We start from the raw sequence: 1,153,433 nt of genomic DNA, 5'->3' as shown, positions 1-1,153,433 counted from the left end.
TACCCTCCTCCCCTTTCGGAAAAGCCTGAAAACTTTTTCATTCAAACAAACCTGTCAGTAACATGTTACTACAACCTTCAGGTAAGCGCCATCAGACCAGTGGTATTTGTGCGCTATAGAAGTGCTATTAACATAACATAACACTTTGAAATGCCCCTTTGTCCTATGAGCTTCCTCCACCGGTCCTGCAGGAGAGGTTCTCAGGGCAGCTAGGTCCATTTCTGTGGAGGGCTTGATTGGCCATAAGTTGCCACCAACTCCCTCCAGGACACCATGGGATAGATTTATTTACACCTAGTGCTACCACAAATCACGCAAAGTGTCACAAAGCGTCACAAAGTATTGGAAGGGTATTTACTTTCCAGCGCAAAATGTCTTTGTTGTAGAAAACTGTCCCTTTTCAAGGGCAAATAGCGCTTTGTTCTACTTTTTGTTATCTTTGGGGCATTGCTAGGCTTGTACTTTTGCTATCCTGAGCAAGCACTTGTGTTTTCTGATGCAAAGCCCTTTCAGACAGTGCTTTGTGTCCTAACATAACACCTCATTTAGGCAAGCTCAAAGTTGGGAAAAAAGTGTTTATTTCTCCAAACAGTTAATACGTTGTGTGAATGCTGCGCTATACAGCACACATCCAATGTGTGAAATGTTTTGAATAAGTGTCTGTGCATATGAGTTTGTACTGAGAAGGTATACGTTCAGTACAGAGACTATGTAAGTCATCATGCACATACCTTTACACATTTATGCAAGGTGTGTGCGTGACGCGAGGCAGCCTGTTTGTGCAGCAACGCAGGGGAAGAGAACAGCAGACCATATTTTGTAAATATGGCTGTGCTCTGGTCTCTCCCCTGGGCTCAATTGAGCATCTTTGGTTGCTGTGCTGTGTTACAGGATATCTTACTGCATCTGCTCCATGTTTCCAATCCCAGGCGTCCATCAAACAGTCAAGTGCCTTCTAGGAGCTGGGTTCTTGGATTGAACCAATTTAATTACAGTTAATGGGACTCTATCATAATGGTGCACAGGGGAGCACAGCAGAATCTATCTGGGTGTATTGTTCTGCGGCTATTCATACTTACAGAACAGGCCTCAGACATGTGAGTGAATTCTATGGGAGGGGACATAGAGTTTCAGACTGCATACAGGGATCTCAAGTTTCCCTAGTCCATGTGTTTATAGCTCATCCAGTCCAGGTTTTATTTGTACTCTGTATTTGACTTGTAGTCCTGATTTTATAATGAGATAAACAGGACTCCAAGTCCCAGCATGCTCAGCAAAAACTAGCACTGGGTGGTCGAATCAGTCACAGACCTGGGTAACTTGAAAGCTCTGTCCATTTTGGGAAAGAGTCTGTGGTCTGTGTCTAAATTAGTTCTTAATTTGAGCCGGGGTTTCTGGTGCTCGGCACCAGAAATTAATTGCTTTCGGGTGCTCACCACTGGCACTTAATTGTCCTCACCACACTCATGACACTCTACACTGCTCATCTAATTTAGAGATGAGCAGAACAATGGTTGTTTATGAATACAATATGCATTAACAATGACTAATACCTGCCTCCCCGGCCCTTCCTATAGCTCTTGGGACCTGGAATAATCTGAACTGTCGCACTTGCAGGCGAGAGAGGTGGTTAGTAGTTGCTTTGGTACCCTCATTGGCAGTGATGACAGGGCAATGGGTGATGCAAGCTGCAGTGGCCCCCTGCTCAGGGCCTTGGCACTTATTATTTTACAAATTAAGCTCTGTCAAGGGAGGCTTGTATGTGCATGGAGTGAAACATACATGTCAGTTTGAAAGCAACATTTCATGCATCTTTGCTGGACTCTCTGCAGTGCATGAAGTAATTTGGAAAATCAGGGTATATGCTGCAGAGAATGCATTATTTTTATAATGAGGACAATCACAGTTTGTGCTGGGGTGTGCACTAGAGCAAACCAGGACTAGAATCATGAGTGTAGGCAGAGTGAGGTGTACAGATTTACTGAATATGTACAATCGGGGCATTGAAACATCTGTGCTGGCAGTCTTGAATACGCGTGTACAGATGTGCAAATGGCTGACTTGCTGATTCGAGTTTCTGTAAAGTTGGAATCCCTGAGGACTTTCACTACAACCCAATTTTTGACTTTTCAGCTTCAGCATTGAAAGACGAGGTCCTTACATCTGCCCACTCTCCACATGCATAGTGCCATGAATATGCAGGCACAAGTCTCTCTCCTGGCTCTTGTGTATTCACTCTGGGGCTGACTGCTCACAGAATGGCACTGAAATTGACTGCCCAAAAATATGCAAGTGTGTTTTGTAAAACCACAAACATGGGGATTTTGAGAACTTTATTTAAAAATGCAGATGTTAGTGAAGGAAGGTCCTGAATTTATTAAAGACATGGAGGCCAATATTACACTGTTTTATCTTTCTACTTTTATTATAGCAGCCACAAATCACAGGGAACTACACTTCCCAGAAAACCCTGGGTCACAATCTACAGGTTATTGGGAACAGCCTCTTTTCTTGAGGTGCAGACAAGTTAAACTTCATGAATAAAACAGAAGAACATCAGAGGAAGCCCACTAGAAAATGCTGAAAAACCTTTGAATTCTCAGATGCCGTATCAGGTATATCCTGGACTCTTCATGTTTAACTTTCATATGGGTCCTGTTGAGATGAATCGGTGGGAAGATCCCGGATTTAAAGTGATTGAAGCTGAAAGAAAGAATCAAGAGCATTTGTATAGAACATATAGTGATGGGGGGGCAAAACATATGACGAGACACACACAGTAGAAGGATAAGATTTCCCTCTATGTCTTCAATAAAATCATACCTTTCTTCACTATTCTAGCTATGAAAACCCACATTTATTACTAAACTGCAGTCTTGTGTGGATGTTTGTTTAAAGCACATTCACTACTACCAAACAAGTGCAAGGCAATGCTTTGCAAGAAAAAGTCAAGAATGTTTGTACTCTGAACCAATCAGCAGATCTAAGAATGTCCTCTAAATGTGTTTAAGTCAAAAGGATCTGGAAGCCAAGACTCTTCTAGAGGAATGAGCCACAAATGATTTTGTATAATTTCAGCTAAAGCCAAAGTTGAAGAAAATCCAGGAATATTGTTATTTAAAATAAGACTGCAATTCTCATCTGTCCACCAACCCCCTCTAAGCTTGCTAAGTTTTCTTGTAAGCCTTGATGGATCATGGCCCCAGAATGATTTTGAGGTTAGCGGCTGAAAGTAAAAGGCTCATCAGTGACCATGAATACCTGGAACATCTCAAAGCCATCCGCTATAGACTGATAGGATAGGATCAGGTATTGATGGGAAACGTCCATTAGAACGCGGGCATTGCATCGCAATGCCTTTACATCGCGGTCATTACAAAGCAAGTCGTTACAACGACTTGCGCTGGATGGTGCTCTAACCTAAGGAATAGTATGATTTACTATTCCAACACCTTCCCTACTGTACGTAGACTGGAGTTGGAATAATAAATCATGCTATTCCTAAAACCAGCGCCCATCAGTGCAAGTCGTTGTAACGACTTGCGTTGTAACGAACGCAATGTAAAATACCGCCTTGTGAATGTATGCGTAGTAATGTCATACATTCGGTATTGACTCTTGCTGTGGGCATCTTAGAGGAGGGGAGGGTGCAGTGACAGCAATGCCCATGCCATACTGAGAAGGGATTCAAACCAATCCTAAGCCATTCGGAGAGGAGCGATTAGAACCACCAGTGCCTTCTGTCTAAGAATCTGAGGCAGGCACCTGGAGATCTTGACAAAAGGATGAAAAGGGTAAATATGTCCAGTTAGCCAGTCTTGCAAAAACATGTCAATGGCTAGAGGAAGAGGATACTGTAAAGTTTGGCCAGTTGTGAGTTCAAATATGACACAAGATCCATTGGCAACAGACCCTAATGATAATTCAGTGTTTGTAAAACTACTGGATGAAAGCTCCTCTTAGGTACGCGCTAGGAGAACCTACCACCATGTGAATGCCAGGAAGAACTTTTGCCCGGACTAACATTTTTAGTTGAGGTTAGAGCTCCCAGAATTCCCTTGCTAGCCCTACCAAGGCCTTAGACTTGGTGCCTCTCCGAGAGTGTATGTATCAGACTGTGGAGATTTTATCCATCTAAAAAAGTACTGTGAAACTTGCCATGTCCTTGGAAAAACTGAATTGGCAAATTACTCTGCAAAAGATCTGAACAATTTACATGCAATGAAAATTCCTTTACAGATCATGTCTCACATAGACCCACCAAAGAACTCAAATCCACAGATCTGAACATCTGTCGAAGATGGTACGACCATTCCAAGCAAATAAATGTTCTTGCCACCATGTCATCTCTTTTTGCTTATCTTTTTGTAAGGGAACTTTATCTCTATATGAGAGAAGCTTCTGTAAATGTTTGATCTTGAGGTTTTAACATGCATGGTAATAGATAGATCCTGGAAATATGGATAGACTATATTACTAAATTGTCCTACCATTCTGGCCCATTTGTTTGAGACGTTTGTGCAAGTGTAATATCATTCTTAATTATTTTTAATAGGAGTAATATTGAACTTCAAAGTTTTAAATCCGGCATGGGAGACATTTAAATTGCGCAAGCGTAACCCGCGTAGTTTTGGGAATTTATTTTACGCTTCTTTTTCCCCCATTGTGTCAGTTCACATTACATATCAGCAGTTGAGTGACTTTTGTTTGCAGTGCTTTTATTAAATGCATCCACATACCAAACATTGACACAAGAATGCATTTCACACTAAACTACAGCACAAAATGATGCATTTGCATTTCACATAATTATACATAATTATGTGTTATTTTGCCATGATTTCCCATAGGTACATGAAAGCAAATTACATGACTTTTGCACACCCCTAATTGAATTTGGTTAAATCCCTCTGTGTCAGCGAAATTAAAGGACACTTTTATGTTCCAAACAAGTTGGAAAAGAGAAGCAAGAGTCTTTGAGATCTAGCTTCACCACCAGCTCACCTAGAACAAAAATCATCCATGAGATGAACATTCACATCCATTTCGAAGATACAGTTCCTTTTTTCATTTTGTATCTGTTCTTTTTTTTTTTTTACAAGATATGTGCTGGTCTCAATTCCCCGAGGATGGAGGAAACAGGCTTCTCTTTTTCTCTTGGAAGGAAGCTTGCCTATAGTCTGTGAAAGCTCAGATTCTTCGACACATAAATGAATGGACCTTAGAGAAAAACCTCAAAACAAAGGAGAGAAAAACTAATGCCCACATGCATCAAAGTAAATTGCATTCGCAAACGGTGCGAATCAGAATTTTTGGCCGTTTGCGAATGCAATTGACAAAATTGGGATGCATCATGTTTTTCGCAATTTTAGAAATCGCAATCACATTGCGATTTCTAAAATTGCGATTGCATTTAAGAAATCGCAATTTGAGATTTCTTAAATGCAATGCATGAACATTTTCAATTTGCGAATTCGCAAATAGGGAGAGGTAAATTACCATGAAGTTGACCTTCATGGTAATTTGTGAAAAGTTTCAAAAATGCACAAAAGTGCATTTTTGAAAGTTTCATTTTACACACACACATGCCCTTGGGGCATGTGTGTGTGAAAAATGCACTTAAAGTTATATTTCAGGGGTGCAGGGGGGGATGTCCTTTGAACCCCCCCCCCCCTACACCCTTGAAATTGAATTTTCAATTTGCGATTCGCAAATTGGTAATCGCAAATTGAAAATGACTTCCCATTCATTCCTATGGGCCTCTAGGGTCATAGGAATCAATGGGAAGGGATTCCTTAATTGCGATTCGCAAATTGTAGATCGCAATTAAGGAAATGTAAGAAATCGCAAAAAAAATTGCAATTTCTTGGTGCATAGCCGTTTGCGATTTCTTAATTGCGATTCCTTAATTTTTGCAATTAAGAAATCGCAAACGGCAACAATGATGCATATGGCCGTAAGTGAAAGCCCCTGCAGGGTTTGAAGGACTGGGGCATTCTCTGAAATTGCATGCTAAATTTAAAGAAACAACTATTTTGCAACCAATTAAAAGAGGGAAAAATTGGATATTTCCTTGAGTAAAACCTCTCCCTTGTCCTCTGTTGTAGGGACATTTCTACCCATTCACCTTTGAGCAAAGAGGGAGGGCTGTTGGTGTTGCTGAATTGTTTAGTGCGACAGTTCTTAGACTTACACTGGCTCCTCTCAATACCATTCTTTAGTGAGTAGGGTCACTCTTCCAGACACTGATGCAGGGGCAGATGTGAAATGGTAGTGCTCAATAGGAGATGGCGGCAATGGACAGCGTTTATCTTTTTGACATGCAGTGAGGGGCTGTACGGAGTGCAGCAGCCACCCAGCAACATGAAATAAAAAACACAGTAGGTCTCCTGGGTCATTAAATCTATGGCCCCAGGAGATCTTACCATTTTTGTAATTATATTTTTTAAGCACTCTCAGCTTGAATTGTATCCTCTTCAGCTGGAGTGTCGGGACCCTGTGTTTGGTGCTAAAAATGCCATTAAAATGTTAAAAAAGACTCAGACATGTTAAATGTTTTTATTTTAAAATGCTTTATTAAAACATGTTGTGATGCCTTTTATTAAACATTGCAATGTGTACATTTATCAAATATACATTTGATCATCATTATATGTGACTTTTTGTGAAAGCCTATAGGTCTGCTGTATATATGTTGGAGTGCTGACCACTTTATAAAGCAAATAGGCCCCTGCTTTTTATGTTTTGGTATTTTGACCCGTTGACCAAGCCAGTAGGTCCGCCTTACTTGAAACGACACTGGCAGCCAAGCCCTGTACCCAACCACATGCCACACACGGCCTTGTGTAATATAAGTGGAACTCATGTAAAGGGCTCAAATACTTGTTGTGTTTGCACTAGATAAAGCTGCAAAAAAATAAAAATAATTAACAGTCAAGGGGCAACAGCATTTTCGGCTCCTCCATAGGGAGCGCCAGGGCCTCTCTCTGCAGATAATTGCTTCAGGTGTTGCATACAGCGTTTGCGTGAAGGCAAATGAGCTCAGATCGTTTGTTTGCCTATAAAAGCTGTAATGTCCACTTGGCAGCAGAAGAGGGCTCCACTAGTTGTATTGTGCATGTGTCAGTTGGGGGCTGTTACAGCCCGGCCTTACACAAGTTTCAAATTTATTTTTTATTTGATTTAGTTCTCGGCTGAGAACAACAAGTATTTAATATATCAAATTTTCCTTTAAAATTTGGCAATATGATGATAAAAACAGTCGTTCTAATACAAAGTTGAAAAAAGATTTTTAAAATGTGAATAAATTGTAACATACCAATTCATTTAGTGGTACCTTACAAAGCGAGATCAGGTTCTGAACAGAATTAATTTTACATTTTGTGTGAATTGGTTGTATAAACCTTTTTCTTGCTTCTACTTCTGACACATTAGGGAAAGCAAATAACTTGTGTTCCAGATCTTGTTCCCAGGCCTTACACAATTACAATACATATCTGACATGCTGTACTAGCGTCACGCAGGGCAGCACGTCAGATAATGGAGCTTCATGCGCCCTTTTATCCTATCAGAATGCGGAATAGAGAAAATGAGTTTACCTCTAACCCTATCCCAGCTTCTGATTGGGTAGAAGCTCTTCGACCTAGCTCTGATGAGCCACTTGCCAGAGTTAAGCCATTCGGAAAGCGTGGGCCCTGATGGAAAAGAATACCAGCTCGTGGTGAAGAGGCCGGCCTCAGGTATGTTATCTATTTTGCAGTTTTAATTTGTATGAGTTTGGGTGTCCCTGTTTGTTTGTCTGTATGCCAGTGACTGTGTTAGTATGTCAGTATGATTGTCATTGAATGCGTGCCTGGGAGTGTATGGGGCTGATTCACAGAACTAACTTAAGACAAGATCCTAAACTTACAACTTTTGGTATTCACAGAATGCACTTACGATTTTTGGTATTCACAGAATGAACTTAAGACAGACTTAAGACAACCTTAAGACAAACTTAAGACAGACTTAAGACAGACTTAAGACAGACTTAAGACAGACTTAAGACAGACTTAAGACGAACTTAAGACAAACTTAACTTAAGACAGACTTAAGACAAACTTAAGACAAAATCCTAACTTAAGTCTGTCTTAAGTCTGTCTTAAATCTGTCTTAAGTCTGTCTTAATTTTTCTTAAGTTCATTCTGTGAATACCAAAAATCGTAAGTTCAGGATTTTGTCGTAAGTTTGTTCTGTGAATCGGGCCCTATATGTTTATATGCATAAGCGCGTGCCATATTAAAGCCTGTGGAGTTGGAGGTCTTGCACCCAGTGGATAGCGAAGACAGGAGTCTGCAATTAAACCTATCCGTAAAATTAGTGAAAGAATCCAGGCTGTATAATAAAAGGCCTGTGAAGAAACAGTCTGCTAAATTGGTGAAAGAATCTGACTGCAGAATTCGTAGAGCTTTCTGGTTTCTACAAATCCATGCGACTGGCTTTTTTTTGGTTTTGATGATAATCCTGCTTATTCCAACCACTATCGTTCCACACAAACCAGAATGCAAAAAAAATCTGTCAAACATAGGAGATGCTAGCACTTGAGATTAAATGAGTGTAGCTACCAATAGTGCAACAGGTGCAGTTGCACCGGGACCCTATAGTGTGATGGGTCCTCTTTACCCCTGTTTTCGCAGCCAATCTAGGGAAAGGAGGCCACATTTTTTTGCTTGCATTTGGGCCCAAGGTGGCTTTACTATGCCAGTGTGTTTCTATATTTTGTAAATTATGGAAACGCTATGGAGTTGCCTGCAGAGGGCAGGTTCTGGAAGGAGTTTATAGTATTCTCCGTCTCTTCTCTTTGTGCATTGTCAAAGATGAGTGAGTCACTACTGGCGAATCACAGGCATTTTCCTCTCCTAGCAATTGAATTACCGCTGTTAGAATTATTTTCTGGTGGACAAAGGCAGTAAAGTACTTAGTTTCTGCTGCTGCAGTCTTGCCCTTTAGTATATTTCAACAGTTCCTACTCATATCAACTTGCTGAACCATTTGGTTTTTAAATAATTTAAGAGAATGCAGTGGTTGGCATCCATGTTTTTTTCTAACATTCCTTGGAGAAGGGGAGAACCCCAAACTGACCCCAGGGACTTTGGGCTACCTCATTATGGTCACTCTGGACCATACAGTGTAGCCATTTACGGCTCACCTATTTGAAAGTTCACCAGCCGCCACTGGTCACAAATGCTTGCGCTCTGCCTGACACCATGCCTTCAGTCTGTCTTTGGAGGCCTTAGACTCACAACTTTCAGATTAGCTTTTATCTGAGTCTCTAGTCCCATGTGGAGCACAGATATTGCACTTTTATGCAGAACAGATGTGAGCTGATGTGTCAAATATATGCCAGCTGTTTGCCTGGTGTTTCTATTGGGCAGAATATTTTCTGATGAGCACCCAATGATATTGTCTGCTACAGAGAAATAATTATTTTGAATTCAAGTACAATGATGGCTTCTGCTGTGATCTTCCCATCTGAAGTGTCCTTCATACGTACAGCCTTTGGTCTATGTATGTAGAGGCATACTTTGACCTTTCATAACCCTCCTCCATTCTGCGTTAACCATTTCGCCCACACCTCGAAGATCTTGGTTTCATCTCTGATCCTGCTTCCCAGGTTGCTCTCCTGGAGATCCCAGGTAAAGATTGGGTACCAGCCAAGGTGAGATGGGTGCCCAAATGCCCCACCCTGAGGAAATTAATGTCCTACCACCAGGCTGACTTACGTCACTCGCCGACAGATTACCTAGTGCAACCCGCGTTCTTCAGCTGGCTCAAGAGCTTGAAGAACCGACTGGATATAGTGCAGATCATAGGAATCCAAGACTACCTGGGGTCCTGGTGGCACAGTAAGTAGGCGATGGGTACGTGGCCATCTTTAGTCATCTATTAGGCTGAGTGAGTGCGTAAAATCTAGCTGAGGTTCGACTCTGTTATTCAAGGCTGGTTCTAGTCTGAACTAGAGCATAATTAGGTCATATTCTTGTTCACTCTGTTGCCTGGGATGCTGCATTGAGACCCCGATTATGAAGGCTTAACCATCAAGTTTGCATCCAGGCCCACCTTCTTCGAGTACAAGCAAATGTCCACAGAGGCCGCATCATGCAGAGAAGCATTTGTAGTTTGTGATGTAGTTTAGGTCTAAAGCAAACCTCACCCTCACAAAGATACACAGCCCCCTCAGGGATAAAGAGTAGATTTCCCAATAGTTGTTAGGGGGGCTAAAACATTTGTGCTAGAAGCCTGTGCTCCGGAATCCGTACCACATGATGAAAGGGGGATCACGATGCACGGTTTCGCACCAGCACTGTAGGGTTGGAGCAACAACTATGGACAGCAGTTTGGGGTGTCATTTTGGCCTTAACGCTCTTCCTGAGAACAGTTCATCTCTTGGCTGCGACTTCTGCGACCGCTGCATTCACTTCACCTTCAAAAAAAACAACCACGCACCATTGCACCCAACAGCTGTCCCGCCGCTGCTGGAGCAAAGTCACCGAAGATCAGCTGATCACCACCCTCTACCAGAACCCAAACACCGACTCCACCAACCCAGATGCCGCAGCCCGCAACCTCAGACAGTGGATCAACGACTGTGCCAACACCCTTGCCCCACTGAAGAAACCCTACAACAACCACGCCAGCAAGAGAGCCACCTGGTTTACCGACGAGCTCCTGGCCTCCAAGCGCGCACGCCGGAAACTGAAGAAGAAATGGCTCCACGAACGCACACCGGACAACCACGCAGCCCTCAAGGATGCCACCCGCAGACACCACCACCTCATCAGATCAGCCAAGAGATCATCCTTCAAAGACCACCTGGATAACAACGCACACAACAGCAAAGAGCTCTTCCGCATCGTAAAAGAACTCTCCAACCCCAGCGCCAACACCAACGACATCCCGCCCTCACAGGAACTGTGCGACTCACTGGCCATCTTATTCCACCGCAAGATGGCCGACATCCACGAAAGCTTCAACACCACGACTGACCCGACCACGCCAGACTCCACCCCTCTCCCGAACACCAACAGCGCCAACCGCTTGACCTCCTGGTCCAATGTCAGCGACGTCGAGACACGCAAGGTCATGAACTCCATCCACTCAGGAACACCGACAGACCCGTGCCCACACCACATATTCAACAAGGCAGACGCAGCCATCGCACCCCAACTACGGAAGTTGATCAACATCTCCTTCGAAACAGCGACATTCCCGGAAAGCTGGAAGCACGCCGAAATCAACACCCTCCTCAAAAAGCCCAAGGCGGACCCCAAGGACCTTAAGAACTTCCGGCCCATCTCCCTGCTCCCGTTCCCGGCGAAGGTCATTGAGAAAATTGTCAACATGCAACTGACCCGCCACCTCGAAGACAACAACATCCTGGACCCGTCTCAATCCGGTTTCAGACGAAACCACAGCACCGAGACAGCCTTTATTGCCGCCACAGACAACATCAGGCGCCAATTAGACAACGGCGAAACATCTGCCCTCATCCTCCTGGACCTCTCGGCTGCCTTCGACACGGTCTGCCATCGCACTCTATAAACACACCTCCAAGAAGCCGGTATCCAAGAGAAGGCCCTCGACTGGACCACATCCTTCCTCTCCGACAGATCCCAGAGCGTCCGCCTCCCACCTTTCCAATCCGAAGCCACCAACATCATCTGCGGCGTCCCCCAGGGCTCCTCCCTCAGCCCGACGTTGTTCCAACATCTACATGGCTCCCTCGCACAAGTGGCCCGCCACCACAACCTCAACATCATCTCCTACGCCGACGACACTCAGCTCATCCTCTCCCTCACCAAGGACCCACGCACCGCCAAAACCAACATCCACAACAAAATGAAGGCTATCGCCGACTAGATGAGGAGCAGCCGTCTGAAACTGAACTCGGACAAGACGGAGGTCCTCATCCTCGGACCCAACCCCACAGCCTGGGACAATTCCTGCTGGCCAACCACTCTGGGGACAGCACCGACACCAACCGACCGCGCACGCAATCTTGGATTCATCCTCAACTCCTCCCTCTCCATGTCCAAACAGGTCAAAGCCGTCTCCTCCTCCTGCTACAACACCCTCCGCATGCTCCACAGGATCTACAAGTGGATCCCGACCGAAACAAGAAGAACGGTGACACAGGCCCTCGTCAGCAGCAGGCTGGACTACGGCAACGCACTCTACGCCGGAATCCTAGCCAAACACCTATGACGACTACAGCGGATCCAAAATGCCTCCGCCCGACTGATCATCAACGTCCCCCGCCGCAGCCACATCACCCCCCACCTGAGAAACCTACACTGGCTCCCCGTCGACAAGAGGATCACCTTCAAACTCCTCACCCACGCACACAAAGCACTCCACAACACCGGACCAGCCTACCTGAACAGCAGACTCAGCTTCCACACCCGACCCGCCAGCTCCGCTCCACCAGCCGCGCCCTCGCCGCTGTCCCCCGCATCCAACGAACAACCTCAGGCGGCAGATTCTTCTCCTACCTCGCCGCCAAGGCCTGGAACACCCTTCCTACCCACCTACGGCAGACCGAAGACCTACTCGCCTTCAGAAGACTCCTCAAGACCTGGCTCTTCGGACAGTAGCGAAGCTTCCTCCCCTCAGCGCCTTGAGACCCTCACGGGTATATAGCGCGCTCTACAAATTGATTGATTGATTGATTGATTGATTGCAGAATGTGTGGTCCCATTTCTTTGTGATGCTACATGCATTGAACAGTAGACAGAGAGACTTTCTTCTGTCATGCTAGGGTCCACTCTTAGATTGTCCCTCTGCTGCTCCATGCTGCCACCTACTCTGATCAGTTCAGGCAGAGGGGCTGAGAAACATCTTGAGGCCCATTGAGGGTAACCAGGGACATGAACAACAGTGACTGCATGCTCACCACAGTTTACTCAGCACCTGCTAAGTTTTTGGAGCAACGTGGAAAGTTCTTAATTGGGCCAGTGCCCCCTTCTGAGCAGCTCCTCTGCACGTGTGCTTCTTCTGCTGGGAAGTCTCCTCTAGCAGGAAAACTTCCAGCACCCCTTTATCAGTAGGCCAAGAAGACTCCTTGACCAAGGCAGCCTACATCTTTTCCATTAGATAATTGCAGATGTCTCAAGGAGATGTCTCCCCTCCTGTGGGAGGCTGGCTGTCAAGGACTCCATGCCTGGACCTCAGACATTTTCCCAACACCTTGTGAGGTGTGGTCAACACTGGTCATGAAGAAGTCCTGAAACACTGACTGGCAGTTTCCGTTCTTCTTTTATTCTCCTTTCTCAGACATTTTTTGTTTTTTTCACATGTGCTGTTTTGGAATCAGTTTAATGTAGTTCCTTCCCTTTGTGCCTTCATCTTCTTCCAAAGCAGACACGCTTCATCTCCAAGAGATGGCGAGAAGAAAGAGGTGATGAATGGAGAAACCCAGAATATGAGCACAAAGACCAGATAAGCCTTCACACCTGACACCCATCAACGTTCTGGGTGAAGCACATCTAGGACAAAGGGGACAAAAGTGCACAGGCCCTGTCAAAAGGCCAAACCTGCACTTAAAAAGAGACTGCTGTCTCCAGACTACTCAAATCCTCCCTCTAATGTAATGAGAGTGCACATGGAAGGAAAAAAAGACAGGACTCTGTGAAAGGTCACTCCAACAAATCTAAAGGGAGTCCCCTCTCTCTCCTCCCAGACTTCAGAGTGTGTGGCCAAGCAAAAACCTTAGAGATGCTAGAAGTAGGAAATCCTACTCTGGCAAGCTACAGCCAACCTTTATCTTGTACAATATACTTGCAGTGACATTGTGGGTGGATTAATGTGTCCTAGAGTGCACTCAAGTTTGGAGATGGCTAAGGCAAAGAGTGAAGATGGAGAAAAGCACGAGTTGTGCTAAAAAAAAGTGGGCAACCCTGTTGCTAAATCTGGCCCTCCACTAATAAATGTATTTTTTAAATCTCTGCCACAAAGAAATTGGCAACAAGGAGAAGCATGGCAGTAGTAAGATAACTCTGGAGGTTAACACTTTTGCTGGAGGGAGCTGTGTTTTCTCTGGTCCCAGATTTGAATCAAAGTAGCATAGAAGATTATTGTGTCTCCTGCCAAGCACATCATGTAACATGCAGATGACACATTTCTATTTTAGGTAAATATGTAAGTGTGTTTTAACACAGATATGTTTTTTTAATTGCAGTTCATAAATTGTAATCCTTCTAATATAGCACAGTGAACTACAAAGGACATGTGACTCCTACACCTTAAAACCCTCGCTTTTGTATGTAACACCCTGTGTACATTGATTTACACACATGATTTGTTGTCAATGTATAAAGTGTATATTACGTAAAGCTCGGTGACACCCTGCATTGGGATGAGTAGTGCTATTAAAAAAAAACAAAATGCAGTATTTACATTGTTACTTGAATAAATACTGGGAGATACCAACATATCTGACATTCTCACAGTGCATGCATCTCTTATATGCAGGGACTGAACAAAGTCAACCGCCGGCCTCTCTTAAGTGCCTGTGAAGTGATAACAAGCTGTGTGCCTTTATTTCCCCTCCCTTGCATTTGCTTCTAAGTTTGGGGTGCCAGACCACATCCAGCCAGGATCATACTGGAAAAAAAGGAGGTCTGATGGCCACTTAACTTCGGCCTTTATCTTTCACAACTTAGCTGGAGGTGAAAATAAAAAGTCCCCTCCCTGACTGCTTATTGATGGTAGGCAGGGCCTGCTTTAGGGCAGTGTGACCGGTGCAGCCGCACTGGGCGCTGACCTGGGGAGAGGACGCTGACCTCAAGGAAGGGTACTGTGTTTAGCAATAACTTGTGATTTAAAAACACCTGCGGCAGAGTTCCTTGTGTGTTCAGCTTTCAGGCAGCAATAAAAATGTCAAAATAACTCTTGTAGTTACTTTTCCTGCTGGAGAGAGAGTTTTGGCTCACCATAATGTAGCGCAGAGGGTTAGTATGCCTGCTGCAAAGAATGTGTGCAGGCCAGATCACAGATCTGTATTTTATGTGGATAGCTGGGTGGAATATTGCTTTTGTCACAGAGATTCTTTTGTTACCGCAGTTCATAAGATACATTCCCGATATAGAACAGTGACTGTTACAAACTGTCATCAAAAAGCTGCATGCAAACTGCTTAAAATAGGTTAAGACCTTATGTCTCTCCCCCCTTCGTTATTTTTTCCAAGTATTGTTAAAAAAAAGGTTTGTTTGGGTAGATGTACATTCTTTTTAGTATAGTCAGCCTTTACCAGTGCTTTAAAACAAATGAAATGTATGTGAGGAGAGAGGGGCTATGGAGAGATGAGGGGCACTTTTTTGCAGTGGTAGTGACTGTCTGTCGCACTAGGCCGGGCGCCACCAGCACTAAAGTCGACCCCGCTGCTAGGAATGGAATGCAGACCGCGTGCAGCCGCTGTTGAATGCGTTCTAGTGTCTGAAAATGACATTGCGACCAGTTCAGTATATTTCAGAGGGGGCCCGACTTCTTGACAGGGTGGACGGCGTCTACCCACGTGGTACCCCTGACTTATGCCCTGTATTTGCACCAGGGTGCTCCCAACTTCACCACCGTCTGCATACTACACACGTACCACTCTTCTGCGGAATGAGGGTGGCCAGTGCTTGAAATGGAAAAATAGAAGTGCAGGTGCTCTGAACCATAGTACCTGCCTGTTTCTGAGAAGTGCCGGTACTGTCCAATTAAATGTATTATGTCACTCTTGAAAAGTGCCGGTACTCTGAACCGGAGTACCTGCCTGTTTCTGAGAAGTGCCGGTACTCTCCAATTAAATGTATTACGTCACTCTTGAAAAGTGCTGGTACTCTCCAATTAAATGTATTACGTCACTCTTGAAAAGTGCTGGTACTCTCCCTCTCAAAATAAAAAAGTGCCGGTACTCCGTACCTGGCAGTACCAGCGCTTGTAAAGCACTTGGGGTGAATCATTTGCTATACGGGTTCTTTGTGGGAGGCTTGGCTTTTTCACAACCCCGATGACTTCAGTTAGGTAACTTTGAGGGCAGCACCCCCCACTCTGAAATTGGTTTCAGAAGCACTGCCTCAAAGCAGACTTTGGATGCACCCCCGGGGGCCCTTGGCAGCCCCAGCACTGGTTTAGAAGTGTTAAAAGCAAGGCATGAGGCGTCAGGCTGCAATCGATGCAAGCGTTTGTAAAACAGACCCCGGACTATTTTCCGGTCCCCGGCGGAGGGGGATATTGAAGCGATTGAACGGCGCAATTACACGGGATTAGCTCGCCCTCCCCAGCCGCTCGTGTCACTCCGCCTCGCTGCCTGGCTGACTCCGCCGCCGAGAATTTCTGAAACAAGATTTCTTTTCTCCTCTTTATAATTACAGAAAGCCACGTCCCTTTAATATTTGCCCATTGAATCGCTCTATTTTATTTCGCGTGGCTATGAAGAAAGGCGGCTTTTAAGAGTCTGTGGGAGATTTTTAATTAACTTTTTCTTCTCTAAGTGAGGAGAGGGGCCCCGCTGGTCAGCGGGCTCCGAAGCAAGCGGTGCGTAAAGTGGCAGCGATTTCTCTTTGTTTCATTTCTTTTTTCGTGTGATGAGCCGCCCCGAGGTCCAAGCCATTAGCACTCGGAATATAATGCCGAGGGCGGGGCGCTGAGACAGGCGGAAGGGCTCAGTGTCCTGAGGAACCAGCCCCCACCGCGCGCCAGCGCCTAGAATAGCATTCCAGCGCACGAGCTGGCTTCAAGGCACTGACCGCTCCATCAGCCTTGCGGATTTGTGGGGAGTCCACCCTGAGGGAAGCTGACACTCAGTCGGTGCCATTTAGGGGCAGATATGGGATTCAGTCAGTCCTATGTTTCTGCTTCACACTAGGATAGTGTTAAGTTATTTTGTAAAAAAACTTTCAGAATTCCTTGCTGCTGTGTGCCAGAATGTCGACTATAAAAAGAATGTGAAAATTCTGAAAATGTTGTGAATAAACATATATCAAAGTTCACTCCTAGCTATGACCTCATTAAATCGAATGGATGCCTGGTTGATGGGAAGCTGTCAGACGCCTCTTCTGCCTTCAGAACACCATGGGGGTCATTAGGATGGCGGGCGGACTTTGTCCGCCCGCCATCCTCCCGTGGAATGAGCCCGCCCGCCATAGGTGCGGGGGTCCCGTTGCAGAGATTAGGATGCACCCGCCACACTGGCGGGCACATCCTGCATTCCTGACATTGCGGCAGGCGGTGCACTCAGCACCGCCCACCACAATGCCAGGAAGGCATGCCGTGCACTTCCATGCACAACATGGCAGGCACCGCGCGGTGCCTGCCATGTTGTGCATGGAAGTACCATAGGTACCCCCCATGTGCACCCCCCAACCCCCGGAGTCCCTGGGGGCCCACAACTGGCCACCATAGGCAGACTCCGCATGCCTTTCTGCCGCTATGGAAAGGCACGTCCCAGCACACATTCTAATACGGCTGGCGGTGTCAAACAGACACGGCCACCATATTGAAGCCTTTTCCGCCCGGTCGCAAGTCGACCTGGGTGGAAAAGCAGTGGACGGTCTTCCCGTCCACCGCGGACGCCCCAGCCATTGTAATATGGCAAGGGGTCTTTGATGCAAGGATGGTGGGTGGATCACCCCCGCCGGGCCGGCGGTGACTACCGCCGGCCCTTCGGGGGCGATCCGCCCGCCATCCTAATGACTCCCCAAGACTCCAACAGGACAAGCTGCAGTTTACAATTGATTCTTTTATTTTCATTGGTGTACATATGTAGAGTTAGCTGTAGTAAATAAAATATTTGCACACATCTATTTCTGGCATCCGCAGATTGGTTTTCTGTCCTTATGACATATCCAAGGTGACAACCAGGGACTGTCACACAGTAGTACACTGGGTGAATACAGGTTAGGACAGGCAGATACGCTTTTTGAATATATGACGTTACAACGCAAACCATTACAACGCATACCTTTACAACGCGGTTTTTACATTGTAACTACCATTACGTCGCATGATTTTACAATGCATGCCACTACAACGTATTTTTAGAAACTACCATTACAACGCATTCCATTACAAAGCATACCATTACAACGCATAACACTTTTAGGGTAACAGTAGGGTAAGTGTTGGATATTGTAGGGGTAAAATCTACTAGTCCAACTCCAGTGAGTGCAACAGTAGGGTGAGTGTTGGATAGTGTAGGGGTAAAATTTACTATTCCCGTGTACCCCAAAACCCATACTCACCCTAAAACAAAAAAAATCCCCATTACTTACCTTATAATGCGTTGTAATGGCATGCGTTGTAATGGCATGCGTTGTAATGGTATGTGTTATAATGGCTGCGTTGTAATGGCATGCGTTATAGTGACATGCGTTATAATGGCTGCGTTGTAATGGCATGCGATGTGAATGCAGTCGTGTTGTAACAGCTGCATTGTAAAGGTAGTGCTTTGTAATGACTGCATTGTAATGGATGTTTCCCACTCTTTTTAGACCTGGTATTAACCAGGATCTTTTGATTTCACAAAAATCAGCCAGCTCTCTTCATCCATTGGTCTGTTGGGGTGCCATTCACATTTCTTCTCTGCCCGCTAATGCGTTGTGCACGGGGCAGTGTGTCAGCCCAATTCAGCCATTGGCTAACTTCCCTGTGAGTGAAGGCATTGTGCCCCTTCACAATGATCACATTACCACAGAAATAGTTCCTTTCAGTGCCACGGAGTGCTATGGCTGTGTATGTTTTTTGAGTTAAAAATGGTTTTTGCTTTCAGACAATTTTTTTTTTAATGACATTAATGAGTGCCCGGCAGCTTCTCCAAAAATAAGGTTGTGCAAAAACTATGACAAAATAAAACTAGTTGACTAAAGTCAAATGGTTGATGGCCAGTGCCATACCCATTGATTTTGCCAGTGCTTTTTGCTTAATATTGCAAAGGGCTTGGAAGTACCCCCAACAATTAAGTTTTGCAAAAGTCATGACAAAACAAGCATTGGTAAAACCAAAAGCTGGCAGCCAATGCAGACTTATTTGTTTTTGCCTATTCTTTTTTTAAATCCGAATAATATTGTGTAATTGAGACAGAACAGACTCAACACGGCACAAAACGTACTTGCCATTCACCTTACAAATAATCCTATACCTTCCTAACCCGGGTCCCTGTGAAGGGAAAGGGCTTGGTGGGTGCAAAGAAAGGGAACTTTGCAGTGAATGTAGCGTAATGAAAAAGCAGGGGACAAGGTAAGCGCAGTGGCAGGGTATATGCTAAGGTCGGACCACGGATGGCTACCAAGAGATACCAGCCTCTGCTTCTTACGATAGCTACCTGCAAAGGAAACAGTTTCCCACTGCCACAGAGGGCCACTGAAGAGGCACCACATTAAGTTTTGATAAACAAGTTTAGGTTGGGAGACCCTCAACTTTTGCACACTTCTGATAGAAACCTTCATTTTATGTCTCAAGAGGCTCTTTTAAATCCTCCATACATTTTTAAAATCAAACAGCCTTTGCAAACCTCAACTCTGTCACCTCTAGGAGTATCTGGGCGCTGTGTCTCCGGCGAAGAACCAAGTCTTGAGTGTCTTTCTGACGTCTGACAGTGGGGGGTACGGAGCAGAAGGGGGAAGATCATTCCAGGTCTTGGCAGCGATGTAGGAGAAGGAGTGGCCACGACTATGACCAATGCAGGGTGTGTGCGAGGGTGGCGATGCGCAGGTGCCTGGAGGTTTGGTGGAAGTTGAGTTGAAGGTTGACCTATGACGGCTTAAGCCATGGAGGGCTTTGGTGGTCTGAATGACGATATTGAACCGACATCTCTGGCCATCCCACTCCCTGGACCAGAACTGTGGTATCTTTTCTCTTTCTCTTTTTCTGTGGAAAAACTTTCTGCTTACTTATCATTGTAACATTAGACTGAAGTGGTCCTCTACTTTTTAAAAGGAAGAAACATGTTTTGGGGCCTGCTTGCATTGCCCTAACTAAACCACCCAATATCCAGGTATGAAAGGCTGGATCATGACCCACTGCACAGGAAGGAACATCTTGCCATGAGACAATAAACTTGTAGTTTCATCTGATGCTGTCAGGATGGCTCAGTGAGTTGAAGACTCACTTTTGATACATTGGATGATCTGCAGCTCAGATCCTGACAAGACCGGCTTTGCCTACCTTCCTCCAAAATGAGTATATGGAACAGTGTTAAGTTTTTTTAGCAGTAATACATTATAACAGCACTTATAAATGGCAGACGTGCTGTATAAAAACAAGCTATTAATGTGAAGGCACTGTTCACGTGTCACAGTTGAGAGCCTATATGTGCTGCACTTGGAAACACACCAAAGGTTTGCCCTTTTACAGGAAAGGGTGGAGTAAAGTGCTTAATTTGAGCCTGTGCTTTCTGGTTGCTCAGCACCAACACTTAATTGGTTTCCAGCCCTCAGCACCGGCACTTAATTGTCAACACCACACTTATGACTGTCTGGCACATGCTGGCACTGCTCCTCTAATTTAGAGATGAGAAAAACAACGGTTGTTTATGAATACAATAAAAATTACTAATCCCCCCCCCCCCCTCCCCAGCCATTACTTTAGCTTTGGGGACCTTAAATAATCTGAACTGTTGCACTTTAAGGCGAGAGAGATCGTTAGTAGTTGTTTTGGCAGCGATGACAGGGGCAGGTGGGTGGTACAAGCTGCATTGGCCTCCCGGTCAAGGCCCTTGCACCTATTATTTTACAAATTAAGTGCTGATGGGGTTTAAGTGAGATGAGGCCAGAGTACAACAAAAGAAAGACCGAAGCGAATGGGGAGGCAGTGAGTAAAGAATATGAAATAAAAACCTACACAAAAAGAAATAGTAGGAAGATACAGCCCGATTCATCATTGTGAAGTTTTGCGAGTCTGAAATAGCGATTAATAAGGAATCGCTATTCCAGACTCGCAAAACGGGATTCATGTAGGAATCGCAATATTTTTTGCGATTCCTACAGATTCCTTATTTGCGATTAGCTAATTGCTAATCGCAAATAAGGAATAACTCCCCATTCATTCCTATGGGCCTAAAGGCCCATAGGAATGAATGGGGAGTCATTCCTTATTTGCGATTAGCAATTAGCTAATCGCAAATGAGATAGCGATTTCAAGGGTTCAGGGGTGTCCAAAAGACACCCTGTAACACCCCTAAATGTCAATTCACACAGATGTTACACACACAAATGTCCAAAGGACATGTGTGTGTGTAACATGCAACTTAGAAAAATGCATTTTAATGTATTTTTCTAACTTTTTGTTATTTACCACGAGGTTTGACTTCGTGGTAAATAGCGGTTCTAAATTGCGAATTCACAATTTTTAAATGTTTCAAGAATAGCATTTAAGGAATCTCTAATAGAGATTCCTTAAATGCTATTCCTCCCAAATTTGCGAGTTCTTAAATAGCGAATTTTGCATTTGGAATGATGAATCCCAAATGCAATAATTGCACTCGCAAAGGGCCAGATTCTCAGAATCTGGCCCTTTGCGAGCGCAATTTCGCTTGATGAATTGGGCTGTAAGTCCGAGGAAAAGTAAAGCCTGAGAGAAGGAAGTAGAAGAGCTATCTAGAGAGGTGGAGCTGGTCTCAGTGTCAACTTTAGGATTTTTGAGGCCTTGAACAAAAGATATTTAGGACCCACTGTTCAAAACACATTGAATCCTTTACCATTTAAGAAGTAATAGCAAATGAATCCCCCTTCACAGATGAAAATCTTGCTGCTCCAGTGAAAAGGCACTGCCCCAAGGATTTTGACCATTCCGCTGTGTGACATTTGGCAAGCTATTTTTAACCCTTTGTTCTTTCCCCTGCCTTGCATTTCTCTCTTCTTACTACTGTTGCTAGACACTTCCCATGTCTTTTATAATTCATTTTTGTATATGACAAAGGAGTATCGTTACATATCTCAAGTACAGAATCGGTGGCGGTTCCTTAACAAGGGCTTCAGGGCCCAGCCCTATTTCCTATGAAAGGGTACAGCTGCTAATGATTTAACAGAAAAGGTTTCATGAAAGCAAACTTTCACGTTTCCATGCACACTGTCAGAGCACTGCCCAGAACTCTTGGCCTTGTCTCCAGGCTCCTGATGACAGGAGGGGGTGGGGTGTGCAGGCATAAACCAGCTACAAAGTGCTGTTAAAACACAACCCCCTGTGGGTGGATTTCTGCATTTTGTATGTCTAAGGGGCTTAGTTCAACTATGATCCCCTCACAAAGGCACACTCCATTTTATTAGCAGAAATGCTGGTCATGCTTCAGGCATCACAGTAGATTTGCTCAAATGTGGCTTTGAGGGCACACATCAGTGCATCCCTGAGCCAATTAAAAGCAAGATGGTCAGTATTCCCAGCACTGGCCAGGATCTTCATAGGGCTGCGCTTCGAGTCCTATCAAGAAGTTGGGAGATGGATTTAAGTGGTTGCCCCCTCTTTTCAAAAATGGGCTTGAGGCTCTGGCTGGAAACCTGTTGACAATCATGACTTGCTGGTTCCAGTGCCCAGCGCCAGATTCCTGCTGTGCACCTGCTATTTCAACAATATTTTATTAAAAAAGAAAATTTTGTCATACAATACAGAGAAAGAGAAGGCAATGTACGACATTGTTATTGTGCTGTTGCAGTTACATTTGGCTTACACAACATATGTTAAGGCATAAAAAAAACGAAAATAACTATTCGTGGCCCATGGCTGTACTAGAGTGGAGACATATTGCATTACCTTCGAGCAAGAAAAAAAAAAAGGTAGAGAAGGAAAGGATGAGAGATAGGAAAGTGGTATTTAGTTAATACCAAGGTCTCCTAGTTTTGTGTTGGGAGGTGGATAGATACAATATTTGGAGATGTGCTTAGTGCCTAAGGCGGCTTGTGAGATCCAAGGAAGCTGTCTAGTGTGTGCCACATCTCTCCTTTTGAGTGCATCTCGGGGGAGTATTTTAAAGTTATGTTGTCCGCCCCCCTTAACCCCTTGGAACGCTCATATGCGAGGATAATTCCCCTGCTGTGCTGAGCGTTCCACAGGAACGGGTGTGGCCGTGACGAGCTGAGCTCGTCATGAGCACAGGAGCGCCGTGCCTCAAGACGAGCTCAGCTCGTCATGAGCATGTGAGCGCTGTGCGCGCCCCCCTCCCCCCCAGCACAGCGGGGGAATATCCCCCGCAGCGAAGGGGTTAAAGAAAAGAAAGGAAAAAAGATGTTGATTTTCTTTTCATGTATGTGTTTGTAAATGATTGAGAGTGAATACGATTAAGTAAGAGTGTGCATCTGAGAGTGAAAGTGAGTGAGAATCCGTATTTGAGAGAGTGTATAATTAAGCAAAAGTGCATGTGAAGGAGTGAGTGTGAATGTTTAAGGTGTGAGTGAATGGACATTGTGAGGGGGAGGGAAAGTGGGTCAGAGGTGTAGCTATCACTGGTGCTGCAGGGGCAGTTTTTGCAGGCCCAGTGTGGGTGAGTGAGAAAAGGTGAGTGTGTGTGATTATGAGAGTGAGAACTTATGAGTGAGAGTACACTTCTATGCAAGTGACAGTGAGTGGAAGTGAGAGTGAGGAAGTGAGAGAGTGTGAGTTAGAGTGAGTGTGGGGTAAGAGAGTGAATGTGAGAGGTAGTGTGCATGAGTAAGGCTGAGAGAGTGAGTAAGAATTGTTTGTTTGCCTATGTTATTGCTTTTGTGATTGTCTGATATAACAATCAAATAAAGCCTTATTTTGATTTGATTTGAGTCTGCCGCTGGCTATGGCATACTCAATATAATTCTGGACTAATGGCAGCTCCCAAGGTAACATGCTGCCGCTGGCGTACTGCAGATAATTCTTGGCATAAGTAAGGGCACCCATGGCAAAATGCAGGCCCTGACATACTAGAATTAATTCTAGGCACAGGGCCACTTTGTAAAAATGGTGTGTCTTGGATACTGGAGGAAATTCTTTGTATGGGGGTATCCTTGTCACTATGCAGGCTATGCAGATAATTCTTGGCACAAGGCCATGAACCCAAGGTAAAATTCTGGTACTGGCAATAGAGGGCACCTGTGGCATATTGGGGCAGAGGGTTGAGTTGAATGAAGCAATCAAACCATGATAAAATGCTGGGTCTGAAATACTGGAGATACAATTTGAAATACGGGCACCCATGGTATATTGAAAGTATCAATATCAAAATTCTGGTAATAATGCGTATGATTCATGGCATAAGGGGCTACCCATAACACATTTCTGGCATTGGCACAATAAGGTATTTTTTTAACATACGGTGAAGGGAATTCTCAAGGCAAAGTTTGAAAAAATGGTGCAAACTCCTACAAAAGAATTGCGACTCACAACTTTCAGAGCACACCACCTGCCACTGTACAGAATACAACATTGATGGCTATGCAAAGGCTTTCCAGTGAAAATAAATACACATGTAATAAATAAAGTGTGGGGTTCTCATTGATATATCAATTGGATCCCAGTAATTATCATGCTGACATATTGTCCTATTTATTTTCGGAGTCTCATTGATGAAGGCATTTCTTTTTGGTTTGGATCTTATGTTTTTGTATTTTGAAACAATATTTTTCATGGAATTCAGTGTTTAACCCCTCCCCTGCTGGTGATGGAACTACTCCATCATCAGCCGAGGTCGCTCTGTGCTGATGACGGAGCGGTTCCGTCACGGCCCGCTCGGAACGCCTGCGCGTGCGGATTCCGCGCCTGCGCTGAGCGTTCCATTGAGCGGGCGGGGCCATGACGGAACCGCTCCGTCATGAGCACAGCGCAACCGCGGCTGGTGACAGAGCGGTTCCGTCACCAGCATTCGCCCACTGCGCGGCCGCCCCGCCCCCTTAGCACTGCGGTGGAATAGCCACCGCAGTGAACGGGTTAAGCAGGATGTTAATCACACTGGAAGGGTGAAATGATAAATGTCATGTGGACTAGTGCATATTTTTTTAATGGACATATGCGCTCAGTACATGAGGTTTTAATTTAACTTACCAGATGTTTGTGACCACAAATACATCTCCAGTCACAGCTGGCATCCTTGCTGCTATAGGCGAAGTCAAAGCATTGCTTCAAGGACGTTCACTTACATACCGGATGAAGCTTGATGATTTTCCTACCTTAGTTCTCTTCTCCTGCCTTGTTCTTCCTCTCTTCTTACTAAATGGGGAAACAGCCTTTACAATGAGGTTTGTACCACGTTGTACCTTTACCACGCATGTTTTTAGAACGCATATGCTTTTACAACGTATGCCTTTACCACGCATTTAAGGTAAGCCTGGGGGTATGTGGATCTCCCCCACATATATTATATATATATATATATATATATATATATATATATATATATATATATATATATATATATATATATATATATATATATATATATATTATATATTATATATAAACCATGCTTGGTAAAGGCATACGTTGTAAAAGAATATGCGATCTAAAGAAATGCAAGGTAAAAAATGCATGGTAAAGGCATGGAGAGTATTTCCCTACATTGTTCCATCATACAACCCGTCCCTTGCTAGACAGTGACCACTGACTGTGGAGAAAGAGAAATTGGAATGGATAGGAGACAGGAGAACGGCAGAGGTAAAGAGGATGGTATAATGCAAGAGGCGAAGGGAAGTGATAAGTAAAATAGGGGTGAGGTAGAAAACTAGGTGAAGTAGAGAGATACATAAGGTAAGGGTGAGGAAGCCAGAAAGATACAAAGTGGTGGAAAGAAGAAGAGGAGAGTAGACGATGAGATAAAGAGACTGTTAGAGAGAGCTAGAGTTAAGAAAGAAAAGTCGAAAGGAAGGGGAAAGTACATTGAAGGGTAGGGTAGAGAAAGAGAGGTAAGGTACAAAGAGAGGTGAATATAGAGAGATAAAGCTAGATAGGTAGAACGGTGTGGCACATAGTGTGGTGACGTAGAGACGTGGCAAATTGAGAAGTTGTGCAGAAAGAAATTCCCAATAAGCAAAGTGATGAGGCAGAGTGAAGGGTAAAAAAAGAGGGGGAAGAGTAGAAGATGAATTAACATGCAGAGTGAAAAGCCATCAAATACAGACAGATGAGGTAGACAAAGAAGGGGAAGTGATGTAAAGGTGGAGAGAGCTGGTGAGGTAGAGTGTTGTGAGATAGACAAAGAGGTGAGGAAGGGGATGCAAAGAGAAATGTAGAGTGAAAGATGAGGGATGGAGAGTGAGTTAAAATATTAAAGGAGGTGCTGAGAGGAAGGAGAGCAATAGAGAAAATATAATGATGGAGGAAATTAGGTAAAGATAGAGATATAGAGGCAGAGAGGAAGGAGCAAAATAGTGAGGGAGGTGGGGTAGAGGCAACAGAGGTAGAGAGAGAGAGTAGAGGTGTCAAGTTAACGTATTTGACAAATAGTGATGCCAGTTGAGTGGTTAGATAGAGTGAGGAAGTCAGAGAGGTGGTTAGAGAGAAAGATGAGTTAGTGAGACAGTTGTGAGGTAGAAATAGAAATAGGATGGAGAAAGAAGTGAGCTAGAGAATACTTTTACAGAGAGAGAGGCGAAAGAGAGAGCGAGAGAGAGAAAGTCTCAAAGAAGTGAGATAGCAAGAGAGGTTAATATGAATATAAATTTGAGAAAGGTAGAGTGAATTTTACTTGGTGCTATTTGGTGCACGACTGGCATGATGTACGTGCCTCCGTTACCCGAAAAACACGCTTCTTTAAATATTGGCTGACCATTGTTGGCGCTTCTGCACCGCAGCCATGGCGCTCTTGATCTTGGGACCAATCGGTGGCTCTGCTTTTGGAAAGGGCAGCTTCTCTTGCCTCACAATAAGAGAATGCCGAAGAGGGCAGCCATGACTTCTGATGTTTTTTAGTGTCAGTTACACCGACCCTCCTTAGTGTTTTCATAAATATTGTACTGAAATGTGCTACGTATATGTTGTTACTGGGGATGGTAGCGGCTATCAGAGCACCCTTGTGGGTTCGAGGACTAGGCTTCCCTTTGCATCAGGGACAACCTTCTTCAAATGATACATAGACAGATTATTGAAAACTGGCAGATCTGGAAAATGAAGAAAGCCAAAACAACTCCCGCTACGCGCGTCCTTTGTCTCCCGCCCACGGCCATCTTGGGATCAGGCACGCTTCATTAGCCATTTTCAGGCAGCAGGTCCCTCTGCGTGGGCCTAAGGCAAATTAGGGGCTGCCAAGCCGCTTACAGCGGCTTAACAGATGTGACCAATCTCTGGTGGAAAGTCTGGGGCCTGGCGAGGATTGCGTATGGGGTACTGATATGATACCGGTGCTTAAAGTAAAGTGATCCAGGCCGCCGGCGGAAGACGTTTTCACGTTCTTTAATTCAATGCATTTTACAGCGTGACTTGCCTAGAAGCACGCTATACAGTCATAATAGCAAGGATGAGCTGCAACACAAATGCAGTTACAAAACAAACAGTACAAGATGGCTGGATTCACAAACGTTGTCCATGACAGAATAGGAATTTAAGATACAAGCACGTAGAGCTTTGATGTCTGGGAATAGAATTCTGTCCAGTGGCGGCTCCTCCGCTAAGGCGAAGGAGCGTCGCACCACTGCTTTTTTGCAGTGGGACAAAACGAAAAGAAAATGATAATAACTCACGATATTATCATTTTAATTTTCTTCTACTTGCTCAGCTTTGGATGATGAGGAGGTGGGGGCAGGGGTAGCACCCTCCTAAGTGCGCATGACTGCTTGGCCGGCCCTCTCGGGCTGCCCCAAGCAGTCTTGGGCACTTTGCATGTTTTCCATGGAGGCTAAATCGCAGCCTACATGGAGAGCTTACCCAGGCCTCCACGGCGCTCAGACCAATCACAACACTGCTAAGCCAGCGTCTTAGCAGCGTTGTGATTGGCTGGGTGGGAGCCTGGGTGTGCTTCCTGTGGCCAATCGAGAGAGGACTATGGAGGAGAGACGCGGCGAGGAAGCAGCAAAAATATAAGTTTTTATTTTATTTTTCTATACCGACCTCCCCCCCTCCCACCCCCACTACCTCTGATCAATGCCGGCCTCCTCTGTGTAGCACAGAGCCAGGGGTTTACAGAGCCAGCTCTTTTCAAAGTTTAAGCTTTGTAGGGCCAATTCACAAACATCTTTTAAAAACTTAGACTTCTTGTCATGGTATGTGTTGGGAACCTTTCTGCCCTCCCAAAAATCCCCAGAATGGCAACTGATACATTTCCAATGTTGTTCCTGTCCCCTATTATTATTATTAGGGGCATTTGTAGAGCGCCTGGTGTATGCCTGCAGGCGTGTCCAAGCGCTATAAAAGTGGTGTAAGCAGTAAGACAGCTAGCGCAGCCGACTACCGTCTGAAAAGGTAGGTCTTAAGTTTAGTTCTAAACAGAGGTTCTGATGCCTCCAGGCGTATCTCAGACGGAAGGTCATTCCAATGCTTCGGTGCCAAAAATCTGAACGACCTTCCCCCCATACGCGCTTTTCTGATTTTAGGAATTTTCAAGAGGCCTGTACAGGAGGAGCGCAGAGTCCTAGTGGGCTCATACCTGGTCACCAGGCTCTGGAGCGGGGCAGGGGCTTTGCCACCCAGAATCCGGTGACACGTAGCAAGGGCTTTGAATTCCACCCTGCTCCTCACAGGCAGCCAGTGCAGAGCCTGAAGTGCTGCCCTAGAGGAAGATCTTCTAGGAAGCCTTAAAATAAGGCGAGCGGCAGCATTTTGCAGCACCTGTAGGCGGTTGAGAGCCTTTCCCGTGGCCTCCAGATACAGCAAATTGCCGTAATCTAGGCGTGAGGTGACTAAGGCATGCACCAACGTCCGACGAGCGGAAGTGGGCAGGAAATCCAAGACCTTTCTCAGAGTTCTTAGGACTCCAAAGCATGTCCCCACCACACGACCAATCTGGGATTCGAAGGCAAGATTAGTGTCCAACCACATCCCAAGATTCCTGGCTTCCTGGCAAGGAACCGGTGTCTCTCCAAGGCAAGATGGCCACCACGCCGACGTCCACACAGATGGACATCCCCCCACCACGAGCACCTCGGTTTTGCTGCCATTAAGTTTCAGGCAGTTGGCGGACATCCAGGCTGCCAGTTCTTGCATGCAAGCTCTGAAATTGTCCGCCATCAAACTGGGCGCGCGCGAAAGGGAGATGACCAGCTGCGTGTCGTCGGCGTAGGACACTAGGTGAAGTCCATAGCTTTCCACTACGGCCGCCAGCGGGGAGACATACAGATTGAACAGGGTCGGGCTCAGGGACGAGCCTTGCGGCACACCCTGTCCCAACCCAACCTCTCTAGAGTAACACTCTCCCTGGCGGACCTGGAAGCATCTGCCTGTTAGGAAAGACTGGATCCACCCAAGCGCAGCCCCTGATACTCCTCCATCATTCAGACACTGTAGCAAGATGGAATGAGCTACAGTGTTGAATGCTGCGCTTAGGTCCAAGAGGATCAGAGCCATAGTCTGGCCCTCATCCACTCCTTGCCGTAGAGATTCAACTGCCATCAGCAGTGCTGACTCGGTTGAATGCCGCAGACGGAATCCAAACTGCGAGTCATGAAGCAGGGAGGCTTCCTATGCTTCCTACTTCAATTTATCACAATGGGGTAAGAGTGGAAGATCTGTGCATTAGCATACTTAAGCTTTGCACTCCTAAGTTTGATGTTTTGGTATTAAAGTTAAGTGAGACTTGGTTTTGGAAATGTTAGTAAATTCTTTGAACACCTGTGCAGTTTGTTGACGCTCACCTGTTTTTCCACCGTGCTCCCTTCTGCTCCTGTCTGGGATCAGCATGATTCAACCCCTATCACAAAATTTACTACACAGAAAAACACACACACACTCCGACCCCCCACTCCCACCCCCCTGTTGACTCATCAGAGGCAAAGCTTTTCTAAAATAAACACACACCGCAGTATCCAAACTAGATGCACGTAAGGTGGGACATTATTTTTATACACATAAAGGAAAGATCAATCGAAATCCCAGCCCTAAAAAAATCAAAACAGTACTTTGTACCTAAACGTTACCACACTCAGGTTTTTACATGTGGCTCACGGAGAGGTAGGGGAAACCACGTAGGCATGGAAATAACAGAGGCCAATATAATGCTCCATTGGCAGTTATATAACTCAGCTCATGTCCCAAAAGAACCATTCATGTGTCCCCATCACACACTCTCCTTTCAAGAAAGCAAGTATGGATCAGGTAGGACCCTTGGTGCACTCATCTGCAGACATCATTATTGCATTGTTTTAGTGGATTATGCTACCAGATTTCCTGAAGTCACTCTGTTTAAGAACAATAAAGGCACTGCGCAAGCCAAGATTGAGTTTTTTTTTCACAGGTGGCATTTCCGGAGGGGATTATTACTGACGGGGACACCCCTTTTATGTCACGATTTATCTCTCAAACACGTGACCAATTAGGTTACAACAGCTCTGCGCTTCAGTTTATCATACCCAGACTGCTGGCTTTGTGGAAAGATACAATCAGACCACAAAAACCTATATTAGCAAATAATTCAGACAGACAAGAAAGACTAAGACTGAAAGTTGCCGTTCATATGAAATGGCTTTAGGTGTCATGCGTAAGCGTCAACTGGATACTCCCCTTTTGAGTTCTTGTTTGAATGTAAGACACATATGCTCCAGGGCACGACCTGAGTATATTGGGAAGTGCAACAAACTAAGGGAAAACTAGTACTGGAAAACACCCTCCTTTTATGAGTTGGAGGAACACCCTTTGTGCTGCTGTAAATTAAAATTTGTGAAAAGCCCAGTCAAATCAGTGTAAGTGATATGATGAGCTTGCAAAACTTGTGAGTTCATACCTGGAGACAAAGTACTAGTACTCCTTCCATCCTACAAAAATAAAATGCTGGCAGTTTGAAGTGGACTGTATAATTTTAGAAATGAGTCCAGTCAATACAAAATTGATTTGTCGCATAGCATAAAGGCTAAACAAATGAAACAATTAAAATAAAACCTATAAACAATGGAACGAAAGCCTATCTAATCTGACCTTATTAATTAGCACCACATAACTCCTAGAAGCACATACATTAGAATCAGATGTCATTTCCCTTTAAAATATTTCTGGTCCATATCTTTAATGTAATGAAAAATGATATTCTTGAAGTATTGCAAGATTATCTACATCTGTTTTGAGACTTTCCAGGGTGGCCCTCTTTAGTTCAGCATTATATTTTAACCCATCTTAATATTATTGTATGACAGGTACTCTACAGAATTTCTAAAGCAAAAAGACAGGCCTTTAAAGACAATACTGATAACATGCAGAATATTGTTATTATTATTGAGCTTTCCAGAAGCTCATGGAGTTCTCCTGTAGTTCTGGTTACAACACCAGATGCATGGATATGTTTCTGTATTGATTTCTGTGAAGTAAATGAAATTGAACAATTTTATTCATACCTTATGAAATTATTGAATACCAAGGCTAACCCGATTTATCATCACCCTGGACCTTACCAAGGTATACTGGCAAATTCCCTTGGCACCGTCTGATAAAGAAAATACCGTTTTTTCTCCACTCTATATTGGATTTATAATTTCATGGACTTTATAGAGGTCATGTCACTTTTCAGTGCCCAATGCACACCATACTATGGTCTCACAAGAGATGCGCCACAGCATACCTTGACTACATAGTAAGATATAGAGTTGATTGGAAAGCACATTTAAAACATCTTAGAAAGGTATTTATCTCTTTTGACTACGGAGGCCTACATATAAACTCAAAAAGTAAACTCATTGGCAGCTAGAGAAGGTAAATATTTAGGATATACCTTGGGAAAAATGCATTGACATGTGGATAAAGTGTGTGCCATACAAGCCATTCTGCTACTTAGAGGTAAAGAAATAATAAGTGAGAGTTGATTCAAGGTTAGTGGCATAGTATCAACAATCAAGTCCCATATTCCAGATCATACTTGCCCTCTTACTGTTTATTACTAAATCATATAAGTAATAGGTTACCAGTGCCTAACAATCAAGTAACCAAAGCCTTCAAAGAACTAAAACAATGTTTGTGGAAAAACCCAGTATTAGTATACCCAAACTTTTAAAACCCCTTTACCCTACAAAAGGGTGCCTCAGAAGCAGGCTTAGGAGTTGTGCTATTGCAAACATGACAGGATGGAATTGGCCATCCATTGCAAAACATCATTTGAAAATGGTTCCCCCTGAGAATGTCATTACTCAACATTTGAAAAGGAATGCTAGCGATAAAGTGGGCATTGAGTCTTTATAATATTTCTAATTAGGAGGTTCCTTTCTACTTTATGTAGATCATGTTCTATTAACTTGGCTTTCCTGAGCTTAGGACACTAATCCTTGTGTCTGAAGATAGTTCTTGGCATCAAAGCCTTTTTTCTTTCAGACTCTACATAATGCCAGATCTCATGAAACCAACAATGGGGCAGATTCACAGAACTAATGAGATAAAATCCTAAACTTACTACTTTTGGTATTCACAGAAGGCATTTAGTTTTAGTAAAGTTAGGACTCCTAACTTTCCTACTACTAAACTGAGACAAAATCCTAACTTTCTGACTTTCGATATTCACAAAAGGCATTTAGTAGTAGTAAAGTTAGGAGTCCTAACTTTACTACTACTAAATGCCTTCTGTGAATACCAATAATAGTACGTTTAGGATTTTATCAAAGATTAGTTCTGTGAATCAGCCTTATTGACTTCCTGTCTAGAGTTCATTCTCGGTTGTCACCAATCGGTACAAGAGTGTGAGGAGAAATGTTACAGGTCATCTGTTATGAGCATGGTTTGACAATATTAACAGGGGGTCAGACACTGTCTTTGTTACTGGCCACCCACATCCTTCCACATTTCAATGGGGGGCTGATCTTCCTGAAATCTGTGAGAAACACATTAACCCAAAACACGGAGAGAATGTCTGCACAGACCGGATATCCAGAAGTGAAACTGTCTTTACGGATGCAACTTCCTGTATCAGGGTGTGGTGGAGAAGTGAGGAGAGAGAGTAGAGCAGAAGATCAGAGTGACAGCCCAGGGGCATGGCAGCCGAGAGAGGAGCCAGAGGAGAGGAGGAGTAGCAGTGCAGCAAAGCAGAGCGAAGACTCCGAGACATGGCTGCAGAAAATCCCCTTGGAGCAGAAAGAGAATCCATAGCAGTGGCGGCTCCTCCGCTATGGCGGAGGAGCATCACCCCACTGCTTTTGAGCAGTGAAAAGTAAAGGAAATATACAATGATAATTACTTTGAGTTCTCATTTTAAGTTTCCTTGCGGGTGGGAGGGTGGGCGGGGCTGCTCTGAGCAGGGCAGGGGAGGAGTGGTAGGCCCATTCCTAAGTCTGCATTGTCTGAAATGTTAAGCTGCTAGAGGTCAGATGAAGTTCAAAATCAGCAGTCACAGAAGATGAATGTTGGATGAGAGAGGCAGACAAATCAGTCCTCTCTATAGAGAGAGAGAGAGAACAAAAATTAAAAACCAATCAATCAATCAAAGCATTTATATAGCGCACTACTCACCCAGAGGGTCTCAAGGCGCTAGGGGAGGGGGGTCCGCTACTGCTCGAACAGCCAGGTCTTGAGTTGCTTCCTGAAGGCGAGGTGGTCCTTGGTCAGGCGGAGGTGGGTCTGGAGGGAGTTCCATGTCTTGGCGGCGAGTTAGGAGAAGGACCGTCCCCCTGTGGTGGCTCTTCGGATGCGGGGCATGTCCGGTCGATCGAAGCTGGCGTTTGGGAGCGTAGAAGTTGAGGTGGCTGTTGAGGTATCCTGGGCCTTGGTTGTGTAGGGCTTTGTGTGCGTGGGTGAGGAGACGGAAGGTGATTCTCTTGTTGACCGGGAGCCAGTGCAGGTCTCTCAGGTGTCCGGAGATGTGGCTGCGACGGGGGATGTCCAGTATGAGTCGTGCTGAGGCATTCTGGATCCGCTGGAGTCTCTTCTGGAGTTTGGCGGTGGTTCCGGCGTAGAGGGAGTTGCCGTAGTCCAGACGGCTGGTGACGAGGGCCTGGGTGACCGTCTTCCCGGTGTCGGTGGGGATCCACCGGAAGATCTTGCGTAGCATGCGCAGGATGTTGAAGCACGACGAGGAGACGGCGTTGACTTGTCTGGTCATGGAGAGGGAGGAGTCCAGGATGAAGCCTAGGTTGCGTGCGTGGTCTGTTGGTTTGGGTGCGCAGCCTAGGGCGGGGGGCCACCAGGAGTCGTCCCAGGCGGAGGGTGAAGATCCCAGGATGAGGACTTCCGTCTTGTCCGAGTTCAGTTTCAGGTGGCTGTTCTTCATCCATTCGGCTACCTCTTTCATCCCTTCGTGAAGGTTGGCTCTGGCGGTGGCGGGGTCGTTGGTGAGGGGGACGATCAGGTCTCGTAGGATATCCTAGTCACTCCTGAGGCCTCCTCTGGCAAGATCTACAGCAGCAAGTGTCCCTAAGAATAGCCTAGAACTAAGACAGAAGTCTCCTACTATGCCCTTTATAGGGCATCTGAGAGGTTATCTGACAAGCCAATCCATGAGAATATAAAAAATATCTAGCCAATGGATGCTGTGCTCTAGACAAGGACTTCTGCTCCCTGAACTCTCAAGCTGATGTTACACGCACCACCACCCCGGGATCCAGTGGTAGCCATAGTGCCCATCCCTTTCTTTATTACAGTCCATACCTATATGATCAGGTCTACATGAGGCCTAGGCTCTGCTCAAATCATGCATATGCCTGGGTCTAAAGGTAGTCCATCTTGAAGCCTACCATAGAAGGCTGTTAGATTTGTCCTCCCCTGATGCAACCAAAGCATGTAACCTGTGCCTCCCCTGATGCAACCAAAGTATGTAACCTATGCTGGGAAGGCACCAGTAAATGGGGAGGAGAAGCTGAACCTTCTTGGGTTCCCAAGACGAGGGGCAGCACATCATTGGGCTCCATGACCTAAGGCCATGGAGCAGAACGACTCCTGGTTCCAAGAGCCCGATGCACTTCATCGCCACCTATACATATAGGTAAGATCTAACTCCCCAGACAGATCCGGTCTTCTGGGGGTGTTGGCAGGGCTGTTCTGGTGGGCCTCAGCCTGCCCTGTTTACTCCAAATCTTAATGGGTTTCATGCTAGACCCCCTTCATGCTGTGGGACTGAGTTGCAGCCCATTGCAGTTGGTGGTAAGCACCTCATGGCTATGATAACCTTGGCCTACCCAAAACACATACGCAAGTGGACCTAATGAGCTTAGAGCATGACCGTCATGTTCTTCTTCTCGGTGTACATGTCCCATCATGTATGTGTCATTTGGGCCTCTATTGATCGGGGATACTGGTCCACCCAACTCGAAATCAGCACCTAGAATTGGGATTTTCACACGCAAAACCTACTTTTGCAGGCTTTTTACTGCATAATTAGGCTTTCCTGTTTTCAGTTTCTATTTTGGGTAAATTCTGGTGGTGTTTTGTCAGTGTTTTCCAGTGATTTCAATCACTGAAAAAAACAGTGTTTTTCAGTGATTACTAATTTTCGCCCCATAAAAAACAACTGAAACAGTGTTTTTCCGGTGTTTATGGAACGCTTTGCTTTTATTTTTCCTGGCTTTCTTCATTGATGCATGGCATATAGACAGTGTACGTACGTGTATATGAAGTCCAAATACATTTTTACAAGTCAAATTTATTGTAGTACACCATACAATATTTTTTCAGTGATTCTTTAGTCATTCGCGCTCTCTCTTTTCTTCCCATGTACACTTTTATTTGTGAAAACGCCCTCTCAACATTGGCACTTGAGACTGGCAACGCCAAAACAGCCAGTACACAATTTGCCAACTCTGGCCACTGACGTAGCTTTCCATGCCATTACTGGTGCACCTCAAGGTTGACATTCTCTGGGACAGGTTCTGCAACATATGCGTTGAATTGGGTGCACATGCCCTCAGAGGTATTAAAGCGGTCAAAAATGAAGCTGTACTTTGCAAAGTCTGGAAAAAATGTTCCTTTACGGCAGGGATCTTATACTTGTGCAGAGTACCACAGTGAACGCCATGGTTGGTGAAGGGACATTTCTATGCATAATTGCTAGCCATTTCTCATGCATTGTAAAATAACATTTCCTGAATTGGTCCTCAGCACTTGCCAATGGTATTCTTAAATGAATTATTCACAGTGGACATCCACATCAGTGCACTCGTCCTCATGCCCAGAGTCTACATCCGAGAGATTTTAAGTGAGTAAGATCTAATTTCATAAAACATATGCGGTCGATTAATCTTATCTAATTAAAACAAAAAAAGGATGTTGCTGTTGGATATATTTTGAAGGGAAAACATTCTTGGGGGTCTTTTTCTTTAAAAAAATGTTTTAGCAAATATTCTTGGCATGGTATGAATGTGTACTGCTGCCCCGTGCAGGAATGTTCTTGAGTGACAAATACCAATAACAGGCCAGTGTACCCCTCCCAGGGCTCCGTGTCCTCAGAGGCTCTTCAAGGGTCGGGTGCAAAGGTTGGAAGGTTAGTGTCTCCACTTACATGATATCTGTGGACTGTGCCAAGAGCCGAGCTCTTTCTTCAAATTCTAGAGCGCAGGCAAAATCTCGCATTTCAGTATTCATTTTATTTTTTAGCCTTCTTTTCACCCTTTTCTTACTTTCCTTTTCCTTAATTTTGTTACTTTTTACTATTTGTCCTTTCTTTTTACTCTTACTTCCATTTTTGCTCTTGCCTTTTGAATATGTTTGCAAACTGCAGAAGCTTCTTTACAGGCAGTGAGGGATCATGCTATAAAATCACATCTGTGAATCCCTTGCAGCAAGAAAATGTATTATTCAAACTACTGATAACACTCTAAAAAAAGAAAGCGAGAAGAATTATTGCTTTCTAGGTTGCAGGGTTATATTAACAAAATGGATTTTAACAAAACATAATTAATCTTCACTGTGGTAACATTCTAAACACATTACTGTTCAGAATAAAAAAGCAACTTCTAATGGGGACTATACCATATATATAAATATATGTGTGTGCATATTTATATAAGAAAGAGGTGCTAATATTACAACATACATAGTTGAAAAGGGGCAAAGAACACACACTATTTAAAGCAATTACTAAATGTCTTTGCTAGATCAGTCCATTTAAATCAAGAATTCAGTGATACTTTTATGATGTTCACTTTTTTTGGGAGACTCCAGCAATAATCTCAAATAATCACGATTTTGAATGAAAGAAATAGCTTGATAGTGTTGTTTTTGCGTTTTAAATTACTAAAATTCATTGAATTCAGTTAAAGCACGGCATTCAGTGACACCTCAATGTAAAATGACCCCAGAAGAAAGAAAAACACAGGCGCGGAATCAATTAACAGCCCTAAACCAAGAAGTCAACCTGGCGATGAGGGTACAGGCCATTATTTCAATGGGAGCAAAATAATAATTTAAAGATGTGCCTGTTCCGAGGTGCACTTTCTTGGTGCAAATCCATTTACCTCTTGATTCAGAAAAGCAATTACTGTGGGATTACGTGTTTTAAAAGCACAACCAACAGTAAATCTAAACAGTAAATCTCAGAGAAGCACATTCTCCTCTGGGAGGTTTTGTCTAATATTAGAGCAAACAGTGAGGTGTTTAGAGAGGGGGCGGGAGAGCCCAGCCTGTGTTTAGCCAGGTACTTTGCATTGCAATGTCACCTGTGGGTGGTTTGGGGATTAGCCTGAGTGTGAATGATAAGGGGACCCCCGGGACTCATCCCTCTGCCTTCAGGGGCGTCTGGTGACATTTGAAACTGGTGGGTGGGGAAGGGGCCGCCGGAGCGTGGGTATGGGGATGTCTGGATGCAGATCGGGCTGCTGTTGCTGGTGAGAGAAAGCAATCATAGACCCCCCCCCTACCCCCAACGCAAACACAAACCATCTTATTACACTCTGCAGAGTGCACCAGTGTCAGTGTAGGTTGATGGTTGAAGCGCCCTACAGACTCGCGACAGTCACCCTTCACACCTTCGGATAATCATTAAGAAAAACAGAAGACTTCAGGGATAGCAAGAGAAAAACTGGCGAGGGAGCGATACGGGCGGGTAAAAAATAAAGGAGAAACCATGGTGAGAGCAGGGATAGAACAGAGAAAACTGCAGAAAGAGAGCAGAGAATGGAGCGCGGGAGAAGGGATGGAGTTAGAAAGCAAGAACCATGAAAGCAAGAGAGAAAGAGAGGTTGGTTGGGGGGAGGCGGCTGAAGAACAAAATGATACAACGGGAATGAGAAAGGAGACAATTTATTGTGATAAGTGGTAGAGAATACCGGTGAAGGGCTTGGTCGGGAAAAGGAAGGGTTTAAAGTCCCACATTGGACTCTGAACGTTAATTGATACTAACTAATTGAAGCGAAGTACGTACTTCAATAATTGCAGCATGCATTTACTTTTCTTGTCATGCAGTGCTGTGATTGTTCAAAGAGATGCACTTTTGGAGATGACCCCCACCCTCCCCGTTTCCCTCAATGTCTGCAGTGAACCCCTTCCCAGTCCCCCTCCCACCACCACACACACACTTTCCCACTTTCTCCTAAAGAGAGCTCCAAACACAATGGGGGTTTGAATCGGGGAACATCCTCTCCTCTGCTTACACGGGGAACCCGATCCCCGGCGCAGAAACGGGTCACCACAACTCATCTTCGAGGTCAGCCCGCAGATTCCCCTCACTGCTGGAGCATGGGGAGAGCCCCCCCTCCCCCCACCCCCGCTGCCTTGCCTCATGCTGGGAGCAGGAATGGGTAACTGCGTGTTTTAATAGACATGCTAATGAAGGGATTCTGAGCAGCAACCAGGTCGCAGCGGTAACCCTTTCACAAACAATGTACCTCTGCGGCATCCGTCCCTGTAGGCTGTTTGGCTGCTTCACTATTAGACAGAGCCTAAAACGCCCTGCCTCCTCCTCTCAGCAGGCACCCCACCACCCCAGGGTGCACACTGACCCGTCCCGGTGTGAAGATACTACAGCCTGCTGACAGGCTCGCCACTCTCCTCCCAGAATACACTGCAGGCCCTATTTACTAACAATAACGCCAGCTGGGGCAAAAGAAACCTCTATAAAATTAAGTCATGCAAAGTGCCTCACTCCATCGTGTCCATTTCATGATGGGATCTAAGGGTATTTGTGGATTCTCTGCAGTTTCAGCCCGGACAAAACAGATGACATTTGTCCAGTTTCCAAAAGAAAGTTGGTTTCCCAGGGGCAGGAAATGTGTTGCGCAAATGCTATTTAAACGTGCAGTCAGGGAATTCAACTGCTTCTTTCACTGACACAAAGCAATGCCAAAGTAAGAATCTTTTTTTTTTTTAATTATTGCCCCGGAGGGCGGAGCGGGGCTGCAGCACACCAGGCTCTGGTTCTGGGGGACAGAAGCGGTCTGTGAGGGGCCCATGCTTAAGGACTCAGGCCGCCCGTCACCACTGAGTCCGTATGTGGTCCCGCACAGGCAGCGCAGCGGGTTGTGTGCTGGCTGCATGGTGTTCGCCTCAACCTTGCTCCGAGGGGAGATGGGGGTCTCGGCGTGCAGCTTGTGCGTGCCCCACTCCATTGTTCCTCTGGGTGCAGCAGTTATTCTGCCACTTGCTGTTCCAAATACTGCCACTTGTCCTGTTAACAATGGCCCGACGCCTGCCCTGCTCTGCTCGAGGTCACGGGTCTCCCCCTTTCCACCTGTCCCAGCTCCGAAGGGCCTGTCCGTTCACACGCTGTGAAGCTCACATTCACATTATAGGGATATGGCTCCATCAAGTGGCCAAATGGTGCAACTACAGTGCAACAGCTAACAACAACTATGAAAATCAGCGACACTCGGTTTAAACCGGGTCCGCTGATTTTCATCCAGTAGGGTAGTCTCGGGCAGACTCGGTTTAAACCGAAAACCGGACAGCCTATGCATAATTTACAGACCTTGACGTGCCAATGTATATTGTAGATTTAGGAACTTTCTCATTTTTACACTGAGCGGTTTAATTTGTAGGGATGTCACTGCAGTGTCATCTTGGATGGTAAACACACAGCAAGGGTGGTGGACTTTCCTCCAGAGTTGGTTGCAGGGTGCTCTGCATCTCCTCAGTGACGTTTACACTGCACGGATAGATCTAAATTGTAAAGCATATTTGTGTAAAGGATCCGTTTGGAAAGGCTGATGTTTCCATATTCGACCCTTTACAAATGGATTAAATGTGTGAATGTAAAGGGCATTTCATCCTTTGAGATGGACTTTGCTTCTAGTCTGATAATGGGTTTTCCATTTAATATTTAATTGTGTTCTAAGGTTAGTGTTGCCCTTGGTAGCATGGACCTAAGGACGAGGGGTCACTACATAGGAGTCTTATAGTGGTGGCAATATGGGGGCATTAAACCAACTCCTCATCTGATGTGCCTCAACATTCCTGGGATGCTGAGGTGCCTGAAGCTGGAAGGGGCGGAGTCTAGAGATAGAAACACTCTAGTATAGGGGTGGAGAAAGACAAGTGTGACAAGGGGTGAGCGGACTGAGATGCTGACACAACAAGCATTTGCAATGCAATAGGTCTCACAATGACGAGAGTTGGTGCTATTGGCATTGTAAATGGCAATGCCTTTTATTTATGTGTTTTTTAAAATTATGATAAATAAAAGGCATTGTCATTTACAATGCCAATAGCTTAAACTCTTGCAAATGCGAGACCTATTGCATTGTAAATGCGTTCGGCGCCGCGTTATAATCTTTTTTTTAAAGCGTTAGGAGAGAGCGTGTCCTAAGCTATTTGAAAAAATAGGGCTGTAATTAAAGCCTACCGAGAAACAACACATGTAACAGGGGGTGTCGCCATGGAAGGTTACAAAATGAGACAAGGCGGTACTAAGGAGGGACTACTAAGCCTATTGACCAATGGACAGCCATAGTTTACAGTGGACAATGACACGAGCCAATGAAAAATATGGGTTGAAATTGGGTGGAGCTTCATGTCCCTGCCTGGATACAGCATGCCTGACAGAGGAGCGCATTCGCTGCCCAGGCTCGACCTATAAAGTGAGTTTAACCCAACAGAGTTGGCAGTTTGACAGGTGATGGAGAGCTCCCCATTGTAGTAACACAAACTTTACTCTAAGTGTCACAACATTCTACTCTGTGACTGTAAAGTTTGGAACCAAGGTTTGCGTACACTGGATTATGTGCTAGCGTCTTGTCTTCAGGTTGGATTAGTCATCAATTTGAGGTGCCACGTGCACTATAAGATTTTGTGTTCTCTGGGGTGAGCCAGAGAACATCTGGTAATCGTGAGTGTTCCACAAGGGATAGGGGAAATGCCCAATTTAACAAATTATTGATACTCACTTTTAGGGTTCATTGTAGAGATTTGAGGGGCTCATTCCAACTCTAAAATTTGGACAGCATAGAAGAAAAGGCGGGAACCCAGAGTTGCACAGGATATAGAAGTTTTTCAGCGAAGACGAGGGCCAGTATTACGCTTGCTTCATGGGAGGGAACAGTCAATAAGAGTCTGAAGTCCCCTTCTAGGGCATTATCAATATTCTCTCCCTTAGTATTGACATCTTGGAAACAAATTGCTGGAGAAGGCGGTGGAGCTCACATTGTAAACATCAATGCAATCAGGTAGGGCTCGCGGCTTGGACCTTTAGGCCTGGATATTAAGTGCTCGCGCAGGGTGGCGATTGTTCTTTGTGCTCATTTGCATGAATGTGATTCAAATGAGCTCAGCCAGGCCAGAGGGTTGGTGTGCTTTGGGAGAGCACTGCCTCTTCTGGTTGTATTCTGGATGTTTTCTTTCGTTACACTCGGCCAGATGGTGGTACTTAGCGTAACAGTGGGTAGAAGCATTTTAATATTTCCTTCCTTCCTTCCTTCCTTCCTTCCTTCCTTCCTTCCTTCCTTCCTTCCTTCCTTCCTTCCTTCCTTCCTTCCTTCCTTCCTTCCTTCCTCCCTTCCTCCCTTCCTCCCTTCCTCCCTTCCTCCCTTCCTCCCTTCCTCCCTTCCCTTTCTCAGACCTGGCTTCAGAGTTACAATTTAAATGGGTTCGATAAAGAAAACTAGAGCATAGGAAATTTAAAATATGACAGTGTGAATTCCACTAAACATTTATAGAGCACCTGCTCTATCAAACTCATCCTTTCTCTGCCCCACTGAGGAGTGGGGAACTGCAGAATGACTGCCTTAGGGGCCTGCTTGATCAATGGTGGTGGCCCATCTGCTACAGGGCTGTCACCTTTGCATGGACAGGAGCCCTCCCTGGTCAGGGTGGGCCTCTTGTGAATCTTCTCTGCCCTGTTAAGCACACAGGGGAAATTCAACAATGGACCTCATTTGTGGGACTGGGCAGAGTTCACGGTGTTCCGCTACATGGAATTCCGCGAAGTGCAAAAAAACCTCTGCCGTGCTACATGGAGCTCCACAAGCGGCAGAGTGCATTAGATAAATGCTGTTTTCAGTGATTTTCAGTGCCAGATGCTTGTCCGCACTGGGCAATCATCGCGAACTGCACCATGCACAGCGCAGGCAGGCGCTGCTTCCTTTCTGCCGCTTGAGTAGATTTCTACTCGAGCTGTAGCTTTCGCAACGCAAACGAACAGTTTCTCAACACGAGCGGTCGCTAGCACACATGACCACTCGCAATGAGAAATCTGACCGCCCGCGTTGAGAAATCGGAGCGGAGTTCACCGCCCAGACTTACTCACTTGAAGGGAGAAAACTAGCTCAACCTGAGGGCCATTGTTTTTTGATTTTCAGAAATAAATATCTACTTTGGGGATTTCTAAGGGACAAAAAATGGTGAGTTGATGGATTCCGCCGGTTGGCGTTCTCATTCAGCAAACCAATCGCCATGAAAGTAGGGGGAGGTGTAGGTATGAAGGGCCACCTTCTGCTAGGACTGCAAAGACTGTGGACCTCACAGACCCGGCAGAGAAACAGCAGCCCCCTGCCAGCCTTCAATGGATCCCTTTAGCACTGAAGCGGTGAACCAGTGGAATTTTATAGAAGGGGAAAGTAGATCCAGTGGTGTAACACAGGTCTCTGCAGCCCCCACAGTGCGGGGAGGCCCTCATGTTCCAGGAGGCCCCCTCAGCACAGTACTCTGAATGAGTGCAGATGGGGGCCCTCCACGTACCGTACTGTGGGGAAGTTTGGCTCAATGATTAAAGCGGCAGACCCTGATGCAGAGGTCTAGCCCGGGACCAGGGTTCAATTCCCCCCCTCGGCGGGTCTTGGGCTCAGTTTCCTCGGACCTGATAATTCTCGCCTCGGTGCCTATTCCAATCATGGAGTCTCTCTCTGCAACTCTGGGCAATAGCTTGCTTAATCTCCACAACGGCCCCCACAACGCTAAGGATGCCTGGCCTTAACCCTGGGGGTGCCCAGGAGTGGACGCCTCACAGGGAAAGCCAGGATGGGTTCCACAGCGGTATTCGTACAAGCGCCTTGAGACACTTGCGTGTGAGTAGCGCGCTATACAAGTATCAATTTACATTTACATTTGTGCAGGGGGGGGCCCTCATGTTTTCGTTACGCCAATGAGTATATCATGATTGAGCCTTATGTTTTCTGGTACCCTATTCCAGAGCCATGGAGCTAGACATCAGAATGGTTGGTTGGTAAGAACTTGTTTTTTACATAGCCCTAAATATCACATTTTTTTCATTTCTAAGAACTGTAATAGAACCGTTTTAAAAGCTGTTAGTATTACTCTAGTTAGGGTACTTGACTTACATATCTACCACTCAAAATACTTTCATATTTCGCTATACTAATTCACCACTAATCCTTTATGGGTTCTGGATTAGCGTGCTACTCGCCGTAAAAGCGATTTGATGCCCCGTCAGGGGTAGTAAGCGCTATATAAAGGCAATTACAATTACTCACTTCCCAGAGATGGAAGCCTGAGCCTGCCTGGCCAGGGTTCATAGTCCTGACATTCAAGACACCTTATTTTGTCAGTGACAGGTGTTCAGCTCACTGAGCCACCCTCCAAATTTTTGCTTTTCTGGGTCTGGGTAGCCCAAGGAGGAGACTGAATTTAGCTCTCATTTTTTTTAACCCTGAACTAATTTGCAGTTTCTCCTTCGGTTAGGCTGTGGGTCAAATGGGCAATGTTTTGTGGATGAGACATGACATATTGAAGGTGCTTCTTGTGTCGGTGGGGACCATTAGCGCAGGCTTTGGCTGTTAAGGTTGCTCATCCGGTACCCCTAGTAACTAGGATGAGAAGACTAGGATGAGAAGACAATGTTCTGACCTGGAACTTGGCTTGGGCTGTGCATGTTTGCTGTTCATGAGTCAACAGAAGTCCCCTGGGCCCTTGTTCTTCATTGTATGTATAGTTGTGACTGTTTGAAGTAATTTGCTTTTAGTTTTAGTTTTTATAGCAATTACTAGGATTTATTGTAAACATGTAGTCAAGTATTCCTTTGTGGGCGGGAGACTTGTAGTTAGCCTAAATATATATGGGTTCTACCAATGGAGAGAATGAGATGGGGGTACTTATAAACTGAGAGTGTTATTCTAAACTTAGAGTAAAGTTAGAACCTCATTTGCTATCAAATAGCAGCAGTTGTTTGGCCTGGCCATATGATCCATCAGTGATGCTCTTTTCAACACACGGAGATGCCTTTTTCTACTAAGAGAGTTGGAAGTGGGTTTTTCTAAAGCCATAATTTTAAATTGTGTCAAAAATCTTGGCATGCGGGCGTGGCCCCCTGCCTAGGGAAATGGCCACACAGTAGCGAAGCTCTGTTGCGCAGCTCCCGAAATATCCGTTCAAAACAACATTGTCCCGAGCAAGACCTCCTAAAACTCTCTCTGCTTACCTCTAGCCCAGTGGCTCTCCACTCCGCCGACGGTGAGTTCGAACAGTCGAGTGGAGCCGGTGATTTGAGTCCGGGCCTGGGACGGGCTGGTTGGAGCCTTTGGCGGGGCCTGTGGCTGCAGACTGCCGGCATACGAACCTCCGGCGGCTCGGTGTGTGGCTCCCGCCTGCTGTTTCCCGGTGGGGCCGCCCGGCAGGGCCCATCACACACCAAAGGCCCTGTCGCAGCCGAATTCACTGCAGAAGCGACTGGCAGCAGTGAACACAGCGGGCGCCACCAGGACACTGCCTAGCGCGGTTGTGCCTTTGTCGTGGGCGCATTGTAGGTAGAACCTGTTGCGACATCCACAAGGCCGCATCAGCACTGAGACATTGGGGCACTTACTGAGGCAGCATCGCTATAGCCGTACCAGCCTTGCCGGAGGCACCGTGGTGGGGGGGGGGGGGGGGGGGCGCGGTGAGTGCCTGATGCCGCCGTAAGTAAAGAAACCCATACTGAGTTGGACTATCTTCGGAGGCAGCGTTGGAGTAAGCGGTACTGCGGACTCCTATCGAGGCAACAAGTAAGCAGCCTTCACTACATCTGGCGTATTATTACATGAGACCTCAGCGCTATAATTTACAGACTGCCCAGCACTGTGACAAATACAGCACATGCAGTTCACCCTCAAGGTTGCCCCTGCATCAAGAGAACATTACCCACTGAGGACTTCCTCTCACAGCCTTGTGCTCCCTCTTTGCGCACCTCCATCTCAACAGATGCACAGAACGCAACAGCAGAGTGGTGGACACTGCGGCGCGGTGAGGCCTCCTCTGGGCCATAGCGGTTGCCTGCCAGGGACGTTGACCAGCGGTGAGAAGTACATTGTGGTGACGGTTTGCTCCCGGGGCCCAGAGATCTCTACCTGCTGTGACCACTGGTGTGCTCAACAGTTGGGCACGAGGGGGAGCAACATCACGCCAGTCGCCTTCAATTGATTCAAGGTCACCATCAGGGTCCCACCCTCATTACATACAAGCACTGCACGTATTGAGTGGATGGCTGGGTCACTGCCGACCCCTCCTTCTGCTGGCTGGACCGTGTGTGACCTCGAGCACGCCACCCTCAGCCCCCTCCGGCTGGTGAAACCTGACAGGCTGGACTGGGTGTATCCCATGAGCAGGCGGCAGTGACTAACCAGCTGGAACCGCATTCTTTCTTGCTGCGGCCTACGCATCATTCACTATGGCGAGTGGCCACGGTGGCCGGCAGGCACTCCAGGCAAAACTGAAAAAATTTGCCTGGCAGAAGGGGCAGGATGAGGCACAGTCTACCCCAAAGCAGAAAGTTGACCCACCAGAACCGACATTGCAAGGCATACTGGCAGCCATTACAACTGTGCAAAATTCCCTGAAGAGCCGCATCGATAGTCGCATCGGAGGTCTCCCCGATCAGGGCAGAGATGCGGAAAATGTCTGAGCGTCTCGCTACAGTGGAATCCACCACCCAAAATTTTACGACTGACTCTGATTTCCTCAAGCGCCAGGTGGCTGAACTTCAAGGTAAAGAAGACCTACTAGAGCGCTAACTTGATGACTATGAGGGCTGCATGAGACGCAACAATATCCGTATCATGGGGGTACCTGAACGGGCGGAAGGGCAGGCGGCAGACTTATTCGTAGAACAATTGGTTTTGCGACGCCTCCGGCCTAAGGCCCTATCCAATTATTTCTCTATCGAGAGGGCTCACAGGGTGCAAGCGGAAGACCAAAACCAGGAGCACCACCGGATCCCTATTGGCGTAGGTCTTCAACTATCGGGACTGAGATGTAATATTGCACTTAGCAAGAGTGGCCCACCGGTTACTGTTGATAAAAGCCAAGTCACCTTTTTCCCGGACTTCACGATACGGGTCCAGAGACAGCGTCGTAGTCTCCTAGAGGTGAAATGTGCCCTGCGTGACCAAGAAATTAAATACGCCATGCCCTTCCATGCAAAACTGCGGGTAGTTTCCGAAGGGGAAGCCTGGTTCTTTTCGAGCCCTGAAGACACGTGGGATTGGCTTGAGGGTTGGCGCACAGTTGGGTAGCGGCACAACAAAGGTCGTCGTGGGACCGGGACCCAGGACGGACCGGACCATCATCATGGGTCCCCGAGGGGTGGCGGCACCGCCACGGCAGCCTCGCAAGAACAGCACCATTCCGATAAGGGACATGGCCACGAGACACAGGCTTACATGGTGGACTCCTTGGTGCCTCATTGCCTGAAACGAACACTGTGCCTTCGAACTGTCCTATGGTGATAATCCATGAGCGCATGTTGCTGACATCAGTGGACCCAGAGACGTAACTATATAATTAATTTTGGGTGTTGGGGGTACTTTGAGCAAGTGCTGAGAGACACTTTAGCTTCCTCTCCGGTTATTCATGCTCGAGGATAACGTAAAACGCAAATCATTGAATAAGGGAGTGGGGTTGAATCGTGTCCCCAAACTTGGTTAGGCTGGGGGATAGGCACTCTGCAAAATGGGGGCGGCGGGAGGTTTTTTGCCCGTCATGCAGGGAGGCAGGGAGGGGGGAGGGTGAGACTCTTATTGGGGAGGTGAGTGCATGCTTGTTTTCTTTTTGGGGGGTAGGGGGGCTCGTTGTTGGGGAATGTTCATAACAAGCAAAAGTGTTTCCTATTCGCAACGCTACGGGTCACAGCTTACGTTCACACCACACTGATGTGGTGGCTACAAGGGACACTTGAGTGTGTCTGCACTGGGCCGCCCGCTACAGAGGGGATCACGGTGACTCCTACACAGACACTTTGTGCAGTCATCTATTCGGAACTTCACCAGGGTGAGACAATTGACGTGCTCCACACGGGAATGCACATAGACCTTAAGTTCCTCACGTGGAACGTTAACAGCCTTGGGGAAAAATTAAAAGAGGGATAGTCCTCCAATATCTGAAGATAAAGGCTCCAGATATTATCCTTCTCCAAGAAACACATTTAATTGGCAGCTCCTGGGGAGCCTTGAATAGTTGGGGATGTCGACTGGTTGCAAAAAAAAAAAAAGAAAATCTTGGTATCGAATCGGACTCAACTCTTACTTTGATGTAGATAGAATCTGTTCTGAGATCCTGCACTTTTTAAGCTTTTTTAATTCATTTACTTTTAGATTTTTTTAATTTTTAATTTATTTTCTTTCTCTCACAAATTATCAAATCTTTTCTTGCATTCCAGATCAATTATTGTGATGCACTTTACCTGATTATTGTGATGCACTTTACCTGATTATTGTAATGCACATTACTTGATTATTGTAATGCACTTTACTCTTACCTGGATTAATTACGTATGCCCTTGAAAAACTGCAACCGGTACAGAATTGGTCTGCTAGACCAGCGCTAAGATAAGAGAGGGCACATCAGGTTACAATTGATCTGGTCTCCTTGTGTTGGCTTCCAGTCCAGAGGAGAGGGTTATTTAAATCACTCCACTCAGTTCACAAACCCTTGTATGATACTGGATACACCCCGCTATCACATTGTGATTTTGTGGTACAAACACACTTGACTGTTGTGGGTCCCAAAGTAAGTGGAGAACAAAAATATTGTGAAGGCAAGGTCCTACAGATAAGTATAAATGTACTATTCTTAACTCTACATCTACATTATATTATTCTATATATATATATATATAGATATAATATATATATTGCAGTTATTCATCTGTAAACTTCTATCTCATATCGAAAAGATGAATGCGGACCCAAGGGTCTTCGTGCCAGGTATTTTCTTTATTTAATCACCCTGCATCGCCGCCTCGACGCGTTTCAGCCCCACCTGGGCCTTAATCACATGACGCTTTGCGTATGTTTAACCCATTATTTAACCCTTTAAGTGCTGATGACGGAACCGCTCCGTCATCAGCTGCGGGTGCGCTGTGCTGATGACGGAGCGGTTCCGTCATGGCCCGCTCGCTGCTCATGCGCGACGCGAATTCCACGCCTGCGCTGAGCGTTCTATTGAGCGGGGGGGCCATGACGGAACCGCTCCGTCATAAGCACAGCGCCACCGACGCTGGGGACGGAGCGGTTCCTCACCAGCATGCGGCCGCCGCGCGGCCGCCCCGCCCCCTTAGCACTGCGGCGGAATAGCCGTCGCAGTGAAGGGGTTAAAGTGCTAGTACCAATTCCAAATTACAAGCTGTTGTGTCCACAATGGATAGCGAGGAAATACTCTAAAAAAAAACATGAACATGTTTATACAACAAGTTGATATCGGTACAACTGTGTCTATATTGGTAACACAATCTGAAATCCCAACAATTACTTTACTGCTTAAATGCAAGTAACGGACATACGTATACAAAGTACTATACATAACGGACCAATAAATATAACATTAATGGCATTTAAAATCTATAAAAACATTAAAAAATGTAAAAAAGCTAAAAATGCCAAAATAAATACTATGATAGTGTAAATATTTTACTTGATCCAAAAAATGACAAAAAGTTGGTATGGATTAAAGCAGTGCTGTCAATATTGATCAATATGCGTTTTGAATCTATCAAGATGAAAAAAATCATCAATTGCATAAATGTATACTAAACCCATGGAAAAATATAGCCCAATTGGGCATATCATAACCGCCTGCCTATGGTACACCACTGACCTGTTTAAAAGGAACAAACCATGTTTGTTTGAAGTGCTACCGTGCAAACAAATGTGCCCACTAGTGTAAAAACATCGTAAAAAATAATACATTTGTATTCACATGGAAAATATGACATATTGCATAATCTCATTATTGCACAACAACCCTAAGGCTGAATTCCTATGATCAGTATATTGTATTGAGAAATTACAGTATAAAGGTATCAATAACATAAGAAGTCACAGCATGTAAATTCCTAGAGGCAAGTGTATAAATCCTCACTGGCGTTAACTCCTCCCGGGGACTTTGTATTGAGCTCCAGTATGTACCTTGTTTCCAAAAGTCGGAGAGTGGCTTCACGGTCTCCTCCCCTTCTGAGTGGAGGAACACAATCTATTACGAAGTAATTAAGGTGTACTGGATTACTTCCATGAACCATCTCAAAATGCCTTGCCACTGGGTAGACTTCGTCTTTATTTGTGATGGCTCGTATGTGATGGAGTATCCTTTTATGCACAGGAAGTTTGGTGCTTCCAATATACCTTAACGCACAAGGACACTCCAGCACATACACGGCATAGTCCGTTTTACAATTGAGTTTTTATATATATATTCATATACACATATACTTTAGGAAGGAGAGAGTGTAGAGGAGAGCACCAGGGGATGGATGGGAAGAATGAGGTAGAAACAGCGGGCAGTAGAGAGCCCGGCTGATTTCAACATTTTTCTCAGGGATGCTTATGGGCCTTGTCTGCCCCCCCCCCCCACGCCCTCCCCCCTCACCATGGTAGAGCTAGACGTTGTGTTTTCGCCGGCTGACCATATTTAAATAGCATTCACTACTTGACTGGGTCGCTCAAATATCGTTTTTGCACAAAGAATGCTTTAACACGAAGCCTCAAAACACATTTACAGCCAATTTTCCGGTTGACCAAGGACTGCGCATGTGTGCATATTAGTCAGGCGCTTCGTTAGCGCCATGTCGGTGATTGCTCCTATTAAGTAATAAGGCCATGGCTGGTGGAGCGCTTCTCGCTTTCTTGGTTATATTAATCCCAAAGGCTTTAGTTAGTAAGTGGATGTGTCACGGCCGCCATCCTTAATGCCACACTCTGGCTTCACTAAATGCATCACATTCGCAGGAATCAGCGAGCATGCGCTAAGTGGTAAATTGCTGCCTATTTATGAATGTAGAGCACACCTCCTTGAAGGGGTCTATGAATTCAGCTGAAAAATATGCGAAGTTCAGGTGATACTCCAACTGGTATTGTTTTCGGCAACCATAATTTCAGAATTTAAGGTAAATTTGCTTATGAAGCAACTAATATAGGGCCAGATGCACTAAGGTTTTTTGCATTCGCAAACGGTCAGATTCACAAAATCAGGTCATTTGCGATCCCAAGAAGGCCTTTTGGTATGTAACAAACAAAAATTGTGAATCAGTAACAAGTTACCAAATCGCAACTTAAGCTTGCGGCTACATACTGAATAGATATTTGGAAAAGTAGTGTTTAGGGCATTCTTTCCAAATACTGATTAGGAATGGGATGTATTAATGGTTGCAAAACAATAATATACACAAAAGTAGTGGTAACCCATTCGTAAAAGGGAGGGTTTCCTAAAGCGACCCCTTCCTCTTTGTGAATGTTGACAAAATAATTTTTCCCATGGATCACTGCCTATTCTTAGACATTTTTCTTATACTTTAAAAACAGTTTCAATACATTCTATTTTCCTTTATGGAAAACTGCTTACGTAAAATATTTATAACTTTACTCAAAAGTACTCACAGTTGTGGTGGTTTGCTAACTTAGACAGGCGGCCTTCCCTGTGCAAAGTGTAGTGGCTCATTAATATTTAAGAGGTAGGCCGAATTTCAGTACACAAAGATACGTCAGTTTGAGAACCCACCTATTAGAACATAGCTTGGTTTGCAAAATATTGCACAGGTCGCAAACATAGTAAATACTGCTCGGAAACTGGCTACTATTTTGTGACCAGTTCTTAAAACATCTGTCACATAGTGAGAAAGAAGTGCTATAAAACGTACTGATCACCATGAACGTAATACCACAGATTTCTACCGTAATATCATAATTTAAACATCGTCCAGCTAAAGTGTTATGGCAAAAATATCAAGCACTGCAATGTGATGCATGCAGACACGGATTTACAATTCTTAACTCACATCTATCAGTCTATCTGTCTATCTGTCTATCTATCTATCTATCTATCTATCTATCTATCTATCTATCTATCTATCTATCTATCTATCTATCTATCTATCTATCTATCTATCTATCTATCTATCTATCTATCTATCCATCTATGTATCTATCTTTCGAACCAGTCACCATTGTGTAGTTATAGTTTGCTTAGACTTTCCATAGGAAGAGCATTTTTTGTTTTGCTAATAGCTTTGGTGCCGTTGGTAGAATCGTCAAAAAACTTTCCCCAAACAATTCATCCACTTCAGCTCCTTCTTCAAATATTTTGGGGTGATCCATCAAGAGGGAGCTCAGAAAAATAGATGCGTATCCCAAAACATTATTTCCCCATGCAGTTTCCTTAGGGAATTTTAGACAGTACTAGAGCCAAATCATCTGAATTGAATTACGTCACATTTTGGATAAAGCTAGCCCTTAACAAAAATGTGTACTTTTTGAGATATTGTATAAATCCATTGAGTAGTTTAAGAGAAATTAAGGTTTAAAATGTACATATATTTTGACAGTTGGGCATGAATAAAAAAAATGCAAGCCCCCTGATTTGCTGAGGGTGCTGTTTTGGAGCAAGCATAATGATCGGCTGGCTGCAACATGAACAAAAATGATCCAGCAGCCATTTCTGGACTCTGGAATTGGTCCCCTGTCCTGAAAATGTATTTTTTAAATACCTGATAAGGGGGCATGTAGAGGTACCCTTACCCCTGGCCCTTATGTGTGCGGTGGGGGGGAGGGGGTGTGGCGATCTCATGGGACTCCCAAGGAAGCCCTAAGTGACCAGAAAAATTAAAAACAAAAAAAATCAGAAATGGGTATCTGTGGAGAGTTGGCTGCAAGCAGAGGGGGGGGGGGGGGGTACGGGCGCTGCACCCAACTCCATGTGGTGTATGACTTGGGGTTGGCTGTACTCTAGGGGTTAGATATAGTAATATAATATTACTTTTTGTTAAAATAACCCAAGAAATTCACAGAAAAAAACAAAGGTTAAAGTGACATCATAGTGAGGTGAAAATGCCAGTCGAATCGTAATATTTTAAACTCAAAAAAGTCACTGAAATTCACAAGTTATAGTTTACTGAGCTAACAAAAGATTTTGCCCGCACCATGCTCTGCTTATGACCTCACGGATTGCATCACTCATGATATGTTTAATTACATATTTCGTAACATCACTAATAAAATGTCAAATAACATCATTGACGATATCACAGTCACAGTTCATAGGTTTGTGTAAATTGGAAAAAGTTCAGTCTGGAAAGATCTTTTAGTGTCTTATGTGTATAGACTGGTGTACCAATGGCATTACCGAAGCGGACGACTCGTTACTTCCTTCTGTTACATGCCACGAGCAATCAGCACGTATCAAAGTAGCCCATGCGGCTCTGACGACTTTTCCATTTTACATCTCCTCACCTAGGATTGTGACATAAAGCCCTGAAGAAGTTCATTCTCATGAAACGAAACGTGTTGGCTTGCATTTTGTATATGGACACCTATGAAAAAAAAGGATTGGTTAAAAGACAACTTTAACAGAAACCTTATGATTTCTTGACTCATTTGGCTACCATTCTTTGCAATATCAAGAGGTGCACCACTCCAAAAAATTCAGGTTCTTTATTTATCTGGTGTACCAATGGACCATTCCTTTTTTTGGGATTGGATTGGATTGGATTGGACGATTGGTTGAACATTGTTCTGCCACAGTAAAGTTATTTCTGCATTAGCATCACACCACAGCTAGGTTCAGTAATGTTCACATGTAAGAGTGTGCTTTATTTATGCTTGTTTTAACTGAATGGTTATGTGGTAGATTTGGTTTTGTGCATGGCAGAGCTGTTTGTTGGACACAGTTTGACAACTTTGGTCCTGATTGAGATCTTGTCGGAGGGATTTTTCCGTCACAATGGTAACGGATATCCTATCAACCGAAATATAAATCCCATAGGCTATAATGAGATTTATATTTCGGCTAACGGGATCTCTATCACTATTGTGACAAAGTAACCCATCCGTAAAGATCTAAATCGGACCCTATATTGCTTTGGTACCTAGTTGTACGTATGAGGGTCTAAAGCTTATTTCTAACCGGTTGTCTCTGGCTGAGCATTTGTGGTTGTGTTTGGAATGATGGTGTGTAAGGATATTGTGTCGAAAACTATGGTATGTAAGGATATTGCTGAGTGGAGAGTTCTGGTGAAGACCACATTACGGAACATCAGGCTAGCGTCAGGTGTGTATAGTTCGAACTGTCCTTAAGGTATTGATTGAAAATATATGTGGTGTATCTTTGGTAAAGGGAATTAATGATTTGAAAAATTAACTATACTCTAAACCGAAGTGCGGTAGATGCATGTAGGATGTTCACGTAGAAATTGTGAAGGGGTTATTCAACATCCCTGTGAGGTAGGTGCAAACGGGGCTTTGTCCACAGGGGTGTTTAGACAAAATATTTTGTGGAGAAAAATATTGTGCCAAGAATATCGAGGACAAAACTTTTGTGAGGGTAAGTTTCTATGGGAATGCAACGTTTTACTATACTTAGCTCCACATTTACATACCTTGACGACATATATATCTACAAGGTACGTAGATGTGGAGTTAAGAATTGTAAATCCATACTTACCTATTTGCACTTACCTTCTCGATATTTTGGTCCTCGGCATTTGTGACACAATATTCTGTCCACACAATATTTTTGCCTTCAATAATCTATCAGACATATTGCAGGGGGTGCAATAATTTTTGAGCACCAGTGAAGCCTGTGCCCCGATGCATCCAGGGTTGTATCCCCTTTGACCACTTTCAGGTTAATCGCTAGCGCTGTACAGCCACTGAATACCCCGCAAGAGCGAACGCAGATATCTCAGTTCTGTGTTTGAGCAGCTTACACAGTCCAGCCTTTTCATATTATTCTTGTACTCGCAGCCCCAACGTTTTAACCAGTTTGTTGCGTGCGTCGCCCATTGGCCGTCGCGAGCACTACCCCCTTTAGTGCTGCACACGTCCGTTGTCCGACGCGGCCGTCCCCGCGCACGGAAACGTCCGCACCAGATTCAATGCTGCGCTTAAGGCTTTAATGTGATTGCCAGGACTACCATAATGGAACCATGTACCATTATCAAATCTTGAAAGCCTGGATGTTATGAATTTCTCATGAATGGAGTGGGGAAACTTGAGAGTTCTAATGTTAATGCCCTCTTACTGCTGTTAATGCCTTGACTCACTAATATGTACATCAGCTGGAGAAAGGGCTGAATAATGGTAAGAAAAGGCAAGCAATAATTCCTAAATTCTAGCCTGGTTGGAAACAATGCTGGTAGAATCCATCCCCATGGTATCCCTCAAAACTGGCAGGGACACAGATGTCCTCTCTGTCACTTGTTTTAATAGCACTGCCTGTCCCTCTCACTGAACTTAGAATGAAGGCCACCAAGGCTGGTGATGTAGGGTCACTGACATGATCTGATAGTTCATAGCACTGCATGCGAGGAGCAAGTGATTCTTAGCAAAGGTACTCAATTATTGACTACAGACGCAAACTTTATTAACATCCACCTCACTTCGTAAGAAGCGCAGCATTCTGCCTCTCTCCTGTCAATCCCTTGCGTTAAGTGAGTCTGGAGGGCTGGCAAAGCTTCTTCCCTTCGTGCTGCTAAAGCATGGAATGAGCTCCACGCGAATTGCGTTTAATCTGTACGAGCAAATATTTCACAGAAAATGTAAAACTTGGCTCTTCACAGTAGGGCAGTGAGGTCTTGTATGCTGGGTACATATCATTGAATGCTTGTGTTAGCGCTGCGACCCTCCTCGGAGTAGCCACACACTCTGCAAATACCCCCATTCATTCATTCTCTCACCCACTCCCATTATTGAAACCAGCAACTCACTAAGGGCCCGATGTAGGTAAATCTCATTTACCGACTCTAGAATACCGAATTTTACCGATTCGGTATTCTAGATTCGGTAAATGAGATGTAGGAAATAATTTGGTAATTTTTACCGAATCGGTATGATTCGGTAATTAGTGAATCGGTATTTACCGGTTCGGTAATTGCCATTGATTCCTATGGGCCTTAAGGCCCATAGGAATCAATGTCAATTACCAAATTGGTAAATACCGATTCGGTAAAATTACCGAATTGTCAAGGGGGACAGGGTGTCACTTTGACACCCTGTTGCACCCCTGATTCTGGCTTGTGTGCCACATGGCACAGGTGTACATGCACAGATGTGCATGTACACAGGAATTCGTTATTTACCACCAAATATTATTTCCTGCTAAATAACGAATTCTTAAGGGCCTGTGGCACTGTTTTCAGTGCCACCTACATCTAGATTTACCGTTTCGATAACTTTACCGATTCGGTATTTTACCGAATTGGTAAATTTACCGAATCGGTAAATGTACCGATTCTGTAAATTTTAGGCCCACTACATATCAAAAACCAAATACCGGTCAGTAACGGCCGAAATCGGCCGATACCGACCGGTATTTGGTGTCCTACATCTGTCCCTAGCTTCCATATGGTCTCAGTAGAGGCCATTCAGTTGCATAGCTAACGGGGGTAGGGAGGCAGTCCGCCCCGGGCGGCAGAGTTTTTGGGTGCTGGGAGATGACCAAGTTGTGTCTGCCGACTACTACCATCCCCCCACGACCGAGAACAAGTTGTCTGTCGGCCACCAGAAACCTTTTCCCAGAACAAGTCGGCCGTAGGTCTAGCTACGCCGGTGAGGCCGTTCCACCTACCGAGCTGTCTTTACTTATAAGCACCTTTAGTTTCATTGTCTTCTGAACTGGGTGAGGGAGGGCCACCGTGAACAGGAGAGCATGTTGGGAACCGTGCTATTGTGGGTGCTGTTTTTGGTATTAAGCATATTGTGACTATTAATTGCATCAGTTGACATGACTAGGCCTTATTAGGCTTCAGCATTTAATAGAATGTTTATTTGTTTGCATCAGATCTGCACCTTCTTGTTTTAATTCTGTTTCAATAAATCATTTAAATTCAGCTTTAAATGCATGTACCAGATAATGTTTCATTGCCTCCCCAGGAAAGGATACTCTGATCTTGCAACTTTGTAAGGCTACTCTGCTGTGCCGCCGTTAACATGTCAATGTTATTTATGTGTTAATGCAGTTCATTGTCTTTCTTTTGTGCATTACATTAATATTCATTCTGCTACAAATTATGTGCACTATAAGCCAATGCAAGTAGGTGCGGTTTCAAAATAATAATGTGATTGGTGTTGTGCAAGTAACATTTCTGTGCTGCAGCTTTATGTAATATTGTGCTATAAAAATTGTGTGCTTTCTTTGTCTAAAGCTTTGTTAAATATGTGCTTTTTGGGGACCAGAGCAGTAAGGGCTGGCAAGAATAATTTTACACAGTAGCAGATAGTAATATTAACGTATCGTGGGGTGCAATGGCACCAAACTCACCATACATGCGTCTCCCCCGGTGCGGCTCAGTACTATGGAGACTGTAATATTGTGAAAATCAACAGCTCCTTAGAAATTCAAATCTCAATTTGTGTTTTAAACCTCGCCTGCTTCTCTGAATTCCATGCCTCATTTGCTAACACTCTCAACAACTGTACGTACATTAGGACATAGATAAATAGGTCTTGTTGCCAGCAAAGTGGCAGCGTAACCTTCTCACTTCATTTGTTTTAGGATATGATACACCAGTAGCAAATATGTCCGCTGATAAGTTGAGAGAGGAAGGGTTATGCTACAGTTAGAGGGAATAATAAAAACTATGAATAGCATATTTACTATCTTCATTTAGCCATATACTACCGGTTCAAAAATAGTGAAGTCGAGACTCATATGCTACAAACATTCATTCATACAAATTTAGAAATCTCAAGAAATGCCCTGATTTCTTTTATCTTACCATCTTAGTTTTCAGTTGGGCATCCTGTCTACCCTGCTAGTCATTTCAATACTCAGATAAATGTATCTGATTGCTTGCTGGGCAATTGATTAGTCCTCATGTCAGACAATATCCTGCTTTAGCTTTACGATGTCAGAGCACCGCTGGACCAATTGCCCTGGGTGAAGGTGACACACAGGAGGATGAGATATCAGCAATTGTACACTTGGTTACTATCTGTATTCATGACTGCAAGGCAAGTAGGAGGTGGAATGGTAAAGGGCTCTGAGCCAGTCAAAGCGTTTTCCCCCTGAGCCAATCACGATGCTGCAATGCAGCAGTGTGATTGGTCTGAGCGGCTTGGTCCGGCACTTAACCAGGGACTGTGAACCTGGGCATGTTCCCAACCCAGGCTGAAATACAGCCTTCGTGGAGAACATGCAAAGTGCACATGACTGTTTGGGTGGCCCAAGACAGACGGCTAAACTGATACAGTACATATCACTCCCGTGGGTGCCTGTTATCCCCCTGGACCCCTCCCCCCAAGACTCTGGGTCACATAATAAAATTATAATAAATCGCAGTTTATTATCGTTTTTTTTTTTTTAATTTGGGTTGCTGGAAGGGGTGGGTGATGCTCCTCAGCCCTAACGGAGGAGCCGCCGCTGGTGCACACATAGAAGAATGAGAGGAGGGAGAAAGCAGAGGAAGAGACCGAATAGGAAATTATCAGGTTTCATTGGATGAAAACAGCCCTGTTGTTATGAGGATGCAAGCTTTATTTCTGATCACAAATACCTGGCAATCAAAGATACAACCTCAAATGCTACATATGTATGTCTTTTGTAATATTATGCGCCAGTCCACTAACCATCCATCATGTCACCCTTGCCACCTGTCACCTCCAATGGTATTGTCTAAATATTGTTCAATATGGTTGGCTTCATGGGAGCTACAAGCGGTTAAAATGTGAACTAAACTTAAAGTCATTGTGAACCGGGGACCCCCGAAATATATCTTTCCTGGGCCCCAAAAACCCATAAGATGGCACTGATTTAATTGATGCTCAGCTGTGGGGTCAGGATCCTTCATACCACAGCATTGATTAGAAGTATTGTATAGCAAAGAGGCAATATCAGCGAGTCCCTGCAAGTCATGAGCTTGCTCTGGTGTGATGTTTCCTGGTATGAAGCGGAAGGAATTGGTGGTTCACTCTTTTATAGGGAAAGGTTTATATCACCAAGGTTCAAAGTGCACTTGCATGTAGAGGATGGCTTTGGGGAACAAATTATTTTTTTTTACAACACTTAGCGGCCGCTTCTGTCTCTCTTCACTTGTTGCAGAAGAGTCCGGAAGCACACAGGCTCCCCATAGCCAATCAAAACGCTGCAATACAGCATTGTGACTGGTCTGAACGCCGTGGTGTGGCACTCAGATGGGGACTGGGGGCCTGGGCATGTTCCCCATCAGACCGTGTTATGTAGCCTGGTGGGGAACATGCAAAGTGCGCATGACGGTTCAGCCGGCCTGAGAGCGCCGGTCAAGTAGTCATGCGCACTTAGGGCCAGATGTAGGTAATTCCTATTTACCGACTCTTAAATACCGAATTTTACCGATTCGGTATTTAAGAGTCGGTAAATAGGAAGGGGGGAGATGTAGGTAATTCGAATTTAAGAATTACCGAATTGGTAGGATTTGGTATTTACCGATTCGGTAAATACCGAATCGGTATTGTCCATTGATTTCTATGGGCCATGAAGCCCAAAGGAATCAATGGGCAATACCGATTCGATATTTACCAAATCGGTAAATATACCGATTCTGTATTTTACCGATTCTGTAAATTTACTGATTCGGTACATTTACAGAATCGGTAAAATATAGGCCCCTACATCTGAAAACCCTAATACCGGTCGGTAACGGCCGAATTCGGCCGTTACCGACCGGTATTAGGGCTCCAACATCTGGCCCCTAGTGTGCACTGGTTAGTCCACTCCTTACCCTGAGCCACCAGCCCCACCCCGCCCTAACCCAACCCTGCAGCAACAAAAAATGATAATAACCTTGATAATATCATTTTATCTTTCCCTTTCCCTCTGCTCTGAGAGCAGTGGGGCGGCGTTCCTCCACCTGAGCTGAGGAGCCGCCACTGCAATTGTCTATGCAAAGGGCCTGATTTTTTCCTTTGGTCAATTGGAGCATGAAATGCTAAAATCTGTACATTTTGTTGCTACATTTATACACTTTTTCTAATACAAGTTAATGGAAGCAGGTCACGTGACGACAGAGAAAGCTAAGCTCGTCCAGTGGGGATAATACAAGAATGTCTTCGCCAGCAGGAGCTTTCTCCACTTTGTAAAATCATCACTTTGCTGCCAGCTTCAGAGCCAGGCTGCACTCACCAGAACGCTTCATCTAAAATGTGCAGTATGCAATACAGGATAACACAATGGAAACTCATTTAAAATGCATTTAATTGTGCAATAGTGCTAAGGCTTGAGTGGGTTTCAAGCAGGTACAAAACCGATATTGTGACTGATTAATAAAATCTTGCAGCACAATTTATGGCACATTTGGATTTGCATTAGCGATCTTTAAGGCCTACATGTAAGTGAATTCACAGTCTGACTTCTGGTTCAGTGGCAATCTCTCTGCCTGCAAGGGCTCTCAGAGAGCACACCTGAGGGGGCGGTGTGGGGGCAGCAGTGAATGGGACTGGAAGTGAATAACCGAATTTGACAAACCTACACTTCTGTGACAACCTTCTGATTTGCATGACTGATTGAAAGGGGCTAATTAATGGCACCAGCTTCCCCCAGGGAGGTGCAAGATATGGCTGGGCTGTCACTGGGCGCATGGGGGACTGGAGGAGGCAGGCCAGCTCGCTGCAAATGCTCTCTAGAGGCATAGAAGCACAAACTCTCTCTCTCGCTCACTCTCTTTCTATCTGCCTTTCTCTCTCTCTCTCTTTTTCTCTCCGTCTCTACCTCTTCTCTCTCTCTCTCGTTTGCACTCGTTCTTTGTCTCTCTCCCTCTCTATCTTTTTCTCTCTGTCTCTGTCTGTCTTTCTCTCTCTCTCTCTCTCTCTCTCTCTCTCTCTCTCTCTCTCTCTCTCTCTCTCTCTCTCTCTATCTCTGCCTCTTTCTCTCTGACTTTGTATCTCTCCTTCTCTCTCTCTCTCTTTCCCCATCTCCCCTCTCTCTCTTTCCCCATCTCCCCTCTCTCTCTCTCTCTCTCTCTCTCTCTCTCTCTCTCTCGCTCTCTCTCACTTTCTCTCTCTTTTTTCTCCATTTCTTTCTTTCACCCTATCTCTCTCTCTTGCTCTCTTTCTCTCTGACTCTGTATCTCTCCTTCTATTTCTCTCCATCTCTCTCTCTCTCTCTCATGGTCTCTGTATCTCTGTCTCTCTCTCGCTCTCTCTCTTTTTCTCTCTGTGTATCTCACTCTTTCTCTCTCTCTCTTTCTCTATGTATCTCTCACTCTCTCTCTTTCTCTCTTTCTCTCTCTGTATCTCTTTATGTCTCTATATTTCTCTTGCTGTCTTTCACTTCCTCTTTCTCTTTTTCTGTATCTCTCTCTCTCCCCCTTGCTCTCTCTTTTTTCTGTTTCTCTCTCTACCCTTCTCTCTGCCTTTCCCTCTCTCTTTCTCGCTCCCTGTATATCTCTTTCTCTTCCTCTATCTCTTTGTTCTGTATCTCTCTCTCCCTTCCCCTCTCTCTCTTTTTTCTGTATAAATAAAAAAAATCATAAATACGGTATTTGTAAAGAGCAAACTACTCACCCTTACGGGTCTCAGGGCGCTGGGGGCCATCGTGGAAATTAAGTGAGCTAATGCCCAGAGTCACATGGTGCTGATCTGAGCTGCCGCCGGAGATCGAACCGTGAGCCCTGTACTCCAAAGTCAGCTGCCCCGGCCCCTGCACCACACCTCTCCACTATCTCTCTCTCTCTTTCTCTCTCGCTCTCTCTTTCTCGCTCTCGCTTTCTCGCTCTCTGTATATCTTTCGCTTCCTGTATCTCTTTGCTCTGTATCTCTCTCTCCCTTCCTCTCTCTCTCTTTTTTCTGTATCTCTCTCTCTTTGTCCTCCCCTCTCCCTTCCTCTCTTTTTCCTGTATATCTCTCTCTCCCTTTCTCTGTCTCTTTCACTCTTTCTGTCTGTATATCTCTCTCTGTCTCTCCCTCTCTTTTTTCTGCCTCTCTCTCTCTCTTTCCTGCCTCTCCCTCTCTTTTTTCTGCCTCTCTCTCTCTCTTTTCTGCCTCTCTCTCTCTCTGTCTCCCCTCCCCCTTCAGTGGAGTGCTTTTAAACTGCTGTAGTGAAAGCTAACAGTTCAAACTGCACTGAACTGCCGACCCAATGCAGTATCCACAACCCCCCATTTTAAATGGCTGAAAAATCATAGTTTTTCAGGCATTTTTGAGTGAGCCCTCAGGAACGTTTTCAATTTTTTTCATTGGTTTCACACATTCAACTCCTTAACAATGCCCAATTTCACACATTTAGTAAAGAGTTCCAGGCTTGACTAAACTATGTGAACCTGGGCAACTTTTCATAGTGCCCCACACACCTTCCTGGCCAGCATTGGTATAATCAGATGTAGTCTTAAGGTTAGAGCTGTAGAGCTCGAAGCTGGGGAAACGGGTTCGAGTCTCGGCAACGACGCTCAACATCCTGTGATTCTGGGCAAATCACTTAATCTTCCCGTGCCTAACAAAAATGAATGTGTCCGTATGTAACGAAACTGTTGCTCATGTAAATCGCTCTAATACCCGATGTCTCGGGTCTGGTTTGCGCTATATAAAACTCTTAAAAAAAAAAAAACAATAACCTTATGGTCAGCCGAAGTGTAAAACATTTCTGGAAGGAAATGCTTAAATCGACTTAAAGCTCAGTGTTCCAGAGAAGGTCCTGGTCTCCTTCCCTTTCAAAGTGAAAAACTAGTAACCCCATATATGTCTTCAGTAGGCCTGGGCGGAGGTCGCGGAGTTCCAAGTTCCGCTCTACGGAACTCCGTGAAGTGCCTCAGAAAATCTGACGAGCTACTAGGAGTTCCACAAGTGGTGGAGCGCGTTCCGTTGCGCCATTCATGCTCATTTGTAGCGCTTGGAACCATGCACATAGCAAGATGTTCTACTTGAGCGGCAGATTCCTCAACGCGAGTGGTGGCGGCCCTCAGTGAATGCCCGCATTAAGATATCTCGCTGGGATGTGGTTTGGAGTAAGATTTTCATCTCTCGCTCTTTCCAACTCATCATTGGTGAAGGAAAGTTAATGAGAATACTCCACTGCGCCAAGCGGAGCAGATTTTTTCAGAACTCTGAACACTACACGGAGTGGGAAAAGCTCTGCAAACTCAGCGAGCGGAATTCAATACCCAGGCCAAGTCTTCAGGCTTCGTGTAGACAACGACCCACAGCATCTGAGCTTGGGCAAGGATTAGAACAAGAAGTCTAAGGGTTTCCACGGCCATTTTCATTTTTACCACAACTATTCCTGGTTCAGGAGACTTCTCAAATTAAGAAATGTATGTCAGCAATGAAGTGTGTAGAAGCATCATTTCAGCTATTTTATCCATACCAGCACCCAGGAGTGCCAAGTGTGTCGACCTAGCACCTAGAAGCAGCAAAAGCGATGTATGGCACTTTGAAAAACTCTGTCATAATTACATTCATAAATAAATTCCTGTATACTAAATGTTGTACGGCCATTTTATGGTCTGGCTTGACAATGCAGCTGTTGCCAGACAATTATGTGAATATCACTAGAAAGGGGCATTGGCTCCGCCCACATGATGGGGATCAGGAGTACATGTTTTGATTAGGCAGAAGTTGTGTGCTTCCACAAAAAAGTGCTTGCCCTTCAGCAGCTGTGATCATTTTGTGTATTTATCCAGCTGGCTGAGCTTGAACTTTCAGGGGCACACACATGGCATTATAATGTTGTAAAAATGTCATAGATGAGTAGATACTCTCTGGTCTTTTTTCTGGCAGTGGCACAGATGGGAGAGGGCAGTCATTAATCTACAGGGATTTTTAAGTCTGGCTTGACAGTGCAACTATCCCCTACCCGTTAACCTAAATCAATATTATTTTTTTTGTTCTTTACTTACACACAAATACATATGTTACTTACTTGTAATGCTACACATTATCTTACAGCATCCCTTTAAAGCCAGACCTAAGAACTGTAGCCCTTCGTTCTCTCCGTCACATCCGACTGCCTGTCGATAGCCCCGCCCCCCATGGGAGGGACACCGTCAAGGGTCCAACAGAGTTAATTATTTTCCAGCCAAGTGTCTTGACCCACGTTTTCGAAGCAGGACGCAGTCCCCGAGGGACAAGCCATCATGGTGGGACATTAACCCGATCAATGGTCCCTCAGGAGCCCCCAGTGCTCGCTGAGAATAATGGGAAGAAAGACCCCCTCCTCTCTCAAAGACCCCCAACCCTAGATTTATGTCTGACGTCTTAGTATAGGATTTGTTTTTCTTGATTGAGTTTCACAGCTGACAATTAATCAAATTGCACCTCGGAATCGCCATCTCTCCCCCCCCCACACACACACATCAACATGCCTGGGAGAGAGAGGTGTGAATGGCTCTTTGTAGGACGTCATTTCAGAAAGTGGTCTGCAACTCAAGTCTGCCCTACTGCAGTGCAGCTGGCACCGGTGTACACTACACTGGCCAGACCACTGCAGAACATGTACCCTACTTGGTCCCTATCTTTGTAGAGCTTGTACCTCGGTACCCTTCTCTGCACATACCATGCACAGCTTGTACACTACACTGCCCAGACCACTGCAGAACATGTACCTGTGTACCCTACTTTGACCCTGTCATTGTCGTGCTTGTACCTGGGTACACTACACTACCCAGACCGCTTCAGAACATGTACCCGTGTACCCTACTCTGACCCTGTCATTGTCGTGCTTGTACCTGGGTACATTACACTGCCCAGACCGCTTCAGAACATGTACCCGTGTACCCTACTCTGACCCTGTCATTGTCGTGCTTGTACCTGGGTACACTACACGGCCCAGACCGCTTCAGAACATATACCCGTGTACCCTACTCTGACCCTGTCATTGTCGTGCTTGTTCATGGGTCCCCTTCTCTGCCCTACCGCTGCAGAGCTAGCACCGGTGTACAATACATGGCCCAGACCACTGCAGAACATGTACCCTACTCTGACCCTATCATTGTAGAGCTTGTACCTAGGCACCCTTCTTTGCCCATGCCACTGCAGAGTGAATAAAGGTGTACACTACACTGCCCAGACCACTGCCTAACGTGGACCCTACTCTTACCCTATCATTGTAGAGCTTGTACCTGGGTGCCCTACTGTGCCACTATCTCTGCAGAACTATCACCGGTTTACACTACACTGCCCAGACTACTGCATAACATGTTCACTTGTACCCTACTCTGCCCCGATCATTGTAGTGCTTGTACCTAGGCACCCTTCTCTGCCCATACCACTGCGGAGTTAGTATAGGTGTACACTACACTGCCCAGACTACTGCAGAACATGTACCTGTGTACCCTACTCTGACCCTGTCATTGTCGTGCTTGTACCTGGGTACACTACACGGCCCAGACCGCTTCAGATCATATACTTGTGTACCCTACTCTGACCCTGTCATTGTAGTGCTTGTTCATGGGTCCCCTTCTCTGCCCTACCGCTGCAGAGCTAGCACGGGTGTACACTACACGGCCCTGACCCCTGCAGAACGTGTACCCTACTCTGACCCTATCATTGTAGAGCTTGTACCTAGGCACCCTTCTTTACCCATGCCACTGCAGAGTGAATAAAGGTGTACACTACACTGCCCAGACCACTGCCTAACGTGGACCCTACTCTTCCCCTATCATTGTAGAGCTTGTACCTGGGTGCCCTACTGTGCCACTACCTCTGCAGAACTATAACCGGTTTACACTACACTGCCCAGACCACTGCATAACATGTACACTTGTACCCTATCTGCCCCGATCATTGTAGTGCCTGTGCCTAGGCACCCTTCTCTGCCCATACCACTGCAGAGTTAGTATAGGTGTACACTACACTGCCCAGACTACTGCCGAACATGTACCCTACTCTGACCCTATCATTTTAGAGCTTGCACCTGGGTACCCTAATGGGCCCATACCTTTGCAGAGCTTGCATCCGAGTGCCCTACTCTGCTACTGCCATTGAAGAGCTTGTACCCGAGTACCCTACTCTCCCACTACCATTGCAGAGCTTGTACCTGAGTACCCTACTCTACCACTACCATTGCAGAGCTTGTACCGGAGGACCCTACTCTCCCACTACCATTGCAGAGCTTGTACCTGAGTACCCTACTCTACCATTACCATTGCAGAGCTTGTACCCGAGTACCCTACTCTACCACTACCATTGCAGAGCTTGTACCCAAGCACCCTACTCTCCCACTACCATTGCAGAGCTTGTACCCGAGTACCCTACTCTACCACTACCATTGCAGAGCTTGTACTGGAGGACCATACTCTCCCACTACCATTGCAGAGCTTGTACCCGAGTACCCTACTCTACCACTACCATTGTAGAGCTTGTACCAGAGTACCCTACTCTACCACTACCATTGCAGAGCTTGTACCCGAGTACCCTACTCTACCACTACCATTGCAGAGCTTGTACCCGAGTACCCTACTCTACCACTACCATTGCAGTGCTTGTACCGGAGGACCCTACTCTCCCACTACCATTGCAGAGCTTGTACCTGAGTACCCTACTCTACCACTACCATTGCAGAGCTTGTACCCGAGTACCCTACTCTACCACTACCATTGCAGTGCTTGTACCCGAGTACCCTACTCTACCACTACCATTGCAGAGCTTGTACCCGAGTACCCTACTCTACCACTACCATTGCAGAGCTTGTACCTGAGTACCCTACTCTCCCACTACCATTGCAGAGCTTGTACCTGAGTACCCTACTCTACCACTACCATTGCAGAGCTTGTACCCGAGTACCCTACTCTACCACTACCATTGCAGAGCTTGTACCCGAGTACCCTACTCTACCACTACCATTGCAGAGCTTGTACCTGAGTTCCCTACTCTACCACTACCATTGTAGAGCTTGTACCCGAGTACCCTACTCTACCACTACCATTGCAGAGCTTGTACCTGAGTACCCTACTCTACCACTACCATTGCAGAGCCTGTACTTTGTGCCCTACTCAGCTGTACAATAGCATAGCTTGTACCTGCAGTCCTCCCAATGCATCATTCTATTGCAGGTACCTGTGTACCCTACTCTGCCTACACATTGGTAGGACTTTTGCCCATGTAGCCTACTCATGCTGTTTCCTTCCAGAGCTTGTATATTTATACACTGCTCAGCCATTAGCATTGTAGAAACTTGTACCCTATCTTTGGCATCTAAAGAATTCTAATTCAAGCCCCTCTTTAATGATAAAGTCGGATTTTAAGTAGGGGTGCGCGGAGCACGCAGAGTTTCACTCAGCGGGAATCTGCGAAATTCCGCAGAGATACATAAAAACGCTGCGAGATTCCATTGAGTTCTGCCAAAGTACAGAAAATGTGCAGCTTATGCTGTCCGCGCTGAAATGTATCGCTGGTAGAGCGAACAGTGCTGAAAGATCAGCGAGAACGGTACCATGCGTTGAGGAAGAGCACACGCCCATTCAAGTTCATGTTGCTGCCATTCAAGTAAAAAATCTACTTGCGCAGGAGCAAATCTGCTCAAAATGCAGCCCTGTGACCACAGTGGTCTGCATTAGAAAATTGTGCTAGAAGATGCCAAATCTCAATCGTCCCACCAGCTCACATTTTTACGCAAGGGCCTGTGGCCATCCCAGTTGATTTTGCTGCCGCACGAGTAGAAAATCAAATGAAGCAGATCTACTAGAGCAGCAGCCCTTTGACTGTGACCGGTTGTAACCACCAGTGTTAGAAAATCATGCTGGGGATGCCAAATCTCACTTGTGCTTGCCAGCTTGCACTTTCTGAAGCCTCGCAGTAGAAATTCTGCCACACTGCATTTGGAGGAATTTGGCTAGAGCTCTGCGTTAAAGAGTAAAGTGGAGTGATCACAATTCCGCCAATTCCACAGGTGGAATGAAACATTCCATCCACCCCTAATTTTAAGTCACAGTTCTGAAAATGCCACCTTTAGACAGGGAGGACCTGGCTTGGCAGTTCGGCTGGACTGTTCCCATGGGGAACATGGTCAAGACTGATTTGCATATGGCTTAGTCTAACTCCAAACCAGGGTGGCATGGCAAGCAAAAGAACGATGTATTTAAACCAGATCTTTTGACTAGGGATAAATGCATGATTTACTCCTCATTCCGTCCATCACTTGTTCATGTAGCACTTTTTGCCCTAGGTGGGATGGGTATGCCCAGATGTGGGTATCTTGTCCACTGTTCCACTGGATTCAAGCAAGCCTGGCTGATGAGTGGTAATACTCTGAAACTGGTCCTAGGATGCGTGTTTCCAGTCCAGGGAGGACCTGGCTTGGCAGTTCAGGCTAGGCTGTTCCATGGGGAAGAGGGTAAGACTGATTTGCATATGGCTGGGTCCAAACTGGGGTGGTGTGGTGACAAAAGAACAATGGATTTAACCCAAATCCTTTGACTTGGGGGTGAATGTGTGATTTACTCAGCATTCCGTACATCATTTGTTTGCGTAGAACATTTATTTTTTTTAATGTATTTTATTAAATAAAAACAGTTGCATCGTCAGCAATAATCACATTCACAAATGAGTTCGAGCATTATACCATAAGCAAGTACTTGTTGCATCTGACAGTAGGTTACATGACCATTCTCAAGACAGGCCACATATCATACATTTTCTATCGAAATAGACAATTCTTTCTACACGTTGCATCATTACGCCTCTAAGAAAAACAGTTGCATTGCGTAGAACATTTAGAAAGTTTGCATTTTCTTGATCTAACCATTTGGTGCCTGCAGCCTACGTCATGAGTCATATGACTAGATGTAGCTTGCATTTGGTCTTTTTATATTTCTACCACCAGTCTGTGAGAGAAAGGTGAATTAGGTGTTGGCAGAATGGGCCATCTCTGAATTGATTATGTGGAGGAACTATCACTTACCACACTTGGACATCACAAAGGCACTCACAAAGGGTTTTACACCACTATTGTCCCACCATGACCAACTGGAGCCGAGGCAGGGGGGAAAGAAATTTCAAATGCTTTTGGGGTGGAAACCTCTGAAAACGTCTCGTAGTTCAAAGTTTTATATATATCAGACCTTCAGACCCAACTCGTCAGTACACTCTTGGAACTGTGGATACTACAGATGAAGGACACCCTGCTGCCCTTCTGCTTGAGGCCTGTCCTGCTTGCTGAAAAGGAAGACTGGACCTGCACCCTTCATCCCAGACTGAAGTGACTCCAAGAGTCAGCTGACTGGCCTTCTGTTCTGAGCTACAGGAACATAACAAGCTCCAGAGGCCTCCCTGCATCTGCTCAGCTGACCGTCTGGTCCTGGTCCTTCAACTGAAACTGCCCGAGACCTGCAGGCCTCTGCTCGAGAAAACTGGGTTGGCTAAGTGAGCTAAAGAACGATGATAGATTCAACCCAGATCTGTGACTGGGGGTGAGTGTCTGAAAAGTTTCAACCCCGTCCATCATCTCCTTGTGTTTGCTTTGTTCACCCTAAGTTGGCAGGGTATGCCCAGACGTGGATCCCTTGCTCACTGCGCCACTAGATTCAAGCCAGCCTGGCTGATGAGGGTTGTACCCCGAACCCGGTCCCATGATGCTTGTTTTTGGTCCAGGGAATACCTGGCTTGGCAGTTCGGGCTGGACTGTTCCCATGAGAAACAGAGTCAAGACTTATTTGCATATGGCTGGGTCTGAACTAAGGGTGGGCGTAGATTGCGTAGCCGCACTCCGCGGAGCTACGCGAAGTTGCACTTGCACTTCGCGAACTACGCGTAGCTCCGCGAACTTGCGTAGTAGCTTGCTCGACCCGTTCGCGAGCTGATTTTCGTCTTCCGGAGCGCTGTGCGTGTGTTTGGGGCGCTGCCTGCATGCTCGGGATGTGTAGCGTGCGAAGTTACCCATGAGGGTTGTCCCCCCCCGCTCGCGTCCCCTTATTTCCGGTTCCGGGTCACTACTAACGTGTTTGCGAGTTATTCTGTGCCAGATTGCAGTTTCTGCGTGTTCGGCAACTCGATCTTACCGACAAGCATCCTCGCGCGTCCTAATGACGTTATCGCGCATACAAATTACGTTATCGCGTTCGCACAGTCGCGCGGGATCGTGCGGTAGGGTTTACAAACATCGTGGCACACTCGACCGGGACAAAGCGAACGCAGGGTAAGGTAAGACATTGCAGCGCACGCGAAAATGCTATTGAGCGCGCGAGAACTATTGCCGCGCACGCGAAAATGCTATTGAGCGCGCGAGAACTACGCTACGCAGCAGATTGCGGAGTATTCGACAACTACGCATTCTCCGCGGAGCGCGGAGTTGCCGAAACTCCGCAAACTCCGCGAACGGAGCGTAGTTCTTCGCCCAGGGTTAGTCTGAACTGGGGTGGCGAAGTGAGCAAAAGAACTATAATGGATTCAGCCCAGATCTGTGACTGGGGTGAGTGTCTGAAAGGTTTCAGCACTCCGTCCATTATCTCCTTGTATTTGCAAGAGTTTTTGACCCCCCAAGTGGTGCCCCTCAGATCCTGGACCCTTTGTGCAGTATCACTGAAATAGGTGGCCGGGGGGGGAAGGGTGCACATCTTAAGTATCAACACAGTTCCATATTTCTTAATCAACATATATCATCAAGTAACGGGTACTCAAGAAGGGAGAAGAGTTACCACTTCCTCTGCTGGATCAGGCCCAGTCATAAGCTAAAGAACTCCAAGCACTCCTAAAATAACTAAACGTTGAGTTTCATTCATCAAAGGAATGAACTACCATATATTTGTGGATTCTGACCACACAACCTCGTAGAACCACCAGACTAGCCCTGGTGAAGCCTGCTGCTAAATCTACAGCAAAGACGAAACATGTGTTGGCAGAAAATTGGAAAATCCTTTGAGAGGAATAAAGACTGTTATTGATAACACACAACAGAACTCATTGTTGATAGGCTTTCGGAGTGCTTGGAGCTCTTATCTTATGCCTTTGTGTGGTGTCAGTTGAGCTCATCCTTTGAAGAAAGGACAAATCCTGAAATTTTGGGCACTTCACGACCGTTAATGGGCCTGTTTGCACCAATATCATTCTACCCACGGCAACGCCAACAAGAAGTTCCGGTAAACCAGACTCTTCGCACTACAGCGGCCATCAGCAACACGAGAGCTGCACTTCACGCCACAGCATCAACAGCCACAGTGACCACCAATGCTAAGGTCCAACAGTGACCAGCCGTGATGGCCGACAGCGCCTTCACAGTACAGCAACAACCGTCTGCAATGCCTGGCCTGCTCTTCGCGCTAAGCAACTATCTGCGGACATCCTGTTCCTTGTGGCCTCCTCCTCCGAGAACTGGACTCTTTGCACTAGGCTTTTGAAGGTAACTCTACCAGTGGGACTAACCTGGTTCCTGTATCCGACCTGCACTCCATCGCCGTCGGCCTGAACTTGTGACTTTCACCCGGTCTTGCACAACCAGCATCTGGATACCCTCACAGTTGACAAGAAGTGCTCTACAAATCTAATGATTGCTTGACTGACTAGATAACCGCGAGTGGCGCTTTCTGCTCTTAGATGCTATACTTACCCTAAATCTTAAAAATTGCATACCTCTAATTCCACTGATTGGATATTTGTCATTCTGGTGCCAAATAATGTATTAAACTTGACTCTGATTTACTAAATTGGTGTAGGATTTTGTTGATGTTGTGTTTTCACTTCATTAGTGCTGCAAATATACTTTACACATCACCTCCAAGTTACACCTGGCTACTTCTGTGCCTAATCTACCAGAGGGTTGAGCACAGGTTATTTTGGGGTTGGCTTGTGATTCACCTGGACCAGAATTGTCGTTGCTGCTCGAATAGGGTTTCACCCCCCTCAACCAGTAACCCAATTGCAGGCCATTTACCTCTGTACACCACTCCTCCATGTCATTGGATAGTATGGTCCTTAGCATCCCATGCCATTGCGGAGGAAGGACATGGTCACACCACCATATCAGTTATTTGCTGGGCCTCGCCCACATCGTTAGACATCAGGTACCAGGGACTCTGCCTCTTTTGTTGCTGGGCAGGCCACTGGGACATGGGAGAGTGTGATTCTGGGGCTCTTCAAATGATTTTCTTTCCTGTTCTTCAGGACTCTGCCCCTGGTCTTGTGGCTCGGTGGACTAACGCCTCCACTGTAGGGGCCTGTGTTTGACCTCATGGTCACAGGTTTAAACTCTGCCGTATCCACTCAGCCTTTCATCTTTCTGAGGTCAATAAAATGAGTACTGTTGAGTTGGGTAACAATAAACATCCGTTATTCAGTACCAGGATACCCTTCTGGGCGAACGTGCGCTTTACAAATACACATATTATTTTATGTTATAACTGCAGGGTAAGGAGGCGTAGTTCGCTATTACTATGGCAGGCATTGGACCCTTCCCTTGACATTACAGAGTGCCACCTCCGGGCTCCGCCCTTACACTGGACTTACAAAGTGGGTATCTCACAGTGAAAATAATCCTCATTCCCACAGCCTCGTCAAGTGCCTTCAATCTAGAACAATAGCCTTTAATAAAAAAGCTCCACATCTCGGTGCATAGATCCTTCTCAGCTGAAAGTTTTACTACATTCAATTGAATGTTTATAAACCTGTCTAATTTAACATGTACACGTAGTTTTTACTACATTCTGAGGGAGGATCCACTCCTTGCTTTGCAGAAACTGAAGTTTCTTCTAGCCTTGCTCGGCGGAACAACTTCAAGTTGATAGTAATCGGGGGGGATAAAAACCCTACTGTGAGAGCAAATTTAGCAAGCAAAATTACCAATGATAACATGATTACGTCCACTCACATGATTAAGATTAATTTTGAGGAAAGTATCCCACTGTGCGAGCATATTTAGTGAGATTAAGTTGGGGGATGAAAATCCTACCCCAAGCGCACATTTAGAGAGCACGAGCAGCTCCTCACTCTGCTGTTTGTGTTCTGTTGCATTTAACGCTATTTCTTATTCCAAAATGCATTCTCTTGCGTCCATTTTGGACGTGAAGGGGCATTTTTTCATTACGAAAATAGAGCTAAATGCAGAATTACTCCTCTCACTAATTGTGCGTAATCTCGCAGAATTTTGGGGTAATTACATTGGATTGCGCTATACGCCCACCTCGAAAGAGTACTTTGTGATAATGATTAGGCCAGAGATATTATGTACCCACTTGCTGTTACAAACATCTTACACATGGCCTACTTATCAGCAATAAGCAGTCAACAAACTTTTCTCCAGCGCTAATCCTCGACTCCATGCTGTAGTGTTGATTCTGCAGATTTCCAATACATTCTGTGGTCTTGCCCCTCCTTGGCAGCCCATTGGCTTGAGGTATTGAGTCAACTTGTACGCATCACTCTAATAATTGGGAAACATGTGCCTTGGGCATATACAAAAAAGACCCCAAAAGAGTAAGGTAGCAGCCCACTTCATTGGTCTTGTCCTGCTCCTAGCCAAATGGCGGTCAGTATGATATTGAAAGCAATGATTCCTTCCAGGTACAGGGCATGGTGCCAAGTGGCCATATAATTGGCTAAGGCTGGGAGCAAGGTCTTGCACTAACTAGAAAGCTGCTGTAAAGTTCTTCATGCTAACTTTATTCCAGGACTGACATTTGGCTGATTTGTTATCAGTGTCCACTTTCTAAAATTGCTAATAAAGATGGTTTTAAAAAAATACTGATTTCAAGAGGACAGAGGTATCAGGGACCAGTTTTCAGACACCAAGGCAAAGAATAATTTGTGAACTAATATGAATACTTAGAGGTTATTGCTGCTGCAGGTGCCACATCCTACACATCTGGAAGTCCGCAACATCACCGTAGAGAAACAACATTATGCACCCAGTTAGCTGACTTCCATCCAGCCCTACCGGATGCTCTTTCTACTATTAGGCTTAGGCTCATGAGCGAATAGTCTTGCTGTATTCCTGTCCAAAAGTTCACTCTTTTCATACAAGAGAATTTTTTTTTTGCTGCTTTTGAACGCACTTTGTATGCAATGGGGATTTTGTTTTATAACACAATATCTTTAAATCAGTGGGGGGTTGGATCACTTGTCCTGCCAACCTGGATTACTCAGGTATTCGGTACGTTCCTCTGTAAAAAACCCTCATACACTCGAGATGGAATCGTGGGTAGCGGTATATCTTGTTTCTCCGCTGAATTTATCGAGTGTCTGCATAATCACAGGGTTCTTTGGTATGCAGCCTCCGCCCGGAGGTAGTCATCCAAGGTTGTGTGCAGTAGTGTCCAGTGATTAGTGAAAGTGGTGAATCTAAAATAACTCGAAGAGCCAGAGCGTGAATTTTATTATTCTGGGTTCGAGCCAGTGAGGTTGAAAATAGCGTTGGTATGCGTTTCTGAGAATTATTAGGGTTCTCTACGCTACCTATTTTCGTGACACAATATCACATCACTACTTCTATTTTGACTCTATTTTTTTAATATTTTTTTTTACTGACACTTCATGTGGACTTTTAACTTAGATTGTTGTTTAGATGTTTGTTTACAGATAGCGCCTTACACATTTCTCAAGAATTGCTATTCATGCTCAGACCCAGCTACCAAATGTGAGCCAAGGAGCCTCTAGAAATATCTGCTCCCCTCTGTGGATTTGTATGTTTGAACGTTGTGGGAGCTCAACCATAGTTTACATAAAGGTTGCAACATCTTTTCCCAGAGCCTCCTTGGCCAATGTCAAACACCTTAACTCAGGTGCACCAGATACAATTCCAAATGTACACTGTAGCATTCCCCCCAGCCGGGGGAAATGTAAATGATCACGCCACACACGAAGCTTGGTATTACACACCTTATTCTTCAGAGTGTAACCGTTAACTGAATGTAATACATCATAAAGTTCCTTAACCACACACAATCATTTACGTCACTATTCTACAGAGTTTGTCAGGGACCAGGGAGTCCTTTTATCTAACACAAAACACGACATACACTGATGTACTAACACTTACATCCGACTGAAGAAGAAATGGGGACAGAAGACAGGCAAACATCACCAAATGTCCTGCACACTTCCACCAAAGAATGACAGTAGGCTTTCTGTGCTAGAATGGAGCTGAAATAGAAATGCTACTGCTGAAACAGGGAGTGGGTAAGAATCCTACAAAACTCTATATCAACAGGGCCTACAAATCTGGGGTCCACCCCACCCACACAGCAGAAAGAAAAAAAAGGATTTATAGTAAAGGAAGACAACTAATTTGGAAACCATTATAAGGTTGTGTTCAATCAATTAATGAACTGTCCATGTTTGTGAAAATCCATGCAGTACCTAAATCCAGCTGTTGGATGTGCCAGGCTAGTTCTCCAAGGCCTCTATCACTCAAGGAGAGGCGGGCACTCCTTGCGACAAATATTGCTGCTAATCTGGGAAACACAGGAACCAGATACTATTTTGAGCTCACTGAATCAAAAATTTGCTAGCATTCGCAACAAGAATTTTCAATTCTATTAAGGACACGGAGGTGAGGATTATGCTTCTCAATCTTTACTGCATATAACACAGCAGCCAATGAAAATGCATATTTTCACAAAAAAACGTAAATATACTTCATTTCCCATGAACACACATGAACATAGGCACGCCCCCATAGTCCATAAGAACCCCTTGCGTGCTCCCATCATCCTCTTTCTTTGAGGCGAAACAAGTCCAACTAAACTTGAACAGGCACAACTCCTCCAACGTGGAAGAAACATCTGCAGGTTAACATCCTGACATCCGACGTCGTTCAATCCGACTTCTTATCAGATCCTGAAAGAAAGGATAACACCACCGTAATCACTGGATAATAGGGTGGGTAAGCTTAATACATACTGTATATTAAGCCGGTGGGATAATCCTCGCCTCCGTGTCCTTAATAGAATTGAAAATTCTTGTCGCGAATGCTAGCAAATTTTTGATTCTATTACAGGACCGAATGCTTCGGATTATGCTACTTTAACGCTGATTAAATACTACTGAAGTAATATCTCCCACCGGCTTATAGTAAAATGTTTTAAACGTTGATTCAGAAGACCAATCGGCACAACGCATTATATCTTGGATAGTAGAACCCAAACCATATGATTTTGACGCCATAGCGCCTCTCACTGAATGAGCACCAAAGATCTGTGTATCAACACCGGCTTCTTTCATAATGAAGCGGAGCCATCTGGCAATAGTGGCCGCAGCCACCGGTTTAAAGGGCTTTTGGATCGCAATCAACAACTGAGTACAGCCCTGAGGCCACAAGGCCTTGGTACATTCCTCGTAAACCTTTAAACATTGGACCACACATAGTTTTTCATTATCAGGGAAAGAATTGTAAGAAATATGTCGAGACAATGTTTTAGTACGACCTGTAATATGGAAAGAAACCCCTTCCGGGGTAAACACTCTACCTGTTACGTCGAGTGCTCTCACATCTGAAGACCTTCTGCAAGACGATAAGCAAAGCAACATGGCCAATTTCGCCGACAATTGTTTTCTAGACAGAAGAGCATTGATCGGCCAACTGTTAAATAACGAGATCACTAAAGAAACGTCCCATAACCTGGTATACTTGGGTTTAGGAGGGTTAGCCACCCTGATTCCCTTCAATAACTTGCAAACCACGGGATGCATGCCTACCGGTTTCCCGTTTACCTGGGCATGCCCCGCCGAGATAGCAGAACGAAAATTATTGACCGAACGGTACGCTAAGCCATCGGCAGCTTTCTCCAACAGAAAGTTTAAAACTTGGAGCAACTCTGCCCCCACGGGATCCACGTGTCGTCCCACGCACCAATCCACCCAATTCTTCCAGGCTGCGGAGTAACGTTTCCTGGTGGAAGGTGCCCATGCCTGCCTGATGAACTTGGCAGTTTTGCTCGAAACTCCCGGCAACTGCCACTGTTCCCGGAAAGCCTCCATGCCATCAGCGACAGCCTGGCCTCCAACAGCAACAGATGCTGCTCCTGAAGAGGGCCCTGCAGCAACCACTTCGAGTCCGGTAGTAACCGCGGACGATCGCGACTCCACTGTAACAACGTGGGAAACCACGCTTGTGACGTCCACCACGGAGTCACCATGACTATTTCCGCCCGTTGTCTGATCACTTGAGTCATCACTCTGGGAATCAACAAGAACGGGGGAAAGGCATATTGAATTCCTTGAGACCAATCCTGCAGAAAGGCATCGGTCGCTGCTGCCATTGGGTCCGGTCTCCAACTGAAGAACCGGGGAATTTGATAAGTCAATCTGGAGGCAAATAGGTCTGTCTGAAAAGGACCCCAAACCGCTTGTAGCCAGTGAAAAACTTGGGGAAGCAGCTTCCAGTCACTGTAATCCCTCAAATGTCTGGAATTCCAGTCTGCCACCTGATTGGCCTGACCTGGGATGTATTCTGCTATTACTGAGATCTGATTATGGAGGCAATAATGCCAGAAGTCCTTGGCTATTTGAACAAGGAGAGACGACCTCGTATCGCCCAACTTGTTGATATACCTCACTGCGGACACATTGTCCAGGCGGAGGAGAATGCAACAAGATGTCTTTTTCGGGGACAACGTGTGAATCGCAAACGACCCTGCTAGTAGTTCCAAACAATTTATGTGAAGTTCTAGCTCTTGCGTTGACCATCTGCTGCCTGTGGAAACTTCTCCACAGCGCGCGCCCCAGCCCCACCTGCTGGCGTCTGACTCTATTACTACCTCTGGTTGTGATCCGAAGATCGCCCTGCCGTTCCATGCGTCCACGTGGCCTAGCCACCAGTGAAGCTCGGTTCGGACTTCCTCCGAAAGAGGGACTGAGTCCGTATATGAGAGTCCCCTCTGAAGGTGCCTGATCTTCAGACGTTGAAGGGCCCTGTAATGCAGAGGCCCCGGGAATATCGCTTGAATAGACGATGCCAATATCCCCACTACTCTGGCCAGCGCTCTTAGCGTGACCATTCGTTTGTCCAGTAGTCTCACAATCTCCTTCTTCAAATCCCTCAATTTCGCTTGGGGCAGGCATAGTTGCGCTGTCTGAGAATTGATCGTGAATCCCAGGAATTCTATAACCCCTGTCGGTACCATCACCGACTTCGTCAGATTTACCACGAATCCTAAGGCCTGTAGCAGCGTAGTAGTCATGATCAACTGCTGCTGAAGGACGGACTGATCCTGCGCCATGATCAGAATATCGTCCAGATAAATGATCAGTCGCACTCCCCTTTCTCTGAGATAGGCTACCACCGGCTTCATCACCTTGGTGAAGCACCATGGAGCCGAAGAGAGACCGAAAGGAAGGGCCAAATATTCGTAGCAACGGCCGTTCCAGAGAAACTGCAGGAACCTGCGATGTGGAGGAAAAATCGGTACAGAAAGATACGCATCTTTGAGGTCCAGACGGACCAACCAATCGTTTTCTTGTAATAAATCTGCTAACAAATGAATACCTTCCATTTTGAAATGATTGTACGTCAAGTATTGATTGAACTCTTTGAGGTTGAGCACTAGCCTGTTGCCACCCCCTTTCTTCTGAACAAGAAAGACATTGCTGAAGAAACCGCGATGGCCCGTCTGACACTGAGCAATCGCGCCTTTCTTCAGCAGGTCCGCCACCTCTTCGTCTATGAAATTGTGATCTAGTTGGGAAAAATGGAGAGGTGGAGGGGGAAACTCTTGCGTTGGGCGAGAGTAGAACTCCAGCTGAAACCCTTGAATGGTCTGCAGCACCCAAGCGCCTTGAGTCAAAGCTTGCCACTGCGGCAGACAATGCAGCGTGTGCCCCCTAATGGAAGTAGAGAAACATCTGTTACACTCACCGGTACTTTGGCTTGACTTGAAGCTCGCTCTATTGTTTCCCGACTGGAAACGACCTATGTTGAACATTCGTCTGGATGGGTAAAAGGTGCCACCACGGGTGGAGTCCCACTCTCCACGACCGCGGCCAAAGTTTCCTCTTTGGGAGCCCTGCTGAAAACCTCGGCCTGACGAGCGACTCCGCCTCGCCCGGCCCTGTTGAAAACCCTTTGGTTTAGGGCTCGCTTTATCCCGCTTTGTGCCTTATCTAAGGCGGTGAAGGTCCCCACGTATTTAGTGACGTCCTTGACGAAGCGGTCTCCGAATAGAAAACCCCCTGCCAGAGGACCTGGCTCAGCTTCGGCAAGTTCAGTCAGATTGCTATCCATCCGTAAGAGTAAGGATTTGCGCCTCTCGGAAGAGATCGCGCAGTTCGCATTGCCTATCAAACAAATAGCGCACTGGGCCCAGCCTGCCATTATATCCGGATCCACCGAAGATGCCCCTTCTTTGGCCACCAGGGCCATCTCCAAGATTTTTGCCAAAGGCCCTACAACATTGAGCAGCTTATCTTGGCATCCCCGCCAAGCCCGATCCAACCCCTTTTTGGGGTCCTTCGAGAACCTCTTTAAGAAGGTTAGCATACTGGTGTCTATCTCTGGAGTGCCAGCCACCCCATCCGGGATATCTGGGCGAGGACACTCCGATCGCAACCTGTTACGGACTTCCCTATCGAAGCTCTTCCTGAGGTTCTCATGGAGATAATCAGAAACTTCTTGCGGCCGGACCCAGTCAGAGGACCGCGGGTGTACGATATCCGAAGGATCAAAGCTGAAGGTTTTGGCGACCTTGTCCTCCGTCGTTTTGGGGACAACCTTGGCCTTTTTGGGAGGGGGAGGCTGTTCCACCGAAGTGTCGGTGTCCGTATCAGTATCGGTATTGGTGGTGGTGGTATCGGTGTCCATTGGTGCCGATCTTTTGGATCTCGCTTTACCACACGCCTGGGGGTGGTCCGATGTCCCCTTTGCCGGCAGGGAAGCCAACGACTGAGAATGTGGCCATTGCTGGTCGGCCGAACCTGCGGCGTATCCGTGGCGTTTCGCGAAGCCCTCTAGTTGTTTCCGTAGAGGGCGCAGGGCCACTGTGAGTGCCTGTTGCACTGTCTGAGGGACCTTCGTCTCCATAGCTCGATTCACTGAAGCTTGGACCGAGGCATCCAACGCTTCCACAATATTGTACTCTAAGACAGCGTCTTGTTGTCTTTCAACCATCTCCTCCCCACCGGCATTTTCTTAGTCCGGATACTGTACCCAATCTTCCATGGTGCGGAAAAAAAAACACCTTGCCGTACGCGGGAGAACACTCTGGAATGTCTCACACCGGGAGGGTAATGGGGGGGGTCAGCCCAAGCACACTAATACGAAACAATCCGGTAACGTTGCCCAAACCCCCTCAGCAAAGCTGTAGTCCAGTGGGTCAGTGACCTCGGCCCTTAAATCTCCTGAGTGTGTGCACACCCTGGGCCTCTAGTATTTTACAACCAAGTCTCTGGCGATCGAACAAGGAGCACGTCGGTGTGTGGAACGTGTGAGCATGTGCGTTCCTGTAAGCCGGGGTATCGCATTGAGGCGCACAGCCCAAAAGCGACCAAAATCTACCAAAAATAGCCCAATTTGGTCAGCTATTCGGACGCGCGCGTCGAGCAAGAGCCACCCGGTCTAAACGTCAGGGCGTATCAGGGGAGCCCATGCGCGCCCTAGGGCAGTCGGTACCGGGCTCCACTGAAAAGCGCGACGGCCCCTTGCCGGTCAAAGACCGTTGGAATAAGCGCCTGAAGCGAACGCTCTAGAGCGGAAAATAACAGCCGAAGCTGAAGGCCCAAAGCGAGATCATAATGAGCTAAAGTCAGAGAGTGCAATAATCAAGAACAAAAATACATTAACAGCAATAATAAATGGCAACACAATTAGCCCCAAGTATAGGCGGAAGGTCCCGCAATAACATCAAATCATAGCAATATAAACCCCAAACAGTATCCTAAACCACAAGCAGGTTGAGGGGACCCGAGGGGAGGTGCACTTAACTCTGACTTGGAGCAGCAAAGAAAGAGGATGATGGGAGCACGCAAGGGGTTCTTATGGACTATCGGGGAGTGCCTATGCTCATGTGTGTTCATGGGAAATGAAGTTTATTTACTGTTTTTTGTGAAATTATACATTTTCATTGGCTGCTGTGTTATATGCAGTAAAGATTGAGAAGCATAATCTGAAGCCTCCGGTCCTGTAATAGAATTGTCAAGGACCTTTCTTGGAGCTTTGATTATCAGGTGGTTGCAAAGTAGAAGTTTACTGTAGAGGGTGATGTGGGGTTGAACTTCCAATTCAGGCAGCACTCCTATATCTTAAGATCAATATAACCTATAAGATGTGTTGTTCTTTTATTCAGTGACCACGGGTGGGCCTGTAGGGTCCTGTCGCAGGCATGGTAGCACTGTCTGGGAGACTGTCTCAGTCCACAGGGGCTGAAGCAATGCAGCATTGAGAGCTGCCAACCCTCATTGTCTTAGCCCAGGTGGGGTTGCAGAAATGCAATCTCCTCTGGGGGTACACGGGAAAAGTGAGTTACCATGACATCCAAAAAGCCAGAATCTATCACTTCGGGCGGTGGTACCTGCAAGTTCTTGATGAAAAAACCAAGCTTAGCTTTGGTGATCAAAAAAGTATCGACTAAAAGTCAAATAAAAGTTCTTTTGGACAAAATAGACTTTTCCCCAAGAAAATGACACCATTTTGTATAAGGGAATTTAGCTTTTTTACGCCAAAGAAAAGTATTCGTATTCACTATCAAAACATATATATTTTTAGACCAGTTGATTTTGAGGAACAATCATCACTTTATTTCTTACCTTGGTTCTTTGGTAACAGAGGGCATTGGCTGCTAGGCCTATTGCTGCATTATTTTGGTATCTTTGTTGGTAACATTGTTTCATTCGCATTGCTGCTATTTGATGCACTAGTATGTAATACTGGTGCAGTCTGTCTGTTACCTGACCCTAAAAGCTATATGGAGTTTCACGCATGCATTAATCAGCTGCCACAATAGGCAATTTCCAGGAACTCGTGTTCATAGATGCTTTGTTTTGCTATCATTTCAACATTACCAAGGACAATGTAAAAATTACATGTAATAAAATAAATGAGTTGGAATATTTCAGTGGCACCTTTCAAGAACCTGTGTGTTTTTTTAAACAATTCTTTGGAAATTGGGGCCATATGTATCAAGCCGAATTGACTTCACAAACGCCGAAATTCACAGAATTTCGGCGTTTGCGAATGCAATTTGGACAAATGGTATGTATCAAGGAAATCTGCTTTAAAAATAAGCAATCCCAAAATTTGCGATTCCTTATTTTGCGATTGCATTTAAGGAATCGCAAATTTTGCGATTCCTTAAATGCAATGTTAGAAGCCAAAAAATTTCGCAAATTGGCCTTAAGGAATCGCAAATTACCACCAACTTCTAGTTGGTGGTAAGTTGCAAATTCCTTTAAAAATGCAAAATTTTGCATTTTTCAAAGTGCCATGTGACGCACATACATGCTCTTAGGGCATGTATGTGCACCACATGTGCACCCATGCATATTTCAGGGGTGCAACAGGGTGTCCTTTGGACACCCCTGCACCGTTGAAATTATTCTCAATTTGGATTAGCAAATCGCGAATCGCAAATTGAGAATTATTTCCCATTCATTCCTATGGGCCTCCTGGCCCATAGAAATGAATGGGAAAGTATTCCTTAATTGCGATTCGCAATTTGCTAATCGCAATTAAGGAATTCTAAGGAATCGCAAAAAAAATACGATTTTGTACATACATACCCATTTGCGATTCTCAAATAGCGATTCCATAAAAATCGCTATTTGAGAATCGCAAATGGGTATCTTGATACATATGGCCCTTGGTCTGTAAAAAAGCACCAGATGGCCCCTTTTCTTTTTCCAAAATTTACCACAGCGAAAATTATCCAGTTCCCTTAGAGGAAGTCAGGTTTTTTAATCGAGTTCAAGACAGGGATTAACATTCCACCACTGTCACCAATTCTGTTTCTAAGATCTACTGGAACATGCACTGAGCACCCCAAAAATATGTTAGTAAAAAGATAAACCATTGCACTCCTTGTTGGTGAAGCCCAACCACGCAAAACAACATAGGGCCTGCTTCACAGCTTGGCGGACAGGGTACTTTTATTTATTTATTTTATTTTAAAGGTTTTATATAGCGCTGGCTAGACCCGGAGGTATCAGAGCGCTTTACATGAGCATCAGATCATAGTTACAGGTTACATCGTTACAAAGGTTACACAGTTGTTAGAGCATGGCAACATAGTTACTTGTATCGTCGAGATAAACAATAAGCACGAATACGTAAGGGGAGAAGCAGGCAGGGGGAAAGATTCAGGGGAGGGGGGGTAGGAGCAGGGGAAGAAAACAGATAATGAAGGCGGGAAAGAGGAGGGGAGGGTGACAGACACAGCATGGAAAGAGGAGGGGAAGGGCGACGGGGACACAAACCAGTAGACGAGACAAAGCAACGTCCAAAGTCCAGTAAGCTGTGATCTCAGTTGCGGGAGGCTCAAATGTAACAAAATACCTGTTGGTCACGCCTTTGATCCACATGCTCTATTTTGAGTTTGACCGACTGTCAGTTTTCCCACAGTAGTGCCCCCGCTGGTTCTGCCTTCAAAAACGTACTCTGACGGCCTGGCGGAGTAGGACCCGAGTAGGGGCATCTGGCCGCCGACACTGTTTAGAGCTGACAATGTGATGTCCCTTTTTTCTGTTTGTCACCAAAACCTGGCTGTTACAAATTACATAAATAATGACCCGCCACACCCTGGGAGATACATTCCCACAGTAGGAGCGCCATTTGTTTTTTCGTTTTTCAGAATCAAACTCCTGCTTTGCGTGTATGTTTGTGATAAGCAAAAAAGTATGTTGGCGGCTCCTGTGAAAGTAGAGGTAGCCCCACAGGGTTGGAGGTGATCTCTTTATTAGGTGGGTGGTGGTCTGGCTGGGGTGGTGTAGGGAACCTGACAAGAGGCAGTCACTCATCAGGTTCTAAAAAACCAAGCCCTAATTATGTCCCCAGACGAGGCCAACTACCTTAAGAACACTTAACTATGGAATACACCTCTGCTGTATGCAATCCTCAATGAGAGCAGACAGGCAGCCCTACTTCTGGAAACATCTTGAGTCACACTGTTTCTAAGGACCTTCTGTCCCCGCCCAGACATATGCAAATGTGTTAATTCATTTATAGCCCTTTGTTTTGGTTTGAAAGAGGGAAGAGACACTCAAGTGTTGTTAGAACATTGGAATGTTGAGAGTTCCATTGAAGACAATGAAGTAGCCCCAGGCTTATAATGGCTGGTAGAAGCCCGGAGCATCAACATTCCAATGCTTGTCTTCATGTTTTTCTCTTTTTTATTTTAGAACATTCTACTCCTAATGGGTGTAATGTTCTAATAGCCTTATAGCACTTCTGCTGAGGGATACCAGTTGTTAAAGGCCCTCTCCCTCGCTATAGGTCCTCGCCTGCAGCTCGGTGCTATAATTCGGGTTCAGGGCCTTTAACAACCAGTATAGCTCTCGAAAGAGGGCTACAAGGTTATATTATTTTATTTTTTGCAGACTGAAATGGAGAAAGGGTCCAGTTGAAAGTAAGTAGTAGGAGATTATTTTGTATCTTCTGAACCACTGTGAAAAGGGGTGGGGGAGGGGTGAGTCTCCAGGAGGAACAATGCAATTATTTCCCTGCCGCGGTGGAGGGCTCATAACTCCCCCATGACAGAGTGATTTGTGAGCCGAGCAGGACTCACCTATGCATATTTAATAATCAAGCAGACTCTATTTAAATATTTGAACAGGCCGTTGCGGCTGTCATCGGGGGCCATTCCTCATGGAGAGCGGGAGGGCTCTGCCAGAGGGCGGAGCCGCACCCTGGCCCCTCCTCAGAGGCCTGTCCTCAGCTACCCTTCGTTCTGGAGCCGGGAACCGCTCAGACCTCAGCAGGGAGGGCGGACGCGCACTATCCACAGGTGGCGTGTGTTATAGGGCTCGGGCTACACTACAGAAACCTTTGCTCCAAAATTTTTATATTTTCACTGACCTTTACTTCACTTTGGTACACTAGTGGTGCTTACCTGGAGTGTAACAGGAACAGTATATTCTTTTTTTTTAATGCTACAAAAACATCACACTAATGGATAAAAAGAGGTAACATAATTGCACTATGTTGCTGCTTGTATTATTCGAATATGTAATAGTTCAATTTACTGAAAGTTTTATACACCATGAGTAAAGACGAGAAACATAGTCTGTGTAGTTGTTTGCTAAACATATACAAGGCACTTTGTACCTATGAATTATTTTCTGTGTGTGATATAAAATTTACCAAAGAATTCCTGGGACATTAAGAACCCTTTAAACAAGGGCAACGTGATTTTGCACAGTTTTTGCTTCTTACTTAATAAAAAATGAACGAACTGATTTTGTGTTGAACACAGCCCCATATTTCACATTTGAAAGGTGGAGAAATGAATGCCCTCGACTTCTTGCTATGTAATCACAGCAAAAAAGAAAGTAAATATCATGTGAAATCAGTTGTGACAGGTGTGTTCTGGCGCAAATACAGTTTGTTTCATTTTTTATTACACAAACAATTGCACAGAGGGACCAGTTTAAGTTCCACAAGTACAACGATTTTCTAATATGGGCTTGTACCCCTAGCAACTGAGCCACTTCGGCAAAGCAGGTTTTAATTCACAAACTGCATCGGACCACACAGCCCCTTCAAGATACCACCACAAATGGCGCAATCCCTTTCCTGAGCTCGTACCAATGCCCACCCTCCACTCCCAGACACTTGCCACAGTCAGATGATGTCATCTTTTCCTAACTCTCTCCATCTATTGTCCACCAATCCTAAGAGATCTAGCTCATTTGTAATTGCACACCTGAGCAAGGTATGCAAAAACAAACAATATGCTACCAACTTGCTGGCACTATCTGACACAAGCAATAGAAAACTGCAGAAGTGTAAGATAAGCTGGGTATTTTCTACAGTATAGGCAGGCCAACATTTTAGAAGCCCACGAGGTTAGATTCGCATAATAAAAGCTTTGCACAGCCATAATATGACCATACCTCTAGGGGCTTCCAAATTCCAACAAATTACACGTTTGTAAATATAAGCCTCATATGGTACCATGTTCCTGATGAAGGCCAGTAATGCACCGAAACATGTTGACCCCCATGATAGGGTGAATAATGCATTCTACTTCAAAATATTGTTTTTAGAGTCAAACGAGGATAACAATGAGCGTGGAATAGTATAAGTACATTGTTTGGCTCCTGTTCCGCCTTACACCTTCTATTAATTGATTATTACTTATTGACCAAAATCCCATCCTTACAGTAACCTCAGCCATGTATGGCTGTGTGTTGTGCAGTTACTGTGCTGAGTAACTTTCAATGGCCCATCAAGGGAAGAGATAAGAATTTTCCTATTCCCTCAGTCCCTCATCACTAACCATCACTAACCATATGTGCTCCAGAACATCCCTTTGTTTGATGATATCTGCTTGTGTTTTTTGACATACTGTGGCTTCATCCACCCAATGACCCCTTGAAGAGTCTCCTCTTTTTGGCTGGGTTCCTGTCTACTAAAAAATTCTACTTCTCAAGGCATGCACTAACATTCTTATTCGTTTACGTTAAATTGATATTATTAATGGTGTTATCCTCTCCGTCCTCAGGATCAGCTTGTGGTATAAGTAGGCCACCTCCAGATCTATCCAAGCCCCGAATGCTGTTATAGCCGTGGGCTAGAGAAGGATCAGGTGAGGGCAAAAATAATAAAAGGAAGGAAAGGAAGGGGACTGCAGGGAGGGAGAGCTGTGAAGACAGAAACAAACAAATAATTGATTGGTATCTATTCTTCTGAATGTCTTCTTCTTAATATGGCTATCAATCAGGATATACGGCTCTATACCTGTAACGGGAATGCGAACAGCACTAACTCAGGAGATGCTTCTCTTCCACTGAGAATATGTAAATTCAGCCTGTGTCTGTCTTCCCCTGTAAACACAAACCTCACTATTGAATCAGCCCATAAGACCCCGGTAATAGCCAACCTATACTGGTAATTAAGGATACTACATACCCTGATATCTTTCCCTCAGAGTCCTGAAGAAACGTGGTCAGAGTTCCAAAAGTAATGACAGTACACAGTATCTCCCCGCAAGCTAGTCAAGGGTTACGCCACCCTAATGAAATGAAAACAAAGGTTACCTGAATCGAAGTGGGTTCAGGTGAAATCAAACAAAACTCTTCGTCCCAGCCTGGGACCTATAAATGGGAATCCTCCGCAATAGCCGATGCAATAAGGCTTTCCAACGGAGGATTTAAAGCGATAGAAAGCGCTTATCAACAAACAAATGTTTCCTCCGCAATAGCCGATGAAAAAAGGCTCGCCAACGGAGGAAACGGAATCGGATTCAACTCTGCTTAATAGGAGTAGAGCAAGCGTGTCCTCCGCAAGAGCCGATGCAAGGAGGCTCGCCAACGGAGACACGCGAACTGTAAACACTGTTACGGAAAGACCGTCCTCCGCAATAGCCGGTGAAAAAGGCTCCCCAACGGAGGACAAAATAGGGAAACAAAGCGGTTCCACTCACGAATAACACTCTCCAAACTTCACAAACGACAGGAACTATGGCGGTCACGAACCAGAATATCCGACACCGGCTGCAGGAAGTGATGTCTCCTTTATACCCCGCCTCCTGACCGCTGAGCATTCTGGGACTTGTAGTTTTTTACCCGTTCCGTGCCTGTTTATTACCTCGAGGCGCGACAGATTCTGACAGTACATCCCCCCTCCCCTAGAGCGCCGAAGGGGTCCGGGGCGCTCAGGGAATCGGCGATGATAAGCGGCCACCAGGCGTGGAGCATGAACACCAGATGCAGGCTCCCACGAGTTCTCTTCGGGACCGTAACCTTTCCAGGCCACCAGATACCTAAGGCCACGTCCGCGCCACCTTGAGTCCAGAATACCCTCCACCTCGTATTCCAGGCCATCAGGGACCAGCAGAGGGGGAGGGAGTCACCTTACTACCGCAGCTGCAGGCTTGAGCAGTGACACATGGAAAACTGGATGTATACGCAGATGTCTCGGTAACAGCAACTTCACCGCCACCTGGTTGATGCGTTGCACCACAGGAACGGACCAATGAAGCGAGGGTTAAACACACTGTAGTGCCTGAACCTGAAGTTCCGGGTGGACAACCACACCCAATCCCCCACCTGATACAAAGGACCTGGACGACGTCTTTTGTCAGCCGTATTCTTATATGCCACCTTGGATGATTTTAGGGAGTCCTGTACCCGCTCCAATACCATCTTGAGTCGGGAAACTCTCCTGGCGGCTTCAGGCACCGTCTCCTCAGTGTACGGCTGTACAAATGGAAGAAACCGGGGATGATGACCATAAGTACTAAAGAAAGGCGATACTCTCGTGGCAGAATGTGTTGCATTGTTGTATGCCACCTCCGCAAGCCAAAGGTGCTCCACCCAATTCTTCTGTCATAGCATCGCAAGAATTGTTTTAACGTCTGGTTGAGACGTTCCGTCTGTCCATCAGTCTGTGGATGAAAGCTCGTGGACAGAGCTGTTTCTATATGGAGAGAGGAGCACCATGCCTTCCAAAACCTTGCGGTAAATTGAGAGCCCCTATCTGACACTATGACAGTTGGTAGGCCATGCAGACGCACAACATGGATCATGAGAAGCTGTGCCAATTGACCTGCCGTAGGCACCTGAGGACAAGCAATGAAATGCCCCATCTTAGTCAAATAGTCAATGACTACCAACACTGCTGTACAACCCTGATCTCTGGGTAGACCTACCACAAAGTCCAATGAAATACGCTCCCACGGGGTAGAAGGGGTAGGCATGGGCTGCAGAAGCCCTGCAGGACGACGGTGATCTGACTTGGCGCGAGCACAAACATCACACTCATTCACCCACCTTTTTACATCGTCTTTTATCGTTGGCCACCAACATTTACGCTGAATTAGGTCCATAGTCTTCTCTCCTCCAGCATGTCCAGCACTGGGAGAATTGTGACACCACGAGAACATTTGTTTCCGCAAGGATTCAGTGGGAACCAACAATCGCCCTTGATTAATCGGAAAGCCATGTTGTAAGTGCCATTCAGGATGTGTCTGCAACCATCTCTTCCAAGGTTCCGTCTTAATCCCATACCGTATGCCCTGCAAAAAGGCATCAGGTTGGATACCACAGACCACCTTAACAGGGTCCACTATAGGGGTCTCTACCATGGCATCCGCTGACTTCGTGGATGATTGACGGGACAAGGCATCCGCCTTTCTATTGTCCGCTCCGGGTCTGAAAGTAATAATGAAATGAAACTCTGAAAAGAAAAGCATCCACCTTAGTTGTCTAGGGGTGAGATGTCTAGCCGCTGACATAAACTGCAGATTGCGGTGATCGGTATAGACCGTCACCACGTGCTTGGCCCCCATGAGACAATGTCTCCATTCTGTGAATGCATTCTTGATGGCCAAGAGTTCTTTTTCTGCTATGCAGTAGTTGAGTTCTGCCCCCGTAAGTTTACGTGACATGAAAGCCACTGGATGTAATTGTCCTGTAGTCTTATTTCTTTGTGAAAGAATGGCTCCTATCGCAACTTCTGAAGCGTCTGCCTCAACAATAAACGGGATATCGGAATTGGGATGTGTCAATATAGGAGCAGTAACAAATGCTTCCTTTAGAGTTACAAACGCCTCCTGAGCTTTCTCATCCCACCCAAACCTTTGGTCTTTTTTCAGCAGTCTGGTTATGGGAGCCACCACTCTCGAAAACTGGTTGATAAAGCGCCTGTAGAAATTGGCGAATCCTAGGAAACATTGAACATCCATGATGTTTCGAGGAATCGGCCAATCTCGCACTGCTTGAATCTTTCTCTCCGCCATCTCCTGCCCCTGAGGGGTAAGCATAACCCCCAAAAATTCTACGGTGGTAACGTGAAAGTCACACTTGGACAGTTTGCAATATAGATGGTGTTGTTGTAGGATACTCAAGACAGATTTGACATGCTGCACGTGCATGTCCTCCGACTCAGAATAGATGAGTATATCATCTATATATACTATGACGTGTCTATCCAGTATTTCTCTCAATACGTCGTTTAAGAAAAACTGGAACGCTGCAGGGGCATTACATAGCCCGAAAGGCATGACCAGGTATTCGAACAACCCATACCTGGTCTGGAAGGCCGTTTTCCATTCATCCCCTGCTCTCATTCTCACGAGATGATATGCTCCTTTCAAGTCTAACTTGGTGAATACCTTGGCCTTTTTCACCTGTTCCAATAGTACGTTAATTAAAGGTAAAGGGTATCTGTTCTTTACCGTTACCGCGTTGAGGGCTCGAAAGTCTACACAGGCTCTTAAATCCCCATTGGCCTTGGGGATGAAAAACAAAGGGGATGCTGCTGGTGATCGTGAAGGGCGTATGAACCCCAGTTCGAATAGTTTGTCTAGATATGTTCTTAAGTAAGCATTTTCTGGCTCCGTCAACGCATACAGCCTGCCCTTGGGAATCACAACCCCAGGAACTAACTCAATCTGGCAATCGTATGGCCTATGTGGAGGAAACTCTACAGCCAGTACTTCATCAAATACCCCTTCAAAGTCCTGATATACCTCTGGAAGAGTTACTGCCTTTTCTGCTGCCGAGGCTATCCGATCCCCACATGCCAAAGCAAACGAAGGACTCTGTGCGTATCTAAAACAATGCTCCTCGCAATGTTTGGAATTCATCATTATTGTGTCTGTTTCCCAATTGATGTCAGGGTTGTGTCTTTTCAGCCAAGGAATGCCCAGGATCACCCCATACTGTGGTGCCTCGATTATGCTGAATGAAACTCTTTCTCTGTGATACCCAAACCTCATCTCTGTCAGAGCCGTTTGATAACTTATGGGCCCTGTATTTAGTTTCCTGCCATCCACTGCAAACACATCGGTACCATCTTCTTTAGGGATCAGAGGAATGCCTAATCTTTCCGATGCCTTCATGTCCATAAAAAAGCCCGTGGCCCCGGAATCCACCATGGCTTGTGTATGTACCTCCATCATGCCTATCATCAATATTATCTTGATGAACAAATGTTGCGCTCCCACTACCGTACTCAACATAGAAGGGATAATAACATGACTCCAGGGAACCCCTTCATCAACCCCAGAGCCCTTCAGTTTTCCGCCAGTTTCTCTGTGGCCGTTGACACCCCCCTATTCAAGCGGAATTTGGAAAACTTGGGTTTGACAGGGCACTCTCTAACAAAATGGCCCTTTTTGCCACAGTAAAGACAAAGACCAAACTTGCGCCTCTGTTCCTTTTCGGTAGCGGTTAAGGCCGCACGGACAGCTCCTATTTCCATAGGCTCAGGGGTGTGAGATACCGAACTGTCAAGGGTCTTTACCGGTACAGAAGAGGGAATTGTCCGGTTTTTGGCTCCGCTACCGCCCTTACGATTCTTCATCCTATGATCTAATCGCAATACCAAATTGATCAAATCCTCACATGACACTGGTTGGGGGTCTATTTGAGCTATGATGTCTTGCATTTCCTCAGTTAAACCCTGATGAAAGATTGATGCTTGTTTGGCTTCTGGCCACTTAGTTTCAGCAACTAGACGTCTGAAATGATTCAAATAAGTCACCATATCTTGATTCCCCTGACGTAAGCCTAATAGCTCTTTATCCGCCGTATACGTATCTGCTCTTCTATCGAACACTTTCGTGAACTCGGCTTGGAACGCGTCCCAATCATGTAACATTGGGTCATTTCTCTGGACTATCGGAACAGCCCATTAAGCCGCGTCCCCTACTAAATACGAAATGACGAACGCAACCTTTGACTGGTTGGTGGGGAATGATCGGGGTTTGCATGAGAAATGCATCATTGCTTGCGTCAAAAACACTTGCACTGACCCAGCATCTCCGTTAAATCGTTCTGGCTGTGCTAACGGAATGCTAGGGGGGATCTCCACCACTACTGAACCGGCTGTACCAGACCCTGAAGCCCCAGCACTAAAAGGGTTTTTCTGGATGTTATCTAACCGGTTCCTTAATTCAGTGCTTTCTTGTCTGGATGCTATCAACTCAGATTGCACCACGACTAAAGCAGCCATCACCTCGTCCAGAGTAGCCATAACCTTCAACTGATCGGGAGGAATACAATTCTTGGGTCGGATATTCTGTTATCCTCTCCGTCCTCAGGATCAGCTTGTGGTATAAGTAGGCCACCTCCAGATCTATCCAAGCCCCGAATGCTGTTATAGCCGTGGGCTAGAGAAGGATCAGGTGAGGGCAAAAATAATAAAAGGAAGGAAAGGAAGGGGACTGCAGGGAGGGAAGACAGAAAGCAAACAAATAATTGATTGGTATCTATTCTTCTGAATGTCTTCTTCTTAATATGGCTATCAATCAGGATATACGGCTCTATACCTGTAACGGGAATGTGAACAGCACTAACTCAGGAGATGCTTCTCTTCCACTGAGAATATGTAAATTCAGCCTGTGTCTGTCTTCCCCTGTAAACACAAACCTCACTATTGAATCAGCCCATAAGACCCCGGTAATAGCCAACCTATACTGGTAATTAAGGATACTACATACCCTGATATCTTTCCCTCAGAGTCCTGAAGAAACGTGGTCAGAGTTCCAAAAGTAATGACAGTACACAGTATCTCCCCGCAAGCTAGTCAAGGGTTACGTCACCCTAATGAAATGAAAACAAAGGTTACCTGAATCGAAGTGGGTTCAGGTGAAATCAAACAAAACTCTTCGTCCCAGCCTGGGACCTATAAATGGGAATCCTCCGCAATAGCCGATGCAATAAGGCTTTCCAACAGAGGATTTAAAGTGATAGAAAGCGCTTATCAACAAACAAATATTTCCTCCTCAATAGCCGATGAAAAAAGGCTCGCCAACGGAGGAAACGGAATCGGATTCAACTCTCCTTAATAGGAGTAGAGCAGTGGCGGCTGGTGACATTTGAAAGTAGTGGGGCGTAAAAGTTTGATCTGAGTGCTCGGTGGCGAGTGAGCCTAGCAAGTGAGTCTGACTGCTATAAGGTGGGTTTGTGGGGTCCTTCTCGCCATTTTTGTAATCACACTGACTATCCTCAGAGCTCAACTAACCCAACCAATACATACCTTCACACTACAGGCATACCAACACAGGCCCAAGTGATGGAGGAAGGCCATAATTCCCAGCGCCCAACTGGGCGTTGACCAAGCAAAACACAAGAAAATGAAGCACATTACAGCATCCACTGACCACACTTACTGAGGGATCCACCTGCTGGCGGATCTCTGCAGTAGGAAGACCCATAAAGAACCCCTAATGACTGGCACATGACCAACTGAACACATTTACATGGGTTTTGGATGAGGTCGCATGACACGCTACCCTATGAAGCTTCAATCTTATAGATTCCAACAACAACCTGCAGATAACGTTGTACATAATGCACTCTGTACCCATTGATTACAGCTGCCGTGGGAGATGCTGTGCTGTGTAATGTTTAAAGTTACATGGAATGCACGTGTATGCACACGTCCACTTTCTGCGTGGTTTGCATGAGACAACTGCACTTCAAAGTCTTTCCTCATTATAATTGTTTATAACTGTGAAAGTCTTTTTTTTCATTAGGATGACCACGTCATGCAGAGGGGTACAAAAAACGCTTTTATTGCTCCTAACTAGCATCCCTGGCAGAGTGCCTTTAGTAAAAGTAGGTGGCGAACTACAAGCACCTTGCTCTGGAACAAATGACGCACTATTTACACAGACATGTCTTTTCAAGAAACTGAAGAGTTTATTTTCCTGCTTTTCCGAGGTTGGGTCCAAAGACTGCCTGAAACTGACGTCTGAATGAAATAGAAATCAGGCGGCAGGGCTCCCGATCTTCCATGCTACCAATTTTGCTTCAATAACCGCCTCCCTATCTCTCTGTCCATCTTAACTCAATTAATGACGGTGATTGGCGCGCTAAAATGTTTAGTTTAGTGCGTGCTGATATAAACCAATTTCAGTTTTCTGGTGTGAGGAGCGCGGTGAAAGGCAACCAAACAATATTTTCTTGACCCAAGACATGCGCTACTAAAACAGTGCCTTAATTTCCCTCCTATTTGTTGACGTTCCAATAATGCGAGATAGGCAGTGGAATAAAAGCACACAAAAACTGACCAGTTCTTCATACACTCAGCCCTAGTTCAAAGCAGGTTAAATAATCGCAAACCCCTGTTCATAAACGGTAAAACGGATCCGATTTTACAAATATAAATAAGTTAAGTACACTTACCTTGTTACCGTCCAGCAGAGACTTCGTCCCGATTCCCGCCGTCCTCACTTTCAATTCCTGCAGGCAGCACCAGCACGTCATCAGGAAGGCGGCGCAGCAGGCAGCCTCCCTCTCCACTGCCGCTTTTTTCATTGGTGCGGCCGGCTGCCCCAGGTACGTCATTTTCTCTCTGTATGCTGCTGCTGCAGCATACAGAGAGAACAGGGAGAGTTACTCGAGGGCAGGGGGGAGTGGCTTGGGGGAGTGGCTTTCCCACTGTTGGTAATACTGTATGTTTGGGCGGCCTCAGGCTGCTCATACAGTCAGTATTAACAACAATGGGCAAGCCACTCCCCCAAGCCACTCCCCCCTTCCCTCGAGTAATTCTAACCAGGAAGTTCTGCTTTCTCGGGTGCGAGAAGGCAGAAACAATGGTAGTTATATAATATGATAACTACCATTGTTCTGCCTTCTGGCACGGCGAGAAAGCAGGGGGGGCGGCGCCCAAACGCCCCCATGCAAGAACCGCCGCTGGAGTAGAGCAAGCGTGTCCTCCGCAAGAGCCGATGCAAGGAGGCTCGCCAACGGAGACACGCGAACGGTAAACACTGTTACGGAAAGACCGTCCTCCGCAATAGCCGGTGAAAAAGGCTCTCCAACGGAGGACAAAATAGGGAAACAAAGCGGTTCCACTCACGAATAACACTCTCCAAACTTCACGAACGACAGGAACTATGGCGGTCATGAACCAGAATATCCGACACCGGCTGCAGGAAGTGATGTCTCCTTTATACCCCGCCTCCTGACCGCTGAGCATTCTGGGACATGTCGTTTTTTACCCGTTCCGTGCCTGTTTATTACCTCGAGGCGCGACAGATTCTGACAAATGGTTTTGTACCAAAAACTTTTTAAATTAAAAATATCCCTCAGATTGGTTGTTCCATCAGTATCCATAGTGGTATGACTAAATGCTTGCTGTGATGACCACGGCGACCCTAAAACCCTGCTATATGTATGGTTGGGCACTGGGCAGGCATTGCATCATCTTTTAAGGTGTTACATTGGAGGGCAGAGGACAACCTTACCATCTCATCAGACATTTTCTGCCATAGATTCTCAGGTCGTCTTTTAAAAACTGCAGATCTCAGCTCCTGATACTTCATTAGCGTTGGAAACCCTGTCGGATGATTATACAAATCAATTTAACATAACGTAACATAACACAATGGACCTTTTCTGCACCGCTGTTGATCCTGCTATGATTTGAAAATTGAATATGGGAGACTGAGTATCTTTGAGTATATCCGTGTATTTAGCAATGATGGCCACCCTTTGGAACACCGTCTGCCACCCTATGAGACCATCCGTGAACCTCTTTTTTAAGAGCTCTTACAAAATATACATTTTTCAGAATTACTCCCCACCATGTTGCGCTGTTTGTTGTGGATGGTTTAGGGATTTCTTTAGCACGAGGTATCCATAATTACTGTGGCAATGTGCTTTCTAAAATATTTAATTCAATTCTTTATCTGTTATAGTTAATAAAACCCATAACTAAATAGCCTTAGATTCAATAACATTTCTTTTTTAAACCATTAATGATGATCACTGGCCCTGTTAAAATTGACAAGAGATCAAATTCTTTAGCATTCACAGTGATCACTGCTGAATAAAATCCATGTCCTTTTAGAACAATCGTGCACGACTCGTTCCTCACTATAAAGAGGACCTAGCTTTAAAATTCTGAACTAAAATTCAATATTAATCTCTGTGTTCTTACTGAATACTGATGACAATGAAGTAAAATTCAGACCTTCCCTAAAGGTCTGATTGCCCTAAGCTTCCACCCTGCTTGTATGCTGGAATTTTCTGTATCGAAATATTGTCGGACATGTTCTAAATATTATTTACAATAATCGTGTCACATTGGGTCAAAATTCGCTCCAGTTTGGCAACATTTTTAGAAACTATATTTTTGACTACATATTTAAGTCAGATGATATTCTGACTACGATATTGAGGTACCAAACAATCCCACAATGATCTGCGATACCCCCAATTTTCTGCGATACTGCCTATTTGTTCGTTAATACACTGTAAGAAAGTGGGCTATTAGTTGTGAAGGATGTGAGTCATCATGAGTGATAAATCCACAATCACACTGTGGCACTTGACTGTCTCAGGGTAGCGATGCAGAGCAGTCTAAGCCCTACCGGGGGGTTTAGATGGAAATACCTTTAGTGATATACTCAGACCAGTTGACACCGCCCCCCCCCCCCCCCGTAGGCTCTATAATCTCAATCCCCCATCCCCAACTGTTCGAGACACAATATAAGCTGATGCTCTATAAAAAAAAGGCAAATTAACTCAGTTTGTCTGGGTGTCATCCCATTGATACAAAAGCAAAACCATGCTATGTTCAACCCATGCAACCCCATTGAACTCAAAAGGGGTGATTTCCGCTTTCGTTAACTTTCATTGACAACTGTATTTCACTGACAATATCAACCTTGTTAATTAAGGCTTTTTAATTCTATAAAGGTTTTGCAAGCATCATTATTTTACTCTCAGCATGCTGCTATGCAGCTTTGGAAGCAGCCAACAGAGGGTCGCTGCACCCCGGAGTCCATGTGCATAAGCACAACCTATAGGAGGACTTTGATCAACGCATTACTTCTACCAGTGGCTTCAGTGTAACCTCTTGGGGGGATAAAGAGCAAATTTCTAGGCGCACATTCTTGTGAAAGGTGGCCCAGCAAGCCCCAGACACCCCACAAACATTTTTGCAGGCCGTGGGGGGTGCCTCTGCCTTACCAGGGTGGCAAAAAAACAGCTGCGGCCCATGCAGGTAAGAGCAGTGTGGTGGTGGGGCATGCAACAGGTGACCATGAGCAAAAATTGAATAAATACTTAATTTTTCCGCGTCATCGTCTGTCGAAATCCCCCCTACCACTCTTACCTGTACGGGTCGTGGCTGACAGAAAACCTTAACAGAGGAAGGTGCCCTGAGCATTCTGGGATGCTTCATCTTCAAGCTGTGCATTTTATTTTTCTGGCTGTAATAGTTTCTCTTTCAGGTGCACCTTTGGGGGGTGGGGGGGGGGGGGGCACAGGGGCAGCACACAGCCCCTGCCATCTCCCCCCATGGCTTGTACTGCTCGCGGGTGCAGGAGCCATTATCTGTTTCTGGTCTGCTGATCACCTATAACAGGAGCTGGCAAGAGCATAACTGACTCCTCCCTCTCAGCCATGTTGGGTTCTTCTAGGGTTTCACCTCCCTGATCACCATAGACACATGCATGAAGAGTGGGATGCGCTATGCAAGTTTGATATTTGGGGAGATGGGATCCCCAAAAAACGTCTCCAACATCAGAGCGCAGAGGCTCTCAGGTACTTTTCCTACCACATTAGTCCTCGGAGATCGGGTCTCAAGGGGACAAAGATTGCTGTGGGGAGGGGGTCTCACACATTCCTCCTCCCCATTTAGAACATGAATTAAGCTTGCGCGACCACCCCTAGCGGGAATTAAAAGTAAATCATAGCGGGATGCTTCATGCTCTATTCTATACATAGTCTACCTGGAGACACCTTGACCATTCTTTTCAGGCCTCTACATTTTACTTTCTTCATGGGTCTGTATTTGTTCACAGCTCCTGAAGTTAGATCCGTCCTCTGTCTGGGCGCCTGGTGCCTACCTTCGCCCTCGGGCTTCTCCAGCAGCTTCTCTGTAGCCTGCCAGCAGAGCCCCTCTTCTTGCCACACTCCACATGGCTTTGGCCATCTTGCAGGGCACTGTGGGTAAGCAGCGGAGTCAATGGCCCCATCCTGATGAGGGTCATCCAACTGCAGGACTAGACCACAACAGATCCAGGGGAACCCTATGAAGTCCTCCCATGCTGGGCCATCTATCTACTGTGTCTCAGAGGGTAAAAGATATCAGGGCTCCAGCACCACTGGCCTTAGATAGACACTGCCTGTTCTACGGAGCCAGTTGGATTCTAAGACCTTCAATCCATCTTTGCAGTGGATCAGGTGGCTTCTCCATCCAGCTGGGCATTCTTCCAGTGCCGTGTTCCAGACCAGTGGGTTCTCAACTGTCCCTCTCTTGATCAGGTGTTTTTAAGTAGGGGTGGAAAGTTCTGGATGTTCGGCACCTCTGCCCAATCCTGGGATGCCACATCATCACTCCACCCCGGCCTGAACCCTCTTGCACATCCTTCTTGGACATTTAAACATGGCAGCCGGCAGTGGTATAAGCAAGGACCTTGCCTGAGAGCTTTGCTTTTCCCCCAACCGACACAACTGCCTTACCCCTTCCCAACAAAACTTCAGAACGGATCCCGTCCTGTGGATGGCTCCAGAGGTCTGGCCTTCCTGCTGCGTCTGTGTGGACTTGGACTTTCCCATACATGTAAATATCTACCTAGGCACTCGCAATTGCTTGTCTTAAGAATTGATATAAAGGCTAAGGGCCATTCTCAAAAGATGTCAAATTACAGTTTTATTAACACAGCAAAAATAATTTCATAAAACCAAATAAAAACAATCATTTAATCATATCGAAGATAGACAGAATTCCCGTAGGAACATGCAATACATATACAAAAAGGCAATTTATAAACAAATAAGAAAAAAACACCATATAAACAATATGTGGCACAGAAAAATGTTCTCGACCCGCGTATCTGCGACCAGCACCTTCTTCAGGACAAGCCACCGGATGACCTAAATCATAAATAACAATATATTCTACATTAAAAAACATACCACAATTACAATAACAAATCAATTAATTGTGTCATGATAAAAACAATAAAATACATATTTACAATGTAAAATGATACATCTTAGTTAAAGAGAATTAGTCAAAAAAGCCTTGGACTTTCCCATGCCAGGTACTGTTTGAAGAGCTAATGAGCTCAAATACATTTCCTCCCCACCCTTCATTTCCCAGAAATGGAGCCAATGATTGCCAAAGGGTTCTATTGTGAGGGGAGGCCTTTTATTCTCCTGCTGGTCAGCTGAGTAATTATCTTGGCCCTATGAGGGGCGAAACAGGACTGGAAGCTGTTTTGGAGCTGAGCGAGAGCGGTGCAGTCATAATGAAAGTGATAATTGATCTGTACTTGTGGTACATGTTTACCCTAGGATTAATACCCGACCGATATCTATAGGCCTACTCAGAACAAAACTGTGCTGTGGTGCAACACATTTTTAAAGCACACAGATGTTTCAGTAATCCTTACAGATGTACATTTTGAATGCCCACATTATAAGGCCTAGACAAGGTCAGCACCATTCCCCGAAGGGATTCTTCTGCAACAGGTACCTGTGCACAGATACCAGGTTGAACTATATGGTAGCCTAACATGCTCAGCCCATACATGTGTGCCCACTCGTATACTCACGTGTGCACATGTAACCAGCCTAGAGCCTCTTAGCCTAGGTGCTCATCAGCGACCTTATCTTAAAATGCAGACCTGGCAGTTAGAGCTCAGGTCCTTTCCACAGAATTTACTTCGAGTGACAGTCAGACTCGAGACTCACTCACAGTAAAAGTAAATAAAACAGAAAAGTCAAAAGTCTAAAACTCCAGGGGGATTAATTGGGTGGAAGCCATTTGCTACATATACCACAGGTTATCATCTGTAAATTTAGCAACTCTTTCTCACATCTGGTTATCTGACCCCTTAAAACACCAGGCAAGGACATCCTTTGTCCTGTGAAAATGATACGATCTATAGAAATGTATGTCAGATGGAGCACACTTTTTTTATTCCACCTGATGTGACAGTGCCTGCAGTTTGTGATTCTTTCTAATTAAAACTAATTGCGTTAATATAGATGTGTGTATATGTGTGGCTCTGTGTGTGTATTCACTGAAAAAAACAATGGGGCATATTATCAAGGGGGTTTATCTCCGTTTTTTTGGCTTTAAAAGCCAAGAAAGCGGAGATAAAATTATCTCCCTATTACCTAGCTGTCACTAACACCAGTTAGCGACAGCTAGTAGGAGATAGCGGCCATCTTGGGCCCCGCTTTGCATGTCAGTAATATTTATCACTAATGACATGCAAAGTGGGCGTGCCAAGATGTTAGCGACTGGAAACAGTCGCTAACATCGCTATCTCCTATTACCAACTTTTGGAGATATTTGCGCTAAGCGCGAATATCTCCAAAAGCTAACACCTGCCCTGAGCAGTTCTTAGCCATGTTATCCAATGGTAGGTGGATAACATGGCTAAGAGCATTAGCTCGGTAATGCATGAATATCGCTGACTTTTCAGCGATATTCATGCATTTCGGCCGATTTTTATTGCTTAGGAGATAAACCTTGATAATAGCAAGGTTCCTAAGCGATAAAAATCGCCGCAGCTCGGCGATAAAAATATCGCCGCTAAACCAACATAGCGATAATTATCGCTAGTTGTTGGTAATATGCTCCCTAGCTAAAAGTTAAATTAGGGTTCTAACGCAAGCGTAAAGTAAATACATATTTTGCCAGTTATTGTTGTCTACACACACGACACCCATAGCTTGCACTGCACTCACCCTACTGTTATTGTCATAGCTGTTTTTGTTTGTCAGTCTTACTTGGAAATTGGTGGTATGAGCAGGGCGCCCTACTTCAGCATCAGTGGTCGGGCACACCTCATCGGCAACGTCACCTGCTCCGGTTGGCTATCTTTTGCTGTACATGGTTCTGTCTCTCCACCTAAAAAGCTGTCTGGTTTTTTTTCCACCCATTCACGCCTGACTCAAGATTTTTTTCACAAAATGGCGGTCAAGTTCAGTAACTAAAATAAGCTCTGCTGAGCACAGGATTTCCTGTTCACTCACTCATCGCGCAGTATTTTTAGCATTTATTTCCGCGGTGGTCACCTTTGAGCAATGCCCCAGGGTCAGTTACCTTTGGTGGTGTTTTCTTTTTAACTCTACAAAATGTTTTTAGACATTGCAAAATTTGTGAGTCGGTGATGACTTGTGACTTTCAAGATGGTTGGAAAAAAAAAAATCTGAGTATTAATCCAGCCAATCACATTTCTCATAAAATGCAAAATGTGATTGACAGGATTTGTGGTTGAACTTGGCACAGGAAACACTCCACAACCCTTGTGGCTCTCCACACACAAAATCTCCATATGCAAATAGCACTGGAACGAGAATCAGACATGGTGGACGACATAAGTTATGGCGAGTGTTGTGTGGACTGAAGAGTTTCAGTGGCTTGTCGCGTTTGAGCCAGAATCATAACTCATTTTTAACTTTGTTTTTTTTTCAATGATACCACATTTATATGTTGCTCCCAAACCCTTATTTGAATATAATTTCTGCCACGAAGAATCGAGATAAGAGAGAACTTCAGTGTTGTTGATCAAGGCCTATAACCTACTGGAAATGTTCCTTTCAGATTGTTTATTTTGACTTTCCTTTATAAAATTGTGTTTGAATTTTTTTTTCTGATATAATTTTTATGCTACTGCAATTCACAAATTGATATCTGGTAAAAGTTTTTAATCTTTTTTTGCAGTCCATTTTCTATTCATGTCCTAAATAAGCGAATTCTTAGACACTACTCCCTCCTTTTACTCATTTGAGCTATCTAAATTGTGCTGCCGCATAAGATAATCCGAAGAAGTCTTGTGATCAACTTCCAGGAAGTGACTCACTTTTCCCGGCTTCATCTCAGATTGTCTTTTTTATCCTCATAAGCCTAGAGAAATGTATCTGCAGAAATCCACCAGCTACACTTGCTAGCCATGTAATACCCTTCTGGACTTCCAGCCCTTTAAAATGGCGGCATTTCCTTCCTTTGTGTTTTTCCCATTGGCCAAGAACCAAACGCCCAATCTCTTGGAAGTAAACACTGTCTAATCTTGTTCTGCTGATCAACTGGCTGACCAATGATAGCACAGAATAGGTGGATTCAAGGTTTTTCAGCCAATTAAAGCTCTTGAATTGAAGGCTTGCAGAAGTAGTACACTGTCCACTAGATCGGGGTTGGTATACTGAAGCGGCATGGTGGGCGCTAGAAAAGACCGTGCCTCATATGTCCATTATGAGAATTATGGGCTGGTTTAGAGCTTGGCGGATGGGTACTTCATCACAAAACATGTCAGATATTCCATCTGCTTTATTACAAACCCATTAACTCCTCTGTCTGTCTTTGTTAAAAGGATCAAATTGAGACTTCCATGAGCAGAACACAAATTATTTACTAAATCAATCTGAAAATTCTGAGCAGACTTTGGACAGGAGTATGTGAAAATCACATCATTTGCATAATTATGTGAAATACAAAATATACATTTGGCCACTTTGGACAAAAGGATGCATTTCAGGCTAGAATAATTGTGCCAAGAAAAGGGACCACACACAATAGCCGCTCGCGCTCCTAAACGTTATCATTGTTTCAGTGCATTTACTGTAAATTTTTACAGTGAACGGGGCATTCAAGGCAACTTTTTACCGCAAAATTATATGATGTGGCATGATAGCAGAACTTCCGAAATTTTGTAGAGTAAGGACACTTGATGAGATTATGCCAACTATGCCAGTGTTACAAAAGGGGGTGGTGATGGACGGAGCATCTGAATCAATCAAACACTCACACCCAGTCAAAAGATCTGGGTTTAATCCATCACCGTTCTTTAGCCCACTCTGCCACCCCAGTTCAGACATGGCTATATGCAAATCAGTCTGACCCTGTGCCTCATGGGAACAGTCCAGCCCGAACCGCCAAGCCATGCCTTCCCTGGGCCGGAAACAAGCTTCCGAGGACCGGTTTCTGGCATTCCAGCCGTCTTCAGCCCGGCTTGCTTGAATCCAGTGGCAAAGTGAGCAAGGGACTCACGTCTGAGCATACCCTGCCACACTTATGTCAGCCAAAAGCGGTTCAAAAGGGGGTGGTGATGGACGGAGCATCTGAATCAATCAAACACTCACACCCAGTCAAAAGATCTGGGTTTAATCCATCACCGTTCTTTAGCCCACTCTGCCACCCCAGTTCAGACATGGCTATATGCAAATCAGTCTGACCCTGTGCCTCATGGGAACAGTCCAGCCCGAACCGCCAAGCCATGCCTTCCCTGGGCCGGAAACAAGCTTCCGAGGACCGGTTTCTGGCATTCCAGCCGTCTTCAGCCTGGCTTGCTTGAATCCAGTGGCAAAGTGAACAAGGGACTCACGTCTGAGCATACCCTGCCACACTTATGTCAGCCAAAAACGGTTCAAAAGGGGGTGGTGATGGACGGAGCATCTGAATCAATCAAACACTCACACCCAGTCAAAAGATCTGGGTTTAATCCATCACCGTTCTTTAGCCCACTCTGCCACCCCAGTTCAGACATGGCTATATGGAAATCAGTCTGACCCTGTGCCTCATGGGAACAGTCCAGCCCGAACCGCCAAGCCATGCCTTCCCTGGACCGGAAACAAGCTTCTGAGGACCGGTTTCTGGCATTCCAGCCGTCTTCAGCCCGGCTTACTTGAACCCAGTGGCAAAGTGAGCAAGGGACTCACGTCTGAGCATACCCTGCCACACTTATGGCGGCCAAAAGCGGTTCAAAAGGGGGTGGTGATGGACGGAGCATCTGAATCAATCAAACACTCACACCCAGTCAAAAGATCTGGGTTTAATCCATCACCGTTCTTTATCCCACTCTGCCACCCCAGTTCAGACATGGCTATATGCAAATCAGTCTGACCCTGTGCCTCATGGGAACAGTCCAGCCCGAACCGCCAAGCCATGCCTTCCCTGGGCCGGAAACAAGCTTCCGAGGACCGGTTTCTGGCATTCCAGCCATCTTCAGCCCGGCTTGCTTGAATCCAGTGGCAAAGTGAGCAAGGGACTCACGTCTGAGCATACCCTGCCACACTTATGTCAGCCAAAAGCGGTTCAAAAGGGGGTGGTGATGGACGGAGCATCTGAATCAATCAAACACTCACACCCAGTCAAAAGATCTGGGTTTAATCCATCACCGTTCTTTAGCCCACTCTGCCACCCCAGTTCAGACATGGCTATATGGAAATCAGTCTGACCCTGTGCCTCATGGGAACAGTCCAGCCCGAACCGCCAAGCCATGCCTTCCCTGGACCGGAAACAAGCTTCCGAGGACCGGTTTCTGGCATTCCAGCCGTCTTCAGCCCGGCTTGCTTGAATCCAGTGGCAAAGTGAGCAAGGGACTCACGTCTGAGCATACCCTGCCACACTTATGGCGGCCAAAAGCGGTTCAAAAGGGGGTGGTGATATGCCAGTGTAGGACAAATGTATTTCTGGCCTAGTATTTACCACTGTTGGACAACGTTGGTTTTGTAAGTAGTGCACTATCACATTCCATGGATTAAAGATTTGCGCAGGTAAATTGCTTGACAATTTTCTAAAAATGTCCATGTATCAGTAAGTCAAGCATTCGTGTTAGCTCTGCCACCCTCCGGTCAGGCAACGAAGGGCTTGTTTCTCTTCTGGGATCTGGCTCTACAAATCCCACAACCCCGTGGCTACTGTCTACTTTTCCTCATATGAACATGAAATGAAGTTGCAATCTAGCTCGACTGTGAATTCAGCCACCTGTTTTCAATTCACAGTGTCCGATTTGCTGAAGTCTGTTTGATCAGTACCACAGGGTTGTCTTAATATTGAAGTGAATATATACTTTTGCATCATATTAACACACGATGGGGCATATTTACGAGTCCCTTGCGCTGCCGGAGCGTCACTATATGTGATGCTCTGATGGCGCAAATCACAGAATCATATCTATGAGGTCATGCAAAGCCCTACTTGTGGCTTTGATTGACCTCCTTGATATGGAGTGAGGAAAGGCAGTGCAAATCGCTGCGTTGCCTTACTGTGCACTCGGGAGGCCTTCCATGGGCGTTGCGGTGTGTTTTCCCATGCAACACCCATGGATGTTGACAATTCACAGATTTACAAGAGCAAGTAACCCTGGGGAAGAGTCAAAACCTTATTCCACCCAAGGTGGGGCATAACGAGGAGAAATAGCTTCATTTCTCCTCTATAATTCCTCTTTCCACGTGCGCTGCATTCTGTGGCACACGTAGCAAGAGGATAGCGCCTCTTAGGATTGTTTCTGTACAGGAAGGTGCCTTTTCTGCATAAAAACAATCATACCAGCATCACAGGCACCCATGCACCATGGTGCAAGGGTCAATCATTCAAGTGAACCTGCGTCCGCACTTTGCTGCCAAAACTGCGCCAGAGCAGGGCATAAATTCACCATATTGCATAAATACAGTGCGTTCCTGCCCGTTCACATTTGCGTTGGGTAGTGCAGGAAGCTGACTTCCTGCGCTGCCCGACGCCACATCCCCTTAAATGAGGGGCAATGTGTTTTCGCTTATCAGCATCAAAGGGAAAGGGTAGCCTTGTTCCTACATCTGGGCCCGTGCAACTGATTCACTCTTCAAAGGGGAGTTTGAAGCCTCTTTTATCACTGATACCCCTCTATGTAACCAGGTCCTCTGATTTTAAGGCCTTGTGCCCACAGTAACTTGTGCACTTAAAAATGTTCCCCACTGGTTTTACATTTCATGAAGAATATTGTCATCTTTACGCCCTTCTGAAGCTGGAATTATGTAGGTCAGTAAAGGGAGAATGTCAGCGATTATTCTATATGTCCCAGTGTGATACTGTGGAGCCCTTACTATCCGATCATGCTTGTATTTGATCTCATTTTGCATTACTACCCAAAGTTTCAGAAAAGGTCACTTTCTTCAACGATTCCCTTTGTTAAAAATATCTCTATTTGTTTTTTAGCTCCTTCCTATACATACTACTATTATAAAGGAAGAACTTTGAACCTTTGAGGCGGGTAAACTCGGGAACCACAGCGCTAATCCACACACCCGATACATCGTTGTAATCGTCAGGGTGTGCAGATGGACATAGGCTATATAAAGGTAATAAATATACGTTATTTGAAAAATTTACCGAAAAAAAAGTAGTCCCTTGGAAGAAGCGCCGGCCGCAACGTGAGTGCTGACGTGTGGAGCGCGGGGAGGAGCGGCGTCCAGGTGCGCGAGGGTGACCGGCGGACATGGCGCGGGGAGGAGCGCTGTGCCGGCGGTGAGGAGCAGCGGACAGGCGGTGAGGAGCGGCGGACAGGCGGTGAGGAGCGGCGGACAGGCAGGGAGGAGCGGTGAGCGGCGAATGAGGTAGGTTATTTATTTATTTAGTTAGGAGCGGTGAGCGGCGGAAAAATGAAGCAAAAATTACAATCGTGAGCAAGAGGAAGCAAACGGAGCATTACAAAAGTGAGCCAAACGGTGCATTACAGGAGGAAAAAGTTACGTGTGCAAGTTACAAAAGCGTACATCGGGAGCAAGAGGAAGCAAACGGAGCATTACAAAAGTGAGCCAAACGGTGCATTACAGGAGGAAAAAGTTATGTGTCCAAGTTACAAAACCGTAGAAAGTAAACATAGAGGTATAGGAGGAAAAAGTGACGTGTGCAGGTTACAAAAGCGTACAAAGTAAACATAGAGGCATAATACTGCAATATATGGAGGAAGGCTCTGGGGGACCCCCGGACAACATCGGGGCGGGCGGGGGCCCTGAAGCCTAATTGCTCCCGGACAACGTCGGGACGGGCTGCTAGTTTATATATATATCTATATGTATATGCAGTGAAAAAAAACAAAGGTTGCGGGGACGTTATAATTAGGCTCAGATTTCACTCGTACAAAACCTGTGAAATTCAGCAGTTATCGTTACATGAGCTAACTATAACGTGCGCCCCCACAATGCACTGTTTATGACCTAATATATTACATCACCCATGACATGGTCAGTGACATCACTGATGACATCTAAGTGTTTTCTAAGAGTTTATGTGTGTTAAACATATATATTAAGCTACTACAAAAGTTAAATTAGTATGCTAGATAAACTACTAATGAGTGGTACTACTTCTAACATATATTATGTGAGTGGCTAAGTGAGTGTGTGTATCCATGTGTGAGTGGGTGTCTGAGTGGCTGTATAGGTGTGTGAGTGGGTGTGGCTGTATGGGTGAATAAGTGGGCATGTGAGTAGATGTGTGGGTGAGTGAGAACCTGTGTGAATGGCTGTATTGGTGAGTGAGTGTGTGTGTTAGTGGCTCTGTCTGTGCGTGAGTGGCTGTATGGATCTGTCAATGGGTATGTGAGTGGCCATATAGGTCCATCAGTGGGTATGTGAGTGGCTGTATGGGTTTGTGAATGGGGTTAGGAGTGGTTTTCTGGGTGTGTGAGTGGTTGTATAGGTGTGTGAGTGGTTGTTTGGCTGTGTCAGTGTTTGCAGGGGTGTGTGGGTGGGTGTCTGAGTGGTTGTGCAGGTGTGTGAGTGGTTGTGTGAGAGGGTGTTTGGTTCAGGAGTTGGTGTGTGAGTGGCTGTTTTGCTGAGTGGGTGTCTGTGTTTGTGGCAGTATAGGTGAGTGAGCGGGTGTGTGTGCTTGTAGGCATGTGTGAATGGGTATGTAAGTGGTTGTGTGGGTGAGTGAGTGTGTGAGCGCTTGTCTGGCTGTGTTGAGAGGCTGTGTGGGTAAGTGAGTGGGCGTGTGACTGGCTGTAGAGGTGAATAAATGTGTGTGTAAGTAGCTGTATGGGTGAGCGTGTGGCTCTGTGAGTGGCTGTAGGGGTGAGTGACTGGCTGTATGAGTAGCTGTATGGGCAAGTGAGTGGTTGTGTGAGTGAGTGGGTGTGTGAGTGGCTCTATGAAAAAGGATGGCAAGTTGAACAGGGCTGGACTGGAATCGCAAACCAGCCCTGGCAATTGCATCTGACCGGCCCTGGGGGGAGGGGGGAAGGGGGTGGGGGTGGACACAATTGTCAGGGCTGGGACACTGCTGCTGCACTGCTGCTGCTCTTTTGACACTAGGGGCCGATTTTGCATCACTGCTGCAAAACCAGCCCCTAGCAACAAAACCAGCCCCCACTGGTACAAAACCAGCCCCCACCCTTCCGGCCCATTGGTAAAATGCCCGGTGCTCGCTACAGGCAGTCCAGCCCTGAAGTTGAGATGGGCAGAGAGAGCTGGTGCTCCAGCAAGGCAATGCCAAGCAGTTTAATAAACAACAAAAGAGTGTAATTCATTGGGTGTAGGTAAGCACGCAAAAGAAGAAAGGTGAAAATGAGCAACAATCAGTGGGTTTGCTCAGGAAGCCCTCACTCACCACCCTGGGTGGTGACATGCTTCATCATCGGGCCCACCAGAAGAAGCCAAATGCCTCCCTGGTGTGCTACTACGCCAGAATACTGCGGAGCTGGTTTTTTGTGAGAGTTATGTGAAAAAGAAGTGTTTAAAAATGTCGCAGTTGTAAACCACAGCAAAACTTTATTCAGTGGTCAGCCGGACATGTATAAAAACAATGTGATGGGAAATTACCAAAATAATTGGCTGGTTATTTCCACTTAAAGTGGGGTCAACATGTTTCTGCTCTCTATGTGTTAATTACTGGGCATTCTTCAGGACCATGGGGAGTGTACCTCGGCGGTATGGGCACCCTAAGGCCCACCCTAACCAGAGGACATGAAAGTTAAAAGCAGTGTAAAAACTATAAGTGCAGGACAAACAACAAGAGAACAAACCAACAAGTAAAGGGGGGTTTCCCTCAAATTCAGAGGAACCTCTATAGTTTGTCTCAAAAATGATCCCTGCCCCATAGGTCTCGAGAGGGGGTGGAGGCGAAAATGGCACACCGCCCGCAAAGCCAGGCACCCGCTTGGTACCTACGATTCTCCTCGTACCGGACCTCGTGCCAAGCAGTGTCATAAGTACTACCAGCCAAGAGGGGCAGATTTCCAACAGAGTCGTCAATTATGGCTGTGTCTATGAAGACTCGGCAAGGGGTGCTAAAATGTAGCTTTACCTAAGGTATAAAAAACCCAAGCAGAGTGGACTGTCTCAGTGCAGACGACGGAGCTGTCATTTCCCTCCCCGGATGAGGGAGTAATGTGAGATTGGAATGCAGACACCAGGCAGGAGCACTGCCAACTCACTTTATTGCTGCACACTGCATCAATCAATAACCCACACAGCCACAGACATTATTTTGTTTCCAACTCGCTTGGCTGACCCTGACAACCGATCCGCAGGGGTTTCACCTGGAGCTGAAAAATGTTTGCAGGGTTTGGGGGGGGGGGTAAAGAAAGAGCTGGCAAACAGGGAGGGCACACAGTACCGGAAGCTGACTGTTTGTATACCAATTTTACTCTGTTACTTATAATAAATAACTTCAACAATTCCAATGGTATTCATGGCCGTTTAACTTCGGTTACATCACTGACCCTAGCAGGAATGGATGCATCATGGTTTAAGGAGGCGTCTCTCCGAGGTGCCACAAAAGCACCCCTTCCATGTGACACCACTGTCTTTCATGACCATAGGTGATAGTGCGGGCCCACACTATTCTACGCGTGGGGAGCTCCAGAGGAAACATGCTCCCACACTCAGAGGATCGGGGGCTGCAGCATGACCTGCGACTTGGAGCGGGTCTTTAAGCTGAGGCATGGAGGGACCCAGCGGCAGAGATCGGCACAGACATCGGCCGCCACCGGGCGCTGGAATTGCCACAGTGCATTGGGTGCACATATGCCCGTATAACATTTGAAAGGGGACGCTGACCCCTAGCCCTTGATGCGGTCGAGACTGGCGGAGGACCGGGGCCCTTTCGGAGGCTTGACCGCTCAGCTAGGTGGGGAGAGGTGTGGTGTTGTGGCCAGGGCAACTGAGGCTAGAATCTGTGATTCACGGTTCGATCCCCGGAGCCGGCGCAGATTAGCCCAGCACCATGTGACTCTGGGCAATAGCTTGCTTAATCTTCCCGATGGCCCCCGCGCCTGAAAACCATTAAGGGTGATTGTTCGCGCTTTACAAATGTGGATTATTATTATTACTATTCTCTTGAGGCAAGATGTCTACAACCTGGCTTGATTCCCCCCGTGAAGCATGAGATTTACCTGCAGACTACCGCAAACCGCCTTCCCCCACCACCACCACCTGGCCTTCTACCCCTATGGCCAGCACCCGCTCTGGGATACCTCCAGGCCCAAGAGCACCGCCCGTGAGTGCACCTCAGCTGCTGATGTGGTTGAACGAGCAACGCAAGAACCCCAGCATTGGCGAGAATTTCATGCTCTGTAAATATGTAACTTTACTACTAGTAAAATCACTAAAAGTAAAGTTACTAGTAGTAACTTACCTTCGTGATTACTGGAACGTAGAAAAGTTAGACATTTTGGGGCAGATTTACAAGCCCCTTGCGCTACTTTTGCGTCACTTTTCCCATGTTAAAAGTGACACAAAAGTGGCGCAAGGGGCTTGTAAATCTGCCCCTCGGTCTATCTTTAGCTCTGTGAATTGGGCCCTGAGCGAGCAAAATGAGCAAACTCGGCCCTTTTCTGCAGAGCATTTATGTACTGTCGCCAGTCCTAATTTAAAAGGGCCACCTAGTGCATTTCACTGTACAATTCATCTCTACGTTAGGAGATACTGGGCTCAACTTAAAAACAAATGTCCAAATTGAGGCTAGGAAAAAACGTATTCTATTTCTATTTGGAGTGAAACCTGTATCACAGGTTTTGAGATACTCTCACGGAATGGACATGACGAAGGTCTTTCAAATTTCCTTTACGATTGTCCGAGGAAATGATAACTCAAATCAGTAGCCAAGGTGCTACTCTACACTTTGTAATACACATCAGGGGTGGCCTTAGGCATGTGCAAGCTGTGCACCTGCACAGGGCCACCAAACCCCAGGGGCCACCACACTACTGCTGTGGCATATGCAAAAAAAATAAAAAGCAGATGGGTGGGGGACAACACGAAGGAGGAGATGGGGAGGGAACAGCAACGACGGATGGAAGGGAGATAGAAATCAAAATGAGGGAGGTGCGGGAAGGAGGGAAGGAGCATCAGACTGGGGCATGGGGAGCTGGTGGGGGAAAGAAGAAATAGTACCTCAATCACAGCGCGAGCAGCAGATGAGAACTAATTAAGTTGAATCAATCTGGTCCATGCTTCACTGAAAAGAAGGGAAGTGAAGCTTGGCCTGTCCTGGCCAATTAGGAAGCAGCAAATAGACTGACACTGAAGCCAACAAATGTTAAGCAATGTGCAGGCTCCACGCCCTTTATTGTAAACAATAACGACTTGCACTCCTGCGCGCATACAGATCATGCACTGTCCTGGGCTCAACTTAAAAACAAATGTCCAAATTGAGGCTAGGAAAAAACGTATTCTATTTCTATTTGGAGTGAAACCTGTATTACAGGTTTGAGATACTCTCACGGAATGGGATTGACGAATGGTAATGGTAAAGGTAGTTGCATTCCGGTGTCGTACGCTGACGACACCCAACTTCTGTTTCCCTTCACAACTCTCACACCGGAAATTCTTTCATCATTTGCCAGTGGGATGAGAACGATAGCACACTGGATGGCAATAAATTTTCTTCAATGCAACGTGACCAAAACAGAGGTCATGCTGTTTGGAGGGGCGACTCTCCTCTGGTCACCAGATTGGTGGCCTCTGGAACTAGGCCCGGTCCCCAACCCCAAGCCCATAGCAAAAAACCTTGGTATTAAGTTGGACCAAGCACTCCTGCTTAAGGAACACACCACTCAGGTTGCAGGTGCCTGCATTCACGTGGTGGGGCTCCTAAGACGTGTCTTTCCTTTCCTGCCAGACAACCACAGAAAGACCCTCATCCAAACTTTAATCCTAGGCAGAATGGATTATTGTAATGGGCTTTACCTATCGGCGAATGAAGAACAAATAGACAAACTTCAGGTTGTCCAAAACACGGCAGCAAGGCTGGCCCCCAACGCCCCCCCCAGAACGCCCTCCCGCCCCCTACTGCACCAACTCCATTGGCTTCCTGTGAAGCAGCGCATCAATTTTAAAATCTGTAACATCATACACAGATGCCTGTACGGTACCAGCCCCAAATACTTACGAGAGAAATTCATACCTTACTGCCCTAGACGCGCACTTCGCTCTAGTAACCATCTGCTGCTACAAGTTCCAAAAATAAGAAGAGCTAGACAGGGAGGTCGAGCCCTGTCCTACAAAGGACCCTTACTTTGGAACTCCCTGCCCACTGAATTGAAACAGATTAGCAATTTAGTGTTGTTCAGAAAAAAATTGAAAACGTACCTTTTTACCAGGCCATAATACCTATCCCCCCCCCCAGCGTTTCACCACTGCAGTAAGCTGCCCTAAAACTGCTAGCAACAGCGCAGAGATATCCCTTCGAGAATTGACTCAGGCGCTTTACAAGCAAATAAATAAATAAATAAATAAAATAAAATTTGTAAAGCGCATTATCACCCAAGGGTCTCTAAGCGCTGTACGAATACCGCTGAGGAACCCTTCCTGGCTTGTTCCTGTGAGGTGCCCACTCCTGGGCACCCCCAGGTGATGCCAGGCATCCTAGCGTTGTTGGGGCCAGGGTGGAGATTAAGCAAGCTATTGTCCAGAGTTGAAGCATGGGACCCATGATTAGAGTAGGCGCCGAGGCGAGAATTATCGGGTCCAAAGACATTGAGCCCAAGACCCTGCCGCATCAGGACTTGAACCCTGGTCCCGGGCCTGATCTCTGCATCAGGGTCTGCCGCTCTAACCAGTGAGCCACACTCACGATTGTCCGAGGAAATGATAACTCAAACCAGTAGCCACGGTGCTACTCTACACTTTAAAATACACAACACATGCACGGTGTCAAGTGCATCCTGAACAGTGTTACGGTTAGGAAGAAAATGCCACAAAGGGTAGACATATCTTCCTTAGCAATCTTTTAGATGATGGTATAAGATGATGATAAATTCCAAATCAGATAAGCAAGGTACCATCCTCTCCCTAACAAAAGGAGAAGAGGGAAGAGCTGTGTAAGACCATTCATAGGAAAGCCAAACGGAATTTGGCTGCTTGAAGAAAAACCAGGGACACAAATAGAACAAAGATGTGATGCCCATGATGAGAAATGAAGGTCTGACTGCATTTCAATGCATCAGTCACTTGTCAGTGCATCCTTACATATGTTTCACACAAGAACTGCCATAACGGGAAAAGCATTAAATCAATCTTGCTGAATTCAAAATTGCTTCGTATCCCTCTCAAAGAGAGAGAGAAAAAATACCTGCTTGGATTAGTTTGTACCGAACTGGTGAATTCCTTTTGAGAGGAGCAGCAATCATTTCCCTGATCTTAAGACTTTAAAGCTGCTCAGAAAGCTACTGAGTTATTGGTAGCAAGGGACCCTGGGTGTCGCCTGGGACCTTGGAAGAGCTAAGGTGTAAAGAACAGTGGTCTCAAGACCAAAGATATCACAATCAATGTATAAATACATCTAATGCTGAATTTATTCAATGATCTATAAAAAACATTAAAAACAATGTGATGGCGCAGTTGGTGTGTAGCGAGAAACATGCTCGGTGATCTCAAACAAGTGATACAGGCCATTCTCACCTTGAAATCATGATCTCCTCTTGGATCCCTGTCCTCCAGTGGTGGTCGAATTAGCGTCGGACACTATTGCTTCCCACCTGGCCTAGATTTTCAACATCATGTTCAGCTCAGGTCACTTCGCCAAACTCTGGAAAAGAGCTTCAATCCTCCCAAACAGCTATCGGTCCATTTCCCGTCTCCCAATTTCTATCAAAATCGTGGGAAAAGCCATGAACTTGCAACTGACTTCTTTTATCGAATGCAACCACTTATTCGATGAAACGCAATTTGGGTTTTAGAAGTGGCCGCATCACCGAGACGGCGCTGATGGCGGCCACCGAGAAACTCTGGTCGACGTTAGACAACAGCAGCAGAGCCACGGATGTGACGAAACGCGTTGGCAGAAAGCAATTCTGTTATTTTAATTGAGACATTGAATAAAGAAAGTTTGAAAATCTTCAATCAACTTCTTTTGAGATTCTTATTTGTGGTAAGTTTTCTTCTGAACATAGACAACACTTGTGAAATATAGAATTCTGATAATTCAGTACTTGTATATAAACCTTGGTGCGGGTCAATTTTTTGTGATAGCAGCAGAGCAGCCCTTTTCCTACTTGACCTGTCCACGGCATTCGACGCACTCAATCACGGCTTGCTGATTGACCATCTCCAGAAGCTTGGGATCGAGGGTGTTGCCCTGAGTCTGCTCCGCTCTTTCCTCTCTGACCGGGTGCAAAGGGTCTCTCTTCAGTAATTCACATCTGACCCTTTTCGTCTGCCCTGCGGGGTTCCACAGGGCTCCTCATTGAGCCCAATCCTGCTTAATCTTTATATCACACCGCTTGCTATTCCAGTCAAAACGTTGGGTTTTCGTTGGTATCCTATGCCACCCAGATTGTAGTTTTACTTTCCAATAGCAGTCAGGATCCTGGTGAGGCATTCCAGAACTGCATGCTCTGCAGTCAGTAAGTGGATGAATGACAACTACCTCAGACTTGATTTTTCTAAGACTGAGGTCCTCTAACTAGCCAGCAATGTTTCCTTCTGGGCCCCGTCTTGGTGGCCCCAAGAGCTGGGAACTCTCCCTACACCTGCAAGGAAGGTTACAAACTTGGGCGTGATAAGGGATGATAAACTTACCTTTAAAAATCAGGTTAATTTGATTATCTCCTTCTATACCCTCAAAATGACAAAAAAAGATGGTGAAATTCCTTCCTCCAGATCTGTTGAGGACAGTTGTCACTGCTTTAATTCAGTCCGGACTAGATTATTGCAATGGCTTCTATCAAAATCTCCCAAAAATGTCTGTGAATAAGCTCTAAATCCTGCAAATGTCAGCAGCTCGGACGCTTCTCAATGCGCCTAAATCCCACTCTGCATCCCATGCTATAAGCAAGCTTCATTGGCTTCCTGTGAAGCAACGTGTTACGTTTAAGGCTTTATACATTGACTTTAAAGCTCTTCATGGATCTGGCCCTGTATATTTGCAGGAACTTTTTAAGAGTTCCATCCTCAGCAGAACCTTACGTTCTAGCTTCCCCATCAACCTAGGTGTTCCGCCTTTTAAACGCTCATGCTAGGGAGGCAGAAGCTTTGTTATTGTGCACGGCTTAACAATGGAAGAGTCTCCCTGCAGAATTGAAATCTGTCCCCTCTCTGTTAGCCCTTATAATACTGTTAAAAACCTGGCTTTTTAGCACTTAGCCTCACTTCTGATAATGTGAGCTAGGTTCAGCTTCTCAAATGTGGTTCCCAATCTTGATTACTCTCAGTGCCAAGACAACTCTGGGCATTTGAGTGCTCTATAAGTTTTATCATCGCCATCTTCATTATAATTCCTCAACAATAAAGTAACTCTATATCAAATTTAAAAGTGTGTCCATTAATTTCCACTGAATCCCACCCACAGTAGGAAAGGAGGAGGCAGTAGGACATGAAAAGGAATGAAAGAGAATGCCTAAATGGAGCATCAGACAGAGTCAGAGAGATCAGAGGATAACAGCAGGTGCCCTCTTTGAGTGAAGTCTGCACTCTTCATTAATGACGCCCACAAAAGAGACGGTCTACGTCCACTCTGATGAGGTAGGTACCAGCCAGGGCAGACAGTGTAGGCAGTGCCACCGTCACGTTCAGCCGTTACGCAATCCATTATTAATACCTATTAATAAAATGTTAATTCTAAAACTGAGTTGCAAGAGAATATTTTTTAATTGATGACTGTTCCTTTTTAGGTCGAAGCCTACCAGACAGCTCAACAATCTGATTTGCTAACAACATCTTAGGGACATTCTTAAAGCTTCCCTGGGAATGCACAGCACCCATTGCTTACCATTGGCTTTGTGGTTTGTAATTCACATGTGTTCACTTTCTTTTTGCTGGCTCTAGTTGTTTTAAGCTGTCCTGCCTGAGTTTGTCCCTTCCATTGCACAAACTTTATTTGCTGTATTCTTCAACCAGTACTGGGTTTCTGTAGACAGGCCTTTAAATCTTGTTCTCATCTTGTCACAATTGCTGTGCTTACAAAGACAACGGTCAATTGTCAGGGTCTGTCTTCCAGGGAGCTTGGTGTTCACTTTATTTTCTCTGACTTCAAAGTAAGAGGATTTAGGTGGCAATTGTGCTGGCTATTGGAGGTGTGCTTGAGGTAGGCTGAATGATGTCATTTTGTTTCTAGCTCACAAGAAAATGTAAATGTCTGTAATGAGCTGTGCAGATATTTCAGAATATATCAGAGTTAGTAGAGCATAACTAAAGCACACTTTTTGGTAATTCCAAAGTGTGGGGGAAAGATATATTTTATTATGATCATAACCAATCAATGCGCTAGGTGGTGACATTTCCATATGTTCACGTTTGTGCGCTGTATTCTTGCATCCATAAAACTGTATGTCTGTGAAAATGTAATGATCATTTCAAATGAAGATGTGTTGTATGTAATGGTAGTACGTTACCACACCATGCATACTAGACTTTACGCCATTCCACTCTGCACCACTCCACACTACGCCCCTCCACTCCATGCCACTCCACACTGTGTCTCGGTGCTCTAATCTGCACCGCACCACCCTAGGCCACTTCGCTCTATGCCTCTCTACTCCACACTACTCTGTGCCAATGCACTCTACCCCCAAACTCCTCTAGTATGCACTACTGTACTCTTCGCCACTGCCCTCAGCAACCACTCCACTATGCGCTACTCAACTCTATGCCACTCTGCAACACTGCACTCAATGGCACGCCACTCTACACCAATGCACTCTACTCTGTACCACTCCAATCTATGCTAGTGCACTTTATGCCAATCCACTCTACAGCAATCTAATCTACTCATCGCTCTAAGCCACTCTACTCTACGCCACCCTACTCTATTGTGCGCCACTCCACTGTACTCTGAAGCAATCTACTCTATGCTACTGCTCTCAGCGCAAATGCACTAGGCGTCACTGCCTCTACACTGCACCACTGCATTCTACTCTGTATCACTGTCCTCTACTTTGCATCACTACACTTCATGCCAATGCACTCTACACCACCTTATTCAAAATCAGGCACTCTATGCCAATCTACACTGCACTCTACACCACTATGACCTACTCTGCAACACTTGACAGAACTTTACTCTGCATTGTTGTACTCTGCACCACTGCTCTCTGCGCCACTTGACTCTGCACCACTCTACACACTGCACTCCATGAAAATGCACTCTACTCTGAAACAATCTACTCTACACCACTGCACTCGACATCACTCTATTACCCTCTGCGCCAGTCAACTTTATGCCACTTTTTCTGCGCCATTACAGTTCCCCCTGCGCCACTCCATGCAACTCTTTTTTACGCCATTGCACTCTATGCCACTACACTCAACACCAATGCACTCTACCCCACTTCTCCCAATACACTCTATGCCACTACACTCTATGCCAATTTGCTCTTAACCACTGCACTGTACTCTACTCTGCAACACTCTACTTAATGCCATTGCACTCTGTCACTTTCCTCTGCGTCTCTCTACACCACTGCACTCTACATCTCTACAGTGAGCCACACCACTTGTGGAGTGGTGTGGCTCACTGGTTAGAGGCGGCAGACCCGGAAGCAGAGGTTGGCCCGGGACCAGGGTTCGATTCCCGACGCGGCAGGGTCTTGGGCCATGGTCAGCGGACTCGATAATTCTCGCCTCGGTGCCTACTCTAACCATGGGTCCCACTCTGCAACTCTGGGCAATAGCTTGCTTAATCTCTACTAACGGCCCCCTCAGCACTGGGGATGCTTGTCTTCACCTTGGAGATGCCCAGGAGGGACCATCTCACAGGGAAAGCCAGGATGGGTTCCCCAGCGGTACACAGCGCCGGGACGCCCCTTTGCTGGGGCAGCTGTGCGCTTTACAAGTATACGACATTTAACATCAGTGCACTCTGTGCCACTCTCCGATACACCGCTCCACTGCACTGTACAAAAAGTCTACTCTGCAGCACTGCACGTTCCAATGCTGAACTTTACACCACTCCACTCTATACCACTCCACTCAACAACAACCTATCCCACAACACTCTACTCCACTCAACATACTCTACTCCACTCCACTCTGCACCACTTGACACCACTCTATGCCACTCCACTTTACAACACTCTTCTCCAGTCTGAATCTGTACTCCACTCTACACCACTGAGCTCTACCCAACTCCACTCCAAGCCACTCAGCTCTAGGACACTCTATTCCCTCCATGAGACTCCAGAACACTCTACACCACTCCATGCCACTCCTTGGCACTTCACTTCATGCCACTCAACTCTACTCTGCACCACTCTACACTGCTCCACGCCTCTCTGACACTCCTTGCCACTCAACTCTACACCACTCTAGGCCACTCCCCAAGCTTCACTCTTCTCCACTTTGACACTTCGCCTCAGCCATGCATTTAGACTTTAATGTTTAATGGAAGCTGGGGTCGCGTTCCATTAATCTCATGTTAGTGCATTTAGGGCAAACATGATGCAGGCTGGTGGTAGCCACACAGGCTCATAGCGGCGGGAGGGGAGGGTGAGGCTTGGTTGGTAGACCTGCTGGTCCCGGAACTGTGGAGCCAGGTTAGAATCACAGCCTTGGCTGTGGGCAAATCCCTTAATCTCCCCGACCCTAAAAAGTGTAACATCTGGTTATCTTTTGATGTGCTCTATGCCCTTAGCAACGTTTGTGCTATATAAAAACTGCAAAAAGTAGTTGATCAGTTTCAACTCCTAGCCAGGGTTTTTCTTCCAGTCATGTGTCTGTAAGTTGCACTGTTGGTCAAACCTGACACTCGTCGGCCTTACCACACCAGTACTATAACTACCATTCCTGTTATCGGTCAGGCTAGCACAGAGGAATGACAGTTTTGTTCAGGATAGAACCTTACAATGAGAGCAGCATCATGAGTCGAGGCAGTGTCTCAAAGCGCTGTCAAAGTGTCACAGAGGATGACATTCGGGAATACTTTTGCAAGCCACCTTCATGATCTTCCTAAGCTTACATAGCACTTGTTGATGAACGCATACTCCTTCCTAGCACTGTGATAATCAGCGCTAGTATTCTCCAATTCAATGGTTGTACGTTTAAAGACCTGAGAAGGATCACTGGCTGAGTTGGCCTGCCAAGATCTCAATCTATATTGTTGGAAAGGAGTTCCTCCAATGGGCATCGATAAAAAGTACTTTTTGTCAGAGGATGTGGCTACATATTCTATGCATCCAAAGCATAATGTTGTTTAGCATTTTTTCAAACTTTTCAAGGAAAAAAGACTAACAAATACACCATTACCTTAATGCTCTGAAGACAGAGCTGCAATGACCTAAATTGTTGGACTCCCTATCGACAAGGAGAGAGCCGGTGCAACTAGTCACTGTAAACACTGGGCTGGTTTGGGCACAAAATGGAAGGAATGAAGCACCCACAGAGCACATCCTGTAAAAGGCATCGATTTAGGAAGAGTCCCTATAGATATTATCTGAATTGACAGAGGATCATGATATGTCTTCATCTACAAGCTGTTGCAAATGAAGGGAGACTTAGGATCTCCAGCACTGAATCCTGATGAAGACCTCCCCACCCTGTGAAGACATCTTCAGAGGCCGAAACGCATTGACAACACCTCTCGGGATGCTCATGGACCTGGGTGCATTTTGATAGCCGTAGAACCCCAATGAGAAATTAACTCAAGTACAAATGAACTTGAAGGGACCTGAAGGCACTCCCCTAGAGAGTTTCAATTATCAAAAATGTACTTAGGTCAAGAAAGGACTTTTTAAAGACACGATGAACACATATTGATTCTCAGAAATTTCATGTCAAACAATTCACTATATATTTTTTAGAAAAAGACTGTTGTTTTTTTATTTCCAAGAGTCCACAACCTTTTGACATCAGTCGTTTATCTCTTTGAGGTATTACTCAACTTATGGGAAGAAATGTCTCGTCTCATTTTCTCTTTCCCTTTCTCTTTGCACAGTGTGTAACTAAATTCAACTATTATGAATGAGTCGGGAGTGTTATCTGTTTTCAACCCCTGTGTATTTAAATTATACTCACAATAATTTGTGTTTTAGAATCTTTGTTCAATACATAGGCCATTGCATGCTGTTTTGGCAACAGCTGGTGTAGAATTTTCTGACCCTTTTTCTTCAAAAGTGTAAAACAAATAAAATAATTTCTTTAAGACGAATAAATGTTTGAGAAAGGAAGAAAAAAGCTTGCAGGGGTCCTGCGATTGCCCATGCCTTTGGCTGCTGTACACGCCCCCTGTTTGGCCTCAAGCTCTCTTTTAGAGACACGACACCTTGTTAAGCATGTGGTCGGTGTTAGCAAAAGTGTGTGTCCCTTTAAAAGCTTCTCGGCTACTTAACTTCTTTCACAGAGCTCAGTGCTGAAAACACAGAAGTGGCCGCCCCGGGGGAAATCAAGCCGAGAGACAGCCTATCAAAAACGCAAATGACAGGCGGAAAGCGCGGACAGCCAATCACCTTGAAAGGAGAGTCAAGGTGACAAATTCTCCTGAAAATTGGACAAGTGGCGGGACAGGCTGATGGGCGCCGAGAGGATATCACAGAACAAATGGAGGGAGGCTGCTGGGCGAGCCGTGTCAGGGCGACCACAGCACCCCCTCCCGTCATCTCAGTGTCTAAAAATACTGCTTCCTACTTTGAGACAGTCCATAGGAAGTCCAAACTTTCTTCTAGAAAAGAGGGCGCAGGCTTTATTTCAGAGGTGAATGGGAGCTGTGTCCATGGACGTCAGTTCACCGAAATGCCAGGGGTAGCGGAAGTGACATCACACGACCTTTGACCTCCACTTTCAGTTACTCACACATGCACACAAATTCACCCATATACACTCTCTCACACACAAATACGCTCTCACCTGAAAGCACTCACACAAAACACATTTAAAAGCATTTTTTACTTTCCTCAGCTGCCATGGAAGGGCATATTCCAGCTTATTGTACTCGATTTTTATTACACTATTAGTGAATAATATATTTTATTTATTCCTTATTAGTGAAATAAAAAAAATGACTGAAAATAAAGAGTGGAGCCCCAGCTGCCCCTGGGTTCCTGGCACTGAATTTGCCACCTCTAGGCCAGAAGTCGCAAAGGCAGTGCAAGGGGTAGCAAGGGCAAGCCAGTGGTCACAAATGAGACCCCTAAATGAAGTCCATGTCTGAGACTGTGTGTTGGTGGCACTCACTGCCATCAAGAAGACGCAGGTACTAGGGTGAGACGACCGCCAGTCTTCATGTGGGACGGTGCAAAGATCCCACCCCTCTGCCTTGCCCTCTCTCCATATGCGCCATGTACTTGCAGTTTATAGAAAATAAAAACCCAACATATAAAGAGTCCATGGTTTGGGGTGTACGCTAAACCCAGATAACTGGATTGATGACAGCCTGCACCACTACAGAAACAAAATCTTTGGGTCAATTTGCTATGATTTTGCATCGGGTTGCGTCACTTTTTTGGCGCAGCCGATGTAGAATACATTTTGGTATTTACAATGGCCACACATGCATTACCATGCGCAGTAACATAGCAAATGTGCATTTGTAAAGTGCATGTACACCTGTGGCCATCTTGGCCCAGCTTATTGTTACCCAACCCAGTAGTACTTATTTTATCAACCTCTAAAGGATGAGTGACACTGCTCCATAGAAAGCAATGCAATATTTTGCAAGGGTTTACACCATCTAGCACAAAACGTTTTGCACTGAAAAGTTTGCTTTTTCTAAGCTCAAATGCCCTTTGCCCTGCTTTCCATCACTTTGCATCAAAGGGGCATTACTGGAGCAGATCAGCGCAAATACCTATAGATTTTGTCACAACATCCAACCGATTTAGTTTTGTTTTCCAGTTTGCTTCCATGCAAGATTATAGCTATACCGGACTAGTCCAAACAGCTACATCTCTGTAAACATTTCCAATTGCTGACGCATGGGTGAATGAGAGGGTAAACAGCCTTTACAACAAAACTTTTACAACGCACTACCATTACGACGCAACCATTACAACGCAAACCATTACAATGCATTGCGCTGTGGGGCGCTCTAGGATAGGGAATAGATTTAATTTACTATCTAACACCTTCCCTACTATCCACGGGGACTGGAGTTGGAATAGTAAATTAAACTATTCACTATCCAGCACCCCAAAGCGCTATGCGTTGTAATGGTATGCGTTGTAAAGACTGCATTGTAACGGCATGCGTGGCAAAAGCATGCGTTGTAACGTCATACATCCGAATGAGAGGCATGATCTATAAATAATCTTCAACATATGTCAACCAGTGGAGTGAAAGGGCATTGAGTGTATCAACCCAATAAACAGGCAAAGCCAATATAAGATACAAGATTCTTTGGAATGCCTATCAAACCTTCGTAAAGTGCTCACACCAAGCCAGGGATGTGCACTCAAGGGCATTGGTGTTGGAAAATAGGGGAACAAAGTGAGGGTTACCGGTACTTACACAGGTGAATTCAAAAGTAGGCCTCTGCTAATGTGGAAGCAACACGAGCAAAGGCAGTAATAGTTCTTGCCCACCGCACAAACTTCAATTAATAAATTGATTAGAAAAAGATGGTGCTCACTCTTAGAGGTCCTACTGCCTAAGACTACCTTTGCACTAAATTTCCGAACTAAAACATGTGAGAAGAGCACTCAAACATAACATTTAATATCACTATTATCACATCCAATATTTAGTAAATGTAACAATCAACTATTCAGATAGTCCACATGCTGTCCATTAATTCCTCCAAGAATATCAATTCATTTATAGTCCTTTTTATTGTCCATTTTCTTCACAACATATTGAAAATAAATTGTCAGCCCAGCCAACGTGTTTCGGCCTTTACACAGGGCTTCATCAGGGATCATTTACACTGAAAGTTTAAGTATGGTACCCGATGTGATGATCCTTTCTTCTACAATATCCCTTCATTAATTTTCAGCATTAATCCAGCAAAGTCATTGTACCACCCACTGCATAGAGGGTAAGTATTGTGGCGATTTACCCCACAGCTCTTCGGCCACCAACATCCAGGACTGTAAATTAATTGGTCTTCCTGGATGAATTAATGGGATGAACATGGACTATCTGTATTTCATATTACATTTACTAAATATTATTTTGAAACCATCTTGGATGGAAGAATTGTGATACTAAAAATGTATTTTTGAGGGCTCTCTCACATGAGTTAGCTCTGCTAATGTGGCGCGGTGTTAGCAAATGCAGGTGACATACAATGCGTTCGGGGATCAGGGTTCTACGGGTCCCCAGCAGTGTTTTGGCACATGTGCATGGGAAAATGTGAGACCTCGTGGAGGTACACTTCATAAATGATCTGGGCTGCTGTGTGTAGTGGGGCTTAGCCAGATCTTGCAGATAAAGCTGCAACAATTCTCTCCAGGTACACCACAGAAGAGTGGGAACCCCTGGCAGCGGGGCCCATTTAAACGTTCCTATCTTCAAGATTAGGCCTGGACAGAATTTCAATTACACTGGAGTAATCCGAGTAATTTGGTAATTCCACCCTTTCGTTGACTTAGAATGGCCAGTAATAACGCGATTGCGCCCGCTTGCGTATTTAAGAGTAATTTGGGAGAAAAAATGCTACTGTGAGAGTACATTTGCTTGCTATGTCTTCTGTTGCATTTAGCATTATTTTGTACATGAGGGTGCATTTCGCGCTAAATGCCAGATGTAGGTTGAGGGGAAATCCTACCGCAAGTGCACATTTAACGATATTGCACTCACTATTCATGTTCTCTTGCATTCCGTTGCCCCCCCGTTTAGGAGTTCGAGGTCTAGCGCTGGGATACTCACGGGTGACTACGCGCTCTACAAAAACCATAAATAAATAAATAAATAAATTTAGCACTATTTGCATATAATGCAGCCTTGTTTCCATTGGAATGCATAATCACTCTTTTTCTGTATATTTTTGCAGAATTTTTGAGTAATTCTGCTATGTGAGTTGTGCCCACCCCTTTTCAAGATAATTTTGAAATGGAACAGCCAGTTCCAGTGTAGGGCAGTCTTTCCAACTCAGCGGGGAGTTGAGTACGACTTTTGAAACTCATAATCCTTTCCCGGTCAGAAAACCACCTTCCGATGAGGTGCTACTCCTCTGTTCTGGAAAAAATTAGTGAAGTCTTTAGACAACCAGCCTTGAGGCAAATCAATCAATTAGACCTCCTAGTTTGTTGTGAGCAGCCCCAGGTGAGGCCAAGAAGTGCCTAGGAGCACCATATTTCAGTGATTTCTAAGAAATGCCGTTTATCCAGGGAACTCTTTTGAAGATTGGGGTGCTCTGGTCTCTTTGGATTGTGACCAGATTTTTTCCTGGAAGGTGTGCATCTTTCTCAGTACAATTTGCTCATGTGTGAACCTCATGAAGTCCTGCCTTGGAGAGAAAAGACACAGAAGCATAGTGGTCTTAGGGCAGTGTCGGTTTCTTCAGATACCACATTACAGTACCCTTGTGCCATCTCTGGTCCTCTCGTTAGTAGGGGTGGGTGATAAATTCTGCTCCACCGGCAGAGTTTATGGAGTTTTACCCACACTTGCAAAGGGAAGTTTTGGCTGCATGGTGGAATTATTTCTAGTGTGTGGCTGGTCAAAGTTAAGTTGGTGAGCTAGAATCGGCATCCCCTAGTGTCATTTTCGGGTGCTAGGACGCTACCGGTGAGATTTTGTCAACGTTGGCAGTTGCGACCATTTCCGGTGAGAACGCTGCTGCTTCGAGTAAAAAATCTACTCGAGCAGCAGCAAAGAATCAGAATGGTGCCATTTGGACTTATTTTTCAGTGCAGAACAAGCTCCCGGTGCTAAAAATCAGCACGGCATGCAGATTTCGCCAGTTCGCTGAACTCCACGGAATCTCGCTGAGTTTTCATGTAACTTTGCACAATTCTGCTGGGTAAAACCCCATGAGTTCCGCCCACCCCTACGACGTTAGAAACCATTGTTACCAAATAAATCTGCTGTATAGAAAGTCAAAAAAAAATTAAGGAAAAGAAGAAAGAAAATCATACAAAAAATATAGACAAAAGAAAGAATGACAAGAGCAAAGACAGAAGTATCCAAATGAAATGAAGCATTAAAACAATACTTCTACTCTGCAAGGATACCGGAGGACGTTTTGACAATTACTCGTTGCAATACATTCGTATGGGAGCCCTGCCCTGACATTAGCCCTAATTATAACACTCATCACATTAATATGCAAGTGCACCTTGAAGGAAGGCAGTGTGAAGGGCCGGATGCCAGCATGTTTAAAGAAAGAAAGCTAATGCAGTGTGTGTGTGTGTGAGCTCTGTAGACACGTGTAATATGAGCAGCGTGTCAGCCCCAATTAATGCAAGCGACCAGGCAGGGGACCCAGTGAAAGAGACAATTGGACCACAGTGACACTTTTAATTGAATTCAGTGGGGCTGCACTCCATTGTCTGGGGATCTGGGTTGTGCTGGATGGATGGCAGGTTTTCTCTCATTTGAGCAACAGCAATTTAGCCTGAAAATTAATCTGAGCAGGGAGTCTGGGTGGTGGGGAGAGGGGAGGATGAGGAGAGACTGCAGAGGAGGGAGGTGAAGTGAATGAAACATGAAATAAAATGAAATGCCGGTATTTGTAAAGCGCGAGCAATTACCCCTAAGGGTGTCAAGGCGCTGGGGGCCGTCGGGAAGATTAAGCGAGCTATTGCCCAGAGTCACATGGTGCTGGGCTGACCTGCCGCCGGCACCGGGGATCGAAGTGTGAGCCCTGGTGTTCCGGAGTCAGCCGCCCTGGCCGCTGCGCCACACCACTTCCATGGAGCATTGCCTGAGTAAGGGAGCAAACTATAGGAAATGTCCCTGTCCTGTTCTGCATGTGGGTGCTCTAGGGCCTACCAGTAGGGAGAAGTTGGGGCAAGCAAAGAAAAAACAGTGCATTTGTAGCTAAATGACATTGGTGAAAATTAAAGGCTGCATGAGATTTTTAGTTGTGTTGCCCTACGTCAAGAGAAAAGGCAGGAATGTGCTGTATCTACAAGATAGGTTGCATTCTTGTCCTTTCTGCCATCGCCTCCGCACAAAATGCAGCCGAGCACCAATACAGGCACCCTTGCACCATGGTGCAAGGGTGTCTGTGTTGTTGGTATCATTGTTTTTGTGCTGGAAGGGACACCTTTGTGCACAAAAACAATCAAAGGGGGTGTTTTATTCCTTCTATCTGTGCTGAGAATGCAGCACATGTGGAGAGAGGAAAAACAAGGAGAAATGTTAGCAGGTCTCCTCGTTCTGCCTGCTTTGGGGAGGGGTTAGTTTGGACGATGCCCCAGATGTGGCCAATGTTGTAAATAAGGGTTTGTGTCAAATCCCAATGGTATTGCTTGATAACACCCACAACAGCACCTATGAAATGCCCTTCCATGTAGAGTAAGGCATTGCCTTACCAGGGGCGTAACACAGGCCCCTGCAGCCCATGCGGTGCGGGGGGACCCCTAGCTCCAAGGGGCCCCCTCAGCACTAAACTCTGGCCAGGAGAGCTCCTGATTGAGCCCGGAGGGGGCCCCCCTAAGTACTGTGTAGAGAGGCCACCTCACTTTTCGTTACGCCAGTGTGCCTTACTCCATATTCTCATGGCCATGAAAAGCCACGTAAGTGGCTTTACGTGGCTTTGTACATATGGGCCGGCACACTGCACCTCCAGAGCATCACAAAAGTAACGATCTGGCAGCCTAAAAGTGCTGCAGGGGTTTGTAAATATGCTCCAAACTTCTATGGGGTTATGCATTTGTAACCGCAGACTAACATGTATCACTGGACAAGGGGGCTCTTACAGCATTTTATGGGAATACACTATATCAGGGGTCTCCAACCTTTTCTGTAATAAGAGCTACTTATGTTCAATGAAACTCACTGAGAGCTAATAATATTATTAGCACTCTAATAGTGACCACATCAGGCAAGATTAGTTGCCGCCTTAGGCAGGAATACTACCGGCAATCACCCCAGTGAATCAGGATTGGTTGTCAGCAGTAACGTAAAAAAAGCTGAAGTAACTCAGAATGGGGAGAAACATGCAGAAAAACTCTCACTTTTCTGTAATTATCAAAGGAATGCTAAAATAATCCTGTTCTTTCTGGTAGTCACTGGAAGCTAGAAAAATAAAGAAGACGAATTGCATTTTCGTTGCTTTAAACAGCTGCTCTGTGACCTGACATGCCTTTCACCTCTGCTGCTGGCTCTAGCAGCAGGCATTCGGATGTCAGAACGCGACTGTAATAACTTATTACAGTTGAGTTCTGGCGTCTTTTCTTCTTTATTAGAGACTCGGTGCGTCACAAGTCTCTGATTATGAAAGAAATTAGAGACAAGAGTTTATAGAGGAATTAATGAACCCAATGTATTATATTAGAATTATTTGAGCAGGACAAACACTGATGCTGTTTCATGTTTTCTCTAGGGCAGTTACTGATCACAATGCATTTCCATAGCTCACATGGGAATCTTATTTGGGTGTGGGGGCATGGGGGTGTGTCACAAAGGAATTGAGACCACTGGGTTCCAATTGTGACAAATTGAATCTTTTAACTTTGGTGTCCCACCCCCAGGGTGGCAAGGCAGAGCAGTCCAGGCCTTACACAGGAAGGGGACGAGGGATAGAAATACAGGCTTCCATGAGACACTAACCATTGCATGAAAATAAACAAGCAAGGGAAACCAGCTATGTCAATTTGCAGCCACTGTGAGAGAGAGCAAGAAAGAGAGAATAAGTGTCAGGGAAGGAAAGTAATGTGTGTGAGTAATTTAGGTCTGGAAGTAGATTTGAAAAAAGGAGGAGCCGCTATGTGGGTGGGATACACAGTGCAGATTTGTTAGAGCTTTTTTTAAAGAGTGTATTTATCTTTTTCCTGGACACTAAACAAAACACAATTTGTGACTGTGGATCTCCAAACATAAACCTTACTTCCAGTAGAAGTGATACAAACAAAAAGGGAGTAGCCAGCAAATAAAATACCCCCCACTTTGATCCAGACCTCGAATGCCATTGGGTGAGGGAAGCGAGTAAGCCCTACCCACTCTAGGCGGGTCCCTTTAAGCCTTTCATGCATACATCCACCTAGCCATCTTTTCATATTTGTATCCATCCCTTCAAAATTCCATCCTTCCGCCCTTTCACTATTAGTTTTCCATTCACCCATCCGCTCACACTTCCAAACATTCATACATCCTTTTACCCACCCATCCATTCATCCATCCGTTCTTCATCCATCCAGCAATTAGCCCTTCTTTTATCAATCCAGCAATCCATCCTTCCACACCTTCATCGAGGCGACCAGTCACCCATTCATCCAGTCTTTTATCATTCCAGCCACTTTCTTTCTCTCACTCATGCAAATATTGTTTCATCCTTACATCCGTCAGTCCATCCATCCTTTCATCCTTTTTACCCTTCAATCTCACCACCTTTTCTTCATTATTTTCAGATGCCCTTTATTTCATTCTTCCTTCCAGTCCTCCCTCGCCCTCTCCCTCCCTTCTTTCCTTCTTCATTCATTTGTTGTAATTAACTTTCCTGCTTGATCTCTTGTAGGGGTCCTGTATTTTTGTATTTTTAAGAGCTTTTGTCTGCAGAGCTGCAGACAGGAAAGGCTCATAAATGATTGGGAGTGTCAACATCACCTCCGCTTAAGCTGCAGAGGTGGGGGCGTTTGTGACACCACTGGATGCAAATTGCACAAGATATCAACAGACCAATCAGATTATCATCCTCCTCCAAAGCATATTTGTGTGACTAAATATCAGCCACAAAAATATTTTGGTGCAAAAAAATAATGGTAAAAACATTGACCACAAAAGCATAAATTTTACATGCTTATAGTGTAAAGTATAAAATGTTGTCCGATGGCCCATAATGTTGAAATTCCACTGCAATAGTAAGTGTGGTTATGTGGGTTTACATTACATTCCTGTGGAATGGGGGGTCCTGGGCCTAAATTGGCCTCTGGTGTGGGGGGGGGGTGTTGAATGGGGTCCACCGGGACTTTTTAGGCAGGGGAGCCTAATTAGGTTCTGGGTAGGGTACTGAGCCCCCTCCCTTCTGTTTCGCTTGAGCCCCAAGAGATGTGGCCCCTGGAGCTCCCTCAGAGGCTTCTGGAGAGTGGCCATGTGCCTCCTCCCCAAAAACATGTGTTGCCCCCGGGCCCTGGACCACAGTCGGTAGTTTTAATGATACAGGCACAGAACCCAGTTTGTATTTTAAAAAAATTTCAGCGATTTTGCCATGAATTTGCAGCGAAAATAGAAACATTAAAAAAATTGGGCCCCAGGCGGGGTCTTTTTGGGACCTCAACAGCAGGCCTAGGGGGTCTGGGTATTCCTACCATGCGCCCTTTTGTATTTGCTTTCGTTTTATAGATTAGGACTCAAGACTGAGTCCTGACTACTAAAATGGCTGCCACCACTTCCTGGTTAAAGTGGTGGCAGCCAACCAGATCTCATCTGTAGTTCTGTTTGATCTGTTGAGCCTTCCCTTCCATAGATATACACTTTTGTAAAGATTGAATCGCTCAGAAATGACTTTAGGGATTTACACCAAATCCCAGAAAGCACTCTTGCTGGACCAAGATCTATATTTCAGAAAATTTGGTGTAAATCTGTTGAGCGGTTTGGGCTGTAGCTGTGTCTAAATTTCCATAGCAATTTATAGAGCAATATGCGGCAAAACACAGCTTGGATGATGTCATTAGTGATGTCATTAGAGATGTCATCAATTATGTTATTTGAGATGTCATCAGTGATGACATAGAAGATGTCATGAGTGATGTCATGTGTGAGGTCATAGGCAGTGCATGACAGGGGCGCAAGTTACAGTAAGCTCTGCGAACTATAACTCACTCACAAATTTCAGTTTTTTTAGTTAAAAATGTTAATGTTGTCACTGACAAATTCCCCTTACCACAACAGTACTTTAATCTTTGTTATTTTTAGAATGGGATCCCCTGGCCACCATTGGCTTGTGGAGGGAGGCCGTGCACCCTCATTCTTTACTTAAGATCCCAGCCCTTGGAGATGGGGTCCCGAAGGCCCAAAATTCGCTTTGAGGGGCACTACTCCTGCCGCTCCTCCCAAATATTTTTTTAAAGAAAGTTTTCTTTTTGTTTTGCCCCGGTCCTGCTAATGTCCCACAGGATTGCACCAAAAACTGTTGATTTTTAAAAACTTTTTTATTTTGGCCCAAGGGAGAGTCGCTGTAGTTCTCCCCATTGGGCCTAGGGGGCAGTATATCTCTACCCTGTCACCTTATATTATTTTTTCTTTTGAACTTCAGGAGTCCTGTAAATGCTGCCAGCAACATTTTCTCCATGTTACTGGCAGCCTATCAGAGACCTCTCACCGGCAGGAGTCTGACTCCTGCTGGAATGAATTCACCCAACGACACAAAAAATCTTTTGGCCAATCAGAATGCTCTATTTTTTTTATTGGGATAGGGACAGAGGGACTATTGCGAGAGTACCTTGAACTAACCGTCCAGATATACAAATACATTTTAATCGTAATTTCTCAAAACGACTGAACTAATTTACACCAATTCACAAACAGCATGCTTTCAGGACAAAGATCTTGTGCAAATTTGGTTTTATTCCATTCAGTAGTTTTTGCAGTATTTTTTTCAAAAAGTCTATTGAAAGTGCATGGGGATATTCTCCCACATGCATCAAGGTAGGCTTTTGCGATTCCTTAATTGCGATTATTCAAGTCAAGTCAAAAGATCTTTATTCGGAATAAAAACATCCATAAAAGTACAGACAAAAACACAATACATTTTTAAAAACATTCAATCAATTCAATTCAATAGTTACAATTGGAGAATTATCCGAGAACAAACGAGCAAAATTAAAAACCATTTACAATATCCCAGCCATCCAACATATGTCCCTTCATAATAGTAAGTCGGTAAACTTTTATAAAAGAAGAGAATATCATACAATATTATTTAAAAACACTGTTTAAAAACACTGTTAAAAACACAATATTAAGACCATTATTAAACCATTATAAAAAGAGTATCAAAAATAGAAAGTGCAGTGTGCAATAATTTATACATCAATGTTAAGGGTGGTTCTCGATCTGACAGCAGCTTTGAGAAAACAGCTCATCCTAAAAATGAGTTCATCTGATCCCAGTACCAGAAAGGACCGGAGTGCCAATTTAAAATTAGTTAATCCGTTTTTCTTACAGTAGGGCATGAGAAAATGTACAGTGTATTTTTTATAGAAACCACAAAAGAACAAGAAATGCATAAGACTTTGCTTCATGTCAGGGTTACAGGGGCAATTTAAGGTTTCGAGATGTTTATTATATCCCATCGGGAAGTTCAATAGATTGACTATACTCCCGTCTCGGAAACGAAACAGTAAACCCCTTACCCATCTTCCAAGATGCAAACGCAAATATCTGTACGGTGGGCCAGGTTTTTTGACGTGTGGATCAGAATTGGCCAAATATTTTACAACCGTGCATTTAGTCAGGTTCTTTCTATCCCGCTCTTCTCTGTATAGGTCATACAATGCCCTTAAAATGATGGTCTTATGGGAGCGGTTTATTAGATTCGGTGATGTGAACAGAGAAACCAACCCCACACTTGCAAGGCAATCTTTTACTGCTTTCAGCCATGGTATATAATGTCCCCTGTCACACTTTAGACAATCCAGAATAATTTTGCGGGTCAATGTAGCAGCCGTGTTGTTCCAGATCTTTATCCAGAAAAGTGCTGGCCTGGATCTCACAAAATCCTCTATGTAGGGGATATTTAATTCGTTATGGCATACATAGTTTGAAGAACAGATAACCCCCCCCAATACCTTACGACAAAATCTATTCTCTTCTATTTGAATCGGGGAGCAGTTTGTATAACCCCAAACCTCCGCGCCGTAAGTGCCGGTAGGCATACATTGGGTTTGGTATATCTTGACCAGGGGAGTTATTACATCAGCTTGGTTGGGCTGTCTCAAGGAGGTTACACAATTAATAGCCTTGCCCAACTTGTTCCTGGCATAAGAAACATGTGCATGCCATGTACCACTATTTGAGAATAGCAGCCCTAAATAGGGAAAAGTGCTGGTGCTTTTTAGAACATTTGACCCTGAGATGATCTGGGGGATTTTGTGATTTTTTGGACCACAGCTCATAATTAATGATTTTTTAAAATTAGTTGTTAGGCCTAAATCGGCCATAAAAAGAACAAAACCTGAAATTAAAATACGGAGTGCCTTGGGAGTGCGGCCCATCAGGACCGCATCATCCGCATAAAGAAGTGTGGGTATAGGGACTCCATTAATGAAAGGCACATCACTAGTTAAGGTGCTCAAAGTGCTGCTTAGCTTATTAATATACAAAATAAACAGGAGAGGGGCCAGCACACACCCTTGTCTGACCCCCCTGCCAATACTAATATCATCAGAAACTTCACCCATTTGATTCACACGTACACAGGCTTTAAGATCACGATGTAAAAAAGCTAAAAAATGTACCAGATGGTCATCTAAACCATATTCAAGAAGGGTAGACCAAAGCCGGGAACGGTTAACAAAATCAAAGGCCGAGCTCAGATCCATAAAACCAAAGTATAAAGGGGATTTCTTTGCAATGTTATATTTTGCCATGATCAGGTTCAGGTTCAGGCATTGTTCCACTGTTCCGACATTACTACGGAACCCAAACTGGCTCGGATGTAGGATGTTATTCTCATCAGTCCATGTTCTAATCCTTTTAAATAAGATTCGTCCCAAAACCTTTAAAGTATTATCTATCAAAGAAATTGGGCGATAACACCCAGGATCCAGCCTGTCACCCTTTTTAAAAATAGGAACAATAATACTACGTGACCACGTTTCCGGGATCTCCCCTTCAGTTAAATTATTAAAAACATTGCACAGCAATGGGGCCCAAAAATCTGGCTCACATTTTAGCTGGTCTATGGAGAGCCCATCAGATCCGGGCGCTTTATTCCCGGCGCTTTCAAGAATGGCATCAAATACCTCAGATGTGGAAATAGACATTGGGTGTGGAGGGGGTAACAGTAGAGGAAGACTATCTGGTGTTGCATAGATTTTACCAAAATGAGCAACCCAGGTGGAACCAGTAATATTACAATTAATTTCGGTCAGGATCGAACCGATGGATCTTATTTCCTTTACCTCCTTCCAAAACCCAGTGGTATCTTTTAGGTCAGCAGATCGTGCCAGGGAATCCCAGTGGGTTTTCAGTAAATCATTTGATCTAGTGCGTAAGGCACGCTTATACTCTGCTCTGAGCAACCTTACCCGTGGTATATCCCTAGGTTCAGCTTTTAAGGCAGCTCTAAGCATCCTGTTTGCTTTTGAGCATGGGGCATCAAACCATCTAGGCGATTCCTCAGCCTTACTAGAGGCTGGTCTGGAAATTTCGCCTTTAATTGTGGTGCAGAGTTCAGAGAACGCTTTAACCACGTTGATCCCAGGGTCCTCTGTGCTTAGACAAACTTTGATCAAACTTGGGTGTTTTTTATATACTTCTGCCAGGATTCCCTTATTGTCTACTCCCTTCCAGATTACCCTTAACTTATCGGTCGATGCTTCCAGACCCGTTGCACCTATTTCACGTCTTGAACATTTACCCTTCGGCAATGATAAATGAATGGCAATTGGATAGTGATCACTGTGAATTTCACACACTACTTCTGCCCTCATTAATGCATTTGCAATGGCATGTGAAACGAAAACATAATCAATCGTTGTACCACCCCCATGTCCTATAAAAGTAGGGAAAGGGGATGCATGGTCTTCCATACCTACATGTTCCATGCAATTAACAAATTCACTGGTGGCAAGAAGGTCTAACAGTTCTTTCCCTCTTTTACATGGGGGATTTCTTGGATGTACATGTGCATTAAAATCCCCCCCTAAACAAATGCCATCAAATTTCCCATATGCCTGTCCATCCATGATTTCATTAATAAAATCAAATAAGAGAATAAAATTTCGATTAGGTTGGGACAGAAAATCATTATTGTAGAAATTGATTAAACACAGTTTTATCCGCTCGGTATACGAGAGTGCCATAAAACTAGGACAATTTGTCTGTAGTTCGTCAATTTTAGTTCCCGCACCAATTTTTATCCAAATGGACAATCCACCACTAGGACGGCCAACCAGAGGGACCGGGACAGTCCTGTTATGGCAGCTATACCCCTCAAACAATAAATCCTCCACACACCAAGTTTCTTGAAACATCAATATGTCATAACAATTGACACAGTCCCGCCATTGAAGAATTCCCAACTTGGACTTCAGGCCCGCGATGTTCCAACTGAGGATGCTTAGGTTATTACCATTATTGTTCCTTGGGCCGGAACCCTGATTAATACTTGAGGCGGGTTTAGGTGTGACATGTCCCTGTTGAACACTTAATGGACCAGATGGAGAAATCTCCTGTGTTAACGGGTCCGCCTCTCGAGATGGTTCCATTAACTGAACTACCTCAGGGCACACGGAAAGTAGTTTGGTATTTTTGGTGGGCAGTCAGTCCAATGTGTCCAGGTCCTGGAAAATTCCAAACCTATTCTGCAATGGGAAAACTGGGGGGGGTTGCATCATCTTGTGTGGAGGACGGTAAAAATATTTTAAGGGTAGTGGGGTCACCACAGTAGATGGGCCATGTCGACCAGGATTATGGTTCAGCAAGAATTTTGCAGTGCCCGGGTTTCTGAAGTTGATTACAATACAATCCCCATTGATATTTTTGTAGAGGGGACCAACCCAGGTTACACGCCGTGTGGTTATGATTTCTTTAGAAATATCATACCCCACTCCCTTGTGCTTCGTTAACCAGTCTATACACTTATTATGGAGTTGAACCCATGATTCACCTTGACCTTCCTTAAGCGGTGGGATGCCAGCCAGCACTAAGACATAAGGACAGGCCTCAGGTGGAAGATGTAGGGCCGGGCCTTGATGTTTATTAGGTCTGGTGTCCTCATGCGTGGTCTTTTTATCGTGCTGGCTGGGATTAGCAGAACCCTTCTGTACTAGTGTGGTCTGTTTTGCTATAATATCCTTTTTTGTAGAATTCATAGATGCCCTGCTTATGTCATTAGTAGAGACAGAAGGTTTGGATGATATGACTTTCCCATGTATAGGGTTACTTGGTAATGAGGGAGTATTGGTTTGACAGTCAGGCAGATTACTGCCAGTTGTACCCTTATTTTTAATCCCCTTAGGTGTAACAGACTGTGTTGGGGTAGAAGTGGCTTGTTGTTCCACTGTCCTGATGTTACCGGTAGTGGTGACACGAGTGGTGGATTCAAGGTCTTTTAGAAAACGTTCTACTCTCATTTTGTCCAAGTTCGCTATGCCTTTTCTCTTTGCATCCTCGTTTTTGATTAAATTCTCCAGTTTATCCAGTCTTTTAAAAATATTATTAAATTGTTTGATCATTTGACCTTCCAAATTTTTAAAAATTGTCTCTGCAATAGTCTCGATAAGGTTCCCTTCTGACTTAGCATAATGGCTAGGTTTAACGTTTTCGTGGGGGGACTCAGTCTGGGTGGAGATAGATATATAATGTAATCCCTCGTTATTTATAACGACTACATCACCCAGATGCGGTTGATCCTGTATAGGTGCTATGTGTTGGACCAACTTCTGTCTCTTCCCCTTATTCCACATGCTTTGTGGAGTTGGTTGGTTGACAGTCCTTAGGGGCTGCTTCCGTTTATTGTGGGTTATTTTGGTAGAGCCCCTCTTTCTTTTTGCTGCAACTTTACCCAATACCTTATTAGCAGGCTCGATAGATGGTGTTTCTAAGGTATGGCCAAGAGTCACTTCTGGTGCTATGTACGTGACAGTATCCTCATCGTCTAAGACAATCGGTACTTCAACAATAGGATGTGAGGGTTTTACAACAATTATTTCAGGGTTTATATGGGTGTGGTTGTTGCCATTGAGACTGCTTATGGCTTGTGGTTTATTTATACTTAGTGGACCCATAGAAAATCTTCTTTCAGTCTCAACAATCTCGTTGAAAGCAGTATCTATCAATGCCTCAAACGACGTTAGCAATGTTACAGGGGACTCAGCGTCCTGAGTAAGGATGTCAACATTAATGCATGTAGCGGTACAATCAGCCATTGTAGGGATCCTATTGGGAGACTAACCTTCTTCAGTAATGTTGGTGGGGTGGCCCGCCCGACCACTGTTGACCTCTGAGGGCCTCAGAGGGCCCGCCCTTTGCCCGGGCTTCGCCCCGGGCGTCCCGCTCGCGTCCCGCGACGCGGGGGTTCTCCTCCCTTTGTAGGGCTCTTGCGCCCTCAGCAGCGCGACGACCCGCGTCACTGCACACGCGCCGCCGCGAGGCCTGCCGGGATTTGTGGTCTCCCGGAGCGGCGGCGCGGAGTCCGGTGTCCAGGGACTCTTGGCGGTGGCGGCGGAGATGTCAGCGTTCCTTCCTCGCCTGCCCAAATGACTCTCGTGGCGGTGGCGGCAAAGTGCAGGTAAGTATGGCTCCCCCCGCTCTGCCGGGGTTCTCCCCCCTTTGTAGGGCTCTTGCGCCCTCAGCAGCGCGACGACCCGCGTCACTGCACACGCGCCGCCGCGAGGCCTGCCGGGATTTGTGGTCTCCCGGAGCGTCGGAGCGGAGTCCGGTGTCCAGGGACTCTTGGCGGTGGCGGCGGAGATGTCAGCGTTCCTTCCTCGCCTGCCCAAATGACTCTCGTGGCGGTGGCGGCAAAGTGCAGGTAAGTATGGCTCCCCCCGCTCTGCCGGGGTTCTCCCCCCTTTGTAGGGCTCTTGCGCCCTCAGCAGCGCGACGACCCGCGTCACTGCACACGTGCCGCCGCGAGGCCTGCCGGGATTTGTGGTCTCCCGGAGCGGCGGCGCGGAGTCCGGTGTCCAGGGACTCTTGGCGGTGGCGGCGGAGATGTCAGCGTTCCTTCCTCGCCTGCCCAAATGACTCTCGTGGCGGTGGCGGCAAAGTGCAGGTAAGTATGGCACCGATTATTAAAGAATCGCAATTATGGAATTGCAAAAGCCTATGCATGTAGGAATCGCTAAAAATATAGCGAGTCCTACACATTCCTTAATTGCGACTCGCAATTAAGGAATGGCTTCCCATTCATTCCTATGGGTCTACAGGCCCATAGGAATGAATGGGAATTGCATGCGCAATTTGCGAGTACCCATTAGGTACTTGCAAATTGCGCATGGAATTTCAAGGATGCAAGGGGGCCAAAAGGAGACCCTGTTCCACCCCTGAAATTGTAATGATAACTCATGTTGCGCACACACATGCGTTTTCAAAGTTTTTGCAAATTACCGTCAAGTTTCATTTGACTGTAATTAGCGTCCACTAATAGCAAAATCGCTATTTTAAATGTCATCATACATTGCATTTGAGGCTTCACAATTTGAGTTTCCTTAAATGCAATCACAATTTAAGTAATCGCAAATTTGTGGTTCCTTAAATTGCGATTTATGCAATTGGGGTGATGCATCCCAAATGCAAAAATACCAGTCGCAAAAGGGCAGATTCTGCAAATCTGCAATTAGCGACCGGTTTTTAGTTTGATGCATGTGGGGGTTTGTGTTTTGGGATCCCGCTTTTTTCTTGGTTCCTGATTTACAGATCACCCCGATGCACAATCTAGGCAAAATATAGTACTTATTTGGAAAGTTTTTTTGAAGATTATTCAGACAGTGCTAAGGTTATAGGAAAAACAAAAATGCAATTTCCTATGGAAACAATGACCTAGCTATACCCAATGGCGACCCACCCAGGGTAACATATATGTCTGTGGGTGTTTATATGCAAAACAAGGCCTGGAACTCTGCGTAGTTCTCAAGTTAGGTGGAGCGCATTCACAACACCATGTACACAGTAAATCTGTCCACCTCAAACGCCGTTTATTCTAGCAGAGTTTTTTAAGCATAGGATCAGCACAGTCCTATCCATGGCAAGCTAGAAAAAAAAAGGACAAAGCCTTTTGCATTTTGCAGCTAAGTCTTTAAGCGTAGGATTAGCTAGTGCTATCCAAGCTGAGATGAAAAATGACAAGTCTTTTATCACTCCAGGCACAGAATTACAGCTTTGTATTAGTAATATACTATCCAAGCCAACCTGGAATTATAAAAACAACTCCTGACACATGGGTTTCGCTCTCGTTTGAGCGCGCCAGAAAAGTATAGCTTTGCCTCGCTAGGAGGGAGCCCCCAGTATAGCTCAAAACAAAACACTCACAAGCTTAGACTACTGGATAAAGTATGCAAAATAAGGCTAGGAACTCTGGGTAGGCCACCATAATATAGCACAATAAAACAGCATAAAAATTAAATATTTTACATATTAATAGATGAAATAAATAAAAAAAAGCTATAATTGACTTCAATATTTTGGTTATCAATATTTACTGTCACTGGTATATGCTTGCTGTTTTCATTCACAGATGCAAATATTAATATATATATATTGAATTTTTATATACTGATTTTGAAAGTTTCGTATACAAATGAATTTTTTAGGTCTGCCTTTCTTCATAAGATGTATTGTAAATGGTTTTAAGTAACTGTGCAATATAAAATAAAAATATCACATACTGTCACAATATTTTGTTCATGATGTTACGTTCAAACAACATTTTGAGACAATATTTCCGGACAATTTCCACTAACTGCCACGTGGCGGGTTTTTTCTCAGGCGACGTTCACCGATGGTAAGTTAGCCAGCGGTAATTGGCGTCCCCTAGTGCATTTTTCGGGCGCTTGAAGGGCACCCGGGGGGAGATTTTCCTAACGCTGGTGGTAGTGATCGTTTGGGGTAAGAAAGCTGCTGATCGAGTAGAAAATCTGCTCGAGTGGTAGCAAAGAAGCAGCACCATGTGCCGCGGCTTGTGTTGCTGTTAACGCTAATTTTGCCGCACCGAACAAGCTCCCGGAGCCGAAGTTTGTGCTGATTTCTGCCCCTTCGAGGAAATCCACACAGTCTTGCAGGGTTTGCATGTTCCGCCCACCCCTACACCTAAGAGGCCGATTAATTTATTGGCGGTCTAACCATCCTCCACCAAGATGAAATCCCACAGATACCTACTTGGACACTTGGGTGCTGACCCAGAGGACCACCTTCCTTGTAATCTACTGGCGGTCAGTGTGTTGGCACCACTCCATAAGGCAATGCGCGCCCTCAAAATCAAGTCATTCAGCCATAGAAATCCTTTACTTTACTGCCACTCAGTGCCTTGCTGAAGTATTTTAAGAAATCCACCCAAGGCTGGTTCGGCAACTTCTGGCTATGCGGTGCCTTTATGGGGTGAGCCTAAATTTAATGACCCTCCTCAGCCACCCACTTTGCAGCAGCCCACTCCTCGGCCAGCTCCTCTGGGATCATAATGCAGGAAGAAATGCGGCTTCTTGCTCTGTATCCGGCAAGGGACCTCACTCCTCTAGGCCCCCTCTCTTCTCTGGAGCCATGACCAGGGGTGTTCCCATGCCCCATTCCCCTCTCCATCTCTTCCTCCTGCTTCTCCATATCCTCCTCTCCCTGTTCCTCTATTGTAGCTTGTAACTGGTGGCCTAGTTCCAGGCCCTGAGGACCGCCTGGAGCTCTTGGTTGGTGGAAGCACCTTTCTCTGCAGAAACCATTGAGCTCAGCCACAGGGTAGCTCTCCGGATTGTTGAGATCAAGCGCCATTCTTGCAGGCAGAGTTACAGGCGTAAACAGTCAGGTAGAATGGAAGTGAATTTGGAAAAAGAAAATAGGCCAATCAAGGAGAATTTAAATAAAAAAAGTCAAATTTGTTGTCAGATTGTTTGGGATTTTAATGTTAGACAAAGCACTGAATGTTACCGCTCAATCACAGGAACAGTGCTTAATTTTTAAAAACGTAGTGGCGGGGCCCTCGACAGGAGGACACTAGAGCTTGCACCATCCATTGCCCCTGGCAGCACTGCCAATGACAACACCAACACACTACTAATGATCACACACTTAAAAGTGTGACAATTCATACTATTACAGGCCCCCAAAGCTATAAGAATGGCTTTGGAGGCAAATACTAATAATTGGAAATGTAAATTGAAATAATGAACAGAAGTTGTTGAGCTCGTACCTAAATTGGCAGACACCACTACCATGTGGTAGACAGTCATAAGCCCAGGAGCTGGCAATTAAGTGCCGGTGCTGAGCACCGGAAAGCACCAGCACAAATTAAGCACTGACTGGATCCCACCACTGGATATCAATGACAAAAATTGGGTCATTGGTTGAGGTGGGTATAGTCTCTTCCCACGTAACAACCATAATCATTGCCAGGGTGAACCACAACAGTCACTAAATTAGCTTATGCTTAACTGCCTGATAGCTTTAGGCTCAATTTAGAGTAACTGTGTTAAGTATTTATGCAGCACACAAAAGGTAATAAAGTGAAAACACAACAAAAGAAAAATCACCCACCAATTTAGAAAAATAGAATACAATTTTAATTATTTGACAATACAATGACAAAATCCAATCAGTAGAACCGGTGTTATGAATTTTTCAAACTTAAGGTGAAAAATTGTGCAAAAATAAAAAGCACCAGCCTCTGGTATCTGGTCGCTTGAGACCGGGGCGAAGTCAAAATTTACATTGACAGCATATGACACCTAGTTCGTCTACACAGAGTGGGTTGGGTATGGTCTCGGCTTACCTTCGCCCTTAAAAGAAAAGTTGAAAAAAAGTTGGTGAGAAGGTAAAGTTTAGTAAGGCAAGGCAGCTGGTGGTTTCCCAGCAGGAGTTGTCATCGTCGGGGAGTTGCTGGATGAAGTCGTGGTGAAGATTTATACTATTGAGCTTGATCACTTTTTTGGAAGTAAAAAATCTCCAACAGGATGAGACTGTAGCCGATGGGGGCTTCACGAGGCCAGTTGCCCCTTCTTAGAGGAGCTGTTGAACAGGATTTGCTGGCGCAGAGAAGAACTTAGCGGAAGCTACGGCGAAGTCAGTGCACCTTGGTTGGATCGGTGAGCAGGTAGGTCCCAGTCTCCTGTTGGTTCTCAGGCCACTTTTTGGTGGTCAATTCCCAGGTTTTAGGGGTTAGCCTGGTACAGCATCCTTAGCACCACTTTGAAGGGTCCAGGACTAATTGGACACCACTTGAGTGGACAGAACTCACTTTAGCCAGGGTCGAGGTGCGGGTTCAAGGTTGTTGGGCATATAAAACTTTAAAGTACATGTTTAACTTTTTAAATACACTGAACCCTGCCCTATGGTCTGTTCAGAACCTACCTTAGCGGAGATATATATATTAAAGAGGAAGTTTTTTGAGCCTTGGAAAAAGCTTTATTTAACCAAGTTGAATTCGTATTCTAAAACGGCACACAGGCTACAATAGAAGCTCTGAGACATGTTTAAAGGGCTACTTAAGTAGAAGGTACAATAGGTGTTGCAGGACCACTAGTAGCATTTAATTCACAGACCCTGGGTACATGTAGTACCACTTTACTAGGGACTTATAAGTGAATTAAATGTGCCAATTGCGTGTGAGCTACTTTTTACTAGATTTTAAGACGTGAGAACAAGCACTTTAGCACTAGTTAGCAGACTTGACATGAGCCGAGTCCCAAGGCCAACAAAAAGTAATTTCAAGAAACAGGAGGGGAGAATACTAAAGGTTTGGTGGAAGAGCACACAAAGGCGGTTAGGTCCAACAACTCTATATTAAGACAAGCAGAAATTGCCACCAACTTAACCAGCAATATCTGACTGCTAGTGCGGGTGCCACGTTTATCAATCAATTATACTCATACAAGGCTGCTGCTGAATTTCCTCCATGTGTGTCTTGGATAATCCTTGGTTGCTTCATTGTGCTTTGTAAAGTCTGAGGTTGGGCCTACTGCATCACTCCTAAAGGCTTGGATAGCCTGCCGTTGCACATTAGAGCCACGCCCTCAATTATTGGATTGCGCAGGAAGCTAAAGACGTGACTCTTTGGATAGTTCACTTACCCACCCCTGGGCCAAGCCAGTCCCTCCCCATATTTAGCGCTAGGATACCCCCGGGTAATAAGGCCTTTTACAAATGTTCTAACATGACATAAAGCATGCCCACGTTGTTGTTTGCTGCTTCCGGAGTCGTGCAGAGAATATGTGATGTTACATCGCAGTCTTCACACTGCAATCCTTTTACAGCGCAGGCATTACAACGCAAGGCGTAACAACGACTTGAACTGGAGGGTGCTGGACTTAGGAATAGTATTATTTACTATTCCAACTCGAGCCTACCTTACAGTAGAGAAGGTGTTGGAATAGTGAATCATACTATTCCTTAGCTTAGAGCGCCATCCAGTGCAAGTCATTGTAATGACTTGCGTTGTAATGTAAAGGAAGTGCGGTGTGAAGACCGCGATGTAACCGATGTTTCCCCATGGAGAAGCCCCCATCAGTACTGGCTTCCATCATCAGTGAGGTGTACACCTTTTAGCAAAATGCAATATGTAAAAAATATTGATATTGTAAGCCCTTAAAGTATCTTAGGAGGGTGCCTGTTTAGGTGAATGAGACTTTTTTCCCTTTCTGCTCAGACATCTGAAGGCATCAGTGAAAGCTGAATGATCCTTCTCCACACAGCTTTGCAGTAGTTCATTTTAGTGATAATGTTTTGAAAGATACATGACACTAATTTAGGGTTTAATAGTTCTTAACAATTAAATTAGCTGCGTTTGCTCAGGCAAAATTTGATGATCTTACATATAAGGAAAAATAAATTGTTAGCAGTGACTTGGGTGGCGGTTGTGAGAACGTCTGGCATAATTTTCCTGCAAGCTGATATTGTTAAAATGTACTATTGTGCTCTGGTGCCAGAATTAAACCTGTAGTTAAAAGTGATATGTATTTTGTTGCTATCATTAAACTTAGTGCATAAGTTGGGCCCTATTCACAGAGGTAATTCTCTAATAAATGTATATTCAGAAAGTGATTCGTGGCAGGCATAAACCTATGTGCAAGTGTGCACATCTCCACCACATCTGCAAAGAACTCCACAGTTGTAAATACCACTCAAGCGGTGGAGGTGGGCATTCTAAGATATCCTCTATTTCACGCTGGGATATGCAAGAGTTTTACTCCCCTTCAAGTGTGGGAAGTGGAACGGACCTCTCCCAGATTTGGTAGGAATATAGGAAAAGTGCTTTTAACTAAGGTGAAATTGTTTTCCCCACGGAGGAGTAAAAATGTATGTGTAGAGTAGATCCTACTTACCCCCCCACCCCTCCCTAATATGGAGTTCTTCACTACTGAGAACTCTGCTCAGGGGACAAAGGTGCCCACACTGGAAAAGTCACTTGCCCTCCTTAGGCATACAACTGGAAACTTGTACCTGATACAGTTTGTAGCGGACTCCGCCGAAACGTGTTGAATAGCGAAAAGTAGGTAAAGTACATTGACTGAGAGCTCTCAGCTAGTACTCTCCTACGACCTCTTGTGGGCATTTTAACCCACTGTAAGAGTAAGTTCTGGCCATCCAACGGTACAATGACAAATGTCCATAGCAGTATTGGGTGGGAGTTTGACGGGTATATTTGTTCAGTCACAAGTGCATCCAGGCTCTCAGGACAAAAGCAGGATTAAAAACAAATCTTCAAGAATCAGGTCCCCTTCAGCCTCCAGATTCCAAACTCAAGATTCAAATTCCAGACTCAGCATTTTCTGAAAGAAGAATTCCTGTTTTCCTTCCCTTGTCTAGCTCTAGCAGTCCAAAACCCATCACCTGTGCAGGATATTAATAAGTCTCCAAGGGGCATATTTACAAGGGCTTAAAACGCCAAAAAGTGGAGATAAAACTATCTCCCTATTTACAAGAGGATGCTAACATGCATAATCGCATGTTAGCACCCTTTTTCCCAACGCCTCCCTTTGCATCTCTAATGAGATGCAAAGTGTGCATCACTGGGCGTACCCCGGATGGACTACCTTGCAAATATCGCTGATGTTCACATCACAATATTTTCAAGGATGCTCCAGCATTTTAGCACACGTTAGTTTTTGGAGACAACCGCTGTTTTCTCCAAAAACTAACGTCTGCTAAAATGCAGACTTAGCATAATCCGCCCCAATGTTAGGGATAGCTAATACAACCCTGTGGGTCGTATCAGCAAGGTTATCGCAGTTTGGCAGGGAACATCGCTGGAAAACCAGGGATGTTCCTTGCAAAACGGCGATAACCTCGCTATCCCGGGAATTTTTATTGCCCTGGAGAAACGCGTTGTTAATAATGCGCTACCAGGGCGATAATTTCCAGAGATAGCCTGCGATAACAAAATTATCGCTAAACACGGCCAGCGATAATTTTCGCTGCCCGTTGATAATATGCCCCCAAATTACTTCAGAGGAATTCCGCTATATCGGCAAACAAAGAAAACTGTTATCAATTACCTTTCTTTCCCCACACAAAGGTGTGTCATAGAAGGAAGCTGACCATTCAAAACAGAGCCTTTAAGATTGCCTGAAACTGGAGCTACAGATTAAGATATGATTAGAGAGTGCCTTGCTACAAAGGATCCACTTTGATCCCTAATTCAGAGTCTTACAAATGTCCTGAGTCATCAGTTCTTACTGCTCTAATTCTCCTGGTAAGAGTTCCTAATGTTTCTCCATCAATTATACGATATTGATTGAGGTTAACCTTGAGAAAAATCATAACTAAAAATCCACAGTTTTTTCTTTGATTTTTGGTAAATATTTTATTAGTTTACAATTTTTTGAAGACCTTGATATGCTTTACACTACATGTACAAATATTAAAAAGTATCAAATCAGGAACTGTTTTCAAGCATTTGTTGCTCTTTTTCATTGCAAATTCCTTTGTTCTTCTTTGCCCCGGGCCGATTCTTAGTTACAACAATTGTCGCAAGAAAGCCTATTACTGCGCACTATTTTTGAAATAATTTATTTTGTAAATCTTAGCGGTCTGGGTTTGTGGGCCTGCAGTCCATTACATTCTGCACAAATACTACATGGTTCTGTTTATTTATTTTGCACGTGATTTAGGCGAGGTCACACAGATTCTTTTTGCTCTCTCTGTTTTTAATGTTGCATTTGATGTATGAAAATTGTTTCTTCACTTGAAGTAAAAATTTAAAAAAAACAAGAGGTAAACTTTAACTGCAAATATTATATTGAGTATTTTGGCTTGCATTTGGAAGGCAAAACTAATCTTGTGATTTAGATATGCATGTATGATCGGTTGAGGGGTCACATTTACAAACGTATAATAATGGAATTTAGTCAGTTGCAAGTAAAATGTGGGTGCAATTTTTTAAAAATTTTTTTTTTGAAAAAGTTAATATCACAGGCTTTCGCTAATTTAAAGTTACTTTACACATGATCAAAACACTTACACTCCCCACACAACACATTTGGAAAAATAAAAATACTTTTGCATCAGTTGCATTAGAACAAGTCGATTTTCCTAATAAACAGCTTCTGAAATTATATTCGCTTCTCGTTTGGCAGTCACAGAAATTTCCATTTTGCTATGAATTTACACGTGGGTGCAAATCAATTTGCTGCATACTAATGGCAACAGAAATGTTGTTCTTCGCTTGTGATCTTGTAATTGATTTGTTGTATTAAACAGCAACCCTCTGGACTAAGTATTTTTGATTTATTTCAGGTTTTAACGAGAATAAATGAGATACTGAATGGTACCAACTAAAAGAAACTCAAGCATGTGGTACAGAAAAGTTTAGGAACACGCGTGTGAGAATTGGGACCATGACCTCAGGGTTCGAGTGGGGATCATGCTCAAAATGGAACTGCGCTCCCCTGAAACTGGTGATGTGTGTAGATCTTGAAACTTGACCAAGATATGTCAATTTTCTTTTATTGTACCTGTAAGTGCCTGCTAGTTTTGGTCTGCATTGGCTCTGGTTATGAAACAGTGAGTAGCAGCTTTTAGCCACTTTTGACATCCTTATGATCCTCTTGTCTTCCATTTTCTTTTCCCTTCTCGTTGGATGCCTTCCTTGTATTATGATTCAAAAAGGGGGTGGTGATGAACAGAGTGTCTGAATTAAGCAGACCACTCTTACCCAGTCAAGAGATCAGGGCTTGATCCATCACCGTTATTTAGCTCACTGCATCACCCCAGTTCAGAACCTGGCTATATGCAAATTAGTCTGACCCAGTGCCTCATGGGAACAGGGCAGACCAAACTACCAAGCCAATTCTTCACCGGAAAGGAGACAAGCTTCCGGGGACCGGTTTCTGGCATTTCAGCCGTCGTCGGCCCGGCTTGCTTGAATCCTGGTGGTGCAGTGAGCAAGGGACTCATGTCTGAGTATACCCTGCCACACTTATGGTGGCCAAAAACGATTCAAAAAGGGGGTGGTGATGAACAGAGTGTCTGAATTAAGCAGACCACTCTTACCCAGTCAAGAGATCAGGGCTTGATCCATCACCGTTATTTAGCTCACGGTGATGGATCAAGCCCTGATCTTTGGACTGGGTAAGAGTGGTCTGCTTAATTCAGGCACTCTGTTCATCACCACCCCCTTTTCTGAATCATTTTTGTCCACCATAAGCGTGGAAGGGTATACTCAGATGTGAGTCCCTTGCTCATTGCACCATCAGGATTCAAGCAAGCCGGGCGAAGACGGCTGAAATGCTAGAAACCGGTCCCCGGTAGCTTGTTTCCTTCCCAGTATAAGAATTGGCTTGGTAGTTTGGTCTGCCCTGTTCCCATGATGCACTGGGCCAGGGTCAGACTAATTTGCACATAGCCAAGTTCTGAGCTGGGATGGTGCAGTGAGCTAAAAAACGGTGATGGATCAAGCCCTGATCTTTGGACTGGGTAAGAGTGGTCTGCTTAATTCAGGCACTCTGTTCATCACCACCCTCTTTTCTGAATCATCTTCCTTGTATAATGAGCCGGGTGATAATCATTGCAGCTATTTAGAGTTTGTCGGGGTGTACTCTGCACCTCCAGAGTGGCGGAAGCCCATCATATTTTGAGATCTTTGCCCGCTTTGCGGAAATCTTTGTACCTTCAGAGAACCACCACCGATAAATGCATCATCCGTATACCTGCTGCTTCCTTATCCTCCCTATCATTCAACCTATCAAATTTATGTTCCAGATCTCTCTCGATCGCTTTTTCCTTCTGTCTACATCAGTTCCTTCTCTGTATTTTATGGTGGACGGGCTCTTGTTAGTGCAGAGCCAAGACTGATATACAAAAGGTTGGTCCCTGAAAAAAGCGCGGAAATGGAATGTTCCCAGATTGATCACAAGTGCTTTTTTAATCCATTTATCACCGTTGTGATGGTGTCTCCCCCCTCTACCTAGGTTCAAAGGTATATTTGCACTTACTTGACTTTCAAGCTTGCCCTAGTGACCAAGGTAGTATCTCACTGGTGTCATCCAATGAGGGAGAAGCACGCCTGGGTTTGCTTGCGTTTATCTTCATATAGGACATGGCGTGGCAGGTTGGGACTGATAGCACTTCTTTGGTTAATACCTATATTCCATGAAGGCCCAGGGCCATCCTCAGTTAGAGGACTGAAAACAGATGAATTACACCTTCTATCGTATGTATATGATATTTCTGCAGCGCAAACCTATCCAATAGGCAGCCGAGCGCTGAAGATGGACATCGACAAGCATCGAGACAACGAGTGAGAGGAGAGGTCAACAAATTGAGATGTAGTGTTCTTTAAAGAGGTGGGTCTTCAACTTTTCCTAAATTGAGCAGCGTAGAGGTAAATGTGGGGACATGCAGGTACATGCATCAATATTGCTTTTTGCGATTCCTTAATTGCGAAAAATCAGGAATTGCAAAATGCAATGCATCAAGAAATCACTAAATAAATTGCGATTTCTTAATATTCCTTAATTGCGACTCGCAAATTGCGAGTCGTAATCAAGGAATTCCACCCCATTCATTCCTATGGGCCTAGAGCCCATAGGAATGAATGGGAAGACATTCTCAATTTGCGATTAGCAATTAGCGAATCGCAAATTGAGAATGCGATTTCAAGGGTGCAGGGGTGTCCAAAGGACACCGTGTTGCACCCCTGAAATCAATCTGTGCAAAATGCGATTCCGTAAATGCAATCGCAATTTGAGAATTCGCAAATATTTGCGAATTCTCAAATAGGGAGGGCCTTCACCCTTCATGCATTCCAAAAGCAGATTTGCGATCGCAAATGGTCGATTTTTGCGATTCGCACCGTTTGTGATCACAAAATCCTTTGATGCATGTGCCTGATGGTTCCCATCCTTGTTGCCGGTGGATACGGCAATGTTGTTCCTGATTTGTCCACACACGAAAGAAAAAGGGTGAATATCCCCACAGCCAGTGTGCAATACATACCTGTAGCGTCAGTCACGCCTTCTATTCCTCATTCTTAGGAGGGTAAAGCAGATCTCAACACCGAATCCAGAACCATCTGCCTAAAAATGTCTACGCATGTGTTTGTGTATTCGCTCATATATGAAGCGTGTCAAACAAAACCACTGTTAAGATTTTTGTGCTGTTAGTTGGATATGGCGTACTGTACCCTGGGTATGTGTTACTGTACCCTGGGTATGTGTTATTGTGTATATGTATATATATATATATAAGTAAGTATGTAAGTGTGTCCCTTTTGTTGATGATTCTCGCTGAATCCAAAAACGGAAAGGGACTCCGCTTTATTTTGTGCGTCTTCTTCATTGATTCTTGTGCTTTGCTGCCATGACGTGTTTCGGCCTCGCAGGGCCTTGATCATTATATATATATTTGTAATCATATGTCCAACACATGAAGACACAATCTGGGAAAAACATTTTGGAGAGCAGTAGGATAGATGTAAGGGTGAACACCTTTTACAGTGATTTGTTGACAATTGTGAATCCCAAGAGGATTCACTTATCCCTTTGCCATTTGTTGATAAAATACACATTACTGAGTTGTGTTGTATATCTCCTGGGGTCTGATGCACAAGAGAGTCTGGTCACAGCATCGTGTTTTGCATTTGCGCGAGAACCAACCTCGCCTTTTCTGGTGGGAGGGGAGCTGAAGCGCTTCACTGTGTAAAGGGGGCCTCAACGGAAGAGCAGCCCACCATGCGTAATGTGCTTGTGTTGTGGTCCCCGCGTTGCAATGCCAGCCCTTTGTGAATGGGAATGCTGGGAGGCTGGGCTGCAGTCACATGCTGTCCTCCATCCAGCATTTGCAACTTTTAGCATTAATGAGGTGTGCAGAGCCCAACCTTTTTGCAGACAGTTATTTTGCACTGCGCATTATTTGAGAATCTATAGCACCATAAATGGGAAGGGTAGCCGCAGTGGGCTGCAAAATATTGTAAAGTGACAAACCTCTGTGCATTTATGCAAATTAGAAAAGGGGCTCCTTTCATAAGGAACAGTTTGATTGTCATAGGTGGCCTTGTGCAAAGTTTGCTATTGTTAGCACTTTACATTCACGTTGCAGGGTTGCAGGTTTTGTACCTTTCAATAGTGATTCTTACTGTGATTTGTGGTTGCTATTGACTTTACAGAAATCAGGAAAACAATTGATACCTTTGCACTGTGGCTCCTATTGACCTGGAACCCCTTTGCAGAGGACTTTCAAAATGCAAGGTATATCAGGTCCAAAGTTGTCCAACTATTACCAAATACTTCTCCTAACAAAAAGCAAGACCTATTGACTGTTCAATAATTATTTATTGCACATATTTATGCAGAACATTATGACTTCATAGCAGGCACTGAAGAGCTTAAAGGTGTAATACTTTCTCATCTTTCATTCACAGGATTCTTCTAAAGTGATAATGTGCAGAGTTTGACACTAGGAAACATTCCTCATTTTCACAAATTAATTTAGCAATTTGTAGATGTGCGCCCGCTCGGATTAAATACAGCGATAAAAATGATTTACATTTGTGAGGGAACAGGATGTAGTCTAGTGTACAAACTGGCACAGCAGACAGTTAGTTTACCCAGAGAGTTAGAGCTGCTCGCGAGATAATATTTTTATTGCCCAAGTTGTCAACCAGTAATTTGCAGAATATAATTTTAGAAAATTAAATTATTTCATTAGCAGCGAAACTCCACTTAATTAAAAATGTTGCAATTAAACTCTGAGTTGCTGGACCGAAAAACAGGCAGTGGCTGACACAGACAGTCTGAGGCAGAGAGAAAAACTGTTGCTGAGACGGTAGGGGCAGAGGTTGAGAGGGAGAGAGACAGAAGAGATATTATTGATAGATGGATGCATGGATGGACATGTAGGTGCATGGATGGATAGGTAGATAGATAGATAGAGGGATATATAGATAGATAGGTAGATAGATATATAGATAGAGATAGAGATAGAGATAGATAGATCGATAGATAGATCGATAGATAGATAGATAGATAGATAGATAGATAGATAGATAGATAGATAGATAGATAGATAGATATGGGGATAGATAGATAGATATGGGGATAGATAGATAGATATGGGGATAGATGGATGGATAGATACAGGGATAGATAGATATGGGGATAGATGGATGGATAGATACAGGGATAGATAGATATGGGGATAGATTGCCCAAGTTGTCAACCAGTAATTTGCAGAATATAATTTTAGAAAATTAAATTATTTCATTAGCAGCGAAACTCCACTTAATTAAAAATGTTGCAATTAAACTCTGAGTTGCTGGACCGAAAAACAGGCAGTGGCTGACACAGACAGTCTGAGGCAGAGAGAAAAACTGTTGCTGAGACGGTAGGGGCAGAGGTTGAGAGGGAGAGAGACAGAAGAGATATTATTGATAGATGGATGCATGGATGGACATGTAGGTGCATGGATGGATAGGTAGATAGATAGATAGAGGGATATATAGATAGATAGGTAGATAGATATATAGATAGAGATAGAGATAGAGATCGATAGATAGATCGATAGATAGATAGATAGATAGATAGATAGATAGATAGATAGATAGATAGATAGATAGATAGATATGGGGATAGATAGATAGATATGGGGATAGATAGATAGATATGGGGATAGATGGATGGATAGATACAGGGATAGATAGATATGGGGATAGATGGATGGATAGATACAGGGATAGATAGATATGGGGATAGATGGATGGATAGATACAGGGATAGATAGATGGATAGATGGATGGATAGATAGACAGATGGCGGACAGATGGATAGACAGATGGATGGATAAACAGATGGATGGATAGACGGATAGATGGATCAATAGATAGATAGATAGATAGGTAGATATTGGGATATATAGATAGATAGATCGATATGGGGATGGATAGATGAATGGATGGATGGATGGATGGACGGATGGATGGATGGATGGATGGATAGATGGATAGATGGATGGATGGATAGACAGATGGAGGCCAGATGGATAGACAGATGGATGGATAAACAGATGGTGGATGGATAGACGGATAGATGGATCAATAGATAGATAGTTAGATAGATAGGTAGATATTGGGATATATAGATAGATAGATCGATATTGGGATGGATAGATGGATGGATGGATGGATGGATGGATAGACAGATGGATGGATAGATAGATAGATAGATAGATAGATAGATAGATAGATAGATAGATAGATAGATAGATAGATAGATAGATAGATTAGACTAGGAATATCATCCTTACAAGGTCCACTCAGCTCGTTGTCCTCCTAAATGTCATAAACTGGGCACCACAAGGAGGGCAATGGTTACATCAGTGCACCAGGAAACAACGCTAAATACAACAGAACACAGTGAGCAGCGGCTCATACTCGCTAAGTTTGTTCTTGGGGGTAGGACATCCCCCCAGCTTACTACCATGATTTAGTGCTATTTATTTTCTCAGCGCAAAATGCTCCCTGGTGTCCAAAATGGATGTGAGGATGCATTTTATGCTATGAAATATCGCTAAATGCAGCAGAATCTGAAAAGCAATCGCGTGTCCGCTCATGCTTGCTAAATGTGCTGTCTCTGGAGGATTTCACGCCCAAATTACTCTTAATTACACTAGGAGGAGTTATCGCTTAATTATTGATAGCTCGGTATCCATGAGTAACAAAGAATTACCGGAATTACTCAATTACTCTGGCATAATCGGAATTCCATGCAGGCCTACTCGTGATACGTAGGAAAGCGCCCTTTTCCGGCATGTTCACCCACTCTTTTTGCCTGATATTTGATGTGATTTCAACTGGAAGTGCACTGGGTTCCTGCTAACAAGGCCCCCAGTGTCAGATCTCTTTCCCAAAATTGTACAAATGTTTCCTCCAATTGGCAATACCTTTAGGACTCTCTGAACGCTCCTAGTAAATGGTACCGCTAGTACCTAGGGCCAGAGGCACTAAAGAGCGTCCCCAAGGGCTGCAGCACAAAGTGTGCCGCTCTAAAGTCCCCCCCCCCCCAAGCTCATACAAACTGCCACTGCAGGCTGCATGTCTTGGTGAAGACAAAAGTGAAAACACGACATGCCTGCAGACACTGCATGCAGTATAAGTAAGCCATCCCTACAGCAGGCCTTACCGGTCTAAGGCAAGGTGCAATGCACTTCATGAGAGGGCACAGCGGCAGGAGCGGATATGACCCGCGCTGGTCAGTGCCATTACTGCCAGCACCAGTGGACAGGGACGCCATTTTAAAGAATGTGCTGGACACGGATGAAAACCAGCTACGTGATGGCTTCACTAAAAATAGGGATGTTTGGTATCAAACATCTTATAATAATAAATTCACACTGATGCCGGGGTCAAATGTAGTAATACGTGTACACAGAGGGCCCCATGGAGGTGCCCCTGAAAACTTTCTAGCCACTCGTGTGCTGATTGACAGGTTTCACCAGCCACGAGTTTCTGATCCCCAAGGGTGAGGGCCATTGCTCTCAGGGGGGCCATAAACCGAGCCTACTTGAGGAGGGGCTGTTTTCACCTCTTACCACAGGATGATCTGCAGATTAGCATTCCAAGGCAGGGGAGCTTCAAAGGGCCTACCACCTTTGGTATGCAAATCTGGTTCCTCTTACAGGAGAAGAAGCCGACCCCCTTTGTCGAGAGCCATTTGCCACCTGGATAGGTAGGAAAATTAGCTAGTCAGATAGGCGTGTCCATCCTCAGGCCAGTGCCACCCCTGAGGTGGTCTACCTGAAGTGGAGGTGACTTTTCAAAGTTAGCCAATTTGGTGATGGGAAAATTAGGCATTCTGGGACATGGTTATGACCACCTCTCCCAGAAAGTAGTCATATAGGGGCATACCCAACAATCCCCTTAATTTTGTATTTAGGATTGCCCCTGGCACAGGAGAATCATAGCCTGCTGACCAAAAGAAGAAGGACAGAAGAGCTGAAAAAGCAAGAACTGCAGAAGAAGCAACTGACTTGGCACCAGCCCTGCCGGCCTGTTTGCCTATTCTCCAGAACTGCGCCAAAGTCATCTCACCTTGCAAGCTGCTGATCCTCTAAATTCTGGTAGGACTGCCAGCACTTCTCGACACAGGAACTCAAGTGGAACAGCAGAGCTGTTCCCCTGCATCTTGAAGGTAACAAAGACTGGGCTTTGAGGCTTCAAGACACCGGGAAGCATTACTGCACCAAGCCACCTAGCCTGAGCTGAAGTGAGCCAACGCTGGCAACATGATCCCCCGACTCTTCAGACTCGATGCCCCACTTGGGTTTCCCCACTGTGGACTTCCTGGCGCCCACTGTCACATCTGTTCACCGACCATATCTACCACGACCTCTCACGGTGGTGAAAACCCAACTCCTAAGGACACATCTGCACCTGTTTCCCCAGGCCGATTGAGGACCAAAGTTGTCCCCCCATCCCTGAGCATCGTGATGTCTGAGTCCCCCTGTCGGTTCAGCCCTACTGGTACCCTAGTCGGGCACTGCGCATCTGTTCACGAAGACCGATCCCCATCGACTTGCATTGGACACCCAACTCTGTTTGGTACCACTGCACCCGGCTGCCCTTGGGCCGCTGTAGGTGATCTGCTGGTGCTGCCTTTAAGTCGGCGCAACAGATATAGACAACTTGCTGCGTCAAATGGAGGGAACAGGAATTCACTATATTTGCTAACATATGGCGCATTCCAGCTCTGTATGTGCAATGTGTGCGACCTCGCGCAAATGCAGGTACCCTTCCCCATGGTGCAAGGGTGGCTCTGTTGCAGGCAGGATTGCTTTTGTGCAAGAAAGGATTCCTTCCTGCACAAAAATAATCCTTACAGGTGTTTTGCACACCTTAAAAAGAGGAAAAATGAGGAGAAGTAAAGATATTTCTCCTCATTGCGCCTCTACAGGGAAGGTTTGCAATTCTGACACATCCCCAGGTTTACTTGTCTAGGTAAATCCGGCAAGGCACCAAAATACATGGGCGGATGCATGGGAACACACACTCTCCACCAATGCAACGCCCTCCTGGCACAGAGTAACGCAAGGCAGCGACTTGTGCAGCATTGGGTTACTCCGGATCTACCAAGCCATACAAAGACACGCAAGGTGGTTTGCGTAGCTCAGTATATCTGACATAATGGTTCGCTTGGGGAAACAATCTTTACAACGCAACTTTTACAACGCACTACCATTACAACGCAACATCCATTACAACGCAACATCCATTACAACGCATGCCTTTACAACGCAACCATTACAACGCATGACACTACAACGCATACCACTACAACTCATATCATTACAACGCAGTCATTACAACGCATACCATTACAACGCATAGCATTACAACACATAGTACCCTTACACTATCCAACACTTACCGTACTGTTGCACCCCCTGGAGTTGTAAAGGAATACGTTGTAATGGATGTTAAGTTGTAAAAAATGCGTTGTAAAGGTGTGCTTTGTAAAAGTATGCGTTGTAACGTCATACATCCGTTCGCTTGCCCTTGCATCACCTTGTGTGATGCAAAGGCGATGCAATCCTAGGATAAATCTAACCCTTAGACTTTTGTATGAGGCTTCTCCAGTTTCCTTCAAAGGTACTTAGTTCTAGATCTGCACCTGAAATAATCATTACTGGGTTTCCACAAAAGTTCATATCACCTAGAGCGCAAAACAAGCCTAGGTTGAATTTTTAGTTCTAGAGACGTTTGTGTTCCACCGCAGCTTTGTGTCGCTTTGTGCTATTTGTTGTCCTTCTTGTGTTTTCCTGCAAGTGTAGCGACTCCTTCTCCTAACATTGATGATATTCATCAACTTATGTTATTCTTCCCTTTACGCAGAAGCTGTTATCTAATTAATTCCTTTTCTTATGTTCTTTAGTTTTCAGCTGTATTGAGTTGTACTGCACTGATAATTGATCTCCGCTGCGACTCCTTGTATTTTTGTACTTGAAGGTGAATAAGAACCTCACTGACAAGGAATTGATGCAGAGATAGACAAATACATGGGAGTTTAGGTAGATAGACATACATATACCTACAGCATTCTGGCCTAGCTAATATATTTCCTAGACGTGGTCGCCACTAGGTTGTTATGGTTAGATCTGCTGTTCGATAGAAAGAGCCTTTTTTGTTTGCTAATAACTTTGGCCACAATTGATGAATCTTCGCAAAACTTTCCCCAAAAAGGTTCATCCACCTCAGCTGCTTCCTGGAATAAGAAACCCTGACCTCCTGGGCCTCAAGGAGGGGGGGGGGGGGTCAGAGGGTCCCCACGAGGGCCCAAAAAGTAAATTACTTGGGAAAAACGTATTTGATTCCAAAAGACTTTCTAAGGATCAGAAAAAAATTGTGTCCAGGCGCATTCATTGTATTTATGTCCTGGGGAGCCAACTTCCGGGGCTGTATTCATGAAGGGGAAGGGGACTGTGCGGCCCCTCTCCTCGAGCCTCCAGAGGCCCTGGCAAGCCCATCCCGGGCTGAAATGTGTTTATATGGGCAGGGGGTCATGCAGCCCACCTCCCTCAGCCTCCAGAGGCCCAAGAGGGTCCCCCCCCCCCCCCGGGTCAAAACGTGCTTATATGGGGATGGGGCACGGCCCCCCTCCCCGAGCCTCAAGGGCTGAAATTTAAGAAAATGGGTGGGGGGGGGCACGTGCTCTCTTCTCTGAGCCATTAGTGGCCCCAGGCACCCAATCTCCAGGGTCAGCTCAGTAGCTATGGGTAGCCCACCCCATGGACACAGCGGTTTAACTTGCCCACACTGGCACAGGCAGAGAAACCTGTGTTTGCTCTCACTTGGCGGGGGCATTTTGGAATTTCCTGCAATGCGAGAGCAAACACCAAGTCTGTTCCCAGTGGCCATGATCTTTGAGACACTCCCGCCCGTGGGGGCAGACTTTGAATCTGTTTCCCCACCCGCACTGATGCAGGGTGGGAAACAAATACAAATGTTGCTCCCGCCCAGAGAGAGCAGCAATACTAGCTGCTCCCTGTGGGTGGGAGCAATGCCGGCTTCTGCTGTATGCCAGCCACGGCCCGTGGAGGGAGTTTCGGAGTTAGTAGCGCGCCCTGCATCGCAAAATGTGATGCAGGGTGCGCTACGAAATTCGTTTTATTAATTAAATTGTTTACTTACCTCCAATTATCCATACTCCGATCTTTAGCACCCTGCCCCTCCCCCTCCCCGCCTCTCCGCCCCACTGAAACTCCCTCCACGGGCGGTGGCTGCTGTATGCATAGAGCCGGCTGGGGCAGTGGAGGCCTTGAGTCTTCCCCCCACAGCCCCTAGCAAGAGTATGCTGGATGCCCTGGGGGGGTGAGGCACCAGGATACTTACCTTTGAGTTTAGGGGCCCCAGGGATGGGGTTGGCCCGTGCAGGGGAGCTGTGTGCTCCCCTAATAATCTCACCAGGCCCCAGGGGAAGGGGTCTCTGGGACCGATAGCAGCTCGGGGAGGGGGGGGGGGCACCTGCCTCTCTTCTCCTGAAAATGACACCATCCCCTGGGCCTATAATGGCTTGGGGAAGGGGGACGCATGGCTCCCCTTCTCTTAAAAAAATACACGGCCCGTGGGCTGGGGTCCCCAGCGCCTAAAGAGACTCCGGGAGGAGGGCTGCAAGGACCCCTTCCCCTTTATTTAAGTGGCCCCAGGAGATGGGGTCCCTGGGGTTACTAACGCCTCAGGGAGGAGGGGATTGCGTGCCTCCCGTCCCTTTATTTTTCGAAATGGCCCTGGGGGATGGGTCCCTATGCCTAACAAGGCACAGGGAAGGGGGCGTGCATCCCCCTTACTCTTTATTTACTTACGTTCCTCCTGGCGAAGGGCTGCACAGGGCAGATAATGGCTAAAGAGTGGGAGTTGCCCAGACACCCCTAGTGGTTTTTTTCAGAAATGGCCCTGGTAGATGGGTCCACATGGCCTACCAAAGCTCTGGAAGGGTGGCCGCATGGCTCCCTTCCCCTTTATTTAAACAAGTTGCCCCGGGGCATGGGGTCCCTGGAGCTGATAATGGCTCAGGGAGGGGGGGGCGGGGGGGGGGGCCCACTCAGGCCCCCTCCCCTATATTTTTATAAATGGTCCTGGGTGGGGTCCCCGGCCTAACAAGGCTCACAGAGGGGATCGTGTGGCACCCCTCCCCTTTTAACTTATATGTACACCCTGGAGGATGGAGTCCCCAGGGCCTAAAGAGGCTCTGGAAGAGGGGGGCACAGAACCTATATATTAATAATAAAATGGCCCTGGGGTATAGGGTCCCCAGGGCTAGGCCCTATTGCCATCTTCCCACCATGCTCAGCTGTAGCAAAAAATAATATGTGGAACATAATGAACACAAATCGTCAACTGTCATCCACACCCGGAGTTTCTATTCAATACAAAGATTTATAACATGTTCAATACCTCTACACACCTTTACTTCATTCGAAACAGTTACACTCATTAGCTGGACACAGGATGTACACCATGCATTTTGGCAAAAGCCTAGCTCAAGATCGTAAGCTTGGCTTTTGCTGAAATGTGTTGATAGTGCCTCAGCAAGTAAACAGAGGTTGTTAAATTCTACCAGCGGAGTGCTGTTCTTATATTTTATTTTTAAGAGGTGTGTCTTGGATTTTGGACACGCACAGGTGGGCGCGTACCACGAGCACCGCTGACATTTAGGAGCACGCAGGCTACCACAGCACAGTGGCATAGAGAATATATATATAATTTGTATTTATTTATTTTTTCCTACAAACTGGTCATTATAGTGTGGTGAGGCCAGCCAACTCCTGCATTAATTTATTCCAAAAATATGTGACACTTAAAGTTGTGTTACTTACACGAAAGTAGGTGCAAACATAAAAACACCAACACATTTCAGCGTTACAGGTTTTTAGTGGTTTGTGGTTTTTTGGACGAAAATAAATGGTTGGCGTAATCAGATCCATTTACTTCAGAAACTTATATTCTTCTTCATTGATAAGCTCTCTAAGGACCAATGTCCATGTTCATGCGCAAATTAAAAAATAAATCTACATTAAGCCCGATACATGGACATTGGTCTTTATCTCCCATTCTTGTAGCGTTTGACTTTCCGTGAGTGGCCGATCTACTCCAATTACCAGATCATGCAAATTAATCAAGTCTGGGATCTGCCCTATCACCAGTACTGATTGTTTCTCCTTTATTGGTACTTTCTATTCAGCACCTTTATCTTTTTCATTGCATAACATTTTGCCAATTCTATCTTGCTGATGAATTTATATGCAGCTCTGCTACTTCTTGCTAAATAAAAATGGCTGGCTTGTTATTGGAGTTCCAATGTATCAATTCGTGGTCGCATTCCATTAGTGCTATCAATCAAACTAGATGCTTCCTCTCTCTTTATTGTAACTTGGTAAGTTTTATTGCCACTTGCTATCAACAAAGAGCAAGGCACCATCTATTTGAGTAAAATCTCAATAACCGAATCCTACAAAGAATTATTACATTGGAACTCCCATAACAAGAGACTTAGGCTGCAATAAGAAGTTAACCTTTCATGGCTGGAGTGAGAAATTGTCAGATGGACTTGCCACAAAGTAACCAGATGGAGAAACAGAAAGACAATGACAATAAGCACATTTATACAGTAACAAGTCTCACATAATTAAAGAATAGATGACTAAGAGAGAGTCAGAGACTTGATAAGAAACGAGGGAACAATTGCGATTGTAAAATAATAAGAATTGATTTGATACACTTATTTATAGTTTGGTGCGGATTACACACATTTTGGTAATTTGTGAACTGCATTTCCCAGATTGCACCATTTGTTTTTTTCTTTTAGTTTTATATAGAGCAAACCTGACCCAAAGGTATCAGAGCGCTTCATATGGCACCAGTTGCGTTATAGACGGACACATTTTTTTAGTTGTTGTTGGGCATGGGGAGATTCCGTGATTTGCCCAGAATCACAGGATGTTGAGCGTCCCTGCCAAGACATAAACCCGGTCCCCCAGCTTTGAGGTCAACCGCTCTAACTGTAAGACCACATCCTCCACCATAATAGTCAGAGTTGGAAAAGTATATAAGGTAACACTAAAAAAGGACTTACCAGCCATCATCAAAACCGTAAAGTTGAAACTTGTTGCCATTTATATGTTGCTACTACTTTTGTGTAGTAAAAGAAACTTTAATTGTGACTCCTTGAGTGCTGCATATTTGTGTAATGCATTTGTGTGTGTGTGTGTGTGTGTGTGTGTGTGTGTGTATGTATATATATATATATATATATATATATATATATATATATATATATATATATATATATATATATATATATATATATATATATATATATATATATATATATATATGTGTGTATATATATGTATGTATGTATAGATATGCCCACAAAAGACTCCCCACGAAACCCCAGGAAGTCATAGGCGGCACACTCAAGCTGGCGAATACTCTCCTTCATTAACCCCTTCCATGCTGATGACGAACCCCAGCCGTCATGCACTACGGTGCTCGTGTGCTGATGACGGCTGGGGTTCGTCACGGCCCGCCCCTGTTCGTGCTGTTTACAGCACACCAGGGTACTTCTGGAGTGGCGGAAGATACTAAAGATAGTAGATTATTAGGCGAAAAGAGATGAACAAAAGATTGAGACAGATACAAAGACCTATGGAAAAGGATTTTCATAGATTCATGGATTTCTAGATGTGCCCACTAATTGAAGAAAATTTAATTAGACATACATTTTCTTTCAATTGGGAGCATTGGGTATTTTGCATTCTTTATCTCTACTGCCATAACCGTCACTTGTTCTTGACCTGTGGGCTCCGACATGTAAATATTGAAGCGCTGAGGGGACGGTGAGGACTCTGGCTGGACACCACTACACACACATTGATGACTGGCCACTGGGTGTTCATTATCATACAGATGTTTTGACAGGAATGGTGAAAATAACTGTAGGAGCCAGCTTGATACTCAAGCCATTTTCCCAGTGGTCTAGAAAGATGTCCAGGTCCACCACGATCTACCAGCGGGATGAGGTGGATCTGATGTCGGCTTCTGTCGACTTGGTGCCCGTTGATGATCTATAATATCGATCGTGGACAATATTTGTTTTTGTCCGAATAATATTGGTGCAGATGCACCAACTTAAATTTCTTTATCTTTCTTAGGGAGGTTGGTTATGGGGATCACAGTTCCCCAATTCTTTGGAGGACTGCTGTTGCTTTTTTTGTTTGTAAGTAGTGAACTTTTTTTTTATAAAACTGTGATGAATAAAAATCTGAATTTGAATAAGCTACTGTGTTGAGGGAATGCTCTCTGAATATTTATATTAAGAAAATGTCTTGCAGCTCATATTTATGTATATATACATTTTGATGGCATGGACATAAATGCAGTAGAACACTATTAAATAGATCATAAAAGTGCACTGCCATGAAACGTAAAGTAAATCATGCACAAATGGCCAACAATGTGAAGTCTTTTCTCTAAGAACTGTGGCAGTTGGAGGTTACTCTGCAGCAGACTGACCACTAAGTTGTGCAAAGTGCAAATTATTTTTTTACTCGTAATTGCGCAAAATTTGGATAAAATTGTGCAAAATATTAATCTGCCATGTTTGCTATATTTTAGAGGGAAAGGCATCCTCCCACCATATTTTTAGGATGCATTTAAACATAGCATCATCAACAACAGTTGCTCGCGTTCTGTTCTTCGTGTGCGTTTGTGGTAAATCTTTACCTCGAGGGGCATGTTTCGCTATAAATTATTTTTAGTGAATTTCTCCTTAGAATAACGAAAATTCCCCAAAATTAAGCAAATGATTACAGTGTAATATAAATTTATCCCTGGACTAATGACTGCCTCCCCCACGTTGTTGAGACTTTTTTCAGTCCTGGACTTATGTGTGAAATAATGCGGTTTGTGTATTGTGGAGGTTTTTTGCTTCCTTTGAACGAAGTAGACTAAAACCAGAAAACAATAATTTGTAGGTGAAAAGTTCTAAACTGGGGTCAGCATCCGTAAAGTCCTTGACTGAGGTCTTCACCCTTCTTGAAGGGATTTTTGGTGAGTCCTGTCTTTCCCCACTAGATTCCCAGGACCACGAGTGCGGTTGCACGGCCATTGATTTGGTATATCAGAGGAAACAGGGTGGTTAAAATGAAGATCAACAAAGACATCTCAAACCTTGTGGCGCATTCTGGAGCTGAGATGTTGCCTTCCACCATACTACAGCGCCGAGATACAACGGAATCCCAACACTGTAGCGCTGCAGCCTTGGTGGGATGTTGCTCAGTGTTTTGGGACTTGGAAAAGGGAGGAGTTATCACAAGCCTTTATTGAATCTTGGGCGCGGTGCAAATCCAGAGCTCTATTCACAAAGGTAAATTTGTTGGAAACACATGTATGCGACCAGAGGTAACTTTTTTCCACCTCTTTACAGGGATTCTCAAAGGGATTCCTGGCAGTTGAAATTCCATTCATGAGGGCCGAGACCTCCCCTGGGAGTGCAGAGAAACCCTCGCTCAGAAATAGAGGAATAGAAAGTGTCGTTCAATGGGTAGCTTGTCTTAGAAGTTTTGGGAACATCAATAAAAATGTTTGCTTGTTGGTGTTACCAAACTCCTCTGTGAATCCTTTCCACCCTGGCAATAGGAAAAGATTTACTCCGGCATAGGGTTGGCTTAAGTCATCCTCAGGCGCGTGAAAGGGGACAGATCACACACGCATTTGTTAAGGATGAAGACGAAGGGCTTTATCCACAGGGAAAAATATTTTCTCCATGGGATAATAGAAAAGAAAGAAAAAGTGCTCATTTGCATAAAGGGTTACTATTCCACTTATGTGGAATAGGAACCCCTGTACTCTGTACATGGGGCAGTGATCCGCTTGGAATAGTCTCATGTTAAACGTACACCTGGAACGCGTTGCCTTTTGCAGCTTTCCGGGTGTACAAAGGTGCATGCTTGTGGATCCCAGAAAGTTGCAAATTTTCGCCTGTAGATAGATGTGAATCTGCGGTCTGTCTTCCACAACTTTTTTTGTGAATCAGATCCCAGTAAAAGGGCCCAAGCATGGTTTGCTACAAATATGTCTGTACCTATCTGACCTTTCCACCACCTTACAAGGACATAACATCTAATGTTTAGTGGGTTTGAGACCCTACAGTGGTGTTTTTGAGGGTCTACATTCTGAAACTCCAAGAAACAATCTCAAAATGAAACAAAGTTAAAAAAGGAAACTGGCTAGCAAGTGGTCGTGTAGACTAGATGAAAGCAGATATTGTCAGGAAACCAAGGCTGCCTTATTCCTGGGTTGGTGGACAGAACACATCACCCCTTCAGGTTGTCTACTAAGGTTCACAAGTCATAGTTTCTGGAACAATGTGTTGGAAAATGAGGTAGCACAGCATTGGGCCTGGGAGGTTGTTAGCAGTAACTTCAGGGGCCTGTATGTTAGAGAGGGCTGCTGGACACAAACAAGGTTTTCTGGTGCAAGTGGAACCCAAGGATCTGAGGCACCGACTTGACAAAAGGACACCCTCCAGGAATAGAAGCACCCGAGTTAGTATTACGTTGATACTAGAACTTGCAACCCTGAGAAGGCGGGAAGCATAATAAAACTCTTACATTACAATGGTTCCATTTGTCCTTCGTGCAGTACTACAGGGCCTGACAGTGAACAATAGTAAAAGCAATATATGTATTTGCATGCAGAGCTTTATACCACACATTTGCCAATTCCAAGTGCTGTGAATAAATGAGTTTGAGCTGGAGTGTTCTCATTGGATCAGGGCCAAGGCTGATTTGCATATGGCTGTCTGGGTACAAATCGAGGTGGCATTATTGGCAAAAATAATGATGGCCTGGGATGTGGCCCAAGTGATCAAGAGTGGTTGAAACTACTGCAAGCATTCCTGATATGCCATGCTACCCCTGCCACTGGAATCAAAGGGTATGTTACTAAGGGAGCCCATGTAGGCCAACACCTGTCTGTGATTGCCTATGTTCCTCTTTGGGGGAAACTTGCCAGGCAGGTTGGTTATGGACTGGTTTTACCTGAGCAGAACTAGGACTGATTTAATAAGGTGGGTCCCTGTCTGAAGGGGCATAGTTTGCAAAAATGATGGACTGGAATGTAGGGGCTGAAACTTTTGCAATCATTCCACCTATCTTCTTTCAGTTTACCCAGCTCAACGGTGCTCATTTTATCAACCTTAAAAGGATTAAAGGTTTAGTAGGTCCACTGTGATTCAAATCCATGACCAAGAGGTCAAAACATAGGACCTCATTATAATGCTGGATGGTCAGACCACCGACACACATTGGAGAGGTCGGGAGACCGCCCCACATGCATGCAGGGGTCCGACTGCTGAATCGTGATAGGACCGCCGGGCTAACAGTTGGAACTTGGTGGTACCATGACGAGGGCATGCTGCAGCCACAGGAAAGCGCTGCAGCAGATGCCATCTCCGTGCAGCGCCTTCAGCACGTCAGTACACTGTGTGCGATGCACTATGCCGTGCATGACACACAGTTCACACACAACAGTGCTAATGTTGGGGGGGGGGACTACATGGGCCCGATTCACAGAACTAACTTAAGACAAAATCCTAAACTTACTACTTTTGGTATTCACAGAAGTTAGGATTTTGTCTTAAGACAAACTTAAGACAGACTTAAGACAGACTTAAGACAAAATTCTAACTTAAGTCTGTCTTAAGTTTGTCTTAAGAATCCTAACTTCGGTGAATACCAAAAGTAGTAAGTTTAGGATTTTGTCTTAAGTTAGTTCTGTGAATCGGGCCCCATGTGCCCCCCGGCACATTTTAATGCGGGCTCCGAAGCCCGGGGGCCCTGTTTGGGGCCCCTTGATCCCTTTCTGACAACCTTTACATCCCTACCATGTAAAGGTTTTCGGAAAGTGATATTGTAATTCCGACGGTGGTGCTTGACTCTGCACTGCCACCATTATGGTATAGTGTTCCGAATGCCGCACTATGATCCTGGTCAAGGTGGTGGTGTTGCGTCCGACAGCTGTGGGTCCGACTGCCAGTACCGTACTACAACAGTCGAACTGAAGGGCTGTCGGTGATTGGACCTCCAACGACGGGCTTCCGGCGGTCTGACCAATGCCATCATCATAGATCCCTGTTGAAAATGCATTCATCCTCTGAGCCACCAGACCTGAGAACTGAAGTCTGCATTTGCAATTGTAGTAATAGTAATAGGTTATTTTGGAAAATTACATTCCTTAAAAGCATTCAAAAAAACTCATTTTCAGTGAAAGACACAATGCAAGTTAAAAATGTTAAAAAAAACAAGCTAAAAAGATAGTCATACTGAAGTGGCATTTTAATGCAAGTATCATTAATTCATATTGTGCTATTAAGATAAAGAGAGGAGGTTAAAAATTAAACTATAGCTGCCTTGAGGCAAATGAGATACGTATTTAAACTGCTAGTACACTTAGTTCTGTTGATAAAGACATACACAACTCATAAAAGATAGGTGCATTAATAAACATGAAAAGGTACAAGGAATGCAATTAGCTGTCTTTTATAAAAACACTTCATTAATCTCGTCTCTGATGACTATGGCACTTATGTGAATCTACTGCTTGCAGTCTCACGAGGAGCACAGTGTCAACTTTAAAAAAACAAATTTTGACTGTAAAACGTTAGATCTTGTTGTTTCCTCATTAGCCCTACTGCAAACAGATATTTACTCATAATAATCAAAGTGTAGGTAGATGTATTACCCTTCACTACCCTTAATGCTTCGTGGTGGCACCTGAAGCCTAAACGGTTCCATAATGGGCGACTCCATTTGCATCTTGGCTTTACATAGGCAGGACAGAAAAACAGGACGTAGTTGATGTTTTCTTGAGTAAGCGCGTGGCACATAGGGCAGGTGCCAATATCGACAGCGGCCCTGCCTGTTTTCCATTGAGATGTAAAAGACCCTATTTTGCGCGTGTTGTATCAGAACTTTAGATACAGGGGACTTGGCCAGTTGTGGTTGGGGGATATCCAGGAAGGGTTCAAAGTACAGTCTATCCTTGTAGGTCAAGAACTGGACAGACAGCCTTCCCAGAGTAGAGCTTGGATGGAGGATAGCTATACAAAAAATTCCAATAAAGGGATTTCAATTGCTTTTTCGAGGATCGATTTAAAGAGCCCAGATCAGACCCAACACTCCCAAGACTTAGCCTTAAAAACCATAAGTGGATGTGCTTGAGCCATGGAGAGGTGTTGTTCTTTTCTAAAACCAATAGATCAGCCACCGCCTTCCTATATGGCGAAAGACCTCTACAGTTCAGATCCTCACCCAATAAAGAAGAGGTCTTAGCACAGCAATGTGTTCTGCTCTTATAAGTGCTACATCAATGGGAACATGGGGTCAGTACTCTTTAGGAGGTGAAGGGGCGAGCGAACAAACTTATTCTCGCTCAGGGTAAGAGATTCAGCATTTGCATGGCCCCTAATTTCAACACCATATATGGCCGCAAATTGAGCCTTTAGCTTATACTAGTCTATGCTCTTGATGATGTTGCCTGGTGCTTGTTAGAAATAACCGTGGCTTGGTGCTGGCGCACTAACCTACATTTGTGTACGGGAGCAGTTCACAGCACCCTGCTATCCAATATGATCCCCAATTACTCAAATCTAAAAACTCACTCCAGTTTCTTCTGTTTCAGGAATATTGCTTTTTAGGCCTGATTACCGTAAAGCTTGCCTTAGAAGCGTAGATTTCCAGCCCCTTATTTTTACAAAAATCATAAAAATTATTGAATAGTTGTTTCAGGCCTCTAGGTGTCTGTGAATTGTAAAGAATGTTGTCTGAAACTAGAAGTGCAGGCTCACAAACCCCCTCAAGTTTAGGAGCATCAATGTTGCCTTCAAGTAGGGCCCATATAGCACCATTTACTTAGAGGGAGAAGAGAGTGGGAGCTAACGCACACCCCTCTACGTATAGGGATGCAGTCAGTTGCCCCTGAAGACCCCATCGAGTTTGGGCATAATTGTCCTAGTGTAATCTTATTAGTTGGAAAAGCAGGCCATCAAGAATCCCCATCTCCTTAAACGAAGCCCACTGCAGTCCCCTAGGGACGAGTCGAAGGCGGCCCTGAGGTCTACAAAAGCTATATATAAGTGGTGGTCACTCAGTTTAGTATATTTCCAGACGATAAAAATAAGCCTAATGACTTGGTCTATGGTGCTTACTCTAGATCTAAATCCCGCCTAGTAAGGAGTCAGGCTCCTTTTGACCTCAGTCCAATCGTAAGTTTATTTAAAACCTGCTTTACGTAGACCTTCCGTGGGGTGTCCAAGAGGCTAATTGGTCTATAGTTACCTGAATTCATAAGGTCCCCTTTCTTGTATATGGGAATTATCTCCGCACCTTTCCCGGTGTCAGGGATCAAAGCATCTGAGGCTATGAATTTACACAGTCGGTCGATATATGTGACCAAAATTGTTAAATCAGGGAGCAATAACTCTACTGGAATTTCGCCGGACCCTAGGGCCTTGCCCAGTAGCTTCTATGGTTAACGTTGTCTCCTCAAGGGTAAAGTAGGGATCCGATGGAATGAGCTCTGTTAGGGAGTTTGAGGGTGTACAATGTCATCAGAACTATTGTCATATAACTTGGTCAAATGTTAGTCCAAAATACCCGGATTCAGGTAGTATTAAATCTGTGATTTGGAATGTTTACTCATGTGAGCTATGACCTTGCTTCCTCTAACAAATTGTTCCAGTTGGATTCTTCCCAATTACGCTAGAGTCAGATTAGTGCTTTCTTATACTGGGCTCTAGCCAGAAGTACCTCAACTTGAGGTTCAGATTTCAGTGCTTTTATTAGAACATTTTTTGTAGCCCTGCAACAGTCCCTCATGCACTAAGAATCGTCATCGTTGTTTTTTACTCTAGATGCGAATGTTTCTTCGAAAGGGCGCTAGTTAAAATCCTTTTTTACATGCCGACAAGTTTATTATGTATGTCAACTATGGGTATATTGTAGGGTGGGAGATGAATAGAGGGATCGAAGACCGTAAAGAATGACTTATAAATATAATTTAGGGTCTCTGTATTTCCCAATTTCAATTCCCATTTGATAGACTTGCGATCAATACCTAAGACTGGAACGATGACTGGAACTTCATCGACGGATATATCTTTAATCAGGGATCTTGAGAGTTTTAAATGGAATGGGTAGTGGTCAGCATCTTTCTTGTCATCTAATCTGAAGTCAACAAGCTTATCCCACATAGTGACCACCATCAAAAAGTAATCAATTTTTGTTCTGATTGAACCTCTCTTGAAGGTAGGCAGACATTGTTTGTCAGAATTAGACCAGCCGTTAGACGTCCGCAACCATTTATCAGTGTAAAGAGGGCAACCTGTGATGTTGCCACTGTGCCGGGAACGTAGGATTTGGTACTAAAGGAGGGTATAACCTCTGTGTTTGTAATTGGAACAGCAAATTTGCATGTACCTGAATGCAACCAGTAAAAAACAGGAGAGATAAAACTTCTAAAACATATGTCGCCCCCTCTGCCAGTACAGGTTCTTAGTACACATAGTATTCCATGATGGCAGGTTCAAGCGCATTCTTGCCCAGGGATCAGCAGAAAGATACCAGGATGCAAACTGAGATTGCATACAAAGCCAAAAGTGGCCAAAGGCATCCTCCCTGATTTTAGTGTGCCTTTTCTGCAGACATTTTGGAAACGTCAGCTACTTATATACATACTGAGACGCTACGGGCTACTTTGAAAACACCATTTCTAGCCCAGTGTCTGCCTCTAGAGGGCCACAGCTTTTGTGAAACCTTCCAGCCAATCAGGGCACAGAAGGAGGAGAAGCTGCAAATGATGCAATGCTTGTCCATCCCAATGCCCTGGCATCAGTGCCAGTCAGGACAGGGCTGGCTTTGCAGGGGCACTTGTAGGGCAGGTGCTGGGCTGGAGGCACTCTCAGTAGAAACAAGTGGCTACAGCTGCTACAGTGTCTCCAAGAAAAAAAAGCAGGTAGGCAGTGAACCACTGTCCTGTGCTACAGGGTCTGTGTCCTTGCATAGGACACTATTTACACTACTACTACTCACTCTATGCTAGGTCTTTGTATGTACCACATGTAGCTAAATCAGGGAGCACACACTCTAGGTTAAAGACCCCCCTTAGTCAGGGATTGGACAAATGTCTTATGAGAAGGTCACTTGATTATCTGTCACAGGTGAAAAGGCGAATGCCCGGGACGCTAACAAGCCACCACCCTTGCAGGCTTTCCATAGACGGTTGAGGGCCAGTAGACTCCTCTGTCAGAGGTAGAAGTAAAAAGGCCGGTGCCAAATCGGTCCAAAAAGCCACCAAGATCCTTCTCTTTCTGTGAACTGCTGAGGATCAGTGGCCAACTGTCTACGTGAGCAGAAGTGCACCTGAGCTCATCCCTAGGTTCAAGGCAGACTTCAGTCTATTACTATGACCAAAACATCAGAATTCCTGTCAGTAAATGTGGGTGTCTGCTGCATATCTGTGCAGTGCAGTTTCCTGTGCCGCTCTGATTGACACCCGGGTTCCACTGAGTGATTGAAGAGCATCGTAGATAGAATTAGCGTGACATGGGGCAGTTTTACAGAAGATGAATGGGAAGACTCAGGGGCCTATTTGGGAAGTTGACACGCAGCGCAGAAGTCACCTTGCTGGGCTGCACTGTGCGATAGGGCAAAGTGCAGGAATGCTCTGTATTTAAGGCAATATGGCACATTTCTGTCTTTTCCGATGCACTAGCACCCTTTTGGCAGCCTAGCGCCAACATAGGCACCCTTGCACCATATGTTGCATGCAGGATTATTTTGTGCAGGAAGGAACACCTTCCTGCACAAAAACCATCCTGGGAGGCATGTTCCTCTTCCTAAGTGTGCTGCATAATGCAGCACATGTAGAAAGAAGAATAAACAAAGGAGAAATAGAGACATTTCTCCCCGTTACACCTCCCCTGGGAAGGCGTAACTCTTTCGGGCATTCCCAGGTTCACGAGGTCTGGTAAATCTGGGAATGCATCGAAAATCCTGGGAGTTGCATGAGAACACCCGCGCAACACTCATGGAATGCCTTCCAAGGGAAGAGTAATGCAACGAACACAGTGATTTGTGCTGCGTTGCATTCCTCCAGATTAATCACTCAGGGCCATGCAAAGTGGCTTTGAGCGGCTTCATAAATCTTCATTAAGATTTGCTTCGTACATTCATGCACCATGGTGTGTGGTGCAAACACAACACAAACCTCCTCGTAAATATGCCCTTCAGTCTTTAACCCCTTCGATGCTTGTGACGGAACGGTTCCGTCACGAGCGCAGGTTGGGCTGTGCTTATGACGGAACCGTTCCGTCAAAGCTACGCCCGTTTCTTAGAACCTTCAGCATAGCGCGAAAATTTGCGCGGCGCTGAAGGTGTTAAAGGTTATCAGCAGTACGTAAGGAGGAGGCCAACACAGAGTGGTCCGACCCAGGCCCTTCACATGTAAGTGGATGCAGAAGGGTTCCATGAATGACAGTGAAGGATGTCCAGAATTTTCCATCACCCACTTCTGTAGGGCTGCGGTCTCGGCACATCCACAAAGTCTCAATCCGCACTAGAAGGAAGCAAGTAGGTTGTGTTTGGTGATGTGTTGCAGAAATTGCTCGGACATGGATTTCCACATTTGTTTCCCAGGTGTGGATGGTTTGGGATGTATGGTAAATTTGGAATGTTAGCAGGTTCAAAGTTCAATTTGTAGAAACGAGCTGCGATTGGTCCAGATTTTAGAGCGGTGGAGAAGACACCTTGCGACAGCGAAGCATTGACAATTCTGCTGATGACGATGAAGAGTCCTTTGTGAATTTTGCAGTATCGCTAAATGACGCGGGGGATCGGCAGCATAGATTTTTGTACGGTATCAAGATCTATTTCTTTGAGGATTTTGTTTGTGGTTGGATTGATGAAAGACTTTCATGGTATAAATAACTGTGTGATTGGCAATCGGAGACAATGATTATATTCTTTTGAATTTCTCCACTAAAAATGATGTTTACAATCTGTCTTGAGTCCAGAACTCACTGAACCTTGCAGAGAAGATACTTTTTAATGGTGAAGGAGAGTGCACTGACTTAATTAGACTTCAATTTGATGGAGTGCTGTAGGACTGTGGTTTGGATTCTGCTTTTATGGATTTCTCTCAAGTGTTTTCAGGATCAATCATGATTATTTACCTTTCAGTTCGCTTCTCTGCTGCGCATCCTGGAGCGCGGGGCTCTTCGTCTGCAATTTATGCTTTCGTTGGTGCGGCGCTGTCCATCATCTGAAGGGTCATCGCAATATCAAGATTAGTGAGTTCATTAGCTACAGAGAGACAAGAAGCACAGGCTATGACTGTGCAGCCAAGAAAGTCTAAAGTAAAATTGTTTATAGATTAGTTTGTTTCCTTTGGCATTTTCCATGTCCTGTTGTTGGGGGAGGGAGGAGCTTCTGAAGGGGAAGTCAGAGGTCTGAGCTGTAAAGTACAAGGGGCGTGTCCACAGTTATCCAATGGTAATGAGTCACCATTAGCCAGCCGTGTCAGATGCTTTTACGTACCCGGGTCTTCATAGTGAACCGGGGTCCTTTCATAGGTGGATGATGTTGTGTAGATTGTAAACGAAGGAAGAGTAATGATTTCCTTCCAGAACATAAATTGAAAATGACCAAGGTTTTGGAAAAACCTAAGATAGGATTCTGCGAACTTGGGACGGGAAGCGAAAGTTGATACTGTCTGTACAAGATCCCCACCACCTTTGGAGGGTCCACTGGGTAACCCAAATGAAGAAGAAAATGTGTTTGTGCAGTGTGTCCTTGCAAAGATCATCATTTCTATCTTCCATGGACTCTCACAATCCAACTTTTAACACCTTCCGTGCTCATGACGAGTTCAGCTCGTCATGAGGCATGGTGTCGCTGAGCTCGTCATGAACCGCGCGAAGCTCACACACGGGGATAATTCCCCTCCTGTGCTGAGCGTTCCACGAAAATGGGTGTGGTCATGACGAGCTCGTCATGATCACAGCGCCACCTTGCAGCGTGGTTATTTTTTTACAAATTAACCAGTGATTGATGGCACTTTCTGGCTGTGTAGACTCAGGTGGGATACACTTTCCTTTTGAAAACTATAAGGAAAATACCCCCAAGGGTCTATAGAAGCATGAAAAGTAATGCCCAAGTATTATATTTTATCCAAGTTAGACTCCGCCAAATGTGCCCGCCTGCACAAATAATCTTCTACACATACCTCAGGTGCTACAGAACGAGGTGGCCAGGCTAATCTTTGATGTTCCAAGGCACACCCATGTCATACCACTGCTGAAAAAGCTACACAGGCTCCCTGTGAAACAATGGACAGATTTTAAACTTTGTTGTTTAGTTTTTAAGAGTGTAAATAGCTTAGCCCTGAAATTTGTGGCAGACAAGATTACAAGACATGTTCCTTCCCATAATTTAAAATCTGTCCTGTCTAATGTAATTATTGTTCCCAAATTTTGATAGAGTAGATCGGGAGGTAGGAGATTTGCGGTGTTGGCTCCTGCGACTTGAAATTCTCTGCAATGGACAATCCGCAAAGCTGTGGATATTTTAGCCTTCAGGAAACACTTAGTGTCAGGAAATGATCATGCCGCGCGCCTGCTGTACATGATTCAGCCAAAAGGTCAGTGGCGGCTGGTGGAATTTGAACCTGGTGGGGCTATTGAAGTAGGCATCAACGAACGGGAGCGAGCGAGCGAAGCGAGCGAGCCCGACGGCAATAAGGGGGGTGTGGGGGGGTTCTCCCCCCACGAAGAATTTTTTTAAAAATTGGCATTTTTTGGTGCAATTTTCCGCACTATTTCTGTGATAAATGGACTGAAAAATCAGTTCTTCTAGGCATTCATAAAAGAAAACTCATACATTATTTCAGAGAATTTCTGTGTTGCCAAGCAAGACTGACTTCTGAAGAGGGCCAGGGTACTAAGCCAGGTTGCACATCCACAAAGAAACACACTTGTAATTTTGTTCCTACCAAAAATGACAGCTGGCCATTTCCTTTTCTGCATCAGCTATTCATTGTTGATTGCCCAGTAATCATTATGACATATTAAATAGCTACATGTATAAGAAATATCAGTTTGAAACAAACATTTAATTTTTAGGAAGTCAGCAAAAGCTTTGATTTTTGAGCAAGGCAATTTTGCAAAATAATTAAGTAAATATTGTATTTAAAATAGTTCATATAGCTCTCTGAAGCCCTTGGGTCTTTCAGTATTTAAGAAAACCACTAAATAAAAATAAGTTAGGAAATGAGTCTAATATGCATTGCTTATAATATAAGAAATAGCCATTAAAAATCTTTCATTTATTTAAGAAAGAACAAAAACGTTATTTGCAGAAGCAGGCTAGGTAAGAATGTTTTACTTTATTTTTAAATACTTTGCATGCCACCCTCAGGCCCTTGTGGCAGTCAGTATAGTAGAAAATGGCTACATAAAAATAAAATATGAAAATAAATAAATGTATATTTTAAGAAATATCCCTTCAAAACCAATATGATATTTGTAAACACAAACAAAATTATTTTAAATAATACTATGCAAATTGTTTGAATGCCACTCACAGGTCCTTGTGCCCTTCAGCCAGCACAGCAGAAAAAGTTAAACAAAAAGAAATTATGGAAATAAATAAATGTACATTCTAGTGTGGTGATGCGGACACCAGCACTAGTATGACCACTAATGAGTGGTACTTGACAGGACTACAAATGTGAAAGTGAACGCTCTTCAAATTTTTAAAAAGTGTATCTTTTTAACATTTGAAAGCTTTGACATTATCAAGTCAAAATATAGCACTGCACTAAGACTTCATTAAACATAGAAGGAGGGAGCGGCTGACACCTCCACCTGAATAGGGCTATGCCTATTCCAACACAAATAGCCATATAACCGCCTGTAGTGTGCCTGGAGCCAGAGAAGAAAGGGCAGGGGCCTTTTGAGGATCAAAGACAGCTGTCTTTTGTTGTCACCCCCACTTCAAAGACCTCGCTGTGACATCCCCAAATTGGTTCACTTTGGGGTCTGGAGGAGACTCTGCAACTATGATGTACAACGCTGCTAGGAAGGACTGCCCCTTTGTCACTTGCTTTGCTGTACTGCCTATGCACTCTGCTCAGCTATGTTGGCCTGCTCCCTGCTACCTCTGCAATGAGGGGCAATTGGGCCTCTATATCCTACAAGTTCCCAAGAACTTGTTAGCTTTCCTCCTGTTATGGAAGAATCAGGGCTATTTGTATGTTATTGGGCCACTGTTCTGACCGACTTTTTCGACCCTCCTTTGAGGGAGAATGATTGGAGGTGACTCCAGCCTATTATCCTTCTAGTGCAGGGATTAGAACTATAAACAGGGCCTATTCATAAGGCACAGTAATGCACTTTCGTACCCTTTTCCTTAGATCAGGGCTTATAAACTTAAGCTAGGGGATAGATTAATTAGTATTAGTGATAATCCGTCCTCTTGCAAGAGTGTTAGTATACCTTCTATGGAGTTATGCTTATTTCGGGCCTTGTAGGCCTCAAACGGGAGAGACTCCATCTTGCTTTCTGCCCCGGCAGCTTGAGATGCTTCTAGGTCAAGTGTAATGTTTTAGTTTCGAAGTGTTGTTCGCTTGGAGAGAACCGGCTCAGGCTGGCCCTTATCGAAAGACTGTATTTTTCTCCACTCCGAAGACACAACATCAGGCCGGCCGGCTGGGAACGTGTCCTTGGTACGGGGAGGTACAAGAATTTGGTGGGCGGCAGGTTACTGGCCGTAACTTTCCATGAAAGGACAAGCTTCCATATTAGCGAAAGCGTTAGGCTGTGAGTCAGTCAGTCTGTAGGCGGCAGCTAGCCGTTAGCATCAATGCCATTAATTATTTCCAGGCAGACAGTCGCCATTTTGAAGTCCGAGAAAGATCATGAGGCTGATACTCTCTGAGAAAGATTGAAGAGGAGAGAGGAGTAGTGAGGAGCGATCGGAGACAGAGAGAGACAGCAGCTAATAAAGAGGAAGGTTCCAGTGACTTGGAGGGAAGCGGAGGAGACAGAGCATAGCGGTGCAGACGTGTACTCGTGACTGCTGAGGTGTGATTCCGAGACGAGCCAAGGCACGGACGAGAAGGGAACCTAAATGACTGTCGAACTCCGACTTCGTGCTCATAAGGTGACCTCTGCCCCACTTTGCATAGTGTGCACATTCTAACCTTTCACTTTTCTTTGCAGGATATATGTTATAGTATAGTGCTGTGTTTATAATCATTGTAATAAAATACCCCAGTTCTTAGTGAACCAACATGTGCCTTGTATTCTTGTTCAATCAGGGTAACCTGGTCTTCTAGTCAGACATTGTTTTCATGAACGGTCAGGTAAGAGGTGACTGAATAATGAGGGAGAGAGGGACCATTCGATGCTGAGAGCAGAAGGTACATGATTCAATTTGGTAAGTTGTGCTAATTCCTGTTATTGTAGTATCACCCCGAGTAGCCAATGAGAGATTCCTTCCAAAGGTATTCATAGGAGAGTGATCGTCGTTGGTAAGCGGCGTTAATGAGAGCACCAGGGGGGACACTGGTGTGTAGATCCGCCGGATTGCGGATCGGGCTGCGAGTGAGAGAACACTGGGGTGGATACCAGTGTCTAGTTCCGCCGGATTGTGGACCGGATTGGAAGGAAGAGAGCAGTAGGGCTGCAGCCTAGTGCGTAAGGCACGCCGGATTGCGTGTCGAGTGAGCACTGATTGTGATCAGTGTGTAATGGTAAATAATCAGAACTGCCCCAGGGTAGATTAGTCTGGGCCTAAGTTGCCGTGAGACTAGCTGGTATGAGTGGGATATTGTAGAAAACCTATGCGTGTGTATAGCTATTTCCCCATCCTTAGGTATGAGACATAAATATATATATGTACATACCTATTGTTAATACGTTCTAAGGAGAGAGGTGATTACGTTCCGACTGGGTTGGAGGTGCTCTAAGGAGCTGATCCCATCTGGTTCGAGAATCCGGACGTTACAGCCACCAGACACACTCACATTGTCTAGCGCCTGCTGTGTTGGCGCTCAGTCACCTTTTGCTACTAGTCGTACTCGACACTGCTGTTTCTGAAGATACCGCAGTGGTGTAGACCTTTTCCCTCAGTCAGCGCCGGGAGCACCGAGTGGCGTGAGCGCATTCTGGTTGCCTAGCAACACAACGATCTGAGCTCGCTCTCTCCAGGCTCTTTGGGCCGAAGATTCACAAGACTGCATCTACTGCGGCTGAACACCAGTCCTGCATGCCTCTGTACCTCTTACCAACACGAGCTCCATGTGTGAGGCCCACCAACACAGCAGTATGGGGCCACAGACCTGCCTGTGCTCCAGCGGCCAAGCCAGAGCCCAACTCCTCTTCCTACCATGTGGACCCCGTGTGCGAGACCGCCGAAAACAAGAGCAGTGACTCCAAGCCCCAGGTACTGTCCCGAAGGCCTGTGCAGGCTAACTTCAACCCCCACTGCATTGAAAATCTTGTCTTGTCTTGCCGGTGGGCTCATTTGAGGATTACTGTAATTCCCTTAAAGGTTCCTGAGCACTGTGATGAGCTATTAACGTTACTAGTACTGGCATAACTCTTGATAGACTATTGAATTGCTGTCCTTTAGGCCTGGTTTTAATTACATAAAGATGGTCTATTTTTCTAGAACTAGTGTGGAGTGTTTTGCTTTGTCTTTCACTGTTACTTTACTATGCGTTGCAGAAATACTTTACACATTGCCTCTTTGATAAGCCTCCCCTGCGCCAAGCTACCAGACGAGGAGCACAGGTAATCTTGCATCTGAATTAACCTGAGTGGTGGTGGGTACTGCTTGGCTTAGGTGTATACCTTAGCCAAACAAAAACCCCATTTGTAACTGACACATTCAGCAGCGCCTGCTGCTGCACGTTGCCTGCTATCATTTCGAGCTGCAATGTGCAAGTGGAGGGGGGCAGCAGCTTATCAGATTTCACCTGGGCCCATAACAAAAGCCGAAGTTAAAGGGCCAAGGAGATATCTGGAGCCTCAAAACTAAAAGCAAATGCCTCGACCAATGGGAAACAGCTTCCCTCTTCGTGCTGGACCTCTCAGCCGCCTTCAACACCGTTTCCCACCACACCCTCTGCACAAGATTCCACGATGCCAGCATCTGGAACAAAGCCCTGGATGGATCTGCTCCTTCCTCACCGGCCGAACACAGAGAGTACGACTTCCACCATTCAACTGAAAACCCACAGAGATCAGCTGCAAAGGGTCTCAAGGCGCCTCCCTGAGCCCCAAGCTCTTCAGGCCCCATTTGCAGACATCGTCAAGAACCACAGACTCAACATTGTCTCCTACGCCGATAACATCCAGCTGATTCTCTACCTCACAGAAGAATCCACAGCTGCCAAGAGCAACTTCCACAACAGGATAAATGCAGTCACGACCAGGATGAAGGACAGCTGCCTCAAGCTTAACTAACTCAAACAAGACCTAAGGCCTCAACCTGGGATCCACCCCCAAGTGTTGCCACTCCCTCTGCCTTGGTTGACTCTTGGTGGCCCAGGAAGAGGGGGTCTGCAGCACTTGGAACCCCCCCTCCCCCACACGCCCACTGACTACGTGCGAAACCTTGGCAACCTCCTGGACTTCTCTCTCTCAATAAACCACCAAATCAATGTTGTTTATTCCTCCTATTTCCACATGCTCTATCTACTTCATGAAATCTTCCAGTTTGCCCCCAGTGAGTACAACAACACTGTCACCCATGAGCTTGTCAGCACTCTATCCTGCACCACCCAGAAACTCCATAAGAAACTGCTGAACATCAAGAACACCTCCGCCAAACTCATCCTGAACATCCCACGCCGCAGCCACATCACCGGCCACCTGAGAAGGGAAATATCCAATACAACGCATGCCAACACAACGCAAGTACCATTACATCGCAATGCTATTACAATGCATAGCATTACAATGTAAAGCATTATAATGCATATACTTTTACCACACATGCCTTTACATGAATTTCTTTGTATAGGCAAGCATGGTAAAAGCATATGTGTTTTACATGTAAGTATAAGGTAAGTATAGGGTTTAGGGTGGGTTTGGGTTCTGAGGTCTAGGGGTATAGGTTTGGGTTGCCAAGGTTAATTTTAGGGTTCAGGATGGGTATATGTTTTGGGGTGCCAAGGTTCATTTTAGGATTCAGGGTGGGTTTGGATTTTAGGGTGCACAGGGTAATTTTAGGGCTCGGACAAATTTGGATTTTGTGGTGCCAAGGGTAATTTAAAGTTTTAGGGTTTGGGGTTGTAAGGGTAATTTTAGGGTTCAGGGTTGATTTTGGTTTTGGGGTGGTAAGGGTAATTTTAGGGTTTAGGGGGTATGGGTATTAGGGTGGTAAGGGTAATTTTAGAATTTTAAGGGGGTAGGGCTATTGGCACTGGTACAAAGGGTAATTTTGGGGTTGCCTGGGGGTATTAATATATATATATATATATATATATATATATATATATATATATATATATATATATATATATATATATATATACACATACAAACAGAGACACACAATTACTTACCTTAACCACTTTTACCAAGTCTATGCCTTTACCACGCATGTCTTTGCCTTGTAATGACATGCTTGGTAAAGGCATATGCATGGTAAAAGTGTGCTTTGCAATGGTAATGCGTTGCAACAGCACTTGTGTTGTTACAACCGTATTATAATGGCATTCTTTGTGTTGGCATGCGATATAACGTCATAAATTCCCTGAGAGACCTTCACTTGCTATCTTTCAACAAAAGAATTACCTTAGCGCAAGCGCCTCATGCATGCCTACAAATCCCTCCACAACGCCAGACATACATAGCTCAACCACCACTTCTGCTTCTACACTCTCCCCTGACATCTCCACTCCGCCCAACTGGCGCAGGCCACCATCACACATCTGTAGACCAGTGATGGAGAAAGATCCTTGTCTAAACTTCTGGAACGTCCTGCCTCTGCACCTCAGGCAATCACCATCACGTCCGCAATTAAGGAAGGACCTCAAGACTTGGCTCGTCAAATCAATCGCAGGTCCCCTCCCCTCAACCCCCCACACACAGCGCCTTGAGACCCTACGGGTGAGTAGTCTTGCTTTAAATAGTAATTGATTTGAAGCAATGGATTAGAAAGAAAGGCTTAATGCTTATCACATCATAAGACGCTTGCTTTTAAATTTGTATTTGCAAACATTTTGAATTTAAATACCACTATTTTGTTTCTATTTCTTTTTATAGTGCCACTCATCCACACGTATGGTGTCAAAGCGCTTTAGATCACATGTACATATATATTGACAATAAATGAAGAGTGTAAATCAATGTACAGGTTGTGTAATAAAAGTAAGTAACGGTTACAAGGTTGAAGAGTTGCATGCTGTTTATAGCTCACTGTGCTATATGGGAAGGATTAAAATGTATGGACTGTACATAACCAAATGAGCTCTGTATTCAAAGCAGTAACCCACTAATCTAGTTTCATAAAATAAAAATCTGTCATCTGCATATTACATAGCATTTAGCATGAAGTGCACTGCATGAGACACATTAACCCTTGCAAGTTTATTTAAATGCACTCATGAGTCATGATACTAGACTAGAGTGTGCTATATGTTAAAATAATTACAAAGTAGTATATTTAAATAATGGAAATATTGCAAAAATAATTTAAAAGAACAATAATTAATACTTCACACTTACCCCAGTTATCAGGCAGCTTCTGTCTTGGTCAGTCAGCCGGTTGATGCTAGTTGCTGGCTGGCTGTGCTTCTCCTTTTGTTGTCCAGCAGCTACTGGTTCAGAGAGAGCTGAAACAGTAAAGCTTTCACTTTCAGGATGAAAGTGAAGGCTCTACTCTGTGCAGCATGTGACACCACGTCACAGGGTCATGAGTTAAGTCTCATGACTCTGTGACATAAATAAAACGCTTACAGCGTTTTTTTTTATTTTTAATAAAGTTAAAAGTTAATATACAATAATCATTCAGTGTAATGATTATTGTAATTTAAAAAATTACCTTTCTTAAATGAGTCGTTTTTAGAATGCTGGGGTCAGTTAAGCATGACCCCACCCCTTCCAGTGACGACATGTACATAGACTTCAATGCAGCCTGAGCCTCGGGCTTACACTGTACCCGCCCGAGGCTGCTGTAAATTTATGAGGCTGCTTTGCGTCATTTCTGGGCGGGCCCCAAAAGGGCCATTCTTGATACTCCCGGGCTGGCACCTAATGCGCCCGGGTTTACACTCCGGCAATGAGTCAGTCTTTAGCAATTAGCATTCACTTGTGACACATGCGCAAAAGCGCATGTGTCACAAATCACCCCACACGCTGCCTCCATTTCCTGCCTGGCCTGCCTGCTGCTGCAGTGACGCTCGCTCAAGTGCGTCCTAATGGCAGGCAGGCAGCAGGTCAGATGACAGATGGCCAGGCCCGGGGCTGTGATCGGCAGTGCGGTTCCGGTTCTGATTTAAAATGCAAAGTAACATTGCTGTTACTTAGCATTTTAAATCCCTATCAGCCGAGTCGATAGGGAGGGCGGAGCCCCGCCGCCCTTAAAAGAAAACCGCCGCTGCAAAAGGTTACTGGAAGACTACATCTCCCATGATGCCCTGTGGGGAAGGGACTATTTCAAGGCTGAGCGCGCATCCGCTGGTGTGCGTACTTCCATTTTCCTGTGTGTTCAAACTCGGAGTGAGTTCCTGTGAGGGGCAATGTTGCCAGATTGGGCTATTTCCCGCACAATTGGGCGACTTTTTTCCCAGTAGTGCGGGAAAAACCCATGCCTGGTGGGGGGGATAGTTTTTGGGCTATTTTTGTGTTCTTGTGTGGGAAAAACTGGCTTGGGCGGGCGCCCACAATCACACACGCACTCTCAAAGCGCATCGCGCTTCGCACACAGTCACTGGCATCCATCAATGGCCTGGCTCAGGCCTTGCTACATTCTTGAGTGTGTTATCTTATCTTGGTTGTCACTGTATTTCATTTGCACGGTGGACGCCCCCCCCAGGTCACCATCTAGCTTTATTGCTAGGTTACAGTTGCAACGTTATGGCCTGGAGACATTTGCCACTGTAAATTAACAATGTGGGGGTCCCCCAGGGCTGTCATTCGTGTAGCGGGCGAAAACGCTACCAATGACGGCCCTGGACAGCAGTTGTTGGTCAGCCCCCGCAAGCTTCCCATATATGCTGGGGGCTGACCTGCGGCAAGTTTGTTCCCATGAAGAGAGTTGGTGTTCCCTTGCGGTGATAGTTTTTTAGGTTTCGCCTCGCCGAAGGATGCGCTCTGCGCATCTTTTCGGCGCAGGCGAAATCCTGTTGAGTTCCATAGTGTAGCTTTGTTCGGCCCTCGTCCTTGATTGGCTGGCTCCGTAAACGGAGCCTTGCCATTGGACGAGGGGCCTGTCCGTCAATGCCGGACCAGACACGGGGGCGTTCCCGACATTCTTTGGCTTTTGCCGACGTCACGGGACGCCGGGAACGCCCCCGTGTCTGGTCCGGCATTGCCGGCACTACTGCGTCTCTTCTCCTCCGTCGCCGGCCTCCAGTCTCCTCCTCCCCGATTGTATTGCCCCGTGACTGGCCGGCCGGCCAATCCTAGCGCGGCCGGCCGGAAGTGCCCGCCCCCCGCAGCCCGGGGAAGAAGGAGAGGAAGACGGTAAGCACTATGGCGGCGCCCGCGGGGAGAGCGGAGAAGTGCCTCTCCAACCTGCCGCTCTGTCTGGGCTGCCCAGCCTGTCGCTGCTTGCTCCCGTCCCCGTTCCCGTGGTGATGTTTTTCTGAAACGTAAGGAGTTTGCGTATTTTTAACCTTATTTGGTAGCACCCCATACCGCAGACAATGTTAAAGTCCTCCCTTTCCAAAGTCTTTCCTGATGTCCATCGCTCATTCTTTAGCTCCTGGTTCTGAGACTAGTACTAAAAAGCTAGTTCTTGGTCACTGTCCCCTCCAGGCCTGATGGTATCCGTAAGACTCTGCCTTTCTCACTACCTTTCTACCCCTGAAGCTTATCCTGAGGTCTGGCGCCTTGCTGATGTTGGTACCTACCTTCCTATTGTTGCCTAGTAGTTACTACCCCCGTAGTCTTGAATGTGGTTCCCTGACTATGCGCCCGTTTACTGTTGTGCCAGTCCAAAGGCCCTTCTTCTTGTTGACATCTTTCTAGGCTCCCGATCGCCTGCCCAGACCTTGTCCCCGAGGGGAACAAGTCCACCACTCGCCCCTATGAGCGGGACACAGGCCCCAAACATCACAGCGACTCCACCACTCCGAACCATCACTTCGGGTCCACTCGACTGAGCCACCACATCGGCTGTCCCAGCCAGATTTTGATCCCTCTGCCCACCGCCATGTTGTGGTTGCTAAAGCCCTCTCTATGCTCTATGATGGGGGATGATTGTTGCCTTCCGATCCTGGCCTCTCTCCCAACCTCCACTATCTACACACCATTATCGAAGATGTGTTTGCCCAATATCGCCCTGAGTTGACCCCTGACAAGATCCACACAGTTGGTACTGTCTGCCGACCGGACCTCCTTTACAAAAACATTCTGTGGTCTGCTGTGCTGCCTTGATGTTTGCCTAAGTACGAACTGCACATTGTTGTCGATATATGTGCAAATGGTTGACGCCTGCTTGACTCTTCTTGCTTTGTTTGGTGTGCTGTTGCCTGGTATTTTGCCCCCGAGAAGGGCGCGGACGCTTCATGTTGCATTGTTTCCCACTCTCTGAGCCCTCCGCCTACACTCAACTAGATACTGTGCTCCTACTCTGTTGAAGGCCGCCGTCGACGAAATCGATGGTGAAGCCGCTGACTGGACCACCCATGATGTCTTCTTTTGTTTTGCTATGTATTGTTTTGCTTCTTTCTCTGACCTCCCATATGGCATCGCCCAAGGCCTGTCTCTATATATATATATATATATATATATATATATATATATATATATACACACACACGCCAGGTTGCCTCTGTTTGCTTCTTTGCTCTGTCTGCTTCTCCTCCCCCCTCCATTCGCTCAAACACTGTGCCTTTCCTTATACTACAACCTCAGACAGAGCCGATTGTGCAGCCGTTGGCCGGACCACCCACGCCGCTCTGCACGAGGACCTTGGCTCCTTTGTCAAGGTTTTGCTTTGATCTGTTTCTCTCCCGGACCCCACAAGCTGTAGTACCTTCGCCTGTGACCTGTCGACTATAGTTATACCCCCGCCAGGAAAACACCTCTCTTGTCTCCCAGCCAGATAATCTCTGAGCCCTCCTGCCCCTGTTTTCCGGCCGACGCTGAGAGAGACTGCCTACACTGGGTCTCAGCTAGACACCACTCCTCCCGAGCACGGTTCATATTTACTTAGCGCACCGCTCCTGGCGCCTCAAATACTGCTCTCCTGTGGCAGGCGTAGCGCCCGTTGAGTTAGCCCTCGCATCTCCTCGACTCCACGTTAATAGGCCTTAATTACAAATTAAATTCAAACTACCTAGGCTCGCCCCCCCCCCAGTTTGCTGAAAGAGCCTTTGTGACGCTCGCGCCCGGCGCAACAATTGTCCTGTCTTCACTCTCCTGCTGAAAACTTTCAACCTCCATCCCCCCTATAAGTGACACACACATATTTAAAATGGCCGCTCCAGTCTGCTGTTGGGCTCCTGATTGCTACTGTAAGTTCACGCCTGGCGCATCATTTTCCCTGATCTCGCCCGCCCTAGAATGTTCCACTCTCACTCTGACTCCCCTTATTACTGCGCTTAGGCCTGCCTTAGCTCCTCTCAGAAAAGCACACTCTCTCTGACTCCCTCTATCAATACTACGAGTTGCCACTACCCCTAGCTTCTCTTACACTCTATGATTTTTGGCTTGCTAATTAGTAAGGCACATCCCTTCCACCCTCCCTATACCCCACACCTTAACACCCTATCCTGCAAGACCTATACCCCTCACCTTAAATAGTTATCTTGCAAAATTCAACACCACTGAGGGTCATTCACTGGTAACCTTTTTACTCCCACCTCTCTATTAACACTAGTCAAAATAACCCACCCCAGCATTCCCCCTTCGGCTCAGTTCAGAATGGACGCCAGACTCCAGAAACTAGGTATTAATAGTTACACAACTAATTCCCGGACAAACCTCTCCAAAACCCAGAATAAGAGCCAGCTGTAGGTAACTTCCATTTAGCGAGTCCTTAATAGCCATTATTACTGAAACTTTGTTGTGCCCATGGAAGGCATGCGTATTTATTCTGGGATTTAACATTGCATTGTAAAGTTTCTTATTTGATCAGTTCTGGTGTATATTCTGGGTTAAAACTTTGGCTGGGTCATTTTGGTGTGCTCAAAATTTGATTGCTTCCCAGGAGTGATTCTCGGATTTTAGATTTGGTGCGTGGATGCTTAGAGTGGGTAGAACAAGGTGTGTGGCTGGTCTCGGTGAGGGCTGCTACGCCTACGTCTTAGGTGTGGAGAGTTGGTGTGCGAATGCGCAGCGTGGAGGCCCACTCTGCAGGGGAGCTCAGGGTGACTGGTTTTACAGGGATGAACTGGGGCAGGGGTGAGACCCTCCAGGTCTTTGTTTGAGATGCTCATTCTATTTCTCTTTCATCCAGTCCAGTCTTGTTCTTTGCATTCTCGGGCTTATAATGAGAAAATCAGTTACAAGACCCAGAATACAAATAAAATAACTTAGTTAAAATGAACCACTTACACGAGGCAGAAGGGACCTTGAGCGATCTGGTTTTGCAGATTGCTGCTCTGTTTGGTGCAAGGTAGGTAAGGGGAGCAGAATCTTGGCAGTTCGACAGGAGTGTCAGGGAGGACACTGGAAGGAGGAAGGTCTTTGGATGACTCGGCAGAAAACTTTAGCATGACCATGTGAAACCATTCCATAGGAATGTCATTCATTTAATTGAGTTTTGTGCAAAGTGCACTTGTTACACAGTGCATCAGTGTATATCGAACCATCCTTTGTAATGGTTTCTACAAGGCATGACACGCTTGTTAATTCTGCTGTGGTCTCCTCTCAGGCTGCCTCTATCCTGTGCCCACCAGGGGCACTGGACTCGGGCTATGTTTTAAGACCAGGCTAATTTTTTATGTTTTAAGACAAGGTTAATATCCCCGCCATGGTCTTTTATTTACTCTGTTCCCCAAAGAAGACTCCTCCAAGGAAGACAGCCAAAAATTCTGCCTGTTGTTTGAGCCTTCCTGTGCACAGCTGTGCAAAGCATCTTTAGGAAAGAGGTGATCCGTGGTCCTGATGGGGCTCAATTTTTGAGGTTGACGGAAGGCACCTGGGGGCTGAGTAGGAGCCAGCATGAAATATTATTTACAGCGCTTAATGTTGCACTTTTTGCCACCAATAGGCGCTGTACATAACAGGTGTTACTATCACCCGTTTGCATGATGGTTGGGGTATCGACCTCGGAAGGATGAAACGGGGAGTTCGCCTTTCCTTGATTCTAACTGCTACAGGTTAATCAGAGAGCGAGTAAAGAGATCACATATTGTACACAAGATACACACCTGAAGTAAAGAGGTTTAACGCAGCCCGTTTGTAGTATGGGAAAATCAACTGGAAACCAAAGTAGAGAGATAAAACTTTGACGGGAGTTTTAGAAACACGTTTCTGAAGCAGACGGTTCTGTGTATGTATGCAGGAGAGAGATGCGTTAATGTAATTTAGCACATTGAACCCGCACAGACATTATGGTAATGCAGGTGTTTTTTGGCAGACATTGGTGTAGGGCCACGCTGTAACAAAGGCTGGGTGGAGGGTTCCAAATGCCAACCTTCCTTGGGGGGGATGTTTTGTGTGCCTTAGGTCACCCCTTGGTGATCCGGGCTCAGAGAGTGCGGCCTGGCTTTGTGCGTGCTGGCCGGGGTGTCGCGTAAATGGCGGCAGGTGCTGGTGGGCTGCCATGGTTGGCTGACCTCCTGAGTCACTGCCAGCCCATTGGCCACACGGAGAGCCATTTATTTCCTCACAAGTGACAGATGTGCTTGTGCCTTCCTGTGCCCCTGTTGCCTGCTTGTGCCTCAGTGTGCCCCTGTTGCCTGCTTGTGCGTCCGTGTGCCCCTGTTGCCTGCTTGTGCCTCAGTGTGCCCCTGTTGCCTGCTTGTGCCATGTGGGTGTGTGTGGAGGGCTCTGTGTGGCTGTGTGTGTGGGGAGGTTTGTGTGGCTGTGTGTGTGGGGAGCTTTGTGTGGCTGTGTGTGTGGGGAGCTTTGTGTGGCTGTGTGTGTGGGGAGCTTTGTGCGGCTGTGTGTGTGGGGAGCTTTGTGCGGCTGTGTGTGTGGGGAGCTTTGTGTGGCTGTGTGTGTGGGGGGGGCTCTGTGTGTCATTTGCGAGAGATAAAGCTAGTGGCATTGTAAATGACAATGCCATTTATTTATGTTAAAAAATACATAAATAAAAATAATGTCAAGAGCAATGCCAATAGCTCTAACTTTAACAAAGGCGAAACCATTGCATTGTAAATGCTTGTTCTAGGATAGCGGGTGTGCATGGAGGCTCGAGGGATTCCGGAGCTTCCGTCTTGACGTACCGTGAGTTTTTCATATTGACTGTTACAGGCTCTGAAGATTCCGGGCTTGACGATTTGTTTGTAGAGCGGAATGCAGTGGTGATTTCGAACCACGCATTACCGTCTCAGGAATCACCGGTGGTGGATTTTGAATTGTGGCCGTTGAAATTGGAGCGGAATACATTGGTGATTTGGAACCACGTATTGCCGTATCCTAGGTCACAGGAGTGATCGGCTGTGCGACTAACATTGTACTATTAATTCTAGAGCGGATTGCAGTAGTGGCTTTTAACTACGCATTACTGTATCTCTGATCCTGATATTACCTATTTTTTGCTTTCTCCTTTAATAAATTAGCAGTGGAATTTATAATACAAAGTGGCATAATGGAGTACTGTGGTTATCCGCCAAACATTACAGTATCTCAAGAACTGTGCCTTATCTTTTCTTTACGGTGCGATAATCCCTCTTGGTTCTGGGGTTACATTGAAAGCAGCATTCTAGTATCCTAGCTCTTATAGGAGTCAAGGGATTATCTGGACTAAGCACCTAATATTCCTTTACGTTATTATTTGGATGATTTCATTCCCTTGGCTTACAAACATTGTAGATGCTGGTATGTATGAGGAATGCTGGGGGGGGCGGTGGTGGTGTAGCAGTGAGGATTTATAGAACGGTCTAGGATAACCATGTGTGTTGTTTTGTGTTCTAGAGTACTATTTGGACTGTAGAAGACCAGCATTGTGCATAAAGAATTCAGAGTACCTTACAAGGTATATGGATATAGGATCTAGTGAGAATATATGCGAGTAGAGTATTATTGATGGGTGTTAATGCTTTCCTTTTATGATTACAGGTCCTTTGTCCCTGCTGTCCCTTCCCTATCCTTCCCTCGGCTGATCGCCCTAAGCCTCTGTGTATTATATTCAGAGGTTGGGGATGTCGGGAGGTGGACCCTTTATTGCTACGCCTGGATTCTGAGGAGTCCTCTCTACATAACCAAGTAAAAAACATAATCCTTCCAACAAGTGTTCTACTTCAGCGCCAAAGGACCTTCTGGTGCACGTGTGCTTCATAAATTAGTTTTCACAAACCATAACTGCACTCTCACCTTTGTGGAGAGATATTAGAACATTGGAATGTTGAGCTCTCCATTGAAAACAATGGAGTGCTCTGGGCTTTTAATGACCAGTAGAGGCCTGGAGCTTCAACATTCCAAGGTTTAACAAAGTCCTTACCAAACCCGAGGGCATTTCCACCCCACTCGAACTCCATGAGGCCTTTGTTTTACAAATTAGAACATTCTGCCCTCTAGGGGTGGAATGTTGTAATAGCCTTAGAGCCCTCCATAGCGGGCTCTACTGGCCATTAAAGGCCCGTTTCCTTTCCATCGGGCCATTAATGGCCGGTGGAGCATGTTATGGCGGGCTCTAAGGCTATAATCTCTCCCCAGCTGAATATATCACAATCATTGGACTTTACAATTTGGTAGCAATCATTTCCCTTCTTGAACAGATAAATTGCTGCTGAACTGGGCTTTGTATGATGTTGTTAATGCCCAATACCTCACTTGTTTGCGACCCTCTGGGTTTCATACTCCTATACAGAGGAGGGTGTACTTGTTCTGAGAATGCACGGATGTTTTGTATTGTATTGTAATTGCATTTATATAGCACTTACTACCCCTGATGAGGTGTCAAAACGCTTTTTCGGTGAGTAGCACGCTACTCCGGGACCCATAGTGGATTAGTGTTGAATTAGTATAGTGAAATATGAAAGTAATTTTAAGTGGTGGATAGGTTAGTCAGTCATTTGGATTCAGAAGGATAGAAGAAGGCTAGAAGAGGAAAAATGATTTGTATTTATATAGCACTTGTTACCCCTGATAGGGTGTTGGAGCGTTTTTTTTGGCGAGTAGCACCGCCACTCGGAAACCCATAAAGGATTAGTGGTGAATTAGTCTGTGGAAATATGAAAGTAATTTGAGTGGTGAATATTAGTCAGTTATTTGGAGTGAGAAGGATAGCTGTGGAATGGAAGGGGAAGAAAGGTTTGCATTCATGTAGCACCTGTTACCCCTGATGGGTGTTGAAGCGCTTTTCTGGCGAGTAGCAGGCTACTCCGGAACCCATTAAGGATTAGTGTTGAAAATTAGTATAGTGAAATAGGAAGTAATTTGAGTGGTGGATATGTTATTCAATTATTTGGATTGAGAAGGGTTGGCGGTGGGACAGAAGAGGGAAAGAGGTTTGTATCTATATAGCGCTTGCTACCCCTGATGGAGTTTTAAAGTGCTTCTTTGGTGAGTAGCATGCTACTCCGGAACCCATAAAAAATTTGTGTTGTATTAGTATGGTGAAACATGAAAGTAATTTGAGTGGTGGATATGTTAGTCAGTTATTTGGATTGAGAAGGGTTGCGGAGGGGTAGAAAAAGGTTTGCATTATATAGCGCTTGTAACCCTGATGCGGTGTTGAATCGCTTTATTGGCGAGTAGCACGCTACTCTGGAACCAATAAAGGATTAGTGGTGAATTAGTATAGTGGAAGATGGAATTTAAGAAGTGAACATTTTGGTCTGTTATTTTGTATTGAAAAGGATAGTGGAGGGATAGAAGAGTGTAGGGTTTGGATATTTTTCTTTCTTTTTTTAGCAGTAGGAGGAGGCTTTTGGACGAGTAAAGTAAAAAGGGGTTTTGGAGGGAAGAAAGAAGAGGTATAGCATACAATACGACCCAATTTACTTCTTGGAAACAATTGCACCCACCTCTACAGGGAACATCACTTTGTCTCAATTACCTCAGATGTTAAGTGAAACAATCCGAGCAGCTCTATACTTTTTACAAACTACACAGGCAACATTTGATTACATTCTTATTACACTGTTCGAGTTGACTAGGACAAAAAATATATTACCACAACCTGATGACTCTATTTGCAAAAAAAAACATTTTAAAACACGCATTTATTAATTTTATTTGCTCTCAAATTTCTCCATTAAAAATATAGAACATTTTACATATCAGTCAGAACTCCCATTTTGTGGGAGCTACATTTGAAATTGTACATAAAACTAAAAAGTTTAGGTTCTCGTATGCATCACATCAATGCTATTGCTAACTTTATATAAAATCATTTTCAATACATTTGATTTTTGCATTGATTTGAAGCATTTGCTGCACGGCAGATAATCACTCACATTGCATTTACTAGTATAAAAATAGGGACCTTTGATACATGGACACTACGATAAAGATTGTAACATCTTCCCACAAACTGGAGTGACCATTTTGAGGTTCAACTAAGCCGACGCAACAACGTTGCATGGATCGAGGACATGAAGTGAGATTGCCCAGACTTTGTGTCTGATCTTGGAACCGATTTAGTGTATCGTGCGACACCCTCTGATCAGAGGATACTAACTGGTTCAAGCCTTTTTGAGAATGCGTGATCTGGAGTGTTCCATTGCCATGGTGTGCCTGGCCGGCATGATGGAGGTGGCTTATGAAGATCTAGGCTGGTGGGACGTGTCTTTACACTATCTTTTGCGTATATTCATTTTAAAGGTGTTAATCTAATGCAGAGTACCTACAGAAATCAGAATATTGCTCCAACGTATGGTATATTTTGTGACTACAACTCTGGTGACCAGTGAAAACAAAGGAAAGGAGAGGAATAGCATTTTGGCACCCTCACAATTTAAACCGATGATCATTGCTCTCGACCAGGGGACAGTGCCTTGAACAACTGTGCGTGCAAAGAGTGCGTTTGTGTGTGGAGTGTAAGGTTGACCCTGGGCAGCCCCAAGATCACTGCATTCACACCAGGTGAATGCGTGCCGGACCGGTACAGTTCTCGACTGGAGTGCTAGTTGTCCATGTTGTTGTGCATTAGGAAGTAGCAGGAGAGATATGTGTTTTGGGTTAATTTAGGGGAAGAGTAATATGTGGGGAAGGAGAAGTGTGGCGGTGTTGCAGGTGTTGCATGTGTATCTTGTTGTTAAATGTGAAGGAGAGAAGTGTATGTCTGTGCAAGCTGTGTTAGTGTAACAGGGGAAGTGTGGCAATGTGTGGTCTCCTCTGATGTAGTGTTAATGTGGCAGCTAGCCTCCACATCCGTGTTTGTCGAACAGTGGTGTGATCTGGAGTGTCTTGATACTGTGGTGTGACTAACCAAGTCTGATGAGCGAACTGGTGAAGATGTAGGCCAGGGTTCTCCAAAGTTGGTCCTGGCGGGCCGGATCCATGACAGATGTTTAAGAAAAACTATATTTATCCAAATGGGGATATGCTAAAAATCTGGAATGGGACCGGATTCCAGGACAGCCTGTGTAGAATTCTGATGTATACTGTGCATTCACCTTGAAGCGTTACCTCCTTAGTCTAATAAGAGCTTAGAGAACCTGTGTGTTTCTTCTGTGTGCCCTATCTTCAGTAGTTTTAAATTCCCCTTGACTTATTGCTTCTTCAGGCCCCTTCTTCAGGTCCTTATGAGGGTGAGACTTGAGCCAGAAGTCCTCAGGCACCCACATAAGTCCTGCTATCAGAGCGTGCTCTGCACAAGACACACGTTAAGTGAATCACTCAATCATGTGATTCCAGAGCCTGACCAGACCAGACTAATCATGTAACTTTTTCTTATTGAGCCTCAATTTTCATGGAGTGTTCTGGAATGCATTGTCACCAATTGGCTTGCCAATGGTGAAACTGCACATCGCAGGCGTCACAGAATGTTCAGAGGCACTGGCCCTATCCGTGCACAACTATACATACATTATATGGAAGGCTCATCACTTTGTATGCCTCACGGTGTCGCGATCTAATTGACCGCAAAGTGACACGTGATGCAAAGTTTGATGTAACAGAGTCCACATAAACCTCTCCTGCTTCCAGGTACAGTGTCAAAGCATCAGGTTCATGGACATTTGGAGAAAGAAGTCCCAATTTACACTCCTTGCAACCAAGCTGCACATAGGAGTTATTTCCATAAAGAACAAGCAAGTCATTTGGGACTGCCTGTAGGTCTTTCGAGGTGACAGGGCAAGGTAGGTACATTTTCTGACCATGGATCACAAGTTTTTGCACAGGAGTCGGGGCGATGAGGTTGTATGGGTTTAGCGGCTGCAAGTGATGGTGGGATGGGTGAGCATGGGCCCCAGCAAGCATAGGAGGGATACCACGTTTGGAGATACATTTGGACACTGTTGGTAGAGTGTAAGGATATCACTTGCTGGGTTAGAGTTTGCTTTTGTTGCTCTTTGCTGAACTTTGTCCTCAAAGAGGACATGACATTGGTCAAAAGCATTTCAGGAGTAGGAAGAATCGATTATTGATCACCAAGCAGTGATCTTGCATATTGCATTATTGTGATCAGAAAGAGATTCTGGTGTCCGACGTTGCATTATCTGTTTTGCACATTGCATTATTTTGGATCGAAGAAAGTTGTTATGCACATTGCATTTTTTTTTTATCAAAGAAAGTTGTTATGCACATTGCATTATTTTGGGCCGAAGAATGCTCTGTTTTGCACATTGCATTATTTTCGATGAAGAAAGCTGTTTTTCATATTGCATTATTTTGGGCCGAAGAAAGCTCTGTTCTGCACGTTGCATTATTTTGGATCGAAGAAAGTTCTGTTTTGCACATTGCATTATTTTGGATCGAAGAAATCTCTGTTTTGCACATTTTATTACTTTGGATCGAAGAATGCTCTGTTTGGCACATTGAATTTTTTTGGATCGAAGAAAGCTCTGTTCTGCACATTGCATTACTTTGGATCGAAGAAAGCTCTGTTTTTCACATTGCATAATTTTGGATTGAGGAAAGCTCGGTTTTGCACATTGCATTACTTTGGATCGTAGAATGCTCTGTTTGGCACATTGCATTATTTTGGATCGAAGAAAGCTCTGTTTTTCACATTGCATAATTTTGGATTGAGGAAAGCTCTGTTTTGCACATTGCTTTACTTTGGATAGTAGAATGCTCTGTTTGGCACATTGCATTATTTTGTTTAGCAGCTGGGTCTAGTTTTGCACATTTCGTTAATATTGCCACAAGCAAGCATTGATGCTGCAAACTGCATTATTTTAGTCAAAAACAAAGATTTGCATATTTTATTATCAGGCCAGATGCAGGCACAGGGACAGAGGCAGGTACAAGCCTCTGACGTTGCATTATTTTGGTCATAAATAGATGATGTCCTGCACATTGCATTATTTTGTTCAGAAGGAGGCACTCCACTTGCACACTTCAATAACTGTCAGTGAGGCACAATTGTACCTCGGTGTATTCTTTTGGTCAGAGGTATGTACTGGTCCTTAACATTGCAATATTTTGCTCAGAAGCCACTCTAATGTCATCCGTTGCATGATGTTGCTCAGAGTTAGACACTGGTTTTGCACACTGCCTTAATTTGGTTAGAAAAAAGGCACGGGTTGCACATTGCGTTATTTTAGTTAGAAAAAGGCACAGGTTGCACATTGCATTAATTTGGTTAGAAAAAGGTACTGATTGCACATTGCGTTATATTGGTTAGAAGAAGGCATGGGTTGAATATTGCATTGTTTTGGTTGGAAGAAGGCATGGGTTGAATATTGCATTGTTGTGGTTTGAAGAAGGTACGGGTTGCACTTGCATTATTTTGGTTGGAAGAAGGCACGGGTTGCACTTGCATTATTTTGGTTTGAAGAAGGCACGGGTTGCACATTGCATTGTTGTGGTTTGAAGAAGGTACGGGTTGCACTTGCATTATTTTGGTTTGAAGAAGGCACGGGTTGCACTTGCATTATTTTGGTTTGAAGAAGGCACAGGTTGCACATTGCATTGTTGTGGTTTGAAGAAGGTACGGGTTGCACTTGCATTATTTTGGTTTGAAGAAGGTACGGGTTGCACTTGCATTATTTTGGTTCGAATCAGCATTGGCTTTGTACACATTATTATTTGGTACAGAATGAGGGACTAGTCTTACAAATTGAGCTAACTTTGTTAGAAACAGATAATAGTCTTCAAAAATTGCATTACAAGGGTCAGAGCATGCCCAGGCGGAGCTGGCATAGTTGCAGTACGTGGAGTTCACAGAGTTGGGCGTAAACTCAGTTGTGGTCCCAATCTTGTCATGCCATAATCGTAGACTGGACCATGCAGAAAAAGCGAAGGAGACAAAAATATGCAAATGGCTGTGACTAAGAACATAGATTATCATGGGCCTTTACCAGAGGCATTCTGTGTTGGTCCTCAAGAGCCAGAGCCTCGCCGGACTGTCAAAGTTTCAAAACAAGATGAATTTACATTGATTGGTTCTAAAAGTGAGTAGCTATCTAGAAGATTTGGCATGGCTTTAGCCATTAAGGGCCTAAGTGTCACACCACTGGGATAATCCAGTGCAGAACTCAAGGCAGACCCTGTGCCTGAAAACCATCAGTCCAGACCCCTGATCATCAACATACTCATGCTTGCAAATAGGTAGTGCTTGAAACACACATTAAATTGCCAACTCCTTGTCAACGTACTCCCAGGTAAAGGTGGGGTCCAAGAATAATCTTATTAATTGGAAGAAGAAACCAAATTTGGAGGCGTCCCTTTTCAGGAGCAAATTGACACAGACAACCGTGAACAGTGAAAATAGCCGAGGAAGAAGTAAAAAGCACAAGTGTTGGCTTCTGAGGGCGTGCGTGGTGGTAGAATGATGGTACATCATCAAAGGCACCGGAAGACTCTCTGAATGGAAGAACTCAGGGTTACGTGCTTAAAGGGGGCAATTACACATAAGCCGGTCTAAATACTGGGATTACATCTGCCATTAAGAGAGCCTAAAGAAAAACACATTGTGGAAAAACGGCACAAGGTTCAATTCTGAAGAAGCTCTCCCGGTGTTCTAAGTCAATATTGTACCACCTTCAAGTTTTATTACATGGCCTAAGGCAATGGTCTATGTTTCCATCTGCCATCTTTTCTTATCTACTGCCTGGTGTGGATCCATAAGTTTGTGAAATGGCCACGTCAACACTATTATATTTTCCTGGGACTGTCGGCAAGCCATGGCTCCCTTTAACACTAGCAGTAGGCAATTCAAAGCATGGTGTGTGTGTGTGTGGCATGAAGAGCCTTCTCCTCTACATCCCCAGACCACCGTTCCAAACAGAATGCGGCATCGGTATGTGCTATCACGCTTACTGGCATTTTATATCCACAAACGTTTGGTGTTACCAAGATAGAGAATGCAATACCTGGAAATCTCTTCGCTGTTCCACCGTATCACACCAAAATAGAACCAAACTAAGGGGCCCATTAAGATTGTGGACGGACTGGAGTCCGTCCGCGACCATAGAGGATGAGGGAACCTCCGCATGGCCTGCGGAGTTCCCTCCTGCCCAATTAGGATGTGACCGCCACCCTGGTGGTCACATCCTCTATTTTTACCATTGCGGCGGGTGCGGCTTCAAGCTGCACCCGCCGCAATGGTAAAAATGCATACATTGCATTTGTATGCAGAAAGCGGCAGGCACCGTGCGGTGCCTGCCAATTTTTGCATACAAATGCAGGGGGGTACCATAGGTACCCCCCATGTGCACCCCCCACCCCCCTTCACCCAGGGGGCCCGCAACGGGCCCCCGCATTGAAGTTCCACATGCTTTTCCACAGCGGAAAAAACCGCAGCGGAAAAGCATTTTTTAAAGTCGATCCTAATATGGCTGGCGGTGTCTGAGAGACACCACCACCATATTAGAGCTTTTCCGCCGCGGTTGTAAGCCAACCGCAGCGGAAAAGCTGCGGACGGAAACCAGGACCCACCAGCCATCCTAATGTGGTGGTGGGTCTTTGGTGGGTCCACTGCGGTTTTTTCGCATCCTCTGGCCCGTCGATGGCTTCCGCCGGCCCGGAGGATGCGGAAAAAATGCAATCGTAATAGGCCCCTTAATCTCTGTAGTGCTCGCTGCTCGCGCTAGAGTTGGTCCAAAATACAGCAAGATGCTCCCAGGACAAAGTTCTAGCCAACAGCAAATGAGTAGTGTGCTGCCGCTGGCCAGTTCTAACAAACTATCTACCCCCATAAAATAGGCCGGCCTTTCACCTGCTCTCTTCCTGAAATGAAATTACACACATATAACTTATTTTGTTAATTAAAGCATTTGAATGGGCACCCTAATAGCAGGAATAGTAAAATGACCTCTCTCTTTTATGTCAGCACTTAAGTCAGAATTAACACAGACAGACACTAAGAGGTCAAATCTGTAACTGAAGGATATACATTAAATAAATACTATTTTTTTTAAATTGTAAGAACACCACTGTCGCATCTATGCGTTACTCTACGCACTGGAGCCCATGTAATTCATGGCTCAGTAGAGATGTATGTCGGATAATTGATTGTCAATTCTTGCCCGTGATCCTACGATGTCTACTGTTTGCCAATCAATGTTAAAGGTTTCCTGGTGATGCCACCAACTTTATAAACAATTGTACAGAGCTGGGCATTTACCACTCTCCTCCACTAGTAGGGGAGACCAATCACCTCTGGAAAGACAACCACCTGAATGCTTGTCTGTTTCATCATGGTCTGGAGGCTTGAGTTGAGGCATTACCCAATCTCACTCTTTGCAATTCCTATTGATGTTATATTGAAGTGAGTACTGATTGCTCTAAACATTTTAGATACATTCTACAGAATCCTGTGCCAATTAGGGAAGACAAGATCCATTATGAAAAGAGATAAGATTTATCAGTCACTTGGCTCCCTAGAGGTTGAGGGAAAGGACATTCCCTTTTATAGAAGACCTATAGAAAGTAGCAGTTTATAAATATAGTCTTAAATATTCAAATATCCCGAGCATGGATAAATGACCTCCAAGTACCTTTCAAGTAAAGCCCTTCATACTTTATATTCACACATCACCCACAGCCCCATAGCTTGCTTATCTCTTTCCTCTTTCATGCTTGTGGCCACTCTTCTAATTAGCAGAGGTAGGAATCTGTTTCTTGAAAAAAAACTCTCCTGAGTTCTTGTATAGAAGGCAATTCTCATTCTAAATTCTCTTTTGCAATTCTCCACATAAGGTATGTAAAAACAGATAAAGTGCTTTCAAACTATGCACAATTTTTCATATAAAAAAATAGAATGTTCTTTTGTTGGTAAAAGTCCCTTTTTGATGGATCGTGCAACTGCCCATTTATCTAGGACACACAGCAACACAGATGTCTCTGCCCTCCCATTGGAATGTGAAACAGACCACCTGCCTGGGTCACTATAATACATTTGGAAGAAGTTAATTTCTTATTGAACAATATCATCCAGGGAGCCATGTCTGAAAATCCATGGACCTTCCATTGTTCATTCTTTAAGGAATACATTTCAAAAGGGCCTACAAAGGTTGAAATGTTCTAGTTTGAACCACTCAAAAATCCACATTTTAGGACCGATTTGCGAAGGAAACTTATGAACAGAGTCTCCGCTCTCGTAACTTGACGATTCGTAAGTTACCTTCGTGAATCGTGTCTTTGTCTTCACTCCTGTCTATTATAAAACCTTAATTGATTCACTCAATCATTCATCCAGTCTGATACTCATGCCCTTGCTTTACAGCACGAGCTTCTAAAGTTGTGTGGTTATGACTGCACTCAGGCCATTGACCAGCAAGGTAGGTCCCAAGTCTTTGGTGATGGTGTCGAGCTGGTGGAGGTATCGATTGTAAAGTCCAGTGTCAGCTGGCGGGCGAGGTAGATAGAGGAAACGAACAGCTGGTGGGCGCTTGGTATTCTGTTCCAAGATCATCTTGTTCACCGCCTCCAGGTACTCGTCAGAGATACGGTTGGCATTGGTGGGAAAGTTAGTGAAGGCCTCGAAGTCCTCCTCTTCCCCGTCGGCAGCCTGCTTGTGCCAGTGCAAGGCGGCCACAGCGTCCCAGTTGACAATTTCAATGTCGGCCTGGATGCGCAGCTCCTTCAGCAGCTGCCTCAGCTTCTCTTCCTGCACTGGGCGGGGGCTGGCGGACTCTATGCAGAGGAAGAGGCGGAGCTTGGCCCGCTTCCAGGAACGCACCATCGTCAGGACACAGGCCATCTGCAGCATAAACAAGCTGCAGGTGTCTACATAGCTGTTGCTGTCGGGGCGCAGGAGGTTTACTGGCCAAACATCCACATAGGCGCCCTTACCTCCATGGGCAAACGCCTTTTCCTTGTCGAAGTCTGCAAAGTACCGAGCCAGTACTACATTCTTCAGCATCTTGATGGAGTCTGCAATGATGAAGACATACTCCTTAGCACACAGCCGCCCCGGGGACATCCCCTTCCGCACTGGTGGGAAGCTGATCTCCAGGTCTTTGCTGTCACTAGTGATGCTCATTGTCTTCTGGGTAGCTGTGGCTGTTTGTTCTTCCAGGAAATCCTGTGGCGGGCAGCTGTCGTAAAATCCCAGCACAATGGTGTTGGGTCTCATACCACCTACAAGACACAAAGAGAATGATGTTAGCAAAAAGAATCACTTTCTCTCATTGTTCAAAATTTGATTGCCAAGCACTGCTTTTCACTGACCATGTACTAAGCCAGCACAAAATATTTGAATTTTATGTTAAAAGACATTTATTGCAGATTCACAATATGCAAGCTTACATTTTTTTTTAACAATGGAGACTTGTTCATGCAGAACATGTCTTGCTGGCAGATATCGTTGGCTCACACCAGTCTCCTGCAAGTTTTTATTTTTGTTGTGAAGTGCACACACATGTGAGAAAAGTAATGTGAGATACCCACAAACCACATTTACTATAAAATTTTAATTGCAAGCTTTTTTTAAATTGGATTTTATTCCCCTTTTTTATGCAAGCAAGACAGAATACATATTCAAAGATAAGGCGGAAAAGAAAGGCATTACATCACAAAAAAACAACAAAGGTCATACAGATGGAACATAAGCATGACAAAGTAATATTTGTTCATAATCAATAACAAAGACAGGGAGGAAAGGCCACAACTAGTACAAACCAAATATTTAAAATACCCCGAAGAAGGAATATGCTCAATCCAACTCCCCTTGAATCCACTGCCGAACGGGTGCCCAGATCTTCATGCCCAAAGCTCTTTTTTTCCGGCCCTTTGTTCTATATATAGCCGCTTCTATATTATATGTAGCTAGGAGGCGAGCTCTCCAAGTATCAAAAGTAGGGGGAACTGGATTGATCCATTCTTGGGTGATACATGCCCGTATTATTGCCATACAGATAAAAAATAGATTTTTCTTCCCAACCGGTAATGTATCAGAGGTTACCCCAATTAGAACTAGTTCCCCTGTTAGAATAACTGTAGAGCCAAACAATAGTGCCAGGAATTTCTGAATTGCAGTAAAAAGTGAGGATAACCGAGGACACAAAAATACATGTGCAGTGCATCGGCTGCAAACAGCCCACATCTACTGCACGATGTACCCGCAGTCGGCCCCTATTTAGAGATTTTTGAGGGCGTATAATATAGTTCGAATAAGGCCATATAATGCTGTGTGCGTGATCTGCCTGTGATCAAAATAGTGTTCGCCAATGCAATGGATTCCTCTATCTGGATATTATCGCTACCCAACTTTTCTGCCCATCTCCTATGGTGAGACTCTATATCATCTGAACATGCAGAGATAAGCAGGTTATAGTAATAACCTATCGATTTTTTTGAAAACATGCTGTCGATGAGAGGAGTGTTAAAGAAACTATGAATCTGCAGATACTTGAACAAGTCATGGCTTGTTAAATTATACTTGTCTAAAAGCTCCGCAAAAGAGATAAGCTGATCGTTCTGCCACAGGTCACCCACAGAATGAATTCCCCAGTTACGCCATCTGGTCATAACGTAATCTTGAAAAACTGGGGGAAAAATGCTAGATGATGAAAAAGGTGTATACAACAGGATTTTCTGAATCCCTAATTGGCGCTTGATTATCCTTTATACCCCATATGCGGCTTTCAAAGTCTTGAACTTAGTTTTTTTAAAGTAGCTTGGCTCTATATTTTTAACAAGACAGCCGCGGCACTCCTCCCCCAATGCAAATTCATAAATTGATGGTGAGTGGCTCACTGGAATTCGTGCCTTTCCACCGATTATCAGCGGCATGATAAACTGTAATACTGCTGCAAAATAATAATACAAAAAATGCGGGATTCCCCACCCACCCCTAGCCTTTGAGAGGATCATCTTCTTATATGATCTGCGCTGGCGTTTATAACCCCACAAGAATCTAGTTGCCATCCTTTCTAATTGTTTAAAACAGCTCAGGGGGAATTCAAGGGGGATTGTCCGAAACATATAAAGACATTTTGGGAGTATGATCATTTTTAAAACGTTATTCTGGCCATATGAGGATAAATGGAGGTGATCAATCCACTCAAGCGAGGAATTTCCTTTTTTCAGGACTGTGTTTAAATTTAACTCTGGGATGGCAGAGACTGGAGATGTAATTTTGATGCCCAGATATGTCGCTACTGCCACTGTCTTAAGCTGTGCAGGAGGATTCTGACCCACTAATAGGATTTGGGTTTTGAATATATTCAGTTTGTACCCTGAAAAGGCTCCAAACTGAATTGCCAGATCTTCTATTATTGGCAATGCCCTCTGAATATCGGTTGTGGTCACTACTATGTTGTCAGCGTAAGCGAGAGCTCTATAACTAGTACGTGTGACTTGTACAGGCACTATATCCTCCGCTTTGTTCAGTTCATTAAAAAAAAATATCAATATAAAGGGCAAACAAAAGTGGTGAAGACGGACATCCCTGTCGAGTACCTCGTAGGATAGAAAAAGAGGAGGATTTTTTCGCTCCAATTTTAATACATGAAGTAGGTAGAACATAGAGTGCTTTTAAAGCTGAGATCATCTGAGGACCGAAACCCTTCAGTGAAAGCAGATCCCAGAGATACAGCCAGGCTACCCTGTTGAATGCCTTCTCGGCATCCAACAGGATAATGCCAAGTGCCGTCTTGGTCCCTTGGACCCAATCCATTAAGGCAATCACACACCAAACATGGTCCGTGGTATCCCGATTAGGGATAAAACCATGCTGCCAATGTGATACAATTGACGTTATTATACCTGAGAGACGGGATGAAAAGATCTTGCTATCAGCCTAGATCAATGAGATTGGCCTATAGGAAGATGGAAGAAGGGGAGGTTTATCTTTTTTGAGAAAGGCCATAATAATCGATTGCCGCCAAGATACTGGTGCTACCCCTTTCTGAGCTTCTAAGAAAGTTAGAAGCAGATCTTGTTTTAGGACGTGGCGGAACACCCTATAAAACTCTAACCGGATGCCATCTGGTCCCATAGCCTTACGAGCCGCAAGGGAAAGAATGGCTGTCTCTAATTCTTCCCATGTGATATCTAGATCGAGTGCTGCCGCCTGTGCGTGGTTAATTTAGAAATATTGCCAGGACCACAAAAATTTAAAATAGATTCAAATATACAGTTTACTATAGAATAAACGGAAAACCTCTAGGATTCCCTCAGGTTGGTGGTGAGTTTGTCCCATCTTGTCCTGTATCTTATTGACACAATTGAATGCTTCCTTTTGTCTGATTTTTTTAGCCAAAATCCGTCCTGAATTTTCCCCAACTTCATACACTTGTGATCGGAAAACTACCACTTGTTCCGCTAGATTCATAGCAAAGATCTCATACAGCCTAGATTCGTGTATGGAAAGACTAGATTTGATATGTTCAGTGTCTTGCGAGGAATTCATAGCTATAACTAGTTTGGCTTCCCACTCCTGCACTGCCTTATAATAAGAAGCTAGTTTATCCCGGGAAGTTCTTTGCTTGTTAATAGAGAAAGACAGGGTCTCCCCGCATACAGCAGCTTTAAAAGCATCACATACCATTTGGGTTGATGCAGATCCTCGATTGAACTCAAAAAATTCCTTTATCCAATTCCCCATATACTCGATATATAGAGGGTCTGCCAACAATTTACGCTCAAACGTCCATGAGGTCGCATTAGGTGAAGTGCCCACCTCTGTTTTAATCTCTATCAATATAGGATTGTGATCCGATATTATTCTGGGAAATATTTCATACCTGATATTACTAATAAGTCTGGAAGTGACAATAAAATAGTCCAAACGGACAAATTTCTGATGAGGGGCTGATAAGAAAATATAGCCCGATGGAGTAATATTTTTTGCAAACCCAACATAACAAGCCCAAATTCTTTTACTAAGCCTCTTAATGCCTTATAAGTCTTTTTCTTTAACCCAGCATACATCAACTCAGACCGAATATCAGAGTCTCCCTCGAGATGAATATTAAAATCTCCACATACTATTGAGGGAGCAGGCCAGCCAGCTAATTCTATACTGAGAAAATTTATGATGTCTGGATCATCAAATCTGGACCATAAATCGAACAAATAGTCCAAATTTTGCTCTCTATACACATTTCCATTATTACCCATCTGCCATACTAATCAGTTTTAATGCATTTACCGCACCCCAAACCTCTTTTCATAAGGATTGCCAGTCCCTTTGTGGTAGTATTTTGCGAGTGCACCCCAATACTTGCATACCTAAATCATTAAGCCATCGTCTGTCGTTCCATGTCCGGTGTGTCTCCTGTGAGCAAAGTAAATCTAACCTCATACTCTGAATTATTTGTCAACATATGCTTATTTTTTTCCTATTATTGAGTCCAAAGATATTCCACGAACATATCCTTAATTTACTCATATAGAAGTTTTAATTGTTTATTAAACAGTGAATCAAAAACATCACCTCTCGCTGAATTGACCTGTACAGTCCCTGGCACAAAAAAAGTCTGCTAATCACGTTACATCCAGTGCTTGTCTTAGAACAAATAATTTTGTACTTGCTTGCCCCACCACTGTACCCTCCCAACCTCCCTCTAGTGCCCTCCCTCCCCCTCCAGACCCACCCAGAACCCCACCCACAAAAGGCAAAGGGACTGAAGAGTCCCTAGAAGTGATTGCCTGAGAAGCATAGTGCATCTCGCAGTTCACTTCCCATCTGCTTAGCAAATCACCTTGAACCGAATCATAGAACTAAATAATCATAGAGCAAGTACAAGAGAATACAGAGTACACCTCCCCCCTGGAAAGAATGCATTAAACAATTGTATACCAAATTAATGATCAACTCAAGATTTGAGCTAAAGGAAAAAATTACATAACAGCTAATAAGTCCTTTGTCGCACTCTCCAAGGTTAGAAAGTATGTTCTCTCCTTGTGTATTATTTTTAAGTTTAGAGGGGGTGAGAAGAAAAGCTTGAGCTCCCTTGGCTTGAAAGGATGGAATGAGTTGACGAAACTGCCAGCGCTGTTGGACTGTGGCATGGCAATAGTATGGACAAACAAAGAATTCCACTCCTTTCCCCTTTCGTTTTCGATCCGGCCTGGCCAGATCATACAGTGCCTCTCGAGCCAGAAAGTTATTTAAACAGATTAGTATGGCTCTTGGCTTAATATTAGAGGCAGCCCTGGCATTCTTTTTTGTCTGAAAGGGGAATCTATGATCTCTTTGGAGCTCCAGGTCCCACTGGGATAGTTCCGGGAAAGCTTCCGTAATGATCTCAATGCCAAACTGCCTAACATTAGACACTCGCTCCCTTCATGAATACCCAAAATTCGTAAATTGTTATGCCTAATTGCAAGCTTTTTTTACGCAATTTTACAATGATTTCTGAAGCTAAATGATGTGATTTCTCACATCCCAGGTACCCCCATCAGGGTCCATCTTTAATACCCTTCCCTGTGGCCTGTTATGATTTAATTCTCTCCTTTAGCCCCTTAGTTACTGCTGCTCCCTTATTCCAGCACCACTCCTCAGTAGCCACATCTTGTAATGCCTTTCATGTGGTTTGTTCCTATAAGTGGCTATTCCTTCCTACCTCTAAAATAAGTGACCACAAACTTCTCCCAATGATCTACCCTAAGAGCAGTAGGAGTGGCCATCACCAATGATCTTAAGGCAGACTCTTCTCCTTCAATGACCTCTGTCCCAAAGCTTATCCCACCTACATTGCATCCAAAACAATTCTCCCAAGAAGTCACTGACTGGCTTCTTGAGTTCTTTACAACAAGTAACTGATGAAATCCAATGACCTGCTATCAGGAGAAAATGTACCTCAAATCACACATGGCTTTCTAGCTGTCTGTGATGGTCATGCATAGCCATGCCATTCTGTTGAAAAATCTGTAGATTTCTGGGAAAGTAATGGTCTTTCAAAATGCAGTAATTTTGTGAAAGATTTAATTCCATGCCAAGCTTTCGACTCTCCCTCCCACAGCGTGATGTGTGATAGGTCCTGCCCCGGCTTTCACAGTCTATTATAACCACCAGATTGTCTGGAAATCCCATGATTTTCCCAAAGCGAGTCTGCCTTGGTTTAACCCTTTGCGGGTAATTTTGTATGACCTTACATATGGTTGATTGCTGGATAGTACGCTCATCAATGCTCACCTAAGCCGGAGATGAAGAGGAGTTGCTGAACCCCATGTCTCACCGAGTCCCCCAGGGTCAGGTTGACGAAAGCTTTCACATTCAGCCTATCCACCAGGTGAAGCCAAAAGTCATACTGATCCTGCAGTGGGTCCGAAGGAAGTGAGTCTAGAGGAAGAAGTAAAAAAGCATAGTCAATCAGACAATTTCTTCTCTTGGTTGTATGTTCCACGCCTAAGTGTTCCAACTAAGGTATTAGGCTGGCTACCGAAAGTGGTCAATCGTGCAATCCAGGCCATCAGAAGCATCTCCAACTTTGATCACGCACCCACCGCCCCGTTCCCCCCTACAATATCTGCCTATTATATTTCAATGTTTGCTTCTTGCTTATTGGTCTAAGGCGTGGTCAGCATCAGTCAGAGATTTGCGATCTGTAGAGGCAATTCGCAGATAGTATAAAGTTTCACCAACAGCTACTAAGAGGTTAAACTGTGACAGTGGTTGGGTCAAGACCATAGATTATGCTTCAACTTGAAGTAAGACATCTTCCAATTCAGCTTAGTTCTAGAAAAACTTAAAAATACATCGGTTCCCACTGGCTGGCTGTCGAAAAGGTTCAGTGTCTTTATACCTTTGGTTTTGAGAGCTTTATAAATCTATTCAAATACAGATTTGGAAATTTGGCTGCGGTAGCAGCTGTAAAGTTTTGAAAATGTGAACACCCACCAAGAATTGTGCCTAGTAAGTCAGCAGTAAGAGTGATCATAGTTAGCCCGGAACAATTCTAGAGTAGAGGTCTACACCCAATGGAAATTCTGAAAAAATGTACAAACTTCTCCATACATTTTCTAAAAGCCATCGGTTCTCAAAAGGCATTTTTGAAATATTACAAAACTATAAAACCGTGCCTACGGTGCCAGACCCTCATCATAGGTGTTGAGGTTTCACTCACGCCAAGATCATTTTGAATGAATGATAGTAAATTTGCGACTTTTTCACCACAATAGCACAATTGAAATATGTGTTTTTCTAAAACAAAATCCATAGGTGATACCAGAAGTTAATAAACTAGTCTTTCTACTATCTTTACAGCATTGGTAGAAGCACATTTCCAGTCTAAACAAAGCTGGTCTACCATTTTAATTGTACGAGGAATAAGACTCATGAAAAAACATAATTGACAATTTTTGTATTGCAAGTATAAGCATTGGTGCAGATTGCACTTAAGCTCACACCTATCAAACAAAGGAGAAACAATGTGTTTAGAGCGCTCAAACATAAAAAAAACATTGTGTTTCAAGCAAGGATAAAAAAAAGGTGCCTTCCCCTGCAGGACTTGTAAAACTTTCCTGCTGGACATGCCCTTCTGGACCGGGATAAAAACATGCAGCGCTTCCTGACATGGGTGGCCTCTTCTAAGGGCTTTCAAAAGAAAAAACATCACAGCCTTGGAGAGCTTGCCCTTCCCACACAGGTTTATATGATAAAAAAAATGAGGAGAGGGTGGAGCTTGCAGAGTTACATAAAAGTTCTCTGCAGGTTTCAAGCCGAGATCCGTCAACGGGTGAAAATATGCGTATCCTGCTGCAGTTTAGCACCAGTAGCATGAGCAACACTGAAAAATCAACACAAACTGCTCCATGTGGTGCGCAAGAGCGCGCAGCCATTCAAGTTGATATTTCTGCCACTCATGTAGAAAATGTACTCGAGCTGCAGCAAATCTAGGCGAGAAGAAGCCCTCTCACAACGACCACCTGCATTAGAAAATGGTACTAGGGGATGTCCAAGCCTCACCAGAAAAAATGTGGACATGTGCCGATTGGCATAATTTGTCCGGACCTTCTCATTACAAGAGTAACACAGAGTTACCAAATTCTGCGGGCGGATTGAAATTTTTCACCCATCCCCTAATAAAAATGTAGGAAAATCAGCCCATATACAGTGCCGCATCCATTTGGAGTTCAGGTACACAAACTTTTCTGAAAATGGTTATTTATTGTTGATAGTGCATGTGCCTGACCCAAAGATTACCCGGCAAAGGACAAGGACTTATTATATTTTATGGATAGACACTCTTGTCAATCAAAAAGCCAAGATGCAATAAACCAATGAAAAGATTGGTATGCTTCTCTCAACAGGAGAGTCTTTCTAAGGTCTATGAAGTTGGATTAGCTATACAATGGGTTAACAACTCTTGAAAGCCGGACATGAAAAGGATATGGACATTGGAAAGTTGTTTTTTATTTAGATCATATTTTCAAAAATATTTAATAATTCTAGTGATCGTAATTATTGTAGGATATAACTCTTTCAAAATCAAATTTCACTATAGTTCTTTGGAATAGTCAGGTACCAGATAGAACTATCCTTGGAAGTACGGTAAGATATGCCTTCCAGCATGCTAATACTGACCAACTTCTTGCAAATATAAAATCTTGACCTGCTGATGGATCAAGGAAGCTCTCTTCTCATGCACGTAGAGTTTCGGCTCACCCAGATTCTCCTGCTCCACGTGGCCAAGCACAAACAAGCCGCTCTTCTTCAGGTCGTTGACGAAGGAGATCAGGGGAATACTGCTCCTGGGGTTCGACACCATGAGCAGCACCTGAGGACGCCAGAACTTGACATGGTCCTTGCGAACATCCAGCATCAGGAGATATTTCCGCACCTGTTGAAAGAATGAACAAACATAGATGTCAAGCGATTCCTTGTAGAAAAACAGACCAATCAATGATGCTTGCACTGTAACTACCCATGCGACGTCTGTAAATAAAAATGTGCACCTCAGCATTTATGAGGGAACAAACCTGCCTGGTGCTCTCCTACAATCCAAAGCCTAAAAAATGTAGCAATTTGTATCCTACTCCCATTAGCAAGATTTATTAACATAGTGGAATCACTGAAGAATTGACAAGTCATTTGATATATAATGGGCAGTGTTGCAAGATTGGGCTATTTACTACACAAATGGGCAATATTTTTCCAATTGTTGTGAGAAAAAACTCTTCTAGTGAGTAGGCCAGATTTTGGCTATAATTCGTCTTGTGCGTGTATTATTTTGGGATTTGGTGACAGAGGACCAGTAAAACCATCTTTAGGCTGCTCGGCGCCCCCTTGGATGGGCGGGGGGGGGGGGGTCACCGTGCACCGCAGGGGTCCATGTTAGGTTCCTTCCCCAGAGGAATCTACTGCACCATACTGGATTGAAGATACCCATTTCATGAGGATCTGAGGGTACGGTGGCCTCTTTGGACTTATAGGAAATACATTGTTCTGATAGCAAAGCTCAGTAGGTTAAAACCATCACTTCAGATACAGCTGTGGTTTCTCCATTAGGGCTCTAGGGCTGCACGCTACTGAAATTTCTACACAAATATTAAATAAATCATTTTATTTAGAAATACGATTGTATCTTAAAATGATATAATGTATTTAAGCCTGGAGTGTCTGTTCCAGGCTGCCTGCCCTGTCTCACGCTGAAGCAGGAGACGGAAATCAGGCTGAAAATATACTTTCTGTACTGTAATGCATGCTGCAGGGCTTACCTTTCTAAAGCCCTTTCTTGCCATTGTGGTCCATGGCAGTATCCGCTGTAGACCAGTGACGCTTTCAGCATCACTGTCTCTGGCATAGGAGTCTCCATGCCTACATGATTCCAGATGCCCGTCATTCACAGGCATAGATCCCACCCTTTCCCATTTGCCACACGTACGAGTGGATGCATGCACGTTTTATTTGGTGCCTTGCCCTCGGTAAAGGTAAGTGATTCAATGGTAATCTTGTGTTATATATATTGTGCTGAGACTCTTGGTGACGTTTAAGCCTGTGTGGCTAACTCGCAGCGAAGCGGAGTTTACCGGTGCCAGGAGGACAGGAGTCTAGGACTTACCTACTCCTGCTGCAGGCTGAACTCGTCTTCCACTGACGAGTGCAGCCAGCAGCAGGAGAAGGAAGGAACTGGAACCAGGAAGGAAGCCGGCACTGCCATACCCACCCACCAAGGACAGGAGGAGATCAAGGACAGGTAAGCTCAGGTCTTACTAGGCGACAGTGGGGGGCCTTCGGGGTGGGGGCCTGGGGTGCAGGGGGGTGCGGATATACCTCCACCAGGCCATCGAGCTCCGTGGAATTTCACACAGTTTTCCACTAACTCAAGTAAATTCAGCAGAGTACACCGCCTCATGCTCCGACCAGGGTTAGCCATGTTAACCTTCCCCACCGTGACACGCGAGGCCCTGGTTGCATGTCGCTGACTCCTTTAGAACTAGAGCTGCTGTATTTGTTCTCCAGCAAAATTGATCCAAAAAACAAGCAGGGTTTTTGCACCCTTGTGCAGTCGATCCAAATATCTGAGTCAAGAACAAAGGGAAAAACTATGTGCTTATAGAAAAAGCCAGTTATCTGTTGTATGCTGATAAAACGGTACCTTCATGCCCTTAGCATTAATGCCAAAAACTCAGATAATTCACAAACAAGGAGTGTTAAAAACGTTAAGGCAATGCTTATCAGTGATTTAGTCCCTTTCTTATTTTACATGTTTTACTTAATCTTTCATTCCTCAAGAGTGTTAGCTCATAATGTAATGTTTCTGTATTTTTCTCTTGCACCTTATTTTTCTTGCATGGTGCGTACTTTGAGCCATGCCAGGTCATTATGAGGCCAACAATCAATCTATTCATGTGTCAACCTTGTGGTAAGTTCTCACTAGGGTTGAATTTACAAAAAACAATCAGAATGAGAAGGTTTCTGTTGCTGTTATATATTTTCCTCCAATATATATATGCAAATGGCAGTACAACTAATATCAAAAGTGCTTAAGTGTATGCCTAAATACATAAAATATGTACAAAGACACCATCGATTCTCCCTGCTCCATATCCAAATTGTTTAACATACTTGTGCGCACAATATAGCACCATGGGGATTCCAAATAATCAGGGATCAAATAGAGATATATGTTGACATTTCAACCCCTTATGAGTTAAAGGTTCTCCTCAGTACCAAGTCGCCTGGCTCAGTATCAACAAGGAGTATATTGCATTGTGTGTCAAAAACCTCAATCAATTCTAGTCCCTCCACCACTTCTTTTAAGACGTCTACATGAGTCACAACATCCTCTGTTGATAATTTAATCCACTCCTTCCAAAACGCTATCCACTTGTGAAATCCAAGTAAAACGAAAAACAGTGGTTTCCAAGAATTTATAGGTGTAACCGATAAGCCACTCTTAAATTAGAATAAGCCGTTTTCACTCCGAATTATTACTGTTCTGTAAGATGATATCTATCCATCTATGACGGATCAAATTGTACCTAGAGCAAACTAGATTTTTGTGGGAGGTATAAAATATTTTTTTGACTTTTATGATAGGACAATGGACCATGCAAAAAGAGCACCGAAAGTGCTACATACAAGATTACAAGATAATTATATGATAAATGTATATATACAATGACAAATGTAATGTTATGTTTAAAAAAAAAGGGGATAAAGACAAACGTCATAACAGAGAAAACCTAATAGAGCTACCCCCTTCAACCTCAAAAGTCTTACATATTAACCGTGTGTATAAAATTAGTACTACTTATTTATAAATATAGTGCTACATAATCATCAGTTGGTTTCCAAAATAAGTGATAAGTAGAGGAGTTATTAACCACACCGAAAAGAGTCAAATTAGCTCCCTTTCTAGCAAACATTATCCATACCCACCAAGAATGAATTTATAATAATGAAGCATTTTTCCAATTAATAGTAATTGATTTTAAAGTAGCAGGGACTAGAAAGTCTAGTAATTTTTTATTTGAAGCAGATTTACAATCAGATTTCCTAATCAAAATATCATAAGAATGATTATCTGAGATTTTAAAGATTTTTGTAATAACATCCCAAACTTCCTTCCAAAACGTAGAAACAATTTTGCATTCCTCTAGTATATGTGTTGATGAGCCAGCGTTCATTTTACAGTGCCAACAATTTGGAGAACTTAAAAACTTTGAATTGTAGACCTTCAAAGCCGTTATTAAATAATGAAATATCATGGATGACTTTGTTTGGTATAAAGAAACAGTAAGCCAGCCAGAAATATTATTAATCTAGATTTTCTTCCATATATTCTGAAAAGCAGATATATTAAGCTCTATATTCCAAAAAGTAAAAAGAGTTGATATTATCCCTGTAAAATTGTTCTTTTTTTTAAAGAAAACTTTGAAACAACATTTAAGGAAATAGCTATTGTTTGAATATAAATATATAAATCAGAGGTAACATTCTGAGGGAAATTGTTAGATAATGAATCAAGGACGAAATTACACAAAAGTTCATATTTAGAAATATCCGAGGAAGGTAAAAGAAATGTTTGTTGTAATTCTTCAAAAGTGAAAAAAGTATTGTCATAATATATATCTTTTCAGTAAAAAATACCAGCCTTTATCTAAGATTGCCAAAATGTTGCAATTAAAGCAAGTTTTACTAAAGGATTATACCACAGCAATAGTTTTGAGGTATGTAAATAGGAGATTGAAAAAGTCTAAGACCAGTAATATTAGTTTTGCAGATTTAAGTATGGTGGAGCCTTCCAGATAATGTGATGGCAGTAGGCATAGTCAATAATGCAGGAACAGGGAATGGTTATATCAATCCTTGTTTAATGAGAAGCCACAACAGTGATTTATTAAAGTCTGTCTGACTGAACCAAAACGAAATTTGCTTTAAAATAAATGAATTATGATAATTAAGAAAATCTGGCAAAACAAAACCACCATTAAGCTTTGCAATATTCATGTTTTTATAACTTATAGGAGAGGTTATGTTATTCCAAATAAATTTAGATAAGAGTTTATCTACATGTTTATAGAACTTCAGAGGAGTTGAGTTGATATCATAGAAAAGAGGTAAAATATTTCTGTAGCAATGAGCATTTTTATGGATTTAATTTAAGGTGGACCACTCATGAAATTTGTCATTGATGTGTTTAAGGGTATAGTCACAATTCAATGTAATCAATTGCTTAATGGTGTGAAAAAATAGGATTCCAAAATATTCATTTTTTTAATGTCATATTATCTCGTTGTTGGGAAGCATATCGGAGGAAAAATAAACATTCAGAGTCAAACATTCAGTTTTATTAGTGTTTAAAGTATAAACGGAAATGTGTGAGTGTGAATTAGAGGTAATAGAAGAGGAATTGAAGTGCTGGGATTAATAATCTAAAGAAGTACATCATAAGCATAAGCAGAAGATTTTATAGCAACTTCATAATAAGGCCTCTATTTCAATAGAGTTCTGATGGCAGTGAGTAAAGGTTCAACAGCAAGGAGAAAAAGCAATGTTGAAAAGGGACATCCTTGTGTGATGCCACTAAAAAGGTAACAATTTCTAGAGATTTTAACATTAATGAAAAGTTTAGTGGAAGGACTTGAGTGCTGATATCATGCGGATAAATGAACTGCCAAAATTAAATGCAAACAAGGTTCGAACTAGATACTGCCAATGGACTATCAAACGCTTTTTCAGCATCCAGTGCCACGACTTAAGAAGGGAAAGCCAAGGATGGACCAGCTTCAATCTCATGGAATAATAATCTAGTATTGTTCACAGAGTGTCCATGTTTCATGAAATCAGCCTGATCAATATGAACCACAGTGTCAAGCACAGAGGTCAATCTGGTTGCAAGAATTAATTTTCACATAAAGCTTACAGTTACAGATTACTTCAAGATGTAGGGTGATAGTTTGAAAATCTGGTAAGATATTTGTTGGGTTTCAAAAGAACTATAATTCTGCAGGGCCACTCTCGCCTGCCATTTTGGGAGGGAGACGGTCTAGTCTTCTCCATGAGCCACTGCCTCCGCTCCTATAAACGGAGGATGGTGCCGACGGGCAGCGGTAAGGCTGCAGACAGGTACTTGCGTGCCAGATTGTTTAAAGAAGCCTCTTACCAGTATGAAATTGCCGATGTAGTTTAGTATAAAGCCCTAGTTGCATGTTATACAGTTATTTTAGCAAGTTGCACTTTTTACTGGTTTTATTCTTGAAACGTGTGCTCAGCACCTTTGCTCTATTTTTCATTTGATTCTTACTGCGTTACAGCTCTGCTATTTTCCTGCCATTCCTCCCGGTCCACCGCCGCAATCCTGTTGATTGAGTGGAGGGACGGCTGGTCTCTAGTTTTCCCTACTTCCGGAAAGGCCACCCTCGGCTGCCATCTTAGAAGGGAGACAGTCTAGTCTTCTCCCTGATCCACTGCCTCCCCTCACATAAACAGAGGATGGCGCCGATGTGCAGCAGACATGTGTAGCGGGCGTGTCGCTGGCGTGCCAAAGGCACCCCCGGCTGCACCCGTCCACGCCTCGACCGTGCCTAATGCCCGTTCCCCTAATCACTGGTCCCCAGACCCTGCAGGGATCATTAAGTACTCCCAGGAACTGGCGTTAAGACCCAAGGGGGAAGGCCACTTTAATATCAACCCTAACATCTGTTGCTCAACCTTTCCCCATCCTCCCTGTGACAAACAAACCAGATGTTCCGCTCCGATTTCTGCCAATGGCTTGGTTGAATCTGTGTCACCTGATCAGCAATACAGAAAAGACTGTAATACTACACCTGCAACTATCTTGTGTATGTTACTAAACACTAGAAGGTAGATTATGATGGCGGACGGACCTGCATCCGGCCGCCACCCCCGAGGTGGAGGGACCGTCCGCAGGGGCAGCGGCATTCCCTCCATTGCTATTAGGATGTGACCGCCACTCTGGCGGTCACATCTCGTATATTTAACATTGCAGCGGATCCTGCCGTAAGCAGCACCTGCCGCAAAGTTAAAAATGCATGCTTTGCATTTGCATGCACAAAGCGGCAAGCACCGCGCAGTGCCTGCCGCTTCGTGCATGCAAATGCAGGGGGGTACCATAGGGACCCCCCATGTGCACCCCCCCTTCACCCTGGGGGCCCGCAATAGGCCCCCAAAGCAAAGTCTGTATGCTTTTCCGTGGCGGCATTCCGTGGCAGCATTGCCGCCACGGAAAGGCATCTGCGTCCGGCCATCCTAATATGGCTGGCGGTGTCTGATAGACACCACCACCATATTAGACCGGCGGACGGACTTCCCCTCCGCCACGGTCCCCCCCGCCATTGTAATATGGCGGGGGAAAAATAGGTGGCGGACGGCCAAGGATGGCGGACGGATCGCCACCGCCTGCATGGCGGTGGCGATCCGTCCGCCATCCTAATTGACCCCAAGGTCTTTAGTAAAGCACCATGTGGAGTTCTCAGACCTGGTTCAAACGGGCCAAGTAGATATAGCTTTTGTTACGGAAAGTTGGGCTGAATGTGGCTCGGGCCCAGAAATTGTTGCAGCCACTCCTCCAGGTTACACCATCTATCGGTTTGACAGGCAAAAAAAAGGGGTGGGAGACGTGCGGTCTTCTTTCGTTCTCATTTTAACACTACCTTTGAGCCTTTACCTATCTTTGTTTTCAAGGCCATAACATGTTCAAAACAACTGCTGGATTCACAGCCGTTTTAAGGAATGCTAATTTACTGTACTCCGGGAACAAGAAGAGGTTTAGCAGATGAACTTAGCATGACTCTTGAATCACACATCCTTAATGCTAACTTCTGCATAATAGGAGACTTTAATTCCATCTGGAAAATGAAATTAATACAGATTCCTCAAAACTGATCGATGCAATGAACGCACTAGGGCTATCCTTCATTTTAAAAGGTCCGATGCACAAGGCCGGACGTATGCTTCATGGGATTTTTTCAAGCCACCCAAAGATCAAAGTATTACCATCTCTTCCTCTCACCTGGTCAGATCATTGGGCAGTTAACTGGCAGGTAAAGACAGAGAAAGTTGCCAGGCACAGAGATACAGTCCAACAAACCCCCAGTACAATCTGGCACAAGATTCAGCCGGTGAAACTGAAAGATATCCATACTTCGGTACCATGGCAACCAGCTGACAATGTGGAACAGAGTGTCGAAAATCTCTCACTATGGTTAAACTCGGCGCTAGATATTGTAGCCCTGGTTAAACAGAGAACCATAACTAAATAGAAAGTTTTACAGCCCTGGTATAATGAAATCTTAGGGTATCTAGGCAATACTGCCGCAGGCAAGAGCAGAAATGGAGAGAAAAATATGATGGTGAGGAGAAAATATTCTACGAGAATAAACTAGCAGAACATAAAAAGCGTATCATAGCTGCAAAATCCTCCTATTACACTGAGCAGATAAAAACAGCTTATAGTGCTAATAAAACTCTCTTTAAAGTAGTAAAAAACTGGTGACACCAGTGAGTCCTGATATGGCAGAAAATAATCAAAATTTCTGTGACGCTTTGGCCAACCTTTTTCTAGAAAAGGTTACCAACATTCATAATAACTTTAATTTAGGGAAGGCAACCGCTCAACGGGACGGTCTTCCCTTAAATTCTATATCCTTGCAAGTTTCTCATTCTCTAGGGCCACATCCGAAGAACAACTTATAAACTTAATCCCATCAATTAAATCTGGTGCCCCACTAGACCCTTGTCCACCCAAAGTAATGCACCAGATCTCTGAACAAATGGCACAAAACATGGGACAAATTTTTAATAAAATGTTCAGTGAGGGAATTTTTGCTACACAATGGGAACGTGCCTCTGTATTGCCCTTGCTAAAGAAGGCTAACCTAAATGCATTGGATCCGAATAACTATTGTCCCGTATCAAGGCCCCCTTTCGCCACCAAATTGGCAGAAAAAGTGATGAATGAACAATTCTCAGAATATATTGAGGAGAATCTGCTCTGATAGTAACTACGGAAGATATCCGAGAAATGTTGGATAATGGAGGCACAGCGGCTTTGATCCTGCTGGAGGTTTCTGCGGCGTTTGACACAGTCAACTATGAGATCTGGTTGACCTTATGCGGAGCTGGAGGATAGAGGCTACAGCATTGAAGCTTCTTCAATCGTTCCTGGCTAACAGACAACAAAATGTGTCGCTGGGCAGATTCACATTGAGGCCATTTTCTCTGCCTTGCGGAGTTCTGCAGGGCTCGGCTCTGAGCCCTACATTATTTAATCTTTATTTTTATTTCTGGGTTCTCCCTGACGTCTTACAGTGATGATACTCACATTGTGGCATCATTAACAACAGCCGAAGTGAAGACAAGCTTGGCCTTTAGGACCTGTATGAGTAATGTGAGCAACTGGATGGACAAAAACTGTCTAAAACTGAATGCCACAAAGAATGAGGTCATCATTTTCAGCAACAATCCCTCATTTTGCACGACAACCTGTTGACCATCCGAGCTGGGCCCAATCCTGAAACCCACCCATAAAGTGAAGAATCTTGGTTTTCTCATAGATAAGGAGATGAAACTTAAAGAGCAGGTGAACAGTGTCACTTCTGTGTAATTCTGCTCCCTGAGAATGATGAGAAAGATTGATAAATCCTCATGATCTCCTAAAAACCGTGATCATCAGCCTGGTACTCTCGAGGATTGACTACTGCAACAGTCTCTATCTCAAACTTGAAGTAGGTCGCTTGAAGAGGTTTCAGACTCTGCAGAATGCAGCTGCACACTTTTTTTTCAAAATACCTAAACATGAATCTGGACACTTCACTGGTTACCAGTCAAAAACAGTGTAAGTTCAAGGTCCTCTGTTGGGCCTACAAATCACTGTATGCATCAGGACCAGGTCAATTCAAGGACTAGCTCACATGGTATATCCCAGGGAGGCCTCTTCGTTCAGGGTCTGGTAAGAACCTGACTGTCTCCCGTTTTAGGAAGTACACCTGTGGGGGAAAGAGCTTTTTTAGGACTACTGCAGTGCTCTGGAATAGTCTTCCACTGACACTAAAAACCGCCTCCTCCTTACTTGTCGTTAAAAAATCTTTGAAGACCTGGCTTTTTTCTCAAGACTAAGAGGCAGTCTATTCCCTGCAAGAGAGCTTTCTTGCCAACAGATATGCACCTACACCTGTTTTCTACAGTGCAAAGACGCCCTCAGGCACGAGTTTTGCGCTTTATAAATTCAAATTCAAAATGTAAATAATTAAGGCCTCAGTGAACGACCAAGAATTTGATCCAGTACTACTGAAGTGGGTAAATATTTTAAGTAGATAAGGTAGGAGGTTAGGCAAATTTTTTTATAGAATTCAACAGTGATTCCATCAGGACCAGAGGATTTAAGTGGCAAAGTCAACCTCTTCTGGAGAAATCAGTAAATTCAAAAAATCTGTATCTAAATGAGAAATTTTAGGTATCCAAAAAATCTAAAAGAAACTATCAATATCAGTGCAGGGAGGATTACTGTATAAATTGAATATTAATATAAAAATTAATTGACAATTTCTTTGTGAGTTAGTGCAATTTTGTGATTTGAGCCATGAATTGCAGTCATCTGAATTTGATCTTTTTAATACAAAGCTCATTTGTTAGAATCCTTCCAGACCAGTTAGCACTGAAACAAAATGTTGCATTATTATTAGAAATGTAAATGCCAGCCCTCTTGTTTAATAGGGAGATGAATTCAAAACAAGGCTTTAGTACGCGTATTTTGTACGTGGTATCATTAGATGTATTAAAGAGACGTTCATGCTTAAGTGTTTGCTTATCCAAATTCTTAATTCTAGAGTTAAATGATTTAATACAATACGCCATATTAGATAAGGTTACACCTCTGACAAATGCATTTAATGCATCCCAATGATTTACAACTGAGGTAGAGTTTTCAGGATTAAAAGAAAAATAGTCTTGTATTGCAGACAAAAGTTTTAATTTATTATTTTTATTAAGGGCAACATTCACACACCAGCTATACTGAGATTGTTGAATCGAGTTAAGTTGAAAAACAAAATAAATGAGCACAGTATCGGTAATATCAATATTATGACTAATAGGGTCAGAAATTGAATGGATTTATTGATGGGCTTCTAATAAATAATCTATGTGGGAATAGGAATTATGAGGATCAGAGAAAAAAGTCAAATGCTTATCTGTTGGGTAATGCAAACTCCAGATATTAACCAGTCTGGTAGTTTTAAAAAAGGATTTGAGTGTATAAAAAGCTTTGGGTGGACGATATTTAGCTAGAGAAGTTCTGCCAACAAGGAGTCACATATTAGGTTAAAATAACCTCCTATAATATGCAGAAAATTACCTAATTTGAGCACTTCAAATGTAGATAGGGACCAACAATTTGGATCATCTTTTGTTGTACCATAAAAATTCATCAATTGTTAAACTGTATTATTATTATCAATTTTAATTTTAACTATTGAATAATGACCATCTGAATCAAAATTTATTTTTAGTATTTGGAGATTACGTTTTTTTGTGAAAAGAATAGCAACTCTGTTTTTTTGTTAATGGCAGGGGAAGAAATAACATTGCCAACCCATCTTTTATTTGTGTTTGATACAATTGTATCATCTATAAATCTCATGGAATAAAAATACATCAGCTTTATGTCTTGCAATGTAATCTAAAATTTCCATATGTTTAACAGGGTGTCATAAACCTTTAACATTAAGAGAAATAATTTTTATTCTATTAACGTTATCCATTTTCATAAAAGAGAAAGAACAGTAAGAAGGAAAAAAAAAGATAATCTATAAAAGTAAAAAGTACCTCCAAGAATAAATTAAGAGGAAAAGGAATGGCAAACAAAACATAGCAAAGACAGCATAGAAACATAAATAATAATCTGGAATCGCACCCACGCATGTGTAAAAGTGACTAGCTGAGACAATGTCCTAGTAAAAAATAATCAGAAAAAGCATGCTAGCTATAAGGAACTATTTGAACAAAAGCATCAAGTATCAATCTCATTTATATCAATGAAGTGTAGAGAGTGCTAGTCTAAGAAGGCATTGAAAGGACTTGGTGAAACCATCTTTCCATATTCTCATGGTAGACGGGTCAGAAAGGCGTAACTTAAAACCTGAGCTGCTCAGTCGTGGTCTAAATTCTGTAAACTCTTTGCAGATTTTAACAGTTTCCTTGGTGAAGTCTTGATGGATCGAAATGTTGGTACCATTGATGCTTTCTGGATCATCACAAGTGGTGGTGACATAGTACTTTAAAGATCATTTAATGAGGTTTGGTATGACTTGGAATACGATGTGAAGGAATTCTGTGCGCCTTAGTGATTTCAAATTGTTCTTGGGATTTTAAATGCAAAAGACCAGGTATTAGGTTTTCCAGATACTGCCTGCAGTCATTGTCTTCTACATCTTCTAACAAATTAAAAATGTGTATGTTGTACTGCTTATTGCGATTTCTACATCAAGTAACAGATTACTCATTGGTACAAACTTTGCTTTAATGGGCATAAGACTGTCTATTTTTTATTTCTTATCCTGAATTTTAATTGGGTTGTGATCTATATGATGCACCAATTTAGCGATTCCAGCGTCTAGGAAAACTCAAACTTACCCATTGCGGAGAGCGATAATAAGGGAAAAAACAGGAAATATCTATGCCGGCTCACTTCCAAAAGTAGAGTTGAATGATATATTTATACTATCGAGGGACTGTATTTTGATGCTGCTTTCTGTGCTGTCCCTTACGCAATGGGGTCTGTGCCCTTATTTTTGGCATCTTGAATGCGTACATTAACTTGAAATACCACCATGTTAATGCGTGTTTTTCCTGTCAACAAACTTTGTAAACACAAAGCAGCAATTACTGCCCTGTGTTTTTGAGCTGTGCTCCAAGCATAAAATAAATTAGCTCAGACACCAAAAACAAGCGCATAGACCACTTCTGCACTTGCACAGAAAACGGGCTTGTGATACGGCTTCAGGATGTGTGTGCCGCATAATTCAAATTACAGTAGTTTTGTCCCAAAACCTCACTTGACTTTATTACAGTATCTTTATTAGTATGGGAGGGAAAAATGTGCATGTCATTAGGATACTTACATGGGAATCGCACAGTACAAATGAGGGGGAATAAAGAGAGATTCACTTTATTTAAATCAGTGCTTAATTTATAATAACATAGGTACCAAGGCTCGTGGTTTCTTTCAGGAGTCCACTGCAGCGAGCACCACATGATTGACACCTTAAATTGTAGGTTTAAATCCTTGTATTATCATTTTAAAGGTGTAAAATGTAGCTAAATGCTCCACCAACAAGCTTTTCTAATTAATACACACACAGCGCCATCATGTGGCGTATTCTGATAAATACATGCTGGTGTTTACAACTAGGTGCAGGTACTGAGCACCAGCAAACACTGGCATAAATTAAACACTCACTGGAATGTATTAGACTAGATGAAGGCGTTGTATTATGAAACAGGAAAGAGCCCATTTGTTATGACCGGTTACCTGCCTTTCAATGTCTTGTCTGCCTGTGTTGTCATGTTCCTGCTCTTTGCTGTGGAAGAGGGTTTGTGAGACAATGACGCAATACTGGTCGTGGTGGCATGTTCAGCATATGTACATAGAGGAGTTTCCAGGGCATGCATGGTGGAGAGGCACTCATGCAGTGGGCACCCACCATAAAATATCTCTATCTGGGACACTGCAGGTAACTCGTCGGAGAGGACGCCACCTTTCATTCAGGGCCTGAACTTTTGTAGAAAATAGCAAAACATTCCCATGCCTTAATGTTTGTAACCACCCCCAAGGCCTTTTGTTGGTTGATCTTCTGTTCTTCTTGTTTTCCAAGAGTATAGGTTAGAAGGGGTGTGTTTGGGTTAATTCAATTGACTTGTTCATCTTATTCTTATCAACATTTCATAAGTATGGTTCTTACTTCCTCTGGCATGGATGGTGTAAAAGCTTGTGTAACTTTCATATTGTAATACAAAATTACTTGTTTTCATTGTGTGCTTGCCTCTCTCGGTTGGACTATTTTGTAGTGTTATATACTTAATCGAGTTCAGAATATTGAAGTGTTTGGTCAGTTTATATTTATACAAACCTACACGTGATGCACACTCCTTTCACCCGTGAGTATTTTTACTCACTGAGTTGTAGGATGGAGAACTGAGAGAAGGTAGCAGGAGACAGAAGCCTCAGACCACAATTTGTATTTCTGCTTCTACTTTAACACAAGTGTGACTCTATGTGTAGCATTGTGTGGTGTTAATCCTGCAGCAGGAAGTTTGATGCACTGTTTTAGGGGCCACACTGCTGAAATAGTTGTGTATTTGGCATCATTAAGGTGGGCAGTACTCAGCTCTTGTAGAGTTCATGCCTAACGCCAGTTTTGTGTTTGTATTTGTGGTGACTGAAGTTCCCTTTAGAAGGTCACAGTGGGGACTGACATTCAAAATGAGTAATTAAGAGGATTTGGACATAATTGCAGAAATGCATTACTGCCCAGAGAACCTCCCCCGCCATATGAATGATGAATGGAAATTAAAATTATGCTTAAAATCTTTCCTGAAGGCTACCTTCCTTGAGGAAAAGTTGTGGAAGTGTTTCCAAGTTCTCACAGGTGGTCGTGTCAGTTTCTGTAGGCAGTTATCACATACTGAACGGTTGCAAGGGTCTCACCTCTTCCCTCAAGCTCCTTTTAAACAAACTTTTAAAAACTTTTTTTTAATTTACATTTACAAAAGAAATGAGTCCTGACGGGCCTCCTCCCTTTTGCAAATGGGTTGTCACCTCCTTTGAGGTGTCAGTAAAATATTAGTGCTTTGTGCATGGATTTCAGTCACAAAACATTAATACATCACACACTGACTCGTTTTTTGGAAGGGATGCTGGCAGCATGCCCCTTCCAGATTCCAAATTGGTATCCATTCGAAATTCAATTTTAAGTGCTGGAAAAACTTTTCAGACTCCCAAAATCGGATTAGAACATAAAACAAGCATTTTGATGCTCGCAAATTGAACCGATGCTTTTGTTACTGTTAAAATGCTGTGTACATTCGGCCCTGGGTCATCTTTTACCTTTCTACGGCTACCTCTCATTGGTTCAAATATGAGTATTTTGAATACCAGTGCAAGCCGCCCGCCCGGGCTGTAAAATGTCTCAAGTCAATTACATGTTACGAGCGATGCATTCAAAGGTATTGCATATTATTTATGTATTATCTTTTCAATATAGAGATTTGGGGTCAGATTACATAAGGATTTCAGTGGTGCACAGACTGAAGAAGTGAATCCTCCTAGGTGGTATTCATTAACCCTGAGTGAAACTTGTGGAATACCCTGTGTAGAAATTATGCAACGTGCCAAAAAACGACGTGAAATTACGCTTTCCTACGCGAAATACATTTCTGTCATCTCGTGCCCAAATCTGACACAAGGCGGCATTACATGCTAAAAAAAAAATAGCACAGAAATGATGTATTCAGTTTGTGTCGTTCCTGTGCTCCCGTGATATGTTTACTTGAACGAAATCCTGTTTATGTGACATAACATATTAACTTCACTTTGAGCCTTACATGTAAAAATCCTAATGGGGTAGCAAGCGCTATATAAATGCAAACCTTTTTCCCCTCTTTCTTCTATCCCTCCACTAACCTTCTCAATCTAAATAACAGATGAACATGTCCACCACTCAAATTACTTTCATATTTCACTATACTAATTCACCACTAATCCTTTATGGGTTCCAGGGTAGCGTGCTGCTCGCCGAAAAAGCGCTTCGAAGCCTCGTCAGGGGTAGTAAGCGCTATATAAATGCAATTACAATACAATACAATGTGAAATGCTGAAAATTCATACAAGATTACACTGGCATAATGGAAATTTCACCCGGGCTAAATATTATATGCCACAATGTGGCAGGAGGATGGCTTTGTAGTATTATTAGAGCTTCTCCTCATGATTGTGAAGATTCTATAACATATAGAGTCTGGGTATTTTTTTTAGTTATAGCTCCCAGAGTCAAATGATGCTGAGATGGGCTGCCGCCAGTGATTGAGGTGGGCTGCCGCCGGTGATCGAACCGTGAGCCCTGCACTCCGGAGTCAGCCGCTCTGGCCGCTAAGCCACACCTCTTACCAATAGGCACCAGAGGGAGTGCATTTTGAGATAAGAGTGTGAAAAACAGAGCCAATGGCTGGGAGAATGAACTCTGGGCGCCTTTGTGTCCCTGCTACCTCACTTTCAACGGTGATGTAGCTGCCGCTTCAGCGGTGCAACTTAGCGGCAGGTGCGTGGCTGCTCCGGGTCCCACGATGAGTCCCGCCTGGCACTTCACAGCCATTGGAACGATGGCACTTTATGTTCAACTGGCGCTGCTGGGAACCAGCTGTTCTAGCTTTTAAGCAGAAGCTCTCAGGATGACGGCCACTGTACTCATTACACCGCAGGAACAGTTTTATAATGGCTTTTTGAAGCACTTGTGAAAGGAAGATAAACAGTTTTTTTTAAAATATATATTTGGAAAGCTTTCCCCCTACATTTATCTTGCAGAGTACAGCTACCAAGCTTCTAATTTTAAAAAAGCACTTTAGAAGGTCATGGCCCTGTTCTTGATAAAGGAACTTATCGGAGCGCATGTAAACCCGGAAGTTATCAGGATCATGGCGGGGCTGCTCTGCTCTCGGAGTGGAGAAGGGGAGGAGTGGTTTGCACACTCTTAAGTGCAAACTGTTTGGCCGGCCATCTCCAGCCGCCCAAAACAGTCATGCACACTTTCCCTGTTCTCCATGGAATGTGCATTACAGCCTGAGTGGAGAACATATCCAGGCCTCCATTCCCTGGCTGAGCATTGAACCAGTACGCTCAGACCAATCGCAACGCTGCATTGCAGCATGTGATTGATCAGTGGGGCCTGGCTGTGCTTCCTTGAGTTTGACGAGAGAAGCAGGAGCAGAGATGCGGGACCTGGAGCAAGGTACATTTATTTATTTTGATACTCCCCCCATGTAAAACGCCTGCCCCCGCCTCCAGCGAGCCATGCCAGCCGCCACTGTGCACCACTAAACAGTGATGCCCAATCATGAGCTCCCATAGTCAAGCGGTCAGACTATACTGTTGATGTTTCTGACCCCGCGGCAGAAGTGGACGTCAGTTGCGGCAATAGACAATTCAACCAGTGATGGAATTAAGCCAACATCACCGTCTCTACCTTCTGATACTAAAGGACCATTGCATATGCAGTCATAGAAAGTACAAACTATGGGGCAGCATTATTTAGTATATACTAAACCATAATCTCACCACCGTACCTTGCCTCACTATTTTGAGATGTATCATACCTCTCCCTTCACAATCTTTTTGTTTTCACACTTCAACACATCTTAACCCCTTCGATGCTGATGACGAGCTCAGCTGGTCATCAGCCACGGTGGTCGTGTGCGGATGATGAGCTGAGCTCGTCATCTAACGCGGCTTTTAGAAAAAAGACACGCAGCGGAAAAATAACAGCCGCAGCTTTGCGGTTAACAAGCTTTGCTCTCCTGTATTTCCCGCTGAGGGCAGGGTGCTGCGGCCGTCTACTCCCCTTTGCTGGAGATGTGACCCGACAGTCCTGGAAGTGAGGTGCCGTGGCCAAGGCTTCCCGATGGCCCGTGAACTTGGGGTTGCTGTCCTAGGAGCCTCCCCGCTGTTTCCCCAGCTGGAATGATGAGACTGGGGAGTGCCTAAGTCCCAGATTGTTGGGCTCAGATTGTAGGTTGGCCATGCCCACAGTGAGCTTTGCAGTGTGTGTTGGGCTGCGGGCCATGGGCCTGTGAGGGGCAACCCTTGTGAGTGCCAGTGGCAGGTGGAACATTAATTTCCATGCCCAGCCCAGTGGGAGAGTTGTGGCGACAGGTGCTACTGTCCTACCCAAGTACTTGTGGTGATCTGAGGGGCTATGGGGGCCCTTGCCAATTTGCTATGACTGTCCATTGGTGAGTGAGCCTTGAGCATAATTGCTCACGCGGGCGACTGGGGAGTGCCACTCTTGTAGAGTCCCACAGCACCTGGAAAAGGTGGAGGACGGGCCTGCGGCTGTTCCGGGCCCGGTGATTTCTTGGTGGCACTGGGAATACCTGTGGGGGCCACCGCCGGTGCTTGAGGGGTTTGGGCCTGTGATTGCCTTGACCCTGCTGCGTGCTGTGAAGATGGTGAAGTTACAGCAGCCCAAGAATTTCTCACCAGCTAGTGGGATGCCCTCGCCCCCAGATGAGGAGTGAGCCAGGGGGGGCCATTGTGCAACCTTAAAGTTACCTTGGATAAACATTCGGACCAGTTTGACATGATTTTGAAGGCTATCCTGGACACATAAACCAACCTGAAATCCAAAACAGACGCAGTCTCCCTGGATGTTGTCCTGCTCAGCGCTGATTGGGTGGTCGAGACGGTGGATGACACTGAGTCGGCCCTAACTACCATTCATGCCACTCTGCAAGAGCAACACATGCAGGTTCAAGGGATGAGGACTGATGTCTCCTCTTTGCAGCTGAAGGCGGAGGATGCTGAACGATGCTCAAGGTGCAATAATATCCGCTTTGTGGGTTTCCCGGAGAAATCCGAAGGCCCTAATATGGAACTTTCCCTTGAGAAATGGTTGATGGATACAATATTGAAGGGTAGGATTCCAAAATTATTTTTGATTGGACAGGGTCACCGGCGGCTGGGATGACCTCCCCTGTTGGAGGCTCGACTGCAATCCGTGATTGCAAAGTTAATCAACTATAGAGACAGAGATTTGCTTTTTTAGCTCTTCCGCATGAAGGGTCCCTGGCAGTTTGAGGGCAGCGCCATTTCTACATACCCGAATTATACAGCAGAGGTGGAGAGACGCCATTGTTCTTACATGGCCGCGAAGGCTCAGTTGCGACGCTTAGTGGTGAAGTACTCTCTCTTCTTAACAGCAAAACTTAAGGTGATTGATGGGGACTCCTTTCACTTCTTTCATACTCCTGAAGGTGCCTGGACCTGGCTGAATGCCAAGGGACTGCCGGGGAAACCAGCGTTGACCTGGGGCTCCGAAGAGTGGCGGATCCCACGATTGAACCAGCGGCGTTCCAGGAGGTCACAGAACAGGCCCTCCTCTGAACGGGCAGCTAAAGAACATCCGCAAGTGATGAAGGAAGTGCTGCAGCAGTCCTGCAACCCCTTTGAGGTCCATCTAGCGGATAACATCTCCAAATCCAACTCAGACTCTGGGAACACTGTGGTTTCCACCAGTGATGAGTCCTATAGTCGGGTGCTGACTCCACGACTGATGGATGACTTATTCTGATGGAACGTTGCCTATCCTGGGTAGTAATCCATCTGTCTCACTTTGTTGGCCGGTCAACCTCTTCGCAGTATTTGGGGGCGGTGGGACAGGGATTGGAGGCGAGCACGTAGCACATGGGGGTTGGAGGGCCGGATACCATGGACTGTTGCCTCTCACGCCCTTGATCATCAATCGGTTATTGTTTTTGATGCATTTTCTGTATGCATGTGGTGGGGCAATGGGGTTTTGCTCGGCCAGCGCAGTGGGTGGGGGGGAGACGGGGACTTGTTGTTTGTGTTAGTAGTTGGGAATTTGAGCTGCCCGTATACGATGGCATAGTAGTCAGCCACACTGTTGTTTCTCACTCCCTCACTGGAGGGAGGAAATGGAGGGCAGCCTGCAGGAGCATGAGGGGCATGGCTACTACAGTTGAGCGATAGAGCATTCACATCTACCTTAAGTGAAGACACACACATTTGGCAATCTTGCAGGAGACGCACCTAATGCAGACAGAGTTCTATCAGCTTTATGTAAAATGGAGGGGCCAGGTGTATGGCACCACACTCTCATCCTATTCCAAGAAGGTGCTTGTCTGGATAGCCCCAGTGGTGTCATTTGTGCAGGAGTCTCACAGGGTAGATCCAGAGGTCAGGTATGATGTGGTGGAGGGACGTCTTGGCGGTATGCCTCTTGCGTTCATGGCTATTTATTCTCCTAACACGTGAATTCCGCTTTCATGGACCTTCTCAATCTGGCTCTGTTGCGTGATCCTCAAACCCCTAACTATATGGGGCAGGGATTTTAAGTGTGTGCTGGACGTGCAGATGGACTATTTGGTCCCGTCGCTGGAGGGGGGACCTGTTGCAGAATCACATACAATTTTCAGGACTGGCTGTTTAGTCAAAGGGTATGTCATATATGTGGCGCCTCCAGCACCTGAATGATAGCAAAGTCTCTTTTTATTCCCTGGTGCATGGCGTTCACACTCACATGGACCTTTTCCTTGTGGCAAGTCAATTGGCACATTAATGCTCCATACAGAATACCAGGTGCCCACATTGTCAGATCATTGCCCGCTCTTGATGTCGATGAGATGGGGGCACGCCTGCCGACGCATACCAACATGGAAACCCCAAACTGATTTGCTTCTTGACTCCCCCTTCCACGTTGGTTTGGGCTAGCACCTGCCCAGGTACCTCAAGCATAATACTGGCTCTGCATCCTTTAGGGCAACGGAATGAGATACACACAAGGGGGTGGTGAGGTTTCGTTGTATTGCAACCACATGGGGTGTTCGTCAGACACTGCGCAGGGAAATACAGGATAAATAGCAGGACTTGCATAAGCTGGAGAACGAGCAGTGGTGGCACACTGCACTTGCACCAGGCAAAGACAGAGCACCAGGAATTAGTCATGCAATTGGAGCAACTTGATTACAAGCAATATTGCTACCGGGCAGGTAGGATGCTTTTGTGACTGGTTTGCAGTGACCCGTCATGGCCGCCGTAGGGGCAATTTGGTTGGATGGGGGCGTGATCTTGAATACCCAAGAAGATAATAATGAAGCCTTTGTGGATTTTTATTGCTCCCTGTGTGCATCGGTGACAGGTTCCCTGGGCCTGCATTGCATGGCTGCCACTCCCTCACCTGAACCAGTTACAGAGATCAGACTCGGAGACTCCTCTCCAGTTGGAGGAGATCCATACGGCCATCTCCAAAGTTGCTTTTACAAGACTCTGGGCGTGGACGGCCTCCCCATCCTCCGGACACATTGTTGGAGCGCCTAATTGTGGTACTACCAAACTGGGCTGGTACCCCTTAGGTATTCGCTCCTACAAACGCTATTGCTGCTGAATCTTGACTATTAGATATTGGGAAGGTCCTTGCGAATAGACTTCTCCCCATAATAGGAACTCTGGTCCATGTGAATCAAAATTGGTTTATTCCAGGTCATGACACCTACCTTAATGTCTGTCCCCTTTTTCGGCTGAGAAGGGCTGACCTAGGGGAGATGGGGGTGCCTGTGGCCGTGTCGCTTGATATTAAAAAAAACTTTCGATACTCTGGGATGGGACAACTTCTTCACTACGCTAAAGGAGATGCACATGGATCAAGCGTACCTGGCTTGGGTCTTGGCCCTATATGGATGCCAGTGTGTTGGAGTTGAGACCGGCAGCTGATATCTGACACGGTCAACATCTACCGGGGTCGCCAGGCAAGGCTACCCTCTGTCGCTGTTGATTTATGCCTTGCCTGGAGATCCACTGCCCTGTTAACTGCGCAAGGGCTAAGTCTGATAGGAGTCGCCGACTCCACCCTGTCCTGGATCAAATCCTTTCTGGAAAAAAGAACCTTCCAAGTGTCGGATGGCTCCACCGTGTCCAAAGCCCTGCCACTTCAGTGTGGGGTCCCCCAGGGCTCCTCCCTGAGCCCCACACTTTTTAACGTTTACATGTCCCCTTTAGAGGACATTATCGCACCATTTGGCATAAAAACAGTCATGTATGCCGATGACACCCAGCTGGTGGTCTCTATTAAGCAGCTGAGCAAAAGCCTAGACAATCTGGCAAGGTGTCTCGAGAGCGTTTTCCACTGGATGTGTGAATCTCGATTAAAACTGAACAGAGAAACATCTGAGATACTTCTCCTGGGAAACCCTCACAAACTCCCTCCATCCCTTTCTTGGTCGCCTTGCATGGGAACGCCTCCTACCCCCAAACCCGAAGTCAAAAGTCTTGGCATTTGGCTGGATCAAGACCTCAACTTCAAAACTCAGGCCAGAAAAACCTCGGGCACCTGCTTTGGCCTCATTCGGATGGCGCGAAAAATCCTCCACCTGATCCCCTTCCAATCAAGGAAACTGCTGATGCAGGGGTTGGTGAACTCCAGACTGGACTATGGCAACGTCCTTTACCTCGGGGCACCGGCACCAGTTATTTATAGACTGCAATGCGCCCAGAACGCTGCTGCCAGACTCCTAACTGGAACCAAATTGAGATGCTCGGCTAGACCAGCACTTAAGAGCCTACACTGGCTCCGTGTCAAAGAAAGGATTACCTTTAGGACCTTATGCATCTCGCACAAAAAAATGCAAGGCAGAGACCCCCCGATTCTGAGACAATTCATTAAACCCCACCATTCTAATAAACAACTCAGATCAGACTCCCTCTCCCTCGCCAGCGTTCCCAGAATAAAAAAGTCCCGATCCGGGGGGCGCTTGTTCTCCTACAACGCCCCAAAACTGTGGAACGCCCTCCCACTTGCCATGCGGAGAGAACATAATCTCCTGGCCTTTCGGAGGCAATTAAAAACTTGGCTCTTCCCATAAACCAGTCAATTCTTCTACTTTCCCCTCTGGAACTTAGGTCATGTCAGCGCTGGGACGCCCTAGGGTAGCTACGCGCTTTACAAATCCCAACCCCAACTCAAACTCAAACTCATTGAGGCACATGGGACTCATCACATCATCTCCTTATATGCGGATGATGCTTTGACATAGTTGCGGGATGCCGTTGATTAGTTTCCAGTGGTGATGGCCCTGATGGATGATTTTGGGGCGATGTCGAGCCTTAAGGTGAAATGCGGCATGTCTTGCCGGGTCGCTCTCCGCCCGATTCCTGAGTATGACGGTGGGATCAGGGATGTACGGAGCCTCCTACCGCTCCACACAGTGTTGTCCAATGGTGGCACGCATAAGGTTCTAATGGCTCTTTATCTTGTTCTACTGGCCAATACGGAGGCACCAGATACTCTGATCCAGTTTAATGAAAAACAGTGGGCACAGGCCCTCCAGCAGGTGAAGGTGGTCTCCCGGAGTACCTGTTTTCACATTACCAAATTTACCTACCTGCGCCAAACGTATCTCATACCATACCCATTGCAAGCATGTACCCCACTGCAAATTCTGGGTACCCTAAATTTGGGGTTTTTGAGCCGGACTTTCTACATATAACATTTCTGATGTCTACATCTGGAACTTGGAAGCGAAGGACAACATGAGACCCCGTGAGGCACCCGGTGCTGTACCCTTTCCTGTTTTTTCTATTCTTACTCACCAAAGGGGGCTCCGTGCACTCGGGTGCCAAGCTCATGGCAGGGTTTGGGCGTCAAGATGTGATGTACCGATGTGGAACGGTTGCCACTGGGGTTGGTTGCTGGCTGAGAGACTATTGTACATCCAAGCAGTGGTTAGCACCTCTGGGTAGTGGGTGCTGTTTTTTTTTTGGGGGGAGGGGTAGTCCATAAATGGTTGTGAGGGTGCGCATACTGTTACAATGGTTGATGTGAACACGGGTCAGATTTTTTACTGGAACTTTCAAACGGGTTGTTTTTGAGTTGTATAATATAAACTTAATAAAGAAATGGAAAACAAACTATGCAAATGCACACCACGCTGGTCATCTTGAAATTATTATTTTTTTTAAACAAGACACTTTTTAAGATGCCCACTAGTCAGTGACATAAAAATGGCCACCAGTGCAATCAATGTCGAGTAGTTTCTAAAAAAAAAACACTTTCTAAGGTGGCAGCCATTGCATACATATAAGACACAACTCACTGGTGGCCATTTTGAGCATAATAATTAAACCTTTTCTTTACCCTTCTAAGATGGCGGACACCCACTTTAGAGGGATAAAAATACAATGGGCCATATGTGGGTAGCCCATTTGCGATCGCAAATGCTGAAATTCACAGAATTTCAGCATTTTCAATCGCATTAGGGCAGTGTGCTATGTAGCACACAAAAACCCACATTCAAAATAAGGAATCGCAAAATTTGCGATTCCTTATTTTGCAATTGCATTTAAGGAATCGCAAATTGCGATTCCTTAAATGCAATGTAGGAAGCACCCAAGTTTTGTGAATTGTGGCTTTAGGAATCGCAAAATACCACCAACTTCAGGTTGGTGGTAAATTGCGATTTCTTAGCAAAATGCACTTTTTGGCATTTTTCAGAGTGCCATGTGGGTCACATACATGCCCTTAGGGCATGTATGTGGGCCACATGTGCACACATGTTAATTTCAGGGGTGCAGCAGGGTGTCCTATTGACACCCTTGCAACCCTGAAATTGCATTCTCAATTTGCGATTCTCTAATTGAGAATCGCAAATTGAGAATGTCTTCCAATTCATTCCTATGGGCCTTCTAGCCCATAGGAATGAATGAGAAGGTAGTCCTTATTTGCGAATCTCTATTTGCGATTCTCAAATAAGGAATAAATGTGATTCGCAAAAAAAATTGCTAATTCTACCTACATTTCGTTTTTTGATTCTCTAATTGCGATTCCCAAAAGATCGCAATTTGAGAATCGCAAAACAAAAATTACCTACATATGCCCCAATGTGTCTTATGCTACACAAAAGTAGTAGTGGCCTATTAAAAGTGTGAAGCTTCGGGTCACTCGCAGAAATAATTGTAAAAAATAAATACAATAAAGCGAACAGGAAGGATATGGACCAGAAGAAATAATTAGTGGGGAAGTGAGTGGCCCTTGTAGCTGTTTGAAGCTATAATAAATAAAACAATGGGGCTGGCCAGAGGGATGAGGGGGAATCTGCAGAGTTGCTGAGAGAGCTTGGGCTACTGCTAGACATACAGGGACAAAGCTATAGGCAAGCTATGTGCTCAAGTGGTAGGATGCAACTCCGCCAATCAAAGGTGACGGTACAGAAGAAACACTCCAGGGGTGAGACAAACACAAGAATAGGAAGGAAAGCCGTCCAATAAAGAGCAGAGAATTGAGATAGACAAGAAAGTCATCCAGTCATGAGCAAGGGGCTGAACCAAAGCCAACTCTATCTAGTGTTGTATGCAGTACTGTCTGTGTCAGGAAGCAAGAGCTGTCTGTTGCTCGACCACAACAAAGGGTATTGAATCTAAAATATTCAGGATGATACTGCAAGCTTTGATCAATGCTACTTTATGCAGAAAGCAAACCTTGACCTACTGCATTTCAATCAGAGTGTATGCGTTGTGAAGATTGCATGAAAGTGGACAGGGTTGGATTTGGATTAAAAATCGGCCCGGGCACGGTAAAATATAGTAGTCCACAGTTGCATATTGCCTTTCCGCAAAACACTACTTCAGCGAAATTCTATAAAAAAAGGAGGGGGGGGGGGGTGATGCACAGATTAGTTTACACTGGTGAAACACACCTGAAAACAAGTGAGGCCACTTTTGCTCAGGCCCCCTGCACCCGCTCAATATGCAAAAGTGAATGGGCCGGCCCAGCGAGAGAAAGGGAGTGACACCTCTGCCGTTGATAAAAGGGAGGTAATGGATGCCCATCTACCTCCAGAAAGGCCACTCAGGTGCCCACTGAGTGGCATCGAACAATGCAAAAACCGCCCTAATCGGCCCCACAGGCTGCTCAAAAAAGCAGCCACGGCCCATCTGGCATTGCCCGAGTGCCTGCGTTACCCAATCCGACCCTGACAGTGGGGGTCACAGCAATGGGCTGTGGCTGGCCCGGCACGCGCCTTACCTGGTGGAAGATCAGGGCCTGGGTGATGAAGCCCCAGCTGGTGCTGGGCGCCAGGTAGTGCAGGACCAGCAGCAACACCAGCATGAAGGCGATGGTGGCCGAGGCGTAGATGGCATTGATGAGGAACATCATGACGAGGCAGCCCACGACGCCCAGCAGGCAGGTGTACCAGGTGAAGTAGCGGAACGTCGGCCTAAAAGATGGAATGGAGAAGAAAGTAAGAGGCAGCCCAAGGACCACCAGGTCCAAAAGTTGTCAGAACTCCTCTAAGCACCTAATATTACTAGATTTTACAACTAAACAGGCAGTCACAATTGCAGTTATCTAGCAGGCACTACAGTCATGATTTACATAGTGCAGCAGGTGCGGTGGCACCGGGCCCAAAGGTTCCAGCCATGCCACTAAACACCTAATATTACTATATTTTATTCCTAAATAGGCAACCACAAGGGCAGGTACTTTGCAGACGATAGGGCCATGGTTTGAATGGTGAAGCAGGTGCAGTAGCACCGGGCCCAAAAGTTGTCAGAACTCCTCTAAACACATAACATTGCTATATTTGACCACTATACAGGCAGTCACAATTGCAGTTATCTTGCAGTTAAAAGGGGCTCCATGTGAATGGTGCAGCAGGTGCGGTGGCTCTGGGGCCAAAAGCTCTAGAGAACCCAGTAAACCCACATTTTTGCAAAATGTTACTACTAAACAAGACAGTGACAAGTGCAGTTATCTAGCAGGCAATAGGGTTATGATTTGAATAGTGCAGCAGGTGCAGCAGCACCAGGACCAAAAGTTCTAGGCACCCCACAAAACACCTTGTATTGCTATATTTTACTACTGAACAGGCAGTCACAAGTGCAGTTACCTTGCAGATAATAGGGTCATGATTCGAATGGTGCAGTAGGTGCAGTAGCACCGGGCCCAAAGGTTGTCATAACTCCTCTAAACACATAACATTGCTATATTTGACTACTAAACAGGCAGTCACAAGTGCAGTTACCTTGCAGACACCAGCGTCATGATTTCAATGTTACAGCAGGTGCAGTGGCCCGGGCCCAAAGATTGTCAGAACTCATCTAAACACCAAATATTGCTATATTTAATGACTAAAGAAGCAGTCACACATGCAGTTACCTTGCAGGCACTAGAGTCATGATTTCAATTGTGCAGCAGGTGCACTGACACCGGGACCCAAAGCTCTTGGAACCCCCTAAATACCAAATATTGCAATGTTTTACTACTAAACAGGCAGTCACAAAAGCAGTTATCTAGGAGGCACTAGAAGCATGATTTGAATGGTGCAGCGGGTGCAGTGGCACCGGGCCTAAAAGTTGTTCGAACTCCTCTAAACACATAATATTGCTATTACATCAATTAATTCTATTATTTCCCTCTTTCATTTCATTTTTCAACATGTTGCTATTATTTACCCACACTATACCACTAGAAGCAGCACAATATGTTACCTTTTTGTATATAAACAAGTCATAACACTTTAACAGACTTTCTGTAACTTATATTGTACAACTACATGCATTTAGTTATTTGTTCTTAGTAAAATACTATTAAAAATTATATATATAACCACTATTTTGGTGGGTGAGGAGATACCAGAGAGTGTTTGGGAACCCTGTGACAGTAAGAAATTGAGGAGGGTACCCCTTAATGGATAGAGGTGATGCTGACAATTGAACAGTTAGGAGAGGTGGGTGATGTTCAGCGTAAATAAAAAAATAAGACTCAGGGTGGGTGAAGCTGATAAGGTTGTCAAGAAGTAAATAATGTCTATAAAGAAAGCACAACCATTGGGCTGTTGCCAGAGTCCAACCTACTCGGTACCAATGTATTTATCAGGGATTTAGCCTTCAGCTCCAAAACACATGAGCAAACCGACTACATGTCTTTAAAGAATAATTATGCATGTATTGCTATTTATATAGTACAAATTATCTAGCAATCAACAGAGCGCTGTACATTATGTGAGGGGTTGGAAGATGATCTTGTAGATCAAATGTGATTACACCAGTGGTTTAATTTGTAAAAACATAAGTGCTCCCGTCAGGAGGCAGCTTGCACCTGCCCATTTCACCTGTTAGCGCCGCCTAAAATAGAACCAACTACTAACCATGAAAGTGGGGAAGAGGATGTGCCATAATGGGCAGAGCTGCCGACCTCAGAGCTGGGGATCCAGGTTCGAGTCTCAGCCTCAGCTCAACATCCTGTGATTCTGGGCAAATCACGCAATCTCCCCTTGCCTACCATCAATGAATGGTGCGCATGAAAAGCACTGGTGTTGATAATTAAGTGCCATTGCTGTGCACTGGAAACCACCAGCTCAAATTAAGCAGTGGATTACACAAATACATTTCACATTTTTTTAGGCACAAGGAGATTGAGTGATTTTTCCCAGAATCTCACGATGATGAGTCTAGGGCCGAGGCCAGGATTTGAACCTGGGTCTGCAGGTTCTAGAGGCAGCAGCTGGAGCCGCTGGCCACATCTCTTCACAGCTTACCTGCTGATGGTACCCAAAATAAGTCAAGTACTTACCAGTAGGAGCCAGCTAAGGCAAAATGCTGCTTTCACAGGGTTAGCTTGTGAACCCAAAGCCCTGCGATGCAGAACATACTGTGAAGTAATCACTTCATCAGCTACCGTGAACACCAGTAGGAACAACAATCTCAGAAGACACAGTCGCCAACGTCACCCCATCAGGCATAGCAGGGTGCCAGGTAGAAGTAATGCTACCAAGGCACATTCACTTACATTATGAGAAGAGCAGTCACAGTTAACCCCATCAGAGACGGTGACCTCCATTAAGGTCACTCACCCAGATACAGTCACACCAGTCAGGCAAAGCGACTCCCATTTGGCTTAGTCAAACCAAGCTTCAAGCAAAATTACCCCAACAAAGCCACTCACATCAATCAGGTTAAGTCTCTCCAATACAGTAAAGTCATCCCAGTGAATCAGATCTGAGCACCATCCACCAAGCCGAGTCCCACATCTAGGGCCAGACTGGCCGTACAGGGCATCGGGCATTTCCCTGAGAGGCTGGAAGGGTGGCGACCGGTTTTGGACCGGTGGGTGCTGGTTTTGTTACTGGGGGCCGGTTTTCTAGCAGTGCTGCAATATTGGTCCTCTGTAACAAAAGCAGAAATTAAGTGTTTCTTGCCTCCCTGGGACAGACAGTGCTTCACCAGGGGCTAGTCCGAGAAAATTGCCAGGGCTGATTTGGGTTCCATGTACGGCCCTGCCCACAGAAATGCAAAGAAATACCATCCATGACCTTATTCATCCAACAAATCCTAATTACCTTCACTACAGGGGACACATACATTTTGACCTAAAAGTTATTGTCCACTCAGAAGCTCTCTAGCAGGGTCCGGCAATGCTGTATTCCAAGCACAGTGAATCTCAAATGCACAAAGTGCACAAGGCTAGGGCAGCAACAGAGCCAAATTGGGATAAAATAAAACTGGGTGTATAATGCTAAAGCAAGATTTATGAGAATAGGTTAAAAAGTGGTGGTGCTAACACACACCCTTGCTGTACCCTCCAACCCCTGGCATCTCGACAGTAGCACATTGATACTTGTCCATTGTATCATTAGCCAGGTGTTACTATGTAGTAATTTTAAAGCATTCAATAAAGTTTCAGGGATACACAAATTTACAATTTTTGCTCACATCTGGGACTGGTCGATTAGATCAAAGGATGATTTTTAGTGTATGAATGAAGAGTCTAGTAGTTGCGTCCTTTTCCAGAGGGCAGGTCTTCATCAGGCCATTGGAGAAAGGGTAAAATGCTTTAGTGTAAAATTTGTCGTTGAAAGCGGTAAAATCTTGTTCACCTTGGCACTCTCCAAAAGATGTTGAAACAAGGCCTTGGTCAACTTACTCCTAGGACGTCGCAGGGCTTGCGCGTTGTAATTTAATGGACAGCGCAGCCTTACTTTTTATCAATAAAAATCGAGAAAGAAGCCTGACACGTTTCAGGTACATACCCAGTGCTTCTTGTAACTCAACACACTGGCCTGGAAATAGATATCTGACATTTGGGATATATGATAAAAAAGTTGTGCATGACCAACCAGATTTGGTCAGATTTAGAGAGTAGATAAGATCTTTAAAGTCGCATCAAACTAAATAGTTTACTGTATTAGATGATGTTTGTGACTGCTCGATTCCTGTTGTCCATTAACCAAACTGAGCAAGAGAGATATCCGGAGATCAACACAAATGTAGGAAACACTAAAGTTGATATCAATTATCATCAGCTCAATAGGCTACCTTTTTACTCTACCATTCACTGTCTTTAGCATCTGTTGCACCCAGTTATACTATCATAGTGAACAATTTATGCTCTTTTTTTCTAATGATTATACCAAATTCTTGACAGCTCTCGCCTCATCCCTGTTATTCGGGAATAAACTTCTGGATGCTTCTTTTCAATTTATTTTCAAATAATAGCACACCAAGCCTCCTGATCGAACCAGCCAAACAATTGTCTTCAATTTAAATGTCAGACGAGAACCAAAAGTGGACCCTGGGTTGGCAGGAACAAATTTTTTGAATGATCAGTCTATGGCTTTTATACAGTTTTGTACCCTGGTGATGCCAAACTCAGGGGACTTTAGCAATGTCCTCCAATTAGTTCCTATAGGTTCACCAATAATAGTTTTCTTGAAGGTTATCACATTTAAACTCATTTTAGCTCACATTTTTACAATAGTTGATTTAATGTTGGAGATCAGATGAGGATAGTTTGAAAAGGCTGAGGGAAGTGGTCCCTCTGAGCTCTCTCAAGCATTGAAACATGGGTGTGTCTCAAAAAGGGTCTCATGTATGAAGCTGAAATCAAGGTAGAACTCCTAGAAGAATAGAAGGTGTCACCCAGGACATCACCCTCAATACATCCATTTGCCATTGGTTAAATATTAAGTCTGGGCTCTTCTATCCAATACCTGCTTCTGAACCACCCAGGTGTCATTAGAATCCCTTATATGGGGTTAAAGGCAGATACACATGTTATTCTAGCATTAAATGTCCAATGATAACAGGGACTGCATAAGGAACAAGAGAATCCATTTTGTCCAATAATACTTCCAACGTCGTCATAACAGGCAACAGATTTTTATTTGGGGTAAAATTCACAGATATGATAATGAAATAAGAAATATTGGTCCAGTAATTACCCGAGAGGGATAGTGAATGTGTAAGGTCAACCATAACAACAATGTAAAAGATAGATTAGGATCAGTTGATCCTAGAATCATCAAGTCAGCAATAGGGTGGTACATAGGACCTTTTACTACTCTTGATATGAAAACACCAAAGTGCATAAGTTGACATGCATTGATTACCCAGTCATCAGCAGACTCTGATATCAGAGAATGTGCCGCATGAAGCCATTCTCCGTTAGCTGGGTCATAACCATAATTTTCAAGGTCTTGAGTCTCACCCCTACTGGACACCCATATTGGCCTAGTTGCCACTCCCGGAAAGTCACCCTTCGTGGGTCCAGTCTGTTCTCAGCACGCACTCCCTCCCATGACACGCCTTCAGCATCATCCAGGCCTCACTAAGTTCCCTTTCAGCCATATGTGCCCCCTGCCCAGCAAAGGGGGCTGCAAAGAGTGGGCGGGGCAATGGGCCAAGGGCAGAGACCTGAGACACATTGAACCAAGACTCTGTAGACAAGAAGTTGACTGATCCCAGTACTCATTGGCAGCACTAGGGGCAGTGTTCCCAGGCCACTGGACGGTGACTCCTCCCCTCTTGGTGGCAGCCGCTCCAATGCTGCACAAACAGAGGGAGGGAGCAAATTCTCCTTATCTTTTGAAAGAAGAAGATGAAGCAAGACTGTCTGTGCCAGAAGCTCTTCTTGCAGCACCTCAACTTCCATGAACCTCTGTACCAGTGCCGTCATCCAGCATCCGAATGTGCCAGTACTGGCACATCCGCCAGTACAGAGACAGACCGCACTGGTCACTGAAAGCAGTGTCAGGGAGCCCGCCGCCAGAGGCCGCACATTGTGTATTTTGCATGTTCTGCTTATTTCTAAACTCTTTGCTTAGCAACAGGCACCCAGCTAAGCTAATGCACTCGGCACCGGGTGGCATGCCGCTAATGCTATACACTTAGCACTGTAGGTACCACAATGCGCCTGCAATCATTTACCATTAGCACTGGTATCCCGCTGATGCTATGTCTAGTTAGTCAAAACAAAAAGCTCTATGTAGACACCTCTGCAGGCTCTCTCTCTTGGGTATCAGGCATGGCCACTAATCCCTGGTATTAAACTATCAGATGCTAATGACTCTGTAGTGGAGCCCATTTCCTACATTTTATGTGCAGTGCCGGATACCAACACTAGGATCCCCAAGATTATTGTTTCAACCACAGCAACGTAAGCCTACTAGTATTGATTGGGTGGAAGTATGTACACACAAACATAGATGTACACTATGCTAGTTTAAAAAAACAAAAAAACTTCTGTACTATGGAAAAGATTGGCTGGCAGTTTCTGATTTCTTCTGGGTGCTGAGCAGGATGACCACCTCACTCCATGTCATTGATGGTCATTGTTTGAAGTCTTGGGCTTCAGTGAGCTAGCCTAATTGCAGTTTGGTCTTGTAGTCCCATTTTGCTGACGTAACTGGACTAACAGGCTTGCAGGCAATCATTTCTAGGCTAGATGTGCAGATTGTTAACTATGTCAGCAAGAAACTTGGTTTTGGTAAAAATAGCACCGAAAAGTGCAAAGCGCTAACTTTGGTTTTCTGGTTGCGCTGGACTAGGACAAAGGGCCAAATGTAGGAAGGCTATTACTGGTCGGAAACTGCCAAAATTAACGAATTTCGTTCGTAACCGACCGGTAATAGGCTTTTTTGATGTAGGGGCCGAAATTAAGGATTCTGTAATTTACCTAATCGGTAATTTAATGAATCGGTAAATTACCAATTCGGTAAATTACCGAATTCCTAATGTACATAGCACTTAAATGAGTGCTTATCCCATGTTAGGATTCGGTATTTACCACCAACTACAAGTTGGTGGTAAATAACGAAAAAAAAAGCAATTTTATGAAAATTGCTTCAGTGCCATGTTGCAGTCATAGATGCCCTTAGGGCATGTATGTCTGCAACATGTGCACCCATACACAATTGAGGGGTACAACAGGGTGTAAAGTGACACCCTGCCACTCTTCAATGTTTTCCCCCTTTTACTGAATCAGTATTTACTGATTTGGTAATTGACATTCATTCCTATGGGCCTCCAGGCCCATAGGAATGAATGGCGAAAGGCGATACGGGCTGCATCCATGATGTGGGTCTTTAAGAGGGGTCCCATCCATGCAGCAGCGGAGATGCGTTGGTTCTCCTCAGGGGTTGCGATTGTGCAGTAAAGGAGATGCATCGGTTCCACTATATCCACAGAGTCTGGTAAAGAACTTTAAGCCCACTTCCAAGGGTCCAGGACTGTGGTGGCATGACTTGGCAGGGTAGACTCCCAGATGGCAGAGTTCAGGTGCAGATGGAAGGCTGTTGGAAGCCTGTAACATCATGAGGCTTCAGATCGGGGGCCAGCCAACTAGCCCTTGGAGTACCTCTGGGTTCTGGGTTCAAGAGATGTAGGTCCAGTATTTTTCACCCAGGCAAGAAGGCAGCAGGCAGCATGTCAGCACAGCAGGGCAGGGCAGGAGTTCCTTCAAAGCAGCAGGCCAGCAGAGTGGCAGTACTTATAGCAGCACAGTAGTCCTTCTTCCTGGCAGAGTATCCACAGGTCCCGCTGTGTACTGAAGTGGTGGTGTCTGAGGTCCAGTATTTATAATCAGGTGTGCCTTTGAAGTGGGGAGAAGCTTCTAGATGCATGCCTTTGAAGTGCATTGCCTACCTGGCCCTAGTTCCAGACTAACTACAGGGGGTATGCAGTCCTTTGTGTGGAGACAGGGTGCACCCTTTAAGACTAAGTGGGTTTAGGCCCAGCTCCTCACTCCCATCTCTCCAGGTGATGGCCCATGCAGTCACACCTAAGTGTCCAATTGGGTGTTGCTGTCTAGGAGGAATACACAAAGCCCAACTGCCAGCTACACCAAGTCATGTAACCCAGAGACAGGCTGCAGGCACCAAATGGCTAAGGCAAAAAAATGCCAACTTTCTAAAAGTGGTGTTTTCAAAATAGTAATTTAAAATCCGATTACCCCATAAGTAAGGCTTTTAAATTCCAAATCAAGAAACACCAAACACAAACTGGTTACATGTTCTCATTTGAAAATGACACTTATATAATATAATAAGGTATTTCAAATGTTATACTGTGGAGTTGGTAGGCCTTGCAGTAGTGAAAAATGAATGTAAGAGTTTTTTCACTACCAGGACATGTAAAACTTAAGAATACATGTCCAACTTTTTTAATGCACTGCACCCCGCCCATGGATCAGTTCAGGGCCTACCTTAGGGGTGGCCTATATGTATTAAAAAGGAAAGGTTTTGGCCAGTCAAAAGGTTAATTTTGGCAGGTCGACATAGTGGTTTAAAGCTGCGCACACACACAGGCTGCAGTGGCAGGCCTAAAACATGCTTAAAGTGTTACTTAAGTGGATGGCTCAATCAGTGCTGCAGGCCCATTAGTAGCATTTAATTTACAGGCCCTGGGCACAGGTAGTGCCACTTTACTATGGGACTTACAAGTAAAATAAATATGCCAATTGGGTATAAACAATACTGTTGTCGATGTTGTTCCAGATACTCAGTTTGTAGATGGAGAAGGCCTGCCTTTGTTTTTTTCCCCATCTTGCTCTGGGTCGGGATGGGAACCGAAAGCAACCATGGCAAATTTTGTCAGACCAGTCCCATACTGCAAGTAACAAGCGATCCTGCCCATTGCGGCAGACTTCAAGTAGGAAGGGGGGGTTCTCTGCCCAAACATTATTTTAAAAATGAAATACATCAAAATAATAAACAAATATTTTATTCTGAACCTGATCCAGTCATTGAATAGATGAATGGAGGACTGGGCTGCATGGATCAATTAACGAATAGATGGAAAGTGAAGAGTGTGTGGATGAAATAATTCAAGAATAGATGACAATGCATAAAGATGTTTAATTATGTGGAGCAGATGGTCACAATGCACTGACAAAGATGGGTGATCTGGTTCTCATTTTAGCTTCGACATGAAAACATAACCATCCCCAAACACTACTATCATTAGGTCTTATGAAACATGCATAGCCTGAATGTATTTAATACAGTGCACTGATTTAACACCTCAAAGAATTAAAGCATTAATCTTTGATCTAAAATTGGTAAAGAATAAAATACCAAAGTTCTGGAAAAATTGCACAAAAACCTTGCATCAATCCCGAATTCCCCTTGCATTATATATTTCTCTGCGGTGGTCGCTACTGGGTAGTTATAGTTACATCTATGGGGCTTATTACAATCTCGGTTAGAAGCCTCCAACCGAGATCATTGATTTCAATTACGACCGCCTAATTACAATCTATGTGGTCAGAACTGAAACCAGCCGGTTATTCCGTCTGGATTCCAATGGGCTCAAGGAGCCCGTCAGCGACCGGCCCGTGATCCCAATGGATGGCGCTTTCACCGTTGGATTACGAAGCTTGGTTTCCCAAAGGCTTTCCATGTTGGGCTTTCTGACATGGAAAGCCTGTCGGAAAGTGAGTATGGGGATCGTAGCAGGGCACCTCTCTCTTTGTGGCCACCGTGAGGTGCCTGCTTCGTGGTGCAGGGATGAACACAATCTCCCATTTCTCAATGGGAGCTTGTGCTACAGCCGGTTTATGCACCATGTGTGGTCGCAACATAATTCTGCAGTCGGGACCGCCGACCAGATTCCGCGATTATGTTAGTCGGAGGCAACTCTGACCGACATCATAATTGGCCTCTAAGTTTCTTATATGGCATGGCTTTGTTGGTTTGTTTATAACTTTGAAAACTTTTCACCAAACTTTCCAAAAAGTTTCGGGGTGATCCGTCAAGTGTGGACCAAGAAAAAGGGGTCTGAAAATACAAAATCTCCATATTGAAGTTTGAAAAGGGCTACAGCCAAAACAGCCTAATGTATTTACTCCTAATTTGGCAGGAAGTCAGATGTTGGTCTGAAAGCATACTTTTTGTGATTTGGTGCAAGCTGTTAAGTCATTTTTGAGAAATTAAGGTACAAAAATATTTGTATATATGAACTGTTGGATTCAATGGACTCTTGCGAGAGTCCTGCAAGCTCAACCTAAAAAAAGAGAGCCTTCTGGTTGCAAGGTAGCTTTCTTCCATGGGAGTGAAGGTCCGGCAGAAGCGAGATCTTGGATTGTCTGACTGCAACATGAACAATAATGTTGCAGCAGGAATCACAGGACTCAGGCACTTAGGTCCTGATTACGAGAATGGCAGTCCATAGGACCGGCGTACTCGTGGTGAGAACTGCCGCACTGCCAGGCCAACCACCACATTATCTGTGGCAGTCTCACCGCCGCAAGACCACCGCAACTGCCGGGGACCAGCGATCCCTTGGGTGGTGGCACAGCGGTCTGTCCTAGAAATATGCTGGTAGTGCCGCAGAAATATTCAGAATGTCCTCACCACCACAATTTTCATGGCTGTTCACCCGCCATGAAAGTCACGTGCATGATGTCATCAGTGATGTCATTTGTGATGTCATCAGTGAGGTCAGTGACCATGCCATGAATTATGTAATATGGGACGTCATGAGCAGTGAATTGCGGGGGCATAAGTTATAGTTAGCTGAACTAACTATAACGGTGGAATTTCTATGGTTTTGTACGAGTGAAATGTCCAGCTAACTAGAACGTCCCTGAAACCTATGTTTTTTTCAGTGAATCTACATATGCATGCATCATTTGGTATTCTTAAAAGGGATATATTTATTCATGCATATCTGTAAAGGTAAGACTTACGAAATATTATCACCGCACTTCGGTATTTATGTAAAGGCACAAATATTAACCCCATAAATATTTACATTTGCCCCCAGTGGTCTGGACCAAAGAGGTTCTGAGCACAGTTCTAGGTATCGGTTTAATAAATGACTAAGGGGGAGTAATAGCTGGAGAGATGGTCTCAGCCCTGAGATTGGGAGAAAGTTGCACAGACTCTGGGGTCAAAGCTCTGCTTGGCTTCGTATCAGACTTGACTTGTTCTATTTTATGGCCAGTATCAATTTTCTGGGACTAGTACATCCTAAAGAGGCTGTATACACTTTATATCACATTACACCTGCAGGCTACAGAAGACAAAACAACAAGCCGCGCTTCTCCCAACTCAGAGGCATCCGGAGAGTCTAGACATTTGTAATAAAAAATAAATTAGTAAATTGTCAGCACTGAAAGTACAAGGCACATGAGCTAAAACTATCTGAAAAGAAAGTGTGAGAAAAAAAAACTGAGGTAAAAAATGTGTTGTTCTTAAAGGCGCTTGTGAAGACAAAGAGATTGGCACTTAATGTCCAATCAATACTTGTTACTGTTGCTGTCCTAAAGAGAAGAGCCCTGGTTTCTTGCAGCCCATGTGGAATGAAGAGCGGGGGAGGGGTCTGCAGGAGCGGGCTTCACGCCACCAGAAGTGAGCGTCTAAGGGGCGGGGTCTCCAACCTCACTAAGAGAACCCGCCGCCACCTCGAAGGGGAGGGGTCACTGGAGACAGGAAAGCCACTTCAATTATGGGGGCAGGGGTGGAGCTTGGTCAGTGAGATTGGAGGGGGTGGGGGTGAGCTTCATATATTCCAACAATCATGCTGGCATATACTATTAAAATACATTACACAACAAGCAGGGCACATGAGAGGTGCCTGGGGGGCAGTGGAAGGGAAGAGGAATGCGGATTGGTAACTAGGTAAGAGAAAACAAAATATTTTGTAAATTAAGCAACATTTTTTAGGTTTTTAAAACAGAGAACAGGAGAGAGTTTGTGTGCGCATATTTGTCTTTGTGTATGCCATGACCCCTGTTGAACGAGGACAGAGACCTCACTATGCCTGACTGAAAGTGCCTGTACCCAACTATTCATCAGAAAATACATTTATTAGGAGGGTGTAACACCCCAAAAATCCCCCTGAGGCTTTGCCCCTGGATGGGCAATAAGGGCAGTGCCCCCTCCATCCACCACACAGAGAACCTGTGGCCACCTCGAGTGCACTCCTAAGCAGTGCTTACTATATAAAGCAATAAGTGTCAGGCCCACTTTTCTTTTTCAGAAGTCTGCAGCCGGAAGTGACGGAGGCCCAGTCCTGAATGCCATAGTTGCGTAGTCTAGCTTCCACCACATGCGTCTTTCATGCACCATACCACACTCCCTGCCCCTTTATCTAACGCTGCAAAAAGAAATATTGATTGTACCCAGCTTTACAAACTTTTTACAGGTGATGCTGGCAATATCATGCCACTACAACACATCCACTACAACTAGTGACACCCCACAACAAAGAAAAAACAACCCATTTGTGACTACATTGAGATAAGTTACAATGCATTACATTTGCAACCCATTTAGGGGTTAAGGTGGGTGGGTGGCTTTTAGGATTTGGAGACAAGTAGAGTTGAGAGGTGGGATGGTTTTTGGGGTTCATGGATTGGTGAATAGGGGTAGCAATGGGATATTAGGATTCAGGTTTTGGTAGTATACAGCAGTGCAGCCTCAAGAACTGGCTTTTCGGATTAGACGGAATTCACCCCCCCCCCCCCCAAAGCGCCTTGAGACCCTCATGGGTGAGTAGCGCACTTCACATCTCCCTGATAAATTGATTGATACAGCAGACATTTTAGGGTTTAGGAATGGGTAGGGTACAGGGATAGTAAAGGATTTTGTCTGCCTACAGAAGGTTTGTGTTGAGTGGTAGTAAGGGGTATTTTGGGGTTCAGGGATGCGTACAGTTCAGGGGTAGTTTGTACTTTCTGAATATATATGTTGGTGTGTATCGTATGTAAATACTGCATATAATGCATTGTAATGTAATTCATGGTTGTAGTTTTTTTTTATAATGGTAAGTATCACCTTGGTGAATGAGAATGCATGGTAGCAGTAGAGTGAGAATGGGTGGCAAGTGTGGTTGGTGTTGTGCATGGTGTTTGTGTTCAGAGTTGAAACCTATTTTAGATTCTAGCATTTGACTACCTGTTCCTCTGTTCTGTCAGCCTTGTAAGGCATTGGACTACCTCGTCTTCTGTCCTGCAAGCCTTGTAAGGCATTTGACTTCCTGTTCCTCTGTCCTGCCAGCCTTGTAAGGCATTTGACTTCCTGTTCCTCTGTCCTGCCAGCCTTGTAAGGCATTTGACTACCTGTTCCTCTGTTCTGTCAGCCATGTAAGGCATTGGACTACCTCGTCTTCTGTCCTGCAAGCCTTGTAAGGCGTTCGACTACCTGTTCCTCTGCCCTGCCAGCCATGTAAGGCATTGGACTACCTGTTCCTCTTCTTTGCCAGCCTTGTAAGGTGTTTGATTACCTTTTCCTCTGCCTTGCCAGCCTTGTAAGGTATTGGATTGCCTCTTCTTCTGTCCTTTCAGCCTTGTAAGGCATTGGACTACCCATTCCTCCATCTTGCCAGCCTTGTAAGGCTGAGGTGCAACTGACTCTGCCCCAAATCTGCTCACTGTCCTGATCCTGACACAGGAATGTGTTGCTGTCAAGCTGTCCCGTGTCATGTCTGACATCTTCGGACAGGTCAGGCCCCTTTAGCCACAAGCACTCTGCCTTCTTGGCACTTTGCTAAGTTTATTCTATTATAGGAGTGGGCCCCAAAATCTTAGCATATGAATTGTCTTAGCTACATTGGGAGGCCTGGCAGCAAGTAGACCTTAGACAGAGGTCCACCTAGTAGCTGAGTGACTGACTTCTCACAATTCCTACCATAATCTCAGAGGCAGGTGGCGGCGAGACAGTCCAACATACAATAAAATGCAAATTGCAATAAAATACAGATTAGCCATCCATGTTATAAAGTATTGGCTGAGTAAACACGTGGATTACTAAAATGATACATTAATGGTAGAAATTCCAGGCTTCATCCAGGGCATTATTGGAATCCTTATCAAAAATACACACACAAAAGGCATAACAAAGGCACTGACAGCTGTCTCTGGAAAGATTCCTATCTGCAGACATTCCAGACACTCAAAGAGAACTCACTCTAACCAATACATTTACTGGTATGGCTTTTTTGAGTTAAGGGGTCAAACAACTTGACCTATCAATTAGGTAACACTGCATGTGCCAGAATAGTTGATTGATGAGACAATCCTGTGTCCACCAATGTTCTGATCCATCCAGCAGGCCCACCCACCTCTTATGATCTGGGGATGCACCCTCCCCCAGATCCCCAGGGTTCAGAATTCTAACCCCTTGGCGCAATAACTTGGTCAATGCACCAATCCGAATTGTAAATCCAATAGAATCGCAGCTCATACACAACCCACTGAGCAATACTGCACAGGAAGTGTTTACTGGTACCTACCAGTCTCACAAGATGAATTCAGGGACACAGTGGAACTCCAAACACTGCTTCTAATTAAATAACACACTCAAAATAGCACTAAGAAACTGGATATGTATTTAAAAATGTTTATTTAAAAATCCTAATTAATGCTTTAATATGTGAATGGTACCTCGCAGAATGTAAATATATATGCAATTAAGCATGTCAAGGTTCAGCGAGAACAGCAGAAACATTTCTGGCCGGTTCGTTGAATGCTTAGCATCTTAACATCCTGGGGCTATTTCTAAGCACTATTCTAATTCTAGCTAATGCAATATATAGTAAGCATTTGTTCACATTTCACAAGATGGATGACCACACAGCATGTCAGTGTTTACATTATGAGATAGTGAGTCTGCTATTCTCTATCACAGTTTGTTGGAGGCTGGAAAATAAATATCGACAGATTGAAGGCCACTTCTGCTCGCTGTCCCCTGTATCACCTCTGACTGTGGCTAGCAGGCTCTTCAAATCAGCATGACCTGATGATAGTCCTATTGCGAAGTCCCCCCTCTGGTTATGGTTCGATACCTGAGTTTCTATAGTATCTTTATGCAGATTTTATATTTTCGGATGAAAATAAATGTAGAACTTGCAGACACTAAAGCATAAATAAGACTCAACAATCATGGCGGCCAAGTCATCATCTGGATTATCATCTTGATTACAGGTAACCAGCAGTTAAAAGCAAATTGTCGGCCATCTTTTAACGGCCAAATAGTGGAACCCTGGTTTAGAGAAAGTGACCACGTGGGATGAGACGCCCTGTCAGAGGAGAATCCATAACTTAATACAAACTTTAACAATTCATATCTCCAGTACTACTTATTGGATTTTTCTAACTTGGTTTGGAATTTTTCTTGTGTTGTCACTTTGTTAGTGTTTAAGTACAGCATACATAATTTACATATTGCCTTTAAGTAAAGCCTAAATGGTTTACGCCAAGCTACTAGAGGGTTAAGCTCATGTTTATGTAGTGACTTTAGTGGTTCGCTGCAAAGGTTTGGGATTATTATTTGACAGAATTACAGTTAGTAAAACAATATACAAAGCATATAGTCATCAGTGTGAAAATCATCTACTCCTGGGGTTTGTCAAAGTGGATGACCAGCGCTGAAACCCTTGCCTCCAATAGTAATCTGTGAGATTACATATAACAAAATATCTCCCCACAGCCTGTCACATAGTGGAATAAGATTCCAGTGTTAGCCATTCAGTGATCAGTTGGCAAAGCAAAATGCTCTCTCCTAAGAGGGCCTTACAAGGATTGAACAGTGCAAATCTTCTGTATCCACGGTTTGTCACAGGGGAATCAACACTGAAACCCTCGTCTATAATAATAGTAATCCACCCTTATATGACCCTTGACTTTAACATATACTTGTCACAATAAATACGTCATCATAATATTTCTTGATAAGTGGATCAGTACCATATCCATACCTATGGACTTGCCAGCAGAACCAACGCAGACCTACTGTATTGAGTATATGTTTTGATACAAACCAAAAAGTGCAATACAAGCACTCTTTTAATGGAAGCAGAGAAATCTGGCCCAATCAAATCCTGTACTCAGGGTAGCCATTGTGTGGGTGGAGCCTAAGCCCTTCTCGCAGTAGTACTCAGAAAACTCTTTTTCACTTGATAGTTGTGCTCCCCAGTTGAACCTAGAAATCCATGTAGATTAGGGTCATTGTGTGCATCCCATACTTTTCTCAAAATGAAAAATGCACTCTGAAGTCTAAAGTTAATGATGAAAGAGGAGGGAGCTAGGGCTGGAAAATAGCAATACATTCCTCATGACGGCGCTCCTCTCATCTGTACTGCTCTCAAGAGAAAAAAAAACAGTGTAAATTATAATCCTATTTAATTACTGTGTCATGTGTGTGCCCCCACATTTTTAACCGCACCGCTGTGGCGGCTTTTCCCGCTGTGTGCGGAAAATTTCAAAAAGCCGCATTACATGACGAGCTCAGCTCTTCATCAGCCCATGACCACCGTAGCTGATGATGAGCTCAGCTCATCATCAGCAGCGAAGAGGTTAAGGGAGCCAGACTGCTGCTGGCTCAGGCGGCTGGATAAACAAACAATAAAATCACAGTTGTGTGGTGGGGAAGCATTTTTTGTGAAAGCACACAACTTCTGCCCAATCAAAATGAGTACTCCTGTGGGTGGAGTCAAAACCGCTCTCTGTAGTACTCCTCAAAACCTTTAGGTTGATCACATAAGGTGTAGCAACAGCTACAGATCAAGCTAGACCTAAAACAAAATTCACCACTCTGTTCCTGAAACTCATTCCCTAAAGATAGTGGTGTAGATAGTGGTGGCCGGGATGTACCACCTCTAGCAAACACCCCTTATCCCCCTATATTCCTCCAATCCACTTTTCCATTCTTTTTGAAGGACATTCCTGAGTGAGAAGGCGGGTGAGGATTGGAGGGATGCCTGTCTAGCTTCAAACCCTCAGGGGTGCATCACTCACTGCACTCTCCTTCGGATGGGTCTCTGCCCCCTTTATAATGCACGCCAGGTTGCCACCTGCACAGTGAAAGACGGACTGTCTGCTTCAATCAGCCTGTCCCTCTATCAGCAATGTTTCTAGTCGAGGGAGGAGCCTGTAACTGCCCAGGGGGCGGTGTTTTAACTTAAACAGGGCTCACCAACCAGTTCAGCGCCCGGTGCAGCCAATCTCAAAATCCTTTATTCGATCTTACTCATAAGATCATAAACGTGTTTACAGTCACAGTTTATAAAAGACATAGTAAAAATTATCATAAGCCCAAGTATAAAAATAATGCAAATATGCATTATATCATAAAAACTAACTCATCAACATGATAAGCCATCCTCCTACATCTTAAGGGTCCAACTGCTTTCTCTTTTTCAGAAATGCCCAGAGAAATGAGGCTAGAGAAAAACAAATATAAGAATTCTGCAAGGATTTGAGGAAGAACAGAGCTACACGGCAACATTTAAAAGGGTAGGTCACGGAGCAGGCCAGGGCAGTGTACCCTTTACACAACACGGACCCTGGTGCTAACACTTTTCATTTTTGCACAATTGCGTACCCGTAGTGTCTGTAACATACCCTCGCCCTTAAGGAAAAAATCCAGTTTAAGCTTTCAAAGGGGGTGGATGTTTTCTGGGGCTGCCCCACCTTCATCTCATTTATAAAGGTGTAAAAGAAAATGATCATCAAACACGAGCTATTACTGTTAGACAGGACAAGCACAAACTGCTACCGAGTAGTCCCAATTGGCTAAAAGCCTGAAACCTACACAAAATAACAGTACACTTTAAGAAGAGAGCCTTTTGTTGGATTATGTTATGGCACCATAGGGACTCATTGGGATGTATGTTAATATGTATGTAGTGCTTAACCCGTTAACTGCGGCTGTAATTCCGCCGCGGTGCGGGCGTTTCCGTGCGCGGGTGGAATGCCGTCGGCCAATGTCCGACGGCAGCACTGGGGAGGTAGCGTTGCCGTCGGCCAACGGCAGACGGCAGCGCTTAAGGGGTTAAGACCCAAGACTTTCACCATTGTTTCTGCATTTACTGCTTTGATTTTGTACTACTATGTTCAAGATTTATCCCTCTACAAATTCATATCTCTGAGACACTGCCCTCTAGCGTGCGCTACTGTGTACTGCATCTAAGACAAACCTCTAAACCTCTCCCAGGAGGGGTGTAACTGTTTGACAGCACCTACTACTGGAGGGTCAAGGAACGGAAAACAGATTAGGGCGTGACCTTTGCAAGCGACAACACGGAGGGCACTATGACACTGGGGAGAGATACCAGTGCCCAACACTGGCACTGCCAGTCCTTCGTACCTACACCAGGTCTTGGAGAAATAGCCTGGTTTGGCTGCCATCCGCTCCCTGCAGAGGAAAGCGATTCCAAACTAGACACAACTTTTTATAAAAATATATGACTCTGGTCCATTATTTGTCTCAGCCCCTGATCCTGAAACCCGGCTATTTACTTTACAATGACAGTGATGCATGGGGCAGGGACCGCTGCATTGCACTGTGATGCTCTTCAGTGGAGCACTTCCTGCCAGAACACCACTTTCTGCCTGTGGAGGCCAGAGACATCAGCTGGCAGGACCAAGAGGAAAAGAAAAAATAGGTTACAGTTAATTTAGAAAACTATGCTTACAAACAGATGCGCACAGCCACTGGCTGAGCGACTCGACAGCAGTCCCAACAAGCATTAGCAAAGGGAATTAGTCTGTGCTGGCACGCTTTTGGCTTTGTCAGTGCTTGTTTTTTCCTGTCACTTTTTTAAAAACTTTGTTGTTGGGGGAGCTGCCAAACCCTCATGAATCTCAAAGGTGAAAAAGTTGACTGAAAGCAAAAATATTTTTCTTGGTCTCAAAAAACAGTCATTGCGGGGGGCGTGCCTTCGAGGGCGAAGATGGCGGACGCGGCTCTGTAGAGATCCTGCCAGCCCGATCCTTATCCGTTAATTTATCCTTGCCCTACACCCTCTTCCCCCATCTCTACTGGTGCAGGGGATTGCTGGAGTCCGGCGGAACACGGTGGTGTGGTTGCTGGAGCCCCGGACCCCTGCTAGCACGGCCATTGGACACCGGGCGTACAGGGCCTACTTGCCGCGTGGTGAGCCGGGGCCTCGATTTCTGTGTCCTGCCCACCGGAGGTCCTAGGCCGCCGGCTAGGCGCCATTTATTCCCGCCCACGCCATCGGGGCGGAGTCGCTGGAGCAGTGGACGAGGGGCCCGTTGGCCGCACCCAGGGGTGAGATGCACCGACGAATCGATTGCACGGACCTGCGTCTATCCTCAAGGGCCAGCCTGTACGGACCCGTGGGGGCTGCGGCGCTGCCGGGAAAGGATGGACTGGAGGTGCCAATCCGGCGATTCTACCCTGGGCTCCTGCCTCGTAGTGCCCGCGCCCTGGTGGGGTGCCCAACCTGTGGTTCTGGCCCATCTTCCAACGGGCTGGGAGCGGACTGGCTGTGCCCCGGTGGCCCAGGACCCTGCCCGCTGACTATCTCTGCGGGGTGACCGGCAGCGTGTGTTTCTCACCGGACTACCCCGGCGGCGGCCATGACGAAAGGCAAAGGTGGCCCTCCCGCCTCAAAGGGACCCATAAACAAATTCACCGGCCCCGGGGGTAGTGCCGGGGCAGCTGGAGGGAGTCAGACCGCAGGCCCGGACAATGCAGCGCTGCTGATGGCCATCACGCAGTCTCGTGATATGCTGGATGCGAAGATTGGCACGGTGGGCGCCGATGTTATGCTATTGCGCCAGGATCTTCGCAATGCGGTCGCCCGCATCACGGAGCAGAGACCAGAGTCACGACGGTGGAAGGCGACGTTAGCACCCTGAAGAAGAGGGTCGCCGACTTGGAACAGACGCAGCGGGGCCTGGCGCACCGGGTGGAGGATGCCGAAGGACGGGCACGGCAGAATAATCTGCGCTTTGTCGGCTTTCCGGAGGACTGCGAGATCATTGCTCGAATCCTCAACTACCACGACAGGGACGTTATCCTCCGGGAGGCTCGACTCAAAGATACCCTGCTGTTCGATAACTGTAAAATCATGATCTTCCCGGACTATACTAAGCTAGTCCAGCAGCAGAGACACTCCTTCCTGGCGGCCAAGGCCAAGCTGCGGGCCTGAAGATCCAGTACTCGCTGCTCTACCCGGCCCGCCTTCGTGTGATTTTCAACTCGAGGACCCACTTCTTTGACTCTCCGGAGGCGGTCTTTGCCTGGACCGACGAGGCGGTCCGAATTCGACCCCATGTCCAACCGGGGCTGCACTCCGGCTCCTCACGCAGTTCTTCCCAGGAGCGGAGCGACCACCCGAACAAAGGGAAACGGCATCGCAAGTCTCGTTCGAGACGGAGGTCCCTGTCTCGTGACCCCCTCTTGGGAGACACACAGCCAGAGACGGACAACTCTGGCAGGGGGTCCTGACTGCTGTTCGCTGACATTTGGATCCTTGCTTCTCTTCTGTGGCCGTCCGCTGCGGCGGCCGCCTGCCTGTCGGCGGCTCGGACGTAACCTGGTGCAGTATGACCTGACTTTTTGCCTACTGCTTGGGACTAAGTGAACTGATGCTCCTTACCGTGTACTGTTTATCTTATGCTTGTGCCTTATTCGAGGGGGGGGGTGTTGGGGTGAATTCTGGGGGCTGCCTCCTCCTGTTGGGGTTGGGGGGTGTGTTGGGAGTGTGTCTGGTTGGTGGTGGGGGGTTACTTGGGATCCATTGGCATGCATGCATTTCGGGGCTGTGTTCTGGGCCTGAAGTACCGCATGCCGCGACAGATACTTCATTGTTTCTTGAGGTATTGGGGAGGGGGATCTTGGGTTGTTGGGTGGCTGGTTGGGGGGGTTTGTTCTTCCGGGGTTGTGGGTAGCGGGGTTCTGTTTTGGGGGGTGCACGTGGTCTTTCCGAACTTTGCAACAGTGGGGTCTGGGGCCTGGACCGGGGGCCGGGGATTGTGGGGTTTGATACGTTGTACTGATGGTTGATGTCTCACGTTTGGCGCCTTCGAGCGCTTCCATGCAGGTTCTTAGCTGGAACGTCCGGGGTCTCTTGGACAAGATTAAACGGGGGGCTTTGCTTCGCTGGGCTAAGAGGGACCTGGCGGATGTGCTCCTTCTTCAAGAGACACACATGCTAGGTACTAAGGCCCTGAGCCTGCAGCGCTTTGGCTTCCACCAGGTGTTTCATGCTGGCTTTACTAGGGGCTCCAGGGGGGTGGCCATTCTTATTCACAGGCGGTTGGCATACACGCATGAGCGTCAATGGCTCGATCCCCAGGGGCGCTTTGTGTTTGTTCAAGGGAAGATTGGTGCGGAGCCAGTGGTATTTGGCTGTGTGTATGCACCCCCCCCGTTGCAGTGGGCTTTGGCTGAACGATTGTTTGCTCTTTGGGCTGAACTCCCCCACTCTCTGGCTGTGATTGGTGGCGACTGGAACGATGTGGTGGATGTGGCGTTGGACCGGCAGAGGAGGCCCGGGGTGGTGCCTGTGTCCTCCCCTACGCGGCTAGGGGCTATGGTTGATGGTCTGGGGTGGGCGGATGTGTGGAGGCACTTGCATGTAGAGCGGCGTGAATACACCTTTGTCTCGGCTGTCCATGGCTCCCTTTCGCGCCTAGATTGCGTGTTTGTTCCGAGGGCCTTCCTTGCTAGGGTGCGGGGGGCCACAATACGGCCTCGTGGGCTCTCTGATCACTCCCCTGTAGCAGTCCAAATCGATCTACGCCAGGCACGCCAACCCTTCCGGTGGCGGATGTCCACGTGGCACCTACAGCGCCCTGATTACTCCCAACATCTCCGTGGCGCGATTGCCCAGTATTGGCGGGACAACCTTGCCGCGGGTGTGGACGCAGTGACTGTCTGGGAGGCCATGAAGCCCACCCTGAGAGGTGTAGACATTGCCTGGTGTGCCTCTGCCCGCCGGACTTGGCTGGAGGGCATTGTTGCTGCGGCGGGGCGGGTGGAGGACCTTGAGGCTCGCCACAGGGAGGCGCCTGATGATGTCGTACTACGGCTGCTCCTGCAGGCGCAGCAGTCCTACTCATCGGTCTTGCTAGACGAGGCTCGACAGGCATGGTTGGCCACCCGTAGCCGGGTGTATCAATGGGGGGACAAGTCGTGCACCATGCTCCATAGGCTTTGCCAACAGACTCTGCAGCCTCTTACATTGCCGGGTCTCGTTGATGACGCAGGAGTGGCGATCACTGACCCTGCTACTCTTGCCACGAGCTTCGCGCTTTATTATGGGCGTCAGTATGCCTCCCGGGAGGTTCTCTCCCCCGCTGCTATCGCTGATTATCTCGCCTCGGTTCCCCCTTCTGCGGTGTCGGATGAGGTGCGCGACGCCCTGGATCTTCCGCTGACAGCTGAGGAGCTGGGGGATGCGCTGGGTCAACTAAATGTGGGCAAAGCACCGGGGCCTAGCGGCTTCCCCAGCGAGTTCTACAAAAAGTTCCATCTACAGCTCGGGCCCCACTATCTGCGTGCCCTGGAGCAGGCGCGAGAACATGGCCGCCTCCCACCGGATTGGCGTCATGCCGAAATCGTAGTTTTCCTGAAGCCGGGCAGGCCCCCGGATCGCCCTGAGTCCTATTGCCCCATCTCCCTTATCAATTTCGAAGCCAAGCTCCTGGCCAAGGCGCTCGCAAACCGCTAGCTTCCACACATCTCAGCCCTTGTCCACCCTGACCAGGCAGGCTTTATGCCGCGCCGGGCTACGAGACATAATATACGGCGGGCGCAGGCAGCGATTGAGGCGGTTGGGTCTTCGGAGGATCAGGCGGCGCTACTGCTGGCCGACATCGACAGTGCCTTTGATTCGGTCAGCTGGACCTTTCGTTTCTCCCTATTGCCGCTGCTGAATTTCGGCCCAGTCTTCATCTCCTATGTCCGGCTACTCTATACTGAAGTTACTGCCTCGGTGCGTGTCTCGGGGGCGACTTCGGCTCGATTTCCGGTGACCGGGGGCACGCGTCAGGGATGTCCGCTCTCCCCTTACCTTTTTGCGCTGGCCATGGAGCCGCTGGCCACCAGGGTGCGCCAGGATGCGCTCTATCGTGGCTTTGTGTGGGGTGCGGATCACTCGGACCGCATAGCTTTATATGCGGACGACGTACTGTTTTTCATGACGGATCTGCAGCGTACAGGTCCTTGTGTCCTGGAGCTGATGCAGAACTTTGGTCGGGCGTCGGGGCTGTTTCTGAACCCGCGCAAATCAACCTTGTGGGTGCTGGGGGGTGGCGTGGTGGACTGTCCTTGGGCTGCATCCCTTCAGGTGGCCGTGGAGGGGGTGAAGTACCTAGGGGTTTTCCTCTCTGCTTCACCAACAGTGGCATGGAACCGGAACGTCCAACCAGTGTGGGACCGGGTCCAGATGGACATCAAGACATGGACACGTATGCCTCTTAACATCTACGGCCGGTCGGCCATCTTTAAGATGGTCGCCTTGCCCCGTCTCCTCTACCAATTACAGAATCACCCCTTCTTGATTGATCCGCAGTGGTTCCGCAGTGTCGACTCTGTGCTGGGCCGGTTTCTGTGGGCTGGGGGTGCCTCCAGGGTGGCGCTTCGCACGTGCTTCCTCTCTACATACTGTGGCGGTTTGGCGACGGCGGACATGTTGTCCTACTATCAGGCCTCCCATCTTCTCGTGCTTAACGAATGGTGGTATGGGGACCGCAGCGACCCGGCCTATGCCTTGGAACATTCTCTGATGGGCGACGCTTCCCTCCACACTTTGCTGTACTCGGCCAGGCGGAGGCGCTTGCTTCCCAGGGTCACCCAGGTGGTTTTCGCGGTCTGGCGGCGGGCCCTACACCGTATGGGTTGGTGGGGTAAACTGACAGCCGAGACCCCGTTATGGCGCAATGGCTTGCTCCCGGCGTGGCATCCTTGCAGGGGTTTGACGGCTGGGACGCGATCGGGATATCCTCCCTTGGACAGGTCCTCTCTGGCACTACCCTCAAGTCCTTTCAAGGCCTCAGCTCTGAATTCACCATGCCCAGGTCCCAATTCTTCCGCTACCTCCAATTTCGCCACGCTCTTACTCCTAGCCTGGTGGGCTTGGAGCAGCTCCCTGACTTCAGTCCCATTGAGGCAAAACTCTTTATGGGAGACTTGGGCGACAAGAAGGTCTCTCAGATTTACCGTTCTCTGGTCACACACTGCTCTCCCTCGCTCTCGACATTGAAGGCCTCGTGGGAGCAGGATGTTGGTCCTCTTGATGAGGATGACTGGCGCGAGGCCCTTGAATCTCCCCATGGCGCTGCGATAGCTGTCCGCCTCCGCTTCATCCAGTTCAAGTACCTCCACCGAGCTTATTTCACTAGGGACCGTTTGTGGCGGGCGGGACTCATTGCAACCCCGGAGTGTCTGCGGTGTGGTTCTGAACGGGGCACCCTTCTCCATACTGTGTGGTCCTGTGTGAGGTTGGCTCGATTCTGGGCGGGGGTGTGGGACTGTCTGTCTGAGGTGCTGGGGTGGGACCTGCCCCGTACCCCTAGATTGGGCATGCTTCATGTTCTAGAGGACATTGGGGGCAATGTCTACAAGCGTCATTTGTTATTGCTGGGGCTTGTGGTGGCAAAAAGGGATCTAGCGCAGGCCTGGAAGAGCGAACGCGCGCCCCCACTTAGTGCCTGGAAGGCGGGCCTGGACTTCCTCATGGGCCTGGAACGGCCTGTTTTCGAAGCTCGGGGGTGCCCCCGTAAACATTTCAAAATTTGGAAAAGGTGGGCGGATTACAGGGGTCTCCCCCTCGACCCCCCCCCCGGACATTGATGATGCTTTGCAACTGGATCTTGATCCCGCGCCCTAGGCTACTGGCCAGCTCCACCTCTGTATGTCCTCTTATACTGCTGAACTATGATCACGTGCACCGGGGTTAGGGTGGGATAAGGGGTGGATAGTTGTGGGAGGGGTTGGCTGGAGTTTTTGGGGTTGGGCGGGTGGGTGTAGTTAAGAATGTCTCGTTCTATAAATCTGGGTTTAATGCTATGTCATTACTGTGTCTATTCGCATCTATTGTTGACAGTCTCCTCCTGACTGTGGAGGGCTGTACTGAACCTTGCTTGAACTCATAATAAAAACGGTTTTGGAAAAAAAAAAACAGTCATTGCAATACTAGGGACAGGCACTCAAGAGAACTTATTTGGGTGAGGATTTATTCCCTGTGACAGCGCAGAGTGACTTCACTCACAGTGAAGTTAGTCCATAGAATTGGGCTGGTCCATTGCCTCATGCTATATGGTGCATTGGGAAGAAAAAATAAATGACACAATGACACCCAATGGATGAAGCTGGCTGGATGAAAGCACCTAGAAGTAGGTATATTATACATAGGATTTAAATCAAAACAAAAGGTTTTCGCTAACGTTAGACATAAAAATGTGGTCAGAGGGGCAGTGACCTACCTCACACAAGCACCCATGGAAGATTGGCAGGCACAGGAAAGGGTTTAGGACCATGGTTGGTCAAAGGCAGGTATATATGGGCATCTCACAGTTCTGCACCCAGGAAGCAATACGGTTCCATGCAGTTAAGGTTGGTAAAGATCTTTGAGACACCAGCTAAGCAGACAAATACGTACTACATGGAGCCGGATGGCGGACGAGCTCCAATCAGAAGTGGAGCAACTTCCAAAGTATTTGGTGGAAGTCAATCTGGTGAGGGAGTAGTTTCTGGCTTACTCCTATGGTTAGCTACTGAAAACTGCAGCAGGATGTTGAGTTCAACATCCAGTCAAAATAAAAATAGAGGTCCACCGGCAGTCGAAACATCTGAGCTTCGTCCTGCATTTTTCACTAAGGGCTGACCTTATGAAGGTTTATGTATTAGTTCAATCAAGAGAAACACAGCAATGCAAGGTAGGATGGGACCAGGAAGGTGTTAGTGGATGGAAAGAGTCTTAACCTGAGTCCCACAGCCTTTCTAAAGGACACATTCATTGAAAACATCACTTGGTATCAGCTTGTGGGGGCCCAAGAAGTCTTCCTCACAGCGGCTGCATAATTCTTATAAAAGGGTCGCTAGATCTCGTAAAAGGGCTACACCGTCAAAACACCCAAATCACTTCTAAGTGCCAATTGGGCATCTCATTATGCGACTGTGTCATGAGAAGGAATTTTCATGTGACCTGGAGGAGCCACCTGTAGCCTGTGGAGGTGCCCGGATGGTTCCTCGCTTTATGCCAACTTACATGCAACACAGGAGGCACTTTGGGAAACAAGCACTGGCAAAATCAGAAGGTCTGGCTTTCAATTAAAGTCCAAATGAATATATATATGTTTTTAAAAGCCTTCTGAAGTGAACACAAGAGTACTCTCTGTGTACATTGCATGTATGAAGGTGTGGTTGGGATCTATACACCTGACATGTAAAATCATCCCTCATACATAAGGATGTAAGAACTCCTTAGGAGGTGGAATGATACACCCAACAACAACTGGCATGTGATGAAGGTGAAACACTCCTTTGGCCGAAGCCAGAGCCCACTCTTCGTAAATTTTAAAGAAGCACTGGCAAAGGCAATATGACGCGCCTATGCCAATGTTTGTTTAACCGCGATATGATGTTGAGTGATGTGGCTCATGATGTGGAGAAGTGTGGCTCACTGGTTAGAGGAGGCAGACCTGGAAGCAGAGGTCAGCCCGGGACCAGGGTTCAATTCCCGGCTTGGCGGGGTCTTGAGTCCTAAAATATCCATGGACTCGACAATTTTCGCTCCAGTGCCTACTCGATTCACGGGTTCACACTCTGTGACTCTGGGTAATAGCTTGCTTAATCTCCACAACGGCCCCTGGCGGCGGGATGCCTGGCTTTCACCTTGCGGATACCCTGCCGGGGTTATCTCACAGGGGAATAACAGGGCTGGTTCCCTAAGCAAGTGCTTAGAGACCGCTCGGTGATTTGCGCTATATAAATTCCTGTACATTTACATTTACATGTTTGCACCAGAGACCACCCCTGGCATGGTGTGTTTATGATAGATCATGAATTCTGTAGTCTACACACCATTCTGCTTGCTTGTGTTTATTATCAGGGGAGAGGTGTGGCGCAGTGACCAGGGCGGCTGACTCCGGAGCGCTTTGCTCACGGTTCGATCCCCAGCGCCGGAGGCAGATCAGCTCAGGATCTTGTGACTCTGGGCAATAGCTCACTTAATCTCCCTGACGGCCCGAGTGCCTTGAGACCCTAACAGGTGATTAGTTTGCGCTTTACAAATACCAGGTTATAGGTTTTATAGGTTATTCATGGTGCCTATGATACACACAGAGGGTGCCATTGACAAAGGGCCCCTGAACTCGTTGTGGAGGTCCAGCTGTCGCGGTGGTAGCCCCGCACCCGTGGCGGGCCTCCACTCTGAAGTTCCTCATTACGAAGGTCCCGCCATGACTGTGGAAGCCCTTTGTGAATGGGGCCTAGAGTGTTCATGTTCCCTGTGCTGTAAGCATCCCCTCAGTTTTCTATTTTCTTTTCCAGGTTGTCTTATGACATTTCCTGATGTTTGTGTTAAGTACACAGTTCTCCCTGCCTGGTTGTCACGTAACAGTTCTCAAAAGTGTTAAGAAGTGGCCAACGTTTACCACGAAAAAGCGCTATTTTTTTTTTAATTCTGGTGGGGCAGGACAGGGGCGGTAAGCAACATGAAAGACATGTGGGGGGGGTAACACAAATGCAGAGAGTGGGGAAATAAGCGATATAACGTGGCAAGCGGTGGTCGCGTCAGAACGCCTTTCTGTTTTTTTTTTCTTTTTCAGGATTCAAGGTGCTAGGACAAGCTGATGACAGAAGGTGGCAGGGAAGGCTGTGGGCAAGCTAACCACAACAGAGGGGTGGGTGGTAGAAACTTGGGGGGGGGGGAGAATCAAGTACACCGGTTAGACAGACCAAAAATCACTCTTTAAACAGAAACAAAAAAATGTAATGCCTAAAATGATTTGCAATAGAAGGACACAAGTAATGCATCCATGCTTCAGAGGAGGAACAAACATGTGAAGAGGAAGGAAGGCTAGGGCAGCTGACTAATAACAAGGAGGGGAATGAGAGTGACAACAAAGCCAACCAATGATAAGTAATGCACTGCCTCTAAGCTACCAGTAAGTAAACAAAATGAATCGAAAAACACAAAAGAGTCACTATCTATGTTATGTTATGTTATGTTATGTTAAATTACTTTTAGAGCACACTTACACCAGGCGGTTTCATGGCGCTGTGAACGGGAGGTAGGGGAACCAGCGGAGAAAAGTGAAAGGAAAGCAAGGCGTTACTCAAAGGCCTGGCATAACAAGAGAGTTTTCAGGCGGGATCTGAAATAGGGTTGGACGTGGTTGATCTTAGTTCCTAGGGGAGGGAGTTCCAAAAGGAGGGGGCAAGGAAAGAGAATCTGAGACCACCGTGCTTCTCGCGGGTGAAGGTGGGATTGGTGAGGAGAGCCAGATGGGAGGAGCGAAGGTTGCGGGAGGGAAGATAATGGTGGAGCGAGGAGGAGGTAAAGGCTGGACCGAGGCCGGCCAGTGCTTTGAAGATGATAAAGCCTAGTTTGAAGCCAGAGCGCTTGGCTACCGGGAGCCAATGGAGGCTCTTAAGCAGAGGGTGGATGTGGTAGTGTCTGGGTAGGTGAGAGATGAGCCTGGCAGCTTGGATCTGTACTAGCTGCAGACGATGGAGCTGGTAAGCGGGGATGCCAATGTATAGTGAGTTGGCATAGTCGATCCGCGAGATGACTAGGGCGGGGAGAGCCAGGGTTAAGGCTTCCGTGGTTAAAAACCTGTAGATCTTTCGGATTCTACGTAGGTAGAAAAAACAGGATGAAACCACTGCACTGATCTGGGGCTTCATAGATAGATCTTTACAGATTATGACCCCTAGGCTCTATGGCAAAAAAGTTTGGAAACAATATGGCAACAGCAGCTGTGTGAAGCCACACCTAACAAATGCAAGATAGGAGATCTGCAGACTACTGGCTCAAAGCAAAAACTTCCTCATCCCCACCTCTCATGTCACCTACCTCCCTCTGCTCCTGCCAGAAACCCAAACCTGAAAGTAACACAAGACTGAAGTTAAGAGCTATGAAGGAGCTCTAACAAAGCATAATGGCAAGCGGTCTTCTCTCAATTTCCCCATCCCAGCTCTCATGATGGTATTGTGTACATAAGTAATAACAACAGACAGTTAAAAGCAGTAGGTGAGACCTAAAAAACAGAGTGTCAACCAGTCAGCAGTGGAAGGATACAACTCATCCAATCAAAACACTGTGAGACTGAAATAATCCTGGCGGGAACAAACACAGAATTAGGGAGGAAACCACAGATTTGAAAGCAGACACCTGAGACAGAGAACAAAGCCATACACTCGAAAGGATAGGGGTCTCCGCTCCCATTCCAATGCTTTATTTTACAATAAAATCAATAGGTCTTGGCAATAAACAGCATACCAGAGATCAATGAAAAACACTTCATGAAAACTAAATTACGCCATTAAAGGAAATAAGAAAAAATGTACTTCCGAAAATTCAAAGCAGGGAGGAAAAGGGTGGCAGGAAAAGGGTGGAGCTAGAAAGGGTGAAGTGAAGAACTGCAGAGTCATTGACAGCCTGCCTAGGATCTGCTAGTACAAATGCAATATTTTTAGAAACTATGGCCATCCTCATGGTAAAAGGGACCGCCCGCCATAAGGGCGGGGGTCCCGTGGGGGCAATTAGGATGCACCCGCCTCAGTGGTGGGCGCATCCCTTATTTTTATACATGTTGTGCTTTTAAACGCAAAACGTGGCAGGCACCGCGCGGTGCCTGCCACGTTGTTCTTTGAAAGGCAGGGGGGTACCATAGGCACCCCCAATGTGCACCCCCACCCCCCCTGAGTCCATGGGGGCCCGCAACTGGCCCCCCAAGTAGACTCCGCATGCCTTTCCGTGGCGGCAAGGCATTCACAAAAGCACATTCTAATATGGCTGGCCGTGTCTGAAAGACACCGCCACTGTATTGAACCCTTTTCAACCATTATAATATGGCGGGGGTCTTTTCTACAGGGATGGTGGGTGGATTTCCCCCGCCGGGCTAGCGGGGGGGGGGGGGGACAGGGGGGGGCAATTCACCGCCATCCTAACGGGGACCTATATCTCAAAGGAACAGAGAAGGAAAAGTGCATTAGCAAGTCTGAATTTTAATTACTTTAGTAGTCACGACCAGAGGGTATTTTAAAATGCCTTGGGGTGTTACCAGGTATCTGGTCTCTACGTATACTAGTGGGAAGATAGCTTGGTTACTCAATGCACCTGTTGCAAAGGTCTTTGTGTAACTGCCTGGCTACAGATCAGATCTGATTAATTACACAATAGTTTATTGGTGGACATGCCTTCATTGGATCACTGCCTTGAGCCCACAGCTCACCGATTGATAACCAGGAGAGGCAGCTCAGTGCAACTGAATCAGAGTCAAGGGAGGGGCTCCTGCAATGATGCCACTGACTTCAGACACCTGCTTCCAGCCAGGTCACATCTTGGATAAAAGCAATCCCTAATTGTCCATGAAATGAGGTACGCAGAGCTATAAGCCCTGATGGGGAAAATTAGGACCTTCCATAGCGAGAATTCGATCATCAAATTCCTCACCACGTCTACAAGCCGGGGGTAAGTACAGCCAAAGCACACCGTCAGAGTTCGCCAATGCTTCTGCACACGTGTGTGGCGTGTTGACAGTCTGCACCAGGACGCGGCCAGGAAGATTCATCTGTACCACAACTTAGTTCCAGCTTAAGAGCAGCTTTCTGAACCAATTGCGACTGATTCCTACCGTATACAAGCAGGGGATTGCAAATCGAAAGTATCTGATGAGATTTTTTTTAACAACTGTCAAACTAAAAGATTACAACGCCACATTCACTAACTTAGACCCCAACTCTACTACTCTGTGGTGTCAAACATATTCTCACGGCATCAGTGTTAGACCTTGTGGTAAATGCGATTCTGGTCAGGTTTTTTTATCCGTGATCCTGGTATCTAAACTAACAGCGAACCCTCGCTGGATCAGAAACTTTTGAGAAATTCAATTTGCCCAGTTAAAAAATATGCCCAGAAAATGTTGCATTAACCAAGGCACCTGCAAGGAAAACCTGGACCTCTGTCTAAGAAAAGGACTTTCAGACACTATAGACATGAGGGGTAACAAAAAAATAAAAGGGGTACACATCCTCTTATCCCAGTTCTACAGAACACAAAGTTAGACAGACCACTTCTAAGTTGCATTTTTAAGATAAAATTGAATCAGCCTGTTCCTGACATTCAAAACCACAATTCAGTGTAATACATCGCCTGACAAATGGATTCTTAATTCCATCATTCAGTGCCACAAATCTTTCATATTAATAGACACCCAGTCATGTTTTAGTAGTCCAGTATTTTAGAAGTTCTTATGAAAAATGTTTCCCCTAAAAATAACTTCATGATATTTCTGAACTCGCAGTTTGAAACCTATCCTTTCTGCAGTATCCTCATTGAAGGCAGATACTTTCTCAGCCAAAATGTCCTTAGATATTAGAATGCTGATTTCGTATTAAATACGGAAGAGAAGCCGAAACAGCAACAAAAGGCAAAGCAAAATGACCAGATTCCCGCCTTTTGGATAATGCGGCAACACCAACAGAAAGGCCTCAAATCAACTGTAGACATGATTTTTGGCCTTTGTCAACATGGGGTTAAAGTAGCTTCTACAGACCACTTTAGCAAGAAAAATAAATTATAAAGTCTGGCTTTTCTTTGAGGCAAGTGATTACCTTCTAAATTATCTGTCCCCAAACTCCTGTCCTAAAAACCTCAAACCAGAAATATTTAGATGATTGTACAAGGTATCCAGCACTCAGATAAATAATAAACAGAGAAACCCAGAGATATGAGCTAACCACTCAAGAGCAATACCTGAAACTCAAGACATTAATGAGTAAACTCAAATATTTCCTTAACCCTAGCGTAATGGACGTAAATCGCTAGTTGGGAGTATAGCCCAGTGACCTCCTCAGGCCTCTGGTAGATTGTTGTACTTGTAAGAACATCAGACCAGCTTGTTAAACTTTGGGTCCACTGTAGTGAGTGTGATGGGATAAACCTCTGGTGTTCGCTTAGGAAGTGGCACCCCATGGCCTAGACTAGATCGTCAATTACACGGGCACAGTTCGCTTCATGAGGGTTTTTGGGATTCCCAGTCCCTTACCTCATACTAGATTTTACTGGGTACAACACCATGCCACAGCTACTGATTGTGAATTCACTTCGAGTCTGTAAGTGAAGTTGTGTACTCTAAAAAATAAATATCAGTACGGTTGGTGTTGTGTCAATAGAAAATGTAATACTTATTTGACAATCTCTTTAAGGTATTAATGAATAAATACTTGGCTTTCTTGAATTTGTAGCCCCTTTCAGGATTGGTGTCTGGTCTGTGCTTTGAATCAGTAAGAGACAACAAGTAAATAAAAAATAAAAAAAACACATGCCCATAATGACCACCCACGTGCTTCTTAGGAGTCTACCCGGGAGTCTACTCGGGAAAACAACATACATTACTAACCTGCATAGAGACTTCTCAGTTTACAGTGCCGCGAAACACAATTGCAGGAGGAAGTTTTTTTTTGCGTAACTTTTTTTTTTTTACAAATATGAAGCAAGTTTTGTACTTACAATTCTTTATTCACACATGGAATTCCTTGTGAGTAAATCGCCTGTCGGTGGGAAGTTGGTATTCCATGTATGAAATGCAAATGGTGAAAAGGGACAAAGTTGTAGGTGTATGCAATAACAAACCATTTTCTGACCCCATCTCAACAAGTTAAATACCAGAGCTTTACTCCTGTCAATCGATTTGCAGGCTGGAGAGTGGATTATAATATCTACTAAACTGATGGTAGCATAGGGAAATATCTTTACCCATGGAGAAAAAAAATAAAAAAGTTAATATTTCTATCTGTTCTGTTTTTGTTCAAATGTAAAATAATAAAGGAACCTTTTTAGGATATCCCAAGAGTTGGTAATCCGCACCATTGGGACACAGACACCTGCAGACAAAGATTTAAGACTAGTTTGATGAATATGGCCTACTGTTTTTCTCCAGGGTCTTCAGAAAGAGATCTACCTGGAGATGGGGGTGGGGGTGTGGTGAGTGGGGAGGAAGACCATGCATGCATGCTTCTTTCCTGACAAAAAGGGGGCATGTGCAAGGGTTACGCATTAATTAGAATTGTAAGTACATTAATCCCAGCATGCAAAGTGCTGTTGGCTAAAAAGCTCGAACCGTATAAGAATGTTAGATATAACATGGGGCCATTTGGCAACGATAAAAAGCCGACTCACGGCCAACTCCTCCCCCTACACCCGCTTTAAGGACCCACAGACAATGCGCGGCTGGTGGTGGCGCATGCTTTGAAATAAACATCAGTCTTAGCAGACCAGAAAAAAACCCTATTTTATTGTGCGGTTCTGGAAATTGCAGTCTAGTCGAGCGGAGAGAACAGAGTGCATAATAGTATCACCTGCTGGCAGATACAGAAGGGGAGGGAAGACGCGGTGGCTGCATGGACGCTCACTTTGTGCGGGAAGTGGCTAACATTCAGTATCAATGCGCATGCTGTGCGACTGCATTTACATGGGTGAGGAATGGAGGGCAGGTGGGAAAGTGGGGATGGAAAACAGCAGAAACCTCCTGGAGGAGACCTGCGACAATACAAGAACAAATTGCCCCTCTAAGACAATAAAATGCTAAATGATATTAAGTAATAAACCAAGGGTTCGATTCACAAAGGTAAATGTAGACCTCAAGTCTAGGTTTAGGTCTGAAATCTAAGTTAAGAACTAGACCTAAAGTCTAAGTTTAGACCTAAAGTCTAAGTTTAGACCTAAAGTTTAAGTTTAGACCTGAAGTCTATTTTCAGACCAAAGTCTAAGTTTAGACCTGAAGTTAAGTTTAGACATGAAGTCTAAGTTTATAAGAGTGACCTAATACTTTTAATTGGAGAGTACCTGCACTTCTCAAGAGTGACGTAATAAGTTAAATTGGAGAATATTGGCACTTCTCAAGAGTGACCTAATACTTTAAATTGGAGAGTACCGGCACTTCTCAAGAGTGACCTAATACTTTTAATTGGAGAGTAGCATCACTTCTCAAGAGTGACATAACACTTTTAATTGGAGAGTACCTGCACTTCTCAAGAGTGATGTAACACTTTGAATTGGAGAGTACCTGCACTTCTCAAGAGTGACATAACACTTTTAATTGGAGAGTACCTGCACTTCTCAAGAGTGATGTATCACTTTTAATTGGAGAGTACCTGCACTTCTCAAGAGTGATGTAACACTTTTAATTGGAGAGTACCTGCCCTTCTCAAGAGTGACCTAATACTTTTAATTGGAGAGTACCTGCACTTCTCAAGAGTGGCGCAATACTTTTAATTGGAGAGTACCTGCACTTCTCAAGAGTGATGTAACACTTTTAATTGGAGAGTAACTGCACTTCTCAAGAGTGATGTAACACTTTTAATTTGAGAGTAACTGCACTTCTCAAGAGTGACCTAATACTTTTAATTGGAGAGTCTGCACTTCTCAAGAGTGGCACAATACTTTTAATTGGAGAGTACCAGCACTTCTCGGAAACAAGCAGGTGCTCTGGTAAAGAGTACCTGCATTTCTATTTTTCCATTTCAAGCACTGGCTAAACTCCACCCCTGTTGGGAAGAAGTGTTCTTCAGTTTCTGACCTTCCTCCCCTCAGCAGATACTCAATAGGACTTAGCGGTGGGTAGAGACAAGCTTCCGTAAAGAGAAGAGGCCCCACTGAGTCTCTGTGGCTTGACTGGACTTGGGGTGGACAGCTACCCTACAAGTCAGCACGACTACATGAAATGGAAGATAAAGTAATTATCTGGCCCAACAACGGATGGGTGCCCACTGTTCCTCAAAATCAATAAAGCACCTACAGGGCCGGACATGTCTTTTATGACACCGGGTATTTCCCTGGTGGGCTGGAGTTCTTGGAGGCTGGTTTTCAAAGCCCGGGGTCTCTACTGGTTCCTCTGGACTTTCTGCAGTTCCCGGAGGTTAACTGCAGCATGCACATGGGGGCTCCAAGAAAGAGAGGGAGGGAAAGTAGAGAGAAAGCGATCGGAGAGAGATTGAATGGATGGATGGAAAGAGAGAGATTGTGCAAGGAGACGAAGGGAGTAGGGCTGGTTTGAGCATTTTCACCAGGGCTGCTTTTGGGTCCCTAATTCAGCCCGGAGCACATAGAAGGCAAGGAAGCGCCTTCTTACCATTTTAGCGAGTTAATTTTCATTCGAATAGAAGCCAGCCAATCCCAACAGGACACGCGTAGGCGGATTCACATTTCTAGGGTTATACGTCAAATTGCCATGTAGAAAGATGTTAATTCAGAAAGTTCACATTTTTGAGGAGCTTATTGGAACAGAATGATGTTGAAGAGGTTAAGAACATGAAGGCCCTCATTTCAAGGTACTCGGGTACAGCAATGGGGTATTCTTGCCCCTAACATAACTACTACTGCGTTAATCCGTAATCTCACATTGTGTGAACACTATATATTTATCTGAGTTATAACCTGAGAATTAGGAGGTACAGACCTTGCAAGTCATCACACCCACACACATTTTACTCAAGCATGAGCTATGTAGTAATTATATTCATTATGTAGGCATAGCTAAGACATTTTTGAGGTCTTCCATGGGAAAAAAATAGGTTTTTACTTTGGAACTGGCTTGTAAATTATACACCTGTAAATTAGGCACTTGTGAACTGCCACCTTCAAATTTATCTCAAAATCATTCTGTATGTCCTGATCTTACCTGGACTCACAATCCAAAAGACAGTGTATGTTTATCAACTAGGAATGAGTTCAAACCTTATCTTAACTGCATCTGTGTAGTTTATGACTTAATTTCTAATTTACATTTTTAACAAAATTTGCTAAATCATTTACTGACATTTCTGGAAGAATGAATTTTTGACTGTGTAATGTATTGCATTTTGTTAAGCACTCCGAGACACTTTCCCATTTAGTCAGCACTTTATGATGTACAGATATATTCTTTTTGTAAATTGGATTCATTAAAATACTTTCCAGTGAACCTAAAGAATATATAGGATCATCATACCTTCAGGAGGAAACTAGAACCATGGTCATAGAAGTACTAAACCTTTAGCAAAAGTAGAGTGTTTGCATCTGAAAAACAATTTTTTTCAATGTAATAAACCCATTCTAGGAGTTAGTAAAGTTTTACTGACTTCCAAAATGGCTTTTGAAATGGTTCCCAGATTGCAAATTGTAAGTTGTGGGTGTTCCATTCAAGTTGCGATTCGGTATTAGGCGTATCAGGGGTTTGCGACCGCCATTCCAGTCAGAAAGCATTGAAAAGTTACTGACTCACAATTTGGAGGCTTGATTCAAATGCATATTGTATATGATCCCTTTTAAAGTCCTTCCCCTTTGCAAATGTGGCTGGCTACTGCAGGGGAAGTAGGAACTAGTCCACTTACCACTGCCAACTTTCGCTGAAAGATTTAAAAAATGAAAACATTTTTTTCAAAAGCGCCTTCTCACATAAGTCGGATAACAACAAAAAAAGAGACTGATCTCAAAAAGAAAAATCTCAATTTGCGACCAGAGATTTAATCCACTTGGCCCGTGATCACTGTGTCATGATGACCCTCAGGGGTGAAACTTCTTCGTCTGTTTGATCACTCTTTTCGTAGGAAACCCTAGATGGATACCACTGTGCCTAAAATCAGGCCTGAAGTATGAGAGTTCTCTTTTCAAAAAGTGGTTGCAAATTGACGCACCAACTTTTTGCAAATAGAAAATAATTTTGCAAACCGACCGATGTAATTATAAATCAGTTCACAAAATTCCTAACCATAGCGGGTCACAATCTGACATACTGCATGAATATTCATGAGGCGTGTCATAAATTGCCACTGTTTGTGATTGGATGTCATCCCAGATGGGTGGTCGGATGGGGTCAGCCTGTGAACACATTTAGGTGAAGTAAACCTTTTTTTTTAAATGCAGCCTGTTTTCTTAAGAGGAAACTGGCTGCATTTATAAAGAAAAGTTAATTTTATTTTTCAAGTTTGTTTTTTGTTCTGTAACAAGCTTTTTTATATTTATACAAAGAGGAAGTCATCCCTAGGGCCCCCTTTCCCTTTTGTGAATGAGTTACCACCCTAACTTTGGAGTTTGTAACTTTTCAATGTTTTATGAAAGGATTTCAGTCAAAACATTTTCATACATACCATACCGAATTGTTATTTGGAAGGGAAAATCTGAACTCTAATATTACAAATTGCTTTTTGTTATGCCTCTCTAAACCCATTTTGTAATTCGGTAACATTCTAAAATGGTTTAAATATATTTAAATTTAAAAAAATAGCATTTTGTAATCAAAACCAGTGGCGAATCGGGGGGTGGGCAGGGGAGAATGCACCAGGGGCAGCACGAGTTTTTGGGGTGGCGGCCTTCCCCTCCTACCTGAGGCCGTCGTTGCAAACGGACCGCCATCACTCCTCCCCTCCCGCTCCTTCCTGCGGCCATCGTGAAGGATCGCCCCAGCACGCCCCCGCTCCTACATGCGGCCGCCGCGTGTCAGCAAATGTATGGGCCGCCATGAGCGGCCAAAGGTCTAGCTACGCCACTGGCCAAAACCCTGTGATTTTGCGAATTGCAGGCTTTGAAACCGCAAAATAGCTTTGCACATCCAGCCCCTAAATCACATACTAAAGCGTAAACAATAATAACAGTGATTAAATATATATATATATATATATATATATATATATATATATATATATATATATATATATATATATATATATATATATATATATATATATATATATATATTTTTCTTCTATACAATACCATAAAGGCATCTATTGTGGAAGAAAAACATTAATTCTCCTGCATTTTGTGTCATCCTAGTTTCTGATTTCCTTTGACATCTGGGTTTCTGCAGCGCTGTGATGGAGCTAAAATAAATCAGTTGGCGCTACAAAACACACAGTATCATACCACAATATGAAACACTGTGTGTCCGGCTAGAATAAGGAATGAGACAGAATGGACGCCCACCCGAAGGGCAGCTGTACCTGCAGCAGGAACATATACAGAAACTGTCCACCCCCCCCCCCCCATCTTTCCTACCGGAAGCATGCCAATGGTTTGATATCAACCCCCCCCCTCCTCTGCCCAGCCTTCCATCTCCCACAGTAACGCAGCTCAATGAAAACATCCATTAGGCAGGGCTGAGCTCTGGCAATTACCATTTCAATCAGCGTCCCCACTGTCATTAATGCACCCAGCTGAGGAAAAACTGCACTCAGAGCAGGGCTGTGAGAGGGCCTCTCCTCCCCCTACACTGGAGGGGGGGAGAGGGGAGCACCAAAGGAGATGGGGGACAGAAAGAGGAACCAAACAGGGGGGTTAGAAGGGAGAGGCAAATGAAAGGGAAAGAAAGAGGGGTGGGCAGAGAAGTAAAGAAGGGAAGAAGGGAGGGTAGAAGGCAAGATAAGTAGGCAAAAGCAAGGGACCAGAAAAGAAGTGGGGGGAGGGCACATGTGCCAACTTTGTGAAGCTCTGATGAGTCATTTCTCACTGAGATAAGGGTCAAGGCTTCATTTTACATAGCAGTGGCCTGGATAAAATTAATATTTTAGCAAGGGGGCAGAGGAAATGTTCTAATTTCATACAAATAAGTGCAGGGTCCTAAACTGGGATTTTTTTTTTACATCTATCAAAAGGAGAGAAGTGCACAAGACTATACAGAAGAGAGGAAGAGGAGAGAGTGGGTGAGGAACAAAAGAGACAAAGAGCAGAAGAAAAAAGGCAAAGAGAGAGAAAGATTATATGAGATGGATTTGAGGGGGGAAGTGCAAAGCACAAGACAAAGAGAGGGAAAGAGGAGAGGTAAGGGTAGGTAACTGTGGGAAGAAGAGAAGAAAAGGACAAACAAAGGAGAATGGGTAAGAAAAAGAGAGAGCTGTTGTAAGCATCTTCAAGGTCACATAGGATTCAACTCAAGCTTCAGAAGCTACTAAACAAATGGACTTTCCTCCAAGGGGGTGTGAAGCCAGCCTGGCCATTCACCCAAGAAGATCTACATAAAACTTAGGAATGCAAAGAGTCAGGAACTCCTTCATGGAGAAGTGTTCATGAAGAAGACACCAGGAAGAAACATACATTTTTCTTGCATTGTTAGTTCTGAAAAATGCCAGCAGAAAGAAAATGTCTAAAGAGATAGGAATGATCACCCGAAGATCTACTCTTACCTCACCCTAGGTCTAAAACTAAATCTGGCAACATGTCCAACTCTCACAGTAACCAAAGACACATCAAAATCCTGAACACAACCACAAGGACAACCAAACTTACCATGAGGCCGTCCCGATAGGTTATACATAACCATAGCTCTGCTTAACCACTGACCCTAATCTAACCCTCTCCCTAATCCTACAGGTTAACACAACCTTAACCCTTCCAATATCTCTGCAGTCTGACTCATTAATTCAAGAAAACTTGTTACCAGCGGTTAATGTTTTATAGAGCATGGGACAGTGGCTCTGCCCACTTTAGCCATTGGCTCCCTTCACTTTGAGTGACAGCGCAAACCTGCGCACAACGTTCACATCCACCTAAAATAGTTCCTTTCTCTTTATTGATAAACCCGGTTTCAAATATGCTTTTTGTACTTTTAGTTATTTTTTTTATATTAACTTTAAGGGGTGGCTATTTATCTGGCCTGCAATTCAGGTGCCCAGTTAGATTGTGATTTATAGTCGGTTTCTGTTTGAAAGTTTGAAAGTATATAGGTGAGATTGTAAAACTTTAGCTGCCTACAGCTTGAGTGCTGGTTAAATGTACTGTATTTCTGTCTTTAGAAATTTTAATAGAAAAATACATGACAACTCACAGGGTTTTATAGAATAAAACCATCACCAGTGAAACAGCTACAGAAGCGATTTAAAAAAATTACACATTTTATTGCAAGTATATGGTGGCCACGTTTTCTCTTTTTGCAGCAGTAAATAAATTAACCATTGCACCAGCTTGCCAAGGACAGATCTCATGACTTTCAAGGCTTGTTTAACTTGGAGGGTAACCATTAGGACCAGTGTTCCCTAAACAAGCCATAAGATTTTTGCTTCTGGGCAGTATCCCCTGCCCTCTGCCTTTTGGCCAGATAGCATATTGGCAATGCACTTTGCATTTAAAGTGTGTACCTCTGTCGTGAGGCTCTGAGGTCTTTCCTCTTTTCAAGAAAAGAGGTCACCCTCTACTGCCCAGCTCTTAGCTACCCCCCTAATTAAGCTTAAAAAATTCGGTGACCGCAGATTCGCTCACTTAGCCCCCAACCTCTGGAACCCGCTGCCTCTTCCGTTCAAATCTTCTAATTCTCTTCTGGAATTCAGAAAACTTCTGAAAACTTTTCTTTTAACACAGTCTGGCTAGACCCCTGTGCTTACATCTCTCAGCATTCAATCAGCGCTAGGAAACTTATGGTGACAGAGCGCTATACAAAACCCCCTTAAGATAAGATAAGATAAGAAGGATTTGGCCAATCAGAGCACAGTGTCCGCGAGCAGGTTCCAACCCTTCTGACGTTTCTACATTGACTCACATTAAAATCTAGACATAGTTAGACTTAAAAGGGCAGTCTACTGGCCATAGAGAATTAAACATTTGCCAAAGAAAGTGCTCAATGTTGTGATGGGAGTGGACGCCATGGTAGGTTGTCAGCATAGCGATACCACCGGGCAATGTGCAAGCGCTTGAGAGTTTAAATCAGTTCTTAATTTGAGCAGGTAATTTCCAGGGTCCAGCACGGGTACTTAATCATCAATAATGGCACTTTTCATGAGCACCAGTTGGTTAAGGACACATTAATTTATTACATGGGCAGATTAAGTGATTTGCCCAGAATCACAAGCTGTTAAGCCGACGCAGGACTCAAATCTGGTTCCCCGCTCTTATGTCGGCAGTTCTGTCTATTACGCTGCAACCTCTCCCCACTTTCATGGTTTCATGGCTTTGTTTTAGGGGAGCTAACCGGAGAAATGGGCTGGTGCAAGCTGCCTCCCGACGAGAGTCCAGCACTTATTTTTTTACAAATTAACCACTGGTTTAAATACTTTGGACTTGAGTGTGACATGATACAATGACATGGGACTCTGAGATTCTGTCACTCCATCATTTCTGAAAGGCCCACCATGAGTACATCAAGTTCAGCTGGAACCTAGAGTGAGTCCCAGAGTTGTGGAAACACTATGGTAAAGGGGGTCTTCCTGTGGGCGGTGACTTTTACCACTTTCTATGTAATATTAAAAGGTTAAAAAAAGGAGAAACAATAAGGGAGAGTCCACTATGAGTGTGGCAGTGCAAGTTAAAAACAAGGAGGCATTAAAGCACAGCATCCTGAGATCGGCTGACTGTCACTTGTTTCTTCAGCAAGGGACACTACAGGAGATAGACAGGAGAGTAGCGTTAAAAGAAATATGCATAATGTTAGCCTCCATGTCTTTAATGAAATCCAGATTTGTGAACATATGTCTTACAATAGTAGCTGTAAGAATAAACATATTATCCGTTCCATTAACTAACTTTTTAATATCTGAACTCACCCAATTTATTCTGCTTCTCCTGTCTCTGTGAACACCTTTTGATTCAAATTTTCTAATAATGATGCTGCATTCCAGGGCCAGAATTCTAATCACAGCTTCCCCATTTTACCAAATTGTGTGATCCTAGACAAGGGCTAATTATTTTATCTACATGAAGTGGCAAAAGCATAGATGCTTTGAAATAGGCTGATTCCAGTACTTACAGAGATGTGTTAAACCGGACCTTTATCCCAAATGCTACAGACTAAGCATCCTGGGAGTATTCCCCTGAATGTTAGATAATGCTGAGAAGCTGTAAAACTAAGCTAAGATCACATGAAGATCTGAGGGGAGGTAGGTGGCATCTCTAGCCTTTTAAAACATGTTTCCAATTAGTATTGTTATTCAATGCTGATAGATTAAGGAAATCTCAGGGTCAAGCTCAGACTGGTTGCAGAGGGCTTTGGGCAACCCAACGGTGGCCTGGAGGCCAGTTTTTCAAGGCTCTGGCAGCCACCGTCATTCTCTCCGGGCTGGTAACTTTTGTGAGGCCCAGGCCGGCCTTTGCAGCGCCTGTCCTCCTACAATTAAAAAAAATTGCAGTTCCAACACCAGGTTAGTTACAACCTATTGGCTTTGCCAATGAGTTTTGTTTCTTTATTTTTCTTTAGTTTTGTTGTACATCTGGACTCGGCTTGTCTAGTGAGTATTCTCCTGCAGGGAACTGTTCATAGGAAGCTGGCCTACAAAGTCATCATGCATCTGCAATGCAGACTTCAGAAGGCCAGCTTTTTTTGGGGGGGGGGTTTATGCGTGAACTCCACCTGAAGGTATCAGAGCGCTTTACATGCGCACCAGTTGCATTACACAACAACACATTAATTTTTAGGCACAGGGAGATTATGTGGTTGCCAAGAATAATAGGATGTTGAGCGTCCCTGCCGAGACTCGAACCCGGTTCCCTAGCTTTGAGCTCGAGGCTAACTTCCCCTCCTCCAATGAATGTAGTCCAATAATCCCCATTCTACAGCAGACAGTTCCTCTTTTTCCTTAGGTATCCACAGCTCTTCTAGAGCGGCCTCTTGCCCAGGCAGTCCCCACCTTGAAGAAAGCCGGCAATCAGAATCCCAAGCCATGCCTCACAAGTTATTTCCACCTGCTGAATGGGTCCTGTCATGAGAACCCTGGCATTCTAACCTGGGGTTCTACCCAGGTACTACGTAGCATAAGTTTATAGACGGAGATTATTTGCACTTTATTCACAGGCTTCAGCACTTTATCAGCTACAAGCATTTCGCCCCACAATGAACAGCATTTTGCTAATAATTAAGAACTGTATAATATTGTAAGGTTGAAATATGTTGGTGCTATATTTTAGCTGATTATGTAATTGTCTTTATCATTGGACCAGGCATCATCGTCGGTCTTGCTGTATTTTAATGTATCATTTTCTCGTGACTAAAAATATTGTAAAATTTTGTTATTAATCATACAATAAATAAATTGCCAATTGACAAAGATTATGTCTTCCGCTTGCCCGCGTCTAGGTCCAGTTTTATGCAGTTCCTGACTGTGCATCCCTCAGAGACTGGTCAAGCCACAGTATTTGTCCTCTTGCGTCAGATAGAAGGAGTGCGTGGTTGAGAGATCCCTGGCAAGGAGCCCCGAAAGAAAGGCACAAAGGAGGGTGAAGTTTCATCATTCAGCAACCTGTCAGCTTGTGGATGGTACCACCGCTGTGAAAAAGAATGAAGCAGGAAGAGGACAAGGACTCTCCCTATACCAAAGGGGCCTCTGTCTCCTTCCTTCCTTTCAAAGGTACATGGTCCAGATCAAAGGACCTCAGGAATCTTCCTACAATGTACATCCTTATCTGGCAGGCTCTCTCTATCAGCGCCTGGATACCCTCACGGGTAACAAGAAGCGCTCTACAAATCTACAGACTGATCGATTGATCCTGCCATTTGCCTAACTGAGCTGCTATGACAAATTTGACAGGGCTGATTTTGCCTCGTAGTCCAGCCCACATCACAGCTTATTCAGAAAAGAGGGTGGTGATGGACAGAGTATCTGAATTAAGCAGAACACTCCTACCCAGTCCAAAGATCAGGGCTTGCCGATGGAATGAGTATGTGGGCCAGAGAAACAAAAAATGTGATACCTTAATTGTGAAGAAGGAGCAGGGAAAGTGGCACATCCATTTTCAAAGAGTAGTTCCCCCCTATGGTGCACCAAGAAACATTTTATGTTTTTGTTGTGCTTCTCAACCTGGCGCTTGGATGCATCTCACCTACTTATGAATATGAAATTGGCAGCAGCTATTAAATCTTTACCTCAGCTGTTAATAAAAACAATTATAAGTGCTGGGCTCTCGTCAGGAGGCATCTTGCACCAGCCCATTTAATCTTTATCAGTACTTTAAATACCTATATGTTGGATTTTTATCAGTTCGGTCTTGGTTTACACAGATAAATATTGGCTATTTTTCTAAAACTGGTGTGGTGTCGTTCTGTAGTTTGTTTACTGTATCACTGCTGGTTATGTGCAAATGCTTTACACACTACCTCTGAGATAAGCCTGACTGCTCGTGCCAAGCTACCAAGGGGGTGAGCAGGGGTTGTTTTAGAAGTGTAACTCCCTTATCCTGACTAGGAAGAAGGATCCCTACTTGGGCAGGGTAACAACCTGCTAAATAGAGACCCCCCATTTCTAACATCCACTCACCTCATATTTTCAGAATGAAGGCTTTTTTGGTGCTTTACTGCTTTTCCGCTCTGCCAAAGTTCAATTTGATTTAACACAGTGGGTCTAAACAAGCAGTGCTTAATTTGTGACGTGTATGCTGGGGCTGAACACCCTCTTGAGCCCTGGCATACAGCATCGCAAATTAAGCACTGCTTGTTTAGGCCCACTGAGTTAAACCGAAGAGAACTTTACCAGAGCTGAAAGGCACCCAGAACCCGCCATCCAGATAATATGAACTGATTTGGTTTGTGAGTGGATCTTCAAAGACTCAACACATTCACCTACAACTCACTGAAGTTGAAACATTCATCCATCAAAGCTTTGTTATCCACCTTCCAGATAACACATTTTCACAAGCCGGATCGGAAGCCTAAGAGCCATTTTATGAATACTCCGACTACGAAAGCACTGCGATTTCATAGCAAAGGAAAATAATACGCTATACGAATAACAATGTAGCATAACCATATAGGAATCGAGGTCGATTCCAGTGTGAAGTCTTCCAAAGGACAAACGAGTGCTGGAGAGGATGATACAGAAGTGTTGCCTTTGAAAGACACTCCATCAAAAAACTCAGAAAGCCTGATTGCAGGGCCTAGACCTCGAATAATTTCAGCTAATGCTCGCAATATGCATGATAATGAGGGGGCAAGAGACCACAGAAAATTTCAGAGAGGCAAGTGAGGGCCGGTGCGAGCGAACACCTCCATTTAACCAAAGTTTTCAAAATTGTTCCCTGTTATGCAGAGAGCCTATTAGCATTTTGTTGTGTCTCTTAATCGCGCCTGAGTGCTGGCCATCCATTACGGATCCGCACGAGCGGTCGCTGAGGGGCGGGGCGCAACGCAGACGGTGCTATTTTCTCTAATTGTTGTTTTCGCTAAGAGGTAATTAAAATCCCTTTCATTTCACCCGTCAACGAGCCCAGTGGTGAGCGCTCGCTCTTAGCAAGCCTGTGTTCGCTGCACAGTTTGGGGCTTTCCCGTCATGCTGAAAGCAGGCGGCACAAACACACGCACGCACGTTCCCGCCTTTTTTCACCCGCTGCTTCCTGTGCTCGTCCGAGGCTTGCAGCATAATCTCACGTCTGGGGTCAGACCGGAAGGAAGCATCAGCTTTTTTCAGTCAGTTGCAGCCAGCCTCTTTTGGAGTAGGTGCAACTCTGCTGATTTAGGGGGTGGGCTAAAGTTTTTAAGTAGTCCTAGGGCCGACAGAGGTCATACTTCCTACCAGGGGCGCAACTAGAGCCAAATTTCAGGGGGGGGGGGGGGGGTGCTAATACTTCCAGCAATGTAGAGCCAAATTTCAGAGGGGCTAATACTTCCAGCAATGTAGAGCCAAATTTCAGGGTGGGTGGGCTAATACTTCCAGCAATGTAGAGCCAAATTTCAGGGTGTGTGGGCTAATACTTCCAGCAATGTAGAGCCAAATTTCAGGGTGGGTGGGCTAATACTTCCAGCAATGTAGAGCCAAATTTCAGGGTGTGTGGGCTAATACTTCCAGCAATGTAGAATCAAATTTCAGGGTGTGTGGGCTAATACTTCCAGCAATGTAGAGCCAGATTTCAGGGTGTGTGGGCTAATACTTCCAGCAATGTAGAGCCAAATTTCAGGGTGGGTGGGCTAATACTTCCAGCAATGTAGAGCCAAATTTCAGGGTGGGTGGGCTAATACTTCCAGCAATGTAGAGCCAAATTTCAGGGTGGGTGGGCTAATACTTCCAGCAATGTTTCCTTTTATAATGTAAGTGGTGCTCATGCAAAGTGCCTCCGTACCTTCGAGTGGAATTCGAGCTGTAGAAAACTGCAAAAGAACAAAGCCTAAGGTTACTTTTCAGGAAATGCATTCTCAGACTGTGGCAGCAAAAGTAATTTATTTTATTTATTTATTTATAAAGTTTAATATAGCGCGAACTTGATCCCGAAGGATATCAGAGCGCTTTACAAATTGAGGCAAAGGTAATGATATTCAATAAAATACTGACTGCCTCCAACGCTACTAAAGCCTGCTTTAGATCCTGGTGCGAGCAATGTTCTATTCGAGGAAATTGCTGCCTTTGAGTTTGCAACTTTTTTAAGGAATAGGCAGAGTGGAGATAGCAGGGGCTCTCGGAACGGGTGAAAAAACAACAAAGCCTCGTTATCAAGTAAATAGTCTTTTAAAGACCTGTGAAGTACTCGGTGCAGCTGCGATAAGATGCCAGACAAGCCAGCCCACAGCAGCCTAAGAGCTTAAGACTTGTATGTGCGTGCATTGTCCGGGAAGCTGTCTCAGGCTGAGCTGACACACACGAGGGGGGGAAGCCCTTTGAGACCTACGGGCATTGCACGCCTGCCTCCTACCTACCAGTTTTTGAAAGCATGGGCAGGATGCTACAATCCATGTGTGATTAAAAACAAGCACTGGCAACACTGGTTAGAGGCGGCAGACCCGTAAGCAGAGGACGGCCCGGGACCAGGGTTCGATTCCCGACGCGGCAGGGTCGTGGACCATGGTCAGCGGACTCGATAATTCTCGCCTCGGTGCCTACTCTAGTCAGGGACCACACTCTGCAACTCTGGGCATTAGCTTGCCTCATCTTCACAACGGCCCCCCCAGACTGCCGGGGATGCTTGGTCGCATCTTAGAGATACCCATTAGGGACCATCTCTCAGGGTGAGCCAGGACAGGTTCCCCAGCGGTCGAAGCGCGGAGATACTCCTCCGGGAGTCGATTCTAGCGCTATATAAACCCGCAATTAAATTAAATTAAATTAAATTGCCTGCCAAGCTATCCTCTTGTCAATATTTTATTTTTTTGCCATTTATTTTTTAAAACCTTATTTTAAGGGGTGCAGATGGACTCTTTCCAATGTAAAAAATGGTCAAAAGCACAAATGTTTTATTGGTCTCGAAAAGCACACTTTGCCATAATGGGCAAACGTGCTGGGGGCGTGGGACTACTTTGTGTGCGAATTTACTCCTTGCGAAAGAGCAAAATGCGATCACTCACAACTGAAGTTAGCAGCCCCTACAGGTAAGAGCAGTGGGGCAATGGGGCCAGGTGAGGGGGGGATTTCCAGAGACGACCACGGGGTCAAATTAATTATTTATTTAATTTTCCCTCATGGTCGTCTCTCGAAATCCCTCACCTGGCCCCACTGCTCTTAGGTGCAGTGACCGCGGCTGGAAGTTAACCAATGGCTGAAGTGGGCTAGACCACTGCCCCACGCTGCATCCTTTAGAGAAAGGAAGAAAGGCAAATAACACAACAGCAGACAAATGGATGAAGAAGGCTGGCTTAAAGCCCCTGTAAGTAAATATAGAACAAATTAAACAAAACTAAAAGATCCTGGTTAGTGCCAGCCCTAAACATCAGAAAAGGATCCACAGAAGTGCAGTCTAAACAGCCAATAAGATAGTTTACCCAGGTGAATCCAGCCAATGAGAGGCCCTGAGGGCAGGTCTGGGATTCTGCCTCTGGTTCTAGCATTGTAGCCAGACCTAATGCACCTTGGTGGCACTCAGGACTCTGGTGCTCTTATGAGTGTCCAAGGAAAAGATGGGCCATAAGGGTGACCCCTGGCTGTGATAGGTGTGTCTGGGATGCAGGAGGCAGTGTTTGTGACGAGTGTTGTTGGCAAACTCTAATGTGTGACCAGTCGCCAACACAACACACTTCTCTGAATTAATAATTAAATGTGCGGCCAGTTGAGCGTAGGAAAGTGCGCTGAAAGTGCTTGCCAATGGCCCAGTTCATACAGAGTTTGGACATGAAGGATGCAAACAGTAAGCAGTGGTTTTCTGAAGATTACACGAACAGGTAGTTCTTCTGAAATTTGGAGACCTGTGAGTGGTTCAAAGTTGTTTGAGTACCATGTGAGCATCAATGGGCGAACAGCATGTTTTGGACAGTAGTGCCTGGCTCGTGCCACAGGTGTCTTTTAGAGTTAAGTGCTTGACCTACTGGCTGATAATCCGTCCGAATAGTGTTCTGTGAGGAAGGTGAGGCCAGGAGCACACCTGCTTTTCAGTGCATCTTGCAGCAGCTGCAGCGCCTTGTTGACTTTTGAATATACCTGTCCCCCCCTTACCCACCCATACACACTCTGGTCTTCCTACATTTGATTTATTCTCACAGAACAGAAAAACCATCTCTGTCAAGATTCATCATTGTGGCTGAACGTGTGATTTCAGGGCACCTGTCTGATCAGAATCTGCTCTGCTTAAGTCTTCATTAGCCCTTATGGATTGTAAACCGTTTGACTTCCTTATTTCTACGGCAATCAAATCTATCACTTCTAATTGAAAAAACGCTACATTACTTTCAGTTAATGCATGGTGGGAAATTAATATTTTTCTTAGGCGTGGGCAATGTTCATTTCAACGTTCTCCTAATGATTCATCTTCTTCCAGGTCTAACATGTGGTCCAGTCTTGATTCCTACATCATTACATGTTCTTCAATATAAAGCACATATTTTAGTCTTTACCAGTCACTATATGTTCAATGTAGCCCCTTTTATGTTTACGTTATTATTTATATATCTTATGCATGTAATAATTGTGTTATAGGTATTCTAGTTAGAGGCTAATTGATGTTTATATTCCTTGTATTTGCAATATGTTCCTATACCTTACTGTTCGGTATTATTTTTTGTATTGTGTTTAATATCTATGAAAAATTCATTTTTATAAAATATTGTGAAAAAAAAAATATTCATCACTGTGGCTGAAAGTGTGATTTCATGCACCTGTCTGACCCGAATCCAATGAGTCGAAGTCATACTACTTGCTGGGAGGGATGTCACCGTCCCCATAGATAAATGCCAGCCATTTCTTTGTGTTTTAAGATTCTGCACCTCTCTAATACTGTACCACGAATGCCTCTCGCATGGCACCTGGGATACGGAGATATCTCCTTCAAGGCACTGGGCACAACTCACACTGTAACACGGATGCCTCTCACATGGCACCTGGGACATGCGACATCACTCACAACCATCTCTATGTGGATGAACTCAAAACTACCTTAACCCCTTGCATGCGGGGCTGATTACCCCGCTGTGCTAGGGGGCGGGGCGTGCACATCGCCCCCGTGCTCATGACGAGCTGAGCCACGGTGGTCGTGTGCTCATCTCGTTATGACCACACCCGTTTCTGTAAAACGCTCGCACAGCAGGGGAATTAGCCCAGCGTTCCAACGGTCATGACGAGCTCAGCTCGCCATAAGCACACGAGCACCATGGCTCATGACAGCCTCTGACACCTTTGGGTAAAGTCTGCGCTATATAAAAATGCATTCAATAAATAAATAAATAAATTAAAAAAAACAAAGCACCGGGCGCATCTCTGACATTGCATCTGTGAGCTCTCGCATTGTACCACGAATGCTTCTCGCGTGGCACCTGAGAAGTGAGAATCTCCCACAAGGCACCGGGCGCATCTCCCGCACTGCACTGTACCGATGCCCTCCCTGACACCGTGATCTTGGGCGCCTCTCGCGTTGCTCCCAAGTCATCTCCCCCTGTGGTCAAGGGGACCTGCACAGGTCTCTCCGCCAGGATGCCCGCGGGCCTCCGGGGGCGCTGCATCCGTCCTCTGCAGGGGTGAGGACCGCTCCCCCTGTCCCCGGCTCCCCGGGAGGGGTCGGCCTGCCCAGCCCGCCTCGTACAGCACAGAGCACCCCCGTTCTGCCTCATAAACCCCTGTGCCGCCGCCGAGGGCTTAAGTATGTGTTTGTGGAACGGTAATAACTCCGGGACATCAATCATAGGCGGGGGAGCGGTGTGTGTCTACATAATTAAACATACTTCAACAATTCTGTACATATTTTCTAAAAACAATTACATGTATAGCAGACAATGTTCTTTGTGGCAGGGAACATAAAAGTCTTCGACGCGCGTTTTGACGCAAACTGCGTCTTCAGGAGCAAGCCACGGGTTGACCAAAAATGTAATTCAAGAGTTACACTACAGTTTACGATACTATCTCAGATAGATTGACCTTCACCTTTACCCAAGTGACCTAATAGTTGGTAGCGGTGATTTAGGATTCCTTAATAAAAAAAGAGGTGGAATCAGGTTATCTGTAATAAAAGTTCCTGGTTTTGTCTTTCCAAATAAACTATAAGTAATAAAGTGGTTTACAGAAAACGAATATTATAGTGGATAGTCCCAGCAATTACTGAGTGTATCTTGAATTTTCGCAATACACTTATATTAATGCTTACTTCCAGTTATAAGCAGCAATTAAAAATTATCTACAAGATATAAGAAACACTTGATGAATTTGTGTTATGAATTGAATTTTAACAGGTTAATAAATGTATGTTTTTAAATTTATGTAATCATGTGTTGCCCTGATTGTTACACTCAGTTCTTCTGGTATTATTAATGCAATAGAAAGGCATATATATTAAGAGATCTTTGACGTTTTTGAATGTACAAATTGCATAGGGATACTGGAATACACACGCACACACACACACACACACACACACACACACACACACACACACACACACACACACACACACACACACCCACACCCACACCCACACAGACACACACACACACACTTACACATCACCTTCACACTGACAGATTACAGAGGGGTTCCACAGCAGTACTACTCCTATATCAGAGAAAAGGTACACTACAAACATACAGACATAAACAGAGAGACAGCCTCTCTCTTTGTCTCTGGTGACAGGATTACGGAGGATTGGTTCTATAGTAGATCTTACATTGTGTGTTAACGTATGCCACAGCGTCTGGTACGGCTTTTCACTGACTCTGGACTCTATACTGCCATACCTAATGCCGGTGAACCCTATATTGCAATTAAGCAGCATGTCCGCTCATGCGTCACCATTGGCCGTGGGGCGGCTGCGCGTCCCGCCCGTCATGGCGGCCAGGCCCAGTCGTGCGTGCGTCCACGTGGTGATTCCCACCCGCTCTGCCGAGAGGCTCTGAAGGAGGCGAATGAACTCGGCTGGCTGGAAGCCAGGCCGGCTTGTCGGGGGTCCAACTCGACAGCTTGTCGTCGCTCATCCTTGTCGCCGAATTTCTCATCCGCGCATCCCACGGCGGACCACCGAGGGGGCGCTTAAACAACGTTTACAGATGCACATCCATTAAACGGCAGGTTCAAGGGGGGCACTTGGCGGGGGAAAAGCCATCCAATTCTCCTAACTGTGGTTAGTCCTTTGCTGCTGGGCTGGCAGAGCTGGCAGACTGCTGAGGTGGAACACCACAGCATCGAACAGAGAATCTCGCAACCGGAAACGCAAAAGGCAGAGGAAGGGTTAAGATTTTTAAAAAAGAAGTGGAGAAAATAGTGTGCTATACTACCTTTGTCAGACAACAGACCAGCCAGCTCACATGGTGCCACCATTACATCGGCTCTATGGGCACAGCCAGCAGATTGAGACCTGAGATCTGATCCTGTAAATTACAGGCCTATTTCGCTCCTGGAACACATTGAAGATTTTGGGCAGGGTACTGTACAACAGAGTCAATGACTGGGCTGAGGAAATGGGGGTACTAGACCACTGTCAAATGGGTTTTAGATGCAAGGTTGGGACCATCGAACAATGCCTAAACCTAAATCTTTTAATAAGTAAATATAACATAGCTAAGGCATCACCCATCTACCTTGCATTCATGGATTTATCGTCCGCATTTGACCTGGTAAATAGGTCAAAATTGTGGTCGACTCTTTTGTCCTACGGCCTAGATCCCCCCTGGTACATTTCCTCGCCTACCTGCACAAAGATACAAAGGCGCAAGTACGGATTAACATGGAGGGTACAGTTTCCTGGCCAATTAATGTTGAAAGAGGTGTGAGACAGGGGTGCGTTTTAGCACCCCTGTTATTTATTATCTATATAAATGGCCTGAGTAACTCTCTGAAGAAGGCTACCTCAGATGTTCCCAAAATTAAAGGAGGCCCACTACCTTGTCTTTTGTATGCGGATGACGCTGTGCTCATGGGATTAACACCTAATGCCCTACGTGCACTAGTTAGGGATTTTTCTTCCTATATGGGGAATTTGGATCTTAAAGTAAATTTTAAAAAATCATTCATTATGTCCTGTGGGCCGGGTGCCAGGCAACTAAATTCTATCACGATAGGAGCTGATAAGCTGCTCTCAACTAAAACTTTCCCATACCTAGGTATAGTCTTTGCTGCAAGTTCTCAAAGGCCATAAACTCAATTTTATCCCTTCCCAGACCGAGGAAAATTGGAGCAACTAAGGCAATCCTAAAGATATATAGGCTACAATGTACTCTTGTGGCAACCTACGGCGCCGAAATTTGGGGGTCAGTAAAAACCCCCATACTACAAAGAGAAGAGAATCGGCTCTGTAGGAAACTACTGGGGGTTCCCATTTCATCATCGGGGTACATTTGCCACTCAGAGTTGAATATACCTTATATTAGTGATTTTATTGCTGCAAGGCCCGCACTATTTTGGTTGGCTATTTGGGAAAATGACTATGCTAGCCTAACACAGGATATCCTGAGGGAGTGCTTAGCCTGTGATAAATGGAACAAGATCCCATGGCTTCGTGGTATACAAGAAAGTTTGTCTAGCATACACAGAGGTGACCTCTTTGATAATCCATCTCACATTAAGAGTAATAATAAAAAAGAAGTCCAACTTGAATTATATGCCACCTATAATGAAAAAAGACTGTCAGAAGAGATGCGAAAACAAACTGTTGTGTCCTATATTAACAATGGCTTATCAATTGAACAACTCCCATTGTATTTGATATTGCCAATGTGTAATTGGGAAAAATCCTTACTTTTCAGAATGAGAGCTGGAACGATTACGTTTTCACTCTGTTTTCCTCTGGGACACAGCATAGCTGGAAATATTCCGTGTCCTTGTGACGGAATCAGTAAACAAAATGATCTACATTTCTTTTTTATCTGTAAGTTTTATATGAAATATATTAAATGGTTTTTAGCCCCTTATTTTAAAAAACATAGACCGCTCTCCTTGAATCAGTCTTATCTAATGCTCCTAAAATTAGAGGATGATGAACTTATATTCCGCACAAGCACTTTTTTAAAAGTTATTTTTAATGTACGTAAAACTATGGAATGCCCTTGATTTATTTTCACTCCTCATGATTATTGACCTCCTTTGCACTTTATACAATGGAAATGTGTTACTCTGTAATTGTACTGATATGCACTTTATAATATTTATTACATCTACTGTAATCGCAAATATGTTAAATTGTATTTTAAACTGTGCTTTTATGGATTTTTCTTGCAATCCGAATAAAGATTTTGAATCGAATCGAGACCTGAAATCACACAGTGCAACAATAGGTGAGCTGCGAACCTTTGCAAAGAGTGAATTTCCAGCCAATGTGTGGAGTCTTGGCGCAGTTGATGTCCAATAAGGGTTTTGCAACCTCAGCACGATATCAGCGGCAGCCTCAAAAGTTTTTAGGAGTGGCTCTGGGTCAATGTGCTGCATAAAACCCTGCCCCCTTTTCCTGTGCTGCAGTGAAATCCCATGGCCTTCTGAGGGCTAGGGGCATATGCCTGTTGATAGTGGAGGCACTGCTAAGAAGCCTCACCCACCTCTCTACCCCCCTCATCTCATCTTTAGGGGTGTCCCTTTTGGTTAGAGTGTCAGCACCAGTCGTAAACCTCATGGTTTGTGTGGACCGTGGTCTGTAGGTTCATCCCCCGGAACCCAGAGGAAAGAAGCCTCCTTTTGGGATGGGCAGTAGAAGCAGGGCACGAGTCGGGGTACCACGCGGGTGGACGGCATCCCCCCACTTATTTCCGAGGGTTTTTCAGGGTGGACGCCGTCCACCCTGCTAAATCAAAACTGCGTCCACCATTACAAACGGCAGTCCCGCCCACCTGCAACATGCCTTTCCAGCCTAAAGTCCTCTCAGTTTACAACCCAAATATCGCCCTTCCTTAAGACACTTTACACAGCAGCAAGGGAGGAAGGTTAAAGTCAGTCGTTCCTCACATCCTTAATACCTCCTCCTCCTCCTTTTCCTCAATACACTCCCCTGGGCCATCTCCCGGTTTCGTTTCCTCGGAAGCAAGGCATTTCTGCTCGCGAGTTTACCCTTATGCGTCACAAGACCTACTTGTTTCGATTCCTCACGGGACTCGCTGTCACTCCGAGGCAGCCGGACAAAGCGCACTGAAGCTGCTCTTTAGACATAGGTACCAACTTATGTACGGCCCTGGGTCCTCGGTCCTGAGCGCCCATGATGTTTCAGCTGAGGGAACTACCGACCCCCAGACATCCCCCCCCCCCCCCCCTTAGCAGCAGCAGTGTCTCAGCTGAAGTGCAGAGAGGGCAGTGTGCAAATGAGCTTGGTGACCAAATGGCTCCAAGCATGGTGGACTGCGTCCCCCCACTTATTTTACCAGGGGGACGCTGGACTTCACTCTCAGGCCACTGGGACGAGATCGGAGCGCACCGTCCGTGACGTCACTTCCTGTCGTGACGTCACTTCTGGTGACAGCGTCCCCCCACTTCTCTTTTTAGGACTTGTGCCCTGAGTAGAAGTGACCAACCCAACTCAGGATGTTTCGGAGTGAAGACGCTTCTGGGCACCCCCATATTTTGCAGACGATGAGGCAGTTGTTTCTTTCACAGCAGGAAGCTTCTTGTCCCACCCCTCCCCTTCTAACTCATACACAGCAGTGTGATTATAGGGGTGAAGGGATACGGGTTCAGGCTGTCATTGGAACTGTATGGATACTGATTGGTTGGTTGGATTTCCAGAAGGACACCATGGCACCCATGATGCCAGCTGGTCTTCGGTTGATTTCATGGCTCGACTGCTGGCCCCGGAATCTTGAGATCTGGGATCTTATCCTAGGCTGAGCCCTTGACCAACACAATTATGTGACTGGTGCTTCTCAGATCATCTCTGCTTCTTGGTTCTAGCGGTTGCCTGGTGACCATCGAATCTGGTACCTCACTCTGCTCCACTCAGAAGTGTGCACTCGGCTGGCCCATCCGTCCGAAAAGTATGGCGAAAGATTCTTGGGTGTCCTGGCTCTGAAACTATGGGTCAGCCTTACCCCATCTCTGAATGGAAGCTCCTGAAAACGGACCCAGCTTTCACTAAGTTTAATTCCTAAACAGGAGCAACCGTAGAAGGCCAGATAGGCGTTTCAGCTAAGCACCTGGCTGGACTGGAACTCACTTGTACACAGAAGTTGTCAATGTACGTTTTATTCCTTACATTCATGTCTCTGAGGTGGTCCACATGACATGTAGGGCCAGATGTAAGACCATAGCATTTTGCGAGTTGCAAATTGTGAGAAATTGCGAGTTGCAAAATGCTATGTACAACAGTGTCTGAGAGACCCTGTTTACGATTCCCAATTGGGTCGCAAATTGCATGCCTCATGAATATTAATGAGGCTGTCGCAATTTGTGACACCATTAGGAATGGCTGGCACTCCCAGGGATGGTGGCCTGCTGGGGTCAGCAGACCACTATGTCTGGGATTGCTTTTGATTTTTTTTTCGTGTAAGCTTTCATTTTGCACCTCTGAAATAGTACATAAGGTTCATTGCACACTTCAAGGCCAGTTTGTTTGGAAACTGATATAACACATAATGTAGGTCACATACACCTTATATTACAAAAAAGATCCCCAAGGTACTCTGAGATTTTAGAGGATCAAGCAGGACTGGCCTTGTAATCCACTGGGCATTTCCCCGGAGGGCTGGTGCCTTTGGAGGCCGGATTGGGACCCTAGGGCTGCTGCTGGTGCCTCTGTCGCTTTCAGCAAGTAACTCTGGTTAACTGGAGCAAATAAAAGGGGGGGGCTTCAAAAGAGATACAAACAGAGAGGGAGGGAGAGAGAAAGAGATCAGAGATAGGGGAGAGAGACAGGAAAAGGAGACAGACCGAAGGAATGGATGGAGAAAGAGAGCTATAGTAAGGAAGGGAGAGGACTGGTTTGAACACTTTTGCCAGCGCAGCTTTTTAATTTCCAGTTCGGCCTTGACATCAAGAAGGCCTAGTGACTTAATAGTCACAATGCCTTGCTTTGGAAAAGAAGGTTGGGGGTTCAAGTCCCTTTGTGGCCAGTTAGTTGCTTATCTACTCGTGAAGTTGGAGGACTAAAAAGGCTCTTCTTGATATAAAGAGGTCATCTTCTTTTACTATGGTGTCCAACATAGGTCCAGGCTGGCCATATCCATGAACATATTTCGAGACTGTCCAGGTAAGGATCGAAATGCAATGAATCTAAATGTAACTCGCTTGCATAGTGAGGTGTTATCCTGAAAATCTGTCATGGATTCAGCACTTAAACCTACACTGGACATACCTGAAAAAGAACTAAACTGGGAGTTTGGAAGGAACTGCAAATCATCCAATTTCAGAGGAATAATCCACTCTAGGAATAAAACAGCTGAAGAAATGTACTTGATGGATTCTGCTCCTAGTTTAGAATTTCCCAGAGGGTCTGTAAGAGCTCCAAAACCTCTAGCTGTTGGATGTGCATGGGCTGTAATTGAGGTGCATCATAGCTGCCCTGAAAAACATGTACAGGCAGTGCTTAATTTGTAAAAAACATAAGTGCTGGGGCCCTCGTCAGGAGGCCACCAAAGTTTGCACCACTCATTGCCTCTGTACTTACACAACTACTAACCATCACACTGCTACAGGTGTGCCAATTTAGACTGTTCGAGGCTGCCAAAGCTTTAAGAATAGCTTGGGTATCAGGTATTAGTTGTTTTAAATGTATATTGAATAAACAAACAACAGTTTTTCTGTTCATCTTTAAATTGCACAAACACCGCCACCATGTGGCAGCTGTCAGAAGTGCAGGTTCTGGCAATTAAGTGCCAGTGCCGAGCACCGGAAACCACCGGCTCAAATTAAGCCCTGTGTACAGGCTCCCAAAAATAGAACACCCACGGCCTTATTATGAGTTGCAGGGTTGCTATGGATGGAAATCCATGCAAGTGTTGCACGGCTGCACCATGCAATTATGTTTTTCGGTTTCCAGAATGGGGAACAACCACGTTGGCCCTAGAATGCGGGGTCCTTTTCTGCACGATGATCCTGCGAATTCTGTTACTATTTACCTCCTACTTAGAGCGGGTGTTGGAGCCAGGGTAGGCTGCATGGCGAGGACATTTTGCAAAAACACAATATTTTCTAAACGCTGAAGGTGGACATTGGTGGAAAATCTTACCCCAAGAGCACATTTAGTGAGCAGCTTCTTGCACTTGCTATTCGTGTTCTGTTGCATTCAGCATTATTTCTTAACGCAAAATGCATTTTTACGCCCATTTTGGAAACGAGCGGACAGTTTTGCATTCAGAAACCGCGCTAAATACAGAATGACTTTTCTTGCATAATTATGTGTAATTTCAGAAGAAGGAAGAAGATTTTCTTCTCCTGGGTGATTTTAACATACACGTAGATCGGCCAACTTTGTCCGAATCCACGGCTCTAATCACAGATCTTTCTAATTTGGGCTTAGAACTACAAAATCATGGACCCACCCACATAGGAGGACACATGCTTGATCTACTTTTTTCCAACTGTGCCAAAGTGATCTGCTCACCGACCAAAGATATATCATGGACAGATCACTCTTTGTTGGAATTCGTATTATTAACTCCCGCAAGACCCGCTAAGAATGTACTTTCTTCCCCCACCTGGAGACGACAATGGCACAAAGTAACTGCTAATAAAGTCCAGGAAGTACGGACAGATCCCAATATTCAGGAAACAGATACAGCAGACATGGCCTTAGCTAAGCTCAATGAATCTATCAAGCAAGCCATTGATATCATAGCTCCTTTAAAACGACATAAGCAGTATCCAGCGTCGAAACAAGAAAGCTGGTATACCAAGGAATTGAGAGCAGGGAAACAAAAATGCAGACGAGCTGAGAAGGCTTGGAGGAAAAGGAAAACTGAGAATAGCCGAGCAGCTTTCCTAGATGCCCAATCAGAGTATTATAAAAATATAAAGTTGGCCAGAAAACAACATTTAACACAACAGATAGCAGAAGCGGGCAACTGCTCTAAGGAGCTTTTTAATATTCTGCAGAACTTCATAAAACCAACTGCATGTGAAAGCTCCGATGACTTTTCGCAGGATTTATGCGATAAAGTCTCTCTATTCTTTGAAGATAAAATAAACACTATCCATGAAAGAATAGTAGCAGCCAATAACAGCACAAATAAAACCAACATATGCCCACCCCAGACTCCTGCCATATACAATAAACCTCCTCTGATATCCTTTCCCCCGATTGATAACACAGAGCTCCTCACCCTCTGCAGTCACATAAAAACAGGGTCCCCAATGACCTCATTCCTGCCAAAATGGTTGGCCCCATGATTTCGCTTCTGGGTCCCCACGTACTCGAAGTGAATAACATTTCCCTTAGGACAGGCCAGGTCCCAGCAGACTGGAAAAAGGCAGTGGTGAACCCGATAAGTAAAAAGGCATCATCTCCTTGGACAGACCTCTCCAACCTGCGTCCTATCTCTCTCCTACCGTACTTAGGCAAGATCACGGAGAAGCACGTGAACACCTATCTCTCTCAACATCTTGAAACGACGGAAGGCCTGGACTATTCACAATCTGGGTTCAGGCCGAACCACAGCACAGAATCAGCCCTTCAAACAGTGACCAATAACATCAAGATGGCACTGGATGATGGTAGCTCTATGATTCTGGTGCTGCTGGATCTTTCCGCCGCTTTCGATACGGTGTCTCACATGGTGCTTCTCCATCGCCTAAAGAAGGTAGGCATAGAAGGAGAGGCTCTGGCGTGGTTGGAGAGTTTTCTGTCTGGTCGTTTTCAAGAAGTTAGGCTGGGCTCCCATAAATCTATTCACAGGGAGCTCAACAAGGGAGTGCCACAGGGCTCTTGTCTAAGCCCCACACTTTTAAACATATATGTGGCCCCCCTCGCCAACTTAGCAAGATCTTTCGGGTTCACCCCCGTGTCGTACGCTGACGACACCCAACTCCTTTTTCCCTTCAAAAACCTTACACCTGCAATAAAAAGATCTTTTGCAGATGGCATGAGAGCCATTGCAGAATGGATGTCATCTAACTGTCTGCAGTGTAACGTTGGGAAAACCGAGGTCATGCTGTTCGGCCAAGCGGCGGCACACTGGTCATCTGACTGGTGGCCCCAAGAACTAGGACCCGTCCCCATCCCCAAGAGCATGGTTAGAAACCTGGGAGTGTTACTTGATCAGCAACTTACATTTAAAGATCATGTTAATCAAGTAGCCGGTACCTGCTTTCGAGCTATAGGGATGCTAAGACGAGTCTTCCCCTACCTACCGGACCACTATAGGAAAACGCTGGTACAGGCTCTTGTCATCAGTAGGGTGGATTACTGCAACGGTTTGCTCCTTGGAGCAAACGAGGAACAACTCAAGAAATTGCAGGTAATCCAAAATACAGCAGCAAGGATTGTCCTGAACGCTCCACCAAGGACCCCCTCATGTCCCCTACTGACCAAACTTCACTGGCTCCCAGTAAAGAAACGAGTCCAGTTTAAAACTCTATGTACTATCCACAAGAGCTTGATAGGGGAGGGCCCTAAATTTCTGACCGACATTTTCCAGCCCTACACCCCTGGGCGCTCCTTGCGCTCCAGTAACCAACAGTTACTGAAGGTACCCAGAGTTAAGAAGACCAGGCAAGGTGGCCGTGCGCTGGCTTATGCCGGACCAACACTCTGGAACTCATTGCCTCCGGAACTAAGGTCCCTCACCAGCCACCTGATTTTTCGGAAAAACTTAAAAACCTACCTGTTCCCCAGTAACTAACTGTCTCTTTTCCTCCACTGGACACACTATTATACTCCACTTCCTTTGCAGCTACAGCGCGGAGATACCCCTTCGGGGGTCTATTCTGGCGCTTTATAAGCATATAAAATAAATAAAATAAAAATAAAGGTGAAGTCTAGTCTAGGAGGGGTGGTCTAGTATAGGGGGTACGTCTAGGGGAAGAGGTGCAGTTTTGTCCCGAGATGTATTCTAGAGTGGACTAGTCTATGGGGGGTTCAGTTAGTGGCGATGGTGTGGTCTGATGGGGGAAGTGTGGTCTCGTCTAGTGCGGTGCATTCTAGCGGTGGAGAGGTTGTCTAGTGGGGGATGTGTGGTTTAGTGAAGGGGGTGTGGTTTAGCAGAAGAGGTATTATCCAATCAGGTCCTGGAGGTTGTTCTGGAGGAGGAGGCGTGCACTTATAGAAGAGTTTGGTGTAGTGGAGGTGTTTTTTTAGTGCATGAAGTGTGGTCTAGTGGAGAAGGTGTGACCTAGTCTAGTGAAGGAGGTGTGGGCTAGTGGATAAAGTGAGGTCTAATGGGGAAGGTGTGGTCCTGCCTAGCAAAGGAGGTGTGGGTTTGCCCAGGTGGGGTTGTCTGATGGAGGACGTTTGGTCTAGTCTAGCGGAGGAGGTGCAGCTTAGAAGAGAAGATATGGTCTAAAGTAGGAGGTGTGGTCAAATGGAGGAGGTGTGGTCTAATGGAGGAGGTGTGGTCTAATGGAGCTAGTATGGTCTTATTGAGGTGATGTAATGTTTGTACCACGTTTGTGGTATGTTCTACTCTAGAGGCGGTATGGTTTAGTGGAAGTGGTGTAGTCTGTTGCAGAAGGTGTGGTGTCATCTAGTGAAGGAGGCACCGTTTAGCGGAAGAGATGCAGTCTCCCAGAGGATGAACAGTGGAGTAGGCACGGTGTGGTCTAGTGGAGATGGTGTGGGCTAATCCAATGCGGACTTGTATTCCAGTCGAGGAGGCGTGGTCTTATGGAAGACTCTGGTCTAGTGGAGGAGATGTGGTTTTGTCCAGTGGAGGAATCGCAATATAATTGATATATCATCAATATAGTCTCAGAATATCTGAGCTCTAGTCACAGCTTCTCTAATTCACACCAATCCATTGATCCTGGGCAAATCACGGTAGCATCTACTGCCTGAGTCACATGATCTGCCTGGAATGAGAATACTTAGAATGAAGCTGATCACCAGTATCAGGGGCTCTCTGGAAAGCGCCGGGACATCCATCTACTCCTAACAGTGAGCGGCAGCGTCTCCGACACATCTGGCGATAACTTCATCTGTCTGCATTAGTGATGTTCTGTGGGGGCAGGCCGTGGAGAAGGCCCTTACTGGGAATGCCTCCCTTCCTCTCTCTCTCTCTCTCTCTCTCTCTCTCTCTCTCTCTGTCTCTCTCTCTCTCTCTCTCTCTGTCTCTCTAATGTCTACCCACTTCCAATCCCTCCCCCTCCCTCTCCCTCATAGTCCCAATCTATTTAATTACAGTCTAATGTAAGCTGTGCTCACAAAAAACTGGCACTTTGCCTCGAGGAAAGTTTAATAAATTTCTTGCCATTGGCATCCTGGCACTCACTCCTGTTACTGGCAAACACGAGAAGGACATTGTTGAAGGTCATTCTTTCAGGAATCTACTCTGCAGACTGCCTCTGCGGCTACCTGCAGGGCTTGGGGGCTCTGTGGGCACACGTGGTTCGAGGCGACTAGGCCTGGGCGGTAAATTCCGTTCCGCTCGCGGAATTTGGGTAATTTCACGTTCCGCGGAGAACGTGAAATTGCCCAAAATTCTGTGTTCTGCGACGTCGCGAAATTTTTTGCTTGTTCGCGTCCTAAAAATGCGTGTTCGCGAGATATTTTCCCCCGAGCACACAAACAGCAATTGCAAACAGGAGAAAAGCTTTGCGAACAGGCAATTCCGCGTGTTCGCGTAGATTTTTTACCGTTTCACGGAGATTTGCATAACGCGATTACGCAAATTCCGCTCACCCCTAGAGGCGACCAGGAAGAAGCAAGAGGTATGAGTGGAAATAATAGCCCTGGTATTTTCATGACGCTTCATAGTGCCATAAACCCCTTTCTTAAGCACTCCAAATGTTGGCAGGTGAGGAAGTGTCTTTAAGTTTTTCCTTCTTCCATCTCCTAGGTAATGCCTCTTCATGATAAGAGCTGTGGCCCAGGTGATTCTGAACACCCTGGTCCTGGAGGTGTGTTTGAAACCTGGAACCGGGACAACTTTTGCTCGATAAATATCTCCTTTCATATGACTTATTCCAGCCAATCTGGAATGAGCCATGGACGTTGTTTCACCAAAAAGACAGGTGTAGTGGATGTGGCATCACACACACACACACACTGTGACCCTAATGACATTCCAGGACGTGACATCATAAGACCTATGACCTTGACGCTTCCCAGGAACTGATGTCACATAACCTTTACCTTGAGGACATCACAATTATTGACACATCTGATGATCACTTCATGATTATTGCATGATTACTATAACAACACAGCTTAGACTAATGATATTTTAGATACCACATATATAATGGAGCTGACATGATCTTTGAAAGTGATAGCGCCCAATGCGTATCCTGAATTATAGCGAACGCGCAAAGCGAGTGAACCAGACCTCCTGTAGTGGAACTCTTTCTAGCTCCGAAAATATAAAGAAAATAATCGGTGTCAAATAATGCGGTTTAAAGCATATTTGTCACATGACTGCTAAAAAAAAGAAACATAGGCTCTGAAAGGACACTCAATAAATAATCCAGTCCTTTCATTGTTTGGAAAGCCAATGAAACCTATCGCCCCCAGGAGTTGACCCCAATTGTTTCCAAATGTGCTATGGATGCCCTCACATGTCAAAAATTAGCTCCATTGCGCCTGGTCCAGCATTGTGTCAAGTCTGCTCCAAACCCTACATAGGTCAGAAATGTCAGAGTATGCCAGTGCTAGAATGTTCGTCGAAGTGCTCCACTGCGCCAGCGAGTCGCGTCTTCGTCCCTTGAATCACCCCATGACAGCAGCCTTTGAGTTATACAGGCGCTGTATTCTCCCACCATAGATGCCCATCCCAGCATCTATCAAGATGAGCTTTAATTGACGATGAGCTCGGACCCATGAGCCACGCGTCTCTCTTCACCAATTAGCTACCCCTGGAGTACTTGCCATCCCGGCCGGCTCCACAGGCACCTGGCATACTAGGCGGTGCCTCTCTAGCACCCAGGAAATACGACAACCCCATCCTGAAGACGATCCCGAATAACGAGGATCGAAACCACGTCGACATCACAGCACAATTATTTGGCGTATTTCATCGTTTGGCTCAAAAATATGGAAAATTATGATTGTGATTGATCTCAATTGTCACTCATTCACCTTGCGCCGTTCACGCTGTTCACTTTCATCACTTGCGTCGTCACTTTTCATTACTTGTATATATCACTGTTCATCAAGTGCCTCCGGGTTGTTGTCACATGATTCTCTCCGTACAGTGCCGCTTTAACTGTATTTCCATGTGCAACTGCTTTTAAGAATTGGTGAATTACAAGTCTTATATAAATCAGTCGAGTCTCCTTGTTTCGTACTTATGTAATGCTGTTTGCATACATGGTTAAACTGTCTTAAACTGATACCGGTTGGGATACTGTTTCTTATGTACATTCTATACCCAATCCCAACGTGGTTTATGGGTCCCACTCCTGTTCTTTCTCACTAGTGCTAGAATGTTGTCATTAATACCATCTATATAACACAAGTGACCAAAATTTTGTATCGGGCTCCAAAAATACAGAATGTAAAATTGACTATAGGAGACCCATAGTTATTTTATTGCGGGGGTATACCAATGTTAAAATCATAACATATTGGGACAGTGAGGATGAATAATGGTTCTCCATCCCATTGGTCCAGTTTTCGAATCCCGGTTCTATCTCAGAAGACTTCCACTTAAGAGCTCCCATCACCCAGGAGCGAATATGTCTCTTTACACTATGAGCAAATACCACGCGGTAGGTCACAACGCAGAAGTTACATCGTCCGCGTTGTTACCATGCATGGCATTACATCGCAAGTCGTTTCTACGCCTTGCACTAGATGGGGTACTGGACTTAAGAATAGTATAAATTACTATTCCTACTCCAGTTAGCGCAACAGCAGGGAATGTGTTGGAATTAAAATCCAACACATTCCCTGGTGTTGCACGCCACCTAGCACAAGTCGTCGAAACGACTTGCGATGTAATTCCATGCGTGGTAACAACGCGGACGATGTAACGTCCACGTTGTAACCTACCCGCGTGGTTTTAACCACGTTGAAACCGCTGTTTCCCCACAGGAGCCCAAGCATACCATCAGATATGGCGTCCGATGAAGGAGCCGTCCAATGGTGAAGCATGCCACCTTGCTTGGTGGGGGAGGGTTCACTTCCTTTTTAGGATACTCAAATCAGACAGCGTAGAACATTTCAATTTAAATTCTACAAGGCTGCACCAAATTATACAAATATATTCTCATATTTGGATTGGTCATCTGATATATTTATACTCCTGTAAGGGATCATACAATCTTTGGGCAGCCCACTCCTCTTATTCACCATATGATTAGTATATTTGCCTTGCGAAGTAATCACAAATGGCTACAAGGGGGCTCCAGATTGCAAGAATCAGCTTAAAAAAGGTCTTGCTGCTTGGGGGAATGAAGCACCCAAATAGACAAATATCTGAAAATCATTCCACTGGAGCAGATTTCAAGCCAGTTTTACCATTAGTATAACTTTTTGTAGACTCAAATGGCCTCCTAGATGGGTTTCAAGTAGAGTTTCCTCAGGAGAGATGCTGAATCTGCCTCAGTTAGCCCCTTGCACAAACTAAGATAGGGCATAGTCCTTAACATCATGATTCTTTTGTGATTTGCCTATGATTTGAGACTGCCCTGATTCTACCTGAAAAGGCCACCAGTCTCTGGCATGTACCTACAGGTTCCTTACAGGATAGGCAAGAATCTTCATCAGGAGCGCTTTTTCAGGAGTGCGTCCCTCCTATGCCAAGCAAGTAGATACAGTGGCCCTCAACATGAGTTGTGGCATTTCACCTAGAGCAAGAAGTCCAAGCTGCAATTATGCGACTCTGGGCCCAGAATTATAGGTCCACAAACCCCAAACTCGATCATTTCGCGTCCAGATTCAGCTGCCCTGCTAAATTTGCTGCAGCGGAAGTGACTGCAACTAGCAGCACTACTAGGCCTCCACCAGCCACTGCAACACCCACTGCAGCCGTACAGGCTCCCCGCAACAGTCACAAGCAACAGGGCTTTAAGTGGGCCTGGTCTCACCGGTGCAGAGCACCCGCAGTTTTTTTAAGGAGGCCTCAAACGGGTCTCTATCGGGCTCTGTTTTGTGCCCTGGCACAGGTGGTCCATTTTTTCCGGACTGCAGTGACAGCAGGCACATCGATGTGCCTGCTAACACTGCTCACTTCTCACTAGTTAGATTATGCAGCAGATGATGTATTATGTGGCAAATGAGGAATGAGCTTTGAGAACCCTTTGTGTAATTTGTTAGAACATTCTGCCCTCTAGTGGCAGAATGTTCTAATAGCCTTATAGCCTTCGGCTCGGGCCGTTAACGACTCAGCGGGCCTTTAATAGCCGGTATAGCCCGCTACGGCGGGCTATAAGGCTATAATAATGCAAAAATTGCTGACCCACACAAACGCATAATTCTAGTTGCCCTATCTATAGTGTATAAAGCCTTGGAATACACCATTCTGAAACTGGTTGTCCACAAGCTCTGCATCCTTTGGATAATCTGATCTTATATTATTAGGAGCACAGTGGTGTGCACATGGGATAATCCACTCGGAAACTGTACATACCAGCCATGTTCGTGTGGGATAAACCACTGACCTCAGCCTGTTACAAAACCCCTGATATGAACATTTGGTATGTTCCATTCCCAAAAAAGTAGCTGTGCCCTCATTGGATAAAGTGTCCTGAAGATGGTACAACCCCTGGGATAAACCATTTAGAAACAAGTAGGGCATCTTCAGTGCCACCGTGGGATGAACCATTCTAAAACGAGCGGGACCCCAGCTGCACTTGTGTGGAACAAACCATTCTTCAGCCATTAGGGCCAAACATCAAGCAGGGTTCCTTGGTACGGTACCTGAAGTTGGGGGCCGAAGCCCACTCCAGGGCCAGGCACGCGATGTCCACGGCCGCGTACACGAGCAGGAAGAAGATGGTCACAATGGCGGCGATGGTGTTGAGCTTCCCAGCAAAGAGCACCAGCTGTAAAAACAAAATTTAAATGAAACATATTTGCTTGAAAATTATTATCTCCACCACTTCACTAATTAACCTGAAAGAAAAAAGTTGGAAAAAGCATATCAACTTGGACTTTTTAACGTTTTACAGAGTCGTCCGATTCATTTAAAGGCAACTTTTTGTTTCATATGGAAACCCTGATGTAAAGAAGACTCAGTTGAAGGTGTGACACTTTCCGACACTTCTGGATTTAAAATGGCGATGCTTTGCATTCTGGGACTTGCGGTTTGTCTTTCTATTCCAAGCATGGCAAAAATCAAGGCTTGAATGAACATTTCACATTATTAGTAGGGGTGGGTGTAATTTGCATAGTCACGCTATGCACAGCTCCGCGAAACTGTAAAAAATCTCCAGAGCACGCGGAATTGCTTGTTCTGCCCGTTCGCGATGCTTTTTTCCTGTTCGCGAACGTTGTTTGCGTGCTCGGGGGGGAATATCTCACAAACACACAGTTTGAAAGCGCAAAAAAGCAAAAAATTCCACAAAGCGGTGGATCGCGGAATTTTTGGCAATTCCATGTTCTCCGCGGAACGCAAAATTACCCAAATTCCACAAATTCGCTCAGCCCCCATTTCTATCCAAAGTTATGGAGAAGTTGGTCAACAAACATCTATCTAACTATCTCGAAACCAACGAAATCCTGGATCCATCTCAAACTGGCTTCAGATACACCAACAGTACCAAAGCCACCCTCCTGGCAGTCCTAGACAGTATTACATCCTTAATCGATGAGGGGAGAGTCGCCGCCCTGATCCAGTTGGACTTGTCGGCGGCTTTGGACACGGTCTAACATGGATTATTGCTGAGCATCCTATATTTATTTATTTATTTATTTAAACTTATAAAGCGCACAGCTACCCACAGTGGGTTTCCCGGCGCTCAGGGTCAGACTAAAGAAGAAAAACCTGCATGCTAACTTTACTGAAAGGGAACCACAAATCACTGCTGAAAAAGCCAAGCTTTAAGTCCCTTTCGGAAACGAAAAAGATTGGTTTCTGTCTTCAGGGTTACAGGAAGGGCATTCCAAAATTTAGGACCCAAATGGGCAAAAGAACGGCCTCCCATCTTTGCTAGCCTGAATCTGGGAACTGAGAAATCGCCATTCCCTGATGATCGAAGAGTTCGGCTTGGCTTATAGGCCTGGATGAGGCCCTGAAGATATTTGGGGGCTATGCCTTGTTTAATTTTGAAGACGTGACAGAGGGCTTTGAATTTAATTCGGCTCGGGATTTTGAGCCAGTGAAGGTCACAAAGTGCGGGAGAGGCAGATGTTCTCCTGGGAACATTGCAGAGGCGCCGGGATGCCGCATTCTGGACTACTTGGAGTTTTTTTATGGTTGTCAGGTCGGCTCCAAGATAAAGGACGTTGCCGTAATCCAGGCGGGACACAGGAAAAGGGTATACATTCTAAAGACCTTCAGTGGTTCAGCACCTTTCTGAGTAACAGAGTACAAATGGGCCTTTTTTCCTTGAGCCCAAAAGCCATCAGATATGGCATCCAGCAACGAGCCTCCCTGCGTCCCACGCTCTTTAACACCTACGTATCTTCTTTGGCTAAAATCAGCGAGAAATAGGGATTTAGTATCTGCTCCTATCTATGCGGATGACACACAATTGATATTCCTGGGAGAAAGGCATGAAGACATCAGGATCAAACTGAATACCTGCCTCTCAGAAATGGCGGTCTCGATGACAGAGCACTGCCTGAAGTTGAATGCGGATAAATCAGAGATTGTTCTCTTTGGGGGAGCCCACCTAATCTGGGATGCAACTTGGTGGCCCCAATCATTGGGATCTGCACCCGCACCCAAGAAGGTTGCTAGAAACCTGGGCATTCTTATCGACAACACGCTAACCATGCAGAATCACGTCTGTGTACTGTGCGGGAGAAGCTTTACCACATTAAAACTCCTAAAAAGGCTTTTCCAGTCAGTGGATCCCTCTAGAATGTAGGGAAACCATCACACAGGCCCTACTTATAAGCAAACTGGACTACGGAAATGCGCTGTTTGTAGGCATGGAGGATTAACTATTCTCCCATCTGCAGGTGATCCAGAATGCGGCTGCCAAATTGGTGTGCAACACAAGCAGGTATAGCTTGGCATCAGAATGCATGAGAGTGCTCCCTGGGCTACCTGTGCGTCAAAGAGCCAGATTCATGCTCCTGAGCCATGCACACAAAACCCTACACCATCGCGGGCCTAGAATCCTACAATGTAAACTCCAATTCTATGCCCCTACACGGAATCTAAGGTCATGCAATCAGACGCGGGTCAAGACCAAACGCATCAAGAAAGCCAGATCAGGGGGCCGCGCTTTCTCCCACCTGGCAGCAATTCAATGGAACAAACTACCGCTAGAATTGCGTCTTACTGATGACTACATGTCATTTAGAATAAAACTGAAAACCCACCAGTCCCCTAGGGTTTAGTTCCAGACACAGTGGCATCTAACACTCCCTCAACCTCACTATGGATCGCGTTATCCTAGCGCCATGATATCCTCTCGGATGAATGCTGTGCTTTATAAATAAATAAATAATGAAATAAATAAACCAGCATATCTGGCATTTTTACAATACATGCAAATTTCCCCCGCACTTTGTCACCCCCCATAACCACCCCAAGCTCTACTCCCAGGTCACCGTTCCCTTTGGTGAGTAAATGCACTTAATTTTGTTTTCTTTTAAAGTAGTGTGCAAGACTTCTCTTCAGATGGAAAAGGTTTGATTACCCCATTTTCATCACCCAACATTGGTCTCTACTGCAAGCAGGAATCATCGTCAGATGTGTGTATATAACATACAACGCCCTGTTTCCGCAACAAACTCTGTACCGTCACAATACAGCACTTTAAATCGAAACATAGAAAAGCGTGTACTTTCTACCCACAGTACCTGTATGCTCCTGAGAAGTGCCGGTACTCTCCCATTAAATGTATTGCAGTAATGCTGAGGCGTGGAGGTACTCTCCACTTCAAATTAAAGAAGTGCCGGTACCCAGTACGGGACAGTACCTGCCAATTTAGATGAGTGGTCACAAATACATTTGCACATGGCTACCATTCTACCAGAACACTGGCCTCCCACGTGCCACACAAGCTAAAACCTAAGTCAGTCATGCTTGTGCTGAACTCCCAGGATTGGGAATATTCTGAGTCCATACTTCTCTTTCCAACTCTTTCCCTCTCTCCTGGCATCTCAGAGAGCCCTACAGACTCATCCCTTGCACCTCATCTGGCTCACGATGCTTGCCTCTTCTGCTTATTGGTCTGTTTCTCTTCAGAAAGTTCTCTGCAAAGCGCCCACTGCCATTTGGCAAGATCCAGGCACTACAAATGGAATTATACTTAAATACATATTGGGCAAACATGGAAAAGTTAGCAGTAAAACGGCTTTGTAGCAATTTTTTATGTAGCATGGGCGAATTTTGCGAATCTGGCGTTCGCGAATTTTGCGAATTTGCGAACTCGCAATCCGCAAAATCTGCGAATTCTCGCGAATTTGCAGATTTTTTTGTGTTCGCAAGGATTTCTGCCCGTTCGCAAGGATTTCTGACAGTTCGCGAGGGTTTTGTAACAGTTCGCAATTGCGAACTTACATGTCGGCTCGCAACGGTCACGATTATGTTGTTTCTACGTCTGGTTCATCATCACAGGTTCCCAGCACCCTCTGTTTCACCCCTGCCATCCTCTGTTTCACCCATGCCACCCTCTGGTACATCAATGCCTTATGCCACCCTCTGGTTCATCATCACTGTAGATTATGGGGTGAAAAAGCAAGCATACCTGCCTGCTTCAACTGACATGAATTAATTTGGGGTTGATTTATTAATGTGTCACTGTTTTAAAATTCCAGTCTGGCACCTGCTTCCTTATCTGTAATTTGCTTTCTGTTGCAGTGCAATTTTTTTTTCCAGGACCTTTGTGGCCTACTTGTAGCTATTCTATGAGCCTGCGGTGAGGGTCAGAGCAGGGTCATTCAATTGTTGCAACTAGCAACTGAACTGGGAATTTGCGGATTTTTTTTGTTGGTGTTTGCAAGGATTTCTGCCAGTTCGCAAGGATTTCTGCCAGTTCGCGAGGGTTTTGTAACAGTTCGCAATTGCGAACTTACATGTCGGCTCGCAACGGTCACGATTATGTTGTTTCTACGTCTGGTTCATCATCACAGGTTCCCAGCACCCTCTGTTTCACCCCTGCCTCCTCTGTTTCACCCATGCCACCCTCTGGTACATCAATGCCTTATATATGAGAAAAACAAGGACCCCCTGGGTACCGATAAGGATTCCTAGGGCAGGGTAAATACCTATGTGTGTACAAAACCTAGGACATCTGCATATTTTAGACGACCAAATTAGTTTAAACTAGCAAGTGTGAAAAATAAACAAAGACTAAAATTGTATACAGTATATAAATTTAATATGTATTAATTAAAAATCATATAGACAGGCAAACTATATGATAGGGCTAAAAAAACAGTTCATTAAAACCAAAACACACATATCATATTCCACTATAAATTCTCAAAATCATACATATAGTGACAAAAGCAATACATTCATGAATATAGATGACAATAAAAACATATAATCATAAGGTAACTCGACGCGCGTTTCGGCAGAAAAACCGCCTTCTTCAGGAGTTTCTGTTGGTAATCTGGAGAGGCAATTTATAAAAACAGAAAGAATATATTTGTCATACGTACTTTTCACAAATTCACATATTTATGTTAACACATTTAAAAAGGATTTTTTTATCAGCTACCTTTGTACAAAAATGAGTGCATATCATACATTGGGACCTTGTGTCAACTCACACTTACTAGATTAAACCTTATACAATTTTGGTCGTCTTGTGTCAGTTGATCGACAAAAATTCATAGAGATACATTGTACAGTACTTATCTTAGCTAACAAGCTGTTCCTAAACCATATACATTTACACTGCAGGAGACTTCATGAATATATATAGTTGGAGCTACTTAGTCGCTGCTACTGTCTGACTGATGATAGGACCCTAAAGCGCACACCGGGAACAGGGGAAGGATTTGAACACCTGATGCCCAGAATAACATAAGATGAGGTGTTTGGTCAAAAATGCTTCCTGTGGATATATTCTGTTAACTTTAAAGGGACCTCTCTCAAGATTTCATTATGTAGGAGAGATTTCATTATCATGGCATATTTGCGTAAGCGCCAGATCTAAGAGATAACTAGCTCATAGTATTCTCCTATTAGACACATATGACCACCTTTTGTTCTACACATAGCGTCTTATTCTTACATTAAGGGGTCAGTTGCTGAAGTATTACCTTATATTCTAACAGATAGTGTCCTATTATTCCTTTGATGTTTGATCCTTGGACCACTGATGGGTAGTTCCGGAATATGGATGATGATCAGTGGGTCCTTTTATATGGTCCTATAGCTCTGGTGATGTAAACAGAACAGACACTGTGGTATAAAATGCACATTTAACTATTTTATTCGATTAGATTAACTCACTAGAAGTATCTATCTACACATAAAGGGATATTAACCATAAGAAGGGAAATTACCTTCGAGAATCTAGACTGTGAGCTTCATATTTTGATCCAGTTATTGTTGTTGTCAGGTAGGACACTTTATTCTAAATGGCTGAAACAAACCCAAAAATAGGGGACTATAGTAGGTGGTACAAAACAAAATTAACTGGCCTGAGAAAGATATTTTAGTGGTCGTTAATCCTAGCTGTATGTTTAGGCGAGCATATACCTACCTCTCGTTATTCTAAGGATGTTCTCAAAAAAAGGGGTTCTTAAATGGAGGTTTTTTAACTGTCCTTGACGGAGCTTGTTATTTTCAAAAAGTCGCGGAACTCAGAAGCCTGCAACGATATAAGAAAGCTTCCTGTAGTGATGGCATATTGGGGATTAGTGATTAGTGATTAGTGTAGCATGGTAAATGCCATTAACGGTACCTCTCTATCGAGGAAGGTTTAAAGTAACCGTTAGTTGGTGGCGTCCGCCATCATAAACAGGTCAATAGAGCATACCTTGAGTATTTATACACCACTTGATGACGGGATTCTTGATTGAAGCGGTGAATTCGGTTTTCTTAAAACGGCGAAAAGTGATAAAACTAAATAAAGGTATAAACATACATGGTATCAGCCTAATGGCCTCTTTTTTCTTTTCTCACTATTAATGAGGGGGACAGTGGAAAAGGGTTGGAAAAATTTGATGGGCAGACATAAACTCCCGTCTGAGCTTGGTGATTCTTACCTTAATTGAACGATAAAGTAAACGGACAGCAAGATGGTGCTGCTCCAGAAGGACGTGGATCGTAAAGTCTGGTCCTTCAGCCGGGAAAGTTACGCTACTTCTAGAGGGCTTATATTTAAAGTTCCGAAATTGGCGCGAAGTGTGTAAGAGGGTGATAACCAAAGAAGAGGGACTAGGAACATGTCGCCTTTCGATAAATTAACCCGTTTCAATATGGCGTACCAAACAAGGATGGTCAAAACGAATTAACTCAAGGATGTTCAGTACCCGCATTTCTAATGATTATACGATAGCAGTAAAAGCTGAAGTCCTACATAATTGAATGATGCATATAAGTACTCCATAATGGGGGAAACGATGGATCATTTAAAGTATGTGGATGCCTATCAAGAAAGAAACCATTCCAAGATGGCGCTCCATTTAGTCATCCTTAAATGTCACAGTGACCGGATATTTACTAGAGGTCCGAGATATTGTTAACGCTATACTCGGCAATTGGCGGACATGGCGACCAAGATATTAAAATTAAAATTGTTGCACTTATGATGTGACAACCAGTCGTGTTCATTTTCCGACGGGTGGATAATGATAAAAATAGCTATATTAAATATTGTTTTAACCTAGATATACAGATGACATTACCTTGTTACATAACTGTTGTGAGTGTATCAGCTATTATAAGTCAATAATGCATGGAGTATAATCAAGAGATAAATAATTAAATATAATCCAAATATAATAGATTGACATATCAAAACCTGCCATTAAATAAAGACATAAAAAACCAAATAGCCATATGAAGGAGTATGAAGAATCATACCTTCAAGTAAATACAAAAATAGAATTGTATACACGGGGTAATCATCACTACAGAGTGGATCAATTGTAAACATTATTTAAGTACATAAGAGGAAGACAATAAGGTGGGAGAATACTAAGAACCCTAAGCACTTTTCGAAATATTACTGATAGCTAAATCAGATAATAGCGTTCTCCCATGGTATCTCAGCGTTTAAACCTCGTTTGAACGTGCCCATGGCAAAAATCCAATAGACTTCCCTTTTACGTCTGATTTTGTCGCCTCCTTTGCTGTCAGGGAGTCTAATCTTTTCTAGAATGCACCACTTAAAATCATCGGGTCCATGTTGTTTCTCTGCAAAATGTTTAACAAGCGGTGCCATAGTTTTGTTTGTACGTATGGCCGATCGATGTTCAGTGAGTCTGCTTTGTATGGGTCTAGAGGTTTCACCCACATAGCCCAGAAGGCAGGGACACCTGATGAAGTAAATGCAATTCGATGTTCTGCAGTTCCACATGTCTTTGGCGCTAAAAGGGCAACCATTATGTTCAAAGGATTCTCCTGCAATAATACTATTGCAGGATGAGCATTTGACCGTGCCTCTAACCGGAAAATTATTTGTAAGAGATCTTTGGACGAATTCTGAACCAGCTTTGTTCTTGGTAAACCGGGAGTGCACAACTAAATCCTTAAGATTTTTATTTCTGCGATGGGCGAACATAGGCTTGTCTAGTTTACAGTTAGTGGGGTTCGAATTTAAAATGTGCCAATTAGAGTTTACAATGTGTCGCACCTTATTGTCAAGAGTTGAATGTTTCGTGATGCACACTAACTGTGTGTTTGCAGTGGGGAGTTTAGGTCTAAGAAGATGGTCTCTATCATAAAATCTAGCTCTCTTGTAAGAGTCCCTGATTAGCCTGTGAGGGTAGCCTCTATTAAGAAACTTTTGTCGCATGCTGCTAGCTTGAATGTCAAAATCGGCTAAAGTTGAACAGTTCCTTCTAACCCGAAGGAACTGGGAGAATGGTATACTTTCCCTCTGGCATCGTGGGTGGAAACTTTTAAAATGGAGAAGAGTATTCCTGGCGGTTGGTTTTACGAAAAGATCCACAATAAGTTTATTATTTCGATGTTTTATGATTATGTCCAAAAATTCAATTTGATTATTATTAAAATGTGCTGTGAATTTAAGATTATCATCAGCCAGATTGATCCATTCTAGGAATTCCTTCAGAGTTTCTTCCCCATTGGTCCAGATAAAAAAGATGTCATCAATATATCTGGACCAATGGGAAATGGACTCATAAAAGGGGGCAACTTCATTATGGATAACTCTAGATTCGAAAGCTGCCATATAGATGTTGGCGATCGATGGGGCAACAGAGGCTCCCATACTGACGCCTCTAATCTGGCGATATAGGGCATTACCAAATTCCATAATATTCTCGTTGAGAACAATATGTAGGATATTTAGGATAAAGGCTTTTGGACACTCAACGTTAAATGTATCTATGAACCAACTTGTTGCTTGGATAGCTTCCTTTTGAGGTATATTGCTATATAATGACTCGACGTCCATAGTTACCAACAGATCTTTATTAGGATCGAAAGGCAGATATTCAACTTTAGAAATCATGGCACTTGTGTCTTTAATGTATGAGGTAATCCTCGGTTTGTGAGGTCGTAGTACTGAATCGATATATTTAGACAGGGGCTCTGTGTTAGTACCTATAGTTGACACAATAGGTCTATAGGGTGGGTCGACTTTCACTCCATCATTAGATCAACTAGGCCCAGAAGTTGCAACTTTCGAGTTGCAACTTCTGGACGTCGAGTCATTATATAGCAATATACCTCAAAAGGAAGCTATCCAAGCAACAAGTTGGTTCATAGATACATTTAACGTTGAGTGTCCAAAAGCCTTTATCCTAAATATCCTACATATTGTTCTCAACGAGAATATTATGGAATTTGGTAATGCCCTATATCGCCAGATTAGAGGCGTCAGTATGGGAGCCTCTGTTGCCCCATCGATCGCCAACATCTATATGGCAGCTTTCGAATCTAGAGTTATCCATAATGAAGTTGCCCCCTTTTATGAGTCCATTTCCCATTGGTCCAGATATATTGATGACATCTTTTTTATCTGGACCAATGGGGAAGAAACTCTGAAGGAATTCCTAGAATGGATCAATCTGGCTGATGATAATCTTAAATTCACAGCACATTTTAATAATAATCAAATTGAATTTTTGGACATAATCATAAAACATCGAAATAATAAACTTATTGTGGATCTTTTCGTAAAACCAACCGCCAGGAATACTCTTCTCCATTTTAAAAGTTTCCACCCACGATGCCAGAGGGAAAGTATACCATTCTCCCAGTTCCTTCGGGTTAGAAGGAACTGTTCAACTTTAGCCGATTTTGACATTCAAGCTAGCAGCATGCGACAAAAGTTTCTTAACCTCTTGGCTGCTAATGACAAGGGTAACTCGTCATGCACTTTTCATTGATTTCAATGGAAATTAGATGAGAAGCAAAATATTGCCTTAGCAGTAAAGGGGTTAATAGAGGCTACCCTCACAGGCTAATCAGGGACTCTTACAAGAGAGCTAGATTTTATGATAGAGACCATCTTCTTAGACCTAAACTCCCCACTGCAAACACACAGTTAGTGTGCATCACGAAACATTCAACTCTTGACAATAAGGTGCGACACATTGTAAACTCTAATTGGCACATTTTAAATTCGAACCCCACTAACTGTAAACTAGACAAGCCTATGTTCGCCCATCGCAGAAATAAAAATCTTAAGGATTTAGTTGTGCACTCCCGGTTTACCAAGAACAAAGCTGGTTCAGAATTCGTCCAAAGATCTCTTACAAATAATTTTCCGGTTAGAGGCACGGTCAAATGCTCATCCTGCAAATCCTGCAATAGTATTATTGCAGGAGAATCCTTTGAACATAATGGTTGCCCTTTTAGCGCCAAAGACATGTGGAACTGCAGAACATCGAATTGCATTTACTTCATCAGGTGACCCTGCCTTCTGGGCTATGTGGGTGAAACCTCTAGACCCATACAAACCAGACTCACTGAACATCGATCGGCCATACGTACAAACAAAACTATGGCACCGCTTGTTAAACATTTTGCAGAGAAACAACATGGACCCGATGATTTTAAGTGGTGCATTCTAGAAAAGATTAGACTCCCTGACAGCAAAGGAGGCGACAAAATCAGACGTAAAAGGGAAGTCTATTGGATTTTTGCCATGGGCACGTTCAAACGAGGTTTAAACGCTGAGATACCATGGGAGAACGCTATTATCTGATTTAGCTATCAGTAATATTTCGAAAAGTGCTTAGGGTTCTTAGTATTCTCCCACCTTATTGTCTTCCTTTTATGTACTTAAATAATGTTTACAATTGATCCACTCTGTAGTGATGATTACCCCGTGTATACAATTCTATTTTTGTATTTACTTGAAGGTATGATTCTTCATACTCCTTCATATGGCTATTTGGTTTTTTATGTCTTTATTTAATGGCAGGTTTTGATATGTCAATCTATTATATTTGGATTATATTTAATTATTTATCTCTTGATTATACTCCATGCATTATTGACTTATAATAGCTGATACACTCACAACAGTTATGTAACAAGGTAATGTCATCTGTATATCTAGGTTAAAACAATATTTAATATAGCTATTTTTATCATTATCCACCCGTTGGAAAATGAACACGACTGGTTGTCACATCATAAGTGCAACAATTTTAATTTTAATATCTTGGTCGCCATGTCCGCCAATTGCCGAGTATAGCGTTAACAATATCTCGGACCTCTAGTAAATATCCGGTCACTGTGACATTTAAGGATGACTAAATGGAGCGCCATCTTGGAATGGTTTCTTTCTTGATAGGCATCCACATACTTTAAATGATCCATCGTTTCCCCCATTATGGAGTACTTATATGCATCATTCAATTATGTAGGACTTCAGCTTTTACTGCTATCGTATAATCATTAGAAATGCGGGTACTGAACATCCTTGAGTTCATTCGTTTTGACCATCCTTGTTTGGTACGCCATATTGAAACGGGTTAATTTATCGAAAGGCGACATGTTCCTAGTCCCTCTTCTTTGGTTATCACCCTCTTACACACTTCGCGCCAATTTCGGAACTTTAAATATAAGCCCTCTAGAAGTAGCGTAACTTTCCCGGCTGAAGGACCAGACTTTACGATCCACGTCCTTCTGGAGCAGCACCATCTTGCTGTCCGTTTACTTTATCGTTCAATTAAGGTAAGAATCACCAAGCTCAGACGGGAGTTTATGTCTGCCCATCAAATTTTTCCAACCCTTTTCCACTGTCCTCCCGTCTCCTAAAACCTTCGTTTCCCCCCCCCCCCATTCCACGGTCCCCCTCATTAATAGTGAGAAAAGAAAAAAGAGGCCATTAGGCTGATACCATGTATGTTTATACCTTTATTTAGTTTTATCACTTTTCGCCGTTTTAAGAAAACCGAATTCACCGCTTCAATCAAGAATCCCGTCATCAAGTGGTGTATAAATACTCAAGGTATGCTCTATTGACCTGTTTATGATGGCGGACGCCACCAACTAACGGTTACTTTAAACCTTCCTCGATAGAGAGGTACCGTTAATGGCATTTACCATGCTACACTAATCACTAATCACTAATCCCCAATATGCCATCACTACAGGAAGCTTTCTTATATCGTTGCAGGCTTCGGAGTTCCGCGACTTTTTGAAAATAACAAGCTCCGTCAAGGACAGTTAAAAAACCTCCATTTAAGAACCCCTTTTTTTGAGAACATCCTTAGAATAACGAGAGGTAGGTATATGCTCACCTAAACATATAGCTAGGATTAACGACCACTAAAATATCTTTCTCAGGCCAGTTAATTTTGTTTTGTACCACCTACTATAGTCCCCTATTTTTGGGTTTGTTTCAGCCATTTAGAATAAAGTGTCCTACCTGACAACAACAATAACTGGATCAAAATATGAAGCTCACAGTCTAGATTCTCGAAGGTAATTTCCCTTCTTATGGTTAATATCCCTTTATGTGTAGATAGATACTTCTAGTGAGTTAATCTAATCGAATAAAATAGTTAAATGTGCATTTTATACCACAGTGTCTGTTCTGTTTACATCACCAGAGCTATAGGACCATATAAAAGGACCCACTGATCATCATCCATATTCCGGAACTACCCATCAGTGGTCCAAGGATCAAACATCAAAGGAATAATAGGACACTATCTGTTAGAATATAAGGTAATACTTCAGCAACTGACCCCTTAATGTAAGAATAAGACGCTATGTGTAGAACAAAAGGTGGTCATATGTGTCTAATAGGAGAATACTATGAGCTAGTTATCTCTTAGATCTGGCGCTTACGCAAATATGCCATGATAATGAAATCTCTCCTACATAATGAAATCTTGAGAGAGGTCCCTTTAAAGTTAACAGAATATATCCACAGGAAGCATTTTTGACCAAACACCTCATCTTATGTTATTCTGGGCATCAGGTGTTCAAATCCTTCCCCTGTTCCCGGTGTGCGCTTTAGGGTCCTATCATCAGTCAGACAGTAGCAGCGACTAAGTAGCTCCAACTATATATATTCATGAAGTCTCCTGCAGTGTAAATGTATATGGTTTAGGAACAGCTTGTTAGCTAAGATAAGTACTGTACAATGTATCTCTATGAATTTTTGTCGATCAACTGACACAAGACGACCAAAATTGTATAAGGTTTAATCTAGTAAGTGTGAGTTGACACAAGGTCCCAATGTATGATATGCACTCATTTTTGTACAAAGGTAGCTGATAAAAAAATCCTTTTTAAATGTGTTAACATAAATATGTGAATTTGTGAAAAGTACGTATGACAAATATATTCTTTCTGTTTTTATAAATTGCCTCTCCAGATTACCAACAGAAACTCCTGAAGAAGGCGGTTTTTCTGCCGAAACGCGCGTCGAGTTACCTTATGATTATATGTTTTTATTGTCATCTATATTCATGAATGTATTGCTTTTGTCACTATATGTATGATTTTGAGAATTTATAGTGGAATATGATATGTGTGTTTTGGTTTTAATGAACTGTTTTTTTAGCCCTATCATATAGTTTGCCTGTCTATATGATTTTTAATTAATACATATTAAATTTATATACTGTATACAATTTTAGTCTTTGTTTATTTTTCACACTTGCTAGTTTAAACTAATTTGGTCGTCTAAAATATGCAGATGTCCTAGGTTTTGTACACACATAGATACATCAATGCCTTATGCCACCCTCTGGTTCATCATCACTGTAGATTATGGGGGAAAAAGCAAGCATACCTGCCTGCTTCAACTGACATGAATTAATTTGGGGTTGATTTATTAACGTGTCACTGTTTTAAAATTCCAGTCTGGCACCTGCTTCCTTATCTGTAATTTGCTTTCTGTTGCAGTGCAATTTTTTTTTCCAGGACCTTTGTGGCCTACTTGTAGCTATTCTATGAGCCTGCTGTGAGGGTCAGAGCAGGGTCATACAATTGTTGCAACTAGCAACTGAACTCTGGAGGGGCCCTTGTCAGGAAGCACTACAGGGAACGGTTACTAATGATGAGTTTGAACTTTTGAACCTGCTTTCACTTTTGCAAAACTTGTTTTTCTGCAGAACAGCATTACAGCAACCATCCCACCAAGCTTATATGAGAAAGTTGATTTCTAATCCAAAAGTTATCCAAAGAAAATCAAAAGGCCTCAAATCCAAAAAAGTGCAGGCAAATGTCAACCTGAGGAGTTATTCTGATAAAAATCATCATTTTCAGAAGGTCTATGCTGCTTGCTAGTAGATTTCTTGTGCGGAATTGCAATTTTTGTAATTTCGCGAGTGCGAGATTGTTGCTGCCCGCCGCACCTACATGTTCGCAATTGCGAACTTACACCGCAAAGGAAAAAAAATCCGCTGCGTGCGAATTTGCGGATTTTGCGGGAAATTCGCGAATCTCGCGGATTGCGAATTTACCGAAAATCCGCAAAATCCGCGAGCGTAACGGATTTTCCGCTCATGCTTAATTATATTCTATTTTTGATATGTCTTGGAGTCTGAAAAGCCATCTTCCCCTTTTTTTAAACTATGGCCCTGCAAGACAGTTTATCTACTAAAAAAATGTGTGCATGAGGCACCAGAACTGCACAAATGGTCATCAACCCAATGACCAGCAGATTTAGCAGTGCTTATTTTGTGAAACTATCAAGTACAGGGGCCCAAAGTTTGTCTTAGGAGTCCACCACTAGCAATGATAGATTTAGGGGTAGCCAAATACCAAGGCTTTATAATCTTGACCTTACCTTACGCCTCGTTCTTCTACCACCCTACACTTCCTGGTTCTTGAGCTCTACCTTGCAGGTTCATCTTTCATCCCCGCTTTCCACCTTACTCCCCGCTTCCCTATCCCTTCTCTTCCTCCCTCATCTATCTTTTCTACCATGTATCTCTTGCTCTGGGTCAAAGTCTAATGATGAGAAATAAGACACGTACCCTAAAAAAAGAGGGCTGCTTCCTCCAACCTGGTGGAGTGTCTGAGTGAAAAACACCAGCCTTCCAGAGATTTTGTTTTTTTAATGTGTTTTTATTAAGTTTAATAGGAGTTGTACAAAGTTGGTGACAAATATGATTGTAGGCATGGAGACATTTCCCAACTAGCCGTGTAGCGGGTATCGGCTGAGGATATCATTGCAATTGTCATCAAATGCCAATGATTAGAGTCAACTTGATGAACACTTGAACAAATAAAACAGTTATTGAAGTTATAATGCAACTGTGGAGTCTTCTTGTGAGTGACAGTGTGTCGGTGTGTAGGATGGCCTGAGTGTTGGAGATCAGGCGTCTACCGCCTCCTTCAAAAACGAATTGAAAACACTTCTGATTAACAAATGTTTTCCAGAAAATCACACCTTTTGTCTCTTGATCCTACCCTTGAATATTTTTCATTTCTTGATCATGACTAGTATCCTGCTGATTTCCTATGGAGGTCATGTTTTCCTCAACTTGTTATTTTTCTCTGATTGTACATCTTTTGTATATGCTGTTCTCTTGTCTCCTACTTTTCTCCTACTTCGCCCACATGTAAAGCACTGTGATATCCTCATGGGTCATGTTTGTGCTACATAAAACTTTATAAATAAAATAGTAGGTCACCCGCCAGGGGTAGTGCGTATGCGGGGTGTGTTAGAAGCAACTCCAGTAAGGTCATGTTTGCGCTATATAAAACTTTATAAATGAAATAGTAGGTCACCCACCAGTAGTAGTGCATATGCAGGGTGTGTTAGCAGCAGCTCCAGTAAGGTCATGTCTGCGCTTTATAAAACTTTATAAATAAAATAAAATATTAGATCAGCCGGCAGGGGTGGTGCGTATGCTGGGTGGGTTAGCAGCTACTCCAGTAAGGTCATGTTTACGCTTTATAAAACTTTAAATAAATTAGTAGGTCACCCGCCAGGGGTAGTGCGTATGCGGGGTGTGTTAGCAGCAGCTCCAATAAGGTCATTTTTTGCGCTATATAAAACTTTAAATAAAATAGTAGGTTACCCGCCAGTAGTAGTGCGTATGCGGGTGTGTTAGCAGCAACTCCAGTAAAGTCATGTTTGCGCTATATAAAACTTTATAAATAAAATAAAATAGTAGGTCACCCATCAGTAGTAGTGCGTATGCGGGGTGTGTTAGCAGCCACTCCAGTAAGGTGAATATCAACCCAATGTCGAAGTTCCTGTGTACCCTGGCGGGTATAGTGTGTGTCCCACGGAGGATATATTAGTGGTAGTCATGTGAGTTGGGGAGGTCACACACTGGGAGAATGGTGCCTTTGCTCTGCACAGGGCGAGAGGCCCACCCTACGTTCATGCAAGCGTGAGAAGAAGTGTGTGAGGGTGAGAGATGATTCACGGAGAGCATTATCATTTTTGGCCTCAACCAGACGCAAGAAGGTGCCCCAGCATTCGCCACCAGTCCTTGTGTCCCCCGCATCCATCTGGAGTAGCTTTATAGTGTTGGCTTCTGTACGCGTCCACATCAGCAGTGTGGCCAACCAGCGCTGGAGATCTGGGGGAGCAAACGCCTTCCATGCCATGGCTATCAGCCGTTTGACTTGCACAAAGGCGAGATCAATGAACCTATGGAGATGTCTGTCGCCTGTTGCTCGGCAGTGTGGATTTTGTCATTCCAGTGGGGTTGGTAATAGCAGTAACTAATACAAATGGCCTTAGTAGGATATTAAGCTGGACTTGGAGTGGATGAAGGTCAGTCTCACGACAATTCCTACCGAAACCTTTCTCGTGTAGGTAGTTCATGACTGCCTTGGTGTTTTCAAGCAGGCATTAGGAAGTGGCTTCAGAGAGCCAATCGCTGCCGCTGCCAGTGAAGTGGGTGAAATGTGTTCAGGCCTGACACTAGAGAGGTTGCTTCTAAGTGGCTTGTCTGCGAGCTCTCATTCCCCAGGCCTCGCGAGAGTACAAACGCAGCTTTACAAAGCGGCACCAGTGCCCTGTAAATAGCACCAATTGTGTCTGATCAGACAGAGGCCACAAAGGGACATTCGCAGAGCAGACATGTGCGGTCTGCCGCCCTGAATGGTTCTTTAATAGCGATTTCTATTGGTCGGTGCCAGTGTGTCCTGCAATCTTCAGTTCTGGGACCCTAATGAAAATCTTGATTAAGGTGGTAACTAAACACACATTGCAATTTTCAGCAAATTCATACCATCCATCAGCCTGGAGAGCTGGTGTCCTTGGAGGCAGAGGGACTGTGCTGAGGTGCAGAAGCCTCGCTTCACTGCAGAGCCTGACGACTCACTTAAGGAAGTCATTTCAGTGCTAAGTTCAACTTACAGGAGCTAATGCTTGTTTCACGAGGGCAAGGGATTCTCGAAAGCTGAACTCACACCTCTAAACAAGTTATCTTATGTACAATCGATGGAGCAAAATTACTGATGGGCAGAGACGTTTTAAGGCATGGGCAAAGTGGGTCCCTGCCTTTAAGCTGGCCCCGATGGAGCTAGCTCTGTACTGCAGACAGTCTTGCCCTGATGAACTTGAATAATTTTAAACCAGATTGTTGTAAAAACGTTTTCCTTTAATTTACTTAGAATGTGGGTGATATGTGAGAGTCTGTTATAGACATTTTGCAGAGAAATTTGTGTTTATATTTCATGCAACATCCATAAAATAGTTTCTTTTAGATCAAAACATGACCTTATATATGAGACATGGGAGGGCGTCACCGAGATTATATGCAGTAATATTAGTGAGATGCTGCTGTGTTACATTATTGAAAACACCCACCATTATACCTGAATATTAGATGTAAACACATTTAGAATTTGGACGAGTGTGTCTGTGCACAGTGAGTGACCTGGCCAAAGTGGGCATGAAAGAGCTCAAGTTGAATCATATATTCAAAGATGTTCTGAACAGTACCCCCCAAAATCCATTTGATACAGAGCCCCCAAAATCCTTAAGATGTAAATACTTCTACAGAGACGGCGAATTGAAGGACCTCTGTGATGATGCACTGGAAAGTTTGAGAACTCCTGCATACTTTTAAGCTTGTGGCCATCCACAAACATTTTTCCACCCTATTCCACTCTTAAAATCAGGGCTGCATTAAGACCTTTAAAAGCCCTGAGCGCTTAAAAGATTTTGGTACCCCCATGTATATCTAATTCAAAACAAACAATCATTAACTGTAAAATAAGAAATTTCAGTAAGATGAAAAATAATGTGTATTTTTGTATACTTCCACTTTATTTATAGGTTCAGCTGCACCATTTGCAGGTTTGCACCATATGGTCCATGGTAAATCCGGCAATGGAAAATTTCTGTGGTGCCCCTTCCCTTGATGCCCTCAGCACATGCATATTTTGCTTTATGGTTAATCCAGCCCTGATTACAATGGCCGAACATTCACGAAAGTCACGGGCAGAGTAAATCCTTATTGAGGGTGGAAATCTATAGATGGAGTTCCTCAACATGAGAAAAAAGTAGCATCTCCAACATTGCGAGGACCAGAGGACACCTGGTGTGTGTAGTAACTCTAGTCTCTTAGAGGTGTTCCATAGTTGTAAAACGTGTCCCTGCAGGGTTTCCCGACTACACTGGATTCCGCTTGAGACATTGGGTTTAAGCACACCATGCGCGACTCTTATGTGTCCCTCTAGCCTGAAACCCTGTGGCAGTGGGACGAAAATCTGCAGGGAACTATTTTTCCTGCATCCCAGGCCTGGTTATAGCCCCTTGAGTATCTTCAGGGAAACTCATCCTCTTCATTCATGAGTAGGGCTCCTAGTTTTATGGTATTTATTTTCTTAACATTACTTCTGTATTTTTCCATATTTGTTTTTGGGCCATTTTATTAGTATTTACGCATGTTTATTTTGTATTTTGAGAAAAAAAGAAGTCGTAAAATGGTATATTTCCACACTTATTTAACTGACAAAGATGCACTCATACTTTGATGCCTGCCGTCTATTAGTAAACTAATCAGCCATTTATACCAAGACACTACACCCACAGGTAAATATTAGAATTATTCTAAAGATATGTGGGCATAAATGGCGGTATTTAAACAAATCTCATCCGTTTTGTTAACTCCCCATGCTGTCTATCTGCTCAGCCTTTGTCCTGGAATTTATGAAAGACACCATGGGTGGTCACTCACAAGAGGCACAATTTTCTGTATTTTTCCACTTTTAAAAATGAATACAGACAGGAAACACATTGTTTTCTATCTCTATTTATCTGTAAAAATCCGTAAAAAACGGAAACTGGGAGCCTTAATCATGAGTGTCACAAGCAGCCTTCCTCCAAAGCGATAACCTGCTGCCAGAATTGCTATGAATTGGAAGTATAGGGTCACTGTCGCCCCAGGTGGGTTACAAAATGGGAAACTGCAAGGAGATGCTCTCCTTGTGTAGAAAAAAAAGATAAATATACTGATGTTTCAGGAATTCTTAATAAAATCCCATGAGTACTCCTAAAAGCTTGTGGCAGTCACAGGATTTTAGGAGCTGACTTGGAAAGGGTTGCAAATTCCAGATGTTTGCAAATCTGCCTTCCAGTGAGGTTGAAAACCTGTGGATACATTTTAAGACCATCTTTTTATAAGGGCTGCTGGTGAACATGTCTTCCCTTCAGATTTCAGCTATTGCTCAATAAAGTCAGTTCTATCCACTACATCCTCGCACCTTAATATACTACACCGAGATAGCATCTCATTAGCATCAAATGCCCTCTCGGTTCTCCAAGTTTTATACAGCAGTTTCAAACACATATTACAAATCTCATTAATTTAGGACACGATTTGCAAAATTACAATGCCCAGTCATCTTTGCATATTTAATAAATCTGGTTGGTTCTCTGTCCGCCTCTCCATCCGTTTATGGCTATCCAAGCACCTATATGTCAAAAGTGTAATTTCGCAAAGTGCCATCCAGTTCAATGGCTCTAATATCATTGCTTGTCCTTGCTTCGAAGACACCACTTTCTTGAATATAGATAGTTCTCTTCAAAATATCTATCTAGCACCATTGACGATGAGGCCCTTTCTCTATGAGTGTGCTCAGCACAAATCTGTGTTGAGTACTGTTGTTTACGACTGGTGTCCCAGAGCTTCGAGTACTATTAGAGCATTAGAATGTTGGGAGCTCCATTGAAAACAATGGAGTGCTCTGGGCTTATAATGGCTAGTATAAGCCTGGAGCTCCAACATTCCAATGTTTGTTTGTTCACAGCTCTGGCTGTGAACAAAGGCTTCAGGGAGCCTGAGGGGGCTTGTTTTTTTGTTAGAACATTCTGCCCTATGGTGACAGAATGTTCTAATAGCCTTATAGCCCTTCGTAGATGGGCTATACCGCTATTAAAGTCCCTCTCCCTTGTTAAAGGCCCTCGCCTTCAGCTCGGGGCCTTTAACGCTGGAGAGGGCCTTTAATAGCCGGTATAGCCCTCTACGGCGGGCTATAAGGCTATATTATGCTCAATTAGATATCCAAAGGCTTAAGTTAGAGGTTGGCAGATGGGATATTCCATCATAAAAACAACTGATATCCTTTTTCGAAATCTTATAAGTACAGCCGGCTATAATGCACTTTTAATATGATGGACGGGATAGCCACCTCTTTGTCGTGAGTTACCGCTTTCCCATTGGGGGCCTATCTAGGGTGGTGGGGGCAGGCAGGGGAGAAGAGGGGTGGGAATGCGGATCACCCAATCCAGACGCTGCTCTTACAGCATGAGAGCAGCGCCAGGATTGGTCTGAGCGGCCTCATGTGCCACTCAGACAGTGCCTTGGAGCCTGTGACTATTCTCCAACCCAGTTGGAGAAACATAAGTGCGCATGTCTGTTAGGCTAAGATGGCTGGCCAAACAGACATGCACACTTAAAAGTGCACACTGCTTCTCCTCCCTGCCATGCCCGGCCGGCTCCATCCTATACTTATTGCGCGGCCAGACAGCAATAAATAAAATTATAATAACATTGTGTTATTATCATTTTATATATCATCTGCTGGCTGGGCAGTGGGGCGACGCTCCTCCGCCATTACTGAGGAGCCGCCCCAGCGCTTTCCACAGCTCTAGGTAAGGCTCATAGATACTACCCTTGACTCCCCAAGGGAAACAAGTAGAGCAGTTAGTTATGGGTTACCCCCCAAGAAGTTAGTATTTGGTTTGGAACACAGAAAGTGTTTGATCACATGTTGAGTGGGAGTTATTACTTTTAAAAACAATAAGTCTTCATTTACGCTTAGCTTTGTGGAGTTATGAAAATCAAAGCACAAAATAAAAAAATATCAAATCACAATCTGAAGAGGTGATTTGACCCTAAAATGCCTCACTTCTAACATGTTATGGTGCTACAAACAAAATAGCTTAAGGACCTATGTATAATATTATTGATAGGCCAGGGAGAAATGTTAATTACATAGGCAAAATCCGCATAATTTCCAAATTTGAAGTCTGTGCATCCTGTCCACTGTGAGCCAACATCAATTTTATAGGAATTGGATGGCTGTTAGATCTAAACATGTGTGCCTATTGGGGTGTAGGCTACAGGAAGGATGTAGGCTGTTGGACCCCAACATTGATGGCTTTATTGGGAGACAAGCTATGGGAAGAATGTAGGCCTCTTGGACCCACACATTTATGCTTACTGGGATGTAGGCTACTAGACCAATGTAGGCTGTAGACATTTGGTTACTGGTTGAAGGGTTGAAACCCTACTCAAGCAGCAACCACAATGTCTGTCAGTGAAACCTCAAATTAACCTGTGCTTAACCCTCTGGTAGCTTGACGCAAAAGCAGTCAGGCTTAACATAGAGGCAACGTGTAAAGTATTTATGCAAATTTTCAAACAGTAATAAAGTGAAAACACAACAGAAGAAAAATCTCACACCAATTTAGAAACAGAGTGAAATGTAATAAATTATTTGAGACCAAAAGAACAAAAATCTAATCAGTAGAACAGAGGATATGCAATTTTAGTGATTTAAGTCAAAATGGTTCCTGAAAGGACAAAGCACCACCTGTGGATATCTGGTTACACTGGGCCAGGATAAAGTTACAATTGCAGGCTGACAGCGATGGAGCATGGGCAGGATACAGGGCCTAAGTTAGGCTCGCTGAACAAAGCACCTTAAATCTTGGTTGCAAATTGTTGCGAGATCCTAAATCCGAGGATATGCGATATGCGATGCAGAGTCCTGCGTTGAGGATGTATCACACAGCATCAATTCTGAGGAGCTGCGGGTCTGCGATCCCAAGTCCTGCAACGAGGATGCGATGCACAGTCGTGGTTCAGAGGAGCTATGTGCCTCCAAAGTCCTGCATTGAGAACGAGTGACGCAGTGACCGTTCCGATACCGTGCTGTGAGGTAATGTTGCACTGCATCAGTTCTACCCACAGGAACAAAATTGATCTGGCAGAAAACCTTCAGGCCCACTTTCAAGGGTCCAGGACTAGGGTCGCACCACTAAGGGGGGGCTAGACTCACAGCATAGTCCAGGTGCAGGGTCCAAGGTGGTTTTGGAGCCACTTCTGTCCCCGAGGCTCTGCTCAGGAGGCGAGCCAACAAGCCCAAGATTCACTCTGGTGGTCGTGGGTTCAGGATGCAGGTCCAGTCCTTTTCATTCATGCAGCAGGCAGCAATCCTTCTTGGAGCAGAGCAGCACAGCAGACGTTCTGAGTTTTCCACAGGTCCAGAGGTGTACTCAAGAGTTTGGTCTGATGGTCCAAAATGTATACCTGATGCCTGCTGTGAAGAAGGAGATGGTTCTAGATGTTTCCAACCCCTGAGCTTCCGCCTTCCCTGCCTTGACCCCAACTTGTCTGGGGCACACAAGTCTAGTGTCAAATCCTTTATGAGCGTGTTCAGGCACAGCCTTTCTGATGTGCAAGCGTGGTAGGTCACAGCTCCACCCCACATCAAGTTAGAGATAGCCCAGCCTGCCAACACCTATTCCCCGTTTGTCTCACTGTCTGGGATGAATACACAAAGAACAACTGCCAGGTAAACCTAGTCATTTGATACAGGATACATGCTGCAGACACAAAATGGGTGGGACAAGAAAATGCCAACTTTCTAAAAGTGTAATTTTCAGATTTGTCACTTAAAATCCAACTTTATCATTAAAGAGGGTTCTAAATTACAATTATGTAGACACCAAACTTGATATTCCTATTTGCTCCCAATTGAAAGTTATCACTTATTAAATGTAACTCAATGTCATCCTATGGTAGTGGGTAGGCCTTGCAGTAGTGAAAAGCAAATGTAAGAGTTTTTCACTACCAGGATATGTAAAAGTGCATGTACAACTTTTTAAATACACTGCACCCTGCCCTAGGGGCGACTTATGTGTATTAAAAAAGGAAGGTTTAGGTCTGGCAAAAGGTTTATTTGGCAGGTCAAAATGGCAGTTTAAAACTGCATGCACAGGTTGCAATGGAAGGGCTTAGACATGTTTAAAGGGCTACTTAAGTGGGAGATACAATCAATGCTGCAGGCCCACTAGTTGCATTTAATTTACAGGCCCTGGGTACCCGGAGTACCCCTTTACTAGGGTGGCTGTAAGTATGTGTGAGCAATAGTGGACAGACAAAGTGAGAAAGAACAAAAATCTAAGCAAGCATAGACAAAGACAATTTTTGGGGTATTTGTACATTGAAAATGTGTTCATGTGCCTCACCAGCTACTCATAAGAGTTTCTGTACAGCCAGTAACACTGCCCTCTTTAATCACACACAAAACAAGAACAGCTTGACCAGCAGCTGTGCAAGCTTCCATTACAACTCAAGGAGCTGGAGCTCAGCCATCAGCAGTGCAAGCTTCCCATTGGACCACAGAACCAGTACAAGACAATGTGTGGAAAATTCACTCATACAATCAAAGAACAGAAATAGTATATAACACCAGTTCAATGTTCTTTCGCAAAACCCATTGCATATCTCGCCGAAGCCATGCAATCTTGCCTCTTAGATAGTACAAGTGGTGGAAGGACATAAGCAGTGCAGTCTCCCTTCTACACTGTATGAGGCAAGGCAGTTGTAGTAGAATGAAGAGAAGCTAAATGAGATAAGCAAAAGAATCACTGCACACGGGTACAGCTCCGACACACAGCAGCTGCAACTCAGCACAGCACACTGTCTGTTGAGGAAAAATACTGCCAATTAGTGCTTTCACACATATAGTTATTTCTGAACTCCCCTCGACCATTCAATTAGATATCGCTTTCAAACATACTTCCACGTCAGACCTTCCTCTTACTTCCACAGCACTTAAAGTGTGCCACAGGATTTCTAACATGGCCTATTCATTTGCTCACTTTAAGGGGGGACTTCTTCCTACCGTTAAACATTCTGCACACATCAGTGCCACTTAGAAGCAGAAGATTCACCCTCTATTTTCCATGATGACAGCTATAGTTATTGATGCTATTTTTTATTCCTTCGCAGGCAGGGTTTTTGCTTCTTTTGATGGAGTATGAAATAATATGAGCAATAAGGGCCATTTTTGCAAACACTGACCTCTTCCTGTGCCCTGTTGTTGACAGAAATTAATCCTTTGCTTATAGTTTGCAATGAATGCTGAATTTGCACCCGCTTTCTGGCTGTTTTACCCAAGGATCCTTTTCTATTTCCCTTCGTGAGTTCACTAGTCAGAGCTGATCATTAAGACTGCAGTGTGGAACCCACAGCCAGGACATCTACCAACATACTTCTAACTTTGAAAAGATGGTAGAAGCGTGGTAGACATTTTGATTGTGAAGTTGTACGCCATGGAGAATACATGAGGGAGCAAGTGGGATCTCATTGGTAGAGGAAAGCAACTGCGTTATGAACTGAGAGCGAGACAGGGAACACATTGGCAGATGTAGCAGCCACCAAGAAGATCTTTTCCTAACATTCCACATACTGATACATGTTGCTTGTTCCCAAATGTGATGTCTACTAAGACTCTGGGCTGATTACAGTGCATTCGTCTCTGAATAAAAATCCACTTTGTGGTAGGATTCCTGAAGCAAAAGCAATAAGTCATGACCCATGGGAATGTCGGTGCGTTGATCGCAATGAAAATGATCACTGTGCAATGCACACAATAACAGTGTTCTTCTGCAGACAGAAGAATATGATGGTGGGAGACCGTGACTTACTACAAAATGATGGACCCCCCTGCAGAATGTGATGAGCCCCTCCGAGGTCCCATTTCTCAGGTATTCAAAGGCCGTGGGCTGAATCTGGACCCCCTGAACGGTTGTGGGGCCCTGTGAAGGGTAGAGGCCCCGCTGCACCCCTGGTGGAAGTAGATATATGGTTTCTTGGTGCTCAATGACTCAGGGTCTTATTACTGAAACGCCTCTGCATTACTTTCCTACTAAAACAACACCACCCTAAAATGTAAAAAATAAAGAAGGAGCAGAGATGTCACTGGGACAATGTCGGCCACTACACAAGCCCTCAATAAGGCCTGTGGCCACAAGACCAGGAATGGAAAGCAATTGGCACTTTTTCACTGACAAGTTCTCAAGGGAAGCAAACAACAAGAGTAATCCAATGTCTCCCAGGTACACCATGGAAATGCCTCATAGGGAAAATGACGTAACACACGGTTCCAGAAACATAGAGAGGGAACAGTTCTTTGAATATGGTTTATGGAAAATATATTTGCAGGATACACAAATATGATGAAAAGCTAAGCAGAGAGAACTAAAGAACCATATATTTCTGAGAACAAAGTTCTGTCAACAAAGCTCTTAAAAAATACCCCAGCAGAAAGGGCACCAGTATGACACGATTTTTAATTCCTCTGTAAAAAGACATTTACAGGACATCCTATTCAAGTGTTCTAAACCCAGGACTCATATGCTGGGATATACATGTACCCCTAAAAGCACCTCTGAACCCTAAGAAGAACCCACGGGGGGGCTGCTCTCCAAGTTCAGCCAGTGCTCGGCCCTTGCATAGTCAGATCACAACGTAGAAGAGGCCCTATAGTTAGTGCTCACAAGTCTGGCTTCTCAGCACACTAAGCGGGAAATAATATGGCCAGTGCCATTGGGTTTGTGCCCAGTGTCATTGAGACAAATGAGCCCTCACATGTCACACAGTCTGGCCGAGTCTAGTGGTAAAAGTGTTACTATGATGTGTACCTCACGTACAGGTAGGATGGGGTATCAAAGGGTATCCCTGGGCTGCCCTGTGATGCCCTGGTACACAGGAGTGGTGATGAAGGCAAGAGCTGGACTCTGACAACCATGTTTACTTTCTCTGGTTTCCACACTGTGCCACTCAGCAGCAAATGGGAATTAGATGGGGGTCCAGGGAATGGCACAAGGTCACAATTGTGATCTTTGTGACAACAAAAGTTGTGTGGTGTCACTTTCACTTCCTGTGCCATTTTGGTGGCCCGGTCATGGGGAGTCCCACACGTCACCTTAAGTTCTTTCTCCATAACTGCCTTGGCTCTAATAGGCTTCAGGTTGAGTGGGCTTGTAGGGCCTGAGACCTGTCAGTCACTCCTGTTAAGGGAACAACAATCAGGACTCGAGTTCTGCTCATTGAAGACAATGCTCCTTAAAAGTGAATAACATGCTTGTCCATTTAATTTATCATTTGAATTACCCATTGTCACGTGCAAAAGAGGCACACTGAGTTACAATAGGTACATCGCTTTGACATGTTTTCAAATTTGTTTATGCAACACCCTTGCAGTGCTGGACTGAAATACTTCCCCATAATAACTGGTATGAGAATTGGCACTCCATCTATTTTTTAGGACTTGGTCCATTCTTGCCGGGTTTGAAGGAGATCTGTTTTGGATGAGCGGCACTAGGTGGTTGGCAGTATACATAACTAACAATCATTGGCAAAGCTAATCGATCTCACCTATGTAAGAGCTATTTGCTTTGCTATTGTGTTTTAGCCAAGTTATTCACCAGCGTGACTGCTGTTCAGCATAGCGAAAAGTTAGTAGCGTTAGTAGGATTTTATTCGAGTTGAATGATGCCCTAGCAACCTTTCAGCACTCATGGTATTATTTCAGAGCTGACCTATACTCTGCTTTTGAGGTCCTTGTCACAGGACTTTCTCCAATCTCTTTCCAAGCCTATGCATTGTTTTTACTCCAAGTGAAGGGTTTTACTGAACCATGGGGCTGGGGCTGGAGTCTCAGTGGGGGCTTTGGAGTCACTGGCAGGATTGCCTCCGGAGAGTTTGTGAACCAGTGATCAACCAGGGGCTGTCTAAGTCATCTGTCTGTTTCAGGTCTGGTATAGTGCTATGAAGTTGCGCATTCGGAGTGGCGGCATCCAATCAGGACTAGTTCCTGGACTTGCCGAGGGCAGTGGCCGACTTTGTGGAGGGGGTAGCCTGGCTCCTGAAGGAGAATGGCATTGCCAGATGGTCCAATCAGGCTAATGGCAAGGGTGGGTCTCTGGTGAGATCTGGGATATTGGAGAAGATGGGGTCAAGGGGGTGGCCTGCCTCATGAGTAGGTGCTAAGTTGATATGACCTATATTCAGCACACACAAATCCTCTAGAAGTGTTGTGGCCAGATTACACATGGAAGATTCAAGATGGATGTTAAGATCACCTCTGATTGTAAATTTGGCACATTTGAGGGTGTAGGGAGAGAGTAGGTCAGGAGCCACCGAACATCATTTCCCCAGGTATACTGGAGGCCAATAAATCAAGGCCCCGGATACTGCTAATCTGTGGGTGAGGCACAGTGAGAAAAACAAAGCTTCACATTCGGGAATGGGTAGCTCCTCAGCTTTGCATTTGTTCTTGAAAAAATGGCAATCCCGCCTCCTGCACATACCCTGGCTGAACAATGGTATAATTAGATGGGAGTGCAGCAATAGGGTCTACGGTAGGGTGTCGCCCCGAGGCACTGCTAGGCTGCACGGTAATCAACGTTTACTTCGATTATTTTACTCCGCGGACCTTGACCCCGCATACCATTACTCCGGGAGGCATACCATCACTCTGCCTTTTTTCACAACGAGTGTGCATTTACCAAGCATGCCTTTACAACGATTTTCGTTGTAAAGGCATGTATTGTATTTTTAAATTTGGGGTGGGGGGTCGTGCTGCGGTAGTGATTGTGTTGTGTAGTGTAGTGTTGTGGTGGTTGTGTAGTGTAGGGTCGTGCTGGGGGTGGTGTTATAGGTTTTAGGGTAGTGTTGTAGTGTTTGTGTAGTGTAGGGTCATGCCGGGGTAGTGTTTTAGGGTTTAGGGTAGTGTTGTAGTGTTTGTGTAGGGTCCTGCTGCGGGTAGTGTTTTAGGATTTAGGGTAGTGTTGTAGTGTTTGTGTAGTGTAGGGCCATGCTGGGGGTAGTGTTTTAGGGTTTAGGGTAGTGTTGTAGTGTTTGTGTATTGTAGGGTCATGCTGGGGGTAGTGTATTAGGGTTTAGGGTAGTGTTGTAGAGTTTGTGTAGGGTCATGCTGGGGGTAGTGAATTAGGGTCTAGGGTACTGTTGTAGTGTCTGTGTAGTGTAGGGTAATGCTGGGGGTAGTGTTTTAGGGTTTAGGGTAGTGTTGGGTCATGCTGGGTGTAGTATTTTAGGGTTTAGGGTAGTGTTGTAGTGTTTGTGTAGTGTAGGGTCATGCTGGGGGTACTGTATTAAGGTAGTGTTGTAGTGTTTGTGTAGGGAAGAAAAGTGCTTTATGGTAGTATTGGGGGGTCGTGCTGGGTAGTGTAAACGTTACGGGACCTGGGGCCTTTTGATTTATAAAACCTAATTCTCAGGAAGAGAGGAGCAGGTGTTTAAGTGTCCATTGCTATATTCACTTGCAGCTATTTTGGGTAAACTGCATGTCCGCATGAGTTAGTGGTCTAGTCCCTTCATGCATGGCCCTACTGAGAGCGGCAGTGGTGCGGACTCCCTAAACTAGGGTTGGGTGTCGCCTGAGGCATTACTACGCTATCCATGTGGAAGTGTTACTTTTTAAAAATTCTTGTGCTGTGCAGTATTAATACTTAAGCTGAGGGGACCTGGGGCTTTTTGATTAAAATAACCTAGGAAGCGAGGAACACATGTTTTAGTGCCCACTTCTATATATACTTACAGCCATTTTAGGTGTGCACGCTTCTGCATGAGTTATCGGTCCAGTCCTTACGCGCACGGTCCTACTTAGAGCGAAGGTGATGCAGATACACTCAAGGGGCACATCTAAGGCAAGCCCGTCCATGCCCGAGCGGGCCCAGGGGCCAGAAACCCTGCATCTTGCCACCAAGAATGGCTGGTGTTTACATCTAAAAAACTTTTGCCAATTGCAACTTCTTAGCTAGGCCTTATGATAGCAGCCACAATCTCCGCCCACGAAGTGCTGCCTCCACCCACGAACTGCCTAGCAATAAAGAAAGAACCTTCAATATTCAGAATTCCACTTCTTTCAAATTAATTACTGATCCCTCCCTTGGCATCAACAGGACTTCTTCAAATTTTTGTGGTACAATGCTCCGGACGCCCTCTTTCAAACAGAAACAGGTTGCACGAGGCATCTCTACCGGAGTAGAATAGAGAGGTGTAAAGTGAAGTGACGTACAGTGGAGTGGTGCAGAGTGGAGTAGAGTGAAGTGACGTACAGTGGAGTGCTGCTGAGGGGAGTAGAGTGCAGTGGCGCAGAGTGCAGTAGCATGGTATAAAGTGGAGTAGTGCAGTGTAAATTGCAGTGGTATGGAGTGGTGCAGAGTGGAGTGATGGAGAGTGTCTTAGAGGGGCGTATGCACAGCCTGGTAGCACACTGCCATTACAGACAACACATTTTCAATTGAAATTACCATTGCATTTGCACAGACATAAAAGTTTACTAATAAAACAATACAGCTCACAAATGATAATGTGGGTTAATGTCTGCACCTAGTGAATTCATTTGTTTTGATCATATTAAAGTATTTGTTTCCAACACACTTCAGCATTACCAAAAAATGTGCTTCATTTGTACTCTGCTTATTCTGAAATACTTGCATAGTTCATTTAAATGTTGTTGTTTTGTGCTAGAAAAAAAACCTATTTTCTGTACCCCAATATCCAGCAAGATTGTCACATAAATTCTCTCACTTTGAAGTCAGAGAAAGAAAAGTAAACACCAAGCTCCCTCGAAGACAGAGCCTGACATTTGACTTCTGTCGTTTCATGCACAGCAAATGTGACAATATAAGAGCAACATTTACAGGCCTGTTTACTGAAAGGAGCACTCATGGAAGAATACAAGGGGAGGTAGTGTGAAAAGGCTTTACTCCTTAGGAGGGATCATCTGAACCTGGACAGCCTAAAATAAAAATAAATGAAGCAGATAGGAAGCCAGAAAATGTGAGTTAGAAAGCGAATGGTAAGCAATGGGGGGAAAGCATTTCCAGGGAAGCTTCCTGAATATCCCCAAGATGTCTGCTTTGACCTAATAAATGAGTGGTTTGCCCATGGTTTTGGAATCTGATGTCCGTATTGATGCTCCTATGACCTGGTGCCGGACACATCAATAATTTGGGGAACTGACTCCGAAGCACCCTGTATGATTCCTACCTCCTGTGCCAGTCTGCCCCCCATGCTTGAATGCATCCTCTCCATGCTTGCTTTTCTTTCACTCTGCATTACTTTGCTGCCTCCTCCTCCTCCACCCTCACCTGCCCTCTCCCCTTCTTCTCAGAACACTTACTGTACAAGAATTGTCTTTGGCTTACCGCTGCTGCCCAAGGTGAAGGGGGCGGGCTGGCAGCCAGCAAAGGGGCGGGGGGAGCCTGGCAGCCAGTAGCGTCTCTAGAGTTACCTGCATCCCTCAGGATAAAAGGAGATGTGAAGGGGGGAGGGGGCAATCCTGTTATGGGGGCCAGGAGTGCAACGGCAGCTATCAGCCCAATTATGCGCTCTTAGAAGGGATTTGGAGTCTTGCGTGAGATAAAAGCTTTTTGTGAAGCCCTGGGGTGGTGTGAGCTCCTGGGTGCTGATGCAGAGGCACGGAGGGGCGCAAGGTGAGCGAGAGGTAGAGCTGTAACTTACGCTGTGGAACGGAACAGCTTTACACGAGCACTTCGAAAGCTGTGAGGTGGGGAGAGCGCTGAGGGCTCGCGACCACCACGGTTCAGCGCTACAGGCAGGAGTGGGAAACGCACTACCTCCCAGCGCCTCGAGACCCTCACAGGTGATTGGCCAACCTTTACAAATACTGATTGATTGATTGATTGATTAACTACTTAAGCTCATGCAATCCTTGACCCCTCTCCTGTGACTGCCAACATGGAGGCCAAGTTTGGCTACTTGAGAAGGGCACGTCTAACCAACTTGGGCACCTCTATGCTAAAGTGATCCGGCAGTTTTGGCTGGGCTGTTCCCATGATGCATAGGGTCAAGACTGGTTTGCATATAGCTGGGCCTGAACTGGGGTGGCGAAGTGAGCTAAAGAATGATGATGGATTCAACCCAGATCTGTGACTGGGTGTGAATGTCAGAAAAGTTTCAGCGCTCCGTTCATCATCTTCTTGTGTTTGCTTTGTTCACCTTAAGTTGGCAGGGTATGTCCAGACGTGGGCCCCTTGCTCACTTTGCTACTGGATTCAAGCTAGCCTGGTAGATGAGGGGGTTTCTACTCTTTTTTTTTTTTGTGTCCTCATCTTGCGATATCTGTATGATTACGGAGTATCAGGTGTCTACCTCTGGTTTCTTTCCGAAACTGCCCCTCGTTCTCTCTTACCTGGGGAGTTTTATTTTCCTCTTATTGATTTAGAGGAGTTTCCTTTACCCGTTACATACCATTGCCTCTGGTTTGGATCGAGGGGAGCTAGTCAGCTTGACTACTCGGCAAGTACCATACTTGTCCACCAGAAGATGTATCGCGTTAATCATTGGACTAGTATTTAGCTCTTATGTGGGGTTTAAGAAACTTTCAAAACTTTCCCAGAACTGGAATCTCTTGCTTGCATTTCCTATCCGATCAAGTTTATTAATTCTTATGGCCGAGTTCAACCATTCTGCATGAGTTGGGCTAGAGGACCCTATCCATTTAATACAAATTTCTCTCCTTGCAAGAGCTATTAATACAAAAAGGAGATTTTCTTGCCCTTTAGTGAGCCCCCCTTTGTTTCCTGGGTCTACAATCCCAAAGAGGGCAAGAGTTATACTTACGGTTAGTTGCTTGGTCAGGATAGTGCTCAGGGTCTTACCAACTTGGTCCCAAAATTCTTCCAGTTGGGGGCAGTTTTTGAACATGTGGATGTCATCTGCTCTTTCTTCTCCACATTTTGGACATTTCTTTATTCCTGCGTTCTTAAATTTGGAGAGCTTTCTTGGTGTCCAGTATGCCCTGTGAATTGTGTACAAGTGATTCCTTTTCAAGGCTGCGGATTTCAGAGTTGACCAGCATTTCGCCACGGATTTTTCCCAAATTAGGTCTAAGTCTGCTATTGGTAGATCTTTCCCCCAAATTTGTATTTCTGTATTGGGGTTTATGTCATTGGCCTTTATCAAAGCCCAGTACCATTTCGCTACTTCTTTTGGTATTCGTGTTGTTACAGCCATTTCCTTTTCCACTTTTTCACTATCATTGTTTATGCTGGGTAAAGTCTTTGACTAGCTTAGAATTTGATAGCATTTGAATTTAGATAGTGTGTTGTTTGTCAACTCTTGTAGCTCTGACCATGTTTTTAGATTCGATCCATTTAATATTTGCCCCCAGTATTTTACATTGGCCCTTTTTAATGGAAGAGCAAGTATGTCTTTAAGGCATTCTGGGGTTCCTGGAGAGTCCCAGATGGGGGCCCATTTGCTGTAATACGTTATTTTCAGGGTTCCTCTAATTTGTGCCCACAACCTTGCTGCGTCCCTTAGTGTCTTAAGTTTTATTTTTTTGAAGTACTTGGGGTGCCCAAACTTAAACAATACATGGTCATCTAGTTTTGTAATTGCTTGTAAGTATTTTGGATAATTTTTGTGGCTTTTTAGTAGTACTCTGGTGTTCTTAAATTGGAAGGCTCTGCAGTACTCCATCAAATCCGGGCTAGCTAGTCCTCCATCTTTCTTCCCCCTCCTGATTTTTTTCCAAGCAATCCTCCAGCTTTTTGCTGCCCATATGAAGCTTGTGATGACTCTCTGTGCCTGTGCTATCCCCTTTTTTCCAAACTCCAATGGTATTGCATTGAATAAGAAAGTGAATTTTGGTAGGATGGTCATCTTGACTATGTTTGACCTCCCTATCAAACTGAGTGGTAAAGAGGCCCATGCTTCGAGCAGTTTCTTTACGTCTCCGGTTATCTTGTTCAGGTTACGTTGTGGAATCTTTTTTATATTGTGGTTTACTAGGATTCCTAAGTATCTGATTTCATTTTTTATGTTGCGACTTTGAAATGAGGTGTTCCATGTCATGATCTCTGTTTTTGTTTGGTTTACCAGGTACCCTGAAACTTTCCCAAATGTTTCTATGGTTTTTCCGATAGTCTCCTTGGCTTTTGGGTAGTCATCCGTGAAGATCATTAAATCATCCGCATATAGTGCGATTTTCTTCTCCCATGAATGGTGTTTGAATGGAGTGATTTTTTTATTGTTTCTTAACTTGTTCGCTAGCGGTTCAATGTATAAATTGAAAAGTAAAGGTGAAAGGGGACAACCCTGCCTCGTTCCTCTGCTTATCTTTATGTCTTCTGTGAGACTGCCGTTTATTAAAACCTTGGATCTTGGGTCCTTGTATATTTGGTTTACCATATGTATAAAGTTTGATCCTATGTTGTTTTTGACCATAACCTTCTCAAGGAAGGCCCAGTTGACCCTGTCAAAGGCCTTTGCGGCGTCTACGGTCAGTATGGTGAGAGGAGTTTTCTCATGTGTTGCGATATCTATTGCAGTTAATAGTTCTTGTGTGACTTCATGAAGATTCCTCCCTTTGATGAACCCTTTTTGATCCTGGTGCAACAATTTTGGTAACACTTTCCCTAACCGAGCTGCCATTATTTTTGTAAATATTTTGTAGTCTGCATTCAGTAGTGATATCGGACGATACGACTCGCATCTGGCAGGGTTCTTTCCGGGTTTTAGAATGATTGTAATTATGGCATCACTCCAGGAGTCTGGTAGAGCTTTCTGTTGTTTAAGAATTATATTGATTAATTTAGTCATATGAGGAAGTAGAGAGTCTTTTAGTGCCATGTAAAGTTCGTTCGGTAAAGCATCGGGCCCCGCTGCCTTTCCTTTTTTCAGGCTCTTAATGGCGTCCGCCACTTCACATTCGAGAACTTCTTTGTTCAGGACTTCACTTTCATCCTCCGTTAGTCTTGAGAGCGCAACATCTTCCAGGTAGGAGTTGATCATATGATCTTGTGGATTTGTATCTTCGGTATAAAGCTCTTTAAAGAATTTCCAGAATTCTTGCCTGATGATATTTTCATCAGAGTTTTGAACAGTTTGATCATCTGGAATAATGCTCCTCACTTTGTTTCTGACCAAATCAGTTTTAGTTTTCCATGCCAACCATTTTCCGCAGCCTTCACCGTATTCGTGCTTTGCTAGTTTGCTGGAGTCCCATTTTTTTTTCAATCTTTCTTCTAAGATGTAGTCAATCTTCTCTTTTTGCTGCTGTTTTTTTTGAAGAAGTTCTTGTTTCCTTACCTCGTCTTGTTCCAATGAAATGGCGATATCTAGGGAATTAATGTTGTTTTCCAAGTCTGAGATCTCTTGTTTTAATTGCTTATTTTTACGAGCCCCTAGACTCAGAAGTTTGCCCCTTATAACAGCTTTAAACGTATCCCAAGTTGTTTGTTCTGTAGTACCTGAGGCGTTTAGTTCGAAAAAGCTTTTTATTTCAACTTCCAGTTCCCTTATTAACTGTACGTCTAGTAGCAAGGCTCTCTCAACTGTGAATCTTCTTTCCGTTTCTTTTACTGTGACTTGTAGTGCTAGCTGTACTGCTGAATGATCTGACAAATGAGCTGGTAAGTGAGATACTTTTTCCACGTTCTTTGCTAGTTCATTGCTGACCAGGAAGTAGTCAATTCTTGATTTATGGCCTAGCTTTTTGATATGCAGGGTAAAAGGATGCATTTTATCTCCTTTGTTTTTCCAAATGTCTGTTAAGTCAAGATCTCTTTTGTAAATCCCAATCCATTCTCTCATTTTTTTCAAATTTGTCTGTCTTCCTGGTGGTAATCTATCTGTTTTTAAGTCCATCACTAGATTGAAGTCACCTCCCAATATTATGGGAGAGGTGGCTAATAGTAACTGCGAGTATAAGTTTCGTAGGGGGCCGGCGTCGTCAAGATTGGGCCCATAATAGCCTGCGATGGTGATGGGAGAATGTCCTATTTTGACGCAGGCTATGGCCCATCTGCCTTTACTATCTACTTCTGAGCAGGTTAGGGTCGCTTTTAATGATTTTTTAAAAATTATTACAATTCCCTTGATATTACATTGTTGTGTAGTGCATACATGGAAGTCTACCCATCGTAAATTCTTAATTATTTGGTCCCATTCTTCTTTTAGGAGATGAGTCTCTTGCAGTATTATTATCTCACTTTTTTCAGTTCTGATATATTCCAAGATTTTATTCCTTCTGCTTTTTGTCCTCAGGCCATTTACGTTCCAAGATAAAAATGTTATGTCTCTACTAGTGCTCCCCATATTTTTTATTCATGTGTTGCAATTTTTTGTAAGATGTAACTCCGATTTGAATTCTTTTCCTAAATTTTCGCAGATGAGGAATTTTTTGTTTTTTTTTCCCTATTTTGCTCCCCACCCTTTTTCGTGTGATTTTATGTTTTCTTGATTGTGTTTTAAGGGTGCCCTCCCCGGGGAAGCCTCCATCTTCTTTTCCTTCGGTTATCTTCATAACCCTTTTAGGTTCCCGTTCCCGTGATTCTTTACTATGTACATTTATAAGAGATAGTTGGTTGTAAGCACCTTCGTGTTTTATAAATGCTTTAGCCGTTAGGTTTTTTGTTTTTATGATTTGTTTATGATGTGTTTACTTTACATGAGCTCCTTTAGCTCAGGGGTTCCTCTGAACGCGCTTGATCTTTTATTTGTTCTATCAGTGCTTTCACCTCTTCTGGTTCTCTCATGTTTCGCATTTTGTTTCGCCACATGATGCGTAACGACGGTGGAAATTTCATCTGCACCGTGGCACCTAGTTGTTGCAATTCTGACATTAAGTTTACTAGTTCCCATTGTCTGGTCTGAGAGGCCTTTGACATGTCGGATCTTATTTTAAAAGTCCAACTGTCCTTGTTGTTAGTTCCTTTTTTCAGAGCCTCACCCAGGATCCTGTCTTTCAGCATATACGTTTTGAAGTTTACTAAGATCTTCCTGGGGGTCTTTCTTTCTTTGCTCTTTCCGAAGGGGTCTCTGTGAACTCTCTGTATGTCTTCCTCTAATACCCCCTTTATCTGCCCATGGGAAATGTTCTGCCAAAAGTGCCACTACAAATGTTTTAATGTCCTTGCCCTCTTGGTTCTCCGGCACATTTAGAACCCTGATATTGTTTTTCCTCGCCTGATTCTCCAAGGATTCCATTTTTTCATTCATGATTTTGTTCTCTAGCCTTAAGGAGTTAATTTCCTTTCTGTTTTTTTCGACCCTTTTGTCTAGGGCAACCACTTCGCTTTCCACTGCTGCGACTCTGTCTCCTAGAGAATTTTACTTGTTATCCAATTTTTCGCATACTTCCTGAATTTTGTTTTGCTTAGCTTCTGAAATGGAGAATTTCTCTTTCATTTCCACCCATATCTTCTCAAGGAGTTCGTCTGTGTGATTTTTTAATATTTCTTTTTGACTGCCTAGAGAACTAGCATCATCCTCTTCTTTGTCTTCGTCCTCTGGAGATATATGTGCTGCTGCAGCTGAGGGCTCAGTACCCCCCTCTGCCATGTTTATTTCTTGGACTTCAACACCTTCTGCTGCACCGCTTCCTTTATTGGATTTCCAGATGTCTTCCAAGCTCTTTGCTTCTAGTAAATTCTTTTTCTTGTTTCTGGATTTTCTCCTTTTCTTTAAGCTGCCTGAGCCTATTTTCCCGGCTCGGGTGGTGGTCGTCCGTGGGTTCTCTTTTTCCAATGGGAGAATGTCTGCCAATTTTATTGCCTCTTCTCTTTCTCCCTTCACAGATTCTGGAGCGGACTTTGCTTGCACGGAAGCTTGAAGTCCTGGCTTCGGCCTTTGTTGTTGAATTTTAAAATAAGTTCTTAGGGAGGGAGTGACCTTTATTTTTGGTCTTTGCGAGGGGTCCAATTTATCTTTCTCTTTCACTGAGGTCGTCTTGAGTTGATCTTTTGATATGGTCTTTTGTCTTTTCCTACTCACTCTCGGTGTGATACCTTTAGGGAATTGCTCTTGACTTAAGAAATTCCTATTGCGCAGGCTGTAGAAAGATTTTACTTGTTTAACCTGGTTTTCTGATTGTTGAGGCTCTAGTGATTCTTTGATTTCCACTTGGTTCTTTTTTACTGGGCTCTCCTCTAAATTCTGAAGTTCATCTTCTTTATCCTCCTTTGCTGGATTTACGAAGTTACTCATAGTTTATAAATGGCTTTACAATTATCTTTTGATTCAGGGCAGCAATTTGACAGGGTTGAGCAGTGTACTGATTGTTAAATTCGTTGCATATGCTAATTTGTGGCGTTATGCGAAATACTCTCGGTGTCCAAAAGCTCTCAGTTTTGCTGAAATTGACTAGTTCCCTTGTGGTGCTGCTGTGGGACGTTGCAGTTTTGAGGCTTTTTATTTTCCAGCTCCCTGCTGAAACCTCGATTGATTTGCTAGATCAAGTTGCATTATTTGTGTTTTTAGCGCTTTTTGTGTTTTCTTGACAATCGCATACACTGGCTGGGGCGCTGAATGAGGCAGCCTTCACTCCGCTGTCTAGTCAGCTACATGCTTCCGTGAGCTGGGAGCGCTCCTGTCTGGCTCTGATTCTACCGCTCGTGCCCCGGAACTGATAGCACAGTCTTCCGGAGGCACGGCGGCAGCGCGACTTTGCCTCTGCTGCTGCGTCCCACCGATGCAACCGCTCCCCCGCTCCGGCTCCAGCGCAGCTCCCTGGCTCCTGCTCACACACGCCCGGTCCGCTCCTCTCACCTTTATGAACGTGTCCCTCTCCGAGCCTCTGACGGCGAGCTCCAACCAGGGTGGATGCTGCATATACCAAGCCTCCACGCGACGGGCTCAAGACTTCCTTCGTTGCCCCACTGCCAAACGAGGGAAAGAAAAGATCAAGGGAACACACCATCCCAGGAGAGAACCCCACACAAGGTAGGAGAACTATTGGAACGCTCCATACATTTTCTTCGTCGTTAGGAGCTTTCTCAACCGTTGCGTTTCCATCAAATCACGGGTGCTCCGGGAGCTCACCAACTGAGCTTCCTACTCAGCCGCGGGGGTTTCTACTCTTACTTCGCGGCTGCAACTGCGCAGACCGTTTCTATGCATTTTTTACTTAGCATGCTATTAGTACACATGCTACCATTACTTTGCAGGCTACTTACTTAGTTGTGTTTTCTGAGACGCTTCTGAATAACGTGAATCTGACGACAGGAAGCACATGAAGAGAGGAACCACGCTTGAAGGTGAAGTGAGGGACCCCGAGGGGAAACAGGTAAGTGTTTAAGGTAGTGTTGGGGTCGTGAAGGGTAGTGAAAGAATATAGGGCCAGGAGTGAGGGAAGGGGAGGGTTGTGCAGGGGGTAGTAATTTAGGGTAGTGTTGTGTTAGTGTTTATGTAGTGTTTATGTAGTGTAGGGTAGTGTGAGGGGGGACGAGGAGGGTGAAAAGTGCTGTTAATGTGATGTTTTTTGCCTTAATTGTATTAGCACTGTGACTCTATTCAGTGCTAACTAGACAAAAAAAAAGACGTGAAAGGTTCAACACAACAAAATGCATCTAGTTTTTGTATGGATGTGATGCAAAAGGTTTATTTGATCTTAGAAGTTTACCTATCACATCGTATCCATCTACTCTGCATCTGTCCTGCACTGGATCAGGAACGACGGCCCTGGCTTAAGGCAAAGTTTATTGAACATGGAATACGTACCTGTCGTTCCGTCATTATGAAAGTCCTGTGTGCAGCAGATCCACAATTTATCTGCAGATCAGTTAAATTTGTCATGAAGTTTGAGAGCAAAAGGGGCGTCACTGCACAAAGCTGAAAATTGAGATCATGCTGTTAATCTGAGAGTAAATAACTCCTACTTTTCACTGACATGCCAGAAATTGCACCCGCCATTCTTCCTTGCCAGTCAGTGGATACAGCGGAGGAAGATGTGTCAAACTCGCTGTTCGTCAACTAGTTAATGGACATTATTAAATCAAATTGACTAGGCACTGAACATTCTTTGATAAAATTTTGTTTATTAATGTTGCTAAGTCTAAACTATGCATGCATACTGACCAGTTCTAAACCTATGCAATTAATTTATTTTCATTTTTTTTAATTTTGTAATGGTTTTTATTAACTATACAATAAAGTTTTACTTACTGTTACCTATCACTTTGTGTTTGGTTTAAATATCTTGCCACTCGTTGTTTTAAAAGATATTGTTATCAGTTTATTTTAACATTGTACGATGTATACTTGTTTTTATTTTCTCATTGAAAGTTTGATATTTTCCCGTATCTCAGTGATATTGGTATTTTGGCTGCAGAATGGCTTTTTGAGATATTACGGGACCAAAATCAAAAAATGTGGTATGAAACAACATAGTTTATATTTGTCAATGTATTTGCTTAGTAAAAGCATGCACACTAAAATATTACGAAGTAATGTTTTTTGCAATGTAAAAACATTGCACTAAACACATGCCTAGTAATGGTCATCTAAGTAACGCCATATATTCAGACGAGGGGTGTTACCTTGAAACCGGTCCCATGATGCTTGTTTCCGGTCCAGGGAAGACATGGCTTGACAGTTCGGTCTGGACTGTTCCCATGAGACACAGGGTCAAGACTGATTTGCATATGGCTGGGTCTGAACTGGGGTGGCGAAGTGAGCTAAAGAACAATGATGGATTCAACCCAGATCTGTGACTGGGGGTGAGTGTCAGAAAGGTTTCAGCGCTCTGTCCGTCATCTCCTTGTGTTAGCTTTGCTAATTATTTTCGGTGCTACGATACATTTGAGCTAATATTTTAGCCCCTTATGTACTTGGACTTCCTAGAAATGTTAACTTCCCTATCATTCTCAGATGTAAATAAAGCCATATTCCTTTCATGAATAGATGGAACATTAAAATATGTTATTATGATTAATCAGTCATAATGTGTCCAAGTTCCAAAATGAAAGTACACTTTGACTACCATGTAAAGAGTACAAATAGGACCTGCTGAACAAGAGTTGGTGCCCTGAAGCAATGAAGGGAAGGGAAAGGAAGTGCATCCCACACGGCAATCCTCTTCCTGTCCCAGGAGAGGCTTGTAGTGTCCTGGGCCCTAGGCCCACAGGCTTTGCAAAGGATGACACTGGCACTGTAATTTAGTAGGTACAGGACTTTAATTGGGATTAAAAAACTGTGGGGCCTCTCAAAGGGGCATGGCCAATGTAATTAAGGGCGTGGCTTACAACCGCATTAGCTTAAAATCTGAGTTTAGCACAGTCTGCTGCCTGACTGGTATTTTGCTGCTTCTGTCATTACATTCAAACATATAATACAACAAGTAACATTTCATCGACAACAAGCCAGGACTATTTGGTTTTATCAATGGCTGTTAGTTGTCTAAGATAAATAAGCAACAACTGAGATTTTGTTGTGTATAATATTGAAAATTCTTCCGCTCTGAAATGATGAGACTGAAAGAACTATAACAAGTCTCTTTGAAGTTACATCAAAGGCAGTGAAGGGGGGCACTGCTGCAGTTAAGACTATTTTTCCACTGAGGGTGAGGGCAAAAATGGAGAGCCCAATAGGGACCCGTCTCAGTACCTGCTTTTCGGAACTGCTGGTGCTGAGCAGCGGCAGGACCCGGCGCACTTAAAGTCCTGAGTAAGTATAAATGGCCCAGGGCATGTGTGCCTGGCCCCTTTTATTAGCAGGGTCACCTGACTGTGACACTTGTGTTGGATGGGTGAGGCATGGGTGTGAGCACGGCCCCTAGGGAAGGGCTATTGCATGATGTTCCTTGCAGGACACTACCAGGCCCGAGAGAGTGCGTGGCTCACGTTCCATAACATGGCGGCCGCGTTCTCTCAGCGGGGACGCCTTCCTCGGTGTTCCTGCTGCTAATCGATGCTAACCTGACAGAAGTAAATTACACCTCCCTGTTAATATAAAGTGCTCCTCTTCATAAACTGACCCGTGCTGAGGAAGAGGAGGGGAGTGCTGTGGGGCGGGGGAGCTTTAAATGCACGCAGCCCAAGAACATTAATCAGCGCTAATTGCCACTTTACAGCTAGTTCTTCATTAGTGTTTGTTTAACGATCAGGCGCTCTTATTATGAAACAACTCGAGACAAGCTACGAGCAGATGTCTGTCTTCCCTGCACCGAGGTGGTGTGGAGACTACTCTTTGTGCTTCTGATAGCATAGCATAACATAGCATAGCATAGCATAACATAGCTAGCATAGCATAGCATAGCATACCATAACATAGCCTACCATAGCATACCATAGCATAACTTAACATAGCATAGCATAGCATAAAATAGCATAGCTTAACATAGCATTGCATAGCACAACATAGCATAAGATAACACAGCATAGCATAACATAACATAGTTTATTAGAAAATTGCATAGCATAACATTATTGTTATTATTTAACTTTTTGTAAAGCGCATAGCTACCCCAGGGCATCCCAGTGCTAGCGGATGGATAGAGGATGCGGATGCAATTTATAAAGCAGTTTGCTGGAATAGCCAGGTCTTGAGAAGTTTCCGGAAGGGAAGATAATGGGATTCAGCACAGAGGTGCAAAGGCACTGTGTTCCAGAGTCTGGCAACATTGTAAGAAAATGATCTACCTCCGCTTCTTACCCTTTCAATTTTGGGTATGACTGCAAGATGGAGATTAGCCGAGCGGAAGCCTTTTCCGGGGCAGTAGAAGGTAAAGAAAGACCTCTTGATAGCAGGACCGTTTCCCCATAAGGCCTTATGGGCTATGCACGGAGTCTTAAATTTTACTCTTGCGGAGAGAGGTAGCCAATGTAGCGTCTTCAGGGCTGGTTTGGCCGACGACATAACATAACATAGCATAAGATAACATAGCATACCATAGCAAAGCATAGGATAACACAGCACAACACAACACAACATAAGATATCCAAGGCTCCCTGTTTTCCATTTTTGCTCATTGTTATTGATAACTACAGAGAGAAAACAATTTTTTTTGTATGATTTATTCTGAAAAATAGAAAAATGCACAAAATAGGTGTTCCTTGCCATTACTCATTATGCTGTCATTCAAGACTTTCAGACCAATACTTGGGCAGATTGTCTTGGTGTCAGTACATCTGACAGGGACGATTCCTCTGGTGGATGTCTCCTATTTACAGCATTTTTGGGTACCAGACGGAACATCGAAGTGCAAGCTGGCTGTCAGCATTCTTATATGTATCCCGTCAATCACACTTCATTTTGCCATCAATGCTGCAAGCTGAATGATGTGTTCCATTTTTCTCTTACTTGGTATGTTTTCCCTCACAAATTACAAGCAGCTGTTTCCCTCCTGCTCCCCTTCTCTGTTCCTGGACCATCAGTATCCCCTAAGTGGCCTGGCCTTTCAACATGTTCATCCTTGCCCATCACTCAACCTCTCACCTACCAGTCGGCCATCTTGGGACAGTTGCTCCTCCCCTTCTCTCACTCCTGACCCCTGTGAGTTTCTCCCCCTAAGGAACCCAGCCCAGGTGTCCAGGATGTTGGGAGAGAGGTTAAGGGCATCTTGTTTTGCCATCTCTCCTGTTTGACCCCATTTTGCCTGGAAGGGTCTATAAGTAGAACCCCTACCCTCTCTTCGCCCCCATCTTTTAAGCTCTTCTTGAACCGCTTCCTTGCCCCTCATTCGCATCCTCCTAAAACTAACTATATTCAACCTGGAGGATCACAGTTTGAGGTTTACTACATTTGATCAACAATAACACCAGCTTCTGTTGACTGCATCAATGCCAGCATTTTGTAGAGCGCAAAGCTACCGCCGACGGAGTTGTCCCGGCCCTGGGGGCCGGCTGGAAGATTAAGCAAGCTATTGCCCAGAGTCCCACGTTGCTGTGCTAACCTGCTGCCGGAGCCGGGGACCGAACCGTGAACCCTGTGGTCCGGAGTCAGGCACTCTGGCCGCTGCACCACACCTCTTCCACAATCTCACTTCTGGGTGATACACAGAGGTAATTGTTGACCTCCTTGGGTGTAACCATCAGTATTCTCAGGTGGACACCAAGACCCAGTCACTGACCGCTGTCATCCTTGCGGTACGTTAGATGTAACTGCGGGAGTTGGCCTTTAGGCTCTTTGGTGGTGTCCAGAAAGCATATTTCCTGGTTGCTTCACACTCACGCAAGTGGGTTTGGAGGCTTTCTGGCTTTCAGATGGATAGATACAGGCTGTTCCTTAAAGGATTGTAGGTACCCAGACATTATTGCACCTATTTTGAAACGCTCTGTAACACCTCCGCGTGATGTAGAGTCATAGACAAAGATACAGTCAACAACTGATTGGAAGTGTAGCTGAAGCTGAGAGTGGAGGTAGACTGTTACAGGGTCAGTACATGGAGTGCTTCAAAGCAGTATCTCAACAGCTCTTTCCTAAATGTAACAATGGTTGGTGCAGTCCTCATGGATATTGTATCAGAGGCACAGGGTCAGACTGATTTGCATATGGCCTTGTCTGAACTGGGTTTGCAGAGTGAGCTAAAGAATGATGATGGATTAAACTCAGATCAGTTGACTGGGGGTGAGTGCTTGCAATGTTTAACACTCCGTCCATCATCCCCTTTGTTTTTGATTTGTTCGCCCTAAGTTGGCAGGGTATGCCCAGACGTGGGTCCCTTGCTCACTTTGCCACTGGATTCAAGCAAGCCTGGCTGATGACGGCTGATTAGCCAGAAACCGGTACCAGGATGCTTGTTTCCAGTCCAGGGAAGACATGGCTTGGCAGTTCAGGCTGCACTGCTCCCATGAGGCACAGGGTCAGACTGATTTGCATATGGCCATGTCTGAATTGGGGTGGTGGAGTGAGCTAAAGAATGATGATGGATTAAACCCAGATCAGTTGACTGGGGGTGAGTGCTTACAATGTTCAACACTCTGTCTATCATCCACTTTGGTTTTGCGATGTTGTATCCCATCCTGAGAAAATGGAAGAAGAACTTTTGTCTTATTTTTTCCTTTTGTGCAATTCTTCGTCTCTAGTCCAATGGTGTCCTGACTTCAGGAGTCTTGGGGACCACCGAAGGTTGTGTGCTGGTCAGCCAGATAGACAGGGGCGCCTGACACTCACCACACCATGTTCAGGAAACATCTCCAAACCTCATATTTTACGCCCTACATCACCATTATGGCGGTGTGAAATTCCTGTAATTTGCTTTTGCATATTTCCACGAACTTTCGCAAAAAATTACCCAAAATTATGCATTATTACAAGAAATGCAAATCAGTCAATTGGCACGATATTTTACTGTGAACTGTGCCCTCGCATCTTTTTTTGGCACAAGGATACATTAAAACAGAAGCACTGCGAGCAACAGAGTTCAGAACTTCTGTTGTTCCTGGGCATTCCCTGTAATACTATACCACGAATGGCGCATGTGCAGTACATTTTTGGCATGAAAGGAGTGTAATTATGCGAAGTGGCATAATGGCGAAACGAGCAGAATTCGAAATGATGCAAATTATGCTGGCGTAATCGGAGTTTTTATTTTCAGTTCGCACACTCGAGTTTTGTGGAACCCGCTGCAAACTGGAGCACTTCACAGGCAGCTTTGTCAGGAGTACAAAAAAACGATGGATTTAGGCCCAGATCTCTGTACTGGGGTGAATGTATGACATTGTTCTGCATTCTGTCCATCAACTGTGGTTTTTGCATTTGTCACCCTGAGTGGGATGGGTATGTTCAGACGTGAGTCCCATGCTCTCCACACCACTGGATTCAAGCAAGCCGGGCTGAAGACGGCTGGAATGCCAGAAACCGGTCCTCGGAAGCTTGTTTCCGGTCCAGGGAAGGCATGGCTTGGCAGTTCGGGCTGGACTGTTCCCATGAGGCACAGGGTCAGACTGATTTGCATATGGCCATGTCTGAACTGGGGTGGTGTGGAGTGCAAAAAAACGATGGATTTAGGCCCAGATCTCTGTACTGAGGTGAATGTAAGACATTGTTCTGCATTCTGTCCATCAACTGCTGTTTTTTGCAGGAGTATGAAGAGCTGCATAAATGCTACAATACAGTACAGTAGAACACACTATTCCCAGTAAGGCTTCCAGAAGTCGTTGCAATGTCTCAAATGAGGCCTTTTGAACTGAAATGTATATTCCAGATATGGGCCTGGCCTCCATAATGTGACCCAATACTTTGGACATGACCTCTATAACTAGCCCCAGTTCATCAGATGGGGGCTCCAGCAGCACAAGACACTGGATGTCGGATGAGGTCTCTAGAGCTCTGTGTAATACTCGAGATATGGCACCCAGAATAGGGTGTAATATCACAGAGGAGACCCCTAGGACTGCATACAATTCCAGGTTAGCCTCCATTACTGAACACTACAGGCCTGCTCACAGACGCCATTTTGTAATGCATCAAATACTACTACAGTAGTGAAACTCACATGATACAAAATGTAATTCGCATAAGTAAGTGCAGCGATATCTACATCGCCTATCTTTTCTATGCAAAGATCTCGCCAACATGTGCCGAGATCTGTGCACATGTAGGTCTATGTTTTTGTAGTAAATGTGGCAGGAATGGGGTGTGGCTGGAAAATGTGGAATACTTACACCTAAGTAAGAGGACTTAAAGGAAGGGGTAAGAAAGTGTTTGTGGAGGGACATGCAAACCGAAACACCATCCTACACAAGAGTAAGACCATACTAGACCATACTAGACCTAACTTCAACTTCCAAACTTACTAGGCCACATGCATCATTGCACCCGTTTGCGATTCCTAAATTGCGAAAATTAAGGAATCGCAATTTAGAAATCGCAAACGGCAATGCATGAATAATTCTCAAATATTTTTTGCGATTTCTTAATTTTCCTTAATTGCGATTCACATTTTGCGAATTGCAAATAAGGAAAACCTTCCCATTGATTCCTATGGGCCAAAAGGCCCATAGGAATCAATTGGAAGGCATTAACATTTTGCGATTTTCATTTTGCGAATCGCAATTTGTTAATGCATTTCAAGGGTGCTGAGGGGGGTCCAAAGGACCCCCCCTACACCCTTGTAATGTTTTTTTAAGTGCAAGTTTCACACACACATGTCCAAAGGACATGTGTGTGTGTAACATGACACTTTCAAAAATGCTTTTTTGAGCATTTTTGAAAGTTTTCGCAAATTAACACGAGGTTCAACCTCGTGTTAATTTGCTCCCCCTATTTGCGAATTCGCATTTTTTTAAACATTCATACATTGCATTTAAGGAATCGCAAAAGTGCGATTCCTTAAATGCAATCACATTTTTAGAAATCGCAAAAAATTGCGATTTCTAAAAAATTGTTTAATGCATCCAAAAAAGTGATTTTGGAATCGCAAACGGCCGAATTTTGCGATTCGCACCGTTTGCGACTCCAAAATCGCTTGATGCATGTGCCCCACTGCTGCGAAGAAGGCCCCCAAATCAGTCAGAAATATATTGAAACCTAGCCTAGGAGTACGTCCAGCACCACACATGGCCACTCACAGGTACTGCAACACAGTCCCCTAGCAAACAAGGGTGACAGTAACTACAAACTAAAAAACACCATTCGGGAAATTAGGTTCAAATACTTAAAATTATTTCCACTTTAAAAATAAATATATCAATTTTCTTTCATGTGAAAAAAAATATAGAATTAAATGTGTCGGAACATTTTATTTTAATAATGTTAGATTTAAAAGAATACATACAATTATTTGACATTAATATTTTATAATATTTATGTTTTTTAAAGCATATTAAACGTGAGTACACTCTCCTATCCTTTATCATTGAGAGAGTTTGACACAGTGACAGAAACCTCTCTGTGAAGAGTTGTGAGTAGTATCTTTATACTCATAAATCCGGTTCTAAGAGGCTCCACCCTAGGGTGGAGACGTGTAGATCTACCTCAAGTGGTAACTTTACACTCAGAAAGGGTGAATAGCCAAAACTTGTAGTGCTACTCCTAACTACAGGAGTAGATTTTCAACAGAGAAATCTACATGCGTAAATTAACCTTTGTGAATTGGGCCATCTTTTCCAGAGATGACCTACAGAGCAGGACACACTGCTCCAAATATGACCACGAGTGAGGGCCAAATTTCTCAGAGGAGGCCTCTTGAGCTGAGCACAGCATGATAGATTTGGCTTTAAGAACTAGAAACAAAACTCGAGACATGGCCTCCAGAAGTGGGCTTAATATCTCATCTGAATCAGACAGACCCAAACTCAGTACTCCAAATATAATACTACAGATGCTACCTAGAGGGATGATTCTGCCAATAAAAACGGATTTATACGCAAAGAGAGTCTCTCTCCCCCTCCCCTTTCCAATCCCCCTCTCCCTCCCCTCCCCTCCCCTTCGAATGGTCTGACTTCCAATACACTTCTCTGACCACCCACCTGCTATGGACTGCACCCAGGGCTCGAGTTGGGGTACCACGCGGGTGGACGGCGTCCCCCCACTTATTTTACCTGGGAGCTCGATTACTATAAAGTGCAACTGAGTGCAAGCCACCTTTGGTGACGTCACTTCCTGTCGTGACGTCAGCGTCCCCCGCTTCTTTTTTTAGGAATTGTGCCCTGATCTGCACCTAAAGCACTCCAGAAAAGGGTACATGAGGAAATAAACCGGCCTCACAGACGCAATCAAATATGAAGGTACATAATTGAAATCTGGAGGGGCCAACTGAGACTTTCATCATCCCAAGGTCGATGAAATCAGAACTATCCGGTTGGAAAATAGGTCATATTATATGAGTGTCTACAGACAAGTTATTTTGTAGTGTGTGCTAAATAAATTGTTTTTTTTCATTATTACACGGTTCTGTGGGTGTCATATGGACATCCCTGGGTTCACAAGTGAGGTATTTGATTCCCTACCCAGGTGGGGGCGAGGGTGGGGGAGTTGAAGCTGGTGAGCCCCACTCAAGGGTGCTGTCAGGAGCAGGGCAGCAATTTAGTTTCATCCAGAGCTTTGTGCGTGTGCCAGCATCAACCCTTGCCAGCATCAACCATTGTCTCTGGCTTTGCTGATAAGAATGAAAGGTTGGCTTTTTCGGCCTTTCACTTCGATCGAAGGAAGGAGGAAAGTTTGTGCGGATGTCCCCCGAACCCCCGAGACGCGGGGGGCTCCCGGAGTGATTAATGGCGGGAAGGAGGCCCGTCGAGCTTCGCGGACAGCGGCGCTTCACGCTTCAGGCTCAGATCCATACTGCCTTATCTGAACCGCCCCTCCCTGCCCCCAGTGACAGGTGCCCTCAACTGGATCTATACATTAATTCACAAGGACAGCTCTGCTGTCTGAGCAAAGAGTTTGCAAGAGTACTGCAACTAGAGAGACAGCTCTGCTGTCTGAGCAAAGAGTTTGCAAGAGTACTGCAACTAGAGAGACAGCTCTGCTGTCTGAGCAGATACTTTGCAGAGTACTGCAACTAGAGAGACAGCTCTGCTGTCTGAGCAAAGAGTTTGCAAGAGTACTGTAATTAGAGAGACAGCTCTGCTGTCTGAGCAAAGAGTTTGCAAGAGTACTGTAATTAGAGAGAGAGAGTTTGTAAGAGTACTGCAACTAGAGAGACAGCTCTGCTGTCTGAGCAGATACTTTGCAGAGTACTGCAACTAGAGAGACAGCTCTGCTGTCTGAGCAAAGAGTTTGCAAGAGTACTGTAATTAGAGAGACAGCTCTGCTGTCTGAGCAAAGAGTTTGCAAGAGTACTGCAACTAGAGAGACAGCTCTGCTGTCTGAGCAAAGAGTTTGCAAGAGTACTGCAACTAGAGAGACAGCTCTGCTGTCTGAGCAGATACTTTGCAGAGTACTGCAACTAGAGAGACAGCTCTGCTGTCTGAGCAAAGAGTTTGCAAGAGTACTGTAATTAGAGAGACAGCTCTGCTGTCTGAGCAAAGAGTTTGTAAGAGTACTGCAACTAGAGAGACAGCTCTGCTGTCTGAGCAGATACTTTGCAGAGTACTGCAACTAGAGAGACAGCTCTGCTGTCTGAGCAAAGAGTTTGCAAGAGTACTGTAATTAGAGACAGCTCTGCTGTCTGAGCAAAGAATTTGCAGAGTACTGTAATTAGAGAGACAGCTCTGCTGTCTGAGTAGAGAGTTTGCAAGAGTACTGTAATTAGAGACAGCTCTGCTGTCTGAGCAAAGAATTTGCAGAGTACTGTAATTAGAGAGACAGCTCTGCTGTCTGAGTAGAGAGTTTGCAAGAGTACTGTAATTAGAGACAGCTCTGCTGTCTGAGCAAAGAGTTTGTAAGAGTACTGCAACTAGAGAGACAGCTCTGCTGTCTGAGCAGATACTTTGCAGAGTACTGCAACTAGAGAGACAGCTCTGCTGTCTGAGCAAAGAGTTTGCAAGAGTACTGTAATTAGAGACAGCTCTGCTGTCTGAGCAAAGAATTTGCAGAGTACTGTAATTAGAGAGACAGCTCTGCTGTCTGAGTAGAGAGTTTGCAAGAATACTGTAACTAGAGAGACAGCTCTGCTGTCTGAGCAGAGTTTGCAAGAGTACTGTAACTAGAGAGACAGCTCTGCCGTCTGAGGCGCGTGCTCGCGCACTATAATGAGTGCTCTGCAAGGTACGAGCGTGCGGGATGTGAATAACCCGAGCGGCAGCTCTGACGTCTAAAGCATTAATGTAAAAGATATAATTGAAGTGAGCGACAGCTCTGCTGCCTAAAGCAATATCCTGCTGCTGTGGACTTCAAACTTTTAAATGCCGCGCCCCCACAGTGGAAAAAAAAAATCATTGGTCACCCTCAAAGTTTTTCACAATTATTCTAATAAACTGGCATGGACTAGATCTTTTATAAACATTGCAGGTAAGTTCTGTTACCACTTTAAAAATGCAATCATATACATGATGTGGAGAAGTGTGGCTAAATGGTTAGAGCTGCAGACCCTGATGCAGAGGTCTGGCTTGCTTAATCTCCACAACGGCCCCAGCATCACTAGGATGCCTGGCTTCACCTTGGGGGTGCCCAGGAGTGGGCACTTCACAGGAAAGCCAGGAAGGGTTCTGCAGCGGTATGAATACAGCGCTACGAGACCTCAGGGTAGAAGGCGCTATATAAATACAAACACATTTACATTTACATTTACATGATCACCAAACATACTATTCTGGTCAGGCAGACCTCACTAATGTGTATGTATCCACAGTGTGAGTTTTAGACATGGGTGGGGGGGTTTGAAGAATATTTAGAGTCCCCTCCCCTTTTGACACTTTCTCGCCGCCAGGATAAAATGACAAAAGATGTTAGTGATGGCCCATTACAGAGCTGCTCATGTTTTTTTCAGCTGAAAGCAAAGCACTGTTGTACTGATATCAGCATAACGCTTCTTTTGGCCACATCCTGGTGCCGGACTGGGAACCGAAATTGGCCCTGGCAAACTACTCGGCCGGCCCCTGAGAGTGGGTGGGTATGTGCCGCCGAGCTGTTTGCTAGTACCGGTTTTGACCGATATTGTTACAGGCGGTTGATATTGCCGGCCCCGGTAACAAAAATGAGCCCCCAGGGGCACAAAACCAGCCCCCACCCTAGCGGCCCACCGGGGAAACGCCTCTGCCCGCTATGGCCAGTCCGGCCCTGGACTGATCTGATGTTTAGAGAATTAGAAGAATATAATCTGTGCAACACGAGCATGGACGTCGATTCACCAAAATTCCCAGGGCAGTGAATGGGGCATCACATGCTGTTTGACCTTCACTTTCACTCACACACCCAGACTCGCACATGTAAACACACTCTAACCCGCAAGCAGGTACATACTATACAGTAAAAAACATCTTGTTACCTCAGCTGCCAGGAAAGGTCTAATTCCAGCTAAGTGTACACCATTTATTACACTGATAGTTAGTAATGTAAAATTATTTACTATTAGTGTAAAACACATTGATAGAAAACAAAGAGAATGGCGCCCCAATCGACGTCCATAAGGACAAGCTGGCACTGTGTTCCTGGCACTGATTCTACCACCTCTGAGATCAGGGGTCGCACAGGTACTTCCACGGGGTCACATGGGAAAAGAACCTCTATGTAAACCCTGGAGGAGAGGAAACTAGTAATATGCTTGGTGGGACCACAGCGGTTCCGCCAAGCTTATTCCGGCCTCTGACCGCCGGTTCAATGCCAGGCAACAGCGGTTCTGTGGCGGTCCGACCACCCAACTCCTAATGGGGCAGTCGGACTGCCGATACAGTGGGGCTGGATCTGACACTGCCGCACCACCACGAGTCTGAGGGCCCATAGTGTTCGTTGCGAATATCTGGAAAACTCAGAAATTTCAGCAAAATGTAGGAGTAAACACGAAGATATTTCTCACTTTTCTGCTTCAACCGCTGTGATTTGGGTCATACATTTTTATGTGTTAAATTCCATTGCACATATACAAATCTACGGCGCCTTAAACACATTTGTAGTGCCTTGAAAATGTCATTTGCAATATCTCCAGTTTGGGCCCAGTTTACAAAAGTATTTTCATTTGTTAATAAAAGTTTACCACAAAAAAGCCTCATTACGCATGCCAGGTATTCACAGAAGGATTCCTAGCAGGCCTGAATGTATTTACTACTTATAATTTCCCTGGAACAAATGCGGAGAAAACTACAGTAGTAAATCTCACGCAGGACGTGGGAAGAGAACATTACAAAGCGTGTTTATCCTTGTAAAGCACAGAAACCTACACATTGCTGTGCATTTACAAACTGAAATCGGGTCCTTTCCTGCTCTGGAAATGGTCAGAAAGTTTCTCCATCCAACGGCAGTGGGTCACCCCCAGATTTGCTGTGAGTCTAAGTGAATTTGTTTTCCTCACGAATAAAAAAAAATAAACAATTGAATTGTAGGGTAAGTACAATGGCGCATACAGGGAATCCTTTAACAAGCATTAGAAATGCAATAGGTCTCGCAGCATTAGAGTTAGTGCTTTTAGAATTGTTTATGGTTTTTTTTGTAAATCTTTAGCATTTTTGTTTCCTGTAGCCAATGCTAAAGAATTAAAAAAAAAGCCCTAAACATTTCTAAAAGCTCTAACTCAAATGCTCCGAGACCTATTGCATTGGAAATGCAATAGGTCTCGCAGTAGGAAAGTTTGAGCTATAGGTGTTATTTATTTTTTTGTTTTTTATTTATGTGTTGTTTTTTCTAAATAGCTAAATTAATAGCTTGAGGGTGAGTGAGGGTGAGGGGTTGAGGGTGAGTGAGGGTGAGGGTGAGTGAGGGTGAGTGAGGGTGAGGGTGAGTGAGGGTGAAGGTGAGTGAGGGTGAGGGTGAGTGAGGGTGGGTGAGTGTGAGTGTGAGTGAGGGTGAGTGTGGGTGAGTGTGGGTGAGTGTGGGTGAGTGAGGGTGAGGGTGAGTGAGGGTGAGGGATTGAGGGTGAGGGGTTGAGGGTGAGTGAGGGTGAGGGGTTGAGGGTGAGTGAGGGTGAGGGGTTGAGGGTGAGTGAGGGTGAGTGAGGGTGAGGGGTTGAGGGTGAGGGGTTGAGGGTGAGTGGGGGTGAGTGAGGGTGAGGGGTTGAGGGTGAGTGAGGGTGAGGTGTTGAGGGTGAGTGAGGGTGAGGGGTTGAGGGTGAGTGAGGGTGAGGGGTTGAGGGTGAGTGAGGGTGAGGGTGAGTGAGGGTAAGTGAGGGTAAGTGAGGGTGAGTGAGGGTGGGTGAAGGTGAGTGAGGGTGGGTGAAGGTGAGTGAGGGTGGGTGAGTGTGAGTGAGGGTGAGTGAGGGTGAGTGTGGGTGAGTGTGGGTGAGTGTGGGTGAGGGTGAGTGAGGGTGAGGGATTGAGGGTGAGGGGTTGAGGGTGAGTGAGGGTGAGGGGTTGAGGGTGAGTGAGGGTGAGGGTGAGTGAGGGTGAGGGTGAGTGAGGGTGAGGGGTTGAGGGTGAGTGGGGGTGAGTGAGGGTGAGGGGTTGAGGGTGAGTGAGGGTGAGGGGTTGAGGGTGAGTGAGGATGAGGGGTTGAGGGTGGGTGAGGGTGAGGGTGAGTGAGGGTGAGTGAGGGTGGGTGAGGGTGAGTGAGGGTGAAGGTGAGTGAGGGTGAGGGTGAGTGTGAGTGTGGGTGAGTGTGGGTGAGTGTGGGTGAGTGAGGGTGAGTGAGGGTGAGGGATTGAGGGTGAGGGGTTGAGGGTGAGTGAGGGTGAGGGTGAGTGAGGGTGAGGGGTTGAGGGTGAGTGGGGGTGAGTGAGGGTGAGGGGTTGAGGGTGAGTGAGGATGAGGGGTTGAGGGTGGGTGAGGGTGAGTGAGGGTGAGTGAGGGTGAGGGTGAGTGAGGGTGAGGGTGAGGGTGAGTGAAGGTGGGTGAGGGTGAGGGGTTGAGGGTGATTGAGGGTGAGGCGTTGAGGGTGAGTGAGGGTGAGGGGTTGAGGGTGAGTGAAGGTGAGGGTGAGGGTGAGTGAGGGTGAGGGGTTGAGGGTGGGTGAGGGTGAGTGAGGGTGAGGATGAGTGAGGGTGAGGGGTTGAGGGTGAGTGAGGATGAGTGAGAGTGAGGGTGAGTGAGGGGTTGAGGGTGAGGGGTTGAGGGTGAGGGGTTGAGTGAGGGTGAGGGGTTGAGGGTGAGTGAGGGTGTGGGATGAGTGAGGGTGAGTGAGTGAGTGAGTTTACTACCTTAAAAATGTATGATTTTACTACAAATGTACGTAAGTGAGCTTTTGGGTGTCAGGGTTGCCCCTGTGTTTGTGCATATGGTCTGTGCTCGAGAGGATGAAACACAGCTGTCCGGCCTCGTTGAGCGCTAGATTGCAGTATTCCCGAGGCGCTAGTGCACAAAGCTTTTGGCGCCAACATGTCTAAATGAACTGAGTGCCGTATTTATGACGTCACACCTATTAACCTGCAGTCGCTCCAATGAATAGAACGTAGGGATCGTTTCCTCTAAGGGCACTATACAGATGTTTTCATTTATCTACTATGCTTAGTGCCTGGAAACTTCCCTGGCAATGTGAGATATATATCGACGAGCAGATCCCGTCACTGCGAGTGGAATGGTTCACTACGAGTGTGAACAATAACTTGTCTTTTATAGCGCTGCATACAGCCGTTCGGAGCGCTATTCCATATGAGCTGCAAACAGCGCGTCATTATTTCCATATTTAATTGCAAGTCATTTACGGAAGTCGGCAGAGAGAGTGGGTGATACTGGCATTCGAACCCTCGACCATCAAGCCCATGATCGGAATACAACGGGGACACGTGTAATTTCCTGAACCCTTTTGCCAACTGTAACACACTTCCTATTACGTTCTTGTTATGTAGGATTTGCATCTTCAAATAGGAGGCCGTTATTTACGTCTATTTGCGATTTTCATGGATTCTTTTTCAAACTAAACAACACGCAATAGTGTTACACGGAAGCGCTAAGATTTTTGAGCACTTTAGAAAAAAAACACAGTACAATAAAAGAGATGCTAATTTCACGGATTCTTCTTCGACCTGGGGAGTGCAGGGGAGGGGGCGGAGAGGGGAGAGGTGTGACACGGCATGTAATAGTAGCGTGTTACCAGCTGCTTAGAAGGACGAGCTATTGTGGTAAAGGCAGCAGCGAAAAAAGCAACATATGGCTGGGGAGTGCAGGGGAGGGGGCGGAGAGGGGAGAGGTGCGACACGGCAGGCAGGCAGGGGAGGAGAGTAGGAGGAGGAGGGGGGAGGAGAGTAGGGGAGGCACGGCCTAGCGGCCGTGCAATCAAGAAGTGAGGGGGCGGAGCTGGGGGAGGCTGTGAGAGAGAGTAGGCAAGGCAGGCGGCTGGGGGCATGTGCACGCGCATTTAAGCTCAATGCGCATGCGCATTGAGCTTAAATTTCTCGTGCACTGCAAGGAATCGCCACGATTCCTTGCAGTGGATAAAGAGTGGATAAGCCCCCATAGTCTCGCTTGCTCGATGCGCATGCGCATCGACAGGCGAGACCTAAAAAGTCACATGGCACCCCCCTCACACACGTCATGTGTGGGAAGTCATGAGCACTGCTGTTGAAGCAAAATGTGAATGACAGCTGAACAGACCAATGGATGAAGAGGAATGACACAGCCATTCTGTTTGTTTGTACTATTTATATTTTTATGGCATAAGCAAGGCAGCAGCTTACTGTAGGCAAGATCCAAACATGACACCTGCAGTTTATGCCAGAATAAAGCCCTTTGCGCCCCAAATACCGAGACCTGTGGTCAATTATTAGTAAATTATCCAGACCTAAAATATGTGGAAAGTGGGTGAGATTAGCTTTACAGATTAAGTACAGGTCCTTTTCATGAGGTGATATCTGTCTAGCTTCGAGATTTTGGCAGCACAAATTATGTAGCTGATGTTTTTGTAAAGCGTAGCTTGGTAATCTCTTCTCAGTCGGAACCAACTATTGGTCGGTGAAAGTCTTCATAGCGGCTTGAGAGCAGAAGGCGGTTCACTTCGGCCCCACTCTGAACATAGGAGTGTTGCCCATTCCTACTCGTGCACTCAGGTTATATTGAGCTGTTATGTTTGTTCTAGTTGATTCAATGCACATTAGATTCCCAATGTCAGACTAATGTTCTGATTTGTTACCTTTGCCTCAAATTCTAAAGCGCTCTGATATCCTTCGGGATCAAGTTTGCGCTATATAAAACTTTATAAATAAAAATAAAAAAAAACGTTATAAATAAATAGTTCAGATTCCTGCACTTTTTTGGTTTCATGTTATGACCATATCGTCATTTAAAGTTGATGTTTTTCTAAGGGTTGCATGACGTTAGAATGTATTCCTTTGCAATGCATGCCTTTACCACACATGCGTTACAATGTGAATGCCATTACCATGTATAATCTTTGCCAAGAATAGGCTTTTACCATGAATATCTTTAAAATGAATTTCATTGAAAAAGCATGGATGTTAGGGGCATATTCTATTCGTAGTAAAGGTTTTCCTGCCCCAAGTCCAAAAACTGGTCCCTTGCGCCCTCCATCTATTCTTTAAAAAAATATATATCCCTCCCATTTACCCTGCGTGACGCCCAGCCCCAAATCCTTTTAACAAATACCCCTGCCCTGAACCCTAGAAACGGATCCGCGACACCCCTTTCTGCAAATGCCCTTCTAAACACTACCCCTCCCCGGCCCTAGGCCCTAAAAGGGGACCACTGAGCAAATCCTGCCTCTTTAAAATAAACTTTAAAAAATTATATATATTTTTATTAAAAAAAATACATTTTAAAAAAGTAATTTAAAATCCCCCTTACCTCTCAATGACATCACCTCTCCAGCTCTTCTGAGACATAACGCACGTCGTAAAGAGGAAGTGGAAGGGTCTGTTTCCTCTAACGATTCCGATAGATCACCCTTACCACACACATACCTTGTCCACACATAGCTTAACAACGTAATACATTGTAAAGGCATACATGGTAAAGGATGTGCGTGGTAACAGTGTATGCGTTATAACGCATATGTGGTTAAGTATATGCGAGGAAAGGGCAGCGTTTTAAAGGCTGTGCATCGTAACTGTGTACGCATTGTAATGCATGAGTGGTTAAGTATATGCGAGGAAAGAGCCACGTTGTTAAGGCTGTGCATCGTGACTGTGTACGCATTGTAATGCATGAGTGGTTAAGTATATGCGAGGAAAGAGCCGCGTTGAAAAGGCTGTGCGTCGTAACTGTGTACGCATTGTAATGCATGAGTGGTTAAGTATATGCAAGGAAAGAGCCGCGTTGTAAAGGCTGTGCTTCGTAACTGTGCACGCATTGTAACGCATGAGTGGTTTAGTATATGCGAGGAAAGAGCCGCGTTGTAAAGGCTGTGCATCGTAACTGTGTACGCATTGTAATGCATGAGTGGCTAAGTATATGTGAGGAAAGAGCCGCGTTGTAAAGGCTGTGCGTCGTAACTGTGCACGCATTGTAATGCAGGAGTGGTTAAGTATATGTGAGGAAAGAGCCGCGTTGTAAAGGCTGTGCGTCGTAACTGTGAACACATTGTAATGCATGAGTGGTTAAGTATATGAGAGGAAAGAGCCGCGTTGTAAAGGCTGTGCGTCGTAACTGTATACGCATTGTAATGCATGAGTGGTTAAGTATATGCGAGGAAAGAGCCGCGTTGTAATGGCTGGGCATCGTAACTGTGCACGCATTGTAGCACATGAGTGGTTAAGTATATGCGAGGAAAGAGCTGCGTTGTAAAGGCTGTGCGTCGTAACTGTGTACGCATTGTAATGCATGAGTGGTTAAGTACATGTGAGGAAAGAGCCGCGTTGTAAAGGCTGTGCGTCGTAACTGTGTACGCATTGTAATGCATGAGTGGTTAAGTATATGCGAGGAAAGAGCCGCGTTGTAATGGCTGGGCATCGTAACTGTGCACGCATTGTAACGCATGAGTGGTTAAGTATATGCGAAGAAAGAGCCGCGTTGTAAAGGCTGTGCGTCGTAACTGTGAACACATTGTAATGCATGAGTGGTTAAGTATATGAGAGGAAAGAGCCGCGTTGTAAAGGCTGTGCGTCGTAACTGTGTACGCATTGTAATGCATGAGTGGTTAAGTATATGCGAGGAAAGAGCCGCGTTGTAATGGCTGGGCATCGTAACTGTGCACGCATTGTAACGCATGAGTGGTTAAGTATATGCGAGGAAAGAGCCGCGTTGTAAAGGCTGAGCATCGTAACTGTGCACGCATTGTAACGCATGAGTGGTTAAGTATATGCGAGGAAAGAGCTGCGTTGTAAAGGCTGGGCATCATAACTGTGCACGCATTGTAACACATGAGTGGTTAAGTATATGCGAGTAAAGAGCCGCGTTGTACTGGCTGTGCATCGTAACTGTGTACGCATTGTAATGCATGAGTGGTTAAGTATATGCGAGGAAAGAGCCGCGTTGTAAAGGCTGTGCATCGTAACTGTGTACGCATTGTAATGCATGAGTGGTTAAGTATATGCAAGGAAAGAGCCGCGTTGTAATGGCTGGGCATCGTAACTGTGCACGCATTGTAACGCATGAGTGGTTAAGTAGATGCGAGGAAAGAGCCGCGTTGTAAAGGCTGGGCATCGTAACTGTGCACGCATCGTAATGCATGAGTGGTTAAGTATATGCGAGGAAAGAGTAGCGTTTTAAAGGCTGCGCATCGTAACTGTGTACGCATTGTATCGCATGAGTGGTTAAGTATATGCGAGGAAAGAGCTGCGTTGTAAAGGCTGTGAGTCGTAACTGTGCACGCATTGTAACGCATGAGTGGGTAAGTATATGCGCGGAAAGAGCCGCGTTGTAATGGCTGGGCATCGTAACTGTGTACGCATTGTATCGCATGAGTGGTTAAGTATATGCGAGGAAAGAGCTGCGTTGTAAAGGCTGTGCATCATAACTGTGTACGCATTGTAACGCATGAGTGGTTGAGTATATGTGAGGAAAGAGCTGCGTTGTAAAGGCTGTGAGTCGTAACTGTGTACACATTGTAATGCATGAGTGGTTAAGTATATGCGAGGAAAGAGCTGCGTTGTAAAGGCTGTGCATCATAACTGTGTACGCATTGTAACGCATGAGTGGTTGAGTATATGTGAGGAAAGAGCTGCGTTGTAAAGGCTGTGAGTCGTAACTGTGTACGCATTGTAATGCATGAGTGGTTAAGTATATGCGAGGAAAGAGCTGCGTTGTAAAGGCTGTGCATCATAACTGTGTACGCATTGTAACGCATGAGTGGTTGAGTATATGCGAGGAAAGAGCTGCGTTGTAAAGGCTGTGAGTCGTAACTGTGTACGCATTGTAATGCATGAGTGGTTAAGTATATGCGAGGAAAGAGCTGCGTTGTAATGGCTGTTTCCCTTTCTAAGGAGAATGCATAAACACATAAAAGAGAAGAAAGAGCTCCTTTGTAGTTATTGTTAAAGCATCCTTTCCATGGAAAATGCTGTTTTTGTTTTCTCTAATTACATTGAACTAGTGATTTTCTCAGTGGAGTAACACATTTTACCAGACAAATAAATGTCAGCAGGCAGTTTTCCAAACACAGCCCAACAAAAGGAGAGCGGGATGTGCAATTAACACGCTATGGTTTATCCTGCAGTTCATATTAACACAACATAAGTCCCCCAGCCTCGTTTCACTGTTGTAATCCTGTTTCTCTCATAATTAGTCTCACTGTGGGTTGTTTTGCTCATATTGCCTGCCAACATGAGCAAATCAACACACTGGGCTAATGGAGGAGAGGGTGTGGCGTAACGGCCAGAGCTGCTGACTTTGGAACTAGGGAATCAGGTTGTGGTATTACAGCTAAAGCTGCCGACATCTTCGAACTATGGAACCAGGTTGTGGTATTACAACCAGAGCTGCCGACTTTGGAACTAGGGAACCAGGGTGTGGCATTACAACCAGAGCTGCCGACTTTGGAACTAGGGAACCAGGTTGTGGCATTACAACCAGAGCTGCCGACTTTGGAACTAGGGAACCAGGTTCGAGTCTCGACGTCGGCTCAACATCCTGGGGTACTAGGCAAATCTCTCCGGGCTTGATTTAGATCCTGGTGGATGGAATACGACTTCACCAATGTGACGGATATGGTGGACGGGATATCAATATGGTGGACGAGATATTGTCACATTTATGACGGAGTATCCCATCTGCCAAGACCTAAATCAGGCCCTTAAATTATCTGTGTCCATTTTTTTTTATCTGACCTTATGTAATGAAATTGGTGTTCAGATACAGTGCCCCAGTGCGCTTGGACTGAATTCGCTCTGTATAAAAAATGCAACAAACCAAACATTTTTTTCTGGGATAAGGTAAATGCTTGTGTATTTCTTTCTTTCTTAATAGTTTCATTAATTTAGGTTCTTGCAAAAGTGCATCTAGGCACTGAGCACATGGTGACCAAGTGCTTTGCAGAGTACGGGGCCTAAGGCTCACGGAAATGCAGTATCAGACGTTGGACAGTTTCTACCGTTGCCCCAATTCTGGATGGCAACTACCAGGGCCCAGTTGTATCTCAGTTTATAGGGCATATGCTTTATTGCCTTAGTGGCCAGATTAACTGGACATATTTTGCCATTGGTCCATGGCAGGAAAGGGGAGGGGAGTAATCTAAAAGCAGCTTTGAATGTGGGTCTCTCTTCATCTGCAGAGTGTGGAATCCACCAGGCCCAAGTATCTTGGAATAGTCTGTAAAAATATGAGGCGCTCCGGTGTCCAACTCATGACCAGGGATGAGTTTGGGCACCCATTTAACCTCTATGGGAATGAAATTCAATGTGACCAGACTCACTGACTCAAGATGGCGGTGGACATCGGGCAGCCTTTGAATTGCCACTCAACTGGTATCAATGGCACAGCTTCTGCAATACTATGGTGGGACCAAGTGGGAACCATGGCTCAGCTGCACTACTCCTGGCCCGCACCACTGTGCATCATCACCCGCTCTAAAGACAAAGCACAGAACACTGTAAAAGGAACAAGGAAAACAGGACTGGACCTATTTAGCAAAGCCTGCAGGAGGAGACAATGCTTGTAGAAAAGAAACAAAAAGAAACGCGAGAAGTTATTCTAATTGGAAAAGAAAATGAGAGGAAAAGACCAAGAAAAAGGAACAGCAGACAAGAGAAATAAAAAAGTGAAATACAGAAATGTAGAGATGTGCCTCTTTTTTTGCGAGGTCGCCCCCATTTTCGTGGACTGATGCAGCTGTTTCTTTTACTCAAGATCCGGTGTATGTGTCCTGACACCTAATACATGTTGAATTGGCTGACACCTAATTGGCATATTTCACTTCCCTATAAGGCCATGTTATATGGTGTCTAAAGTACACCTATGGCATGGAAAGTTAAATGTCACCTATGAACTACAACACTACTGTGCCATCCACTAGTGTAAGTAGACAAACATGACTTTGGGTCTGCTACTGAAGCCTGGCAGCTGCACTTTAAACGTGCAATCCAGCCTGTCAAAATAAATTCATTAAAAATGTTTAAACCTTCATTTTCAATGTTAATAAGTACCCCTTACTTAAGGCAGGGTACATGGTATTTAAAAGTAGGACATGTAAAAAAGATAATATTAAATATGTCCTTGCAGTGACTAGCACCTACAAGATATTTTCACTGTAACAAAGCTGGTTGTTCCGTAGAGAAACATTGAGATGCACTATTAAATGAAACAATGCTATCTTTGGCTAGGAAACACCTATAAAGTTCATTTGTGGACTCTTTGTAATACGTATTAAAACTCAGTTCACTGGTGAATGTTGATTTTTAATAAATATTCATTAAAAAGTTATTTTATAAAGTTACTTTTTCCCTGCCTAAATAGAGCTTCTGGGTGCCAATTTGCATTAGCCTCTAAATGCACCCCTCAGCCTTCTGAGTGCACAAACCTTTAATAAGGGGTATGAAACCTCGTCCCAGAGCAGAGACAAAGGCCTGGGCGTGGGGAGATTTTTCTGTTCCTAAGGCAGGATGATGATTTTGCCAGTGACCTCACATCTAAACAGGCCCTTTTCTTTGTTCTCCCAGTCAAGCAGACTCCAATCCCAGTGGGGAAGGAGCTGTCCCTGGAACAGATTTGAAGTGACCACAGAGGAGGGGTTGCAAGTTTCTCTGTAAACACCTCAGGGTTGGGCACACAGGCTCTGTAAGAACGGAGCAGGGTTTCACCATCTTTAATGCAGGCAGAGAGGGGCACTGTGTGATTGTTTGCAGTAGGGCACACAGAAAATTCTCAAGATTGGGTCGGAACTTCGACCCCATTGGTTGAGGAGGAGCCAGGAGACACCCCAAACCGCAAGCTAGTGCTAGGCATAAAAGTGGCATCCCCTGGCACCCTCCTCAGAGCACTCTGGACCTGTGGAAGAACAGAAGAAGGACTGCTCGTGCTGTGCAAGACCTGTGAGGAGATGTGAAGGATTGGACTTGCTCCCACTTGGAGCTAGGACTGACAAATAGTTTCCAAGGGTCAGTTGGCTGACCTATTAACCTTCAGGACCACAACAAGCTGCAAAAAATCCTTTCCTGAACAGTCCGCGGACAAGTTCCAACTGGACCTGCCCTGAACCCTGCTGGTGGCATCTGCTTGAGTGAGTCTTGGCCCCCAAATGTAATTCATGTGGTCCTGTAACCTTTGGTTGTGCCAAAGTGTACTCCTTCTAACATCCGGAAAAACCTGGGACTTGGAAACGTTTGGCTCCACAGACTTCTGCAGGACCAGGACAAACCTGCCAAATGGATTCAACCATGCTGCATTGTCGCCAGGCAGAAGATTTAGGCTTCTCCCACTCTGAGCTTCTCTGCCTCAGATAATCCAATTGAGCAGGCTCTCGCCGCCCAAAAAAAGGGACGGCGTCCGATGTATAAAACTTGACAGGACAAAGGTGCCAAAAAGTATCTAACATGTGAGAGGACTTCCCTGAGGGCAAATGTAGAATTTTTCTGGTAAGAGCCTTCCAGCTTATACCAACAATTTCACCGGGACCTCGTCTAACGTCTACCTGAAATCCAGGAGCCGTTCTCGGATTCATCATGCTGCCTTCCACTGATAAAGGACTTTTACTTCCATTTTCAAGACTAAGTCCAAAGGTAAATATTCCACCGGGTCGAAACCTGGTTGATTGAGCCAACACTGGCTCCATTATGATTAACCTCAACTCACACCTCAGTTGTGGTCTTCTACAACCATTTGACCAGCATTAGCACTTAATGTTTTTGGTGCTATTTTTATTTAAATCTTTAAAAATAAATATCCTTGGCTCCCTTTATCAGATTTTTGATGCTATTAAATAATAATCTATATTATTAAATTAGAGTGATATATTTATTGTGTTGTGTTTTTGACTTTTTAACTGTGCTGGTCCTTCTAAATGCAGTACTGATTTTCTCAAATTAAGCCTTTATGCTCTGCACCATAGCTACCAGGGTTTAAGCTCAAGTTTGAAATACTGCTCTAACATGATAGTGACATTATTTCTAGGGGTGGGTGAAATATTCTGTTCCACTGGCAGAAATGGTGAAATTTTGGTAGCTCAGCATTACTTTTGTAATGCAGAGTTCTGGTCAAATTCTGCCAATCATCACATGGCGGATTATTCTGTGTGCCACAATGGTAAGTTGGTAAGTGCAAGCAAGATTTGGTGTCCACTAACCTGATTTTTGGTCTGTAGAAGGACATTGGGCAAGATTTTTCTAATGCAGGTGGTCACGACCATTTGCTGCCAGAAGGCTACTTCTTGAGTAGAAAATGTACCCGAGTAGCAACGAAATCAACTTGAGTAGTTGTCCCTCTGGCGCTCTTCGTGGTGCTGTTTGCATGATTTTAGAGCGTGGAACGCGATCTCAGTGCAAAATCACAGCGTGAGCAGCGTAACAAGCCTTTTCCCACTCATTGGCAGACTTTCGCAGAATCTCGTGGAGTTTTTTGGTAACTCCACGGAATTCCGCAGAGTCAAATTCTGCGAGTTACGCCCACCCCAAATTATTACTTATGGTGGACTCTTTTCCACCCCAAATAATAATCCACTTTCTCACAAGTTATACATAGAAAAAAATAGAAATATTTATATACACTCATACACAGGCGGACTCCTCATGTTAGTCTGATATGGCCCCATCTGTTTTTATCTTTGGCGTCGTGTGCACTGCTGATCAAAAAAAAATCCAGAGACACCACTGGCTTAATATCATTTAGTGATGTCTTTTCCATAGAGGAAGACCCACTCTTCCTCCTGAGCCCAAATAAAAAAACAAAGAGAGACACAGATCATATAATGCCAGCCTATTATACATGTTTGGTTCTGGATGCATGCTTGTGTAAGGTCTTATGTGTTATAAATAGAAACAAGTTTTGAATGATAAATAGGACATAAGTTAAAACATTAATAGCAATTAACAACATTATTTTTTTTTGGAGGTTCCCTTTAGTTTAAAAACACAAACATGTCTCACAAATCACCTTGAATGGGAATATATTCTCAATTGACAAAAAACAGAATGTTATATCTGGTATTATTTGGCTTATTTGAGCATTATAAAATGTGACTGCTTACAAGCATTTTTATGTACACGGTTACAGTGTGCTCACAAGATGGCTGCCCCTGATGGTCTGGAATCTACACTGACTTGCTGGTTCCAGTCTCCTATCCACACAGGCAAGAACACTCCTATGTCTAAAAAATGTGCCACAGTCACAACTGACTCCTAGTGAGTGCTTGTGAGGAGTACTCGTGAGCATGATCTATGCAGTTGTGGTTGGCACTCGCAGAGTCGCGACTTCATGGGTTTTCACAACCATTTGGTGTGTTTTTCCAAACCTCAATCCTGAACCTGATGCAGAAAGCATTGGAAAGTGCATTTATATTGTTAAGAGTTGGGGGGTGTGAACTATATTTTCTGTATTCAAGAAGAATGGTTTTCTATCAAATTTCACAAATTGCCTAGATTGACATACGTATATTTTCTGCTACGTGGATAGCCGGATGCCTTACTTTGTAAAGTGGGGAAAAAGGTGCAGAGATTCATATCTTTTTGCACTGGGTCCCTAGTTCACGAACAAGACCCCCCTGGAGGGAGAGGTGCCACGTTGGGGCTGCCTAGGCTCGCAAGGGGTTAAAAAGCGGAAAACAAAAAGATTTGAGTTTGAAACATTGAAAGATAAATCAACAAATGTATAGGTACAATCAATAAAATATGTAATCTAATGAAGAGAGCAATTCTCTATCCCTAGTCCTGCATCACAAACAGTAGACCTTTGTTTGATGACGTCAGCTGGGATTTGAGACATATTGTGACATCATTCACTTTATGGCTGATTTAATCATTAGATATAGTTCTGACAGCCAATCTGAAAACTGCAGCAGCGTTACTACAGTGCAACACATTGTCTTATTGAATTCAATTTATAGCAAGTATTGGATGTAACCACAGGCCCACCAGGGCACTACAGCCTATAGTTGGCACGTCAGGAGTGAAACTTTAAACCTATTGAACTTACCTGGGACAGAAACCAGGACATGATCACCGCCACCCAAGGGTTCCCTCCACAAGCTGTTTTTTTTGCGGGCGCAAGAAGTACACCTATATCAAAAAACAAAATTTCAAAATTAGAAATAGAAGAAATACTGAGAGCGCACCGTAGTCTGAATGACTATTGCACCAGGAGTGAATATAGACCAAACACAAACACTCTGGCTCACGCAGAAGACAAATTAAATCAGCTTATGAAAGACAGAAGTGTGTGTCTTTTGTAATTTTTAGAGTTAAATTTACATTATAAGTAAATTAGAGCTAGGATCTTAGCTAATCTATCTTAACAAGTGCAACTAGAATTATACAGCAGATGAAGGACCACATTTGTGACAGAGCAGACTAACTGAAGTGACTAATTGAAGGGAAAGGCAAAATGTACAGTAAGGAAAGGAAAATTATATATCATGTTATGAGATTAAAGGCAAGGTGTGCTGCACATTCAGTGGCAGTAGTAAAGATGTAAAAACTTAAATGCATAATACTTGAAAATAAATGGTTAAAATGGAAAACACTGAGTACAATCATAATGTTAAATTTGCACTAGGACATTTTAAAATGCTTAATTGTATCAATGTAAACTCCAATCATTTGGTCCAAATTTCACTAGCCTTGGGTGAAATTTTAATTACACTGGCGTAGTCAGAGTAAGTCCATAATAATGTAGGCAATGTCACGTTACTCTTGTGAAGCGAAATTACAAAAAGTTATGCGATTAGGTTGGCTTGCATAATTTACTGTAATTAGGGGTAAAAATGCCTAGCACAAGAGCACAGGAATGGAATGCGAGCGGCTGCTGTTCCTATTCTGTTAGATTTAGCACTATTCCTTAGTGCAAAATGCATCCTCGGGTCCATTTTGGATGCAAAGGTGCATTCTGTGCTATGGAAATAGGGCTAAATGCAGATTAATCTATTCACATCGGGGCGGAGCAGGATGGCGGGTGGATTTTAGTCTGCCCGCTACCCTATTGTAAACGAGACTGCCCTACAGGCTGTCGGCAGTCCCAACAGAGACATTACAATGCAACTGCCACCACGGCGGTCGCAATACCTATATTTTGCATTGGGGCGGGTGCTGTTGGCTGCAGTACACGCTGCAATGCAAAAATGGAATACATTACATATCCCTGCACTACGTGGCAGGCGCCATGGGGTGCCTGCCACATGGTGCAGGGATATGTAGCCTTGCCAACTAACAGCTTGGGGCAAGGGGGGCCAGCTACGGGCCCCCTAAGTCCCTTTCCACCTGCCTTTTCATAAAAGGCGAGCGTATAAGGACATTGTAATCCCTACGGCTGTGCCACCATTGTAGGGAATACAACTCCCTCCAGTGCACCGGCAGGCTCAAGGAGCCCATCAGATGCGTGGCGGTCAGTCTTTTCGACCGCCAACAAACCGCCTGCCATTGTAATATGGCAGGCAGGAAACTTGCTTACGATTGCAGCGAGACCGCCATCGAGGAGCTGTTGTGGCGGTCTCACTGCCATTGTAATCGGCCCTTTTGTTCTCTGTAATTTTGCATATTTTTCCTGTCATTTTGATAACAATGCTACAACAAATTACGCAAGTTACGTCCGTCCCTATATTATTACTAGTACAACTATTCCATACAGGTTGTGGCCACTCAGATTATTCACTATTTAGCATTTCAATATCTAAGAAGACTTTTCTTGGTGACAGGGCACACTTAAGTTAAAAAAGGAGATTTACCTAATTTGTATTCGGTTTCTGTCAAACATTGTTCTGTTAGAATAAGTTTATTTTGGTAATTACTTTTACATTACATTCTCAACACGTTTCAGGTTGAGACCCTTAATCATGGATATATGATTTTGTTTCTGCAGCTATTTGCTGAAACAAAATTGGGAGAAAACAAAAAAAATTATAAAGTTTTTTACATTTTTATCATTAACCTACTCTCAACATTTATCATACAGCAAAAATCCCTGTTGTAATTGCTAACAAATACTGTTCTTAGTTACAAAAAATTGATAACATAAAATAATGTTGAATAAATTGAATTCTGGTATTATATCCATGTTGCTTTTTCCAATATTTTTCATTTATTTCTCTAAAATGTTTTGGTTTTCAAATTCAAACTCTATGTGTGCGTAATATCTTCATTAATTTACATAACTTATAGTTGTGGAAACACCTTTTCCCTCCAAATTTGAGTGTTACAAGGGTCTTTTACATTAATGTTTAATGAAACTTCAGTGTTTCCATCTTTTCTGTTGAAAAACCACATATCGTTCTGTGTAATGTATGGTGTTCATGTTCCTGCTTCACGTCTTTTCAATGTGGTTATACATAAATGTTTTGTATTTCACATACACGACTGTAACATATATATATATATATATATATATATATATATATATATATATATATATATATATATATATATATATGTTATAGGTGTTCTGAATAAACAAGAATGACCTAAGATTTATTGAGTGCAAAGTATCCTTGGATTGAAAAAATATATATTGTTTTTCTTTCTATTCCTTCACAAATGTCAGAATTAATTTTTCAGTAGTTTTGCTTTCGAGTTGGTGGGATTGTTCAGGGTTTGGTGTATTGTGGGTGATGAATTGTTTTTGTATTGTGAGCTATTACTGGTTTCTTTTGTTTGACTGTGTTGTGACGGTTGCAAGTAATTGGAAGAACTTGAATTTCTATATATAAACCATTATTACTTCCTTCTTTCATAAATTGTTTTGGTTGTTTATTCATGCTTATTTAATTTGTCATGTTATTAATTCTAGTTTTATTCCATGCTCCTTTACAAAAATCAAAATAACTTTTATTTATTTTCTAGGCCGGTTGGTTCCACGGAGTTTAATCATTCCTTCCAGAATACTTCTGATTGGCGAAGTGTTTGTTCAAGGTTTTCCAATGCTCAGTGTTTTTTTCACGTATGTGATATCTCACCTGGCATATTTGATAGTTATTTTCATGATGATGCTTACCCAAGTTTGATTTCGTTTTTTTTCTATGTGGATGAATTACATATTTTACATTTTCTTGCAGGTTTGCTAATGTAGATTTTTGATGAATGATAATTTACACAGATTAAGCATTTTGTTGTCAATGTTGGCAGCGATATTGTCTTGTAGCTGCTTTTAATAACATAGTACACACATTAGAGTTTCTTATATACACAAATAATTGTTTGTTCTTTGCAACTGTTGTTGTTTCAGACAGATTGGTGTCTGGTATTCTTCAATTCTTTTCAATGGCTTTTCAGATTTGCAATGTTTCTGCTTTGAAAGGAAGAACTGAATTAAAACATTCTTCATTCGATTTGTATCCTGCTGCAATGCTTGTTTTCAGTTTACAGTAGATATTCTTTCCTAGCCTTCTTGTAAAATTGATCAATTAGATCCATGTGTTTTTTTATTTCAACATTTAATTTTCAAATTTTTTACTTAAATGTTCACCCGCGACAGTTTCACTAATGACAATGGGTGATGGTGAGGGAAATGTATTTCTCACTATGTCTTTGGTATAAATTTGAAAATTTGATGATTACATGGGCACATTGTAGAATCCAACAAATGTACATGTGGTTTTCCAATTGTAATAATTAGGTTCATTGAGTGATAAGTTTCTTTAAAAACAAAATCAGACAAAACTGATCATTTTTCATGTATGCCTACCATATTTTTAACACATCATCAACACATCATCTGTATAAAACGATCATTGTTTTATCTTTGATTTCTTAGATGGATATTGTAGAGTAAGTTCTTCAAGGTAGTTCACAAACATATTTCATCAATGGTAATAATGATACTTTAAGGAAATGTGGCAATTTCAAAAAAATCCGTAAGCATATCTTCAGTGGTTTGCAAATTCTCAGTATATGTAATGGAACCATATCAATTTGTAACATCAAGAGTGATTAATGATTCTAATATTAATCACTATTTTGAGCTCTAGCAATTTGTTGATCAATTCAGTGGTATTTTCTGATTAGGGTTGAAAATTATTGCAGAAATTCCTTCAGGTCGTAAACCACAAATGTTGATGATGTCTTGTCAAATATTGTTACTTTGACATGTGTATGCAAAATGCCAAAACATTTGACATATAAACCACCTAGAAAGGAACTAAGCAATAACATGAATGTCCTGCAGTTCCACACTACCCAGAACACTATGCAAACATACACTAGAGTTCCGCTTTCAAATGGGAAAGATGGTGGCAAAATCTCCTCAAAGCACGTGATGACATAAAAGGCTGTCAGAGCTGAAATGTGATGGAAAGCTGCATCTTCACAAAAATACAGGATAAAAATTAAGACATATTAGACAAATACAATTTGAAAACCAAAATATCAAAAGCGTATAGAAGACATGATATCAGAATTCTATTTCTTGTTTATTTTTATCCTACTTTATTTTATTGTATTAATATTGGGTAAATAAGAACAATCCTTGCTAGCAAATTGAACATGAATTGTTGCTATATGATAAATGATGAAAGTGTATTAATTGCACAATATGTAGAATAAGCTTTAAAATTATTTGTCAGCTTACAATTATGTTTCTGGGATTACACATAGGATTATAATGTAAATCCAATTACCAAAACAGATTGATATTTTAGTAAAATTCATGAAATGAAGCAAATAAAATGGAGTAAATCTCTCATTTTGACATAAGCATGCGCCGCCACCAAGAAAAAGCTTCTTGGAGATTACATTTCTACATTTTAAAATATTGTCAACTAGTACTGCACATGTTTAAATGCTATCTTTATTTAAAGCAAACACTGCATATTTGCTACGTTTAAAAACAACGGGAAAAGCAAGCATTTCTCTGGTTGATTACAACTGATTTGTAATTGAGTCATAATTTATTTAAATATATGTTAGATTCACAAAGTTAATTAATTCATTGGTTGCTAAATGAAACAATTAATATTTAATCGAGTGGTAATTTAATCCAATATTTCACATCAATAATTGAATTCATAACTGAGTGATTATGTAGTTTTTTTTTAAACAAAACCTATTGTTAAATACTAAATAAAGAAGTTCATAATTCATAATAAAATATAGGCTTGGAAATTATAAATAAACACGTCAGGCCATATGCACAATGATGAATGTAGTAATAAACGTACGTTTGGGACAAATTTTCCTCTTTTACATCTGACAGGAACACACAAAGGGATTTCTGACAGGTGTAAATCAATTTACCTGTGCAGAGATCTCTGCCATGTGTTTGGAGTTTCCTGCACCCATAAATCCAAGACAAGAAGTACAAAAATGGGTTCTCCAAGACTTAGTTAGCTTAGAAGTATGTGAATGTCCACAAATGTGTATAGTAGGTTTTGTAACCCAGCCAAAGGCTAATTTATATTGGTTTACAGGCTGGGAAAGAAAATGTATCTTGTCTATATTCGTTGAAGATTAGGGAAAGGCATTTCTTGATGCTGAACAATATTTTACCTGCTGAGAAAGAAAATGTGCATTTGCTCCACATCCCTGGAATGAGATCCCGATTAGAATGTCATATTATCTTCCAAGACGTTTGCATGGAAACTCGCACCTGATGCAGATTGCCATGTACACTATTGTGAATGTTTGAGAATTCCAAAAAGTAGTAAGTCTACATTTGCACTTATGTTTAGCTCTACTTTCTTTGTGAATCATGCAGAATATTTTGGTGTTTTATTTTAGAATTATGGATTGGATCCCTTACATAATTCTTTATTTTGGAACTAAAATTGTGTGTTTAATGTTTTTGGTGCTATACACTTCTGATAGAAATATTTTATAAATTCATCCCATTGTTGTCAAGCTACTGCGTCATTAGTACTCAATGATCTAAGGCGGAGGCTGCTGCAATAAAGAACACATATAGACAAACTGCACTTAGTAGTACTTTCAGTAGTATTTCAATGAAACTATTTATTCACTGCAAAATACTTTTTACAAACCAATGTGCAGATAACTTCACTCCCTCTTTCCTATGCGGAGGCCTCCGCCACATATGTGGACATTTCTGCACAAGTAGGAATATATTTTAGTACAAATGTGGTAAGGACCTGGGAGAGTGGCTGAAAACAGAGGAATTATACTACGGAAAAGGAGGGGATAAGGGAATCATACAGAGGGCCTTAGGGAAGGGTTTAGGGACGGACATGCAAATACAAACACCCACTGACAAAAGAGACAGCCTATTGCTGTTAACAAACTGCAGTCTAAAATAAATACAGCCAAAAAGGACTAAACTCAGCAGTAAATATACTCCTTCCCTGCACTGGAGTAAGTCCAGTACCACATGGCCACTCAAAAGTACTACAACACAATTCTTTCGAAAATAATGCAGGCAGGAACTTTAAAAATATATAATTTTAAATTGTGTCTGTGTGTGTGTGTTAAAAGTAATATTTAATTTCAAATTGTTTTTACATTAAATACATTCATATATAACTGTTGTTTAATATAAATAAAATGTAGTTTTTTTATTAACAATGACATTTTTTTTTAACTGTTTTAATTAAATTTAGTAAATAGCAATTCAATATATCATTGACAGTGAGGATATTTTTTACAATTATTGAAAACAAAAATTATGAATTTAATGATTATATTTATTTATTACAACCTTAGCTTGATGAGGTAATGTGCTGCAGCATTTTATTGATTTAGTCCTTAGTTAATAATGATTCTTTTAAGTAAATTTTCATTTTTATTTTATCTTTTTTAAATGATTACACTTTTTTATTGTTCCCGATACTTTACCATATGGATATCTCAGCCCTTGTGGCTGAGACTTCTAACCTAAATGTGGAATGTTACTTGTAGTAAATGTATGCTTGTGAATACTGTTCTAGCAAGATCCACCCTTAGCTTTGAGGAGTGGAGATATGTAAATATGCAGCTAGTAACAAATTTACATTTGAAAATGGTGAACAGTAAATGAGTGTAACGTTGCTACTAGGTGCAGTAGTAAATTTACACATGAGTAAATCAACACGTGTATATTTAACTTTATGGATAGACCCAATATTTCTTAGGCAAGAGACCTATTCACATTCTCCAGATCATGTTCAAAATATTGTGCGTAAAAATTTCAGAGTAAAACAATTTCGTATGCAGTGTTCCACTCAGTATATAAATCTCATTCCTGCATAAAGTGCCGTTTTTTATCCTGCACCTCTTAGCTATGTTTTTAATTGAGTTTTTATTTCTGGGTTTGCTCTGTGTTTATAATATTAGATCTGTGGATAGACATCTTTACAGAAACACTGTCCTACACAATAGTATATAATAACATTACATATTTATTAGGTAGATGTCTCACTAAGAAATGTTCTACAAAAACCATTAAGTGCTTCATTAAGAATGCCTCAAACTGTAGCCAATACCTCTGACCCCTGGAGTTACAAATTCCAGAATCATTGCGAACGCTGACGGGGAGCAGCGTTACAAGGTATTATGGGTGAGACCTGAATGAGATATTACAGGCAGAAATAGGAATTCCTGTCCCATTTCCCCTGGTTATTCCTCATTCCCGAGGTATTTCACCCAGAGACTCCACCTGCTATACACATATTGCTTTAGACAGGTGGTGTTTGAGGAAGAAAACCACCAGATTAGATCTTAAATTTCTTATTGGGCCAGTAGGGCCTTCCAAAGTGGGCCTAAATAAAATTACAAATTTATTGGAATTATTCCAACATTTGACTGAACCTTTGAGAGTCCTGCTTCCTTGAACATTATGCCACAAACATACATTTCCATGAGTAGTGAAACAAAGCACATTATGACAGATAAGCAATAGTCTTTTCCACCCTGATTAAACTACAAGTAAATATGTAGTGGGGATATTAACACCACCTTTTCAGAATTCTTCCCTCTGTAATGCCAGCACACAGCAAACAGTGGGTGCAAGGTAACTAATCAACCTTTATAATGTTTCTGGGGCTACTTTGCATGGAATATGAAGCATTGTTACTAACTATTCATTGAGCTAGCAAAACAGGGTTTGTTAAATCTTCAAATTTTGCAGGAGATGGTAGTAAAGGCCATTTGTATCAAAAACGAATTTTGCGAATCTCTATTTGCGATTTTTTTCAAATCGCAATTAGAGAATTGCAAAATGCAATGTATGTAGGATTTGCTAAATATTTTGCAAATCCTACATAATTCTTTATTTGCGAATAGCAAATTGAGTTTTGCAAATAAGGAATACCTTCCCATTCTTTCCTATGGGCTAGGAGGCCCGTAGGAATGAATGGGAAGACATTCTCAATTTGCGATTAGCAATTAGAGAATCGCAAATTGAGAATGCAATTTCAAGGTTGCAAGGATGCCAAGAGGACACCCTGTTGCAACCCTGAAATATGCATGTGTGCACATTTTGCGCACATACATGCCCTAAGTGCATGTATGTGAGACATATGGCACTTTTAGCCCCTTCGACGCTCATGACGAGCTGAGCTCGTCATGAACCGCGGGTTTTTTAAAAAGTCAGCGCACAGCGGGAAAACCCGCCGCGCGCATGGAGTTAAAAAAAAAATCAAAAAAGTGCCTTTTTTTAAAAAAAACGCAAATTACCACCAACTTAAAGTTGGTGGTAGATTGTGATTCCTTAAGGCCAAATCGCACTTTTTTGTGCTTCTAACATTGCATTGAAGGAATCGCAATTTGTGATTCCTTCGATGCATTTGCAAAATAGGGAAGCACAAATTTTGCTATTCCTTATTTTGTGAGTGGGTTTTTGTGTGATACATTGCACACTGCTAAATTGCGATCACAAACACTGAATTCTGCGAATTTCAGTTTTAGCGATCGCAACTTAGCTTGATACGTATGGCCCATAGTTGTAAGTGCAGCAAATGCGTGATTAGGCGAAAAATGCTATGGCTGTATAATGGCAGAATCCTAGTTGCCCTGGTAGTACCCATAACCCTGTTTCAGACAAATCACTCTTCCTCCAGCCCCCTGAGTCTAAACATTATGCATTCACTTGATTAATCCAAGGACAAAAGATATTGTTCAGCTATGCAGAGACTTAGGGCTCAAAGTTTCAAATCTGTTTCATCTTTGCAAAATTTGCAGTTCACAAAGTGCTGGGTTTTGTTAGGTGAAAAAAACAAAAATGCAATGTATCAAAGTGACTTTAGCAGACTTTTTTGACTCACAATGACAACATTTGGATTCCTTGTGAACTTCAATTTAAAAAAAGACAGGCAGGAGGACAGTCACCTGACTCTTTCTTGCGATTCGCAAGGATATTTGTCACTTGTTTGCGATTGATCATACTGTTGCAAGGCATTTAAAATGTAGTTCCTCCTCTTGTTAGTTGGTCAAAATTCGCAAAGTGGAAGACAGCCGCGACAGACCACCTCCATTGTGCAACTGGCATCTGTGTCTACAACAACGAGCAGGCGGTGACGTTATGGATCACTGCATGCTTCTTCAATGAGCCACGTTTGACAATGTGCCCCTTTTTGGCATTGTGATCCGTGCCCTGGTAAGGGACCGGATTACAATACTAGCACATTGTGAATGGACATGTGGAGGGTCTACCATCCCTTGAGGCGTCCAGAGTTTGCAGAAAGAATCATGCATCTTTAATATGAAGAAGGCAGAACTTCTGCAAATCCTTGCAGATGACTTTTGAAACACAGAACATCACAAACTGGACAGGAGCCCTCAGATTATGGACAGGAGTCCTCATATTATGGTCAGGAGCCCTCAGATGGTGGTCAGGAGCCCTCAAATGGTGGTCAGGAGCCCTCAGGTGGTGGTCAGGAGCCCGCAGATGGTGGTCAGGAGCCCGCAGATGGTGGTCAGGAGCCCGCAGATGGTGGTCAGGAGCCTTCAGATTATGAACAGGAGTCCTCAGATTATGGACAGGAGCCCTCAGATTATGGACAGGAGCCCTCAGATTATGGACAGGAGTCCTCAGATTATAGACAGGAGCCCTCAGATTATGGACAGGAGCCCTCAGATTATGGACAGGAGTCCTCAGAGGATTGACTGGTGACTTCAGGTTGGACTTGGGCCCCAAATTGCTGAACTTGAGCCCATCAGATGCTGGACATTAACCCCAGATGCTGGAACAGAGCCCTAAAAGGTCAGCACAGGTGACCTCGGATGTCTGGAGTGGAGCCCTCCAAATCTTTGACAGGAGCCATTCAAGTCACATCAGGAGCCTTAGATGGGGGCCAGGAGCCACGATGAAGTGGAATCAGTGTCCCCAGAAGGCTGAACAAGACCACTGTCTGCTAACTGTTAATGCCCTGAGCAGAGGGCAATAACATGTACATTTTAGTTATTTCTTCATCTCAAGGCCCTTCCATCACATCTGACAACATGCAAAAAATAGGACTTTTATTCATAAAGGGACAAAATGTCCACCTTCCCTCATCAGGAACCAGTGGGCACACATATTTTGCTGAAGAATTAAGGGCCTAAGGAGTGATGTGTTTCTAATTTAGCAAGAAGAAGAATGATGTGGTTCTTGGACTACAAAAATGAGTCTCATGTTTGGGGAGAGAAGGAGCAGTTCATTTACAGTCTAGAAAAAATAATTGTGTTATGTTCGTGTTATAAGTTGTTTCGCTCAAATCCTCTAATTAAGCATCTTTCACAGCAAAAATTTAGCACAAGCAACTAGAACGCGAGCGGCTGCCGTTTGCGATGTTTGTTTTATGTGCTATTTTTTAACGTGAAATGTGTCCAAGATGCAAAGCGAAGACGCATTTCATGCTATAATATGGTGCCAAATTTGCGTTATACATTTTGCGTAATTATGCATAAATTTGCGCACACTTTCTAAAATGTTGCATAATTATGCAAAAGCAAATTATGCCCATTTTGCACACTCCTCGTTTTAATTCAAAAGAAAGTGACGCGCGACTGCCCACGGGTGTGGCAGTAAAGTGAGGTTCGGTGGACAAGCAGCAGAGAGGATGCTCGTCCGTGCTGGGACAGCGGGAGGAGTCTGGTCCTCAGTACTCGAAGAGGGAAGGGCAGTAGTTAATTTGTGTAAAAATAAGAGCTCTCGTCAGGAGGCAGTCTGCACCAGCCCATTGCTCCTATTAGCGCCACCTATAACAGAACCAACTACTAACCATGGAACCCTACAAGTAAGCAGAGGATGTGGCATAAGGGCCAGAGCTACCGACTTTGGATCTGGGGGAACCAGGTTTGAGTCTCGGTGTCGGCTCAACATCCTGTGATTCTGGGCAATTCACTCAATCTCCCCGTGCCTACTAAAAATGTATGCGTCCCTAGCTGGTGCTTATGAAAAGCGCTCCAATACCTTTGGGTCAAGTGTGCGCTATAATCGCCGGTGTTGACAATTAAGTGCCAGTGCCGAGCACCGGAAAGCACCGGCTCATATTAAGCACTGGGGAAGCGGCTTCGTTTGACACGAGTCAGCGCAGCCAGCTGCGGAGATGCATTCGGCCACACTGACTGGCACTCACACCGCTGTTCTCGTGAGCCTTTCAGCGGATGCAATCTCCGAGCCCGGCGCTCTGGCCACTTTACATGAAAGAAGAAGCCACTTCTTGACATGAAATTACAGAGCACTTTCGAGCCTTCATCTCTATTCTACATTTTTACTCTCACAATGGGGTTTCTTCAAAGTACAGACTGCATTATCTGAGAGATTTATGCACTAATGTTCCAGATCATGGGAGGCTTGGTATTATTGTATTTGTTTTGGCATTAAAAGCACTCTAGCCCTGTCTTGAGTGTAGGCTGTGCGTTGCCTTGTGCGTTGCCAGAATATTAGCTCGCTAAGTGCACCAAAGATGTTCAAACATAAAGCAGCAACTGGCTCTCCAACACCCCCACCTCCCCAAAAATGGGGTACGTTGCTCGCCCACGCCCTGGTCTGTAACATTCCATTCCATTAGGCTACAGATTTGTGGTACACAGACACCACACAGCATCATGGTTGGGTTCCCCAACCTCATGAAAAAGGCAGTGCTTTGGTGCAAGTCCTTGATCTTTGGCAGTCATCCATCTATATGGACCCACCTGTGGTGGCCAGATAAGCGGGGTACATCACCCGCTCCAACAGATTCCGCAAAGAATATTGGAGTACTGGTTGACAAAAAAAGTATCATTTGAGATGGATTCGACCTGTTTTTGGATGATCAGGACTCTTAGGAAAGGTTCCCTTACATGTCCCTCCCGGCACGTAAGGCAGTGACTTTGACACACATCTCATCCAGGTTATGTTATGTTAATGAGATTTATCTTCCATCTTGCCTCAATATCACAATATATCACGTGATAAGTGTTGTTTATTCGTCCTAAACAAAACTTTTCTAGTTTCACTTGAGTAAGCAGAAAGTGTTCTCAGAGAAATGTCCTTCTTCTAATAAACCAAGTATAGTTGTTACTGTCCTAGTTCTTTGACAAACAATATATCGGCTTAACTGTGCAGCTAAGACTGTGAGAATGGTGGCTCTCAATGTACCACTATGCTGAGAGAATCCTCAAGTGTATTAGATGGTAAAAGGGTTCTTCTTGTTTCCTATTGGTCCAAACCCTTAGAATCATGTATTCCCACAGAATGTAGGAACAGTTGTGTACATGTTCCTTATGTATGTGCTATGATCTGTCAATTAAGAGATTTAATACTAAAGCCCTATATGAATGTGGATTTTCCTAGCAAAGAGAGACCACCTATGCCCCACCTTAGAAGGCGAATCTATGCCGGATTTCTTTTAGAACTGTACTGAGTTCCTTGTACTTATGACTTATATGATTTGCTGCTAAATTTGCTCATGGCACCTTTTCTATATTTTGATGTTTAATTCCTATATAAAGCATTGAAACAGGAATCTTTGTTATTCTTATGAGAATGTTTCAGCATCATTGCACGGGTTCTCCTAACTAGAAAAAGAGACGCTTCCAGTCGGGGAACACCAAAGTCCATATCGGGACAAGACCACTCCCTGTCTTAGATGCTGGACTGTCCCATAAGCTAAAACGTGATATAGATTTAAGCTGGCGACACTACTATCATCTAAATCCACCACCCTCTGTAGGCTCCTCCCCCTCCTTGGTCTTTGTGGCCCAGTGGATTGCGCTGTAACAATGAACACGGAGAATGATGGCGTAAGAGTGAGCTAGGAATAAAAGTACATCCCACAAGAGAATATGGATATAGGTAAAAACACAGGAGCATGTAATGTTACGTTACCGAGATTTGTATAGCGCACAGCTGCCCCAGCAAAGAGGCTTCCCGGCGCTGTCAGCATCAGAATAATGGACCTAGACACCAGGACAGTAAGACGCCCATAACAGAAGAGGAGTCCGAAAGAGACTAAACTGAAGAAAAGAGGATACAGAAATTTTTTCTCACAACTAAATTCACCACGTGGTGTTGACCAAACACCATATCCCGTGAAGCCAGCGTCTAGTAAATAAGAACTCCACAATCACCATCCGCCCCATCGTTCAAAGCCAAATATAACTTACGTCTTTCTGGAACTCCTTAATTAATCAAGACACTAGTGCATTAGTATGCATCTCTACTTTTAATTTAGGAGTGTAGAGCCCTTCATATTATAACACCATCAATGGGTACTTATGACGTGTTCTCCATGGACACATACATAAGACTGTGGTCTACAGAGTGTGCATTTATTTATTTATAGAGTTTTTTATAGCGCAAACTTGATCCTGAAGGATATCAGAGCGCTTTACAATTTGAGGCAAAGGTAACAAATCAGAACATTAGTCGATCTTTGATTATTAACATTTACAATCTGTCTGTTCCTCTCTCATCTTGTGAATACCTCTACATCACCATCCTCAGCAAACAAAGACCCCTAGCCCTAGTAATCAGGTGACCCTTTCAGCCAATGTTAACCCCCAGCCCTAACACTATCCAATCACAACACTAGCCCTAAAATCTAGAACCAATAGGAGACCAGGACCTTACAGCCAATCTTAGCCCTAGTCCAAGCACCCAATCACAGTTCAAAAACCCTGATCTCTACGTCCAATTAAGGCCTTAGCCCTACCGGTAGTCCCAACCCAAGTCTAAGCAGCCAATGGTATAGGTAGCCCTAGTCCCTACTTCCAATAGAAAGCCTAACCCTACTACGTTCAGTGCCAGTCTTGGAAGATATGCGTAGTTCAACTTGACTTCATACAAAGGCAAGAAATCATATAAGGATGTAAATCAATGTACAAGAAATGTTACATAATACAATCAAGGCTACAAGGTGCAGAAGTCACATATCATCCTAACTGGTAGGCATTATATGTTAAGAGTTTATGGTTGGGAGAAAAACAAAGTGAAGATTTAAAACTAATGCAGTGGTTTAAGAGCTGTCAGTACTAATCAGACATTATTACTGTCCTGGGGAATCCTTATTAGCAACCCTACAATAATGACAGATTGAGAAAAAATATATCTATTTTTATACCAAGCCTTGCAGTTTGCATGCACCTCCTTGGCGCTGGTGCGTAGCTCACTGTGCTATAGTAGGATTGCGAATTACGAACTGCAGGTAACAAAACAATCTGTATCAGAAACAGTAACCCTCTTACCTATCGACATAAAATACACATCTGTGATGTGCATGTTCGAGATGTATTTAGTAGCAGGAACGTTACCTCTCTAAGCTACTTTGAGTCAAAACTGATTAGACAAAACACAGATCTCCTCAGCAAGTGCACGAACCGCCAGAGTTATCTTACCCTTATTATTAACCCTGGAGAATTGCTGGCCACACAAAGATCTCTGCAGTGGGTGCCTTAATGACTGATTCAGTAAGCCAGAACAGATTTACTGTCATGTTTGTCCTTTTCAATTTCTTTGTGGAAGGGTTTAAAAAAAATGAATTTAGAAACAGACATTTATGTCAGGTGACTTTAACATCTGGGCAGATGCTCTGACCAACCCGTGCACCATGGATCTGATTGAGTCTATGACAGGCCCACTTTAATTATGCAAATGTGCGGCTGTGGCATTTTTCCGCATAATTATAGATTTGCCACATTTGCCACATAATCCACACCTATGCATTATCTTCAAATTTTAACAAAAAATGTGTTTCTAGTTTAAACAGTTCAAAAATGACTAACAGAGCAGCGACACATGTTGCAGCTCAATGTAAAGCCCTTCGCAAAGGTTAACTGGTCACCTTATTGCGACATTGGGGTGTTAAACTGGTACTAATGTGTTGCAACCAGTGCCCAGACAGTGTTAAAAAAGTTTTAAAATGACAAAATAATGAAGTAATACTATTACAAGCTGTGCTGCATTAGGGCGAACAAATTGGCTTTTCTTGCCGCATAATTTACTCAACCCTGCCGCTTAATTTGGCCCTCCCCTGTCACATAATCCCAGTGGCCCCGGTCTATGGCGTCAGCGGGTCTGGGGCAAATGGTCTCTGGCCCTAATCATCAAGACAATTATATCCTTAATCTTATTTTCACTCCGCCAGGACTGATGTCTGTGGTGGAAATACAGTCTCAGGTCTAGACGGATCACTTTTTAATCCACACCCAGGCCCTGAGGGATGAGCAGTCTTGTGAGAAATAAATCTATCATCGCCCAGCCATGCGCGAATATGGCTCACAAGGCGTTGTCCGATACCCTTACTGCCCCATCCTATCAGGAAATACAGGTGAGGAAGAGCCCTTAATTCACCAGAATTGGATTAGGCAGGCTTTGGACACTGCCTTAGACTCCGCCCCCTCCATTTTATCTGGTGATAAAGATGAGGAAGAACAGCTGAAAGAGGACTAGTCAACCTTTGTGAAGCGCCTTCCAATGTGCAGAACAAGTCGACAGGTTTTCATGCAACTTTTATTCAGTTTTAGCTAATAACAACATGATTTATTTCTTTAAATCTGCAGATTATGCACCAGATGATGGATTATGCGGCAAATCCATAGGTATGCGTATAACGCTGCTGCCAGGGCTTTAAATGGGATGAAAAAACTAGGGTGTGGCCGATGTAATTAAGGGCGTGGCTTAAAAACTATTGTGCTTAATTGCAAAATGCCGGGCCACCGGGTATGTGAAATCTTTGTTCACAATAGCCCGCATGTGCTCCAGTTTGACAGGGTTGATGGTACTTCCAAAATATTTTAAGGGGCAGGGGCATACCAAACAATAAATTGTGTGATCTGTATGGCAGGACATACATTTATTGATTTTCCTGCCACCTTTGCAGCCTGTAACTTCATAAGCCAGAGTTCTCTTACTAGCTGAGCAGGCTTTGCATTTTCCACAAGGGAAAAAGCCTTTTACGTCCTTCAAAGTCCCCAATTGTTTCTCCTGTGGTTGTAAATAACTGTGAACCATCTCATCACGTAGTGATCTGGCCTTCCTGAAGGTTATTAATTAAGGGCGTGGCTTAAAAACACGTAAACTAAAAATCTGTGCTTGGCATAGTGTGCCCCCCGAATTTTCTTTTGCTCTTTCGGTCATTGCATCCAGATATATGATTTGGTTCCCTTTTTTACGTTTTTACGGATTTTTACAGATAAATACAGACAGAAAACAATGTGTTTTCTGTCTGCATTTTTTTTAAAAAGTGGATAAATACAGAAAATGTTGCTCCTTTAAAGTGACGCTCCAGGCTGTCTTTGATGAATCATAGGCCAGCAGCTGCGCCTATGGACAGCATGGGAAATTAAAAAACAGGATGAAATGTTTTTAAATAACGGCATATGCCAACATATATTTATGGTATAATGCGTGCATTTACCAGTGGATGTATTGTTATCTAATATTTGACAGCTTAGATAGCTAACAGACAATAGATATCAAAGTATGAGTGCACGCCTATCACTTAAAGAAATATGAAAATGTAGTTTTTCAACTTCATTTATATGCGAAACACAAAATAAATATCGATAAATACATATAAAATGGCCAGAAAATAAATATGGATAAATACAGACGGAAATGTTAAAAAAAATAAAAAATACCATAAAACCGGGATCCCTATATATGATACAAGTACCATCAGACCTACAAGAAGTCAGTACTGTTGGCTTTGTCAATGGTTATCAGTTGCAAAAGATAAATATGCAGCCACTATGGCTTGTATATAATATTGAAAAAGCTTCCACTTACAGCCCTAGTGACAACACAACAATGTTGCTGCTCCTGAGTTTCAAAAAGGGAAGGGAAAACCAGAGAGAAAATTACTCTCTTTAAAGGATTTCCCTTCCCCTAAAACGCTCACCTGGCATGACGTCATGCTGTATCTTCTCCACTAGTGAGCAGTGTGAGCAGGGCACATGGATGTGCCTGGCCTGCTGTCACTGCAGTACGGAAAAAAACGGACTGTGTGTGCCAGGACACAAAACAGAGCCCGATAGAGACCCGTTTAGAGTCCCCCTTTAAAAAACTGCTGGTGAGACCCGGCCCACTTAAAGCCCTGGCTGCTGCTACAGAAGCGCATAATTCCGGTGGCCCTCCTTATATAGTGCACTGAGCACACGTGACTTCTTGTCTAGACTCTAGCTCCTGAGAACATGAGTTTATTTTGACGCAGGCTAATTTTTTTCGACCTCAGAATGATGAACGACTGATAGGTCCCACATGTATTTCTATCTGTGAAGCTGAGGTTAGATACAGATCTATGCAGTGGGTGCATTAATCCTCTCAGCTATCTATTGGTGGTGCGTGTCAGACGCCGACCCCAAAACACAACTCCCAACCCCCAATCATCAGGCAGCCGAGTAACCGGCGGATTAAACGCCACCTGTGTTTCCAAATGTAAAAGCCATTAGTCGCCCTGTTTATGCAGACTCATTTCGGAAGAAATAGTGTTACATTAAGTCCGAACATGGAGCTTAAATTCAGCGGCGCGGCGGAGGCTAATATGAAACGCAGGCCCGGTGAAATGTGTAAATGAGTCGGCGGGGCCGGCTGCGGGGGCGCGCTCGGCGCCATTCCGCGCGAGCGAGCCCGGGTAATTGCCACGCTCAGCCGCCGATGGGCCTTATCCCCAAATTATAAGAGATTTGTGTGATAAATGTTTATCATGCAGGTAGTGAGAGACAAAAGCACAAATCTAGCAGCTGCCACCCTCTGTCTTGTCCCCCCTCCCCTGCAAACACCCCCTCCCTCCCAACACTTTCCTTTAATATAAAACTCCCCGCTGTGCAAACAGGTAATTGGATGGTGAGTGCAGAGGGCCCTCTCGAGCAGGAAATGCCTATGGGGCCAGTATTTCAGCCACCGAAAGTAAGAGAAACAAGGCTGAGTTGAGGAAATGTGAGGTTTTTTTCTGCTTTTGTTAAATCTACTAGGAGTCAGCAACATAGTCATCAAAGGGAACAGGTAATTCCTCGGCGGTCTTTGCGATATTTCCAGCTTCCATCTGTCTGCCTGCTTTGTTAGAGAGGCCAGAATGCCCCATTTTGCCGTTCCTGGACTTTGCTTTAAATAGCAGTGCATTCTGGGAGTTGAAGTCTTGGTTCATTCTAATTGTGCCAATTGAACTAACTAAGCCAACTGATGACACTGACAAGCAAAAGCAAAGTCCAGGAATGGAAAATGGGGTAACAGCTGGTTACCACACGCATTCCAGCCCCTTTATAAACCCGATCTCACTTTCCAAAATGGAAGGAGCCGTCAAGTTTCCCAGATCCATGTGTGAGTAGCTCATTAGGTCCAGAGCCTTTCTTTGCATGCTGTGACTTGTAGTTTTATTTTTAGAATGGTAGCAACAGGACTGCAAATCCCAGAATGCAAGTAAAAAACCTGGTCTGGATGAACCACACTCTCATGGAACTGGGACGCTTGAGCCTTCTAACTGGGTACCCCTCCATAGCAGGTCTGCACATTTAACCTCTTGGCCGCGGCGCGAATTTTGCCACGGCGTGGGGTGCCGCTGTGTTCGTGACAGAACCACGCCGTCATGAGTCACAGGTAGAGTGTGCTCATGACGGCGTGGTTACCTCACGGCCCCGCCCGCTCATCAATGTGCCCGCACAGGCGGGGAATTAATCCCGCGTGGGCGGAGCGGCAGCTGCATGACGGAACCACGCCGTCATGAGCACACGCCACCCGTGATTCATGATGGCGTGGTTAGATCATGCACAGCCACGGGGTTAATAAACTTAACACCGCAGAGAAGGAAGATGTTATTCCACATACTTCTCCTGGGTGTTGATATTCCTTCATCACGTGACAGCCTAAAGCTTCTTCCGGCATGAGGTGGTAAACTGAGAGAAATTGGTTGACCACACAAGGGCTCTAAACAAGGGATACATCAAATGGCTGATATCAATTTTCTGGAGTAAGTGGGGCCTTCATTCAGTTTACCTAACCCTCATGGCTAGAAGGACTTTTTCACTCATTTTGGGAGGTGTTGTGAGAATCAAACTTTCTAACAGAGGTGCCAATTTTGGACGGCTCTTCTCAGCTGGATGGCTGCATTTGAATGTTAGCTACCATTTCACCACCGTCAACATGCATGGCCTCACTACATGGTAGCCACTGGCCAAACTTATTAGATCTTACGGCTTTGCCGTTGTGTCTAAGGGAAAGGTGTGGCTCCGCGGCGACTGACGCTGGACACTGGGGATCACGGTTCGATCCCTGGCTCCGGTGGCAGGGGTCTGCCCAGCACCATGCGACTCTGGGCAATAGCTCACTTAATCTTCCCAACGGCCCCCAGCGCCGAGATACCCCTTTGGGGGTGATTCGTGCGCTATACAAGTACTGGATTTTCATTTACAGATGACACACAAGTTGTGATATCCATATCTTCTGATGTCAAAGCCGTAGCCTCCAAGTTTAAGGATTGCTTGTCCAACCTTGTTGCCTTGATGCAAGAAAATGTTTTAAAATTGAAATCAGAAAAAACAGAAGTTATGTCCTTCGGATCCAATAGCTCTTTTTGGAACACATCTTGGTGGCCTTCCTCTTTAGGTGCTCTCCTCTGCCCAGTTTAAAAAGTTAAACATCTTGGGGTCTTGTTTGATGAACAGCTTTGTTTTTCCAGACCAAATGAATAAAGTCACATCGTTCTGCTTCCACCTTCTTCGCACTTTGAGGAAGGTCTTTCCTTTCCTTCCTGTAGACATGCAGAAGTTGGTTGCCATCAAGTTAATCTTATCGCAAATCGACTACTGCAATGCCCTTTAACTGGGCATGCAGAAAAAGCTACAGCTAAATCTTCAGTCACTTCAAAAGGTGGCTGGACGCCTTCTTTCGAAGATTCCTAAGCTTGACTCAATCTCCAAAGGCTTCCTTCATCCTCATTGGTTGTTGGTGACCGATAAAATCACATTTCATTCCTTCTGCATCATTCACAAAATCCTGTACAACGGAGGTCCTGCATTTTTTTGGAAACATTTCTCTTGGCATGTGCCTAGTCAGAACTTAAGATCAGGTGCTGCAAAATGGGTCGCTCGTCCCTAGAATTAGAAAAGCGAGATGGAGAGGGAGGAGCTTTTCACTTCTGGCCTGCAAGTTGTGGAACCCCGCGTCTTGCTCTAAAATCCCTGCCCAACTTTTCTTCTTTTAGAAAAACATTTAAAAGTTTTTTTTATATATATACTTTCCGTAGACTGGATTCCTATTTCTTCTTTTAGCAGGAATGTGTAGCGCTAAGAAGCCTTTGCAATTGTGCTATAGCAAAATTGTACTTACTTACGAGCACTTTTTGTATGACTTTCCCCAGCTGCATAGTTTAGTGTGGGATTGATAGCTGAAATCTCACCATTGCCGCCTTGTATGCTGGTCCAGAGGCCATTTGGCGAAGTGAGCTAAAGAACAATGATGGATTCAAGCCAGATCTGTGACTGGGGGTAAGTGCCTGAAAAGTTGCAGCGCTCCGTCCATCATCTCCTTGTGTTTGCTTTGTTCGCCCTAAGTTGGCAGGGTATGTCCAGACGTGGGACCCTTGCCCACTTTGCCACTGGATTCAAGCTAGCCTGGCTGATGAGGGGTGTCCTAGGATGCTTGTTTCCGGTCCAGGGAAGACATAGCTTGGCAGTTCGGGCTGGACTGTTCCCATGAGGCACATGGTCAAGACTGATTGGCATATAGCTGTGTCTGAACTGGGGTGGCGAAGTGAGCTAAAGAATGTTGATGGATTTTCCCAGATCTGTGACTGGGGGTGAGTTTTTGAAAAGTTTCAGTGCTCAGTGGAATCAGATGTGACAGCAGGGCACTTTATACCAACTCCCCCATGCGGAGCACAGGACACATTCCAGCTTTCTCATGATCAATTTCCTGCTAATGGCGTTGTAAATTCCTTTTGGGGTGCCCTTTGTTTATCTGACTGCTGCTATTTCACAGCACGCCAAATTGTGTCCCTTTGAAACTGTTCCATATGAACTTGTTCTTTTTTAGTATGCATGCGTGAAGCACGTTTATAACGGCACTCCTATATGCCATGCTGGTGTGTATTTTACTTGAGGACTACTGTTAAACATATAAATCAGTTTCGCCTGAATGTCCTGCTTTTAAAGCTTATAGTTTGCTTTCAGTGCTCTCGTATGCTGTGCTTATATAGACACTTAACTATTACATTACTAATTAAAGCGGTGCTGTTTATTCTATTAATCTGTTTATCTATCTACCAGTCTTATCTGTCTCTCTGCCTATATCTATCTTAGCAACCCTGTCTATTCCCGTCTATCTGTATCTATCTTAGCAACCCTATCTATATCTGCCTATCTACCAGTCATATGAATGTGTCTATCTATCTTAATGTCTATATATCTACCTGCCTATCTCTCTCATCTATCTACTGTCTACCTATATTTGAAACTAACTTTATCATAATATTTATCTGTACATATACATCTATTTTTGCTACTCTATTTATGTCTTTGCAACCCTGTCATTCTCTCCGTCTATCCATCTATATATATCTATCTTACTGGCTAACCCTATCTATATCTATCTTAGCAACAATATGTATCTCATTGCAAATCTGCCCATCTTTCTATTTGTCTGTCTTTGCAAGCTTGTAAATATGCGCTTGCAATAAAGAAAAACAAAACAGCACAAAAAAGCGTTAGCAAAGAAAAGGGGCTGGCACCCGAAGCCAGAACAATTGGTTTTTTTTAGGTCTGGTGTTAGCCAAGACATTTTAAGTTTCCTAATATAATGTGTAAAACATTTACCTATAGGGGCGTTCAGCCAGAATGCCTCCATTAGTCGGATGATGTGTCATTTAGACATTTTTCCCCCTCTTTCTCCAGCATGGATCATGGGGAAACGAGTCAGCCCGTTTCAGCCATTGGTTACTTTTGCTGTGAGCTATGGCATGCTGCCCTTGCGCAAGGAGCACAAGCACAATCGAGGTAGTTAGGTTCAGTGCCTGGAAATACTTTGGCAATGTGTACTTTTTTTTAAGCCCAAAAATATTTTATGCCTTTAACAATTTATATATCAGATTGATGAGGGCCGGCAAATTCCCACACGAAGTGTTGCAAATACCATGGGAAAACATAATAAAAAGGGCAGACTCCCAACTCCAGACCTGTTGGCTTTGGCAGTGCTTGTTTCTTGCCTCTCACAACCTGCACAGCTACATTTTTGGTAAACTGTGAATGGACAAGAAATGAGAGGATACTGCGAAGAACTTAAAGTTGATGAAAGTATCAGCACATCACTGCAGTAGGGCAATTTGCGGTCCAATTAAAGATCTAAGTTCCTGATGGACCCGAATGAAGCCGGGCACAGGCCCACAAATGGAGGCCTGTGTTACAGCAAACACATGATGGACGGAATGCTGAATAAATCATACATTCTCCCCCAGTCAAAAGATCTGGGTTAAATCCATCATTCGTTTGCCCATTACTCCACCCCAGTTTAGACCCAGCCATATGCAAATCAGTCTTGACCCTGTGCCTCATGGGAACAGTCCAGCCTGAACTGCCAATCCAGGTCCTCCCTGGACCGGAAACAAGAATCCTGGGACCGGTTTCAGGGTACGTCACCCTTCTTCAGCCAGGTTAGCTTGAAACCAGTGGCACAGTGAGCAAGGGACCCACGTCTGGGCATACCCATCCCACTTAGGGCAAAAAGTGTTACAGCAAACAAATGGAGGTCAGCAGATGTGTGTCCAGACTAGAGAAGACATCTTAAACAAAAAAAACTACTGTCTTTGTTGGATTTACCTTTTGAAAATACATCCATCACACATCCGCCAACGTGATAGGCTGGTTACAAAGTGAACTGGCCATTAACAAGTTGAGTGGAGTTGGTCAAGAAGCTGAATATAACCATAGATGTGGCCTAACAGCTAGAGCGTTCGACCTCGAAACTGGGGAACAGGGTTCTAGTCTCGGCAGGGATTCTCAACATCCTGTGATCTGGGCAAATCACTTAATCTCCCTGTGTCTAACAAAATGAATGTGTCCGTCTGTAACGCAACTGGTGCTCATGTAAAGCGTTCTTATACCTTCTGGTCTGGTTCACGCTATATAAAAATAGAAAATAAAAAAAATTAACATTGAACAACATGGGCAAAATATGTCCGACTAAGCCACTCCCCTCTTCAGCTCGCCCACAGAAGATGTGTAAGCCACTGTAGAGCTATACCACAGCAACAAAAACATGCAGTCTTTGTATAAGGAAGTGATGGGTGATGGTGTTGAAAGCAGCTGATACATTGAATAACATCAGGACTCTGGGACCACCTCCAACCAAAAACTGTCCAAGACCAAAAGCAACACCAATTCTATGCTCCTCCTGAGAAGGAGTCATGCTGGGTCAGGATCAAGAAAATTATTCCACACAGCTCTAAAGCCAGAACATTCCTGCCTTTTCTAAGATATTTCCAATAAAAGGCAATGGCGAAACCAGCCAAACATTGACAATATCCTTTGGATCTAAGTGCCTGACGTACAAAGCCATTTTGAGGTCGCAAAGCCTGCAATTTTGCAAAATAACAGTGTTTGTGACCATAAAATTACTATTTTTATGTTCTAAGTCCATTCTGTAATTTGGTCACATGAATATAAAATGGGTTTAGAGGCCTATAATGTGTCACTATTTGGTAGGGGCGTGTTAAGGGCATCCTTTCCAAATAGTCATTCGTTAAGGTATGTATCAATGTATTCTGACTAAAACCCACTCACAAAAAAGTTAACGTTTCCTGGCACTTCAAAGGAGGTGTTAGCCCACCTTTAATGGAAGGAGTCCCCTTGAGCCCTCTTCTACCTTTGTGAATGTTAAAAAACAGTTTGTTGCGGAGTAGGCAAACACTAAAAACAAAAACAAAAATCTTCCTGTATGCATCCGCGTTTCCTTTAACCCGTTAACCGCGGCGGTAATTTCGCCGCGGTGCGGGCGTTTTCGTGCGCGGGTGGGGCGCCGTCCGCCAATGGCCGACAGCAGCACTGGGGAGGTAGTGCTGCCGTCGTCCATTGGCCGACGGCAGCAGGGAAAGGGTTAAGGAAAACGTATTACATTTAAACAGACAAAATTTTTACTTTTTTTAAAATGTGATCACAGGCATGGTAGGCTGCAGGCCTCAGCAGGCCATCATCCCTATGTTAACATCCTATAGCAGTGAGATGAAATTTGAGACCTACCTCATGAATACTGATGAGGTAGCTTGGATTGCATCCCACTATGATTCTGTATTTTGTGAACCGAGCTATTAGTACATTTTCTTTGCTTTTCCGCATGCCCACCATTGTAGGACCTTACTCCCTTCCACTGAGGAGATATAACTGATGGTGAGCAGTAGTGGAGGTGAGGCCAGAACCTCCATGTCTTGCTTGGAGGCATGGATGGGACTACACTACCTGTAGGTATGCACAGTGGTGGCAGGGAGAGCAGTGGGTTCTCCTCCTGAGCTGACTTGAGAAAATCCACACCTCCTATCCCACTGTGATGCCCCAGGACACAATATGGCTGTGAACATCCTCAGATAGGAGGCACTGTGGGATGGGGTGGCTGCCCAGGAGGCATTATTCAGTCTCGAAGGCTGGGGAGGGGCTCCCTGTTCTGACCACATTATTGTCAGTGGAGCAGAAGGCTCGGGACGTCATTGCCAAACCAGGCAATGTGAACCTCTGAAGCCACATATGCACGCCCTGGCTGGTAGTGCTGCTGAACCTTACCTGCCACTGGTGGTGCTAAACCTTACCTGTCCTGGTGCCTCCTGATGGGGTTGAACCTTACCGGCCCCCGATGACTCCTGGTGGCATTGAATATTACCTGCCCCGGTGACTCTGGGTGGCACTGAAACTTACCTGCCCCCAGTGACTCCTGGTGGCCCTGAATCTTACCTGCCCCCAGTGACTCCTGGTGGCGCTGAACCTTACCTTCCCCTGGTGACTCCTGATTGTGCTGAACCTTACTTGCTCCCGGTGACTCTTGGTGGCCCTGAATCTTACCTGCCCTCAGTGACTCCTGGTGGCGCTGAACCTTACCTTCCCCTGGTGACTCCTGATTGTGCTGAACCTTACTTGCTCCCGGTGACTCTTGGTGGCCCTGAATCTTACCTGCCCCCAGTGACTCCTGGTGGCGCTGAACCTTACCTTCCCCTGGTGACTCCTGATTGTGCTGAACCTTACTTGCTCCCGGTGACTCTTGGTGGCCCTGAAACTTACCTGCCCCCAGTGACTCCTGGTGGCGCTGAACCTTACCTTCCCCTGGTGACTCCTGATTGTGCTGAACCTTACTTGCTCCCGGTGACTCTTGGTGGCCCTGAATCTTACCTGCCCCCAGTGACTCCTGGTGGCCCTGAACCTTACCTTCCCCTGGTGACTCCTGATTGTGCTGAACCTTACTTGCTCCCGGTGACTCTTGGTGGCCCTGAAACTTACCTGCCCCCAGTGACTCCTGGTGGCGCTGAACCTTACCTTCCCTTGGTGACTCCCGATTGTGCTGAACCGTACTTGCTCCCGGTGACTCTTGGTGGCCCTGAATCTTACCTGCCCCCAGTGACTCCTGTTGGCACTGAACGTTACCTTCCTCTGGTGACTCCTGATTGTGCTGAACCTTACTTGCTCCCAGTGACTCTTGGTGGCCCTGAATCTTACCTGCCCCCAGTGACTCCTGGTGGCGCTGACCCTTACCTTCCCCTGGTGACTCCTGATTGTGCTGAACCTTACTTGCTCCCGGTGACTCTTGGTGGCCCTGAATCTTACCTGCCCCCAGTGACTCCTGGTGGCGCTGAACCTTACCTTCCCTTGGTGACTCCTGATTGTGCTGAACCTTACTTGCTCCAGGTGACTCTTGGTGGCCCTGAATCTTACCTGCCCCCAGTGGCTCCTGGTGGCGCAGAACCTTACCTTCCCCTGGTGACTCCTGAGTGTGCTGAACCTTACTTTCTCCCGGTGACTCTTGGTGGCCCTGAATCTTACCTGCCCCCAGTGACTCCTGGTGGCGCTGAACCTTACCTTTCCCTGGTGACTCCTGATTGTGCTGAACCTTACTTGCTCCCGGTGACTCTTGGTGGCCCTGAATCTGACCTGCCCCCAGTGACTCCTGGTGGCGCTGAACCTTACCTTCCCCTGGTGACTCCTGATTGTGCTGAACCTCACGGGCCCCCAGTGACTCCTGGTGGCCCTGAATCTTACCTGCCCCAGTGACTCCTGGTGGCCCTGAATCTTACCTGCCCCCAGTGACTCCTGATTGGGCTGAACCTTACCGGCCCCCAGTGACTCCTGGTGGCCCTGAATCTTACCTGCCCCCAGTGACTCCTGGTGGCCCTGAATCTTACCTGCCCCCGATGACTCCTGATTGTGCTGAACCTTACCGGCCCCCAGTGACTCCTGGTGGCCCTGAATCTTACCTGCCCCCAGTGACTCCTGGTGGCCCTGAATCTTACCTGCCCCCGGTGACTCCTGATTGTGCTGAACCTTACCGGCCCCCAGTGACTCCTGGTGGCCCTGAATCTTACCTGCCCCCAGTGACTCCTGGTGGCCCTGAAACTTACCTGCCCCCAGTGACTCCTGGTGGTGCTGAACCTTGCCTTCCTCTGGTGACTCCTGATTGTGATGAACCTTACTTGCCCCAGGTGACTCTTGGTGGCCCTGAATCTTACCTGCCCCCAGTGACTCCTGGTGGCGCTGAACCTTACCTTCCCCTGGTGACTCCTGATTGTGCTGAACCTTACTTGCTCCCCGTGACTCTTGGTGGCCCTGAATCTTACCTGCCCCCAGTGACTCCTGGTGGCGCTGAACCTTACCTTTCCCTGGTGAATCCTGATTGTGCTGAACCTTACTTGCTCCCGGTGACTCTTGGTGGCCCTGAATCTTACCTGCCCCCAGTGACTCCTGGTGGCGTTGAACTGTACCTTCCCCTGGTGACTCCTGATTGTGCAGAACCTTACTGGCCCCCAGTGACTCCTGGTGGCCCTGAATCTTATCTGCCCCCAGTGACTCCTAGTGGTCCTGAATCTTACCTGCCCCCGGTGACTCCTGATTGTGCTGAACCTTAACAGCCCCCAGTGACTCCCGGGGGTGCTGAACCTTATTTGCTCCCGGTGACTCTTGGTGGCCCTGAATCTTACCTGCCCCCAGTGACTTCTGGTGGCGCTGAACCTTACCTTCCCCTGGTGACTCCTGATTGTGCTGAACCTTACCGGCCCCCAGTGACTCCTGGGGGCCCTGAATCTTACCTGCCCCCGGTGACTCCTGATTGTGCTGAACCTTACCGGCCCCCAGTGACTCCTGGTGGCCCTGAATCTTACCTGCCCCCAGTGACTCCTTGTGGTGCTGAACCTTACCTTCCCCTGGTGACTCCTGATTGTGCTGAACCTTACTTGCTCCTGGTGACTCTTAGTGGCCCTGAATCTTACCTGCCCCCAGTGACTCCTGGTGGGCTTGACCCTTACCTTCCCCTGGTGACTCCTGATTGTGCTGAACCTTACTTGCTCCCGGTGACTCTTGGTGGCCCTGAATCTTACCTGCCCCCAGTGACTCCTGGTGGCGCTGAACCTTACCTTCCCCTGGTGACTCCTGATTGTGCTGAACCTTACCGGCCCCCAGTGACTCCTGGTGGCCCTGAATCTTACCTGCCCCTAGTGACTCCTGGTGGCCCTGAATCTTACCTGCCCCCGGTGACTCATGATTGTGCTGAACCTAACCGGCCCCCAGTGACTCCTGGTGGCCCTGAATCTTACCTGCCCCCAGTGACTCCTGGTGGCCCTGAATCTCACCTGCCCCTGGTGACTCCTGATTGTGCTGAACCTTACTTGCTCCCGGTGACTCTTGGTGGCCCTGAATCTTACCTGCCCCCAGTGACTCCTGGTGGCGCTGAACCTTACCTTCCCCTGGTGACTCCTGATTGTGCTGAACCTTACCGGCCCCCAGTGACTCCTGGTGGCCCTGAATCTTACCTGCCCCCAGTGACTCCTGGTGGCGCTGAACCTTACCTTCCCCTGGTGACTCCTGATTGTGCTGAACCTTACTTGCTCCCGGTGACTCTTGGTGGCCCTGAATCTTACCTGCCTCCAGTGACTCCTGGTGGCGCTGAACCTTACCTTCCCCTGGTGACTCCCGATTGTGCTGAACCTTACTTGCTCCCGGTGACTCTTGGTGGCCCTGAATCTTACCTGCCCCCAGTGACTCCTGGTGGTGCTGAACCTTACCTTCCCCTGGTGACTCCTGATTGTGCTGAACCTTACTTGCCCCCAGTGACTCCTGGTGGCCCTGAATCTTACCTGCCCCCAGTGACTCCTGATTGTGCTGAACCTTACCGGCCCCCAGTGACTCCTGATGGCCCTGAATGTTACCTGCCCCCAGTGACTCCTTGTGGTACTGAACCTTACCTTCCCCTGGTGACTCCTGATTGTGCTGAACCTTACTTGCTCCTGGTGACTCTTAGTGGCCCTGAATCTTCCCTGCCCCCAGTGACTCCTGGTGGCGCTGAACGTTACCTTCCCCTGGTGACTCCTGATTGGGCTGAACCTTACTTGCTCCCGGTGACTCTTGGTGGCCCTGAATCTTACCTGCCCCCAGTGACTCCTGGTGGTGCTGAACCTTACCTTCCCCTGGTGACTCCTGATTGTGCTGAACCTTACTTGCTCCTGGTGACTCTTAGTGGCCCTGAATCTTCCCTGCCCCCAGTGACTCCTGGTGGCGCTGAACGTTACCTTCCCCTGGTGACTCCTGATTGGGCTGAACCTTACTTGCTCCCGGTGACTCTTGGTGGCCCTGAATCTTACCTGCCCCCAGTGACTCCTGGTGACGCTGAACCTTACCTTCCCCTGGTGACTCCCGATTGTGCTGAACCTTACCGGCCCCCAGTGACTCCGGGGGGTGCTGAAACTTACTTGCTCCCGGTGCCTCTTGGTGGTGCAGAAACCCTACCTGCCCCCAGCAAGAAATAGTCAGAGCAACGCGGGCAGAGTCATGTGTGTTTCGACTACGCAAGCGCAGGCGCTATCAGGTTTGCCTTGACCACGCATATGCGTGGTTAAGGCGGTGTGCGGTGTAGTTGCTGGCTGCAGCTCGGAGTATACGGAAAGATTCCAGGAACAGACGACGCATTGAGGTAAGTACGCTAGGGCTGGGTTTTGGGGGGGTAGTTTGTTTGGGTTAGGGGGGGCAGGGACATTTTTAGAGTTGTGAGGCTTGGGTCATTTTCAGGGCTCGGGGGTCGGGTTCGTTTTCAATTAATAAGGTGTTAGGGTATTATGTTTATGGGAAGTGGAAGGGGTTGGGGTAGTGTATGTTAAGGGACATGGTTTAGGGCATTTGCGATGCAGCGCGTGCAATGTAATTCGTTTTATTTATTTATTAATTTAACTCTGTTCGGCCGTACGCTGGAGTTTACTACCCCTCCACCCTGCCTCACCGCCCCGCAGCACTACCTCGAGGAACTGCCACTTGAGCTGAAAATGTCACAGTGTGTAGCTGATAATACTGTAGTGTGGGGCTGAGGGTACCACAGTGTGAAGCTTAGGGTACCACTGTGCTGAGCTGATAATACCACAGTGTGAAGCTGAGGGTACCACAGTGCAGAGCTGACAGTACCACAGTGTGAAATTGGGGTTACCACAGTGTGGGTCTGAGGGTACCACAGTGAGGAGAAGAGGGTACCACAGTGTGTAGCTTATAATACTGCAGTGTGGCGCTGATAATACCACAGTGTGGAGCTGATAATACGACAGTGTGGAGCTGATAATACGACAGTGTGGAGCTGATAATACCCCAGTGTGGAGCTGATAATACTACAGTGTGGAGCTGATAATACCCCAGTGTGGAGCTGATAATACTACAGTGTGGAGCTGATAATACCACAGTGTGTAGCTGATAATACCGCAGTGTGGAGCTGATAATACTACAGTGTGGAGCTGATAATACCACAGTGTGGAGCTGATAATACGACAGTGTGGAGCTGATAATACGACAGTGTGGAGCTGATAATACCCCAGTGTGGAGCTGATAATACCCCAGTGTGGAGCTGATAATACCCCAGTGTGGAGCTGATAATACCCCAGTGTGGAGCTGATAATACCACAGTGTGGAGCTGATAATACCACAGTGTGTAGCTGATAATACCGCAGTGTGGAGCTGATAATACTACGGTGTGGAGCTGATAATACCACAGTGTGGAGCTGATAATACCGCAGTGTGTAGCTTATAATACCGCAGTGTGAAGCTGATAATACTACAGTGTGGTGCTGATAATACCACAGTGTGGAGCTGATAATACTACAGTGTGGAGCTGATAATACCACAGTGGGGAGCTGATAATATGACAGTGTGGAGCTGATAATACCCCAGTGTGGAGCTGATAATACTACAGTGTGGAGCTGATAATACCACAGTGTGGAGCTGATAATACCACAGTGTGGAGCTGATAATACTACAGTGTGGAGCTGATAATACCACAGTGTGTAGCTGATAATACCGCAGTGTGGAGCTGATAATACTGCAGTGTGGAGCTGATAATACCACAGTGTGTAGCTAATAATACCGCAGTGTGGAGCTGATAATACTACAGTGTGGAGCTGATAATACTACAGTGTGTAGCTGATAATACCACAGTGTGTAGCTGATAATACCGCAGTGTGGAGCTGATAATACCACAGTGTGGAGCTGATAATACCACAGTGTGGAGCTGATAATACTGCAGTGTGGAGCTGATAATACCGCAGTGTGTAGCTAATAATACCCCAGTGTGGAGCTGATAATACTACAGTGTGTAGCTGATAATACCACAGTGTATAGCTGATAATACCGCAGTGTGGAGCTGATAATACCACAGTGTGGAGCTGATAATACCACAGTGTGGAGCTGATAATACTACAGTGTAGAGCTGATAATACCACAGTGTGGAGCTGATTATACCACAGTGTGGAGCTGAGGGTACCACTGTATGGGACTGAGGGTACCACAGCGTGGAGCTGATAATACCACAGCGTGGAGCTGAGGGTACCACTGTATGGGGCTGAGGGTACCACTGTGTGGAGCTGATAATACTACAGTGTGGAGCTGATAATACCACAATGTGAAGCTGATAATACCACAGTGTGGAGCTGATAACACCACAGTGTGGAGCTGATAATACCACAGTGTGGAGCTGATAATACCACAGTGTGGAGCTGATAATACCACAGTGTGGAGCTGATAATACCACAGTGTGGAGCTGATAATACCACAGTGTGGAGCTGATAATACCCCAGTGTGGAGCTGAACATACTACAATGTGGAGCTGATAATACCACAGTGTGGAGCTGATAATACTACAGTGTGGAGCTGATAATACCACAGTGTGGAACTGATAATACTACAGTGTGGAGCTGATAATACCCCAGTGTGGAGCTAATAATACCACAGTGTGGAGCTGATAATACCACAGTGTGGAGCTGATAATACTACAGTGTGGAGCTGATAATACCACAGTGTGGAACTGATAATACTACAGTGTGGAGCTGATAATACCACAGTGTGGAGCTGATAATACTACAGTGTGGAGATGATAATACTACAGTGTGGAGCGGATAACACCACAGTGTGAAGCTGATAACACCACAGTGTGAAGCTGATAACACCACAGTGTGAAGCTGATAACACCATAGTGTGTAGCTGATAATACCGCAGTGTGGAGCTGATAATACCGCAGTGTGGAGCTGATAATACCACAATGTGGAGCTGAGGGTACCACTGTATGGGGCTGAAGGTACCACAGTGTGGAGCTGATAATACCACAGCGTGGAGCTGAGGGTACCACTGTATGGGGCACGGGGTACCACAGTGTGGAGCTGATAATACTACAGTGTGGAGCTGATAATACCACAATGTGGAGCTGATAATACGACAGTGTGGCGCTGAAGCACAGTGTGGGGCAGATAATACCACAGTGTGGAGCTGATAATACCACAGTGTGGAGCTGATAATACCACAGTGTGAAGCTGGGGGTACCACAGTGTGGGTCTGAGGGTACCACAGTGAGGAGAAGAGGGTACCGCAGTGTGTAGCTTATAATACCGCAGTGTGGCGCTGATAATACCACAGTGTGGAGCTCATAATACGACAGTGTGGAGCTGATAATACCCCAGTGTGGAGCTGATAATACTACAGTGTGGAGCTGATAATACCCCAGGGTGGAGCTGATAATACTACAGTGTGGAGCTGATAATACCACAGTGTGGAGCTTATAATACCACAGTGTGGAGCTGATAATACTACAGTGTGGAGCTGATAATACTACAGTGTGGAGCTTATAATACCGCAGTGTGTAGCTTATAATACCGCAGTGGGGAGCTGATAATACCAGAGTGTGGAGCTGATAACACCACAGTGTGGATCTGATATTACCACAGTGTGGAGCTGATAATACCACAGTGTGGAGCTGATAATACCACAGTGTGGAGCTGATAATGCCACAGTGTGAAGCTGGGCGTACCACAGTGTGAGTCTGAGTGTACCACAGTGAGGAGATGAGGGTACTGCAGTGTGTAGCTGATAATACCTCAGTGTGGAGCTGATGGTACCACTGTGCAGAGCGGATAATACCAAGGTTTGGAGGTGATAATACTACAGTGTGGAGCTGATAATACTACAGTGTGGAGCTGATAATACTAAAGTGTGGGGCTGATAATACCACAGTGTGTAGCTGAAGCACAGTGTGGAGCTGATAATACCACAGTGTGGAGCTGATAATACTACAGTGAGGAGCTGAGGGTACCACAGTGTGGAGCTGATAATGCCACAGTGTGAAGCTGGGGGTACCACAGTGTGGGTCTGAGGGTACCACAGTGAGGAGATAAGGGTAACCCATTTATTTAGCAGGTAGCTTTCTGTGGGAGGGGGAGGGGCAGCCACTCCACTTATCATAGCGCGGGGACACGCCGGTGGCATAACCAGGCGCTCTACAAATGTCCAAAATAAATAAATAAATAAACACAGTGTGTAGCTGATAATACCGCAGCGTGGAGCTGATGGTACCACTGTGCAGAGCGGATAATACCAAAGTGTGGAGGTGATAATACTACTGTGTGGAGCTGATAATACCACAATGTGGAGCTGATAATACCACAGTGTGGAGCTGATACCACCACAGTGTGGAGCTGATAACACCACAGTGTGGAGCCGATAATGCCACAGTGTGAAGCTGGGGGTACCACAGTGTGGGTCTGAGGGTACCACAGTGAGGAGATGAGGGTAACGCAGTGTGTAGCTGATAATACCGCAGCGTGGAGCTGATGGTACCACTGTGCAGAGCGGATAATACCAAAGTGTGGAGCTGATAATACTACAGTGTGGAGCTGATACTACTACAGTGTGGAGCTGATAATACCACAGTGTGGAGCCGATAATACCACAGTGTGGCGCCGAGGGTACCATTGTATGGGGCTGAGGGTACCACAGTGTGGAGCTGATAATACTACAGTGTGGAGCTGATAATACTACAGTGTGGAGCTGATAATACTACAGTGTGGAGCTGATAATACCACATTGTGGAGCTGATAATACCACAGTGTGGATCTGATAATACCACAGTGTGGCGTTGATAATACCACAGTGTGGAGCTGATAACACCACAGTGTGGAGCTGATAATACCACTGTATGGGGCTGGGGGTACCACAGGGTGGAGCTGATGATACCACAGTGTGGAGCTGATAATACTACAGTGTGGAGCTGAGGGTACCACAGTGTGGAGCTGATAATACCACAGTGTGGAGCTGATAATACCACAGTGTGGAGCTGAGGGTACCACAGTGTGGAGCTGATAATACCACAGTGTGGAGCTGAGGGTATCACAGTGTGGAGCTGAGGGTACCACAGTGTGGAGCTGAGGGTACCACATTGTGGAACGGATAATACCACAGTGTGAAGCCGATAATAACACAGTGCAGAGCTGATAATACCACAGTGCGGAGCTGATAATACCACAGTGTGGAGCTGATAATACCACAGTGTGGAGCTGATAATACTACACTGTGGAGCTGATAATACCACAGTGAGGAGCTGATAATACCACAGTGTGGAGCCGATAATACCACAGTGTGGAGCTGATAATACCACAGTGTGGAGCTGAGGATACCACAGTGTGGAGCTGATAATACCACAGTGTGGAGCTGATAATACTACAGTGTAGAACTGATAATACTACAGTGTGGAGCTGATAATACCACAGTGTGGAGCGGATATTACCACAGTGTGGAACTGATAATACCACAGTGTGGAGCGGATAATACCCCAGTGTGGAGCTGATAATACCACAGTGTGGAGCGGATATTACCACAGTGTGGAACTGATAATACCACAGTGTGGAGCGGATATTACCACAGTGTGGAACTGATAATACCACAGTGTGGAGCTGATAATACCACAGTGAGGAGCTGATAAAACCACAGTGTGGAGCTGATAGCTGATAATACCACAGTGTGGATCTGATAATACCACAGTGTAGAGCTGATAATACCGCAGTGTGGGCTTATAATACTACAGTGTGGAGCTGATAATACCACAGTTAGGAGCTGGTAATACCATAGTGTGGAGCTGATAATACCACAGTGTGGAGCTGATAATACCACAGTGAGGAGCTGATAATACCAGAGTGTGGAGCTGATAATACCGCAGTGTGGAGCTGATGATACTACAGTGTGGAAACGATAATACCACAGTGTGGAGCTGATAATACTACAGGGTGGAGCTGATGATACCACAGTGTGGAGCTGATCATACTACAGTGTGGAGTTGATAATAATACAGTGTGGAGCTGATAATACTACGGTATGGAGCTGATAATACTACAGTGTGGAGCTGATAATACCACCGTGTGGAGCTAATAATACCACAGTGTGGAGCTGATAATACTACAGTGTGGAGCTAATAATACCACAGTGTGGAGCTGATAATACCACAGTGTGGAGCTGATAATACCACCGTGTGGAGCTGATAATACTACAGTGTGGAGCTGAGGGTACCACTGTATGGGGTAGAGGGTACCACAGTGTGGAGCTGATAATACCACAGGGTGGAGCTGAGGGTACCACTGTATGTGGCAGAGGGTACCACATTGTGGAGCTGATAATACTACTGTGTGGAGCTGATAATACCACAGTGTGGAGCTGACAATACCACAGCGTGGAGCTGACAATGCTACAGTGTGGAGCTGATAATACTACAGTGTGGAGCTGATAATACTACAGTGTGGAGCTGATAATACCGCAGTGTGGAGCTGATAATACCGCAGTGTGGAGCTGATAATACCGCAGTGTGGAGCTGATAATACCACAGTGTGGATCTGATAATACCACAGTGTGGCGTTGATAGTACCACAGTGTGGAGCTGATAACACCACAGTGTGGAGCTGATAATACCACAGTGTGGAGCTGAGGGTACCACAGTGTGGAGCTGATAATACCACAGTGTGGAGCTGAGGGTATCACAGTGTGGAGCTGAGGGTACCACAGTGTGGAGCTGAGGGTACCACATTGTGGAACGGATAATACCACAGTGTGAAGCCGATAATAACACAGTGCAGAGCTGATAATACCACAGTGCGGAGCTGATAATACCACAGTGTGGAGCTGATATTACCACAGTGTGGAACTGATAATACCACAGTGTGGAGCTGATAATACCACAGTGAGGAGCTGATAAAACCACAGTGTGGAGCTGATAGCTGATAATACCACAGTGTGGATCTGATAATACCACAGTGTAGAGCTGATAATACCGCAGTGTGGGCTTATAATACTACAGTGTGGAGCTGATAATACCACAGTTAGGAGCTGGTAATACCATAGTGTGGAGCTGATAATACCACAGTGTGGAGCTGATAATACCACAGTGAGGAGCTGATAATACCAGAGTGTGGAGCTGATAATACCGCAGTGTGGAGCTGATGATACTACAGTGTGGAAACGATAATACCACAGTGTGGAGCTGATAATACTACAGGGTGGAGCTGATGATACCACAGTGTGGAGCTGATCATACTACAGTGTGGAGTTGATAATAATACAGTGTGGAGCTGATAATACTACGGTATGGAGCTGATAATACTACAGTGTGGAGCTGATAATACCACTGTGTGGAGCTAATAATACCACAGTGTGGAGCTGATAATACTACAGTGTGGAGCTAATAATACCACAGTGTGGAGCTGATAATACCACAGTGTGGAGCTGATAATACCACCGTGTGGAGCTGATAATACTACAGTGTGGAGCTGAGGGTACCACTGTATGGGGTAGAGGGTACCACAGTGTGGAGCTGATAATACCACAGGGTGGAGCTGAGGGTACCACTGTATGTGGCAGAGGGTACCACATTGTGGAGCTGATAATACTACTGTGTGGAGCTGATAATACCACAGTGTGGAGCTGACAATACCACAGCGTGGAGCTGACAATGCTACAGTGTGGAGCTGATAATACTACAGTGTGGAGCTGATAATACTACAGTGTGGAGCTGATAATACTACAGTGTGGAGCTGATAATACCACATTGTGGAGCTGATAATACCACAGTGTGGATCTGATAATACCACAGTGTGGCGTTGATAATACCACAGTGTGGAGCTGATAACACCACAGTGTGGAGCTGATAATACCACTGTATGGGGCTGGGGGTACCACAGTGTGGAGCTGATAATACTACAGTGTGGAGCTGATAATACTACAGTGTGGAGCTGATAATACCACAGTGTGGAGCTGATAATACCACAGGGTGGAGCTGATAATACCACGGTGTGGAGCTGAGGGTACCACAGTGTGGAGCTGAGGGTACCACAGTGTGGAGCTGATAATACCACAGTGTGGAGCTGATAATACTACAGTGTGGAGCTGATAATACCACAGTGTGGAACTGATAATACTACAGTGTGGAGCTGATAATACCACAGTGTGGAGCTGATAATACTACAGTGTGGAGCTGATAATACTACAGTGTGGAGCGGATAACACCACAGTGTGAAGCTGATAACACCACAGTGTGAAGCTGATAACACCACAGTGTGAAGCTGATAACACCATAGTGTGTAGCTGATAATACCGCAGTGTGGAGCTGATAATACCGCAGTGTGGAGCTGATAATACCACAGTGTGGAGCTGATAATACCACAGTGTGGAGCTGATGATACCACAATGTGGAGCTGAGGGTACCACTGTATGGGGCTGAAGGTACCACAGTGTGGAGCTGATAATGCCACAGTGTGAAGCTGGGGGTACCACAGTGTGGGTCTGAGAGTACCACAGTGAGGAGATAAGGGTAACCCATTTATTTAGCAGGTAGCTTTCTGTGGGAGGGGGAGGGGCAGCCACTCCACTTATCATAGCGCGGGGACACGCCGGTGGCATAACCAGGCGCTCTACAAATGTCCAAAATAAATAAATAAATAAACGCAGTGTGTAGCTGATAATACCGCAGCGTGGAGCTGATGGTACCACTGTGCAGAGCGGATAATACCAAAGTGTGGAGGTGATAATACTACTGTGTGGAGCTGATAATACCACAATGTGGAGCTGATAATACCACAGTGTGGAGCTGATAACACCACAGTGTGGAGCTGATAACACCACAGTGTGGAGCCGATAATGCCACAGTGTGAAGCTGGGGGTACCACAGTGTGGGTCTGAGGGTACCACAGTGAGGAGATGAGGGTAACGCAGTGTGTAGCTGATAATACCGCAGCGTGGAGCTGATGGTACCACTGTGCAGAGCGGATAATACCAAAGTGTGGAGCTGATAATACTACAGTGTGGAGCTGATACTACTACAGTGTGGAGCTGATAATACCACAGTGTGGAGCCGATAATACCACAGTGTGGCGCCGAGGGTACCATTGTATGGGGCTGAGGGTACCACAGTGTGGAGCTGATAATACTACAGTGTGGAGCTGATAATACTACAGTGTGGAGCTGATAATACTACAGTGTGGAGCTGATAATACCACATTGTGGAGCTGATAATACCACAGTGTGGATCTGATAATACCACAGTGTGGCGTTGATAATACCACAGTGTGGAGCTGATAACACCACAGTGTGGAGCTGATAATACCACTGTATGGGGCTGGGGGTACCACAGGGTGGAGCTGATGATACCACAGTGTGGAGCTGATAATACTACAGTGTGGAGCTGAGGGTACCACAGTGTGGAGCTGATAATACCACAGTGTGGAGCTGATAATACCACAGTGTGGAGCTGAGGGTACCACAGTGTGGAGCTGATAATACCACAGTGTGGAGCTGAGGGTATCACAGTGTGGAGCTGAGGGTACCACAGTGTGGAGCTGAGGGTACCACATTGTGGAACGGATAATACCACAGTGTGAAGCCGATAATAACACAGTGTGGAGCTGATAACACCACAGTGTGGAGCTGATAATACCACTGTATGGGGCTGGGGGTACCACAGTGTGGAGCTGATAATACTACAGTGTGGAGCTGATAATACTACAGTGTGGAGCTGATAATACCACAGTGTGGAGCTGATAATACCACAGGGTGGAGCTGATAATACCACGGTGTGGAGCTGAGGGTACCACAGTGTGGAGCTGAGGGTACCACAGTGTGGAGCTGATAATACCACAGTGTGGAGCTGATAATACCACAGTGTGGAGCTGATAATACTACAGTGTGGAGCTGATAATACCACAGTGTGGAACTGATAATACTACAGTGTGGAGCTGATAATACCACAGTGTGGAGCTGATAATACTACAGTGTGGAGCTGATAATACTACAGTGTGGAGCGGATAACACCACAGTGTGAAGCTGATAACACCACAGTGTGAAGCTGATAACACCACAGTGTGAAGCTGATAACACCATAGTGTGTAGCTGATAATACCGCAGTGTGGAGCTGATAATACCGCAGTGTGGAGCTGATAATACCACAGTGTGGAGCTGATGATACCACAATGTGGAGCTGAGGGTACCACTGTATGGGGCTGAAGGTACCACAGTGTGGAGCTGATAATGCCACAGTGTGAAGCTGGGGGTACCACAGTGTGGGTCTGAGGGTACCACAGTGAGGAGATAAGGGTAACCCATTTATTTAGCAGGTAGCTTTCTGTGGGAGGGGGAGGGGCAGCCACTCCACTTATCATAGCGCGGGGACACGCCGGTGGCATAACCAGGCGCTCTACAAATGTCCAAAATAAATAAATAAATAAACGCAGTGTGTAGCTGATAATACCGCAGCGTGGAGCTGATGGTACCACTGTGCAGAGCGGATAATACCAAAGTGTGGAGGTGATAATACTACTGTGTGGAGCTGATAATACCACAATGTGGAGCTGATAATACCACAGTGTGGAGCTGATAACACCACAGTGTGGAGCTGATAACACCACAGTGTGGAGCTGATAACACCACAGTGTGGAGCCGATAATGCCACAGTGTGAAGCTGGGGGTACCACAGTGTGGGTCTGAGGGTACCACAGTGAGGAGATGAGGGTAACGCAGTGTGTAGCTGATAATACCGCAGCGTGGAGCTGATGGTACCACTGTGCAGAGCGGATAATACCAAAGTGTGGAGCTGATAATACTACAGTGTGGAGCTGATACTACTACAGTGTGGAGCTGATAATACCACAGTGTGGAGCCGATAATACCACAGTGTGGCGCCGAGGGTACCATTGTATGGGGCTGAGGGTACCACAGTGTGGAGCTGATAATACTACAGTGTGGAGCTGATAATACTACAGTGTGGAGCTGATAATACTACAGTGTGGAGCTGATAATACCACATTGTGGAGCTGATAATACCACAGTGTGGATCTGATAATACCACAGTGTGGCGTTGATAATACCACAGTGTGGAGCTGATAACACCACAGTGTGGAGCTGATAATACCACTGTATGGGGCTGGGGGTACCACAGGGTGGAGCTGATGATACCACAGTGTGGAGCTGATAATACTACAGTGTGGAGCTGAGGGTACCACAGTGTGGAGCTGATAATACCACAGTGTGGAGCTGATAATACCACAGTGTGGAGCTGAGGGTACCACAGTGTGGAGCTGATAATACCACAGTGTGGAGCTGAGGGTATCACAGTGTGGAGCTGAGGGTACCACAGTGTGGAGCTGAGGGTACCACATTGTGGAACGGATAATACCACAGTGTGAAGCCGATAATAACACAGTGCAGAGCTGATAATACCACAGTGCGGAGCTGATAATACCACAGTGTGGAGCTGATAATACCACAGTGTGGAGCTGATAATACTACACTGTGGAGCTGATAATACCACAGTGAGGAGCTGATAATACCACAGTGTGGAGCCGATAATACCACAGTGTGGAGCTGATAATACCACAGTGTGGAGCTGAGGATACCACAGTGTGGAGCTGATAATACCACAGTGTGGAGCTGATAATACTACAGTGTAGAACTGATAATACTACAGTGTGGAGCTGATAATACCACAGTGTGGAGCGGATATTACCACAGTGTGGAACTGATAATACCACAGTGTGGAGCGGATAATACCCCAGTGTGGAGCTGATAATACCACAGTGTGGAGCGGATATTACCACAGTGTGGAACTGATAATACCACAGTGTGGAGCGGATATTACCACAGTGTGGAACTGATAATACCACAGTGTGGAGCTGATAATACCACAGTGAGGAGCTGATAAAACCACAGTGGGGAGCTGATAGCTGATAATACCACAGTGTGGATCTGATAATACCACAGTGTAGAGCTGATAATACCGCAGTGTGGGCTTATAATACTACAGTGTGGAGCTGATAATACCACAGTTAGGAGCTGGTAATACCATAGTGTGGAGCTGATAATACCACAGTGTGGAGCTGATAATACCACAGTGAGGAGCTGATAATACCAGAGTGTGGAGCTGATAATACCGCAGTGTGGAGCTGATGATACTACAGTGTGGAAACGATAATACCACAGTGTGGAGCTGATAATACTACAGGGTGGAGCTGATGATACCACAGTGTGGAGCTGATCATACTACAGTGTGGAGTTGATAATAATACAGTGTGGAGCTGATAATACTACGGTATGGAGCTGATAATACTACAGTGTGGAGCTGATAATACCACCGTGTGGAGCTAATAATACCACAGTGTGGAGCTGATAATACTACAGTGTGGAGCTAATAATACCACAGTGTGGAGCTGATAATACCACAGTGTGGAGCTGATAATACCACCGTGTGGAGCTGATAATACTACAGTGTGGAGCTGAGGGTACCACTGTATGGGGTAGAGGGTACCACAGTGTGGAGCTGATAATACCACAGGGTGGAGCTGAGGGTACCACTGAATGTGGCAGAGGGTACCACATTGTGGAGCTGATAATACTACTGTGTGGAGCTGATAATACCACAGTGTGGAGCTGACAATACCACAGCGTGGAGCTGACAATGCTACAGTGTGGAGCTGATAATACTACAGTGTGGAGCTGATAATACTACAGTGTGGAGCTGATAATACTACAGTGTGGAGCTGATAATACCACATTGTGGAGCTGATAATACCACAGTGTGGATCTGATAATACCACAGTGTGGCGTTGATAATACCACAGTGTGGAGCTGATAACACCACAGTGTGGAGCTGATAATACCACTGTATGGGGCTGGGGGTACCACAGTGTGGAGCTGATAATACTACAGTGTGGAGCTGATAATACTACAGTGTGGAGCTGATAATACCACAGTGTGGAGCTGATAATACCACAGGGTGGAGCTGATAATACCACGGTGTGGAGCTGAGGGTACCACAGTGTGGAGCTGAGGGTACCACAGTGTGGAGCTGATAATACCACAGTGTGGAGCTGATAATACTACAGTGTGGAGCTGATAATACCACAGTGTGGAACTGATAATACTACAGTGTGGAGCTGATAATACCACAGTGTGGAGCTGATAATACTACAGTGTGGAGCTGATAATACTACAGTGTGGAGCGGATAACACCACAGTGTGAAGCTGATAACACCACAGTGTGAAGCTGATAACACCACAGTGTGAAGCTGATAACACCATAGTGTGTAGCTGATAATACCGCAGTGTGGAGCTGATAATACCGCAGTGTGGAGCTGATAATACCACAGTGTGGAGCTGATGATACCACAATGTGGAGCTGAGGGTACCACTGTATGGGGCTGAAGGTACCACAGTGTGGAGCTGATAATACCACAGCGTGGAGCTGAGGGTACCACTGTATGGGGCTGAGGGTACCACAGTGTGGAGCTGATAATACTACAGTGTGGAGCTGATAATACCACAATGTGGAGCTGATAATACGACAGTGTGGCGCTGAAGCACAGTGTGGGGCAGATAATACCACAGTGTGGAGCTGATAATACCACAGTGTGGAGGTGATAATACCACAGTGTGAAGCTGGGGGTACCACAGTGTGGGTCTGAGGGTACCACAGTGAGGAGAAGAGGGTACTGCAGTTTGTAGCTTATAATACCGCAGTGTGGCGCTGATAATACCACAGTGTGGAGCTCATAATACGACAGTGTGGAGCTGATAATACCCCAGTGTGGATCTGATAATACTACAGTGTGGAGCTGATAATACCCCAGGGTGGAGCTGATAATACTACAGTGTGGAGCTGATAATACCACAGTGTGGAGCTGATAATACCACAGTGTGGAGCTGATAATACTACAGTGTGGAGCTGATAATACTACAGTGTGGAGCTGATAATACCGCAGTGTGTAGCTTATAATACCGCAGTGGGGAGCTGATAATACCAGAGTGTGGAGCTGATAACACCACAGTGTGGATCTGATATTACCACAGTGTGGAGCTGATAATACCACAGTGTGGAGCTGATAATACCACAGTGTGGAGCTGATAATGCCACAGTGTGAAGCTGGGGGTACCACAGTGTGAGTCTGAGTGTACCACAGTGAGGAGATGAGGGTACTGCTGTGTGTAGCTGATAATACCTCAGTGTGGAGCTGATGGTACCACTGTGCAGAGCGGATAATACCAAGGTTTGGAGGTGATAATACTACAGTGTGGAGCTGATAATACTACAGTGTGGAGCTGATAATACTAAAGTGTGGGGCTGATAATACCACAGTGTGTAGCTGAAGCACAGTGTGGAGCTGATAATACCACAGTGTGGAGCTGATAATACTACAGTGAGGAGCTGAGGGTACCACAGTGTGGAGCTGATAATGCCACAGTGTGAAGCTGGGGGTACCACAGTGTGGGTCTGAGGGTACCACAGTGAGGAGATAAGGGTAACCCATTTATTTAGCAGGTAGCTTTCTGTGGGAGGGGGAGGGGCAGCCACTCCACTTATCATAGCGCGGGGACACGCCGGTGGCATAACCAGGCGCTCTACAAATGTCCAAAATAAATAAATAAATAAACGCAGTGTGTAGCTGATAATACCGCAGCGTGGAGCTGATGGTACCACTGTGCAGAGCGGATAATACCAAAGTGTGGAGGTGATAATACTACTGTGTGGAGCTGATAATACCACAATGTGGAGCTGATAATACCACAGTGTGGAGCTGATAACACCACAGTGTGGAGCTGATAACACCACAGTGTGGAGCCGATAATGCCACAGTGTGAAGCTGGGGGTACCACAGTGTGGGTCTGATGGTACCACAGTGAGGAGATGAGGGTAACGCAGTGTGTAGCTGATAATACCGCAGCGTGGAGCTGATGGTACCACTGTGCAGAGCGGATAATACCAAAGTGTGGAGCTGATAATACTACAGTGTGGAGCTGATACTACTACAGTGTGGAGCTGATAATACCACAGTGTGGAGCCGATAATACCACAGTGTGGCGCCGAGGGTACCATTGTATGGGGCTGAGGGTACCACAGTGTGGAGCTGATAATACTACAGTGTGGAGCTGATAATACTACAGTGTGGAGCTGATAATACTACAGTGTGGAGCTGATAATACCACATTGTGGATCTGATAATACCACAGTGTGGATCTGATAATACCACAGTGTGGCGTTGATAATACCACAGTGTGTAGCTGATAACACCACAGTGTGGAGCTGATAATACCACTGTATGGGGCTGGGGGTACCACAGTGTGGAGCTGATAATACTACAGTGTGGAGCTGATAATACTACAATGTGGAGCTGATAATACCACAGTGTGGAGCTGATAATACCACAGGGTGGAGCTGATAATACCACGGTGTGGAGCTGAGGGTACCACAGTGTGTAGCTGATAATTCCACAGTGTGAAGCCGATAATATCACAGTGTGGAGCTGATAATACCACAGTGTGGAGCTGAGGGTACCACAGTGTGGAGCTGATAATACCACAGTGTGGAGCTGATAATACCACAGTGTGGAGCTGAGGGTACCACAGTGTGGAGCTGATAATACCACAGTGTGGAGCTGAGGGTATCAGAGTGTGGAGCTGAGGGTACCACAGTGTGGAGCTGAGGGTACCACATTGTGGAACTGATAATACCACAGTGTGAAGCCGATAATAACACAGTGCAGAGCTGATAATACCACAGTGCGGAGCTGATAATACCACAGTGTGGAGCTGATAATACCACAGTGTGGAGCTGATAATACTACACTGTGGAGCTGATAATACCACAGTGAGGAGCTGATAATACCACAGTGTGGAGCCGATAATACCACAGTGTGGAGCTGATAATACCACAGTGTGGAGCTGAGGATACCACAGTGTGGAGCTGATAATACCACAGTGTGGAGCTGATAATACTACAGTGTAGAACTGATAATACTACAGTGTGGAGCTGATAATACCACAGTGTGGAGTGGATATTACCACAGTGTGGAACTGATAATACCACAGTGTGGAGCGGATAATACCCCAGTGTGGAGCTGATAATACCACAGTGTGGAGCGGATATTACCACAGTGTGGAACTGATAATACCACAGTGTGGAGCGGATATTACCACAGTGTGGAACTGATAATACCACAGTGTGGAGCTGATAATACCACAGTGAGGAGCTGATAAAACCACAGTGTGGAGCTGATAGCTGATAATACCACAGTGTGGATCTGATAATACCACAGTGTAGAGCTGATAATACCGCAGTGTGGGCTTATAATACTACAGTGTGGAGCTGATAATACCACAGTTAGGAGCTGGTAATACCATAGTGTGGAGCTGATAATACCACAGTGTGGAGCTGATAATACCACAGTGAGGAGCTGATAATACCAGAGTGTGGAGCTGATAATACCGCAGTGTGGAGCTGATGATACTACAGTGTGGAAACGATAATACCACAGTGTGGAGCTGATAATACTACAGGGTGGAGCTGATGATACCACAGTGTGGAGCTGATCATACTACAGTGTGGAGTTGATATAATACAGTGTGGAGCTGATAATACTACGGTATGGAGCTGATAATACTACAGTGTGGAGCTGATAATACCACCGTGTGGAGCTAATAATACCACAGTGTGGAGCTGATAATACTACAGTGTGGAGCTAATAATACCACAGTGTGGAGCTGATAATACCACAGTGTGGAGCTGATAATACCACCGTGTGGAGCTGATAATACTACAGTGTGGAGCTGAGGGTACCACTGTATGGGGTAGAGGGTACCACAGTGTGGAGCTGATAATACCACAGGGTGGAGCTGAGGGTACCACTGTATGTGGCAGAGGGTACCACAGTGTGGAGCTGATAATACTACAGTGTGGAGCTGATAATACCACAGTGTGGAGCTGACAATACCACAGCGTGGAGCTGACAATGCTACAGTGTGGAGCTGATAATACTACAGTGTGGAGCTGATAATACTACAGTGTGGAGCTGATAATACTACAGTGTGGAGCTGATAATACCACATTGTGGAGCTGATAATACCACAGTGTGGATCTGATAATACCACAGTGTGGCGTTGATAATACCACAGTGTGGAGCTGATAACACCACAGTGTGGAGCTGATAATACCACTGTATGGGGCTGGGGGTACCACAGTGTGGAGCTGATAATACTACAGTGTGGAGCTGATAATACTACAGTGTGGAGCTGATAATACCACAGTGTGGAGCTGATAATACCACAGGGTGGAGCTGATAATACCACGGTGTGGAGCTGAGGGTACCACAGTGTGTAGCTGATAATTCCACAGTGTGAAGCCGATAATACCACAGTGTGGAGCTGATAATACCACAGTGTGGAGCTGAGGGTACCACAGTGTGGAGCTGATAATACCACAGTGTGGAGCTGATAATACCACAGTGTGGAGCTGAGGGTACCACAGTGTGGAGCTGATAATACCACAGTGTGGAGCTGAGGGTATCACAGTGTGGAGCTGAGGGTACCACAGTGTGGAGCTGAGGGTACCACATTGTGGAACTGATAATACCACAGTGTGAAGCCGATAATAACACAGTGCAGAGCTGATAATACCACAGTGCGGAGCTGATAATACCACAGTGTGGAGCTGATAATACCACAGTGTGGAGCTGATAATACTACACTGTGGAGCTGATAATACCACAGTGAGGAGCTGATAATACCACAGTGTCGAGCCGATAATACCACAGTGTGGAGCTGAGGATACCACAGTGTGGAGCTGATAATACACAGTGTGGAGCTGATAATACTACAGTGTAGAACTGATAATACTACAGTGTGGAGCTGATAATACCACAGTGTGGAGCGGATATTACCACAGTGTGGAACTGATAATACCACAGTGTGGAGCGGATAATACCCCAGTGTGGAGCTGATAATACCACAGTGTGGAGCGGATATTACCACAGTGTGCAACTGATAATACCACAGTGTGGAGCGGATATTACCACAGTGTGGAACTGATAATACCACAGTGTGGAGCTGATAATACTACAGTGAGGAGCTGATAAAACCACAGTGTGGAGCTGATAGCTGATAATACCACAGTGTGGATCTGATAATACCACAGTGTAGAGCTGATAATACCGCAGTGTGGGCTTATAATACTACAGTGTGGAGCTGATAATACCACAGTTAGGAGCTGGTAATACCAAAGTGTGGAGCTGATAATACCACAGTGTGGAGCTGATAATACCACAGTGAGGAGCTGATAATACCAGAGTGTGGAGCTGATAATACTGCAGTGTGGAGCTGATGATACTACAGTGTGGAAACGATAATACCACAGTGTGGAGCTGATAATACTACAGGGTGGAGCTGATGATACCACAGTGTGGAGCTGATCATACTACAGTGTGGAGTTGATAATAATACAGTGTGGAGCTGATAATACTACGGTATGGAGCTGATAATACTACAGTGTGGAGCTGATAATACCACCGTGTGGAGCTAATAATACCACAGTGTGGAGCTGATAATACTACAGTGTGGAGCTAATAATACCACAGTGTGGAGCTGATAATACCACAGTGTGGAGCTGATAATACCACCGTGTGGAGCTGATAATACTACAGTGTGGAGCTGAGGGTACCACTGTATGGGGTAGAGGGTACCACAGTGTGGAGCTGATAATACCACAGGGTGGAGCTGAGGGTACCACTGTATGTGGCAGAGGGTACCACAGTGTGGAGCTGATAATACTACAGTGTGGAGCTGATAATACCACAGTGTGGAGCTGATAATACTACAGTGTGGAGCTGATAATACTGCAGTGTGGAGCTGATAATACTACGGTATGGAGCTGATAATACTACAGTGTGGAGCTGACAGTACCACAGTGTGCAGCTGATAATACCACCATGTGGAGCTGATAATACCACAGTGTGGAGCTGAAAACACCACAGTGTGGAGCTGATATTACCACAGTGTGGAGCTGATCATACTACAGGGTGGAGCTGATAATTCTACAGTGTGGAGCTGATAATACCACAGTGTGGAGCTGATAATACTACAGTGTGGAGCTGATAATACCACAGTGTGGAGCTGAGGGTACCACTGTATGTGGCAGAGGGTACCACAGTGTGGAGCTGATAATACCACAGTGTGGAGCTGAGGGTACCACAGTGTGGAGCTGACAATACCACAGCGTGGAGCTGACAATGCTACAGTGTGGAGCTGATAATACCACATTGTGGAGCTGATAATACCACAGTGTGGAGCTGATAATACCACAGTGTGGCGTTGATAATACCACAGTGTGGAGCTGATAACACCACAGTGTGGAGCTGATAATACCACTGTATGGGGCTGGGGGTACCACAGTGTGGAGCTGAGGGTACCACAGTGTGGAGCTGATAATACCACTGTGTGGAGCTGATAATACTACAGTGTGGAGCTGATAATACTACAGTGTGGAGCTGATAATACCACAGTGTGGAGCTGAGAGTACCACAGTGTGAAGCTGAGGGTACCACAGTGTGGAGCTGATAATACCACAGTGTGGAGGTGAGGGTGCCACAGAGGAGCTGATAATACTACAGTGTGGAGCTGATAATACCCCAGTGTGGAGCTGAACATACTACAATGTGGAGCTGATAATACCACAGTGTGGAGCTGATAATACCGCAGTGTGGAGCTGATAATACCACAGTGTGGAGCTGATAATACTACAGTGTGGAGCTGATAATACAACGGTATGGAGCTGATAATACTACAGTGTGGAGCTGATAATACCACCGTGTGGAGCTAATAATACCACAGTGTGGAGCTGATAATACTACAGTGTGGGGCTGATAATACTACAGTGTGGATCTGATAATACCACAGTGTGGGGCTGAGGGTACCACTGTATGGGGCTGAGGGTGCCACAGTGTGGAGCTGATAATACCACAGTGTGGAGCTGATAATACCGTAGTGTGGAGCTGATAATACCGCAGAGTGGAGCTAATAATAATACAGTGTGGAGCTGATAATACCACAGTGTGGAGCTGATAATACCACAGTGTGGAGCTGATAATACCGCAGTGTGGAGCTGATAATACCGCAGAGTGGAGCTAATAATAATACAGTGTGTAGCTGATAATACCACAGTGTGGAGCTGATAATACCACAGTGTGGAGCTGATAATACCGCAGTGTGGAGCTGATAATACCACAGTGTGGAGCTGATAATACCACAGTGTGGAGCTGATAATACCACAGTGTGGAGCTGATAATACCACAGTGTGGAGCTGAGGGTACCACAGTGTGGAGCTGATAATACCGCAGTGTGGCGCTGATAATACCACAGCCTGGAGCTGAGGATATTACAGAGTGAAGCTCTGGATACCTATGGGGGAGTGAAAAGACTTCAGTACACGAGTGAGGTGAAACATTAGTGTGAAAATGAGAAGACATCACTGTGGACACTGGAATATTTCTTCCAGACGCCCCCCACTCCCACAAGAAGTGCAGAAATAATTTTCTTTCTTTAATAGAAGCCACCCACGAGTAAACAGGCTTCTGAACCATTTACAGGGACTCTTTTTTTTTAAAAGGACGCATACCGTAGAACACAAAAAAACAATCTAACCTCCATATAAATTACCAGGCTTCGCCTTCCCTGGGCGCAGAAGCCATTCCGTGTTCTGGTTGTCTGCTTTTATATCCACCCTTTTACCCTAAATGACAGCGTAATGTGCAGAACTATTGTCACAGACATTTCAAGTCATCTTTCCCCTGGAAAAGAAATGCACGAAATCAGCGGAGTTAATGACTCGATGGAACCTGCAAACTCCACTCGGAGCTGGAAAGGCACAACTGTCATCCGCTAATGTCAGAGCGATGGAGGGGCCCGGGCGATGCACACGGAGCTTAGAGCACTTACTGTGCTAGAATGAACTGCAAACCACCGGTGCAGCCGTACTGGGAGTCCGTGATCTCAAATACCCAAAGCCAAGGGCCCCCAGCATCAGGACCGCAGGCATCTGTGGCCTCCCAGAGCCAAGGGCCCCCAGCATCTGGACCACAGGCATCTGTAACCTCCCAAAGCCAAGGGCCCCCAGCATCAGGACCACAGGCATCTGTGGCCTCCCAGAGCCAAGGGCCCCCAGCATCAGCACCGCAGGCATCTGTGACCTCCCAGAGCTAAGGGCCCCCAGCATCAGCACCGCAGGAATCTGTAACCTCCCAGTGCCAAGGGCCCCCAGCATCAGGACCACAGGCATCTGTGGCCTCCCAGAGCCAAGGGCCCCCAGCATCAGGACCACAGGCATCTGTGACCTCCCAGAGCCAAGGCCCCCAGCATCAGGACCACAGGCATCTGTGGCCTCCCAGAGCGAAGGGCCCTAGCATCAGGACCACAGGCATCTGTAACCTTCCAGAGCCAAGGGCCCCTAGCATCAGGACCACAGGCATCTGTAACCTCCCAGAGCGAAGGGCCCCCAGCATCAGCACCGCAGGCATCTGTAACCTCCCAGAGCCAAGGGCCCCCAGCATCAGGACCACAGGCATCTGTGGCCTCCCAGAGACAAGGCCCCCAGCATCAGCACCACAGGCATCTGTAACCTCCCAGAGCCAAGGGCCCCTAGCATCAGGGCCACAGGCATCTGTGGCCTCCCAGAGCCAAGGGCCCCCAGCATCAGGACCCCTGTGACCTCCCAGAGCCAAGGGCCCCAGCATCAGGACCACAGGCATCTGTGACCTCCCAGAGCGAAGGGCCCCCAGCATCAGGACCGCAGGCATCTGTGACCTCCCAGAGCGAAGGGCCCCCAGCATCAGCACCGCAGGCATCTATCACCTCCCAGAGCCAAGGGCCCCCAGCATCAGGACCACAGGCATCTGTGGCCTCCCAGAGACAAGGCCCCCAGCATCAGCACTGCAGGCATCTATCACCTCCCAGAGCCAAGGGCCCCAGTTTCAGCACCTCTGACCTCCCAGAGCCAAGGACCCCCAACATCAGGACCACAGGCATCTGTAACCTCCTCCCTGTCTCACAAGGATGGAGGGGGCCCGGGTGATGCACACAGAGCTTAGAGCACGTACTGTGCTAGAATAAACTGCAATCCACCGGTGCTGCCGCACTGGGAGTCCGTGATCTCACAGGGCCAACACCTCTGTGAATACCCAAAGCCAAGGGCCCCCAGCATCAGGACCACAGGCATCTGTAACCTCCCAGAGCCAAGGACCCCCAGCATCAGGACCACAGGCATCTGTGACCTCCTCCCTGTCTCACAAGGATGGAGGGGCCCGGGCGATGCACACAGAGCTTAGAGCACGCACTGTGCTAGAATAAACTGCAATCCACCGGTGCTGTCTGCAGTACGGGGGTCCGTGATCTCAACACCTCTGTGAATACCCAAAGCCAAGGGCCCCCAGCATCAGGACCACAGGCATCTGTGACCTCCCAGAGCCAAGGACCCCAGCCTCAGCAGCCCTGTGACCTCCCAGATCCAATGGCCTCAGCACCTCTGTGACCTCTCACATTCCAGGACCCCAGCTTTAGCACCTCTGTGACCTCCAGAGCCAAGGGCCCCAGCCTCAGCACCTCAGGGACCCCCCCCCCCCCCCCCCCGAGCCAGGGACCTCTGTCTCAGCACCTCTGTGATTTCCCAGGACAAAAGGCCCCAGCCTCAGTACCTCTGTGACCTCCAAGATCCAATGGCCCCAGCCTTAGCCCCTCTGTGACCTCCCAGAGGCAAGAACCCCAGCCTTAGCCCCTCTGTGACCTCCCTAAGCCAAGTGCCCCAGCGTCAGCAGTACAGATGCCTGTGACCTCCTAGAGCCAAGTACCACAGCCTTAGCACCTCTGTTACCCCCCAGAGCCAATGGCCCCAGCCTCAGCACCCCTGTGACCCCCCAGAGCTACGGGCCCCAGCCTCAGGACTCTATGGATGACAAAGGATTTCCGTGTTGCCGAATTGAGAGAGGGACCCACAGGAAACTCAAGGTTTCTTGTGGACACACACGATTTGTTGTTATTTTTTGTGAATCCCAGTGTGTGCAGCATGACAATAACCTGTTGAGTGTGGGGGAGACATTGCACTTGACTTATCCCCCTGTACTAGGCAATCCTCAATGTAAGGAAACACTTGACTGTGGCGTCAACATCAGAATACACCACCACAGCAAGACATTTTGTTTGCACTCGTGTAGATGTAGTTTGTTTAAAAAGTAGACGTTGGGACTGATATGTTTCATAAAACAGAAACCTCAGGTGGGAAAGAAGACATCCTTTAAGTTAGGGTCATCATCCAGCTTTCCTGATTAAGGGCCATGTGTATGAAGGTAGCAATTAGCGATTCTGTAATAGCGATTTTTAAGAAATTGCTATTTCAGAATCGCTATTTGCTATGTTTCAAGAAAATCGCAATTTTATAGCGATTTCTTGATATTCCTTAATTGCGAATTTGCAATTTAGGAATACTTTCCCATTCATTTCTATGGGCCAGGAGGCCCATAGGAATGAATGTGAAATTTGCGATTTGCAATTTGCGAATCGCAAATTGAGAATATTTTCAAGGGTGCAGGGGTGTCCAAAGGACACCCTGTTGCACCCCATGAATATGCATGGGTGCACATGTGCGCACATACATGCCCTAAGGGCATGTATGTGCGTCACAGGGCACTTTGAAAAATGCAAAAGTATGCATTTTTCAAGGAATTCGCAACTTATCACAAACCAGAAGTTGGTGGTATTTGCGATTCCTTGAGGCCAATTTGCGATTTTTTTTGGCTTCTTACATTGCATTTAAGGAATCGCAAAATTTGCTATTCCTTAAATGCAATAGCAAAATAAGGAATCGCAAATTTTGCGATTCCTTACTTTGCAAGCAGATTTCCTTGATACATAGCATTAGGCCAAATTGCATTCGCAAACGCTGAAATTCTGCGAATTTCGGCGTTTGCAAAGTCAATTTGGCTTGATACATATGGCCCCATGTGCGGATGACTTTTTGTAAGTTGACCGCCTTGAAGTTGTTTGAGGTGATGTAGCAGTTTAGAGATCTGAGGTCCAAGATTAGACTTGGTGTTTTCTCTCTTTTGGGGGATGAGAATGTATAGAGAGTACACTACTTGCCCTTGATGAGGTTTTGTCATTCTCACCATAGTCTCCTCTTGTAGACGTGACCGTGGGTCTTCAATGTTGATCTTGTGAGCTAGGCTTGGAACGTTGGAAGGGGATCGTAGGAAACTCTACACCGTAGCCATAAGCCCTAGTGGCTATCGCCCACTCATCTGAGGTTGCCTCCCCTCATTGAGAGGTACAACCCCACTCTTCCCATGACAGGTAGTCGGTGGTGGTTGGACGAGAGGGAGGTTATTGTTTAGTAGCTGAGCTGCCTTTTCTCTGCGCTCCTCTGGCCATCGAGCAGCCATTTCTGCTGAATGCTATTCATGCATACAGTTTGTTTGGATGCTGATTCTCTGGAAAAGACCATTGTGGTTGGTGTGGTCTGGCACCACTGGTACTCGCTTTAGATGTGGGTGAGTCAGTGCTTTGCAAAAACCAGCTCATTGCTTTTGGCGTTCGAAGGTGCCAATTGCCTTTGTTGTACCTGTGCTTTAAAAAAAAAAACATTTTTTTACATTTATCCAGCACCTGATCAACCTGGAGCCTGGAGAGATATTGACCATCAACAGCCATACATACATAAATACATGTAAAGAGTGTCTGAAGAACCTTCACTTCCACAGACTGAGAGGCATCTTTCGATAAAGAGAGCAACAAACATGGCTGAAAAGAACACATGGGCATATTATCAAGGGGGTTTATCACCGCTTTTTTGGCTTTAAAAGCCAAGAAAGCGGAGATAAAATGATCTCCCTATTACCTAGCTGTCGCTAACACCAGTTATCGACAGCTAGTAGGAGATAGCGACCATCTTGGGCCCCACTTTGCATGTCAGTGATATTTATCACTAATGACATGCAAAGTAGGCGTGCCAAGATGTTAGCGACTGAAAACAGTCGCTAACATCGCTATCTCCTATTACCAATTTTTGGAGATATTCGCGCTAAGCGCAAATCTCTCCAAAAGCTAACACCTGCCCTGAGCAGTTCTTAGCCATGTTATCCAATGGGAGGTGGATAACATGGCTAAGAGCATTAGCTCGGTAATGCATGAATATCGCGGACTTTTCAGCGATATTCATGCATTGCGGCAATTTTTATCGCATTTGCGTTAAACCTTGGTAATACCAAGGTTTATTTGCGGTAAAAATCGCCGCAGCTCAGCGGTAAATTTTTGTCTCTAATTAAGCAATAGCGATAATTATCGATATTGCTTGGTAATATGCCCCACAATTCAGTAGAAACTTGGAGAAGTGAAACAAGTGACCAGATGGCTCAGCTGCTAGGTAGATTGTGGATTTTTGTCCTTACAAAGGTCATACATGAGCTTACTGAGAGACACCAGATCCTTATAGCAGTTCTCTGCCAGATTGATAGGGCCTGGAACAGCAAAGGGCAGAGATGACTGAGTGACAGGGGGAGTGTGCTGTGAGTGAGGGAGGGAGGGAGTGTCTGCCTGTTTTAGTCAAGTTCAGATGAGGTACCTTTATATGATAAGCTTCAGCTCCTTGAAAACAAACACTTTCATTTAAAATTAATGTATTATCTTGCAACTTAACACTTTGAATTAATCCACTGAAGAGAAGAAACAGCCTGAGCTTCTGTAATGAATGCTTTCTGCTGCTTTTATCCAGATAGTTGGCAAATACCCCGGTGAGTGATGGCTGCTGGCACGTAAACCCCATCAGCGCCATGCACAGGGGACTCTCACCTGGCACTCGTCCTCGTGGTACTCTTTGTGATGGATGTACAGGACGTCTCACTCTGCTCTCTGATGTACCAGGAGCAGGTACACTGTCCCTGGCACAGGACACAGCCTTTGGGGAATACATACTGGCAGCGGGGGAGCCAAGCAGGAAGAGGACTCGAAGGACAGGCAAGCGACTGTGTCTTACCTTAAAGAGAACATGTATGGGCAGACAAATAAAGAAAAGCGAAGAAAGTGATAGAAGGAAATGTGCCACTGACTTACGACAAGTGAAAAGACCATCTGCTGTCCACTCTCGCCTGTACTCGCTTGCTTGCTTGTATGGCACAGAGCTCAGTTTCTTGACAATCAAGGCCACACCAGAGAAACCCACACTCATTCACTCCAAACAATTGATGGTTCGGACTCAAGGCGCTACATGACTCCAAGGGTGCCATATTCCATAATAGTTCCCTTTCTAGAAATAAATATATTCAGAAAGACATGGGAGGGAAGCTAGTGGGCTCCACCTAGCCTAGCAAGCGGCACCCTCAGGTACTCCATTTTGTGCTCTCATCCTTGCCTTTGATCCATTCAGCTCTCGGAAAGAACCACATGGAGGTATGAACATCAATAAATACATGAATTGGAATCCAGGATTTCACAGTAATGATATCAAGCCCGGCTACGTCTTCCCTATGCAAGGTTTCTTAAGTGAAAGCCAAAACACTGTAACATGATGGACCTGATTGACAAAGGTAACTTCTACTTCTTAGTAGGTTTACACTTTTGAGTAAATTAACCCGTTAAGCGCGCGCAAACATTCCGCCCCAGTGCGGACGTTCGATTGCGCTAACGGGATTCGGACGTCCAACGGTCGTGCGCAGCACTAGCGAGGTAGTGCACGCGACGACCGTTGGACGTTCGAAGCACGGAACGGGTTAATGTACTACTTTTCTGTATTCACAAACTGCACTTTTGTAGTAACTTATACATTTGCAGTATCTTACACTTTTGTAGCAAGTCTAGCACTGCATATTCACAACCACTGGTTTTGCAAAACCCTTCCATAGAAAATAATGGAGGTAGCGACTTAAAATAAAACCCCATAGGAAATAATGTTGGATTCAATGATATTATTTAAAGTACGTTGGGGGATCACTTCTGCATTTAGTTCAGGAGCCTCAATGTCCTGGTTAGTTCTAAACAAAAGGATAGTAGCCAGCAGCTGAAAGCAATATTGACATTAGCCCGTTAATGGCCCTCTGCCTGAATTTTTGACCTGAGGCATTACTGGCCCTCTTCCACTTCATTCTCCTCTGTGGAGAATCAGGCATTCCAGAGGTCCATTCCACAGGTGATTTGCTGCGCTTTATAAATGCTGATTGATTGATTGACATAAAACCACTGGACGAATTGAGTCAGAAGGCGATTGCCTCTCCCAATCTGCCTCCACTCTTTATGAACTTGCATTTTCCACATTTCTAGCCAATATATTCTTCAGATTAACTCCATGCTGCTCTTTCTTTCTCTAAACCTGTTCTTTGAGGAGCACGCCAGCACTTTTTGCTCAGGTTTGTACTATATGCGAGTAGGAAATAAATGATTCTCCAGAAGTAAAGTCTTTTGAAAACAGAGAGTGCCCGGTCCTAGAGGCAGCCTCATCACAACATCATAGATTGCAGCTCCTCTCGATATGTGGTAGCGGCGGATAGCGTCTACGCTCAGCCGGCGCGCTGCTTCCCGCCTCCCAAGGAGCCCTTCAGCTTGATTCAAGAGTCTTCAGGCAGATTGGCCCTGAGTGCTTGTTACGAGAAATGCATGAAATCCACAGTTCTGCGCAATTTTATTCTAACCCAGGAAAAAGTTGAGCTGGGGATATAACCCAAACTTTTTTATTCTACACCACCATTCCTATCATGCCGCTTCAACCTTAAAACCTGGCGTGCCCACTTTTTGAGCCACATGGGCCTTTCAGAGGGTAGTGCATGTGACAGGAGGATCTCTTGATTTCACCAAAGACCAGTTCACCACTGGATGCCATGAAATATGTTAGTGTTTACAGTTCATATGTCTCTATGAGGGGTTGTCAAGGAGGCCCGGATTGATAGGTTCAGCAGAGCTGGATCCCTGCCAGAGTTTCATGATCACCACATAAGATACATTTACACACAATGAGATAAAGCTCATTGACACATTCAGTGGTTTTCATAGAAATCTGCAGTGGATCTGGCTCTACTGAACCTACGTCAGAAATTGTGTTATTAATTTGGGCAGGGGTTATCCCTGTCACCTCAATAGACAGTCTTGTTAGATTAAAACACAGTTCTGAGAGCATCTCTGCTGATCCCCCAGTAGGTGTGGTGTAAGTGGAAGGCTATCTCTGGAGGAGTTCGTGTTAAGTTTGAGCAGTTCCAGACATTTTTAAGTAAAATAACACAACTCAATACCCCCCAAAATCTAGAACAAAATAGAAAATGCAATGAGCAAAAAGATACCAAGACTGTTCAAAATTGTATAAGGGAAACTGAAGAGAGACTTTTTATTATTTTAAGGCAAAAAGTATCTAGAAACAGTAATGTTCTATTGAAAAACAACATTTTGCAGCTGACCAGTATCTAAGTGTGACATCAAGCCAACTTCAATGGAGTGGAGGTTGGCTACACAAGGAAAGTTTTCTGGTCAAAGATGGAAACAAAAGGCTCAATCTTTCAGCAGGACCAAGTCCAAGTCTGAGGCCAGCGAGGCTCCCTCGAGGCAGATATGTCATTGTGGAGCTGCTGCTGAAGCCATTTGGTCGAATTCCAAAAGCTGTGAGCACTACACAGGTGGAATGTGTACGAGTCAGATCGACTTGATGCCTAGCTCCGGAATCACTCACTTTTCTGTTTCTCAAAATTCTCTCGCATGCGTAGTTTCCTAAGATGGAGCCGGGATTGGGAAGATGCGGCGCAATAAGGTAAGTTTGCTTTAAAGTTCTATTTAATTTAATGTAATAATGTGGGCGGGCGGCGGGCGGCAGGCGGGAGGCGGGCGGGCGGCCAACTTCCATTCCGCACGTGAATGGGCGGAAATTTGCCCCGTTTTTCTGCCTTCTTTGTGGAAGGCGGAAAGTGCACATTTCCGCCCATTCCGTGGGCGGAACGGAAATGTCCGCCCACCCTTAGTGGCAAGGCTTTTTTTCAGTCTGGTAAAACTCCTGCAGACCTCCAACATGGCTAATCCAAGCCATATGACCTGAGTTAACACCACAGGATAGTGTCAACAAGACTGGATGATGTCACCTGTGATTTCAATAATTGGGTCAATGGAGATGTCATCAGTGATATCATCAATTATGTCATTGAGCATGTCATGAGTGATGTAAAATGTGAGGGCTCAAAGGGGTCTAAAGTCATAGTTAGTTCACTAAACTATAACTGTCAAATTTCACTTATTTGAGGGGTTTCAGCTCTTATCTTATTTCAACACGTAAATATAACATACGCACTTTTTTTTCACTGAAGAAAACAAAGGTAACCTTATATTTAGTTGAACTTTTCAGAGACAACGTAATGATTTAAACATACAAAACCACTGATGTTCACCTGTTCTACTCAAATAACTCAACTATAACTCATGCCTCAATGTAGAATTGAAGATGAACACTTCAATGTAGGTTGAAATAAGTTTATTCCAGGAACGAGCAGGTACACAACCTGACATGTAGTCAGTTAGCATCGTATTTGTAAACAATGGGATTCTATCAATGTGAGTGGTGACTAATTTTATATGATATTGTATATTCTCTAAACTCGAATTTGAAAATCAGGCCTCTCTGCGAGTGGCAGAATGCGGGCACTGTGTGTTTTTAAAATACCCCTCACACACTATGAATCCCATAGTGTCATTCTCCCATCACTGGGGTCTTCCCGTCCCTCTACGGGGCGGGGCATGCTTCGACCTACTAGTGACGCGGGAGCACTTATATTTTTGATAATAGGCTATGTAATGAGATGAGGATAGTGATATGTGTTAGGGAGTGTAGGGACCTATTTACGTGAATGGTAGTGTAAAAAAGGGTAAAAATTCCCTGGCTAGTCGAAAAAATTAACTTAAATGGCTTCGCAAGCTGGGAACATTAAAAAGGGGGTTAATAAGTAGAATTTCAAGTGTGGTCTACTTTGTCGACATGACATGTTTCATAGGCAGACCCCTCCTGCCTACTCATCAGGACCTCTGTTGATCCCTACAAAAAAGCTCAATTCTTAACTAAATGTTAAATGCCTATGGTCCTAAAACTTAACAGCAAAAATCGGCTGCTAGGTTTAGCCTCGGGGCTTGAGTTGGCCCTTAGTGAGGCATTCTCATGAAAAATGACCTAATGTGGTCTATTTGAAGCGTGGTGATAGGGCCTCGTGAGCCTGCGTCTTAGGGTGATTAGTTGACTGGTTAGTGACCACATGCCTAATCTAGCTTTATTCCATACCCTTCAGCAGCTCCGTGTCAGTTAGCATCAACTGAATCAAAGCAGCACATATATGTCATAAATGGAACACAGTACACAAGGTTCCATAGAATGTAGAATGTGCACAGTTAAAGGTGTATTACATATTCAAAACATAACACATCCCCCTCAGAACACAATAAAAAAAACAATGAATACAATTTATAACAAGCATCACCCCCTTTCTTAAAATAAAAAACAAAATAAATAAATAAATAAAAAAATGAAAGAAAATAATTATAAGTCCTTCTGTACAGTTGAAGATGAACACTTCAATGTAGGTTGAAATAAGTTTATTCCAGGAACGAGCAGGTACACAACCTGACATGCAGTCAGTTAGCATCAACTGAATCAAAGCAGCACATATATGTCATAAATGGAACACAGTACACAAGGTTCCTTAGAATGTAGAATGTGCACAGTTAAAGGTGTATAAGATATTCACAACATAACACTCCAGATTTCTATAAATAAATTGCCTCCCAACCTCATTCAGTTTTCTTTTCAAAAATGTAATTTCAAATGTTGCAGTGAAAATATTAAAAATGTCATAGAGCATGAGTTGAGGGATGTAATATGTGGGGTAATTAGTAGTGCATGGGAAGGTGAGAAGTTATAGTTACCTTAGGGCATTAGTTATAGATAATTTAGATAACAATAACTTGTGAATTTCAGTGGATTTGTACATTTTAAATGTTAAGTTAGCATTGAAATGTTCATCTAATTCTAATGTTACATTAACATTTCTTTTTCTGTGAATTTCTAGGGTTTTCTACCCCCCTGCAGGCAGCCAACCCTTTGCAGTCAGCCGTGCATGGTGTTGATTGGCCACAGGGCCTGACCTGCAGCCAGGACCAGTGGCCAACCCAACAGGCAGCCAACCCATGGGTTGGTCGCAGCACCCCTCCCCAAGCCACTTCGAGCCTCGGGACCCGATCCGCAGGGGACTTTTTTATTTGGTTGTATGACAGAGGCATGCATGGTTAAACTGCACGTGCCTCTACAAAGCTGCCTGAACAACGAATGCGTCCGAACAACGCATTCCTTTACCACGCATGCCTTTACCTCGCATGCCTTTACCACGCATGCCTTTACCACGCATGCCTTTACCTCACATGCCTTTGCCTCTCAATTTCGTGGTAAAGGCATGACTAGTAAAGTGATGTTTGTGATAAAGATCACACCCCAGCCTCCCACCCTGAGCCCTAAAAACTTCTCCGACCCCCTAGCCCGAAAACTACCCCAACCCGACCCCCGTCACTGGCCCTATTATGTACCCTCAACCCTTAAAAATGACCCCAACCCCCAAAAAACGGTCCAAACCCCTCTTACCAGACCGCATTCTCTCCTGATCCTTCCTCTTCCTGTGCCCGCCTATCCCAGCATCTAGATCGCGCAGTGCAGTAACCACGCATGCATATACGTGGTTAAGGCAAGCGTTGTCCAGCTTGCAGGGAAACGGCATGCGCTGCTCATCCCACGTTGTTTTTATTATGGAAGGAGGCGCAACCAGCCCAAGTCCCTAAGGCCCCTGGCAGACTCCATCCACCAGGCTTTTTTTTTATTAAGGGGAGGGGGCGTGTGGCACCCCTCCCATCCCACTAAGAGCCCCGGGGACCCTCTCATCTGGGCCTTTTTTAAAAAAATTAAGCAGAGGTGAGAGCACGGCCCCCATCACTGAGCCAATAGTTACCCCAGGACCACATCCCTGATGCAAAACATTTCAAGAGGTTGGGGGTGCATGGCTCCTCTCATGGAGCCTGAATAGACCCGGGGACCACATGCCCTGGGTCCATAGTTAACTTGAAAGGGAGGGAGCAGAGCATGCAGCCACCCTACCCAAGTCTATAGTGGCCCCGGAGACCCCATCCCGGGTCCTGTGGACCTTGTGGGTAGGTGCCCTAATTCCCACCGGGAGCACGCCCCAAACAGTAAACGTCATGGCTCCCACTGCCTCAGCCAGCTCTAGGTTGCTCTGGGAGCTGACACTGCTCATGCCCGGCAGGCGCACTATGTTGGTTTACTCCGGCCGGCTGGGTGGGACCAATGTGTGTTTTCCTGCCCGCAAGAGCAACAGCAGGGAAACAAAGTCTGCACCCACCCAGCAGGAGGTTTAAAAATGTTCCCGCCAGGTGGGAGCAGGCTTTTGTTTCCCTGCCTACGCTATTGCGGGAACAGAACCTACTGTGGGGTGTGCGACTGGGACACAGTAATTGAGTTAGCCCTGGGAGAAGGGGACCCTGAGGTCTTTACAGGCTCAGGGAGGGGAGGGGAGGGTCTGTACCTCCCTCCCTTTAAAGGTTAGTGTGGCTCAGGGGGACGTGGTCCCCAGGTCCTATTAAGGCTCGGTGAGGGGGTGGTAACCTCCCCTTTTCTATGGAATTAGGTCCAGCTGAATGCAGTCCCCAGTTCCTATTAAAGATCAGAAAGGGGGCTGTGTGCCCCCTCCACTGTGTAATGGAATTTAGCTCCCGGGAATGGGATCCTTGGGGCCTATTAAGGCTCAGGAATTGGTGCTGTGGGTCCCCAGTCTCATTTTTTTTCACATGATGGCCCCAGGGGATGGTGTCCCTAGTGCCTTCCAAAGGCTCGGGGAGGGGAACCACATGCCCTCCTTCCAAAAGGAATGTTTTGAACTCCCACAATCCCCCCCTACCCCAGGGTGTTTTTAATAGTATTGCAGGAGACAACAATTAATAAAACATTTTTGCAGCAGATTTGCAGATCCTCCACCAATTTGCAGAAATATATCCATCTGGGACACCACCAACAGACCTAGAGGGTCAGAGTGTCTCTACCCTGCCACCTTATGTCTTTTTTTTTAACATTTTGGTTTAGGACTAGGACTAAGTCCTGAGTCCTAAGATGGCTGGCGCCACAAACATGGTGATGTGATGTCAGTCAATCAGAAATGTGTTTGAGATCTGTCGGCCCGCAGTTCCTCTGCAGAGTGAATTCTACAATTTTTTTTTATCCTTAACTACTCAAAAACGGATGAACAGGTTTACGCCAAACCACAAAAAGCACGCTTTCTGGACCAAGATCTAGCTTTGTGCCAAATTTGGTGTAAAGCAGTGAAGGCGTTTGGGCTGAAGCTGTGTCTAAAGTTCCTATGGAAAAATGAATAGAGAAAACGTGTTTTGGAACCCCCCTTTTTCTCAGCCCCTGCTTGACGGATCACCCCAAACAAAATTCCAGAGCTGAGGTGGAAGAACATTTTGTGGGAAAGGTGGGTGAAGATTCGTCAAACAGTGCTAAAGTTATTAACAAACCAAAAAAATGCTTTTCCTATGGAAATATGATCCTAACTATAATTGCTCAGTGGCAAAAGTTATTAGCAGCCTGATTCATGAAAGACCCGTTTTGCGAGTCTGTAATAGCGATTCATAAGGAATCGCTATTACAGGCTCGCAAAACGGGATTCATGTAGGAATCGCAAAATAAAATGCCTGCATATTCCTTATTTGCGATTAGCAAATTGCTAATCGCAAATAAGGAATAACTCCCCATTCATTCCTATGGGCCAAAAGGCCCATAGGAATGCATGGGGAATATTCCTTATTTGCGATTAGCAATTAAATAATTGCAAATAAGATAGCGATTTAAAGGGTGCCAGGGGTGTCCAAAGGACACCCTGTAGCACCCCTTAAATGCAAATTTGAACAGGTGTTGCGCACACACATGTCCAAAGGACATGTGTGTGTGCAAAATGCAACTTAGAAAAATGCTTTTAAAAGCATTTTTCTAAGTTTTCGCTATTTACCACGAGGTTTGACCTCGCAGTAAATAGCGGGCCGAAATTGCGAATTCGCAATTTTAAAATGGAGGATGAATTGCATTTAAGGAATCTCAAATAGAGATTCCTTAAATGTAATTCCTCGCAAAATAGCGAAATCGCTATTACCGATTTTTGCATTTGGGATGATGAATCCCAAATGCAAAAATCACACTCGCAAAGGGCCAGATTCTCAGAATCTGGCCCTTTGCGAGCCGATTTCGGCTTAATGAATCAGGCTGATAGTTATATATATGCGTGCAAAATTATTTTGACAAGATAATATGTATAGTCTATTAATATAATAACCTTGAGATAATAATATAAAATATTACAGCTCATTAAGTCATAGGATTCCTCAATAGTGTGTTTTTCTCAACCAAGGTCTTAGGGTAACTGCAGAAAATCAGCAAAGCGACATTGTTAATTGTAAGAGATGCTGTGATGTCAGATACTGACATGAAAACTCATAATGCGATGATGAGAGCTTTGAGAGGGAGTGTTGCTTCATCAGTGAGCTCTATTACTGCCTAAGAAAGGCCTGAACACACTACCGTAGGAGCCATTGCGAGTCCAGTATGTTCCGGAGATTACCGAAAAGAACAGCGTTGTTGATGATGATGATGATATGGAGCTTATTAAGCGCTCGAATGCCAAGGCGTCTTGGCGCTATTGAGTGTAGGCAGAAGCAGTGGCTGAGCTAGAACTACTCGGAAGTAAACAGCCAGGTTTTCCAGGCTTTCATAAAAAACAAAAGATTGAGTTGTAGTCTCAGTGCCGCTGGCAGCTTATTCCACAATTTTGCCGAACAGCTGGACAGGATCGGCCACCCCATCTGGCCCTTCAGAACTTGGAAGTACAGATCAGGCCAAGACTGGCCGATCGTAGGTTTCGAGAAGGAATATAGGGCCTGAACATTTCCTGAACCCCCACCGTATTGTGCCTTAAATTCGATCCTCTGCCGCACGGGGAGCGTTCAACTTGGGTTGCGTTTTAAGAAACCCACACAGCCCAAGACATGTTTTACACCAGTGTAGCGCAAAAAGCAACAGGTGGAATGCATGAATTAATCTTAGCTAACGGCAATCACCATGAGCCAAATTCCAGTCAAGTGTTTTTTAACTTGCTTGTGCTGTTACTAACAGAGACCAACCAGATGCTTGGTCCTGCCCAACAAGGGATGGGCTAGGATGAACTGCTAAGGTCTAGTTTGTTCTCAGCAAGAGCACAAGCAACCACAGACTGGTTTTACCCTTGTTGGGCCTCCTCAGTGAGGTGCAAGTTGAGTCCTAGGGTATAGCTCAGGGACCTAGTCTGGGCATTACCCTCAGTTTTAGGGAAACTCATTTACAAAGAAGAGAAACATGGTGGTGACAACTAGAATGCTTCCAGCTGCTAGCAATGTCTAAGGAACCACTCTCATTCCAGGGGTACTTTTGTTCCTCTTCATGGCAGTTCAGGCTTGTCTCTTTCTGATGGAGCAGGTCCAACCTTTATCGGCATATGGCTGGACTATGTCTGGAGTGGCATGGTGGGCAGAAACTCTGTAAATAATATTTGTAACTAAAAGTAGTTTATTATTTAATCCATGTTTAATTTCATGAGTTAATATGCTGTAATATTTTATTGTCTACAAGTTCATCCTAAATATATAAAAATATTTTACATATATATAGTACACAATATATATATCCCTCCCTGTTGAACCTATCAATCTGGGCCTCCTGGGCCTACATTGAACAACCGTCAAGTAGACAGATCTGGACTGCAAACACTTCTATATTTCATAGCATCCAGAGGATGACTAGTCTAATGTGAAATCAAAAGATTCCCTCACAGGCACTAAGGTCTGAAAGGCCCAGGTGGCTCAAACAGTGGGTCAGCCTGTTTTTTAAGACTGAAGCAGGCATGCTAGGAACAGGCAATGGAGGCGAAGAATAAAAAAGTTTGGTTGAGTTACCCGACTCAACTTTTTCCTCGGTCTGAATAAAGTTGGGCAAAACTGTGCATTTCATGTATTTCTCTTAATATGGACTCAGGGGTAATCTGCCTGAGGACTCTTGAATCAAGCTGAAGTGGTCCCTGGGAGGCGTGAAGCAGCGCGCCGGCTGCGCGTAGACTCTATCCGCCGCTACCACATAACGAGAGGAGCTGCAATCTAAGACGCTGTGATGAGGCTGCCTCCAGGACCGGGCACGCTCTATGTTCCACAGACTTTACTTCTGGAGACTCCCTTATTTCCAACTCGTATATAGTGCAAACCTGAGCAAAACCTGCTGGCGGGCTTCTTAAAGGTAGAATTTAGAGCTAGAAGATCAGAACTTTAAATTTCGGTCAAAAATGAAAATGAAATGAAATACCAGTATTTGTAAAGCGCACAGCTACCTCCGAAGTGGTGTCCCGACGCTGGGGGCCCTCGGGCAGATTAAGGAAGCTATTGCTCAGAGTCACATGGTGCCGGGCTTGCCTGTCGCCAGCACCGGGGATCGAACCCCTGTAGTTCGGTGTCAAGCACCCTGGTTGCTGCACCACACCTTTTCCACCAAAGGGGGAAAATATTAGATAGATAAGTATCAAATGCATGGTGCAGCAAGCAGTGGAGGCTGATTGAGACACACAATCTCCTTGTGGTCAGACAGATCCAGTAGTGTTATGTAACCCTAAGAGAAATTTTAATTATACAAGATAATCAGATTTATTTCAGTAATTTCAGACTACTCATGATGCAAAATTTAAGAAGTTACACAATGACGCCTGTTTGAGTAATTAAGAGTAATTTGGGGCAAAATCTTACCCCAGAAGCACAGGAAAAACGAACTAAGAGAAAGTAAATAAAAGTTGGCTACTGCTGATCCTGTCCTGTAGCATTTAGGGCTATTTTCATAGCCTACGGGCCTATTCTGGATGCAGGGGTACATTTTGCACCAAGGAACTAACACTCAATGCTGTATTGCACTTCTCACACAATTGTGCATAATAACGAAAAACTTTACAGCAATTATAAGGAATTTTGCTAGAGAGAATTATGACAGCTGTGCCCACCTCTAGATTTATGAGGTTCTTCAGCGGATGCTGCACTGATGAAAATTGAGTGGCAGAGGGCCAATAATGACTCAGGTCTATAACTCAGGCAAAGGGCCATTAGTGGTCTAATGAAGAGCACGGTACTCAGCTGTAGGCTACTACCTTATAGTATAGACATAACCAAGACATTGAAGACCCTAAATGATATGCAAAAGTAATCCTCACCAAGATGTCACCCCCAGTTTTAGCAGGAGCGGTCTGTGCAGGTAAGAGGGTGAGGCGGCGTGGGGTGAGATTTGACAGAAGACACCAAGGCAAAATTAAAGAAATAATTAATCTTACCTTGTCGTCATCTGTCCAATACCCTCCCCCCCACCCCGCCCCACCGTTCTTACCTGCACAGGCTGTATCTGAGATTTTGGTTCCAATGAAATAAAAGTAAAAAACGTGTTTAACGCAAATCTGTGCACATTCTTTAAAAGTTTGTTACCATCAGCAAAGATTTGTGGCGAATTGTCAATTCAATAAACTAGATGCCTACCGGAGCACATCACGTGTATAACAAAAAAAAACAAAAAAGGGGAATATCTTAATTGTCAAAAAGTGTGGGAAATCTTCATTTTTGACCTAAAATCAAACACATCGACAACCTTTGATGTGTCTTAGTGGGTCATGCCTTGTAAGGAATTTTCAAGGTCCCCGGAGAAGTGTGGGCAAATAGATTGTAAATTAGTTTGCACCATTTTTTTTATGCTTCTGTCATACAGAAGGAGTCCACATCACAGAAAGATTTTTGGATCAAGGCGAAAGCTAGTGAAATCGATTGTTAAGCCTACGCAACCTTATGCACTATATCTATTGTTCGTGAAACAGTTTACACATTTTAACTAAGACAACCACATCAACGGATAACCTTGTTTTATATATGGGAAAGTTATTCTGCACAATATGGGCTACTAATGTAAAGAATCATTGGCAAAGCCAATTGGTCCGGGTTTGCGTTTTAATTAAATGAGAGAGGACCGGGAAGGGGCGTCAAAGTGGAGAAACAAGAAATAGAGGGAGGAGTGGGTGGAAGCAAAAAAAGAAGAGGGGACTATGCTGTAGATATCCGGCTTCTATGTATACAGAACTTCCTCTTTGCCTGGTGAGGACTGACAAAAAAGACACTGAAAACAGACTGGTATTACACACCACAGTGTTGACACACAACTATTCCCTGGTAAGGCAGCTCAGCATCAGAATGTTTGGCCAGCCGCCGTGGCTGAATCTGAATCTCATGGAAGGCGTCATGAAGTCAGAAACTGCTAGCCCAATGACGGCTGCAGAACTGGGTCTAAGATCGAAAAGAGACCTTGACGTACAAATATACGTCAAACTGTCTAGCAACACTCTACAACAGATTTCTTCAGAACTGAGCCGATTGATGAAAGTCATGTGACCAATCTAAAATGGCCGACGAACCCACTGAGCATGTGCGATCTCATGGAGCCGACTCAATGAAGATAAGGACACCAGAGACCTCCCGAATTGGAGAAATGTAAACATTGCACCTGTATACAAATGGAAAAAATATGTCCCCCCATGATAGCATCAAATACAGAAATCACAGATTTCAATGTTAAATTTAAAAAATGCAGAAAAATAGTACTTCAGATAGCGTCCATATGTCTTGTATATTTTGACAGTAATTAAACTAGTGTATTTCATTGGATCATAATACCAACTATTGAAGACTGACACAAAAAGGTAACAACTGGAGACAGAATCACTATGAGAAACTACTACTGGCCTGATTCACAAAGGTAAATATGCACACATGTATCTACTCATGCATATTTACTACTATCTCTAGATGTAACTCTCCACTTCTTTCCTATCCACCAAATCAGAGTGTAGATTTTACAGCTAGGTGGACACCTTTATGTATCTGCCGCATCACATTGTCAGGTGGATTCTCCTACAACGGTAATTTCTAGTGTAAAGTTACTTCTAGTAGTCTGCACACATAGGTAGAGTTCTCTGCCACCGTGGCACAGATCTCCCTAAAAGAAACTATACAGATAATTATGACCAATTTATTAATGTATAATAAAAATTTACATTAATTTAAAATATCTATTAATAATATAGATATAAAAAAATGTAACGAGACAGAAGAGGAGGAAGCAATAGCAATCCTGTGTTCATCACAAATAAATCATGTACTATTTTATTATCTTGTATTGTGTTTCTCTTAAAACCAAATAAAAATTTCCTAAACTGAAAAAAATAAAAATAAAAAAATGTAACGCTACAGCACAGTTACTCATTAAATTCAATAATTCATTTAAATATATTAATTTATAAATATGTAAAATAATAATCCTCCCATTGTCTAGTAAGTATCCCCCATTTCCTAACCACTCCACCTTGACCCTCCCACTTTTACTACTAATTTGTACGCCTATGTGTGCAGAGACTGCTGCCGCCATGGCGGCGACCTCCCCACAGAAAAGATAGGAGAGGCAGACAGATAGGTCTCCAGCTGTAGTTTGATGAATAGAACTTTGTTTTTTTGTGAGCAGTTGTTCTGTACTACTACTTAACGTACTACAAAATGCAATTGGTATACTGGGCCCTGTGTCTATTATTTTTAGCATTGTTGTCACAAAGTTGAGTTTTTTCATGTATGTTTTTTTTCCAGGAGTGAAAAAGCAGAAGAACCCATTTACAATGGAGCCATCATGTCTGCTTGGTGTAATATCAGGCAACGTGGAGCCGGTAAATGTAAAATAGCCCCTCACGCCTTGCAATGCAAGCACTACAGTGAAGATGGAAGGTTACATCTAAGCAGCCAATGGGATGATGTGAGAGAGCATCTAAGCAGCCAATGGGATGATGTGAGAGAGCATCTAAGCAGCCAATGGGATGATGTGAGAGGGCATCTAAGCAGCCAATGGGATGATATGAGAGAGATACTCCTCTAGTCTGAGCCATGATAAGATTTACAAAATCTCAGTCCCTAAACACACAGCCACATTTCACTTTTGGGAATTGGAGAGTAAGAATGTAACCTTCATATTATGTAAACATCATAAATAGGGGTAAATAATTTGCTCCATTTTTTTGCCCAGGGGCAAATTCGATTTGCTGTAGTAGAGAACCAGCAAAAATTGTTCAAATGAATTTATCCTTTTAAAAAGACTTATGTGCCAGTGTGCAACAGAGCAAGACAGCAGCCATATTTGTATTAGCTGGGGCATGAAATAATCCACAATTCAATTCCAAGATGGAAGATTCTCATGAAGGGGGAAGGACTGTATACCTGTCTAATGCATTCACAAGAGGCTGCCAGGCCTTCTGTCCTGGGTGTGTTCTCTTTACAGGAGGTTTCAGAAAGTATATGTTAATCTGCTTCCACATAACTTGGGTCTATGAGTGTGTGGGCATGAGTGAATTTCATCTCATGGGCATCAAAACATTTATACTTCTAGGAAAAAACAGTCACATCCAGGCTACTCTTCATTCAAAAAACTCTATGATTTATTTTTTAACCAAGACTCTTTAAATATTGAAACAAAGCCTGCAAACAATAGACTCTTCATCCTATAGATCTATCAATTTATTAGAAGTTAGAATGATCGCGGGTGTTCTTTAGGATTCATATTTTATGTGCTCTTATAGACACTTTATGAATCAGTTTCATAAGCATTTCAAGTGATTGAAATGCCACTTTCATGTTGAAAATAATGATTTCTTTGGAGACTGAATTAGTGAGAGACTGAATATAACATGTTGTAAGTGTGTATGTAAAGTACAGTAAGATTAACAAGTGTGGAAAAGTTTTAGAGATTTATTACAGGAGATCTCATGAGGCATTACAGAAAATAAAGTAAGAAATATTGGTGAATAAAATCATGGTACGAACTTAACCAAGTTAAGGTACTACCATAACTTTGCTCCCACCCCGACAAACTCACTTACACTTAACTCCCAGCACTGTCCTCACTTGTAGATGGTGGCAATAAGATTTAAATAAGAGAATCAGCAGACAAGGAGGATGAGTGTGTAGGAGTGTAAATGATAGTGTGAATAATTAGCTAGGGTGACATAAAACACATTATAGTTGAGTTATTATTTTGTTTGTGGGAAGGTATTTGTAGGAAATTGAGGCCAAGTAACGGTGGTGTCTTATCGTGTGAACTTCTTTTTTTTCGGTATTGTGGAGTAGCGACCATTATAACTCACAAGATTTAACTCCGCTTTAATATTACTTTTCTCAATTGCTTTTATTAGTTTTTATGGAGGTATGTCTCTTTTGATGTTTTAGTCAAGCCTTGCTGATAACATTTCCTGTTCATTGTTGTGAGTAGAGAGCGTTGAGGCAGCTGTGAACTGTCCCCCCTCCATCTTTTATACCGTGTAAGGATGAGTAGGACCGTGAACTGCGAAGAGGGTGCCAGGGCAGCTGTTGCCCCCCGCCAACTTTTATACTGGGTAAGGATTAGGCCTAGGCGGTGAACTCTGCTCCGTTCGCGGAGTTTGCAGAGTTTTTCACACTCCACACTTCGCAGAGCTCGCTGAGTTCTGAAAAACTCCACTAAGCGGAGAAGAGTATGTTCTCCACTTGCTCTCGCCAACGGTACACAGGTGAGCGCGAGCGAGGACAATCCAACGCTAGACAGCGAGATTTCTAAACGAGGGTGGTCACGGAGGTCGTTACCGTTTGCGTCGAGAAACTTTACGTTCACGTGGAGGAAGCTGCCACTCAAGTAGACCTTCTACTCGAGCAGAAGAAAGCCGCTGTACCCTCTTGTGGGTGATGCCATTTGTGTTGATTTTACAGTGCCGGCCAAACACCTGGAGCTAAAAATCATTGCGAACGGCAGGAGGTAACACACTCCGCATAGCTTGGCTGAGGTTTTTTGTCACTTCACAGAGTTCCACAGAACTCCGCTGAGGCCTAGTAAGGATGAGAAAGACTATGAAGAGGGTGCCAGGGCAGATGTTGCCCCCCCCCCCATCTTTTATTATGGGCAAGGATGAGCAGGACTGTGATGAGGGTGCCGGGGCAGGTGGCAGCTGTTGGGCCTCCTCCCTCCCTCATCTTTTATAACGCATAAGGATGGGAAGGACTGGGAATAGTGAAGAGAGTGCCAGGGCAGCTGGCAGCCACCCCCCCTCATCTTTTAAACCGGGTGTAGGGCAGCTGGGACTGAGAACAGGGTGCAGGGGCAGCTGCCAGCTGTCCCAGCTCTAATTCACCCACCTATTTAGAGAATGAAGGTGGCATGGAACAGGCAACAGTTGTCCAGGCTCAATGTTTACAATAGAAAATAGTGCCCTGGGGTGCAGGCCAAGGAGCAGCTCAGCACACTTCCTGCTTTGGGCAATGTTTGGAGAGAGAGAGGGGATTGGCTGCCTTTAACCCTTTACTTGGCCCTAGGACAGGGGGTAGATTTGCTCTACACCCTGATTTGCCCCAGGTGAGAGTTGTGTGTCCTATCTCTTAATCTCTGCCCACTTGTTTAGAGGAAAAGTTGCCAGATCTCACCTCCAGCTTTATCCAAGGACAAGAGTGTGTATTTTGAAATAAGTGATCCTTGACAAGGTCATTATGAGTTCATCTTCCCCTCTTACTTGCCCAGTGGCAGGCTGTAGATGTATTCCTTACACCTTTCTCAGGTGCAGGACATGTACATCTAACCCTATGCTGTGCATAGGTGCTGTGGACGGCGTTTCCCATTAGCAAGGCCCCGAATCAGGCCCCACTGCACACGGCACTTGATGTTTGCAGTGGAGATCATATGCAGGGACTGGCCCTTGACCCAACAACCCGTGCATTCAACCTCCTATATGTCCAACTCATGCCACACACACCACCCTCATTTGTACAACTATAAACCCACACTCTGTCATCCAAACACAACAATGATATGTATAAACTTAAGTGAGTATGCCTCACTTCTCTTTTCTCCACTCCAAACAATCACTCAGCTATATGTGGCATAAGAGTACCCCTCTGGTCATCACGCATGACACCAAAACACTTCTCACAGAAGACATAGTACCAACCCATATTCTTTTTTTTCTTTGTTTTTCAAACTTTTTCTATTGATTATACAACAAACCATATGGCAGTAAATACACCACAGAACCCGTGTGTACAAATAGCATCCAGGTTTACATTTTTCACTGTTACTCCAGGCTCTCTGGCCAGGTCCCACCTCTCCGTACATTAGAGACATTGAATCCTGAGATAGAGACATCAACAGATAGCGTGAAGGCAGCTGCGCATGGACTTCCCCTATGGACATACCCCTTACCCCAAACCTGCTCCCACGTTCTGGGTCAACCCCTGCTTTCATAAACAACCTCTTCAGCCACCATGCACCGATCCATGTCATTTTTCCAGTCTCCAAGAGTTGGTTCAGATGGTGATCCCGACAAGCGGGCGTATCAACCCATATTCTTGACCAAGCATACCCAATGGAGAAGTAAGCTACCCATTGAACAAAACACACTTCAGGGTATTGTCAAGAGCAATAGATGCTATAAAAATGCATCTACAACACAACTACTTCAAGGTCTCCAACCGCTATATCTCGTGCTCGCGGCAGGATAATTCATTCCTTCGAGCGAGCCCTTCCCGCTCTGTCTCTTCTCTGTGCAGAATTTCTATTTGCTTTAAGTGGCTTGTTTTTTTTTCTCCCTCTGTGCTGCCGCTTCCTCCCATTGGGGAGTAAATTACCAGCTAGGAGGGCCCTAAATGCAAGACCAAATAATGGTGATGGAGTATTTCTAATGTCAGCATGAATCACAGCGAGTACCGCCGAGCGGGGGCTTGGCGGCTCGCGGGCCTGCTTTCAGGCAACCTTCTAAGCTGTCAGAGCCTCTACTTAGAGTGGTCAAGGTAAGTGGAATTAAGTGGCACAAGTGAACAGATGGCTCCTGGTCCATGGATCTTAGCAACAAGGTTCCAAGAAGAAACAGGGAGGTAATCAGATCAATTTCAGCAAAAAAAAATCTGTTGGAGAGTTTGAAGTCAATTTTGTGTGTTTCAAGAGCTCTATAATGTAAGACCTCCTTCAGGACAGGGGTTGTTTGACAGACCTCAGCCCTGAGGCTAAAAACTCACCCAAGCAGGCATTAGGTGTACATCTGTTGCTTATTAATCCTGTCCAGGTGCCCCCTAGGTGTTAATGCACTCCTGTGTTGATGGCAAAGTTACTCACTTCAGACAATTGCCTCTATGAGGAGCGTAGGCGAGCGGCTATGGGTTAATCCAAGAGACCGTAGTAGATTGAGAAATCAGGTGCAGTATGACCAGGTCTACTGGAATAATGCAGTAATGGTGGACTAAATTACACCCCACGGTGGAAAAGAGTGGACAATTATGCTACAAAGAAAAGCACATTATTGTAATTGTAATTGCATTTATGTATAGTGCTTACTACCTCTGAAAAGGCATTAAAGCGCTTTATCGGTGAATAGCAAGCTACTCCGGAACCCAAAGAGGATTAGGGGTGAGTTGGTATAGGGCGATATGAAATGTACATATGTCTACTATGCGATAAAGGGCTTAAATAACTAGCATGCTCTTTTAAACAGACTTCGATACAAAAAAAATCTCAATGCTATAAAGATGTGCAGGTTTATTGAGAAAGAAACTGCACACATTCAGCAGACCCTGTATAAAATGGTACTTACAAACAAGTGTTGCCTCTATGAAAAGTCATAAGATGATTTTATTGGGTCTTTCTTTCCTTCCATAGTTGAATAGTGAGTTTGTAAGAAAGAACGGTGTACTCAGCAGAAAACAGGCCTACAGAGACACATTTCTTGCAGTAAATTGTGTGTTGTGTCTATGGAACACATCTTATGTATGGTTAAATATTGACTTTTGTTTGAGGTTTACTTTGTGTTCATGCTAGAGGGCCTCTTTGAGCATTTGTTTCCACAAAGAAGAGTATTGAATATTCATACACACATGGGGAGGGGTGGGTTGCAAGTGGAAAACACTGCAGCTGCTTTTGTTACAGAGGCCGATATTACAGCTAGGGTGCAAAACAGGCCCCCCAGTAACAAAAAAACGGCCCTCACCCTGGAGGCCCACCGGGGGAAACGCCCAGTGCCCACTAGAGCCAGTCCGGCACTGCTTGCCTTGACCATTATGTGTTTGTCCAACCACTGGAGCATACCCTATTTACTTGTGTCCTTCCATTGCTCACTTTTGGGGAACTACTTTTTTATTTTTACGTAACCACTCGATCAGAGTGCATGTGCATTGGAGCGGTCTCCGTGTATTTCTCGCTCCCTTACACTCTGTGTTGCTCTCTCTCGATCGTGTGCTTCTCTCCCTTGCTCATGGTGTTGCTCTCTCGCCTGCTTGGTTCTCCCCACCTTCATGCTCTCTGTTGCTCTCATCTGTGTGCTTTGTCTTGTACTCCAGTGTCGGTCTCTCTCTCATGTCCATCCTCCCCATGCACTCCTTATTGCTCCCCCTTTTGTGCTTCTTTTCCTTTGCTCCCCTGCCACACTCACTACCATGATCTTGGTTGCCCACGTCTCGTTCCAAATTATTTTTAATTTGAGTTTTTTTGGCTGGCCGGGAAGCAAATTGCTGCTGGTCCTCCTGCTTTATGAAGAATGGGTAGCCACACTGATGTATATGGTTCCATCCTTGCATTTTTCAGCCATAAAGCAAAGCTATCTCCTTCCTTCCTTTATTTCTATCTTTTCTGTAGTCCAAGTACATCCACATCATCCACCCTTGGCTCTCTTTACCTCAAGATGCTCTTTTAGAAGACCAGTTCCACAAATGTCCTACTGCAAAGGGACCCAAGAATGACCCTCCTGGTCTGAACCCATTGGAGTGCCCGTTGGTGACTTACCGAACAGGTCATCCTTGGCCAAAGCGTAGAGGATGCGCGAGGCTCCGATCAGGTTGCTCATGGAGGCCGAGATCATGGAGGCGTAAATGCCAATGGTGACGAAGGGGTGCCAGACGTTGAAGTCCCGCATGAAGCTGTAATTGTTGAGGAGGAGGGTCCTGCGGAAAGAGAGGGTAGCAAGGATGAGTTCCTGCCAGGTCTAGGACTCAAAGACTGGGATAATGGACAGTGCAAAGAGAGCCTGGTATGACACAATCTAGTCCCTGATGCTGCATCAAAATACCAAGGTATTCCGGCACTTGCACCACAATGCCATGAAGCCCACCGCCCATGGAGTCGCAGCATCACTGGTACCCGGTAGAGACTTCCCATGTCGGAGCCATAACTTAGGTACTCAGAAGCAAAGAAAGGAAAAGGATCCATTTTAGGCTTATGTAGAAGCTACAATACACATTCTTAGAAGTACTGGGATTCGAACAACTAAAATTTGCTGACTAGACAGATGCCAACCACCTCACCTCTGGGACTCACACTGATATACACCTACCGAGAAGTATCTCACCCCTTGCCTTAGGGACTCACCCTGAGATACACCCACAGAAGACCATCTCATCCTTCACCTCTGGGATACACTACTACAAGCATCTCACCCCTCACCCTTGGGACTCACTCTCATATACACCACGTCAAAGCTTCTCACCGCCCACCTGTAGAACTCACCTCAATATATGCCCACAGAGAACTATCTCATCCCTCACCTCTGGAACTCACTCTGATAAACGAGCACCAAGAAGCAGCTCAACCCTCATTTCTGGGACTCATCCTGATATACACCTACTGAGAAGAATATCACCCCTCACCTATGGCACTCACCCTGATGTACGTCGACTGAGATGTACCTCACTCCTCATCTCAGGGACTCAACCCGATATACTCCCACAGAGGACCATCTCACTCCTCACCTAAGGGACTTACCCAGATATACGCCCACAGAGGGCCATCTCAGCCCTCACCTCAGGGACTCACCCTGATGTACACCTACCAAGAAGCATCTTACCGCTCACCTCAGGGATTCACCCAGATATACCCCTATTGAAAAGTATCTCACCCATCACCTCTGGGACTGACTGTGATACATACCTACTGGGAAGTATCTCACCCCTTACCTATGGGACTCATCCTGATATATGCCTGCCAAGAAGTATTTCAGCCCTCACCAGTGTTCAGCATTCATACACAGTCGAAGTGTATGAACGCCGAATGCTGGTGGTTGAATCCCTCATTGCGAACACAGTACCATATGGATGGATGTAATTTCTTACAACAATTGCATATAGTCTTGCTTGTCTGCTTGCTGGCAGCTGACAGAATTTCAGAGCCTACTGTGGCTATAAAAACCTTCGTGGGATATTGGTGAGTCATTTGTTACAATGCGTCTGCATCAAATAATGCACCTGGCTAGACACATAATCTTGCCCTGAGGAAGTCTGTAACCAGGCGAAACACGTTGGCTGCACTTATCTTTATCTGGTTAAGAACTCTCATTAAAAAGTCACAGAATCAACCAAGGGATTTTTTTACTCATTTCCTTTTCATGTTCCATGTATTAATTTTGCATGTGTGCCTTGTCTTTTTGTCTCTCGATTGTGTTCTAATGTATTTAATTAATGGCCAATTGTTAGCTGGCCATCAGAGGTGGGTGACAGTTGCTTAAACCACAAACAAAAAGAACACTTCTGGTAGTGCGTTAAACGGGTCCCCTAGCTACCAATACCTGTTTGCCTCAGAGACCCACCCTGAGACACACCGGTTTAGGTACGCCTCCCCTCACTTCAGGGACTCACCCTGCTATACTTCTGCCAAGGAGCACATCCCATCTCACTCGGACGTAACCTGATGATCACCTGCTCAAGAACCCCTTTACTCCTCACCTCTAGGACTGACTGTGATATTTCTTGCCTCAAGAACACCCCAACCCTCACACTGGGAGCTAGCAGCATAGTTTCCTTCTCAGCAACTCCTTACCCCTCTCGCAGGGAACTCACCCTGAAATCTCATGGTCAGGCACATCTTACACCTCACCTCAGGGGCTCAATCTGATAGTCACCCATGCCTCGCCTCAAGGGCTCCTCCTAAATTTCCAATGTATTCCTATTTAGGACCTGCAAACATACCCCTCTCTTACCCTTGTTTGTGGTTTGGTATTAAAGTTCCTACTGGTGCAAAGTTCAAGGGCATCACAGGAGAGCAAGTTCAGAGAAAGTATTATGCCCCCGGCTCTGCACTTTCCGTGGCCTCACTTTCATTCAGTAAAATGTATTTGTGGATTTTCAATTGCAGTAAACCTGCCATCTTTCTTGAGCTTAAGAAAGTTTAAGTCGCCATACCACTAAAGGACAAACGCCATGTTTTTCCCCATTAAGGCGGAGGAGCATTGCCCCATTGATTGAAATGCACCTCATGCCCCAGAGAAGAAAAATAAAAATATAATACGGTTAAGTATTACCATTTTTTTTTTCAATAAGCCCGTCCTGAGCCAAGCATCAGGACGGGGCGGGGCAGCTGCTGACTGGCAGCAGCACAAAGAACTTATGGGCAGGGCACTTATGCTTAAAGTGCGCATGTCCTTTTGGCTGGCCGTCTGTGTTGGCCAACCACACATGTGCACTTTAAACCTCTCAACCCAGGTGTCTTGGACAGCTGGGTTGAGGCCGAGCAAAAGCCTCCAGTGCTCTTTGGAGGGCTGAAAGAGCCTGTTCCATGCAATCCTGGTGCTGCTGTCCCGCTGCATGAGAACATCGCCCGGATTGGTTGGGGGAGTTGCCTGAGACCCACGCTGGGGGAGTTGGGGACACCGTACAGGACTACAGGCGTGTGACAAGGTAAGTGAGTTTTATTTTCTTTAATGTTTTAAATGTATTTAATGTATCACTGACATGCATTACATTTCCGTTTTGAAGTTACGATATTCTAATGCGTGTCGGCAATTTTTTTGATGTAGTTTGCGCCTCATGCACCCGCACCCACCTCCTATTTTCACACTTCACCACTCCCCGCAGGTGGCAGCCGCCACTGGTTTTTCTTCTATTAACACTTATTAACAGGAGCTGGTAGCATCTGGCAAAAAGCAGAAAGATTTAGAAAGCTCCCCAATGTTTTTCCCAAGGGCCCATATTACAGATAGAGCATACTTTCCATGTTTGTGCCACAGCGCACCTTAAAGCAGGTGGGCCAGGTGCCAATATGGAAAGTGCACCCGCTCAGGAAGAATGCGCTGCCTTCGAGGCAGCCGCGAACCTGCGCTGACCCCAGGGCAGCACATTCAAGAGTAATATGGAGCAGCGGGAAACAACCGTTACAACGCAACTATTACAACGATGATATCGCTGATGATATATGTGCGCCAGCGCTATCTCTTATCTTATCTTATCAACATTTTATAAAGCGCGCGCACACCCGAGGGTTTCATGGCGCTTACCAACAGGTCGCTAAATCTACAAGGAGACCATCAAGCATTAGGCCAAGACCTGAGTGAAAAGCCAGGTTTTTAAAAGCTTCCTGAATGGAAGGAGAACGGTGCAAGAACGAATTTCCAGGGGGGGGGAGTTCCACAGCTTAGGGGCAAGAGTGGCAAACCTGCGGCCTCCCTTGCGTGAGAGCTTATAACGGGGGACAGTCAAAAGAGTTTGAGACGCCGACCGAAGGCTGCGGGAGGGAATGTATCTGAACAAAAGTTTCTGAATAAATTTAGGGCTGCGTGCGTGTAGAGATTTGAAAATTATGCAGGCCAGTTTGAAGGTGACCCGGTGTATAATCGGAAGCCAGTGGAGATTCCTCAAAAGAGGTCTAGCTGACTGCCATCGCGGGAGGCGATGTATGAGTCGGGCCGCCTGATTTTGTGCCATCTGCAAGCGTTTACTGAGTGTAACAGGGAGGCCAAGGTAGATGGCATTGGCGTAGTCTAGATGAGACAACACCAATGCCATTACCACCTGGGTCAGAGCAGGGCGAGTGAGCATCTGACTGATTTTTTTTATTTTCCGCAATTGGAAAAAGCAGGTGGACACAACTGAATTGACCTGTGGTTTTAAAGAGAGCTCACTGTCAATGGGTACCCCTAGACTTTTGACTGAGTTAGACGGAATAGGGGGGGGGGCCCAATTTCGATGGCCAGTAGTGAGGACCCCAGAACATTTGACTTTTGTCAAAAGGAACCAGTTCCGTCTTGTCCGGATTTAACTTTAGTTGGTTCGCATCCATCCACTGACAGATGTGGAGCATGGTGTTTTGAAATTGGTAAATCGAGTCTGGGGAGTTGTCAATTGTAAAAGTGAGTTGCAGGTCATCTGCATAATTAAAGGTGGTAACTTTGAAGGATTGGAGAGACTGGAGTAGGGGAAGCATGTAGATATTGAACAAAATGGGTGATAATGAGGAGCCCTGAGGGACTCCACAGGTGGCGTGGAGATTGTGAGAAGAAAAAGGAGGTAGTCCGGCCGCCTGGGTGCGGTCGCTGAGGAAGTACAGCATTACAGCAGGGAACGCACAAGCATTTGGGGTCCCTTCTGTAATAACAAAGTGTCCCGGGGGCGCGGAAAGCGAAACCAAACACCCGTTGCGTCCCTGTTTCGCTTGTGTAATACGGCTCGAGGTCTCACAATAACGCGTGACAATTCTGCAGATATTTACAGAAAATGTATTAGCAACAAGACAACAAGGCCTGGCCCCTGTCACACCCATTCCATCTTAGGTGTCACCGCTGGCACCCTGTGGAGGGAACGCGCAGTGTCCTCGAGATGATTCCGTATTGACATAGAACGCGGCAGCAGGAAGGCGGAGGACGCGGAGGGAAGGCTGGGTGATACATTACAACAATAGACATCAGAGTGATGCAGATATGGAAGGATAATAAACGACATTAAACACACACAGCTATCAGCATCACTCCTGAGCTGCCTCCAGGCGCTGACACCCTGTTACTGCCGGCTCTGCCTCACAGGCAGAGACTCCCTGGCACTGAGGGAGAGGTAGAGAGACGCCTCTCTTGTGCACGATTTCAGAGACCAGGCTCTCTCTCTCTTGGGGTAAGAGACAGGCACCTGCAGTCCAAGAGCAGAGGCTCTGAGACACATAGGGTAAGGGACAGGCATTATGTGGATAGGAGCAGAGAGAGGGCTTTCAGTCCAAGAGGGTGAGAGACAGGAATATGTAAATCAGAGAACATGGAAAGTGATCGCACTCTGGGAGGACAAAAGACAGGAGCAAGATGTTGAGAGAGGAGAGCTCTCCTTTGAAACCCTCTCAAGGTAAGAGACAGCCATCTGCGGACTAAGAGCAGATTCAGCCCTCTCACTGCAATAGGTTGAGAGACAGGCCTTTGCAGAAGCATCTGTGAAAGAGACTGTTTCCTTACCAATACCCCAAAGACAGCTCCCTCTCTTTTTCTTTCTAACTACTGCTCTCTCTTTCCTTCTGTTGACTTGTTTTCTTTTCTCATTCTCTTGTATACCAGGGTCTGGGTGGGTGGGGGGAGGGCTGGGGGGAGTTAAGTTTATATTCTAGGGAGTGGGGCAAGTGGTCCGCCTCCCCGAGACTCTGAGAGGAGCCAAGAACCCCATCCTCTGGGGCCGAGGTTAAAAAATAAATTAGCACTGGCAAAGCCAATAGGTCTCGACATTGCCCGAGCTATTGGCCTTGTCAATGTGAATGTCTTTTAGCCATGTTATCTAGCATCACATCTGCTGGTCAGCCTGGCTGAAAGTCGCTGAAAAAAGCGCTATGATGAAGCCAGCGCAGGCCACATTATAGAGCTTTTGTGTGTGAGGAGAGGCGGGTTTGTGCTATGGAAAATTGCAAGGGCAAAAAAATACAAGCATTGGCAACGCCAACAGGTCTTGCCGATATAAGTTCTGTTGGCTTTGTCAATGTTTTCTAGCATTTATGAGGCTTCCTTCAGCCTAGCTGGATTGGTGGCTGGGCTGTCTGAGGCCATCTGGGCAACTGTAACAGACGCTTGCAGATGACACGTCGGTGTAAACTTCAAAAGCAGATAACAGCATCACATGGTCTGGGGTTGCTATATTAATGCAAGGGCATGGGGCTTTGTAGGAAGACACCTTCTGAGTTGCCAAAACAGGGTTGTCGTTACCTCCTAAAGACCAACTAATGGGGCATTCAAGCTAGCGCATGAATTCCTCAGGGACGTCATGCCACGGTAACACCGGCTACATATATGTATAAGTGCCGAATTACATGTAATGATAATTTATTAACATGTCCTTAACAAAAAAAATGAATCCGGCTTAGTGTAACACTACTGGTGCTCGTATAAAAAGACTTGGGTCATGTTCCAACCATATAAAACTGCGACAATAAACATAGGGAGTGGATGGAATCGGGCAGAGGTTTGGTGTGGGCAGGGTGGAAAGAGCAGCAGGGGTGGAGGAGACACTCACAATGGAGGCAGCGAGAGACCGGGGCAAGGAAGCAGCACAGAGGCGAGTAAAAAAAACAAAAAAAACTGGACTTCTGCAACTACACTAAACAAGAAATTTAAATAGCCCCTGGTTTTGGGTGGGGACATTCTTCTCGTTTTTCGTGGTACCAACCCAAGCGTGTGTTGGTTTGTGTGATGTGAAGTTGTTGCTTGTGAATGCTGTTCTACTGGTCAGAAATGTTTCTGTAATTTGTTTTTGATCTAGCTGCCTACAACATGGCCATAAATGACAGATAAAGGGGGGACCAGAGACTGGGGCATGGAGAGGGGCAGTGGAAGGGAGAGAAAGAAAGATGGAGGCACAGACTGGAACAGTGAAAAAGACAGAGACACTGAATGCACACTAAGTGAAACAGAGGCAGAGACAGAAAAGAAAACATAAAAACAGCAAGAAACAGAGAGGGGGCATGTGAATATCTTACCTATGCCAGAGCTATACGCTTTGCCAATGTCTTTTAGCCATGCTGCACAGCAACACGGGTGGGTTAAGGTAAAAAACAAAGTATAGAAAAAAGAAAAGGCAAAAAGCGGAATGAAGCGGCCAGCACTGGCTGCATCATAGAGCATTAAAAAAAAATAAACGTGTCCCATAATCATGTATATTTGTTCTACTTATCACATACTTTGGTAACTGAAAACACAACTTTTATCTCTACTGTACCACACCTTAAAACAGGGGTCTCCAAACCGGTCCTGGAGGGCTAGATCCATGCCAGATTTTTTAAATTTCTACATGTATCAATGGGGATATCCAAAAAATCTGGCATGGATCCGGTCCTCCAGAACCGGTTTGGAGACCCCTGCCTTAAAAAAAGGAAAGCCACTAGTAGATCAAAACTGCACTCTAAAACGGACTGCCCTGTCCCGAGTTTCTTAAGCGTTGAAGATACAAATGCGGGCCCAAACATAGCATTTCCACCAAACATACAAAATACTTTTGTCTGTGCATCTAGAAAAGCAGGCCCATGTAGTGCTTTTCATGCAGGTACACAAACTGTCAGTACTGCAGCATTTTCAAGGTTGGACCCTGTAATGACAAACGTTTCAACTGATCCGAGCCCCATTCGCATTTCTTAAGCGCAAACATTAATTTAAAAAGTTCAATAACAGCGGGCCAAAGCACGACTTAGCTTTTCAAAAATGCTAATAAGCTGGCCGAAGCACCAATATTTGTGCTTTACTACAGCTATAAGTGGTTGGAACCAAGTAACACGGGTCAACAAATTGCTACATAGAATACAAGAAAACATGCCCAAGCATAGCTTACGCAGTTGTAAAAATAAGCAAAGAGATACCAACCTTAAGGCGACTCACAGAACAAAAAAAAAGAATGAAGTTCTTATACACAAAGCGAGCAGCGATGAGGGAGGGGATGAGAGGACGGGTCAAGCAGCTGAGTGGGAGGGGATTGGAGATCCTCTCACTTTGAAGTCAGAGAAATAAAAGTAAACAGGCGTCCTCGGAATGCAGCATCTGACATTTGACCTCTGTATTTGAATGCAGAGCAAATGTGATGAGATAAGAACAAGATTTAAAGGTCTGTTTACAGAAATAGAGCTCAGAGCGAGTGAAAACACAAGGGCTCCTGCGAAGTGCTCAAAAACAAAGAAAAAAGTAGTTCCTAAAACAGTTCCTAAAATGGGAGCAGTGGATGAATAGTAGTAAATGGTCCATGCTCTTGGAGAAACTAAACACAAGAACAGCCATGGACAAATGGGGAGAAAGAATATGAGAGCGCTGATGGGGCCAGTAAATGGGAAACCTATGGGCGGGCTGAAGCCCACATGTTGAATATAACATGTCTCTTCGAGAAAGCACATGAGGTGTCTAGCTGAGATCTAAAAAGAAGGGAGGGGGTGGGCAGCCCCCCTCCTGGAACCAACTTCAGCCCAGGGGACCCCATCCCCGCACCCTGAAGTGTATAATAAAAGAAGAGGGAGCCACTCAACCCCCCAGCCTAAAAAGACCCCAAGGACTCCATCCCCGGGGCTAAGTACATACATGAAGGGAGGCTGGCATGTGGCCCCTTTTCCAGAGCCTCATTAGATCCAGGGAATTCTACCCCTGGGGCAAAAATGTGTAATACAATGGGACAATGGCCATGCAACTCTCCTCTCTGAGCCTTAAAAAGGCTCGGGGACTCCAACCCCTGGGGCTGTAACAGTAATTAAGATAAAAAATGTAAGTCCCTGGGTACCCCATCCCGAGAGGGACAGTAGTTCATCAGTGTGGGCAGGGAAACAGGTGCTTGCTCCTGCCTGGAGGGAGAATTTTTAAATCTCTCGCCCAACCTGACCAAACATGGCTTCCCTGCTTGCAGGAGTGCAGGCAGGGAAGCTCAGTCTGATCCCACCCAGCGGGGATTTAAACATGCTCCCACTGGCAGGGAGCAGACTTCAGTTTTGATTCCCTGCCCGCACTCCTGCAGGCAGGGACACATAACAGATATGGCGCCCGCCCAGAGGGAGCATGCAAAAAAGAGCTGCTCCTTCTGGGTGGAAGCAATGCCAGCTACCGCAGAATGTGAGGAGCCGATTGTGGCCAAGCAGGCCCAGGGGCTCCCCCTAAGTGCCCCAGAGTATTATTTGTGGGTGTCCTGGGTGTGCTTAAGAGCACCCATCTGCGAAACTGGGTTATATGGTCTCTGAGGCCGGAGAAGGCCTGAGAAGGGGGGATGCATGGCTCCCTGTCCCCTTTTAAATAAGATAGGGCTCAGGAGATGGGATACCTGGACCAATGAAGGCTCAGGGAGGGGACCAGGTGGCTCCGTTCTGTTTTTATTTCAATTAAGCTCCCGACAGTAGGACTGAGGCCAAATAAAGCTCAGGGAGGGGTTCTGGGGCCTCCTCCCCTTTTTAATTGACTTTGGCCCTGAAGTGATGGGGTCTCTGGTGCCTAATGAGGATCTGGGAGGGAGCTGCAGCCCCCACTCCTCTTAGTATGTGTTGTTTTGTGGGTGCCCCGGAAGGTCACCGGGGTACCCACATATCATTTAGAGAGGGCTATGGGGATGGGTTCCACAGGGCCACAATAGGCTCAGGGAGGGAGGTTGCAAGCCCCCCCTACCCTAACATATATATTTTGGCCTCAGGGATGGTGTCCCTGGGGCCTGAAAGCCAACGCTCCTCGGCACATGCCAAAGGCCAAAGTGACAGTTAGTTCTGGCAACTAAAACACGTGCTCTAAGGTAACTATAACTTGCATCCTTACCATGCACAGCTAATTACCCCAAGTACTGCACCACTCATGACATTTTCTATGACACCATCGATAATATCACTGCAGCATTTCCAATTAAATTATTGATGTAAATGTAAATGTATTTGAGCTTATATAGCGCACAGCTACCCGCAGTGGGTTTCCCGGCGCTTGCTTAGGGAACCCGTCCTGGTATTCCCCTGTGAGATAACCCCGGCAGGGTATCCACAAGGTGAAAGCCAGGCATCCCGCCGCGAGGGGCCGTTGTGGAGATTAAGCAAGCTATTGCCCAGAGTCGCAGAGTGTGAACCCGTGAGTCGAGAAGGCACCGGAGCGAGAATTATCGAGTCCGTGGAATTTTTAGCCCAAGACCCGCCGAGGCGGGGAATTGAACCCTGGTCCAGGGCCGATCTCAGCTTCCGGGTCTGCCGCCTCTAACCCCTGAGCCACACTTCTCCACGCAAACTGTGCATGATGGGGGTGTGAATTATAGTAAATAAGACAATATCGATGTACGGTGACAGTGACACACAGAAACGTGTACTCAGAGTCCCAAGTATATTGGCTATGGTGCAATTGCAAACTTTGCAGGATTACAACCTTAGATTCCTGTCTTGCAAGAAAGTCATCCTTAATGGAAGAGGAAACCTCACACACTTTATTGTGTCATGCTTCATCATAGGAATTCTCTCCCCACCCTGGTAGAACAGTGCCACCCGGGCGGACTCAACCTCCGCGAAGACTGGCTAATTAGTAGGGAGTTCTTGCATAAATCTTACTGGACTACACCATATAACAGGGGATCCAGATAAAAATTCTAAAAATACCTTAGAGTTCCTGGGGAAATATACCTTTATTAGTGGAACACTAGGTAAGATTAAAAATTAAAAGGGTTGGGTACTGGAGTATAATGACTCCCACCCAAGAACTTGCCAACATGTTTCTGCCCACTTTTTCTAGCCTAAAATGTCTGGGGCATTCAACAGGGCATACGGATCCCTATGTGAGAAACCTAACCCGTTCCAATTTAGAATCGGTAAGGTTAGATGGATTTTTACTTGGGTCCTACCATATTTTCCAACCTGTGAGAAGTAATTTGTCCTTGCAACCCTAAAGTGTAGGTGATACCATCTTCATGGTCACAGAGAGGGAGGGGTCCTTTTTTGTCACACATTCGTCAAAAGGTACGCCCGACTATTATACCTACCCTGTGTCCCGCTCTGCGCCGTGGTACCGTGTGAATTATAGTAACCTTAGGGTGCTGCTTATATTTACCAGAGCTAACAGGGGCACTCACCAATAATTTAGAGAGAACCTGGGGATGGGGTCCAGGGGCCACAATAGGCTCTGGTGGGGGGCTACAAGTGTCCCCCCATATATGTATGTTTTGGCCTTGGATGATGGTGCCCCCGGTGCTCAAAAGCCACAAAATGCTGCACATTCCAATGGCGGTGCGCAGTGTGGACATTGGAAACCTACGGGGGCCAGGCCCTGCGTCCAACCTCTCGCTGAGCATGTCCAAAGGTTGTGTGCATTTTGAGTTTGGCTGTCTCCAGGTGGGTTTGCCACAGAGCCTGACTGCAGGCCAAGCCCTGTGGCTAACGTCCTTTGGCTGTGCGCCGCATGGGGTTGGCCTCGTGTGGGGGTGGGAAGTTGGCCACCGGTCCTGTGGCCAACCACTTGCCACGGATGGCCAAAGGCTGAGCGCACTGTCTGTTTGGCTGCCTGCGGGGTTGTAAGCTTGGCCAGGCTGCAGTTTAGGCCATGTGGCCACCCCCCACCGTACACGGCCATCTGCCGTGTGTGGTGGGGGGGTTGGCTTTATGTATGGCTCTAAAATATTTCTTTATGTAAATACAACTCCAGAAATTCACACAAAAAAGGTTAAAGTTGCATTACAGTTAGGTGAGAATTTCAGTGTCAACGTAAGGTTCAAAATTTACAAAACCACAGAATTTCACCAGTTGTAGTTTATTCCGGTAACTATATCTTGCGCCCTCGCCATGCACTGCTAATTACCTCACATATTACATCACTCATGACAGCTTCTAAGACGTCATTGATAATATCACTGCACATCTGCAATGAAATTATTGATGAAAAAACTGTGCATGGCGGGGGCGCGAGTTATAGTTACCTTAGGGCATGAGTTATAGTTACCAGAGCTAACTATAACTGATGAATTTCATTGGTTTAGACTCTACCCTGGTACCTTACCAATAAGCCCAGAGCAGCCTTCCTTAGTTAGGACACTCACCTCCCTTCTGCTCAAAGCCCTCCCAGGCCTCTCCTCCAATGCCACATTTTTTGCCATCCTCACACAGGCCCCAGCATTTGCTACTTTCCAACAGCACCATCGCAGCCGCTCCCACCTGCCCCAGCATTGCCCCCTCACCTAAAGACAACCCTCGCTTTCTCCTCATAGGCCCCGTCTCTGCTCTTTTTCTCCACACAGGCCCAAGCCCAGCCCTTCTTCTCAGAGACCCCAGCCCTACCTTCCTCCCACCATCCCTGGCCAATCCTGCAGACCCCAGCTCTGGCCGCTGCCTCCAAAGAGGACCCTCAATGCCACCTTCTGCCAGTGCTTAATTTGAGCCAGTGGTTTCAGTTGCTCAGCACAGGCACTTATTTGTCAACACCAGCACTTGTGATAATCTTCCTCATGGTGGCGCTGTTTGTCTAATTCAGAGATGAGTACAACAACAGTTGTTTATTAATTCCCAAATAAACTGAAAATGAAAATGTAATTATTATTCCTAAAGCTTTGTGGGCCTAGAATGGTCTAAATTGTCACACCTGTAGGGATGTGATGGTTAGTTGTGATAGTACTTTCATTAGCAGCATGATTGGGTCAATGTGTGGTGCAAGCTGCCGTGGCCTCCTGATGAGAGCCCTAGCAGTTAACTTTTTTTTTTTTTTAACAAATTAAGCACAGCCCCAGCATTGTCCTGTTAGTTTCCTCCCCACAGGCTCTATCTTTCCCTCTTTCTTGCACCCTCCATCCTGCCTCCACCCCCCAGGTCCGAGCCCTGCCCTGCCACGGTTGGTTTAGCAGCTCCCTGGCTGAAGAGTGTGTGGGACTTGCTCGCTAATGAATTGCAGAGGGATTTCGAGGCGGCCCTCAGCCTGGCCTCTCTATTAAGCTTTATCATTTGGGGACGAGGCGGACATTAAATATTCAGCCGTCTCTCTCACTCCATGCAAGCAATCACGGCTCGATTTCCCCTGAGGGAGCGCGGAGTCCGTCTCCAGCCCCTCTGCGCCCTGTTCGGCCTCCGCGACCGGCGCCCCCCTCTCCCGCCCACCCCTTCTCTCTCGAACCCTCACCCTGGCTCTACCCACCCCTCCTATTCCTGCACCCTCTGTGTTGTGTCTTTTATTTGGAGTGTTTCCTTCTCTGTGCTATCATGTAAGGCAGGGGGCATGTGGAATCACGTGGTGCTGCCCACGTGAGTACCGGCGTTGGTGGCTTCGTGGACTAATGGATCCACTAAACGGGCATGTGTTTGACCTCATGCTCACAGGTTCAAATCCCAGCGGGTCAACTCAGCCCTTCATCCTTCTGAGGTCGATAAAATAAGTACCGTTGAGTTGGGTAACAATAAACATGTGTTATTTAGTGTCAAGATACCTGTCTGGGTCTACGCGCTCTTTATAAATAATTATACATGTCTGTGTTATGAGGGGCGATGCTGGGAGTTAGAAAAAAGCTCCCTGTGTTTCCCCAGCCTGAGGATCACCCTGTCAATCTTTCCTTCCGAATCTTTCTTTCTAATCCATCTCACATGGCTTCCCCAACTTTTATAATAGTGTATAAACTGATTATGGCGTACCAGAAGGCCGCCATGTCTACCTGGCCTGACTCTGTGCTTAATTTGAAAATAAATAAATAAAAAAATATATATATATATATATATATATATATATATATATATATATATATATATATATATATACATATATACACGTCCCAGGGCTCTCGTCAGGAGGTTGCACCGCAATTTGCCCCTGCCATCCTGCCAATGACTGTAACAACACAACTACTAACTATTTTCACATTTCAGAAATTTTTGCTGCTTTGGGGGGTTGTTTCTGAAATACAGAAAACATTGCCAACCTACAGCAGTGGTATATTTGCACCACGATAAAAGAGCCCACTTAACAAGAGGAAGTGACTTAACGGCTAGAGCAGCCGAATTTGAAGCTGGGGAACTGCGTTTGAGTCTCGACATTGGCTCCACATCCTGTGATAATGGGCAAATCACTTAGGGATCGATTACGATGTTGGTCGGAGTTGCCTCCGACCCACACTGGGAATGCAACCGCACATGGGGCGGTCTCATACTCCCATTTGTCTATGGGAGCTTGTGCCGTGGTCGTAAACCAGCTGTAGCACAAGCTCCCATAGAGAAATGGGAGATTGTGTTAATCCCTGCACCGTGAGGCAGGAACCTCAAGGTGCCTGCCATGCGGTGCAGGGATTATCTGGGGGCACCGTAGGTGCCCCCTCAGCCACCAACCGGAGCCTCAATGAGAAGGGGGCCCTGCTAGGAGGCCCCAATCTCACTTTCTGACAGGCTTTCCATGTCTGGAAGCCAGGCTTAGAAGGCCTGTCAGAAAATGAGCATCGTAATCCCTACAGCGGAAACACCGTCCATAGGGATTACGGGCCAGTCTCTAACTCACCGACGGGACCCGTCGGAATCCAGCCGGAATTACCTTCTGGTTTACATTCCGACCGCCAACATTGTAATTAGGCGGGCGGAATTGAAAACCGTGATGAGGCTCAGAAAGCCTCCGACCTGCGGTCAGAGGCTTTGCGGGCCTCATCGTAATAAGGCCCCTAAATTCCCCGTGCCTAAAAATGAATGTGACAGCCTGCAATGCAACTGTTGCTCATGTAAAGCGCTCTGATACATTTTGGTCGAGTTTGCGCTATATAAAATTGCAACAGCAAAAAAATCCAGACAGGCCGAGGTGGAGCTCTCAATTTGGGGGGCAGCCTTATGTGGGTGGGTGGAGAACTGAACTTCACAACGCCAGAGGATTTGTAGAGAAGTGGTTGAGCTCATAATACCCCCTTATTAGTGAGGTCCAAATACTGCAGACGTGTACAGATGTGTGCGTGGGGGTTTGTACATGTGTGTGCATGCTTGTATATATTTATTGGATACAACGGAGAGTTGCAAGGCACTCATGCCCACCACACAAGCATACATGCCCACACATATATGTACTCCACATACAGACCACAAAGACACCCCCACACACACAGAAAGGCAAACACACATACCCATACTGACACGCCATACACAGACAAATGAAAAACATAGCACCGGGCGACATTTGCGTTAGCATCATAACAAGCAACATTTCTGTAGTTTTTTGTCACCCCTCGTTATTCATTTTCGAAATGACTATTACGACACACTGGGTAATTACGCTTCGCAGGAACGACAACAAACAACAGAGCGTGAGCAGGGCCGGACAGGCCATAGCGGGCACCGGTAGTTTCCCCGGCAGGCCTCTAGGGTGGGGGCTAGTTTTGGGCTCCTGGGGGGCCGTTTTTGTTACCGGGGGCCGGCAATACCGGCCCTCGGTAACTAAATCGGCTGAAACCGACTGAGCAGTTTGCCAGGGCCGGTTTCTGTTCCCAGTCCGGCCGTGAGTGCTGTAGATCATGGTGATTTAATTTTTTTGCAGTATCGAATTAGCCCAAATGCATTCTCGTGTTCAAACTGGACTAAAGGATGCATTTTACGCCAAAAATACAGCGGCAAATGGCATTTTTGCTGAAACTTTCAATAATTACACAAAAGCAATTTACACACATTTTGCACACCCCTAGAAACACACACACACAACACACTCGCGCGCACACACACACACATAAATCTACATACACAGTGACTGCCAGACACAGTCTCTCTCTCACACAAACACACTGGGAGCATGGCACCCACCACCCCTCTCGTTATAAGTAATGGCGGTGCATTAAGATATTAGACCATGACAGCTATAATTCTAACCAATTTCAGTCGGCTTCTTGTTAATCAAAGTGAGGCAGGAGCCATTATTTATGGCAGCACTCCCCACAGATGAAAATGGAAGGCTACACATAGCCCTACTAGATTCTGCATGCCCACTCCTGGATGCCAGCTTTGCTGCCCACGCCACAGACCCGCCCCCTGTCACTGAGCCCTGGCAGGTCCTCATACATGTTCCCTGCCAGGAAAAAATACATGGATTCATTTCTGGAAATAGCATTTGCCAGAGCACAGGCGTCCATTAGTGCGAATTATGCGTTGCAAGTGCTTGGGCTGGCCAGGGCCGGACTGGGAACCCAAAGCAGCCCTGATTATTTTGTAGGACCAGCCCTCCGCTGAGGGAGGGGGGCGAGGGGGTGCAAGTGTAAAGCACTGCTGCTTTTGTTACTGGGGGCTGATATTGCAACAAAGCTTCCAAACCGGTTACGAGAATCAATAAAAGACCCCCCACTGCTGCAAAACTGGCCCCCACCCTTCCAGCCTCCCGGAAAAACGTCTTATGCCCACTACGGCCAGACCAGCCGTGGGTCTGGCTAGTGATGAACAACTCTGCGGTGCTCAGAGGCGCAACTAGAGCCAAATTTCGGGGGGGCTAAGAAAAAATTTCGGGGGGGGGGGCTGAACCTTTAATCAGTAGGCAGAGTGGAGCTGCAGGGGCTCTGAGAAGGGGTGAAACAACTGCAAGGCCTAATTAACATTCAAATGGTCTTTTAAAGACCTGTGAAACGTTCGGGTGCAGCTCTGTGTGTGCCCGGGATCTGTCTCATCCCGGGCTGCCACACACAACAGGGGGGGGGGGGGGGGGGTTTGGGGACTGAAGCCCGGAGAGTCAAATGGGTGTTGCGCACCTGGCGGTGCTCAGGCTAATGTGCAACGTGCCTATCTTGGAGTTGCAAGAGACAGGTGTGTCAATACACAAACCATTAAATAGTGCGTATGAAATCAAACCTATCTGTCCCAATGATAGTGTGAAAATATATTGTATAGCAACATTTATGTAGCACTTACTACCCCTATGTGAGGCGCTGAAGCATTTTATTGCATAGCTAGCGTGCTACACCATGTGGGGTTTGTGGTTCGAAGTGTGTTGTCTTAGTTTTAATCTTGTGTGGGAAGTGTTTCCAAGTTGTGAGTGATGACAACTGAGGTGCAGGTATTGTGCTATTGGGACATAGCATTTAGCAGTGTGATGGAGAAGAAATGTGAGAGACAGGCACACAATTTGCGGTTTTCAGTATGCTGGCAGCTTTTAACAGCTCCGCAGCCCCTTTATGCAATTGTGTTTTACATTCATAATCCACTTAGCTAGTTACTTCATGGGGTTTCAGTTCTGGGATATTTTGTTTAAAGTTTGTGGCCCTGAACAGGTGTTTATGAAATGGAGGAAGTATGAATGAATCTGGTGGGATAGACTTTGATGATCCCGTATGTGTCATTGTGACATGTCACGAAGTGGTGGTAGTATGTAGCTACGGCGGACCAGCAGTGGTGGACTAAATTAAAGTTGTCCATTTGCCGACGGCATGTGGCATGATCTCTTCAGTTATTCTGCGCCTTTTCAGTTGGTAATGGGTGGTTTATTGCTGTGGACATGTACAGCACATGGTGATGGACATGACTCTTAGCAGTTTAGTCTTATGTGAGTGTAAGAGTGTCAAGCAGCAAACGGGAATTGTTAAACAGCCTCTATGAACTACATTCAACTGCCTGATTGCTGAGTGGTATAGTATTAGTTTTAGTGTGGGTTGTATACTATATTTTGATTGCATTTTATAGCTCTTACTATCCCTGACAAGGAGTTACAGCACTTTAAGCCAGACAGCACCCTGCTCTGGAACCCAGGGTTATTGAGGTTTTTATGTGTTATTGTTGGGTATTGGGATGCATCTTATGCTCCAAGGACACAAAATCATGCATTTAATCCAGTTTCAATGTGGTAGATTAGATTATTAGGTGTTTGGCGTGATCTATAGTGGGAAAGAGAGAATGTGAATTCATAATTCATGCAATGGTTGGCAATATTAATAGATGTGCTACAGGAAATTAGCTATTGTTAGGTTCTAGGGTATCACTTCTAAAGTAGAGGTTGTGATCTTTGAAAGGAAATGTGAGCAATTAGCAGAGATAGAATGTTAGGGATTCAGACAAACATGCATGTGAGTTAGAGGAGGATGGGCTCAGAAAGCAGACAAGCAAATGATAAACCAGCATTGGCATAGCCAATAGGTCTTGCCTTTGGGACCTTATAAGGGTTTAGTTATCCAGCACAATATCCTTGGTGCAACAACATCAAGTGTTGCATGGCTAAACACTTATAAGGTACCAAAGGCAAGAACTATTGGCTATGGCAATGCTTGTTTTGAGGGAGAGGCTCGTGCAGTTATTCCACTGTGAGGTAGAGATGCTGCAAGTGCTTTTACAGAAGCCCCTGTGACATTGCACCTCTTCAAAATGTATCTTGGGTCTGGTGTAATACTTCTAGCCCCCATTCCCGTCTTCTCATACCCAATGCATCCTTAAATGTCCAATGTACAGCTGGGATTGAAACTCCTATTACCCCTTCCCTCCAGTGACACTTTACCCGTCACAGGTGGTGGTGGTGGACATGGTGGTGGACGTGGTGGTGGACATGGTGGTGGTGGTGGATGTGGTAGTAGCAGTGGATGTGGTGGTGGTGGTGCACGTGGTGATGGTGGATGTGGTGGTGGTGGACGTGGTGGTGGACATGGTGGTAGTGTTGGACATGGTGGTGGTGGCGAACATGGTGGTGGAAGTGGTGTTGGACGTGGTGGACATGGTGGTGGTCGACGTGGTGGTGGTGGACGTGGTGGTGGAGGATGTGGTGATGGTGGACATTGTGGTGGTGGACATGTTGGTGGTGGTGGACATGGTGGTAGTGGTGGTGCACGTGGTGGTGGACGTGGTGGACATGGTGGTGGTGGTGGATGTGGTGGTGGTGGACGTGGTGGTGGTGGTTGTGGTGGTGGACGTGGTGGTGGTGGACATGGTGGTGGAGGTGGTGGTGGAGTTGATGGTGGACATGGTGGTGGTGGTGATGGTGGTAGACATGGTGGTGGTGGTGGGTGGTGGATGTGGTGGTGGCGGTGGATGTAGTGGTGGACATGGTGGTGGACATGGTGGTGGTGGTGGACATGGTGGTGGTGGATGATGTGGTGGATGATGTGGTGGTGGACGTGGGTGGTGGACGTGGTGGTGGTGGTGGTGGTGGTGGATGTGGTGGTGGTGATGGATGTGGTGGTGATGGACGTGGTGACGGTGGATGTGGTGGTGGATGTGGTGGTGGTGGACGTGGTGGTGGTGGTGGACGTGGTGGTGGATATGGTGGTGGTCGTGGTGGTGGAAGTAGTGGTGGTGGACATGGTGGACTTGGCGGTGGATGTGGTGGTGATGGTGGACGTGGATGTGGTGGACATGGTGGTGGTGGATGTGGTGGTGGTGGTGGATGTGGTGGTGGTGGATGTGGTGGTGGTGGTGGATGTGGTGGTGGTGGATGTGGTGGTGGTGGACGTGGTGGTGGTGGACGTGGTGGTGGTGGATGTGGTGGTGAATGTGGAGGTGGATGTGATGGTGGTGGACATGGTGGTGGATGTGGTGGTGGACTTGGTGGTTGTGGACGTGGTGGTGGTGGACGTGGTGGTGGTGGTGGACGTGGTGGTGGACATGGTGGTGGTGGACATGGTGGCGGACATGGTGGTGGAGGTGGACATGGTGGTGGACGTGGTGGTAGTGGGGTGGATGTGGTGGTGGTGGACGTGGTGGATGTGATGGTGGTGGACGTGGTGGTGGTGGTGGATGTGGTGGATGTGGTGGTGGTAGACATGGTGGTGGTGGTCATGGTGGTGGTGGTGGTGGTAATGGACATGGTGGTGGTGGACATGGTGGTGGTGGATGTGGTGGTGGTGGACGCGATGGACATGTTGGTGGTGTATGTGGGGGACGAGGTGGTGGTGGTGGACATGGTGGTGGTGGTTGATTTGGTGGATGTGGTGGACATGGTGGTGGACATGGTGGTGGACGTGGTGGTGAGGGTGGACGTGGTGGTGCTTGTGGTGGACATGGTGGTGGTGGACGTGGTGGACGTGGTGGTCATGGTGGTGGACGTGGTGGTGGTGGTTGTGGACGTAGTGGTGGAGGTGGTGGACATGGTGGTGGTGGACGTGGTGTTTGTGGATGTGGTTGGGGTGGTGGTGGTGGACATGGTGGGGGTGGTGGACGTGGTGGTATGTGGAAGGAGAGAGGGGTCTCGAAGGGGGCACAAGGGGCGGGGCGTGTTTCCGTGACCATCATTAGATAGTGTTGTGTACTGAAAGCTAATCCAGTCGCCTCTATTTTCGTTTCTAAAGAATAAAGACAGCGTGGTTAGGCCTGTGCCCGCCAGCCCCAGTAGTAATTTCACAGTACTTCAGGAGGCTTCAATATCCTCTTCTAGCGCATTGTTCCATCCACTTCGCGCCTTTATCTTCCACATAGCATTAACTGCAATTTTACATGGAACGAAGTGGAAATAAAAGCACTTCACCACATAGTTTTTTTTTTGCAGAGTTTTATATAGTGCGAGCTTGACCCGAATCGGGTATCAGAGCGCTTTACATAGCACCAGTTACGTTACATGAGGACACATAGTTACTGGCATTCAAAGGAACAAGAGGCTTTCATGCACCAGATATGCAATTTTTTATTGAGGGGAGAACCAGAGACTTTTCGGCTTTGCTCTGACCAGTCCGCATCAGTGCCTTTCAAAAAGCTATCACAATAATAATATAAACAAGGATCAGGGTGTGTATGGAGAAGACGGGGTGGACCAGATAGACCCACACACAGCGTTTCCCTTGCGGGATCGAGCAGGGGTACCATCTGTTTTCAAGATAAAAACGAACAGATGGCGCCAATGATCGCTCCCACAAGGGAAACGCCAAAAGTGCACGCGTTGCAATAGAAAGCAATGCAAAACGTGCATGCTTTTAGGCAAAAGTGCTGATCGATTGCAAAAGGTCCCTCCTATGCAGCGCATGCGCACTGCGTAAGTGAGACCTAAAAAGGAATGGAAGAGGTGTTCTGAAGACAGGAGAGTTGACAATCTAATGTTCTTAGATCAAGGTCAGTTTTCATTCATGATTTTAGGAATATTGTGGAGGCTTTTGAGATAACATGCAAAACTGTAGATAGAAATATTATTTGAGTGTGCAATATCACTGTAGGGCATGAGGATCCCAACGTGCGCACTCATCACCAGCACAAACAAGGTAAATAGAATTAAAAAAAATATGGTTTCATTTTCTCATAAATGTCTATGGAAGGAACACCCAAAATGCAGGAATGCTGTGTTTTAAATGTTTCTGGTAGCTATGCTCCTCCCCTTTTCCTCTGCTGAAGGAGAACAGAGTCTGTTGTAGTGAATTTGTGTAAAGTAGTGCTTATCAGAGCAAGTACCACTGGGGCTAACTCCAGTTTGAAGCACTCGCAATAAAATGTGAAATCTTGCATTTGGCTGTCATTAAGCCTCCTGTCACAGTAATCAGACACACCAAGGAAAGGACCTGCCTGGAAGCGTCCTCACCTAAGCAATACCAAATGCAGCCCCATCCCCCACACCGACCCTCTACCAAGCATGCCGTCTTCAGGAAGAACAGGTAATCAGAAACCCTTTTCTGTGGAGAGCCCTGTTTTTTTGTTTTTTTAATTCAACAATTTTCATATCCATGCCCATAGTTTCCAGAGCCCTATTAACCTTCTTTCTCACTTTGGTGTCTGGTCTCCACCCTCAAGCCATAGATATGCAAGCAATACACATCCACTGTTTTGGGAGGTTGAACCCACCTTCATCCTGTGTCAATGTTGAATATTAGACTTTGATGGTGTAAAGATAATCTCACTTATTGATAACAATCAATCACATTTTAACTCAAGAAAGGTAGAATCGTGGGTATCAAATACAAGAACAGGCATGATCTATGCAAAGGACAGGAACACAAAACAACCATTAACATGGCATTAAACAGAAAAGATGCCAGAACCTTTATTCAGTTCAAAATAAATAATCCCTTGCCTGACATTTGCTCCAGGGCTTCCACAAGACTGCCACTTAGTGCTTAACTTGAGATTGTGTTTTCAGGTGTTCAGCACCAGCACTTAATTATCAACACCAGCGCTTCTGACAGTCTGCCACAAGGTGGTGCTGTCTGGTCAATTTAGAGACGACCACAACAACAGTTAATTATTAATTCAATATATATTAAAGATGGCTATTACCTGCTGCACAAGCTACTTTTATAGCTTTGGGGGCCTGAAATAGTATGAATTGTCACACTTGCAGGAGTGTGATGGTTAATAGCTGTGTTGCTTCTGTCATTGGCAGCATGGCAGGGGCAATGTGTGGTGCAAGCTGCAGTGGCTTCCTGATGGTAGCCCTGGCACACAATTGTTTTTTGTTGTTGTTTATTTCTACAAATTAAGCACTGCTGCCACCGATTCAATGAGATACATGTGGAGGTTTAAAATAAAAGGCACAACATTTTCTTGATTGCATTTGTTTACCTTAGTGTTGTGATGTAAAGCCACCCACACCGAGAGCCAACTGCCATAAACCTATGTGAAGGTGCTGCTGCATGCACCAGGAATGAGCCTCCAAAATCTAGCAAAACAAACAAGATGATGGACGGAATGTTGCACAATGGCAAAATATTCACCCCCAGTCAGAGATCTGGGTTTAATCCATCGTTATTTTGCTCACCAAGCCACCCCAGTGGTATGTACAGACGTGAGTCCCATGCTCTCCACACCACTGGAGTCAAGCTATCCTGGCTGAAGACGGATGATAGCCAGAAACCGGTCCTAGGATGCTTGATTCGGGTCCAGGAAAGACATGGCTTGACAGTTGGGGCTGGACTGTTCCCATGAGGCACAGGGTCAAGGCTGATTTGCATATGGCCATGTCTGAACTGGGGTGGTGTGGAGTGCAAAAAAACGATGGATTTATGCCCAGATCTCTGTACTGGGGTGAATGTATGACATTGTTCTGCATTCTGTCCATCAACTGTTGTTTTTGCATTTGCACCCCGAGTGGGATGGGTATGCTCAGACGTGAGTCCCATGCTCTCCACACCACTGGAGTCAAGCTATCCAGGCTGAAGTAGGCTGATAGCCAGAAACTGGTCCTAGGATGCTTGATTCCGGTCCAGGAAAGACATGGCTTAGCAGTTCGGGCTGGACTGTTCCCATGAGGCACAGGGTCAAGGCTGATTTGCATATGGCCATGTCTGAACTGGGGTGGTGTGGAGTGCAAAAAAACGATGGATTTAGGTCTGTACTGGGGTGAATATATGACATTGTTCTGCATTCTGTCCATCAACTGTTGATTTTGCCTCCAAAATCTAGAACATAAGATAGAACCTATACAGAAATATAGTAATTGTGCATGTGGTTGCATCTATGTCAAATAAACCACAGACAAAAGGAATCCCTTCACATGGGGACAAAGCACAGGGAATTATACCCCTGGTTACTGTGCTGGTTCTCTGCTTTTCTCACAGGATTTTGCTGCAGTAGCACAGTCGCTTATTTATTTATTTATTCAAGAGTTTTATATATCGCCTGCTAGACCTGAAGGTATTAGAGCGCTTTACAACAAGAGGTTTATATAGCGCTAGCTAGACGTTTATGGTACGTAATCCAAGTTCTCCATATTGGACAGCTTCATTACTTAAAAATCTAGTTTATTCCTGCTACATAGCACTTTTTCAATAAACATTTATTTCTAAAAAAAAAATCTTTAAGGCTAGTTTGAAACAGCATCCCTTTTGAAGCCCAAATGTGAATAATAAGCACAATTTAAAGGAAATTATATTTTTGGGTCCTTTAAAATTGAAACATTACATGAAACTAAAAGGCTGGTGTCCAGAAGTAAAAGGAGTGGTTAGTGGTGCCTAAGCCTGTTATAACGATACTGAACCCCATAAGGCACCGAAGAGGCACACAGCCACCAATTTGTTTTTGACCACTAAATGGAATCAGGGCTCTCAACCACTTTGACGTCATCCATTCACGTGACTTTTCAAGGAGGCGGGGAGCTTGCATTTAAAATTCACAATGTAACATTAGGAACACACATCACTTTTCTTTTCTATCATAATATTTTTATTAATATTTGTGACAACCAGAACAGCAAGGAAAACCTCAAACCTTGGGTGGCAAAATAGGTGGGTAATAAGGCGAGGGAGTGAGGAGTAAAGTAAGAACCATAATGAGATGTCAGTTAAACAAGTTCAGGGTGTAGTCACTTGTGTTAAAGTTCAGACAATAGTTTGTGACAAAGTTATGGATTGATATCCAAGTGGCTGTTCTTTAAATTTAATAAAAAGGAACATCCCTGAGAAGAGTAGAAGAAGCTCCTTTACCTCTCATTGTGTGTGATTAAGGTATAACTGGAATAATCTATTGGGCTTCTAGTAGCATTAGTGCCTAGACGCCTTCGGGTATTTGTTTGCACTTTATATAAATTGCCAAATGAAATCAAATCAGCATATGAATATACAGGAAAGTATCCTTACTGCGATGGACGGTTTATAAGTAGATAAACCCGACTATCGATTATGTTGCAATGCAACATTAATGGCCGACTGTGCGCTATATGAAGGACAGATGACCCAAACAGTACTACCATGATCATCAAAGCTTGTTTCACCCTTCCAGTCTCTGGTATTTGAAGGGCCCTTTTCACATCTAAAAGGTAACAAAACATCCTTCTCCTGGAGTAACTGGATTAGGGAAACATTGGCAGATAAACGCTACAATTACCTTAACAATTTAGTACAATGTTGGGAGTAGGAAATGGGGAATTCTCAATGAGGTTTTCTGTTTCCTCGGAATACTATGTAGGGTTCATTTCAATATAAAGCCTGAATTTTGTTTGATGTCAAAAACAGATACTGGAGGTAAAAATTATGCATTGCTTGAAGTGGAAGAACCATTGATGGATCAAGTTTACCTACCAAGCGGTAATGCTTAATTTGTGCTGGTGGTTGTGGGGGAGCAAAAGACACACAATTGATGGATGGAATGCAGAACAAATCAAAACATTCCCCCCCAGTCAATAGATCTGGGTTAAATCCATCATTCTTTTGCTCACCATACCACCCTAGTTTAGACCTGGCCATATGCAAATCAGTCTTGACCCTGTGCCTCACGGGAACAGTCCAGCCCGAAATGCCAAGCCAGGTCTTCCCTGGACCGGAAACAAGCATCCTGGGACCGGTTTCTTAGTTTTATCCCTCTTCAGCCAGGATAGCTTGACTCCAGTGGCACAGTGAGCCCAGGACCCACGTCTGAGCATACCTGGCGTACTTAGGGCGAGAAAGCAAAAGACACACAATTGATGGACAGAATGCAGAACAAATCAAAACATGCACCCCCAGTCAAGAGATCTAGGTTAAATCCATCATTCTTTTGCTCACCACGCCACCCCAGTTTAGACCTGGCCGTATGCAAATCAGTCTTGACCCTGTGCTTCATGTTATGTTATGTTAGGAACACTTAATATAGCGCGTGATTCACCCGGGGGCACCTTGGCGCTTACTTAGTGACAAGAGGTCGCTAAAGCAGGGCTAGGACTATGTAAATTAAAAGAGAAGTGCTTTTAGTTGTTTCCTGAAGATGTTATAGGAGGGACATTCTCGTAAGGCGAGGGGCAGAGAGTTCCAGTAGCGTGGGGCGAGAAAAGAGAAAGCCATACCTCCAGTACGACTAAGACGAATCCTGGGGACTTTTAAAAGAGCCAAGGAATTGGATCTGAGAGTCCTGTCCAGAGTGTGTTTAATAAGTTTTCTGCGCAAATAGTCGGGGCCTTTTCCTCTAAACGAATTGTCAGTTAGGCAGCATATCTTAAATTTAGATCGCTTTCTTATCGGGAGCCAATGAAGCTCTCTCAGCAGGGGGCCTGATGGTGTTCTAGCGGGGCGGTTCAAGATCATTCTTGCTGCCGTATTTTGGACAACCTGTAATTTGGCCAGTTGCGTTGTTTCGACTTCCGCCAGAAAAGCGTTTCCATAGTCAAGGCGGCTAGTCACCATGGCCTGGACCAGGATTCTGAGATGTTTGATTGGTAAATAGGGTAAAATCTTATGCAGGAGACGAAGGCTATAATAACATGAGCTGGTTACAGCCGTAATCTGCTCTTTCATCATTAAAGAGTGTCCAGAATTATTCCCAAACTCTTCACTGATTGTTTTGGAATGGGGGCTGGTCCAAGCTGGGGTGGCCACCAGTCATCTGACCGTAACCTAGATGCTTTCCCCATGAGCATTATCTCAGTCTTACTTGGATTCAATTGGAGGCAATTCACAGACATCCAGTTTGAAATAGTGACCATGCCCGCCGAGAAGCGTGCTTTCTCCGATATTGTATTGGAGCCAATTGTGAACATAAGCTGGGTGTCATCAGCGTATGAGATTATTTTGAACCCAAAGTGTTCCCCAATTTTTGCCAGGTGGGCCATATAGACATTAAATAATGTAGGGCTCAGACAGGAGCCCTGAGGTACGCCGCTGTCCAGACAAGTTTTCTTAGAAAAATATGGTCCCAACATTACCGTTTGATGTCTATCGGGCAGGAAATTCTGAAGCCATTTTAAGGCCATGCTCTGGATGCCACAGGAATGGAGTATCTCCACGCGCTTTAGATGAGAAATAGTATCGAAAGCCGCGGAGAGATCCAGGAGGATCACAACAACAGATCCTCCTGCATCCACTACCTGCTTCATAGAGTCAGTTACTGCTAGAGTGGCAGTCTCAGTGCTGAAACCGGGACGAAAACCCGATTGCGAGGGGTCCAGATGATTATTAGTTTCAATGTATTGGCTTAATTGCCCATTATGTTTCCAGTTTCTTTCCCAGCAAAGGTAGTAACGAAATAGGGCAGTAATTACTAAGAATCAAGGGGTCATTCGAACAGTCCAGTCCGAACTGCCAAGCCAGGTCCTCCCTGGACCGGAAACAAGCATCCTAGGACCGGTTTCGGGGTTTCACCCGTCTTCAGCCAGGATAGTTTGATTCCAGTGGCACAGTGAGTCCAGGATTCACATCTGAGCATACCTGGCGCACTTAGGGCGAGAAAGCAAAAGACACACAACTGATGGACGGAATGCAGAACAAATCAAAACATTGACCCCCAATCAAGAGATCTGGGTTAAATCTATCATTCACTCATCGACTGGGCGGAAAACGGGCGGTCGGTCTTTCCGTCTTCCAGGGCCCCCCCGCCATAGTAATATGGCGGGGGAATTTGCATTCGGGCGGGAGGAAATGTCGGGCGGATTGCCACCGCCCTGCGGGCGCTGGCGATCCGCCCGACATACTAATTGGCCCCCATATGTGGAATCTTTCACATGTTCTAGGGAGAGCAAGAGACTCTGGAAGGACATGTGACCCCCTGCAGAAATTACAGGTACCATGGGGTAACTCCAGAACTTTCCTACAAAAATGCTTTTCTCAACTTGAAGTAGCTTGATGCCTACTCTGCCCCGGGCAACTGAGTTGCATTTGGCAGTATAGTTTCTTTATCCATGTCAATGATTTGCTTCCAATTTCATCAGAAAAGTTATAAGTTGAACACATAGCTTTAATAAACTATAATTTTCTAATCTGTAATAAAGGGGACCATTTTCAGAAATTGACAAATCATACCTCTAAATAATAAAACAAGGTAGCTTGGATATTATATTATCCTTCATGCAACAGTTCAAGATTTGGTTGGCTTGGGCCCTGGAGCTCAAGATCCTCCATACAATTTAAGTTAAATTGTTCACTGTTCTAGATGTTAAAACAGCATCATTAACATAGAAATGCACTTGGGTGGACGCATGGAGCAAGCATGGCGTGTCCTTAGGGACATCTGCTCGCTGATCCTCCAGGTATCTGAATAAAGTATAAATAGAAGAGAAGCAGGCATCCAACCCTGACTCACTCCTCTTTTTTTTTAACTAAAGCCATTGGATAGTTCACTGCCAGCACCATGTCCAAGTCTAGCTGTAAGGCCATAATGGTGCTTTTTTTTAAATTCAACAATTTTCATATCCAGGCCCATAGTTTCCAGAGCCCAATTAACCCTACTGAAGGCTGACTTAGGTCAATAAATCCAGGTGTAGCTGAGGCATTCTCAACCATGCCTAGGCGGGTACGGAACCCACGTTGACAATCACGGTTGATCCCATTAGCACATACCCGATCTGGAATCCTCACTGAAGAATGCAATAGAGTGAAGGGTTGAATGCTTGAATTAATCTCAGGCATTGGTAATGACTCGGGCCTCCTCCCGGTATATAGTTTTTTTGCCCTCCGTGCCACGTCACTCAGTACCCATCCATATGTACATCAGCCCGGTCTTGCTTTAACAGGAATTGTGTCTCTGCAAAGCCAGATCCCTTCTGAACTGAAACACAAGCAAACCCAGATTGGTTGTGGCCAATGTGGGCCTTGCCAGTAGGGTGCAGCTTGCGTCCTGTGGCGCAGTGTGCATGGGACCCACGTCTAGGCATACCAAAATACTTAGGGTATTTCATTTAGGAATACACACAAGTGATGAGTGGAATGCTTGAATTAAGCTCAGCCAGTGATAATTACTCAGTATCGCATCTAATCTATCCTTTTTTTGCCTCTTTAGTGTTTATGAAGCCCGTTAGATGTAGTCCTTCATCTTTGTTCTTTAGGCAGTGGCGGATCCTCCTTTATGGCGGAGGAGCATCACCCACCCTGCCAGTGGATGTAAAACTTGAAAAATAAAATATTAACAAAACAAGTTTATTATCATTTTATTTTTCTTCACAAGGCCAAGTCTTAGGGTGGGGCTATTGTGATCATAGGCATGGAGGAGGAGAGGTGGGCACTGCTGAAATTGTGCATGTGGGTTTGGCCGCCTGTCTTAGGATTGCCAAACTGACATGCGCACTGAGATGCCTCCTACCTGAGCTGCGTTGTCGGGTTGGAGACAGCAGGCACAGGCTCACAAGTCTCTCTGAGAGTGCAAATCCAGCCCGCTCAGGCCAATCCCGGTGATTCTCTCATGCTGCCAGCAACATTAGAGCAGCGTCTGGATTGGCCGGAGGGGAGTCTGGGAGCCTGCGCTGTAGTGGAGCCAGAGGAGCAGAACACAGATGATGCAGCGGGTGACAGGTACGTTCTTTTTTGTGTGTTTTTATTGTCAACACCCGTACCCCACCCCACCACTTTTCCCTGCCACCAGCCGCTTCTGTCTTTAGGTCAGGCAGACTGATTGCCTACCATCATTACAAGGGAGTAAGGCAGTCACCAAAGATTCACTGTCCCTTAGAGTCCATGTCAAGGCCGTAGTACAAGCAGCGATCCAGTGGGCCAAGGAGGACTCAAAGTGTGTTGCCTCTGGGATGTCCTCTCTCTTCTGCATTGTGGTGGCGTGTGACCTTGTTATTCTTTTGAAAGAATGTCCTTTCTCGATGTTTAATGAAGACCGCTTTAGGAAGGCGTTACTCTTAAGGTTTGATGCAGGCAGATACAGCCTGCCCTACAATAGAACTCTTTGTATTCTCTTTTGCAAAATTAATGCACCCCTGTCAATCTTATGGAAAAGCTGAGACCAATCAGGAGAATGTATGAACATTTTATTGATACAGAAGGAGCCATCAAAGCAATATGCCCGTCAAGAAGATATAAGGTGGCAGATGTGTGATAGGAGAGCGACCACAGGAAGGCAGGTCTGGGAGCACGCAGAAGAGGGCTCCGGAAGTGCATAATGTGCGATGGAAGAGAAAGAGGGGGAAGAAGCGAGAGTGAAAGAGAGAGGAAAAGAGTGGAGAGAGGAGGTGAAGAGAGGCAAGAAGAAGAATATGAAGTTGACCAAAAGCGAGGTGGGTGAGTAAAGGGAGGGGAAGTGAGAAAAGAAGTGGGAGTTAAAAGGACAGAAAGAAGAAGAGAAAAGAAAAGTGAGAAAAATAAAAGAGGGTTTGGAAACTGGGGTGGCTTTGGAGAAGAGCTGGCGGGACTTAGATGGCAGAGGATTAGGAAGAAACAACAGTAGAGAGGCAATTTAGGGAGATCTACTCTTTAACAAAATGACAAATGCGGACCGGTTTTAGAAGTGTCTAGAAGTGGAAACCCATGAAATTAAAGGTGTATTTGAGGTAGCATTCTAATGGCAGGGGTGTTTGCATGCAACCAGGAGTGCACTTAAACCTGTGGCAGCCGAGAGGTGTCAAGAGTCCATGATAAACTTGTAATGAGATGAATACTTTACTCTTTTTTTTTTAAATCTTCTTTACACAGAGATATTCCAATTTAGCAATAGCACAACTATATTTGGGTTTAGTTACAGTTTGCATAGAAAATTCAAAGTAATCTTTCACTAAAATTACCAACATTTGAACAGACTTCCAGGATGGAATTGTGCTTATAAATGTGTTTCTGACCCTTGATCAAAGTATTAATAGTTCAAAGCATATATTGTTAAGTTATTTATAGCACTATTTTAACAAGCTTCTTTAAAGAACACCTCCTTTCACTTATACTATTTTAACACAAACTTCTTTAAGAGAACACCTCATTCCATTCAACACTATGTTAACACAAGCGTCTTTAAAGAATACTTCATTTCATTCACACTATTTTAACACAGCGTCTTTAAAGAATACTTCATTTCATTCACATTATTTTAACAGTGTCTTTAAAGAATACTTAATTTCATTCACACTATTTTATCACAAGCGTCTTTAAAGAACACTTAATTTCATTTGCACTATTTTAACACAGTGTCTTTAAAGAATACTTAATTTCATTCACACTATTTTAACACAGTGTCTTTAAAGAATACTTAATTTCATTCACACTATTTTAACACAAGCATCTTTAAAAGAACACTTAATTTCATTCACACTATTTTAACACAGCGTCTTTAAAGAATACTTCATTTCATTCACACTATTTTAACACAGTGTCCTTAAAGAATACTTCATTTCATTCACACTATTTTAACACAGCATCTTTGAAGAATACTTCATTTCATTCACACTAGTTTAACACAGTGTCTTGAAAGAATACTTAATTTCATTCACACTATTTTAACACAAGCGTCTTTAAAGCACACTTAATTTCATTCGCACTATTTTAACACAGCGTCTTTAAAGAATACTTCATTTCATTCACACTATTTTAACACAGAATCTTTAAAGAATACTTCATTTCATTCACACTATTTTAACACAAGCATCTTTAAAGAATACTTTATTTCATTCACACTATTTTAACACAAGCGTCTTTAAAGAATACTTCATTTCATGCACACTATTTTGACACAGTATTTGAAGAATACTTCTTTTCATTCACACTATTTTAACAGAGTCTTTAAAGAATACTTCATTTCATTCACACTATTTTAACACAAGCGTCTTTAAAGAATACTTCATTTCATTCACACTATTTTAACACAGAGTCTTTAAAGAATACTTCATTTTATTCATACTATTTTAACACAGTGTCTTTAAAGAATACTTCATTTCATTCACACTATTTTAACACAGTGTCTTTAAAGAATACTTCATTTCATTCACACTATTTTAACACAAGCGTCTTTAAAGAATACTTATTTTCATTCACACTATTTTAACACAAGCATCTTTAAAGAATACTTTATTTCATTCACACTATTTTAATACAGCGTCTTTAAAGAATACTTCATTTCATTCACACTATTTTAACACAAGCGTCTTTAAAGAATACTTCATTTCATTCACACTATTTTGACACAGTATTTGAAGAATACTTCTTTTCATTCACACTATTTTAACAGAGTCTTTAAAAAATACTTCATTTCATTCACACTATTTTAACACAGAGTCTTTAAAGAATACTTCATTTTATTCATACTATTTTAACACAGTGTCTTTAAAGAATACTTCATTTCATTCACACTATTTTAACACAGTGTCTTTAAAGAATACTTCATTTCATTCACACTATTTTAACACAAGCATCTTTAAAGAATACTTATTTTCATTTACACTATTTTAACACAGGCGTCTTTAAAGAATACTTCATTTCATTCCATGAAAGAGGTAGCCGAGTGGATGACGACCAGCCGCCTGAAACTGAACTCGGACAAGACGGAGGTCCTCATCCTGGGCTCCTCACCCTCCGCCTGGGACGACTCCTGGTGGCCTCCCGCCCTGGGCACCGCACCCAAACCGACAGACCATGCACGCAACCTGGGCTTCATCCTGGACTCCTCCCTCTCCATGACCAGGCAAGTCAACAACGTCTCCTCGGCGTGCTTCAACATCCTACGCATGCTACGGAAGATCTTCTGGTGGATCCCCACCGAGACCAGGAAAACCGTCACCCGGGCCCTCGTCACCAGCCGACTGGACTACGGCAACGCCCTCTACGCAGGGACCACCGCCAAGCTCCAGAAGAGACTCCAGCGGATCCAGAACGCCTCAGCCAGACTCATCCTCGACATCCCACGAACCAGCCACATCTCCGGACATCTGAGAGACCTTCACTGGCTCCCCGTCAACAAAAGAATCACCTTCCGCCTCCTCACCCACGCACACAAAGCCCTACACGACCAAGGCCCGAGCTACCTCAACAGCCGAGTCAACTTCTACGCTCCCAAACGCCACCTCCGATCAGCCAACCACGCCCTCGCCGCCGTCCCCCGCATCCGAATAGCGACCACAGGAGGAAGGTCCTTCTCCTACCTGGCCGCCAAGACCTGGAACTCCCTCCCTCCCGACCTGCGCCTGACCCAAGACCACCTCTCCTTCAGGAAGAAGCTGAAGACCTGGCTGTTCGAGCAGTAGCGGCACCCCCCCCCCCCCAGCGCCTTGAGACCCTACGGGTATGTAGCGCGCTTTATAAGTGTCAATGATTGATTGATTGATTGATTCACACTATTTTAACACAAGCGTCTTTAAAGAATAATTAATTTCATTCACACTATTTTAACAAAAGGTTCTTGAATGAACACATCTGTCTACAGAACCTCTATCAGCAAACGAAGCATTATTTTATCAGAAGTAGCTTGCCCTTCAGTACATCCCTGGTCATTTCCTGACATGAAGCAGATCTGAAGCACTCTTCCTCCACAAGGACCATGCGGAAAGAGCTGTCGAAGTGCTGGATACAACACACTGGAACAATTGCACCCCCTCTCTGAGATACTCGCACAGGCTGGAACATTTAAGACATCTGTGAAACCAAGCCTGTTCATGGAGGTGTGTGAGTTCTCATCACTTCATCATGAAGAAGCCCCAGGACTCGAATAAGGGACAGAGCCTCATCAGTAGCTATCGAGAACCCCTGTGCCACTGGGCATGTGACTCTGGAGAAGTGCTTCATTTGAGCCAGTGTTTGCCACTGCATAGCACCAGAACTTACTTATGGGAGTTTACTACATGGTGGTGCTGGTTATTTTTCTACTAGTATCAAAATATAAAAAATAAAAATCAGAGGGGCTAGGGCATATTTACAGGGGTAAGGAGCATATGTACAAAAGTATTTTTGCATTCCCTAATCGGGCAGTTGCTGACCCCAAAAATGCTTTTCCAAATGTACAGAGCTCAAATTGCAATTTGGTAATATGTTAGAGAATCACAATTTGTGATTAGAAATGAGGTATTTGAAAGGGGTGTGTATAGGGCGCTCCTTCCAAATACCAAATTACTGTGCAATTCATGACTATTTTGCAACCAAATTAAGGTTGCAAAACATTCATTTTTTACTGATACCTCAAGGGTGGTGGCAACCATTCCCAAATGGGAAGGGGTTCCCACTGAACCCCTTCGCCTTTGTGAATGTTGACACAAATATTTTTTAAGCAGGGGTTCCATGGACCAATGCCTACTCTTAAAAAATGTAACTTACATGGTTATTTATTTTCCTTTCTAAACACATCCAGTTTTCCTTTTGAGGAAAACAGGCTGTATTTAAAAAAGAAAAAAAGATTGCTTTATTAAAAAGCAGTCACAGACATGGTAGTCTGCTGACCCCAACAGACCACTATCACTGTGATGGCTGCAATTTATAATGAGTTGCAAACAGCAACTTACCTTATTAATATTCATGAGGTAGATCTATTGTGACCCCATTAGGAAATCGCTATTTCAAACTTCTATGTTTTTTGTACATTAGGAATTGCGATTTCCTAATTGGGATTCACAAAGAACCACAATCCCTATATTCAGTAGATATGGCCCTAAGTGACCTGGACAGTGCTGTCAGGGGCGGTGGTGCTAAACATTGTTGCCCCCTGATAAATATCTTGGTCCCTGGCACTTCTATTATTACAAATTAAGCACTGCCCTGGAGTTGGTTGCACGACAAAGGTTTACATCATCAAAGACATGGCATTGATCTACGCAACGGTACATTCTGAGCACTGCAAAGTGGATGAGGGACAGAATGCTGGTACCTTACAAAACATATGAGTGAATAAATTAATACAAAATACAATGAAGAGCAAGGGGAAGAGAAAAGGGGAGTCTGAAGGAGAAAACAGAAAAACACAAGGGTGAAGAAAGCTGGAATTGTGGAAAGTGGAAGACAAAAAAAAGAGAAACAGGGGAAGGAGAGCGAGAAGGGAAGAGGGGAGAGAAAAGGCAGTGAAAATAGGGGACATTGGACAATACAAATAAAGGGAACAGTGAAATATTAGAGGAAGAGAGAGGACATGGAGAGTGAGAGCAAAGGAGGAAGAAGGAAAGCAGGGAGAGTGATTGAGAAGCATGAATCAATATTAAAATGAGTAAGAGAGCAGAGAGAAAAGGTTTAGGTTCCAGAGTGAGACATTTTTGCATTTACAACAGATTTGCAGTTTTTGGAGAGAGACTTGTACAAACTTAACTAGGCTGTGATGCCCAGCAGGGACATCCATATGTATCACAGGTCTCTGCAGCAATATGTCAATGTTGAGAAGAGGAGTGGACGCATTGTCATTCATTCATTCATTTATTCACGCAGACCAGGGCCCATTATGGCAGAGCAGTGAGTACGCGGAGACCCTCATCAAAGAACCTTGTGCCAAACACAATTAGCTTCGTCCTTCTAAATTGATGTTGGACCCTTAGCCGCCTGTGTCCCGCATTAGCATATTTATTGGATTTACACGAAGGAATAATGAAGGAGTTTTGTTAGGAAAGCTGATTTCTTGGATAGAAAGCTAGACTTGCAGCCCCCGTGCCCACACCAGATCATTACCATTACCTGCCAGTAGGTGGAGGCTTGTGGTTCTTTGCCGCTCTCCCACGCTCAACGTGAACGCTCACGGACTTGTTGGGCTGTGGGAGCTTTGTAGCTCTGAGAACCAGAAGGGCTGTGTTTTAATCTTTAGGATATGCTCCCAATAGCCTGGGCGGCCTTGGGGGAGGAGCCACAGAGGATACAGGCCACTCCCTGATAGCAAATAGGCTGGCCACAATTGTGTTGCCATTATTCTAGCCAATCAGCATGTCAGGACAAACAACTCCAGCATCCCTGCATTTCTATGCATATCATTGGTAGTCGTGAACACTAGGGGGCTGATTTAGACCTTGGCGGGCGGGTCACTCCGTCACAATGGTGACGGATATCCCGTCCGCTGAGAAATATAAAAGCTATAGGATATGATGGAATTTATATTTCTGCGGACAGGATATCTGTCACCGTTGTGAAGGACTGGGTTCTGTAGGACCCAGCGGTGCCAGGGCACAACACCTGAAACCTTCGTGGGTAACCTGCTCCGGCGTACAAGTCACAGAGACACGGGACACTTCCTTCGGCGTCAAAGATTCAAGGTTTATTTGCTGCAGGGAACACAGAAGTCACAACAAGTACACAGCGTGCAACTTGGGGAGACTGCTTCAAATTGGTTCTGTGGATCGCTCCTTTTATACAGTTTTTACCCATAGGATAACATTTGAACACAAAAGTTTACAACCCGGTTCTCACAATTATTCCCCGGGGGGTCGCTTTGGTCACTTTGAAACACATGAGGTCCGAAACATAAGTGCGGAAACATTTGGCGGTTCCCAACTGTAAAATCCCATCTTCCCACCATTAGCAAATTCCAATCAGCAGTAAAACAGATCGAAATAGGAACAAGGACAGGTGTAGAGGAAGACGGAGACAGTGGGGAGATCGGAAAGGGTGTAAAAGGGGAGGTAACGGGAAACACGAGATGCAGGCATCAAAGGGACGTGCCTAATGAGATGCACGGCTGAGACAATAAGCCCGTGCGGCAAGATGAGCCTCATGCGGCGTCATCTGCCTTACAGTAGCATCCCCCTCGTCATAAAGACACTTACAAAGAACATGTGTCTTCCGCAAATATCTTGGGAGTCCCAGGGTCGCGAAGCGGACAACGTCCGTTCGCTGGCTACTTGAGGGCAAGAGACAAAATGGATGCCGTATCTAAGATGGAACCCGTGGGTACAGATGAAAAACCCATATAACAAATGAACGGTTTAAGCTAGCACAGCGAAACTGCGCACACTTACTAAACTCGTCATTTGCGGTTCATAGATACCAGACTCGACTATATTCGTGCGAGTCGAAAACACCACTTACAATTGTCACGGAACCTCAGACGCTCCTTTTGCCCTCATGTAGGCAAGCACTAGTCGGATTCATATTCGATATTCATCAGACCATCGAGATGTTGCTGTAGCATAGCTCTGTCCAACTGAGTCCCCTTGGTAACAGATGGTTGTCTCATACCATACTCATCCCTTTTGTAAATCGATTTTGGCCACTATAGGTGTGGCAGGGTATACTCAGACATGAGTCCCTTTCTCACTGCTCCATCAGGATTCAAGCAAGCCGGGCCGAAGAGGCTGAAATGCCAGAAACCGGTCCCCGGTAGCTTGTCTCCTTTCTGGTAAAGAATTGGCTTGGTAGTTTAGTCTGCCCTGTTCCCATGATGCACTGGGCCAGGGACAGACTGATTTGCATATAGCCAGGTTCTGAGCTGGGATGGGGCAGTGAGATAAATAACGGTGATGGATCAAGCCCTGATCTTTGGACTGGGTAAGAGTGGTCTGCTCAATTCAGACACTCTGTTCATCACCACCCCCTTTTGTAAATCGATTTTGGCCACTATAGGTGTGGCAGGGTATACTCAGACATGAGTCCCTTTCTCACTGCTCCATCAGGATTCAAGCAAGCCGGGCCGAAGAGGCTGAAATGCCAGAAACCGGTCCCCGGTAGCTTGTCTCCTTTCTGGTAAAGAATTGGCTTGGTAGTTTAGTCTGCCCTGTTCCCATGATGCACTGGGCCAGGGACAGACTGATTTGCATATAGCCAGGTTCTGAGCTGGGATGGGGCAGTGAGATAAATAACGGTGATGGATCAAGCCCTGATCTTTGGACTGGGTAAGAGTGGTCTGCTCAATTCAGACACTCTGTTCATCACCACCCCCTTTTGTAAATCGATTTTGGCCACTATAGGTGTGGCAGGGTATACTCAGACATGAGTCCCTTTCTCACTGCTCCATCAGGATTCAAGCAAGCCGGGCCGAAGAGGCTGAAATGCCAGAAACCGGTCCCCGGTAGCTTGTCTCCTTTCTGGTAAAGAATTGGCTTGGTAGTTTAGTCTGCCCTGTTCCCATGATGCACTGGGCCAGGGACAGACTGATTTGCATATAGCCAGGTTCTGAGCTGGGATGGGGCAGTGAGATAAATAACGGTGATGGATCAAGCCCTGATCTTTGGACTGGGTAAGAGTGGTCTGCTCAATTCAGACACTCTGTTCATCACCACCCCCTTTTGTAAATCGATTTTGGCCACTATAGGTGTGGCAGGGTATACTCAGACATGAGTCCCTTTCTCACTGCTCCATCAGGATTCAAGCAAGCCGGGCCGAAGAGGCTGAAATGCCAGAAACCGGTCCCCGGTAGCTTGTCTCCTTTCTGGTAAAGAATTGGCTTGGTAGTTTAGTCTGCCCTGTTCCCATGATGCACTGGGCCAGGGACAGACTGATTTGCATATAGCCAGGTTCTGAGCTGGGATGGGGCAGTGAGATAAATAACGGTGATGGATCAAGCCCTGATCTTTGGACTGGGTAAGAGTGGTCTGCTCAATTCAGACACTCTGTTCATCACCACCCCCTTTTGTAAATCGATTTTGGCCACTATAGGTGTGGCAGGGTATACTCAGACATGAGTCCCTTTCTCACTGCTCCATCAGGATTCAAGCAAGCCGGGCCGAAGAGGCTGAAATGCCAGAAACCGGTCCCCGGTAGCTTGTCTCCTTTCTGGTAAAGAATTGGCTTGGTAGTTTAGTCTGCCCTGTTCCCATGATGCACTGGGCCAGGGACAGACTGATTTGCATATAGCCAGGTTCTGAGCTGGGATGGGGCAGTGAGATAAATAACGGTGATGGATCAAGCCCTGATCTTTGGACTGGGTAAGAGTGGTCTGCTCAATTCAGACACTCTGTTCATCACCACCCCCTTTTGTAAATCATACACGTTGTAGCACAGAGGCCACATAAGGCAGGACCACACTGCACACAAAGGCAACACGTGAACAGGAACACTACAACGACTCCGATGATCATCAGAATTTTCCAACCCCAAGTCGACATCAGGCCCCAAAACCACCCCAGCAGCGTCCAATCCCCTACATCCACGTGTATGGATTCAGAGATCTTATGCAACCTTGAGATGGCTTGATAGACAGTTGGAGCATTATCTGGAATGAAAATGCAGCAGCTCGAATGGATCACCTTACATACCCCACCGCGATCTGCTAAGATGACATCCAAAACCATACGGTTTTGTAACGTCATAAGTCTCTCCGCCTGAAGTTCTGTGGTGATATTACCAAGGGCACTGGCAGTAATATTAGCTGTCGATTCTACCACTCGAGTCAACTGTCTCAGGTTCCTACTGTTAACCATAGGTCCCCAAAACGGGAGGAAACCCTTGAAAAAGTCTCCTGCCTCTTGACCGGCAGTATCCTCTTCGCTAATTACGCCTCGCACAACTCTAGTCTTGTGATAATCGGCGTCTACAGTGAACGTCGGAGGCAACAGATTTGCAATGAAGCATGAGCCCATGAAGTCAGCGGGCAACCATGCATATGCACGATCATAACAGATAAAGTATGTACCCTTGGCAGCCAGGAACACAGGGGACGAGGACATCGGCAAAATGTAATTTTCAGTGCAAGTACTTGCTCCGAGTCGGGCTTGCGATCTTCGACCACGACCCATAAGACAGAAATTACCAGTGTGGGGTACGACCCATATTGGAGGCGAGCTTTTAAGCTGCTTTTCGCTAGTGAACACACTATATTCACCTCTACTTAGGACCCTATAGGCTTGTACCTCTTCTTCAGGAATAAGCGAGGGATCATAGATATCACTATCTAAATCCTCTATTGCTATCGACAAAGGTTTTTGATACGAGATAGGACCAGAGTAGGGGGAACGTGGTTCTCGAATGGGGTGGAAACCCAGTGCGCTTCGAAACATTGTTTGGAATGCTCGAGCTGACCCTTGGGAACTATACGGTAACACCAGATATGGAATTCCCTTATCCGTAGTATGTGGCATCAACCCACACACCCAACAATTAGTAGTGTTAACCACTAACTGATGCTGGTGAAGGAGCTGAATAAAGGAATTGTTGCGGAATTCTACACGTCTAGCCTGCTCGTGTTCCGGTAACATATGAAAGGAATGGGGAGAAGCAGTAGAGGTAAGATTAGGGTAAGGAGTAGGAGTAGGTGTAGCAGGTAAGAAGTAAGACATCGTATAGTACACCCCACCCGCCAATAATGCAGAAGCAGTCAAAAATAACACAAACAGTTGGAATATAAAACATTTGGTACGACTGAGTTGCTGCAGCTTGAGTCGGTGCGCCTTAGCTCCCTCCAAATCATTCAACTTCGAGAATGCCATTCCCTACGACCGTCCGCAACGTTTCTTGACGCACTTCGTTCTGTGTAGCAATAGTCAATCCCCAGGAGTTCCTAGGAACCGACGGCCTTTAACCTAGCGTCAAGACCTACTATCCAGAAGGAAGTACGCGCGCGGCCCTACGGCCTTCAGCACACAATATGTATATACAAACACAAAGTCTCTCGGCTGTAGAAGTGAAAAGATACAAGGGAGGAAGCTCAATACATATATATGTATAAAAAAATCATCACAGTGATACGAATGTTCAAAACTGATCACAGGAAACGGGATAATGCAGTCGTTAATTCAGCAAAACAAAAAAAATTTTATTTGTCCTTAGTGCGAGATCGCAAAGAATATCGGTGTTTCCCGGGACGTGTCTGCTCGTCGAACAAAGGATCCGTTGAAGAGACAGCGTCCTGCTGATCAGTCGATTGTTCTGGTCTTGAGTCTTTTGCTGACAATTGTTCAACAGTGTCTTTCTGCTGCGCCGAGGATTCTCCAACAGGCTGCGCGTCGCTAAAAGGTACAAACGCCGGCGATGTTTCTGTTTCTGTTGACGCAATGCCTTTCCTTACCCACGGGTCTGCCGGCAAAGGGATGGGGACTCGCTTCGTATGGGTGGCATGCACCCAATTTTTACGCCCCTCAAGACGAACGGCAGTCCTCGTGGCCAGGAGCACCTGGTAAGGTCCGGTGAACCTCGGGTCCAGATTATTCTTGCGTGAAAAGTTGCGTGTCACCACCCAGTCTCCAGGCTGGAGCTGGTGGCCTGGACCCTCCGTCTGCGTCGGCAATGCGTCGTAAACCTGTTGGTGAATTAACCTCAGTTTAGCAGTCAAGTCATGTAAATAGTCAATCAACATTGGATACTCAAGATCAGAAAACATTCCTGGCCTAGGAACCCCCCACACATTCGCAGGACGGCCGAACACTATTTCGTAGGGACTAAGCCCTATTCGGGAGTGTACAGTCGCCCTAGTTGACAGTAATGCTAAGGGCAAAGCGTCAGGCCACGAAAGACCAGTCGTAGCCTGAATCTTCGCTAGCTTTAGTTTAAGGGTGCCGTTGTACCCTTCAACCAATCCAGCTGACTGGGGATGATTGGCGCTATGGAATTTTTGATTTATTCCAAGGCCCTTACACACACTCTTCATCACACTTCCAACAAACTCACTTCCGTTATCTGACCACACGACTCTAGGCATTCCATACCGAGGAAAATATTCCTTCAATAGGATTTTTGCAGTAGACAAAGCAGTATTGTCTTTGAGAGGATAGGCCTCAATCCATCGGGAGAATGCGCAAACCACAACTAAAACGTATTTCAGGTTATTGCATCGCTCCATATGGATGAAGTCCAATTGAATCACCTCAAAGGGATACGAAGGAGGAGCAAAACTGCCAGGAGGAGTTGGGGTTCCTTTGCCAGGATTGTACATCATGCACACCATACAATTCTTCACCAATCGTTCAGCACATTTCGTAATTCCATCATTCTTCCACACAGGCGACAACAATTTACAAATGCCTTTCACGCTAATATGTGCTAACCCATGTGCCATTGTCACAACGGCCAGTACATACGCATCAGGCAACAACCATCTTTTCTGATCCGACAGGTCAATCCAACAACCACTCGCATCCAACTTTCCCGTACTTTCTTTCCACTTCATCTTTTCAGTCTCGGTGGCCTCATTCTGAATTTCTTTCACACTTTCGATAGTGTCCTCACACATGCTCGATTCTGTAGGCCACCTAACCGAACTCGTCACATACATCCGAGTGCTAAGGTTCCGGGCAGTCTCCTTAGCAATCTCATCTGCAAACGCGTTACCACGACCAACATCATCCGTCACCTTACGATGTGCACTACATTTAACAATCGCAACTTGCGTAGGCAACGTCAATGCATCCAAAAGATCATTCACAAGCTGGCCATGCTGAATCTTCGTACCGTGCGACGTCAAGAAACCTCTCTCTCGCCATAATCGTCCAAAACTATGCGCTACACCAAAAGCGTATTGGCTGTCGGTGTACACATTCACACGTTTCCCTTTCGCTAACACACATGCTCTAGTAAGAGCAATCAGCTCCGCAGCTTGGGCAGAATTCTGATTCAATCTTGCAGTCTCAACAACAGTATTCAATGTTACAACAGCATAAGCAGTAGTCACATCGCCATTCGGCAACTTAAAACATGACCCATCCACATACAGAGTGCCATCCGGATCTTCCAATGGGGTGTTTTTAAGGTCCACTCGACCTTTTGTTTCCTCTTCAGTCCTCAAGTAGCAGTCATGTTCTGCTACTTCATCTGACTCTGTGTTAATTGGTAACAAAGTTGCCGGATTTAAGACATTACAACGTTTTATCTGAATATGGCTTGCCAATAACGTCAACTCGTACCCAGACAACCTCGCACTCGTCAAGTGCTGAGTTTTCGTTCGATTCAAAAGAGTATCGACTGCATGCGGAACCATCACCGTAAGCATATTATCCATGACCAATCCTGCTGATTGTCGGATGGAGACCGCAGCTGCCGCAGTTGCTCTCAAACAACTCGGCAATGCTCTAGCTACTGGGTCCAAGGTCGAGGAAAAATATGCACATGGACGCTGCTTACCACCAAAAGGTTGCGTCAAGACACTCAAAGCACAACCTTCTCTCTCGTGAACATATAATGTAAACGGCTTGCTATAGTCAGGAGTACCTAACACAGGAGCCGAACACAATGAATCACGTAGTTCAGAAAAACTTTTCTGACATTCTTCCGTCCATGGTAAAGGAGTCGAAACATCCTTGCACGTAAGAGCCACCAATGGTTTCGCTAGCAATGAAAAATTAGGAATCCACTGCCTGCAGTATGACGTGATACCTAGAAAGGCACGCACATCTCTTTGGGTTTTTGGCACAGCCATTCGCGCAATCGCTGCAATTCTCTCTGGGGTCAATCTCCTTCCCTCCTTTGACAATAAGTGACCTAGATAGGTTACTTCTTGACAACAATATTGGAGTTTAGAAGGGGACACCTTATGATTCAACTCACAGAGATGTTGCAGCAACGACAACGTAGCAATTTTGCAAATGTCCTGAGTATCGGCAGCCACCAATAAGTCATCGACGTATTGGATCAAAGCCGCACCAACCGGCAACCGAAACGCATCCAGTTGACCCTTCAAGGCTTGACTGTAAATCGATGGACTTTCACAGTAGCCCTGAGGAGCGCGTTTGAACCGGAAGCTTCGTCCACCGAGAGAGAAACCGAAAAGGTCCCTGCTCTCTTCGGCAATCGGGATGCTGAAAAACGCATTTTTCAAATCAATCACCGAAAACCATGATGCAGTAGCTGGAATCAGAGTCAGGAGCGCCGTGATGTCAGGCACAACAGGGAATTGAGGAACCACAATTTTATTCACCTCCCGTAAATCGATAACAAAACGATAAACAGGCGGTTTTGTAGGATCTGAGCGTTTAAGAATAGGCAGTACAGGGCTATTGCACACGTTTCCCCGAGTCTCTTCAATAACATCTTTCTCGATCAAATCATAGATGATCGCCAACAGCGCTCGTTCACCATCAAGGGAGATACGATACTGGGGAATACGTGGCAATCGCACATTAGATTTCAACTGAACAACATAAGGAGAGATATCAAGTAGGCCCACGTCATTTGGACCCGTCGCCCACAAAGACGCAGGAAGAGAACTCAATTCCGGTGGAAGCTTATCAAGAGACAAGTACATAGGAGAGACAACCCTCTCTCCTAACGTAAGCTTTACACCCGCAGGAGAACAATACAAAGTTGCGTACAAACGTTTAAGCAAATCCAGGCCCAAAAGATTCTCGCCACAACCCGTGGTTAAAATCAACGGAGCTTCTAGCTCACGTGGCCCAATTTTAAGGGGCAAAGGGCGTGAAACTGGATTGCTAACGGGGGCGCCAGAGAATCCAACGGAAACATTTGTTAAGCCAGACAAAGGTGCGCCAGGGAGTTTCGAATGCATGATAGAACTTTTCGCTGCACCAGTGTCCAACAGAAAAGGCTCAACGACGCCCGATGTAGCAACTGCGACGTAAGGCCCTCTCTGATCAACCGGAACTGATACCACTCCCTCTCCTTGTCTTTGGCTGTCCTAGTAATTACTGTCGTCAGTCCCCTGATCGACGTAATAATCGTCTACATTGTACTGCGCAGATCGTCCTTGCGATGATCCACGTTGATCGAAACAGTTATTAGAATTAGATGAGTTATCTGAGCGATCATTCTGAGCACCACGACCTCTACCACATGACGCCTGCTGCGAACCACCACGACCTCCTTTGGATGAAGTACCACTATTCCGTTCATTTAAAACAGGGCAATTGAATTTAATGTGTCCCTCCTGTCTACAATAAGCACATTGATTGTACCCTAACGATGATCTTTGGGAGGAGGAATCATTACGCGGCTGCGATCGATTCGATTGCGACTGCGATCTATTCTGTTGGGGTGCATTCTGATTCGAACGCGGAGGATATGCTTGTTGAAGCAACACTTTAGTTTTTAGCTCTTTCGTCTTTTTATCAGCACGGTCGTTCTCCTCTTTCTCCCTATTCTCATAATATTGTGCCGTAGCCAATATCTGAGCAGAGGTAGAAACGGCCCATGCACTTTCCGAATTCTTTAATTTATTGCTCAAATCGGGCAATAAGTTTGAAACAAATTTATCCACAAACAACCTTTGTCCACCCTCAGTACCCATATCCTGACCACTATGGTCAATGAATGCTTCCTCAAACCTCGTAAAGAAGTCGGAAACACTCTCATCTTTCTTTTGCTTACAGGCTGACAATTTGTCCCAGTTCACCCTCATAGCCGGCATAAGAGTCTTCATTAACGTTATTATTCTTTGGGGAAGGGCAGCAATCAACTGCTCAGGTTTAGCTCCACCAGTTTGTAAAGCATCTGCCGCCAAGATGGCCGCCAAATCACCACCTAATTCATTTGCGTGATCTTGCTGGCGAATCTTAGCCCATACAGGTTGCGGTACGACATTGCCAAACAACATGTCGATATCGGCAAGATTCATAATCGTAGCATCTACGAGCTGCGATAATTCTTTGTAATACCCTGCAGGATTTTTGCGAGGGTCAGGCAATGATTGCTTCACCTGTAACACTTCCGATCTTTTCCACGGGAGATGTATCCATACTCTCTGAAAATACGGTGGGACCGGAGGGGCAGCTGCGGGGTTACCTGGCATCCAAACCGGTGGAACCTCTCGCATGGGATATTGGCCAGACTCATCTGGTTGGTGTTCAATATCCTCGACGAACAATGCATAAGGTATCGGAGCGGGACGAAAAGATAGTAACCGCTCAATAGCACGTCGGACATTAGTATCTACTATCAGTCCAGTTGAAAACTGAAGCCGAAGTTCAGACAGGGCGGTCAGCACCTCGTCAGGCGCATCGGCCGCTATCTGATCATGAAGGAACTTACACATTTCATCAAACACGTATCTCTGGGTTGGTATATTGAATTGACAAAACGTTTCGAGGACAACACGTGGTGGATTTCTCTGCGGATTTACCATCCAACCCATCGCCATATTATATAGCGCAACGCGTTCTCTGTTTCCAGGAAGCTGACTTCGTCTCTGAGGACCACCGGAACCAGCGGACCCATGAACAGGTCCGAGCGAATGAAAGAAGCTAGCCGCAAGAGGAGAATTGCGGCTACAGGTAGAGGGAGAAGAATAAGACACAGGGCTAACAAGAGAAGGAGTAGAAACAGTAGCGACAGCAGGGGTTAACAAAACAGGAGCAGTAGCGGGAGCAGGAGTATGAGGAAGCGGAGGAGCAGTAGGAATAGAAACAGACAAAGGAGCGGGAACAGTCGGAAGAACGGGTGCAAGTTGAGGAACAGGTGGAGGAGGAATAGGTGGAAGAACAGGTACGGCAGGGACCACAGGAGCTGCGGTACCCTGTACGTACGGAGGTGGCGACTTCATAAGATAGGACATTAAAGGATCCTCAACTACCTCTTCCTTCTTGTCCGACTCCGTAGGCAAAGCAGGATAGCATTTATCTATGGTCATACGCTGTAGTCTGTCAAACACTTCCTTATCCTTAACCTCCTTATCACGCTGGAACTGCTCTGCTTTCTTCACTATGGTAGCAACATTATCTCGCTGATTACGTTTATTCTGTCTGATTTCTTTCTGTCGGGCTTCTTTGCGCCACAACCGAAAGGCATCAAACATGGCCGGCCTTGATTTTCGTTCGAACAACTTCATTTCTAGATTATCTAAGATTGACGCCTCGAAGCTACCGTGAGGTGGCCAACGAAGGTCGCCGTCCTTCTTTGTATATTTAATCCAATAATCGTTAAAGGTAATTGGACCTAGTCCATGTTTACTATATAGTTCATAAGTGGGAGTTCCAACCGGAGGTATCGGACACGAGTCCTCCAGTCGGGAATCCGCACCACAAGGTCTGAAACAACTAAACAAAGTACTGCGACCAGGCATCTTGCACACTAGCCGAGTTTCACAAACTTCAAGGGTTACGGGATTTACCAAGTCCCAGCAACGAACAAAACCCTCGGTCTTTGGCGGCTGCAGTCGTCAAACAACACAACAAAGTACGCTAGCAAAGTGTCACCGACAAAAACACTCACACAGCGTGTACAACAAAAACACTCGCTAAAGTGTCAACAACCAAGAACTATGGGAGCGACCCACAAATACTTAACTCAAAAATCGATGGCGTCACCAGGAAGGCCCGTCAATCGTCTCGCTATACCAAGGTCTACGCCAGGCGCCAAAACAGGTCTACAGTCAGGGCAGCAGTCCATCGCAGCCGTCAGGAGGCGGGAATCTTCGCGGGAAAAGTCTTCGGGCCACTTATTTCGACAACAGGATCGATGAAGCGGAGTGCACCTTCCCTCGGAGATTTCACACGAAGTTCCTCACGATCGTCGGGCTTGGACCGGTACCACTGATGCAGCCCCACGTTGGGCGCCAATTGAAGGACTGGGTTCTGTAGGACCCAGCGGTGCCAGGGCACAACACCTGAAACCTTCGTGGGTAACCTGCTCCGGCGTACAAGTCACAGAGACACGGGACACTTCCTTCGGCGTCAAAGATTCAAGGTTTATTTGCTGCAGGGAACACAGAAGTCACAACAAGTACACAGCGTGCAACTTGGGGAGACTGCTTCAAATTGGTTCTGTGGATCGCTCCTTTTATACAGTTTTTACCCATAGGATAACATTTGAACACAAAAGTTTACAACCCGGTTCTCACAATTATTCCCCGGGGGGTCGCTTTGGTCACTTTGAAACACATGAGGTCCGAAACATAAGTGCGGAAACATTTGGCGGTTCCCAACTGTAAAATCCCATCTTCCCACCATTAGCAAATTCCAATCAGCAGTAAAACAGATCGAAATAGGAACAAGGACAGGTGTAGAGGAAGACGGAGACAGTGGGGAGATCGGAAAGGGTGTAAAAGGGGAGGTAACGGGAAACACGAGATGCAGGCATCAAAGGGACGTGCCTAATGAGATGCACGGCTGAGACAATAAGCCCGTGCGGCAAGATGAGCCTCATGCGGCGTCATCTGCCTTACAGTAGCATCCCCCTCGTCATAAAGACACTTACAAAGAACATGTGTCTTCCGCAAATATCTTGGGAGTCCCAGGGTCGCGAAGCGGACAACGTCCGTTCGCTGGCTACTTGAGGGCAAGAGACAAAATGGATGCCGTATCTAAGATGGAACCCGTGGGTACAGATGAAAAACCCATATAACAAATGAACGGTTTAAGCTAGCACAGCGAAACTGCGCACACTTACTAAACTCGTCATTTGCGGTTCATAGATACCAGACTCGACTATATTCGTGCGAGTCGAAAACACCACTTACAATTGTCACGGAACCTCAGTTGTGACACAATAACCCGTCCGCCAAAATCTAAATCAGGCCCATGGTCTTTTTTTGGTGTCGTTCGCACAGTAGAAACGAAACAGAAAGCCTGCTCTGATTGTCCCACTCTACAGATGCGCTGTATTGTGTTGTAGTGGAATTGTGCACTTCATACATTATTGCACAAGGAGAATTATTGGAAGGGTTCCACACTAAATAGCGGGCAGTGCTTGGCTTAAAGGGTGTTGTATTTGCTGTGAGCCTATGTGGGAATCTTTTTGGAGTTGGGCGTGAGCGGCTAGAGTGGTGCTCTTATCCTATCTTGCTTAGCAGCATGATGGAAGAAGGGGGAGTGAGAGAAGGGATGGGATAAAGTTATATTAGCTGCTGATATGTTACTCCACATGTTCCCTGTAGAGTTTATAGTTATACCAGATACTTTAAAACCACCTCCTGTGCTGCATACAGCTACTGGGCCTTCCACGCGGCCGATCTTGTGGGTTTGGATCGAGAGAGATGGGACAGAGAGGGACCTGCAAGGATGCTCTGCATTGCATTCATTCTGCATGTGGTCTTTTGTTTTCAAGAAGTGTGTAATGCTTTAGGTCCTCTTTAGAATATGGTGGGAGATGGGGTTGGACCTGCAGAGATGGACTGTATTAAAGTCCTCCTGGATGCCGGCCATATGCAGAAGAACTCCTCACGCATTGGGTGAATGTCTTTCTTGGTAAAGAGTGGCTCCTTACATGAACTGGTGGTGGATACGGATAAGCAGCAGATCTGCTGGCCCCCCCTTATGGAAGGGCCTTCACCCGTCCGCAGCAATGACCACGTCGGACACCTAACTTTCAATCACTACTATGGCATATGCCTATTTTTCTGTTGCAGGTCTTGGTGTTAATATGTTTGAAAGTCTAAGTTGTACTCTAGATGTTATCTTTCTTCATTCTACACCTTTTGTCACCCTGGTGAGATGGTCGTGCATGCACCAGACAAAAACGAATTAAATGAATACATGGGGGCCTCACTCCTCTAATTTAACCTGTTCATATCCTGCAAGAATGATGGTTATAGGTAAGCAGCCTCTCATTAAGTACTGCTAGTAACTATGAAGCTTGGTTGCGGCTTGATCCAACACTGCTGCATTTTAGAATGAAAGAGCCCAGGTAGTGGTAATGTAAGGTGTGACCTCTCAGATCCATCCTAAGTAAGATGCCAGACCCTACAGTCCAAGCACAAAATAGTTGCAGCACTAAGCTTTCGCATAGTGTTGTGCTGCATTTTATTTTTTATTTACATAACGCTTTCCCTACTACTAGCAAAGCCCTAAAAGGAAGGTGGAGGAAGAGTCTACCACATTTGTTGTGCATGGGTGGCAAAATGTGTATTTTTGTATATGGTCTATGTGGGAAGAATTTCTGGTGCTGCGCGTTAAATTTGAAGATTGTTGTCCCATTAAATGATGAGGGAGACCAAGAAAGCACACTTTACTGCCAAAATTGAGCTGGCCAACTTCGATCCCAAAACGATATCCTTAAATTCCAACTCTTTCCTACAGCCTTAAACACTTTCTAGGGAAATGCCCCCTCCCAGACCCTATGTGACCAGATTTCATCCTGTTTTTAGGACAAGATTCTAACCCTACAATGGGGCTTTTCAACATAGTTGGCCCTACTAGAAGTATCCGAAATCATCAAAATTACCTAGGACGCTGACAACAATGCTTAATCTCTCCATAGCGTTTGATACCATCTCCCACACCATTTTCTTGGAGTGGATCCGAGAAAACAGCATTTCCCATATGGCAATGTTCTTAATCAGATCTTTCCGGATTGACAGGAGACAACTGGCAGCTTTAGGACAATTCTCACTGCCGAGAGGAGAGATCAGTTGCCTTCGGAGTCCGCAGGCCTCGTCTCTCAGCCCTGTGAAATTCAATATCTGTATGGCCGCTCTCGTCTCCCTGGTAGCCTCCTGTGGAATTGCTGGCACATCCTATGCTGACGACACATGATTGCTCCTATCCCTAGACACAGGCTATTTTGGATCCAAACTCAACTTCAAAAATTGCTTCACCAGTGTCATCCCTTGGATGGGAAAAGAATTACCTTAAATGAAACATGGATAAAACCGAAATTCTTCTGTTCAGCAAATCGAACCTGTTCTCCTCCATCCAATGGTGGCCCAACTCCACCCCCGCCCGACCCCACAATCAAAATGGCAAAAAAACTCGGTATCAAATTTGACACCGTCCTCCTTTCCCACCTACAAGCTCTGGCAGTGGCAGGCATGGGCTTTAACCTGATCAAATTCCTAAAACAAAATATCTGAATTTCTTCCACTGGCCGCAAGGAACACAGTCGCCTTCGCCTTAATAACCTCCAGACTTGACTACTATAATCTTCTTTACGCAGGAAGCTCTAAGCAAATACTCCACAAAATCCAGATGGTACAACATGTTTTGGCTAGACTGGTGCTGAAACTTCCCAAACAGAGCTCAGCATACGCAGCTCTGGAAAGCTTACATGGGCGACCAATCCACGAGAGGATCCTATTCAAGATCCTCATATGGGTCTTTAGAGCCTTTAATTCCACCGGCCCAAAAATACCTCCATCCCGGCTCTGTCCTTACAGGACCCAGAGGGTGTTAAGATCATCCAATGGCAATCTTTTGAAACACCCATCCGTCAGACTCAAATCACGGGGCAGAAAGTCTTTCACGGTGTTGGGGACCAAAGTTTGGAACCAACTACTAAGCTCGCTTCGATTTATTGACACTGAAGCCAAATTCAAAACAAGTCTGAAGACCTGTTTTTTTCTTGGCCAGGGCTCTCTCCCTCACTCTTTAATCTAGTTCCATCTCTTGGTTCTTCGTCATCATGTACAGCTTCAGTCAATCTCCGGCGTGGCGCCACAATGTTCTCCTGTGAGTGACAGTGCACTGAATAAATACACTATTCATTCATTCAAAATGAAAGGGGGAACAGGAGGAGGATCCTTGGGACTGCTGCTGGGGAATCTCGAGGTCATATAGAGACCAACAGTGAACGAGCGCCTTCTTTTAACGATCATATTTGCCGCAGTGGCTGGGCCAATCACAGTAGCAGCCCGTGCAGGTAAGCATGGTAGGGCGGGGGGGGCAGTGACAAACAACAGGATAGGGATTGTAAAATAAATGAAAAAACTTACCTTGCACTCGCCGCATCACCCACTTGGCGATACGGCAAACGCAACGTGCGTGTTTTTTAAAATTTATTTTACATTCCCTATCCTGTTTGTCAATTTCACATTCCACCCCACCTCCGCCCTGCCTCACTGCGCTTACCTGCACGGGCCGCTACTGGCCATGGAAGAACATTTCAACAAGTAGGAGGCAACCTTGTGCAGCACAAAACACTGCCTGTGTCCTGTGGGAATATGTTTGTATCTGTGCACCGCACACTGAATATTCTGAGCTTTTTTTTTTTTTACATAAGAAGAATTGAAGAGGTTCATTGTAACCGCCAAACACGCGAACTACAGGGCACGCGTGCGCTAGCATAATCACGCGCCGATGCGCGCACAGGCAACCGCGCAAGCCCTGAGCCATTCCGCATTAAGCCATCAAATTCATGAAGGTAACCTTGGAAATTGAAGGCCGGAGGGAGGTTATGAACACCGCTAGTTAATATTTAAAGGGATTGTAATCAGCAAAAAGGGCAATGCTTCTTAAAAGTAATACATATTAATACAATAGGTGAAGGGGGCAGGCACTGAAGACAGCCATTGTGCTTAGATTTTAGAAAGCCTTTCAGAGCAGGCAGCAGCAGAGATGGAAGTTCGCTGTGGTAGACACAAGCATGTCCACTGGCAGTCGAGACAGTGCACTGATCACTGCTGGAATTTTTATTTTTGCATATATATATTTATTTAGTCATCATTAACACACAGATATACTTCAGTGACAAAGTGAGGGCCCCTAAACCTACCTTCCATATCAATATTTTTGAGGCATGTGGGTGTCTTTGTGATGAAGGCCACCCCATCACTAAGCCTGGGCGGTAAATTCAGTTCTGCTCATGGAATTTGGGTAATTTCGCGTCCAGAGGAGAACGCGGAATTGCCCAAAAATCTGCGGCTTCGTGGTATTTTTTGCTTATTCGCGCTTTTAAAATGCGTATCCGCGAGATATTTCTCCCTGAGCATGCAAACAGCATTTGCGAACAGGAAAAAAGCAAGGTGAACGGGTGGAACAAGCAATTCCACGTGTTCGCGGACATTTAGCGTGCTCCCGGAGATTTTTACCGTTTCATGGAGCTTTGTGTAGCGCGACTACGCAAATTCCACCCATCACCTCTCGCCCGCCACCATTGACAGACCTTTGATACATGGGGCTCAAAATCCTTCGTGTACATCGTACCACTTTTTGATCATAGTCCTTCGTCGCCCACCTAGCCCCGTACGACCCAAGGACTGGCCGACTGACCAGCCTCAGATCAGCCTGTATCCCTACTTTACACACCCCTTCTAATCATGGGATATTTTAATCTTCATGAAATCACGAAAACAGGACAACTTCAACTCAACTCTATTCTCTCTCACCACAACCACCACAGCACCCACAATCGGCCCACTCATGTGAAAAGCCATGTTCTTTACTAAATATTCACCTGTTAATGTTAATCTCCGAGCTGTCAATCAATCTTTTGCAACTCCACTCGCCTTCTATATCCACCACCGACCCTGGAATGCAAATTCTGCCCGTCATCCTCTTGCGACAAACCTGCTAAACTTTCTGTCTCTTCCTTTTCAGACCAACACCTGCAACTCTTGAGATGATGTTAGCAAAGTTTTACAATGTGCTTCAAGCCTCCCTCACTACCATCTCCCGGTCCAAACTGAATAAAGAAGGCTAAGCCCAGAACTGGAGTATCACACTTACCACCACCATCCCCGCAGGAAAATCAATTTTGACTCTTCAACATTTTTTAAACTGGGGCACCAGTTGATATATTTCTAATTCATCGAATTTAAATAAGGCTAACATTTTTATGTCCTCCTCCTATCAAAGAATTGATTACTTCAGTTAATAATGGAATCCTTTGTTTTTAATTTGGAATACATCTTATCTTAAAATTCCAGATCTTTAACAAATTTGTCATATCATATCATGCTCATATATCATAAAGACCCAAATTTCTACTGTACCCTTTGTCAACACGTGCTTCGTGACACTTGCTGCTTTGGCACTTACCGCATGGTGGGGTGAAAGTATGGATTAATGCTTGAGTAATATTCTTCATACCACAATATTACTCTGAAGTTTATTCAATACTCTGTAATCCACTATGACAATCGTCCATGCAATATGAGCGTGATATGATATCATGAAGAAAGTTTATTAAAGGATCTTGATAGAGTTTGGTCTCATGTCGCGTATTTCCATAGGATGACACTACAGATAAACCAGAGATAATCTAAGTCCTCCATCCAGGGCATCCAAACTCATACCTTATCTCTTGATCCAACGAGCCATATCACCTCCCCTCTACCCAAGACCTGGTGGTCCTCCTTGACAATGAAATGTGCATTTGCTATTCAACACCTCCAACACCGCATCAGGACGGGGCCACCTACTCAAGATATCCACAACCACCTCCCCGGCCGACGTCACAGATCACTCAGCCATCGCCTGATGAACGCATCGAACATCAGCATGCTGGACAAGTGCTTGACCAGTGCTTGACCAATGCTGGACCAGTGCTTGACCACTGCTGGACCAGTGCTGCAGCACCTTCCGTGGGGATGGTGAAGTATCCCCATGAACACCATCGTCACTTCCATCAATTCACCTGAATCCTGCAGCAGGCGCTGTGCTTAAGTTGTGCCGGTGGTTGCAGGTGATGGGCCCACGTTAAAAGAATAAGCAGCAATTTGTCAGAAGACATAGCTGTCATTTGACCTTTCTCTTTCAACACACAGCATAAGTGACAAGCTTTATTAATTGTTTTTAATGTTTTAGGGGTGGAAGCACAAACAAAGAACACAAATCAGGAGTCCTTTACTGGTGTTAATATTGTTTTTATAGTGATGCCTATTTTCAACATAATTATGTTCTTAATGAGATTGCGATAGGTCATATACAATACCTTTCTTTGTATTCCCTTTCCGTTTAATAATACTGTAATAGTATTACTGCGGTATTGCATATGGAAATCGAATGTGTTTTAATGCATCTTTTATGGTTTAAAAGAACCGAAATAAAGATTTAGAAAGAAAAGACAAGTTAAAAACAAGTACTGCAGCACTTCGCACCAGTGCTTAATTCGTAAAAAGACATAAGTGCCAGAACCCTCGTTAGGAGGCCACCACAGCTGGCGCCACACATTGCCCCTGCAAGCTGCCATCACAGTACCAGCACAACTACTAATCCTGTCACTGGTAAAACTGTGACAATTCAGACTGTTTAAGGCCCTCAAAGCTGCAAGAATGGCTTGTAGTAGGTATTACTTGCTATACTAAAACAACTGTTGTTCTTCTTATCTCTAAATTACAAAAACAGCGTCACCATGTGGCAGCGGCAATAAGGGCTGGTGTCGTCAGTTAAGTGCAGGTACCGGCTCAAATTAAGCACTGGCTCCCACACCCCTACTTCCAGCTCATATCTAGTTTCTGAAAGGCCAGAACGGTCAAGACAAAGCTAGAATGGTAGAACAGACCCCATCACATATTACACCTCAGGCACCCCCGCCTATGCCTTGTGAAAGGCCGCAAGAGGTAGACAAGAGGCAGCCACATACATAGGTGTCGAGCATTGTGAGGCACTGGGGCTCGAGAGACAGCAATGTTTCACCTTGGAGGCCATAAAAGACTAACTAGGCTGGGAATGTCCCACTTCACTGATTAACCTCTGACTGGTTCCAAAATGTAGGGCAAAAATCAAAAACTGTGGCATAACTTTTGTACGTAGTCAGGCCTGGCTCCAGGAATTTTCATCTGGATGGGTCAAGTGTGCACTTGGGGGGGCCACGGAAGGCCTCATTTTTGTCTCTTCTGGTGGTAGCTTACAAGCCCTAGATTACATCATATGTACTTCCAAACAGACATCACGATACAAACAAGAGATTCTGAGTGTATACATAGCATGTAGAGGGTAGGGTAGGAGTAAATTTAGCTAAGGTTACTTTTAGGGATTATGAGTGAGTAGTGGTAAAAGGAAGTATGGGGCGATAGGTCCGGGTTCGGGGGGGGGGGATTTCGATAGACGATAACAAGGGAAAATTAATTATTTATTTAGCTTGCCTTGCTGCTTCCCCTGCTACCCCCTGTTGAGTGTTTGTGAAGCTTGCCTTGCTGCTTCCCCTGCTACCCCCTGTTGTGTGCTAGTGAAGCTTGACTTGCTGCTTCCCCTGCTACTCCTGTTGCATTAGTGAAGCTTGCCTTGCCACTTCCCCTGCTACCCCTGTTGCGTTAGTGAAGCTTGCCTTGCCGCTTCCCCTGCTACCCCTGTTGTGTGCTAGTGAAGCTTGCCTTGCTGCTTCCTTTGCTACTCCTGTTGTGTATGGTAAAGTCTTGCCTTGCTGTTTCCTTTGCTTCCTCTGTTGGGTTAGTGAAGCTTGCCTTGCCGTGTCCCCTGCTACCCCTGTTGTGTGTTAGTGAAGCTTGCCTTGCTGCTGCCCCTGCTACTCCTGTTGTGTGTGTTAGTGAAGCTTGCCTTGCTGCTTCCCCTGTTACCCCTGTTGTATGTTAGTGAAGCTGGCCTTGCCGCTTCCCCTGCTACCCCTGTTGTGTGCTAGTGAAGCTTGCCTTGCCGCTTCCCTTGCTACCCCTGTTGTGTGTGCTAGTGAAGCTTGCCTTGCTGCTGCCCCTGCTACTCCTGTTGTGTGTGTTAGTGAAGCTTGCCTTGTGGCTTCCCCTGCTACCCCTGTTGTATGTTAGTGAAGCTTGCCTTGCCGCTTCCCCTGCTACCCCTGTTGTGTGTTACTGAAACTTGCACTGCTGCTTCCCTTGCTACCCCTGTTGTATGATAGTCAAGCTTGCCTTGTTGCTGCCCTGCTACTCCTGTTGTGTGTGTTCCTGAGGTTTGCACTGCTGCTTCCCTTGTGACTAACCCTGTTGTGTGTGTTAGAGAAGCTTGCGTTTCTGCTTTTCCTGCTACTCCCGTTGTGTGTGTTACTGAAGCTTGCACTGCTGCTTCTCCTGCTACCTGTCACGTGAGGTAGACAGATTTTCAGAATACACTACATAAAAGTCAAACCCAATAGGATTACTAGTGCTTGTTTTTATGCACTAAGTGAATGAAATGTTGCACTTCCATAAAAATAGGTGTTTTTTATGCAGAACAAGCAGTATCTGGTTTTGAAACGGATCAGATCACTTTGAAAAATGGCTAAACGTATCTTTTAAGTGACCTTATGTCCTGCACGTCTCATTCAGATAGTCCTTACATTTTTGCTAGCATCCCTGTACATAATGGGATTTTCAGCCATTACGTACAATGTAACCCCCCCCCCCACCCTCCCAAAACAACAAAAACTATATTCCACATGTCCCATGATGCAGGATGATAATAATACACAATACAAAATCACCAGAAAAGACAGATCTCTCAAGCTCGGGGGCGAATCACAGTCATCCACAACAACGTCAACTCACATCATCTCAGACACACCATCCATCGGCATATAGCACCCGCCGTCAAGTACCCTCGACAAGTACTGGACCAACGCGCTCAACACCATCCAATCAGAACAGCCTCTCTTTGGTCATCAAGAATGTCCACAATCTGCTCACTTCCTCTACCAATGCCCTGGTCCCCCCCCCCCCCCCCCCTCAAGAACAGCAGCTCAGCGATATCCAGATCCCACGTCAGGTGGTAAACAAAGGAACTCAGGATGATGGAACACCACTGCAAACAACTGGAGCGCAGATGGAGATCAAGGTAAGGAATACGTTTAAATACACTCTGAAGCGCTACCACCAACTATTCCAGTTCACTAAATGCACCAACCTGGTGGACCGCTTCAAAGAAGCAGCAACAAAAGTAACAAAAGCAAAGAAATCTTTGCCATAGTAAAGGATTTCACCACTCAAGTGGCTGCTTCCAACTCAACTACCTGCAGAAGACCTGTGCAACAATTTTGTATTCTTTGACAATAAAATCACCCTGATATACAGCGACTTCAACATACAACTGGATCCAACGGAACTCGCCAAACAGCTGCCGATCTCATCCAAATAACCGACACCATGACCCTCAATCTCTCTGGATGAAACCACCACCACCATGATGTCCAACCACTCTTAGGCCCTGCCCCACCAAACCTATACCTTAGGACTCCTCCCCATCAGCAACATACTCATGCCGATCCTGAACACCTCCACTGCCCCAGCGCATTCCCAAATGTCTGGATACAAGCAACAGTCCTCCTCCTGCTGAAGAAAACGTTCATGGACCTCTCCATGCTTTCCAGCTAAAGGCTGATCTCCCTGCAGCCCCACCCGGCCAAGGTTTTAGAGAAATTGCAATAGATGAATCACGGAATACCAAGGCTGGACCGGACGTAAGAGGCAAGGGGCGTGTCCCGGGAGAGGCCGGAAGGATGAGGGCCGTATATGTTACTGTGGGCCAGTTTTGCAGCGGTGCTCCAATTAAACCCCCAGTAACAAAAGCAGCAGTGTTTCACACTTGCACCACAGTCCCCCACCTCCATGTGGGGAGGAAAGAATGGTCCGACGAAATTGCCAGGGTTGCTTAGGGTTCTCAGTACGGACCTGCCGAATACCGTAACAACCACCAACACCACTCAGTCTGGGTTTAGACCCAACTACTACATGGAAAGCACCCTCATCCCCGCTAAAGACGACATCCACACGATTCTGGACAGAGAAGAAACAAGAGTCCTCATTCCCGTTGACCAATCCACTGCGTTTGCCACAGTTTCCCACTTCATCCTCATTGAACAAGACTGGCCTCCAAGGACCTGCTCTCTGCTGGATCTGCTGCTTCCCGACTGGTAAAAAGCAGTCATTCAGCCTGGCAGCATTCACCTCGAGTGCCCGGCAGGGCCGGACAAGCCTTTTATTCCACAAGGCATTTCTCCAGTCGGCTGGGGTCCAAAGAGTTTGGTTTTGAAAGCCTGGGCCTCCACTGGTGCCTCTGTCGCTTTTTGCAGCTTCCCGAGGTTAATTACAGAAGGCAGAGGGGGCTTCAGTAGAGAGAAAAAGATGGAGGGAAAGTAGAGAGAAAGCAAAGAGGGGATGGGAAGAGGGGGAGGAGCAAAGGAAGCGGGTTGATTTGAGCATTTTTCGCCAGGGCTGGTATAGGTTCCCCTGTCCGGTCCTCGCACCTGCAGCCTCATCTGCGGAGCACCGCATGGATCCTCACTTAGCCGATCGTCTTCAACAGTTACATGATCCCTCTGGCCAACATCATCCGCTCGCACAACATCAGTGTCATATGTTACACTGATGACACGCAACTCCTTTTCTTACTCTCGGCCAAGGTGCACAGCACCCACAACAAGTTAATTGCAGGCATGACCAATAGCCCTTACTAGATGACGAGAAACTGAAGATGAACACCAACAAGACACAAGTGGTGATTTTCGGTAAAACTTAATCTCTGCTGGATTCCTCCTGGTGGCTGGAAGAATTAGGACCCACCACCCACGCCAAGAACTCAGGATCATCATCAACAGCAAACTTGACATGACTGACCGAATGAACACCGTCACTGCTTCTTGCTACCGCTCCCTGAAGATGCTATGAAAGGTCTTCAAATGGCTCCCAACCAACACCCAGAAAACCGTCTCCCATGCACTTGTCACAAGCAAGCTGGACTGCTGGAACACCATCTACACCGAACAGCTCACCAGAAGAACATCTAGAACTCAGCGGCTAGACACACTCGTAACCTACAAACCGCACACACATCACACCACACCTCAAGCAACTCCACTGGTTCCCCACACACAAACAAACACATTTCAAAGTCAACACCCACACCTTCGAGGCCCAACACAACTCAGGCTCAGCATACCTCAACATCGGACTCTGCTATCACAAACGCTTCAGTCGCCTTCGTTCGGCAAGGACTCCTGCTTGCACACATTCCACGCTTACGGAAAGCCAGATTCGGCAGTCGAGCCTTGTCTTTCATCGCTCATTATGCGTGGAGCGACCTGCCGACACACATCCGAGCCTCCTCGTCACTTCTTGAATTCCACAAGGAACTAAAGACCTTGCTCTTCGAGGTTGCCACTCTAGGGCCTAGGCTCGCCTTTATTCATACGTGCTTCAGGGAAGGATGCTGTCCTGGGCTATAGTGCACTCTAGAAATCCCCCTAACAATTTTGCTCGGCAAGCAGATTAAAACAAATTGAGGTGTTTGAGAGTATAAGTGGGAGTGTGAATGTTTGGGTGTGAGTGTGCGTGTTGTCATTGAAAATGTGTTGCTACTCTGGCATACTGGAGGCAATTCTTGGCATACTGGGGAGGGCAGATACACATTTGTAAGGCAACATTCCAGCCTGGGCATACTGGAGGTGATTCATTGCATAGTTGAAGAAGATGGGAGTATGCACTGTCTTTTTATGATGTTGTTAATGTTCTATATATTATGATGTATTAACATTTTTTAAAGGGCTCCATGTTGGGCAGCAAATAAAAGTATTTGCATAATGGTAGCCTCCGGTCTTGTAATGAAATCAGACCTCCCTGGCACACTAAGAAAGAGGAATATTTCGGAAGTGTCCTTTCAGTGTCAATAGCTTTTAGCAACTGTATGTCACATGTCTGCTTTAAAATGTACTACAATACTATTGAAAATAAATAAATGTACACTCCCATCAAGCCCAGTCGATGAAGCCTGGCTCGCTGGCTGGACTTTGGGGCCAGTATTATGGCTCACCACTTTCAAAGACTGACCCCCAGAAACTGTTGAGAAAAGGCGCGGGGCAGAGAGGGCTGATTAGGAGCAGAGGGGGTAAGAGTAGAAATGTAGTTATGAAACTAATACTGTCCCCTTTTAAAATGGATACAATGATATGCATGCCACATTCTTGTTCTACCTTCATTTTTTCTCAATTTATATTCAAAATAGTGTGTTATGACCTGAGCTCAACCAATATTTTGGGGAACCTGGCTTCATTGGCCGCATGGCAGTCAGTTGCCTGACAATCAGTGCTTAATTTGTAAAAAAAACATAGTGCTGGGTCTCTCGACAGGAGGACACTAGAGCTTGCACCATCCGTTGCCAGTGTCAGCACCAACAACACACTACTAATCATCACAGTCTTAAAAAAGTGTGACCATTAATACTATTAAAGGCCCCCCAAGCTATAAGAATGGCTTTGGAGGCAAATACTAATAATTGGAAATTGAAATGGAAATAATAAACAGAAGTTGTTGTGCTCATTCCTAAATTGGCAGACAGTCATAAGCCCCGGTGCAGGCAATTAAGTGCTGGTGCTGAGTTCCGGAAAGCACCGGCACAAATTAAGCACAAAATCGGGCATGATCAGGAGGACAGAGTCCCGCATCTCACACGTGCCCCTTCTGAAAGGGGTAGGAAAAGCCAACAAATATCGGTCGGGCACCTAAAAGCGGCATTGGTAAGACATGGTCCTGGAAAGGCCAAAGTCACAAACATGCGTGCTGGCTCCAAAGGTGTGGAAGAGTCAGCCCCATATGAGTCAGGGCTCTGAGCCTGAAGGTCACTCACATGCCAGGTCACTGAAGTGCCTGTGAGCTGGGCAGGTGCCCCTCGCCTGCAAGGCCCAAATAACCCTGGAAGAGGCACTCACTCACAAGCCAGACCCTTTCATGAGTAGAATGGTGGCAGCAGTGCAAAGCACGCCTCTGAAGATTGGAGAGTCGCTAGAGCTGGGGCAGAGCCTGTCGTATGTCATCTGCGTAATACACTGGAATGGATAGTCACATATAAGGCCTGTCAGATGCAGGAGAGGTTGGGGCAGAGTCACGTCAGCTGGACAGTCTCTTGTCCGGACCGTCAAATGCAACAAAGTTTGGGACAGAGTCACGTCAGCTGGACAGTCTCATGTCCGTCCTGTCAGATGCAGCAAAGGTTGGGACAGAGTCACGTCAGGCGGGCAGTCTCTTGTCCGGCAGATGCAGCTAAGGTTTGGGACAGATTCACGTCCGCTTGACAGTCGCATAGGAGGCGTGGAGATGCAGCAAAGGTTGGGGCAGGGTCATGTCAGCTGGACAGTCACATGTCTGTCTGTCAGATGCCGCAAAGGTTGGGACAGAGTCACGTCAGGCGGGCAGTCTCTTGTCCAGCAGATGCAGCTAAGGTTTGGGACAGATTCACGTCCACTTGACAGTCGCATAGGAGGCCTGGAGATGCAACAAGGTTGGGGCAGTGCCATGTCAGCTGGACAGCCACATGTTCATCCTGTCAGATGCAGCAAAGTTTGGGACAGACTCACGTCAGCTGGACAGTCTCATGTCTGTCCTGTCAAATGCAACAAAGTTTGGGACAGAGTCACGTCCGCTTGACAGTCACATGTAAGGCCTGGAGATGCAGCAAAGGTTGGGGCAGGGTCATGTCAGCTGGACAGTCACATGTCTGTCTGTCAGATGCCGCAAAGGTTGGGACAGAGTCACGTCAGGCGGGCAGTCTCTTGTCCGGCAGATGCAGCTAAGGTTTGGGGCAGATTCACGTCCGCTTGACAGTCGCATAGGAGGCCTGGAGATGCAACAAGGTTGGGGCAGTGCCATGTCAGCTGGACAGCCACATGTTCATCCTGTCAGATGCAGCAAAGTTTGGGACAGACTCACGTCAGCTGGACAGTCTCATGTCTGTCCTGTCAAATGCAACAAAGTTTGGGACAGAGTCACGTCCGCTTGACAGTCACATGTAAGGCCTGGAGATGCAGCAAAGGTTGGGGCAGGGTCATGTCAGCTGGACAGTCACATGTCTGTCTGTCAGATGCCGCAGAGGTTGGGACAGAGTCACGTCAGGCGGGCAGTCTCTTGTCCGGCAGATGCAGCTAAGGTTTGGGGCAGATTCACGTCCGCTTGACAGTCGCATAGGAGGCCTGGAGATGCAACAAGGTTGGGGCAGTGCCATGTCAGCTGGACAGCCACATGTTCATCCTGTCAGATGCAGCAAAGTTTGGGACAGACTCACGTCAGCTGGACAGTCTCATGTCTGTCCTGTCAAATGCAACAAAGTTTGGGACAGAGTCACGTCCGCTTGACAGTCACATGTAAGGCCTGGAGATGCAGCAAAGGTTGGGGCAGGGTCATGTCAGCTGGACAGTCACATGTCTGTCTGTCAGATGCCGCAAAGGTTGGGACAGAGTCACGTCAGGCGGGCAGTCTCTTGTCCAGCAGATGCAGCTAAGGTTTGGGACAGATTCACGTCCGCTTGACAGTCGCATAGGAGGCCTGGAGATGCAACAAGGTTGGGGCAGTGCCATGTCAGCTGGACAGCCACATGTTCATCCTGTCAGATGCAGCAAAGTTTGGGACAGACTCACGTCAGCTGGACAGGCACATGTCCGTCATGTCAGATGCAGCAAAGGTTGGGACAGAGTCACGTGAGTGGTCGAGGCTGTCAGTCACAGCAGGCCTCTCTGAAAGTTCTCTGTGGCGGGAAACGAGTCAACACGTCAGTAAAACACTCATCCGAGCACCGCCACCGCCTCTCCCCCGTCAGATAATAACACTCTCTTCTTTCGTTTTATCTCGGCCTTAATTACCTCTCTGCAAAAGTCTCAGTGTCCGACAGCGCGGGCCGATTTCAATCGAGGGAATAATCACGCATGGACAGAAAATACAATTCTGCGAATGAATATGAATGAGGGCCGGTGCGACGGAATAATTACTGGAGCTTAAATGGGCCACGAATTCAATTTTGGGAGAAGCCGCCGTGGCGGTAAAGCTCCTCCGACTCACCTCGCCCCGGCCCCCCCCTGCGCGCGCGCCCGTCAGAGGGGATTTGATGGCGGCTGGCGCGTGACACAGGGAGGGGGGTGTCAGGTCTCAAAGGGGGTGGGGGCAGAGATGCACCGGCCTAGAGGGAAATCTAGACATTCGGTTGCACGCAGTGCTGCAAATGCAAACAGGCGCCGTCGTTCAGGCGTGTGTGTGTAGTGAATAGACCCTCACAAGCGTCACTAAGCGCCCAGAAGCGATGCAATGCAGGCAGAGGGGGAAGGCAAGCTTCGGCAGAGGGAAGGCAAGCTTCAGCAGAGACAGCAGCAACCAAACGTACAACACAAAGAGAGAGAGAACAACCGAGTCAACACAATAAAGTTAGTTAGATCACTATGTTCACTTAGGTGGGTCCTGCCAGTTCTCATCGTCAGCAGTAAATAACAAGCATTGGTAAATCAAGGAGGTCTGGCTTTAATGTGCTAATGGTCAGGGCACCAGCCCTATAAAAAGAAGTGGAGGGATTGACTAAGTAAGATAATATGCAAATGACCTCATGATGTCACGACATAGCGCTATAAATGAAATAAAATAGCGCTACTTAAATTATTGGTGCAAATACTGGGACAAACTAACCCATCTGATAGTCTTACAGTGCCTGCATTTATATACAGGGACAGAACAAAGGCAAAAGCTGCCTCTCTTAAGTACCTGTGAAGAGAAGGCAAGCTGTGTGCCTTTGTTTCCCTCTGTGGCATTTACATTTAAATGTATGGTTCCAGGCGGCCCCCAGTCAACATATACAAACAAAAGGAGGCCGTATGGCCCCTTAACTTCGGCCCAGCTGGAGGTGAACAAAGCCCCCCATCGCTGCCTGCTGGGAATGGAACGCAGGCCACGTGCAGGCGCTGCTGAACGTGTCCGGTGCCTGAAAATGACACCGGGACAAGTTCAGCATATTTCTGTGGGGCCCAGCTTCTTGGCAGGGGGGACAGCGTCCACCCTGTGAAATGAGTGGGGGCACGCTGTGTACCTGCGTGTACCCCCAACTCGAGTCCTGTTAGTGGTGCATGCACAAATGCTGTTTACCACATTGACACCAGTCTACTGGCTTTGCCAGTGTTTGTTGCATAAAGGTGGCAAACAAGCATTGGCAATGCCAATAGGTCTAGCTTATGAATCCACTGTCAAGCCAGACCTAAACATCTATGTATGGCCAGTTGTGCTGATGTCAGAGAAAAACTCCATACATTATCTAGTTATCTAAGGCATTTTATTAGCATTGCAAAGGCACTGTGTGCTCCTGAAAGTTCAACCAGAGGGAGTTGGATAAATAACAAAATGATCACATCTGTGTGGAAGCACACAACTTCTGCCCAATCAAAACATGTTTTGCTGGCTCTCAATATGTGGGTGGCGCCAAAGCCTGTCTCTAGTGATTGTCACATAATTGTTTGTCGACAGCTGTGCAGTCAAGCCAGGCCATAAGAATGTTGCTAACGTACTGCTTTCGGTATAGAATGTATATAGAAGGTAAAGAATTGTCCTTCATGCTTTGCAATGAAAAGGTTTAAATGGCAGAATAGAAGAGAAACAGGGTTGGACTGAGAACGCAGGCATTTATCCCTTGCTCAAGGCTCACCGGATTCGGCCAACACCTTGGACCTATGCTCCTCTACATTGTACGGTGCGACGGTGCTTCAACATAACCCAAAGCCTTCAATATCCATCACTGCAGACTGCACCCACTCTTATGCACAGTTTGATACTGGACCAGTCCCAGGTGTGCACATCATTCGTCTACGTGTCCTGCTTTGGCTTTTCGCAGGGGCTGATGCAGACTGCCTGCGTGAGGGGCCAGTGCCTGCTCCGCAGTGACTGGATGACAGGGGCTCTGCAGCCAGTGCTTAATTTGTAAAACAATGTGTGCCGGTGTCCAACCTTGTTCTGGAAGCCCACCGATGACGCTGATGAATGGCGGGAGTGCCGGATACCAAGGACGCCTATTCCGGATTCCACCTCTTGCCCCTTTCTTCCACCACCAGACACCCCCTGCCCCTTTATTTCACTCTTTCAGGTTCTTTTTCATCCTTGCTTTTATCCTTTGTCACTGTTTTTAAGTCTTTCTGTTTCTCCTCCCCTACATTTTAGTTTTTCGCCCTCGCTGGAAGTTTGATGAGTAAAAGCAAGTGTGATCCCCACAATAAGTGTCAGTGGGCCCCACCTGCAAACCACCGTCTCAAATTAAGCCCTACCTGTATCACTGGGAGTGCACTGCCAAATGTAGAGTGAGAAAGACATTTTCAACATTGGAGGTGATAACAAGGAAGAAAGAATCTCTTTCTTTGAAGTGTCACTGAACCAGTGGACGGGCCTCTTATGCACATGGCCAGTTCACCCTTATGCAGATTAAAACTGTAGCCAGTGAGCAGATTTCAGTGCTTCCCCAGGGGTAGCAAGTGCTATATAAATCCAAATATAATGAGACTAATTATCTCCAAGTACTAATCAACCAATGGTTTGCGAAAGATTGCAAACGTCAAACATGTAGCACTTATTTTGTGTGCTGGGGCCTATTTTGGGACACATTCCAACACTGCCCAAACACACTACTCTAGGCGAAGCCAAAGTCTGCGTTATGCATGTTTTAAAACATTGGCAACAATGGGTCACGCAGGTAGCCACATTATCAAGTCACACCCAAGCAAACACTGGCAATGCCAATAGGTCTCACCATTGTAATGCGAGTGCCGCGCTGTTAGCTTTGTCAATATTTTTCTATAAAGCATTGTTTGGAAAAAAGAAAAAACATTTTTACAAACTACAGGAAAAGCCAACACATCTTATAGACCTCATAACTGTACACTGAAGTGTGTGTTTTCAATTTTTATGAACAGCAGTTTATTTTTCAAATGCTTTTTATTCAGGAAACTCTAAACAGAATTTTAAAAAGTATAAGGAAGTGTCAGAATGTAAAGGGAAATACTTCCCAAGGCCTAATTTACTTTCACTAGGATTTGCCCATTTGCTCCTCTCCACTACCCAGGGAGCTGATTTATGGGCGTGCAGGAGAAGAGTCATGCTGCCTCAGACACCAGCTGACTGAAGGCTGCAGTTGGCCCATCCCTGAGTGCCAGGTAGGACTTTGTGTGCCAAAGCTTATGCTATGTGGAATGCAGAAGATTCATAAACCCTTAAAGTCTTCTTTTTAGCCATACAAAAACAGAAATATACCTGTTGCAGCGCTTTTACAGGCAGGCTGGGAGGAGAGGGTAAACGCAGTGTGGCGTGGCATTTGAGGGGGTGATGCGGTAGAAGAGGGAGAAAGCCAGAAAACACATGCTCTCTCATGGAGTGATTAATAGTCCCTTAAATGTGAGTGTGGAAGGAAACAAGTCAGCCAATCAAAAGGATTATAAAGAGAACATGCTCCAGAGAAGGAAAAAAACACGTTGTGAGCAGGGCACGCTAACGAATAAGAAGCAAGCAAATGAGAGTGACCATAAAACCAACCAATGGTAAGCAACGGGCAGGCTTCATGGTCTTCCAAGCCTAGAGATGCAATCTCACAGCGTCTCAGCTCTAAAGATGCAGTCTCGTGGCTTCTCGGTTCTAAAGATGCAGTCTCGTGGCATCTCAGCTCTAAAGATGCAGTCTCGTGGCGTCTCAGCTCTAAAGATGCAGTCTCGTGGCGTCTCAGCTCTAAAGATGCTGTCTCATAGCGTCTCAGCTCTAAAGATGCAGTCTTGTGGTATCTCAGCTCTAAATATGCAGTCTCATGGCATCTCAGCTCTAAAGATGCAGTCTTGTGGCGTCTCAGCTATAAAGATGCAGTCTCATGGCGTCTCAGCTCTAAAGATGCAGTCTCGTGGCATCTCAGCTCTAAAGATGCAGTCTTGTGGCGTCTCCGCTCTAAAGATGCAGTCTTGTGGCATCTCAGCTCTAGAGATGCAGTCTCATGACGTCTCAGCTCTAAAGATACAGTTTCGTGGCGTCTCAGCTATAAAGATGCAGTCTCGTGGCGTCTCAGCTCTAAAGATGCAGTCTCGTGGCGTCTCAGCTCTAAAGATGCACTCTCGTGGCATCTCAGCTCTAAAGATGCAGTCTCATGGTATCTCGGCTCTAAAGATGCAGTCTTGTGGCGTCTTGGCTCTAAAGATGCAGTCTCGTGGCATCTCAGCTCTAAAGATGCAGTCTCGTGGCATCTCAGCTCTAAAGATGCAGTCTCGTGGCGTCTCAGCTCTAAAGATGCAGTCTCATGGCGTCTCAGCTCTAAAGATGCAGTCTCATGGCATCTCAGCTCTAAAGATGCAGTCTCCTGGCATCTCAGCTCTAAAGATGCAGTCTTGTGGCATCTCAGCTCTAAAGATGCAGTCTTGTGGCATATCTGCAGTCTCATGGCATCTCAGCTCTAAAGATACAGTCTCATGGCATCTCAGCTTTAAAGATGCAGTCTCATGGTCTCCCAGTGCTAAAGATGCAGTCTCGTGGTGTCTCAGCTCTTACGATGCAGTCTCATGGCATCTCAGCTCTAAAGATGCAGTCTCATGGTCTCCCAGTGCTAAAGATGCAGTCTCGTGGTGTCTCAGCTCTAAAGATGCAGTCTCATGGTCTCCCAGTGCTAAAGATGCAGTCTCATGGTCTCCCAGTGCTAAAGATGCAGTCTCCTGGCATATCTGCAGTCTCATGGCGTCTCCGCTCTAAAGATGCAGTCTCATGGTCTCCCAGTGCTAAAGATGCAGTCTCGTGGCATATCTGCAGTCTCATGGCATCTCAGCTCTAAAGATGCAGTCTCATGGTCTCCCAGTGCTAAAGATGCAGTCTCGTGGTGTCTCAGCTCTTACGATGCAGTCTCATGGCATCTCAGCTCTAAAGATGCAGTCTCATGGTCTCCCAGTGCTAAAGATGCAGTCTCGTGGTGTCTCAGCTCTAAAGATGCAGTCTCATGGTCTCCCAGTGCTAAAGATGCAGTCTCGTGGCGTCTCAGCTCTAAAGATGCAGTCTTGTGGCATCTCAGCTCTAAAGATGCATTCTCGTGGTGTCTCAGCTCTAAAGATGCAGTCTCGTGGCGTCCAAGCCCTAAATATGCTGTCTCGTGATGTCCCACTGCTAGAGATGCGGTCTCATCCTCTCCCAGCGCTCTAGAGGACGTGTCATTGCCTCACAGTGCTCGAAATGTTATGTAGTCTCATAGCGTCCCAACCCCATAGGTAGAACCTCTTTGCCTTACAGTGCTAGAAATCTAGTCTCATGGCTCATGGCCTCTCAGCGCTAGAGGTAAAGCGTCTCAGCCTGCCAGGGCTGGAAGTGAGCTCGCATGGCCTCAAATGGCAACACGTGCAGAGTTACGGTCAGTGCCCGCCCCCTCCCCCCGCCAGGACGGGCACCCCACCGCTCCTTCGCACCTGTGAGGGCTCCTACATCATCATTACCCAGAGGAAGCGCCCTTCATTCATCACATCTTCACACAGAAGGCGTTTTGCTGCACAGGCAGGATTTGTACAAGCTGGAGGGCCATAAATCGCTTCTCCTAACAGGTTTACGCCCGCATAAATCGCCAGAGGACGTTTTAAGTGTTGCAAGGAGCGGATTCACAGGCTCGGCCCCTGAAAGGCCTTGAATTACCAGGAGGCGGCGCCCCCCTCTAATTGTCATGTATGGTGTCCGGCTGTAAAGGCTCCTGTGACAAGCTGGCCGCCACCACTGCAGGGAGAGGGGGGTGGGGGGGCTTGGGGGGCAGCCGACTGTGGGGAGGTCCCCCCCCCCCCCCCCGGGCGGTTTGGGAGGGGCTGGGGGGGAGGGGTTGTAAGCGTAGGGCTTCGGCCATTTTGTGTGTTGGGCTGTTTTTAGTTTATAGCCCAAAAGGAGCCCAAGCATAAACTCCTGCTCCCAGCCACATGTTTTTCGGGGCCTTTCGAGTATCAGAGCTATTGGGTACCACATTAACCCCTCCCCTGCTGATGACGGAACCGCTCCGTCATCAGCTACAGTTGAGCTGTGCTGATGACGGAGCGGTTCCGTCATGGCCCAGCCGCCGCGCCTGCGCGGCGCTGATTTCGCGCCTGCACAGGCGTTCTAATGAGCGGGGCGGGTCATGACGGAACCGCTCCGTCACCAGCATAGCTCAACCGCGGCTGGTGACGGAGCGGCTCCGTCACCAGCATGCGGCCGCCGGGCGGCCGCCCCGCCCCTTTAGCGCTGCGGCGGAATAGCCTCCGCAGCGAAGGGGTTAAAGAAGGGAATCGCTTGGCAAGAAGTATTTTTCTCGAATGAAGGTTTGCACATTTGGCTGTCTAGTTCGAAAACTGATCAGAGGAAAATAGGAAAAGGGGTCTGGTTAGAAGCAAGGACCCCCAGGGCTACTTGCCCCCTGCGTTTGGCCTGTCGTTGGAAGACTTTGTCAGGGAGGTCAGAGAGTGATTTTGTTTTTCAACATATCAATGGGGCACCTGTAACTGCATATCAATTGCTCATAGTTTTGCGAAAAGCTCTGCGGAAGATTGGGTTGGACGGGTAGCAGTATGGAACTCACTCTTTTAGGATTGGTGCAGCGACTGAAGCACATAACAGGGGCTGGTCTCAAGGGGAAATTATGCGATTAAGGTGCTGGTCGTCAAACTGTTTTCAGCGCTATGTGAGGGCAAACGCGGGGGAGCGCATGGGTCATCCTCCTTGCCTTGAAACTCATTGTGTTTTTCTCTTTTCAGGTTCTGTAGGGGGCCCCAGTCTAAGGTTCTGACGGTTTGGATAGTGGGGCATTCGTTCAACAAATGGGCACATGTTCAGGCGGCCCAGAGGTATTTTGGAAAAATGTTGAGTTTTAATGATCAAATGTTTGACATTGTGTGGAAGGGAAAGGGGGGTATGCTTTGGAGGGAACTTATACCATGTTTAAGTAAGGCAATGGTAAGGGGCCTTTGCCCGGACATTTTGTTGTTACACTTGGGAGAGAACGATCTTTGTGGGGTAAAGGGTGTGATTCTGTTGAGAGCAATGAAAAGGGATCTGTCTTTAATTAAGGAACGCTAATCTGGTTGCCACGTGTTGTGGACGGAATTGGTTCCGTGGAGGATATGGAGAGGGGTGGTGAATCCACGAGCGATTGACAGGGCAAGGAAGAAGGTGAATTCAGAAATTTCAAGGTTTTGCCGTCAATTGGGTTTCAGGAGAGTGTCACACAGGGATATCCGTTTTGAGTCAGTGGAATTTTTCTGGGATGATGGAGTGCATTTGTCTAGGCTGGGTATCGACTTATATCTGCTGGAGATCAGAGAGGTTTTGTCCAGATGTTTGCAGGTTCAGAGGTTGGGGGTGTGAAGGTTCTTTCCTACTTGGGGGGCAGAAAGAGGGGTGGTTACCCCCCCATCTTTCTGGGTGGCGGGGACTATTTGTTTTTGGGCAGTTTTGGCAGAGGTTTGTTGATTAATGGGAAAGTTTTGTTATCGATAGGGTAAGGATAGGTTGGTCGTTTTTTGTTAGGTTACACGTTTTGGGGGATTGACAGATGTGAAGGGGCAGGCATGGGAGTTGGATAACGGAGGGATTGTATTTATAGGTTTATACTGGTTGATAAGGTGATGTTATGTTTTATAATGTTTTAAAATGTTGTTTTGTATGGGAGGGGGCAGGGCCAAAACATTTAGGGGAGGGGCAGGGGCGGGGTTAGGTGTTGTATATTTAGTGAGTCATCGTTTTGGAAGGCTTTTTACCAAGGTTTATTTAATATGTGATGTGCACCTGTTCCATTAAAGCGGCCTTTTACACATATTTCTTTTGTCCGTGGTCTGCTTCGTCCCCCTCACCCCTCCCTCCCAAAGCTGTATTCAGTACATGCTACATTCAGGTGGCAAGCCACACTGCTGATATTGAGCTCCGGAAGTGAAACAGCGCTTACGTTTGGATAAGGGGGCATTGGTGCGTCCTGCGTGCCCTGCTTCGTCACGTGACATGTAGGGGCAGGTTTTGGAGCCACTCACAAGGTTACTCTCATGTTCCTATCATGAAAGAAGATGAGTCTTGCATTAGTTTACTTAAGAAACTTCTCCTAATTCTTGCCATGGCATGAATGAGTCAGAAGTGTCAAGATACTTAAGTGGGTTAAACGCTCGCCCCTGGCTTCTACTCAGTGCTTAATTTGTAAATAATAAGTGCCAGGGGCTCTCGTCAGGCGGCCACAGCAGCTTGCACCACACATTGTCCCTGCCATGCTGCCAGTGATCACACTCCTACAAGTGTGACAATTCAGACTATTCCAGGCCCCCAAAGCTACATGAATGGCTTGGGCAGCAGGTAATAGCCATTTTAATGTATATTGAATTAACAATTGACTGTTGTTGTGGTCATCTGAGATGGCGCCACCTTATCGTAGACTGCCACAATCGCTGGTGTTGATATTTAAGTGCCAATGCCGAGCACCGGAAGCCACCGGCTCAAATTAAGCACGGCATCTACTGTGGTCTGAGCCATTCGAATGTCGGGAAGTTCACCTTCCAAGGTCTGTTAATTGAATCTTATCAAATTTGCACTGGTAAGACCTGTTACTAGCAGCACTCTGAAAGAGGGGGTGTTTTGCTATAGGAGTTGATATTGTCACAGTATTATGGTGTTGCCAACATTGGCTAAGGGACCAGATGGCATGAATGCACCAAATGAACGTCACCTCTCCTGGGACTGGTAAGACATGATCACATTGTGCCGGCCCCGGCCTCCTTCCAGTGGTCGAAGATCAGACCAACTATGAGGCGATGCGTCTGGCACATAAAGAGTTTTATCCAGCCCGACTGTCCTTTACACCCTCTCGGCTCTTAATTGACAATCCAATCCACAGTGTCTGTCTTTGTGGACTAAATTACTGTCTAACTCTCATTTTAAGAACATATGACAAGGGGCGGGGAAATTAAAAGGCTGCATTTTCACCCCTGATGTTTGGTTGGAATGTACTTTAGTTCACCAGTGCTCACGCCTGGCACGAGCCCTGGTGCACGATGGATTACAAATATACAGGGATTACATTATAAAGAGTGAAGTAGGGTGCACTTAAGTGTATGACGGTTGGTGAGTGAACGGTGTGATCACAACAACTTTTAATCAAAAGGGGCGGGGAGAAGCAGGAAAGGGTTCACTCAGCTTCCAATTATAATCCAATGTAAAACAAGGGGGGGTGAACCTCACCAGTCTATAGACCAGGATCTCGAAGAGATCCATTTTTGGTCGTGAGGGTGCATTTTGCGCTAAGAAGATATTGCCAATTGTGCACTTCGCCCAGTCGCGGAATCACGCCAAAATGTAAAGACATTCTGTGAAATCAAATTCTGTCAATTAGGCCCACCGCTACTCTGGGACCATTTCCGGGCGTATTTAGACCAAAACCAGGGCACAACGAGCTCTCAGGACATCTCTGGACAGCTGGGAGGGCGGCAGTATGGGGGACATAATGCGCGATACTGCACATAGAAAAACGGGAGTCTCTCCAGACAGAAGGCAGACTGGAACGAGACATCCACACACGAATGACTCAATACTCTTCCACTCCCACACCGGTCACACTAGAAGCATTATTTAAGGCTAAACACACCCTTAATTTCCTTTGTACTTCCAATGAGACACAAAGGGCTTCCTTACGATGTCGGTCGGAAAGAATTCCGACGAAGCCTTTTTGGAATTGGTTCCGACCGACTCCGGTTCGGAGAGTCTGACTGACCGATTACAATGTTTCCGAACACCATTTGGTCGGACTCCCATTGACTTCAATGAGAGCCTCTGTTCCGACCGACAACACAGACTCCCATTAACAAGCATTTACAATGCAACGGTTTCGCCTTTGGAAAAGTTTGAGCTATTGGCATTGTGAATGACAAACTTTTTATTTATGTGTTGGTTTTGAAAACAGATAAATAAATGGCATTGTCATTTACAATGGCAATAGCTCTAACTTTTCCAAAGGCGAAACCTTTGCATTGTAAATGCTTGTTTAATTTACAGATCCAAGATGGTGAACGCCACTTGCTGCAGAAAATATGTGTAAAAAAAATTCTATTCGATCGAAGTGCCTTTTCTGGAAACGTAGTGGCTAGTAGCAAACCGGAGTTGCCAGGCCCACCAGCAAATGTAATATTCATTTTTAAAATGCTGTATAAGGACTGCGAGGGGTGGGCGAGCATTGAAGGAGTGGATTAATTAAAAAGAAAGAAAGCGGGGGGAGAAGAGTTGGAGGAGGGCAATACAGGAACGTGGGCTGCATGGGGTGCTGGCATTTAGTAGGGGAGAAGCACAGGAGTGACGAGTTTAAACACATGCTCCAATATGTAGTCAGCCAATCAAAAGTATGATAAAAAGAGGCTATGCTGTATGGAAGGAGCAAACACAAGCGCACTACATTTTTGGTAGGGTCCTCTAGCGGCTTTCATCAACGATCAGCTAGAAGGTGGCTGGTATATCTGGTAATGGGTACCTGTTAAGGATTGCTGTAAGTATACAATGCACGGACAAGATGCAGAATTACATTTGTAAAAGGCTGAGTGTACTTCCTAGATGGAAAATAGGCATGCATTCTAATGTAGGCAAAAGGATCTACCCGAAACAGCTAATCGAAAGAAAGTAAGATTAAAAGGCAAATCTTGAGAGATTCAAGTTGTGATTGACGATGGCTCTACAAAACAAACTGAATCTTCCTGTGTCAAAGAAAGCATTAGCTAATGGAGCTGAACCAAAGCCCCTTAAAATGTTTAGAATAGAGTAGTTTGACCATGACATGTCAAGACTGTATAGGACTCAGTCTACTGTTGCAGCCTCTGCAAACATGTAGCAAACACATTCTCGACTGCATTAAAATAATTCTAATTCAAGTGGTATACATAGTGAGAAACGAGTTCAAAAGTGCTGTATTTTAAGGCAATTACCCCAGTCACTGCTTACTTTATGACGAGCTGAGGAAATACAATCTTACCCGATGCAGCACATCTCTGGAGTGAGAGGCAGCAGGACTGTAGGCAGCATCTCAAACCTATCAACTTCTTGCAAGGCATGCAATGCTTGAATAGCCAGAGCAATGGTAGAGAAACTCTTTAATTCAAGGCATTAAACAGCAGGTTTTACCATGGCTCCCCAAAATCTAATCCTGAAGCACACTTCCTATATTTCACCAGAAATGCATTTTCCTGATCGAGAGCTCACATGATCCTTCCACATCTCGGTGCTATCTTTTCCAAGAGAACTCTCCATGTATTAGCTGTTCAAGCTTTTCCTGCTGGTCTTTTCCTGAAATTTGTACATTATTTCTTAGTGACTGAAACAGCCCAATTTGATATTTACTATCATGTTCCTTAGTCCCTAAGCAGCAAACCTGACAACAAAGCCTTGATACATGTTTTCAGTATCTCTGCCTTTATTTACTCTAAGGATTCTTTTCTTTACCAATATTCGCTGCGTCTACATTGAAAACCAATTCTTATTTTCTATCAAAATTTGATGATGGTGTCAGATACATTCTCCATGGTATTTTCTGCACAGGTTCATATCACAGGGTCACTGCCCACCTGCAGTTCGCTCGAATGTTGGGCCTGTGTGTTTTAAGGATACTAATAAGTTGTTATCCTCAGTTATGCACACGCTTAAAGGGGTCTGGTTAAACCACCTCATATCAAGCCTGAACTTTTAATAGATTTGTTTACCAAGTGAGAATTTCAACTCTAAACTCTAGAAGGAAGATGTGGGCTAGCACTTAGGTGATCTGACTGTAAGACATGAGTTGAAGTCACAGGTTCCTGACTTCATCACTTTGGGTAATGTTGGGCAAACTTCACCATCTTGCTGGGCCTCGGCTGCTTCCATATCTGCCGAAGTGGCCGAGGGCTTAGAAATGTGCTAATTTCATTTCAAATGCTTTATAAATCACTGGACATCAGGGTCAGATTAGGGAAACTAAAATCAGCCCTGACATAAATGCTTAAACAAGCTTGTCATCTCGTCACACAATCTCTTTCCACCTATCCATTCTCTCTCTCTACTTCTCTTCTCTCTCGCTTTTCCCTCGCTGATCGCTTTCTCTCTACCTTCCACCTCCCTCTCTCTTTCTCTCTCTCTTGAAACCTCCCCTCGATGACTCCAAGTAACCTCGGGGAGATGTGGGGGATTGACAGAGGCACCAAGAGTGGGCTTCCCCCGCCAGAGTCGTGGTCAGCCGATGGGCCTCTTCTGGCCGCTGAAGCCGCTTCCCCTGCCCCATTATCAGCTCTTCACGCCGCACCCTCTGGCTGTGCGGGGACAAAAGGGACTGGAAGAGCCCCCGCCTGCCCCCAGGGGGCAGCCACTTACCCTGATAGCGGGGCACTTACTAGCGCCGCAGCACAGCATCACCGCGACTCTATGAATATGTCAACATGATCTGGGGGGGGGGGAGCGCGGGAGGAGGGAGAGGGGGGCAAGGAGCAGAGAGAGGCCGGCCCAGGAGCCGGAGCACACCCCACGCCCGGCCCGGTCGGCACAGACGTAGGCTCAGCTCTCACCCTGCGCCGCAGCTTCACAAGTCCCGGGCAGATAAGGCGGTGGGAGGAGGCAGCGCGGGCAGCTTTTTATCTCCCCCTGCACCTCCAGCTCAAGCTGACCCGTGTTTTAACACCCAATGCCCGGGCTCCCACCCGGCCCTTTCAAGGTGTTTGGGCAGCCAAGTACTTTCGAGGGGGGGGGGGGGGGGGGGGGGGGAGAAACACAGTCTTGCATTGGCAGGGATCAGAAGTGAGGGTCTGTGCACTGCGACTCAAGTCAGTGTGACCTTTAGCTGCATACACAATGTTTTTTTTTAATTACATGAAACCACTCCTTCCATTCCACGTGTACGCGTAATAGACTTGCATGGTGTGTTTATACATTATAGAGTGCATGAATATATGAGCTAGACAAAAAGTACCACACTCATACACAAATCACAACACACCATGCACACAACTACATTGACTTGTACACCCTTGCCACGTACTACACACAAAACACCCGCTTACATTAGCTCACATACGCACTAAACACGCACACATACAACACACCACCAAACAACCCGCTCCCTCTCACATGCGCATGCACAACACACAATTCTACAGCCACAGTTACAGCCTCTGGTAATATAAGTATATAGTGCCAGCATTTTGATGAGTAATATGTTGCTATGGCCCGGATGTATGCACATGCGTCTATATACACACACACACACAGTGCAAAGCTGTCCGTTTCTGCACGTCAGAACTATTGAAAATAAAAAACACCCGTACCCGCCTGAATCATCGTTAAAGCCTCTGTGACTGTGCCAACCTGTCACCTCCCACATTGCCATCTCTTACCCCACAAGCAAAGTGCTACATGCACAACGACGCCTCAGGTGTGTCGGGAGGGAGGTTGCAATGTAACAACAGCAAATAAATTCAGGAATATATAATTCCTCTTGGAGGAGCTGCCAATCTGTGTATGCTAGCTATACCAATTGTATAGTAAACACACCATGGTGCATTTCTGTAAGGGTTGCCATTTTGCATACGTAAACAACGCAATTTCTGTGATTTGAGCGAGTTGCCTCTAGAGCAGAGCCCGCCATTGTGATCTGGGAACTTTTATGAGGAGCGAATACATTAAAAATGTATGTTAAGCATTTACTGTTGGCTTCTGCGAGCAAACAGTACCATATTCCTGCAGAGATATTACACAGAAAACCCTTAGAACATTGCACCCGTGCGTGCATGTGTTTGCCTCCTCTGTGTGCGTGTGTGACGGGAAAGGCCGCACCATAAATCTTGTGGGTGAACTGGCTGAATAGCTTTATCTCCCACCGCACTTTTAATTTGTGTGGTGGGTGTGTGTGAGTGTGCGCGCGCGTGTCTGTGTCTGTATGTGTTGCACAAACTCCACGGTGGCCCTTCTCTGGGGACTCGTCATATGGACAAGACAATCCAGTGCGTAGCCGCACCTGACCCCCACACGCGCAACACCCACGTTACCACTTGTGGCTACCTAGGCGTGCAGGAGTGTATGCACTCACATACAACACCTCTTCTCATAGTTCCTATGAGATATCTGGCCCTGTGTAGGCGTGTGCGAGGGAGAAAGAGGGGGCATTCCTTACACACTGTGCATATTTCCACGCAGCACAACCGCAGGATCTAAGTGCTGCTTGTGTGTGAAATATAGTTTAGTACGGAATCGTGTATATCTCATTTGCCCCTTTCGATGTGGGCTCACTGGCACTCTGTATCTGTGTGTGGATTTTTACCATGCTGTCCTCGGGCGGGCTTTCTCAGTGTGCGTGTGAGAGAATATAATCTTGTCCAGTTAGTGTTTATTTCCACTCGTTCTCGTTGTTAGTCCGCTATTTGGCCTTGTGTCTATCTATATGTGTGTTTATGAGAGAATGGCAGAAATTAGCATTTCTCATACAGAGTGCACCCCCCTTGCTGTTCTTGTGTGTGCCCGTCCACCGTGTACATTTCCGCATGCCTCTCCGCACATGGACTACACCACAGAGGTAAGTAGAGAGAGGGGGTGGCTTTTGTACCCACGGTGTGTGAGCATACTTCACACCCCACGCCCGGCCCGGTCGGCACAGACTTAGGCTCAGCTCTCACCCCGCACCGGTGCTTCACAAGTCCCGGGCAGATAAGGCGGTGGGAGGAGGCAGCGCGGGCAGCTTTTTATCTCCCCCTGCACCTCCAGCTCAAGCTGACCCGTGTTTTAACACCCAATGCCCGGGCTCCCACCCGGCCCTTTCAAGGTGTTTGGGCAGCCAAGCACTTTCGAGGGAGGGGGAGGGGGGGGGGGAGACACAGTCTTGCATTGGCAGGGATCAGAAGTGAGGGTCTGTGCACTGCGACTCAAGTCAGTGTGACCTTTAGCTGCATACACAATGTTTTTTTTTTTAATTACATGAAACCACTCCTTCCATTCCACGTGTACGCGTAATAGACTTGCATGGTGTGTTTATACATTACAGAGTGCATGAATATATGAGCTAGACAAAAAGTACCACACACATACACAAATCACAACACATCATGCACACAACTACATTGACTTGTACACCCTTGCCACGTACTACACCCGCTTACATTAGCTCACATACGCACTAAACACTCACACATACAACACACCACCAAACAACCCGCTCCCTCTAACATGCGCATGCACAACACACAATTCTACAGCCACAGTTACAGCCTCTGGTAATATAAGTATATAGTGCCAGCATTTTGATGAGTAATATGTTGCTATGGCCCGGATGTATGCACATGCGTCTATATACACACACACACAGTGCAAAGCTGTCCGTTTCTGCACGTCAGAACTATTGAAAATAAAAAACACCCGTACCCGCCTGAATCATCGCCGAGGCATTCTCCTCCAGCCACCCCAGGGGCTCGCTCCGCTCCGAGGTCATCCCGCCCGCTCACATGGAGGGAGGGCCGCTCTGTCGCAGTAGGACCCCCACCTCCGGAGCTGCACATCGCTGCCCACGAGCTGGAGAACAGCTTCCTCCCGCCTGGGGAAGAGGAAATGGAGCCCACGAGGCTCTTCTTTGTCCCAGCCGGCCCCGCCCACCGTCAGGCACGGGCGCCGGCTCCTCTCTCGAGGGGGGCGGGAGGGGGGCGGGAGAGGACGAGGGAGGCGGGAGAGTACACAAACGGCGGCAGGGGGGCGGGAGAGGACGAGGGAGGCGGGAGAGTACACAAACGGCGGCAGGGGGGCGGGAGAGGACGAGGGAGGCGGGAGAGTACACAAACGGCGGCAGGGGGGGCGGGAGAGGACGAGGGAGGCGGGAGAGTACACAAACGGCGGCAGGGGGGCGGGAGAGAACGAGGGAGGCGGGAGAGGGGCAGCTAGGAACAAATAAGGAGACCCGAGCAGCAAGGGAGGTGCCGGCAATGCCGGAACAGACTCGGGGGCGTTCCCGGCGTCGCGTGACGTCGGCAAAAGCCAAAGAATCTCGGGAACGCCCCCGTGTCTGGTCCGGCATTGACGGACAGGCCCCTAGTCCAATGGCTAGGCTCCATTTATGGAGCTAGCCAATTAAACAGAGGGAGGGACTAAGAGTACACACTAAGAAACATAAGATTTCTCTGGAGGAGGAGCCTAACGGCTCCGCCCCCCAGCGAAACCTAAAAAACGGGGTGATTCCGGAAAACCTTGCACCCTGTAGCAGGCACTCCATGGTGCCAGCCACACTGTGCATGGTTGTAAAGAGGGGTCCCATGGGTACCCCCACGGGCCCCAAAGTCAGTTTTCAACAGCCGCTTCATGTCGTAAAGGCTGTCCGATTCCGACATTGTAATATGTCGGTTGGAAACGCTGTCCATAGACCTGTACGATTTGGCTCCCACCCACTCGGAGTTCCCGAATGCCAGATGGAACTGAGTCAGAAAGACCCAACGGTTACCTTCTATTGTAATCGGTTGGTTAGAAATGTTTCTGAGTCGGTCGAAAACATGGGTTCCAACACGGGTTAGGAAATTCAGAATGCCATTCGTAGCCTTTCCGACCGACATCGTAATCAGACCCAAAATGTTATTAATTGTTTAACTACTGTTGTCGTTTTCTTATTTGTCTTATGAAGAATATATTCTGACAGCAGAAAGTGACTACTTATGAAAGAAGAATTAAAGAACATGCTGAAACTACAGAAAGAAAACAACTACTGGTTATTAACAAAACACTCAAATTACTTTCATCAATGTGAACTATCAGTAGTGTTGTGTCATTAGAGTTAATAAAAGACCATCTTATGCTCCCAGAAAGGACTAAGCACTGAAATTACTCAAAGCAAACCAATTTAGAAAGTCCTTTGTATAAAACAGCCTGGAATGAATCCGGATAAAGATGTAGTCACATCCCTCTGAGAATAAGCAATCAGTGACAAGTGTAATTTGTCATATTACAATGGTATTATTATCTTTATAACTATTATTTACACTGGAAAGTTCTTTAGAGAGATTAGCACTTCATGCACCAAGATGACTAACTCGTTGATTGTCTCATTTCTATTAATATAAATTACTCTATGTTGTGCAGCATGATCCTTTATCTGATGGAGCAAAATACAGCTCTTATGTCATATAATGTATTCACATGGTTTGCAAGTAATAACCTTGCATGATATCTCACCTTACTGCAGTGTCAGTACTTATTTTGTAAAAAATAGAAGTGCCAGGCCACCTGTCAGGAGGCTACTGCAGTTTGCACCACCCCTTACCCCTGCCAGCGCTGCCACTGACACTACCGTCACAACGAGCCATCACACTCATACAAGTGTGACAATTCAGACTTAAATAAACATTAAAAATGACAAATGCGTGCCGCCCACGGTATTCTTAGAATTTTGCAGTGGCGGCTCGCCAAGCGAGTGCTGCGGGCGGTAGGGTGGGTTGGGGAGGGGAAGGGTGGGGGGTTGTAAACTTCGGCATACGGCACAACGGAGTTAAGTAAATAAAACAATTTACCATTGTGCGCGCTGCATCGCCGAGTTGGCGTTGCAGCGCGCAATATAAATTATTGTATTTGTTTATTTATTTACTTCACTCCGCTGCGCCGTATGCCGGAGTTTACTACCCCCCACAATACCCCTTCCCTGCCCCTCCCCACTGCCTCGCAGCACTCACTCGGCGAGCCGCCACTGGAACTTTGGGTGCAAGGGTTTCATGTATATTTAATTATAAACAACAGTTGTGTTCCTCACTCAATTATACAAACAGCGCACCATGGGGCAGGCTATTATAAGAGCTGGTGCTGAAAATAAAGTACCGGTACCAAGCACTGGAAACCACTGGCTCAAATTAAGCAGTGTGCAGTATTGCAAGTTTGTAAATAACAAGAAAGGAGGTTTCATGTACCGTGCGGTTGAAGGGAGTATGGAATGATTTTTGCATTTGGTGAGAGATGTTTACCTGAGTTTTAGAAAGGAAAGTGAAACTAAAGAGTGCAGGCAAAGTATTGCTGCTCGGTAGGAAAAAGATGTGTTCTGCGCAGCAACAGAAGAGAGGCTATAAACTATGGCAGGGAAACACATGAAGTGTGGATGCAGGGCATAGGGGGGAAGTGACAGACAAAACTGACATGTTATACAAGCCTAGGCAAAGCCAATAGGTCTGGCTTTAATTTTGACTCCGGACGGCAACTATAAAGAAAAGTCTGATATGGCAAAAAAAAAAAAACACAAAACAAATTGGTTTTTGCATATAATCCATCTGTGAGACAAACAATTTAACACATGATTATTTTGTGTATGTTTGAGATGTAAATGAGTTCCTCATGTATTGCAATTGAAATTCTCCATAAGTAGCGGAATGATACAGGAAATAGCTTATAGCATGTGATGAGAGATAAATTGTCTTTGGGTGGAGCCAACTCCCACTCTATGTATATTTTAAAGAACTGGTAACAATAGGTGAGTACTGGTAATAATAGGTGAGCACTGGTAACAATAGTGACCCCAGGTCACTCCCCACGCCGCACGACTCCCCTGAGTGCCCGAGTGCTACCGAGGGTTCACCGCTGGTGTGCCCCGGTACTGCCTTCCTATTCTTGGCTGTGCTGTAATTTGTTGTTGGTTCTGTATTTTATTTTTACTGTTATTGTATATTTTTAGGCGCTCCTTTTGCGCCCCTGCCCTCTGTGTCCCCCCACTCCCAGCTTCCTGCCGCTGCTCCCACGCGGCCCGCCCCCTTTTTCCTTTCTGTTTCCCCTGCCCTCGCCCATTGGCCACCCTGCTCCCACCTCCCAGTTGCCCCTGCCTCCCACTTGGCCTCTTATGGAGGCCACGCGGCGAAGGTGAGTGTGACCTGACCCCAGGTCACTCCCCATGCCGCACGACTCCCTTGAGTGCCCGAGTGCCACCCAGGGTTCGCCGCTGGTGTGCCCCTGGTACTGCCTTCCTTTTCTTGGCTGTGCTGTAATTTGTTGTTGCTTCTGTATTTTATTTTTACTGTTATTGTATATTTTTAGGTGCTCCTTTTGCGCCCCTGCCCTCTGTGTCCCCCCCGCTTCCCACTTCCTGCCGCTGCTCCCCCGTGCCCCGCCCCCTTTTTCCTTTCTGTTTCCCCTGCAGTGGCCGCGCGCAGAGGGTGTGCCAAAGGCAAGCCCGTCTGCGCCCGTCTGCGCCTGGACCGCACCCAGCGCCAGAACCCCTGGACCCCACGCCCCGCACCGCAAGACTGCACTACGACTCCAGCACTCTCCATGCACTCAACACCTAACGAGACGACCCCTGCTACCGGGCCACCCCGAAGCGCACCCAAGGGCCCTTCGCCTGACGGAACTGCAGATTCACCAGCATCCAGCCCACCAAACCACCAACCAGAGAACCCAACCACCTCCGCTGCATTCTCTTCAACACTCGGTCCGATCGCAAACACGCCGTTGAACTCTGGGACCTCCTAGACTCTACCGCCCCCGACGTCGCCTTCCTGACGGAGACCTGGCTGAACGCCACCTCAGCACCAGACATCGCCATAGCCATCCCACAGGGCTACAAGATCTCCCGCAGAGACCGCACCAACGGAGTAGGAGGGGGAATCGCCATCATCCACAAGGACACCATCAGAATCTCGACCAACACCGACGACACCCTCACCTCTGCCGAGCACATGCACTTCCAGATCCACACCGACCCCAACACCACCCTCAGAGGAACACTCGTCTAACAGACCTCCAGACCTCAACCACAGTTCAGCGACACCATCGCCGACCTCGTCAGCACCCACGCCCTCGCCTCCACGGACTACATCCTCCTCGGGGACCTGAAACTTCGAGAACTACAACGACGCCAACTCCACTGCCCTGATCAACAACCTCGCCAACCTCTGACTCAAACAGCTCGTGACGACACCCACCCACGTCGCTGGACACACGCTGGACCCCATCTTCTCCACCAGCCCCCACGTCTCCTTCAACCACACCACCGAACCCCACTCGACCGACCACAGATGCGTCCACTTCACCTTCAGGAAACCCACCACACACCACCGCACCCAACAGCTGTCATGCCGCTGCTGGGGCAAGGTCACCAAGGACCAACTGACTACCACCCTCGTCCTGAGACCACCCACCGACCCAGACACCGCCGCGACCAACCTCAAACAGTGGATCAACGACTGCGCCAACACCCTCACCCCTCTCAAGACCTCCACATCCAACCACACCAACAAGAAAGCTGCCTGGTTCACCGAAGACCTCCGGATCTCCAAGCGCACCTGTCGGACGCTGGAGAAGAAATGGTTCCACGACCGAACACCTGACAGCCACACAGCCCACAAGAGCGCCACCTGCAGACACCACCAACTCATCAGGGCCGCCAAGAGGACCGCCTTCAACAACGCACACAGCACCAAAGAGCTCATCAGCATCGTGAAAGGACTCTCCAACCCCAGCTCCAACACCAACGACATCCCACCATCACAAGACCTGTGCGACTCCCTGGCCACCTTCTTTCACCGCAAGATCACCGACATCCACAACAGCTTCAACTCCGACATCCCCGCACCCACCACTGAGTCTACCACCCCTGCGACCACCACCCGCACCAGCCGCTTGACCGCCTGGTCCAACGTCAGCGACGAAGACACCCTCAAAACCGTGAACTCCATCCACTCCGGATCCCCATCTGACCCCTGCCCTCACCACGTCTTCAACAAAGCCAGCACAACCATTGCGCCCCACCTCCGAAAAACAATCAACAGTTCCTTCGAGACAGCAACCTTCCCAGAAAGCTGGAAGCACGCCGAGATCAACGCCCTTCTGAAAAAGCCCAAGGCAGACCCCAAGGACCTCAAGAACTTCCAGGCCCATCTCCCTGCTCCCGTTCCCGGCAAAAGTGACAGAGAAAATTGTCAACAAACAGCTAACCCGCTACCTCGAAGACAACAACATCCTGGACCCCTCCCAATCCGGTTTTTGCAGCAACCACAGCACCGAGACCGCCCTCATCGCCACCACTGACGACATCAGGATCCTGATGGACAAAGGAGAAACAGCCGCCCTCATCCTCCTGGACCTATCAGCAGCCTTCGACACAGTCTGCCACCACACCCTATCAGCACGCCTCCATGAGGCCAGAATTCAAGAGAAGGCCCTGGCCTGGACCACATCCTTCCTCTCCGGCAGAACACAGAGCGTCCGACTCCCACCATTCTGCTCGAAATCCACAGAGATCATCTGCGGCGTCCCACAGGGATCCTCCCTCAGCCCGACGCTGTTCAATATCTACATGGCACCGCTTGCCCACGTCGCACAACAACATAACCTCAACATCATCTCCTACGCCGACGACACCCAACTGATCATATCCCTCACCAAAGACCCCCACACCTCCAAAACCAACCTCCACAGAGGAATGAAGGCTGTAGCCGACTGGCTGAAGGACAGCAGACTGCGGCTGAACTCAGACAAGACGGAGGTCCTCATTCTCGGATCCACCCCATCAGCCTGGGACGACTCCTGGTGGCCCACATCACTAGGCACAGCCCCGGAACCCACAGACCACGCACGCAACCTGGGGGTCATCCTCGACTCCACCCTCTCCATTACCAGGCAAGTCAACGCCGTCTCCGCGTCCTGCTTCAACACCCTCCGCATGCTCCGCAAGATCTTCAAATGGATCCCTCCCGACACGAGAAAAACCGTCACCCAGGCCCTCATCATCAGCAGACTCGACTACGGGAACGCCCTCTACTCAGGAACAACAACCAAGCTCCTGAGACGACTACAACAAATCCAGAACGCCTCAGCACGACTGATCATCAACGTCCCCCGACGCAGCCACATCACACCCCACCTTAGAGGCCTGCACTGGCTCCCCATCAACAAGAGGATCACCTTCAAACTCCTCATCCACGCACACAAAGCCATACACAAAACCGGACCTACATACCTCAACAACCGACTCAGCTTCCACACCTCCACCCGAAAACTCCACTCCGCCAACCTCGCCCTCGCCACAGTTCCTCGTATCCGGAAAACCACTGCCGGTGGCAGATCCTTCTCCTACCTTGCCGCTAAGACCTGGAACGCTCACCCCACCAGCCTACGACAGACTCAGGACCTGCTGGCCTTCAGAATACTCCTCAAGACCTGGATCTTTGATCAGTTGCGCCCCCCCCCCCCTCCCCCCAGCGCCTTCAGACCCTCATGGGTATGTAGCGCGCTTTATAAATGCAGTGATTGATTGATTGATTGATAGGTGAGCACTGGTAACAATAGGCGAGACTCTACAGGCAGACCTAAAAAGAGTACCTGCAGCCAGCGGCGTTGCCAGTGCACAGGGAAAGGCAAGTACCCTTCCACTTTTATTTTTACATTTTGCACCCCTAAGAATTTTGCACCTAGGGATACCGCCCCTGTGGCCCACCCTGCGTCACTGCCTGCAGCATGGCGGCAGCGTGACTTCCGGTCGCAGAGCAGCACTGCAGGGAACAGAAGTATTGTCACATCCTAATGAGCTTAAATAAACAGCTTGAGTTTGGTGTCTCAGCTAATGAAACAGTATGTCTGGCCCTCTTTCACGAGCACTTAAAGTGACAATAATATTCATGTTAAAAGTAGGCAATCCAGAGTTTAACAAAGACATTATCTGCAGTCCTGGAGATGTGTTTTACAGTCTGCAATGCCGGGTAGCCTCAAGGCGCAGCGCCGCCCTGGCACGGCCCCGGTGCCATTAGGATGGACGCGCTCTGTATTAATAAGGCTTAGAAATGGGCCTGTTGAATATTTAATCCACTCTCTGAAAGCCTGGCCTTGATAGAGGCTGGTGTCCCTTTCTGCAGGGCACTATTTCTTGTTTAAGGAGTGTCACACTGCCAGCACCTCACAGAGGGACAAGAAGTATATGGGGGGAGAGGGGGGAAGAACAGAGAAGAGAGCGCAGGACGAGAGGAGGAGGGAGTGAGCAGAAATTGAGGAGTAAGAGGAGCAGAAGAGGAGAGAGGAGAGAGACTGAGGGCAGCAGAACTGGAATAAGGAGTGAAACTGATAAGGAAAGAGATCATTCAGAGAACAGGAGAAATGAAGATGGAGAGAAAACGAGGAGGCAAGGATAAGACATCAGACGATGGAGGTGGAGCAAGGAATGGATGGGAGAGACTTAGAAAGGAGAGAAGGGAGTGGAGACTGAAAGTGCGCAAAGTAGAACAAGGTGGAAGAAAATAAGAGCAGGGGATGAGAATGAGTGAAGAGAGAGACAAACAGGAACACCGAGGTGTAAGAGAGGAGGAGGAGAGAAGTGGGGAGAGAGAGGGAGAATAAGTAGGGTAAGGAGAATTAAGAGAAGGGAAAGAAGAGGGTAGAGGACTAGAAGAGAACAAGTGGAATAAAGAAAGAGCAGAGAGGGTAACAAAGTAGAAACTGAAAAGACAATGTAGGATATTGTAGAAGAGAGTTAGCGCCAAGTGAGATGAAGGATGGAAAGGAAGACGAGGAAGCAAATGTCACCTTGGCAAGTTCAAGCCGCTTTTCTGGCGTGAATTCATAGCTGACTCACGCCAGCTTTGCAGATTCATTCCTTGCCGTGGCTGTTTGATTCAAGCAGGACAATCAACAGCCCCCTCGCATTCGTTGCAATCTTTTCTACCCCGCTTGCTACTCATCAAGTTCCACAGGTGTATCCTAGTAACTTCTTGAAAAGAGCCAGCCCTTGAATCTCAACACTGCAATTTAAATTAACCGTAACCTGGTCCTGATGATGGCATAACACTTCTGCAGGCCGAAACGCTTCCAACTTCCACAGCGGACCTCTTGGTGCCCCCATTTCCAAATACCCCAAACATTTGAATTTCTTTATTCATGTACCATTAACTGCCTGGGTATCCAAAATATATATAGAATATTAAAACCCCACTTGTCTTTTGTTGCGCCTATCACTATCGCTGTATATACCACGTCACGTGTCACTCGCGCCATCACAAAGCTTCACGAGCACTTGTACTCAGTATTTTGTAGGTTACATGTCATTTAATGTAACACAGTGCTGCCGTCCCATGTGCTTGTACATATGAAGTTTAATATGTAAAACATGCTTATCGATTGAAATACAATTTACCTTCACAAGAAAATGTCTCCCTGGTTTTCTCCCCCTTTTGATTTGATCTGTTGCAACTAATTGTACCACATGTACTGGACCTTATGATAATACCCTTGTTTGAGACACTGTTGTTTGATAAAGATTATTGCTCTAGTCTCCATGGGGTTTATGGGCTACCTCCTGTAGTTTGATACTGCTGATTTAGATCTTAGCAGAGGGAAATACTCAGTCACAAACATAACGGATATCCCATCCAGCCTATTAGGATTCCATTATATCCTATAGAGATCCTAATCGTCAGACGGGACACACGCCACGTTTGTGACGGAGTATTCCATTTGTTGAGATCTAAATAAGGCCCTTATTTTTCTACAAATTGGGCACTGACGGGAATGCTACCACAGGACCTACATACACCTACAGCTAGGTCGCCGCTAAGTGCTCTGCCGTCCATGCTAAGTGGTAAGGAGCGGAGTGGGCAGGAATGCATGTGGGGGTGTTGCGTGACTGCCCTGACTTACAGCCTACCATGGAGGAGCCACTAAAATCTGTAGTAAACCTGGATTCTTGCAAACTGAGCAGCACATTACCCAGATACTATTTGTCCATTTTCCCTTTATTGCTGCATTTCACTGCTATCAACAGGCCCAGAGCCTTCCACACAGCGATGGCCACTCAGGCAATGCAATCTGAAGGCTTGTCAGGGAGTTACTGGGCAACAAAATGGTACCATAAAAGAGCCCATTTCACATGAGCACAAAATTATAAAAAAAATGGCAACAACAGTCCTCGTCAAATGAGAGATGTTCACAAACAAACTGAGAAATAAAGCAGAAAAAACACTTAAACGTTTCCCAGGTAAAAGATGAGAGAAAAAGGAGAAATGGGTTGATTTTTCTGTGCTGTGCATCATGTGAAGAGGGTTTATGTATGAAAACTCATAGGTTTTGTGTGGGGGTTGGGGGGATGCTCCTTCCCCTCTACACCGACTCTCAGGTATTTACTCGAGGTCCTGTACCGTGTGAAGTTCCGTGCACTAGTGCTTGATTTGTAAATAAATTAGTGTCAGGGCCCTCGCCAGGACAGTGACAGAATCAGCACAACTACTAACCATAACACACCTATAAGTGTGACATTATAGTCTATTTCAGACCCCCAAAGCTGTACATTGAAATACTTAACAACTGTTGTTGTGCTGACCTCTAAATTAGACAGACAGCGCCACCTTGTGGCAGATTGTCATAAGTGCCATTGTTGACAAATAAGTGCTGGTGCTAAGCACCAGAAATCACCGGCTAAAATTAAGCTCTGCCGTGCACAATCATTAAACTGCTGTTCATCTCGCTGTCCTTAGGTCTTGGATGGTCTTGGATGGTGTGGTTTGCAAGGATCCCTTGGAGGTGGCAGCTTAGAAGTTGTTTAGGAGTCTTAACGCGAATACAAAATACATACAAAAGCGTTCACAGTTAACAAAAAAATTAAATACAATATAATGCAGTTAAAAACAAGCACATGCAATAGTTTGTGACTCTAAAATGCTGAGCTATTAAATTTTTTCATTGCCTTTTTAGGTTTTGCCTGGCGAAAGATGCGCTCTGCGCATCTTTTTCGCGCAGGCGAAAACCTAATGATTATAGTAGGGAAGACAGGAACGGCCCCCGTCTTCCATTAGCTAGCTCCATAAATGGAGGCTAGCCATTGGAAGACGGGCCTGTCCGTCAATGCCGGACCAGATTCGGGGGCGTTCCCGAGAATTTTTGGCTTTTGGCTACGTCACGCTACGTCAGCCGAAAGCCAATTCTCGGGAACGCCCCTGAATCTGGTCAGCACATCAGCGGGCTGAGCACGTCCACAGCAGACGGCGAGCCGGCGTGTCCTCGCAGCCCCCAGAGACAATGGCAGTGCGTGTGCACGCACAACAGCACTGCAGAATCAGGCTGCGCACCTCCAACCAGACAACTGGGAAAATGGCAAACGAGTTCAAGCGGAAAGAGCTGTTTAAGACCACTACGTACAGAGCAACGTAGCTGGCAAGTACTGCAGAGAGCTGCTAGGAACTCCGTGGTATCCGGGGGGGAACAGTCATCAGTCCTCAGCCGAAGAGCTCTCATCAGTCGTCGTGGAGCGGGGGCGTCTCCGCCACACCGCGCAGCCGAGGAGGGGCCCTGTCTAGGGATTACTACAGGCAGCAGATGGAGCGTGGGAAGAACTGCAGTGGAGCCGAAGGGGAATGGTGAAGCTGCGGGACTGGAAGAGGCAGGATGCTTAGGGGGTGCAGGGGATGCTTTGTAAACGAGCACGGATGCAGTGTGCGGCTTCCCCTGCAGAGATGACGTGAAAACCTGCATTCACATTCTCTCCATAACCGAGAGCTCATCTTTCATGCTGCGTGCAAAGATGAAGGCGAGGCTCCAAAGGGCAGGAGGCTTAGAAGCATCGGTGCTGTGTACCAGGTTCTCCTCCAGCCCCGTCCCCGAGCTCTCTTTCCTGTTTCATATTCTGTTCAAAGATGATAAATATGGCAGCTCGCAGTTTAGCTGCAACAAATTAAACCTAGCACTTTCACCTATCCTCTTCTGACCTCCATGCGGGCACAATGACCCCGAGGGGCTTCAGCGGAAGTAACCAACCGCATCTCTGGGCAGTACAGCTCAGACCAGATCTCTATCCATCCACACACCTGGCAGCCTTACTTCGGCCCATCCGTTAGGCAATGCTATACAGCCCAAGTCTTCAGCCCGTGTTGACATCTGAGAGAAGTCTTAGCAGTCCAGATGCAGTTCACCCAGTGCTCTGGGCCACCGGGAAATGATTCAATTTAAGTCAGAATACCTACAAAACTAAGAATTCAACAGCTGCCGTCGCAACTCTGTGCTTGATCACTGGAGGTGACGAGTGATACTGGGCACAAGTCAAAGGGTCACCTACCTATACCAACTGACCAAGTTGCAAGCATACACCGCGATTCAGTTAACAACTGTCCAATTCAGTCTCTGGCCTGCACACACCTTTTGTGTTCCCCTGTACACCAGAACACCACCACCCAACCAAAACAAATCACACACGCTCTACCACATCACCACTATCTCAATTCACTTACCCAACGTAAGCCACACGACAGCCTCCTCGTTGAGCCACCACGTCACCCTCATCATGCTTGTGTATCCTCACAGCTCACCAACCTCACACATCATTCCTTCCACAATACCACTGACTCAGACTTATATGTGGCTATCACCCCCTCAGGAGTATCATTACACCTACAAACTCCAACGCTCAAGGTCTCTCAGTCCTGCATCTTTATATATCACATTACCAAGGTGCCTCTCATTCTGTCTAATGAACGCCAGATCTTCATGCAGCACTATAATGGCCAAATTGATTCCTGCGCTTGCATTAGGATGCCCTGTTTCTGTGCGATGCCAGATTTTTTTTATTGTGCTTTAATCGTGGGGCTGAGAGTCAGCTGAGCACAAGCATGTGTTCGTGTCAACTCTAGATTTAGTGAGAGCATGAAGGTCCGTTACGATAGGGGGGGCTCTCAGTGTGTGGGGGGGGCTCTCAGTGTGTGGGGGGGGGGCTCTCAGTGTGTGGGGGAGGCTCGCAGTGTGTGGAGAAGGCTCGCAGTGTGTGGAGGGAGCTCGCAGTGTGTGTGGGGGGCTCGCAGTGTGTGTGGGGGGCTCGCAGTGTGTGGGGGGGGCTCGCAGTGTGTGGGGGGCTCTGTGTGGGTGTGTGTTGGGGGGGCTCTCTGTAGGTGTTTGTGGGTGTCATTTGCGAAAGATAAAGCTAGTGGCATTGCAAATGACAATGCCATTTATTTATGTAAAAAAAAAAACCATAAATAAAAATAATGTCAAGAGCATTGCCAATAGCTCAAACTTTAACAAAGGCAAAACCATTGCATTGTAAATGCTTGTTTGCAATTAGGTGCACGCTCATGCACAAAGATGCATATTCATGTATTTGAAGGTAATTTTGAAACAGATTTTCTATTAAAGGAAACCCACTCCAAGATGACCACCAGCTCATGAAGAACAATTGACATCTTCTTGTTCTGTTTATTTTGTGTACTGACCCCTATTATGCCTTATTTAAAAATGGAAGAAGTCCTCACTCACATCTCATGATGCGCTTCTTCTTCGGGCTCCTCTCATAAGCATTATATACATAGAGGGTTCCAGTTGGAGCTCCCAGGAGAGGTTTAAAAGTATCCCTAATACATAGGTCACACTTGTGGACAGAGTTAGATGTCAGTTTCTCCACTCTCTAAAAGGAACAAGGGCTTTGAGTAGTTGGTGAAGGGGCTCCACCGACTTTCAGATGATGCCCAGTTCCACCAATGCCTTTATTACCCCCATGGACTGGCATGGCCTCGTAAAGGGAGCTATTTGCATGTGTAGGTTATTGTACACAAATAACTGTGTACAGGGCAGACTATGGGCCTGATTCACAAAGGGCCTCCGCACTTGTGGCGGAATATCGGCAAAAAGAATTCCCATTGCGGAGATTCCGGGACCGAGTATGGAGATTCCCCCGCGACGGCGGGGCCTCCGCCCCAACTGCAGAGACTCCCCCACGACCGCGGGTCCTATGCCACAAATGCAGAGGCCCTTTGCGAATCAGACCCATTGTCTCGCGGTCACTGCTCAGATGTGATTGGCTGTGCCATGGTCACAAAGAACGAACAGTGTGCACGCTCGAGGTCTCGTCATTGTTGAGGTACAGAAGAACCAGGTTTGGGTACAATTTAGGGATTGACAGCAACTTTTCTAATGACAGGGGAAGGTTCAGCTTTGTTTAAAAGGGCAGTGGGAGTAAGCGTGGGCGGAAAATCCGTTCCGCTCGCGGATTTTGCGGATTTTCGGGAAATCCGCAATCCGCGAGATTTGCGGATTTCCCGCAAAATCCGCAAATTCGCACGCAGCGGATTTTTTTGGCGGCGCGCGGCGTTGGTGATACAATTTTTGCGGCGCGCGGCGTTTATCATCGTTTGCCGAGTTGTTTTTTTCGATAGTTTGCGAGTGCTGCGCCATTTTGGATCTTGCTGTGTGATCCCGCGGGAATTGGCGAGCGCGATTACGTCATCGCGGCTTGCCAGCGAGAGTTTGTCAACGCGAGTACGGCGAGATCACGTCTCGCGGTACTTCGCAAATTGCGAGATTTGAGATGCGGCGCGCGAAAATATAAATTTGCAATTCTGCACAAGAAATCCACCAGCAAGCAGCATAAACCTTCTAGAAATGATGATTTTTATGTGAATAACTCCTTAGTTTGACATTTGCCTGCACTTTTTTAGCGAGGAGTCCATTTTGGGGAGGGGGGCAGGGGGGTGGGAGGAAGGAAGTGCCCCATAGTCTTCAACTTCCTGTTCCTGTTCAGCAGGCTCCTCCCAGTGCTTTGTCCATCTCCTGGTCACTTTTCATTCGGATGTGGACCTGGAAGGATTACCTTTTGTGGATGCTGCTGGATCTTTGGATTTGAGGCCTTTTTGACTTTCTTTGGATCACTGTTGGATTAGAAATTTTACAAGTAAGTTTGTTTGGGGCATTACAGTTGCTGCAACTAAAATTTTGGGATTTTCGATTTTTTTGCTGTTTTGGGGCCTTTTCCCAGGGGTACTCAGTGGTGGGTGGACTGATTCTTTCTGTGGGTTGTCTTGAATTTAAACATCATGGAGGCCATAGATGAATTGGGATTGTGCTGATTTTTCTGTGTTTTTCGATTTTTTTTTTTTGTAAAATTTTGTGTTTTTCGATTTTTGACCTGTTGTTGGGGCCTTGACCAGGGGTAGTGAGTGGTGCATGGGGCCTAGTCTTTCTGTGGGCTGTCTTGAATTTAAACATCATGGATGGAATGGGATTGTGCTGATTTTGCAGTGTTTTTCGATTTTTGGGGGTGTTCATGGGGAGGGACATGCCATGTGGCTGGTGGCCATTTTGAGTGCAGCTACAGGCACTGGCCATGTGCTGGCAGGCAAGTGGCCATTTTGAATGCAGGCTTTGTTGTTAGGCCTCCAACCATTTTGCCTACTTTTCAACCTTTATTTATGCCAGGGGTAGTGAGTCTTGCATGGGCCTAGTATTTCTGTGGGTTGTCTTGAATTTAAACATCATGGAGGCCATAGATGAATTGGGATTGTGCTGATTTTTCTGTGTTTTTCGATTTTTTTTTTTTGTAAAATTTTGTGTTTTTCGATTTTTGACCTGTTGTTGGGGCCTTGACCAGGGGTAGTGAGTGGTGCATGGGGCCTAGTCTTTCTGTGGGCTGTCTTGAATTTAAACATCATGGATGGAATGGGATTGTGCTGATTTTGCAGTGTTTTTCGATTTTTGGGGGTGTTCATGGGGAGGGACATGCCATGTGGCTGGTGGCCATTTTGAGTGCAGCTACAGGCACTTGCCATGTGCTGGCAGGCAAGTGGCCATTTTGAATGCAGGCTTTGTTGTTAGGCCTCCAACCATTTTGCCTACTTTTCAACCTTTATTTATGCCAGGGGTAGTGAGTCTTGCATGGGCCTAGTATTTCTGTGGGTTGTCTTGAATTTAAACATCATGGAGGCCATAGATGAATTGGGATTGTGCTGATTTTTCTGTGTTTTTCGATTTTTTTTTTTTGTACAATTTTGTGTTTTTCGATTTTTGACCTGTTGTTGGGGCCTTGACCAGGGGTAGTGAGTGGTGCATGGGGCCTAGTCTTTCTGTGGGCTGTCTTGAATTTAAACATCATGGATGGAATGGGATTGTGCTGATTTTGCAGTGTTTTTCGATTTTTGGGGGTGTTCATGGGGAGGGACATGCCATGTGGCTGGTGGCCATTTTGAGTGCAGCTACAGGCACTTGCCATGTGCTGCCAGGCAAGTGGCCATTTTGAATGCAGGCTTTGTTGTTAGGCCTCCAACCATTTTGCCTACTTTTCAACCTTTATTTATGCCAGGGGTAGTGAGTCTTGCATGGGCCTAGTATTTCTGTGGGTTGTCTTGAATTTAAACATCATGGAGGCCATAGATGAATTGGGATTGTGCTGATTTTTCTGTGTTTTTCGATTTTTTTTTTTTGTACAATTTTGTGTTTTTCGATTTTTGACCTGTTGTTGGGGCCTTGACCAGGGGTAGTGAGTGGTGCATGGGGCCTAGTCTTTCTGTGGGCTGTCTTGAATTTAAACATCATGGATGGAATGGGATTGTGCTGATTTTGCAGTGTTTTTCGATTTTTGGGGGTGTTCATGGGGAGGGACATGCCATGTGGCTGGTGGCCATTTTGAGTGCAGCTACAGGCACTTGCCATGTGCTGGCAGGCAAGTGGCCATTTTGAATGCAGGCTTTGTTGTTAGGCCTCCAACCATTTTGCCTACTTTTCAACCTTTATTTATGCCAGGGGTAGTGAGTCTTGCATGGGCCTAGTATTTCTGTGGGTTGTCTTGAATTTAAACATCATGGAGGCCATAGATGAATTGGGATTGTGCTGATTTTTCTGTGTTTTTCGATTTTTTTTTTTTGTACAATTTTGTGTTTTTCGATTTTTGACCTGTTGTTGGGGCCTTGACCAGGGGTAGTGAGTGGTGCATGGGGCCTAGTCTTTCTGTGGGCTGTCTTGAATTTAAACATCATGGATGGAATGGGATTGTGCTGATTTTGCAGTGTTTTTCGATTTTTGGGGGTGTTCATGGGGAGGGACATGCCATGTGGCTGGTGGCCATTTTGAGTGCAGCTACAGGCACTTGCCATGTGCTGCCAGGCAAGTGGCCATTTTGAATGCAGGCTTTGTTGTTAGGCCTCCAACCATTTTGCCTACTTTTCAACCTTTATTTATGCCAGGGGTAGTGAGTCTTGCATGGGCCTAGTATTTCTGTGGGTTGTCTTGAATTTAAACATCATGGAGGCCATAGATGAATTGGGATTGTGCTGATTTTTCTGTGTTTTTCGATTTTTTTTTTTTGTACAATTTTGTGTTTTTCGATTTTTGACCTGTTGTTGGGGCCTTGACCAGGGGTAGTGAGTGGTGCATGGGGCCTAGTCTTTCTGTGGGCTGTCTTGAATTTAAACATCATGGATGGAATGGGATTGTGCTGATTTTGCAGTGTTTTTCGATTTTTGGGGGTGTTCATGGGGAGGGACATGCCATGTGGCTGGTGGCCATTTTGAGTGCAGCTACAGGCACTGGCCATGTGCTGGCAGGCAAGTGGCCATTTTGAATGCAGGCTTTGTTGTTAGGCCTCCAACCATTTTGCCTACTTTTCAACCTTTATTTATGCCAGGGGTAGTGAGTCTTGCATGGGCCTAGTATTTCTGTGGGTTGTCTTGAATTTAAACATCATGGAGGCCATAGATGAATTGGGATTGTGCTGATTTTTCTGTGTTTTTCGATTTTTTTTTTTTGTACAATTTTGTGTTTTTCGATTTTTGACCTGTTGTTGGGGCCTTGACCAGGGGTAGTGAGTGGTGCATGGGGCCTAGTCTTTCTGTGGGCTGTCTTGAATTTAAACATCATGGATGGAATGGGATTGTGCTGATTTTGCAGTGTTTTTCGATTTTTGGGGGTGTTCATGGGGAGGGACATGCCATGTGGCTGGTGGCCATTTTGAGTGCAGCTACAGGCACTGGCCATGTGCTGGCAGGCAAGTGGCCATTTTGAATGCAGGCTTTGTTGTTAGGCCTCCAACCATTTTGCCTACTTTTCAACCTTTATTTATGCCAGGGGTAGTGAGTCTTGCATGGGCCTAGTATTTCTGTGGGTTGTCTTGAATTTAAACATCATGGAGGCCATAGATGAATTGGGATTGTGCTGATTTTTCTGTGTTTTTCGATTTTTTTTTGTGTAAAATTTTGTGTTTTTCGATTTTTGACCTGTTGTTGGGGCCTTGACCAGGGGTAGTGAGTGGTGCATGGGGCCTAGTCTTTCTGTGGGCTGTCTTGAATTTAAACATCATGGATGGAATGGGATTGTGCTGATTTTGCAGTGTTTTTCGATTTTTGGGGGTGTTCATGGGGAGGGACATGCCATGTGGCTGGTGGCCATTTTGAGTGCAGCTACAGGCACTGGCCATGTGCTGGCAGGCAAGTGGCCATTTTGAATGCAGGCTTTGTTGTTAGGCCTCCAACCATTTTGCCTACTTTTCAACCTTTATTTATGCCAGGGGTAGTGAGTCTTGCATGGGCCTAGTATTTCTGTGGGTTGTCTTGAATTTAAACATCATGGAGGCCATAGATGAATTGGGATTGTGCTGATTTTTCTGTGTTTTTCGAATTTTTTTTTTTGTACAATTTTGTGTTTTTCGATTTTTGACCTGTTGTTGGGGCCTTTTCACCAGGGGTATTTGAGTCTAGCATGGGCCTAGTCTTTCTGTGGGCTGTCTTGAATTTAAACATCATGGAGGCCATGGATGGAATAGGATTGTGCTGATTTTGCAGTGTTTTTCGATTTTTGGGGGTGTTCATGGGGAGGGACATGCCATGTGGCTGGTGGCCATTTTGAGTGCAGCTACAGGCACTGGCCATGTGCTTGGCAGGCAAGTGGCCATTTTGAATGCAGGCTTTGTTGTTAGGCCTCCAACCATTTTGCCTACTTTTCAACCTTTATTTATGCCCAGGGGTAGTGAGTCTTGCATGGGCCTAGTCTTTCTGTGGGTTGTCTTGAATTTAAACATTATGGAGGGCATGGATGGATTGGGATTGTGCTGATTTTGCAGTGTTTTTCGATTTTTTTGTGCTCTATAACTGAACTGATGTTCCTCTGTCTTCCATTTTTTTTAGGTGCACAAGACTCAAGAGAACCACCAGTGCCAGGAAGAAGTCCTGCAGCGGTGTGTGTGTGCAGCATAACGTCACGCGACGTCACGTCTGGCCTCAGACAACTCTACAATTCGTGCAACTGCGGCCTGCTGTCTGACCTGCTCTGAAGAAGATGGCCCGAAAGAAAGTTCTCCGTAGCTCCTCTAGCAAGAAAGTTGCTAGTAAGGAGCAGAAGAAGCAAGTTACCAAGGAGGCTGGTGTGTCACCCGCCACTTTTTTTGGGAGCAAAAGAAAAAGTACGCCTGCAGCAGCAGGATCTGCTGGGGACCAACCTGAGAGCAGCACCCCTGCTCCATTGGGTTCAGTGCCTCCACCACCACGCCAACTTAAGTCAAAGCCCTTGAGTGCTTCAGAGGCAGTCAGTGTACTTCTCCAATCACCATCGACCAGTGATGTTGGCTCATCGCAAGAAAGTAGCAGCAATGTCCCTGAATCAACACAGGTTGTTGTAACTCATCTGACAAGTGTTGAACAACCACAGCCGCAACAACAACACCATGTGCAAGTACACGCCCAAGTACATGTGGAAGGAGAGGCAGCAAAAGGAGATGCGCAAGCAAAGGTGCATGGACGTTCACAAGTGCCCACAATAGTTGTTCCTCCCGAAGTAGGGGCACATTTGGAAATCGACAATGAAGCTGAGGTATCATTGGAAGCCACTCCTCCTGATGATCATTCATTGTCTTCCACATCCCTAGCAAGGAAAAGATCAAGGGGGGTGTCTACATCTTCTTCAAGCCCACCTCGTTCTGGTGCAAGTGATCTGTCTTGGGAACCACGACAACTGCGGTCTGACAGTGAGGCAGAGGCACACCATGATCTGCCACCGGTACCTAAGCGTAAAAGGAAGGTCGTCCAAAAACTCAAACCTATGGAGTGTGATGAGGCTCAACAAGAAGTGACAGATACTGCTGGTGATGAAGCCTCTCACGATGACGACGAGGCAGTCATCACAAAGGTCACTGCAGCCCCACCGGGCATGCAGCAAAGAGACATTTTGACCCTATCCCGAGAAGCTGCTGAGCGTGATGATGATGTCGGCGAGGAGGCAATGGAAATGGAATCATTAGATTTGGAGTTAAGTAGTACACCAAAACCTACCGCTTCCATATTTCTTCCTCGCAAGAAGGTACCCACCTCGTCCTCGACCTCAATTCGTGGTGGTGAAAGTGCAAAACGTACTGAAGTTCGGCAATCCACATCCTCCACTTCATCTGTCATTAGCAGCAGGACCACCACCACCAGTATCGACGCCTCCTCCGGCGGCGGCCCCCGAAGACATTTCAAGTCTCCAGTTTGGGACTTCTTTAGTGTTTGCCCAAAAAAGGCAAACGTAGCCATTTGTAGCCTTTGTAAGCTTCGATATAGTCGTGGTAAGCTTGGTTCTAACTATGGTACCGGAGGCCAGAGAGGTCATCTTGAGAGAAGGCACCCTCTCGAATGGTTTCCGCACCTAGAGGCGGTCAAGAAAGCCGGAATTGCACGTAATGAAAACGTTGATTTGTCATCTGCTGATGACGAGGAGGTAGAAGAAGACGATCCAAACACTTCACTTACACCCAGTTCCCATGTCAGCAGCACACCCCATGGGAGCCACACTAAGAGTGTGGGAGAGAGTGAGACATCAATGCGGAAAAGTTCATCAGCGAGCGTAACTGGGTCGAAGAGATCATCATCCCGTAAATCATTGGTCCAGGGCAACATTAAAAAGATGTTGTTTACAGAAGCGCAATATGAACGCAACCACCCAATGACCCGTCTGTATAACACTAAGCTGGCTAAAATGCTAGCTCTGGACCTTCTCCCTTTTTCTTTTGTCGAAGGGGTTGGTTTTCTAGAATTAGTGGCAGTGCTCTGCCCTAAATGGAAGGTTCCTAGCCGGTTCTATTTTGCCCGAGTTGCGGTTCCAGCACTACATGAAGATGTTCTGAAGGCGATTGGGGCAGCTTTGCAGAAGAGTGCTGTTCACACTATACATCTGACAACAGACATGTGGACCAGTGGCGCAGGCGCTGATTACATGTGCATCACTGCACACTGGGTCTCTTTTTCAGGGGCTAAAGCAAAGCTAAACTCAGGTGTTGACACTAACACTGTTTTTAAAGGTGCTCGGAAACATGCAACACTAGCCATGTTTGGTTTGGAGAAACGTCACACAGCAGAAAACATTTTGGATGTCTTTAACACAAAGGTCCTTAACTGTCTGTCCCCACTAAAACGCAAGGTTGGTTATGTTTCCACGGACAATGGCTCCAATATAGTTAAGGCCATGAGGGACGGTTACTATTTCAGAGTGCCGTGTTTGGCGCACTGTATAAACCTGGTTGTCCAAAAATTCTTGGGTAATAAAGACAGTGCAGCGTGCAGTGTATTGGAGAACTGCCGAAAAATTTGCAAGCATTTCAGGCATTCTTTTAAGGCCCGCAAGCAGCTGAGGAGCATGCTATATCAATGTCAAATGCCAGTGAAAGCACTCATCCAGGAGGTGGTAACACGTTGGAACTCAACCTTCTACATGCTTGAGCGTCTGTATGAGCAGTATACGCAACTCGATCAATATTTCTTGAAAGAGGGTATAGAGGAGCTGAGGATGGGTGGGCCGCAATGGAACATAGTTGAAAGCCTAACACGCATGCTTCGTCCTTTTGAGGTCTTCACGCGTGCAGTCAGCAAGGAGGACTCTAATTTGGGAAAAGCTATCCCATTGTTGTACATGCTGGAGGACCAACTGAAGGAGGTGTGTTCTGTGTTTCGAAAAGATGACAAAAAGAAAGGCTCTTCTTTGCTTCTGGCTGAGCAATTATTAGAGCTCCTACAAGGTGATGAACGTCTTCAAAAGATCCACTCAGAACAGCATTACATTTGTGCTACTATTCTGGATCCACGCTACAAAAAGGCGCTGGCAGGCAGAGCATTCTTTGCTTTTGCTGATGAAGATGTTACAAAGTACAAACGTTGGCTAGCCTTGTCAGCCAAGAAGTTTGAAACAGAACGGCTGGAAATTGAAGGAAATGGCAGTACATCAGCAGGCCATCCCCAGTCAAAACAATCCACTTCTGCACCTGTGGCTGTGGCACAAGTGACCTCTCAGCCGTTAAAGACACCGGCAACCGCATCATCTGCACGAAAGACAGCAGAAACATTGGAGGCTGAAGAGGATTGGCTAGCTCTGCGTGGGTTTGGTTCTCAAAAGGCCAGAGGCACAGCAAGAGCTACGCAAAGTGGAGGAACCTTGGAGGAGGACCTTGAGTCGATGGTGAAGGACTATCTGAATGACTCCACAGAGGTCTATGTTAATTCTGACCCATTGGCGTATTGGCATGGGAAAAAAGAATTGTGGCCACAGCTCACCAACCTGGCTTTAAACTACTTGTCTTGCCCACTCGCAAGTGTGTCTTCTGAACGGGTTTTCAGTGCGGCTGGTGGGATTGTAACTCCCAAACGGAGCCGCCTCTCGCCCAAAAATGTGGAGAGGTTAACAATGATCAAGATGAATCAGCACCTCATACCACCAGATATAAGAGTACGAGAGAGCGTGCCGGATGAAGAGGAGGTGGCCAGCACCATAGATGAGGGAATTTCTACTCTGTCAGGTGGCACTGACCTCACCCGGGCTGAATTCGCAGAGTATGATGACGAAGCCTTATTCTTATTCCTGGACCGTGATTCCGACTTCGAGCCCTGAAAATGAGACAACGAATCAATAACTTTCTTTTTCATCCTTATTCACTTTTATTCCTGTGTGTCTGTCTTTCTTTGTTGTGCACAGTTAATATAATTCAAACTTTAATCAGATTATCACAAAGACAAGCCCATCAGCAGAACTGTCTTCACTTGTTTGCTAATTTATTTGAAGGTGCCGCAGTCTGCATTCCTCAGGTTCACAAGTTCAGAAGAACATGCTCCTCTATCCTCCTCCTCCAGACTCCTATTTCCATCAAAGCAGAGGGCTGGTTTACGCCCAATGAAGAAAGACTCAGCACTTGTGGGGGTGTTGTTCTACCTCTTTGCAGGTGAGTTGACGGGTCTGGGGCCATTGCTGGGAAGCACTAAAAGTGGTTTGTGCCAAATCCGAGGCGGAAATTTTTTTGTGTTTTTGATGACTTGCTTGCCTTTGAGGTGCTCTTAGGGGGGGTTCCGTCTGTTTGTGGGTGAGTTTCATGGTCTGAGAGCATTGCTGGGACACTCTAATCTTGATTGCATTTGCTTTTCAGGAAATCCGTCGTGCCAACCCCGACTTATGGCCTAGCTACGCAGCGCGTTTGGACCGAAGGCCCAGAAATATTGCAAGTATGAGATTTTGCTTTTGGCCTGTTTGGGGGTGTTATGCTTCTTGGCGGGTGGGTTGCCGGGTCTTGGGGCATTCCTGGGAAGGTCTAATACCGGGTAGAAGTGGTTGGGACAAAATCCAGGCCGATTTTTTTTTGGGCTATTTCAGACATTTTGCTCTATGTAGCGTTTTCGGGGGCCTGTTTGGGGGGCTTGCTGGTGTTTGCGGGTGAGTTTCGTGGTCTGGGAGCACTGCTGGGACACTCTAATCTTGATTGCATTTGCTTTTCAGGAAATCCGTCGTGCCAACCCCGACTTATGGCCTAGCTACGCAGCGCGTTTGGACCGAAGGCCCAGAAATATTGCAAGTATGAGATTTTGCTTTTGGCCTGTTTGGGGGTGTTATGCTTCTTGGCGGGTGGGTTGCCGGGTCTTGGGGCATTCCTGGGAAGGTCTAATACCGGGTAGAAGTGGTTGGGACAAAATCCAGGCCGATTTTTTTTTGGGCTATTTCAGACATTTTGCTCTATGTAGCGTTTTCGGGGGCCTGTTTGGGGGGCTTGCTGGTGTTTGCGGGTGAGTTTCGTGGTCTGGGAGCACTGCTGGGACACTCTAATCTTGATTGCATTTGCTTTTCAGGAAATCCGTCGTGCCAACCCCGACTTATGGCCTAGCTACGCAGCGCGTTTGGACCGAAGGCCCAGAAATATTGCAAGTATGAGATTTTGCTTTTGGCCTGTTTGGGGGTGTTATGCTTCTTGGCGGGTGGGTTGCCGGGTCTTGGGGCATTCCTGGGAAGGTCTAATACCGGGTAGAAGTGGTTGGGACAAAATCCAGGCCGATTTTTTTTTGGGCTATTTCAGACATTTTGCTCTATGTAGCGTTTTCGGGGGCCTGTTTGGGGGGCTTGCTGGTGTTTGCGGGTCAGTTTCGTGGTCTGGGAGCACTGCTGGGACACTCTAATCTTGATTGCATTTGCTTTTCAGGAAATCCGTCGTGCCAACCCCGACTTATGGCCTAGCTACGCAGCGCGTTTGGACCGAAGGCCCAGAAATATTGCAAGTATGAGATTTTGCTTTTGGCCTGTTTGGGGGTGTTATGCTTCTTGGCGGGTGGGTTGCCGGGTCTTGGGGCATTCCTGGGAAGGTCTAATACCGGGTAGAAGTGGTTGGGACAAAATCCAGGCCGATTTTTTTTTGGGCTATTTCAGACATTTTGCTCTATGTAGCGTTTTCGGGGGCCTGTTTGGGGGGCTTGCTGGTGTTTGCGGGTGAGTTTCGTGGTCTGGGAGCACTGCTGGGACACTCTAATCTTGATTGCATTTGCTTTTCAGGAAATCCGTCGTGCCAACCCCGACTTATGGCCTAGCTACGCAGCGCGTTTGGACCGAAGGCCCAGAAATATTGCAAGTATGAGATTTTGCTTTTGGCCTGTTTGGGGGTGTTATGCTTCTTGGCGGGTGGGTTGCCGGGTCTTGGGGCATTCCTGGGAAGGTCTAATACCGGGTAGAAGTGGTTGGGACAAAATCCGCGCGGAAAAGCCTTTAGTTTTGGCACTTTTTGTAACTTAGGGTTCGTTAGGGTTAGCCCTAGCACCAGGATTGCATGTGTATCGGGGTGTTCTAGATTTTTCAAACTGAGTTCTGGGGTCTTAGAGCACTCGTGAGAATGTGTAATTTTGGTTGCAAGTCATTTGAAGAAAATCCATGGTGGGAAAGGGGGGATTTGGCATAGTTAAAGAAAGCCTTTGCCACTATTCTTAACTTAGGGTTCGTTAGGGTTAGCAGTATTTCTATTGCATGTGTTTGAGTGGGGGGGATTTCGAGTCTTGGAGCGATGCTGGCTATGGCTACTTTTGCTTGGTTGCTTGCAAGTGGTTTGAATACAATCCACGGGGGGTAATGGGTAATTAGGGTACTTCGGCCTACTTTTACTTTCAAAGTAAGTTTTGTCTCCAGTTTTCTGCTAGGCCTCGTTTTTTGGGTGGGAGCACTGCTAGGAAGATCTATTTTTGTTCTAAAACACAGTTTACAGTACACCTAGCTTGAGGGGCAAGATCCGCTACATTAATTTGCCCATACTTACTTATCCTTCAAAAGGTGACTCAGAGTACGCACTTTCAAAAACATTGTACTGTCTGTCTACTAGGAAAAACAAATTGTGACTTTTTGCACTCCACAGCCTACATACCTTATATTTATTTATCAGTGGTGTTGTAATATTATATCACTTCCTGTTTTTCGTTGAATAATTACAGGCCGGGTTTCAGTCTCTGCAATGGGGAAAAAAGGATGGAGTCAGGCTTCACAGTAGCGAGCCACAATTCAGCATCAGGCAGGCAGTGGACAGGGTGTCTTCTGGTGACCAACATCGGTGGACGAAGCGTCGGCTGCAATGGAGGAGTGCCGCTAATAGGAGGATTTTTTTTCTGCGGGCAACTTACTTACCACTTCCAACAGGACCACTACAACCACACATAGATACAGTATCCCTTGCCTTTTTCTCTGACTGTGACTGCATTTCTTTGCTCTCTCTCGGCTTCTACATTGATCCCTTAACACATCACTTAGTCCACTCCACTATCTGCACCACACATAGTCATTTGTAAGTGCTCCTACGTAATTCGCAAGTCGCAGCACGCCCCAGGCCGTAGAGGACTGGGATGGCCCCAATGATGAAGCATGTCACCAAGGGGCAACCCTGGTGAGTGAGGGGACACCTAGAAAAAAAGCAATTTCTCCTTTTCTATCTACTATACCTTCTGTCAGGTTACGCAGCCCCTAAGCGCCTACCGTACTATGAAACTACATTTCCCATGAGTAGGCGGGAGACTTGCAGACTATTTAGTGAGACTATATGAGAGTACCCTTGTATGTTAGGACATCACTTCACTGATGCCTGTCTTGTCTTCTCTTACAGGTATCCTTTCCCTGCTGACCCTACCTTTACCCATCCCACATTTTTTATTTTAGTTTGTTATTTTTCTCCCTCGCCTAATGCCTCGAACACCCTGTGTTTACACTTCTGGGTGTTGGTGACATTTGGAGGTGGAACCATATTTGCATCGACTGGATCACGGGGAGTAAACGTGACACCTTCCAGACCAACCCCATTGAGTGTTGTTGTGAATGGATTTATAGTGACCAGCAAGGCTCTCGGGTATCTGGCTACAGAGACCTTATGTTGAATATAGTTATCAATAATTCCACACAGGCCCTGTACTGTCGCATTCTTTCTTTCCACAGTTGTCGATGATATATTCTTACTCTGCTTGACAAAGAACCATTGCTAATGTGAAAGAACTTCAACCGAATTAGTAGTTATACTTTACCATTTGTTAGGCTACAATGTGGCACTGCTCTACTGTACTTCTGTCACCTGCTATATTCTCAGTTGTACCGTTGAATTGCTCAGGAGGACAAACCAGATTTCATTTTCTTTTTTTTCATAGGCATGCAACTGCCACTGTGGCACACCACTACTACCACCGCTATGAGGAAATTTTATCCGACCAAGATTGCCAACGTTATTCGGTGTTTCCCGTGGAGCCAGCCCTGGGCCTAGCCCTACTTTCAAACACAAATTACAGGTAAGATAAGCGTTTGGTGGTTTGGGGGTATAATGGAGTATTAGTACGAGAGACGAGAGCCTGAAGGTAGTACTACTAAAGTCCTAGGACTCTTGGATTCACTTCACTTAGTCTGTGAGAGGCACTTAGTGTTGAAAACATTTGGGCATTTACACTTAAAGGAAGAAAATGGAACTAAACTTTCAGGAAAACAGTCAACGTTAAACCCCCACCCACCAGGCAAGCAGTAAAAAACAGGTATGCTCAGATAAAGTTTGAAAAAGTATATTTATATCCCTAACAAAATAATCTCCCGCAAGACCCTCCCTAACCCCAACGATTGTCCTTCAAAAGTCCCCAAAAACCCAACTCCCAATTCCCACCCCCCAAAAGTCTCTAAAAAAGGGGCAAGGGACACTAGGGGTGGATGCTGTTCACTTTTTGGGCCAGGGCATCATGCTCCTCGCGGAGCAAGGCGAGCTCCTGCTGAAGGCGGGACACCATCAGGGTGGTGCGGCGCAGGCGTGCCTTCACTGCCTTGCAGGTGCAAGGCCTGTGAGAAGCAGCTGTTGGCCTTGCTGCTCGGCGGTGGCGTTTGCCTTTGGCAGCCCGGCTCAGTCTCGGTGGACCACTGTGCTGGGTCACGGTGGCAGCCGGTGAGGCCACGGAGGACGACGTTGTCGTTGTTGTCGACCGCACACTTTCCACGTCCTCCAGGGCCACCAGCCGCCGATATTCCGCAACAGTGGCCTCGATTCTCCGTTGCCGGGCCGCTCTAGCCAGCTCCTTCCTCCTTGTTCGTTTGGAAGGAGAACCTATATGAAGAAAGAAAGACATAGTCTGTAACCAATGCTCTTTAAGATTAACTCAATCATTCAGCAGAAATGTGTGCTGCAGTACAACTAGCAACTTGCAAGCGCATTACATAACTATTGAGGCCAGTATCTATCTAACCTCACACTTCTTCATCCTTGCTCTAACATTAGTGGGAGTTTAAGGAACAAATTCTATGAGCACTGTGGACTTCCATTGGAGTCGACTATGAAAGTACACCAGTCTTATTCTTCTTCTTGTCTCTTGTTTTGGAAAATTGGTACGTTATTTTCTGCAAGCCGGCATAATGCCAGCGCGGTAAACTTGCACCCGAGAAAAAGAGACGCACGCCATGAGGAGTGACCTAGACTTGCGTTGCCGTTGCGTTACTGTACCCGTCCAGTACATGCAGGTGGTGAATCTCTTACTTTTCTATTACGGGTGGCACTGAGAATACTCTGTTACAACTCAAGGGCTACTGCTTAATTAATTTAACTTTCACCCTACAGTGGAAATGAGTACTAGAAATGGAAAATTGAAGAAGATAAATAATCTGATTATCTATCACTTCACATGGGATGTTTTTGCTTATATATGGGATGACTTTAGGTGCTTTGCTTTTTATTGAGTGACAGGCAGTGATACATCCACACATGAATGACTGAGTACTACTAAACTTATTAAGAGAGGTAGGGAGTGGCCACCATAATAACCGGATCTATGCAGTGCTTGCAATACAAACTACTGCTACTATTTATGGTAGTATTTGGACAAAATTAAAAGTTCTTTTCCTTGCCTTTCCTACACTGGAACGGACGTGCGGGTGCAGTGTTAGTGTTACATGCTCTTCAAAGTTACACTTACTTCATCCACTGACCGTCTACTCTCTCTAGATCATGGGTACTCACAAACTTTCTCTCAGGGGCTACATTTACAGTGTAGTTTGGGGCCGAGGGCCGCACTGGTGGGGGCGGAGTCAGAGGGGGCGGGGCTAAAGCAAAACGATAACTTGTGACCATGAGGTTGCACACAGGTCCCTGCAGCAGATGCCCTCATCCACTGAGCCACCAGACCCAGCATTTACATACATCTCTCTCCCTCCTGCTGTCCCTCCTGCCCTCCCTCCATCTCTCTCTCCCTCCTGCCCTCCCTCTCCCTCTGTCATCTCACTGTGTGTGTGTCTATCTGTGTCAGCCTTCAGCCCGGGTTGAGACCGCTTCCTCAACGCGCACACACAGACAACAACACCAAAGTACTTAACAGGTCTTTAAAAGACCATTAACATATTATTGAGGCTTTGTTTGTTTTAGCGCCCCTGCTTCTCCACCCTGACAATCACTGCTTGCCCGGCCCCACAGAGCAGAGGCTTAGTTCTATTTCACCTCTTTGTGGCCTTGCATCTCCACTCTGCTCTGTGGGGGCCGGGGGAGCAGTGATTGTCAGAGTGGAGATGCAGGGGCGCTAACAGGTGAAATACAAAAAAGCCTCTGCTCTGTGGGGGCCGGGGGAGCAGTGATTGTCTGCAAGGTCAGCGCACCGCCAACGAAGGCTTGCCGGGCCACCACCGGCCCGCGGGCCGTACTAGGAGTACCCCTGCTCTAGATACACATATGCTATCTAAGAGTCAGATAGTAGCATGATCCAGGTATATGGACACATACAGTTTCTGTGTCACCCACCCAGGCTGTTGTCCTTCCACCCATCATTGCTTCATCATTCACCCAGCCATGCATCTCATATTCTTGCCTTCCCAGCTAGTCTTCAATCTCAATAAGTAAGGAATATATAAGAGCTTACCTCTGGCCGCCACCACCACCGTCTCAACTCTCACAGCTGCCGCCGCCGCCTCCTCCCCTGAAGCATCGCCCGATTCGCCCTCCGCCTCGGTGTCGAGCACCACCACCTCCACACTGGCCCCGCCACCAGATGTTCCACCTACAAAGTACATTTAAGAATGTTAGAATAAAGCAGTCACTAGTATTTGGTCTAGGAATGAAGACATGTGAAAACAATGTAATTTGTGACTGTCGTTAAAGTTAAAAAAAAAATGTCCCTTTTTCCAGGGAAGGTTGTCTTGCTGCACTTTTTGGCACAACTGATGAAGGCTGTTTTTTTAACACGCACCATTTTTCTCCACACAGACAGAAGATGGACTTCTAACAACAAGATCAAGTTGAAACCAGGTGAGAGCTCGGCTCGACCACAAGAAATGTCTTCAATTAATCGTCAGCACTAACCACTTTTCCATTATCAGTTAAACGTTTAGTTTTATTATGACTTCATTTTAATAAATGTGTTTACTTTTAATAAAGCTTTTAAACTTAAATACAATCTGTGTTTTTTGGTCCAGACTAGAGTGACTGAGCGAAAGGTTTTGCAATTTTTGCAAGCATGAGTCCAGATAGAACACTTCAAAAGACATTATGGACAATCCCAGAGGACTGCACTAAGTTGATAGAGCTATTGCTGACTAGAATCATGGGAGTTTCGCCAACCGTGCAATCTTAGTTAGCTACACAGACAGACTAATAAGAATAATCTAGTAATACCACAGGGAGTCATAGTAGAGGCAGGATAAGAATTTAGATACAGTCTACAAGAAGAGCAAAGACAATTTTGAAAAAAGTCAAATGAGGAACGCTAGGAAAAATAGGTACTAGTCTAAAATGAAAACTTACTGGGGCCAGCAGAGGAGCCCTCGCCTGCCCGATCCTGGCCCTGTTGATGAACAGCATCCGCCGCCTGCTGCTCCTGTGTCCTCCTCTCGCCCCTGGGGGGAGCTGACGTACAACATGAAAGAAAGAACAGAAAACATGGATGATTGTTGCTTGTCAATGTCAACCAAATCAAACATTTCAAAAGAACAATAACAAAATATTTCTGCGAAATTATATTGATTATGGTTACTTTTCATTTATATGCGGACCTGTGACTTCGAAAGTCACGTAACTCACTAAACAAAGTACTGAAACGTTCACCTAGGACTGGCAGGCAGCAGTCCGCAGGCAAGACGCAAAGTGACAGACAAACTCCATTGTGATTTCAGTCAGATCAGTGACAACACTAACAGTTGCCTGCTACATTACCAGTCATTTACATAGTCAAACTATCAATCCACCGCCACTATTTTTCTTATTGTCAGGGTTACAAAGGAAGGGGCAGATTTAAGCCCTTGCGGCTCTTTTGCGCCGTTCTTGCGTGACTTTTGTGACGCAGCAGCTAAACAAAAAAGGGCGCCATGGTGCGGCGTATAATATTATAACAACGTGACGCATTTGGGAGATGCATCCCGTTATAAAGCCCTGCGCCATCAGGGGGCGTTCCGGCGCAAGGGAGGGCATTCCTGCGCTGGAACACATCCTAATAGTGGCTGAGGGAAATCTACAAAATATCAATCAGTCACCTTTAGGACAATGATGCGTCACACAAACCCTGCACCTGCTTGAAGCAGACGTACGGCTTGACCCAGCATTGGGGAGATAGGGTACCCCAGAGCATTGATGGAGCTGCGCCATCGTTGCGACGCAACTCCAGCAGTAAAGCTTCGGTGACGTTTTGGGCCCATGGGGCGCCGCCGCCGCATTGCAAATACGGCGCACCATGTTTGGTGGTGGTAGCGGGCCGCACAATTAATGGCGCATCCCTGCTACTTTGCAGGGATGCGACGGTAATTGCAATTCTGCCCCTTAGGGGCATACTTACTTACGCGTTCTGGCGCATCTCCAGAGATGCGCCAGATCAAATGCGTCACGCAAAACTACCCTTGCGACACGGCAGATGTGCCTCATTTACAATGCGGCGCGCCCTGGCGCAAGGGTAGGCACTTGCGTGACGCATCTCGTCACGTAAGAGCGGCGCATCGCTGGAGTCACGTCGCCAACGCAATGCAACTCCAGTAATGCTCAGGGCCACCCAATACTTTACATGCTGTGTCAGTCCTTTCGCCTGCTTCGAGCAGACATAAGGAATTGAATTGACGTAGCAGCGTCGCAGAAGTGCCTGCGTTAAATCTTGTAGATTTCACGCAGGCAATTTTGCGAGGCGCACAGCCGCTGGACCGCCCACCCTGCGTACTAGGAACGCACCCATTGTGGTGCAGGCCCATGGCTTTATAACGTGACGCATCTCCCTAGATGCGTCATGCTGTAAATGACTTGCAGGGATGCGGCACGTTTACGCCGCTGTTGCGTCACGCAAGGCAACGTAAACGTGGCGCAAGGGGCTTGTAAATGTAATCTGCCCCCTAGTGTCTAGCATTACGCAGTTCTGTTAAGTACACTCATACATAATAGTTACTCAGGCCAATGAGACCACGAAATAGAAAACAAATAAGCATAGTAGCAACCCCACTGAGAAGGAGAGCAGTGCACCTGAAATGCACAGAAGATTTTGAAATATAATTTAACTACAATGTAATCGTCATCAGCGGCATTATTGGCTTGCTCCATGTAAAAAACAAATATTTGCAATACAACAACACAGAGCAGGAGAAAACATCATAGTAGTGAGTGATTAAATGCCAATGGCTACTACTACTCACCAAGGCCGGGGATCTCCAAGCCGAGCTGGTCCAGCAGGTCGCGCTCGCGGTCCAGGAGGTCCGTCCAGCGATGGGTGACCTGGCTGTAGGTGCGCTGGACCCCGTAGAGGTGGGATATGGCCCAGCACACCTTCTCCCACCGCTTCCGGCGCTCCCGCATGTTATAGCCGCCGGCCGCGATCCTGCCGCCTCCCGCGATGGTCCTGGGCAGGCGGCGCTGGACAAAGTACACCAGCGCGCCCACTTCCTCCGGGCTGAATATCTCCCGGCGCGTCACCTGCTCCCCCCTCGATCTCACGCCTGCTGTCCTGCCACTGGGTCCAGCACTACTCCCCGCCGCCGCTGCGGCCCTCAAGTGCCTGGGCAGCTTCACGGCGCCTGGCTTGACCATGGTCTGGGCAGGTAAGGTAGGAAGAAGTAGAAAATTAAGAAAGAATAGGATAGGGAAGAAGAAAAGAAAAGAGTTTACAAAAGTAGTTTAAAAGTAAAGAAAAATAGCAGAAAAGACAAAAATATACAGCTAGGAAAAGAGAGGGATAGATAAGAAGCAAAATCGTAAAAAAAAAACTGAAAACAAGCAAAGGATGGGAAAGATATCAAGAGGATTAAACACCATGCCCAGACACAGGAAATGAATGAAAAACAAGATGGCCGGCGCCCGTTTCCGAGCGCGAAAGTCAGTTCGCGCGAGATTTTCCTCGCGATCTCGTGCGAACCTCTAGATTTCCCGCGCGATCTCGTGCGAACCTCTACTCGCAATGCGCTTACTGCGCGAGATTATACATAGCGGGCGGAAACGGAAATACGTCACGCAAACAAAATGGCCGCGCCCGTACTCGACCTTGGGGTAAATTCGCGTGTTGCGCTGCAAGCGGCTCGCGAATACTGCAAAAAAACTCGCGAAACAACAAGCCGCAAAAAAATAAAATGCTCATTCGCACGAATTGGCGGCTTCCGCGGTCGGTTTCGCACGACGCCGCGCCCCGCGAATAGCGCGAAAAAAACCGCAAAACGATTTCAGCAAAAGCAAAAGCAATGAGCAGGTGCAAAAGGTCAACCTCATGATTTGTAACGATTCTTTGTATTGCTTCCTGAGGGGGCCCTCCAGAATTCGGTTGCCTGCTTGCAACTATTGTGTGACCCTGCTCTGACCTTAACTGTATGCCACAAAGGTCCTGATTTACAGCTAAAGGAGCAGACAAGCAGGTGCCAGGCTGGAACTTTAAATTCTTTCAGTGACACATTAATTAGCCCCTAATTCATTATTGTCAGTTGGGGCAGGGCAGGTGTTGTAACTAATTTTGCAACAATGAAAGCACTTAGCAAGTGCAAAAGATCACTAATCAGGGCGCACTAAGGAAGCAGGTGCCAGCTAAAAAAATATTCTGTGACACATTAATCAGCCCCAAATTAATTCAGGTCACTTGAGGCAGGGAAGGTGTGCTTTGCTTTGCCGAAAATAATGTACACTGGACAACCAGAGGGTGTGGTGATGAAACAGAGGGTGGCATGGGTGGGCCAGAGGGTGGCATGAGTAGTCAGAGAGTGGCAGTGGTGACAGAGAGTGGCAGTGATGAAGAAGAGTGTCCCAAACAGGCTGGACATGTAGAAACAACAAGTTCGCAAAACTTGCGACCCGACAGGTAAGTTCGCAAATTGCGAAATTGTAAAAACCCTCGCGAACTGGCAGAAACACGGGCGAACACAAAAAAAAAAAAAAATCCGCAAATTCGCGGGAATTCGCGGATTTTGCGGATTGCGAATCCGCAAATCCGCAAAATTCGCGAACGCGAGATCCGCAAAATTCGCCCATGCTTAAGTGGGAGAGCGAGTCTGCTCCTCTGCATCTTGACCCCACTGGTGCGGAAGTAAGAAACAGACTTCCGGAAGAAGCTGCAGACAGGAAGTCAGCCGCGCCATATTCATGGCAGTGCACCGCGCTCTCTGGCTCCAGGCAGGTTCAGGACAGACGCTTCCGGGGAGTTATGGCCGCCAAAGGACAACAAATCACACATAGGAAAGGGAGGCAGGAGGCTCTATTAGTTTTATAGCCTCTGTCTTAATTAGGAAACTAGGCAAGACCTAAGAAGTGTAGCTGCAATCAACAGCAGCGACAGGCAAAAAAAATAAAGATTATCAATGCCTGCCAAAGCACACCAGAACGCCCCTGGATTGCCTCAAATGTGACATGGAACACGTCTGGAACACATCTGCCACACACCTGTAAGACACCAGATCCACGCTTGGAACACAAATAGAACACTTGAGAACCCACCTCAAACACATCTGCCACACAACTGCAACACACCAGGTCCACACTTGCAACAAAACTTGAACACACGAAAACCCACCTCAAACACATCTGCCACACACCTGCCAGACAGCAGGTCCACACATTGAACACAACTCGAACACACGAGAACCCACCTCAAACACATCTGCCACACACTTGCAAAACACCAGGTCCACACTTGGAAAACAACTAGAACACATGAGAACCTTCCTCAAGCACATCTGCCACACGTGTGCAACATACCGCTTCCACACTTGGAGCACAACTAGAACACACAAGAACTCATCTCAAACACATCTGCCACACACCTGCAAGACACCCGGTCCACAAATGGAACACAGATAGAACACATGAACACCCCTCTTGAACACTTCTGCCACACACCAGGTCCACACTTGCCACAAAACTAGAACACACCAAAACCCACCTCGAACACATCTGCCACACATCTGCAACATGCCAGGGGCCGTATTACACATACGGACCGGTGCATTTTCCTTGATTGCGCCGGGAACACCATTAAAAGGTGTGCCCGGGCAGTCAAGGAAAATGGGTCAAATTAGGATGAATGTGCTGCCCCCAGGGCCGCCGCAAACTTGTGCTGCCCTGGGATTAACACATTCCTGTGAAAAACAGAGCGGCTGCTTTGAAACTGCTCCGTGTCTTCACAGTCCATGCGGCATCCCCATGCAGTTTGAAGGGGGATTAGAGATCCCCTTGCAGGTGGGTACAGTCATGACTGCACCCACCTACAAGGGAATGACTGGGGGGTCCACGGGACCCACTTTCCCCCTCAAGATGGCTGCCATTAGGGGTGTGTGAACCTCGTGAAAGCTTCTTTGCATCTACGATCGCATCAGTTACATGGCGCAGGTGCAGAGGCAAAGGAATTCCCTCATTTGCATGGGGCACGCTTGGAACACATGAGAACACACTTAAAACACATCTGCCACACACCTGCAAGACTCCAGGTCCACAGATGAAACATGATTATAACACACAAAAACCGACCTTGAACACATCTGCTTCACACCTGCAACACACCGCGACCACACTTGGAGAACAACTAGAACACATGAGAACCTACCTCAATCTGTCACACGCCTGCAATACACCTGTAACATATTCTGAACCAATCTGAAAAGCTGGAGGTGCACACCTGCAACTGGCACCCATCTGCAACTCACCGAAGTCTCACGAAGCCCAGTGAGGGTGGACACCTTTCATGGTTTCATTCTGTACCAGGACCCGAGAGCTGCCTCTGAAGGGATTTGCCACAGGCAGATCAGTCCCGAAAAGTAGAAAAATCCACTTTGGGATGCAAGTCGTCCCAGGCCCTTTCCAAGCTCAAAAATGTATCTCCTGTCTTTGCTAATTCAGATGTGTAAAGTGCATCTACACGATCACAGTGACAGAAAAGCCACATGCCACTGGTCCCCACCAAAAGACCTACAAAATAAGCCACACTTTAAACTCCTATGTCTCCTACCTCACACAAAGATGATGTATGAAGGTAGCCAACCCATCACTGTCTCCTGCTCACAACACTCTTCCCAACACACTTCAGCAGATTTACACTTCAGAAGGTAAGAGCATCCCTTGGGCCAACACTCATGACACCAAAACCCTCCTCCTATAGTCCACACAATAAACCCACACATTTCCCACCAAACACGCCCTAAGGAGCAGCAAGCTACTCTCCTCTTCTCTACTCTATTCTTCCAAGAAAGCTCTTTAGTATTTCAACAGGAGGATGCAGCTCTACTGGAATGCATCTGTGAAGCCATACAATGACCCCTAAGTAGAGAGGTTATTCCCTCTGTTGAGGTACCCTAGACCTGTTTCCTCCGGAAGGGCCTAAGGTGGAGGTAGCGAGCCCACTCGGGACTCCCACGTCCCCTCTGTCGATGTTCTCTTTGAAGGCTGCGTTGCTACTTTCTAGTAAATGCATTTGCTCCTTTATGCCATTTTACTTAGACACTTCCACCCACAATAGCCACAAAATAATACAAGTATGTAATGGGGTGGAGTATCCAATATCACACACTACACAGGGCTTACCTCACACCGGCGCGTCGGCAACGGTTCTACCCCACCTCACAATTCCTGTGCCCCAGATGTCATTCCCCCGATGCAGACTTCCGCCACATGTTCTGGGACTGCCCTGGCCTCCAACCCCTGTGGCGGACGGTACACGACACGCTGACAGACCTCACAGGCCTCACGACTCTAACCTCTTGGGAATCCAGCGCACTAGGCATTTTTCACGTATCTAAACAGGCCCCTACACACAAACGCTTTGTGTCCTTGGCGCTGCTCCTGGCGAACAGATGTATAGCTATGCACTGGCGAGCCCCGGAGGGTCCCCCCATAGCGGCATGGAGAGGGGCAGTTTGTAAATGGGCGGTGGCCGAAGAAGACGCCATCCGGGAAGAGGAAGCCAAGGGAGCGCGTAAACACCCCATCTCTATGGAATGGGCCATGCTCTTACATGGCTTCCGGCAGGCCACACGCGCTGATGTCCCGCCTACACCTACGCCCCCTCCCCCTCCCCCACCCCCATCCCCTCCCGCTCGCCTGAGTAAGCCCAAATCATTGGCTACCACTGTCATCCTCATCACCCATGCCGAGCCCGGTATACCGCGCCCCCCATTGACCCAGCCCCCCCCATGCTGACCGCCTCGCTACCCCCATACTCGAACCGGTTTCGCCCCCTGACCGCTCTACCCCACTGCGAATGAATAGTGCGGACGCCCCGCTACCCGCTACCCGACATCCTCTCCTCCTGTAATGCTCTTGCTACCGCCTACATGCTCCCCCCCACAGTTCCGTCCCCCCAGTTACCAGGCACCGCCACTTTGCGAACTGCTAGGACCCAGACCCGATATCCCCCACAGCTGGGACCCACATATCTATTGTTCATCTCCGTCCCCTATACGAAGTATAGTGTCTGTGTCCTAACATGATTATTTGTTTGAACGGTCTGTGATGCTCAGTGGATGAAATGCCATATAACCAGATTTTGTTATAAAAGGAAAAAGTTGCGTGAACTGCTGGCCGCGGCTGAATGTTGACGCCACGCCAACAGATGATTCTCTATTTTTTCATACCTGCTGATGCAACAATAAAAACACGTTTAAAAAAAAAAATGTAATGGGGTGGAGTAAATTACTGAAAAGTGAAAAGCCCGTGGGCCACATGTGTCATGCATTTTACCGGTCGCAAATGCATTTTGGTATGTATTAATTCAAATTTGCTATTCGGTAACATGTTATCAAATCACAATTTGGAATTGCGAATACATATCGATTTGGTATTAAGAAGGGGCGTGTTTAGGGTCTCCCTTCCTAATACTGAAATGCAGCAGTATGTAAGAATGTTTTGCGACCGAAATGCGAGTGAAAACATTCACATTTTACCACCTACTTCTCATTCGCAAATAGCAAAGGGCCCCCAAGGGAGCAAAAAAGTTTTTTCAGAGCAGGCATTCCAGTCCCACAGACCACTGCCTGCTCCTAAACAATTGAAAAGAAAACTTTTCATTTTTCTTTTTTTAAGCACAACCCTTTTTCCATAAGGAAAGCCGCATAAAAAAAAAGATTGCTTTATTTAAAAGCAATCACGGACATGGGGGTCTGCTGACCCCCGGAGGCCACCATACCTGTGATTTTAGCAATTCCCAATGCATCGCAAATTGCGACCTACTTCATTAATATTCATGAGGTGGGCCGATTTGCGACCCACTAGGAAACGCTAAACAAAACTCATGGAGTTTCCTACATTAAGAATAGCGATTACCTAATTGCTATTTGCAGAAAATCGCAATTAGGTAATCACTATTTCCAATATTGATACTTGTGGGCCTGTGACTTAAATATCTAGAATGCATCATTTCCCACAACTTCAGGCTAGACACCCCTTCAAGCTGACAAGCAGTAGGGCGAGCCTTACTTTACAAGGTGACGTGAATAGAGCCAGTCAATATACAGACTTTATAAAATGGTGTCCATCCTTAAAGATAAGCATCCACGTCTGACCTCCCCACCCACTAAAAATAAAGCTGAGCAGATTGGAAAAAATTTGAACCCATGCCAGTTACCAGCATCAATGGAGTCTCCGCTCCATTTGCACCCCATGTGGGCATCTCACCCCCGACTCCTGAAAAATGAAGGTCTGGGTCGATGTCACGGTGTCCCTGGGACAGGAGCGTGGATGGCCAATCCGGACGAAAGGTGTGCCCTGGGACCATGTACAGTGAAGGTGCGTCAGCTGACATTTTCCAGACTCTTTCACCCAACTCCCTTTCGTTCCCAACTTGCAACTGAGTAACCTGGCATGGAGGGACTGCAGAGGGTCAAGGAGGTATCAGACAAAATGGAGCAGCCACAGCCTCTTCATAATTGGAAACCAGTGTTCATAGACAGTATATGAGGAGGACCATGAGGCTGCCCACAAGATTTCTGAGATAGGAGCATGCTTTTGGGTCACTGATGAGGTCAACTTAGGTTGCTTTAGTGGGCACAGATGCAGTTGCATGTAGCAGCCATGATGGATGTAAGACCGAATCTGACAGGAGTCTGAGGCATTGAAATTTGTTCTTGTATGACCTGCTGGTCAAAAAGCAAAAATAATCTGGTGCACTGGAACTAAACCATCAAACCACATAAAAAATCCTGATTGGGTGGCTTCACCTGCCATAGAGGTATGGATCCTAGAAAGAAGGGAGAGAGCTGGAAACATTGGTGGTCACCTCAGAGACAATGAAAAGAGGTCCAAGAGAATAACAACTGTCCTTCCAACAAACTCAGAAAGCCAGCTCTGCTCATCCTTTTGGTGATAGCTACCAGAGTTATCCTTCTATTAAGTTTTATGGCACTATGTCCATATCTCCATTAATGTTATTCCCTAGTAATATCAGGATAATGCAAGTCAAAAAGTACATAAACAGTAGCATGCAGTAGACAATAAATATTTCTTTTAATTAATTACACACACACCCTTGCAGCCATTTCTCAGGTGTCATCAATCCAAATCAAGGCACAAGCAGCGAGTGGACATCCTAATTTTAACTGAATGTTTGGCGCATCTCAAGATACAAGAAGGAGTTCAGACTTTATCTGGCAGGCATGTATATTCATATTTTAAACATGTTTTGGATAGGCCTTGTAATGATGTGAGGTAATGATGATATGCATAATAGCGGAATATTCTCGATAAGTGGTATCGTCGACATCGACTTCAATAGCGCTCCCAGTTCTCGATGAAATTTTCTCTACATGGGGAATAGACAATGTGTTCAAAACTGATAATGGTCCTCCATTAAGTGGAAGTGAGTTTCAAAAATGTATGAATTATCTAGGGATTGTACAACGAAGAGTGACTCCCATGTGGCCGCGAGCTAACAGAATGGTAGAAAGGTTAATGGCCACCATCAAGAAACCTGTGCAAAGAGCGAAACTAACACAAATATCAATAAATCAAGCATTATGCCAAGTATTAAGAGACTATAGGAATACTCCACACACATCTACTGGAATGTGTCCATCACAATTAATGTTTGGACAATCAAGGCACATTTGTCTACCACACTTGCCAGCAAACTCACCGGAAACTCATAGTGAAGTGGTAAAAAAGACAAGGAGTCAAAAGAAAAAATGAAATATTATGCAGAAAGTAAAAGGAAGTGTCACAGCCAAAAATACCAAGTGGGTGATTTAGTTTTGGTTCGACAACAGCAAGTAAAAAAATCGCAAAGTAAATTTTACCCAGTGCCGTTGGAAATAACAAAAGTTTCTGGAACAGCACTTACAGCGGAAAATGAAAGCAAGGCCATAACAAGAAATAAGACATTCTGTAAGACAGCAAATTTTACTGAATGTGGAAATACGCAACCAAATACTTCTCAAAACGAACAATTAAGCAGATCTGCAAGAGTTTTCAAGAAACCCATTCACTTAATTGAACATTGCTAAATGTGTTTTTTTCCTTCTTTTTCTCTCATTTTTTTTCAAAAAAGGGGTAGGGGGAGAAATGTAATGATGTGATGTAATGATGATATGCATGTACTGTGATGTAAGATAGAATGTATGAGAAAGGTGTTCTAGGATAGAAGGTTAGGGGTTTTTGAAGGAAGCACATGTTCAGTTATAGCCTTATACTAGAAGAGTCAAGAAGCTAATCTATATATGCCAATAAACAATTAAGAACTTACTTGACATCTGGAGTAAGTTATTATAGGCCTGGCTGGAGTTTGCTGTGTTCAAATATGCGGAACTTCGCTAAATGACTCAAAAACTCTGCTGCGCTATGCAGAGTTCCACAAGCGGCGGAGTGCGTTAGCTCACGCCATTCGTGCTTCGTTTTAGTGCTGGGTGTTTGTCCTGCGCTGGAAAATCAGCACAGACGGCACCATGTGCAGTGCAATAGGGAGCTGCTTCTGTCGTTCAAGTAGATTTTCAACTTGAGCGGCAGCTTCCTCAACGCGAACGGTTGGTTATTCAACGTGAGCGATTTTGACCAGCCACGACCTCCCGCATTGAGAAATCTCACTGGGAGGTGGTCTGGCATTGGATTTTACTCGCTCGCATTTGTCAACTTAATTTTCGCGAGCATGAGCGAGTAAAAACCTTCACTATGCTTCGCAGAGCTGAGTTTTTCGAAACTTTGAGTACTCCACGGAGTGCCGAAAACACTGCACACTCCGCGAACGGAGCGGAGTTCACCGCCCAGGCCTAGTTCTAGAGTGAAAACCCTTTAAAATGAGGTGCAGGAAGGGTAAACGATCAGTGGGAGTCTCTCTTTTTCTTTTTGCTGGTAAAGTTAAATCTGAACCTGTACCTAAAGAAATCGAGCACTTACGTCCTTCTGAACACTTTTAACATTGACTACAAACACTTTGTGAACATTCTGAGAGCTTTGCTGCTGGCTGAGCGACATGACCCTTTTGAATACAGATGAAACTTGCCCATCCAGGGAAAATCCTCCTCATTAGAGGATCCGGCCCTTGAGAGCATGGCCATGGACACGTACCTGTCGCACGTGCAGCTGACCATGAGTGACAGCAGGTTGTAGATTATGTACGTGAAGATGACCGCGGTGATGGTCCCCCTTGGGATGGAGTAACTGGGGTTCTTCAGATCTCCTGGAAGAAAAAGAAAGAGGAGAAATTAAGATCAATCCACCTCAGGGTGTGATGGTAAATGTTTGAGATGTTGAGAGCTTGAGAGAGGATACAAATATAAAGATGAGTCTCAGTTGGGTATTAACAGCTTCAGGGGTGGAACAAGAGTTGTACTTGGCGACTGTCCATGCAGAAGCACACCTGGCAGACAAAACCTAGAAAAGTGTGTATACGTCAATAATGAGATTCCAGGTGTCACGGAGTCTCTAGAACCAAGGGGGTACAAATAGAGGCACTTTTGTTTACCACCACATCACTCAAACATAACAAGGAAATGAAGGACAGGCATTCTGTGGCACAGGAAGTGATAGCATGGGAGTCCCCTGCGATATCCTGCTCCAGATGTGGCTGCTTTCATTGGATTCCTACATATGACAGTGGTACACTTTAACTATCTGTCTTTTACAGCTGCTCCCTGTGATTTCAACAGTGTCTAAAAGATGTGATTCCAATTTTTGTTGTGTAATCAAGGTTAATGGCCAAGATGGCGAGGAGTTGGTCTAACGGCTGGGGCGGTCGACCTCGAACCTGGGAACCAGGTTCGAGTCTCGGCAATAACGCTGAACATCCTGTGATTCTGGGCAAATCACTTAAACTCCCCATGCCTCACAAAAAATTAACGTGTCCTCATGTAACGCAACTGGTGCTATATAAAGTGCTCTGATACCCTATACCTTCGGGTCAAGTTTGCGCTATATAAAACTCTGTAAAAATAAAAAATATATATCACTTCCTGTGATCTCATTGGGGAGGTCCCAGGATGAGTACTTGCCATGACACCAAGGATACTGGCCAAATGGGACTATGCCCACATGTGCCGGATCCGTGATTTGCACGGTGACTTGAGAGCGGCAATACTGTTAGTATTAGAGACCATAGGAGGTTATGTTATGTTATAAATGATTTTATAACGCGCTCTGTTACTAAGCTAGTATCCTGGCGCGGAGGGGGAAGTGGCAAGCAGAGTAGGGCCTCAGGAGAGAAAGGAAAGGGGGCAGTTAAATGGGCTTATTGAACAGATAGGTTTTCAGATCCTTTTTAAAAACAGAAATGGACTGGGCAGCCCTGAGACACAGAGGAAGCGCATTCCAGGCCCTGGCGGCCCTGACAGAAATGGACTGGCCACCCAGTCTAGAGTACCTGAATTTAGGCACCACCATCAGAGATTGATTGGTCGATCGGAGGCATCGATTCGAGACATAGAAGGTAAACCGTTTCCTCAGATACATCGGACCGAGTTGATGGGTAGCTCGGAAGGAGAGGACCAGTGATTTAAACAGAGTCCGGTGAGCCACCGGGAGCCAGTGGAGACTGCGAAGATGGGAGCGGACGCTAACCCTCCCAGGCAGTGTGAACAGAAGGCGGACAGCCGCATTTTGGATCACCTGCAGCGTTGAATAAGGTAATCAGGTAGACCACTAAACAGGGCATTTGCATAGTCAAGCCTGGAGAGGATTAAGGCGCGTGACACAGTCTCTTTGGCCTTTCGCGGAAGGAGTGGAAAAAACCTACGTAGGGTTTTGAGAGTGCCAAAGCATGTGCCGGTGATTTTTTCCAAATGTGGTCCTCAAAATTCAGATTGCTTCCAAACCAAACCCCCAAGTTCTTAGCTGGGCCCCCCATAGAATTGGGGCGAGGAAGGTCAGGTGGCCATAAGAGAACACCAACGTAATCAGGAAAGGATCCGAAGTGAAGAACTTCGGACTTGTCTTCATTGCACTTGAGCTGGGCAAGTGCTAACCAGCGAAAGACAGATGAGAGGCACAATCTGACTGCCGATGTATCCAAATTGTCCCTAGGCCAAGTGAACAAAAGTTGGGTATCATCGGCGTAGGACATTATTTTTGCCCCCAACTGTTCTGCCAGGTAAATCAAAGGCATCAGATACACATTAAAAAGCAGGGGGCTAAGAGTAGACCCCTGTGGAACACCGGTAGTGAGGTTCTTGGGCATAGAAGCGTAGGGAGGCATCCAGACTTGTTGAGTCCTATTGTCCAAAAAGGATGTTACCCAATCAAGTGCCAATCCAGAGATTCCAACTGCCGCCAGTCTGGTGAGAAGTAGGCTGTGGGGCACCGTGTCGAAGGCGGCAGAGAGGTCTAGTAGAATCAGAACCGCTCTGCCACCTCCATCCAGGCACTCTCGAATCGCCTCAGACATCTCAACCAGGGCAGTTTTGGTGCTATAGGCGGCCCTGAACCCTGACTGGGCCGGATGCAGCACCTGAGATGACTCAATGAAATGGTCTAACTGACGGAAAGCAATTTTCTCACATACTTTAGCCAGAGTAGGCAGTAGTGAGATAGGCCGGAAGTTGGAAGGGACAGCCGGATCCAACCCAGTCTTTTTTAAGAGAGGTCAGAGATGTATTGCGGCAATGCAGACATGCATATCCTGTGTCATGCATGATGGTCCCTTGATGCCACCACACAGACCGGTGAAGAGATGGGACAAGAGGTCTAACCTAGGAGGGGGACAATGGGACACAGAGACGAGCTAAAATTCAGCAGCGACGGTGGAGCTGTTGTCATCCACCACGCAAGATCAGAATCCAGTCAGATTCCAGAATGGCCATCAAATCAGCAAAGAATACCCACAAGAAGAATTATTATATGCAGTGCTTGATTTGTAAAAAAAAAAAAAGAAGTGCCAGGGCCCTCCACAGGAGGCCACTGCAGCTTGCTCCACCCATTGCCCCTGCAAGCGCTGTCCATGACAATTCAAACTATTCCAGGCCCGAAAGCTATAAGAATGGCTCTAGTGGCAGTTATTAGTCATTGTTGATATATACTATATTAATGATAAACTTTTCTTCTGCTCATCTCTAAACTAGACAGACAGCGCCACCATGTGGCAGATGTCATAAATGCTGGTGCTGACAATGAAGTGCCTGTGCTGAGCACCGGAAACCACATGCTCAAAATAAGCACTGAATATATTATTATTTTCTTTAACCTATTGTTTACATTGGCTCAATGAACCACTTTGGACTTTGCTAGTGGATGGGTCATACACCCCAGGATCAATCGTAGCAGCATTGTGGTCCCTCGTCATACCAAACAACACTTTCCATACCTGAAGATTTAAGTACATACCGCTTGGGGAAACATTCAACTACAAGTCCCAGAAGGCAGATCAGTGCTAATAAAGCACTGTGAGATGGTGACACAAGGGACATGGGCTCCAATCGCATTTATGAGCTCAGCTGCAACCCTACTAGGCTAACAGGACTGAAAAAATGTGATATGATGTCATTGAAAACGTAGTTTATGCTGTGATATTTTATGTCATTGACGATGTCGTCAATTATGTTTTAGTATGTTATATGCGATGTCATTGGTAATGTCAGGTGGCAATAGGTGGTCAGGAGACAAGGGCAAGGTAAGCAATGTTAAGAGTATAGTTTATGTCACATGCATTGAAAGTTGCTGCAACCAAAGACATTTACTATACATGTACACGTATGCATATGTGCATATTTATGGCACTACTAAGTTTCCTGAAAGTGAAAGGGTGCTTTTTTCAGTATAAAAACCTGAGAAATTCTCTATAAACAATTCTTTTGGAGTGAAGCTAAAGTTATGAACGAAAACTCAAAACTATGGCTGCTAAAGTGACTTTGAAAGCATAACATGTCACCTGCACTGTGACCTAACACATGGCTTGATAAATGACCTCACATTATGCATCATATTCATTTGACATTATCCTTGAGATCATAGCCATTTGGGTGACTCAAATAGTTTACACGCTCGTTGCTGACATCTGCTGTGCCCTCCGGGTTGTGATTTCAAACAGCCCACCATCCTTCTCAGGTCAGCAAGTGCCAGTCCATTCAGTAATATCAGCACCTTTTATTTGCAGGCTTGTATTTGGAATTAATGGTGGTATGATAGGTCTAGAAAACTTTCAATCACATTGTGAGTGTGTTTGATCGCCTAAAGCATGAAATGACCTGTCACTACACATATGAACCTGCTCATCTCTACTTCAAAGCTGCAAGAAGCTGAGGACATTGATTTTCAAGTAGTGCAACTAAGCCCTAGTTGTGACTAAACTCACATCTGCTCAGCGCCAACATCCTCTCAGGGTGATAGAGCGCTTTACAAATCTGCATAAGAATGCGTAACAGAACTTTGGGTTTTGTATGGCTGGCTGCCACTTCTAGGGTCTACAACTTAGCATTGCTGGTACTATGGAAGAGGAGGCATGGCTAAGTTTCAGATACTCTGAAATTGGTATTAGGCTAGACTGCATATGCTTGAGCTACCTTCTAGCAGCTGGCTAGGTACGGCTAGCTCCTGCGATACCCGGTGGAGATTCCTGGTGGAAGCGCTACATACAGGATTGGTGGTGGATTGAAATTCTTCAATAACCACCATGAACTCAAAACAAAATGGGGCCTGCAGAATAAACTGTACCAGCTGTCTAACGTAACCTGACCAGTGATTAATTTGTAAAAAAAGATAAGTGCCCGGGCTCTCAACAGGAGGACACCACAGCTTCCACCACACATTGCCCCTGCCATGTTGCCAATTATAGTAGCAACACAACTACTAACCCTCACACTCCAACAAGTGTGATAATTCGGACTATTTCAGTCCCCAAGAGCTATGAGAATGGTTTGGGTTGCAGGTAATAGTAATTTTTAAAGTATACTGAATTAATAATTGACTTTTGTAGTAATCTCTAACTTAGCCAGACAGCGCCACCTCGTGGCAGACAGTCACAAGTGCCGATGTTGACAATTAGGTGCTGGCGCTGAGCACCGGAAACCGCTGGCTCAAATTAAGCACTGCTGAGCACACACGGTTTCTCACATATCCATCACACATGACACCAATAAGCACTACAACTCCACACACGATAAGAACACCACTCGGATCACTCACACACAACACCAAACTTCCTTAAAGATAGTGTGAAAGCAGGTGGAATATCTTTGCAACACAAAGCTACCCATCTGTTTATGCATTAAAGCGCCTATAAAAGTGAACTGAAGCGCTATATAAACACACCTACAACACTGCACCTAAAGAAACTCACAGACTACACTTCACAGTCATTCTAACAGCCCTTGGCTTTGCTTTTTTTCGGCGTCTCAGGGGTTAACGGCCAGCTTCTCATTTCCACTGAATATTTTAACAAAAGTAGGTGCATGGCAGGATTGCAGAGGCAGCCACTGATTATTTCTGGGATGAGAAGGAGGCAGGGAGGGAGATGGGAGCAGAAGGCAGTCAGCGCTGAGCAGGATTGAAAAGCAAAAAAAAAGGTACGAAAAAAAGCAAAGCAACACACCTCAGCAGACAGAAAATATATTTTGTCGACCTTTCTTTTCCACTTTAGCGGTTCGGCTTATTACAGATTTTTACGCTTCCCAAGCCTCGGGTTAACCCCTCAGTCGCCAGTCAATGATTAGGAAACTGAAAGGCAGAATTGGGCTGAAGTCGGGGATCAGTATATGTATTAAGGCACACAGCCCTGGGAGGTCAAAGGTTACAGTAGTATGGGTGAAACACTCCATGGTGATGCAAAACAGAACAAGCTACTTTGGGGGCAAAGAATATTTAATTGAAACTCCCAAATCGCCCCTGGAAATTCGGCTGCAGGAGAAAAGAGGGCACTTTTTTTGTAAGCCAAATTAGGAGATGCAGTGAATCCTTACCAACAATGATCAATTGCCACTAGATCGATCGATCTATCTATCTATCTATCTATCTATCTATCTATCTATCTATCTATCTATCTATCTATCTATCTATCTATCTATCACCCTCACTCTATCTATCTACCTATCTACCTATCTACCTATCTACCTATCTATCTATCTATCTATCTATCTATCTATCTATCTATCCATCAATCTATCTATCTATCTATCTATCTATTTATTTATCTGTCCATCTACCTATCTGACAATCTATCTATCTGCTCATCTGCCCATCTATCTGTCTGTCTATCTATCCATCTGCCCATCCATCCATCCATCCATCCATCTATCCAGCTATCTACCCACCTATCTATCTATGTATGTATCTGTCCATCGATCTATCAGCCCATCTATCTGTCTGTCTATCTATCAATCTCCATAACCTATTGAGTGAGTGAGTGTGAGAGAGAGAGTGAGTGTGTGTATACACACCCACACACACATTTGGTATTTAGAAAAGTAATACATTGATTATAGCAAGAACTGCAGACTATTGCAGTTGGTGAAAGATAATCTAAAATCTAAGCCTATTGGAATTTGAGAGCACCTGGCACAAGGCAGTCACCTTGTTAATGGAGACGTAGGGTGAATCGAAATGTATATTTACCTAAATCTGGTTCCGCTTTAGTTTCAGGAACACCAGCTTCATAGAACAGCACACAGAGTTAGTTACACAGAAATGTCCCTAAAGTGTATTCTTTCTTCTGCTGAGGTTAGATGTGTTACCTTAATGACAGAGTATTAATATATCTCCTGGTAGCCCTGCTGGGGTCAGCGCCCGGAACAGTGATGACTCAGAGTAGTGATAGCCAGTGTCTCTCTTATCCCATTCCCCTTTCCCTCTTTCTACCATTGGCCCTCATATTCTTATTGCGTGTGGTTAGTGGTGGGTGCGGTGAGCGGCGGAAGAGCACATCATTCTGGATGGAGCCAGGGTACAAGGGTACAAGGTTAGTGCTTTCTGCAAGTCCATTTTAGCCAAAGTGCAAATCACATGGCGACAGCAACAGTTAACAGTTACCAGAGCAAGACTAGTGTCAAAACGAGCTCCAATCCGGACACTCGTTTTACGCTTTGTTGATGATTTGTCACAAGTCCGAAGTACATGCACGTGAGTCAGGAATGGGGAAGGCACAGGGCACTAAGCCTTGCACTAACCTGTCACTGCCTCCTGCTGGTTCCCCAGTGACCCAGATGTTTATGCCCCAATGCTCCAGGGTGTTTCTCCGCAACCGACTGCATCAATGTATCATGACCAAGAGATGCAGAAATGGGTACGCTGTTAACTCAGTTTTAATATTCCCTCTCCAGTGCAAGAAGGATGGAAAAGTGGAAGCATGACTAATCATGAGGACTGTGGCGTGAGTGCACGATAACCGGAAGCTGGCCGAGTAGGGCTTAGCGATCAAAACAAAAACATTAACAGAGAAGGCAAATCAATTCCTTTCATCAGTAAAAGTATGACTCCTGCAACGTTTTTACATCTGCGTTTTGAATGTGGGGCTATAAAAAGATCTACTGCTATCAAAGATCAAAGAGTGGGCTTTAGCTCTGCCCCTTTCAGCTTTTGGCTTTTTTCAGCCAGCCTCTCTCACCACTGGCTTGAGACTTTGTCAATCACTTCTTGGTTCAGCCCAGTGTAGTATTCATCTTTGACCATAACCTAGTGGTTGCTTGGGTGTATCCTTCCGCCTCCACTCCACTGCTCACACTTAACTGCATGAGAGAAGGCTTACAACTTTAGCCCCAGGGCTTAATTTGAGCCAATGGTTTCCGGAGCTCGGCACCGCCACTTAATTGTCAGCACCCGCACTTATGACAGTCTGCCACATGGTGAAGCTGTTTGTCTTATTTGAACTGGAACACAAGAACAGCTGTTTATTAATTCAATATAAATTCAAAATGACTAACACCAGCATCCCAAGTTTTTGGAACCTGGTATAGTCTAAATTATCAAACCTGTAGGATTGTGATGATTAGAAGTTGTGTTGGTACTGTCATTGGCAGCATTGGCTGCGGTAACGGGCGGTCAATCTGCAGTGGCTACTTGACGAGGGTCCTGGCATTACTTTTTTGGTTTGCAAACAAAGTACTGTTCAGCCCTCTCTTCTGGCTGCCTCCCTTGTGCCTCTCTCTAATGTCCTAACAGTGCACTGTTAGCACATTAAATCCTGTCCTACTGACTTTTCCAATGCTTGTTCTTAAATCCTTTTATATGACCAGTTTGGAGGTAACCACTCTCTTCGCTCTTGAAACCCATAAAATGACAACTTTGATTGCCCTCCCTCTGCTGCTCCCTTACAAATTATAGTGTTCATAAATACCCTTTTCACAACCTATTTATCCCAAACACTAAACATTCTGTTATCCCATATTCCACTTCACTCTTCAGAGTATAATGTATTTTGGATGCCGAAAGGCATGAGTCAGTAAAAAAGCTTGGGGTATCCTAAACACAATGGGGACTGCACAGTTGATGCATTTTGATTAATTGAGTGATTGAACGATGAAGAGCATTTACTTGGGCAGTAGAAACAGTAGACATCCAAGTTACAACTACTGCAAACTAAACTATGAGACCATTTTTGTGCAAAGAGATGTATTTCACCCCTCCCGTGCTCATGACGAGCTCAGCTCGTCATGAGCTACGGTGGCCGTGTGCTCATGACGAGCTGAGCTCGTCATAACGGCCAGAACGCTCGCACACGGGGCTAATTCCCCCGCTGTGCTGAACGTTCTACAGAAACGGGTGTAGCCGTGACGAGCTCAGCTCGTCATGAGCACATGGCCACCGTGGCTCATGACGAGCTGAGCTCGTCACGAGCACCGGGGCGCTGTGTGCGCCACCCCGCCCCCAGCACAACAGGGGAATTACCCCCGCGGCCAACGGGTTATTGGAGTGAGCAAGATTCTTCAACTCCTAAAGGCAGTGAAAACTATTCCAGACTCTGGTTCCTGAGACTAAAAACATTCTCTGTCCCATGTTGGATTTGGTTCTAAGGTGAACCGCGTCCTAAGTCAGACGTGCGGGTTCCGAGCCACCACGTTTGTTGACTATTGTGAGAACAGTGATCAGGACATTTTTCTGGATTCATGGGTATTTAGGTAGGTTCTTTAAAACATCATAATATTATCCCTCATGGCAGCAACGTTTGCATCAAAGTACATCACGTACTTCGGCTTGTGTGTTAGGGGTTTATTATGCCGGCAACAGTGCTCTTTGTCCACGGAAACAGTATCCCACAGTAACATAAATGCTTTTCATATTTTGTCCTAAAGGTATTGTGCACTGTTCCTCTTACCTGAAATATTGGACCCAGCCATGATACCGGTGCATCCATTGAACATGACTGCGAAGACGGTGGTGAAGGTCATCATACGTCCAGTGGTGTAGTCTGGGGAGTAGCGGGCTGCACGAAAATCAAGACACAACATAATGTTAAGATCTTCATTATTAAATTGACGAATGATTGTCTACTTCACCCGGTAATAGCAAAGTGGCAACCAGTTCTTTTCGCTAGGGATCTGCTTCATAATTATGCGTTACATTTATAGCAAATGGTGCAATCCGGGGTTACATTTTTTTTTGGCCTGGTTTCGATCTTGGCAGACGGGTTACTCCATCACAACGGTGACGGATACCTCTTCTGGCGAAACATAAATCCTATTATATCCTAAGATTTTAATATTTCGGATTTATATTTCGGCATCACCGTTGTGACGGAGTAACCTGTCTTCCAAGATCTAAATCAAGCCCTTTATCTCTACGCCTTCAGTTTATTCTATGCAAAAGTTGGGAGTGGTTGAAAACAGTACAAAGACCAGGTTATATGCATTCGTAGCGGACACTCGCTCTGATCTAACAGTGTATTGTCTCATATGTTTTTTAAAGATGAGAAAGCCCCCCTGCATTACTACTGTACTGTATTGGAAAATCTTCTTAATAAAAAACTTTTGAAATAAAAAAAAAAAGATGAGAAAGCTTTTCAAAGAACTGGGTGATGTCGTAGAAAATAATGGAACAGGTTGAGACCGGATAGCTCAAGTCTACCTTGTTAGTTAATGATCTTCCTGATGAGGGCTACAAGACTATTTAAAATGAGTGAAATCACATACAACTTCTTTGAAAGAGATTTCAGTTAGCCCAAATGTTTGTACAAGAGACACAAATATCACGAAAGGAAAATGCATTCTGGGCTGAGTAAGTTATACGGATTAGGTGACCCCCCTTCTCTACCACAATATCTCTAAAACCAGTATTCCAAACATGCGATTCTAGAAGTGTCAGTGCATTGGTTTACTTTGCTGTTGCGTATAAAATATACAATTTACCCAACTTTAAGACTGCCTCCCTTTTACTGTTAGGAGCAGATTCCAACTTTTGTGGGGAGTGTCCAGCAGGGGGGCAGGTGGGGGAGGTATACTGTCACACTTGAGTAAGAAACACAGAGAGCGGATGCACACCTAGTGTCTCCTCTTTTCTCTCCTCAAAGGAATCCCTCCTGGTCAGATCAAGAGAAGATCTTGTGCTGAAATGGGCCTGGTTTAGGGACAAGGTGAAAATAGGCAGGGGGCGTAGCTTGGTCAGTAAGATTAGGGAGGGGGGGTTTGCTTTAGATGGCCCAACAATCATGCTGATTAAAATACATTATATGAGAAGCAGGACAGAAGGCGGGGGTTTAAGAAGCAGTGGAGAGAGAGGGGCTGCGGAATGTTAGGGGTACCTAAAACTCAATATTTTGAACAATAACCTTTTTTAAGATCTTTAAAACAGAGGGGTGGTGATGGGTGTGGTGTGTGTGTATCCCAAGTGAAATACGACAAACACCTCACCATACCCGACTTGAAGCACCTGTAACCAACTTTTAACTACAAAATAATTTTTTTAGGTAGGGTGTATTATGGGCCGAGGAACACAAAATATCGTGGTCCAAAGGAGAAATTATTCCGGTCTCCCAGTAAAGTAAAACTTTTAATCAGCTTCTGAATCTGTAATTTTATATTGTGTTATCCTGAAATTGTTATTGTATTATTGTCGGATAACCAAAGAAAGTTCATGTGTACTTCTGTCATAATTATCCTTCCAGTACTATTATTTAAGGAAAACAATAAGTTTTCTTAAAATAACCCTCACCCACCAAAGTGACCCATGGTGGCATGCTTCATCATCGGGTTGTCCAACCCTGCTGCGGGTTGGGCGTGCTACGGCCGACAAAGACGTGGGAGCACGTTGTAGGGTGGGGGTTATACAGTGGTGTGGGAGTGAAAGGGTCAAAACCAATGTGAATATTAAAAAATTAAAAAATACCTGGCCACATGGAGCTTAACCTTTATTTAATCCTGTAGCTGGTATTGTTAAAAAGGGGGGAGAGGCAGAAATACAATATAATGGGTGTTTGTCCCCTGGTCTACATGTTTCTAGCCTATCCCAGAAGGCTCTTCTTTAGGACCAAACTAAATGATCCCTTGCGGTGGGAAGAACCCGAAGATGAAGCATGCCACCAAGGGACCTTTTGGTGGGTGAATGTTATTTTAAGAAAACTTATTGTTTTACTTAACCCCTTGAGTGTGTTTCGGACGGCCGAGGGCTGTCCGACGTCACAGTGGGCTTGTGCGGAGGACGGCCAGGGGCCGTCCGAACTCCGCCCACTCAATAAAACGCCAGCACAGAGAGAAAATTCATGCAGTGTGGAACGGGTTAAATAATAGTATTGGAAGGATAATTATAACAGAGGTACATGTGGACTCTCTTTGGTTATTCATATTTAGACAGGAGGCTGAGTCCACAGTAAACCTGCCCTCTTTCTCTTCACTTTGTTTGATTCTTCATTGTGTTATTGTCTGCAGTGTTACCAGTGCCCAAATACCCTTAACATTTGCCCTTTTAGTGTTTTTTTGGGTCTTTACATTTTGTGTTTTTTTCTTTTCGCCTAGTTATCTCTGTTCTGTGCATGTGTTTCAGGGCAATGAAAATGCTAAAGCACTAGTGAACATACAGGCTGTTGGCATTCAGGAGGCATTTCCAGGGGGCCCAGAACCTTGTTCAACCAGTCAGCTTGAATTTACTTTCATGCTGAAACATACTACATGCCTCACTGGCCTCTCTGGACCAGGCAAAGCTTCTGCTGCCTTTTGAGGTTGGCAGCATGACTATTTCTTGTGGCAAATAATTTTGGAGATGTACTAAGAAAAAGATGCCCATATGAGTTATGTGGAACTGGCAGCTTTGCGACTGGGGGAGAGAAAAATGGGTCAAGCCTCTGGAAGATTACATTTTTTCGCCATGTACTCGATGTTTTTATTAGGACACTGCAAGTAACAAGTGGAGTCTTCATGAAATTAGCCAGGGCTGTTTATTGCTGGACTAGGACAAAACCAGAGAGCTTCATATTTTGAGAAGGACATACACATTACTGGATGGGGGCACCTTGTCTGCATTGAAGTATAAACACTGCAATGACAAAGTGTGAGAAAAGCAGAATAAGAGAGAATTGGTGTAAATGGGACATTTCTTTAGCTCAGACTGCAGCAGACCGATAAGGGGTAGAGAAAAAGAAAAGCAAGTCAAATTGTCAAAATAATGAATACATAATTAATGCATCTAAGTTATTTATTGCCCAGCCATCTGCTTACATGCATAGTTGGCAAGTGTCTATGTGTTTAATGTCATGTGTGAACCTTTAATCCAATACTGCCTTTTGAGTTTATCAGGGGCTTAGCAGACACAACATTCCTGGAGGAGGATACAGACAGACTTGGAGAGAGGAAGGTTAGGTGGTGTGGCTCGGCTCTGAGAGCCAAGCCACAAAAAGATATCATTTGACAAAAAAAGTAATCAAAAGTATGATAAAGACTTGAAAATATATATTTCTCAAAATGTCACAGTCTCAAATAAGTACATACGATTATATTACTGAACTGAGTGTCATTAATTGAAAGTACTTTTTTTAAACATGAACCATTTAATAATACACCCATGCTCTGACTAAATTGCCCGAGTTACCAAAATGTGTCGGGTTGTCATATATTGTATTGATATGGCCTATATTGCTATTATATATAAAGAAATATTATTTTAACAAATAAACGCAAGATTTTTGTAGCGCACAGACACTTTAGTAGATTACTTCAATGCACTCTCAAACTGGATGATTAAGGACCATGCTATTTAGTGAAATACATTGATGGCTCCCTGGTCTCACAATTTGACCCTCTGGGCTCGCCAAGATTTTAATAAGGGATGTCATATGTCCTCATCAGATAATATAGAGCTACATCCCTCTCTATTTTGTTTAGAACCAAAGGTTCGTGCTTTGTGCTCAGTTAGTACATGGAGTTCAATAAATACACTTATTACACCTTAAATAAACTGACACGTTACACACATATGTACATGCATGTAGTTGAATGCTTTCACAGACACCGAAGATCAAACATGGCGACAGAACATGACAGGCAGGAGTTATGCTGCACTTTGCATGTGTCTCACTGAAGAGCTGTAAACAAAAAGGCAGAGTCTACGGTGGCTCCAAGAACCCCTTCCTTTTTGTCAATTAATTAATTGTGGTCTTCACTGAGGTGTGCAGTCCTACTAAAATCCTCCTTTTTCTCTAGTCAGCAGCGCCAGAAGAAACAAAAATAATCTAGCATCTCCTGCCTTCCCTTAATGTGTTGGTTCACCAGGCTTGACAAACAGAACACTTTTAGGAGATTCAAGACCCCAAGAGCTGTGAATAAATAATTAACATATCAAAGAGGTCTTGTGGCCCCCACAGAGATTGCTTCTTCGGTTACAGCACTTTAGGGGGACCTAGGCCCTGTGCAGCATGGATTTAGACAGACATCTTTTGTCTGCACTGTTTATTCTTTGGTTGCCACTACAAAATCTAGGGGTGCTAAAACCCCGCCTCTTACAGTTCCTACACCCATGCTTTTTAAAAAAGTTTTATATAGCGCAAACTAGACCCAAAGCTATCAGAGCGCTTTACATGAGCACCAGTTGTATTACAGACCGACACATTCATTTTGTTAGGCATGGGGAGATTAAGTGATTTGACAAGAATCACATGATGTTGAGCGTCCCTGCGGAGACTTGAACCCAGTTCCCCAGCTTCAAGGTTGACTGCTCTTGCTGTTAGGCCACATCCTCATCCACATTTTAGCAAACAAAACATTGTAGTTTTGCTTTCACCTTCATAAGTATAGACTTAAAAATCCCAAGCCGACCCTAAGCAAGCTCAATCAATCAGGGTTGGTAAAGTGCAACTACTCACCCGTGAGGGTCCCAAGGTGCTTGGTGGGGCAGTTCGGGCTGGACTGTTCCCATGAGGCACAGGGTCAGACTGATTTGCATATAGCCATGTCTGAACTGGGGTGGCAGAGTGGGCTAAAGAACGGTGATGGATTAAACCCAGATCTTTTGACTGGGTGTGAGCGTTTGATTGATTCAGATGCTCCGTCCATCAACACCCCCTTTTGTACCGCTTTTGGCCACCATAAGTGTGGCAGGGCATGCTCAGACGTGAGTCCCTTGCTCACTTTGCCACTGGATTCAAGCAAGCCGGGCTGAAGACGGCTGGAATGCCAGAAACCGGTCCTCCGAAGCTTGTTTCCGGTCCAGGGAAGACATGGCTTGGCAGTTCGGGCTGGACTGTTCCCATGAGGCACAGGGACAGACTGATTTGCATATAGCCATGTCTGAACTGGGGTGGCAGAGTGGGCTAAAGAACGGTGATGGATTAAACCCAGATCTTTTGACTGGGTGTGAGCGTTTGATTGATTCAGATGCTCCGTCCATCAACACCCCCTTTTGCACCTCTTTTGGCCACCATAAGTGTGGCAGGGCATGCTCAGACGTGAGTCCCTTGCTCACTTTGCCACTGGATTCAAGCAAGCCGGGCTGAAGACGGCTGGAATGCCAGAAACCGGTCCTCCAAAGCTTGTTTCCGGTCCAGGGAAGACATGGCTTGGCAGTTCGGGCTGGACTGTTCCCATGAGGCACAGGGTCAGACTGATTTGCATATAGCCATGTCTGAATTGGGGTGGCAGAGTGGGCTAAAGAACGGTGATGGATTAAACCCTGATCTTTTGACTGGGTGTGAGTGTTTGATTGATTCAGATGCTCCGTCCATCACCACCCTCTTTTGTACCGCTTTTGGCTGCCATAAGTGTGGCAGGGCATGCTCAGACGTGAGTCCCTTGCTCACTTTGCCACTGGATTCAAGCAAACCGGGCTGAAGACGGCTGGAAAGCCAGAAACCGGTCCTCGGAAGCTTGTTTCCGGTCCAGGGAAGACATGGCTTGGCAGTTCGGGCTGGACTGTTCCCATGAGGCACAGGGTCAGACTGATTTGTATATAGCCATGTCTGAACTGTGGTGGCAGAGTGGGCTAAAGAACGGTGATGGATTAAACCCAGATATTTTGACTGGGTGTGAGTGTTTGATTGATTCAGATGCTCCGTCCCTCACCACCCCCTTTTGTACCGGGTGGGGCAGGGGGGCGGCTCCATTGAGCTCACTACCCCTAGGTGTCAACATAATGGGATATACCCTTGTCTCCTGTTTTGGACTGGCCTATTGGGCAGTCTGGAAATTCCAGATGGACAGAGTTGAAAGGCCCAGTTCATGTTTTTTTATGTCCACACAGTGGCCCTTTCAAGCCTGCCCATGCTGTACTTTGTGGTCCTTATTTGGTGCATGTACAATAAACAGTCAACACAAATTTCTAGCTCATAGCTGTAAACTGACCACACAGCACTGAAAAGAGAATAGCAGAGGGCTCCTAGCACAGATACTTTTATAGGAAGGGCAGGGGGGGGGGCGGAGAGAGAGATGACTGGCGGAAAGCCTTGTTACAGCTCTCCCAGCTCCAATTCACCACGGTTAGTATAGGACACAGCGTTAAATGTAATTTCCCTGATGAATCTTGGATTATGATGGCGCAGTGGTCAGGCAAAAATTAAATTAGAGGCAGCCACGGGGGAGTCATAGCCGTGAGGAGTGCAGTTTCTGGAATCGGCCTTCCTGAACACAGGCACCGGTGATGCCCCCACCGCCTGAGCCCTTGGTAGCCCCCCCTCCAATCCCTTTACTGACACAGAAAGGCTGAGAGACACCTGCCCAAGGAGGTCTCAACCTGCACATCTGTGACAGCAAGAGTCACAAATAAAAACAAGCTTGCTTTACTAGCTGGCCACATGCCCTGGCCACTGACTCAAAGAAAGAGACAGGGAGGGGGAGAAATGGCTGCATTTGTCCCTGCTCAAACATGTTCATCATGTTCTCAAACATTTGGTGTAAATTCCAATGTCACCTGATAACTGATTATTGATCCTCAAGGCTGTCTACTTCTATAATTATTTAGGAATAATATCCAACACTCCACATCTTCTTTTCCTCATTACATCCGGCTCCATTTTGTTTAAATCTGTTTATTACTTTTTGTATTTTTTTTTGCTTACTCACAAGTATAGAAATTTAGAAAAAATGTACACTATACAGTGCCAATGCCAACTGACAGCAAAACGATGTGTCATGACAAGAGCAATGTTATCAGGACTAACTGCGGCAACAGTCGCCTGTTGCGCTAGTGTAATGCATCTCCCATATTGTCTGCCAACATCAATTGAAGAGAAACAAATGGAAGTCATGTATTCAGTCAATTAGGATGGGTTCAACTTTATAAATGAGTGTTCAACAAGCAGGGGTATGCTTCCTGCACCATAAACAGCATTTTGCAATATCAGAGTAAAACAGTTGATAACTCAATATTACGCCCACCTCCAAAAACTGGCATCCCACTGCCGCCTCTTTCCTTTTGCCCTGAAATTTCAAGACAAAAATGCCTCTCCCCCAAATGGATCAAAAAAGCACCACCAACACGGCAAACATCCTCTCTTGTCACCAAAAAGTCTAAATAGGTTACCCGTTGATACCACATGGAGGGTCATAAAATCAATAACCTGAAGGAGAGAGGTAACAAAGGCTACCTGGAAGTAGTCAAACCTTTATCTCTTTGTTGTGCCTCCCACTTCGAGTTCAGGATTCACTCATGCATTTCCACTAAGCAGGTTTGCCCAACAACAGCCATAACCACACCATAGCAGCTTGAACCATAAAGTGGTGCGGTGTAGTGCAGTAATCAAACATTGTAATAGAGAAACCACTGATGAACCCTGAACCCAATGACTCTTGCCTAAGGCTTTCCACACGATAACTTTCAATCCCAATGGAAGCAATGGGCGTATCTCAGTTTTCTGCATTGCGTAAGATCAGTGAAGCTATTGCATGGAGCTGTAGCCCCCACGTTTGCAAAATTCCCTCAGAGGCCGGTAACATTTCCGACCTAATTCCAGCTTTGGGCTTCTCATTCACTGCCAGCCTCTGGGCACCTCAACCCTATCCCGGCTCAGTCCACTCTGAGCCGCCCTGTGAACTAACGGAGATTGGAGCTTTTGCTCTGCCGGAATGATGGATCAGGGCAGGACTAAACCATTATAACAAATAGAGCAGGCAACTTGTTTAAGATAATACACCCACAATTCTGGACCTCAAAACCATGCGCTAAGGCTAGTGGCCCGGAGAGTAGCAAATTCCTCAAACATGGATTCCAGATAATCAGACGCGATATCCTGCAGCATCTGAAGATCTAGAGGCAGAACGCATCTACAACCATCGGCTAATGACAAAGAGAGCCAACAGAAGAACCATCAAGAAGCGCACGTAAAAAGACACCAATAATACCAACCCGAGACAACACTCGCTGCCAAAATCTTCATTGAACACCATCATTGCACATAACAGAAACATAGGAGAATCTACGGCATGCGTTGATTCTTGGAAGCCGAAAACAGCCAGAATCACCATTGCCCTCATTAATGGCATAGGCGGTACCATGAAACAGTATGACCGAGTGCTTAGTGCAGGTACCCAATACCAGGGTAGCTGCTTGATTCTGAGAAGTACTGGTACTGTCCAATTGAAAGTATTGCACCACTGCTGAGAAGTGCAGGTACTCTCCCTCTCAAAATGAAGAAGTGCAGGTACTCTCCCTCTCAAAATGAAAAAGTGCAGGCACTGAGTATATCACTGATGGCTCCTTCTCAGGGACATCACAGCTACCCCTGTGTCCTGTGTTGGGACACTTACTGCCCCTTAACACAACTGCTAATTGTTTAACTGAACAGTGTACCCAAAAACACAAATTTCACATTTTCATGAACACTGCCATCTCCATGTTCCTGATGACAGGAGGAAAGGGGGGGCTGTTTGACAGATACACGATCCTGCTACATAGTGCTGTTTAAAAACGAGGAACTCTGAAGCCGGATGTCTGGATTGTGCATGTCTGAGGGATACAGATACAATCCATTTTAGTTAGCAGCCATATTGCCCAAGCCTCAGGCAGCAAGACAGTGCATCTGCTAAAATGGCAGTGCATCCGTGAAGCCAATGAGAAGCCACACAGAGCAGCAGGGCGGGATCCACAGTACTGTCCCAGGTTTGAACCCCTTCCATGCTTGTGACAGAACTATTCCATCATGAGTCACGGTTGGGCTGTGCTGATGACGGAATGGTTCCGTCACGACCACGCCCGAGATTGGAATGTCCAGCACAGGACTGGAATTCCTGCCACATGAAAGCGGTTAACAGGTCTGCTTCCATTCCTATCAAGAAGTTGGAAGAGGGATTCAGGTGGGTCTTCCCCTTTTCAAGTTTGGCCTTTTTTCTCTGTCTGGCTCCTTGTTGGGAAGTACGGCTTGCTGATTCCGATGTCGAACGCTGGATTCCTGCTCTGCTGTTGCTGTGGAACCTCTGAGGTGCCAGCAAAGGAAGCAACTGAACATTTTTTGTTTCTCTGTGCATGTGTGTGTGTTTGAGAGTGCATGAGACTGAGTAAGAGTGTATGTATGTGAGTGTGTGTGAGTGTCTATGAGAGTGAAACTGAGGGAGAATCTGAGTTCTAGAGAGTGCATGGAGAAGTGAAAGTGAGTGAGAAGGAGTGAGTGAATGAGTGTGCGTGCATTAGAAGATGTGAGTGAGCGGAGATTGTGAAAGGGAGTGGAAGTGAACCAGGTGTAGCTATCACTGGTGCAGCAGGTGCAGTTGCAGTAAAACACTGAGTCAATGAGTGTGCAAAGGTGTGTGTGTGTTTGTAAGTGAGAACCACTGAAAATGAATATGCTTGTGTGTGAGTAACAGTGAGGGGTAGTGAGCTTCAGTGAGATGAGTAAGTGAGGGAGTGTGCATGCGGGAGAAGAGAGTGAATAGGAGAAGGAGTATGAGTGACAGAGTGTGAGTGAATAAGAGTATGTTTGCTCGCATGTTTTATGCTTGTGAGTCCGCTGTCGGCCATGGCATACTCAATATAATTTTGGGCTTATGGTGGCAACCAAAGTAATATCCTTCAGCAGTCATATTGGAGATGATTCTTGGCACAAGATGAGCAGACATTGCAAAATGCAGACCTGCCATACTAGAAACAATTCTTGGCATAGGAGCCCTTGTGGAATAAAGCTGGCACTTGCATACTGGACAAAATGATTGGCATGGGGGAACCCCTGGCAACATGCTGGTGCAGGGGCATTCGTGGTAATAATTGGACTAAGGGAGGCAACCCAAGCCAACATGTAGACCCTGAAATACTGGAAATAATACTTGACATAAGAGGACACTTATGGAAAATAGCTGGTGTTGGCACACTGAAGGTAATTCTTTGCATCAGAGAGGGCAGCCGTGGCATATTGGGAATGAGGCGGCGGCTTGGGGTGGAGCAAACCATGATGAAATGCAGGCTCTGAAATACTGGAGGTAAATTTTGACATACGGGTCACCCATGGTATATGACCAGTATCAATGGCAAAATTCTGGTACTGGAATATTGTGTGAAATATTTGCATAAGGGGATACCCATTAAAAAAAATTGGCATTAGCTCAATTAAGGTAATTTATGACAGAGGGAACCTCAGGCAAACTTGTAAATATATGAGGTGAACTCCTGGCAAGTATTGACTTCTAACCAGCCCCTGTTGAACCATACTTTCGAGCCTCTGCAAAGCGCCATGAGACTTTCGGGTGATATACTGCGCTAAATAAATACTCCTGATTTGATTTGATGATTTGAAGTATTATGCCCACTAATTTCATAGATCCCCAGCTGTCAATGCAATGCATAACAGTACCGGCTCACTAAAATTACCTGTATGACCCATGGTTGCCACTGCTAGATCCAGGCAGGAGATATCAGTAAGGATGGTTAAATCACTGTCGGCTTCAGAATAAATCACCACCCTTGGTACGGAAGTGCCACCAGATGTCCACACTATCCCCTAACCCCAAAAACTAGAACACAGACCCGGCGCTTGAGGTAGTGACTCTTTAGTCTGCTACTGTTTGCAGTGGCTTGTCCTTGCAGATCTGGGGACTGCCCACCTGGATGGAAACAGACCCATGGGTGAAACAAACATGGCGTGGACAGAGAGGCTACCACCACCTCCCTGAAATCAGACACATTCAACCAACCAAGCTATTACCGAACCCTCCAGACCCTCTATTACCCAGACCTTATTACGGACGTGCATTGGGTTTGCAGTGATGGTGCCTGAGCCAAACATGCGGCACTATGCAACTTATCGGAAGCTGGTCAGCGGGGCTCCTTCCTATCTAAAAAAAATGAGAAGTCAAAACTAGCGCCTACAATGAAGGGCAGAGGAAATCAGGCTCTTTATAGGTCATCTCACCACTGTATACTGCACCTCATTGGTTGGATAGAGAGAGGACAATGCCTATAGAGGACTTTTCTGCAAGTCGACTCAGTGAAGGAGGCGCCCTCTGCCGACATCTGCTGTCGGCTGACGGTGACAAACGCGAAGGTCAAACTAAGCTTTCCGTTCTTCTGAAGTCAAGCAACCTGATAAGAGTTATTTATGTGCCTTAAAAATGACAACAAAGCTTTGTTAAGTATGTATGTATGTATATATGTATGTATGTATATAGATACATATTTTTTTTAACGAAGCTGCTTCACAGGTTCGGATTGCACAGAAATTAGTCCCAGGTGATAAAATAAACACCACCTCCATCAGTGAATCAGATAACTAAAATGTGACCCACATTTGCAAATCAGAACCTGATTCACAAATGGCCTTCACATTCGTGGCGGGAGCCGCCCATTTGTGACCAGGGCCCGCACGCGTTTCGAGACTGCTGCATGGAGTAACTGCAGTGCAGAGGTTCCACCATGATTGCGGGCCCCCCACCACGACTGGGGGGCTCGGCCACAAGTGCAGAGGGCCTTTGTGAATTGGGCACATAATTTAACGTTGTTTGGCAATGTGTGGGAGACTGCATGCATGCGCTTCCTGTAGGCAATGCTGGTGGTAATATCAGGGAAGTCAACAGTAAAACCTGCCAGAAGACCATAAAACAGCCCTAGAAACAGACATATACCAGGCCCACGCACTGAACGGTCAGACCAGCCCTTCTGACATGGCCAGGGTGCCCTATGAGACAGTCCATCCCTCCTGCAGCAGGAGATACCATGGAAACGACAGCATCCCAGGAAGGATCAGGGTGGCCATCAGGTTCCGAGGTAACTCGTTTAAGATGCGTCAATGATTTATCTAAATGTCTTCTGGAGCAGAAGTCGCACCGCCTTACGCCTCCTGTGATATTATCATCCAGCCAAAGGAATAAGAGAATGCACTTTATCAATCTGACAATTAGGGACTTTGAAAATGGTCCACAGATCATCTGGCAAGCAAGTGTTGGTGGTTTACAGCAGCGTCTAGTCCACAGATCCATCACTGCCAATGCCTCCAGTCTACACTCACCCAAGACCTTCCAGCACAGACCTGCCTTGAAAAGGCACAGAAGGGACAGAAAAGGTTTGAAGGGAGTTACTATTGTTTCTACGGGACCCTGCACCATTCATTAATACCTCTGCTCGTCGATATCACCAGCTAGCTCCTCACACATGCACCGAAGCACTCTGAGCACCCGTCATGGCTTCAGAAACAGCTGCAGAAGCCAAGAGCCATGGCTCCTAAATCTCATCCCAAAGAAACATGGTTAGAACCCTTCCACTACAAACCATGGCACTACTGCCTGGAGTATGCCATGGACTTTATGGGAAAACAGTGTTCCTCAACCCCCAGGGCAGGCACCATCTAAGCACAGTTGAGGGTGCATCTGGCGTGCATTGAGCTCCTTCGGGTGACCACGTGTCTGGAAAATGCTCTGTCTGCTTCATGTGGTGATGTTTCCTGGGTCCCTTTTTGGCTTTCATCCTCTTCTGAGAGAGTGCGGCAGACAAAGAGACGCTCTCGCCATGATCTACTCCCGGATACAAAGAGGGCGACTTCTACCCAGGAGCACTCGCACACCTGAGCACAACCTCTACACATGGAGCAAGGTGCAACACCCCCAGCACTATCAAAGAGAGAGAGTCATCATTAGCATGAAAATGGAGCTGGGGGGTACCCTTAAGTTTGCTGCCCCAGTCTCAAACGCCTTACTTCTTCTATCCTACAGATCCAGGTAGTCCAGGCTCTAGTGTCTGCTGTGTGTGCTCTATTGAAGAACCCATGCTTCAGACACACAAGGATCCCTGCTTCATGTTCCTCTTGGGGGGAGTACTGCTTCATCCTTTAATGTCTGCCTCCAGGTGCAAGCTCAACATTCGCACATTCTCTTAACTTCCAGCCCAGAGTTCCAAGCCTGGTAGCAGGTCCAGGTTAGAGAAACTGTACTTCCATGCCATGCAGGTTGGTATATCCAGGGGCCGTATTACACAAGTGCCTCGAGGTCGTAACGGGCGTTCGCACCCACTTTGCGTGCCCCCGGGGAACTTTGTTCGTACAGAAGGGACCGGAGTCGCTTGTGTGGCCTCTTCTGTAATACTGAAAGCGCTGGCGCACATAAAGCACCAGAGCTCCCTCAAGAGGACGTTCCCTCATTTGCATGGGGGTGTGACCGCATGCAAAAGTTGGATTTCCTTTGCCTCTGCACCTGCTCCATATCACAGACAGGGGCGCAGAGGCAAAGAAGCTCTCAGAGGAGCATTGACAGTGTGCCACCTAAAAGGTTGCGCACTGTCAGCGCGCCCCTGATTGCAGCCCTCTGGTGGAGAGAAAGTGGTCATATAGACCCCCCAGACATCCACTTGAAGGCGGGTACAGTCACTGAATGCACCTGCCTGCAAGGGATCTCTAATCCCGTTTAAAAGTGGAGGCGAGTGCCGCATACACTGTGCAAACATGGAGCGGCTTTAAAGTGGCCCCTGGGGCAGCACATTCCATATAATAGGGCGCACATTCCCTGTTTGCACCTGGCGCACCTGTTTTAATGTGCGCCGGGCACAAACAGGGAACAAGCACCCTTTACATAGGGCCCCTGGTCTGCAGTTCTAGACCCAGCAGGGACCTCAGCAGACACAGGATAAGGAAAGCGGCACCTCGACACCTTCTCATACATGATCAGTGCATCCAATGTACAGCCTGGACAAAGATTTGGTGTTGCCTTAGAAGATGGACTTATCATGTGAAAGATCAACTCCTGCACAGCATCAGATTATTAACTGGAAGAGAGAACAAATACTAAACTCCATTAAACTACTTAGGATGTGAGGGGAAAAGGTGGCAAAGGGATGCCTGTCCAAAGTGGTGGACTAACCTCACATAAGAAATGACTGGAAAGTGGAAGAGGGGCCATGAGAAGATGGTTTGAGTTGGTATTAGCTCATCGCTATGGTCAAGGCTCCTATCCAATTATTAAGTATTGCACCAATTTTTGAATGATCCACACATATTGGGAAAAGAGAACAAAGATACTATACTGTGCTATATATTGGTATATTGCTCCTGCGCCTTCACACTGATTGCTTTCATTTTTTATCTACCCTGTAGTTCATTTCTTGTAGACAGGTACCTTAATACAGTATGTGCCTGTTTGTGCTCCTACTCAGTTCCCAAGGCATGGTTTTGCAGGCTGGACTGCTTCGTGTGTTCACTCTTTTATGCAACTTCTTTGAGCGTCAATTGTCACTGCCATGTCTTAACCAATGTAACTAAAAGCCGGATCTACGGTTCTGGAGACTGACGCACCATTACAAACCTGGTGGATATCCCCTCTACCTTATAACGGCTGCCACAGTATATAATGCACTTGTAATAAGGTGGATGGGAACACACAGTAGCCCATCTGCAAAACTCTAACCCAGGCCATAAGATTCTTCTGGCTGTGGTAATTAAAAGCCTGCACTCTTCATAGATCCCCTGCTTCACAGCTAAGGCACCAACACCGCATGCCTTTCACAAGCTATAGCACTCCAAATTACCCACACCTGCAACCAGAACACACAAATATACACAAATCAGTGCCATACATAAAGCAACAAACACCACATCCACATTCCACCTTCCAGCTCATGACCTCCAGTTCATGTGCATCAATACCCACTTTGTAGCTATCAAAGCTCTAAACACAGCCGGTCTCATCAGTCAACGTAGAAGATATCATCACAAACACGTCATTCAATCCCTCCTCCGCACACGTCCTTGACATCCCCAACCCTCGGGCCATGACATTAAAACACAGACCACACACGCACAAGAAAGTAGGAGAACCTCCCATCACCCACAAGTCAACTTGGCCTTGCACTCCCATCATCCAGTAACATCTAAGCTTTTGGAGCTCTTTGCCCACCATTTTCCACTCTGCTTCACTCACAGCCTCCTAACCACACAGAACTCCTGAATCAAAACATAATAGGCCCACCATTCAGTACTCCCAGCCCTCCTTAATATTAATTATTGATTAGCCTTGCATAATTCACTCTTGAATTATATTTCCTGAAATCTTTAAAGAATTCTGGCTGACATTTGATATCTTATTCCTTTCCTTTATGGAATGCTTTATATGCAACCTATAATATGTTCTGTATTAATTCTATTTTTACTGTTTTCCAAATTCTGTAACTTTGTAATTTTGTAATTTTGGAGACTTCAACCTCCTCAGTGACTTTAACCTGAAAACTATGAAAGAATGCCACTCCTCAAGACTCTGTGCATCAAATAACACATTATCAAACCCACTCATTCCAAAGCCAGCACTATAGACCTCATCATGAGAACATCACACTCAAGCAAAGGCAAGACCAGCAAACTCCTGAACTGGATCAACAACGACATCATCCACTTTCCCCTTCTGCATACCACACCAATGCATCACAGCAACCCAAAACAAAAGCAGCAGACCCACCACTCATTCAGGGATTTTCCAACGGAGGACCCTCACAAGAAACACACCAAAGTTGCATACTCTACAGCCGTCACCGGATGTCAACATACTAACCTGCAACCTAAACATGGACCTTGAAAAGAATGTGGGAGACAAAATATCATTGAAACATGATCTCAGGGATAACTAACCTGAATTATGATAGGGAGGAAAATATTTGGATCTTTTAATACAAGCTCAAAATATTGACTATTTAGCACAGCATGTACAGAGGGCATATCGGTAAAGCCCATTGTCCATTCGTTTTATTCCAGAATAAAATGTATGTTTTTGCTGTTTCAACTGTACATGTCTTATTCAATATCTGCATGGATGTCATCATGTTGTTTGTATGTTAGATATTGGTTATTTATTACTTGCTGCCACAGGGCCGCTGGATGGCCATTTACTACTGGTGAGTGTAGGATGTTTCTAAACATCCTGTGTACATGCATGAGAATCTAGTCACCCAACTGCAAGAATGCTATACAGGTATCAATCAACCCAACCGAATCGTATCGAGGCGGTAACAGTTGACAACATGGCCTAGCTGGAGAGACCCGGAACCATTCTAACCACTTTTATCCTAAGTAGTTCATTGGTTAGGAAAAGGCAGTGGAATGGAAGAGTCTGTCTTCTGGGCTGTTTGGTGGGAAATGTAGTAGTGCAGTCAATTCCTCGTATTGGACCTAAATCAAGAATAAATACTTGTTCATGATTGGCTTAGTTTGTTGTTCAAGTTATCTATACACATTTGTGGTCTTCTCAATTTCCACTTTCCAAAGTTAGGGTGAAAGGACTACAGTGTCCTATCTAATGGTTGATTATGTAATGTTGACGATAAACGAGTCTACTCACGATAAAGATTCTCCATAAGCGTGGAGAGTTTAAACCCGGTGAAGCTGCCGTTGACCAGCCGGGTGATGTTGCCCGTTGTGACGTGGAGAGGGATGTTTTTCGGGCTCACAGCAAAGAAACTGATGAAAACGGTGGACAGCACAATGATGACGATGAGGAAGATGATGAAGTTGGCTTTGGCGTAGATGCTCGCTCCGACCAAACAGATGACCAGGCAGAGGAGCAGAAGGGCGGATCCATAGAGAAATTCATACCAGTAGGATCGGGGAAGGACTTGGACGCCCGTACCCACTGTTTCACCTGCGAATCAATAAGATTTCAATGAATAAAGCATACATTAAAGACCTCCCAATAACAAAGGAAGGAAAGCAGAAAAGTATAAGCACATATGTAAGGCTCCCGTTTTTACATTTTTATTGATTTCTACATATCAATACAGATAGAAAACATTTATTTTCTTGTCTGTATTTATTTTTAAATGTGTATAAAAACGGAAATTGGGTTGCTTTTTGAGTAATTCTAAATACCGTCTGCCGTGACTGCCAGGCCAATAGATATGTGGATTGATAGATAAGGGGGTTAAAAAAGAAAGGGGTTTTAGTAAAGAGGCTTTAACAGCAGTAGACATGCACAAGGCTGATACTGAAATTTGCATATTTTCATATAAGTGCACTGATTTATCTTCTGTGGGTGTTCACAGCACTGATACCAGGCAGACATTCAAGCAGGAGTGCATATGTATCGGTTAAATAAATGTGGACATATACTAATTTCACCTTACTTTTCCCACCAAAATCCAAAGTAAATATGGATAAATACAGATAAAATTATCAAAAACGAAATATGGATAAATACAGACTGAAATGGCTAAAAAAGTAAATGCCATAAAACCAGGAGCCCGACACATATGTACACAAAGTGGAATAAAATCTTAAAGATGGGTTGTAAATATCTTCTTTATCTCATGAACACCCTCACAAGCCACACATTTAGAGCACATGTACACATTGAAACCTGCACAGCTCCTCACAAATTGGAGTAGTTGAAAACCTTATGAAAATGTGAAATTTACTGTAAGTCAGCCTACCTACAGTCACAAATACATTCTGAGGCCAAGAAAGCTCAGAAGCTCTTTCATGGGGTCCTCTCTAGCAATGTCTCTCAAAATACCACCTTACATCTAGAGTTCCCAAATATTTTAAGATATTGCGACTTATCCTTCTTCCAAAATCATTGCTCGTCAGTCTAAAACACTATCTTTGACTATGTTTCAACCCAAAACTACACAAACCTGGTCTACCTCTGTTCAATTCTTTTTTGATGTGCGATTTTTTTGCACATATAATATTTTATTGCTAAACACTTTAAATATATTGGTAAAATATGAATGTATGACAAACTCTTTGAAAAAAATTAAAAAGAAACAAGAAACAGGGATATATTTTCAATAACATAATTTAAATACTAAGCTTGCAAATAACATAGTTTTCTAACAATTAGCCTGGATAATCAGAATTTTATACAAAGAGAAAAAAAACTCCTGTGGAAATTAATCATATAATTCATTAAAATGGTACTAATTTTTCGTATACGTTTTCAATAAGTTTAAAGTTTTAAAAACATTTCGTCCTTTAAGTTGGAGGGTGCCAAAAAACTTCCTTCATGAAATATTCTCACTCTTCGAGAGAAAACTACCATGCCCACTTTTGTCAGAATACAATATACAGGAGTTGCCACCTTGTTGGATGCTTATAACCTCTTCCAGGCTCTGGTTAGTTTACCTCACTCTCTTAAGGAGGAGAGGATCTTGTGAACATTTATTAAAGATGTACTTTGAACCTGAGGAAATGCCTTACTTTTGACCCATTTCAAGCCACTGTCTATTTAAGGTATTTGAAAGTTGCACTTTTCAGGTTTGTCCTGAATTAAACAGAATGATGTATTGAGTGTAAATAATGCTGGCTTTAGGGGTGAAGGCAGTAGCACAGACACAAACACCCTTCAAATCACTGACAAAGTTTACCAACTATCGGACAAAGGTAGTCTCTGAGTTCTGCTACTACTGCAACTTTATATAGTTCGATCAAACGAAACATGTGACCCTCCGTAACATCTTAGAGACTTGTATGGGGCTACGGGGTGTTGCTCTGAGATGGTCCCTAGCTAACCAATCGCAAGTGATGAAAGTAAATTAATCCAGCAACTTTAGTAGTGTCGGTTCACTTAGATGTCCCCAAAATTCCATCATTCACCTTCTACGTGGAACTGCAGAGAGTGTGTCTTGGTTCCTAGGTGTTCGACCACTGGACTGCCCATACTCGAGTCTATCGTCAAGCAACATCGTAGGTTTGGTGTCAAACTCAGGTTAATCTTTACTTGTTCTGTCGAGCTCGGACTTCATGAGCTGGTGGGTGATGGGACTATACCCCACATTCTTCAACCAGTTGTATCTCTAAGGAGACCTCCAAATCTTCCCTGCACCAACTTATCTGTTGTAGAAGATAAATTGATCCAGTCGAATGAATCCCCTACTCTTCGATCGAACATGGCTTGGTGGTGGTAGCACTGATCTGCCGGGATTCCCTAAATCTTTGCTTGTCACAATAACCTGGTTGGATGCTCTGGGACCAGGGTGGTGGCTGAAGCTGAGAGGTTTAATCAGATGGTACGGACTCCACTGACCTCCTTCGAAGACGGGCTTAGCTCCCTAACTTTTATAGCACTCTAACTTCCCCATCCCTCACATAGGAACATACCACCTTAGAAAGACACATAGGGCCTGATTCACAAAAGTAATCAGAGAGAAAATCCTAACTTTACGACTTTGGGTATTGTTGGACTTGGCCCTTAAGGCAGGTTCACCCCTAATCTTTTTGCTTTAGATCTGTGATCTGTGTGGATGATTTTCTGGTCTGTGCGCACTTTTTCTCTGTGTCCCAGAGTAAAGTGCGTGCATGTAGTTAGGCTGGCCTGCTCTCCCATAGGGATGCATGGGGAATGTCTGTGTCCCTAGTAGTTCCTGATGCGTGGGGAGTGCATGCTCGAATTTGGTATGTGCGTGTTCGTGGGAATGAATGATTCGCAATGGTGTCTGTGGCATGTGTGTGTCATGTGTCGAAATGCCATTTCTAGGACTTGGCATATTAATGTAAAATATGCCTGCAGTGTGATTGGCTGGAGCTGGCTGGTGAGCCTGGCTCCAGGAAGGCTGGATGGGTCTGCCCGGTGGTGAGTGTGAGATTAGCATGCTTGATGGCTTGGGAGGAGTGCACCTGGTCCCTGATGGGCCTGGACTTTCCCCAGACAATGCTGGCTCCACCCCCTGTAGTGCGACTGATGTCCCTAGCCCTGCCAGTGAATAGAGAGGGTGGTTGAGGTAAACGGAGTACTTCAAAACCAGCTGCGACTGGTTTTCCCCCCACCCTGCACCCTGAGACAAAGGGGTTTTGCTGTATAAGAAGGGGCTGTGTCCCCATACAATTTGTCCTGTCTTTGGTTTTCTTCCAGGATCTTGCCAGAGGGGGCTGCTACTGCTGCTGGGGCCAAGAGGACCGCCACTTGGCTGTCTCCCTGCCTGGAGACCCAGTGTGCTGGCTCTGGCCCTGCCTTGCCCCTCTGCCTGCCTCCAGACCCTGCTGGAGCTGTTGCTGTGCCTGGAAGCGCTTCTACTCGATTTATAGCGCTAGGAGCGCTTTCCTTGTGCCCCAGCGCTCAATAGCGCTTTGCTTATATTTCTGGCGCTGAGAGCGCAGTGCTTAGCCCCTAAGCGCTTGGGAGCGCTTTGTGTCCAGCCGGTGCCCACCCGGCATCTGCCCGCCTGATTTTGCCGATTTGCGGCGCATCGCGAGTGCCTACCTCGCTCCCTATTTAATTTCGAAGCCAGAGCCCACCCGGCATTGCCCCATCCTTGGATACTTTGTTCTTTTTCGAGGGAGCCCGCCTGCCTGCCTAAAACAGGCCGCCGCGCTGCCCGCGACGACCCGGAAGTACTGGGACCGGCAACCAATCGCTGCGCGGCCCGGGAGAGGCGAACCGGAAGTCCCGCCCCCGGAGCCGAGCAGCGAGGAGAAGGGCTGCCGGCCGTGTCCCTGAGGCACCTGGCGAGGAAGAGGAGACGCATCCGGCCCAGCGAGACCCGGTGAGTGCGGGGGCGTTTCTCTGTGTGACCCGAGCGGCCCCAGTTGGCAGAGGGCCGCTCCCCCGACGCCCGCATTCTTGTTGTGTGGAGCCCCGAGGCTCCTGGGGGGCCATTTGTTCTTTGAGCCCCGAGTGGCTCTCCAGTTGTTCTGGGGTCCCCCGAGAGGGGCCCCCCCTGGCCACATTAGCGACGAGCCCTGAGAGGCTCAGGGCATTACCTGTTCTCGAGTCCCCCGTGAGGGACTCCAACGTGGCCACAATATTGATTTAGGAGCCCCGAGGCTCCTGGGGGCCATTTATCCATTTCGAGCCCGGCGAGGCTCATTGCCCACATCGTATTTAGAGCCCTGAGAGAGGCTCTGGGGCATTTTGATCATCCTGAGAGCGCTGAAGCTCTATTTGCACATTTGTTCAGCGAGCCCTGAGAGGCTCTAGGGGGACACAGGCAGCTAGTTGGTTGTAGCCCCGAGGCCCCCACACTGTGTCTCCCCACCTTGTTCTTGAGCCCTCCTGGCTCCAACGTTTGCCCCGTTCTGTTCAACAACTGTCCAGCACTTAGTGGACAGTTGCCACGTTTAGGCTTTGTGTTCTGTGCTGCCTGCGCAGACTCCCTGACACTGAGACTCAGGGCATTCCGCCCCTTTCGAGGCCAGTTGGCCTGAGGGACCTTTTGAGTGTTGTGCTATGTGCACCCCGCGCATTGTGATTTCTTTGTATGTGATTCCTGCGCAAAAGTTATAACCTGCACCTCTGATTGTGTTTAATACCTCATGTGCAATTGTTGACGTCCCACTTTATGTTTATCCCCTTTGTTAGGTGTGCCCTGCATAGAGGATTGTTGATGTCCCATTTTATGTTTAGGTTTCCTTCCCTTTGCTAAGAGTGAATTGCTTAGGTGTTGGTATTCCTTCCTTAGGTCCTGATGAGAAGGTCCTAGTTACCTGCGTAATTTCCTACAGTGTTTTAGGGTTGCGTAGGAGGTCTTTACTCTGTTCCAGTGATTACTGGATGTGTGTTGCATTTACAATTTTGGTGCTAATCATTCTAATGTTTATGTCCTAAGTGTGTACCTACCAGTATTATTTTCTGACAAGTGCCTACCCCTGACAGTGGTCCATGTGGCCCTGTCCTGTACATAATTCCCCTTGTAAATTTTGCCCGTGCCCCTGGCACATTGTAAAGTTTGTGTGTTATCTAATGTGTTTTGTTTATTATAATACAAAGGCTATTTTTTATATATATCCTTGTGTGGAGTCTTCTTTGTGGTGGGCCTTGGGTGTTGTTGCTGGGGTGCGTGCGCAAATACTTAACTCATACCGCCTCCAAGTTTAGCCTTGACTGCTCGCGCCACGTTACCTAGAGGGTGAGCGGGGGTTGCCTTGGTGTGTGACTCCCTTGCCCTGACCTTAGGAATGGTGATCCCTGACTGTCCTTGACGCGAGTCTTGGCCAGCCAGGGTCCCGTTTCTAACATTGGCGGCAAGAGGTGAGGATAAGGATTTGTGTTTGCGCTGTACCACAGTGGCGACAGGCCACACTTCAAAGCTCTGCATTTTTTAGATAACCACATTTTGGGGATTATTGTTTTTTAGGTGAAGATCAGTGTTGCTTCTCCTGAAAGGTGTCATTTTGTATTTTGTCCAGTACCTTGTTCCCCGCCCTGCTCCCAGAGTTGGTACCTGTGTCACTTGTGGTCAGGTTGAGAAAATCAGGGGTGGTAGAAACTGCCTTACCAGTCCGAGGGGAGGGTTGTGTGTGAATGAGTGTTGTGTTACACTGGACAGTGGAGTGCAAGTTCTCTGAGATAGGAATCTTGCTGAATTTTGTTGATTGTATTCTCCTGTTTAGCTCAGACCCCCAGGTTCCCTGTGTCAACCTTTTCTTGAGAACGTCCGCCAAAATGGAGCCAGTTTTTGATCTCTGTAGTCTGTTTAGGTACAATAGATTAGAGTTGGTCAGATTCTGCGAAAAGGGAGGCATAGAGGTGAGTGAGTTGCTTACTCAGTCCCAGCTTAGGGACAGCCTGATCCAATGGCAAAAGGATCAGTGGGATCTGGAGCACAGTGAGAGAGATAGGGCCCGGGCCGCACGCCATGAGGGTGGTGAGACTGTGGGGAGCCCTGAAGATTCTGATGAAGAATGTGAGTTGGATGGTGATGACAGTGGATGGATGTCAGCAGAGAGTGAGGACCCCATAGATAGGGAGTCCCTTGCTGGGTCCAGTGTCAGTACCAGCGCCCCATCCCTTTCCCTGTCCCCAGAGGAGTGGTTGGATAGGAAGGAAGAGAGGGAGCATCAGCTAGCGATGGAACAGCTCAGGTTGGAGCTTGCCAAGCTAGAGGCTGAGAGGGCCTTGTTCAGGGAGAAGGTAGCCCAAGAGAGTAGGTTACCCCCTGAGTGCATTTGTAATTGTCTGGATTCCCCATGGAGGGTGGAGTCCAGTGGTGGCAGCTTTTTAAATTTAAGTGTAGACAGTCCCACTCCCAGTTCCCCGAGTATGGTTCCTGTTTCTCCGGAGGAGGAGAATAGGTTGAGGTTTAGGAACCTTAAGAAACCGTCTCACCAGAAATGGAAGTATTTTGTGGATGACTGTTCGGATGCAATGTGGGAGTGGCTGGAAGCTAACTCGGACAATGAGGTGGACGATGAGGTGGGCGGTGTGGTGAATATGTTCCTCAAAGAGCAGTTGCTCAGTGTTGTTTGTCCAGAGTTGCGTCAGCACCTGCTGAAGTTGAAGTGTTTTTGTCCTTGGGACCTTGCGGAAGAAGCAGAGCGCTGGGAGAGTGCAAGAGGTTCCTTAGCGCCGCTAGTGAGTGATTCCAATAATAGTGGGTCAGGTTTTCTCCAACCCAGCGTGGTGGAGGAGGGTGAGAGTAGCCCAGCTAGGTCTCAGTATAGTGAGGAGGGTGTAGGGGCTTGCTGTCTGTCTCAGTGGAGCGGAAGTGAGTGCGAGACCGAGAGTCCCCAGACGCCCGAAGCCCTGCCTCAGAGCCTGGATGGTTTCTTTAGGGAACACCAGGGTGGGGACCTATGCTTACCTGTTAGTCCACTTGAGGGAGATCTCCTAGTGTGTGAGGGACCTGGAGCATCTGTGAGCGGAGCTTCTGTAGTTGTGGAGTCTGGCAGTACTTCTCCAGGAGGGAGAGTACAGAAGTCCAGTGAAAAGAGTGATTGGGGAGTGACCTGTGAGTCCTCAGAAGTCCTGGAGTGCCAGGCAGTGATTCCACCAAAGGTTCTAGACCGGAGGTTGGAGGTCCAGGTTCAGGGTTTGCCTGACCTGAAGGGTGGGAGTACTGTAACCAGTATCCTGACCAGTTCTTTCTCCAGAGGTACCGCCCCGGTTGGGAGGGAGCAGGACTCTGGAAGGGGGTGCAGAGGGTGGGAAAGCCCACCTCTGACCCTGGTACCACCTGAGGGGTTAAACCTTAGGTTGGGAGAATGGTGTTTAGAGGGTACCCCTCGCAGGAGGCGGAGGAACCCTAGGAGAAGAGGTAAGGGGAGGAGAGCCTTCCCTGAGACTCCTGGTCCACCTAAGGTTGTAGACCCTAGGCTGGAGAACCAGTGGCAGTCTAGCCCTGTCTTGCAGACAGGAAGAGTGGAAAATGGCTATTATGTGCCAGGGGTTACTACCCCCACTTGGTGAGTTGGCAGGAACCAGTGGCACCTGGGTGGCCTAGGGCCTGGTCCTGGCCGAGGGCAGCTGGAGAGTACCAGTGGGGTAGTCCAGTGAGTCCCTACCATAGTTTTAGAAAGAACCCCAGGGGTTCACAGTGGCGTAAAACAGGAGGGTGTCCCTGCAGTTGCGGGCCCGCGTCCGTGTTTTATCGCCCCAAGCAGGGAAGCCCATCACGGTGGTGATTGGTCTGCCCTGCGTTTTGGCTGGAAGGGGGTTGTGTTGGACTTGGCCCTTAAGGCAGGTTCACCCCCAATCTTTTTGCTTTAGATCTGTGATCTGTGTGGATGATTTTCTGGTCTGTGCGCACTTTTTCTCTGTGTCCCAGAGTAAAGTGCGTGCATGTAGTTAGGCTGGCCTGCTCTCCCATAGGGATGCATGGGGAATGTCTCTGTCCCTAGTAGTTCCTGATGCGTGGGGAGTGCATGCTCGAATTTGGTATGTGCGTGTTCGTGGGAATGAATGCTTCGCAATGGTGTCTGTGGCATGTGTGTGTCCTGTGTCGAAATGCCATTTCTAGGACTTGGCATATTAATGTAAAATATGCCTGCAGTGTGATTGGCTGGAGCTGGCTGGTGAGCCTGGCTCCAGGAAGGCTGGATGGGTCTGCCCGGTGGTGAGTGTGAGATTAGCATGCTTGATGGCTTGGGAGGAGTGCACCTCGTCCCTGATGGGCCTGGACTTTCCCGAGACAATGCTGGCTCCACCCCCTGTAGTGCGACTGATGTCCCTAGCCCTGCCAGTGAATAGAGAGGGTGGTTGAGGTAAACAGAGTACTTCAAAACCAGCTGCGACTGGTTTTCCCCCCACCCTGCACCCTGAGACAAAGGGGTTTTGCTGTATAAGAAGGGTCTGTGTCCCCATACAATTTGTCCTGTCTTTGGTTTTCTTCCAGGATCTTGCCAGAGGGGGCTGCTGCTGCTGCTGGGGCCAAGAGGACCGCCACTTGGCTGTCTCCCTGCCTGGAGACCCAGTGTGCTGGCTCTGGCCCTGCCTTGCCCCTCTGCCTGCCTCCAGACCCTGCTGGATCTGTTGCTGTGCCTGGAAGCGCTTCTACTCGATTTATAGCGCTAGGAGCGCTTTCCTTGTGCCCCAGCTCTCAATAGCGCTTTGCTTATATTTCTGGCGCTGAGAGCGCAGTGCTTAGCCCCTAAGCGCTTGGGAGCTCTTTGTGTCCAGCCGGTGCCCACCCGGCATCTGCCCGCCTGATTTTGCCGATTTGCGGCGCATCGCGAGTGCCTACCTCGCTCCCTATTTAATTTCGAAGCCGGAGCCCACCCGGCATTGCCCCATCCTTGGATACTTTGTTCTTTTTCGAGGAAGCCCGCCTGCCTGCCTAAAACAGGCCGCCGCGCTGCCCGCGATGACCTGGAAGTACTGGGACCGGCAACCAATCGCTGCGCGGCCCGGGAGAGGCGAACCGGAAGTCCCGCCCCCGGAGCCGAGCAGCGAGGAGAAGGGCTGCCGGCCGTGTCCCCGAGGTGCCTGGCGAGGAAGAGTAGACGCATCCGGCCCAGCGAGACCCGGTGAGTGCGGGGGCGTTTCTCTGTGTGACCCGAGCGGCCCCAGTTGGCATAGGGCCGCTCCCCCGACGCCCGCATTCTTGTTGTGTGGAGCCCCGAGGCTCCTGGGGGGCCATTTGTTCTTTGAGCCCCGAGTGGCTCTCCAGTTGTTCTGGGGTCCCCCGAGAGGGGCCCCCCCTGGCCACATTAGCGACGAGCCCGGAGAGGCTCAGGGCATTACCTGTTCTCGAGTCCCCCGTGAGGGACTCCAATGTGGCCACAATATTGATTTAGGAGCCCCGAGGCTCCTGGGGGCCATTTATCCATTTCGAGCCCGGCGAGGCTCATTGCCCACATCGTATTTAGAGCCCTGAGAGAGGCTCTGGGGCATTTTGATCATCCTGAGAGCGCTGAAGCTCTATTTGCACATTTGTTCAGCGAGCCCTGAGAGGCTCTAGGGGGACACAGGCAGCTAGTTGGTTGTAGCCCCAAGGCCCCCACACTGTGTCTCCCCACCTTGTTCTTGAGCCCTCCTGGCTCCAACGTTTGCCCAGTTCTGTTCAACAACTGTCCAGCACTTAGTGGACAGTTGCCACGTTTAGGCTTTGTGTTCTGTGCTGCCTGCGCAGACTCCCTGACACTGAGACTCAGGGCATTCCGCCCCTTTCGAGGCCAGTTGGCCTGAGGGACCTTTTGAGTGTTGTGCTATGTGCACCCCGCGCATTGTGATTTCTTTGTATGTGATTCCTGCGCAAAAGTTATAACCTGCACCTCTGATTGTGTTTAATACCTCATGTGCAATTGTTGACGTCCCACTTTATGTTTATCCCCTTTGTTAGGTGTGCCCTGCATAGAGGATTGTTGATGTCCCATTTTATGTTTAGGTTTCCTTCCCTTTGCTAAGAGTGAATTGCTTAGGTGTTGGTATTCCTTCCTTAGGTCCTGATGAGAAGGTCCTAGTTACCTGCGTAATTTCCTACAGTGTTTTAGGGTTACGTAGGAGGTCTTTACTCTGTTCCAGTGATTACTGGATGTGTGTTGCATTTACAATTTTGGTGCTAATCATTCTAATGTTTATGTCCTAAGTGTGTACCTACCAGTATTATTTTCTGACAAGTGCCTACCCCTGACAGTGGTCCATGTGGCCCTGTCCTGTACATAATTCCCCTTGTAAATTTTGCCCGTGCCCCTGGCACATTGTAAAGTTTGTGTGTTATCTAATGTGTTTTGTTTATTATAATACAAAGGCAATTTTTTATATATATCCTTGTGTGGAGTCCTCTTTGTGGTGGGCCTTGGGTGTTGTTGCTGGGGTGCGTGCGCAAATACTTAACTCATACCGCCTCCAAGTTTAGCCTTGACTGCTCGCGCCACGTTACCTAGAGGGTGAGCGGGGGTTGCCTTGGTGTGTGACTCCCTTGCCCTGACCTTAGGAATGGTGATCCCTGACTGTCCTTGACGCGAGTCTTGGCCAGCCAGGGTCCCGTTTCTAACAGGTATTCATAAAGGGCATTTACGAGTAGTAAAATTAGGATTTTGTCTCAGATAAACTTAAATTTGGTCCTAAATTAAACTTAAGACCAAAACTTAAGTTTAACTGAGACAAAAACCTAACTTTATGACTTTCAGCGTTCACAAAAGGCATTTAGGAGTATTAAAGTTAGGATTCCTAACTTTACTACTCCTAAATGCCCTTTGTGAATACCGAAAGTCGTAAAGTTATGATTTTTGTCTCAGATTACTTTTGTGAATCGGGCCCATAATATTTAAGGCTCGGCAGGGCTCTGGTTATCTTTTCAAACAGTGAAGCCAACCCTAGTCTTTCTCACGGATTTCCACCTGCGTTTAGAACTTTTTATCAAAAACATCAAAATTATTTCTGACAACTTCCTGTTTCAGGTGACAGCTAGGAGGGGTTTGGTTACATAGCACATTGAAGACCAGTGCTCAGAAAGAGCCACTCGCCACACCTCCTTGGGGGTGACGTATGCAACTCTGGATTCTGACACAATCTTAAAATGTGTTACAACCTTCACACCAGTACTGACCCCCAGCCTAGCAATCAGCAGCATAGTGAGGGCGCCCTCTGCTGGACGCAGTGGGAGCTTCATGTCATAGTTTTCTTGTTGTGGTAAAACCTGAACAGTTTGAATGTCCTAGGAATGGTGCCCCAGAAAGGGTTGGTTAACAAAAGCTATTTCTATGATCAGCTCGGATTATTACACCTGAAGATCACGGCTGGATTTACCAGCATTTCTTGTTTACAGATGTATCTTACTCGAGATATAGGTTTGACTTACTCCTTAATATCCTGCTGTAGTGCATGCTTCCTCGCTGGCCTGATAAATAAACCTCTTTCTGTGAGCAGCTGTGTTTTACTCCTGCCTTAAATCCGAATTCCACCTGAATATCCCAGCTTGGTTCACAAAGCGTTTCATCTGCATAGAGCCTTAGGTGTGCCTTACTCCTTAATATCCTGCAGTAGTACATACTTCCTCAAAGGCCAGATAAATAAACCTCTTTCTGTGAGCAACTGTGTTTTACTCCTGCCTTAAATCTGAATTACACCTGAATATTCTAACTTGATTCACAAACCTTTTCTTGTTTGTAGAAGTGTCTTTACTACACCAAGCACAGGTGTGTCTAACTCAGCAATATCCAGTAGTAGTACATGCTTCCTCATGGGCTTGATCATCAAAGCTCTTTCTGTGAGCAGCTGTATTTTACTCCTACTAATAATGTGAATTACACTTTACTGTCCCAGCTTGATTCACAAAGCACTTCTTCTGCATAGATGTGCCTTACTAAAGGCATTGGTGGGTCTTACTCATTAATATCCTGCAGTAGTACATACTTCCTCAAGGGCCAGATAAATAAACCTCTTTATGTGAGCAACTGTGTTTTACTACTGCCTTAAATGTGAATTACACCTGAATATTCTAACTTGATTCACAAGCATTTCTTGTCTGTAAAAGTGTTTTACTCCCCCAAGCACAGGTGTTTCTAACTCAGTAATATCCAGTAGTAGTACATGCTTCCTCGTGGGCTTGACCAACAAAGCTCTTTCTGTGAGCAGCTGTATTTTACTCCTACTGTTAATGTGGTTTACACCTGAATGTCCAGACATGACTGACAAAGTATTTCGTGAATGTAGTGGTGTCCACCTCCTGGCCTAGGTGTGCCTTTCCGGAGTAGGCCCTGCTTCCTCGGGGTCTGAGTCACAAAACTGCTTAATGGGGAGTAAGTATAACTTCATGAGTAAGTAACATCTAAGACTACGATGAAAGGGTGGACCACTGACTATTTAAATAGTTGCCAAGCAACACTGTATATTCACCCCAGCCCATGCAGTCATGTCTATGTGGTTGGTGGTTCCGCGCACACGCATCTGCCATGTAGCCTGCTGTGACACTCTTTTTCACCTGTGGAATAATTTGTCCAGCTGCCTTCTTGTGCATTTGTTCAGTAATCCACGTTGTTGCTTTTTGTGCACCAATGATCAGTACACATCAATTAGCAAAATGTATAAATTGGATGCAGTTTAGGTAAGCGTCTGGTCGCTTACGGAGATAAAAAGAGAAGCAAAGATTTTTGGCGTTCCAGGAACAATACGATTTTGCCTGCTGGAGCCCTCCCTATACATCAATAAAAGTGCATTTCCTCTGGCCCCACTTAGGACCTCATTATGAGTGGACTTCTATTTCTGATGGGGCTGCTAAGAGCATTAACAAACCCCATGTGAATGATGAGGTCTACAAAACACAGTGGATCTGTTTACTTTCACACAGAATATGAGCGTAATTGTGGGGGGTAAAAAAGAGGAAATACCAGGTGTAATTGTATCACATTGGAATGTGGGTCCTAGAGCCGGACCTAGTGGCTTAGTGGACTAATGCATCCACTGCAGCAGGGGCGGATTGGCAAGGCGGGCATTCGGGAATGGGCCGAAGGGCCGGTGCCTCAGTGCCCTCTGTGGGCCGTTTTTTTTCTCCCCTGTCCCAGTCCACAGAGAGTGGACTAGGAAAGGGGAGAAAAAAAAACGGCCCACGACAGAGACTGAGAAAATGAAAGCAGCCTCGCTGTGCGGCCAGACAGCGATTGTCAGCTGGGGCCTCTCTCTCCTTCACCCCTACCCTGCCAAGCAATCAAGCTGAGGCTGGGCTGGAGAGGGGAGGGGTGATTGTTTGCCATAATCGGCCTCCCTGGGGGCCAGGTGCTTCTCAGGCCTTTGAGCCATTTGCACCTCGGCCCCCTGGCGCCCATGCAGCCCAGAAACGGTGTTAGTCCTAACACCTCGCCCACAGCCCTTCACATTCAGGGCATAGTGGGCGAGGAAGAATGGGTCTTGCTGTGGGGGGCTGGTGATGTTTGGAATGTTTTTTTTTTTTTTATTTATTTATGCGATTTTATATAGCGCGGACTTTACCCGAAGGTGTCAGAGCGCTTCACACAAGGAACAGCAATAATACATGAGGAGAAAATTATAAGTGGACAAATTACAAAAGCAAACGTTAAGTTACATGAATCAAAAGTGACAATAGTGAGCAACCAAAATACAAGAGGAGCAAACGATACATTACAGGAGGAAAAAGAGATATGTGTGCAGGTTACAAAAGCGTACAAAATATAAGTAGAGGTATAATACTGCAATTAATGGCAGACACTCCAGCACAAGAACAAACGTTACGTAGGCAATGGTGGCACTTGTGCAAGTATCTAAAGCAAACAAAAGTGAGAGGTAGCAAACAGTGTGTTACAAGAGAAAAGTGACTTGTGCAAGTTACAAAAGGGTACCATACACAGGTACAAGGGTAAAACTACAGTAAATAGTAAATACTCAAACTGCCAGAACACACTGGGAAGGCACTTCTCATGCACCAGCTTCACCTCAGCCTCCCCCTGGCTACCTGGCTACCTTGGATGACCCAGAAAGCTGTTTTTGTGCTCCCCTGCCAGGACATTTTCCCAAGGCCTGGAGGGTTGATTAATTTACTAATTGCAGGGGCCTTACCTCTGTTCATGTGCTCCTGAGCTGAAGGTCTGGGGAGGGCTGAGTAGGTTAGTAATAGCAGGGGCTTTGCTGCTTTTCAGGTGCTCCTGTGCTGGAGGGCTGGAATACTTTTGTGACAAAAAGGGGCCTTGCTATTTTTTTTAGTTGCTCAGCATGTAGGCCATTGTCACCTTGGCCCTGTGTTGTGTGCAAGAACAGTATCCTCCCACTTTCATTCCTTGTCTGTGCAAATGGTGTTTCATGAAAGGGCACGCCCCTTGAATGTGGGCCACGCCCCTTAAATATGGGCCACGCCTCTTAAATGTGGGCCACTTTTTTCGTCAGTGCCCAGGCCGAATTGTGATCCCAATCCGACCCTGCACTGCAGGGTCCATGTTCGACCTCATGGTCACAGGTTCAAATCCAAGCTGGTACACTCAGCCTTTCATCCATCTGAGGTCGATAAAATGAGTACCATTGGAGTGGGTAACAATAAACATCTGTTATTCAGCGCCAAGAAGCCTACGGGTGAATGAGCGCTTAACAAATACACAAGTTATGTTATGTTATGCTCAGTTTGAAACAGGAACCAAATGCACCCGACTGAAGAACCCCCAGATAGGACAAATCCGGTGCTGGGCTGCTTGTGTCAGCTTCAGAGAAGATCTGGCTTGGCATTTGGGGTGAACTGTCCCTAATGGGGCAGGATGAATGTTGATTCACATATTGCGGAGTCTAATCCGAGGTGGCACTCTGGGCAATAAAACAATGCACCTGGATGCAGTCACCAATGGCTGAGCTTGATTCAAACATCAAATCCATCATTTATTTTGATGTGCTTCAGTGCAACGCCCTAGGAGTGAATGTGATGCCCAGACATGGGTTCTGTGCTCACTTCGCCACTGGACCCAAGCTGCACCCCACTGAAGAGCCCCAACGAGGGCAAAACTGGTCCTAAATGCTCGTGCCCTGATTTAAAGAGGACCTGGCTTAGCAGTTTGGGCTGGGCTGCTCCTATTGGAGCAAGATCAAAGCTGATTTGCATATGGCTGGGTCTAATCTGAGGTGGCATTGTGGGCACAACATGATGGACTTGGAATGTGACCAAGAGTAATTACCAGTGGCTGAGATTCATTCAAGCGTTCCATCCATCACTGTTTTGTTTACTTCCGTTTTATTCCACCAGGAGCTCCTCAGTGGGTGGAACTCTTGGAGGCCGGGTTTGAAAGCCAAGCTTCTGGTTAACTGCAGCAGGCACAGGGGGCCTTCAGCAGAAAGAGAAGAGAAGTTAGTGAGAGGGGAGATAGTAAGAAAGCAATCAGAGAGAGAGAAAATGAATGAATAGAAAGAGGGAGATTGTGCAAAGAGAGGATGGGAGTGGGGATGGTTTGAACATTCCAGCCAGGGCGGTTTCCGGTTCCGCGGCTGATGCTTTCCTGTCACTCATCTTCAGAGGGCGCTTAGCCACTCGTCCAAGCGTCCACCGCTGCCTCCACATCCGCATTTCGTTTCGCTCTTATAAAAACGCCGCCCGTGGTCATTTGTCATGATTACTGCCCACGACACTGATGCACGGCCTGTTTGATTCGATTAGAGGCGGGAATACTCTAAGGAGACCACGTGGGTGAAGCGGGGGCTGTAGATCAATGGGTGGAAAGCGCAGGTTTGAGAAGGCGGCACTGGGGATGGGGGGCGCTTTTTACCCTCCAGTACACCCGAATGGACGCATTTCATGCCAGGGAGGTGGAGTCCGTCAAAGGAGAGCAGGCAAGGCCCCCATGTAAGATGGCAGCATCTTCCACACTGGACCGTCTTAACAGCATTATAGGCCCGCGGGCAAAGCAGTGCCCTGCCGGCACTACCTCTCACAGGAATAAAAAGGTTTAACAGAAAATTAGTTTTAAATTCTGGTCTACATGTGGCCCATATGCTTTTGAGCACCCGGGGCAACTGCCCATCGTGCCCATGCATTAAGATGGCACTGTCTCCACACGTATGACACTTCAGGGGCACAGCTGAGGAGATCTGTGTGCAAGAAGGCAAACATGTTTTAATCCTGAAAAGGGGTCAACTCAGCCTTTCATCCATCCAAAATGGATCACTGAGTTTGGTTATAATTAAGACTCCCTGTTTTCTGTTTTTACGGATTTTTACAGATAAATACAGACAGAAAACAATGTGTTTTCGGTCTGCATAAATTTTTTTAAAGTGGATAAATACAGAAAATCGTGCTTCTTTTAAGTGACTCTCTGTGCTGCCTTCCATGAATTGTAGCCCAACAGCTGAGCAGATGGACAGTATGGGAAATTAAAAAAACAGGAGGAAATTTCTTTAAATAATGGCACACGTCAACATACATTTGTGGTATAATATTAATATATAGTGGATGTATTGTTGCTTAATGTTTGGCAGCTTAAATAGCTAAATCACAACAGACAGAAAAGTATGAGTGTGTGTCCATCAGTTAAATAAATATGGAAAAGTATATGTTTACAATTTCATGTATACAAAAAACACAACTTAAATATGGATAAATACAAATAAAATGTCCAAAAAATAAATATGGAAAAATTCAGACGGAAATGTTACAAAAAATAAATAACATACAACCAGTAGCTCTAGTTATAATCATATACAATATGTAGGTGTCAACACTTCTGTTTGTGGTGTGCGATTGATGTGTCCAATACAGGCCTATTTGAATGTTCCCAAAGCCATGTTTATGCATTGACATATGTCATAGCTCTGGTTAACCCCATTTGCACAGCTTCTTGTATTTCCATTGTCCCACCAAACTGCAGGTGGAATCAAAGTGAAGTGAGATTTTTTTCTGAGGTCTAGGTACACTACTTTTTTATCTGCGCTTCTGTTACGTATCTCTGTTAGGGTAAGACATGCACCTTCGGTGCTATTTTAGCACCAATGGTACCCAGAGACCCAAAAGATGAAGGTAAAGATGCGGCCCTCTTGGACTATGTCCTTCAGTCAACCCTACAAATTTAAAGGTGAGGCATTCCCGGCTCACGTTTGGTAGCATGGCTTGAGCACCAAGGCTATAAGTGAAAGCACATGTGCTGCATACGTCACAATTAAATCTTTAATTCCATACATGCTAACATTCTAGAAAAGGAAAGAGGGAGACTGAATAAATTCAAATTGGGGGACTATATTTTCCCATTAACTTTTATTGTAGAAAAGGCAATTACAGGTAGAAAATAGATATTTTTGGCTTAAAAAATCAGGAGTCTCCCATCTGAATCAGGTTTGTTGGCTTGTATGCAATACCAGCATGGAAAATAAGGAACCTCTTGCGCCTAATTGAGTTTAGCGAATAAGAGCCATCGTAAATTGAGATTATTCAGGCAAAATTATCATAATCGCATCAGAGGATCACGGCGTATCGATCAAATGAAACGGCCTGAAGAAAATAAAGAGCATTGCTGATCGAGTCTTCAAAGCAGAGGAAAGGGTGCATGTGTGGAAAACAAGAGAGCCACCTCGAATCATGGCTAAAACCACTCCAGAATTGGTGGCTTTATTCGTCGACCTGATATCAAAGACTCCATTGAAAAACAAGAGCATTTAAAACAAGGTGTCATAGTGAATCAGCTCCCGTCTTCAATATGATTTGTACTGATTCAAAATGCAGCAAAGCTCCAAAAACAGATCAAGGGGTTGATTTAGAGTTTGGCGGAGAGGGTACTCTGTCCCAGCATCCTCCAGCGCCCCCTTAAATTTTGGGGAGATGGTACTCCGTCCCAGCGTCCTCCAGCGCCCTCTTAAACTTTGGGGAGAGGGTACTCCATCCCAGCGTCCTCTTGAACTTTGGGAAGAGGGTACTCCATCGCAGCGTCCTTCAGCGCTTCCTTAAACTTTGGGGAGAGGGTACTCCATCGCAGCATCCTTCAGCGCCCCCTTAAACTTTGGGGCGAGGGAACTCCATCGCAGCGTCCTCCAGCACCCCCTTAAACTTTTGAGAGAGGGTATCCATCACAGCGTCCTCCAGCGCCCCCTTAAACTTTGGGGAGAGGGTACTCCGTTGCAGTGACCTCCAGCGCCCCCTTAAACTTTGGGGAGTGGTAGTCTGTCTCAGCGTCCTCCAGTGCCCCCCTAAACTTTGGGGAGAGGGTAGTCTGTCTCAGCATCCTCCAGCACCTCCTTAAGCTTTGACGACAGGGTACTCCGTCGCAGCGTCCTCCAGCGCCTCCTCAAACTTTGGGGAGAGGGTACTCCATCGCAGCGTCCTCCAGCCACCTCCTTAAACTTTGGGGAGTGGGTAGTCTGCCTCAGCGTCCTCCAGCACCCCCTTAAACTTTGGGGAGAGGGTAGTCTGCCGCAGCATCCTCCAGCACTCCTTTAAACTTTTTGGAGAGGGTACACCAACACAGTGTCCTCCAGCGCCCCCTTAAACTTTGGGGAGAGGGTAGTCTGTCTCAGAATCCTCCAGTACCCCCTTAAACTTTGTGGAGAGGGTACTCTGTTGCAGGGTCCTAAAGCGCCTCCTTAAACTTTGGGGAGAGGGTACTCCTTTGCAGCGTCCTCAAGCACCCCCTTAAACTATAGGGAGAGGGTACTCCATTGCAGTGTCTTCAAGCGCCTCCTTAAATTTTGGGGAGAGAGTACTCCGTCACTGCGTCCTCCAGCTCCCCCTTAAAATTTTGGGAGAGGGTACTCCGTCACAGTGTCCTCTAGCTCCCCTTAAACTTTGGGGAATGGGTACTCCATCGCAGCGTACGCCAGTGCCCCCTTAAACTTTGGGGAGTGGGTACTCTATCGCAGCGTCCTCCAGTGCCCCCTAAAACTTTGAAGAGAGGGTAATAAGTCACAGCGTCCTCCAGCGCCACCTTAAACTTTGGGGAGTGGGTACTCCATCGCAGCGTCCTCCATCACCCCCTTAAACTTTGGAGAGAGGGTACTCCGTTGCAGCGTCCTCCAACGCCCCCTTTAAACTCATGTAGCCTGGCCACTGAGCGGCCTCAGACAACGCCGCCTCTGTCCTCGATTCCTCCTCTTTGACCTCTGTGCAGCCCTGTGCCAATACGTGTCCTTGGACCGACTTCCCGCCCATAGCACAACAGCGCGCAGATAAACTCTCCTCGCCCAGACCCCAGGAGATCAGTCGTCTTAACAGCAGAGCCCACTGTCTTGCCGCCTGATCCCGGCCATTTTAGAATTCTGATCTCAGCAATTTTAGAATCCAATCTACCTGGGAGCCAGGCAGCTCTACAAAATTAAAGGATTTGAAGGGATTCCTAGGAAAGGAGCCGACAGGTTTCTTTGTCAAAGATGCAGGCATTGACCTTAAATATATTTTAGCGCTAATAACACCTCGTGTTCTTCTCTCCCTCCTCCTCCTCTAGCAGAAATAAGTCATAACGTTCCAAAGTATTCCTTGTACTTTTTAAATGTCTCTAAGTAACCTACTAAATTTAAGCAGGACTCTTTTTAGAGCTCGAACTGTTGCCTTGCAGTTCATCATCAGAGCCTGATGTTGGCAGGGGAGACTTTATCCAGACTTGAACCATTTTAAAAAGGTGTTCTCTTAGGTGAGTAGAACTAAAGCAATGGCTGTACTGCTGTTTCTCAGCAGAACATGATGCTGGACGTGCCATTGAAAACTCTAAATTCTTTGTTAAAGTGCCAGCCATACATACTGAGCTCTGAAGATAGTGGAAATTCTAAGTTTATTCGACACAAAGTGTCTGAAGCTCATCCAACTCTCTTAAAGGTGAAGCGACTGGTGTACTACGACTGTGGAATAAATCATTCATTAATAGATTAAAACATTCATAGTCTGCACTGTTACATTGGTTTAGTGGCCTTGACCCAAAACTACTTTTGGAATGGCTCAGTGGAGACGTTTTGATTTCTTAAAAAAAAGATCTTAACCGTTTTGTGTGAAGATAATGATTCCTCATAATATGGATTAAGGAAGACTGTTCCAGATAGCAGTGCTCAATTTGAGCTGGTGGTTTCCGGTGCTCAGCACCAGCACTTAATTGTCAACAACGGCACTTATGACAGTCTGCCACATGGTGGCGATGTTTCTCCAAATCAGAGATAAGCCCAAGAAAAATTGTTTATTCATTCACTTCCCATTAAAAATAACTAATTTCTCAAGCCCAAGCCATTCCTGTAGCTTAGATGGCCTGGAATGGTCTGAACAGTCACACTTGTAGGATCGTGATGGTTATCAGTTGAGTTGATACTGTTATTGCAAACGCTGGCAGAGGCAATGGGTGCTGCAGGCTGCAGTGGTCTCCTGACAAGGAACTTTGCACTTTTGTTTACAAATTAAACACTACCAGATAGTGGCACCTAGGGTAAGAGAAAGACCAGCTTCTGATCCATGAGTTGCAGACTTAGAGGGTCTTTCAAAAGAGCAGGGGAGGAGGCCCTTGGAGGTTCTAGAACAAACACTGCTGTTGGACCAATCAAAAGATGCAAAGAGGATTCTTTCATCATTCTGAAGCCACTGAAGGCTGGCTGGATTGGAGGTCAGAGATGTGCATAGTTTGAGCCACATGAGTGATGATCATGAAACGCTACTTTGTGCATGATTTACACCTTAAGAATGACATACTTGGGAGGCACCAGGTTAATCATATTTCAGTATTGTAGACGAGAAACAGGTGATGTGTTTTACTCTCTAGTGCAATAAAAGGCAGTCTTTTTTAAAATCCCCAAAGGCAAGGCACAAAGGGCAGAAGATGAGACAATTTGTTGACACGTTGAATGTATGTCAAAGAAGCATCAAAATGGATGGCCATGTTTCGAAACCTTGTCGCCGGAATGGGAGGTGACCTAAGAAAAGGCAAGCATCCTTCAGAGACCTACAAAGATGGAAGACTCAAAATCTAAAAGTTTGGTGTTGTCTGTGATTCAGGTTGTTTTCCACCATCCAAGAGGGAACACACAGAAAGCAAAGATGGAGATTGGAGATGGTCTGAGGCTTATTGGCATCCAACTGGATCACTCCTTTGATGTATGCAAAGAAAGAAAATGCAAAGGATCTGATCAGGGCCCAAGGGTGGACACACAAATGCCCAACAAAGGGGGCTGAGTGACAGCCTGTGGACACAACACGCTGCAACTCTAATGGAGGAGGCCTGGAAAGGAGGAAGGAAGACCGACTGGTCTTAGCTGATCATAAAAGAACGCAGCCAATCAAGGGCCCATGATCTGACCCTCAACTTGCAAAGTCTATCAATTAACTCAGGACGGTCCACATTATCGAATGCCATTGAGAGATCTCATGAAATGGGAACTTTAGGGCTGCAACCTGATAATGGCCTGCGGTTCTGAGAACTTTGGGCTCTGCACTAAGTTCTTCCTTGGAAGGATGGAACTGGATTGCATAAGCAAGGGAGAAATTGTGTAGGGCGAGGAGTTGAAAGTCTTTCAGATGTCTCATGCCACTTCCTTGGAAGCTTAACCTAGCTGAGAGGGAGGTCACAGATTTCGAGAGAAAGAGTTGTGCGTTACACAGTCATGACCATATTACCCAATGGGGATACCCGGTTTTGCGCAGAACCTGGGGACAATTACGTTACAAGAACAGTGGTTCTGCCACAGTTATCTCCTAAGCGAGAATAATTTTTTATGAAAAACTTTTTTTGAATATCAATTAATGATTTGAACCAAATAAATCTAAACACATGTACTGAAAATATCAACACATATTTGTGAATTCTGATCATTTATTCTTAATCACAAATGTTCTATATTAAAGGAGCAGGTGCTACACACATTAAACTCAAAACATAAGATGTGACACGAAAGATTATATAAAACAACACATAAAAAAATGTGCATACATCACAACATATATATTTACATACAAGGATTAAATGTACAACATTGAAAAACACAGTGTAAAGAAAAATTTGTAAATTCTTTTTTGCTTTTTTGCACTGGTGGCTGCCATTTTTCTGGTTGGAGATCAGCGTTCTAGTCCTATTTTTATTTTTTGGCAAACCAGGCGCAAGGCGGCACCGCTCTATAAAATTGAGGCTGCTGCTCATTCTCGCCACTGGTACACCGATGTTGCAGCAAAGGCAAGTCAGTCTGCACTAGTCAGTGCACCATTAGGCAGTGCTTAATTTGAAGAAGAAGAAACATAAGTGCCAGGGCTCTCGTCCAAAGGCCACTGCAGCTTGCATCACCAATGCCGCTGCCATGCTGACAATGATAGTAACAACACAACTACTAACCATCGCCCTCCTACAAGTGTGACAATTCAGATTTTTCCAGACCACCAAAGCTATAAGAATGGCTTGAGCGGCAGGTAATAGTCATTTTTAATGTATAGTGAATTAATAATTAACCAGACAGCATCACCTAGTGGCAAACTGTCGCAAGTGCTGGTGTTGACAATTACATTTTTTTGTGTTTTGATTCTCTAGAGCAACTCTGTGTTGCGGGTCTTTCATAGATGCAAACTTATTAGTGTTGTTTGCATCAATATGCTCACCCAATGTAATTGAGTGCGACGCCTTATGCCTGGCTGGCCCCTCGCCATCCCTCCCCACCAGTTCTTACCTCAACACTCTTTGGTTATATTTTACATATTTCTTGGCCAATATCTGGATGAACTGTCCTTCGCTGGTGTTTCTTACTAGGAAGGCTTAATTCCCCATTAATACCTTGGGTCAGTATACATACCATTATGACACTGTTATTTCCAGTATTTGCCTTCTACTATCTACTTCGTGCACAATATATTGACATATTTGGTCTATGACGACATGGGCGATTTCCCCTCCATGTCTTAAATATCTACGGTGATCGTTCACTGCATAGAGGTCAAATCTAGCCCCCATACTGAACAAAGGTATAACCTTTCTTTTCTGAGCAGTAGAGAGGATGCGCTCTCTCCGTTTTCAGTTGCGAGTGCTCAGGCATTTCCCTTCTAGCTCAGCGCATGCGCTATAGGACAGTGGCTTTTAACTTTTAACAGCCCTACGCATGCGCGAGGAGACTAGTGTGAGGCGCAACTGATCCAACTCCACCGGGCTTGTTCCCGGTTACATACAGGTGAGCCCATTTCTCCTTGTCATGTGGGTCAGGCTGCTAGAGTCTCGACCCATAGGTGGATTGACACTAAGGGTGTCGTAATTGGCTGAACGTTTTTGCCTCCTCGCGCTTTTTAAACCGATCCTCCAAAGCCGTCGGTGCCTCCCCTTCCGCTCGACTTTGAGCGTTGGGCACCGACGGAGAGGTGAGTCTTTGGAGTGCGCGAGGGCTATTTTCGAGCATTTAGCATTGGCATAAGTACAGGCAATGCTGCTAGGTAGCGGGTCCTATGACGTTTTGTGACATCGCATACTGCTGTTTAATTTAGCAGATTTTGGCATGTTACCTGGCTGAGCATGCCTCATACCCTATGGATTGTAGCACCATTGAAGAAAAAACGGGGCTCTTTTTCCCTATTTCTATGAACAACAGCACTATTGTGCTGATATTCATTTTAGTACCCTTAATATTATTTACAGCAACAGAGATGAGATATTAGACGGCCATTACTGTCTACTTTACCATCCCAGTTCTTAGGTTTTTTACTTTTTACAACAATGAATGCAAATAGAGTACTACCTACTCATAATCAGTACTGATCTGGCGGGAAAGGCGTAGGATAAGTCAGTCAGCGAGGTGTCTATCACACGTACATTGGCGTTTGGTGTAGAGCGATTTGGCTGGACACGGTTGACCTTTGGACTAACTGTGTCCCTCTTTTTCAACACATCAGAGAGGGGCCTCCCTTTCCCGAGCGGTTGCCGGGTGAGGTGAGGTCTTCACCCACAAAAAGCTGGGCAAGTATCACAGAGAGGAAATGTCTCTTTGCGATTAAGCTAACATGCTTATTTAAATTGCGGTACGCCAATTGTTCTCGCAGGTGTGTTTGGTGTTGATGGTGTTCATTTGGGTTGTGCTGATTTATGTGTGTTACTGGATACATAGTATATACCCTTTTGTTTTTTTACACAGGAAGAAGATTTCCTTCCTGCCCACATCGGATAATGAGGTTCTAATGTCTCTGCCTCTTTAAGTATATTGTATGCTGTTGTGTGAATCTAATGTGATTGCACTTTTGAATAATTTTTCACACTGTATTGCAGTAGCTTACCAATTGACAAGGTCCTGATGAAAGCTGGAGCAATTATCTTTCTAGCTGAAACTAGTCGACCGACCATACTGCACAGCGCCACAATGTACTCTTACATTTTTGAATACCAGGCGCGCGTTTTTAATCTTGACACCTACACTAATGCTTTAAGGAAAATTTTCCAGTCTAGGTAGTCATTTTTAATCATGCACACTTTTCTTTAAGCACTGCACACTCTTTTTTCTAACTGTAGATCGCACACAATTGTGACTACAGGCACTGCCTCTTGATGGCATGGGCAATAGATGGAGCAATTGCCCGTCTCCCACATGATGATATGCCACCATGAGGGTGGTCTGATGGGACTTTTCTAGCCCTGTGTAATGCAACACACTTTCCTACACACATATCCGTGTGATCCTTGTTGCACCAGTCAGGACATCACACCACTCCAGACCTGGTCTTCTCTTTTTGTGTGGTTGACAATTAAGTGCCAGTGCCAGTGCCAGTGCCGAGCACCAGAACCCCCGGCTCAAATTAAGCACTGCCATTAGGACATCTGGGCACACAATACTGCCCATTTCCTCACTATCCAGTCCTGGTGTATAATCCTGCTCATATCCTCGCCCTCCACAGCAGCCATCTTTCAAGACTGAATGAAACAGCGTTATCTGCAGAGACCACTTGCCAGTCCTCTGTAAAAATTACTTTATATTCACTCACCTTGATAGTTTAGGAAAGATAGGGGGGTTTCATTGTCCATAAGCCTACTTTTAATTTATCAATGTTAACCCCCTCCAGAAGGTTCTTTTGAAACTAATTCGGAGCTACGGGTCTCATTTAAAATAAAAAATCTCATTCATTCTAGAAACAAGGACATTTTTTATTTAAAATAAGGAATATAGTTCGAAATTAGTTTCAAACGGCCCTCAGGAGGGATTTTACTCACCCCTCAAGTCACTTTAATTCTCTGTTACACATAATTTCTGTTCAGAGTTTATACTGGTATAACCAGTTAATGTAGGTGATTTTAACCTTCCGTTGGGTGACTTTTGTGGAGTCTCTTGTGAATCTTACTGACTCATGCCTTACTTTGGGCCTCAGAAAATAGTTTTCGGAGCTAAGCATGTGGCGTGAGACATCTTAGACTCCATATATATAAATCTGCAGAGGTCAAGATCGAATCTATATTTTCATTAGTCTAGATGGACCATAAGGCTGTTCAATTCTCCTGCCGGCTACCCCTTGCCTAAAAAAATCAAAATGTTATATATATATATATATATATCTATATATATATATATATATATATATATATATACTACTATGAGTGACAGCATTTTTCTTGTTCACATGTGCACATCCATCTGAAACGTAGCCCACTTGTGTGTCATGGCTTGTGGATCAATCTCAGTTTTGGTTTCACTCTTTTTTAGATTTTTTTAATAAAAGGTAATTTTTAGGTCGAGCCTGGGCAGCGCATGCGCTGCTGCAAGACATGCTGTATTGAAGTATGGCATACAAGTTCCGCTCATTTCCCCTCCCATCTCTTTAATTGGCTCCTAATAATGTCCTTCCTAAATCGTTGCTTTTCATTTGTGAATAGTCTTGATAGTCCCTCCTTGGTACCGCCTTGTCTGCATTCGTAACCTCCCATAACAACTCGATTTTTTACATGTCTGGTTACGCGGTCTGCTTTTTAAGTTGGTGAGCACTATTTATTTTAATGAATAATGGGGACAATGGCGACTGCTTCTTGTATTTGCAGCATGCCCACACAGCATTCACGGGACAATGGCGGCCGCTCTCGTATGGAGCGCTATGCGTGTTTCACTTTAAAAGTGTCTGTCCCCGCTCAGCCCTTGTGGGACAACGGCTGCCACTTTTTGATTTTTAAACTTTTAAACTGAGAACCGCGCATGTTTCAGGGGCAGCATGCATTCTTTCAGCTTTGTTTTTTTAAACTTTAAAGCTGATGCAGTGCCCACTTCAGGGACACTGCTCTGTTTCAGCTTTTTTTTAAATTAATTTTAACCCCTTGCACGCTCATGATGGCTCCCGGCCGTCATGCGTCACCGTTGGCGTGTGCGCACGACGGCCTGGAGCTGAGCTGTCATGAGCCACGGCTCTCCGGTGCTCATGACGAGCTCAGCTCGTCATGGCCCGTGGAACGCTCAGGTGCGGGGAGAATTCCCCCGCTGTGCTGAGCGTTCCACGGGAGGCAATACACCTGTGACGAGCCGAGCTCGTCATGAGCACAGGATCGCCGTAGCTCATGACGAGCTCAGCTCGTCATGAGCATGGGGGCGCTGTGCGCGCCCCCTCCCCCCAGCACAGCGGGGGATTAACCCCCGCAGCGAAGGGGTTAAAAAAATACATTAACTAATGAAAACCTAGGCAGCTTGCCAATGATGAGACTATGGTTAGGATTAGGCCTACGAATAGGTTTTCTATTGGATATAGGGCTTAGGGTTTCTTGTGTGATTGGTTGCTGGTAATAGGTTTGTGACTAAGGTTGGGATTTAGGCTTTCTATTGGACGTAAGGTTTAGGGTTTTGTGCCTGATTGAGTGCTTGGACTAGGGCTATGATTCGTTGTAAATGCTTGGTGTCCTATTGGTTCAAGGTTTTAGGGCTAATTTTGTGATTGGTTAGGGTTAGGGCTAGGGTTCTCATTGGCTGAAGCGGTCACCTGATTACTAGCACTATATAAGGCCAGGTCTTGGGGCGTCTCAGCCCGGGCGTCGAGGTTAAGGGTGGAGAGGACAAGGGTGAGTGCCTGTTTGAGCTTGTTCGAGACTGCTGGCCAATTATACATTCAACAGCACCCACCCAACACCACCTACATCAACAAACAGAGTAACACTCTCACACCAAATGTACTCTACACATTTACTACAAACTAACATTATGCACAATTCAATGTCTCAGTCAGTACCCACTACAAACCCCCACAAACCACACTTATACACCCTTCTATCCCAGCTACCACACATTTCCAACATCATCTACAAAAGGTACACAGATCTACCACTAGCCAATCCACTCATGACTAACACAACCCAATGCCACACCACACTGAACTATATTCCAACCAGACACACACTCCCTGCTGTAATTATACACAACAGACCCCTTTTTATCACTAACAAACCTATATTCAGCCTTCCATCATTTGTCGGACCAACGCTCTCCTCTTCTTTTGACCATAATAAAACAACCACACAATATTTACACCCCACTACACCACACATATTACCTCTTGCACCAAACAAGTATAAGACAAACACTCACAACTCTACTTTATCCCCTCTTCCACACAACATACACTCTACTCACAAACACATCACCACCCCCTGTACCTTACAACTTTCACTCACAAACAATACTATACTAACAAATCCATCTCATAAAAAAAATACATCAGCATCCCCTTTCACTACTCTTCAAAAACAAAACATATCACGCACACCAGCACAACAAAATCTCTCAAGCGCAACAACTCATAATACTTATCATCATAAACTACAAACAAACACCCACCTTTAAAATTACACAAATGAACAAACTCCAATACCGATCTTTAGCTTTTCCACCACACCCAACACATATACACATCACAGCAGCTCTCTTTCAATTACCTGTCATCCATTAGACAATTTAGAACCTTACTACATGACCCACATGCTGCACCGCCATCACTAACTCATGCACCTTCCACCAAACAGACACAACAAAATAAGCAACGTGCCACACCTCACAACTTTGCTTCTCCATGTCTACTGCCCCACAAGGTTACACTCCAAAAACATCAGACCACACCAACCCACTCTCAGACACCGTCTCCACCACATACAAACGCAGACCCATCAAAATGCCTTCTTATCCTGCTGGCTGAAGAAAACGGTACAGAAAAGCTACAGGATTGCTATCCTCATGTACCTAATAACAACAGGAAGGTCACACCAGCTGCAAGCCCACAAAACACTGCTCACTCCTCTACAAAACATTCACACTATCTCCAAAGCATATTCTCTAAACTGTCTTCTAATAAATGCTTGATCACTCTCTAAGAACAAACATCACATTCACAACCTTCTCACCGATGAAAACCCAGACATACTATTCATTACTGAATCATGGTTGGGCGATGATATGGCTCAAGTCCTGTATGAAGCCGTTCCTCTAGGCTATCAAATGATCACCCAAAATCATATAGAAGGTGGACTTGCTGTTGTGTTGAGGCAAACATTACATATAACTAAAGTTGACGACAACTCCATAAAAAATTGTGAGGCCCTTTTCCACACATGCAATCCTAATCCTACACCGTCTTCCTCCTGTAACTTCCTGCTCCTTTACAGACCTCTACCCAGGAAGACAACTTTCCCAGATGCATTTCTAGACACGGTTTCAAACCTGATAACAATGCACTTCAACCTAGGCGTTCTGGGTGACCTCAACATTTGGTTTGACAAACCAAATATTTCTCATCCAAAAACAATCATTGCTGGACCAGAAGCACTGAACCTGCATCATATTGTCCACGAACCCACACAAATCGCTGGGCACATCCTAGATGTCATTTTTGCTAATGCAGAACTAGTTACCTCTCAAAATATGACTCCAGTCACATGGTCAGACCACCATTTGCTTGCCTTCCAACATAAAACAACGCTAAACGACACACCTAAAACCCCCTCACATGCATCCACCTATAGGCCGAGGAACAAACTCAATTTGGAACACTTAGAAACACAACTAACATCCGGTAGACATCTAGAAACAATGCATTCTGTTAGAAAAACTATATGAGTGGCTACAGGAAGCGTTTTGATATCATGATACCGTTAAAAACCACAAATCAGAACAAAAGAAAACAAGCACCTTGAAGAAATACAGAGATAAAAGAGATAAAACAACTAATTAGAAATCTACAACATGCCTGCCTCAAACCAAACGGCAAACAAGACAAACTTTGCCTACAGAAAATCCACTGATTGTACAAGTCAGCTATCAAAAAAGCAAAGAAAAAATAATATTCAGACAGAAGTCAAAATGCTAAATGTGCAAATAAAGCACTCTATAAAATTCTTAATGAATTTCATGAAGCAAATTGACTAGAAGCAGCTCATCCCATTATTCCAGAGTTCATTGATGAAATGGCAAATCATTACAGACACGTTGGACTCATACTTAAAACAGAGACAAAGCATCAGCACTAACCCTTTTACAAAACAACAATCCAAGAATACTCTAAACCAGCCTCTCCGTTCCTTCCAACACATTTCATACAATGAATTTATGGGACTGGTCAAAGCAAGCAGGTCTGCCGGCAGCCCTTCTGACCTGTATCCACCGCAAGTATCCACCGCAAACCTTCAAGACAATTATTCTAACAGCCTCTGCTGCCACTCCAGTAAGGAGGATCATCAACGGCTCCTTAACGACCGGAATATTTCCAGAAGAAATCAAAAAGTCATACATACGCCCATTACTGAAGAAAACAAACTTAGACCAGCTGAATCCTGATAACCACAGACCGATTTCAAATGGACCTTTCCTGGGCAAACTGATCGAAAGAGCAGCGTTTGCCCATATCCTCCACCTCCACTCTCTCATTAACCTAATACCCCATACCACTACTATCATCCCAAAATAACCCTTTCAAGACTCTTCCTTATTTCACCCATCCTTGCATCATCTCATACCATTTTACTAATCCTATCCCCAAAACAAACCTTTCTAAACCCTCCCTCTGACTTCTTCCACCTCCCATTTACTCACCCCAAGCCTCGTCCTACTGCTATGAGGTCCAAAACAAAACCGCCAAAAAATTCTAAATACCTCCCTTCTATCCCTCCACTATCCTTTTCAACTCAAATAACTAACATATCCATCACTCAAATTAATTTCATATTTCACTCTACTAATTCACCACTAATCCTTTATGGGTTCAGGAGTAGTGTACTGCTCACAGAAAAAGCGCTTCAACGCCTCATCACAGGTAGGAAGTGCTATATAAATGCAAACCTTTTTACCTCTTCTACCCCTTCAATATCCTTCTCAATCCAAATAACTGACTAACATATCCACCAATCAAATTATTTTCATATTTCACTATACTAATTCACCACTAACAGTTTCTGTTCCACAGTAGCGTGCTACTCGCTGAAAAAACACTTCAACCCCCCTTAAGGGGTAGGAAGCGCTATATAAATGCAAACCTTTTTTCCCTCTTCTATCCCTCCACTATCCTTCTCAATCCAAATAACAGACTATCATATCCACCACTCAAATTCTTACATATTTCCACTATACTAATTCACCACTAATCCTTTATGGGTTCCGGAGTAGCGTGCTACTCGACGAAAAAGCGCTTCAACACCCCATCAAGGGTAGCAAGCACTACATAAATGCAAAACTTTTTCCCTCTTCTATCCCTCCACTATCCTTCTTAATCCAAATAACGGACTAACATATCCACCGCTCAAATTACTTTCATATTTCCACTATACTAATTCACCACTAACCCTTTCTGGGTTCCGAAGTAGCGAGCAACTCGCCGAAAAAGCGCTTCAATACCCCATCAGGGGTAGCAAGTACTATATAAATGCAAACTTTTTTCCCTTCTCTATCCCTCCACTATCCTTCTCAATCCAAATAATCTAACATATCCACCACTCACATTACTTTCATATTTTCACTATACTAATTCACCATTAATCCTTTAAGGGTTTCGGAGTAGCGTGCTACTCGCTGAAAAAGCGCTTCGACGCCTCGCCAGGGGTAGTAAGCACTATAAAAATGCAATACCTGACAGATTGGCTTTACCATTGCTTGTATGTTATTTGTAAATCTCCAGGCCTATTACGGTTGTACGTGCAGCTGCAGTGCCACCTACTGGTTTTTTATCGCAAGGGGCTCGAACAGCAGCTCAGTCCATCATTTCACTTCAGAAACGAGCGAGGATGCCGATATGACGCTTACGTAGCTGGGGAAAAATACCATCTCTACATCACCTCGCGACAAAGTAGTCCTGTTAGCTAGTCGTACAAATTGCCCTAAGCATGGCCTTTGTTATGTCTTTTGGCATTTATTTGTGCATACTAGCCCTTCCTAATGTTGGAAGGGACATCCAATTGGGAGCGCGCATATGTCTGTACGGCTTGGATGGATACTTTTCACAATGTGAACACAAATAAGTAGTTAATGACACATTCTTATGGACTCCCGCTATTAGGGCTCATTTTCTATGTATTTCCCAGAATTCCTAGTGCTGTCAGCTCATTTCTTAAAAAAATTAAAATAGTTATCATTCTTTTCGAAACGTACAAATTCAGGAACTGGAAATGACGTTGGTATCAGAAAAGGTGAGATGCGAGAAGTGTCGTTTGGCGGCAGAAGGAGGGAGAAGAAAGGAGGAAGGAAGATTAGAATATAGGAGGAAGGAGAGAGTAAAACAGATAAAGAAAGTGAAAGAAATAGAGTCGGTGACGTCAGAGGCCAGGCAGTCTTGATTAATGTTTCTTCAAAAACACCAGGGAAACCCTTGAATCCCGCAGGAACCCGGGACAGCCAGGACCTCAAGGAACAGCTGTCCCCATTAGAGTAATAGCGTTTAATCGATAATCATACATTTCTGAATTCAAAAGAATGTTGTTCTTAATAAACAATGGAGAACAAACAACATATATATTTAAAAAACTGCGAGGTGAGCAAAACGTGAAGTTACGAATAGGTCTTGAGACAAGGGTGACACATAATTACGATATACACATTGTATTAATTACAATGTTTAAATAATAAATACAGCCTTTTTTTCAAACAAATCTAATTTAAAAGAAAATAAAAAAAAATAAAAAAAGCCACTGGCACTCCTTTTTGTTTCAAAACAACTAACCAGACCTAGGTTGTTTCAGATGGTACTTTCTTTTCTACGCACAGAAGGTGAACCCATTAAGAAAATGTGTGTGCTGTAGCGATGTTGCTGTGCTAAATTGTGTGAGCCTGAGCAAATTTCCCAATAGTCTCTACAAATCTCACAGGAAGACCGTCTCATTTGCGGAGACAGGTGAATTTAAACCAGGACACCCCCCCACATCTAAAGACTTGCACTCTACAGCAGTTTTACCCTCTGCCCTTTTGTAACCCTAGTCTTGGAAAATATTGCAAAACCTTTGGAGATTGACAATCCAAAGAATGTGCATGAGTTCGTCCCAATGCTTTATTTGAGCCAGTGGTTTCCAGTACTCCGTCCCAGCACTTAATTATCAACACCAGTGCTTGTGCCATTCTGACACAAGGTGGCGCTGCCTGGCTAATTTAGAGATGAGCTCAACAGCAGTTAATTGTTGATTTAATATACATTCAAAATGACTATAACCTGCCTCCCAAGCCATTCTTATAGCTGTAGGGCCCTGGAATAGTCTGAATTGTCACACTTGTAGGAGTATGATAATAATTAGTAGTTGGGTTGTTACTATCATTGGCACATTGGCAGGGGCAATGTGTGGTGCAAGCTGCGGTGGCCTCCTGACGAGAGCCCTGACACTTTTCTTTTTTTTTTTACAAATTAAGTACTGGCTCATCCTAATTCACCTGCATCATTAGGAAAGCAGAGTGATCCGTTTTCTTCCTTGTTTACATTACTGTTAAGACATTGAGAGGATGCACTGTCTTGTGTATGTGCATTACACCCACAAATAACAGCTATGCTCACAAGTGAGTACAAGTGTCTCTCTGGTGAGCTGGCAGCCATCCAATCAATGTTCCTGTATTCCCTCTCTACTGTGGCTTTTGTTTGTTGTGAACAAAGGCTCCATTTTAGGTCAGACCCCACACCCTCCAGTGAGGGAAGACATTGATGTTCAGTAGGAAGAGAGTGGGCGGGCACTGCTTGTCCTGCTCAGTCTCAGAGAGGTGGCTCTGTGGTCAGATGCCTGCTCTGACAATTAATATGGCCAATGGTGCCCGGACGAGGTAGGTGTCACTCCCATGAGCACGCTGAGCAAGTGTGACGTCTCCAGTACTGCTCCCTACTCCACGGGGACACGGTGGGGCTGTGATCTGGGAGTTCCGTCCAGGGTGGAGGTGCAGAGGGTAGCTGATCGGCTTCTCTAGTGGTATAACTCAGCCTAGTCAGGGCAACTACGTTTATGGATCCTTTGCATCTGCATAGAGGAAGGACTAGCTCTGTGCGTCCCTGCATCCAACGTAGAATTAGCTTTCCAATCAATATGTGCTACTGGAGCTAAGCATCCCTCGGTCTATAGTTGTATATTTTAAGTTATGTCATGTTATGTTATTGGCACTTATATCGCTCGCAGCTACTCCTAGGAGTGTCCGGCGCGTGCCTAGCAGGTAGACTGAACAGCACAAGAGAACTTATCTAAAAAGCACCTGACCATGAATGTGTTTGAATCTAAATTTAGTTTTCAATTTCATGTGTCTTGTAATTAAGCCTGGGCAACATTTTATTTACGTCAGAGTAATCGGAGTAATTTCAGTAATCATGCATTACTCTTGTGAGGCGAAATTAACGAAAGCATACAATTTTGCCAGCCTGAGTAATTAAGAGGAAAATAGGGGAAAAAAATCAAAAGAACTTTACAAATTATTACATCAAGGTTGGGCCTTCATGTTCCATTTCTTGTATCGGCTGACCCCATAGTTCTTCAAGACAATGTCTGTGAGAAGTTGGCCTGGTATATAATGCTCACTAGTTCTAGTGATCACTTTGTACCATGCCAAGCAACCCTTATGATGATGGTTGTAATTCAACCTTGTAGACCAGTTATCCTAGTGGTAACGTGGACAAAGCAGTCTTAGGCTAAACTCTGAAAGGCATGTGAAGCCAGCTGTTATACCATACACAACCCCCTTGAATACCAAATGAAAGGGACACCACACAGATATATATTGAAAATATATATTGATTTATTAACTATTAAAATCCCCTGGACTCTTTATGAGCACAGAAGCACAAGCGTTAAATCACAAGACAGTTTAAAATACACAAAAGTTGCACAATATGGATGAGCCCTAGGGGCCACCTAAACCATATACTAAGAAAGTGGTATAAGAGATACCAAGGGGAAAGTGAAGAGGCCTAGGGCCTTGGGAATCGCTGGAGCTATTCGAGACTGGAGTTAACTAAGTCGGGAGAGGCCCACGGGACTCGGGTGCAGTGTTCAAAGTGCACGCACTTTCCAATACAAAGTCTATGGTGCGTAAAAAGTACAAAGTTAGAAAGTTAGGAACCTTCCGAGTGACCTACGGAGCTGAAACTTAAAACACAGGCCCTTGGGATGTGTACCAGTGCAGGAGCACCGGCGGAGCTGAGTTACCTCACCCACAGGAAGCGGGTGCACAGGGTCGAAGTTGTGTCGGGTTTCGTCACGCTGGTCGATGGTGCTTGGAGCTGAAGATGCTGCAGGCGGCTCGATGAGAAGAGTTCCGGTGGATCCAAGGGTGGATCTGAAGATGTGAAGACCTGAAAGCAGAGGGGACAGTGTTCAAAGTCACTAGCCAGTGACTACCGTGGAACCAGATTGGAACCAGGCGATGTCGGGTGCAAACAGGCGTTGTCGGGTAGCTTCTTTCTGCAGCCACGTGGATACCCGGGGTCGAGGACGTCCAGGAGTCGGTCACGAGCTGTCCCACGTAGGCTTCTCGCTGTTGGCGGTGTCGGCGACCTGATCGGAGCAAACAGGCCTTGGCAAATGCAGGCCACGCAGAAGTTGAAAGATGCTGTTCACTCGGACCAGCAAGGTCAGAGCGGGTGCTCCTTTTCACAGGAGCTTGGGTAGGTCTGGAGCAACCAGACCTGCTGTTTAAATCTTCGGGTTCGTCGCCAAGATGGCCGCTGACCACGTGGCTAGTGGCCGGGATGGCGCGTCGAGTGGCACAATGCAAAAGGGCCCCACGCAGATCGTGGAGATGCTGGAGGGCTGATCTTCGGTGCAAGGGCTGCTCGGTGGTGGGGGTTCTCAATCCCCAAAGCACAACGTCGAGGATGCCTCAGAAGCTGCGCAGTCAGCTTTTCGGGTGTCTTTCAAGAGGTCCGGTCCCACGTCACTCGGTGCCTCCACGGGTCCCTTCTTTGCAGGGACTGTGGATCGGGCTCTGAGAGGTCTGGGAGTCTGGTTCTTGTCGGGCTCTGGGCTCGGTCTCCGGCGGGAGGCGGCGGCAAAGCAGACGTCGAGTTGCTGGTTGGTACCTGTGTTCACAGGGTGGTCACTCCTTGGCCACAAGGGAGATTCTTCTTCAGTCTTCTGTGCAGCAGAATGTCGAAGTCCAGTCTTCTTCTTAGTTTTAAGTTGATTTCGGGATGATCTGCTGTGCAATGGCACTGCTCCCCCTCTTATTCCCAATCTAGGGGGTGGATCACCTACTAGGTCCCTCCTCTGGGAGGAACCAGGAAGGGGGGCGGTTACACCCCCTTTCCTTTGTCCAGCTCCGCGCCAGGACTGGGGCTGGAAGGCCCCAGAACCGGTTTGGGCTGGCCTATGCACGGGGACACCTTGTGTGCCCCGGGCATGTCTGATTCTATTCAGCCCTGTCCTACCCAATACACAAAATCCTGTCTGGGGTGGTGCTCGCACCTCCCAAGGCAGGAAACCCTTTGTCCAGGCCACCATCTGCCGAGTTTCGGTCAGCAGCAGGAGGCCAGACTTGTGTCTGTGGTGGCAGCGTCCATTTTGTGAAGCTGAGGCTCTGTTTAACTTTAACCGGGGTTAAGGCTACACACATGTCGTGTCCCTCTAGAAGGGTGGAATGCTATCCCCGTCGCCAGAATTGGCGAGGGGATAGTATTCCAATTTGTATGACACCTTACTCGACATGTTTTGATAAAGCCAAACCAAAGATAGCATTTAACCGCGAGGATTATAATGCACTTAAGAGTATATGGTATGGCAATATCCCGGAACAGCTTAGGGAGTGGTTCCCGACAGCTGCAGACAGGCTCAGCTCATGCCAGAGCACCATCTCACATATTTCCAAGCACTCTGCCTCCAGGATTGATGAGGCCTTCCATAGGAGTGGCTGATAGGAACATATGTGTCCAGTTTAGGGTTAGGCACAGACATACTGTACCTAAGTAAGAGGTGGTTACACCGACTTACCCCAGCTGAGTGATCAGCCAGTTGTGTCAAATATGGAGGCCAGGCCAGGGGTGGCATAATACATGCTGCAGCCCCTGGTAGGCCTTGGATACACCTATGCCCTGGGCACCTAGGGTGCACTTATACAGGGGCTCATAAGGTGAACCAGTTCCAATTCGTAATGCACCTAGAGTGCATTGGCAGTAATTTAGAGAGAGAACAGCAGGCTGTGGGTCTGATTAGCAGGCCCACAGCCACATTAAGTCAGAAACCAGTGAAGCAAAAAGCAAAAATTTGGGGTGACCATAGGATAGCAGACCCTACTCTCCTACATAACCCCCCCCAAACGCAGGGACATTAGACTAACCTTGACCAGTTGTGTCTTCATGTTCTAAGTGGAAGTACCTGGAGAGACCATCTGCGTTGCCATGGTCAGTCCCTGGGCGGTGCTCCACTGTAAAGTCCATCCCCTGTAGGGAAATGGACCACCTGAGTAGTTTGGGGTTTTCACCCTTCATCTGATTAAGCCATAGGAGGGGCTTATGGTCGGTCTGAATCTTGAAGTGAGTACCAAATAAGTATGGCCTCAACTTCTTCAGGGCCCACACCACAGCAAAGGCCTCCCTCTCTATAGCTGACCAACGTTTCTCTCTGGGGGTCAGCCTTCTGCTAATGAAAGCAATGGGCTGGTCCTGGCCATCTACATTAAGCTGTGAAAGCACTGCTCCCACTCCCAACTCAGAAGCATCTGTTTGGACAATGAACTCTCTTGAGTAGTCAGGACTCTTCAGGATAGGTGCAGAGCACATGGCCTTCTTCAGGTCATCAAATGCCTTTTGACAGATTTCTGTCCACTGAACCTTTTTGGGCATCTTCTTGGATGTCAGATCATTAAGAGGGGTCACAATGGACCCATAGTTCTTAACAAACTTCCTGTAGTACCCAGTCAGGCCCAAGAAAGCTCTGACCTGAGTCTGGGTAGTTGGAGGGGACCAGTCCTTGATGGTCTGGATCTTACTCTCCAGTGGTTGAACTTGGCCTCCACCTACAAGGTGGCCCAGGTATACAACCTTGCTCTGCCCTATCTGGCACTTTGTTGCCTTGATAGTGAGGCCTGCCTTCTGCAGAGCCTCAAGCACTTCCTTCAGGTGGATCAGGTGATCCTCCCAGGTGGAGCTAAAGACAGCAATATCGTCCAGATAAGCTGCACAAAAGTCATCCAACCCAGTGAGGACTTGGTTCACCAACCTTTGGAAGGTGGCAGGTGCATTTTTCAAACCAAAGGGCATCACCACAAACTGATAATGCCCACTAGGGATAGAAAATGCTGTTTTGGCTTTAGACTCCTCAGCTAACCTGATTTGCCAGTAGCCAGCTGTCAAGTCAAATGTGCTCAAATATTTGGCAGAAGCCAACTTGTCAATGAGCTCATCTGCCCTTGGAATAGGGTGTGCATCTGTCCTGGTGACAGCATTGAGTCCTCTGTAATCCACACAGAACCTCATCTCTCTCTTGCCATCTTTGGTGTGAGGTTTGGGGACCAGAACCACTGGGCTAGCCCAGGGGCTCTCTGAAGGCTCAATGACACCTAATTCCAGCATCTTTTGCACCTCAGTCTTTATACAGTCCCTGACGTGGTCAGGTTGCCTGTAAATTTTGCTTTTTACAGGAAGACTGTCACCAGTGTCCACCACATGTGTACACCAGTTAGTCTGACTGGGTGTCAATGAGAACATATGCCTGTATGCCTGTAGAACTTGTCTGCAGTCATGTTGCTGATGTTCAGTGAGGCTGCCACCTAAGGCCACACCATCAACTGAGCCATCCTCAGGGTTCTGAGTGAGCAGGTCTGGGAGAGGGTCACTCTCTTCCTCCTGTCCCTCATCTGTAGCCATGAGCAAGCCCATGTCTGCCCTGCTGACATATGCCTTCAATCTGTTCACATGGAGCACCCTGTGGGGGCTCCTGGGAGTTCCTAGGTCCACCAAGTAGGTAACCTCTCCCTTCTTTTCCAGAATTGTATGGGGTCCAGACCACTTGTCTTGGAGTGCTGCTGGGGCCACTGGCTCCAACACCCATACCTTCTGTCCAGGCTGAAATTCAACAAGGACAGCCTTTTGGTCATGCCAAGCTTTTTGTAATTCTTGGCTAGCCTCAAGGTTTTTAGATGCCTTTTCCATGGACTCTGCCATCCTGGAGCGGAGACCAAGTACATAGTCCACTATGTCCTGTTTAGGCTTTTTGAGAGGTAACTCCCATCCTTCCTTCACAAGACACAGGGGTCCTCTTACAGGGTGCCCAAACAACAATTCAAAGGGGCTGAAGCCAACCCCCTTTTGAGGGACCTCTCTGTAAGCGAACAAAAGGCAGGGCAGAAGGATGTCCCATCTCCGCCTGAGCTTTTCAGGTAATCCTTTAATCATGCCCTTTAGGGTCTTGTTAAATCTTTCAACAAGCCCATTGCATTGTGGGTGATAAGGAGTGGTGAACTTGTAGTTGACACCACATTCCTTCCACATAGCTGTCAAATATCCAGACATGAAGTTGGTACCTCTATCTGATATTACCTCCTTAGGAAACCCCACTCTGGAGAAAACTCCAAGTAAGGCCCTGGCCACAACAGGAGCTGTTGTGGTCCTAAGGGGAATTGCCTCTGGGTACCTGGTGGCATGATCCACTACCACCAGTATGAATCTGTGCCCAGATGCTGTAGGGGGATCCATTGGACCAACAATATCAATCCCCACTCTCTCAAAGGGAACCCCCACCACAGGTAATGGTATCAGGGGGGCCTTTGTTGTTCCACCTGCTTTACCACTGGCTTGGCAGGTTTCACAGGAGCGACAAAACTCCTTGGTGTCTTCAGACATGTGAGGCCAGTGAAAGTGAGGGACAAGCCTGTCCCAAGTCTTGTTCTGGCCTAGGTGTCCTGCTAAAGGAATATCATGGGCCAAGGTGAGTAGGAAGCCCCTAAATTGCAGAGGTATAACCAACCTCCTGGTAGCACCAGGCTTGGGGTCTCTAGCCTCTGAATAAAGGAGTCCATCGTCCCAATATACTTTATGGGCACCTTGAGCATTCCCAGCAGCCTCAGCAGCAGCCTGCTGTCTGAGGGGTTCAAGAGAAGGACAGGTTAACTGAGCCTGCCCCAAGTCTGCCCTAGAAGGTCCCCCTGTCCCCAGAAACTCAACCTGATCAGGTTCAAGTTCTTCAGGGACAGTTCCTTCAGGGGTCTCAAGATCAGTTTCCTGTGAAGCCTGATCCTCACTTGTAGGCAGTTGGGAAGGCGCAGCCTTAACCCTCCTGTTCTTCTTCTTGGGAGGTACTTGGTCCATTGTTCCAGGATCCAAGACCTGAGGTTCAGAGAGGCACTTTTTGGCCTGTGACCTGGTCACAGCAAGGACATGTGATGATATCCCTAACATCTCTGCATGAGTCCTGTACTCAACTTCTGACCATAGAGAGTTCTCCAGGTCATTGCCCAACAAACATTCTACTGGGAGATCAGCACTAACCACAACTTTCTTTAGGCCAGTTACCCCTCCCCAGGAAAAGTTAACAAGTGCCACACTATGTGTAGTAGTGACATTGCTGGCATTGGTCACCAGGTAATCATCGCCTGGCATGTATTGTCCAGGGTCCACAAAGTTAGGTGTCACCATAGTGACACTGGCACATGTGTCCCTGTAAGCTTGAGCCACTTTGTTGTTAATCAAAGGCGTCTGTCTGTATTTGCCCAGATTACTGGGACTTATGTCAGGGACCAAATCCAGGTCCCCTTCACAAACCAGAACAGCCTGTGTAAGAGTTCTGACTAGGTCAGAATCTCCTCCAGTTCCCAAAGTGATCCCCACTAAACCCTTGGCTTGAGGACCAGCACTGCTAACTGTACTAGTGGGTGCAGGTGCCTTAGGGGCTGCAGTGCTGGGGGCTCCACCCTTTTTACACTCACTTGTCCAGTGAGAGGTGTTCTTACAAGTTTTACACCAGGGTTTCTTCTGACCTTCTTTCTTCTTCTTCTTGGAAGTTTGGGACCCACCCTCTGTCTCAGTTTGGGGCCCTGTTGAAGACTTCTGGTCTTTAGCTTTCTGCTCCCCACCCTTCTGGTCTGTTTTCTTCTGGTCACCACCCTGGTTCTGGTTCTGGTTCTTTTGCTTAACTCTGGTTCTTACCCATTTATCTGCCCTCTTTCCCAATTCTTGGGGAGAGGTCAAATCTGAGTCAACCAAATGTTGATGCAACTGCTGGTTCTGACAATTATTTAAAATTTGTTCTCTCATCAGCAAATTATACAATCCTTCATAGTCTGTAACCTTGCTTCCCAGCAACCATCCCTCCAGAGCCTTAGTGGCACACTCAACAAATTCAGACCAGTCCTGAGTCTGTGTCTTCTGGGTATCTCTGAACATTAACCTGTACTGTTCAGTGGTTAAGCCTAACCCATCAATCAGAGCACTCTTCAGGACCAGGTAGTTTCTAGAATCCCCATCACTAACTGTGAGGAGTCTGTCTCGGCCTCTACCTTCAAAGGAGAGCCACAAGATTGCTGCCCACTGCTCCTGAGGGATCTGCTGTACTCTGCAGGCTCTCTCCATTGCAGTAATCCATTTATGGATATCATCCCCAGCTTTGTAGGGGGGCACAATCTTACTCAGGTTTCTATTATCAAAAGACCTGTCTTTATCCTTGTGGATATTGCTGCCACCAGTGGGTTCTATTATCCCACTCTCTCTAGGCTGCCTTGCTCTAGCAAGTTTCTCTTGGGCCAGGGCAATCTCTAACTCTTGTCTCTGGACTCTCAATTCAGCCTCTCTAATTTGAGATTCTCTCAATTTGGTCTCATGTTCCCTTCTCTGAGGGCTAGTCATCCTCCTTCTGGAGTGACCATGAGAACCTCTAGAAGCATAGGAGTTGTCAGAGTCACCTGAGTGAATCCTTCTCCTCCTAGGCTCCTGGTTAAGTCCACCTGGGGGTCTGAATGGGTTGTTACCTGATTCATTCCCAAGTTGACTTAAGTTAGCCTGGTTCAGTCTACTGACCAGCACCTGACTATTTCTGTCATCATCTGACTCACTGCTTTCCACCTCCTCCTCCTCTTCTTCTTCCTCTTCCTCTACATCTACTTGAGGACCTCCAGTGGTGGAGGCATCCTCATCTACCAGGATGATAGGGGCAGGGGTGTCTACAGTATCATCCTCTGAAGGATGGCCTCCTTCAGCATTCCCTGTGGGGTTTGCTTTAGAGGTCTTTAGAGCCTCAGACTGATCCAAGAGCTCTCTTAGGTGGTCTGTAGTAGGGGAAGGCCCTGTCTTCAGACCCCTTAAGACACAAAGCTGTCTTAATTCCTTAAAGGGAAAAATAGCAAACTGGGATGGTGCCCTTGGAGGGTCACTCTCAACAGGAGTAAGTCCACTGGACCCCTCTGTTCCAGACATTGCTCTAGTGTGGGTGGATGTGTTGCAATCTACCTACACTGGTGTTTACCTACTAAACCTATCTAGTAGTTGTAGCTAGGGTGTGCTACTCCCTTTGCTCTATAACAACTAAGTTCAGTAGAACTTAAGTATACTAGTCTTGTTTTATATGTACCTAGCAGGTACCTGTGTGATCTTTCAGATGATAATCTCAAAGATTGTAATGGTAAAACAACAGCAAGCTCAGATCCCACCGCTGCCACCAATGTGAGAAGTTGGCCTGGTATATAATGCTCACTAGTTCTAGTGATCACTTTGTACCATGCCAAGCAACCCTTATGATGATGGTTGTAATTCAACCTTGTAGACCAGTTATCCTAGTGGTAACGTGGACAAAGCAGTCTTAGGCTAAACTCTGAAAGGCATGTGAAGCCAGCTGTTATACCATACACAACCCCCTTGAATACCAAATGAAAGGGACACCACACAGATATATATTGAAAATATATATTGATTTATTAACTATTAAAATCCCCTGGACTCTTTATGAGCACAGAAGCACAAGCGTTAAATCACAAGACAGTTTAAAATACACAAAAGTTGCACAATATGGATGAGCCCTAGGGGCCACCTAAACCATATACTAAGAAAGTGGTATAAGAGATACCAAGGGGAAAGTGAAGAGGCCTAGGGCCTTGGGAATCGCTGGAGCTATTCGAGACTGGAGTTAACTAAGTCGGGAGAGGCCCACGGGACTCGGGTGCAGTGTTCAAAGTGCACGCACTTTCCAATACAAAGTCTATGGTGCGTAAAAAGTACAAAGTTAGAAAGTTAGGAACCTTCCGAGTGACCTACGGAGCTGAAACTTAAAACACAGGCCCTTGGGATGTGTACCAGTGCAGGAGCACCGGCGGAGCTGAGTTACCTCACCCACAGGAAGCGGGTGCACAGGGTCGAAGTTGTGTCGGGTTTCGTCACGCTGGTCGATGGTGCTTGGAGCTGAAGATGCTGCAGGCGGCTCGATGAGAAGAGTTCCGGTGGATCCAAGGGTGGATCTGAAGATGTGAAGACCTGAAAGCAGAGGGGACAGTGTTCAAAGTCACTAGCCAGTGACTACCGTGGAACCAGATTGGAACCAGGCGATGTCGGGTGCAAACAGGCGTTGTCGGGTAGCTTCTTTCTGCAGCCACGTGGATACCCGGGGTTGAGGACGTCCAGGAGTCGGTCACGAGCTTTCCCACGTAGGCTTCTCGCTGTTGGCGGTGTCGGCGACCTGATCGGAGCAAACAGGCCTTGGCAAATGCAGGCCACGCAGAAGTTGAAAGATGCTGTTCACTCGGACCAGCAAGGTCAGAGCAGGTGCTCCTTTTCACAGGAGCTTGGGTAGGTCTGGAGCAACCAGACCTGCTGTTTAAATCTTCGGGTTCGTCGCCAAGATGGCCGCTGACCACGTGGCTAGTGGCCGGGATGGCGCGTCGAGTGGCACAATGCAAAAGGGCCCCACGCAGATCGTGGAGATGCTGGAGGGCTGATCTTCGGTGCAAGGGCTGCTCGGTGGTGGGGGTTCTCAATCCCCAAAGCACAACGTCGAGGATGCCTCAGAAGCTGCGCAGTCAGCTTTTCGGGTGTCTTTCAAGAGGTCCGGTCCCACGTCACTCGGTGCCTCCACGGGTCCCTTCTTTGCAGGGACTGTGGATCGGGCTCTGAGAGGTCTGGGAGTCTGGTTCTTGTCGGGCTCTGGGCTCGGTCTCCGGCGGGAGGCGGCGGCAAAGCAGACGTCGAGTTGCTGGTTGGTACCTGTGTTCACAGGGTGGTCACTCCTTGGCCACAAGGGAGATTCTTCTTCAGTCTTCTGTGCAGCAGAATGTCGAAGTCCAGTCTTCTTCTTAGTTTTAAGTTGATTTCGGGATGATCTGCTGTGCAATGGCACTGCTCCCCCTCTTATTCCCAATCTAGGGGGTGGATCACCTACTAGGTCCCTCCTCTGGGAGGAACCAGGAAGGGGGGCGGTTACACCCCCTTTCCTTTGTCCAGCTCCGCGCCAGGACTGGGGCTGGAAGGCCCCAGAACCGGTTTGGGCTGGCCTATGCACGGGGACACCTTGTGTGCCCCGGGCATGTCTGATTCTATTCAGCCCTGTCCTACCCAATACACAAAATCCTGTCTGGGGTGGTGCTCGCACCTCCCAAGGCAGGAAACCCTTTGTCCAGGCCACCATCTGCCGAGTTTCGGTCAGCAGCAGGAGGCCAGACTTGTGTCTGTGGTGGCAGCGTCCATTTTGTGAAGCTGAGGCTCTGTTTAACTTTAACCGGGGTTAAGGCTACACACATGTCGTGTCCCTCTAGAAGGGTGGAATGCTATCCCCGTCGCCAGAATTGGCGAGGGGATAGTATTCCAATTTGTATGACACCTTACTCGACATGTTTTGATAAAGCCAAACCAAAGATAGCATTTAACCGCGAGGATTATAATGCACTTAAGAGTATATGGTATGGCAATATCCCGGAACAGCTTAGGGAGTGGTTCCCGACAGCTGCAGACAGGCTCAGCTCATGCCAGAGCACCATCTCACATATTTCCAAGCACTCTGCCTCCAGGATTGATGAGGCCTTCCATAGGAGTGGCTGATAGGAACATATGTGTCCAGTTTAGGGTTAGGCACAGACATACTGTACCTAAGTAAGAGGTGGTTACACCGACTTACCCCAGCTGAGTGATCAGCCAGTTGTGTCAAATATGGAGGCCAGGCCAGGGGTGGCATAATACATGCTGCAGCCCCTGGTAGGCCTTGGATACACCTATGCCCTGGGCACCTAGGGTGCACTTATACAGGGGCTCATAAGGTGAACCAGTTCCAATTCGTAATGCACCTAGAGTGCATTGGCAGTAATTTAGAGAGAGAACAGCAGGCTGTGGGTCTGATTAGCAGGCCCACAGCCACATTAAGTCAGAAACCAGTGAAGCAAAAAGCGAAAATTTGGGGTGACCATAGGATAGCAGACCCTACTCTCCTACAATGTCATAATATATTGGCAATAGATTGGAACAAGAAATGATGTCCTCACCGGTTGTGTGATACCATCTCTCCCTTCCTCTTACCTGAGCTTCTTCCTACCAGCCTGTGCCCCTCAAACCCTTTGAAGTGTCACTACTACCTCCCCTTCATCTTCCAGAAGGTTCTCCAACTTTGTTGTGTTTATCAGTCAGTTGTGCACAACATATTTTGACCATACAAAAATCATGCATCATGCCTCTAAACAGTAACACGAGCCACCTGATCTCAAAATATGTTGCCAAAAAATTCATTTTGCATGCCCATAATAGTCTGAAAAAACAGGATTTTAATGTAAATCACTATAACCGCATATCTTTCAGAGAGAAGTTCACAAATCACAGCATCCTGGTTAACCAGGAATATCATTCTCGGACAACATTTAGGGGAAAATGGGAAAACTGCTATACCTACCTATTGGGATTCCAAAGGTGTCAACAACGGCTTCCACGAGACCCAGAATAAAGAGTGCGCTGGCACACGCGTTGCCCAGGAAGAACATCATGCCAATGCTGCCGCCGAACTCTGGACCCAGTGCCCGGCTGATCATGTCTGATTGGAGAGTCAAGGATGGAGGATTCATGTTTCGAAACATCTGCGGCATGGCCAATTCAGCCGCGTACTTCTGGACTCAAGATGCAGACAAGGCAACAGGAGCATTGATGGATCAAATTTACAATATAAATGATCTTAAAAAACAACAGTAAGTAGTTGGGTTAAAAATCTGTATTATACATAAGACGTTTTTGAGCTTCAACAACTCAAATTCCACACTTTATCCCTAATTCCAACCTTGAAAACTAAAAATCAGGAAGGAAATGTCACCAAATGGAAAGATCTCTACACGCATATTGGAATTTCTGCAGGTGGTATAAATGTATGGAGAGTGAGTGGTTTGCAGTAAAAAGAAAACTACATGGATATGCAAATCAGCCTTGACCCTGTGCCTCATGGGAACAGTCCAGCCGAACTGCCAAGCCATGTCTTTCCTGGACCGGAATCAAGCATCCTAGGATCGGTTTCGGATTCCCAGTCCAAAGATCAGGGCTTGATACATCACCGTTATTTAGCTCACTGCACCATCCCAGCTCAGAACCTGGCTATATGCAAACTAGTCTGTCCCTGGCTCAGTGCATGATGGGAACAGGGCAGACCAAACTACCAAGCCAATTCTTCACCAGAAAGGAGACAAGCTACCGGGGACCGGTTTCTGGCATTTCAGCCTTCTTCGGCCCGGCTTGCTTGAATCCTGATGGAGCAGTGAGAAAGGGACTCATGTCTGAGTATACCCTGCCACACCTATAGTGGCCAAAAACGATTCCCCCTTTTCTGAATCATATATCCCACGACAGAATAAAACACCCCTGCTAAGAACCATGCTGCATAAAAGCAAACCTCGAAACTAGGTAAAAATTGCAAGTATAACAAAGCAGTGCATATAGTCACCTTCTTAAATATTTTATAATAATTTAAAACTGTGACCACATGTCACACACACACCCTAGTATGACATGTACCATTTACTTGAGCGATCTTGCAAGTATTTTACTGCTAAATAGAGAAGCACATTCACAGCAAGGGCCTAAACTATTCTAAAATGTGCTGTGGCCAATAAAGTAAGCCAGAAGAGTTTTAATATTGCTTTTTTCATTTGTGGATGTCTTTGAGGGAAGAATGTTGGAAAAGAAACCGCAAATGTACTGGTAGACAGGCTGACCTCAGTACTCTGTGCTAAGAAAGAACATGTCACCAATCAGAAAGCCCATTACAATCTCGTTTTCAGCACAGTAGAAAGCAAGTTGCAACATTTCCGAAAGAGGGGTTATTTCCTAACCCAGCAAAACAGAGATTTGCAGCTTGTTATCCGTTTGCTCATGAAAAGTCGCTTCCTTATTGGCTGATCTGAGGTCATAGTAACCTCAGAAAGAAAAGTCTGAGGCCCGGAAGTGAAAGATTTTGTATCCTTCACGGGGGTCTGGGTGGAGTAACGCAACTTGAGGGGGCACACCTGCAAAGTACATAGAAGGAGCCCTCCCCCAGACTCAGGCAGGAACTGTCAGGCCAGGGACCCACTGTCTGTGCACAGTGCCTCAACCTCTTCGATGCTTATGACGGCTCCCGGCCGTCATGAGTCACGGTGGGCGTGTGCTGATGACGGCCGGGAGCCGTCATGACCCCGCCCGCGATCGGAATCTTCAGCAATGCGATGGAATTTGCGCCGCAGTGATGAGGTTAAGGGGTCCTCTGGAGCTTAGGGGCTATCACACTGCGGGGGCTGCGGAAGATAATGTTACACCACTGGGGGGACTTCCAAAGAGACTCTCATAAACCATGGAGAAACAAGGCTTTACAGGGAATGACCACTACCCTCCCCTATCTGTCCTCCACCTGCTCCTCAAATATTCTCCAGTTTAGCTCCTGTGCACTTATAATGTTCCCATTTACCGGCCTCACGCCTTTGTGGTTCATGTGTCAATCTTTCCATGTAACTGTACATATCCCTATTTGTTTAATTGGAAAATTGTTTAGAACAAAACTTTACCCTTTTTGAGTTCTTACTTTGAAATCTGTTATTCGAAAAGGAATCTTTTTAGTTTCCAATAGAATGTTCTCTGTCCTTCAGCACGACCATGTTTCTTTTGTATTTTCCATGTACTTATTTTTAGTTATTACAAGCAGTGTCATCTTAACAATGTTGGGGGCCGGGGCAAGAAATGTTTTGAAAGCCCTGTTCAGAACAACTGTAAATGGTGTTACCCCTTTACTGCTAATTCAAGTCACATGATGACAAACAGTAAAGGTTTGTACATTAAGGACTGAGACAGAGAAAGAGACAGAAGTGAGATAGAGAAAAAAGGTCACTTTCCATGGGGCACCTTGGAAGTTGGGGGCTCTGAACAATACCCCATTTCGCCCATGCTTTAAAAGGTCTCTGAGCTTCCATCCGATCATACGTTCTGTTGTGCAGTCTTCTGCTGTGTACTAAGCATTGATATAGTGCACATCTGAGACTGTTGTGGCCTGGTGGCAGGGTGTGTGGTCAGGGATGTGCGACTATCGCACGGCACGGGGAGCAGTTGTAAGTTTGGGTCTATGTTGAATCTTGTTCTTGGGGTGGATAGGTTAGTTGGGTAAATTTGCTTGTTTGAGACATTTGGTTTAAGTGACATTAAAGGTGGGTATTAGGGTACGCTAACACAGTATCGCAGCATGCGTATCCCTTCCACACTGTTCATCTCTCTCTACCAAACTGTGTGTCTCTGCATTGTAGTCCCCTGTGTCTCTGTCTCACTGCAAGTGTCTGTGTCTCCCTGTCCCAGTGGATTCTTCTTCCTGTTCCAAGGTTACTGTATCACATTTTTATTGTCAGCATCTCTGTTATGTTAGTTATGTTAGTATGAATTTGTAGAGCGCACGTTCACCCCAGGGTTTCTTGGCGCTGTGTGCCGCTGGGGAACCCATCCTGGCTTTCCCTGTGAGATGGTCCCTATTGGGCATCTAACAAGGTGACGCCAGGCATCCCCCGCAGCGAGGGGGCCATTGTGGAGATTAAGCAAGCTATTGCCCAGAGTTGCAGCGTGGGACCCATGGTTAGAGAGACACGAGGCGAGATTTATCGGGCCCGCTGACATTGGTCCTCCACCAGGCCGCGTCGGGAATTGAACCCTGGTCCTGGGCCGACCTCTGCTTCTGGGTCTGCCGCCATTAACCAGTGAGCCACACTTCTCTCTGTCCCAGAGTTCATTTCATCCTGTCCCAGTGGAACATGTCTCCCTGTCTAAATGTCTGTATAGCTCCCTGTCCATATGTCAGACATTCCAACTCACAGAGCCCCACTATGTGTCACACAATATCAGTTCTCTTCACACAGTCTCCCAGAGAAGGACAGATAAAACACCGAGCACCACAAAGGGCTGGAAACTCCTGCATAGAGTCGGTTTCCAGCCCCTGTTCGGAGGCTCGGCACTGCCAGTGTCCATTATGGATGTGACATCCCCTCATGATACAGGCAGCAGTCTCAAAAGGTTTTCTTGTTGGTGGGGGACTGGTAGAGGTCCCTCATTTTAAGTGCACACCAAGGGCTGTCACTTCCAACTCTCCGACCCCATTCATACGATGAAAAGTTTTCAGAAGTTAGCAGGTCTGTCGTATGTGTCCCAGAATCATCCTGTCTCCAAAGCCTGTGTTTTACTGTGGATGTCTCCATCTCCCTTAGTGATAGCGTTTCGCTGTGGCAGTGTTTCCTCTTCCCCACCGCTACGTCTCGCGTCTCAACATCTTTGCCTCCATGGTCCAGTTCCCAGTTGGTGGATCTTGTCCAGAGTGTCTCTGCCCAGGCCTTAATGCCAGTCTATCCCTATCTCTGCCCAGTCACTGTCTCTCTGCCCCAGAGTCCAAGTTACTCTGTCCCTATTGTCCATGTTTTCCTATCCCATGGTCTGTGTCCATTTCTTCAGGTATAGGAGTCCCTCCGCGGTGTCTATGTCCCAGTGTGCCAGAGCCTCCCAAGCTCAAGTCTTATGTGTCAGGGTTTCCAGGCTCCATTATGACTTTCATGGTCTCTCTGTCCCTCAGTCACCATGCAAAAATGAATGATTCTCAGATACATTTGTTTGTATTTCTCTTTCTTGATCTGTAATTCAGTGCCTCGCTAGCCTAAGTATTTCTTTCCTAGTGTGAGTGTCGGTGTCTTCCTATACCAGCAGCGGCTGTATCTCCAAGTCCGATGAGAAATATCACCCTGTCCGTCATCACCTGATCACAATTTGTTATGTTGCGTAACTTTGTGTTACTAGTTATTCGCATAGTGCACTTCTCACCCTGTATGTCCTGATAGTCCTGTGGGTTGTCACAGACGTGGAATGAATGTGCGGCATTGGTGTTCCTCATAGCCTGAAGCCTGGATCAGCCTTGTACCACATTGTTGTTCAACTCTTTCTGGCTTGAACTTTATGTCATTGTTGCAGCTGACACATCTCCCATCTTTTTGCCTGTGTCTCCCTGTCCTGGTATTTTTGTTCGTTTCTCTCTGTTCCGAGTGTCTTTGTGACAGAATGAGCGGTAGTATCTCCTCGTATCCTGGCTGCTATTCCACACCTAAATCTAGCTATTTGAAGTTCCTCTTCCCAGAATGGGGAATCATTCTGCCTAACTGTTTAGGTTGAGTCAATCAGGTAGTTCAAGCCCATCTGGTTACAAAATACCTACGGTGGACTTACTAAACACCTATAGTGGGTTTACAGCCCGCCAATTCTTGCCATTGGTTGGTTTTGCTGTCACTCTCATTTGCGTACTTCTTATTTGATGGCTTTCCTTGTCCCAATTTGCCCATCTTGTGTTTGTGCCTCCACTGGATCATACCCTCTGTACCATCTCTCTCACTGGCTGGCTTCTATCCTTCCACTTCTCACTCTAAAGGAATTACTTTTTCAGCTTAAGCACTCCACCAGGGCAGTTTTTTTAGCACTCTCGATCCTGTGCTTCACCCATGCCAAACACTTACCTAATGTTCCATGTTGCTTTCCTGTTAGTGGTGCTAGCTTCTCCCCATCAAACACCCTGATATTCCCACACTATATGGTTCTTTGTGTCTCGTGTGCTTCTCCCAAGCCCGCATGTTGCTCTCCCACATGTGCTGCTTTCTCCCTTCATCCTTGCCCCTTGCCGAACCTGTTTTTTTCTGGGGGTGGGGGGGAGGGGGGGGGGGGGGGGTTGGGTGAGGACCAGATAGTGAATTGGTGCCAGGTCCTACGCCTTTCAAAAAGGGTTTTTACGCTTCTTCTTTTTACATTGTTTTAAATTTACTGATCCTTTTTGGATAAATCCTATCCCTGGCTGTCCTAAGAGAGGATTGGGGTCTGTTACTCTGGTTTTATTTTGGATAGTTTAGCTGGTGATCTGTGAAAGTGGTGGGTGATAAAACTGGGTAGAAGTTCTCCCATTTTTTTTCAAAATGTGCCTCACCTGTACACACACTCTCTCACGTGTGCTATTTCTCCCCTCACTCACATTCTATCACCCGCTCATTTTCACTCACACTCCCTCCAACTCACTGTTACTCACACACAAACATTCCCACACTCACTGGTTCTCTTTCCCACTAACACACTTGCACAGATCACCGACTTTGGGCCCTGGTGCAACTGCACCTGCGGCACCATAGATAACTACCACCCTGACTCACTTGCACTCCCTCGCACAGCCTCCAGTCAATTGAGCATTCTAACACACTCACACTCCTTCACTCACTCCCATGTACTAACTTTCACTTAATCACATTCATCTCAATCACTCACAAAAACAATCACAAACACATGCACAGAGAAATTAACATATTTCTGACCTACTTTGCTTACTTAGTTGGCAAATCGGAGGCCCCATGGCAGGAGAGCAAGAATCTGGTGCTGGAAATTGGAACCAGCAAACCATGATTCCCAACGAGGAGCTTGATGGAGCCGCAAGGGGGGGTTTGAAAAGGGGAAGTCCCGCCTCAATCCCTCTTCCAGCATTTTGATAGGGCTGGAAGCACAGCCTATAAGAAGCTGAGATGGTGCTGGGGATCCTGCCTCGTCTACTCTGTGTGGCTTTTCATTGGCTGTAGAGATGCACTGATGAGTGCCCTGACAGCCACATTTTAGCAGATATGCTGGACTGCCTGAGGCATGCGCAGTATGGCAGCTACATAAAATTGAATTGTCCCTGTGTGAGTGGATAGTAGGTGAACTATGACCCTCAGACATGTGCAATACAGACATCCTGCTATAGAGGTTTGTGTTTAACAGCTCTCTCTAGCTGGATCATACCTCAGCCCCTCGTCCTCCTCCCTCTCATCAGGAACCTGGAGACAAGGCTGACCTGCACACCGCAGGGTTCAGGAAAACATGGATCCAGTGTTTTCATCAACAGTGCTAAATTGAAAAATGTGCAGTGCCTCACAGGAGGCAGGGGGCTGTGCCCTCAAGCCCCTGATAAAGAGCCCTGCTGGTTTTCCTTGCCATCAGCCTTTCAGCTGGTCACCCTCTCTAAAGACTATGTCACCTCTGTGAGATTTCTGAAACAAACAGATTAAAAATATTGACCATTTGTGACCGGAAACATGCTTGATACATGCGGCCCCTAGCCCTTCACCCAATGTCCACTCAGCTCAAGCAAAGTGTCATTTGGATTCTGCATCATTTCCACCCCAATGCAGGGCTGGGCAAAAAGACCACACCCTGCAACCAGCGTCTGAAGGGCACAGCATAAGCAGGATCTGTGCTGTTAAACTCTTCCATTCAATGCAGCGTTAGGCCTAAGTACAGACTCTGCTCCCACAGCCTGCTGGGTACAGGCACAAATTGAGCCAGTGGAATGTTGGATTCATTGTCCTTGAATATATTCAGTGATGTTATCAATCAGTTTGATGGTCATATTATACGTGTGATGTCACCAGTAGGGTCACTGGTCACTTTATTTGCGATTTCAGCTGGTATGTTACTTGTGAGATTGGGAGGTACGATACTCAAAATAACTGGCAATTTCAGCGGCTGCTCCTCCCCTATGGTATGAGAGGGGCGCCCCCTGCCGGCATTGTAAAAGAAATGGAAAAAATATATACACTAAATCCTGGTTTATTATTGTATTATTTTGTTCTGTGGCTGAGTCATGAGAGCGGGGCTAATAGCATGACCTGCATAGACCGGTAATGGTGTGCACTGCTAACAGTGCGCATGTCAGTTTGGCAGGCCGTCTCAGGCCGGCCAAACCGACATGAGCACTGAAGCTCCTTCCAACCCAGCTGCGTTTCCGGGTTGGAGAGATCAAGCACAGGCTCCTAGTCTTCCTGGGAGTGCAAATCAAGGGCACTCAGGCCAAACCTCAAGCTGCTCTTATGCATGAGAGCAGCTTCACGATTGGCCGCAGGGGGGTCTGGGAGCCTGTGCCTGCAGTGGAGGAGCCACGAGAGGAGCAGAAGATAGACGAAGCAGCAGGCTGCAGGGGACAGGTAAATACTTCTTTTCCCCTTTTTCTTTGTTATCGTCGTCATCTCCTCCCACCCACCAGACCCACCACTTACCTCTGATACCGGCCGCTACTGGGCAGTATTAAGTGGTTTCTAGGTTTTGAATTGGAACCATAGCACTCTTCATCTAAGAATTTTTTAATAGACATTATTTTCAAATGTAAGAAAAAAAACTATAAATTCCCTTAAGCAACTTTGGTTTCAGCAAATTGTGAAATAGGAAGTGGGGTTCATCAGAGAAAGTCCAAATTTGAGCCTATCTTCTCCTACTCCCGTCTCACCAAGCCAGGCTCAGTTCCTAGCTAGGGACCATTACCGTCTAAGCCGAAGGTTTGCCTTAAACCTGGACCAGGCAAAAGATCACATAGGTTGCACCACCCTACTAGAGGGAGGGCCCCTGCACAATTCCATTCACTTAATACTCTTTTTTCCTGGTCCTGAAGAAGTGCCAAGAATCTCTGCCCGAGACCAACATGGGCACGAAACATGTGGACCCAATAAATATATAACTGTCTCATATATATCTACACCTGTCTACCTGGGGCCATTATAACCCTCTAGTAACACCAACCTTTTTTTTTTTTTTTACTTTTGTCAGAGGAATCTACCCATTAAATTGACACAGCATTGATATCCTCTAGGCAATTTTAAATTCACTCACTTTCTTATGAGCACTTCCTCACACGGATCATACGGCGGGAATTTTCCAAAAGATCTCCGCAAAAGTGACCCTTCATGGGACCCGTAGGGCATTGCAACTACGGCCAGCCGAGGAGCAACCGCTCTATGATGAAGCATGGGAACAAAAGGGGTGAGGGCTAGACCCAATATCAATAGTGAACAACACAAAGTACCCAAACCACCGTGACTCAATACGTTTTTTTGATACAGGGTAAGAAACCAATTTATTGTCGCTTCCCTAGACACCATTATTTTGTGTCAATCATTTTGTATTTTTTATATTTTCAAAGGATTGCTGACAGAAAAAAGACATTGATTGCAAATATTTACAAGGCTTAACACACTTTAACAAACATTAAAGGCAAAGACTATTTACACATTTGGAAACCATTATGTCACACATTAGAAAGTATTCTCACAACGACATTAAATAAAACAATTATTGAAAAAATAATACAAACATTTTTATCACAAACAACAAAAAAATTGCAAACACTGAATGAGAGAAACTAGGGGTTGGGAGGATAGAATATAAGTAATTAAATGACTTATATATTTTTTAATGCTGGACCAGCCGGTCCTAGCTTTTGTACAACAATGATACTTTGTATCTCCCAAACAACACTGCCAGTGTTGTTTGGGAGATACAAAGTATCATTGTTGTACATACATAATTGTTTTATTTAATGTCTGATGTGAGAATACTTTCTAATGTGTGACATAATGGTTTCCAAATGTGTAAATAGTCTTTGCCTTTAATGTTTGTTAAAGTTTGTTTAGCCTTGTAAATATTTGCAATCAATGTCTTTTTCTGTCAGCAATTCTTTGAAAATATAAAAAATACAAAATGATCGACACAAAATAATGGTGTCTAGGGAAGCGACAATAAATTGGTTTCTTACCCGGTATCAAAAAAACGTATTGAGTCACGGTGGTTTGGGTACTTTGTGTTGTTCACTATGATGAAGCATGACATCCCTTGAAATGTGTGAGGGCAACAAGTAAGAGTCTCGGTGACTCTCCTATCTACACCCTAGACCTTTCCTCTCCTACTCTTTTCTTTGTTAGGAAAAATGACTTCTCGTCTTGGCGAATACTTTACGTTGGAGCACAGCACTGGTACTTTTTTTCACTTCCAGTCCCCCTCCTCTCTTTTGTTAGAGTTAAAGATTACATCAGGCATAAGTGGACTTTTTTAGCCAGTATACAGCACTTGACCTTGGTTGTTCAGGGACATTATGATTTCTAGTGACATCATCAAACAAACGTTTGCAATACAATAGGTCTCACATTTACAAGAGTTTGAGCTATTTGCATTGCAAATGACAATGCCATTTATACATGTTTTGGTTTTTAAAAACATAAGTAAAAGGTATTTTCATTTACAATGCCAACAGTTGAGTCTCTCGCAAATGCAAGACATATTGCATTACAAATGCTTGTTTGTAAAAGCGCCCCATGACGTGCTTTCACTTTAATGGTGGCCACATCCCTTTCTTTAGACGACTCACAGCATCTAAAGAAAGGTGTGTGGGAACCATTTAAGTGAAAACTCAGTATGAGGTGCTTTTTACAAATAAAAGCATTTCTTTAAGTTAACAAATGTTTTTCTTTTTTGTTGTAAAAGCGCCCCATGCAGTGCTTTTACAACAATGTCAGTCACACCCCTTTCATTAGATACGGCTCGTCTATAGAAAGGTGATGGCCGCCATTAAGGTAAAAGCATGGTAAGGGGCGCTTTTACAAATAAAAATAATTTGTTAATCAGCATAGCATGTGCAGAAGTGCTGCTCTGTGCACGGAGCATTTTTTAAAGATAAAAGCGGAGCATCCATGATGGGGTGCCTCGCTGTTATGAAAACAGGGTGGGTTTGAGAGAGCCTGTTGTGCCCCCGACAGCAGCTATATTAAGGACATTAAATAAAATAGTGCTCACACACTGTAAATAAATCAGACTGTGTAACAATACAAGTAAAAAGTCCAGTCCTCATGGGAAGTTACAAATGCAGACAAGGAGATACTAAGGAGGGACTACTAAGCCTATTCATGAATCAAAAGCAATGATTTAGAAAGGACAGTAACAGGAGCCAATCGAAAAGATGGGCAGAAAATGGGCGGAGCTTGACGTCCACACCTCAATACAGCAGCACCCTTCAAAAATTATTATACATTTGTTGCAAAAACAGTTATTAAAAACATATAAATAAACAAAATTAGTAGTTTTCCCAATAGTCCAGATAAGACACACAAAAGTAGTGACTTGGATTTTCTTTTGTTTATTCAATTTTTATTCTTTATTTTTCTTTTTTTTGATAGTTGCGGACAGCCGACGCGTTTCGTCCGTTGCCGGACTTCTTCAGGGCTTGAAACAAATTCTCTGATATCAAGTATCACGTCCGAACCAGAAGACCACAACCTGACGCTCCTGCATGCTCCAGCCCCTTGACCTTTTTGTGGGCCAACTCTTTCTTCCTTGTCGACGGTGACTATGACTAGGATCTGTGACCTTGCTTACAACTCTCTAAGCAACAAAAGAAACTCCTTGAAAACCTTACTAAGACGGACGTGATACTTAATATCAGAGAATTTGTTTCAAGCCCTGAAGAAGTCCGGCAACGGACGAAACGCGTCGGCTGTCCGCAACTATCAAAAAAAAGAAAAATAAAGAATAAAAATTGAATAAACAAAAGAAAATCCAAGTCACTACTTTTGTGTGTCTTATCTGGACTATTGGGAAAACTACTAATTTTGTTTATTTATATGTTTTTAATAACTGTTTTTGCAACAAATGTATAATAATTTTTGAAGGGTGCTGTCCAACTATCATAATCAGTTTTTCTGGGTAGTAAGTTTTCCTACTTCCCTTAAGGCCCGTGCGGGAATCACGTGTCTGGGCATAGCACCTTCTATTTTTGACACAGTAGATGGTATTTCAATAGTGGTGCAGTTTTTTCCTTAATTCCCAGTTCTCTTGCCTCACCTCAATACAGCATGCCTTGCAGAGCAGCGCATGCGCTGCCCAAGCTTGACCTAAAAAGGAGGGTTCTTTCAGAAGTGATCGCGGCCCCATTAGTTAATGACCACCGGTACATTCTTCCACTCTCTGATTGGCTCCCCATCTCGTCAATCCTCAGCTGATAGGAAAGCGTATTGGGAGAAGAAAGCTGGGAGTGAGGTGTGTTGCTGTTTGCCAGTGTTTCTTCCCAGCGCTTCTTCCCACACCCAAGAGTTCTACTTGCGTGGACCCTACAACTACTAAGTAGCATAAAGAGGTGCACGGGCCTCCCTGGAAATGGTAGCTTGCTTACTTCCTGTCCCTGCTGCAGCTCAGATCAAGAAGCTTTAGCCCTCTGCCTCTGAACACTGCTCTGCTGTGTAAGATCAACATCCTACTTCATGAGTTGGAAGGCTTTCATTGTTTCTTCCCCTCAAGAAGCCCCACCCCCATCAGAAATGGATCAATCCAGGCAACGTCATCTGCCCTGCTCGATGGTGACAAATGCAAAAAGAACAGGTGATGGACAGAATGCTGAACAAAGTCAAACATTCTCCACCAGCACAGAGATCTGGGCCTAAATCCATAGTGTTTTCTGCTCCCCGTGCCATTCCAGTTTAAACCCATCCATATGCAAATTAGTCTTGACCCTGCACCCAATGGGAACAGTCCAGCCCGATCCGCCAGGTCCTCCTTGGACTGCACTGGTGTAACCAAAATTGAGGGGGCCTCCCTGCACGGTATGAGAGGGGCCCCCTCCAGGCTCAATCAGGAGCTCTCTGGCCAGAGTGCAGTGCCGAGGGTGCCCCCAGGAGCTTGGGGCTCCCTGCACCGCGGGGTCTGCAGGGACCTGTGTTACGCCCCTGCTGGACTGGAAAAAAGCATCCTGGGACCGGTTTTGTGGCATCACCCCTCATCAGCCAGGCTAGCTTGACTCCAGTGGCATGGAGAGCACGGGACCCACGTCTGGGCATACCCGTCCCACTCAGGGTGGCAAATGCAAACAGAACAATTGATGGACAGAATGCAGAACAATGTCAAATCGCGGTGAGGCAGAGAGCCTGGGAGGTGGAGATAGCTGCTGCGTCTTCTCACGAGAGCTGAGCTGCCATCAGAAGATGTCAAACGTCATCTCAAGGATCTACCCCAGCACCTGCTTCTAGCAGCCCCTGGGGGGTCAGTGCTGAGGTGGCATTTGACAGTTTCCACCCACCCAAACAGTACCGCCCTATCTCCACACAAGCAGCAACAGCACGATCTGTTTCTACAGCTGATAGGGCGCGGCACTGAGCACTCAATCACATTCTAGGCCAGAGAGAACTGTGCACCAAATAACACCCAAGACATTCAAATTACAACATCCAGAAAGGCAGCAGCGGTGTGACGTTAATAGTCTTAAAATCCTGGTGTAATGTGACCAGAGTTAATCGCCTGCTCAGCTAACCCTCCATTTGAAACCCATTTGCAGATGTTTTCGATCCGGGTTCAACAGTTTTTAGGTAATTTTCTCAAATGTTATTCCGGCACACCTGTTCTCCTGCAGGAAGAGAGTGCAGCCAGTTCTGCATTAGCATCACAAAGTGGTCCTAATGGATTCGGGTTGTTATTTTCAGCATCTGCTGGGGAAGGAGGGTGAGGCAGGAAGAGGCTGCTGTGCTGAGTGGGCTCCAGGAGGCCTGCCCTGCAGTGCACAGGCGCTGGTGTGACACACAGGGTACGGGGCTGCACTGCACAGGGATGTTATGAGTGAAGAACAGTAACCTTTCCTGTAGGGAGGTGCTGCAGCCTTTAGAGAGGCGAGGTGACTCTCATAATGTTCAGAGGGGCTGTGGCTAGAACAATGGAGGGCATGGCTCTGCGGTGCACACAGACAGATGCTGGAGGAGTGTAGGACATGGACCTGCAGTGCACGGGCGCTGCAGCTGGAGGAGTGTAGGACATGGCCTTGCAGTGCACGAGCACTGCAGCTGGAGGAGTATAGGACATGGCTCTGCGGTGCACACGTACAGATGCTGGAGGAGTGTAGGACATGGCCTTGCAGTGCAGGGGCGCTGCAGCTGGAGGAGTGTAGGACATGGCCTTGCAGTGCACGGGCGCTGCATCTGGAGGAGTGTAGGACATGGCCCTGCAGTGCACGGGCGCTGCAGCTGGAGGAGTGTAGGACATGGACCCGCAGTGCACATGTACCACAGCGGGAGCGGTACAAGACATGTTGCTGCAGTGCATAGGTCCTGCAGCTGGAGCAGTATATGACATGGCATTGCAGTGCAAGGGTGCTGCAGCTGGAGGAGTATATAACATGGCCTTGCAGTGCACAGGTCCTGCAGCTGGAGCAGTGTAGGACATGGCCCTGCAGTGCACAGGCGCTGCAGCTGGAGCAGTACAAGACATGTTCCTGCAGTGCCCAGGTGTTGCAGCTTGAGCAGTATGGGACATAGCCCTGCAGTGCACAGGCGCTGCAGCTGGAGCAGTATAGGACATGGCCCTGCAGTGTACATGTACAGCAGCTGGAGCGGTTCAAGACATGTTCCTGCAGTGCACGGGCGCTGCAGCTGGAGCAGTATATGATATGGCCCTGCAGTGGACAGGTCCTGCAGCTGGAGGAGTATAGAACATGGCCCTGCGGTGCCCGGGTGTTGCAGCTGGAGTAGTATGGGACATTGCCCTGCAGTGCACAGGCCTAGCAGCTGGAGCAGTATAGGACATGGCCGTGCAGTGCACAGGTCTCGCAGCTGCAGCTGTATAGGAAATGGCCCTGCAGTGCACATGTACAGCAGCTGGAGCGGTTCAAGACATGTTCCTGTAGTGCACGGGCGCTGCAGCTGGAGCAGTATATGATATGGCCCTGCAGTGGACAGGTCCTGCAGCTGAGGAGCATAGAACATGACCCTGCGGTGCCCAGATGCTGCAGCTGGAGCAGTATAGGACATGGCCCCACAGTGCACATGTACCGCAGCTGGAGCGGTACAAGACATGTTCCTGCAGTGCACAGGCGCTGCAGCTGGAGCAGTATATGATATGGCCCAGCAGTGGACAGGTCCTGCAGCTGAAGGAGTATAGAACATGGCCCTGCAGTGCCCAGGTGCTTGAGCAGTATGGGCCATAGCCCTGCAGTGCACATGCACTGCAGCTGGAGCAGTATAGGACATGTCCCTGCAGTGCACAGATCCCACAGCTGGAGAAGTATAGAACATGGCCCTGCAATGCACAGGTCCTTCAGTTGGAGCAGAGTAGGACATGGCCCTGCAGTGTGCAGTCACTGCAGCTGGAGCAGTGTAGGACATGGCCCTGCAGTGCACAGGCGCTGCAGCAGGAGCAGTATTTGAAATGGCCCTGCAGTGCACAGGTCCCGCAGCTGGAGGAGTATAGGACATGGCCCTGCAGTGAACAGGTCCCGCAGCTGGAGCAGAATAGGACATGGCCCTGCAGTGCACATGTAATGCAGCTGGAGCGGTACAAGACACGTTCCTGCAGTGCACAGGCACTGCAGCTTTAGGAGTATAGGACATGGCCCGTCAGTGCACAGGTCCAGCCACTGGAGCAGTATAGGACATGGCTTTGCAGTGCACAGGTCCTGCAGCTAGAGGAGAATAGGACATGGCCCTGCAGTGCACAGGTCCAGCAGCTGGAGCAGTATAGGACATGGCCTTGCAGTGCACAGGTCCTGCATCTAGAGGAGTATAGGACATGGCCCTGCAGTGCATAGGCCTAACAGCTGGAGCAGTATAGAACATAGCCCTGCAGTGCACAGGTCCGCAGCTGAAGCAGTATAGGACATGGCCCTGCAGTGCACATATACTGCAGCTGGAGCGGTACAAGATATGATCCTGCAGTGCACACAGGCGCTGCAGCTGGAGCAGTATAGAACATGGCCCTGCAGTGCACAGGTCCTGCAGCTGGAGCAGTATAGAACATGGCCCTGCAGTGCACAGGTCCCGCTCCGTAGCAGTATATTACATGGCCTTGCAATGCACATGTAACAGCTGGAGCAGTACAAGGCATGTTGCTGCAGTGCACAGGTCCCGCAGATGGATCAGTATAGGACATGGCCCTGCAATGCACAGGTCCCGCAGCTGGAGCAGAATAGGACAGTGCCCTGCAGTGCACGGGTCCTGCTGCTGGAGCTGTCTAGGGTATGGCCCTGCAGTGCCCAGGTCCTGCAGCTGGAGCAGTATAGGACATGGCCCTGCAGTGCATAGGTCTCACTCCATAGCAATATAGGACATGGCCCTTCAATGCACATGTAATAGAGCTGGAGCACTACAAGGCATATTGATGCAGCGCACAGGTCCTGCAGCTGGAGCAGTATATGACATGGCCCTGCAGTGGACAGGTCCTGCAGCTGAGGAGTATAGAACATGACCCTGCAGTGCACATGTGCTGCAGCTGGAGCAGTATATGATATGGCCCTGCAGTGGACAGGTCCTGCAACTGAGGAGTATAGAACATGGCCCTGCGGTGCCCAGGTGCTGCAGCTGGAGCAGTATGGGACATAGCCCCGCAGTGCACAGGCGCTTCAGCTGGAGCAGTATAGGACATGTACCTGCAGTGCACAGGTCCCACAGCTGGAGAAGTATAGAACATGGCCCTGCAATGCACAGGTCCTTCAGTTGGAGCAGTGTAGGACATGGCCCTGCAGTGCACAGTCCCTGCAGCTGGAGCAGTGTAGGACATGGCCCTGCAGTGCACAGGTCCCGCAGCTGGAGCAGTATAGGACATGGCCCTGCAGTGCACAGGTCTCGCAGCTGGAGCGGTACAAGACATGTTCCTGCAGTGCACAGGCACTGCAGCTGGAGCAGTATATGATATGCCCCTGCAGTGGACAGGTCCTGTAGCTGGAAGAGTATAGAAATGGCCCTGACATGCCCAGGTGCTGCAGCTGGAGCAGTATGGGACATAGCCCTGCAGTGCACAGGTTCCACAGCTAGAGAAGTATAGAACATGGCCCTGCAAAGCACAGGTCCTTCAGTTGGAGCAGTGTAGGACATGGCCCTGCAGTGCACAGGCGCTGCAGCAGGAGCAAATTAGGACATGACCCTGCAGTGCACAGGCCCTGCATCAGGAGCAGTATTTGAAATGGCCCTGAAGTGCACAATTCCCGCAGCTGGAGCAGTTTTGGACTTGCCCCATTTCCCCCCAAAAATGTTCGCCTTTCACCCTCCTATTTTCGGATGTCTCCCCCATGGTAAAGGAAGTTGTATAGGCCATGTGTGGTATGAGATGCCCTGTGTAATGTGAAAATGTAACACAATGGTGTGTGCACTTATTTCCCCCCCCATTGAAGAAATGCACTCTGGTGAAAATGCTGAATTTAAAATGGATGCCATGGCTATGTGTTGTGCCACCTGACTGCAGTAGGTTAGCGGTCTAGATGTTCGGTACCCAGCAATCCCAGCATTTGGAGGGAAAGCCTGACACCCAGGATGCTCTACTCCTCCCCCTGAGCCAGCTAGAACCAGTTCCCCAGAGAATTCTAGAAGGTTCTGGCACTGCCTGGTAGGTGGGGTGAGGGGCATATAAATAAGGGGGATGTGCCACCATGTGCAGAGACAGAGCCGGGACATGAAAGTGAGGGGACCTGCTGCCAGGGGATACCGCCACTTGGGCCTGTGTGCTGGACCCAGCACCTTACTAAAACCCCTCTGCTGTCCCCCAGGGCTAGTGGAAGCCCCACTGCAGGAGTTCAGGCTGCTGTGTAGGAGGAGGGCCACGCTACAGTGGAGGATGGTGAAAGCCTACCGCCCTGTTTTGATGAGTTCCCACTAAATGCTGACCTGGCCCAGTAGTGCCTGCTGCTCTGTTCCCTGGACCCTGAGGAAGGAGTGCCAGCCTAGGTCCCTGAGGCTGCGGGGACCTTGCGCCACACGAGCGCTATATCTCCAAGTGCCTGGAAAGGAAGGAGCACCTTGGACTGGACCCCCCAGGAGGTGAGAAGCATTACCCTGGGGCCCCTGAGGATTGCTGTGGGGACTGTCCACCGCCCAGCTCTGTGTGCTGTATGCCCGGGACTGGGAAGAAGCCCTGCCTGCTGCGCCTGAAGTTGGTGAGGCTGCTGAGTGCCTCCTCAGCACAATACTAAGAGAAATGTTGCCTCCCCAGGTGCTGGACTGCTGCGAGCGTTGTGTGGCCTCGAGGCACTTTGCATGCCCCAGGCTAATTTGTGTGGCTGGGGCCAGGATAACTGTTCTATTGAAGAGCGCCGTGGGTGCCTACCCCGCGTGTTTGCGCCCTACTGCCAACCTAAATTTGATGTTATGTTATGTTAAAAAAATGTATATAGCGCAACTTACACCTGAAGGTTTCTTGGCGCTTGTGCTGAGGGAGCGGAGAAAAGTGAGGGGCAAGACTAATTGTAAGCCTCAGTAAACAAAAAGGTTTTGAGGAGGGATCTGAACCTAGTGTAAGGGGAGGACAGCCTTAGAGGGAGGGGGAGGGCGTTCCAGAAAGAAGGAGCTAAAAATGAGAACCTAAGGCCACCGTGTTTCTTCCTCTTGAATCTTGGGACTGACAGTAGAGCCAACTGAGACGAGCGAAGGTTGCGTGAGGGGACATATGGGTGAAGGAGGGAGGAAATGAAAGAAGGGCCTCCGCCTGCAAGGGATTTGAAAATTATGCAGCCTAGTTTAAACTTGCAGCGCGCAGTGACCGGAAGCCAATGAAGACTTTTTAAGAGAGGGCGAACATGTTGATGTCTGGGTTGGCGAAAGATGAGACGGGCGGCCTGATTTTGAATCTGCTGGAGTCTCTTGGCTTGGTAGTCAGGGATGCCTACGTAAAGCGCGTTTGCATAGTCAAGTCTTGAAATGACTAGCGCTAACAGGGCCAGGGTGAGGGCCTCGGTGGTGAGGAGGCGGGAGATTTTACGAATCTTCCTGAGCTGAAAGTGGCTAGAAGACACTACCGCGCTAATCTGGGGTTTCATTGAGAGATCGCTACTAATGATAACCCCCAGACTTTTAGCTGAATTCACTGGGCAAGGGGGACTGCCCAGACTTGCCGGCCAGAAAGAGGGTTGCCAGGGATTAGAGGGACCCCCGACAAGAACCAGCTCTGTCTTGTCGGGGTTGAGCTTAAGGTGATTTGAGCTCATCCAGTCACTAATGAAACAGAAGGTAGTTTGAAAAGTAGAGATTGATTCATTCGAGGGGTCGATGGTGAAGACCAGTTGAATGTCATCCGCGTAATTAAACGCGGTGACATTCAACCTAAGGAGAGAGCGGATCAAGGGAGCCAGGTATAGATTAAAAAGGAGTGGGAACAAGGAGGAACCCTGCGGGACACCGCAAGTCAGCCCGACCTGGTCTGCTGAGAACTGGGACAGTCTGACTGCTTGTTGGCGGTTAGACAGGAAAGAGTGGACCCAGTCACGAGCGGTGCCCTGGATGCCGGCCTCTCCGACACGGTCGACAAGGATACCATGGTCGACCGTGTCAAAGGCGGCCGACAAATCCAGAAGCACCAGGGCCTGACAGATGTTAGCGTCGGCCCCTCTGCGCAATTCCTCCATAACAGAGAGTATGACTGCCTCTGTGGAGTGCGCAGGTCTGAACCCAGCCTGCTGGGAGTCCAGAAAACAAGATTCCTCGATAAAGGAGCTGAGGATATGGGTAACATGTGACTCCAGAACCTTACTGAGGAAAGGGAGGAGAGATATGGGGCGAAAGTTGCTCATGATGGAAGGGTCTGCCGAGGGTTTCTTTAAAATGGCCACCACCTCTGCCTGCTTAAAAGAGCAAGGGACCTCACCCATGGCAAGAGAGTTGTTCAAAGGGGCCGGGGGGGTTCGGGGCAGGCAGTGAAGGCTTCGCGGAGGACTGTAGGGGGGCAACAGTCGCTGGGTGAACCAGAGGAGACTTTGTGTAGGAGGGCAAGAAAGCCTTCCTTCTAGATGGGGGGGATCTGGGTTAAAGTGTGGGAGTCTGGTAAGGGACAAAGAACAACAGGTTGAAGGGGGGCAAGCGAGGCTTGAGCGGGGATACTATTTTTAATCTTAACTATTTTATCGACAAAGAATTGATTGAGAGAGTCACAAAGTGACTGGGAAGGGAGAGGTGCAATAGTGACTCTTTCAGGATTGGATAACTCCTCAACTATTGAGAAGATGTCCTTGGATTTATTGGCTGAATCCAGAGTTTTATTGGAAAAGTACAATACAAGCGGGTGCCTACCCCGCGGGTGGAGCGATTAATTAACCCCGCGTATTGCCGCCCTGTTAGATTTGGGGGTCTTTGGTTGGCACAGGTAAGAACTTGTGACAAACGGGACCCTCTCCTATAGTCAGGATAAGGGGATCACCCTTTCAGAATAACCCCTGCTCACCCTTTAGGTTGCGTGGCACGAGCAGTCAAGGCTAATCCTCAGGGCGCTAGTCAGTTAAGCATTTATGATCATACACAGTAAAAACATTGACCCCCCCACAAATGGACACCAGGCTGTATTTCTATAAAAATACGTAGACTTTATGTAAAAATAAGTAGATAGGCAGATTTATCACAAGACCATAAATAAAGCTTTTGGGTTTGGATGCACACAATACTTTTAGGCTAGGATGGGTACTGTTTCTTGAAAAGTGTTTCTAGATAATTAATTAAGTTTCAATACGATACCCAATCCTGATGTGGAAAACAATGTCATCTTTGTACTTGGTTTACTTTGCGGTTGGCACTGCTTATTCGGCCTGGGGTGACTTTGGGATGGCGCCACTCAAAGGGAAGAACTCTTTGGCAATAATCACGGGCTCGCTGGCCCGAGGTGCGCACCCTTAGGCTGTGTGAGGAGTAACAGTACCTGAAAGTTGCTGGATCGGTGCGGGCAAAGACGGAGACGGACATCCGCAGCCTCAGGGGGATTCAGTTCGGCCCTCACCAGCGCCGCGATGTGGGGCGTTGGGGCAGAACTTCCAGAGGCAGTGCAGAAGGGTCACCAGTGCGGGCACAGTCCAGTGGGGCGGATTTCTTTCGAGGTGGAGCGGCTCTCACTGAGGCGGCAGTTCGGCACCGGGTGGTCTGTACGCCACGTACAGGAGCTCTGGTGCGGTGCGGCCTCGGAGATATCTCCTGGTGCGGTGCCGTACGCCTTAAATGTACGCACTGTACCTTGCTGGGGGGAAGATCAGGAGGCTGGCCCGGAGCGAAGCAGGCAAAACGGGGAGACTGCGCGGCTGCACCTAGCGGCGGGTACGGGACATACCGGGGGTATACGGCGCAAAGTAATGCACTTGAGAGGTACGCACCGTACTGCTTTGCAAAAACGGACCCAGCAAGTTCACTGCAGCTTTCCGGCGGGCGGTGCGGCTTCGGCCTAGAGGGGGGGTTGGAGCAGGGTGCAGGGCGGCCTCATGGGGACACGGTGTGGTGGCGGTTGCGCACAGCGGGGACACACTGTGCCGGGGCGGCCACAGCACGGCTCAAAGCACCTCAAGGCAGACAGGATTCACAGGGCGCACTTCGTGACGGCCTTCAGCGGGACAGGAACTAGATAAGCCCAGCAGCTCGGTTCGAAGGGGGGAGAGAGAGCCCAATGGTCCTGGGGCTCAGTTCAGGGGACCAGTTCACTTCCAGGTCCTTGGAGATTGGTTTTTGAAGCACAAGTTTTGTAGAAGTAAATAAAAGCAAGTCTTTAAAAATGATCTCTTCCTCTTCTTTGGCAGCAAAGGCAACCACTGCAGGCTGGTCCCCCAGGATAGGGACAGTCTTTCTCCTTCAGCTTCCTTGCCTCCTTCTCCTCAGGCAGAGGGGTCGTCTTGGTTCAAAAAGCAGGATCTAATGTTCAACAGCAGGGCTCCTACTTTTATACAGAGTTTCCTTTGTCTTTTCAGGCCAGGCCCCCAGAGGCTTTTTCAGAGAGGTTGGGCTGTGGATGTCACTTCAGGGGCTCTGGAAAGGCGAATCCCCCAAAGGCACAATCGACCACTGCCCTCCCCCAATATAATCACTGAAGAAGGGTTTCTTATTAATGCAAGGTCTCTAATAAAAACAACATTGCTTTCAGGGACTTTGTCTCACTTAGAAAGCCTATTTGGGTGTTTATTACAGAGACCTGGGCATCAGATGCCTCGGGACCTGACTTGGTAGATGCAATTCCTTCAGGTTATGCCTTGGCGAGGATGGATAGAACTGGCCGTCGAGGAGGAGGAATAGGAATACTATATAAGGATTCCCTTATATGTCGTACTGAATTTCTTTCTACTCCTTCAGACTCCTTTCAGGCTATGTACTTTTCCATCAACTCTACTCCTTCTGTCTCTTTCTATGGCCTCCTGTTTTACAGGTAGCCGGCCCCTAGATCTGCTTTTAGCCAGGATTTGATCAAGCTGTTAGAGCCATTTATTGGGAGGCCTAACATTACTCTCTTGGGAGACTTTAATTTCCATTTGGAAAATATGGGATCTAGAGATACTCTTACACTTCTGTAAACTCTGGATTCCTGTGGTTTGACTCAGCTGGTGGTAGGCCCCACCAACCTGGCTGGTCACACCCTTGATGGAGTCTTCACTAATGATTCTAGGCTGAAGGTGGGACCTCCGGTCCCGCTAGTCTGGTCCGATCATTTAGCCGTCCCTTTAGAATTGTCATATCAGCATGCAGCTCTTTCTCTTCCGTATGCTAGGAAGTGGGATCTCAGAAGGAACTTTAAAGCTACTAACAACAAGGCTCTCTCTCCCTTTTTGAATAAACTGATGTCCGTTGAAATGCAGGATGCTAACTCTGCTGCTCTTGAATTAGCAAGTACCATTTCTGGGGCGTTGGATATCTTGGCCCCCCAAACAGCACTACACTGCGAGAAAGAGCCCTTCGGCTCCCTGGTTCTCGGACAGACTCAGGCTGCTGAGGCAAGGTTGTCGTAAACTGGAGAGGCTCTGGCGGGCTTGGTTGGATCCCCTGGAAAAGAAACCATTTTGCCAATATTATTGTTTCTCTCAACTCTCCTAGAGACATTTTTAAAATCATAGACACTCTTTCCTCCCCCCAGGCAGCTGACCCCATAGTGGAATCCCAGGAGATGTGTGATAGTATCTCGGCCTTTTTCCACTCAAAGATTGTGGATATTTATGACACTCTTGAATCTTTGAATCTTGGGCTGGGACTTCCTATTACTTCTGCCCCTCCTATAGTGGGGAGTCTGCCTGATGGACCCTTTCCTAGTCTCCTTGCCTTTCCCCTTCTTACTCCTGAGCTGATGACCCAGCTTCTTGATAACACCACTTCGGGCTCCCCTTTAGACCCTTGCCCGCTCAAGGTCCTGAAGGCCTGCCGGGAAGTGGTTATTCCCCCCCTCATGAATGTCGTGAACCGTGTGATTACGGAGGGAGTCTTTCCCTCTTTATGGAAGATGGCGGTTGTTAAACCTCTTTTAAAGAAGTCCACCTTAGATCCAGGGCTTCTGAAAAATTTCCGCCCCATTTCACTTCTTCCTGCCCCCGCAAAGATGCTGTGAATCTCATCTTAATCGGCACCTTAGCACTTTCCTTGATGATTCTGCCCCCCTGGATGTCTCCCAGCATGGCTTTAGGAGATCTCATAGCACCGAAACCGCCCTTACTGTAGTTGTTAATAACATCCGCTCCCAGGTCGATAAGGGCCATACTACTCTCTTGGTCCTGTTAGACCTTACGGCGGCCTTTGATACCCTGTCTCCATCCATTCTGGTCGCTCGTCTCAGGGAGATAGGGTTCGGAGGCCCCGCACTGAGCCTTCTGGCTTCCTTTCTCAATAAAAGGGAACAGAAAGTGAAGTTGGGCCAGTTTCTATCTGCCCCTAAGCCTGTGCATTGTGGGGTCCCACAGGGCTCCTCATTAAGCCCTACATTGTTTAACATCTATGTGGCCCCCCTTGCAAGGGTAGTCAGATCTTTTGGGCTGGAGGTGCTGTTGTATGCTGATGACACCCAAATAATGGTTTCTCTCATGCAGCCTGTGAGGGACTCTGCCCTGAATTTCAGGAATTGTATGGAGGCTGTGTCTCAGTGGATGATACAGAACGTCCTTAAGCTAAACGGGGAGAAAACAGAGGTGTTGATCTTCGGGGGCAATCAGGATATCTGGTCAAATGGCTGGTGGCCTCCCTCACTTGGGGATTGCCCCCCTCCCCGCCAGTTTGCTAAGAAGCTAGGGGTGCTAATGGACACTACGCTTTCCTTTGACCGTCAGGTCAGCAGGACTGTTGCCTCCTGCTGTGGCCTCATTAGGGTTCTTAGAAAGATTGCTCACTATCTCTCCCCGATGCTCGGAAACAGGCCACTGTGGCATTAGTTTCCTCAAGACTGGACTACTGCAATGCCCTTTATGTGGGCATAAATAAGAGCCTTATTCATGGTCTGCAAATGGTCCAGAATGCGGCGGCGAAGATGGTCCTTGATCTCCCTGGACTTGCCTCGGCCTCGTCAGCCAGGAGAAGCCTACATTGGCTCCCCATTCAGTCCAGGATCTCTTTTAAGATTCTTTGCCTTGCCCATGGGGCTTTTCATGGTACCGGCTCAGAGGGGATTAGGTCACTTGTTCACTCCTACGCCCCTACTCGAGCTCTTCGTTCTTCTAATAAAAATCTTCTTGAGGTTCCTAGGTTTGCAGGAGTGAGATGGGGAGGCCGAGCTTTTTCCTCTGTTGTACCAAGGCTATGGAACTCGCTCCCCCCGAACTTTTAGGGCAACCTTTGCTTGCTCTGTGTCACAAAGCATTAAAAACCAGGCTCTTCTCTGAAGCATTTCTGTAATAGCATGTACCAGCGGATTACAGATTGAACGACCTGCTTGGCGCCTTGATGCCCTTGGGCTAAGATGCGCGGTAAAAGACTCCATTCATTCATTCATTCATTCATTCATTCATTCATTCATTCATTCATTCATTCATTCATTCATTCATTCATTCAGGGGGCCTGAGCCTAATTCAGCCCAGTTTTGAAGCACTTTGTTTACAGGAAGCTGCCTTTTTCTTTGAGGGTTCAGGGCAAGGACATCAGACGCAGGAGGTGGAGCCAGCATTGTGGTGGCAGAGCACAGCCCTATTCAGAGTCAAGGGGCACTCCTCCAACCTATCCTGGGGTAATCCCTCTATTCACCACCTGGCAGCCCAGACTGTCCCCTGGAATTCCCCAGCCCGGTCACTCACAGAAACCAGACAGCACATACACATCCTAGCAGAGGCGGGCTGAAATGGTCAGGCAAGCAAATGCTTACTTTCTAAAAGTAGCATTTGCAAACACAGGATATTAAAATAAACTTTACTAAAACTATTTTATTATTCTGAGTTCAGGCATACTAAACTTGACTTTCTACCATGTTCCCTGAGCCTGCTGGGATTATAGAGTGTAATAATTCCAGCAGCCCATTCTGGCCTATGAGAACAGGTAGCCTTACAATAGTGAAAAACGAAAATGGCTGTAATTCACTATTAGGACAGGCCACACACATCAGGGCTGGTCCTACCTTATGCTTACAATGCACTCTGCCCTAGGGTCTACCATAGGGGTGACTCACATTAAGTAAAGGGAAGGTTTAGAGGCTGGCAAGTGTGTGCACTTGCCCAGCCAGCATGACAGTACCAGACTACTTGCAGGTTCTGCAATGGCAGACCTTAGACATATTTTAAAAGGCTGCTTCTGTTGGTGGCACAACCAGTGCTGCAGGCCCACTAGCAGTATTTGTATTTACAAGCCCTGGCACTTTACAGGTACACTTTACATTGGGAGCACTTGCACTGCGGCACAGATTGGCCGTGCCTCAGTGCCCTGAGCAGCTAACACCAGCAAAACATCTGAGGCACATCAGCAAAAAGTGGAAGGGAGACTCACGCCAAGGTGCCAGGTCTAACACGCCCTTTTAGTGACTACGTGGAAACCAACGGGAGCCTACCCAATGGTTTTAACATTGAAGCGGAGGGAGCCTACCCATCATTGCCATCAGGAGGAAACTCACCGCAATCACAGCTGCAGCCTGCGCGCCAAGGAGAGTGAGCCCTGGGGATCAGGAGCGCTCCGCACCAGGGAGACGTGAGGGGAGCGGCGCGGACATCGCCGCGCAGAGAGAGGAGAAGAGGCCCCGCTGAGAAATCCCCACCGCGGCCCCCGACGCCCGGGGAGGCCCGCCGCGGGATTACAGAAGGCCGTGCTGGGCCTTGGAAGTTGACGCGATCCACCATCACATGGCTGGGGCGCCGGTGACATCACCGGCCGTGCCCCCCAGCCGCCGCGCACTGTTTGGCTGCCCGGCCGGGAAGCCGGAAGAGGCCAACGCAAGTCCCGGGTCCCAGGAGAGGGGCCCGGGTGAAGCTGGAGTAGCGGGGAGAAAGGCGGGGCTCCCGGGATCCAGAGAGAGAGAGCCCCGCAACCACCGCAGGAGAGAAAGTGCCGCATGTGACCCGCGGGGCTCCCGGTTGGGAAGGCAAGCCCCGCGCCTGCCACGGACAAGAGCAGTGCGACGTCTGCAGGGCTCCAGGTGGTGAGTGAGGCCTGCAGCAAATAGAGAGCCCCGCAGAGTCAGCGACCTCCAGGGAAGAGAAGAGGAGCCTGGAAGCCCGAGGTGATGCCGCGGGCCCCCCGTAGTGTCGAGGGAGCTCCAGGAGTATGAGAGACCGGAGCGGGAGCCCGCCCCGCCGGTCAGAGACCCGCAGTGCCCGCATATGAAGAGCAGGAGAGGGAGATGGAGCGTCAAGGCACGGTGTCAGTGCCTGCCCCTTCCCTGCATCGCGTGAGAGTCCCAGAGGACCCCGCAGAAGAAGGCCAGAAGAGCAGAGTCCCAGAGCCTGGTGAGTGGGGATCTATCTGTCTGCGGTTGGGGGGTGTGTCAGGGCACATGGTCGGTGCCTGCCCCTGGGACCAGTGTGTTGTTGTGGGGGGGGGGGGCTTTCCCTAGGCCCCGAACTTATTTGGCTGGACACCACTGCCCTGCTGGACAGTGGGCAGTGGCAACGATTTGGGCCAGACTGGACCTCTGTGCCCCAGGTGGAGGGGGACACTTACAGGGAGCTCTGTTTGATCCTAGGTGTTGCCACGTTGACTCCCTGCCTAATCTGTGGATACGTCATGCACATGATTTGTGGAACCTGAGGCAGATTCTGATCACCAATGGTCAGGCTAATGGTTTATGTTCCCCTACCACGGTGATTTATGCTGATGATTTATACCGACCTATTTCTTTACACCGACAAGGTGATATTGAGCTCATGGTGAGGCTTCCTGTTGTGGGTATACTTATGGCCGTGCCCAGGTGCTTATGTTGAGGCCCCATGTTAAATGTGATTATGCCGGTCTAGGCCTGATGCTAAGGTTGTGTGCCTATTGTTCATTTCGCAGGAGATGCTAATGCTAATGCATGTGTTTTTATACCTAATGTTTGATTTTATGCTGATGCCATGCATGAAATGCTTTCACGCCTAATGTCTTATTTCATGCTGACATGCCCAGAGGCTGATGCCTAGTGTTTCTTCCCCTCACAGGGTTATTGCTGATGTTCTATGCCCTTTCTCTTTTTCTTCCATGCGCACTGTGTTTTCTGCTCCAGGATTTAGGTCTGCTGCATGTCTAGGCCTGATGTTAATGTTGTGCGCCTATTGTTCATTTTGCAGGAGATGCTAATGCAAGTCATGCGGAGTTTGTATACCTAATGTTTTATTAGATGCTGACCGCCCTGCTAAGAGGTTTTATGGCAGATGTTTGCGCCTGATGTTCAAAGTCAATTGCTAATGCTCTTTTTATTTCAGCCCTGTAAACTAATGGGCTTACCCTTTTCTTCTTTTCATTTTCCCTGCAAATAATCCCCCTGGTATACATTGCCCTGGCGCCCGTTGGTGCCCTATTGTGATTACTGTGTCTTACTTTTGCAGGTTGGAGACAATACACAAGTTATTCTTTTTCATTCAAACCGTTGTTGTGTCTCTTTTTGTGCTGTGCCTGGTGTGTCATCTGTGGGTACTGCTTGGATGCTTCACACATGTCCTCAGGAGTTTGGCCTGCCCGCTCTGCTCCATGCTATCCCCGTAGAATTGGTGACCCCATTTCTAACATTGGTGGCAGCGGTGGGATTCAAACCCACGCCTTCGGGGTAGCATGGAGCAGAGCGGGCAGGCGAAACTCCTGAGGACATGTGTGAAGCATCCTCGCAAGCCTCAGGGGCTGCAGGGTAATGCTTCTCACCCCCTGGGGGGTCCAGTCTAAGGTGCTCCTTCCTTTCCAGGTGCTTGGAGATATAGCGCTTGTGTGGCGCAAGGTCCCCGCAGCCTCAGGGACCTAGGCTGGCACTCCTTCCTCAGGGGCCAGGGAACAGAGCAGCAGGCACTACTGGGTCAGGTCAGCAGTTAGTGGGAACTCATCAAAACAGGGCGGTAGGCTTTCACCATCCTCCACTGTAGCGTGGCCCTCCTCCTACACAGCAGCCTGAACTCCGGCAGCGGGGCTTCCACTAGGCCTGGGGGACAGCAGAGGATATGGCCCTGCAGTGCACATATACCGCAGCTGGAGCGGTACAAGACATGTTCCTGCAGTGCACAGGCGCTGAAGCAGTATATGATATGGCCCTGCAGTGGACAGGTCCTGCAGCTGGAGGAGTATAGAACATGGCCCTGCGGTGCCCTGGTGCTGCAGCTGGAGCAGTATGGGACATAGCCCTGCAGTGCACAGGTGCTGCAGCTGGAGCAGTATAGGACATGGCCCTGCAGTGGACAGGTCCTGCAGCTGGAGGAGTATAGAACGTGGCCCTGCGGTGCCCTGGTGCTGCAGCTGGAGCAGTATGGGACATAGCCCTGCAGTGCACAGGTGCTGCAGCTGGAGCAGTATGGGACATAGCCCTGCAGTGCACAGGGGCTGCAGCTGGAGCAGTATAGGACATGTCCCTGCAGTGCACAGGTCCCACAACTGGAGAAGCATAGAACTTGGCCCTGCAATGCACAGGTCCTTCAGATGCAGCAGTATAGGACATGGCCCTGCAATGCACAGGTCCTTCAGTTGGAGCAGTGTAGGACATGGCCCTGCAGTGCACAGGCACTGCAGCAGGAGCAGATTAGGACATGGCTCTGCAGTGCGCAGGTCCTGCAACTGGAGCAGTGTAGGACATGGCCCTGCAGTGCACAGGCGCTGCCGCTGGAACTCCCTTAATCCGGCATTCACAGGAAGGGGTAGTGCACCTTTCATAGATTTTATCTTTGTTTCAATCCCTTTCTTCCAATTTCTTTTGGATTTTATCATTGACAACAGTATTTTTAGTGATCATAACCCATTGTGTATGTCGACTGTATGGCTGGGACTTGGAAAATCCCAAATGTTAGTCTCTAGGGGGTCATTAAGGGCAACAGATCAAGGTAGAAGGCTAAGGTGGGATCAGCTTACCCCTGACTTCTTCTATAAGTCTCTCATTATTAAATGCCAGAGGGAAATTGATATCTATACAACGGGGCTGGACGAGGCGGGAGAGGTTTTAAAAGCATTCTCAGCCATCTCGCTTTCGATTGTAGACTCGCTGAAGGCGCTGCCCTTGAATTCAAAAGCTTGAGGCATAAAATATTTTGATCATAGCTGTTCCCGCGCGGTTAGGAACTTGAGGGGGGCGCTGGGGACTAGACCCAGTGACAGTGCCCTGGTAAAAGAGTGCAGAGGTATATATAAAGCTGAACTAGTAAGACGTAAGGCCGAGCTTAAGGATGAGGAATGAACTAAGCTCACAGAGGCCATTACCTCGAAAAACAGCACTCAGTTTTGAAGTGTTGTCAACAGCCCTTTTTTGGCGGGGGAACACCCACAGGCCCTCGATGCACACATCACTGAAGAGGAATGGGTGACTCATTTCCAGGATATGTTGAGAAGCCCATCTGAATCTAACATCTCCAGTGGTGGAGGGAGGGTGGCCTTTGTTATTACAGCAGAGGAAGTCAGTAAATGTATCGCAGGCTTATCTATGAAGAAGGCCCAATGGTATCCACCCGGACCTTTTTATATCTAACTCGCAACTGTGGGTACCCGTCCTTACTACTGTCATAAATGCAGCAATCGGGGATGTTTCACCCCGTATTTATTGTCCATATCTACCATCGTCCCAGTTTTCAAAAAGGGAAACAGGGACAGCACACTGTTACAGGCCGATATCGCTGCTTGACTCTTCTGTTAAAGTGGTGTGTCTCATCCTGTTGGATAGGTTATCTAGTTGGGCAGACGCAAACTGACATCCAATATGGTTTTCGCCCAGGGTGGTTGACAGTCGACCAGTTTGAATTTACACAGGATTGTCAGTAAGCATGGGCGAATTTTGCGAATTTGGCGTTCGCGAATTTGCGTATTTGCGAACTCGCAATCCACAAAATCCACGAATTCTCGCGAATTTGCGGATTTTTTTTTTTGTGTTCGCAAGGGTTTCTGCCAGTTCGCGAGGGTTTTGTACCAGTTCGCAATTGCGAACTTACTTGTCGGCTCGCAACGGTCGCGACTTTGTTGTTTCTACGTATGGTTCATCATCACAGGTTCACAGCACCCTCTGTTTCACCACTGCCACCCTCTGATTCACCCATGCCACCCTCTGGTACATCACTGCCACCCTCTGATTCATCACTGTAGATTATGGGGGGGAAAGCAAGCACACCTGCCCTGCTTCAACTGACATGAATTAATTTGGGGTTGATTAATGTGTCACTGAATTTAAAGTTCCTGTCTGGCACCTGCTTCCTTATCTGTAATTTGCTTTCTGTTGCAGTGCAATTTTTTTTCCTAGGACCTTTGTGGCCTACTTGTAGCTATTCTATGAGCCTGCTGTGAGGGTCAGAGCAGGGTCATAGAATAGTTGCAAGTAGGCAACTGAACTCTGGAGGGGCCCCTCAGGAAGCACTACAGGGAATGGTTACTAATGATGAGTGAACTTTTGCACCTGCTGAGTGCTTTCAGTTTTGCAAAACTCGTTTTTCTGCAGAACAGCAACTGTAATGCCCCAAACAAACTTACTTGTGAAAGTTGATTTCTAATCCAAAAGTGATCCAAAGAAAGTCAAAAATGCCTCAAATCCAAAAAAGTGCAGGCAAATGTCAACCTGAGGAGTTATTCTGATAAAAATCATCATTTTCAGAAGGTTTATGCTGCTTGCTAGTGGATTTCTTGTGCAGAATTGCAAATTTTGTAATTTCGCGAGTGCGATATTGTTGCTGCCCGCCGCATCTATATGTTCGCAATTGCGAACTCTCGCGATGCGTCGCCAAACTCCCGCGGGATCCCGCAGCAAGATCCAAAATGGCGCAGCACTCGCAAAATATCGAGAAAAACAACTCGGCAAACGCTGAATGACGGTAAGTGAACGCCGCACGCCGCAATATTGTATCACCAAGCAAAAAAATCCGCTGCGTGCGAATTTTCGGTAAATTCGCGAGAGTTCGCGGATTGCGAATTTACCGAAAATCCGCAAAATCCGCGAGCGGAACGGATTTAATTGTCAGTAAATATTCCATTGCTTGATCAGGTAGGATATATTTGTCCTTCATGGACTTGCCCTCGGCTTTTGATCGTGTAAATAGAAATAAGCTATGGGAGACCCTATTGATTATGGGCCTAGACAAAGACATTGTCTTATTTTTATATGAGCTTCATAGGGATACCAAAGCAGAGTTACAGTACACAAGAGATTGTAAGGTTAGTCGTCAATTTTAAATCAAGAGAGGGGTCCGAAAGGGATGCCTTTTAGCCACCTTTTTATTGAACTTACATATTATTAGTTTGGAGAAAATTTTAGTAGACACACAGGCAGATTTCCCCCAGGTGGGACGGCGGGGTATGCCCTTATTATTATACGCAGATGACGCAGTCCTTATGGCCCAGACCGCGAGGGGTTTGCAAACCTTTCTCACCTCCTTTGTAAAGTTTATGGAGGACCGGGGAATGTTGGTCAATAATGCCAAGTCATATGTGATGCAGGTGGGGCCAAGTTTAAAAAAGGATTTTAAATTCAGGGTTGGGGCTTTCCCAGTCCCCAAGACCAGCACCTTTTTGTATTTGAGGATTATGCTGGATGCCAAACTTAATGGCGGCCCCTTGAGAAGTAAAAAGAACAGAGACTTTTAAGGAGTAACGCATCAGTTTTTAATTTTGCCTCATGGATAGGCAATAAACTCATAGGTGCACGTTTGGAGATCTATAGGGCAAACTGTTTAACTCAGGAATCTTATGGCAGCTAAATTTGGGGCTAGATCGCACTAGAGGAGCTACAAAGAGCTGAAAATGGTTTTAAGCGACGTCTCCTATGTGTTCCACATGGAACGCCCGCATTCATCGTACATGAGGAGCTGGGTATGCCTTACCTAACTGATACGTTGTCATTTCGCCCGCTTTCTCATTGGCTTAAAGACTGGTTGAACAAGGGGACTGCTCTAAATAGAGAGATCCTAGGGGAGTCTATGGGTTTGGACCATGCCCTCCACATTCCTTGGTTAATATACATCCGGGATGAATTTAGGACCCTTGGTAGGGTGGATCTCTTTAGCAATCCGAACTCAATAGAAAGAAAAGATCTTCCTTGTGCCTAGGAGACTTTTTTTAAGACAGCGGCTGGTGAATAGGGAAGAGTGTGAACTAATGAAGCCCAGTGTACGTAAATATATTATTCTTAAGACTGTACCCACAATAGAACAGTTTCTCCTAGGGCTTCCCAAAACGTATGACCGCTTTTGATTAGCAACATTTCGTTTTGATTTATTCCCCCTTCTCCTCGCCAACCCACGGGGGAGTAGAAAAGGTGAGATCCTGTTGCCATGTGGGTGTGATGGCAAATCCCCTCAGAATAGGACTCATTTTTTAATGTTCTGTAGTTACTAAGAGGTGCTGAGGAAAATGTTTGTAATCGGCGTCTTAAAACAGGCAAACTTTACGCAAGTGCACCCAGCTTTTATCTTTTTAGCCATGCTTTCAGGGTCCACTTTATGGCATGCTCTTAGGTTTTTTAAAGGCTGCAGTTAGGCTCAGCTCTAGCTGCGACGAAATTTTGTTTATAATGTAGCCCTGAAAGTGTGATCATTCAAGCTTTTTATATATATCATGTGGATTTGTTTTATGTTTTTTGTACCTTATTATGAATTGTAGACATTGATCATAGATATTCATAGATGGGATTCTTCTGCTATAATTTAACTTGGACTTTCATGGTTTTTAAACAGAAACCGAATAAAGTATTTTGAATTGAATTGAACTTAACACTTCAAACTCAGTGACAGATATGAGTGACCATCAGCCATGCCGGCCAGGCAGACAGAGCTCCTCCAACCGTGCTCCATGATTTCCCGCCTGCTAGTAAGTACACGCGGGCGACATTGGAGATAAGTAGGGTGTCAGGGAAAGACAACAGAGGAACCTTATGACCTCTGTATAGGTTGGCCTGGCTCAACACATGCACACAGAAAATAGCATCATCCGCATCCCTGGACATCTGAGGACTGCCCCAGTCCAGGGGACCAATGGCAAATTTTCATGATGTCCAATCACTATGTAAATAATTCAAAATTAGATTAATTGGACGTCAAGAGTATCCAGGGCAATGGAAGCTCTCCCTGGTTCATCGTTTGCTGCCGCTGAACAGAAGAATCATGACAGCACCAGGGACATAAAGGTTACAGAGCATGAAGAGCCTGTGGTGTCCACCCCTTGAACTTCTTTAAGGCACTTCACCTGGAAATAGGAGGCTACTCAGAGACAAGAGGAGAAATGTACAATATCGTTGGGGGTCAAAGGGGATGTGATGTTATATCGCAGCAAACTGGTACGCGGACCTTCTTATTGCAAACAACAAAGTTCACAGATCGGAGGGTCAGTGTAGAGAACAATTTACAGACAAAAATACAAGTGGATTCTTAAAAACAGACACAGGCTTGATCAGAGAGAAACAAACTAGATTCCAGATCACTTTAAGAAGTATAAAATCTAGGCATGAGCCCCACCTTTGTCAAAAACAAGTGACTTTGAGCTGAAAACGATATTATACTGTGCATCACAGATAAGGACATTATGGAGGCAATTTCCAGTGGATGTGAGGGCCCAGGTGAGAGTCAGAGGTGTTCTTAGGCACCTGGTGGGAGTCCTGTTCACAAAGGCCATTGATCTGGAGTGTCCTGGCCTGGGAGTGGGGAGTCGAGGGTCCCTCTAAAGTTGGAGCTAGACCTCGGTGGTGAGATTAGGTACCTAGAGAGGGGAGGCTGGTGACCTGGGGAGGATGAGGTCACAGCAGAAGCAGAGGGAACAACCTACCTCCATGTCTCATTTTGGCTAGCCAGAGAACATTCTGTGAACCAGAGATGAGGCTAGATAGCTACTGGTTTCTTCTAGATAGTGAGTATCTTTGCTCGGCAAGCGCGAGCTTTGAGATGAGTAAGCGCAAGGGATCCCTGCACACGTGTGTGGATCAGAATGTTAGCTAAATAGGAAATCTGCAGAGGAAAATTTGAATAGATGCACAAAAGCAAAAAACTACCCAGGCATATACTTCTAAAAACAGCCGATTTACCAGTTCTTAATTAGTTTAAAAGAAAAAATGATGAGTGCGGTTGCCCAACATATTTCTCAGGAGGCCACGTAGAAGGCAGATAGCTCCACCCGCTGCCCTGCGCTGACAAATGCATATATCAACTCTATCTACTAACCTTCACACACCCAAATATGTCACAATTTGGACCTTTCCTAGTCACCTAAAGCTGTACCATTGACCTGGGTGCGATGACATTATTTCCTAATGCATATTAAATTGTTAAACGTTCTGCTTATGTGTTCTGTTAAAAAAGAAAGACCAACAGCTCCACCCTCTGGTAGATAAATACGTGCAGGTGTCATATACATGCTAATGCTGAGCACCAGCAAACACTGGCACAAATTAAGCACTGTATTTACCCCTGCACACTTCTCTCTACAGATTTGTGAAGCAATGGAAGCTCCAGTCCTTGGGGACATGAGCAAAGCAGTCCTACTCTGGACAAAAATGGGGATGACTGGATTAATCAGCATTGTTTCAATTGTGCACCACTGACCAATGGCAAACATTTCCTTGCTCTGCTCCAAGGATCTGGGACAACTCATGATTGGACGAGCTACCTAATGTTCACTGAAGACCCACTTTTTCAAGCAACACCTCTTTTATGTGTAACCCTTGGGATGAATGGCCTCATCTGGTGGTTTGCTTTGTCCTGCTCCCTACCACGCTCATATCCCTCTAATTCCAGGCCCTCATCCCTCTTCCTCAGTGTGGTCCTCTTCTAATCCCATCATACTACTCTGCATCTAGGGTCCTGTTTTATAAATCCCCACCCAGACTGCTGAAAAACTGCAGAACTGCATCTGATGCACAAGGCCCTACTGCTTCCTGCTGAAGTTAGAACTTGCAGAACTGTATACATTTTAGTTTCTATGCAGACCACCTATACCATAAGGCACAGAACCGACTTCCATTCTGACCTGGTCTTTCAATGTCCATGGCTCCTAGGAGATGAAAATACAAGTCAAAGAGAGTGACAAGGTCTGCAGACCATTGGCCATGCTGGCAAGGCAAAGCTTCTCCCATTGGGCGCAATGTCATCCTGGCACAACCGGTGACGGAACCAGCAGGCAAGGTGTCAGAGAACAATGGAGGCGCTCCATTGCCGCTGTTGGTGGGCGCAACTCAACATATATGGATAACCTGAATCCGGAAAGTGGCAAAGTGGGCATGTGTGGGCATCAGAGGACGGCTCCAGTGTATCGCTTAGGTCCAACTTCTGTCTACAAGAGACGCATCAATGTCGCATTTTTATGGTAGCCACAGACAGTGTACATGATTCCAAATGTATCTCAATTCATGGACGTCATTTGAGGTTATCTAGAGGCAACCACTTCTCCCACTGGCTTCCCCTCTGCTTCCATGACAGTAGGGGGAACATAAAGGTAACTGACCCCAAATCGTCCCCTTTACAATCTGGAGTTTGCATCACTTGCTGTTCCATTAGCTCCTCAGGGATAAGAGGACAATATTATGACATCATCAGATGTTTCTTCAGCCACACAATGCAGTTTGGTGAATCAACACTCATGTTCTTATGGTCTATAAAAGTACCCCAGGTGGGTATCCCCAAAACCTGCCCTGTATGCGGCCCACTCATGGGTAACATTGAATGCGCCTGGCATACGGCTCGAAGGGGGGATTGCACATTTGGTGATGAACTTACAGTTAACTAAACTTAACTTGCTGTTTAAAGACTTCTGCTGAAGGTGCATGTGTTCTACGAGTGAATATTCACGGTTATTCATGGGCCAAGTCTTTTTTAATTGCCTTACAGGTCCCAGCTACCTCAATGAGACGGAATGGGTTTTGAGTCAAGCCACAAAGGTTAAACCACCAAAATCCAGTTGGGATTTTGAAAAACCATCAAACTGAATTATTGAAGTGGTTTTCATATACATTTCGGAAGTGACAATGGACCTTTAACCAATTTTCCATTGTAAGGTGAAATCTTGAAAAGGGTTATTGCATTGCAAAAAAAGAGCTAGTAGACCTTCTAAAAAGCATCAAACAAAGTTCATAGACCAGACATGCACTGCATAGAACTAGGGAACACACAACTGTTTACTTGAAAATAAACTAACTTTGTGAAAGGGAAATAAAATATGTTTGCAGATTACTTTTAAGAAGTACATAAAAGCTTGCATGAGCCACTCCTTTGAGTAAAGACGTACTGTGAGTTAACGGAGAGAACACAATGCATCACCACAGGGAAAGATAAGCGGACATAGCTAGGAGATGTCCAGGTGGTGTTAGGGGCGTAGGTTAGAGCCTGGGTTTATATTAGGGATCTAGAGGAAGTTCTGTTTATAAAAAAGTATATATCTACACCTATGCTTGTTTTAGGGCAGAGCCTCTAACATCCCAACCATTTCTTCAGATTAATGGTATAAAGAACAAAGAAAAGCGCCATTGATGGGTGACTGTGGTCTTGATGAATCACACTCAGAAAGCAATACTTTTTTAGGTGGAACTTCTGAGTGACCTTTCACCGCCAGTGATGCAACCAACATGTCCGCTTCACGTGCCACGACATCGATTGTCATCCTCTAAAAAGTGACTCTGTGCTACAAGGTCAGTATATTCCTTTCCAGGGATTTAAAAAGGGAAAATAAATCTCTATAAGAGAGAGTGAATGGCGAGAGGTATTTTGTAAAATAAATATGTTGTTAGGGTCCAACCTAAGAAAAAGTCAATTAAATGCAAAAAATAATAATTTATATGTCAATGGAGTAATTATTTCAGATTTCATAGACCCAATAGATAAAGACAAGAAAAGTGCAGTAGAGTGGATGGAAAGAAGTAATCCTGATGTTCCTTGAGGCTACACGCAGCAGTGGTAAGTCCCCCCCCCCCCCCCCCGCCACCCCGCAATATGGCTCGCAATCCGGCAATGCCCATGTGTTGTCCTTATTCTGAACGGTGTTGGGCACATCATGTGTGCCTGTACATTGATAGCACACATGGCAACAAAGGATACAATAGGCTCCCCCAGCATCCAAGGCGCCGTTGGTCGAGATGGCGCAGACCGCCAGCACCGTCATGATGATGATGATATATGCAACGACAAACATGGCCACAGTCTCGTACAAGCCAGCCTGGCCCACTGCGAAACCTACCAGAAGAGAGGAAAAAGACACAAAGCATTAGCAGCTCACCTCTAACTTCTCACCATCTTCCTCTTCATCAATGTGGTTGGATCATTAATACGGTGGATCTCAGTAACACCCGGAATCCCACCCGGGATACAATGTGCCACAATGAGCAGCACAGATGAAATGAAACATAGATTTAGAGACATTCAAGACCCTTAGTATCACTGTAGTGGACCATTTCTTGCAGTGATTTCTAACTCCCTGATCCCTTCGCCTAAAACATTTTGAGTTTGCACACAACTGCAAATGTTGGCTCGTGGTCTATCCTCTCTTTTTGCAACTCTGATGCCCAACACCGCACCATCATGCACTGCCCCCATGCAAAAGCACAAGTCACCATACAACAACAAAAAAATTAAAAAGAAGACAACAAAAATAAAGACCAAGTATTTCCAAGCAGAGTCCACCAATCGTAGCTGTGGTTTAAAAGGCCAGTCTATCCAGGAGAAGTGATGTTCTAACAAGTGTCGTAGCATGTTTGGGGATGCATGTTTGACAGTGGGTTTAGAAGCATGTTTACTTTTTTGTAGGTCGATACTTTTTCATGCATTGTATTTTTTAGGTTTCATTTGTTTTAATTGTTTTCTTTTTAGCCTAGATTTCTGGAGTCCTATTCCCCAACTCCGAGCTCTTACTGTAGGGCCACAGTGCACTAAAATATGCAGCGGTTTGTGCATCATGTACATATCCTCGTGGTAGGTGCAGAAGGTTTCCAGTCCCAACGGAAAGTGCGTACTGACCAATTCTGCGTACGGCAACTCCACTGAGGCGCTACCAGTGTGCATGGCAAGGGTCACCGTACAGTATGAGCACGTTTCCATGTCAACCTAGGGTATGCAGACATGTAGTGTCTATTCAGCCCTGCTGCCCCACAGCCTTCAGTCGTGTCCAGCTGGGACTGGAAACAGGGCCTCTCTCACAGTGCCCAGTCGCGTGCTGGTACCCGCTGGGCATGGCATCTGGCCAATTCCAGCCCTGCATAGAAATGTTTGTTCTGTCCCATCAAGAGTATTGCACCCCCCTAAGAGGTGGCAGCGCCCTCCCATTAAAAGTATTGCACTGCTGCTGAGAAGTATTTGTCCTTTCTCATTAAAAGTATTTTACCTCTGCTGAGAAGTGCTGCTACCCTCCCATTAAACGTATTGGGCCTGTGTGAAGAAGTGCTGGTACTCTCCCATTAAAGGTATTGCAACCCTGCTGAGGAGTGTTGGTGTCGTCCCATTAAAAGTAAGCATTGCTCCCATGCCAAGAAGTTCACCCTTTAAAGTTAAATAGGTGCCCGGGGGCACCTGCCAACTGAAAGCACAGTGGATGAGAAAAAAAGAGGCAAGGAGGCACTCTGGAAGATGGATAAATTACAAGCAAATAGTGCGTGTCGCAACGGGTCAATGGGAAGGATTGCACTTTGCACTGGTGGTGAGACAAGTTTGCCATCTTTAGCTCTGTCAGTGGTGTCTCTGGCTCGGTCTAAAGTGTGCATTATGCACACTTCACCTATGCACATCATGTATTAACACTGTATGATTGTTTTAAATAGAAATACACAGAAACACAGATAAATGTCAATATTAAACAATTATCAACAACACACCACGATACACTGCCCATCTGGCCAAAGAAAACCTAATTACAACTGATCGCTTAACAGAGCTTCATTCCAAAACATACTGATGCAAATGTAAATGTAGAGGTACTTGTATAGTGCACGACTACCCGGAGGCCTCTCGGCGCTTGTACGAATACCGCTGAGGAACCCTTCCTGGCCTTCCCCTGTGAGGTGCCCACTCCTGGGCACCCCCAAGATGAAGCCAGGCATCCTAGCGTTGTTGGGGCTGTTGTGGAGATTAAGCAAGCTATTGCCCAGAGTTGCAGAGTGGGACTCCATGATTGGAACAGACACAAGGCGAGAATTATCAGGTCTGAGGAAATTGAGCCCAAGACATGCCGAGGCGGGGAATTGAACCCTGGTCCCGGGCTAGACCTCTGCATCAGGGTCTGCCGCTCTAACCTTTGAGCCACACTTCTCCACTGAAGCATCACAACATCAAAAGCAAAAACCTATTAACTTTGTCAATGCTTGTCTGGCTCACATGTTTCTTGTTTCAGTAAAGGTCGAACATTTCATGGCCCCAGTTCAGCACCTGGGACAGCCACGTGATACTGGGAGAGGAGCTCCCTAAAAGTACCAAAAGGAAACACATAACACCATACACCACAGATAGATAGATAGATAGATAGATAGATAGATAGATAGATAGATAGATAGATAGATAGATAGATAGATAGATAGATAGATAGATAGATAGATAGATAGATAGATAGATAGAGTGAGGGCGATAGAAAGACAGATATTGTAATTATGTGGTGTGTAATTATGTGGCACTGAGTGGTATTTGGAGTGTATGTTGTGTTGAGCGCAGTGTAGATATGTAGCATATAATTATGTGGCACTGAGTAGTATTTGGAGTGTATGTTGCGTTGAGCGCAGTGTAATTATGTAGCATATAATTATGTGGCACTGAGGGGTATTATGAGGAGTGTATGTTGTATTCAGTAGAGTGTAATTGTGTGGCGTGTAATTATGTGGCACTGAGTGTTATTGATTGGAGTGTAAGTTGCATTGTAATTATGTAGCAGATAATTATGTGGCACTGAGTGGTATTGTGAGGTGTGAGTGTTGCATTCAGTAGAGGGTAATTATGTGGTGTGTATTTATGTGGCACAGAGTGGTATTTGGAGTGTATGTTGCGTTGAGAGCAGTGTAATTATGTAGCATATAATTATGTGGCACTGAGTGGTATTGTGTGGAGTGTATGTTGTATTCAGTAGAGTGTAATTGTGTGGTGTGTAATTATGTGGTACTGAGTGGTATTTTGAGTGCATGTTGCAGTGATAGCTGTGTAATTATGTGGCGTGTAATTATGTGGCACTGAGTGGGATTTGGAGTGTATGTTGCATTGAGTGCAGTGTAATTATGTGGTGTTTAATTGTGTGTCACTCGGTGGTATTTGGAGTGTGTGTTGCATTGAGTGCAGAGTAATTATGTGGTGGGTAATTATGTGGCACTGAGTGGTATTTGGAGTGTATGTTGCATTGAGTGCAGTCTAATTATGTGGCGTGTAATTATGTGGCAGTGTGTGTTTTATTTGGAGTGTTTGTTGCATTGAGTGCAGTATAATTATATGGCGTGTTATTATGTGGCACTGAATGGTATTTGGAGTGTATGTTGCATTGAGTGCAGTGTAATTATGTAGAATGTAACTATGTGGCACTGAGTGGTATTTGGAGTATATGTTGCATTGAATGCAGTGTAATTATGTGGCGTGTTATTATGTGGCACTGAGTGGTATTGTGTGGAGTGTGTGTTGCATTCAGTAGAGTGTAATTATGTGGCATGTAATTTTGGGCACTGAGTGGTATTTGGAGTGTATGTTGCATTGAGTGCAGTGTAATTATGTAGCATGTAACTGTGGCACTGAGTGGTATTTGGAGTGTATGTTGCATTGAGTGCAGTGTAATTATGTGGCACTGAGTGGTATTTGGAGTGTATGTTGCATGGAATGCAGTGTAATTATGTGGTGTGTAATTTGTGGCACTGAGTGGTATTTGGAGCGTATGTTGCGTTGAGCGCAGTGTAATTATGTAGCATATAATTATGTGGCACTGAGTGGTATTGTCTGGATTGTATGTTTTATTCAGTAGAGTGTAATTATGTGGCGTGTAATTATGTGGCACTGAGTGGTATTGTGTGGAGTGTATGTTGCATTGAGTGCAGTGTAATTATGTAGCATAAAATTATGTGGCACTGAGTGGTACTGTGTGGAGTGTGTGTTGCATTCAGTAGACTGTAATTTTGTGGTGTGTAATTATGGGCACAGTGGTATTTGGAGTGTATTTTGCATTGAGTGCAGTGTAATTATGTGGCATGTAACTATGTGGCACTGAGTGGTATTTGGAGTGTATGTTGCATTGAGTGCAGTGTAATTATGTGGCATGAAAGGAGACGCTGGAAACTAGAAAGAAAACAAGAAGAGAAAGGGGGATATGGAGGCGGAAATAACGACGATGATGAAAGAAAAGAGGAGAAATAGGAGGCAGAGACGAAGAGAGCGAAAGGGAGAAAGAACGCGAGCCAGTAAGACAAATTGGGAGGAGAGTAAACAAGCGATGCGCGCTCTTTGCTGGGGGAGGGGAAGGGCCATTAGCCTGTAAGAACTTGCGGTGAGATCAAAGGAAGGGTGGGAGGGACATTGGCGAGCGGGGGGTGAGGGGGTGTGCAGCCTGTTGAGCTGAAGTGGCAGCAGAGGCGGAGCGCAGCGCGCGCACAGGAAGTGTCTGGTGGCAAATGTGAGCTGTGCACAATGCACGTGGTTGTACTCACATGCACTGTACCTGATCCGCACTTTGGGTGCATTTTTGAAAGCCCCACTAAATATCTCACCAGCAAGCATTTCTAAAGCAATGCCTAGGCTCGACCTAAAAATTGTTGGGTGCAAAATTAATGTAATTTGCTTTTGCACAATTATGCAAAAATATGCAAATGTTCATAAAAATGCACATTTGTCACTTTGAATTTTAGTGTGAAATTCGCCTTTGTGTCAATTGTTGGACCAAAGATGCATTTACACAGCACCGTGAACCGCTGCCTCTGGTTTTCTGTTCTTCCCATGTCATTTTTTTAATGAATAATTACGCAAACTGGCTTAGTAGAGTATTTTCAGGAATTTCACTTAACATAATGTCTTCTCTGGTTTTTTGTTTCTTCCTTTCTCTCTTTATCTTGCTGATTGATTTACTTTATTGCTTTTTCCACCATATTAATTGATATGTTGGTGATATATATGACATTGATTATATCTATACTGATGAATGCTTATTTATCTATTTATTTATTGTGTAACTCTCTTTTTGGTTGTATTGCTTATTATGGTACTTTAATTGTTCATATTTCTTCTCTCAAAGTAATAAAGATATTACAACAACAAAAATCTATATCATTGAAGTGAAAGGAGTGTAGGTTATCCACCTCTGAACACTGTAATAAATATTTTGAAACAGACTGACAAAAGTTGTGAAGTAGCAGAACTGAAATGTTAAGCAATAAAGGCGAGAGGCAGTACCCCTGGGGGACAAAATAGAGATGACAAGACACAAAACCTCAGAAAGCTACTCACAAGGTCCTAATGGTTAAAGATGGCGCAAGCAGCCAACTGATTCTGACACCCTGGCCACTTCCACCAGACGAGGCAACAGGATGGAGTGGTTAGAAGTGTGGGAATCACCAAGAGAGGAAGTAAGACCAGGAGCATTCGTGACCTCATTACATTGTAATACCGCTTCTGCCTGTAACTCGAGTTATTGGTATTACAAGAAAGGGGGTAAATCCGCTACATAAATGCATTCTGGGAGATATGACGAATCAAACTGTACCTCAATCAAAAAATGGCCGAAAATATTGGCAGAAATGCAGAAACGTGTGTGCAAACACCGACTACCTCAATTGATTCCCATTCTTATTGGTCTATGCGGTAATGCAGTACTACCGCACCCATTGGTGTAATGCAAAATTACAGCTCCCGGCCGTATCAACATTTCTGGGAAAAATACAAATGCATTAGAAGCCACTTAACATATATAGTGAAATTCTCAATGGTGTGATTTGACTCCAATCATAAGTGTGTGGGAAATTACATCACCCTTTAACCCCGGAAGATGTCACAAGAAGTGACATCAATCGACCCGTGATCCCCATGACAAAAAAAAATATTTGAGTCCTTATGTATGTGACACAAGAAAGATTGCACCTGCCGCATGTTTTACTGGGTGTCGTCCATTTGTTGATTTTTATGAACCACTTCCTTAGCACACAATGAAAAATTAAAAGTATCCTCGCACATCCTATAAGATGTTGGGTACAATTCAAGAAGGCATTATTACACCTCGGGGGCGCGCAGGTGAGCAAATAGCACAATCTAAGAGTGAACATTAATGTCAGTGATTTTGAATCACAAAGTGTAATTTAAACACTTAAATGGATTTATTCACAATTAAAAGTGCACCAGTACAACAGAATGTTCTATGCGTGAGTAAAATGCTCATATGGCTGGGGCGTGGGTGTTCCGGGGCATCATTACCTCACAAAGTAACTTCCAAGGGTGACAGTGGAGCAATCATTTAGCGAAGGAAAATGTTTTAACTTAAAATGTCTTCTTACAGTGTTAGCTTCCTATACTCCAGGCTATGTCTAACAACATTGCTTGCTATTTTTAGTGTAATATGTGTGCATACCCTGAGATTTTTAGTTTTTTGCTGTCTAGCTCCCATAAATATGCTCGCCTTCACAGTCAACATAAGACTTTTATCTCTTGGTGCCTCCGTTGAGCAGCAGTGCCTTATCTGACCGCTAGATGTCATAACTCTTCCACGTTTGCAGTAAACACCTTCTAGACCACTGCTTCCTAAACTGTGGGTCGAGACACAGCGGTGGGTCGCTAAAGTCCAAGCAATAAATAAAGATGTCTTTAAAATCCTGTATTTCCCTTATTACAAGACTTTTTCAAAGACAGAGGTCAAATGTCAGACTAATTCTTCTGACAAATTTCTGCTTATATTTTAAACATTTGGATTGGTGTTAGAAACTCTTCTCACTTGACAGTGAGGGAAGGAAATGTAAAGTGACTTATGTGAAAGGAAAGGTAGCAGGATGCCATTTTTGTAACATACAACAAAACGTGAATACCTATAAATAAACTGTGCACATTCAGCATTTAGAAAAGTAAAAATCAAGCACTTTTTAAATAATTCTAAAGTGTGATGGAAACTATTAAGATCAAAACAAATCAAGACGTTTTAGTTTGTGATGCACAAAGGAAACATTTTTACGGAATACAGATTTCCACACATTAGATGTGTACAAAATAGTTTTATCAGTAAAACCATATGCCTGTACTAATTTAGTGGTCATTACAATGGAAGGTGTCCTTTGTGTAAATGACAGTGCGCTACACATGATACATTAAAATATTGCTCAACTCATGTCCATTCAAGATAGGTGGGTTGCAAAAGTTTGTAATTGTGACCCTGGAGAGTGGAAGCTTGAGGTGCAGATGAACAGTGGGGCAAACTGGCCTCTAGCTGCCCCCCCCCCCCCCCCCATTGTGTGTGTCAGCCCGGGCTGAGACAGCTTCCCGGGCACACACACAGCCGCACCAGTACTTCACAGGTCTTTAAAAGACCATTTACTTGCTAACGAGGCTTTTTTTATGTTTCACCCCTTCTTAGAGCCCCTGCATCTCCACTCTGCATATTGTTAAACGAACCAGCCCCCCCGAGATTTGGCTTTAGTTGCGCCTCCAGCACAGCAAGCCACAATCACTCACCTAAAAGAGATAATAACATCTTTGAATGGTAAATGCACTCGCGGTTTCCTCCCTAGCCTAGATTGGGTTCCAGTAATATAATACAGAAGACTTTGCTATAAAATTAAGGAATTTGATTTGGATTTGTTTCCACCCAAACTGGGAGCTTGCCAGAGTTCTTCTATTTTACTTTCTCTCTACCGCCAATGACACATTCACAGAGTTCCTCTGTCTGTTCTGCATTCTTTCCACATAAAATGGCACCTTCCCAGAGTTCCTCTTTCTGTTTCACACAATGCTAGCCTCTTTGCAAGGTCTTTACCGTATAGGATTGTTCATGGTCAGAGGAAATACTCTGCTGCCTTCAAATATATTCTGTGAACAAACAAACCATTAATAGCATCATTGTGCATTTTAGTAGGCGTGATTCACAGAGTTCCTCTACGCAGAACTCTGCAAAGTGACCAAAAACTCTGCTGCAGTACGCGGAGTTACGCAAGCGGCGAGTGCGTTAGGGGGGGTCTGTTTGCACTGATTTTTAGCACTGGACATTTGTACGCGCTGGAAAATCAACACAAACGGCACCATGCGCAGCGCAAGAGGGCGCTGCTTCTTTCTGCCCCTCGAGCAGATGTTCTACTCAAGCAGAAGCTTCCTCAGCGCGAACGGAAGGTTTATCAACGTGAGCAGTAGCGGCCATCCGCGGCCGCCTGTGTTGCGGAATCTTGCAAGAAGGTGGTCTGGAGTAAGATTTTTCTTACTTGCACTCATCAACTTAACATTAGGAGCACGTGGGAGGAAAAAACTGTGTTCCGCATCAGAACTCTGCACTCTACGTGGAGTGAAAAAATACTCTGCAAACTCCACGAGCCAAGTGGAATTTTATGACCAGGCCTGCATTTTAGCTCTTCCTTATCTCTCATATTCGAAAAAACACTGATGGTCTTCCCAAAAAAACCTGCTGAAAGGCACTACAATCTGCAAAACACATCAATGTTCTCAGTTTTTTGTGAATGTGCTACTACATTAAAAAGCATTACAGATATGTATAGAGACCACCAAATCCGCCAAACACCAGCTCATGCTGTGCAAACTGAAAGCTATTCAGCTTGAAGCAGACTTTAAACTGTCCATGCCGTCCTCACATAAAATCTATACAGGCGCAATGCTCTGGTCGACGGCGTACCAGACGCAACTGCCTGTGTATGAAAATTATGCTGGGGGAGGCCAAATCTCACTTGCGCTGGCTAGCTTAGACTTTATGGTGGCTCGCAGGAAAAAAGTTCTGCCAGGCAGCAATTGGTTGGAATTTTGCCAGATGCCAATGTTAAAGAGTAACACAGAGTGACCAAAATTCAACTTATTCCATGGATGGAATGAAACATTCTGCCCACCCCTACCTGCGACCCCAATGAACTCCACCTCCCACACAGTTAGTTGCACTGCAGGTATGAGGAACTTCATGGAGGTCCTCAAAGCTGCATCTGTCCCTCTGTCTATCGGTGAATTTGACCACCTGTGTGTGCCTGCATGTGTGTATGTGCGTGTGTGTGTATGTGTGTCTGTGCCCATGTCTCAGTTGATCTACATTCTAGGACACATGTTTGCAGGGCTGGATGTCTAGTGATCTGTTTACATAAGTACCAATAATTACCTGGGACTTTTGTAAGCATGTCTTGCTTCACGAGTCGGCCTGCGTGTATATACTTAGATGCCTGTAGGTATGTAACTCCCTCTGCATCCAAGACATATATGTGCATGAGCTTGTGCCACTGTGTGCATATACTATATATAACAAGCATTTGCAATGCAACAGGTCTCACATTACTGAAAGTTTGATCTATTGACGTTGCAAATACCAATGTTTTTTTGGTTAACAAAATTCCCAGCAGTATCATAAGTAATAAAATAAAATCCACAAAGCAAGCAACGGGTGCAGTACCGCAGGCACTTACCAGGTGTCACTGTGGAATTTTAAAGAAACCTCAATTAGCCATATAAGATAATGCACCGTTGCTTATGCTACTGCTGGGATATTTAAAAAATAAATATAATTAACAAACATTATTATTTGCAACGCTAATAGCTGAAACTATCAGTAACTTGAGTCCTATTGCATTGCAAATGCTTGTGGGGTCTTTCAGGGCAGCTCCTCCTGTCTCTGGAGAGATCAGCTGCCTCTCTCACAGGCTGGCCTTCCCTGGATCTTCAGCTCTTTCAAGCACTGTGGAAACATCAGCTCACGGTAGAGCACCATGTCTAGCTGATGCTGTAGAGATCTAGCATTAATTATTGGCCCTGAAGGCACAGGATGGATGGCAAACCGGGCGCTTTTGGAAAAAAATATGTGCCAATCAAACAACGTGTCACCTGCAATGTTCATTTGCCAAGCCAACCAGAGCAATGTTCTGGCTACTGCTCCAGGCTTCCTGGATGAAAGGAGGGCTAAGAGCACAAGATTGTCGTGATGTGGACGAAATATCGCAGGCAACATCATAAGTAGGGTTGAACAAATTCTGGCTATATTTGGGGAGCAGAATGTCTAGGCAGTAGATAAACAGGTATCAGATACTCTTTTATTCCATACCTCCGGCAAGAATGTGGATTCCATACCTGTGGCATAAACGCAAATTCCATACCTCTGGTATGCACGTGGACTCCATACCTCTGGCGTGAATGCAGATTCTATACCTCTGGCATTAATGCGGATTCCAGACCACTGACGTGAATGCGGATTCCATACCTCTGGCATGAATGCGGGTTCCATATCTCTGAGATGAATGCGGATTCCATACCTCTGGCATGAATGCGGATTCCATATCTCTGAGATCAATGCAGATTCCATACCTCTGCATGAATGCGAATTCCATACCTCTGGCATGAATGCAAATTCCACACCTCTGGCATGAATGCAAATTCCATACCTCTGTCCAGCATGTGGATTCTACATCTCTGGCATGAATGAGGGTTCCATACCTCGGGCATGAATGTGGATTCCATCAGGCATATGCATCAAAGCTTTTTGCGATCGCAAAAGGTGCGATTCACACAAATCGGCCGTTTGCGATCGCAATATTAGCTTTTGCGATGCATCAAGGGTCAAGGCCCTCGCAATTTGAGAATTCGCAATTAATTGCGAGTTTTCAAATCGCGATTACATTTAAGGAATCGCATTTTGCGATTTCTTAAATGCAATGCAAGAACCACTTTGAAGTAGCGATTTCGCTACTAGGGGTCGCAAATTACCATGAAGTTGAACTTCATGGTAACTTGCTAAAACTTTGAAAAATGCACTATAGCGAATTTTTCAAAGTTGTAGGTTACACACACACATGTCCTAAGGACATGTGTGTGCGCAACATTTGTGCACAGATCAATTTCAGGGGTGCAACAGGGTGTCCTTTTGACACCCTTGCACCCTTGAAATTGCATGCGCAATTTGCGAGTACCTATTTGTATTCGCAAATTGCGCATGCAATTTACCATTCATTCCTATGGGTCTGGAGGCCATATGAATTAATGGGAAGCCATTCCTTATTCGCGAATCGCAATTAAGGAATGTGTAGGAATCGCTATTTTTATAGTGAGGCCGAAGAGTGAATGTGTGGCTCCATTTGCTCCAGTTATCGTGCTCCTGGTAAAATAAGTGGGGGGACGCCGTCCACCCGCGTGGTACCCCGACTCGAGCCCTGGTAACTGATCCTTTGGGATGCAGGAGGCAAAAGCATTTGTGCACATAACGTAGGGGGCAGGGGTACATGCAGGAGTTTGAGTGGGCGTGGCCTGCCATCCATCACTTTCAAAGGCCATCTAAAGTAAATAAATAGGAAGCATTGGTCATTAATGCCCCATCCAATCTTGTGGCACTCTCATCAGGGAAGCTGACCACCCAGGCTCACATAAGTGGAGGAAAAGGACTGATTGCTGAAGCGTCATTTCAAGAATTAGATTTTCCCTTCGTTAAAAAAGTGCATTGTCTGTCTTTAATTAGGGTCTCTCCAAAAATGTGAGGGAAACTGTAAAAGCACTAATGGTGGGAAATGAATGCACCCTGAATACAGCCAGGCCTCTCACATCCGTAAAAGACAAGCAGTCACACACCACAAGAAGCCCCGTCCACTCCTCACACAGCACACTTCAGAAACAACAAAAGGGGTGAGGAGTTGGCCGAAAGGCTAGGGCGGTCGACCTCGAATCTGGGGAACTGGGTTAGAGTCTCGGCAATGAACATCCTGTGATTCTGGGCAAATCACTTAATCTCCCTGTGCCAAACAAAAAATGAATGTGTCCTCATGTAACTCAACTGGTGCTATGTAAAGCGCTCTGATACCCGATTCGGGTCAAGTTCGCGCTATATAAAACTCTGTAAAAAAAAAACAACAAAAAAACCAAAGCACTCTTCCACCCCTCACAGGCTATTAGTAACATTGTTCCGACAACCGCTCAGACTGCCAGTCACACTCACTCAGCCCAGAGGAGCAGTCTCACACCACTGAAAGGCCTCACATTTCCTATAGAGTAGCAGTCATGCACCGGACCAGCGTACCTCAACAGACGACTCAGCTTCTACACCCCCACCCACCAGCTCCGCTCCGCAGACCTCGCCCTCACCACAGTCCTCCGCATCGGAAGAGCGACCTCCGACTGCAGATCGTTCTCCCACTTCGCCGCCAAGACCTGGAACACCCTCCCCATCCACCTACGGCAGACCCAAGACCTGCTGACCTTTAGAAGACTCCTCAAGACCTGGCTCTTTGAGCAGCGGCAGCATCCCCCACCCCCCAGCGCCTTGAGAACCTCACGGGTAAGTAGTACAAATGATATGACTGATGCATTACCAGAAGCACTCTTCCACCCCTCGCAGTCTAGGAGTCATACACCGCCTGGCATACTGGCAGTCACACACTACCAGCAGCACTCACGCCCCTCACAGAATAGGAGTCTCACAAAATAATAGCCCTCTTACAACCCTCACAGACAAGTAGTCACGCCCTATCAGAAGCACTTTCACACCCCTCACAGACTACCAGCGCCAAACTTATGTCAGCACTCACACCCCTCACAGAGCAGCAGTCTCACACAATACTAGCGAGCTAAAAGCCCTCACAGACAAGTAGACACATACTAACGAAAGCACTCTCACACCCCTCACGATCTAGCAGGAAACCAATAAGTATAGCCCATAAATCATTATAACTCTCCATTAATTTATATTTGTATGCTTGGGGTATTGTAGATGTTCAAGTGTGTTAATGCATGAATGAACCAATGGGTCAATGAACATGTGTATGAGTGACTAAGGGCATGGACGACAAGTTAGAGTGCATGACTGCACGGATGAAAGCATCCAGGCACTTTTTTAGGTTTTGCCTGGCGAAAGATGCGCGCTGTGCATCTTTTTCGCGCAGGCGAAAAACCTAATGGTTATAGTAGGGGAGACAGGAACGGCCCCGTCTTCCATTGGCTAGCCACATAAATGGAGGCTAGCCATTGGAAGACGGGCCTGTCCGTCAATGCCGGACCAGATTCGGGGGCGTTCCCGAGAATTTTTGGCTTTTGGCTACGTCAGCCGAAAGCCTGTTCTCAGGAACGCCCCCGAATCTGGGTCTGCATTGAGCCGACACCCGCCTTCCTGCCGAAGGAAGCAGCCGTCCGTCTACAGCCAGGGCCGCGCTGGGATTGGCCCAGCCGGCCGAGCCTCCGCCGTGTCATCGGGAGGAGGAGGAGTGGAGAGCAGGAAGCAGCCTGCGTCGTCTTCTGGGTTCATTTTACGCCCATTTTCTGACCAGAGTAATCCAGTTGCGTCCAGTGGAACACGTACCTGCAAAAGAAGCAGAAAAACCTCGGAGAAAAAAGATAACCACTAAAATGTAGGCCGAGTAGTTCTTAAACTGTAATTTAGGTCACATTCAGCACAAACACACGTCAGACGTAGTCCAAAAAGAACATCCTTAAACTTACTTCCCCGAAGGCTCAAGTTGCTGCGTATATTATTTCATATTTCTACTTGAGGTACCGTTGTATACCACGCCTTAAAAAACATAATTTCGTCTAACACTATATGATCACTGATTTTGTTATAGAATGTTTACAGCTACATTATGAATCAAACGTGTGTCATTATTTTCAGCCTGAAAAAATAGAGCTTCGTCTTACTGCAAAAATGTGTTTTTGTCACAAAAATTATAGGAGGGCTCAGAAGGCATTTATCCCAGCACCACAAAATGTGGCATGGGTGGGAGGCAAGGACCTCAGGGCATGGGCACGTGTGCGTGCTCGTGCGCATTATTTGCGTCATTCTAAATTTGATTAGTATGTTTGAAACTATAGCTTAAACCTTTAAAAATATTTTAAAATCTGAATAGCAAAAATGTGTGCTTACCTGCATTTGTTATGCCGCGCATGTGTTTTAAGTAATTATTATTTATATTGTTATACGGCGCTATTTTGTAGATTTACCGAAAGTAGGAAATGTTACCTGCCCCTGGCGATTACTAACTGGGATTCTCGTGCTATACAATACGCGTTGATGTTGCGTGCGCCATCACTACTGTAGGACCTCACTGGACCTGACAAACCGATCTCTCACGCACTAAGCAGGGTCAATGGCCCGTTATTTTAAGGCACTCCCTCCCTGCCCCCTCGCCTCCTCCCCCCAACACACACACCTCACCCCCGCCAAATGCCTCAAATCTACTATCACCCATAGCTATCAGACTGAATTTACCTTTGAGTACAATAAATCAAAAGATGGAAACGATTGCCCAAGCCCCGCCCCGTCTCTGCCCACCCTAACGACTTCCCGTGCTGTTATTGCTGAGGGCGCCAGAGGAGCCGAGCTCTGGGAAAGCGCAGAGGCCGCGGTGGCACCCACGTACGAGATGCCAGGAAAGAGGGCAGGCAGCGCTGGGAGGGGTCATAAAAAGAGCAGCCACATCTGCAAACACTGTCTGCTTCATGAGCAGAAAGAGCTAAACACGGTACGGAACGTATCAAACGCAGCCACGGAGTCCCCACACACCACAGAGAGATTCATAGCACCACCGATGCACAAGCCGATCACAAGTAAAACACCCGTAAACACGGGTTTCACTAATTACAGAATACACACATCACACATTTTACAAACACAGTATACACATAGCAGCATTAAACAAACAAGTCACACGCATACGTCAAACAAATACAAAAGGAAAAGGACAACAGAGCATATATACTTAGCACGAGATATCTTCCATCTGCTCTCTCTCTCCCTCCTTCTTGCTTATGCCTTACCTCCTACCTTCCTTTTACTTCCTGCTTTCTCTCTCTCCTGTTCTTACTCAAGCGTCCTCTCTCCATCTCCCTCCTCATCTTGGCTTCTTTTTCTATCTTTTACTCTTTCTGTTTTCTGCCTTCTCACTCCATTCTGCCCTTACTTTTCTTCCTGCCTTCCCTCTCTCTTGATCTCTCTCATGCGTCCTCTCTCCTCCTCCTTATCTATCATGCTTCTCTCTCTTGCACTCTGTCGCATGCCTTTCCTCTCTCTTTGCCTTCTCTCACTCTCTTCTTTCAGTCACCAACTCTCTCCTTCTTTTCTTGCACTCTCTATTTTCCTATTGCCCTTTCTTTGCCCCTCTCTCCTTTTTCATCTCTCTCTTCTTCCTACCCTTCATTTCCATCTCTCCATTTCTATCTCCTTGTCTTTCTTCACAATTAACTCTGAGGGCCTGATGTACATTGCCAGACAAGGGGGGGGCTCTGTGTGTGTGGGCGGGGGGCTCTCTGTGTGTGGGGGGGGCTTTAGGTGTGTGGGGGAGGGGCTCTCAGTGTGTTTGGGAGGGGATCTCAGTGTGTGGGAGAGGGGCTCTCAGTGTGTGGGGGAGGCTCTCAGTGTGTGGGGGGCTCTCAGTGTGTGGGGGGCTCTCAGTGTGTGGGGGGGCTCTCAGTGTGTGGGGGGGCTCTCAGTGTGTGGGGGGGCTCTCAGTGTGTGGGGGTGGCTCGCAGTGTGTGGGGGAGGCTCGCAGTGTGTGGAGAAGGCTCACAGTGTGTGGAGGGAGCTCGCAGTGTGTGTGGAGGGAGCTCGCAGTGTGTGTGGAGGGAGCTCGCAGTGTGTGTGGGGGGGCTCGCAGTGTGTGTGGGGGGGCTCGCAGTGTGTGGGGGCTCGCTGTGTGTGGGGGGGCTCGCAGTGTGTGGGCGGGGCTCTGTGTGGGTGTGTGTTGGGGGGGCTCTCTGTAGGTGTTTGTGGGTGTCATTTGCGAAAGATAAAGCTAGTGGCATTGCAAATGACAATGCCAATTATTTATGTTAAAAAAAAACATAAATAAAAATAATGTCAAGAGTATTGCCAATAGCTCAAACTTTAACAAAGGCAAAACCATTGCATTGTAAATGCTTGTTTTCATAAGCCACACATTGTGGCTTTGATAATGCTAATTTTTCTTGGATTTTGGCAGTATACTTCTCTCCAAAGAACAACATGTTCTCAATGTTGCTCAATTGTGCGTATTGTGTCTAAACATTCCTGGTGTCCCCTGCCTTACCACTGTAGGTTATTAATGGAGAGCTGAGCAAATGAAGGAAGTGTGTGCTTAGAGGCCGCTAAGACCTCAACTAGAAACGCACAAGTAGCCCGCAAACCCATTGCATCCATGCTAAATTTAGTTGCAAAGCCTCGCAGACCATTAGGGATTCCTGGCGTCTAAGGTCTGAAAATGTAGAATTTCAATAAAGGAAATTACAAAATGAATCCAATCACGAAGCTAAGGCGAGTGCTTAATTTAGCTCTGAAATGTCATTTCAAGCAGGATAATATATGAATGTCTGCATGAAATCAGTGGCATATGAGCAGCCAATATGGCTAGTCCGGTCCGGTAATACATTAGGTAATGTAAAACATGTAGTTAGGATCATTTAGATGGATGCCGCACAATTTATTGCGGTTTAAGACAACAGAGGTGGACGACTGTATTTCGGTGCGACTATTGTCATAAGGGGCGTGGCCTGGAAACAGGATTTAGATGGTTTCTGTGTGGGTCCTCAGAACTTTCTCCTGCATCTTGCTGCCCTCCATTTTCAGTCAGTCAGCCAACCTATCAATCAATCACAGCCCTTTAAGAGGTGTGTGAGTGCGGGCCCAGGGCTGAAAACACTCAGGACCACTCCTGTTTCTATGTTTCTCACTGGGGAGAGTCCTAGACACAATGCCACAGGAAGCACCGGCGGACAATATGTAGATTGATGCGGTATATAGTATACACATTTCCTCAATTAACTGTTACAAATTCAGCATAATTTCATCTTTCATGACTTAGTGCTGAAAGATATCAATGTTAAAATTGGCACAATTAGCATGCTGTGCGGCACGTTACAGACAGTAAACGTGTGTGCAAAGGTGATATATCTTAGTAGTCTGTTCGTACCCTTTCAGAGTGGATATCTCTGACTGTGTGCCCCGTCTTAATCACAATTATACATGCACTTAGACGGTATTTAAAGGCGCTTTCTAATTTGACAGATTCCGTGCCCATGGTAATAACAATAATTTGAAAAGCTTGGTGCACAGGTTTTCAGGGTCTGCAAACGCTTCTAATGAACAGAGGAGGACAAGTGCCTTTGCACTTCGCAGTTCCGGGGACGGTACCTTTCTGAGCGCAGCCTTAAGCTACATAAATACTAGTACCTAAAATACAAGTGGGCACTGTGTTAAAACAAAGCGCGGCAGCCATGTAACAAAATAAAACGTATGCGCTTAGCGACCAATGAAGTGGGTGCCATAGTAATAATAAAAAAAACAGTAACAAGTTGGTGCCATGCTAAATATAAAGCACAACTCCGGCAAAGAAAGACGAGAGGGGCGCATTGCTAAAAGATTAAGCATGGTGCCCCTCTGTTGGTAACATTAGCGCAAATTTAAATCTTAAACAAGTAGTACCCAAAGGAAACAAATACAATGTAAGGAAACTGTAGTTGGCCGGTGCTCCTGAACTAAAAAAACGGAAGTGAAGTGTCATGAGCACCACCAATAAGAAGCCAGGAAACACAAGCGACGCAGGGGTGAACCAATTCAAGCAGAAGGCGGGATGACACTCCGGTTAGAGTGATTACAGCAGGTCTTGCACACAGAGCATGCACGTTGATGCTCGACCTAAAAACAAAAACTATTGGCTTTATAAAGACTTGTTTGTTTGTAATAGCCAGGAGCGATAAATAAAATAGCAGCAGCTCGTATGTAGGACTGTGCTGATCAAACCAGTCTGACAGGCTTAGTCAACACTCAAAAATGATCTGATATCATTAAATAGAGGTCTCTACAGCACAGAGCAGGAAGCTTCAGGGCGTTTACGTTTCCACAGAGACAAACGGCAAAGGCTGCCAAGAGTCACGTGACCTTGAGACTTTTCCCAGCCACAAGAAAGGGAACTACTAGACGCCGCTACAGATTACGGTTTCAAATATGACAGAAAGGGAAGCGAGAGTAGAGAAAAGCCCAAAGGAAACAGTTGCCTAACACGGGACAACACCACACAGCACCTAGCGCTTCAACACCCCCACCCCAACTGAAGAGGAGGCTTAGACAGGCCTCAAATCAGAGCCACCGGTCCAGCATTTATTCATTAAGAGAAAGAGTTTTTGTGAGCCTGGCAGCTTGTTAAGAATGCACACAGCCAAGAGGGCCAGCATAAAACGTGTTGGCTTTTTGTCCAGGATACAAGAACAAGCATTTACAATGCAATGGTTTTGCCTTTGTTAAAGTTAGAGCGATTGGCATTGCTCTTGACATTATTTTTATTTATGTTTTTTTTTTAACATAAATAAATGGCATTAAATTGACCCTTTGTAACCGAATATGAAACTGGGTTAGTGGCAGAACAGTCACCTGAGAGGGGCTGCAGCAGGGGAGGTGATTGGGGGAGGGGAGAGGGGTTGAGGGGAGATGGGTGGGTGGGGTGAACATGCAAAAACTAGATGTGGGCTAGATGGTTCGACCCAGATGCCCTGTTCTGGTTCGGCTCGAGGTTCTCTGGCAGTCTCGAGCCAAAAGCAAGCAGAGCCGAGAAGCTGGTGCTACTGCTGGGTGGAGAAACTAAGAAGAGAGGGCGAAAGGCAGAGCAAAGGAGCCTCAGCGAAGCATTCTAGAGCCAAAGAGAGAGAGAGTGCGGAAGAGAAAGAGACAAAAAGAGAGACAGAGGAGGAGGGAGAAAACGAGGGGGGCAAAAAGAGAGAGTAGCAGACTAAGGAGAGAGAAACTGACAGAGCGAAGGATGGAAAGAGCAAGGAAGAGAAAGAGACAAAAAGAGAGACAGAGGAGGAGGGATATAACGAGGGGGGCGAAAAGAGAGAGTAGCAGACTAAGGAGAAAGAAACTGACATAGAGAGCGAAGGATGGAAAGAGCAAGGAAGAGAAAGAGACAAAAAGAGAGACAGAGGAGGAGGGAGATAACGAGGGGGGCGAAAAGAGAGAGAAACAGACTAAGGAGAGAGAAACTGACATAGAGAGCGAAGGATGGAAAGAGCAAGGAAGGGAAAGAGACAAAAGGAGAGACCGAGGAGGTAGAAAACGAAGGAGGGGTGAAAAGAGAGAGAAACGGACCAAGGAGGGAGAAACTGACAAAGAGAGCGAAGGATGGAAAGAGCAAGGAAGAGAAAGAGACAAAAGGAGAGACCGAGGAGGTAGAAATAGAAGGAGGGGTGAAAAGAGAGAGAAACGGACCGAGGAGGGAGAAACTGACATAGAGAGCGAAGGATGGAAAGAGCAAGGAAGAGAAAGCCGAGGCAGAGAGCGAGATGGAGCGAGGGTGATGGCTCAGCTCGTTTTGGCTGCTAGAGCCAGGCCCCTTACCCAAGTCTTCTCTGGCCTGCCCACGGTTACCGACGACTCGTAAAGGCCTCAAAATCACAACGTAGTTGGTGTACACAAACACTTTGTATGAGTCTTTCCACTATAAAAACACATTTAAATGTGATCATAAAGTTAATATGTTTCCACGGCAGGAAAGGGTTTGAATAACTACCATGCTGGGAGGGGTGTTGGGGGGCTATGCAACTCAACAAGTGGGGTATACATGCAAATAACAAGAGGAAACTTGCGATGTGTAGATTTCCAACCTTTTTCAAAATGTTTGTGAATTGACCCCTGTATTTTTATCAGTTAAATAAAAAAAATTGCTAAAGTAGATAGGCCTATTCTCATCAACTCCAGCAGATACCTTAATGCGAATGCCCTTCGATAAAGTTATGTGTAACCTTTGGGTATGTGTAATTTTTGGGTACACCAACATATTCACAATTTCAACTGAACTAGTGTGGCTTCAAACCATCTTTCGTACATACTCAAATAGGATCTTCCTTTTCCCAAAAGCTTCCTTGACACTAACGCAGCATCCCCAAAGATTTCGAAATTTGCAAAAACAAGCAAATTGGGCCAGTACAGCACAGGCAGCCATTTCCATCGCGCCCGGCTCAGCAGGGTCGCACGGGGTGTCAGCGACCCCCCTCGCGTGCGGTATTTCACAGCCTCGACTGTAATGAGATGCGGCGCGCTCGCACGGACAATTACTGCGTGAAATTTGTGTTTCTTAATATACTCCATCTCCAGTGGGAAGCAGCTGCCTAATCATCTAATAACAAAAAAGGGTTTTGACTCCTATACTCAGCAAGGCTGAGCCAAATGAAACTAAAGAAACAACACACTTGCCAGTGCTGAGAAACTAATTTTTAAGACATGTATAACAAGCATTGGAAATGCAATAGGTCTCGCATTAGAAAAGTTGGAGCTATTGGTCTTGTAAATGACAAATATTTCATTTATTTGTTGGTTTTTAAAATAGCTAAATTGATAGCTTTGTCATTTACAACACCAATAGTAATAACTTTCGCGAATGTGACACCTATAGCATTTGGAATGCAACATGTTTTGTATTTACGTTACTTAGATGGCAGCTCTGGTAGTTAGGCCACATCTCTAGAGAGCAGGAGAGTGCAGCGGGGGAGAGCAGCACAGCAATGCAATAGGTTTCGCATTAGGAAATTTTGAGCTATTGGTATTGTAAAGGACACATTTTTTATTTATGTGCTTGTTTTGAAAGTAGCGAAAGTAATAGCTTTGTTATTTACAATGCCAATAGTTTTATGTTTCGCAAATGTGACACCTATTGTAACACAATATGTGTTGCAGCACTGAGTGGTGTGAGGGTGAGGGGGGTGAGGGTATGTGAGGGTGAGTAAGGTGAGTGAGGGGGGTGAGGGTGTGTGACGGTGTGTGAGGGTGAGGGTGTGTGAGGGTGTGTGAGGGTGAGTGAGGGGGTGTGAGGGTGAGGGTGTGTGACGGTGTGTGAGGGTGAGGGTGTGTGACGGTGTGTGAGGGTGAGGGTGTGTGAGGGGGTGAGGGTGTGGGTTAGGGGGTGTGAGGGTGAGGGTGTGAGGGTGACTGAGGGTGTGTGAGGGGATGAGGGTAAGGGTGTGTGAGGGTGAGGGGGGTGATGGTGAGAGGGCGCGAGGGTGAGGGTGTGAGGCGGAGTGAGGGTGAGAGGGTTGTGAGGGTGTGAGGGGAGCGAGGGTGTGAGATGGTGAGGGTGTAAGAGGGTGAGGGGGTGTTAGGGTGAGGGTGTGTGTGTGTGAGTGTGTGTGGGTGTGAGGGGGTGAGCGTGAGAGGGCTATACAGATAAGGCTTAGAGTGCATGTGCAGCGCTACATCGATAGAGCTCAGAGAGTGCATGTACAGCGCTACATCGATAGAGCTCAGAGAGTGCATGTACAGCGCTACATCGATAGGCTCAGAGTGCCTTACAGCACTATGATAAAACTCAGAGGGCATGTACAGCACTATACAGATAAAGCTCAGAGTGCATATACAGCGCTACATCGATAGAGCTCAGAGAGTGCATGTACAGCGCTATATCGATAGAGCTCAGAGAGTGCATGTACAGCACTACATCGATAGAGCTCAGAGAGTGCATGTACAGCGCTACATCGATGGAGCTCAGAGAGTGCATGTACAGCGCTACATCGATAGGCTCAGAGTGCCTTACTGCGCTATGATATAACTCAGAGGGCATGTCCAGCGCTATACAGATAAAGCTCAGAGTGCATGTACAGTGCTAATTCGATAAAGCTCAGAATGCATGTACAGCGCTATGATCGAACTCAGAGTGAATGTACAGCGCTACATCGATAGGCTGAGTGCCTGTACAGCGCTACATGGACAAAGCTCAGTGTGCATGTACAGTACTGAATGCACAAATAGACAGTCGTTAAGCGGGGGGTAGAGGAATGACTGGCTTTTGACATAAACAACCCCTCCGTCGGTCCAGCCGAGCCTGAACAATACAGCTTTTGTGTGGCGCTGCAGCTCGCACCTTGCACCCGGGGCTATTTTTCCTCCCCGGGAACCTGGTCTGGTTTAAGTGCGGTGGAGGCAGGAGACCATGTATCCTGACGTGCTGCTGTTGTAGAGATTTTGTAGAGAGCCAACAGGTTTTTTCCAAGCGCTTCGGAGCATGCTGCAGCTGGGTCCTTGCAAACGCGCAGGACTTCAAGAAGTAAAGGAGTGCAGTGCAGTGACAGTAGAAAACCATTGTACAGTTGTAAGTTTAGTGATTCTGTGTAAAAAAAAAACTCAAAATATCTTCACGATCAACAGGGCGGGTCACTCAAAATTACAGTTCATCAGCCAAGTAACAACACTTTCCAAAGATGTTCAACAATCAAAGACCACTTTCGCCCTAGTTGCTTGCTGCTCGGTGTTGGATGTTTGACGTGTTTTTACAGTAGCGGACGTTCTGGTGTGGCCAGTAATGACACCATGCCAAGGAAACAATGAATTAACACCTATTACTATGGTAACAATAAAACCTGTGGCCATCTAGGCACTGTACAACCCCAGAGTAGCCCTTCATTAGAGAATTTCATTCCAAAATCAGGAAACAGAAAGAAGCCCTGGGTATGCAAATTTACTGTAGCAAATTAGCGCAAGTGACTTTAAGCCCACTTTGACCCTTGTCACATCACACGTTTGCCCACTTATCACAGCCTGACCTCTCGACAACTGACTCCTCCTAAAGTAAAAGGCTAGAGGGGGCAATGGGTGGAGTTTAGAGAAATTAAACAGAATTCTTAGAAGTGTGTTTACTTTCTTTTCCTGACGCTGCCTTCGTGGTTTCTGAGACCAGGGGTAGAGAAGTACCAGCAACAACGAGCACTGGCAACAACTACCCCTTTCTACTTTTATTTGACACTCATGCCCTTTTTTAGCTTTAATGAATTCAAGCAGAAGTTCTGATCATTAAAGCCATTGGATGGTGGGAGCAGGACAGCCAATCAGATTCCTTGAAATGCAAAGGCTCTAAGATTCCTGGTTTCCGGAAGTGCCGACCGGAATATTATAGGAGGCAGCAGGCAGAACATTCATGTGCTAACAACATTACGGGCCTTCACGCCGCTCATGAAGGCCAAATAACGTTAGTTATTGACTGGCGGTGCTGCTGGGAATACAATAATGTCAATCTAAAGCCGCCGCAACTTTAAATGGACACTAGAAAAAGACAGATAGCACTCAATGATTTTCTGCAGCTTTGTGCATTGTGCTTGTGTCCATTAGTACAGGAAGATTCACAGTCAGTGCATTCACGTGAGAGCCACTTTAGCTTTTCCCGAAGGCCCCTCCAAATTAAAACAAGTGTGGTAGTCAGGGCAATAAGTGGAATGAAAAAAAAACCAAGACGGAGGGCATTGCTGTGGGGAGGGGGGGGGGGGTAGGAGAAATGAGACACGGCAGGCAGGGGAGGGGGCGAAGCGGGGAGAGCGGCGATGAGGGTGTGAAGCATCTTTAACTGTCTCAGCTGTGGAGCCTCCCAGTCTCCTCGGCTCCTGGCCTGATGATGCACTCAAATCACTCACAACGGGTCAGGCGTCTTTACTCCCACATTTAGTGACTCCACTATGGTTACTGCTGTCACTGTAATTTCCCCTATTTGTTGTTTCCCTTACTAGGAGGCAGCCATAACGAAGTCTACGACGGGCATCTAGTTAATTTTAGATTCCATTTCTGTGATGGTGTCCATAATAAAACCATCTCAACTTTGAATACTCCTTCATTAAGGCGATCGAGCGCACTCGAAGCAAAGATATATAGTGTGAGTGAAAAGCCGGCCCTATCATGAAACATGCCACGCTAGGGTGAATGAGGGCTTGGCGTCCTTTATTGTAAACAAACACCACATACTGACCAGGAGAGTAAGCACACACCTGATGGAGGGTTTGTTCGTGTTCCTTCCATATTTGCTATTCCCTGGAGTATCAATTGTGATTATACATTGATAAATGTAAAGAGGTTGCCTTGCGCAGAGAGCCAACAGGTAGCTTTGCATAAACAGCATTGCACAAAAAGTCCTTCAAGCTGCCCCTCACACCATAAACCCTAGTGACATTTGTGTGCAAAAGTGGCCTTGTGCAGCCCTAATCCCTCTCTGCTTTACTTGCAAACTTCTGGCAATGGAGACAACATTGTGATCTGCCAGTCAAGCAGACTGCCGACAGCAGTCAATACCAGCCATGGCTTCTTTGCAATGCCGGCGGGCACAGAGCTTGCCAGTCAGGCATAATGCCAGCCATTAAAAGTTGACTGTGATAACGCCCTTGCACTATACCAATCTTGTTGCTTTCCAGCCCTGCACTTCCCGTCGGTCTTGTAAAGAGAGAGCCCTTTAGGCAGCCTCGTGCATTGCCAGTTCTGGTTGTCTGACAGCCACAACAATAATCTGCCAGTGCTTTCCACTGTAAACCATGAACGTGCAAGTTTAGAAAACATCTAGGCGCTTGCCTGCTTTGCAGACTTTGTGAAAGCCCTGCATCGTGAGCACGTAAATGAATACGTAAACATAAACCGTGCGAAGAACGGCAGCTGAATAGCACTATGCCATTTTGCCTTTTTAACCAATAGCGCTTTGACCTCATACTTTGTTTTTTGTGGTTTTATTTATATAGCGCTGACTCGACCCGACGGTATTGGAACGCTTAACCAGTTACATTATATAAGGACACATGCATTTTTTGGGGGAGCCACGGGGAGATGAAGTGATTTGCCCAGAATCAAGGGGTGTTACTCACATTTTGCCACACACAAATACATATCCCTGAAAGCAGAAATGCCCATGGCAATCTAAAAACAGCAGGCACCGAGTAAGGTGCTGCACATAACACGGGACCTGCATGGCAGCCAAGAGCATAGCGAACGAAGATAACTTTTTACGCAGGTTTTTCAGCATCATGTCCTTCTTTGGTTATCTTTTTAAAGCGCTGTTATCCCTGCTAAAGAAGCAATTCGCTTGAGAGGGGTGGATGTTGATCAAATGTAGCGAGCCAGTCACAAATAAACAGGAAAGCAACAGTGCAACTTTGAGCAGCTGCGCAATGGTCGGTGAAGGTTAGCCGCTGCTGTCACAAGCTCACACAAAGTGGCGCGAATTGTTTTAACATTCAAATGTATCACATTACCAAATACTTTAATTCGCAAGCAGCATTGTGGAATTTACGCGCACAACGTCAAACATACGTATGACAAACTGAAGTGCAAGCTTCAACTTTGAAATAATAAAAAAATTAAGTGCCCAAAGCGACACCGTGAAATTATTTTGCTCTAATTTCGATTGAGTTTGTTTAGAGGAAACACTGATGTTAATCTCATAATCTGGAGAAACCCGAGACTGAACTTCACCTACCGCCCCAAGAACGCCAGGCTTCTTATTTTTCTTCGCTTCCAACTCTAACCATAGCCAACCAGAGAGAGATAATTGGGAAAGCTGGGTTTGTTGCGATGGACAGGTCAGGGCGCCGTGCTGGGAGTGTCTGTGTGGCTGCACCTCCCGCTAAGCTCCTGCGATTGGTTAGGACGAGCAGCACGGCCATCCAACACTGATGAAAACAAACCCGGCTGCACCTGAAGAGGTCGCCGAACTGCCCCGGAAAACATTACTCAGCCGTAAGAGGACCGACATCCCAAAACTGTGTGTCCTGAAACATTGTAAACCCGAAACCTGCAGCCAGCTGATTATAGCAAAAGGAGCGAAAGATGCTGGCAAAATCTGAAGCAGCGCTACAGCCGCAGAGTAGTGCGGAGGTCGGTGCCATATTAATGTTTGAGAAGACGTCAGTGTGTTTTGGAGCACGAGTGGCCGGCAGAAGCCCATGATCTAGCAGGAAGGGCCAGTTCTAGTGTCAGGCGGTGAGCGGAGCCTGTGGCTGGAGGCAGGGTCGGATTGGGATCACAATTCGGCCCGGGCACTGACTAAACAAGCAGTGAGCGTGCACTCTCCCGAACTTCCGGTCTCGGGATGTGCACGCTCACGGCAGTCGTGGGGCGGGACTTCCGTCTTTTGGAGAAGCCCGCGCCCACTCTCACGAAGTGGATGGCAGCAGAAGTCAGGAGAGGCGGCTGAGGCGGTAAGTGGGGCTTGGCACCTCTGTGTCAGCGTGTGTGTATGCAGTGTGTGTGTGCGCGCGTGCGTGTATGCAGTGTGTGTGCGCGTGTGACTGGAGAGGCATGGCTGACCCTGGCAATCGGCTTCTGGAGATGTGCACGGCTGGGGGGGGCGGGGCATGCGCGTCCACGCTATGAAATCGCCGCGCGTTCCCCTCTCGACGTCCCTTGAGAGCCGTCTTAATCACAATAGGTCTCGAGCGAGACCTAAAAAAGCATACATGAAAAATAGCATGGACACTTGCTTTTTGAATTGCAACTTTTGCTTTTAATTTTTCAAGACTATTTTAGTTTTTAGTAGTTTTTCTTTTCGTGCATGGAAATACAAAAACATGAAGAATTATCTTTTCACAGTTGTTTCTCAAAGTTTGAAAAAAGCAAATTAGTTCTGTAATCAGTTGACAAATCGTTCAGTGTTGATTCACACAGATGACCCAGGACCGGGTCGGTCGACGCGTTTCGAACCCTGTGAGTGCCAGGGTTCTCCTCAGGACCAAAAAGTAACTACAAAGCAAAGGAAACAATCCTCACTACCAAAGATCTGAGAGATCAACACCTCAAACGCTAATCAGCTTGTCTCAGCCTACCTCTACTGTTGGGTCATGGCTCCAACCGTGGTTAAAAGACAGATGTATTCCAAATTAGGTGGAGCGAAAGGTACTGGAAAACATTAAAGACAAACGAAAAGTGTGCTAAGTATCAATGTTGGAGTCAAACATAACCATTCTCACACTACTCTCTAAGTGTCGGTCTATACGCTTACCTTAGCCGTAATGCGTGCTTGTTTCGGGTCGTGTCCCCGACGAAATGGGCTCTGCCGTGTTATTCGATTCCGGCGCCAAAAATGCTGAAAAGATCGAAAAACATGTGTAAACCCAAAGTTGTTGTGCGGTGCCTCAATGGTTGGTGGTCCCCATAGGTGCCATTCTTACCGTGGCCGTGCTCCACGCTGGTACTCTAAACTTTCTATGGTTCGTGATTCTCCGCTCCTTCCCCTTCGACCTCCAGACGATGAATGAAAGCCAACCGTGCTGTTGGTTATGGGTGTGGTTTGGCTCTGGGGAATTGTGGGAAATGTAGTCCTGTTGGTGTTGTTTTCGAAAACTAGCCGTGTTTCCAGGTTGCCCCCTTGTGTTGTTTTACCAATATATAACTTTGTATGTCGTATACGCGATATTGTGCCCCTGTCCAAAGTTATATATTGGTAAAACAACACAAGAGGTTAGGCAACGTATCACTCAGCACAAATCCAGATTACGCAGAGAAGTCGAAAATGCGCCCTTAGTACACCATTGGCTGGCCAAAAACCATGATAAAAACAAACTTAAGTGGACGGTCCTGTCAAAAATTGAAAATGATCCGAGAGGGGGCAACCTGGAAACACGGCTAAATCAAAGAGAAGCTCTGCTTATTATGAAATACGACACAGAAGTCAACGGTTTGAATGAGATCTCCGAAATCTACAAACCCAATACATGAATTTGGAATGAGGACTACATCTCCCAAAATCTTCTAGTTTTCGAAAACAACACCAACAGAACTACATTTCCCACAATTCCCCAGAGCCAAACCACACCCATAACCAACAGCACGGTTGGCTTTCATTCATCGTCTGGAGGTCGAAGGGGAAGGAGCGGAGAATCACGAACCATAGAAAGTTTAGAGTACCAGCGTGGAGCACGGCCACGGTAAGAATGGCACCTATGGGGACCACCAACCATTGAGGCACCGCACAACAACTTTGGGTTTACACATGTTTTTCGATCTTTTCAGCATTTTTGGCGCCGGAATCAAATAACACGACAGAGCCCTTTTCGTCGGGGACACGACCCGAAACAAGCACGCATTACGGCTAAGGTAAGCGTATAGACCGACACTTAGAGAGTAGTGTGAGAATGGTTATGTTTGACTCCAACATTGATACTTAGCACACTTTTCGTTTGTCTTTAATATTTTCCAGTACCTTTCGCTCCACCTAATTTGGAATACATCTGTCTTTTAACCACGGTTGGAGCCATGACCCAACAGTAGAGGTAGGCTGAGACAAGCTGATTAGCGTTTGAGGTGTTGATCTCTCAGATCTTTGGTAGTGATGATTGTTTCCTTTGCTTTGTAGTTACTTTTAGGTCCTGAGGAGAACCCTGGCACTCACAGGGTTCGAAACGCGTCGACCGAACCGGTCCCGGGTCATCTGTGTGAATCAACACTGAACTTGATTTGTCAACTGATTACAGAACTAATTTGCTTTTTACAAACTTTGAGAAACAACTGAGAAAAGATAATTCTTCATGTTTTTGTATTTCCATGCACGAAAAGAAAAACTACTAAAAACTAAAATAGTCTTGAAAAATTAAAAGCAAAAGTTGCAATTCAAAAAGCAAGTGTCCATGCAATTTTTCATGTATGCTTTTTTATACATGTCTTAAAAATTAGTTTCTCAGCACTGGCAAGTGTGTTGTTTCTTTAGCTGCCTAATCATCAGCATAAAGTAAACATTAGCGGTGAAGGATGAATCCACAGATTCTCATCTGCTAGTTGGACGGGGAGGTAGGGGCGAGCGGGGGGATTCGCAAGGACCTCATTATAGTTTGCAAGGAGGGGGAGGGGGGGCGGGAACGGGTACACACTTTATTAATTGTACACGCCATAAAGATATTTCTCTCTGGGGTGTCGTGTACTTTGTACAGCCTTTAAGCTCGCTGGCCTTCCTGTGCGCTCTGGGTTCCCTCCCGCGGGCTGCAGTCAGCTCCCTAGCTCTACAGATCCTGCCTGTATCTCACCATCTTGAGTGTGTTGCCTCTTCCTGGAATGCAGCGCCTTTCCGGCTGCACGAGACCTTTCTACGGGTGCCGGGTGCCGACGTCACAGTGCTACACCAGATCAGCTCACATGACCGCAACAAAGACAAACGAGAAGGCGTGCAGCGGACATCCCCTTCTGCCTAAAGCTGCCATCGGGCGCTGCAAGGTGAGGCGGACCTGGTCCCAGGACTCGTGGAGGGGGCGCCGAGTGCCGTCAATGGCGGAGCAGATTCGGGGGCGTTCCCGGCTTTTGGCTGACGTAGCGTGATGTCGCCAAAAGCCAAAAATTCTCGGGAACGCCCCCGAATCTGGTCCGGCATTGACGGACAGAGCCCTCTCCCAATGGCTAGCCTCCATTTATGGAGCTAGCCAATCGGAGGAGGAGGCGTAGACCCGACACCACACACAACTCATAAGGTTTTTTGGCGCATGCGTACTTCGTACGCATCGCCAGTCAAAACCTAAAAAACGTTATGCATAGCTGGCAAGTGTCTCTGGTCTATGCCTTATGGGGTCCTCAGTCCAGGCTTTTTCCTTTGCATTCTAGAAATTGTAGTCCTGTTTTACAATGGAATAAACAAGACTACACGTCCCAGGATTTTTAAAAAACCTTTCCCAGAGCAACACATCAGCCTGGGAGACTTGTCAAGGCTGTTTATGGGGTATAGCGGCCAATGGGCATTCATTAGTTGTAGTAAGGGTGGCTGGACCACCTCACTCTAGGTCATCATGAACGCTGTTTATAGTCCTGGATATTGTACCTATGAATCATTGATTTCAGATGTGTTAAGGTAATTAATTAAAAGGAGCAAAAGAAGACACTCCTCAGAATGCATTACCCATTGCATGAACACTCCACGACACTTTACTCCACTTCACTCTACGCAACTCCTTATATGCCACTTTACTTCACTCTATTCCACTTCACTCTACAACACATTGCTCCACTCTTCTCTACACCACTCTATGCCACCCCAGTCTTCGACACACTTTGCCACTCTATTGCACTCTACTCCACTCTATTTCCCTACACTCTACACCACTCCACACCATTCAAATCTACACAATTCCACTCCACTCTACTCTACATCATTCCACTCCACTCTACTTAACTCCACTCAGCTCAGCAACACTTCGCTCAACTTCGCAACACTTCACTCTATTCCACAAAACTCCATTCTACGACATTGTATGCCACTGATCTCCACTCTCAGGGGCGGCCTTAGGCATGTGCAAACTGTGCACCTGCACAGGGCCACCAAACCCAAGGGGCCACCACACCAATATATATCCTTAATATAATAAACCTCTGAGGATGGATATATATTTGCGTGGCAGTCCCTGGCAGGGATTTGGCGTCCTCCGGGTCTGTTCCACTTCCAAACACCCTGACCCCCCCTCTTCACTGGCCTCCATGCTCCGCCCTGCCCCGACCCCCTCTTCCAGGGCTCCCTACCTCCGCTTCCTGCCCAGGGCCACCATGAGCCTAGAGCCGCCCCTGCCACTCTACACCACTCCACAAACCTCCACTCTAAGCCACTCCATGACACTCCACTCTACTCAAATCTGTGACACTTTACACCACTCTACATTGTTCCACTCCATGCCCTTCCACTCTACGACTCTGCACTCCAAGACCCTGCACACTACAACCTTTCTATGCCCCTCCACTCTACATCCCTATGATCAATGACTCTATTCCCCTTTACACTCCTCCATTCTGTGACACTTCACTCCACAATACACCCCTCCACTCTACACCCCAGCAAGCTACTCTACAACACAACACTCCACGTCACACTACTCTACTACAATTTATACTACTCTGCCACACTCTATGATACTCTACTCTACGAACCTCTAGTCTACGACTCTCTACACCACTCCACTCTACTCTGTAATGCTTTACTCCACTCTATGCTATGCCACACCGCTCTATGCCACTAATCGACACTCCAATCCACTCTATCCCACTCCATGTCAATCCACAGCACTCGACAACACTCCACTAGAGAGCAATTTACTCCACTCCACACCACTCCACTCTACAGCACTCTACTTCACTTTATGCCAAAACATTCTACGACAATCTGCACCCCTCCACCGTACGACATTCTATGCCACCCTACCCTATTCTACTCCACTCTGCTCCATGACCCTCTACGACCCTTCGCCCTACTTTATGACACTCTATGCCACTCCACTCCATGCAACTCCACTCCACTCTACTCTACTCTACTCTACGGCACTCTATGCAACTTCCTATAAGCCACTTCATGCAAGTTTACCTCTACTGCCTGACACACTGCTCCATGTCACTCTTTGCCAACCCAATCTATGACACTCTATGCCACTACACAACACTCTACTCCACTCTAGGCCTCGCCACACTACACCACTCTACTTTATTCTAGACCACTCTATACCATTCCACTCCACTCTACCCCACCCGAGTTAATGACAATCCACTCCTTTTTATGACACTCTACTCTACTCCACTCCACTCCACTTTAGAACACTGCATGTAGTTTCCACTCCTTGCCTTCTTTTAATACTTTATAAACCAATCGGACACTGCTGACTCCCAGGAGTGAGAAAAGGGTTCAATCTGGTGATGTTATCAGGGAGTCAGCGGCAATGTGATGTTATTTGCGCCATCTCTGACATTTTGGTGAACTGACTTCCATGGGGCGATCTGATAAAGCCACTCTTCCCACTAATGAAACCAGAATCTTCTGTGACTTTTTAAAACTACAATTAGACCTTATTAGCCAGAGCTCCAGTGTCTTAATGGGATATTGCGGGTTTCTGTAAAAGAGCTCTAGAGTTGGTGGAGTGGGAGTCACATGGAGTCATTGGAAAAATGTAATTAGGTATACGTAATTAACGGAGGGGGTGGCCAGGCCACCGACCAAGATGTTAGTGTAGCACTGTAGCTCCGCCAGCCAGCCCGTAACTTTGTCACAAACTACATCTTTCCGGCACCATCCCACCTGCTGAAGCTATGCAATAGATTTCCAATGGTTCGGAGTGATGGACTGAGGACCCGAAATCCCGGAGGAGAGCGGAGGAATTAGTTGCGCTGCCCGGTGAGCTGGCTGCGGCTGGTGGTATGTGGAGGCGAGGTGAGGCCCAGCGACACATCCGGGGGCGCCTGAACCGGTGGCGAGCGAGGTAACTGCGAACCACACACCAAGGTCGGACTCCTGTCTGGAGAAGATCACCACATAGCAGCCTGGCAGCAAGGACCATACTGCAGAGGAGAAAGTGGGAAGTAGGCGGGACATGCTGAGTTGCAGGTAGGCCAGCCCCGGTTCCCCCAGAGGCCACGCAGTGACAGGCTCTGCAGGTGGGCTTGGGGGATGACCGCAGGGTTGAACGGGGTTTGCCAGCTGTGCTTGGTGCTGTCCGCGAGCCCCAAGGCCTGACTGCGGCATTTTTGGAGACTGGTGAGTGGCCCTCCTTGCCGCACTCGCTGAGGCACACTTCTCGGCTCTCAGGCTCGATCTTGGGAACAACAGAAAACAGCCCCTAATACACAGTTGTAAGGGGGCCTGTGACATTGATGCTGCTGGAGGTGATTGGGGGTTGGTGCACACTCCCTCCCCCTTCCCCTGCTACAGAAGAGGAAAGGAAAGGGCCAACATGGCACCAATGAATAACAGCCATCTTGTACACAATATCAGCGCCATAACTTGCTGAACAGGAACCTGCCTGCGAGCCTTGCATACTCGCAAACCTCTGCCTTTGGGGGCCTGAAATAAAAGAAAGGCACAGTGGGAGGCCAGACGACCGCTGTGGGGAGGGGGAGCGTATGGAGGTCTACCCCCACACAATGGAGCACATAGAAGCCCGCAGCTGGGTATTATAGTCGCTGAGATAGCTGGCTTAGTCCTGCGCATCAAATAGAACCCTTCCCAGTGGGATAACTCAACGAGGAATGACACACAATATCAAGCAAGCACGTGCATACTGAATGAGCCCTCTTTGCACTGGAGGAAGCAACGAGGGGAACATCAGGGCTGTGTGTATGTGGGGAAACCCACCTCTAGACTGGGCAATGGTCAGAGGGGATCCTAAACAAACACGCCTGCAGTTTGAAAAGCTGAGGGACCTGTGGAGGAACCTGGGACGAGCATGATGGCGGGCAGGGACCGGAGGCCCCCACACCCTCCGAACCAACAAGGGAGGACGCCCTCATGCTTGAACTGAGGGCAGGCTTCAAAGCTCTGGATGGCCGGTTTGATGGGCTGGAAAACACCTTGATACACTAGGAGCACCGCTGGATGCCCATGGCAAGTGCTTGGACACTGTGGAGGGCAGGGTCTCCAATCTTGAAGACGGGCTGCCCAATGCAATAAAGAAGCTGGACCAAAGGAAAAACTATTGAAAACTGCTGAGATGAAAAACAAAGACCTAGAAGCAAGGGACAGGTGCAATAACATTCGTATCCGAGGTATTCCAGAGACCACGAACACAGGGTGCCTGAACCTATTTGTAGAGACACTCCTCATTGAATTATTTGGAAAGGAACCCTTTACAACAACATTTGTGGTAGAGATAGCCCATCGAACATTTGGGCCAAGGCCAAACCCCAAGAACACTAATAGCCTAGCTGCTAAATTATCGAGACATGAACACAGCATTAAGACTAGCCAGACAAAAGGGGGCGCTGACCTGGCAGGGCTCCGCTGTGTCCCTGTATGTGGACTTTACTGCTATGGTGCAGGACACACGCCGTAAATACACAGGTGTCAAGGCCACACTGCAAAACCTGGGCCTAAACTATGAGATGATATACCCTGCTCGCCTTCGGATCATGGTGGACGGCAAAGCATGAATATTTGGCACTCCAACAGAAGTACAAGAGTTCTGCCGTAAGTACTCTGGGGCCCAGGGACCCCCGGGGAAAGACGCACCACGCGGATCACTCTCTGACAGCAACTACAGTACTAGCACCAACCTTTTCTCCTCAGAAAGAGTCCCCATCAGATACACAGCAGCAAAGACCAAATGAACAAGGCAATGCACTTTGATGCAGAACAGTAACCTCAGATGTATCCATAAAATCTTCATGCTTCCTTTGCCACAAACACTGGCAAACATAATATATCTTCCCAAAATGTATGACTATGGACAGCTGGTGATGGGTCGCCACCCTCTTAGTGTTGATCACACCTTTCTTTGTTGGGTTTTCTGATTCTGTAAGAAAACTTGGTATGGACATAATATTCTGTAACTTTTTCACAGGTTGGGTAGTCCCTGCTATGTTGTCAGTAGGGATGGGTGGGAAAGGGTTTGGGGGGAGGGGAACGGGAAGAATACGAAGATGCAGGGGGAAGTTTGCACAATGTTATTTGCTCTTGACGGTAATGATAACCCACAATGGCACATTTGGCATAAAACAGCACACACATGGCACCCCACATGAGTACCCGCAATAAGATTAGCCCCAATCTAGACTTAACATTATTAACGTGGAGTGTAAGAAGACTGAATAATGAGTGCAAATGCAAACAAGTCGTACAGTACCTGCAAAGGCACCACGTAGACATAGACTTTCTACAGGAGACACATCACCCCCCACACATTCGCAGGGGTTTGCTGCTACATGGGAGTTCACATTGATACTTTGCAGGTTACAACAACTGCTCCATTGGAACAGCATACTTATACAAAAAATGTATAGCTTTCTAACAGTTAGTGACCCAGGGAGACGAGGTGGGCCGCTATGTATTACTGGTTGGCCTGTTGGATACACCATAGCCTTCTTGAATGTCTACGCCCCCAACACTGACTGCCCAGAATTTTTCTTTTATAAATCACAGGCACAGATGGACCAGGTTGAGGCGGATCACATATGCGTGGGGGGTGACTTTAGTCTGGATCTGGATCCTCTGCGAGACAGCACGGCCAAGGACCCGGGCCTGAAGCCATGAGCCGGGCATGCTTGTGGAATTCTGTGACATATATACCTTAGTTGACATTTGGAGGAACAGGCTTACAATCAACACCTCCTACACACACTATGCGGCACCTCATGACACGTGGACACAGCTGGTCTACTGGCTTATTTCACCCACTGTCACAACACGGCATGACGAAACACGCCACCTCCCCAGAACACTCTCTGACCACTCTCTGGTTATACTCAAGCTTAAGATACCCATAGCGGGCGGAGTTGAGTGGCAATAGAGATTCCCGGGGCTGGCAATACGTGATGAAGTATTTAAGTCTGACTTACGTGCAGCTATAGTAGAATACCTTGAGCTAAACAAGGGTTCTGTACCATCCTACTCCACATTGGGAAGCGTTTAAACCATAGACGAGGGGGGTATGCATTGCCAAGCATGCAGGGATATTGAAAGACTTGAAGCACACCCTAATCCGACTAGAGAAGAAACTCATAACACTAGACCAAGTGTCTAGAAATCAGGGAGCGCGGGTGTCCATGCACCTCCGGGCGGTGTTGCTAGCAGAATTCTGTGAAGCAGCAAAGAGGGAAAAGCATTTCTTAAGTAAGTATGCCACTGCCAGGAAATACGGCAAGGGGGAACGACCCGGGAGAACACTAGTGCAAATACTGCAAACACCAAGAACCCAGCCATAAATCACTAGCCACAGAAGCGGAGGGGGAACTCAAATAACTGATACCCTCACTATTAAAAAAACACCCGCTGCATACTATTCAGATCTTTACCCAACCCGAATAAAACGATGATGTGGAGGAAAGGACACGTTACCTAGAGGAGTTTGCAATGGTGTGGTTTAGCTCCACACACCAGCAGTATCTGGCAGAACCCTTGTCAACTGAGGAAATAACCCAAGCAATTGATGCACTGAGGGGTGCAAAGGCGCCAGGACTGGACAGGCACACTGGGATATTTTATAAGACATACAAACACCTGCTTGCACCACATCTCCTTGAAGTTTATAGGGAAGTCTTGGATAAAGGTATACTGCCCCCCGCACTGTGCAATGCGGTAATCATACTGCTTCCGAAACCTGGTAAAGACCCTCAATATGTGGATCTTACCACCGCTCTTTCCATTAAATTTTGATATTAAGATACTGGCAAGAATGATTGCTACCTAACTCTCTCTCCTTCTTGATCAAGTAATAGCACCGGCACAGACGGGTTTTGTCCCACACCGATCAACGTCCTTGAACCTACGCACATTTCTTTTCTGTACTGCATAGAATTGCACCCACATACCAGCCACAGCAACGCTGTTGGATGCTGAAAAGCATTTGACTCCTTGGAATGGCCGGTCCTATTGGCCACGCTGCGTAAAATGGGTATGCCAAAGGGGTACATTGTGCTCATAACCCTGCTCTAGACTCAGCCCACAGCAAGACTTAGATTAAACGGGGCACTGACTCCCCCCTCTCCCTTAACGCATGGTACAAGACAGGGATGCCCCCTAGCTCCCCTGTTGTTCATTGTCACCCTGGATCCACTGGTGCAACACCTGCAGGAGCGTCACCTGCACAGGGGGCTGCAGTTTAAACCAGGCCCATTACTGATTACACTTTACGCGGATATCATCCTCTACATCCGCCGACCTGGCGAGAACCTCGGCCCGTGTTGAAAGAGGTAGTCCGCTTTGGCAGGCTATCAGGGCTTCAAATTAATTGGAGTAAATCAGAAGCATTCCCCTTGACATTGGTAACCAGCGTGGTACAATGTGCTTTCTCGCTGGAATGGCGCAGCGGATCGGTAAAATACCTCGGGATCCATATACATAGGGAAACTGAGCAAATAGTAAGATTGAACTACCGGCCCTCAGTGGCTAAGCTAAATATGCCGGTAGAACGTTGGCTGACTCTACCGTTGACACTGGCTGGATGAGTGGTTATCATTAAAATGGTGGTACTGCCTACATTTCTGTACATGTTTTAAACATTCCCATACCGCTTACCCAAGCATTTTTTAGCGCACCACTCTAACCCAACTGGTGTGGGGGGAGGGGGGCAAACAGCCCAGTGTGGACTGGGACACAATGACCCTACCATATGAACGGGGGGATTTGGAGTCCCCAACATGCAACTGTACCACCTGGCGGCTCTGTGCAGTTTTGCACATCACTGGTAACATCCGGATGCACGTATATCGTACACAAAATCAGAGGCGGATATTGCTGATCCGATGCCCCTGGCAGTGCTGTTACCAAACGGCATACCCAGAGACCCCAAGGACATCCAAACAGTATCAACTACATGCTGGGCCTGGAAGAGAATGGCCGGGTGACTGAGGACCGGCCGTTTACTCATCCAACATTCCACTATTGGGCAACCCATGGTTGTCCATCAAGCAGGAGGCGCTGGTGTGCCGCACCCTCAATAAACACTCTCTTACTACCATAGGTGATCTCTTCCCAGGGGAACAGGTATACTCAAGGACAGAAGACATAAGGTTTAGTGGGGGCCCATATATGGACCAATTTATACTGGGCAGACTGCAGAGCGCCCGGAGACACCAGATATGCAGTTTTCCACTGGAGCCAGCTAGCTTCCCCCCTTGACACAAATCATCACTGGTGCAGGAGGGGAACATTTAATATTCAAGTTATATAAGGCCAGCTTGAGCTTACTCCCTAGTAAGGACACCAGGGGGAGGGCAGCATGGGAGCGAGATACTAGGCGCCAAATCACTGAATCCCAATGGAACTACTGTGGTGAACAGATCAACACAAATACCCCTTAATCACAAGCATAAGTTACTCCATTTGGAATTCCTTAGGTGCGCTTATGCCACCCCGGAAAAGCTGCACAAGATAGACCTGATGCGGGCATCGACATGCCCTAAATGTGGCGCGCTGGGCGGAGACTTCGAGCACATGACGTGGAATTGTAGCAAGATTACATGCTATTGGGTAGAAATATACAAGCAATATCGCAAATGGTCCACAGCTGCATTACAGGCCTGGGCGTAGTTCGGGGAGTTTTACTACCCAAACACATGAAAAGGTACAAAAAAACCTCAGGGGAGTTCCGCAAGTGGTGGAGTGCAGTGCAAACTGCCATTCGTGATGGCCTTCCTGCCGCTCGGGTAGAAATTCTAGCCAAGCGGCAGCTTGCGCTCACGAACTTACTGTTCGCTATCGCGAGCAGGGAAAAAAACTCTTCACTAAGCGAAGCAGAGTTTTCAGCACTCCACGGAGCGCGGATTGCAAAAAACTCATCAAACTTCGCAAACGGAGCGGAGTTCACTGCCTAGGCCTTAGCATTACACCTTCACCAGAAACGGTGTTAATGGGCTATGTCAAGGAAATTCCCAAAACCAGGGGGATTGCTTTCCTTCTGGCAAAGTGAGAGATAGCAGTTCACTGGGGAAGTAAATACGCACCGACACATAAAAGCATGGCTCACTATTCTTATTCACTTTAACACGAATAGTTAACTATACATCGACCTACAGCCAATAGCATCCAGACCAAGAGGCATTTGGCAGCCACTACTACAATATCTCCTAGAGAGGGCTGATAACCCAAACCCCCAATCACAAGAGCAAGGCAACACTCTGACAGCAAACCAACTAACCGGTGGGCGAGGTAGAAGAGAAAATCCCACGCTCCCCCTCCCAGACACACTGGAAATAAGAAGGGGCTACCTAGGTGAAGTGTGCACAGCAGAGGCAGACAACAAAAGGGGCTTTATAAGAAAAGGCGGTAATTATTGTGGAGAGGTGTGTTGCAGTGGCCAAGCCTGCTGACTTCGGAGCCCAGGGTTCACAGTTCGATCCCCGGCTCCTGCGGCAGCTCAGCTCAGCACCATGTGACTCTGGGCAATAGCTCACTTAATACCACGATGGCCCTCAGCGCCTTGAGACCCGTAAAATACGGATTTTTACAATGTATGGGCACAATGTGGGTAAAACATGCCACACAAATGCATGCCCAGTGGTTTATCGTCAGAGCATTGTTATATGTTGTTATGAAAATGGCAAATAAAAGTTATAAAAATATGTATATATACATATTGGAAATACAAAAATTTCCCCCCAAAAATCGACATCTACTTCTAAAAATAAACACATTTTTGTCTTGGGGAAAAAAAAGTAAATGTAATTCACTAAAATTCAGGAAATTTGTGTTACACTTGTTACGTATAATTCCCCAAATTATGCCACTTTCTGTAATCACACCACATTTCCTGTATAACTTCACCAAGCACGCACAAGAATAACAACATATGAGCACCTGTTGTTTTCAGTGCTTTAATTGCGTCCTTGCTCAAAAAGTGACACGTGGATGCATTTCATGCTAAAATGTAGTGCAAAAGGGCAGATTTGTATTTTAATTTTGCTGAGATTTTGCCTAATTGCAAGACAGCAAGTTTCACACAGCCAAAGTCACATGTTATGTTTGGTGACATTATTGCAAGCGCTATATGTCCCCCACAAGAAAGAAATGCATCTGGTGGAGTCTTCTGAAGCCCTAATAAGCATCCCACAGGTTCTGATTTACCCCTCCACAGACCATTGAGGCAATCAACCCACTGCCCCTCCATCTTTCTGAATCCTATATGTACTTCCTCTCAGACTGAAATGCCTGGATTTGTCTACAAACGTCACTCTGATGTGTACAGTTCCCAGACTTGGACTACAGTCTGTTAATGTATAATTGAACCACCCTCCATCGGGCTCATCCAAGTGAGAGATAGATTAATCATGAAACAGCTGCAGGGGGCAGAACCAACGTGACCAATCACTGAAGGAGGATCCCGGAAGGCCCGCCCTCTCTATATTGTTGACATGCGGTCTATCAGAATTGCTGGAAAAAACATAACTTTGCAAGCACTAAATCCCCGGGATTGTGCAAGGCGCCGTGTCAGCCGCCCCTCCCTGCCCCGTTCCAGGGCTCCGAGTAACACGTTCCCTTTTAACTTCACAAAGAGGGTGACTTCCAAGAAGGGTGCCTCGGGGGCGGGGCCCAGGAAAGCAGAAGTAGCAAGAAACGCATCTTTGTTAACCGGTTAGTCAATCATTTGTCTGCAGCAAATCCCTGCCATTAACTGGTTTTATTGCACCCAGCAGCATTGCCCGCGAGGTCTGCAGGCTGCTGGCACAGGGCAGGCCCTGGCAGCCTCACCCAGGGGCGTGAAGCAGACGCCACTGCTGTCTTGTCTGTCAGTCGGATGTGGTGCATAGAGCGCTACGTCAGTACGATTCACCGACCTTGGAAGGATGCAAAACTAAGTCAGCTAGGCTGAGATTCAATTTTATGACCTGGAAATCACCGCAGATGTCAGTGGTGGCCACTTAACTCACTAACCAACCACTGGGCATAAAAACACAGTGCACAGGCAAATCTGCAGGCACAGTACATACATTCATGAATGCATACAACACACAGAATAAGACACCTACCCACAATCATAGTCCAGTAACTGAGAGAAAGGTGTAATATTACTTTGGTTGCTGGTATAGTGCCTTATGATGTGCTATGACCCTTCTAAAGCGCTACATCTGACAGGAAAGGGGAAAAGAAAGAACAGGAAGAGGTGACTGGGGGAAGGAGTCTTGAAAAGTGAATGACTTCTCCCACAAGGGGGCAGTGCTGGAGACAATGTGAAGCATCTGGTTTTGAACTAAGTAGAAAGCTTGGGAGGAAGATATATTGCAGGAGAGAGAAGGCACTGGATGACAGAGAGAGATAAACTTAAGATGGGTACAACAATGCAAGGAATCAGGAATGCTCAGAGAAAGCATGGAGACAGAGAGCTGTCAGGGAGAACCATGCACCCATGTTCAAAAACCAACCCACAAGGGCTGACGTCACAGACATCAAAACGCAGATTTGTGTGGGAAGCAATATGTCTGAACCATGATCCCAGACTCTTCCTGTGTGTTAGATGCAATAATTGGCCATGAATCCCTCAAGACTCATAAAGTGAATCTAAGAATGACCATACTCACAGCAGGCCTCTCAGCTGAATTGCCCTTTGGATTGAGTGCAGCCCAGCACACCGCACCCTCAACCCCAGCCGCATACAAACTCACAGATCTCAGCAGCAGAAACTCAACCCACTGAGCTCCCAACCAGGCTGGGTCCTTTAGGAATATGTGTACAAGGGGGTGTTGAGGAGCGCGGTGTAGTTGTTGGTCAACTCTTGGATGCGTCAATGTTTATCACAGGAGACAAGGACCCAAATAATCAGGGAGGCAGGGGTTCAAATCATACTGAATGACTGCTCAGGTGCACCCCACCTCTGAGACCTGAAGGCGTAGAGGAGTGGAGAGGGCGACACAAGCCTGTCCCAAGGGTTGTTGTGTGTGTGGATCCTGCCTAGGTCCTCAAAGACTCAAATAATGAAGAAAAGCCAGAGTCTACCGTCTATGACGACACCTTTGGGGCAGTGACCATATAAAAGATAAGATACCACTGAACTCCTTGGTCTCCCAAACCCATTGGGTGCAAGTAGGAGAGAAGGTGACATTTAATTCTTTTTCAGTGGTTGGGGGGTTTGTCCACAAGCTTCTTTAATGAAGTCCCGCAAAGGTTGCATGTTTCATCAATGCATGAAATACACGGAACAAAGTACGTAACATTATTTATTATGCATCATTATCTCTCCCACACTAGACAAAGATACTGAAAAATAACACTCCGCGCTTGTTCTTTACGTAGCAATGACGTACCGAGCAGAAGTAGAGCTCTTTACATAAGATCAACTACTTACAATCAAGGACTGTAACATTCAGCAAAAACTGACACAGTAGTAAAGGTACGCATTAAGTGAAACAACTAAGGGGTCAGTGGAAGATGTGGTGCCAAGTGGAAGATGTGGTGCCAAGTGGAAGATGTGGTGGGTGAAAGAATATGACCTATAAATCTGTCATAAACCCAACTCTGTCTACATGGTGTCCAGGGGAGGTAGTTCTTGTCGTGATCACTAGTGATATTAAACATAAATAAACTTGGATACACAGCACACACTTGCCACAAGTTTAACATATCTTCCTGAGGGTAACTTGAACCCTTGTCCTGGTCAACATGTTTCAGTACCATATCCAGACCTATGGGAGCATTCTTCAGGCCCACTGCCCAGCCTTGCAGCTAAACCAATATATTACAATATGTGTTGCTTTTTACCATGCATCCAATTCGTATACATCACAATACCTCCATACAGAACCACAGATCGTTGATATTATTTCAGAGAGAACTATGGGGCAGGGCTGCCGCTTTATTTTGGCTGTTACAGACTTCACGTCGGCCTTCTCCTTGTCAGAATCATATTGTAGTACAGACCTATCCATGGGTTTATGCGCTTGATTTCCCATCTAACTTTATTCCCCCATGACAAGGACACAGCATCGCACCAGCCTCACCTTGAAGCACTGATAGCTCTGCCTCAGGCAAAATTGGTGCAAGCTTCCGGTGCGGTAAAACTTTAATCAGCCATGAAAATTACAAAAGAGAGACCAGCGGGTCAGTCAAATGCTACCTAGAGGAAAACTTAGGATACGTCCTCCTGTCTCAAACAAATATCACCAAAAGGTATCCTATTTTTAAGTATGAAGCTTAATCCTCACAAATTCACAACCTTTATTGTTTGTTTTTTAGATCCTCACACACCCTGTTGGCGTCATGCTTCATCATCGGGTCTCATCCTGGTCTCTAAAACTGTTCATCGGGGAGGAGATGGGGCCGAAATAGTTGCTACATGTGGCATAACACCCATAACGAATGTGTGACTACAAGGGCGCATCCCTCACTTCTCACGCTTAGCAAAATATATTGAGAATTCAGGGACCTAGGAGGACTACTGTATGTGTAAGGGCGAGTCGACCCATTGCATGCTATCTGTGTTGTATGTTATGCATTGTCCTGACTGAATTAGTTGACAGAGTTCGTAACAGCATTATTCCGGGGCATTTATTCTAGCTAGTCCCAATGATAGCCTTGGACCCTATGGCCATTTGATTTTAGGGCTGAAAGATGTCAACTCTTTTCTAGGGTTGTATGTCAATACAACGCAGTTGTTACACCGCACTACCATTACAACGCAGGCTTTACAACGCAAGTCGTTACCACAACTTGCGCTGTAGGGTGCTGGATTTAGGAATAGTAAGATTTACTATTCCAACACCAGCCTACGTACAGTAGGGAAGGTGTTGGAATAGTAAATCTACTATTCCTTAGCCTAGAGCGCCCTCCAGCGCAAGTCGTGGTAACGACTTGCACTGTATTGCCCGCGTTGTAATGGTAGCGCGGTGTAACAACCTCGTCGTAATGAATGTTCCCCCTTTTGTAGGGTGTAGGACCATCTGTTCCATAGGCACTCATTTCCTTACAGTTTTTAATCCTACCAGGAACACCGATAAAAGTATAACTAGGTGTTACAAGATATTTTTATTGTTAAGACCCCAGCAGGAGAATATCTAAAGTGCTACCTGGAATATGGTTGCGCCCATCCTGTTTTTTAGGGATCAGAATGAGACCTGATGAAGAAGCATGACACCAATAGGGTATGTGAGGGTTTAAAAAACAAACTACGGTTGTGGTTTTCTGAACCCGAACTGAGTTCCCCTTGTAATGAGTTGAATCCGTCCCACACGGAGTACCTTCGTAACAAGAGGTTCTGGAGAGTGAAGTTGCTTGACCTCACTAACTTAAGACAAAATCCTAAACTTACTACTTTTGGTATTCACAGAAGTTAGGATTTTGCCTTAAGACAAACTTAAGACAGATTTAAGAAAAAATCCTAACTTAGACTTAAGTTAGGATTTTGTCTTAAGTCTGTCTTAAGTTTGTCTTAAGACAAAATCCTAACTTCTGTGAATACCAAAAGTAGTAAGTTTAGGATTTTGTCTTAAGTTAGTTCTGTGAATCGGGCCCAACAAGAGCTTCTTACAAGACCCTCAGCGTGTCAAACCACAAATGATGTACAGAAATGTTTGGTGGTAGATGGATGGTGACTTACATCACCCTTGCTGAATAATTCGTTATCAGAGGCTTGGTGGGGGACACGTACAGGCTGTGCGATGACTGGGATGAAAAAAGTGGGTGGTCCTTATAATGGGTTTGGTCAAGGAAGCCTACATAGGAATCTTTTCCAAGAGGCGTGACCTAAGTAATCAAGGGCGTGGCTTAAAATATGTGAACTGAAATCCTGTGGTTCCAACCAAGCACCCCCTGAGCAGTATCTGCTTATCTCACACATCTCCTTCCTCTTCATCACTGTCTTTTCACTCTGTCCTGCTTCATGTACTTCTCTGTCTCACCTACCCTTCTCTCTCTCACACACATTACCTCTCGTTCTCTCCTCACCTATGAATAAAGCATTTTTTTCTCCTTTAGTGTGGTCAATATTTCCACAGATGCAAATATTTCCTTCAGATGTTAATTACAATTGGTGCATGTGTGACCACTGTTCTGCGCTTCCGCAGAGGCCAAGGATTGGAGGGGGTGTGAAGTATTGTGCTCCACCAACGGAGTTCGTGGAGTTTTGCTCGCTCCACGAAGAGCGCCAAGTTCCGAAAACTCTGCGAAGTGACACAGAGCACAGCTTTTTTCTCGTGAGCAGCTCACCCGCGGTAAGTTGGCGAACGTTTGCAAGAAAAAATCATGCACTAGACCTCCTTCCCATGAGATTCCTCAACACGGGCGGCAGCGGTAGGTCACGACCACTCGTGTTGAAAGCACCAGCCCCCTCTTGCATGGTAGGTAGTGCGTTTTCGCTGATTTTCCAGCGCGGGACAAACTCCTGGCACTAAAAATCAATGCGAGCAGCGCGACTTAACAGACTCTGTAGCTGGCGGAAGTTCGCTGAATTTTTCCCTTTATGGAGTGCCGCAGAGTAGAACTCTGTGAACTTCACCCAGGCCTAGTGTGAACGCCTTTAGGATCCACTGACAGAACTCTGAGAACACAACATCAACAACAGAACTCTCAATTGTGCCCAGCGAGCACATCCTGAAGTCCTCCCGACATCTAGAGGTACCAGAGTCATATGCTTCAAGAAAAAAACACGAAACACATCATCTGGAAAAAGAAAATAAGGTAAAGGAAAATACTCCTAGGCAATGAAAGCGTGAATAAAACATGAGAAATGTAAACTGGGACTAACGTGCCGCTATGGATTACCCGTCTTTGTTCATTAATTGATGGATGTCTTTGTCTGTAAAGTCAGTGCTTTAAATGGGCCGGTACTGTCCGGTACTGAGTCCCGGCATTTTTTTTATTTTGAGAGGGAGAGTGCGGAAACTTCTCACGAGAAATGCCATACATTTAATTGGAGAGTACAGACACTTCTCAGAAACACGCAGTACCTGAACTTCTATTTTTCCATTTCAAGCACTGTGAAAAGTTAAGTACAAGAATATAGGGCCCGTTTCAAAATCCTATTTCAATTACGTCTGCTGCTGAAGCCTGGCAGGACCTGGCTGCCCCACTTAAAGCCCTGGGCACAGGTAAATGTATAACTGCCGGACCCCCCACGGCCTCATTGGACCGCGTCCACCTGTCAGGTTCATCCAGGTAATTAAGCACTTGCTCGTGACATGTTCGTGTCACCTGCATTTCACACGTTTGAATCCACGCATGGCCCACTGCGCTCTTCATCCTTCCCAGATCAATAAATGTAATATTACTGGAGTGAGTAATAGTTAAGCCATGTACAGGGCTACGAAACGGAAACAGTAGAATAGCAGGCGCTGTGATAGAGCAATTATTGCAGAGTGAAAGGGTTCATAAAGGCGAATTACGCACGGCGGGCAGATGTCTAGCTGTGAAACAGAAGACCTTTGTAATTTTCCCTGAACAACAGGCTGCAAATCACAGCTCTTCACGTTTGTATCCATGGGCAGGGCGGGGAATTCCTACCAATGCTTGATTACAGCTCCGTTTACTCTGCAGCCAAAGGCTGCTTCCCACTCAGTGGGATCGCCCCCAGGTTCAGAAACACGCTGCCAGGCAGAGTCCACGCCTCAGAAGCAATCCATACCCGACTGTACATTTAAAGCAACTTTCAAAGGCCTTTATTGGCTCACAAACACGCCCGGGGCTGCCAACGTAAACACGCAGGACTTGTAACATGATACGGAAAGAATAACGGTGTAATACGAGTTTACAGGCAGTTTCGCGGGCAGCGTTTTTGCGCGCTGGGCACACCTGGTGACACACAGACAGATTGTGCAACCTCTCTCGACCCCTCCCTTTAATTCCCCGAAAGGGAGCGGTTCTTCCTTTTATTCTTTTCTGGCAATGTATGGCTTCTGCGCAGAAATGCATCTCACATTTGTGTCCAGTGTGCAGATCTACAGGAAGCACAGCTCTGCTGCCTGTGACGCGCCTGATGACGTCACCCAAGCTTCCTGTTTTCACATTACTAGATAACCGTGTGTGGCATTAGAGGCCTGAAAGTAAGCACAAAATAGCTCCGGATAATATAAAGCATCACTAATGTCATCACAGATACAACTCCCTTTGGTGTAGGAAGCATGTGTTATGAGCAACCTTGACCCTATACCATACACTTCACACGTGGCCTAGTTCACATTAATAATCAAGAATAGATATAAGGGAAACCCTTGTCACACACGGTGTTCAATATGTAAACAAATGTCCAGAGAAGGCCAAGTTACTCACGATACTCAACATCTGTTCCAAATTAATACCATATTACGGACAGCTTCTATCTGCATCAACTCACAGACACCGAGTCTACATTGAACAAGCATTTGCAATGCAATCGGTCTCGCATTGCTGACAGTTTGAGCTATTGGCATTGAGAATAATAATGAAACGGCAACAGCTCCAACTTTCAGTAATGCGAGACCTAGTGCATTGCAAATGCTTGTTCCTCTTGGACCTCAAAGGGAAAAATGTCATAAATAAGGTGGACTTTCATAAGCATATTGGCCAAGGGGCCTGTGGCAGATGAGCCACTGATCGAAGATTTCTGACCCGATGATTGGGATAAGTGGAGATGGGGCAACTGCTGCTTTTCAGCAGACGATGAACATTCATCATTCTCTAAATGACCCCTTCGGTGAATTGTCACTAACCACATGATTTTTTAAAATAAAGTTTTGAAAAAAACATTTAAATTCCGCGCTCCTGTTTGAAAGTCAGCAATTTAGCCACTAACCCACAGGCGCTCATTGGCCATGCACATTTAATAGACTACATAAAAGAAAAAATAAAGGAACCGTGCATACTCATGCGGTGTTATTTTCTTTTATCTCCAACCCAGAGGTTTCTTCAATTTAAAAAGAAACAATAAGACACTCTATGTGACCAGGTGTTGAAAATTAAGCACTGCACATTAAAGGGATACATAAAATTGACCACATGTCCTGTCATGTTTTTGTTTTTATTTTATGGGAAACAACACATTTAATGGAAAGGGAACCTTCAAAATATTGGGGTACCATGGGTTCTTTTAATCTTTCTGCATGCTTCCTGCAGTTTGCTGATTAATAGAAAGGTAGGAGTCGAAGTGGGGGAAGTTGCTATTCAGTCTCTGTATGGCGCTCTGTGAATGCTGTCAGGGCACGGGCACTCGCCCGGTGCCACAGTTTGTGAGACATTTCTGCTTGAACTAACTGTCTCTTAGGAGAAAGCTATGTGGTCGGTGTAGGTATAATGGAAACTGGAAATTGTTCGAGCTCAGTGCATTCAATATTTGAAAAATGGGTGAGATTACACATCAGCGTCGGATTGGTAATGCAGGCACTCGGGCAATGCCCGAGGGGCCGGTATCCGAATTCCAGCTGTGGGCTGCTTTGTTTTTTAGCAGCCTGGGAGGGCATTTAGGCGGTTTCTGCGTTGTTCAGATGCCGCCAGTAACCCAGTGGGTGCCTGAGTGGCCTTTCTGGAGGCCGATGGGCGTCCATTACCTCCTTTTTTATCAACGGGCAGAGGTGTCACTCCCTTTCTTTCTCTGGGCCAGCCCATTAATTTATGCATATTGAGGGGAGGCAGGGATCCTGAGCAGAAGTATACTCACTTGTTTTCTCGTGTTTTATACCAGTGTAAACTAATCCGTGCATTTTTTTCAAACCTCCACCCTTTTTTTTTTTAATAAAAGTGTCCAGAAGCAGTGGTTTGCGGAAAGGCAATATGCAAATGTGGGCCACTTTTTTTTTTAGAGTTCCCGGGCCGATTTTTAATCCCAATCCAACCCTGTTACACATATGTAGTAAAACCTGCGTTCGGGTCTACATTGATCACCGACAGCAATCACATGCTGTCACTGCACTAGTACCTTATTGCATACAAGGTAATGTCTTTCTTTCCTAATCTCAACTTGACCGCCCTGCAGAATGCATCCATTTTGTTACCTCGGTGATGAAAGCCAGCGGCCTTCCTGTACTGGGTTACTAGGTTCCTGGGTAACAGCATATTGAGGCTGGCTGCAGACCGCCAGCCCAAGGGGATCCTTATTCTTGGTAGAGCCGGTGGACACATGACAGTCCGACCTCCACACTCGCAATATTGCTAGCGGACCTGCAGTGGTCGGATTACCACTGGGAGTACAGCGGCACTTAGGACCACTGTACCCGTAATAAGGTCCTAAGTCTAAAACACCTAGTATCATTTGAAGGACAGTTGATGAATGCGTTATTACAAAAACAGGGAACTGACATTTTGAATTCCCTATTCCATTACTTTGGTATCATTTGTATATTTATTTTGCAGATTTCTCATACTGCACAAACTGTAAACATGTCTTCCTTCCTTACTTGAATAATTCCACTTATAGTACCTCCTTGCTGTGCTCAGCACCTCCTTTAGAGCACGGGCAAATGTCTCAGTTTGAAGGGTCCTCCTAAAGCCCCTCACACAGTAAAAGTCAGAGCATCAACTAGGCAACATGGTCTTCAAAACAGCAAAATGAACTCACTTTCAATAGTTTGGTCAGACCACAAAAACCTGTATTTTTGCATTATGCTCCTCAGTGTGATAATGACAGGACATACATCTAAAACATTCTCCTCCACTCCAAAAGAGACTTTCATCCATCAAGAACCCGAGACCCTGATGTCCTACTTAGTGCATTCAGCGTTACCATTGCAAGCCGTTAAAAACTGCCCCCTCCAGAAGTTCAGGGGCAATCTATAGATCAAAAGTTGCTAGAGTAACCGACTCAAAGTTCCCACAAGTTGAAAAGGACATGGCAAAAAGCCAACTCCCACAGGCTAAGAGCGATGCCAAGCATGGACACATTGCTACCATTGCCGGGGCATCAAATACTTTACTCTCCGGAAGAGCAACAGAAAATGATACATCAACTTTTGGTTCAAATAACAACTCAAACAGTATTTTTTACAAATTGAAAATAGGTCAAAAACACATCTTCTGTAGGCAACAATGGACCCCAAACAGGTAACACAAGGTGATCTTTGTAGTCAAGCAGGAATAGGTCTTGAGGCATTACTAGTGTTTATCAACAGAGATGAAGCTTTTCAAAGTGAAGCAAAAAATCATCTTGCCACAATTCATGGTGTCGTCCTGTCCTCAAATACACAAACTCTGTACAGTAATGGAAATTTGCTCCACCCCTCCAAAACAAATCAAGAATGCCATTATTCAAGACACACACACATTCCTAGTCCAGAGTCACAGATCCAAGAACAAAGTTAACATTACTCACCTGCCAAGCAGATGGAGGTATTCCCATTCCTTTAAGCCCTCCAACCATGCAATGTTATGGGATATCTAAGCTTCATCACCATTGCTGACACCATTAACAACTATATACAATCAGGAGAGGTATCCAAGATAATTAACATTTCTCACAACTCATTAAAAAGACTTTGTCAGCCCAGCCAAGCACAACTCTTGTCGTATCCTAAGCCTTCACCATGACGTACCTCAACGTACCACGCCACAGCACCTCCCACCTGAGAATCCTGCACTGGCTCGTGGCTCCCCGTCAACAAGAGGATTTCCTTCAAGCTCATCATCCACGCACACAAGGCACTCCACAAGACCGGCCCAGCCTACCTCAACAGACGACTCTTCTTCTACATCCCCAACCGCCAGTTCCGTTCTGACGACCTCGCCCTCGCCACCATCCCTCGCATCCAAAGAACAACCACCGGCGGCAGATCCTTCTCCCCGCCAAGACCTGGAACACCCTCCCACTGAGCCTACGACAGACCCAAGACCTGCTGACCTTCAGGAGGCTACTCAAGATCTGGCTGTTCGACCAGTAGCGCCCCCCCCCCCCTTTTCCCCCAGCGCTTGAGACCATCCCGGGTAAGTAGTGCGCTTTACAAATTCTTGATTGATTGATTGATTGAAAGCTCAAAAAAATAATTTAAACAGTGGTTCGGTTCCAGGGAAAGTTCTAGACCAACATCATTTCCAAGATATCCTTACATATCATTTTCTGTCATGATTTCCTGTCAAAAAATTGCAAGAGTGGGAGAGAACCTGCTATGCACAACAGTCAATAGTTCCTTCTGCCTCCTCATACTGCTTAACACTTCTGATACCTTGGGCATGGTGGACCACAACTTTGTTCTACAATGCAGTCGAACAGTGGAAACGTTTTCATAGGATTCACTGAAGTAATCAGTCATGTTTGCTTGAGCACAGGATGACCTGGCGACAATCTAACCTAACCCTGTAACTTGAAGAGTCATGCTAAGCTCTTCACTTTCATGACATACCCTCAAACATCTATGTTAAACTCCTACCAGGGTTTAATTGAGATGGCATAAGAATCCTTTATGGTTTAAACCATATTGGACCTACTTTGTACTCCACTCCTCAACCAATGGCACACAAAATACCTACAGATACCAGGCCAGCAGTAATAATTATCCTGCTAATCTTCTTGCTTCGTTCCTCAGTTCCTCCTTCTCTTGTGCTTTCCTTTATTGATTTTAGCATTTTTTATCCCTTTTTCTTACCTCGTAACATAGTGCCTGCCATTCAGGTATGCCCATTCAAATATTAGTTTACCATACCAGTTTTACACCTGCTCACCAAGCTAAAACTTACAACAAACAAGGTATTGATAATCAAATAGTTGAAACCTATTGCATTTACCAATGCTTGTTCATGAAGAAAAGAACCTTGAAGTAAAACTAGTAGTGGGCCGAGTGCCAATGCAATACTTACTAGCTCGTTGCTTTGTAATTTCGACATTTAGGTTTTTCAGCTAATCTCTTTGATGAATGCTGTAATCTATGTGCATGTACACTTAGTTCAGAAATTTCAATAACATGAATTGAAATCAGTTTTTATATCTATTGCAAATCTCGTATGACAAGTAGAATCTTTTAAGGGTCTTCATTTTAAATTTTCAAGATTTCTCACATTGTCCTTTTGACTGTATTAGTGAAATGTTTTCATTAAATTTAACTCCCCCTTTACCTCACAATCGATTTGGACTAGTGGTCTCACCAAGGGTTGTTTGAGGATGGAAGGAGAATGGCCTGGCAAGATTATGGTTTAGATACATCTTTGAATCATTCAATTCAGAAAACATCTAGCAGCCAAGGTATGTGTATCCTGCTGGCTTTTATTCAGCTGCTACATCTGTGATGGTTAGGCTGAAGTACAGATGTGTATCATTCATCCGTGTTATAATGCAGATTTGATAACAATTGTTATCAATAGTGGCAACACAGACATTGAATGACATAAGAGGGAGACATCATTTGGAAGTACTCACAAATCAGGCAGTTCGGGTATCCGTTTGATAGGAACGTTGTTTATGTTTCCAGATATTTTCACATAAATCCTTACCCTTCTGAGCATGTCGTATAGAATTTTTATGCCTACATTAAAAGAAGTGACTGAATGATCACGTAAAAAACATAATTTAAAGTCACTCTAATATTTGAAAGTTAGGGAGTCACCCACGCCAAATATTGAATCGGACTGTTTTGTTTATATGTCCACTGCAAGGATGCTGGAGATTTCTTGACTCCTATTGCACAGGATACAACTAATTTACAAACAACTGCCTTACTCCTACGTGATACCAGGGCCAGATATTAGGATGTCACGCTAGTGAGGGGGATCTTTCCTTTTGGAAGTGTGTGGGGTAGCTACAAGAATACGCCCATTTTTTTTTTACTTGTTCATAAATGTTAGGCATTTAAGTAACCTTTTAGAAAAGACAAGGTGGTTCTTTAGTAGCCTGAAGAATGTAACGTTACTTTGGGAACTGCAATGTGCACATTTATGTGTAGATATTGATACACCTCAAACCCTGCTGGAGAGGGACAGAAAACAGTACATAGATATGAGGTTAGGAGACCATCGGAGACAGGGTACAGTAAATTAACTCTCCCATCCCTAGGCCCGGTTAATTAATTCACTATTTAACTAAATGTTGGAGCTCTAATTAAGACTCCCAAATGTTTGGAATATTCATTGATGCAAAATAATTATTTGTATCGTCATCAGCAGGATGGCTTTAATTATTGAGGAGTTGGGGCTATCCTGCAAATGCTGCTTTTCACGTACCCCAGGAAGTGAAAAAAAAGCAGTATGCACTTTTCAAACACTCTTGCTTGTGGCGGCATCCACCTTGCGGGAGCGAGAAGCCATCTGTTTGTAATTAACGTGGCTGTGCTGCTGCTCGCTCCCGCAAGGTGGAGACCGCCACAAGCAGGAGTGCTTGAAAAGTGAACACCGATTCCTAAAGCCCCTCTCCTAGAGCAGCATATGCATGCTGCCTAGGCGAGACCTAAACATGGAGTTGATATGAGTAGAAAAGTGAGTAAACAGTGTTTACTCTATAGACTGTTTGCAGACAGTGAAACTCTCATGAGAAATACACAACAAAGTATTAAAAAGTATCTATTAAGAATTACACTCTATGAAACACTTGTTAAAAAATATACTATTCACTTGAAATAACCAAGGTCTGAAGGAGCTAAAGATTATACTATTGGTATCCTTTATACTGTGGGGAAAACTATACATATAGTCCATCTTCTGAAGGAAAGGAACCACATGTACATAGATTAGCACCTGGTGCACACAGTCTTCTACGTTATATAGAAATGGTCATGCTACAATGATTTTGCCTAATAACTCAAGGCTGCTTACAATATTTAGAATGTAGTACGTACACTTCTGTGTAACATGCTGAGCACACATCGTCAACTGTCATCTGCACCCAGATTTACTCTTCAATACAAAGATTTATAACATGTTTAATACCTCTACACACCTATGATGCATTAGGAACAAATAGGTTTATAAACACTTACATCCATTAGTTGGACACAGGCTGTACAAAATTAGGTAGAAAAGTAATATGGTAGCTACTCGCCCCTAAATAAACTACAAAACAAACTAACACACTCATTGGATAATGTAATCAGTGATGTTATCAATGATGTCATCAGTGATGTCCTAAATGATGTTATAGAACATGTCATGAGTTATGAAACATGTGAGGTCCTAAGAACTACTTGGTGGCGGCACAAGTTATACTATAAGTGGTGAATCTCTGTGCATGTTTTTAGTTCCAAAAATGAAAGTTGTCACTGACATATCCACCTTATTATAATGTTATTGTAATGTTTGTTTTTTCAGTGAAAAAGTGTGTATATGTGTATGCACACACACTTCAGTATTACTTTATTTTACATTCTATGCCTGTAACCACTTATTTTAATTAATTTTATACATAACTTAATAATGTTTACTACATAACGAATAAAAAATGTTTACATTTCAGTTAGGAATTATTTTTATTTTTATTTAGAAAAATAATTGTAATTTATTTTTAATATATTAAAATAATTAAATACTCAATTAAGACCTAAGTAATGTTTTATTTTTCTCAACATTTAAAATGCATGTTTAAAATGTATTACCATTAATATTTCACATCTTCATTTGTATATCAATTTATTTGTAAGTTTGATAAACTTTGAAACTTTTCCCTAAACTTTATCACATGGTGATTTTAGCCCAGGTGGTGGTGATCTCTGCCTGCGTGTGAAAAGCTACAAGTAATAACTTGACACTTGTAAATTAGGGAACAACTATTAAATCCAGGGGGTTGGGATATGAAAATTACACTTTTCAATAATTTTACACTTGAAAATGGTGACTAGCCAAAACTAGTAAAGATTCTCAAAGATGTAAGAGTATATTTACACATGTACATTTACTGATGTTCAAGTTAACGTTTATGAATAGCCCCCATCATTTTTTGTGGTGAATTTACCTGGACATATTTACATGTAGGAGTACCCAAATTTGGTAGGTAAGGACAACAAATTAAACTGACTAATAGTTATTTATCCAGGAACACACAATTTGGCCTTGGGTGGGTGCTCGGATTTCAGATTTGGTTTCCAGTCTTACAATGCTTATTTCATTCACAGCAACATGTATCTATGGAATTACATTGAAGGTCAATGCTTTGTACATAATTTGCCATTGCAGAGCTAAAACCATTAACTTCAATAGGCTCAGGTAAACCGACACACAAAATATACAATTAACTATTATCCTACCGGATATAATTAGGATATCCTGTAACTTGACAGCCCCAGTCTGCTTGTACATAGAACCGAAAACTTTCAACCATCCCATGCGGAATACCAAAAAGGCACCCGCTTGAGATATGGGTGGGAAGGACTCAAATACTGAGATGGTTAGATTCGGGTTATCAAAAAAAAATTAAAAAATCAGTAATTATTCAATGTGTTTCCTTCTCATTCTAAATCACAAAGGCCATGCAAGTCTTCATTATCAAGGCCAAACCCTCACATGAAAAATGCCCTGGCACCAGGCAAAAAGCCGCTGTGGGTCACTACTGAAAACACTGCACCAACAACAACCAATTACTCTGTTCAAAAACAGAAGGAAGCCAAAACTTTATTACTACAGAGTGCAGAAGCCTGTACTTGAATGAAGAGAATGGAACAGCAACGACTAACAGTCAAAGGCATATCACCCAGTGAACAACAAAACAACTACCACTACCTAGCGGAAGATCAAAGCAGCCAGGTGAACACATCCATCTCCTCAGTACCAGCAAATGAAACTATCTGATAGACCTTTGGCAAAAGAGTGACTACCTGCCAACTAGCCAATATTTATTTCTGCAGTAAAGCAAAGCAGCTCTTGACAGACATCTCCAACTCGCTTTACCCAAAAACCACAGTGTTGTGAAGTGCACAAACCACCCCTAGAGTTGGGAAATGAGGCAATGCACACTTAACCACATGCCTCCACCACAGGCATCCAGGTTGTAAGTGACAACAGTGAGAAAATGAGAAAAATGTGACCACACACCTAAGTGAGGCCCACATCCTTAGAACCAGAAACAACAAAGCCGTAAAAAGACTTACAAATACTACACCGTAAATTGGCATCATATAGAGTGTAAACATGGAACAGCCAAGAAACGTAGTCCAGAAAGGAAACTTCACATCAACATAATCTATAGATTAAAATGACCACTAAGCAGTGCTTAATTTGAACCAGTGGTTTCTGGTGCTCTGCCTGCACTTAATTGTCAACACCATACTTATGACAGTCTGCCACATGGGGGCGCTGCTAATCTAATTTAGAGATGAGTAGCACAACAGTTGTTTATGAATACAACATACAAAAGAAATGCCTGCCTCCCCAGCAGTTCCTATAGCTTTGGGGATCTTGAATAATCTGAATTGTCGCACTTGCAGGTGAGAGAGATGGGTAGTAGTTGTTTTGGTACCGTCATTGGCAGCGATGACCAGGGCAATGGGTGCTGCAAGCTGCAGTCGCCTCCTGGTCAGGGCCCTGGCACTTATTATTTTAACAAATTAAGCACTGCGTAAGGCAGCAGATCAGTCCATTCCCAAACCTATTCATAACAGCAAAATAACAACTACAGCGATAAGAACTCCCTGGAGGACACAACCAGTATGCTAGAAGAGGCTCTCCATGATGCCAGGTACTAGACCACGCAGAAACAGAGCCTCTGAACTTCAGCACCCTAAAGAGAGAGAAGAAACCTGCTGCATACTAAGAAGAGAAGCTGGTGGATCAACCATGCCCCAATGGATGTATCGGAGAGTCAACTTCTAGGAGATCCGTACGCAGGGCTTACGTTGAGCCAGTGGTTGCAGATGGGGCTCACCAGCACTCCTTTTTTGGGATGGGTTTATTTTTCCTCAACAGGCTTGGATACAGAGAAGGAAGAAACATTTGCTGAAAAAAGAGAAATACAGAAAAAACTGCGATGGAGGGAGAAAGCAGGGATGGGAAGGAACCTGCAGGAGTGAGATGAAGAGGCAGGGAGTGTCTGGTGGTGGATTAAAGAGGCGTGAGGTGGAATCTTGAAGGAGCACCCTTGGTATTCGGCACCCCAACATTCGATAGAGCCGACACAGGATTTTGAGCAGAAATCTGGGACCGCCCATATTCTTTTGCATCATCTTAAACACTAACTATACATCACTCTAACTAGTTCTAGCTTTTATTAACAAACAAGATTGTATGTATTTCATGATGCATATACAATAACAGGTAAACCTAAGTGTGTGCCCACTGCTGCAGTGTAGAGCGCTATCTGTCCTATGCATTACGTGAACCAAAGTCAAAGTTCGCTTATGTCAACTAATAATAAGGTCACCATATCCCCCAAATTCTATGTTTCCTGTGGGCCTCCTCAGGCTACATTACTTGGTTCCTCCAGTTTGGTACACCGGTCCATCACAGCTCACAATGTGCCCGGCATTGGGGACTTACAGAGTTCCAATGTTTGGCAATGTCTGTATAGTACCAGCGTATTCCTTTTTTTTTCTGGGGGGTTTTATATAGTGCGAACGCAACCTGAAAGTACCAGAGCGATTTACATGAGCACCAGTTACGTTACACAAACACACATTCATTTTGGTAGGCATGGGGAGATGAAATGATTTTCCCAGAATCACAGAATTTTGAACCCTGTGCCCCAGCTTCAAGTTTGACCACTCTAGCCGTTAGGCCACATCCTCTTAGAGTGGAACTAACAATTTCAACAGAGGTCCAGTGGAAGATCCTAAGTAAGTATTGTGCTAGGTAGCCACACAGAAACACAAGCTACAGACAAAATCAACCTCTGCTTTTGTATGGAATAGAAAAGCAACCTCAATTACAGGAAACCTACTGCAGCTGTATCTCAGAAGTGGTGCCCCAGGACGCATGTCCAGTGGACAGAAAGGACTAGCTTAGGTTACTAGTCCAAACATCTTTCAGAAAAACCGGTCTTTGTCCCTGCCAATGAATAACACAGTTAAATTCATTCTGAGATATCACTGGTGTAGCAGCAGGAACCCCACCAAGATAAAACAAAAACATCAAGTTCAAAACTGAACCTGAGCAAGGAAGATGATGTTTGTTGTGTCTCTTCTAAAGCCTGTAGGACAGTGAGTCCTTTAGACTGGTTTCACGATCACACCTGTGATGGTCACTCGAAACAGAGCACCCTGCACTTTATGCTAATTTGTACTCTCTATATGAACTTGAGGATTGTTTATCTAAAACCAATTTTTTAAAAATATGCTATGTTTAATGTTGATGATGCTATGAAATTGATTTATGAATTGAATTCTCCGGACAAATGTTTTTATATTGCCACGTTTTATGTAAGTCAATGCAGCTTAGGAAAAGCATGATTTTTAGGTCTCGCCTGTCGATGCGCATGCGCATCGAGCAAGCGAGAGTATTGGGACTTATCCACTCTTTATCCACACTGCAAGGAATCGTGGCGATTCCTTGCAGTGCCCGTGACTTTTAAGCTCAATGCGCATGCGCATTGAGCTTAAAAGCGCGTGCACGTCCGTCTTTGTTTACCCGCTCCGCCCCCTCCCCTTCCCGCCGTGTCGCATTTCTCCTCCCCCCTCCCCTCTCTTCCCTCCGTCTTGTTTGTTATTTTACCCGCTCCGCCCCCTCCCCTTCCCACCGTGTCGCATTTCTCCTCCCCCTCCCCACTGTCGCCAAGCTGGTCATGGGCTCATTTTTCACTTCAAGGCCACGCCCCTTTGGACGACGATTGATGAATAGCTTTATGCACTTGCAAATCTCTGCTCATGCTCGGACTACCTCTAGGAGCTTTGCTCGGAATCATGGTTCGGTCACACTCCTCGGTGTCTACAGCGGGAAAGTGAAACGGTGAGAGGGAAGCCTAGATGAGAACGAGTGAAGCTTCGAGTTCGAAAGGGGGATGCATATGTGGAATGTATGCAGTTATGCACGGGTCCTCTTAAATGAATAATACCTAAGAGAGTAAAGCACAGTGTGCTTGATTTTGTGCATGTGTTATTTAACAGCACGTTGGCAGGCCACGGAATCAACTTCGCGGGTGCGCGTTTGCATGCAGGAAGCAAAGCTTCATTCCAGGAGATGCCATAAGCACGGTTCAGCTGCTAGGCAGCAAGAGTTTTTGTTGGATTGGCCATTTGCTTCTCTTTACTAGCGTCCCTTCTTGAGGGGTTACATTTTCAGACAGTGGAGAAATGTTGTGATTGTACAAGCAGGCTGCCCATATGGGGCATGCTTTCTTCTCTCACGCCGAGTGCATAATGCTTGCAACTGCACCTATAATTTCAATCTTGATGCATGCGTTGTTTTGCATTTGTTGAAACCAGATGTCTTACCTGCTAAAAACAATGGATGGGTGCTATCTCCTAATGCCTATGTTTGAGTTCTATGCCCTTCTTTTACAAGTGTGCTCTTGCAGATTCCTGTTGTGTCTGCTCCTGTATGCTCATATTGTATCCGTCTCTTCCTCCTCTGCGTGCTGCAAATTGTGCAGCTGCTATTAGACCTGTTGCAGATAAGAATGTGTGCTACTGAGCCGATCTGGTAGCATTGGGGAGATCGAATTAATGCTGTATTTTATCGAGCCCCAGGGGCTCCATATCCAGGAAAATATTATTTAAAAATGATAATACCTTCGGAAAAAGGCTAAGATTTGGCTGTTCTTGTTCCAGCTTCAAAGAGCTTTACAATTTAGCGACTAAAATGGCCAATACATTATCGACTTCATTCCTATTGGATTAGAGTGTCGTATGTATATTATACCGAAAGATTTGATTTGGAGTTGGTAAACACGCACGCCACACTTCCTGGCTGTTTGCAAATCGACTGCAAGTTTTCCTTGCTCTTTCTATGGGTTATCTAAAGGCAGGCATTGCTAATCGAGGAAGGGAAAGGAACCAACCTCCGCTCACCCTCACTCTCACTCATCCTCACTCACCCTCAACCCCTCACCCTCTCACCCTCACTCACCCTCAACCCCTCACCCTCACTCACCCTCACCCTCACTCACCCTCAACCCCTCACCCTCAACCCCTCACTCACCCTCACTCTCACTCATCCTCACTCACCCTCAACCCCTCACCCTCACTCACCCTCACCCTCACTCACCCTCAACCCCTCACCCTCACTCACTCACCCTCAACCCCTCACCCTCAACCCCTCACCCTCAACCCCTCACTCACCCTCACTCTCACTCATCCTCACTCAACCACCCTCAACCTCACTCACCCTCAACCCCTCACCCTCACCCTCACTCACCCTCAACCCCTCACCCTCACTCACCCACCCTCAACCCCTCACCCTCACTCACCCTCAACCCCTCACCCACTCACCCTCACTCACCCTCAACCCCTCCCCCTCGACCCCTCCCCCTCAACCCACCACCATAACCCTCACTCACCCGCCCTCACCCTCAACCCCTCACCCTCAAACCCTCACTCACCCTCAACCCCTCACCCACCCTCAACCCCTCACCCTCACCCTCACTCACCCTCAACCCCTCATACTCAACCCCTCACCCTCAACCCCTCGCCCTCAACCCCTCACTCACCCTCACTCACCCTCACTCACCCTCACTCACCCTCACTTACCCTCACTCACCCTCACTCACCCTCAACCCCTCACTCACCCTCACTCACCCTCAACCCCTCACTCACCCTCACTCATCCTCACTCACCCTCAACCCCTCACCCTCACCCTCACCCACCCTCAACCCCTCACCCTAACTCACACTCACCCTCACCCTCACTCACCCTCACTCACCCTCACTCTCACTCACCCTCACTCTCACTCACCCTCAACCCCTCACTCACCCTCAACCCCTCACTCACCCTCAACCCCTCACTCACCCTCACCCACCCTCACCCACCCTCACCCTCACTCACCCTCAACCCCTCACCCTCACACAGTGCAATAGGTCTCGGAGCATTTGAGTTAGAGCTTTTAGAATTGTTTATGGCTTTTTTTATTTGTAAATCTTTAGCATTGGCTACAGGAAACAAAAATGCTAAAGATTTACAAAAAAAACCCATAAACAATTCTAAAAGCACTAACTCTAATGCTGCGAGACCTATTACATTTCCAATGCTTGTTTAATCCAGTTTTTTCTGTATAGTTATGTAATCATTTTGCTTATGTGCTTTTATGGTCATTGTTCTTTTATGAAATGATCACACCTGTGATCGTGGGAAGAAAACTGAACCAAACTGGGATCCTGGAAGGAGTACCCCGGTCCTCCACAGAGGGAGAAAGGGGCACAAGGACAGAGATAGAGAAAACTGGAATTGGGAGAGAGGGACTGAAAGAAAGAGACAAGTAGAATGGGACACGATAACAGGAAGATATGGAAACTGCAGGTCACAAATAAATTGGAACATGGAGATCCAAGGAGGAAAGAATTTAGGAAATGGGGACAGAGATACTGCTTCAAGGCACAAAGATAAAAGGAGACAAAAAGAGGGGGAAACAATAGGATGGGAGGCCAGGAGACACCGGGGCAACAGGTGCTACAAACACGGGGGAGACAGAGAGGGCCGCAAAGGACACAGACATGGAGGAGACACGGATCATCAGCGACACGGCTTGATGCTAAAAATTTTCAGGTCTGCGGTTTAGGGGATGGTCAAAAGCCAATACCACTTTCCAGCACTCAATATTGGAAACCGCAATGTCAGCAGAGTGCACAGCCTCGAGACATAGTTTAGCAGTACATGGTCACAAGACCTACTCTCCATCTTCAAATCCTCTCATTCGAAAAGCTCAACCTGGAGGAGTGCTAGCCACTGACACAGACACACACTATAACTACAGCATAAGGCTAGGGGGAAACAGGATAACCATGCAGCCCATGGGATGTCTCCCTGAAGCCCTGAGCACTGTGAACCCAAGCTGTGCAGAGGGGCCAGTGCTTCTTTGATGGTACCAAGGATGGAGGTGCACAATACAGGTGTCTTGCACGCAGATCCTGCAACAAAATGGCTTCAAAGCACTAGGCAGTATCCCCTAATTGTTTGATTCAGTCCCATCCACCACTTATTACTCAAATGTATTTAATGGTCAGAAAGTCCCTACATAGGACCTTGTGAGTAGGGGTGGGTGGAACCCGCGGAGTTCCGCCAATAGGCAGAAATATGCATGTCATCCTACTCATGCTCCAATTTACCAGCAGTAGCACGAGTAGATCTGAGAAATCTGTGCAAACGGTAACATGCAGTGCGCAAGAGGATGCGGCCATTCGAGTTGATTTTGCTGCAGCTCAAGCGGAAAATCTACTCAAGCGGCAGCAAATCTACTAGAAGCAGCCCTGTGACCGCAACCGTCCACATTAGAAAATGGCACTAGGGCACGCCAAATCTTGCTTGCGCTCACGTATCTGGGGCCTTGCAGTAAGAAGTTGGTTCAATTAAACGCTGTAGCCAGGAGAGCCTCGACAACGTGCGTTTGCTCAAAGTCTCTCTCAGTGTTAAAGGTTTGGCATTTGTTATATACAGTTCATAAAGTACAATAAAGCAATTTTCAACATTCCAAAAAAGCATCTCAGTCATTAATCAACAAAGGTGGGCATCTGGTAAGGATACTGATGGGGAGAGCTAGTGTGGGCCAGTGTGTATGGGTCCAGATGTGCGGCATAAGGAGCGTGTGATCGCTACATGTGGTGTGCGTGTTGGGTCCTGATTGGTTGAGTGTTTCTATCTACTTGTGATATCTAGCTTTGTGATATTTTAGTGAATGTGAGCCATTGGCCAAATATTTTTTATTGGACCAATTTTCTCAGACCTGTTTGTGGTGCAAATATCTATCTATACGATCGATCAGGGTTTTCCCTGGGCCTGCGTTAATATTTAGTTTAAGAGGGACCCCACCCGTGACCTGGTATTCGATAGGCGTGGGTGTGGGTCATAGGACTAACCACGGAGCTCTGACTTAAGGTTGATAAGAAGGTCACCCTGGGTGAATTGGACAGCAATGATGCAAGTTCATTATAACTCCTGAAAATAATATTGCAGCCACTGGTATCATTTATATCGACATCCCTAACATTGAGCATACATTTGTCATCGCATACAGTGGCAATGTTGTTACAGTTGTTGACACAGGTATGTTCGCTTGGATCATAGCGTACATCGACATTGTTTTACTAGCAACAGTATCGTCATTTGTGCATGAATTATGACATGCATTGATATCGTCATTGCATTGTCGGCCCCATGTGCGGGTGCCGGTTATGACATACATTGACGGGTATTGGCATGGTCATGTCGGCACAGGTTATGGCATACATTGTTAATGCATTTTTGGGGGGGGGATTCCGTTGTCGGGCCTACACGTATCATGGTATTCATTGACATCATATTCACCCATTCCAAGTGAATTTTTATTAATTGGTGGTTTCATATAGCAAAGGTCGCGGTAGGTCATGTCATCTCTAGATATCGCCGTTTAGCACAACAGTCATTGCATTTTACAAACTAAGGCAGCTCTTTGATGGCGGCTTGCCATTTATATGTCAAATACCAGCATGCTTCCTGTGCAGCAAGATGTTCTCGTTACCCTGAAAATCCACACTACTTTTTGTTATGAAAAGTGTTTTGTAAAAGGTGGGGGACTTTGTGTGTACTTTCCCGGCCGACGTAGAAAGAAAACCCTACAAGGAATTACCATCGCCAGCTTCAGCAATATGGAAGCTGGGAGTGAGGTCCTAGGGTTGAACTAATGCATTAATCCATTTATTCGTATGTTTTCTGGCACCTCAAGAAGGAACATTGAGAAAAACAAAATATGTAGATTGTGCTCTAAGTAGTGACATTAAAATGCATATAGACCACAATATTGCATGTTAGATGCTTTTCAGTAGAGGCCAGGGATTTTCAGTCAGACTTTGCACCTGCATCTGTACTATCAGGTACATGCATCATTGGTGCCGTTTGCGATTCCTTAATTGCGAAAATTAAGGAATCGCAATTAAGAAATCGCAAACGGCAATGCATCAAAAAAATCGCAAATTTTTTCGCGATTCCTTATTTTTCCTTAATTGCGATTCGCAATTAAGGAATCCCTTCCCATTGATTCCTATGGGCCGAAAGGCCCATAGGAATGAATGGGAAGACAATCTCAATTTGCGATTCGCAATTAGCAAATCGTAAATTGAGATTGCGATTTCAAGGGTGCAGGGGTGTCCAAAGGACACCCTGTTGCACCCCTGAAATCAATCTATGCACATATGTTGTGCACACACATGCCCTGAGGGCATGTGTGTGCACAACATGACAGTTTGAAAAATGCACAAAATTGCATTTTTCAGAATTTTCGCAAATTACCATGAGGTTCATCCTCATGGTAATTTTTTCCTCCTAATTGCGAATTCGTAATTTTTTTAGGTGCCATGCATTGCATTTAAGGAATCGCAAATTGCGATTCCTTAAATGCAATCGCATTTTTAGAAATCGCAAAAAATAGCGATTTCATGTATTTTTGATTGATGCATCCCAAATAGTGATTTAGGAATCGCAAAAGGACGAATTTTGCGATTCGCACCGTTTGCGATTCCTAAATCACTTGATGCATGTGGCTGTATGTGAACAAAAAACCTGTAAATCCAACATGTTTTCATGACAGCAAAGTAAAACAAATAAATGTACAAAGCCGATTAGCGACTTCCACTATGTCATTAAAACATATTATGGAATCCAAACAGCACACACGTATTTAAAAAGCCATGACCTAGTAACTAAAATGTTGCGGAGTCGCCTACACCTGAGCATGTGGGTGGACGAGGTATACACACAATTGTAAATCAGACAGTAATAGGCTACCAAAGTTCTGCATTTTGATTGGCTCCTAGCCAGATGACATATGCCTAGAAGATTCATATAACAAGCACTTTAGACAAGCCACTTTACCATATCAACCCATGCGTCACTACGCCTTCTTCGCATGTTAAGATCCCAGAGTTCGAATAAAGAACTATAGTGTTTATCAAGCGGACAGCACGAGCGAGACAAGCTTCTGGAGAAGACAGCTTTGGAATCATCACTGTTCTGTGCAAAAGGCTGAATTTGTACATGAACATTGAACAATTTCAAGATATTTTTATTTGCATTCATAACAGAGGCATATTTAATTGGAAGATCAAATTAATGAGTAAAGTGACTAGATAATTTAGAATAGCATATTTGAGCCCGGAAGAAACAATTAGTTGTGAAACATGTGTTGGCTGTTATCAATTAATCTGCTCCTCTGAAAATATATTTACAAGCATTAAAATACAAGAATAAATAACTCCTATTTCAAAACAAATTGTTACTACTTTAAAATGAAGTAGGCTTTCCGTAACAGAGATGATGGGCAGACTGAGGAAACGTGGAACAGACGTAGGTAGGAATCTGTCTCATTAACCATGTTTAACCCTTAAAAGTATATTATGCTATGAATAATGAACTATCATAATATCTTCACATGTTTTTGAAATAGCTGATTTCAAATCTGCCCTGACCCACCAATGGTCATTTACTTTAGCCTTGTCAATAGGACAAGTTTTAACCTCATTTTCCAGCAACATGGCTCCAGAAATTCCTCTATTTTGTCTTGAATATAGAATGTTAGCGTTCTAGTTGTTTATGAGAACTCTGTGGTGAAACTGCAAGAGAGCAGTGGGGAATCGACTGACAAACTGCTACTTCTGGAAGTGCTTGTTTTACTAGCATGTTACAATGTTCTCTCACATAGAAGATGGAGATATTTGAGCACCTATAGGAAATGTACATTACTTTTAGCTTTTGGAGCACTACATTTATTTTCCATTAGAAAAGCATGAGAGAAAAATGTTCATCAAGGTCCAGCAGACTGTAAGCATTTTTCACAGGTTAAAATCATTTTAGAACCCACCCCCATTCTTGCAGTTAGCTTGACACCACCAAAAAACAGTTTATATTTTACTAAAATTGCTTACTCTCACAATAGTAAAGTTATATATGGCTCTCGCTATGAAACACCATTATGAACCCCAGAGACTAAATCTGGTTATTCACTGCTCTGACGTAATAACATTCTATAGCAAAAGTTGTTTCCCACTGTTTCCAAGTCATAAAGCAGTTCAATGCTGGTCTGACAGGGCTCTCTGAGAGACTATCAGCACAGTGCTGGCTCTCTGCTCCAATGGAGAGCAGACACGCAGCTTTTGGAGGAGGGGCGGTGATTGGCAGAGGGGATAATGATTTGGGTGGCTGGAAGGGAGCTGTTTTATTATGATTATTGTTTTATGTTTGGGACCGGGAGCAGAAGCCATATTCCATATGGCTCCCCATCACTCTTCTACCCCAATGTACCAGTTGAAAGCCAGGGCAGAATATTTTAATGGGCCATAGATAACATAAAATTATAGATGGGTAACAGTGAATAATGGGGCTGTTTATCAGCTCTGGGTTCTGAGTAGGATGTGTCAAATTCACATTAGTTGATTTTGTATATTTACAAAAAATCTCATCAAATCTCATCAAAATAGGATGGTACTACACAAAATACAAAACTGGCATTTGGCAATGTGTTTAAGTGCAAAATGTGTCATCACATCCACTTTGGACACAAGGATGAAGTCCATGTAAAAAAAAAATATGCAAAAGAACCAAAAATCACCTGTTCTGTCACTTGTGTTGTTCCTGTCGTTTGGTGCATTTGGGGTAAATTTTTAGAGTGAAAGATGCATAATTGTGCAATGGGTTGTAGTGGGTCCTCGGCTTCATCTTAGGCCATCTAAATCTACCCAAGGAAATAACTAGGGCTGGGCGTAGTTTGCGAAGTAGCGCTTCGCGAAGCAACGCAAAGTGCACTTCGCACTACGTGAGCTATGCGTAGCACTAGGCGAACTGCGTGGTAGCATGTTTGCACTGTGCAATCATTGAAAACGGCATCTTGCACAGTGCGAGCAGTAGTTTTCTGCCGCTCGAGGAGATTTTTATCAAGCTGCGGCTTTCTCGACGCAGACTGGTAGTTTCTAATCGCGAGCGGTCGCGAGCATAGGAGACCACTCGCAATAAGAAACCAGACCTCCCGTGTTGAGAATCTCCCAGGGAGGTTATTTTCCACGCTCGAGATCGGCAACTTGATGTTGCTGATCGCGAACGAGGAAAAAGTCTCTCCAGGATATCATTTTGCTTGCTCACGGTCGCCAACTTGACGTTGAGGACCGCGAGCAAGCAAAAAAATGACCGCTGCACTACGCTACACGTGTTCGCACTGTGCTACGTGCAGTTCGCGTAGAGCGAAGTTACGCAAACTTCGCAAATTACACGAGCGTAGCGCAGTGCTTCGCCCAGGCCTAGAAATAACTACTAGGCCTAGATGAGATTTAATTATGCTGGAGTAATCAGACTAGTTTTGGTAATTTTGCATTATTCTTGTGACGCAAAATTAATTATGCCCACTTGCAAAACTTTTAGTAATTTGTGTCAAAACATCCTACCACAAGAGCAAAGGATCAAAGCGAAAGTGGCTTCTGGCTGCTGCTGTTAATATTCGGTTGCCTTTAGCACTAATTTCTTTGCGAAAAAGCCATCCTCAAGTACATTTTATTTTATTTTAAATTGAGGAAGAATTAAACCAAAGCTAATACAGATACAAGAACATTGTACTGATAATAATGTCGATGATTGGAGTTACAGCCATTTAAATCTAATCATTCATTCTTAATTACATAGTTAAAATGAAGTAATCATACATATTTCATGATATTTAATTCTTTTCTAAAAAAATTACATTAAGGACTGTTGTAAATAAGATAGTTTCTCTAATGTGAAAAGTGCAATGTTCCTTATCCCTTTAGAGATAGGGACTATAGAGCCGCCAAGCACCTACTCACCGCTGACCAGATACCAGCGCCTCTAGCTCTTGCGCTCCTCCCTGTGCAGAAATATAAACTCTTTTCTAAGTGATAAACTACAAGCAACCTAGTGATCGACTGCTGAAAAGAGGAGGGTTCTGGGCCTAATCATGCTGCCGTGATATTTAACCGTGCGACAAACATATACACTATATCTTTATCATTATCTCCGCAACGCGGACAGTTCGAGTTTTGTTCTTTTACCTTAACTATGCAGTTTTTGTATATAATATCTTATATTGCTGGATTTTCAACCTGGCAATCAGCAGCACCTCATGTCCCATACTCAAAGCTTTATGAAAGCAAACATCTACGGGGGCAAGACCAAGTCTACGACCCCATTTTCCTTATAGGGTAGTTAAATCGCTTAGATTGGTTTCCATTAGCAGCCTTTGTACAACCTGGATTTTAATTCCACCAGCAACACTTAGAGACGCAACAATTCTTAATTTATCCAGCGATATCAATTTTTCATTCAATTTTAAAGCAACGTTTCTTATTTGTAATTATATATTTTTTTAATGCCGTGGTATTCCATATATACACCACAAAGAAGAGGTCCCCTAGCTTCCATAACCCGGTCTTTCTCCAAGGCACACAAAGTTCATCTCGAAAAACTTGTGGGAACTGAGGCGACCCTCCGATTGGAGTATAGGCATTATATCGAAAGATCCTGCGTCTGCCCTTCAAGGCCACCCAGATGCTATGCCACCTGGAACATCTTAAACCAAATTTTGTTGTACTAAGTGCGCTTCAGAATTCTTAAGAAGCATTCCTTGACATCCTTTGCCAATGTTAGTTCATAGATGTTCGAAGGGATCCCCAACTCATCTTGCTACTCGCGATGGCCCGTTATTATCGATTCCATGAATCGCAACCCAAAGATAATAATTAAAGCTAGAAACGGCCCACCCACCTCTGTCCAATCGGTGAGCTAGAAACTTCAGAGCCCTTCTCGACCTTTTATATTCCCAAATGAAATAATTGCGTACTGTCCTTTTGTTTTTTTTAACCAATCGTGGTCTACTCGTAGCAGGAGGGCCCTGACTAGATAGAGGACTTTAGGGAGTACCAATATCTGGACTACATTGGATCACCCTATCATCATCAAGTGCAAATTATTGATAAGCCTTAAGTCTCTCTGGAGTTTGGGCAGGAGAGAGTCACCGTTCAGCGGGATAATATCCCGCATAGTAGGGGTGATGACCACCCCAAAGTAAGTCGCCCTATCATTCTTCCGATTGTCCCTTATAGGGAATTTTCATTACAAATGATTTGAGATTCCCATCTTTTAAGGGGATACGCCGATATCGGCCCAATCCTAGTTGCCTCCATCTTGACTTCTTTAGTCAAACTATTGGGGTCAGTAGTAACAATGGCGACATCGTCGGCTTAGTCCAATACTTTAGTCACCAATCCGTTATCTACCACAGGTCTTACGGCGAGATTTTTGATTAGCGCGTCTAGAAAGGGGTTGATATATAAAGCTAAAAATTGAGGGGAGCAGGGGCACCCCTGTCGCGTTCCCCATATAATCGTAATACTCTCGGATTCCAAGCCCGACAATTGTATTTTGGATTCGGGATTTTTATACAAAGTCCATTTTGGAAAGAAAATAGCACTAAATGCTGGAGTATGCTCCTTCTGTAATTCTGTGTAAATATTTGCTGTAATTTCGCGTAATTACACAATGACAAATTGTATGAGTTACACCTACCCTTAATAACTACCTGTGAGTACCCTTTTCCTTGGATAGTTTTGTCGCTTATTCGACCTGGTGTTTTCTCTTACAACTAGGCAGCAGATTTGGTATGGTCCGGAAATAGCAGGTGTTCCTAATGTGTATTGTATTTGGAAATATACAGGCCTTGCCACCCCTGACGAGGCATAGTTTATGTTCATTTCCAAAGTTCACAGAGATGATCTAGAATGAGTAAACTCTGAGAAAGGACGGTGCAGAGGGTGATTCCCCAGGCATAGCTTCCAGGACAAAGTCCCATTGTAAAAGCCAGGGACCTGGAACAAAAGAAAACAAGCCAGGTTTAATCTACTCTGTTTGTTTTCCTTTTAATAAATGCATGATTGAGTTTCACCAGGAAGTACCTGGCTGTGGTACAGGCCCCTGGCGCAGGGCCATTATCTGTGAGATTAAACATCCCGGAAGTCCACCACGGTGCAGTGGGTGGGACTGGCTGGTGCAAAATAAGAGAGAGGATAGTGGTGCCTGGGACTGTGGGCAGAGGTGGGCACCTCAGCACATTAAACCAGAGATTTTCAGGCAGACCAGAAACTCTCAGGGCACCTAGGGTTGGGCCGGAGTCAGACACATGTTATTATAGTGATAGAGATGGGTTTTCACAACAGCGTGATCCCTTAACCCCTTCGATGCTGATGACGAGCTCAGCTCGTCATCAGCCACGGGGGGCGTGTGCGGATGACGAGCTGAGCTCGTCATCTAACGCGGCTTTTTAAAAAAAGCTGCGTAGCGCGAAAATAACCGCTGCAGCGATGCGGTTAAGTAGCTGTAGGGCGGGGATAAATGTAGTCACTTGTCACTGTAGGGGAGCAGGTATGCTTTCAGGCAGGTGGTTTATGTGAAAGGCTGGTAGGTCTGGGACAGAGTCAGTCACAAGTCGTTTTACGGAAACAGAGAGATTTCCTGGCACTCCGGTTTATGTGGAAGGCTGGTATAGCCCAGGTCTCTGTAAGAAAGCAGAGGTTTTCAGATATGCTAGTTCACATGAAAGCCAGTAAGGCTACCAGGATGGGTCGGTGTCAGTCACGTCACTCTAGGGTACTAGGGAGATTTGCAGCCAGGCTTCATCATGTGAACAGCCGGTAGGGCACTAGGAATGGGTCAGGGTCAGTTACATGTCACTCTAGGAAATCACGTTTTTTGACCTGGCGTCGGGTTCAAGTGTAAGACTTGTATACGAAAGTAACAACACAGGATTTTTCAGACTGGTTTATTGATCTGAAAGGCACATAGGGCTGGGTCGTCCTGCTCCATTCAGGCCATATGCACACAATAATATAACACGTGGTACGCGGTGTTGATTATCCTGCTGACTTCACATATATATGTGCTGTCTATACATGACAATATACAACCGGATCATAAAAAAAAGCTCAAGGATTTAGGTGGGTTTGAGCCACCATAGGTGATTGTGTATACTGATTTTTACCAGTTGTTCAGTGCTGCTGTTGTTTTTTGATTGGATGTGGCCTAACGGCTAGAGCGGTCGACCTCGAAGCTGGGGCACCGGTTCAAGTCTCGGCAGGGATGCTCAACATGCTGTGATTCTGGGCCAATCACAACCTCCCTGTGCCGAACAAAATTAATGTCTTGAATCGGCCTATTTTAGGTTCAGGAATCAGTTGAAGACATTTCTCTTTCCGTGATCAGTGGTGAATGATAAGGTGTCACAGGAAGCGCTGGGATGCCCTCGGGTAGCCGTGCGCTATACAAGTGCGCATTCATTTATTCATTCATTCAATGTGTCCATCTGTAATGCACCTGGTGCTCATGTAAAGCGCTCCGATACCTTCGGGTCAAGACCGCGCTACATAAAACTCCCCCCCAAAACTTTTTTTTTAAATAGCGGATATATGGCTGCTACTGGTTTAGCCAATAGGTAACAAAAGATGTGCTTGCTGCCTCAACACAGCCCCAAAGCCACCCAAATAACACTGCTAGTCATCCACCTGCAGAATGGCGGTGAGCGTAACTCGCGTAATTTGCAGTAGCGAAATAATGGAAAATTACAGCAAAATTATACAAGAGTATGCTTAATTAGGTAAGGCGCATAACCCTGCATTTAGCACTATTTTCTTAGAGCAAAATTAATGTTCACAGCCAAAATAGACCAGAGGATGCATTTTGGGCTAAGAAAAAAAGTGTTAAAAACAAGAAAACAAGACCAGAGGCAGCCGCTCGGGCTTGTAAATTTGCTGTTCCTGTGCTCCTGCGGTAGGATTTTTGTGCTATAAAAATTTCCTGGGTACACTCCATTCATGGTCAAAAATGACAGAAAACGCAAAGGAACATCTGAGCGCGAGTGGCTGTTGTTTGCAGTGCTACTGCTGTTTTCCAATTTTCTTTATCACGAAATGCGGAGTCGCATCCAAAATTAATGTAAGGAAACATTCTGTGCTAAACTATGTCAAATTATGGATTTGTATTTCACATAATTATGCATCACTTTGCTGAGATTCCATGTAGATAGGCAAAAACAAATTACCCAAATTTCGCACTACCCTATAACTGTCATAGAACTGGTGTTTGTCAGAGCACTCTCTACCTACTGTCCTGAGACTTGTTGCTAGCCTGTTGATAAGAGCTGCCATATAGAAAGGGGCCCGCCTCTGCACAGGGGCTGAGTAGCCACAGATTTTTCTGTAATTTACAAGTTACAATTTTGAAATTCCAACAGGGCATACTCAGACTTTCATCCTTCTTAACTTCTCAAAGAGTGCCACAGAGTTGGCAGTGACGACATTCGTTGCGTAAGTACCAAGAGGCGAACCCCTTCCTATGATGAGCAGTATAAAATGGTAACTATTATTCAAGCCCAGACTCAGCAGAGCTCACCTTGGAGTTCATATTCTGGGGGTACAGACCAGGGCCGGACTGGCCATAGCGAGCACCGGGCGTTTCCCCGGTCGGCCGCTAGGGTGGGGGCCGGTTTTGGACCCCTGGGGGGCCGTTTTTTTGTTACCGGGGGTCGGCAATATCAGCCCCCAGTAACAAAATCGGCTAAAACCGGCCCTCGCACACTGCTTTGCTGCACTCCCGCTCACCCCAGGGGGGGCTGGTTGAGCAGTGTGCCAGGGCCGGTTTCTGTTCCCAGTCCGGCCCTGGTACAGACTCCAACAGCCGGAGCAGCACCCCACTCTGAGGCACCCAAAGACCTTGCCTTGAAGGCCTATCAAAGTATTTGAATGTAAACCAAGAAGGCAAGGCAACGTAGTGGGTCAATGCGCCTAGTGAATAAATCTGTTGGCCTCTTGCAGGTCACATACTCCTCTGGTGCCCTCTTGACCTTTCATCTTCTCCAAACTATTGCTGCTCTGCCTGTCATCCTTCCAATGTCGGCAAGTGGGGAACTAACAACTTTGCCTACTTGTCCCATCTGTTTGTTACAGTGTTTAGCAATGGATGAAATAGCTGACAGGGAGGCATAGATATTAGTCACTTGTATCATCGGTTGTGAAAGAGACCAGGTCAGGTGTTTGTTACCGGACATGTAATTGACACGGTTTATTTGTAAAGGACTCTGAGATGCATCAGTCTGTCGGCAGGATCTTTACATTTGAAAGTCTAGCCTTGATAATATATCCCTGACTTTACCCATCCCTTCTGAACTTTCAAAGCTTCATTCGACTTACTCGGGCAAACCCTACTGGCCTTTCAGAGTTCGGAATCGCAGAGGCCGGCGCCTTAACCCACGCGGTGCCCACCGGTGGTGAAACTGGTTCTGGGCGCCTTAAAGCGCCCAGGAACCAGCGGAAGCGGAGTGCGCACCAGCCACTCCGACCGGAAGTGACCCGTGACCTGGGCGCCCGTAAAGGGCGGCCAATGGTCACCATGGCTTGTTTTGAACCCCCCAATCAGGGGGCTCCACCTGTGGCCCCTATGGAGGGGTCAAGGGGATTTAAGTCGCCGCCTCTCCCAGCAAGGACATAACTTCTTCGAGGAGCTGGGAGAGCGGCGCAACAACAACAACAATTGCAGCCCCACCCACCCACACCTAAGGGACAGCAAAGTCGCAGTGCTGGACAATGGCAGGGGTGTTTGCGGAAATCCTACAATGGTTGGCTAAGGAAACACACCGGCGGGCGGTGTGTAGGAGGAGGCCCACTCACTTTTGAATGCCGCACGGCAGGGTGACGTGGCCGCACCAAGGAGGGGAGTAACAGGAGGAGACGGCACTCGCGGCCCAGACCCGGCCGGACGGCAGGGCGCAAATGGTAGCGAGCTGGGGACCTAACTCCAGACAGAAAAGCTCCCCTCCATGACACGCAGAAGGCGTGGGCGACCAACCACTGGAACACTAATGGACTGACAAGGAACTGGTTTTGTACAGTGCCATTTACGAATTGAGGAGTACACAGAAGACTGACACCTGTTATCACAAGATGGTGTCATGGATTGTATATGACATGTATGATTGATGGGTACAGTTCGCAAATGGAAAATTGCATAACCAGTATGTGTTTTAATATTAATAAAACTGCGGCCAACAACGACCATCACTAATAACCGGTATTGTTGGCTGACATTATTTTAAGAATGGCATGCGGGCATTCAGAGGGGGGAGAAGCCGGGGAGTTGCTGTTGGGTAACCACAGAATGGGCACGTGCGGGGGTTATGTGACTGACTCCGTCCAGCCCTGCAGAGCTTGTGGGGCGACGGTGTTCGCCCAGCCCTTCTGGACTTCCAAAGCACGTCGAAAAATCTCCAAATCAGCCCAGAAGCTTCAGCCCGACAAATGACTGATTCTGCCCATCCTTACCGGTCCTTTGCTAGCCTGACATTCGACAGATCTGCCCAGCCCTACACGTGATTGACTCTGCCCAGCTCTTCTGGCCTTCCGGAGTTTGCCGTGCACCTGACCTGCCCTCCCTTGCCAGCCTATCAGAGGCATGACGAAAAGCCTTCGGATTCCAATGGGTCTGATTGCATCAGAAGCTCTGCAGAAATGTAGTGCCCACCGGCTTCTAGCGCCTCTCCTCCAGGCGCGTGCTGTCTTTAGTCTCCCGTCTCCCACCCTCGTGCAGAATGTCTCGTGCACGTGGAATGAAGCTCACCACGGTGCGAGTTCACATTTCACTGAAACCCCAGAGTTCTCGGCAGTCGCACCGCTCCGGCCTTCTCCTGTCCTCTCACAGAGCTGTGGCGAGGCACGGGTACGAGGCAGAGCACCGAGGCAGCATCGTAGCTCGGAGGGGTAATGCGCCTCCCGCAGCGCACTGGACGTCACCTTGAAAACACGAGTTCGAACTCGTTGGACTCACTCAGCCTTTCATGCTTTCCAGGTCAATTAAAGGAGTGCCACTAGTTAGGCAACAATGGCACTTATATGTCAAGCGCCTAGAAACATTGCGATGTTAATGCCGTGTACGAGCCGGAGATCCTTGCATAACAAACGGCATTTAGACAGTATCTTGGGCTTTTTTTTACAACTACCCCAAAGTAAAACGAGACAACCGTGGAATTTAAAAACAAAAAAGCGAGGGAGTATGCAAAAAAAAAAAGACTAAGGCGGGACAGGATAAACTGCCTTGTCAAAGCCAATAGGTGACCTTTGCTAAATATTGTCTTCTGGAGAAGCATCCCCACAATAACAAAAATTGAAACAAGGTGTGATGATGCGACTGCAATACCACCAGAGCGCGCGATGACGTTTTTTTTTGCGCGAAAAGGAACATTTAAACTGCATTGGGGCGAGAGCGATAACGGAGGGGGTGGGGGGGGGGGGGGTTAGGGGGGGGGCTGCAGGGGGCAAGAATGGGAAGCATCACGCAAGGGAGAATGCCCCCCCCCCCCAGGCCCGGCTTTAGCACTGGTGGCGCCCTGTGCAACAGTGTTTGTTGGCGCCCCCCCCCCCCCCCCCCCCCCCATGACCACCTCGCATGGATTCCTTCACTACCACCATTTGGCAATACCCCCCCCACCCCCCCCTCCAAGTCTCCATAACCACTGTCTTTCTGATTTATTTCGTTTTATAGCGCCACTCATACCAGTTTAAGGTGTCCGAACACTTTACATCACACATACCTTGCACAGAGACAATCGGATGTGTGTAGATCAGTGTATAGGAAATGTTCCATAAGGCAGAGGCCTACAAGGTGTAGGAGTCACATTTCATCCATACTGGTAGGCAGGATAAGTTAAGAGTCCTTGGTCTGTAAAAGCACCAATTCAGAATTAAAAATATATCACCATTGTTAGGGGTTTTCTTTAATAAGAAAAATTGATTTCCACCCAAATTAACTCTTTTTGCAATATTAGGATAAGGAAAGACTGGGCAACAAATATGTAGCTGCAATATATTCCTTGCAGTTTCCAAGCAGCTTTTTGAAGACAGTTAAGAGCTCACTGATCTATAGTAGGATTTTAACTTTTATACTGCAAGTAACAAAAGGATCTCTCTGACAAAAGCGATAACCATTGTCCAATCCAAGAGTGGCTCAAGAATCTGGTTGCCCTAAACTGCCCCCCTTACCCTATCCGACTTAGTTAAGTCTCTAGGCATCACTCTTGACAAGAACTTATCCATGGAGGTTCACATCAAAATCTCTGCAAAAAGTGCCCTCTTCTCTCTTAAACACCTCAAGAAACTGAAACCTTTTCTACCCCACAATGACTTCAAGACAGTAGTCCAATCCCTAGTTCTCTCTAACATCGAGTACGGGAACACAATCCTTACAGGGACTCCAAAGGCTCTCCCTCTAGAAGCTGTGCTGAACATGTCCGCTCGACTCGTATCTGGAGTTAAAAGATTTGATCACATCACTCCAGCTCTCAACTGCCTCAATTGGCTTCCCATGGAAAGACGATGTATCTATAAACTGGCCTGCATCACACACAAAACCCTTCACTCTCCTGCCCCCAACTATTTAAATAACAAACTGAGTAGAGCAGGTCAATCCAGAACACTGAGAAGCTCCAACTCACTCCTTCTTATTACTCCGAAATTGAAAAAGAAAATCACCCAATACCAATCGTTTTCTGGCAACGCTCCCAGGATATGGAACGCTCTCCCTCGAGTCCTCAGGTGCAACCCCTCCTTCCCCGGTTTCAAAAGGGACCTGAAACTCCATCTCCTTAATAAATACGATCATGACCAATGTCAACCAACCTAGTCTTCTTTATCCGAGTAGTCTCCTCTCTCTCTGGACACTCAAGAATAGTGGGTGACCGGACCATGTCACTCTCGCCTTTTCTTTTATTGCTCTCTCCCCCTCCGCTCCACTGCATATTTACGTCCCATGCTGTATTTTTTTTCTGTGGTTTGCCTACTATGTAATATATTATCCTTCTGCTGTTAACTATGTGTATGTAAAGCGCTCTGATACTTACGGGTCAAGCTAGCGCTATATAAAACTTTAAATAAATAAATAGTGTACGCACTTTGTGATCTGAATGAGACACATTCTTTGCAGCAGGCACATTAACCCTCTGTGCTATGATGAGTCAAAACTTCCTCTCCCAGACAAAGCTCTGTCTCTCTCCAGGAAGAACATTGATCAAGGAGTTATCCAGAAATTTTTATTGATGCTTCAAAATTGCTGGGACAATAAATGTGACATGTGGTGCTTTTAAAACAACAAGCATGGTGCCCCCACCCGAAGTCAGCACCCTGTGCGGTGGCACCGATCGCACCTCCCTAGAGCCGGTGGAGAGCACCCTGCCCCCATGACCCTTTGAGGTTGGTTTGCTCCTCAGATGAGGAGAGCATAGGTGGGTTCCTGATGGGCTCAGTTTCGGCTGTACGGCCTGCCGCTTTAAGATTAGCCCTCCTGGGCTTACGATATATGTGCTTCCCTAGGTCAGTGACTATAAACTTTATAGCCTTAACTGTCACTCCCGGCTTAAACATCATGCTGACGTTTTCGACTTTATTCATGACAATACCCCGGGGTATTGTTTTTCTCACGGAAACATTGCGGACCCAGGCTCCGTACCTGAACCTGCTTTGGTCCTTCCCCCTGGATATTACTTGAAGAATTTTAATCAAACTAGCGGCAAAGAAGGCAGTATTGCAGTGATTTTTAGAGACAGATACACCTGCACCCAGGCAGGCAACTAGAGCCAAATTTTGGGGGGGGGGGCTGAAAAATATTTCGAGGGGGAGGCGAATTCTTCCAAACATAGACAGAGTGGTTGTAAGAAGGGGTGAACAGTACACACAACAAAAGCCTCATTTACAAGTAAATGGTCTTTTAAAGACCTATTAAGTACTCGGGTGTGGCTGCAATTAGATGCTCCGGGTCCGCAAAGCTGTCTCCGCCAGGGCTGACACACACGACTGGGGGGGGGCTGAAGCCCTGTGAGCCCATTGGGTGTTGCGCACCTGCCTGCAGCTTGACCCCATGTAATATCTCTGATTGCAAAAGTGCTCCTTTTAAAATAAAAAAATTAGGCCTGGGCATAGTTCGTAGAGTTCTGCAAGCAGCAGAGTGCGGCATTAACTTCCATCCGTGCTGCTCTTCCTGCCGCTCAGGTAGAAATTCTACCAGAGCGGCAGCTCGCGCTCACCAACTTTCCATTGGCAAGCCTGAGAGCGGGAAAAACTCAGCTGCATAACGCGGAGCGGAGTTTTCTGCACTCCGCGAGCTCTGCTGAGCGCGGAGTGCAGAAAACTCTGCGTATGGAGCGGAGTTCATCCCCCAGGCCTATTTAAAATTGCTTGAATATTAATTTTACACTGTCAGGGATCCTAATTTGTCGCCCCAGGTCCCTCCAAAGTCTTTATGGAGGCATTGTTAGATGTTACCGCCTCTCTAGTCGTCAGATCAGCTAATTTTGACATTTTGGGAGATCTTAACATTCATCTGGATGCCAGTCATCACAGCGATATTTCTAATTTTATAGACTATCGTGCTGCACTCCAGCTCAAACAAACATTTATCGGTGCCACACATTTAGCTGGACACCTTTTAGGCCCAGTGTTTTCTAATCTTGGCTCCATTAGGATGTTGACCCCCTTCCCCTCCCATGGACCGACCATTTTGATATCCCCATGTCCATTCGCCTGTCTCTCCAATCACAGGCCATCTCTGCTCTTATCCTTAAACTTTCATGGCACAGACTTGACATCCCAAAATTTAGTGACTTTGTTCAGGCCTGTCGTCCTCAGTTGTCTTTTTAATGTTGACACAGCGATGACCGATACCCTACAATCTTGGCTCACCGTAGCCGTAGATAGTTTTATTCCTGTTAGACAGGTTTGTGGTGGGAAGTAGCTTGCGGTTCCCTGGTTCAATGACATTTTGATCTCTGCCAAAAAGCACTGTAAGGTCACATAGCGCTTATGGCGGAAAACATATGATGCATCTCTAAAAACGCGGCATAGAGCAGCCATTAAGTCGTACCAGAAACTGTTCAGAAAATCTAGGGCAGACTATTTTTCTCATGAAAGTAGGAATAGTATTAACCCAGCAAAATACATTTTTAATTTAGAAAATAGCCTCACTAAACCAATGCTCTCAATTGACACAATTGAGACATTTAACCCCTTCGCCGTGGGGCTAATTCCCCCGCAGTGCTGGGGGGACGCGCGCAGCACCGCGGTGCCCGTGACGACCTCAGCTCGTCACGCTGCACAGTGGCGCTGTGCTCATGACGAGCTGAGCTCGTCACGACCACGCACGTGACTTCAGAACACTCAGCACAGCACGGGAATTAGCCCTGCGTGTGAGCGCCAATTCCGTAATCAATCAAGTGTCTCTGGTGCAAGCACGAATACTTAATTAGTATTGGTACCAGAAGACTTAAGCATTTCCGTGCCCAAACCCAATAAAAAAAAAATTTAAACTGAAGGCAAGTTGAATTATCTGCAGGGTGAATCCAATTCCCTAAATCATTTGAAGGTGGTTGTCTCTGCTGTTTCCCTGTCCTGATGAAGACCCACCATGACGCACACTCAATTGTGCATTTGTTAGGGTCGAAACGTCGACGTCTTTAATGTTCCATGTCCTCTAGGTCTTCTGGTACCCATACTAATTAAGCACTTGTGCTTGCACCAGAGACACTTGATTGATAACGGAATTGGTAGGACCCCACTATCATCATATATACATCCTGTACATATTTGTGTATTGTCTTATCACTAATGTGTAAATAACACTTATTCAGCCATGTCACTTTATTCATCTTACTCTTTGTTACTTATGTTTTGCATATTTTGACAGCCCTTTATGAATATGTGAGAAAAAGTAAAAAACATACTTCTATGCAAAATCATTTGTCTTTTGTGTTCCAATTTAATATGTAAAGAAATATGTGTCATTCATTTAAATTATATTTACACAATTAAGTTTCTTTAATTGGAAAATGAATTTTCTTACCCGTCAGAACCGTTTGTAGCCTTCTATTTACATACCCAGGTTCTGAGGGACACAGGGTTACCCCATTGTCGTTGTACAATACATGTGAATGAAAGCAAAACCGAAATCCTCCTCTTAGGGAAAGACACTCATTTATGTGGAGATCACGGGTGGCCTTCTTCCATAGGGCCCCCTCCTGTAAGTAAGACTGCCATATAAAGCCGTAGAGTCTGGGTGGATAGTATATCTTTTGAAGTACAGACTAAATCGGTGTCAGGCATGGGTTTCGGGTTCTTGAGATTAGGGGTGGGCAGAATTTGCGTAATTGCTTCACGCAAATCTCAGCAAAAGAGTAAAAAATCTCCATGAACACGCAGAAATTCTGCGGACACGCGGCATTGCTTGTTCGCTATGCTTTTTTCCTGTTCGCAATCACGGTTTGCGTGCTCGAGGAGAAATAGCTTGCGAACACACATTTTGAGAACGCGAACAAGCAAACAATTTTGCGAAGTCGTGGAACACAGAATTTTGGGCAATTTCGCGTTCTCCGCGGAACGCAAAATTACCCAAATCCCACGAGCGGAACAGAATTTGCCGCCCAGGCCTACTTGAAATGGCTTAAACCGATTTTGTTTTTTTTCGCCTCTACATTAGTCAAATTATTATTCATGCAGGTATTATATCCTGGTTAGATTACTGCAATATTCTAGACTTGGGAGTCAAGAAATCAGTCATGAGCAGACTTCAGCTGGTGCAAAATGCTGTGGCAAGGTTACTGTTTTCCCTTCCAAAATTTAGCTCAGATTCTCTCTCTTCGCAGATTGCACTGGCTCAAAGTCAGGGCCGGACTGGGAGCCCGAAGCAGCCCTTTCAATTTTGTCAGACCCCCCCTGGGGGGCAAGTGTGAAGTACTGCTGCTTTTGTTACTGGGGGCCGATATTGCAGCACCGCTGCAAAACTGGCCCCAGTAACAAAACCGCCCCCCATCAACGGAAAACTGGCCCCCACCCTTCCAGCCTCCCGGGGAAATGCCTGATGCCCGTTACGGCCAGTCCAGCCCTGGTCCCACGCCTCTCTAGGGCTATGCTACTGAGGTCTTTAGTCTTACCCCCAATGTGGTAGACCAAAAAATGCATTACCCCAGGTTCATCTGTGTGCAGTCACTAAATGGGGGTGTGGTTACCATGTGGAATATAATGTAGAAAGAGGTGCCTGACACCTAAATAATGCTGCATGATGCAAAGTAGCAAAAGTGACAGCCAGCCTTGCAGTGTGACTGCTGAGAGTTACAAAGTAGCAAAAGGTGAGGGACAGCCTTGCACAGTGACTGCTGAGAGATTCAAAGTAGCAACTGTGACAGCCAACCTTGCACAGTGACTGCCGAGAGATACAAAGTAGCAAAAGGAGAGTGACACCCTCACACAGAGACTGCTGAGCAATACAAAGTAGCAAAAGACGAGGAACACCCTCACATAGAGAATGCTGAGAGATACAAAGTAGAAACTGTGACAGACAACCTTGCACTGTGACTACTGAGCAATACAAAGTAGCAAAAGGTGAAGGACAGCCTCACACAGAGACCGCTGAGCGATACAAAGCAGCAACAGTTATACATAACCTTTCACTGTGACTGCTGAGCGATACAAAGTTGCAACAGTGATAGCGACTACTGAGAGGTACAAAGTAGCTTTAGGAAATGGCGAGCCTTGCACTGTGCCTGCTGTAAAATACAAAATACCAAAAGGTGTCACACACCCTGGCACAGACTGCTGAGATATTCAAAGTAGCAGAGGTGACAGCAACCTAGCGCAGTGACTGATGAGACATACAAAGTTGCAAATGTGACAGCCAACCTAGCACAGTGACTGCTGAAAGATACAAAGTAGTAAAGGTAACAGCCAACTTTGCACAGTGACCTTTGAGACATATAACGTTACTAAAGGTGACTTCCAGCCTTGGACTGTGCCTGCTTTAAGATACAAAGTACCAAAAGGTGATTGATGGGCACTCTCACACAAAGACTGCTGAGAGATACAAAGAAGCAAAGGTGACAGCTAACCTTGGAAATGGGCTGCTGGGAGATACAAAGTATTACAAGGTAGCAGACACCCTTGCACAGACAAGTGCTTAGAGATACAAAGTAGTAAATGTGACAGCCAGCCTTGCATAGCGCTTGGTGTGCGATACAAAGTTGCAAGAACGGACTGTCTGCACGGCACAGTGGTGCCGTGCGACACATAGTATAGGTGAGAGACATACTTTCACAGTGACTGCTGTGAGAAACAATGTAGCAAGATGTGACAGCCTCGTGCAATCACTAGAGGGGAAACTAAGTAGCACATGGTGGCAGACAGCCCTCACAATGCACCACTGGCTAGATCACAGTCCTTGAAGCCTGCAGTGATTAAAGCCGCATAGGGGCTCCTGTGCACCCGGGTGCGATCACTACAGACACCATTCTTGCACCATTGGACACTCACATTTCTTTTCATCACGGTTCAAAATTGCTGGCGTCTCCCTCTGCGGTAGGAGCAGAATTCGGGTTAATGGGGCAGAGCTGAAAAACTGCCCCTCACACACAGGAATTTCTGGGGCCCCCGGAATGCTTTGGGGTCATTGGACTGCACTCATGGCTCAGAGTCACAGGGCTAGTACTGGTCCTCTCAGAGTCCACTTTCCATGAACACATCGGAAGGATGAAAGGCGGATATGGCTTAATCACGATGCAAAATCATAACCTGCAGCCCTTCCAGTCGAAGACCAGTTGAGCAACACTTCTTCTATTATCCGGTACACATTTCTGTACACCTTTTGTCATACAATGTGTATCCTGATTGCACAACACTTTCAAACTCATTTCAGGCAAAGTTTGTGCTGCATGCACTAATAAATAAACCAGATATCAGCAGTAGGAACGTAATTTATGTTAAGGTTGATAAGCTTGTTTTATTGGCTATGCTGGGTATACAAATGTAACTTTTGCATTCTGCAGCCCTCTCTCAGATTCGCGGCATTACAGTAGCCACCAGAGTAGGCCTGCTTTTATCTCACCAAGGTTGCCAGAGTCTCAGCTAATTAGACACTATACTTGAAAACAATTTTTTTAGGCCTGGGAGGAATTTACATTATGCAAGTGTAATTGTGTATTTTCAAAAATTTACACAATTTTCGCTTATTAGACAACATTCCCCAAATAAAGCCTTTATTCCACTTAGCATAATTATTGGCCATTTGTGAAAAAAATCGCTTCAACTGTGCCTCTTGCACAAGAACAATAGAAAGCGAGCAGCTCCTGCTCACGGTGCTTTTGTTTAAATGCCCCATTGCGACAATTTTTGGTGTGCGGACATCTTTCGCTGTGGCATATAGTCCAAAATGATGGTTTTGCAGTTCGTATAACTACACTTAATTTTACATAAATTTGAAGACATTTTGCATATTCATGTGAAAGCAAAGTACGCAAATTTCGCACACTCTTAATCATTTCAAGACCAGCAGCCAGTTTTCCAACTGGAAATGCGTGACACACTACTAAAAGTGAACAAGAGCGGACACTCTTACAGACCTGCAGCAACACTGCCCAAACCCACAGCACTAGACAGGGAGATGAGGTGGTGAGTACACAGGGGCCCAGGAGTTCACAAACTTTCCACTTGCCCCCAAGGATCATGTTTATGCAAATTGGGGAGGGGAGGGTCAGCTTAATAGTGGAGTAACTCAAAAGATTTAAGAGGAAAATAATGAGCACAACAGCTTAAGTGTGGCAGCCACGAGAAGTTGTGAAACAGAGTACCTAAGATCTGCACTGGGTGGATATAGTAACACAGTCAACTAATTTGGGCGGGTAGGGAACTGGAGAATTGGGCAATATCACCTCCTCACTAATTGTAGGAAATTGTAGTTTCTGGCAGTGCAGCGGAAGCATGTGGAATTAACTATTAATTACACGAGATTAAGTATTATTACCCAAGAAGAGTAAATCTATGTTTAGCGATAAATCTCAAATGCAAAAATGGTACCCTTGGGTCCAAATATGTGCAAAAATGCATTTTACACAAAGAAATAGCGCTAAATGCAACAAAACATGAATAGCAAGCGCGAGTGGCCACTGACACTCACTAAATCTGCTCTAGGGGTCTATTTAGGACTATTTTCTTATTGCAAAATGCCCCCTGCACGTCCAAAATGGGTGCAAGAAAGCGTTTTGCACTAAGAAAGAGTGCTAAATGTCTGTTGTGGTAAAATTTTCCAAATAACTTACTCCTGGCATCTAGTGCTCTGTCTTGGTGTAAAAAGTTATGTTATCATCAATAATTCTGCATTAAAGAGTAACTTGGAATTATCTAAATGACTGATTACGCCAGCGTAATTAAAATTACGCCCAGGCCAAGTTCATTGAATTGTTCTAAATTGTGCTAAATACATGCATACTGTTCTGGCTAGGACTTAATTCATTACACAGGATAGGCTTGTATGTTCCAAATGAAAATGAGCCAGTTCTTAATTTGAGCCAGTGGTTGCTGGTGGGGGCCACCATCACTAATGTTGGGGGACTGGCACTTACTTTTCTGCATCACACACTTACAAGAGCAAAACAAAGACACAAAAGGGAAAGACAAAGGAAGAGAAAGAGGGTACCTGCAAGCGTGTGATAAAGGTGCAGGGAGTGCCTGATAGTGGATTGAAGAGGCATGAGGTGGATTCAAGACTTGAGCAACTATGGTATTGGGGGCACCGACTTTCCATTTCACCAGTCGTGGGCTTCTGAGCAGATATTTGGGCACCAGCACTCATTCTTTCACAAACTAAGCCCCGATTGGAGCAAGTCTCTGATCCCGAGACACTGCACCCAACGCGCCCATAAATGCGCACTCGAAACCCACAGCCTTCCAAACATGCACAATGAAGGACCCCCTGATTAAACAACCATGATGAAAGCACTTTGAGGACTTGTCTGCAGTATGAAGCGCTATATCAATGATGCAATACAATAGAACACCTTCTAATCTTCCGAGCCAAGCAATGCCTTTACCAATAATATTAACCTTCGACCTCCTGTGTTTGCAAAAAGTAATCCTGCAATATCTAGACTTAAACGTTTATAATACCTCACTGCTGCTGCCCCCTCTGGCAGCATTGAAGAAAACAATACATGGGCACCATGATCTGTGCATTGAAGAATCCAATCTCTAAACCCATTGGCCCATTCCATATTTACCCAGCGTCCGGCTGCCCTGGTGTACGTTATAGGGCTTTGGTATGTCCAGCACATTCTCTTATGTAACAAATTGGTTCTGGACCATAAATACTTTGTCTGAACCCAAGGGCACGTTGACATTTTGTGTTACCAAAAGCAGCTGATGCCGACAGACTCCTGGTGGGTTATCACCAGATTCCCGCAGAGTTTGACTTTTTCTGGGTTCATCACCAGCTCTCTCTAAGCTACCTGCAGGTGGTGATCCACTCGCAGGTTTCCTGCAGGTCACGACCCACTTGCTGGTTTCCGGCAGGTCATGATCCCCTCGCTGGTTTCCTGCAGGTCACGACCCACTTGCTGGTTTCCTGCAGGTAACGACCCACTTGCTGGTTTCCTGCAGGTCATGATCAACTTGCTGGTTTCAAGCAGGTGGTGATCCACTCGCAGGTTTCCTGCAGGTCACGACCCTCTTGCTGGTTTCCTGCAGGTCAAGATCCACTTGCTGGTTTCCTGCAGGTTGTGATCCACTCGCAGGTTTCCTGCAGGTCACGACCCACTTGCTGGTTTCCTGCAGGTCATCATGATCCACTTGCTGGTTTCAAGCAGGTGGTGATCCACTCGCTGGTTTCCTGCAGGTGGTGATCCACTCGCTGGTTTCCTGCAGGTCATGATCCACTCGCTGGTTTCCTGCAGGTCATGATCCACTCGCTGGTTTCCAGCAGGTGGTGATCCACTCACTGGTTTCCTGCAGGTCACGATCCACTCGCTGGTTTCCTGCAGGTGGTGATCCACTCGCTGGTTTCCTGCAGGTGGTGATCCACTCGCTGGTTTCCTGCAGGTGGTGATCCATTCGCTGATTTCCTGCAGGTGGTGATCCACTTGCTGGTTTCCTGCCGGTCATGATCCACTCACTGGTTTCCTGCAGGTGGTGATCCACTCGCTGGTTTCCTTCAGGTGGTGATCCACTCGCTGGTTTCCTGCAGGTCATGATCCACTCACTGGTTTCCTGCAGGTCTTGATCCACTCGATGGTTTACTGCAGGTGGTGATCCACTCACTGGTTTCCTGCAGGTGGTGATCCACTCACTGGTTTCCTGAAGGTGGTGATCCACTCGCTGGTTTCCTTCAGGTGGTGATCCACTCGCTGGTTTCCTGCAGGTCATGATCCACTCGCTGGTTTCCTGAAGGTCTTGATCCACTTGCTGGTTTCCTGCAGGTCTTGATCCACTCACAGGTTTCCTGCAGGTGGTGATCCACTCACTGGTTTCCTGCAGGTGGTGATCCACTGTCCCAGGGGGGGTTCCTCGTGTTGTTCCAGACCTTCAATTCTGTCAGAGTTAGGAGTAAAGACAAACGTAGGGGCTTTGAGTAAGGACTTTAAAGAAGGTTTTATTGGGATGTAAGTCTTCTTCTGCATAACAGAACTAGCAATCTGGTATGGGAAATCAGTCTTTCAAAGAGTTCAGCAAAATAAAGGTGGGGTTTTGGGACACATCCGTCGGTTACACCAAAGGACCAATGGGAGGAGGGCTTCGGACTGGTTTCTTCTCCCCGTTGCAGCAAGGCGTTGCACGACAGGTCCGCCGGCACCCCAAAAGCAAAAAGACAGGCAAGAAGACTAAGGTTACTGGGACGTCCAATATGTACAGCTTTTAAGGGGGGGGGGTGAAGGAAACCAAGTGCAAGTGAATCCTCTAACGTGGCGCAGTGCTTTCAGTGCTCGTGAGGGTAAGGGCACAAGGGATACAAGGTACTCTTCGAGGCGGTAACTATTCAGTATGGACGCTACTACGTCCAACCCACCCTGCTACCCGGCCCCGTACCTTGTCAAGCCACGTTCCTCCCTCGGGACCGTGGCAGGGCGAAACACCGGAACGTTGGCCTCCCGGCTTGTCGAACACAGCAGGGCTCGTCTGTAGCTCGTCCTCCTTCCCGGTCTCACTCGCGTTGCTCCTTCCGGTCCGCAAACAGTCCTCCTCGAGGGAAACGCCGTCCGCCGAGGAAACAGTGCTTCCGCTTTTTGACGTTGCTCCGTAGAGAAGGGGCGTGGCTGACATGCTCGGCTCGTTCCAATTAAAGGAGCCGGGTCCCATTTCAGGAGGGGTCCAGTAGTCGTCTTTCTTCTCGCTCCACTCGGTCTCGGGCAGCTGTGGGGACAATGTGCAAGGTGAGAGGGGAGCGGCGGACCACCACTCCAGATCATTACGGGGTTCACCCAGCACCCCGTCACATCCACTCACTGGTTTCCTGCAGGTCATGATCCACTCGCTTGTTTCCTGCAGGTTGTGATCCACTCGCTGGTTTCCTGCAGGTTGTGATTCACTCGCTGGTTTCCTGCAGGTCATGATCCACTCGCTGGTTTCCTGCAGGTTGTGATTCACTCGCTGGTTTCCTTCAGGTGGTGATCCACTCGCTGGTTTCCTGCAGGTCATGATCCACTCGCTGGTTTCCTGAAGGTCTTGATCCACTTGCTGGTTTCCTGCAGGTCTTGATCCACTCACAGGTTTCCTGCAGGTGGTGATCCACTCACTGGTTTCCTGCAGGTGGTGATCCACTCACTGGTTTCCTGCAGGTCATGATCCACTCGCTGGTTTCCTGCAGGTCATGATCCACTCGCTGGTTTCCTGAAGGTCTTGATCCACTTGCTGGTTTCCTGCAGGTCTTGATCCACTCACTGGTTTCCTGCAGGTGGTGATCCACTCACTGGTTTCCTGCAGGTGGTGATCCACTCACTGGTTTCCTGCAGGTCATGATCCACTCGCTGGTTTCCTGCAGGTTGTGATCCACTCGCTGGTTTCCTGCAGGTCATGATCCACTCGCTGGTTTCCTGAAGGTCTTGATCCACTTGCTGGTTTCCTGCAGGTCTTGATCCACTCACAGGTTTCCTGCAGGTGGTGATCCACTCACTGGTTTCCTGCAGGTGGTGATCCACTCACTGGTTTCCTGCAGGTTGTGATTCACTCGCTGGTTTCCTGCAGGTTGTGATTCCCTCGCTGGTTTCTTAACACGCCCATTCCTTATACCGAATAGCTAACCCATTTTGCGAATCAGTAATAGGTTACCGAATCGCAAAATAGAGCTCTGTACATATGAAAACCTTTTTGGGGTCGCAAATGGCCCAATTCTGCAAATCGGGCCGTTTATGACAACAAAGAAGCTACGTGCACGTGGCCCTTACTGCTGGATGGTCCCATCATCAGATAGGGTAAGAATGACACAGGGATAGTGAATGGAATGTATGGATGTGTAGCGCGATCCTAGCCACAAGGCAGCAACGCACAGAGATACAGTTGATGGATGATTGAAGCAGAAACTTACTGCATCATGATGTAGTGTTCTTTAAAGAAGTCTTTCCCAAACTGGGGCAGATGCTGACTTATAACATGCCCTGGCAGCAGGGACAGACCTGTCCTAACAGGGAGGATACAAGACACTGATCAAAATATGTTATGTTATGTTATGTTATAAATTTATTTCTATAGCGCACGGCTACTCCGAGGAGTGTCCCGGTGCTTTATCGAGGCGGCTCAGAATAAAACAACATAACAGCAACACAGACAACACACAAAGTACAGAAAAAAGAAATAGGAATCCTAAAGAATAAAAAGCCACGTCTTCAGGCCTTTCCTGAACAGGAGCAAATTCGAAGAGGAACGTAGCGCCAGAGGCAGAGTGTTCCACAACTGAGGGGCTCTCAGGCTAAAGGAGCGACCCCCGTGCGTGCCTTTCTAATACGAGGCACCATGGCCAGAAACAAAGACTCTGACCGCAGTGCTCTAGTCGGATATTCTCTGGGCTCTTGTTCCTCTAAATGTCACAGAACCCCAAAGCAATTTGCAATATCCACATAATGCACAACAGGAAAACGAATCATGAAAATGATCGTGGAAACTTGTAATCCCTGTATAAAAACCTGTGTCTAATATTCATAGCTTATTACACTTCAGTTGTGACATGACGAGTCCCCTGAAAAAAACTGAAATTGTTACTTGATTGTGACCCCATGGGGCCCCTTCCATAGTCAGAAAAAGGAGTGAGAAGCAACTTCCGGAGGAGAAAATCAACAGCCGCATAAACAATCAGAGGGAGGATAACCTCTTCAGTTTCCCTTTCCATTGATTTATCTAAAACTGGATATAAAGGTTGATTTATTGCATTGTGAGCGGTCCCTGGAGAAACAAGCTGTCTCCGTGGAGCCGACGGGGGGAGGGAAAGTGAAAGCGCGCGATGCGCTGTGTGTAACGCCAGCCGATGGTGGCAGGAGATGTGCACTCGTACGGAGTGCACATCTCCTGTCCATACGAGTGCACATCTCCTGTCCGCGCATCCCACCTCCTGTCTCCCTTCGGCAGAGAAACTGGCGACTATAAGTCTCGCTAAGGCACGCAGTGCATGACCTGCGTCCCTAGGCGAGACCTAAAAAGGAAATCTTTCCGAAGGTTGCCACACACTCCAAACCACACAGTCTGCTTTCATGCTGACTGAAATCAAAATGCTTCATATAGTTTTGCAACACATTACAGAACAATGTTGCAATATTTCTGTTTACACTACAGACCTTAAATTTGTTGCACGCATCTGTAACAAGAAAAAAATATTCAGGTAAAAGGGCAAAAGCAAACACTTTAACAGGGGACTGTGTGGAAAGTGACCAAGAAACCTTGTATTATACGGAATAAAATGTTCCCGGCTATCTGTTAGATGTGTCAACTTGAAGCTCCATTATCTTAAGAAAAACCCTGGCAATCTGCCTTACTTTTGGTAGAACAGTTTGCTAACTTGCAGTTAGGCCATGATGAATTTTCGAATACAGCTTCATAGGTGGGTGAATTTATGGAATTTCACATTTTGTGCAGAAACGCTAAGGCCCAGGATATTGTCTCATGCTACGTAATTAAAATTCACCAGCGTCAAACCACGATGAGGCTGCAGGGATGTTTTCCTTGTGCTGCACTCGTAAGCCCTTCTCCAATGCCGGGGAACTACCTCCATCTCCAAAGATTCCCCCGGGGGGATGTTTGAGATCAGGGAACAGAAATGAAGTAGCAATATTTAGCTCCTGGCCTTGCATGGCACGCGGAATGTTCCAGCTGCACAACACAGATTTGTATTTTTTTAAAACATTTTTCTCAGAAAAACACTTTGCCACTTCCCTGTTTAGTAAATATAGTGTTGTGTTTAAGTGTGTGAAGTTGCCAGCTTTTAGGGTTTGAGCTTTAAGGAACCCTATATGCAATATCTTTATTACATATGGGTCTTTTACCCTTACGTGATATCAGAAAAAACAGATAAAGGGAAGAATGTGGATGCTTCTGGGAGTGGAAGGGTCATGCAAAAAAAAAAAAAAACTTGCAACGTTAAGGAGGTTCACGGAGGGCTTGGGGGCGGAACTACTTTTACAATATATCGGTTCCTGAATGACCTGCAAACTGACCTGCCGGTCTGCTACGAAACACCGCAGGAAGATTGGCAAGACCCTTCGACTTCAAGACTTGGACCCGCTGTTCCTTACAGGAACCGGTCTCACTAAATCTGCCACTCTTTTGAATGATTTATTCGTGCCACCTGATTCTGAAATTATACGGATGGATCGAGAGGGCCATCCCGGACGAGGTCTTGCAGTTACCCGCAAAAACTCCTGGACTCTCAAATTCTTCAGTGCTGAGAGCTTCTCCACATTTGAATACTTTTGAGTAACTCTCCACACACATGCCTCAAATACTCTAAAATACACATCATCTACCACCCACCAGGAGAAAAACACACGATCATTGAATAAATCACGGATCTCTTTATTTAGGACTTCAAACAAGTAGCACATACTAGTTGTCTACAGGCTGGATACCAGGAACACTCTCTTCCCGGGAATCCCCAGGATGTACATGTCACACATGAGCGCAGTCCCAGACTCTGCTGCAAGAGTTATCAGGGGTGCAAGATGGTCCATTGGCATTGCCCTCAGCTGACTCCCTACTGAAGCCAGAAGCATCTTTAAACTTGCTGGTATTACCCGCAAAGCCCTGCATAGAGGCACTCGGTTATGCCTCGTACATCATCTGGTGGATAACCATGATCACACACACAGTGCGAACACACTCAACCTAGAACCGTCCAAACTCAAGAAGCTAAAATACATCTCTCTTTTTTGAATGTGCACTAAAAATTTAGAACTCAATTCCTCTGGATATGTGCATCAACTCATCAGTTGAATCCTTCAAAAGATCTAAAATCCCTCTTAATCCAGAGATACATTAGGAACTATGGGCCAGATGTAGGAGACCGAATACCGGTCGGTAACGGCCGATTTCGGCCGTTACCGACCTACAGAATCGGTAAAATACAGAATCAGTAAATTTATCGATTCTGTAAATCAATATGTAGGTGGCACAGTAAACAGTGCCACAGGCACTTAAAAATTCGTTATTTACCACCCAATGCTATTGGGTGGTAAATAACGAATTCCTGTGTACATGCACATCTGTGTATGTACACCTGTGCCATGTGGCACACATATCTGCCCTAAGGGCATGTATGTGTGTCACGTGGCACACAAGCCAGAAACAGGGGTGCAACAGGGTGTCAAAGTGACACCCTGTCCCCCTTAGCAATTCAGTATTTTTACCGAATCGGTAATTACCGAATCGGTATTTGCCATTGATTCCTATGGGCTTCAAGGCCCATAGGAATCAATGACAAATACTGATTCGGTAATTACTGATTCGGTAAATACTGAATCCTACCGAATCTGTATTTGTTACCGAATAATTACCTACATCAGAATTACCGATTCATGAATACCGAATCGGTAAAATTTGGTATTTATAAATCTGTAAATCTGATTTACCTACATCTAGCCCTAAATGCTTTTGACTCATTTTTTGACCTGGTAAACTAGACAACTCTCCTGGAGTTTCTCTTGGTGTTTGTCCCGTCCTCACTTCCTTGCGCTTTCTGAGGACTCTCCAATCTGCCCCTGCTCAGTTTTTGTTTTTCCAGTAGTATCCTGCTTTTTGTGCTTATATTTGAGTTTTACTTTCGATTGTTCTTTTGGCTATTGTTGGGAATTAACCTATACTTCTATTGTCAGGCACTCTGACACCTAAGGGTCTAGATCAATCGTTTTAAAAATCCGCAAATTTAACGAATAAAGGAGAAAGAAAGAAAAGAACAGTTCAGACTCAAAATCAGTTGACATTGAGTTATATCACCCCTGCATGATCAGCACCGCTAAATATGAGGTGGGCTCAAAACCCCTCAGTACAGAGAAGTACCTTCTTATTTGATGTCGGATGAGTCCGGTTCTGAATGGAACAGCTTGAAATCCTACTGTGTTTATTCATTTAACTGGAAACTAAATTTTACGCTAAACTGGGCAGTATACTTTTGTGCACATAATCACTCTGGTCGGGGGAATAGCGTTTACAACGCAACTTTTACCACGCTGTACCTTTACCACGCAACTTTTACAACGCAAGTTGTTACAACGACTTGCGCTGGGGGGCGCTGTAGGATAGGGGATAGTTTAATTTACTATCCAAAACCTTCCCTACTATCCACGGGGACTGGAGTTGGAATAGTAAATTAAACTTTTCACTATCCTGCGCCCCCCAACGCAAGTCGGTGTAACGACTTGCGTTGTAAAACGTGCGTGGTAAAGGCATGCGTTGTAAAAGCATGCGTAGTAACGACATATATCCCTCTGGTCGACATGGAACAGAAGAAAACCCCAACCATGTACTGGGAAAGGAACAACGAGGGCCTTGCTAAATTCATACATCAGTCAGAAGGTCCAAGCCAAGCTCGAAGAGTTCTTCGTAGAGTTGCTATATCCAAAATGCAAGCTTTGCATTATGTGGAGGTGTTGCTAGACTTTAGTCCAAGCTTTGGAATTTGTCCCAGATATGACTCATTTACTATGAAGACCCAAACTGTGTACAGGGCGGCAGGGGCGGCTCTAGGCTCATGGTGGCCCTGGGCAGGAAGCGTAGGTAGGGGGCCCCAAAAGAGGGGGTCCGGGCGGAGCGCAGAGGCCAGTGAAGTGGGGGGGGGGGGGGTCCAGGGTGTTTGGAAGTGGAGCGGAGCCGGAGGCCGCCAAATCTCTGCCAGGGGCTGCCATGCAAATATGTATCCATCCTCAGAGGATTATTATATTAAGGATATATATTGGCGTGGTGGCCCCTGGGGTTTGGTGGCCCTGTGCAGGTGCACAGCTTGCACATGCCTAAGGCGGCCCCTGAGGGCGGCTATAGTTGGGGGTAGAAAAAAAAAACGTTCTACCCTGCAATGAGAAAAGCCTTAGAACGGGTTCTCCAACAAGTAGCTCGGGAGATACTAACTAGCAGCACCCCCTACCGGTTAGTAGCTCACCTATGTTCAGCCCAAACTGTTAGATTAGAAGCTTTTACTTGGTTGAATTATTATATGCATAACAAACTTTAGAATGTATAGTCGAGACGAAAATATGTTTATTGATGGATGCCATGGTGAATGGTGCAATCATCACACAGGACAAGAATGACACGGGGATAGTGATTGGAATGTATGGATGTTGAGCGCGATCCTAGCCACCAGCAGCGCACATAGATACGGTTGATGAATGATTGAAGCAGACACTTACTGCATCATGATGTGGTGTTCTTTAAAGAGGTCTTTCCTAAACTGGGGCAGATGCCGATTTATAACCTGCCCTGGCAGCAGGGACAGACCCGTCCTAACAGGGAGGATACAAGACACTGATCCAAATATTCCCAGGGCCTTGTTCCACTAAATGTCGCAGAACGCCAGAGCAATTTGCAGTATCCACATAATGCACAACAGGAAAACGAATCCTGTAAATGATCATGGAAAGTTGTAATCCCTGTATAAAAACCTGTGTCTAATACTCATAGTCTATTACATTTCAGTTGTGACATCACGAGTCCCCTGAACAAAAACTGAATTGTTACTTGATTGTGACGTCACAGTGCCCCCTCCAGAGCCAGAAAAAGGAGTGAGAAGCAACTTCCTGAGGAGAATATCCACAGCCGAATAACCAATCAGAGGGCGGATGACCTCTTCAGGTTCCCTTTCCATTGATTTATCTAAAACTGGATATAAATGTTGATGTATTGCACGGTGAGCGTTCCCTGGAGAAACAAGGGAATCTTGCTTAAGGTTGCCACACACTCCAAACCACACAGTCCGCTTTCATGCGGACTGAAATCAAAATGCTTCGTATAGTTTTGCAATACAATACAGAACAATGTCGCAATATTTCTGTTTACACTACAGACCTTAAATGTGTTGCACGCATCTGTAACAAGAAAAAAAAAATCAGGAAAAAGGGCAAAAGCAAACACTTTAACAGGGGACTGAGTGGAAAGTGACCAAGAAACCTTGTATTATACGGAATAAAATGTTCCCGGCTATCTGTTAGATGTGTCATTTTGGAGCTCCATTATCTAAAAATTGGTTATCTGCCTTACCTTTGGTAAAACGTTCTGCTAACTTGCAGTTAGGCCAGGGTGAATTTCCAAATACAGCTTCATAGGTGGGTGAATGTCTGGAATTTCACACTTAATGCAGAAGTGCTAAGGTCCAGGACTTTGTCTCATGCTACGTAATTAAAATTCACCAGGTCTCTGCAGCCTGATGTTTGTCAAACCACGATGAGGCTGCAGGGATTTGTTTCCCTTGTGCTGCACTCGTAAGCCAGTCACTAATCCCGGGGAACTTCCTCCATCTGAAAGATCCCCCGGGGGTATGTTTGAGATCACGGAACAGAAGTGAAGAAGCAATATATAGCTCCTGGCCTTGCATGGCAGGCGGAATGTTCTAGCTGCACAACACTGATTTTTTAAATACATTTTTCTATGGAAATCAGTTTGCCACTTCTCTGTCTAGTAAATATCGTGTTGTGTGGAAGTGTATGAAGTTGCCAGCTATTAGGGTTTGAACTTCGCGGAACCCAATATGCAATATCTTTATAACATAGAAGTATTTTACCCTTATGGTATCAGAAAAACCAGATAAAGGGAAGAATGTGCATGCTTCTGGGAGTTGAAGGGCATGCAAAAAACAAAAACTTGCAAGGTTAAGGATGCTCACGGAGGGTGTGGCATTGGAGCTAGCTTTTCAATACATTGGTTACCACATGATCCTGCAAACTGACCTGCCGGTCTGCTACGAAACACCGCATCAAGATTGGCAAGACCCTTCACCTTCACGACTAGAACCTGCTGTTCCTTATAGGAACCAGTCGCACTAAATCTACCACTCTTTTGAATCATTTATTCGTGCCTCCCGATTCTGAAATTATAGGGATGGATCGACAGGGCCACCCCGGAGAAGGTCTTGCAGTTACCCACAAAAGCTCCCTGACTCTCAAATTCTTCAGTGCTGAGAGCTTCTCCACATTTTAATATTTTTGAGTAACTCTCCACACACCTGCCTCAAAATACTCCTAGATACACATCATCAATCACCCACCAGGAGAAATACACATGATCATTGAATAAGTCATGGATCTCTTTATTTAAGACTTCAAACAAGAAGCACACACACTAATTGTCTTCAGCCAGAGTAAGAGGAACACCCTCTACCTGGGAAACCCCTAGGGTACATGTCCCACACGAGGGCAGCCCAGGACTCGGCTGTAAGAGTTATCACTGGTGCAAGATAATCCAGTCACACAGTCCCAGTGCTCGTTGCCCTCACTATCTCCCTATTGAAGCCAGAAGCATCCTTAAACTAGCTTGTATTACCCACAATGCCCTGCATAGAGGCAACCGGCATTAACTTGTACACCACCTGGTGGATGGCAATGATCACACAGAGTGTGAACACTCTCCACCTAGAAGCATCCAAGTTCAAGAAGCAAAAAACATCTTTCTGTTCTTTGAAAGCACACTGAAAATGTAGAACTCAATTTCCCTGGAAATGTATATCAACTCATCAATTGAATCATTCAAAAGAGAACTAAATCCCCTCCTAATCCAGATACCTTTGGAACTAAACGTTCTTGACTCCTTCGCTGGCCTGCTGAACCAGACATCCGCACTCTCTCCTGGAGTTTCTGTGTCTGTTTGTCCCATCCTCACTCCTTTGCAATTCTTAAAGACACTCCGAACTAACACTGTTTTTAGGTTGAGCCTAGGCAGCGCGCATGCGCTGCTGCAAGACCTGTTGTTATCTCCTCTATCGGCTGTTGACATGCTCATTAATTTCCATTTGTTCATTGTTGTGCTATTTAGAAATACGGGGTTTTTATTGGTGCACTGGGTCTGATTCTCCCGCCTTTGCGTGCTTGGGTTACACCCAGGCAATTCACTCATTGTTTGCTTGCGTTGGCCACCCCAACACATCCACAGGTCCTCCTGTTCATCCTGATCTGCCTTTTTATTTTATATGCTATATACATTGTTTTAGGCTTTCAGGCCATTTCACGGAGCAATGCTCTGTTGGCACCTGCACAGTGGCAATTTTTGTCCGGTAGCTGTTGGGCTATGCCAATAGCTCTAACTAAAAAATTGTGAGACATATTGCATTTCTAATGCTTGTTGTTTTTCCAGAAGTATTCTGTTTTATGTGGTTATATTTGTGCTTTAATTCGGACTGTTCTTTTGGCTATTGTTTTTGTTGGAAATTAACCTATGTTTCTAATGTAAGGCTCTCTGACACCCCAGGATGTAGTTCACTCATTTTAAAACTCCTTCAATTAATGATTAAATAATAAAGAGAGGAAATTAAAGCTCAGACTCATAATCAGGTGACATTGAGTTATATCATCACCCGCATGATCAGCCCCGCTAAATATAAGTAAACCCCTCAGTACAGAAACCTCAGATGAGTCCGGTTCACAGAAGAAAATCCCAACCATGTACTGGGAAAGGAACAACGAGGGCCTTGCTAAACTTATACATCAGTCAGAAGGTCCAAGCCAAGAACGAAGAGCTCTTCGTAGAGTTGCTATATCCAAAATGCAAGCTTTGCATTACGGGGAGATGCTGCTAGACTTCAGTCCAAGCTTTGGAATTGGGTCGAGATATGACTTTTTAACTATGAAGACCCAAACTGTGTACAGGGCGGGCTATAGTTTGGGGTAGAAAAAAAACGTTCTACCCTGCAATGGGAAATGCCTTAGAATGGGTTCTCCAACAAGTAGCTCGAGAGCTACTAACCAGCAGCTCTCCACGTACCTCTTAGTAGCTCACCTGTGTACAGCCCAAACTGTTAAATTAGAAGCTTTTGCTTGGTTGAATTATTATATGCATAGCTACATTTAGAATCTATAGTTGAGATGAAAATATGTTTATTCGCAGATATCATAAGCTGATATTTGACACTTTCCCAATTATATTCAAGATTTATATTTGAGTGATAAATCAGGTGGCATTGGGAAGCCGTTTTATAAATGCTATTACTTTGGTACCAGAGGCGTGGCAGCTATGGATGTTATGTGATACCCATGTAGATCCCATATTGATAAAGCCTTTTATGGATTACTGCTGCACTGAAATGATCACTGGCAGTAATCTTGCAAACGGTGACCAGTAATGTAATCTTGTCTCTTGTGATCACTATTATAACGCTAATATTAGTAGCTCCCGATGAGTTTCATTGAACATAAGTATCGCTGATAAAGAGAAGGTTGAAGACCGCTGCCCTAGAAATACTGTGAATCACCCAAGATATACCGCACGCAAACACCTAAGAGAAACTAACAGACGGACAACCTCAATAACATCCCGCATGGCCCAAGCTGGCAGCGTCTTCTTCGTTCACAGTATTATCAGCAAGTGTGCCGTATAGAAAACCAGCCAGACCATTAATTCTCCATGTGACTTAAATTTGGTCGAGCACATAACGCAAACATTCCACATGCATAGCACACATTAGAGATACATCATGTAGTAGGCTTTCACATTGCAACCTTTGGTACTAGCACTATGAGACACCATCTCAACTCATCAGAAGGCATTTGAGGGAACCGTTCAAATGTATACAGTCACTATTTCTACATTTAAATCAATAGCCAGATCCACTCGCTAACACAGACCCGATAACAGGATGCCCGACTATTGAGACACATCTGAAACACAAAGATCATATTAGACAGAACATCACAGACAGACATCACAAAGAATGCATGGGAGGGAATATGACGCACACATCCAACACACTTCAATACAACCCTGAGATGGCAGGCAGCTATGGTCACAGAGCTCAGAATATCTCCAACAGTGGAGCCACGGGAATGTTGCTGTCCTCCAAGGAATGCATGAGCAATCTACAGCGGCCTCTGACCAAGGCAATCCAACATCCAGAGCAAAATGAACCAGCATTGGAAAAGCCAGTAGGTCTTGTCTATTTCAATGTTTTTAGCCATGTTGCACAGTGGAGATGCTGCAATTATTTTTAAAAAGTGCTAAGATGCAGTTAGTGGGATGGGGAAACCAACAATGCAGATTGCGCTGGATGTTAGGAGGGGGAAAGCAAGAACCCGGGCTGGGGCAAGAATAGAGAAGCAACAACATAGGACAGGGCGGAAAGCGGCAAGCAACAACAAGTGATGCGGTGGGTGGAGGCAAGCAACAGGATGGGGCAGGGTGGGAAGAGGCAAACAAGAATATGGAGAAAGGAGATGGGTGGGAGGTGACAAGCAACAACACGGAGAGAGTGGCAAAAGGCAAGCAACCACACAGAGATGGGAAGAAATGAGGGGCAAGCAACACATGGAGAGGGACAGGAGGCTGGGAGGGAGAAACAACAACACAGAGAGGGATAGGAAGGTGTGTGGGGGAGATTGCCTGCAAACAAATGCACTCTTATGGAGTTCTTCTCTAAAAGAAAAAAATAACTTGAAAAGTTTGAGCAGAGGACAGACACAAGTACTGGGCCATTTTCTAGACTAGGGACAAACCCACGAAGAAGATAGACGTGAAGCTGGCACTCACTGACCACAGAGAAGCAAGGAAACGAGAATGACATTTAAGCCAACCAATTGTAATCAATGGGAGGGCCCTCAGCCCACTCTAAACCAACAAAATGTCCATGCCGCTTCTGGCGAGACCTAAAAATCAGAACACAATACAGCAAACTTATAATCACAAGCCAAATATCACTCTGATTTGTGTTAGATGCGAGGCCACACTAAAGGCAGGCAGCGCGTTAAGCAGATGTAAATACCATAAGATGTACGTCACAGAAGAAGACTCCATTTATTTGACTGACACATGTAGGGTGGAACAGTACATGGACTTTTGGCACCATGCAGGTACTTTATTTAGATGGAACAGGTTGATGTAGTAGGAAACCCCAGGTACAGTCGCAGCAGCGGCTTCTCTGCTATGGTGGATTTTCAACCCGGACTCACTCTCACAGAAAATTTAACTATGAATTGTATCCAGGTCGACCTAGTTAGGGCAGCCTTCTCGCTTTATAAATTACAGATTAATTTATTATTCATTCAATGTTCATGAACATCGCACTAAACCCATCAACAAACTGAGAGAGAAATGACAGTTGTATGGCAGTCACAAATGACATCTGCACCACGCACACACACACAAAAGACACAACTTATGTTGAATGTAAACATCAGACCAACTACAAACTAAAGAAATCGACACAATTGGCATGGACAAGACACTTAACATGATGGGCCAAGTTGTCTTACCTACCATAACACATACCGGACACAACTTATGTTGGGTGAAGAATTCAGACTGATTTCAATGTTCACCACAACAAATATAACATAACAAATTTCCCATGAGCAAAGACATCGCCTTTGAGACAGGACTGTGATGCTTACCATAATCGAAGACAGGATATTTCTTATTTAGTAAACAAGTTAGACACACTTATGATGGAACTTTGAAAGGAACACAGTTGAATAGAGCTAACGAGTGAGTAAAGGCCCGTACTAGTTGAAAGAAGATTGGTTAGCATTCACAACTCAGTCAAAGTTAGTAAATTCATCTAATGTTGTTGAAAACTTAGGTCCAACATGGGACTCTTTCTGGGTCTGTGAGGGTGAAATCCTCTCTTACAAAAAGGGCAAGATCTCTAGAGTTTCTTGTTGATGCTCCCTAACTCTTGAAAAGCAAGCCAATAAGCTCCCCGAAGAGTACACCCATTGCATCCGTCAGCTAGCTATAATGTGCCCTATCGGTGCTGAACATGTATGAGCAACTGAAGCATGGGCACATATTGGGCCCTGTATGGACTACTGTGGCTGACTCTTTCATCTCATTGGCTAGAACTCAAATTAGACCCCCAGAAGAATCCAAAATTATGCAGCTCAAGTGGTGATGGGTGTACATAAAATTGAGCAGGTTTTCTCCTATCTTCCAAAAGCTGCATCAGTTGTCTCTAAAGTTTAGGCTTGGTATTTATGCATAGATGCTGCATAAGTTAGAGCCAATGTTTTGGACACAGGCTATATGAATTTGTATGTTGTGGCTGAAGATTATAGACCAGTAGGTTTCTGCATGGCTCGAGTGACATCTTTGACAACACCATTATGGGATAAATCTTCTTTGCTAGTACTTTGGGAAACTCTTCTTCTACCATAAAATTGAAGGCAAGGAATTAAAGAAAATACTAATAGCTGCTCATTTCTGGATTATTAGACCAGGAGAATCGGGGTCCCTTAGAAACCTAGCACATTGAAAGCAAAGAAATTAGTCGCTTTATAAATGGTTTTGTATTTGAACTGTTCATAAACATAAAATTAACGACTTTGCCCAAATGAGCACAGCTCTCACATCTGGCACACGCAGACCACAATTTAGGTTAGGTATGATGTGCGATCTTACAGAATTCATTATTCGCAGAAACACATCAGCAAACCAGACTTGAACAGTCTAGACAACTGCAATGAAAATCCCTCATGATAGTGTATGTCATCTTCATGAAACATATGCACATCATTTTGATGTTCTCAGGCACTACCTATTGCAGGAACATGCTCAATTCTATGTGCTTGTGAACATCTGGCATTTGAGTCATAAAAATAACAAGCATTGGTTAAGCCAATATGTCTTGCCTATGTGAGAGCTAATGGCTTTGCCAATGTTATCAACCCATGCTGCACAGCCACATGGCTGTTGTTCAGCATGGCTAAATGTTAGTGGTGTGGCATAGAGTAAAGATGAGTAGGATGTCGTAGAATGGTACGGTGTGACGCACAGTTGCATAGGTTGAGGTTTGTGTAGAGTAGCATAGAGTTGCACGATTTGGAGTAGCATAGAATAGAGAGACCGAGTAAAATGGAGTGGCATAAGCTGGAGTGGTGTGGAGTGGCTTAGAGTAGGGTGGTTTAGAGTAGAATGGCATAGAGAAGAGTTGTGTAGTGAGCTTTAGAGTGGATTGGTATGGAGTGGAGTGGCATAGAGCAGGGTGGAGTGGAGCGGCATAGTGCGGAGCGGCATAGAGTCACATGACATAGAGTGGAGTGCCAGAGTGGAGTAGCATAGAGTGGAGTGGCTGGGAGTTGCGTGGAGTGGTATGGGGTGGCATAGAATAGGGTGGCATAGACTAAAGTCGCATGGAGTAGCGTACAGTGGCATACAGTAGACTGGGGTAAACTGGAGTGGCATGAAGCAGAGTGGTGTAGAGTGAAAGGCGTGGATTATCGTAAAAGTGGCACGGAGTAGAGTAGTGCAGAGTTGTGAAGAGTAGAGAGGAATAGTGTAGGGTGAAGTAAAGTAGAGTGGGTAACGTACAGTGGCATAGAGTGGCGTAGAGTAGAGAGGCGTGGAGGGGCATTGTGTGAAGTGGAGTAGCGTAAAGTAGAGTGGTGTACAGTAGAGGGGCGTGGAGGAGAGTGACGTAGAGTTGAGTGGTGTTAAGTAACATAAAGTGCAATGGCTTACAGTGGGTAGCACAGAGTAGTACAGTTGTGCCTGTAAGTAACTAGAGCATCAATAAAGACGGCAGATAGGGTGAAAGCAACGTAAATAAGAAGCTGTAGCTGTATGCCTGTGTTTAAAGTAGGAAAGCAAATTGCACATCCATGAACAATAACAAAATCCTTAAAAAATGAAAAAGTTAGTGTGTTTCGAAAAGACGAGAAAGGACAAAGATGAGGAGGAACACATGTACTTGGCCCATGATCCATGGAGGCGCTAACACAAGAAAGGAACAAAAGCCTATGGCAGCAAAGCAATCTAAATATAAAAATGAATAATAACGAAACAACCAATTCTGTGGGCGGGTTCTAAGCCCAATGAATTGCAAACAATACGTCTCACAGCAGAGCGCATGCAACGAGTAGACAGCGAGACCTAAAAATGATGCTCCCTCAACCATTATAACAACTGCAATTCTATGAAAAACAATTAAATTCACTGAAAATGAAACAGAGTTAAGGAAAGGTAATGTTGTCAAGTGTCAATAGTGGTTAAAGCACCAACCTGAAAAGACATCAAATTCACAAATAAGGTACCACCTTTACTGTACTTCCTACACCAACACACTAACTTAACCATGACTGCCTCTCCTACCAATCGCCCATCGCATCAAAGAACAAGCTAACACACATACTGTTAGACAGGGACCTGGAGAGTCGGCCGAGGACAAGAGGAGAGGCCTCCGGTGAGGGCCGTCTCCAGCGATTGTACAGACAAGTAACTTCCCCCCCCACAGATGGACACCACACAAGGATAAGGTCAACACTCTTTATATACGATTCTTGAAGCAAGGATATCAACGATACAGTGAGATCGGGACACGAGGGTCCTCTCAACTCTAGTCTCTGGAAGGGAAAGGGGGTAGCGGGACAGTCTTGGTACCGGTCTGGTACTGAGGTGGCACGATGAATAGCTCACAATCCTTGAGCTCGGAGTTCTGGAAGATCGGGCCGCGGCAGCACCAGCAGGCTCGGATGATAAGTCTCACTTGAGAAGGGCCGCGGCAGCGCCAGCCGGCAAGGGCGATGGTTCACACAAGGATGGGCCGCGGCAGCGCCAGCAGGTCCCGACGAGGATGTAGGTTGCAGAGGGCAGCGGCAGCGCCAGCAGGTCCCGACGAGGATGTAGGTTGCAGAGGGCCGCGGCAGCGCCAGCAGGCAGGACGATGATTCACAAGGCCGGGCTGAGGCAGCGCCAACAGTCCGTCAAGGATGAGTTCTTCTAGGTGTCTCTCGACTCCAGGATACAACTGCCTTCCTGCTCTGGAGCTGCCCCAGTTATAGGTCTGGCCTCCTTTGATGTCCGGACCCTCGCTCTTGGAGGTCGGGAGGTCCGGGATGAGGGAGTCCAGACACCCAGCAGGGGGGTGGAGCCAGCGCCCGGGGAGGCCGGGGGCGATCGGCACCAGGCGGGGGAGAGCCATCGACACTCCTCTCTCCCATTGACCTGCCAAGTGGTCTCTTCACCTCCTGGGTGGATGGTGGTGCCTCGATGTCGGGGCCAGGCCCAGGGTTGGGGTCGAGCTGAGGCCACACGGCCTCGTGGTGCAGTGTCCACGATGGCGGCTGGGCCCGGGCAATGGTGCTGACGGTGGCCCGGGTCAGCCGATGCTGGGATGTTCAGGAGCAGGCGTCCCGTGGGGGACGGGTTGCGGGTTGCTTCTGCGGGTTGCCGGGGTAGTTCTTCTGGTGACACCGGGAGAGCCGGTGTCCGGGCCCTGTCATGCGGGGAGGGAGCGAGCCTTTCACGAGGCCTGTCCAACACATACAAACCACATTGCACAATGAACAGTATTGGGAATTACATTTATAGAGTTTACACATGACTGGAAATCAATAGATACATATATTACCAGCATAAAATACCCAAAGTACTACAATACAATGTCATACAGGGAGTATGGTATACATACAATTACACCTCCTGACTATAACATCAAACTGACCGAGTACATCCTTAATCACAGACACTCTCACAAAATAACAATACAATCTAACACAAAGAAACATGTAAAATTTCGTGTTTTTTTGTTGCACAAGCATGAGCACAATTAAGCACTCATCATCACACCCACCCTGGCTCTGGTTTCCACTTTTCACAAGTGACGGTAGGAGGCTTTTTTAAGGTTGAGTTAATTCATCTTGGTGAGAGTTAAGGTAAGGGTACAGCTGCCACTTGTGAATGTCATTGTTTTGGGGGGTTTTATGCTCTAGGCGCAAATGGCACTTCAACAACCTTAACTTTCCTTTAACTTTAGCTTTTCCTCCAAAAGAGTTAGGAAGTTGTGGTTGTTTACACAGAAGAGAAATACCATTAAAACTAGACACTGGGCACAATTTTAATTACGCCGGTGTAATCAGATTAATTTCGGTAATTCTGTGGCATGACTGTGATGTAGCATAATGTGATTTTGCGTGCTCGTGTAATTGAGAGTAATTTGTGGGGAAAAGAATCCTACCACAAGTGCACATTTAGCTAGCGCGAGCCGCTTGCGCTGCTCTTATGTCTTATTGCATTTAGCACTATTTTCATAGTGTAAAATGTATCCTCGTGTACATTTTGGATGCCAGGGTGCATGTTGCACTAAGAAACTGCCAGGAGTAAGTTGAATGAAAATCCCACATCTGAGTGCGCATTTAGCGAGCACAAATAGCTGCTGGCGCTCACTATTCATGGTCTGGTGTTTATCGTCATCAGCTCAAAATGTATCCTCATTTTGGATGCAACGAAGAAGGCACCGACACCAGGTGGGGGGGAGGGGAGTAAAAAAGGCAGTAGGAGAACCTCATTAGAGAAAATAGCGCTCACAGTCAAAATAACACGTACCATGCAGCACTCGAAGTAAAGTGGCCAGTCGCCATGGGAGGTGACAAATGAAGAGGAGGTGGTACTAAGGAGGGACTAACAAGCCTATTGATGAATCAGAAGCCAGCATGTAGGACAGACAATGACACAAGCCAATGGCAAACATGGGCGGAGCTTCTATTCGCTACTCGTCTACAATAAGTCTTGCAGAGAAGCGCATGCGTGCAGGCTCAGGCTTGACCTAAAAACATAACATTTGCTATAAAGGGTTACCTACAAAACTGACTCTCAAATGCACTGCTCGTGACTTCTCGGATGACATCACAGAAACTTCATATGTTTATAAAGTGCTGAAAAGTGTTTTACATTAGCAACATTTTCTCTAGTTTCTAGAAGTCTTTTACTGCCCTGTGATCCTGCCTCCGCCAGTGCTTCTCAAAGATTTTCTCTCTGCAAGAGATCGCTCTTTTCTCCTATCAGCAATAGCTTCGACCTCCGCCGGTGTCATGTAGTTCTGCCCTCTCCTCAATGGCAGGTTTGCTCCCCTATCAGTGATAGCAGTCCACAACCCCACCCCCTCCCTGTCAGCAGTATCTCTGACCTCCTTTGTACACTGTTCTGACCTTCTGCTAAGCTATAAAGTTATTTCTTCCTTCCCTGTGACTGTTCTGCCCTCCTGCTGAGTGCTGTTCAGCTTTCTTCTTCTTCTCACTGCGCGCTCCGCCTTTCATCTTAGAAGAGATAGCCCTCTCCTCCTGATAGGGAGGTCTGCCATCCTTTTAGCATAGCTCTGTACTCTTCATAATTTAAATACGTCTCCCTTCCTATTAAGGGACACTTCTATCCTATTCAGTGACAGTTGCGGTATCACCTCAGTGACAGGGATACCTCTGCTTCCTCCATGACGGTTCTGCCCTCACTGCAGTACCAGCTCTGCCTTTCTTGGTAGAAGGTTTTACCCCCACCACCCTGTGTTATTTATGTCTATGAATAAGTGACAGCTCTCCTCTCCTCAGTAACAGTCCTTCCTTCGCCTCAGTGATACCTCGGCCCTCCTCAGTGACAGCTCTGTCCTCATCTCGCTGATTGCCCTGCCCTCCTCAATGGAAGTTCTGACCTCCACCTTGATGACACCTATGCCCACTGCCTAAGTTAATGAGCTCTGCCCTCATCTCAGTGACGGCCCTGCCTTCCCATTTGACAGAGCCGCCCTCACCTCAGTGACAGTTCTGACCTTAGTGACAGCCCTGTTTTGACCTCAGTAAGAGCTCTGCCTTCCTCAGTGACAGTCCAGCTCTCACTTCAGAGATACCTCTGTACTCCTCAGTGTCAGCTCCGCCCTACCCTCAGTGACAGCTCTGTTCTGACCTCAGTGAGAGCTCTGCCTTCCTCGGTGGAAGATCTGACCCTCACCTGAGTGACAGCGATGCCCTCTTCTTAAGTTATTGAGCTCTGCCCTTCTCTCTAGTTCTGTCCTCCCCTCCCCTCTGTGATCGCTCTGCCCTCCTCAGTGACAGCTCTATCCTCACTTCAATGATTGCTCTTCCCTCATAAGTGACAGTTCAGTCCTCACTTCAGCGATAGCCCACTCATACTCATACTCAGTGGCAGTTCTGCCCTCACCTCAGTACTACCTCTGTCCTCCTCAATAGGGTTCTCTAACCCCACCCTCACAGTCAGTCCTGCCTCCCGTGACCCGTCCTGTGTTATGTATCCCTCCCCTCCTCACTGGCAGCACTGCTCTTTCCTCAGTGACAGGCCTGCTTCCCACCTCAGTGACAGGCCTGCTCTCTCTTCAGTGACAGGCCTGCTCTCTCCTCAGTGACAGGTCTGCTCCCCACCTCAGTGACAGGCCTGCTCTCTACTCAGTGACAGACCTGCTTCCCACCTCAGTGACTAGCCTGCTTCCCACCTCAGTGACAGGTCTGCTCTTTCCTCAGTGACAGGCCTGCTTCCCTCAGTGACTAGCCTGCTTCCCACCTCAGTGACAGGTCTGCTCTTTCCTCAGTGACAGGCCTGCTTACCACCTCAGTGACTAGCCTGCTTCCCACCTCAGTGACAGGTCTGCTCTTTCCTCAGTGACAGGCCTGCTCTCTCCTCATTGACAGACCTGCTCCCCACCTCAGTGACAGGCCTGCTCCCCACCTCAGTTATACAAACTCCCCTCATCCACCAGTGATAGTTAAGCCATCTTCTGTAACAACTGCCCTCTCTGCCCAGTGACACCTGCTCCCCCCCTCAGTGACACTCTTGTTACCCTCAGCTATGTCTCTACCCTCCCTCCACAGTGACACCTCTGCCCTCCTCAGTGACAGATCTGCCCTCACCTCAGTGATAGTTCTTCCCTCCTCAAAGGACAACTCTATCCCTACCCTCAGTGACAGCTCAGTCCTGCCCCCCCCCCCCCCCACCACCCCGTAGGTAGCACGGTTCCCTCCTCAGTGACACCTCCGTTATCCTCTGAGTGATGACTCTCTCCCTCCCAGCCCCTCCGGCACCCCCAGCACTCACCGATCCTGAGGAAGAGCACGACGCTGAACATGGAGAGGAGGGTGGGCACCACCACACCGAAGAAGGTGGAGAGCTTCTTCCTGCGGCCCCCCTTGCCCTTGGAGGGGGCCCCACCCGCCGCCTCCACCTCCGTGGACACGCTGACCAGGCGGTAGGTGAGGAGGGGGCTGCGCTCCGACATGCTGCCTGCGGTGCGGGCCGGGGGGGGGGGGGGGGGGGGGCGAGGAGGGAGTAGGATCAGCTGGGGGGGAGTGTGGGAGGGGGGTCCGAGCTCCGGGGGAGGGGGTCCTGGCACCGGTCCTGAGTCTGCTCCGCTCCCAGCTCAGGGAGCCCCGGCAAGCGGACTTACTCTGCTGTCACTTCCCTGAGGGGGTGGGAGGAGCAAATGTGAGAGTGGGCGGGCCGAGCCGAAGAGGGCGGGGCAGATGTGAGAGTGGGCGGGGCAGAGATGCCGGTGGGCGGTGCAGGGATAGAGAGAGGGATCCAGATGTGAGACAGGGGCAGGAAAGAAACAGCAGGGCAGGGGTGAATCCAGATGCGAGACAGGGACAGGAAAGAAAAGGCGGGGGTAGGGAGTGAGCACTAGAACTCAGAGAGAGGGCAGAGTGAGGGACAGGAGGAGAGAATAAGAGGACGAGAAAGAGAGAGGGAAGGTGTCCTGCGCAGACTGCATAGGTGGGAAACTGAAGAGATTTAGGGAGACAGGGAGGAGACAGGGGGTGGGCGGAGAGTCGGCGGGTCAGTTAAGTGTGAGCTTCATGCAGGCTGGGAATTCACTCCTCCTGGAAAATGCACTTCAAGAAAAATTCAACCAAACGGAGACACACCTATGTGAAGTGGTTCCGCTCCCTCGAGGCACCCGGAGGGGACTTTTTCTTCTACAGATTTCTGTAATTTTGCTTTTTGCAGCATAATTTTGCGCTCTATATACACAGCTGCAAAGTTTCCCAGGTCCATGCATGATTAGTGAGGACAGTCCCGTTTTTTTCTAAGTAGAATTCTGGGACTTGTAGTCCCGGTTGTAGACTGGATTAAATACGACTCCAAGTCCCAGAATTCTAAGAGAAAAAACCCGGACTGGTTTAACTCTTCACTCATGGACCAGGGAAACTAGGCAGCTCTGCCTATGGCATTGAACAGGGGTGGGGAAAGGGTGCCAGGGACCCCAATGCAAGAATGGGAAACTGGCCTCCTGAATCCTGACGCTGGGTGGGTATCAAAAGACAACCATAACTGAGGTGCACAGTAGCCGCCCTGCCCCTCTCCTAAATTGTACTTGTATAGCGCCTTGAGAAACTCTGCACCTTATCTCTTCGCCTGTGCAGAGAATCTGTGGAGAAATCGCACAAGAAAGTGATGCCTTGGGTAGAGTTTCTCCATTGTTGGAAGCATTTTTCAATTTCTTTTTTTAACTTTTACTTTCAAATTTAATTTATTTCTGCCACCTTCGCGTGACGCTTTTGAACGACGACATGGCCTGTTCTAGTTCGATATTCGCTTCGCCGTGGGCGCAGGCTGCACTGCCGCCCCATCGGTAAACAGAAACCAAAACCACAGGTGCCCGAGCCCCGCCCCTTCACAGCCCACGGTGCCAGGCAGCGCAACATCACCAGCCACGAGTGTCGCAACAACAGAACCACAGAGGAGGAAGTAAGAACCAAGAACCTGGAGACGGGCTCTGACGCACACAAACACACCGACGTGACAGCGGAGAGGACAGGCTCTGAGGCCAGACTGACTGTGAAGAGGACAGGCTCTGAGGTCAGACTGACAGCGGAGAGGACAGGCTCTGAGGTCAGTCTGACAGGGGAGAGGACAGGCTCTGAGGTCAGACTGACAGCGGAGAGGACAGGCTCTGAGGTCAGTCTGACAGGAGAGAGGACAGGCTCTGAGGTCAGTCTGACAGCGGAGAGGACAGGCTCTGAGGTCAGTCTGACAGCGGAGAGGACAGGCTCTGAGGTCAGTCTGACAGCGGAGAGGCCAGGCTCTGAGGTCAGTCTGACAGTGGAGAGGACAGGCTCTGAGGTCAGTCTGACAGGAGAGAGGACAGGCTCTGAGGTCAGTCTGACAGCGGAGAGGACAGGCTCTGAGGTCAGTCTGACAGCGGAGAGGACAGGCTCTGAGGTCAGTCTGACAGCGGAGAGGACAGGCTCTGAGGTCAGTCTGACAGCGGAGAGGACATGCTCTGAGGTCAGTCTGACAGGAGAGAGGACAGGCTCTGAGGTCAGTCTGACAGCAGAGAGGCCAGGCTCTGAGGTCAGTCTGACACCGGAGAGGACAGGCTCTGAGGTCAGTCTGACAGCGGAGAGGACAGGATCTGAGGTCAGTCTGACAGCGGAGAGGACAGGCTCTGAGGTCAGTCTGACAGCGGAGAGGACAGGCTCTGAGGTCAGTCTGACAGTGGAGAGGCCAGGCTCTGAGGTCAGTCTGACAGCAGAGAGGACAGGCTCTGAGGTCAGTCTGACAGCAAAGAGGGCAGGCTCTGAGGTCAGTCTGACAGCGGAGAGGACAGGCTCTGAGGTCAGTCTGACAGCGGAGAGGACAGGCTCTGAGGTCAGTCTGACAGCAGAGAGGACAGGCTCTGAGGTCAGTCTGACAGCGGAGAGGACAGTCTCTGAGGTCAGTCTGACAGCAGAGAGGGCAGGCTCTGAGGTCAGTCTGACAGCAGAGAGGGCAGGCTCTGAGGTCAGTCTGACAGTGGAGAGGACAGGCTCTGAGGTCAGTCTGACACCGGAGAGGACAGGCTCTGAGGTCATTCTGACAGGGGAGAGGACAGGCTCTGAGGTCAGTCTGACAGCAGAGAGGACAGGCTCTGAGGTCAGTCTGACAGGAGAGAGGACAGGCTCTGAGGTCAGACTGACAGCGGAGAGGACAGGCCCTGAGGTCAGTCTGACAGGGGAGAGGACAGGCTCTGAGGTCAGTGTGACAGTGGAGAGGACAGGCTCTGAGGTCAGACTGACAGCGGAGAGGACAGGCTCTGAGGTCAGTCTGACAGCTGAGAGTACAGGCTTAGAAGAGTCAGTCTGACAGCGGAGAGGACAGGCTCTGAGGTCAGTCTGACAGCGGAGAGGACAGGCTCTGAGGTCAGTGTGACAGTGGAGAGGACAGGCTCTGAGGTCAGACTGACAGCAGAGAGGACAGGCTCTGAGGTCAGTCTGACAGGAGAGAGGGCAGGCTCTGAGGTCAGACTGACAGCGGAGAGGACAGGCCCTGAGGTCAGTCTGACAGTGGAGAGGACATGCTCTGAGGTCAGTCTGACAGCGGAGAGGACAGGCTCTGAGGTCAGTGTGACAGCGGAGAGGCCAGGCTCTGAGGTCAGTCTGACAGGAGAGAGGACAGGCTCTGATGTCAGTCTGACAGCAGAGAGGACAAGCTCTGAGGTCAGTCTGACAGCAGAGAGGACAGGCTCTGAGGTCAGTCTGACAGCGGAGAGGACAGGCTCTGAGGTCAGTCTGACAGAGGAGAGGCCAGGCTCTGAGGTCAGTCTGACAGCGGAGAGGACAGGCTCTGAGGTCAGTCTGACAGGAGAGAGGACAGGCTCTGAGGTCAGTCTGACAGCGGAGAGGACAGGCTCTGAGGTCAGTCTGACAGCGGAGAGGACAGGCTCTGAGGTCAGTCTGACAGCGGAGAGGACAGGCTCTGAGGTCAGTCTGACAGGAGAGAGGACAAGGTCTGAGGTCAGTCTGACAGCGGAGAGGCCAGGCTCTGAGGTCAGTCTGACAGCGGAGAGGACAGGCTCTGAGGTCAGTCTGACAGCGGAGAGGACAGGCTCTGAGGTCAGTCTGACAGCGGAGAGGCCAGGCTCTGAGGTCAGTCTGACAGTGGAGAGGACAGGCTCTGAGGTCAGTCTGACAGGAGAGAGGACAGGCTCTGAGGTCAGTCTGACAGCGGAGAGGACAGGCTCTGAGGTCAGTCTGACAGCGGAGAGGACAGGCTCTGAGGTCAGTCTGACAGCGGAGAGGACAGGCTCTGAGGTCAGTCTGACAGCGGAGAGGACAGGCTCTGAGGTCAGTCTGACAGCGGAGAGGACATGCTCTGAGGTCAGTCTGACAGGAGAGAGGACAGGCTCTGAGGTCAGTCTGACAGCAGAGAGGCCAGGCTCTGAGGTCAGTCTGACACCGGAGAGGACAGGCTCTGAGGTCAGTCTGACAGCGGAGAGGACAGGATCTGAGGTCAGTCTGACAGCGGAGAGGACAGGCTCTGAGGTCAGTCTGACAGCGGAGAGGACAGGCTCTGAGGTCAGTCTGACAGTGGAGAGGCCAGGCTCTGAGGTCAGTCTGACAGCAGAGAGGACAGGCTCTGAGGTCAGTCTGACAGCAAAGAGGGCAGGCTCTGAGGTCAGTCTGACAGCGGAGAGGACAGGCTCTGAGGTCAGTCTGACAGCGGAGAGGACAGGCTCTGAGGTCAGTCTGACAGCAGAGAGGACAGGCTCTGAGGTCAGTCTGACAGCGGAGAGGACAGTCTCTGAGGTCAGTCTGACAGCAGAGAGGGCAGGCTCTGAGGTCAGTCTGACAGCAGAGAGGGCAGGCTCTGAGGTCAGTCTGACAGTGGAGAGGACAGGCTCTGAGGTCAGTCTGACACCGGAGAGGACAGGCTCTGAGGTCATTCTGACAGGGGAGAGGACAGGCTCTGAGGTCAGTCTGACAGCAGAGAGGACAGGCTCTGAGGTCAGTCTGACAGGAGAGAGGACAGGCTCTGAGGTCAGACTGACAGCGGAGAGGACAGGCCCTGAGGTCAGTCTGACAGGGGAGAGGACAGGCTCTGAGGTCAGTGTGACAGTGGAGAGGACAGGCTCTGAGGTCAGACTGACAGCGGAGAGGACAGGCTCTGAGGTCAGTCTGACAGCTGAGAGTACAGGCTTAGAAGAGTCAGTCTGACAGCGGAGAGGACAGGCTCTGAGGTCAGTCTGACAGCGGAGAGGACAGGCTCTGAGGTCAGTGTGACAGTGGAGAGGACAGGCTCTGAGGTCAGACTGACAGCAGAGAGGACAGGCTCTGAGGTCAGTCTGACAGGAGAGAGGGCAGGCTCTGAGGTCAGACTGACAGCGGAGAGGACAGGCCCTGAGGTCAGTCTGACAGTGGAGAGGACATGCTCTGAGGTCAGTCTGACAGCGGAGAGGACAGGCTCTGAGGTCAGTGTGACAGCGGAGAGGCCAGGCTCTGAGGTCAGTCTGACAGGAGAGAGGACAGGCTCTGATGTCAGTCTGACAGCAGAGAGGACAAGCTCTGAGGTCAGTCTGACAGCAGAGAGGACAGGCTCTGAGGTCAGTCTGACAGCGGAGAGGACAGGCTCTGAGGTCAGTCTGACAGAGGAGAGGCCAGGCTCTGAGGTCAGTCTGACAGCGGAGAGGACAGGCTCTGAGGTCAGTCTGACAGGAGAGAGGACAGGCTCTGAGGTCAGTCTGACAGCGGAGAGGACAGGCTCTGAGGTCAGTCTGACAGCGGAGAGGACAGGCTCTGAGGTCAGTCTGACAGCGGAGAGGACAGGCTCTGAGGTCAGTCTGACAGGAGAGAGGACAAGGTCTGAGGTCAGTCTGACAGCGGAGAGGCCAGGCTCTGAGGTCAGTCTGACAGCGGAGAGGACAGGCTCTGAGGTCAGTCTGACAGCGGAGAGGACAGGCTCTGAGGTCAGTCTGACAGCGGAGAGGACAGGCTCTGAGGTCAGTCTGACAGTGGAGAGGCCAGGCTCTGAGGTCAGTCTGACAGCAGAGAGGACAGGCTCTGAGGTCAGTCTGACAGCAGAGAGGGCAGGCTCTGAGGTCAGTCTGACAGCGGAGAGGACAGGCTCTGAGGTCAGTCTGACAGCGGAGAGGACAGTCTCTGAGGTCAGTCTGACAGCAGAGAGGACAGGCTCTGAGGTCAGTCTGACAGCAGAGAGGGCAGGCTCTGAGGTCAGTCTGACAGTGGAGAGGACAGGCTCTGAGGTCAGTCTGACACCGGAGAGGACAGGCTCTGAGGTCATTCTGACAGGGGAGAGGACAGGCTCTGAGGTCAGTCTGACAGGAGAGAGGACAGGCTCTGAGGTCAGACTGACAGCGGAGAGGACAGGCCCTGAGGTCAGTCTGACAGCGGAGAGGACAGGCTCTGAGGTCAGTCTGACAGCGGAGAGGACAGGCTCTGAGGTCAGTGTGACCTGAGAGCGGGGAGGACAGGCTCTGAGGACAGACTGACTGTGAAGAGGACAGGCTCTGAGGCCAGACTGACTGTGAAGAGGACAGGCTCTGAGGTCAGTCTGACAGCGGAGAGGCCAGGCTCTGAGGTCAGTCTGACAGAGGAGAGGACAAGCTCTGAGGTCAGTCTGACAGCGGAGAGGACAGGCTCTGAGGTCAGTCTGACAGCGGAGAGGACAGGCTCTGAGGTCAGTCTGACAGAGGAGAGGCCAGGCTCTGAGGTCAGTCTGACAGCGGAGAGGACAGGCTCTGAGGTCAGTCTGACAGGAGAGAGGACAGGCTCTGAGGTCAGTCTGACAGCGGAGAGGACAGGCTCTGAGGTCAGTCTGACAGCGGAGAGGACAGGCTCTGAGGTCAGTCTGACAGCGGAGAGGACAGGCTCTGAGGTCAGTCTGACAGCGGAGAGGACAGGCTCTGAGGTCAGTCTGACAGCGGAGAGGACATGCTCTGAGGTCAGTCTGACAGGAGAGAGGACAGGCTCTGAGGTCAGTCTGACAGCAGAGAGGCTAGGCTCTGAGGTCAGTCTGACACCGGAGAGGACAGGCTCTGAGGTCAGTCTGACAGCGGAGAGGACAGGATCTGAGGTCAGTCTGACAGCGGAGAGGACAGGCTCTGAGGTCAGTCTGACAGCGGAGAGGACAGGCTCTGAGGTCAGTCTGACAGTGGAGAGGCCAGGCTCTGAGGTCAGTCTGACAGCAGATAGGACAGGCTCTGAGGTCAGTCTGACAGCAAAGAGGGCAGGCTCTGAGGTCAGTCTGACAGCGGAGAGGACAGGCTCTGAGGTCAGTCTGACAGCGGAGAGGACAGGCTCTGAGGTCAGTCTGACAGCAGAGAGGACAGGCTCTGAGGTCAGTCTGACAGCGGAGAGGACAGTCTCTGAGGTCAGTCTGACAGCAGAGAGGGCAGGCTCTGAGGTCAGTCTGACAGCAGAGAGGGCAGGCTCTGAGGTCAGTCTGACAGTGGAGAGGACAGGCTCTGAGGTCAGTCTGACACCGGAGAGGACAGGCTCTGAGGTCATTCTGACAGGGGAGAGGACAGGCTCTGAGGTCAGTCTGACAGGAGAGAGGACAGGCTCTGAGGTCAGACTGACAGCGGAGAGGACAGGCCCTGAGGTCAGTCTGACAGCGGAGAGGACAGGCTCTGAGGTCAGTCTGACAGTGGAGAGGACAGGCTCTGAGGTCAGTGTGACCTGAGAGCGGGGAGGACAGGCTCTGAGGACAGACTGACTGTGAAGAGGACAGGCTCTGAGGCCAGACTGACTGTGAAGAGGACAGGCTCTGAGGTCAGTCTGACAGCGGAGAGGCCAGGCTCTGAGGTCAGTCTGACAGCGGAGAGGACAGGCTCTGAGGTCAGTCTGACAGCGGAGAGGCCAGGCTCTGAGGTCAGTCTGACAGCAGAGAGGACAGGCTCTGAGGTCAGTCTGACAGGAGAGAGGACAGGCTCTGAGGTCAGACTGACAGCGGAGAGGACAGGCCCTGAGGTCAGTCTGACAGGGGAGAGGACAGGCTCTGAGGTCAGTGTGACAGTGGAGAGGACAGGCTCTGAGGTCAGACTGACAGCGGAGAGGACAGGCTCTGAGGTCAGTCTGACAGCTGAGAGTACAGGCTTAGAAGAGTCAGTCTGACAGCGGAGAGGACAGGCTCTGAGGTCAGTCTGACAGCGGAAAGGACAGGCTCTGAGGTCAGTGTGACAGTGGAGAGGACAGGCTCTGAGGTCAGACTGACAGCAGAGAGGACAGGCTCTGAGGTCAGTCTGACAGGAGAGAGGGCAGGCTCTGAGGTCAGACTGACAGCGGAGAGGACAGGCCCTGAGGTCAGTCTGACAGTGGAGAGGACAGGCTCTGAGGTCAGTCTGACAGCGGAGAGGACAGGCTCTGAGGTCAGTGTGACAGCGGAGAGGCCAGGCTCTGAGGTCAGTCTGACAGGAGAGAGGACAGGCTCTGATGTCAGTCTGACAGCAGAGAGGACAAGCTCTGAGGTCAGTCTGACAGCGGAGAGGACAGGCTCTGAGGTCAGTCTGACAGCGGAGAGGACAGGCTCTGAGGTCAGTCTGACAGAGGAGAGGCCAGGCTCTGAGGTCAGTCTGACAGCGGAGAGGACAGGCTCTGAGGTCAGTCTGACAGGAGAGAGGACAGGCTCTGAGGTCAGTCTGACAGCGGAGAGGACAGGCTCTGAGGTCAGTCTGACAGCGGAGAGGACAGGCTCTGAGGTCAGTCTGACAGCGGAGAGGACAGGCTCTGAGGTCAGTCTGACAGCGGAGAGGACATGCTCTGAGGTCAGTCTGACAGGAGAGAGGACAGGCTCTGAGGTCAGTCTGACAGCGGAGAGGCCAGGCTCTGAGGTCAGTCTGACAGCGGAGAGGACAGGCTCTGAGGTCAGTCTGACAGCGGAGAGGACAGGCTCTGAGGTCAGTCTGACAGCGGAGAGGACAGGCTCTGAGGTCAGTCTGACAGTGGAGAGAGGACAGGCTCTGAGGTCAGTCTGACAGCAGAGAGGGCAGGCTCTGAGGTCAGTCTGACAGCGGAGAGGACAGGCTCTGAGGTCAGTCTGACAGCGGAGAGGACAGTCTCTGAGGTCAGTCTGACAGCAGAGAGGACAGGCTCTGAGGTCAGTCTGACAGCAGAGAGGGCAGGCTCTGACGTCAGTCTGACAGTGGAGAGGACAGGCTCTGAGGTCAGTCTGACACCGGAGAGGACAGGCTCTGAGGTCATTCTGACAGGGGAGAGGACAGGCTCTGAGGTCAGTCTGACAGGAGAGAGGACAGGCTCTGAGGTCAGACTGACAGCGGAGAGGACAGGCCCTGAGGTCAGTCTGACAGCGGAGAGGACAGGCTCTGAGGTCAGTCTGACAGCGGAGAGGACAGGCTCTGAGGTCAGTGTGACCTGAGAGCGGGGAGGACAGGCTCTGAGGACAGACTGACTGTGAAGAGGACAGGCTCTGAGGCCAGACTGACTGTGAAGAGGACAGGCTCTGAGGTCAGTCTGACAGCGGAGAGGCCAGGCTCTGAGGTCAGTCTGACAGAGGAGAGGACAGGCTCTGAGGTCAGTCTGACAGCGGAGAGGACAGGCTCTGAGGTCAGTCTGACAGCGGAGAGGACAGGCTCTGAGGTCAGTCTGACAGCGGAGAGGACAGGCTCTGAGGTCAGTCTGACAGCGGAGAGGACATGCTCTGAGTTCAGTCTGACAGGAGAGAGGACAGGCTCTGAGGTCAGTCTGACAGCAGAGAGGCCAGGCTCTGAGGTCAGTCTGACACCGGAGAGGACAGGCTCTGAGGTCAGTCTGACAGCGGAGAGGACAGGATCTGAGGTCAGTCTGACAGCGGAGAGGACAGGCTCTGAGGTCAGTCTGACAGCGGAGAGGACAGGCTCTGAGGTCAGTCTGACAGTGGAGAGGCCAGGCTCTGAGGTCAGTCTGACAGCAGAGAGGACAGGCTCTGAGGTCAGTCTGACAGCAAAGAGGGCAGGCTCTGAGGTCAGTCTGACAGCGGAGAGGACAGGCTCTGAGGTCAGTCTGACAGCGGAGAGGACAGGCTCTGAGGTCAGTCTGACAGCAGAGAGGACAGGCTCTGAGGTCAGTCTGACAGCGGAGAGGACAGTCTCTGAGGTCAGTCTGACAGCAGAGAGGGCAGGCTCTGAGGTCAGTCTGACAGCAGAGAGGGCAGGCTCTGAGGTCAGTCTGACAGTGGAGAGGACAGGCTCTGAGGTCAGTCTGACACCGGAGAGGACAGGCTCTGAGGTCATTCTGACAGGGGAGAGGACAGGCTCTGAGGTCAGTCTGACAGGAGAGAGGACAGGCTCTGAGGTCAGACTGACAGCGGAGAGGACAGTCCCTGAGGTCAGTCTGACAGCGGAGAGGACAGGCTCTGAGGTCAGTCTGACAGTGGAGAGGACAGGCTCTGAGGTCAGTGTGACCTGAGAGCGGGGAGGACAGGCTCTGAGGACAGACTGACTGTGAAGAGGACAGGCTCTGAGGCCAGACTGACTGTGAAGAGGACAGGCTCTGAGGTCAGTCTGACAGCGGAGAGGCCAGGCTCTGAGGTCAGTCTGAAAGCGGAGAGGACAGGCTCTGAGGTCAGTCTGACAGCGGAGAGGCCAGGCTCTGAGGTCAGTCTGACAGCAGAGAGGACAGGCTCTGAGGTCAGTCTGACAGGAGAGAGGACAGGCTCTGAGGTCAGACTGACAGCGGAGAGGACAGGCCCTGAGGTCAGTCTGACAGGGGAGAGGACAGGCTCTGAGGTCAGTGTGACAGTGGAGAGGACAGGCTCTGAGGTCAGACTGACAGCGGAGAGGACAGGCTCTGAGGTCAGTCTGACAGCTGAGAGTACAGGCTTAGAAGAGTCAGTCTGACAGCGGAGAGGACAGGCTCTGAGGTCAGTCTGACAGCGGAGAGGACAGGCTCTGAGGTCAGTGTGACAGTGGAGAGGACAGGCTCTGAGGTCAGACTGACAGCAGAGAGGACAGGCTCTGAGGTCAGTCTGACAGGAGAGAGGGCAGGCTCTGAGGTCAGACTGACAGCGGAGAGGACAGGCCCTGAGGTCAGTCTGACAGTGGAGAGGACAGGCTCTGAGGTCAGTCTGACAGCGGAGAGGACAGGCTCTGAGGTCAGTGTGACAGCGGAGAGGCCAGGCTCTGAGGTCAGTCTGACAGGAGAGAGGACAGGCTCTGATGTCAGTCTGACAGCAGAGAGGACAAGCTCTGAGGTCAGTCTGACAGCAGAGAGGACAGGCTCTGAGGTCAGTCTGACAGCGGAGAGGACAGGCTCTGAGGTCAGTGTGACAGTGGAGAGGACAGGCTCTGAGGTCAGACTGACAGCGGAGAGGACAGGCTCTGAGGTCAGTCTGACAGCTGAGAGTACAGGCTTAGAAGAGTCAGTCTGACAGCGGAGAGGACAGGCTCTGAGGTCAGTCTGACAGCGGAGAGGACAGGCTCTGAGGTCAGTGTGACAGTGGAGAGGACAGGCTCTGAGGTCAGACTGACAGCAGAGAGGACAGGCTCTGAGGTCAGTCTGACAGGAGAGAGGGCAGGCTCTGAGGTCAGACTGACAGCGGAGAGGACAGGCCCTGAGGTCAGTCTGACAGTGGAGAGGACAGGCTCTGAGGTCAGTCTGACAGCGGAGAGGACAGGCTCTGAGGTCAGTGTGACAGCGGAGAGGCCAGGCTCTGAGGTCAGTCTGACAGGAGAGAGGACAGGCTCTGATGTCAGTCTGACAGCAGAGAGGACAAGCTCTGAGGTCAGTCTGACAGCAGAGAGGACAGGCTCTGAGGTCAGTCTGACAGCGGAGAGGACAGGCTCTGAGGTCAGTCTGACAGAGGAGAGGCCAGGCTCTGAGGTCAGTCTGACAGCGGAGAGGACAGGCTCTGAGGTCAGTCTGACAGGAGAGAGGACAGGCTCTGAGGTCAGTCTGACAGCGGAGAGGACAGGCTCTGAGGTCAGTCTGACAGCGGAGAGGACAGGCTCTGAGGTCAGTCTGACAGCGGAGAGGACATGCTCTGAGGTCAGTCTGACAGGAGAGAGGACAGGCTCTGAGGTCAGTCTGACAGCGGAGAGGCCAGGCTCTGAGGTCAGTCTGACAGCGGAGAGGACAGGCTCTGAGGTCAGTCTGACAGCGGAGAGGACAGGCTCTGAGGTCAGTCTGACAGCGGAGAGGACAGGCTCTGAGGTCAGTCTGACAGTGGAGAGGCCAGGCTCTGAGGTCAGTCTGACAGCAGAGAGGACAGGCTCTGAGGTCAGTCTGACAGCAGAGAGGGCAGGCTCTGAGGTCAGTCTGACAGCGGAGAGGACAGGCTCTGAGGTCAGTCTGACAGCGGAGAGGACAGTCTCTGAGGTCAGTCTGACAGCAGAGAGGACAGGCTCTGAGGTCAGTCTGACAGCAGAGAGGGCAGGCTCTGAGGTCAGTCTGACAGTGGAGAGGACAGGCTCTGAGGTCAGTCTGACACCGGAGAGGACAGGCTCTGAGGTCATTCTGACAGGGGAGAGGACAGGCTCTGAGGTCAGTCTGACAGGAGAGAGGACAGGCTCTGAGGTCAGACTGACAGCGGAGAGGACAGGCCCTGAGGTCAGTCTGACAGCGGAGAGGACAGGCTCTGAGGTCAGTCTGACAGCGGAGAGGACAGGCTCTGAGGTCAGTGTGACCTGAGAGCGGGGAGGACAGGCTCTGAGGACAGACTGACTGTGAAGAGGACAGGCTCTGAGGCCAGACTGACTGTGAAGAGGACAGGCTCTGAGGTCAGTCTGACAGCGGAGAGGCCAGGCTCTGAGGTCAGTCTGACAGAGGAGAGGACAAGCTCTGAGGTCAGTCTGACAGCGGAGAGGACAGGCTCTGAGGTCAGTCTGACAGCGGAGAGGACAGGCTCTGAGGTCAGTCTGACAGAGGAGAGGCCAGGCTCTGAGGTCAGTCTGACAGCGGAGAGGACAGGCTCTGAGGTCAGTCTGACAGGAGAGAGGACAGGCTCTGAGGTCAGTCTGACAGCGGAGAGGACAGGCTCTGAGGTCAGTCTGACAGCGGAGAGGACAGGCTCTGAGGTCAGTCTGACAGCGGAGAGGACAGGCTCTGAGGTCAGTCTGACAGCGGAGAGGACAGGCTCTGAGGTCAGTCTGACAGCGGAGAGGACATGCTCTGAGGTCAGTCTGACAGGAGAGAGGACAGGCTCTGAGGTCAGTCTGACAGCAGAGAGGCCAGGCTCTGAGGTCAGTCTGACACCGGAGAGGACAGGCTCTGAGGTCAGTCTGACACCGGAGAGGACAGGCTCTGAGGTCAGTCTGACAGCGGAGAGGACAGGATCTGAGGTCAGTCTGACAGCGGAGAGGACAGGCTCTGAGGTCAGTCTGACAGCGGAGAGGACAGGCTCTGAGGTCAGTCTGACAGTGGAGAGGCCAGGCTCTGAGGTCAGTCTGACAGCAGAGAGGACAGGCTCTGAGGTCAGTCTGACAGCAAAGAGGGCAGGCTCTGAGGTCAGTCTGACAGCGGAGAGGACAGGCTCTGAGGTCAGTCTGACAGCGGAGAGGACAGGCTCTGAGGTCAGTCTGACAGCAGAGAGGACAGGCTCTGAGGTCAGTCTGACAGCGGAGAGGACAGTCTCTGAGGTCAGTCTGACAGCAGAGAGGGCAGGCTCTGAGGTCAGTCTGACAGCAGAGAGGGCAGGCTCTGAGGTCAGTCTGACAGTGGAGAGGACAGGCTCTGAGGTCAGTCTGACACCGGAGAGGACAGGCTCTGAGGTCATTCTGACAGGGGAGAGGACAGGCTCTGAGGTCAGTCTGACAGGAGAGAGGACAGGCTCTGAGGTCAGACTGACAGCGGAGAGGACAGGCCCTGAGGTCAGTCTGACAGCGGAGAGGACAGGCTCTGAGGTCAGTCTGACAGTGGAGAGGACAGGCTCTGAGGTCAGTGTGACCTGAGAGCGGGGAGGACAGGCTCTGAGGACAGACTGACTGTGAAGAGGACAGGCTCTGAGGCCAGACTGACTGTGAAGAGGACAGGCTCTGAGGTCAGTCTGACAGCGGAGAGGCCAGGCTCTGAGGTCAGTCTGACAGCAGAGAGGACAGGCTCTGAGGTCAGTCTGACAGGAGAGAGGACAGGCTCTGAGGTCAGACTGACAGCGGAGAGGACAGGCCCTGAGGTCAGTCTGACAGGGGAGAGGACAGGCTCTGAGGTCAGTGTGACAGTGGAGAGGACAGGCTCTGAGGTCAGACTGACAGCGGAGAGGACAGGCTCTGAGGTCAGTCTGACAGCTGAGAGTACAGGCTTAGAAGAGTCAGTCTGACAGCGGAGAGGACAGGCTCTGAGGTCAGTCTGACAGCGGAGAGGACAGGCTCTGAGGTCAGTGTGACAGTGGAGAGGACAGGCTCTGAGGTCAGACTGACAGCAGAGAGGACAGGCTCTGAGGTCAGTCTGACAGGAGAGAGGGCAGGCTCTGAGGTCAGACTGACAGCGGAGAGGACAGGCCCTGAGGTCAGTCTGACAGTGGAGAGGACAGGCTCTGAGGTCAGTCTGACAGCGGAGAGGACAGGCTCTGAGGTCAGTGTGACAGCGGAGAGGCCAGGCTCTGAGGTCAGTCTGACAGGAGAGAGGACAGGCTCTGATGTCAGTCTGACAGCAGAGAGGACAAGCTCTGAGGTCAGTCTGACAGCAGAGAGGACAGGCTCTGAGGTCAGTCTGACAGCGGAGAGGACAGGCTCTGAGGTCAGTCTGACAGAGGAGAGGCCAGGCTCTGAGGTCAGTCTGACAGCGGAGAGGACAGGCTCTGAGGTCAGTCTGACAGGAGAGAGGACAGGCTCTGAGGTCAGTCTGACAGCGGAGAGGACAGGCTCTGAGGTCAGTCTGACAGCGGAGAGGACAGGCTCTGAGGTCAGTCTGACAGCGGAGAGGACATGCTCTGAGGTCAGTCTGACAGGAGAGAGGACAGGCTCTGAGGTCAGTCTGACAGCGGAGAGGCCAGGCTCTGAGGTCAGTCTGACAGCGGAGAGGACAGGCTCTGAGGTCAGTCTGACAGCGGAGAGGACAGGCTCTGAGGTCAGTCTGACAGCGGAGAGGACAGGCTCTGAGGTCAGTCTGACAGTGGAGAGGCCAGGCTCTGAGGTCAGTCTGACAGCAGAGAGGACAGGCTCTGAGGTCAGTCTGACAGCAGAGAGGGCAGGCTCTGAGGTCAGTCTGACAGCGGAGAGGACAGGCTCTGAGGTCAGTCTGACAGCGGAGAGGACAGTCTCTGAGGTCAGTCTGACAGCAGAGAGGACAGGCTCTGAGGTCAGTCTGACAGCAGAGAGGGCAGGCTCTGAGGTCAGTCTGACAGTGGAGAGGACAGGCTCTGAGGTCAGTCTGACACCGGAGAGGACAGGCTCTGAGGTCATTCTGACAGGGGAGAGGACAGGCTCTGAGGTCAGTCTGACAGGAGAGAGGACAGGCTCTGAGGTCAGACTGACAGCGGAGAGGACAGGCCCTGAGGTCAGTCTGACAGCGGAGAGGACAGGCTCTGAGGTCAGTCTGACAGCGGAGAGGACAGGCTCTGAGGTCAGTGTGACCTGAGAGCGGGGAGGACAGGCTCTGAGGACAGACTGACTGTGAAGAGGACAGGCTCTGAGGCCAGACTGACTGTGAAGAGGACAGGCTCTGAGGTCAGTCTGACAGCGGAGAGGCCAGGCTCTGAGGTCAGTCTGACAGAGGAGAGGACAAGCTCTGAGGTCAGTCTGACAGCGGAGAGGACAGGCTCTGAGGTCAGTCTGACAGCGGAGAGGACAGGCTCTGAGGTCAGTCTGACAGAGGAGAGGCCAGGCTCTGAGGTCAGTCTGACAGCGGAGAGGACAGGCTCTGAGGTCAGTCTGACAGGAGAGAGGACAGGCTCTGAGGTCAGTCTGACAGCGGAGAGGACAGGCTCTGAGGTCAGTCTGACAGCGGAGAGGACAGGCTCTGAGGTCAGTCTGACAGCGGAGAGGACAGGCTCTGAGGTCAGTCTGACAGCGGAGAGGACAGGCTCTGAGGTCAGTCTGACAGCGGAGAGGACATGCTCTGAGGTCAGTCTGACAGGAGAGAGGACAGGCTCTGAGGTCAGTCTGACAGCAGAGAGGCCAGGCTCTGAGGTCAGTCTGACACCGGAGAGGACAGGCTCTGAGGTCAGTCTGACACCGGAGAGGACAGGCTCTGAGGTCAGTCTGACAGCGGAGAGGACAGGATCTGAGGTCAGTCTGACAGCGGAGAGGACAGGCTCTGAGGTCAGTCTGACAGCGGAGAGGACAGGCTCTGAGGTCAGTCTGACAGTGGAGAGGCCAGGCTCTGAGGTCAGTCTGACAGCAGAGAGGACAGGCTCTGAGGTCAGTCTGACAGCAAAGAGGGCAGGCTCTGAGGTCAGTCTGACAGCGGAGAGGACAGGCTCTGAGGTCAGTCTGACAGCGGAGAGGACAGGCTCTGAGGTCAGTCTGACAGCAGAGAGGACAGGCTCTGAGGTCAGTCTGACAGCGGAGAGGACAGTCTCTGAGGTCAGTCTGACAGCAGAGAGGGCAGGCTCTGAGGTCAGTCTGACAGCAGAGAGGGCAGGCTCTGAGGTCAGTCTGACAGTGGAGAGGACAGGCTCTGAGGTCAGTCTGACACCGGAGAGGACAGGCTCTGAGGTCATTCTGACAGGGGAGAGGACAGGCTCTGAGGTCAGTCTGACAGGAGAGAGGACAGGCTCTGAGGTCAGACTGACAGCGGAGAGGACAGGCCCTGAGGTCAGTCTGACAGCGGAGAGGACAGGCTCTGAGGTCAGTCTGACAGTGGAGAGGACAGGCTCTGAGGTCAGTGTGACCTGAGAGCGGGGAGGACAGGCTCTGAGGACAGACTGACTGTGAAGAGGACAGGCTCTGAGGCCAGACTGACTGTGAAGAGGACAGGCTCTGAGGTCAGTCTGACAGCGGAGAGGCCAGGCTCTGAGGTCAGTCTGACAGCGGAGAGGACAGGCTCTGAGGTCAGTCTGACAGCGGAGAGGCCAGGCTCTGAGGTCAGTCTGACAGCAGAGAGGACAGGCTCTGAGGTCAGTCTGACAGGAGAGAGGACAGGCTCTGAGGTCAGACTGACAGCGGAGAGGACAGGCCCTGAGGTCAGTCTGACAGGGGAGAGGACAGGCTCTGAGGTCAGTGTGACAGTGGAGAGGACAGGCTCTGAGGTCAGACTGACAGCGGAGAGGACAGGCTCTGAGGTCAGTCTGACAGCTGAGAGTACAGGCTTAGAAGAGTCAGTCTGACAGCGGAGAGGACAGGCTCTGAGGTCAGTCTGACAGCGGAGAGGACAGGCTCTGAGGTCAGTGTGACAGTGGAGAGGACAGGCTCTGAGGTCAGACTGACAGCAGAGAGGACAGGCTCTGAGGTCAGTCTGACAGGAGAGAGGGCAGGCTCTGAGGTCAGACTGACAGCGGAGAGGACAGGCCCTGAGGTCAGTCTGACAGTGGAGAGGACAGGCTCTGAGGTCAGTCTGACAGCGGAGAGGACAGGCTCTGAGGTCAGTGTGACAGCGGAGAGGCCAGGCTCTGAGGTCAGTCTGACAGGAGAGAGGACAGGCTCTGATGTCAGTCTGACAGCAGAGAGGACAAGCTCTGAGGTCAGTCTGACAGCGGAGAGGACAGGCTCTGAGGTCAGTCTGACAGCGGAGAGGACAGGCTCTGAGGTCAGTCTGACAGAGGAGAGGCCAGGCTCTGAGGTCAGTCTGACAGCGGAGAGGACAGGCTCTGAGGTCAGTCTGACAGGAGAGAGGACAGGCTCTGAGGTCAGTCTGACAGCGGAGAGGACAGGCTCTGAGGTCAGTCTGACAGCGGAGAGGACAGGCTCTGAGGTCAGTCTGACAGCGGAGAGGACAGGCTCTGAGGTCAGTCTGACAGCGGAGAGGACATGCTCTGAGGTCAGTCTGACAGGAGAGAGGACAGGCTCTGAGGTCAGTCTGACAGCGGAGAGGCCAGGCTCTGAGGTCAGTCTGACAGCGGAGAGGACAGGCTCTGAGGTCAGTCTGACAGCGGAGAGGACAGGCTCTGAGGTCAGTCTGACAGCGGAGAGGACAGGCTCTGAGGTCAGTCTGACAGTGGAGAGGCCAGGCTCTGAGGTCAGTCTGACAGCAGAGAGGACAGGCTCTGAGGTCAGTCTGACAGCAGAGAGGGCAGGCTCTGAGGTCAGTCTGACAGCGGAGAGGACAGGCTCTGAGGTCAGTCTGAAAGCGGAGAGGACAGTCTCTGAGGTCAGTCTGACAGCAGAGAGGACAGGCTCTGAGGTCAGTCTGACAGCAGAGAGGGCAGGCTCTGAGGTCAGTCTGACAGTGGAGAGGACAGGCTCTGAGGTCAGTCTGACACCGGAGAGGACAGGCTCTGAGGTCATTCTGACAGGGGAGAGGACAGGCTCTGAGGTCAGTCTGACAGGAGAGAGGACAGGCTCTGAGGTCAGACTGACAGCGGAGAGGACAGGCCCTGAGGTCAGTCTGACAGCGGAGAGGACAGGCTCTGAGGTCAGTCTGACAGCGGAGAGGACAGGCTCTGAGGTCAGTGTGACCTGAGAGCGGGGAGGACAGGCTCTGAGGACAGACTGACTGTGAAGAGGACAGGCTCTGAGGCCAGACTGACTGTGAAGAGGACAGGCTCTGAGGTCAGTCTGACAGCGGAGAGCCCAGGCTCTGAGGTCAGTCTGACAGAGGAGAGGACAAGCTCTGAGGTCAGTCTGACAGCGGAGAGGACAGGCTCTGAGGTCAGTCTGACAGCGGAGAGGACAGGCTCTGAGGTCAGTCTGACAGAGGAGAGGCCAGGCTCTGAGGTCAGTCTGACAGCGGAGAGGACAGGCTCTGAGGTCAGTCTGACAGGAGAGAGGACAGGCTCTGAGGTCAGTCTGACAGCGGAGAGGACAGGCTCTGAGGTCAGTCTGACAGCGGAGAGGACAGGCTCTGAGGTCAGTCTGACAGCGGAGAGGACATGCTCTGAGGTCAGTCTGACAGGAGAGAGGACAGGCTCTGAGGTCAGTCTGACAGCGGAGAGGCCAGGCTCTGAGGTCAGTCTGACAGCGGAGAGGACAGGCTCTGAGGTCAGTCTGACAGCGGAGAGAACAGGCTCTGAGGTCAGTCTGACAGTGGAGAGGCCAGGCTCTGAGGTCAGTCTGACAGCAGAGAGGACAGGCTCTGAGGTCAGTCTGACAGCAGAGAGGGCAGGCTCTGAGGTCAGTCTGACAGCGGAGAGGACAGGCTCTGAGGTCAGTCTGACAGCGGAGAGGACAGTCTCTGAGGTCAGTCTGACAGCAGAGAGGACAGGCTCTGAGGTCAGTCTGACAGCAGAGAGGGCAGGCTCTGAGGTCAGTCTGACAGTGGAGAGGACAGGCTCTGAGGTCAGTCTGACACCGGAGAGGACAGGCTCTGAGGTCATTCTGACAGGGGAGAGGACAGGCTCTGAGGTCAGTCTGACAGGAGAGAGGACAGGCTCTGAGGTCAGACTGACAGCGGAGAGGACAGGCCCTGAGGTCAGTCTGACAGCGGAGAGGACAGGCTCTGAGGTCAGTCTGACAGCGGAGAGGACAGGCTCTGAGGTCAGTGTGACCTGAGAGCGGGGAGGACAGGCTCTGAGGACAGACTGACTGTGAAGAGGACAGGCTCTGAGGCCAGACTGACTGTGAAGAGGACAGGCTCTGAGGTCAGTCTGACAGCGGAGAGGCCAGGCTCTGAGGTCAGTCTGACAGCGGAGAGGACAGGCTCTGAGGTCAGTCTGACAGCGGAGAGGCCAGGCTCTGAGGTCAGTCTGACAGCAGAGAGGACAGGCTCTGAGGTCAGTCTGACAGGAGAGAGGACAGGCTCTGAGGTCAGACTGACAGCGGAGAGGACAGGCCCTGAGGTCAGTCTGACAGCCGAGAGGACAGGCTCTGAGGTCAGTCTGACAGCGGAGAGGACAGGCTCTGAGGTCAGTGTGACAGTTGAGAGGACAGGCTCTGAGGTCAGACTGACAGCGGAGAGGACAGGCTCTGAGGTCAGTCTGACAGCTGAGAGTACAGGCTTAGAAGAGTCAGTCTGACAGCGGAGAGGACAGGCTCTGAGGTCAGTCTGACAGCGGAGAGGACAGGCTCTGAGGTCAGTGTGACAGTGGAGAGGACAGGCTCTGAGGTCAGACTGACAGCAGAGAGGACAGGCTCTGAGGTCATTCTGACAGGAGAGAGGGCAGGCTCTGAGGTCAGACTGACAGCGGAGAGGACAGGCCCTGAGGTCAGTCTGACAGCGGAGAGGACAGGCTCTAAGGTCAGTCTGACAGCGGAGAGGACAGGCTCTGAGGTCAGTGTGACAGTGGAGAGGACAGGCTCTGAGGTCAGACTGACAGCGGAGAGGACAGGCTCTGAGGTCAGTCTGACAGCTGAGAGTACAGGCTTAGAAGAGTCAATCTGACAGCGGAGAGGACAGGCTCTGAAGTCAGTCTGACAGCGGAGAGGACAGACTCTGAGGTCAGCCTGACAGCTGAGAGGACAGGCTCTGACGAGTCAGTTTGACCGCAAAGTGGACAGGCTCTGACAGCGGAGAGGACATGCTCTGTGGCAGTGTGACGGGGAGAGGATACATTCTGTGGACACTGTGACGGGGAGAGGACAGGCTCTGTGCTTATTTGGATAAGAGAGAGGACAGGTTGTGTCATATAGCCGTGGGCTATATGACATGAGAGGGCATGCACTGCAGGCCTGGACGGACTGGCCATTCTGTCTCTCTGGCATTTTCTCGGTGGGTTGCAGGCCCGGGGGCTTCTTTCAGAGTTGGGTGGGCTACCATGATTCAACCATGACCCTGAGGCCCCATTCTCATCCTGGCCTCATGGGTCCTAACATGTGTTTGGCAGATGTAAACATTTCTGGCAGGGTTGACTTTGGTTTATGGACAAGCCATGTCTGCAGCCTACATAACAGGAGAGGACACGCCCAGCAGCTGGTGAGACAGCTGCCAGAGACCATGGCAGGTTTGTGTAGGTGCAATCACCCGTATGTTCTTCAACTCAATAACCCTATTAGTGCCTGAACTCAGGTTCCCCTGGAGTGGCACCAAACTTGTCTTGTGCTGGTACTTATCAGCCTGACTCACCTTCCTCAATGGAAAGCTCACTGTTCCATAGCAGACAACAGCAGCAGTGAAAGTCCAACATTTCATTGTGATCAAAAATACAAATCAACACTAGGCCGGGGTCACATTTTATCTACACTGGAGTAATAGGTATTTTGGTATTTTTGTGTTACTCTTTTGATGTGAAGTTACTTAAAATTACCCGATTATGCCCGTTCGCGTTATTATGAGTACATTGGCCTAAAATTGCTAATACAGGAACAAGGAGCATAGCGATTGCAAGCGGCTGCTTCTGTTCGTGTCCAGTTGCATCTAGCTCTCTTTTCATAGCGCAAAATGCATCCTCGGGGCTGTTTTTGACCCGAGGGTGCATTTTGCGCTAAGAAAATTTAGACTAAATGCAGAGTTGCAAAACTCCTTCACCTTCTGGGGCATGTTTGGCCAGTGGAAGTGTCTGACAAGCTCCAAGTTTTGGTCTGGCCAAGATGCCCAGCTAAGGGGATGTTGTGCCAATGTGAGGAGAAACACTCTGAAATGCTGAGGCTCTACCACTCGTCCGGTGGCAGCAGGTTTGAGGTCTCTGGCCTCAGTGTGCCGGGATCCTTCCTCCTGACGGATGAAATCGATTCTTTACCCTTATTGTAATCTTTGTGTTAGCATAATGTATCTATATATACGTATATCACAGTTTAGACTAATTAGTTAGGTCAATACAGGAACCCTTTTTCGCTCTTGCATGATATTTCTGTTTACGCAGGTTAAGAACCAAACAGACTCCATTTTGTTGAACGTGAATTAGACTCGGATGGTGGTCATGTGCCACCCTCCAGCAGCCGAGTAGGCTCTGTTAGTTGAGTTACACAGACAGCTGAATTCATACTATTCTTCTTCTGTTCTGAGACCCAAGGTCGCATGTGGTTTCAGAGATGATAAGCGCATTCCTGGAGGCGCCGTGCTCGTCCTCCCAGGCACCGAGACGAAAGGGAGTCACCCCTCCTGACGCTCCCCAGTAATAGCAGAAGCAGACTTCTAAACAAGCTTTGTGTGCCATATATGGTTTTTCCTTTAACCTACTGTTCCTATCAGTACTTTTCCATGTACGGTAATCTCATGTAACCCCATGAAAGTATATATGCCATGAATTGAGTGTGAATCGTCAGTCTTCTCCACGCACTGGCTGGGTGACGTCGGAGGGGCTCCTCTATAGAGTATTGGTTGTCTAATAAACAATTGACTTTTCTTCACTGCCAACTGATTGATTATTTGGTAAGACGATAATTGGGGGCTATTGGTAGGCATAGCTCCATAGATCATTTTTTTGTAATACGACACTCCCAATACGTCCTGTGGGAGCCACTGACATCTCTCTGTTCCTGTGCAACAGCTTGCTGTCTCAGGCTTTCAAGAGTAGGCACAGCTCTTCCTTAGAGGATCCCCCTAAGACTAGCAGCTCTGCCGTGTAAGGCCCAAGTTCCCGGGGCTCAGTTCCCTCCGGGGCTGACAGGTCTCCTCCCTGAGAAAAGGGGACCTGAGCTTGTGGCTGTTCAGAAGCTGGCTTCCCAAACTTCTTACCCTTTCTCTTGGAGGGTTGGTCTATCATTTCAGGCTCCAACACCTCCTATTCACCCTGAGCCTTGCTCTGTGCTCGGATTTCCCAGCATGGTTGCATGGGAATTAAGGTCGACCTCAGCCCAAGCTGAGGACTCCACGTAATTTCGTAGCAGACATTCAACAGGGGTTGCAGAAGATACCACTACCTTTTTCAGGCCAATAACCCCTCCCTATTCTAATTATACATGGACTTTGGAATACCAGGTCTAATTCTGAGGGTTTGTGCCCCTTCCAATAGAAATAAGGTCCTCAAATCCAAACATTTACCCCCTGCTTATAGCAGATGGTAAATGTGTGGCGGCCTTTGCCTCAGTGGGGGATGGAGGAAGGGCACAGCGGGTTTAACTTCAGTCGAGAGAAGCTACTTCTGCTCACCGGTGCTGCAGACCGAGGCCAGGCGGAAGTCAGGCACAGGCACATTCCTGCAGCTTCGCTCGTGAGTTCCAGGCCAGCGTTTTGGAATGATCACATCCGGTGTCTCTGGACCCTATAATTCGGAGATTGTGGAAACTGGGACTCCAACAGTGTGGCGGAAAGAACCCCCCTCCTCCCCGGGTGCGCGCCGCTGCCAAACTCATAATGGGGTATTAAAATGCTATTGCAAGGACACTGTATATGCCACCAGATCTGCTTAATGGAAAATAGCTCAGTGGCTTAATGCACCTTCAGCGTGAGATATTCATGCAACCTTCAGGCCGCAGTCTCAAAGACAAGCAGAGCTACTCAGTGTCTCATCCATACAAGATACACAGAAGGAGAAGTGGTATATGACTGTTTACATCATGCCCTTGTTAGTACCGTAAAGAAGAATGCTACTAGGCCTCTAGCGCCATTATTGGCACCATCCCCACCCACAGTCTGAGCATGCATGAATAAATGAATACACAAGACAACTTTTGTTTGGGAATACATTGCTGCAGGTTTATTCCATACAAAAGTATGCAATAAGGTGGGTTATCTTACAGGCAATCCAGGGGCAGGCAGCTGTGCCAACCTATGCTGCCCCGCCCGCCTGATGAGCCAAGCACTGTGGGGAACCTAATCAGTGCTACACCTTTTGGGTGATCCTCCTCCGGATCATGTGACCCGTTGGTCCCTTATTACTCACCCCCTTTTCAGAGCGGAGTGTAGCAGGGCAAACCCCGGTTGGTCATGCCCCAAACCGCTCGAAGGACTAACGGGGTGCCGTTGCAGTTTTCCAGGAACCTGCCCTGAGGCTCCTGGTGTTTGGCTCTGGCACCCCCATTGTGCCACGCAGAGGTGCCCTTACTGTATGGGTCTGCCGCAGAGGTGCCCTTACTGTACAAGTATGCTTCCAGATCGCCCTGTAACCCCGCCTGCAACGAAAAAAGAAAACATTGCAACGTTTTACGAACATTGCCTGCCAACCCCAAGCGGAGTTAGCGGTAGGGTGGGAGACAGCGTGTCTAGCGCAAAGAGGATGCCAGAGAGGTGGGGGGAGGTATAAGTACCCTCCTCTGACCTCTGTGCGCCAGGAGTGACGCACCTAGCGCGCCAAGGCGAAGGACTCCTAGCCTGAGTCCAACCCTTAGACCAGTAGGGGTGGCATCTGTGCCCAAATGGCTCTAAAGGGCCGCCCTTTCCATAATGGGGTATTAAAAAGTTATTGTAAGGACACAGTATATGTCACCAGATCTGCTAAAGGAAAATAGCTCAGTGGCTTCATGCACCTTTAGCGTTCGATATTCATGCAACCTTCAGGCCGCAGTCTCAATGACAGGCAGAACTACTCAGCATCTCATCCATCCATACAAGATACACAGAAGGAGAAGTGGTGTATGACTGTTCACGTCATGCCCTTGTTAGTACCGTAAAGAAGAATGCTACTAGGCCTCTTTCCTGCACACGCCTGTGTCCTTCCTCCTAAGACCGGTTTTGCTTCCACTTTCAGGGTGAAGTTGAGAGCCTCTTACTGTCACAGCCTCGTCATCTCTCGACCATTCCTTGCTGTGGTCGCTGGTTCACGCTGGGAACCATCCGGGTTCGTAGATCAGTTACGTGCCACATACATGCCTTTCTCTACATGTATGCAAAGCAGAAACCTTTATGATTCCTGTGGTCTGTGGTGGGGAAAGCAGTATCAAAAGCACAGGGGAGCTCACCCTGATGGGTGTAGGGGCTCAACCTGCCTTATTTATGTACATTTCTGATATACTCACAATAAATAACAGTTTGTTTATCCTTATTAGTTCAATTTAAAAATTGTAGCACGGGAAATAGGAATGGGACCTTCGCTGGCAGCTGAAATTAGTAAAAAGAAAGTGTGTTTAAATGTGTGTTGTGTACATGCGTGCAGTGAAAGTATGTTTGTGTGAGAGATAGAGTGTATGTGTGAGCTGAGCACGTGCTTCTGTGTGAGCGTGTGTGTACGAGTAAAAGTGAGTGAGAATGAGTGACAGTAAAAGTGAGGATGAGTGCGACTGTGCCTCAGTGCTCATGAGTAAGTTAGAGTGAGTGAGAATGAGTGAGTGAAAGTAAGAGAGACTCCAAGTGAGTGAGAGCGAATGAGTGAGAATGAATGAGTAAGAATGAGCATGAAGGAATGTTGGAGAGTGTGATGAGTGTGTTTTAATGAGTGAGTGTGGAAATGAGTGAGAGTGATTGACAGAGAGTATAAATGAGAATGAGCGATTCGGAGTGAGTGAGAATGAGTGAGACTGAGTGTGAATGAGTGAATGTATGATGTTACAATGCATACATTTACAATGCATGCCTTTACAACGCAGTTTTTATATCGCAACATCCTTTAAGACGCATTCCTTTACATAGCATGCCATTACATCTCATTTTTTGAAACTACCTTTACAACACATTCCATTACATCGCATTATACCTTTACAACGCATACCATTACAATGCGTACCATTACATTGCATTTAAAGTGAGTGTTGGATAGGGTAGGGGTAAAAATTACCATTCTAACTCCAGTGAGTGCAACAGTAGGGAAAGTGTAGGATAGTGCAAGGGTACTATGCGTTGTAATGGTATGCGTTGTAATGACTTGGGATGTAATGCCTGCGTTGTAGTGACATGAATTGTAATGACATGCGCTGCAGTGACATGCAATCTAATGGCTGCATTGTAATGACATGCGATGTAAAGGATGTTGCGATGTAATGCTTGCTATGTAAAGGTAGTGAGATGTAATGACTGAGTTATAAAGGTTGTTTCCCGAATGAGTGAGTGAGAATAAGAGTGGTTGCAAATAAGTGAATGTGAAAGTCTGAGTGAGTCACAGTGAGTCAGAGTGAGAGTGAATGTGAATGTGTAAGAATGAGTGAGTGAGATTAATAGTGATTCAAGGGAGAACATGAGAATGAATGGGTGCAAGTTAGAGAGAATGAACGGGCGAGAGGGAGTGAGTGAGGCAGAAGGAGTGTGAACATGTGAATGTAAGAGTGAGTGAAAATGTGGTGTTATGCATGTGAGTCTTCAGTTGGTCCTGACATAGTGAGTATAATTCTTGGCTTATAGAGGCATCGGTGGCAAAATGCTAGTGCTGGGGTAGCTGACGACACCCAGCTCAGCCTCTCGCTGTCAGAAGACCACTCCATCATCAGAGCCAACTTCCACAGTTGCATGATGAACGTCGCCAACTGTATGAAGGACTACTGTTTCAAGCTCAACTCAGACAAGACAGAAATCCTCATCTTTGGGAACAACACCTCGCCTTGGATCAATGAATGGTGGCCGGCTGAACTTGGCCCATCCTTCGCCCCGACAATCCACGTCTGCCAACTCTGCATCATCTTAGATAGCAAGCTTTCAATGAAGAAGCAGGTAAACACAGTCTCATCCATCTGTTTCCACACCCTACGTATGCTCTGCAAGTCTTCAGGTGTCTACCAGTCAACATCAGAAGGACTGTCACACAAGTTCTCGTCCCGAGTAGGCTGAACTACGGGACACACTCTATGGAGGAATCACCAAACGTCCTTCCTGGAGAGACTACAGTGGTCCAAAATCAACTGCAAGACTCACCCTCAACCTCCCCAGATGGAGCCACATCACACTCCTCCTGGAGAGAATATAGACAATACAAAACTGAGCTTCAAGACTCATCCTCTACCTTCCAAGATGGTCCCACATCACACCCCACCTCATGAAGCTACAATGGCTCCTGATCCAGAGAGATGCCATTTCAAGATGTTGACCAACACACACAAAGCCCTGAACAATGAAGGACCAGTATACATCAACAATGCTTAAACTTCTACCAACTGACCAGACACCGATGATCCGCCTCCCTCTTTCTAGCAGAAACATATGATACAACTCCCTCTTCCTTGCAGACACCCCCGAATCCGCTGGAGCAACAGCGAAGGATGCTTTTTCTCACACCTGGTGGCCAAAGCTTAGAATGGCCCTCCCCTGCACCTCTGCACCACCTCATCACTCTGGCAAAGAAAGGACTCAAGAGACCTGGGAGTTCAAATTAACAGATCATCACAAATAGTTTAGCAACTTCAGTACCTTGAGGCCCTCATGGGTGATTTGCAGCGCTTTATAAATCCTTGAATGATTGATTGATTGGGGTATTGCAGACAATTTATAGCTTGACTAGAACACGGGACAAAATATTTGCATACTAGAGGTAATACGTGCCATATAGTACACCCATGGCAAAATGATGACGTTGGCATACTAAAGGTATTTATTTGCATGGGGCACCCGTAAAAAACAGCTGTTGCTGAAATGCTGGAGGATATTCTTGGCATGGGGGCCGCCAGTGGCAAAATGCTTCCACTGCCACATTGAAAGTATTTCTTGACATGAGAGAATAACTGTGGCATATGGCGGGGGAGGGGTGTGGGTGGGACCACTGTGACAAAATGCTGGTCCCGATATACAATAAACTAATTTTGACATAAGGATCATTCATGGTATGTCGATAGGACTTCTGGCAAAGTTCTGGCATCTGCATATTATTTGTAATTTTTGGCCTAAGGAGGCACCATGGCATATGTGGGAGGCAACCATGACAACATGCTGGCACTTGCACAATGTAGGTAAATGTGGCCAAATGGGAGCACCCATAGCATATTTTGAAAATAATGGGGTTAATTCCTAGGGAGCATCTGGAAAGAAGTCAAGCTCCCTTGTACCCCCGGCACAATTCAAGGCAAGTATTACCCCCAACTTTTAGTGGCCACCAGCAGCCGCTGCAAGAACTGAAGGGAAGGAGTATCTTTAGGAGCAGTGGATACTTCCTGCAGCTAAATCTGGGCCCGTGCATTAGCGGTGGTAAAATAAATTAACTCAACAATGCAATGCACACTCTTCTGATAAATAAAAGAAAAATGAGCTGAAAACAAACACATTTTTCAACAAGTTTTTGCCTTGTTCCATTATTGCAAACACATGAAAAATTATGTGTTTACACACAAATGTCAGTGCCTTACAATTGATCATGAACTGAATCAAAATGTATTAACAATAAGGAATCATTAAAGCCAACAACATATTTCATATTCAATACATAATGTATGTCAATCACATCCAGGTGAAGATTCAGGCTCAGGGGTCATATGATGTCACTTCCTATGATGTCATTAAGGTGAAAGGGTCTCAAAAATCCACCCATAACCTCGCCTCACTGGATAAAAAATTGTCTACAGAGATCTGTATGGCCGACAGGACAGCAGTGACTGAGCCCTACACGGCCTGCACTCCTGCTGCCTGACGCACTCTGACTGTGACACAGGGGAGCTTTCTCTGGTCCTCTCCAATATTTTATCTATTTTGTACTTGGGAGAAGCTTGCAACACTACTGTGGCCATGCTCCTTGTCTGTCAGAGAAGAAACACTGGATTTGAGCAATAATCCCCTAGTTTGTGGGTGTTTTGAGATCCTAGTGGTAGTGTTGGAAGCCAAACTACAAGCTCCAGAATGCAACATGCTGATGAATGAAAGTCAGGACTGGCTCATGGCATTACACATGACATGGAGTCTCTTGGTAACAGCATACACAGCAAGGTAAATTCAGCTTGGGATTTTCTGCCTTTTCCTTGATTTCTCCTGTTCAAAAATTCTGCTGCCTGGTATGATTGGCTAAAAAGCTCGGGCCGAAGGTGACATACAAGAGCAATGGGCCACCTGGCAGCTACTTCTGGTTTTCGGAGTAAATTAACAGCCCTCTGAACGTCTCCTAGCTGCTCCACTCCAGAAATCTATCACTTTATTCACTCAGATTTGCACCAGAGAAGATCTGTGACCTCATAAGAACTACTTTGCATTTGTCAAGATGCACTTGATTGAAACTTAGTGAAGTGTCTTTTTATCTGAAAATCTTTAAAAATCACACCCCACCCTGTACACCCAAGACTCCAGGTTTACAACTGACTCCATACTACGAGGTTACTTCTCACAAAAGCATTCCAGTGTAGCAGTTCATACTAATGGCATCAATGCAGTTCATCAAGGTACATGTACCAGAATGCATTATGTTACACACAAGCCCAGGACTGGATTATGCGGCCCTGGTGACAAGGAGTCATCTGATGACCATAACCAGGCACATTCTGGGCAGCTTATATGGATACAACATCAACTGTATATTTGCGCTGCCCGGGCATCCATGGTTTTAGCAGTGGTTGTTTTAGATCTGGCTTGCTCCCCATGGAAAGCCACTGCTCGCTGCACTGTTTCTGCTGACCCACCGCCTCTTTGTGCTGCTGCTGAGTCTGCATTGAAAGCAAATCAGAAATCAAAACAAAAGACCTGCTGGTGGAAGTCCTGGTCTGCTTCCAGCTGACTCTGTGGAAGGTCATGGGGCTTCAGTAAACAGAGCTTGGCATGCTGGGATTTTAGAGTCCATAGCGAAATTCTTAAACTATGAGAAACTACAGGTCCCATCATGCAACATAGTTTTGGTTGAAATGCAATGGATGATTGAGCGTGTTACACATGACCTGAGGCCACCTGGGGGTTATTTCAACACAATGCAGGGATTATTGTACAGAATGCAGTTCGACGCTGACATCTGCCTGCCTTATTTATTTATTGTGCTTTATAACATACCACCTTTTTTTACTTTAATTTTTTATGGTAGATTTAGAGCAGTTAAATATAACATATGCCAATGCATCGGAGAGTGTTGTAGTTTTCTTTTTAATCATAATATACCATCTTTTTTGGTTCCTTGAAGCACGAAAAAAACATAGAGAGTGCAGAAGAAAGGGGGCGAGACGGGATGGCATGGGGATTTAAAACTGATGAAAGGGAGTGGTGGGAAATGCAGATGAGTGAAAGGAAGTGCAAATAGTGAGGGTAGGGGAGGAATCCATGTAAGGATGGAACAGAAAAGGAGGAATGCTGCGGAGGGAGGAGGAACCGAGGGGCAGATTTACAATTACTGAGCATCCCTGCATATCGGCAGGGACGCGCCAGTAATTGTGCGCCGCATCTCTGCCACCCTAGATGCGCCGCATATACAATGCGGCACACCATAGGGGAAAAAACGGCACAGATGCTTCACGCATCTGTGCCGTAAAAGTGGCGCATTGCTGGAGTTGCGTCGCAAGCGCAACGCAGCTCCAGCAATGATCAGGGGGGGCCCTATGTGCACAATGGTGCGTCAATCCTTGCGCCTGCTTCAAGCAGGCGCAGGGTTTTGACGCAGCATGGGCCCAAAAGTGACTAAGTGAAATCTTGTAGATTTCACTCAGCCACTTTTAGGAGGCGTTCCTGCACCGGAACGCCTCCCCCTGCGATGGTACGCCTCTTCTGGCGCAAGGCTTTACAACGTAACGCATCTGGGAGATGCGTCACGTTGTAAATACCCCGCACCATGGCGCATCTTTTGCGCCGCCGCTGCATCACAAAAGTGATGCAACGGCGCCGTAAAAGTAGCGCAAGGGGCTTGTAAATCTGCCCCTAAATATGGCGCAGGATCAAAGTCTCTACTCCAGTATCCATGGGACATCTGGCTCCACATCTTATCATTCTGACAAACCTGGTACTTTCCTTCCTTAGATGACCTGTGCCAGGAAGCTCCCGACAAGAGCTCTGCAATATTTTGTAAGCTGAATCACCAAAAGAGTGTTAGCCGCTGTGTGGTTATGGGTGGAGGTCAAAGTGGTACTCCTTTTAACATGGCTAAGAAGCATACGCATGACAAGGCAATGACACTAGTAACAGTTGTTAGATGATTGCTAGTACTGGTCTAGGCCTTTTTACAGCCATCCCAGTGCTGAAAGTACCTAGCTGCCATACTTTTGTAAGACTGTGAGAGGGCTTGAGAGCATGGGAGTTGGGGGCATTGCTGGGGCTTTACGTACTTGTATATCCCTTAAGGGTAGGGGGTGCTATAGGGTTTAATGGTGTCAATGTTGCGGAGCACCCTCTTTCCTTCTTGTGACTGGTCCCCTCCTCTCCCCCCTCCCCGCATAAACCATTGTAAACCAAGTGCAAGAACTTGAACCCAAATCCACTGAATAGCAATGTATAGGTCCAACCCAGGGCCACAGTGGAAAGTTAGAGCCCTTAGAAGAGCAACATGTTAACAATAACTAAAGCCCCTGCTGCACATCTTTCTCAAAGAGATGGACCACTTGCCCATCCCATTACCTTGTGTCCTGTTATAATAGAGGGGGAAAAAACAACAGTCTCTGATGTATACATCTTAGAACTCACTTACTATTCTCCAAGGCACTTTACATGCACATGTGATGTTACTCCAAGCAGGGCTTCCTGGTACATTAGTAAGAGAGAAGCAGGGCGGGCAAAAAATATTGCCTCTTTGCAAAGTACCTGGGGCCATATTATGGATAGCGTGTCGTGGCGAAACAGTCATGGGCGCACACTTCGCATCCTCCCGGGCACTTTGGTATTTCAGAAATGGCCACAGACACTTGTGTGGCCATTTCTCTAATACGTTGAACCAGGAATACGCATTTCTCTAATACAGGTGGCGATGGCGCCAGCGCTATCTCTAAAGGGTGTTCCCTCATTTGCATTGGGGCGTGGCCCCATGCAAATGAGGGAATCCCTTTGCCTCTGCACGGGTGACATTTATAAACAAGGGTGCTAAGGCAAAGAAGCTGTCAGGAGGCAAACTGACAGTGTGCCACCTAAAAGGTGTCGCACTGTCACTGCAGCCTCTACTGGCAGCCATCTGGAGGGGTGATGGGGGTCCTGTGACCCCCCCAGACAACCCCTTGCATGCAGGTGCACTGCACCCTCCCGCGAGGGGATCTCTCTCACCTCTTAAAGTGCAGGTGGGTTGCCGCCTGCACAGTGAAACATGGAACGGCTGCTCCAAAGCCGCTCCACTTTTCACTTGAATGCACTTGAATCCAACATGTTTGTGACAGAGCATTCTGTGTAATGTTGCAAAAGGGACATCCACCAGGTCTGTGACAGAGGATACTCTCCAACACACTCTGCATAAGGCCCTGAGTGACTTTCTTGAACACTCTGAATCCTGAGACACCTCTTTGTCAGGCTTCAGACCTTGCTACAGCCCTGAGTCATTTCTGTTGGTTCCACTAGACTAGCTGAGAGGGCAGGTGGGTTTTGGCAGCAACAGCAGCCTGAGTCCTTTAGACCTATTGGTGTCACCCAACATCACATCACACTGCATGATTGCCCTATTTGCCTTTGCAAAACAATGGCTGGAGTATTGTCTATCAAACATAGAAACTTCCATCTTATTTTTCTGACCCTAAATCTCGGCAGAGTTTGCTCTGAGTTCCCACTTCTTTAACTTCTATTTTGATCTCCCACCAACCTCATCTGCTCCTTTGTTTTTTTTCTATTTTTGGAAGACACTCTCCAGCTGCCTTGATGGCAGAGTGAGGACCCCTGAATGGCACTCCTAATTGTAAACAAATAATTTTAAAATATTGTTGTAACATATATTTGCCTATCTTTGCTTGCAAAAATGAATGGTCCTGCTGGGTCCTAAACCACAATGATAAACCACTGCACTCCCCATCTCCTGGTTCATGTCACCCTTTTGCAAGCCCTATCCCAGTATTCTAAGGCAACTTACTCTAATTTCCAAGTCTTCTCTTTCCATTTGGCACTTTTATTTGTCCACTCTTATAGGTGTTCTGTTAGGAAGAGAATAAGAGAATTGTTGAAAAGGACAGTGGACTAGGCCAATGGCGGCTGCACAGGATCTGAAGCAGTGGGGCGGAGAGGAACAGAAAAAATAAAAAAATATATACAACTTACCTGTCGCATTGCTCCAATCGTGATCCTGCTCACACTGCACAGGCTCCCAGATGCCAATCCCAGCATTTCTCTGAACTATTCCCATCATAAGATAAGCAATGGGATTGGTCAGAGCGCCCTGCTTCAGGGCCCATGAAGAACGGGAAACCTGTGGCTTTTCTCCACCCGACTGTACTACTCAGCCGGGTGGAGAAATGCTTAGTGCCTATGATGGTTTGGCCGGCATAAGACGGCTGGCCAAATCGTCATGCGCACTTAGTAGTGCCCATCACCCCTCCTCCCCACTGCTTTTGCATAGAGTGCATGGCCCTATGATGCACTCTCTGGCAGCCGCAATTGAGAAGATAAATAAAAGAATAATAAAATTGGTTTATTATAATTTTTTGTTTTTAAGTGTTTATCTCAGCTTCCACCTGGTGGTGGCGACGCTTCTCCGTCATAACAGAGGAGCCGCACTAGGTCTAGGTCACAATAAAGGGGCTTGAACGAAATTTCCGCAAGTAAAGAAAAAAGGGAAAATCTGAGTTTGACCCTGAATATTTTGAAAAACACATGAGAAATAAAAACAAAAGAGTGGAAAAAAACAGGAGCACAAGGTTAGTCACGGTCAGATTTAACAGAAAGTGGTTAATGAACTTGAACAAATGACACGTACCTGCTTATTTTGCATATATTTACAATGCAGAATAGCCCCTCTTGAGGTGCAGTGCTACAGCCTCAGCATTGCTAGTTAAGGCCAGTTTGGATGAGGCCTTAGAGAAGAATCGTATTATGGAGCATTGGTGTCTCGCTAGGAATAGTGATATTTTATAGTTGTTGTCTCATGCTGTTGAAATCCCATTTCCAAAGTAACAGAAGAATAGAGCTTGCTTGGGTCTGTGCATGCTTGGGAAGGCTGCCCTGATAGTGAAATCCAGGTGTGCAAAGGCTACACATGTAGAACAAGGGTGTTGGGACAGAAAAGTCCTCTTCATGGTAACGGTCAGCACCCCTGCCCTGAGGGTCCAATGGTGCAGATGTCTAGATCCCTAAGTCAGATTTTTGTGGGATAATGTGTATGCACCATGACATTGGCCTGTTTCACGGATTATGGTCTTGTTGGACTGGTAGGGGCACCAAAATCACTATCCTCATAGTGGTGGAAGGCTATTGCCATCACTAGGAGTTAGGTACCAAAAGCACGGTGGTGGCAACGTACCGTATAGTGATCAGTAGGAGTGAACAGGTCTTTTTAAACCTGTGCCACTGGAGTGAGGCTTACAGGTTCACTCACTTTTTAAAGTTCTGCTGCTGCGTGCTAAACTTGCCCTTTGGCCTACATCAGTTAGATGTAAAGACCCTGAGCTGGATGTCTGTGTGCCTGGTAGGGGTACAATCGAGATAGGGGTGTGCTGTGTGTACATGGTGAATGCATGTGCTAGGTGTACCACTGCTAAAAAAACCTCCCTTGATTCAGAATGCCTAAAAACTTAAGACCGATATCTCTTCTCCCCTTCCTGGCCAAAATAGTTGAGTGGGTAGTAAGTGGTACACTGTCCGCACATTTAGAGATGGCTAAACATCTGGAGGAGGAGCAGTTTGGGTTCCGACCGGCTCATGGTACTGAGATGGCATTGGTGACCGTAATGGATGAGCTTCGGGGGCGGGCAGACAGGGGTCAGGCAACAGTGTTGATTCTACTGGACCTGTCTGCCGCCTTCGATACTGTAAACCATAACATCCTTCTGAGCCGGCTGAGAGAGGTGTGAGTGACTGGAGTGGCCCTTAGATGGTTTCACTCTTTCTTCTCAGGGAGACAGCAGACGGTCTCTCTTCCCCCTTACCAATCTGCCCCCACTCAGGTCCTACATGGGGTACCTCAGGGCTCGGCCATCAGCCCTATTCTTTTTAATGTTTACTTGAGACCCTTGCTGGCGATCATCAAGTAATTTACCATCAAGGTCGTCAATTACGCTGATGATACGCAACTTATTCTCTCCCTGGAGGGAGACCAGTCCATCTCAGTAGAAGGGTTTCAAGAATGTTTAGAAGACATGTCAGAGAGGCTGAGGGAGAATTCACTACCGTTTAATATAGCCAAAACAGAGATGATGCACTTTGATGTGCGCAGACACACAGCAGGGCCGCCCAGGAACCTTTGGCCCCCAGAGTTCCCCAATCCTGGCCAGACGGTCAAGACAGTGCGCAACCTGGGGGTAACATTTGATTGCAACCTCTCCTTGGAGGCACATGTGGCGAAGGTGGTGATCTGCTGCCTGGCTATTGTTCATTCACTGAGGAAGATTTTCCCTCTTTTACCCCATCAAGCCCGCGTCCTGATAGCACGCAGTATGATCCTCAGTCGGGTGGACTACTGCAATGCTTTGCTCCTTGAATCCCCCGCATTCCTCTTAGACAGGTTACAGCGGATGCAATCTGCCGTGGCCAAACTGGTACTAGGCTGGCCGAGGAGGTCGTCCGCCTCTGGAGCACTGGCGGAGCTGCACTGGCTCCCCGTGAGACAAATAATTAAATTTAAATCCCTTTGCCTAGTGTTTAAGGCTCTACATGGGAAGGGACCTGCCCCCCTTCAGAAAAAATTCGAATGGTACGTTCCCAACAGAATGCTTCGCTCAACTGGGGGCAAGATTATAAAAGTACCCTGCTTCAAAAAAGTTAGAGCAGGGGGTAGATCATTTGGGGTAGCTGCGGCCAGGTTGTGGAATACTCTACCTATTGCACTCAGACAACATGATGATCTTCTTGCTTTCAGAAAGAAATTAAAGACTTGGCTATTTCCTAAGAACTAGATCTGTTTTTTTCTTTTCTTTCTATGCCTCCTACCCGTCGTCATGGTTGCCGTGTTACCAGCGCCAAGATGCCTGTCAGGTGATAGTGCGCTTTAGAAATTCCTCAAATAAATAAATATGTACCAGCGAGGAGTGCAGTACACGAAGGATGTAGTGCTGTGAAGTGTGTACATGGTGAATGCATGTACTAGGTGCCTGTGTACTTGCGAGGAGTACTAGCTGATTCTGTGAAAGATTGCAAGGAAGGATTCTGGACACATCTCAGAAAGGAGGTGGGGCTGATAAGAGAATCATAAAGAATAGGGCTGGAAGACGGAGATGAACACTTTGGTGCACATATCACTATGGCTGGCATCCAGGTATAAACTCCAGTCACTCCAATGACCTGTGTCTGCTTCGGAGTCTCTTCTGCTGTGACAGATGGCTCTTCAAGAGGAAGAAGGAGAGGAGATGTATGTTCTTCAAAAGAAGCAGCATCCTAACATAAACTTCGAAACCCAGACCCTAAATCACATTTGGTGTCTGGAAATGGACAATAAGCAGAGGAGATTGAGACCCCAAAAATTGTGATCTGCCAAGCAGCCAGATGGGCTGTGTGAGGAGGGAAAGCTCTGCAAGACTTCTGCCTTTGATCTGGACTGATGTCCATGGCATGCAAGTTTCTCTGCTGGGTGAAGGGACATCACTTAGGGAAACCAATACCAATCTGTCCTGGAAGCTGGAGCACCAGTGCCTGCCTGCTTGCCAAGGCTAGTGTGCCCTGTGAGGAAGAGGAGAACATTGGAGGGAGTATGTATGGTTCTGTGGGGAGCCCTGCAATGGGAGTCCCAGTGTGAGGTGTGCAGGAGGGGCTTCTGCACCAATCAGGTGTACAGAATTGAGTTGGCGACCCCCCATATGACTGGAGAGATCCACCATAAAGATAGCCATGGGAAAGATTGCCATGCAGTAAAGGCGGAAGTATGCAGAGCACCATTATGTGACTCCATATGCCAGGAGGGGCCACAGTGGAAAAGACTGATGTATAGTAAAGGCACCCCAGCTCAGGATCAAGGACAGGAGAATCAACTTTGGAAGCATAGACGTTTACCCTCCAGAAAGAATGCAGGAGTATGTCCGATCGCTGCCTGGGGGCGGCTGTGAGAGCAAGAGAGAACCTGCGCCCAAACATACATTTCTGGCAAGAGCTGAAATAATGCACTTATCATTAGTATCAAAACTTTTGAGAGTCTGGGCATGAACAATCTCGTCTTTGAGTGTCTCAATATTCACATCGCACTCAACATCCCAGACATACTTTGCATTCTTCTTTAACAGTTTGTGCAATGAATTTATAATAGTACTCACCTAAACCCAAAAAAGAGTGAAGCTGATATTTGTTGCACTGTCCTGGTGCATTCTAAACAGTGTCTAAAATTGTAACTTTGGGTTCAAAATCCCTGCCAGATACATGGTGACCCAAATCATCTACATCATTTTGGGAAAAAATGCATTTTTCAAGCCTTAAAGTTATACCACTTGACTTGATGATTTCCAACACCTCTCTCAACCTCAAGTCATGTTCAGTCTTGGTTTTGCCGAATACTAAAAGGTAATCTTGGAAGTAGGCAACCCCCACAGTGTTCCTAAACAAATTATTAATTAATCTTTGAAACACTACTGCTGCTGATATCAACCCAAAAGGCATGCAAATATAGCCTCATACCCCCTGCAGCATCAAAAATGACGTGAGATGTCTAGAATTAAGACACAGCTCAAGCTGATGATAAGCTGAAGATCTATCTAAAGAAGTGAAAAATACAGCACCTCCTAAAGTTGCTAGCTCCTCATTAGAATTGGGCATAGGTTGACAATCAATCCATATATTTGCATTCAAATCTCTCAAATCAATACAGAGTCTCAAAACTTTGTCAGCTTTCTGTGCTAAAACAACATGAGTGAGCCATTCCAAACCTTCAGTGGTTTCAGTGACTCCCATATCACGCAACCTTTCTAGTTCTTTTTTCAATGCATTCTGTAAGCTCAATTGCACTTTACCTACCTTGTGAGCCACTGCTTGTGTGTTGTCCTTCGCAACTATCCGGTGTTGGAAACCTTTCTACTTCCCTAACACCTCCTTGAACACTTCAGGTAATTCATTGACCCACTCTTCAACACTCATATGGCAAATGTGATTACACTTGGTGTTAGATATTTCTTGCTGTGCATGGCTGGTGTCACATATTTCTGACGTGATGACACCATATCTGGATGATTAGGGTCTAGGGCAATCTCATGTTCTGTCTGTTCATCGCATCCCAACAAATTGGAATCACCTTTCACTATGTATATAGGTCCAACAGTGGACTTGCCCTCAAATTCCAAGTTGGAATCAAGTTTCCTTACTGCCTCTATTCCTTTACCTCCATATACAACATTTTTGATACTAGATTTGTGCAACTGAATAGCTTATAGTTTCTGAAAATCTTCCTCATTGATCACAGTTAAAGGAGACCTAGAATTTGACATAAATGTGATCAAATTGTTAACTACTGCTATTTCACAGGATGGACGTTTCCTTTTTTGCAAACTAACCATGGAAGAAATATCCACTACACCATCCTGGTCATATCCAGAAGCAGATAACTGGGGAAAGGATGTGGCCAACCGGCTAGGGTGGTCGACCTCAGAGCTGGGGAACGCGGTTCGAACCTTGGCAGAGACGCTCAAAATTCTGTGATGCTGGGTAAATCACTTAATCTCCTCATGCCTAATAAAAATTAATGTGTTATGCCTAACAACAATAAATGTGTTGTGCCTAAATAAAATGATGTGTCTTTCTGTAACGTAACTGGTGCTCATGTAAAGAGCTCTGATACCTTCTGGTCTAGTTTGCTCTTTATTAAACTCCCCTCCCCCCCAAAAAAAGATAACATCAGTATAATTTTATTATTATCCTCATCTGAAAATACTTCCTCCTCTATAGATTGAATCACCTGCAAAGTGCAAGGCGTACGTTATGGAATAGCATTACACACTAGCGCAAAATGCCCTTTTCCCCACATTTGAAACAAATCTGCCTCACTGACTTGCACATTTTAGCATTTTCTAGATGCGATTTACTTTCACATCGAAAACACATTGTATCACTCCTTTCCTCAGTATTTGTGACAGAAACCATGTAAGAGTTTTGTGAATCCCTAGACTGCACAACTTTATTAATATTGTTTTGAAATGTGTTTAATCTCACTAGTTCTTCTCCTCAAAATTCGCTTCAAAAGTCTCTTTCCACTGTTTTCAATTTAATGGAGGATTGCCAGGGACTTGAAGAAAAGGTGGGGGTGCCAATATTCTCTCCATAACGTGACCGTATGTGGGTTAGTTGCTGCCCACACCCTTTTAGCCAAACCGCTCCGTCATCAGCACAGCGCCACCGCGGCTGATGACGGAGCGGTTCCGTCATCAGCATGGAACGAGTTAATAATGTTCATGTCTTTTTTGCAGTTTTGTCCCTTAAACCTCTGGGTGGCAGCAGATTATCTGTCTGTCTGTTTCTGTTGTTAGTAGATAATTCAGGATATATTATTTGTGTTGCTTTTCTTTTTGCAGTGTTCCCCTTGTACCTCTGGGTGACAGCAGAGTGCCTGGCGGTCTCTTTCTGTTGTTAGTTGATAATGCAATCTATTTTAATTGTGTTCCTTTTCTTTTTGCAGTTGTCCCCTATACCTGTGGGTGGCAGCAGAGACCGGTGTAAACATGATGAATTGCGCCAGGAGTCTGATATTATTTTCGAGGGTGTTGCATTTTCCTAGATATCTTCATGTCAGCAGGACACGTATTCCTTTTACAAATCGTCATCATGTGCATTCGACAAATTAGTTTTAATGGAGGGAACGAACAGGACTCCCCCTAGCCCCCCCAAAGGATGCACTGTGAATAGTGTAAGTCCAACGGTGAGACCACGTCTCCATGACGTGTCTGTCCCCTTAAGGGACAGACTCAGTACCAGTTTGCATAAGAGTGGCACAGTGGGCGAAAAAGAATGGGTTGGGACGTCACCCTGAGCAATTGCCTTCCGGCTTTGTGTGTTTGTCATGACAATACCGGAAGTGCTTAATATAGTAACCGACACATTTACGAAGACTTGTGCAATGCAATATGAACCAAAACTAGGGGGCTTATACTCTTACGTCACTTTTCCCATGTTAAAAATGATGCCAAAGTGGCGCAAGGACCTTGTAAATCTGCCCCTAGATGTGTTGCACAAACTGCCAAATTAGGTGAAGAAACATATTTATAAAGTGCCAATGATGACATCACTGAATGCACCATGTTCATGCGAAGCAAACCGTTGCATGGCGGCGCTCAGTGCGGCAAAGGTTATTAAGCGGTTTCTTTCATGGCTTTTGTTCTGAACGCATAACCTTCGATTCATCGTGTATAATGTGTACGTTTCGTAATTGCTACCCCTATTACGGACTGATCAATCATGCATTGTCACCCACCTCGACTTTTCACTTAGCGCTTGTTTTCCACACAACACTAGGGTGAGTTACTTTGCATGACTATTATAGGCATAGGTCTGTGCTGACATCTGCAGGTGCTTTCAGAGTTTCCACAATATATTGTCTGTGTAGGCCAGTGGCGGCTGGCAGAGGGAGTGCTGCAAGGGTGGTGAGGCGGAGCGGGGGAGGGGCAGGCTGGGGGGTAGTGGAGTCAGACATACGACGAGCAGGAGTAAGGTAAGTAAATAAATAAAACTGTTTACCTTGCGGTCGCTACTCCTCCACCCTGCCCCTCTCCGCCCAGCCTCACCGCCCGCTGCACTCCCTCTGTGAGCCGTCACTGGTGTAGCCCACTACTTATATGGGCAATAGCTTCAGCACCTCACATATGGTAAGCAAGCGCTATATAAATATTGCAATACAATACAGTTTTAAGGGAAGCATCCAGTACAACGCAGTCATTACATCGCACTGCTTTTACAACACAACTGTTGCAATGCAACTGCCTTTACATCGTATGCCATTGCAACGCATGCTATTACAACGCAGTATAAGGTAAACAATGGAGAATTTTTAGTTTTAGGGTGGGTGTGGGTTTTGGGATAGTTGGTAATAGTAATTTTTACTCATACGCTATCCAACACTTTCCCTACTGTTGGACTCACTGGAGGGGGAATAGTAATTTATATCCCTACGCCATCCAACACTTACCCTACTGTTGCACTAAAAGTATTATGCGTTGTAATGTGATGCGTTGTAATGGTGTGCATTGTAATGGTAGTTTTAAAAAATGCGTTGTAATAACGTGTGATGTAATAGTAGTTACGATGTAAAAAATGTGTTGTAAAAGCATGCATTGTAATTGTTTGTGTTGTAAGGTCATATATTCCAATTATTTAGGGTTTTGCTATGTTCAACACAATCTCATTTAGTTTTGCGCCGAGACTTCCCTCAAAAAACATTTGCATGAAAATGTGATAACCACTCTCATTCTCATCAAACTGAGTTGCATGAGCCCCAGTGCAAACCATGAAAGACCAGGCCTTCATCCCAGCATTCGAAATCACAATGTCTCAACGTTGTACCTTTGTTCCTTAAGTGGACAGAGCTATCTCTGAAACAAAATGTTCTCCTTTTTGGTAATTAGAACCTGTTTTGAGTTATCAACCAAACCATGTCATTCTGACCTTGGTGAGCGCTCGCTAAGGCCGATGGGTCTACGGCGGTCTCCTGCTCCCGATGTCCCTAACCTCACCAAAATGGAATCTTTCTATTTTTGACAGCTTATTTTATGTGAGAAGCGTACTCCAGCATTTAGCACTATTTTCTAAGAGCAAAATGCACCCTTGTGTCCAAAATGGGCCAGAGGATTTCTTTTGCAATTAGAAAACAGCTCTATTTGCTACACGAAACAAACAGCATCACAGCAGCTGCTTTCTCTTAGTTCATTGTTCTTGTGATCCTGGGGTTGGATTTTTGCCCCAAATTACTGTTAATTACTCAAGCTGGCACAATTGCGTAATATTGGTAATTACATATCCCAAGAGTAATGTATAATTACCCAACCAACTGATAGCCTGTAAGTGAGTACCATTTGGAAGGATAGTTGCCACAGGCTCACTGTTTCTACACCAGTTTGATTGTTCTTCAGTACTCTATGAAACAAAAACTGAAATGAGGCTACAGTACTTTAGAACCAAATTTAACAACATCAGTTTGTTCTTTTGATTGGTCTTGGGCCTAACCAATCGGCAGACTGGGTGTGGCTAAAAGATCTCCCTAAAAAAAGAAATGATCCTGGAAGGGGAACCTCCTGGAGGGCCATCCCTCAGGAACCCAGGGGCATATTATCAAGGACCGGTGTTAAAATTATCGCCGTTTTATCGGCATGAAACTGCCAATAAAACGGCGATAATGGCTTCGATAATACGCCCTTGTTAATTCCCATAGAAGCCCATGGTAACACCAGAACATGGGCTTCTATGGGAATTAACAAGGGCTTATTATCAAGCCCATTATGCCCCCCAGTGCTTAATTTGTAAACTAATATTTGCTGGTGCCCAAAGTTTTGTCGTTTATTTTACTCTTGAAGGTTCTTTCTTTTTCATCCTTACTTTCTACCTTTGTCACTGTTTTCTGGCTTTCTCTTCCTCCTCTTTATTTGTGTTTTTCTCTCTCCCACTTGCCTGCTTCACCCAACTCTCAACTACCTACCTCGTCGCTGCTGCTTTTCATTTCTTTTTTTCTTTTTTTTTCTTTGCAATTTTCCATAGTGTAAACATGAACCAAAGGTATTAGAGTGATTTACATGCTCACCAGTTACATTACACAATGACATATTCATTTTGTAGGCAGGGGGGAGAGTAAGTGACTTGCCCAGAATCACAGGATGTTGAGCTAACGCAGAGACTCGAACCTGGTTCCCCAGCTCCACAGTCAACAGTTCTGGCCTTTACTCCACAACCTCTCCCCTAACCATTGCTTCAAAAGATCGCCGCTTGTAGCTATGCATAAAGGCAAAACAATGTATTTTTTACACTGTTATTACCTCTAACATACACAGCATATATTTCTCTCAACAACCTCTGTGTCATCTTTGTACTAATTGGCAACAAACCTTCAGACTACACCCTTCCCTAACAATGACGTTAAAATTAAGAGCCGCGTGACTCTTTAAACTTTACTTTTAGCCATGAAACACAGTCACGTTGCTGTATAAAATGGCTAAAACACATTGGCAAAGCCAATAAATCATGTGTAGGCAAGACCTTTTTGCTTTGCCAATGCTTGCTAATTAAATGACTGCAGATAGTCCATTTTTAAAAGCAAAGGATGAACCCAAAAGCAATTGAGCTGATTGAAATATATGACCACACAGACAGTGACATTGTGGGTCATGAATAGGATGGAAAACATCCCTAAACATCTACTTCCAGCTGAAGTACAAACATGGCTGCTGCCATACACAGCCGCTCCTAAAAGTTGCAAGCACCTATATCTCAGTAATTAATCCCTTAATTCCTTGTTTTCTTTCAATCCAATAATCGGCAATTCATGTGTCTGCAAACAATGAGGAGAGTGCTCCTCATGGTATTTTGGCTAGATTGCCGACTGTTGGATTGAAAGATAATAAGGAATTAAGGGATTAAGTACTGAGATATAGGTGCTTGCGAAAATCTATGTTTACTACTGAGGACTGAACTTGATTATGACTTATTAGCCCTGATGAAGTCAGTGGAAATTATCGACAAGACGAAACATGTGTTGGCTGCATTCTGTTCAGACTGGCTGTGATATTACCTATTTGGAATTCTGGCATTTGGAATAGAACAAAGAAATTACCAAAACTCGGGACTACTGGATTTTCTTTGGAATGGACATTTGCTCAGGATAAGATTTTGTTTGTATTGTTATTTGGGGATTCCATATCCAAACCTTGGAATGTTGGGTGGCCGTTCCACTTATCCTTGGAGCAAACTTTGGAATTTTGATTGTACTACGTTGCACTGATTCAGCACATAGTTGACCCTGCCACTTTGAGACTGTTATATCAAATCTGTTATTTAACGATAGATTTTAGCAGGAAATGTGTTCTCATGTCAATTTTTGATGCAAGGACTCAGTTTTTGTTAACGCTTTCCATGCTCCCATCGGCCATTTGGCCGACGCGGCCCGCCCACTTAATGGAACGCCCGGCACCTCGGCGGAATTTTCGCTGCGGTTGAGGCGTTAAAAATAGCATAAAAAAATAAGAACTATAAAAGACACCCACTCACATTTTGGTTATTTGCACTGTTCCAGCTCTCTTACACTATAATGCTGCTGTGAACAGTGCTGTGGTTATATTCTGTCTGACATTAGTGCCTTGCTGACTTATCCTATAAACTAGTGCACAATAAAAGTAATCCGTGACTTTTCGAAGTCAAACTAGGGTGCTTGAATCACTTCCTCATGTCACCCTTGGAGCTAGAACGCCATCTTATTTGGTTTTGTCGCCTTTATTTATTACATTTACACAACATATAGCAGGTTTCTATTCCTCATGAAGAAGTACCTTCGAGAAGCTAGAAATATACATGAAACGTGTCGGCATCCTCATATCCAACCCATGCCTATTCTGTTCCCACTCCTGAGGCCACTTTGTAACATCAAGTAAGTTAGCCGAAGAATTGTCCCATTGCCCCCTTGTGTTTGAGAACCCCTCTGCTCATTGTTAACATACCCAAACAGTTAGGCATTAGGTAAAGATAGATGGACATTTTATCCTATAACCTATATATTTCGTTTGTAAATGTTATTTTGAACATTTCCGCCAGTTGTTCATCTTTTGTCAGCCTGGTGGGAGAGAGTCAGTGTCTTTGTATGATAGCTTGGTCAACGCTTGAGCTATTGTTGGCGGTCTACGCCCATGTGGCGTAACGTCATGGAGATCAGCTGTGTCGTGGAGAACAGCCAACCAGATCCATGTCACTAAATCGATGTGGGTCTCCAGACTTCCATCCAGTACGGGATCAAGGTTGTACAAGACCACTAAATGAAATATAGGTCGCTTCTCAGTTGTGCGCATCTCCAACAACTGGAAACTTGCTGGCTCCAGCTCTATTCAGTTTATAAGATGACAAGTGCCAGTGCTGGAGAAACTTTAAGTGGATGAATCTGAGATGCACTTACCTGGGGCTTACATCCTGGCTGTCTGGTTTGAGGGACTGGTTTTCTGTTGAGTAGTTGTGGTTAAGGGCAGATTCCCATTTTAATCGTAGAGCGTCTTCTAGTGGAGAAGAGAAGTGGAAGTTTGGTAAAGTTTTATGGAGGCCCAAGACTCCCTGTTGTATTGTCCCCACCTAATTAGGTATTCAAGCTCTAGAGATTCAGGTAGAGTGTAGAGTTTGGGTCATAAATGGCACTTCAGAAAATGGGTCATTTGAAAGTATATCCAATTTTGTTCTTGTGTGAGTTAAAGTAATGCCTCATCTCTCAGAAGGATTTCAGCCGCCCTTCCCGAAGCCGCAGATTTTAATATTGTGCTGATACCAGCTTCTATCCACGTCCCCCAGTGCACAGTCACTATTTCTACACTAACAGCATCATTCCTCCAAAAAGATGCCCTCCTGTGTACCCATGGGATAATTGGTAAGTGTTTGTGTCTGCCTCTCCATAATAGTCGAGCTGATAATGGGATTGTTTAGGACGGCATTCCTTTTTAGGTTGAACCTACTGTTGGGAGGCATATTATGGCATACCTTGAAGCTAGAGGGGCTTGGAGCCCTCTCAATGTTTACCATTGGTTGGCTTTCCTTGTCACTCTCATTTGCCTGCTTCTTATTTGTGAACCAGCTTGTCTATCTTGTGTTTTTTCCTCCCATGGAGCTTTGACTCTTCACTGTGTGTCATTGCCTGGTGTCTGCACTTAATGTCAGGGACTTTCTTTTTACTTATTGTGTAAGCACTCACAGACAGTGCATGTGTTCCAAGCCGTCTCCCTCATTTACTTCGCTCCCCCCTCATGCTGCTGCTTGTCCATGTGTATCAAAACAACAATGGTCCTAGACCTATTAATTATACAAAATGACTTAAATCAATAATATCCGTAATATTTTGTGAGTAGAGCAACCACAATCCGTCTGCTCTATTGTACTGGAAAAACTTTTGTACCACAAAATAAACCTAAACCACCAAAAAGAGATTACTTTTGATTTATTAACTTATTCATCATCTTTTTTGTTTTTTTATGTTTTTACAATTCATTTTATACACAAACATATCATTTCCAAATTGATAAAAACAGAGGTTGCCCAAGAGAAGAATTGTGCAAAAAAAGAGAGGGTGATCAAGGGTGTGAAAACAAGTGAACGGAAAAGAAAACAAATTAGTGAATAGAGAAACTATTATTCACATTATTTGCAAGACAATACCGGACTTTATGCTTAGCCGTATTGAGACCCTGGCCAACCTATTTTAGGTTTTTTAACCAGAACACTTTTTGAGTAGACATATATCTGAAAAGTAATTTGCACTATGTAAAGTTCTTTTTAAGTTGGTCCAAGGGTGATTAGAAATACTGTCGACGTTTCGACTCGTCTTATGCCCAACCGGTGATTTAAACCTTGGGAGTGCGAGTCTTCATCAGGACTGGAGAAACAAAACGTAGGCAACCAGACTGCCAGACAACCAGAAGGCGGAGAAACAAGGCAAATCTCTGCACATTCAGGGGCGGAACGGAAGTTGGCCGCCCGCCTTCCGCCCGCCGTATTAAATTATATTTAAAAGGCTAAAATTTCATTTAAAATTAAACTTACCGTATTGTGGGCGCATCCTTGCCCATCGCGGCTTCATCTGGGAACTGCGCATGCACGGTAGCCTGCGCATGCGCATTCCTCGCCAGGAATGCACATGCGCAGGCTCCCGCGCATGCGCAGTTCCAAGAAGAAGCTGCGAGGGGCAAAGATGCGCCCGCAATAAGGTAAGTTTAATTTTTAATTTAATTTTAGCCTTTTAAATATAACTTAATACGGCGGGTGGGAGGCGGGCGGGAGGCTAGCGGGAGGCGGGCTGCGGGCGGGAGGCGCATAACAGAAATATGCTGAGAGGCACGGAGATTGGTTCAATCTCCGTGCCTCTCCGCGAAAGTCCCTTAAGCGACTTCCACCCACCTCTAATTAATACCCTGCAAGAGTAGGGTGAATATTAGTTTATGTTCTGATGAAACACCAAATTACCCATTTGAGCAGATTTAGGAGTGAAACATGTAGACTATTACAGAGGGACTTATTTACAAGCCACTGTTGCCACCACAACGTCACTTTTCTGGATGTTGTGGTGGCGATAGGGGCTTCACCTCATTTACAAGGCAGTGTTTAGCCACTTAACCCCTCCCATGCTCATGACGAGCTCAGCTCGCCATGAGCTAGGGTTCCCGTGTGCTCATGACGAGCTGAGCTCGTCATAATGGTCAGAACGCTCACACCCGGGGCTAAATCCCCCGCTGTGCTGAGCGTTCTGAGGAAATAGGTGTGGCCTTGACGAGCTCAGCTCGTCATGAGCACACGAGCACCGTGGCTCATGACTAGCTGAGCTCGTCACGAGCACCTGGGCGCTGTGCGCGCCCCCCCGCCCCCAGCACAGTGGGGGGAATAACCCTTGCAGCTAACAGGTTAATGTGGCTTAACACTTCCTTGTAAATAAGGCACCCTTTCATGTTACACTTGGCTTGAAAGGGCCAGGCAATGGGTGTTGCTGTGGGCATTCCACCGCAACACCCATTGGTTTTGATGCTACCCCCTATTTACAAGGGCAGCGCAAATATGGGGCAGCGCCAAAATTGAGACCAGGGAAAACCTGGTCTTACCCTGGCAAAACGAGGCGAAATGTTTATTTTCTCCTCGTTTTAGCTGTTTCCATGTGTGCTGCTTTGTGCAGCACACATGAAGACCGCAAAACACCAAAGATTGTTTATCTGCAGGAAGATGTCCCTTCCTGCCCAAAAACATCCATTTAAAAAAAAATTAGGTTTTGCAACTTCTATGTGTGCTGCATCGAGCAGCACACATAGAAGACACCCCCGGGTAATTATGCGCTTTAAACGTTATATTAACATAACATAACATAAACATTTAGTACTCGGAAGCAATCGAAAGATGGAGCGCTGCAAAATATATACTTAAGTAAATAAATACATACATTTAAGTGATAGTTACCATATTGGCTAATATTATTAGATCGAAAGGGAATACTATTGCTCTGCCCATTAATGATTGCAGTATTGTAAAATGATTGCATATAATTAAATATATCAGTGCAAAATGAAAAGTGCATCACATTGTGATTATTTGTGCACAGGGGTTTAGAGGTCATTGCACATCTTAATATGTTGAATATTATTCCAGTCTTTGTGTTGAAGAATGCTGCTCTCGCATGTCGGGGTTCAGAATTCCCTGGGTCCCCACAACAATGGATCTCGCAGTGGATGTCAGTATCCTAATGCCAAGTTCAAGCTGTCAATGTGTTCTCCCATTGAGCCATCAAAGGAACCATAACTGATTTGATGAGCCTTTTGCAGTTTCACTGACCAGCTGTGATACTGTGCACAGAATGCTCCACTCGTCATTGTGAAAAGGCATCATCTCTCGTGCTAGCATTCTAGGTGACATAGATTAGGGGAGTACAGACCGATACAGTATAAGTGCCGGCGGAAAGTACCATTGCAAGTGAGCTTAGTGGGGGCCAGAAAGTTTTAGGATAAAATTGTGCCAAAATGAATGACGCTCCAACTGCAAATATCTGGTCGTGCTGGACTGGACTGGGACAAACTCAAAAGTTCAAGCCATCTGTGATGAAACAAGGGCTGGAAACAGGACAGCTGGAAGAAGAGCAATGTAGAGCCCTGCAGAGTCGCAGTGTACAGACCTTGCATCGAAATCAGATGGTAAATCACTGTTATGACAGGACAATATTTGATATTAATATTTTTAATCGGATTTTAAATGTGCACATTTGTTTTTATGGAATTGATGCGATGCTGGTATTATGGATATAACTAACAGAAGAGGGGTTTGGCTCTCATCAGTAAGGCCGAGTCCACTATATACAATTCAATTCAAAAGTGCTTTATTCGAGTGTTTACTCATAAAAGCAGACAAACAAACACATAATAAAATACAATTAAATTACTAAGTCAGCATGACTTTAAGCACAATACACATTAAAAAATAAGTTTTAAAACACGTTACATCCAGTTATTTACCATCGAGGTGCAAAGTTCATATTATAAAGTCATATTAAAAAACAATCCAATTACATACTTAAAAATTAGTTTAAAATTTTTTCACCTGGCATGGGAACAGAGAATAGATGAACTAGCAGTCTCTGATCATCTAGGCAGAGAGTAGTCACCCTACTAGCAATCTCTGCCTAATTACCCACGCCCACCCCAAGTACTTTGCGGTCGCTATGATAATCCAGTTTAAGGAGGTAGTTTTAACAATGCGTAGAGCTACCATGGAGCTTTTAGTACCCAAATTTCTGCACATGGGGGCCAACCACACACGTCTAGGGACAGAATATGCATGACAGACAAACAAGAAGTGTCCCAGAGTCTCATTGCCTTCCCCGCAAACCAGGCAAGTTGCTGGACCTCTATTTCTCCATCTAGATGTTAGATTACCAAGAGGTAGAGAGCCAGCCCTCATTTGGAAAAACAGTTTCCTGTCCATGGGTTTAGTTATAATATCCCAGTACATTTCAAACATTGGAAACAGTTTAGCTTCAAGGAAGGCAGTCGTCATAGACCCATTATTGTTGTTAAGGAGACTCTTATTTTCAACCTGTTCCCAATAAAGGTTTTTTATAATCAACTTTGATGGAAAGGAAGACCCGGTTGGATCCGACCACAATTCATTTAACCCTAGTTCACTTAGTGCTGTTCTCAATGATCTAAACCATTTAATTTCGTGAAATCGATCTGCTTTGATCACATCAGCAAATCCTTGTGCATATTGTGACAACTCGGGGGTGGTCCAGATTCTACGCCAATATAATATCGGTCGAAGTTTACACATAGCCGAGATTTCCTTTCTACCAAGATCATATCTGAGTGGCAAGAGGGGACTGCTCTGTGGGGTGCCAGTTAGTTTTCGGAGGAAGCTATTCTCTGACCTCTGTAGCTCCTGGAGGTTTTCTTGCCCCCACAGCTCTGCCCCATATAGTGCAGACCCTATTGCTTTAGCCTCGTATATGATTAGTGGCGGTTTGATTGGCTTAGTTAAAGATTTCGTGTGCTCCTTAATGATGGTACCAGCCAGTTGTTTGTGTCTTAATAATGCCAGATTCAAGTGGTGGTTCCATCTGTTGTCATTTGAGATATGTATCCCCAGATAAGTAAAGGAATTCACAACTTCAAGGCAGCGCCCACTCATGGTAATTTTGGATTTATAATTCCTACAAGGATTAAAAACCATGAGTTTTGTTTTAGCTGCATTAACTCCAAACCATGATCACAACAAAATTTGTCAAAAATTGCCAATGCCTTTTGCAGACCACTTGGGGATTTTGATAAAATTAAGGTGTCGTCTGCGAACATTAAAATTGGAACTTTTGCACCAGCGAGTGAGGGAGCATCTACGGGCTCAGCTTGCATAAGGGGAACAATTCCGTTTATAAAAAGAGTAAACAGTGTTGGTGCCATTGAACAACCCTGCCGAACCCCCCGCTCGACAGGGAAGTCAATGGTATCGTTACCGTAGCCAACCCATTGGATCTTAGCATAAGTGCCCTCGTGAAGTCTCATGATCAGGGTTAAAATAATCATCGGGACCCCCAGGGCTGCCAACACCTCCCACAATTTTTCCCTCGGCACCAGGTCGAATGCAGCCCGTAGGTCAACAAAAGCTGCGTAGAGACTGCATCCGCCCAGGACCACTGTCCGCCATTGTATCAGTTGGAAGCGAAAGACCTGGTCTACAGTGCTAGTTGCTCTGCGAAAACCCGCCTGAAAAGGGGATAGGACGTTCTGCTCCTCAGCCCAATCAAGCAGATTATTAATGATTACACGTCCTACCACTTTTTGGACCGTGTCTATTAAGCTGATTGGGCGATAATTACAGGGTTGGGCACGATCCCCCTTTTTGTATACTGGTATAATGACAGCACCCCGCCAGGATACCGGGATTTCAGCCCCCCTGGCTATATGGTTTAATAAAAGGCAGATGTACTTACTCCACCTGTCGGTGTCATCTAAGAAGACATCCGCCGGAACGCCGTCATTACCCGGGGCTCTGCCCCTGTGAACGGATTTCAGGGCAGTCAGGATTTCGCTTAGCATAAAAATATCTTCATCTGCGAACAGATATGTAAGGTTAGAATTGCTAGCAGGCTGATCTCTGGAAGAGTACTGCTCGCTGAAGAACTTGACCCAGGCATCATGAGGGACATTATTGTTGGGAGGCTCTGAAGATCTATCATGGCCCCATTTGACAATATGCCAGAATTGTCTAGAATTTTTACTTTCACTAGCACATCTCAGTTTCTGCCAATGGTCTTCGTCCCAGTCTCTTTTTGCCCTGGCGATACAGTTTTTATAGTGCTTCCTGGCAGACCGAGTCTCACTCAGATTATTATTTTTGATTGCAGCTCCTAGTTTAAATCTTGCTGCCCTGCAATCTTGGTTATACCACTTTGCTAGTTTAAATGGACAAGCCCTGTTGTTTCGTGCGGGTTTTAAGAAAAAGTTTTTGACTTCATCAAAGAGAGTCGTATGAACTTTATTAACATCTTCTTGTCCTTGTGCAAGAGCAGTGATATTTTCCAATGCCAGGATGGCCTTGTCTGCCGCTGCTCCTATCTTTTCCAGGGCCTGCTGGTCCGTCTTAACACCAGACCATCTTAACCTACGCATATTATTGCATTGTGTGATCGTTGGCGGCACAAGTAAGTCACAAGGAATTGGAGTGATTACATTAGATGTCCACCAATTATGCGAGACGCATAGCGGGTCGTGGTCACTTTCTATCCTGGCTGTAACTACCATATCGCTGAGAGATGGCCATAGCGATGTACTACAGATGACGTAGTCAATACGGCTTTTGCTTCGCCCGTTATTAAACGTCATGGCGGGAACACGGTCGGATTGGGTTCGGCCGTTCAGGGCTCGTAACCCATGCTCCAAGCACATGGCGTTTAGACCTAGGATGTCAGCCGTCCACCGAGTTATCGGGGGGGACTCTAGTGTGGGAATGTCCCAGAGCTTATCTTCCTCCGATCCCAGAGGAGAATCACCAGTGATGAGAGGTTCGAATGTCCGATTCAAATCACCTGCAATTAAGATGTTTTTTCCTGCAGATTCGGTCTCAAGAAGTGTAGAAAGGCACATAAGAACCTCGGATCTACCTTTGCTACCACCTCTGGCATAGATATTATATATATCCATGGAGAGGGGTAAATCACTGGTCAATCTGATAAGCTGGATATCTTTTTGGTCAAGTTCCACACGTTTTACAGCAATTTTTAAAGACTGCCTAACCCATATAGTAAGGCCCCCCATAGGCCGCCCTTTAGGGCCCTTGATAGCAGGAACATGAAAGTTTACATACCCCAATGCAAAAGTAGGCTCACACGCCCAAGTCTCTTGAAAAATACAGAGGTCATACCTATTTATAAATTCAAACCAATCAGCACTGTCCATTTTGGAAGATATTCCAGCCACATTCCATGACAAAAGATTCCCTGAGATAGGTGTCATAGGAATACCGGACCTTGTAGAATGCGTGTTTAACACCTTACCCCCTGTAACCTGGTCTATGGTTGTAACATTAGATACCCCAGGTAAATCGACAGTCAAGAGCCCCAGAGGGCTAGTTGTTGTGAAATTACAAGCTAAATCTGGTGTACTTTTGGCACAAACAGGCACGGTCACAGTATTACAGGTAGATGGTTGTCAGTCGCAATCGCTTAGGTTAGATAATGCAGAAAAACGATTTTCCAACCCCAGACCCGAGTCCACTGAAGCAACATCCTTCCTCCCCCTCTTAGTCACAATGTTCCATTTGGTTCTTAAAATACTTGAGTTTGGTCCGCTTCCCTTTCTAGGATAAAAGAAGTCCAAAGTCAATGGAACAATTGAAGTTGTTCGCCTTTGAGGTGGTAAGATGTTTGGTAGGATGTTAGGCAAGACCCCAGGGTCAGAGAAGTGGAGGACGACACACTCCCCTTTAAACTTTTTCACCCTATCCCCGATCCACTGTACCCTTCTCGCTTTGACGAGCTCTTCAGAAAGTTGCTGCTTTCCCCAAGGAGTGATTACCATGTTGGTGGTTAACCATGATAAAGATTTGTTTCTTAGAGAAGATGTTGTTTCCCGCTCGCCTTGAGCCAAGGGAGGAACATTGGCAAGGACAAGAACCAGTGGGGAAGCTTCAACCACAAGTTCGAAAGTCCCCTTTTCAATAAACGGGTCTTCAACAGCAGGAGCAGGGATCGAGGTAATATGAGAATCACCTGGTAGAGTGTTATTACTTGCCATTAGGGGGTTTGATGCAGGGACAGGGATGAGACCACTAACAGCTGTAATTACTGATTTGTTTACAGATTCCTCTATCTTTGCAGAGACATTTTCCGGAAGTTTCCCTATCTCACCTATGGATTTTTGTAATAGACCTTCCAAACGGTTAACCTCAGAAGTTAACCTATCTATTTTGCTAACCAGGGGTTTGACCACACCTTTAATTTTTGTGTCCATCAGAGCCAGTAGTTTATTAAATTGGGCATTCGAAAGTGTAATGTACGCTTCACTAGACAGATCATGCTCCTCTTCCTCAGAGTGTTTCCTCGGGGGGTTTGCTACTCTATTCTTAGCTGACCTGAGACATTCCCGTTTACCCGGAACGGGTGCTGGAGGGGAGGTAGAATGATCCTGACTAATAATTGTATCAGCCAATACCTCGTTGACACTCAGGTCTTCAACTCCAGCAACGGTACCACTTGGCTGTATAGTGATAGTATCTGGAAACAAGTCAGGTGTAGCACTATTAGTGCTATTGTTGATTAGAAGGCCAAAGGGATCATCAGCCTCGATGTCAATGAATGGAGATTGAGCAGATGAGTCTATTCCCAGAGAGGCTCTTCTGTCGATGTTAATTTTTTCAACTACTTGCACCAGATAATTTTCAATAGAATTACTAGGAGTGGTTAACTTTTTAGGAGGCATCATACACTTTATGCACAACCAAAGTCAATGTAACTTACGTAGCAATCTGCACGGCAGCTGTCGACGCGCAGAAGCGTTAACTCCAAGGCAGCGAGCCAAGAGACCAGGCCCAACCCAACCTAGGCCAACCTCGGACGGCCTCAGACGGCCCGCCCTTTGCCCGGGCTTCGCCCGGCGTCCCGCGAGACGGGGGTGATGCGCTATTTGAGCGCCTCCAGGCGCGCTGGTGACGCTGGTGATGCGGCGTGCGCCGCTTGGCCTCCTGGGAAATGTAGTTCCCTCGACCGCGCTCCTCTCGGCCACCTCGTACTCCCAGATGGCAGTGGAGTCGGGCAACGCGAGGCGGGAGGCGGGAGGGCAAAGCAGCAGTAAGCGAAGGTTTTCTTCAGGTCTCCAACTTCTCTGGGCAGCAACAACAACAGCGTTTTGCCAGTAAAGGTTACTATATACTAGAAACAACAACCAACATGAAAACACTGATATTTTTTCAGTTATTTTTCGTTTTGTCACATATTAACAACTTTATGCAACCCAGAACCATCAGTTTCAATGTATCTTTTATTTCATTTTTTTAGAGCAATTTCTTTTTAAATCTTTTTTTCAAAAATTATTACAATTTTTCAGATAGAATATTAAAAAACACCACAACCACATTATACCATAACAACTAATATGTGACAATATTTTTCTAATGACGCTTAAACACAGACAAAAATGACATATAACACTTAATAACAAATTGGCACATACGTAAAGATAAAACAGTTAAGACACACTAATTACAAAACAGACTTGCCCAGACAAGTGTTATACCATTGCTTACAATTTTACAACCTTATAATTGGGCAAGAACCAAACAGTGCTCGATTTTCACAATCCCTATTATGTTCCAGAAATGGACATATTAAATTCGTATTACTAATGCTTGCAATTGAAAACAACAAGGGATACTCTCATTTTATTAGAATCGCACTTGTTTGGGATAACCAGTGTCGACGCGTTTCGAACCTTATTTCCAATTAGAGGGGTTCTCTTCAGGACCAAAAGCTACAAAAATAAAGAGAATTAAACTCCTGTTAACTTCAGCGTCAAGAAAAATATTAAAACCAAAACAACTTCCCTGTTCCCAGTTCCAACAAATTAAAAAGGTTTACCTAATTTTTGAGAACATGAAAAGAGTCTCTGGATTAGATGAAGTATCAGAATGGCCTGTTAGAAAAGGGAGTGTCGGACGCTTCTACACGGGATTCATACATTTAAAGGTTTACCAAGCAAGGAGTACTATTTCTGTGCTATGATTGATGTTGTTTCTGGTATTATGGATATGGCACTTTTGTGTCATGTATAAACTTATGTATTTTTGTTTTGATAAGACAATTTTATTCAATGTATTGCAGCCTTGAAGAAGTTCAATTTTGAATTAAATGCATTGGTTGAGGCTGTTTTGTTTCAAATGAAAACTGTGACTGATTCTATCTGACCCAGGTCTCTGGTTAAGATATCTCCTCACATCCCCTCCCTGACCTTGTTTCTGCAGCTGCAGGGGTGGTCCTGGCTGACTCTATCTGACCCCTGGTCTCTGGCGGAGATAGCTCCCTGACCTCGGGTCCATGTCTCTGGTGAGAGGGGGGTCCTCACAGCCCCTCCCTGACCTCGGGTCCATGTCTCTGGTGGTGGTGGGGGGGTGTCCCAGCCCCTCCCTGACCTCGGGTCCATGTCTCTGGTGGTGGGGTGGGGGGCATCACAGCCCCTCCTGGACCTTGGGTCCCTGTCTCTGGTGGGGGGTCCTCACAGCGCCTCCCTGACCTCGGGTCCTTATGTCTGGTGGGGGGTCCTCAAAGCCCCCCTGACCTTGCTTCCATGTCTCTGGTGGGGGGGGGGGGGGTCCTCACAGCCCCCCTGACCTCGGGTCCATATATCAGGTGGGGGGGGGTCACAGCTCCTCCCTGACCTCGGGTCCATGTCTCTGGTGGGGGGGTCCTCACAGCTCCTCCCTGACCTCGGGTCCATGTCTCTGGTGAGGGGGGTCCTCACAGCCCCCCTGAGCTTGGGTCCATGTCTCTGATGGGGAGCGTCACAGCCCCTCCCTGACCTCTGGTCCATGTCTCTGATGGGGAGCGTCACAGCCCCTCCCTGACCTCTGGTCCATGTCTCTGGTGGGGGGCGTCACAGCTAGGGTGACTAACCGTCCGTACATTTCACGGACTGTCGGTAAATTGGACCTCACTTCCGTTGTCTGTGAGGATCCCTTTTACGGACGCCTTTTGTCCCTAGTTATGGCCTTGCAGGGAGCAGCACTGCTCTCCTGCGAGAAGCCTCAGCCCCCTGATGGGGCCGCCTCCCACTCATCCTCGAGCACAAGAGCAGCCCCACCCCGACCATTGTCATGCTGGGTGGAGCTGATGATTGCCACATACAGAATGACAATGAGGCAGTCTGGGCTGTTGTGGTGACCTCCTCCTGCCAGCAAGGCATTCTGTAAGATAAAAGGTAAAACGCCCATGCTGCAACGTGAGAATACAGTTAATATACAGAAGCCTGTGAAACGAGTAAAAATCAATATTATATTCAACAAAGCCATGGTTGCTGCTTTTTTTTAATTTTAAGCAACTAACAACCAACCAATAGTTCTGGCTTGTTGTTGGTGTAATGATACTTACTGTATTATATATCTGGATGCAATGACCGAAACAGCATAATACCAATCGGGCGGAACACTATGCTAAGCACAGATTTTTAGTCTAGGTGCTTTAAGCCACGCCCTTGATAACATCGAACACCCCCTTTGAAGAGACCCCCCCAGTTATTTTTTACCCCACTTAAAGTCCTGGAAGCACCACCATGTCACAGTCACCTCACGTCCTGGCAGTTTGTATCATGCATGACTCATGACTTCTAAGTTTTCAGGTTGCCTATGTGCAGGGGTATAGTAAACCCTCAACTACCGCACCCCTTGCTTTCGGAACTATAGCAGGGGTGAAGTTCTTGATGGGCCTCTTCTGTCTGCAACTCTGCAGACAAAGGCTCAGCTCATAATGTGAAAGGTGGGTGAGTAAATAAGTGAAGGAATGTGTGAATGGCTGGATGGATTAGTGAAAGGATGAATGGATGAATAAAGGGGTGAATGAATAGATAATGAAAAAGGATGGATGGGTGAGAGAAAAGGTAAATAGATAGATGTATGGGTGGAAGGGTGGATGAGTGAGTGAAAGGATGGCCAGATGAGTGAAAGGGTAGATAGGTGAGTAAATGGGTGGATGGATGAGTGAAAGGATGGATGGACTGATGGATGAGTGAAAGGATGGATGGATTGATGAATTGATAAGTGAAAGGGTGAATGGATGGATGGATGAGTGAAAGAGTGGATGTAAGGATTGATGAGTGAGTGAAAGAGGGTAGACAGAGAAAAGGATGGATAGATAAGTGAAGAAGTGAAAGGGTGGATGGATGAATGAAAGGATGGATGAGTAATAGTGTCAATTGATGGATTCATGAATGGATAAGTAGATGGGTGGGTTGGTGGAAGGATGGATGGATGGATGGATAGGTGAAAGGGGGATGGGGAGATAAAGGGAGAATAAATGACTGAAAGGGAGAATGGGTGGAAGGACACGTGACTGGGTGGATGGATGAGTAAGTGAAAGAATGGCTGGATGGGTGAAAGGGTAAATGGCTGGATGGATGAGTGAATAGATGGATGGGTGGAAGAGTGGATGGATGAGTGTACGGATGGATGGGGGATGGATGAGTGAAATGATGGATGGAAGGATATGTGGTGGATAGGTTTGCAAATGGTTGAATATATTTGGATATAGATGGGCACACAGATGGAAGGACAGAATGAATGGTGAAAGACTGAAAGATAGATGAAAGATGAAAGAATTACACCTCGACGCCAGAAAAACGGTGACAGTGGCACTCATAATCTCACGCCTGGATTATTGCAACGGCAAGGGCTCGCAGGGGCTAAAAAGAGCACAATTTTGAAACTGCAAAGCGTACTACATACAGCCGCGCGTTTAGTCCTTGGACTGCCCCGCAGATCTTCCATCACTGCAGCGCTTCGATCCCTCCACTGGCTACCCCTTCACAAAAGAATTCTCTTTAAAATTCTGATCCTACAACAAAACAGGCCCTAAATACCTCACCAGGCGTTTTCCCCACTACACCCCTAGTCGACACCTTCGCTCGACCCATGACAATCTCATCCTTCCCTCTAAATACAATTTGAAAACGAAGGGTGGGAAAACCCTCAGTTTCCTTGCCACGAAAGCTTGGAATAAACTGCCTAAAACTCTCAGACAACTAACCCAGGAAAAACCTTTTAGAAAGTTTCTCAAGACCTGGATTTTTACTCTCCCTGACGATTACTCCAAAGCAGCCATCTAATCCTCTTGGACTGGTTTTTACAGGATCTTCAGCGCCAAGATGCTCCCTCCGGAGCGAACGCTGCGCTCTAGAAATACCCCACAAATATCACAAATATCACCTTGTAGCACCCATTATCTTAAGTAACATTTCCTATACATTGACTTTCACATTTATGTGAGTCATTGTCTCTATATAATGTGTGTGTGTGTGTGATGTATCGCACTCCGACACCCTGCCCTACCTACTTGGGATGAGTATCACTATAAAAGAAGTTAAATACACATGAGAGACAATATATGGGAAGATGAGGGTCACCATTGGAGGGTGTTGGCAAGGCCGGACTGGCCGAATCGGGTGATTCCCTTGGAGGCTGGAAAGGGGGGCGGGCGGATTAGTTACTGGGGGCTGGCGCTGCAAAGTTCCTCAACAAGTTTTCAATCAACAATAAGAGCGGCCTCACTTATATTCAGATGCGGTTCACCATTGTCTGGTGACTAATGTACCTGCTGGAGCGAGATGCGAGTTTGGAATCGTCCAAGGCAACAAGCTGCGCCCATACTGAAAAACCGTAAAGTGCAAGATTGGCTCAACCTAATTTAAACTTATTTTGACTTGTACTTAAGTGGTTGTCTATTTACTTACTTACATACTATTGCGCGACCTCCTCTGACGTGTTTGTAAAGCTTACCTTTTGTCCCGAAGTTTTGTCCTGAATTTTGACCCTTTGTCCTGAATTTTTACACTCACCGTCCTGAATTGGCACCCATGCCTCCCCCGCTGCCACCCGCCGAGACTCTGTGGTCATTCCAGGGGCACACCAGAAAAGGGCCGGTGATTGACGGCGACGCCCTCTGCTGACGACGGCACCGCCTCAAGACCATCCTCACTTACCTGCTCCGGGGGCCACACATCCGTTCTCCGCAACAGACGGGCATGGGCCCGAGGGCAGAGATGTGTCCCCCCCTTGCTAACCGCGCTGCTTCGTGCCAACGGTGCCTGACTCCAAGATGGCGCCCTTGGTGACACCCTTCCTACGACCGGCGGACACAGGCTCCAGGGACACGAACGCATGCCAGGGCGGATGAACCCACACGCAACTCTCCGGGAACCAGCGCGACCGCATCCATAGCGTCAACACGGTCTATCCCCCCCACACGCTCAACGCCACCACCCACATTGTGCTTAACTGGGCTCTGGTGAGAGGCCCCTCCTTCCCTTCAAACCTTTGCTTCAAACTTTGCTGCCTTCCATCTCTGCCTGGGCGCCTGTGGTCTTTCTCCCCTGACCCTCCTCTGGTCTCCGGATTGATCTCCTCTGCCCCAGCTCCTCTTGAACGATGAGGCTGCGACTTTGCTGCGGACTGCCTTTCTCCCCCTGGACCTTCTGGCTATGCCAGCCCTCTTCCTGAACTTTCGGACTTGGACCTTCGTGCTCCCCGCCATTTTCTCTGTATGACTTGCCTCTTCTTCTAACATTTTCTTCCGCCATTTTAGTGATCTCTCACTGTCCTTTCGACTTTCCTATTGTCTCTCCTGTTGCCTCTGACACACTCCTCACTGTCTTATTCACCACTATCTTCTTCCCTCTCTCGTTTATCTCACGTACCTGCCTTCTCTGTGACTCTTAGAGTATATCCAGTCCTTTCCCTTCCCTATGTATATAGAGATAACTATAACAACTAGTATATGCTGTAGACCGTTGTGCTCTCCACCATTCCCATGTGACTCTTAGAGTATATCCAGTCATATCCCTTCCCTATGGATATAGAGATAACTCCAACGACTAGTCTCCTAGGTGACTTTTAGAGTATATCCATGTGTATCCCCTCCCTATGTTGATAGAGATATTGCTAGTATAGGCCTAGAGTATATCCATTTGTAACTCCTCCTTGTGTGATTCTATCTCTTGTACATTTGCATTATTTTTCTGTTTGTACCTTTTTGTAACGCTTGTAATCCTAAGTCCGTATGCTTTCGACTGGTTCTTATGTAATGCAAAAATTTGCAATCATTTTACGCATGTAACCGTCAGTCCTTATGTTTTCCACTGGATCCTATGTAAAGCGCTCTGACACCTTCGGGTAAAGTTCGCGCTATATAAAATTGCACAAATAAAAAAAAAAAAAAAAAATAGTCACAGCCCCTCCCTGACCTCGGGTCCATGTCTATGGTTGGGGGGAGGGGGTCCTCACAGGCCCTCCCTGACCTCGGGTCCATATCTATGGTTGGGGGAGGGGGGTCCTCACAGGCCCTCCCTGACCTCGGGTCCATATCTATAGTGGGGGGGGGGGGTCCTCACAGCCTCTCCCTCTCGTTGTAATGCCCCCCCCCCCCCCTCCCCCGGTGGTGGTCCGCGCGCTCTGACGCATGTCACCCATCCCTCCTCAGCCGGGGGTCCCTGTGCCCTTTTCGTGCCACCGCGCCGCGCGCCCAGCCTGTGCCCGTCACACCCATTGTCCCTCGGCTCCGTGTCCGGCCTCCCCTCGCCCATTGTCCGCCCTCCCATTGTCAGGGGGGCCCGGGCCGCGCCGCCCCTTGTTTCCCATCGCTCCCCCGTCAATGGAGGGCCTGTCATCCGCAGCCCCCGGCCCGCCGCCCCTCGCCCTCAGCTGCCGGGTGTGCGTGTGCCCTGCCGTCAGCAATTACGGAACACATCATAATTACCTCACACAGCTGGGGGACTCCGCGGCCTGCCCCCTCCACGCCCCCAGGCGCCCCACATACAATTCAAGAACAGTTGTTGTTTAAAGCAACAATGGGTTTAGAGTGGGAAAGGGGAGTCTGGGCTCAGGCAGGGATCGGCGGCCCTCTCGTCCTCAGACTTGGGGTCAAATGAGTACACGGTTGCAATCACCATGCGTTTTATCGACCTTAGAAGAATGAACCAGTGAGTGGGCCCTGCAAGGATTCATGCGTTTCTCTACAAGCTTGGCAACGACCTCTGGCGACCCAGCGAGCTACCGCGTGGTGGCCCAGGTGCAGGGCTGTTTTTTTCCCTCTCTTACCCAGGGATGTCTGCGTCTAAGGTGTTTTACACCTGACCGTGTGTGTCCTAAGGATACGATCATATCTCTAAGTAGGATGCAGAGCAGATCACCCTCGCGACTGTGCGTGCTGTTAGAGAGGATGTCACTCCTGTGTGCTATGTAGGAAGATGTCACTCCCAATGACCAGAGGGGATGACACTCACACTCCAGTGTGCTGTCACTCCCACTGACCAGAGGCTGATGTCACTCACACTCCTGCGTGCTATGAAGGACGATATCATTCCCACTGACCAGGGGTGGGATGTCACTCACAAACGTGTGTGCTGTCACTCCCACTGACCAGAGGCTGATGTCACCCACACTCCTGTGTGCTATGAAAGAGGATATCATTCCCACTGACAAGAGGGTGTGTCACTCACACTCCTGTGTGCAATGAAGGAGGATACAATTCCCACTGACCAGGGGTGGGATGTCACTCACACTCCTGTCTGCTATGAAGGAGGATATCATTCCCACTGACCAGGGGTGGGATGTCACTCACACTCCCGTCTGCTATGGAAGAGGATATCATTCCCACTGACCAGGGGAGGGATGTCACTCACACTCATGTGTGCTATAAAGGAGGATATCATTCCCACTGACCAGGGGTGGGATGTCACTCACAAACGTGTGTGCTGTCACTCCCACTGACCAGAGGCTGATGTCACTCACACTCCTGTGTGCTATGAAAGAGGATATCACTCCCCCTGACCAGAGGGCGTGTCACTCACACTCCTGTGTGCTATGAAAGAGGATATCACTCCCACTGACCAGAGGCTGATGTCACTCAAACTCCTGTGTGCTATAAAGGAGGATATCATTCCCACTGACAAGAGGGTGTGTCACTCACACTCCTGTCTGCTATGAAGGAGGATATCATTCCCACTGACCAGGGTTGGGATGTCACTCACACTCCCATGCGCTATGAAGGAGTATATCATTCCCACTGAGCAGGGGTAGGATGTCACTCACACTCTTGTGTGCTGTGAAAGAGGATATCATTCCCGCTGACCAGGGGCGGGATGTCACTCACACTCCTGTGTGCTATGAAAGAGGATATCATTCCCACCGACCAGGGTGGGATGTCACTCACACTCCCATGTGCTATGAAGGAATATATCATTCCCACTGACCAGGGGTGGGATGTCACTCACACTCATGTGTGCTGTGAAAGAGGATATCGTTCCCACTGACCAGGGGTGGGATGTCACTCACACTCTTGTTGTGTGCTGTGAAAGAGGGTATCATTCCCACTGACCAGGGGTGGGATGTCACTCACACTCTAGTGTGCTGTGAAAGAGGATATCATTCCCACTGACCAGGGGTGAGATGTCACTCACACTCCCATGTGCTATGAAGGAGTATGTCATTCCCACTGAGCAGGGGTGGGATGTCACTCACACTCTTGTGTGCTGTGAAAGAGGATATCATTCCCACTGACCAGGGGTGGGATGTCACTCACACTCTTGTGTGCTGTGAAAGAGGATATCATTCCCACTGACCAGGGGTGGGATGTCACTCACACTCTTGTGTGCTGTGAAAGAGGATATCATTCCCACTGACCAGGGGTGGGATGTCACTCACACTCTTGTGTGCTGTGAAAGAGGATATCATTCCCACTGACCAGGGTTGGGATGTCATTCACACTCCTGTCTGCTATGAAAGAGGATATCATTCCCACTGACCAGGGTTGGGATGTCACTCACACTCCTGTCTGCTATGAAAGAGGCTATCATTCCCACTGACCAGGGGTGGGATGTCACTCACACTCCTGTCTGCTATGAAAGAGGCTATCATTCCCACTGACCAGGGTTGGGATGTCACTCACACTCTTATGTGCTGTGAAAGAGGATATCATTCCCACTGACCAGGGTTGGGATGTCACTCACACTCTTGTTTGCTATGAAAGAGGCTATCATTCCCACTGACCAGGGGTGGGATGTCACTCACACTCCTGTCTGCTATGAAAGAGGATATCATTCCCACTGACCAGGGTTGGGATGTCACTCACACTCCTGTCTGCTATGAAAGAGGCTATCATTCCCACTGACCAGGGGTGGGATGTCACTCACACTCCTGTCTGCTATGAAAGAGGCTATCATTCCCACTGAGCAGGGGTGGGATGTCACTCACACTCTTGTGTACTGTGAAAGAGGATATCATTCCCACTGACCGGGGGTGGGATGTCACTCACACTCTTGTGTGCTGTGAAAGAGGATATCATTCCCACTGACCAGGGTTGGGATGTCACTCACACTCCTGTCTGCTATGAAAGAGGATATCATTCCCACTGACCAGGGTTGGGATGTCACTCACACTCCTGTCTGCTATGAAAGAGGCTATCATTCCCACTGACCAGGGGTGGGATGTCACTCACACTCCTATCGGCTATGAAAGAGGCTATCATTCCCACTGACCAGGGGTCGGATGTCACTCACACTCTTATGTGCTGTGAAAGAGGATATCATTCCCACTGACCAGGGTTGGGATGTCACTCACACTCCTGTCTGCTATGAAAGAGGCTATAATTCCCACTGACCAGGGGTGGGATGTCACTCACACTCCTGTCTGCTATGAAAGAGGATATCATTCCCACTGACCAGGGTTGGGATGTCACTCACACTCCTGTCTGCTATGAAAGAGGCTATCATTCCCACTGACCAGGGGTGGGATGTCACTCACACTCTTGTGTGCTGTGAAAGAGGATATCATTCCCACTGACCAAGGTTGAGATGTCTATACACTCCTTGCTCTGACTGAAAGAGGGTGCCACTCCCACTCAGGGGCGCCACTCCCACTCAGGGGCGCAACACGGGCCCCTGCGGCACCTGCGCGCGAGGAGGGGAGTTTATCCCTCCAGGCGGCCTCTAACCCTTTTTGGGGCCCCGACTGAGGCCAAGGAATAGCTGCAAGATACAGGACACTTGGGATATTAGGGTGCCCTCATCAATCACATTCTGCATCACATTCATCTTGCGTTACGTCACTGCTCCCATGATAACGTCATACCGTGAAGCTTTACTAACCTCTTCTCAACCACGTTGACCTTTCACCCTGACATGATTTCTCTTTGCATTTACTCAGAAACCAAATAACTTTTTAACTCTACCCCCACCTGCCGCACCCCCACATACACATCCAGTAACTTGGTTCCAACTGCTTAATGTCAGAAAACGTAAACCAACCATCACCCTGAAGTGGACCCGTCTTGCTGACTAACCCCCCTCTCACGGGAAACCACAAACCGTCCATCCAGGTATTCAAGCAGCTTGGTGCTCCCTGCTGGGAAGCACGTCATTTAAACTCAGAGCCCCGCCCCCTCTTTGTTTTAAAATGAGACCTCGAATCCCAGCTTCTCAACTTTGATGTCGTGATCTGCGTCACATCCTGTGTTTATATCCGGCCAGGAATGGGGCTGAGGCAGAAGAAACTGAGTTTCTCACAGGCCCTGCCAGTGGGCCATGAAGGGGTTCAAAAGATACGTTCATTCATGACGCCAAACTCATTTGCATAGTTTTGGGAATGTCACGTTACGGTTATTATGTGAAATTCCCCAAATGATTGTCATTTGCTGCAACATTTTATCTCGGGAACAAGGCCAACCGCCGGGAAGGGAGCGGCTGCTGTTTGCGTCAATTGTGTTTTTTGACCTATTTTTTAAGCATCCTTGCATATTCAAAAATTGACGAGAGGAAGCAGTTCAAGCTAAAATACGTCACTAAATGCCAGAGTTGTATTCTTTAAAATTATGTGTAATTGGGCATGATTTTCCAGATAGTTTGCCTCATTTCGCGAAAGTAAATTTCACAAAATTCGCGCATGCCTAATCTGTGTGCAGGGTGAAGGCGAATTGAAAGAGATGCAAGGAAGTACATGCAGGCGAGTGGGAAAAGATTGTGATGAAGAGTAAAGAAAGGAGGTGTGAGATACATAGGTGGAAAATTTCAAAAAGATTTCAGGGGGAAAGTCAAACAGAGAGAATGCATGCATTTGATAGTTGTGTGAGAGGAAGAACTGGAGTGACAGAGGCACTTCCAACACATTATAACTTTAAATTCGTTCTCTTATATTTTCAAAAATAAAACATTTTCAATTCTAATTATTCACCCATAAATTATTGTTGTAACTCATTTACTGATCGTGGGCCCTATTCACAGAACTAACTTAAGACAAAATCCCAAACTTACTACTTTTGGTATTCACAGAAGTTAGGATTTTGTCTTAAGTTTGTCTTAAAACAGACTAAAGTTAGGATTTTGTCTTAAGTTTGTCTTAAGCCTGTCTTAAGTTTGTCTTAAGACAAACTTAGGACAACATCCTAACTTCTGTGACTACCAAAAATAGTAAGTTTAGGATTTTGTCTTAAGTTAGTTCTGTGAATCGGCCCCAATGTGAACAAGTATCGGCAAAGCCAAAAGGACTGGCTTGCCCAGATCACTAACAGAATATCGGAAACAAAAATATAATTTGGACGGAATACCTTGTCAAAAATATCAAGGAGCAAAATATTGAGAAGTTAAGTGCGAATAGGTAAGTATGGATCTAATATTCTTAGCTCCACATCTACATACCTTGGAGATATATATTAGGCCTGGGTGTGAAATTCCGCTTTGCTCGTAGAGTTTGCAGACTTTTTCCCACTCCGCAATCCACGTAGCGTGTGGTGTTGCAAAAAACTCCACTCTGCGAGCAGTTTTTATTCTGTCGCTTGCGTTCATCAAGGATAAGTTGGCGAGCACGAACAAGGAAAATCTTACTTCAACCACCTCTCGGCAAGATTTCTCAATCTGGGCAGTCGCAGACGTCCGCTATCGCTCGCATTGAGAAACCATCCGCTTACATTGAGGAAGCTGCTGCTCAAGTAGGACATCTATGCGAGAGGCAGAAAGAAGCAGCGCATGGTGCCGTTCCCACTGATTTTCCAGTTTGGGACAGACACCTGCCACTTAAAATCAGCACGAACGGCGCAACCTAACGCACAGCGGAGTTTATTGTTCACTTCACGGAGTTCCACATAGCAGAACTCTGCCCAGGCCTAAAATATATATATATATATATATATATATATATATATATATATATATATATATATATATTCAATTCCTGGCGTATTTCTCGTATATTAAAACACCAGAGTCGAGGCCCAAGTTCAATTTTCAGTGCTCAGGTTTATTGGCGAAAAAACAGCCCCTACGCGTTTCGAGGAAAGCCTACCTCTTGCTGTTTTTTCGCCAATAAACCTGAGCACTGAAAATTGAACTTGGGCCTCGACTCTGGTGTTTTAATATACGAGGAATACGCCAGGAATTGAACATTTGAAGGTTTGGCGATCCTGCCGAGCGCCGGCCGGAAAAGCGGCAGAAGCACGCCATCCGTGTGTTTTCGATATATATATATATATATATATATATATATATATATATATATATATATATACATATATATACACACCATTTCTCCACTTTGCCGGTGGCCCCCAACTCTGCAGGGCAGGCTCTCAAAGGTCAGGAATGGAGAATCCTGTTTTTGCTAAACACGAAAAGAGGAAGAGCCCACAGCTTCGGTAACTGTTCAAACTGACATCTTTATTCTGTCTGAATCACGTGGCAGCTTTTAACAACTCTTTATACCTTACGCGTTTCAGCGCGCAGCGCCTTGGTCACAGGTGAGTTGAATCTAGTCCCAGTGGTCACGTGGCCTGTTCTTGAGACCACAGTTCCCAAAATGCATCATTATGCAAATTCTAGGGCTGGCTCCGACATCTTATCATTTTTAGCATTATGAACTTGTAGATTATGCCAAAGTCCAGCTTTTACCATTTTATCCAGGCTGCATTCGGGAAATTATTTTAAAAGCGTAGTGCACCTCGCTGCCTCGTGATAAGTAGGTGCTTGAAAAGAAGTCTTCGTGGTTTCTTTTCAAGCACCTACTTATCACGAGGCAGCGAGGTGCACTACGCTTTTAACAGTTTGAACAGTTACCGAAGCTGTGGGCTCTTCCTCTTTTCGTATATACATATATATATATATATATATATATATATATATATATATATATATATATATATATATATATATATACATATATATATATATATTTTTTTTTCCTTAAATTCCTCTCGTCCTTTTCTTCGACGGAAGTCACGGCACCACAGCAGTAATTTAAGTAAGTTTATTTTATTAAGTTAATCGCCATGTGCAAAGTGCAAAAAAGGACGGCCTACGCGTTTCGACCACAATTAGTCTTCAACTGGACCATAGAGTCCTAGATGTCTAGACCCGATTCTATTCTATTTATACATTTTAACCAAAAGTCTTGTTCTCTTCATATTAATTTTGGTCTTAGTTGTTCATTAATTTATTTGCACTGAAGGAACTTGGATGGTGTTGTATTGCCAGTTCCAATATTCTACATCTAACACTGATTCAGGATTACATTAGCAATATCACTTATTGGTTTTCTAGTTTCCATCATATTACCATGGGTATACCAGGGGGATCCCTGGATACCAGCATACATGACAATATTTATGGCTCTTTCAGGCTGACAAATGTTATACCTTCTATTCTGGTTTACACATTGAATATATATGTATATTTTTCATGTTTCTTTTTTTCTTCTTCAAGTTCGCCAAGCAAAGCTGTCCTCATTTCAGGTATTAAATTTGCCGCTTTCTTTTCACGGGCCGCAGTGTGTCATTCACTGCTATACTTTTGTAATATATTAATAATTATTTTCTATCTATAATTTTTTGAAACGTATTGCTGAGGCGCCAAACGTTGATTACATACTCCGTGCACCGCCATTTTAGTAGTTTTCCTTCGTTAATATTTTTATTATACCTGTTACTTTCATTTTACCCTCCGCCGGTCTTTTCTGTGATTGATGAGATTTTCTGCCACAGACACCACGGTGTTTGTCCTTGGCCTTCGATGTTTTCAGACTTGGTCACACGCATACTTAAAAACTAGTTTTAAGCACGTAAGCCACAGCCATTACAACGCATGTCCGTCACCAGAAAGTCATTATCATGCTTATGCATTTATCATGGGTGGTAAATGTATGCTAGTTGTAAAAGCATGCGTGTTAAAGTTATATGCTTGCTAATGGCTTCGTGGTGACGATCACGCGTGCCTATGACCGCGTTGTAATGGCTGTTTCCCCCAATGGACGCTGCAGCAACCTGGTCTGGGCGTTGTGGACTCCAGGGCACTAGGCGGAGGGCCACACAGCCCCTCTCATACAATATAGAAATCTTTGGAGGCTGATTGTTTCCGTGTTTTGAAGGGCGTTTTTGAGGCCCACACACTTAATTTTGTAGGAGGGTAGGTTTGCACGGAAAGATGTCGCAAGAGCTTTGTAAATGTGATACACATTGTTTTGTTTTAGTTTGATTTCTTTTCTATGTTGTAGTCCATCTAGAGAAAATATAATTTATTGTACAGTTAGTACTTTTCAACCCTACTCTTGAACTTCTTACTATAGTACTTCAAATTATAAATATTATTTTTATTGTGGACCGTCACCCCCCTCCCCCCAAAAAAGAAGTATGTCGTTTTTTTATTAACCTTTATTAAAACTGTAACAATAACTGTAAACGTAATTTAATAATAACAATATAATAAACAAGTACAAAAATAACTTTAATAAAACATTATAAACAAATTGTGATGTGGACTACAAAAGACGTACAATAGGTAATCAAAGAAAATTAGAGTTTAAAACTATGTACATGTGAGTAAATTAGGTGAAACATTACAAGTCAAGGTAACACTACGATTTTACGTGTGCAGTGTGCCTGGTACATTTCACTTCTGTTATAGTCCCGCGTTCAAGTGGTGTCTATATGGCAGTTCCTACTGCGTTACTGACACAAAAGTGGTACAACGGGATAGTAAATACGCAGATTTATTTCTAAATCATTGCAATGGAGGCATTGTATATCTAGGCCGCTGTGCTTACCTTGTATAAACATTGCGACCACCAGAGTTCACAACTTCAATTCAACTCTGCTTCTGCACGTCAAAGTAGACAGCAGTGTCTATAACTTTAAAAGAGAAAGAGAAATGATGTCACAGAGAGTGAGAGAGAGAAAGAGAGAGAGAGAGAGAGAAAAACATTAAAACTGTCTCGCAAAGTCTGGAGTTCAGAGTTTTTAAAAAAAAGTTAGACACAGATTTACAAGCTCCTTGCTCTACTTTTCCCATGTTAAAAGTGACACAAAAGTGGCACAATAAGCTTGTAGATCTGTTCCTAAGACGGTTGTAACCTATCTTTTGTCACTGCTCTGTGGCAATTATACATTTCTACACAGTCAATCTGCTGCGCACTATCGACTCCCTCGTTTCACAGATAATTTGTTGTTGTTTCGGAAACAAGTTTGTTTGCTCACCTAGTGCCATAGTCATGATTAAAAAAGGGTTGAAGCGGGCTTCACTGTAGCCAAAAGAGTTCACCACTTAAACTCGGGTAAGGTTTTATACGGCACAGTGGAGACAGCAGCGTCCATAACTGTAAAAAAGACAAAACAACGATGTGAGAGACAGTAAGAAAGAGATAAAAGGACATTAAAATGTGGAAGAGACACAGACGATGGGTGGGAGGCTGAAGCCCCGTTAGCCTATTGGGTATTGCGCGCCTGCTGCATACTACATATTCTCTCCTTTGACAGATAACTTGTTGTTGTTTCGGAAACAAGCCTAACGTTCAACCATATACGATCTATTAGAATAGAGGCCTGGGAACGTCACATGAGGCAGTAATAAATAATTAAAGTTACGGGAGGATTAGGAGGGAGCAAATACGAAGAAGCACAAAGCATGTTGCGCACAAAAATAAAGTAAAACAGAGCTGGGAGGGGCACCTGACGCAGTAAAAAAATAATACTATTATAAACGCACAATTTATAACAATACAGGCTAAATCACGTGACACAGTTCAAAAATACGACACAGAAATTCATGCACGCACAATTTATTTTAAAAAGGCCTAGGTGGGCCCCGTGACGCAGTTGGAAATATTCCGATCAGCAATATACGATCAATAAGAGTAGAGGCTTGGGAAGGCCATGTGAGGCAGCAAAAAAGATTAAAAGTCAGGGGAGGATTAGGAGGGAGCCAATACGAAGAAGCACAAAGCATGTTGCGCACAAAAACAACGTAAAACAGAGCTGGGAGGGGCACGTGACGCAGTAAAAAAATAATACTATTATGAACGCACAATTTATAACAATACAGGCTAAATCACGGGACACAGTTAAAAAATATGACACAAAAATGTATGCACGCACAATTTATTTAAAAAAGCCCTAGGAGGGCCCCTTGACGCATTTGGAAATATTTCGATCAGCAATATACGATCAATTAGAATAGAGTCCTGGGAAGGCCACGTGAGGCAGCAATAAAAATTAAAAGTCACGAGAGGATTAGGAGGGAGCAAATACGATGAAGCACAAAGCATGTTGCGCACAAAAATAAAGCAAAACAGAGCTGAAAGGGCTACGTGACGCAGTAAAAAAAATACTATCATGCAGGTACAATTTACAGCGGAGGCTGATTTTGTGATGGCTTCTCTTACCTTTGCTTATGTCGTCTCTTGTCTTGTCTTCAAAGGCTGGAGCTTTAGTTGGGCCTGGGGTGGGCTGGACATGGGCGCCGCCGCCACCGCACCTATGGTGGCCTGGCTGGGCGGCAGCAGCAGTGACACCACGTCGAGTGTCACGAGTCCTCCTCCGCTCGAGCGAACAGTTCGTAGAATAATCGCCAATGACAATCTGTCTGTCAGCGCAGCACAGGCAGGCAAAAGAGAGCCTGGTCACATCAGTGCCCGCATTATATGGGAACCGCAGGGGCTGACCAAACCAAGCCCAGGGCCGTCATTGGTAGCGTTTTTGCGCTCTACAAGAATGACGGCCCAAGAAAGCTAGGTGGTGATATCTGGGGAGTGTGGGCAGGCGTGCACCGCGCATGTGCAAGTGTGAGTGTGTGCACCAACAATTAACAGCAGAGAGAAATGGGGTGGGGTTATCATGTGTGAGACAGGCCCAGAATCGGATCTCCAATGAGTGACCACTTGTAATCATTCTCGTAGCGCGCCCTGTGCTCTGATTTGACACTGAGAGGGTGATTGCACCATACTTTGTACTGCTAATCATACTCAGCGCGTACCCGCGTATACGCTACGAATACACTTTGACGTTACGCGTTGCATCAAAGCTTCTGTGTGACGTCATGTACGGCGCCCTGTACGCGAAAGTCGCCAATGTTTTTAATTGTTTAAAAACATATATTTATGTATTTAATGTACATACTAAGGGTAGAAATTATTTGGGATGATTATGAAAATAGTTTTTTATTTAAACTTTTAATAATCGTATATTTCTTTTAAAAGCAATTACACATATCGCGGTGAAATGTCATGCGTACTCACATCGTAAGAGTACAGTAAGCCCACAGTAAGCATACGCAAAGCCATGTGACTTTAAAAGAAGAGATTTGATTGGTTCATAACACTTCCTATTCCAACTGTTGAAAGTTCTGTCCCATTTTAATCATTCTACTTTGACTTTCTAAGAAGAAGCATCTCTTCTGAGAATCCTGTCAAATAGAAGGAAGATCACCATAATAACAGCAATGGACTCATCTTCCAGCTATTCTTCAGAGGGCGATTTCATTCCTGAAGAACCTGCAAAGAAGAAGAAAAAAGCTCTAATATGGAAGTTTTTTACTTTCCTGAAGGGCAAAAAAAGGTTAATGCTCCAAAAGTAACCTGTAAAATTTGCCAAACAATTCTTTCAAGGAGTGATCCATCTAAAAAATACTCCTTTGGCACAGCAAATATGGTGCGACACGTGAAGAACTTGCACCCCAACAACTTTGCTCGAGCTGCAAGACGGAGGTTACAGGACAACCCACCTGCTACTGCACCAAGCACATCAACTGCTGCAGCGGCATTTTCAGCAAGCAGTCCACACCCACAAATTGATGCTGAATTTGGTGAAGTTAAAATTCTATGCATTTATTGCGATAAACTCTATCGACCTGATAAAACGCAGGAAGCAGAAGCATCGCTGTCCTCGACATTAGTTTTTTTTTTCATTCTTTTGTTCCTGTTGAACACTTTTTGGGTTCCAGTTTCATTTTTTTGGTTTAAAAAAAAATTGTTGAAAAAACACAAAAAATTGAAAACTAAAAACACAAAAGAAACAGTTTTTCTCAGAACTACCTCTACTAGTCAAAGAAAGAGCTATATTTCTATGATAGTGTGTAAAACGTTGTCTGAATGAATGTGTAGTGCATAAATGAATGCATGAATACATTAATAGTGTATTGTTATTGTTATTGTTATAGTCAGCTTATATAGCGCCAAATCACCTGCAGGTCTCAGGGCGCTTTTGAACTGTCAGACACAACAACCTAGACGATAGCACAACGGTGGGGGAGCTAGACCTGATTTACCGCTGCTCTAAATAAGATGGTTTTAAGGGATTTTCTGAAGCGGAGCAGGTTTCCTTCTTTACGTAAGGCTTCGGGTAGTTCATTCCAGATCTTTGGCAGCAAGGTCGAGAAAGATCTCCCACCTTTTGTTGCTAATCTAAATCGGGGGCATACCAATAATTGGGCCTCCGAGGATCTCTGGTTTCTTTCAGGTCGGTAGATCTCTAGTTTTTTCTTAATGTAGGCTGGGGCTTGTCCATAGATGGCCTTGTGGGCTATGCAGAGGCTTTTGAATATGGATCTCTGCATTACTGGCAGCCAGTGGAGGCTCTGCAGCAATGGGGATGCACGTGATCTTCTTGGAAGTTTAAAAATAAGTCGTGCCGCATCGTTTATTATGACTTGCAGTCGGTTCGTTAGTACCTTTGGTAGACCTAGGTAAGGTGCTTTTCCGTAGTCCAGCCTTGACAGTATGGTGGCCGAAATTACAGTACGGAGCATGGACTGGGAAAGAAGCGGCACTAGTTTGCGCAGTTGTCTTATGAGCCCATTGCAAGTTCCCACCACTGCGGAAACCTGGCTCACCATTGAAAGAGCACTATCTACCTTAATGCCCAGGCTTTTTACCGTGTTGACGGGGTTGGGGGTGGGGCCAAGTTCCTGGGGCCAGTATAGGTCGCTCCAGGGGGAGCAGGTATGTGACACTATTAGCACTTCGGTTTTCTCCGGGTTGATCTTCAGGAGGTTCCTGGACATCCAGTTGACAGTATACCTAAGTACTTTCTGCGCCTGTAGCTGGGCCTGTGCAGTGTCATCTATGCTCAACAGCAGTTGGGTGTCATCAGCGTAGTTGAACACGCGACAACCCATCTCTGCCAAGGCGCTTATAAGTGGTTGTAGGTAGAGGTTGAGGTCTAGTATTCAATCAGCGGAAAGCTAGACATAAACATCCCTACTGGGGTTTTGACTTGTTGTGGATCTGTTAGATCAGTGGCAGTATTTTTTATTTCTTTCAAAATGATGTCTACTTTCTCTAAAAAATATGTTAGGAAAGCATCTCAACTAATTGTGTTGTCCGTGTGTTGTGTTCTCTTGCTAAGTTCCGTGAGAATTTTGAAGGTCTCTTTCTGGACATTTTCTGCTCTATTGATACGTGTTTCATAGAATAACGCTTTAGATTGCTGTATATGTCTTTTGTAAATGCGAAGGGATTTCTTGTATTGGTCCCGGGATTCTTCGTCTTTTTTATTCCTCCAGTTTCTCTCGTTGATACGTAGCTCTCTCCTATAGTCTCTCAGGGCAGGTGTAAACCAGGGGGCTCTTTTCCCATCACCATTTTTTATTTGAACTTTTACTGGTGCAATCTGGTCGATTGCTCTCGACAAGCTATCTGTTATCTCCCTGTACTCCTGGTCTATGTCCGTGTCTGGGGCCTGAGGATGGATACGTTTACTGAGTGACATAGTCAGTGTTTGTGAATCTACCTTTTTCCACTGACGGGTTTTTATAATGTTTGATGATGGTTGTGGAGGTTTGCCATTAATGGGGACCTCGCAGTAGATAAGGTGTTGGTCAGACCATATGCAAGGGTGCACTTTGGTAAGAGTGACCTTGGGGTCTAAGGCCAAGTATGGCCCTTTATATGTGTGGGGGAGTTTACCAGTTGTCTAAAGCCTAGGGAGGTCATTGTTATCTCCAGAGAGCTGGCTGCTGGCTCTTTTCTCTCTTTGTCCCAGTGTAAGTTAAAATCCCCCGTGATTACAATGTTCTTATAGCGTGAGCATATGTCGGAGGTGCTGGCCATGAATAACTCATTAAAGGCTGAAGTGGAGTTAGATGGACGATAGCCAGTGACTATAATTAAGCATGTGTTTTCAAACATGATTTTTACTGCGATCATGTCGGCCAGGTCCACTGTTTCTGCCAAGATTTAATTTGCCACTCCTCCACCTCGGGTGTTCCCAACACGATTATGCCAGTGTATGTCATAACTTGATGGTACAGCCGCTATAATGTCAGGTAAAGAGTTTTCCCCAAGCCAGGTCTCGGTCAGAGTGAGGATATCTATGTCTTTATCTTGAAGCAAGGTGAAAACCTCAAGACTGTGACATTGAAGAGACCTTGTGTTTAGGCTAGCCAGTTTTAAAATGTGGGGAGGAGGAGTCATCTTACCTATACGATGGTTTTGAATGGAGAGCTCATCTAGTATGGCTAGTGTCGTTGTATCTAGGGACTGTGTTCCCCCATTGAGTTGGCATAGGTCGTCCCGAGAGCAGATAATGCTACAGCCAGAGTTCCCAGCCCCTGCGCCCGTCCGTGCGCGGACGGGCGCAGACGGGCTGGACTCTGGCGTGACTCCGGCGCGGCTCTGGTGCGTCCGCCGACCGCGTCCGCTGCGCGGAGGCATGGTAGTCCGTTTTTATGCTGGCGACTAGAGCGCTCAGCGCGTGGGGCCCAACCCAAGATGGCCGCCACAGAAAGTCACGAGCCCGGGACCCGGGGGCTTCACCAGCTCTGCCCAGCGCCGCCGGGGATCGTGGGGGATAAGGTATGCAAGTTGGCAATAAATGTTTCCAAGGACCGTGGTGCCAAATAAGTGCAAAATGAGCAAAGTCTGTCTAAAGTGCAAGTCACAGGATAAAATAATCAGGGGTCGGACACAAAGGGAATACTACAATTTTTAAAAGGAGCTTTGTTAAAAATTTCAGCGCAATGTAGAGAAAAAGAACCACCCGGTGTAGTGTCGGGGGTGTAGTGAGTGCAGTCTGTATGGAGTATAGTGAATGTGAAAGTGCAGAACTATAAGGAACTGCTACAGCATAAATCTATAAGCAGTTTACCTGTAGTATACTGTAGTACCTCCGAAGCACTTGAATGTAACATATGCACATAAATATGTTAAAAGTCTATGCTTCAATTTGCACTGCTGGTGAAACTGCCTGGATGAATTTCTGTGTGTTATGGGTGTATTCTTTTAGAACAGTGTATAGATAAGCACATAGTGCTGTATGGTCACTACAATACTGAAACAGAAGTATGATAGTGTTTACTGGAAGTGTAAGGATACAGATTGGGAAATTGAAGATATAAAAGACAAGTTTCCCGGTGCATAGAACACTACATGCATAGTCTAAAGGGGTTTTCTCAGGAACTACTGAACGGATTTACACCATTTAACAAAAAGCACAATCTGCGAACTGAACTCTACCTCTCTGCCAAATTTGTTGTATTTCCGTTACCGTAGGCGTACGGTACGATTACAAAAAAAACAATGAAAAAGGAATGATATATAATTCAATTTTAATATATTGGAGAAAAAAAAATAATCCCAAAAATAATTAGCAATTTAGTTTTGTTATTATTTTACAATAAGCATATGACATAATTTTAAGAATAAAATAAATATACTTATATTAAAAATGTAAGAAATTAGTATAAAAAGAAAGAAATACAATAATTAATACATTAAAAATTTTTAATTTACAAAATCTTTGAAATTCCCTGAAAAAACTATAGGTTTCACACGTTATAGTTATGAATTAGCATTTAAAAAACCTTGCACATTCACTGAAAAAAACATAGGTTTCACACATGGTATAGTTAGGAATTAGCATTTAAAAAACCTTGCACATTCACTGAAAAAACCATAGATTTCACACATGTTATATCATTTGAGATGTCATCAGTGATGTCATGAGTGATGTCACTGACATGTCATGAGTGATGTAATATGTGTCATCAGCAGTGCATTGCGGGCGCGCAAGTTATAGTTAGCTGAACTAACTATATCGGGGAAATTTCAATGGTTTTGTATGAGTGAAATGATCAGCTAACTATAACATGTGTGAAACCTATGGTTTTTTCAGTGAATTTGCAAGGTTTTTTAAATGCTAATTCCTAACTATAACGTGTGAAACCTATGTTTTTTTCAGTGAATATATATATATATATATATATATATATATATATATATATATATATATATGGTTCCATGTTTAAACAGTGATGTGAAAAATATCGATGAAATAAATATTGATGTAAAAATATCGATTACAAAATATCGACTCCCTATACTTAAACAGGTAAGTACAAAAATATCGACTAAAAAATATTTATGTAAAAAATATAGATGTAAAAAAATATCGACTTTAAAAAATAACATAACAAATTAAATTAATTAAATAATGTTAATATTATTAACAAAATGAATTAAATGTAATATAGTTTAAGTAATTATACCAAATAAACTTAATTTCATAAATGTAAACACAAACAAATGTGTACATATACATATATTTACTTAAATACATTTTATTAACTATTATCTTTTTTTTATTTGTTAACTTTTTAAACTATATAAATACAAATAAACACTTATATAAATAATTTAAAATAAAATATTCTATATTTAACACATTAAACTATTAAAAAAAATAATACATACATTTAATAACAAAATAAAAACATTAGTAGTTGAAACGTTGGATATCGTGGGGGTAAAATTTACTTTTCCAACTCCAGTGAGTGCAACAGTAGGGAAAGCACTGAATGGTGTAGGGGTAAAATTTACTATTCCCACTCAAATGAGTCCAACAGTAAAGAAAGCGCTGGATAGCGGAGGGGTAACATTTCCTATTCCAACTCCAGGAAGTGCAACAGTAGGGAAAGCGCTGGATAGCATAGTATATATACTATATAATATGTGCAACCCTCGGCCGCGCAGCGGACGGGCGCAGCGGGCGCGCCTAAGGCAAGCCCGTCTGCGCCCGTCTGCGCCTGGACCGGGCCCAGGGCCACCCCCCCTGCCCGCTTTACCTCTACTAACCCAGCAACTACCACTAAGTACAACTCCGACTATCTACATTCGCTAAATACCACTCCCCATCAATGCCAGCGTCTCAATTTGGCTAAACAGCCATTCCACCTTCCTTACACTTGCCCTAAATGCTCCTTCATCACTAATAATTACCGACTCTTACCAACAACGATCACAAACAAAAATGTACTACCTAAACCTTGTATAGCTGCACTTATAAATATACGCTCCCTCCCTAAGCACTAATATGAGATCTCCAATTTCATTGAGACCCACAATATCGACCTCCTCTTCATTACAGAAACGTGGGGCGATCTCTCCTGCGGTCCCGACTTCGCTACAGCTACCCCTGAAGGATACTCTAATGTCAGATTGGACAGACCTCCTCCAAAAAAAGGAGGCCGACTAGCCATCATATACCGTGGAAACCTAACAGTAGGAACAGAAATTATTCCCTCCCCATGCTGCAAAGCATTTTCTTTCACTATCTCTGTTCCAAATGCGCCCCCTTTCAAAGGTATACTCATCTACCGCCCCCCTGGACCTCGCAGTCCTTTCCTCGCCAGTTTACCCATGCTCTTAGAACCACTGGCAGGTGAAAGCCAGTACACCATTCTGGGTGATTTTAACTTCCACCTTGAGCTGCTGGATAATCTCGATACCACAGCCCTGCTATCTGAATTAGACGCTATAGGACTCCCACAACTGGTCACGGGATCCTCGCATACTGCGGGCCATCTCCTGGATGGTCTCTTTTCTAGCGAGAAATCTCTAGTGATAAAGGATCTCCTCCCCTTCACCTGGACGGACCATTCTGCTATCCTTTTTGATTTTTCACTACAACCTACTCCCCCCCGAGTTAACACTCCCCCACCCTTGAATCAATTTAGAGCTTGGAAAAGTATAGACATTCCTGCTTCTCAGTCCTCACTTTTGACCTCCCTGCCACCAACTGCGACTCCCTGAACGAGGTGCCAATAACTATACTAATTGGATACGAAACACTGTCAATCTGACAGTCCCACTAAAGAAACAATCCTCCAATAGAACCATTAAGTCCTCACCCTGGTTCAATGACACTCTTAGACAGGAAAGACAACAATGTAGGCGCCAAGAACGCAAATGGAGACGTGACTACGACCCAGAGCAAAAAGCCCTCTATAAAATCATGTTGTTTAATTACAAGCAATTAATCATCAAGGAGAAAAGTAACTTCTATAGCAATCAAATCAATCTCGCACAAGACTCGACCAAACAACTTTTCCAGGTAGTGACACGTCTCTCTGGACAAGCAGCAACCACCCCTATCACCTACACCCAAGAATTATGTAACTCTTTGGCAAATCATTTCCAAAAAAAAGTCACTGACATTTTCTCACAATTTAAAACCCATGCTAGTGACACTGGACATTCTCACTCTGTTTCTAATGCCCATACTCCATCGGGCCGGAACTGTAATAGCCCCCCTCGAACAAGCCCTTCTGGTTCCTTCCAGGAATTCACTCAGATCTCCTCAGAGCTGGTATCTCATCTCTTATGTACCACGAATTCCGGATCTCCGGAAGACCCATGCCCCCCCTCCATTCTCAAAAACTTCCCTGAAATTATAGCCCCTAAACTTACTGAAATTTTCAATGCCATGTTCTTGTCCACTACTTTTCCCTCCATTTGGAAAAAAGCCATCGTCAAACCACTTATCAAGAAAAGCTCACTTGATCCGACGATAGTCGCTAATTACCGTCCAATTGCTTGTCTCCTGCTCCCCGCCAAAATTATTGAAAAAATTATGAACACGCAAATCTCAGACTTTATAGATCAAAACAACTGTCTGGATGAAACACAATTTGGCTTCCGGAGGGGACACGGGACGGAAACTGCGCTCATCAAAGCCACAGAGGAAATTAGGAAGTCTCTCGATAATGGAGGATCAGCAGTGCTCATTTTACTGGACCTGTCTGCAGCCTTTGACACGGTCGATCACTCCACCTTGATCGACCGTGTCAAAGCGGCGGGCATCACAGGTGCGGCGAAAGATCTTATTGCCTCTTTCCTTACCGATCGAGTTCAATCCGTTGCCTTCGGCAATTTCAACTCACCTCCTTTCACTCTTCCTTGTGGTGTTCCCCAGGGATCCTCGCTTAGTCCCAGACTATTTAACATTTATGTTTCAGACTTAGCGAGGATCATAAAAATCCATCACCTGGCGGTTACATCCTACGCCGACGACACCCAGATTGTCTTAGCCATAAACAAAAATGGAGATGAAGTGGCCTCCAACTTTAATCTGGGAATGCTGGCAATAAGTAACTGGATGGCCAGAAATTGCTTGAAATTGAACTCCGATAAAACGGAGGTGATGCTGTTTGGCAATCTCTCCCCTGCCTGGTCTCCCACATGGTGGCCTGATGCCCTAGGACCACCCCCTTCTCCAGTGACCAAGGCAAGAAATCTCGGAGTTATACTGGACACTAAACTCACCTTCATGCACCACGTCAATGCGGTAGTATCCTCCTCATTCTATACCTTGAGAATGATAAAAAAACTTCTACCCTATCTTCCCATGAATATGGCAACAACTCTGATCAGCGCACTTGTCATGGCCCGCATTGACTACTGCAATGGTCTGCTAGTCAATGCTCAAGAAGGTGTTTTAAAGAAATTACAACTGGTGCAGAATGCTGCGGCCAGATTGATTACCGGATGCCCCAAGTACACCTCCATATCTGGCACACTGCGAGAGCTTCATTGGCTGCCTGTAAAGAAGAGAACTAAGTTTAAAGCTCTCTGCATTGCTTACAAGGCAATTCACGCTCAAGGTCCAGCGTTTCTGAAAGATTCATTTTGCCCGTACAAACCTGCTAGATCTCTTCGATCCTCAACCGCTGGTCTCATGCAGGTCCCCAGAACTAAGAAAGTCTCCTGGGGAGACAGATCCTTCATAGTTACCACCACTAAACTATGGAACAGTCTTCCACCTCACATCAAAACCTCTACTTTTCTTCTTTCTTTCCGCAGACAGATAAAATCCTGGCTGTTTACGCAATAACTCCTCATGGACTAGTTCATTCACTCAGCCCCGAGACACCCACGGGTATTTGAGCGCTTAACAAATTGCCTAAATAAATAAATAAATAAATAAAATAGGGGTAAAAATTACTAATCCCACTCCAGTGCGTGCAACAGTAGAAAAAGCGCTGGATAGCGTAGGGGTAAAAATTACAATTCGCACTCCAGTGAGTGTAACAGTAGGGAAAGCGCCCCTGCCTCCCCTCCCCAGCAACAGGGATATTATACATCAGAGGGTGCTTCTGTGAGCTGTTTAAACTGTATTTACTGGGGCCTGTGCACTTCGTTTTTAGGATTCGGCTACCGTCCCACTGCGTAAGCAGTGGGTGGGCGGAGCCGAAATCTTTTGTTAGTAGTAGGGGAGCCTGAACATGCCCCTCTTCTCCATTGGCTGGCCTCGTAAATGCTGGCCAGCCATTGGAGGAGAGGAGCGTCACTAAGTTCAGGGCCCGCCTTGACGTGATTCGGGGGCGTTACTGGGTCTTTTTTAAGCCCCGCCCCTTGATGCTGTGTGTCCCGGGCCGCGCTGTGATTGGCTGCCGGCCCGGGACACCCTCGTGACGTCATTCCCCGGGCCGCGGGAGATTAAAATAAATAATTTGGAGAATGTATGTCTCCCGTGAACTTCTATTGAAGAATAACACATTACAAACAAACGGGGTAACGCAGAAAAAGTCAAACGGACCTGGGTGCAATATATTATGAACAACAATTCAAAATTTGCAAACATTTGTGACAAGAATTTTCAATTCTATTAAGGACTAGGAGGCGAGGATTATGCTTAGTCTCATTTCTTTATTGAAATGCTCAGCAGCCAAGTAAAAAATCCACATTACCCAGAAACACCTGGGTAATAACCATAGAGTCTTGTTAGTATAAGTAGGTGTACAGACAATCCCACTTCCTCTTTCTTTGGTGAGGAGAGTCCAGGAAAACAGCAAACAATCCAAAAGTCAATGCAACAGCAAAGGACAGTCCATTGAAGGTAACGAAGGGAGACATCCCAAACAGCCGAAGGCAGAAAAACCAGGAGACTTTTTTAGAGAAGAAAACAGGCGCTCCTACGAGGAACTGGAGGCGCATCACTTGGGATCAGAACCTGAAAAAAGATACAAAGCCGTAATAGCCATCCCAAGAATCATATATAACTTGAAGTAAGGGTGGGAGAAGAAGACAATGCAATATATACTGTTGTAACAAAGTAATGCAAATCAATTGTCAGTAATACAATGTATAATCTATGGGTGGGATAATCCTCGCCTCCTAGTCCTTAATAGAATTGAAAATTCTTGTCACGAATGTTTGCAAATTTTGAATTCTATTGCAGGACAGGAGGCTCCGATTATGCTTGTTCAAAGCTCATCCAACACCACAGACGCAACCGTAGGCACAGGTTTAAAGTAAAAAGTCTTAAACACTGAATCTGTTGACCAATCAGCAGCTTTCATAAGGTCCCCTAATGTGACCCCCAGTGAAAAGGCCTTAGAGGCCATGGCACCACGAGCAGAATGAGCTCCAAAAACAGAAACATCAATCCCTGCCTCTCCCATAAGCCACCGTACCCAGCGAGCCAACGTAGCTGTAGTAACAGGGCGGAAAGGCTTCAGCAATGCAATTAACAGTTGACCCTGCATATCAGAATGAATAAGAGAAGTACTCACCTCATAAGCTTTCAGGCATTGGACCACACAAAGGTTGGGACGTGCCGGAAAAGAAGGGTAAGAGACAATCTCAGTATCAGTCTTGGTGCGCCGGGAAAGGCGAAAAGTAACCCCTTCAGGAGTAAAACTCCGACCAGCAAGATCCAATGCGTGAACGTCAGAAATCCGTTTGCAAGAAAGCAAACATAACAACATGGTAAGCTTGGCCGAAAGTTGTTTGCGTGAAAGCAAGGAATTAACCGGCCAGGCCTCCAAAAATCGCAAAACAACCGAAACGTCCCATAAGGCCACATATTTGGGACGCGGAGGGACAGCCATACGAACGCCCTTAAGAACTTTGGACACTAAAGGATGTTCTCCTACGGACCTACCGTCAATCGGAACATGACCTGCCGAAATAGCAGACCGGAAATTATTGATAGTACGGTACGCTAGACCAGAAGCCGAATACAGTGAGGCCAGAAAATTGACAATTAAAGAAACATCTGCTGATGTTGGATCAGCTTGCCGTTGAGCACACCAGTCACTCCAACGGTTCCAGGAACCTCTGTAACGCTTGTGGGTATTTGGTGCCCAGGCGTTGCTGAGGCGTCTGGTAGCGTCCGAAGAAAGGCCTGACACAGCCCACCGTTCCCCGAAATTCGCCACGCCAGGAGAAGGAGAGAGCCTGACTGAACTAGGGGATGCGGATTCTGAAGCGGATCTAACAGGAGATTCCGCTTCTGAGGCAGAAGAAACGGCAATGCGCAAGTCATTTCCAATAGAACAGGGAACCAAGGCTGAGCTCGCCACAGAGGAGTGATCAGAATCAGCTCCGCCTGAAAACGTTTCACATATGCCAGAACCCTGGGGATCATCATAAAGGGGGGAAACGCATAACACAGGGAGGTCGGCCACGGTTGAAGGAATGCATCCGTTGCCAGGGCCTCCGGGTCCGGTCTCCAGCTGAAGAACCGGGGAAGTTGTGCATTGAGCCGGGACGCAAAGAGGTCGATCTGACAAGGGCCCCAGGTCCATAGAAGTTGTCGAAACACCCGCGGATGGAGTCTCCAGTCGCTGAAATCCCTCAGGTACCTGGAATTCCAATCCGCCACCACATTGCGACAACCCGGAAGGTATTCCGCAATAACTGTGATCCCGTTGTGCAGACAGTAATGCCAAAACTCTTTGGCTATTTCCGCTAACAACCTCGAGCGAGTCCCTCCGAGCTTGTTGATATAACGGACCGCTGATACATTGTCCATTCGGAGAAGTATACAGCAGCGGGACTGAAGTGGAGACAGACATTTGATCGCGAACGATCCCGCCAGCAACTCCAGACAATTGATGTGGAGACAGCGTTCCTGGGGGGACCAACGCCCCCCAGTCGTGACCGGACCGCAGCGGGCTCCCCAGCCCCATTGACTGGCATCCGACTCGATCACAATCTCCGGAGAGGATCCGAAGAGGGCCCTGCCGTTCCAGGCCTCCATGTGATTCAACCACCACGTCATCTCCAACTTCGCCTCCTCCGATAGAGGGATGCAATCGGAATAGCGAAGGCCTCTCTGAAGATGCTGGATCTTCAAAAGCTGCAACGCACGGTAATGCAGTGGGGCTGGAAATATCGCCTGTAGAGAAGACGGTAAAAGCCCTACAACTCGAGCTAATGATCTCAACGACACCGTCGGACTCGAGACAACAGACTTCAATTCCCGTTTGATGTAACAAACTTTCTGACGAGGTAGCAGAAGTTGACAAGAAAGGGAATTGATTTGAAACCCCAAGAAATCTATTACCTGAGTAGGTTGAAGTACAGACTTGGGAACATTCACCAAAAACCCCAGAGACTGGAGCAGGTCTACAGTCCACGTCAGGTGAGACATAAGTTTTATCGGACAATCCGCTAACAGGAGGATGTCGTCCAAATAAATGATCAAGCGAACTCCCCGACTGCGGAGAGATTCCACGACCGGACGTAACAGTTTCGTGAAGCACCATGGTGCTGACGAAAGGCCGAATGGAAGAACCTGATATTGATACCACATCCCCAGCCACTGGAATTGAAGAAAGCGGCAATGGGGCGGAAAAATCGGAACCGAGAGGTATGCATCCTTGAGGTCTAGACGGACCATCCAATCCCGTTCCCTCAGGAGATCCCTCAACAGATGGATCCCCTCCATCTTGAAGTGGCGGTAAACCACTCCCGCATTGAAGTCCTTCAGGTTGAGGACCAACCTCGATCCCCCTCCCTTCTTCTCCACAAGGAAGATTGAGCTGACAAAGCCCTGAGGGTGGCGCACCGTCGGTACAATCGCCCCTTTGGCTTCCAGAGACCTGAGTTCCTCTGTGATGAACTCTTGACTTTGGTTTGAGAAATGGAGAGGAAAAGGAAGACGGGACTGACGCACAGGATGATAAAATTCCAGTTTGAAGCCCTGAACCGTCTCCAGCACCCATGCATCGCTGGAGATTGATCGCCAGTTCTCTAGGAAAAGGCGAATCCTGCCCCCCAGAACAACACTGCATGCAGGAAGAATGCTCACCTGAAGTGGCGGAATCGTGGTAGCCGCCGGAGGATCCACCAGCACGTCCTTTTTTGAACTGGCCACGTCCTTTTCTTGAGGGGTAGAAGTTTGAACGAGGGGTATAACCCGAGTCCTGTTGACCTCCTCTCTGAGATTGGTAACCCTTCTGGGAGGACTGTTGCTGACCTCGGCCGGAAGAACGTCCTCTACTTCTACCGGCCCTGTTGAAAACCGGACGAAGGGTCCGGCGGAGAGACGCCTGAGCCTTATCCAGACCGCTGAATGTATTGACAAAGTTGGTTAGCTCCTTCAAAAAAGGTTGCCCAAAAAGAAGACCCTGGGCCGCAGGACCCGACTCAGAAGTAGCTAATTCTTGCAACTTAGGATCCAGCTTCAGCAAAATGGATCTGCGCCTCTCAGCAGAGAGCGCACAGTTGGCATTACCCAACTGGCAAATGGCGCGTTGAGCCCAATTAATCAGTTCATCTGGATCCACCATCCGGTTAGTACTTTTAGCCAGGAAACCAAGGTCCAACATTTTGGTGAGGGGACCCAGGAGATCTAACACCTTGTCCTGGCAAGCCCGCCAGGACCTATCTAGACCCTTTTTGGGGTCTTTCGCAAACTTGCGGAGGTACGTTGTCATAGTTGGATCAATCTCAGGAGTCTCCGCCAGATGATCAGCCAAGTCTGGCCGCGGGCACTCAGATCGGAGACGGGCACGTACCTCCTTTTCAAAGGGTTGGCGGATGTGCTGCTGGACGTACTCCGTCACAGCCTGGGAAGGAAGCCAAGCCGTGGACTGGGGATGAATAATGTCCTCCGGCTCGAAGATCAGGACTGGAGGATGCGAAGACGCATCAACAAAATGCTCCTTGCATCTCTTTTTCTTGGGCGGGGGAGGAGCGGGGTCCGAGGAAGACGATGACTGCAGGTCATCGCTCTCACCTTCTTCAACAACAACGTCTGACTTGGCAGAGGCTAGGGACAGCGCCAATTTTTTGAAGACAGAAGAATGTGGATTGGCAGGAGAAGACGACGACTTCTTAGCCGCAGGGACCCAACCCTGCTGTTCAGCATACTTAGTCAAGTGCCTTTTGAGAGGCGTAATAGCACGCACTAGTGCTCTATTCATTGAGTGTTGGACTCCCCGGTCCAAAGCATCCACCAAATGTTGCTCCATGGAGTCCGGAGCCTCCTCATCATACTCTTCTTCATCCTCATAAAAATATTCACTCATGATTCACAATAGATGTGAAAAGATATGCCCACAAATGAGGAATGCAAATATAAACAAGCCAAAGGCTCAATGAAGGGGGGTGAAAAACCCTCACAGCAAGCCAAAGCTGTAGAGACTACAGGTGAAAATATATATAGAGAGTGGAGGGAAGGCTTACTGTCACCAAAAACGCCACCCTAGGCAAAGCCTATGCAAAATTTTACAACCAGCGTCCTTTTTTAGACACTGGCGTCGACAGGGTCAATCCTGGAGGCTTGTGGGCGTGTACGCCGCAGGGGACGACCTTCTGAGAAGCTCCGGTGAGGCAACAACACGGAGCGCCGGAAACACCAAAACGCGCATGCGCGTTAAACCGGCCGCCTGAACAGGAAGGAGAGGAGCTCGCGCGAACAGCGCGAGGCAGCCCCTGACCCCTATAAACCACTCCACAAGTAATGAAAGAACCCAGGCTCAAAGCGCCCGACTTCAGGGTGGAGATGCCTCGCACCCAACCGCGCCGCCACCGAAAACACAACGCGAACGGAATGGCGAAGACAAGCGCAAGCAGCGCGATACGCGCGGAAAACAAAGCGGCAGATATGAGAAACAGGCGCCGCTTAAGCAATACAAAGTGCAAGGCAAATAACAACAATAAGGTAAGAAGCACTTAACTGGCTGCGGAGCAGCAAAGAAAGAGGAAGTGGGATTGTCTGTACACCTACTTATACTAACAAGACTCTATGGTTATTACCCAGGTGTTTCTGGGTAATGTGGTTTTTTACTTGGCTGCTGAGCATTTTAATAAAGAAATGAGACTAAGCATAATCGGAGCCTCCTGTCCTGCAATAGAATTGTTCCAATTATTGTTCATTCTTTTGAAGCATAGGCATTTTCAGGCAGAAATCGGGGGTCTCCCACTTGACTCGGGTATGTTGTCATGTATGAGTTACTGATATGACAAGATCACTGCGAGTTCAGGTTACCCTTGATGATACAGCCCTTGTGTACCGTTCTCAACGAGAGTCAAGTCCACAATTCCGAAAAAATTGTGGCAAAAGAGTGGCGTATATGCTTGTTCAGGAACGTGAGCAGTATGTCTTCTTGAACTGCACATATTCTTCCCGCTGCACCCTGTGAGTGCTGCGTTTCCTGTCCCGGCGTTTGGAGTTTTAAACCAAAAACCTATCCTACGATAAATCACTTGGCCCGAAGGTGTTTTATACGAAGGCTTTGGTTGGTCAGCAGGCGTCAGCTGTACACCTGTCCAGTGTGTAATCAGAGGGGGAGGTTCTTTGTCAAACTAGGCCCGCCAATAAAGCGTTAATTAAGGTCATAGTTTCAAAATCTCTGTAACCCCGCAACCAAACAAGCGTCAGATGACTGTGGTAATCCTGTGCTCGTTACGTTCATAGCGGCGTGTTGGGGGGGGGGCAGTCTTTTTTATCGTCGTGGAGGATCGGCGTGGACATCGTTGGTGACAGTCATTTCTCGGTATTTGCCCAAGTGGTGATGGTGAGTGGACTTGGAACGTAAAACACATTGACGTTTTGCAAAGGAGCGTAGTTATCTGAAATTGTCTTGCATGTTTGTTTTAAATCTTAACAAACACCATTGTTGCAAAGCAGGGTAATCTATGGAACATCCGGCATCGACGGACTAGTACTGGCCACACCTTTTTACGAATGAAAAGGTCTAGGAAGGTGAAAACAAACGCTACCTTTGTTTAAGCTAAATATTTTGTTCGTAACTAACAGTCCCAGGGGAAGCAGGCAGCTCTGGCCGCAGCCAGGGGGAGCAGGCAGATGTCACCGCACCGAAGCAAGGGGAAGCAGGCAGCTCTGGCCGCAGCCAGGGGGAGCAGGCAGATCTCACCGAAGCCAGGGGAAGCAGGCAGCTCTGGCCGCAGCCAGGGGATGCATGCAGCAAGGTGTCGTGGCCAGAGGAGGTGGCAAGGAGGTCGGACTACTGGGAAGGTCTGGTACCAGGCATTAGGAGCCGCTGAGCAGGTAGTGGAGATCGAGACAGGACAAGACGGGGCGGTACATCAGGCGGAGAGCGGAAATTCAGGGGTCCGGAGCGTGATGGAGACAACAGACAGCTGTGTCATGATAGGCCGGTGTTCATTAGAAGATGGGGGTGGGGTGCAGCTGTGTGTTAGGGGGTTGTGGAGAAGGCTGGTGTGCACTGCTGCATGGTGGAGCAACCAACTGTGCATGAGGAGAGTGGGCAGAGGCGGTAGCGGTGCACAGGGAAATGGGCGGAGCAGGCGAGTGTATTAGAGGATTGTGAGCAGACAGGTGTGCGCTGCTGCATGGTGGAAGAGGCAGCCATGCATTACCTCCTCGTCCTGGTCTCCCCGTCCCATTCCTGATACATGAGCAGCTAGTCTGCTCTACAGAACCCCTACCTAGCTGAGCTGTTGGCACTTCCCCCTAGGATGACGTCACCATCACGTGACTACAAAAGGGAAAGTGCCGGAAGAATCATCCTGTTTTTTTCTATTCTGCAGTCTACGACCGCGTTCCTGGCTGTGCTGTTTGGAGGCTTCCTGTGTCCTGGTAAGTCTCCTGGCTGTTTTCCTTTGTTTTTGCGGCGACCTGCTCTAGCGGCCGCCTGTGCTTGTTGCGCTGCCTTTCCCCCGCGCTGGCTCCATTTTGGGGGCATGTTTCTTTCACGCGGCTCGCGTTAGCGGCCGGCTCTGTTTGGGGGCACTACTTTACACGCGGCTCGCGTTAGCGGCCGTTTTTAGTGTTTGTGCTTCGTGATGCTCACCTGACTTTGGTTGGTCTGCTCCAGCGGCCGTTCCTGGGCTTTCTCCGGTCCTTTTTCGCCCTGCTATAGCGGGCAGGGGCTGTTCTGTGGAGTTTGGTGTCCTGCATCCTCTTAAGGGGCGATTTTGGCGGCTGGCTGGGCTTTTTATGCCGGCCTGGTTTTTTTCTCCTCCCACAGGTGTTCGGGTCCTCGGCTATATCTGGGGTCCTAGTAGGGATATTTTTTGTCCTTGTTTGTGCCTGTTGGGAGTGTTGTTTGGACTTTTTGGCTTCCGCTATGGATTCGGATGCTTCTTCTTCTGCGGCTCCTCTTGATGCCCTGCGCCTCATTATTAATAAGGCTGTGGCTGCTGCTTTCCTGGCTAGGGACGCGGCTGGGCCTCCTCCCAAGGTGCCTCGTGTGTCTTTAGATCCACAAGATGCTCCTGAGGATGACGTTGATCCTGGTGAGGATGAGGGTGTCCGTGGTCGTTTTGTTCAGGGTGCTGAGCTCGCTGACCTGTTTGCCCATGTGAGGTCCAACTTGGGTTTTTCTCCTCCTGCGGATGCTGTTGTTGAGGATGACTTTTTTACACAGTATGTCCAGCCTGCTCCGGATACTTTGCCTTTGCATGGTGCAGTGCGCAATGTGCTGTCTCACGAATGGAAGGAGGTGGACAAGTCTTCTTTCCCTTGTTTCCTGTCCAGACGTTACCCTCTTGAGGGTTTTGCGGATGAGTTCCCTCAGTCTGTGAAAGTGGACAATTTGATGGCTGGCCTTTCCTCTCAGGGTTTGGTTGTTTCTGAAGACGCCCTTCCTGCGGACGCTGTGGATAAGCGTGTTGAAGGGGCTGTGAAGCGTTCCTATGCTGCTTCTAATTTCTCTGTCCGGGCGACTGCGTATTCCAACTATATGGTTCAGTCGCTCCTTAAGGACTTCCAGTCTCTGTCTGTTCTGCTGAACGACGGCGAGGATGCCACTCCTCTTCTGTCTTTGATGGAGATGCAGGTGCGTTACCTGTCGGACATTTCCTTCGACAATTTGGGGGCGGCGGCCGCCGCTTCTGGTGCTTCCATTGCTGCCCGGCGTCATATTTGGATGCGTTCCTGGAAGGCGGACTCTTCGCAGAAGTCGGTCCTACTTAAGTTACCTTTTGAAGGTTCTAAGGTGTTCGGTCCTCAGCTGGAGGGCATGGTCAAGCAGTCCGCGGAGAACTGCAAGCTGGAGGCTCCGGTCCGTCCTCCTGCTCGGGGGCGCGGATTTGGTTATCGTCGCGCTTTTGGGCCTCCTGCTCGTGGCGCTTCTCAGCCCTTTCGAGGCAGGGGTCGTGGCCGGGGGGCCCCTGGAAGTGCCAAGCCCCGGGCCGCTGCCAGTGTTGCCACTACCGCTTCCTCCTCTTCACAATGACTGTCTGCCTTTGCCCGTTGGTGGTCGACTCCAGTGCTTCCGCGCCCAGTGGTTATCGGTTCCGGATGCCTGGGCGGTTCTGACTGTTTCGGAGGGTTGCCGGATAGAGTTTTCCTCTCCTCCTCCTCCGGGTTTTGTTCGGACTCCGCTGCCTCGTCTTCCTTTGCGAAGAGTAGCTTTGTTGTCGGGTGTTCAACTCCTGTTGCAGAAAAATGCTATTGTGGAGGTTCCGCCTCTGGAAAGGGGCGAGGGTTGCTACTCAATCCTATTTCTGGTTTCCAAGAAGGACACTTCGGATCTTCGTCCTGTTCTGGATCTGAAGCGTGTCAACCGCTTCGTCGTCCATCGCCCTTTCAAGATGGTGACCCTCCAGTCCATCCTACCTCTGGTCCTTCCGAGTGGCTTCCTGGCGTCCCTGAATTTGATGGATGCATACCTGCATGTTCCTATCCATCCTGCCGACCAGCGTTTTCTGCGCTTTGCTGTGGAGTCCCATCACTACCAGTTCCGGGTGCTGCCTTTCGGCCTGTCCTCTGCGCCCAGGGTGTTCACCAAGCTCCTGGCCCCTCTGGTGGGTATTCTTCATTCCAGGGGGCTGCTGGTGTTTCCATATCTGGATGACTGGTTGATTGTCTCTCCCTCTTTTTCGCAGGCTCTGTCGGATGTGGCCCAGGTGTGCCATCTGCTGGGTTCCTATGGCTTCCTTATCAACCACCGGAAGTCCTCCCTGGTGCCCTCTCAGTCCCTGAAGTTCCTGGGGGCTTTCTTCCGGATGGACCTGGGCATGGTGTTCCTCTGCCAGGAGCGCCAGTTGACTTTGTTTCGCCACCTTTCTTGGCTTCTTTCCCAGTCGCAGGTGTCTGCCCGTCTCTGGTTGCGGAGTCAGGGGGAGATGGCGTCCACTCTGCATCTCCTTCCTTGGGCCAGGCTTCATCTGTACCCCCTGTTGCATCATGTCCTGTCTCACTGGGATCCCGCCTCCTTGGACTACGAGACTCTGATCCCTGTCACTCCGGGGATTTGGGCGGATCTACAGTGGTGGTTGTCTCCTCTCTCCCTTTCCGGGGGGTTCGATCTCCTTTCCCCTCAGTCTGTGGTCGTGTTGTCCACGGATGCGGATGCATTGGGTTGGGGGGCTGTTCTGGGTTCTTCCAAGGGTCAGGGTCGGTGGTCCCGATTAGAGTCCCTACAGTCCTCGAACTGGAAGGAGTTGCGAGCGGTCTGGCTTGCTCTCCTTTGGTTCGCTCCTCTCCTTCGGGGTCGGGCGGTCTCGGTGCAGACAGACAATCAAGTGGTTCGCTCCTATGTGAATCACCTGGGGGGCATGTGTCATTCTCTCTTTCTCCTGTCCCGGGAGATCGGCCTTTGGGCCGAGTCGAATCTGTTGTCTCTGACGGCGGTCTATCTTCTGGGGAAGGAGAATGGGCCTGCGGATACTTTGAGCAGGGTGTTCCCCTCCTCGGTGTCCCTCTGTCTGTCCCCGGATCTGTTCGGGCAGATTGTCCTTCGGTTCCGCCTTCCTTGGTTGGATCTTTTTGCCTCGGAGGATTCCGCCCTTCTTCCTCTGTTTTGCAGCATCAATCCGTCTCCAATGGCTTGGGCGACCGATGCTTTCTCGATTCCTTGGTCGGGGGGTCTGCTGTTTGCCTTCCCTCCCTTTGCCTTGATTCCGAGGGTCCTCCGGAAGATTCGTTTGGATCGGGCGGAGGTTCTCCTGGTGGTTCCGGAGTGGTCTCGGCAGTCTTGGTTTCCCCTGCTGCTGACTTTTGCCGTTTGCCCTCATTGGAGGTTTCCCCTGTCTCCCTCCCCCCTGCGGGCTCCTCTTCTCAGTCTTGCCTCCCTGCGTCGCCTCCGGCTGGGGGTTTGGCACTTGAGAGGTTGAGTTTGCTGGGTCTGGGTTGCTCATTGGAGGTTGCCCAGTGTCTTCAGCTTTCCCGGCGTCCGTCCACCTTGAAGTCTTATGCCCGTCACTGGAAGAATTTTTCCACCTGGTGTCATGGGAGGGATATCTCTCCTGTCTCCTGTGAGGCAGTGCGGGTGTTGGACTTTTTACGGGATGGTTTTGTCTTGGGACTGGCTGTTTCTTCCCTGCGGGCGCAGTGGGCTGCCGTTCTTGCCTTTCGGGGTTCCTCTGTTTCATCTGTGTCCCCGTTGGTGGCTCGCCTTCTGAGGAGTTTCTTGCTTCAACGTCCTGTCTCCCGTTCCCCTGTGCCTCCTTGGGATCTGCCCTTGGTTCTACGGGCTTTGACGGGTCCCCCGTTTGAGCCTTTGGACTCCGTGGCCTTGAAATTCCTTTCTGCCAAAGTTATCTTCCTGGTGGCCATTACCTCTGGGCGTAGGGTTGGTGAGATTGGTGCGCTGATGGCTTCCCCCCCCTTCTTGCGCTTCTGCGCTGACAAGGTCGTTCTCCGACCGAGTCAGTTTTTTCTCCCTAAAGTGATTTCCACTTTTCACTGTCAGGAGGATATTGTTCTCCCTGTATTTTTTCCTGCTCCTGCCTCTCCTGAGGAGGAGCTCCTCCATTCTTTGGATGTGTTGAGGGCTCTCCACATCTACTTGGAGCGTACGGCTGGTTTCCGTAAGGTTGACTCCCTGTTCGTCACCTACGGCCTGTCGGGTCTAGGGCTTCGTCCTTCTTTGTCCTCCTTGTCTCGTTGGGTCAAGGGCGCAGTGGTTTCTGCTTATGATTCTGTCCAATGTCCCCTGCCTTCTACTGTTCAGGGTCGGTCGACTCGGAGCGTTTCGTCCTCCTGGGCCATGTTCAGGGGTGCCTCTTTGCGAGACATTTGCAATGCTGCTACGTGGGCTTCTCCCCACACTTTTGTTGCCCATTATCGTCTGGAGTTGGGGATGGCGGCCTCCGCTGCCTTTGGGACTAGTGTCCTGTCTGCAGTGCTTGATTTATGATTTGTACTGTTTGATTTGATTAAAATGGACCTGTTTTTCTGGCATACTTCTGGTCTGTTTTCTTCTTACAATCACCATGTGCTTGGGTATGGGCTCATGTATCAGGAATGGGACGGGGAGACCAGGACGAGGAGGTAATGCCCGGTTACTCACCGGTAATACCCATTACTCAGAGTCCTGGTCTCCCCGTCCCATTCCTGAGCCCTTCCCTCCCTCCCTGATTTGGGTTTTCTGTGGGTGATTGTATGTGTTTCGTTCTGTTGTCTTTGGTATTTTCAGGATGATTCTTCCGGCACTTTCCCTTTTGTAGTCACGTGATGGTGACGTCATCCTAGGGGGAAGTGCCAACAGCTCAGCTAGGTAGGGGTTCTGTAGAGCAGACTAGCTGCTCATGTATCAGGAATGGGACGGGGAGACCAGGACTCTGAGTAATGGGTATTACCGGTGAGTAACCGGGCATTAGGAGAATGACGGGAGCAGGCAGCTGTGCATTAGGAGAGTGGTCGGAGCAAGCAGTTGTGCTATAGGAGACAAGAGACGGGAGCAGTCAACTTTCAAGAGATTGGGGAGCAGGCAACTATACATTAGTAGAGTAAACGCAGTAGGCAACTATGTATTCTTTTAGAAGGTGGTGGAGCAGGCAGGTGTGTATTAGGGGATTGTGAATAAGGCTGGTGTGCACTGCGAATCAGACAAAAGTGCAGTAGGAGGTAAGGGGGGATGTCAACTGCCAAAAAATTAGTGGAGCAGACAGCTGTGCATCGAGTATAATGTAGCAGGCAGGTGTGCACTACGGCATGATGGAGCAGGCTGCTCTGCTTAAGGGAGTGGGCAAAGCAGGCACTGTGCATTACGAGATTGATCGGAGAAAGCAGCTGTGCAGTAGGAGACAAGGGACATTTCCTTCTTTCTTGTTATTTACTTTATTTGAAAAATGTATATAGCGCAAATAGCTAATTCTAGGTTAACTGGGCGCTTTTCATTTAATGAAAAGGAGCAGCAACAACCCCTCACATAGGAGTGAACAAAAAATTGCACGATTACGGGTAATCAAAATGTACACAATAAAATGACATTTAAAAACAAGAGGGAGTCAAGAGGTCGGCGAAAATTTGAATAAATAAAAAAACTTTTTATAGTCTTGAGAAAGAACAGCAGCGCTCGGGGGCACTCCCAGATTGGGTACCAGAGGGTGTCCCTTTATTGGGTCGCTCTGGCATGGCTCTTTTAAGAGGCCAGCTGCTTTTCTGGCCCCAGCTCCCTCTATCTTGAGTGAGAGGAGTTTTCACCCTGTAAACACCGATACCGGTAAGGAGCAGAGAACAGATTATATACAGTGACGGCGGGGCCTCTATGTGGAAGTAGGGCCAGTTCTGAGTCCAGCCAGGCCAGAATCACTGAAAGTCTCATAGAGACTGGGTGTGTGCGTGTGGTTCTGGGTGTGTGTGTGTGGCTCTGTGTGTGTGTGTGTGGCTCTGGATGTGTGTGTGTGTGTGTGTGTGTGTGTGGCTCTGGATGTGTGTGTGTGTGTGTGTGGCTCTGGATGTGTGTGTGTGTGTGTGTGTGGCTCTGGGTGTGTGTGTGTGTGTGTGTGGCTCTGGGTGTGTGTGTGTGTGTTTGGCTCTGGGTGTGTGTGGCTCTGGGTGTCTGTGGCTCTGGGTGTGTGTGTGTGGTAGTAATTGCTGTCTGCTGAGCTCATCCAGTAGGGTACAATAGGTCTCACATTTGCGAGAGATCAAGCTATTGGCAATGTAAATGACAATGTCATTTATTTATCTGTTTTCAAAACCAACACATAAATAAAGTCATTTACAATGCCAATACCTCTAACTTTTGCCAAGGCGAAACCGTTGCATTGTAAATGCTTGTTTTTTTTTGGGCCAGTGGGGGAGTAAAGTTTTATTCACACAGTATTGTTAGATTTCGAGTTAGTGAAGCCTTTACCTGCAGAAGTCCAAAGTGTGGATTGAGCCTGTCTGTCTCCTAGGAGATTCTGAACAGGAGAAGCAGCTCCCCAGCCCCCACCCCCAGGCCAGCAGACCATTGGCTATTCAGCTACCAGGCAAGTCTAAGCCCTCCTCTCACACCTGCCCAGGCCCCATAAGGCCTTGCTGGGTGCACCCCAAATCATTCTCCTCCATCTTGTGAATTGCAGCCTTCCTCTGCCCCAGATTGCAGTGAGCAGAGACCAGGAAGTGGTAAGGAGACAGACTAGTGCTGTCTCTTCCCAAAACAATAGTTGTTTAAAAACGATTTTCCCTTTCTGTGATTACTGTCTTTGCTTGTGGTTGTTAAAGTTTAAAATTGCAGTTTTGACCTGCCTGTGATTACATATTGTATCACCTGTTTTGTGTTTTAAACTTGTGGTTTTCCCTGCCCATGATTCTTTGCATTTAACGTGCTGAATTGTGGGATTTGCAGTCCAACCTCTGTAGTTTGTCCCTCTCATTCCTTGGTGATAAATCTGTTTTCCCTCCAAATTTCTCCTTCGCTCTGTGCTAAGACCTGTGTGTTAAAACAGTGCACCCCCAGCCACCATTTTGTGTTCACAAGCCAGTGAGGCCAACCCCCCCCCCCCCCCCCCCCCCACCAGCAACAGGGATTTTCTACATCAGAGGGTGCTTCTGTGAGCTGTTTAAAGTGTATTTACTGGGTCCTCTGCACTTTGTCTTTTCTTTTGGGCCTGCAGGGGGAGTAACGTTTTATTCAAACAGTATTGTTAGATTTCGAGTTAGTGAAGCCTTTACCTGCAGAAGTCCAAAGTGTGGATTGAGCCTGTCTGTCTCCTAGGCGATTCTGAACAGGAGAAGCAGCTTCCAACTCCCTAGCTAGCAAACCTTGTCTGAGGTTGCTGGGACCTTATATGGTCTGCTAGTGGTTGGGACATGTGTACACTGCTAGGTGGTTGTATCTGGTGTTTCTATTGGGTTAGGGTTTATGTCCTCATTGGTTGGGTATTTGAGGGTTCTGATTGGTTTCTGGGACTGTGATTCAATCATTGTAGGGTTGGGACTTGGGCTAGGGTTAGGATTTCTATTGGAAGGAGGGGCTAGGGCTTCCTATGTTATTGGTTGTTGGGAGTAGTGTGGGACTAGGGCTAGGGTTAGACCTTTAATTGGAAGTAGCTATTTAGGGCTTCTGGTGTGATTGGTTGTTGGACTAGTTGTGGGACTAAGAGTGGGGTTAGGCTTTCTATTGGAAGTAGGGCCTAGGGCTACCTGTACCATTGGTTGCTTGGACTTGGGTTGGGACTCCTAGTAGGGCTAAGGCCTTTATTGGAAGTAGAGATCAGGGTTTTTTAACTGATTGGGTGCTTGGACTAGGGCTAAGATTGGCAGTAAGGTCCTGGTCTCCTATTGGTTCTAGATTTTAGGGCTAGTGTTGTGATTGGATAGTGTTAGGGCTAGGGTTCCCATTGGCTGAAGGGGTCACCTGATTACTAGGGCTATAAAAAAGGCCAGGCTTAGGGCGTCTCAGCCTGGGCGTCGAGGTTAAGGGCGGAGAGGACAAGGGTAGTTGGTCGGGACTAGGACCAGAAATGCTGCCCTTTTTCTCATTTAGCAATACCCATCCCACACCATCCACATCCACAAACAGAGCAACACACTCACACCAAATGTACACCACGCACAACACTATGCACAGATTAATGTACCAGCATGCACCACCAACCCAACCAAACCACATCTGCAACCCTACTATCCCAACTACCACACATATCCACCATCACCCACAAACAGTACACAACTCTATCCTATACCACTAACCAATACACTCATCACTAACACAACGCCAATCAACACCATACATAACTACATCACATTCAGACACACTCTCCCTGCTGTAATTACACCTAACAGACCACCTTTTATCACTAACAAACATATAATGATCCTTACACCAGTTGTCCAACAAACACCCTCCTTTCCCTTCTACCATAATAACACTAACACAACACACACACACTGCACACCACCACACTTTGTAACTCTTGAAAGAAACCAGTCTAAGATAAACACTCTCACCTCTACTTCATTCCCTCCTACACACAACATACACTCTACTCATAAACACATCACCACCCCCTCTACGTCACAACCTCCTCTCACAAACAATACTACACAACCAAATCTGGTGCATGAAACATATACATCACCACCCCTTTTCACTACACCTCAAAAGCAAAACATATCACACACACCAGCACAACAAGAGAGCACAACACATTATAATACTTACCATCACAAAATACATACATATACCCATCTTTAAAACCACACAAAGGAACAAACTCCAATGCCAAGCTTTCCCTCTTCCACCACACCTAACACAGATACAGCAATACAGCACCTCTCTTCTAACCGCCTCTCATCCATTGGACAATTTAGAACATAACAACATGACCCACATGCTGCACCACCTCACCTGACTCAAACACCTTCCACCTTAAACACACGCAAAAAATATAAGCAACATGCCACACCTCACAACTTTGCTTCCCCAAGTCTGCCTCACAACAATGTTACACCACAAAAGCAACACAGCACTCCAACTCACTCTCAAACACCATCTCCAACACATACACATGCAGACCCATCAAAATGTCTTCTTAGCATGCTGGATGAGGAACACGATACAGAACAGCTACACGATTGCTATCCTAATAAAGCTAATACCAGCACTAAAAACACACCTGACCTGATACACACCCACAAAATACTGATCACGTTTCTACAAAATAAAGTCCCACTATCACCATAGGCCACTCTCTACACTGTCTACTAATAAATGCTCATCCCTCTCTAAAAACAAGCATCACATCTACAACCTTCTCACCGATGCAAAACCAGGCATACTATTCATAACCGAATCATGGTTGGGAGAGGATATGGCTCCAGTCCTGTATGAAGAAATTCCTCTAGGCTATCAAATAATCACCCAAAATCGTATAGCCAAAAAAGGAGGTTGTCTAGCTGTTGTATTCAGGCAAACAATACACATTACTAAAGTTGACAACATCTCCATAAAGAATTGTGAGGCTCTTCTAACAAGATGCAATCCTACACCGTCGTCCACCTGTAACTTCCTGCTCCTTTAGCAAGGCAACATTTTCAGACGCACTTCTAGACACAGTTTCAAACCTGATAACAATACAATCCAACCTATGCGTTCTGGGTGACCTTAACATTTGGTTTGATAAAACCAATATGACCCATCCAAAAACAATAATCACCGGCCTAGACGCATTGAACCTGCATCAGATTGTCGATAATCCGACACACACAGCTGGACATGTCCTAGATGTCATTTTTGCTAATACTGAACTGGTTACCTTTCAAGGTATAACTCCAGTCACATGGTCGGACCACCGCTTGCTTGATTTCCAACATGGAGCGGCTCTGAGCGACTCACCTAGGGCTGCCTTGTGTCCATCCACCTATCGCCATGGAACGGGCTCAGTTTGGAACGCTTGGAGGCACAACTGACATCCAGTATAGATCTGGAAACCATGGATTCTGTTCGGAATCTATGTGAGTGGCTACAGGAAGCTTTTGGCATCCTGATGCCAATCGAGACCACAGAGAAGAGGCGCCTTGGAGAAACATAGAGGTAGTGGTCATAAAACAACAGATTGGAGGGCTGCAGCATGCCAGGCTCAAAACAGACGCCAAACAAGGCAGGCATCGCCTACAGAAAATTAACGGATTGTATAGGTCGGCTATCAGAAAAGTTGAGAGGGGGTGCTATTCAGATAGAGTTCAAGGCGCTGGGTGTGCAAGTAAAGAGTTCTGTGGAGTACTCAATGAATTTCGAGGGCCGGGTGGCCTGGGGGGAACTCATCCTGTTGCTCGGGATTTCACAGACAGGCTGGCGAATCATTGCACGGACAAAGCAGACACGTTGGACTCGTACTCGGAACGGAAACAAAGCACCAGCACTAACCCTTGTGCAAAACAACTATCCAGGAGTGTTCTGATCAGGCCTCTCCATTCCTTCCAACGCATCTCATACGATGAATTTGTGGACATGCAATTGTGGGCAAGCAGGCCTGCCAGCAGCCCTTCTGGCCCCTGTCCGCCACAGACTTTCAAGACAATTCTTTTGGCGACCTCTGCTGCCATTCCAGTGAGAGGGGTCATCAGCGATTCCTTGACTACTGGAGTGTTTCCAGAGGAACTCATGTGGTCATGCATGCGCAATTTAATGAAGGCACCTCGTAAATAAATAAATGGAGGCAAGGGGCTCCCCCCGTGGCCCCCCTTCCCTCCCTGCGCCCGGCACCCCTCCTCTCATGCACCTGCTGGAGCTCGGTGGTTCGGCTCGGATACACAGCCTGCTGGCAGGATGAATGCCCAGTCAGTCAGACTGGCTCGGGTGACAACCGAGGGAGGGAAACTCATGGCCAATACCCGGAGAGCTCCCCGTGGGGCGAGTGCCAGGGCGGCCCTAAGAAAGTACACACAACCAGAGGTACATGCTACAGGCCAGCCAGGCAGACGCACACAGCCAGAGAAGAGGTACACACTGCAGACAACTAGACATGCAGGCACACACAGCCAGAGGTACACACTGCAGACAACCAGGCAGGCACACACAACCAGAGGTACACACTGCAGACAACCAGGCAGGCACACACAGCCAGAGGTACACACTGCAGACAACCAGACAGGCAGGCACACACAGCCAGAGCAGAGGTACACACTGCAGACAACCAGGCAGGCACACACAACCAGAGGTACACACTGCAGACAACCAGGCAGGCACACACAGCCAGAGGTACACACTGCAGACAACCAGACAGGCAGGCACACACAGCCAGAGGTACACACTGCAGGCCAGACAGGCACACACAGCCAGAGGTACACACTGCAGACAACCAGACAGGCAGGCACACACAGCCAGAGGTACACACTGCAGACAACCAGGCAGGCACACACAGCCAGAGGTACTCACTGCAGAGAACCAGGCAGGCACACACAGCCAGGGGTACACACTGCAGACAGGCAGGCAGGCACACACAGCCAGAGGTACACACTGCAGACAGGCAGGCAGGCACACACAGCCAGAGGTACACACTGCAGACAACCAGGCAGACACACACAACCAGAGGTACACACTGCAGACAACCAGGCAGGCAGGCACACACAGCCAGAGGTACACACTGCAGACAACGAGACAGGCAGGCACACACAGCCAGAGGTACACACTGCAGACAACCAGGCAGGCACACACAGCCAGAGGTACTCACTGCAGAGAACCAGGCAGGCACACACAGCCAGAGGTACACACTGCAGACAGGCAGGCAGGCACACACAGCCAGAGGTACACACTGCAGGCAGGCACACACAGCCAGAGGTACACACTGCAGACAACCAGGCAGGCAAACACAGCCAGAGGTACACACTGCAGACAACCAGACAGGCAGGCACACACAGCCAGAGGTACACACTGCAGACGACCAGGCAGGCACACACAACCAGAGGTACACACTGCAGACAACCAGGCAGGCACACACAGCCAGAGGTACACACTGCAGACAACCAGGCAGGCACACACAACAAGAGGTACACACTGCAGAGAACCAGGCAGGCACACACAGCCAGAGGTACACACTGCAGACAGGCAGGCACACACAGCCAGAGGTACACACTGCAGACGACCAGGCAGGCACACACAACCAGAGGTACACACTGCAAACAACCAGGCAGGCACACACAGCCAGAGGTACACACTGCAGGCAGGCACACACAGCCAGAGGTACACACTGCAGGCAGGCACACACATCCAGAGGTACACACTGCAGACAATCAGGCAGGCAGGCAGGCAGGCACACACAGCCAGAGGTACTCACTGCAGAGAACCAGGCAGGCACACACAACCAGAGTAACACTCTGCAGACAACCAGAAGGAGGAGCGACAGGAGGAGCGGCGTACAGGCGGGGAGGTGCAGCGGAGGACAGGCGGTGAGGAGCAGCGGACAGGCGGTGAAGAGCAGCGGACAGGCGGTGAAAAGCAGCGGACAGGCGGTGAGGAGCGGTGGACAGGCGGTGAGGAGCGGTGGACAGGTGGTGAGGAGCGGTGGACAGGTGGTGAGGAGCAGCGGACAGGCGGTGAGGAGCGGCGGACAGGAGTGGTGAGGAGCAGCGGAGGACAGGCGGTGAGGAGCAGCGGACAGGCGGTGAGGAGCAGCGGACAGGCGGTGAGGAGCGGCGGACAGGCGGGGAGGAGTGGTGAGGAGCAGCGGAGTACAGGCGGTGAGGACCGGTGGACAGGCGGAGGTAAGTGAAGCAGCCACGGGTGCGCTCACGGGGCGAGCGGGGGCCCTCAAGCCTGATTGCTCCCGGACAAGGTCGGGACGGGCTGCTAGTATATATATATATGCAGTGTACTGTAATGTCCCCTACCCTGTTCTATCTCCCAGTAGGCAGGGTTAGAATACGAATCTTCGATGATGCAAAAAAGAACAAGATGCCTATGTGGGTTGACATCACCCAGAGAAGCAAACAGAGTTGTGGATATGCTTCAATAACCTTCCCTACCATAAAGTTTATCATAAACAAAACATTCGTACAGAAAACAGCAATACGCGGTTGTGACCGCCGCTGTATTTCGCTTCTGTTCCTCTCTCCTAAACAAAAAGAAAGTTCAAGCCTGTGACAAGAAACGGTAATACGCGGTTGCGTCCACCACTGTATTCCACTGAGAAATCTGTCACAACAGTTCACCAACATTAATAGTGAGTTGCGAGGCTTAGCATCCGCCTCTTCTCTAATACAGTAATAACAACGACACACGGTGTTACACGGCAACCCACACGCTGTAACCCGCTGTCCGTCTAAATACAATCCAAAGAAAAACAAGAGATTGCAGTCCACAATCGGTTAAAGCACCGCTGTCTGCCAGAAGACACTTGAGGTACGAACAAGACAACACGGAAAACGGTAATACGCGGTTGTGACCGCCGCTGTATTCTGCTTCTCTAAATCAAATTACTCACGGGCGCTGACATCTCTGAAGACTGGAACTCAGAACTCGAGCTCCACGGAATTCAACCGATGCTTCCTCAGCCGAGGAAGAAATCCAAGTACAACAACAGATTACGCGCGACCTCTCGCGCTATCTCAGGGCTTAAATCAAGTTCCCATTCCGGGCATTATGGGAGATGTAGTGTTTCTCTAAGTTCGTGTCTGATGCTCGCTATTCCTGACACTGGGTCTGCCCTCCTTGCCATCTGGGATGACCTGGAGAATACAGTTGACCGCAACGGAGTTGCTGCGCTGCTTCTCTTGGACCTCTCGGCTTCTTTTGACACGGTTGACCATGACGCTCTGGGGCAAAGACTTTGTAAAGTTGGCCTAGAAGGAACTGCTCTAGATTGGATCGAGTCCTATCTTCGGGGCGGAACTGGTGTCATCCATGCTCCACCTTTCTCGTCCAAGCCGTGCTCCACGGGGCAGGGGTCCCTCGGGGTTCTGTCATCTCGCCCATGCTTTTCAACATCCATGAAATCTTTGCCTGTACTGATCGGTAGATTTCACCTCACGTGCTACAGCTGTGCAGATGACATGCAAATACTCCTTCAGCTGGAGTGCCCCAGAGACGTTGGAGAATCACCAATTTTCGGCTGTCTCAGAGCCGTGGATCAGTGGATGACTTGGAGCCATCTCAAGTTGAGTGCTTCAGAAGCTGAGGTGCTCAAGTGTGGCGATTGGAGAAATTGCAACCCCCTTGCCGCATGGCCTGATGGACTGGGATCACTGCCTAAAGTGTTGAGGGATGTAGTAAACCTCGGAATGACCATGGACTCCAAGCTGTCGATGAGTGCCCAAGTGGATAAACTAGCAGGATCGGGCTTTGCTACTTTGAAAGCGCTATGACTCATTTTCCCTCATTTGGAATTTCCACACAGGGTCCGGGGTGCCATCTCGCTTGTTCCGTCCAGGCTCGATTGCACCAGTGGCCTCTGCCATGGATCACCTTTGACGGCCATGAGGGGACTACAACGGATTCGGAGCTCGGCTGCCAGACTGCTCTTGCATGTCGGGCCACGTGACCGCATCTCCCCTGCCTTGAAGGCCCTGCATTGGTTGCCGGTTGCCAGAGGATCCACATTCAGGCTGCTTTCTGTTACCCACGGGGCAGTACATGGAGTGGGACCGCTCTTCGGTGTAACTCTTTGTCCCCCAGCGTGTGATCCACCGACAACCACCTTGTCTTCAGAGGACTGCTTGGGATTTGGCTCTTCCCCACATGGGTACCATGCAGAAATAGAGGTTTGCAGCATGTCCCTCTGTATATCTTTGTGTATTGCTTTGTTAAACATGTAAAATAATTATGTTGTTAAGAGAACAGAAAAAACTAAATAATAATAATAATATTAATCAATAAATAAAAATCATCTTTGGTCTACATGTACGTGCTTCTGGTGTGCATCTGTGTACCTTCCGTGTGCTTGGATCTGTGTGTCTGTTACTTTTCTCCTGAATGAGCATATCCAGTGCACTGCCCTATTTCTCATCCTGTGCCTCTATCAATGTATTTGGTCTGAATGTACTTGCTTTCTTTGTGTATCTGTGTGCTTTCGATGTACTTGTGGATCTGTGTATTTGTCGCTTTCTTCTGGTTTGGCATTTCCAATGCACTGGCCTGTTTCTCAGCCTATACTTCGCTCGATGTATCTTCTGGCCCAACCTTCTGACTTGTCTCAAACTTCTTTCTATTGCTCCTTCCAGTGCACTGCCCTGTCTCTCATCCTATACATCTGTCGGTGTATCTCCTACATCCACTCTCTCATTTGTCCCAGACCCTATACCACTACTATGATCGCCGGTATGGCCATTTCTGGACTCTCTCCTGCTCTACCCCTCCTTGCATCATCTGACACCTCTTTTTACTACGCCAATCCCCTAGGGCAAACCTTTCTAGACTCTCCCCTCTGGTTCCTCCCCTCCGGGGCTCCTTTTTGCTCATCCAAAAGCCTCTTCCTACTGCTGAGACCTAAAAAAATCCCTCCACTGTCCTTTTCAATCAAGATTAGCGGACTGGCATGTTCAATTCTCGAGTTCCATATTCAGCTATACTAATATAGTGCCCAAATAACTGAATAACATATCTACTACTCAAATTACTTCATATTTATACTATACTAATTTTCAACACTAATCCTTTATGGGTTCCGGAGTGGTGTGCTGCTCGGAAGAAAAGCGCTTAAACACCCATCAGGGGTAACGAGTGCCATATGAATGCTAATCTTTCTTCCTTTTTATCCCTCCGCTATCCTTCTCACTCCAGGTAACATACTAATATCCACCACTGAAATTGCCTCATGTTTCACCATATTAATTCACCACTAATCCTTTATGGGCATCCTGAATAGCGGTCGTCAACAAGCGATAAATAAATACAAACCTTTGTCCTCCTCTATCCTTCTGCTATCATTCCATATCCACATAGCTGACTAACCTATCCACCACTTAAAATGTACTTGCATGTTTCACTATATAATTCAACTCTAATCCTCTATGGGTCACGGAGTAGCGTGCTACCCACCGAAAAAGCGCTTCGACAACTCGTCAGGGGTAGTAAGCGCTATATAAATGCAATTACAATACAATACAATACAATACTAATTACTAATTACTTATTGGTAATTAATTTCAAATATTTCATAATTAATCAATAATAAATTAATTACCACCCTTCACACCATTTACACATATAAACACCACAACACACCTAAAATTAATTAAACAATTAACATCATTAATTATTAATTGACTAATTGAAATTAATTAACTAATTATTAAACTATTATTAATTAATCAATTAAAACATTAATTATTCAATACATTTTATACAATTAAATTAATTCCCACCCTATTCCCCTATAAACCCACAACACACTACGGAACTAAAAACGCAGAATTAAACTTAAAATAAATGAATAACTAGTAAAATACTAAAACATATAATAAAATGACAAACAGTTCTCATTAAAAACACTAAAAAACATAAGTAGAATTATTAATAAATCAATATTTTTGTCAACTATATTTTTGAAAATGATATGTATTACAACAATATTTTTGTAATCAATATTACTTACCTGTCAGTAGATATTCTTTTTCAACTATATTTTGTTGTCGTTATTGCTTCGCCACGATATTTTTGCGGCGATATTTATGTCCCACAATATTTATCAGTCGATATTCCTGCTCTGCACTATATATATATATATATATATATATATATATATATATATATATATATATATATATATATATATGAGAACACAGGATTCCCTCTCTCCAGCTTTGCGTACGCGGCCACAGCCTCCACGCCAACCACAGGAAGGAAAAGACGAACCACCAATCTAGCAGGCAAATACTGGTTATTTTATTGCAATTCACAAGCCATGTGTCAGCGACGCGTTTCGAGCACGGATGCCCTTGCTCACGCTGCGATGCAAGAATAAAACAATCACAAGCCATTTTTAAATACATGTCACCTGTGTGGGTTACCACCCCCTGGTGGTAACCTCCCATATCACGTGATGAATATAAGTGAAGAAAGACTAGCGCTGCATATAAATACTTTCTAAACACACTTAAAACAAGAGGGCAAATCTCAGGTTAAATCCTGAATTATTTAACAGCGTTAATGCATTGCACTAGATGACTGGTTGAATCCACAATTGTACAAAATTACTCATAATTGTCTTTGCATACATCTCACATATTATGTACCAAAAGTGTTACTGATGTATGAATTGGGATCTCATAAGTGCAAGAACGTCAGAGCCATAGTATGAGTGTGCAAAATATAGCCATATTATCATAGCAGCAAATAGACCATAATAAAGTGCATATGTGACAAAAAAAGTGCCTAAATAGTGATTGCGACGAAAAAATGATCAACATTTATGAAAATACATGTCAAACCACGAAAACCACCAAACCACGGAAGCCTAAACAGCAAATATAACTAAATTCAGAGCCCTGAATTAAAATACGTCATAAATACATAAAGGCAATCGATGTCATGAAAGGTAAAAATGGTATCAAAAGTGTAGAAAAAAGTGTTAAAAATGTATCAAAAAGCGGGTATCAAAATTCATAAATATAACAATATTTACAATCAATATAGACAGATCAGGTAGTCATGAATACGGGATTACATTGTGCAAATGTACAAAAAGCTGTTATATAAAGTACTATACACAGTGCAAGAATCATCACACCTGTATTAGGATACAGTATTAGAATACTCAAATGATGCAACATGGCAGGAAAACAAATTCAAATTAATAAGTACATAAATAGGGAACCTAACTTATGTAGAATTAATGGTCTGACAGACAAATGTTTATATAACTGAGTAAGGGATGGGCACACCGGTTTAGACATCACAAATAGGGAACCTAACTTGAGATGTCTGAGATATCTATCCAGCAAGTGCAACATCCCAGGCTCCGACCACAGCAACCCAGGAAATCACGCAGATCCAATAGCTTACTTCAGGCACAAGTTTTATTAGGAGCTGAACCAAACAATCTGACGCGTTTCGGGCATCCGCCCTTGCTCACAGACAGTCAGTGTTGGAAATGGCCACATTTAAATACTCAATGCTTGACAGTGAAAGTGCATTTTTTTCGTTTTTTTGCTATACACCACGTGGTTATAGAAAGAGAGGACAAACTACCAGTACTGCATGTAGTAGTCTGTTTTCCAAACATTTCAAATTAGAAAAAATCGGAAATAAAGATAAATTCCTGGTTAAAATCCAAAAATGAATGTGACATTATTAAAACATGTAATACATGAAAAATGGTACAAAGAACATAAATGCATAGAATGCCTATGTACATAATACCAGATATTTACAATACAAGCCCCAACATACAAAACGAAGTTGCAGTGCAAAAATGCATAATAAAGTGCAAAGTGCATCATTAAAAATCAATGTCAGAGTAGACACAATAAAGATTAATAATAACAGTTATTTGTGCAAAATATGCCATATTGTAAACATCATCATATTGCATCTATGCATATTTTTGTGCAAATCAGCGCTATTTGTAAACATATGACTGTAGCAGCATATTTGTGGGGCAAAAGACTGTTTGGTATAGATACCACAAGATTATTGTTGTCACATATCCGATTATGTAAAAAACATTTTTCCAGGAAAAACAGAGAATGTCTATTGTCTATGTCCTCAGAGAGTTAGTGTTAGCCAAAAAAGATAATAAGCCAACAAAATTTGTGAATCACCGTGAATCATTGAAAAAAAGAAAAATTGCGTGCATAAACCCAACAAGGAGATTTAAAATTAATCATATGGGGAAGGGCGGCAGCCTACCGAGACTCTCTTAACCAAAGCAATAAGAAAGGGGGGGCCAGTGCAGAACTAAATTACAAAAATACATGTAGGTCCTCCGTGTTGTTAAGACCGTTTGGGGATCTGCTATCCAGCTCAAGAATAAAATGAGATTCCATTCTTCTAAGCATCTTGATCCTATCTCCGCCCCTTCTTGGTTTATCAATCGCAGAGATAACATAATAGGACAAGCACTCCAAATTATTATTATGTACAGCCTTGAAGTGCCTGGCCACCGGATAGGCTGGGTCATTATTAACGATGGCTCGTAACTGCTGGAGGATCCTAACATGCACCGGCTGTCGTGTACTACCGACATATCTTAATGCACATGTGCAAGTTAAAACATAGATGGCAAATTCAGTTTTGCAATTGTATTGACCCTTGATCTGAATTGGGTCAGGACTGAACGGCGTATAATACTGCCGGGTACTTTTGCCAAATTTGCAGGCCCTGCAAGAGGTGCAGCGTTTAAAACCTGACCTAGTTTTCATCCATTCCTGTTTTTTCCTGAGTTCAGGAGAGTCATGGCAGATGTGGGACCTGAGTGAGGGGCCTTTCCTAAAGGTGACAATGGGCGCTTCAGCAAGTTGGGGTTTCAGTACTGGATCTGTTTTAAGGACTGGCCATCTCTTAGTCACAATAGATCTTATTTGTCTGGCCTGTCTACTGTAAGAGGTTATGAACCTAGGATTTGTGGTGTTGTCATCAGTAGTTGTAGAAGTTTCAACAGTGTTTTTGGTCTCCAATAAAGAGGCACGGGATCTACATTTGTTTTTTTCCACTGCTGTTTTTAACACAGATTCACTGTAACCTCTTTCACGAAACCTACCCAAGGCCTCTGCAGTGCAAGTTTCGAGATCAGAATCTGTACTGCAAATTCTCTTAATTCTTAAGAGTTCACCTAAAGGAATATTATCAACTACATGCCGAGGATGTGCACTGCTGGCGTGAAGAATATTATTGCCAGCAGTGCTTTTCCGATGTAGCTTAGTCGCTAACTGGCCATTACGAATAAAGACTTTCACATCTAAAAAGTCAGCCTCACAGTCACTGATGGCACTCGTGAATTTGAGATTTTCATTATTGATATTGATAGAGTCAATGAACATTTCTGCACCATTCCTGTCCCCCTGCCATAACAAAAAAACGTCATCAATATAACGAAGCCAAAGCAAAACATGATCGGAAAAAAACTTTGGCGTGTTTCCGCCTGAGGACCTGCTCCTCCCACCAGCCCACGTGTAAACACGCGTAGCTGGGAGAGAAACAGGCCCCCATGGCGACTCCACGCTTTTGCAGATACAAATCACTCCCAAATAAAAAGAAATTGTTGTTAAGACACCAGGATGTTAGCTCAATTAATACTTTGTTGTGTTGGTAACAATTCATAGGCCTTTTGCCAAGGAAGAAGTCCAATGCTTTCTATATATATATATAAATAACAAGTCAATCAATTGCCAATAGTCCTTGGGTAAAGAAAAAAGCCACTCCAACCACGTCCATGTTATTTGAGATAAAAGGAGGGGTCCCAAAACGTGTTTTCTCTATGTTAATTTCCATAGGAAACTTTAGACAAGGCGACAGGTCGAACGGGTGAACGGAATTACCCCAAATTTGGCTGGGAGAAGGTTCTTGGTCTAGAAAGCACGCTTATGTTTATTTGGTGTAAATCCGTTCAGTACTTTTGGAGAAATATCAAAATTTACAGATATTGATATTTGGGAACTTTGTCATCTGATTGGCTGAGGCGTTACGAGCACAAGCTTGCTGCTTATTGGTTGCGAGCGCTGCAAGCGGTTGCAAGTAGGAAGTGTTGGCCGCCATTTTGTGATTCCGTTGAAGCGGATAAGGGGAAAAAAGGGTGAAAAAAGTAGGAAAGGAGATTTGGAGCACTGTAACCTCTGTGGGGGAGTGCGAAGTGAAGTAGTCACTCCTACCGGTTTGAAAGTGCGGTGTTGCTCAGAGTGATATGGTGCTGAGATGATATGCTGCTATACTCTGGTATGAAACCGAGAGCCTAAACTATGAGCTCATTGCTATAAAGTGATGTGCTCTGGTCTTTGTAGCATACGTGTGCAAGTAGTGTTAGTAGGCATTTATACCATACAGGGAGTGGGAAGCGAACTGCTGACCGATATCGTACGTTTATACTATACCCGAAGTGGGAAGCGAAGTACTCAAGCCTACCGGTGTGAAGACTTGGAGATCAAACCAAGGTGATTGCTGTAAAGGGATGGGCGCTGGGTGCTGTAGGATCCTAGCTGCTGTAGTATAACTGTGTAAGTAGTGTTAGTATGCGTTTATAGTATATAGGGAGTGGGTAGCGAACTACTTTCTCCTACTGGTCTGAAGACTCGAGGATTAAACCGTGAGCCTAAATCGTGAGCTCATTGCTGTAATGTCATGTGTTCTGGGCAGTGTAGCTTACCTGTGAAAGTAGTGATAGTTTGCGTTTATACAATATAGGGAGTGGGAAGCAAACTACTCACCCCTAATGGTCTCAAGACTCCTAGGTGAAACCATGAGCTCATTGCTGTAAAGTCATGTGCTCTGTGTAGTATTCCAATGTAAGTCATAGTAGAATGTTAGTATGTAATTCTACTAGAATGTAAGTTTGTAATGTTAGAATGTAGGGCTGTCATGAGGAGAACCTTGGGGAGTTTGTACAAAGTGCTGGAGAAGACGGTTGCCTTGCTGTCTGGTCCTGTTGGTGGGTGTTTAAGGTGTCTTGTTTTCCTGCAATAAATCTACTTATCGGATCCACTGCTGTCTGCCTCTTCACTACATAAATATTTCAAAATCGCTTGCGTTGTGCTGAAGACCAGTTTTCTTCGTGTAGCTGTTTCTACTCATCTCAGGGTTGTCGGCTCATTGAACTAGGTCATCCAATCTCTTGTAGCATTTATATTTTTTGATTTTGCGCTTCTCTGCCTCTTCACTGTACTCTGGTCGCTGTACTACATGTGTGTAAGTAGTGTTAGTATACATTTATACTAACCAATGCATCATGGTCCTAGGGAGCACGTCCTCTCAGGCGCAGCTCACACAATGTCCCTGGGTGTGCATCGCAGGACATTTGTGTTTGCTATTAGAGGGCGGGTGCAGGGCTTCCACCTTGTGAGAGCAAATCCTTGTTTGACTAGTTCAAGCGAGAGGAGGAAAACCTTGTATCGCTTTAATAGAGCGGATCTGGATGGTAAAAATGGAGAGAGAAAAAATGAAGCGGGGTCTCAACCGTTCATTTAAATGAGGCCCCTGGTGGGTAATGTTCCATGGCTAATCCTATTATTATATTGCGGGGTCTCTGTAGGACTGGAATCTTAATGTCACATGTAAATTAGGCACGGGAGGGCACAGAGACGTTTCACAGCCTAGGGGATTGCCACCTTGCCGGGTATTGTTTACTAATTGTTTGGGGGCTTCGAGGCCAACTGAAGTCCTTGGATCGCCACCCTCCGGGGCTTTACTGAAATATGCAGGGTGGGCCTCGGCAGTCCCTGAAGCCCCGGTGGTCCTAGGCAGTACCTTATTGGTTCTGTAATCTCACAAGCAGTACTCATGGTGTTATAAAGTGATACACGCATAGAACCCTTGCAGTTGTAGAATTACGCAGGTTTCATTTATGTGATAGTCTTGGTTTATATTTGGTAGGTGCACCGCAAAATTACAAATGTTTTCTCTCATAACCTCCTATAAACAGACGATTTTCACAATAAACTACTGACAAGTATTGTCAGAAAAAGAAGACCTATACACTCACTTATTTATTGGAAAAAAAATAACCTTTATTAAAACAACACAAATAAATGGAAACACAACTTTATTCGAACAAACAACAGTATAACATGAAATAAGTGGGCGGGACTCCTCCGGAAGCAGCGTACAAATCTGCAAGACAAAAATGAAACATAAGTATGTGTGCCATGTGGAAGTGGAAAAGAAAGGTAGTCCGACTGTAAGGAAGACAGTGAGAATGGTAGGGAGAGGGAGAGGGAGTGGGTGGAAGGGAGAAAGGGAGGGAGGGTCAAAAGAACAGAGGGAGGAGGAGACAGAGCATTGGCATACTGCACCGAGCCCTCAGTATTTACCTCCCGTTACCCGTTTGTCTAGGACGCTGGGGTCCGTGAGAAAGAGTATGGTCCAGCAAGTCCTTAAAATGAAACATATGAATGAGGCCACAGATTACATTAGCTACGGGAACATCGCTTGCCTGCACCTGTGCACCCAGACTGCTGCACCCCAGCCCCTTCCCTCGTACTGTGCTCAATTATAGGTCCTGCTCACTGAGGCTTCACTGCTCATCTGCCACCATCGGTGTGTCCAAGGACGTGTTGGTGCAAGCTCCGAGTTCGGGGTACCTGTGTCTTGATACCACGATGGAAGGCGTCAGAATGCCGAGGGCATCATGACGGGGTGAGCACCCGCTCCGCCCATTTTGGCTCAATCAATTCAGGGTCTGAAAAAGGGAGAAATAATTTAATGGTGGAAACGTCTGGAAGTAACTGAAGGTTTATTTCAAGCTTAATAGATAACCCCAGTTGAGTGCATCCTTTGTTTTTGAAGTACGTTCTACCAACTGTTAGTCGTACTCGTGGTTCAAAGAGGAGTTGGAGTGCAAGAGAATACACAAGGTTAAATAATAATATGTTATACTAACGTTCAGATACAAAGGAACAGAGCGCATGTTAGAAAGCATAATGTGGGTGTGTAATGCAGTGGCGGAAGCCTGTGTGCATGTACACTTAGTAATGAGCTCACTGCAGTGCCGTAAAAGCCAATGCCACATTTCTGTAGGGCAGCGCTGCTCGCTGGCTCCCTACAGTACGGTCCAGCAGGTCCTTAAAATGAGACAGACATGTGACTAAATGAGGTCAGAGATCACATTATTACGCACGTCAACATTGCTTGTTCACACCTGCGCACCCAGGTTGATGCACCCCACCGCTCCCGCAGCACTGCGCTCAACATGTGTCTGTAGGGCAACGCTGCCTGCTGGCTCAGGCCTACAGTACGGTCCAGCAGGTCTTTAAAATGAGACAGAGATGTGACTGAATGAGGTCAGAGATCATATCATTACGCGGAGCAACTTCGCTTGTTCGCACCTACGCACTCAGGCTGATGCAGCCCACCCCTCCCACAGCACAACGCTCAGTTGGAGCCACTGTGCACCTAGGTCCCACTGCTCATCTGCTGTTATTGTTGTGTGTGCAAACACTACGGGCAGCAGCGTTCACAATTCAGTTCCAGTGTTGATTTGAGGATGGTGTACACCTCAGGGATCCCTTTTGAAACACGATGGGCAGTAGAGTTCTCGATTTAGAGCCAGTGTTGATTGCCAGGATGGTGTACACCTCATGGATTCCTCTATTTATTGCGCATTGTGATATGCGAGGTGGATGCCGCCATATCACCTGAGGCAGTGTGGAAGAACTGGGACGTGTGGCATTGTCGTTATCCTATTTATATGTATGCAAAGTGGGCTGGGCTTGTGTACGCCAGGCCAGCGTAGGGGTGTAAATAATTGTTCCGGGGATCTGGGCGTTGTTCAGTTCCTGCCTGGCCAGGAAGTTTACTTATGTGTGTTTCTTTTTCAGTTTTGATGTCGCAGAATGCGCAATTTACATTAATGTAGCATCTATCGGGAGGGCGGCAACTATCGCTAATGAGATGCTGTTTGAAAAGATTTAATGGCAAACATCACCTGTCATTGTCAAGGTTGTGGATATGCACAGACTCGCAGGTCAATGGTGTGCGGTATTATTGAAAGTGTTCCTATCGCGAAGCGTACACATGTGAATGTGCTCGGATGGAGAGAGGATCAGCAGTGAGGCTACGTCATACACAGTGATAACGCTCATTACAGACGAGCAATGTGTCAAATGTGAATCTGAAAGTCTCACATATAACACACTACTATATTAGTAAAGCCTGACAACAGAGCGTACAGCAATTCAAATCTACACATTACTGTTTCTCACATGTGATCTAGGATGTGCACTCTGCCCGTGGCTGATGATACTTCTTAGAGCCACCAATACCCATGCCGGAAGGCAGCACAATAATGTGCACACACAAACACCAGGGGTGTCGTGTAACACACATTTGTTGTTTGATGTAACGTGTGAGATGCATGGCCATCACACATGGAAGGCTAATGTACAGACCATGAATATTGATCAAGATGATTGTTGCTTTTTGTGTGTAGTATAAGATATGTGTATACAGCAAAAAACTTTTCAAAAAAGCTCTCTAAGCAGAAGAGATGTCTCTCATCAAAGGCTGTAGAGAGAATGACTAAAATGGGTGTGGCTGTCCAACTGTTACAATGGGAAATGTTAAGAAGCAATCAAATGCTTTTTCTTAAGGTCACATGCAATCGCACACCGAGCGTGCAAGGAGGCCGCATCTGACATGATTTTGAGAAAATATATTTATCATAATGTAAGTTTATTACAGTTAGAAATGTATAAATGTTAAAAATATTTTAGATTATCGCTTGCTCTCATATACTGTATAAAGTTATTTAGATATACTTTTGAGACAAAAAAAAGAAGGAATGGCATACCCTGCGTGACACCATACGTCTGTGACATAACACAGGGCTTGGTGGAGTGCACTCGTCGCATACCTAATGCGCAGCTGGCGCGACCCCATACATACATGACGTAACGCGTTGCTTGGTACTGCGTACCCGTTGCATACCAAAGTAGCAGCTGGGGCGACTTCATGCGTATATGATGTTACATGGGATGCGGTGCCACGATCCCTTCGGATACGAAATGCGCATCATTTACGAGTTTAGCAATATGGTGGATCGGATTCGCGTGGTGCTGGAGCTTGGTACGCTACCAGTATGGGAGTGCAGTTTACTTTACTCAACAACAAAAAAAAGATACATATTTTTGGGGGAAGATTTAAAACATTACATAATTTTTAAAGTTAAATAAAAGAAGTATAATAGAGTTCCAAAATATTTAAAAATATAATAGGACAAATATAGGTTTTATAAACATTAAAATATGAAATTAACATTTAAAAAACCATAGAAATTCACAGTAAAAACCATAGGTTTTACAGACGTTATAGTTAGGAATTAGCATTTAAAAAACCTTAGAAATTCACAAAAAAAACAGGTTTCAGGGACGTAATAGTTAGTTAAACATTTGACTCATATAAAACCAGAGAAATTTGCCTGTTATAGTTAGTTGAGCTAACTATAACTTGCGCACCCGCAATACACTGGTGATGATGTCACAAATTACATCCCTCATGACATGTTCAGTGCTCCTTACTTTTTTAACTCTTTTTTGCATTTTCATCTTTTTATATTATTTTCAGTTTTATATATATATATATATATATATATATATATATATATATATATATATATATATATATATATATATATATATATATATATATATATACATATTACCTACATATTACCTACTGGCTGTTGCCAGTAGGTAGTTATAGTTAGGACCATGTTTCCATAGGAAAAGAGTTTTTTTACCTGCCTAAGTCTTTAGCATTGTTTGACGAATCTTTATGAAATTTACCCAAAAAAGTGCCACATCATTCTTGTGCATGGAACGTTTTGGGGCGATCCGTAAAGCGGGAGCCGAGAAAAAGGGGGTGGTAAAAAAAGTGGTTTTCTAATGTTAACTTTGATAGGGATATTAGACACAACTACAGCCGAACCAAAGGACAGAATCACCAAATTTGGCAGAAAGGTAGCTCTTGGTCGAGAAAGAACACTTTTTGATAATTGGTATCAATCCATTCAGTAGTTTTTGAGATATTAAAGAAAAACCACATGTGTATGTACACACACACACACATGCACACACACACAGTGGAGAAGTGTGGCTCACTGGTTAGAGGAGGCAGACCTGGAAGCAGAAGTCAGCCTGGGATCAGGGTTCAATTCCCGGCTCAGCAGGGTCTTGAGTCCTAAAATGTCCATGGACTCGACAATTCTCGCTCCGGTGCCTACTCGATTCACGGGTTCACACTCTGCGACTCTGGGCAATAGCTTGCTTAATCTCCACAACGGCCCATTGCAGTGGGATGCCTGGCTTTCACCTTGTGGATACCCTGCCGGGTTATCTCACAGGGGAATACCAGGACGGGTTCCCATTTACATTTACACCCACACACACACACCACACACACACCCTAAATCAACCACAGTGGTGCATTTTTAAAAAGCAAGCTAACAAAAATCTCACTTCTGATAAAAACAAATTGAAACTGCATTCTGTGGCTAATACAGGTCCCTTTACAACTCCACATGGACACCAAGTGACAGCCTGTGGCACTGCACCCTTTACTTGCTTTGTGAAATGTAAATTATTCCTTATGCTACTGCTGGGATTTTTTTTGACCAAAAAATTAATCTAGCAAACATTTTTATTTGCAAAGCCAATAGCTCAAACTGTTACTAATGCAAGACCTATTGCATTTCAATGGCTTGTTTAAATTAAAATAAATTGAGAGACAGTGGCAGAAAGGAAGCAGGCTTGTTTCAGTTTGAAGCAAAGAGCATGCCCAGACTGCCCTTCCTCACTCCAAGGGAGCTTCCAGCCGGATTGCCAGAATCAACTAGCTGGAAGATAGCTTGAGTCAGCTGCGAGGGGACCCCCCCCCCCCCTTACCAGTCGATAGTACTTTGGAGGGCGAGTTGTGGCTGCAATAGCAGCTCGAAAAAAGTAATTAACAAAATAGTGCTCATGAACTGTAAATAACAGATCCTGAGTAAAAATATGTGTAACAGGAGCAGTGTTTATGAGAGGGTGCAAAAGGAGAAAATGAGGTACTAAGGAGGGACAACTAATGAAATTAACCAATGAAAAAAAAATCATTTGGAAATAACAGACAAAGGAGCAAATAAAATACATGGGTAGGAAAATTGACGAAGCTTAAAGCCCAGAGGCACCCTGCCAGGGCAAGAAAGCATATATTTTTTTCAACACAAATCGTGGTGGATATGCCATTCCGGCAATTTTTTTTATTAAAAGCAAGTGAAGGCTTTCATGCTCATTTAGGAAAAGCCCCCGGGTGGGTCAGGGCCAGGGGGCGTGTCCATATATTTTTTAATTACAGGAGGGGGGCTCATGGGGAACCCCTCCATGGGCATTTCCATGCCCTGGGGACCAGCACCTCCCTGGGGCTTGTGTATGTATTATGGGGTGTGATGGAGATGCCCTTGGAGCCCGGGGACCACCACCTCCATGGGCTTTTATTTTCAAAATTGTGTGGGGACCACGTGGGCTCCTGGGCCCTGGGACCCTCTACCTCTGCGTGACTATAAAATAAAATGTACGCGGGATGGCCGCACTGACACCTGCGCCCAGGGTACCAAAACCTCCCACGGGCTAACTAGAAAGAAATTGTGGGGGCCTCGTGGACCACCCGGGGACCACCAAAATATAACATGTTTTAACTGGGACGGGGCTGCGCGGCCCTCCTTGCAGGCCATATAGGGCCCCGTGGACTACCGCTTCCTCGGGGCCAGCATGTGAACTACAAAGGAGAGGAGCCTTGCTACCCCCTTCCAGGAGCCATATTTGGCCCTGGCGACCACCACTCCCCAGACCTAGCTCCTGCGATGTCCTGGTGCTCCCACCCCGGGACAAAGCTATTTTCTTTGACTTAGCAGGAGGTTTAACAGTTCCCGCCAAGTCAGAGCAGCAAACACGAACTCCGCTCTCAGCAAGAGTGAACTGTGCAACTCCACGTGCTTAGAGCTGAGTTTTTGTCTGTTTCCCTGCCCGCTGTCATGCGGGTAGGGAAACAAATGAAAGGATTGCTCTCACAGACAGGGAGATGCATGTTTGGCATCTCCTTGTCTGTGAGATCAATGATGGCTCCTGCAGGATGTAGTGCTGGTAGGGACCACATGGGCCTTGAGGCTCCCCTTGTGGTCCCCAGCGGTGGTGACTGGGAGCCCTGGGTGGGCTCCAACGCATCCACAATGAGTCCCATATGATGGGCCCCAAGGGGCCAAATTCGTCATAGGGAGGCTGGTCATGCTGCCCCTCTCCCATTTATTTCTGGCTGAGGAAGGGGTCCACGTGGCCCCCTCCAACTTTAAAGAAACTTTTTGACCCTGGGGAGTTTGTGTTTCCTGGGGCATCCGTACAGCTCCACATAATCTTTAAGTTAGCCCCGGGGAGATGGTGATCACCAGGACATATGAAAGGCCCAGTAGGAGGGGTCTGTTTGACCCTCCCTCCTTTGGAAAAAATGAAGCCCCAGGACGGTGGCGGTCCCAGGGGCTCTTAGAGCTTAGATGGAGGGGGTCCCCTTGAGCCCCCTCCTTAATATCAATAACGCCCCTGGGAGGTGGTGGTCCTCACAGCTTTTAAGTGGGAATACAGAGGGCAAAAACGAGTAGGAAAGAAAAAACAGAGGGCAGAAAAACAAGCAGGAAAGGCAAAACGGAGAGAAAGAAAACTCCGGAAAAGGCAAAACAGAGGGGAGAAAAACAAGGAGGAAAAGCAAAACAGATGGCAAAAAAACATGCAGAAAAAAACAAAACAGAGCAGAAGAGGGCCCTCAAACACTCACACAACCCTGCACAGACCCACTCAGAGACTCCCGCAATCAGTCACAGACCCAATGAGACACTTACACACCCACTCACAAATCCACTCAGAGACTCATGCACCCACTGATAGAACCCACTCAGACACTCAAGCACCCACTCACAGACCCACTTAGTCACTCACACACCCAGTTACAAACCCACTGTCACTCACACGCCCACTTACAGACCCACTAAAGCACTCTTGCACTCACTCACGGACCCACTCAGACTCACGCACCCACTCACAGAGCCATTCAGAGACTCATGCACTCACACACCCACTGAGAAACGTATGCACTCACTCCCAGATACACTCAGACTCATGCAGCCACTCACAGATACACTGAGACACTTGCACACCCACTCACACACCCACTTAGACACTCATGCACCCACTCACAGTCCAACTCAGAGACTGATACACTCACTCACAGGCCCACTCAGAGACTAATCCACTCACTCACAGATCCACTCAGAGACCCATACTCTCCCTCACAGATCGACTCAGAGACTCATGTACTCACTCACAGATCCACACAGAGACTCACACACCCACTCACATACTCATGTACCCACTTACAGACCTACTCAGACACTCATGCACTCACTCACAGACTGACGCATACACTTATGGAGGCAGTTGCAAACCCATTCAGACTTTCTGAACCCCACTCACAGATCCACTCAGTCATGCACCCACTCAGACACTCACACACCCAAGCAGACAGCCAGTCAGACACTCACACACCCACTCACAGATCCACTCAGAGACTCACACACCCACTCACAGAACCACTCAGGCACTTATGTACTCAATCACAGACTGATTCACACACTCATGGAAGCACTTATAAAATCAGACACTCACACCCACTCACAGATCCACTCAGAGACTCACACACCCACTCACAGAACCACTCAGGCACTTATGCACTCACTCACAGACTGATTCACACACTCATGGAAGCACTTATAAAACCAGACACTCACACCCACTCACAGACCCACTCAGATACCAACTCAGACACTCATGCACCCATTCAGACACCCACTCAGGCACTCATGCACCCACTCACAGACCAACACAGACACTCACTAAGATACTTAGGTACCCACTCAGAGGCTGACACACCTATTCACAGACCCACTCAGACACTCATGCACTCACCCACAGACAGATTCACACACACATGGAGGCACTCGCATACCGATTCAGACACTCTCACACCCACACACAGACCCACTTAGACACTCACTCAGATACTCATACACCCACTCAGATACTCACCCACTCACAGACCCAGACACTCATGCACCCACTCAAACACCCAGTGAAACACTTATGCAGTCACTCCCAGGCCCACTCAGACACTCACACACTCACTGAGACACTCAAACACTCACTCACATATCCAATGAGACACTCATGCTCTCACTCACACATAAGCTCTCAAAGGCACAGGCTACACTTCAGATGTTTTTTTAAAAAACCTTAGAAATTCACTAAAAAAACAAAGGTTACACTTATAGTTACCAGAGCTAACTATAACCTATGACCCTGCAATGCACTGATTATGACCTCAAATATTACATCACTCATGACATGGTCAGTGACATCACTGATGACATCTCAAATGACATTACTGATATAAATATATATAGGTCGAGGAAGACCCGAAACGCGTCATGGCTATGGTGCGGGGGCACTTTTGCACATAATAAAAATTTGCACCTGAAAGTTCCTGGGTCCGCTGTCATCCTTCTACAGAACGTGAGGCTGACTTCCTGAGTAATATATATATATATATATATATATATATATATATATATATATATATGTATATATATATATATGTATATATATATATATATATATACATATATATATATATTTCCAAAATGTGTCCAACAGCTCAGAAACGCACTCCACAACAACGAGTCTGCAAGACCATTTATTTCGGAGGAACCAGCGTTTACATGCTTGCGTGTATCTTGCCAAACCGGTTTTGGAGCCTCACGCCCCTTAATCATCGGGATGCCTGCAGTTAATCGGTCTTCTCCGTGGCGAAACCCAAAGACAGCATGCTTTTCTTCCTTTTTACCCTCCAGTGGGCGTTTTCATCTCTCAGGTGAGTAGTCACAAGACCCCTGTGCATGCTGGAGCTTGTGGTTTCAGTCCTCGGCACTCTCCTTCCCTTCGGTGGGTTTCCGATATTTCTGCATTTATATTTGCATACTTTGTGGCCTCCAGTGGGCTCCAAGCATGTATGCGCTGATTATTTGAAAAAGCTGTTGGGCACATTTTGGAAATATATATATATATATTTTTTTTTGTATCAAATGTTTTCTTTTTTAGGTCTCGCCTGGACATCGCATCCGAAGGATGCGTCCAGGCTGGAGACTTATAGCTGTCTGACACGGGGGAATGAGGGACACGAAACTGTCACGAGCTTATCCTTGGCTGGATTGAGCTGCGTGCACGAGCTTTCTGCCTTCAGCCTTCAGTTTCTTTTACAATGTTTCTTTTTTTCTTTGTGTGAGCTTGCCTTAACAGACAATGTTTCTTTCTTGGTGTGATCGTTGTTTCACTTTCGTTTCCCGTGTTAGACCGTTTTGTTTCTCGTCTCAGACTAGAGTGTGTTTGTTCTGAACACGAAATATGGGGCACAAGGCATACATTCACTTGACACGCAGCAATCAAGCCAGGCTCCTGAAACAGAAGCAAGCTCCACATGCACAAGTAGTGCATTAAAGCACTTTAGCACCATGTGAACCTGCCATCCCGGGGTGGCTTGTTGTACATGCAGATCTTGGAGGATTATTTATTTTAAAGTCCTTAAACTGTAAGTTGATTCCACCTGTCATTCATCGGATGCGAGACTTGCTACACACTCACAGAGCACATTTTAAATACAGCCGTCCGACTGCGTGCAATATTGTAAATACAGCCGTCCGACTGCGTGCAATCAAACAGCACAGAGCACATTTTAAATACAGGGTCACTTTTCAACACGAAATAAATAGAATATCATGTGTCTTTAACGCATGCCTGCCTGCCTCAGGGATCACGCCAGCAACTCCCCGGGCGGCGGCGCCACACCTCCAACTCCCGGCGCAGCCCAGGCAGCAAAGCAACAGAGGCTGTCCCGGTGTGTGCATGAATGGCGGTGGCAGTCTTCAGGGCGTCGGGGCAGCTCCTAGACCAAGCCTGCCTCAGCTCGAGCCGCCCGTCTCAGGGTTCCTGCCTCAGGGGAAGGTCCGGTCCGGGAAGGTGCTGTGTCGACGGGAGTCGCAGCACACGCGCCCCAGCGCCTGCTCGCACATCCGGCCATCGACACTCAAAACAGGGGGGGTGATCCTCCGCAATGTTCGACCACCCTAACCCACACACCAGGCGATCACTCCGCTACCCCAGCCAGGGCCATCCTCACCGCTATTTCGCCATCAGCCGGGAATCCTGTCTCCGCAATCTCTCGGCGGGGCAGGGCGCCCCCGGGTGCGCAGCCCTCACGCCGCGAGTCCGCTCACCAGCGCAGGCAGGATTGTAGGGACACCCAGGTCTGACCGGCGACTTCCGGTCTCGGCTTCCGGCACCAGTGATGATCTCGTGCTTGCCCTCTGCCTCCCGCTACTATCTCTGCTGCCACTGCTGATACCGTGATCCTCAGAGCCCCAGGGATTTTCTGCGATGCCTCTTGCAGTACGCGGTTAGTGGGTGAGCTCCGTACCTCAGGTTCCTTGGTAGCAGCTCGCGGCCGCCTCTCGCCTCTCACCGCTGCCGCATGCATGCACACGCATTTACACTTACACGCAGGCACCCAGACAGGCAACCCCCCACAGTCACACACACACACACACGCATACACACAGACTCCAAGACACAGACACACACACACACACGCACGCTCACACACATGCACAGCCCGTCGCCGCACGCGCGCGCACACACACACGCCCCCCCCCCCCAACAAGGCGAAGCCCAACTCACCGGCTTCCTCGGCTCTCACCGGCAGCAGGACTCTTCCTTCCTTCTTCGGCACCGGGGCGCAGGGTAGGCTCCTGCCTGCTCCGGTGCTCAAAACAATCGCGGGCTTCCTCGGCTCTCACCGGCAGCAGGACTCTTCCTTCCTTCTTCGGCACCGGGGCGCAGGGTAGGCTCCTGCCTGCTCCGGTGCTCAAAACAATCGCGGCTCTTCCGTGGGAGGCGTGGTAGGCTCCCGCCCTCCTACTTCCTGTTTCCGGTTGTCCCGCCCGGCCTGCCTGACTTCCTGGTCGCAGGCCGGCGGCGGACTGCAGCACGCGCCATGCTTGTTCCAAGGAGAGGCCGGCGGCTTGAGCAGGGGGATGGGCAGTTTGGTGTTTGCGTGGTATAGGGAGGTGAGAGCCCAGCAGGAGGACGACAACTTGGAGTTTGTTCTCATTTCATTATATTTAATTAGTGTTCTGTGTATTTGTCAGCCTTTTTAAGACTTTCCAGTGCGGACTTCCAGCGCTGTTACGATTCATTGGATGATGAACTTGAACGTTCTCCGCCTTAGTTCCTGAAAACGCCAGGGGCACGTTTTACTTTTCCTTTCACCTTGTTGAAGGTATTAGTTACAGAACGCATCCATCCATTCAGCAGGCAGGATGGTCTTTAGGGGAACCTCCAGCGCCCTTTATATAGAACAAAACTAGAAATTCCCGTTGGTGTATTTGGCTCATCTTTCGTCCCTCTTTTATCAGTGCCCGTCTCACTCGCCTTCTCTTTTCTAGCGCCAGCCAGACAGCAGATGTCCTCCTGCTCGAGGTTTTTTTTTGTTGCTGATTGTATCGCACGCTAATCTTTGAAAAGAAGTATGGTGACTCCTTGCAGCAGACAAATGCAGAGTGCAGAGTGACAGTAAGTGCAGAGTGCGTGCAGAGTGAGTGCAGAGTGCGTGCAGAGTGACAGTGAGTGCAGAGTGAGTGCAGAGTGAGTGCAGAGTGACAGTGAGTGCGGAGTGACAGTGAGTGCAGAGTGAGTGCAGAGTGAGTGCAGAGTGACAGTGAGTGCGGAGTGACAGTGAGTGCGGAGTGACAGTGAGTGCGGAGTGACAGTGAGTGCGGAGTGACAGTGAGTGCGGAGTGACAGTGAGTGCGGAGTGACAGTGAGTGGAGAGTGACAGTGAGTGCAGAGTGACAGTGAGTGCAGAGTGACAGTGAGTGCAGAGTGACAGTGAGTGCAGAGTGAGTGCAGAGTGCAGGGTGAGTGCAGAGTGACAGTGAGTGCAGAGTGACAGTGAGTGCAGAGTGACAGTGAGTGCAGAGTGACAGTGAGTGCAGAGTGACAGTGAGTGCAGAGTGACAGTGAGTGCGGAGTGACAGTGAGTGCGGAGTGACAGTGAGTGCGGAGTGACAGTGAGTGCGGAGTGACAGTGAGTGCGGAGTGACAGTGAGTGCAGAGTGACAGTGAGTGCAGAGTGACAGTGAGTGCAGAGTGACAGTGAGTGCGGAGTGACAGTGAGTGCAGAGTGACAGTGAGTGCAGAGTGCGTGCAGAAACAGTGAGTGCAGAGTGCGTGCAGAGTGACAGTGAGTGCAGAGTGCGTGCAGAGTGAAAGTGCGTGCAGGGTGAGTGCAGAGTGCAGGGTGAGTGCAGAGTGCAGAGTGACAGTGAGTGCAGAGTGACAGTGAGTGCGGAGTGACAGTGAGTGCGGAGTGACAGTGAGTGCGGAGTGACAGTGAGTGCAGAGTGACAGTGAGTGCAGAGTGACAGTGAGTGCAGAGTGACAGTGAGTGCAGAGTGACAGTGAGTGCAGAGTGACAGTGAGTGCAGAGTGACAGTGAGTGCGGAGTGACAGTGAGTGCAGAGTGACAGTGAGTGCAGAGTGAGTGCAGAGTGAGTGCAGAGTGAGTGCAGAGTGACAGTGAGTGCAGAGTGACAGTGAGTGCAGAGTGACAGTGAGTGCAGAGTGACAGTGAGTGCAGAGTGACAGTGAGTGCAGAGTGACAGTGAGTGCGGAGTGACAGTGAGTGCGGAGTGACAGTGAGTGCGGAGTGACAGTGAGTGCGGAGTGACAGTGAGTGCGGAGTGACAGTGAGTGCAGAGTGACAGTGAGTGCAGAGTGACAGTGAGTGCAGAGTGACAGTGAGTGCAGAGTGCGTGCAGAGTGACAGTGAGTGCAGAGTGCGTGCAGAGTGACAGTGCGTGCAGGGTGAGTGCAGAGTGCAGGGTGAGTGCAGAGTGCAGAGTGACAGTGAGTGCAGAGTGACAGTGAGTGCGGAGTGACAGTGAGTGCGGAGTGACAGTGAGTGCGGAGTGACAGTGAGTGCGGAGTGACAGTGAGTGCAGAGTGACAGTGAGTGCAGAGTGACAGTGAGTGCAGAGTGACAGTGAGTGCAGAGTGACAGTGAGTGCAGAGTGTGTGCAGAGTGACAGTGAGTGCACAGTGCGTGCAGAGTGACAGTGCGTGCAGAGTGACAGTGAGTGCAGAGTGTGTGCAGAGTGACAGTGAGTGCAGAGTGTGTGCAGAGTGACAGTGAGTGCAGAGTGCGTGCAGAGTGACAGTGCGTGCAGAGTGACAGTGAGTGCAGAGTGAGTGCAGAGTGACAGTGAGTGCAGAGTGACAGTGAGTGCAGAGTGACAGTGAGTGCAGAGTGACAGTGAGTGCAGAGTGACAGTGAGTGCAGAGTGACAGTGAGTGCAGAGTGTGTGCAGAGTGACAGTGAGTGCAGAGTGCGTGCAGAGTGACAGTGAGTGCAGAGTGCGTGCAGAGTGACAGTGAGTGCAGAGTGACAGTGAGTACAGTCACTCAGCACCACCACATTATCACTCAGAACCACCACAGCACCACTCAGAACCACCACAGCACCACTCAGCACCACCACAGCATCACTCAGCATCACTCAGCACCACCACAGCACCACCACAGCACCACCATAGCACCACTCAGCACCACCACAGCATCACTCAGCATCACCACAGCCCCATTCAGCACCACCACAGCATCACTCAGCACCACCACAGCACAAATATGTTCTCTCAATGTTTCGAGCTTTATTACAAATGTCACAAAAAGATGTTAATATTTCACTTCTGTTCTTGGATTTCGTTACAATAAAATACACTGAACATAATCTTCACAAAAGTTATTTACAAAAGTTTAAGCTATTGCCATTATAAATTACAATCACTTTTATTAAGTATTAAAAAAAATTAAAAGCCATTGTTATTTGTAATATCAATACATCTAAGTCACGTAAATACAAATGTTGCATTACAAATGCTATAGGTGTCACATTTGTGAAAGTTATAACTATTGGCATTGTAAATGACAAAGCTATTAATTTAGCTATTTTCAAAACCAACACATAAATGAACATTTGGTGAATTACCATTAACATATTTGACTTTTTTACTAAGATATTATTGTACTCTTTTATGCAAACAAAATTTAGATACTGCATAAATAAGTTTAATAAAACATATTTTATATGTAGCTTTTTATGTAAAAAAAAACTATAGCACAAAGCAAAAAACAATTGCCATTTACAATGCTAATAGCTCAAACTTAAATAATGCGAGACCTATTGCATTGCAAATGCTTGTTTTATATATGTGTGGTTTCCCTGGGGCTGATCGCGGACCCTAGAGAAACCACACGCCCCACAGGGTATCGGCTCATGATCAAAAGGGCAACCTTTTTTTTTTATAATGCCCTAGGGGCGCAATCATGCCCCCTCTAAACTAAAATGCATCTTTTTTTTTTCAAGCGCCCCGGGTGGCGGCTCGTCACCCAGAGGGCCGACCCCCATAGCGATCTCCCTGGCAGCCTAGTGGATTTCCTGGTAGTGGTTTGCGTCGCACCATGATACACTGCCAGGAAACAGTTTCAGAGAGACCTCATTGGATAGCCCTGGCTGCAAATTCTATTGGAGTCTATCAAGGTTGCATACTGATATGCATTGGGTCCATATACCGTGTGATGTTCTTAACCCCTTCGATGCTCATGACGGAACGGTTCCGTCATGAGCATCGGTCGAGCTGTGCTTATGACGGAACCGTTCCGTCATGACCACGCCCGTTTTCATTATGGTCCAGCACTGGCGGTAAATCGGGGCAGCACGGATGAGGTTAAGGTCTATAGATAGAACATCCGAAGGATCTGTAATAGCAATGTTGGATGTATACAATGCTTTGATAAATTACCAGAGCAGGCCTATAGTAATCCTGTTTTTACACATATGGCCATGACATAAAATAGGCACGTTTTCTTTGTACATACACTATACATCATTACAAAAATAGGTCTCTAAAGTAATTAATTTCCTTTACTGTGGTCTTCTCCGTTGATAATCATTATTCAAAAGTATACAAAAGTGATTTAGTGTCCAGAGTTAAAGAATACAAATCACCTAAAGAGACAAGAAAAAACAAGTCAGGCACAGGAAAAAAATGACTCAAGACGTAAGTATTAACACCAAAAACAGGGTCTGGGCTTACTGGCAATAAGGACAAGCCTCACCAGAACAATGATAAACCAAGAGCGGTACCAATATTGCCACGTTATTTGTATACTGGATCAAGGATGATCACTCGAATGACTGAATAAAGCAGTAATTCTCAATGAACCATGTTTCAGACTAAATCAGTTTTGTTTTATTTTTTGACTTAAGTGCATGTATCTATTCAATATGCAATTTTTTGTTTTTTAGAAACAGGGAACATTTCTTTTAGTTCCACAACATCAATTACACTGAACACAGATTTGAAACAGATGACAATAAGCTAAAACAATAATTTGACAGACAAATCACAACTTGCACTCGTCATTCATACCACACAAGACAATCAAGGTATATTACAGTTATTTACAATCTATATAGTATCACAATTGAAAAATAAACAAAGCATTGGAAAACAACAGATAAACAATGTTATTATTTTCTGAAATGATCAAGGGTTCCTAATGCTGAATAGAAGAGGTCTACGCGTTTCGATAACCCCTGGTTGTGGGGAAATCTCATCAGGACCGTGTGCCTGTGAATGGAGAACGAGATTGGATCAGAAGGGGGGACAAAACCAACTTCCTCACAACGCTACAGTGGGGAAAGAGAAAGCTAATCATACCTCTCAGTGGCCGGCTTTGCTTTTGTGGTTGTCACTGTTGGCAAAAAAATGAGGTGGATTTAAGCCTCTAAAGTGAGAGCGCCAAAGGGGCAGTTATTCAATCTTAACAAGAACATTCACTCGTGTCTACTTACATCGTGTTACGCCTACTGCGGCTGTTTGTGGAACTGAAAAGCAGCTCGGGTTGATGCGGGTAGCTGGGGGGTGAAGGAAATGGTTTTAATATTTTGGGGGGAGCATCTCGATTCCTTAGTTATCGTTTGGAACAAGGCAACTTACTGTTGTTTACTTAGCGCAGGGAGTTCACGTGTATCTCTGTCAGAATTGAGCGAATCAATAGCGTGCTCCGGTATCCTGTAAGTGAAATGGAGCAGGTATCAGGTATCCGGGTTAATTAAAAGAGATCGCCTTGCTGGCGGAGGTTCCCTGGCTTATGTCAGCGTTTTACCTGAAAGCGTCGTGTCCGCTGTCTGATTCGGGGGGTCTGCGCTCTTCGATCTCTGTTCAATTTGTCCAGTGACCGGCACCTTCCAGTCGGTAGCCTGTCTCTCGCGTTCGGTTGTGTTTAAACTCACTTCCTGGTTACCCGGGGATTGTGGGGATTGTAGTTTTTTCGCCCGTTGTCATGGAGACGGGCCGCGTTTTGGAGTTTAGAGTGTGTGGGGCCGTTGATCACGGTCTATGTGGGAAACAGCAGTATGAATCTCAGTCTTTTCAACATATTAAAGGCGGTAAAGCTCAGAGAGTTCATTAAGACCGTTTATGGCAGAATTGTAAATCTAAGTTCGTCATCTATGGAATCAAATGCCCTTGTGATAAAATTTACATCGGCAAAACGAGTCAAGAGGTGAGATGTCGCATTACTCAGCACAAATCACGCATTAAAAAGAATGTGCTAACGGCCCCACTGGTCAACCATTGGAACCATCACAAACATACCGTTGACGAATTAAGATGGACAGTAATTGCAAAAATCGAGAAAGACCCCAGAGGTGGTGACATGGAAGAGAAATTGTCACACACTGAAGCAATGCTGATAGTCAAATTCAATTCTGCCATAAACGGTCTTAATGAACTCTCTGAGCTTTACCGCCTTTAATATGTTGAAAAGACTGAGATTCATACTGCTGTTTCCCACATAGACCGTGATCAACGGCCCCACACACTCTAAACTCCAAAACGCGGCCCGTCTCCATGACAACGGGCGAAAAAACTACAATCCCCACAATCCCCGGGTAACCAGGAAGTGAGTTTAAACACAACCGAACGCGAGAGACAGGCTACCGACTGGAAGGTGCCGGTCACTGGACAAATTGAACAGAGATCGAAGAGCGCAGACCCCCCGAATCAGACAGCGGACACGACGCTTTCAGGTAAAACGCTGACATAAGCCAGGGAACCTCCGCCAGCAAGGCGATCTCTTTTAATTAACCCGGATACCTGATACCTGCTCCATTTCACTTACAGGATACCGGAGCACGCTATTGATTCGCTCAATTCTGACAGAGATACACGTGAACTCCCTGCGCTAAGTAAACAACAGTAAGTTGCCTTGTTCCAAACGATAACTAAGGAATCGAGATGCTCCCCCCAAAATATTAAAACCATTTCCTTCACCCCCCAGCTACCCGCATCAACCCGAGCTGCTTTTCAGTTCCACAAACAGCCGCAGTAGGCGTAACACGATGTAAGTAGACACGAGTGAATGTTCTTGTTAAGATTGAATAACTGCCCCTTTGGCGCTCTCACTTTAGAGGCTTAAATCCACCTCATTTTTTTGCCAACAGTGACAACCACAAAAGCAAAGCCGGCCACTGAGAGGTATGATTAGCTTTCTCTATCCCCACTGTAGCGTTGTGAGGAAGTTGGTTTTGTCCCCCCTTCTGATCCAATCTCGTTCTCCATTCACAGGCACACGGTCCTGATGAGATTTCCCCACAACCAGGGGTTATCGAAACGCGTAGACCTCTTCTATTCAGCATTAGGAACCCTTGATCATTTCAGAAAATAATAACATTGTTTATCTGTTGTTTTCCAATGCTTTGTTTATTTTTCAATTGTGATACTATATAGATTGTAAATAACTGTAATATACCTTGATTGTCTTGTGTGGTATGAATGACGAGTGCAAGTTGTGATTTGTCTGTCAAATTATTGTTTTAGCTTATTGTCATCTGTTTCAAATCTGTGTTCAGTGTAATTGATGTTGTGGAACTAAAAGAAATGTTCCCTGTTTCTAAAAAACAAAAAATTGCATATTGAATAGATACATGCACTTAAGTCAAAAAATAAAACAAAACTGATTTAGTCTGAAACATGGTTCATTGAGAATTACTGCTTTATTCAGTCATTCGAGTGATCATCCTTGATCCAGTATACAAATAACGTGGCAATATTGGTACCGCTCTTGGTTTATCATTGTCAAGACGTAAGTAAACACAAGATGACAGAAGGAGTCCAGAAAAGACAACATTGTACGAGACATTGGCGGCTGAGAGGCAGTTTACAAACCTAGATGAGGAAAGACAAGATAAGAAAGAAGAATACAAAAGAAAACTGAAAATGCCAGGAAACAAGACACATCACAAAACAAGTTACAAGACAATAGTAACCAAAAGACAAGACAGGAGGCCAGAAAGGAAGACAGGAGACTTACAGGCACATGCATCAAAGCCTTTTGCGATCGCGAACGGTGCGATTCGCCAAAATCGGCCGTTTGCGATCACAAAATTTGCTTTTGGGATGCATCAAGGGTCAAGGCCCTTGCAATTTGAGAATTCGCAATTAATTGCGAGTTCTCAAATTGCGATTGCATTTAAGGAATCGCATTTTGCGATTCCTTAAATGCAATGCATGAAAGTTTTAAAATCTGTGATTTCGCAAATAGGGAAGCAAATTACCATAAAGTTCCACTTCATGGTAATTTTCAAAAACTTTGAAAAATGCACTTTTGTGCATTTTTCAAAGTTTCATGTTGCGCAAACACATGCCCTAAGGGCATGTGTGTGCGCAACATATGTGCAAAGATCAATTTCAGGGATGCAACAGGGTGTCCTTTGGACACCCCTGCACCCTTGAAATTGCATTCTCAATTTGAGCATTCTCAATTTGCGATTCGCTAATTGCGAATCTCAAATTGAGAATGTCTTCCCATTCATTCCTACGGGCCTCTAGGCCCATAGGAATAAATGGGGAGGTATTCCTTAATTGCGAGTCGCAATTTGCGAGTCGCAATTAAGAAATATTTAGAAATCGCTATTTTTTTTAGAGATTTCTTCATGCATAGGCTTTTGCGATTCCTTAATTGCGATTCCTTAAAAATCGCAAGTAAGGAATCGCAAAAGCCAACATTGATACATGTGCCTGAAAAAGCACTTTACTATACGAAACGCAAGACAAGATAAGGCAAAAGACAGGACCTGACAAGAAACAAAACAAAAAAGACTAAATGACAGAAAAGCAGACAATTAAAAAACAAATAAGTCCCTACTCGGAATCACAGCTATTTCAGAGCTATGGTAAGACACAGTACAGGTACTTGAAATTAGTAGCAGAACAAAGGCAATGTTATACAATAAAAACAATGCTATACAATAAAAAATGCAAAGTACGTCAATGCAACACAGAGAATGAATCACAAACTAAATGATGCCATAAAGATTTATTTTATTCATTAATACAATCAAGATTAAGAGCATTACATATTAAAAACAATTCATAATATCATTAGAAAACAAAAAAGTTGACGCAGCGTTTCGGCGAGTAGACAAATGTTCACCTTCTTCAGGACAGTTTTCTAGACAACAGAAACATTTGTTATTTACAATCTCGTGTTTTGCTGACGTACAATTAAAAAAGAAAGCAGTCAAGACATGATGCTAGCCCAAATATGGCATAGAACTGAGTAAAACACAAGAAAAGCAGATAGTATTGATGTTCCATAATTTGTTGGTAGTTTGTGGTTGATAAGTTTGCTTTATTTGGTAGGTGTTATTGTATCCTATTCACACCATCTCCTAGACCCTTGGGACTTAGGGCCCACTGGGATTTAGGGGCCACTACTACTTTATATGTATGCGGGCCCACGTGCAAGCGTGGACACTTTGGTACTGAAAGCTTCCACGCACGTTACGCACGTAGCCCCTTCTCTTTCATGCATCATGTTTGCATGTTTTTTTTGGGTTCTTTCTTTTCCTTATTTCACTCCCCACGCGAGTAACCTCCCATCAGACAATAAACGATGATCAAGCAGCGAGATCTTGGAAGTAACCAGGCCGGCCAGATCACAGCTCCCGCCAAGGCCCAGCAGACCGCGTGCCAGGCCCTTGGATTGGGCCAGATCACAGGGCACCGCGCACATGAAAGGCTGCCACCCCCCATCGCAGCCAAACCATTTCGTAACGCACCACTTTGAAGCGGCGCGCATGTGTGCGGGGCGTGCATTTTGGAAACAAGGGCCCCAATGTGTCCCGTTTTTGTCGCTCGACCCCTCCACCCAGGGATGAGTGACACCTCCCCGCTGCCCCTCTCCCGCCAAGCACCCTCTCGGGTGCGCTCTCGCGGCCTCGTTTGTTCCGACGGTGTCTCTTTTGCAGGAGCAAAGTGATAGGAACTGACAATATTTTATTGGTCGGGATAAAGGCGCGGGATGGATGAAGGGCGCGCGCCGCCTCTGATCATTAGGACGGGGCTTTGATGGCCCGGCCTCCCCGGGCCCGGAGCACAAAGGGCCCATTCAGGGCAGGACGAGCCACCGGCGCATCCTCTCTCTGCACAGCCCAGCCGGCCCACCTCAGCCCTTTAATGACCTGCCAACTGTCCCAATCACTGCCCGCTCGTCCAGCCGCCACCCGCCCCCTGGCACGGCCGAGGCCGCATTAATGAATTCAAACAGTTGCTTTTGCGAGGCATGGGAAGCGCGCCCCCGCCCTCCCCCCGCCGCCGCACTGTATATATACACGGGGCGGCCGCCCGTCTGCATCATTGTCCGTCTGTCCATCTTCAGGGCGCGCGAAGGGCAGAGAGAGACAGGCCTGGGAGGCGAGTGCTGAGAGGCCAGAGGAGTGGAGGGGAGAGGGACCGAGAGGACCCAAACGAGAGGGAGCAGAGGACTGGAGGAGAGAGGGAGCGAGAGGACGCAGGACTGAGGGAGCAGAGGACTCAGGAGTGAGGGAGCGAGAGGACGCAGGACTGAGGAAGCAAGAAGACAAGAGGGCTCATAACTGAGGGAGCGAAAGTATAAGAGGACTCAGAACTGAGGCGGCAAGAATACTCAGAATTGAGGGAGCGAGACTATAAGAGGGCCCAGAAGTGAGTTCCTAAGGTTCCTAAGGGAACAGAAAGGCAGGACGACTCAGAAGTGAGTGAGCAAGAGAACAAGAGGACTCAGAACTGAGGGAGCGACAGTATAAGAGGACTCAGTCAGAACTAACTGATGGATTGACGGTTCAAGAGGACTCAGAAGTGAGGGATAGGTAAGACTGGAGGACTCAGTGTTGAGGAAGCAAGAGTGTATGAGGACTCAGGACTGAGGGAGAAAACAGACTAGGGACTGAGGGAGCAAACAGACTAGGGACTGAACTGAGGGAGCATGAGGGCTCGGGACTGAGGGAACCAGAAGGCAACAGGACTCTGAAGTGAGTGAGTGACCGAGCAAGAGGACACAGAAGTGAGGGTGCGAGAAGACAAGAGGACTCAGAAGTGAGGGAGCAAGAAAATAAGAGGACTCAGAAGTGAGGGAGCGAGAAGACAAGAGGACTCAGAAGTGAGGGAGCAAGACGACAAGAGGACTCAGAAGTGAGGGAGCGAGAAGACAAGAGGACTCAGAAGTGAGGGAGCGAGAAGACAAGAGGACTCAGAAGTGAGGGAGCGAGAAAACAAGAGGACTCAGAAGTGAGGGAGCGAGAAGACAAGAGGACTCAGAAGTGAGGGAGCGAGAAGACAAGAGGACAAGAGGAAGCAAGAAGACAAGAGGATTCTGAAGTGAGGGAGCAAGAAGACAAGAGGACTCAGAAGTGAGGGAGCGAGAAGACAAGAGGACTCAGAAGTGAGGGAGCAAGAAGACAAGAGGATTCAGAAGTGAGGGAGCAAGAAGACAAGAGGACTCAGAATTGAGGGAGCAAGAAGACAAGAGGACTCAAAGACCAATAGTGGAGTGAGAGAACAGGAACATTATCTGAGGGAAACAGCGAATAACAAGTGTGAGGACTAAGTTAAGTGGGAGAACAACAAGATAGAATGAGGAAATACAATCAGATTTAAGGGAAGGCAAAGGTACAGTAGGACACGGGAGAAGAATAAGAAAGAGGGAAGGTTTCATCTGGTGATGAAAAATTGCCATTTGCGACATCAGGAGGTTTGTCTTCAAATAAGTTTCCTCCCCTGACCAAACTGTGTGACCCTGAGCATACAGCTTTATTGCACTATTCATCAGTTGTCTCATCCACCAGCATATATCGCCAAAAAAAAATATATATATTACCAACACTGAGGAAAACAAGTTGCCATTTAACTAAAACAAAAGACGGCAGAAAAGAGTAGAGAGGCTCGGGGAAAGAGGAGCAAGCAGTGGGGTCAAAAAGGGGAGAAAATAATAATACAGAGTAATAGTGTAAAAGAAGGGAGAAGCAGCACGAGCACAGCCAACTGTTTCCGGTGAAGACTTCCGCCCGCCAGAAGACGATGGAGCCCTGGGGCTGGACTGTCCTCTGCCTCCTGCTGGCCGCAGGCAGAAGCCACAGCGCCCCCGTCGGCAAGGACCTGTACTACATGCCAGCCAGCACTCTAAGAGGTCAGTATGTCTCCATCCCACGCTGTGCTACCGCGGACCTTATGCAGCACAGGAACTTTCTTTGCGTCTGTCATCTTGGTCCTACCAGCCTTTAGAGTTTATCATATCTTAATTAACACGAGGCCTTCATAATTTTAAAGCTGCAGGTCTCATTTCGGAAGTTTTTCTATTTGTATCTCTTCCCTGTGTGACTTTACTACTTATACATTTGCAATTTATTTCTGCTTATATCTCTTCCCTGTGTGACTTTATAACTTGCACATTTGCAATTTTTGTTCTGCTTGTATCTTTTATGTAACGCATGTAATCCTAAATCCTTATGTATCGCAACTGGTTCTTATGTAAAGCGCTCTGACACCTTCGGGTAATGTTCGCGCTATATAAAATCGCATTAAATAAAATAAAATAAAATGAAGTGTAATTCCGATTACTCCCTGTTGTAGACTTTGAGTGCCTACTCCTAAAAAGTGATGTTAAAAAAACACCTTGGACACTGCTCTACGCAAGCCAGGCACCCTAACCCTCGTCTATCCTAACAGCCCTTTTATCTTAAAGGCTCCCTCAGTAATTTGGTAATTTGTAGTATGTGTGTAAAAGGTGGGCAGACTGTCACAGCCTGTATTTACATTTCAACAGTGCTGGAAAGTAGGGGGATCCAGCCAGTCCAAGTTCCGGCTGCTATTTTTGGACGGATCTGGGATCCGCCAGCACCCAGGGAAGCATGCTGAATTTGTCCTGGTGCATAAGGGCCAAGTTTCCCAGATCCATGTATGCTCTGCTGCATCAGTTCTGGATTTTTTCTTTGAATAGTGGTTCTTGTAGTCCTGTTTTATAATGCAACGAACAAGACTACAAGTCCCAGAATTCAAAGAAAAAACCCCAGACTGGAGCAGCAGATCACACATGGATGTGGGAAACTTGGCCTAGTTGCTGGTGTCATTTCTTGACACCGGGACACAATTCCTCAGTGCCAGCAGATGTCTGCATTCCATTCCCAGCAGCAATGAGCAGGCAGCGAGGGATATTTATGTATTTACACTTCCAGCTGGATCCAAAATAAAGGCTTAACTTAAAGGGCCGACAGCCCTCCTTTTGTTTGTGTGCAATACTGTGTGAGAGCTATCTGGGGCCTAACACCTAGATGCCAAAGCAATGGAAAGACAAAAAGGCACACAGCTTGATATCACTGCACAAGTACTTTAGAGAAACTGTGATTTGGAGGTAGGCTTTTAACTTTGGTCAACTCCCTATGTGAGAGATGTGCTTGCACTGTAAGAATGCAGGATTTATCTGCCTATACGAGTAATTACACAAATATAGATGTAAACTGCACCTACTAGTTTTTAAATGTAATTCTTTTATAGGGCTAATAACGCCAGTGTAGGGTGTCAGAGCTTTTTACATCACACAAAATTAGAGGCTTATTTCAGCACACCCATCACCATGTAAATCAATCCAACTTTGTTTTGGACAATTTGCTAGTTACAGATTGTGTCACAATTGTAATAGACATATGAGGATAATTCCATGAGATAAGTAATATGAGGAGCATTCAGATGGTCCACACGCGTCATTAGTAGAAAATTCTTTCATTAATTCTTAAGAGTTCCAAGCACATGATTCAGCCGACACTTGTTTCGTCTGTACTCAGACTTTATCAAGGCTGGAAAGGTAAATTTATCACAATAAATACACCAAATATATAATCAAAAATAACATCACACACAAAGGCAAAATAATCATACGCACGTGTAACTCAATGCACAGAAAATGTTACATAAGACAATGAGGGTTATTACTTAAAAGATGTAGGAATAACCATATGTTTACAAGTAGGGGAGATATGTAAGAGTGAACAGTCAGGAGAAAAACAAAGTCAGGATATGTAAGAGTGAACAGTCAGGAGAAAAACAAAGTCAGGATGTAAAACTTAACACAGTGACTGTGATTCTACTAATAAGACATTATTACTTCCCAAAGGAACACTTCTTTGCAATCTTAGAATAACAACAGATCAAAAAGAAAACAATGAGCATCTAAACCCATGATTTACAGTTTGTCTGCAACTCCTTGATGCTGGTAAATAAATCACTGTGCTATATTAGAACGATTGCAACTTATGAACTAGAAGTAAAAAATGATCTCAGCTTCAAAAGCAGTAGGCCACTTACCTATATAGATAGATACAAATCTGTGAACTTCATGTCACATGATGTGCTTTGAAGCATGCCCTTTAACCTTCTATGCTACTTTATGAGTCAGAATTGTGACTGGGCTAAATTCATAACCCCCCAAAATCGGTGTTAACCTGTAGAGTTATCCTCAAGTATTCTAACCCCCTCAAAATTGCTGGGCACACAATTACCTCTGCAGCAGGTGTCTTAACCCTGTTAAATCTTTGTGACCAATGAAGTAACCTAGAACAGATTTACTTTCACGTTCGTCCTTGCTGCCAATTTCTTTTCAGCAGATTTTTACAATTTAAATGTATAAATTGACCATCCGACTCTGCCTTTCAAGCTCCACCCCTCGAGACTCCACCCCGTTTCCTCTGCCACACCTTGACCCACTATTTATGGGTTCCCTTAGCCCAATTCCAGCGCTGCCTTCAAATGTAAAACATCAGGATTTCATATTTTAAAAATAGTAGCTCTGACCTTGGTGCTGCGGACCACCTGAGGGCCTTGTAGGCTTAGCTTGGGAGCTACAGGCCTACAGAAGGAGGGTCCGCAAACCACAGCAGGGAACTTGGGCTCTTGATTATCAAAACAGTTCACATTGTTTCCATTCTGCTAGCATTACAGCTATGAGACACTTTTAGGTACCGCCTGAATGTGGCGCATTGGTCCCATGCAAGGTTGGTTCATGCCCGCGCTTTCGTATTCCGGTTTGCGTTTTGTTTTTCTTCAGCAGTATGGTGGTACTACCATCCATTGATGAGTCAGAACCCTTCTAAGGTTCTGCTTTCTGTGGGTAGTGCCCTGCTACAAGCATGCCTTTTGAGGCACTGCCTTGTTAAAGTGCTGCTTTTCTTTGGCACTTTAGAAAAATAATGGGGCGACCCGGTGTCCCTCAGAACCTGGGTATAAGTGTTAAACAAAACAATTAGTTCCGTTGGGATTTACAATTGCTTTTGAATGTTCAAGAAGCATAAAACTTACTTGTAACACATATCAATTATTTAAGAAAAGGAGTTCCATGAACATAACACACACCAAGGTGAGAATTCAATAATATATTCAGGGAAATATCAAATATTCAAGGCTGTCGCAATATACAAATTCAATTTCAAGAAATGTTGTATATTGCAACAGCTTTTCTTTGGCACAGCACTGTCTTCTGTGACAATGCCCGATTAAGGCCCTGCCTTCCTTGGCACTGCCCTGATAAAACATTCCTTTATTCAGGCACTGCCCCGTTAAGGGGCTGTCTTTATTTGACACTGTCCTGCTCAGGCATGTCCTTCCCCTAAAAAATCCGGGCTAAGGCCCTGTCTTCCTTTCACAGTAACGCGCCAAGGCCCTGCCTCCCCTTGGCAGTGCCAGGGTACTGCCCAGCCTTCTTCCGGTAATTGCATGCCAGTCTCGTGCCTTGGTTGGGACTGTCCTCACATGACACTTGGAGGCAGTTTTCCACCAAGGGATTGGCCACATATTTGCTCCTTTCAAGCCTATAAATAAGTGACTGCAGAATGTGCAAACGCAAGGTTTGTACACACACACAATCTTACTTAAATTTGTTGGCTTTCAGAATCTTCTCTCTGACGTCCTGTCTCCATGGCAGGGATAAGAGAAGCAAATCTTTGCCCCTTTGCAGGAAGTGAATGAGAACAGACCACCCCCAGCATTTGTGGGGCTGTAAGTGAGGGGCTTTCTTCACAGAAAGAAATGTTTGTTTTTTTCTACAGAGATCACAGATTGAAAAAATAGGTTTGCAAAAATGGAAAGTCATTCCCACATGTGAAGTTGTACAATACGTACAGGTGTGTGTGTGGTAATGACATCATATGTGCATGTGAATTTAGAAAAGTGTGTCAGCAGTGTTCCTATACTGTGAAATTGGTCAGGATCCCAGGTGTGTCTTGGGAACCTTTGTGAAGTTTGGAAGCTCTCACGTGAGGCTGGTAACCCATGAGTGCATAGTTGCAACTTTGTCTGTGTTTTGTTCTTAGCGTATTTAGTCATGTATTTATATATTTATTACTTTGCTCCTACTGTAGAAGAAGAAGAAAAAAAGAAAAAAACACCCTTAACTCTCTCCTATGCACTACTCTGTCTCACTCTATGCCTCTCTCAATATATCCTCTAACTCCACTCTCTAACTCCTCCCAAAACTCGTTCTACTACTATGATCTCCAAAATAAACCCTTCTGGACTCTTCACCCCTCTATTCCTCCATGGCTCACCTGAAACCTCATTTTATGACTATGGGCCCGATTCACAGAACTAACTTAAGACAAAATCCGAAACTTACTACTTTTGGTATTCACAGAAGTTAGGATTTTGTCTTAAGTTTGTCTTAAGTCTGTCTTAAGACAAACTTAAGACAAAATCCTAACTTCTGTGAATACCAAAAGTAGTAAGTTTAGGATTTTGTCTTAAGTTAGTTTTGTGAATCGGGCCCTATAATCTCCCAAGCAACTCTTTTTAAATTCTTCCCTCATGTATCCCTCATTTGACGCATCCCACACCTCATTTCACTACTATGATTTCCCTAATCCCTTTCTAGAGACTCTACCCTCCCTTATCTCTGAATTTACTCTTCCCAAGCCTCATCTTACTACTATGATCTCCCAAATAACACTTTCTAGACTCTTCAATCCCTCCATTACCCTATTCAATCCAACTAAAGACTTGCATGTCCACCGCTCAAATTAACATATATTTCCCTATACTAATCCACCGGGTTACAAGTAGTGTTAATTTACCACACCCCTTCGTTGTTATCCCTTTCCAAGATGTACAGCTAGGGAAGGGGTCAGACACAGGTGAAGCCTGTGGTAATCTGGTGCACGCTACTGTATTTTATCCCTCGCAGGAGTATCCACAGCTTGGAACTGGCTGGTGGAAGTGACAGCAATCATCAATAAATCAATCAGGATTTATAAAGCGCCACTGATCACCCAATAGGGTATCCAGGCGCTTGCAGGTCCCTAAGGCTTAATCGAACAGCCAGGTCTTTAGAGCCATTCGGAATTCCGGAAATGAGGTGATGGTGTGAAGGTGCAATGGGGAGGATGCTCCAGGTCTTTGCTACAATGCCGGAGAAGGAGGGTCCTCCACTTCTGCTTCGGTAGATGCAGGGAGTATGTGCAAGTGAGAGGGTGGTGAGCGTAGTCTTCTCTATGGTTGGTGGAAGTTCAGGCGGGGGTTAACATAGGCGGGCTCTTGGTTGTGTAGAGCCTTCTGTGTATGGGTCAGCAGCTTGAATTGGCATCTCTTCTGTACGGGGAGCCAGTGGAGTTTCCGGAGGTGGGACATGGATAATACCACATCATGTGGTACCCGGGATTCCCTGTGGGATATTATGACAGCACAATACCTGGGGCTGCCTGATTACTCCCAGTCCCAGAGCTTTCTACAGCTTGTAAGGACTGTGATGAGTAGGGCTAGGATTCTGAGTGATGAAGATTATCTGAACGTAATAGCTAATTATCCTCTTTTTTTACCTTCTGCCCTGAATTAATTGATTTTATTTTGCATTTTTTCATAGTGCATCAAGATTGAATGTGTCAGTGCACTTTATGTGTTTCCACCAATTTGAGAAAATCTCTGATGCAGTGAACAAGCAGCGATAATGGAAATTGATATAGTCATCCAAACTGAATTAATGAACACATATCTAGATGATGGACTCATAACACAGAGCAGGAGGGTGAACATTTGGTAACATAAAGGGAAGAGGGTGCAGGGCTTGGATCCTTCGGAAAACTGAGCAGAGAGATGGGTAGAGGGTAAAAGAAGAAACTAGAGATCCGAGAGGGCTGGAAGAGTCATGTGGAGATGTTAAGTAGGGAAGTAGCGGGAGGAGAGGCATTGAGGGTTGGGGGTCCTCATGGTTACCGCAATTAGGATGACAATAAGATGCATAAAATGAGACTTAGGGTGAGTCTGAGTAGAGTGAGGAGGACATTTATTTTGTAAGTCAAGTTGGCAGTCTACACAACTTGGTGATGCAGCGAGCGCAAGGTAAATAGTTTTATTTATTTATTTATTTACTTACTCTACTCCATTCCGTCGCATGTCCAAGTCCACTACCCCTAACCCTGATCCTCTTCAGCCCCACCGCCCGCAGCACTCCCTCTGCGAGCCACTTCTGGAAAGGACCACATACCGCAAGATCATGGGAACAGCAAGGAGAAAGTGAAAAGTCAGGAATTATTTCTAAGGTTGTGAGTTTTAAAAGCAGAGTTAATAGAGGTGGGGCTGAAAGAGACGCGTCTTGAGCTGTTTCCTAGAAAGAAGCAGGTCCTTAGCGTATCTGGGGCAGTATTACACAAAGTGCCCCAGGGGCACACTGGGCATTTGCACCCGCCTTGAGCGCCCCTGGGGCACTTTGGTATTACAGATGAGGCCGCAGACGCTTGTGCTGACCCTTCTGTAAAACCGATAACAGTATTACAGCAGAAAATGCCAGCGCTATCTTCAGGGGCATTCCCTCATTTGCATGGGGGCATGCCCCATGCAAATGAGGGAATACCTTTGCCTTTCAGCCTGCTCCCTATGACAGACGCAGGTGCAGAGGCAAAGAAGATGTCAGGAGGAGCACTGACAGTGCACCACCTTGACGGTGGCGCACTGTCAGTGTTACCCCTGAGACCAGCCCTCTGGAAGGGAAATGGGGGTCCCATGGACCCACCCAGACATCCCCTTGCATGTGGGTGCAGTCACTGGCTGCACCAGCCTCCAAGCGGGTCTCTAATCCCCTTTAAAAGTGTCGGCGGGTTGTGGCGTGCACTGTGAAAACACGGAGTATCTTTAAAGCAGCTGGTTCCTTTTTCACAGGAATGTGCTGCCCTGGGGCAGCACGAGTTTGCGGCTGCCCTGGGGGCAGCACATGCACCATAATGTGGCTCACTGTCCTTCATTGCGCCGAGCGCACCATTTAAAAGCATAGCCCAGCGCAATGATGTAAAATGCGCAGCAGGCATAATGCTGCCCCATGTGTCTTGGTGGTTGGTCCAGCACCTGAGAAAGCCTCCTTAGCAAGCCAACAGTGGGGGGAATGTTTGGATTCCAGTGGCAAACATCTGGCCATGTTAGAGCTACATGGCACAAAGCGTTAATGTTTCAAAGAGCTGGAAGCTGTCAAAAAACAACACAATGGGGCATATTTATGAGAAGATGCCGGAACTCAGAGCTGCGCCAAATTTGGCAGCGCTCCTACATTTTTCAAATGTAGGGATGCGCCGTATTCACAAGAATCCGGTGCACACCTGTGTCTTACCTATCGCTGGCACTAAATTTAACTGTCTAGCACCAACGCAGGTACAGGGCCGGGCTAGGAATCGAAACCGGCCTGGAAAAGTGCTCGGCCAGCCCCCAGGGGGGTTGGGGGTGCGACCGAGCTCTTTGCCAGGGCCGGTTTTCGGCTTATTTTGTTACAAGGCCGATTTTGCAGCTTTGCTGCAAAACCGGCCATGTAACAAAAATAGACCCCAGGGGCCCAAAACAGGCCCCCACCCTTGCGGCCCACCGGGGGATTGCCCGGTGCCTGCAACGGCCAGTCCGGCATTGCGCAGGTACCCTTGCACTATAGCCTGGATTGTTTATGTGCAGTAAGGTGTCCATTCCTGCAAATAAACAATCACTAATGGTGATGTGTTACTTCTCTGTGTGCTGCAGAATGCAACACACATAGAAGTAGCAAATCATCATTATTTAATGATTTTTTATGTGCAGGAAGGGACACCTTCCTGCACATAAACAAGAATTAATGTCAATTTGCTCTTTCTAGGTGTGAAAAAGTAAAAACAAAGAGAAATAAAAGTATTTCTCCTAGTTTTCGCCATTCTAGTGCCTGCTAGTGCATGACGTTAGTTTTTGGCACTGCCACAGATGTATCCTTCCTTGTAAATTTGAGGCAGCATCAAAAGCAATAGGTGTTGCGGTGGAACGCCCAGAGCAACACCCATTGCAGGTCCCTTTCACGTTAAGTGAAGCGTGCAAAGGGGCCATATTTACAAGGCGGTGTTAAGCCACAAAAAGTGGCTTAATGCTGCTTTGTAAATATGGAGAAGGGCATATCGACACCAGAACGTCGCTAAAAGTGACGTTCTGGTGGCGATTTCCCCTTGTAAATTTGCCTCATTGTTTTACCATAATTGAATGATTTAAATGAGTTAAAAATAAATTCTGTGAGTAAACGTTGACAACAAACAACATTATATGTATTATTATAACATTTATTAACGTTAATGCTCATAATGAACACCTTGATGTCAAGAATGATGCACTCACCTTGTAAGTGAACAGCAACTGTGGCAGAGTTTAAGGAAAGTTCCAAACAGCTGTTTACTAAGAACTGTCAATCAATCTATCTGAATGTAGGCGTCATCAATCTGCTTTCAGTTGGGTTTGGGTGTCATGTGTGCAACTATGTTCCTTGTGGTTATGTTTACTAGTTGAACATAGCAACAACATCTCAAGAAAGTACCCTCTCTCTGCAAGCCCTATGTCCCACCCTTGGAATTAACACTGAAATTGTGTTTTTTTCTAGTGGTGCTCATGCACTACAATTGCATCTGGCCTGCTCATGCTGTTTGTTCAGTGAAAAACCAGGAAAATAAGATTATGGAAGTTGTAGGTAGGCCTGGGAGAATTTTTCATTATGCTGTCTTCGGTAATTTTGCATTATGCTTGTTATGCGAAATCCCTTAAAACACCACTATTACACCAAGGTGTGTATGTATGTGCCATTCACAGCCCAAATTTGGACTGAGTTTATGGGAACAATGCAAACAACCAACACACAAGTGGGGGCTATTTTTAGTGCTTGTGTTTTTTGCTCTATTATTTGCAGCACAAAATACATCCCCGCGTTCTAAAGGGACAAAAGGATGCACTTCTCAGTAAAATACAGCAGCAAATTCCGGTTTTGTATTTCATGTATTTACAAACAATGTCATATCAATTTTAATGTAATTACACCAGTGCAAATTACTCGCATGTTGCACTTCCCTGCCTCTAGGGTGGTAGGGCTTGCCAGTGAGTAGTTGGGTTGTCATGGATACCAGTGCAAGCAAGGAAGATGGGCCTGCCTTCTGACAGTTTGGTGGTAAAGACATTAATAATTTGGGCTGAAAGGGGCCCTCACACCTCTGGGCCCAGATGGCACTTTAGGGCCTTTGCCTTGCTAGGTTGTTCACCCCAGGCCCAGCCTGGAGCCAGACAATATGGTCTACAGGGCGTGAGGATTCTGGGTGGATGGCATTGCACTGTACAGACCTTGAACCAGTGCTTAATTTGAGCCAGTGGTTCCCGATGCTTGGCACTGGCACTTCATTTTCAACACCTGCACTTATGACAGGCCACCACATGGTGGCGCTAATTGTCTAATTTTGAGGTGAGCACAACAACAGAGAGTTTAATAACTCAACATACATTAAAATTAATAATACCTACCAACCACCTCATTTTTATAGCTTTGGGTGGAGTGGAATAGTCTCAATTGTCACACTTGTGGGAGTGTGATGGTTAGTAGTTATTTTGGTTCCGCCATTGGCAGTGATGTCAGGGGCAATGAGTGATGCAAGCTGCAATGGCCTCCAGAGAAGGGTCCTGACACTTACATTTTTACAAATTAAACACTGCATAGAGAGAATTCCATGATGACCCCTGACCTCTGTTTCTTGTTGTTTACAGCAGTGTCCAGCAGAGGCACAGTGGTGCTGGAGGTGGCTCTAAAGCGTGCCCTTGAGGCCCTGCAGGGGGCGCTGGCCCAACGCAACCGGTTGTTTATGGATTGCAAAGGCTGCGTCTCCTGTCTCTTCCAAGACTGCGGTAACCAGGCAGAGGAGTGTGAGCGTAAGTTCATCTAACGTTAGCCCCCAAAGGTCCATGCCACCCACATCCATGTAGGATGTAGGAGGGCGATGTTTTTCTGCTATTTATCCTAACAGGTGTTGGTCAACTTTTACATTGGGTATAGAATTTGGACAATCCCTTAACTTAGCTCTTGTGCTAATATAGGGCTTTCTCCCTTCTCGAGCAAGAAAATGCCTGGCGTAGTCCTTGCTGAGCCCAGCACCAGATGTGTGTGTGCAGATAGGAGTGGAAACAAAGAGAAGGTCCACTGAGCCATGCAATGACCATGCTTAATGTCCAGGCCATTTAAGGGAGAAAAGAGAGGCCAGCAACTTGGGTGGAACTGATGAAACACATTGAAATGTGGAAGGAATTTATTTGGGAGTTTTGTAGAGTCTTTTGGGTCACTCCAGAGTTTTCTAATTGAGCCAGGGTTTTAAATGTAAATGTAAATGTACAGAGATTTATATAGCGCAAATCACAAACCGGTTTCTAAGCGCTTGCTTAGGGAACCCGTCCTGGTATTCCCCTGTGAGATAACCCCAACAGGGTATCTGCAAGGTGAAAGGCAGGCATCCCGCTGCGAGGGGCCGTTGTGGAGATTAAGCAAGCTATTGCCCAGAGTCGCAGAGTGTGAACCCGTGAATCGAGTAGGCACCGGAGCGAGAATTGCCGAGTCCATGGACATTTTAGGACTCAAGACCCCGCCGAGCCGGTAATTGAACCCTGGTCCCGGGCTGACCTCTGCTTCCGGGTCTGCCTCCTCTAACCAGTGAGCCACACTTCAAGGTTGGATGGAGTTCAATTGTAAGTGAGCTAAAACAGTTTCGTTTGAAAGCTTCTTATGCATTACAGATAGTTTGATCCTGTTTTTATATGAAGGTTTTAACCATCCCAAACCTGGCGCCCTCGACTCACAGAGGCCAGCTTTCGTGCTTCATTCTTTCGACAGCTTGGTAGATGATGAGGTTTTCAGTTGCAGAGCACAGATCCCACTGGTGAATGTCTTTGAGAAGCATGCGTTGATGGTCTTGCAGCTGTGTAACTTGCCCCCACCAGGGCTGTCATCTGCTCCACACAATGGCTGGCTTGGAGGGGAGAAATTGAAGGATTGTAGGTGGTTGCAAGAGTTGGGGATGATTCCCACAACCACCACGTTAGTTTTGGTAACGAAAGAGCGACTGGAATCAAAAGGTCTCTCTGGTTCTTACTCTCATGGCAGAACGTTGAGGTCCTTGTTGGTTTGGAGACCAGTCAGAGTTCTGTATTAACAGCCCAATCTCCAGTTTATCTCCATTAATGCATCAAGGGTTCCCTTTGGTCCAGAGGAATGCCAGGTTCAGGAATGCGATGATGTGAGTCTGGTCTGATGCTTTGGTTTCCAGATGGAAGTGGATTTTGTTATCATGGTTCACCAGTCATAGCTCCAGGAAACACTGTCTGAGTATGAGTGACAGTACGCAGATAGAGGGCCACCTGGTTGCGACCTCCAAGGGCTGATTGACACTGCCTGTTGCAGAGAGTGGTTTAGACTGGTTAAAGCTTGGAGTCCAAGAAGGCTGAACCAGATGGTGCTGCAGCTGCCTCAAGCGATTATACTAAAGGTACCCTAGTCATGGATTAGGCATCACTGATGAACTGATAGACGCAGAGAGGTGCACTAACTACATGTTGAACCTCAGGACCCAACCCTTCTGGGTGGACAAGTTGTTAAAGAGACTTATTGACAGTAGGTCTGTAAGAAGTGTCTTGACACTAACAGCAGGTGAGCAACATTGGTGGACCGCCGCAGGTTTTAATCACTCCCACGGGTCTGCAGCACGCGGGGACGGGTTTGCCTTGTTAGGTCCAATAAATATGAAGCAAGCCCCAGGAAGTGATAGTTAGTCCCTGATTCTGCCTAGGTTCAATACTCTTAGAGAAGAGGCATTTCCACATCAGAAACAGAATTTAGGAAAATGTTCTACCCATAGGGTGGACGGGGAGTAGAGGGTGTGCTCTCCACAGTGCCGGCAGGGATTATGGATATTTACTTTTAACACGCAAATGGAGAGGGGGAGGTTAACCCACCATAGGTACTCCCTAATCAAAGATTAAATTATGGAGGTTTACTCATGAGAGTGAACACAGGTTGTATGGTGAGGCATTCATGAGAGTGCAGACGGGGATTATGGTGAGGTATTCATGAGAGTGCAGACAGGGATTATGGAGGTTTATTCATGAGAGTTCAGACAGGGATTATGGTGAGGAGTTTATGAGAGTTCAGACAGTGATTATGGCGATTTACTCATATGAGTGCAGACAAGGATTATGGAGATTTACTCATGAGAGTGCAGACAGGGATTATGAAGATTTACTCATGAGAGTGCAGACAGGGATTATGGAGATTTACTCATATTAGTGCAGACAAGGATTATGGAGATTTACTCATGAGAGTGCAGACAAGGATTATGGAGATTTACTCATGAGAGTGCAGACAGGGATTATGGAGATTTACTCATGAGAGTGCAGACAGGGATTCTGGAGATTTACTCATGGGAGTGCAGACAGGGATTATGGAGATTTACTCATGAGAGTGCAGACAGGGATTATGGAGATTTACTCATGCGAGTGCAGACAGGGATTATGGAGATTTACTCATATGAGTGCAGACAAGGATTATGGAGATTTACTCATGACAGTGCAGGCAGGGATTATGGAGATTTACTCATGAGAGTGCAGACAGGGATTATGGAGATTTACTCATATGAGTGCAGACAAGGATTATGGAGATTTACTCATGACAGTGCAGGCAGGGATTATGGAGATTTACTCATGAGAGTGCAGACAGGGATTATGGAGATTTACTCATGAGAGTGTAGCCAGGGATTATGGAGATTTACTCATGGGAGTGTAGCCAGGGATTATGGAGATTTACTCATGAGGGTGCAGAAAGGGATTGCGGAGTTTACTAATAAGAGTGCAGACATGGAGTATGGAGATTTATTCATGAGGGTGCAGACAGGGAGTATGGAGGTTTACTCATGGGAGCGCGGACAGGGATTATGGAGATTTACTCATGAGAGTGTAGACAGAGATATGGGGAGGTATTCATGAGAGTGCATACAGAAATTGTGGAAATTTACTCATGCGAGTGCAGACAGGGATTATGGAGGTTTACTCATGCGAGTGCAGACAGGGATTATGGAGGTTTATTCATGAGAGTGCAGACAGGGATTATGGAGATTTACTCATGCGAGTGCAGACAGGGATTATGGAGGTTTACTCATGGGAGTGCAGACAGGGATTATGGAGATTTACTCATGAGAGTGCAGACAGGGATTATGGAGGTTTACTCATTGGAGCGCAGACAGGGATTATGGAGATTTACTCATGAGAGTGTAGACAGAGATATGGGGAGGTATTCATGAGAGTGCATACAGAAATTGTGGAGATTTACTCATGCGAGTGCAGACAGGGATTATGGAGGTTTACTCATGCGAGTGCAGACAGGGATTATGGAGATTTACTCATGGGAGTGCAGACAGGGATCATGGAGGTTTACTCATGGGAGTGCAGACAGGGATTATGGAGATTTACTCATGAGAGTGTAGACAGAGATATGGGGAGGTATTCATGAGAGTGCATACAGAAATTGTGGAGATTTACTCATGCGAGTGCAGACAGGGATTATGGAGGTTTACTCATGCGGGTGCAGACAGGAATTATGGAGATTTACTCATGCGAGTGCAGACAGGGATTATGGAGGTTTACTCATTGGAGTGCAGACAGGGATTATGGAGATTTACTCATGCGAGTGCAGACAGGGATTATGGAGGTTTACTCATGGGAGTGCAGACAGGGATTATGGAGATTTACTCATGAGAGTGCAGACAGGGATTAGGAAGTGGTACTCACCACAATGAAGGTTTATTTTACACATGTGTTCCTGGCGTTCTTCAGCTGTTTCTTGTCAACTGCACAGAGTTAAGGGAGAAAAAGGTGCCAACTGCTCCTGACAGTAGGCATGATGTGCAAGTGGGTGCTCTAGGACTGTGTTTGAGTGAGCAAAATGTGTGTGTCAATCTGTTGGCTTTATCCCCCTTTGGGTACATTTTGGGACATTCCTCTGAAGAATCTGGACCAGAATTGACCAATGAAATCTGGGCAATTGAATAATTCAACAAAGGCAGATCTCTAGTTCCCTGAGTAGGACTTTATATCTGTTTAAATAGGCAATCCGTAAACTGGGTGTGTTTAGTTAGAAGAATTGTTTGTTAAGTGTAATTTATTTATTTGAAAACAAAGTGCAGATGTTGATGTTGCGTAATGTCAGGATAAAGTAGGACAATAACTGTATCATATAGACACATGAGCTCATGCACCAATAGGAGCAAATGGGTATTTGCACGATGATTCCACTTGCTTGACGACCTATGAACTGAGAAGTAATAGCTCTTGCTTCCCATGTTGCACAGGCAGTCACCAGCAGATTGCATTGTATTGTACTATATATACATCTCTAGAAGCACCCCAATTCCATTGCTCTTTGTAGAGTGCGTGACTGTTCTGCTGTCTACTGTGTGGCTCTTTCCTCTCACTATAAAATAGCACCAGAGTTTTACTAATGATACTTGTACCCAAGCTCACAGTAAACTGTTTTTCCATCCTCTCCTTTTTCTAGCTCTTGATCCTACCCAAACCTCAGAGCCCAGCTGTGCAGTGATCCTGGAAACCCAAAAAGTACCAGAACAGTCCCAAAGAAACTGGGCCTTGAGCAAGGCTTGCTCCTACTACCAGCGGTTCTGCCCCGAAGGGAGCGCTGCTGCAGGAACCTGCCTGCAGGTGATGGCCGGCCAATGCAACCTCAGGCTGCAGGAGTGTAGTAGGTGCTTTCACTTCACCGTAGCTTGTTTTGCTTTGTTGGATGTTTGTCTCTTGTTCTGGGCACACAAATGCTGTTCAAGTGGATCCACATGGACTCGGCAGGGTCTTGGGATATCTTCAAACCTCTTGTAGATTACTATGAGTAGTGGTAAAGATTGAGCCAAACCTTTCCGTCCATCACATTTTTGCGGTGTACATAAACTACTGTAGCTGGCACCGTATTGCAAAGATTTAAGGGCCCAGACCCACTGCATCATAAGGGCTCAAGCTTCACCGCTCCAATGAGGCCCCATAGGTCTGAAACATATCTGTGCTTGTGTTCACTCTTATAAAAAGGTGAGATCTAGCAGCTCAACTGGACTGTCCCTTTTTGGGTAGGGCCAAACTGATTTGCATCTGGGTAGGTTCCTTCTAAAATAGAGCAAATAGCTAAAGTAGTGGAATAGAAGGCTGTTCAGAGTAATTAGCAGTGGTTATGGTGAATCTAAGCCTTTCCATCCATCGCGCTTTTCTTGGTTAGCCACCAAAAGCACACGTAGCAGCCAAGTGCCATTCTGTTTTGAGGCTCACGTTGAGTTAGTTATTTTTTATTTTAACCAACAGAACTTGGGGATGTGTGGTCTGATACCTATAATCAAGGAGTACCTGTCATATGGGGGCTAAAAACGAATCACAAGCTCTGGACCACCTCTTACCTCCAATCAGCATCAATGCATCTGTGGTAGACCACATCTTCTACCAAAGCAGGCTCAGAACAGCTATGGAGAGGTTTATGAGCTAGACCAAAACTGATACATAAACATGCTTATTGCAGATATTTGAGATCTCACACTACAGGGCACATCTGTTCCCCAATCAGGCTCAGCACAACAATTTATACCCAATCAGGCTCAGTGTAGCTAAAATGAGATCTTGTCTGCTTTACCACAACTTGTACCCAATCAGGCTCAGTGTAGCTAAGAAGAGATCTTGTCTGCTTTACCACAACTTATACGCAATCAGGCTTAGTGTAGCTAAGAGGAGATCTTGTCTGCTTTACCACAACTTATACCCAATCAGGATAAGCGTAGCTAAGAAGATATCCTGTGTGGTACACCACAACTTATACCCAATCAGGCTCAGTGTCGCTAAGAGGAGATCTTGTCTGCTTTACCACAATTTATACCCAATCAGGATCAGTGTAGCTAAGAAGAGATCTTGTCTGCTTTACCACAACTTATACCCAATCAGGCTCATTGTAGCTAAGAGGAGATATTGTCTGCTTTACCACAATTTATACCCAATCGGGCTTAGTGTAACTAAGAGGAGATCTTGTCTGCTTTACCACAACTTGTACCCAATCAGGCTCAGTGTCGCTAAGAGGAGATCTTGTCTGCTTTACCACATCTTATACCCAATCAGGCTCAGTGTAGCTAAGATGAGATCTTCGCTGCTTTACCACGACTTATACCCAATCAGGATAAGCGTAGCTAAGAAGATATCTTGTGTGGTACACCACAACTTATACCCAATCAGGCGCAGTGTAGCTAAGAAGAGATCTTGTCTGCTTTACCACAACTTGTACCCAATCAGGCTCAGTGTCGCTAAGAGGAGATCTTGTCTGCTTTACCACAACTTGTACCCAATCAGGCTCAGTGTCGCTAAGAGGAGATCTTGTCTGCTTTACCACATCTTATACCCAATCAGGCTCAGTGTAGCTAAGATGAGATCTTCGCTGCTTTACCACGACTTATACCCAATCAGGATAAGCGTAGCTAAGAAGATATCTTGTGTGGTACACCACAACTTATACCCAATCAGGCGCAGTGTAGCTAAGAAGAGATCTTGTCTGCTTTACCACAACTTGTACCCAATCAGGCTCAGTGTCGCTAAGAGGAGATCTTGTCTGCTTTACCACATCTTATACCCAATCAGGCTCAGTGTAGCTAAGATGAGATCTTCGCTGCTTTACCACGACTTATACCCAATCAGGATAAGCGTAGCTAAGAAGATATCTTGTGTGGTACACCACAACTTATACCCAATCAGGCTTAGTGTAGCTAAGAGGAAATCTTGTATGCTTTACCACAACTTGTACCCAATCAGGCTCAGTGTCGCTAAGAGGAGATCTTGTCTGCTTTACCACATCTTATACCCAATCAGGCTCAGTGTAGCTAAGATGAGATCTTCGCTGCTTTACCACGACTTATACCCAATCAGGATAAGCGTAGCTAAGAAGATATCTTGTGTGGTACACCACAACTTATACCCAATCAGGCGCAGTGTAGCTAAGAAGAGATCTTGTCTGCTTTACCACAACTTGTACCCAATCAGGCTCAGTTTCGCTAAGAGGAGATCTTGTCTGCTTTACCACATCTTATACCCAATCAGGCTCAGTGTAGCTAAGATGAGATCTTCGCTGCTTTACCACGACTTATACCCAATCAGGATAAGCGTAGCTAAGAAGATATCTTGTGTGGTACACCACAACTTATACCCAATCAGGCTTAGTGTAGCTAAGAGGAAATCTTGTATGCTTTACCACAACTTGTACCCAATCAGGCTCAGTGTCGCTAAGAGGAGATCTTGTCTGCTTTACCACATCTTATACCCAATCAGGCTCAGTGTAGCTAAGATGAGATCTTCGCTGCTTTACCACGACTTATACCCAGTCAGGATAAGTGTAGCTAAGAAGATATCTTGTGTGGTACACCACAAGATATATTCAATCAGGCTCAAGGGAGTTAAGAAGAGGTCTCATGTGATGCACCACAACTTATACCCAAACAGACTCCATTCCCAATCAGGTTCAAGGTAGCTAAGGCAAGCGCTCACGTGCTACACTACATCTTACATCTAATCAGTCTCACTGTAGCTATGAACAGATCTTATGTGCGAAGTAAGCCACATCTTACACCCAATTAAGCTTAATTTGATAGGAGTGTATTGCCAGTTGCATATTTTCCCTGTGGGGTGTATCAGAGGTTGTTTTCCTGTCAGGTGTTGGGTGTATCTAAGTGACCATTCCCTCCTTTGAGTAGACTAGTGTGTGATTGGATCTGTGTAGTTCCTGGAGTATATGGAACTGCTCAATCCGTACCAAAAAAGTTTCCCTTTGACTCTGGCAACACAGGAACCGGGCACCCGTGTACGCTCACAGACCGCCAAGGACCTCTTGCTTAGGGTTTGACTTTGGACGCGAATGAGGTTGATCAGTCAAGGCTACTCTTAAAGGGTGGTGTGGGGTTTAAAGCAAACCGCACTTCACAATTGAATAACACACAGCGAATGTATTGCCAAGTCTGTGTTATATTTATAAAGGTAAACAAATATTATTCTATTTAAACCATGATGGAGGTAAAACTAATACAACTGCTGTAGAGTTTTCCCACTCTACATTTGGTGTTATGTGGGTTGTCGTCTGTGTAAAAGAGATGTTTCTGGGGTACTGACAGCCAGTGTGCTGTGTGAGCCTCTCCTTGTCCAGGACTCACTGTGTGCTCTTCCACATCTCCCTCACAGAGCTGGAGCAGGACATGGACTACCTGAGCACAGCCCCGGAGGATGAACCTGCAGGTGAGCCCCACACCTTCCATCTGTACATGGGGAGTCTGTATGGAGTGCCAGGAGTGTGGGGGAGAGGGGAGGGGGAGAGGGAGAAGTAGAGGAGACGATACGAGAGGAGAGGAGAGGAGAGGAGAGAAGTGGAAAGGAGGGCAGGAGAGGAGAAGAAAGTATAGGAGGGGAGGAAGGAGAGGGCAAGGGAGAGCGAGGCCTGGATCAGGATTGAAGAAGAATATTGGTTAGTAATCCAGCAATTGTAGTGGCACAGGACAAAGGAAGAGCAGGCCAATGAGGTTGAAATGTGGAGCATGTAATGGAGTCAAGGTAAGTTAAAGCTTTGAAGTGTAACAGGGTAGAGTATGGTAAAGCGTGGTCGCCATGGTCACCTTGGTTTAAATTGGGGTTGGATAAATAGATAAATGGTTTATGAATATATTCAGATGGGTGTGAAGTTAATTCACCCAGGTGCACTTAAGGGTGGATGGAGAAAATCCGATTGACTATAACAAGGAGGTAGTAAGGTTGGACAGGAAAAGTCAGTGGACAGACATAGAGAAGGTAAGATTCAGAGAAGAGTAGGTGTGTATGGGTGGAAGTGAGAGCAGATATACTGATTAAAAGTGAGGTTGGACAATCTCGTTGTGGGAGGGAGTGAGGGTGAACAGAGAGGGTGGAAGTGAATTTATGCAGTTTATAATTGGTGGAAATTAGTCTGGACAGACATTTAGGGCCCGATGTAGGTAGGCATTTACCGGTCGGTAACGGCCGAATTCGGCCGTTACCGACCGGTAAATGCCTTTTCCAATGTAGGGGCATGTATTTACAGATCTGTATTTTTACCGAATCTGTATTTACCGAATCTGTAAAATTACCGAATTGGTAAATACAGACTCGGTAAAAATACTGAATCTGTAAATGCTGATGTAGGTGGCGCTTTAAACAGTGCCACAGGCCCCTAAGCATTCGTTATTTGCCATGTAATACTATTGCATGGTAAATAACGAATTCAGGTGTACATGCACATCTGTGCATGTACACCTGTGCCAGGTGACACACAGACATGCCCTTAGGGCATGTATGTGTGCCACATGGCACACAAGCCTGACATTGGGGTGCTACAGGGTGTCAAAGTGACACCCCATTCCCCCTGGCAGGATTCGGTATTTACCGATTCGGTAATTACCGAAAATTACCGAATCAGTATTTGCCATTGATTCCTATGGGCTTCAAGGCCCATAGGAATCAATGGCAAATACCGATTCGGTAATTACCGAATCGGTAAATACCGAATCTTACAGATTCGGTAATTGAAAAAGAAAAATTACTTACATCTGCCTACTTCCAATTTACCTACTCTTAAATACCGAATCAGTATGATTCGGTATTTAAGAGTAGGTAAATCTAGATTACCTACATCGGGCCCTTAGGGTCTGATTTTCAAAGGTAAACTGAGATGAAAGTCTAACTTTACGACTTTCGGTATTCAAAAAGGGCATTTACGAGTAGTAAAATTATACTTTTGTTTCAGTTAAATTTATGTTTTGGTCTTAAGTTTAACTGAGACACTAAGACAGAGACAGATCAGTTAAACTTAAGACCAAAACATAAGTTTAACTGAGACAAAATTCTAACTTTACTATTCGCAAATGCCCTTTGTGAATACAGAAAATCGTAAAGTTAGACTTTCATCCCTGTTTACCTTTCTGAATCGTGCCCATAGTGTTTGCACTTTTTCTGTGTTCTGTCAAAATACTCATGAATGACTAAAAGTCATTTATGAAAAGCAGAAATGAATGAATTTTTGTTGAGGAGAAAGAAAGAGATCCGCCTTGCATGTCGCGCAACAGAATTGTTTCTTAGAGTCTTTCTTCCTCTCCTTTCCGCAGGGAGCTGTGGTCGACGGCTTGCTCCTGCCAATGCCACGGCCGTGAAGGGCAGGATCGTGGGCGGCACAGCAGCGGGCCCTGGGGCATGGCCCTGGCTGGTGTCCATACGCCTCAACGGGGAACTGATGTGCGGTGGGGTGTTGGTGGGCCAGACCTGGGTGCTGACGGCTGCGCACTGCTTCTCAGGGTGAGTTCAACGGAGGACATTTTGAACTGTGTTGTGCGGGTGGATCTCTGCCCATCAGTGTAATGCACACTAGATGTAAATGAACTCATGGGATATAGGTAACAGAGGTTATTATTACTCTAAAGCTGATAGGGGAAAAGCAGGCCTCCTGTTGCCATTGCGGAGTGGGTATGTGCAAACAAAATCAGATGTAACTTTTTCCTTTGCATGTGACTCCAGTTGAGCTGGACTTGTCCAGTGAGACCAGTGAGTGAGGTGTAGGAAGGTGAAATTGTTCTTTAAATAATAAGGGCACAGTATATGATTACAGTGGAACTCTAAGCAGCGCCACTGGAATTATGCGGCAGGGGAGGATCAAATTACGCAGCAGTGTTGAGTAAATTATGCAGCAAGAAAAGGCTAATTATGCGGCATACTTTGTGCTAGAATTACTTCATTATTTAGCCATTTTTTAACGTGTTATCACTGTCTGGGCAATAGTTGAACTTCATTTGTACCAGTTTAATAACCAAAGATAGCAATAAGTTACACAAAGGTGACCAGTCAGCCTTTGCACAGGTCCTTCCACTGCGTGGCAACACGAGTCATTTTGTTTTAACTCATTTTTGAACCATTTGAGCTAGAAACAACTTTTTTTGTTTCTAAATTCTGCAGATTACCTGGAAGATGATGAAGTATGTATTTTATTTTTCAGTGCCTCTTTACGTGCATTTAAAGGAAAGCCACGGTGCCTTAACCCCTTCACTGCGGCGGCAATTCCGCCGCAGCGCTGGGGGGGCGGGGGCCCGAGCGGCGCGAGTCACGAGCCGCGGTTGCGCTGTGCTCATGACGGAGCGGTTCCGTCATGGCCCCGCCCGCTTAATAGAACGCGCCGCGCAGGCGCAAAATCAGCACCGCGCAGGCGGGGCGGCAGGGCCATGACGGAACCGCTCCGTCATGAGCACAGCTCAGCCGATGCTCATGACGGAGCGGCTCCGTCATGAGCATGGGAGGGGTTAAAGACTGCAATCATACCGACTTGCCACAAAACAGTAGTCGTGCTTCCGTAATGGGGGCATGCCCGCATGATGGCAATGGTTCTGAGCTGACTGCGACATTCAATCTTAATGGCAATTGTGCTTTTACTGGCAGTGATTAATTTGTGAAAACCTAAGTGCAGAGGTCCTTGACAATAGGCCACTGCAGCTTGCACCACACATTGCTCCTGCCAGCACAGCCAATGACAGTACCAACACAACTACTGACTATCACACTCCTTGAAGTGTGGCTATTCAGACTATTCCAGCCCCCTAAGTTTTAAGAATGGCTTGGGGGCAGGTATTAGTCATTTTTTAGGTATATTGAATTGACAAAGAATTGTTGTTGTGCTCGTCTCTAAATTAAATAAACAGCACCATCATGTGACAGACCATCATAAGCGCCGGGTTAGACTTCTAAGTGCCTATGCCGAGCACCGTCTGACAAAAATGAGGGAAGGGCAGGCAGCAAACCTTTCAGTTTCATCAAGAATTACTTTCCATGACAGTAAAAGCTGCCATCTCAGTGGAAGTGTTAGTAATTATCCTTCCACAATAAAGATCCGCTCATAAATGTGTTAAAATCTGGTAACTTTACTGTAGGCTAACCGATTAATCATTTTTATCAGATATACATACTTACTTACTTATGCCGGCTTCCACTCCTGGGTGTAGGCCATCAACCAGAACTCCCAATCTTCCCTGTCCAGGGCTTTTCTTTCAATCTGACTTCAGGTGTAACCCATCTCCTTTCAGTCAACCTCGATGCAACAGTTCGTATTTAATGTGCTGAGATGCAGATACACAGGTTTGTCAATATTGTTCATGCTGGCACTTGGCGCTTCGTGTCCACCCTCATTATATGGCCACCAGGCACTATGTTATGCCCCCGGAAACAATTCATAATATTTGGTTTCCTTAATCCTACACATTTCAACACCTGGTTATGCAAGATTTATGGTTCTTAGCTTGGTGTGGAAAGCACCTAATGGCATGCATATCAAATTCACGTTGATTCCAACATTCCACATTGTGGCGCTGTGTGTGATACAACACCCACACTTAAAATAAAAACCCTGGGTTAATTTCGAGTTATAGAATTCTAATGATTTGTAGGCACTTGCATGGAGTAAATAATTCCGAAACACAGAATAAAATCGAGATACTCGCTGTTAACATCACCAACGTCACAAGAATCTGTTCTACTGTGAATGAACTATGGCTGCGGTACAAACGCACAGGTGAGTTCATTCTCAGAACCACCCATACCAAGCAATGTCTGCAAACATCTGGTTCACAGTTCTACACATGACTGTGCCTGTTTGGGAGCCTAAAGATTTCCCAGAATTCTGCATCTCCACTGAACCACTGTCGCCATCTCAGTGATGACAGAAAACCATGGGCCGTATTATCAAGAACACGCGATAAATATCGCAAATCGCGCTTAGCTCGTTTTTCATTATCGCCCTCTATCGCTGTATTACATCGCCGTGTTAGCGGCGTATTAGCAACGCTTTGCTAACAGGCGAAGTACAATCCAGTGATATACTGCGATAATGATCATTAGCGTGTTAAATCCAGCGATGATTTCACAGCGCTAATGAAAAGCGTGGTAATAGGGGAGTGTGTACTTAACCATACAATCCACCTACCCTAGGCAATAATGCTAAGTCAGGTTTTATTCAGGCGTTAGAATCATGCGATAATGGGGGCTTAGCGCGCCTTTTGTCATCGCTTCGCTGTTCAGGGGCATCCTTGGTAATACCGCGATGTTGGTTTTGCGATCATTTCACATGTTGTCCAAGGAGGGAACGCCTACTTTGCATCTCATTAGCGATATCTATCGCTGTCATGACATGCGTTGCAGATTCGGCCGCTAACATGCGCTAATGCACGTTAGTGACGTCTTGCTAATATTGAGATTATAAAATCGCCGCTTTTTTGGCGCTATGTGCCGAAAACGCAGCAATATATTTCTTGATTATATGCCCCTAGGCTAGTAAGTCTATATAAATAAAACAGTCCAAATAGGCGGTGAGAGATTATTTCAGCCGTCTCGCTAATCAGAACTCCTTGCACAGTTTAGTGATTGAAGTTCGTTGTCCTGTACTACCCCCTCGAGTATTTAATAAGAACTGCATGCAGCTATGCGGACGCTCCGACCAAAGTTAAACTGAGTCTTGAAAGGGGAGCAACATTTTCAGGCTTTAGGGCAGTGTGACTGATGCTGGGCGCTGACTTCAGGGGGAGGGCGCTGTGTTTAGCAATATCTTAAGATTTAAAAGCAACTGCTCCATAGTTCCTTGTCTGTCCATCTTTCAAACAGTAATATAAATTTCAAGATAACTCATGTGATGAAATGTTCCTGCTAGCCAGCAAACTCAAAGTTTTGTCTAATAGCAGTTTTGACTCGCCACGAAGTAGCGCAGAGGGTTAATATGGCAGCTGCATAGAACAGATTTGTATTTGATCTAAGTAGATTAGTAAAGCCAGCCTTTACCAGAGCCTTAAAACAAATGAAAAGTAAGTGAGAGAGGGGCTATGGAGATTTGAGAGGCACTTTTGCGGTTCGTAGTGAAGGAATCCGAGGAGGAGGTCATGGGGGGAAGGTGGCTGGGGGGGGGGGGGGGGATGCTAGAATATACCATTGCCCTCGGTGCCGCCAACGTTAAAGCTGGCCTTGCTTACTTGCCACTAGCCATCCCTACATCAGAGTTCTCACATTTGGCACATACTCACAAATTCTGAAGAGGGACAGGCATTCAGGCAATCCTGCCAAGGTCAGAACTGTTGCCCACTGGACTCTTAACCCAGAAGAAGGGCCTATTAGTATTTGTTTTTAGTTTCTTTTATAGAAACCTTTACATTGAAGCGTGTTACAATATATGCAATTATATTATTCAAAAACACCGGATTCAAAAAGCAAAAGCGAAAGACATATTTTTTTCATTAGCAGTAACTGATTGGTTAAATTACTGAGGGTGAAAAAGTGCCTGTTTGCAACCCTTCTAAATTGCTTTGAAACCCCTAATATTCAGTTTAAACAATCTAACAGGTGCTCATTTTAAAAGTAGAATGATTTTAGCTTTTGACTTTCCTCTTAGAGTTCAGGCAAAAGCAATCTGCATTATCTGGCCGCAGTAAACTAGGTTTCCTAATCACACGCTAGTCTACTCCTTGAGGTAGCCAAGAAACACCACAGCTGCCAAACAGATCCATGTCCTGTCCTGTCTGATACATTCACCCAGGCCCATTGATTTATCTGAAAGAAAATTGCATTCTGGAGCATGTAGTCGCACCACATGTAGTCAAAGTAGGAATAGGCGCAAAAAGCTAAACTTGCAAAGTGCTCTTAAAAGGCGAGAGAGGCTGAAGGTATCACGCGTGACATGAGCCCACTTGGCAGCTACGAAAATCGCCTGCAGAAAAACACCACATACAGAGCTCTGCAAATAATATTTTGAGTTGTCTCAGTTTAACAGTGGTCTATTAGTAGAAGGAATACTAGTGGAGTAATTTTTATTAGAAAGCAAGGGACCCCTATATAACGACTAGCTAAACATAGGACAAAATCCTAATTTAAAACAAAATCCTAATTTAGGACAAAATCCCACTTTAAGACAAAATCCTAATTTAGGACACAATCCTAACTTAAGACAAAATCCTAACTTAAGACTACTAAATGCCTTCTGTGAATACCAAAAGTAGTAAGTTTAGGATTTTGTCGTAAGTTAGTTCTGTGAATCTGGCCCACTGACCTCAGCTTGCACAACTCCTGCGTCCATCGCCAGAGTGGTGCTTCGGGTGGCAGCCACAGCCTACAGGCACCTGGTTATTTTTTTCAGAAAACACCATCTTTGTTGATGGTCTTTGTTTGTGCTGCCCACCCCTCTGACCTTCTCCTCCAGACCGTAGACAAATAAGTAAATCATTTCTGTGCAATGAAGGAATGTCCAGATTTGGAGAAAAAGTACTCGGAGTGTGCTTTAATGTTCCACTGGCTTGTGGGAAGTGCACTGCATGGTTGGCCTATCATCTCATTGAGAGCTGTGACCCCATTACACTATTTCTAGGGGGCCTGAATTCCTTGAGACATGGTAAAGGCAGTACTACTCTCTAATGGCACAATATCTTTCGTTTCTTTTTTTAACTTTTTTTGCACTATTGAGTGAAAAACACTGGTTTGGTAATGTTCTTCGCTTTAGTGAGGCCCAGCAAAACATAATGTGGTCAAAATACATTTTTGTGTGCTATGATGAAAATCTTTAGAATTTTTGCAGAGATATCAAACTACTTGTGCACTACATGGAGTATTTGTATGTAATTTTAACAATAATTTATATTTATATTTTTAACTTTATAAATTAGTTTTATTTAATTTAAAATTATTTCCTATGGGTTACGTATAAGCTTCTGCTTTTGTTATTTTCTATGGGATGGTTTTGCACTACCAGGGGTTAGCCATGTGTGATGCTGGACTCACGACTGTGTGTTTTTTAGTGGTAACTTACACTGGGCTGTGGACTGTGTTATTTAGGTGTAACTTACACTCGTAAGTCAGGCTAACCCCTTTTCCTGGGTTGGGGACTTTAGTCTACACTTTTGAGGTACTTTATACTCAGATTTTGTGAGTTGCCTAAAGTAGTAAAGTTACTGAGAAGCATACGAGTACAGTCATTTACCCATTTAAATTACTCACAAGTGTAATTTACCTCTGTGAATAACCCAGATAATGCATAAGATATGTACAAAGGTTCTGTAATCCTGGGGCAAGAATGTACCAATTGACAGTGTATTTTTACTGAAATTATGACTTTTTGTTTCTGGGGCAGGAACAGCAACGAGCTGTACTGGACGGTGGTAGTTGGAGATTACGACCTCAGCCAACCGGATGAGGGGGAGACTGTTCTTGGGGTGAACCGGATTGTTATCCACCCTAAGGTAGGTAGGACACAGAACTTAACTTCATTGCCAAGAAGATACAGAGAACAAAGTTATCTTCATTGAATGACTGAAGCACTGTTTAGCTCAAGTTTGGACTTCAAACAAACAAGTGTGAGTTGGCTGAATCCCATTACCAATTAAACTTAAAAGTGACAGCTGTCCAAGCAGACCTTTGGTTTAAATACCATTCCCTCCCAGATGCCAGTACCAGTTTAGGACTCTGACCCACCCACTGACAATACCCCTCCTGGACCAACCCCTGCTGAGAGGGAACATCCCCTGTGGACCATTTCCTGCTCTTTACCCCCAACCCTTCTCAAACATGTCACCCCCTCTAATACTGACATGCTGGGTGTCCACTTCCTACAATCAAGAAGCCACTATGGGATATCCCCACCCGCACCCCCAACTGTGCTGTTCTGGGGACAACTCACACTCTGACTGCACATTTGCCACAATTACTGCTTTGGTCTCTATTTTATAGTTAAACCAGAATACTTAGCCCAGCCGAAGTCTTGCAATTAAACTCTACGATAAAAACATCAATACTCCCAAGTAAGATGCACAATCACTCACAGCGTGTGCTGTTGTTCTTTGGCCTTCTCCGCAGTTCAACCAGAAGACCTTCAATAATGACCTGGCTCTTGTGGAGCTCACCACCTCCACCCTGGGCCTGGAGAAGGCCAGCCCGGTCTGCCTGCCAGATTTCTTGCAGGACCCGCCCGCCGGCACACCTTGCTTCATTGCCGGCTGGGGCTCTGCCTACCAAGGTAAGCAGCAAGGAGCAGACATTATGGGTTGAACCATACCAGTAGACCAGTGACCACACAGGCAGAGGGACCAGGCCAAGTGCTGTTATGTTATATTATGTTATATTGATTTGTATAGCGCACTAATCACCGGAGAGGGTATTCAGGCACTTGGGCAGGTGTGTAGGTTTGTGATCCCCAAGTTGTAGTAATTGTCAATAGTGCATATCTCATTTCTTTTGCAAGGCCACATCCCTTCTCTATAAGAATCTGCGGCTTTATCTGAGTAGCTGCAAAATGCCAATTAATGCTCAAGATTGTGGCACCTGGGGTCTGACACATATCAGTAGACACTTTTGCTAACACCTATGAAGGAACTCAGCTCATGGTGAGCACAGATGACTGCAAAGGATTGCTGATTCTTGAGCAAACGTGGAATTCAAGTCACAATGTGCTGAAGGGAATAATGTCAGTGTTATATCAATAATCTTGGAACACCTACACTTGCTCTGATATCGTCTGCTCAGATATTTCTGACATATTTATGCATTTTTTGGAGAGACCGTAAAGGTTTATGAATTATCGATACAAGTAAGAATAAATAGCAATTTTTATCAATACGAACATCTAATGTTTGCAAAAGAAAGGCAAATAAGGAAATTACAGCTCTAATTCACAAATATCACTAGCAATGTTAACACTATCAGAATTAACCTTTGGACTTTAATCACACATACATGATGTATGAAAGGATTTTACCCATTCTGTGTCTAGAGGAAAATGTGTTAGTACATACAGGCCCCGGTCAAATCCACCTCTTCAGCAGTGACTTTAAGCCAATGATGAAATGCTGTTCTCCTTTGCTGTTCAAACTCTTTGCCACTTTGTATTATCTTGTGTTCTGTTACTACAAACCTCTGGTACTGTAAGGTGACCATTCCTTGTTATTTGTACCACCTTTACCCTTGACAGATGGACCCTCAGCAGATGTAGTGATGGAGGCCCGGGTACCAATGCTAAGCCAGGATTCTTGCCGAAATGCACTGGGCAAAGACCTGCTCACCAGCACCATGTTCTGTGCTGGGTACCTTTCGGGTGGCATCGACTCCTGCCAGGTATGTGGGTAACGTACGGTGACAGCCAATCGCATGAACAAAGAGACTGGCTGAGGTGTGGCGGGAGGCAGTTTTATCCTGTGTTTGGGAAACCCTGTATCTGCAACCACCTTTCTTAAGTTGTCGCAGCCAAGGTATTCACCACAGACAACCTGCTTGTAAATGAGTGTTGTATGTTGACATCTAGAACTGAGAGAACCACCACATAGCACAAGATCAAAGACGCACTGGGGACTTGTCCTCATGGAAGCTAGCACAGCGTTCCATCAAACAGGTGAAAAGCCAAGACTCACACGTTAGTACTAACCCTGGGCGTAGATCGCGAAGTAGCGCTACGCGTAGCAACGCAAAGTGCTCTTCGCACTACCCGAGCTATGCATAGCACTACGTGAACTGCGTAGTACCCTGTTCGTGATGATTGCACAGTGCCCAAGGCTTGTCCGCACTGTGCAATCATTGAAAACGGCATCTTGCACAGTGCGAGCTGTCATTTACTGCCGCTCGAGTAGATTTTTACTCGAGCGGCAGCTTTCTCAACGCTGACTGGTAGTTTCTCATCGCAAGCGGTCTCGAGCATACGTGACCACTCGCAATGAGAAATCTGACCTCCCCGCGTTGAGAATCTCGTCGGGAGGTTTATTTTCCATGCTCGCGATCGGCAACTTGATGTTGCTGATCGCGAACGAGGAAAAAGTCTCGCCGGTATGTCATTTTGCTTGCTCGCAGTCGCCAACTTGACATTGAGGACCACGAGCAAGCAAAAAATGACTGCTGCACTATGCTACGCTACGCGTGTTTACACTGTCCTACTTGCAGTTCGTGTAGTGCGAAGTAGCGCAAACTTCGCAAACTATGCGAGCGTAGCGTAGTGCTTTGCCCAGGGTTAGTTAGTACCCACACACACACACACATGTGCATACATATGCAGACTCACACACCCATATATACACACACACACATGTACACACACAAATAAGGGCTTTTTTGTGTTACCCTAAAGCAATCTGTTTTTTAGTCTTTTTTTGGTTTAATTGAATTATTTAGACTATCGCACCTGATGTAAGTGATTAGTGACTACAAAGTTCAGGCTGGAAAAACTGGCTGTAAAGATTTAGAGTTAGGTTGTCCCCCTAGCGCGCACATGCACACACCTCTCTAATGTGAAATGTTGACGTTGTTTAAGACGGCTTCACCTATTGAAATTACTGTTGGATCTTTTCACTTGGTGAGAAATCAAATGCACTTTGTAGTATTTACAGCTTGCTTCCTGGTTGTCGCCACAGGGTCTCTTATGTAGAGAGGGCGGCCTATCACAAACTGCATTTGGTAGTATGTAAAGTAGTAATACAGTAATACAAACTCACATCTTTCGAAGAGTAAAACCGTTGCTACTCACAAACTACACTTCTAAAGCTACTGCTGCCGAAAAGGTGTCAAGAAAGGTATGAATGTATTAAACTCCAGACTTGTAGTAAGTTAAGACCAACATAAGGTAACTCAGAGGTACTGCAATAGACTACCACGGCGACAGAGGAACAATAACAATCCATGGGAACAAATGTTAAAATAGTAAAATTAGTTCAATATTTAAAATAAATGAAGTTAATAATAAACTACTTAAAAACTTAATCAAACTTTTTTTCAAAAATGTAAAAATAACTAATTTTAATGAAACACAACTTTCAACAACTTTTCTAGATATTAAATATAATTTATACTACTTAGTGATGTTGGGATTTTTAAAATTTCATGTTTACAACATGTTACTTATACATTAAAGTATTATATTTACATGAATTCATTATTGAATGCACATTTAATTTGAAGATCTAATGTGCTGTAACATTTTATTTTATTAGTTCTACATACAAAAATCAAAATGTAAAATCCATTTGCATTTATATTTTGCAATAAAATATATATATTTTAAAGATAATAAACTTAAGTAATGTTCCATAAATGTTCCCATTTGCCATGGTGGTGATGACCTCCACCTACTTGTGCTAATAGCTGTACACTCATTGGCGTTGTTGTAGGAGGCTCACCCCCTGATTGGAGGAGGTCTACACCTAGGGGTAAATCTACACTTGGAAATGGTGAATAGCAAACATTGTTAAAAACATAAACATGCATAGTTACCTTTGAGAGTAGGGTCCATGGAGTCTATCATTTGTTGTGAGACATAAAATCCTACACCACTGATGTCAGTCAGAGGTATGTAATTATGTAGCACAGGTGGTCTGTCTTTGAGGAGGGCGGGCATCTCACCACTGACCAATGGTAACCAACAAATGATTTATGTGGGTGACAGGTGATGTACTACTCATGAAAGACTTCAAATACCCACCCTAGGGCTCCTTATGGGTGCAAGATGTCTCTGGGTACTCTGGCCGCAAGAGGTTTCCACATCAGTACAGATCTGCAGTACAGAGCACTTTTATTGTTTAGGGGCACACAGCTCAAGATGCACTGGGTGCCCTCTGAACTCCTGGTGCACAGGCTTGTATTGAGTGACCCCTTGGTGAAAAGGAGCAATGATGTGCTCGCTGGACAAGGCTGTAGGCCACAGGAGAAGACCACTTCTACATGTGCTTGTCGGCTGCTTTAACCCCTTCACTGCGGGGGCTATTCCGCCACAGTGCTAAGGGGGCGGGGCGGCCGCGCGTCGGTTGTGCTGTGCTTATGACGGAGCGGTCCGTCATGGCCCCGCCCGCTCAATAGAACGCTCAGCGCAGGCGCGGAATTCGCACAGCGCATGAGCGGCGGGCGGTCCATGACGGAACCGCTCCGTCATCAGCACAGCGCCACCGCAGCTGATGACGGAGCGGTTCTGTCATCAGCACTTAAGGGGTTAAGAAATTGAGATGGAGGTGCAACCTCCGGAGGAAATAAGTGGTTAATAACCACTATATGCATTGAAATGCACCTTTTGACTCAACCAAAATTTTCCATCCGCCCCCTGGTTTCTTCCTCTTGTATTCAGTAACTAAGGGCCTGATTTAGATCTCGGCGGACTAGTTATTCCGTCACAATGGTGATGGCTATCCCGTCCGCCAAAATATAAATCCCATTATATCCTATGAGATGTATACTTCGGCCGGCACAATATTCTCCACCTCTATGTTCGAATAATCCGTCCTTCAAGATCTAAATAAGGCCCTAAGACTTTGGGTCCGGTGCTGACTGCAGGCTATGCGTCATTTAACCTGTTCTTTGACAGTAGGGCCATCTTCAGGAGATGGAACAAAAGGCTCACCCTGGAGAGAAGTGCTTGACGCAAGCTCCAGATAGACAGGGTATAACAGGGAAGGTGAGACTTAGAGCTGGCCACCAGTGCAGTTTCGAAGGATTTCAAAGTGATGCGTCCCTAGCGCAAATCGATGCTTCGGGTGTTCAAATGCATGGGGCATAAGACACATCATTCCATTTGAGCATGTACTCTAGTTAGTTAAGAGGTTTTCATTAGCTTTTCCCTCTAGAGTTCCACATTTCTGAAAAGCTTTCCAGCTAATTTACAAAATTAATGAGACCTTGGGTTTGCATTGGTGAATAGTCTGATGAGGTTTATTTAGGGTTATTTGAGTGGAGATTTAGTTAACATGCCTCGGTTGCATTTCAGCTTCTCCACTTTAACAAACTGTGTGACCCAAGGTAAAGACCTTAAGGTTCTGCCATTCGGTTCTCTCAACTTTCAAACCTTTGGAAGCGCTTAGAGTTGAATCAACATGCAGCACTCACTCTATAGCACCATAGATGAATCAATATTGACCTAGTGAATGCACGAGAGTTTCTCTAAAGTGAGTGATCTGCCTCCCTCATAATGACCCCTTCACTTCCAGATGTACCGTGATGCCCTGTGCGCTGCAACATTGCATCCGGATTAGTCATTGGCTTTGGTCCCAGCCAAAGGGACCGGTCCCAGGATGCTTGCTTCCAGTCCAGGGAAGACCTGGCCTGGCAGTTCGGGGTGGACTGTTCCCATTGGGCACAGGGTCAAGACTGATTTGCATATGGCTGGGTCCAAACTGGAATGGCATGGTGAGCAACAAAACAATGGATTTAGGCCCAGAGCTCTGTACTGGGGTGAATGTATGACATTGTTCTGCATTTTGTCCATCAATTGTCCTTTTTGCATTTGGTCTGTTGTAAACCTATGCGCTCCCTTTCACTACTTTGATGCAGTCTGAAGGCACATCCGTTTGAGAGTTGGGAGTACCATCCTGTTATGTGGGAAAGTTATATACACAAGTGCACGTTGTGTCAATTCAAATGAGGTTCCATTGCGTCGAGTCACTTCACTCCTTGTCCTGTATCCAACTTCTTGTTACACCCCCCATATCCATTTCCATTCACCACAGCTTTCCAATGCTGGTTGCCCCCTTGAGTCTAAGATATCTCGACCTTATTGTCGCAAAAAATCTAGACTCACTAGCAATTAGTCAGTTATGATAGGGCACTACATAAGTGCAGTTATTCACTCACTCGTCCGAGTGCAAGGATGTTGTGGCACTAAGTGCCATGTTTCAATGCTCTTACTGATGAGTACGGATATTACTACTCACAGCTCACTGTCCTATCTTCCCTTGGCAGCTCCTTCGATTACCGCTGTGGGGGTGAAATGGCTCTTAGAATGTCTCACTACTGTGCACCTAAAACCAATAAAACCAACCAAGGTCATATGTTTTCATTCTAGGGAGATTCTGGGGGCCCTCTCACCTGCCTGGATCCCACCTCCAAGCAGTATGTCCTGCATGGCATCACGTCTTGGGGTGACGGCTGCGGAGAGAAGGGGAAGCCAGGAGTTTACACTCGGGTGACGGCTTTCACCGACTGGATCAGCCATCAGATGAGTAGTATGTATCTGCCTTAAAGCATCTTACACCAACTTTAGGTTCACTGCTGAAAGCTGTCACTACCATTACTTACACTTACCAAAGTCTTTCATGTCAAATACTAATTCAGTTTATTCCCCACTCTCTGCTAATAGACATACGCATGGTATGGGCTGATTTAGTTCTGAATTTGTAGGTTTTCCAAATAGAGAGCCTCTGCTGTGAGGGGGTTGGGAGCTGAGAGAGTGTGGATGATGTGCATTTTTCTATAATGTTGGCCTTCTTCCAGTTCATTCTCATCCTTGTGTCTCTTCTATTGTTCCATCATGTTGGTCTCCCTCTAGCTCTTTCTCAGCCTCGCACCTCTCCCATTGTTCTGCCAAGTTTGCCTACCTCTAGCTCCTTCTCAACCCTTTGTTTTATTCTTCTGCCATGCTGGCCGGCCTCTAGTGTATTCTCATTCTTGCAGCACTCCCATTGCTCTGCTATGCTTACCTGTCTATATTTCTTCCCAACACGTTGTCTTTCTCTGACCGTTCTGCCATGTTGGCCTGCATCTAGTTCCTTGTCCGCATTGTGTCTCTCCCATTGTTCTGCCATGTTGGCCTGCCTCTAGTTCCTTGTCTCCCTTGTGTCTCTCACATTGTTCTCCCATGTTGACCTGCTTTTTAGTTCACCTCAACCCTTTGTCTTTCTCGTTCTGTTGTGCCATGTTGGCCTGCCACTATTCCATTCTCATCCCTGTGTCTCTCCAATTCTTCTGCCATGTTTACCTGCCTATAGTTGGTCTCAGCCTTTTGTCTTTTTCTTATTTTTCTACCATGTTCTCCTGCCTCTTTTCTTGCCCCCCTTGTGTCTCTCACATTGTTCTGCCATGTTGACCTGCTTATAGTTCTTCTCAACCCTTGTTTCTCTTCCATTGCGTTGCCAAGTTGACCTTCTTATAGTTCTTCTCAACCCTTTGTCTTTCTCTTATTGTTATGCCATGTTGGCCTGCCTCCAGTTCCTAGTCCCCCTTGTGTCTCTCCCATTGTTCTGCCATGTTGACCTGCCTCCAGTTCCTAGTCCCCCTTGAGTCTCTCACATTGTTCTGCCATGTTGGCCTGCCTCCAGTTCCTAGTCGATTGTGTCTCTTCCATTGTTATGCCATGTTGACCTGCCTTTAGTTCCTTCTCGCCCTTGTGTCGCTCCCATTGTTCTGCCATGTTTACCTGCCTACAGCTCTTCTCAGCCTTTTGTCTTTCTCTTACCGTTCTGCCATGGTGGTCTGCCACTAATCCATTCTTATCCTTGTGTCTCTCCAATTCTTCTTTCATGATGGCCTGCCTCCAGTCCCGTCTTAACCCATTAGCTCTCTCCATTTTCTCTGCCATGTTGACTTGTCTGTAGTTCCTTCCCTCCACTTGACCTCTTTCCCGTTATTCTGCCATGCTTATCGGAGAATTGTTCCTTCTATTCCTCCTGTCTCACCCATCATTTCACCCTATTTCCCTGCCTCTACTGTTACTTCCCTAACCAGTGGTCTCTCTCTCTCATTGTTCTGCCATATGGATCTGTTGTAAGTTCCTTCTTAACCCCTGTTCTCGCTCCCTTTGTTCAACTATGATGACCTGCGCCTGGTTCCGTCCTATCGCCTTCTCTACCGCCATGTTGGCAAGCTCTAAGTTCTTATTTTTTTCTCACAGAGTCACCGTTGAGCAGGGAGCCGACCTGTCATGAGTTGCTGAGTCTCTCCAAGCTGCCAGAAGATGCTCAAGGGACAGAATTTGGCCGGCTTTGCTCCTTCTACAGCCAGTCCTGCACCCCACACCTGAGCCAGGCGGGCTGCACCCAAGCGGCAGAGGAGAAATGCAGAGTAAAGCTGAAGAAATGTGGTGAGTGCAGTGACAAGAGAAACACAAATACAACTCATGTCCATCAAAGGAGGGATTCCAGTGCCCTGTCTAAAGGGTGTTGATGGTCCCCCATCTTGTCAGAACCTTCGCTAGTAGCTTGGGCAAGGAAGCCTTTGGTTGACTTTATAACGAAAGTCAGGTGACACAATGTGATACCAGCCAATCTCTACTCATCTACTGCATTGAGGAATTGGAGAGGTTGGTGTTGAAGGTGGCGATTGAGGGAGGGAAATGCACAAGGAAAGCGGTCTGGTGTATTTGCATCAGTAGGAGACATGCAAAGGGACTTACAAGAGTAAAAGTGGAAAATTAAGGGTGACCATGAGGGCAGACAATATGTCACACAACAAATTCGTGGCCTACTAAGAGGTCATGGAGGAAGGGCAACATTCCTTGGTCTTGGTCACCAGAGGAGAGAAGTAGGGAAAAGGACTGCAAGAGGGAAATAGAGCCAAACAAGAAAATGTACTGTCTCTGAGAGAGGAGGCCTCATGGGACTCAAAATACCCACAATCATCCAATATCTCAACATCTAACACACCCGCATAGCTGAGAGGCCATTGTAGAGGGCAGCAAAGGATGGACGGAAGACATTCTGGAAGATTGTCCTGGATCTTTGCCTCAGGACAATAGGAAGGGTTAGGAAATGCAAAGGGAAAGGAGGAGAAAAACAAGTAAATATAGGTTTGTTAGTAGGAATGCCTTACAGGACATTCCTACTACCCCTATTCTGCCAACAACATGAAAGGACCTGGGAGAAATAAGAGAAACATGGGTCAGTGGCCAAAGAAGAGTATCAGTTGTCATGTGAGCCGCTGTCACCTTCTTCCTGACCTACATCAATTCCCAAATACAAAGTATGGTGTGCATTCAGCACTTGCATTGCCTTATGTGCTTTTCTTGTTCTTCAGAGCTTCGCTCGTACGTGCAGGGGCTCCTGGATTTTCTGCGGTTAGCTGAGGAGTTCTTGCGCAACAATGTGGACTTTTCCTTCTTCACTCAGACCCTTCCACAGTTCATGGAGCAGATGTACCACCAGGTCTTTTCAGCCCGTGTCCGCAGGGATATTACAGGTACTACCCATTCCATGCCTTGGCTTTTCTCTGTCCAGCTTTGCTATCGAATACCCCATTTGTGGATTTCCGTGGAATCTCACAGAATGTTCATGTAATTCTGCAGAATCCTGCTCACCCCTAGACTTAATTAGTGAGCACTCACATTAGGTAATAGTAGCTGGCCTCTGCAGATAGTAATTTTTACCTTGGCCTATATATACAGCATAATTGCCCGCTGAATTTTATGTGTCCGGAATTATGTTGTGTGTTAGAAGTAAAGTTTTTTTAAATACAAAAGCACTGGGTCGACGATGGTTTATTGACTGCTGTTACATGTTTCAATGACGTCCGAGCTCTCCCCACGCCACTTCCCTCAGCAAGCCTTGGAATGCTCAGCTTTGCTACACTGATGACTAACTAGTAAATTGGTGTACTTGGTGCTCAGATCTGAGATCAGTAATTCGAGAAATCCCAACCCTGTCTGCCCTGGAACTCCTGAAGCAGTTCACAAACAGTAGACTTTCCTCCTTCCAATACAAACCTTCAAATTCACTCAAGACCAATATCAGTTCCATATACATTGTGTACAACATATATATGAAACCATCACTGGAACTTTTACTGGACATCCCCAGCTTTGTTCTCTTTGGCAGCCACCAACCTGTCTCCAGTAACGGATATGAACCTTCGGATTTGACTCCAAAATCTGAGATATCAATAGGGGTGGGTAGTAAACTCCGCTCCTCCGGAAGAGTTTGTGGAGTTTTTCCCACACCGCTCTCCGCTTGGAGTATGGAGTTTCGGCAAGAATGTCCAACCGCCACTTGGGGGAGTTCTTTCTCGCATGTGGCTCACCAACATTATGTTGGCGAGCAAGTAAATTGAGCACTAGACTGCCTCCTGGGAAGGTTTCTCAAGGTAGGTGGTTGCAGCAGGTCGCTCCCGCTCGCATTGAGAAAGCTGTCACTCGCATTGAGAAATCTGCCGCTCAAGTAGAAACTCTACTCAAGCGGCAGAAAGAATAAGCACCCTGTTGGACACCACAGGGTATTATTCACACTGATATTTCAGCACAGAACAAGCTCCCAATGCTAAAAATAAGCAAGAGGAGCACGCTGTACCAAACTCCGCTGCACACGAAATCTCGCAGAGTTTTTAGGCAAATCTGTGGAATTCCGCAGAGTAAACCTCTGAGGGCCTGATTCACAAAGGCAATCTGAGACAAAAGTCTTACTTTATGACTTTTGGTATTCACAGAGGTCATTTACGAGTCTCTGCAGTTGGAGCCGGAATCTCCGGCTTAGGCAGTCCTCTCCGCTCCAGAGCTGTACACTTCAACTCGGGCTGGCAAGGAAAAGGGTGTGGCCGGACACTACATCATATTCCAGAAATGTTTGCTCCTTCAGATCATGGAACATGCAGTCTAAAATTTGCTCTCCACTTAGTGTTGACTGTAGTGTTAATACTAAAGTCATCACTGAGGGGAGTGCAAATTGTGGACTGCATGTACCATGATGCAAAGGAGCAAACTTTTCTGTGATATGATGTTGTGTCCGGCCACACCCTTTTCCCTGCCCAAACTGATTTTCATGACCTCCTCTACCATTTTCCACATGTTCCTAATGTTCCTTTTTGTAAAAATGTTATCCTGGCCCATTGATTACACTTCATCCGGCCCCAGACGGAGAGTACGGCTCAGGTGCAGAGAGTACGACCAAGCCGGAGATTCCGGTCAGACTGCGGACGTAAAGGTACAACTCGTAAATGACCTATGTGAATAGCAAAAGTCGTAAAGTTAGATTGCCTTTGTGAAGTGGGTCCTGAGAGTTCTGTCCACCCTAGATATCAGATAAATGTTGGATCGCTGTGAAGGCAATGCAGCAATATGATTGGATATTGTTCACAAGTGTTCAGGATGCGTACTTTGACATGGCCAACAAAAAGGAGTATTGGCAAAGGAACATTACTCCAGTGGCTTCCATTTCACAATAAATTCTGGCCATAGAATGCTTTCGCAGGGTCTCTCTTCAGTGGGCGGCCATCTTTAGCCTCAGTCGGTGCCTGGAGTATATCTTTTTCCATACCTGGATAATTGCTGTATCAAATCCAAACTTCTGGTGCAAATGTAGGGACTCATTGAGAGGTTAGAGGAACAGGAGAAGTGCTTTAAAGCGGCATGAACGTACCCCCGTGAAACACAAAGGTCCCCATCTTATTGAAAGTTGAGGAAACTGCCCATTTCCCATCTGTGGAACCTCAGATGGCTCTGCGACCAGAAACCTTTCCCAGTAGCCTCTTTGCCACTGGTCTGTGGGCATCAGTGTGTCGGAAGCTTGTCCTAGTCCGGGACCACCATGCAATTAATCAGCATTGCAAATTAAATGGCGAGCAATTAGTTAATCCTATTAAGTACCATGGTCATATGGGTGGCATACGACTGGCATGGGAGTTCTACTGGATAAGGAACTGTTGCATTAATTCAGTATGGCGTATTAGCTGGCGCGTGTATTCTGTTGGGCCAATCGACTGCACCGTTGTTGATAGGGAGTCTAATTGGCGCAGACATTCTAATTTCAATCTAAATGGTGCAGGAATTCCTAAGGACTGATTAATTGCGGTGCCACATAATTGAGACTGGTCACTCTAATGAGAAAGGTTACTGATATGGTAAAGTTCTGGAAAAGTTCCAGACACAATAGTTTTGAGAGGCTAATTTACTGGCAATTTACTTTTGATATTCAGTTGCTCCAACACAATCATTTTTATTGTCATGGCGACTGAACAACAGTTTTGTTGTGCATATTAACTGGCACAGCGGTTCTGATGGCACGTTTTCAGGCAGTACCGCTGAGGTGGCACATTGTCACTCACTCGCACCCTGCTAGACACACACTGCCACCTCTGTGGCATCCTTGGGGGACCCACACATGCACAACATTACCAGTTCACCCCTGAAGGACATGTCCAGGGGCTGCCCCAGCACATTGAAATTTATATTAATCCTATAACATGCACACAATCACACACACGGGCACACTTAGAAGCATAGACACACACACACACACACACACACACAAAGACAAAAACAGCTAGTTGAGCTCACCAGTCCCCATAATGTAACAAATGCTTGGGCGCATGCACAGCCACGAAGACAGGCACAGACCCACACACTCAAACAAACACACACACCATCCCAGCGCATCTTTGTGAAGCTGTCCTCCCATGAATACACATATTCTAAGCACACAGAGTAACACCCACACACATACGCACTCTCTTCCTAGTAAACACCTGTAACCCTGCCTCCAGGCGTATCCCTGTTGTGTGCACCTCACACTCGAAGCTTCTCCTGTCTTTAAACGTGGTTTGTGTTACTTTATCGCAAACCAAGAAAGCTGCACAATGCAACACAAAAAGGGAAATCACACTTACCCGGAGATCAGTGTACAACAACTACTGTGCCGAGTTCATAACACTGATGCGAGTGGATTTCCCTTTCAATAGAAATATTCACATGCTATGCCAAAGGAAAGGGGCATATTTCACAATAATGTCAAACTAATCAAAAAAATTAGCGCCAGTTTCTAACTTTGGTACTATCCAACTCTTTATGGTAAACAGAAAACATCTTCCCTGGTTGGATTGCAGTGGGGTTACCATGACAGACCCCCCCCCCCCCCCCCCCCCCCGGCAAAACCCGTTCCTGCCTTAATCAAACTTACAGAAATACTCTCCGGCCTTCTGAATGTGGGAGTGAACAGTCCTTCATAGAATCAACATTTGCTTGTTGTAGTACCAAAAACCTGTTTACTTTACATATCTGCTAAGATATATGTTGTTTCGCTGCCCATACTTGCAAAGGATGTACTCAAGTGATGCCTTAGAATGTGGTGACCAATGTAAACCCAGGAGGGCCGGTTCCAGGTCAGACTTTTAGGACATTCACACAAGATCAATTTTCATAAAATTTATTTCAGTGCAAATTATGTGCATAATCCAACGCTGGCTTGGATTTGGCGGTCCTAGGCATGCATAAAACACTTGTGTGAGACGATCTACCCCTCTTCAGACCATATTACTCTAGCAAGGGATGGTGCACCCTAATGTTCACATTAACAAGGGAAAGGGAGGGTTATAGGACTCTGGGAATCATGTCTAGCGCTCTTGTCGCCCTGGCTTGGCAGAGTAGAGCATTTCGTTCTTGGTTCATCATTTCTGTTGAGTTGGATGGCATTAAACTTTGTTTTTCCAAAGCCAAGTGCCAAAAGACTTACGTGGACCTACCTATAGAACTAAATAGTCATCCCACATATTATATGTATATAAATGCCTCCACTCTAGTGTGTTAGAGGTCTTCTGTGGAGAAGTGTGGCTCACTGGTTAGAGCAGGCAGACCCTGAAGCAGAGGTCAGACCCGGGACCAGGGTTCAATTCCCGACGCGGCAGGGTCTTGAGCTCAAATGTCCATGGACTCGATAATTCTCGCTTCGGTGCCTGACCTAATCATGGGTTCACACTCTGCAACTCTGGGCATTAAGCTTGCTTAATCTCCACAACGGCCCCCCGCGGCGGGATGCCTGGCTTTCACCTTGGGGATGCCCTGTAGGGGCTATCTCACAGGGAAAAGCCAGGACGGGTTCCCAAGGCAAGCGCGGAGATACCCCTTCGGGGGTCGATTCAGGCGCTATATAAGAAACATAATAATAATAATAATAATAATAATACCACATTGTGCCGTTGGGCGGTCACCACATTTATAACACAATTGAATAACCTACTAAAGTTTCCTATATCCCACAGGCTTTGGTGAATACATGGGAGTCCCAGATAGTTTCTGGGTGCAAAGTAGTCCATGCTTGTCTGCCCACCATCCTCCAGAGAAGCATCATCCCAAATTCTGTAGTCTGCCACCAGCATTATACCATGCATTTCATAAACACACTCTTCCCTACTCAAGAGGGATGTTTGGTCTTCATGCCCTGGTGTTAGAATCTCTGCTTCCCTCCTCTCTCCCTCAACTCTATTACTGAGTTACCTATTCTTTTACTAAAGAGCAGATGCAGAAGGACGCATCCTCAGAAGAAGCCCAACGGCCCATGGCCAGAGATGCTTCAGTCGCAAGACCCCGACCTGAGGAGGACGCAGAGAGGTAAGAAGCTTCAAACCTTATAGAGGAAATGTGATTCGAAGGAGGGCGTAATCAGTGGTCCATCTTCAGAACCTACGGAGGAAATGTGGTTCGAAGGAGGGCGTAATCAGCGGTCCATCTTCAGAACCTACGGAGGAAATGTGGTTCGAAGGAGGGCTCAATCCGTGGTCCGTCTAGCAGCCAGTAAATGAGTAGACCCTCTGATAAAATACCGCCGTGTGGGTCTGATCTCTTTTTCCAAGTGCGACAAATGTACAGATAAGAGGTACAAATAAGCAGTGTGGTATCAGCCTATCATAGTCAGAAGTTACCTGACATATATATTGTATCCTGAATATTGTCTACTAAAATATTGCCGTATTCTACTTAAGAACAGAACATCTACACCCAATGGAACAGAACAATATTGCCTTGTACAGTAATCTGACATAAAAGGTTAGGCAGTGTAATATACCAAGGGCCAGGCAGAACCATTACTAGTTGTTAATGTGATTTAGTCATCCTTTTTAGGAAGATATTTCAAAACAGCAGAGGAAGATGACATCATTTGTAAAGGCTTGCACACATTGATCATCTGGGAGTAGCTGCCACTTGACCTCAAGTTATGTTGTTCCAGGTTTTCCCCCTAGAACATATCCCTTCCTTGGACATCCTTCTCATGATCTTTTTAAGTTAAAAACATGTACGTTCAGTTTCACTGGAGGGAGGCGCTATCTATGAGCGAAGTTCCTAGGACATCTGAATTAATTGAAAAAAATAGTAAATAAGGCTTAGCACTGCTTATCATGGACTTGCCCCATGATCTAGATTACAGCGTAATTCTCACTGCAAATTGGTTGCACGTACATTGATGCTCGATAGTAATTAAACTATTAAATCTTAGGTGAAAGACTTAAATAAGTGCTTTACTGTGAGAGATGTGGTTGTTGGTTGACTTGGGTGTGAGCCCTGGTCAAGCATCAGTAACAATCCCTTGCAGGATGAACCACAAAAGTTTTTATGCAGCACACAAACAGTAATAAAGTGAAAATATAATACAAGAAAAATCCTACACCAATTTAGAAAAATTGAATACGTTTTACTGGAATATTTGGCACCAAAATGGCAAAATCCAATCAGTACAACCAGACTTATAAACTTTTAAAGTTTTTAGTAAAAACTAGCGCCAACCGCGGACATCGCACGAGAACGAGTCAAAGTCGCAAAATATGACTGACTGCAATGGAGCACAATTCGGATAGAAGAAGTGGATCAGGCCCCGTCAGCTTTTGCCTTCAGACTTTGAAGAAATTTTGAGAAAAATGTTCTGAGAAGGTAAAGTTCAGCTGGTCAAGGCTGCAAGCGGTGTCCAAGGAGGGAGCATCTTCGTCTAGGAGCCTTGGGTCGAAGCTGCAGTGAATATTTGTACATTTTGACTTAGTCTCTTGTTTGGAAGTGAAAATCCTCAGCGGGATGAGACAGAAGGCTGAAGCCGAAGACCATTCCAGTGGCTCGTATATCCCTTTAGAAAAGAACCACGAAACAGTATTTGCTGCAGCAGAGAAGAACCTAGAAGGATAAGCCACAAAGTCAATCCAACTGACGACGCACCTCAGGCAGATAGGCAAGCAGGTTGGTCCCGGTCTCTTCCTGGTTCTCAGATCCGTTTTCGGCCAAACATTTTCTAAGTCCTCAGTTTTAGGTTTTGGCCATCTGAGCACCATTAGCAACACAACCAAGGGTGCAGGGCTAGTGGGCCACCACTTTGGTGTTCAGAAATCACTCAGAATGGGACCAGGTGTGGGTTCAAAATGGTGGGAGCCTTTAATGTCCCTGTGACTCTGAACAGGAGACCAGCAACCTAGCCCCTGGAGTCACTCTGGTAGTACTGGGTTTTGGTGAAGATGCAGGGCTCAAACAACAAGGTTGACCTCTGAGGATTCAAGGCAGGCTCCATGTAGCAAATCAGCCCTTCATGGTACAGCAATGCAGCCTTGCAGAGTGAACAGCAGGTCACAGTAGCAGGCAGTCCTCTGAAAGTCCTTCGCAGGTCCTGGACTGAACTGAGGAGTGGGACTGAGAGTCCTATTTGTATACCTGGTGCCCTTCCTCTGGAAGCTGGGAGAAGCTTCTAGAAATTCTCTTTAACGTGCAATGAATTTCCTGACTCACCTGCCCTGGCGCTAATCTGGCTACAGTGACAATTTGGAAGTGATAATTCCTTTGTGTGACACACACAGCCTATTCAGTTGCACGTGGAGCAGTGCTCAGCTTCGCTCCCCCCACCATCCTGCCAGCAGGTGGCCGACTCAGGCACACCTAATCCGTTTTTTGTGTGACTGTCTAGGAGGAATTCACAAGCTATACCTGCCAGTTACACCCAGTCATGTTACCAAAGATAGGCTGCAGGCATAGAAGGGCTAAGGCAGGAAAATGGAATGCCAACTTTCTAAAAGTAGTATTTTCAAATTTGTAATTAAATATCCGACTTTACCATTAAAGATGATTTTTCATTGCAATTTCATAGAAATGAAACATGAACTGGCTACCTGGTCCCAATCAAAAGTTAGCACTTATTACATGTACCAAGGCAACCCAATGTTATACTATGGGGCAGATAGGGCACACAGTAGTGAAAAACAAATTTTGGAGGTTTTCACTACCACTGCATGTAAAATTTACAGATATGTGCCCAACCTTTTAATTACAATATACCCTGCCATATGGGCTACTTAGGGCCTACCTTAGAGGTATCTTATGTGCAATAAAAGTGAAGTTTAAGGCTTGGCAAGGGCGTCATATTGGCAAGTCAATGTTGAAGTTTAAAACTGCATTCAGGCTGCAATGGCCGGCCAGGAACATGTATTAAGGTGTTACTCACGATGTGAGGAGGAAGCCAAATTATGAAGCATGTCACCCTCGGGTGAGCAAGGGTTCTCTTCCTTATAAAGGATCACTTTCTGCTTTCCTTTTTCTCTCAATACACAACCTCCGGTTCACGAGAGATGTCGTTTTTGTGAGTTTCACTTAAGTGGGTGGCACAATCAGTGCTGCATCCCACTAGCAGCATTTAATTTACAGGCCCTGGGTTACGGTATACCACACTACAGTGGGCTCATACTTTAATTGTATATGCCAATCTCACTACACAGGCATCATCAATGCATATTAGCATAGGACTTGTCTGACTCCATCGCATTCAAGGCGCAGCCTCAGATCAAACATTTTTAATGCTGCAACAATCAATATATGTGAGCAAAGAACCACCCATTGTTGTCAGCAATAAGGAAGCTACAGACGGCATTGCTTGGATACTTCATAGTAGGTTTTAAATAATTGCCATCTCAACGGTATTCATTTTATTGACACAACAGAAGGAGACATTGTTAGCACTGCAGGAAGTCAGAGTAACCCTTATTGTTGTACAGGAGCTCATCAACAAACACATGAACCCACTGAGGTTTCTTACTGGGATTCAAAGCAGCGCAGTGGCTGGTTAGATGTAGTTCTCCTCAGAGTCTACATTAAGCCTAAGATTATTGATTATTGAAAGCTATGCATAGGTGATTACAGATCTCTGCAGCTGATTCATTACTCTTGTGAGTAATAAACTATAGTCGAACACAAATATATCTCTGCAGCAGGTGGGTTATTCCCAGGAGCATTTTAAACCAGCAGATACATTTAACCTGCAGATGTTTCTAATGAGCTAGCTCAGTGAGTCAATGTTCTGACCGTGAGCAACATGAAACTTACAGGTCGAATCTTGTGGAAAAGTTTGTTTTTTATTCCTCTAGGGTGTCACTTCCTCATGGGCAAGTCTAACTTTTCTTTGAAGCAAGGTCATAGCCCTAGGCTGAAATCCTCTCTGTCATTTTTCCTTCTACTGTTACACCAGCTGAAACTAGTTCTACTCCGCGACTCCGCCTTCGACGTTGCGGCATATATGTTGGGCATGGCTGTTGCATGCTGGGGTCCTTGCAGCCATTCACTGCTTGTACCACTGGGTAGCACAAATAAGCACTGTAAAATGTACACATCCATCCCTCTGCCATCTCTAACCTGTTAGCCATTGGTACCCGAGTGGAGTATCTCCCCACCACAGATGAGATATCCTGCACCCAACAGATTCTAAATAAAGCCCACGTGTTTTTCCCAAAAAGGAAGTTGGAAGAAATTGGATTAATATTTGGATTTGTGACTTCCTCACCACAAGAAATAATTAAAGCACTTGTCAGGGTTGACCCTCAAAGTCACTGAATTAACCTGGGTTCAACCCCCTGGTAGGTACAGCACAGAGCAGAAAGGCTTCTCTTAGAGGTAATATGTAAGATATGTATGCAGTACCAAAACAGTAATAAAGTGAAAATACAAAAGAATACAAATCCCAAAAAGGAAAATATACTGCAATTTTTAAAACAAAATGACACCAACATGACACAAATCGAATGCTGGGAACCGCAGATATGACTTTTATAGTTTTAAGTAGGGGTGGGTGTCAGTCCTGTAAATCATTGTAACATATTCACACTGAATTACCTAAAAATTCTGCAAGATCACACTTGAATTGCACAGGAAGAGCAATTCTGCATTTAATGATATTTCTAAATGCAAAAATGCCCACTCGTGTCCAAAATGGACACAAGAATGCATGTTGTGGAAAGAAACAGCGCTATACGCAACATACCACGAATACTGAGCATGAGCGGCTACTCGCGCTCTATAAATGTGCTCTTAGGGTAGGATTTTGCACCATTTTACTATGACATTTAGCTGTATTTTCCTAGTGCAAAATGCACCGTTACATCCAAAATAGAAGCAAGGATGCATTTTACAGTAAGAAACAGCCCGCAATGCAGCAGAACATCAATAGCGAGCGTGAACAGCCACCTGTGCTTGCTCAATGTGCTCTTGCGTTAGGATTTTGACCCCCAAATTACTATTAACTATGCAAGGAGCTGTAATGCATAATTATAGGTAAATCTGCGTCAAAGAAGTAATGCAGAATTACAGCAACTACTCCAATTACTCCGGCATAATGAAATTCCACCCAGGCCTAGTTTTAAGTAGAAATAGCGCCAAGATTCCCCCTATTGCTTCACATGGGGTTTTAATCTTGGCATGGGCAACTCCTGTTAATAAATTTGGCATCAGACATGCAGTAGGCAATTGTAGCTCCAAGCACAGCTCTAATCTAGCACATCACTTCCATAGTTAGGAGAAGGGCACCATGCCTTTCTCTGGCTAATACCAGACATTGAGATCCAGATTTACTGTGATTTTGTATCAGTGGTGCATCACTTTTGTGGTGCCGCCCTGACAAAAAATCATTTTGGGCATTTACTAAGCCACGCAAAGCCACTTTGCGTGGTTTTGTAAATACAAAGAAACACAGCGCAGAGGATAGCCCTGCCTTGTGTTACTCTCCGTCGGGTAGGCATTACTTAAGTAGAGCATGGACGTTTCCATGCATCCACCCATGTACTTAGACACAGACCAAGATTTACAAAGACTTGCAGACCTGGGTTTGCACCAAAATGGCGCGCCTCAATGACAGAGGCGTAACAAGGAGAAGCATCTTTATTTCTCCTCCTTTTACTTCCTCTTTCCATGTGTGTTGCATTCTGCAGCACATAGGGAAAGAGAAATATGCCCCTAAAGATTGTTTTTTTGCAAGAATGTATTCCTTTCTGCACAAAAACAACCCTGCCCTTAATACAGACACCCTTGCACTAGGGTGCCAGGGTAATTGCATTGGCATTAATTGCATTGGCATTAGGTAGCACACTGTGCGCCAGTGCGAAGAGAGAGAAGAAATACGCCATATATTTGTAAATATGGAACCTTTCTGCTCCCCCCTTTCACGCAGTGTGGCACAGTAAGTTCCCTTGCTGTGCTGTGGTGTGTGAAATAATAGTAAATTATTTCACACACCCCTGTGATGAAAAGATCTCCAGCAAAAAGGCCCCAAGGGGGCCCAGTGGGTATTGCAATGCCCACCTTGTGAGAAGCGTGACCCAATGAGGAAGCATGCCACATCGGTGGGTGAGGGTCAGTGCATCCTATGACGGGTGCCATCTTTGAGCATTTGTAGCCCACCCACCTCAGTGTAGTGTCAGTGGATCAGCAGAAGCTCACTGTTTTGTGCATAGTTACTATGATCTCAAACTCAACCTTAACTTGCTATCTTTCTGAAAAAGATTCTAATGGATCTATTAAAAATACACCTCAATGCCTTTCCTTCTTCTGTCTCTCCTGGCCCTATTCTAGATGTTCTCTTCTATTTCTTTTTTTTTTTGAGGAAGTGATCAGGTCTCTCTGTCACTGGGTCCACTCTTTACCCATACTGTAAATATATAAAATTTTAGAAAATAAGTGTAACTGTTCAGGAGCTTTCCCATGACTTAAAGAATCAATAGAATCTTGTATTATATATTTACAGGTAAAGTGTCATGTATAACACCAGACAAATATATGCACCTGTACTATCTCTCTTTCACACACACCCATACTTACACCACACACCCTCATACACACACAGAAGCCACATCAGGGCATCCAGGTCTGTGCCTTTTATCCATCTTCCCTTAAAAAATGCAGGGCTTTTGGTTAGGGCTGAGATAAGCCAGTGTCATGGTCGTGGTTGATTCTCTGTCAAAAGAATCTGATAAAGATAATCACACGTTTGCTTCTAGTGCATGCTTCTAGGTGACACTGTGCTCTCTTCTATCCATGCACCAGTTTCTCACCAGTGTCCTCCACTCTCACCTTCTCCTAGGCCTTCCAAGCCTCGCGCCCTCTTCTTCGAGTCCTTGTTCCAAGGTGTTGGCCCCAGTCTGGAGGACTGGGTGAGCCACCTGAGAGGCCTCACCACTGAAGAATCAGAGGCCAATGAGATGCCACCAGATGTGGACACAGAGGGTCTGACCATGGAGAAGCAACTATTCCAGGTAACCAGAAGGACACACTGCCCTGAAAGTAAAAACTGAGAGGGACAGGGAAACCTATAAAAACACATGGACTCTAGATGATCAGAAAACAGGATATCAAGAAAAATCATTTAATAATTATAAGACTCCCTCAACTCAACTTACACACATGACCTATCATATCTGGCCTTGTATATGTTTTACTTGACTTTTGAAGCCATGCAATAATACATTAGTATGAGACATAGAACAGCAAGGAGAGAAATGCAAGTCCAAAACTTTATTGTAGATTCCAAACTCTTGCTGTGTATTTGTATGTGAGGAGGTGTCTCGTTACCCTCCATAAATAATCTACCAGACCTTTTCCATTTTTATTTATGAGAGGGAATGAATGAATGAATGAATACGTTCTTCTATAGCGCATGGCTACCCTAAGGCATCCAAGCGCTGTAAGACCTGGAAACAAGGTGAAGTCATTCAGTGAAACAGGAATGTCTTCAGTAGCTTCCTGAAGGCCAGATGATTAGTTTCAAGCCTGATGTTGTCGGGGAGAAGGTTCCAGAACTTGGCTGCTTGGAGGGAAATCTGGCGGCTGCCCATGCGTGCCCGCTTCACCCTCGGTTCTTACTGAGAAGAAACAATTATTTTAATACAGGACCAACAATGTAGTGGTGACGACAGCATTGCTTCCTTTGTTAATCCAGGAAACCAGCATGGCAAGACCTTGTTTGAAAGTGATCTCTTAAAGATTTCCTATAGACAACTCTACTAAGGCCCTGATTACGGGTTCGGTGGAGTTCCATGCAGAGATTTTCAGTGATTGGAATTCTCATGACCATGCATTGTTTATTTATATAAAAACAATGTATTTATGGGGGAGACCCACCCACGCCCCTCCCAACTTACTGTAAATGCGTGGTAAGGGCATATGTTGTAAATGCATGTATGTGGTAAAAACATGCATGGTAAAAAATGCGTGGTAAAGGCACAACGTGGTAAAAATCTCTTTGTAAAGGCTGTTTCCCATGGAATTCAACACCGTATTTCCTATTCTGAAGGGTTTAATGCTCCCATATACCAGGCGATAACTGGAACTATTTGCTTGCTTGCAGTTGTGGGGTGGGCAGAAAGCTCTTGGGGGGAAGAGGGCAGAATAGTTTTAGTGGTGATGATCATTGCCCCCCTACCGAAGAAATAAAAGTTTCCCAAGTATGAAGTGACGATGCGTTGCTGCTGTTGAAGCCAAAGTCTCATGTGATTTTACCAGCTGCGATTACCAAAGAGCAGTGGGATTGGAGAACCAGCCCATCAGGAAGAGGCCGGTGATACTCATAGAACAAGTTTAAGAAGTAAGTTCCCAAGAGTTCATTTCTGGGAGACCAGAACCCATTAAAAGAAGGGGCAGATGTTGCGTCTACATGATAGAAGCGTACGGAATTAGGGAATATATGATGATACAACGCGATCATGTTGATCACGGTATTTTACAACGCGGTTTTTACAACTCAAGTCATTTCAAATACTTGTGCTGGAGAGTGCTGGACTTAGGGACAGTACGATTCACTATTCCAGCACCAGTCTACATACAATAGGCAAGGTGTTGGATAGTAAATCGTACTATTCCTTAGCTTTCAGCGCCCTCCAGTGCAAGTCGTTGAAACGACTTGCGTTGTGAAACCCGCATTGTAAACCTACTGATGTGAAACTCCTGCATGGTAAAGGTCGTCTCCCAATGAAGACAGACCAAGGAAGTGGACATTTGAGAGGAATTACTATGAGGAGTGAGGTAGCTAACCACGGCTGCCGCCTTCTGCTGTAGACGCTGTTGTTTCCGTGCTACAAATAAAGCACGACAAAATAATCACCTGTCTCTGGTGTGGCCAGGGTTTTAAGTGTGCCGGGTCCTTCCAGGTTTCATACCTGGGGCTAATTAAAGACAGACATTGAAAAGGGTCCCTCTCAGGCCCTGTATCATTGACCTTAAGCTTACAGGTAAAAACAATGATCGATTTTTGATGATCACGTAATCTTTGTCAGAAATTTAGTCCCTGTATATATTTTCCATGTTTTACTTAATCATGCTTTTCTTAATAGTTATTACCAGGACCTTGTTATTTTATATTGTTTTCTGTGTAGTATATTGCTCTTGTGAAGTGTTTTATATTAAGCAGTCAGGGGTCATTGACAAAGGCAATAGTCCTGTCTGGTTTTAGGTGCATGTCAGTTGCTGTGTTTTATATCTGGATGCAATAACAGAAAACTCATAGAGGTACCAAAATACCAGCTGGATGGCAGACGAAGGGAATCCTTTACATTTAGTTTACATGTTTAAGCCACGCCCCTAATTACACAGACCACACCTCTTTTGGAGAACTCGCCACTGTTTTCATCTCACTTAAAGCCCTGGGTGGGATCACTTCACCCTCTCAGGGATTTACCTGCGGGACCTCAACACTGGTGTGTGGATAAAATGCAACATTTGCTTTTGGTAATCCATGAACAAATATTTTCCTAAATGCGCATCGATTGAAAGTGAAGCCACATATACTCGAGTAGAATTGCAGCCCATAGCTGCTCTATATTTATTATTGTTGTTTCTCATTACCGCTGCTAATGTCGCCAATTACAGTACCAACATAACTACTAACCATCACACTCCTACAGGTATGAACAAATCAGATTATTCCAGACCCCAAATAATATCAGAATACTACAAGCATATATTAGGCATCATATGTTAGCCATGTATAATGTATCCTTAGTAAATTAACAACTGCTGTTGTACTGATCTCTAAATTAGACAAACAGTGCCACCATGTGACAGACTTTTATAAGTGCCGGTGTTGACAATTAAGCACCAGTATGAGCACTGGGAACCACCTTCTCAAATTGAGCACTGCACAGTTGACAAACTTATTTTTGTAGTATAAATTTACAGCATAGCAAAGTGGGTGAATGTGTGCTTACTGCACCTATATATATATATATTGCCAAACAAATGCTACTTTAGTTCAGTTTTGTTTTCTGTTGTCAATCTACCTGTGTAAACTCAATTTTCTGATTAAAATATCACAGCATCATCCTGTATTCCATACAGATGTAATGCAAAAGTGGTTTAATATAAAATATGACAGAATACTGGAAAACGCCTCTAAATGCTAACAAAGTTCTATAGATACAGATTTGGGGGTTATGCTAAGTTTTTAGAATAATATTAGAAGCTCCCGACAAGGGAAAGTGCTTTCGATTACAAAATAAATTATGTAATTGAGTATGGATGTTATGAAACAAAGGGAATCACAGAGTAAAATGCTTCTTGCCTCATAGGTGGATGATACGTCACTGGAAGAGCTGAAAGGACAGGGATGGCTGAGCATCCATAGATTGAGGCAGGAACTGACTACAGAAGGACTCACGGAAGATGTCGGCCATCTTGAAACGCCAGCTCCAGAACAGTTGGACATCCCCGTTCTCAACGGTAAGGTTTGTTCTTTGGCAGTTTTAACAGGAGGTAGCAACACACTGCATACCAGAGGCAGAACCCAGATCTAATCAATCTGTAAGAATAAAATCCGGCATTGCAGGAAATGTTTCCTCAGTCTCTCAGACTCACTGTACATAGCATTCTGTCCCTGGCAGTCCTAGTCCTGCGGCACCAGTGAGGTGGGATTCAACTGCAAAATAAAAAAAATAGACCCTGTGAAATGCCTGTTTCCTTACTGGACATGACCTTAGGGATTGAGGCAGGATATCAGGGTCAAGGGACTCAAGGGGTCCTTTAATATTTGGTGCAGTGGGGGGTGACGTAAATTGGCAGTACTTCTCCTGCCCTGCTTGGAGATTGGAGAAGGAACATGTGTCTGCTCATGGAGTCTCAGCCTAGCTTCGCTATCAGAAACCCTTGACCTGGTGGAAGTTCTGGAGCTTGAGCCATGTCCAGGGCACGAACAGCAAAGAAGGACTAATGCAAGTGACCCATAGGATAAGGGTGCCACTTTACAATGTGATGCCACGCGTTCACCTAAGCCACTCTGGATTCTTTTAATTAAGAGTAATGTTTTAGATACTCAACATGGGTCTGGGAAGTATTCTATGTCGCAGTCTAGTGAGCCAGGTTTGTGGATCTACCAACTGGTGAAGGCGGAGAAAGGAGCATCACTCCACCTCTATTTGCATCAGTATCTGAGAGGTGCCCTTGAGCATTAACAGGCACTATATATGGAACCTGCTCTCGACACCAACTACAACAAGGTGGGAAAACATCACCAGCTCCATAGGATGACCATCAGTGATTTGTTCGCTGTGTCCACAAGTCCGATTACTAATCAATCTTGCCGAGCGGGGATGGTGAGATGTAGCGCAGGGTTACCATATTGGTGCCACTGCTCTTTGGATTTATGATTTTCAATCCTCAGAAAAAAAAGAAAGCAGAATAGCCAATGGGATTTGTAAGAGTGCCTTGCCAAGCACAGGGCGAGGGTGCAGGGATGCAATAAGACGAAAGATTTAACCTGGGTGTCTTCCTGTTTAGGGATACTGCTGAGCCTCCCAATCTGGAAGACATAATTTAAACACAAAGCAAAGACATTGTATACTTCCTGGCTCATGTGTCTGGTGGGCCTTAGTAAATGTTTTCTAGACTAAATTGAATTACAAAACAGTCGTATAAGATGCGCTGAGATGTGCTGGACAGTGTGAGGTGAGATACAAAGAGGGGGCACAGAGTAAGACGTAAGAAACGTATAAGCAACAGGAGTAAACCCATAGACCTAGTTGAGATCTGGGTGAAGTAGTGTATATGAACTACAATATCTCAACTGGTATTATTTTCGAGTCTGGTAGGTAAGTATGCACAAAACATTGCAAGAAAGGAAGGTAGGAAGACTCATATTGTAGTTAAATGTGCCAAAGGCATCATATATTGAATGAATACAAGAGAGAACATGAACTTAAAAGGGTACGGACAAATTGGGAACAGTTATTACAGCACTGTAAACAATACATACGTAAGTGACCCGACGAACTATGTGCACACAAGTACTCGTGACACTCTAGGCGCCGCCTATCGCTGTTTCATTTGTCACCTGCGCCGTCCACTAGCACTTGTGTGCACATAGTTTGTCGAGTTACTTACATATTCATTGCTTTCCAATTTGTCCGTACCCTTTTAAGTTCATGTTCTCTCTTGTATACATTCAATATATGATGCCTTTGGCACATTTAACTAAACTATGAGTCTCCCTACCTTCCTTTCTTGCAATTTTTTGTGCATGCTTACCTACCAGTCTCGAAAATAATACCAGTTGAGATATTGTTGTTCATAAGACATAAGATGGCATTGAACAGTAAGTGAGCTGAGAGTGATAGGAAGTGAGCTGAGAGTGATAGGAAGTGAGCTGTGGATGACAGTGAGTTGAGAGTGATAGGAAGTGAGCTGAGAGTGATAGGAAGTGAGCTGAGAGTGATAGGAAGTAAGCTGAGAGTGATAGGAAGTGAGCTGAGAGTGATAGGAAGTGAGCTGAGAGTGATAGGAAGTGAGCTGAGAGATAGGAAGTGAGCTGAGAGATAGGAAGTGAGCTGAGAGTGATAGGAAGTGAGCTGAGAGTGATAGGAAGTGAGCTGAGAGATAGGAAGTGAGCTGAGAGTGATAGGAAGTGAGCTGAGAGATAGGAAGTGAGCTGAGAGTGATAGGAAGTGAGCTGTGGATGACAGTGAGTTGAGTGATGAAAGGACATTAACACTGAAGAACTCTCATAAGATTCTTTTTGTATGTGTGACTCTCAACAGAATCCAAGCTCCTTGGAAGACCTACTCAGAGACAAAAAAGAGAAGCAGCTGGGGTTCTTGTGGACAGAAAGAAGGACTTAACAGGTACAGAGAGTCACGCTAACATTAATGCAAACTACACATGTGCTGAGCACACCCCTTCCCTGCCACATGATCAGGTTAACCTTTCTGGTAAATACATTTCCTTTAGAATACCTTCACGTCAAATTTTCTGGTGGATCTTCTGAAAATCAGGACAAAGCTGAGTGCATTAACTGATGTTAATTGACTTCAATGACATTCTCTTACTGAATCCAACTTGTCCTTTTTCTGTCCAGCCTGCCAGGCTTTGAACGAGTCTGAGGAGCATGTCGCTGCCCTCAAGCAGCAGTACCGGTGGATCCTGCAGGTTCCTGAGTCCGAACTGTCCATGGTCTTCCTGGAGGTGGGTAACTGCGCTGAGCAGGGTCATATGCCCATTTCACCCATCACCAGGTTCCCAGAGAACTTAAATACATAGAGAAGTTTCCCCAGAAATGGTGCCTAAAGATTTGATATTGTTGCTCTACAATTTCACTCTTTTTCCAGTATTATCACAAATCCTGAAAATTCAAGGAGACCATTTGGAATTTTGAACCAGGAAATGCAAATTTACAGCCAGAGAAGGCTGAATACCATTAGGTTTTAATCCTGTCTTAATCCAGAATCAATTCTTCATAAACCATGCCCTATAGGATGGTTGACCATGTCATTAAAACCCAATGGTGAGCGTAAACACCTGGTGGAAGAGTAGCAGCTATCTCACCCTCAAGCCGGCTGAGATCGCAGTGCTTCAACTCTGCTCCATCGCACTGGCAACCCGCAGTGCACCCTAAGGGACTTAGTTACAAGCCGCTTGCGCCTCCAGTGCGTCTCTTTTTCCCATATAAATAGTGATGCTCCGGCGGCGCAAGGGGTTTATAAATTAGCCCCTGAGTCCTATGTGATGGCCCTGCCTTTGGCGAAGGTGCACGTAAGATCATCGTGATTTCACTCCTGCCTCACTTTTTGCACACTTATCATGGGGAGACTTTGGAAAGAAGCACCTTCCACTAGTCGGGATAGTGAACTGCACTTACTTCTTAATCAAGCTATGACCCTCTCAAGATGTTGCCACCGAGGAACCCACTAAATGGTGTTCTTGAGAGTCAACATCTACACAACCCTTTAGTAGAAGTTGGTAAAATCGTATAACTTTTTGCACGAGTAATAGTTGTAATTTTCATGAAAATTACTCACATTACATGAATTACGCTTGGTTCTTATGCTCAAAATTCACCCAATATACTCTCTTTTTATATTGTCCATCCAGCTTCTAAAGTCACGCAGTGAATGTTGCTATGGCAGTCCATGCAGCCGAGGCATTTTCTGCTCTCTAGACATTATCTGCTTGAACAAGCCTTCCGTGAGTGAAAATTAAATAGACAAAATAGGTGGTGGAAAAATATAAACTATACAAAATACGCATAACCTGAAAACCAGAAAAGAAAAAAAAAAAAAACACCCAGTCTTTTCCCTATCATAAAACCTACATGGACTGTTGCAAATTACTGAGGAGGGTTTTTTCCACTGGAAAGGCTATTATGAGGGCATATTAGCAAGCCGCAGCAATAATTATCGCTGAACACGCTTAGCGCATTTTTTACTATCGCTTGAAATTATTGCCAGGCTAGCGCTGTATCAACAACGCTTATCGCTTTGGTGATAATATTTCCATCGATAGCGAGTGATATGGGGCAACATCGCTGGAAAACTAGCGATAATCCAGCAAAAATGGAGATAAGCTTGATGATAGGGCCCTGTGGCCTCAACCCTAGAATCCACCTCCCATAGTAAACATGGTGTAGTCAAAAAACACCAGACGTTAGGGTGCTTAGCGTAAAATTTGAATATCGCTTGGCGGCTCCGGGGCATGTTGTAAATATCGCGAAGCTGGCTCAGTGAAGTTTACCCATGCAGTGTAGTCAGGCACGCCTACTTTGCATCTCATTAGCGATGCGAAGTTAGGCGTGTTGGAAACGGGTGCTAAGTCAGCAAAACACACGTGAGCGTGTCCTTGTTAATAAAGCAAGAAAATTATCGCCGCTTTTCGCCCGAAAACGGATGCTAAAGCGGCGATAATTTGATCGCCAGCCCTTGCTAATATGCCCCATGGTTTTTTCAGCTACTTCTTGTATTTCTCCTGTTTTTTTAAAGAACTGTATTTCATCATTAGGGTAACGATCTATGTCCTGGAGATTCCATGCATACTATAAATGAGATCAGTTCTCTTGTTTGCCAAGCAGCTTGGGTGCCTATTGATGGCCAGTGTGACTACAGTGCCTCTTTTTGTGCTTCTGTAATTGGCCTGGTCGAGCTCTCTTTCCTTCGTTTCTCAGGATCTTGATAATCTACTCAACAAAGCCTGTTTTATTTGCTGCATTAGTGTTGACTCCTTTCTTATCTCTTCTACCTCCTTTGTTGCTCTCGCACCATATCCACACATCCTCACAAATTCTTGCTGTCTCACAATTTCTTGGTCCAACATGAAGGCTTCTTGCTCCATCTGGGACCAATAGTCTTCTCTTTGCTTCCACCTTCGTCTTTCTCGGTTTCAGTGCCTCTTATTCCTTATCTCACTTTTACTTGCCCTTCCTTACTTTTCTATCACTTGCCTTCACAGTTTCTTGCTTACTCTGTCAGTTCCCAAACTCTTATATCTTTTTGCGTTCTTATCTCTCTTACTCGCTGTCATTTGTTTTCACATCACAGTCATCACTCAGAACATTGTTCATTCACACATTCCCATATTTTTGCTCATCTCCCCATACCTTTCTCGCTTTTTTATTTGATATCTTGCACATACGCCCCACTTCTCTCCTCCTAGGTGCACCTCCTTTATTCCTTCTCAATGCGCTCTCACATGTCCCTTGTCAAGGCTTGATGTTTATCATGTTCTATCTCCTCACTCTTGCTGTCTCTGGATGTCCATCATTCGTCTCTTGCGTTCCTCCTCGCTCCCGGCAGCACCGCTGACTCAATGACTCCTCTCTCTCTTCCAGATCCTGATAGACCTTGGCTCGAAGAATGGCAAAGGGCTGTTCCGGGCACGAGCCAAAGCAAAAGTGGCCGGTAAAGCTATCACCTTCAACAGCCTGGTGGGCCTGGAGAAGGACTCGTTGGACCGCAGTGTGCCGGCACTCATTGCCGCAGCTCTCGATGCGTTCAAGACCTAATCGGCCACATCTGCTGGGAAGAGAAGAAGCCGTAGTCTGGATCAGATCCAAGATCGATGCTTCGAGCACCAAAGAAACCAAAGAAAGGCCAACGCCATCCATGTTCCTGGCCTTTGCTAGTCGATTGGAGGGCTGCTTCCATGATGCGCCAAGGAACGGACAGTCGACGTAAAGTCCGATGATGTCTGAGCTGGCCAAGGCTGATGCAAAGAGAGTCTATGGAGGTTGCCATGTGTATCCTCATCACTTGAACAGAAACCAGGGAAGAAGATGAAGGCTGTCGTGGAGGTGACAATTCAATCCACCTTCTTTGTTCAATTGCCGATTAGGACAGGAGTCTGGACTGGTGAAAATAATGCTTTATTGATGTTCTTATTGACCTTTGACCTGACCAAATTTGCTCTTCAAGGAATCCTGCCTGCTGTGCAGTCAGTGAGAGGAAGGCGTACAGCCCCAAGCTCACCTGAGGCCGCACACTGCCAAGGAGACTCAGATCAGGTTCTAGAAGCCCTTGAGGGCAATTTTTGAGAACATTCAAGAAACAGGCGGTCAATGGCCAGGAGGCCAGAAATGCAATGGACTTGACACATTGAGGAGGATTCATCACATGGTCCCGTGACCTTGACTCCAAACCTCAGCGTGTAAGACGTTCTTCATGACCGTATGCAACAAGACCTACGCAGCTGCATGGTGATGCGCCACATTCTCTGGTTTACACCAGGATTGTCTTTACGATGGCTCTCCACAACATTGCAGGTGGGATGAAGCGTAGAATAGTCGTATGATGTTCTCAGTTAATGTGGGCTTATGTGAAAGGAATCCTTACACCATTATATCAGAGTATCTTACCCACCCAATCTCTAGCAGGTCTTGAGTAGAGTGTCTGAAGCAGCTGGTGATAGGCACCTCATATTATGCTTCTTAAGCAAGAGCCAATGGATGCCGTAGATTTAAATTGCTTCCAGAAGGCCACCAATGAAAGTTGACGTTTATGCAGGATCGCTCCACTTGTTCAACCAATGGAAAGTAGGCTTGCGCCATGTCTTTTGTAGGCCGAATCATTGGCAGGCCTAGCCATTGGTTACCTGTATGCCCGAGCTACTGCAGGCACCATGACTGAGCAACAGCGAAGGCTGTAGTGTCAGCCCCTGAGAAGAAGGCGGAGTCTGTAGGTCCACCAGTCACTGGCATGAGTAACTATATGTCTATGTGGTCTAACAAAAAAGGCCTGCAGCCTTTGGAGCGAGGGTAGCTTTATGTGCTGTCTTTAGATATCTCATCATTAACTCTTTCCTCATAGGAAGGATGCATCATTCCCTCGTTCATCTACTCATCGCACTGTGCGAGCGGACATTTGGTGGATGACATGAGATGGATGTGTCTGGTGAACAGATGAAACGGGTGCTCCCCTCAGGAGCCACCCACTACTTGAATCTACTCAGTAGCGGCTGGCACACGTAAACGCAGTGGGGCTGTGTGGGAGCAGGGGGAAGTCGACAGACGACAGAATAGGTATAATTAAATAAATAAATAATAACTATTCCGTCGTATGTCGTCTTCCTCCCTGCCGCGCCCTGCCGGCCCTCGCTTCACCACATGTCCCTGTGCCGCCACCGCTGAACCTACATCAGGGGTTTCCTTCCTTTTCCATGCCTCGCATCCTTAGGAAATGTTTGATTAATGTTCACCCCCCCCTACAAAAGTGTTTAAAATGCAAATATAAATGATGTCATATACCTTCCCTCTTTGACGGACCCCCTGAAATGCCACCAGATACCCCCTGGGGGTGCGGGCACCCCAGTTTGGGAACCTCTGATCTACATTCCGCGATGGCCAGCGATGCCCGCCCGTCCGAGGGCGGAGCCCCGGCTAGAAACCTGCACTTCACCACAAGGGGTGAGAGTCCATTACGTGGCAGGTGACGCATCACGTGGGCGTGGCGTCTCATTCTTTCCTCCGCCCTGTTTATACTGCATCCCTGGGACATGTCTATGGTGTTGATAAGTGCCGTCAATGTTGTACTCCCATATTAAATTTGTTTGTCTTTCTTTCAGTGTCGAATTTGACTAATGCAATAGAAATTAAAATGTATTCCTACAGACTTTTGCAGTTGCCCATGTAATAGTGAGTCGGCGGTCTCAGACCAATGCCATGTTGATCGGTTTGCACAGGACTAAAAACACACTGGTGCTAGGTGACCTTGATGGACACATTCTCAGCCGAGAGGCCAAGAACCGAATGTGCAGGATGTACCTACCACTTGGCCTACACTGCTTCCTTAATGCAGGATGGCATCAAGCAGCTGCAGTGACTTATCCTTTCATGATCACTAAAATCTCACCATAAAGTTCACTCAAGTGCCTAGACGTGGTTCTGTGAACAATGAGCGCCTTGAAAAAATGTATCAGATTAGGAGCACAGAACCTTCCATATCGATTAACCTTAACTGCCAACATCCATGAGTTAAGGCGTCTGATTTTCTGAAAATTGATTGTTTTGTAAATTATTCAGGTTGCATTAATTGTTAAATATGTATATAAGAATATATCAAGCACAGCATGTCCTTGAAACCCGCTTTCTGTCAGTAACTTATGGAGTGGCAGTGCCTGATGTCATGTCTTCCCTATTTGTACATAGAATTCTCATATTTGTGTTTTTGTACACTTTCACCTACAATAAAGATCTTACTGTGAAACAGAAAGGAGTCTGTAATTTGGTTTTTTCGATCGGTTATAATTAGGACTCCCTGTTTTATTGTATTTATATTTACAACATTTCCATCTGTATTTATCCATATTTATTTTTCAGTTATCTTGTTGGTATTTATCCATATTTATTTTGTATTTTAATAATAAATGGAGTCATAATATGGTGTCTTTCCACATTTATTTAACTGATAGATATGCACTGTTACGTTTTAGCAAATTAAGCAGCCATTATAGCAGAACACAACACCCACATGTGACTGACTATTTAAAGAAAACCCATCCTGTTGTTTAGCTCCCTATGCTGTTGCTCTGTTCAGGTGTTGGTTTGGAATTCATAAAAGACAGTGTCAAAAATCACTCACAAAAAAGCACAATTTTCTGTATTTTTCTGCTTTTAAAAATAAATACAGACAAGAAACACATTGTTTTCTGTCTGTATTTACCTGTAAAAATCAGAAAAAATTGAAAACTGGGAGCCTTAGTTACAATTGAGGCTAACTCCAACGGAGGCTGACCAGAGCAGTTTTCTAGCCTGTCAACAAGTAACATATTTAGGATTCGTGCTCTTTGAATATGCAGAGATTTTTTTGGGGAGAACATGAAATATGAAACAGTGACAGACAAGTCTGCTGTGCCGTCAAGCCCCCTCTGGGCCAATAATTTTTAAATCCACAGGCAAAATTAGTTTGCCATGTATACACCTCTCCCAGTATCAGGGTAGTTTTCCTAATATTTGTTGCAGTCTTGGCCCTCTTGTGGCCTTGACTGGTAGTGCTGAAGAATATATCTATTTTGAAATGTAGTTCACTCTTGTTTACATAACAATTCCTATTTAGAAAGCCATCCGCTTAGCTGCTGTGCTTACTCGCCCCACTCCCCTTTCCCACAAGTGTTGTGATATTTATTTCTGATGTTTGAGGCAATTCAGTCTAAAGCCTTCTTATCTTTTTCACATGAGGTATCAGGTTAAATGTGTTTCCTTTTTTACCATACCTTGGGCATTCTAAGGGTAGCCAGGATTAATGGATTCCCCTTCAGGGAAATGAGAAAATAACCAAAATGTAGCATTTTTTATGGGGAAAAGTGGTGTGCAACAATATATAAGTAGGTGTTTTCTAAAAAATAGCATCAACAGTAGGTCTTCAGTGTTAAAATCACCATGTTCTGGTGTTCACCAGGAGAAACCTACCCAACCCAGACATTTATGAAAACTGGACACCATGTGGGGTCAAGGGTGAAGTGATTTGTCATTGATCCTACCATCTTTTTTTGAATGTCTTGCTAATATACATTTTTGGCAAAAATCATACATTTAGCTCAGGGAAAGTTTAAGAATCTTAGGGGATCTGCAATGTTCCTACCACCCAGCATTCCCACACTTCTCACAATAAAAAAGGTTCTCCACGTGTGGGGCTGGCTCTGTTACCTGAGACAAGAACTTACCAAGTCAGTGACCATGTGAAGGCCACATTGATAATACATTGACTTCATATGGTCATTGCTTTTATCCATTCCCATCATAGGCAATTGGCCCAACAACACAACTGGAGCACCATTTTTATCTGGAGAAGTGTGGAGACTTTGGATGCTGGGCGTTGCGTGGATCCCCACGGCTTTAGGAACAGAAATGAGATGAACATTTCTTGATTTTAGCCAAGGTTTGATGTTTGCAGAGTGTTCGGGGTTGGAAAATGCAATGGGGGCCAGTGCTTCGTTTGAGCTATTGGTTGCAGGTGGGACCAGCACTTATTTTTCTTCATCAGACTTTGACCAAGAGCAAGAGAGAGAAAACTCATATTAGGGAAATAAGGAGGAAGAGAGGGACAAGGAAAGAAAGCAGGGATGAAAAAGAACTCGGAAGAGCGAAATCAAAGGGTAGAGAGTGTCTGTTGTTGGATGAAAGAGGCAAGAGGTGGAATCAAGACTGTGCAGCATTAGTATTTCTCACCCCCCACCTTCCATAGTGCAAACCCTCGCTTCTGAGCACTTATTCGTTTACAAATATAGCACTGGTGGGAACCATGCAAGTCACACAACCCTGGACTTCCCTCTGTGTTTAGATTTACAAAATGTCAGGGGTTGTTATTGTTCCCTCTGAGCTGGCTGATACAGGCATACAATACTGCAGGCATCACAGACGACAATTTGGTATGGGAACGTGCAAGCATTCTAGGGGATTCTGAGTTTCATTGTCCTAAAGTCGCCTCTAGCCCAGCAGTTGTGAAAATACACGAAGCTCAATGTTCATAAGTGACACTGGCGTCAATGTGGGGACTAACTGTAGGATAACCCTTTAAGTGCCTTTCTCACTGTAGATTTTTCCTGTCCTAAGAGACAATGGGGTTGAAATTTACTAATAATTTGTGCTGGGTTTGTGTCCAAAACATCACACCAACCTGGCACAATCTCTTATATTGGGATTTACACTCTAACGTACAGTCAGGACTTGCATTGGAAAGTTGCCAAAGTTACCACAAAGTTCCAAAAGTGCTAAACTAAGTGCTATTTTATGCTACTTTCATTTCAAGGAAGTATCCCATGCTTGGTACAAGGGCGTTCCCTCCCAAATGTCCATGTGTTTTGATGCAAATTCCTATCTACCATTTGTAGACAGGGATTTGCACTGAAACATTGTGAGTCCTCTGGGTAGGTGTAACAATGGAGCAAATTTTCAAAGTCTCTACACTTGTACAGAACACGGACAAAGTGTGAAAAGTATTAAAGTATGTCAAATCATAGTTTTTGTACATGAAGGGTATGCCTCAGTTACAAAACCTATGCTTGATAGACCCACACACCCTTGTTCCAAAACAAAATGTTAATTACTTTTAAAATCTCATGTGTATGACATTTGGAATGCACATGTGCAGGGGAAGTAATGCAACAGACTTATTGGACACCTACATTTCTAAGAAACCATTCTAATAAATATTGTACACCACCCCCTACTCAAGTGCAGACAAATCCACGACTTAAGTACAGACTCAAACCTGTTGGATTTAGCACAAGATGTGGTAAAAGGTTCAAAGAGCAAAGGCTATTAACAAAATAATCTCAAGTGAATAAAAACTCAAAATGTACAGTTAATAAAACGTTTGCATATTAGAATACTGAACCCAAAACCCATTGTTTGTAAGTGGTGAGGCAACATCAAGGCACCAACTAATTTGCTGGCCATTCACATTCCTTTCATGCACTACAGACAAAGCCATTCACTGAAGCAGCAGACCCAACACAACATAAAGTGTGTATCAACAAATTGTCATTCAAGGATTCATCACATCCATATGCCCACAAAATTGAAACAGCATTCACACCCCCAGTCACCCAGTGATTGGCCAACTTAATAGAAATATACCTCCAGCAAACCACTATATAAATATTGCCAGCCAATAACTACATATACTTCAAGCCAACAGCCTCACATACCCCCAGCCAACATCCACACATTCCACCAGCAAACAGCCACACATATTGCCAGTAGTAATAGTAGTGGGTGCTGTGATCTGTGTGTCACTCCTATGGTGGCATCTGCTGTCTACCTACATGTGATCAATAGGCAAGGAGACATACGCTACGCTTTGACTGGCTCTTCGTGCCTCTGTCTCATTTGAAGTTGTCACTAATACGGTGCAGGTACTAGGGGCAACTCTACTAACACCAACGATCACATTACAATCTTCTCTACGACCTTGTACCAACCGCCATGACGGCATTATCCTTGACTTTCCCAGATGATACCTCCCCGCCCTTCTGGGCTTCCCACCCAGGAGCTGAGACTACCTTGTATAACGACTCTACCTGTTTTTATCCCAAATTTATCCGGAACTTGAGACTGCCTGTTTTTCCTGCACAATGTACATAACCCTTGTATCCCTTTGATATCCTCCCCTCCTATGCCCTTTGTATACCACCCCCTCAATCCTGTAAAGCGCTCTGATACCCTCACGGGTCTGCTTCGCGCTCTATGAAACCTTAAAACAAATAAATAAATAATAAATACAAACCCATGGCAGGATGCTTAGTCTCAGGAAGACTAGTTTTTCATGCACATTTTACACACTTTTATTCTACATCTAACTTTTCCCATTGCATGGTAGTAAGATGACTGTGTCTGAGGATGTCTTTGTTGGCCCATAAATCAGCCAGTGGGAACATAACTACATAACAAACCCCCCCCCCCCCCCATTGTATCTGCGGAAGGAGCCTAACCCGCTGTTAATTCGAAAGCTCCTAAAAACCGTTCTTTTCAATGATTGTACCTAATCCTCTCCTTGCCTGTCTGACTGTGTTAGTCCGCAGCGCTGGGAGGTCTCAGGGTAGCCATTGCGCTATATAAATTCTATTTAATTCATTATTTCATTCATTTAAAAACTGGGGTAAACATTCAAGGACAGACACTCTTCAGTTTCCACAGGAGCACTTCCAGAAAGACTAAGGGGGTTTGTCACATAGAATACTCTATCAAAACGCAGTGGATTACCTGTCCTCCATCATCTGCAGTGCATTGATTGTAATTCACTTGTAACTTGCAGTCAACATTTTGACAGAGATTGAAGGCAGCAAGCAGGCCACAAGTATGACGTATGTGATTGGAGGTGGGTATAGGAATCTTGGGTCCCTCCTACCTTGACCATCTGTCCTCTATGTACAGGGGATTCTTATGAAAGCAAACTTAGGCTGAGCTCTGATGACTTGTTCATGTCTCTGTGTCACTCAAGGTCCCAACTAATACTATGTGGGTGCCCTGTGCCAAGGAACTTAGGAAGACTTGTCTTTCCTGCACCATTAGCACACACCCTGCATTAAATCAAACTCCATCCAAGGTATAGTGGTAAGTTGGGTAAGGGGAGCTTAGGATGCCCTGCTTCTCATTACTCAGACAGTGTGAGCATATCTGCATTTTAAAAGTGGGGGAAACATGCTAGGGCAGACTCTGCAAAGTTCCCTGAAGAGCACTTCCAGAGAGACTGCGGGTCAATAGGGTTGCTTAGACAATGTACTAAGTCAAAACATGGCAGAAGTCCTGGCCTCTGTTATGTGTTGTTCGTTGACTGTAAAGCACTTGTCATACAGTGGACTGAGCATCTGGCATGTTTTGCCATAATATGAAGGTGGCAGGTAAATCTCAAGCAAGACACACGTGTACATATTTACTGGATTCAATAAAGACAGTTTAGTAAGAAAAGCAGTCTTGAATTATGATACTTTTTTGGTTGAAAACTAAAAGAAAGAGTTTTTCACCCTTGTTGGTGCAGCCAGTGCTGTGTATCTCTGTGCATCAGGGCAAAGTGAGTGCTGGAGTGTGAGGCAGCATGCGCCCACCCCCCCCCTTCCTATTTGAAAAGGGTCCCTTGAGCTAACGAGCTGATGAGCTCCGGTTGATGCACCTGTGCCCAGCGAGTGGTACCGAGACCTGAGAAGACTTTGGGCAGCATCCCCAGCACCCCCCAAAAAAGTGTTGTTCTCTACTGAAGAAGGACACTTACTCTGAAACACGTGTCTAGAGATACACAGCGCCCGCTGCACCAACAAGGGTGAAAAACTAAAGTCTGACACCGAAGAAAGTGTTATTATGCACTGCATTTATTATGATGCATCGGGGCAAAGTGAGTTCTGGAGTGTGAGGCAGTGTGAGTCCATCCCCCTCATATTTGAAAAAGTTCTACATATGGCTGCATCAGGTCCTAAAGTAGATTTTTTTCTTTAAACCATTTCGACTGAAAATGAGGGTTAAATGCAGGAAGTAAATGTGCTTTACCTGGCTTCAGATGGTCTCTGTAGCCTGTCTGGATGACAGCTTGTTTCCTGAGGGTAAGCTCCATGGACCATCCATATAAACTCTTTTTTTTTTGTGATGTATTTAATTCTCTTTTGTGCTGCCCTATATAATGATCCCTCCTCAGTTTGCCTGTCTTGTATACAGACATGTTTCCTATATACTCTCATACTGATTTACCAAGTGAAACATACATTTCGAAAATTGGATTTATCACAAGTTTCTAATTTATCTCTTGAGTCAGAGCGTACAGTAGTGTTTTTTTTGCGTACAGTGGGACAAGGGGTCAAATATAAACTAGTGGATGAATTGAGTATGACCAGGATCATGGCTTCCACACATGACTGGGAAAATCGTCATGTGACATCTTGCTGTTTCATTTTCCCTCACTCTCCACTTCACAAACATATAGAAATAATTCACTTCAGGCTATAAACTACATAAAAACAATCCTTGATCATATATGGTTGAAAATAACACAGCATGGTTCCAGATAAAAGAATGATATTGGACATTTATTTAATCCCCTCCTAGAGTTACCGCCTGTCTCAGAATAAAAATACCAACTCTTGTGTTTACGTTTCAGACTCTAAGAGGGCCAGGAGTTGCAACGTGAACAGTATTTTGTGAAATATTGTCTGCTTTCTTTTTAACAATGGTAATTCTGCCCCTGCATACTTTAACAATAAGTTAGGAATCGCTTAGACAGCTCTAAAACACTTTTGAACTGATTCCTTATTGTATTTTTTTCTTCAACTTTATTTTTTGAATGCAACACATATGAACGCTTGCTGATGTTTCATACTTTTTTCACCGGCTTCAATACAGAAGTATTGGCCTTGTCTGTAAAGTTCTGGCCATGTGGCTACCTGATAGCCACGCCACCCTAAGACGTGTCTCTGCTGACTATTGGCAGAACAGCCTGTTCGGCCCTGGGGTGTCCTTTCATCAGCCTTTGTGTGTTACTTTTTAGATGCTATTCGTTTTGACAAATGCAACCCAGCGCAGGCTTATAATACACTATTGTCATTTGAAACCTTATCACAGGGTTTCTGGTCATGAGGATGACTCGTGTTTTGGCCCTGGGACACGCCAGCCTGACTCGGCTGTCTCTGGGGGTCTGGCAGCTTGCTGGCCCACCTCCGGTGCTATGCGGCTCCCGTTTGAAATGAATACAAGAATAACGCTAGGTAGGCATGGTCCGCGGCCTATCCCACTCTGTACTGTGCTCAGAAAAGGGACTGGCATCGCCATATCCCCAGTGACTTAGCAAGGTCAGGTGGAATCCGGTGCAGAACATTTCTTGTCACCCCCGGCTTGACAAAATGGCAAAAACATGTGTTTAAAACACATATTTTGCCATTTGTCACCCCCCCCCCCTCCCTCAGTGATGACACCTGAGGCGGCCTGCACCGACCGCACCCCCCTTCCTACGCCACTTCATCTTCCAAAACCAAAAACTCTGTTCTCTTTTTAGGTCGAGCCTGATCAACCTGTTGTATCCTCTTCTTTGGTTTCTGGAAAACCCACCAATTGCCATTGTTTTGTTATTGTGCCAATCAACAATGCTGGACTTCTATTGGTCCATTTCTCTCAAATGTCCCTCTTTTGGGAGCCTGTTTCAGCTGAGGCGATTTAACTAAGGGATTGTTTCTGTTGGCCAGCCTCCTCCTTGCACAGCGCGCGATGGCCCCTCCTCCCCTCTGGGCATTGAAGCTCTACAGAGAAACACCAACGAACCGGAAACACATAGGCTTGTTTTAAATGTTTACATTCCTCTGTCGCTCATCAGTGCTTGTTATGCTTTTATTTATTCTGGGCAGACAAGGAAAAGTCCTCTACTTGCCCTACATGTAGTTTTGCCTCCCTCTAGTGGCAGGCATGTTTTCTACCCGCTCTGCACACAAGAGAGAAAAGTCTTAACCCCTTCCATGCGTTTGTCCGCCAACGGCCGTCGCGAGCACTACCTCCCTAGTGCTGCACACGTCCAGTGGCCGACGTGGACCCGCCCACTCCGCTAAACCCTGCACCGCAGCAGAATTGTCGCCGAGGTTAAGTGGATATGGAAAGGTTTCTTGTTCGTATCCCTTAAATGTTGTTGAAATGTAGCTACAGTAACAGTAGAGGGACAACAAAAGGGACAACATCTGTAGCGCTCAAAACGTTTTAATAAAAAGTGAGGCACTATCCACCACGAGCTGCACTGCTGAACGCAAATGCTTATTAAATATATGACAATGGAGATTAGCTGTGAATAATTGAATTAAAGGGAGTCGTCCATTGACTTGTAAAAACATAAAACCTGAAGGAATTGTGCTTCGTCCTTATTAAAATGTAGCAGTGACACATTATAAAATCTAACAAGTAAGGGTGTGTCACAACACAGAAAAAAACACAAATATAATTAAAAAGAAATACAATGAAGAATGAAATAAACATGTTTCGTATGACTTGTGACTGTTCCTTTTCCTAAACAAGTATTTCACAATTTACAAATCGCTTGAAGCAGCTGTGCTGTTATCATTTATCAGCATGTTGTGTAGCTTATCTGGAACATGCCATTGTCTGAAATATATTATAATCAGTATTATGACTTTAAGTATCAGTGATAGTACTAGTGCGAAGGTAATGGTGTCGACAAAAATTGGAAGGTGATGCCATTACCCAATCACAGGCTGGATGTATAATGCTAAGGACGTACACATTTTTCAAACACAGCTCAGTTAATGTTCATGCTTTGGCGTCTGAAGGATGAAAGGCTAAATGTTCCCCAGCAAGGTGTGCATATGCAAAACAGGTGCCAAAGCTGCTAGGCCCTAATACAGTGAAATTCACCATGACACATCTTTCACTGGTGAACTCCTCCTGCAGTGTTGCCCTACATTTCACATTTGAGGTGACTATGCTCTCTACCACAGAAAACGCCTTGTGACCCTCTGCAGAGGTCACCAAGACTCACGTGTTTGTTGCAGACTGACTGCTTGTGATTCTCTCCAGCCCTCCACCAGTAGTTCTTCCTCTTTATTAAAATGTCATGTGCCAGCTTTCTTGAAAAAAAATCCTTGCGGCATTAAATTGTCGCAGTCTGTGCACATTTGTGGAGTGCGACGTTTTATGATGGCCTGTAAAAAAATGACTTGCAAACAATTCTATACCGCAAGGTCTCCAAATACATTTAAAAAAAACAAGAGAGAGAGCTAGGATGTGTGGACGGCCGTCCTTGTCCCTAGATTCAATTATAAACCAATTAAGACGGCCACATTAAATGGCTGTCTGACACTGTAATGTCTGGCACCTCATTGGTTTTCTAAGAAAACCCTCATACACCAACCTGGTTGGTATCATGCTTCATCATTTCAGATCAACAGGACCTATTTTTCATCATTCGACTTTGACTGGGAGCAAGAATAAAAGGCAGAAAATGGAGAATGGTGCAAGGGAAAGACGGAAAAAGCGTGAATAAGGGCGAAGGCAGGGATGGAAAGAAACGCTCAAGAGTGGACAGGAAGTGCAAGATGGTGGAAAAAGAGGCATAACGTGGAATTGAGAGTAGGCAACATTGAAAATCAACTACAAATGCAACAGCATGTCACTAGGGCAACTAAAAACAATACGACAGGGTCAATTAACAGATTGCACAGTTATAAAACAATACATTTACTGGGGCACATAATAGTTATGCTGAGTTTTAGACAGTGCTTAATTTGAGCTAGAGGTTGCTGGTCTAATTTTTCGGGACCGGTACTTATTTTTCTCCATCAGACTTTGACCCAGAGAAAGAGAGAAAAACAAAAAAGGGGAAAAAAGGAGAAAGATAAAAGATAAACAGTGAGGAAGAAAGTAGGGATGTACAAGACCCCGAAAGAGTGAGATAAAGGTGCAGAGAGTAATTGGTGGTGGATGGAAGCGGTATGAGGTGGATTCAAGACTACGCAGCCTTTATATTCTGCACCCTGACATGTATTACCACTGGCTGCGGCTTCTGATCAAAAGGTTGGGTTCCTCCACTTACTCTTTTACAAATTAGGCACTGGTTTTGAGATGGGCGATGCACTGTAAAAAACAAAATGTATGGGCCTTGGTGGCGTGAAAATGTGTCAATCTAGCATTTGTTGGCATTTCAAATGTTCAGAGCTGTAGAAAAAGAGTTTACAACTAATGTGTAACTTGCTTGGCAGTGTTTCTTGGGGTGTGAGGAGTCCACCTGCACCCCCTCTCTGCATTCTGTCACAGAGGCCGCAGTGCTTCCCTCGCACCCCCATGGTGCAGCTCTTCTCAGCCCCACCAGTAAACCAGTCCTTGAGGTCTAAAACTTCAAGAGAAGACAGTCCTTATACTAGGGCTTTAAATAGGCTGGTACTGTCCGGTACTGGCACTTTTTATTTTGAGAGGGAGAGTACTGGCACTTCTCAAGAGAAATATAATACTTTTAATTGGAGAGTACCGGCACTTCTCAAGAGAAATATAATACTTTTAAATTGAGAGTATCGGCCCTTCTCAAGAGAAATATAATACTTTTAATTGGAGAGTACCAACACCTCTCAAGAGAGATATAATACTTTTAATTGGAGAGTACTGGCACTTCTCAAGAGAAATATAATACTTTTAATTGGAGAGTATGCCACTTCTCAAGAGAAATATAATTTTTTAATTGGAGAGTATTAGCACTTCTCAAGAGAACTATAATTCTTTTAATTGGAGAGTACTCTCACTTCTCAAGAGAAATATAATACTTTTAATTAGAGAGTACCGGCACTTTTCAAGAGAAATAAAATACTTTTAATTGGAGAGTACTCGCACTTCTCAAGAGAAATATAATACTTTTAATTAGAGAGTACCAGCACTTCTCAAGAGAAATATAATACTTTTAATTGGAGAGTACCGGCACTTCTCAAGAGAAATATAATACTTTTAAATTGAGAGTACCAGCACTTCTCAAGAGAAATATAATACGTTTAATTTGAGAGTACCGGCCATTCTCAAGAGAAATATAATACTTTTAATTGGAGAGTACCAACACCTCTCAAGAGAGATATAATACTTTTAATTGGAGAGTACTGGCACTTCTCAAGAGAAATATAATACTTTTAATTGGAGAGTATGCCACTTCTCAAGAGAAATATAATTTTTTAATTTGAGAGTATTGGCACTTCCCAAGAGAACTAGAATTCTTTTAATTGGAGAGTACTCGCACTTCTCAAGAGAAATATAATACTTTTAATTAGAGAGTACCGGCACTTTTCAAGAGAAATAAAATACTTTTAATTGGAGAGTACTCGCACTTCTCAAGAAAAATATAATACTTTTAATTGGAGAGTACTCACACTTCTCAAGAGAAATATAATACTTTTAATTAGAGAGTACCAGCATGATATAATACTTTTAATTAGAGAGTACCTGCACTTCTCAAGAGAAATATAATACTTTTAATTAGAGAGTATACCACTTCTCAAGAGAAATATAATTTTTTAATTGGAGAGTACCGGCACTTCTCAAGAGAAATATAATACTTTTAATTGGAGAATATGCTACTTCTCAAGAGAAATATAATTTTTTAATTGGAGAGTACCGGCACTTCTAAAGAGAAATATAATACTTTTAATTGGAGAGTATGCTACTTCTCAAGAGAAATATAATGTTTTAATTGGAGAGTACCGGCACTTCTCAAGAGAAATATAATACTTTTAATTGGAGAGTACCAGCACTTCTCAAGAGAAATATAATACTTTTAATTGGAGAGTACCAGCACTTCTCAAGAGAAATATAATATTTTTAATTGGAGAGTACCAGCACTTCTCAGAAACAAGCAGGTATTCTGGTACAGGGTACCCGCACTTCTATTTTTCTATTTCAAGCACTGTCTCATACCAGGGGCAGATTCAGAAGTGGGCACGCAAATGAACTTGTTCTGGCTCTGAGTCTGAAGTGGATGCCACATAATTCCACTCCACAAATCCACACCACACACAGAATTACACACCACACAATTACACAACTAACTTATCCAATCCAACCCACATAATTCCACTACACGCCACATACATTCATTCCATAGCACATAGGTAGATAACATTGCCATTTACAATGCCAATAGCTCTAACTCAAACGAATGCCAGACCGCTTGCATTTCCAGTGCTTGTTTTCTCCTTGCTATGCCCAGCTATGAAGGCCCGGCTCCTTCGCATGCCTGGAGGCGGATGAATGGCATTCCTCACACTTTCCTGTGGCGGGGCTAGCTGGCAGCCGTTTCTATTTCGGTTCCAGGCCTCCACCTGCCCCCTGGCTTCCTGCCCCTTCCGCCTGGGCACCTGCCCTGTCCGTCCCAGGAACCCTGGCACTCGCCACTGCCTGCCCCGGCCTTGAGGAGCGCGGAACTGAAGCAGGGAGGCCTCGAACCGGAGACCGGGCCCCTCACGTGAGAGACACCCGAGCCGAGCCTCGGGCGCCATGGGGAAGGAGGTGCTCGGCCTCGGCCTGCTCTGGGCCTTCTGTCTGAGAGGTAGGAAGGGCGGGGGGCAAAGAGTGCTCGCCCCGGGTGCCAAGAACCACCCCTGTCTAGAAATGTGTGCTGTGGGGAGAGCTACTAGGATAGCACAGTGGGTCAATGTTTGGGCAGTTTGGAATCATGGAAGGATGCATGCAACTAAATATTTTATTTTCTCGAGGGTTCTAAAAACACCCCAAAATGAAAACCATTCCTGTGATAGCAAATCTCTCGTGTTGGCCAGTTCTATGAGCTCGTTGCGGTTTCAGTCCATTTTTTTTTGCATTCTGTTACTTGTAATTTTTATTTGTACCGAGGTAAAGAGGACTACAAGCAGGACTTTAAGTTAGCTGGGTCCTGCCGGTGCTCAGCACCGGCAGTTCTAAAATGCAGATGCTGAGACGGGTCGCTATCGGGCTCTCCTTTTTTGCCCTCACCCTCGGTGAACAGATAAATCTAAACTCCACAGCAGTACCACTGCTCACTGCCTTTGAGGTAACTTCAAAGAGACTCATTGTATTTCTTTTACAGTCTCATAAATTCAAAACATTTTCAATATTTTATATACAACGAAGCCATAGTTGCTCATTTATCTTATGCAGCCAACAACCATTGGCAAAGCCAATAGTCCAGACATGTTGTTGATGTAATGCTACTTACTGTATAATATATCTGCATGCAACGATAGAAACGGCAAAATGCCAGAGTGGCGGCACACTATGCTAAACACAGATTTTTAGCTTGGGTGTTTTAAGCCACGCCCATAACCACTTCGGCCACGCCCCTTCAAGAGACCCCCCCAGTCTTTTCATCCCACTTAAAGCCCTGACTACAAGCACTAGAATGCAAAGGAAACATTTGAACTAGATCACCCACTCTCATATGGAGCTGTGGAACATGTGAATGTTGTTCCATTTTACCTTTTCCCCCCAATTAAAATGCACGAGGAGGCACTCAGCAGATAAGATAGTTCGACAGACTATGTACCTGCTGCGAGCAAAAAGTACTAAGGCACTGTTGGAAGCCATGAAGGTTGAGCCGCATAAAACACTTATTGTTATAGTAGCGGTGTATCTTTCCATAGTTCGTGTGTTTTCACACGAGTCACCAAAGGTCACAAGTTCCAGACGTGACAGCCGAACGCAGCCTTCCGTCATAACAGTGACATAACGATAGGCACAGAAGACACAACAGACACAGACGCCATTTTGTGAGGTGGGTAAACAGGGCCTGAGAGTATAGACATAGCCACGATTTCCGGTGTGACGTATATTCCTGCATGTCTTCTTCACTTATTTCTATGTACGTTCGACGTTGAGTCAGGGCCGGCTTTAGGCCAGTGCGACTGGTGCGGCCGCACTGGGCTCTGACCTGTGGAGGGCGCTCCGACCTCGTAGGGGGGGGGGGGGGGGCAGTGTTTAGCAATAACTTATGATTGCAGAGATGAGGGGCACTTTTGCCCGGTGGTAGTGAGAGAATCCGAGAGGCGCAGTGGCGTATCACAGGCCCCGCATCCCCCGACGGTGCTGGGGGGTCCCCGAGCTGCAGGGGGCCCCCTCAGAACAGTACTCAGGCCTGAGAGCTCTGGATTAAATCCAGAGCAGGGGGCCCCTCCGTGTACCTTGCAGGGGGGGCCCCCTCAACATTCCTTACGCCACTGAGGCGGTACTGAGGTGTGGGGGTGCGAAAAATGATTGTCGCACTAGGCGCCACCAGCGCTAAAGCCCGCCCTGTGTTTAGTTATTTCTTTTTGTGCCAGTCTCCTCCAGAAAAGTATCCACCGCCCGCTTATAATTCAGGGCTGATCTATGGAGCCAGGAGTTATGTTTTTTGGGGTCCCCCACAGAAACCCCTGCGGAGTCACTCCTTGCTAGCTCACTTCAGAGAGTTTACAATTTGAAAGACAGTGTGGCGGCGTTTACGGTCCACTAAGAGATTTACAACGAAGAATATGTGAGCAAGTACCTAGAGCATTGAAAGCTGAGGGGCTGATTTACAAGCCACTTGCCCTGCTGGTATATACTCCCCTACTTAGGAAATCATGTATTCGTTTTTGCCGTAGGGCGGCGCCGCAGGCCTTCCTGCCATGCTGCCCTATGTCAAAAGAAAAGGGCGGGAATGCACCGAATCTATTTGATGCGGCACATTCCTGCCTTTTCCCCTGCGCCGGCACATAATGAGCTGCCGTGCGCCCACGCGGACACCTTTGCACTATGGTGCAAGGGTGCCTGCTTTGAGGGCTTTTTCCTCTTTCGCTGTGTGCTGCGCAATGCACCATACACACAAAAAACGAAAAACAAGGAGAAATAATGATTTGTCTCCTCGTTCTGCCTTCCTTGCGCCTCTTGTAATTTTTTGGCACTGCCTCCGTTTTACGATTTCTCGTAAATCTGGGGCAGTGTCAAAAAGCCACGGATGTTGCCGGAAACGCCCCCAGAAACACCCTTTGAATGCCCTTTAATGCAGAAAACTTCATTAAAGGGAACGATATTTATCAGGCAGCATTTAGCCAAGAAAAGTGACTAAGTGCTGCCCGATGAATATCACGCAGGCTTCTGCGCCAGGGAACGTCACAAAAAGTGACGATCCGGCGGCGCAAGGGGCCTCATCTTTGTGATTCTGGGCAAACACTTGCGCTTCCTGATTCCAATCAAAGTTAGGTCGAATCACAAAACGATTAAGCCCTGTTCAATACTATGGGCCTCACGTATGAGGCCCCTTGCGCCACAGGAACATAATTTGTTGTGACGTCCCATGGCACAGGAGCCTGCTCCATATTTATGAGGCAGCACTAAGGCACTTTTGTTTGGCTTAATCCTGCGTCGTAAATATCACCCCCTTTAGCGCAGTTTTCTCAATTAAAGGGGCGTGGAATGGGTGTTGCTGGGGGCGTTTCCAGCAACATCCATGGCATTCCGACACTGCCTCAGATTTACAAGAAATTGTATATCGGAGGCAGCGCCAAAAAAGTACGCCTCCCCAGGGAAGGCGTAAGGGAGGCCCAACGAGGAGACATATCTTTATTTCTCCTCATTTTTCTTTTTTCGATATGTGCTGCATTCTGCAGCACACATAGGAAGAGGAAAACGCCCCTTGTGGTTGTTTTTGTGTATTTCCCTTCCTGCACAAAAACAATCATCCCCTCAATGCAGGCAGGCACCCTTGCACCGTAGTGTAATGGTGCCTGTGTTGGCGCACTGCAGCCTATTGTGCGCCTATTGTGCGCCGGCGCAGGGGGAGTGCCACATAAATCTCTGTTGCTTGTAATGCATTTGGTAGGACTATGAGTTGATGTACTGCACAATCCATTCACGAGGGGGCGCTAGTGATTTGTATCACTGTGTTCATGGTGGGTATCTCAATGGTGGGCACAAAACAGTCTCCACTTGGAGGTTTATCCCTCTAAAGATGTTTGGCCACACAGTGCCACTTTGTAAGTGGAAGGAAAATGATGTCATCTGTAACTTAAACAGTTATGTGCGATTAAAATTTGTGCAAACACTAATGACGTTGCAGGTTTAGATCCATGTTACTTGTGATGGATGTGAAGGTCCAACTAGTGGTTAGTGGTAATCACACTCACGTTTGCGGTTCTAGTTTTTCTGTAATTCTTGATTTTGTGTGATGTGGTTGGTGCTGCCAAAGTAAACCTTCTGGGCCCAAGGTGCGTAAATTCAAAATGTGCGTTACACGTGGCGCGTGTAACGTCCCTGTGGCGCACTCTTGAAAAAATTCTTCTTACTCTTTTTTCGTTAACACTTGATGTTTATTTTTATAGTTATTTTTCCTTTTCATATATGTTTCTTCAATAAATTATTCACTTTTCATAATATATCAACTTGTTTGCCCAATGCATTTCGGGCTGTGGCCCTTCTTCAGGGACTTAATCCTACAAATTAATCCAGAATTATACAAACATAAATATAAATATAATGTGGTAGTACTGATCAAGATGTTGGTATCAATTTATGCATCATGACTGGGCGTTACGGTGCATTTCAGAGGAGCGTGCGGTGTAAGTTTACAAAGACGGGGTGATTAACCATGCACGAAGCTTAACCGTGTAACGTTGACTTGGGAGCGTGAAAAGCTCATATATTAAAAGTGCTCTAGGTGCGTAATTCGGTGATTCGGGAGGGTGATTAACCATGCAGAAATAAAAAATGTGGTTTTGGCATTGCGATACTGCGTGTACCAGTGTGTGCATTATTCGTGTTTTAAAGTGCACATAATTCAAAGGGTACATGCATGTGGATGAGAATCCACTGACCTGAAGCTTGAATCAGAGTCTAGCTTCGGAGATAGCGTTCGCGTTGATTCTGAAATGATATTACAATAATAATTAGCGGTCTATTGAACCGCAACGTGCGAAAGGAAAAAAGAAAGAAAGTATTTCGCTAGGATAATGTCTTACCAAGTGGTTCTCGACATTCGGGATCTCGATGTGGCGTCCGGAAGTGTGTAGTCGGGTATCTGGAAACACGTAGTTTCCGTATGGGTGTTCCGTGATTCATGAAGAAACTACGTTTCATTTTGATAGGGTAATACCGGTCACATGGTGGCTTATGTTGTAAGCGATCTTATGATTGGTCCTCGGTTGTTCGGGGATACACCGAGGCAACCGGGTTTTCGACGCGAAACTTTATTGGTAGCTGCGAATGTGTGCATTCAAGTTAAATGGCGATTGTGACAAGAATACCGTGATGGATGACATGTACATAAGTCAAAGCCTGCCCTTGCTTGGATAGCGCCTAAGGTGATGGGCAGAAAGAAAATTGGTGCCCCCCACTGCCATTGGTGAACAAAATGATAGAGCAGGGGGCACCTTCTGTGTTCACAGGTTAGTTCAAGCTGGTCACGTTTGAGCAACGACTGGTGTCTGAACAGAACAAACATGTCTGCCCCCCCCCAACTCACTTGATTTAGTCACAGCTTAGCTCCAGTGCTTAGTTTGTGAAAATGTAAGTGCCAGGGCCCTCATCAAGGGGCCACTGGAGCTTGCACCCCCCATTGCCCCTACCAGCGCTGCCAATGACAGTCCCGACACAAATACTAACCATCACAGTCTTACCAGTGTGACAATTCATAGTTTTCCAGACCGCCAAAGCTATTAGAATGGCTTTGTTGGCAGGTATTAGTCGTTTTTAATGTATATTGAATTAATAACAACTGTTGTTGTGCTCATCTCTAATTTAGACAAACAGCGCCACCATGGGGCAGACTGTCATAAGTGCAGGTATTGAAAAATAAGTGCTGGTGCAAAGCACTGTTATGTTATGTTATGTTATGTTATGTTATGTTATGTTATGTTATGTTATGTTATGTTATGTTATGTTATGTTACAGGGTATTTGTAGAGCACGCAGCTACACCTGGGAGTGTTCCGGCGCTAGTGTAACCCCATGACAGAGCAGTGAAAAACAACAGCAGGCACCGCCCCTACTGTTGGAAGAGCCAAGTTTTTAAGTTTCTCCTGAAACTAAGGAGGTCCTGTACCTGTCTCAGGGAAGGCGGCAGGCTATTCCATAGCTTCGAGGCTGCCGCCTGAAAGGAGCGTTCCCCCTTACGTGACCAAAAGAACTTTGGCACGATCGTCAGGCGCTGAGTCGAAGACCGCAAGGTTCTTGATGGTGTATAGGGCTGAATTCTATTCTTAATATAAGGGGCCCGAATGTTGTAAATGGCTTAGAAGGCCAGCACCAGGGCTTTAAAATTTACCATTTTTAGCACTGAGAGCCAGTGCAGGGACTTCAAGTAAGGGGTCATGTGTGTCTGGGTCCCACCGTAAGTACCGCCCTTGCCGCCGCGTTTTGTACCACCTGCAGGGGGCCTAGTAAGATTTCAAGTACAGCACGTTGACATAGTCCAACCTTGACGTAATCAGGGCTTGGACCACTGTTTTCCTATGCAAGATTGAAAGCAAGTGGAGGAATTTCCTCATCGTTTTTAATAGCCCAAAACAAGTGCCGGCCACTGATTAGACCTGGGACTTCATGGACATATCAGCATCCACTTTCAGCCCGAGGATTTTTACGGTGGTGACTGGACTTGCTGGAGGACACAAATTCTGGGGCAACCATTGGCGCCATTCATCACCTGGAGTATGTCCAAAGAAAATCATTTCTGACTTTTCTGAGTTGCATAGCAGTTGATTTTGCCTAAACCAGGTGATGAACACCTTTGCCAAGCACGTGTTGATTTTATTTCCTCTTAGCGCCTCATCCTTCTGGCAGGTATACAAAAACTGAGTGTCGTCGGCGTAGGATATTACTTTTGCCCATGTTCCTCTGCCAGAGGTGCAAGGGGGGCCATATATATGTTGAACAAGGTTGAACTTAGAACAGAGCCCTGTGGCACTCCTACTCTCAACGGAGGAATGAGGGCCAAAAAAGGGGGGGACCAAACTGTTTGTTGGCGTCTTTCCAAGAAGGAGGAGAACCACCTAAGGACCATGCCCCAATGCTGCAGCCCTGAAGTCTGCGCAGAAGTAAGTTATGGGGCACGGTATTGAAAGCCGCAGAAAGGTCCAGTAATGTCAATACAGCTTTTCCTCCTCCATCAAGAGTAGTTTTAATCATCTCTGAAACTTCCAGTAAGGCCGTCTCCATACTAAAGTTGGCTCCAAACCCTGACTGGCTCGGATGTAGTATATGGGTTGCCTCTACAAAATCAGTGATGACAACATTCACATACTTCTCCAAAGCTTTGGAGCAGTAAGGCAGCGACGATATTGGCATATAATTGTTGGCTATCGAAGGATCGGCTGAGGGTTTTTTTAGGAGCGGGAGGATTTTTCCGTGTTTTCAACTATCAGGCATCAATCCTTCAGACAAGGACAGGTTCAAAACCCGGTTGATGGCTGGATTCAATACCTCGACAATGGATGCCAAAGTTTTGGCAGGACAGGGGTCCGAGAGAGAGACGGATTTCAGAGCCTTCTTTATTTTAAGTGACGTGGCCAGTGGAAAAGGGGGGAACTCCAGAAGGGTCTCATCCAGAATTGAGGAGTCAGGGGAGGACAGGCCAGTATTGCCCTTGCCAGCTAGAGGCAAATCCCTAAACAAATCCTGGATAATTTAAATTTTATTGTAAAAGTATTGTGCAATGTGATTCGTCCATTCATAAGTACCGGTGATGGGGCTCTTTATTGCATTGGAGGAAGAAAAGTCCTTTACGATCTTGAACAATTCCCTGCTGCTGTTCCCAGCTTGTTCAATTTTTGAGGGCAAAAAAGATTTTTTCCCTCACAGACTTTGGCATAGTGGGCTTTCGGTGCCAATTTATGGGTGATTTTATTCAGGGGATCAACGTTTTTCCTCCATAGTCGTTCAAGACATTTACACGTGCTTTTGCTTTTCCTTAGCGCCTCTGTGAACCATGGCGCTGAGGCGCTACAGTGTTTGGCTACTCAAATTTTGGGCGGAGCTGGACTGGAAACCACCTGCTCAAATTAAGAACTGTTTATCTCCATCCCACTGGATGTTGGACAGGGTTCAGGAGGATTATTGATGTGTGGCAGAAGGGTGTGTAAGGGGGATGGAGGGCAAATGAGGGGACTGATGGAGTGTTAAAAAGAGTGCCTGCAGCTCGTTAAAATGATTAAAAGCACTTTAAACTGACTGACTAGAGCCAAGTAAGATGGATGCTGCTGTTTGCACGCTCTTAATGCAGACATCCTACTGCAACCCCTGAAGACTGGTGCCTGGGCCTTGGCCCAGCTTGCCCGTGCCAAAAGCTGGCCCTCCTTAAAATCAACAGGACCTTGGCTGGAATAGTATCCCAGGAAAAAACAAATTAGGGTCCCTTCCTTATACCACCCCCTTAATTTTTTAGTTCCTCCCACTTTTATGCTTCTCTCTTTTCTAAATGCTGTATATAATAATACCCTTTAATATGACACAAAATAATAGCAATGCTTCCGAGCCACACTTTGTGGAGGAGAAAGAAAAGCTTGCTCTGCTCTCTGACACTGTTGTATGTTGAACCTATTATATTTACAAAGTGCCAAGGCACCCTCCCACACCCTTGTGAAGGTAACTGGGTAGTTTACAAATGTCTTTACCTCATGGATAAAATGCTCATGGCATCTGTTCTAGCAGGAACCAGGAACTCCATCAGAAGATCCCATCCATAAGCTTATCATCAGCAAGACCAAGGCAGTGAGGATTGAAGATATATCTAAAAGTCCCAGGATATTTGACCTGGTTCTTTTGCACAATGGGCTGTAACATCCAAACTGCTTAGGAATCTAGGGGGCATAATTACAAGGAAACAGCGGAGTGCAGAGCTGCAACATAATTTGCAGTGCCAAGCTCTGCCTTTTAAAAAAAGCATGGATGCTATATTTACAAGAGTACAGCGCGCCCCTGTGTTTTCTCTAGCGCTAGCGGAAAAAATAGCTGCCTAGCGCCAACATAGACACACTTGCTGCATAGTGCAACGGTGCCTGCATTGCAGGAAATTATTGTTCATGTGCAGGAATGTGTCCCTTCCTGCACATAAACAATCACTAATGGTGATGTGTTACTTCTCTGTGTGCTGCAGAATGCATCACCCATAGAAGTAGCAAAGCGTCAGTATTTAATGATTGTTTATGTGCAGGAAGGGACACCTTCCTGCACATAACAAATCGTTAATGGCTTTTTGCTCATTCTACGTGTGCTGCAGAATGCAGTACGCATAGAATGCAGCACGCATAGAATGCAGGACGCATAGAATAAGCAAAACCAAGGAGAAATAACAGTATTTCTCCTTGTGCACCATTCTAACACCTGCTATTGCATGGCGTTAGTTTTTGGTGCTGCATAAGATTTACACATTCTTGTAAATCTGGGGCAGCGTCAAAAAGCGATGGGCGTTGCGGTGGAACGCCCATAGCAACACCCATTGCAGGCCCCCTTCATGCAGAAAACTGAGTTAAAGGGCACCACATTCACAAAGCGGCATTAACCCACAAAAAGTGGCTTTACGCCACTTTGTAAATATGGAGCAGGGCATTGTGCCGCAGGAATGTCGGTAAAAGTGATGTTCCTGTGGCACAATCCCCTTGTAAATATGCCCCTAGGTATCAGGATTGACAGGTTCTTTTTGTTTGCCACTCAGTATGGTAGTCAAGGCATCCATGTTGCCACTCCCTGGTGCTTTCATAAGGATCCCAAAATGTCTACCATGAGGCAAAACAGTGTATTACAGCAGGGTTCTGGTTTTTCAGGCAAAAGGAACTATTTAACCCCTTCCACGCTGATGACGAGATCAGCTCGACATGAGGTACACCTCTCGTACGCTCATGACAAGCTGAGCTCGTCATGATCCGCGGTATTTACAAAACTTCAGTGCACAGCGGGAAAAGCCGCCGCGCGCATGAGGTTAAGTATACTCTCATGGGCCTTTTACAGCGTGTGCCAGTCAGAGAACGACCTTTACAACAGGGTCGTTACACCGTGATACATTTACATTGCGGTCATTACAACTCAAGATGTTACAACGACTTGTGGTGGGTGGCACTCTACACCAAGGAATAGTATGATTTACTAGTCCAACGCCTTCTCTACTGTTACACACAGTGGAGTTGGAATAGTAACTCATACTATTCCTAAGTCCAGCACCTCTAGCGCAAGTCATTGTAACGACTTGCGTTGTAATAACCACAATGTAACGTACAGAGATCTAAATGATCGCGTTGTAATTTCACATATTCGTGCAAATCTGGATGCAAAGGCAGAAAACCACATCAGCCAAGTTAGCAACCAATAACTGCAGACTTCACCCATGTCTCCTGTTTTCACACATTTATGTTGGCTGCCTTTGCATCAGAGAATACCATGGCAGGGGGAATAGTGATGGGCATTGTAAAGTGCGCATGCCGGTTTGGCCGGCAGTCTTAGGCCGTCCAAATAAATAAGCATGTGTACTTAGGTTTCTCCAAACTAGCTGTGTTGCACAGCCGGGTTGGAGAAAAAGTACAGAGTTCCAGGCACTGTCTGAGCGGCAAACCAGGCCACTCAGACCAATCCTGGCATTTCTTTCATGCCATTGAGAGCAGCGTCGGTATTGGGTGGGGAGCCTGGGCCCTAGTGACTGCTCGGAGGACAGCTGGAGAAGAGCTCTGAGGCGACGGCATTTGGTAGGTAAGTTTTTTATTATTTATTATTCCCCTCGTCCCCCCCCCCATCTAGCTATGCGGCAGCCACCACTGCTAAGGTTGCGAACTGTCTGCAGATGATGCTGGGCATCTCTGCAGCTTTTGAGCTGCGGGCCACCATCTTCTGCTGAGTAGATTGACCACAATGGCTCAGGTAACTCATGAAACTTTGAAGTGACTTGATTCCTAACTCTCTAACCGGTCACACAAAGTCTACTTAGCATCACTGAGCTGTCTCCGTCCTGTGGGGTCCCTATTGGTTCACCCCGCCTCTACCTGAAGCAGTATCTACCCCACACCTCCGTTTCATCTTCTTGAGATTATGCAGGTAAAAGCCGAGTCATCTGTGAATCCAGGTCTTGGCCAGGTGGAGTCAGGATCATTCTTCGGTGCTGGAACTTCAAAATGTATTAAAAACCTGGCAAGAGTGGTTGCACAGCAGCCAACTCAAGCATTATGAATGAATGAATGAATGAATGAATGAATGAATGAATGAATGAAGGAACTAAGTGCACACTAATACCCAAAGGCATCTTGGTACTGAACGAGACAAGAAAAGGTGTGCACTAATTATCAATTTCTGTACAAAGAGCCATGTTTTCAATGACTTTCTTAAAAGGGAAAGGGAGGCAGCTGTTTTGAGTTCAAAAGGCAGGCTCTTCCAAAGTTAGGCAGTGGACCTAAAAGCTCTTCTGCCACCCCAAGAGGACAGTTTGAAAGCTGGGACCAACAAATGTTTTGCAGAGCTGGACCGCAGGGTCTACCGGGCGTATACCACCCCAGATTTTACTTGAAATAAGAATGCAATGCCCATGAAGGGTCAAATAGGCCTTGCAAAGAGTTTTAAAGACAATTTGTGTCTAACAGGCAGCCAATGAAGGTTGCTAATGGCCGCTTTTGCTGAGTGGTTTTTGGGGCTCTTTTGAAGGAAACGTGCCGCTGCATTTGGAAAAATCTGAGGCTTCTACAGTGAGCCCACCAGAAGATTTAGACAGAGGCTGTTGCAGTAGACTAGTGTTGTCAATACATTGGCAGTGACCACTATCTTTAAAATATCGAATGATAGGTATTTTTTGATTTGTTTAATTATTTTATGATTACAGCATCACAGTAACAATCCTGCCCTGAAGCCCCCACATCAGCCTTCACCCTACCCAGAAATATATGCTTCAAAGCTTGAGGTACCCTTCAGACTCAACAACCTTGGTTTCCACTTTGACTCGAAATGACCCCTTGGGGGAAGCTGTTATCCTCAATTCATTGAGAAGTGTGGCTCACCGGTTAGAGGAGGCAGTCCTCTGATGCAGAGGTCAGACCCGGGACCAGGGTTCAATCCCCGACGCGGCAGGGCCTTGAGCTCAAAATGTCCAAAGACTCAATAATTCTCGCCTCGGTGCCTACTCGAATCGTGGGGTCACACTCTGCAACTCTGGGCAATAGCTTGCTTAATCTCCACTACGGCCCCACTGCGATGGGATGCCTGGTCTTCACCTTGGGGATGCCCAGTAGGGGTAATCTCGCAGGGAAAGGCCAGGACGGGTTCTCAAAGCAAGCGCCTTGAGACCTTACGGTGAAAGGCGCTATATAAGAACATATGATTTTTTTATTTACCCTGACTCTCCATCCCATATATCATCCTGGTAGTGCCTGCCTCTGTCAACACATGACACAGGCATCCCACCAATCAAATGGGTCAAAAAATCCCAAGATTATCTACAGCAGTCGAGCTAATCCAGGGACTGGGCAGGAGAGATCATCAGGAGTTTCAGGTAAAATCTCTCCTTGGAGTCTGCTGGTTGAGTAGAGACTTCTGTTCCTACTGGGATGGTGGATGCACAGATGCAACGACGACATGTCCCCTCGTGACAGCTTAAGGAAGCCGCTTGTATAAACCTAGCAGGGATCTCAGGAGCCAACACAAAAGACTGCTGCAAGCTCCTCATTTCAAACAAAAACTGAGGGAGGGCCTAGCATTCACAGTCCAAGGGCCTGCCTCTTGGAGCTCCCTGTCTCAGCATTTATGGCTTCTCCATCCTTTGACCCTTTAGCAAGACGCCCAAAACACCCCTCTTTTAAGTGAACATGATAAGACGCCTTAACAAATGCCATCATCCATTCATCTACAGTGAAATATTATTTTTCAACTGGGCTAAGTAAATGTGAATTTAATAATTATGTATTTCATTGTGTGTCTAACATTGATCATGCACAAGCAAAATATGACATGGTGCACATACACTGAAAGGCCCTACAATAGTGATGTGTGTGTCGCCCGTGCGCGCAGGAATGGAGCACCAGACGTGCAAGCAGGGTGTACGACAATGGGCACGTGAGACACAGACCACTCCACTATCAATGCACATGAACATGTCTGGATCACATATCATAACCCTTGTGGTGTGTGCTAGTGAAATTCACAAGATCCACTGTGAAAGTGAAAAGAACCAATGAACAGACTATACTGGTCATTGAAGGAAAAGAGGCGAGGCTTTAGGGGAAAGGTTTACTTTGGTAAATATACCAAAGTAAGAATGAAAAAGATATTGAAATTAATTGGTATGAGTCCCCTTAGGTACATCAGATAATAAAAGCTATGGTATATTTTTATGTATGCATTTCAAGTGCTTTGTATATACCCGCCTCGCTGCCTTGCAGCTGCCTCAGTGCACCGGGATACACCATGCCTTTAGAAGTGTGAAAATTGTGGAAAAATTTAGGAAACACTAATATCTACAACAAATATATTGTGAAGTGTATATCAAGGGTGCAGATGATGTGAGTGTGATCTAAATTTATTCATCAGTCTATTAATTAAATTTGATAGGACAATTCAATTGTACATGTGACCCACCCCCAAACGAAGCACAGCTGGTCACAGCATGCCTAAATAAGGAGTTGCATTTCAGATAGCTGAGAAGGCTGGCTGGATTACACAGATTATTCCATCAATTCTGCTCACCCCAAGGTAGCCAGAGAAGAAATGCAAGATGATACCTCCTGAGCTGACACAAGCCGGACTCCGTTCAAGGCAGCATAGGTAGTGGAACCTTCTCCTAGTGCTTAGAATACAACTGAGGGCCTGTGAGGCGCTGGCAAGAGTTTCCAGAATTTAGATGAGTCTTGGTAGATTTTTCCCTCTCTAGGAAGGATGAAGGTGGATGAAGTTTCTACTGGACCAGAACCTGCCCAAAGCATCTTCTAATCTTTAAAATACACCACGAAGGGGACTCTGCTATGATAGAAATGGAGGTAGGGTCTGTGGCCCCTTCTACATGTCTCCCTCAGTTCACTGTATCCAGCTCCGACCCCTATTGGCTGAAATGTATTTCTTGACACTGGATCCAGAGTTTTTGAATCTTAAATGACTAGAACGTTCAAAATCATATCGATCCCATGTGAACCCTGATCACAGCTGTGCAGGTTCAGTGGTCAGTGGGTTTCCAGGGGCCCAGAGACTATGAATGAGACGAGGACCAAGGGGCCCACAGACACGCACCCAGATACAGGCTTATTTTATTGCCCCCAAACGACAAGGAGCAGGACCCCAGAGGGGCACTAGAATATCTGTAAGAAATGAGGAGGTGCGCCTTCTTGGTGGCCACTGCTCCCAATTCCAATGTCCATGAAGATGCAAAGACCTCGTGTCCAAATAGAAAAGATGACTGCAGCCATTAGGAACCGAGATATGGGATCATTGTTCTCCCTGTTGCCCAAGATCAGCGGCTCAAGGAATAGCACAAATACACAAATATATCACTCAAATGAAATTTACTTTAAATATTTATATCCTCTTGTGTTTTACTTTTCAAATTACGAGGATCTGGCACTAATGAAACATGGGAACCCAAAGGAAAGTGTTTTGGAAGAGCCCCAGCTAAGTGGAATCTGTCTCTGCCCACCCCCCACCTAGATTCACACTGCCCCCAGCATCTGAAATCATCTGTCTCTGTCCACCCCACACCTAGATTCACACTGCCCCCAGCATCTGGAATCATCTGTCTCTGTCCACCCCACACCTAGATTCACACTGCCCCCAGCATCTGGAATCATCTGTCTCTGCCCACCCCACACCTAGATTCACACTGCCCCCAGCATCTGGAATCATCTGTCTCTGCCCACCCCACACCTAGATTCACACTGCCCCCAGCATCTGGAATCATCTGTCTCTGCCCACCCCACACCTAGATTCACACTGCCCCCAGCGTCTGGAATCATCTGTCTCTGCCCACCCCTCACCTAGATTCAGGTAAACTACTCGAGGGTATTTTTAGAGTTCAGATATCAAGGGCGCACTGCCTCAAATTTAACGTTCACGTGTGTGTTTCAAAATAGGTAACTGTGTAGTGCGTAAAGAGCAGACGGGAAATCACCCTTAACCGTCTAAAAAGTCAGAGACCATGTACAATTGAACAGCTAAGCTCTCGCAACTACAAATAAATATTCCACAATTCAGTGTGATTGATAAGTAACAAAAAACAAAATAACATAGAAGCAGATCCTTTGGTGTGTTGCTTGTCCCAGCAGGGTGGAGATTTATTAGATCCAGACTTGAGGAATAACAGTAAACCGACACGTGTTTCGTCGTGTGCCGTTGAGTCAACACGACTCTTCAGGGCTTAGACTCAACTCCTGGATGTGGGTTGAGTGTGGTCTGGAGGTATGGCAATGTTCCACGTAGGTGGATTAGAGAGAGACACTGGGATTATTGTTAATCAGATATTTTAGTAGATAGTGGTGGACTATCCCGTGGATCAATTCGTAAAGGCGCGTTCTGTTGGCTTTGTTTCGTCTAATTTCTGGGTGTGTCAGAAACCTCTTGTTAAAGACGCTCTGAGTATGTCTGTATTCTAGATGTAGACCGGGAGGGGATCCATACAATTTGAAAACCTTGAAACGGGTGCGTTTCCTGGTTAGCGGTAAGCTTAGACTCAACTCCTGGATGTGAGTTGAGTGTGGTCTGGAGGTATGGCAATGTTCCACGTAGGTGGATTAGAGAGAGACACTGGGATTATTGTTAATCAGATATTTTAGTAGATAGTGGTTTTCAAATTGTATGGATCCCCTCCCGGTCTACATCTAGAATACAGACATACTCAGAGCGTCTTTAACAAGAGGTTTCTGACACACCCAGAAATTAGACGAAACAAAGCCAACAGAACGCGCCTTTACGAATTGATCCACGGGATAGTCCACCACTATCTACTAAAATATCTGATTAACAATAATCCCAGTGTCTCTCTCTAATCCACCTACGTGGAACATTGCCATACCTCCAGACCACACTCAACCCACATCCAGGAGTTGAGTCTAAGCCCTGAAGAGTCGTGTTGACTCAACGGCACACAACGAAACACGTGTCGGCTTACTGTTATTCCTCAAGACTGGATCTAATAAATCTCCACCCTGCTGGGACAAGCAACACACCAAAGGATCTGCTTCTATGTTATTTTGTTTTTTGTTACTTATCAATCACACTGAATTGTGGAATATTTATTTGTAGTTGCGAGAGCTTAGCTGTTCAACCTCACCTAGATTCACACTGCCCCCAGCGTCTGGAATCATCTGTCTCTGCCCACCCCACACCTAGATTCACACTGCCCCCAGCATCTGGAATCATCTGTCTCTGCCCACCCCTCACCTAGATTCACACTGCCCCCAGCATCTTAACCTGAAACCGCCAGAGCTGTCCATGGTTCTGAAATCACCAGTATAAGCATCGGCCCAGTGAAGCCTGTTGGGGCCGGCCCATCTGAAAGCTTGGCAGAGACCCTGTTCTGTGTTAAAAAAAACTATTTTCTCTGAACAAAAAGTACATGTTTCGATGTGCAGAGTACTATTTCAATGCTTGGGTGGAATTTCAATGATACTGGAGTAATTTCAGTCATTTTGCGCGGCTCGACGCGGAAATTGAAATCATAACACAATTACGCCTCCTTCATAATTAAGAATTTTTTTGGGGAGATAATGCTACAATGAGAGCACATGTAGTGAGCGCCGGAAGCTGCTCACGCTGCTTTTTATTTTCAGTTGCATTGATCGATATTTTCTTAGCACAAAATACATCCTCGCATCCCTGTGATTTGCCAGCATGTTTCTGCCTCTTTTAGTCATGCACTGGTCTCAGGCACTCTTCGGGGCTCTAGAAAGATCGCGAACATATATTAGATATATAGAATCAAAGGCAAAGCCCGACTTACCCTTTCCTGTATACTATTTGGGTCATTCCTGCATTTCCTGGTCTGGGAAGGGGTGGTGACTTTTGTAGTCACACATTCGTCAAGGAGATGTACCCATAATTCACCTATACAGCCCCTGTTCTCAGCCAAAACGTGGAGTGGAGTTTTTTGGCAAACATTAGGGATTCCAGGGACATTGCACCGCATAGAATCAATTTATTACACTTTATTTTATTTTGATTCACACTAGGGTAACCACTTAATAAAGGTAATCCTTGTGGTATACCTTAAGGTATTTTTAAATTATAACTGGATCTCCAAAACATTATTCAGAAAATTACTATATCTTAAGAACTTCCTTAACAATCATGAGGTTAAGTCCGCCTGGAAGTACCAGGATGGGATGATGTGTAGATGGGATCACGTTAGTGAGACCACCTTAACCAATATCTTAAATATTCTAAGATTAGGTGATCACCTAGGATAAATAACACCCAGGGACATGGAGAGGAGTAAAGGACCCTTCTCCTTCATGAAAAGCCTTGCCGCGCCCATATGGGGTTATGAGGTTTTGGGAGGCAGTGCAGTGAGTGAAGCCTCCATTTCTCCCTATGTGTTAGTAGTGAATTGTGTAAGTAAGACAATTATGGTTTTTTAGATGCACATTTGTCATATATATATATATATATATATATATATATATATATATATATATATATATATATATATATATATATATATATATATATATATATATATATATATATATATATATATATATATATATGCTAATCCAATGCTTAAAAACTTTGATAGAAAAGCAGACATTTGAGGTGAGTGTCGCTGGTGTTGAGGGTGCTCTATACAGGAGCTGCCTTCCACCTAAACTTGGGAACTACCCAGAGTTCTCTCCTTCTTTTTTTGCCTAATTTATGCGTCACTCTATGCCTGCAAGGGTATTGTTTTGACTTATACTGGATGCTCCCTTGTGTCTGGACAAAGCTAAAACTCTCTGAAGAGCTGTAATGACAGCGAAACACGTGTCAGGGGTTGCTTTTATTCATTTCAGGTTGGCTTGAATGGTATGTTACCAATCCAAAGCTGTAATACTGTGCCTGGAGTGATGAATGGTTTTTGTCATTTTACAGCTCGGCGAGGATAGCATTGTGCTAATCCTATGCTTAAAGACTTTGCTGTACAAACGGCAAAAGACTTTGTCCATTTCTATCTCGGCGTGGATAGCACTGTGCTAATCCTATGCTTAAAAGCTTTGATAGAAAAGCAGACATTTGAGGTGAGCAAATTTAGAGTGTCGCTGGTGTTAAGGGTGCTCTATACAGGAGCTGCCTTCCACCTAAACTTGGGAACTACCCAGAGTTCTCTCCTTATTTTTTGCATAATTTATGCGTCACTCTATGCCTGCAAGGGTATTGTTTTGATATATATATATATATATATATATATATATATATATATATATATATATATATATAATTTAATTCTTTATCTACATAAAGGTGTCTTTTTAAATTAGACTGTGGCGCGATGGAAAAAATATGATGTTAATTGAGCTCTGACATCTGTATAACATCGCCAGTCAGGGGAACAGCTTTCTTTATTATCACATGTAAATGTTCAAATTTTGCAGATTGAAGTACTAAAGTAGTAAAATTGTCCAATGTGTAGTATAGAAGCGAATTGGACACTGCGTCATCTGACAATACCAAGCTTCTGCTCCTTACTTCATCCTCTTCTGGTTTTGTAAAATGTGTTTTTAGCCGGATAATGTTTTGAGTACATGACCTTGAGTTTGAGATGTTCCTGCTGGCTTAAGAATGTTCAAGTTGTCCTACTGGCACTGGAGCTCCTGAGATGCTGTCTATGGGCTGCAGCAGAGACTCAACCTCCAGAGCTGCCTCACTTGGATTAGAGCCTGTAACCAGCAGGGGACTCAGTTTCTGTGGCCTGTACTCCTGTCACTATTCTGTTGGACAGCTTTCCTCATGTTCTTTCTGTTTATCACACCGAGACCTCACAAGTAAACAATTCTAAAGGCCTTCAACAGTGTTGTTCAATATGTGGAAAATGATCCATTCTTGCACAGGTGCCCACACATATTCACAACATCCTGTACTCTAGTGCCCCAACTATCCCCCAATCTCATCATTGCTGACATTCTGCCTTCTAGGTATTGTCTGCTGGAGTGAAGAGGAGGAATTAATCAATCACCTATTCAATGAAAAAGGATACAACAAGGACCTGCGGCCGGTGACGAGCAAGGACGAAGCAGTGGTGGTGTATCTGGCGCTGACGCTGTCTAACCTCATCTCACTGGTAAGGCTGCCTCTTACAAACAAACTAGGGTGAAGACTATGGGCACCGCCTCCCTGATAAACCTACCTCAGTGATCTATTGTGGAGACCAACTCTAGCAGTATACCATGAAAAGCAATCTATCTAGTAAGTCTGGTGTGGCATCTTGTGTTGTGTTGGAGGAAAAACAGTACCACTAGCCTTGATAGACTATGAGCTGGAATTTAAGAATTGGCACAGATGTTGTCTTTTAAGATGGCCAATAAATATAGCCGAAGGCCGGGGAGCAGGGAAGAAAGTGAGGCTGATGTGTTGTGCCACAACATCTGATGGGTGAGACTAAAAGAATTATACAAGAGGACAATTGGAAGAAGGCAATAAAAGTGGTGAGTTGAATTTAGTGTTAAAGTACATTAGACATTAGCATTGCTTAACTTGAGCCAGTGGTTTCCGATGCGCGGCACCAGAACTTAAATGTCAGCATCAACGCTTGTGCCAGCCTGCCACAATGTGGTGCTGTCTAGCTAATTTAGAGATGATCACAACAACAGTACATTTTTAATTCAATATGGGTTAAAAAAATGTCTATTACCTGCCTCCCAAGCCATTCTTATACCTTTAGGGGCCTGTAGTAGGGTGATGGTTAGTAGTTGAATTGGTACTGTCATTGACAGCATGGCAGGGGTAATGTGTGGTGCAAGCTGCAGTGGCCTCATGCAGAGGGCCCAGCACTTATTTTGTTACAAATTAAACTCTGGATATTAGCAGAGTGGCGTTTCTGCATCAAACAAATCATCATGCTGATCTTTTTTGCATTTTGGTAAGACAGCTGCAGCTGCCTGTTGAAGACAGCGTAGTATACAGTAGTAAGCTGTTTGTCAGCCCCTTGCTCCTGATTGGATGGCTTTCTTGTTTGTCTTAGTTTCTTGCCTTTATTGCATGGCTTTCTACCATATTCTCATCTTTGTCCCATCCCCAGAACATTTGTTTGTTACCTTTGCTTTTTATTTACTGGGCAGCATCCTTCCACTGCCAACATTATGGAACTATTTTTCTTCTATATTATTTTGTTTTCACTTCTTATACAGCACTCCATGGGAGTGTAAGCTCTGCTCCCTACTCGTTGCTTACAGAGAAGACTTATATTCTTTCCCTTGCTCTCGAAACCCCTCTCCATCTGTCTTTCTGTCACCAAGCTCTGCTCAATCCTCTTGCTTTTTGTTTAATACCCTTTGAGCGAAGCACAAATGCACTTTTTTACACACATTGTGGCTCTCTCATTTCTGTTTAGCTACTCAATAGTCATTGTTAGAAGTGGGGGTCTCTAGCTGGCAGGTTGTTACCCTGCCAAGTAGGGACCCTTCTTCCTAGCAGGATAAGGGAGCTACACTCCTGAAACAACCCCTGCTCACCCCCTTGGTAGCTTTGGTAGCCTTGCACGAGCAGTCATGCTTATCTCAGAGGTAGTATGTGAAGCATTTGCACATAACCAACAGTAGTACAGTGAAAACACTAAAAAAGGACACCACACCAGTTTTAGAAAAATATTTAATATTTTATCTGCTCCAAACCAGACCAAAAAATGATTTAAAAATCCCACCATACAGTTCTTAGGAATATCAATAATCAAAAATAGACTTAAAATACAGTTTCTTGAAATCAATAGCTCCATTCAGGGTTATCAAGGTGTTGTGAACAACAAATCGAAACAGTTCTGGCTTACAGCGGCATCGGGGGCCAGCTAGGGCGTCAGGAAGACCGGCAAGACAGTACCTTTTAGAAATGCAGGGCATCAGCGAACTCTCATTGAGCTCCGAAGAGCCAGCGTCAGCAGGCATTGTTTCCGGAGGTCGGTGCAGGAGTTGTCGGGCCCTTGAAGTCACATGCGCTGCAGATAAAACTCCTCACAGTTGAAGTCGGGAGGGCCAGAAGGTGTCAGGGCTGTGGTGCGAAGTGCAGCAGTGTGGCGTGCGGTGCCCTCAGGTCGCAGTTGTCCAGCGGAGTCAGTGAGACCACGGCTGGGGTGTGAAGTGATGCAGGGCTCGTCACGGTGCTGGCAGCTCACGGTGCAAGCAGCCACATCGTCATTCCTGAAGCGCTGTCATCGGCTGATGACTGGAGTCAATGGCGCTGGCATTGGTATGCCAAGGCTGTGGTGCAGGATGAGGGTGGTGCATTGTGTAACTTACGAGCAGTGTCCTCGAACTATAGCTCAAAAGTGGCATCGAGGTCAGCATGGAGCGCTGTGGTCAAGGGCAGCAGTGTGAAGCGAGGTGGTGCGAGGTGCAGTGCTAGCAGCGGCTCATGCGGCATCAGGCGTCATTGTTGGTGAGACCTGGATTGCATGGCAATGTAAGGGTGATGCCCTCTGCGGTGCCTTCAGGACAGGGAGTCGGTAGCGGTGTCATTGACGGTGTTGGGTTGCTTTTTCTTCTGTTGCAGGACAAAACACAGAGATCCCAGTGTTGGTAGCAGATGAACTTGAAGTCTTTGTTGTTCCTGAGACTCCTTGATCAGGGGGCAAGCTCTACCTCAGGCACTTGGAGAAACTCAAACAAAGAACTTCCAGAATGTTCAGTCCAGTTCAGTCCTTTCTCTGCCCAAGACAGAAGCAGCCACTGCAGGCCAACACAGCAAAGCACACAGAAAAGTGCTAGTTCCGCCTCACAACTTCTCCAGCTCTTCTTCTTGGCAGGTTTCTGAGTCAAAAAGAGTTCTAAAGTTCTGGGGTCTGGGCACCAATATTTATACCACATTTCCCTGTGTTCTCTTGTGGCAGAGAGTCTCTGTGCTTAGTCTAACCCAGTTCTGTCCTCTCTAGCCCAGTTACCTGGCAGGAGATAGAAACAGCTTTGTGTAAGGCAGACTAGGCCTATTCAGGTGCAAGGAAATCTCTTCCCACTACTCTAAATGTAGCCCAGGTCTATTCAGCCCAGTCCTGACTCATCCAGGAAAGGCGGAACACACCTCAACCCCCACAAGTGGCTGTCTACAGTGAATGCACATCCCAAGCCCCTGTCACTCCAAAGACAGATAGTCAATCCACAATCCAGCCGAGGCACACAGGATGGTTAAGCAAGAAAATGCCTACTTTTTAAGCTTAAAATGGCATACAGTATGTATTTGGAATTTCTAATAAAGACTACAGATTATATCTTACTGTCTCCGTTGCGGTGAAGTATATTAAGTATTAAGAATTAAATAGCAACAAGGAGCAAGAAAATCCCATTGATTCAAAAGATTACTTATAGGTCTGTTGTATTTTTATGTTATTATTCTATTATCTTAATATTTTCTCTTTTCTAATTTTCTTCTATTCTTTTATTCTTACTATTTCTTATTAACATCTCTTTCTCATTTATCTTCATTTAACTTCTATTGATATGCTTTGTTAGTTCTTATAGCAACTATTTTTCTATATTCTATTCCTTACTCCTTTCTCGATATATTTTACAATTTTCAATTTTACAAATGAATTATTCCTCGAGGGCTAAGGAGATTTGTCATGTTACTATTTTCTATATTTGTAGCTATATACAATGTTTAATCTTTATACTCAATTTATATATCTATTGAGTTAACCTATAATTGTTTCTTTAAGTCTTTTATATTCCTTGCATTATTTAAATAAATAACGTTTCTCACACCATATTTATTCAACTGTATACCTTACTATTTATCTTTACAGTTGTGTTATTTATTGGTGCATAGTATTTATCATATATGCATTTTCTCTTTTTCTTTTCCATTTATTTTGTATATTTATTCATATCATTCAAATTGTAAGTTATTATTAACTTTATTGTACTTCTGATGAAATTCTCAAAATGTCAATAAAAATTATAACACAAAAGACTACTTTGGATTACCTGAAGGAATATGATTCACCGGAGGGAGTTGTTCCCACTCAGCGCAGTGCACCAGTACAAGAGCGCAAGGACAGTGCTCAGTTTTTTCATATATACTTTCTAACAGTGGCATTTTCAAACACACGATTTATAAACCATCTTTCCTAAAAGATGTATTTTTAAATTCTGAGTTCAAATATACTAAACTCCATTTTCCCATCTTGTCCCAATGGAAAGTTATATTTGTAAGATGTTACAAAGTAACTCCTTTGTTAGCCTATGGGGACAGATAGCCTTTCAATAGTGAAAAACAAGTTAGTATTTTACGATCAGGACGTGCACCCAAACCAGCTCATGTCCTACCTTTCTCATACACTACACCCTGCCCTTGGGGGTACCTTACATGTACAGTAAGGAAATGTTTGAGCCTGGCACGTGGGCGCACTTGAACAACGAAGAGACCTGAGTTAGATACCAAGTCAAACTGCACAGCCACGACCATTGTAGAATGCATCCAATCAATCAAAGCTACATAATTCTTCATTATTTTCCTCTTAGATTCTTCAGAAACCTTTACTTATCTTGCTCAATAATATTTTTCAATTCATTTTATTCATCCAGATGCCATGAACGGATGTAATCAAAACCCAGGAGATGTAAAATCAATCCTCATTCCACGATTTTATTAAAAAATGTCCCAATGCATTTCGGGAAACTTCCCTTCATCAGGGGACTCTAAGAAAACAGAAATAAACACCACCATCAACAAAAATAACGTATATCTCTCTATTATATGCAAATAATATTTAGGCAATGATTATGTTGCTTATTTGGGCCTGTAAACAATACCAGCCAACCCACATTTAGTAATTGGTCTCATATGGTGTAGACTATTCTTATTCATGAAGGTATCATATGTTGATGGTGGATACATGTCAAAAAACTTGTCTCCTGTTTTTTTACATGTATTCCCCTCAACATTTCAAATGAACTTGCATTTTGATGCCTGTAACATTGATTGTAATGTTGGTATTACAATTGCCTGTATTCATGTTTAAATCTTACATGATAAATTCATGAATAAGAATTGAAAAGCTAGGGCACACCTGTGGCAACGTATGGTGTTACATCAAACACACAAAAGGCAAGGGAAGGAATCCTTGCCGATAGTCTCAGAAATCAGCACAGAGCTCACAGGGACATTGTAAAACATGTGAATTCCACACACCATTTAACTGTATTCACGTACCTCATTACATAGCTCACTACTATGTGCATGTTTCTCCATTTACTGTTTTACATTGCTATTAATTATTGATTTTGTTTCTCACTGATCATTCCAGAAAGAAGCTGATGAGACCCTTACAACGAACTTGTGGATTGAACACGTAAGATAATAATCACAAATTTAACACATGAACGCGTCTTCTTATGGCGGCGGGATGCATGTTAAGAGCTCTCCCTGATACTCTTTAGCCAATCATAACCTTTGGTCTGCTCTCACTCCCTTAGGTGGTATCAAGTAGATGATTATTTGCTGTAACATGTAAACATCTGGATTAAGGACTTTAGGTGACCCAGAGGCTCTGAGTGACACATGATGAAAGAGAAGCTAATTCTGTTGGTCACTAAGAACTACATGGAAGTCCAGAGTTAAAATACAGGAAAGAGACAGGGAAAAAAGCATCCCAGTTTATCCCTGGCTATATTACCTTGCATAAAGCACTGACTATTACCTAGCTCCTTTTAACCAAATAGCAACTTTTAAAGGAACTCCTGAAAGCTCCTCATGTTTGTCTCATTGGCATCAACGTTGTAATGCAAAGGCGATCCTGGGAAAGGATCCCCACATTTTCGGTGGGGCGAGATCAATCAGTTTTGTATGTGTGAGTCTGTTGGGTGGACCATACTATGGAAAATCCAAGAAAATATGGTACCAAAAAAATCCAAGAAAAAAATCCAGCCATGAATTATTTGCTTTTAGAACTTGAAAGAGCTTGCATGTTGATGTGTGACCAGAGCCCTGGCCTCTTGTTCTTTGCATCCCACAGCCATAGTTTGATAACACATGGTCAATGCTCTTGTGTTTCGTCCACCAGGGTTGGTATGACACCAGGCTGACCTGGAACAAGACAGAGTTCTACAACATTGAAACTATCCGCCTCCCACCTGACATGGTGTGGCAACCCAAGATCATCCTGGAGAACAAGTAAGAGGCAGAAGGTCTCCATGGAACTACACATGAGTGAGATCATGAGTGAGCGAGAGCCAATCAATTGGCGCTACACATTGCATTGCCTTTGGATGTCTCATAGGGGGAATCAAGGTTGCAATTGTACAAATGTAGTCTAGGATTAAAAAACCATGCAGACATTTTTCTAATGTTACACTAATGAGGGTACCTATCATAGTCTCTTTTGAGCATTCAGAGCCCCACATGGGTACACGGTCACTGTTGTGTTTGGAGCCTGACAGGGTGGCAGAAGTGGGGAGTCATATTATTGGCTCATAGTGTTTTATCCATGGACGACGGTCCAATAGGGTGTAAACTGGCCTCTGGTGGTGGAAACATATAAACTCGTGATGAAGGGGCTGTACAGGGGGTTCACTGACACCGAGGGACACTGCACTCTGAGTTGCACTGGTCTTTTGACTGCATGCAAGGGAAGATGGTGTTTATTTTCCAACTTTTGGTTGTTGCTTTTAAGATGTTAACTCAAGTTCAGTTTTGGTTAGGGTCCACAAGATTAATGGGTGTGATGGGTCATCACAGGAAGTGCTTTGCAGGGTCACATGTGCATGTGTATGTCAGAATTACGCATGCATTTACAATGCATGGCTTTTCAATGCTGTCATTAGTGCAAAAGCGTCGTAATGATGCATTTCTTTTGCATGCTAGTCGTTACAATGACTTGCTCTAGAGAGGCGCTGGATTTTGGATTAGTATAATTTACTAATACAACTCCAGTCTGCGCATCAGTAAAGAAGGTGTTGGATTTTAAATCCAACACCTCTGCACCAATGACCCCTCCCTAAAGTAAGTCGTTGCAATGACTTGCGTGCTAAACAAATGGATGTTAATGACACGTTCTTTTAATTGCCGGCACTGTAAAGGCACCGGGTGATTCCGGTGTCGTGCTAACGGCTGTTTCCAGTGCAGTGGGGCTATCGCTCACTGAGATTATGGGCCACCTCATTGCACTACCAGCACAAGGTCACATGCTCGCCTCTAGCTCCCTGGTTGCTGGGCTCCAGTGCTTAATTTGTAATAAAATAAGTGACAGGGCTCCCATGAGGAGGCCACTGCAGCTTCAACCACCCACTACTTTTACCAGCAACAGTACTTACACAACTACTAAACATAACAGTCCTGCAAGAGTGACAATTCAGACTATTCCAGTCTCACAAAGCAATAAGAATGGCTTGGGCGGCAGTCGTTATTAATGTATGTTGGATTAATAAACAGCTGTTGTTCTGCTCATGTCTAAATTGCACAGACAGCGCCCCCATGTGGCAGAGCGTCAAAAGTGTCAGTGTTCGCAATTACGTTCCAGTGCCCAGCGCTGGAAACCACTGGTTCAAATTAAGCACTGCTGGGCTCACAACAGTGACGGACTCTCACGCGGGATTACAGGTTGTCCTAGGAATGCAGAGTGCCATGACTAACTGAATTATGGGCCACCTTATGGGGGTGCCTTTCATTGAGTCACTCATGGTTCTTTGGCCTCCAGAATTTCAATAAATATTCTAGACCACTACTGTGCTCATTTTGCCTCAGTTCTGGACCATTGAGTGATGTCTCTGGTCACAGTTGAACTTGGCAGTGCTGAGCGCCTCATGGCACCAGGTGTACAAGGCACCTCACGCCCTAGCAGTGCAAGGCAAGTTCTAAGTGCACAAGGCAGCCTTCTTCATTATCGGCATAGCTGAATATCATACAGTGCCTAGATCAGAGTTAAGATCGAAGGCCGTCTTCCTTCAAGAGCTTAGAACTCTTATACATTAATAACGACTGCCGCCCAAGCCATTCTTATTGCTTTGTGGGACTGGAATAGTCTGAATTGTCACTCTTGCAGGACTGTTATGTTTAGTAGTTGTGGAAGTACTGTCGCTGGTAAAAGTAGTGGGTGGTTGAAGCTGCAGTGGCCTCCTAATGGGAGCCCTGTCACTTATTCTATTACAAATTAAGCACTGGAGCCCAGCAACTAGGGAGCCAGAGGCGAGCATGTGACCTTGTGCTGGTAGTGCAATGAGGTGGCCCATCATCTCCGCGAGCGCTAGCCCCACTGATAGGGAACAGAAGTGCCCAATTGCTCCCAGAAGTAAAAATCCTACTATCCAACAAATTTACCACCCACTGAGGACTTACTCCCCTCTCTTCTTGATCTACTTCCCATGCAATTGCTGATCTCGGGGATATAGGCCATGTTATGTATGCTAGATCACGCTGTACTATGTTTATAATATTACTTTTCTGCTTTTGCTTCCCCTGTAAAACGCTGGTCCCTGGTAAGGGTCTTGTTCACGCTATATAAAACTCTAAAAAAAATAAAAAATGGCAAAGTGTCATTTTGCCTGGAGTTCCAAAAATCTTTGTATTGCACTGTGTACATTGTAAAATTCAGCTGGTTATATATAGTGCTGCATAGTGGTATTTTTATTTAAACATTGGAATTCATAAGGAATAACTGACAGTTCTGTGTTCTCCAAACAGCAATGACGGACTCTTTGAGGTGGCATACTACTGCAACGTGCTCGTTTACGACTCCGGCTACGTCTACTGGCTACCTCCCGCCATCTTTCGCAGCACTTGCCCCATCAACGTCAACTACTTCCCGTTCGACTGGCAGAACTGCACCCTGAAGTTCAGGTATAGCCCCTTAACTTGTTGCACCAGCATTGACAGAAAAACCTACACACAAAGGAATCCCTGATACTGTACCAGTCATGGGGCCAGTTTGAAGGGGCTCAGTCGTTTTTATATTTATTTTCGTAAGCACACACTACACTGCAAAAGTCCCTACAAGAAAAAAGTGTGCGAAAGACATAAATGTTTATCAGGGTTAAAGTGGCAATTAAAAGAATACGCCATGTTACAACGCATGCTATACATCGCTTTCCATTACAACGACCACGTTGTTACATCGCATACCATTGCAACGCAAGTCGTTACAACATCTTGCTGTAGGGGGGGAGCTGGATTTTGGAATAGTATAATTTACTATTCCAACTCCATCGGTGCAACAGTAGGTAAGGTGTTGGATTTTAAATCCAAAACCTTCTGCCCCATAGAGCAAGTCGTGGTAACAACTTGCATTGTTATGGTATGCAGTGTAACAATGCTGTCATTGTCATGACCACATTGTAATGGTGTGCGATGTATCGCATGCGTTTAAAACGATGTTTCCCCAATCAAAACACTGAGATGCACAGTCCTGGCTTAAGACACTGTTTAAATTGTCATTCAGACTACATGGCAGAAAAGGCTACACAGCAGAACGAAATGTACATCTTGATATTTTGTACTAAAATTACGTAGAAGGATTCATTATGTTCGGATTAGACAAATGAAGGGTTCATCTGGGTTCCCGATATGTACTGAAAGGGTCATTCGGCGTTGAGAATAACCTTTGGTTAATTTGTTGAAAAAAAATACGTTCCGTAGCTCTCGTCAGGAGGCAACTTGCACCAGCCCATTTCTCCTGTTTGCGCCACCTGAAACAGAACCAACTACTAACCATGAAAATAAGTGGAGGATGTTGCGTAATAACCAGAGCTGCCAATTTCAGCACTGGAAAACCAGGGCCCTTATTTATGAGGCCTTGCGTCAGTTTTGCGCCGCCGGTGCGTCACTTTTTGTGACGCACCAGCGGCGTAAAATATGCGCCTTGTTGCGCCATATTTAAAAAGTGACGCATCTAGGTAGATGCGTCACTTTTTAAACCCCTGCGCCACATTATACCTGTGTCAGGTATAATGTATGCAGAGGGGGCGTTCCCCCGCAAAAAGCCTCGTAATAGTGACGCAGTGAAATCTATGAGATTTCACTGCGTCCCTTTTAGGATGCTGTTGCGTCAAAATCTTGCGCCTGCCTCACAGCAGGCGTAAGACTGACGTTTCCCCATGTGAAAGGACGCATTGCTGGAGTTGTGTCACTTTTGTGACACACTCCAGCAATGCGTCACTTTTGCGCTTACAGATGCGTCAGAAATACTGACGTATCTGCAAGTCCTTGCGACATGATGCGTCATACATTAAATATGACGCATCATTGGTGTTGCAAGGAGTGCGCAGTGAAAAGTGACGCATCGCTGTTTTCACGCAGCGATGCGTCACTTTTCATAAATGAGGCCCCAGGTTTTACATCCTGTGATTCTGGGCAATTCACTAACGGCCACATGCATCAAAGTCCGGTTTTGCAATTCCTTATTTGTGATTTTTAGGGAATCGCAAATAAGGAATCACAAAATGGGATGCATGATTTAAATCGCATAATATTTGAGATTCGGTAAAAATCGCAATTTTTACCGAATCGCAAATATTATGCGAATTCTAATTTGCGATTTCGCAATTCCCATTGATTCCTATGGGCCAAAAGCCCCATAGGAATCAATGGGAAGGCATTGACATTTTGCGAATTTCAATTAGTGTTTCGCAAAATGTTAATGCATTCCATGGGTGTAGGGGGGGATCCAAAGGGCCCCCCCCCTGCACCCCTGAAATGTATTTTGAAGTGCATGTTTCACACACACATGTCCTAAGGACAAGTGTGTCTGTAACATGACAGTGTTTTAAAATGCAATTTTGAGCATTTTAATACATTTTTGCAAATTACCACGAGGTTCACCCTCGTGGTAAATTGCACCCCCTAATTGTGAATTTGCAATTTTAAAAGTAATCATGCATTGCTTTTAAGGAATCGCCAATTTGCGATTGCTTAAAAGCAATCGCATTTTTGGAATTCGCTAAAAATAGCGATTTTTCCAAAAATATTTGATGCATCCCAAAAACCTATTTAGGAATCGCAAACGGCTGAATTTACCGATTCACACCGTTTGCACTTCCTAAATAGGTTGATGCATGTGGCCGTTACCCTCCCTGTGAAATAATGGTGTCCTTAACTGGTGCTCATGAACATCATTGGTGTTGATGGTTAACTGCCGGTGCTGAGCTCTGGAAACCACTGGCTCAAATTAAGCACTGGAAATATTTGTACCCTTTAACCAGACCTCCATTTCTAACATTCACTAGCAATGAGCATATCAGAATGTTGTTTGATGACGTACGCTTGGGTTTTTAGATCTATTATGACATCATATCCCGGATAACCCCTTTCAGACCGCACTAAGTGTATTTCCCTGGGCATATACAGTCCAAGAGCTTATTAACCACCTTTTTCTTTTCTGACTTTGAATTCAGATCTGACTGAGTCAGTTCAGACCTCTATCATGTTCTGCTTATGTAATGTAATGTAATAAGTATAAACGGCTTCTCTGAGAGCCACTCCTACATTTTACTGGTCAGGCGCTATCGTATCATCCTCCTGTCACATTGACACCACAGGGACCTTCTCTCTTGAAAGAATTAATAGCACCTCACTTAAATCAATACGTGCCAGGGCCCTTGTCAGGAAGCTACCACAGCTCGCACCACCCATTGCCCCTGACAGTGCTGCCAACCACTGAACAACACAACTTCACTACTACAAGTGTCACAAATCAGACTCTTCCAGGCCCCAAAGCTTTAAGAATAGCTTGGACACAAGGTATTAGTCATTGGTAATATATTTTCAATTAATAAGGAATTATTGCTGTGCTCATCTCTAAATCAGACAAACAGTGCCACCATGTGGCAGACAGCCATAAGTGCTGTTTTTTACAATTAAGTACCGGTGCCAAAAACCGGAAACCACTGGCACAAATTAAGCACTGAAACTACATCTTTGATTCATGTACTTTTGTGCCATATGCGATGATCTGATCTTATGCTCTAATGTCTCATCATCTTCAGATTATGTAAATTTATTCTTAGGTAATGATCCCTGTGTCTTGTGCTTGCTTTCACCCAGTTCTCTAACGTACAGTGCCAAAGAGATCACGATGGAGCTGAAGCAAGACACCGACCCGGAAAATGGGAGGGCGTATCCCGTGGAGTGGATCATCATCGACCCGGAAGGATTCACGGGTAAGAGGTAGTCAATCGATCAATCAATAATTGTTTAATTCGCCAAATTATGGCCATCAAAGACAATCAAACATTAGACAACGTGTGTGTGAAATGGCAGATAAAATAGATAAAACATTTTAAGGCCAATGTTACAAATATACAAGACAGAATTAGAAAACCGACACACAGATACATATTATTTTACCAAAGAGGACCCTCCATGGTTTTCCGAGTTCTAACTACAGCTTTGAAAAAGGAGCATACCCTATGGCAAATTGCTGGTGTGCTCTGTAGTTGCAGATGGAACAAAGACTCTCTACATTTGTGGTGACCCAATGATGTTAACAAAGGTTTGAGCAAACGCCTACAATGGTATCTAAAAAAGTTACAAAAAAACATGTAGTGTAACAGTGATTGTTCAGAGACCCCATTGGAGGAACAGGTTAAGATATATCCCCCAAAAATGTTGGTTGGGTTTCCTGTGCTCATAGCCACCAAACCGTACGAGCCCTAAAAGGGAAAAGGAGAGGCCGCTCCCATGGATTACGGCTAAGTGTCAAATAAAGGTAAATACATTTTGCTGTGATGGCAAAATGGCTGTAGAATGCCGGAAAAAGCGAGGAGAAAGATAAGTATTTCTCCTCATTACGCCTGCTCTGGGGAGACTTAAGATTTTGGCACTTCCCCAGGTGTACGTGATCAAGGCACTCTGGGAAAGCGTTAAACCCCATGGGTGTTGCACGGGAATACCCACGCAATGCCCGTGGAACACCTCCCGTGTGAAGAGTGAGGCAACGCAGCGGCTTGCGCTGCTTTGTTTTACTCCATATCGATGAGGCCATTCAAAGCCATGCTAAGTGGTTTTCCGTGATCTCATAGATATGGTAGAGAGGTTTGCGCCACAGGTGCATCAACAAAAGTGACACTCTGATGGCGCAAGCCTCATGAATAAGGGAGACATCCTTTACCCCGCAGGCAGAACCACGATCGGCCTTCACTCCACAGTCACTAACCCGACATTACCTCGGGTTCCTTTACCACGCAAGTCATTGCAGCAGCTCGCTTCAGGGGGTGCATTGTTGGACTGATGTTGGACTTTAGGTCCAGCACCCTCTCTACTTATACACTGACTCGAGTTGGAATAGTAATATATACTGTTCCAAAGTCCAGCGCCCCCCCAAGACCAGTCTTTGTAATGACTTTAGTGGTAAAGAAACATGTAGTAACATTGCAGTTAGAGTGGTAACTTCGAGTAAAGGCATCAGTGGCAGCTGCCACAAAAAGAAAGTGGTGAGTCGGAGAGGGGGGCATAGGGGTAGTATAATAATAATTTCTAAAAAAGAAGACTTACCTGGAGCTGCCAGCTGCATCGCGCTTCTGTGTTCTGCTTCCTGGTCACATCACAGACTCCCTGTCCAATCCCCACACTGCTCTCCTGTTACAAGAGCAGCTCAGTCTGTGCTGTTTCTTGAACCCGGCTGTGTAATGCAGCCGGGTTGGAGAAACGTAAGTGTGTATTTGTGTTTGGCTGGCACAAACCAGTACCCCTCCTCCCTCTCATGGTCCTTGCCCAGACCTTCCTTATGTATGCTGGCTCAGCGAGCAGGTGAAAAATCGAATGATGATAGAATATTGCTTTATATTTCACCTGCTGACTCAGTGCCAGTGGGGCGATGTTATTTTGCCATTGCGGAGGAGCTGCCCCTGAAAAACAGGAATGGGAAATGCATGTAGCGTTCTTATAAACATCCCAGAAATAAGTCCCCCAGAGTGTTGATAGACACTGGCAGCAATAGTCTAACACAGATTGTTCATGCAGACCTGCACTTCATAGCGTGCAAACAACTCATGTATTTAAAGGCAGGCTAGGCACTGTAGTGATGAAAATCAAAGACTTGTGTGTCCAGAAGAAGTTCTGCTGCCTTCGCATACAATTATCTAGGAGGTGAGGCTCACACTCTGGAAACGAGTCATTTAAAAATGGCTTTATTACTATCACTTTTCAAATTCTGAATCTATAGTGGTCAGTATAGCATTTATTTTGTAAATGTACAAGTGGTGAATCTCACCAAGGTTTTCCAGGTCACTTCTGTTTATTTCAGTTATGTTTAGTGTGTGTGATGCAGTGGTGGCTGGCACAGATCGTGGAGGTGGGGGGAAGGGGTTGGGTTTGTAGAAAAATAGAAATAAAAAAATTCTTACGTCACTACTACGTCTCTCCTCTGTCGTCTCTCCACAGCCGTAATGGAAGCAGGAAGCAATGAAGCACACAGGCTGCCCTAGCCAATCACAAAGCTGCTGATAGCAGTGCCGTGATTGGTCTGATCGCCGATTTATGGGGCTCAGATGGGGAATATGGGTCTGTGAATGTTCTCCCCCAGGCTGTAGTACAGCCTGGGGGAGAACATGCTAAGTGTGCATGACTATTTGTCCGGCCCAAGACGGCCGGCCAAACAGTCATGCGCACTTACAGATTGCCCACCACTCCACCCCCTGCTTCTCTATGAGCAGAGTAGCCCCTCCCTGCCCTGCAAAACTGCCTCAGCAGGAAAAATAAAATGATAATGACATCATGGTATTTTATTTTTTTTCCATTTTTTTATACTGCTGAAGAGAAGTGGGGCGACGCTCCTCTGCCTTAGCGGAAGAGACGCCACTGGTGTGATGTAATATTGTGCCATAAGGAGAACTGTTAATTTTTGTATTTTTTATAGAGATGGACGAAATTACCAATTTTTGCTCCTAGAAGTTCATGACATTGAAGAAAGTACTTTACAAAGTTGGAAATTGTACATACTTCGTTTTTATCACGTCTGTGAAAAAATTACGGACAAATCCTGAATTTGTCTAATTTTTTAGCAAAATATTTAATGTTGGCAAAAGGCAAGCCTCTTTAATCAACAGAAAGTTACTCTGAATCCCAAATACCACTGGTATCATTTTAATAAACAGTTCACGCTTCTTTAAAGTTGTTAATAATTTTTCACTTTTACAGTTTTTTAGGGTTTGTTTGTTGGAAGCCCAAATGTAATAAATTTAAAACGATTAAAAAAAAAGATCAGAATCAGGCTTGTTTGTTTGAAACTGCCATCTTTCGCAGAAAATAATTCAATTTTATTTCTGTAGTAGAACTTGGTGCGCACCTCGTTTTATTTAGAAAAATATGTTACCGATGTTGCCAGTGAAGTAAAGAAAAGAAACTCTTGAACACTAACAATCATCAGAGCTTTCGATTAGACAGAATTTTCCCTGCAGGGATCAAATCCACACGCGTCTATCATTTTTGGCTGTTCAGGAGAAAATCACAATTTCTGCAGAAAATGTCAAATGTATTCGTTCAAAAGTTGGAAAGTTACTACAATGTGTTTGTTTAAAAAAAAAAAAAAAAAAAAAAATATATATATATATATATATATATATATATATATATATATATATATATATATTGCTTGCTCTGATTTTTGATGTTTCAGCCTATTGCTATCTGGCTATTGCCTGTTCGTTCACATTTTTTGTGTTTAACTTGTTTGCTATTTATACAGCACTCTGATACCCGGGCAGGTCATGTTCGTGCTGTATAAAACTCCTTAAATAAATAAGTAGATAAATGTAAAGTGGCATTGGGCTCTAGATAACAGAGATTATTTTAAAGGTCTGGCTGATTTCTTTAAAAGCTTGCAGCATTCTTATGATTTAAAAATAGTAGAACTGTTTGCCATTCACATGTACGTGATAGTACAAGCAACCCCTTTTACTTTCTTTGGGATCTTTGAAACTGTCTGTAATGTGTGTGAAAATCTTATGAACAGTTATTTAACTTTAAAAAAAACTTTTATTTTCAAACTTTAAACCCTACTTTAGTTATAGAAATGATTTGAAGTTTTGAAAAAGTTGAGCTTGTTCATTTAAGTGTAAAAGCAAACGTGCACTTCTCAAAAGTAAATGTCAGCTGTTATAGCTACTAAGTGATGTTTTAATTTACAGCTTTGAGGGTGGATTTCCCCAGCAAGTGGAATTGTGTTCAGTGCAAGGTGCATCAATGAAGAAGTGCTAGATAATTCATTCACAATAGGAGCTATTAGTGCAGAAAGGCCTAGCATGGAGTGGGATCTCATTCTGAACAGGGTTTAGCACCAAGACTTCAAAGACATAAGTGTCCTGATGTTTTACACCTAAGTGGGTCACCATGCATGCACTGGCATAAGGGGGGTGACCAGGCATCCCAGATTTGCCAGGACTGTCCCAGTTGTTCACCAGCTGTCCCGACAGATTTCGGCAAATTTGTCTCATGTCCTGGTTTTTGGAGGGCGTCGATTGAAAACAGGGAGAGGCACTATTTTAGGTGTTCTAAACCGTGCTAGTTAGCAGCTGTTAATAGTGAGCAATTTAATGAACAGGTGTGATGCTGGTTTTAAAAATTACATGTTATTAATTTTCCTACAGACTCTGTTGTGTTCCTATGTTGATGAGAGCTGTCATTCTGCACCGCCAAGTTGATGTAAATTTGTAGTCCTTCTTCTATTTTTGCAAAATGTCCCAGTTTTCGGTTCTCAAGATCTGGTCACCCTAGGCCAGAGGTCTTCAAACTTTTTGATGCCGAGACCCCCTTGTAAAACCTTTTTAGGCGTAAGGACCCCCTTCCGACAAAAGATTCTAGAAACTGGTACTCCTCATCATAAACAACTATCGACAACCATAAATGCGCCTGTTAGACCTCATCACATCCATGCATCCATCATTCATCCACCCACACTTCCACACATCCATCCATCCTTCATCCATCCACCCTTTCATCCTTCCATCCATACATCCATCCTTTACCTATCCACCCGTCCATCCACACACCCACCTTTTCACACATCCATCAATCCATCCATCATTCATCCATGCAACCTTTTATCCATCCATACATCCATCATCCATCCACCCTTTCATCCTTCCATCCGTACATCCATCCTTTACCTATCCACCCGTCCATCCATCCATCATTCTTCCACCCACCTTTTCACACATCCATCCATCATTCATCCATGCAACCTTTTATCCATCCACCCATACATCCATCCTTCATCCATCCACCCTTTCATCCTTCCATCCATACTTCATCCATCCACCCTTTCATTATTCCATCCATATATCCATCCACCCTTTCATCTATACATCCATCCTTCATCCACCCACCCGTTCATCCATCCGTCCACCCATCCATCATTCATCCCCCACCTTTTCACACATCCATCCATCATTCATCCATGCAACCTTTTATCCATCCATACATCCATCATCCATCCACCTTTTCATCCTTCCATCCATACATCCATCCTTTACCTATCCACCCGTCCATCCATCCACCCATCATTCTTCCACCCACCTTTTCACACATCCATCCATCATTCATCCATGCAACCTTTTATCCATCCATCCATACATCCATCCTTCATCCATCCACCCTTTCATCCTTCCATCCATCCTTCATCCATCCAACCTTTCATTAATCCATCCACCCTTTCATTATTCCATCCATATATCCATCCAGCCTTTCATCTATGCATCCATCCTTCATCCACCCACCCTTTCATCCATCCATCCACCCACCCATCCATCATTCATCCCCCACCTTTTCACACATCCATCCATGCATCCATCATTCATCCATGCAACCTTTTATCCATCCATACATCCATCCTTCATCCATTGGGGGGGTGGCAGCCGGCTGTGAAAACATCTCACCATGAAGAACAGACTCTCAGCCACATTTCTCCTGCACAGGCGCCAGGTATGAGGGCTTGTGGGACTTGAACCAATGATATGATTGTAATGTCCTTCTGCTGTTTACTGTGTATTTGTAAAGCGCTCTGATACCTACGGGTTAAGCTAGCGCTATATAAAACGTTAAAAGTAAAAATAAACCCACAGCTAAGTCCATTGAACTCAAAGGGCTACAGCCTCCCCCCCCCCCTAAAAGCTCCCGCCCCCCCCCCCCCAAGCTTGTGTATGTCAGCCTGGCTGAAACAGCTTGGACACACACAAAGGCACACCAGAGTACTATCACAGGTCTTTAAAAGGCCTTTACTTGTTAACGAGGCTTTGATGTTTTTCACACCTCGGTGTGAATTAGGCGGCCTCCGCCTTGAGCACCCTCGATCAGCCTGACGCCAGGAACTGCACTCTGGCAGAATCTGCGACCCCCTTCCCAGGACTCCACGACCCCCCTGGGGGTCGCGCCCCACAGATTGAACACCTCTGCCCTAGGCATATGGCAAAATTGAGGCCACTTCAGAATGTCATGAGGGTTCCCTGAGTGGCCCAGAACTCATAGGTATTCAGTGGCCTTGAGCTGATTGCCCCCCCCCCTTGAGGGATGGGGGCCCCACATCTTTTCAAGGGCTTCGGAGGAGTGTGTTACACCCCTGCAGAACTGAACAATGAATGAGTGGTCGAAATTTGGAAATAATGCAATTTTCATTCTATTCTCTAGAGAACGGTGAATGGGAGATCACACATATTCCAGCCAGAAAGAATATCGACACAAGTTTGCCCCCCGACAGCACCAAGTACCAGGACATCACCTTCTACCTGATCATCCGACGCAAGCCGCTCTTCTACATCATCAACATCCTTATCCCTTGCGTCCTCATCGCCTTCCTGGCCAACTGTGTCTTCTACCTGCCGGCCGACAGTGAGTCATGGGGCTGACCAGTGGGAGGGGGTGACCGCTTAGCATCATCCAGAACAAGCACACAGTGGGCCACGGGGAGCAGTGGCAGCCGGCACTGGTAAGAGTGGTGGGGCGGGCAGGTGGGGGGAAGTCGACTGACGACGGAATAGGTAAAGGTAACTAAAACCTCTTACCTTGCACTCGCCGTATCACTGATGAGGCGAGCGCAAGGTAAGTGGTTTTATTTATTTTTTAATTTAATGTTACCTATCCAGTCATTATTCGACTCTCCTCACACCCCACCCCACCCTCCCCATGACCGCTCTTACCTGTGCTTGCCGCCACTGAGTCTGGGACACATCCTAGAGAGAGATCCCATTGCCTGACCCATGCAGGAGCATGTGGGTGGTAGAATTGCTTTTTAAGTTCAGTGTCATGGCTGTGATCTTTGTAAACGTACAGGTCACAGGGAGGGTCGTGCGAAATTCAGCATAATATTCTTTTTGCCTAAATATGCAAAATGCAAATCCAACATCTATAGCTATATTTTAGTGCAAAATGTGTCCTTGCACCCATTCTTAAGTGAGCTGTAAGATTCAAACATTTGATTTAAATGGAAGAGTTTTGCTGATGGCCATTTTGCAAATGAGTGGTTTGGATTAAGATGATAGCCATATTGTAACATAATATGTAGATTCTCTTGCTGCATTGTGCAGTAGACTTTTCAGTATATTATCATTTAAATGCACAATTGTGACAGTGTTAGGGCTGATGTCTCAAGCTATAGCTCCTTTCGTTTTGACAATTTTGCATGTATGGAATTAGACAGATGAGTTAAATATGAAAACAAAGGGATATATTTCTTTCGGAATAACAGACATTTTCATGGTTCAAATAAATGAATTCCATATGCACACCATTTAATTTCATATAAATGTGTTTCTATTACTTTTTATTATCTGGATTAATCAATTTTGACCAGAGTGGGGCAACTGAGATAATTTCAAAGTAGCTCAGCAGAAAAAGGGTTACACGATTGCACAATACTGAATTATTCGTCACCCTCTGGGACATATTAGCAAGGGCATTATCGCCGCTTTAGCAGCACTTTTTGCCGATAAAGCGGCAATTTTTTCATTGCTCAATTATCAAGCTGTCGCTCTAACGTGCTCTAACCGCAATTAGCACCAGGATTTTACACCTGGTAAAAACCTGACTTTAGCCATAATGGTCAATAGGAGGTGGATTCTAAGTCCCCATCTGCCTATTACCGAGAATTTTCTTACCAATAGGAATTTATTGCTGGAAATCTTACGTTATAGATTGGATTCACCGCTATCGCTGGATTTTTTTATCGCCGTGGAGATAAACGCTGGTAATACTGCGTTATCTCCACGATAAAATCCAGTATTAGGAGGCGATAAAAAAAAATCGCCCTAAGCGCGGTTTGCGATTATTATCGCAAGTTGTTGCTAATATGTCCCTCTGTTCTTTTCACACTGTTATCCATTTTAAGCCTCCTTGCTCAGTTCCACTTCATTCCAGCACTTTGCCATGCCCTCAAAGTAACAACGATTGGCTTTGACAATGGTTGTTTGAAGAAGAGCTTCAATAAGGTGGCTAACCCCACATTGATCCGTCTCCAGTGTCTCTCTCTAAACACACCACTGAGTGACATTGGAATCCTGAATGGGGGAGGGGACCACAAGAGGGTGTGTCCAAAAGAATGTGTTAGGGCCATGAATAGTAATATGTTTCTTTATTGGAAAAACTAGCATTTAGTAAGTACCAACCACATGTGTGGATTTATCATTCAGCAGCTTTGGATCATACATTGTTGAATTGGCCGCATAGGGTTGACATACTTTCGAGGGAGCCAGCACCAAGTTCATGTATCTCAGAGGATTCTGGAGTCCTTCACTATTGTGTGTAACCTCAACCTCTTACACAGGCGCTTAGAGGTTGGATAGATAGAGCAGTACAAGAAGGAAACCTAACCTTTGCTCGTTTATGCTCATCATGTACATCAGTCGTGCTTTATTTGTGCTGGTGTTTGGAGGTCCAGGTTTTCTCATGGCATTCTGGGAATTCTATTTTTGTTTACCCCATTATTGAACCAGAACTACAAGCCCTGAATGGAAAGAAAACTGATAAACTGGAACCACCTGCTGGCATGGACCTGGGAAACTTGGCAACTATGTGAGCACAGGCACTGAGTCCTGGGGCCTAGGACTTAGGTTTCGTCATCAGACTTTGTCCCAGGACAAGGCAGAGAAAGATAGGAACCAGTGACAGAGAGAGAAAGCAGGGATGGAAAGAGGGAAATGGAGAGCAAGGAAGTGGAAGGTGGTGGAAAGAAATGGCATGATGAGGAATCAAGCCTCGGTGGTCTTGCTATTTAGTAACCCTGGCAAGCGGCAGCACCAGAGGTGGGCTCCTACGAAAAACTCTTTACCAAGGCGTCTATGTTTACTAAAAAATAAATAAACAATGAGTGTCATGGGCTAAAGTTCACATTGCTGCAATGACAGGTGCATTAGGGAGAGGATGTGGCCTAAGTGCTAAAGCGATCGACCTCGAAGCTGGGGACCTGGGTTCGCCTCTCGGCAGGGATGGTCAACCCTGTGATTTTGGGAAAATCATTTAATCTCCCAGTGCCTAACAAAATGAATGTCTCTGTCTGTAATGCAACTAATGCTCAAATAAAGTGCTCTCATACCTTTGGGTCAAGATTGTGCTAAATAAAACTGCAAAAAAAAACGCAGAATCTCACTAACCTTCCTCCACAGTCACCAGCTAGGTTGATTGCATCCCTCCTGATCAACACAAACACTGTTTCCAGCTGGCGCAGTCGGTACAAGTAGGAGCAGTGGTGCAGTGGGGTAGTGGGGCGCTGGGGCAGGTGCAGGGGTGAAGTCAATATATGACAGGGTAGGGAAGATAAAATAAATAAAACCACTTACTTTGGGCTCGCTGCATAGCAGAGTCAGCAATGCTGCCAGCACAAGGTAAGTGGTTTTATTTATTTATCTTTAACAAAAAGAGAGGGGCTCTCTATGACCCAAGGGAAAATAGAGCTCCAGTATACTGTTAGGTAAAAAAAGGGGTTTTTCCGTTGGGAATTTAGGTGAAACACACCTTCTAATCTACTCTCATGCATTCAACTATTTCATACATTCCATAGATTAATATCAACAATATTGAGTTTCTTGGCCAACACTTAACAAGGAAAAAACCTCTTAAAATTAAAATAATGTACATTTATTGTATAATAAAATTTAAAAACACATTTGTAATCACATAGAAATCCATAAAAAGTATACAAAATCACATAATTATAAAAAAGGAGAAGGAAAATCCAGACAATACACTTTGTCTTGTGGTATAGTCAATTCGAATATTTCATTGGCAACAATGGGGAGGCTTTTCCTTCCTATACCCAAAACTTTGTTGACAACTCTGAAATTTGACCACTCTGCAATGCGTCGACGCGTTTCGGAAGCTTTGGATGGTTACGGCTTCCTTCTTCAGGACAATAACAATATATCTCCACAGCAAATAGTCACCTAGTGCATAAATAAAACATTCTTTACTTCTTATGTTATGTAGTCCTATGTACAAGCCAATTCTACATTTTACTGTTAACAAGCTAAATTCAGATACATTAAAATCCATTTATTAGAGAAACACAATATACCAGAAGCTTTGTAGTTATATAAATTTTCACTTTTTTCAATAAAACCAATTTTTTACTGATATTGGCACTGTTTTTTCAAGTCATGGTAAGTGTACCGCCAATGTACCCATCATTTTTCAACCGCTCATCTTACGATTCTCAACCATTCATCTATCATTCATACATCTATGGCACTCACCGGTGCGATAACATCTTGGTGAATGAATTTCAACATAAGTTTGTTGTTCTTCAGGTAAAACGATCTCTCCTGAAGCTGTAACGCATAAATAAATACAGCTCTATAATCGTGCTTTTAATTGGATAACGCTAAGTTATTTATACTGGCATTTTTCCAATTACCTGTATAATTATCAGCTCAACCTCTGTGGTTTATTTCAGTTGATTCCAGATGATCCTACCAGGAGTGTTTGTTAGCACCTGGCAATAAATGGGGACATTTTATTAATTATCTCCACATTTATTTTACATATACCGATTATTTCCAACTGAAAATAGGGAATAATTTTCAGAACCTTTTCATGGACTCGACAAATATAATGTCTGTGAAACATAAGTGTCCTACAAGTGAGAAGATTACTCACATTCTTAGGTCTATTTAAACTAATTATGGCTTCTTTACATTTCTTTTATTGTTGTTAGCCGCTCACCTGATAAGATTCCTGCTGTCTTTATCCTTTCAATGCCTTATGGTACAATATGTTTTATGATTTTCGTTTCTAATTTCCGTTTCTGAAAAGCATAATTTAACTTGCTAAGTATTTATCAGCACTTAGTTAAACTATTATACATTTTAATCGCTGCTGTATTTTATGGTTGCTCACCTCTTTAAAACATCAACTTTTCAGTCAGTTCAGTTTTATTTATTTACCCTATCCCGTCATATGTTGACTCCACTACCCCTGCCCCACCCAGGGCCAGACTGGCCATAGCGAGCACCAGGCGTTTTCCTGGTAGGCCGCTAGGGTGGGGCAGGTTTTTGAGCACCTGGGGGGCCGTTTTTGTTACCGGGGTCAGCAATATCCGCCCCTGTAACAAAATCGTCCGAATCCGGCCCTCGCAAACTGCTCGTCTGCACCCCCCCCCCCCTCTCCCCAGGGGGGGCTTGCTGAGCAGTTTGTAAGGGCCGGTTTCTATTCCTTGCCCTGGCCCCACCCCTGCTCCACTGCTCTTACCTGTACTGGCTGCTCCTGTTTTCCAGTCCAGGACTTTTGTGTGATAGCGTAATGCATTCTGGGTGTTGTAGTCTTCTTTCCCTTCCGTTGAAATAATTAGATTAACACAGCTGGATTTGTAGATGAAAAGTTCATTTCTGGATTGTATCCATATTACAATTTCAGTGAGGTGGTCAGCCTAAATCCAGAACATAATGATAAGAGTGCAAGGGAACAGGGGAGGTGCATGATGATAGAAAGCCCTTGTGTGCAGAGTTGGTCACCTGGGCCTGCTGCTTCCATGAACGGTGCGGTATTGCACCGTGGGCCCACACACGGGTACCTCAGATCACACAACCATGAATGAACCTTTTCTCATGTCGCGTGTGACTCAATTCCTGACTGTCACCATTCGCTCATGGTTAGCCCAACCCAAGTCATGATCCGCGTATGGCTGCTCTAGTGAAAGTGATTGAAAGGATTCTGCTAAACAATTTGGTCAATTTTCTTTAGAGAAAATGCTAATTAGTGAAATGATGTTAAATGCATTTTGGTTGTATTAGTTTAAATGAAATATTTAGTTATAGTTTGTGTGGTGAATAACAGTGGGCTTTGGGACATGGAGTAAACTCCTTGCCACAAATGTATCCAGTTTTTGAATGTTGAGGGGAAAAGACTGACATTGTTTCCAATTCAAGTTCCCAACTAAAAATATTCAACCGAATAATTATAATATACATCGAGCATCTTCGCTGAAAATATTTAGTAAAAGAAATTGTGACCATTTATTCACTAGGGGCCAAATGTATCAACACATTTCCCCATAGACATAGAATGGACAAAACCCTTTGATACATCTGGCCCTAAATCCTTCAATTTTTTTATGTGACATGAAATGTATGAGCTCCAAATAACACAGCCGCCTGCACCTGAGCCAACACCGGTCTTCTTCAGGATGACCAGTGTGTCCTTGGGCACTTCACCCCCTAGAGTGCTGATATATTCAGAGGCTTTGGGGGAATCCAGGACACATCCCAAAAAGTTGGGTACTCTGAAATGTCTCTAAGGCTAAGGTATGGTCAATAATGAGTCAGGAGCACTGGCATGGTACCAACTCGGCTACATTGCTTCAGAATTAACCCTGGGTGGTGAACTCCGTTCCGCTCTTAGAGTTTGCAGTGTTGTCTGAACTCGCGTAAAAGTTGGCGAGCATGAGCAAGGGGAATACACCTCCCGGTGAGCTTTTTCCTCGCTCGCGCTTGTCAATGTCTACTTGGTGAGCGTGAGAGAGGAAAATCAACCTCCCGGTGACATTTCTCAATGCTGGCGGTCAGATTTTTCAATGCGAGTGGTCGCGTTCGCTTGTGACCGCATGTGTTGATAAACCTTACGTTTACGTTGAGAAATTTGCCGCTCAGGTAGAAAATCTACCCGAGCAGCAGAAAGAAAGCAGCGCCTTCTTGTGCTGCGCATGGTGCTGTTCATGATGATTTTCCAGCATGGGACAAACACCCTGCACTGAAAATCACGGTTAACGGCATGAACCTAATGCACTCTGCAGCTTGCGGAACTCCACACAGCGCAGCAGAGTTTTTTGTCACTTTGCGGAGTTCCACATAGCAGAACTCCCCGAACTCCGCCCAGGCATAGTCAGAATGCACGCAAGCCCGCGTAGTACCACCACACCCATAAAGCGAGAAAAGGCTGCATCCTCTGGGTGCCACTTTCTGTGAGGTCCAGAAACTACGAAAAGGCCTGAAACTTACCTTTTTCAGCATATGACAAGCACTACAGATGGCAAAATCAAAGTGCTGAAATGCTTGCAATACTTAGTCGCCCATGCCGACTCCCACCAGCCTGCTCAGAATTATATACCATTATTTTATCTCCTATTGAGGATTTCTTCTGAGGAAGATGTTTATAAAGGTGCAGACGTATATGTAAATAAGTGTCAGTGATGTCCCAGCAAGAGGGTGAGGGCTTCTTTACAGCGGTGGCTCCTCTGAAAAATAAAATTACATCTTACTATCGTTTTATTTTTTAGCTGCTGGCTCTGAGCCAGCGTGTGTAGGAAGGGGTGGGGCCAGGCCATGGAAGAGGGGAGGAGGAGTGGTATGTGCACTTTTAAGTGCGCATGTCAGTTTGGCCGGCCGCCTTAGGCTGGGCAAACTGACATGTGCACTTTGATTTCTCCAACCCGGATGTATTGTACAGCTGGGTTGGAGAAACAGCACAGACTCTCTCTGCCTGAGTGAGTTTCTTTTCAGCCAACTCAGGCTGATCCCCACACTGCTGTCATGCTTGAGAGCAGCGTGGGGATTGGATGGGGAGTCTGTGATGCTGCCCCAAGGACTACCTGAAGATGCAAAGAAGAGAAGCAGTGAGAGGTGAGGCAGCCATCACCATGAGGTAAGTTTTTATTTATTAATCCCTGTGGCCTCCCCCCTCCCATGCAGTCCCCCGTGCCCGCCCACTTTTAAATGATATCGGCCTCCAATGCTTCTTTCAAGTTCTAATAATCTTGCATTGAATGGCAAGGGCTGGCCTTTGCATATCAGACCTGGACTCCTTAGCTGAAGGTTTCATTTTCCTCCTTCCAGGTGGTGAGAAGATGACTTTGTCCATCTCAGTCCTGCTGGCTCAGGCTGTCTTCCTGCTGCTGATCTCCCAGAGACTTCCAGAAACATCTCTCGCTATCCCGCTCATTGGCAAGTGAGTCTTGGAAATGATTTACCATCTGTGCTGCTGTTGTGGTGATTAGGAGTGCATGCAAATCTGAAACAATATACTCGTTGATAGGGTGGGGGGGAGGGGTCTAAACCTATGTTTTTGTTTAACCACTTTCATTCCAAAAGTCAGCCTTTCCTCTGGATTACCTTGGTCTCATATGACCTACATCGACACATAAGTATGAGAACAGCACCAAAGTGGTGTCACTGCAGTGGAGATATGAAATACATCTCCAAAGGTACTGGAACTAGGCCTAGGCGGTGGACTCTTCTACGTTCGCGGAGTTTCCTGAGTTTTCTGCACTCCGCGGAGCTTGCAGAGTGCAGAAAACTCCGCTCCACGTAGTGCAGCGGAGTTTTGTCCCCGCTCGCGCTTGCGGACGGTAAGTTCACGATCACGAGCCGCCGCTCGGGTAGAATTTCGACCCGAGCGGCAGGAAAACCAACGTGAACAGCAGTTCGCACTGCACTCCGCCACTTGACGGACTTCGCAGAGTTTATTTGTCACTTCCCGGAGTTCCGCGTAGCAATACTACGCGTACTACGCCCAGGCCTGACTTTCCAGGAGTACATTCCACGCAGGGTTAAGGTTGTAGGAGTAAACTCTGCTGCATTTCGTATGGATCCACTTGCTCTAAAATGTTTCTGGTCCTGAGAATTCATATGCTCATTTGTAGCTGGGTTGGAAATTGCGCGCATTTTTGAAAAATTCTTTTATTTTTCTATCTTGATTCACGGACAGTAGGCATTTGACAAATCAGCAGGAATTGATTGAAACACCATTACACCATGGTTATCCATTTGCGTGCCAGAAGCTATTGCGGGGCCTGGGACAGAAAACGGAAGCGGGCCCCAGAGGGCAAGGGCCTGCTTCAAAGTTGAAAACCAAACGTTCTGCAGGGAAAGATACACAGAGCGAGTATCTGGCGCCATCTAGTGGGACTAGATATGCTAGCTGCACGTTATTAATAAAGAGGACCAGCATGCTTTAACCGCATGCGCGCTAGCGGAATTCCGCTCGCACGCTGGGTTTTTTAAAAACGCACTTTGCGTGACGAGCTGGGCTCGTCATCAGCGTGCGAGGAGGCTACGCGATGACGAGCCCAGCTCGTCATCAGCGTCGAAGGGGTTAAAATCTATATATAAATGTTGCAGCATGAACTGGAGGCCCTCAAATAGCACAAGGCCTTGGGAATTATGAGCACTCTGTCCTTCGTTTTGATGGACCATATGTAAACACTCCTGCTTGGAAAAAGATTTACTACTGAACTAACCAGTGCCACCAAGTTGTAGAAGGGAGTAGCGTTTCCCTTAATATTAGAGTCAGTGCCTAATGAGATCAGTGAGGGCACTCAGGAAGGTTCTCCAGCAGTAGCAGGGCCGATCCACCTGCGTGACTCTCCCTGTCTCTGCCGATCCACCGGTGGAGACAGGGAGAGCAGCACCACACACTTTGTTTTAACAATGACAGAGGCATCACCCTAATAAATAGTACCCACTCTCCCTCCAGTCATTTTTTAGCACACCACTTTAGACTTCGCTGACACTAACACCCACGCACCCAAATGGCTTCTTATCAAAAGATCTCCGATAAAGAGACCCTTCGAGGGACCCGTAGGGCATTGCAGCGCCGGCCCGACGAGGAGCAAAGCCCAAATGATGAAGCATGACATCCTTCGGGGTGCGTGAAGGCATTATGATAAGAACACACTGCCCCCCACAGATAGAGTAGCAAACTGCAAAATGTTCTTACTCTTTCGTCCTCTACAAGGAACAGTGACTCCCTTTGTGTACTGTTTAAAAATCACTGCAGATGAAAGTTTCCTGTGACATGACAACATAGAGGGGCTGCTCTCTCTTGCTGCCCTGTTTAGAAACCACAGCAGTGCATTCCTCTTGGCATCCTTATATACTCTGCAATGATTGCTTCAGAGTATGTAAGAGCCCCATGGGGTATGCAATGCAGAGGGATATGTAATGCTTTCTAAAGGTTAGAAACCACCTTCGTACCACTCGGTGGCGTGCCATTACCTACTTTGTGTATGTAAGGGCACCGAGTGGTAATTGGCTGCCCTATTTTCTTAGCTCAAAATACAGCCAAGGCTGCATTTTTCCCCAAGTAAATAACCACAAACTCCCACTCCACCCGCACTGGAATTCTGTAGAATCTCCCGAAATCTCATGTAATTTTAATGTTATTCAGTTGAATTCCACAGAATGAAATCCTGCCCATTCTGCCCACCTTATTGTGCACGCAAAAGAAAAAATGCCTGTCAGTATGAAAGTGTACAAGCTGGGAAGAGCTCTGAGTAAACTATAGCCAGACTAGGAGTTGAGACATAACTGCTCCACTTTCTGTGCAGAATAGAGAGATCGCAAGCATGCAAGGGCTTGTGTGTACATATCTGTGTATCTGTTTGTGTATGTTTGTGCACATCGATCAATCAATCAATCATGGCATTTGTAAAGCGCACTACTTACCCATGAGGGTCTCAAGGCGCTGGGGGGTGGGGAATGCTGCTACTGCTCGAAAAGCTAGGTCTTGAGGAGTCTTCTGAAGGTCACAGGTCTTGGGTCTGCCGTAGGTGGATTTGGAGGGCGTTCCAGGTTTTGAGGGCGAGGTGGGAGAACGATCTGCCGCCGGAGATCTCTCTTCGGATGCGGGGGACTGTGGCGAGGGCGAGGTCGGCGGAGCGGAGCTGGCAGGTGGGGGTGTAGAAGCTGAGTCGTCTGTTGAGGTATGCTGGTCCGGTGTTGTGTAGTGCCTTGTGTGCGTGGGTGTGGAGCTTTAAGGTTATCCTCTTGTTGACGGGGGCCAGTGCAGGTCTCTCAAGTCTCTCAGGTGCGGTGTAATGTGGCTGTGGGATGTTGAGGATCAGGCGTGTAGAGTCCTTCTGGAAGTGTTGAAGCTGTTTCAGGAGTTTGGCTGATGCTCCTGCGTAGAGGGCGTTTCCATAGTCCAACCTGCTGCTAACGAGGGCCTGGGTGACCGTTCTTCTCGTTTTGGTGGGGATCCACTTGTAGATCTTGCGGAGCATGCAGAGGGTGTTGAAGCAGGAGGAAGAGACGGCGTTGACCCGCTTAGTCATGGAGAGGGTGAAGTCGAGGATGACCCCTAGATTGCGAGCGTTGTCGGTGGGTACTGGAGCTGTTCCCAGTGCAGGCGGCCACCAGGAGTCATCCGAGGCCAAAGGGGTGGATCCGAGGATGAGGACCTCCATCTTGTCCGAGTTCAGCTTCAGTCGGCTGTTCCTCATCCATTCGGCGACGGGCTTCATTCCTTTGTGGAGGTTGGTTTTGGCAGTGTGGTGGTTCTTGGTGACCAGCTGGGTGTCATTGGCGTAAGAGATGACGTTGAGGTCGTGTAATCGGGTGACGTGGGCTGGCGATGCCATGTAGATTTTGAACAGCGTAGGGCTGAGGGATGAGCCCTGGGGTACGCCGCAGATGATCTCGGTGGCTTCGGAGCGGAAGGGGGTGAGGTGGATGCTTTGTGTTCTGCCGGAGCGGAAGGAGGTGGTCCAGTCCAGGGCCTTCTCTTGGATCCCGGCTTTGTGGAGGCGTGTTCGTAGTGTGAGGTGGCAGACAGTGTCAAAGGCAACTGACAGTTCCAGGAGGATGAGGGCTGCGGTTTCTCCGTTGTCTAGCAGGGTCCTCGTGTCATTGGTGGCGGCGATGAGGGCAGTTTCGGTGCTGTGGTTGCTGCGGAACCCGGGCTGGGACGGGTCCAGGATGCTATTCTTTCTCGAGGGAGTGGGTCAGTTGTCTGTTGATGGTCTTCTCTATGACCTTCGCCGCCAATGGGAGTAGGGAGATGGGCCGAAAGTACTTGAGGTCCTTGGGGTCCGCCTTGGGTGTGTGTATAAATGCTTGCACCCTGTTGTATGTGTGTTTATATGATTGAGTGTGCCTTCTGGGAAACTGACGTAATTCCTGCAATTCTTGGCATTATGTGGGCATCATTGATAGGCCATCTCTCACATAGTTTGCAGATCCTTGACTAACTGTGAGCAACCCTGGCATAAAGATGGCCATTCTTGACCACTGTGTGCATCCTTGACTTATGGTATCCAGCCCTTGCACAGAGGAGGACCTGACACAATAGCAGTCATCTGTTTCATGCTGAGGGAATCCTTGCAGCATAATAACCAGCACCGACATACAATGGTGATATGTATGAGGCTAAAATGTTGATGGAAGGCTGTTATGTATAATGGATACCTGATGAAAATGATGGTTGGAGAACAAACATGTTGATCCTAAAAATGAAACCTGAGATTTAAAAAAGTAGAAAAAAAATAAAAAGTTTGCATTTGATATCAAAACATGCGCATTTTGAGAAACTGAATACTTTAATAAATGGAGACAAAACCATTGTGTTGCTATAATATGTTTAAGGATAATAGTTAAGTTACAATTCATACCGAATTGCGGAGATGTGTTGCTGATATTATTTCCTTGGCATCAGAGAGCAGATGCTGCAATGGCTGTTATCTCATTAGTTCAATAGAGACAAAACTGCCACACCCTAAACAAAATGGCCACTTGCTTCATGTCACATGTAATGTCTCGCTAGTTTTAGCACAAAATGCATCCTCACATTCATTTTTTATTACAAGGTGAGGGAATGCTTTTCATTTAATAATGCATAATTTCAGTTAATGTCCCAGGTATTGTGCATAGCTTCCTTTGTGTGAATTATGCACGGTTTGCCCCGGCCTAATTTCATATTGGTAATGATTTTTAGGTCTTGGTTTGGACAGCACAGTCGTCAAACAGATTTATAGCTAACAATATATATTGAGTCTGCATTTAGTCTGCCCGTTTCACCCTTTGCATCTAGTATAATGGGATGACCTAGTGACCCTCAGAACATGGGTGTACAAGAATGCGGAAAATGTTGGTTCTGTTGGGTACAGAATTGATTCTTGGTTTACTGAATAATAACCAATAAAAACAAACAATAATACTGAAAACTTTTCAGTAATATTCAATGAAAAGGGAAGAGAAGAAACAAAAAAACACACCAAAATTAAATCAATCAAAGTCTGTATTTAAGGATAAATCCATATGTTTTTTTTTTACATTTTATGGTGTTAAAATGACATTAGAGGGCTGTCAAAGTTCATCAACATACAATTTGTTCCAATGGCGCTAGTGATATGGTGAAAAAAGATACAAAAAAAAGTGCTAAATGTGAACAAGGATATATACAGTGCTGTATGAATTGATAAAACTGACCATTCAAAGGACATCTATCCCTTGGTACATAAAGCTCCGCACCGCTTGGGATTTACATTTCTTTTTCACGCGGGGCGGAGTGAGTTGGGTCAGGATTATCACTAGCATGTCGACGTTTCGACCCGATGGGGTGCTTGTTTTACTAATAGGCACGGCGGGTCTACCTCAGGACAAGGCGATACAAGGGAAAAGGAGCAGTATTTTCTACTGTCAAACACACCATTCTAAAATCTACCCATTTCTAATTGTGCAGGCTGTCCCTTCTATCGCCTTATCCTGAGGAATTAATGATTGTGTGCAGAGAGGTGTCCCTTCCTGCACGTAAACAATCATTAAATATTGACAATTTGCTACTTCTATGTGTGCTGCAGATTGCAGCACACATAGAAGTAACAAACCACCATTATTGATTGTTTATGTGCAGGAATGGACACCTTCCTGCACATAAACAATCATTTCCTGTGCTTGCATTGGCACGAGGCAGCTAATTTTAGTGCCAGGGAAAACACAGCGACGCACCATTGTGTTGTAAATACGGCACAATGACCAATATTGCTTACAGATATTTTGTCAAATCTGTACTGTCACTATATTTTTAAATTTGGACAATTGAGAGATATAATTAAAATTAACAATCTATTCAGTTGATCCAATTTTATATTTATTCACACTTATTGTTTTTCATTCACTTTTTGCACTGCCTATTCAGTAACCACAAATATGCTTACATTCTGTTGAAATACCGCCCTTCTTGAAAACACATTCTCTTAAGAACTGCACAAAGCCTTGAGAACATCAGTAGGCCGTGTTGTGTTGTCTTGTCTCCTGGGCAAGGAGAACCCGAATGATGTTTTAAAAGGGCAGTACAGAATGGCTACTGATGGGAATATTTGCCCATGCCCTTGAGTCTTAACTCAGTAACTATATGTCACACTTGTTTGCACTTTGGGTCTCCACTGCTCTATTTGTATTTTGTTGAGGTCTGTGTCCACACTTGAGTCATATGGCTATTTGGCCCCTAGATACTGGTTGTGTTAGGAATATTGTATATTGGGGTATGTATCTAGGTTGGGTCGTTAAACTCACCCTTGGACCCTCCTATTAATTGGTTTGTTTTTGTGTAAATACGGCACAACCATGCATTTTGGAAATGTCGTAGCATGGCGCAGCCAAATTTGGCACAGCTCACCGCTTTGACATTTCCATATAAATATGGCCCTGAGATTTCTGGGTATACCATAGGAACAAGTGACTTCTTCCATGGTTTCTAGGTAAACGGCGGTAGTGGTTTCTGCTCTGGGAATGCTCTGCTTACTAACACAATAGAATTCGAATCCTGACGCTCTGCCAACTCTGGTTGATGTTGAGGAAAGTCATCTTACTGCGGTAAGCCTCTAAGCAATGAACAATCATTTGTAAATAATTGTCAGAGTCTCTCTGAAGTTTGAAGCCATGTATGCCTACAGCGCTGTAATGGCTGTACCAAAGATGCTAAAGATGGTGAATTCCATGGTGATCAACTAATGGGTTGTCCTTGGCATTGCAGGTACTTGTTGTTCATCATGGTGCTGGTCACTGTGGTGGTGGTGAGCTGTGTCATCGTGCTGAATCTCCACTTCCGAACCCCCAGTACCCACACCTTGCCAGCCTGGGTAAAAGAGGTAAGACTGACCTTAGGGACAGGTAAGGCAGCATGAGGAGAAGGGCTTGGGTCTTTTCCATTTCCATCGTTGTTTATGAGTCTGTCCTCAGTACGGATATCGCTTACAGATCCCAGTAAGACATCTATCGAAGGGATTCAGAGGGGTTGTGATAATACGAGTACAGTGAATTATTTGGTGACTGCCGCATTGTACTGAAATCCAGGAAAGATGAGCAACACATTCAAGCCTACTGCCTTCTCTCTGTACTTAACCTTGACAATAAAATCTTCACCAGTCTAATAGCTAACAGACTAATAGCGTTGATGGACAAACTGGTCCTTCTGGACCAGTCCGGCTCCATACTGGGAAGATCTGCATCCAATAATCTTAGAACCCTACTTGTTTTTATGCCCCAGATGTGCAATAACACATGAGCAGCAGCAGTACTGTTAGGGGACTAGAAGGCTTTCAGGTTGTTTGAGTGCCCGGTCTTTTTGTCAGCTCTGGAACAAATGAGCATTGGCAGACACCTGGTTTCGCGTTATCTTACATACCGACCCAACGGGTAGAGTTAGCATCCTGGGATACCTATTTGAACCTTTCTCAGTCAACAAACAACAAAGGCTCAAGACAAGGATGTCTACTTGCTCCCCTTCTTCTCACCATAGCAATAGAACCCCTGTTCTCTATCTTACTGGAATGCTATCCAAATAGAGAAATCTCAATGGCAACAAGGAGAATGCTTGTGTCCTGTATGCGAACGATATTCCTTTTGTTCATCGAAATTTATCGACTTCATCCTTCATCCAGTAATCAGAGAATTTATCAAATTTGGCATCATATCTGTCAAACTAAAATGGGCTAAATGAGGGCTTTTCCCACTCACTGTAAAGACTCCGCTAACAGAGACTGAAGGACCACTATGGTGGTGCACTGACTCTGTAAAATATCTTGGCATCCGAACCCACAGAGGCAGTAACACATAGTGACAGACAGCTATTTCAAAATTGGAGCTACAGACATACTTATGGATAAGACTCCCTCTGTCGGTGGCGGGACACATAGCTATTATTGAAATGGTCAGTCACTGAACTTACTTTAAATACTTACCATTATCCCAGTCACCTTGAATAATGCACTTTTCTCCAGACTCAATGCATTACTGTCATGATCGAGTCATGATCGAGAAAGAGGGTTTTGCGGTCCCACCGATGGACATTTATTACTATGCTGCTCAGTCCTACCTAGCTATACACTAGGCTTGGGCGGAGTTTGCGGCGTTCGCAAGCAGAACTCCGCAAAGTCACCAAAATACTCCATCATACTATGTGGAGTTCCGCAAGTGGCGGAGTGCGTTAGTTCGTGCTGATTTTTAGCACCAGGTGTTTGTTCCGCTCTGATAACTCAGCCCAAACTGCACCATACACAGTGTAAGAGGGTGCTGCTTCTTTCTGCCGCTCGGGTAGATTTTCTACTCGAGCGGCAGCTTCCTCACCGCAAATGGATGGTTTCTCAATGCGAGCGGTCACGACCATCCTCGACCGCTCACGCTGAGAAATCTCACTGGGAGGTGGTCTAGCGTTGGATTTTCCTTGCTCGCTAACTTAATGTTGGCGAGTGAGGAAAAAGCTCGGCTCCGCAAGTTTTTCGGATCTCAAGGTGCTCTGCAGAGCACCGAAAACTCTGCAAACTCCACAAACGGAGTGGAGCTCACCACCCAAGCCTACTATACACTGGCTACAGACAAATTGTCATGCTCCACATGTAGTAGCCAAGAGATACCATCTAGAGATGGTTCACTACACTCTCTTGCTTCAACTCCAATTCTAAGACCCACTCATTAAATTCACACATTTCACTCAACACGCTGGGCAATTTGGGAATCCTGCAGAAAAGTAGGCCCACCCCAACTTTATGCTGCTAATGTATAGTTATGGGGTAATCCCCTATAAAGATATCCTGGTTAACAAGCACATGCTGCAGCTGGGATATCTTTTTATAAATGTGAAATGTATTACACTTAATCCATTGACTACTTCCATTCCCCCTCCACAATGCACACTACGGCATACTACAGAATACGACACACAGCAAGCGTGGCCCTCTCCACAGTCCCTATTGAACCACCGAGCATCCCCCCGATTTAAGATATGATAGCTTCTCCCAGCAGCATAGACTGGGTCTGCAGATTATATCATTTATACACTGAGGAAAGTGTAGATGAACATAGTCCACCCAGCTAGACAGCGATGGAACTAGACTTTGGCTATAGAATAGAGATCAAGACTTGGTTATATTCAGGGCCACTGGAATTATGTGATTTTGTTCATGCGGGCTGGGTGGGGCATTTATGCAGAATTTTACATTTGCCACGTTGACATGTAATCCATCATCTGCTACGTAATCTGCAGATTTTAACCTTAAAAAAATGTTCTAGCTAAAATGGATCGAAAGTTACTAAAAATGTGGCTCCACATGTTGCCACAAAGTGGAAGTCCCATCACATAGTTTGGCTGATCACCTTCCTGTTGCTTATCGCTGTGTTTGGGTGTTAAACTGGAACTAAAGAGGCGAACCCTTTGCACAGACAATGCCTTTGTCAAAAATGACAACATAATAAAGTAAAACTATCATAATAAAATGTGCCACATTATTCTGCATAATTTGTGTTTTCTTACCGCATAATTAAGTCAAGACTGCTGCCTAATTTGGTTCTCCTCTGCCGCATAATTCCACTGGCCCGGATTATACTGCTCATTTTACTGGGCATTTCAGGGAGATATTCAGGGTGGGTTGAGGGTTCCATCCCTGGGTACCGTCTTGACTTCTGTGTGTGGTCCCAGCTCTTCCTCTACAGGTTACCCCGTATGCTGCATATGTCCCAGCCGGCGGAGAGTGAGATGGAACCCTGCAATGGAATCATGATGCGGCGAAGCAGCTCGGTGGGCTACATCGTCAAGGCGGATGAATACTTCAACGTGAAGTCCCGGAGTGAACTCATGTTTGAGAAGCAGTCGGAGCGGCATGGCCTGGCCAGCAGGGTGACGCCAGCACGTAAGGATACGCCCTTTAGCAAACCAGAGGTGCAGAAGTAGCATCCTTAGAAGAGAATTTAAGGGGGAGAGCACACATTGCACTGCTGATAAAATGATGGGACCGCCCACAAAGGGCAGTTGTAAAGTAGTATCCCCCGAAATGAGGTCCACCAGTGCTGGGTCTCCTTGTGGCTGGGGCAGCCATGCGCTCTATAAATTCTTATAACATACCATAGCGGGTGTGGTTGTTCAATGTACGGGGAGGTGTGAGAGCAAAAGACAGATTCTGCACCTGGCCACATACATTCATTTGTTCAACTACCTTTCACTGTAAAGCTGTGATTATTTGAGGCAAAATATGAGCCTACATATTTGCTTAAAATGTTTAAATCCGACTTTGCATGTTTTTTTCAGATATGTGAGTATACATCTACATATGTGTACCTAGATAGATGCACAAAAAGTCAAATTTAAACATCTTAAGCAAATGTGTACATATGTGTATCTGTGAGTATTCTCACAGACATACAAATAAATGTTTGTTTAAAATGTTTAAATCTTTAGGATGTCATTTGGAGGTCACAGGGGTTTACAACTGCTAACCCTCACTTGCCTTTTCTCACCCCTGACACTGCCTTTGTGACCACTGGCCTCAGAGGCGACAAACTCAGTACCAAGAAAACAAGGCTGGCTGCTCTTATGAGCACTGGGGCTCCATTCGCCTTGTTCTCTATCAATTTTTTTAGCCTACAAACAGTGAACAATTGTATATTATCCACTATTAGAGGAATAAAAGCACCATGAGCTGGAATGGGACACTCACTGGCAGCTGAGGTAATTAAAGTAAAATGATCTTAAATATATGTTGGGTGCATACATGTGCATACATGTGGTTGAGATTGTGTTTCTGTGACAGAACATGTGTGTATGTGTGAGCACGGATTCCTGTATGTGTGAGCTTGTGCGTGAGTGAAACTGAGTGAGAGCGAGTCAGTGAGAGGATGAGTCAAACTGAGTGCCAGTAAGCAAGTATGAGTTAGTCAGAAGGAGTGAGAATGGGTGACTGAGTGAGAGAAAGGGTGACTGCAAGGGCATGGGAATTACTGCATAATAATGTGTAATGCATTGTCGGTAGGAATGAGTGTGAGTGAGAATGAGTGAATGACAGTGAGTGTAACTGTGAGTGAGAATGAGTGACACCGAGTGAGTGATAAATGAAAGTGAACGTTGGAACTCTCTACCTCTGAAACTGAGCCTATAAGAGTATGAACTTCCTTCCCACAAATCTCTGAAGACTTAGCTTTTCTGCAACTGACCCTGGCAGTTTGTTGTTTTAAGGTGTCTGTTGCAGTGCTGGGAGGCCTTCAGGTAGCCATGCGCTATATAAAAACTCTAGAATAGAAAAGAATAGAAAGTGAGTGAGTGTAAGAGTGAGTACAACTGAGTGTGAAAGAGAAAGTATATGTGAGTGAGAGTAAGAGTGAGAGACTGTAAATGAATGAGTGACTCAGAGTGCATGAGAATAAATGAGACTGAGTGGTAGATTGAGTGCAAGTGAGTGTGAGCGAGAAAGTGTCAGGGAGTGAATGTGAGTGAGGGTTAGTGTGAATGAATAGGAATGAGAGAGTCACAATGAGTGAGTGACAGTTTGATTGAGTGTATATGAGAACATATAAATGAGTCGGATTAAGAGCGAGTGAGAGTGGGTGAGCGAGAAGTAGCAAGAGTGAGTGCAAGAGAGTGAGAATGAATGAAAGTGGGTGGAAGTGAGAATGAGTGTGAGTAAGTGAAGGTGAGTGAGTGTAAGTGCGAATGTGGTGTTGATCTCCCATTGGTCCAAGCAAACTAAAGGTGATTTTTGGTTTATAGAACCACCCCTAGCAAGATGCTGGCACGGGCCTACTGGAGGCAGTTCTTAGCATGACAGATATTTGTGGCACAATACTGGCACAGGAATACTAGAGAGAATATTTGGCATATGGGAAGCCCATGTGCAAAGTGCTGGTGCTGGCCAATCAGAGGTAATTCTTAGCATTGGGCTACACCTGACAAAATGCTGGCACTGGCATACTGAAGGACAAGGGAGGAGGACAATCATGATAAAATGCTCGTCATAACATACCAGAGGTATTTTTGCTATAAGGTTACCCATGGATATGAATGGAGCTAATGGTAAAATTCTGGCACTAGCATATTGTATGCAATTTATGTCTTAAAATCATATATGGGGCACTCATGGCAGAATGCTGACCCTGGCACAATGGAGGTCAATTTTGACATATGGGACCACCCATTTTGCTAAAAATGGTACCAACTCATGGTAAGCATCAGCTTTCATTAGCTTGACATAGCAAGAAAGGACTTGAATATTTCATGAGCAGCCCATCTATGGCTTTTTACCAGAATTATTTGAAAAATTGTGCTTTAAAATGCATTACATGTAGGCCTGGGCAAAATGTAAATTACACCGGTGTAATTTCTGTATTTTGGGATTTTCCCATTATGCTTGCTACATAAAATTCTAGAATTTACACCACTACTTGAGTTTGCACAATTACATGCCAGTCACAGTAAAAATGGCATTCACGGTAAAACCGTACTCCAAACCCACAGGAACAGCAGAACATGAGCAGCTGTAGTTCTCAGTGCTTTTGTTTTTTGCCACAATTTTTTCAGGTGAAATGCTACCTTGCGTAACAAATTGACACAAGGACACATTTTGCCTTAAAATAGACAACAAAGTGACATATTTACATTTCATACAATTATAAGTAATTTCATGTAATTTTGCCAATCTTTGGCGTTTTAACACGAAAGCAAATTATGTGAAGTTTGCCTCAATTTTTTCAACATTTTCTCATGAGGAGAACGCTCCTGAACTACATGTGTAGTACATTGGGCTCACTCACTTTGCATCTTCGGTAAATGCAAAGTTTACTTTCTACAGTTTCCACTGCAACCAAGACATTTTGCTTTAGGGTATGTTAACCCCTTCCACGCGGGGCTAATTCCCCCGCGGTGCGGGGGTGGGGGGGGGCCGAGGCCGCACGCGGCGCCGTGGTGCTCGTGACGAGCCCAGCTCGTCATGCTGCACAGTGGAGCTGTGCTCATGACGAGCCGGACTCGCCATGACTCCGCCCACTCCAATAGAACGCCCGCCCAGGCGGGGAATTAGCTGCCCGTGGGCGGGCCGCGGTAGTTATGACGAGCTCAGCTCGTCATGAGCACAGCTCCACTGTGCCACATGACGAGCTGAGCTTGTCATATGCATGGAAAGGGTTAAATAAATAAATTAGGCAGTACAAGGAATACGCGTCAGAATAAATAAAAAATGAACAAAAAATCAAAAACACATTTTTGAACAAGTTGTTGCCATGTTTTATTACCTTGAATTCATGTGTTTGAATGAAAGCTTCACCTCCGAGCTTCACGTGAGTGATAATACCTTGCAAATGATCATAAGTTAATAAGCAAGAGTTTAAACCAGTAACGTATTTCATACTCAGTATATGGTCTATAGCAAACAATACATGTAGACATTACTACTATTGTGTTTTTATTTCTTTTTTTCCTCTTCACCTGATTCATCAAAACATTCCTCTTTGCAGTATACAAGAGGGGAACTATTAAATATTGAGAGATTATGATATAGATAATTTGGATCCCAGTGATGCTCTGTGTTTTGTGGGGCTGTATCCTCTTCAGACGAACTCTTAAGTTTCATGTCATAGAAAGACAATGAGTAATGTCCTCTGGTATATTAAGTTAGCAACCTAATATGAGTGGTATGATATCTCTTTTTCCCTTTTCTTTTAAATTAGGAAAACTGTAAAAGCAAGATTACATAAATACATTAAATAAGGATACATCTGAAAGTTAGACCATAAATAGAATTAATCAAATAATAGCCGAGGCAAAGTAATACATTAGGAGCATTAAAACAAAACAACTTGGCCCAAATTAAAAGATATATTCATATCCTTTACAGTACAGCAGACATTTTCTACTTCTACCCAGTTCGAGTAAAAAAAAAAACAGATCCTCCTGCCTTTAGTTTTCAACTCTTCCCCATTCGTTCATAAAGTGCTTTTTCTAGATTATAAATATATATATATATATATATATATAGCGCCCTTTCCATTGCTGAAATGTCAGGCGTGAAAGACCAAGCCAGGCAGAGGCAACACAGAGCCTAAAACCCACCATTGCTATAAAGATTAACTCGATCCCAGCACCAATGTTTCATTGGTATCTCATATAGACATTTATCTATGTTGTGTTGTATATTAATCATGCAGTTACTGGGGAAATTCAGCGGGGACAATTATTGTGATGACATCAGGGTTAAGGTCATATGACAGTTCATTCTGGGAATATCCAGGGTCAAAGGTCATATGATGTCACTTCCTGTGATACTATTAAGGTCAAAGGAGAAGTGTGGCTCAATGATTAGAGCGGCAGACCCTGATGCAGAGGTCTGGCCCGGGACCAGGGCTCAATTCCCCGCCTCGGCGGGTCTTGGGCTCAAAATTCCCCGGACCTGATAATTCTCGCCTCAGTGCCTATTCCAATCATGGAGTCCCACTCTGCAACTCTGGGCAATAGCTTGCTTAATCTCGACAACGACCCCTACAACGCTACGGATGCCTGGCCTCCACCTTGGGGGTGCCCAGGAGTGGATGCCTCACAGGGAAAGCCAGGACGGGTTCCACAGCGGTATTCGTACAAGCGCCTTGAGACCCTTGCGGGTGAGTAGTGCGCTATACAAGTATCAATTTACATTTACAAAGGGTGTGTTCAGTCACTTCAGCTGGCATTTTGGAGAAATCAACATCCATGGTTGTGTTGGTGTGATTTGAGGCGAAATAGGCACGTACCATCTGCCACCTCTGGAGACGCTAGTGCTTGTGGCTAGAACATCAGAAGATCACAAAGTGGTCTAGTAGTGTGTAAGGCTGTAGGTGAAACTTGTACATAAGGCTGTTGGGAAAGGCATATTGGGTTGTCCAGCGATAAGTATAACCAACTCAAAAAAGTGATGGTATGCCATGACTGTACCAAGCACCCATAAGGATGAATGCAGAGCATTATGATGAGTTCTGGAGGCCACATCCAACACTGATGGAAATCTGTATTTAGTAGGACAACCAATGTGGTCCATTCCACTCCCTCATAGTAACTGGACTAAAAAACACACAATTAATTTCATGTGACCCAACCAGCAGATGCAGACAATAATGGTAGTTTGTACTGAGAGGTTCTGCTCTCAGTTTAAGAACTTGTGGAGCAAAGCTCAGTGCCTCTATGCAGAATTGAACCTATGCCTAAGTGCCAGTGTATTGGAGAAGTCAGGCGCATAAACAGCAGCTTTCATACCCAGGGCCACTGGAATTATATGGCAGCAGAGGGCCAAATCATGTGGTAGATTTCAGTAAATTATGCATCAAGAAAAGGCAAATTATGCGGCATAACGCAGCACATTTTGTAATAGTATTAGTTCATTATTTTGGCATTTTTAAACTTGATTACACTGTGTGGGCATTGGCTGTGCCACTTTAGCACGAGCTTAACACCCAAAGACAGCAGTAAGCAACATGAAGGTGACCAGTCCAGCTTTGCAAAGGGCCTTCCCTGCTTGGCAACACATGTCGCTGGATTTCTATTCACTTTTAAACCTTTGGAGCTAGAAACTAGTTTTTGGGGTTAAAATCTGCAGATTGTGCCGCAAAAGATGGATTATGTGGCAAATGCGGTAAATCTATAATTTTCCGAAACTCGCTGCACAATCGCATAATACCAGTGGCCCTGATCATACCTTATCCACCCGTTTTACGTACAGCTTTATCACAATATTTCTCCACTATTTCATCTTATGTCCATGGCAGGCCTCCATACCTGCTGCTCTTCTACTGCAGAGTCAGTCCTACAACCACTTCTTGTATCAGCCCTAACCTGTTCTCTTCCTGTTTGTCTTTTTTTCTGAAAAGGATTGAACCCCCTGAGTGCTAATGATGTCCAGGACCTGCTCTACGACGAGATAAAGCCGGCCATTGAGGGGGCCAACTTTGTAGTGAAGCACATGAAGGACAAAAACGACTACAATGAGGTTTGTGTTTCCCTGCTAATCCCCTTGTTCATTGAAGAACTTGCATCAACATTTATGCACTTTATTTTAAAGCCACTGGTTTTGAGTGACACTGCCCTACATTATCACCATTAACATCACATCTGCTCAATAACATAACATAACAGAACATATGTATTTGTAAGGCACACACGTTGACCCAAAGGTATCTTGGCGCTGAATAACATATGTTTATTGTTATCCAAATCAATGCTACTCATTTTATCAACCTCAGAAGGATGAAAGACTGTGTGGACCTGCGGGGATCTGAATCTTTAAATATGAGGTCAAACACAGGCCCCTACAGTGGACTCAATAGTCCACTGAGCCACCAGACCCGGTGGATATACACACTGGAATCCTCTCCCATCTCTCACTCTGGCAGCTCAATGTTATTTTCCAAGGTTTATCCTTTTAGTGGCTTCTTATTCTGTTTGCTGCAATTCAATTTCTTTTATATTCTATTCCATGATTCGCCTCTCTATGCCTCCAGTTTATGTAAACCTCAGTCTCACTCCACATTCAGCTTGTACCCATCGGGTAAATTCCCTGGTCCACCGCCCTTTAGTCGACAATTGACTAGCTATCCAATTCAATGCAATACATTTTTTGGCCCCCGTTAATCCTAATTCCACCACTTTGATCATTGCTTTTGTTTGCTCAGAGCGGGGTACATAGCCCAGTATGCATTACTGTATCATGGCTGCAATGTGATCCCAGCCAATGAACTCAGTGTGATGAGCACCTCTCCCTAAAAGTTCAACACACCCAAGCAAGTCCACCACATTTGTAAATTTGTGCCCGCTGCTATCCTACATGTGGTGCAGTTATACGATTTGGACGGATCCAATCTTTGCAGCATCTGAGGTGTCACAGTTTCCCTATGTCCACATTTATACTGAATTAATTTCAACCAAGCATTGCGTTGCTGAGGATTCTCGTCCACTCTCACTCCCCCAAGTCTTTCCTCATATCTCTTTACCAGTGGGATTCCAGTGTAGTCATACGTCTGTCAGGTTGTGGGATCAGTAGCACATATAATCGTGAAATTACCTTGTGCTCCCATACATTTCAGGTAGCATCTGATTCAGTAGATATGTGTCTGGCTCCCATGGTAACCCTAGCCAGGGTTTCCGGATTGCCGCCGCCAACTCAGGGTACGCAAGTTGAATTCTCTTTAAAAGTCTTACAATGAAATTACACAGTCTTAGGACATCATTAAAATTGTCTTCATTAAATATGTCTTTCATTACCTATTCTTTGGTAGGCATTCTCAATCTGCACTGAATATTATGATTATAATATTATTTAATCTCACTCTCATTGCACCTTAATAATATTCGTGGAATTGGTCCGCCTCAGCAATCTATTATTGCTGAATTCAGGACCTTTCTACCTAAAACCCCTTACTTTTCTGTTAGACCCTAACATCTTTTTTAGATGGCTACTGGGGGATAGGTATTAGTAGAATTGAGAGATAAGCTGTGTCATAACCTTTGTCACTCAATTAAAATTATTACAACATCTCACACTTTCTTGCACAAGCTTAAAATACATCCCGGTGGTGCGGGTCAGCTTGTTTCAGAGATTCTTTTATTTGATCCTTCACCAGGACAAAGTCAAAACAGCATAAATTACCACTGACTAAATACGTTTGTAGTATACTTAGTTTTCAATTTATTTTGATCTATTCCACAGCACCTGTAAAGGGATAACAATAAATACTTTTACATTCCATTTTTAAATTACAGAAACCCACTTGTTTTTTTAACTTGATACATCATTTTGTATTTATTCTTACATTATCTTGTTCTCACTCGTTGGCAAGTTGATTGCTGAGTGTGTGTTATGAACTGACTGCGCATGTTGGTTTTTCTTTGCTTTTCTTTAAAAAGTCCTTCAGTTTGATATTTTGATTCATTATCCTATGCCTCCAGACATTTTACAGAACTATTTTTATATATTGCTACCATCCTCCCATCTTTCAATATTTTTATTTTATTTCATTTTTTTTGTCTTAGCATTTTCCTGTTCTTCCTTTTTACCTATTTTTGAAGACATTTTGATGATATGTCTAATTTTTTCACCCCTTGGTAGTTTGAGTCAATACATTATGTCTTACCTTCTTGATGGCTGTGGTAAAATTAATTAATCCCACTTTCAGTCCCTGTTTGTGTGCTGTGTTATTTCTTCAGTACATTACCATCAATCAACTGTTTTATTTTGTCTTCAGGGTAGTGGGTTCTCCTGTAGTTTCTTCATTCCATTATTAAAAAAACCCTGTATGCGAACGCCTGATATCTATATTCCTTGATACCTAAGATCTTTCTCTATGCTGTGTCACCATGTAAGGAGGGTGCGCATAGAGAACCCCAACCAAGGTATGGAATAGTTTAAGACCCATACCAACATTTTTACTTTACAACTTTTCTTCTTTCCTTTCTAGCCTAGCTTCTGTTTGTATATTTATGTCAATATTAGATTGTCAATGATAGGTATTGTCCAGTGTATTAATTGAGAGAGGCAGAAGAAGCTTGTATCAAAAAAAGTTATCAAATCTCCTTCAAATTTACAAGAATCTCTCTCTAAACTCCAAGCCCTAACACTTGTTCCTCTGCCACCTTTTCTGATCTTCTTCTTACCATTTACAGGAGAAAGATAACTGGAACAGGATGGCACGGACAGTCGATCGTCTGTGTCTCTTCCTGGTGACACCAGTGATGGTTATCGGGACCTTGTGGATTTTCATGGACGGTGCCTACAACTATCCCCCGTCACTTCCCTTTGCAGGAGACCCCTACGACTACCGGGAATCCAACAAACGATACATATAGGAAATCTCCTGCGAGTGCCATAAGAACGAATGTCTTAAATTTAAATTTTTTAACATATATGTACTGTTGATAAAAGCAAAGAACCCATTTGGAATGTGCGTTGTTTTACCCTTTTTTTTATTTTTAATATATTTATTTAAAAATAATCCAAAAAGAACTATGAGTATGTTGATCTCTTTGAACATAGTCTAGAATTTCACTCAGTAAATGCAAGCTATTGATATTTTTTTGTAAAAATTTCTTTTTATATATTTTCATATATAGAGCTTAATAAGAAGGTTCATCTATTATCATGGAATACCTCCATTATTTGGCGTTTGTGGGTTACATTCTAACACTCTGAGCCTTTTATTGCTGGTATTGTGTTCTAGGATTTTACTCAACCACTGAGCCCAAAACTCAGCACTAAGTATACCGCTTTAGCACTTGGCCCTCAAAGTAGCAACTTCGAACTGTTCAAAGCTTACACAAGGAAGCGGTGTAGCATGGAAAATCAGACCTCATCGAGACGACATCTGGTATAAGGGACAAGACAATTATTTTACTAAAAACAAACAGGTGCCACTTCTGACAGGCAACGTAATAGTATACGTAAATATCAGAGGACATTCAAAAGGATACACAGCTATTAATGCAATAAACACTGTGAACAGGTACAACATGGGCGGCTCCTTTGTGAAAGGTATTGAATGGTTATACATTGCAAGGTCTTACACTGTCCCTCCTTGGGTAGTGGTGCTTGTATTTAATACTCCTCTGAGCAACTTCTACCTCACAAACCCTATGAAACCATGGTAAGGCAGAACATGGGTAGAAAAAAGCTATGGCTCTCCACAGGTAACTCACTCTGGTGCAGTACCTTTCTGTCTTTGCTGTTCATTAGCAGGCTTGGTCTGTGGATGCTGGTGGACGGTGCGGGCAGTGCATCTACTGTTCTGTCGTCAGGCACAATCTACTGAGAGTGATTGCTTTAACTCTATCCCAGCCGAGGTGATGTTGCCCTGGTGTTTGTCTTGTGTGTGTGCTGTGCAGGTGCACGCACTAGCCTGAAAAAGCACCAGCACCTGTGATGACGAGGATGTCCTTCTACTCACCCACCAGACATCTCCGCTCCACCCAACTGGCCCTGGCCACTATTCCACGGCACCGCAAGACCTCAGCCGGAGGAAGATCCTTCTCCTCCCTCGCTGAAAATATCTGGAACTCTGTACCTCTACATCTCAGGCCATAACCATCACTGCCTCAATTCAAGAAGGACCTCAAGACCTGGCTCTTCAAATGAAGCTGCAGACCCCCCACCCCACCAGCGCCTTAAGACACTGATGAGTGATTAGCAGCACTATTCAAGAACCCTGATTGATTGACTCCAGTCCCCAATGGATCTTAACTGGCAGGTGGAGAGGGTTCTCTTCCTTTTTTTTTGTATCCAAGGACAATGTGCTTCCCAACACTTCAAAAGGACTTTCTACCGCCAAATAGTCACACTCTAGAGTCAGTTGCATTATAAAAGTCTCAGCAATGACTTCGACGAGATCTGCAATCGACATTGATGTCTGGCAGGTTGTTCCCAACCTCCATCTTGTGTGCCCTCATGCCCACCCAATTCAAAATGGATTCTTGGTTTCCAGAGTTAAACACAGCAAACGCGCTCCTTGCTTACTCAGATGGCACATATTCATGTTCAAAAACCACACATCATTCACATCCCATTTGGATGTGGTGAAGGGCTCGGTGTTTAGGGGAATGACAGACCATTCAAAACTGATAAAATCGGTGTCCTGAGCGAAGGCATTTCCAGCGAAGGACAGTGCAAACGGTGTGCCCCTCCGAACGACAGAGCCAATCTTTTGGTCCCGCTCCATGCCACAGCGGGTCCTCAGCATACAGCCATGAACTTAGTGTGTACTGAGCCCTGAAACTCAAAAATCCTTCCAAATCCTGCGAATGTGAACTCACGGTAGAGGTCAGCCATTTCCCAAGCCATGCAGGAGACCTTTCTTTCATCAATCCTCAACTTCAGGACACCCACGTCCCTCATCCTGGACCGACAACGCATGGAAGAGCTGCCCTAGACATCTCCTGATGAAGGCTTCCACGTGAAGAGATTTCCAAATACATATGGGTGGGGATTTGTGGCCTACGAATAAGTGTTGATGGTTTTAATAAAATGGCACAGTGGTCAACACAACCTGTTGGAATGGAGGGTGTAACTCCAAGACGTATCATGGGAGGGTAGATCAGAGGTCCAAGAGACATATTGAATTGTGCAAAGCGGTGATAGCCTTTTCTTCAATTTGATGGTCTTTCTGAATGCCTGAGAGAGACTCATTGCAAGTAGTTTGGGTTGTGTCTATGTCAGGATCTCAGCTAAAATTGACCGCTGAATTATCACAGCCATCACATCCCAGGAATTAGCAACACCAGGTCAATGAAAGACTCTGAGGGAAAGCGATGGGAGAAAAGGACTTGAAGGAAAAGAACCTGAGGCCTGACGTTACAAGCTAATTTGTATTATGACCATGAGGTTGAAAACAGGCCCCCTGCCAGTATTATTGGCATACAGTTACATAAGATAAATAAGCAACAACTATAGCTTCATTTTATATAATATGAAAATGCTTCAGTTCTGAAACAATGAGACAGTGAAAAAACTATGACGAGTCTCTTTGTAGTTACATCAAAAGCACTAAAGGGGGGGGGGCACTGCTGCTGAGATTAGATTTTTCTTTTCACCTGGAGGGCGAGGGCAGAATTGGAGAGCCCGATAGGGACCCGTCTCAGCACCTGCTTTTTAGAACCTCAGCACTGGCAGGACCTGGCCCACTTTAAGCCCTAGCTGCAATTACACACTGTAAGAGCTTTGACTGAGATCTAACTCCAGCTTCCAGTGCTGGGCTTGTATTTATCAACCTAACACATTCTGGGGGTTTTATTTTGTTTTATTTCAGCTCAATCAATTGTATTAATACTCCTGACATCAAAGATTTGTAAAAGTGAAGACTCGGACTGGAGCATGGTACCCCTGATGACCTGCAGGGGCATTTTAAGGATTTTAGGGCCCCTTGGCAAAACTTATTTTGGGGGCCCCTGTTCTGAACAAATTTTAATTTATTATCCTACTTTAGTTCTTTTCTGCCCTTGTTGGCCCGGTCATTGTCAATGCATAGGAACACTCCTGCTGATTCTAAATTTGTTACATCTAATATTCAGGGATAATGACGTGTTTTTTCAATATTGAAACACAGCAGCAGCTCATCAATATTACTTGACATAACTTCTGTGACCCCCCCCCTCCCATGTCTCATATGCGAGGTCCTGATTTGATCTAAAAGGAACTTTTTTATGGATGTTGCAAGAAACATAAAAGCAACATTTCTCTGCAAAATGTCTGTAATAAATTCTCACACATCACTCACATTAAAAAAAATTAAAAGGAAACAGTATTTAAACAATCTGTCTAAGAAGCCTGCAAGGTCATTAGGACAAGACTGTCTGTAGAACAGAGCTGGCTCTGCCAGGGGTCCCCTGAAAGGATGGGGCCCTGGGCTAGAGCCCACATTGTCCATGCCTTAAAACGTCTCTGATGACAGGAAGTCGGTACCTGAGAGTGACAGATGTCTCGGGTTTCCCACGGCTATGAACAGGTGCCCAACGCCCATGGGGCTCAAAGGGCTTTAGCCTCCCTCCGTCCTGTGTGTCAGCCCGGGCTCAGACAGCTTCCCGGGCACACACAAAGACAGTTTTTGAGCTTATTGCAGCCGCACCCGAGTACTTCACAGGTCTTTAAAAGACCATTTATGTGTTAACGAGGATTTGTTGTTTTTTCACCCCTTCATCTCCACTCTGCCTTTTGCTGCAAGAATTACCCCCCCCCCCCCCGAAATTTTTAGTAGCCCCCCGAAATATGGCTCTAGTTGCGCCTCTGGCTATGTGCGAACATCTCCAGTTTACTTTGCCTTCTGGGACTTGTAGTCCCCACACAGCCCACAACGGAAAGAAAACCCTAGACTGGGTGAGTTACTCCGGCATGGAACCAGGAAACTTGAGAGCTCTGGAATGCACAGCGGCTTAGCTGAAGTTTAGCAGAGATTACAAGAAGAAAGGCTGTACTATGTAATCTGGAGCATCCCTCACTGTACTAGGAGCGCATTACAGCAGAGTGTTTTAACATGTATGATTGTTAAGCCCATTTTCTAATTTGACAAATACTGGGGGGACTGATATAGAAAAAATAATCGGATAATGTGTGCTGCATTAAGCGTAAAGGTAACGGCCACAGCTGATGACTTTGGAGCGGGTTCGAGTCTCGGCGTCGGCTCAACATCCTGTGATTCTGGGCGAACCACTTAATCTCCACGTGCCTAAAAAATAAGTGTGTCCTTGTGTAATGCAACTGATGCTCATGTAAAGTGCTCCAATATATTTGGGTTGAGTTCTCGCTGTATAAAACTGCAACAACAAAAAAGCTGAAGACTGGGCATTCTTTTAAGTGGGAGTCGGCACTGCACCCATGGCGCAGAAATCTGTATCCCAGTGAAAGTTGGCACCTTTTATATTTGGCCTATTCTGGAAGGAGGCAGACAATGTGTCATAAAACATTCCAGGGCAGGGCTAAGAGAGGTGGAGGTCAAGTGCCGTGAAGTCAGACCCAGGAAAAGAAAAAGAAATGACAGTGCTTAATTTGTAAAATATGAAGTGCCAGGGCTCTGACCAGGAGGCCAATGCAGCTTGCACCTCCAATCGCCCCTGTCATCGCTGTCAAAACAACTACTAACCATCTCTCTCGCCTTAAAGTGCAACAGTTCAGATTATTCCAGGTCCCCAAAGCTAAAAGAATGGCTGGGGAGGCAGGTATTAGAAATGTTTAATGTATATTGTTTTCCTAAACAACTGTTATACTGCTCATCTCTAAATTGCATGAACAGTGCCACCTTGTGGCACACTGCCCTAAGTGTGGTGTTGACAATTAGGTGCCGGTGCCTAGCACTAGAAAACAATTAAGTGCCAGTGCTCAGCACCGGAAAGCACCGGCTCAAATTCAGCACTGGGAAATGATGAACATATTTAAAAAAAAAACAGAGAGAGGAGCAAATATGGAGTGCGCAGGGATGAAGGACAATGTGAGAAGAAAGATCAGAAAATGAAAAGAATGATGGTAGATATCATTGGAAAATAAAAGGTAAAGAAATGAAGATTGAAAACAAATAAATGATGCAAGGATAGAGGGCTGGAAGGAGGAAAGTTTGGATGGAGAAGTGAAGGAATCAATTAGCGAAAGCCAGGAAGGGTGGATGAAAGGTTGGAAGAAAGTGTGTTAAGATAAATGGATGGAAGTGTGAAAAGATGGCTTGATATGTGAAGGAACTGGTCATTAGATGGATGCAATGATGAAAGGATGAATGGATACATGGAGAGCGGCGGCCAACAGAGTTAAAAGCGATGGGGCGGTGCAGTGGAGCGGGCTGTGATGGGGGGAAGTCGACAGACTACGGAATAGGTATAATTAAATAAATAAATAATACCTATTCCGTCATCTATTTGCTTCCCCTCTGCCACGCCCTGCCGCCCCCGCCTTACCGCGCTTACCTGTGCCGGCCGCCAATGTACATGGATAGAAAAGTGAAAGGGTGGGTTTATGAGTGAAAAGATAAATGCATGAATCAGTGAAGTGATGGATAGATGGAATATGGAATAGATTGTTGGAATATATAAAATCCACATTCGTAAAGCGCTAATCACCCGTAAGGGTCTCTAGGCCGTGGGGGCCGTCGGGAAAATTAAGCAAGCTATTGCCCAGAGTTACATGGTGCTGGGCTAATCTGCCACAGGCGCCGGGGATCGAACCGTGAACCCCAGATTCTGGAGTCAGTCGCCCTGGCCACTGCGCCACTCCTCTTCCAATTACAAAAGGAGGGGGTAAAGGGGTGAATGGAAGGGAGGGACAGTGAAAGGAATGATAGGAAGGCGAGCAGCTGAAGAGAACAGTCCTAGGAAGTGTCAGGCTAACCTGCTTCACCCACTCGGTGTAATTGAAGATTTGTTTCAAAGTGGGGGTATTTTACATTTCTGGCTACTCCCTTGAAATGACGTGTAACGTAGCACGTCATTTTGACTCCTACTGCTAGAAGGTTGAGCCACAACGGGTTAAAACAGATATGGTGATAAAGGGCGCGAGGAAAGGGCACTTCTATAAGGGCAGAGAACAGCTGGTGGGTGGAGGGTGAGTGACAGAGTCTCACCCAGCACCACCACTCCCCTGAGCCCAGGCAACATGGCAGACAACTGAGCCCTCGCAGGCAGTAAGCTGTGCGCCCTGTGTACACAGCAGGTCAGCTGGGGGCAGGCAGCTGTTGCCTGCATCCCCCTGTAACCACACCACAAAGTCCTCGAAGCAGGCAGCCGGCTTATGTCATCACTGGAGATATTTTTGGCCTCAGAGGCTTGGGCGTGCAAACAGGACCACGCCAGGAATGTGCCAGTCTTGAGCGTGCGCCATTGCCTTTGGCTGCAGCAGGAACCATAGGCTAGTGGCCAATGGAAAGAAGCACGGCAGCTCCGGAGGTTGAGCGCCTGCTGCCTCAGAAAATCTATTATATGTACCTCCCTTTGCATCTCTAATGAGATGCAAAGTGGGCGTTACTGGGCGGTACAACCTTGTAAATATCACTGATGTGCACATCGTGTATATTCACAAGGTGGCGCACGCATTTTAGCATACGTTAGCTTTAGGTGAAAACCGCTGTTTTTGGCCAAAAACAAACGTCTGCTAAAATCATGACAAACATAGGGGGTGGATTCTTGTGTTATTAGCATATCGGAAACCCAGCGATGTTCCCTGCAAAACGGCGATTACCACGCTATTGCTGTAATTTATATCGCTGTTGTGCTATGCGCTGTAAATACAGCGCAAGCATGGTGATATATTCCAGCGATAGACAACGATAAATATAAAAGCGCTAAGCGCGCTTTGCGATATTTATCGTCGTCTGTTGTAAATATGCCCCTTAATTAGCAAACAGTAACGCTTATACATTCATGGGCTTATTTATGTGCCCCTTGCGCCACCAGTGGTGTCACTTTTTTTTGATGCATCGTAGGCGCAGCGTGGTGCTTCATATTTACAAGGCCACACTCAGAAACCCACCCTTTCCCTTTTCCATCCATGTACAGCCAACCTGCGTGGCTTTTCAGTGCCTTGTAAATACGACCCCTTTTTGCGCATCACTTTGCGTGAAAGGAGTGTGCCATGGGTGCTGCTGTGGGTGTTGCCACGCAACACCTATGGATTCTGCCGCGTTCCCAGATGTACAACCTTTGTAAACCTGGGAATGTGTTAGAATCCGAAGCCTCCCCAGGGGAGGCGCAACCAGGTGTTAATTCTCCTTGTTTTCTCCTCTTTCTGAGTGCACTGCATTCTGAAGCACACTTAGAAAGAGGAAAACACCACCAATGATTGTTTTTGTGCAGGAAGGTCTACCTTCCTGCACAAAACAATCCATAGTGCAAGGGCGTCTGCATTGGCGCATGACAGCCAATTGTGCACTAGCACAGGGGAAAGCACAGGGATGCGCCGTATTGTTGTAAATATCACGCATCCCTGTGTTTTTAAAATTACGCAGCTCGGCACAGAAAAATAGGTTATGAGGCTGCGCAGCGTCATTTTGTTGTAAATAAACACCTCGGTGCCAAGAGACAAGTTTGCCAGTGGCCCCATTCTATGAATGTCACCCGTACAAACCGAAGCAAGCGAGCCGATCCGTCACACTGGATTTTACAGTCTCTCAAAGTTTATGAAGTTGTACCTGAAAGCAGTTAAGATTAGTGTGCGTTTTTTTTTTGTTGCAGAGTTTTATATAGAGCAAACTTAACCCGCAATCAAATCGGGTATCAGAGAACTTTACATAGCACCAGTTATGTTACATGAGGACACACATTCATTTTTATTAGGCACGGGGAGATTAAGTGATTTGCCCAGAATCACAGGATGTTCAGTGTCGTTACCGAGGTTCGAACCCAGTTTCCCCGGTCCGAGGTCGAACGCCCTAGCCGTTGCTTTGTGCACCAAATCATATTTTAGAGTCAAGCTGAATTTGATGTCTGTCCTAGTGGGGAACAAGAGGAAGAAAAGGGCAAAGCCACTGCAGATAAGTTGAAGTACCCAGGGATCTATTGCAATCATTCCTCACTTAGTAACAATGTGGGAGGAGTCAAATATTTTTGGGGACAGCAGATTTGGTAGAAACTGTCTAAATTTGCAGCAGCTACTGGTATTGTTGCATCCCTTAAGTTCACCTGAAAGGAACAATACGTCTGTTGTGGGGTCTAGACTGGTCTGGACCAGCTAGGAATGTTGCAATCGCTATGAGGGTTGCCCTCAGGGTGACAAGTTTGCTCAGATGTGGGTCCTGTGCTCACTCTGCCACTGTCATCAAGCTATACATGGCTGATGAGCCCATAACAAGGGTGAAACTAGTCCTAGGTTACTTGTATTCTGGTTCTGGGTGCACCTGGCTTGGCAGTTCGAGCTGGAGTGTTCCCCCTGGAGTAGGGGCAAGACTGATTTACATATGGCTGGGTCCAAATCATTCCTGATGTGCAAATTCCTCCCTTAACTCGGCACATTCCTCACCATATGGGACCTCACCTCCACACCAGCTCTCACTGAATTGCATGGAACTGATCCAGTCTACGACTCCAAATTTGTCCCTCCACAACTCTTAATGACATTGTTGCCCCGTTGACATACATATGCCGAAACATGTTCATACTACTCCAAGTAAAACGTCTCCCTTTTTGTGTCTGCTACCTGCCAAACGTTTTTTTTACAAATATTATGATTCCTTCTCTGTCTGTACAAAATGTTTCTACAAATTACTCTGTTTCTTTGTAAAGTGCTCTGATACCCTTTCCTGGGTCTTGTCCGCGCTATAGAAAACTCTCAAAATAACTTAGGAAGCATAGTGGATGAAAAGCAATGGACTGGGATGTGGCACGAGCGATTGGCAGTGGCTGGGATTAATTTAAGCTTTCCTTCCATCACTTTTTTTTTTTGATACCCCAAGTGTATAGAGTATGCTCCGACATGGGTCCGCACACACTGTGCCACTGGAATCGAGCTATACCTGGCTGATAAGCCCATGTAACGGGTCCTAGGTTGCTTGTATTCTGGTTCAGGGAGGACCTGGCTCTGCATTTCTGGCAGTACTTTTCCGACTGGAGCAGGGTCAACTCTGATTTGCATATGGTTGGGTCTGAACTGAGGTGGCATAGCGAGTGAAAAACAATGGTGAAGGATGTGGCCCTGAATGATTGCCAGTGGCTGACAATCATGACAATCACTGCCAAGCAGACAATCTAGGCACCACAGTTGCTTTCCTGTTTTGCCACTTTTAACGCAAATTTAATGCACAAGGGTTGAGGCAAGAAAAGCCTGCACCTGCTACCATCTGTGGCTATAAACTTTTGGTGATGGTACTCTGCCTAACCATCGATGCTTGACACAATCTTGGTTACTATGCCCTCATTGTTTACACAAGATACAGAATAAGTTGGGCAGAGTATCTAATAATCTGCTATGAATAATAAACAACAATTGCTTGCACTATTTTGATAAAGACAACTCTATGAGCCCTGAAGAAGTCTCATTCATGAGACGAAACGCGTTGGCTAAAAGGGACATTTTGCATGTAATTTTAATCTGTTTTTGGATCATCATAATAAAGAATTGAAAAGAAGCATCACTCAAGTCCGGACCTGTTTATTATGAGATTAATTTTCTCGATTTACTGAAGACACCAGAGACTGTTCCATATATTTCCTTGATGGGTGCTGATTCCACATTCCATGTTATGTATACTTGATCTACCTGTTTCTATTTTGTTGTATAATTTTCATCACTGATTGTAAAGCGCTCTGATATCCGAAAGGGGCTTGTTCGCGCTCTATAATACTTTCATAATAAATAAATAAATAAATTAATTAATTTATTAATTAATTCAAGCATTCCATCCCTCACTTTGGTTTTTGAAGCCCTATGGAGAATACCCAAATATGACTCTATGTTACTTATACAACTCATATTTCTCCATATTCTGTGTAGATCGTGTTACAAATTTTCGCTCTGACTGCAGGGTCACTTTAGCATCCTTAGGTTTCACTGTTGCAGAGCGGTTGAGGTCCTCTCATGGAAATCGTAGCTGGAGCATCCAGTATTTACAGTGGCTACCCCAACCCTGGAGCACTATGAGCTCCTCGGTCATCATTGTTATCGAGACCCTAGATCCCTAGTAAGGAAATCTTGGGACGCAGGCAGGAAGTTTCTTCCCCAGCTTTATAGTAAAGTTGTAGAGAGTAGTTGTGTATTCCAACAGTCAGTTATGTTATCAGTTATGGACAGTTCTACACTTTTGCTTATTCAACTCAGCCTAATCCTGCCAGGATCTTATACCATAGGTTCAACTGGAATGGAGCAACCATAGTGCCCACAAAATGGCCCCCAGTGTATCTCTGACCACTTGTGCTACACATGCTCTGTACATGCATCTTTTACACATGTAACAGGGTACACACATTCAATGACCATGTCTTACGTAGAAGGCAGTGGTAGTTGTTCCCAAATAGCATTAGTGGGAGGGGAGGGGGGTTTAAAAAAAATAAAAAACACTTACCTGCAGGCCTGCCGGCTGACCAGCCACCACCTCTTGTCGGTCCTCTACGTCCTCTCAATGCGTTCTGGAAGCAGGAACAGAAAGCACCCTCCCAGGCTACCCTGACTAAACACAACGCTGCAATGCAGTGTTGCGATTGGTCTGAGCACTGTGGTTCGGCACTCAACCAGGGAATGGGAGCATGCGGCATGCTCTCCACCCCGGCTATAATACAGCCTGGATGGAGAACATGCAAAGTGCCCATGAGTGTTTGGCTGGCTCAAGAGGGCCTGCCAAACATTCATGCTCACTTGGAGTGGGTACCACTCCTCCCCGGCCCTGCTCTGTGAGCAGAGCAGTCTCGCCCCGCCCACAAAGCTGCAGCAGCTCGAAAATATTAATAGCATTGCATTATTATCATTTTATTGTTCCTTTTTTGCAGTGCTGAAAGCAGTGGGGCAACGCTCCTTTGCCTTAGCGGAGGAGCCGTCCCCGGTGGAAGGCCAAAGGATCAGGTTGCAGTGCACTGGCAGACCCCTTTAAAGACATTTGAGAGGCTGGTAGGCCTCCATCCCAAGCAGGAAAGTGATACAAACACCAGTGCTGCATCTAGAATAAAATGACTGTCACTACTGCCAGGCCTTTACACCCCAGTGAGCTGACGGTTGTCATTCTCGACAAAGAGAGTGCAAATGGAGTGTCCATTTAGACCACAGTGGTAAGAAGAATGGGCAACCCAAACTACCCTTGAGGGCTCGGGCAAAGTATGACGGATGGGTAAATGTGCCTTCAAGGGATTTATTTAATTGAATAGTCAAATTATTTTATTGTAACATTTGGAAGCAAGAAAAGATGTATGCTTGCTGATAGATTTCTTTCAGGGAACTTCATTTTTTATACAATTTCTTGTAAACGGGTAGAACACCGTCCAAGATAGAACAATCATAAGAAATACATCTCAAAAAGGTGTACAGAACAAACACAAACGGTGTATATATGAAAGTATTCAATCTTTATATTGTAATTTTCAAAGGGTACATATTTACAATACATGCAATGAAACAATCATTCAGAGCACATACATGATGGCTGTGTGTGCTGAAAATTGCAAAAAACACAGTTGATGGACAGAATGCAGAACAATGTCTTACATTCACCCCAGTACAGAGATCTGGGCCTAAGTCCATCGTTTTTTTGCACTCCACACCACCCTAGGTCAGACACTGGCTATATGCAAATCAGCCTTGACCCTGTGCCTCATGGGAACAGTCCAGCCCGAACTACCAAGCCATGTCTTTCCTAGACCGGAATCAAGCATCCAAGGACCGGTTTCTGGCTATCAGCCTTCTTCAGCCTGGATAGCTTGACTCCAGTGATGTGGAGAGCCTGGGACTCACGTCTGAGCATACCCAGCACACTTGGGGTGAAAACTGCAAAAAACACAGTTGATGGACAGAATGCAGAACAATGTCTTACATTCACCCCAGTACAAAGATCTGGGCCTAAACCCATCGTTTTTTTGCACTCCACACCACCCTAGGTCAGACACTGGCTATATGCAAATCAGCCTTGACCCTGTGCCTCATGGGAACATGTGTGTGCTGAGGCATGGTTCAAAGCTGACTACTTATTATAGTGATTTCAAGGTGGGAGTACATGCACCACGCCATGGCGGGGACCATTGTCCATCCGCTAGAAGGGCGCCAGTCTCTGGCACTGTGCAATTTGTCTACAGATTGACGGGTTTCTCTTGGGAAGCCAGAATTGGCTCCATGAGGAACTCATTAAGTTGTAGCAAGGGTTCCAAAACTGATGATGATACATAAGGGTATTAAACTTCATTTCAACAGTTCCACGGCGTCTCTTGCTTTGGGTACCACAAAGGTAAAAGAAAAGACTTCCTCTAAAGAGATCCAGAAGGTTATGGAATTTCCTCTTCCAGGGATACTTCAAGGCCACTAGTATTTTGTAAGTCCAGGTACAGTGCATCATATGTATTATAAGGATGAAGCGGGATGTCAAATTAATGCAGCCACCGAAGGGGCCTGTGTTCGCCCTCATGGTTACAGGTTCAAATCCCAGTGGGTCCACTCGGCCTTTCATCCTTCTGAAGTCGAAAAAATGAGTACCATTGAGATGAGTAACAATAAACATCTGTTATTCAGCACCAAGATACCCTTGGGCGAAGGTGCGCTTTACAAATACATGTGTTGTGTTATGTTTGGAATCATCTTCCTACCTGCAACAATGTTTTGTAGGACATCAGACTCTGGTCTAAAAGTTCCTCTGAGCTCTAGGTAAGCGTGCAGCTAAAGGGCGGTCATCATAACTTGAATGAACATTTTCTTTGGCTACCCATATAATGTCAATTGACATAAAAGGGAGAAGCAGTGCCTAAATGAGTTCTGTGGGTTATGCCGGCGATGGTGCCATAGCCAGCAAAGAATCAAAAGGGGCAGCTGCTTAGAAAGAAAAAACTTTATCAAAGCCAGATCCTATAAACTGGGGCTGATGGTGGAGAAGAAAGAGCTACTAGAACTGCAACATCTCAAATCAGGGCTCCATTTCCGGAGTGGTCCAGGGGATAAGAGCTTGTCCTGAAGATCTACATCATGGCCTGTTAAAATTCCTTGGCCTGAGAAGACAAGGAAGAGACTAGCATTGGTGAATAGTGTTGAGTCTCCAAAGGGTTCCGAGAACAAGACCTTGAGGAAGAAGAGGACTTCTTTTTGCTGTGTTTTTTTGTCTTTCTTGAGCAAGGATCCCTTTGGAGACCACTCCCTATCTGGGGAATTTCCTGAATGAGAAGAAATTGAACTCTATGAGTTGTCCTGACAGACCATAGAAAGAAAATAGCTTGGATATCTTGCCATCCTGCTGTCTAGCGCCTTTGGATTCACTGAAAATCAAGAATCATGTGCCTAGTACAGAAATCTATGTAGGGGAACAAGCCTCCTATCAACTCAGCCATAATCCGTCCCTGCAAAGCTAATAGGAAACTTCGGTCAGATGAACTGCATCTGGCCGAGGTCCCTAGGATCAAAAAGGCTAGAAGTGGTGGACGGCTCTTCTCTTATAATGCCGCTAAACTCTGGAACTCTCTGCCACTACATCTTTGCATAGTTCCCAATCATCTGGCTTTCCGTAAACAACTGAAGACCTTTCTGTTTCCTTAGTTCTTTCTGCCTCCCCAGTGTCAGTCCTACCTGTTGGGATGCTCCTGGGTAGCCATGCGCTTTATAAATGTTTTTTCAATTCAATTCAATTGAAGAGGCCTCGGTCATGTCCAAGGCACTACATAGAGATGTCATGTAGATACGATAAGGGCATTGTTTTTTAAGACATTAGAAAGAGACATCCGATCTACTGGCCACTGGTTTGCTGAAGAATTACTTTGGTGAAAAACAAAACATTGCTCCTCACCTGCATCAATGAGGTGATGGAAAACTGAAACTTACACGCGTGAGCCGGTCAGAACCTCATATGCTGGTATGTGATCTCACCTGAAGTGGATGAATCTCTGGCTAAAGCTGTATCACTTGACCTGGTGCTGCTGGAAAGATAATACTGCCAAAAAAGTTTCTGGGTCGAGTCTGGAGCCTGGAGGGTACTCATTTATTTGGGAGTCTGCGGTAGTCATCATGATACCACACAAACTGAATAAAAGCGATACTGACTAATCGAAGGGTACAAATACTGATGGATAGTAACATGATGACGAGTCAACTGTGAGTGATCAACTGTAACACATAGGGCTTGATTTACAAAGGTAAAAGTACTACTCGTAAAACTACGGGGCTTATTTAGAAGCCCTTGCGTGATCAGTGCATTACTTTTTCCTATTTTAAAAGTGACGCACCAGGGGCGCAAGTATTTTATAAATAAGCCCCTACGAGTTTAATTTTAACAATAGTAATTTTATGACTGCAGAGACTCCGCACTTGATTAGATAGGCCTGTCTTATCTTTTTATGTGAGGAGTTCTCCGCAGTGAATGCAGAGTCTATGCAGTCGCAAAATTACTACTAGAAACAGTAAACTAGTAGTTTGTAAATACCAAACAATAGTAAACTTAGACAAGTGTAAGTTTACCTTTGTGAGTCAGGCCCTGAACTGTCAAAGTTTAAGTTGAGGGATTTAACCTTCCACCCTTTCTTCAAAGGGGGTTCTGTTTCGAAAGTGAGACCTGACATCCTTCTGTCTACTTTCCACATTTCCATATGTATCTTGTGTGCTCAGTGCAGGCAGTACTGCTGTCCTAATGAGTGGAAGTTACTATAAAAAGCACATTCTTGTCGCTGGCAAGAAAAGAGCTAAAGCCCGAGCTCAACACACGTTCTCAACCCACCCTATGAATTCCACGCCAGGAATAGGAAGTGTCTATTTTTACTCCTCGGATGTGCCCCTCTCGTCGTCACCTCCCAGTTCAGCGACACTCCTATCTCGTTGCCACATCAGGCTCAGAAACTGGAAAATGAAACGTGGAGAGAGCACAGCCTCTTCCTAGCGCTTTCTGCGTCATAACCAGGACCCCAGGAGAGAACCAACATGTGGGGGGCCCCTCTCTTTGTGGCCCTGCTCTCGGCCTGCTCTATGCCAGGTAAGTAGGTTCCTGTGCCCTCTGAGGGGTGAAAGGCAGAAGCCCCTTTACCTTTGAACTCTGGGCATCGACTTTTAGAGCCATGGTCCCTCCCACTTCGGAAGCAACTTGACCTTTGAACTCTGGGCATCGACTTGGAGGGCCATGGTCCCTCCCATTTCGGAAGCAACTTGACCTTTGAACTCTGGGAATCGACTTGTAGGGCCATGGTCTCTTCCACGTAGGCAATTTGGGACGCCCCAGCCAGATGCTGTATGGATCCCAGGGGTCGCGCTTCTCAAACATTGAACTATCCTGGTCCTTTTTATTAATCACATATATACACATCTGTATAATCTTTGATGCAGGTTGACTCACTTATTTTTTAGTATAATCTTTGATGCAGGTTGACTCACTTATATTTGTATAATCTTTGATGCAGGTTGACTCACATATATTTGTATAATCTTTGATGCAGGTTGACTCACATATATTTGTATAATCTTTGATGCAGTTTGGCTCAGTTATATATGTGTATATTCTTTGATGCAGGTTGGCTCACTTATATATTCGTATCCTTTGATGCAGGTTGACTCACTTATATATTCGTATCCTTTGATGCAGGTTGACTCACTTATATATTCGTATAATCTTTGATGCAGGTTGAGTATAATCTTTGATGCAGGTTGACTCACTTATATATTCGTATCCTTTGATCTAGGTTGACTCACTTATATATTTGTATAATCTTTGATGCAGGTTGACTCACTTATATATTCGTATCCTTTGATGCAGGTTGACTCACTTATATATTCGTATCCTTTGATGCAGGTTGGCTCACTTATATATCCGTATAATCTTTGATGCAGGTTGACTAATTTATATATTCGTATATTCTTTGATGCAGGTTTACTCACTTATATATCCGTATAATCTTTGATGCAGGTTGACTAACTTATATATTCGTCTAATCTTTGATGCAGGTTGACTCACTTATATATTCGTATCCTTTGATGCAGGTTGACTCACTTATATATAATCTTTGATGCAGGTTGACTCACTTATATATTCACATAATCTTTGATGCAGGTTGAGTCACATATATTTGTATAATCTTTGATGCAGTTTGGCTCAGTTATATATGTGTATATTCTTTGATGCAGGTTGGCTCACTTATATATCCGTATAATCTTTGATGCAGGTTGACTAACTTATATATTCGTATAATCTTTGATGCAGGTTGACTCACTTATATATTCATATAATCTTTGATGCAGGTTGACTCACATATATTTGTATAATCTTTGATGCAATTTGGCTCAGTTATATATGTGTATGTTCTTTGATGCAGGTTGGCTCACTTATATATCCGTATAATCTTTGATGCAGGTTGACTAACTTATATATTCGTATAATCTTTGATGCAGGTTGACTCACTTATTTTTTAGTATAATCTTTGATGCAGGTTGACTCACTTATATTTGTATAATCTTTGATGCAGGTTGACTCACATATATTTGTATAATCTTTGATGCAGGTTGACTCACATATATTTGTATAATCTTTGATGCAGTTTGGCTCAGTTATATATGTGTATATTCTTTGATGCAGGTTGGCTCACTTATATATTTGTATCCTTTGATGCAGGTTGACTCACTTATATATTCGTATCCTTTGATGCAGGTTGACTCACTTATATATTGGTATAATCTTTGATGCAGGTTGAGTATAATCTTTGATGCAGGTTGACTCACTTAGATATTCGTATCCTTTGATCTAGGTTGACTCACTTATATATTTGTATAATCTTTGATGCAGGTTGACTCACTTATATATTCGTATCCTTTGATGCAGGTTGACTCACTTATATATTCGTATCCTTTGATGCAGGTTGGCTCACTTATATATCCGTATAATCTTTGATGCAGGTTGACTAATTTATATATTCGTATATTCTTTGATGCAGGTTTACTCACTTATATATCCGTATAATCTTTGATGCAGGTTGACTAACTTATATATTCGTCTAATCTTTGATGCAGGTTGACTCACTTATATATTCGTATCCTTTGATGCAGGTTGACTCACTTATATATAATCTTTGATGCAGGTTGACTCACTTATATATTCACATAATCTTTGATGCAGGTTGAGTCACATATATTTGTATAATCTTTGATGCAGTTTGGCTCAGTTATATATGTGTATATTCTTTGATGCAGGTTGGCTCACTTATATATCCGTATAATCTTTGATGCAGGTTGACTAACTTATATATTCGTATAATCTTTGATGCAGGTTGACTCACTTATATATTCATATAATCTTTGATGCAGGTTGACTCACATATATTTGTATAATCTTTGATGCAATTTGGCTCAGTTATATATGTGTATGTTCTTTGATGCAGGTTGGCTCACTTATATATCCGTATAATCTTTGATGCAGGTTGACTAACTTATATATTCGTATAATCTTTGATGCAGGTTTACTCACTTATATATCCGTATAATCTTTGATGCAGGTTGACTAACTTATATATTCGTATAATCTTTGATGCAGGTTGACTCACTTATATATTCGTATCCTTTGATGCAGGTTGACTCACTTATATATTCGTATAATCTTTGATGCAGGTTGAGTATAATCTTTGATGCAGGTTGACTCACTTATATATTCGTATCCTTTGATCTAGGTTGACTCACTTATATATTCGTATAATCTTTGATGCAGGTTGGCTCACTTATATATTCCTTTAATCTTTGATGCAGGTTGGCTCACTTATAGATTAGTATAATCTTTGATGCAGGTTGACTCACATATATTTGTATAATCTTTGATGCAGTTTGGCTCAGTTATATATGTGTATATTCTTTGATGCAGGTTGGCTCACTTATATATCCGTATAATCTTTGATGTATGTTGACTCACTTATATATTCGTATAATCTTTGATGCAGGTTGACTCACTTATATATTCGTATCCTTTGATGCAAGTTGACTCACTTATATATTCGTATAATCTTTGATGCAGGTTGAGTATAATCTTTGATGCAGGTTGACTCACTTATATATTCGTATCCTTTGATGCAGGTTGACTCACTTATATATTTGTATAGTCTTTAATGCAGGTTGACTCACTTATATATCCGTATAATCTTTGATGCAGGTTGACTCACTTATATATTCGTATAATCTTTGATGCAGGTTGACTAATTTATATACTCGTATCCTTTGATGCAGGTTGACTCACTTATATAGTCGTATAATCTTTGATGCAGGTTGAGTATAATCTTTGATGCAGGTTGACTCACTTATATATTCGTATAATCTTTGATGCAATTTGAGGATAATCTTTGATGCAGGTTGGCTCACTTACATATCCGTATAATCTTTGATGCAGGTTGACTCACTTATATATCCCTATAATCTTTGATGCAGGTTGACTCACTTATATAGCCGTACAATCTTTGATGCAGGTTGACTCACATATATTTGTATAATCTTTGATGCAGGTTGGCTCACTTATATATCCGTATAATCTTTGATGTTCGCATTCTTAGGCGTATCCATGTGAATATTTAGGATGTATGACGTTACAACGCATACTTTTACTCCGCATACCATTACAACGCGGTATTTACAACGCATACCGTTACAACGCATAGCGCTTTGGGGTGCTGGATAGTGGTAAGTATAATTTACTATTCTAACTCCAGTCCCCGTGGACCCTAGGGAAGGTGTTGGATAGTAAATTAAACTTACCTCTTATCCTAGAGCGCCCCCCAGCGCTATGTGTTGTAATGGTATGCGTTGTAATGCCTGCGTTGTAGTGGTAGTGCGTTGTAAAAAATGCGTTGTAACAGGTGAATACCGAATATTTACAGCACACCTGCGGTACATCACAATAGGCCGCTCCGAGGTAACTACCGCCTTTTGTGCCCTAAGCCATACATCTAGCTTCATCAAGTGTCTACTATAAGACGAAGGGCAGTGCAAATTGCCCCAAGACCCCCCCCCCCCTCCTTCCCCGGCAACCTTCTCTTAATTTTGTTTGTCGGAGGCAGGAAGAAAGATATATTTAAAAAATGATTCCAAAATATCTTGTATTTGGCAACAGGGATTGAACACAAGACCAGCTTCGTATTCACATGGAAAACACCTGAAAACTATTTTAGCCCCCTGAATGCGGTATTTAGGAGTGAAATACAGCTCTTGAATCATTTTGAAGTGTTGAATTTTAAGATTTGACGCATTACCAAAGAGTGACCCCCTAACATTCCACCTCCTCACTCATCCAAAACTTCCAATTACGCTAATTATTTTTCTTATTTTTCTGTAAACAAGGTATGCATTTTTTCTAATCAAGCCTTTCTTATGTGAACGACTTAATGCTTCGATTAAGGAAATAGGTTCCATACTGATATACCTGGACATTGTCAATACACTGATGCACGCAGATTCAGTCACTTATAAAATACAAAAGCGACTCTCTCTGTAAAGGAAGTAAAGATTTTTTTAAGTTGACCCAGTGCAGGAATCCTCGACTGCTCCAAGGGGATTTGTGTGCAGGCTTCCCCTGACATGCAAATGACTCTAGGCCCCTGAAAGGCACATCTCTCTACCCCAGCCCAACCGTTCCCCCCTCTGTGATCAATAAGTAAACATTTCCAGTTTTATCAGGGGTCTGGACATGCCTTTAACCACAGGAATGGAAGGCTGGTTGAGAGGCCGGCTACAGTTACTATATATAGCCTTTTTTCTTAACCCCTTCAGCGCTTATGACGAGCTCAGCTCGTCATGAGGCACAGTGGAGCTGTGCTCATGACGAGCTGTGCCCGTCATAACTGCCGCGGAACGCCCACGTGGGGCTAATTCCCCTCCTGTGCGGGCGTTCCATGGAAGTGGGTGGAGTCGTGACGAGCTCAGCTCGTCATGAGGACAGCTCTACTGTGCAGCATGATGAGCTGGGTACTTCACTACCACCGCGGGGGAATTAGCCCCACATGGAAGGGGTTAAGCCAGAGGCCATTGGCAACTCCTGTCTGTGTGTGAACGAGAGAGTGGGTGTATGTTTGCAGTATACATTTATTTGCAAGGGGTGAATGTTTACGCATGTTCAGGTGTGCGCGAGTGTGTGCAGTTGCATTGAAAAGTCCCACATACCATTGCTCTCAAAGGGCCAATTCATGCAGTCCTGGGAAAGTATGCATATATGTATGTAGTATGTTTGGATGTGGTTTTTAGGGGTGGGCGTAACTGGTGTCATTGCCTCTAGCTTAATTACTTGTAATTACCACAAAATTACTCCTAATTACTCATAATTAGGCGAGGGACATATTCCACCATTTAGCACATATTTTATTAGCACAAACTTAATCGTTGTATCCAAAATGGACTGGAGGATGCATTTTGCCCTAAATGCAATGGGACATGAGCAGCAGCTGTCAGTGCAGATAAGCGCAGTGGGGCGGGGTAGGATGGATGTCGACAGACGACGGAATAGGATATATTTATTTATTTCATTTTCCATATTCCCTTGTCTCTCGACCTCTCTTCCTCCTGCCCGCCACACCGCGTTTACCTGCACGGACCGCCGCTGGACACAAACAGCAGCAGCCAGCAGCCACTCTGTGCTCTGTAAGTATCTTGCTCGTGTCATCCTGAGGAAGAGTTTTTGCCCCAAATTACTCTTAATTACCCCAGTGTATGTAATCATGTAATTTTGCATCACAAGAGTAATGCTAAATAACCAAAATTACTCCAGCATAATAAAAATTCCTCCCAGGCCTAGTATTTACATGATGGGCACCTTGCCAAAAGGCAGCAGGAAACTCGACATGTTCAAAGGCAAAAACACAGTCAATGTGTGTTAAGAGGGAAAGCTGGTGTGTGGAGTGTTGCTGCATCAAGGTTTAGTGTTCTTTAAAGAGGTGAGTTTTCAGCTCTTTCCTAAATTGGGGCAGTTCTCATGGTTATAGAGATATCGTTCCAAATCCTAGGTGCTAAGCTGTATAAGGGAGGGGGTGAGCATATGTTCCTCCTTTCCAAAGAGTAAATTCTGGTCAGTAGCGTAATTCCTTATTTAAATACAACACAGTAATCCCGGTTGATTTGAGTGAGAATAGTTCTTTTTATTCACCACTTGATTAAATCCATTTCACTCTGTTAGCGAGTTCGCCAGTTTCCACGGGAACGAAGAAGAATCCCACTACCTCCAGGACACAGAAGCAAGAATGTGATAGGGAACACACTCCTCTCCACTGTCCCCTAAAAGTATGAGGAAAAAACCCAAGGAGTGTCCACCACTCTCCTCATACGAGGGGGTCAGCATACAGGAAGAAGTACTTCAGGTGGTGGTCCAGGCTATGGAAAAGAACAGGATGCACTATATATCATATACGCTAGACATACAAGTAATACTCAAAACATTGACATGCGTGGCTGTCACCAAGAAATTCTTACCCCAAGTGAAGGTCGAGATTGCTGTAAAGATGTGTTCTGTAGCTCATGGGGAAATCCAGTAGGCCCAATAACCAGGCCAGGAAGGGCAGAACTCACACACCCAAACATACAAAAGAAAACAAAGGGTAAGGAATGAGGTGTACCGACCGGCTGTGCAGGGGCAAGAACAGCGGAGCAGTATCACACTCAGGAGGAGTGACACGCGGCCCCGAGGGAGAAGCAGGGCAGAGCGCTCACTCTCAGAAGGAATACATAAAAGGAAAGAAAAAGAGTAACCTCCGTTTGCCACAGAGTTAGGGGCTAAAGTCACGGGCAGAGCAGGACGCCCGCAAAATGCGTGAGAATAGGTAGGGGATACAGCCAGCGCCTGCCCGGGAGCTGCGAAGGAGAAATGACGGCAAACGGCTAGTAACTTGCCAAACGAGCACGGTGAAAGCTGGGCACAGCGGAAGATACCGGCAACAGGATGCAGGAAGAAATGGTCACAAAATGCCAAGAGGGAGCTGCAAAACGCTGCGGCTAGCGCGTTACGAAAACCAGGAAGTAGTAAGGGGGCGTGGTACTGGAACAGTAAGCCAAGCAACGGCTAAGTTCAGACGCACCTCTTTACGTGCGTTAGGGAGCGTCTAAAAACACCTATTATTTACAGTGGTTAGGGATAGTGATATATAACGGGACGGGGATTCCGGAACAAGCACACATGTCAAAGTTTTCATCGCCAGCCTCACCGGTTCCTAACACACTCATTTTTATTTTTTCACAGAATAAGTTATTAGGGAAAGAGAACAGCCGAAACGTGTTTCGCCCTTTGTGGCAAATTGAGCAGGGCTTTCTCAAGGCTAGTCATTTCGTTCCAGTGTAATGGTGTCAAACGATCAGTCTCTACACATTCAAAATTATTATAGGAAATTGTATTTAAACATCCAATTGAGAGAGCAGCAGCAGGGCTTGTGTGCGGCTTGCTTGCAGTAGTAATAGCAAACTCTGCCTCACTTTCTCTTCTCTTCTTTTCTGTTGCCTTGTTTTTTATGCTTTACACTACTTTAGTTCCAGTCTGATGGTGTTCTGGCTGCCATGTGCAGCGAGCCACCAGAGCTGGCGAGCTACTGAGCCTGGTAGGTAGTGTTGTCAGTTTTATTGGGTCACTTTAAACCTTCAAAATGTGTTATGGGCCCTTCAACTTTGCATGTCTGCATAAAGAAGCTCAGAGTCGTAAACAACGCTGTAAACAAATAACATAACAGAGCTGACAAGTCAGAGGCCAGAATGTCAGCGAAGGCGAGCGCAGTGGCCTCGTGAAAGAGAAACTATGAAAATGAGAAAGAACAAAACAGACAAAAAAGAAAATTGAGAGAGAATGCATGAAAGAAACAAATAAGAAAAATGGGAAGAAGAGAAATATAGATATTGAATGGAAGAGATAAATGGGCTTTCGGGAAGAAAGAATGGGGGATGAAAGGAAAAATGCAGATTTTGTGTGAAAGATACAAATAAAACAAAAAAAGCGGGATAAATGAAACAGTGAGAACAGAGAAGAAATACCGAAAAAGCAACACAGAAAGTAAATGAAAGAGAAATAAAGCGAGAATAAAGAGTGAGAAAAAGAGTAAGAAGGAAAAAAGTAAGAAGTAAAGCAAGAGTGGAAAGAATGAGAGAGGAAAGTAAGTAGCAAGAATGAGAAAGAATAGGAGAAAGCAGTAGAATAGAGATAAGACTAAGGCAAAAAGGAAATAAAAGCACAAAAGAAAAAAAAGGTGACAGAAAGATAAAATAAGAGAAGGAAATAGTAAAAGAAAATGCAGGTGAAACAAATGTAGACTGAAGAGATAAAAGAGTAGTTTGGAAATACATTTAAAAAAGGGGAGAGATGAAAGGAGAAGCAGATGAAAGAAGAAAGAACTCCATAGGAGACCATAGAAAATGAAACGGCGAAAAATGAAATTAAAAAGAAACAAGAAAGAGAACAAAGAAAAAGAAAGAAGGAAAAAAGTAAAGAAAGGGGGGTGGAACTGGGAAACATTCTTTACCACAACATTTTTACAACGCGGTACCATTACCACACAGGTTTTAAAACGAAAGTCGTTACAACGACTTTCGCTGAAGGGCGCTCTAGGATAGGCAATAGTTTAATTTACTATCCAACACCTTCCCTACTATCCACGGGGACTGGAGTTGGAATAGTAAATTAAACTATTCTCTATCCAGCGCCCCCCAACGCAAGTCGTTGTAACAACTTGCTTTGTAAAACCTGCGTCGTAACGGTATGCGTTGTAAAAGCACGCGTTGTACCGTCATACATCCAGTGGAACTATAATAGACAGCCGTATATTACAGATAAATAAATCAAGGTAGGAAATCGCAATAAAGTAGAAGAAATGGGTGGATTGAGACAGGTAAAAAATGGTGCAGAGACGGGATGAAAGAGGAAGTCAATGGTTGAGAATAAGGCTGGTGAAGTGGAAGATTGAATGAAACTGAAATGAAGAAAAATGTTGATAAGAGAGTGTGAAACAGACTTGAAAGAAGCAGGGCAGAAACAGTAGTTGTGGGCGATTAGAAGGTAACAGGGAAAGCCAGAGGTGATAGAGGATTTAGGTTAGCTTGAGCAGTACATGGTGAGAGTAGAGAAATGTGGTGAATGAATGTGAGCACAGTGGCTAGATTAGGTCAAGCTTTCCATCCATCACTTTGCAGTGGTTAGGGATAGTGATAAATAACGGGACGGGGATTCCGGAACAAGCACACATGTCAAAGTTTTCATCGCCAGCCTCACCGGTTCCTAACACACTCATTTTTATTTTTTCACAGAATAAGTTATTAGGGAAAGAGAACAGCCGAAACGTGTTTCGCCCTATGTGGCAAATTGAGCCAGGGCTTTCTCAAGGCTAGTCATTTCATTCCAGCGTCATAGTGTCAAACGATCAGTCTGTACACATTCAAAATTATTATAGGACATTGTATTTAAACATCCAATTGAGAGAGCAGCAGCAGTGTTTGTGTGCGGCTCGCTTGCAGAAGCAATAGCAAACTCTGCCTCACTTTCTCTTCTCTTCTTTTCTGTTGCCTTGTTTTTTTATGCTTTACACTACTTTAGTTCCAGTCTGATGGTGTTCTGGCTGCCATGTGCAGCGAGCCACCAGAGATGGCGAGCTACTGAGCCTGGTAGGTAGTGTTGTCCGTTTTATTGGGTCACTTTAAACCTTCAAAATGTGTTATGGGCCCTTCAACTTTGCATGTCTGCATAAAGAAGCTCAGAGTCGTAAACAACGCTGTAAACAAATAGCATAACAGAGCTGACAAATCAGAGGCCAGAATGTCAGCGGAGGCGAGCGCAGTGGCCTAGTGAAAGAGAAACTATGAAAATGAGATAGAACTAAACAAACAAAAAAGAAAATTGAGAGAGAATGCATGAAAGAAACAAATAAGAAAAATGGGAAGAAGAGAAATATAGATATTGAATGGAAGAGATAAATGGGCTTTGGGGAAGAAAGAATGGGGGATGAAAGGAAAAATGCAGATTTTGTGTGAAAGATACAAATAAAACAAAAATAGCAGGATAAATGAAACAGTGAGAACAGAGAAGAAATACCGAAAAAGCAACATAGAAAGCAAATGAAAGAGAATTAAAGTGAGAATAAAGAGTGAGAAAAAGAGTAAGAAGGAAAAAAGTAAGAAGTAAAGCAAGAGTGGAAAGAATGAGAGAGGAAAGTAAGTAGCAAGAATGAGAAAGAATAGGAGAAAGCAGTAGAATAGAGATAAGACTAAGGCAAAAAGGAAAATAAAAGCACAAAAGAAATAAAAGGTGAAAGAAAGATAAAATATGAGAAGGAAATAGTAAAAGAAAATGACAGGTGAAACAATTGTAGACTGAAGAGATAAAAGAGTAGCTTGGAAATAAATTTAAAAAAGGGGAGAGATGAAAGAAGAAAGAACTCCACAGGAGACCATAGAAAATGAAACGGCGAAAAATGAAATTAAAAAGAAACAAGAAAGAGAACAAAGAAAAAGAAAGAAGGAAAAAAGTAAAGAAAGGGGGGTGGAACTGGGAAACATTCTTTACCACGAAACTTTTACAACGCGGTACCATTACCACACAGGTTTTACAACGAAAGTCGTTACAACGACTTTCGCTGAAGGGCGCTCTAGGATAGAGAATAGTTTAATTTACTATCCAATACCTTCCCTACTATCCACGGGGACTGGAGTTGGAATAGTAAATTAAACTATTCACTATCCAGCGCCCCCCAACGCAAGTCGTTGTAACGACTTGCTTTGTAAAACCTGCGTCGTAACGGTACGCGTTGTAAAAGCACGCGTTGTACCTTCATACATCCAGTGCAACTATAATAGACAGCCGTATATTACAGATAAATAAATCAAGGTAGGAAATCGCAATAAAGTAGAAGAAATGGGTGGATTGAGACAGGTAAAAAATGGTGCGGAGACGGGATGAAAGAGGAAGTCAATGGTTGAGAATAAGGCTGGTGAAGTGGAAGATAGAATGAAACTGAAATGAAGAAAGATGTTGATAAGAGAGTGTGAAACAGACTTGAAAGAAGCAGGGCAGAAACAGTAGTTGTGGGCGATTAGAAGGTAACAGGGAAAGCCAGAGGTGATAGAGGATTTAGGTTAGCTTGAGCAGTACATGGTGAGAGTAGAGAAATGTGGTGAATGAATGTGAGCACAGTGGCTAGATTAGGTCAAGCTTTCCATCAATCACTTTGCTTTTTTGATGCCCTAAGTGTGATAGGTATGCTCAGACGTGAATCCCGCGCTCACTGTGCTGCTGGAATCGAGCTGTAACTGGCTGATGAACCCATAATAAGCATAAAACAGTCCTAGATTGCTTGTATTCCGGTTCAGGCAGGACTTGACATAGCAGTTTGCGCTAGATGGTTCCCATTGGAGCAGGGTCAAGACTGATTTGCATATCTAAACTCAGGTGGCATTGTGGACGAATAATGATGGATAGGGAACTTAAGACAAAATCATAAACGTACTACTTTTGTTATTCACAGAAGGCATTTAGTAGTAGTAAAGTTAGGATTTTGTCTTAAGTTTGACTTAAGACAAACTTAAGACAAACTTAAGACAGACTTAAGACAAACTTAAGACAGACTTAAGACAAAATCCTAGCTTAAGTCTGTCTTAAGTCTGTCTTAAGTTTGTCTTAAGTCAAACTTAAGAAAAAATCCTAACTGTACTACTACTAAATGCCTTCTGTGAATACTAAATGTAGTAAGTTTAGGATTTTGTTTTAAGTTAGTTCTGTGAATCCGGCCCTATGTCATTAATATCGTTTACAAAAATATTTGTGTTGTTAATATCATTTACAAAAAAGTATATGTTAATATCAATGTTAAAAATATCTATGTAGTTAATATTGTTTACAAAAATATTGCTGTTAATGATATTGTTTTAAAAAATTTTTATGCATTTCAGTATGTTTTAATTGTATATGTTTTAAATTGTTTGTATAATTATTGTTATTTTTTTATACAGTTTGTAAAATGTTTTTCAATGTATGTTTTTATTGTAATTTTTAATGTTGTAGCAGGTTGTGGGTTTTGTAGGGGTATAGGGTGGGAAGTAATTTAATTATAATGATGTAATAATTAATTTATAATCATTAATCATTATTTAATTAATTATGTAAAGAATGTGTGTTTGTTTAAATAGGTTTGTATATGTATATATGTGTAAATATTAAACATTTAATTTACATTATATTAACGTTATGTTAAAGTATTTAATATGTACTGCTTTTCACTATATATATTAAAATATAAAATTCAAATCAAATTCAAATCGCTGTGTATTGTTTACAAGTCACTCAATAATCAAGGTCCCCACTTTCTCAAACAGAATCTTCTCCATCATGTCCCAACCCGATCTCTTCGTTCCTCTATTCAGAACTTCTTGGCTGTGCCTCGCACTAGAACAGTCACCTGGGGCGACAGGCGTTTCCTGGTTGCCGCCCCTAGACTCTGGAACACCCTTCCTGCACATATCCGAGCAAGTCCCTCCCTGTTCACATTCCGCAAACAGCTAAAGACGTGGTTATTTGACCAATAGCCTTGTATATCTTCTTTACCCCAGTTGCTGATCCATCCCTTAATTAGCGCCGAGACACCCACGGGTATTCGCCGCGCTCTACAAATGTTAATAAATAAATAAATAAATAAATAATTAAAACAAAATGTTATTGTATATATTCTTTCGATATCAGTGCAAAACAATATTTTCCCCCCAATATTTTTGTACTTACCATTATAAATATAGGACAATTATATTTTTGTAGTTCGATATTTTTGAAACAGTATTTCTGTATCACAATATTTTTGGCCTCAATATTCTGGCACTGAACCAGGTCCTGGTTCAGATGTCATGCATATGTGTGTTCCAGCCCAATAAGTAGGCATCCATGACCACAGTAGCCTGTGATTACAGGGGACTGAAGAGGCAACCTACTGTTAGGTTTTAGCAGCACATCCACTAATGAAGATCCAGCAGAATAGATAGGAATATATTTCCCTTAACTGTAAAGCACCCCTGGCATTGGAGCCACTACCATATCAAATGTTACTAAGAAGCTCTCATTCACCCTCAGGAGCAACAAGATACCACCAAACCTAAAAGTAGCAGGACTTACAGACACAAGTGAAGACTGACTCAGAAGTAGCTAAATCAAATACATCTAACTCTAGGAGAAGAGGTAGCAGATATCACATTTGAAGGATGCCCTAGTGCAAATATTATCCTTTTTTTAGGGGTGGGTGGAACTCATGGAGTTACATGAAAACTCAGCGAGATTCTGCGGAGTTCCATGAACGGGCAGAATTAGGCATGTTGGGCTACTCATGCTGCTTTTTTGCGCCAGGAGCTCGTTCCACGCTGAAATATCAGCGCAGATGACATGACGTGGCAAGACAGAGAGCACTGCTCCTCAAGTTGATTTTGCTGCCACCCAATTAAATTTTCTACTCAAGCAGCAGTTTCTGACCACAAACAGATGTGACAGCCTGCGACAAACCGCTTAGGGGAAATCTTTCCGGATGCCCTCCCAGTGACGCACATTGCACTATGGTACGACAAACCTCGCTCACACTCACGAACATTTTATTGGCACGCCACGCATGAGAAAAAAATCTGCCACATGGAGGTTGGCAGAATTTGTCAGGAACTCCACGTTACGTCTGCAGCGGAGCAGAATTTATCACACAAACCTACTAAAAAGGAGTAAAAAATGGCAAAAAATTCCCGATTCTGCCAGACACTTGTGGGATCAAAAAACAAAAATGAAATGGTGATCAGGCTGCATGTATAAACTATAAGCCCTGAGGACACCACCCTTGGGGCTTGATCATGAGCCTGGCGTTCCAAGAACCACCACACTGGTGGGGGCACGGTGGTGGCAGTCTCCTGACCGCCCCCACCCTCTATGCATGCATACCAGTTCCTGCAAAGCATGGACTTTTAAGTCCATTATATGTTGTTATGTTAGTTACATTTCTAATGCACGCAGATACTACATGAGTGTCCCGGCGCGAGTCTAGCTTGAGAGAGGGGAGCAGGATCAGATGAATAAGTGCATTTTTAGTTTTTTCTTGAACACATTGATATCCTGAGTGCAATGGAGAGCCAGGGGCAGCTCATTCCAGCAAAGGGTGGCCTTAGAGGACAGAAAGCTACCGCCCATCCTTTGCAGCCGGAAACACGGGACTTAAGCCAAAGATTAGGAGGGAGAGCGCAGGTGTCTTGCAGGGGTGTAGAAGGAGAACCGTTTCTGAAGATAGCCAGGCCCTGTGGCGTGCAGAGCACGAAGGGCGATGACTAAGGTCTTGAACCTGACTCTCTCTGTCGTAGGCAGCCAGTGTAGAGTGCGAAGATGTTGTTTTTCACGCTACATCTGGCCGAAATGTTCAGGAGAAGCCTGGCTGCCGCATTCTGCACTACTTGCAGTTTATTTAACAAGTAACTCAGGATGCCGGCATAAAGCACATTGGCGTAATCCAACTGAGAAAGAATAAGGGCACAGGTGACTGTCTCCTTGGCTGCCTGAGGAAGAAGAGGAAGGAACATCCAGAGAATTTTTAGAAGTCCAAAGCATGTACCGGTCAACCTCTTGATCTGGGTTGCGAACAAGAGGGTCTCCTCGTACCATGCCATGCAGGAACTGTTTTTGGTGTTCCCATTGCGGTGCCCATTTTCAGGGCACCACTGCCGGAATGTAAAAAAAGCCCGCCAGGCGTGAGAATAACTCATAATCTGACAGGCAGCCTAACCTTAGGTTTGGCAGTGTGGTGGCGCGGCAGACCCGGCGTCGCACCCCCAAACTCGTAATCAGATCCAGGTTGAATTCATAATGGGTTAGGGGCTGTGTGCTCCCCTCCACGTGCCTCCAGATGCCCAAGGCCAAAAACATTGTTTATAGAGAGGGAAGGGACGCGTGCCCCCAGAGCCATAAGAGGCCCCGGGAAGCCCACCCCAGGGCAAACATATGTATGGGAGGGGGATGTGCAGCCACCCTTGCTGAGCCATCAGAGGCCCTGGGAAGCCCACCCCGGGCTGGTACATATTATGTATGCAGAAGGGTGATGACCATCCCCTCCCTCTGTGCCATGTGAGGCTTGGGGGAACCCACCCCTGGGACTGAATCATTAAAGAAAGGGAGGGGGCAGTGTGGCTGCCCTCCTGAGCCTTAAGAAGCCTTGTGGAGCCCACCCCCAGGGCCAAAAGTTTGTAAAATGAGAAGGACTCTGCGCATTCCCCCTCCCTTAACTTCTAAAGGTCCTAGGGAGCCCACCCCCAGGGCTGATTACTTGAAGGGAGGGGGCTGTTCAGCCCCTCTCCTTGAGCCCTTTGGCACTAGAGACCCTATCCCTCCGGGTTGGCTCAGATTCTGATATTCCAGGGAGCCCACCTCCAGGACATAGTGGTTTCCCTACCTGCAGTGGCATGGGCAGGGAAACCTGAGTTTGCTCTCGCTTGGCTGGAGCATTTCCAAAACTCTCCCCAAACACTAAGTCCGCTCCCATGGTGTGAGAGCTTCAGAAATGCCCCAGACTAGCTGGGAGCAGACGTTTGATCGGTTTCATGCCCGAAGTGATGCGGGCAGGTAAACAGATCAAAATATTGCTCCTGCCTGCTGGAATCAGCATTAGTAGCTGCAACCTATGGCCGGGAGCAATGCCGGCTCATGCTGTATACAGGGAGCCGGCTGTGAGAGCTTTAGGGCTTCCCTCACGGCCCCCAAAGAGACAATGGTGGGTGTCCAGGATGGGTACCAGGGCACCAACCTTTTATAGTGCAGGACCCAGGAAAGAAGGCTGCGTGCCTCCCTCCCCCTAAAAATAACGCCAGGCCCTGGGGGATGTGGTACCCAGGGTGGAGATCGACCCGGGAAGGAGGGCCGCACACCCCCCCATTTATTTAAATAGGTGATACCTGTGGTGATGGGCCCCCAAGGCTTATAACTGCTTGTGGAGAGAGCCGCGCTACCCGCTCCACCCCTTAAAGAAATACAGGGCCCTGGATGTGGGGGCCCAGGACCCAAAGTGGCAGTGATGTCATCAGTGATGTCATTTGAGAGGTCATCAGAGATGTCATAAATTAGGTCATAGAACATGTCATTAGTGATGTCCTATGTGTGGTCATGAGCAGTGCATGGTGAGGGCGCAAGTAATAGTTAGTGCTGCTAACTATAACTGGTGCATTTCTGTGTTTTCTATAGTTCAAAAAGTTAATGTTGTCACTTACAAGTTCACCTAACTATAACGTTACTTTAACCTTTGTTTTTTTTTTGTGAATATATGTATAAACTATTAGAAATTCACTGCAAACTCTACAGTTTTAAAATGAAAAATGCCCTTGAATATGCCAGTTATAGGTAAGTGACATTAGTACTTCTTGGTTTCGGACATTCTTAATGATATAATATGTGAGATCATAAGCAGTGTGTCAAAAGTGGTGCAAGTAATACTTATAGCAATTAAGTTTAATAGTTGAATTTTAGTGCTTTCATGTTTATAAAACGGTTGTGTTTTTCAATGAATTTCTAAGGTTTTTATGTAAGTTAAATTTTACTAACTTACTTAGGAATAACTCCACTTTAACCTTTGTTTTTTAGCAGTGAATTTCAATGTTTTTTTTAACATAAAGTAAAATCTTATTATGATGCACATATAGCCAATCCACAGCGGTGCATAGCCTGCTGCCAGGCCCCGCACCCAACTCCCCATGGGCAGCCAACAAAGCACAAATGCCAAACTAGTCACAGACCTGCCCCTCTTCTTTTTAAAATGTGTGGTTTTTTCCAGCGGGTGTCCCACAGGACCACTCAAGGGCTATGCTTGCTCTTGTGGGACTCCAGAGGGACTGTGATGACCCAAACACATTTTGTTTACAATGTTGTGCCCTTGGAACCCCCAAAAGGCCTAGTGGATCATGGTATGCCTACCCTCTTATATACTTTTTAACTTTATTTTTATAGATTCGGAGACTAGTCACCAAATCGTATAATGGTGGCTGCAAAATCTTTCTTTGTTGCAGACAGGCAATCACATCACTGGGTCCCTCAATTGTCCTGCAGGCCCAGTCGTACACCAACAGAAATCTCTATTTTCTAAAACTTCATTTTGCTAAAATAGATTTACAGCAAATTCCAACAAGCATACTCTCTGGATATAAATCTAGGTTTCTGCCAAATGTAGTGTAATTCTGTTCAGACATTTCCTCTTTTGGCTGTTCAATTTATTTTCCCTACGGAAACTGAATGGGGAAAAAGGTGTTTTGGGGCTGCCCCTTTTTCTTGGCTCCCACTTAATGGATCACCTTGAAACCTACCATAAAGGAGCTGAAATAAATGAACTTTTTTTGTTTTAAAGTAGTGTGAAAATTCGTCAAACATCACCAAAGTTACTTAGCAAAATAAAAAACAAAATTCCTAAGGAAACTCCTTCTTGTGTATCACTACATGGAAAGCTTTGTTCACAGTATTTCCTGGTCAGTCATGTGTTTGAAGTGTAAGTTAAGAAACAGAAAAAATTGGGTACTTGGACAAGTAACACAATATTTTTCTGCAAGATTTATGGTAGCATAATATAGAAGACCAACTTGGAAGTAAATCAATTATCAACACAGTACTGTCCGTGCATACTGTTTCTATTATAAATGAACACACTAATCAATATGGTGGCTGAACTTAAGGTCTCGATAGATAAACAAAATGTATAAATGATGATATATTATATATAAAGCATATGATGGGCAAATTACTGTCACAGAATTAATTTAAGTGTGAAGTATGATACTCCTTCTGTCTCTCAGGGATTTTCAAAGATAATCGTTGAAGTCTCCGTGGGCTATCATATAATAATGCACTTCAATAGAGCCCAATGTCCAATATTAAATGAAAAAATATATAGATTTAAAATCATGTGAGAGCACACCAAAAAGAGGAGTTACAAGCTCAGTACAAATACTAGCAAACAAGCTTTATAAAGGCACATTGAGTTCTTCTCCACTGTTTAATCATGTAGGTTCAGATGTTTCCAAATCAATTATGTGACAGGATTACAATGTTCTAAGTTCCAAAAACCCAGCTCCATCTCTGGGATCTTTTGCCACTCTATCAGCGTCCAATCATTCTTATGGAAATCTTCTGTTTGGATATTTTACATCAGGATTATTGATGGTGTTAATATGTTCCGTATCAGTTTCTTGACCTGAAAGAAGTTTCTTCCACCAAACCGAAGGTTACAAGGGAATGTCAAAACTTCCATGATATATTCAGAATGGTATGTTATTTGTTTCTTACCCTCTTTTTTGATTATTCAGAGGAGTAACAAATCATCTAGTACTTTGTTTGAAAGATTTCATCTTTTGTAACAAAAGAAACCTAGAATTTTATTGAATAGTTAATGACAGATACATTTTCATCCATTAAGCCACAACAACACATCCCTCTTGTAATTTCAGAGATCTTCCTACCACACAATCACGCGATACTTTTGCAAGAAAATCCAACTTTTTAAAGGTGGTAATGTGGGTTTGCTTACTTAATATTTCAATCAGTCTAAATGTATCGTCATTGCTTACATCTTGTTTTGATTCTCTCAATTTTCTTTGCGTGAGGTCCAGTGCTTTTCTATTCTGAGTCTACTTTAGACATTGCCTTTCCTAACAACCTCTAGCTCTATAGCTCTCTTACGTCTTATTCCTAAACAATTGTAATTGTTTGTTTCAGTAATTACCTGTAGGCAACATCCCTCTTAGGAGCTATTAGATGACTACTAGTGGCATTGAAAATACTGTAGCCCAGTGTTGGTTTTATGTGGAGAAGTATGGATGTAGCTGCTATTCTTGTAAATTCAGATAAAAAAATCAGTTGCAATGATATTATAGTTTATGGTTAATGTCATAAATGCCAAATTGAATTCATTCATCTTCCAGATCTTGATGAACTCTACCATCTCATTCTCCTAACCATAGCAAATAATAAACAAATCATTGATGCAACACAGCCACAATTATTGCATTTTAAGTACATCTCTCCAAGGAGGGGGAGGGAGGTGCCAGGCCACCGGCTCCTCCCACCAGCCCATGATGAAATTTGTGTTGCTCATCCTGAATTTTTTTATCAGCATCATGTTGTGCTTGTACGGGTCAATGTGTCTAACACTCAATTAAGGCTGACAAGCACCTTTACGGTTGATTTTACTAGAGAATGCATTTGTATTTGGTGTAGCAATGATGCAAACGGGTTACCAGTGTATATGGTTAAAACCTTGGATATGAAATCAGTTGTGTCTCTAAAGTAATATTGTAAAGGTAAGTCTCTACAAGAGGAAAGAGAAAGTGATAAATGTAAATGGATGTATTTTTCAGGTGACTCCAGATGGATGACATTAATGGTTGTTTAAAATATTAGGATTCACTTAAAAATCATAGTTTAAGTCAGGCATGGGATCAAAATAAAACTGAAAAACCATGGAAATCACCAAATATGGTTAGGTTCACAAAACCATAACTCACACAAATTCTTGGAAAACCAAAGCCGCACACCAATTGAAATGCATATTGATAAAGACCCTTTATGTGACAAACACAATTCCAGCTAACATAAATGATGTTACAGATGTTAAAATAAAACACCACATGTGGAGAAGCCAAAAGTCTAACATGTGTTTTATGGAAAAATAGTGAGCAACACCAGCTCTACTGTGCAGATGTTGAAAATAACTTGGAGGTCTAGGCCTACAAAATTAATGATATTTAGCAAAGAATATTGCAGCTAAAGGTCAATTCAGATAAATAAAAAAATTACACTAATATTTGATAAACTTTATTTTAAGATTTTCAATTACATAAACCATTGGTGCGCACACAGTAGCGAGCAGAGGCGATACATAGGCATGTAAAACAATGACAATGTTGTCAGACATCGGCCCCTCCCCCTCCCCCCTACCTCCATAGTCTGGGGCAAGAACTGAGCATTTAAGTTATTTCTCCCCCTCCTCATCCTCCCCATCAGTGCCCACTGAATCCTCCCCTAAAGTGGTGCTCTGTCTACCTGTATGGGAGGTCCCGGCCTATAAATTGTGACATAACTCCCTCCAGAGCCTTAAGTTGTCCTCCGTTTGGCCATACTTAGCAGGGGTTGGGAGGAGGGCCTGTCTTGTGCACAACCAGTGAAGAAGGTCAAGCCCTGCTGGGCACAAACTTTGACAATGCACAGTGAGTGTTGGCTGAGTCTTCGCTTTCGAGCAAGCCCTGCAGCCATCATGCAGCAGGTGGCCTTTCAGGACCCAATAAAGACGGGTCTTTTATTCAGTCTTGAGTCTGGTCCTCAAAATTATCCATTATTTATTATGTTTTTTTTCCGTTTTGAGTTGTTTTGCCTGTTTTATTATATTGGCAAATAACCTCTTATAAACTCTAAACATCTTTTTATTGGTGGAATAGTTATGGTTATCTACTATCTAGTTGTTCTTAATCTTAGGGTACTTCTCTCTGCTCCTAAAGTTTGGGTTTATTCAGTCAATGCAATATAAGGCAAATATTTTGATGTGTGGTCTGCTTTGCAGTGTGTCTGCTTTCTGTGCATCGGTTGCCTAATTTTTTTGTTTTTGCTTATTCGCCCTGAAACTTCAAAACCCAATTTCCTTGCTTTGGCTTGAGGTGTTAAGTCATGATCAAACATCTAAAGGACTGTAGACCTCTTTCCTCCTGCTTAATTTCCCAGCACAGAGCTTGCAGATGACCCTCCTCATGTATGTTCAGTTTTTGCTCTCCTGGGGGAAGCTCCATGTTTGAAGGAGCACTGATTGTCTTTGTGAACTTCAACGGTGTCCTGTTTGTCACAAAATGGCGGACGTGCCTCCGGTTGCTATGGAACAGGCACTTTTTGATGTGATGAAAAGATATATGAAGTTTCACCTAATAAAACCTCAGAACGCTCATGGCAAAAACCAGCAGACCTTGATTCAAAACCAGAGACTGTGGAGGAAGTCCTGCCCTCTTTGCTAGGCATGCTGGGTTAGGGTTTGTCAGTGCTTCAGTTTAAAAAGAATAAACGCAGGGGCTCTCGTCGGGAGGCCACTGCAGATTGCACAACACATTGCCCCAGCCACTTGCAAATGACAGTACCAACACAACTAGTAACCATCACACTCTTACAAGTGTGACAATTCAGCCTATTTCAGGCCGCCATAGCTATAAGAATGGCTTGGGAGGCAGGTATTAGTTATTGCAAATGTAAACTGAACTAATAAGCAGGTGTTGTTGTGCTCATACCTAAATTAGCCAGACAGCGCCCTCATGTGGCACATGGTCATAAGCCCCGATGCTGGAAATTAGGTGCCGGGACTGAGCACCAGAAACCACTGGCTCAAACTAAGCACTGGGGTTAGTAGAGTCAGATATGAGTACATAGACTCGTACCTTTTAAAAAAGTTTGAGTTCACTATAAATGATCCGCAAAACACAATTTGGCCCCAGCCTACACTAAACAAAAACATTTCAACATGATTTCATGTATTTTTTATATGTTAAACAACACCAAAATTGTCTGGAATTTCCCAACTTTAAATCAAGTCTGTGAAATTGAATTATCATTGACACCTGGTTACTTTGGAAACCTTTGGTGATTTTGAAAAGGGAAACAACGAATAGAGCCAAAATGCTTTAAATATATTTAATCAATTATTTTTCGGGTAAGGAATAGCTGGACTCAGGAAGGCACATATCACCAAACAATGGTCTAGCCCTGTATTCTGTGCCACTACATAGAGTACCAGTGACTGATGTTACCTTGACTTAACCATGGAGCCATCATGGATAAATGTTCTCAAACATAGGAAATCTATACCATTTGAAGAGCTAAGTCGAGAAATATCACTTCCGGCTTCTTGCGGGTAGCAGTAGGTGGTAAACAGGCTAATGAAGACATACTGTGATAACAGCTAAGACGTGATTGGACAATCAAGGTAGATCCAGCTATTAGTGGTTACTAGGTCTATGTATGGATTAGGATGAAAGGATAAAAGTGATTACTTTGCTATCCCTTTCTGGAAAAGGCAAAGTGGGCAAATGTACATGAAACTTTTCTTATTGAAGGGTCTGCAGCCGTATCTCAATGTATAAGTGAATCATGCAGCCACACTCTAATATATGTTATTTATCTAGCCACCTGTTCATTTTTTTATACTGTTCCTGGAATGGTTTATCCAAACATGGGCGGTGTGCTGAACCAGCCAGGAAGACAGTGAAATAAATGTACATAGAAGTAATAAAAGATCAGATCTAAGACTAACACAATTTTTTATTTTATTAGTATTATTATTAGTTGTATTATTAGTATTAGTATAAGTAGTATTGGTGCCTTCTGTCTAGTTTGCATATTGTCAATAATGCAATAATGTATTTTCCTTATGCTTTATGTTATTTACTGAAATTTCTTTCAGGAAAGTATTAAACATCTATTCATTTTTTTACTTGAACTGCTTTCCCTCCCTTTTTGATATCTCTATGTGACTGTCCCCCACATCAAGAGCTCCAACCATGTTGCTGTTGTTTTACGTTGCAGGTCTTTCTGGCAGGAGTGAGGAGGAGACCCTCATCCATTACCTCATGGTTGATAAAGGTTATAACAAGGAGATTCGGCCAGTGAAAAACAAGGATGAAACTGTGGACGTCGCCCTTGAACTCACCCTCTCCAACCTCATTTCTCTTGTGAGTCACTCCTCTGCAGTAGCGGCTGCTCTCAATAGCAAGTGGTGGGCGGGGGTGGGAAGGTGTGGGGTGGGGGTAAATAACACACAAAAAAGCACTTACCTGCTGCCCGCCGTCTTTGGGTTCTGCTGCTGTCCGGACTCCATTTCCCCATGGGCTGGTGTACACAATGTGCAAGCTGCTAGACTTCAATCAAGACACTGCTCTCATACTGGTTATACAGCATGAGAACTGCACCATGATTGGTCTGAGTGGGCTGGTTTGATGCCAAACCGCCATGCACACTTACAGTGTGCACTACTCTTCCCCTGCTGTCATCATTGCCCCACCCTGCCCAGACATGACTGGCGCTAGGGGGAAAGAAAAATAAAACAATATTAAAATGGTTTTATTATCATTTTATTTTTCCCCTTTCCCTCAGCTGACTCTAATAAACAATGATTTTAATAAAATGATTTATGTGATTAAGGCAGCAACACACCTTGCCACAGAGATTGACCAAGGGTCTCATTCCCAGGGTCATGGTTTTTTGGATACTATTACCATCGGAGGTAGCGTTATCTTCAAATTGTAAGATAGATACCTCAAAATATGCACTGATTATGCATGTTTTCTCTCATTCTGAGCTGCAAACTCTGAAAATGTTGAGTTTCCCATAAAGTGCAGATGTTACACAAATTAAATTTGAAACTTAAAATTGTAATGAGTAAAAATAGTTATTCAAGTGCCCATAAATTCAGATATTAATCCAGTGCTTAATTTGTAAAAGAAAAAAAAAGGGCCGTGGCTCTCATCAGGAGGCCATTTCAGCTTGCACCACCCATTGTCCCTGCTATGCTGCCAATGATGGCACAACACAACTACTAACCATCACACTCCTACAAGTGTGACAATTCGGACTATTCCAGCCCCCCAAAGCTATAAGAATGGCTTGGGCGGCAGGTAATAGTCATTTTTAATGTCCATTGAATTGAGAATTATCTGTTGGTGTGTTCATCTCTAAATTACCCATACAGCGCCACCTTGTGGCAGACTGTCACAAGCGCCGGTGTTGACAATTAAGTACCGGTGCCGAGCACCGGAAACCACTGTCTCAAATTAAGAACTGATATACAAATAATATTCAAAACACTGCTAGTGAACTAATTAGAAACCGTGGGATAGATCAGTAGTTTGGACCCATCTAAATTCCAAGGAAGAAAAGTATTATGACTAAAACATCAATTATATGACTCAAGCTACAAATCAGATGAGGGATTACATATACATACTGAACTAAACAGTGATCTTCTTTACTGGCTTAGGAAGTTTCTGGAGTAAGAGCAAGGCTGCAGCTGGCGAGCTTCCAGAATTCAAAATAATGACATTATTCCTGCCAAAGACCAAATGGTACAGGCATTCACAAGGCATGCCCAATACACCTTTAAGGATGCAAAGCAATCTTCTACTTAAATCTTTCCTACACTGATTGCTTTGCACCCATGATCTTTGGTAGCCAAGCAACTTTCAAGGTTTGCTACATTAGTATGCAAAGAGTTCAGGGGGCGGGTTACACATACTGTGCACTGTCTAACTCTACACTTCTGCGTACCCTTAAGTGTGCTTACAAGGTGCAAACCAGAGGTCTGTGCATATTACAGCAAATGCACAGTTCTCAGTGTAGACATGAACCCATTAGGCAAAGACGAACCGGCTTTTTCAAGTTACCGGTCTCCCTTGCACTGAAGATGGCAACCTGGGCTCCTTTTTAAAGGGGAGGCAGAGATACCCCTGTACTCTGATACACAGAGTGACTGCTTCCGCCTGCAGGTAGATGCCTGGGACACTCGTACCTTCCATTGAAAGAGGCGCACTGATTGTATGGCACTTTTTTGGTGCACAGTCAGTGGACTCTTTGCCGCTGCACCCACATCTGTAACATGGTGCAGACTCAAAGGATTTACTCATTTGCAAGTGGCTACGGCCCTTACAAGTGAGGTCGTAGAACCTTGGGATCGCCCTGACGCCATCCTTATTATACAAAGGGTTCGGCAAGCATCTGCCGCCCCTTTTGTAGTACAGTAGGATTACAGTGGTGCCAAAAGGTGGGATACCCACTCATTACATGTTGTGGCACTATGTATAATACACTGTGAGGTGGTCATGGTCCACTTGTGTAGACGTCAAAGTTAAGTCCTGTAGCTCAGTCAAGCGAAGGACCTTCTTCCACCATTTCTATTGGACAAGTATCTCACTTAGGTAGAAAGTGATTTGCTTTAATGATGGCTTAGACCTTCAGTACTGCTCAATAGGCTTTGCATCAGCAGTAGAATGTATGTAGGCCTAATGTTGCACGCACAAGGAGCGTCTGCTTAAAGTAAGTCAAGAAGTGGTCCTCTTCTCACCGCCATGTGTTTTTTTTCATATTGGCACACTATACAAAGACTATTACACAATGGTTATAAGACCTCCACCCTCACATCTCAAGAAGGCCTGCCAACAATAAAATGGCCACCACCTTGGCAAGGAGCTATTAGAAATTCAGAGGGTGAGAGGTGCAAATCCTCCAGACTAACCTCAATGAGTGCCTTCAAGAGGCTATATGTCACTCTTCAGGCTTACATACCTTTATTCGAAACACGTTAGCGGTAAACAAATTCACATTCTGAATGTGTTTCCATAACTTAAAGGATAACCTGTAGTAATTGTATGCTTTGACTTACTCTCTTACAGAAAGAGGCTGATGAGACGCTAACATCAAATGTGTGGCTGAAGCATGTAAGATATATACTATTATTATTAATAGTAGACGTAGCAGTAGTAAAACTATTACCACTAGTAGTAGGAGAGGTAGTAGCAGAATTGTTGCTCCTGTTATTGCTATTTTTATCACTAATATTATTGTTCTTGTTGTTGTTTTGTTGTTGCCAGTTATTTTTATGATTATGAACAGTGCCTTGCAATGCTAATAAGGAAGTTCATTTTATTTAAAATCAGTCTGCTATGCCTAGTTTCAGTCTCAGCCAACACATCACAGCATGTTATTGTGCCTATACCGCCTGTGTGTAAACATCACATTGTTTGAGTAAAGAACTAGAGCGCTAACCTAGTTCATAGAGTGGCAGCACTGGAAGCCATGAAGGGAAACTTCACCTTCTGTGTGCCAGGGTGATTGTATATCATTGGTTCTTGCCTGCACAACTTCAAGTTCTAGAGCTGCAAGAAACCACAAAAGCGTTATTTATCCATCTGTGGTATAGTTAGATATTTAAAGTATTTTCAGCCCGCGAACATTGTTTTAAAGTGACCAGTTCATCAGAGTTTTATCCAGTTTTAAAATATTTGCTTGATTCTTCATATAAATCAGGTTGTGATTTTAAGAACTTTTTTTGATTGATAAAGCAATATTTCCCATTTCTGGATTGAACTTTGTGCAGTTTGGGTAAATGGTATTAGATACAATGAAAAACATTTTCTTCAAAGAAGAAGAAATACTCTCTCATCTATTGTATACATGCTTTCAGCATTGTACATTCTTGTGTTAGAGCACTGAAACATGCACAGAACTACACATACATATGAATAGAATGGGTGGGTAGCCCCATCATTTGCTCTAAAGACCAGGCCCGGCTCCAGGAATTTTTGTTTGGGTGGGCCAAGGGCACATTTGGGTGGGCCACTGCGGGCTCAATGTGTGGTTCTGGAGGTAGCCTACAAATAGAAAAAACTGTACTCCTGCGTGTGATAGAAGGGGATAACAGGAGATTCAGGGCCCTCCATTATTTTCAAAATCTCTTTCTAATCGTTAACTCTCTCAAAAAGTGTTTTGATCCCCATGTAAGGTCCTTTTGATGGGCAGAGGAGGTTTCTGAGGTGGGAGTATCAGGCAAGTAACACTACTCAGCCTGCCTCGTTGCCAGCCTTCAGAGAGAATCTCTCTTCATTATTACCTCCATCTGACCCCAGACTCTGCAGTACACTCCCTTCCAGGCCTGATCATCAATTTTCTACAATCTCTCTACCGTGCACCTTAACTCACAGCTAACCTTGGTCCCCAGCCACATATCAGGCACCACCTGGTTTCATTCTCCATAATCCCACTAAAAAGATTTGTAAAATCACCTTCAAACTGAAAACCCTGAATATAAGAGTAAATATAATTAGCACACACTTTAAAATATGTTACACAGTGGCCCTAATGACCCAACTGCTAATTAAATAAGCAAAAACATTACAGGGTCTATTATAGCGCCGGTGCAAAAGTATTTATTGGTGTCTCACCACTGACCTCTTACTCGGTAGACACCTTTACTACCACCCTCCAACAGTGCACTTCATCTCTCCTTAGCCCCTTTCAGTCATGACCTCCCCATCAGACTCCCTCCCTACCTGCCCCCCACCAGTGTCCCTCATCACTCCAAAGCCCCTCCCCATGACCACCTCCTCAGACTCCCACACAAATACCCTCCACCAGTGCCCCTTATCGCTCCATAACCCCTCCCCCATTGACCTCCTCCTGAGTCCCTCACTGCCACCCTCCACCAGTGTCCCTCATCGCTCCAAAGCACCTCCCCCATGACCTCATCGGATTCCCTCATTGCCACCCTCCTCCCAGACTCCCCCACTACCACCCTCCACCAGTGCCCCTCATCTCTCCATAGCTCCTCCCCATGACCTCCCCCTCCTCGGATTCCCTCATTGCCATCCTCCAACACTGGCCTTCATCTCTCCGTAGCCTCTTCCCCTCATGACCTCCTCCTCAGACTCCCTCCTACCACCCTCCACCAGTGCCCCTCAGCGCTCCATAGCCCCTCTCCATTACCTCCTCCCCAGACTCCCTCCCTACCACCCTTCACCAGTGCCCCTCATCACTCCAAAGCCCCTCTGACCCATGACCTCCTCCTCAGACTCCCTACATACCACCCTCCACCAGTGCCCATCACTCCAAAGCAACCCCCTCATTACCGCCTCCTCAGACTCCCTCCCTACCACCCTCCACCAGTGCCCCTCATGACCTCCTCCTCAGACTCCCTCCCTACCACCCTCCACCTGTGCCCATCATCACTAGAAGCAACTCCCCCTCATGATCTCCTCCTCAGACTCCCTTCCTACCCCTCCACCAGTGCCCCTCATCAGTCCAAAGCAACCCCCCTCATGACCGCCTCCTCAGACTCCCTCCCTACCACCCTTCACCAGTGCCCCTAATGACCTCCTCCTCAGAATCCCTTCCTACCCCTCCACCAGTGCCTCTCATCACTCCAAAGCCCCTCCCCCTTGACCTCCTCTTCAGACTCCCTCACAAACAACCTCCACCAGTGCCTTCCATCTCTCCGTATCTCCACCCCTCATGATGCCCCCCTCGGATTCCCTCATTGCCACCCTCCAACAGAGCCCATCATCACTCCATAGCCCCTCTCTCATATGCATTTTATTTCTTGTATAGCGCTACTCGTAGTGTAGGGTATCACAGTACTGTACATCACACACACAGTATGCAGACACAATGATTCATAAAAGTATCCAAATCAGCCTATAGGGAATGTCACATAAGCTAATGAAGATTACCAGGTGTAGGAATCACATCTCATCCATGCTGCTGGGCAATATGTATTAAGAGGGTTGGGTCTGGAGAACCACAAACACAGGATTTAAAGCATACCCCAGTGGTTGGCTGTACTGATTAGAAATTATATCTGCCCAAACTCTGTATTGCAACATTAGAATAATGAAATACTGGGAAAATTCGAACTAACTAGCAATACAAAAAAAAAAAATTTAATTATACCATTCTGGTTTGTATACACGTCTTTGATCACACTGTCCTATGTATCAAAGGATCTCTGTGACAAAGGCAGTAACCCACTGAGCTATCCACGTTAACTACAGTTCTATTGCATTTAAATACAGCAAGATCAACAATCCCCAAGGTTATTTGGACATGAATGATACCAACGATTTAAACTTCCGATGTAAATGAAAATGAAATAAACACGGCGTTCTAAGTATGTCTTTCTCACAGATTTAAAAAACACAATAGCCACACATTCTCGGATCGGTTAAACAAACAGCTCAAGGGGTCAGGAAGGTCTGGAAAACGAAACGGCAAAACAAACTCCTCTTTACCAGCAGAAAAGAATTAATTATCCACAAATCCAGTTCAAACGAAAGGCTTTGTCCCCTTCTCAGTGCTCCTAATGTACCTGCACGAGTGGGCGGGCACACAGCCCACCTGCCTAATAGGAGATGCGTGATTGGGGGTGCGAGCCCAGGCCCAATTACGCAACTCCTAAAGAAAGATAACGTTCGAAGAACGTTTTAACTTGCAGTGGCCATATTCTGCAGGCCTTGCTGACGTCACTGCCAGGGCCAAGGGTTATGTTTGGGTGGGCCAGGCCAAAGTTTGGGTGGGCCCGGCCCACCCGGCCCACCCGCTAGAACCGGGCCTGCTAAAGACTAGCGTTATTTATGATAAATGCTGCAGCTCAGTTTCAACTCTCCAACTTTACGTCTACTTCTCCGCTTTGCCCAATTATGCAATTGTACGTACTTTAGAATACTGTCAAAATTAATTTTCACTAATAAGAGACACATTACTTAGTATATATAGCCTTAAACGTGATTGAAGTAGAGTTAACGTTGACTAATATGCTATGTATATAACAAGTGGCAATCAACACTGTGTAGTTATAGTTAGGTAAGAGTTTCCATAAGAAGACCATTTTTGGTGCCAATCGATGAATGTGCCAAATCTTTCACACAAAAATGTTCATCCACTTCGGCTCCTTCATAGAAAGTTTTGCGATAATCCATCAAGTGGAGGCTAAAAATAAGGGGGTGTCCCAAAATGTTGAGTTCAATTGTTAATTCCTCTAGGAAACCATGCTCTCTTACAATATTTTAGAGCCCTATCAATATGATTTTGTGGTTGGTATCTCAAGACCAATTCAAAATGTTTGAGCCTACTGAAGGACTCTGAGGTGCTTCATATGGTCTACGTTGAGATCCAAAACTATTGTGTGACATCAGTTTGATGATTCCTTTCTTTCAATGTACGTGACCATCTGATCTGTGATGGTATATAGACTTTCTCGGATGATAGTTCTGAATGTCCGCACACACATATTTCAAGAGACTCGACAGGAGCTATCTTCTTTAATCCGTGACTATGTTCTTCTGTAATCTCAATCAGAGAAAGAATGGTATGACAGTTCACATAAGTGTGAATCTGTTTTCCCTCTGTAAGGAAGCACTTATGTTTAGCCTGTGGTGTAATCCATGTGCATGTGAGTATGGTCCCTTTTCTGAGGAGTCAAGTCATCCTAAACAACTCATCCTCATCCATGGAATGTTGCTTGCAGCACTGTCATTGTTTGCAGTAGGGACATTGGTGCATATTCTCTTTTCTGTAGTTTTAAAGTGCCACATTTTTAACAAACCCATTTAATTCTGTCATACACGTACCAGGGTTTTTCTGCCCCTTCAGCAACATGGCTAGTTACACAAGGTAAGGGTGGCGTGTCTTTTGGTCTAAAAGTTGTCTTTGAGGTGTTCTTCCATCTCTTCAGATGACCATTCACACTAGGCTTTTTCCCTTTGAAGATATGGGAAATGTGATCTTTTCTGTTTTCAACTCCAGCCCTTTGATGTATATACAAGAGATTAAAGTCTTTTTTGTGGTGCTAACCAGAAACTTCTCCTTCATTGAAATTTAAATGCACCAATGCTTGTAGTAAACTATCAAGCATCTGCTAATCAGATCTCACTGTGCATTACACTGCACCCTTTTGGTCCCAATAAGATTTTTGGATTATCTACTGAAGTGTATTTTTTTTCATGCTCGGGCTGGTGCATGCAAGTAAGATCTGAGAGTGCTATTACATGTGTCATCTGGAGCAGGGTGCTATGATGTTTCTTCTCGGTAAGCAAAGTTTTGTACCTGCTGTTTCCAGCACCTAAAAAACAAATCTTCTAAGACCACCACCAATGGTGTGTGTTTGAACACTCTTTAATGGACACCCACTGTTGGGGCTTCCAAACAATAGCTGGAACCTGCTGTCTGCTGGCATTTCTGGACAATTGTGTGCATGGCATGTGATATCGGCTCCTCACCGGGTGACATGTGAAGAGAGCTGATATTGTGTAACACATGGTGGTACTATGTGAGTTGGAAGTTCTGCAATGATTCAAGATCCTGGTATATTGGTTCAGTGATGTTTCCTTATCGCATGCCAAGTTTTTTCTCAATGATCCATAGCTACCCTAGTACAATTAGAAAGCAGTTCCTAGGGCTCTACACTATGAGAGTTATCTCGTGACTACAGAATTAGAGATTAATCCGATTACACATGAGTTGCTGTATTCACCATGTATTTAGAAGGTAGGTACCTGGGAAACAGCTCGATAGCTAGATGATCATTTGAGCGAAACTGGCTTACTGAACTAGGTGTGAAATTGATTAGTAGTGTGCAGCTGTGCTCAGCATCACAATTTGGATTTAAAAGGCAGCCTCCACATTTTAGTAAAGCCATTGCCTTGATTTAGAGGTTTCTTTGACACAGGCTACCATTCCAGGCTACCGGGTAGCGTGATCATTAATTTCTTTGGAAGCTGGTTACGAATCATCTGTTTTGATACAAAGCGAGTTCTCGGACCAGCAGTTCATCATGCTGACAGAACATAGGGCTACCAGGTGAGCTGGGGACAAGAGGACCAATACATATTGATCAATCTTTACAGACATGCATGAATATTTGTTTTATTTATTTATGTTTTGCTTCTCGAAGTAGCATTGTTGTTGGTTCCATCGCTCAAGGTATTTGGTAGAAATTATGTTTTGGTACCTGCTTAATAGGTTTACCAATTCTTACTCACTGGCAAAGCTATTCACAAGTGTAAGTTAAGAGTGACTAATTAACAGAAGCAACTTTGCTCTTACACTTTTGAGCAACTCTACTACGTTTGTTTACTAACAAAATCCAAGCATAAATTTACACAAAGGTGTAAACTTACACATCTTGACCCCCTGATGGTGAGGAGCCAAACTTAGGAGTTTAAGTTACTGCTAAAAACCTAAACCCCTTCTTTACCCTTCTTCAGCCCATTTTCACTCCTTCCTTAACACCTCCCCTTTAGTAGTAATATTTCCCATTTTCCAGCCACCCCCTTGTCCTTACCACGTTCACTACTAAAACTTATACTTATGTGTTTGGAAACTCAACCGTGTGGCGGAGATCTCAATGCAGAAAAAAGTAGGCAAGGCAGAGGTATAAACTATACACTTAGGTTTTTAATAGCATATTGAAGTTCATAGCACTATTGTAGTACTACAAAACGTACTACAAAATCCTGTTTGTGAGTAGATCCCAAAACATTACTTTCTGTCACTCAGCTCCAGGTTTAGTTTTCCCATGTGATAATAAGATGTAAATGTGGTCGCAAGTGCCTAATTACTCGCTCCCTTAACTTGGGGTAAGAATTGAAAGAAGCACATGTATTCCAGTTAGTTCACTGTTAAATTCTCTCTCGACTTTTTAAGGCATGACTTTTCACGCATTAACACTTTTTCTCATTATGATATACCGTGGTTGTGTGTTGATTGCCTACTCTACACCGTGATTGGGAATTTCATTAATGTATTTGTAATAAGTTCAATTAGTGAATATGGAAAAGACATGATTGTCACAAATTCTTTGTCAAGGCAGAGACCTCTCATCCATCAGTGGAGAGGAGGCCACCTCCTTGGCTGGCCCTGGCTGGCTGGCCGCTATCATCTATAGGAACCTTTTGTGTCCTGATTATGATCCTGATCCACACAGTACAATTAGCACAAACTAATATTCCCTTCAAACATATCCTATTTAGCAGCAGAAAAATTAAACGAGTGGCCATTGAGTACTAATGAAATGTGCATTCTGTCCCTGAGTATTAGTTGTGTGATATAGATTTTTTCACCAGATATTGGTTATTGGAAGAGGGAGGAGATGTTATAAAGGAGATGTGGATATGTTGCTGCCCTTGCATAGGTAGAGCTTTGGCATTTTACCAACAACTGTGTGACTTTGGGAAAATCACTTTATCTCCCAGTGCTCTAACTTGTAAATGCATGTACTGTGTAATATACTCTCAATGTATTGTCCCATTTATTCACCGTCACCATAGACACCTCTGGTTGTAACCAGTGGTGTATGTAACCCACGTAATTCAGTTAATCGTAATCATGTGGAATTAACTAATCATTCTGCGAGATTCCACAGAGTTACACAAGAAGAGTAATTCTACATTTAGTGTCATTTTCTAAGTGCAAGACTGCCCCCACACATATATTTTGGAAATAGCTCTAAATTCAATAGAACATGAATAGCACTCCAAGAAGCCGCTTGTGCTCACTAAATGTGCAGCTTGCATAGGACTTTTTCTCCAAAATACTCTTAATTACCCAAGCAGGGATTATCATATAATTATTTGTAGAGCTATGTCAGGTAATCCCATGTGCTATGCTGAGACGATCTGCTGCACCCTCCCACACGTACACGACACCACATTGTGAAATGACAAAACAACCAGCCGCACACAGGTGTACATCGCTATATATTCCAGTAGCTCCCCAATAACCTCCCTAGTTTACCCCCCAAAAAAGTTAATAGTTCTTCCTCATCTTCCTCATCGGCAGTTCTGAAACCAATGGATTTTCAAATGGGTATGCATTCCTTAAAATCACATATATGACAGCAGAAAAATGTAATGGTGGGGGATACACCTTTAATCCACGGGCATGGGGAACCCATCTAACCAAGCTCTAACAAACAGGAACAGCATCGGGCAAGGGGGTAGCTCTCAGGATACTCTACTGTGCTGTACTCAATGTTTGTCATCTGCCGTAATGTAGTAACCTCTATGATCTAAAGTCACTGTTCGACTTCTTGTACATGCTTGTTGTTTTGTAACAACAGTATCTTCATTTGTCACACGAAATGCTAAATACCAATAAAAAAATTAAAACTAAAAAAATCATATCATTATTTGTAACTCTGCATCAAAGAACAATGTGGAATTACCAAAATTACTCAGATTAATCTGGTTTAATTTAAATTACTCCCAAGCCTACTTATAACTACTCCACTGACATTGATCTTATGTACCTCATATAAGTATGACCAATATGGAGTTGTTTAAATCTTACATAAATACATTCTATTAATTATGCAGCTGAACTGACACTGAGAATTAAAGGTGAGGCTGCTGCTATTGAGGTTGAATCATTAATGTGTTATCAACTCAACCACCCACCCACACACCCACAACTACCAGCAATAAACCTTCACTTTTGCTTATAAGCCAGACCTGCTGACTTTGCCAATGCCTATTTATTGTGTCAGCTTTATAAAAATACAATGCAAAAGCAAGGCAGTGTGACTTACACTCTTTTGTTTGTTGCTTCCAGGTCTGGTATGATTATAGGCTGACATGGAATCCCTCTGACTTCTATAACATCTCTATCATCCGTATGCCGGCGGACATGGTGTGGCTGCCCAAAATCACTCTGGAGAATAAGTAAGAGCGCTAATAACGTTCCTGATCAATGCTTGTCGTGTTGTGTACAATATGAGATCAGAAGTAATGCAACCTTGACATTTTGGCTTGACAATAAATGTACTACTGGAATAGTGTAGGAATGAAAAACGCGACGGGAAAGTACTCAGTGCAATAAAAACGATTTGCTTCCCCTACTATTGCTTAGGTTGTAGAGTGAATAGAAGATTTAACTTCCAAAGTCCAACACTTTCCTTCGCATTTCTTAATTTGGAGAGGGAATAGTAAATCTCACTTCTCCCAAATCCAACCTTTTTCCTACTGCTGCTTAGGTTGAAGTGCAAATAGTATATCTGAGCCCTCAAACATCCAATCCTTTCTCTACCTTTGCTTAGTTTGAAGTTAGGATAACATACCTGATCCCCTCCATAGCCCTCTACTTTCCCTACTGTTGCTTAGGTTAGAGTGGGAGTAGAAAGGAAATCTGACACCTACAAAGTTTAACACTGTCCCAACTGTTTTTCAGGTTGGAGTGGGAATAGTACATCTTTTCCCTCCAAAGGATAACACTTTCACCAATTTGCATAGGTTTGTGTTTGACCCCTCCAAAGTCCATTGTTTTCCCCTTTGCTGCATAGTTTTGTGTGGGAATAAATAGTAAATTGGACCTCTCCAAAGTTCCGTGTTGCTTCCCTTCTGTTGCTTAGGTTGGAGTAAAAATAATAAATCCCCCCCCCCCTCTGAAGTATAACACCTTCACAAAATGTGCTTAGGTTGGAGTTTGAATAGTAAATCTGACCCCTCCAAAGTTCAATGCTTTCCCTACTGTTCATTAAGTTGGAGTGGGAGTAGTAAACCTCCTCTCCTCGTAGTCTGACACTTCCAAAGTTCAAGACGTTCACCAATGTTGCTAAGGTTGGAGTGAGAATACTAAATCTACCCACTCCAGTGTTGAACACTTTCCCTATTCTTGATTACAGTGAAGTGGTAATAGTAAGTAAGTAAGCAATGTTTATTGTCTGATTAATAAAAAATCATCACAAATAGCACGAGATCGAAAGAAACACATTTTGCAAGTGAAACATTCACTAAGAGCAAGAATAGGAGGAATATTACAATAACAAAGACCAGATATTTAAAATCATTTGTGCATATTAATACTAAAGTACATAAAGGCCTATGATGTATCAATCCACTAAATATCAATGTGATGTACAAAATATCTTCATATGATCACAGTGTTTAAAACTATACAACATAGTGCAAAATAATAACTTAAAACAATGCTAAAGGTTGAAGATAAAGATTTAAACATTCTACCCACCAAAGCCAGAAACGTAAACAAATGGCAAGTTGTTGGATTTGATTTGCCCAATAGACAAAGCTTATTAGCTTGATGACATGTTCTCAGTCCTGATTTTAAAAACAATTGTTTTAAAAGAACAAAACAGGCCTCAAGAAAATAAGATAAACACAAACAATGTGTAATAAAGGTTCTTGCATGTAATTACAAAGTCTACAGCAGTTGGGTTGGATGTCCATTGTTGTACCCAATATAGTATTCCATCCTTGGTTGAATATCTGCAAAGGTGTAATTTTGAAAATATATTCCTCATTCCTGATGAAAAAGATGCAGACAGGTCAGATTGGATTTCCAGTTTTTCAAATTAATTTTCACTGCCCAAGTCTGCTTCTTTGCTGCCAGAGTATCCTTATCAGCTATAAACAAGAGAACGTTTGTTTTCCAGTTCAGGAAGAGTTTAAGGGAGGCACTAGTCTTTTCCTGAAATTCAGACTGTAGCTCAAAAGTCTTGAAACAGTTGGATAAGTACAATCTTCGTGCACCAGCATGGGTCAAGTGATTTATTTCCTGCCAACACATGTTCGCCAGAGAGCCTGAATCATATAGAGATAAAGAATACATGCATATTGGAAATGCTGCCTGCCTTGATCAGACATGGCTTTGGAGACCAAACTCTAGCAAAACCCCAGCTTGGCCAGTTTAATTTGGAATCATAAAATGCTTTCATCTGAAGTAAGCCAAGTAATTTGGCTTTCTTCCCTTTGAATATAACTGAACCGTAAGCTAAAGCTGGAATCAACTTGGCTCTCACAATTGTCACCAGATGGTCATTCGATTGACACCTAAGTTTATCCCCTAATAATTTAAAAGCAACGATAGAGGATGATGTCTTAGCTCTTAAAACATAAAAATATATCTTTAAAAGAGACCATATCATCAATTAGGATTCATTATAGCTCCTAGCAACAACCATAGTCATTTCTGCCATACTTTAGACTTGGCGAATGATGCCCCTATCTTAATTTTCTTAATATTTAGTTCAAAACAATTCACAGCTGTATATTCTTCAAAAGAATCTTGGAGTCGCTGTAGAACTATAGGGTTTGGACTAAGTAGGATCATATTGTCCGCATATTGTGAATATTTTCTGCAACAGTTTGCAAACGTAGGTGGATGGGCAATGATTTTATGCAAATGCTGGTACAAATCAACCATATAAAATTAAAAAAACACAGAGCAAGTACACATCCTTGTTTAAGATCAATAATGGTTTTGATTGCTAAGTCAAACTGAGGTCCTCCCCTAACTTAACCTGAACCCAAGTGTTTGTATATAATAGAGTAATTGTGTACAGTAATTTACGAGGAATGCCCCAACGTAATAATTTTTCTGTAGTGTAGCTCATGGGACAGAGTCGAATGTTGCTTTTAGATCTACAAAACGGACATATAGATTTCGTTTTTTTCAAAATTTATCTCTGCCATCAGGGTTAAGGTTAGTAGGTTGGTAACTGTGGATTGACCTTTACAAAAACCTGATTCATTGATTGAGATTAGATGCTTTTCCACTAACCATTCCTCAAGATCCCCCAAAAAACTGCTAGCAAAGACTTTTGCCTCAACATCTTTTAGGGCTATTATTCGTTAATTTGTCAGTTTTTCATATGGAAGAGTTTTGTAAGTAGGCTGCAGGCCACTTCCTTGCATGTCTCAGGAACCCATTCATTAGTAGAACCTCATTATATAGAGGAGTAACAACCTCAGTATTTGCTATAAAAATGCCATTTGGAAGACCATTTGGGCCTAGGGCCCCATTTGGTATAATCTGTCGTATTAAGGTGATACTTCATTTGACCTTAAAGGAGCTAATCTTAACACCACCGTGGAATCAATTTGGCTGCTCAGCCTCATTCAAAATGGTACATTTTCATCTACTCCATTTCCCCAATCTTTAGAGGAAATATCAGGTCCATACAAGGTAGCGATATAATCACCCCAGTCATTTTCCGTGACATTTGCACTGCAGGCCCTGTTCTCACCATTTTCAAGTTAATTAATTATCCCCCAGAAAGCCTTGGAGTTAATAGCCTTACTAGCACTTAACAATCTATTCCATAGTTCTTGCTGGTAAGCCATATTTGCTTTCTATAGTTCTTGGCAATAGGCCCTCCTTAGCCTCCTAAATTTTCATTTGTGAGGGGAGTCTGTTGAAAGCTGTTTCTGACTGAAAAATGAATATACCACTTTTTGATATTAGATATAAGCAGTTTTGCTTTTAACATATTTTTTGGCCCGAATGTGTACACCAGAGATTTATAAATGAACTTCCATTTATCCACCATTAGTTCTTCAGTTGCCTTATCACTACTCCAATTACAAATTATGCAAATTTAAATATTTAATCTTGTTTATCTAAATGCCAGACAATTCTTTTCAGATTATAAGCAGATGATACTTCTTGTAGCACCTCGGATATAGCAATCTACGGTTAGGTCTTGAGGATTGTGATCACATTCTATTCTTGGTATGATAGAATAGTGTAAATATTCCTGGCCAAATCTTCCATAATAAAAGTATAATCTATGGTGGAACTATGTTTCAGATTTTTAAAAGTCGGTACTGTTAATGCATTTTCTGTGAAGGTTTCACTTAGACTAGGTGACATATTTTCACGGCCAAATTGGCCCATATTTCTACCCTGCTTATCAGATGTATTAGCTATAATTGAATGAAAGTTAAAATCTCCATAGATAATTAAGCTGATGTTTGGATGTTGATGTTCAAGAGTTTTAATTTCCTACATGAGAACAATTGAGTATTTTTAATATTTCACCATGTACTCAGCTAAATATTGAGCAGTATAACAGGGGAATGAAAGTGTAATTTGATGCGCTGCAACCAAGTCAACTGAAAATCAATTGCCTCAATCTTGAGAGCAAAACTAAAAGTATTGTAAAAGGAAAGGATTATTTTAGCTCATCCTTGCTGTGATGCACGGGTGGCTGGGATGCTAAATTCTTGGAAACCAATAATTGGTAGGTTTTGTTCTTTCTGAATTTCCAGAAACATCAAAATATCAAACGTTTGTAGAAAGATTAGGGTATCTGATTCCTCCATCAAATTTGCCAGCCCATGTACATTACAGTACCATTTTCAACCATCAATCCATGCCACCAGATTTTGTTTCAGACAAAGTGCTGGGAAGCCCTGTCCATTACTCATTAATCTCCCTTTTATCTTGAGGTTTGTTAATAAGTAAGTACTCCTGAGAACAAATTCTTAATTATGAGAACTGAAATAACAGAGAGGTCAGCTGGTTTACACTGATCATTGTGATGGTAAATGAATCTTCATTTTTGGTAGTTCAACAGTAATAAGTAAAGTTGGCAGGTATTTTAACCGCAATACCACAATCAGCAAAAAAATTATCTACTTTAATATAGCCTTATAACATAGCGGGCTATACCAGCTGGTAAAGGCACGCTCTAGCGTTAAAGGCCTGAGCCGAAGGCGAGGGCCTTTAACAAGGGAGCAGGACTTTAATGGCCGGTATAACCCAGCCACGAAGGGCTATAAGGCTATTAGAACATTCTGCCACTAGATGGCAGAATGTTCTAACAAATAAAACAAAGGCTTCAGGAGCTCGAGGATTTTGAAACAGCAACATTGGAATGTTGTTCTGCAGGCCTTTACCCGCCGTAGAAGCACAGAGCACTCCATTGTATTCAATGGAGTGCTCCACATTCCAATGTTCTAATATACTTTATTTGCAATATCACTATTAGACAAATAGTAATGGTGGATTCACATGAAGGTTTGGATGCATCCTGCTTGAATTGAACAAATACAAGGTCAGATGGAGAGTTGCAAAATCTGACCCCTCCAAAGTTTGTCTTCCCCTACTATTGCTTAGGTTGGGGTGGGAATAGTAAACATTATCCCTCCATAGTCCAGCACTTTCCCTACTCTTGTAGGAATAGTAAATCTTATCCCTCCAATATCCAATACTTTCATCAGAGTTGAATTGGTTTGAGTGGAAATATTAGGTATGTCTCACCCCCAGAGGTAAACACTTTCCCTACTGTTGGGCAGTTGGTGTAAGAATAGTTAATATGTCCCCTCCAAAGGCCAACACTTTACCTTCTGTAGCTTGGGTTGGAGTGGGAATAGAATGTTTTGCTTGAGAAAAGGAAAACTTTCCCTACTGCATTTAGATTGAAGTGGGAATGCAGACAGAGCACTCGATTTACTTAAGTAGAGGGTGCCCGGAGAAATGGGAGAAAGTTTGAGGGTTCGAGCAAGCATTCTGGGGCCTCTGGGGGAGGGTAGTCCATTGACGAAGCTTCTGTTCAGTCGCCTCCAGTAAAGACTTAAGGTGGTTCACTGGGTAAATGTATATCTTGCAGATCTGAATCCAAAGTATGTATCTGACAGGTTAATTTACTGAGCACAATTAATAAAAAGAGTTATTATTGTGGTTGTTACTAATGGTAACTTATGGATTTCAAGACACAACATCATTACTTCTTTGACACAAGATCAAGATGTTGTGGTGCCTGTGACCGTGTGCCTTGGCGTACCCAATCAGAATGATGCAGATAGTAAACATTTTCAAAAAACAATATCCTAACCATGATGGAGGTGGTTAGAAAATTCCCATGGCTTCTTCATCCAGGAAGTTCCTCCTCTTCATCACTGGTGTAGCTTACATTTTCTCCTGGTGTCTCAGGAACACAGTCCTGTAGAAAGGAAGAGGGTAAGCCTTTAGAACATGAAACTCTGTGTATGAGTACTTTCTGGTGAGCGTGAGTACTCTAAGCAAGGCTCAATAAACCACTCATGATTTGCATATGCAAATTGTTAGTGGGATATTGCAGATCTCCTCATACATAATGCTACATCATAGGTTACCTGAATTAGGTAAAATGCAAGGGCACATTTCTTCCCATAAGTATATCTCTGCTTACATATGTACATGTGTCAACCAGGACACTTGGGTGTATCTAGACCAGTAGTTCTTACACCAGGGTGCATGGGCCCCAGGGGTTTGAGATGCCTTTTCTGAGGGCAGGCATAAAAGAAAGACAACAGGATTTCATTGATTGTTACTTTGACTCAGTTTTCAAAGTTTGTTTTGATCTTTCTTTAAGCAATTCCTTTTGCTAATCCTCTTTGTGGTTCTCTTAGTTGATATTTATCTTGCAAAGAGTAATTATTTGTGGATAAAAATCGCAATATTTGAGAAGAAGATTGTTTATAAAATGTATATATGTATGATGTCAAGTAGTTGTGTATATATGTATAAATGTGTATTTAATGTATAGTATTTTTCTCACTTATGAAAAACTTGGAAAAAGAATTGACAAATTTAAAAGGGTAAAAATAAATATACCCAACAAACAGAAGATTATTCTTTGTTTGTGTTCTCTTAATCTTGGAGACAAAAAGTCAAAGTGGGGGGTCAGCAACTTTCTCTAGTTTATTTTCTGAGGGTGAGGCATTTACTAGATGTTTCAGTAGACAAGTACCTAAATTCTCCACACCTTTGTATTTATTAATATGATATGTTAGCAATTATTGTACTATACACACAAAAAATATGTTAACTTCTTTCAACTTCTCTCCATGTAATTAGGCAAAGGCGATGAGGGGGGAAGCGCTGCAGGTTTGTTTGAATTCAGTTAAGGACAACTGCAAACCTACATGTTATCATTTTGGGAACTGCTTGGTTAACTTTAAATTGTCCAATAGCGTTTGTAATTCTCAAACTATCTGTGTAAAATTTTCCACAGAGAAAACCATGTCTTGTTACGACCAGGGGTTCATGAGTGGGTGTTTATCAAGAAATCCGACCCCCGACAGGAAGGACCCTCTCCAACTACAATATGACTTCATTATGCATTCTATTTTATAACTTTCATATTTTAGGTTTACAGAGTTTACCCTACTGTAACTATTTTCGAGAAAAGGTTCAATGCGAGAATGCAAAGGGTGCAAGCAGCAGTAACAGCTAAGCACAAACGTTTTAGAGCTCTTAACTGAAATTAGACTAGAGCTTCCTGACAGGTCCAGAAAATAAAAAGTACTTATTTGTGCTCGATAAATGTTCCTTCTCACCAACGTTCCTACTCAGTCACTCACAGGGTACTTACTTGCATCTGAGTTGGGGTGAGGAAGCGGTAGCATGGAATAAGATAATTTCCCAAAATATATTTAGCAAAAATTACTTGACAAAAATATTTTTTTACAATAACTTCCTTTTCTCAAAAACTCTTCCACCAAATGAATCATTGGATTGTATATTAGAAAAATTATATTTATCTTAAAAATTAGGAAACAAACTTGCTAAGGAATGGCTTCTGGTTGTGATGTCATGAACATGAGTGCTGTCCTTGGTGCTTGTTGTCACACTTAGAAACAATGGGCCCGATTCACAGAACTAACTTAAGACAAAATCCTAAACTTACTACTTTTGGTAATCACAGAAGTTAGGATTTTGTCTTAAGACAAACTTAAGACAGACTTAAGACAAAATCCTAACTTAAGTCTGTCTTAAGTTTGTCTTTAGACAAACTTAAGAAAAAATCCTAACTTCTGTGAATACCAAAAGTAGTAAGTTTAGGATGTTGTCTTAAGTTAGTTCTGTGAATCGGGCCCATTGACTGTTCCAAAGCCCTGCCTGGGCTATTTTCCAACTTTTAGGTCAACAAGTAGTAAGTAATTTATGCCAATAAATACAGAAAATACTAATCTCTCAATCCGCTAGATCACTTTTGTACTTTCGGACTTTATACATTCATATATAAATATATTTATTTTTGTATTTGTATTTTTTTCCTTCCCGCCAGCAATGATGCAGTCTTCAATGTAGCTTACTACTGCAACGTGTTGGTCTCCAATGATGGCTTTATGTCCTGGCAACCCCCATCCATCTTCCGCAGCACGTGCCCCATCAACGTCAATTTTTTTCCTTTCGATTGGCAGAACTGCTCCCTGAAATTCAGGTACAATTTGGCTCCTATTTACACAAAGATGAATTATTGTGGTCATATCCATAATCAAAATGAGACTTGAAGCACACTGTGGAAGCCTTGTTTATCTGATTATCTAGCATTTCTACTGAGTGCCAGTTAGAGGACTGAATTGAGATTGAAACTTAATGTCTTATTCATAACCCCGTACAGCACGCGCTTGCTGTTTGACACATGTGTATACACCAGTGGCGGCCGACAAAATTAAAGAGTGGTGGTTCAGGTGGAGGGCTGCGGAGAGGCCTGCAGGTGGAGTGAGTGGGAGAGCGCACGGCAGCTGGTGGTTTAATAATAAAAATTAAAAAAGAAAAAGACTCACATGATGATGCTGGGTTCCTCGTGCTCCTCTGTATCCAGTTCCTGGTCCCAGCAGTCCTTAGGACAGCATCACAGACTCCCCATCCATTGCATGCACTACTCTCAAGCATGAGAGCAGCGTGGGAATTGGCTGTACAGGCTGTAATAATACTCACTCAGGCACAAGGAGTCTGTGCTGTTTCTCCAACTCGGCTGTGCAATCCAGGTGGGTTAGAGAATCCTAAGTGCGCATGTCAGTTTGGCCAGCCTAAGACAGCCTGCCAAACTGACATATGCACTTAAAAGTACACCAGCACTCCTCCTCCCCCCTCACATGGCCCAGCCCCTCCCCTCCCCTCCGTGCACATGCTGGCACAGCCAGCAGCTGAGAAATAAAACAATAATAAAATATCATTTTATTTTTCAGCTTCTGGCTCTGAGCCAGTGGGATGACGCTCCTCCGCCAACAACAGAATCCCAAGTGCTCTCGTGCACACACAGGGACACGGACTCATGATATAGCTGGTGCCAAATTCTTGCTTTTATTTAATTAGAACTGTGCTGGCTCTGGCACGTTTCGGACACAAAACGGTGTCCTTGATCACATGACATATATATATGAGCAAGCTTTGTAAGAAGCGAAACGCGTTGAGTACTGGTTGCTGAAAAAAACCGCTGTAATTAAACTGAGACGAAAGAGTGCGTTTTCATTTCCCTGCTGGGAGCCCTGAGCGATATATATATATATATCCAAGATTTCTGCTACGATAAGCAAAACACGCTCTCAGAGAAGGTACAGCTAGTGGAAGTTTATTCACAAGGTAACGCTACGCGTTTCAGCACAAGGGTGCCTTGATCACAGGTTGATCAAGGCACCCTTGTGCTGAAACGCATAGCGTTACCTTGTGAATAAACTTCCACTAGCTGTACCTTCTCTGAGAGCGTGTTTTGCTTATCGTAGCAGAAATCTTGGATATTGACAAACTCGGCGGCGGGATTGGCCGAGTGTAACACGCCACCTGACAATGGGAATCGGATCCTGGAAACTAATCCTTTCGCAAAGTGCTTGAAATATATATATATATATATATATATATATATATATATATATATATATATATATATATATATATATATATATACTGAGTAATAGAGCAATATGGCCCAACATTGCCATCAAGGGGTACTGGTGATATCAGAAACCCAGAAACCCATGGATCATTAAGTGGCGCAAGCAGAAATTATGTTACTCAACAAAAGGCTTTACTTTGTATTGACCACCAAAATATTATTTAAATCTAAAAAAACAGAACTATTGTTTTGTTGTTCTTAGTAGAGTCCTATCGAAATGGTAGTCTCAAAAAATATTGGAGCCATAAAAACACAAGATCATCATAATTTTTCATCATACTTGGGCACGTTATTTCTTTCTTTAGTAATATCATATGGAGGATGATGACAGTGGCAGCCGGCACAGGTAAATGCGGTGAGGCGGGGACAGGGCTGGGTGGGAGGGGAGAAGTCGAAAGACGACGGAATAGGTATAAATAAATAAATAATACCTATTTCGCCGTCTGTCAGCTTCCCCTCCTGCCCCGCACCACCGCGTTTACCTGTGCCAGCTGCCATTGTCATCATCCTCCATATATTATTACTAAAGAAAGAAATAACGTAGCCAAGTATGTTAAAAAATAACTATGCCATCACTGTGAAAAGTACTGAGAAATGAATACTGAAATTCATGACCACCTCTCTAATTGAGTGCATTCATTACTTTGGGTTGGCACGTAAGCCTCTACCTAGAATTCAGACTACAACAAATGTACCACAGAAAAAGCAATGGCAGGGGTTTTCTCAGAAGAATGAGTGTCTATTCTTAAACAATCAGAAACCAAGTACTCCAGAGATTTAAACTTTACCTGAGATATGGAAAACTGCACAAAACTACCAGGACAAACTATTGAGTTGGGCCACCTCTCAGTACTTGAACCCTGGTGAATTTATGCCATTGTCCCCTTCCACCTGAATGAAGGTTTTAGACCTATCTTAATTTAACATAAAACACTTTCACAGGATCAAGGACAGTGTTAATCTCAAGATCATATGTGGCAATGTATCCCAACAGATACTAGATAGACAGAAATTAAATCAGAATAGTCAATTAAATAAGCCTTCAATCAAAAATGCTTGGTACATAGAAATATTTTACTCATAGACGACTTCATGGCATTCTCTTTACTGCTTTGGACAGAGCCTTCTGCTATTTTCCTACATAAATGTTACCATGTATTTCGACTAACTTTGATTTAGCCTTCTGTATAGCCGTTTATTTATTTATTAAACCTTCATGGTTTCTAGACTCCACTGGACTTAAGGGTCATTTAACTGACTAGGCTGATTTATTTTCCATCTATGGGGTATCTCCAGAGTCATAACAGCAACCACGCCCGCAGACTTGGATATACTCCAAGGGCCTGATTCACAAAGGGCCTCGGCACTCGCGGCAGTGGCCTTGCAGTAGAGGCAGGTGTTTCTCGTTGAGGTTTCTCATTGCGAAGAACATTTGTGAATCGGGGCCCAAGTCCATAGCATTAGATGGGAGAATTGGAAAAAATGATTCAGAGGAGATTTACAAAAGAGCAGCACAACTTACACAGTAGAAGATGCTAACATGTTTTTAGACCTCCATGATGGAAAGGGAGAAGACAGAGAGGATGGACATCTGATGGCATTGAATAACCAGTAACAATCAAGAGTCTCTGTTCCTGTTTTGGTTCAGCTCTCTAGCCTACAGCGCCAAGGAGATCACGATGAACCTTCATGTAGACCACGACCCGGAAAAAGACAAGATGTACATGGTGGAGTTTATCATCATCGACACCGAAGCCTTCACAGGTGAGGAGACCCTTCGCTTTCAAGCGGCCCTCCCAAAGCAAAAGCCAAAGTATCATTGTTTAAATTATTTATGTAAAAAGTCTTGTGTGATTGAAGTTATCAGTGAGGGACAGTACAATAATTGCCGTAAAAGAAAAGATAAGAGGAAAGGTTGAGGCAGAAGGATCCTGAGTTCAGTGAGGGAGCAGAATGTAAACAAGTTGCTAGTGGCTGTGTTGGGTCTAAACTGGGGGGCAATCCATGTAATATTATTTTATTGCAAAGGAAAAATAATTTAAAAATTCAGCTTTACAGTAAAGTATTAATTTCTAATAGAAATATTAGAAATATATGACATTTATAATGCAACCATTTCTGGTATCTTTGGGGTTCATTAAATTTCCATGGGATTTTTTTGTATATTGTAATACCCCTCAGCTCAACCCTTTATTGGCCTGGAGATGGCTATAAAAATCACCTCCTCTAAACCAAACCTCAGAGGACTTGTGATCTGCTGGGACCACTAAAATACTATTTTATTAATTTGTTTCTGAAACTCCACTTGAAAATTCACATACAATAGAGGCTAGTAGATTGTGTGACATCACAAACCAGGTAAAATGCGGACGGATGAGTTAAACTATCCTTATTCCAATATATAATTGATACATTATTTGCTATCAACTCTTCAAGTGTTTAGTTTAATATTAAAGTGGAGCATACACTCCTACTAACATGATTTATGGTTTCGACATGTTGTGTACACCTGTGTCTTACTCCTGTACCCTTCCAGTGTTCCTGAGATGTAAATAATGTATTCCGTGGCTGACTTTTCTTGAGCTGTACCTCTTCAGATGTCAAAAGCTTTTTATTCACTAGTTGGCAGAGCTGGCAGGCTTGTTTACGATTGAGAACGCAACTGCCTCTCATACGACGTATAGACCATCACAGTGCAGTGCAGAGTGGGAAGTGTTAGGAAGCACTAACATTGAGTGCAGTATTCAACACAGTGATGCTGATGTCTGTCTTTCACCCCTCAGCCAGTGATCATAAACACAGGAATATTAGAAAGCTGGAATATTGGTAGCTCCATTGAAGATAATGGAGTGGCTTGTAATTGCTGGTAGAAGCCTGGAGCTCCAACATTCCAATGTTTGTTCACAGCTGTTGCTGCGAACAAAGGCCTAAGCAAGCCTGAGGGGATTTTAATCCCCTCAGGCTCACTGAGGCCTTTGTTCTGTTTGTTAGAACATTGTGCCCTCTAGGGGCGGAATGTTCTAATAGCCCGATATCCCTCCATAGCAAGCTACACCAGCTTTAAAAGGCCCACTCCCTTGTTAAACGCTGGAGAAGGACGTTAATGGCTGGCATAGCCCACTAGGGTGGGCTATTAGGCTATATGAGGGTAGTAGAAGTGGGAAAGGGGGATTCAGATCAGAGAGAACACATAGACACACAACTCCACCACTGTAACTGGTTACTTTTGTTTGTCAAGTTGGTCTGTAGAATGTAATGGCTCTCTACCAGAGAAGCAGATACCTTAAGTACTTTGTCATCAAGAGTTCTAAGCTCGCCCGTAATTCTCAATGGATATACTTTAACAATTTCTTTGTGAAAATAACTCTCAATATTTTGATGGGAAACTGATAGTTCATGAAAACTAAATGTACACAGCACTTATCCTATGCCTTGAATTAATACCTCGAGCTTCATAACTATTCACTCTCTTGTTAAAGTTCCTACTTGGTGACTGTGGAACTGCAAAATTACTAGTGCTTGTTTACATCCTGTTTTTCGCTTCTCTTTAGCAGTTTGTATATGCATGCTGGCAGTCTCATATCTTGAACATGACATCAACATCAATACAATGCTGCACAATGAGACAGCGGCTCCTTTTCCCCAAGCAGTGGTAGGTCTCCTGCTTTCAGAAGTCCCCTCCTGTCTCGCAGACACCGAGTTTAATTTTGAGAAACACACAGGACAGTGACAGTGCACTGCCTGGGTTCTTGAAACTACCTGTCTATTGGACAGAATTTGAATGTGACATAACTCTTCATCATTTATGACAGCTACGCCTACCTCTTAAGCCTGCTTTATTGCTGCCTTTTGAGATACTTCATTTGAATGTCGTTGACCCAATCCTGATGATGACCCTGTGCCAAGTTACTTCCAGGGGTCGAAACGTCAACCTTTTTATTATGTTTAAATTCCCCTCACACAAACTACTAGGAATACCTCAAGTCTCAGTTGCCACTTTATCTGGCATGTATCCATGAGTTTATGAGATTCTGCTGCCATGGGTTTGGTATTTGTGCATCTCCACCTCACTTGCAAAGAACCAGAGCTCTTTGTGTTGGTTATATTACCCAAATTGCTAGGGATTTAGGGTCACGCTTTGAAAATTGGTGGCGTTTGACTACCGAAGAGAAGATGCTTAGCAATTCAGTAAACCTGCAGGAGCAACTGGTACCTGTGTCTCCAAGGACAGGGTCCATACTGCTCACAAAGATGATCTATTTGACCTACAGCCTCACGACCCCTGTAGAACTTTCCTGACGAATATAGCATGGTACAACGCATGCTTTTACATTGCATTACCATTACAACGCGGTCATTACAATGACCTTGTTGTTAGAACGCGATACCTTTACAACTCAAGTAAGTAGATCGCTTTGCACTAGATGGCGTTCCAACATTAGAAATAGTATAATTTATTATTCCAACTCCACCCTGTGCAACAGTAGGGAATGTATTGGAATAGAAAATCATACTATTCCTTAGGTTGGAGCGCCATCTAGAGCAAGTCTATCTATTGACTTGCGTTGTAAAGGTATCGTGTTCTAACAACACGGTTGTTGTGACAACCGCGTTGTAATGGAACGCGATGTAACCACGCGTTATAAAGGTTGTTTCCCTTGCCTGACTCATTATCTTTGAAATGGTGCCACAGACCTCCCCCAAACAATAGTTTAAGCTGCATTAACCTATCTTCTTGCCTATGACTATAGGTGTTCTCTTGGTAAAAGCTTTCCTACTTAATTTTCTCTTTCTATGGCACACTATTGCGAAAAAATAGAAGTTGAAGATTTTGAAGGCTTTCAAATGGAATCATCAGGGGTTTAAACGTTTCATTTTCTAACTCACTGAAGTTATTTACATGGTGTGCGAAGTTCCACAGGAAGAGTGATTTTAAGATGGAATACTGAGCCAGACATTTCCAGAGATCGACGTATGCGTAGTTCAGGCCTCGTCAAGTAGTCATGTGACAAAATTTGAGGTATTATTTTATAAATCATATGAGTAGGAGGCCCAGGCAAAATTTGACTTACGCTTCATAATTTGCATAATCTTGAGTCAATTGTGTTTGCTTATTATGCGAAATTCCTCAAATTACTCCAGTATGCCACATTATGTAATTATGCCATCATTCGTGGCAAAAATATAGCATGGGAGTGCAGGAACGTTGCGAACGACCAGAAACCAAGCAGGCGCTGTTCACTGCAATAGTGTTCTTTATGCCTTTTTACTGCCAACATTGATGCAAGTGCAAAGAGAACAATTGATAGACAGAATGCAGAACAATGTCATACATTCACCCCAGTACGAAGATCTGGGCATAAATCCATCGTTTTTTTGCTCACCATGCCATTCTAGTTTGGACCCAGCCATGTGCAAATCAGTTCTTGACCCTGTGCCCAATGGGAACAGTCCAGCCCGAACTGCCAGGCCAGGTCCTCCCTGGACTGGAAACAAGCATCCTAGGACCAGTTTCGGGCTTTCAGCCCTCATCAGCCAGGATAGATTGACTCCAGTGGCATGGAGAGCACAGGACTCACGTCTGAGCATACCCGTCCCACTTTGGTGACAAATGCAAAAAGAACAATTGGTGGACAGAATGCAGAACAATTTCATACATTCACCTCAGTACAGAGATCTGTCGAACCAAAATATAGCAATAAATGACAGATTAGCGTAATTATGCATAATTTACACAATTTCTTCCTGAATCACCATTTTGCAGACCCCTAAAAGTAGCCATCAAGGCACCCAGCTTCTTGTGTCCAGGAGCGGCCCATGCAGGTAAGAGCGGTGAGGCGGGGCGGGGTGAATCAACAGACTCAGACGAAGGAAAATCAATGATGTATTTCAATCTCCTTCATCATCATCTATCGAGTTCCCCCCCCTCTGTCCCCCCACTCATACCTGCACGAGCTACTCCTCCTTATGCCTGAAAGAGGCAACCCCTTCTACCTTTGACTTTCTGATATTTCTCTTCCACCAGAAAATGGCGAGTGGGAGATAGTTCATCGACCTGCCAAGATGAATATTGACAAAAGTGTACCGATGGACAGCAACAAGTACCAGGACGTCACATTCTACCTTATCATCAAACGCAAGCCGCTCTTCTACGTCATCAACATCCTCACACCCTCCATCCTCATCGCCTGCCTGGCCAACTTCGTCTTTTACCTGCCCGCAGACAGTGAGTCATGAAGTAATGAGGGTGGATCCTTTGCATGGCGCTGCGCGTGCACATGTGCTGTCGGTGGGTGGAGGGGCATGAGGGAGAGGAGGGGGGCTCCAATTTAGCTATCAGATCTGGGGATCCATGTTCTCACCTGCACCAAGCAACATTCTGTAGGGGTGTATAGGCAAAGGCTAGGATCATTCCAAATTGAGATTGTTCAAACAGGAATTTAAAAAAAGTTTTGATTCATGATTCTGATTGGTGAGCGATATTTGATACAACCAATCAGAATCGGATTTTCCTGAACTCCTTTTGCAACTTGAAATGCAATGAGCATGAATAGGCATTGCATTCTCCAGCTGGTAACATGTAAAACCTTTTAGATATCTGTGTTTGCTAGATATATGGGTCCTTAAAACATCCATAATTAGGGTGAAAAGGATCCCTCCCAGCTTTGGGCCCCGGGGCCGCTGCACCTGCTGCTCTATTGATAACTACACCCCTGTGACATAGTACAGCTTTGGCCCTTGGGTGTTGTTGCAAATTAGGGGATCATTCTACCACAATATAGATGTTAATCCAGAATACCTTTCTCATATAAAGCTTTGTATCTAGTGTATTTCATATTATTTTTTACTAAAAGTGTATTTGTCCCTAAATAATTTCACTTAAATCCTAATAGGTTTGGAGGGGGCAGTGCTAATGGGAATGCAAGTCTATAGCTTGGTACCAAAGAACATAAGTGTTGTGTAGTGCTGGAAGGGGTAAAGCTACATTTGTTGGCCATGGAAACCTGTGTCAGACACTAGGAGATATAGGGAACAAAAAGCACATTATTAAGATATACGTTTGAATAAAATGGTCAAGTAAAGAATGTAATGCCATGCAGCGGCTACCTGGATACTGTCACAGTCTAGGGTCAATAGTTTTGAGAAAGTGTAGCTAAAGGGGCAGGCCCTGCACCGCCCCAATCGTACAGCAGGGGACGCTACCAGACCGCAGTCACCTGGGTGTCCTGTCTTGCACCCAATGGGTCTGTTTCTCTTTCAGTACCTCTGGCTCCCAATGGCTTCCCTTTTCTAGGACTTATTTTCAAATGTAGTCTCCTTCCTTCCAGGTGGGGAGAAGATGACAGTGTCCATATCTGTCCTGCTGGCCCAGTCTGTCTTCTTGCTCCTGATATCCAAGCGTCTGCCGGAAACCTCTCTGGCTATTCCACTCATCGGCAAGTGAGTCCTGTTGTGCCCAGTGGCATTTGGGTTTGAAATGTTGACTTGAAGTAGAGGCCTTCATTTCTACAGAGGACAAATTATTTTAGCCTTTGTATTTTTTAATGTCCAAATCAGTGTTTTTTTTTCACTATCATTTGACAGTACCCTATGTTAGACTTCTGAGGTACCAGCAGGCGGGACGGTATTTTATTGTCATTCACAGCTTGAATAGTGAGGAGGATATCCAAAGCATTTCTTATGATCTTGTTGTATATAGCTTACAGTGGAAGCCATTAGCATGAAAAACAGGATCTGAATCTGGTCATTCACTGTTGTGACCTCACAAAAGTGATTAACCAAAGTGGACATGGAGGCCAAGAGTTTTTTAAATACTATTTTTCTTAAATGATATATATGGTCCCCTCTTTACTCTTCTGTGCCTGCATATATTTTGGAAGCACGGGTACCTGATTTAGGTGGACTACATACAACATAAATTTACATGTGGCCGAAAGGTCATTAAAGTGGATGTTATTCACAACAAGGTTCTGAGTGACATCATAAACAACTTGAGCTTTGATCTTGTTGTCTATTTCCTCAATAACATCATCATTATTATGGTTTACCCATTGTTATGTTATGTAAGGTTTCCATTGGAAACCTCTATCATGAATACCACATTCTACATCTGGTCATTCACTGCTATGATGAACACCAGTGGGAAACAAAAGGTGGTCAAAAGTAAAGAACAGGGATGCGTTTCACCTGGAGGTACTCAGGGCCAGATGTAGGTAAAGTCCTTAATAGCGATTTTTACCGAATCACTATTAAGGACTCGCAAAATGGAATGTATGTAGGAATCGCAATTCCTTCATATTCCCTAATTGCGTATCACAAATTGAGATTCGCAATCAAGGAATACCTTCCCATTCATTCCAATGGGCCAAGGGGCCCAAAGGAATTAATGGAATTTGCGCACGCAATTTGCGAGTAAACAAGAGGTACTCGCAAATTGCGTGCGCAGTTTCAAGGGTGCAAGGGCTCCAAAAGGACACCCTGTTGCACCTCTGAAATGTGCCTGTGTGCACATGTGGCACACATACATGCCCTAAGGGCATGTATGTGTGCCAAATGGCACTTTGAAAAAAGCAAAAAAGTGCTTTTTTGAAAGGAAATCGCAAAATACCACCAACTTGAAGTTGGTGGTAATTTGTGATTCCTTAAGGCAATATCGCAATTTGCGATGTACACTAGCATAGCATTTAGGGAATCGCAAACTGCGATTCTCTAAATGATTGCGCAAACTAAGGAATCCCAATTTTTGCGATTCCTTATGTTGCGAGTAGGTATTTGCTTACCTACATTGCACACAGCCAAATTGCGATCGCCAACGCTGAAATTCTGCGAATTTCATCTTTTGCAATCGCAATTTGGCTTCCTACATCTGGCCCTTAGTGACATGCTGGTCAAGATTCGCTATCATTGTATATTTGATGTCAGTCAGAACACCTTAGTGAAAAATATCCCAATAATTTACTATTAACACTTTACAACTCTTTAAATGTTCTTAATGTTTTAAGGTACTAAAGATATTTGTAGAAGTCTCAGATAGAGACCCAGGATGTTTGAAATTATAAAAAGAGAAGCCTCATGAAGCTGCTCAAGTTGATGTCAACCAATGACCTTTGGATTATCTTAACAGGAAGTAGCCAGTCCAAGATGCTCTTTCTTGCCATCTGTTGGTAAAAAGGAGAACTACTCAAAATGAAGTTGTTTCAGAGTGCTCCACACATTATTCTCCAGTCCTGGAATTCTGGAATAAATGACCAATAATAATCATTTCATCTTCAAAAATACATCTATCTGGGATGTCAAATTCAAATGAGAATGAATATTTAGAAGGTCTATAAATCACTATTGAGAAATTGTCTCAAGGGGGTTGATAGAATCTTAACCTCCAGGGGTCGCATTTAAAAAAGAAGGACATTCATTTTCATCCACATCTAATCACCTTGAATGGATTCAAATTTAAATTCACATCATTTTCCAGATTACTCCTGGAATGCTGTCCCAGAGTCACATCTTAGAAAGCATACTATGGCCTTATAGGTCCCTACCGAGGGCTCTATAGGTTGTTAAAGGCCCTGAACCCCATAAGGAGGAATAGGGCCTTTAACAACCGGTACAGCCAAAGGCAGAAAGGCAATTAGGCTTCTGGAAAATTCCACCTACTAAGGGTAGAATGTTCTAAATTAAAAAGAGAGAAAGGTAAAACAAACATTGGAATGTTTGAGCTTCAGGTTTATGCTGGCCATTAAAAGCCCGGAGCTACTCCATTTTACTCATTGGAGCTTCCAACATTCCAATGTTCTAATTTAGGAGATGTTTTATCAACTCCTGGCTATGCCTGTGTATTACCTCTATGTTGGCAGTGGTTTTAATATAGCCTTATAGCCCGCTGTAGCTAGCTATACCGGCCATTAAAGGCCCGCTCCAGTGTTAAAGGCCTGAATGGAAGGTGAGTGTCTTTAACTAGGGAGTAGGCTTTTAATGTCGGGTGTAGTCTGCTATGGAGGGCTATAAGGCTATTAGAACATTCCACCTATAGAAGGCAGAATGTTCTAATGAGTAAAACAAAGGCCTCACAGAGCACCAGGGAGGTGAAATCCCCTCAGGCTCCATAAGGCCTTTGTTCACAGCATCAGCTGTGAAAGGAAAGCATTTGAAAGTTGATGCTCCGGTATCTGCCAGCCATTAGATGCCCAGAGCACTCCATTGTCTTCTGTGGAGCTCCCAACATTCCGTTGTTCTAATTGTAGATTGTGCACAGTCATGCATGCTGAAATGGCGTCACTTTTGAGAAATTGTGTTTATTTTGGTCTGGCTTGACAACACATTTCTCACTCAACTGGGTGTGACCAACAGAAAATGAGCTTCAAGAAGCACAACAGAGAGACAGACTTTTGCTCTGATGAAATCTAGATCTTTTTTCATACAGGAATTAATGGGGCCCAAGTTGTGGCTTCCGTTAAAAAAGAATTGCACAGATTATGCTCAGTACAGTAGGCCTGAGCTGGCTGTGCAGACAAGCTATTGATCAAGACAGCAAGACTGATTGGTTTATTTGGAAAAGGTATGTCTAAAGTTTTAGATTTGATCTGTTTATTATGAAAAGTTACAATAGAGACAGTAGATTTAACTAATTGGGAAAAGCATATATTGAATGCAGTTGGCTCTAAATTATGGATTTATTACACTGTGTTAAAGTCTGGGAATACACATTTCTTACATGAAATCTCACAGATTACTACAATAGACAAGTGTTCCGTTGTTAGCTCCTGCTCTGAGAAATATATTTGTACTCTGATTAACCTTGTTAGGCCACATTAAGTGGGGTTGTGTATTGTTTTCCCTCCTAAAATTGTATACATATATGTAATTTCATGCATAATAGTTAGCTATGTGTATAAACGTATTTAATCTGGCCTGGCTCCCTTAGCTATCTGTCAGGTTCTTGTAATAATTACAACCATAATGAGATGCTTGCATTCACATCCATAAAGGGAGTCTGGGTCTCTTGCCAATGAGCTCTTCAAGTGTCATACACATTCTGCTTCTGCCATTAGAGCATCTAGCAGGGGGCAAGGGGTCAACCCACACTAGCAATTGGTTTGCTTGCCCTTTGAGAGAACATAATTTTCCTCTAATTACATGTAGACATTTGCATGAAAATGGGTGTGCATCAGTGCCAGTGGTGGAGAGCCAGTGTTTTACTTTTCCATTTTCTCATTTTTTGGCTGTTTTCAATTATTGTTTCTTTTTTGTATTTTTTTGTTTTTTTTATAGCGCCTGACTATTGCCAACTGTGGGCTTCATTATGATGAGACTCGGATAGCCGCTGAACTGCCGTCGCAGGCTTTCTGAGTCACACGTGGGTTTCACTTTCGACTGCCGCATTACGATGCAGGCGGTCGAAAGTGAAACCGGCCGGTCATTCCAGCTGGATTCCGACTGGCTCAAGGAGCTCATCAGTCAGTCAGAGGCCTAACCGTAATCCCAATGGAGAACGTTTCTGCCGTCGGGATTACGATGTCGATTGCCAACAGGCTGGGCCCCTAGCTGGGCCCGCTTCTCTCTCCGGCCTCCAGTTTGGGACAGAGGGGGCGCATAGGGGGCAGAGGTGGCGCATATGGTTCCCTCTGTTGATCGCTGCTCCGTGTGGCAGGCATCTTAAGGTGCCTGCCACACGTTCCAGGGGTCAACATATTCTCCCTTTTCTCTATGGGTGCTTGTGATATGGCCAGTTTACAGCTGCAGCACAAGCTCTCATAGAGAAGTGGAAGTATGAGACCACACCTTGTGCGGTCACATTGTAATGCTGCAGTCGGGACTGCGGACCGGAGGGCGGTCAGTCCCAATTCCACAACTGACATCGTAATAAGGGTTCTGTGTTATTGGGTCGCTCATTTAATCTGCACTGTGTCACATCCTACGCGTCAGTGCTTCTAAACCTTTAAACAACGATACACTATGAATAATAGCCTTTCATGATGATCGTTCACTGCTATATTTAATTTTTTACAACTTTTTTTATAGCAGACATGTACGTGCCATGATTTGGCAGAAGCATTTTTGTCTTTTTTTACTTATATTCTTTTACTTTAGTTTGTGTGTGTGGTTTACTATTAGTCCGTCAGTGAGTAAATGCAATGAAGGGATGGTGGATGAATGAACTAGTGCATCAAAAAGTGTTTATGATATGTTATTGATTGACTACACTAACCAGTGACGGTGCTTTCATATTATATTCATTTATTTCATGGAGCATGCTGTTAAAAATACTACATTATAAAATCACATTAAAATAATGTTTGCACAGTACAAATAAAATTTCCTACAGCACATGCTATCATTATATTTCATTTCACCCATAGGTTTCACGTTTCATCCATAAGTTTCATAGGCGCTGTACGGGTAAAGTATTTGTATTCAACAAATCAGGGGCACAGAGTGTTTGCTGAATATTGAAAAATAAGCTGCAGTCACATAAAATAAGAGTCCATGTAAAAAGACTATTAAAAATATATATTTTCTATCAAAACCTGGCAGTGAGGGACAGTAACTTGCAAATAATGCCCACCCCGCCATGGGAGATCACTCTCATTGGTGAGTGTAGCATTACTATTTTATTTTCGAAAATAAAAATATTGTTTCGGGATTTTCTTTTTTAAAATTAAAAAAGAAAACCTTTGGTGCAAGATTGCATCATCCTAAATTGGTTGTATAGAGAAGTTTGTGAGTATGTTGAAGAATACTTTAAACACATACTTTAAGCACAATGATGGGTCAGTGTCAACATATCTGTTCATTTGGGGAGCCTATAAAACTTTCATTAGGGGTGTGTGAATTTTCAAACAGATTGGAATATTAAATCAATTAGAAAGACAATTCTAAGTTCAGAAGGGAAACTAAAGCTCCTTGAAACTCAATATTAAAATTACCAGGACACGACAATAGCTCACCAAATCCACACAAAATTGCTTAAATTCAGGGAAGAGGCTGATAGAGAGCTCAAACACTTGGGGGAGCACGCGGTGGCTAGGCAGTATTGATAGGGCGATAGACCTAGATCCTGGCTGTCCAACGGACCACTGCCTGCTCTTAAAAAATGAAAAGAAAACTTTTAATTGTTCTTTTTGTAAAGCATCTTGTTTTTCTTTAAGGAAAACGGGATGCTTTACAAAAAAAAAGATTGCTTTATTGAAAAACAATAACGGAAATGGTGGTCTGCTGATCTCAGCAGGTCCCCATCCCCGTGATTTTTGCGATTCCTAGGGGGTCGCAAATTGTGACCTACCTCATTAATTTTCCTGAGGTAGGTCATTTGCAACCCCCTAGGAATAGCAAAAGGTGTACTACACACCTTCATACATTTCGCGATTCCCTAATTGCGAAGCCTTGGGATTCGCAATTAATGAATCGCAAAATGCTATCAGCACAATAGTGAGTTAAACTCTTGCTTCGAGTCTGCTAGTGTATTAAGGTGAGAAGTGGTATCTGACAATGTGCTGCTTCCCTGGATATACCAACGATGTTGCATATAACCCCTCTCTCCCTTCCTCAAATAGTTATTCCTCAAAACGAAAGGTAAACCATAAGTAACAAACATTCAGTGAGATAGTGAAGACCAAAAACATTGTTTTGTGAGAGAGTTCATTTATTATGTAGTCTGTCTGTAAGTGATTGGTTGATCTTGTAATGTGTTTCACCTCTAGTAGTGGTAGAGTCCACAGTCAACATTCCTTGCAAGCCTTGCTATAAAATTGAAAAAAATGCAAAACAAATCTTTTCACATACATTTACTTTTTTCCCTATTGCTGAGTTGTGACCCCATGGTTTTTCATGAGAGAGTGTTGCAGTACCTGTGAGTGGCCATGGGTGGTACTTGACTTACTCCAAGGCTCGTTTAGAGTACATCTGAACCTGTCTTATGACTTTTTGGGCTGTAGTAACTTTTAAAGTGTGGTTTGGGAACAGCAATGGTTTGAGTTTCTGTATTTTCATGTCCCTCCATAACCCCTGGCTTATATTTCACTAAACTTCCCCCATATAGTAGCAAATATTCCCCATTGTCCTGCCATCCTACTGTACCTCCAACATTTACTGCAAAAAAAAGGAATGCATATACGTGCCGAGATTTCTGCATATGTTGTGGAGGTTTCTGCACAGAAAAGATATGAGGGAAGGAGACCACTGCCACTAAGTTTGTCAATAACATTTTGTAGAATGTGAGTAGTTCTACTACTCACATACTACACAATAATGTTTGTGAATAGCTAAGGTACCTGGCAGTAAATAATAATGCACCTTAGAAATGAAACCTCGCATTTTATGTACTATGGGATTTATTGTCAGTAAAGTAAAGTGTTATCTCTGTTTCTACAGATATTTGCTGTTCATCATGGTGTTGGTGACAGTGGTGGTTGTGTGCTGTGTAATTGTTCTTAATATCCACTTTCGGACTCCAAGCACCCATACCATGCCTGCCTGGGTGAAGGAGGTAAGAAACAATTGATAACTTTTTGCAGAGAATCATCTTTCTTTCCTTGGTCAGCTCCATATCCAGGGATTTACTGTAAATAAAATCCATCTGAGGGCATGCAATAAACAACAGCATAAAATATATTATTCAGTCCATCGCCATCAGTATGTGGCCATCTCGTTGAATCAATAGCGCGTGTTCACCTATGCTTCTTGTGACAGCAGCCTTTGTTCTCTTGTCCACTCCATTTTCCTTATTTAAATTTGCTAAAGGGCACCATAAATTGGTGACATTTCATGGTTATGATGTGGGTCTGCCACCCAGTGGTCACCCACCCATAAAGAGCATTATAAAGCAGTTAATCATGAAAATGTTGACACATATGGGGATAAAGGTTACTTATAGGTTACTGTACACTGTAGCTCCCCAATCCCCGTGTAATTATTGGGGGAGTTTAAGTGTCTGATGGAATTTTTTCCTCTTTCAAAGTCAGATCAAGGTGCCATTTTTTAAGTGCTGAGCTTCTAGTCTTTTAGGGATGCATGTGAATGCTCCCTTTATCAGATAGACCAAGGCGTGGACTTGCAACAGTTTGCGCAGCATCTGTGTTGCTTGCATGCCAAAGTTGCGCCAGAGCAAAATCCGTCTGCTCCCATCGGCGGGCAACATAGCCAGTACCAGCCATACTGCAATCACAAGTCTTATTTATTCCACTAAAGATCTCAAAATATGTGGTGCCAACTAAAGTTGCAAAGTTGTATTCCAGGTGAATACATTTTCAGTCCAGTGCCACTCCCTGAGTGTCACCAGCTGGCTATGGCAACTTGGGTCATGCTCTAAGCAACATATCCCTATCCAATCTGAAACACTATTCTACGTCACCTGTTAACTTCCCCAGATGCCTCTTAAATACTCGGTCAATCCCTAAACACGCGATGGACATTGCTGGCCTTTTTATTGATTTAAAGGTCAACATTTTATTTATCACCGAAACTTGGATTAACGAGTCCTCTTCCCTGGATATTGTCTTTGAGGAGAAAGCCTTGCTATTATTTTCAAGGACTTGTTTCAGTACCTCATCTTTCCACTTGCAGATTTATGAAATGCTGAAGGCCTTGGCTTTTGTATTAAAACTTCCCAACAAACTTAATTGTATGGCTTTAATATATAGACTCCTTCTTTATTAAGGCCTTAAGTGTTGCTAATGCACACCATTACATTAAATTCACACATTTTACATTTCTTTGAAACTTTACTCTCCACATTGATCATAAGGATGATACTTATTCTCAAGCCCTTTTAGACATATTTCTAATTTTAGTTTTCTAGTTTTCTAGCTTTCTAGTTTAGTTTTCTAGTTTTCAGCAGCACACACTTCATGTGGACCGACCACTCCAGCATCCACTTCCAAATCAACACACCTCAAATCAACAGCTTCAGCACTCCAAGCCACAGCTGGGGCAAAATCACATAAGGAAACTGGCTGAGCAACCTCAGCACTGATCAGCCTCGCCCCACTTTTATATTCCCGGGTTAGGCCCATGTAGCAAGACAGCTTATTTTCTTACATTTTCCTTACAATATCATTTCAGCTGTGACCGTTCGCACATATTTATATGCATGAAATTAATTTCCCTGAAACTAAACTTGTTTACACATCTAGATTCGCACAACATTATCACAATGCCCTGAACTTCACGTACAAGGTCTCTTTGGGCACTATGTACAAATGTCATCTCTATCTTCATCCACGGGGCAAAAGGGCTATCTATAGATCCATAACATCACTAAGCTATACCCACACTGCAAGGCTGCTTTCTATTATAAAAGATGAACATCCTGATAGATTAGTAGAGGAGGCCCTTCAGCTGACACCAAGGGGCCCTGCCTGCTGAGAATTCACCACACAGTGGCCAGGCATCTCGTGGGGGGTGTCCAGTTTGTGACCAAGATGGTGTCCTTCATTCTATCCCATCAGGTAATGGGGTTGGATCATCCTTTGGGGGGATTCGCTTGAGTACTGCCTTGTTTTAAATCCCTACATATATACACTGTTTTAGCACAATGGTAGTACTATATCTACTATTTATGCTTTTGGTGCTCGTAATCACGTTTATCTGCTTCTGTCTATTGATCATTGCAGCACACCTATTTTATCTGTGAATAACTTTGGTTCAATAAACTTGTTGAAAACGTCCCACTGTATATTCTCTGTGTATTTGCTCCTGGAATAAGTGAGCACGAGTGACTAAACAAATGGTTCAGTACTGTTTCCATGTTCCCTGAGGGGTCAGGGTTGTCAGAAACCATTCTCCCACTGGTAAGGTTAGGGGGGCTTAAGCTGATACTGTGAGTGAGCTGGTCTGTCAGCCGACATATCCTGCGGGGGTTTTCGGAATCAGTCTAGTCACAAAGCCCATAGTTTATGTTGTCCAACAAATGCGCAGATCCTACGGATTAGTAGGAACTACATGACACCAAAGGCAACCTAAACAAGGTCATCAACAACTTCAAAAACTGGATCAGGAACCGCGCAGACTCCCTCGCACCCAATAAAACCAACAAGACTAATAGATCAAAAATACAAGCCAGCTGGTACGCTAAAGACCTCTGAGACACCAAACGACTTTGTAAACAGCTAGAGAGGAAATGGGGATCCAGCCACAACACCGCAGACCACAACACCACAGACATAACTACTTACATGGCTGCACTCAGACACTATCACCAGCAAATTAGAGTCACAAAGAAGAAAACGTTCTAGTGGACTGCATCAATGGAAGCTTTGACAGCTTCAAGGAGATCTTCTCGATCGTCTAGGATTTCACCTTAATAAGACAGTGGCAATCATGCAGATCATCCACTCTTGGGCCCCAATGTACCCATCCCCCACCACATCAAACAACTGGGAATGTCTCCAATCACCATCACCTAACCTACATCATTAACAATTTCATCACATCCGCCACTTTCCTGGACGAATGGAAACTTGCAGAAATCAATGCCCCCCTCAAAAAGGCCCACAAAGAACCCAAATCAAATGAGCAACTTACAACCTTTCTCCCTGCTCTCCTATCCAGGCAAACTAATTGAGAAGGCCATTAAGAAGCAACACACAACCCATCTTCAACTTACCATCATCTAGACAGCACACAATCAGGAATAAAAAAGAACCACAGCATTCATCGCAGCCACCATCGACAATCCAAACATCCTGGACGAAGGAGAAACAATGGCCCTCCCCCTGCCGAACCTCTCAGCAGCCTCCTACACTGGAGGAGTGAGGCTCAATGGTTAGAGCGGCAGACCCTGATGCAGAGCTCTGGCCTGGGACCAGGGTTCAATTCCCGCCTCGGCGGGTCTTGGGCTCAATTTCCTCGGACCTGACAATTCTCGCCTCGGTGCCTATTCTAATCATGGGCCCCACGCTGCAACTCTGGGCAATAGCTTGCTTAACCTCCACACCGGCCCCAACAGCGCTAGGATGCCTGGCTTCACCCTGGGGGTGCCCAGGAGTGGACACTTCACAGGGAAAGCCAGGATGGGTTCCTCAGCGGTATGAGTAATAGCGCCAGGAAACCGCTTGGTGACAGTGCGCTCTACAAATACCTTGACATTTACATTTACATTTACATTTACACTGTCTCTCTCAACTCCCTCATCAGAAGAATTCATGAGATTGGAATTAAAGGATCTGTTGTCAAATGGATCTGTTCTTTAGTCACTGGAAGAACCCAAAGAGCTGCCACTCTTCACATCAGAGACCAAGAAAGTCATATGCAGTGTCCCACAGGGAAACTCCTTCAACCCCACTCTTCAACATATACATGACACCGCTTACCAACATCATCCGATCACAAGACATTACAATCATCTCAGACACCGAGGACACCCAACTAATCATCTCCCTGATGGACAAGATAAACACCACCAGTACAACTGCGTGACCATGGGAGCAGACTGGAGGCAAACCAACTGCCTGAAGCTCAACTCCTACAAGACGGAAGTACTGGTCCTCGGAAACAAGTCTTTCCCATGAGATTCCACCTGGTGGCTGTCAGGGTTAGGACCAACACTCACAGGCAACGCAAGCCAAGATATCTAGGGATCATCCTAGATGGCAAGTTCAGCATGATGGCTCAGTTCAACATAGTGTGCACCTCCTGCGTCCACATCCTACGCCTGCTGCAAAAGATCTTCAAATGGTTTCCTCAGAACACCAGATAAACCATCTTGCATTCATTCATCACCAGCAGGCTTGGGTATGGTATGCAGACTAAATATCAGTTTTTAAATATCGACATGCAATAATATCGATGTTTAAATATCGAAGGGACATAATATAGAAGGTAAGTTATATCAATAGATGCAATATCGATATTAGTAATATCGATGTTTAAACTATCGATGTTAGTAATATCGATGTTAATAATTTTGATGTTACTAATATCGATTTTTATATTATTTTTATGTATATTATTATGTATTTATTATGTTTTTAATTTATATAATTTAATTTAATTTTGTATTTTAGTACTGTAGCGGGTAGTGGGTTTATAGGGGAATAGGGTGGGTAGTAATTTAATTATACTAAATTAATTATTAATTATTAGGAATTATAAATTAATTTTAATTAATTGGAAATTAATTTTGATTAATTGGTAATTCATTTTTAGTAATTGATAATTATGTTCTGTAGCGGGTTATGGGTTTATAGGGGAATAGGGTGGGAAGTCATTTAATTATACTAAATTAATTTTTTATTATTATGAATTATAAATGAATTTTAATTAATTGGTAATTAATTGTAATTAAATGGTAATTACATTTTATTAATTGGTAATTCATTGTTATTAATTGTTAATTGATAATTATGTTCTGTAGTGGGTTATGGGTTTATAGGAGAATAGGGTGAGGAGTAATTTAAATGTAATTAAGTAATAATGTTTTTAATTAATTGTTTTGTTAATTATATTATTGTTAATTAATTATTAATTGGTAATTAATTATTATTAATTGGTGTTTATTATTAACTTTTTTAGTTAATTATTTACTGCTAATCATGTTTTTGATGATTATGTATTGGTATTTGTAAATGGTTTATATTTATTTATTAGTAAGGTTTTGTATTATTTTCAAATATTAATTTATTTATAAGTATGTTATTTTTACCCCTACGCTATCCAACACTTTCCCTACTGTTGCACTCTCTGGAGTTGGAATAGTAATTTTACCTGTACGCTATCCAACACTTTCCCTACTGTTGCACTCTCTGGAGTGGGAATAGTAATTGTTACCCCTACGCTATCCAACATTTTCCCTACTGTTGCACTCTCTGGAGTTGGAATAGTAATTTTTACCCCTACCCTATCCAACACTTTCCCTACTGTTGCACTCTCTGGTGTTGGAATAGTAATTTTAACCCTACGCTATCCAACACTTTCCCTACTGTTGCACTCTCTGGAGTTGGAATAGTAATTGTACCCGTACGCTATCCAACCCTTTCCCTACTGTTGCACTCTCTGGAGTGGGAATAGTAATTTTTACCCCTACCCTATCCAACACTTTCCCTACTGTTGCACTCTCTGGTGTTGGAATAGTAATTTTAACCCTACGCTATCCAACGCTTTTCCTACTGTTGCACTCTCTGGAGTTGGAATAGTAATTGCACCCGTACGCTATCCAACACTTTCCCTACTGTTGCACTCTCTGGAGTGGGAATAGTAATTTTTACCCCTACGCTATCAAACACTTTCCCTACTGTTGCACTTTCTGGAGTTGGAATAGTAATTTTAACCCTACGCTATCCAACAATTTCCCTACTGTTGTACTCTCTGGAGTTGGAATAGTAATTTTACCCGAACGCTATCCAACACTTTCCCTACTGTTGCACTCTCTGGAGTGGGAATAGTAATTTTAACTCTACGCTATCCAACACTTTCCCTACTGTTGCACTCTCTGGAGTTGGAATAGTAATTTGTACCCCTACGCTATCCAACACTTTCTCTACTGTAGCACTCTCTGGAGTGGGAATAGTCATTTTTACCCCTACGCTATGCAACATTTACGTACTTTTTTTAGTTTGTTTTACCTTTTTATATATATTATTATTTTATGTGTATACATTTATTTGTAATTTATTATATTTGTATTTATTTATAAGTTATTAAAATAATTTTTAGAGTTAATATTAATGAAGTATATACTATGTATTATATCTATATTATTATTTGTTTTTTATTAAATTATTTATTAATTTTAAATATTATAATATATTTTTAACTATGTTTATTATATTTATAAGTATTATTTTGTTTATATTACATTTTTTTTTATTTAAAAAATGATATTTTTAATAACAATATTTTGGAAATCTATATATTTTTTTCGATATTTTTGTACTTACTTGTTAGAGATAGGATGTCGATATTTTTGTAATCAATATTTTTGTTGAGATATTTTTGTAGGTAGATATTTTTGTAATCGATATTTTGTCATAGATCCTTGGGTACACTCTCTACAATTGAATATCCAAACAATTGCTACACGGATTCCGGATCATGGAGAATGCAGCCGCAAGACTCATACTGGACCTCCCACTCTGCACCAGCATCACACCGCACCTCAGGAAGCTGCACAAGAACCACCAATTCAAACTGCTCAAGCACACGTACAAATCCTTATACAACACAGGACAAAAATACTTGAGCAGCCACTTACACTTTCACCAACCCGCCAGCCAACTACGCTCTGCCACAGTCTCACTTGCATACTCCCCAAATTGCGAAAACGGAGGTCGCTCATTCTTCTGCATCACATCCAAGACATGAAACGACCTCCCTCAACACTAATGAATTCTATTCAGAAAATTTACTGGAGACATTGAAACTGATCCTATACGATAAACTGGATTCAGTTGCCAATGGACATGCTGGTTTCATTGGTCCCTACTGCTCAACATGAGCAGAGAAAAACTGCCCCTCGGTCCTCAACACAGAAAAAGAAAAATTAAGAATCTTGAGCACAAGTGGTGCAGAAATTATTATTCTGAAGATAAAGAAAGATACAAAATCTGCTCCGAAACAATGCTGTAGGCAATAAGTTACTGGAAATGTTTAGAATTGCCAAGTTATTTTTAAACCCTAGCCCTTGCCACGCAGCTGTTATGTCCTTGCCAGATATATGCAAAAGTTGTCTGACTTTTTTGAGCAAATAGTCAAACATATACAAGCTGAATTTGACCCTTATAGTTTCAATACAACACTTGAAGTTCTTCCTAAACCACCTTCTATAAGCACCACTCCCAAAGCTGATAATCATATAACTATACAATAATCTGAGGTATTTATTTTATTTCTATTTTTTTTATTTTGAAAGTTTTATATAGCGCGGACAAGATCCTTGCAGATATCAGAGTGCTTTACACAGGAGGGGTACATGAGGGAGCATAGTCAAACAGGTAGGTTAAAAAAAAAAAAAGCAAACAGTACAATCATGTAAATCAATAATACAAGTAATACAAATAAGCAAGGGGGTCAAATAAGTAGTACAGATCGGTACAAATTCTTTAAAGAGTACGAGATAATAGTTCAGGTGTATTTTGCCATGAGGATAGCTTTTACTTCTACAGTTTACAGCATACATTTGTAAGGTAACTTGGTGCAGATATGGCATGCCCATGTACATTGGATTTCCTTTCTAGTTGCCAGGCATGCCAATGAAGATTGTGCATTGGCAAGTCAGTACCGGGCCATGGTCATCATACACAAGCACAGCTATGCTGGCAGCAAACCCATACCACTGCAATCAGGAGGACCATTAAGTACAGATCTATAAAACTAATTTCAAGTGCAGGGTAAATAACTAAAAGATTTTAAGGCAGGCCATCAAATAAAGTAGGTATAAATGGCTTGGTTTTCAAGACCCCTGCAGTGTCAAATTTCTTCCAGACCCAAAGACTATGTAATGCAGAGGATTCCCGAGTGATCCCCTTACATCAGGTTCTGACAGTCTAGGGCTAATTCAGCACTGGGGCTGAAACTACATACAATAAAACATACAAACTTGCCTAGGGTAACCTAAATCATACGATCTTCTAGATACGTGATTAACAAGGATATGATCTGGATTGATAGAAAATAATATGTCAGTGTTGGGCCAGTACTGTGTGTAGCAGTCTCCCACACAAGGCTAGCTTCACTCAATATAGAACGCAATGTGGTTGACTGATCATTCAATTTTTCCCTAAAAAAAAAAAAACGCAATGAGTTGGCCTTACTAGGCCCATCAATATCCTGAACATACATGAAAGCCCAGGACCCATAAAACCATCAGCAATTGTTTGCCATATATGGTAATGTCACAGACACCTAGAAACTCCAAAGCACACCTAAAGAAGCAGCTGTTACAATAGAAAAAGAACAGTAAATGCAAGAAAGTCACTTTCAACGTATGGACTTTATTTGAACTGGCCAAGTGTATAGTTAACCCTCCATTCACTCGACTGGCACCACATCTTAATAGAGGAGAGATTGTAACTTTCAACAGGTAATGGGAAAATAATGTTTTGGTGGAATGGTGAAAAAAAAGGAATGAAAATTTAGAGTAACACGAGCTTAAGGCAGAACATACAAAATGCACTTGCATGGATACAAATAAAAAAAAATACTATTATATACGATTTTACGTATGCGCTCCCACAGGTTGGGCAGCCTTCATGGAGGCAAGTAACAACTGTAACAATGCATTACACAATTTGGAATGACAGTACAATCAAGTCCTCTAATGCACTGCAGAACTTGGAATGTTGGCTCCACAATACCGACATACTCTCTGGTTTTTCCAGTTTTCCAATCCAGAGTCCAGCACCAGAAGCAAACTACAAAATTACCATGCCATCTCGGAATTTTCTGTGCAGTTATCTGCCCAGGTGCAAAATGGCAAAAGTATGTTTAGAAGCATTTGCGGTGGACGATGGAAGGGCCGAACTCATCATACTCCTGCTTGCTGATCCACATCTGTAGCCTGTCAAAGCTGCAAAATACTATAACACTTGACCCTGTCAACCAAAAATACTAACTAGTGGCGGCTCGCTGAGGGAATGCTGCGGGCGGTGGGGCACGGCGGGGGAGGGGCAGGGTGTTGGGTAGTAAACTCCGGCATACGGCGGAACGGAGGTAAGTAAATTAATTAATAACGAAAACAATTTACATTGTGCGCGCTTCAACGCCAACTTGGCGATGCAGCGCGTGCAATGTAAATTGTTTTATTTATTTATTAATTTACTTACCTCCGTTCTGCCGTATGCCGGAGTTTACTACCCCCCACCTTGCCCTCCCCCCACCCGCCCTACCGCCCCCCGCACTCCCTCGGCAAAATCAACACGAACGGCACCATGCGATGTGCCAGAGAGTGAGGCTTCATCCTGCCATACGATAAATTTTCTACTCGAGTGGGAGCTTTCTCAACAAGAACAGATTGCAACCTGCTGCTTGCATTGAGAAATCTCACCGTTGGCGAGCAGCTCGGGTGAAAATGCTCCGCCACACGACGGTTGGCAGAGTTTTGATGGAACTCTGCATTCCAAGTGGAAAGTGAAATGCACAAACCTCTGCGAACTCGGCTGGCAGAGCTGAATTTCAATCAACTCTACTTGTCTGGACGCACTAATTTTGGGAAAGGTGGTCTTCTAGTTACCGCCAATCGCTTTCAAATTTTACCAGGTGCCATTACATTTCGAAAAGGCCAGCTAGATTTCAGAGCAGCCTGGTTATTTCAGAGATGAAGGAGAATATCCAGATTCCATATAGGCAGGGCGATTAACACATAAGAGTGTCGTGGATAAATTTCCTGCAGCCGCTAGGATTTGGTAATATTGTCAGTTAGGAATCCCTGGGCTGGTGCAAACTCATAACGCACTTATCTGGTTTACCCACCTGTGTGAACATCATCTTAGATTATATATTTGCCCAGAACTACAATAAATGTCTTGTGGTGCTCCAGATTGCCTAAAAGGTAGTGTTATAGACCAAACAAACCAAATATAGAAAGTTGTCTAAACTTCTATTCCTTTGTTCTCCCTTTCTCTCTGCATATAATGATCCAGCAATCTGTACTCTGCACCGGCATTCCTTCTATCTCAACTGTCCCCTTTGAACTGATTTTCTCCTCTGAACCTTTGCTCTCCAATATATCATGTCTTAATGTTCTATCCATCTTCACACCCACCCCCTTCTGACCCCACCCTCTCCATCTTTGCATCCACCTTCCATCCATTGTTTCATCCAGTTTTCCAGGATGCACTGAAGAAGAGTCTACTGCTTGTCCCAAGTCTACTGATGCCCCAAGTGCAGTCTTTGCTTGAGTCAATCACAAAGGTCCAAGTAGAGTATGTGGCATGACTCGACCACTGGCCCAAGTAGAGTCAATCTTGGAAATGCTCTAATAGGAGCAGTCCAGTCCAAACTGTCCTGCCTGAACTGGAACACAAGTTGCCCAAGACCGGTTTCATCCTGGTTTGGGCCCTTCAGTTCCAGTGGCACAGTGAGCACGGGACCCATGTCTGGTATACCCATCGCACTTAGGTCATAGCACTGAAGTATACAACTATAATAAAGGTGTGTTAGCCTTCACAATTATATCCATTTTGTTAGTGGAGTTATTAATAATTATAGTAATAATGCTTACATATCTTGTAAGAGAATAGTACATCATAAATATTATTTTATTACTTTAATGCATGTACAGATTTTGGGGTTCAGTGTGGGTCTCCAATATATCCCCTGCAGATGAAATATCCTCTGATAGGATGGTCTGACTCCTAACACCCTTATCCACTATGGCATAGCTCAGCAGGAGAAGTAAAATACACCTGGCAGTTTCCCTTTCTCAGAAATGGTCATAGCTTCCTTTTGGGGATTAGAAAACCTACCAGGTGTGACCCCAATAATTTCATCAGCACAACAGTGGGACCAAAGGTCGGTCAAGCAGCACATATGAGGCTAACTAAATGAGAAAGTATAGACAAACTAAGGTCTACTGGTACCCAACTTGGAAATGTGATATGACAAATGGTACATGAGTTAAATGTGGTAACATAGAGTAGTTGCTATTGCTGATGATGCTGAACTGCTGTTTGCATTCTTGGTCCTAGCTCTTTCTGTACAAGCTGCCTCGGATCCTGCACATGTCCCAGCCAGAAGAGAGCCCAGTGGAGCCCTGGGATGGTGTCCTGCAGAGGCGCAGCAGCTCTGTGGGGTACATCGTCAAGGCGGAGGAGTACTTCAACATCAAATCGCGCAGTGAGCTGATGTTTGAGAAGCAGTCAGAGCGCCACGGTCTGACCAGCAGATCCACTCCTGCAAGTAAGTAAGGAGCCATCACTGGGGCTTCTATATGTCATCACTGGGCGTGAGTGTAGCCATGAGCGAGTTACTGTGTGAGTGAATTTGAGAGAGAGTGAGAGCTTAGGAGTAAGTGATTGTGTGTGAGTGAGTGAGTGAGTGAGTGAGTGAGTGAGTGAGTGAGTGAGAGTGATTGTGAGTGAGTGAGAGCTTATGAATAAGTGATTGTGTGTGAGTGAGTGAGTGAGTGAGTGAGTGAGTGAGTGAATGAGTGAGAGTGATTGTGAGTGAGTGAGAGTGCATGAGTGAATGATTGTGAGTGTGTGAGTACCCATGTAAGGGTGAGTGTGTGAGTATGTCTGAATGAATGCATTTATATAGCTTACTGTAGGCAATGAACTAAAAATGTAGCACTAACACTGTGGAAACCGAAAACATCCATTAAAACGCAGTCATTACAACGCACTACCTTTACAACGCGGCTGTTACCAGACAGCAGCCTTTATATCACATGCCATTTCAAAGCAGCCATTATGACGCATGTCACTACAACGCATGCCATTACAATGCATGTAACTACAACGCATGCCATTACAATGTATTATTAGCTAAGTAATAGGGATTTTTAAGTTTTAGGGTGGGTATGGGTTTTGGGGTACACGGGAATAGTAATTTTTACCCTTATACTATTCAACACTTACCCTACTGTTGCAATCACTGTACTGGGAATAGCATTTGTTACCCTTACGCTATCCAACACTTACCCTACTATTGTACTCACTGGAGTGGGAATAGTAATTTTTACCCCTACACTATACAACACTGAACCTCCTGTTGCTCTAAAAGTATTATGCGTTGTAATAGTGTGCGTTGTAATGGAATGCGTTGTAAATGTAGTTTCTTGTAAAATCATACTTTGTAATGGATGTTGCGATGTAAAAACCACATTGTAAAAGCATGCGTTGTAAATGTTTGTGTTGTAACATGTCCTATTCGTGGAAATACTTATTCTGCTTCTTGAACAAATGGCTTTAGTTTGTATTAAACAAACAAATGGTTCTGTTGGGTAAGATAAATTGCTTTGGAAAATGCTAATATATGCAAATGAAACATAAATGAGAACTCTCTCACATTACGAGAAGTTTCCGGCTTTGGACACTGTGGTTTCCGATCGGCTCCACAACGGATATGACCAGCAACTGAGCGGCAGTACACCAGGCAAATCATTAATCCTGTTCTATACTGTCAACGTCTGCTTCCTGTCTTGATAAAGACCTGCAGCGACCACCAACTGGGGCGCACCAGGGTCGAAACGTCGATGCTCAATAAGGTCCAGAACACTCCATGATCCCTCTACAATACACTAGGATTCCTTGGAGATCAATTAATTGCTGGCCTAATAATTACTTGTGCATATCATTGTCTCTATTTATTTTCACTGTACATATATTTCAGCACTTTAGCACTTTTTTCACCAATTGTTACTGAACTGTATCTATGTTTGATGGTCGCACTTTGTATTAATTGTTTGTTACTGAATGAAGTAATTCAGCATGAACATAATTGAATTCTAAACATAAATACTTATGAATTCAATACCTGGCCACACAATTTATTTATTTATGCTTGAGCATTGATTTCTCATTTGCATGTGTGTATCAGAGAGTTCTCATTTATGTTTCATTTGCATATATTAGCATTTTCCAAAGCAATTTATCTTACCCAACAGAACCATTTGTTTGTTTAACCACTAATACCCAGGTTCTGAGGGACACAGGGTTACCCCTTTTCTTTAAGCTTTAGTTTGTATTAGTTTTGTAACTTGAATCTCCCTGGTTTATGAACTAATTGAAATATGAAATGTCTTTCTCCATTGCTGAAGCTCAAATACTAAGAACCACCTTTCTTTAGTGATGACTTTGTATTAATCAGACACTGAGGACACCATTATGAATTGGGTAGATGTTGCCTGGTTTGCCCTAACTAGCCCCCAATTCTTGATAATGGCTTAATACACCACAGCGTGCATCAGGAAATTAGTGATTGCAGGTTTGAAGTGCAAGAAAACATGAGTGGCATTGCCTCTTTGACAATACCCCTGGGCTTTGCCAATGCATGTTCATGTTTTTTTTGTCATCCTTTTGTGTTTGAACTGTGTCTTCGGGTCACACTAATTCAAAGCCAATAGACCTTTGTATTTGTGTGATTACGAACCATATTTTACAGTGATGTGCATATACACAAAAAATGACTTTATTGCATCTTCTAGGTTCACCTGTCTTCTAGGAAGCACCAGTTATGTTTTATTACAATTCTAGTTCATTTATTTTGAATATATTTTTATGGCCAGTATGCGGCTACTTTTAAGTGGTGCCATATTTAGCTTCTTTTAATCTTGTAGCACATATTTGGAATTTAAAAAAAAATTAAATAAAAACTTCTGTCTGTTTCCAGCATGGAGCCTAGTATTAACCTGACCACTGTTCCCCAGCAACAAACGCTGGAATTAGACCAATTGAGGACCAATAATACTGCCCTTTGCCAAGCAATTCATTCCAGGTCTTGCGCTCTGCTTACCATCGCCCTAGAACATCAGAGTATTCTGGAGATCCTATGGGGTTGAAGGAGTTATGGGATGGCCTCGAGGTTTATTTTGACTTTCAACCTGGACAATTTTCTTCTGACAGATCCAAAGTTGGTTTCTTGATTGGTGCATTTCTGGACTAGTCAAATCTTCTAGTTTTTGCAGCAGATCCATGCCTGAATAATTATTTATTTTTGTGCAAAGATGAAGACGACCTTTGAGAGACCAGATCATGTAGCTTCCACCGAGGACACCCTGTGTGAGATCTCTCAGGGAAATTCCGAAGTACACAACTATTGCACTCAGTTTTGTGAGCTTGTTGCTGACACTTGCGGGGTGGAAGACTGGTAACTTCATTCCAGAAAGGGTTAAAGTAGGTCTTAAAGGATGAGCTGGCAAGAGTTCCCAGAGCTTCCTTAATTACTGAACTTCTGGACCAGGTCCTCCAGATTGACCACTAACTTAAGGAAAGGAGAAAGGAAACTACGCCTTCTTCCTGTGATGTTAGGCAAACTGAGCCTGTAGTTCCTTGCCTGGTGATCCAATGCAGCTCAGATCTTCTGAAGGACTCTTGTCCAATGTTGAAAGAGAATGAAGCTGTGAGGAAAGTTTGTGTCTCTATTGTGCGATTCCTAACCACCTCCTGTTGAATTATACTGTTTGTCTCTCAAGGCCACAGGGAACTGCCAGGTCCCATTCTTTGTAAGAGGAAAAAAGGGAAGGCGATTGAACTCTCCATAAAGATGTTAGTTCCTTCTGGGGATCAAATTCAAGCATGTTCTTGTTAGAGTTGATCCTACAAGTCTGTCCTGCCAGTCTGTCTCTGCTCCTGCCCTGTTAGATTTCTGTGCCTCCTGCATGTATATTGACTTAGACTGGGCCAAGTGACTGAAATGTCAATCAGGAAGATGTAATCTCCAGATCATATACAAACAATCATTGGATCTCCTTTGACTTCTAGTCTCATAACATCTATCATAGTTCAGCTCTTATTGTCTTTAAACTATCAAAAGGAGACAGTTGTTTTTGATATAATCACATCTTTCAACTGTACCCGGAGTCATAATTCCCTCAGGTAGACTGTACTCTCTATCCCAGCATGAGAAATAAGGTTTAAAGGAATATTTAGATGCGAATCTCAAAATGTGTTAATTGTCCTTTCAACATCAAATGCTGGAGCCCCACTTTTTCCGTCTCTGAAAAGTCGAAACAGCTAAAACCTTGCATCGATTAACATGGGTGAAATATGATCATAATGAAGGACCATTACCTGCTTCCACTCATCAAGGGTATACCTGAGTCCATTTGTGGTGCAAAATATTTCACAATGTTAGATCTCAGTAGAGCTTACCATCTGCTCTGGATTAAGGAAGGTGATGAGTGGAAGATCACTTTTTGGACACCCTTTGGCCTTACAAACACATCAGTGTTTTTTCAGAGGTTCATCAGTAGCAGGTTTGCTGATATTCTGAACCAATTTCTTGTAGTATACCTGAAGGTTAATCAGATCTTCTCTGCTTCCTTTCCAGAGCATTGAGTCTCTGTTAATTCAGTCCTTCTACATTTCAGGGAAAACCTGCAAGGCAAAGAAGTGTGAATTCGAGAGAACAGAAGTGGAGTATCAGGGATACTGTCTCTCACAAGGTGGACCAACTATGAACTTTCTTAAGATCTCTGCCATTTTTTATTGTCAACCCCAAGTCAATCAAGGAGACCCAGAGTTTTATGGGACTGGCTAACTTTTACAGAAAGTTTATTATTAACTTTGCTGAAATGAACAGTCACATTTCTGCTTCTCTGAAGGAGACCCTACTAAAGGTTTTGTTTTAACTTAATATGCTAAAGACACCTTTATCAAGCTCAAGAAGGCTTTCACACAAGTCCCTATTCTCAGACACTCAGGTCTATCCAAAATATTTATTGTGGCAACTAATGCATCTTATTTTGTTTTTGGAATGTTCTGCTTGATCTCCAGGCGGAGAATAATATGAACCATCCCATCTTTTATCTAGCTCATGTCTAGAACCCTTGTGAACAAAGATATTCCATTTTGGAATAGAAGTTCTTAGCCCTTAAGCATGCCTGTATAGAGAGAAGGCATTTTTTAATGGGGGCAGTTGAATCTTTAGAGGTTCAGACAGACAATTAAAACCTCAATTTTCTGTGGAACATCCTCTGTAGCAATAGCAGACATAGGACAATTCTTTTCTTACTATGACTGTTTTGTAACTCACATCCCTGTCACTCAAATAATTCATGCTGATTCCTTGCCCAGATGGGCAATTGTGGCTAAGGGTACTGGGACACCTGTCCTTTTACTCCATGACAAAGTTAACTGTCTGGGAAAGTCCTTCTTACACCGTATGAGAGGTGCTGCTCATGCTGTGATCTCTCTAGAAGATCTTGATGCTCTGGAGAGGCAAGTACCAACAGAATCTATATTTTTTCCAGCAGACCTTGTTGAAACGTGTTTTCAAACCAAGGTCCTGGAATTGTGTCTTGACTTGGAAGTATCACTGTGCAGTTACCTCAACCGTTGAATGTATCTTGCATTTCTTCCAGTGGCCTACTGTTCACCAGGATGTTCATCTCTATGTTAAGTCGCTCTGTTCCTATCTGTGCATAGCCCAAGAAGTCCATTATGAGCTCTTTGGTTTTCTTCAGCTTTTACCTGCTTCTCCTCATCCTTTGCACAAAATTCCCACTTACTTTAAAAATGCACTTACCCCTGTCAGGTGGGACCTGAGTGACCATGGTCACTGTAGACCATTTTCTCAAGATGGCTCACTTTTAACTATTTTGGAGGTTTCCGACTGCCAGAATGATAGGTAGAAAATATGTGGCTGATATATTTCACCTGCATTGGCTCTTTTACACCATAAATGCTGACAGTGTCTCTAAATACATTTCTAGGTTCTGCCACTCAATCTGCTCTACCCTAAGTTCCCATCAAGCTCTGTCCTCAGGTTACCATCCGCAGTCAAATGAACAGACCGAACGAGTCAGTCAGAGCCTAGAGCACTATCTAAGGTGTTTCTGTAATGCCATTCAAAATAACTAGTTTAGCAGATACTAAGTACATAAACGTCTCCTCTCTTGCCACCAAAGTATCCTCAGCCCTGTATTATCCATCCTAGAACTAAGAGATCTGCTCTCTGGTGACTCGCTAACAAAAAGGGGGAACATCTGAAATACTAAGCAGCCGTGTTTCCCATAGAAAGCAAAAAAGTAAGGCTGAAGAAATCAGCCAGCACACTGTTACACCTGCCAACTTTGAAAAAGTGAGGAAGTTTCTTAGAGCTAAAGAACAACTCTAGTAACAAACAGCTTTAAATAGCAGTCTCAAATATGGCACCTAGACAGCATAAACTACAAAAATATATATTTGAAATGAAACCCACATATTACATGACTTAAACTGAGCAAGCCAATAAATTGACTGAAGAAACTATTCACAATACTTGGACAAATCACCAATTCAACACATTCCACTGATCAACAATTCCAAAGAAAGCAGTGAAGAGGTCTCATAATGCTTTGAAGAGAAAATTAAAGGGATTGAGACCCTCTCAACCCATGCAGCTTTTTCTAGAGACCCCCACCTCCAACCAAGAAATCTGCAGAAATCTGGTCTTTCTTCGATAATGTCTCCCAAAGGAAGTACATAGATCACAATGAGCACTAAACCCTCCTCCCACTGACCCAATTCTAGGGAATCTGCTTAAAGACAGTAATGTGCCTCACGGGCCCTCTACGTGATAAACCTGATAAACACATCCCTGAAAAACGTGAGTTACAGCATCCCTATTGCTAGGACAAGTATCCCTCACCACTCCCTCCCCCGAACCCTCTAAATTCCAACGCTGATCCAGAAGACTTGAAAAATTTTCACCACATTCATTTTCTCCCATTAATGACTAAAGTCATAAAGAGGACAACTCACCTTATACATGTCACTTATAAATTTGAGAGGATCCTTCTTCTATTTTGTCGCATTTGTGTTAGTATATTTTATCGTCATGACTGTGGCCTTCAGCCTTCTTTCCTTCTTTATGCCTACTATCCTAAAACTAAAACTTATGTGACTCTGTAAAGTGCTTTGGCACCTTGGTGGTATGGTACATGTTACAAAATACTGCTGCCAAATAAATGTAATAAAACAATCTTCCAGAATAAAGAAATTAGAGAAGTCAAAGTGGCATGAATATCAATACATACATCAGGAGGGGGTGGGCAAGACATTTGGCAAATGCTTTATTAGGCCCGGCAGGTGAACAAGAGTGACTTAAATTCATGATGAAACATCATAGCCTGTCAGGGGCGGTTAGATGCCCAAAGAAACAAAAACATGGTGGTGACATGTTGCCATGAAATTAATACAAGTGACATGAAACTAATAATGCGGATTGATTTATGATCTAATTTCATGCTATTTTTTTTTAACATTGTTGAGAAAGTTCCCCAAACAATGGTAAAGGTTATTAATATCTCTAGATAGTAAGCCTGCAGCAACTATAATCAAATTAATTAAATATTTAGCAAAATCCAACACGGCTTGGCATGTCAAATCATAAATAGTGAATTCGTCCTAATTACATCATCAGTAAAGTTCTGTTTTCTTCAATTATTTTTTCATTCTTCTGACCAGGCATGAAACCTCTTACCCAAAATGAAGTCCAGGAGCAGCTGCTGACCGAAGTGACGCCGGCCATCGAAGGAGCCAACTTCATAGTCCACCACATGAGGGACAGGAACGCTTACAATGAGGTCTGTGGTCTCCTCTAGAAGCAAGTGCAGTTTAATGGGGCTAAATGCAAATAAATATGTAAAAAATTGAGCTTCATAAGCTCACGCTTAAGATTTGCCTATGTTTATGCATTTTACACAATTCACTAAAAGCAATAGGAATAGGCACAGAAATCTATGAAAATTGCTATGCAAAAGTGCCAGGAAGTTGTGAATCCAGCCTTCACAGTCGTCTGGGGTGAAAGGAATGTCTGATCAGGTACATTTATTTGAAGAGTGTTTCGGCTACCTACCAATTGATATTGCTTTTTAACAATCTTTAGAAGTCCATGTCCATTGTCCCTCACTATTGTTGTTCTGTCAAACTTTGAGCCCGGTATGAGACAAAAGAACACGTACACCAATATATTTGCCTCTGATTTCAAAAGGGATGTTGACGGAGTGATTGTATTTCCAGAACAAAAGAAAATACTGAATTAATGATCACTCAAAATACTTTAGCCGCATGTTCATCATTTCTTTGCTTGGGGTCATTCTGATATACGTCACTGCAGCACCACCCATCTGGGTAAACAATTCACTCCATGGTAATTGATTGTATTCACTCGAATTCCTTTCTCTCTTTTCTAGTAAATATGTAAATGTAAATGTAAATGTAAAACAGCTTTTGTAGAGCGCATTCTATCGCTCCAAGGAGCATCTTGGCGCTGTAGTCCGTAGCCTAGATGGTGGGCCGGAATATTGGCAGGTTCACCTTTATGCAAAGAAGTTCATCACTATTCTGGTAGTGAACAAAATCCCATTTACCACAGGTAGAGACAGGAGGTGGAGCCACAACTTCGCCCTTGTTACAATTTCTATAGGGAAAAAGGGAATTTGCTTATTTTCATCTTCGCATGTACACTTCATTAGCTATAAGCGACTAAAGATCCAGGTGTGTGCTCTGAAGTACCTTCCATGCTCAAACATCCTTATTCGTTGGGGCTCAGAGAACCCTTTTAGTTAGACTGAGCATACCATGCCATACCATAGCATACCATACCATACCATAACATACCATCCCAAACCATACCTTCCCATACCACACCAAATGATTCCATACCATAACATTTTTTTTTGTTTAAGAAATTTTTATTAGGATTTTACAAATACAATACAACAGCCATACAGTAAGAAGTAGATAAAAAGAATGAGATAAAACAAATGGCATGTGATGAATGTAAACTATCTACTAAAAGGAGAGATAAGAGTAAAGTGTGAAAATAGGAAAGGATAGAAAAAGAAAGAGAAAAAAAGAGAAGAGAATGGGAGAGGAGAGGGAAGGGAAGGGAAAGAGAAAGAGATCGAAGACCAGAATAAGTGGAATATTTGCAGGAACGAAAAAGACCATAGGGTCATCTGGTAGATTTGGAGGAGAGATAGGTAGTAAAAGGGAGCCAAAGAAGATTAGATTTAATTTGTGAAGAAACAGAGGTAGAGGAGGCGACAGCAATCCTATGTTCATCAAAAATAAAGTTCCACCAGGTAATAACAGATAATTTGGAGTTATCTTTCCAGCACAATAAAATCACTTTAAACACCAAGAATAATAAAAAGATCAAGTAATTTAACATTAGAAGATACAATATCTATATCAGTTGATACTGAACCTAAAAAAACAGTCAATAGCGATAAAGGGGATGAACATTGAAACATTGGCATGCAAATATTCCAAACAGCATTCCAAAATGTTAAAACAGAGGGACAATCATATAACATATGTTTAAGTGTGCCTGTTTCTTTCAAACATGACCAACATAATGGAGAAGATGTTGGTGAGAACTTATAAATACTAACAGACGTAATAACTGCTCTATGAAAGATGAAAAACAAAGATTGAGTAATGCGTGCAGCTATAGAAACCTTAAACAACTTGGACCATAATAGATCCCATGTTACAACAGATAAAGAAACAGACAAATCAGTTTCCCAGGCAAGCTCAATAGGTGATTTAGAACGATCAGGAACAGTAGACAATAATATATTGTATACAAAGGCAGCTTTGGGTTGAGAAGTTGAAAAGAAAGGATATAGGGGAGTAGATGGGGTACAGGGCGATAAGGTATCAAGTTTTAGACATATGGGATTGTATGGCAGTAGTAATAATGGTATATTCATTAAGACAAGACACAGGCAATTTATATATGGTTTGCAACTAATGAAAAGGGATAATAGAGTTATTGGGAAAAAATTGATGTACAAACAAAATATCCTTTTCTTTCCAGTATTTGTAATAGAAGGATTTGCCCTTGTACTTAAGGAATTTATGGAGGATAAGAAACATTGAAGGGGGGAAAGTCCTTAGAGAATGTATTGTGGAGGAGAGTTTGAAAATATTTTAGAACAGGGTGTTTGGATAAAAACGAGCAATTTGACATACAGACTGTGTGTTGAAATGAAAAATCTTTTAAGAGTGAGGGTTCAAAAATAACCCAACTAGGAATGAGAGTAACCGTAAAATGATATGCTAAAGAAAAGGATTGTTTAATTAAGAAGGCGGAGTGATACAATTTAAAATTAGGAAAACGGACACCACCTTCATTCTTAGGACAAATTAGTTTGCTTAAGGCAAAACGAGGATGTTTGTCATTCCACAAGAATTTAGTACATATAGAATTTATACGGGTAAAATATTAATTGTGAATTTTAATAAGGGGCATAGAAACAGTGTAAAGGTTATGAGGAGTGATCATCATTTTGATAGTATCAAGTCTACCCCACCAGGATAAATATAGGGGAGACCAAATGAGGAGAAGAGATTGAATTTTCTTAATAAGGGAATCAAAAGTAAATTTGAGTGTATCAACCAGAGAAGGCGAAAACCAGATGCCAAGGTATTTAATTTTGGAGGGGCATCACGCAAACTCAGTAGAATTAAGCATTTATTGATAACAGATAGCATTCAGAGGTAAAACTTCTGTTTTGGATAAATTGAGTTTATAACCCGAAATAGAAGCGTATAAAAGGACCTCATCCAAAAAAGGAGGAAGTGACGTAATGGGATTGGACATATAGAACAATATGTCATCAGCATAAGCTGATAATTTTATCTCATTAGTAGCTAGTGTAAAACCAGCAACCTTAGGGTTAGATTGAATGCGTTCCAAAAAAGGTTTAAGACATAGGATAAACAACAAAGGGGATAGAGGGCAACCTTTTCTTGTACCTCTAGAGAGAGAAAAAAAACTAGAAAATTGATTATTAACAAAAATACTGGCGCAGGGAGAGGAGTATAACAGTTTAACCAAGGAAATACAAGAGGGACCAAAACCAAACCAGTGAAGGGTATGGAACATAAATTGCCAATTGATGCGATCAAAGGCTTTCTCAGCATCCAAAGACAATGCTGCTAGAGGGGCGCTAACATTTTTGCTGTGAGATATGATATTAGAAAACATACGAGCATTATCTGCAGCTAATCTGCCTTTTACAAATCCAACTTGGTCCGTTTTAATCAAAAGTGGTATTACAGATTCAAGACGGGAGGCCAGGATTTTAGCAAAAATCTTACAATCATAATTAATTAATGATATAGGGCGGACATTTTTACATTGGGAGTGGTCTTTGTCCGGTTTAGGAATTATAATAATGAGTGCATCCATAAATGACCCAGAGGCCTTAGCATCAGTAATAAAGGAATTAAAAAGTTGGAGTAATTTTGGTGCAACAATAGTATGAAAAGTAGAGTAAAACTCAACAGGCAATCCAGCAGGGCCCGGTGCCTTTGATTTTTTTTGTGAATTAATGGCCTGGAGATTTTCCTGAAGAGATATATCCTTTTCTAAAAGACAAAATTCATCAGGAAGCAATGGCGGTGAAGGGAGACCATCAAAAAAAGATATCAAATTCTGATCGGAGGGGTGTGTGTCATTGGTATAAAGATTTTGATAATAGTTATGGAATACTTCTGCTATGTCTTCATCGGACGAGACAAGTTTATTAGTGGAATCATTGAGTATGGGGCCTATAGTTTTACATTCGGATTTGATTTTCAGATAATTTGCCAACATTTTACCGGCCTTGTTTTGACCACCATGGAATTTGGATTTAACTTTAAGCAAGGTGTTACATGCTTCAAAGGTAACAATTTTGTTAAGCTCAGTTTTCACATTGGTTAGGTCCTGAAGGGTAGCAGTAGATTTGGAAGTGAAATACAAGTGTTCAAGCCTTTTAATATTTTTGAGTTGATCATCATATTTAGTTCTATTCAGCTTCTTTTTTTTATAGACAAATGAAATAGTGAAGGCCCGCAAAGCAGCCTTAAAAGCATCTCAAGTATTAGGGACAGAAGTGTCCAACAGGCTATTAAAAGTAAAAAATTCATTAATAAATACAGAAACTTCTTTCACAAAAACATTATCATACAAAAGGAAAGTATTAAACTTCCAGCGAGTAAATTTAGAAGATGTAAGGGAGAGGTCGAGTACAGCATAACAGGAGCATGATCAGAAATAAAAATGGAACCAATTTCAGATTTTAGAATGGAAGGGAGTAAAGATTTACTGACCAAGATGTAGTCAATTCTTGAACGGGTGTGGTGAACATTTGAGAAAAAGGTGTACTCAAGAGAGTCAGGATTACACGTTTTCCATACATCATACAAAGGGCGAGAGGCATTGGCAGTTTGGAAACATTTATGGGACTTGTCGGGTTGAAATTTACTGGAGGAAAGTCTATCAGAGAAAGGGTCAAGCCATTGGTTAAAATCACCAGCAATTACAATGTTTGGACAATCAATTGAGGAGATAAGAATTTTAATATCGTTCCAAGACTTAGGATCAGGTCTAACAGGGCCATAAATATTAAGTAGGACCAATGTCTTATTCTGAATCACAACCTTAGCCATTGCCCAACGACCCTCATCATCATTTTGTGAGAGGATTTGAACTGATAATGCCTTATGAAATAAAATAGCATCTCCCCCTTTTTTGTTAATAGCAGGAGAGAACACAACTTGACCCACCGACTGTCTCTTCAATTTAAGCGATTCAACATCTGTACAATGGGTTTCTTGAAGAAAAACAATCTGTGAATTAAGCTTTGAAAGATGAGACAATACCTTTTGGCATTTGACAGGGTGTCCAAGACCTCGGACGTTCCACGTAACAAAGTTACACATGGTGGGAGGTAAGGATGATGGGAAACACGTGGAGTAGACATATTTCAAGGAGACAACTACAATAAAATAAACAACAAACAAATGCGTTACACATAAATAAGAACTTCAATACAATCATATTAGTAGAGTAAAGTAAGCCCAAAGTCAAAGCAAACAAAAGCATAAATGCCCGAAATCAAAGAAGATAGGGAACAGGAGAAGAGTAATAGAAAAGTACAAATAAGAGGAGGGGAGGGCAGAAAAAGAAAGAGCAAGAGAAAGAGAGAAAAGGAAAGAGGCAGAAAAAAAGAAGAGAAAGATAAACAGATCAAGGCAGAAAAGCCTGGTCTGAGAGAGAAGGAAAAACCAAGACATCAGGAGCGAAGAGACGCCAAAGAGGGCACGGAATCCAACGAGCACCAGAAGAGCAAAGATAATAAAAAAAGAGGGAGGAAAAGACAGAACCTCAAGAAAATAGTCAAGGTACAGGAAAGTTGAAAAGGAGCCAAATAATCACAGAGAGCAAAACAGATTCAGCCAAAAAGAAGAAAAATATCAAGAGTTAGTATCCATGGAAGCTGAGGAGACATTCTGCAAGTAATCGCGAAGCTTCTGAGGAGCATCAAATGATCGAGTACGACCATTATGAGTAATTTTACAAAAACATGGATGTAGGATACCATATTGGATATTCAACTGTCTCATCTGAGGACGGAGATTCAGAAATTCCTTGCGTCGGGCTTTCGTTGCATTGGAGATATCTTGGGAGATAAAGATATTATGGCCGGACCACTGGAGACGTCGTTTAAGCCTAGCAGCCTTAAGGATATTCATTAACTCTGTGAATTCAAGAAATAGAATAATATTGCCACAAGGCTTAGAAGCAATGGAATTAAGACGACCTAAGCGGTGAGCCCCCTGGATGTTAAGAGAATGGGACGAAGGCTGGAGGTCCAAAAGTTCGTGCAGAAATTTCTGTGTGAATGACACCATATCGGACCCCTCAACATTTTCTGGAATACCATAAATGCGTAGGTTGTTTCTGCGATTTCGATTTTCAAGGTCCTCAGTATGAAGATTCAGTTTGTGAATTTCTTGTTCCAAAAGAGGTACTTTAGAGGTAACATCCTGAATATCACTGACACGTTGCTCTAAGTTCAAAACCTTGCCTTCCATAATGACCCATCTTTCTTCAATTCGCTTACGTTTTTCATTGGTGGCACTCATAAAAGGCCGGAGACCCCTTACTTCCTCTAAAATGGAGTCCAGAACAGGGTTCGTAGAGGTATGTATGGGGGAAGGCAGATCACTTTTTAGAGGTTTAGGCTTTGTTCCAGTATGAGAAGACTTCGCGTTACTAGTATCATGTGTCATTGCGTGAGTGAGAGGAGGCCCCAAAAATGCAATAGATGGTGAAGAACTAGGTAGATAGCACCTCTCCTAAGGTGAACAAAAGTAGAAAACGTAGGAGTGCCCCCACAAGATTAAAAAAGAAGAAAAAGGAGAGTCATGCGGTCAAAAGAGTGAGTCCATCAATGGTGAAGAGCAAGGCAACATAGGCAACAAAATGGAACGAGTAGAAACAGTCCTGCGTCCTGCTCTCAAAAAATGGCGACCGTTTGTGTCAAAGAAATGCAAAAAGAAGGCAAAGTGACATGAAACAAGGCAGTAAAAAGGACAAAAAATATCGCGAATTAGGCCATACCTTGAGGGGAGCTTGAAATTGGGAGGCAACGCGATAATGGCGATGATTGAGGAGAGTGCCCATCAACAGAAGGTGCCAGTGAAGGAGTAGCAGTAAATTGAATAAAGACACGGGCTCAGCGGCATAACAACAATGCGGCCGTCCGTATCCAGAGATGAGGGATATATACTGCTAACAGCAAAAATGGGCAGCTGACCATAAACATGGTATTGAAAATACTGCAAATGGCGTGGTTTATGCCATAACTTGAAAGAAGTAAAACATAGTACTGTAATGGGACAGTAGTGGAGGATCAGGAAGCATCACCTCAGGAGAAGGAGAAGTAATTGCGGTGAAATCATCGATAACACGGACTCAGCGGCATAACATTGCGGCCGCCCGCAACCGGAAACATGAGAAAAAACACCGTAGCTCCACATGAATGGGAACAGCTGGTAGCAAGCATAGCGTGTAAAACTTGAGTGAAAAAACATGAGTCAAGCCATACCTCAATACAGGTTCTAAATAGGCTGGCAACATGAAACTTTTGCAAATTGAGAAAACGGCACCACAGTGGTTGAGGAGGATGAGGCAGCAGGGCAGAAAAAGACGCGGGTTCGGCGGCACAAAATGGCGGCCGCCCGCGTCCAGGAACGTAGAGAATGAGCCGCTTGTCAGAAGTTCTGCAAAGACAGCTAAAAACCTGCAAACGATGCTTCCTCCTGGTGCAGAGCAGCTTCCGCCATCAGTGCGACCACAAAGCAGGCTCCTAAAGGTGTCACACGAGGTTCATATGGAGTCGAAGATCCGTAGCTCCACGGAGCTCACGGAAGAACCGCCATCTCGCCTCGGCGCGTAAGCTATGCCCCCCATACCATAATAAAACATACCATCCCAAGCCATACCTTCCCATACCACACCATATGATTCCATACCATAACATAACATACCCTCCCAAGCCATACCTTCCCATACCACACCATATGATTCCATACCATAGCATACCATACCATACCATACCATACCATACTATTGCATACAATACCATAGCATAGCATACCATACCATATCATACCATACTGTACTATAACATACTGTATCATACAATAGCATAGCATACCATGTCATACCATACTGTACTATAACATACTGTATCATACCATAACATATCATACCGTACCATACCACACTGTAGTATACTGTACCACACCATACCATAACATCCTATACCATACCATTCATTACCATAATATACTGTACCATACCATCCCATACCATAACATACCATCCCATAGCATACCATAATATACTGTACCATACCTTATCATACCATACCGCACCATAGCATAGCATACTATACAATAACATACTATACCATGCCATACCCTCCCATTCCATTCCATATCATACTGTACCATACCATCCCATACCATTTCATACCATACCATAGCTTAGCATAGCATAGCATAGCATACCATACCATACCATATCATACCATACTGTACCATAACATACTGTACATTGCATAAAATAGCATACTACCCCATAGCATACATACCATAGCATACTGTACCATGAAATACTGTATCATACCATACCATAGCATACTATACCATAGCATACTGTACCATAAAATACTGTATCATACCATATCATACCATACCATGGCATACCATACCATAGCATACTGGACCATAACATACTGTATCATACCACACCATAGCATACCATACTGTGCAATACTATACCATCCCATACCATAAGATGCCATACTATACCATAGCATACTACACCATAGCATTCCATATCATACCACAGCATATCATACTACATCATACTGTACCATAGCATAGCATACCATGCTGGTCCACTGGGAATTATTTAGGTAGGTTTTAGACTAATAGGTTATGAATCTGTGATGAAAAATTATTGTAATGTATCTAACCTTGTTCCTAACAAGTATATTTGCTGAGATCCATTTGAGATCCATCTGAAATTCTTAATCATGCAAGTGCATAAGATTTCTAGAGCAGAATAATTTATCATATAGTGTAAAATACCAAATATTGTGCGTGTGCTGATTTCAGCATTTACTCCAAGCCAATGAGAAATTCTCTGACAGGCTTGCCTGACTACTGGCACTCTTAACTACCAGAGCATACCTCAGTGGAGGAGTGAGGCACACTTACCAGTTCTCCTTTTCTTTGAAAAGGTCACAGTTTGTCTTTGAGACTTTGGGGGTTTGTCAAGTGGGGCCCCCTGTAACTAGGAGGTAAACTGACAGCAAGGCATGCAAGGGATACACTGAAATTGTATTACATTATATACTGTCAATCAATTAACCATGTTACCCTGTCATTTGAGTATCATTTAGTAACTACTCACTACACCATTAATGTTTTGCCATTACTTTACAACTACAATGGTATTTTATTTCCAAGTAATTTTGCAATTGCAAGTTCATTCATTTGACTTAGATTCAGTGACTAGGAATATGGGGTGTTTTCCCGCAAGGCAATTGGATGTTCTCCTTAATTCTTCATTTTGATGGTCGCTGAAGTTGTGCCCTATAGCTCTCCCCATGTATTAGTTGCACCCACTTTACATTGAAAGGCTCTGTCACCAGAAGCGGCCTGTGGTGGGAGTGCTGCTAGGCGCTGATGTGGGGTGGGGAAAGGGCAGGGTGGGGGGTAGTAAACTACGGATTACGGCCGATTAGATGTAAGTAAACATATAAATAAATGAAATGAATTTTGTTGTGCGCGCTGCATCGCCATGTTTACTTACCTCTAATCCGGCCATAATCCGTATTCACTACCCCCACCCAGCCCCTCCCCCATCCCATGTCAGCGCTCAGAAGCACTCCCACCACTGGCCGCTACTGTGTGTCACAACACCCCAACCTTTAGTTGCCCTGCATATCTTATGTCTATATTATGTATTTTCTACTACCTCAGGCTTTTATTACCACAGTTAGAAAAATATAAATTAAAAGGTGCTGCTGTTTTGATAGATTATTTTCTAATTAATGCACACTATTTAAGGAATAATTTGGTATTTCTAGCAGTTTGGTGGATGATAAATGGCAGGCTGGTCTGGAAACCATTGAAACACAACTTGGATGTTTGTTCAAGGTGGCTGTCATTAAACTACCCCCACAACGTATTACTTGTACTAATACATTGAGAAAATAGTTGGCTTTTTTAATAAATGTATTTTATTGGTTCAGGTATCAATAAGCCCAAAGTGCAGTGTCTCATTGGTAAATTACCATTCTAACAGTCAGTCACTAGGGTTTAGTTCTGCCCATGGAAAAGTTTTCGATTTCTTTATCTGTGAATTATTACCATCCTCTAAAACTCAAAATCAAAGAATGCCCTGCCTGTCGTATCTGTCTCTTTTGGTTTTCAGCCCATTTAAGAAGGATTTGGCTTCTTTCCCTCAATGCATTGCTTACTCTTTCTCCTGTCACTTCACAGGAGAAGGACAACTGGAACCGGATGGCGCGGACGGTGGACCGGCTCTGTCTCTTCTTGGTGACTCCTGTGATGATTTTGGCAACTGTGTCAATTTTTATGGGGGGCATCTACAACTACCCACCCCCTCTGCCCTTTGCTGGAGATCCTCATGACTATTCAGAAGAAAACAAGAGATACATATAGTAGATCTCATGCTTGACTAGGAGAATGTTCCATGGGTGAGAAAACAAGAGATATCTATAGGAAATCTAATGCTTGACTAAGAGAATGTCCCATGGGCGAGAAAATATTAGATATGTATAGAAAAGCTCAGGCTTCACTTCCAGGATGCCCCATTTCCAAGAAAACAAGAGATATATATATAGTAGATCTCATGCTTGACTAGGAGAATGTCCATGGGCGAGAAAACAATAGATATCTACAGGAGTTTCGTGAGTGACTGGGAGATTGTCTCATGGGTAAGAAAACAAGAGATATGTATAGTAGATCTTATGCATGACTAGTCAAATGTCCCATGGGCGAGAAAACAAGATATATATATATATATATATATATATATATATATATATATATATAAGATCTCGTACGTAATTAGGATGTTGTCCCATGGTCAAGAAAACAAGAGATATATATAAATCTCATTCTTGACTACGAGAATGTCCCATGGCTGGGTCTTTTCGACACATTATACTAAATTAAAAATGTATATTTACGGTAATGCTCAGATTTAGAGAATACAAACACCTAAATAAATTTTAACTCACCATCTCCAACACAAAGGACATAGGTATCACACAGAATGTATGTTTTTGACTGTTTACACTTTTTATTTATGTATTGGGGACAGCCTGTGCAGCAAAGTAAATATGATGCTTAAAAAAATATATATTTTCAAGAAATACATTTGTAGAAATGCTGAATTATGAGCCAAGTAGTGTGTTAAATACAAAGCGCTAATTAAATAATTAATTAAATGTACATTTTAAGTAACATTCCTATCTGGAGCAGATGTAAAAACGCTTGATTTATAAAGAGTGAGATTCACCCAGAACTTTGAGTAGAAGTAAACAGGGTGTTTTTATTCAGTGGAGATTGATCTGTCATATGTATCTGAATATTCCCTTTAGTAATATTCAGTTACTATTTTGAGAGGGAGCCCAAGGGAGGAATTTGAGAAGGACAGATACAAAAAAGATTTATCAGACAGAGAACACATTTAGAGCCATTAAAACATTCTATTACATATCTTTTTTCAGAAATGTTCCTCTCACGTTGAGTACAGAAGAGTTACTACAGTGTAATGTAAAAAAAAAACACTGGGAGTTACTTGAACATGGTCAGTGTTAATGTTAATTGTATAAAGTACACAGTCACCAAAAGGTTTCTTGGCGCTGATGTAAACCTGAATGGTGTCATGGAAAGAAAAGCGACACCTAGGATTAGTGGTCAATAGCTTTATTGGATAGCCAGGTCTTAAAGACCCTCTTGCAAGTGATTAAATCACTATGTGATCTTACGTCTGGTGGAAGGAAATTCAATCAATAGGTTCCAGCATGAGAACCTTCGACCCCCAGATTTCGCTTTACAAACTTTTGGCATGCTCGGTAGATTTGATGTGGATAAGTGGAGTTGTCTCGAAGGTGTGTTTCTCGACATTTGTTTGTCTACAAATTTTCAGAGTCAGCCCGTAAAAGGCTATAAAACTAAAAAACTTTTTAAATTGTATGTGCTGTTTAATAGGTGTTCATTGACACTCTTTCAAGAGTGGTGTAGTGTGGGGGGGTCCTTAAAGACCAAATCTTGCCGCCACGTTATGAACCAATTATAATTTGGCGATGTCATTTTTGGGGAGGCCAAGATATAATATTAGCATAATCCAGCCTTGCTGTAATCACTGCTGCAATGATTGTCTTTAAGGCATCTGAAGGAATAAAAGGTTAAACTTTCTTAGGGGTCCTAAGACTAAAAATACATTTTGAGACCACAACATTAATTTGAGATCTCATCGATAGCTGTTGGCCTACTAGGTCTCCTAGACGTTTAGTCGCTCACTTAGGTATAGGGAGCGTACCCGTTTCTATGGACCAGTAATGATTGGACCAAATGGATGAACTACATTATAATTAAGTTTTTCCCTGTGAGGGTGCATGTTCATGAAGGCACAATAAAATCTGAGGGTTATCTGCATAATATTAAATCTGGCATCCCTGATTAATCCGCGCATTTATTAAGGGTCGACTATTAAAACGATGCGATGAAAGAGCGGAAGCCTGTGGAACCCCACATTCCACTCTGATCTCCTCAACTCTAACCAAAGATAGGTGTACTGCTGCACTCTGCTCCACAGGAACGATGCTAGCCATGTATTTGCTCTCTCTGGGATACCCGCAGTCTGAGCACGATGGAGTAAAATATTTCGATCACTGTGCCAAAGGCGGTGGACAATCTTAGGTCATCAATGCCGGAAAGAATAACTGTTTCAGTGTAATGTTTAAGTTGAAAATTGACCTGATGAAGATCCAAGAAATTAGAGTTTTGCACATGACTACTAATTTCAAGTGCTACATGAACCTCAAGGAGTTTGGCACAATAAGGCGGCAATGAGATGGGGCTATAATTCTTTAATAATTCTGGGTTATCACCAGGTTTCTTTAGTAGGGGCATCACTGAGGCTTTTTTGAAGTTGTCCGGGAGATCCTCAGAGTTCAGTGACCTATTTATGAGGACAAGTAGTGGTTCTATTATGGCAGGCACCCTCTACTTCATATCCTAATGTGGGCAAGGATTTATAGGGAACCTGATTTTGCCTTCATTAGCAGACATTGTAGGGTCTCTTAATCAAATGACCTAAAAGTAGCCAACTTTATTTGATTCTGCTCATCTTCCAGAAAACCGAGTCACATGGGAACTCAGAACTTCTTTTTATGACATCTTTGATTAATTTTATTTTCTCAATGAAGAACATATTCAGTTCACCACATCTTTCTTGTGAGTTTTTCATAGGTTATCTAATTCTGTCAGTAGCCAACAGATTAATGAAAGACAGTGAACTGTCTTCTGGGATGAAGCCTCCCCACAGATAAAAGGACGGCAGTCTCCTGATGCTCGTGACGGAACCGTTCCCTCACGAGCATCGGTTGGGCTGTGCTGGTGAAGGAACGGTCCCGTCACGGCCAGCTCGCCGCGCCTGCCCGGCCCGAATTCCGTGCCTGCGTGACGTTCTGAAGAGCGGGCAGGGCCGTGACGGAACCGTTCCGTCACAAGCACAGCTCACCCACGGGCGATGATGGAGCAGTTCCGTCACGAGTACGGGACCGCCGCGCGGCCCCGCCTCTCCCTTAGCGCTGCGGCGGAGTAGCCGCCGCAGCGAAGGGGTTAATTGAGCATTGTGAATCTTTCCCTTTAACAAAAGTGTGATCATGTTCGAGAATTATTCAAAATATCTATACCTATGTGGGTGGGCGCATGCATGTGTGTGTGTTGGCAATTGGTTAATCTGTATACACAAATAGATTTGATTCCTCTGATAAAAGTTGCTGCTCAAATAAATAATTTTGTTTAATAATAACTAGTATTGCTTCTTTAATTTGATTTGTGTGTAAAAGTGTTCCTTTGTTTGTAGATGTATAGGCAGATATATGTAAAATGCCTAGAAGAGATGTAAATTGTCTATTCCATCTCTAACACACAGAAACAAGATGGAGGGCACTGAAACAATATTTACAAATGAGCTGTTACTGCTTACTGTGTAGGTTGTCGTTTAGATATCACCTTCAACATTTTAGAGGAGATCTGACCTATGGTAAGTGTGCAAAGTCAAAGATTTTATTATGATTTGGAACTGAAAGAGATCCACATAAAATATACACAAAGTTTTATAAAATAGCAACAGTATGATTTCAGTCGCCGAACTTAGACGCTTAGCAAGGTTGCACCAGAGGCGTGGCTAATGTCTTATTTTTTGGGTCAGGAATATATCTAGAGCCAGATGTATCAAAGGGTTTGACCCATTCTGTGTCTATAGGATAATTCGTTCGCACATATGGCCACTAGTCTCTATGCAAACCAAGGGTAATAACATGGAAATTGGAAAACCCCTTCTTAGTTTAATCCATCCTGTTACACAGTGTGCCCAGAAGTGGCTATAATAGGGAACCATTTCATTCATCTTTTATTTTGTACAGCGCTGCATTATTTTAAAGCTTAAAGTTTAATGGTTAAAGGTAAAAAAGATCAAAGTTAAAGATGGTGAATAAAAATGAATATTGCGGAGGAGCTTCGCGGGCAACCAAGATGGCCGCGTAAGCTCGGAGCTCCGTGGACCGTCCGACCCGCCGCAAATATCCTGTTCGATATCCTGATCCACGTTGGTGGAACCTCATTGCTGGTGGTCTACTGAGGCGGGGACTGCCTTCAGCTTCTAAATCGGTGGTTCCAGTGCAGAGATACGTCGTGCTGACCTCCACGTCGGGACGGCGCCATTGTCCCTCCGGACTCCGCCACTTCGCATGATTGGAATGCGTAGCGGCTGCCTGCTGTCCCTACTAGCGGAGCGGTAGTGTCTCCAGCTTGAGCCTTCTACGCCCTGGGTTCTGCCTCCTCGGCCCTGCCTGCCCGTCGACTGAGGACCCGGGCTTGAGTGGCGCCTTGCCTTTGTTCTTCAGACCCATCATGGCGGGAAGAGGCGACTCGGACAGGACAACGACCAAAGGCGGTCGAGGCAAGTCGCAAACACAACTAAATCGCATTGAGCGCTATGTGAACCTAAAGTCGCCGCCTGCATCGGGGGCCGTGTCTAAGGGCCCCCCTCCGACGAGCTCGCCGGATGGGTCAGACCCCACCCTCTGCGACATCATGGCTGCCATCACGAGTCACCGGGCCGATATGCAACAACGGCTTGACACTCTGGATCACAAGGTCGACTCGATGGCCGTTGATATTACTCTTATAAGGGCCGACTTGGGTAAGACCAACGAGCGTGTGAAGGCACTGGATATTAAGACCTCCAGCCTCACCTCTGATGTAACCGAGCTGCAGACCGAGGTCCGCAACCTGCGGATGACTGCGGACCTATTCTCGAGGCGGCTGGAGGACTTTGAAGGGCGAGCCAGGCGGCAAAACGTCCGCATAGTCGGCGTACCGGAGGGATCCGAGGAGGCTGCAACCGACCTGTTTGTGGAGGAATTGATCAAAACCCACCTAGCACCCACTGGACTGAGCAACTTTTTCTCGGTGGAACGTGCCCACCGAGTGCCTGGGTGCCCGCCGAAGTCGGGAGTGGCGCCGCGACCGATTGTGGCACGCCTCCTCAACTTTAGAGACCGGGACGTGGTCCTGCAAGCTTCTAGATCGCAAGGGCCACTCCATTACCAGAATGCGGAGGTGCACTTCTACCCTGATTTCACTAGGACGGTACAGCGCCAACGTCAGAGCTATGCGGGAGTGAAGAGGCGACTCAGGGAAATGGGTTACAAATACTCTATGATGTTCCCCGCTAAACTTCGTGTCGAACATAAGGGCCGTGCCCTTTTCTTTGACTTCCCCGACAACGTCAGTGAATGGTTGGACACAGTTTCTCCTCGGCGAGACGAACAGTATGATCAAGATGGAGGTGCCTCTGGTGGTGCGGAGCGGAGCGACTGAGCGTTGGGCTTGGGACATCCACGCCTTACAGGACTGCCGAAGTTGGTATCTGCAACTCAACTTGACTCTCCTGTTGCTTACATGGTGGGTGGCGGGACGTGTTCATGGTGACTCCTTACTCCTCTGGGGTCTTTTCGTAGATAGTTAATGGGGCGACAGGCACACTGCTGGTTGGGAGGGCTTTCTAGTCTGATGCAGGGGTGCAGGGTGGGGGGTATGTTGGGACGAGTTACCTTGTTTGTTGGTTTTTTCTATCTTTCTATCTGGCAATGGGTCGCTTATGCTCCTGAACTGTATATGTTGTCGGTGTCTTCTGGGACTGGGTGGGGCGGGCTGCGGGGTGATGGGGGGTAAGAAGCTAAGAATTCTCAGTTGGAATGTTAACGGGTTGGGTGACCGAGTCAAGAGAGGGGTGGTAATACAATTGATTAAACGTCACATGCCTGATATCGTCCTCCTTCAAGAAACACACTTGGTGGGAAATTCATGTAAAGCTTTGAATCGTAAAGGCTACAAAATGGTGGCTCATTCGGGGTTCTCTTCCGGCTCCCGGGGGGCGGGTATCCTTATGCGCGCGTCCCTTCCCCTAGAGATAGATGTCACCTTGATTGATGATAGGGGGCGTTACGCCGCCGTGGCGGGTAGATGGGAAGGGCGTTCCCTTTCGTTGCTCTCTGTATATGTCCCCCCGGGGTTGCAATCCAGTACTTTTCAGGACCTTGGTGGTGCCATTTTGTCTATGCCGGTTGGCCTGTTATTAGTGGGGGGCGACCTCAATTCGGTTTGCTCTGGTTCCCTCGATCGCCAACCGCCCCGTGACCTCCGCAGCTTGCAGATGTGGCTGCCCTCCTTTCTCGAATCCATGGGCCTTGTTGATGGCTGGCGTCTTCTCCATCCGACGGACCGCCACTTTTCCTTTCTTTCGGGCGTGCATGGGAGTCTCTCCCGCATTGACTATGTTCTTACACTGGCATCGCACGCGTCGGCCGTCTCTGAAGCCCGCTTTTTAGCGCGAGGCGTCTCTGACCACTCCCCCCTGTGGGTCTCCTTCGATTTTGGCGTGGCCTTGTCGGAGCGACCGGCGGCGATTAACCCGTGGTACTTTTGCAACAACAAGACTCGCTCCCTACTGGCCAAGGCCATTGATCTTTACTTTGCCAAAAATGTGGGCTCGGTCGGGTCGGCCGTTACCCTGTGGGAGGCCTTTAAAACGGTGCTCAGGGGCGAGGCCCAGGCGCTCATTGCAGAGGCCCGACGGACTAGGGATGCCGACTTGCTGAGTATTGAGGAAGAGGTCTTGCGCCTTGAGTCCCAACTGGGACCCGAGCCAGACCCCTCGGTCTTGCATTCCCTCTCATTGAAGCAAGCGGAGTACCATGACCTGGCCACGAATGCCGCACTCACTCTGGCTAAAGAACAGCAGGGCCGTATTTACGATGTGGGAGACAAGGCCGGGAAGTTACTGGCTTGGTTGGACAGGAAGGAGATGGCCAGCCGAGTGGTGCCTGAACTGCTGGGGGACGACGGTGTAGTCCTCAGGGACCCGAGCGCCATTGTCGACTCCTTTGCTGGCTACTTTCGGGAGGTCTATGACTCTAAGTCGGACTTTTCTGAGGCGGACTCGTCGGCTTTCCTTTCTGGCATAGAACTTCCCCGCCTTTCTGAGGAAGAAAGCGCGGATTTGGATAGGGAGATTACCGCTGACGAGATTGCTTTGGCGATCCGGTCACTGCGCACTGGTAAGGCCTCGGGACCTAACGGCATTCCGGTCGAACTGTATAAAATTCGGCCGGATGCGGTGTCCCCGCATCTGCGGAAAATGTTCTTGGAGTCCTTTGAGAAGGGCCATCTCCCCCTGGATCAAAGATTGGCCACCATCGTGGTCATCCACAAGGAGGGTAAACCACGGGACGTTTGCCGATCGTACCATCCTATCTCTCTCCTGAATGTGGAACCCAAGGTCCTCGCCAAACTGCTCGCCAATCGACTGATAGGGGTCATTGGCGACCTCGTACATCCCGACCAGTCGGGCTTCATCCCCCACCGTAATACCGCCCTCAACCTGCGTCGCCTTCACGGCGTTATGGCTAGGGCCCACACTCTCGCGGAGCCAGCTATCCTTGCGTCCCTTGACGCCACGATGGCCTTTGACTCCCTCGAGTGGCCGTATCTCTGGGCAGTGTTGTCCAAACTCGGGTTTGGGCCGGTCTTTGTGAGCTGGGTGAAGCTGTTATACGCCGAGCCGCTGGCTAACGTCACGGTCAATGGCCGCCTGTCGGCGTCATTCCCCCTACATCGGGGTACCAGGCAGGGCTGCCCCCTGTCACCCCTACTGTTCGCTCTGGCCCTTGAACCGCTCGCGGCCCTGCTGCGTACGCACCCGGACTTACACGGTATTACCTGGGCCCCTGGTTTTGAAGACAGGGTTTCCTTGTACGCGGATGACATCCTGCTTTATTTAACTTCCCCTTGTAAGTCCCTCATTGTGGCCTGTGACGTACTCAGACTTTTCGGACGCTACTCTGGCCTGATTATAAATTGGGCCAAGTCGTCCTTATATGTCCTTCAGGGGGATACTCCACGACTTCCCAGGGGCTGCAATATCCAGATTGCCGGCCACGGCTTCAAATACCTGGGCATTTACATCTCTGGTAATCCCAAGATGCGGTACGACCATAATTTGCTCCCTCCTCTCCAGCGTCTACGGCGTGATGTGGACAGCTGGCGTAAGCTCCCGCTCTCCCTTCTTGGCCGTGCGGCGTTGTTTAAGATGGTGTCCCTGCCCAGGTTCTTGTATGCCTTACAGAATGCCCAGGATCCGGTTCCGGCGTGCTATTTCCGTGAGCTTGAAGGTCTCCTGCGGACCCTTCTATGGGACGGGCGACCTCGTGTTGCTATTCACAAGCTCACACTTCCATGGTATGACGGCGGCATTGCTCTTCCGGATGTACGCCGCTACTATTGGTCCTCGCAACTTGCCGCCCTCAACCATGGGTTCTATGGTCCTGCAGATAGCCCCGGCTACGCCATGGATAGGTGGCTTCTGGGCGATGGCAACTATTATCGGGCCCTGTATTCGAGGTCTTTTGATCGGCGGATGTCGGGTCCTACGCGGACGGCGGTTCACGTTTGGCGGGCGGTTACCAAGGCGCAGGACTGGCAGGGTAAACTGTCCAGATTCACCCCTCTGTTTGATTTGGACATTCTGGGTAGACTGTGGCACACCAAGGGTTATGACAAGTGGGACCTCATCGGCATTAGCAGAGTTGAGGACATGCTTTCCAGAGGCACTATTAAGACCTTCCCCCAGCTGCAAACCGAATACCAGCTGGGCACTGCGGAGTTTTTCTGCTACGCCCAGCTGCGACATGCGCTGATCTCGGCCACACCGCCGGACGGCGTCATTCCTGAGAGCTCCCCCCTGGAGGATAGGATATTGGATGGGCACATGCCTGATAGCGCGATCTCCCTTTTTTTTTTTTTTTTTAAATATATTTTTATTGCAGAGTTATAAACCACAGGATACAATTAAGCAGCCAGTACACTTGTGAGCTCCCCCCGTCCAATAAGAATTGCCAGTCGTACACAGCCATTCAGCCCGCATCCCGGAGGCCGGGCGGCATATTATATCGCTCAAGAGGAACACATCACAGTGCACGTCCCATAAGGACCCTGGTTGAAAGATCGTTTTGCGTATCTGCTTTTACCCCCCCACCCACAACAACATTCCCGTCAGCCATCCCAGTAATAGTTAGTGATGTCGCCCTTGTCGGGACCTGCCCTAGGCGCCATGGGTCGTCACACCTGGCCACGCTACCCAGCCATTCTACCCTCCACATAGTAACCATCGTCCCAGTAGATCCAGGGCCCTAACAGGTGACCATCTAATGGCTTCCGGCCCTCCCCAAACACCCAACAACCAACCCCCCCTAAGCCCCCCCCCTGGCAACTGCTAAGGTGTGTGCCTCGTCCTGTCGAATTGGATGGGTCCACTACAGTGCGTGATGCTATACTTCTGTGTTCGCCCCGCGGTGTCCAGCGGCTCAGGTCTCGCCATCCTCATCCTCTACCAAAGAATCACGCATAGCCTGTACCACTAACTCCCATGCACGCGCCGCATCCAGTGCCTTCTCATTCCCCAACTTTACAGCTTGCTTCATCCGGAGCACACTCTCGCAGTCAGACCACCGCAGCAGCTCATTCTTCCATCTACGCAGTGAGGGTCCCCCCCTGGACTTCCAATGCCACGATATTTCCCTCTGTGCCAATATCAGGCCCAGGTCTATGAATTTGCTTGTCACCCTGGTGTGCTTAGTATGCGGGAACCAGAGCAATAGGCACGCCGCCATGTCGAATTCCACCTCCCTGTCAGTCACTTCATTCAGAAGGTCCCCTACCTCCGCCCAATAGGTCCCCAGTTGTGGGCACCCCCAAAACAAGTGGTCCATGTCCGCTCCCTGGGACGAACGCCGCGGGCAACAGGCATCCGGCACCTGAAAGTACCGCTGTAGTTTCTCAGGAGTTAAATAGGCCCTATGGAGCACATAGAAATGCACCTGCTGAAAACGCGCGTTTCTAGTGCCCTTCCACGTGCGTCGCAGGATGTGACCCCATGCCGTATCCGGTATGGGCCGGCCGATGCTCACCTCCCATTTAGCCTTGAGCCCTTGGAGTGGTTCCAACCCCTCGTTCAGCATCCTATTATGGAGGCACGTCACAGCCTTGAACGTGCCAGCCGCCATCACCACATATTGGCACGCCATAGTCGTCGTGGGTTCCAGGAGCCCCATTTTCCAATGCTTTTGTATGGCAGCAACTACTGCCACGTGTAGGAGAAAGCCCCCAGCAGGCAGCCCGAACTGGTCCCGGAGCACCTCGAATGGCGCCAAAGCCCCATCTATGTACAAGTCGCCCACCACCTGCAGTCCCGCCTCCTCCCAATCCAGCAACGGGGACCAATCCCCTCCGTGCGGCAATGCCGTCAACATCCCGATCGGGATCTCCGGGGCATAAGGCCGCGATGCCCTCGCTCTCCGAAGGCTCCGTTG

The 1,153,433-nt window shown here is 45.3% G+C and overlaps 4 protein-coding genes across 4 annotated transcripts; 3 read left to right on the top strand and 1 right to left on the bottom strand.

The window, feature by feature from the left end:
- Positions 1-188,900: 188,900 nt before the first annotated feature.
- LOC147684154 (solute carrier family 12 member 9-like) lies at positions 188,901-771,077 on the bottom strand. The gene is made up of 13 exons (XM_086944548.1): positions 770,720-771,077; positions 664,367-664,501; positions 627,653-627,790; positions 582,261-582,560; positions 565,430-565,537; positions 556,267-556,378; positions 437,484-437,641; positions 362,355-362,437; positions 297,352-297,476; positions 230,960-231,152; positions 205,854-206,028; positions 203,382-203,528; positions 188,901-197,377 (listed from the first exon to the last, which is right to left on the bottom strand). The coding sequence occupies exons 1-13, from the start codon at positions 770,898-770,900 to the stop codon at positions 196,530-196,532; spliced, it is 2,703 nt and encodes a 900-aa protein (XP_086800674.1). The 5' UTR covers positions 770,901-771,077; the 3' UTR covers positions 188,901-196,529.
- Positions 771,078-914,104: 143,027 nt separating this feature from the next.
- PRSS56 (serine protease 56) lies at positions 914,105-961,671 on the top strand. The gene is made up of 16 exons (XM_086944956.1): positions 914,105-914,226; positions 918,890-919,090; positions 922,594-922,647; positions 924,522-924,708; positions 930,557-930,665; positions 931,279-931,438; positions 932,390-932,532; positions 937,226-937,385; positions 939,050-939,238; positions 940,171-940,332; positions 945,367-945,463; positions 952,221-952,392; positions 955,699-955,849; positions 958,159-958,242; positions 958,476-958,582; positions 961,218-961,671. The coding sequence occupies exons 1-16, from the start codon at positions 914,160-914,162 to the stop codon at positions 961,389-961,391; spliced, it is 2,217 nt and encodes a 738-aa protein (XP_086801082.1). The 5' UTR covers positions 914,105-914,159; the 3' UTR covers positions 961,392-961,671.
- A 14,534-nt stretch (positions 961,672-976,205) lies between these two features.
- Positions 976,206-1,040,169, top strand: LOC147684152 (acetylcholine receptor subunit delta-like). The gene is made up of 12 exons (XM_086944955.1): positions 976,206-976,377; positions 994,867-995,012; positions 1,000,182-1,000,226; positions 1,000,938-1,001,047; positions 1,003,553-1,003,708; positions 1,006,907-1,007,022; positions 1,013,483-1,013,683; positions 1,021,111-1,021,222; positions 1,028,027-1,028,141; positions 1,030,967-1,031,177; positions 1,037,146-1,037,264; positions 1,039,934-1,040,169. Exons 1-12 carry the CDS (start codon positions 976,326-976,328, stop codon positions 1,040,114-1,040,116), a joined length of 1,566 nt encoding a protein of 521 aa, XP_086801081.1. The 5' UTR covers positions 976,206-976,325; the 3' UTR covers positions 1,040,117-1,040,169.
- Positions 1,040,170-1,055,215: 15,046 nt separating this feature from the next.
- On the top strand, positions 1,055,216-1,143,285 carry LOC147684151 (acetylcholine receptor subunit delta-like). The gene is made up of 12 exons (XM_086944547.1): positions 1,055,216-1,055,361; positions 1,077,892-1,078,037; positions 1,080,750-1,080,794; positions 1,089,457-1,089,566; positions 1,097,696-1,097,851; positions 1,100,955-1,101,070; positions 1,105,332-1,105,532; positions 1,106,635-1,106,746; positions 1,113,674-1,113,788; positions 1,124,923-1,125,133; positions 1,132,345-1,132,463; positions 1,142,743-1,143,285. Exons 1-12 carry the CDS (start codon positions 1,055,310-1,055,312, stop codon positions 1,142,923-1,142,925), a joined length of 1,566 nt encoding a protein of 521 aa, XP_086800673.1. The 5' UTR covers positions 1,055,216-1,055,309; the 3' UTR covers positions 1,142,926-1,143,285.
- Positions 1,143,286-1,153,433: the final 10,148 nt, after the last annotated feature.

Source organism: Lissotriton vulgaris, chromosome 11 (assembly GCF_964263255.1).
Source record: "Lissotriton vulgaris chromosome 11, aLisVul1.2, whole genome shotgun sequence".
Lineage (NCBI taxonomy): Eukaryota > Metazoa > Chordata > Amphibia > Caudata > Salamandridae > Lissotriton > Lissotriton vulgaris.
The sequence above is the reverse complement of the archived record's forward strand: the minus strand, read 5'-3'. Positions and strand labels throughout refer to the sequence as shown.

Excerpts from the sequence above, each read along its gene's own strand:
- LOC147684154 (XM_086944548.1), bottom strand. The coding sequence starts at position 770,900 with ATGTCGGAGCGCAGCCCCCTCCTCACCTACCGCCTGGTCAGCGTGTCC. Across the intron at positions 206,029-230,959 it reads AGGCCCTGATCTTCCACCAG|GTGCGGAAATATCTCCTGAT; the intron begins GTAAGGCGCGTG and ends TTCTTTCAACAG. Across the intron at positions 197,378-203,381 it reads CCTCTTCATCTCCGGCTTAG|GTGGTATGAGACCCAACACC; the intron begins GTGAGCATTGAT and ends TGTGTCTTGTAG.
- PRSS56 (XM_086944956.1), top strand. The coding sequence starts at position 914,160 with ATGGATTGCAAAGGCTGCGTCTCCTGTCTCTTCCAAGACTGCGGTAAC. Across the intron at positions 937,386-939,049 it reads GATCAGCCATCAGATGAGTA|AGTCACCGTTGAGCAGGGAG; the intron begins GTATGTATCTGC and ends TTTTTCTCACAG. Across the intron at positions 958,243-958,475 it reads CAGAAAGAAGGACTTAACAG|CCTGCCAGGCTTTGAACGAG; the intron begins GTACAGAGAGTC and ends TTTTCTGTCCAG.
- LOC147684152 (XM_086944955.1), top strand. The coding sequence starts at position 976,326 with ATGGGGAAGGAGGTGCTCGGCCTCGGCCTGCTCTGGGCCTTCTGTCTG. Across the intron at positions 1,000,227-1,000,937 it reads CGAACTTGTGGATTGAACAC|GGTTGGTATGACACCAGGCT; the intron begins GTAAGATAATAA and ends TTCGTCCACCAG. Across the intron at positions 1,021,223-1,028,026 it reads GCTATCCCGCTCATTGGCAA|GTACTTGTTGTTCATCATGG; the intron begins GTGAGTCTTGGA and ends TTGGCATTGCAG.
- LOC147684151 (XM_086944547.1), top strand. The coding sequence starts at position 1,055,310 with ATGTGGGGGGCCCCTCTCTTTGTGGCCCTGCTCTCGGCCTGCTCTATG. Across the intron at positions 1,089,567-1,097,695 it reads AAAATCACTCTGGAGAATAA|CAATGATGCAGTCTTCAATG; the intron begins GTAAGAGCGCTA and ends CCTTCCCGCCAG. Across the intron at positions 1,105,533-1,106,634 it reads CTTTTACCTGCCCGCAGACA|GTGGGGAGAAGATGACAGTG; the intron begins GTGAGTCATGAA and ends CCTTCCTTCCAG.